Source organism: Lithobates pipiens, unplaced genomic scaffold (genome assembly GCF_037356315.1).
Source record: "Lithobates pipiens isolate NorthernLeopardFrog02 unplaced genomic scaffold, aLitPip1_a1.2 Scaffold_18, whole genome shotgun sequence".
NCBI classification, from domain to species: Eukaryota; Metazoa; Chordata; class Amphibia; order Anura; family Ranidae; genus Lithobates; species Lithobates pipiens.
In genome coordinates, this window is record NW_027507758.1 from 176,842,150 (window position 1) to 177,995,582 (window position 1,153,433).

General features: G+C 43.1%; 2 protein-coding genes across 8 annotated transcripts in view; both read left to right on the top strand.

The window, feature by feature from the left end:
- BIRC6 (baculoviral IAP repeat containing 6) overlaps nt 1–26,391 on the top strand; it is a 597,017-nt gene extending 570,626 nt beyond the window's left edge. For all 7 annotated transcript variants that reach the window (XM_077486418.1, XM_077486420.1, XM_077486423.1 and 4 more), the window contains exons 69-74: nt 2,618–2,835; nt 3,409–3,570; nt 9,111–9,188; nt 10,860–11,048; nt 18,643–18,777; nt 25,560–26,391. In XM_077486418.1, the coding sequence (XP_077342544.1) occupies nt 2,618–2,835; nt 3,409–3,570; nt 9,111–9,188; nt 10,860–11,048; nt 18,643–18,777; nt 25,560–25,739 (962 nt within the window). In that variant the 3' untranslated portion in view covers nt 25,740–26,391. The remainder of the gene's footprint in view (nt 1–2,617; nt 2,836–3,408; nt 3,571–9,110; nt 9,189–10,859; nt 11,049–18,642; nt 18,778–25,559) is intronic.
- Nucleotides 26,392–190,245: 163,854 nt separating this feature from the next.
- On the top strand, nt 190,246–816,328 carry TTC27 (tetratricopeptide repeat domain 27). Its single transcript, XM_077486426.1, has 21 exons — nt 190,246–190,359; nt 194,705–194,882; nt 248,162–248,333; nt 262,312–262,441; nt 319,167–319,307; nt 340,864–340,966; nt 398,776–398,940; nt 447,573–447,706; nt 462,649–462,761; nt 564,210–564,276; nt 652,151–652,264; nt 703,767–703,862; nt 721,444–721,566; nt 722,085–722,312; nt 735,584–735,682; nt 749,201–749,253; nt 757,546–757,711; nt 759,444–759,641; nt 764,489–764,600; nt 791,839–791,939; nt 816,148–816,328. Exons 2-21 carry the CDS (start codon nt 194,801–194,803, stop codon nt 816,268–816,270), a joined length of 2,520 nt encoding a protein of 839 aa, XP_077342552.1. The 5' UTR covers nt 190,246–190,359; nt 194,705–194,800; the 3' UTR covers nt 816,271–816,328.
- The last annotated feature ends 337,105 nt before the right edge of the window (nt 816,329–1,153,433 follow it).

The following is a 1,153,433-nucleotide window of genomic DNA, read 5'->3' on the forward strand; positions in this document are numbered from 1 at the left end:
ATCTGCAGCCTTGTTAAGTGTCCATCTGCGGCCTTGTTAAGTGTCCATCTGCGGCCTTGTTAAGTGTCCATCTGCGGCCTTGTTAAGTGTCCATCTGCGGCCTTGTTAAGTGTCCATCTGCGGCCTTGTTAAGTGTCCATCTGCGGCCTTGTTAAGTGTCCATCTGCGGCCTTGTTAAGTGTCCATCTGCGGCCTTGTTAAGTGTCCATCTGCGGCCTTGTTAAGTGTCCATCTGCGGCCTTGTTAAGTGTCCATCTGCGGCCTTGTTAAGTGTCCATCTGCGGCCTTGTTAAGTGTCCATCTGCGGCCTTGTTAAGTGTCCATCTGCGGCCTTGTTAAGTGTCCATCTGCGGCCTTGTTAAGTGTCCATCTGCGGCCTTGTTAAGTGTCCATCTGCGGCCTTGTTAAGTGTCCATCTGCGGCCTTGTTAAGTGTCCATCTGCGGCCTTGTTAAGTGTCCATCTGCGGCCTTGTTAAGTGTCCATCTGCGGCCTTGTTAAGTGTCCATCTGCGGCCTTGTTAAGTGTCCATCTGCGGCCTTGTTCAGTGTCCATCTGCGGCCTTGTTCAGTGTCCATCTGCGGCCTTGTTCAGTGTCCATTGTTGCCTGTTCAGTGCAGCCTTGTCAGTGTTACTGGATGAATTTAAAATTTGCGCCGCCGAGATTGCAGGGACTGGGCAGAGCGAGCGCCACCGAGATACACATAGCAGAGTGTACTCGGCTCTGCTCACAGTCACTCCCCAGTCCCGCCCTATGATGAACATAACACAGGTCCAATAATGGGACTGGGCGTGACTGTGAGCGGAGCCTAGTACACTCTGCTATGTGTATCTCGGCGGCGCGCGCTCTGCCCAGTCCCTGCAACCTCAGCGGCGCTCGTTCTGCCCAGTCCCTGCGACCTCAGCGGCGCTCGCTCCGCTCAGTCCCTGCAATCTCGGCGGCGCAAATTTTAAATCCATCCAGTAACACTGACAAGGCTGCACTGGACACTGGGGCAAGGCTGCAGGGATCGGCGTATAACACGCACCTACAAATTTCCCCCAATTTTAAGGGGGGAAAAAAGTGTGTGTTATACGCCGATAAATATGGTAAATCGTTAAGGAGAGGTTGTAAAAAGAAAAAAAAAAAAAGATAAATGCTGCGCTAAAAAATAATATACATAAAAATGAATGTAAACAGTCTCTGGTTCAAACAAAGAGAAAGTGATCCCAGGTGTCTTGAGTGAAAAACGAATCGCATGCATGTGACTTTGTGGGTTTAGCACACCTCCACCACTGGTCTGATTAGCCGCTCACCTCACTTGGTGGACCCTTTAATTACAGAGGGTCTACAGCGCCTTCCCCCCTCATCAACAGGGTCACCTCTGGGATCCATTGCAATGCCCCAATATGCACCAGAAGGATATACCAGCTCCAATTCAATGTCATATGTCACATGTAATAAAAAAGCAATATATACTGCTCTCCGTCTCAACGTATTTATTTATAAAAGTAATAAAATACAAATCACATGTATGGCACTATAAACCTAGTGCCTGGTTAAACAGAATGAAAAACCAAGAGGTTGTAAAAAGTCCCGTGTACATTAAGCCTTAAGGCCCATACACACGATCAGAATTTTTGACAACAAACATGCAAATTAGCTGTTTTAAGGCAACATCCGACTGTGTGAACGCTCCATCGGACAAACTTTTTCGGTTTTCATCAGACTTTTGTTGGCTGTGCGAACAGACAAACTTTCTGGCAACAAAAGTCCGATGGAGCAAAATCTGATCGTGTGTACAGAAACCATAGGACTTTTTGTACAAAGTACAAACACGCATACTCAGAACCAATGCAAAAGATCAGACAACAATACAGAAGTTGACCAAAGGTGGCGGTAAAGGGCAAAAACACCACGTTCTTTGGTGAAAGTTGGCTACAAAATTCCTGGCGTGTGTATGCAATACAAGTTCACGGCCGACGCCCTTTGCACAAAAATCCACAGAAAAGTTTGTACAAAGTCCGAGTGTGTGTATGAGGCTTAACACTTGCAGTACTGTACTATACATACTTATAGTATATACCTAATGTATTTTTCTTGTTTAGTTGTCCAGTTAAATAAACACATAAATGTGTATAATCTAAAGCCCAATAAAAGTTTTACACCTTTTTTCCTCTTTTTGTATTCCTTTTCCAATGAATGTTATGATCAACAATGTTCGGCTTGGCTGTACTTTAAAAAGTAACCTTTAATAGGGGAAATGTGCTTCCTGCCCTCCTACTTCAGTGCTTTATATTAGTGTAGATGAATAGCCGTCACAACCCGTTTCTCTTGTCCTGACACATTTTGTAGCACCCAAGAAGAGGTGGTATATATGATCAAGTCTATTAGATGACCAATGTACTCATGTAGTATTGGTTAACAATGTGTTAAATATTGAGCAGCACACATTGTAACAATTCCTATTACCCTGGAGCTTGAGTTGCACTCATCCCTTTATTTTTAGAAGTTATGCAATGTATTAATACGATTGTGTAGATCATGTAGATAGAATTTTAGAAGGTGCTCACTAGTTAATCTGCTAAAAAGGTCTAATGAGAAACTTTAGCTAATGTATTTTCTGTTTGTGTTACAGACACCTTTGAGATGGTATCTGAAGATGATGATGGAAAACTGATGTTTAAAGTCAATTACCATTACATGTCCCAGGTGAAAAATGCAAGTGATGCTAACAGTGCTGCACGAGCACGACGTCTCGCACAAGAGGCAGTTACTCTCTCCACATCGTTGCCTCTGTCCTCTTCATCCAGTGTCTTTGTCCGGTGTGATGAAGAAAGACTAGACATTATGAAGGTAATGTCTTCTCATTTATGCATATGTTGGTGTGGCATCGGTGCATTTATGTATGCATTTGTGTGTTATATTTTTAATTCTGTGTAAAGGCTTGGTTCACCTTTTTCAGAAAATGGCCTATGAAGTCAAGGGGCCCCAGTAGGTATTTAAAAAAAAAAAAAAAACAATCTTTTTTTATTTTGTAATTTTATTAATTGTAGTCCATTTACCCCTCCAGATGCCTGGCTGAAAAACTCTGTTAGTAATTCTTGTGTCCTGTCTTGTTGCTAGTATGCTTTCAGGGTGGCCCAAAATCATGAACATTCTACAAAGCAATGTTTTTATTAACTACATTGTCCCTTGATTGCATAGGATATTTTTTGAAGAAAATAAATTTGGCCTTTAATGCAGAAGTATACCTCAAACCCGAAGTTCTGCTTTTCTTCCTCCCTCCCCCCTCCCTACCTTTTAAAAGTCAGCATCGGTAGCTTTTTTTTTTTTTTTTGCCCTTACAAGCTAACTTTAATAAGCATTTGTCCTTTCTTTCTTGCAATTATTATACACATTGTCATTGTTGTGTATTTTCATCTCCAGGTTTTAATAACTGGTCCAGCAGACACTCCTTATGCCAATGGATGTTTTGAATTCGATGTATACTTCCCTCAAGATTATCCTAATTCTCCTCCTCTTGTGAATTTGGAGACAACTGGTGGCCATAGTGTCCGTTTTAATCCAAACCTTTACAATGACGGAAAGGTAAATATTGTTGTTTTTGTGTTTGCTTGGTGATGTGTTGCTTCTTACATAAATGTATGCTTATGTCAATTGTTTTTGAAAATTCACATCTTAATCCCAATGAGGAAGAGAAATTTTTAACTATCTGATTCATCCAAGAGCTGTCTTAAGTATCCCAATGATCTTCTCTAACTCCTTTTTTAGATTTGTATTGTATTGCCGTTGGTATTGGGGGAATATGAATTATCAACCTGGCTTTTGTGAATTTGGCTTTGTACAGTCTTGTGGTGTTGGCCATGTGTGCTGCAATAATTGGAGCAGTAAAAGAAAGAAAAAAAAATGCGCTAAGGTGAACCACAAATAAAATAATAATAAATTGGTCTCAAAAGGCCAAATTCAGCTGCGGCTTAACTGTATCACATAACCACAGGAATACGACTAAAGAAAAAATTATGAGCTGCGCTAAACCTCACATAAATATGTGTAAATGAACTGACAAATTATGGGCTATATCCAGCCCCAAACTGTTAATTAATAGAACCCAATCATAACTAATAAATATATGTAAATTGTGTAACACTAAACCATAAATTCTGTTTGACCCCTAACATATCGGACAGAACCACACACTCCAATGTTAAATAATAAAATCTCTGGAACCACCCAGTGAGTAAATTAGAAATTCTCTATGCAAATATCGAAGCAGTCCTTATATAATGAATCAAATGTGAATAAGGTCCTCCACAGATGAACAGTGCTCAATCCACCACTGTATATCTGAATTTGCCTCTTACCGAAAATTCATGACCCCCCCACTACAGAGGGTCACAGAAGACGTGTACACTCTCAATCAATTGTAATCAATTGCAAAAACAGTTGCAATTGATTACTTTTCTCTTTTTTTCAGAAGGTTAGAATTTTAAATGTTTTTTCATTCTACACAATTCATTTAATGAACGTTTTCCAAGAGTGGTGATTCCATACTTTTTTTTTCCATGGGTTGTTCGCCAATCTCTTCATGGTCCCAAAGCCAAACTGACATATGGCTGATTTTTGGACCACAAAGCTCTCAACAAGGTTCTCAAAATTCAGACATTTTGTATGGAGTCGGTGTGTTCAGTGGTGGCCTCGCTCCAGCTTATGCCCCTGTGCAAATCTGTGGTGGGTATCATAGATTCTTAAGTTTTGCGATAGAGGACTGGCACTTTCAGTTTGTGGCCCTGCCTTTTGGTCTAGCTACGGCTCTTTGAGTGTTTGCCCCGGTGCTGGACCTACCAAGGGTTCAGGAAGTCTCCATTTTAGGGTATCTGGATGATCTGTTGCTCAGAGAACAGTCGCCTCTTCAATTAAGGGAAAATAGGCCTCTTGCAGTCAGTACACTGGAGAATCTGGGCTGGGTCCTCAGTGTGCAGAAATCAGCACTGAAACTAGTACAAAGACTGGAGGATCTGGGGCACTATCCAGACTACAAATGGTTTTCTGCCTTCAGGGAAGTGCTTTTCTTTCAGCAAGCAGTGGTAAGAATTCAGGAATCTCCCTCAATTCCTCTTTGTGGGAGACTGACTGCAAAAATGGTATCCACATTCAAAGCAGTTCGATATACCAAGTTCTATTCCAGACCGTTACAGAGAAATATTCTGGTACAGTGGAACAGGAGGGTCCAGTTGCTGGATTGTTGAATGTATTTAAGTCCCAGTACCGTTCAGGCGTGGCTCTTCACAGTTTGGAAGTGAGAAACTAATTTCTTCTAGTCGCCTGGAAGGTGGGGACTACCAATGCTAGTCTGACAAGATGAAGAGTCCTTTAAAAAAAATGAACATATAAACTAAAGGGGGTACCTCATCCCAATCAATTATACAAAAAAAAAAAGAGAACCAGCATGACGGATTATCTCAGTACCAGAAAGGAGATTATCTCAGTACCAGAAAGGAGATAAATAATACGTTCCAATATATTTACAAAAATAGAAAACATTAATATATCATCTTGGTTACAACAATGATGGTTAGGATGTCAGAGACCAATGGTTGACGCGTTTTGCAAAATAGCTTCCTCGGAACAAGAATTCTGACTAATAATCAAAAAAACTAATTGTTGGCCCCAAAGGGGTGAGACCAAAAATTAATTGGGGAGAAGATAGAGGCAGGGGGATGCAGGACGTGGATTCCCAACTCTGAATGGCGGCACCAGGACCAGAGAGCCAAGGGATGGATCGGCCTCGGGCGGCTGACATCGCAGGCACCCTGGACAGGTAAGTGTGCTTATTAAGTCAGCAGCTACAGTGTTTGTAGCTGCTGACTTGTAACATTTTTTTTTTTTTTTAAACTGGCCCACCACTTTAAAAATTTTATTTCCTTTTCAATCTGCAGTGCTGTAATTTTCTGTAAAATTTGATGCAATGTGGCAACCTGGAGGCGTTCCATACACTGTGTACAGAGCACGCCCATAAATGTAATTACCTGCTTGTTTGCTTAGTTCACTAATTTTCCCAGAAGTCTACACTAAGATGCTAGTCAGATTTTAGGCATCCCCTGCAACAAAAATAATCCGTTTTGGTGAGATGCTTCTAAAGGGTTAATCTCCCCTAAGAAATGTAGACCCTGACGCACTTGCAGTACTCTGAGGAGTATCAGCTGAAAAAATACAAAGTCATTCCCATTCAGAATCTGTATCCAAAAGACATAGATGGATATATAGATTTTTCTGTACAGCGATTGGCTTCTGTCAAGAGAGGACTGCCACACATTGATCAAAATTTAGCCAGTCCCTGCTCAACTGTGTGTGATCAACTTAAGGAAATTCCCCTCACTGTATTTTTTGCTCTGAGGTGCTAAGCACAAGTCATCCCTGCCTACTTCATTTCCAATGCTTTACAAAAACACAGACCATCTTAAAGCGGGAGTCCGGCGTTTTTTTTTTTTTTTGTGTTTTTTTTTAAGCCAGCAGCTACAAATACTGCAGCTGCTGACTTTTAAAATAATGACACTTACCCGCCCAGCGCGCCCGCGATGTCGGCACCCGAAGCCGATCTCTCGATCGTCTCTCGGGTGCTGCTGCCGCCATCTTGGGTATGGGAATCAGGAAGTGGAGCCTTGCGGCTTCATTTCCCGGTTCCCTGCTGCGCATGCGCGAGTCGCGCTGCGCAATAAGGATGGTCCCCGCTGTCCCTGGGATCCGTGTGTTTCCCAGCAGGCAACGGGGGACCTTCGGAAAGGGGCGTAGCTTCTGCAGAATCTACGCCGGAAGTGGGTGCAGATACCTGTACTGTACAGGTACCTGCACCCCCCTCCCCCCTGAAAGGTGCCAATTGTGGCGCCGGAGGGTTTCAATGAGTGGAAGCTCCACTTTAGGGTGGACCTCCACTTTAATAACCCATACTTGTGCACAGGCATGGAGCACAGGAAGTTCTGTCTTTCTAGCAAAAAAGAAAAATAAGTTAATTGTTAGGATTTTCATATATTTTAGTTCTTAGTTCCTTTTCTTTTTGTTTTGGGTGTTTATTGAAAATGTATATTTCTATAGGTATGCCTAAGCTCCAAAAAGTGTATGTGTTTTTTTTTTTTTTTTGTTTTGTTTTTTTGCACATTTTTTAGGAATTCTTTCCCCATAGACTTCAACAGGTGTGCCTGCAAACACACAACACATGCATTTGCATGAAGTTTTGGTCCTGTAAAAGCCTTTTCCATCTTTAGCATTGTCCTCTCCCCCCTTTGTTCAGCGCAGGAAGCAAGCACCTAAAACTTGCTAAGTGCTAAAACTCTTGTACAAGCTGGTAAAACATGCTTCAAACTCACTGGGAATACTCTTATTATGCTCTGCTCGGCTGTCACTTTCTCATTCTTCTCCTGCTCCTCCATTACGTAGGGAAAGCATACATGACACATTTCCGCACCCTACAGCTCCTTCTCTGCCTTTTGGTTTTTCCAACATCCAGTTACTCCCAGTGAAACATGATCAGATGCTGTTCCTCTCTACTTTCCTGTTGAGTAACAATAAGTTATTGGTCCTTTATACCTTGTTATGATCAGATCACTCCGTCCTTTCGCTTTTACCCTATCCATGATCATATATTTTTATTTCTCTCTTCTTCTCATATCCTTCCTAGTATTTGATCAGCTCTTGTTGTTCCTAACCTTCCTCCCCCTCTCCACCCAGTCTACTCCTACTTTACTTTTTTTTTCCCTCCTAATGTTCTTCAGTCAACTGGTTCGCCTCCTTTTTTTTTTTTTTTTCCTCCGCTCCCCTCAATGGAAAGCTTCTCAGTTTCCTCTTTGATTTAGCAGTAATTCAATATGTTCAATCGCTCTGTTTAAAAACTATTGAGACTAATTTAACTTCTTGAACAGGCAAATATTTGCTAGCTGATATTAAGCCTCATCCCCTCAAATGTAACTGTAAAATACTAGGCAGCCTCTGTCATCAGCAGTGAGGCTCAGGAAGACGTTAAGGGTAAAATCCTGACTTTTAGGGCCCGTTAATACTGCAATGCAGTGCGGGAGAGCTACCTTCCCGCACTGATCAGCAAAAGTGGGTGGGGAAGGTTATGACTAGGCATGTTTTTTGTTTTGTTTTGTTTTTTCTATTTTGCCCTGCAGCTGATAAATATATTAGTATTTGTTAAAGCTGATCTCCAGGTTTAGTCTCAGTTTAAATAGTTTGTTCGGGTCGAGGTGACCCAAACAAACTATTTCCCTCACTAATATGTACAGTGCTGGGTGTGCTGTATGAACCATATCTAGCTGAGGCTACATACAGTATAAATCATGGTGCAAGAGGAAATTTTTCTGTCTCACACTCAGAACAACATAACGTGGGTAGGAGGTTGGTGCACAGCCTTTCCTAGGCAGCTTTATATTCTGTCAATGAATACAAAGCTTCCCCTGATTGGCTGAAACAGAGGCGAGCTAATGATGTCACAATTTGACTCGCCAATCAGAGGATGCTTTATTCATTGGTTAAATACAAATCTGCTTATAGAGGGGGCTATTCAGACCGACTCTATTTTGTTCCGCATGTGAGACAGGGAGGTATCCTCTTGCAACCAGAACAGTGTGCTGTGTACCCTACGTAGCCTGAGCTACAAACAGCTTATACAGTACACCCAGCGTCCACACTTGTTAGCGAGGGAAATTGATTGTTTGGGCCAGCTTGGCCTGAACAAACTATTTAAACTGAAACTAAAGCTGGTGATCAGCTTCAACTTAATCACATAAATGAGCATGCATCCTTAAAGTGTGTGTGTTGTGTATTCCCTATCTGTGTCCCATCAGGGAGATTTTCTTGTCTTCTTTTCTCTCAACGGCTATAAAATTTGGAATTGCTCAATATTTTCTGTTCTGGTGACATTGGTCACCAGGACAGATAAAAGTGGATGAAGACTGATGGCAATAAAATGTTTAATCATTCCATACTTTATCCAAAGCAAAAAAAAATTTTGGCTACACTTTTAATTTTCATAACCCTCTATGCAACAATCTAGCTAAATGAATAGATGGAAAAATGTATATATTGATTTTCATAAATATATATTTGAATTATTAATACTTGATTCTTATTTTAAGGTGTGTTTAAGCATACTAAACACCTGGCACGGGAGACCTGAAGAGAAGTGGAATCCGCAGACATCAAGTTTTTTGCAGGTGTGCCTTCACCTTTTCTTGCAGTTGATATGACTTTCCCCAACTAGATTTTCATCTTGTTTTGCTTCTCTGTTACACCTATCATTGACACAAATGCTGTATACACAATTTGAAAAACAAAGTCCTTAATGAAGTCCTCTCTAACCGCAATATAATCTGATATTTCTTTTGGTTTTGAGATGCATGAAAAGCAACATTGAGTCCTGATCCTGAGTACTGTAGACACCACAGGTCCAAGGGACTGCCAGCCATTTCTAGCTCTGTTGCCATGACTCTGGTGTGGCAAGCTGGAATGGTTGGGTATGTATCAGGAAATATACAACAATCATAGACTTGAGATAGTTCAGGAACCATTCCTTGTTGCCTACTGTATGGCTTAATTTATTACAATACAACACTAATACATAAATAGTTTCTGTAAACTTAAAGTAGATTGACTGCTGAAAGATGTATTTTTTTATGGTTCTTACATAAATCATATTATAAGCAAAGACTAAAGCCCCATACACACTATTCAATTTTCTGCAGATTTTTGTCTTCAGATTTACCAAAAAAAGTAGTGAAAGGGCCTGCCTCATTGCATACAAAGTGAAACTCTTAAGGTTTGACCTCGTATTATATGGTTTTGGTAAATCTTAAGGAAAAAAAATCCACAGAAAACTGTATAGTTTGTACCCAGCTAAGGCTGGCCATACATGGCTCATGTTTTGGCTTTTTCCTGATGAGTTAGCCAAGATTAGAGCTTTAGGTGGCCCTGTTGGTGCCCCTAACTTGACAAATTGCAAACAAAGATCAAAGTAGCCAGGTGGCTAATTGTTAGCCAAACAGTGACAATATCAAATCATATGCAGTCGTTTAGGTATACAACAGCTGGTGGGATAGATCCACGCTGTTTATCGTAGATGGGAAAATTAAGTAATTTCTCAACTTGAATGACTAGTCGTAGATTATGCAATTTTCTTTCCCTAAATCACTGATTGAAAGAAGGAAAATTGCTTGATTCCCTCGTTAACACAGTCTGTGTTGATGGGGGAGTCCCTCCCATTGCACTATTGTATTCTCAGAGCGGGATTTTTTCCTGGCACCAGAACACAATGATTAGTGCTGCCGGCTATAGCAGGCAGAAGTTAATTGTTTAAAAAAAAAAAAAAATGACCGGCTGGTTGTACTGAAGTCAATCTATAGATTTAACTTCAGTACAACCAAGCCGGCCCATAGATGGATTGAAGTTCGGCCAGCTCCTGCTGAACCGGACAAATTTTGATCCACCCATGGCTGGCCTTCGTGTTGGAGATGTTTATGTAAAGAGCCCATTCACATCACAATATATTGCAAAAGGATAATGAGCCTTAATGAATATATTGGCTATTTCTTTTTGTTGAGTTTATTGATAATTCATACATTTTGCAGAATCCTTGAGCTATAAATGTTATCGTCCTAACTGAGAACGGTGTTCTAATGGCCGAAGGGTCAAGACCGAAAAAGGTCTGCTGACCGCCTCCCAGTCAGCAATCTCAGCCAATGGCTAAAAGTGATGACTGGTGTGTTCCCTTGTCAGAACAATAGCACAGCAGGGGAGATCACTGTACTAACATTGCAGTAGTTTGTGATTCTAAATCAGGCGGTAATTATCTATAACAAATATTTTTCCTCTTACTGTTTACTTTACAGGTATTGGTGTCAGTTCAATCCCTTATTCTTGTGTCTGAGCCCTACTTCAATGAGCCAGGATATGAGAGGTCAAGGGGCACACCAAGTGGCACTCAGAGCTCTAGAGAATATGATGGAAATATCAGGCAAGCAACAGTCAAATGGGCCATGCTAGAACAAATTAGAAACGCCTCACCGTGCTTTAAAGAGGTATGTTTCCACAGGACATTATGCAAATTTTTTTTGCAAGGGATTCCATTACTCACCCTTCTTCACCCAACTTACAGAATTTTTTTGTTGCATGCTTCAGTGCATTGTTACATGACAATGAGCTTTTGCTAGTGGTCTTTTCCCTGTATATATCGCTAGTTTATATTAATGCTGGATCTGTGAGAATCCATCATCCCTGTCCTCCTGTGATGCTTAATTTATATTATGAATGCGTGTCTTATTTAAAATATTTTTACAGTGCATTGAGGTCAGCTTGTAAATTGGAGACATGCTGTCAGGACGTTAATCCACTGCAAAGCTTGGTGTCCTCTTCAAAAACAGAAATGGTGCTTTTAATCCCAGATCCTATATCATTTATAAACATATAAAAAAAATAAGGGTCCCAACACTGAACCTTTGGGTACACCACTGATTAAAATTAGGCCATTCAGAGTAAGAATGATTAACCACTATTCTCTGAATTTGTTCTTTTAGCCAGTTTTAAAACCATTTACAAACTGATCTTTCCAAGCCTGTCGACTTTACCTTACCCAACTGTGTCAAAGGCGTTTGAAAAATCTAAGTATACCATGTCCACAGCCACCCCTCTGTCCAAGGTTTTACTCATATAAAGAAATCAGATTTGTTTGACAACTTCTGTCTTTCATGAATCCATGTTGTCTGTTGCTTAAAATATATTTTTTTCCAGCAGGAACTTATCTATGTTTTTTATTAAACTCTTCAGTTTCTTCCCAACTATAGAAGTTAAACTAACAGGTCTATAGTTACTTGGTAAAGACTTTGATCCCTTTTTAAATATAGGCACCACATTGGCCCTGCGCCAACTCTTACATGTGATGGCTGCATTTGTTTCCTTTTGTAGGCTTTCTTCTATTTTCTGCTTTTATTTATGTAAAACCTTTATCCCAAAAGGAAAAAAAAAACATTTTGCAGTGGCTGCGTATAAAGTATTAGCTGGAGTTTGGCTTAATTTTGTTAGTGTATTTAAGTCTGCTAGTACATCTAATACTTCTCCCCCCCCAAAGACTGACTGCTGCTGGCTGTGGTGCCCCTGTTCTCGTTTATCCAGAGTGGAGTCGCTCTAATACAGGAGGTATGTTACTAGCCAGATCACCAGGTGAAAACAGAGGGAAAAATCCTAAAAAAAAAAAAAAAAATGCAGCCACTACATCTAATAATGTTTAAGCTGCATTATATTTAAAATGAACAATACCAAATTCTATTGATTAGATGCAAGAAAGAGGTTTGAGATTTACCAGGGCTCCATAGGGATTTTCAGGAATATTTTTTTCCCAGAACTGTATAAATCAATCGATATACCCTCATCCAAAATGGCTTGATTCTCTGGCTGTAACACCACCCATGCACCACAGTACCTGTTAAACCACATCTCTGGAAACTATGAAAAAAAAAAAAAAAGGTCATGCAGCCACTGCATACCAATTTACATGAATGGGATGGGCAGTACGCAAATGCATGGAACACCTGTGTAGCCAACACAGCCCTTCACACGAGAGTGCGCTTAAGTACACCCATGTGAACATGGCCTTAGTAAGACTCCTTAAGTAAAATTGTTGTCTCCTCAACAACGGTCCCCATTGGGAGACATCTTTTCTATTCCTGTTCTGGTCACAATGTTGCATTTTCCTTCACTGGTCAGTAGTATAAATAGAGTAAATGTTCCCAGCGGGTCAAAGGAGTGCAATGAAAACCTAACAGGGTTGCTTTGGCTTTTGATACATGTTATGCAAATCTTCATTATATCAGCTATCATAGCTGCTAATGAGCTTGATATAAATACATCTCAGGGGTATTCATGCAGCTTAAGGATATACAATACTAATGCAGCCGTCTGTTTAGATCACTGGCTTATGCATACTTTTTTTTTTCCCCTACAGAGTGCCATAATCTAATGCATTTCTCCACAGAGGAGATGAGGCCAATTTAACAGATATTTACTCATTCCTTTCATCCTGCTTCCCGCAATCACATAACCCTTCTATTTTACTTCTCTTGTCAGGTCTGACTTTGAAACAGGCACACATTTATCCCAGGGATCTAAAAATAAGTAGTCTCTTCACTGATTTATGTCCAGACTAATCATAAGGGTCACTACTCTGCATTAAATTCAGACATGCAGTTTTATTTTATTAGTATACTGCAAGGAGAGGACGCCCAAGGTTTTTTATTTCATCTTTGCCATTGCATTTCCATGCGTGTCTCCTCATACAAATGTGCAGGCGGGATTTTAATGTGCTAAGTAGTGTAAAGGTAAGCATATACAAAGTCACATTGCGGCGCATTATGAATGGTTGTTGAACAGTCATGTCAAAATCTTTTGCAAGGTAAAGCTTTTGGCATGGATGCCCTTCAAGCACTGGATCCAAGATCTGAAAGGTTAACAAAAATGATAGCATAACATAATGTTTCAGGATAAAAATGGGATTCACTCCTGCTGACTTGCTGACAAATGTTCAACTGGTTAAATAGTGAAATCTCAATGACAACTTAAATTGCCTCCTGACAGATTACCATTAAAGGATGTCTAAACCCAAGAATAAAAATCGAATATAATGCAGTTTACTAGGCCTTGAACGTGGTGGCTGCGTTAGTTTTAATTTTTTCGGCTGGGAAAACTTACAGCAAATACAGAGTCTTTGTTGTAAGCAGAATCAAAAGCAAGTACAATTTTACCTACCTTCTGGAATCTCCTCCTTTCTCCATGTAATGGAGATGGACAAAGACGAGCGTATTTTTAGTCGAACCAGTGTGACAACCATGACTGATTCCACAGGTAGTAAAGGAGTGAGCATAGCCACTAAGGGACAGAAATTGTGCTATTCGTAGGATTACCAGGTGAAACTAAAGATATAAAAATGAATGCAGCAAACTCATCTAAAGAACTGTTGAGCTGCTGTAGATTACATTTTTATTTTGCATTTGGTTGTATTTAAAGTTTATTTGCTTCAAGCTACCTCTTGTGTTTTGCTAGCTGTGTGACATAAAAGGACATGTACTGACCGATATTATGGTCCAGTCAGTTATCACTTGAGCTACTTCAATTTAGCTTGTCTTATAGTTTCTATTAAAATAAAATCCCACATTAGAATCTGTATGGTTTGTTGTTAAGTCATAGTGGATTTAAATTAGTATTTTTGCAACAATTAGCAGACTCTCATATCAAGTGAAAGCATACAGTGGGGACAGAAAGTATTCAGACCCCCTTAAATTTTACACTCTGTTATATTGCAGCCATTTGCTAAAATCATTTAAGTTCATTTTTTTTCCTCATTAATGTACACACAGCACCCCATATTGACAGAAAAACAGAATTGTTGACATTTTTGCAGATTTATTAAAAAAGAAAAACTGAAATATCACATGGTCCTAAGTATTCAGACCCTTTGCTCGGTATTAAGTAGAAGCATCCTCTTGATATAATACAGCCATGAGTCTTTTTGGGAAAGATGCAGCAATTTTTTACACACCTGGATTTGGGGATCCTATGCCATTCCTCCTTGCAGATCCTCTCCAGTTCTGTCAGGTTGGATGGTAAACGTTGGTGGACAGCCATTTTTTTAGGTCTCTCCAGAGATTCTCAATTGGGTTTAAGTCGAGGCTTTGGCTGGGCCATTCAAGAACAGTCACAGAGTTGTTGTGAAGCCTCTCCTTCGTTATTTTAGCTGTGTGCTTAGGGTCATTGTCTTGTTGGAAGGTAAACCTTAGGCCCAGTCTGAGGTCCTGAGCACTCTAGAGAAGGTTTTCATCCAGGATATCCCTGTACTTGGCCGCATTCATCTTTCCCTCAAGTGCAACTAGTCGTCCTGTCCCTGCAGCTGAAAAACACCCCCACAGCATGATGCTGCCACCATCATGCTTTACTGTTGGGACTGTATTGGAGAGTTGATGAGCAGTGCCTGGTTTTCTCCACACATACCGCTTAGAATTAAGGCCAAAAAGTTCTGTCTTGGTCTCATCAGACCAAAGAATCTTATTTCTCACCATCTTGGAGTCCTTCAGGTGTTTTGTTTAGCATGCGGGCTTTCATGTGTCTTGCACTGAGGAGAGGCTTCTGTCTGGCCACTCTGCCATAAAGCCCCGACTGGTGGAGGGCTGCAGTGATTGACCTTTCTACAACTTTCTCCCATCTCCTGACTGCACCTCTGGAGCTCAGACACAGTGATCTTTGGGTTCTTCTTTACTTCTCTCACCAAGGCTTTTCTCCCCTGATAGCTCAGTCTAGGAAGGGTTCTGGTCGTCACCAAATGTCTTCTATTTAAGGATTATGGAGGCCACTCTGCTCCTAGGAACCTTAAGTGCAGCAGAACTTTTTTTGTAACCTTTGCCAGATCTGTGCCTTGCTACAATTCTGTCTCTGAGCTCTTCAGGCAGTTCCTTTGACCTCATGATGCTCATTTGCTCTGACATGCACTGTGAGCTGTAAGGTCTTATATAGACAGATGTGTGGCTTTCCTAATCAAATCCAGTAAGTATAATCAAACACAGCTGGACTCAAATTAAGGTGAAGAACCATCTCAAGGATGGTCAGAAGAAATGGACAGCACCTGAGTTAAATATACGAGTGTCACAGCATAGGGTCTGAATATTTAGGACCATGTGATATTTCAGTTTTTCTTTAATAAATCTGCAAAAATGTCTACAATTCTGTGTTTTTTTTTTTTTTTTGTCGATATGGGGTGCTGTGTGTACATTAATGAGGAAAAAAATGATCTTTGATTTTAGCAAATGGCTGCAATATAACAAAGAGTGAAACATTTAATAATTTCCGTTCCCACTGTATCTTTGCAAAATGATTAAGTCTCCTTTCACACTGGGACGTTTTTCAGGCGCTTTAGCGCTAAATATTGCACCTAAAAATGTCTCATCAGCAGTCCCAGTGTAAAAGCCTGAGTGCTTTCACACTGGGGCAGAGCGCTTGCAAAACGTTAGATTAAGTCCTGCAAGCAGCCTCTTTGGGGCACTTTGCGAGAGGTGTATACACCACTCCTCCACCGCCCCTGCCCATTGGAATGCACGAGCAGCGCTGCGGAAGCGCCTGCAACGTGCTTTGGCAGTGGCGCTACACAAGCGCTTTTAACCCTTTCTAACCACCTGAATAGCGACACCAATTCCCTGCTATAACAGTGGTAAAGCGCCACTAAAACTAGCGCCACCGCCCCAGTGTGAAAGGGCCCCTAATTTAATGACAGTGAAAAAAACTAAAAAATAACCAAACATCCCTTTCAATGTGACACTTAAAGTGTTTGTAAGCCCCCTATGCAGAAGTTGTACCTATAGGTATGCCTAAAATAACGCTTACCTATATGTACAATAAATATCTCCTAAACATGCGTCATATAGGAGATACTTAACTCATAGTGCGCTGATGGTGTCATCGGTACGTGCGCTGTGAAGAAACTGCCCTTGATGTCGTTAATTCACTAGCAAGTGCCATGACTGGCGGTTCCTGCGCGCATGTGTGGGAGTGATGTTAGGCGACTCCAGCCAGTCACAGAGCCGGATTCCGTGGCCTCGGAAAGGAAGCGGCCTCCAACAGGGACATTGCGGGCTTCATTTGCAGGCAAGTGGCACATAATGTGCTAGTGATCCTGCAATGAAGGTCCTTACTCAGGCTCTTCTTTTATAGGGTGACAAATCTCTGTCCCTGTATTTTTGCAAAAGAATATGTCCCTTTTCAATGTGCGGTAGAGTATGGCCATTATCCTCTCACTGACTCTTAGAGTGACAACTTATCTCCTCCCGCTCTCCATCTGGAACTCATCGATGCCAGCTGCACGGACGTCTTCCCCATGACCAGGTAGTGACACCAGACTCCACAGTGGCATTCCCACAGACCGAGAGTTATCTTATTCTGTCTCTGCATCCCCAGCACTGTGGCAAAACTTCCTGTTAGCAGCCTGCTAAACTATATCCCAGAATGTTCTCTTGATTGCCCCAAGCCCAGGAATACTCCTGTTTTCTTCACTTCAGAGCTCTGTTAATGCTGGGATCTGTAGTTCAGGGCCAGTCTGCAGTACAGGTTCAGTAACCTTGGGAGACTACTTTCCCACAAGTCATAGCTCCAGAATCCACGGCAGCTCAGTTTCCTCTTTCTCTATGTTTCCAGGTGGCAGGCAGGGTTTACTTGGGCTACACATACAACCCTGCAGCGGTAGTGCCCCCTCTCTCTCTCTCTCTCTCTCTCTCTCTCTCTCTCTCTCTCTCACAGCAGCTTTAGCTCCCTGACAGCTAAAAAAAAAGCAGAGGAGATTCAGGGACAGCAGTAGTATCTGGTTTGTGCTGCCAGGCAGAGCAGCATTGTAGACTGGGGCAGCTGCAGACCAGGGGCTACAATGGCTTAAAGTGATTGTAAAGATTAAATATATTTATTTAACAAACTTGTTATAGGTACCTGCTCTGTGCAATGGTATTGCACAGAGTGGCCCCAAACCTCCTCTTCTGCGCTCCCATACCAGTGCTCTTACTCCTCCTTCCCTCTTCTCCATGCCCCACCATACAAAGCTGCTTCCTATGGGTGTGCACCTGCAGTACCCCCAAAGACACACACAGTGTGGCTCGGCCCTGCCCCTTCCTCTGCCCCTTCCTCTGCTGATAGAATTTGACAGCAGCAGAAGCCAAAGGTTGTATAAAGTAAAAAATTTAAGATGTTTATAGCCACACCTCCTTATATTTTTCTACTACAAGGTATACAGCACCCAACCCAAGTTTCTGTTTAACACTCCCTCACCCGGTAAATGGAGTGTTTCAGTTGTGTGCATGTAAATACTATTCAAAACAAACTTCTCCATCCATGTCTCTATGCTTGCTTTAGCTGAAAAATCACTTTGAAACCCCCCAGCATCTCTGACCTTGCCCATCTTGAGTAAGAGCAGATGCTTTATGTAGCATTTAATTCCTGGAATCCATCAGCCCTTAACTCAGTCATGCAGGCAGGAGCGTTTGCTTAGCTGAGAAAACCCCTCCTGAAGACTCCTGGGGTGTATGACATAATTTCCGTAGGCCTGGAAACCAGGAAGTAACTGAAGAAATGTAAGAAGTTAAAACAAGTAAACATGATATATTTTGGTATCTATCTATTAATGCATAAGCATTACAAATAGTGTTAATTGAGAGAGTGAAGTTCCGCTTTATTGATCTAGATTGTTTACTACTTTTATATTTATAAATACATCATTCTGCAATTTAACTTATCATAGAGATGCACCACTTTTTTAAATGTTGTTTCTGATTTGTACTAGATATACACGAAGGAGCAGCAGCTAGGTTAAGGAAGTAGATTGTGAGAGTTCAGATGGTCAATATTTAATTTTTATTTCTCAACTGATTGTCAATGGTTAAATAATTGAAAAGAGCATGGTAGTGTCAACTTTGGTGCCACTGCACCGCTTTCTGCAGATGGCCAAATCTATCACAGCTCAGGCTTGTCCGCCTTTAAGGTGGAGATTCATTCAATGGGCTATGGTGCAGGTATATGGGGATGTTTGAACCCTGAAATCTAGCTGTAATTAAGGATGTGATGCGGTCTAAACTGTTTGTTTTTCTTCTATTGTAGGTGATTCATAAACATTTTTACTTGAAGAGAGCAGAGATCATGGCTCAGTGTGAGGAATGGATAGTAGATATTCAGCAATTCAGCAGTGACAAACGGGTTGGAAGGACGATGTCTCATCATGCAGCAGCTCTGAAGGTAGTTACCTTAAATTAAAGGTTTGCTTGAGGGGAGGGGGAATTTATAGAGATATATAGATGTGTGTGTATGTGTGTGTGTATGTATGTGTATATAATATATATATATATTTTTTTATTTGTGTTCATAAGTTTATATACCCTGATATCCTGTCAGAATTTATGATTTCTTGGCCATTTTTTAGAGCATATAAATGATAACATAACTTTTATTTCACTCATGGTTAGTGTTTTGCTGAAGCCATTTATTAACGATCAACTGTGTTTACTCTTTTTAAATCCTAATCCCTTTTTTAGGCAGCGAGTGAGGTGCCCCCACTCGACTCTATGCCCTTGGCGGACCGGAGCGACGTCAAACGTCACTTCCAGCCTTAAAAGTTCCTTTTTTTGTGTGTGTGTGTGTGTAAATGTGAGGTCTTTGACCCCAGATCTCGCATTAAAGGAACCTTGTCCTGATTATTTCTGAGGAGTAGTAAAATGTTGGCAGGATAATGTCCTGAGTTCTATGAAAAGTAGAAGACACTTTGGGAAGGAAACTAGCATCTGTTTTAAGCACAACCCTATCCTCCAAAATCAAGCGCCTGAAACTCGCTCACTTCTGGCTGAGGTGATTGCAATCAAAAAAGCTGTCTTTAGAACTACCCGTTTAACATCCGATTTCTCCAGAGGTTCGAAGGGACTCTTTGTAGGTGCACTAAGTACCGAGGATAGATCTCAAGAGTGACAGGTTCTGACCTTCACTGGCCTGGACCTAGAGAGGGCTTTAAACAAACTCTTTACAAAACGATCTTGCTGCGGGGTACCTGAAGAAAAATGCTCAAAGCGGCAGCCTAAACCTTCAGGGTGCTGACAGAAAGCCCTAATCCACTCCTGCCTGTAAGAAGTCTAGCACTGCCAGAATTCCTGGTTCTTCCTGCCCCTGTTCTGCTACCCAGGGATTGAACCTCTTCCACCCTTGGTGTAAATAGCCCTGGTCACTGGCTTACGGAATTCTAAGAGTCTTGATGGCCCTTTCTGAAAAGCCTTGGGCCCTGAACAGCTGTTCCTCAGATACCATGCTGTAAGTCTGAGGGTCACTATTTGAGGATGTCGGCTAGGACCCTGTGTAACCAGATCCTCCCTCCATCGGAAGATGAATCTGAGGATATATTGCCAACCTCTTTAGGACTGCAAACCAGGCCCTTCTTGGCCAGAACGGGGCTATTAAAATGAGGTCAGGTTCCTGGGTCTGAAATTTCTCGAGGACTGCCGCGACTAGCCTTACTGGGGGGAAGACATGGCACAGGTTTAAGTGCCATGCATTAGTGAGGACATCCATCCCTCTGGCTCAATCCCGCGAGTGCAGGGAGAAGAACTGGGCAACCTTATTGTTGCTTTCTGAGGCGAACAAATCCACCTCTTGTACGCCCCAGGTCCTCACAACCTGAGCCCCCCTTTAAATGAAACGCTGACAGCAAAGCTAGGTTCGACTCGGCCCAAGCCAAAATTTCTCCTGCTATCGCCTGCAATGCAGGGCTCCTGGTCCCCCCCGCTCTTGTTTATATATGTGACAGCAGCCGCCTTGTCCGACCTTACTTGGAGATGCTGTCCCTTTATTCTTTGCTAGAAGGCTACTCTGCACTGCCAGTAATTCCCTCCAATTTGAGGTCCGTCTGGCTTCCACCTGAGACCAGGATCCTTGAGCAAGGTCCTTTTCCAGGTGTGCGCCCCAGCCGAAAGAGCTGGTGTCTGTTGTCTGCACCAGAACTGTTGGTCTGAACCATAACAGACCCTTGTCCAACTTGTGACTGGTTCACCACCACCAGTGTCCTTTTGACTCTGCTGGATATCAGCATAGGTTGATCCAAACCCTGCTGGCTGCCATCCCAGCACTGCAGAGGGAGAGCCTGCAACGGGTGTTGGTGGAACCTTGCCCAAGGGACTGCTGGAAAACAGGGTGTCATTAACCCTATCACTCTCATGACATCTCTGACATGGGCTTCCTGATTGGTCTGAAGCCACGCTACTGCTAGATCTATCTTCTTTATCTTTTCTGCTGGGAGGAAAACATTCCTCTCTTCTGAGGAGATTCTGTAACCCAGCTACAATACTTCCTGGGTTGGGATCAGCTGGGACTTGTCCAGATTGATCAACCAAGAGAACGCAGGAAGTGTTGCACCTCCTGTAGATTCTCTTTGAACTGCTGGTAAGGCTGGGCAATAAACAGAAGATCGTCCAAATAGGGGATTGCTGTAATGGCCCAGCAGAGCTAGGTCTTCTGCCAGGACCTTTGTAAAAATCCTGGGAGAGGATGCTAGGCCAAACGAAAGTACCCTGAATTGGAAGTGTAGAATTTCCGAGTTCACCCTAACTGCCAGTCTGAGGAATTTCTGGAATTCCCAATGTATCGGTACATGCAAATATGCGTCCCTGAGTTCGATCGTCGCCATATAGCAATCGGGAAATGGGAGGTTCGTTATCGTGAAGATAGACTCCATCCTGAAACGCTTGTACCTGATAAACCTGTTCAGGGGCCTGAGATTGAGAATCAACCTGAACTTGCCTGATGGCTTTTGAACTACGGACACATGGGAATATACCCCCTGTCCCCATTCCGTATCTGGTACTCGGCTGATGACCTGTTGCTCTAACAACTCTTCCAACAGTAAACTCAGAGCTTTTGCCTTCTCCCGGTAACTGGGTTACTAAGTAGGTAGGTGGGGGAATGGCATTGAACTCCAGCTTGTAGCCATTTTCTATTATTTCTAATATAAACAGACTTGAAGTTGCTTTGGTCCATTGTGGGAAATCCCCCAACCTTCCTCCCACCGGAACACAAGAGTCACTGGAGCTTTGGGGTGGTTTCAGGAGGATTGAATAGTATTCCTCCTCTGCCACGACCCTTGCGACCTGTCCAGTGTTTTTTAGTCCAACCCTTTCTCTTCTGCTGGGTCTGTTGCCTAAACCTTCGAAAAAGATGTCTGCCCTCAGGCTTCTTCTTTTTATGGCCTGGCAGCTAGCTTTACCGACTCCGCAGAAGCGTCGGCTAGGAACCCAACTGCTTTAAGCAACAAAGGAAAAGATTTTAGCAGCTGTTGTCGAGACGTGCCTGCAGAAATGTGGGACTACAACTGAGTTAACCAGCATTCCAAATTTCTAGCCACACAGGTGGCTGCAAAGGCAGGTTTGAGCGCAATAGAGGAGGCATCCCATGCCCTCTTTAGCAGAACATCACCCCTTTTGTTCATGCAACTTGGGAACCTTGTTCCAAGGCTGGCCTGCGTCCTTTTCAAAGGGGAATCTACGTTTGAGACTGCCTGAAAAGAACGGTCTCCTCTCAGGGTGCTCCCACTCCAGCAAGATTGCTTCCACTAGAGATTTGTGCACGGAGAAAACTCTGGATCTTTGGGCAGAGACCCCCTGATACATGAGGTCATGCTTAGAAAGCTGTACCGATTTGCTCTCCAATCTCAAGGGTGTCATAGATCGCCTTTAATAAGTCCCCCACATCGTCCAATGTCAGTTTGTACCTGGACCCTCTGGAGCAATCTTCCTCCTCTTCAGTATCTGACCCTGAGTCTACTTGAGAAGAGGCAAGCGATCTGGGCTCCCTCTCCCTATCTTCCCTATCCTCCTGACTGAGTTCAGACATGGAGGGCAAACTTGCCGCTCTAGATAAGGGCACAGAGGGACCCTGCATCCCATCCATCATTCCTCTGAATGATTTAAAGGTGGATGCAATTTCGTCTTTTACTGACCTACAGATTTTATGACACTCTGTCATGGAGTCATCCTTAGTTAAATTATTGACACATTCGGGGCAAAGCAGTTTCTCCCAATTGGGACCGAGTTTTGTCCCACAAACGGCACACTTTCTCCTGGGAGGCTGTATCTGAGATCTGTCCTGTGCTTTACCCTGAAAGCAAAAGAAAATACAGAAAACAAACCGTGAGAGCCTATCCCCAAACCCCACCACCACTGTGCTCAGGGGGAAGTAGAGAAGTGCCCCGCCCTTCACCTATGGTGGTTCCTCACCCAGGGAATGGCTTTGATCACAAGGACCTTACCCCCTCCTGGAGTAAGCCATGGCCTGCCCTCACCATGCTTACCTGAGAGGTGCCGGAGTCGACCGTCTGAACTGCTGCAGTGCCTGCCATTGCTCCTTAGTGTTGTCACAGCCTCTGCTGGATCTACACGGGCTCCGGACGCCCAGTAAGCCACACACTGCGCCTAGAGACCGGAACCTTGTCTCCTGTCGCCCCCTGATGATGCTGTTCCGCCGGAAGCTGTGTCACTTCCATTCATTGGAATGCAGATGCCCCTCCTCAGATGCAGGCACATTCATTGCTATACCCGCAACGGACGTCCAGCATGCCGCGTGTACGCCGTTTGTTTCTGGGCTCCTTTGGTTTTTCGGCAAGCCACAGGAGGACAACGATCAGTTTGTGTGGCAAAATGGAGGTGGGGACCCGCTGCTCTTCAGAGGTCCAACTCTCCCCGAGTTAATAGGCAGTGGTGTACAAGCAGCCCTCTCTTCACTACTCTAGACAGAGGGGCGCTTTGGGCAGAGGAGAAGGTAGTTCAGAGGCTCCCCCAGGACAGTCCTGGAACATGGAGCTGCCCAGGTTCCTCAATGCTTCCTTTCCATCCAGCAGGAAACACAAAAACTGAAGGGGAAGACGTGGAGGACCTCCTTTTAACCATTTGGGTGTATGTGTTTCCTGTCCCAGAGGGAGGAGCCCTATGTCTGAGGCTGTCCTGGAAGAGGATGAGAGAAAAATTTTTAAAGCATCGCCTATGGAGTACCAAAGTTTGTCGCCATTCCACGAGTGTGTGCAGTTATAAAGTATGACATGTTTGGTATCTATTTACTTGACATAACATCTTTCACATTATACAAAAAAAAATGGGATAACTATACTGTTTTTTGTTTTGTTTTTTAATTCATGAAAGTGTCCCTTTTCCCAAAAAATTGCGTTTAAAACACTGCTGCACAAATACCATGTGACATAAAATATTGCAACAATCACCATTTTATTTTCTAGATTCTCTGCTAAAAAATATATATATTTAATGTTTGGGGATTCTAAGTAATTTTCTAGCAAAAAATAGGAATTTTAACACCAAATGTCAGAAATAGGCTTAGGCATGAAAGGGTTGAAGCATGACATGTTGGGCATCAATTTACTCAGCATAGCATCATCTTTCACATTATACAAAGAAGTTGGGCTAACTTTACTGTTTTCTTATTTTTATTTTATTTTTAATAAGTGTATTTTTTCCAAAGAAATTGCATTTGTAATTCTGCTGCGCAAATACTGTGTTAGATAAAGTATTGCAACAATCTCCATTTTATTCTCTAGGGTCTTTGCTAAAAAAAAAAATAAAAGGTTTGGGGGGTCAAAGCCATTTTCTAGCAAAAAAATTGTATTCATAGTGGCCCAAACATAGTCTCAGCACATGTAGACAAATCACGTAGGCTGTGTTTGGGAGTGAAGCTGTCCAAATTTGTGGCGGCTGTCAGGCAGCTGAAAAGAATAATCCAACAAACCTTTGAGTGCTGGATTTGTTTTGTTAATTTTCCCTGTGTGCAACAGCAGGTTTGCACATAAAATAATTTTTCAGAGGTGACTGTAGTAAATACAAATAAAGAACTATTACATATACATGCAAATAAAGTTTTCTGGTTATTGGGTCTCTAACTATCACTGGCATATGTCGGGCAGAAATTGTCAGTTTTAATTAACACACAAGGCTGGCTATACACAGTGGGGGTTATTTACGAAAGACGAATCCACTTTGCACTACAAGTGTACTGCAGTGCAATTGAAAGTGCACTTGGAAGTGCAGTCATTTTTAAATCTGAGCAGTAGATCTGAAATTAGGAGAAGCTCTGCTGATTTTATCTTCCAATCATGTGCAAGCTAAAATGCTGTTTTTTTATTTTACTTGCATGCCCCCCTTGGATCTGCACCAACTGCAGTTCAAGTGCACTTTTAGTGCAAAGTGGATTTACCTTTAGTAAATAACCCCCAGTGTGTTTTTCTTCTTTCAGCCAGTGGGCTAAACAAAAAAAAGTGATAAATTCCATCGCTGGGACATTGTGTTCTGATAGCAGCACGAATACACTGATCAGTGTCTTAAACTGACTGCAACCACCAATCGTTCTAAAGTTCTGGTAAACTCCGTGCCCAAGAGGGTTAAGGCAGTGCTGGAAAATAATGGTTGACACTTTGGGCCCAATTTGGACATTTTCACTTAGGGGTGTACTCACTATTGTTGGCAGTGGTTTGGACATTAATGGCTGGGGGTTGAGTTATTTTGAGGGGACAGCAAATTTACACAGTTATACAAGCTGTACATTCACTACTTTACAATGTAGCAAAGTGTAATTTCTTCAGTGTTGTCACATGAAAAGATATGATAAAGTATTTACAAAAATGTTAGGGGTGTACTCACGCTTGTGAGATACTGTGTGTGTGTATGTATATATATATATATATGTGTGTGTGTGTGTATATATATATATATGTACACATTAGAGATCTATTGTACTATTCCAACTAATACTAAGCAAGCTCTGCTAGAAAATAATTTAATAGGAAGTGTTTAAAGTAGTAACACTGCTGTTTTTTCCTGCATGATCAGCATGCTTTCACCTGTTGATCTGTGCTAGTCCTGGGGCTCTACAATATCTGTTTTGTTTGCACAGCGACTTGCATGCATTTTGTGTTTTGTGGATCTAGAGAGAACAATTTATTACACTGACATGCTGACCATACTCTTCCTGTGCTTTGTGTTTAGCGGCATACGGCTCAGCTACGAGAAGAGCTCTTAAAGCTCCAGTGCCCTGAAGGCTTAGACCCAGATGTTGATGACTCTACAGAAAAATGCCTTGCCACAGCAAGCTGTGAGGAGACCACACTGCACGAACAGGCCAAACCCAGCAGCAGTAAAGACAACGCCAGTGACTTTAAATTCTGAGCTGCAGCGGCATGGACTTTATTACAAACAGGCTTTGAAGCACAGCCAAATATGTCCATATTTGTATGTAAGAAGCTAATTATGTAATAGTTAATGAAGCTAAAACTATATGCCCTTAAGGATATACAGTTTAATTCAAGATGATCTTTTACCTGTAAAAGAGTGTAAACTTTTTTTGTGCTTTTATTTTTTTTCAGTTGTGAGAACCACTGATTGGTATGTTTTGAGATTGTAAACAAAAAAAATGGCAAAATCACTGAAATAAGGGAAAAAGTTCCTTAGGAGAGAATGTTTACTGAATGAATTTTTTTTTCCCTTTTTTTACTGCTAGAGAGGGGGTTGTAACAAAGAATATATATTGGTCATTCTTATAACTATTTAAAGACTGCAAATTTTCAAGGAATTTGATAGATTTTGGCCGTACCTTCATTATCATTTTTGATTTCTACAGAAAATTCCTGCATTCTTCAATAAACGTTAAACAGACATGCTCCCTGATAAATGAGTACTGGGTACATTTTTTCCTTTTTTAAAGAATAAATCTACAAGGAAAATACTTTAAAACTGGAGACTTGTTCTTGTAAGGCTGAATTTATCACAGTCTTTGTTTCATTTGATGCACATGAAATAAACAGACATGGTTTTACCTTCAGCTCTTGTGCACCTCTAGCTTCATGCATCTGTCAAATTTCTTTGATTGTGTTGTGAATGCGTTGCCAGATGTCTGTAAATAAGAGGAAATAATTCCTAGATTTCATGAAGATGTGTCTTTATTCATTATTCAACAAATGAATGTGTTGACAGTTATACATAACTTTATTTTAAGTTGTACCCCAGGAATTGTATGTATTACGTAACGAAATGGGTCCAGCTTGGCACAGTTTAAGTATGCATACCAAAATGGGCTACTTGAGAACCTGAAGCTTGGATTATGTGCGAGCAGCTTCCCTCATCAAATACAGGGAGTTGGGTGCCGCTGTTAATTTTTTCACTAAATAAGATACATTCTCAGATTTAGTTGAGGGTGAGAGGAGGAGCAATTATCTGCACCTTATCCAGAGAATCAGAGCAGGAGTTCTATGAATAGTGGTGGTGCTTAGCAAGCAACCCTCTGTGGTGTGCTGAGAGAAAGCAGCTCAAGCAGTACATGAAAGAATGCAACTACCGCTTTAATAGCACCAATTACTACAGTGATTTTCAGCTTTCCCAGAGGCCCATCAGGTATGAGATCTGCATACAGTGGGTATAGAAATTAACCATTCCCTTTAAAAATCAAATTTTGTTGCTTTTCAGCCTGAAGTGAAGACACACCGTTTTTGTTTTATTCAGCTGTATTTATACTCAGTGGGACCTATAACATCTAATTGAAAGTTATAACACCAACCAAGTATAAAAAAATAAAAACAATCACTGAGTTGGAAACGATCACCCCCCCCCCCCCCCCTAAAAAATGACTTAATCAGGTGTAGCTAGTCACCTTCTCAATGGCACACAAAGCCATTTGACTTCCAACTGCATTAAGCTGTGGGCATTTTGATTAGCTCAGCATGAAAAGAGCTTTCCTGGAGCATTTTAGTCCCTGGTAGTGCAACTGAAGCTACTGACTATGGGTGCAAGGCACTCTCAAAAGATCTCCATAATAAAGTTGTGGACAGGCACAAGTCAGGAGATGGATACATTTAGTAAAACACGGACCCTCCCTGGATCATGATGTTTCTCCAAACTGGATGAAAGCGGCAGAAGGAATTTGCCTGGCTGCTTGTCCCCTGCTGACCAGAGCCCAGCCCCCCCATACCTTCATAGCCAAACTCCTGAATTATCGTGACACCATCTTACGCCTCACCTGCGAGAGGGGCAATATCCATTTTGGCAACATACATGTCGCAGTATTTCCAGACTTCTCCACTGAAGTGCAAAAGAAACAGGCACGGTTCACCAAGGCAATACAGCAATTGTGCACCCACTACCTGGCATATGCTATTCCCAGCGCGACTCCGCGTAATTTTGGATGACTACAGCAATTGTGCACCCACTACCTGGCATATGCTATTCCCAGCGCGACTCCGCGTAATTTTGGATGGTAAGGCCCACTTCGAAGATCCCTCTGCAATGCTATCCTGGCTGGCTGGAGCATCGTGACACAGCTGGTCCTGTGCCCAACTAACCCTTCTGTGGATGTCAATCTTTCCCATTTGAACGGATCCCCCTGGCCTAGTCCCTTCAGATTGTGGAGCATTCACGCTCTCTTGAAACGTGAGTCTGATTTTTATTTTTATTTTCTTTCCATCCTGTGCTTACTTTGATATACCCAGATCAGCTCTGGAGTTGACTACACCCCTTGCCCCCACTCCCCCCAACCGGATCAACCTCCTGATGCCCTATTTTTATTTAAATTTAAATTTTTCACTTTCATCCTTTTTTTTTGTTTCCTTTTTTGTTCTGATGTACACCGCTGATTTTTCAAGATCTGTTTCCCTGGCCAGCTGCTGCCCCCTCCGCTGTGGTGGGCTGCTGTTTGTTCACTCTGCCAAGCTGGTCCAGTGTAGGCAAAGTTTGTGTTGCGTGTATTGATATACCTATGCTTGACTTACCTCATACTTCAGCTTGTTCACTTCCATTCGATGCTATACATTCATGGTCAATTGCCCTTCTCTCTGGCTCCCTGTTTGACCCACGCTGCTGAGCCTCGCAGCCTGCTCACACAGACCTGCCATATATGTCTGTTATGTTTTCATTGAAATGCATACTGTCCTGTACTGTGTCTGAGATGTTTACATGTGTTATTGGAGGCTGCTCCCTGCTGGTCTGATTGCGAGCTTCTATACCCCCAACAATGCCATGGCCTCTCTCAAATTAATCACATTAGCCAAACCTAAAATGCAAGTGGCGCTAAAAAAATTCTTGGGTCGGTTGGTTATATCAAGTCCCTTATTCTTCTACCTCCCATGGTGTTGCTATCCTAATTGCAAAATAAGTACAATTTCAACTCCACTATCTGCAGTCAATCCCGCAGGGTTGGTACCTGTTCCTCCACACCACCGTCACTGGCCTGGAGGTTCTCCTTATGGCATTCTATATTCCACCACCGTTTCAATTTGCTGCCCTACTGGAAGGTGTGGCCTTTATGACCCAGCACCCCACGGTGCCTACTGTTTGGATGGGGGACTTCAACACGACGGTTGAACCCACCCTCGATAGACTCTACTCCTCTGCCCTACTGCCGCCGCCCCAGCCCTTGCTCACTAGATTTGGGAGGTTCCTTTCAGAGTTTGCCATGATAGATATATGGAGACACAAATACCTGACCACAGTTGCTTATGCCTACTTTACCCGCTCAGTCTGCTATGTCCCGTATTGACATGATTATGATCTCCCTTACCCTGTTGCCTGACCACCTTGATGTGAGGATCGGCGTCGGGGTCCTCTATGATCATTTACCCTACTGGATGACCCTGCTATTGCCCTCAGTCCCTCCAACCTGCATGTGGCAGCTGAACCTGTTTTGGTTCACCATCATGTCGGACGTGTAGACTATCCAGCGAGAATGGGCCCATTTCTTCCACTCTAATTTAGGGTCGACCTCTGTGGAGACGGTATGGGAGGCTTTCAAGCAGCATGCCCATATGATTATCTCTGCACACATCAACAGACACAAGGCCTCCACTAAAGTTGTCCTACAACAAGCTGAGGAGCAACTGAGTTCTCTTGAACAAGTGTTCCACACTGACCCATCTGCGCCTATAGTCTAGACTCACGAACCAGCTACACTTTGAAAAAGCCAAACTGAATTTTTTTTCAGTAAACAACAAATCTTTGAATACGGTGAACGCATGAGCAAACTATTAGCATATATGGCTCACTTGGATCATAGGCCCACAGTGGTGGTCCAGCTACAATCGGCATCTGAAGCCATGCTCACAGACCCAGTCAAGGTGGCGGACGAGTTTAAGCGTTTTACTCTGACCTTTTGCACCTCTACTGCTAGTCATTCCCAGGACAAGCTTACTCAAGATGTTACCTTCCCCACCCTTACTCCCAAGTCGATCAACTGGAAGCACCCGTTACCATAGCATGCATAGCAGAGGCACTGGCAAGTCTTCCGCCCTCAAATGCCCCTGGCTCAAATGGCCTCCCCCTAGAATTTTATACTCAATTCCAAGAGAGGTTCTCATTCCTAACCTGCAGGCCTTATATTCGCACATCCTTGACTCTGCCACTCTCCCGAGTTCCATGGGTGAAGCCCTTATTGTCCTAATTCCAAAAACTGGGAAAGACCTGCTCTTCCCAGAATTGTACCGTCCAATATCTCTCCTACAATTAGACGTTAAAATCCTTGCTAAAATTCTTGCCCAGCGGCTTAATAAGGTAATACTCAGTCTTGTACATGCAGATCAGATGGGATTTATGCCCAACAAGAATACAGCATTTTACCTCCGGAGACTCTTCATGAATCTCCAGGCTACACATGAAAACATTGGATTCAGGGAAGTGGTCAGCCTGGATGCCACGAAGGCATTTGATTCTGGAGCCATTTGTGGGAGTGTCTCCACAGGTTCAGTTTCAGGCCCCAGATTCATTAAGTGGCTTAAACTCCTCTACCAGGCTCCCAATGCCCGGATCCAAGTCAGTGGTAAGATATCAGATGACTCATTGTCCTGGGTATACCCGGCAGGGCTGTCCCATATTCCCTTTACTGTATGCATTAGCTGTGGAGCCTCTGGCCTTTGCCATCAGGGCACATCCCAACATCGGAGGGACAAGTTATCGAGGTCCTCAGTCTATATGCTGACAATATGTTATTATACTTGGAGGATGCCAGCCCCTCTCCGATGGCAGCTCTACAGCTAATAAAACCGTTTGGAGCCTTTTCAGGACTACAGATCAACTGGTTCAAATCTCAAATTCTCCCAATAGACGTCACTGTCCCTACAGCTGACCAAGCAGCACTCCCTTTGGGAGGAGCGAGCAAGATCAAATACCTGGGTGTGCAATGCTCCAGAACCCTTATGGACTATATAGACTTGAACCTAGAACCCCTCTACGACCTCTTCAAAGCCAAAACTTAAGTCTGGTCCAGGCTACTCCTTGGAGTCATGGGCCGCATCAATTTGTTAAAAATGATTCTCCTCCCCAAGTTGCTCTATTTTGGTATGTTCCCTTATATATTCACGCCCGTGTGTTCAAATTTATGGAGTCCATACTCAACACGTTTGTATGGGGCTCCTTCCGTCATAAACTGTTGTGGCAAACTCTGAAATGCCCTGTCCACCTGGGAGGTACTGCCTTACCAGACCTTACATTTTACTACATTGCCTCACAACTGTCCCATCTCTTCTATTTTAATCAGCAGGATGGGGTTAGGTATTCCACTCTGGTAGTCCATCCCTTACAGATCCTGTTTTGTAGTATCCATGGGTCTTCACGTATTGGCAACAGATGTCATATGCTGTTCCATCACTGCAAGATATGGCAGGTTGCCATGGCCATTACCAAGGCCCCTGCCCTCCACACACACACCATTGTGGGACAACCCCCAGCTGCCCAAACTACTGAATGTTCCTGATTACAACCTATGAGTTGCCAGGGGTGTCATATTCCTGTCAGTTTATTGCCAACGGCACAGTCAGATCGTTCTAAGCCCCCAAAGACTGCTTTGGCCTACCTATGCACATGCTCTTCCACTACCTCCAGGTCCGGCACACTTTCCACTCCCAATTCAGTGACTCTATTCCTAGACTGGATACGATATCCCTTGTTGACGAGGTCCTTGGCCAGGACCCCAAGAGATTGATCTCTTCCTATACAACCACCTTATGTTGCCCTCGGCCACTATCCATGCTTACCAACTAAAAGCCAAATGGGAGATAGACCTGGGGATGTGGATGACAAGGAATGGTAGGATGTTTTGGCATCCTCTAAAAAGATATCCCCTAGACTGTCAGATCACCTTACACACCTTCTTATATCCATCATAGGTCCTACCTTACCCCAATCGCCTCTCCAAATGTAAACCAGACCACAGCTCAGCCTGCCCAAGATGTGGAGACCCCAGAGGTACATTCTATCATCTACTTTGGTCCTGCCCTGCCCTCCTAGAGTATGGATCACAGGTGATTACATTTCTCCATGATAGCATGGGCTCCCAACTGACACTGTCCTCACACCTTGTCATTGTCTACTGGGCCTTTTCCCCATCCTAGGTGGAGGAAAATTACCTGATGGTATTCTTACAGGAAACTATGTTCACGGCTAGAATGCAGATAGCCCTGTCATAGATCAAAGAGTTGCCCCCACTATTCAACAATGGATTAGGGCACACTCCTTTATAAAAAAAAAAAAAAGTACTGTACTCACATAGGGGTTGCTCGGCCAAATTCAATAAAATTTGGGACAGGTGACTGGAAGACTCTTCTTGCAGAGATGAGGAATAATCTCCATACAGAAAACGGTCCTTGATATATCCCGTGACACTGCCCCCCACTTTACTCATATTTTTAGTAATTGTATGTGCTCTTCGTGTCGCACATTGTTATATCTCTCGTCGCACTCAGCCGGAGACTAACTCCACATGTAAATGCATTTGATCCTGTCAGATCGACTTTTAACCTTAGATGGACAATATGACCTACTTATACTTCATACGTATGATGGTTTTGTCAAATGCTCTATGATTCTATTTGGTGCTTGTTGCACTTCACATTTGAATGTATACCCTGTTTTTGGATGTGGCAAAATACTGAAACTATTGAGGAAAATCTGCTACCCTCTGCTTTACCTTCCAACATGAAAATGACCCAAAGCACACAGCAAAAATTACCACACAGTGGTTGAATGAGAAAAAGGTGAATGTCCATGCATGGCCAAGTCAGAGCCCAGACTTAAAACCCATTGAAAATCTGTGGAATGACTTGTAGACGACAGTCCACAAACGATCGCCATCAAATTGAACTGAACTTAAACAGTTCTGCAAAGAAGAGTGGGCAATTATTGCAAAGTATAGACATGCAAAGCTAGTGTCTGTCTCCCAACAGACTAAAGGCTCTAATTAAAGCAAAAGGTGGTTCAGCAAAATACTGGCACAAGGAGGTGATCCTTCTTCCAACACGACTTCTGTTTATGAAGTTTTTATTTTTTTCTTACATGTTGGTGTTATACCTTTAATTTGGAAAAAAAAAGAGAAAGCCTAGTGCATATTGCACGGCAACACCCCTGTGAGGATAGACCAGACAGTATTTAAAAAGATATTTTATTATATCAAAAAAGAATTACATTAGTGTTAACAGTAAAAACAATAATGATACAAAACCACAAGTATAGCATAATACCCTCCAATATGTGATCAGTGGGCTACTTTTTATTTGGATGTTATAAGTTGCACTGAGTAAATACAGCTGGATAAAATAAAAGCTGTGTCTGTCTTCATTTTAGGCTGCAAAGCAACAAAATGTGATTATTTTAAAGAGGGGTAATTCTTTTCTATACCCACTGTATCCTGGTGAGCCTCTTTTGGGGTAAAGTTAAATCCTGTGTAGAAATTTGTAATGGATTAAGTGGTCTCTAGCAAACACCAATCGGGTGAAAACAACCTCATAAGTGTCCCAAGCAAACAAGCGTGGCCATAATAATTTTGTAGGTTGCAGGAAAAAACTTTTGTAAATTTTAAAAAGCGTCATCCCTCAAGAATTGCTCCATGTCAATAGATTGCAAAGTAATGTAGCTGGTACCAAATTAAGACTAAAAAGCATGCCTGAATTGTAAGTATCTAAATGAGTATTGGGTAGGTGGCACACCACTTTTAAGTTCAGCAAAGGTCCGGAGGAACCCCTGTCTAAGTACTTTCAGAGTAAACGTGTCTCAGGGTAGGATTTTTTCATAATGGAGTAAATGGGGACAATGAGAGGGGAGAGTACCCCATGGACATTAACCCAGGCCTTGAGCACTGAGTGTATGGAGCATAAAAAAACACTTAACTTTAAAGAGAAAGTAAACCCTGATGGGTTTACTTCCTCTTTGCCTCCCTGCAAAGGCAAAGCATAATGGTCTACTATGCATCGCATAGTAGCCCATTATGTGTCACTTACCTGACACAGGAGCAAGCGATGTCACCGCTGTCTCCTGTAGTCTGGAGCATCCATCTTCTTCCGGGTATTGCTGCTCTGGCCACTCACAGCTCCGGAGCAGCGATGACATCACTCCCGTGCATGGGTGACGTCAATCCCGTATAGGTTTAGGAGATATTACTTGGACCTACAGGTAAGCCTACACTGGTAAGGGGTGGGGAAAAATCTAGCTTCTGATTGGATATCGTATATGGGAAGGTGAAACCCCTAGGATGGCCATCAAGCCGTGGGATTTGGTATCCCACCTATTGACACGAATGAGGCTTGGTTAAAGGGGAAGCTATGGGTGATCTAATATAGTGATTGGCCAAATTGAGTACTATGGGAGGGGTGGCCTCTTTGGGAATCTGATCAACCGATTGGCTATCGAAAATGAGGCTTGGTTTGAGCGGGAAATGCCGAGGGCCCAGAGCGAGGCTTGGTGAGGATGTGGCAGTATAAATAGAGGTGACACAGCGTGCCGCTCGTGCCCCTGGATGACGCAATTTTTTCCAAAATGCGCAGGGCTGAGCAATGCGCTGACGTCACCCCTTACGAAGGAATTGTACCCAGGAACGACGAGTTTGTCCGTTTGCATCCGGCCAGCACATCGGACTTAAGGCTGATCTTTCCTTTGTGCTTTGCAAGTGCATTTTTGTTTTTATATTTGAGTCATATTAAAAGGTTTTTCACTATTGGAACTTCATTTCTTTTGCATGGAGTTGGCACATATGACCTAATATATGGGAGATACTTGTTTGACAACCTGGTCATGATATCGGTGGAGGGAGGAGAACAGCTGAGACCCTTCTGAAGTGGGAGATATCTATTGTTACATGCTGTTGGTGACCCTCTGTAGTGGAGGGTCATGAAATTCTGGTAAGGAGTAATTTTGGCTGTGTGGTGGTGGATCAAGCACTTGCTACACAGTAGAAGATTTGACGATTTCATCTATATTGGACTCTGTTGGAATTTAAATGTCTATATAATTACACATTGGGTGTTCACTATTTTGTTTTATATATTTTTTTGTTTCTCTTTTTTTCTTTTTCCATTGTTCACTGTGATCAATTATCCTATAACCCTTATTATTTAGGTCTGGGGGTAATAGGCCTATTTTTGCACTTTATTATTGAAATTTTGTCTAATGTTTTTTACTTCATTGAATTTTATGTGGGTTTATGATTTAGCGCAGCTTACTCAATTTTTCATGTGTTTTTTTTCTGTAATTATGTAATACAGTCAAGCCGCAGCTGATCAAAGTTCCATTGTGGACGATTAGTATAATATTTTTATCATAGCGCAGTTTTTTCCTTTTTTCCAAGCCTTAGTCTAGGCTTACCTGTAGGTCAAGGTGGTTTGTAAGGGTTTACAACCACTTTAAGAGCACATGTTTTCCAAGGATGAGGACTGCTTTCTCCAAGTCTTAGACTGGGAAGGAATATTGGCATCAATGAACAGAGATGGGAATTCTTCAAAGAGTGAATGTGAACTCACTGCAAAGTATATTCCCACGGCAATAAGTTTAAAAGGCTAAAAATAAAACCTATGTGGCTCACAGCCAAAGTATAAAAAAAAACATAAATAAAAGAGCTTTTAAAAAATATAAACGTGAAGGAACTCTATCATTTAAATGTTACTAAGAAAACAACAGAATATATAATAAGGAAATCAAGGACGCAAAATTTCAAAACTAATGACAGATTGCAAAGAATACCACCTCACCACGTCTGAAATACATGCACAATGGGACATCGCATTCCTGGAGACATACATAAGGGAAGCCATGGTACCCAGGAGTTTAAGATGGGAGGTCAGTCCCCCCAGGGGTGACCCCGATGTAGAAAGCTGGTTTAAGTTTTTCAACGATGCCGGGATCGATCTTTTGCGATTCCTGGTTCGTAGAAAAACTGAGAAACTAACTAGGCTTGATGAGGACATCAAAATTATTAAAGAAAAACTAACACCTTTTACAAGTGGAGAGGAATACAAAGAGTGTTCCAAAAATCTACAGAAAGTCTTGGAGAAGGAGGAAAGGGATCAAAAACTCAAAAAGAAAAAGAAGTATGGTAGAGATAGGGAGGATTACCAGGCAGGTTACGTTTTCATGTGGCAGAAAAAACTTGCCCTAGAAAACGAGGAGAACATGATAATGGATACCTTGCCACAAGGAACAGCTCCCAATGGCTTAATAAATAACCCCACATTGGCTCGAACGCAACAAGGCCCCCACCAGTCACCTAGAAGGGGTAACACATACAATAGACCAAATTTAGAATCAAGGCCACCTAATAGAGGGATGGGACAACGCCATTCCGGTGTTCCACCCCATGGTTGGAGAAGGGATACGACCTATGGTCCCGACGTATACCAACATCCAAACATGAGGTGGACACAAAGTGGCCCTCAAAATAGACGTCCCCCACGTAATTCGGTACAGGGACCTGATTGGACTCAGGTGCCATTTCAAAATAGGGTGAGAGACAATTACGATGTTGGGATTAATACCCAAAATCGTTTTTTCCCCCTGTCCGATTTAGAAACATCTGACTATGTCAGACAGACCGATGATCCTAACAGAGGGGGGTACAGCGATAACCCTAGAATTCACCATTATTCGGGTCACACACAGGATGTAGGAGGCAGGAGACCTCCTCACTATCCAGATTTTTCGGGAAGGGGAGGATCTCGTTGGAGACAGGATGACAGTAGGCCCCCGCAATTTCCAGATTCTCCCAGGATGAGAGGTGGTCACAGTCTGGATTTTCCCAGGGACAACAGGGGCATAAAAAGGCCCGTAGAACGAAGAGAGGAAGCAGAGGGGGGAGGAGAATCCAGTCAGCTAAAAAGGAGACCATAGGGTCAGGGATTTTCAATTTGAGCAAACAGATTCTGTCAGACTCTGAGAAAAAATTATTGGACAAAGGTTTAAAATTTGCCCCACCTAGGAACATAAGTAAGTTTCAGACTTATATGGATATTCACAAATACGTCCGTAAACTTAATATCAAAAGATATATGCTCAATAATCCAATCTCTGATGGAGGGAGAACCAGGTCTGAGTTTCAACACTCTAACCTTTCCAACGCATCTCTTTTCAACCCCCCCGGCCCTATACCACCTAATATCAAGGTCTTTAGGGATGTGATGCTGCGCGACCTGGAGTCCCTTAAAGTGAGGAAGGTCAGGATGCAGAGGGACCTTGAGGCTGGGCTGGATTCACTGTGTACTAACAAGGCTTTGGTCATTCGGCCGGCAGATAAGGGGGGGGGGATTGTTGTGTTGGACCGTGAGGATTATCTAAAGGAGATGTACCGTATCTTGGAGGATAGTGATACATATACCATTTTGAACAGAAACCCTGTTCTGCAGTATAAAAAGACTCTTGAAAACATTGTGGCCCAGGGTTTCCGTAAGGGCATTCTTAATGATAAGGAGAGGCTGTTTTTGGTACCACGGGCCCCTCGTACGCCCATTATCTACTATCTCCCCAAGATACACAAGAGTGTTACTTGCCCCCCGGGACGCCCGATAGTGAGCGGTATCGATTCCGTCACGTTCCGGGTGGGCAAGTACATTGATCATTTTTTACAGCCATTGGTTCACACCATGCCGTCCTATATTAAGGACACGAAACAAGTCATTAATATCTTGGCCGGCCTAACCCCCAAGAGGGGTTTATGGCTGGTAACAGCTGATGTAACGTCACTTTACACCATTATCCCTCACCAATTAGGCCTGGAAGCGGTTAAACTGTACTTAGAGAGGGGATCGGGCCTTGTACCCACACAGATCAAGTTAATTATGGAACTTTTGGAATATGCAGCAAGTCACAACTATTTTTGGTTCGATAACCAATTCTATCGGCAAGATAGGGGAGTGGCCATGGGGGCCAAATATGCCCCCAGCCTGGCCAATCTGTTCATGGCCAAGTGGGAGGAGGACGTCATCGATGCCCCTAGGAGACCGGAAGTGGCCCTATGGGCACGGTATATTGATGACGTCCTCCTCCTGTGGGACGGAACAGAGACTGAACTGAAATCCTTCATGGCCAACCTTAATGTTAACGATAGGGGCATTAGGTTCAATTTTGAGGCCAGTCAAACGGAGATCTGTTTTTTGGATCTCAGAATTAAGATAGAGGATGACCGCTTTATAACATCAACTTTTTTTTAAAACAACTGATCGGAATTCCTACATCCCCTTAGACAGCTGTCATCATGAACCCTGGTTGAGGGCTGTACCCAAGGGACAGTTTACCCGCCTGAGACGCAATTGCACCGAAATAAACGTTTTTGAGGACCAGGCAGCTCTTCTTTCGAATAGATTTTTGGAAAAGGGATATAGCAGTGAGGACCTGTCAAAAGCCCTCCAAACGGTTCGAGCCAAGGATAGGGCAGCACTGTTAGGGGAGAGCAGATCTGGCAACAAATGGGGTTCCATTCATCACCACTTTTTCAGTGCAGCACCGTAACATCAAACAATTGATACAAAAACACTGGCACCTACTAACAAGTGATTCAGTTCTAGGCACTATTTTACCACCCAAACCACAGGTGATTTTTAAGGGAGCGTCGTCCTTGGGGAGCCGTGTGGCACCAAGCGTACACGACCCACCAAGGGCGATTAGATCCTTCTTTCAGGATATGAAAGGCTATTATAAGTGCAGGAATTGCCAAATTTGTACTTTGAATGGTTGCAAAGATAGGAGGATTTATAAGTTTTCATCTACAAGTACATCAAGATCCTACGATATTGAATCATTCATCACCTGCTCATCTGAGGGGGTTGTGTACCTGATACAGTGCCCTTGCGGCCTCCAATATGTAGGGAGGACCAAAAGGGCACTAAAGACGAGGCTCAATGAACATATTGGCAATATCAGGAGAGGTTTCGACAAACATCCGGTATCACTTCATTTTGACCAAGTACACAACAGAGACCCCTCCAACTCACTATTTGTGGGTATTGACAAGTACAGACCCCATTGGAGGGGTGGGCTATTGGTCAGGGAGATTTCCAGACAGGAAATGGCCTGGATTTATAGACTTAAAACCTACGTTCCCTTTGGTTTGAATGTTGACACGGATGTGAACGCCTTCATTAATAATTCATGAGGGCGCTCCCATCCTTGCTACATTCTTCCGGCTTCTGGTCACCCCATGGGCCCCCTTGGGGGGTTGGGTGCCACATAGTGTGGGGTCAATATCGGAGTCTATATCAGATTCATCTCGGTCATCTACTACAATGTGTCTATTAGTAATTCTGTTATATTATTTTTTGATGGATATGATTTCAAAAATGATGGACGTAATTTCCATCATTAGTTTAGTAGGGCTAAATAATAGGTATTCCGTCTTATTGTTTTTATTCCTCCCATGACACTGTGAGCTCCTTTCATCAGACCCCCGCTCTGGGCCGGCGGCTCCATAATAACTCTGGGGAGATTTTTGATGGTGCGCCTGGGGTTGGGAGTGTGGGTGATTTTTAATGTACCCCGAGTTCATGGTTGCCATGTGAGAGATGTATGATGCTGGGCTGTAGGGACTCATCTTTTATTTTTTGAATGTGCCCTCTAAGAGCACTGGACCTGGTGTACTGGTTTGCAGTAGGATGTTCTGGATGTCACCTACATGGATTGGAAATATATGTATGTTGTTTGTGATGTAATTGTAACATTTGGACACTGGGGGGCGCAGTCATAGCTGTCAATATTGGGATTGAAGACATGTATTGCCACTGTCGGCGGCGGTGCTGCGCGTGCGCGGCAGGCGGGAGATCACCGGAGGCTGCGCACTGCAAAGGTATGGGCCGACGGTACCGGTATACGGAGGATCTTGCCCCGTCTGGCTATATGTCGGATGCGACGTGAGGCTGTGGGGGCGGGATCGCCATGGCCGCGCACCGGAAGTGACCTCACTAGATGCGAGTGAGGATTGGCCACTTCGGACGCATGGTCTCATTGGGTACCTGAGACCGGAAGCTTACCATGACAGGAAGTGGGGCACACTCTTGGATGCCACACACCGGAAGTGGGGCATAGGCGGAGGTAGTGAGGACAGGAAGTGGGGCATACGTCCGAGTACCAGGAACCGGAAGTGGGGCATAGGCGGTCCGGACGGGGTGTCCCAGGTCTGTACTGGATGCTCATCTGGTTTCTGTCATTTAAAAAGGTGGGTGTTATGTATATGCACTGAGGGGGGATATATTTGGGCAGCCTTCTGTCGAATAACAACGGTTGATAGGCCAGTTCATGCAGGACAGGAAGTTATATAGGGATGATAATGAGGCTTGGTCATGAACCGGAAGTGGGGTCAGAGATTGCTTTTGGCAATTCACGTGCATTTCCCTTCCTCCTTCCTTATTTTCCTGCTGGAATAGAGGTATATATCTATAAACTTGGTCTATGTATTGTAGTAAGACACCATTATTACTTGTCTAACATGACTTAGTTGATTTGACATGACAGGCTACCTATGGGGGCGGTTATTTGGGTGGGATTGACCTTTGACATCAAGTGCCTGACGAATCGGGTGCTGACTTCATTTTGAGGCTTGGTTTTGGCGGGAAAAGCCAGGTGCCCAGAGTGAGGCTTGAATGATTGGAGACATATAAATGGAGGTGACACAGCGTGCCGCTCGTGCCCCTGGATGACGCAATTTTGTTGCGAAACGCGTAGGGCTGAGCGGTACGCTACTTATCACCTCGTGTTTGTGACGGGTTCCAGGAGAACGGGTCTGTCCGTGTGCGTCCGGCCGGCGCCACGGACTTAAGGCGTATTTTCTTTTATACATCTGTAAGTGTATTTTTATATTTTTTATCCCAAAATAAAAGGGTTTTACACTATTTTGAGTTTTATCTCCCTTTATGATTTTGATGCCCCTGCCTTTGAGTCCTTCTTTTGGACCTTGAGCCAAGTATACGGGAGCGAGCTTTTCTTCCCAAGAGCTTTTGAAGCAGCAAGGTCAGGAGGACATCGTGGAATCCCCTCCCCCGTGGCTGGAAGTGGTGCACAATTTCATAGAGCTCTGTGTGACCCTCTGTAGTGGGGGGTCATATTCGTCTGGTAAGCAGCAAATCTCAACACATGTTGGTGGTGGATTGAACACGACTTTTCTCAGTTTGGATTACATGAACATTATGTTTTATTTTTAGAGGTTTTATATTTACAGCCTTACGACAATCATTTTGGCGTTCTATACACTGACTTATTGTTTATACACTGGGTGTTGATGTTTTATATATTTTTCGTATTTATAAGTTATGTCATGTATTCTTATTATATATAGTGAATCACAGCAGTGAGGTTTTGAATCTAGAACATTAATACATATGTGTTCTATATTACGCACACATTTTTAAAGGGTTGTTGTACCCTATATAGTGTATATCCTAATATTACTGTACCCTATATAGTGTATATCTTAATACTACTGTACAAGTAGCTGATCACATTTTTCTTTGTTTAAGCGCGGCTTATGTTTTTTCGTTTGCAAAGAATAGTAGGATGAACCACCCAAAAAATTATTCAAATACCTTAATAGCAAAAAGGGCAGGTCTGCGCATGTAGGCCCTTTAGAGAATAATCGAGTGGGTGACTAGGGACAAAGATGGAAAATTTATTAACCACTTCAGCTCCGGACCAATAAACACCTTAAGGACCAGAGGTCTTTTTGCAATTTCGCACTGCGCTGCTTTAACTGGTAATTGCGCGGTCATGCAATATTGCACCCAAACGAAATTTGCGTCCTTTTCTTCCCACAAATAGAGCTTTCTTTTGATGGTATTTGATTACCTCTGCGATTTTTTTTTTTTGCGATATAAATGGAAAAAGAGCGAAAATTTTGAAAAAAAAAGATATTTTCTTCTTTTTGTTATAAGAAAAATCGAATAAACGAAATTTTAGTCATACATTGAGGGCAAAATTTATTCAGCCACATGTCTTTAGTAAAAAAAAATGTCAATAAGCGTATATTTTTTGGTTTGCGCAAAAGTTATAGCGTCTACAAACTAGAGTACATTTTCTGGAATTTACACAGCTTTTAATTTATGACTGCCGATCTCATTTCTTGAGGTGCTAAAATGGCAGGGCAGTAAAAATCCCCCCCCAAATGACCCCATTTTGGAAAGTAGACACCCCAAGGAAATTGCTGATGGGTATGTTGAGCCCATTGGATATTTTTTTTTTTTTTTGTCCTAAGGGATTGAATAATGACAAAAAAAAAAAAAAAAAAAATTTTTACAAAAAGTCACTAAATGATATATTGCTCACACATGCCATGGTTATATGTGGAATTGCACCCCAAAATATATTCCGCTACTTCTCCCGAGTATGAGGATACCACATGTGTGGGACTTTTTGGAAGTCTAGTCGCGCACGGCACCCCGAAAACCAATCACCACCTTCAGGATTTCTAAGGGTGCAAATTTTTGATTTAACTCCTCACTACCTATCACAGTTTCGAAGGCCATAAAATGCCAAAATAGCACAAAACCCCCCCAAATGACCCCATTTTGTAAAGTAGACACCCAAAGCTATTTACTGAGAGGCATGTTGAGTCCATGGAATATTTTATATTTTGCCAAAAGTTGCGGGAATATTACAAACTTTTTTTTTTTTTGCACAAAGTTGTCACTAAATGATATATTGCTCACACATGCTATGGGCAGAAGTCAAATTACACCCCAAAATAAATTCTGCTGCTTCTCCCGAATACGGGGATACCATATGTGGGGGACTTTTTGGGAGCCTAGCCACGTACGGGACCCCGAAAACCAAGCACTGCCTTCAGGATTTAAATATAAAATGCTACCAAAAAACCTGTTAGCGATGGCAGGGATCAGGCCTGACTCTGCGATTGCTGCAGTTATGTGTTTAGTGTTTTGTAAGTGACAGTGATCGATCGATACTGCACTTGGGTGGGCTGGGCAGAGGGGCAAAACGCAGGTGCTAGCAGGTATCTGGGCTGATCCCGCTAACAATGCGTTTTTTTGGAACCCTAAACTGCTGGGGACGCTAGTATAGATCTGATCAGATCAGATATTGATCTGTTCAGATTCTATAGCACTACGGGAGGTGTATGCTTTGCGTGTGGGTGTTAGCGGTACTGGCACTAACCTAGCGCTGCCTGGGGCGACGCAGACCCTGACCCTAAAACCTAATTGATATCACCCGCCGGGTGATCAGGGGGTTAAACCTTTATTGGGTAATAAATGGTGGGTGCCCTGATGCTATAAAAAACAAACTAACCAGAGTCACCCGTAACACTTATACGGTGATCAGTGGTGAAAGGGTTAACTAGGGGCAATCAGGGGGTTCAAATTTTTATTAGGTAGTATATGGGGGTCCCTGGCGCTATATAAAAACCTGACGGGGAACCTAAATAACTAACTGGCTAACCAGCGTCACCAGTGACACTTATACTGTGATCACTGGTGAAAGGGGGTGAAAGGGTTAACTAGCAGCAATCAGGGGGTTAAAACCATTATTGGGTAGTATATCGGGGTACCTAGCGCTATAAAAACCTGGCGGTGAACCTAAAAAAATAACTAGCTACCTAGCGACACTGATGCAGCGATCAGAAAAATTATCGCTTAGTGACACTGGCAAAAGGGGGTGAAAGGGTTAACTAGCGGCAATCAGGGGGTTAAAACCATTATTGGGTAGTGTATCGGGGTACCTAGCGCTATAAAAAACCTGGCGGTGAACCTAAAAAAATAACTAGCTACCTAGCGACTGTAGCGACACTAATGCAGCGATCAGAAAAACGATCGCTTAGTGACACTGGCAAAAGGGGTGAAAGGGTTAACTAGCGGAAATCAGGGGGTTAAAACCATTATTGGGTAGTATATCGGGGTACCTAGCGATATAAAAACCTGGCGGTGAACCTAAAAAAATAACTAGCTACCTAGCGACACTGATGCAGCGATCAGAAAAATGATCGCTTAGTGACACTGGCAAAAGGGGGTGAAAGGGTTAACTCTAGGGGCAATCAGGGGGTTAAATCTTTATTGGGGGGTGATAGGGGGCTACCCTGGACCTAACACTAACTGTCCTGACAGTTTTTACTGTCACAACTGACACTGAATGCATTGATCAGTAAAGAAATGATCAATGCAATCAGTGACACTGTGACTGGGGAGGAGGGGGGGCGATCGGGGGGGGTTTGTGTGCCTGTGTGTACCTACATGTCAGTGTAGTGTTGGTGCACACTTACTATTAGTCTTCTCCTCGTAGTCCGGTCAAAAAGACCGCCCCGAGGAGAATGACATCACTTCCTCCTTCCTGTGTAAACAATACACAGTGGGAGGAAGCTTCTCATTGGCCAGGAGCGATCCAGAGGGGGTGGCCGAAAACCAACGGCCATCCCCTCATCACGGAGCGCTCCTGGAGCGAACCGGACCATCGTATCCAACGGGAGGGGGTCCGATCGGACCCCCCACCCGCTGGAAGGCAGGCACGTACATCTACGTGATTGTGCCTGCCTGTGCCATTGTGTTGACGTACATTGGCAATACGGCGGTCCTGAAGTGGTTAAATACCTTCTTCAGCTCTGTATATACAAAGGAACATGGGGAGGGAGCCCATGCCCATTTCCATAATGGGGATGGTTTTGTCACAGCCCCAAATGATCCACTATGACTCAAAAGTGATATGGTCCAGAAATATTTAGACTGCATAAATTGATATCTACAAATGTTACCTCTTCTGTTCCAGGTTTTGTCCATAAAGATAAATACTGGCAACCTCATTTCAAAGATCCTCACATTTATCAAACATTCCCCACTGGTGAAACTCATAGATTTTTTTTTTTTTTTAGAACAATTCAAGCATGCTTTTGGGGAAATACAGTTTTTGACATCTGAAGTTAGTACACATAATTGCAGTAAACAAGAGCTACAAAACATATCAAACCACTGTATGTGCAACAAATACCTCTGCAAACACTGCAGTTACATCATCACCTCGCTGCAGAGAGCAGAGTTGTTAGGGTAACATAGTAGGATCAATGACTAAGTAGTTGCAATTCAGAATGGGTAGCAGCAATGACTGGAAGATCTGTAGCATTGTATCATTTTAGCAATTTTAAAGTTACCCTTGGCTAACTTAAGTTATTAAAAATGCAAGCTTAAGAAATAACTTTCAACCTTTTGTCAATATTTATTCATTCATTTAAAAACAAAAAATGATCTCAAACCCAAATAGTTTTGACCCAATAACATCTCTAATTTCCAAGTAACTTTTTCAGCTATGCACAAAAGAAAAAATGTTAAAATGTATCTTTCAGAGCTCCACCTTTTAAGTCAAATTAATTTTAAGCTCTTTCAAATGATATAATTGATATCGGGTGTCACCATTCCTTTGCAAAGGTTCCTATAGTGGCACCCTTATTTGTGTTTTTATAACCTGGGCTTTTCTTTAAAAACACAGAGGAACAGGCAATGTGTAATGGTTTGTAGCTTGGGATAGAAAGGAGCTGGACGAGGTGAGGATGTAGCCATAGGTAATAGTGAGCCAGTTGGACCTCTGAACATTGTGGGGGATCTAACATAGGTTGTGGAGTGCCACAATGTTGTTCAATAACACAAGAAATAAGGTAATATATATTTTGCCTTTGCAAGTGAACGTTTCTCTGCCCTTAGCTCCAGGATGGGGCCAGTCATTATTCTCAAAATTGCAGAATTTATTAGGGATGCACCGAATGGGTTTTTTGGTGTCGAAACCGATACCAAAAATGAAAAATACACTAGGCCGAAAACCGATACCGAAACAGCACCGATACCGAAAATGACTGTTTTCAAAAAATATTTTTATACAGGAGATGGTCAGAGACTGGGGACATGGTACAGGAGGTGGTCAGAGGCTGGGGACATGGTACAGGAGGTGGTCAGAGGCTGGGGACATGGTACAGGAGGTGGTCAGAGACTGGGGGCATGGTACAGGAGGTGGTCAGAGACTGGGGACATGGTACAGGAGGTGGTCAGAGACTGGGGACATGGTACAGGAGGTGGTCAGAGACTGGGGACATGGTACAGGAGGTGGTCAGAGACTGGGGACGTGGTACAGGAGGTGGTCAGAGACTGCGGACGTGGTACAGGAGGTGGTCAGAGACTGCGGACGTGGTACAGGAGGTGGTCAGATGCTGCGGACATGGTACAGGAGTTGGTCAGAGGCTGCGGACATGGTACAGGAGGTGGTCAGAGGCTGGGGACACGGTACAGGAGGTGGTCAGAGGCTGGGGACACGGTACAGGAGGTGGTCAGAGGCTGGGGACACGGTACAGGAGGTGGTCAGAGACTGGCGACGCGGTACAGGAGGTGGTCAGAGACTGGCGACGCGGTACAGGAGGTGGTCAGAGACTGGCGACGCGGTACAGGAGGTGGTCAGAGACTGGCGACGCGGTACAGGAGGTGGTCAGAGACTGGCGACGCGGTACAGGAGGTGGTCAGAGACTGGCGACGCGGTACAGGAGGTGGTCAGAGACTGGCGACCTGATAAAAGAGATAAGTGCAGCCAGTGTTGCCCCCAGTGATGCAGCCCGTGTTGCCCCCAGTGATGCAGCCCGTGTTGCCCCCAGTGATGCAGCCCGTGTTGCCCCCAGTGATGCAGCCCGTGTTGCCCCCTGTGATGCAGCCCGTGTTGCCCCCTGTGATGCAGCCCGTGTTGCCCCCTGTGATGCAGCCCGTGTTGCCCCCTGTGATGCAGACAGCTATGCTCCTCTGCAGTGAAGAGAGCCGTCTGGTTGAATAGAGCGCCCGGAACATCACAGCTCTAATTTCAATAGCTGTGTGTTCCCCGTCGCTCGCCGTCACACAAGCCCCTCCCCCTTGTCCAGGCACTTTGATAGACAGATCACCCGTACAATCTGGACAGGTGATCTGTCTATCAAAGTTCCCTGGACAAGGGGGAGGGGCTGTGTGTGACGGCGCGCGACGGGGAACACACAGCTATTGAAATGAAAGCTGTGATGTTCCCGGCGCTCTATTCAACCAGACTGCTCTCTTCACTGCAGAGGGGCATCGCTGGCTGCATCAGTCCTGCGCTATTCACCCCCATCATGGGAGGCACCAGGGGCGGGGCGGGGGCGGAGTTCCGCCCCAGGCCCCGCCCAATTTTCGGCTCAATTATCGGCTGTTTTTTTCCTTTCGGCAAATTGCCGAAAAGGGCATTTTCGGCCGATATGTTTCGGCGGCCGAAATTTCGGTGCATCCCTAGAATTTATCTTAAACATGAGGAAGTGCAGGTGGCCTAGGCACTTGTTTGTCTCTAACCCCCTTAAGCTCAACAGCTGCAAGTCGACATCTGAAGACTGCTGACAATTTTGACAAACACAAGATGTGGTAACTGCAAGGATCTCTCTGCCAACTTGTTCCTACAAATAAAAAAAAATGCATCTGAAGAATATTGACCTTTAAGTTCTGAAAAAGCTCTCAACCCAGAATTTGCTATTTTTATTACCTGACTGCTTTCTTTAGGGGATTTACAGACGTGCTAGGCAGTTGTCATGAATGTCATTCTCTTCCTTATAGCGCCTTTCTAACTGAGATATGGCAAAAGCGTTGGATTAAGACACTTTTTTTGAATGTTTGATATTGTTCTGCAGAGGATTAAATAAAGCAGGTAAGAAAAAAAAGAACTGTTATCAAAAAAAACTTTTTTCCATAATTTTTTTATACACTGGCAGATAAATTTATTCAGTAATGTTGATATTCTGTATCAGCATCGAGTGTTAAATTTTCCCGAGGAGTGGATCTTTAAGCAGAATATATAGAGTACTGCTCTTACCAACAGACATAGGTGAATAAAACATGATTTAAGGGAAACTAAACTCTCCAAATAGGATTGTTTGGCTGCCAGAGGTAAGTTTTTCCAGAAATTACGAATAACATAGCTGATGTGTGAGATTCACTACCTTTCCACTACACTGCAAGCCTTAAACACTTAGGCTGGGTTCACACATGTGAGGTGCGAATTGAAGCTCTTTTTTTCACAGCTAATTGACAAAGTAGTTCAGCATTTCAGATCAGTTTTTGATCAGTATCAGGTCAGGATTTTATCCTGTTTATAATGGAATGCATCTGCGAATCAGATGCGTTCCCATAGAAAATGTGCTTGCAATTCACACTGCAGTGCCCAGAAAACGCACCCGTTTTTTGGGCAATGCGGAGTGTGAATGCAATGCACATATATGAATCAGCCTCATTCAAATTACCGTAGTTTAAAATGTCATGCGAATTGGATGCTATGTAATGCGCATCCAATTCGTATAGGTGGGAACCAGGCCTTAGTCCTAATTCTTTGGCACACCTTAGAAATTGAAATGTAGACTGTGCCTGTGGTTGGATCAGGGGGGCCCGTTGGATGAGTAAAATTTCCTCTACAGTGACACAAGTACTCAGCAGTCACAGACATCCATTCCAGAGACAGCATGCAAAGAAGTGTCATCTCTGCTATATTTGTTGTACAGATTCAAATAAATATGAACATTTAAATTATATTTGGGAAAAATAGCCATTATCACTGTTCTGTGCGTTGAAGAGTTCTGAATCTGGAGTTAGAGCCTTATATACTTCTAAACAGAAATGCTCTTTCTTCACTCGATCCAGATGCATAGGGGTTGATTTACTAATGGCAAATAGACTGTGCTCTTTGCAAGGAATTTTTTTTTTCCCAGAGCTTAGTAAATGAGGTGAAGCTCTGCTGACTTCCATCATCTAATCATGTGCAAGCAAAAAATGCTGTTTTTTAATCTTTGTTGTGATTGGATATTATTTGCAAAGTGAATCTTTACCTTATTTACTACGCTCTGGAGCAAAATGCCCTTGCAGAATGTGATTGGATTGGTTTGGATTGCGGTTTGGATTGCGAGCATAACTCGTTCCAGAAACATGCTTGTAATCCAAAGCACTTGTATATCAAAGCAAATTTTTCCATAAGAAATAATGGAAACTCAAATGATTCGTTCCACAACCATTTATTCATAGGTCCTTCAGTTTATAGTCCATAGAAAAAGGCTCATAGCAATGTGATTGGTTGTGTAACATAAAAATGTCCATCCACAAGTGGCAGCCTCCACAAGGGCATTAGAATCAAAATCCAGCAGGAGCTACAGAGTATAAAAGAAGAGGCTCCTCTAAAGCCTCATACACACAATCAGATTTTCTGACGGGAATTGTGTGATGCCAGGCTGTTGGCAGAAAATCCGACCATTTGTAACCATCGGACAATTGTCAGATTTTCCGCAGACAAATGTTGGGTGACAGGCTTTAAAATTTTCTGCGGACAAATGTCTGTTGTCGGATTTTCCGATTGTGTGTACACAAGTCCGTCAGACAAAAGTCCAAAGTACAAACACGCATGCTCGGAAACGAGGACGAGCCAGAAGCAGTCGGTCTTGTAAACCAGCATTCGTAATGGAGAATTAACATTCGTGACACTGCAAATTATTAAATATAGAAATGCAGCGCACATTCTATTCTTTAATAGGATAATAATGAAGCTGCTTTGCTGGTGATACTGATGTAGTTCTGTCAAACATATTTTAAAAGGCTTTTATTTTCTAGTGATATCAAGAATATTATTATTATGCTTGTTTTTATTTTTTATTTTTTTTGGGCAAGTTACCACATCACCATTATCTCATCGTTTTTAAGATCAAAGATACATCTATGTTGGTGTCCCTTGTTAATTTTACATTGTATTTTTTTTTAAATGTAACTGCCTACTCCCAAACTGTCATTTGAAGTAAAACACATAGCCAAGTCTTATTCTCCACAATTTTTTTTATTGTGCATTAACCACTTGGTTCCCACACTACGTCTATTGACGTCATGGGCTTTCAGTGGTTATATCTGAATGATGCCTGAGGCCACAGACATCATTCAGATATCGGCGTTTTCAGCCGGCGATTCCCTGCACCATAAGAATGATCACAGCAGCTGTTCCACCACTTGATCGTTCTTATGGTCGTTCTTGAACGTCCCCTCCCGCCGCCCTCCGGTGCTTTTACCGACTCACTGCTTCCATCGGTGAGTCGGTGACAGGATCCACCGGCCCCCGCCAGTTACCATAGAGATTTCCGGCGGACCAGATCATCCCCGGAGTCTCTATGATCATTCTGAGGCCGGGCGCGATGTTATGACGTCACGCCCGGCCTCGGTATTCAAAGTAACAGCGCCGATTTGGCAGGGAAGCCAGGAGCGTTTTTTTTTTTTTTTTCTTTATTCTTCCCAGCCTAGAGGTGAGATATGGGGTTATTGACCCCATATCTCACTGTAAATATGTCCGATCGTGGCATTTTCCTATTACAAGGGATGTTTACATTCCTTGTAATAGGAAAAAAGGTTGTCAAAAAAAAAAAAATTAAGTGTCAAACTAAAAAAATAAAAATAAAATTAACAATAAAAAAATAAAAAGCGCCATGTCCCCCGTGAGCTCGCACACAGAAGCGAGTCCCGCCCACATATGAAAACGGCATTCAAACCACACATGTGAGGTATCGCCGCGAACGTTAGAGTGAGAGCAATAATTCTAGCTCTAGACCTCCTCTGTACCCCAAAACATGTAACCAGTAAAAAAAATTTAAAGCGTCAACTATGGGGATTTTTAAATACCAAAGTTTGGCGCCATTCCACGAGCGCGTGCAGTTTTGAAGCGTGACATGTTTGGTATCTATATACTCGGCGTATCCTCCTCTTTCACATTATGTAAAAAAATGGGCTAACTTTACTGTTTTTTTTTTTTTTTTTTAAGCATGAAACTGTGTTTTTTCTGAAAAAAACGTGTTCGAAAAATTGCTGCACAAATACCATGCAAGATAAAAAGTTGCAACGACCGCCATTGTATTCTCTAGGGTCTTTGCTAAAAAAACATATATAATGTTTGGGGGTTCTATGTAATTTTCTAGCAAAAAAAATTATTCATTTTACATGTAGGAGAGAAATGTCAGAATTGGCCTGGGCGCGAAGTGGTTAAAAAAAGAAAACAGATACAATTAGACATGCTATCTGCCAATAGAAATGAACCAAAAAGTGCATTCTATGCATCCAAAAATATATAAACTATACCAAATCAAATAATTATTCAGCCAGAAAATAAAATAAAAGCCTCTTGCATGTGTCCTGCTTCTTAATATAAGGGACCAACGATGCCAAGTGTTGGTGAAAGTAAAATAAAAAGTCAACCAGCGCTAAACACAATAAAATTACGTGAAAAAAGTGAAAAATGCAGCTAGAATACTATAGGTCAAAATACCAAATCCCACATTACAAAATCAAAAAGTAACAGTACAGCGCAAATAAATAATAAATAATTAATAAAAAGTCCATAAATTGAAAAATAGATGCAGTGATCAAGAAGAATCCGCTTGTGCAGTGTGTCTTCAATCAATGTAACAAGTGACGATGTGATCCCTTCACCATTGAACAAGTTGGACTCTCACCTCAACTAATGGACCCCTGATATATCAGACAGGTCAAAAACACATGTTCCCATCAAGGGTAGATCATAAGATTGCAGCAGACCAAACGGAAGTACTCCCAGGGAAGATCCTCCTCCGTGTCATCAGATCAATGTGATATCATGTATAAATATAAAGAACAAGCAAATCTAGTGCTCTCCGTTGAAACAAATTTATTTTAAAACCAAGTAAAGAGAAATTACACTCACATTTGTAAGCACTGATCTCCAGTGCTGAGTGCTAAGCGAAAAAACAAATACCATGCGTGGATCGGTGTATCAGCTTGCGGATGACGTCACGGCGCAACGCGTACGGACCACGTGACTCGCGCCGTGACGTCATCCGCAAGCTGATACACTGATCCACGCATGGTATTTGTTTTTTCGCTTAGCACTCAGCACTGGAGATCAGTGCTTACAAATGTGAGTGTAATTTCTCTTTACTTGCTTTTAAAATAAATTTGTTTCAACGGAGAGCACTAGATTTTCTTGTTCTTTATATTTATACATGATATCACATTGATCTGATGACACGGAGGAGGATCTTCCCTGGGAGTACTTCCGTTTGGTCTGCTGCAATCTTATGATCTACCCTTGATGGGAACATGTGTTTTTGACCTGTCTGATATATCAGGGGTCCATTAGTTGAGGTGAGAGTCCAACTTGTTCAATGGTGAAGGGATCACATCGTCACTTGTTACATTGATTGAAGACACACTGCACAAGCGGATTCTTCTTGATCACTGCATCTATTTATTCATCTATTTTTCAATTTATGGACTTTTTATTAAGTGTTGGTGAAAGCAGGGGTCTGTCATCTGGAAATGATTCCAAAAATCATCCTGATTATTCAAGACATAATTGGTTACAATTAATAAAGCAACCAATTTTTGGTCCAAGAAATCCTCCAGTTCCTGGACTGGACTTGGGTCAAATTAATAACCCCAAGGCCAATAATAAATAATACATTTATCGCCTCAGATTCTGCAACATGTCTGGTTGACGAACCCCCGTTCACAAGCGAAATGAAAAGCTAAAATCAACACTCGCCAAACTTCATCTGACACAAAATGAACAGAAGGAGCCCAAAGGGTGGCGCCTGCGAATTGAACTTCCAATTTATCTGCTCGTAGTAAGTCATCCCTTTATTGTAAAGCCATCTTTACAGTGAAGGGATGGCCCAACTCAGACATTATAGGTCAGTCCACAAACACCAGCCCCCTGATGCAGTATATCATCTTGAAGATGCCAATTAGCAACCAGCTAGAGGGCTACAATGAAATGGTTCTGAAAAGGACCTGGATAGTACTGATATTGTCACGTACCAATGGACACATCAGCATCGGTGATTGGTATATGGTCACAGCAGTAACCAGCCTTGAAGGGGTAAAGCCCGGTGCATGCATACCACTGTCTGTCTAAAGACCGGCTTCTGTCAAATGGTCTTGTTGGAAATTGTTGCAAGTGCTGATTAGTGTATTCTGATGTGGGTAGTCCTCGCTGTCACAATACAATAGCTCAGTAGGAGAGATTTCTACATCACACATCATTGTGTTTGATGCAGGGATCTGTCTTTTTTTTTTTTTTTTAACCCACTGGACTTGTTTACTTTCAATCCCCTCTTAAGCTATGAGATCTGTTATTGCTTCCTTCAGACAATCAAGACATAAATAGACAAATAAGATGCCGATCTCCATATTTCCATTTTTCTATGACACTAACGCTTTTTGTGTTTTGCTGTGGGAACCAGAGCTTCCGATTTGTGGCACTGATATTTGAGATTTCCTCTTCAAGTGTTCACAAAAGTGGGGGGAAAAAACACTTTTTAAGAACCCAAGGCATTCATGTCACAAGTTACCTAGACGATTGCCAGCTGAATGACTCTTAAGCCAGAAATTTTCTTGACCTTGTTGATGCCCAAGCCACCATCCAGTTACTTTAAACTTTGGATAATCAATTTCCCAAAGTCTGTTCTCCAGCTTGCACATTGTCTGGAGTACCTGGGTCTAGCCTTGGATACAGTCAAAGCTCCCTCTAAACATACTGGAATTAAGAGCTTTAAGATTGTCTCTACAACTCTGAAACTCCCTTCTACAGGGTCACCCAATCAGAATACAGTCGAACAATGCAGTGCCCTACATAAATTGTCAAGGGGGCACCAGAAGCTGAGCAGCTCTAAAATAAACCAGCCAAATACTTTTATGGGCCAAAACTTACATTCCAGCTCTTGGTGGTTCACATTTCCAAAAGGGACAATTGACATGCTGCAGACTTCCTTAGCCTTCAATGCTTAGCTCTGGGAGAGTGGTCTCTCCACCCCAAGATACTTCAAAAACTCTGTCTGAGGTGGGGAAAACCACAACCTGAAGAAGTTTGTGGCAAAGACAGTGGCTCCTCTAGCCACAGTAGATGCTCTGTTGATTTATTGGACTCAATTCCAACTGGTTTATGCTTTTCCTCTCCCTTGACTGCTGTGCAAGATTGAAGAGGAAAGGGTCCGAGTGACTCATTGCACCCAATTGGCCCAGAAGAATGTGATACACAGACATACTCAGACTTTTGACAAGCCTTGGCCTCTCCCAAACAGAACTAACTTACTGGTGCAAGGCTCCATGTTTATTCTGCTATTCAGTCACTGGCTTTATTGGAATGGCTGTTGACCCAAAGTCCTAAAGTATAGGGGCCTTCCCTAGTGCCTTCTAGGGACAGAAGGCCTCCTCCTCATCCATATGCTTGCAGAAATCTCACGCATCAAAAAACCTTACCAAGACGTCTCTTCATGGAGTTTCTCATGTATTTCCCCAGCTTGTCCTCCTGTGTCATCTTGGGATTTCAACCTGGGCCCTCTGCTCTTCAGAGACATTGCTTAGAAGACCTAAACTGTAAGGTTGCCTTCCTAGTTGCCATCATGTGTGTTAGATGTATTTTTGAGTTAGCAGCTCTCTTTTTAAGAATCTTCACTTGTGAACAAGTACAGGGTGGGTTTGAGACCAACTCCCTCATTTTTACCTTGTCTCTGTTTTGTTCCTCATTGAGGACACTGTCCTCTATTCCTTCTGTACTGCCCCATAACATGACATGGATATTGCCTTCTATTATTTGAATTGGGTTAGGGCAGTCGCTGCCTCTTTTTTTTTTGCAGGACTGGGTCTCTGCTTCCTGATCCCTCTGACTGTGGTGGATCAGACAATTTATTTGCAGGGCCTACACTCTGATCGGACAGGAAGGATCCTATTCCTTAAGAGTCCATTGCACCAGGGCTGTTGTTGCTTTGCGTTCACATAACCACCAAATAAATCTAATAAAGAGGTACTAAAAAAAATATTTATTTTTAACATAAGTCAAAGCAATTATGGTTCACAATGAATCTTTTCTATATTACAATGCGGTTTAGTTTTCTTTTGCTTCCCTTTACTTTAAGAGGTTCTTAATTAAGTTTTCGTAAATCAGGACAGTATTTTGCCAGGCTATATTAAACCTAAAAATTAAATTAAATAGTTATATAAACCAATCCATGGACAATCCATGCTTATATACCAGTTTTACTAACCCTAGGTGGTTTTTGACTGTTTAAAAGTGCAAGAGATAGTTCAAGAACAGCCAAGCAACTTAGACTTCTTTGCACTGGTTTCCTTAAGGGTTCAAATCTATGGCTTCAATTTTTTATTACTGATCCAGGTGAGTGACTCTGTGACACTTGGGCAACTAGCAATTTAGCAAGAAGTTGTCAAATTGGCAGCCTTTATACTTCCTCCATACAGTTTTTTTTAACCTGTATCTTAAAATGTAAATGCAGGTTTCCTCCTCTAAAAGAGGATAAGGAGTGTATGTATACTGGGGTATCCTCAATATCCAAAGTTGGAGAAAAAAAAAAAATCTGGGTTTTCCCAATTGCTGTTGAGGCCATCCAAGTAAGGAACAATCTGGGACAGTGTTAACAGTCTGGAAAGATCCTAGATTAGTATAGCAGTTGCAGGTGGAATTTTCATTAAGGCCAGGTTCACACTGTTGCGACAAATGCTCCGACATTGGGAGCTCATGTCGCATGACGTGTGAAAAAAGTTTGCTTATGGGAGCCGTCTTAACTGGTTCGACACAAGACGGTCCAACTTTGAAAATGCCCCCTGCACTACTTTGGTCCGACTTTGATCCTACTTCAGTCCATTGAATTTCACTGAAGTCAAGTCTTGACTGATCCGACTTTGGTATGCGACTGATGATCTTGAAGGGGAACTGCACGCAATAAAAAAAAAAGGCATAGGTTCCCCCTCCAAGAGCATACCAGGACCTTCGGTCTGATATGGATTTTAAGGGGCACCCCCTACGCTGAAAAAACGGCATGGGGGTCCCCCCAAAATCCATACCAGACCCTTAGATGAGCAGCCCAGCAGATCAAGAAAGGGGCTGGGGTCGAGTGAGCTGCCCCCCTCCTGAACCGTACCAGGCTGCATGCCCTCAACATGGGGGTGGGTGCCTTTGGGGCAGGGGGGCCCTGCGCCCACCCACCCCAAAGCATCTTGTCCCCATGTTGATGAGGACAAGGGCCTCTTCCTGACAACCCTGGCTATTGGTTGTCGGGCCTGCAGGTGGGGAGCTTATCGGAATCTGGGAGCCACCTTTAACAAGGGGCCCCCTAGATTATGGCCCCCCACCTTATGTGAATGAGTATGGGGCACATTGTACCCATACCCATTCACCTGAAAAAAGTGTCAAAAACAAAACACAGCACAAAGGAAAGGATGTTAAAGTAATTTATTAAGGCAGCTCCATCATCTCTTGCAATCTCTTCTCCCCTCTCCAGCTTTTCTGCTGTCTCTGCTGACATCTTCTGCCTCTGCTGGTTCTTCTCCCCTGTCTGAGTCTTCTCCGCTCTCCTCTGATATCTTATAGCCCTCTCTGGTTCTTCTCCCTCTGTCTGCTGTCTTCTGCCTCTGCTGGGTCTTCTCCGCTATCTTCTTGCTCTTTTGCTGGGTCTTCACTTTCTTCTTGCTCTTTTTCTCTGTCTTTCTTCCGATGTTGGCACAATGCTCTCTCCCACTTTAATTCTGAGTGTGCGGTGTGCCACTACTTATACAGGCATGGGGCGGGGTCACCAGAGACCCGCCCCTTATGACGTCCACACCCGGGGGTCATGGGTGGTGACACCATAAGGGTTGGGTCTTTGGTGACCCCGCCCCATGCCTATATAAGTAGTGGCACATTGCACACCCAGCATTATAGCGGGGGAGAGCGTTGAATCAACATCGGGAGAAGACCCAGCAGAGGCAGAAGACAGCAGACAGAGGGAGAACAACTGGAGAGAGAGCAGAGAAGACCCTAAGAGGGGAGAAGAACCAGTGAGGGCTAGAAGACATCAGCGGAGAAGACCCGGAGAGGGCAGCAGAGGTCAGAAGATATGCCAGAACTGCCTTAATAAATTAACACCCTGTGTGCTGTGTTTTATTTTATACCATTTTTTCAGGTGAATGCGTAGGGGTACAATGTACCCCATACTCGTTCACGTAGGGTGGGGGGCCGGGATCTGGGGGCCCCCTTGTAAGCCCCCCCGCCCACAGCTCCCGACAACCAAAGACCAGAGTTGTCAGGAAGAGGCCCTTGTCCCCATAAACATGGGGACAAGGTGCTTTGGGGTGGGGGGGTAAAGGGCCCCCCTGCCCCAAAGCACCCACCCCCCCCATGTTGAGGGCATGCGGCCTGGTACGGTTCAGGAGGGGGGGTCGCTCGCTTGTCCCCTTTCCTGACCTGCCGGGCTGTGTGCTCGAATAAGGGTCTGGTATGGATTTTGGGGGGGGGCGGGGCACTGTTTTTTCAGCATGGGGGGGGGTTTCCCCTTAAAATCCATACCAGACCCAAGGGCCTGGTATGCTCTCCAAGGGGGAACTCGTGCCGTTTTTTTTTTTTTTTTTTTTTTTTTTATTTGCCATGGAGTTCCCCCTAAAGATTCATACCAGATGCAGTGCCTGGTATTGTCAGGGAACAAAGTCGAATCCCTGTTCATTGAAGTTGGACGCATGTCAGACTTCAAGTCGCAGGGCAAAGCCAGATCCAAAGTGGTACGACTGTCCTGTTATACCAGTGTGAACCAGTGGTTCTCAACTCTTGTGCTCAGGACCCACTAACAGACCAGGTCTGCAAGATAAGGAAAAAACATCACAAGTGATATAATTTGCTGCTAGACTCCTGAAACCACTGGTTTCAGGAGTCTAGCATATTTTTATTAGGAACCAAGATAGTATCTTTAAATATAGGGGTAATGGTAGCTGACGGCTTACTTCCCAAGAGCAAGCATAACTGATCAGGACTGGTGAAACTCCTCACCAGATGGAAGTTCCACAGCAGATAGTTAAAAGTGTGCAATTGTTGCTGCAATGGAATCCTGCGAGGTTGCAGAAAACTCATCCCTGAATAAGACAAAAGAGGAGTCTGCACCTGAAAAAGCAAGGTTGAAGCAAAGTAAGAGGCATGGAGACAACAGGCTAGGTTATCTACTGTAGGACCCTAAGGGGGGGACAACTACACAAGTGGTGGGCCAAAGAAACCCACAGCAATGAGATTCTTCATACTGCACTACAATAGTAGTATCTGATTACAGAATGTCTGGTTTGTAAACCTTTGTACTCATAAGTAATCCTAAAAAAAAAAAAAAAAAATTGATTATTTTCCCTTAAAGCATGGCACGGCACAATATATCAAAGTGAAACCGCACATCAATATTAAAGTGTGCTAAAGACTAGACACACTGGGGGAGATTTAGTAAAACTATGCATACAGGTGCAGCTGCCCATGGCAACCAGTCTCTTCTAGGTTATATGGTCAAAGCTATGCACAACTCCACCAGATTCTGTGCACCAGTTTTATAAATCTCCCCCTACTGAGAATTGACTGTTCTGCACCAGTGCTCAGTGGTAGCCCAGTGATGCTAAGGAGCAGATTTAATATGTCAGAGTGGAATTGTCTGTATCTAACAGAGCAGATATATAGCAGGGAAACCACATAGTGAAATAGAAAAGTATCACAAACAAGACAAACTAAAAATAAGTTAATGTTCTCTACCTGTATTGTACTCTGTGATTATAAGCGCCTTAGCTATGTGTGTTAGGCATCTTTGCCCCTTGCATAGGCAAACTCACAAGGACATAGCAAGTTAGCAGAGACAGAGTAACTCAGTGTCACATGTCTGGACCTGAAAGCACTCTGTGCTTAACTGACATGGGACCCAGGTCAGGAAAGCATTGCAAACATTGCCTAGTACCTGCAGGTCATATTCCAGGCAGGCCTTACATCTTTGGTCCAGCAGGGTCTGGGCATGGCCTCCAAAGCTATGCAGAGGATAAGCCAATACAGCTGCTGCATAGAGACCACTGTAATAAAAGCCTTGCTTCAATAGTAACAAAATTTGCAGGTAAACAATTGAATTAAAAATGTACCTATGTGGTGAATAATAAGAGTATCACATTTTTGGATATTGAAGTGATCCTAAACCTTAGTGGTTTTTTTTGTTTTTAATAAACATGTCATACTTACCTGCTCTGTGCAATGGTTTATCACAGAGCAAGCTTAAACCTCCTTTTCTGGAGTTGCCCACAAATACTCCTGCCTCATCACAGGTCTTGAATGACAACAGCAGGAACCTTTGGCTGCCTGTCTTTCCTATGAGAAGAGAGTGGAGAACACAGTGCTGGATCGAGATGGGGCTCAGTTTAGTATTTAAGGGGGGGGGGGGGGGGGGCTAAGTGGGATGCTGATGACAGAAGTTTTTTTTTACCATAATTCAAAGAATGCAATACAATTTTAGCATCAACAAGCAGTCATCTCAAACATCTGATTCAAAACATTTCCTGTAAGGCAGCGTCTCATCTGTCTATCACTGGGAGGAACTGCAAAAGGAAAGAAATTTGAAAGAGACAATCTAGTATTTGCCAGAACACCATGGATTGACAAGTTAGTGTCCAAATAAATTTTTATTGCATGATCACAACACAAAGCATTGCAACATTTCAGGCCCACGCAGGGCCCTGCATGATTCTGAAACATTGCACTGCTTTGAGTTGTGATCATGCAATAAGAATCCGCTTGGACGCTACCCTGTTGGTCTATAATGTGCTGGCAAATATCTCCATTGTGACTTTCTGAACCAGTTCCCAGCTGGTTGTTGCTGCGGCACCCAAATCATTTAGAGCTTATCCAGGAATGTTTGCAGTGCGAATATGGAGTATGAATTTGAAAGAGAAGCACGTGATCTGAGACTCATATTAAAAACTAGGGGTTAAAAAAACAAATTGCTGATTGAAACCTACAAGAAGGTGAGAAACTTCATTCTTTGAATTAAGTATCATCTAAATGAGAAAATAAAGTTGCCAGATTACTGGAAGACCAGGATTATATGAAGTTCTTGCCATACTCAAACCAAAATAAGAATCTTATTAAAATCCGAAACTATCATTGGTACCTATGAACGAGCATGGTTCTATTAATTCATGCTACAGTATGTTTCCAATCCACTCTTAATAATGTAAGGAAAAACAGATAATTGAGGGATCTGTTAACTAATAGTGAGTACCGCTCAAGAGAAAAGATACAGTACTGTAAATATGTGGATACATACCCCTATCAGAGGTATAAATTCTATAGGTTCCAGACAGAAGGAACATTATTTTGTCTAAAGGTAGGAGTCTTGCATCTAAGAATTTTGTCAACTGTCAGTCACAAAACACAGTGTATCTACTTACCTGCTCTGTGGACAAAACCAAGATGTATAAGAAATGTCAGATCACATCTATGACATTAATGCCCATTACATGGGGTCTACAATCTTCAGACATTTTGTCCTTGAAATTGATGTTCATGTTGACCAGGTAAGTGGTGAATGGAATAGATCCCTGTAAAAGATGGGATGTGGGTGGTTACACTAGCTAAGGGAATATCAGAAACCAATAATTAAGCTATAAGCTTTAGTTGTTTCTATACAAAGCTCTCCTGACCCAGCTGAATTAAGTGAGGATGGATGCACTGTACCTAGATTTGAATTTTGTTATCAATACTCAACTGTATTTTGTTATGGTTTCTCAATCTTGAGAACCACCACACCACATCTAACCCCAATGACTTATACCAGGCTAAATACATTGCTATCCTCATCGAAATAAGGCAAAAACTAGACTGATGGAAAAAACACACCCTATCATGGTTTGGCCATTGTAACATGCTCAAAGGTTTTGACTGCTACTCCTCTCTGTCAATCCTTCCACTGGCTTTCGCTCACTCAATTAATTAAATTCAAAATGCAACTTACAAAGCCATTCACAACTAAGCCCCCAGGTACAGCACTCAAGCCTCAAACAAAGTCTCAAACTACCAACCTAATCATTCTCTTCTTTCCTCCAAAGACCTCCTGCTCTCTAGCTCCCTTGTCACATCCTCCCATGCTTGCCTCCAGGACTTTTCCCAAGCCTCTCCCTACCCCAATCTGTCCAAATATCTTCTACTCTGCTTTTAGATAATTGCTGAAAACCCTCCTCTTCAGAGAAGCTTATTCTGCCCACACCTGGCAACTGTACTTTTATTTTCCATCAGCTCATCCCCCACAGCTATTACGTTTTGTATCATTTTACCCTCCCTCCTAGATTAAAAGCTCTAACTAGCAGGGCCCTCTGATTCCTCCTGTATTGTATTGGATTGTAACTGTACTGTCTGCCTATATGTTGTAAAGGGCTGCAGAAACTGTTGGTGCTATATAAATCCTGTATAATAATAATAATGCTACAGGTTTGGGACAACAAGGTCTCCAGACATAAGCTTAACACCCAGAAGCTCCTGAAGCTGGGAATACCTCAACATAAATTAAACCATAGGTCTAGGCACATGATGTGGATGGTGGGTTAGTGTATGCATTAATGTTCCAAACTATGGGTGCAAATGGAGCAGGCTGACATCAATATCCCAACACAGGGAAGAGTGTTGTTTAAGAGCAAGACCCAGAGGACAGCATTCTGCTATACAGGCAACTCTTGAAGTACTCTAGACCATGATCTATTTACCACACCTCTTCCCACACTGTTTCCCTCTGACACTAGTGATAGTAGACCCAAACTTTGTGTTTTTGGAATAGAGGAACATGAAACAACTTATTAAAGTGAACATATTTGACTGAAGGATTTCATATGCTTCATATGATGGTTCTGCCTGGCAAAGATGCAGACATCAGTGGACCCAACCATAGGCCTACTGGAGTGCATTGCAAACCAGATATTTTCTTTCCTCTAACCCAACCTGGGAAGCCAACTCTAGTTCCACTACAGTATTTGAGGACCTTAATCTGGGCATGTGCTTTCCCAGCTATACAAGCTTGCCAGTCAAATAAACCCCCAGCCTTATTAGATTAGAAAATGGGAACAAGAGCTTAATGCAAGCTTCTCCCCAAACCAAATCGACAGCATTATATTTGTGGCATACTAATTATGCTGATTTAAAAAAAAAATAGAAAAATAAAATCCGGTTAAAAATCCCCTGACCAGAGGAAAAGGGAACGCTAATCCACATTTTTTGGTATTGCCCCAGACTGAGAGAATTTTGGGCTGCAGTCCGATGTATATCTCAGAAATTTATGGAATATGTCATTCCGGACGACGCAGCTTTTTTTCTTTTACACCACTCCACAATCCCTATTAGTAGATATAAGAAGTCGCTTCTGAGGCACCTCCTCAATGCAGCCAAGGCTTGTATCCCTCTGCTGTGGAAACAGCAATTCCCACCACGGCACTCTGGATGAGGAAAGTGGAGGAAGTAAGGAAATTCAAAGATCTGATACAGCGCAACACAATCAGGAAGTGCATAAGGGAACTTGGGACATCTGGAGTGTCTTTGTCTTCTCTGATGAGGGTCAGCGTCTCCTGAGACCATGGTGAGCACCCTTTCCCTCACCCCCTATACGCTGCCTCTCTCGTGCTAACTACCGCCATGTCTCTGTCTCCCCCCCCCCTGCCTTCCCCCTCCTGTCCCTGACCTCCTCTCTCTCCCCCTTCCCTTGGAACATTAGAAAATGGGAATGATGTCCCCCCCCCCCAAATTATGCAGTCCCAAGGGAACAATACATATACCTAGACATATTTTGGATGTCCGTGAACCCTCTAAGGCCGCGTACACACGGGCGGACTGTTCGCCCAACTTTGTCCGCTGAACAGTGTTTGGGCGGACAGTCCGCTCGTGTGTGGGCTTTCAGCGGACAGTTTCAGCGGACAGTTGGACGGACAAGGTTTTTCGGAATTTCCGAAAAACTGTCCGCTGAAACCTTGTTTGAGCGAACAGTCCGCCCGTGTGTAGGCTTGTTCGTCAAACAAAGTTGCGCGCATGCTCAGAAAGGATTTTCATGCCGAAAGCTATAATGCAGTGTATAGGACGTCGTATTTTTCGTCCCGTCGTACATGCCGTTCACGTCATCGCGCACGGTTTCAGCAAACTGTTCGTCCGTCGTGTGTGGCCATGTCCGTCCATGCTAAGTTTGAGCGGACTGTTTGCCGAAACTGTTGGACGGACAAAGTTGGGCGAACAGTCCGCGCGTGTGTACGCGGCCTCATGCTGCATTCCCTTACCCTCAAGCAATTTTGTACAATCTATGATTATTCCTGTCTGGGATTGCCTGTTGTAAGTTTACCATTCTCTGTACTACTGTTTGTATTACGGGACATCCACCCCGGTTTTGGAGTTTAATAAAATTTTATATTTGTAAAAAAAAAAAAAATCCCCTGACAATGAAATAGGGTCCCTGCTTTGTTAACCACTTAAGGACCAGGCCTCTTTTTCAGACTCGGTGTTTACAATATCAAAACAGTTTTTTTGTGCTAGAAAATTACTTAGAACCCCCAAATATTATACTTTTTTTTTCTAACACCCCTGAGAATAAAATGGCGGGCATTGCAATACTTTCTGTTACACCGAACACACAGCGGTCTTACAAGCACACTTTTTTTTTAAAAAAAAATACACTTTTTTGAATTTAAAAATAAGAGAACAGTAAAGTTAGCCCAATTTTTTTATATTGTGAAATGGTACGCCGTGTAAATTGATACCCAACATGTCACGCTTCAAAATTGCGCCCGTTCGTGGAATGGTGACAAACTTTTATCCTTAAAAATCTCCATAGGAGACATTTAATAAATTCTACCGCTTGAATGTTTTGCTTTATAGAGAAGGTCTAGGGCTAGAATTATTGCTCTCGCTCTACTGATCGCGGCAATACATCTCATGTGTGATTTGAACACTGTTTTCATATGCGGGAGCTACTCACGTATGTGTTCGCTTCTGCATGCGAGTTTGGTGAGACGGGACGCGTTTTAAAAAAAAAACGTATTTATTTTACCTTTTATTTTTAATTTTTACACTGTTTAAAAAAAATATATACTATAGAACAGCTGTGCTCACGCGTATACTTAACTGTTTTCATCATTCCTCCTCCAAATTGTGGTTGCAGATAGAGAGCCATATTAACCCAATAGATCTCTGTGCATTGCCGTGGACGCCCACTGAATTCCTGAAAGGAGAGGAACCCCTGAGCGACCTCACCCGACAAACCATACAAATATGGACCCGAATGAATTCCTCCAAGACCCTATCTCCCCTGAAGGGACCCATGACTCATTTGTTTGGGAATCCGGTTTTTCCACCGGCCCTAAGGGGAGTGAATTTTGGACCTTGGTGTAAGGAGGACCATAGGCGACTTGCTCAAGTCCTACGCTCAGACCCTTCTCTGACTCAAGACATTCCCCCTGACTCATCTGCTAGTACCTCGACGCATTGGTTGCAGAGGCAACAGGTGATATCCTTCATTCGCACCTTCCCATTTTTACCCAATTTACTCACTGACTTAACAGACTTGGAGAACATGCTGCTTCAGGCCACCCCTCCTGCACATGTAGTCTCTCAAATGTATTCTCTTTTGCATACGGCTTACAACCCTGACCTTTCCCCTTACATACAGGCATGGAAGGAAGACCTGGGCCACTCTATCTCACCTGTAGACTGGCAGAAGTGCTTCATACTGACTCATAAAATGTCTCTAGCCTCCAACTCTCAAGAAAAGGGGTTTAAACTGTTGACCCGTTGGTACAGGTGCTCTTCGACTTTGCATCGGATGAACTCGGCACTTCCGGATACTTGCTGGCGTTGCTTGTCATCTAGGGGAACCTTATTTCACATTTGGTGGGAATGCCCCCCTGTGAGGAAGTTCTGGAAAAAGATCCTAGACTTGTATTGCAGACTCATGGCGACCTCAATCACACCCTCTCCTGAGCTAGTTCTGCTATCTCTGCTCCCGGGACCATTTAAGTCAATCAAACAGGACGTTCTGCGCCACTTTTTGGCGGCCGCTAGAACGGTGTTGCTCAGACATTGGCGGTCGATGGACATGCCTTCCCTGGGGGATTAAGCACTTGAAGTGGACCAAATTAATAATTTGGAACGCATGTTGTCGCTGGAAATGGGTAGGGAGGAGCAATTTTCCAAGACCTGGACCTCGTGGTCTATGTTTCGATATTCCTCAGAATTTATTTTGTGGGCCACAGAGGATTCTACCGATACACCTGTGTGACCAGGGTGGAATCCCTATTTCTTTAACCCTAACGCTCTTTACTGTCCTGACCCCTCTTCCTTTACTCTCTTCCCCCTTTCTTCCCTCCCTTATACATGGGGCAACAACACCTGATTAATTAATTCAAGACCTCCAGATCATTAGACCGGGATGGGGGCACATACAGTGCTCCCCCCCCAAGAGGAGACGTGGACAGAATAGGAACAACCGCCCTAGTCTAGCTGTAATGAGTGGGCATCACTCATTGAGAGGATAGTGGTGCGCTCATATTTACTTTACCTTGTAATAGACACTGTGGGCTTACAGGCTCTTACATCAAACTACACAAACCGATCCCCAAGAACTCCTATTAACATAGAGATGGTCTGACCCCATTGTAGCAGAGTTTGATTTCTCTGTTTTTCTGTTTATGTATCATGGTGAAACAAATATGTTGGATTATTATGTACTCTTTTTTTTCTTTTGTTTCCCTAACATGTCCTTTCTCTTATTTCAATAAAATAAGATTGAATTAAAAAAAAAAAATGTCATTTTTAAACATCCCTTGGGATTGAAAAAAACATGACAGGACCTCCTTAATATGAGATCTGGGGTCAAAAAGACCTCAAATCTCATATTTAGACTTAAATGCAAAAAAATAAAAATAATAATAATTTGTCATTGTGAAAAAATGACATAAAACAAAATGTGCCTTTTAGAAGTATGGGCGGAAGTGACGTTTTGACGTCGCTTCTGCCCTGCTATGGTATGGTGGGGGACATCTTTCCCTCACTCGTCTCCATACATAGCAAGGAGACAGACGCGATCTCCTCGGCGGAGGGCACCGGATCGTGGCGGGGGGCCCCTCTGTCGCCCACTGATAAAAGTGATCCCGCAGCAAATCCACTACAGAGACCACTTTTATCTTGTAGCCAACCGCTGGCCGAACACGGGGATACTGGGGTTATGGCAGCTAGCTTAAATTGACACATAAATCTAGAATATGTGTTGTAGATGTAACTCTGAACCCATAATCATATTTTTTACTCACATTTTCTTGGTCCTATACAGTAATCAGGTTTTCTGGGGCAACATTGGAGACTGCAATCACAAAATTTTCATCACTAAGCCTAATGCGCAGTTTGCCACGTATCTTCTAAATAACATATCCAGATCTCATTACAAGCACTCCCTCACATTACACCTACTAAAGATATATATACATGCCAGCAATTTAAAAAATATGTATTTACCCATACCCCTTTTCTAGATATCCAAAGAGAATGATTCTGCAAATGGAGAACCCCATAGCAACCATCCATAATACAGTAGGGAAATTCAGGGAAAACTTGCCATGCATCGAGTTTTACTCAGTAAAAGAATATGCTTGCTATTCACCCAGCTTAAACATTGAGTTTAACAAGACATCTGATAAGCACTGTGAAGACATTCAAATGGGCCCCAGAATGTACTTCATTTATAATACATGGGTGGTTGGAAAACAGGCTCTGTGTGGTGGTGAGCAAGCTGATTGTCTACCATCTACGCAAAGGAGAATTGTTATTGTTTTTTTTTTAAATAAAAAAATCATCTTATTGCAACAATATATCGATAAATGGTTCTTCTGCTGTTTTCATGTCTTTTCTATGAGTTGCCCAGGCTGCCTACAGGAGACTGTTGTGATCCGGTTTTACTCTATTGTGCAGAGTTTTTAATTAGATCAAGGACATATTATATATATTTTCTTGGGACTCACATTATTATTTTTATTTCTCAATATCATTTTTTATTTGATATTGTCTATTGTTTTTCATCATCATAATAATTCGATTTCATTTACATTTATTTTTATAATATTGATTTATTATCAATTTTTATTCTATTTGTAATATAATCTTTTGTGTTTCCACTTTTGATACTTGTTGAGTTGTTTTATTTCTCACTTTATATTTTATTTATTTATTTATTTATAATTTATTATTTTTTATTTTTATTTTTTTTATTATTCTTTTTTTTCCTTATCATTCCTATTTTACTTTTCTTCCTCTCTCCATCCTCCCTTCCCCCTCCCCCTTCAACATGGATCAGAATATAATTGTTAGGCTTAATCAGATTTTTAACAAGGGCATCCTGAATCGACAGGGGGTTGGTTCTCCCTCTAATGCTGCTATTCCGATATCAGAGACACCAAATATCCCTCCACATACACCAGAATTTGAGGTACAAATGAGAAAGGCCTTTATTCTGGCACAAAATGCCAGAGAATCCGAATGAACTCAGTGTTGGGACCTTTCGTTCCTTAAAAAATATTTGGAATTATATATCACCCCTAGAGGACTCAGGATAAAAGAGCAGTGTAGCTTTTTGGATTCTGATCTCCAAAAGGAGTGACAGCTAATGTCCGAATTTTGTACCACAAAAATGGATAAAGATCCTGATAGTACAACGCAAATGCAAACTAGATAGTGCTGAACATAAGAAAAAAGCCTTGGAAGAGGGACTATCTGTATTCTCTTCTTGTCTTTTTTCCAAATGGATGACTGTCCTTCATAAAAACACTCAGAAATTTGAAGACCAATGGATAGATAAAAAAAATGGCTAAACTTGATAGGGATATCGAGGACTACAAGATGTAGGGTGTTTGATTTGAAGGGTTCCAGACGAATGCTCAATCTTGTAGATAATTAAATTCAGCTGCCGGGTGGTTCAACATCTTCCAAAAAGTCTAAGGGTATCCCAAATAATAATAGGAACAAAAAGGCCACACGCAATCAAAAGGGCCAGTCTAGGAGGTGGGCACGCTGTATCATATCTACTGGACCTGCCCACAGATCACCCCTTATTGGCAAATGGTTCAATCTCTTCTCCAATCCATCTTTGATGCAAGGCTACCACTGGACCCTAAAATGTTCCTTTTAGGCCTCCCCCTTCCACATTCTCTAAGACCTCTAAAAAAACTCCTAGCCCAAGTGCTAACGGCCGGACATTGCTTAATAGCCCTAAATTGGAAAAAGTGGAATCCCCCGTCTCTGACTGAATTGCATACAAGAATTAGGGATGTCAAACGGATGGAATATCTGACAGCCTCCTTAAATAACACTCTTGATAAACACAATCTGGTGTGGGAGCTATGGGATAGGCTGGAAAATACTCGGTCTAGCTGACTCAGGGGCAGCCTCCCCCAGACGGTGTGGAGGCTCAGGGCTAGGTGGGCGTCTCATCTTCTCTTATCCTGATCTAACTTTAATCTCTCTGTTTCACTCTATCTTTACTTTTCTCAGCTCTCTTGTCTCAACTTTCCCTCTCTACTCTTCTCTTCCTTCCCCTTAATCACAGTTACACGTCTAAATAATATCGAATAAAGTGGTAATACAAAATCTTTGATCCAGGCCTCATGATGCTTTAGCGGACCTGCAATGTTTCTATGCTTCTATTTTGTTTGATCCAGGTTCCACATTCCTTAACTACGATCCTCCATAGGCGATGATATGTATTAGTAGCCCAGTGGCTGTATTCCACTTAACACAATGTGTGAACTCTCTTGTTTAATCTCTTTTTTGTTGTTTTTTTTTAATGTTGAAAACTCAATAAAATTGTCAGTTTTTCAAAAGGGTCAGTTTAAATTAAATGGTCAGCAAATAAAAATACAAACAACAAAAAATCCACCAAAAAGATCCCCAAGCATAATACTGCAGAGCAGGCCTACAGTATTATTGTCGAGCAAGCGGTCGATTTGTCCAGCGATATTATATCTAATTATTTACCATCAGCTGAACCAATTGATGTTGATATCGGTTCACTCCCTAGTGCTCTACCCATTATGGCCAATAAGAGTCATCCTGATCCACCAGTAAATCTAGCTGGCATTTCACATATATCTCAGCCCATAACCATCACGGATCCCAATAATTTTATACCACCACATATTCCCACTCAAATCAAAGATAGTAAGGAGTTGGGCCATCTGTTACCTTCTATCTCCACATACAATAGGTACAGTCTGCTGTTGAGGGATATTAACATCTTCTCGAAGGAGGTGTCTTCACACGCCAACTTTCATCCAAAAGATTGTTCAGTACATAGTGAGGACACAGATAGATCTGACCCCATGCAAGCTTCTAACACCATGGTTAATAATTTTTTAGTACAGTCCCCAAACAAACCCGGTCAAAGAAAAATAGAATAGGTAGACGAGGAGGACGAGTCTGCAAGGACAATCAAAAAAGAAAGGAAAGAGCCAAAAACCATTGAGCCTAATACTATAAAAATACTATAAAAATCTTCAACCTTTCTACCCACCAACTAACTACAGCCAGACACTCACTACTGCAAAAAAGGCTAGGTTTTGCACCAACCATAGGGCCAAACAAATTTGGCTTATTTAAAGATCTAACTAGGTTTATCAGGAATTTGACTGTAAAAAGATTTTATGCTAAAGATCAGACAGTTCAAATCCTATGGTATCAGAGATAGTGGCAACCAATACTGACAGTGCTGAAGAAATCATTCAGCGGGATGTATTGGCAACCCTCATTGAATTATGGGATGATGGGTTCCCTGATAGCATTTCCCGTGAGAGTTATAGCGTCCCAGAGGTGGCCCATGCAGGGTTTAGACCAAAGTCTACATTCTTTCCCTCAGCTTGTAAAGGCCCCTATGTAGAGACATACTGTTAGGCTACTTATAGAGATCTTCTAAATGTATGTAACACCAAGTCCTCTAGTCATCCTAACTTGTCTAGTGCTGAACATATAGCCTTGAGTACATTAAAGAACAACAACTCGCTAGTTATCAAACAAGCAGACAAGGGAGGGAGCTTGGTCATTCAGGGTAGAATTGACTACAAAAAGAAGCCTATTGTCTGATTGTAAGACATATAACATTCTTAAGAGTGACCCTCTACCAGAGTTTCAAGTAGAATTAACATTATTAGTAGAAAAGGCAGCCAAGGATGAGATATTATGTAAAAGTGAGAAACAGTGTTTGTTGCCCTATACATGCAGTACTCCCTATATTTATCATTTACCGAAGATCCATAAATCCATCACATCCTTCCGGCACACCCATTGTAGCCAGTACCAACAGCTTTACCTCCGGATTATCCCACTATATTGATTTCTTTTTACAGCCCATAGTTTCAGGATTACCTTCATACATTAGGGATTCTGGTCATGTTATTGAGACCCTTAAAAAATATAAATGGGAGACTGATTACCTTTGAGCATCCTTGATTGTGGTGTCATTGTATACCTCAATTCCCCATAGAGTAGGCCTAGAAGCACTTCAACACTTTCTCTCCAAGGATCCCAATATGAACTCCAGGCAAGCCCAATTTCTGATCAATTCCACAGAATTTTGCTTGGAACATAATTATTTCAGGACAAATTTTATATCCATAAACACGGAACAGTGATGGGCGCTAATTTTGCCCCTTCGTATGCTAACATCATCATAGGCTATTGGGAAGAGAAATATATATGAACACATAATACTTTTGCAAGACACATAGTGTTCTTTGGGTGCTATATTAATGATGTTTTGTTAATCTGGAACAGAAGTGTTGAGCTTTTTGAGTCATTTGTTACTGCAACACCAACACTTAAGATCTCAGCTTTACACATGTGATAGATTTCACGGATTTAGTGTTTCTGAACCTGGTTTTATATCATGAAGGCGGGTCCATTTGCACAAAAAAGTATTGTAAACCTACCAGTGGCAACTCTTACTTACATTATACTAGTTGGCATCATCCATCCTGGACAAGAAAACATTCCGAGTGGACAGTTTCAAAGGTTGAAACTGTACCAATCATGAAGAAATGTTATAAAGTGTGTCTTTCAAAAATAAGTTCCTGCAAAAAGGATATCCAGCAGAATTAATACAAATGGCTCATGATAAATTCTTGGATAGCGCACCGCCCCCTAGGATCCGTGAAAAACCAGATGCTAACATCATCAGGTTTGTAACTGAGTATAACAGCAAATATAGATATATCCAGAAGATCGTTAAAAAAACACTGGCATATTCTGCATATGGATCCGAAACTGGCACCTATTTTACCCCCAGTTCCAAAGGTCACATTTAAAAGAACTCGCACTCTTAAGAACAGTGTAGCCCCTAGTAAATTAAAAAATCCTTGAAGGGAGAGAGTCATAGACATTAGGTCCTACTTGATAATGGAACTGGTATCTTTGAGTCTAAGAAAAGAGGGTGTTTGACCTGTCAGTTTATCCAACATGGTCAATCCTCCTTTTCAGATAGGGCTGGCAACGCATATGATATTAAGCAATTTATCACCTGCTCCACTGAGTATGTGGTATATGTATTAATATGCCCTTGCCATCTGCTTTTTGTGGGCAGGACAATGCGAACTCTATGGAAATGAATGGGTGAGCACTAACGGTTCATGCAGAAAGGCCTTCATGAACACAGTGTTCCCCGCCATTTCAAAAGTAACCATGCAAAGAACATCCAGTGTTTAAAGGTTGTAGCCATTGAATATATTCCAAGTGGTTCCCTAACTGACAATGAAAGGTTCTCTTTATTGTGCAAACAGGAATCGTTTTGGATCTATAAATTGGCTTCTTTGTCTCCCAATGGGTCAAATGAGGCTCTCGAGATCCATAGTATCATCTAGACCCTGCATTATTGTTTGTTGATTTTTGTTGTACAACACTTATATTTTGTCACGTTATGGGTAATAACCCTCTGTTGGTTTACATGGTGTCACTATAAAACCATTTATCCGTACATATACATACATCCTTCATTTAATTGTATTTATCCCCCCCCCCCTTTATTCACTAGTAGTTCATTAATTATAACTACATTAATAATATCTACAAATTCCTTTATTATCAATAGTTTTATTAATGGTTTAGTATTGATGTAGGTCTTAGTCAGTGATTTTCTAGTAATTGTATTATGTATTTGTTTTATTATGCTGTTTAATAGTACAGGCTTTGCTGCAGTGGATGTAACCTGTCATGGTTTCTTTAAAAATGTTGATCTTCCCGCAGTCAATTCCTATTTAATCTCCATTGGCTGATCATGTCACATGATCAGAGGAAGGGCCACGCCCTGATCCTTGTTGTTAAGACAACAGCCATGCTTTCTCCTTTCTTCCCTCAGCTTGCTCTTCACCATCTTGAACTCGAAGCCTCACTTTGAATCTGGTCTCCCTGAGCGTCACGCCCAGGAGTCCCACACTCTCTGGTTCCTATTGGGGCTTGCTTTGACTGTCTCCCGGCCCCATTTCCACCTACGGCTGGCTAGCTGTGCTGCCGCTCACCATCAAGGCCTCGGCCAAGGCTTTACATCGTCTCCCGGTCCACACTAAAGTTGGGTTTTCCCTCTCCATTCCCCATTTGTGTGGATTTCATAGGGCATGCATGAGGATTCAATCACTGCAGCAAATCTATCAACAAGCCGGTCCATTGGCTGCCGCCATAAGGTACCATTATAGTGGTGAGCAAGTTGATTGTCTTCCATCTACGCAAATGAGAATTTTAATTATTTTCTTAATAAAAAAAATCATCTTATGGCAGCAAAAAAATCGATAAATGATTCTTCTTATTGATTTTTGCCTGTTTATCTGTCCGCACAAGACTGGCTCGAATAGCGTTATAATAGCAAATACCTTTTCCTTATGGTTGCCATTGACTGTATAGAAAACAGGCTCTAAGTCCTTGCATGTAGAATCACATGGCTATCAGAAACGCTATCTTTAAATATTTCTTTTTTTATCTTTGCAGATGTAATTTAATAATGTTTGATGGGCAGCTGTGAAAGCCTTCTCATAATATTGTATGCTAGTATATTTTTAGGGTAAACTGCATATATCTCTTGCTGGCTGTTTTCTGTCATGTTTACTTAGAACAGGCATTTGCAATAAATATGATTTTTTTTTTCCTTTTTTCAGGTTTGGTAGATTCAGAAGGTCTGCCCTTACATCTGTTCAGAGCTTTAGTCTCTCAGCAGCCATATGATGATGATACATTTGGGAGCCTCTGACCAGTAATATTGTCTTTAGAAAAGGCTTATTCCAATACCATATGATGTATGTACAGATGGAGCAAGCTTAATTAAATAAAAAGGTATGATGGTAGTTACAAGCTTGTTATCACCTGCACAATATAAGCAACATCCACTTAGGGAGACACTTCATCTTGTGCATTTCAGACCTTTTCCAAAATAAAAGGGCATGTACAATCTAAATAGAAATCTCCCATCGGATTTTATGTACTGCTGTGCTTCTAGTTTCCACCACAAGTTTAAAATTCACTAGTGTTAGTGATCTGGTAACATGATTAAAAATGAATTTAGAAAGTGAGGCAATATTAGTACCTTCACAACGAAGGAGATTTGTTATTTAGATCACTTTGCTGCAGTCCAATGTTTCACCAAGGCGATTTCTTCAGAGGGCATGGTCTGGAACAGTGTTTCTCAACTCCAGTCCTCAAGGCGCCCCAACAGGTCATGTTTTCAGGCTTTCCATTATTTTGCACAGGTGATTTGATCAGTCTCATTGCCATAGTAATTACCACATCTGAGGGAAAACCTGAAAACATGACCTGTTGGGGCGCCTTGAGGACTGGAGTTGAAAAACCCTGGTCTGGAAGACACCTCAGTGAAACATGTTATGGCACAGTGGCATGTACCTGTGAGGAGCCCCAAGTCCTGTGTTTATATTACACAGACTGCAGGAGTGTAAGATGGATCAACTGCATTCCTTGGACCCGATGTGCTGAGTCCCTTTGGTGCATCAGATCATCTCTTATTTGGGTGAGATATATAATTCATACATCTACTTTTCTTGTATAGACTGTACTTTGTTGCCATGAACTGTGTTGTACACTCAAACTGAAGTGAAATTGTGTTCATAAGCCTATACCTGTGTTTCTCAACTCCAGTCCTCAGGGTGCCCCAGCAGGTCATGTTTTCAGGCTTACTATTATTTTGCACAGGTGATTTGATCAGTTTCACTGCCTTAGTAATTACCAAGTGGTTAAAGAGGCACAACCTACGAAGTTATTATCAGACATCGGGCACTGCAAGTGGCACATCATCCATGGGTAAAGAATGTTCACTGGACACGGGCCCCCGAGGGGGGGGGGCACTGTGCTCCAACAGACACTTCACCCATTGATGATACATGACAGGCGCCACTCCCCACCTCTCGACCCTAAACAAATAATCCCCTCCCTGCCTCTCGACTCTAAATAAATAACCCCCTCCCTGCCTTTCCCCCCTTAAACAAATAACCCTCCTGCCCGCCTCTCCACTTCAACAATAACCCCCTCTCTGCCTCTCCACCCTAAAAAATTAACCCCCTCCCTGCCTTATCACCCTAAACAAATAACCCCCCTCCCTACCTCTCCACCCTAAACAAATAACCCCTCTCCTTGCTTCTCTAGCTCAACAAAAAACCCCTCCCAGCCTCTCCACCTAAACAATAACCCCAACCCCCCTTTCTGTCTCCACAATAAACAATAACCCCCTCCCCATCTATCCACCCTAAACAATATCCCCCTCGCTGTCTATTCACTCTAAACAAATAACCCCCTCCCTGCTTTTCCACCTCAACAACAACCCCCCTCCCTGCCTCTCCATCCTAAACAAATAACCCCCTCCCAGCCTCTCCACCCTAAACAAATAATCCCTCTCAACTCTAAACAAATAACCCCCCCTCCCAGCCTCTCCATCCTAAGCAATAACCCCCCTCCATGCCTTTCCACCCTAAACAATAACCCCCTCTCGCATCTCCACCCTAAACAAATAACCCCCTCCCTGCCTCTCCACCCTAAACAAATGATCCCTCTCCACCCTAAAAAAATAACCCCCCTCCCTGCTTCTCCATCCTAAACAATAACCTCCCTCCCTGTCTCTTCACCCTAAACAAATAACCCCCTCCCTGCCTCTCCACCTCGACAATGAACCCCCCTCCCCCCCCCCCCCAGCACACTCCCTTCAAGCATTGTTTTTTTTTTCTCTAGAAGACTAGGGCCCACTTTTGATCTTGCACACAGGCCCACTGATTTCATGATACGCCCCTGGGTACTGCTTAAGGCATGCTTCTGTCCTTTGACTGCTTATAACACCCTTCAAATGAAATGACTTTCATGCAGTGTAGAAACACAATATTCGTTCCATCCAATATGTATGCCTGCAGTACTAACAAAGTTGTTACATTACTGGTTGGAAATACTAAAGGCTTTTCTAAATCATACGTACACACGGTCAGAGATTCCGACAACCAAATCCGTCCGAGTAATTCCGACGGATTAATTCTGGAAGAGGTCCGGAAGTGATGTTGCATACACACGGTCGGACAAAGTTGTCGGAAAATCAGATTGTACATAACGTGATGATGTTATTTAGTTACGACGGGACTACGTTCAGGCTAGTAGCCAATAGCTTTGGTCTAGGAATTTGATCTGAGCATGCGTGGCACTTTGTCTGTCGGAGTAGGCTACACATGATCGGAGTATTTCCAATTGGAGCATTTTGTCGGAAAATTTTACCGGCATTGGAAAAGTTGGTCCGTCAGATATTCCGACGGAATCAGTCCGATGGAGACCACACACAGTCGGAATATCCGACAAAACGGTCCGATAGGACACATTCTGTCGGAATCTCCGACCGTGTGTACAAGGGCTAACAGTGTCAATCAATTTTAAAAATCTGTAATATTTAAAATCAATGAAACGTGAAGTACAAAGTGCCACATAATCAATAAAAAACAAAGCAATACTATAAAGTGCTCAGTGCAAGTCCAACATGTGACACTCTCTCTAATAGAGACTTCTCAAAGACAAAATTCAAGCTGTGAAAAAAATAAATGAAAACATGATCAGAGTCTAGACTCAGTCCTATTCCATGCAATAAGGAAGAAAGAAAAGGTGCCAAATATGGTTGTGTCCACTAAGAGGGACTCAACACTCCTCCACCTTTGTGCTCATATGTATAAGCAAGCTTACCAGATCCCCTGAGCCTCAAGGGATCACAACATGCTCTAAGGTAGATTCCCATGGGCAGCTGCAGCTCGCTCCCAACTGGCTCCACACCACTCCTGCAAGTAGCCAATCAGCTCAGTTTAAATTAATATGTAAAGCAAGGAGGAGAGATTATAGTGCAAACTGCATGACCGTTTATTGAGAATAAAAAAAGTATTGCACTTACAACATGAAGTAAATTCAGAAAAACAGCCACAGTGCACGGCTGCGACTCTGCTCAATCGGCTTGTGTGCGCTAATGTCACCACTAGCTTCGCCCGATGCATTTCACCTAAACAGGCGTCTTCTGGGATTGGAGGCTAGCACGCAACATCATCCCTATGCCTTATATAGCATAAAATACCTGAACTGGCCGTGTCCTGTATCGGAACCCCAATGAGTAAAAGTGAAACACTTTTGCCCAAGATGACATTACCAAACGAAAAAAAAAATGCAATGAATCGATTTAAAATGCTACAATGAGCTTATATGTGTCAAGGCTGGGCTCAGCACTTTTTCTGAGCTGACCGCTCAGCTGACGGCTAATTGCCAGCTCCCATCTCTCTCCACAGTTACTCAGCTGTTGATCATATCCTGCTTGTCAGTCCTGCCTACTTAAACCATCCAGTTCAGAGGAGCTTTGCCTTTGTCTTGGTCAACATCAGAAGAAACATCTCCTGGGTTCCTGTTAAAAGACTGGCTCTGCTGACATCCCTTCTGGCTCCAGATCCTGCTTGCTGTTCCACTACATTGATCCCTGACTTCTGGCTTGACTGACTATTCGTTCCAGTTACTGAACTTTGACTATGTTTGTTCTTTTACTTTTATTATTAAACAAGTGTGATTTAACTGTACTTCTGTCTCGGTCTGTTTCCATGGTTTCTGACAATATGGACCTACAACAAGGTCCAAAATGCTTCTAATTATGTATCGAACATAAACTTTAGAAAATTAAGATTGAAAATAAAATTATAAGTAAGTATACCTCCTTGCTTTTAGAAATGGCTGCAAGTAGGTGAAACAAATAGTCATTACACAAAATATGTTTTTTTTTTAAAGAATAATGAAAAGAATATGTACATGTGTTAAACATATATATTAATATATATATATAGAAAAATGTTGAACAAAATGAAACATATTGTTGATGCAATAATGAATGATAATAAAAAGAAACCAGTATCTCGAGTTGAGAAAAAAAAATTTGAATAAAAATATAAGACTTACAACTATAAGGAAAGGGTTCCATATAAAGAAACATGTCAGTTCGGTTTACAAATTATTAATGGCCAAAAGACATAAACAACCAACTGCAAAACATGTCCTAAATTAGTGAAAACATTTATGTTGGCAATACCATCATAGGACCATATAGAATGCAAAGCACCCTAAACATTCAAAAAATGTAAAACAAAAATATAATTAAAAACAAAAATAGCATAAGAAGCTCAGTGTATCGTGGAAGTTGTAAAACTAATACATTTTACAACAACAAAAATGTTCCACAAAATGAAATAAGGATTGTGAAAATATATAAAATATTAAATATTAATATAATCATCATCGATGTACACAAGAACAACTAAAGAGGATAATAGAAGAGGAAAAAAAAGGGAAACTAAACCTTTTGATGTTACTTAACTATTGTCAATTAAAGAATTAATGTCTCACTCTATTATGAGCCCCATTAAATGAAAAAGATTAATAATGACAAAAACTCAATGGGTTTTTTCTGCAGAAGATTTGCCTTTATATGTGACTTCCACACCAGTGGGGTGTATATTTCTATGGCTATAACCTCCAATTTAGAAAGGTTCCTGTGGTGAAACTGGGAAAAATGATGGGACACACTGTGTCCCCCAAAACCCTTCCTAATGTTGACCAAGTGTTCACCAACACGTTTCCCCATTGTCTGTGTACTCCTCCCAACATATTGGAGACCACAGGCACAAGTTAGGAGATAAATCATCCACCAGTTTGACACGTAATAAAGTCTTTAATGGGATACTCCTTGGATGTCACTCTTGAAGTAAACTTAGATTTCCTTATAGTTCTAGAATTGAGGCAAATTTTACACCTCCTACACCTTATCACCCTTTAGGATTTTCCAATGTTTGGCCAGAATCCTATTAACCCATTTATGTTGTTTGGAAAAGGCAGTGAAGAAGGCCATATGATGTTGGGTAAAACCTGTAGCCTTATTCCTGTGGGCAAGAAGGTTCTGGCGATGAAGTTGAAAAATAACCTGTATATCTTTCTCCAGGGATTCAGGTGTGTAACCCTTTTGTAAGAATCTCCCTTTCAGGGTGTCCATCTGAAGCTGGAAGTCCTCCATTCTAGAACAATTCCAGGGAATACATCTAAATTACCCTCTTGGGCCATAATGGATGATGGCAGCTGTCAATGGAAATTAATCAATTTTTTTCGGTGACTTTAAAATATATTTTAATTAAAAATAGGTTCTGTTCCCTAAATATTATCAAGTCTAAGAAGTTACTTGACTGAGGGTCCCAATTATAGGTGAACTTGATACCCCAGTTGTTGGAATTCAACTCCCCCCCATAAATTAATGTAAAGAAATGCCATTGCCATTGCCATGCCATAGAAACAGGGTGTCATCTATGTACCACTACCAAAAGAGCAATTTGGGATGCCTAGTGGCATAAATAGCCTTCCACAGTGCCATAAACCAAGAGGCAAGGCTGGGGGAAAACTTCACTCCCATAGCCATGCCTCTACGTTGTAAGAAGAATCTCTCCCCAATAATAGAAGTAATTATGTTCCTTCTCCCAAATTTTACCAATTCTAGGATGAAATTTTTTCCTCAGAGGAATCTTCTTATTTAAATCCAAAAAAAGCTTAGTTGTCTCATACCCTTTGGAGTGTGGGATGATAGTGTACAAAGAGGAGTTATCCAGTGTCACCAGCAAGACATCACCTTCTACCCTATTTTGGGAAAGTTCATTAATGCACTGTGTGCTATCTTTTAGAAAGGCAGGGGTCCCCATCACCATGGGTTGTAGGAAAAAATCAATGCATCGTCCGATGCTCAGTGTCGATGAATCTATACCACTCACTATAAGTCTTCCCTGTGGTTTATCTAGGTTTTTTTTGCACCTTTGGTAAATAACATATGGTTGATATTCTGGGGGCCAAAGGACCAAGTATTTTTATATTTTTTATCCAGAATAACACCTTATAACCTTTCAATATCAGTTTTTCCAACTGTTTTTTATATAGACAAGTGGGTTCTTTTCTCAGCACCTCATATGTGTATGTGTCCAAGAAGAGATTATTCATTTCCTCTAGGTAGTCCTCTTTTTTTTAGCAAAGCAATTCCCCCACCTTTGTCCACCGGGCGCATTAACAAATTCTTGCAATCACACAGAGTTAATGCCATTATGTACCTCTCTCTGTGGTAGGGATTTAGAGGAAGCCCAATTTATTTGCTAAAGGATAAGGTCTTTAAAGACCATAATGTTAGAACTAATATTGCCTGGGGGGGTTAAAAAGTGATGTGTTTCTAAACCTGTGTGTAAAAAATTTGATTGTTGACTTGACATGGAACTCCTGATATATCCAGCTTCAGGACTCTTATCTTCAGCTGCCTTTGTGGTATGGAGGGGTGCCACTCTAGGCACATAATCCTTATTGTTGGTACAATTCTTTCTCAGACATCAGGAATGGCTGTATTCCGAACACAATTTGGATGGCGGCAACATCCATTTTGTGCTAACAATATGGTGTCTTCATCAATTCCAGGTCACCAGCCTCTTAGCAGGGTCCTAGTCACAGAAGTCTACCACTCCATCTCCCAAGTGTGTCTTGTCTCACACTCCACCTCACAGGCACCTGTTTCCTTTACTTTCTAAGCCTTCCTTGTAGGTGGGTTAACTCTTTCAGGGCCAAAGTCACTGTAATCAGAGTTGGAGGCTCCAAAACTGAAATTAAATTGCCCCTTAAAGGGACCACAATCCAAATAACAGGGAAACCTACCTGCCTTCCAGAACCCATCCCTGACATCCTATTCAAATAGTAAACAAGTAAGTAGAATTAGTTATAGTAAACATCCCTAATCGATGGGGTGGTAAACAGCCCTAATTATTATCTTCTGGTAGGGCAGAAAGTTTGCTTTAATGTTGCTTGCTATTTTGTTAACCAAAAATTGATAAAGCCGTCACAAAAAAGCCAAATGCCAGTTGATTCTCTGATCTGTAAAACTTTTTTTCTGGAATGATTTAAACTTCCTCTGATCATATCCATGAACAACAAAAGCATATTGTGAAGTAGTTAATGAAAAGCAACTTTCCATGCCCCCCATGAGCTAACTAGATGAAAATATAGTTTATCATCAAAGTGTGAAAGAACAACTTGTGGACATCAGATGATCTCATGAGTCAAAATTCTCATTCATAAAGTTCTAGTGGACATTAGAAAATAGCCAATTAAGCATAAGGGGTTGATTTACTAAGACTGGAGAGTGCAAAATCTGGTGCATCTTTGCTTAGAAACCAATTAGCTTCCAAGTTTTTCATTTTCAAAGCTTAATTGAACAAGCTGAAGTTAGAAGCTAATTGGCTACCATACACAGCTTCACCAGATTTTGCACTATCCACTTTTAGTAAATAAACCCCAATGTGTTCAGACAATGGTCATGAGAGTTTTAAGCTGGCCATACACCTATAGATTATCTGCAGATTTTCTATGGTTAGATGGAAAAAGTGAGAGATTCCTCCATCCACACAGTTTAGCGAACATGGAGAAATCTGTTGCACTTTTTCCATCTAACCATAGAAAATCTGCAGATAATCTATAGGTGTATGGCCAGCTTTAGAGAATTAAATTTACATTTAGATTTAATTACAGTCCCAGCCTGATTCCAGTGATAAGGCTAACAGCCAAGTCATATTTATCTGCAAATGTTTGCTTTTGTTTCCTGAGATAAGGTTATCATCAAAGATATCTGAGTGTATTGACATAAAATACAGGCATGTACATTTATACAATAATCTCATACCAATGCTGTTTTTCTGAACTGCCTATAGTTGTTTAAAACTCTTATATGAGTTGTTCCATGTAAGAGCATTGAACAAGTACATAATATGCTTGCAGCATTCTCTACATTAAATCGACCAGCGTTGTATCAATATGTATAGCCTGCATAATAACATACCAGCGCCTGTCTCATGTGCGTCATCACATCAAGCAGTCCAATCATAAAATGACTTCTGTTTACGTCTGCAGATTTATAATGCCCAGCCAAGTAATTTTCAGCCTGTCACTATTTGCCTCTTTGTTATCAGACACTCACATTAGATTAAATAAAGGGAACCATCAAATACATGTTTTTTTTTCTATACATATATAAAAAAAACATAAATATATTTAACATTATGTCAAGTCTAGCATCCAGTATTTATTGCAATGAATACAGGCACATATAATAACTATGTTGTGATACTGGTCAGTAGTAGTTAATATTATCTGCTGCAACACAGAACAACCAATCAGAATCTGATCTCATTAGAAAAACAGAAATTTGGCTGTGAACCTGCTGATTATGTGACTGATTATATCACAGTGCTGCTTATAGCAGAGAAATAAATTATCACCTATGTGATCAAATGTAGGCTTGGAGGATGGAGGGGATGGTAGTCAATATAAGATTATGCTTGGCTAGAAGCTGCAGGTGGGATCTCCTAGAAGAGTAGACATTTTGAATTTTGTTTGATGCTATTCAGAAGAACAGACTGTCCAGGGGATTCAATAAAGCAGTAGCCTAATTTTTCCAGTGTTATGTTATTATATTTAATTTGGCCGGTCTCTAACTCACAAAAGCTTTGTGCCAGTTTCAGTACAGGTACTGTGTCAGAGTCAGGAAGTTTTTACTACCAATCCCACCACTTTTAGAATATGTTGCTATGTATGTGACAGATTCTAAAAGGATTACTGCCAGTTCACAGGTTGACATACAGGAGGAGGGGGAGTTGTGCGTGTTGTGCATTCTTTACTATATTATTATGTTTGTGTCTTTTGTTGCAGCATCGGTTGCTAGGATGAAGGCCGCCCACCCACCCACATCCTAGCAGCCAATAAAGCAAATCACACTGTACTAATAGTGGGCGAACTGTGAGAGACTAGTTCCCCGTCAGGTTATGATTGACAGTGGATGGTAGAGGGCGGATCCATAGCCATTATTCAGTCCAATATCAGCTTTAAAATCTGTGCACTGCTGTGTGCTGGGGAAGGGGGTGTCTGTACTGAGAGGTCTGTGCTATTGTACTGTGGCAGGGAGGGGGATCTCAGTACTGAGGGGTCTGTGCTAAATGGGGGGTTGGTCTGTACTGAGAGGTCTGTGTTGGGTGGGGTTGGCCTGTACTGGAATGTACGAAGGGGTCTGTGCTGAGAGGTCTATGCTGGCGGAGTCTGTACTGAGAGGTCTATGTTGGGGGTCTGTACCAAAGGGTTTGTGCTGGGGAGGACCTGTACAGAGAGTAGCTAGGAAGGGGGGATTTAGGGATGTTAAGGTAGATCTGTACTGTGGGAGATATGTGCTTGGGGGGTATTTGTGCTGGGAAAAAGGATTTTTTTTTTTGTTTGTACTCTGCCAAGTAACCTGTGTGTTATGCACCCCTGACCCCCACAGTCCCGGGGCCACAAAAGATGTATATATATGCTGGCTGTCTTGGAGGGGACGGGACGAGTGCCGTACATACAGTGAGAATTTCCTGTTTACACTGCGGTCTCTGTAATAGGAACTTTCATCTCCTGCCCTGCAATTGAACGACTGTCCATCATAGGAGGCGGGACTTTGTATTAAAGAGGCCGTCAAGAAAACAGATTCTCCTGTATGTAATGTGTTGGCACTTGTCCCGCCCCCTCCCTGTCCCCTCCGAGGCTGCAGATGGGCATGAATCAGGCTGCACTGATGGCAATGGTGAGTCTGCATTCATGGCAATGGGGGTGCTACATTCATGGAAATGGTGGGGCTGCATTCATGGCAATGGGGGTGCTGCATTTATGGCAATGGTGAGTCTGCATTCATGGCAATGGTGAGGCTGCATTCATGGCAATGGTGAGTCTGCATTCATGGCAATGGTGAGTCTGCATTCCTGGCAATGGTGAGTATTTGTGGCAATGGTGAGTCTGCATTCATGACAATGGTTAGGCTGCATTTAGCGCAATGGTGAGGGTGCATATATGGCAATGGTGGGGCTGCATTTGTGGCAATGGTGGGGCTGCATTCATGGCAATGGTGAGTCTGCATTCATGGCACTTGTGAGGCTGCAGATAGGCACTGATAAGGCTGCATTGATGGGCACTTCCCTCTTAAAGTGAAGGTGCATGTTATACGCCGATAAATAGAGTATATCCAAATAACACGCCCAAGCTCATCTCTTCACCACACACAGCCACAAAGGCAAAAGAATTCTTGTTGGGCAGTGTATTAGTGCTCGGACAAACACACTTAGACCGAATTTTAATGGTTCAAAGAATGTCAGGCAAAATGGTTGGCCCTCACGCATGTTCACTTCATAAAATATGGCCCTCTTTGAAAAAAGTTTGGACACCCCTGGAGTATATGTATTGATAAATGTGCTAGCTATGAAGGCAGCTTTTTTTTTTCTTCTTTTTTTATGCCATTTATTTATTTAATTATTTTAAATTGTGATTAATATCATTTTTATGGATATTATTACTATGTTACATTTTATTTTACTTTTTAATTAATTAAGAGGACCTGGAGTCATTATCAGTTTTGTGGATCCTAAACCAGCCTGCTACACATTACATTGTACTCCATTGTAACCTTTACTTGCCTTATTTCTATGATAAGTCAAGGTTTTGTGTTAGGAGATGACCTCTGTGCAACTGGAACTCATTCCTACAGCTTACTGTAATTCTTTGGGACAAAATGGTATTTCAGTATTAAAAAGTATAGCGAAAAATCCATTAGAGATACTATTTTGATTAGTATAAAATTGGATTAAAAATTAGACTAAATTAGATTTAACATTTGGCTTGTTTTCTAAATGAACTCACAAAAAAAACAATGTATGTATGCTGAATGCTAAAACTAGCCGACTGCCTTCTCGTAAAGCAATCACTTGTTTCCAGCAGTGAAGGGCAAGGACATATTGATTACATTTTCTGTGAGCTGCCTGTCTGGTGTATGGGGAGGTGTCATGCAAATCATGTTCTGGTAGCTTTTTTTATCTTATTCTTTGAATTATTCCACCTCTCCGTTGTTTTATCTCATCCCAAACTTCCAGCAAATCTGCTAGCAGACATAGTGGCAGATACAAGGCACAATTTCATACATAACAAGATGAACAAAATCTGTTCAAAGCTGCATGTCTATCCCTCCATCTGAAGACAGGTTGAATATATATGTGTCAAGTAATTAACCTTCCTATTTACTAGATATGATTAGATTGTTATTGTGTTGTAGAATATGTGGGGCATAAGGGAATGTGTGAAGACACAATTGTTCAATTTTGTTTTCTGTTACAGACTCACAATCCCTTGGCTATAGATGGCTATAGAATGATTACAGAGTTGTGCTTGTTACTGCGGTCCATTGCTGGCCAATTAATTTTATAGATGAACGATTATGTTATTCAAGGTCAAATGACTTGCAATATCAAATCTTATCCCATGGATCATGGAATAATAAATATGTATTAACAGTTAACATTATACAACATATGTTGTAAATAAAGGTCAGTATAAATAGAAGCTTAAAGCCCGACTCCGGGCAACACTTAAAAGAATACTCTTGCAGTGTGGCCTCCCTTAACTGTAAGGGTTAAATGCTTGTTAGATCTCGTGGTTGAGGAATAAGCAGTAATGTTTGCCTTATTTCTTGCTCCAGCAGCCTTTCTCTACACTCTGACATCTCCAACAGCCTTTTGTTTAAGACACCTTGGTTGGCAGTTGCAAAAGGTACAACAGAGGACCAATAATATTGTATTGTAGGTGAGGATACTGAGGGCCTAATTACAGACCTTTCCTGTATCCCTTAGACTAAAAGAGCATTTCACCTTTGCATTAAGGCCCCTTTCACACTTGTACGACCTGAAAGTCATGGGACTTTGACGCGACTTGAAGCAATGCCTGTGTAATATTGAGGTCTATGGACCTCAAGTCGCTTTAAAGTCGGTCCAAAGTAGTGGAGGGACTACTTTGAAGTCACACAGATATGAATGGTACTCATTGTAAATCATGTGGTATGACTTTTCAATGCGACTTTGCAGTCCCAAGTGTGAAAGGGGCCTAAAAATTAAAGTTATTGAAATTGAAGTGAAAATGTTACATCTATTAATGTATAGATAATACTACAATACATAAAGTAGCTGAAGATAAGAGTCCTGAGGTTGGATATATCACCACATCTAACCAGACGTATCACCATATGGAGGATATATCAAGAAACACTGGTATTTTCCAGAACAAGATCCCAAATTGAGTCCAGTAATACCTGAGAGACCAAGTTTTATATAAAGAAGGGCTCTGAGCAGTAGAAATAAAATAGCTTTAAGCAAGATACAGGCATACCCCACTTTTAAGTACGCAATGGGCTTTATTTAGTAAAGCTGGAAAGTGCAAAATCAGGCTCACTGCTGCATAGAAACCAATGAGCTTCTAACCCAAGCTTGTTCAATGAAGCTTTGGTAATAAAACCTGGAAGCTCATTGATTTCTATGCAGAAGTGAGCCTGATTTTGCACTTTCCAGCTTTAGTAAATAAACCCCATTGTGTACTTAAAAGTGGGGTATGCCTATAACATGTAACAACAAGAATACATTGGCAGGTGGAGTGGTACTAGTGTAAGAAGATTGAGTGCAAGATGTGTCCCTTTGTTCAAGATAGGCCATAAGAATTTATTGACAACAAAGGAAAAACTTTTCATCTCAAAGTGTTTCACAATTGCTCTGCTGAATTTGCCATCTACTGTCTTACCTGTTCCGTGGCCTCTTACAGTATCTCACAAAAGTGAGTACACCCCTCACATTTTTGGAAATATTTTATTATATATTTTCACGTGACAACAACTACACTTTGCTACAATGTAAACTAGTGAGTGTACAGCTTGTATAACAGTGTACATTTGCTGTCCCCTCAAAATAACTCAACACACATATCTAAATCACTGGCGACAAAAGTGAGTACACCCCTAAGTGAAAATGTCCAAATTTGGTCCAAAGTGTCAATATTTTGTGTGGCCACCATTATTTTCTTTGCCATCAACCATAGACTGGGACTGATGGACCCTTACACTACAGTTCATATAGGACACTGAGGAAGAGAGAAGATGGCTTCTGTCAAAGGGACATGCTGTAAAAACCAGCATTGTTTGAATGCTTAAATAAAAAAAAAAGCTGTGTGTACCCAGCACAAGCTTGTTAGTAAATAATTGAGATTGAGATTCTTCCTCACCCGGTTTGATTTAATTATTGCATTTTATCCTACATAATTGTTCAATGATCCACTGGATCATATGCTCTTTACCCTGCTGATTTTATAGTTCTGTGAACGCTTAAAGTAGGACTACTGAGGAGCTGAAAACAGCCAAAGGCCCAAGTGCCCGTTATCCACCTCTGACTACAATAATTATTTCCTCTTTTTAGTGCAATTTCAATCTTCTAAAAATATACCTTTGTTTGACATTTTAACTGTTTGATTTAAGTCTAAGGAAGTGAGTTTGTTATCCCACTGAGTGATTAATTGATTAATGTGTTAAATAATTTGTTGTCATTCGTTTGTTATGCGCATAGGTGGGAAAGTAAGTCTCTGGTGAGTGATACTACATACTGCTGAATATTTATGGCTCCACTACAACATTACAGGGAGAAACTAAGACTAATTACTATTGATGTTTGGCAGCTGAACTTCTCATAGCATACACCATTCATTAGTGTGCCATAATTTGTATTTTTATTTCTAAGAAAATTGTTTGTGCCATTAAAGAGGAACTAATATACTTTGTGCTCTAACCATTATAGCTTCCGTGTTAGCGGGTGCCATTTTCACAGAGAAATATTGACTTGTGTGCAGTTATTGATCTAAAACTCACAAAAAAAAATAAACTACTTAATAGACAACTCTAAGCACGTGGAGGTATATTTTCTACCATTTATCTAATTTATTCTGGCAATTTTGCTGGTTTTAGAATGATTCATAGAGCAAACTGGGGTAGATTTAATAAAACTGGTGCACACAGAATTGGGTTCAGCTCTGCATAGAAACCAATCAGCTTCCAGGTTTTATTGTCAAAGATTAAATGAACAAGCTGAAGTTAGAAGCTGATTGGTTAAACAGCTGCACCAGAACTTGTGTGCACCAGTTTTAGTAAATCCCCCTGCACTGTGACTGCAACACATACTCTTAAAAAGGGGTGGGCAGATAGTTCTACCATGGTCACAATAAAAAATATATATACATACACTTTTGTACAATGCATACCACCGCACATGTGCACAGGTTATAAACAAATAATAACATCATTTATACTGTACTCCCATTCAGTATTGCGCATGCATTTATAGATTAATTAAAGGAGCAACCGATGTTCACTAGGAGCCAGGAAAGTCTATTAATTAATTATTGGCTAATTAACTCTTGATAATATTAAAATAATTAGAATGATAATATTCGCCCTAGATTTTGAAGGATGTGCTAGTATTTATATACTAACCCATAGTGTCACAAACAGACAGCTGAGCCATGGTTTTAATGCCCCCTTTCCCCTACCTGCCCACACAAAAAAAGAATATGCAGCCACTCAGGGTTGTACACAACCTTTGCACACCTATATATGGGTACAATATAAGGGGGGAAAGGGAGAGAACTGGGTGCTGAATAACCAATTGAAAAGATCTTCGCATTATTCTAAGATACAGATAATAGGAAGGCAATTGGCTAACACACCAACAATACAAATCTGCATACACTAAATAAATAAACACATTAGATGCAGTACACGCAGCATCACATACTGTAAAAAATTCAAAGTACAGGCATACCCCACTTTTAAGTACACAATCAGGTTTATTTACTAAAGCTGGAAAGTGCAAAATCAGGCTCACTTCTGCATAGAAACCAAATGAACTTCCAGGTTTTATTACCAAAGCTTAATTGAACAAGCTGGGGTTAGAAGCTCATTGGTTTCTATGCAGCAGTGAGCCTGATTTTGCACTTTCCAACTTTAGTAAATAAAGCCCATTGCGTACTTAAAAGTGGGGTATGCCTGTATAAAGCCAAGATATTGGCACATTGGGAGGGAGTTTCCGAGTGCAAGATCCCCTCTTCAGCAGAAACCTAGTGAACATGTTGCAACCCAGGTCCTAAACTGGCTGCAGACTCCCATGGCTTGGCCTAACAGGCGCAACAGTGTTTACCGACCCTGTCTGACACCCTGAATCACAGTCATACAGACATACACTTTGTACATGTTGATGTACACCTATACCATGGGAAACTCTCTACAGATCTTTATGGCAAACCTACAGATAGAAACATTGTCTAGCAGCTTTTTTTCACAGTTTATGGCTACATGAAAGTTCATCTGCTTTTTTAGTAGATGCCTACTCTAAAGAGGTTCTGAATGAGGCTCCTATCTGCCAATCCCTTCACTGGCCCCTACCCTACCGTATAAAATTCAAAATTCTAATCACAACATACAAGGCCATCCACAACATCGCCCCCAGCTACATCACCAACCTCATCTGCAGATATCGCCCAAATCGCCCCCTCCGCTCCTCCCAGGGTCTCCAGCTCTCTAGTTCCCTTGTTACCTCCTCTCATGCTCGTCTTCAGCACTTCTCCAGAGCCTCTCCCATCCTCTGGAATTCCCTGCCCCAGTATATCCAATCAGCCCCTAACCTGTCCACCTTTAGGAGATCCCTGAAAACTCACTTATTCAGGGAAGCCTGTCCCACACCCACCTAACAACCCCGTCAAATCATTCCCAGGATCTATTACCTTTTGTACCACTACCCCCTCCCTTTAGAATGAAAGCTTTATGAGCAGGGCCCTCCTGTCCCTTCTGTATTGAACTGTACTGTAATTGTGTTGTTCAACCTCTACATTGTAAAGACTTACGTAAACTTTTGGCACTATATAAATCATTAATAATAAAATAATAATAATAATAAGGCTGCTGGTACAGCAAGACAATGTACTAGGTACTCACTTTTGAAATTCAAGCCTAAACAGCATATCTTCAGGTGCCAGTAGTACTCACCTTTTCCTCTCATTCTAGGAATGCCTATTTTATCATTTTGCAAACACTGTCCAGTTCTCTCAATTGATTCCTGTCTGTCTGATACCTTTCAAGAAAAAACTCTTATGGCATATAAGCACTCCAGGAACCTATGGAACCATTTCCACCATGAGTAAAGGTTAGGTATCCTCTCCACCAACATGCAGATACACCACACACTCACTTGATTCTATTGAGTCAAATGCGCCAGTAAATGAATACCACAGGTTGGTCACCACATATTGGAATCCATATAGCTGCCAACATCAATCCAGAAAATCAGAATAAGACTGCACTTCAACACTCCAATATCATTCCATAGATTTATTTAGCTAGGGAGGGAGGAAGATAGAAGAGGGCTCTCATAATGTAGTAATAATTAGTAAAATACTGTATTTAAAACCAATAATGTTGCACTTACATCAAAGAAGACAAGAATCAGCATGTAATGTAATGGGAACTATGGTTTGTGTTCCACTTGTGCTCCAACTACTGGAAATGATGTATCTTGAGAAACTCTACCTAACGCAGTTTTTTTCAGCCTATGTCTCCCTACCGAAATACATCTATGGACTGATTTTGCAGTGTTGAAGTGCAGTCTTATTCTTATTTTCTGGATGGATGCCAGCAGCTATCTGGATTCCAATATTTGGTGACCAACTTGTGGGATATGTTTTCTTGTGCATTTGACTCTCGTAATAGGGGTCAATAGAATCCAGTGAGTGTGTGGTGTATCTGCATGTTGGTGGAGATGATATCTTACCTTTACTCATAGTGGATGTATATCACATTGGGGATAATAGGGGCTTTTGATTGACTTTTTTATTTCACTATATATATTTTTTTTACTTTTAAGTTTAACTCCAATTTTTGCAGCCTTGGTGCCTATTGAAATTGATCACTGTGGTGGTGTTTTCAAAAAGCTGTATGTCAATAATTATATATATACGTGTCTGAATTGACTTTGCATTCACATTAAAGCGGGAGTCCGCCGGGAGTTCCGCCGTTTTTTTTTTTTTAAAAGCCAGCAGCTACAAATACTGCAGCTGCTGACTTTTAAAATAAGGACACTTACCCGCCCAGCGCGCCCGCGATGTCGGCACCCGAAGCCGATCTCTCGATCGTCTCTCGGGTGCTGCCGCCACCATCTTGGGTATGGGAATCAGGAAGTGGAGCTTTTCGGCTTCATTTCCTGGTTCCCTACTGCGAATGCGCGAGTCGCTCTGCGCAATAAGGATGGACCCGCTGCCTGTGGGATCTGTGTGTTTCCCAGCAGGCAGTGGGGGACTTTCGGAAAGGGGCGTAATCTACGCCCCTTTCCGCAGAGAGCTATCCCGGAAGTGGGTGCAGATACCTGTACTGTACAGGTACCTGCACCCCCCTCCCCCCTGAAAGGTGCCAATTGTGGCGCCGGAGGGGGGGAGGATTCTAATGAGCGGAAGGTCCACTTTAGGGTGGACCTCCGCTTTAAGAAGCACGGTTACTTTTTGTTTTGTTTAATTGATGTTATGCTGCACCATTCTCCTCCAGCCAGCAGGGGAAGTGAAAAGCTTGAATCTTGGGAGTTGTAGCTTGATATGGCAAGCATATAATGGGGCCAATTGACTCCTTACGATACAGATCCCAATACGCACTCTGCAGTAGGAGGAGTAAGAGATTTTTTTTTTTATTAAACTGCCTGCTAAAGTTGTTCCTCTTGGTGCTGAGGGAGTTAGAGAGAGAGAGAGCACCTCTGCCCAAATATTTGCCTGCCAGCGGGAGACCATACCAGTGGAGATCTGAGCCTAAGACTGGGAGTGAGGACACTCGGGGGCAGCACCACCCACATCAAAGTACCTGCAACACTCTGGTTTCAATGAGAACTAGTCAGGTCTATGTATACGCTGAGGGGTCTATGTGCTTGAAGAGCTTGTGGACCATCAAGTTTTAGTGGGGGAAGTATGCAGCCAGGTGCTAGGCTATAGCGGTATGGAAAAGGAGACATTGCCTTTTATTTTCTACTGACTGATGTTATGTTGTACCATTCTCCTCTGGCCTGCGGGGGGTGGGGGGTGCTAAGCCCATAGACTTCTATGCAGAGCACAAAGAATCCTGAGAGTTGTAGTTTGAGATTGCTGCCATATAATGGGACCAATTGACTCCTTGCACTAAAGATCCCAATAGGCACTGTGCAGTAGGAAGATTGAGGGATGATTTTTATTAAACTGCCTGGAAGTTCTGCCTCTTGGTGCCGAAGCAGTTGGAGAGAGAGCACCTGTGTCTGCCAGTTGGAGACTATACCAGCAGAGATCTGAGGATGGGAGTGAGAAAACGCAGGGGCAGCGCATCACCGCCCACATCACAGGACCTGCACCACTGTTGCAGGGAGACTGGAGCATCCGCTCACCCTTCAATTCCCACCACTGGTCACCAGAGGTTGAACGACAATATTTCTTATCTTACATAATTGGACACAGAGCCACAGTAGTTACTATGTGGGTTATAGGCCACCTTCAGGTGATGGACACTGGCACACCCTAAGACAGGAAGTCCACTCCCTATATAACCCCTCCCACTATTGGGAGTACCTCCTTTTTTAACCAGTATCTTAGGTGTTGGTCATGAGTAAAGACATGCTGTGCTGAGCTCCATTGGAGCAAACCTTGCTGGGGCTAGCTATGCAGCCGGATCCATTCAAAGTGTCTTTTAGGCCAAATTGAATGGTACCCGGGCCTCGCATCTGAAGAAACAAAGTTTTGCCTGTAACGCTTCTCTTCTTAGAGAGCTGGAGCCCGGGATCCAGTACTTTGGTACTTTAAAGCCATAAAGTTTAACTTCCGGGGTGCTATTACAGGTCCAGGAGTGTGGCTTCCTGGAGGGTCCCCGGTTCCTGAAGGTTTGTTAACAGAACCCACCGTGAAGGGTGAAGATTGGGTCTGTTGGTTTTACCACAGAATACCCTGCGACGGGAAAGGTAAGTGGAGTTTTTCTAAGGAATTGTTAAAATTTTGTTTTGAAATGTCTCATTTAAAACGTATGGAGCATGTACCTTTTCATGCTTTCCTCAGAGATCACGCTGTGTCAGGAAGCAGCAGGCTTTTTCCTCTGTCTAGCAGATACACCTCTGGTGAGTTTGGGGGGGATTGTGCTTCCACAGACACCCCCTACCTGGGCTAAACTCTCCCTCTCTTCACGGGGGAAGAGGAGAGCTAAAACAATCGGCGATGCTGTTTTCTTTCTCCGCCCCTGCATGGCGGTGGCTCTCAGGTCTCCTCCTTGCCATCCCTCTCTCCCTCACTCACAAACCAATCCCATTGGATCAGAGGCCCGCGTGGGAAAAACTATTTTGAAAGAGAGTGAAGGAGGGTGTGATGCAATGGAGGGGGCTGGGCTTAGCAAGGCATTGACATCCTCCAACTTCCGGAGCAGGAGTGTATTTTAAAAACTCCATTTGTGCTGGCTGCAAGTTGCTGGAGGGACACAAGAGCAAAGAGGGGCATGAAATAGGTTTGGTGACACAGGCATTTCCTATTGACACATTTACTATTAGCATCAGGCTGAGCATTAATAGCAGTGGCAAGGCTGAACTATTGCTCAAGCAGTGAATGCGATCCTTCTGGTAGTACTTCTGCTTTTGTGCATCAGACCATGGTTGAAAGGGGGGTAAAAACACCTGAAAAATAAGGTCTCAAGAAGGACTTCTTCAGCCACAAAGAAGCCTAGAACCATCTAAAAAAAATGACATCCCCCCCTGAAAGTTCTGAGGTGGCTGGTCAGAGTGAGCCATCAGGGCCATCAAGTTTTGCAACTGCTTTCAACACTGCAGCCCCTGTCTATATTACTGAAGGGGTTTTTTCCTCAACCATTTTAGGGTTGGAACAGAAGATTGTTGCTTTAATTGCATCCCAAAGTGGGACTAAGCAGGACAGGTCACCTTCCATTACCCAGGACCCTCAAACTGAGCAACCAGGGGAGAGAGATGATGAATTTCTCTCAGGGGACCAGGAAGAGGCTGATGACTTCTCTTCTGAAGAGTCAAATATGGAAGGATCAGGTTCATAATCTGAAAGATTGATGGTACAATCTCTTAATGCATTGGTCTGCACCACAGTCATGCTGCCATTAGCTGAGTCAGTTGGTGAGCCCACGTCTTGTTTGGGTTCGCTAAAGCCTCCCCAAGCTATTCATGCTTTTCCTATCCATCCATTGCTGAAAAAAGTTATGTATTCTGAATGGGATCACCCAGATAAAAAATGTTTTCCTCCAAACAGGTTTTCAACACTTTATGCTATGGAGGAAGAATTTAATAAGAAATGGGGGGTGCCAGCAATTGACGAAGCCATATCCTCTGTGAATAAAAATTTGACTTGTCCGGTAGACAATGCTCAAATGCTGAAGAATCCAATGGATAAGAAGTTGGAATTCCCATTTAAAAACAATTTTTCTCTGGCAGGTTCAGTGGCTCAGCCTGTGCTGGCAGCAAACTGTGTATGTCAATCCTTAAGAGTCCAGTTTAAATAGGTGCTCAAGATTATTCCTGATCAGCAGGCCAAAGATTTGGCCGGGATACCAGGGGCGTTATGTTTTGCAATAGATGCTTTGAGAGATTCTATTCTCCAAGCCTCACGGCTTACGCTCGGGCTGATGCATGTGCACCATGCAAAAAGCTCCTGGCTAGTTTTCCATTTCCCAGTGAATGGCTGTTTGGGGACGACATGGATAAATACATCCAAGGGATTTCTAATGGGAAAAGTTCCCTTTTGCCAGTTAAGAAGAGGAGTAATACTGTGTACACATGGTCGGACTTTCCGGCAGAAAAAGTCAGACGGAATCATTTCATCAGATATTCTGATTTTGTGTGGGCTTCAGCAGACTTTTTTTTTCGAAAATTCCAACGGACCTAGAAATAGAATATGTTTTAAATCTTTCCAAAGGAATGAATTCCTATCTGGAAAACCGCTCGTCTTTATGCTGTTCCAACGTACCAAAAACGATGCAAGGGCAGCTATTGGCTACTGGCTATTTAACCTCCTTTTTCTAGTCCCGTTGTACGTGTTTTATGTCACTGCATTCTAAATGATCAGACTTTGGTGTGATCGTGTGTAGGCAAGTCCGTTTCAGCAGAACTCTGTCAGAAAAACCATCAGAGTTTATTCTGACAGAAAAATGGTCGTTTATTCTGACGGAAAAACGGTCGTTTATTCTGACGGAAAAACGGTCGTTTATTCTGACGGAAAAACGGCATTAGCATTTTTGCTTTAAGCGAGCTTCTTCTCCAGTGCCAAGAGCATCAGCTTCCAGGCAGTCACAACGGCCTCCACCATCAAGTTCAAGAGCTAAACCTCAGGGTCAACCCCAGGGACAAAAGAGACCCTGGGGAAAGAAACCCACAAAACAAAATACTAAGACCTCCTTATGAAGGGGCGCCCCCACTCGCACTTCTGCACTTCTCAAGGGTCTGGCAGGAAGAGTGTTGAGACTCTAGAGCCAATGGGTGGCTTCCTCAATATCTCTAGGATACAAACTAGAGTTCCGAGATTTCCCGTCTCCTCGTTTTCTCAGATCAAACATTCCCAGGGATCCAGAGAAAAAGAAGTCTCTCTTTCAAGCTCTGGACTATTTTTTGTCTCAAAAGGTGATATTAGTGGTCCCCATGGAAAAGCAGGGATTAGGGTTTTATTCAAACCTTTTCACGGTACCAAAACCAAACGGGGATGTCAGACCCATTTTAGATCTCAAAGAACTAAACCGGTTTTTGAATATCTGCTCTTTTCACATGGAGTCAATCCGATCAGTGGTCTAGGTGGAGAACTGCTAGCGCCAATCGACATTAAGGATGCTTACCTCCATGTACCTATTTGTCCCGCTCATCAGAAATATCTACGCTTCAAGATAGAAAATCTTAATTTTCAGTTTGTAGCTCTGCTTTTCGGTCTAGCTACTGCACCTCCAGTGTTTACAAAGGTCTTGGCTCCCCCTTTAACCAGAGTAAGGGCTCAAGGTATAATGATTCTAGCTTACTTAGACGATCTACTCTTGATAGACCAGTCTGTAACCCACTAAGACCAAAGTTTGGTCACCACAGTCAGCTACCTGGAATACCTAGGTTGGATTCTCAACCTAGAGAAATCTTCCTTAAAACCATCAAAGAGATTGAAATACTTGAGTCTGATCATAGATAAAGCTCAGAAGAGGGTGTTCTTGCCCCAGGCAAAGATCAGCTCCATAAGGGAACTGATTCAGGTGGTCAAAGCAAAGAAGAATCTTTCTATTTGACTTTGCATGAGATTGTTCGGAAAGATGGTGGCTTCATTCAAGGCCGTTCCTTATGCTCAATTTCATTCAAGACTACTGCAAAACCGTGTCCTATCAACTTGGAACAAGAAGGTCCAAGCTCTAGACTTCCCAATGTGTTTATCCCCAAAGGTGAGCCAAAGCCTCAGTTGGTGGTTGATAGCCAAAAATCTCCAAAAAAGAGTTACCTGGAAGGTGGTAACAGATGCCAGCCTTCTGGGCTGGGGAGCAATCCTGGAAGAAGCATTTGTCCAAGGAAAATCAGAAATGACTTTACCCATCAATATTCTAGAGATTCGGGCAGCACGCCTGACCCTGAAGCCTGGACGCTCAGATTACGGAATTTTCCTGTCAGGATCCAATCCGACAATGCCACAGCAGTGGCCTATATAAAAAAAAAGACCTTTGCAGTGTTTTCTGCATATGTGGAGGTGTGCGTTACACAATGTATATATTTTTCTTCTATTGTGCTATTCAAAAAAAAATTTTAAGGGCAAAAAAATGTTTTTAATAGCATTTTCGCCATTTCTGCAGCTCTAAGATACACGTTTACATACTCTGGGTGTATTCTGCTATTGCAAAAACACCCATTTAGGGCAAGATCCTAAATTTGGAAAGTATGAGGAGAATGTCAAATAAGGGACATGACTCCAGTCGTGGTGCTGCTGGTGGAGCTCCTGTTGCAGGGAGAGGACGTGGTCGATCTGTGCCAGCTACATGCACAAGTGAAACTTGTGAGTAGACGACAGAGCCTGCAGCGGTATTTGGTCGGGCCTAATGCGGCTGTACGAATGTTGAGGCCAAGGCAAGTACAGGCGATAGTAAATTGGGTTGCTGACAGTGCCTCCGGTTCCTTGACATTGTCTCCCACCCAGTCTCCTGATGAAAGATTAGAGTTGGCACCTGCAGCCGATGTCCATCAGTCTTTCACATCACCCCCTTGCAAATCAGCCAAGCAGTCTGAGCCAAATCATGCAGCAGTCTCTTCTGCTTTTTGATGACTCTGTTAGCAGGGTTTCCCAGGGCCATCCACCTAGCCCTGACCCAGAAGTGGAAGAGATTGAGTGCACTGATGCCAAACCACTTATGTTTGAAGATGAGTACATGGGAGAACCATTGCAGCACGTCTCGGATGATGACGAAACACAGGTGCCAACTGCTGCTGCTTTCGCAATTGTGCAGACCGACAAGGAGGGCAGGGGTGAAGACTGGGTGGAAGATGATGTGGAGGACGATGAGGTCCTGGACCCCACATGGAATCAACATCATGCAGGTGACCAGTGTAGTTCGGAGGAAGAGTTGGTGGTCGTACAGAGCCACCAGCACAGCAGAAGAGGGAGCAGGGGGCAAAAGCGGAGCGTCCATCCCCTAGACAGTACACCTGCTTCTGAAAAACACAAAAAGGGCCCGAGCAGACCAAAGCCAGGTCCAAGGAGTTCCCTAACGTGGCAGTCCTTCAGACAATGTGCTGATGACAAGACACGAGTGGTTTGCATGCTGTGCAATCAGAGCATGAAGTGAGGCATAAATGTTCTCAACCTGAGCACAACCTGCATGACCAGGCATCTAAGTGCAAAGCACGAGCTGCAGTGGAGTAGACACCTTAAAAACCAAGAAAGGTCTCTGGCTCCTCCTGCTTCCTCTTCTGGTGCAGTCTCGGCCTCTTCATCGACCTCTGTAGTGACAGTGGCACCTGCCAACCCACAAACAGAGGATCTGCCAGCAACACTACCACCTGGGTCATCAACCATCTCCACAATGTCCCATGGAAGCGTTCAACTCTAGGGATGCCCGAACGGTTCGCCCGGCGGTCGGTTCACGGCGAATTTCAGCTGTTCGCGGTCTGCCCGATCGGCGCACTATTGCCGCTGTTCGCCCGGCGGACTTGCGTGTTTACTGTGTAAAATAACTTTGACCTATGATGACACATCCATCATGTGGTACAGGACAGCCAATTGAGACATTACAGCACATGGACACTTGGACATTCCCCCTAACTTATAAATAGACCCGATCCGGCGGCCATTTTACATTCTTTCTACTGTCACTATAGGGAGAGGTTACTGTGTGGAGCAGGGAGAGACTGCAGTGACACAAATCGCTAGCTAATAGGTCCACAAAAGTTCTTTTAAGGACTGGTATGGTATAGGAGTAGTACAGTATATAGGGTTGAGTGCACTGCTGTGCAAGTGATTGTTGCAGCACCCTGTCTTTTGTCAGTGCAGAGAGGGACAGGACGCTGTGTGCAGCAGGGACAGTCAGTTTAATCATTAGCTGTTACTATTAGGTCCACAAAGGTCCTTTTCAGGACTGGTATGGTGTAGTAGTACAGGATATAGTTTTGAGTGCAGTGCTATTCAAGTTATTGTTGCAGCAGCCTGTGTTTTGTCAGTTTAAATAGGGACAGACAGGAAGCTGTGTGTAGTAGTGGGGGACAGTCAGTTTAATCATTAGCTGTTACTATTAGGTCCACAAAGGTCCTTTTCAGGACTGGTATGGTAATAGGGTTGTACACGTATAATATTCTTTCTTCCAAATATAGAAAGAATATTATACTTGACTGCTGCCCTTCTGTTGCAGTAGTCCTTTATGAGTATAGGGACTGAGGTACAGTCTGCTAATCACAACCTACTAGTTCCACAAAGGTCCTTCTAAGGACTGGTAAGGTATAGTGTACAACAGTATATAGGGTTGAGTGAGGTACAGTCTGCTAATCACAACCTACTAGTTCCACAAAGGTCCTTCTAAGGACTGGTAAGGTATAGCGTACTACAGTATATAGGGTTGAGTGAGGTACAGTCTGCTAATCCTTAAGGACTGGTATAGGTCCACAATATATAGGGTTGAGGTGCACTACTGCTGACTGCTGCCCTATTCTGCAGCAGTCCTTTATCAGTATAGGGACTGAGGTACAGTCTGCTAATCACAACCTACTAGTTCCACAAAGGTCCTTCTAAGGACTGGTAAGGTATAGTGTACTACAGTATATAGGGTTGAGTGAGGTACAGTCTGCTAATCACAACCTACTAGTTCCACAAAGGTCCTTCTAAGGACTGGTAAGGTATAGCGTACTACAGTATATAGGGTTGAGTGAGGTACAGTCTGCTAATCACAACCTACTAGTTCCACAAAGGTCCTTCTAAGGACTGGTAAGGTATAGCGTACTACAGTATATAGGGTTGAGTGATGTACAGTCTGCTAATCACAACCTACTAGTTCCACAAATGTCCTTAAGGACTGATATAGGTGTACTATTTGGTGTGCAATATATAGTTGTGTAATACACGTATAAAATACTTGCACATATAGAAAGCATTGTATAGTGCGTTTCCACTGTGCAGCATTGTGACTGCTAAGCGGTTCTGCAGCGATACTACAAAGAGTGACAAACGCAATTAAAAAAAAAAGTGTTGTAACTGGTGTGATAGACCAGTGGCCCCCAAAAACAATAGATTGAAGCGGGGTGTTATATACCTTCTTCCACATACATACTGCACTTCTGTAGAGATTTTTGTCACAGGGTCATTTAAAAAATGACAGGCAGAGGAAGAGGCAGGCCCTTCCGCAGGGGTGGTAGGGGTAGGGCAGGAGCAACAGGCTTGAGCCAAAGTAGGAAATTGCAGAAGGTGTGTGCGATTTACGTCAAAGGAAGCACCAGAATTGGTTGAGTGGCTCACTCAGCCTTACTCTTCTGCACCCTCTGCTGTGCATATTATGAGGGGCTCCCACCATCCCTGTGCTATGCTGACTTCCTCCTGGGGCTGCTTATTATGAGGGGCTTCCACCATCCCTGTGCTATGCTCATTATGAGGGGCTCCCACCATCCCTGTGCTATGCTCATTATGAGGGGCTCCCACCATCCCTGTGCAATGCTGACTTCCTCCTGGGGCTGCTTATTATGAGGGGCTCCCACCATCCCTGTGCTGTGCTGACTTCCTCCTGGGGCTGTACCTCTGCTGTGCATATTATGAGGGGCCCCCACCATCCCCGTGCTATGCTCATTATGAGGGGCTCCCACCACCCTGTGCTATGCTCATTATGAGGGGCTCCCACCATCCCTGTGCTATGCTCATTATGAGGGGCTCCCACCATCCCTGTGCTATGCTGACTTCCTCCTGGGGCTGCTTATTATGAGGGGCTCCCACCATCCCTGTGCTATGCTGACTTCCTCCTGGGGCTGCTTATTATGGGGGGCTCCCACCATCCCTGTGCTATGCTCATTATGAGGGGCTCCCACCATCCCTGTGATATGCTCATTATGAGGGGCTCCCACCATCCCTGTGCTATGCTGACTTCCTCCTGGGGCTGCTTATTATGGGGGGCTACCACCATCCCTGTGCTATGCTCATTATGAGGGGCTCCCACCATCCCTGTGATATGCTCATTATGAGGGGCTCCCACCATCCCTGTGCTATGCTGACTTCCTCCTGGGGCTGCTTATTATGAGGGGCTCCCACCATCCCTGTGCTATGCTGACTTACTCCTGGGGCTGTACCTCTGCTGTGCATATTATGAGGGGCTCCCACCATCCCTGTGCTATGCTCATTATGAGGGGCTCCCACCATCCCTGTGCTATGCTGACTTCCTCCTGGGGCTGCTTACGGTGCAGGTGTCAGTGCTTTATGTCACGCTGCTGATGTCAGTGCTCTCTATCACGGTGCTGGTGTCAGATCACTCTATCACGGTGCAGGTGTCAGTGCTTTATGTCATGCTGCTGATGTCAGTGCTCTCTATCACGGTGCTGGTGTCAGATCACTCTATCACAGTGCAGGTGTCAGTGCTGTATATCACGGTGCTGGTGTCAGTGCTTTATGTCACGCTGCTGATGTCAGTGCTCTCTATCACAGTGCTGGTGTCAGATCACTCTATCATGGTGCATGTGTCAGTGCTGTATATCACGGTGCTGGTGTCAGATCACTATATCACAGTGCAGGTGTCAGTGCTGTATATCACGGTGCTGGTGTCAGTGCTTTATATCCCGCTGCTATCAGTGCTCTCTATCACGGTGCTAGTGTCAGATCACTCTATCACGGTGCAGTTGTCAGTGCTCTATATCATGGTGCTGATGTCAGTGCTCTCTATCACAGTGCTGGTGTCAGATCACTCTATCACGGTGCAGGTGTCAGTGCTCTATATATGAATATAAAGGGGTGGGTCCTGCGCAAATCGTGCCACTCAAATAAAATACACAAATTCAAAATAATATAAATATGTGCATACATACAATGCCGTGAAAAAAATATAGTCCAAAAAACAGCACGCTTAAAAATATATAAAAAATATATAAAAAATGGAAAAAAGGTTTAATGATAGAACAATAATAAAATGTCCGCTACTCAAGGCTCCCAGAACTCTCACCTTTAAACGAAGTGAATAAGCACATCAAACAAACTCCAGGATTCTCTTATTTCATTCATAAATAATAATAGCCATCAGGAAATCCAAAGGAGGGATGTAATGATACAATTCCGCCACTAGAGGGCCAGTCCCAGCTTACAGAATAGGTGAAATGGATCTTCACTTCTATTTCACAGTGTATGGCTCAAAATAAGAGAGAGGAGGGGGAGAGAGAGAAACAGGAGACTTCCATAGTGTAGTAGTTTAAAAAACAGCAGGTAAATTTATTAAAAAGCAGTAAAGACTCTCACATGTTAATTGCAAAAACAAGCACAATCAGGAAGAGGGTATAGTGACAACTTCCTCCCGTCTTACTCTACTTCCGGTTCGTCCTCTGGCCAATCCCTATGCGTTACGTCATGTGACTTCTTCATGGGGAAGTTCGTCCATCACTATTCACCTCTATATCTCCCAAATACTGGAGCGGAAGAGGAAGTACCCCCCTAGCCACCCGCGATCCCTGGACCTGAATGCCAGCTTTTCAAAATTCCTTGCCTTTGAAATGCTGTCATTACGTCTGGTGGAGACGCAGAGTTTTAAAAGCCTGATGGCATTGGCTGTCCCACAGTACGTCATGCCCAGCCGCCACTACTATTCCAGGCGAGCCATCCCTTCCCTGCATAACCAAGTGGGGGACAAAATCAGGTGTGCACTGCGCAACACCATCTGTGGCAAGGTCCACCTAACTATGGATGCGTGGACCAGTAAGCACGGTCAGGGATGTTATATCTCTTTAACAGCACACTGGGTAAATGCAGTGGCTGCTGGGCCTGAGGCGGATAGCAGTTTGGTGCATGTCCTTCCACCACCGAGGATTGCAGTGTGCTTCAGTTTACCTCCTGTTGCTAACTCCTCCTACTCCGCTTCCTCATCCTCTACCGCCTTCTCATCCAGTCAGCATAACACCTTCACCACCAACTTCAGCACAGCCAGGGGTAAACGACAGCAGGCAGTTTTAAAACTTTCCTGTTTGAGGGAAAAATCCCACACCGCGCAGGAGTTGTGGAGGGACATGGAACAACATACCGATGAGTGGTTGGTGGCAGTGAGCCTCAAGCCCGGCCTGGTGGTGTGCGATAATGGGCGAAATCTCATAGCAGCTCTGGGCCTAGCCGGTCTGATGCACATCCCTTGCCTGGTGCATGTGCTGAACTTGGTGGTCCAGAGGTTCCTTACAAATTACCCCCATATGCCAGAGCTGCTGCAGAAACTGTGGGCTGTCTGTGCGCACTTTCGGCGTTCTCACCCTGCTGCTGCTCGCCTGTCAGCGCTGCAGCGTAACTTCGGCCTTCCCGCTCACCACCTCATATGTGACGTGCCCACAAGGTGGAACTCCACCTTGCACATGCTGGCCAGACTGTGCGAGCAGTAGCAGGCGATAGTGGAGTCTCATCTGCAGCACGCACACGTGAGTCGCTCTGTGGAACAGCACCACTTCACCACTAATAACTGGGCCTCCATGTGAGATCTGTGTGCCACCAACATGGCCAGTGCCAATGACGCCGTTCTCAGCATTACTATCCCAGTTCTATGCCTCCTTGAAAAAACGCTTCGGGCGATGATGGAAGAGGATGTGGCACAGGAAGAGGAGGAAGAGGGATAATTTGCAAGGCTCTCAGGGCAGTCATTCACAAGTGGCTATGAGGGTGGGTTCCTGTACCAACAAACGCCAGGTACACAATTGTCCGGCAGCAAGGGCACAGTTCTGGAGGATGATGAGGTAGAGGATGAGGAGGAGGCGATGGAGGAGGAGGAACCATGTTCACAGCAGGGTGGCACCCAGACCAGCTCATGGCCATCACTAGTGCGTGGCTGGGGGGATACAGAGGACACAAACGATACACCTCCCACAAAGGACAGCTTTTCGTTGCCTCTTGGGCAGCCTGGCACACATGAGTGATTACATGCTGCAGTGTCTCCGCAACGACTGCCGAGTTGCCCACATTCTAACTGGTGCTGATTACTGGGTGGCCACCCTGCTGGATCCCCTTTACAAGGACAACGTACCATCCTTAATTCCCTCACTGGAGCGTGATCGTAAGATGCGCGTATACAAGGGCACGCTGGTAGACTCGCTGCTGGTGGCATTCCCACCTGACAGCGGGGATACGGAGGAAGCACAAGGCGAAGGCAGAGGAGGAGGAAGAGGTCGCCAACGCAGCCGGGGCACCGCCAGCACCTCAGCAGGCAGAGTTAGCATATGTGCCAAAATGTGGAAAAGCTTTGTCAGCATGCCACAAGAACCAGCACCACCAGCTGAGATGGAACGTCTTAGCAGGAGGCAGCATTTCACCAACATGGTGGGACAGTATGTGTGCACACGCTTACACATACTGAATGATGGGTCTGCCCCCTTCAACTTCTGGGTCTCCAAATTGGGCACATGGCCTGAGCTTGCCCTTTACACCTTGGAGGTGCTGGCCTGCCCGGCAGCCAGTGTATTATCTGAACGTGTATTTAGCACTGCAGGGGGCGTTATCACAGACAAGCGCAGCCGCTTGTCCAGAGCCAATGTGGACAAGGTCACGTTCATTAAAATGAACCAGGCATGGATCCCACAGGACTTGTCCGTACCATGTACAGAATAGACCGGTGTTCTGACAAAAACTGTCTGGCAATCGGATAGTGTCCGGCCCGAGGACAAGGGGATTCCGAAAATCTCGGAAGATGAACGGTGCCTGCCCTGTGAGTGCAGGTTCAAGCCCCACCATCCAAGTGGACATACGGTAGCACATAGTAACAGGGCCCCTCACAGGCTCGCTTCGCTCGCCACACTTCGCTCGCCACGCTTCGGGCGCGGCCCTCTCGGCTTGAACCTTGGATAGTGTGGCTTGAACCTGGACTCACCGCGCAGCGCCGTTCGTCTTCAGAGATTTTAGAAATCCCCTTGTCCTACATACTGAGCAAACGCAGTACAGGGCAGACACTATCCGACTGGGGACAGAATTTGACACATCACCGGCCTTACCTAGCCATTGTTGTATTTTTGAACAAGTGTTGGCTACCTCGTCCTCCTCCACCGCCGCTTCCACCTACACCGCCACATCCTCCGCCACCTCAACCTCCTACTCCATATGGACTTTTGCAGAGGAAGGGGGTCTATTATTGCTTGGGAGATCTTCTGTTGCTCATTGGGAATCTATTGTTGCTGGGGATCAATCGTTGTTGGGAGGGAATGGTCTTGTTGCTAGCTGCTGGGGGTTCTATTGATGCTGGATGCTGGGGAATGTATTCTTGCTGAAGGGGATCTATTTTTGCTGGTGGGGGATCTATTTTTCCTGGGGGTGGGTCCTATGTTGCAGTGAGTCAATTGTTGGTCTACTGATGCTGGCTGTTGGGGATCCATTGTTGCTGGGGTGTATCTATTGTTGCTAGATCTATTTTACTGACTTTCTTGTTATCATTAACAAATTCCATATAAAATACTTAGCACCACAAAATTATATTTGTCTCTGTACTCTCTAAAAGGGGTAGTACTCGGAGGTGGGTAAGGGGTGGAACCAAGGAACGGTGCTCACAGGTGGGTAGGTGGTGGAATCCAGGGCTGACTCAGAAGGGAGGAGTTCCTGGGGGCGTGGCCTGGAGCGGCATGAGATAGGACGCAAGTGAGCTGAGCTCCGCCGGCCGAATATCCTGCTCGCATATCCTGAGACACAGACTGCAATTTCTCTCCGTTCTGGCTGCTCAGCGGACCGGGCAACCCCTGCGCACATGTCGCCAACAAAAAGGAACACGGCAGCGGCTGCTAGACTGTCCCAATTCTGGCATGATGAAGCAGACTCAGCAGACCAAGATGGCGCCGCCATGCTGGGGGAGGAGAGCGTGCGGAACACAGACACAGCCAGACTCCTGGATGCTATAACAGCATGTCAAGAAGCTGTCACAAATTGCCAAACCAACCTCACCGCCAGGATTGAAGAGGTAAAGGTAGACATATCGCTGGTTAGGCAATATTTTCAGAATCTAAGAGAGAGGGTTACAGAGGCTGAGACCCACCTGGGCAATGTAGAGGACTCCCCCCCCCCCCCCCCCCCCGCAGATCTCCTTGGAGGCCATGCAGCACCAAGTGAATCAAATCCTACAGAAACAGGATGATATTCAGAATAGGATTCGCAGGAGTAACCTGCGCTTTATAGGCCTGCCAGAAGGAGTGGAGGGCAGAGACCCCCCGACTTTTTTGGAAAAGCTCCTCTTGGACACCTACGGAAGGGATTCATTTTCCCCCATGTTTGTGGTGGAACGTGCACATAGACTGTCGGGTAAGCCGCCACCACCGGGGGCGCCCCCCTCGCACCTTTATTGCCCAATTCCTAAACTTCAGGGACAGAGACACTATCCTCTGCCTTAGCAGGGAAAAAGGGATCATCCCATTTGATAACAAAACCGTAGCAATCTTCCCTGATTTTTCTTCTGAAGTCCAGAAAAAGCGCAAAAAATTTATGGAAGTGAAAAGACGCCTGCGGATCAAAAACATAAAGTATGCCATGCTGTTTCCTGCTCCCCTGCATGTGGAAGGCACTGACCGGGCCCACTTTTTTGAGGCTCCTTTGACATAGCTGGAATGTCGAGATACCAACAGATGAGTATATATGGACAGATGTATCTGCCTCTACCTTCTGTGCACTGGAAGTGCCCCCTCTTCTCCCCACTTGCTATCCCTGATTACACCTGTATTGCTGGAATGGGACCCTTATCTCCTTATACCCACTGAGTGATTTGGAAAATGCATGATAACAGTGCTTATTGTATCTATCACTCCAGGGTCCAAAAGTATTGGGACAACGGCTTTCACCACGCGGCCCCATATTGAAACACAGCTCCCTTCAGCTATGCCCACTGTTGCCACGGCCTGAGATCAGTCATACGGAGGCAGGGCATCTGACTGCATATGGATATTGCTCACTGATTCAGATAGCCACCCGCGATGATGGAGGCTGAGTTACCCATGAGTGTTGGGGTATCCGACACTAGCATGAACTCCCCTCCAGGACAGTGATGGCACTCTTGCAGCTTCTTTAGCTGAGATCTCCGTTGATAAGGATGTCATTCCCTACCCGGGGCTACGTGTCATGTGTTTGATCATTGCCACTAATCATACCAATGTCTGTGTCAAGACTTTATTTTTTCTACTTTCTACAGAAGTATACAATTTTGACCCCTCCTTGCCGACGGATGGGAATAACTAATTAGCAAGCTCACCTTGATTTGTGAGCACAGTCCTATAGTGTCACATAACACAGCGAAATTTCGCCCAACGCCTTACTATGCACTACTTGGGTTGGAATAAATGGCATAACACTTCGCTATCTTATCATGACACCTTTATGTGTATTTTGTTGATACAATGTCATTCCTTCCCAAGTTGGAAAATGTTTTTGCCCTGTTGGCGATTTAGGGTTTAATACCCGCACTAGTTGGGGTCAGTGTAGGGCGGGGAGTGGGGATATATGGTTTTCATGGGTTAAAGAAGTTCTTTTTGATTTTGCACATGCTTGTTTTCTTTGATACTGCATAAGTCTGGTGTTGCAGTTGGGGCCCCCTTCCGGCTGGGGGGGGTCTCGGCTGCTCCGACCCGGGGGGTTGGTCTGTCTCCTGGAGTTTCATCACTAAATGGTATACACCCATGGCCACATTGAAATTCCTCACGTGGAATGTGAGGGGAATGAGGGATCCCATTAAGAGGTCAGCAGTCTTTGGACAGCTTAAAAAAATGAAGGCAGATGTGGTGGCCTTAGTGGAAACCCATGCTGAAGGTCCCATGCTTAGAGCACTTTGACGCCCTTGGATAGGTTGGGCATACCACTCTGTCCACACTACGCACTCCAGAGGAGTCTCCCTACTGATTGCTAAACACACCCACTTTGAGCTGCAAGATTCGGTCATAGACCCTCTGGGTTGATTTGTATTTATATAAGCAAAGCTGCATGGGGACGTGTTCCTTATAATGGCATTTTATGTACCACCACCCTTCCAGTTTGGTGTACTGACAGATGGCTTTAACTATATGGCTCTCCACGCTGCTGCTCCAGTGGTGTGGATGGGGGACTTTAACAATGTGCTGGATAAGTCTCTAGATAGGATGGCAGACCCCACACAGGTTGTGCCGTGCTCCCTACTGACGAGATTTGCAGGACTTCAACAAGGTTTCCACCTGGCGGATTTGTGGAGAACCAGGCACCCAACACAGCAGGCATTTACCTGCTTCTCCGCCACCCACCAGTCTATGTCCCGGATAGACCTCATACTTGTCTCCAAATCACTCCTACCTAGGCTCACGGATGTGGGCCTTTTGCCCAGATCGCTGTCTGATCATTGTCCATATTGGGCAACACTCTCCTTACAACAAGCACACCCCCTGACAGCGTGGCGCCTGAATCCCTTTTGGTTGACTCTCCTGCTGGAGGATAATGAGCTGGAATCGGGTTGGGGGGGCATTTTTTGAGACCAACGAGATGTCAGCACGACCACACATAGTCTGGGAAGCGTTTAAACGGCATGCTAGAATGACTTTACAGACTCAAATTAACAAGGTAAAGCGATCTTTCACAGCAAACATAGCAGAGGCGACACATGCTTTACAGGCTGTGGAGAGGGACTTTATAAATGACCCCACGACAGAAAAAGCAGGTAACCTTAGAATATGCTCCAGAACACTGGATCAATTGATTTATGAAAAATCCAAACAGAAGTTGTTCTTCCTCAGGCAGAGGTCGTTTGAGCATGGTGAACGAGCGGGGAAGCTCTTAGCTTACCTAGTTCATAGCGAGGAGAGACCCCCAGTAGTGATCTCCCTCTGCTCATCACAGGGTGTGCTCGAGACTGATCCCTTACAGGTCACGAGGATGTTTCGTGACCTTTTTACCTCTCTTTACACCACCACTGTCTCGGATGACCTCTCCCAGATGGAATCCTTTTTGATGAGGCTACATTTTCCCCACCTGACTGAGGAACAGACCCTAGAACTAGAAGCACCTCTAACAAGGGATGAAATTGTGTCTGCTGTTGCTGCGTTTCCGTCATCCAAAGCTCCAGGCTCAGATGGCCTACCGATAGAATTCTACTCTACTTACCTAGAGCTGATGGCCCCTAGGCTGCTGACACTATATAACTCTATTTTTGAAACTTCCGAACTTCCGGCTACCACGAGGGAGGCTGCTATAGTGCTTATCCCCAAACCTGGGAAGGATCCGCACCTCCCGGAGTCTTACCGCCCCATCTCTTTGTTGCAGGTGGATGTCAAGATGCTCGCTAAGGTTCTTGCCATCCGCCTCAATAAGGTGATCCTTTCGTTGATCCATGGGGATCAAGCAGGATTTATGCCTGGCAGAAACACGTCGTTTAACCTCCGGAGACTATTTATTAACCTCCAGACCCCCCATGATGACACCGGTACTAGGATAATAGTTGCCTTGGACACTGCCAAAGCGTTTGATTCCGTTGAGTGGCAGTACTTATGGACCTGCTTGGCCAAGTTCAGCCTGGGGCCCAAATTTATTAGTTGGATCCAATTACTCTACCAGAATCCAGTTGCCAGGTTACTGGCAAATGGCTGGCCCTCAGAGCAGTTCCCCCTTTCTAGAGGTACTAGACAGGGGTGCCCCTTATTGCCTCTGCTTTACGCTCTGGCAGCGGAGCCACTAGCCATGGCAATTCGTGCGCATACGGGAATAGTGGGTCTGCGCAGGGGTGGGATCACGGAGAAGATCAGCACATATGCAGACGATACTCTACTTTATCTAAATGACTCAGACCAATCAATCCCCCTAGCTCTAGCTCTGATAGAAGAATTTGGCACATTTTCTGGTCTAAAAATCAACTGGGACAAGTCCCAAATTCTTCCCCTGGATAGTTTTCCACCTTCCAGAGACAGGGCCCTGCTTTCTTTACAGAGGGTAGATACTATTAAATATCTTGGTATCAGGACGACTAGAACCCCGTCAGACTATATTTCACTTAACATAACTAATTGACATGATCAAGCAGAAGACGCAGCTATGGGCGCGTCTCCCACTGGGGGTAATGGGTCGCACAAACTTGATCAAAATGGTCCTTCTTCCGAAAGTCTTGTACATGCTCTGGCACTCTCCTGTCTACCTGGTCCTCAAACACTTTAAGGTGATAGAAACCCTCCTAAAACCCTTTGTATGGGGCAATGCTAGGCACAAACTTCCGTGGCAGAAACTTAAACAACCCACAGACCTAGCGGTATTGGCACTGCCTGACTTTACTTTGTATTATCTAGCAGATCAGCTATCGCAAATTTTCCGTATAGACGAAACAGACAAAGACAGGTTTCTACATTTTCTATGCCCGACATGGACTAGACTAACGTTAGACCCTATGGTGGCGATTGTTGGAGGGACAGAGAGGGAGGGCAGGAGGGCGGCCACTACATCCCTTTTATACCAGTACAGGAAGGTATGGAACATAGCTTCTGCGAGACTGTGCCTGCCATCCTTGCATGAATATACCCCCATTTGGAGTAATGGGACACTCCCAGAGTTTAGATCATGGGTAGTGGAATGTGGAGCAGAAGCGACATTTTTTATTTGTCTCACATAACCTCTGGTGGTAAACTAAAATCGTTTCATGACTTGCAGTCTGAGTATGGGCTCCCGAATCACTTTTATTATAGATACATACAGCTTTGTCATGCGTATCGTGCTCACTTTCCCCTAGACGATCTATCCCTAGCCCAAAATCCTCTGATGGCAGCAATTAAGAAACCAGATCCAAAAAAGCTCATCTCACAGTTTTATGTTATGTGGTTGCTTCCTTCCATGACCGTGGCTGCCTACGCACTAAAGAATAGATGGGAGAGGAAGATGGGACCTATTACAGATGATGAATGGAGTGATGCATTGTACACCTGTAAACTAGCATCGCCCAAACTCTCTGACCGACTGACCCAAGTTTTTATAACGCATAGAGCATACCTCACACCGCTTAAAAATTTCAAAATATAACTACACCTATTCTAGTACTTGCCGTATGTGTACACAAGTACCTGGTACTTTCTTTCATCTCCTGTGGGAATGCCCTAAAATTCAAATGTTCTGGTCGCAAGTGGTGAGATTCCTACGCGACACGATGGGCTCCCCATAGCACTTTAGACGAAACCGTGTCTTCTGGGAATCTTCCCAGATCCTGACTCTAATAAATATACTAAAATATTCTTGCATGAAATGCTATTTTCTGCATGGAAAGTTATTGCCAGAGTCTGGATGAGACCTGATTCCCCCAACCGTCTCACAATGGTTCGGAGAAATTAATAATGTGCTGCCGTACAAGAAACTTATAGGGGATGCCCCTCCAAATATGAGAAGGTTTGGGACAGATGGCTTAAGAACTCTGCAACATGCACATAATAGTTTGATTTCAGATTGGTATTGTACTATACTCTGGTTAAGTCTATGGAGAAATGCCGGGAGTTGGCGGGATGGGGTGGGTGGGCCCATGGAGGTGTGGGGTGGGTGGGCCCATGGAGGTGTTTGTATGGCTCTGATACTAATTTGAATACTATGCACTGATGTACTTATTTCTGTGAAGGGCATATTGTGATTATGTATAAAAAGTTAAACTGAGACAAACATGTTTCCATTTTGATACCCTTTATTTTTTGTATGTACCACACTTTTTTTCAATAAAAAGAACTCATGTTAAAAAGAAGGGAGGAGTTCCTGCACCTATTCTTTGAGAAAAAAAGCCCTGGGTGTAAGTCAATCCTTTAGAGACCAGTTTAAACAGGTACTCATGGTTATTCCTGATCAGCAGGCCCAGGATTTAGCCGAGCTACGAGGGACTTTATGTTTTATAATAGACGCTATGAGAGATTCTATTCTCTAGGCTTCACGCTTTACACTTGGGCTGGTACATATGCGTAGAATCTTATGGCTGAAAAATTGGTCGGCTGAAGCGCAATGCAAAAAGCTCCTGGCTAGTTTTCCTTTCCACAGTGAACGGCTGTTCGGGGATGATTTGGATAAATACATCCAAAAAAGTTCTAGTGGAAAAAGTACCCTTTTGCCAGTTAGGAAGAGGAGTAAAGGTATTTCATTTAAACAAGCTGCTTCTCCAGTGCCAGGGGCATCTCAGGATGGCCTTCACCGTCAAGTTCATGAGGTAAACCTCAGGGTCAATCCCAGGGACAAAAGAAGTCCTGGGGGAGGAAACCTACAAGACAAAATACTAAAGCCTCCTTATGAAGGGGCGCCCCTGCTCGCTCGAGTGGGGGGGAAGACTTCTGCAGTTCTCAAGGGTCTGGCAGGAAGAGTGTCAAGGAAGATGGGTGACTTCCTCAATAACTGTATGGTGCAAACTAGAGTTCCGAAAGTTCCTGTCTCCTCGTTTTCTCAGATCAAACGTTCCCAGGGATCCTGAGACAAAGAAGTCTCACTTTCAAGCATTGGGCCATCTTTTTTCTCAAAAAAGTGATCTCAGTGGTCCCCATGGAAGAGCAGGGATTGTTTTTTTTTTTTTTTGTTCAAACCTTTTAACGGTACCAAAACCAAATGGGGATGTCAGACCCATTCTAGATCTCAAAGATCTAAACCGGTTTGTTTGCATAGAGTCAATCCGATCAGTAGTCACCATCCTACAAGGGGGAGAACTCCATGTGCCTATTTTCCCTGCTCACCAGAAATATCTACGTTTTGAGGTAGTTTCCAAGAAAAATGGTCCGGATCAGAAATTACCTTAGCCATCAACATTCTAGAGATTCAGGCAGCCCACTTGGCCCTGAGGACCTGGACGTTCAGGTTATTGAATTGTCCTGTCAGGATCCAATCCGACAATGCCACAGCAGTGTCCTATATCAATCACCAAGGGGGCACGAAAAGTTGTGCGGCCTAGAGAGAGGTGAATCACATACTAGCTTGGGCAGAAAACAATATACCTTGCCTATTGGCAGTCTTCATTCCAGGAATAGAATTTGCAGGCGGACTACTTGAGTCGCCAGCAGTTGTTCCCGGCAGAACGGTCCCTTCACCCCGCTATCTTCCTAACAATATGCCAAAGATGGATCTGTTTGCGTCCAGGTTCAACAAAAAGAGTGACAACTTTGTGTCAAGAACAAGGGATCCACTTGAACGGATGCCTCGGTGTTCCCGTGGAATCAGTTCTCACTGCTTTATGTATTCCCTCCTATTATGCTGCTTCCATGACTTCTTTGCAGGATCAAGCAGGAAGGGAAGTCGGTGATTCTTGTGGCCCAGAAGATCCTAGTATGCAGAGATCATAAGGATGGCAGTAGGGGACCAATGGACCATACCACCACTTCCACACTTTCTCTCGAAGGGTCCAGTATTCCATCCTACCTTACAAATGCTAAATTGAATGGTTTGGCTATTGAGACCCACATTCTGGAGAAGCGTGGGCTATCAGATTCAGTGGTTCAGTCTGGAAGGCATATGTCTCCGGATGTGAATCCAGGGGTTGGTACCTCAGGAAGTATGTCATAGGTAGAATCCTTGACTTTCTGCAGATGGGGTTAGAAATTAAGCTAGCCTTGAGTACTATCAAAGGCCAGGTCTCAGCCTTATTGTTATTATTTTAACGACCACTTTCTTCGCATTCTTTGGTCCGTAGCTTTATTCAGAGGGTAACGTGGCTTAAACCTCCAGTTAGGTCACCCCTGAACCCTTGGGACTTGAATTTAGTTCTGCCAGCATTACAAAAACAGCCTTTTGAGCTGATACAGCAGATTCCCTTGGTCCTTTTGACAAGAAAACACATTTTTCTGGTAGCCATATCTTCTGTACGATGGGTATCAGAGTTACAGTAGCTGCTCTTTCTTGTAAAGAGCCATATTTAATTATTCACAAGGATAAGGTAGTATTGCATCCTCATCCTAACTTTCTACCGAAGGTAGTGTCAGGTTTTCATCTAAACCAGAATATTGTTTTACCTTAATTTTTTCTAGAACCCTGTTCTACAGAAGATAAGTCACTACATTCTCTGGATGTGGTGAGAGCAGTCAAATCTACTTAGATGGCGACTGCTCAGATTCAAAAAATGTTTTGCTTGTGTTGCCTGAAGGTCCTAATAAAGGACAGGCAGCATTGAAATCTACCATCTCTAAATGGATTCAGCAAGTAATTGTTCAAGCGTATGGTTTGAAGAGGAAGATTCCACGCTCTCAAATCAAAGCGCACTCCACCAGGGCTGTTAGTGCTTCGGGGGCAGTGCATCACCAAGCCTCCGTGGCTCAAATCTGCAAGGCCGCAATTTGGTCTTCAGTCCATACATTTACCAGATTCTATCAGGTGGGTGTAAGAAGGCGTGAGGATATTGCCTTTGGGCGTATTGTGTGCTGCAGGCAGCAGTATGAGTCCTCTGGTCCCATGGTGCCCTACTTTTGTTGTGTCTCCCTCCCCTCAGTTGGCATTGCTCTGGGACATCCCACATAGTAACTACTATGGCTCTGTGTCCCGTCATATACAATAAAGAAAATAGGTCCCTCCCCTCTTCTAATACACGTATATTGCTTTGCTACAAAACTGAGATACTCCCAGTAGTGGGAGGGGTTATAAAGTGAGTGGACTTCCTGTCTTTGGGTGTGCCAGTGTCCATCACCTGAAGGTGGCCTATAACCCATATAGTAACTACTATGGCTCTGTGTCCCGTGATTTAGGATTTTAGAGGTAAGCTGTTATAAAAATCCTATTATGTGAAGCTGAGAGAATACCAATATACTTTAGCCTGAAGGCTTATTCACATAGTGAGCCTGCAGAGACTGGGTCATGGGCTTTTCTTACAACTCTGAACTTGGATAGTGCTCTGTGGCTAGCTAACACTGTGCACAGTGGTCCAGTAATGATATAATGCAGTGCCAAGCGACTGTTTTTTTTTTTTGTTTTATAATCTTTATTTCTATGAATATAGAAATAAAGATTTTTATATTTCTAATATAAAAATAGTACAAAAAGAGAAAATGCATATTAGAAATAAATGAGTACAAAAGAACATATACAGTACAAAAGGTGCAAACTATATAGTACGATGCAATCATAGAAAAAAAGCAAATGCACAACTAGAGACCTTCAAGTGAAACAAATATATTGCATAAATGGAATGTAGTGTTGCTGACAAGGTGATGAATCCAAGGAGGAAATGTGCCAACAAGACCAGTCCAAAAGGGACCACACCATTACCACTACTACTACTGCAACTCCCGGTCAGTCAAGTGGGGATATAGGCATATGCATGGATTAAAAAGAACTAAACAAAAACAAACAGAACAAAACTGTTGACATTTGCAGAAGCAGGGTATGTAGAAACAATAAAACTAAACTCAGGTGCTAGGGTCAATGTCTTATGTATAGATTGATTGTAATTGATAACAGAATGGGAGTGAGAACCCCAATTGCAGATCATAAAGCAGCCCATAACAGATTGGCACTCAGCAGGAGGAACAGCTATAGAACAAGAGGAAGTGAAAAGGGGCGCTAGTGGGATTGTGACACAGATTGTCCTGAGCTATAATGAATCCAAACTGACCAAATAGAATAAAACCATTCATATTTTTTATTATTATTATTATCATTATTATACAGGTTTTATATAGCGCCAACAGTTTGCGCAGCTCTTTACAACAGTAGGGCAGACAGTACAATTACAATACAATTCAATACAGAAGGAATCAGTAGACCTTGCTCTTTGGAGGTTACAATCTAGGAGGGAGGTAATTTATCTTTGCATTTAGCTATCCATTCCTCTGCCTCCATAGTGGAGGTTACCAACCTCATGCAGTCCTGCCGGCTAGGAACTTGGGGGTTTTTCCAGAACATTGGGATTAAACTCCTAACCGCGTTAATGACATGAGGCAAAACACGCTTATAGTGGCTAAGAGGAATGGTAGAAACGTGCATTACGAAATGTATCAGTAAGTCAGGGATATTAATATCTAAAATAATTTAGATTTCTTTAAATCTTTGGGCACTCCAACCAAATATGTATAAAAGAGCCATGCTGACTGCAGTTCCAGACTAAGGGGGCTATATCATTGCCAACCTAGAAGGTACTCTATACCAGCGTGTAAACAGCTTATAATTTGTTTCTTGCATTCCTGTATCATTAATTCATGAGAGCTGGAATGGATCAACCGATACAGGTGGTCAAGCTAAATCTCATTAAAATCATGGTGCAGGTCTCTCTCGCACTCATGGATAAAAAACATAACATTTTATCAAATACTTAGTCATTTTCCTTTCCTGGCGCTAATCCATGGCATCACACTAGTGATAGAGCTCCGCCTCTCTTCCACTCCCTCGGGACCAGTGAATAGCATGAATTAAAGGCCTAGTTAGGTCCCACCACATTGTTTGTAATTAGCTACATACCCAAACGTACAAGGGTGGGTCCATATGCTGCCATGATTGGTGTCAGGAAAGGAAAATTACAGTAGGTATTTATAACAATTTTTATGTTTTCCTGATGCCAACATGGCAGCATACTAGTGATAAAATATTAGCTGACAGGGTGGGCTCTACTTGTCAAATCAATTTTTAATTAGAATGGGAAAGAAGATGTAACAGTCCTTCCTCCACAGTCCACTAATGGCAAGACACCCAGATCTACTCCGTAACACTTGAAAAGGTATCCTGGGGCTACCATGATACTTCCCTGCAGATGGATTCTATGGGTGCCTTTGAATGGACAGCCCATGAGAACGAAACCGCTCTGGGAGAGTATGTATCCACTGGTGAAGGAGGTTCATGACGAGTTCAGAAGGTGATGAAGCTAGAAGCTTCTAGCTAGAAGCTAGAAAACTAAAAGGCTTATCACATGATCTGAAAAGGGCAATTGTGGCTAGGAACTTCTTTCAAGTTCTGGACACATGCAATTTGTGTGACCCTCCTGAGTGATCCTTTGGGAAGTTAGGTAATGCCCAGATGACTGTTAGATGGAGGGGTGTCGCTAACCTTGATACAATATGATCTACCGGACACAAGTCTGCTCCTTCTGGAAGTAAAACAATATCTTTTTCTGAAGCTCTCCGAGCCTGAATCTCAGACATCCTTCTGCTTGAAGATTTTGTAATAGATACTGCTTAGTAGGTAATGTCACAAACTGAACACTGTTCTGTTGGAGCAAATGGTTGAACTGATATGAAATCTAGCAAGACAAATAGATTCCACTGGGAAAGATCCACTTTTGTGGTGGTTGAAACCTCCTGACTGTCTTAAAAATGTGTGCAAACAAAAGGATTTAAGCCTTGTTATTTCCAACCTAGTTGACACTTGCAATCTCAAGGAATATAGGCTAAGATTCATGTCTAATCTGGTCTACAAGAAGTCCAGAACAGCTGTCACTGAAGATGCAGTATTATCAATATCTCACCCTGCTGAGAAATAACGCAAACTTGTTCCAGATTTTGGGATAGATGTTGTTAGTAAAGTGCCTTCTCACACTCCAAAAGATAGAGATCATCCTGGAGCAGGCTAGGTTCTCAAGCTTCCCATATCAGTTCTCCTGTTTGCAGCCATGGCCTGCGTTTGTGCAAAAGGGAATTGGCTTCTGTCTCACGAGAAGAATGGCCACGAAAACTCAAGGCCTTCATTGTGAAAATGGAGGAGTGGATATGACTACCCTGTTCATTCTCGACAGCCTCAAGAGGAATCTCATTACGAGAAATGTTGAGGGTAAATATATATACGCTAGATTGCAGATCCATGGAGAAAATCAAGGCATTTGTCCCCTCTGCCTTGGGGTGCAGAACTGATTCAGACATCCTCCTAAGTTTGTAATTGCTGTGAGAAGCAATGTAGTCTGTCTGTGGTTGGCCCCACCTGTGGACCAACTCATAGTGGGGCCCACTCGTGCTCTGGAAAGTTTGCATGATGGTCAGTCTGTCTGTGTGTTCAAATCCCCTAGGAGGTAAACTGCTTTCGGGAATTTGTTTTTGATTTCCTGACCCCGACAGCGTGGGGTTCATCTCTCTTAGTAGCATATTACCACAAGTTCCTCCACTTGGCTGGGAATCTCCCATCGGACTGAACCCACTGTTTCTCACAGTGTGCCTTCCAGGCTATCTTTGCTGAAATGAATAGTAATTGTGGGGCGCACGTGCAGCTCTTCAAGATGGTGGGGGTGTGATCCATGAGCTCTGGACCCGCTTGACTCTCCGTGACCCCTGTACAGCTACATCTTTTTTCATCCGCCACTGGGGTAAGACAAATAGACCCCAAAAACCTCCTAGCACCCCACAGTAATGATCAGGGATCAACGCATTTACTACCCGACCTAGCGCCACAGCCTCTAGTCGAGGGACCACTACCTGACTAGGCCTCAATCCCCGGTCTCAATTATATAAGAGACCCGCAGGAGTACGTTAGCACCCTGATAGCAGACGACAAATCCCAGGAATCACTTCCTCCATATCTCCCTCTCCTTCCCAGTCTGTTTTAACCCCTTAACTGCTTGATGTCAAACTAAAGGCCCTAACACACCAGCCTTCAAAGCGAATAGCCCAGGAGGTGGGGAAGATTTCCAGGGAACTGAGAGGGGAAATTGACCAGCTTGGTGAGCGCACGGCAACTTTGGAAACCAAGTTTGATGAGACATTACAATATGTTCAGGCCCTGGAAGAGGAAAATGCCTCTTAAAAATTCAATGTCCCTGTTAAATCTTCATCAAGAAGACCTGGAAAATAGGGAGAGGTGCCAAAATCTCAGGTTCCGTGGGGGTCTCAGAGAACGTAGCTGACAACATCAGACTATACTTATTAGGCACGTTCAACCATCTTGCCCCTGACATAGTGGACATAGACTGGAGCCTTGGCCGGGCCCACAGGTCCCTGGCCCCCAAACATCCTGCAGGTGCCAGGCCGTGAGACATAGTGGTGCGGTTCCATATTACGAAAGTAAAGAGGCGCCAACCCTGGCTACTTGCAACTGATCCCATATTGACTATAAAAGGGACAGAATTCAAATATTCAGCGATCTCTCCCCAATCCCCCTGGCTCCCTTCGTCCCATCGCCTCTCACCTTCAACTACATAAGATCCCTTACTTCTGGGGCTTCCCGTTTCGCCTCAGTGAAACAAAAGATGGAGCCCAACATACACTTCGAGATCTGCAAGAAGGAGATTCCTTCCTCAAAAACCTGGGCCTAACACCATTGCCAACGGGTGAAGGGCAACCATTGCCTACCACCCCCCCTGACTTCCTTCAGCTCTCTTTCCTTCGGTTGGATCCTCTGATTTACCACACAGGAGTGACTATGGAGTCTTTTGTCTGTTAACACCACCACCAGAGTAGTAGCACAGCGGGTCCCCATGCTTCTCCCAGTTGGAGGCCACCCTGCTCCCCCACTTGTCCCCCGGCTGCAGCCACGGACTCCTGAGTCGCAGATGCCACTCGGGCCTACACATTTTGTTAGGACTTTTTTTTCTAGGCCAACCCGGCCATTTGTTACATCGCAGCTAATCACCCTCAGAATTTTTTGGTGGATTTTTATGGGGGATTTATCCTTGTTATTATGCTCTCTTTTTTTATTTATTTCTCTTTCATATGTCATTTTTATAACATCCTTCACAGTACAATATGATATGTTGATTAACACAAATCTATTAACCTGTAACTATGCACTGAAATGCAAGTGTTGCATTTTTGATGCGTTTTGTGTTTTTTTTTCTCTTAAAAACACTGTACACACTATAGCTGGTTGCTAGGGAGCGGGCCGGGAAGCCAGCTACCAGGTCCTTAACAACTGAAAAGTCATCAGCTGTCAGCTGAATGTAAAAAAAAATTTGCTGGCAAAAAAATGTTTTTCTTGATCTGCCTGTCCTTGGCTTGGTATCAAGAGATCCACAAATTTTCCACTTCTTTTAAGTGATTGAACAGTACTGACTGGCATATTCAAGGCTTTGGAAATCTTTTTATATCCTTTTCCATCTTTGTAAAGTTTCATTACCTTGTTAGGCAGGTCTTTTGACTGTTCTTTTCTACCTCTCCATGGCTCCGTCTCTAGCCTGCTTAGTGCATCCATGTGAGAGCTAACAAATTCTATGTATACACAGACACTAAATGTGGGAAATTAACCTTTAATTGCCATTTTAACCTGTGTGTGCCACCTTCTGTGTCTGTTCTAAGGCCAAACATTCCAGGGTATGTAAACTTTTTAGCAGGGCCATTTGGGTGATTTCTGTTATCATTACGATTTAAAAAAGGATCCAAAAATACGATGTGATAATAAATGGCTTCATGTGATTGCTATCCTTAAATAAAAGACAGTTTTTTTGGCATGATCACACATATTTTTAATATTATTGCCACAATTTCTGACAGGGTATGGAAACGTTTGAGCCAAACTGTATGAGTGCTGCCACTATTTACATATCAATGCACCAGGTGCCTGACTATTTACATATTAATGCCATCACTATTTACATATCAATGCTGGTTACATGTAATACATGTAAACACAGGGTCTGCAGGTTAGCCATCTGTAAACGGCAATAAGGCAGAGCTGGGCAGCATTAGTAACAGAACTTCACACAGAACCAAAACTTCAAGGGACAAGGGAGTTTACTGGGATAGTTGGCAAGTATGAGGCAGCTGCTTTGGGCCCCACAACAATGACATGGCCCAGGGCAGCTGCCCCTTTTGCCCCGCCTTAAAGACGGCCCTGCGGACAGATGTGGTAGATGATCACAGACTGATGTGGTAAATGTTCACTGGGACAGATGTTGCAGATGATCACTGTCAGATGTGTGCAGATGATGACGGACAGATGTGGCAGATGATCATAGACAAATGTGCGCCAGATGTGCGCAGGTGATCACAGATGAGACAGGAGATCATGGATAGATGTGGCTGATGTTCACTGGGACAGATGTTGTAGATGTTCATTGGGACAGATGTTGCAGATGATCACCGTCAGATGTGTGCAGATGACGACGGACAGATGTGGCAGATGATCATAGACAAATGTGCGCCAGATGTGCGCAGGGGATCACAGATAGATGAGACAGAAGATCACAGACATATGTGGCAGATGATCATGGCCAAAGGTGCGCCAGATGATCACTGGAACAGTTAATTTTACTTAGATGGAATAGTACGGGGGGGGGGATTGGGATTATTGCGGTGCCTAATTGTCTAACAAGCAGAGATAATTTAAATTGATTATAAAAATAACAGAAAAAAACGAAATTAATATATAGTACATAATTAAGGAAAAAGTTGTTTTTATTTATTAAATACAATAAAAAATACTCAAAATACATAGACCAGAAATACAAAAATTGGTAAGTTAAAATACACGTCTGCTAAATCTGCTCAGTCAGAAATTACTTGCTGGTCAAGAGTGTCCCAACATGTTTCGCCATTACAATGGCTTCTTCAATGGCAATAGTGGCGTTTTGCCGGTGGTATTACAGCGCTGCCCCATTGATTTCAATGAGGAGCAGCGGTGGAGGAGCAGTAAACACACCGCTCCTTCACCGCTCCAAAGAAGCTGCTGGCAGGACTTTTTTCTGACGTCCTGCCAGCGCACCGCTGTAGTGTGAAAGCCCTTGGACTTTCACACTACAGACAATGGTGCAGCTTCTTTAGGGTGTTTTGCAGGTGCTATTTCTAACGCTATAGCGCCTGCAAAACGCCCTGGTGTGAAAGGGGTCTTTATCAGAAACATCTCACAATTAAATAAAATGTAATCTAACAAATTAGTACACCCACAGTGTAAGTAGTATGAATTTATTTAGGAACATTAGCCAAATAAATACCTACCCCTGGCTCAATCTTCAACACAAGATGGATGGAGCAATCTCACTGAGCGGAAAGCAATCCAGCCTTATATACTACCATAGGTGACTGCAAGGTCTAGAAAAGATAGCCAATTACCCCAGGAGTTGTTTAAAAGAAAAAAATAATAAAGTCAGAAGGACTTTTCCCTTTATAGGTTTATACAAAATTAAACACCCCCATAAATGTATGGGGGGGGGGAGAACAAAGTAAAACAAGAATAGCAGGGCCTATATCGCCTTGTACGTACCAAAATTGAAATGCTGTAGTGGATATATGTAGAGCAGGGACGCCAAAATGTAGGAGAAATAAACCAGAAAGTTGCGCTGTCAGCAATCCTACATGCACAGAGAGTAAGATAGATAGATAGATACTAACTAGTAAATGAGCTGTGATTGGGCACAGCCATCATGTGATCAGAAGGGCCAATAACAGAGCCCTCTTCCCGATCTGAGATGTAGCATGTTCGGGGGACACAAGCGCATTGGGATCGTGCTTCTGCACAATCCCGCTTATTCTAAGGGACGCTCAGGAACGTCCGCTCAGAAGGACGAAATGCCTACCCGGCCATTTATATGCAGTGGCCCGGTGGGAGGAGGCTAAAGAGAAAATAAAAATGCATGAAAACTGATTGCAAAAACACATCAAAAGAGCGGGTTTAAAAACATAAAGCACACCGCAAAACGTGGCTAAAAAAACGCATCAACCGCAAGCGCATAGATGTGAACCTAGGTTTAAGAAACATCTTCACCCACACCTTACTGCATTCAAAAATAGGCAAACATTTTCTGGAACAGTGACAGGAATATTGTGTTGCTGAGCAGCAAGCTGAATATGTGCCGTGTACTGTTAAACAGTGGATGGTACATATTTATAAGAAATGTTAACATATGGCAGGGGCAGTAAATATAGGGAGTACTGACAGATCCATGTTATTACTTTTAGTCCTGCTGCAGGTAGAAGACAGTTTGGCTTGCCCCCTTGCTATCTTAAGTCATTATACTGTATAAAAACAGAAGCAGGCTTGTTTTATCATTTGACATATGAAAACAATTGGTAGGGTATAAACTGGAAAATTGAATACTTACCTTTCCGTAATTTTCCTTTCCTGTCGCATCTTCATGGCAGCATACACTCTGGGTTGTGACTCTGCCTCCACAACCTGATAGGACCACATAACTATAAGATGACCAGACTCTGTATAAATAAATCACCGTAAACGGATGGGACATTGTATGCTGCCATGAAGATGCGACAGGAAAGGAAAATTACGGAAAGGTAAGTATACAATTTTCCAGTTTCCTGTGGCATCATGGCAGCATACACTCTGGGGAGTAACTCACAGACTGGGTGGGAGTGCGAGAAAATAAATTTATTAACAAGGAACAGAAGAGTTGGCCTGAATAGCGGCCCTTCCAAAATCTACTGTTGAAAGCCGTGCAGAATCCACCCTATAATGTGATATAAAGGTGTTTCTGCTTTACAGATAGTCTCCGCTGAGACCCTACAATAGGCTGCCCAAGAAGTTGCCACTGCCCTGGTGGAATGCGCCTTTAAGCCCTCCGGAATCTGTAATTTACTCAATAAATAAGCCTTCTTGATTGCTTTAACCAGCCATGAAGCAATGGTACGAGCTGATGCCGCTTGAACTTTCCTAGGGCCATATGGAAGAATCAAGAGGATCTCCAATCTCCTACATGACTCAGTTACTGAGAGATACTTCAGAATGTCGCCCCTGACATCCAGAGGATGAGGATCACCCTGATCTGTGATGAGGGCTGGAAAGTTAATCTCCTGATTAAAATGAAATGATGAGGATACCTTCGGTACAAAACGATCTGATGGTTTTAGAACTGTCCTGTCTGGGTAGACGACCAGGTAAGGCACTTTGGCCATCAAGGCTTGCATCTCCGAGACTCTTTTTGCTGAAGTAATAGCGATCAGAAAATAAACTTTTAACGTCAGGTCCTAAAGGGAGATGTTGTCGAGAGGGAAAAAAGGTTCTTTAGACAGAATTTCCAGGACAACTGAAAGATCCCATGCCGGGAATGAAGGTTTTCTAGGTGGCCTTAGCTTAAGGCAAGCTTTCTGAAACTGGATAACCAGAGGGGTCGTGTGCCCATTTTACCCCGGTCATAGTGGATATGGCTAATACCTGGACCTTCAGGGTACTGGATCGAAGCCCTTTCTCTAGGCATGACTGCTGGAAACCCAGGATTTTTGGGGCTGTCAGAGAAGATATGTCCCAACCTTGCTGTTGGGAAAAGGTGGTAAACCTCTCCCAGATCCTTCGGTATGTGTTGTTGGTAGTCAGCTTCCTAGCCTGAAGTAATGTCTCCACTACCTTCCGAGAACAGCCCTGTTCTAGGTACCTAGTCCTCTCAGCCTCCAGGCCATTAGATGTAACCTCTTAGGGTACAGATGTAGAAGCTGGCCCTGGAACAGCAGGTCTGCTGACAGTGGGAGAGGAAGTGGATCCGCTGTGTTCAGCTGAAGGAGAGTAGTGAACCACGGCCTCCTCGGCCAAAAGGGGATCACCGCCACTACTAATGCTGTCAACCTCTTGAGCCTCAGAAGAAACCTCGCTATGAGGGGAGTCGGAGGGAAGATGTAGCCGAGGTTGAAGTATCAGGGTTGTTGAAGGCAGTCTATTCCCTCCGCTGAAGGGAAGGGGGTTCTTGATAGGAACCTCTGACATTTTGCGTTTGCTGGAGTAGCTGCTAGGTCTATGTCCGGTGGGCCCCAGTTCTGAGTTATGAGCGTAAATGCTTGGGGACTCAGAGACCAATCGTTGTTGGAAACAAAACATCTGCTGAGTGAATCTGCTAGGAGATTCTCGGTCCCCGGAATATAGGCCGCTCTCAGATCCAGTAAGTTCAATTGAGCCCACTCCATCACAGGGTGAACTTCCCGCATCAGGGAGGAGCTTCTGGTACCCCCCTGCCTGTTGATATAGGCGAAGGCTACTTTGTTGTCCATCTTCAGAAGGACTCGTTTCCTCCTCAGGTAGGTACTGAAGGCCAGGAGAGCCTGAAAGGCTGCTTTCATTTCTAGCACGTTTGAAACTGCATCCCGGATCCTGAATGGCCAGCGGCCCTGAGCTGCATGATGTTGGTAGTGAGCACCCCATCATTCCATGCTTGCATCCGGATTCCTGAGGATGGGGAACTATATGCTTGCATCTCGTCAGATTGCAGGAACGAGTCCACCGCTGCAAGGATCGTTTGACCTCCTCCGAGATGTAGATCGGTTGGGTCATGGATGAGCCGTCCCATTGACGCAGAAAGGAAGTCTGAAGGGGTCTCATGTTCCATTGGGCCCACTGGACCATAGGAGTGGTCGCAGACAGAGTGCCTAGAATGGGATGTTGCTGAGATTGTTCTTCTCACCTTCTGAATCAGTAGGGAAATCTTGTCCACTGGTAGTTCCACTGCGTTTGCCCGAGAATCCAACTCTGCACCCAGGTAGATCATCCTCTGGGTAGGATGAGCATTGCTTTTTTTCTAGTTTATCAACCAGCCCTTGTAAAATGGCCACTAGAACCTCCCAAATGTTGGATAAGGGACTCCTGGCTGCTTGAGAGGAGAAGAATGTCATCCAGGTAGTGATGGACTCTCAATCCTTTCTCCCTTAAGGACGCTATCACTGGAAGCAGTACCTTCGTGAAGGTTCTGGGGGCGGTAGAGATCCCGAACGGGAGACATTGAAACTGGAAGTGGCCCTGATTCACCGAGAACCGAAGGAACTTCTGGAAGGCGGCATGGATCGGAACATGAAGATAGGCGTCCTGAAGATCTATGGAGAGCATCCAATCCCCCAGATTTATGGCTTGGAGGATCGATTGTAAACTCTCCATCTTGAATGTCTCCACTCAGATGGAACGATTGAGGTTTTTTAGATCTAGAACTGGGTGAAGGTCCCCTGATTTTTTCTTTACCAGAAATAATGGGGAGTAGAATCCCCATCCCCTCTGTGAAGTGGGTACTTCTCTTATTGCTTTCTTTTGAAGAAGCTCCTGAACATAACTGGTCAGCAGAAACTGTTTTTCCCCTGACGGAGGAAGCCTGGTTGGACAAAAATGATCCCCTGGGGGACATCCTCTGAAGGACCACCTGTGCCCGAAACGGACAGTGGCCACTGTCCATGGGTCCTTTATTGCTTCTGCCCAAGCCAGCTTGAATTTTGAAAGCCTTGCCCCCACTACTGCTGGCTGGATGAGCGTACCTTCAAAAAGACTTTTGGTCACCGGGAGTCTTGGGCTTCTGGAACTTCATAAAAGAAGTTTGAGGGTTCTTCCAGCTCCTCTTTTCTATTCTTTTCCTGGCTTATAAGCTTTCGCATCCCTGTATCTGTCCGGCAGATTACGCCTAAAGGGAGGAGGTCTCTGCTGCTTCAGTTTCCGGTCTGAGGGTATCAGTCCCGATTTTCCACCAGTCACCTTTGAAATTGTGCAATCCAGCTTTGCGCCAAAGAAATTCTCACCGTCATATGGAATCACCAATTGGATTTTAAGAAAGGATCACCAATTGGATTTTGAGAAAGGATCCGCCAACCAGGGTTTTAGCCACAATGCCCACCTAGCCATTACAGATGCCAGCATGGCCCTTTATGCTGATTTAATCGCATCCACCGATGCTTCCGCCACAAAGTCCCCTGCAAGACTTAGCTCCTGTAGTGCCTTCACAATGCTGTCCTGGTCCGAGCCCTCTGAGACCGACCTCTCGGTATTCGCCAACCAGCTGGATATGGCCCTACCTACAGCTGCCAGTGCCACCGCTGGTCTGCAGGCGCCTCCTGCCGCTAGATAAGCCCTTTTCATATCTGTGTCGATCCTTCTATCCAGGACGTCTCTGAATGTCACCGCGTCCTCAATTGCCAGTGTTACGTGCCTGGCCAGTCCCATGAGAGATGCATCTACAATGGGAGGAGAAACGAGAGGGCTCACTTTAGGCCCCTATAAGGGATATAATTTGGTAAGCCTATTATTTAGGCTTGATTTTTTCTCAGGACCTTGCCACTCTTCCTTGATCAAATTGTCCAATTCCTCAATGAATGGAAAAGCCTCTGAGTCCCTTTTGAGATTCGGGAAGTTTTTTTTCCAGTTCGGTTGCACTTCCGGCGGTTCTTCCCAGCCAATCGCCTCTTTCACCGATTTAACAAATGGTTCTATTAAGGAGAAATCAAAACCAGCAGACGCATCCAATCCCTCATTGTCAGACGGGGAATCCTGCTCTCTTGCCGGGCTGGGAGGAGCAGGTGAGGCACTTCGAGTTGACAGCTCTATCTCCAGAGTAGGCATCAGTGAAGCAGCAGGCTCCTTAGAGTGTAGTTCTCTCTCTTTAGTAGCCTCCTCAAAGCATCTACAGCAAGCCAGTTTGTCGGGGAGAGCTGAAGCCCCACATATCCAGCATGTGTTTCCAGAGGGTCACACAGGGGATCGCTGTCTATGAACACAAGGAGATCTTCCATGGTAGGAACGGCTGTATCTAGAATAAGATCTGGAGCGACTTCTTCTGCGACTCCCTCTGTGGCTTGAGCGACTTCTCCTGCGACTTGAGCGGGTCCGTCTGTGACCAGAATGGCTTCTCCTGCATGAAGTCTCTCTTGCTTCGGGTGAATTTGTGGACCTGGTAGGGATAACCATATAGGCAGCGTTAGGATTGCTCTCTTTTTTAAATCTTCACCACTTACCAAAGTCCTCCCCCCTTACCTATTAGGCTGATGGTGATCTGCTAGGGCAGTGGTCTCCATGGAAAGGAGAAAAAGGCAAGCCTAAGAAAATATACAGTACAAACAAATGGCATGTAGAGGAACAGAAAAAGAGGAAACACAGCAGTAAAGGCAAACAAAATACATTGATACAGTAATAATCAGCCACTTACCTCAGTATGGCGAATAAGGATCTTGAAAAATGAAAGGCAGAAAAAGTAACTACCACAATCTAGGCTCTGGACACCAAGTGCAAGGCAGCTTTAGTCAATCAGCTTTTTAAATTGGCCGCTGAGGTCACGTTCTGCTCGCACATGTGCAGTAGCGCCGAGCGTCGGCCAGCGCCATCTTAGATACTGGCAAAACTAACACACTGCCCAGAGCAATCGTACTGTGCATGTGCGGAAGTGCTGGGATGCTCAGCACACGTCCCGGCGACCCTGGGAGGGCTACAGCGCCCAGCAGAATGACCAACACAGATGGGGAAAGAAGGAAACAAAAACAGGTACACCGAGAACAGATAGAATGGAGACCACTGCATTATGACCAAGCCTGTTTAAGGCTTATATGTCAGAGTGCTCAATAGCATGTTACAAAGCCTGTTTAAGGCTTATCATGATGTATAGGAGGCGACACCCGCAGGGGCGTACCTAGAGCATTTGGCACCCGGGGCGGATCCTATATCTGGCACCCCCCACCTTAAAATGTAAAAACACCCCACTGTGCCCCCTGCATACCTCTGCATCCTTCAATATCTTTTTGTCACTACTGTGTACCCCCCCCCCTCTCCACAACTGCACCTCTGGACCCCTTTACATTACACAGCACCCTGCACCTCTGGACCCCTTTACATTACACAGCACCCTGCACCTCTGGACCCCTTTACATTACACAGGACCTTGCACCTAAGGACCCCTTTACATTACACAGCATCCTGTACCTCTGGACCCCTTTACATTACACAGCCCTTGTACCTCTGGACCCCTTTACATAACACAGTACCCTGAACCTCCTGACCCCTTTACATTACACAGCCCTTGTACCTCTGGACCCCTTTACATTACACAGCTCCCTGCACCTCTGGACCCCTTTACATTAGACAGCACCCTGAACCTCTGGACCCCTTTACATCACACAGCCCTTGTACCTCTGGACCCCTTTACATTACACAGCACCCTGCACCTCTGCACCTCCTGCATGTTACACAGACCCCCTACAGTGCAGACCTCCCTACCGTACAGGCCCCCCATCTACAGTGTAGAACCCCCTACAGTACAGACCCCCCCTACAGTACAAAATCCTCACCTACAGTGCAGACCCTCCTACAGTACAGACCCCTCCACCCTACAGCGCAGACCCCCCCTACAGCACAGACCCCCCTACAGCACAGAATCCTCCCCTACAGTGCAAACCCTCCTACAGTACAGACCCCTCCACCCTACAGCGCAGACCTCCCTACAGTACAGACTTCCCTACAGTACAGACCTCTCCCCCCTACAGTACAGAATCCTCCCCTACAGTAAGAACTCCCCTAAAGTACAGACCCCCTTACAGTGCAGGCCCCTCCCCTGCAGTACAGACCCCCCCTACAGTGCAGAATCCTCCCCTACAGTACAGACCCCCCCTACAGTACAGACCCCTTCCCCCTACAGTGCATACCCCCCTACACTGCAGACCCCCCTACAGTGGCAAATCTTCCCCTACTGTACAGAACCCTCCCCCTATAGTGCAGACCCCCTATACAACAGACCCCCCTACAGTGCAGGACCCCTCCCTACAGTGCAGGACCCCCCCACAGTGCAGACCCCTCCTACAGTGCAGACCCCTCCTACAGTGCAGACCCCCCTACAGTGCAGGACCCCCCCACAGTGCAGGACCCCCCCCCCACAGTGCAGACCCCCCTCCTACAGTGCAGACCCCTCCTACAGTGCAGACCCCTCCTACAGTGCAGACCCCCCCTACAGTGCAGGACTCCCCTACAGTGCAGACCCCCCTACAGTGCAGGACCCCCCCCTACAGTAAAGAACCCCCCTACAGTGCCAAATCTTCCCCTACTGTACAGACCCCTCCCCCTATAGTGCAGACCCCCCTATAGTACAGGACCCCCCTACAGTACAGGACCCCCCTACAGTGCAGGACCCCCCCCACAGTGCAGACCCCCCACAGTGCACAGACCCCCCCACACAGTGCAGACCCCCCAACAATACAGCCCCCCCCCCACAGGCCCATAATGTACCTGAACACACATGAAGAGCCCAAGGCAGTGACATTGCAGGGAGGAGGTGCGAACAGCACCCGAGTGGAGTGACACCTGCCAGGTCAGTGATCCTGGACCCGGCACAATAATCCCTGTCTCTCTGTGGTCGCGTGACTCACGTCGCGCCGTTCTGATCAGTTTCAGCAGCGGCTGTCACTCACAGCCGAGCAGAGTGAAGCCGCCTCCCCCTCCTCCTTTACGTCTACACAGTGCTGTGCATGGAGGAGGAGAGGGGGAGGTGGCTTCACTCTGCTCGGCTGTGAGTGACAGCCGCTGCTGAGACTGATCAGAACGGCCCGACGCGAGTCACGCGACCACAGAGAGACGGGGATTATTGCGCCGGGTCCCAGATCACTGAGCCGTCAGGTGTCACTCCACTCGGGTGCTGTTCGCACCTCCCCCCTGCAATGCCGCCCACTGCCAGTGCCTCGGGCTCTCTGTGTGGGCTGCGAACCCACAGCGCTGTCTCCTCTTCACTTGCGGAGGGGGGGGGCACTGGCCTGACACCCCCCCATGTGTGGCACCCGGGGCGGCCCGCCCCCCCGCCCCCCACTTAGTCCGCCTCTGGACACCCGAGTCTATTTAAGACTCAACTGAAGATAGCTGAGGACAACTTGAAGCAGTTTTAAGCCTGTTTAAGGCTTTTCCCAAGGTCACAGAGAGAGTTTTAAACATACCCCTTAGATCACCAGAGTGGGGTTCCTTCCATTTAGCTTTGTTTAGAGGCTGTACCGGTACGGACTTCCAACCTGGATGGGGCGAAGCGGTAAGGGGGTGCTGATCCATGCGGTCCCAACAGGTGAGGAAAAATAAGAGAATGCTGGGGCGGGGGCCGTATCGTCATCTTATAGTTATGTGGTCCTATCAGGTTGTGGAGGCAGAGTCACAATCCAGACTGTATGCTGCCATGATGCGACAGGAAAGGGCTGTTTATGCCATAATCAGAGTTGTGAGTTTAGGGCAGAAATGTAAAAAAGGAAATACCAGGCAGACCTTAACAATAGGATGTGAAATACATCACATCTAATCTTGAAACAGGCTATACATATTTTAATCAATTAAATCACTGCATTTATTATAATTGTCAGTAATGTACCTATGATAATTCAATTATTAGTTGCTGTTCACGTGAAATGTCTTAATTGCTAACCTGAAGACAGCTGACAGATACATGGAACTGAAAGCTGCATTATGAACCCTATTGAAACCTGTGCTCCTCTCCTTGTGGTTAGTGGAGAGTGAGACATCATTGGCCTTTTCCTGAGAGAAATAAACTCCTATGCTGCCACTGCTCATGGTAGTAATGAGATCATTAACCTTTTCTCTCTTGCTGATACTGAAAAGGTAATTACCCTTTTCACTGCTGCTGATGAATTTTGGACAGTTCATCTTTTCACAACTCAGCTATCCTGGCAAAAGCAACATGCTGACTAGCATTTTCATTGCTAGTTCAAGCAAATCAGGGACTGAATAACCATGAAGCCACTACCATAAAGGAAACCTTGCACTTTTTTTTTATTTTTATTTTTTACAAGCAGACTTTTATTAATATTAAAATGTACACATTTACTAAAAAAGTTCTGAAAATAGAAGTAGGGTAACACAGTGCAGCCCTTATATTGTACCTTTCACCAGTTTGGAGCAGTCAAAATAATTACTACATATTGATGACTGGTTGGTATTAAGGATGAGATCAGGCGTGTTCATAAACAGAACATGCAGAGCCCGGCCAGGAAGTCGGCAGTGCGAAGCGCTAATCACAAACAGTGTGACATTGTCCCGATGCGCGGCTGCAGAGATCAGGAAATGTTTCACTGTCTGTGCTTGGCGCTGTGCAGTGCCGACTTCCTGGCGGGCTCTGCACATGCTGTTTACGAACACGCCTGAGCTTATCCTTTGTTGGTATTAAGGGTGAGCTCATAGTTCAGACGGAACTTTCATAATTTTGAATTAAATCCAAAATTTCAGGACATTTGGTGAGAATTGCTGCGCAAAAAAACATCATTGGCCAAATACTTGCTCCTGACCTTTAGCCATGTCAGATGACCAGAGGTCTCACTGAGGCTCACTTAACCCACATCATAAAAAACTATCAATATCTGCTGTATTACATGCTGTTCATACTCACTTAGTAACTATAGGATTTGTTTTCTGTATTCTGCAAAAAAAAAAAAAGCTGACTGGTTCTGCTGCTCTCTATCTCCACCTTCTGTTCATGTCCCCAACATGAAGATTAAAGTGGTTGTAAACCCTTACAAACCACTTTGACCTACAGGTAAGCCTAGATTAAGGCTTACCTGTAGGTCCAAGAAATATCTCCTAAACCTATACGGTTTAGGAAATATTTGCCCGAAGATAGGCACCGCTGTCTATGGCGCATGCGCCGTAGACAGCGGCACGCAGGCGCACTGAGCGCGGCATTTCCAACAACGGAGCTGCCGTGCGTGTCGGCTCCTGTGCGCATGCGCGGGAGTGATGTCATTGCGGCTCCGCCGAATGACAGCGGCGGAGCTGCGAGACCCCACCGAAAAGATGGATGCGCCGGACTACAGGGGACAACGGTGACATCGCTGGCTCCTGTGTCAGGTAAGTGACACATAATGGGCTACTATGCGATGCATAGTAGTCCATTATGCTTTGCCTTTGCAGGGAATGAAAGAGGAAGTAAACCCATCAGGGTTTACTTCCTCTTTAATGGAGGCTTCATCTCCTTCACATTCTGAAGCCCCATACACACTATCAGATTTTCTGCTGATTTTTCCTTCAGATTTACCAAAACCATGTAGTGTAAGTGCCTGCCTGATTGCATACAAATTGAAACTCCTAAATTTTGACCTCATATTATATGGTTTTGGTAAATCTGAAGGAAAAAAAATCAGCAGAAAATCTGATGGTGTGTATGGGGCTTAGGAGTCAGGCTGGAGGGGCTTAGGAGTCAGGCTGGAGGGGCGTAACACCTGTGACTGGCAGAAATCTGCCCACACCATGTTATTTCCACAAGATATTAAAGAAGAAGTCCAGCCTGAGCTCGTTTGGCTGGGCTTCTCCTATGGGTCACAGAAGTGCAATTTTTTTTGCACTCCTGAGACTCATTTCCAGCAGAGATTGGACTGATGTCCGCTCTCTGCTAACGTCACAGAAATCAGTCCAGGCACCGCATCATCATGACAATAAAGTCTGGATCTGCAAGATGCCTGGACTGATGCCCATCTCAGGCTCAAGCCTGAGATGGGTCCTCCCTGCCCCTCCACAGCTCATTGCTCCAGTGAGCATGGAGGAGCAGAGCGGAGAGATGCTGGCTGATAGTCAGCAGCTCTCTGCTAGGGGAGCTGTGAGAACTGAGCCAGGGGACCGTTGCTGCATGCACCTAGGTAAGTATGATGGGGGAAAAAACAAACAAACCCATATTTCTCTTTTAAATATTTTATTTCAAATATATATTTGTATGCCAATTTAAAACAGTTTATTGATATCAAATATTTATTTTTACTCTGTATTTCAAAGGCTGTTTTTATTATTTGGAACATGTGACCAGCAGAATAGGGTTAGAAGCTTATCCCGCTTATGCTTCCCTGCAGACAGGCTAGGATAGAGCTAAGTCATGTGGCAGCTGTATATCGATTAGGAAAAAACATACATAGATATATATTTTTTTAATTAAAATAATTACAGTGCCAACATCCACATACAGAAATAGAAGGGACAATGTAAATTAAACAGTGTGTGTTTGTGGGTTGTGGGTTTGCAGCCTGCGATTGTGCAGGCACGGCAGCCCATTTATTTGAATAAGTTGCAGGAAAAGGGTTCCTGCAGTATTTTGAAAAATGCAGCGACCGGAAAATCATATGGTGCTTTTGTGATTTCTCTGTCACTCCTGTACCTATAAAAAAAAGCTCTGAGTTTTTGAGAATGAATGACAGCCCTGTGTGTTTTTTAAAGAGCAGCGTGTTATTACTGCGGGACAAGCACCCACAATAGTGTGACTGTAAACATTGCCTTAGTGAGAGAGAGAGGGACAGCTGATAGTAGTGCAAGGAGAGAGTGTTTTATAATGCAGTGTGCCGTATAGTGTAATATATACAGTGCTATATGTATTGCGGTTGTATATTCCCACTGATTGTTGTAAGGAAATTGCAGTTGTTGGGGCTAGGTAGAATGGAGAGTAAGCCATAAGATTCAGCAGTGGCTTTTAATGACTACTTTTTACAAATTTTGTCATTGGGATTTAATGTGTCATCAGTTCGGTATTTTTTTTGAAAATGGGGTTCCCTCTGAACTCCATACCAGACCCGAAAAGGTAATAGTGTTTACCCCATGCAAAAGACAAGAAAAAAAAAAAAGTAGGAGATTCTCCCAAAAATCCACATCATATCAAATCCATATCCACATCAAATCCATATCAAGGTAAACAGCCTGGCAGACTAGGACAAATGTGCCTCCCCCCCCCCCCCCGAACCATACCAAATTTATGAATGAACGCAAAGCTCTGTACAGAGCTATTCCTGTTCATTGATTCTATGTAGCTGAGGCTGCAGATAAATGGAATGATGAATCTGTTCCTTTCTCTGTCTTAAAATCGAGACAGCAATGCCCCCCAAGGGCCCTAAAAATATGTAAGAAATAATAAAAAATAAAATTGTAAAAAAAAAACCAAACGACTAATACCAGTGGCGAAACTACCAGGGTCGCATAGGTTGCACTTGTTACTGGGCTCTGGCGTTCTGTTACCGCGGGGGGCACTTTGAGACAATAAGAAGGTGGCCTGCTGCAAGACCTTAATAAAGGGTACCATGATGGGAGTAAAGTGCCCTGGGATCAATGGGAAGGGCCCAGTCGGGGGCCAGGGGGGCCTTCAGGGTTTCTTGCACCGGAGCCCTTGTAGGTTCTAGGTATGCCATACGATTATGGTTTGGGCTTCAAAAGAAGGTTTACATTACATTGCATTATGCTGTTTATGCATGCTCTTGGGCTCTAGTGAATGCAATACCTTTTCAGTTAAAGTCTTTGCAAACCTGGGAACTATGTTGGCTGTATACCACAAAATGTCTCGAACACATCAGAACAGAAACCCCTTAAATACTAATTTTTGTCATTTTCTATAATGAAAGGGGAAATCTCAAAGACCAGGAACCACAAATTCTAACAATGGTTGCATCCAAGACAGGTTGTAAGCTATTTGCCTTCACCTAAGTACGGAACATCAATGAACTCCTTAAGGCCAGTCAGCCATGTTGTCCTGCTGTAGAGAACTCACAGTGGCCAGGAAAGTTCTCATAGACTTTAAAATGCCTGCCAGACAAAGTCCCTTTTACTTCAATTAGATATTTCTCTAACAAAATTCAATTTTTGACAAAGACTTACCTTGGGAGTTCCATAAGGATGGAAACCTGTTCATACTATATACTGAACCCAGAACTGGATATAAGTCCAATAAAACATTTCTTTACAGTAAGGACAAAATATTCTATTTTATTTGTGATAGCCTCCCACTGTCTCATCTTTGTGCTCTCTACTAAAGCAATGCCAACATCATAGGCAAAGTTAGCATATGTTCCAGCTGTCATCAACTTCCACTTTCAAAAGGCATAATAGGGATGAATTTTAGCTCCAAAGGATATGTTATTTTGTATACCAGTACAGGTAGATTAACCACATTAAAATGTATACATGATTCTGTCTGTGAACATTTACTAAGTAAAAATAATAATGGCTGTCTGGAGTATATAGATTATATAGAATAGATTGTTAATTACCTTTGCTGTCAGTAAAAATTAATAACTACTCTACTTAGGTTTCAATGAAGTCTTCCCCATACTTCAATTTCTTAGCTTAGAAGAAAATTCAACTTTTTGCTATGCATGTTCTCATATACAGAGCTTACATACAGTCTGTTTCCTAATTCTATTTAATTGTTAGATCGGGGTCACATAAGCACTTTTAAAGTCGACTTTGCCCTGTCCGTGGTACCCGCCCCACTCCTATAAAAGAACAATCTCTCCTGCAAATGTATCAAATAGAATAGTATTGAGACAAACCATTTACCACTGACTTAAGCTGGCCATACACCTATAGATTATCTGCAGATTTTCTATGGTTAGATGGAAAAAAGTGCAACAGATTTCTCCATGTTCGCTAAACTGTGTGGATGGAGGAATCTCCCACTTTTTCCATCTAACCACAGAAAATCTGCAGATAATCTGTAGGTGTATGGCCAGCTTTATGATGATCCACTTTAATTTATTTATGTAAATCCTTTATCACAAAAGGAAAAACTGTTTGCTTTAACCACTTCAATACCAGGCACTTTGGCCCCTTCCCCCCAGGACAATTTTCAGCTTTCAGCGCTGTCACACTTTGAATGACAATTGCACGGTCATGCAAAACTGTACACAAACTAAATACATTTTTAGAATTTTCTTCCCAGAAATAGAGCTTTCTTTTGGTGGTATTTGATCACCTCTGGGGTTTTCATTTTTTGCTAAACAAACTAAAAAAGACTGCCATTTTTGAATAAAAACTAAATTTTTTCTTCATTTCTGTCACAAAATGTTGTTTTCTCCTTCAGTGACGGGCACAGATGGGGTAGGGGATGCTGCCTGGTATCTGTTCCCTCCCGGATGCAGATAGAAGTCAGATTGATACATTGTCTGATTTTATTGTTCACATTGTAAGTGTATTTCTTAAGAGGGGGGATTAAAGCATTGTAAATGGTATTATGCTATGGATATCTTTTCTTGCCTCCGCATGAGAGTATCAGTGTAAAGAGCCAACTTCTGAGCCGCTGTGTGAGAGAGGGACATCTGGTTATAGAGTGACACCTGTGATTATTGATTGAAGCCTTTTTTTTATAGCTCAGTCTGGTGTTTTTCAACAGGGGTGATCTGTCCCCGGGTTCTTACTCATGAGTGGAGGTGGTGGTAGATCACTGTGAAACACAAGTGTTTGGAATTTCCTGTCAGATGGAACTTTTTTTCACTGAATGTGGATTGAGGAATACAACTTGCTCTTTTCTTAAAATCATTCTAATGTCACTGTCACTTTACATTGATATATTACTTGATGTAACGTTATGTAGCGCTGCCTGATTTGATTTGTTTTTTATGTATTTAGACTTGTTATTCTGACAGGTGAACGGTAGCAGCTTCAGCCCTAAGAGGCTTTATTATTAGGGAGGTGTAGTATAGTGCACCTACCCGTCAATTTATCTCATTAAATTCACAAGTACTTAGACTTTGGTAGGGCTGGTATTTGTTTTTTATATTTTGACTATGTTTACTCTGTTTACCTTTTATTATACTATTAAACAAGTGTGATTTAATTGTACTTCTGTCTCAGTCTGATTCATGGTTTCTGACAGATATAGCATATAATGTATATTCTTATTGTAATACCTTTTAGGAGCCTCATCATCATTGTTTTATCCATTTTTCCTGTTTTGTATTCTTGGCTGTATACTATACACAAGTTCTCTCTTTCTTTATTCACTTTGTAACTTCCTGGACCTTGGTCCATAAACCCAATAAAGATTAAATTAAAAAAACAAAAAAAAAACTCTCCTTACAAGAACTCAAGGCATTTTGCGATTTAACTCTTCTATACAATGAGTCTGCATCAAGGATCCGATTGATCTAATCGATTTAGAGAAACTCCTATTGGAGAACTCATCTGAGATACTAACTACCCAAATTAGTCTCTCTGCGAGCTGCTGAGAGCCTAATACCTTGTACACACGGTCGGAGATTCCGACGGAAAAGGTCCGATCTAATTATATTGTTGGAAAATCCGATCGTGTGTGGGCTCTATCGGACTTTTTCCTACGGAAAAAAATTTGAGAGCAGGATCTCAAATTTTACGACAAAAAATCTGATCGGACTTTTTCCGATCATTTGTAGAGAATTCCGATCGAACAAAGTGCCACGCATGCTCAAAACACATTACGAGACCAGAGCTATTGGCTACTAGCCTCAACGTAGTCCCGTCATAACGAACGAATGTCATCACGTTCCGAACAATCAGATTTTCTGGCAACTTTGTCCAACCGTGTGTATGCAACACCAGTTTAGGACAAAATCAGTTGGAAAAAATCTGACGGATTTTGTTGTTGGAATGTCTGACCATGTGTACAAGGCATAAGATGGCCGCTCCCTGCCCCTCCACAGCTCAGCGCTCCAGTGAGCATGGAGGAGCAGAGTGGAAAGATGCTAATTGACAGTCAGCAGTTGCTCTGGGAGGTGTGAGAACCGAGCCATTGGTGATGTTCAATCACTCGGTTCTCAGTGTAGAGGTGCGGGGGACAGATGCAGCACTGAACCGATCCACCTAGGTAAGTATGATGGAGCAAAAATCCCCAAACCCATACTTCTCTTTTAAGTGTGTAACCAAGGCTATTGAAGGGATTGCTGATATAAGAATTAAAACTCATAAATCTTACATCCAGGCAAGAAAAGGCTCTTCATGATTTAGGTAAAAATAATTCAATTGTTATAAGACTGGCAGACAATGGGGTTAACACTGTTCTGATGGATGCCACTCATTATAAGAGAATTTATTTTGAGATTCTCAGCAACAACGGTCAATACCATCCTATTTGAGAACATTTGGTGAACCAGTTCAACTTGGAAATGTTTGCTTTGGCAAATGAGGTATTTCACGTACAAATTATTTCTAAAGGCACATAATAATTTATTAAAATGGACCATCCAAGGAAACCCTCTTTTTTTGCTCTGCCCTCCAGGTAGGACTAATATTTCTGGCAACCAAGGTCTCAGTAACAAAAATACCAGTAAGTGGGTGGATTCATTTTTGATACCCTTTGTTCTCAGCCCTGCTTCTTGTAATAAAGACACAATTAATTTTCTTCAAATGATTGAGGATTTGGCTGTACCCAAACATGTAATCTTAGTGACTACTGACGTTGAATCGCTTTACAGTTCCATTCCCCACTACAGGAGAATGCAGGTAGGATAAGGGTTCTTTTCCCAAAGCAATCAATACACACAAGATTCTCGTTATTTGCCAGTGTGCTGGTCAATTTCTGAAGACGAGCAACACATTCTAATACCCTGTGAATCATCTGGCCTACCTCATACTCTCTGTAACTCAATCAATGATATTTATGTTTGAATAATTTATTAAACTCAATAAACAGCCCTGGTAATTTTTTTTATCCAAATATGTGTTATAGTATTCTTTATATTTATAAATATGTTAATTAAGGATCAGGTGGGTGAATGTAAAATCAACTACAATTATTCTGATTATACTGTTCACTGACTGAAGACTGAAGTGACAATACCCTTCTTAGGTATAGAAAGAACATTATATTTTTAGACAATACCAAGAACTATAGGGCAACTGGTTCACAATTTCAGAAAATACTTATTATTTTATGAAAAGTCTAGTGTATTTTGTCTGCCTGGTTATTTTTTTTAGTCTGTCACTGTGCCTGATTTAAACAACTGACATAAGGAGAAACAGAGGTGGAGTACATGACACCTGCCAATTTTTCCACTTCATTATTTTTAGTTGGACAGTGATACATTGCATTCATGAAACAGGCTATAAAACATCTGCTACCTGTAGCTGTAACAGCTCCTCTACTCTGTTCACATTATTTACAAGTTATAACCACAGTCATAAATCAGTGAACCTAATGCATTGACTTGAATGATATGTAGAGGTGCATAAGCAACAATTAAAATCCATTAAAGGGAAAGCTTAATTGAAGTGGGACTTCTATGAAGAAATATAAAGAGAATTTCTAGACTACTGCCACATTTAAGAGGATACTGCAGCATTAACACAGCCATATTCTTAAGATTTATTTTTTAGATGAATGCATTTGTAATGCTATTGATCTCTTAAGATAGCAATAGCTTGATATGTTTTTTTATATGTTTTCAGTGAATACATTTATCTGCAGTGTTTACCTCGCAATGTGTCATTTGTGCTTTTTGTAAAAAAAAATTAAACATGCACCTATATATGTTTCTTGTGTTAAATAACGTGATTTCTATTTGTTTCACTAAAATACGAACACACCAAGACCACATGCACACTAGGAATTTAGCCAAGCCCAGGATTTTAGTGTGCCTGGGAGGTACAGGCTGTGTTTCATTTGATGTTAATGATTTTTTTTAATATCAGACTGGTTTTAAAAACAATTTGTTTAGATAGAAAAAGAAATCAGGTTACGATTGAGCTTGTTTGAGGATACTTGGCAAACAAATGCCTTGGTAACAATTTCACAGGCTGTCCACAAACAATTGGAACCTCCAGTTTGATCAGTCTAAATTTTTGTAACCGTAGCCAAAAATAACTTGACAAACTGAAACTCCCCAAATAAAAGCCAATGACAGAGACTGATAGAGCGAACTCCATAATGCCTAAAACATCAAGGGAGGTCTGTAGCAACCAAAACCTGAAGACGCTTTCACCTGATCTCCAGCAACTTGTCCTCGCTGGCTGTGGAGATCACGAACACAGTAACCTGAGTTAAGTAACTTTTAAGTGTATTTCTACTGTTTACAGACCATAGTTTCTGCCTATTTGCTAGGCATCTTTCTTGTTATAACTGTCAGTCTTGAATCGTATTCCTAATATCGTAAATTTTTTGTATGTACAGCATTTTTGTAAAGTAAAAGCACATTTATATACACTACAGAGGTCTGAACTTCCTAAGTAACCTTACTAAATAGATGCAAGCAAAATATGAGATGCTGAAAGCGGCTGCGGATACTCGCTGTACCAAGTGATACTAACATTTAGGGCTGTATGCGCTCAGAGACAAATGCAAGAGGTTTCCACTCTTGTCATTTGTCCCTGGGCGCATGTGGCCCTAAATGGCAGTACCACTTAGTACGGTGTCTAGCTCTGTTCACAGAGCAGCCATCAGAAATTGTGGGGCCCCTTACACAGCTTTAGGCCTGGGCCCCCTGCCGAGCCTGATCACCAACATTCCCCAAGGTTGCGCCCACTGGCCGTCCCACCGAATCTGCCCACTAGCCATCCTAAGTCCTTCAGTGCCCCAGCCCCTCTCACACCTGTATGCTCTAAGCCCTCCTCACGCCTGTACGCTCTGAGCCCCCCTCACGCCTGTACGCTCTGAGCCCCCCTCACGCCTGTACGCTCTGAGCCCCCCTCACGCCTGAACGCTCTGAGCCCCACTCACGCCTTTACGCTCTCAGCCCCCCTTGCGCCTGTACACTCTGAGCCCCTCTCACGCCTGTACGCTCTGAGCCCCTCTCACGCCTGTACGCTCTGAGCCCCCCTCACGCCTGTACGCTCTCATCCCTGCCTCGCACCTGTACGCTCTGAGCCCTCCTCGCGCCTGTACGCTCTGAGCCCTCCTCGCGCCTGTGCGCTCTGAGCCCTCCTCGCGCCTGGGCGCTCTGAGCCCTCCTCGCGCCTGTGCGCTCTGAGCCCTCCTCGCGCCTGTGCGCTCTGAGCCCTCCTCGCGCCTGTGCGCTCTGAGCCCTCCTCGCGCCTGTACGCTCTGAGCCCTCCTCGCGCCTGTACACTCTGAGCCCTCCTCGCGCCTGTACGCTCTGAGCCCTCCTCCCGCCTGTACCTTCTGAGCCCTCCTCGCGCCTGTACCCTCTGAGCCCTCCTCGCGCCTGTACGCTCTGAGCCCTCCCCTCCCCTGTACGCTCTGAGCCCTCCTCGTGCCTGTACGCTCTGAGCCCTCCTCACGCCTGTATTATTTATCCTCATCTCATGACTAATATTCTAGTTTTTAAAGTCCCTTTTCCATAAATAATGTTTACAATTCTTTTTTAGACTCGTCTTTTATCATTTTAGATTTCAACAATTTAGTATTTTTTATGAACCTTAATGAGGTTGGTGTCCCTTGTTAATTTGACATAGGGGGTTATTTACAAAAGGCAAATTCATTTAGCACTACAAGTGCAAAGTGCACTTGAAATTGCACTGAAAGAGCACTTGGAAGTGCATTTGCTGTGGATGCGAGTGGCACGTGCAAGGAAATAAAAAAAAAAAAGCATTTTAGCTTACACATGATTCAATGATAAAACCAGCAGAGCTTCCCCTCCGATTTACAGTGACTGCACTTCCAAGTGCACTTGCAGTGCAATTTCAAGTGCACTTTGCACTTGTAGTTAGCACTTGTATTGCAAAATGAATTTGCCTTTTGTAAATAACCCCCATCGTTTTTTTTTATGTACCTGCCTATTCACAAACAAACTAGTTTTTGAATAAAAACACATAGTACTTTTTTTTTTTTTTTTCAAAATAAAATGTCCATTTATTATGGTTAACAAAATAAAGAGGAAGGCAACACTGGAGACACTTTTGGAGTTTGTAAAGCCTTTTGTCTCCCAGGGCACACATCAAGTCAGTGGCCAACAAAATTGGGCTCTTGCGTAGTCAATATAATAGGGAGCACAATCTGGTCCAGGACTCCCAGAGACCAGGAACAGCAGCAGATGACATATATGTCCCCAGGCTGTGGTACTACAATAGCCTGCGTCTTTTGTCAGACCAGACTGAAGCCAGGCAATCACTTTCAACTCTTTCATGCAGTCTTCCCTCCACGCTGCCCTACAGCCTTCCCTCCATGCTTCTCTGCAGCCTTCCTTGGAGGCTTTGCCTCTGGTGGTGTAATTGTGGCAGGAGGAGGAGGAGGAGGAGTAGGGGCTTCATCATAAAGATGAGTGGTTGGCCTAAGGTCGCCCCTAAAACCCTTCTGAAGGGCCTCAGAAAAAAAGCCCCTCACATAGGAGGCATTGGCACTTCTCGAGTTCCATCAACCTGGTGGCCAAATATGTGCCATAGGCCTCTACAGCATTCGGGGGGGGGGGGGGGGGGGTACTGAGAAACTAGCTAGCTTTTCTAATGAGGGCAAGTGATTCCTCCTCAGTTACTGTCATCCTCCTGTGCCTTCTGTTGGGAATGTGGAGGCGAGGCACCTGGCATTCTGTGAGGCTCCTACTGGGCCCAGCCACCTCCTGCCTGCCACTGGTCCCAGCCTTCTCCTCTATACCACTGGGCACGGCCTCCTCCTGGTTGCGCTCATCCTGTGTAGAAAAAAAGAGACATAGTTGTATTTTTTGCTTCATCAATTACACACAATCTTCTGTTTATGACTTGCAAATTGAATTTTAAACAAATAAAAAAAGCTATCATTTTGACCCCAGCATTTTTCAAGCCGTTCACCAAGATTTTATCAACATTTTTGGCCACTACTGTATAGTGATATGTATACATAATCATTTTTGGGATTAAATCATAGATTTGTAATCAATTCAATCATTTTACTTTACATCATTAATATTAGGACAATCAATATTACCTAAAAAAAAAAGATAGCTGGCTCCAGCTGGGCGCACCCACTTCTTCAAGGATGGAAGGACCTGGTTCTTCCTGGGATGCCTCAGCTGGATGGAGGGAATGGTGGAGGGAAGGGTCGAAAGCGATTGCCTAGTTTGAGTCTGGTCATCGAGAAAACTGAGTTTGTTGTAGTACCACAGCTTGGGTACATAAACCTTATCTGCTGCTGCTCCTGATTTGAGGGACTTCTGTATCTTGTTGTGTTCCCGCCTATACATATTATGCAAGATCCCAATTTTAGACTTCACAAACTTTTTTTTTTTTTAACAATCAGGAGTGCTTTATTAAAGGAAAAGAAAGTAAATAACAATACAGTAGTGCATGCGATCATTTACATAGCAAACATGGTGTAATACATCAACTTTGACACATCTTATATTGCGTAGCAGTCTTCAATAAGTCATAGTATTCACTAGAACAATAATGATTGATGTAGTGAAGAAATTATCACATACTTTATTTGGTTCAGCCAGTGGAGAAGAAGAAGGGAAGAGGAATAGGGAATGAAAGGGGGAGAGAGGGGGGCAGAGAGGGGGGAAGGTGTAGAAGGAAAGGGGGAGGGGGAGGATGGGGGGGGGGAGAAGGAGGGAAGGTCTGATAAGGAAAACTACTAGGTACACTCCATGCGTCGTCTTTGACCATTAAGTAGAACTCGTGAGGTGATCCAGATCTTTAGGCCTCTGCATTAAGTTACCCAAGATGACCACACCTTGTCAAACTTCCAGGGGCAACCCCGATTAATATATGTCAACTTATAGAGGGGTAGAGCAGCATTTACTTTATCTTCCCAGGACGCTATAGTGGGGGGAGTCCGGGAGGACCACCTGAAAAGGATCTCCTTTTTAGCATAGAACAGGAGATAGGAGATTAAGAGCTTGCTATGATGCGGTCTTTGTTCGTCCTCATGGATGCTTAGAAGGGCTAACTCAGGTGTCCTAGGGACTGACAATTCCAATCTAACGTTTAATTGTTCAAATATCCCTGACCAGAATGTTGACAAGCCCGGGCAATCCCAGAACATGTGCATATAGGTGCCAAGATGTGTCGGACACCTAGGGAAATGTGGGTCTCTATCGGAATATATCCTAGACAACTGCACTAGGGTAAAGTACACTCTGTGGAGGAATTTTACTTGGATCAGTTTGCCCCAGCTGAAACCACCAGCTTGGGGCCCCCTTCCAAACAGTCCTCCTTATCCAAAGCAGGAATGTCCATCTTCCACACCTCCCACAATCTATCCATTTTGGGGAATCTGTTGTCAACGGGGTTCCATATAAAGCAGAGAGAGGCTTCTCCAGAGCACTACAGGATAAAAGATCTTCCCCCGGGTTGAGTTGTAGGAATGGGGTCACAGCGAACTGGGCCCTAGCCACGTGGCGAATCTGGGCATAGCGGAAGTACATCCATCCTAGTAGATCATGTGACCTGGAAATTTGGGTGAATGAGAGCAGCATACCTGCAGGCATAATGTCTCTCAGAGTCTTGATGCCAAATTTTGCCCATAGCTGAGGATCTGAGATCGTCCTGAAGTGGGGCAGGCTAGGGTCGCCTCACAGAGGCTGAACAGGGGACCAACACTCTGCCAGGAAGAACCTGCGTTGGGCAGCAATCCAGACTCATACTGTAGCCTTTGTTGGAGCAGGCAGATCTGCATAAGCCTCCTATACATTAAGTTTTACAGAGGCTGCAGGGAACCCAAACAAGCCCCCTCCACACACACTGCAGCATTGGATCGTCTTCCCTTGAACCACCAATAAACCGTGACCTGCATTGCTGCCCAGTAGTAAACCCGCAGATTTGGGAGAGCCAGCCCCCCCAAGCGTGTTGGCAAGTGCAGCGTAGATTTTGCTAAGTGGGGGATAGAGCCATTCCAAAGGAAAGATACAATACAGCGGTCCACCTCCCTAAAGAAAGATGCTGGGATCCAAATTGGGCTATTTCGGAAAAGATAAGTGAATTTAGGCAAAATTATCATCTTTAGAATATTAATACGACCTAATAGGTTCAATGGAAGTCCGGACCATGATTGGCATCTTTCCTTGAGAAGGTGGAGCAAGGAAAGTATATTTTGACTATATTTTTATAATATATATAAATATCATTCGTTTGTCAAAAATTTCGATGTATTTAGCTGGTACAGGGTTATACCTGCATTTTGGTCTGGATAATTTGTCTTATTAAAATAAGTTTAGGTTATTGTTGTGGAGATGTCTTTGAAGCTAGAATGTTTTTAGAACGTCATTCAGTGTAATATAATTTAAGGACACAGCAGCTGTTTCAACATCTGGACTCAGGAGCACCAGTGTAGTGTGGGACACCATAGAACATTTTTTAGGGTAACCCACACAGGGGCTCCAGGGGATACTTGAGGTGTATCCATCTGTGAAACTTGGCCAAAAAAGGTAAGTATCGCAGTTTGGTTAAAAAAGGGAATTTGAATCATGTCTTTAACTTGGATCTTTTACCAAGCAGACAATTGTACACCACTTCAAAGCAATGTTTCATATTCCTATTTCTGGACTCAAATATCAGTGTGCTAAGTATACCTTTTGTTTCATTCTCATAAGGGAGAAAAAACTCAGACAACAGTCAGAAGATCCCAGGACGCCCTGACCTCACCAGCCTGATTAGGTAGTTAGCCCGAACCCATCCAAGGATCTGAAGAAAGGAGAGGTGGAGGAATTGGGTGAGATATGCACCCCACCAGGTGAGTGTCTGATACCCCAGCTTAAGATAATATATTTATGCCTGCATATTTCTAAATACATTTTTTATCAAAAATTTTAGGTGATGATCTGGTTGTGGAAGGGCAAGCAGCGGAGCCATTTTCCAGCAACAGCGCCCAAAGATTAATTTGGCAGATCATGGCCTGGAATGGGCACATTGATGAGATGCACAACCAGATAGAGAGGATGTGAACTCGGCTGGACACCATGCAGCAGGAAATGAAGAACATGATCAATGTTTTGGGGAGAATCAAATCCCTTTTTCCCTAAAACCCAATCAATCATGTTCTTCATTTCCTTTGTAAATTAGAACATTGTTATATTTTTTTTATTTTTAAAATTTTATACGCCACATTTTGAAGGTGCACACAGTGTGTCAACATGTGCTATGTGCCATCACGGGGTTTCAATGTACGCATTTTGTGTTTGCAACCCCTTCCTCGTAATGCTAGTAGATGAGAGGAAGGCATTGCACCCACAAAACACATCCATTGATCCCCCATGATGGGAGATCGCAAATGTTCTAGAGTTGGGAATGTTATTTTTTTTTTTTAAAACCCTGTTTTAAAATTCAGGTTTTCTACAAAATTGAAAAATCACAAAAATGCTGCAAATAGCAAAAAAATTAAATATTGTTTATCAAAAAAACAAAAAATGTAATTTTATATTGAGTAAAAAATATAAAACACAGCAAAAAAATCATTTCCTGACAGACTTCATGGCAGCCTACGTATGGGTTAATCCCACCTCTCCGACCTCATAGGACCCCACTCCCATAAATCTTTGCTTCTAGTCAGAGACCATGTTCCTTTTTTGTCCTCCTCCTAGGACCAAGGTGTTTTACCTTATGAAGTTTGGATCCAGGGAGGCTGGTTTGTGCACGAATTTCAGGATGGCGGTTCTTTCTGGAGCCCAATTTCCCAGCTATTAGCAGGGTGGGCACGGGCGATTTTGTTGTGATGCCATGAAGAGCTTACTAACCAGCCATTGGCTGGCAAGCGGCAATTTGGCCAAACGTCCTTACTATTAGCAGGAGGCCCTCCCATTTATGATACCCCAGGTGCACTATGAGTACTTCAAGCTCCCAGTACCAGGTCGGATCATGTGTTGTGCGGTCACTGGTAATGTATATACATTTTATCTCTATGGCAGCAGTTTTTGTGTGTTTTGTGCTGTTTCTGTCTTATGAGTCTTCCTGGTCATGGCGCTGAGACGCTCCTGCATTCCAACTCGCTGCTTCCTGCTTTGATCTGCGCAGCTGCCGAGTCTTGATTGAAACCGAGGCTTAGTTTGCACAGGCGCGGTCAGGGCAAGATGGCAGCGGCCGCGCATGCGCACGGGCGTTGTACGGCGGCGTCAGTCTCGGCGCAAGTACGCTGTGGGCGCGATGACGTCATCACTCGGTGGCAGATTCAAATAGCTGTCAGAGACAGATATTTGATTGGGATGCTTTTGAGCTCAGGTTGTTGATTCCGGTGTCTGCTTCTCTGATTCTCAAGGTATGTCTCCTTTTTCCTATGGTCAGTTGTGTCTGCCCTGTATTATGTACTCTGCAAGCACTGTGTTTTGTTTTACTACTTAGCTGTTTGAGTCTGTCGCTATGGACATATCGCCGCCCCCCAGTGGCCAACCCTTATGCCGCAGGTAGGAATTAATCTTTTTTTTTCTTTTCATTCTACCTGTATTGCTTGGGTTAGGATCAGGATGACTTTGTTTCGCATGTTCTCTTTCCAGCCCTTCTAGGTCTGAACCTCAGTTGTCAGCGCATAAAGATTCGGACCAGTCTAGGTCGCAACATCGCCATTCCACGTCAAGTTCTAGACATATTAGGTCACCGTCCAGACACCGTAAAGAAAGGTCTAAGTCTGAGTCTGGTCGCCATTCCCACCGCCATACCAGCCGCTTAGAGAAAAAGAGCCTGCTGGGGATGTAATGCTCAGGTCCCAGAGGGTAAATCCCTCTGCGAGCTATGTTATGAGAGAGCCATGAAGGAAAGAGTAGCTGGGGACCAGCAAGTGGAAGCTCTGGTCAGGAGAGTAGTTCAGGAATCACTGAGTAAAACAGATTCTGATCAACCGTTTATCCCTCCCTCCGGTACGGCTCTAGCCACTGAAATTTCGGATACAGAAGTTCCTAGTCCCTCTCATCGTAGTCCTTCATTTACCAGTCCTTCTGACAGCGAGACAGAAGGGATGGAACCTGGTGCCGGTTTTGATTTTTCCTTAGTTCCGCAGTTGGTCAGAGCGGTTAAGGAGACATTGAGATGGGGAGATCCTGTAGAAGCTCCCTCTAAACAGAGGAAATACTTTAAACATCTCAAGAAGGAACGCCCAAACTTCCCCTTCTTGGGTGAACTTGGCGAAATTATCATGGATGAATGGAGTAAAGTTGAGAGGAAAAACTCCTTGATTTCAAAAATTTCAAAAATTTATCCATTCAAGAGTAATGAGGTGAAACATCTAGAGTCGGCTCCTCTCATTGATGCAGCCTTGATGAGACTAGTGAGACATGTTACACTCCCTCTGGAAGATACTGTGTCCTTCAGGGATGGCTTAGAAAGAAAGATTGATATGGACTTGAAACGTATTTATATAATAGCAGGTATGGCTTGTAAACCAGCCTTAGCCCTGGCAGCATTGTCCAAAGCTATGGAGGCCTGGACGGATGAGGTTGGCGGATTTTCTATCAAGGTTTTCCCTGGACAACAACGAATGGTCTCTCCACACATGGGAAGTTTGTCTGAAGATTTGGTCAGGAGATCACCAATACATGAGCTGAGGCTTGCTTCGGCTTTCCTGGGGGAGGCGTCCCTTGATAATATTCGCCTAGTAGCACGTGTTATGCTTTCCTCCGTTACGGCCAAGCGTGCCTTGTGGCTTCGTCCCTGGGTTGCTGATCCTGCCTCCAAACAGGCGTGGTGCAGAATTCCCTTTGAGGGATCTTCCCTTTTTGGCAACAAGTTGGATTCATCTATTACACGTGCTACAGGTGTTAAGTCGGGGTTCTTACCCCAGGATCGCCGTCTCCTGGGCCAGAGAAGATCTCAACATAGGCAGGATCCAGAACGCGCTAGAGATACCCGTCGCTACTGACCTGGTCGCAAATTTAGAAAAAACTGGAGGAGAAATCAGCCCTCTGGCCAGAAGTCCTCAAAGTCAGCTACATCTGGGGGGTGGGAGCCTTCCAAGTCCTTTTGATATAGAGCCTGTCCAGGCGGAGCGGGTTGGGGCTCGTTTACTCCTTTTCCAGCACGTCTGGGCAGCCTCGGTCAAAGACTATTGGACAATCAAAACAGTGTCAGCAGGCCATTCCTGGGTCTTCAACAGCCCGCCCATACACCGGTTTGTTCCAACAGTTCTGCCACACTCAGAAGAAAAGAGACAAATTCTCCTATCTTATACAGAATCCCTGTTGGCCCAAGGGGCCGCCATTTGGGTTCCAGCCGAGGAAAGGTTCAAAGGGATTTACTCTCCCCTTTTCATGGTCCTCAAAAAGAACAGTTCCTGGAGGCCGGTCATCGATTTGACACACCTGAACACATTTATAAAGAAAGAAAGGTTCAAGATGGAGACATTGCTAACAGTACGCCAGACGATCCAACCAGGCGACTGGCTTATTTCCATAGACCTGAAAGATGCTTACTTTCATGTTCCTATCGCAAGGAAGTTTCAGAAGTATCTCCGTTTTGCAGTGGGTCAAACGCACCTTCAGTTTACAGGTCTCCCATTCGGGCTTACAACATCGCCTCAAGTGTTTTCCAAGCTCTTACTGGCTATCGTGGCTCTAATCCGGGTCAAAGGGATTCGATTGCACCATTACTTGGACGATCTACTCTTACTCTCTCAAAACAGAGACCATCTCTTGTCACATCGGGATCAGGTCATTTCTACCCTGACGGAATTCGGGTGGCTATTGAACAGGGAGAAAAGTCATCTAATCCCAACTCAGTCCTTAAGGTTTCTTGGAGCCCAATTCAACACAGTAAAGAGTACAATCTCCTTACCTCTAGAGAAGATTCCGGTGATTAGCGACAGAATCTATCTCGCAATGTCATCTCCCCTTCTCAGGGCCTCACAGTGTCTGATGATAATAGGTACCATGGTGGCTCCAATGGTCCAATGGTAGCTCCAATGGTGAAATGGGCGCAATGGACGATGCGACCCTTTCAGAAGGGCTTTCTCCAACAGTGGGATCCGGGCTCCAGAGACCATCTAGTTCGGATAACCCCTTCAATGAGGGAGAGTCTCCCCTGGTGGTTACAGCAGAAGAATCTTCTGAATTGCCATTCAATAGCCCTGGTCTCCTGGGTAACAGTGACAACGGACGCCAGCAGCAGAGGTTGGGGTGCTCTATGTTTGTCGGAAGTAGCCCAAGGCATGTGGGATTTCCCATCCCAGAAGGTGGTCTCAAATGTGTTGGAACTCCGGGCCGCCTTCCGCGCTTTACAGGCCTTTCTCCACCTGACATCAGGATCTTCAGTCCTTCTAAGGATGGACAATACGACGGCTGTTTCTTACCTCAAAAGACAGGGGGGCACCACTGTCTTTCCTTGCTGAGGGAAGTAAGGGCAATCATGTCTTGGGCCCAGTCGAATCTGTTGAATCTAACGGCGGTCTATCTTCGGGGAATTCAAAATGTCCAGGCGGATTTTCTATCAAGGTTTTCCCTGGACAACAACGAATGGTCTCTCCACATTGAGGTGTTCAACTGGATTCTGTCTCTGGGAATTCTACCAGAGGTGAATCTGTTTGCCTCCCTGTGCAATTTTAAGCTGGAGAAGTATTACACGAGGTGTCGTTATCCCCAGGCCTTTGGAGTGGATGCACTGACGAACCAGTGGAGGTTCCACAAGGCTTATGCTTTTCCCCCGGTTCTGGTCATTCTCCGCTTTCTGTCCAGGCTCAGGTGGGAAGAAGTCGAAGTAGTAGCGGTTGTTCCATACTGGCCCAACAGGCCATGGTTCCCTCTCTTGTTACAGCTCAGCTACCAGGATCCAGCTCCTCTCCCTCTTAGACCGGACCTCTTGTCACAGGGAACAACCTATCACCCTTGCCCATCTCAGCTCCATCTGATGGCATGGTTTTTGAGAGGGAAAGGCTGGAAGCATTAGGCTATCCTGACACAGCCATTTCTACTCTACTAAACGCCAGAAGACCAGGTACCAACAAAGTTTATCAGAGGATTTGGTCAAAATTTGCGGACTATGTGTCTACATCCAACGGCTCATGTAGAGATCCGAAGATTCGGGATGTTATTGGTTTTCTACAAACGGGTCTAGACTTGTCCCTATCTGTAAGTTCCTTGCGGGTTCAGGTCTCTGCGATCTCTGCATTTTCAGGAGTCTCATGGGCCAAGCATCCTCTCACTAGACAGTTCTTCAAAGGGTCAAGAAGACTCAGACCCCAGAGAAAGCCGAGGTTTCCAAAATGGGATCTTCCGTTTGTTTTAGACTTTTTCTCAGAAATGCATATGGGACAAGCATCTATTAAGGATCTCTCTCTTAAAACTGCTTTTCTAGTGGCCATAACATCTGCCAAAAGGGTCTCTGTGATTAGTTCTCTAGGCTGCAAGGAGCCATTTCTCACCTTTTTCCCAGATCGGGCAGTCTTGATTCCTATGTTAGGATCAAATCCGAAAGTAACAACTGTTTTTCATGAAAATCAAGAAATTGTTCTTCCAATCTTCCAGGCAGATGAAGACTCCAATATTTTTCCTCTAGATGTTGGGGAAGTCTTAAGGCAATACCTAGAAGCCACAGCTCCTTTCCGGAATTCTGACCACTTGTTCATCTACTTTTATGGGAAGAATAGAGGTTTACGTGCTTCTTCAAGAACTATAGCGTCTTGGATTGTCCAAGCCATCCAAAGGGGCGTATAAGGCTAAGGGTCTGGCTCCCCCAAAAGCAGTTACTGCTCATTCTACCAGGAGCATTTCTACATCGTGGGCAGCTTCCCGTCATGTTTCCCCGGAAGTGATCTGTAAAGCGGCCTCATGGTCGTCGATTAATACTTTTATGACACACTATTGTGTAGAACCGGCTTCCTTGTCTTCGGTTAATTTTGGTTTGAATGTCTTATCTGTTGATGGTGCCAATTAAACCTTCTTTTCTTTAACTAGCAATTGCCCACCCGGGTGTGTATGGCTAGTCATTTCCCATACGTAGGCTGCCATGGAGTCTGTCAGGAAAACGGAAAATTTATATCAAATACTTACCGTAATTTTCCTTTCCTGATGGACTCCATGGCAGCAGGAGTTCCCTCCCATTTGCTGGAGTAGGCTAAGTTACGGAACGTGGTCTCTGACTAGAAGCAAAGATTTATGGGAGTGGGGTCCTATGAGGTAGGAGAGGCGGGATTAACCCATACGTAGGCTGCCATGGAGTCCATCAGGAAAGGAAAATTACGGTAAGTATTTGATATAAATTTTCAGTTTTAAAAAAACATGTTTGAATGTGCAGTAATAAATGCTTTAAACGACAACAATGTGTGTGGCTTCTTCTTTCAATACTCAATACGAGTTTTGTAATTCATTTTGTGTTTTCAGTGACAAAGGGTTTTATTTACTAAAGGGAAATCCACTTGGCACTACAAGTACACTAGGAGAACCTAGGAGACAGCCAAAAAGAAAAGCAAACAAAAAGAAAAACTAGAGATTTTATGATAAAAAAAAATTTTTTATTTATGGAAATGTTTAAAGATGTTCTGGCATTGCAATGGCCCCCCTACCATTAAAATAATTTACATATCTGTCACTGAAATTGATATTTTATAGATAGGCATCTCCTATCATATTGATTAGTGGTTTCAAATTAATAATAACTACTGCAGTAGGGAACAGACACAAAAGAAACGCTCAGAATCTTTCCAAATAACCGTTCTCCTTTATGATGACGCATTTGAAGGTTTTTATACACATGATTACGTAGGTATCACATTAATAGTACAATTGTACGTTTATGGTAACAAGGGGCGTTACATAGGCAGGCTAATTTTAATCAGGACTCTAAAGAATGCAAAACATGGACTGAAAACATTATTAGTGCCGTGTGCACAGTAAGGGCATTGTGCAATACATATAAAATAGAATACAATTATATACAGAACCTACAAATTTCCATTACAGTCTCCTCTCTTTTGATCAATATTTTGATCACTAACCATACCTGCTATCACCTTTAACTTGGAACCTCCAAATGCTTAGATGGAGGTAGTCCTGGCCAAAGAGGCAAAAACTCCATTGTAGAGAAAATAATAGCTGAGCAGCTTTTTTCATTACAAAATGACTTTTCATTGTGAAAAACAAAGACATATTTACAGAGTACTGGCTGTACACTCCTGTGGCCAGAATGGCCTTCTAGCTTAATTATTGGTATGCTGACTTATCAGCATATGTAAACACAGACAATTCTACATAAAATACAAATATGACTTCAACACGGCTAAACTACTTTTCAAATATATATATCCCTTACAATTAAAGTAATTGAATCATAAAGTACCCTAGACTGTGATCGCAAGAGGGAAACAAATCAAACGGAGATTTCTTTAATTTAGTCATTTTTTGCAGTGTCTGGTGTGGATTCAGGTGACTTTTCCTTTAAGTTTTGCAAAACTGTACATGAAATAGATGCTGTATTGAGTCCCCAAACATTTCCTTATATATAAATGTCTCTTAACAATCCACAAGTCACCTGGCTTTAGTTTTAGATCCTTCCAAACTTTTAGGATCTGGAATTGGGGAGAAAACACATAAATGAGTTTGTTAAAAACCTTAAAAGATCAGCAACATTCTCTGTGAGATCCGAATGGAGGACTTCAGCTGCTGAGACAAAATATAAGCAAGTGAGTAACACACTCCCAAACCAATTCCCATAGGGAAAGAGTCCAACATCCCCCTACGGGCTTGATAAAATATAATAAAACATTCAGGCAAAAGTTTTCTAGTTTCTTACTCTACTTTGTCTGCTACATTGTAGACAGTAGGGGCTGTAAAAATAAAACCTCAAAACTTCTAGTAAGGACTCTCCTATAAAAATGATTTCCTCTGTTACTCTCTGTAGATTCTGCACTCTGTACTTAAAAACTACTTCTGATAACACTTTTTTACTGTGGTCTTTGCAGTAGCATTTGCCACTGGACATCCAGAAAACATGTCCATACAAACAAAATACATACTCATAAGATCCTGACTTGGGCATCTGGATATATCTTTTTGTTATCTTTGGAAAGGATGTTCAGCTTTTGGTAACACCTTTAGTAACAGGTAAACCAAGAAGTGTTATGTTATAAAGACAACTGTGTTGAACACTGGCTCTATCCCACGCTCATTTACTAAGGCAGCCATAACTACTTGTGACTGATAACACCGTCCATGTGTCAAGCTGAAGGGAAAAGAGTCACTGGCAGACATAAATGATCACCTTTTCCTTGTTTCGTAAGAAGTTGCCCTCTGTGGACCATTTGTGCTTCTCGTTCTGGGGTCCTTAAAGTTGAATTATCAATCCCAGCTATACTGGACCAGAACTAGGGTGGAATCTGTAGGTTGCACAGACCCAGCAAGTGTCCGGGGCTGTAAATGCAGCATCCTTAGTCACCTGGTCTGCTTCCAATTTCCAATTTGAGTTTTAAAGTTAGTATGGCTACCCAAGCAAGAACCTGGAAGGCTGAAAACAGCCGATCAAATTAACTTAGCGTGCTTGATTGGTTTACCTGCCGAAGTAAAAACAATCTTCTGGCCCTTCAAATGTAACCAAAAGCTCTCTCTATCTCAACTATCTATATAAATATCCACTCTATTTATAGCTCATAGGCTTTGCTAAAACATGGAGCTCTGCTTCTTGAGGTGGGGAAAAAGGATCCAATGACTCTGAATACAGAGAATCCTTCTGGGTGATAAACTTCATCCTCAGTATAAAACCGGGAATAACACTAAAAAGGGTAGTGTGTCCTACACTGGGCTCACAGCAGCTGATTCCCACGTCATCAATTTAACACATGTGGTTTTTCTTTCTCTACAGCCTCCTCCAATAGAGGCAATAAGGTGGCTGGATTCAAATGTACACATTTTTCATTGTTAGATTTGAACAGAAACAAACAAAACAAATTCATATTTTGAACCTTTCATTAGACAAACATTTAGTTAACTATATCTTTGCTGTGCAGAATGTCGGACCATTAAAAATTTAATATTCGACCAAAATAATGTCTGTAACTTTGTCTAATAGCAACTTTGCATAAAGCTACAGCTCTGATATATCAGGGTGAACCCTTCATTACTGGGTCCAGCTTGCATAAATATAACAATGGCTTTTTTTTCTATCATGCTGTTTGTGTAAGAACTCCAGTTTCATGTTTCAAAAAGACAAGTTTTTCCTGGCAATATTATAATAAATGATAAGAATACCCTGCAGTCAGGCAGAGATGTCCATTAACCCTAATTATTCTTCTACTTATAGCCACTGCACTTACAAGGAAAAGGGGCACATCATTTCACAATCCACACATTCTGCTTTGGGTTTCAAAAATAAAAATACATAAAAACAAAAAGGACCAACAATATGTATGATGGACCAGAAAGCACTCGGCCATCAAAAACTATAAAACAACTGGCTGCAGGCGGCATCTATGCTAACAGGGTGTATGGACTTGATGTGATGGGTCTGTTATACTTAAATGTTATTTATTATTACTCTCGCATTATGGACCGCACATCAAGTTATTATCAGACTTTAAGATTTAATTTTTGTAGAAAAACTTCTTATGTATCCCATCCATCTTGGCTTTGTTAAACATTATTGCAGCTGTATTCAAATGAACAACCTCATCTTAATTTTTTTTTTCTTCCACTCAATAAATGTAAAATTACAAAATTGTTATCTTAATCTAAACTAATCCCATTTTTACCAGTTTCCTCATTAACCTGGATTTCATTTCCAACCAAAGGTTGTCTAAATATATCTATATTTATTAATACAATTGTTAAACTCCTATGAGAAATGAATACCTATATGATAATTTCAATATCACACACTAATATATATACACAGATAAAGGGGGTGATGTCCTTAAAGGGGGACATAATACTTAATTTTACTCAATTTCTCTCTTTTTTGTTTTTAATGCACTGTTTCCACTATCACAGGATATTCAATTTGTGTAAGACACGGTTAAATGTAACCTTCATTTTACCATGTTTGGAAAACAGATTCAAAAATAATTGTGATCACATTGTTTATCATTAGATTCGTTAACCTGGCACATTTTGTTATAAATGTTTTGTCTAAAAAACGGAAATTGGCATGGTGTCCTTCCAGCTTATCACCAACCTCTCATCCCAGCTACATTCTTTCAGGAGAGCACAAAGGAGGGGGGGGGGGGGGGGGGTCACATCTGCGTACATGACTCACACAAGCGATAGAACTAAAGGTTCCAGCATTCACACAAATATATCTCTAAAATCGCTTATATTATTCTGATTTGTACACAACACATGCATATCATTCTCTCACTTTCTTTTAACTTACAGTATACCAATACTTCCTTTCTTAAACTTCTGCTTTCCTTATTTTGTTCTGAATTTCTTTCCATCCAATGTATTGCAATACCATACTTCACATACTGTACCTTCTATGATCAGACGGGCAGCCATAGTGCTCATCCCATCTTCCCTCTCTGACAACATATAAAGCATTCTGTTTTAACTCTCATTACTGTTTTTTGACTTTACTAGTTGTAGTGCCTGACCCCAAATTCATCCCACAACTTAACACCAAAAAGTCCCTTTCTGTCTAGTGTTAATTGTCACTCTTGATCCATCCTCTCTCTTTCTCTAGCTGTATACTCTGCATGATTCTTTGTCCCTGTGGACTTTGGTGGTAACCCAGTTACCCTTTGTGGATCCCTGTCCACTTTAACCATTAATCTAGGGGCTCAGTATAGGCGGAACCGCACCTTCCGTTCATATATAGCGCTCCTCTAGCGCTGGGCATTTTTGAGGGTTTCTTACCCTTCATTCCCTTACTTAATTGAATGCCCATAATGACTGGCCAGTCTTCTCTATGTGTGCCTATACCCTCTTGCCTCTAAACTACTTTATCTAGCAGATGAACTACATATACTTATATACTTACATTTGAGTTATCAGACTTCCTTGATTGGTAAGGCATTTTCGGGACAAAGGGTACCTATTTTACTCCCCTTAATCGAACTGTATTGATTGGTGGTTATATGTTATGTTGTCACTGTCTACTGTCCATCGGAGTGTTATAGAGGAAGGGAAGAATAGTGCTGTTCACAGGTATATAGTTACTATGTAACTATGTAACTATATACCTGTGAACAGCACTATTCTTCCCTTTCTCTATAACACTCCAATGGACAGTAGACAGTGACAACATAACATATAACCACCAATCAATATAGTTCGATTAAGGGGAGTAAAATAGGCATATAAAATAGAATACAATTATATACAGAACCTACAAATTTCCAGTACAGTCACGCTCTTGACAGACGGTTTGGGGGGCCAAGCCAGGATGGCCAGTATACAGGCCTGTGAGTACTGATTCAGGAAGTCCGGTGGGCTAAGGCCCAACTGAAGTTAGATATGTTATCGAATGTTTCCTTAAAAAATTATGCAGTATGCAACAGCACAGGACGATGTGGTTTATTTTGTAGTCCGCCATATTGATTAATGTTAAAAACAGACAGAATCGGCTGGCCATAATCCCAAAGGTATTCTCCACAACTCTTCTCGCTCTGGCCAGCCGGTAGTTAAAAACCCTCCTCTCCGGGGTGAGGGTCCTTTGGAGGAATGGCCTCATCAGGTGCTCGCCCAAACTGAACGCTTTATCTCTGATAAAAACAAAGGGGAGTCCCTCAACGTTCTCGGCATCAGGTGGCAATCCCAGGCCACCAGTCTGGAGAAGCTGGCAGAACTTGTCTGGGCGAAGATTCCTCCATTCGACATCCAGACGGTCTACCTCATGTCCACGTAGATAAACTCATATTGTGCCGACACCACCGCCATCAACACTACACCATGGAACCCCTTGTAATTAAAGAAGTAAGACCCAGAATGGGGTGGTGGCACAATACGAACATGCTTCCCATCGATCACCCCTCCACAGTTGGGAAAGTCCCAATGGTCTGCGAACTGGGAGGCCACAGTCTGCCATTCCTGTGGCTTGGAAGGAAACTGTGGAGTCAAACAAGAAAAAAATATATAAGTACTTTTAAACCTAACTTTGCAAACAGATTACGCAAAAACATTTTTGCACAGCAGCAGTATAATTTTTTTTTAGAAGTAGTATTAAAAAAATAAAAATAAAATGATAAGGCCCACTTATCAGAAAATTGTATGGGGTGGGGGTTCTAAATGATTTGAAGACCGCACATTACACTTGAAGACATTTGAGGGGGTGGGGGAGGGTTCTAAATGATTTGAAGACCACACATTACACTTGAAGACATTTGAGGGGGTGGGGGAGGGTTCTAAATGATTTGAAGACCACACATTACACTTGAAGACATTTGAGGGGGTGGGGGAGGGCTCTAAATGATTTGAAGACCACACATTACACTTGAAGACATTTGAGTGGGTGGTTCGGGGAAAGCAGTATAATGGAGCTGAGAATATACATTGTTAAAGGGACTAGGCTATAGGTGTATATGGGCCCAGGATTGCATGCTGGGGATTAGTGAAGGAAAATATGCATGTAGGCCACAAAAGGATTTAGCATAAAATAAAATAACATGCATGCATGAAGATAAAGGGGACATATTCCAATCATGGTAATTAGGTAATGATGAAATTAATACAACACATTAGCAAACATTCAATACATATAATGTAATGTTAAAGGATGAAACTTACCTTAATATAATCCTTCTGCAGGACCTGAATAATGGCAGAACAGGTCTCTGGGATAATGATCCCCAGAGCCTGGGATGAGATGCCTGTCATGAAATTGAGGTCCTGCGGGCTTCTCCCTGTTGCCAAATACTGCAACTTGGTGACTAGTTTCTGCTCTGGAGTGATGGCTTGCCGCATGCAGGTATCCTGCCTGCTGATATAAGGGGTCAGCAAAGTCAGCAGACGGTGAAAAGCAGGGTCCGTCATCCTGAGATCATTTCTGAAATCCTCAGGATTATTCTCACAAATCTCACAAAGCAAAGGCATATGCGAGAATTGGTCACGCTGGCACAGCCAATTTTTCGTCCATGAACCCCCTCCTCGCCCTGTTCTCTGGACTGGGCTCAGGTCAAAGTTAAGCCCAACACCAAGCCCCCACACAGCATGAACTTGAGAACGAGTATGTCCATGCACCATGGCTTCAAAACGGTCGGCTGGTCAAACAAACAAACTTAACTGAAGGCACTGAAGAACAGCAAGGCCTATGAAGAGCGACCTGAAGAACAGGAACAAGCGGACCAGAACCGCCTGCTATAAAAGTACAAACTGATCCACATGCGCTGAAAACCAGATACAAACCTCACAAGAACAAACTGAACCACAGAAAACGATTGAAATAAGCTGGGTCTGAAAGTCTGAAGAGCACGAATAGTCTCTAACCAAACTTCTACTAACACGAGATAAACATGAGATTAGCAGAAAGGGGTGGCGTACTGGGTCTTGGACTTCCTTTTTCTAGTCCCGTCATACATGTTGTATGTCACCGCGTTCGAAACCGGCGGACTTTTGGAGTGATCGTGTGTGGCCAAGTCCATTCGTTTGAATGTCCGGCAGACCTCCGCTGCAAAGTCCGTCAGACAGTCTGTTGGACCTAGTCCATCGAAAAGTCAGATCGTCTGCCAAAAGGAGATCTGTGTGTGTGGTGGCTCAGCAGACCAATCTGCGGACAAACTGTTGGGTGGTGGCAGGCTATCCTTTATTGTTTATTGCTAATTGCTAGACTGCTCCCGAACCCTTAGAGTGCACCAGATTGTATGTAAGATTCGTATCTGCCTGTGTGTAGTCAGCTAGCTGGATTGGAGTGAAGTCTCCCTCTAGTGGTGGCCAAAGGTAGTGTGGGCTGTGAAAGTACCACAGCTAGTCTTACATGGTCAGTATAATGCCCCGTACACACGAGAGGGATTAAGTCTGACAGACCTCCAAAGGAGTTCCGCCAGAGTTCCGACGGAGTTCTGGCGGATTTTTCGACCGAACGGACTTGACCACACACCATCACACCAAACTCCGACGGAGTCGAACGTGATGACGTACGACTGGATTCGACGTAGGAAGTTCATAGCCAGTAGCCAATAGCTGCCCTAGCGTCGGTATTAGTCCGTCGGAGTAGCACACACACGAGCGAATTTTTCGAAGGGGACCGGGTCCGGCGGAGTTCCGACGGGAAAATTTAAAGCATGCTTCATTTCTAAAGTCCGTCAGACTTTGGCGAATCAAAAGTCCGTTGCAGCCCACACACGATCGGATAGTCTGACGGACTAGGTCCGTCGGAGTTTGGATGTCGAAAAGTCCGCTCGTGTGTACGGGGCATAAGTTCCCCTTTATTGCCTTAGTTCCTCATACCCCGTTGCAGTTAGCTAGTCGCTGTGGCCGAGTGTAGTCGATGACAATGAGAACCGATTTATTCCAGTTGATCTTGAAGCCCGAGGCTCCAAAATCAGTCATCAATTGCATCACATTTTTCATGGAACCGTCTGTGTCCCCTAGGTAGATCAAGGTATTGTCCGCATATAAAGATATAGAATCCACATGGGCACCCCTGATGAAACCTACAATGTTCTGCAATGCCCGGACATGGATGGCCAGTGGTTCCAGAGCCATGGCAAATAGCAGGGGCGAAAGTGGGCACCCCTGCCGTGTGCTCCTGAACAACCAGAATGTATCCGAAAGGTCCCCATTAATCTGTATCCTTGCAGATGGAGAAGCATATAGCAAATGTAACCATTTGATAAATGTGGTGCCCACTCCAAATTTAGCCATTACCTCCCATAAGTAAGGCCATTTGACGCTGTCGAACGCTTTTGCGGGATCAAGGGAGAAGATGGCCCTAATACCAGTTATAACTAGGGAGTTGTAGGTTTAGGAACAATCTGGGTAAATTTTGCACAGTTGATCTGGTTGGTATGAATCCCGACTGATCTCTATGTATTCGTTTCTGAATGAATTTAGTTAGTCTATTAGCTAGTACCCTGGCCAAAAGTTTAATATTAGAGATGAGTAAGGATATAGGTCTATAGCAATCTGGTGACCTGGCCTCTTTTCCTGGTTTCAAAAGTACCATGATAATCGCCTTATTCATAGAAGAGGGGAGCTTCCTGGCAGCCACCGCATTATTAAATACTTTGAGGAGGGCTTATATCAATGATGTGGTATAATGTTTGTAGACTTCGGATGGTAGTCCATCCGCACCTGCCGATCGTCTGTTATGCATTTTTGCCAGTGTCATAAGGAGCTCATCCTCAGTCAATGGAGCATTAAGTTGATTGGCTTCGTCTACAGACAGGCTAGGTATCAGGTATGATAGCATGAATAGCATTAGAAAGGGGTTGCACTTTGGAGGTGAATACATCCGTAAAAAAATCCCTAAATATTTTAATAATGTCTGGGGTAGAGTAGTGAACTGTATCCTGTGTATCTGCTGGCGCGCGGGCGGCCGCAATCTGTGCACCACTATAGACCTGGCGCACGGCATCTTCAACTCAGAATTAAAAGAAGCTGGAAGTGTCAATATTATGGGGGTGATATGGGGTGATGTGAGGAAGTATAGATATAACAGTCCAAGTAACAAATATGCCCAAAATAGAATGGAAAAGTAACTTTCTCTGAGCAAGCTTGCTGCGCCTGCAAATACACTTGGAACTGCGCTAGGTCAATTTATGCATTGCGCACGTGCAAGCGGCATTTGCGCCCGTTCAAGTGTCTCAACTTGACTTTTTTTTTGCGCATGTTCACTTCTATGGTTTTTTTTAAGGCTATTTGCACACAGGTCATGTTAACATTAAGAAAAAAATTTAAAAAAAAAAATGCGTGGGGGTCCCCCGAAATTCCATACCAGGCCCTTCATGTCTGGCATGGATTTTAAGGGGAACCCCGTACCAAAAAAATGGTGTGGGGGTCCCCTTCAAAATCCATACCAGACCCTTATCCGAGCACACAACCTGGCAAGCCCTCTCCTCCTGAACCGTACCAGGCCACATGCCCTCAACATTAGGAGGATGCTTTGGGGTCCCCCCCCCAAAGCACCTTGTCCCCATGTTGATGAGGACAAGTGCCTGGCTGGTGGTTGTGGGTTTCTGCAGGTGGGGGGCTTATCGGAATCTAGAAGCCCCCTTTAACAAGGGCACCCTCAGATCCCGGCCTCCCCTCTGTGTGAAATGGTAAGGGGGGCCTTATATAAAGACCACCCGGTGACCCCGCCCCCTCTGACGCATGGTTCCATTATATAAGACCTGTCAGAAGAAGAGAAGTGTCACACAGCGGGAGCCTCCCATTGCACGAGCGGCCCAAGAACGAAGAAGACACGCCATGGAGGAAGATGCCGGACAAGAACACCAGAGCAAGAAAAGGATCAGAGGAAGAAGAAGATGGAGGAAGAAGAAGATGGAGGAAGAAACCGAAGGATGAAGAAAGGAAGAAGGAAGAAGGAAGAAGACCAGAAGAAAGAAGATGAAAGAAGACTTTAATAAAGGAATTGTCAAAAACTGTCTCTTGTAATTTTTAACACTTTTGTCACTTTTTTGGTGAAATGGTAGGGGTACTTTTGTTCTCCCTTACCATTTCACACAGTGGAGGCCTGGGATCTCGTGGTCCCCTTGTTAAAGGGGGCTTCCAGATTCCGATAAGCCCCCCCGCCCGCAGACCCCCACAACCACCGGCCAGGGTTGTGGGGATGAGGCCCTTGTCCTCATCAATATGGGGACAAGGTTCTTTGGGGGGACCCCAAAGCATCCTCCCAATGTTGAGGGCATGTGGCCCGGTGCGGTTCAGGAGGGTGGGCGTCGCTCTCTCATCCCCCTCTCTTTTCCTTCAGCCTGCCAGGTTGCGTGCTTGGAAAAGGGTCTGGTATGGATTTTGAGGGGGACCCCCACGCCATTTTTTGCTGCGGGGTTCCCCTCAAAAAAATCCATGCCAGACCTGAAGGGCCTGGTATGGATTTTGAGGTGGACCCCCACACCGTTTTTTTTTTTTTTTTATTAAAGTCGCCTGGCATGGGGGCAACTTAAAATCGTGTTGCAGGTTGCCCCAAGTCGGGCTGTGATTCACACTCAAGTCGTGTCCAAGTTGCCTCCCAAAGTCGCACTAGGAAGTCGTGTTGCCCCTGTGTGAACGGACTGTTAATGATACGGCGTGCGCTATTATCAATTTCACCGGCATATTATGTGTTGCACTTATGCGTGCGCCTGTTCATACACTCACTTGATAATTTATCTGGCGCACAAATTGAGGTATGAACCGGTGCAGCGCATTCATCTTAGTAAATCAGCCCCATAATGTCTATGAACTTAAGGAGGATGGTCATGGTAGATAGTGATGGACGAACTTCCGATGGGACATTTCGCGAATGCGGCCAAAAGTTTGCGGCGGGCCGCATTGACTTTAATGGCAGGCGAACCTTAGAAACCTACAGGTCATATTTTCAGCCACAAAATACTTACTAGATGTGCACACATAGTCCCACTACATGGACACTGACATAACAAAAGTATTAAGTGAATCTGGGATCGACAAAAACGAGCATTCTTTTTTTATCTGTGAAATTTTGACAATTGAGGAGCACATGAAGGCCATGGAGGAGAGGAAAGGTCAGGGCAGGCTATGAAGATGGTGCAGGAGATTATCACCCAAAACGTGATAGAGAGCACTGACACCAGCACAGTGAAAGAGAGCACTGAGACCACACCAGCACCGTGATAGAGAGCACTGACACCAGCACCGTGATAGAGAGCACTGACACCAGCACCGTGATAGAGAGCACTGACACCAGCACTGTGATAGAGAGCACTGACACCAGCATCGAGATAGAGAGCACTGACACCAGCATCGAGATAGAGAGCACTGACACCAGCACCGAGATAGAGAGCACTGACACCACACCAGCACCGTGATAGAGAGCACTCACACCAACACTGTGATAGAGAGCACTGACACCAGCACCATGATAGAGAGCACTGAGACCACACCAGCACCGAGATAGAGAGCACTGAGACCACACCAGCACCGAGATAGAGAGCACTGAGACCACACCAGCACCGAGATAGAGAGCACTGACACCACACCAGCACCGAGATCGAGAGCACTGACACCACACCAGCACCGAGATAGAGAGAGAGCACTGACACCAGCACCGAAATATAGAGCACTGACAGCAGCACTGATACCAGCAACTCACTGTGGGACCCAAAAATATGACGCCGCTCAACCTCTTCAAACAGGAGAGTATGGGCATATAGTACTGTATGTTTTTTTTGTACAAGGAAGTGAGCCAAAGGTAGAACAAAGGTCTGTGTGCTCGATTAAATAAATTGTTTATAGAGTTATGCATATACATGTTCTACTGGTCACATTTGTTGAATTCCTCTGAGATCCATGCCTCATTCATTTTTATAAATGTCAGGTAGTCAACACTGTCGTGAGCTAGGCGAGTGCGCTTATCGGTCACCATCCCCCCTGCTGCGCTGAACGTCCTTTTCGGACAGGACACTGGACGAGGGGCAAGCCAACAGTTCCATTGCAAACTGGGCAAGCTCTGGCCAGAGGTCAAGCCTGCCCACTCAGTAGTCCAGGGGTTCATCACTCCTCAGAGCGTCCACATTGGCCGTTAACCCGATGTAGTCGGACACCTGTCGATCTAGGCGTTTCCTGATGCTGGATCCAGTTGACACCTGTCGATGGGTCGGCTGAAAGAATGACCTCATATCAGAAGTCACCAACACATCTTCAAACCACCCTCTTCTTGCAGGAGCTGTTGGATTGGTACCCGCAACTCTTTCTCTGGGAGTGGGAATTCCTCCTCTGCCAGCGCACGCAAAAGCAGAATGCAGCAGTTGTCGAAGCAAGGTCTGTAAGTGCTCCATTCTGACAGCCCTCTGTGACGGTGGTAACATTTCTGCCATTTTGTGTTTGTACCGGGGGTCTAAGTACGTTGACACCCAGTACTGGTCCTTGACCCTTATGCTTTTTATACGGGGGTCCCTGTTAAAACACTGGAGCATGAAGGCCCCTTTTTGCACTAAACTGGAAGCGGTGTGGTTGCCTGGCTCCTGCTCATCATCCAGGATAATGTCGTCCTCCTCGTTCTCCTCTCCCCATCCACGCACAACAACAGGGATCCCAGAAAGGTTTAAAGCATGCTCTTCTTACTCCTCCTCATCTGCCCTGGCACCATCCTCCTCTGACTCCTCTTCAGACTACTGTTGTTGACTTGTCTCAGAGTAGCCCCCCCTGGGAATTCATCCAGCATTGCGACTTCCTCATCTTCCTGCTCCTGCTCCTCCACGGCTTGATCAATGACACGACGCAATGCACGCTCCATAAAGAAGGCATAAGGTACCATTTCACTGATGGCGCCATGGCTGCGACTGACCAGTTTTTTTTTTTAGGTAAAGGTGTTCATTGGCCCACCATGAACTCTGCAACCTACCCAGTTTGTTTTTCTATTTTGGCAAGAGAGAAATGGATTCAGTTTTACTTGTTATTAAACTTCTAAAGTAAAACTAGGATTGCCACTCAGAAGTATGCAATCACTATTTTAAATTAAACATATAGCTTGTGTACGTATGGGAAATCGTTCATGTTTGTTTGTGGGTTGTGAATTCTAACTCTAAGTAAACTTTATTTCTCTTATGTATTTAAATGTTCCATTACTTTATTCATGTCAATGACCCAAGTGTAAATTAATTCTGATACTAATTTTTCACTGCCATCATCGTCACATAGATTTTATTTCCATGAGCTATTGAAAGAGTCTTATGAGTTTACACTGTCTTTCCTTGAGCTACAGTAAATTAATCTACAATGTTTAACACCGGTGAACAATTTATGACTGCATAATGAAGCGGTTTAGGTGGTCAAATAATACCAAAAAATGGTAAATTCAGAGCAGGAAGAAAGCCCCTATGGTGGACTTTTTACACACACTTAGTAAAAGTAGAAATATTTTAGAGTAGTTTAGTAAGAAATTGTTTTATTAATTATTAAACATATTGAATAAAATACATATGAAATCTGCGTTTCGGAGTACAGGTATCTCCTTCTTCAGGGAGGTGTATGTTAAATTTAAAAACAAGAAAGAGAAGAACATCAAAGGGGGAGTATGCTGGCTGAGTTCCTGCTTCGATATCACAACCATCACAAGAAATATTATAACTGCATTGTATGTTTTTTCCAGAGAGCTGATACTACACCCTATGGATGGGCCGCCCCTAGAATCAAAACAATACTATAATAAAATAACTAAACAAAAACGGAATAAAGAGTAGAAATTACCACCATAAAAAAAGCTAGTCAATATCATTAAATGTTATTCTGGTTGCATTACCAGTGTATCAAGGAGGAGTCTCTGGAAATCTTGTGGACCATAGTAGCTATTTAACTGTGAATTGGGGCATTGAGTTAGGTGAATATGCAAAGAACTTTTCATAAAGAGATTGGGTTTTTACTATGTTTATTACATGGTTGTGTTATGTACTGCATCTGTTTTCCACTGTGAGGTAATGGTTAGACATGCTGCTATAAGGACATGGGTGATTACACATCTGTGCTTTGTAGATATGTTATCTATCCCTAGGTTGAGGAGGGCCAAAGCAGGGGTTGGGGTGAGGATGTTTCCTGTGATTTTTGCTAATAGGGAAAATACTGAGTTCCAGAAACTCCTCACAGAAACTCCTCTGGTTTGCAACAATGCAGAGTGTACCTAAGGGGTAGGGTTGGTTTTATGCTGCATCTCAAGGGATTTAAGTTTAGTTAATAGTGTGGTCAGTGCCTGCAATTTCCTCTTCTTCTCTCTTGATTCTGCCTGAAGGAGCAGGCCTCTGCTGTATGCTTTATGGGTGCACCACAGAGAAAAGATAGAGGTGTCAGGAATATCATTGTAAAGGAAAAAATCCCTGATCTGATCCTGCAACCTACTCCTATATTTAGGGTTATTAAGTATGGATGTGTTATTATGCCACAAGTGCAATGGTGCCTCAAAATTTTGCTCTTTGATTGACAAGACATTTTTTAGAAGAGACAAGTCAGAAACAAATAAATCAATTCTTGAATATGACCTGTGGGGAGCAGAATAGTAGGTGAAATCTTTTTCCCCCGAATTAACACAATGCCATATATCATGTGTAGCAGATGACATTTGGGATCAAATGTCACACGCCTGTAAATTTAGTTTTTGGCCTCAGAAAAGTAAAGACTCTGAGGGTTAATTGTGTAGGTAGGCCTTAACACCAGTCTGGCCAGGCTGTGTTTGGAAGTTCTGCCTGGTCATGTGGACGGTGAGGTGCACATGACAGGCTAGAACCAAGTCTGGTTGGATGTTTGGGTATCGGCCTTCTCAGAGCCAATCAGTGGGAGTGCCGGGGCCTGCTGAGGAGTCTGGGAATGGGGTGCTTAAAGGGGTGTGGGTCACGTGTGACAGGGGGAGGACTCTTCAGAGGAGGGCCGGCAAGTGACATCCTGAGAAGTGCCTGGTTACTGAGTTGAGAAGGACATTGACGAATTCACACTTTTTCAGTACCATAAAGGAGACGGGAAACGCTCCAGGTATGGAGGAAAAAGGTTCCTGTTTGCCCTTAGTTATTTGTTCAAGTTTGAGTCAACGTGCTGACTGCCATGATCTCTGGCTAGAGATCTGTTCAGCCTTGAAGTACTCAGCTGCGAGTGGCTAGTCTCTGGGTGGAAATAGAGACTTTACTAGACCTGCAGTTCATGGTGCCTAATGCCGCGTACACACGGTCGAACTGTATGACGTACTTAGTCCGTTGAAACACATTTCAACGGACAATCCGCTCGTGTGTGGGCTTCAGCTGACTTTTTCAGCGTGCAGTCCGGAGTACTAAGAATTTCGGTTTGCCCAAAAATCTTTCCGTCGTACTTTGGTTTCAGCGGACAATACGGTCGTCAGTATGCTAGTCCGACGGACTTAGGCCACGTACACACGGGGGGATTGTCTGCCCAACTAAGTTCATCAGACAATCCGACAGACAGTCCGTTCAACTTTTGAATGAACGGACTTGACCACACACGATGAACAGACAGTCCGCTGAAAACGTGCGCGATGACGTGTACAGCACGTACGACGGGACTAGAAAAACGACGTCCAATACACTGCAATGCAACCTTCGGCCGTGTAAACCCTTTCTGAGCATGCGCCATACTTAGTCCGTCCAACTTGCCTACACACGAGCGGACTGTCCGCTGAAACCAAGTTTGGACGGACAAAACCAAGTTTCAGCGGACAAAATTACGGAAATTCCGAAAGACAAAGTCCGTCAGACTGTCCGCTGAAAAAGTCAGCTGAAGCCCACACACGAGCGGATTGTCCGCTGAAACACGGTTCAGCGGACTAAGTTGGGCAGACAATCCGCCCGTGTGTACGCGCCCTAAGAATGGCGCATGCCCAGAAGGGATTTACAGGGCTTTGCTGTGTCTTGGACTTCCTATTTCTAGTCCCGTCGTACGTGCTGTACGTCATCGCGCAAGCTTTCGTCGGACTGTTTGTGTATCCGTGTGTGGTCAAGTCCGTTCAGTGGAAAGTACGCCGGATTGTCCGTCGGATTGTATGACGGACTAAGTACGTCATACAATTCGATCGTGTGTACGCGGCATAAGTTCTTCACCCATGCCCTCTGTTCCCTAAGAGACTGTGTTAATTGAAAGTTCTACTGCAGAATAAAACCTTTTTGAAAGGACTTCATCTGTGTCAGTGTACAAGTCGTTGGGTATCAACCTTGGGAACCCCTAGAAGTGGAAGAGCAGGCCAAGAGAAGGTAACCGGTAAGCCCATTAAGTCAAGGCCGCCCTTCAACGGGTTATGGCTGCTACACATGCAAGTCAAATGAATGTGAAAAAGGTTGGATTTCACTGAGTGCTAAGTGCTGTGGGGCAGAGCAATCCAATTGTTTGTTAGGTACACAATTAAAGTCACCACAATATAGCACTAGGCCTTTCTTGATACTGTCAACTTTCTTTTTGAGAGTATAAAGGAAAGGCAGTTGTCTACAATTGGGAGGGTAAAGGTCGATTAGAGTATACATGACATTATTCAATTCGCAAAACCAAACAATAAATCTTCCATTTTATCCTTGAGCAAGTCATGAAGGTGGAGGGCAACAGTGTGGGTAACTGCAATCAACACACCACATTTTTTCTTTGGGCCAGAGGCTGTAAAAACTTGGGGGTATAGTTTGTGCACAAAGGTTGTTTCTGTTGTGCAAAATTAGTTTTCTGGATGCACAGAACATCACATTTCAGGGATTCTGCCTGCTGCCACATGGCTCTTCTTTTAAAGGTGATATTAAGGCCATGTGCGTTCAAAGATACAAAGTTAAGGACCATTGTTCATTAAGGGAAGAATGCTGTGTGAAAGTAGCTTTAGGATCATTAGTAAGACCATAGATATTAGGGTCAGATCTAATGGAGTTAGTGAATTGTTCAGCTCAGTGGTGGCTGGTGGTCAAAATTTTAGGGGAGGCGCAAAACAGACCTGGCCTCCTCACTTGCACCCCCCCTCCAGGCAGGCTCTTGCGCTACATAGTAGATGGCAGATCTATAAGACATTGCATAGACTGTATTGTGTATAGTCTGATGAAAAAGGGGATTGGGCAGAGTATGGTCAGCTTTAGGACAATACCAAGACATAAACTTCTTTCACATAGGAAAGAGGAGGGATAGCCAGGATATACACAATCAGCAGGAAGGGGTGTGCAGGGATGGATGAACAGGTAGGTGAGTGGGTGGGTGGATGGATGGTGGGTGGATGGATGGTGGGTGGGTGGATGGGATGGATGATGGGGTGGATGGATGCAGCGAGGAAGGAGATATTTAATGATCAGAAGATGGTAGATCTGCCTGTCAGTGTTCTGATCCATCACAGATCAGTGTACAGTGAAGGAAGCTTATCTGGATGGATGGGGTGGGTGGATGGGGTTGGTGGATGGGTGGATGGGATGAATGCAGTGGATGGATGGATGCGTTGGACGGATGGAATGGGTGGATAGATGGAATAGGTGGATTGATGGGTAAATGGGATGGATGGATGGGGTGGGTTGATGGATGCGTTGGATGGATGGATGTGGTGGATGGATGTGGTGGATAGGTGGATGGATGGGGTGGATGGATAGAGTGAGGAAGGAGATATTTAATTATCAGGGGATGGTAGATCAGCCTGTCAGTGTTCTGATCCATCACACATCAGTGTAGAGTGAAGGAAGCTTGCCTTCCCCTCCTCCTGTCCTCCCAGCTCAATGTCAGCATGCCATCCAGTATAATCAGATCCTCCCTGCCAGGGAGAAGCGCTGGTCTCTGCTCTCAGAGGGTGTAAATTCAGCTGGATAAGATGAGAGGGGAGGACAGCCTGAACAACTAGCATAACATCTAGCATGATCCACTGCGTGCCAAGCTGCCCCCCCCACCACCACCACACATTTAACACTAGCAGCCCCATTCAGATGTACTGTCTCCGGAATGTGTTAAAAGCTTCTCTCTCAACCCTTCACTGCACTCTTGCCTCCTCCTCCCCAGATCCACTTCACAGGCAGCTGTTGCAGGTCTGAGAGCACAACACAAGTTGCTTAATCTTACCTGCTAGCAGCTTCAGTGATGTGTCACGATTAGTGATGGACGAACTTCCGACGGGACGTTTCGCGAAAGCGAAATGCGAACGGACCCAAACGTTCGCGAAACCGAACGTTCGCCGCGGGCCCCATTGACTTCAATGGGAGGCGAACTTTGCAAACCTTCATGTCGAATTTGCGGCCACGTGGTAATTATTAGGGGGTAAAACGTAGTCCCACCATCTGGACAATGACATAATACATGTATGAGGTGAATTTGGGATCGATAACTACAAGCATTTTTATTTTATTTGGGAAATTGTTCTAACAATTCAGGACTATGGAGCTAATGAAGGCAATGGAGGAGAGGGAAGGTCAGGGACCAGGGTAGGCAAAGAAGAGGGTGCAGGAGATGATCACCAGCAGCGTGACATACCGGAATGACACATGCACCGTGATAGAGGCATCTGACAGCAGCACCGTAATACAGAGCACTGACAGCAGCACCGTGACATACAGCGCTGACAGCAGCACCGTGACATACAGCGCTGACAGCAGCACCGTGACATACAGCGCTGACAGCAGCACCGTGACATACAGCGCTGACAGCAGCACCGTGACATACAGCGCTGACAGCAGCACCGTGACATACAGCGCTGACAGCAGCACCGTGACATACAGCGCTGACAGCAGCACCGTGACATACAGCGCTGACAGCAGCACCGTGACATACAGCACTGACAGCAGCACCGTAAGCAGCCCCAGGAGGAAGTCAGCACAGCACAGGGATGGTGTGATCCCCTCATAATAAGAACCCCCAGGAGGAAGTCAGCACAGCACAGGGATAGTGTGATCCCTTCATAATAAGAACCCCCAGGAGGAAGTCAGCACAGCACAGGGATATCATAAGCAGCCCCAGTAGAAATATGACACCGCTCAACCTCTTCAAAGAGGAGGGTAGGGGCATATAGTACGGTGTGCTTTTTTGGGTCAAGGAAGTGAGCCAAATGAATTAAGAAGGTCTGTGTGCTTGATTAAAAAAATAGTTTATAGACATATACATGGTCTACTGGTCACATGTGTTGAATTCCTCCGAGATCCATGCCTCATTCATTTTTAGAAATGTGAGGTAGTTAACACTGTCGTGAGCTAGGCGAGTACGCTTATCGGTCACAATCCCCCCTGCTGCGCTGAACGTCCTTTCGGACAGGACACTGGATGAGGGGCAAGCCAACAGTTCGATTGCAAATTGGGCAAGCTCTGGCCAGAGGTCAAGCCTGCCCACCCAGTAGTCTAGGGGTTCATCACTCCTCAGAGCGTCCACATCGGCCGTTAACCCAATGTAGTCGGACACCTGACGGTCTAGGCGTTCCCTGATGCTGGATCCGGATGACACCTGTCGATGGGTCGGCTGAAAGAATGACCTCATATCCGAAGTCACCAACACATCTTCAAACCGGCCTCTTCTTGCAGGCGCTGTTGGATTGGTACCCGCAAATCCTTCTCTGGGAGTGGGAATTGCTCCTCTGCCAGCGCACGCAAAAGCAGAATGCAGCATTTCTCGAAGCAAGGCCTGGAAGTGCTGCATTCTGACAGCCCTCTGCGACGGCGGTAACATTTCCGCCATTTTGTGTTTGTACCGGGGGTCTAAGTACGTTGCCACCCAGTACTGGTCCTTGACCCTCATGCTTTTTATACGGGGGTCCCTATTAAAACACTGGAGCATGAAGGCCCCCATTTGCACTAAAGTGGAAGCGGTGTGGTGGCCTGGCTCCTGCTCATCATCCAGGATAATGTCGTCCTCTTCATTCTCCTCTCCCCATCCTCGCACAACAGGGATCCCAGAAAGGTTTAAAGCATGCTCTTCTTGCTCCTGCTCATCCGCCCCGGCACCATCCTCCTCTAACTCCTCATCAGACTCCTGTTGTTGACTTGTCTCAGATAGAGTAGCCCCCCCTGGGAATTCATCCAGCATTGCGACTTCCTCATCTTCCCGCTCCTGCTCCTCCACAGCCTGATCAATGACACGACGCAATGCACGCTCCAGAAAGAAGGCATAAGGTACCATGTCACTGATGGCGCCATGGCTGCGACTGACCAGTTTGGTGATCTCCTCAAATGGCCGCAGAAGTCTGCATGTGTCGCGCATGAGCAGCCACTGGCGCGGTGAAAAAAAACCCAGCTCCCCAGAACCGTTTCTTTCGCAGAGTTCATACAGGTAGACGTTAACTGCACGTTTCTGCTGGAGCAGCCTATCAAGCATATAGAAGGTTGAGTTCCATCGCGTCGGGCAATCGCAAATAAGACGTCTGACCGGCAGATGGTGTCGCCGCTGAATGTCAGCAAGGCGAGCCATGGCCGTGTAAGATCTTCTGAAATGGGCCGAGATTTTCCTTGCCTGCCGCAAGATGTCCTGGACCCCAGGGTATTTGACAAGGAATCGCTGCACGACCAAGTTTAAGACGTGTGCCATGCACGGCACGTGCGTGATTTTGCCCTGTTTCAATGCGCTAAGCAGATTGGCACCGTTGTCACACACCACTTTACCAACTGTCAAATTGAGCGGTGTTAGCCACTCATCTGCCTGTGAACGCAAAGCTGAAAGGAGTGCCGGGCCAGTGTGGCTCTTTGCTTCCAGGCACAACAGACGCAGCACGGCATGGCAACGTCTCACCTGGCATGTGGAATAGGTTCTGGGGAGCTTGGGCGGTGCAGCGGAAGAGACGCTAGCAGCGGAAAAGGAGGAGGCAGCTGAGGAGGAGAGGGAGGAGGATGGAGTAGGAGGAGGAGAAGAAGAGTCAGGCCTGCATGCAATCCGTGGCGGTAAAACCAAATCTACACGGGTGCCACGGGTTACATGCTTGACGGCCGTCAGAAGGTTCACCCAGTGGGCAGTAAAAGTGATATACCTTCCCTGCCCGTGTTTGCTAGACCACGTGTCTGTGGTCAGATGTATCTTGGCACCGACACTGTGTGCCAGAGATACATTCACTTGCCGCTGAACATGGCCATATAGCTCTGGGATGCCCTTCTCTGAGAAATACTTCCTTCCTGGGACCTTCCATTGTGGTGTTCCAATGGCCACAAATTTGCGAAAGGCCTCCGAGTCCACCAGTTTATATGGCAGTAGTTGGCGGGCTATGAGTTCTGACAAGCCAGCCGCCAACCGTTGGGCAAGAGGGTTATCCGGCGTCATCATTTTTTTACGCTCAAACATTAGGCCCACGGAAGCCTGCCTTTTTGCAGAAAAATGTGAGCTTGGCGTGATGGAAGGTGGAGTGGAGGACAATTGTGAGGAGAGAGGAGAAGGAGAAGTAGAAGACGAGGCTGGACGGTGAGAGCCTGCAGTGTGGCTTTGTGTGTTCCGTTGCTCCCACTGGGCTCGGTGATGGCTGCTCATGTGCCTTCTTAAGGCGGTCGTCCCTAGGTGAGTATTGGGCTTACCGCGACTAACGCGTTGACTGCAAAGATTGCAGATGGCAACGCTATTGTCAGCAGCGGACACGTTAAAAAAAGCCCACACTGCGGAGCCATGTGCCGGTGTCCTGGGAGCGCCAGATGTGACCGTACATGGTCGATGACTCGCTCCTGATACATTTGCAGTCTGCTTTGTCCCTCCTGTGCAATGTAAGTTATTCCTGCTTCTCCTCCCTATCTGCTGGTCCATATCTCCCTCTGAACTCCCCTCCTCTTCCTCTCTTGTGGGCACCCACGTGACATCACTAGACACGTCATCATCAACGTCACCTTCCCCACCGCTATAAGTAGAGATCTCGGAGTAGGCAGCAACACCGGGGACCAACCTCCTCCTTGGGCTGATCTGGGTACTGTCGTCAGACTGCTGAGTAGCGCTTGTTGCTACCTCCTCTTCCTGATCCAATACCAAGAGTGGCTGCGCATCAGAAATGTCCTCTTGATATGGATCGGAAAATAATTCCAGTGACTCAAGCGGAAGGTATGTGGTGGTGGTGGTGGTGGTCGTGTTGTTGGTGGTAGTGTCTTTGGGGGTGCACATAGCAGAGAGTGAAGAAGAGGGTGCAGATCGAGAGGATGAGGAGGGTGCAGAAGAGTAAGGCTGAGCGAGCCACTCAACCAAGTCTGGTGCATCCTTTAAAGTAATTGAACGCACCTTCTGCAACTTCCCACTTTGGCTCAAGCCTGTTGCTCCTGCCCTACCCCTACCACCCCTGCGGAAGGGCCTGCCTCTTCCTCTGCCTGTCATTTTTTAAATGACCCTGTGACAAAACTCTTAGTCCCTATACCGATGAAGGACTGCTGCAGTATAGGGCAGCAGTCAGCAGTGGTGCACGTCAACCCTATCTATTGTGGACCGATAGCGGTCCTTACAGAACAGCAGACTGTACCGCACTCAAGCCTATGTACCGTAGCACCCTATACCAAGTTACCAGTCCTTATAAGAACTTTTGTGGACCAAGCAGGTTGTGTATTAGTGTTTAGCAGACTGTACGTCAGTCCCTATACCGCTGAAGGACTGCTGCAGTATAGGGCAGCGGTCAGCAGTGGTGCACGTCAACCCTATCTATTGTGGACCGATAGCGGTCCTTACAGAACAGCAGACTGTACCGCACTCAAGCCTATGTACCGTAGCACCCTATACCAAGTTACCAGTCCTTATAAGAACTTTTGTGGAACAAGTGAGTTGTGAATGTTTAGCAGACTGCAGCAGAAGGGCAGCAGTCAAGTATAATATCCTTTCTATATTTGGAAGAAAGAATATTATACATGTACAAGCCTATTACTGTACCACTGATACCAGTCCTGAAAAGAACCTTTGTGGAACTAATAATAACAGCAAGTCTTTAAAATTACCCTCACTGCCTGACAACACTGCTTCCTTCCTGTCCCTATACAAATTGGCAAAAAAAGAGAACGATTAGTGGTTACTGGAACAGCTCTTTTGTGGACCTTGATAGTAACAGCTAATGATGATGATGATGATGATGAAAGACTAATCTGGCTGTCCCTGTAGCATACACCGTCCTTTCCCTTTCTCTAAACTAACAAAAGACACTCAGGCTGCTGCAAGAATCAGCAGCACAGCAAACCTATCAACACCTAACACCTATACCAGTCCTGAAAAGAACTTTTGTGTACCAAATAGCTAGTGGTTTATCTCTCCCTACTCCACACAGGAACCTGTCCCTATCGTAACAGAAGAAAGAATGTAAAATGGCCACCGGATCGGGTGTATTTATAGGTTAGGGGGAATGTCCAAGTGTCCATGTGCTGTCATGTCTCAATTGGCTGTCCTGTATCACATGATAAACGTGTCACCAAAGGTTAAAGTTCTTGTATACATTAAACACGTAAGTCCGCCGCGGCGAACGACGGAAAAAGGCGTTCGAACGTGCGGACCGCGAATGTCGGAAATTCGCCGCGAAACGACCGCCGGGCGAAACGTTCGTCCATCACTAGTCACGATCACCAGTTTACTCCTCTGCTCGTGTTCAGCCATGATGAGTCATTCAGAAAACCAGAAGTGATTGGCTGGTCCAATAAAAGCATCATCCTACGTCCTATGGACCAGCCAATCACTAACCACCAACAGGACACATAATGCCAGCATGGTAGCGTGGAAATCAGAGTGCAGAGCTTTGCGCTCCATGGGCAGTCTAACAGCCAGCCGATAGATTTGCCTGCCCGCAATCGTGATGACGTAATGCTTCCAATAGCACCTCTGTGTCCAGTGCCTCGCCCCCCCAGCATACACTTAAAGAGATATGTTCTAAAAAAATATATTTTTTTGATAGGTAGCTTTTGGGGGGGGGGGTGGCCCGCCACTGGTTCTGCTGCCAATGTGTAAAACAAAGGAGAAAGAGGGCAGCCTTGGCAAGTGCCTCTCGCCAAAGGAAATTAATCAGATAGCCAACTGTTGACAAATACTCAAGCTTTTAGTGTTTGATAAAAGGAGCAGAACACATGTTTTGAAATTACGGCCGAACCCAAAGTTAAGGAGACACTCCCACAGATAATTCCATTCTACGTTATCAAGGGCTTTAGCTGCAACCAAAGCCACTACCACCAATGTGCCAATCTCCTCATGGGATGCCTTTGATGTTCATAAATAGACGTCTAATATTGGTAGCAGTGTTTTTCCCTGGCGTAAAGCCTGTGTAGTCAGGATGGATCAGGGAGAGTATAAATTTGTTCAAATAGGAGGCAAGGATTTTGGCCAGAATTTTGATGTCTACTGTCACGTACAAGGTGATGGAGGCCAATGGAGAGAGGATTTCCTTTGCAGCTAAGTTCCGGACTCCCCTGAAGGTGAGACAGGAGGAGTCGGGCACAAAGTATCACAGGTCACCTGTGAAGTTGCTTGCAGAAAGTTCAGAAATGCTGTTGTTGTGATGAACAGAGTCTGCAGGCAGATGGCACCTGTGAGGTGAGACAGGTCTGTAAAGTCACTGAGAAAATGGAGTAGTCAACACAAGCTAAGATCAGAACCAAGTTTAAGGCAGAGCAGACAAAGTCAGGTGGAAGCCAGGTCAAACACAAGAAGCAGGCAGAGGGTGGGTATCCGTGAGATGAGCTGGGGTCAGGGACTGGAGATAGGCAGACAGGTCAGAAACAAGCCAGGTCAGAAACCCAGGAACACAAGAGCCAGGAACACAGGTAACAAGCTGAGATCAGTCAGCAACTTCAAGCACTGATACACTTCCTTATAAAGGCTCATGTGATGTGCTGCTGGGGAAGCTGGGTCATAGAGCCCTTCTCCTGTTGTTGGTGCCTTGACAGATGCTGGTCCTAAAGACCTTCTCCTGCTGTCAGCACCCTGACACTACCTGTCATAACAAGATTGGTCAGTAGGAGTCAGGGTATCATGGTTCTTTGCCCATTTTGGGCATGATTATAATCTGAGCTTCCTGCATGGAGGATGGCAAAATATCAGAATCAAATATGTATTGAAAGAGATCATGCAGTTTGGGAGTCAGACCTTCAGAATATGTGGCAAGAAAATTCAAGTGGTAGGCCATCTGATCCCAGGGCCTTAGATGTGGCCAGCTTTGATATAGCAGTGGTAATATCAGCTGAAATGGGTGCCTCTAGAATAGGGTGCCCACGTGTCCCGGATTGCCCGGGATTGTCCCGCAATGGACATCTCTGTCCCTGGTCCCGGGCACCTTCATTCCGGGACAATACAGTGTCCCGGAATGAAGTAGTGAACACAGCCAGTGCAGCCACCCTATTAACTTCATTTGCGGAACTGGTTGCTAGGGCTGGCCCCGCCTGGCGTCTAGTAACCAGTGACGTCAGCACAGTGAGGTCGGGAGCGACGCATGCGCCAAATGCTGCCCTGCTCTTTCCACCCATCTCGGCAGTCAGCAGTTCTTCCTTCTCCGGCACCCGACGGCATGCAGTAGGGAGTCAGAACAGTGTCTCCCGAGTCCCTGACCAGCCCACCTGCTGTGTGTCAGCCTGCCCCATTGCTGCTACTGATGGGGTGGCAGGCGGTGGGTCTGGTTACCAGTGATGACAGTGCCAGGAAGCAGGAGTGGCAGAGGCTGCCAGGCTAACCCCAGAGGAGCACAATGTATCCAGACTCCGTTCCGGAACACCTCCTCCCTGCACTTCACCGCAAAGAGTGAGAGCAGGTGGCACCTACAGGGAGCTGCAGTAAGCCACACAGGCAGGGGCAGTACAAGGGGCGGGGGTGGTGGAAGGGGCACCTGCCCTGGGTGGTTTTCCAATATGCAGTGAGGGGGGTGCATTGGGAGCTTCCATGGTTCCCCTGCCTCATTGCCAGGAGTGACTGTTGTTCTCCCTCATTTTCTGCACTGTAACGATCCTCACTCTGCCTCATCTCTCAGTCTCTTATCTGTGCAGTTATAAATCTGTCTCCTGTAGCCTGTGCCATGCTCACTGTGTGCTTCTACACTGCACCCAGAGGAATGCCACCCTAGCTGAGCTCTCCTGGAGTCCTGAGCAGTGAATAGTGATTACAGAGAACCAATCTTTTAGCAGCAGCCGACAGAGACAAGAACAGCTGAAAGATCCATTCTCTGTAATCACTACTGCACTGCCTAAGATAGGGCTCTGAAATTCTGAACACCTCTGTGCTCCCCCTTCTCCCTCCAGTTATTGGATACGAAGTCCACTGTGGGGTCCTAACCCCCAGCTCCCAGAGGAGGACAGAACTTCCCATGTTACACACTTGCTCCTCATCCAATCTCCCACTGTGAGCTACAGCCATGCTGCTTAAGGTAGAGGGCACACTAATGTAAAGGGGAAGGAGGAGGGGCAAACTAATGTAAGGAGGGGGCGCTCTTATGTAAGGACAGGGCACACTAATGCAAGGAGGGGGTGCTTTTATGTAAGAAGGGGGCACACTAATATGTAAGAAGGGGGCACACTAATGTAAGGAGGGGGCACACTAATGTAAGCAGGGGGCGCTCTTATGTAAGGACAGGGCACACTAATGTAAGGACGGGGCACACTAATGTAAGGAGGGGGTGCTTTTATGTAAGAAGGGGACACACTAATGTAAGGAGGGGGCGCTCTTATGTAAGGAGGGGGCACTTTTATGTAAGGAGGGGGTGCTTTTATGTAAGAAAGGGGCACACTAATGTAAGGAGGGGGCGCTCTTATGTAAGGAGGGGCACTTTTATGTAAGGTGGGGGTGCTTTTATGTAAGGAGAGGTCACACTAATGTAAGAAGCGGAGCACACTAATGTCCCTGAATGGAAGTCTGGAAATGTGGTCACCCTACTCTAGAAGTGCTACCCGATAATCACCTCTTGTGTGGCATGTAGGGGTTGGTTAACCTGAGAAAAGTATACAATACTATAAAAGTTTTTATATTCAGCAGCTACCTGTGGAGGAGCAGTAATGGTGTTCCTGTCCGCATCTGTCAAGAAGACAACTGGAGGATCAGTGTCTAAATGAACTAGATAAGCTAGTAATTTACCCGAGCGTTCTCCATGTTCAAAAATGTTTTGTTTGCAAAAAAAGAGACGTTCAACTTTTTCTATATGCCGCTGGGTAACAAGCCGCGTCTAATTTAATGTTAACAATCGCTTCCAACAAGGGGCTTATATTAAATGTCTTTTCTAGTTCTGGCAATCTGTCCATTGCAAGCTTTAGCATTTGTTTAGAAGAGGTTTTGAGTCTACTTATCCGGGTGGATAGAAGTGCGTGGGCATGTAGTTTAAATGCCTCCCACACCTTCCCAAAAGGAGATGCTCCTCGATTAATGGTAAAATAGTATGCAAGTTCTCCAGGTATATCATCCTGGTCTGCCAGGGCTGAGAGCCTATAGGGATTCAATCTCCATGTGGGGGGTGGGGGAGGACATGAGCAGGAGAGCTGCCATCCAGTAGGGGGCGTGATCTGATAAGATCCTAGGAGCAAACCCTACTCCCGCCACTTTGGGCAAAAGAGTTACTGATACAAAAATAAAGTCTATACGGGACGCAGTATTGTGACTGGCAGAGTAACAGGAGTAGGCCCTTGCAGACGGATGTTTATCTAGCTAAAGCTGTCAAAATACAATGTAATCTTGTGTGTACTGGGGGAGTTACATCTGGGACACTTTATCCCACAAGAGCTAAAGCTGGGGTCAAAGTCATATTAAAGTCCCCCATTCATATAACTGGGATCGTTGGATATTGAGAGATAAAGGCTAAACCTTCATTGACTACACCTGAGTTATACGGAGGGGGGATATAACAGGCTAAAATTTTAATTGGAGATCCGCCAATGGCTGCATGCATAATTATATACCTGCCCTGCCAGTAAATCAAAAGGGATGTTTTAGGCAATAAGAATAGAGACTCCTCTGTGCGTTGTGTGATAGGCCCAGCCTATCCAGGGATGTTTTACGGCAGCCTGTAGGTGGCCTCTAACATGTGTTTCAACCAAACCAATAACATCAGCTTTTTTGAGATTTAAGAAGTGTAAGGGCTGCTGTGCATTTAACGTTATCACACAGCACCGTGATGCTCCATGTTATAACATTATGGATGTCATGAGACATGTGGGTGCCATGTATAAGGATATAGTGGATATCGGAAAGGCAGAGCATAAGTCTACAGACAAAGTGATATGAGCAAATACATATAGTATATTCCAGCATGCTGAAAACCTATACGTAAACTACCATATACGATTGTAGTGCAGAAAACTCCCCAAAACCATGATACAACATCCCCCCCCCCTCCTCCCAGTACCACACCACCCCAACTGGGTGGGAGCATATATTCCCTGAACCAGTAGGTAATAACAATCGTCCAGTGTAAAAAACATACCGAAGGTGCATAGCTTAAGTGTAGAAGGAAAACAAAAAGTAATTGTAATTTGAATCCAAAAAAGAAAAAAAAAACATTCCTATGGGGGGCGACTTCTTCACTGAAAAGTGTGTATAGATGTAGGACCATGAAAGCAAAGAAACAGTACAAGGGGAAGTAAGTATCTATAGTCAGAGTTCCTGGAGCGAGATCATAAGGTGATGAAACCACAAGAGGTCATGAGGGGACCTTGTTAAGATAGGGCCGACATTAGTAAACAATCGCAAATAACCAGAAATTCCTGGATTACTGAGATACACTGCGTGTGTACTCCAAAGTTCTAGAGAATGTGTAAAGTTACATAATTGGCGGGTGTTAGTCAGTATAGTCTACTGGGATCTGAGGGGAACAGCAAGGGTACGAACATGAGTACTCACAAATTTCTTTGGGTAGAACGGTCAAGCAGGGTGGGCTAGATCCGGGTCATCCAAGAATTGGACATGACTGTTGGCTTCCCCTCTCAGGCGGGCAGGGTATAGCAGGGCATACTTCAGATGAAGGATGCACAAGCGCCATTTAACATCTTGAAACCGGGATCTTTGATGTTGAACTTCATTGGAGAAGTCGGGAAAAACAGCCACATGAACATTATTAAAAGAAATATTACCGTTCTCTGGTAAGATGGAGTATTTTATCAGGGTCCTTGAAGTAAGGAAACTTTGCAATAAATGTGCCAGATGGAGTGCCTTGGGGAGGAGACCGAGCGGGAATACAATGTGCTCACTCCACCTCGAACATAACAGAGGAGGCCTCCCTACCATAGGTGGTGAGTAGAAAGTTCTCAAGATAGCTTGCCAAGTCATTGCCCTCTGCATTCTCCAGGTGTCCGAAAAATCTGAGGTTTACGAAGATGGTTTTCCTTATCATCTTGTTTAGCGCTTAGCTGTTGTAGTTTAGGCTGCACTTTGTCTGTAGTGTGTTGTAGGAGATGTCCTCCGTTCTACTGATACAGGCCTCCTTCTCGGTCACACAATCTCTAAGCTTAGACATGTCTTGCCTTATAAGTTATATATATCGATCTTTACTTCATCTATTTAGCCGTGAATGTGTTTTGGCAGGTGGATATAGCTTCTAGGACCTTAGCAGTATCAGCTGTGGGTGTCAGAAGACGTACCAGCACAATCTTTGTCCTGCTGGTCTTCCTCCTGCCGTCAGAATCTAGCAAGCTGGTTACCGGCATCAGTGACTTTCTTTGGCTGGGACATGATCTGTAAGGATGCAGGTGCTCAGAGCAACCAATTAAGTGTGTAAAAATCCATGGATCAATGCGCAGGATTGGGTATACAGGATTAGTTGCAAACGGAGCTCTCACTAGCAGTGTCTTATCCCATAGCACTTCAGCCCGCGCCCCGGCAATTTTTTTCTAAATTCAGCTGTCAGCTTCTAGGACCTTGGCAGTATCAGCCGTTGGTGTCTAAAGACGTACCAGTGCCATCTTTCGGCCTGCTGGTCATTGTCCTGCCGTTGGAATCTAGTGAGCTGGTTACCGGCATCAGTGACTTTCATTGGCTAGGATATGATCTGTAAGGATGTAGGTGCTCGCAGCAACCAATTAAGTGTGTAAAAATCCACGGATTGATACGCAGGATTGGGTATACAGGATTAGTTGCAAGCAGAGCTCTCACTACCAGTGTCTTATCCCATCGCACTCCAGGCCACGCCCCCGGCAATTTTTTTCTAAATTCAGCTGTCAGCGAGAACCCCGTTGGCAGCTGATGACTCATCAGTTGTCAAGGATGTGGCTGGCTTCCCAGCTCGCTCCTTAACAACCAGCTATTTACAGTTTGCTATGGGGAAAAGAAAAAAAAACATGCATAAAAAAACACTTGTCCATTGACTTTCAAAATGCAATCTGTGGCGGGAAAAAAAGACCCTGACCCTTTCCAAAAAATTCACTGGCTGAAAAATGAATAGATGTGAACATGTACCATAGGAAACCATGTTAAATGGACTGTAGTACGTTTCTGCAAACTGCAAAATGCACTAAAAAACGCATTGGTGTGAACTAGTGAACTAAAATAAGAACCTGTAACCAAGACATCACTGGAAAAAAAATTGCTTTGGGATTTAGGGAATAAAAGGCCCAGAGATTCAAGTGGTTAAGCTGTTTCTAGATATAGTAGAATAAGTAAAGTTGAGAAACCCGGCCAGGGTTGTTCATATGGCATGGCCTTGATGCTTTGCAATGAAGTCGGGATCTGCCCGCATGCCTGGACCTGCACCTGGCTCAGCTCAGCGCTCCAGTGAGCAAGGGAGGCAGAGCAGACAGAGGTTATTGATAGTCACCGGCTCCCTACTCTGGGAACCGAGGGATCCGTAGTGTTTTGATTGCTTGGTTGTCGGTCTTAGACCCCTTTCATTGGGTCTCCATAGTTGCCCACAATGTTAAAAAAAATTATAGGGACACTTTTTTGTCTGCAGAGTGTGAGGAGAGGAGAGCCTATCAGCGGAATCTCCTCACAGAGGACATCTAGGTATGTAATCAGGGCATTGATCATCAGTGCCTTGATTACAATAAAGCCTCCACAGTGCCAGCAATAAGTGCCCACCAGTGCCATCAATGAGTGTCCATCAATGCCAGCAATCAGTGCCCCCAAATTGCCAGCAATAAGTGCCCATTAGTGATGCCAGTCAGTGCTGGCTATTACTGCTGCCTACCAATACCAATCAGTGCCACCTATCCGTGCTGCCAATCAGTGCTCACCAGTGCCACCTATCAGTGCCCATAAGTGCAGCATATTCGTGCCTCCTCATCAGTGCCACCTAATAAGTGCCTGTAAGTGCCGCCTCATCAGTGCAGCCTATCACTGCAGCCTCATCAGCGCCCATCAGTGAAGGAGAAAAATTACTTATTTACAAAATTTAATTTACAGACAAACTAAGAAAAAGGTTTTTTTCCTTCAAAATTTTTGGTCTTTTTTTTTTAGGAAAAGATAAAAAAAACTGAATTAAATCCCACCAAAAGAAAGCTCTATTTGTGTGGAGAAAATTATAAAAATGTCACATGGTTGCAGTGTAGCAAAAATCCTTTTCTCTGTAATTCACGACCGACACAGCTCCTCTCTTAGCCATTGGGTTGTTATGCCCATTACTAGGAGAATACAAGGCATTAGTTGTAATACAACACTCATAACTCTTTAGTTCCACCCAGGGGGCGGTCCCTAGGACAACAACCCTCCAACCTGCCATGCAGTCATCAGTACGTCAACAAGCAGTATAACGTAAAGAGAAAAAAGGAGGGGCGGGTGGCGTGTCGGTCGGTGAATTACAGAGAAAAGGATTTTACGGTGAGTACAAAAAAAACTTATATTCACTGACTGACACAGCTCCTCCCTTAGCCATTGGGACCCAAGCAGTGCGAGGGGTGGGAAAACAGCATAAAAACTTCATCCACCATGGCAAGTGGGAAATAGTGAAACTTTACCCACAAAAAACAACAGTGTGTGGAGAGATCCATCACAAAACCAGGGTACCCTCAACAGGAGTGATTACCCACAACCGCACTAAAACATGCGGAATGTAATGCAACAGCGCATTAACTTAACGGTACTGCGTTTTTATCGAAGAACCAGGAAAAAATAAAATATATTGCATATTCAATTGCAACTATATGGCCGCCTGCAAAACTTTGCGGCCAAAACAGGCATCAGCCGATGCACTGACGTCTACCTTGTAGAACTTGGTAAACATGTGGACAGATGACCAGGTCGCTGCTTTACACACCTGAGCGACAGGAGCTTGGTGTCGGAAGGCCCAAGACGTTCCGATTGCCCTTGTGGAGTGGGTCATGACCAGAAAGGGGGGCACCTGCCCCTTCAAGGCGTAGGCTTGTATTACAATCTGTCTGATTCACCTCGAAATGGTGGCCGACGAGACCGCCATGCCTTTCTTGGGACCAGCCACCGAAAGAAACAGTGAGTCTGACTTCCGAAAGGGAGCTGTGGCAGACAAATACACCTTTAGAGATCGAACCACGTCCAGATCGTGAAGGGCCACTTCCTTACAGTGTTTCAGCTTAGGACACAGAGATGGTAATACAATGTCCTCATTGATATGAAAAGCTGAGACCACCTTCGGTAGAAAAGATGGTTGTGGATAACCAGATAAGGAGACTTGCAGGACAAAGCCGCCAGCTCCGAAACAATCCTGGCCGATGTGATGGCCACTAGAAAGACCACTTTCTGGGAAAGAGTCAACAGGGGAATCTCCCTGATATTTTCAAACGGCAGTTTTTGGAGCGCCGATAAAACCAGGTTCAAATCCCATGGGGGTAGCGGTGGACGCACCCGGAGGGACTACATGTCGCACCCCCTGAACAAAGGTACTCACTAATGAGTGAGCCCCCAGGGGTCACTGAAAAAAGACAGCCAAGACGGATATTTGCCCCTTAATGGTGCTTAAAGTGGTGTTGCCACCAAAAAAAAAAAAAATTGTTTAAAATTCTTAAAAAAAAATAAAATAAAAAAAAAATGGACATTTTTTTTTTAAACTCACCTCTAAATGCCTGTTGCTAGGGGGTCCCTCGTGGTCTGCCTTCTTCATTGCCCAGGCTGGTGACATCCCTTCCCCTTGCGCCGCACAGTCACCTGGGACCTGTCACGTGTCCCAGATGACTGTGCGGCGTATCACGGCGCCCTGTGCCCCTCGCGCATGGGCAGTGGGTGCCAGGCTGTGAAGCCACAGCCGGGTGCCCACAGTAAGAATGACGGCACCGCAAGCGGAAGGCGGGGAACGGGGGGGGGGTTTCGTTCCCCCGCATCGCTGGACCCTGGGACAGGTAAGTGTCCGATTATTAAAAGTCAGCAGCTGCAGTATTTGTAGCTGCTGACTTTTAATTTTTTTTTTTTTTTAGGGGCACCCCACTTTAACGCCAATTTCTGGTCTACTCCTCGCTGAAGAAACAGCAGGATCCTGGATATAGAAAAGGAGCGCGGATGCCATCCTTTGTCCTCACACATGAAGATGTAAGCATTCGAGGTACGATGATATATCTTCAGAGAAGAACATTTCCGCGCCCTCATAGTTGGGATCAGGCACACTAGATCTGCGTACCAAGGACCCTGAGGCCAATCTGGGGCAATTAGTATTACTGGGATCCCCTTGACTGCCACTCTGCAAAGCAGACGTGGTAACAGTTTCAGTGGAGGAAAGGCGTAAATCAGCTGGTACTGATCCCACGGAGCCACCAGCGCGTCTGACAACGCGTTTGATCCCACTGATCTCTTGTCCTGGACACAAATCTCGGCACCTTCCGATTGGGATGGGAGGCAAGAAGAATTAGCCCGAATACCTCTGGATGCAACGCCCATTCTCCTGGGTCCAGCATCTGGTGACTCGGATAGTCCACCTGCCAGTTCTCCACTCCCGGGATGTAAATGGCCGACAGGGCCGGTACGTGTTGCTCTGCCCACTGAAGTATGTGAGCGACCTCCCGTGCGGCGGCTGAGCTTCTTGTTCCCCCTTGGTGATTGACGTATGCCACAGCCGTGGCATTGTCTGACTGGATCCTGATCGGACGCTCCTGAAGTCTCATCAACCATGTGGAGAGGCTTAGTTCGAGCAGGTTGATCGGCAACTTGGATTCTTCCGCCAACCAGAGGCCCTGAGCCGACTGAACCCCCATCACTCCACCCCAGCTGGATAGGCTGGCGTCCATTGTGATCACTGTCCACTTCAGAGGTAGAAACGACTTCCCGGACTGAATCACCGGGGACCATAGCCACCAGTCAGCGAATCTCTGACTGACTGGCTCACCTGGATCTGTCGATCCAGGGACAACTGAGATTTGTCCAATTTTGACAAAATCTCCTTCTGCAGGACTCTGGTGTGGAACTGGGCATATGGTACTGCCTCAAAGGTGGCTACCATGAGTCCCAGGACTCACAAGCAGAGCGACGACCACTTGCGGTTCCTCAGCAGTTTTACCGTGCCCAAGTACTCCAGATGCTGGGTCGGTACAATCACCGACTTCTTTAGGTTCAACAACCACCCAAATTCTTGCAGGGTCTGCATGGTGATCGTCACACCCTTCACTAATTGTGAGGTGGAAGATGCCCTCAGGAGGAGATCGTCTAGGTATCCCACGATCGCGATCCCATGTTGTCGCAGCAATGCCAAAACTGGAGCCAATGCCTTGGTAAAGACTCGGAGGGCTGATGCCAGACCAAAAGGGAGAGCCACAAACTGGTAGTGGGCTTTCCCGACTGCAAAGAGCAGAAACTTTTGATGCTGAAGGCATATGGGTATGTGCAGGTAGGCATCCTGGATGTCTAAGGATGCCAGGGAGTCCCCTTGATGGAGTGCAGCAACTACTGAGCGAACTGATTCCATTCTGAACCTCTGCACTTTCACAAAGTGATTGAGGGCTTTTAGGTCCAAGATTGGACGTACCCCTTCCTTCTTGGGAACAACAAACAGATTTAAGTAGAATCCCTGGAAACTGGTACAACCACCCTGCGACTCAGCAGGTCCCTTACTGCCCCCAAGAGGGCCTCCCAGTGAGCAGGGGATACGGGCATGCTGGAGGGAAAGAATCTGTTTGGCAGCCAAGAGAGAAACTCTATCTTGTAGCCAGAGGAAATCAGATCGCAGACCCATTGGTTGGAAAGCCGAGAGGACCACCGGGCTGCAAAGTCCCGAAGGCAAACCTTCATGCGGTAGCACTTTTGTTCGCAGGCTTGTTAGGCTTGCGGTTCCAGGGACGTTTTTATCCTTCCGTGGTCGTCTGGTTAAATTTCACCTAGAACCTGGCAGCAAGACAGGTCAAAATGGAAGCTGTCTCCAGTGATGACATCACATCGCTGGAAGGTATTGTTTTCAGGTAAGTTTCACATAATGTGCTGGTATGCGAAGCATACCAACACGTTATGCCTTTGCCTTGCAGGTAAGAAGAAAAACAAAAACAAGACATGCAGTGGTATACAACCGCTTTAAGACAAGAGATGAGGAGGCTACATAACGTCCCTTTCCTCAGGATGTAACTGAGGAAATGTAAAAATAAAAGTTTAAACTAAGTAAATATGACATACTTTTCAATCTATTTATTAATGCTAGCAGCATTAAAGCGGTTGTATCTGCCGCTTGATGATTTTTACCTAAAGGTAAGCCTATAATAAGGCTTACCTGTAGGTACAATGAATATCCCCTAAACCTGTACGGTTTAGGAGATATTCGCCCTGAATGCAGCCGCTGAAGTCAGAAGGTCCGGTGGATTGTGCAGGAAATTCAGAGCGCCTTGCCAGAACGGAGGACTCACTTACTTTAGAACGAAGCGTCAGCACCGTCTCCCGCTCACTGCTGAGGGAGCTGACATGTTCCCTTGGCGTTTCTTCCCATCGCTGTGAGTGGCCGGAGCTGCGAACCCAGAAGGAACGCAGAGAGAACATGTCAGCTCCCTCAGCAGTGACTGAGAGGCGGTGCGGACGCTTCGTTCTAAGGTAAGTACTTCATAATGAGCTAGTATATGATGCATACTAGCTCATTAGGCCTTTGCCTTACAGGTTTTTTTTTTCCTCAACTGCTTTAGCAAAACTAGTCCATGTTCATTGAGAGTGAAGTTCCGCTTTAACGTCTTCCCGTCCGCGCTATAGCCGAAAGACGGCTGCAGTGCGGACCTACTTTGCCGGGAGGGCGTCTATGGACACCCTCCCATGCTTGAATGGCCTGCGCGCCCCTGCAGGGAGTGTGCGGTGCGCTCTGTGATCAGCGAGTCTATGAGACTCAGCTGATCACAGATCGGAGTAAGGGGTTGATCCTGACCCCTTACCACGTGATCAGCCAATCATGTGATGTAAACAGAGCCGGTAATCGGCTATTTTTTCTCCTCGCACTGGTAGTGCTGGCTGAAAGAGGGACATCAGTCCCAATCGTGGAGAGCCTCTGCAGAAGCTTCTGTGCCCACCTGTGCACAACAGTGCCGCCTACCAGTGCCCACAGTACCACCCATCAGTCCCCACTATAAATGTCACCAATCAGTGCCTCATCACCAGTGCTGCCTATCAATACCACCTACCAGTGCCCATCAGTGTCGCCTTATCTGTGCCTATCAGGGAATATCAATGAAGGAGAAAAACTACCTGTTTGCAAAATTGTATAACAAACTATGAGAAATTATTTTTTTTTCCCCAAAAATGTCTGTCTTTTTTTGTTTAGCAAAAAATAAAAACCAAGGTGGTGATTAACCACTTGCCTACTGGGCACTTAAACCCTCCTGCTGCCGAGACCAATTTTCAGTTTTTGGCGCTGACACACTTTGTATGACAATTGCGCGGTCATAAAACACTGTACCCAAATTACATTTTTATCATTTTTTTCCCCACAAATAGAGCTTTCTTTTGGTGGTATTTAATCATAGCTGGGGTTTTTATTTTTTGCTAAACAAAAAAAGTTGGAAAATTTTGAAAAAATAAAATAAAAATCACATTTAATAGTGTGTTATAAAATCTTGCAAACTGGTAATTTTTCTGCTTCATTGATATGCGCTGATGAGGCAGCACTGGTGGGCACTGATAGGCTGCACTGGTGAGCACTGTTAAGGCGGCACTGATAGGCACAGATAAGGTGGCACTGATGGGGACAGATAAGTCTGTACTGATGGGCACAGATAAGGCAACACTGATGGGCACTGATAGGTGGCACTGATGTGCAGCACTGTTCAGCCACTGACAGGTAGCGCTGGTGGGCACTGGTAGGTGGGACTTGTAGGGGGCACTGAGGAGCTGGCGGCACATCGCAGTGATCGGGAATGATGTCCCTCTCACTGCCGCCGGGGAGCAGCTTTTTTTTTCTCCTCGCTCTGTGAGCACGAGGAGAAAAAATAGCCAATTACCGGCTGTGTTGACATCACATGATCAGCTGTCATTGGCTGACAGCTGATTGCGTGGTAAGGGGTCAGGATTGACCCCTTATTCTGATCTGTGATCCAGCAAGTCTCATAGACTCGCTGATCACAGGGGCGTGTAGACCGCTTGTGCACGGGACGACGTTAATAGATGTTGTCCCGGGAATGCAGGTCCGTGCTGTAGCCATCATGTGGCCATAGCACAGATCTCTAGTGGTTAAATACCACCAAAAGAAAACTCCATTTGTGTGAAAAAAAAAAATTATAAGAATTTAATTTGAGTACAGTGTAGCATGACCGTGCAATTGTCACTCAAAGTGTGACAGTGCTGAAAGCTAAAAATTGGTCTGGACAGGAGGGGGGTTTAAAGCGGAGTTCCACACATTTTTTCATTTATTAAAAGTTAGCAGCTACAAAAAGTGTAGCTGCTGACTTTTAGAAAACAGACACTCACCTGTCCCACAGTCTAGCGATGCAGCCGCCCGGGGCCTCGCTCCACTCCGCCGACACTGTCATAGACACTGTGGGCACCCGGCCGTGACAACTTTCGGCATCATGGCTGGGCAAGCATTGCAGGATTCACGTTGTGCTCTGCTAGTGGCCTGTCACTTGTCCCAGAAGATTGCTGGCAGGGAGGGATCCCCTAGGCTGCCAAGCGCAGGAAGAAGGAAGTGGGACAGGAAGTCCCACTCCCCCCCCAAAAAAATTACATGCCAAATGTGGCATGTCAGGGGGTGAGGAGTGCTTAAAGTGGAAGTTTCACTTTTGGGTGGAACTCCACTTTTCGGCTGTATTCACATCTGTGCATTTTTAGTGCTTTTTGCAGCTTTGCACTACAGAACGTGTTCAATAGGAAACCATGTTAAATGGACTGTAGTGCAAATCTGCAAAATGCACTAAAACTGCATAGGTGTGAATCCAGCCTAAGTGCCCAGTAAGCAAGTGGTTAAAGAGGAAGTAAACCCTTTCAAACCACTTTGACCTACAGGTAAGCCTAGATTAAGGCTTACCTGTAGGTCCAAGCAATATCTCCTAAACCTATATGGTTTAGGAGATATTTGCCCGAAAATGGACACCGCTGTCTACGGCGCATGCGCCGTAGACAGCGGCGCGCAGGCGCACTAAATGCGGAAAGTCCAAGAATGGATTTGCAAAATTTGTCGACTCCCGTGCGCATGCGCGGGAGTGACGTCATCGCGGCTTCGCCGAATGGCAGCGGCGGAGCTGCGAGACGCGACTCCCGTGCGCATGCGCGGGAGTGACGTCATCGCGGCTTCGCCGCTGTGATTCGTCGGAGCTACGAGACGCCACCAGCAAGATGGATGCGGCGGACTACAGGGGACAGCGGCGACTTCGCTGGCTCCTGTGTCAGGTAAGTGACACATAATGAGCTACTATGCGATGCATAGTAGTCCATTATGCTTTACCTTTGCAGGGAAAAAAAGAGGAAGTAAACTCATCAGGGTTTACTTCCTCTTTAAATAATAGAGTACAAAAAATAAAAATCACAGATGGAAAAACACATCCTTTATGTTTTTCCATCTGTAATTCTAGTAAATAAAAGTCTGATATAATTTAAAAGCCCTGTCTGGGCTTTAGCTAGTCTGATAGTCACACTGTAAAGACTACACTTCCCAGCATTCCTCGTTTTCTGTGCCCAGGTTTGTGAAGTGCAGTTAGAACCGACAGTGACTTTGCTCTGCGGCTACATGGAGAGTCACTACGTGCCCCGTGTTCTCCTCTCTCCAGACTGACACTAACAAGGGACAGACATGAAGCGAAGAGCAGCGCAGCACGTTTTCACACTTCCTGTTGGTCGGCAGACACGCCTCCCGTCACATGACCGCCTCCCGTCATGCACCGGGGTAGTGTCATGGTAGCTTCCTGAAGCGATATAACAGCACATGTGTACAGGTGAGCGATGCTCTACAGAACAGCTGACCGTCTATATTGAGATGTATGGATATGATAGCACAGAGCACATTTCTTATACTCACATCCCTTGTTTATAGTCAGTGTAGGCACGCGGTATGACCCAGGGGACCACAGCCTGTAATCACATCACTTCTTTTCCCTTGTAGGACCCATCACACTGGTCATTTATGACTAGCAGAAGTTTTTATTTTTATTTTTTATTAATATTTATTTTTGCTGAAGTTTGTTTTACTTCTTTATTCACCATTACAACAAGGTCGATTTCACACATAAGTATAAAAACTATTTCCAGTTGCATTAGGGTAGATCTAGATGTGCGCTCCCTGATGCCTCTGGATCGCGATTCAGAGGTTACTGAGGAAGCTTCTCTTCGCCGTCTGTTTTAACCCCATTTTTAGCTGTAACGTGGTGCAATTACAGCGTTTTCCCATTTGCTTGAATGTGTAGCAGGCGGCAAATCTTGTGGGCACAAAGCATCTCCACCACGGCATGTAAACACCCTACCTATTGCAGAGGAGAGGTTGTTCGGTGACAAAAAACGTGGCGCAAGTGCTAAATGTAGCGTTAAAGTATAACTAAAGGCAAAACTTTTTATTTTTTTTAATTTTTTTTTTATTTTTTTACGTTTTAGAGTGGAGAGGGATTAGAACACTTGTCAGTTTCTGTTGCTGTCTGTTAGGGATGAGCTCAGGCATGTTCACATGGACCACATGCAGAGCCCGCCAGAAAGTCAGCGCTGTGCTAATCACAGGCAGTGAGCCATTGGCTGATGATCAGCCGCACATCGGGGCAATGTCTCACTGCCTGTGATTAGCGCAGCACTGCGCCGACTTCCTGGCGGGCTCTGCACGTGGTCCATGCAAACACGCCTGAGCTCACCCTTGCTGTCTGTGCCTCCCTTAGGCCCCTTTCACACTGGGGCAGTTTTCCGGCGATACAGCGCTAAAAATAGCACCTCTGCAGCACCTGAAAAAACCAGCCCCTTTCACTCCAGTGTGAAAGCCGGAGGGCTTTCACACTGGAGCGGTGCTCTAGCAGGACGGTGAAAAAAGTCCTGCTAGCCGCATCTTTGGAGCAGTGTATTCACCGCTCCTACCCATTGAAATCAATGGGGCAGCGCGGCTATACCGCCGGCAAAGCACCGCTGCAGTGGTTTTAACCCTTTTTCGGCTGCTAGCGGGGGTTAAAACCGCAGACCGCCGCTAAAACGAAGGTAAAGCGCCACTAAAAATAGCGGCACTTTACCGCCGACGGCCGTCACCGCCCCAGTGTGAAAGGGGCCTTAAGAAGATTTATCCTCTCTATTAGATAAGCACCTGAACGACCGCATTATGTCAATACTGACAGATACTCACACACATAGGTTGGACTTGATGGACTTGTGTCTTTTTTCAACCTCACCTACTATGTATCTTTGTCCTGTTTATCATTCTAAGTGAAAGTAAAAAAAAATTAAAAATCTGGGTTGTCTCCTGAAACGGAATAGAAGGAGAATCTTCCTTCCAATGATGATACTAGTTCCAGGGACCTAGGGGTCCACAAGAAATTCCCATTATTTCAAAGGATTTCCTCTCACTTCCTGTTCGGCTATGAGACAGGAAGTGAAGGCAAATCTCCACGACGGGACACCTAAAAAAAAAAAAAAAAACTAACATGCGTTATAACCCTCCCTTACTCTATTCACAATGAAAAAAAAAAAAAGTTTTGCCTATAGTTCTACTTTAATTACATCATGGAAAAATGAAAATAATGGCATATGATGCTCAGTATAATGTTTACAACTATATCTTAGCACTGTACTTTTTTGTTTTATATTTTGGGGATAACAAGCAATGCATTTTGCAGATAAATACAGTTCATCAGGGCTGGCGGGCACCTACTGTATGCGATTCCATTGATCTTAATATAGTGATCACAATTGGTCTGTTATGGTATGCGTTTATAAAAGCATACATTTTTTTTTTTTTTTTTTTAACTAAAATGATAAACGTTATACTTTTTTTTTTAATTTAATTTTTTTTGTTTTTGCAAATTCTTTTTATTTTGAAGATGTAGAACTGCAAAACAGAGCCTCTGGGCATACCTCGGCTCATGGAATCATAAAACACTTGGGGCCACTTCACACCATATGCAGTTCAGTGCGTTTTTTTCTGCATAAAAAAACGCATGGAAAGTAAGGTATGTGGTTTTCAATGGCATAGTTCACACCAGTGCTTGCAGTTCCGGTACATTCCAGTTCCAGAAAAAAAAATAGACCATGCTGCATTTTTCCTGCACTGTATTGGAATGCCGTAAAATGTATCAAAAACGCACTGGAATGCACATGTCCTTTATTTAGGGCTGGTTTACACCACAAAAACACGCTCCAGATCCATTCCGGATGCATTTCTTCATGTGCGTTTTTGGTGCGTTTCCGGAAGCATTCCAATCGCTTTTTATTTTTTCCTGGTTTTTTTTTTCCACTATACTAGGGTCCATTGCGTTTTTGATGCAATTTACTGTGTTCCAGTACAGTAAAAATGCAGCATATTCAAATTTTTTTCTGGAACTAAAAACCATGTAAGTGACTGCACTGGTGTGAACTATGCCATTGGAAGCCATATAACCTACTTTCCATGCGTTTTTGATGCAGGACAAAAATGCACTGGAGTGCATGTGGTGTGAACTGGCCCTTAATGTTAAGAAAAGAGGGGGGAAATGCACTGGACTGCATCAGTAAAGCATGAAAAACACACTGGAATGCATCAAAAACGCGCATGCAGAAAAGCATCTGGACCACATCTGGACTATGTCTATGTTGTGAATTGATCCTTAAACAACTTCAAACGAAACATCTCATAGCTTACCACTAATAAAAAAGATGATTGCATGCGCACCTACAGAATAAACGTGCAAAGAAAAAAAAAAATGTTAGCAAGTGCAATACAAGAGTGTACCTGCTCTGTGCAATGGTATTGCACAGAGTGGCTCTGAAACTCCTCTTCTGGGGTCTCCCACTGGCGATCCTGGCTCTTTCTCTTCTGTGTCTGCCCCATAACAAGCAGCTTGCTGTGGGGGCAGATGTGTGTGTACGCTCCTGAGCCAGGCTGTGCGCATCCAAGACACACACACAGCATGGCTCAGCCTTGCCCCCTGCTCACAGAATTTGACTGACAGCAGCAGGAGCCAATGGCTGCAAGTGGCACATTTTATTTTACCTTAATACAGGGAATGCAATTAAGGTAAATAACATTTTAGCTTTAGAACCACTTTAAAGGACAATTTTTTTTTTTATATAAAAAAGGGAGTTGGGGAAGGGGTAAAAATAAATAAATAAATAAAATGGAGGAACCTTCACACAAAAGACCTCAAAGAAAAGTGTAGGTTCAATTGGACTTTTTAGGCAAGAGAAAGAGTTGTAAAAACAACCAATATATTCAAAAATATTATTTATTATTTAGAAAAAAATAAAATTACTGTAGTTAAAAATCAAAATTTAAAAAAAGAAAGGGATTATAAATATACATCAAGTCCCATTTGATATCCTGTCAACATTAGTACAGTCTACACATAATTCATATTCATATCCAAAGATTAGCAGTTTGTACAATAATACAAGATGTAGAGGATATCAAATATATAATTGAAACTTAAGTATGTTCTTGTGCTCTACATGTTTCGCGTTTTTTTGAATAACGCTTCTTCAGGAGCTTTAGCAATATTATTTCTTCGTGGAAATGCCCCAAAGGAAAATGGAGCAAAAAGGAAAAGGAAGAGTGAAAAAAGGGAATATTTTCCCAAGAGAATTAGAACAGCAAAGGTTCATTTAGTGAGGTGACTTCAATCTGTGTTGGAACCTATAATTTTGCATAAAGGTTTCAGATATTTTTTATATATATGGTGTGCTGTGGCCAAAAGATCACATAACGGTAGAGGTTCTGGTGCCCCGTGAACTTTAAATAAAGTGGTTGCTCCCAGCGATTTCCTAGTATGGGTAAATATAAAGGCAGACTTCCCACAATTGTCCAAGGTAAAGAAGGGGGGGAGAGAACCTTATTCACCCTTATGGTATCATGCAGGCATGGAGCAACCACTTTATTTAAAGTGTAGGATTAAAAACTCAGAAGTAATGAAACCGGTCACAGTCTGGCACCTAGGATTTTGAGAAGGTCTGCAAGGTAACATCTGGTATTTCTCTAAAGCACAAATCACTTTATGTTCTGTTTTGATAGTGGAAACTTGCTGTTAGTAGTATCTAAATTATAAATAAAATAATGTTTTTAAGTAACTGATGTGCCGTGTGTGAAGTAACCCACTTAATTTTACATCTGTTTGCTTACTGCAGGTTATAAGGTGGTATTAAGGCACCATCAGAGGTCATCTACTTATTTTTCTTGGTCCCAATTTACACTTCTTTGTCAGAACACCATCTTCTGTCTGAATGTGGACTGCTCTGGAGCTCGACGTGTTGAGGGGCTTCCAAGCCACATCATACAAACAGACAGAACCTGAAGACAATGCTGGTAAGTAGTATATTACAGCCTATGTACATGGCAAGGGAAATAACACCAAATAGGCAAAGAAGCTTTAAAGCTGAGCTCCACCTTAAAAAAAAAAAAAAATATTAAAAGCCAGCAGCTACAAATGCTGCATGCAGCTGCTGACTTTTATTTAAATGGACACTTACCTGTCCAGGGTTCCCCGATGTTGGCAGCAGAAGATGACGATCAACCGCTCGTCTCTCGGCTGTCCCTGCCGCTATCCTCGGTCAGGGAATCAGGAAAGGAAGCATTGCGGCTTCACTGCCTGGTTCCCTACTGCGTCCCTTTTTTGTTTTTCCTGAACACAACGGGGGGGGGGGGGGGGTGGGGGGGGTTGGATATTCTGCGGCCATCTATGCACGGAAGTGTGGCACTGGAGGGGGGGAGGAATCCGGTGAGCAGAAGTTGCACTTTAGGGTGGAGCTCCACTTTAAGAACAATAATTTAAGTTTAACAGTGTACCCATATTTAGTTATGCTACTGTATAAATTTGATCTGGGCCACCAGGCTTCCATGATGCATATAACAGCAGTGTAAATATTTTTGGGTTAGCTTGACAGTGACTTTTTACCACTATTAAGGTATTAGAGAAAGAAATATATATTAATACTTACAGTATCTCACAAAATTTTGTACACCCTTCACATGTATGTAAATCTTTTATTATATCTTTTCATATGACAACACCGAAGAAATGAAACTTTGCTACAATGTAAAGTAGTGAGTGTACAGCTTGTATAACAGTGTAAATTTACTGTCCCCTCAAAATAACTCAACACGCAGCCATTAATGTCTAAACCGCTGGCAACAAAAGTGAGTACACCCCAAGGGAAAATGTCCAAATTGGGCCCAAAGTGTGCATATTTTGTGTGGCCACCATTATTTTCCAGCAATACCTTAACCCTCTTGGGCATGGAGTTCACCAGAGCTTCACAGGTTGGCCCTGGAATCCTCTTCCACTCCTCCATGACGACATCACGGAGCTGGTAGATGTTAGAGGTCTTGCGCTCCTCCACCTTCCATTTGAGGATGCACCACAGATGCTCAATAGGGTTTAGGTCTGGAGACATGCTTGGCCAGTCCATAACCTTTACCCTCAGCTTCTTTAGCAAGGCAGTGGTCATCTTGGAGGTGTGTTTGGGGTTGTTATCATGTTGGAATACTGCCCTGTGGCCCAGTCTCTGAAAGGAGGGGATCATGCTCTTCTTCAGTATGTCACAGTATATGTTTGCATTCATGGTTCCCTCAATGAACTGTAGCTTCCCAGTGCCAGCAGCACTCGTGCAGCCCTAGACCATGACACTTGCACCACCATGTTTGCCTGTAGGCAAGACACACGGGGCAATTTTAACCTCCACTAATGGCTGCAAATTTGGGGATCTCTTGATACCAAGCCAAGGTCAGGTAGATCAGTCGCGGCATGGGCCCTGAAGAAACTGCATGAGTAGGCCATCGTTTAAGTGCGCCGATGACATTGGTAAGCCTTACTATAGGCTGGAGCAGTGCGCTGGCAGGACAGCAAAAAAAAGTCCTGCAAACTGCATCTTTGAGGCACTGTAGGAGTGGTGTATACACAGATGCTAAAGCGTCCTTCCCCATTGAAATCAATGGGCAGCACTGCCGAAGAGCCAGCAAAGCGCCGCTGCAGCGGGGCTTTTCAGGATCATTTAACCCTTTTTCCACTTTTTATTAAGCGGTTGAACAGAACTGACTGGCATATTCAAGGCTTTGGATACATTTTTGATTTCAGGGGCGCTGTAGGAGCGGTGTATACCTCATTTAAGCACACTTGCTTAAATGCACATTTTAGGCCAAAAGAGAATCCATAAACATCATACATTCTCTGAAAGCAGAGACCCTGGAGGATAAAAAGGTGGTAGTTGCAATTTTTTAGGTCACACGGCATTAGCACGTTAAAGGATAAGTTCACCTTTCATAACATGCTTCATGTTACTAAATCAGCAGTCCCTGAACCATCCAAACCTCCATTGTGACAGAGTGCGGGAGATCCTCTCCCCGTACCCACTGTCACAATCTAAAAAAAAGTGTGGATGTGCTAGGCTCCGCCTACCCGACTGGCTACATCATGCATTCAGAGTTCTGTAAATTAAGCTACGGCAACTACCATCAACCATTGTGGCTGATGGCTTCTAGTTCTCAATGAACTATGAGGGTGAAGGCGAGTGCTCCCAGTAGTTTATTGTCTCTTCCTACAATTAAAGTGATTGTAAAGCTTGTTAAAACATGTTATACTTACCTGCTCTATGCAATCCCGATCCTCCTTTTCTGGGCTTCAGGCTTCTACCCCGCATAGAATGCAGTAAGGTAAAAAATACTTTTGCCTTTACAACCACTTGTATAAGGTATAGGCAGACAGCTACAATGACAGTCTTACAGGTGGCTGACACTGTAGTGTCGATCTTCTGATCGCAAGTGCAATGCTTTACAGGCTCCTAATAAAATAAAATATTAAATGCAGTTTTTTTTGACCTGCAAAACGATGTGTATTTATTACTTTTTTAAAAAGGTTAACTTGGCCTTTAAGCAAATCGATATTTTCAATAAAATAATTTATGTACAATTTTTAAATTAAAATATAACAGATACATTTGCATTAAAGCAGTAGTAAACCCGCACATTAAAAAAAAAAGAAGCTCATTATCAAATACTTAACTCAAAATGAAGCCCCCCTATCGATGCCTGGTCCACGCTGAGGAAGCTGACATCTTGCCCTCGGCGTGTCTTCAGGGTTCGTGGCCAGACCTGTGATAACATCACTCCCGTGGACGCGCACAGGAGTTTTCTTCCCGGCATGGTCCGGCAACGCTGCCGGACATTCAGCTGGGGCATTCAGAGTGCATGCGCTGCTGACGTCAGCGGCTGCATGCATAGAGAATATTTCCTAAACCATACAGGTTTAGGAGTTATAAATCTAATAAATCAGAAGTCTATTAAATGCCTCCCTTGTAGTGCTAACTAACTGAGCACAGATCACAGTGCGCACACACTTCCGACTGATACCAGTCGCCATTTATTAATGGCGCTGTTACTAAAGAACTTAGGCCGCTTTCGCACTGATCCCCTTTTGTTCAGTTCTTCAATTAAATAAGCGGAGGAAAGGTGGAAGAAAAATGCTAGATAAATCCTATGAAGCACTTCATACCAGTCAGCTGCACTTCAAAATCTTACTTGCTGCATTTTTGGTGCATGTTCAATCAGGTAAAAAAAAACACACTGAAAATATACCTCCCTACTGAAATGAATAGAAAACTCATCAAAAGTGCAAAATATCTGTGGGAAGTTGTTTGTGATGTAAAAAGGGGGCCTTTAAAGCACAACGCAAGTATATCAAAAACGCACCATGCGTTGTGGTAAATTTCACGCAGCTTGCCAAAAGTCAAGTTGAACTGTAGATAAACGGCTAAATATATGGCTGAAATACATATTTGTGTTTTACCTGTTACGTTTCAATAATTTTTATCAAAGTTTTCACAGAACATATAACATAGATCTTGGCATCTCATTGAGCATGGCACAGTATCCGTAGTAGAATATACATATAATATACGCGAGGAATCCACCTCTTTAAAGGCCAGTAATCGTTTTACCTCTTAGGATTTGTAACTGTTGATACACAAACCTTTGCTATTCAGGTAGATCACTGTTGCTACCTGGATTAGTGTGGCTACTTCCTTAGTTAGCTTGCTTAGCATTGTAATGCTGATTCGCTTTGCAGCGAGCAGGAGGTCTAGAGGTGGCATACAGTAGGGAAAATAATTATTTGATCCTCTGCAGATTTTGTAAGTTTGCCCACTTACAGTGCCTTGCGAAAGTATTCGGCTCCCTTGAACTTTTCAACCTTTTGCCACATTTCAGGCTTCAAACATAAAGATATAAAATGTTTGGGGGGCGTGGCCTGACCTCGGTGGAGAATGGCAGCATAATCCCTCAGCTCCAGCCGACTGAGAGAATCATCAGCCTATAATGGAGGAATTTCACCCTCGAATCACCCCGCAAACCATGGGAACCTCTTCCCGAAGCTCTTCGGCTTCCTGCTCTAGATCTCCTAGGGAAAATACCGGACGCCTGAGTCAGAATATCCCCAAAATGTTCCGGAGCCAGGCCGGCAATATGGCGGCGGCACGAGGCGCCACACAAGCTACAGGCCAGTCACACAACGCTCGTCGGCGGACCCCCCCAGACGAAGGCGGCATTGTTCTCACACCCCAGCAACAACCTAGCTTACATGACCTCCGATCGGTGGCTACCGATATTAAGGAAACCCTCACAGCGGCCCTCACGGCGGCAATTTCGGATCTCAGAGTGGACATTCAGGCTATCTCAGTCAGAGTTCAGGAAGTTGAGAATGTAATGGTGACTCACTCTACAGTGATCCGGCGCTCCTGTCAGACTATTGATATACATACCCTACAGTTGAGAGACCTCAACCGCCATATCGAGGACTTGGATAACCGCGGAAGGCGTCACAACCTCCACATCCGCGGTCTGCCTGAAACTATTGATGCGGAACATCTGCTAATGGAGCAGTTTTAGTGGTTCAACATCAAACAACACCTAATAAATAAGGCACCACATCCCTGAAATTTGAAACATGAATAAAAAAGCAAGAGAGGGAGTTTAGGGATTTTAACGGTGCAAATGACAATTGGATAGTAAACATTATTAAATAGGATAACGAATTTATAATACAAATATTTATTAAATTCAAAGTTAAAATCATTAACAGATTATGCTTGAGAGATAAAAACACGGGACAATACAGTGCAATGGTTGTTCTCATTAAACACACATAATCCCGACATGTTTCGCAATAGGTTGCTTCTTCAGGGGATGTGTGAATATTTCAACTAAATCTAAACCAAAATACAGAATACAACATAATATAGTAACAAAATATATTACAAAAATGTGTCAAGAATCAATAAGTATGAGTGCAGACTTGAGAAAAAAAAAAAAAAAACCCACCTTAAACCACTACGTAGATGATGATAAAGTAGGGAATTTGTCCACCTCAGGAGTTAACCACAACCATGCTGGATCGCAGGGGGCTAAAAAACCAGCCCAAAATAGCTGATAGAAGAGAGTATACAATGAAAAAAAGAAAAAAAGATTTTTTGAAATAAATAATTGAATAAATAAATAAATATAAAGGTTGCTCGAATAAGTCAACCTAAAGGGGGTAAATACCCTCCCAAATACAAAAATTAAAATGAAAGAAATAGTAAAGATGTATTTATATTTCGATGAATACTTACATCAATTAAATAATTGTGAAAATATGGGCGAGCGTTGAAAATTTAGCACTCAAGAAGACAGACTTCCGAAAGAGTACCAACTGAGCAAAAAATCAAAGGGGAGACGGAAAAAAAAAATTATATAAATAAAATATATAAATATACATATATATATATATATACACATATATATATATACACATATATATATATATATATATATATATATATATATATATATATATATATATATATATATATATATATATATATACACACATACATACATATATGCACACATACACACAATAGAAATTAAAGAGTGGAACCCCGAAACATAGGATTTTCGGTTAATGAATGAATACAGAGATGATGAGAATCATGGTGGTAACCCAAGTATATAAAGTCTATGCGGCGAAGCCAGAACCAAACCAAAAAGAGAAATTAGATGTGCATGTGGAAAAGGAGCTGAATAGCAGTGCAGAGCGTAAGAATCGGAAATAAAAAAAAAAAAAATTTAAATAAAAAAAAAATCAACAATGGGGAAAGGAAACGAATTCAGGCAAATAAAAATAACAGCTATAATAGTATAAGATAGATGTAGCTAATAACTCACTGGAGAGTACAAGGTCTTGAGAGTAAAGCGTCACCCTTGGCTGCAGCTAGCAAGGAATGACAGTGTAACGCTGGCTTTTTATAAGCCCCGCCATCAAGCCGACGTCTTACGTAGTCGGCTTGATGCGGACAAAGAGAGCGCTAATGCGCATGCTCGCCAGTGGGACGAGGCTATGTAAGCCTACAACTCCCATAATACCTCAGGCCGGCGGGCGGGGGAGGAGGGGACGAACAGTGCCTTGGTCGCAACCCTCCCAGAGGGGTGGCGACGTGCACGATCGCAACCACCTATCCACCCGCCCACTCAGGCGTAGACGGACAAAGAGATGATGGAGAAAACAGGAGGGGGAGGGATGGCCTGAATGTGGCCAGTCCCTCCAAACCAACCAGAGGGGAGCATCGCAGCGCTGAAAAGGGACAGCGGCACTCAAGGCGCCTATGCCCCCGGGCGTCCGTGCGAACAGCATTGGTAGGGGGACCAGAGAGGTGGACAGTCACGGTGGGAAGAAAAAAAATAATAATAATAATAAATAAATGAAAAATAATTAATGATAAATAAATAATAAAGCAAAAAGGGGGAAATATAAATAAATAAATAAAAAGGAGAAGGGGAGACTCCCACCAAATCAGGGAGAGTCAACAACATAAAAATATTTCTCTAGAGCTGCACATCATAATATTACAAACAGTAATATATTGTTGTTTATTTATTTTACAGTTTATTATAAGCAAATCAATACACACATATAACAGATTATGAAATAATGCAATAATAAAAAAAAAAAACATCAAATACATTTTCTCTTCCTTTTCCCTTCTCCTTCTCCCCCTCTCCTCTCCCCTCACAAAAACGGTTTAAAGCTTAAGTTTTCATTAAAGCCAGGAGGGATTGTGGCCCTTAGGTTGAAGATCCATTCAGCTTCATGCTGAAGTAGAATGTTATCCACACTACCCGCTCTCGAATCTAGAGGAATGTGCTCTAGTGCGGAAAAAGTGATGAATTTGGGGTTGAAAGCATGGAAAAGGCCAACATGCCGGCTGATGGTCTCAATGGAGATGGCCATCAGCCGGCATGTTGGCCTTTTCCATGCTTTCAATCCCAAATTCATCACTTTTTCCGCACTAGAGCACATTCCTCTAGATTCGAGAGGGGGTAGTGTGGATAACATTCTACTTCAGCATGAAGCTGAATGGATCTTCAACCTAAGGGCCACAATCCCTCCTGGCTTTAATGAAAACGTAAGCTTTAAACCGTTTTTGTGAGGGGAGAGGAGAGGGGGAGAAGGAGAAGGGGAAAAAGGAAGAGAAAATTTATTTGATGTTGTTTTTTTTTTTTTTTTTTTTTTTTTTTATTGCATTATTTCATAATCTGTTATGTGTGTGTATTGATTTGCTTATAATAAACTGTAAAATAAATAAACAACAATATATTACTGTTTGTAATATTATGATGTGCAGCTCTAGAGAAATATTTTTATGTTGTTGACTCTCCCTGATTTGGTGTGAGTCTCCCCTTCTCCTTTTTATTTATTTATTTATTTATATTTCCCCCTTTTTGCTTTATTATTTATTTATTATTTATTTATCATTAATTATTTTTCATTTATTTATTATTTATTTTTATTTTTTTCTTCCCACCGTGACTGTCCACCTCTCTGGTCCCCCTACCAATGCTGTTCGCACGGACGCCCGGGGGCATAGGCGCCTTGAGTGCCGCTGCCCCTTTTCAGTGCTGCGATGCTCCCCTCTGGTTAGTTTGGAGGGACTGGCCACATTCAGGCCATCCCTCCCCCTCCTGTTTTCTCCATCATCTCTTTGTCCGTCTACGCCTGAGTGGGCGGGTGGATAGGTGGTTGCGATCGTGCACGTCGCCACCCCTCTGGGAGGGTTGCGACCAAGGCACTGTTCGTCCCCTCCTCCCCCGCCCGCCGGCCTGAGGTATTATGGGAGTTGTAGGCTTACATAGCCTCGTCCCACTGGCGAGCATGCGCATTAGCGCTCTCTTTGTCCGCATCAAGCCGGCGACGTAAGACGTCGGCTTGATGGCGGGGCTTATAAAAAGCCAGCGTTACACTGTCATTCCTTGCTAGCTGCAGCCAAGGGTGACGCTTTACTCTCAAGACCTTGTACTCTCCAGTGAGTTATTAGCTACATCTATCTTATACTATTATAGCTGTTATTTTTATTTGCCTGAATTCGTTTCCTTTCCCCATTGTTGATTTTTTTTAATTTAAACTTTTTTTTTTTTTTTTTCCGATTCTTACGCTCTGCACTGCTATTCAGCTCCTTTTCCACATGCACATCTAATTTCTTTCTCTTTTTGGTTTGGTTCTGGCTTCGCCACATAGACTTTATATACTTGGGTTACCACCATGATTCTCATCATCTCTGTATTCATTCATTAACCCAAAATCCTATGTTTCGGGGTTCCACTCTTTAATTTCTATTGTGTGTATGTGTGCATATATGTATGTATGTGTGTATATATATATATATATATGTATATTTATATATTTTATTTATATAATTTTTTTTTTTTCCTTTTTTTCTGTCTCCCCTTTGATTTTTTGCTCAGTTGGTACTCTTTCGGAAGTCTGTCTTCTTGAGTGCTAAATTTTGAACGCTCGCCCATATTTTCACAATTATTTAATTGATGTAAGTATTCATCGAAATATAAATACATCTTTACTATTTCTTTCATTTTAATTTTTGTATTTGGGAGGGTATTTACCCCCTTTAGGTTGACTTATTCGAGCAACCTTTATATTTATTTATTTATTCAATTATTTATTTCAAAAAATCTTTTTTTCTTTTTTTCATTGTATACTCTCTTCTATCAGCTATTTTGGGCTGGTTTTTTAGCCCCCTGCGATCCAGCATGGTTGTGGTTAACTCCTGAGGTGGACAAATTCCCTACTTTATCATCTACGTAGTGGTTTAAGGTGTTTTTTTTTTTTTTTTCTCAAGTCTGCACTCATACTTATTGATTCTTGACACATTTTTATAATATATTTTGTTACTATATTATGTTGTATTCTGTATTTTGGTTTAGATTTCGTTGAAATATTCACACATCCCCTGAAGAAGCAACCTATTGCGAAACATGTCGGGATTATGTGTGTTTAATGAGAACAACCATTGCACTGTATTGTCCCGTGTTTTTATCTCTCAAGCATAATCTGTTAATGATTTTAACTTTGAATTTAATAAATATTTGTATTATAAATTCGTTATCCTATTTAATAATGTTTACTATCTAATTGTCATTTGCACCGTTAAAATCCCTAAACTCCCTCTCTTGCTTTTTGATTCATCTGCTAATGGAGGTTACGGCCCTCTTTAATAATCTACTAGACAGACCTTCCGCCACCCCGATAGGCATGGAGCGTATTTACCGCGCTCTTCGCCCCAGGGGTAAAGAATCGGATCCGCCTCGGGATGTCATCTGCTGCGTAATTGATTACCAGCTGAAAGAGGCGATTCTGAGAAAAGCCCGAGATGCGAACCCCCTGTCGTATAACGGTGCGGATATACACCTTTTCCAGGACTTGTCTAATATTACATTGCAACGTCGCAGAGAACTGCGCCCCATCCTGGAAGTACTACGGGCCAAAGTAATACCCTATTGCTGGAAATTTCCCTTCGGCCTGTCCGCATCAACACACGGTCAGTCTGCACTCGCCCGAGTTCCGGAGGATTTACGTCACTTCTGTGAATCTTTGGAGATGCCGTTCACTGCGCTTCCCGACTGGTATGCGGACTTCAGACCGAACGTATCCAGGAGAGCAGCACCGAACGACGACAACATGGAAATGCATGATTCCCGCTCCAGGAGGAGACACTCCCCCTCAGAACCGCGAGCGCAACACGCTGCTTCTGGTCCGACACATGCACTCAGCCCGACTAAAGCACCTCACTCCAGGAGAGCACGACGCGACCGTTGAGGAGCGGCTTCGAAACCGCCCCTCTTACAGCTAAATAGTTAAATAGCCTTCTATGTTATCGTACCCGGATCCCTTCGGATTATCGGATAGACCCTGACTGTGTTCGGACCAGCCCTGTGCCCTAACGGTGGTCCAATACATTGGAGCCTTTTCCCCTGTTTCTATTGTTGAACCTTCAGGCAGCTTTTAAGATGGTCCTCTCTCCTGCCCCTGTTTTCTCCTTTTTTTTTTTTTGTTTTTGCCTTTTTGTGCTCCTTTTTTGATTCAAAAACTGAGAGCAGCTCTCTACAGAAAATGGCACTGCCGGTGAATGATCTCTGTTCTTCATATTGTAGTATTAAGTTCTTTCTGACAATCCAGTTGTGTTCCCTCTTCTAGATATCAGCGTCTTGAGGGGCTGGTCAGGGTATGGCTGCTTCCCATAGGTACTCATGTGCATCTTTTACGTTCTTCCATAGTTCATGTAGTGAAACATTCATAAGTGTATGCCCCTTATAGTATAATATTGTGAATTTACTACTCTTACAAGCTAGACAGTCTACATATTTGAAGGTATCCAGTCTTCCAGTAACAATTATTTCAACTTCTAAGATTAATACCTATCACAGGGAAACATGGGGTTAGTAGCCTCCTAGAAAGAATTGCAAATTCCAAAGAATTGATCACTTGTAATAGCTCCCACGTCACTTACGTCATTGAGTGTCCTTGCCACAAGCAATATGTGGGAAGAACCACTAGGGAGTTAAGAGTCAGGATAAGGGAACATATTGCAAATATCAAAAAAGGCTTCCAGAAACACAGTGTTTCTAAACACTTCAGGGATTTCCACAATCGGGACCCTGGACAAATGATTTTCTACGGAATAGACAAAATAAGAGGCCACTGGAGAGGGGAAGACAAAACGATCAAAATATCCAGGAATGAAACTAAATGGATTTTTAATTTAGACACCCTCCAGCCAAGGGGAATGAACATAGACTTAGACCTCAATTGCTTCTTAACTAATTTTTAATAGTTAGTTGCTTGCCTCAACATTGGATAAATCCATTAGCTTAATGTTGGTCGAATATTCTGTGGTCAAAGTCGAATGTTATCCATACAAATACATCATGTGTCAGGATTTCAACAAGACCTGGCCACATAAATAAGTAGCCTACTTGCCCCAACACAAGACAATTCATGAGTTTCATGGCCTAAACTTTTGGGTTCGGGTCGAATGTTATTCATTCAAAATACATTAGATGTGTCGGAATTACAACAAGACTTGACTATCAGACACTTTAGGCATATGAACGTCCCTTTATACACTTTCTATTTACCGTATTTTTCGGACTATAAGGCGCACGTAAAAGCCTAAATTTTCTCCCAAAAACGACCGTGCGCCTTATAATCCGGTGCGCCTTATATATGACCTGTTGACATCGCTGGAGTTCTTTGTTAACAGTATCTGTCAGATGGGCGCGCATGGAGTCACAGATCAAGTCTCTTGACGTTAACCTTCGGACTATAAGGCGCACGTAAAAGCCTAAATTTTCTCACAAAATCGACCGTGCGCCTTATAGTCCGATGCGCCTTATATATATGGAAATATCCATTTTATCAGCCGGTCGTTGCTAGTGCGCCTTATAATCCGGTGCGCCTTATAGTCCGATGCGCCTTATATATGGAAATATCCATTTTATCAGCCGGTCGTTGCTAGTGCGCCTTATAATCCGGTGCGCCTTATAGTCCGAAAAATACGGTACATTTAATTTCTTGTAGGTTAGAACATATTCTTTGATTTAAAATATTTTTTTCTTTTTACAGCACGACCAAACAAAAAATAGTTTTACCCTCAATTGGGGAGTAATAATAATCTAAAGGTCCCCCTGTTGGAACCTACAGTCACAAGCACTACAATCACCTATAGGACAACTCTAAATAGACCTTCCCTGTACCTCTACATATACATAAATAATACATTTTTTTAAGAATTTAAAATAATTTTCCCGGGGAAAAAAAACTTTCCTCTAGAATAATCTCCCCTTCTATATTCTTCTAATTCATATATTAGCATATAAAAAACCTTTTTTAAATAATGTTACATAATTTTTATGAATCTACATGCGTCTTTCTTCAGTATTAATTAAATAATAGGATGTTATTAATATGTACCCCATTTTTATATATGTATGAATTTTTTTATATATATGTGAATTTTTTTATATATATGTATATATGTATTTTTTATACATATATTTATTTATTGTATTGTTATTGCTATTTTTATTTCATTTAATATATCTTTTTTCTCTTCTGTCCGAATTTACCTGGGAGTTACCTATTCAATATCCCCCAGACAGAAGCAATTATATATATTCCTCCCTGAATAGATTTTCGGTTTAAAACAAAAATAACATAATGGGAAAATACTAAGGGATGTCATTTAAATTGGGTATGGTTTTCAAAGGTATATAGGTAGGCTGCAGTGCTCCAAGGCTAATTTAATCTGTCTTCCCTAAGGGCGTTATAGACGAAGGGGAAGTATCTGTGTTTATCCCTAGCAGAGTAAGGGCATCCCACACCCAAAATGGCGCTGTCAGTTCAGCGCAGGCGTAGTGGAGCACTGCACCCTATTTAAGTAGTAAGGTGCACCAACATGGCCGCTCCAGAGGACGTCGTAGTGACGAAACGCGCAGGGCGTGGCCACGTTGTGTGCACTCGTTTGAGACGAACGGCTGAGTTTTTCCATACGCATATGCTTTTAATGTCAAATGTGAGTAGTTTTTATTACTAATAAACGAACAATCTGGTTAAGAATGTATTACACTATGGATATGTCTTTCCTCATATATAATTAACGTTGGATACCATACGGACGGAATAAGGAAGCTTCACCCAGCGCACCAGCAGCAGCCAGAGAGCGGCACAGTGGCTTACATTGTGAAGGTCCATCCAGCCCCATAAGGGGCATTAACTCTGGTGAGAGCATTCACATACTATAGCACTGAGTGGCGCATCGAGGATGAAGTTCTCTAATTGAAAACCCGCACTATTTGCACGAGTGAATCAAATATTCCCTATTGACTTTATGCATCAATTACAACAATAATCTGAAGAGGCAGTATCATTAAGCCAAACATTAATTTTGGACTTACATTGGACATAGATGCGTCTTCATGCGATTATTGGTTGAATATATTTCTGATCCCTGGTTGTTCTGATCCTTAGTTGCTTTTTTGCACATATTTTGCGTCTTCATGCGATTATTGGTTGAATATATTTCTGATCCCTGGTTGCTCTGATCCTTAGTTGTTTTTTGCACATATTTTGCACATGTTTGCACAGTCTGTTCTGAACTAGCACATTGTTGAATACAAACAACATTTTCACCATTTTGCATACCTAAATTAATGTTTACATGTTTTTAGTATCCACCCATAGTAGGCTGATACGTATAAGATAACTTAATATCCACTTTGATTATAATTATGATGGAACACGAATGTTGATTCCACATTGATCACACACATTTTTCAATTAGGATAAAATTATTTTAGGAAATCTTTGCACGCTACTGCCAACAGTTTTTTCTTTTTATATAAAAAATTAAACACCAGGTTTTGATAGGTTAACTTATCACATCACTGATAGGGTTTAGCGCCATAACCTTTTTATTCTACACTTTTCATTTCCCTCTCCTCCCTATTAAGGAAGTGAGGGCTTCAGGCACAGGCAGCTCTAACCCAGTATATTTTCTTTTCTTTCTTCACTTTTTATTTATTTACTTTTTTATATTTCTATCACATTGGAGATGTAGTTTTGTTTTGGTTTTTCCATAGCGCGACTTTATTTATTTATTTAGTAGCCTCCTGCCTCTGACACCTCAAGATAGCTCAGATTAATTTTTTACTTTCTCATGAGTGAGGGGATAATATCTCAGACCCCCCGAAACATTTTCTCTCTCCCTCATGAGATCAAGCCCCGTTATTTCGGGTCTTGCATATAGGATGTTCATCGATTCTTGCTATGTTGTATTATGCTTTGTTTGGACTCCGATTATTCACCTCCCCCTTCCTTACCTTTAATTTGTCTGGCTTTTTCCTTTTTTCTTTCTCGCTGTTTTTCTTTCGTTCTCTCTCTTTTTACTATATTTTACCTAGTAATTATTGTATAGGGAGGACCGTCTTTTGGATTGTCCATAATCCATTTTAAATGCAGCCATTTATTTTATTTTACTTGATTTTCTTTCTGTCCGCCCACTGGATTCGACCTGGCTGTATCACCTAAGCTATATTGTAACCGCTTTTTACAGGCCCTGGCTTCCACCCTGACCTATACCTCAATATTCCTTTCCCTGATTAGGCTTCCTCCCCTTATTCCTTACTCTATTTTCTCTCCAGTCGGCTAGCATACTCTCGTTATTGATTCTCGCCTATTCCCACTGATTTGAGCCAACCCCCGCGCAGTAGCCCGACAGTTTAAATTTTTTGCATTCGTTTTGTTAGTGTCTTTCCACTGCATCACTTTGGTATATTTTTTTGGAATCAGTTTATCTGCTTCCACTGATTAGCAAGCAGGTTCCTGCTAATATCCAACTTTCCACTCCAGGCCTAACTTGGGAACAAGCATAAGTTTGGCCATCCTACACCCCCTCCTGGTTTCAATCAGCCAATATCCTCCCTAGCCCATCCATCCTTGCTTTCCCCTTCCCCTACCTCACAGTAACAACCTACTACTCTCCCTGCTTCCGCTTGTGTCCAGTCACACGCCCTTGGTTCTGGGCCTTCTCCTCTCATATCTCCCATGTTTTCCCTTGACCTATTGTAAAATCAGATTCGAGCTCAGACGTAGCCCATTTTATCTTACAAATCGAAACAATGACAAGACCCCACCGTCGGTCCTCCAATGTGCTTACGACTCTAGTATCCATAAATGTTAGAGGACTCAACCTTCCAAAAAACGTTCTCAAGTTTTACTCGGACTACATAGGTACAAAACTGATATTGCCTTTCTCCAGGAGACGCATTTTAAAATGGGTTCCACACCGAAACTCTCAAATTTTCACTTCCCTACCTCCTTGCATGCCACTAATCATTCTGCTAAAACCAAGGGAGTCTCCATTTTGATCGCAAAACACTGCCCGTTCCAAATTAAGGATACTTGCATAGATGAAGAGGCACGATACCTTTTTGTCAAAGGCACGCTTTATGGCAAACCTATCACCCTAGCCAATATTTATGCTCCTAACCATGGTCAAGTCCCGTTTTTCAATGCGACTCTAAGAGAACTTACCACATTCCAGGAAGGTAGGCTAATTCTAGGAGGGGATTTTAATATCCCCCTTAACCCTTCCCTTGACACCTCGAATGGCACGTCATCTATACCCTATAGAGCACTCCGACCACAACCCAGTTTCATTGACTATAGACATCGCACACACCCCCACCAGATCTTCTATCTGGAGGCTTGACCCATCTCTACTCATGGATGAAACAATTGCTACCAACATATCCAAACGACTGACATTATTTTTCCAAGAAAACTCTTCTCCAGAAATCTCCCCCATGACGTTATGGGAAGCACACAAGTGCACTATACGAGGAGACCTTATTGCAATCTCGGCCAGAAGGAAAAGAGACAGAATCGCACACATCTCCAAATTGTCACATCGAATACAACTTTTAGAAAGTGCCCACAAAAACTCACAGGCCCTAGTGACCCTCCCAGATTTACTCCAAGCCCGAAAAGAGCTTTTAGAAGCTCTAAACAAACAAATAAGACGAAATTATACCCTTGCACATAAAACCTTTTATGAGTACGGTAATAAGGCTGGTAAACTCTTGGCAAGAGCTCTCAAAAGGAAGAAAGCTGCTATGACCATACATTCGATAACTGACCCCCAAGGTCGGAAATTGACGGCTAATGATCACATTGCGCAACAATTTGTGAGTTATTACTCCTAATTATATAACCTACGTCCCACTGATTCCCCCGCAAGTGACGTTTCTCGTCTTCAAATGATTAATGACTTTCTTTCTACTTACAGCCCTGACCCTCTGTCGGAAAAAGAAGCAGCTGACTTGGAAAGAACCCTATAACCTACAGAATTGGACTTAGTGCTCAAACAATTGAAACCCGGGAAAAGTCCAGGCCCAGACGGATTAACGACGGGGTATTATAAGACTTTCATTGACTCCCTCAAACCGCATTTTCTGACAGCCTTCAACTCCCTAGCGTCTGGCGACCCTCCACCTAGAGACCTCTTAACAGCTCACATCTCTGTGATTCCCAAACCGAACAAAGATTCCTCCCTTGTGACTAACTATAGACCAATTTCCCTGCTAAACGTAGACCTTAAGATCTTCGCTAAGATACTAGCTAACCGTCTCTTGCCTCTCCTGCCCAACCTGGTCTCTTTAGATGAGGTAGGATTTATACCGGGCAGAGAGGCAAGAGATAATACAATCAAAGCCATCAACATTCATCACTGGTTAACATCCTCCCAACAACAAGGTCTTTTCCTATCCCTTGATGCGGAGAAGGCATTCGTCAGGGTGGCTTGGGATTATATGTCAGAAGTTCTCAAACAGATAGGTTTACGGGATCGTATGCTTCATTTTATTTTAGCCCTTTACTCGATCCCAACCGCGAAAGTCCGAGTTAACAGCCACCTGTCGGATGCCTTCTCCGTATCTAATGGAACTCGCCAAAGTTGCCCCCTTTCCCCCTGATATTTGTTTTAACTCTAGAACCAATGCTTCAATGGCTACGAGCTAACCCCGACATTAAAGGAGTTACAATAGTCGATTCTACTTACAAGCTAGCCGCTTTCACAGACGACATCCTCCTATTTCTGACAGACCCCCATACATCTCTACCTAATGTACTCGCAGATTTCGCTACTTTTAACACCCTTTCAAACCTCCAAATTAACTTCGCCAAATCAGAAGCCCTGAATGTTTCTTTGCACCCAGAGACTCTCTCGCTATGCCAAGCAAATTCCCCATTTAGATGGGTTAATGATGCCATTACTTATTTAGGAATCAAACTCCCGACTCACTTATCCAACCTATACTCATCCAATTACATCCCTATACTTCAAAACATTCAAAAAGATCTTAAAGCCTGGTCGTCTGGTATGTTTTCCTGGTTTGGAAGGGCCGCAATACTTAAGAGGTACGCCTCGTACCGAGCGGCCATCAGTCAATTCCTGTGGGGACAGCACCGTCCCAGACTTAGCCTTGATAGACTGGCCCTCCCCAAACTAGCAGGTGGTATAGGCTTACCAGATGTGTCCAAATATCATTGGGCGTGCCAGTTAACGCGTATTATAGATTGGAATGTCCATAAACTTTCAAAAGCATGGATTAACATAGAACAAGAATTTGCACGATTTCCGCTACGCTCGCTTCCATGGATAGCTCCAAAACACACCGCATGCTTGCAAACAACATCCGCTCATTGGAAGCACTCTTAACTCATTCCAGAAGCCCTGTAGATTGCACCAAATCTTCTCGTTGCAGGGTCCTCTGACCCCAATCAGACAGAATCCAGACTTCCCAGTGGGCATATCAGCCTCCTTTCTGAAGGAATTTTGGCCCCATGATGTGATTCAGGCAAGACACTTCTTTTCTGCTGGGTCGTTTCTGAACCTTGCTGATATCCCCTCACGGACTCCGGACCTCACTTGCCCATTTTGGACGTACTTCCAACTAAGACATTTTCTGAATGAACCCCACAAGCGTGGAGACTTCTCTAGACAACCCACCCCATTTGAAATTCTGTGCATGCAAACGGAACAACAAAGGCACTTAATTTCAAATATTTACCCGATGCTGTCTTCGACTTAAGACCCTAAATCCAATGTGGCCACCCAAAGCTGGGAAAGAGATCTTTCCATTAATCTATCCACTGAAGATTGGGAAAACATTTACACGCTTATCCATAAGGGATCTACTAACGTGACGGCTCAAGAAAATGGTTTCAAAATTTTCTCGAAATGGTATAAAACCCCGACTAAATTGAATGAGATCTCCCCATCCATCTCCCCCAATTGTTGGAGATGCTCTGAGGATACAGGCTCCATGTTACACATATGGTGGTCCTGCCCTAAAATCCAACCTTTCTGGCAAACGGTTCACCGTATTACTTCCAAGATCACGACATACCATATAGATTACACTCCAGCTCAAATGTTATTACATCATTCTTCGATCCCCTTTAACTACTATCACCGTTCGCTTGCTTTACACCTAATTAATGCGGCAAAGATGTGTATCCCCACACTCTGGAACTCCACGAAAATTCAACGACAGCAGATTGGCTTAGACGCATTTCTAAAATTGCAGAAATGGAAGAGCTCATTCACCAAGCCAAAGATACAGCGTCTAAATTTACGAAAGTATGGTCCTGCTGGAATCACTTTAAGTTGTCTGACGAATATAGACTTTTGCTCGCCCAATGAGAGGATGCAGCCCCAGATAACAAAAGCATAACGAAGACTTAGCATAAACCCCCTTATCTTCCTCAGACATGATTTAATCAGAATTGATTTCCCCTGGCTTCGGCAACATATTTTGCTCAAACATCAATAAGATAGGCACAAGCACCCTATTGTAGGTGACTCCCCTGCACTCTTCAATCCCGGCTTCCCCCATGTCCCTTCACTACCTACACCCCCCCCCCCCACTTTATTTATTATTTTATTTTTTTTGGGCTTGGATACAAGCTTCTTCTAAGGCAGCTCTCAAAGAGGGGTTGCTAGTGGTCCGTGACCGCACCCCCACATCTCCCCCGACACTTCAGCAGTGAATAATTACTGCCAAACTACCCTCATTCTCTATGTCAATACAGTTTTTTTTTTTCTTTTCTTTTCTTTTTCGGTTACCTTATTGCATATCACAGGCAGACCCACAATTGTGTTTGTTACATGGGCCCTAGCCTGTATTCATTTTGTTCTACTAGTGATAGCAGTTGGTATTTTAGTCTGGTTGACCATTAATACATCCTAACCTTATTGACTATAACCCTCGTCTCTTATGGTATTTGCCTTAAATCATAGATATGTTCGTTGTTCCATACATTGTACCTTGGTTATTAATCTACTTTATCACCACCGTACTGTGTCGTTATGTTGTGTTGAATTGTAAGTTGTATGCAACATTTACAATAAAATTTCTTTTGGGGGGAAAAAAAAAAGATATAAAATTTTTATTTTTTGTGAAGAATCACCAAGAAGTGGGACACAATTGTGAAGTGCACGAAATCTATTGGATTTTTGAAACTTTTTTAACTAATAAAAAAATGAAAAGTGGGGCGTGCAAAATTATTCGGCCCCCTTGCGTTAATACTTTGTAGAGCCACCTTTTGCTGCGATTACAGCTGCAAGTCGCTTGGGGTATGTCTCTATCAGTTTTGCACATCTAAAGACTGAAATTCTTGCCCATTCTTTCTTGCAAAACAGCTCGAGCTCAGTGAGGTTGGATGGAGAGCGTTTGTGAACAGCAGTTTTCAGCTCTTTCCACAGATTCTCGATTGGATTCAGGTCTGGACTTTGACTTGGCCATTCTAACACCTGGATATGTTTATTTGTGAACCATTCCTTTGTAGATTTTGCTGTATGTTTGGGATCATTGTCTTGCTGGAAGATAAATCTCCGTCCCAGTTTCAGGTCTTTTGCAGACTCCAACAGGTTTTCATCCAGAATGGTCCTGTATTTGGCTGCATCCATCTTCCCCTCAATTTTAACCATCTTCCCTGTCCCTGCTGAAGAAAAGCAGGCTCAAACCATGATGCTGCCACCACCATGTTTGACAGTGGGGATGGTGTGTTGAGGGTGATGAGCTGTGTTGCTTTTACGCCAAACATATCGTTTTGCATTGTGGGCAAAAAGTTCGATTTTGGTTTCATCTGACCAGAGCACCTTCTTCCACATGTTTGGTGTGTCTCCCAGGTGGCTTGTGGCAAACTTTAGACGAGACTTTTTATGGATATCTTTGAGAAATGGCTTTCTTCTTGCCACTCTTCCATAAAGGCCAGATTTGTGCAGTGCACGACTGATTGTTGTCCTATGGACAGACTCTCCCACCTCAGCTGTAGTTCTCTGCAGTTCATCCAGAGTGATCATGGGCCTCTTGGCTGCATCTCTGATCAGTCTTCTCCTTGTCTGAGCTGAAAGTTTAGAGGGACGGCCAGGTCTTGGTAGATTTGCAGTGGTCTGATACTCCTTCCTTTTCAAAATGATCGCTTGCACAGTGCTCCTTGGGATGTTTAAAGCTTGGGAAATCTTTTTGTATCCAAATCCGGCTTTAAACTTCTCCACAACAGTATTGCGGACCTGCCTGGTGTGTTCCTTGGTCTTCATGATGCTCTCTGCGCTTTCAACAGAACCCTGAGACTATCACAGAGTAGGTGCATTTATACAGAGACTTGATTACACACAGGTGGATTCTATTTATCACCATCAGTCATTTAGGACAACATTGGATCATTCAGAGCTTCTGGAGTGAGTTTGCTGCACTGAAAGTAAAGGGGCCGAATAATTTTGCACGCACCACTTTTTCAGTTTTTTATTTGCTAAAAAAGTTTAAATTATCCAATAGATTTCGTTCCACTTCACAATTGTGTCCCACTTGTTGGTGATTCTTCACAAAAAATTTTAATTTGATATCTTTTGTTTGAAGCCTGAAATGTGGCAAAAGGTTGAAAAGTTTAAGGGGGCCGAATACTTTCGCAAGCCACTGTACAGAGAAATTAAGAGTCTATGATCTTTATCATAGGTGTATTTTAAATGATATAAACAGAATATCAACCAAAATTCCAGAAAACACAATACAAATGGTATAAATTGAGTTACAGTTCAGTAAGTATTTGATCCCCAAGCAAAACATGACTTAGTACCTGGTGGAGAAACCCTTGGCAAGCACAGAGGTAAGATGTTTCTTGTAGTTTGTTACCAGGTTTGCACACATCTCAGGAGGGATTTTGGTCCACTCTTCTTTACAGTTCTTCTCTAAAGCCTTAAGGTTTCTTGGCTGTCGCTTGACAGTGGCTAGGACACTCCATGACCTTAATGTGCTTCTTCTTGAACCACTTCTTTGTTGCCTTTTGCGGTATGTTGTGGGTCATTGTCGTGCTGAAAGATCCATCCACGACCCATCTTCAGTGTTCTGACTGAGGAAAAAAGGTTCTCATCCAAGATTTCACAATACATGGCCCCATCCATTGGCACTTCAACGCGACAAAGTCGGCCTGTATGTTTAGCAGAGAGAGCCCCGACGCATAATGTTCATCTCCGTGCTTGACTTTTGGGATGGTGCTCTTAGGATTATAGTCAGTATTTTTATTCCTCCAAACACTGAGAGTCAAGTTAATGCCAAATGGCTCAATTTTTGTCTCTTCTGACCATAGCACTTTCTCCCAATCCTCCTCTGAATCATGTAGATGTTCATTGGCAGACCTTAGATGGCCCTGTACATGTGCCTTCTTGAGGAAGGGGACCTTGCAGGCACTGCAGGATTTCAATCCATGATGGCGTATTGTGTTACCAATGGTTTGTTTGGTGACTGGTCCCAACTGCCTTGAGATTAGGGGTGCACACCTTCACTGGTTTCATGATTCATATTATGATTATCCTTTTCATGATTCAATTTGATTCTGTGATGCATCACGACTACTGCGCATGGGTTTTTATCCAAAAATTCAAGTCAGAAAAACGAAATTTCTTTACTTTCATCTACTCTTAGCGCAATATTCTGTTTGGGGAGGCAACATCCCATAACCATCTCAAAAGAGGGTTACAAGTTATTCACCTTTAGTTCATTGCAGAGAACAAAGGGGCATTCTTTACATCTAGCGGAAAAACAGAAAGGCCTTTTTGCCCTAAAAGCTAAGGGATGTTGTGGAGGGTGGGATTAGGTAGAAGGATGGTGGTGGGGATGGGATCAATGGCAGAGGGGTGGTGGTGGGAATGGGATCGGGGGCAGAGGGATGATGGGATCGGGGGCAGAGGGATGATGGGATCGGGGCAGAGGGATAGTGGGATGGATGGGATCATGGCAGAGGGATAGTGGGATGGATGGGATCATGGCAGAGGGATAGTGGGATGGATGGGATCGTGGCAGAGGGATAGTGGGATGGATGGGATCGTGGCAGAGTGATAGTGGGATGGATGGGATCGTGGCAGAGGGATAGTGGGATGGATGGGATCGTGGCAGAGGGATAGTGGGATGGATGGGATCGTGGCAGAGGGTATGTGGGATGGATGGGATCGTGGCAGAGGGATAGTGGGATGGATGGGATCGTGGCAGAGGGATAGTGGGATGGATAGAATCGGTGGTAGAGGGATGGTGGTATCAGAGGCAGGGGGGTGGTGGTATCAGAGGCAGGGGGGGTGGTGGTAACAGAGGCAGGGGGGGTGGTGGTAACAGAGGCGGGGGGGGGTGGTGGTATCAGAGGCAGGGGGGTGGTGGTATCAGAGGCAGGGGGGGTGGTGGTATCAGAGGCAGGGGGGGGGTGACGGTATCAGAGGCAGGAGGGGTGGCGGTATCAGAGGCAGGGGGGGTGGCGGTATCAGAGGCAGGGGGGTGGTGATATCAGAGGCAGGGGGGGTGGTGGTCTCAGAGGCCAAGGGATGATGATAGTGGAGGGAAAGGATCAGGGACACTGATACTCACCAGATCTCAGTATCAGTCTATTTCCCTCCTCCATGCTGCTCAGTGTGTTTTCTCCCTTCTGATGCCTCCAGCGAAGCCTCTCCTGATGTTGGGTCTCCTCGAGCTCCTCCCCCTGCACTGTACTGGCTGTCAGCTCATCAGCTGACTTTCTGCTTCAGTGTGTATCTCTGTGGGCAGGAAAGGGGAGGGGGCTTTATGTACCAGGCAGGTTCTGCCTCTGTGTGTCTCCAGGAGAGGCAGAGCACGGCGCACACGGAGCTGACGTCATCGGAGAGCGATTTGGCGCAGCATCGATGCAGAATTGAGAACATCTGAATTGCGATGCATCTATGCTGCGATTATATTCAACACCCCTACTTTAGATCATTCACAAGCTCCTCCCGTGTAGTTCTGTGGCTGATCCCTTATTTTTCTCTTGATCATTCTTGCCCCATGAGATGAAATCTTGCATGGAGTTCCAGACCCATAGCGATTGATGGTTATTTTGTTTTTCTTCCATTTGCGAATATTCACTCCAAAAGTTGTCTCCTCCTCACCAAGCTTCTTGCTGATGGTCTTATAGCCCATTCCAGCCTTGTGCAGGTCTACAATCTTGTCCCTGACATCTTTTGACAGCTCTTTGGTCTTGCCCATGATGGCGATGTTTAAACGGAAGAAAGAGATTCTGTGGACAGATGTAGTTTATACAAATAAGTTGTTGTTAGGAGCACCTTTTTAAAGCGGAGTTCCACCCAAAAGTGGAAGTCCCGCTTCAAGCACTCCTTACCCCTTTACATGCCACATTTGGCACACTTTTGGCTGGACACAGACCTACTGGGCTCAGCATCCATAGCTCTTCGCAAACACCTGTTAATTTAGCCACAGGATCTGCATATTCTTGTCGCTGGAAATTGTGTGTATCACACAGGGCGGATCCAATCAGCGGACTCCGCCAGCTCAGCGGGAGATCGCTCCATTGATCCCCACTGAGCTGGCGGATGACATGTCTGTCTCTGCTCACTGTGCAGGGATGGACCTGTCAGAGCCCCACTGTCCTCTACGGCAGACCAGACGAAAAGGATCCGCCTGTCCGTTTTCCATCCGATCCGCTGGACGGATGGCGAACATATCTCCATATGTTTGTTTTGAAAGGATCTTATCGGATTGGATGGCAGGCAGATGTCAGTAGACATATCTACGCTGACATCCGCCTGCCCATACAAGTCAATGGGTGGCCCACTGGATCTGCCTGAAAAATGAACAGGCGGATTCGAGCAGGCGTATCGTGTGAAAGAGGCCTTGGAAGAAAACTTGTAAAAAATAAGCACATAAAATTTTCCCTCCTCAGATTAAACTACTATGTTCACATAGGCAAGCATAATGTTATTTGGAATTTTAGTGATTCTAATTGTCATGTTTTTTTTTTTTTTTGTACAAACTTGAGTGGATCTTTTCGTAAAATTATGCTAACAATTTTATGTAAGCAGATGTTTCTCATATCATTTGTCGCAATTAATCTCTCCTGAATTAAAACATAAACCTTAGTCTTAAAATTTACTGTTCTGCTATGTTTCATAAGAAATGCACTTGTGATATCCTAATCAGAAGATTTTGTTGGTTATATCGGGGAATGTGTTTAATTATGTAAAGGTTGCATTGGGAAAAAAATACAGAAAAATAAATTTATTTTTTCTTCCTTCTTATTCCTTCTTCCTTAACCACTTCACCACCGGAAGATTTTACCCCCTTCCTAACCAGAGCACTTTTTACAATTTGGCACTGCGCCGCTTTAACTGACAATTGCGCGGTCGTGCAACGCTGTACCCAAACAAATGTCCTTTTTTCGCCACAAATAAAGCTTTTTATTTTTTGCTTTGATGAAAGATTGTATGGCTCACAGCAGTGGGAAACAAAGTCTTACTTTGGAAGTTTGCAGCCAGGGTGTCCAAGCTGAGGTGTCCTCCCACACACCAATAGACAAACGGTCATCGAATAAAAGCAGCCAGCAACTCCATACCATCAAACGTATTTATTTTCAAGGCTTCACAGTGAGTACAGTCGGCGGCGGACTAGTTACGCCGATAAGCCTTGTTCACAGCACTCATGTATGTTAAAAAGCATGAACATTTATACATAAAATGACTACTACTCCTCTCCAATCAACAGTGTGTTCAATTCAAGTCAGGTGATTGGTTACAAATAGTCAATAGATATGTAGATGACAAATGAGAAGCAAATAGTCTAGCTATAATACAACTTGAGATACAAAAAATACAAAGACTATCTTGACATGTGTAAAAATAAACATATTACTTTATTTTTTTGCCCTGTAAACAAAAAAAGACCAACAGATTTGAAATTTTTATTTTTTTTGTACTTTCTGCTTTAATGAATATCCCCCCAAAAATATATGAAGAAACACATTTCTTTCTTCCTCAGTTTAAGCCAATATGTATTCTACATATTTTTGGTGAAAAATCGCAATAAGTGTATATTAGTTTGCGTAATAGTTATAGCATCTACAAAATAGGGGCTATATTTATGGCATTTTTATTATTTTTTTTATTTTTTTTTTATTAGTAATGGCGATAAACTTTGATTTAACAGAATAGGCCAGATCGGACACTTTTGACACTATGTTCGGACCTTTGACATTTATACAGCGATCAGAGATAAAAATAGCCACTGATTACTATATAATTGTCACTAGCAGGGAAATGGTTAAACACTAGGTGGTGATAGAGGGGATAAGTGTGTTCCCTCAGCGTGTTCTAATTGTAGGGGGGATGGGCTACCACTGACATGACAGAGATCGATGTTCCTGATGACAGGGAACAGAAGATCTCTGTCATATTACTAGGCAGAACAGGGCAATGTCTTGTTTAAATAGACAGTTCCCTGTTCTGCCTCTCCTTGCTGCGATCGCGGGCCATCGGTGGACAACGAGTCGGTGTGACCCGCAGGCACACTTGCGAGGCGGGCGCGTGCCCGCTATCCTGCTTTCCAAGACTGATGTACAGGTGCGTCAGTTTGCGCAGGAGTGCCATTCTGCTGACGCATATTGGTGTGAGCCGGTTGGCAAGCGGTTAAAACAGTCCTGCAGCTGAAAGTGTGTGTGTGTGTGTGTGTGTGTGTGTGTGTGTGTGTGTGTGTGTGTGTGTGTGTGTATTCTTGCAATAGTGTAAAAAAATAAATTCCAAGTTTCACTTGATGAAACCGTGAGAGAGAGAGAGAAGGCTTCCTTCAAAATACCACTATTCGTAAACTTCTGCACCTTAAAATACGTTTTCTTTATCGCCAGGACATAGGTGGGGAAATTCATACAGGGCATTGAAGGCCACCTTTAGAATTTCTTAGAGGTGCAGCACTAAAAGTATCGGTTCTTGCATCCGATTCATGTACCTACCACAGACAGGTACTTCAATCTGTGTGTATCTACACTGACAAAGGAGTGTCCACACTGGGCACTTCTTCCTTAGTGCCCTCACTGCACCCATCACACTGATGTGCCGAGAAATTTTGTATGGCTCCCAATCAACGCTATCAGCCAGTGGCGTAGATGGGCGATCAAAATGTTCTGATGGGGGCTGTCCCCCTGTCAGAACACAACAGTTCAGCATGGTAAATTGCTGTACTATCATTGAATTGTTAGAACAGCGGCTCCAGAGTTGTCAGGTTTTTTTTTTTTGTTTTTTTTTTCGTTCAACCCAACTAGTAGTGTGTACCCGGCTATACTTTTGACAATTACATGGCAGTGGCAGATCCATAGCTGCTATATAGTCCAATAGCGGGCTTCAAAATTATAACAGCACTCCCTCCTCTCAGCTGACTTGGGGCTGCTATTTAGCATTAGCCTTATATATTGTCAGCAGGCTGTGTCTCAGCGACAGCAGAGAGAGGGACATCAGGAGAAAGAGGGTTCCAAAATCCCTTTGTCAGGTAGAGTGGAACCTGGACGTAACTCCCCTTGCACTATATGCCCTGATGGGCCAGTTATTTCCATGTGGTTCTGATTTCAATCATTTGTCTGGTCTTTCCACTACCTCTGGGGCACCTTCCTCTAGTTCCATTGAGGGGCCACCAGAGGCAGTTAGGAGCTTTAAAAGAAGCCACCAATTATGACATTGAGTGCCAGACTCTGAACATCCACGAAAACCAGCTCCAGGGTAATCAGAAGCATATTTTGGTATTGTAAGGGGAACCAAATACCAACGGGTTAGCACCTTAAAGTTTGTTTCCACAGCAATATGCTAGACAATTTAGTAGCATTAAATGAGTGTTTAAGGTCTAGTTCCCATTTGGAGACATATGAGAGGGGACCAGTGTTACCAGTGTAGTAGCTAAAATTTGATTATAGAGAGAGGAAATAAGTCCTCTAGCACAGGGCTCGACAGACCCCGGGCGCCAGGTCGCATTTGCGACTAGAATTAGCAACCTGGGGCAGCACAGCGTTGGGCCGTGCCGCTGCTGGCCGGTAATCGAGGCCGCGGCTTTGAGGCCTTCTGCGGTCCTATGCTTCCTTCTGTAATCTGGCGCCCTATGACAACCAGCAATGCTAATGGAGCTTCCCCTGCCTGTTTTCACTGCCCACCTATCTCCTTCCCTTTACTTAGAACCCCTAAACATTATATATATTTTTTATTCTAACACCCTAGAGAACCGTATTTGCCACACCGTATTTGCGCAGCGGTCTTACAAGCGCACTTTTTTGGGAAAAATCATTTAATTCATAAAAAAATAAGACAACAGTAAAGTTAGCCCATTTTTTTTTTTTTATATTGTGAAAGATAATGTTACGCCGAGTAAATTGATACCCAACAGGTCACGCTTCAAAATCACGTCCGCTCATGGAATGGCGACAAACATTTACCCTTTAAAATCTCCATAGGCGACGTTTAAAAAATTCTACAGGTTGCATGTTTTTTAGTTGCAGAGGAGGGCTAGGGCTAGAATTATTGCTCTCGCTCTACCGATCGCGGCGATACCTCACATGTGTGGTTTGAACACCTTTTTCACTTATGCTTTCGCTTCTGCATGTGAGCTTGGCGGGACAGGGCGCGTTTAAAATTATTTTTTTCTTTTCTTATTTATTTGAACTTTTATTTTACATTTTTTTTCTCTGTGCTTTTAAAAAAAATTGTGTCACTTTTATTCCTATTACAAGGAATGTAAAAATCCCTTGTAATAGAAAAAAGCATGACAGGTCCTCTTAAATATGAGATCGGGGGTCAGAAAGACCTCAGATCTCATATTTACACTAAAATGCAATTTAAAAAAATGTAATTTGAAAAAAATAAAAATAAATAAAAATGTCCCTCTAAGCCTATGTACAAAGAGCTATGGGCAATGACCTGGAGACAGGTGGTGGGGGGGGCATTCGGGTCCCTAGCAGGGCCTGAGAACGCAGAGGGGCATGTCCGCAAGGTCACGTGGCGCTGTGTATGGATGTAACATCCACACACACAGCACTCGCCGCATAGCTGAGGGGAAGCGCTGAGGATGCCAATCGGGTTCCACCTGAGGATTTATATCACAGACACTCTCATTTCAGAAAGACTTTTTAACTGAAGAGAGGCAGTCTGTCACACTAAGACACCAGAGCGCTGTGCACGTAAGGGTGTAAACAGACATTTCCAGACAGGAAAAACTATTGCTACTTAGTAGCAAAAGAACTGTTATTTTGTGTGTACCTCTGCTTGTGCTTTGCACTATGTCTTCCAAACCTAACATAAAGGTAACTAAGGTGTCACCCCCCAGGTGCTGGGAATCCCAGTTATGCCTCCATACTGTCTTCCTCTTCGGAGAGATCAGACATGGCAAGCCAGGGTGAGTCATTGGTATCTAGCGGTGGTGCAACTGCTTCACACACTTCAGCCCCTGTAGAGGTGACTGAAGATGTATTTTCCTCTGCCTTACGAGGCTTAGAAGGAAGATTAGTGGCTTTAATCGCATTGTCCATCCAGTGTATAGGAAGTGTCCTAGGTCCCCCTCCCCCACCTTAGACTCTTTACAGTCAGTGGAGGGTCCAAGAGAATTATGGGGACAGGATGGGGTATTACCCTCAGTGGGAGGAAAGACATTAGATTATTTCTCTGCGGAGGAAACAATACTTGAAGTTCCCAAGGATCCCTACTTCACAATCTGAAGTACAGAGGCTTGCAAAGATGGTTCGCTCTACTTGCATGCTACCCCTAACAGAGCTAGCTTAAGGACCAGTCTCTTCCTACTTGCATGCTACCCCTAACAGAGCTAGCTTAAGGACCAGTCTCTTCCTTGGGTTCTTTGAAGCCTTTACAGCCTTTGCATGCATTTCCCGTCCATGCATTACTAAAGAAGCTTATTTATACTGATCATGGGATAATGCGGATAAACATTTTTTCCCTTCCAAAGAGACTCGCAAAACTGTATCCTATGGAAGAAAGATTCACTAAAAGATGGAAAGTTCCAGCAGTTGACGCTGTGATTTCCAATGTGAACAATGCGCTTATGCTTAAAGATCCAACAGATAAGAAGTTGGAAGGTCTGTTAAAATCCTTTTTTTTTCTTAGCAGGTACTGTTGCTCAGCCTGCAATTGCAGCTATAGGCATCTGTCAGTCCTTAAAGGACCAGTTCACAGATGCTCTCAGATGAGCTCCCTGCACAACAAGCACAGGAACTGGCCGAGCTATCTAAAGCATTATGCTTTGCTGTAGACGCTATGAAGGATTCTATTCACCAGGCATCAAGCCTTGCATTTGTACTTGTACATATGCGAAGGACCCTTTGGTTAAAGGGTTGGTCAGCTGAGACGCCTTGTAAGAACCTTCTAAGGGAGAATGATTATTTGACGATAGTTTGGATAAATACATTCAAACAATTTCCAGCGGAAATAGTACTCTTTTGCCAGTCAAAATAAAATATAAGCGTCTTTCATTTAAACTGTTCGGCCTCTGCCATCAGACCAGGCATAAAGGAAGACCTGGGGCTACAAGTCTGCAAAGCAGAATACAAGACCTCCTTATGAAGAGGCATCTCCCCTCACCAAGGTGGGGGGGGGGGGGGGGGAAGACTTCTGATGTACTCAGAAGTCTGGCAAAGGGAGATTCAGGACAAATGGACTCTCTCCACAGTGTCTCTAGGATACAAGCTAGAGCTTTGAGAGTTTCCACCATCTCGTTTTCTGAGATCAATGGGGATATCGGACCAAGTCTAGATCTACGTAATCTAAATCAGTTCCTGAAAATCCGCTCCATTTGCATGGAGTCAATCATGTCAGTCGTTTCCATCCTGCTGGGAGAAAAGCTTCTGGCGTCCATCGACATCAGAGATGCATAGCTGCTTGTCCATATATTTCCTCCTCACCAGAGGTTTCTGCGATTCAAAGTAGAACAGAAGCAGTTTCAGTTAATAGCCTTGCCCTTCGGGCTTGCTACAGCACCTCGGGTATTCACTAAGGTATTAGCCCCACCTCTAGTCAGGTTAAGGGCACAGGCCATAACTGTCTTGGCTTACTTAGATGATCTATTGTTAATAGACCAGTCAGTGGCTTGCTTGAAGCAAGGTGTAGCCATCACAAGCAGTTACCTGGAAGGTTTGGGTTGGATTCTCAACCTAAAGAAATCCTCCTTAAAGCCACTAAGAAGGCTGGAGTATCTGGGCCTGATCATAGACACAGCCCAGAAAAGGGGTGTTCTTGCCCCCCGCAAGGATCAGCTCCATACAGGAGCTGGTGATAATGATCAGGTCGAAGAGAAATCCTTCAATTCGCCTTTGCATGAGGTTGTTAGGGAAGATGATAGCTTCATTCGAAGCAGTTCCCTATGCTCGATTCCATTTGAAACTGAAAGCAGTATTCTGTCTGCTTGGAACAAAACGATTCAAGCTTTGAACTTTCCAATGTGGCTGTCCCCATGAGTGTCCCAAAGCCTCAGTTGGTGGTTACTATCTTGGAACCTGCTGAAGGGAAAGTCCTTCAGATCAATTATCTGGAAGGTAGTAATGACAGATGCCAGCCTTTAAGGCTGGGGAGTAGGAGCCTTGCCCATCGACATCCTAGAGATTCCGGCAGTGTATCTGCCTCTAGAAACCTGGACCTCTAGGTTAAAGAATTGTCCTGCCTCAATCCAGTCCGACAATGCCACGGCTGTGGCATATATCGATCACAAGGGGTCACCAAGAGTCTCTCAGCTCAGAGAGAGGTGAACCAGATTCTAACTTGGACAGAAGAGAATGTCCCATGCCTATCGGCAGTTTTCATTCCGAGAGTAGAGAATTGGCAGGTGGAATATTTAAGTCGCCGGCAGTTATTCCCAGGAGAATGGTCTCTTCACCCCAAGATGTTTCAGGCTGTTTGCCAAAGATGGGGGACTCCGGACGTAGAACTTCTAGCGTCCAGATTCAACATTAAGCTAGTCAACTTTGCATCCAGGACAGGGGACTCACTCGCATAGGGAACAGATACGTTGGCGACCCCGTGGGATCAGTTTTTACTGATCTATGCACTTTTCCCTGATTCAGTTGCTACCTTAAGTTCTTTGCAGGATCAAGCTGGAAAGAAAATCGGTAATACTGGTAGCACCAGCATGACCCAGAAGGTCATGGTACACAGAGATCGTAAGGATGGCAGTGGAGGGTCTAGGGCTCTTCCCACTAAGGCCAGACCTGCTATCTCAGGGGCCGATATCCCATCCTACTTTATGAACGCTAAATTTAGCGGCTTGGCTATTGAGACCCACATTCTGAATAAACGTGGGCTTTCCAGGTCAGTTATCTCTACTTTGATTAATGCTAGGAAGCCAGCTTCTAGAGCTATATATTATAGAGCCTGGAAAGCTTATGTTGCCTGGTGTGAGTCCAAGGGTTGGGACCCTCGGAGAGAGATATATCATAGGCAGAATTCTTACCTTTCCACAATTAAGCGTAGAAATGAAGTTGGCCCTGAGTACTATTAAGGGCCAAGTCTCAGCCTTATCAGTTTTTATTTTAAAGACTGCTTGCTATGCATTCTTTAGTCCAAGGTTTCATGCAAGGAGTGCTGTGGATTAATCCGCCATTTAAATCACTCTTAAGCTCTTGGGACTTAAATTTAGTTTTGTCAGTGTTACAAAAACAGCCATTCGAACCGTTGCAGCATGTTCCCTTAGTCCTTCTAACTAGGAAACTGATATTTTCGTTTGCTATATCCTCAGCAAGGAGGATTTCAGAATTGGCTGCTCTTTCTTGTAAGGAGTCTTATTTGATTATTCATGAGGACAGAGTGGTGTTACGCCCTTGTCCAGGTTTTTGCCAAAAGTGGTTTCAAGCTTTCATCTGAATGAAGATATTGTCCTGCCAGGGTTTTTTCCCAAGACCTTGTTCCAGGGAAGAAAGGTCACTACATTGTCTTGATGTAGTAAGAGCAGTGAAAATGTATTTAAGAAAACTGCTCCGATTCGTAAGACTGATGTCTTATTTCTTCTGCCAGAGGGTCCGAAGAAGGGACAGGCAGCGTCAAAATCCACTGTTGCTAAGTGCATTTGGCAAGTTATAATTCAAACTTATGATTTAAAGGGAAAGATTCCCCCTTTTCAAGTTAAGGCGCACTCTACCAGGGCGGTTGGTGCTTCTTGGGCAGTGTGTCACCAGGCCTCCAGATCTCAAATCGGCAAGGCCGCGACTTGGCCTTCAGTACATACATTTGCAAAATTTTATCAAGTGCATGTAAGATGGAATGAGGATATCGCCTTCGGGCGCTACAAAAACTGAGTGCTCCTGGAAGGAGGAGGGGTTATATAGGGGAGTCAACTTCCTGTATTGGTTATACCAGTGTCAACACTTGAAAGTAGGCCTATAACCCACCAAGTGATTACTTGACTCTGTGTCCTATGATGTACTCCAAGAAAAGGATTTTACAGGTAAGCTGTTTTAAAAATCCTATTTTTTAGCCCCCTGGTGCATATCTTTACATTCATCAATATTAAACCTCATTTGCCACATAGTTACCCAATTAAACAGTGCATTGAGGTTGGCTTGGTGTCATCCACAAACACTGAAATGGTACTTTTAATCCCAGACCCTATATCATTTTATAAATATATTAAAAAGTAAGGGTCCCAACACTGAAAATTTGGGTACACCACTTATAACCTTAGACCATTCTTCTGCAATAAAGAACTCCCTGCTTGCAGCTTTTTTTTTTTTGTTGTTAAGAGATGTAAGGGTTTTTTCTTCCATTTTATACTGCATCTGTTCCCCACCTCCTCTGCACTGAGAACCGAGCGATTTAACATCGCCGGTGGCTCAGTTCTCACAGCTCCCCCGAGCAGAGAGCTGCTGACTGTCAATCAGCAGCTCTCCACTCTGCCCTCCCCCATGCTCACTGGAGCGCTGATCTGTGGAGGGGTGGGGAGCAGCTCACTGAGAGGATGAGATGGGTATCAGTCAAGGCACATGAATAAACAGGAATACTGATGATCTATCAAAGCTTCTAGTTTAGTATATTCACATTCTATACTACCGTTATACGTTTGCCCACTTTTCCGATTTTATTTGTAATGCCTCTTATGTGCACAATAAAAGGCTACAAAATTAAACACCATCAATCCATAGAAGCAGGACCTCTATATATTCAAACATAATATAGTACATGACCTTGCCCTTTAAGTACCATTGGGCCTTGAATAAATATTACATTTGCTTTATGGATGTAATTGTACATTGCTAATAAAATGTTTGGATATCTTGTATTGCTTTCAAATCAGATTATACGTTGTGGAATCTCAGTAGAGAAATGCTAATCAGTCAAGGCTTTTTTTCCATTGTATTCCGCTGTGTGCTGATAAAGGAGATGAGGCAGATGGAAACATATGTGCAAGCACTTTCTTGGCACAGGATGACGTCAGGTGGGCCCACTGCAGAAGAGATTAAAGTATGATTTATGTCAAACTTTGCAGTATGATTTACTGATCTCTCTCTCTATATTATCTGTGTTATTTTGTATGCATTTTTCAGGCATCAGTTTGTTTTGGAACAAGATAGGAAATTTAAACAGTAGTAAGGTACAGAAATTACTGAGTAAAACTGTATCTAGTGTATGTAAACCTTAACAATACATTTTGATCATATTCGGCCTTACTTTTTATTGCACACATTATTAAAATCAATAAAAATAATTTATTGAAAAATATATACCATTGAAAGTGTTTTTTTTTATATGTGTTAAAAGAAACAAAAATCTTATCTGCCACTCTGGATTGTAGAGCTGCACAATTCTGGGGAATAACGAGAAACACAATTTTTTTGCTTAAAATAAATATCACGAGTCTCTCACGATTCTCGTGTCGTAACATCTTTCACATTATACAAAAAAATTGGGCTAACGTTACTGTTTAGTTTTTTTTTTTTTTTAACCACCTCAATACAGGGCATTTTCATCCCCTTCCTGCCCAGGCCAATTTTGAGCACCATTTTGAATGGAAGTTGCGCAGTTTTGCGACGACCTACCCAAATGTTTCCCCAGAAATAGAGCTTTCTTTTGGTGGTATTTGATCACCTCAGCGGTTTTTATTTGTTGCGCTTTAAACAACATTTTTTTTACTTTTTGCTATAATAAATATCCCAAATTATAAAAAAAAAAAAATAGTTTTTCCTCAGTTTAGGCTGATATGTATTCTTCTGCATATTTTTGATTAAAAAAATAGTAATAAGCATATATTGATTGGTTTGCACAAAAGTTATAGTGCCTACAAAATAGGAGATTCATGACATTTTTATTATTTTTTTCTTTTTTAATAGTAATGGCGGCAATCTGCCATTCATTTTTTTTTATTTTTATTTTTTTTATTATCGTGACTGCGAAATTACGGTGGACACAGCAGACACTTTTGACCAGGGCTTTTTTTCAGCTTTAACTTGGTGGAACTCGGTTCCACCACCTCTGGCTCAGGCCCTCTGCTCACTGCTCACCACTGTCACTTGTAAACACAGAAGTTCAGCTTCTGCGTTTACAAGTGACCACTTGTCTCCCAATGGCTCCCACAGATCTGATCTCCTGAGCGGCTCCCACTGAGTGCAGGATTGGGACAAGGGAGATGCAGGTGCCAGGGGTGCAGTACAAATGCCAACACCCCAGCTGAATACAGCAACAAAAGTAAGACATGTGGAAGATGGTGGAGCATTTAAAGGGGGGTGGGGGCAGTGGGGGGGATTGCATGCCGAGGTCAGCAGAAGAGGAGTGAAAGTGAGAGATGGATGGGGATGCAGAGGTAAGCAGTTGTGAAAGAAGACTGAACTCTGCACTACCGGTATGTACATAGTGCACCCCTGAACTCAGCACTCTCTGTTTAACCCACCAGAACTCTGTACTATGTACATATTGCACTCTTGATATTTAGTACCACTTTAAAACCCTCCCACATTTAAAGGTGTGAGTGTGGGGGGAGTTTTTTTTGGGGGGGGATCATGGTTGCGTTCCTGCACCTATTTTCTGAGAGAAAAAGCCCTGCTTTTGACACTATTTTGGGACCAATGACACTTATACAGCGATCAGTGTTATAAATATGCTCTGATTACTGTATAAATGGGACTGGCAGGGAAGGAGTTAACACCAGGGGGTGATCAAGGGGTTAACTGTGTTACCTAGGGTGTGATTCGAACTGTGGGGGGAGGGGACTGATGAGGGGAGCAGGCCGATCAGTGTTCCTATATACTATGAACACACAATCTGTCTCCTCTCCTCTGACAGGACATGGATCTGTGTGTATGATCCATGTTCCTGTTCTGTCACCATTGCTGCCGACGGGCACACGCATCGGCTCCCGAGTGACGCGCCCCCTATACCGCCGGGAAGCCAAGGACGTCATATGACGCCTGCCCAGAGGGACAGAGTGTTCCTGCAGATGCCATATGACAATGGGTGGGTAGGGAAGAGGTTAAATTATTAAAAAAATAATTGCATTGAAAGACCGCTGCGCAAATACAGTATGACATAAACTATTGCAACAACCGCCCTTTTATTCTCTAGGGTCTCTGCTAAAAATGAATGTGTATATAGAACACACACACACACACACACACACACACACACACACACACACACACACACACACACACACACACACACACACACACACACACACACACACACACACACACACACACACACACACACACACACACACACACACACACACACACACACACACACACACACACACACACACGGATTTTAACTTGAAACCAAAAAGTGTCAGAAAAAGGTTTTGTCTTTAAGTGGTTAAACTGACCACACTTACAGACCAAAGTTCATTCCTTTGATCAAACAAAATGTTACAATGTTTATAGTTAGCTCAGCTGCTGAGGAATGTTGTGAAACTTGGCAGACTGCCTATGTATGTTTGTTTGTTTTTTGACAGCTGTGGGCTTGAGCAGAGAACTCGAGAAAATGCTTTAAGATCACTAGGGGAAAGAATCATAATGATTAATCGTGTAGCTCTACTGGATTGAACTCAGAATTTTGTTACTGTAGGTGTCCTGTCCTGTGTTGTAGGGTCATATATATTTATCTCTCTTTTGGTGCTACAGAACACATACAAATAGGCTATTTAGATACTATATACAGTGCCTTGAAATAGTATTCATACCCCTTGAAATTTTGCACATTTTGTCATGTTACAACCAAAAATGTAAATGTATTTTATTGTGATTTTATGTGATAGACCAACACAAAGTGGCACATAATTGTGAAGTGGAAGGAAAATGATGAATGTTTTTCAACATTTTTTACAAATATCTGAAAAGTGTTGTGTATATTTGTATTCAGCCCCTTTTACTCGGATACCCCTAACTACAATCTAGTGCAACCAATTGCATTCAGAAGTCACCTAATTAGTTAAGAGTCCACCTGTGTGTGCAATTTAATTGCCGTATAAATTCAGCTGTTCCGTGAAGCCCTCGGGGGTTTGTTAGAGAACCTTGGTAAACAAACTGCATCATGAAGGCCAAGGAACACACCAAACAGGAGGTTTAAATCAAGATTAGGTTATAAAAAAATGTCCCAAGCTTTTATAATCTCCCGGAGCACTGTTCAATCCACCACCTGAAAATGAAAAGGGTATGGCACAACCGTAAACCTACCAAGACATGGCCATCTACCTAAACTGACAGGCCGGGCAAGGAAAACAAGAACAGAAGCAGCCAATAGGCCCATGGTAGCTCTGGAGGAGCTGCAGAGGTCCACATCTCAGGTGGGAGAATCTGTCCACAGGACAACTATTAGTTGTGCACTTCACAAATTTGCCCTTTTATGGAAGAGTGGAAAGAAGAAAATCATTGTTTAAAGTAAACCATAAGGAGTCCCATTTGCAGTTTTGAGAGAACCCATGTTTGGGGACACGGCAAACATGTGGAAGAAGGTGCCCTGGTCAGATGAGACCAAAATGAATGATATCAGAAGGAACTGGTATGATCATGGCTCGATCCAGAACCTGGCTGTGTGCTTTTGCTAACATGCACAATGTGGCTTGGCTCAACCCACTACTTCCTCCCCATAGGATTCAATTGAGAGCAGCAGATGCCAAAGGCTCCCCCTGCTCTCACTGAGTTCTTTAATGCAGGGAATGCATTAAGGAAAGACCTTCATAGAAAGTCATAGATATTGATAGGTCTAAATGTAATTGTATAGCAAGATTGTGACATGTACATGAAGATGAATTGCCCCTGATATCCTTTTAGAAATAATGGGACTTCCTTTGCAGTATGATGGCCCATTTTAAATGTATCACAGATTTTGATCCCTTTGACCAAAGCAGCATTTCCCAATATAATAATTCCCTAAATATAACATCTATTTCACAACAAATGCATACACAATAGGAAATGAAATATCTTCCATGTCCACATGGACAGAATTTGGTCAAGCTGTAACCTGCAATCACTCCCAAAACCATGTTTATGAACGCCAACGTTATTAGCAAACTGTGTGGGAATATTTATGAGACCGGTTGCAGAAATACACAAATGGGTATGGTGCTAGGTATCAATTGTTGATTAATGTCATGACAGTGTGAATTACCAGGAGTTATGTTTCTTTAGAAATCATATTTACATGTCAATGTGAGAAGTCTGCACAGCCTATTACTAAGTGGTTGCAGTAAAACTGGTGATCCTTAGTCACTCACATTTCAGATAAATCTATTCTTCATCGTTATTTTAAATGGCTCCAAGACGTTTCTCTTTATAGTGCCATTTTTCAAGGCACACTGCTCAAGCCTTGGTTAGGCAGGTATATGTGAATTATGGTTACACATTATTCCAGGGCTCTTGAATTTGTAATAATGTTATATTTTTGGAGCTGACCCTGGAGACCATCTCCTTGTTATAAAGTATCCTTTTGGAGAAAGTCTGTATAACCATCACTATTTGATTAATATGGTTGTGTTATCATAGTGACACTTTAAGGAATAATGATTTTCTTTATTGCAGCTTGGCAAATGTATGTGTCTCTTAGCACAATATTTTAGGGGAAAATAAACCTTGGCGCTTACCCTGTTTTTCTTTTATAATGGTATTATAGCTATATAGCTACATATTAGAGATAAGGAAATTGATTTAATATCCAACCCAGATCTATCTAATTTGCAGCTTGCTTATAACTAAAAATAATTGCTGATCAGTTGGACCTTGGGATGCAAGATGTATTATTTTAATCATTTCTTTTATGGGTAGAGGATGGGGGTTGGTGGGTGGGGCAGTGATGTAAGTGAACCTGCGATTTATGTTGTGCTTACTCTCTCATACTTTGTAAAATAAAAACCCTCATACAGTATAGAGCAGGGATATGCAATTAGCGGACCTCCAGCTGTTGCAGAACTACAAGTCCCATGAGGCATAGCAAGACTCCAACAGCCACAAGCATGACACCCAGAGGCAGAGGCATGATGGGACTTGTAGTTGTGCAACAGCTGGCGGTCCGCTAATTGCATATCCCTGGTATAGAGCACTAATTTTAAAGGCAAGCTCCACTGAAGAAGTATGAAAGTTGCCATTGTTGGTTTCTCCTGAAAATACTAGTCCCCTGTCATGCTCAGCGAAGGTCTTCAGTGCATTTTTTAAATCAAATAATGAATCCTCTCCAATTTGGTATTAAAGGTTTAAAAGACAACATGAATTTGTTCTTCTAGAACTATTAAACTCTTGCATTTTTTTTTTTATAGGAGCTTCACATTCTGGGAGATTCATATGCTCAATTTATTGTAATAATTGACTAAGGCTCATTAATTTTCCACTAGATAGACCAGAGTGAACTTTAACCACTTCAGCCCCAGGAAGATTTACCCCTTCCCTGACCAGAGCATTTTTTGAGATAGGGCACTGCGCCTCTTTAGCTGACAATTGCGTGGTCATTTGATGTACCTAAACAAAAATACCGTCAATTTTGAAAAAAAAAAAAAAAATGTATTTTCTACTTTTTTGCTATTAAAAAATTTCCCCCAAAAATATATAAAAAAAAACGAATTGTGTTTTTCCACATATTTTTGCTAAAAAAAAACGCAATAAGCGTATATTGATTGGTTTGCGCAAAAGTTGTAACATCTACAAAATATGGGATAGATTTATGGCATTTTTATTATTAATTTGTTTATTTACTAGTAATAGCGGCGATCTGCGATCTTTATTGTGACTGCGACATTATGGCGGACAGATCAGACACTTTTGACACTATTTAACCGGGTTCCCGACTGGTGCACACCGATGTACGTCGGTAGAATGGCAAGGCTGGGCAAATGGGCGTACCTGTACGTCGCTTTAAATTTTGCTGCCGTGGCATCGCGTGCGTGCCCTGGTCGGGACCTCCGTGTGTCGGGTCGCGTGGACTCGATCGCCGCGGGGATACCCCTGATCGTCTCACGGGGAGGAAGAATGGGGCGATGCTAATGTAAACAAGCATCTCCCCGTTCTGCCTAGCGACAGTGTCCCTGATCTGTGCCCCACAGTTAGAAACACTCCCCAGGACACACTTAACCCTTACCCTGCCCCCTAGTGGTTAACCCCTTCACTGCCAGTGTCATTTACACAGGAATCCGTGTATTTTTATAGCACTGATTGCTGTATAAATGACAATGGTTCCAAAAATGTGTCAAAAATGTCCGATGTGTCCGTTATAATTATGCAGTCACGATAAAAATTGCTGATCGCCGCCATTACTAGTAAAAAAATAAAATAATTATTAATAAAAATGCAATACAACTATCCCCTATTTTGTAAACGCTATAACTTTTGCGCAGAAGTTAATCAATAAACGCTTATTGCGATTGTTTTTATTTATTTATTTTTCTCAAGTCATCTTCCAGGACGGCACACCTGAGAGATGAGAGGCTCCTCCCTACAGGAAACACAATCAATCGACAGCTGTTTTAAGTCCCCACCCTTCCCCTTGATCCTCAGTTTTTGATTGTGTTTCTCCCTACACAGCGAAACTGTTTGTTTTTTTCCAAATGACCCGAAGCCTGGGGCTGGTGGTCTCCCCCTGGGAGCCGGACCACAAGCCTGGGAAGCCTCTGGGTCTGGTAGGATATTCTTGTCCTTCCTGGGGGGTTCCCCTATCTTTTCCTCAGGGCGGGCAGCAGAAATTGGAAGAGCCCCCCTGAGAGCTGAAGGACCCTGGGTACAGTGGTGTACCCAGAACTTCAGGGGCCATTATCCTGTCTCCCCCCTCCTTACCTGTACAGGTGGCTGTTCAGACGGGGGTGCTGGCCATCGGTTCTTTCCAGGGGGCTTGTCCCCGACTCCTGGGTCCCCGGTAGCTCGCGTGGGCTGCCGGAGAGGGCGTGGCAACAAGCACCCGCGTCATTTTCAAACTTCGGGAAAATGGCAGCGGCGTTCTTACCCAGGAGGGAAGGCTGAGAGTCAGTAGGAGCAGGCGCCCACATCCTCCTTTCTCTAGAGCGAGGAGGCACCAGTTTACTACGGTGGATGTCTGCCTTAACCACCTCAGATATGAAGATGGGAATGAGGAATGGAAGGCATTGCCCCCCCCCCCCCATGTATATAGACTGACTTCCCTATGGGGACAGCAGTTGGGGGGGGGAGCACTTTGGCGGCTATCCTCCTTGCGTGTGGACCATAAGAATGGAAAAGCAAGCCCGCTGGCTGTGGCAAAAAGAGGAAGACGACAACGGTGAGTACTTTACTTTCCTTTTGCCGTGGGAATTTAGCTGCAAAATCCCCAATTCCAGCCAGAGGGTTCCTGGGCATTTGAGATCTCACCTGGGGTCTGGATTCAAATAGCCCTTAAGCTTCTGCTAAAAACACCAGCCGCAGCTCCCTCTTACATCAGAGAAGCTGTATGGTGGACAGGTGGTGCAGAGGAACGAGTGTGCCTAAACCACTTCAGATGAGAAAGAGGTAGGTAGGCCATTGCTCCCCCTTCCCCGTGTATATACTGACTGGTGCAGTGCAGAACCTGGGGTCGGGATACAAATAGCGCAGACGCCACTGCTAAAACCACCAGCCACAGCTCCCTCTTACAGCAGAGACACTGTGGTTATCGCAGCAGTAGGTTGCCAGCCTCTCCCTACATGCCCAGTTGTGGTACATTTAGTAGGGATGAATATAGCGTACAGAGGGGACCTGGTAGATACAAAGTTACTTGCAGGCCAGGTATACCACTGAACAGGTTATTAATTGGGCAGTGGTTGGTGGATTCAGAAGCTCCCCTGGTCAGCAGGTGCACTAGGTTACCGGCCCTATTAGCCCAGCTGCTAGGAATCTGAAGTTGCTTCACAATGTTTAAAAGCTGACCTAACATTCAAGGATGGGCAGAGACCAAGCTACTGTGTGGCACAGTAGGGGTTCCCTTGTCACAGATCCTCCTTTTGGGGGTTGCCTGCTATAGTTAACTTTCATAAGCTCCAACCTCCCACTCCACCTTTACACTGTGTTTATATTATAGTGTAGGAGGTAAGAAGAAACTTTTTTTTTTTTTATTGGTTTGGGCTACAATCCACGCAGTGGCAGATCTAAAGGCGATTCACCATAGATCGCTCCCTACATCCTTTTAATTGAGGATTTTCTGTGCAAACCTATGCAAGAGCTACATAATTAATTGTTTGAAGCCTGCAAATAGCTATTTACCTCCCAGGCTAAACTGGTAACCACCTCTTCTAGAGAGGTCTTAAATTGGTCTCTAGGGCTGGGCTCATTGAGACTTTAGTTGCTAATCAGCACCACCTGGATATGTGCTGGCTAGCGTTTGCTCAGTCTATGGAGGTAAGGTAGGACAACAACTACTACTAATAGTAGGGTGTCCAACCATTTTAGGATCTGTTCCTTCTCTGGTGGTGAGGTTTAGTATCTACAGCCCAGGCTATGCCTATGAAATAAATTGCCTGTTGGTTATTTCATAAAGGGATAGACCATGACTCCTCATTGGCTGCACACCAGTAGACCTCAGTAGTGAAGGTTTGTGCTTGCTGGGATGTTTTTGTGGCACAGCAGAAATACACATTGAGATTTGTGACATCTCTGCTTATAAGGGCTATATTGCTGTACATCAGAAATGCACTGCACTGAAGCTTGTTTGCTGTCCTTTATATACTAAAGGTACTGCTTTGTTTGGCTACAGATCAGAAGAATACAACAGTGAAGGTGGTCTGTACTTTCTGGTTTTGTGTTGCACAGCAGAAATGCACATCATTGTGTCTGGTGACATCTCTGCTCATAATGGTTATATTGCTGCACATCAGACATACACAAGATTGAGGTCTGTCTGTGGGGCTTTGTGTCCTGTTTTTCTGCCTTGTTGGTTACTTATCAGAAAGGCAGCAGTGAAGTCTGATGGTCCTGATTTGCAGGGCGCTGTGCTGATTCAGACAGTGCTATTAACAGCAATGGCTGCCGAGTTTAAACATGCGATTTGACATGTTGAGTCGCATGACAAATCATTTCAATATGGATGTGCTATCTCTATTCATAGTGTTTTATTGTTGCACATCAGATTTGTACAGCATTAAGGTCTGTGAGGTTTTGTGTCCTGTATTACTGCCTTATCAGAAAGGCAGCAGTGAAAATTGATGGTTCGAATTTGTTGGGCTACTTAGTAGAAATACAAATTGAACCCCTGCCAGGTGTAGTACATATACTGCCTTTGGTAATCCATGTAGCACCACAAAGTGGTGTTGTGCTGATTTTAGCCATGCGATTTGACATGTTGAGTCGCAAGGCCAAATCGCTTCAATATGCATGTGCTATCTCTATTCAGAATTGTTATATTGTTGCACATCAGACATATACAAGATTGAAGGTTGTCTGTCCTTTTATGTCTTGCATATTCTGCCTTATTGGCTGCATATCAGGACACAGCAGTGAAGGTTGCTTGTCTTTTTCTGATTTTGTTTTTGCTGCTCAGCTGAGAGACACATTGAGGATGGTGGCCTCTCTGCTCAGTATTGGTATATTACTACACATCAGACATACACAAAGATTGAATGTTTGTGTCCTGTATGTCCTATATTTACTGCCTTATCGTTTGTATATCAGGCTAAGCAGTGTTTCTCATGGATCTACCTTTCTGCATCTTAGGGATACACAGCAGGGGTTTGTTGGCTGCAATCCTCCAGGGAGTCACAGCATTGGGGACCCCTTACTGGTTCGACCTGAAAATTGCTATTTGTTTTTTTTTTTTTTTCCTGCGACCTGTGTAATCTTGAGGTCTGTGGATCCAGGAATCAGGGACTGCTGGTGTCGCACAGACACAAATGGTACCCATTGGAAGCCATAGTATATGACTTCTCATGCGTCTTGCAGTCCCAAGTCGCAGGTTGGGTCGCACGGGTGTGGGAACCCTAAACTTATCTGTCCCTTCTGATTGAGGTTTTGCTACACAGCAGGAATACTCATCATGGCGTTATTGTTTTATTTTGCAGCAGACCAGAAAGATTGCAGCTGTAAAGGCTGTCTGTCTTTTTCCTCAGTGTCTGCTTTTATGTTGTTGCACAGCAGAAATACTCAAGATTGAAGCTGGCTGGTGCTTTCTGTTTCAGAAAAACACAATGCTGCAGGTTGCTCGTGTCCTTTCTCAGTGTTGGTTCTATCTGAACTACACTACAGAAGTGCATGACAGAAAGGATTGTCTTGTGTTCCATATTTTTCCCTGTGGCATAGCAGAAATGCACAACACGGGAGTTGGTGTTCATATTAATCTTATAACTGTGGTGGTTTGTCAGAAATACACAACATAGAAGTTTGGGTCTTTCTGTCTTTATAGCCTTGTTTTGCTGTACATAGGTAAAGCACAACAGTAAAGGGGGTTCCTGTCCTTTCCGTATTTATATATCAGTTATGACCTAGCTAGCTGCACTAAAGAAATACGCAGCATTTAGGGTTTGCTTGAGTCTTAATGTTTTTACGTCTTGGCAGCACATCAGAAAACCAGACTATGAGGACTGTTTGTCTACGTTGAGGTTCAGATTTGGGTCTCTTCCCATATTTGATATATTGGTTTAGCTAGTCACACTCAGGCACACAACATTGTTGTCTATGCTTGTGTCCTTTCTGTCTAAATCTATTGTGCCGTGCCCACAATCTATGATCATTTTATTTGTGATATTAATAATGCATGTATCACCTTTTTGTATTTCAGCCTTCTTTTCCATGGAGGGGCCAGGAGTTCGGGCTGCAGCTGCCACATGTCAGAAAACCTTGACCACTTGCATTCAGGGATGCCAGAACCATTTCCTAGGGTTGAAGCCCTGTAGGGTTATGGGACACTGGAGGAAGGGGATAATGAATCGCCCTGTTTAGTAAGAACTTGGAGAGTTCTGTTCAGAGGAGTATTAGGGCCTGAGGATGAAGTATAAAGATGTATACCCGATCGAATAGGTTTCGGCTTGGTGCATGGCCTTCATTTTGCCCTTTTAGCAAAACTAGACATAGCAATATGGGTAGTCTACTCCTGCTAGGGACTTTAATCTCCTGAAGAAGGCTCTCAGGCGTAAGTAAGGACATAGATTGGGCATGCCTTAAACCCAGGGTTCAAGCTTCTGTTAATCTATTTCCCTTAAGTAGGCTTCCCTTTAGTCTTTTGCTGACATAAAGATAAAAAGGAAGCAGTTTTATTTCCCTCAACAGGATAGTGTTAAGACAGGCCCTCTTATTGATTAATGTAGTGTCCTTGTCTTACACAGGTCTCTTATTTATCTTTTTAGTGGTTCTAAGTAGCACCTACAGGCATAATAGGCCATGGTTGTTAGATGTGTGAGGTAACATTGCTAACCTACAAGTTTAACATGTTTTCTGATTCCATTTTTAAGAGCCCATTTCACCTAGATACTGCATCTGAAGCGGAAAAGGCAGGAACATCTGTGGAGCAGACCTGCAGATCAGCCGCATGATCCAGCTAACATGCCTTCATCAAGCATATGAGCGTATGGAGTGGAGGTAAAGCTCACTGCAGAGCCAAGGTTCGCCAAGAGGGTTTTGCAGTGGCCCCACCCTAAGGTAGGCCTGAGGTACTTGTTTATCCTCTCAGGTGTGCCGTCCTGGAAGATGACTTGAGAAAAGTACCAGTTACTTACCGGTAACTGTCTTTCTGGGAAATCTTCCAGGACGGCAGGCCTACTTCCCGCCCGTTGGAGGAGGGAAAATTCTAGAACACTAGAAGGTGAGTACCTATGAGGAATGATTTCCCTTGTGAACCTGGTTCAGGAGTTACTTCTCTACAAACTGAGGATCAAGGGGAAGGGTGGGGACTTAAAACAGCTGTCGATTGATTGTGTTTCCTGTAGGGAGGAGCCTCTCATCTCTCAGGTGTGCCGTCCTGGAAGATTTCCCAGAAAGACAGTTACCGGTAAGTAACTGGTACTTTTTACCAAACATATGTAGAAGAATATGCATCGGCCTAAACTGAGGAAAAAATGTTTTATATATTTTTCGGGGATATTTATTATAGCAAAATGTAAAAAATATATATTTTTTTCAAAATTGATGCTCTTTTTTTTTTTTTTGTTTATAGAGCAAAAAATAAAAACCGCAGGGGTGATCAAATACTGCCAAAAGAAAGCTCTATTTGTGGGGAAAAAAAAAGGACATCAATTTTGTTTGGGAGCCATGTCACACGCCTGCGCAATTGTTAAAGTGATGCAGTGCCGAATCACAAAAAGTGCTCTGGTCAGGAAGGAGGTAAAATCTTCCAGGGCTGAAGCAGTTGAGGACCTTTGAAATTTATACAGCTACTTGTATAGGTACTGGTTACTGTATAAATGAGACTTGCAGGCAAGGGGTTAAACACTAGGGGGCGCTCAAGGGGTTAAGTGTCTTCCCTGGATGTGGTCTAGCTGTAGAGGGGATGGGCTCACTACAACATGACCAAGATAACTCCTCTTTATGACAGGGAGCAGTAGATCCATGTCATTTTGCTAGGCAGAACAGGAACATTTATTTAAATAGGCATCTCTCCATTCTCCCTCTCCTCGCGGCAATCGTGCACCCGCTAGGTCCTTTTGCCTGCCCGTATCATTCTGCTGACGTAAATCGGCGTGCGGCGGTCGGCAAATGGTTAAAATAAATGTGAAGCCTTACCTGTTAAAACAACCCATTCAGTTTATATTAGAAATGCAAGGCAAAACATTTGTGAGGGTGTGTTTGTGTGTGTGTGTGTGTATATATATATATATATATATATATATATATATATATATATTATATTCACAGCACTTCACTTTTTCCACATTTTGTTATGGTACAGCCTTATTCAAAATGGATTAAATTTATTATTTTCCTCAAAGCTGTACAAACAATACTCTGATTACAAACATGAAAGAAGTTTGTGTGAAATCTTTGCCAATTTATTAATAATGAAAAAAATCACATGTACATAAGTATTCACAGCCTTCGCTCAATAGTTTGTTAAAGCACCTTTTGGCACCAATTACTGCCTCAAGTCTTTTTGAGTAAAATGCTACAAACTTGGCACACCTGTTCTTGGGCAATTTCTCTCATTCTTATTTGCAGGACCTCTCAAGCTCGATCAGGTTGGATGGAGAGCGTCGGTGCACAACCATTTTCAGATCTCTCCAGAGATGTTCAATCGGGTTCATGTCTGGGCTCTGGCTGGGCCACTCAAAGCCATTCACAGAGTTGTTCCATAGCCACTCCTTTGTTATCTTGGCTGTGTGCCTAGGGTTGTTGTCCTGTTGGAAGATTAACCTTCGCCCTGGTCTTAGGTCCAGAGCACTCTGGAGCAGGTTTTCATCAAGGACGTCCCTGTATATTGCTGCAATTAATGTTTCACTCAATCCTAACTAATCTCCCAGTTCCTACCACTGAAAAACATTCCTACAGCATGATGCTGCCATCACCATGCTTTCCTGTGGGGAAAGTATTGGCCAAGTGCCTGGTTTCATCCAGACATGACGCTTGCCCTTGAGGCCAAAGAGTTCAATCTTTGTTTCATCAGACCAGAAAATGTTGTTACTCATGGTCTGAAAGTCCTTCAGGTTCCTTTTGGCAAACTCCAGGTGGGCTGCCATGTGCCTTTTAGTAAGTAGTCGCCTCCGTGTGGTCACTCTACCATACAGGCTGATTGGTGGAGTGCTGCAGATATGGTTGCTCTTCTGGAAGGATCTCTTCTCTCCACAGAGAAACTGTCAGAGTGACCATCGGGTTCTTGGTCACCTCCCTGACTGAGGCACTTCTCCCCCTGATCCCTCAGTTTTGCTGGGTGACCCACTCTAGGAAGAGTCCTGTGGTTCCAAACTTCTTAGCCCTTGTACACAGGGTCGGAGATTCCGACGGAATGTGTCCTATCGGACCGTTTTGTCGGGTATTCCGACTGTGTGTGGTCTCCATCAGACTGTTTCCGACGGACCAACTTTTCCAACTTGCCGGTAAAATTTTCCAACAAAATGCTCCGATCGGACATACTCCGATCATGTGTAGCCTACTCCGACGGACAAAGTGCCATGCATGCTCAGATCAAATTCCTAGACCAAAGCTATTGGCTACTAGCCTGAACGTAGTCCCGTCATAACGAAATAACGTCATCACGTTATGTACAATTGGATTTTCCGACAACTTTGTCCGACCGTGTGTATGCAACAGTTTCGGACAAAATCCAACGGATTTGGTTGCCGGAATGTCCGACGTGTGTACAAGTGCTTAGAGGGTATACAAGGGCTTAGATTTATGGATCTAGGAGGCCACTGTGATCATTGGGACTTTCAATGCTGCAGAAAATTATCTGTGCATCAATACAATCGTGTCTCTGAGGTCTACAGACAATTCTTTAGGCTTCATGGCTTGGTTTGTGCTCTGACATACACTGTTAACCGTGGGACCTTTAGGAAGTATCAATGTTATGTAAGGAGGGTCCAATACTTACTGTATATACACACATATACACTGTATATCTCACAAAAGTGAGTATACCCCTCACATTTTTGTAAATGTTTTATTATACAGTATCTTTTTTAACTGAAAAAATGACACTTTGCTACATTGTAAAGTAGTGAGTGTACAGCCTGTATAACAGTTTAAATTTGCTGTTCCCTCAAAATAACTCAACACACAGCCATTAAAGTCTAAACTGCTGGCAACAAAAGGGAAAATTTACAAAATGAGCCAAATTAGCCATTTTCCCTCCCCGGTGTCATGTGACTTGTTGGTGTTACAACATCTTAGGTGTGAATGGGGAGCAGGTGTGCATTTTTTTTATCGCTCTCACTCTTACTCTTTCATACTGTTCACTGGCACATCATGGCAAAGAACTCTGTAAAGGATCTGAAAAAATAATTTCTGCTCGACATAAAGATGGCCTAGGCCTTGGCACCCCAGATGTTTTGGAACTACATTTGCCATGATGCCCAACTACACTGCAGAGTGCATGAGCATCATGGGAAATGTAGTTCCAAAACATCTGGGGTGCCAAGGTCGGCCATCACTGGCCTAGGCTATAAGAAGATTGCTAAGACCCTGAATATGCACGGTGTCCAAGCCCGTACAGTGGCCTCGCCATGGTCCACCAGAGAAGTCAAGTGCACGTGCTCAGCGTCATATCCAGAGGTTGTGTTTGGGAAATAGACAGATGAGTGCTGCCAGCATTGCTGCAGAGGTTGAAGGGGTGGGGGGGGGGGGGGATTAGACTGTCAGTGCTCAGCCCATCTCTAACACCACCAGCTCCATGATGTTGTCATGGAGGAGTGAAGAGGACTCCAGTGGCAACCTGTGAAGCTCTAGTGAACTCAATGCCCAAGAGGGTTAAGGCAGTGCTGGAAAATAATAGTTTTCGCACAAAATATTGACAATTTGGGCCCAATTTGGACATTTTCACTTATGGGTGTACTCACTTTTGTTGCCAGCGGTTTAGACGGCTGTGTGTTGAGTTATTTTAAGGGGACAGCAAATTTACACTGTTATACAAGCTGTACACTCATTACTTTACATTGTAGTAAAGTATAATTTCTTCGGTGTTGCATGAAAAGATATAATGATATATTCACAAAAATGTGAGAGGTGTACTCAATTTTGTGAGATATTTGTGTGTATATAAAGCAAATAGTACATGGATAAAAATCAGTTCATGTCCTGAAAATATCAGTACTAACACAGCGCTAAACAATAAACAAATTAAAGTCCCAAATAACAGCATAAAAATCCAAAAGGAGATTGTGCAGAAAGGGTGACAATGATGGTATAATCAACGCTGTGAGGTGATAATAATGTTCATCAAAAAGTGCTGTAACTACTCCATCCACCAGGATTGCACCAATATTTCACCACGTGAAGTTCGTATCCCCTCAGGGGGTTAAACTCACCAGATATAAGAATAATAAGCGCCTTTAAGGCTGGGTTCACACTGCTGCGGGGGGAGATCCGGATGTGATTCGCACCGCAAATCACATCCGATCTCCGTAGCGCTGCGAGTTCAGCCATACAGATAGTATGGCTGAACTCGCAGCGGTCCCGCAGGAAACTCGCACGGGACCCTTTTTTTCGTCCGCAACAGAATCGGATCGCATGGGCGTTCACACCATGCGATCCGATTCTTGTGCGAGTCGGCAGATCGCACTGCGATATGCGATCGGATCTGGGGGTGTCATTAACATAACATTGACACCCCCAGCCGTCCGCATAGGGCAGTGTGAACTGCCGGCGGGAGTAATGCGATGCGGGAAAACGCCGCGGATTCGCGGTGTTCCCGCATCGCAGCAATGTGAACCCGGCCTAAGGGAATAATCCCGTTTTTATATACCGCAATTCAAATGTCCTCCACCAGGGTTCGTCTGCCAAACACGCAGAGCATCTGGCACGAGAAGAGAGAAGATAGGGTGTAGCAGAAAGAGTGAGAGCCCAGAAGCAAGCAAGGAAGGACATTGCGGAAGCGTGTTTGGCAGACGAACCCTGGTGGAGGACATTTGAATTGCGGTATATAAAAACGGGATTATTCCCTTAAAGGCGCTTATTATTCTTATATCTGGTGAGTTTAACCCCCTGAGGGGATACGAACTTCACGCAGTGAAATATTGGTGCAATCCTGGTGGATGGAGTAGTTACAGCACTTTTTGATGAACATTATTATCACCTCGCAGCGTTGATTATACCATCATTGTCACCCTTTCTGCACAATCTCCTTTTGGATTTTTATGCTGTTATTTGGGACTTTAATTTGTTTATTGTTTAGCGCTGTGTTAGTACTGATATTTTCAGGACATGAACTGATTTTTATCCATGTACTATTTGCTTTATGACTTTTTCTACTTTAACGGCTGCTGACCTATAGACCCTCGAGACTAATTCGATAGGTCATTATTATATCCGTTTACTATTTTTCTGAATGTTTGGTCTGCTGAAATAGGCGCTGAGTGGGGTACTGTGGGCCTATCTTATACCCTTTTTGTTCTATAATTTGTGTGTATGTGTATATAAATATGTATATATTAGATCTGCACGATTCTAGCCAAAATTAGAATCACAATTTTTTTGCTTAGAATAAAAAGATCACGATTCTCTCACAATTCTCGCAATGTAAAATCTTTCACATTACACAAAAAAAAATTGGGCTAACTTTACTGGTTAATTTTATTTTTATTTTTTTATTAATTTAAGTATTTTTTTCCAAAAGAAATTGCATTTAGAAGACCCCTGCACAAATATAGTGTGGCATAAAATATTGCAACAACCACCATTTTATTCTCTAGGGTCTCTACTAAAAAAAAAAAAAATATGAAAATATAGTGTTTTGGGATTCTAAATAATTTTCTAGCAAAAAAAAATAAAAATATATTTTAACTTGAAACCAACAAATGTCAGAAAAAGGTGGTTAAACATCCCTTATTTACACACAAAGTGGGTTATTTACTAAAGGCAAATCCACTTTGTGCTCCAAGTGCACTGAAAGTGCCCTTGGAAGTAAAGTCGCTGTAAATCTGAGTGGGGAGACGCAAGGAAAATAAAAAACAGCATTTTAGCTTGCACGTGATTGGATGATAAAATCAGCAGAGCTTCCACTCATTTCAGATCTACCCCTTAGATTTAGAGCGACTGCACTTCCAAGTGCACTTGCAGTGCAAAGTGGATTTGCCTTACGTAAATAACCCCCAGAGTCTATTCCTTTGACAAATTGTTACAATGTTTATACTCAAGTTCCACTGCTAAAGAATGTTGTGATTCTTGGGAGTTTTTTTTCTTCCTTTCTTTTGACGGCTGAAAAATTGCGATAACGATTCTTGACGATTAACCGCGCAGCTCTAGTGTGTGTGTGTGTGTGTGTGTGTGTGTGTATATATATATATATATATATATATATATATATATATATACACACACATACACATATATACACTTTGTAAATGTTTAGGCAGATGTGAAAAGTGCTCTATTTCTGAAAGCATTCAAAGTGTTAGAAATAAACTATTACCGTGTGACACAATTGAAAGTAAATGAATGAAGAGAAATTGAAATCATGTCGATATTTGGTGTGACCACCCTTTGCCTTTTAAAACATCATAAATTTTCTAGGTACACTTGCACACAGTTTTTAACCGGTTCCCGACCAGCGCATGCCGTTGTACGTTGGCAGAATGGCCCGGGCAGGCATATTGGCGTACAGGTACGTCCAATCTCTAATACGCCCTGCCATCGCGAATGCACCGCCACGCGCGCGCTCGCGTGCTGGTCGGGACCCCCATGAGTCCGGTCGCGGGTCCCACGGACTCTATGGCCACGGGCTTACCCACGATCGTCTCACGGGGCAGTTGAACGGAGAGATGCCGTTGTAAACAGCATCTCACCGTTCTGCCTAACAACTAGTGACACTGATCTCTGCTCCATGGGATTGGAGCAGAGATCAGTGTTCACTAAATGAAAGCCCAGCCCCCAACAGTTAGTAACACAGCCCTAGGAACACTTAACCCCTACACTGCCACCCACTGGTTGACAACTTCACTGCCAGTGTCATTTACACAGGAATCGGTGCATTTATATAGCAGTGATTGCTGTATAAATGACAATGGTCCCAAAAATGTGTCAGAAATGTCCGATGTGTCCGCCATAATGTTGCAGTCACAATAAAAATCGATGATCGCTGCCATTACTAGTAAAAAAAAAAAAAAATTGTTAATAAAAATGCCATAAAACTATCCCCTATTTTGTAAATGCTATAACTTTTGCGCAAACCAATCGATAATCGCTTATTGCGATTTTTTTTTTTACCAAAAATATGTAAGAATACGTATCCGCCTAAACAGAGGGAAAAATAAATAAAAACCTCAGGGGTGATCAAATACCACCAAAAGGAAGCTCTATTTGTGGGGGAAAAAAAGGACATCAATTTTGTTTGGGAGCCACGTCGCACGACCACGCAATTTTCAGTTAAAGCAATGCAGTGCCGAATCGCAAAAAGTGGTCTGGTCTTTGACCAGCAACATGGTTCAGGGCTGAAGTGGTTAAGTAACTTGGCAAGTAGGTTGTTCTAAACATCTTCGAGAACTAACAGATCATCTGTGGATGTAGGCTGCCTCAAATCTCTTCATGTTATCCCAGACAGACTTGATGATGTTGAGATCAGGACTCTGTGGGGGTCAAACCATCACTTCCAGGACTCCTTGTTCCTTTTACACTGAACATAGTTCCTAATGACAGTGGCTATATGTTTGGGGTTGTTCTGCTGCAAAATAAATTTAGGGCCAATGACATCTCCCTGATGGTTATAATGGATAAGTATCTGCCTATGTCTCTTAGCAGATACTTCACTTCCAGGACTGCTTGTTTCTGGAGTGATGGTTTGGCCCCCCACAGAGTCATGAGCTCAACATCCATGAAGTCTGTCTGGGAGTACATGGAGAGGCCGAAGGATTTGTGACATTTTACAGCATTTTTTCACACCTGCCTAAAACGTTTGCACATGTTTTACATGCTACCATTTGTATTGAAGCTCGCTTCCTACTGCCTAAGCAGGATGGTCTTTTGCTATAGTCACATCATCTGTAAAACGTATAATAACTGGGAACAGCGTTACCTGAAAATTTGAGGACAATTGTGCACCAATAGGATAAAAAACTCTTATACTAGGAGAAGCATGTGTTTTTTTAATTTTTTGTCTGTTTCTGTAAATTATAGCTGACTGCAGACTGAGTTTGAAAGATCATTGTTATTATTAAGACTAATATATATGTTATGCAACTTTTTATAAGCAAAGTACTTTTTTATTTGCTCAGTGTCCTATTACCCAGGCATAAACAAAGTTTGTCATTTTCTTTTTTTGTTGTGTTGATTTGGTCCTGATCACCTGTAGTGATTTTAGATTGCAGAGTCATTTGTATGACTTGGTTTTCCAGACTATGCTTTTTTTTTTTCCCTGTAGATATCACATCCTTGCTACAGTTGCTTATTGAAGGCAATTATGAGGCTATTGTACTCAATCGACTGATGCAAGAGATCTTTAGTGCTCCAGAGCCAGATGAAAAATTGGACCTTTACCTAGAGAGACAGATTTCTGCATTCCTGGACTCTCCCACAGAGCTGAATAATGACAGGTAAACATTTTCATAGCTGTCTATTACATACTGTGTACAATATGTTACATGACACTACTGTTAAATCTCATAGCAACAAATAATCAGTATAAAACTGATGGTGCAGGGTTAGCTGAATCTGTTAAATATACATACAATGTCACCATATCGTTATGCCTTTGTTGGTATTAGCCATATTCAATTTTTCTAGTGCTATAGATTTTTGCTTCTTATTTATTAAAGAAAACATGCATGAAACAATTTGGGAGTACATTGCAACTAAGATAAATATACAGATTGCTCTGGTTTTAAAGTTGACCTCTCACTAATTCCAGACAAACCCACTTTATTCTTCCTACCCCTTGTACTTAGCTTCTCTTTTAATTTTTTTCCCTACTACTTTTAATTAGGAAAATACACTTCTCCTTTGACCTAGAATGTTATTACAATGCTCCTAATTTCTCATACTGCTGCAGAGACCTGGGAGAGGGTGTTCCTATTGGCAGTCCATGGGTGTTGACAGGCGAGCAAAAAACGTCCTTGGTATCTGGGATACATCACTTACTGACCCCCTTTTATCAGTCTCCACTGTATGAAGAATAGCAAACAGCAAAGAACTTTTGCTTTGCGTGTGCATTTGTCGTGCCAGCACTGGCACGCTGAACACATGTGCAAAGAAGCAAGGCTCTGCAGTTTGCTTCTTTATGCAGATGTATGATCATGAAGCAGGACTACATAGGGAAAAAGTCCAACCCAACGTACGCACTGCTATCAGTGTCCTGTGCTCCTGGGCAATTAGGAGCTTCAGCACAACTAGCAGAGATAGACTCCCCAGCAGTTTGTGTTTATAGAAGCCCAAAGATTTAAACCAGGGCCTGACAAATTTGCTTTGAATCTTGGAGCCAGCTAAAAAAGTTAAAAGCCATTTTTTTTCAAATCCACTGCCCGGCTCCTGGAACTTCATGTCCGGGGAGTTGGGCAATAGGAATTTCTCACGCCTGGTGCCAAGTGAAAAAAGACCAAAAAAACAAATATTTTTTAGTTTTGTTATCAAATTTTGCAAATAAGTAATTTTTCTCCTTCACCGATATGCGCTGATAAGGTGGCACTGATAGGCCTCACTAATGGCCATTGTTGAGTTGGTACTGATGGGCTGCACTGATGAGGCTGCTATGATGGGGACTGATGAGGCGACACTGGTGAGGCTGCACTGATGTGGCAGCACTGATAGGCATTGATGAAGTAGTACTGATGGGCACTGATGAGGCTGCACTGATGTGGCAGCACTGATGACTCAGCACTGATAGGCTGCACTAATGTGCACTGATGAGGTGGCATTCCCCGTCCACTTACCGGCAGTAAGGAAAGGGCAGAAGATGAAGACCACAACCCCAGCACCCAGCTGTCAAACTGAGAAGGTGATGTTGGAGGTAGGTGGGCAGTGAGAGCAAGCTAGGGAAGCCCTCAGCTACGCTCATCGCAGCACCGCCTACCAAAGGAGGATACCAGTTCACAAAAAGGAGCACATATCCTGCTCCATCAGGCCGGGGCCTCAATTACTGGCCAGCCTGACATTAGTCCGCACACATGGGGTAGAATCCAGATCGCTGCTGAAGTGTAGCTCAGGCACCAGGGCTCGATTTCCAGTCGTCATGGTGACCTGACGCCTAGTTTTGTTAAGCCCTGATTTTATATCACCCTGACCTTATGCTGAGCTAGAACTAAGGGCAGAGAGAGACATCTAGGAAGCACAGCCTAAGTTTATACAACCCTGTCCACAGTTCCTGGGCAGTTCTGAGACGCAGGGTGTGGATGTGAGCTAGAAAAGTGGTAAAATAGAGAAATGTAAGCATTTTATTTGCATTAGCCTGACTTGTATCACCATTACAAGGTCCTTGACTTCTAGAAAATTATGATCTGAAGGACACAGATCAGCAATGCTAAAACAGTGAACAGAGGGAGGAGGAGCTGAGAGGCAGGGTTGTTTGGAAAATGACTCCAGCTCTATCCTACTACTGAGTCCACATGGGCGTGATGATGTAATTGTTTTCCTGATTAGAGTATCTATGGGCTTTGAGGGTTTTGGTAACCCTGCTGCACTTAGAGTAGACACAGGTGTCCCGTCCCCTGCACAGAAAATTCTGAAACAAAAGCTTCTGAAAGCTAACTTTGGAAGAAGATAACCCAGCAATGCACAACAAAAACTTTATTTGAGGACAGACTATAAAAAAGTACCTACATTCCTTCCAAAACAGTTTTTGTCCACATATGAGCTTTAACCACTTGATGATTTGGAGGCAAAGCAATACATCCTAAAAAATGACAGTTATTAGAGAGCCTTTTTACAGTCTGCTTTTCTCCCCCTGCTGACACTCTCCCCACCACTATTATGTGCAGTTATACAAGAGATTGCTTATACAGCAGAAGCGGCAGTCAATATTTAGCTGCTGTGTGAAATGACACTTACAGATAGTATGCAAATACGCACATATCCTGTGTACAATATATTGCATTTTCCTTAAAAAAAAAAAAAATGCAATCCTTTTTATATTTTACTGCTTGATCACCTGTGTTATTATTGTTAAATATTGTGGTGGTCATAGTAGGTGCGGCTGGCTATGAATTCTCAGATTTGATAGAATGTGTGAGTTTGTATTTTCCTGCAGATGGCTGAATTTTATATTTGATGCATATCTGCATTCCTGTGAATTTCTCGAATTCCATAATTCCTAATTTCAGTTCCTCATTTTGTTTCTGATAATTAAACATACTTTTTTGATTTCTCAATCAAAATGTGTCCTATAGTAGCTGCATGAAATTATAAATTTCCTTTATTAGTTCTGATTGGTTTTGTAACATCTCACATGTCTTGTTGCTTGTATTAAGTGCATTCCATAACTTGACAATTTTATTGTCCTTACCCTTCACGGAACCTTCTAAAGCTAAACAACAAGAGCTGTATTGAGCTGACAATACATTATGCAATTTTCTTTTTATTCAGCCAGGGGTTGACGTAAACAAAATTGCTTGATACTCCCATCGCCATAGTCAGTGTCGATAAGGGAATCCCCCCTGCTGCGCTATTAAATTCTGACAGCGGGAGGTTTTCTCGCCATCAGAATACAATGATCACCGTTGCTGGCTATTGTGCAAATAAACCTGATAGTACAACCATCCTGCACATAGATGAATTGAAACTTGTCTGGCTCAATAGGAAACAGCCGAATTTTGATCCGTCTATGGCCGGCTTTACTGTCTGAAATTTTGCTGATCAAAAACATTTTTTTTTCTCTAAAAAATTCCATCATTAAGGTCCATGCCTGCTTACATTTCAAAAGGACCACCATGCGTTTTTTAACACCCATTTGTTAACTTTGTCAGAACTGACACTGCCTTGACACTTTGGTAAGCATTTTGACTATATTATTAATAATTACAAAAAGGAAATACTAACCATATTTGAGACTCATATTTTTTTCTATAGTGCACAGTTCAGGTCTTCTGATCTCTTAGGCACAACGGGCTAAGTCGCATATAGATGCTATTCAGAGCCCTACTGGGGAAATTGTCCATGACTTAGACTGAGTGGCGTCTCTGACTAAGAGATCACGGGCAATAAGTGCTCAGTATTTTCTCTCTCCTCAAATTAACGTTGTTGCATAAATTATTTTTCCGGCAGTGGTGGAAACAGCCTGTTGATTAAGGTTCTGGTCTCCCAACCAACTCCATTCAGAAGCTGGTGAGGGGTTAGCAGTATAAAGTTTCTCAGCTTTCTTAGCTTAAGCAGAAACAAAGGGATCATTAAAGTCCCCCAGAACCCAAATGGGTATATAAGCATATGGAGCCATAAATTAAGCTAAACAATTTAAACTGTCTGAGGAAAAGCGTGGAGGGACATATTTGCTATAATACACATCATACCAGCCAATTTACCTAATAGGAATATATAACGAACTTGGTCTTCAACACGAGAATGTATTAAAGCAAAAGACACATTGTTATAAATTAAAATACTAACTTTTCTGGAATAAGCAGTGTGAGTGGAGTGAAACTGCACCTGATAGCCAGAGTTTTTCTGTGTAGATAAAGTATTGGAGGTGCGTTTCCTGCAAGCACACCATCAGAGCGGTATAATTTAAGTATAGAGAAAAGTAACTGTTTCACTCCATCACCCAGGCCCCTCAACCGCCATAATGACAACTTAACAATAAGAATAGACATAGTGAACCTGCGTCGTGACAATAAAAAACAAAAACGAGCAAATTAAAGAGGTAGTTGTGACAAGGGAGGTGGGGCCAATATTGTGCCAGTGTTCCATAAAAAGGGGTTAGGTCACAGGGAACCTCTAATGTATGTATACATATCAGAATGGGAGGCCATCAATAATAGGATGCAGTAGGTACACACTTGCACAAACCATCCAGAGGGCCACTGGAGGCTATCACATCTCACACACAGTCACCAAAAACAAAGGGGGCCAAACATGAACTGTGCATCCACACGGGACAGGTATTTGGGGGGGGGGGGGCACGTCTCTTTTATCCCATGGATCTTGCCAGTTCCATGTGAGGAAAAGTGATGTCAAATACAGTAACTGTATGTAAACTTACCACCTTAAAGGAGTATAGGTAATATAACAAATGCATGTAACTTGCATTCCATCAACAGATGTAAGATCAGATGTAGCATCGCATAGGGTAAATCAAATCCCCGTAGGCGCTTCTTGACCTCTGTGAATTTTGCTGCTTGCGTTGCAATTCAGTGAAGTAATCAGGGTAAAATGAAATTCAGACATTATACACCCTAATTGCTTAACCTTTGGTTCTGGCCTAGTAAAGGACAGCATCACAGTCTTAAAAGTTCAGTAATTTGAACAAGAATGGCCTCTGTGGTTCCCCAGGGTGTGATGGCCTCCCAGGCACCCAATGAGCCCTCTCAACTGCAAACATAGAGGAAAACGTTTCCCAGCCAAAAGCTTCCACAAGCCAGTGTCGATGAATGCCACTGGATTCTTTCCTTTGTTTTTTTCCAGGATGCCACCTGCCCGCACATTATTTCTCGAAGGTCAGGTTTTTGCCTTATCCATTCTTTTTCAAAGGCCTCTGGCTTTACTCTCCCTTGTAGTAAAAAAAAAAAAAAAAAAAAAAAAAAAAAAGAAATGGAGCATACTCTCGGAGAGATCATTCCTGCAATCACCTCCTGTAATACTAACCTGTCTAGTGCCACTATTGGAGTGAAACTATAAGTTGCATTGATTAATTTTGTATCAGTTTTCCTGCACGTTGACATCCGTTTTCATGCTTATGTTTTTTTTTCCCCGTGCATAAAACTGCATACATGTTGCAGATTTATGCGCAGAGGGGAAGTGACAATCGTGAATTGGACATGTATAGGAGTATGTCATCTGCATACGCCGCTACTTTATGTTCCTCACCTCCCACCTTTACACCCCCTTATGTTGACATTGTTTTGTATTTTTGTGAGTAATGGTTTCAAAGCAATCACATCCAGGAGTGGTGAAAGCGGGCACCCCTGCCTTGTTCCATTAGACATCTCAAATGCAGATGACGTAGTCCCCATTAACCCCTACTCTAGCTGATGGCTGTGTGTACAAATTATTTATCCATCTCAACATCTTTGGTCCTATTCCTATGCTCTGGAGGTTTTCCATCATAAAGCACCAATCTACTCGTTTAAATGCCTTTTTGGCATCGATCGATATTAATATCATTGGGGGCTTATCTTGTTTTTCATTCCCCATGAGTAGCAAGGTTCTTAAACTGTTGTCCCTCCCCTCTCTACCCGGCACGAATCCTACTTAATTCCTGCATAAGATTTTTTAATCTTGTTGCTAAAATCTTCGCATATAATTTTGTATCAGCGTTTAATAACGCTATGGGCCGTTAATTAGAGCATATTGATTTATCCTTTCCGGGTTTCGGTAAAAGAGTTATATTTGCTAGCAATATATTTGCTCCTTTAAGGCTTTATAGATTTCATCTAAAGTAATTCTCTCATTTAGTCTCTCTGCGCTTAGTGATGATATTTTTGGTAACTTTGTTTCAGCTAGGTATTTTTGTATTTTAGCTTTTCTCATCTGTTTTTCTTCTCCTGTCTCAGTACTTCTAATTGAATATAGTGCACTGTAGTATGATTTAAAGGCATTAGCTATCTCAGATGTTCTACATTTCATTTCCCCGTGCTCATTTTTGATCTTTTCAATATAATTTAAGTTTTTTTTTTTCCCTTGAGATCCTTGCTAGGTGTTTCCCCGGCTTATACCCACATATATCTTTCTTTAGCTACCTTCTTGAATACTTTTCTGGTCTCATGTTCCATCATGTCGTTTAGTTGTCCGCGCTTTGAGGATCTCCTTTTGTATATTTCTATCCAAATACCTCTTATGATTTAGCTCTAACTCATATATTTCTTTATTTATATCATTCATTTTTTGTTCTCCCTCCTTTTTTTTCCCCCAGCTCCGATGGAAATGAATTTTCCCCGTATCAGGGCCTTGTGGGCCTCCCAGAGTGTTGCTTTGGACACCTCTGTTGTATTATTAGTTTTAAAGTATTGTTCATTCTCAGTTTTTATAATTTGCTCTACTTTACTATCCTCTATTAGAGCCTCATTGAGTCTCCAGGTGCCTTATCTGCACTCCGTTTCCCCCACTCTGATTTAAACTATCACTGGTGCGTGGTCTGAGGAAGTGATAATTCCAATCTCCGCCTCAACCACATTTTCCAGTGTTTCGTGGGCAACAAAGATGTAATCCAGTTTTGCATACGTGTCATGTACCACAGAAAAATAATGTATAATCCTTTTTTTCCAAATTATTTATTCTCCATATGTCCAGCAATTGTTGTGTATACATTTTTTTTTTTTTAAATAATCTTTGTTTATTTTCTTGAGGTGGTACATGAGACGTATTATCTAGATCAGTATCCATTGAAAAATTAAGGTCTCCTGCCAAAATCACTTGTCCCTCGTTAAATTCCGCTAAAGCTGTCAAAATCCTGTTAAGGTATTTTTTTGGGGCATTTATTAGAGCAGTACACATTAACTAATGTATATCTTTTCCTTTGTAGAGTTCCTTTCAGGAACAGGAACCTCCCATCTGGATCCCCCTTCCTCTCCTCGACTACAAAGTTCAAATTTTTTGATATTCCAATCACAACTCCTTTAGACCCTTTATTTGGGGAATCTGCATAGTACCACACTGGGAACGCACGTGTATTTAATCCAGTATTAGAATCAAGGGATATATGCTTCTCCTGTAAGAAAACAATATTTGGAAGATATCTCTCTACTTCTTTTAGTATAATATATCTTTTTTTTTTGGAGAATTCAATCCTCTTACATTATATGTTATAAACTTAATATCTACCATTTAGTAATTTATGAAAATATCGTATTTCAATTAGTGGATTTGAGTCAACAGATTTTCCCTCTTTTCCTACCCACCCCCCTCTCCTCCCTCCTCCCTCATTTGATGTAAACCTGACCCTATGCTCTGGAGCATCTTACCTGGGACCGCCTTATCCCTCTGCTCACTTTGTCCTGAGGGGGCATTCTGTTTGGACATGTCACAGACCATCTTACTTGTAAGATGATCTCCCCACCTACCAGGAATACCAGGCCCTGCCTGCCAGCTTTTATATTATTTTCTTAGAATGCCCTCAGAAAAAAAAAAACATACTCCCCCCGCCCCTCCTCTCCCCACCCCCCCTTCCCTTGTCGCACTACCTTAGTTCCCCTCTGGGGAGAGACCAAAGGAGAAAAAAAGAGAAAAAGGGAGAAGTAGGGGTCATTTCCCCCCAATCTCCCCACCCCCATAGTCTCCTTCCCCTCTCCTCCCTCCCCCCCTAATTATATGAAGGTCTTCCCAGGCCAATATTAACTCGTATATCCTGTATCTTTGGCATGGGAATATCACTTTTTTACAAAAATCCTCAGTGTCTTCTATAAATCTCAGTCTTGCCGTGGAACCGTTCTTTCTACCAATTAGACATGCGGGGAAACCCCAGTTATACTGGATTCCGTTTTCTGTCAGAATTGCTAATAAAGGTTTTAAAGCTCTTCTTCTCCTTAGCGTTTCTTGGGATAAGTCCTGAAATATCTGGATACCCCTTCCATCATATTCTATGGGTGCATTCGCTCTTCTATTTCTCCATATACAATTTTTATCCTCTTCTTCCTGAAATCGCACAATAATATCACGGGGTTTCTCTTGTGGAAGGTCTTTTGGCTTTCTTAACCGGTGTAACCTCTCAATTTTTATTGGGTTTGTTATGTCTTTATTCATCAACGGGTTACAAATCTTTTTTATTATTTCCGTTAGATCTTCTTGTTGGGGCAATCCTAAGACCCCACGTATTCTTGTATTTTTTCTTCTATCCTTATTTTCTTGATCCTCTATTTTATAGGCTTGTTCTTGCTGCACTTTTTTTAGGGATATGATTTCTAATTCTAATTTCCCAATAATATTACTGTTATTTTCAGGTTTTTTTCCCCCACTTTTTCTACACGTTCCAAAATATGGCCGAGATTTTTGTTAAATTTTTCCATTTCAGTTTTCAGAGATTTTTCAAGGGCGGCAAACATAGATATTATTTCCTTTTTGGTTGGCAGGGATGCGGGACAGTCTTGCTGAGTCTGTGTCCCTTCTGTTTCATACTCTAAATCTAAGAGTTTTTCCATATCAACCACTAGTAGTGTTTCCTTCTCCTGTATAGATTTGTTTTGCCCTTGTTGTGTTTTTTTTCTCTTTATCCTTCTTATCCTTCTCTTTTTTTTAATCTTTATCTTTGTTTTCAGCTTGAGTGCTTCTAGTATTTTGCTGTTTTTCTGTCAGTTGTTTCTCACTCAATTCTGTTTGCGTGACATATTTATTCATTGGACCGGGACTTGTGACTAAGCTCAAGCGTGGTGATTTGGGGGTTAATCCCATCTTAGTTGTCTTTCCCTTCATTTGTCTGGGCAGAGTTGCTCTATAATATTTATCCGTATAGTTATTTCAGTAAGTATATTTATAGCATGTGCACTGCTCCTTGCTATATCTTCTTTATAGGCCGCTATTTTGTTCTGCTGCTATGAGTCCCCCTAGCTTATGACTTCTTGTGTAGTACTTCTATACTATAGAGACTCGCAGGGGCTTCTCAGATAAGGTATTATATGTGCATTTCAAGCCCTAAGCAAGATGCCTTTTTACCTGTTCTTACAACAGTCTATAAATTGTCTGGGATCACTTACTTAATCTCATAGTATTGTTATAACACATCAGTGAATGAAATAAGTCTATAGTCCCAGTAGAGGCAAGTTAGGGCACACAAACAAAATTCAGTATGAAGGGGGTAAAACAGGTGTAGCACATATGACAAGGGAAGAAAGGAAGGGGCGCCTCTGGGTGCAGATTTTTTTAAAAAGCAGTTTATTCACAATTATTTTTAAAAGCAGAGAGATTTTGCACTCACATTTTCCATAGTTAAACAAGCATATAGGACAAGAAGGGTCATCTGATTTAATCCGTCAGTGTTATTCCGGTCCGCAGGTGTACTGTTGCCCTCTCCTGGCGTTACCACTGGTTAGTTGTTAGAAGAAAGCCGGCTCGGTGGACGCAGGGGATGTAATTCCAAAACGAGGTTTGGTTTGTTGTGACACGCGGGTCGCGGAGTTATGACGTCATGGTGGGCGACACGTTTCCTGAGCGTTTGGGTCGAGGTAGAAGGACGACCGCGCTCTTTCATCAGGCCAATCAGAATGGAGGAGAGAGGCAGGGATTTAAATAAAAGGAAAATAAGGAGGGCGTGGCTGAGCAGAGAGTGGGGCGTGGCTAGCAGAATACTACTGAAGGGCATACAAATATGATGGGGTCGTGGATAGAAAGAAATGGGAGGAGACTATGGGGGTTGGTAATCGAGAGGGGGAGGGGATGGCAGCGCAGCAGATGGGAGTGAAAAAGAACAGACTGTATTTAATTACAAACATAAGGGGACTGACGAACAGGAAGAGGGCATAAATAATTTAAGATATGTGAACAAGAATGATGAGAGTACGAGGGGAATATGTATATATATAAACATATTGATTATATCACTATTAATATATATATATATATATATATATAAATTATATATATATATGGATTAAAGGGAACAGAAGGAGGGGGGATGCTAAAAGGATACTATGGGGACTGGGAAGACAAAGCTTTATATATACATAAATATAATACGAAAATGAAGGAGAGGAAAAGGAAGGAACAGATAAGGAGGGGAAGGGGAGGAGAGGGGCCACGGGATAATATAAGAGCTATAAGACCCCTTTCACACTGGGGCGTTTTTCAGGCGTTTTTCATCGTTTTAGCGTTAAAAAAAGCGCCTGAAAGAAGCTGCAACTGCAATCCCAATGTAAAAGCCCGAGTGCTTTCACACTGAGGCGCTGCGCTGGCAGAGCGTCAAAAAAAGTCCTGCAAGCAGCTTCTTTGCAGCGCTTTTGGAGCGGTGAATACAACGCTCCTAAAACGCCCCTTCCCATTGAAATCAATGGGACGCGCTTGTAAAACGCCTGAAAAACGCTATTGGCAGCAGCGTTTTGTGGGCGCTTTTAACCCTTTATTTGGCCACTAGCAGGGGTTAAAAGCGCCCCATTAACGCTCAAAAAACGCTGGTAAAGCGCTGCTAGTTTAAGCGGCGCTTTACGAGCGTTTTTCGGGCGCTGACATTTCACATTGGGACTGCAGATGAGGCTTCTTTCAAGCGCTTTACAGGCGCTTTTTTTTAAACGCTAAAGCACTTGAAAAACGCCTGAAAAACGCCCCAGTGTGAAAGGGGTCTAAGGATATAACATACTACATACTAACTGCAAAAGTTAGTTGTGTAAGGAAAAGAGAGAGTTGGGGGAAAAAGGATGATGATAATAAGGAAGTGGTTGAAACTAACGAACAGGGAAGCAGCATAAATAATTTAAGATATGTGAACAAGAATAATGAGTACAGGGGGAATATGTATATATATATATATATATATATATATATATATATATATATATATATATATAAACATATTGATTGTTTCACTAATAAAATATATATATAAAAATTATATATATGGATTAAAAAGAACAGATGGGGGGGGGGGGGGGAATAGTGCTAAAGGGATACTATGGGGACTGGGAAGCAAAAGCTTTGTATATACTGAAATATAATGCGAAAAGGAAGGAAAAGAAAGAAGAAAAGGAAGAAACAGATGACGAGGGGAAGGGGAGGAGAGGAGCCGCAGGATAATGTAAGAACTGTAAGGATATAACCTACTACATACTAACTGCAAAGGTTAGTTGTGCATGGGGAAAAGAGATTTGGGGGGAAAAGGAGGATGATAATAAGGAAGTGGTTGGTGCCTGCTTACCGGGACCATCGATCGACCGATCGACCAGTTCTGAAAAAAATCATCACAATAATAATACATAAATAATACATCTTATAATAAAATCAAAGGAAGTAGGATGAGAAAAGCCACATAATAAAATAGGCAAATTTGTATACAAAAATCACTAATTACGTAAAAAAGTAAAAGGGAGAACAGTTTTACAAGGACTTATTTTCTGCACTAGGAATTAATTTCTTAACATAAAATGCACGGGCAGTACAAAGAAGGTGTAGGTATGAGCAACATACAATACAACACCGTGGTAATAACAGACAATAAAAGTTTGAGGGGTGAACTCATGTTGTACCTGTCAGAAAAATTTTTTTTTTTTTTTTTTTAAAAAGACATTTTTTTGGGGGAAAAAACGGGGAGGATAATATATCATATATCGTAAAAAAAAAAACCTCCATCAGACAACCTGACGTGATCAGGGTGTATAGACTCAGAGAATCGTGGCAATTTCGATGGATTCATTGATTCTCTCCGTGGAGAGAACATCCAGGGTATATATCCAGAATGTTTCACGAGCACATAGTTTTTTGAATATCTCCGCCGGGGGGAAGTGATTTGAGATCTGTTCAATGATCCATACTTTTAGGCCTGTTGTAGAGCGTTTATGAAAGTGGGGAAAATGTCGTGGCACACTATATGCGGGTCTGTACCTCCTTCAATAAGTCTTCTGTGTTCGCCGAAGCGCTGTCTGAGTGTCCTGATGGTTCTCCCCACGTAAATGAGACCACAAGGACAACTCAGTCCATCCACCACGAATTCGGACGAACAATTGAAGAATTCTTTTAGCGTGTATGTCTTGCCTTTAGTGGTAAATTCTTTTTGTCCGTGATCTACGAACTTGCAAGTCTTGCAGAGAGCTTTTTGACACTGAAACATCCCAGTTAGGGGTATCAGTTTGGAGGCCATAGAGGGATGTGTTTGTATTTTGAGTTTACTAGGTGCAATTTTATTTCTTTGGTTGGGGGCCCTGCGATAGGTGACGGAGGGTCGAGCTCGAAGTTCAGCTCGCAGATGTGGATCCTGTTGCAGGATGCCCCAATGTTTTCTCAATATTTTTTCCATGGTTTTGTACTCATTATGGAATGTAGTAATAAATCTACTGGAAAAGTCATGTGGGGGGTGGTCAATTTTGGTCGCTTTCCCTGGGAGACATTGTTCAAATGCATCATCTATGAGTGATGCCGGGTAATTTTTTTCTAGGTTATTGTTTTCAGGTTTGTACTGGATTCTATGTAATCCACTTGTTTATTGAAATTTTGTCTGAGGTGCCAGAATTGCCCCTTCGGTATGTTCTTAATCCACTTTGGGTAATGGCAACTGTTGTAGTGTAGATACGAATTACCTGCAGTGGGCTTCATATAGTTTTTAGAAATGATGGTGTGGCCTTCATGTCCTGATTCCAGATCTAAGAAAGCTATTGTGTCAGGATTCGTATTGAACGTGAACGATAGTCCATAGGGGTTGTTATTACAGTGTTGGATGAAAGGGGAAATTAAGTCAACTGCACTGTCCCAGATAATGATCAGGTCATCTATATACCTTCCAAAGAAGATGATATTTTCAGCGAAGGGGTTGTTTTTGTAGAAAAAGCGAGATTCCCAGAACCCCATCGCAAGGTTGGCGTAGGAGGGGCGCAAAATCTGTTGGTAGAATTTGCCATTAAAGGTAAAGTAATTGTGTGTTAGGCAAAAGTTTACAGCTGTTATTACAAAGTTAACCTGGCACATATTTACTAGGGGAATCGTTGGTTAGGTAGTCTTCTATCGCTTTAAGGCCGAAGGCATGCGGTATGGAGGTATAAAGTGAACTAACATCTAGAGAGAGCCATACATAGGAGGGTTCCCATCTGTATGGGGCCAAGATCTCAAGGAGATGGTGGCCATCACGAATGTAGGATTGGAGTTGCGTCACCAGTGTCTGCAAGAACTGATCAATATAGAGTCTAAAGCCGGTAGTGACGCTATCCATGGAGGCCACAATTGGTCGACCGGGAGGATGTTGGGGATTTTTTTGTACTTTTGGCAAGTAATAAAAATAAGGGATCTGGTAAAAATTCTTATGTAGGAAAGCACCTTCCGTCTTAGTAAGAATGCCTTCTTGAAGGGCAGACTTAATTAGGGCCTCAGCTTCCTTTGCGAAAGCATTAGTCGGGTCATGTGTCAGTTTTTTGTATGCGATATCGTCCGCAAGGAGGCGGAGAGATTCTGCTACATAATCGGATCTATCTAGCAAGACTATACCACCCCCTTTGTCTGCGGGCTTAATTATGAGGTCCTCTTTATGTATCAGCTTATCTAATGCTTGGATTTCCGACCGAGTAAGGTTATTATTGCACTTTAAATGGCACTTTAAATGATGACAGATGTATGTTGACTCTGATTTAACATGAGTTTGAATGTGATTGCTTAATTCTGAACACAGCTACATCCCCATTATTACAGCATCCACATTATTATTATTTTTTTACAAGGTGATCATTTACAATCGCTTTAAACTCATACCTATTTTTTCAGATTTACATCACACTTTTGCTGCTTAACTGCTAATCATCATTTCTTTCACAGACAGCTCTTGGTGTTCTACTTGGGTGTTGGCTGCCTTCATTTGTTTGTCCAGAGTAATTGGACAGGACCCCCAGTTCATTCAGAGCCCCAGGACTTTTTACCATCTTCTCTCCTTGAACGTTTTTCAGAGGTATGTCTAAATTTATTTTACTTTTCACTTCATATTCCTACGCTTTAAAATATCTCCCACATAGTATCCATGCCACAGAAGAACAGTTGAGAGTATAAGATTTTCCTGCATGTGGACAACGTGTTTTTAACATTTTAAGTCCTTTTTATTGTATATGGTACCTTATATTTTACACATGGTTTCTCTCCGTTTAAAGAGAAGAAGCCCTTACCCCATGTAGCTAAAGAGCTGAACTGAAACCTTAGACGTAGTTGTGTGGGATTTTGAGTGAATGCCCTGTTGCATTTGGATGTATCTGTGGTGGGTATGGGCTATTAGGCTCGGCTTGGAAGAACTTGTTGAAATAAAGTATATTAACCACTTTAGGACCGCCGCATGTAATTACACGTCGGCACAATGGCACAATGGCACGGACAGGCACAAGCACGTACCTGTACGTGCCTGCCTTCCAGCGGGTGGGGGGGTCCGATTGGACCCCCTCCCGCTGGCTGCGGTGGACCATTTTCGCTTCAGGAGCGATCCGGGATGAGGGGATGGCCGTTGGTTTCTGGCCATCCCCTCTCGATCGTTCCTGGCAAATGAGAAGCTTCCCCTGCCTGTGTAGTGTAAATACAGGCAGGAGGAAGTGATGTCACTCTCCTTGGGGCGGTCTTTTTGACCTGACGGTGAGGAGAGAAGACATCCTAGTAAGTGCACCAACTCTACACTGACATGTAGGTACACATAGGCACACTTTAACCCCCAGTCACTCCCCGATCAACACCCGCCCCCCGTCACAGTGTCAATGATTGCAGTGATCATTTATTTACTGATCACTGCATTTAGTGTCAGTTGTAACTGTAAAAACTGTCAGGGCAGTTAGTGTTAGGTCCAGGGTAGCCCCCTACCCCCCCAATAAAGGTTTAACCCCCTGATTGCCCCCCAGGTAACCCTTTCACCCCCTTTTGCCAGTGTCACTAAGCGTTTGCTTTTCTGATCGCTGCATTAGTGTCACTGGTGCCGCTAGGTAGTTAGTTATTTTTTAGGTTCACCGCCAGGTTTTTATAGCGTTGGGTACACCCTATATACTACCTAATAAAGGTTTTAACCCCCTGATTGCCCCTAGAGTTAACCCTTTCACCAGCGATCACCGTATAAGTGTCACTGGTGACGCTGGTTAGCCAGTTAGTTATTTAGGTTCCCCGTCAGGTTTTTATATAGCGTCAGGGACCCACATATACTACCTAATAAAGGTTTTAACCCCCTGATTGCCCCTAGTTAACCCTTTCACCAGTGATCACCGTATAAGTGTTACGGGTGACGCTGGTTAGTTAGTTTGCTTTTTATAGCATCAGGGCACCCACCATTTATTACCCAATAAAGGTTTAACCCCCCCTGATCATCCGGCGGGTGATATCAATTAGGTTTTAAGGTCAGATAGGGTCTGTGTCGCCCCAGGCAGCGCTAGGTTAGTGCCAGTACCGCTAACACCCACGCGCAAAGCATACACCTCCCGCAGTGGTATAGTATCTGAACAGATCAATATCTGATCAGATCGATAGTAGCGTCCCCAGCAGTTTAGGGTTCAAAAAAACGCATTGTTAGCAGGAACAGCCCAGATACCTGCTAGCACCTGCATTTGCCCCTCCGCCCAGCCCACCCAAGTTCACTATCGATCGATCACGGTCACTTACAAAACACTAAACACATAATTGCAGCGTTCGCAGAGTCAGGCCTGATCCCTGCGATCGCTAACAGTTTTTTTTGGTAGCGTTTTATATTTAAATCATGAAGGTGGTGCTTTGTTTTCGGGGTCCCGTACGTGGCTAGGCTCTAAAAAAGTCCCACACATGTGATATCCCCGTACTCAGGAGAAGCAGCAGAATGTATTTTGGGGTATAATTTCACATATGCCAATAGCATGTGTGAGCAATATATCATTTATTGACAACTTTGTGCAAAAAAAAAAAAAAGTTTGTAATATTCCCGCAACTTGTGGCAAAATATAAAATATTCCATGGACTAAACATGCCTCTCAGTAAACAGCTTGGGGTGTCTACTTTCCAAAATAGTCATTTGAAGGGGAGGGGGGCGGTTTGTGTTATTTTGACATTTTATGACCTTTCGAAACTGTGATCGAAATCCTGAAGGCAGTGATTGGTTTTCGGGGGGGCCTTACACGGCTAGACTCCCAAAAAGTCCCACACATGTGGTATCCCCGTACTCAGGAGAAGCAGCAGAATATATTTTGGGGTGCAATTCCACATATAACTATGGCATGTGTGAGCAATATATCATTTAGTGACAACATTTGGAAACTTTTTTTTTTTTTTCTGACATTATTCAATCACTTGGGACAAAAAAAAAAATATTCAATGGGCTCAACATGCCTCTCAGCAATTTCCTTGGGGTGTCTACTTTCCAAAATGGGGTCATTTGGGGGGGGGGGGGGTTGTACTGCCCTGCTATTTTAGCACCTCAAGAAATGAGATAGGCAGTCATAAATTAAAAGCTGTGTAAATTCCAGAAAATTTACTCTAGTTTGTAGACGCTATAACTTTTGCGCAAACCAATAAATATACGCTTATTGACATTTTTTTTTTTACTAAAGACATGTGGCTGAATACATTTTGGCCTAAATGTATGACTAAAATTGAGTTTATTCGATTTTTCTTATAACAAAAATTAGAAAATATCTTTTTTTTTTTCAAAATTTTCCGTCTTTTTCCATTTATATCATAAAAAATAAAAATTGCAGAGGCAATGAAATACCATCAAAAGAAAGCTCTATTTGTGTAAAGAAAAGGACGCAAATTTCGTTTGGGTACAACATTGCATGACCGTGCAATTACCAGTTAAAGCAGTGTAGTGCGAAATTGTAAAAAGACCTCTGGTTCGGGGCTTAAAGAGGGATTCCGCCAAAAAAATATATATTAAAAGCCAGCAGCTATAAATACTACAGCTGCTGACTTTTAATAAATGGACACTCACCTGTCCCGGGTTCCAGCGATGCCGGCAGCCGAGGCCGATCGACCGCTCGGGCCTCGGCTGCTGCCGCCGCCATTCTAGGTGAGGGAATCAGGAAGTGAAGCGAATCGGCTTCACTTCCCTGTTCCCTACTGCGCATGCGCGAGGCGCGCCGCGCAATAGGAAATCTCTGCGCTGTCACTGGGACCCGTGTGTGTCCCAGCAGACAGCGCGGCAGGGCAGGAAATGGCGTAGACTCCCGTGGGAGTCTATGCTCGGAAGTGGGTGAAAATACCTGTCTTTGACAGGTATCTCCACCCCCCCTCCCCCCTGAAAGGAGTCAATTGTGACACCGGAGGGGGGGGGGTTCCGATCAGCGGAGGTTCCACTTCAGGGTGGAATCCCGCTTTAAGTGGTTAAGAAAGTTTCCACACAAGATTTGCACAACTTACACCCAAGATTCACAGGTTTTTCTCAATACATTTAGTGGAAAATGTATGAAACTTAAGTAAAAATTTTGTGAATTTTGTTTGAAAACATTCATGTGAATGTACAATATTATATGTAAAGCAGTAAATTGACAATGTTTTATAAGTGCCTGTAGTAATAATAATGTATAAATAGACCTTTGTTTCCTTATACCGGAGTTTTAGTTTTGTGAATTTAGCATATTGAAATAAAGATTGGTGGAACTCAACTCAGAATGAAAAGTTATGTGATTTTAAGTTCAAAGTCATGTGAAATAATTCTGGATCTACAGTAATAGGCAACTCTCTCCCTTTCCTCCCACAATGCATTGCTTGGTAACTGAGAACCCAGTTGCTGTGTAAATTGAGGGGATTGGAATGGGAGGTGAATCACCGGTTAAGGCCACGTTCACACTGGTACGACATAGCTCCGACTTTGGGAGCGCATGACATGTGTAAATCAATGATTCCCTATGAGAGCCATCTTAACTGGTCTTACACAAGTCGGTCCGATTTTTAAGGGCCGGGTTCACACTGGTACGACACAACAGTCCTACAACTGTGGATCCAACTTTGCCCTGCAACTTGCAGTCCGACATCAACTCTATGAATGGTGATCCGATTTTGATCCTGACAATGCCTGGCACTTTGTGTCTTGTAAGAATCTTTAGGGGAAACTCCACGCCAAATAAAAAAACCGCATGGGTTCCCCCTCCAAGACCATACCAAATGCTTCGGTCTGGCATGGATTTTAAGGGTAACCCCCAAGGGCGTAAAAACTACATGGGGTCCCCCCAAAATTCATACCAGACCCTTATCCAAGCGAGCAGCACGACAGTTCAGGAGAAGGGAGGGGATGAGCGAACACCCCCCCCTTCCTGGACCATACCAGGCCACATGCCCTCAACATGCCCAGGAAGGTGACATCACAAGGGGTGGGGCCTCCGGGTGATGCCACCCGGTGACCCCGCCCGGTGCCGATATAAGTAGTGGCACACTGTGCACCTAGCATTAGAGCGGGAGAGAGCGTTGAGTCAACATCGGAGGAAGAACAGAGGGAGAAGGCAGTGCAGAGAGGAGACCCGGCAGAGATAGAAGACAGCAGACAGAGGGAGAAGAACTGGAGAGGGCTAGAAGACATCAGCGGAGAACAGAGAAGAACCGGAGAGGGGAAAAGAACCAGCAGAGGCAGAAGACATCAGCGGAGGAGGGAGAAGAGCTGGAGCTGCCTTAATAAATTACTTTAAAAACCTGTGTACTGTGTTTTTTATTTTTGACACTTTTTTTTATGGGTAGGGGTACAATAATACCCCATACTTATTCACATAGGGTGGGGGGCTGGGATCTGGGGGCCCGCTTGTTACAGGGGGCTTCCAGATTCCAGTAAGCCCCCCGACCACAGACCCCGACAACCAACGGCCAGGGTTGTCAGGAAGAGGCCCTTGTCTCCATCAACATGGGGACAAGGTGCTTTGGTTGGGGGCAGTGATATTCAATGGGCTGAAGTAAGATCAAAGTCAGACCAAAGTAGTGCAGAGAGCATTTTCAAAGTCGGATCGACTTGTGTCGGACCACTTAAGTCAGATCTCATAGGGAAACATTGATTTGCACACATCACCCCAGATGAGCTCCCAAAGTCAGAGCGTTTGTTGTACCGGTGTGAACGAAGCCTCAAAAAGGTTCCTGCGCTACTTTGGTCCAACTTTGGTCTCACTTGGATCCTTGTCCTAACCATCCATAGTTACATAGTTAGGTTGAAAAAAGACACAAGTCCATCTAGTTCAGCCATTAAAATAAAAAATAATATACAATCCCATATACTCAATCCTATAGTCACAGTTGATCCAGAGCAAGGTTGAAAACCCCAGCAAAGCATAATCCAATTTGCTATAGCAGGGGAAAAATGTATTTCCTGATCCCCTGAGAGGCAATTGGATTTTCCCTGAATCAACTTTACCTATAAATGTTGGTACCCAGTTATATTATGTACATTTAGGAAAAAATCCAGACCTTTTTCAAAGCAATCTACTGAGCTGACCAGAACCACCTCTGCAGGGAGTATATTCCATATTTTCACAGCTCTTACTGTGAAGAAACCTTTCCGTATTTGGAGATTAAATCTTTTTTCCTCTAGGTGTAAAGAGTGCCTCCTTGTCCTCTGTGTTGACCGTAAAGTGAATAACAACAGCAAGTTCACTATATGGACCCCATATATATATATATATTTACATTTTGATCATATCCCCCTTTAATCTCCTCTTCTCAGGAGAAAATAAATTCAGTTCCTCTAATCTTTCCTCATAGCTGAGTTCCTCCATACCTCTTATCAGTTTGGATGCCCTTCTGTGCACTTTCTCCAGTTCCCGATATCCTTTTTGAGAACTGATGCCCAAAACTGTACTGCATATTCCAGATGAGGTCTTACTAATGATTTGTACAGGGACAAAATGATATCTCTCTCTCTGGAGTCCATACCTCTCTTAATACAAGAAAGGACTTTGCTCGCTTTGGAAACCGCAGCTTGTCATTGCATGTTGTTATTGAGCTTATGATCTACCAAAACACCCAGATGCTTCTCCACTATAGATCCCCCCAGTTGTACTCCCCATAGTATGTATGATGCATGCATATTCTTAGCCCCCCAAGTGCATAACTTTACATTTATCAACATTAAACCTCATCTGCCACACAGTCGCCTAATTAGTGCATTGAGGTCGGCTTGTAAATTGGAGACTGTAAGGATGTTATTCCACTGCTTAGTTTGGTGTCATCTGCAAAGACTGAAATGGCACTTTTAAGCCCCAGACCCTATATTATTTATAAAGATATTAAAAAGTAAGGGTACCAACACTGAACCTTGGGGTACACCACTGATGACCTTAGACCATTCAGAGTAAGAATCATTAATCATTACTCTCTGAATTCTGTCTTTTAGCCAGTTTTCTATCCATTTACAAATTGATATTTCCAAGCCTGTAGACTTTACCTTACACATTAGCTGTGTGTGGGGAACTGTATCAAATGATTTTGCAAAATCCAAGTATACTACGTCCACCGCCACCCCTCTGTCCAAGGTTTTACTTGCCACCTCATAAAAATAAATCTGCTTTGTTTGACAACTTCTGTCTTTCATGAGTCCATGCTGTCTGATTCTTACATTTTTTTTTCCAGCAAGAACTCATCTATGTGGTCTTTTATTAAACTATCCAGTATCTTCCCAACTATAGACGTTAAACTGACAGGTCTATAGTTATCTGGAAAATACTTTGTTCCCGTTTTGCATATAGGCACCACATTGGCCCTTTGCCAATCCAGTGCTACTATTCCCATCATTAACGAGTCCCTAAAAATTAGATATAATGGCTTTGAAGTGACAGAGTTCAATTCTTTTAGGGTCTGTGGGTGTATGCCATCTGATCCAGGTGCTTTATTCTGTCTAACTACTTTTGGATCATATCACTTTTGAGCCATTGTGGATCATTTGGGGTTGTGGCAATACCATTCCCGTTATGGACTTAATCCCCCCCATGCTCCTTTGTATATACAGAACTGAAGAAAGTATGTAATAAATTTGCCTTCTCTTTGTCCCTAGTCACCCACTCTAGATTATTTTGTAAAGGGCCTACATACTCAGATCTGACCTTTTCACTATTAATATGTTTGAAGATTTTTTTGGGGTTTGTCCTACTATATTTTGCAATCTTCCTTTCGTTTTGATTTATATTCTTGTAACATTTAACCACTTAAGGACCGAGCCTCTTTTTGAGATTTGTTGTTTAAAAGTTAAAAACCTTTTTTTTTTGCTAGAAAATTACTTAGAACCGCAAACATTATACACTTTTTTTTTCTAACACCCTAGAGAATAAGATGGCGGTCATTGCAATACTTTCTGTCACACAGTATTTGCGCAGCGGTCTTACAAGCGCGCTTTTTTGGAAAAACACTTTTTTTTAAATTAAAGAATAAGACAACAGTAAATTTAGTCCTATTTTTTTTATATTGTGAAAGATAATGTTATGCCAATTAAATTGATACCCAACATGTCACGCTTCAAAATTGTGCCCGTTTTGGAATGGCGACAAACTTTCACCCTTTAAATCTCCATAGGCGACATTTAAAAAATTCTACAGGTTGCATGTTTTTAGTTACAGAGGAAGTCTAGGGCAAGAATTATTGCTCCCGCTCTACCGGTGTGTTTATTTTTCCAGAGGGTGTTTTTTGCTTACAGACAGGGTGGATTTAAATGAAATCAAGTCGATTTAAATCACTTGTAAAAACGCTTGATTTAAATCTGCTCTATCTAAATCATAATTTTTAAAAAGCAACTGTCATCTCTGTCCCACAGCGGCTCCTCCTCTGACCCGCTGTTGACTCACCGACAGTCCCATTCACTTTAATGGAACAGCTGGTGATGCTGCAGTGACACAACAAGGTGAGGGATGTGGCGGCAGCAGGTGAGTAGATGCCCGCTAACAAGCACTGCCATGATGGATCTGAAATTACAGGTGCTCTTTAAATGTAAGGACTTATACTTACTGGTATTTAGAATCTATAATATTTGCAAACAAAATGAAGGTTTCCTATTTAGAATAATAAGCCAGGTTAGTAAAACAGTGATATCCGAACCAATTTAATCATAAAGTTTGTAGTGTACATAGATTTGCAAAACAATGGGATAAAGGAATATTCCTGAACTTTGTTTTATCTCATGGTTACTGTGAAGTTGTGTGAATGCATCAATGCAGTGTATGTTATCTCAGCTTGTAGAGCTTGGATTCATTGAATGAGTAGTTTACCAAAAGTGTAAATATTGCAGAATATACAGCCTCATGCTAAATAACTAAGCTCCATTTCGTGCTAAATAAACTAAATTATGAATGTACCTTAACTAGAAAACTATCTTTCGATAGAATTTTTTTTACTTGAAAAGCATTTTATTAAAATGACATGGATAAAAAAAAAAAAATCAGATTAAAAAAATGAAATCATGTTATGGTTACTGCTACCCAGATATTCCTTTTATATAAACATTAGTAATAAGCTCTGCATGGTTTGAGATTACCAAGTCCAAAAGAGCATCATTCCTAGTTGGGGCCTCAATCTGTACCATAAAATTGTCCTGTAATAGGATTATAAATGTTTGCCCTTTAACTGTTCCAGCAGTGCCATTACTCCAGTCAATTCCTCGGTAGTTAAAATCCCCCATTATCACCATCCCAGCCCTTGCAGCCCTTTCCATCTGTGCAAGGAGCTGAGTCTCCACCTCCTCATTAACATTGGGTGATCTATAACAAACTCCAATGAGCATATTTGAACTATGCACATCTATATGCAGTTCCACCCATAATGCTTCAGCCACATCACTCTCTCCATCAATTAGGTCCTCTTTCACACTCCCTTTGAGATCACTTCTCACATAGAGACAGACCTCATCACCTTTCCTTTTTACCCCGTCGCTCTGAAAGAGTGCTTAGCCAGGAATATTAATAGCCCATTCATGTGAGGAATGAAGCCAAGTTTCAGCAATACCACTCTCCTCGTGCACCAGAGCTTCCAACTCGCCTATTTTGCTTGGCAGACTTCTGGCATTGGTGGACAAACTTTAATGCATTATTACATTTTGCTCTGGTGTTTTGCATATCTTTTTTAGTAGTACAAATGACCCTATCATTTCCAATGGTTGTTTGTAACATGGGAACTTTCTTGTTACCTGCCATAACCTTTCCTCCATCTATCCCCGTTCCACCGTCCATTAATGTCTGACTTGTGACATCTGACATGGTGATTGCAGAAGCAGCAAGAGGAATTTATATCACACTGGGATTGTTTTGATTGGCCAAAGGACAAGTCAGACTATATCAAATTTGTAGCAAAATCTTATCCTGTTCGTTCAAGTCAGATCAAAGTAGGCCTGATGTTGCAGGGCTAAGTTGGATGAAAGTCGTACAACAGTTGTGTTGTACCAGCGTGAATCTGGCCTAAGCCAATGTCTTGGATTTTTACACAAGGCTTGTTCTCTTTGCTCTTTCCGTTTAAGTAAACATGGCTTTGCTTGAATGTGCAAGACACAGATTCACTTCAAGGCATACAAAAGTTGGAATTTTTGCATTTTTAAACTTGTAGAAATCCGATTTTATGTGCAATCTAGTTAAACAGAATTATAGGGCAAAATATACGTCTTTGTTTTGTTTCAGTTGATCTAATCCTAAAGTAGAACGAGTATTCTCTTTTCAGTTAGAGCCCATTCACACAGGGGCAACACGACTTGTAGGCGACTTGATCAGGCTACTTGGACACGACTTGACAGCGGCGACTTGGGACGACTTCAAAACGACTTGTGATGACTTCAAGCGCGACTTGGGACGACTTACAAGTCGCCCCAGGCCAGGCGACTTTTGCCGCGGCCAAGCAGAGAATGAGCTCAAGGGGAAACTCCACGGCAAATTTCTGAAAAAAAATTGGCGTGGGTTCCCCCTCCGAGAGCATACCAGGCCCTTAGGTCTGGTATGGATTCCAAGGGGAACCCCCTACGCCGAAAAAACGGCGTGGGGGTCCCCCCCAGATCCACACCAGACCCTTATCCGAGCACGCTACCCGGCCGGCCAGGAAAGGGGGTGGGGACGAGCGGGCGGCCCCCCCCCCTCCTGAGCCGTACCAGGCCGCGTGCCCTCAACATGGGGGGGTGCCTTGGGGGAGGGGGGGCGTGCGGCCCCCCCACCCCAAAGCACCTTGTCCCCATGTTGATGAGGACAAGGGCCTCTTCCCGACAACCCTGGCCGTTGGTTGTCGGGGTCTGCGGGCGGGGGGCTTATCGGAATCCGGGAGCCCCCTTTAATAAGGGGGCCCCCGGATACCGGCCCCCCACCCTATGTGAATGAGTATGGGGTACAATGTACCCCTACCCATTCACCTGTGAAATAAAGTACAATAAAACACACAACACAGAGAAAAAGTATTTTATTGCACAGCCGGGGGTCTTCCGTCTTCGGGGGTCTTCTCGCCGGACTCCTCCGCTATGTGTGTGTAGCTCTTTTGCCAGCGGAGGAGTCCGGCTTTCTTCCTCCCCGCCGCCGGCCTCTTCTCCCGACTTCGGGGGTCTTGTCCCCCTCTTCGGTTCTTCTGCCGGGCCACCGCGCCTGGTCCGGTGGCCCGGTCTTCTGTCGCCGTCTTCCGTTCTTCTGTCGCCGCCTTCGGTTCTTCTGCCGGGCCACCGCGCCTTCTTATAGCTCTTTTACAGGCGGTGGCCCGGTCTTCCGTCGCCGCCGCCGCCGCCTTCCGTTCTTCTCCTTCTTCTTCTCCTGGAGATGTTGACTCGACGAGCTCTCCGGCCACAATGCCAGGGACGCGCTCCGCTGCCTCTTATATAGGGACAATGGGGCGGTGTCACATGGGTTGATGTCACATGGGCTGGTCACATGGGTTGATGTCACATGGTAAGGGGGTGGGGTCACCATGTGACATCAACCCATGTGACCAACCCATGTGACATCAACCCATGTGACACCGCCCCATTGTCCCTATATAAGAGGCAGCGGAGCGCGTCCCTGGCATTGTGGCCGGAGAGCTCGTCGAGTCAACATCTCCAGGAGAAGAAGAAGGAGAAGAACGGAAGGCGGCGGCGGCGGCGGCGGCGGCGGCGACGGAAGACCGGGCCACCGCCTGTAAAAGAGCTATAAGAAGGCGCGGTGGCCCGGCAGAAGAACCGAAGGCGGCGACAGAAGAACGGAAGACGGCGACAGAAGACCGGGCCACCGGACCAGGCGCGGTGGCCCGGCAGAAGAACCGAAGAGGGGGACAAGACCCCCGAAGTCGGGAGAAGAGGCCGGCGGCGGGGAGGAAGAAAGCCGGACTCCTCCGCTGGCAAAAGAGCTACACACACATAGCGGAGGAGTCCGGCGAGAAGACCCCCGAAGACGGAAGACCCCCGGCTGTGCAATAAAATACTTTTTCTCTGTGTTGTGTGTTTTATTGTACTTTATTTCACAGGTGAATGGGTAGGGGTACATTGTACCCCATACTCATTCACATAGGGTGGGGGGCCGGTATCCGGGGGCCCCCTTATTAAAGGGGGCTCCCGGATTCCGATAAGCCCCCCGCCCGCAGACCCCGACAACCAACGGCCAGGGTTGTCGGGAAGAGGCCCTTGTCCTCATCAACATGGGGACAAGGTGCTTTGGGGTGGGGGGGGCCGCACGCCCCCCCTCCCCCAAGGCACCCCCCCATGTTGAGGGCACGCGGCCTGGTACGGCTCAGGAGGGGGGGGGCCGCCCGCTCGTCCCCACCCCCTTTCCTGGCCGGCCGGGTAGCGTGCTCGGATAAGGGTCTGGTGTGGATCTGGGGGGGACCCCCACGCCGTTTTTTCGGCGTAGGGGGTTCCCCTTGGAATCCATACCAGACCTAAGGGCCTGGTATGCTCTCGGAGGGGGAACCCACGCCAATTTTTTTTCAGAAATTTGCCGTGGAGTTCCCTCTTGAGAGCTGATAATTCTGTCAAAGTCGCCTCCGTATAGACGGAGATCCGACTTGGAGGCGACCTCCATTGAAATCAATGGGTACCGGTCGCCTACAAGTCGGATAGAAGTAGTACAGGAACCTTTTTTGAAGTCGGAGCGACTTCAGTAGCGTGCATTAACACGGCTCTCATTCACTTACATTGCTTTTTAAATGTTGTCCGACCTGAGGCGACCTGAGGCGACTAGGGGCGACCTGAAGTCGGATCAGGAGTTGCCCCTGTGTGAATGGGCTCTTAGAATAATGTTTTAATCTGTGCTTTGAGTTGTACAAGCTGTCTTTTGAAAAGCTTCAATCTAGCCCTATGACAGAGCATGCAAGCATACACAAATCTTCATATCATGCATTACAGTTTTTAAGGCTGAATATATATTTTATTAATCATTTTGCAGTAAAAATAATTAAGGGTACAGAATAAAGAAAAGGGGGGGGGGAAATGGGAGGTAGTGGTAAACAATTACAACCACTCAGATGGTACTTAACGTATGAACATTTAAACGCGATTAACAGTGCAGAAAGTTGCAAACATTTTCCTGAGCGTATAACATGTCCAAGTAGATGGACATAGTATGCTGTATAACCCAAGGGTAGGTAGGAGGGGAGGGGAAGGGGGGATGGGGAAGGGTAAGGTTACAAAGTTAATAATGAAAACTTGTGTACGACTATATGCCAGGTGGGATAACATAGTGTACCTGATAATGAGTAGGCATATAACTCATGTCACCAACAACGACTACTAATGCACATTGTTAAACACAATAGATCAAGGGAGGGGGGGGGGGAGAAGGTAAGTACTACAGGGAGATGGGGAGAGGAAGATGGGAAAGAAAAGAAGACAGGTGAGGGGGAAAGGGGGGAGTGCACAGCAGATTCATTTAGTGGAAACAAAATGATCAACACATGTATCAAAATACTTGGTTTATGTGAAGGATAAAAGCACCACAGTCGCCTAGTTTCAGTTGTGGAAACAATTATGTATGTTCTTCCGGTGTTACCCGTGGCTCTCCCGGCGCCACCACTCTCTGCTCAATCATGGCAGAAGGATTGTTCAAGTGAGTTTAAGATTGTTAAGAAATATTTCCTTTTGAGAGTGATGCCGCCAGACAGACCACAGCATAGTAAACTTATCATAAGTATCATCCGCCTTCGCCTGCAATTCCTCCATGAGCATGATGTCATTAATGTTATCCACCCAAGTTGAAATAGAGGGAGCGGATTCCCTCTTCCAGCACAGGGAAATGGTGTGACGGGCTGCTGAAAGAAAGAATCTTAAAAGACTACCTTTCTGGGACCGAATTGTCCCTGGGAGAATGGATAGAAGAGCAGACAAAGGCGAAGGAGGCAACGTGGTCTGATATACCTCATTATAAATTTCATATATTTTATTCCAAAATGGGCGAACCTTATCGCAGTCCCACCACATGTGAATATAAGAACCTTGTGCTCCGTGACAGCGCCAACACATGTTTGTGGTTGAAGGGAACATCCTGTGCACCGAGACCGGGACCCTGTACCACCTCGAGAGCAATTTATAGTTCTTCTCTTGGGAAAACCCTGACCTAGAGGAGTGATGCGTGTGGGTGAAGGAGGTAGTCCACTGTGTTGGGGTGATATCTAAATTCAGGTCTCTAGACCATTTACTCGTATAGGTCGGGAGGGCGTCGTATGAGCGAGATTGAACATCTTTGTAAATTAATGACAGAGTGTGTCTGGGGGTTTGGGCTAGTTTGCAAAGATCCTCAAACAACGTGAGTGGTCTGTGTGTTTTGCCCGAGAGGTGAAGGTCTCTGCATAGCTGGTTTAAGGAAATCGTGGTCAACCAGTCCGAAGAGGTGGCTGCTTGTGAGTCAGAGGGAGGACGGAAGTGTCCAGTGGCGGGGTGGACAAACTGGTTTGCTGTCGGCCAACTGTCACGCTTGTAGTTCCCGCAGGACGTTTTAGCTGCTATGGAGGAGAGGGCCAGATTATCAAACAGGGGCGTTAATGGGCTGGGATCTGTGGATAAGGCATAAGGAGTAGCTTTAGTGTACCACAATGTAAGGGCCGCCCTCGTTAAGGGGGAGAGCTCCTGCATCGTGCGATATCTGGTGTTATACCCCCATAGCAGGGCACGCAGGTCCACCCCTGCCATGTCCTGCTCAACTGAGGTGGAAGGTTTGATGTTCGATTGCGGAAACCAGTCTAGAAGTCGGGAAAATACCGCTGATGTATGATATAGTTGGAAGTCCGGGAGGCCCGTACCCCCCCTAAGTTTGGGGGCACATAAAATCTTATGCTTAAGTCTGGGAGGTTGGTGTTGCCAGAGGAACTTGTTTACCAAAGCTCGTAGCGTCCTAAAGAAAGTCCCCGGTAAAAGAATGGGAAGAGCCTGAAATAAATATAATGCCTTCGGGAGGATATCCATTTTAATAACACTCATTCTCCCCCACCAGGAGAGCTTGAGGTTGTGCCAGCTCTCGAGGGAACGTCTGATAGAAGTCAGCAATGGGCTAAAGTTTAGGGTATATACGTCATGATCAGCTGAGGGAATCTCTGTCCCAAGATATTTGATCGAGCGTGGTTGCCATTTAAAGGAGAACCGCTCCCGAACAAAGTCCAGATCTTTCGGGGGTAAAGAGATATTTAAAGCTTCCGTCTTGTTTAGGTTAAGTTTAAAGTTACTATGAGTGCCAAACCGGTCAAGCTCCTCTAGGATGGCTGGAAGACTAATGCGGGGTTGAGTGATATATAAGAGCAGATCATCTGCATAGAGTGACAGCTTGCGAGGAGCCGAGGGGGTGTTGATCCCATGAATGGAGGGATTGTTTCGGATGGCTTGAGCCAGATGTTCTACAACAATTGCGAACAGGAGTGGCGACAACGGGCATCCCTGCCTGGTGCCGTTCCGGATTCCGAAAGCCCCCGACGATTCTCCATTAGCTAAGACTTTGGCAGATGGGCTCGTATATAGGGCCATGATTTTAGAGAGCATTCGCGGGCCTAAGCCTATCTGTTGCAGGGAGGCCTGGAGGAACTTCCAGCTCACCCTATCAAACGCCTTTTCGGCATCGCAGGCTAGTAGAAGGGTAGGGATATTGTGGGATTTGGCATATGAAATGAGATGTAAAGTCTTAGTGGTGTTATCCCTAGCTTCTCGGCCCGGGACAAAGCCCACTTGGTCGTTATGAATGATGGAGGGGAGTAGGGGAGCGAGACGTGTTGCCAAGATTTTGGAGTAAAGCTTGAGGTCTACGTTCAGTAGGGATATGGGCCTATAATTTCCACATTGCATGTGGTCCTTACCCGGTTTGGGTATAACAACTATCTGTGCCTGGAGAATTTGGAGTGAGAGGGGATGTGCATCATCAATGTCCTCAAATGTTTTGGCCAAAATCGGGGCGAGTTGGTGTGCAAATGTTTTATAGAACTGTGGGGAGTAACCGTCAGGGCCGGGGCTTTTGCCATTCTTTAGGCCTTTAATCGCTGTCAGAAAATCAGAAGTGGACAGGGGTAGCTCCAAATCAGCTCTATCAGTTAAGGGAATAGAGGGCAAGGCAGTGTCCTGAATGTAGCAGTTTAAGTCGGGCGTTGAAGTGGGGTTCGAGGCACCCGAGGGGGGAAGATTATAGAGGGAGGAGTAGAAGTCCCTGAACTCCGAAACAATCTCGGAGTTCCTGAACCTCTTCTGCTGAGCAGCCGATAAGATGCAAGGGATGGTTTGTCTCTGTTGTCTAGGGTGGATAACTCGTGCTAAGTATTTTCCGCATTTGTTAGCCTGTGAGTAGTGGGTATGGCGGCCCTTATGGTATGCGGTTAGTGATCTATCTGAAAATATCTGAAGCAATTCCCGCCGTGCATTAGAGAGCTCCGCCAAAGTCCGAGTGTCTAAAGAACGTTTGTGGGAGGTCTCTAGGAGAGCTATCTGAGAGAAAAGCCGGTGTACCTCCTCTGTACGAGCTCGCTTCAATCTAGACCCGTGTTGGATAAAAATCCCGCGAATAACGCATTTCAGGGCTTCCCACTTAGTCATATTACTAGTCTCGTCCTGGGCATGGTCTTTGGTGAAATCTGTGATCGCTTGAGAGATTGCCGCTACACACACCGTGTCAGTCAGTAAGTTGTCGTTCAGCCTCCACGTACCCCGACGGGGGCAGCGAGGAAGCTTCCCAAGTGTCAAATGTACCGGAGCGTGATCCGACCATAGTCGCATCCCAATCTCGCATTGAGGTTCAAAGTCCAGTAGGTTTTGGCTTAGAAGGATGTAATCTATCCTACTGTAAGAGTTGTGTGCAGGGGAGAAGTAGGTATAGTCCCTATCTGAGGGGTGTAGCAATCTCCAGGTATCTACTAGAGACATGTCAGCTAGGGCAGCCCTGATTTTGTTAAGTGAGGTGGGTGATAGGTGAGACTTACCGGTAGAGGAGTCCAGTCTCGGCACAAGGGGAACATTTAAGTCACCTCCTAGGATCAGGTTAGGAGTCCGGAAAGATTTAAGGCGCGCAGTCACGGAGCAGAGGAACTGATGTTGGTTCTGATTAGGAAGATAAATATTGGCAATAGTTAGTACATTTTGTAGATACTGCAATTTCAAAAATAAAAACCGCCCTTTTGGGTCTATGACACTTTCGAGTACTTGTGGTGTAAAGGAACGATGAAAAGCAATCGAAACCCCTTTGGATCTTGCTATGGGGTTCGTGCTGTGGAACCAGGTCGTGTAGTGTCTATCTGGAATGGGAGGTATCTTGTCGGATCGAAAGTGAGTCTCTTGTAGTAAAAGAACCTGCGATCCGGCCTTGTGAAAGTGGTGTAGAATCTGTCTACGTTTTTCCGGGGTGTTAAAGCCTCTGCAATTAAGAGAGGAAAACTTAAGGTCTAGAGCTGCGGCCATTGAATGGAGAGGTGGGAGGAATGTTCCTGGGTGCTACTGAATGCTACTGAGTAGGCGAGTGTACTGGTAGGCTGTGCAACAAAGGTGAAGGGGAAAAGGGAAGAAGGGGAGGTCAAGGATGGATAGGGAAGAAGAAGATCAGAGCGCTGAAGTAGGAAAATTCGTGTGTGCTCCTCCAGAGGAGCCTGGGGTGCTAAGTGCAAAAGAGGGTGGGAAACTAATTCCTGCAACAGCGTGATGCAATGCTTTCTAGGAAGCTGAGGATGTAAAGTTATAGGGAGAAAACTCCCTCTAGTGTCCATAGGGGGGTTAAATCTATGAGCACTACAGTGAAAAACTAACAGGTACAACCGTAACAAAGTCAGAAATCGACTCTGTACACCCTAACGTGGGGATACGCGGTCAAGCTGAACTCAAGGGCTCCGCCCCAACTGTAGTTAACTGTGAAACTGGATAAGCTGATATGTAGCACACAGCGTCTATATATGTAGGGATCATACGATGGCGTGTGCAGAAGTTAACAATGGGCTAGCCAACAAGGCAGCCTTCCATCCGGAGGGGCAGAAAAAGTGCACGTCATCTGTATCAATGGAGAGATCGAGTGGGTCTAGCATATAGTCATTTACCATTCACCATATTGAATCTAAAGAGTGTGAAAAAGCTTACCAAATGACATACAGATCTGTTTAGACAGTACAAAGACCCAATGAACCGTCCCCCCACCCTCCACCCCTACACCTGAATAGCGTAACATAATACAGATCCAAAACCATGAGAGCTCATATCAACAGAAGAAGCTCGTAAAACTTATAGCTAGGGGGAGGAGTGGTGGGGATTGATCCACACCAAAAAAAAAAAAAAAAAACAATGAGATAAAATAAGATGAAATAAAATAAGAGCAAATAAGAGCAGGAAAGGGGTCGAGTGAAGGACTTTCAAGTCACAAAGTGCAGGGGGATAACCTGAGGCATATGTCTCAAAAGAGACATAGAGACAGAGATGTGGAAGTCAGACAACCACTTATCAGTGGTACTCAATGCGTTCATCCGGGAGGGGATTTGGTGGTACGGGAGCGGGACCTCTTCTTCTTGGTTTGTGTAACCCAGGCTGAAGTGGTAGGTAGGCCAGGGGTGACGGCCGTTAGTGGCCAGTCCGGAATCCTGATTTGAGGTAGTTCAAAGGTGCCAAGAAAGTTGGGTAGATCTCCCAATGTGCGGAAGGTGGCAGATTTACCATCATGGGATGCAAAAAGGTGGAACGGGAACCCCCATCGAAACTTGATCTGTTTAGCATGCAAAGCATCCGTTACTGGCTTCAGGGCTTTCCTCATCAGCAGCGTCTGCTTTGATAGATCCGTCAGGAGCATGACCGGTGACCCATTAAACAGGATGGAGTCTTGTGTGCGGGCAGCATGCATTATTTCAGCTTTGACGTTGAAGAAATGGACGCGGCAGATGACGTCTCTAGGGTGTGCAGGATTAGGGTTGCGAGGGCCAAGGGACCTGTGAATCCTATCAATTTCGATCGGGGTTTCTTTGGGTTTGTTCAGCAACTGGTTAAACATAGTGGAGGCGGCTGACATTAGATCCTTGTTTTCAATCGCTTCAGGGATACCGCGGATGCGGATATTGTTGCGGCGACTTCTGTTCTCCTGGTCGTCGAGACCATAGAGCAAGTGCTGAATTTGGTTGGTATGCTGCTGCAGGACGTGGTCATGTTCTTTGAGTCTAAGTGCTGACTCTTCCACATGAATCTCAATGTCCTCCATGCGGTGGCCTATGTCCTGGCGCAAGTCCTTAATCTCCCTCTGATATGACCTCTCTAGCCTGCTGATATATGCTTCAATGTCTCTCTTAGTTGGGAGAGCTTTAATGTAGCTCTCCATGTCCCAGCCTCCATGTTGTGTGCCAGGGGCCGGGGAAGGGCTCCTTGAGTGTGCTGGGCTGTCAGGGCTCCCACTATGCCGCTCCGGGGATCCGGGAGAGGACCGAGGCGAGGGGGGTCGAGAGGCCTGTACCTTAGATGCGGCGTGCGCCGCATGTGCTGCTGCCGAGCGGGTCGCCGCCATCTTGGATTCCGGCGCGGCCTTGTTGTTCGGTCCCCTCGAGGGGAAAAAACTGCCGATGTCCCCGGTTTTCTGGGTCCCCGAGGTGCGGGGGGTGTTGGTGCCTCCTCTCCTGCTCATGGAGATGTTCGGGTCGGTGCGGTCTGGCGGCGCTGTGTGCCGGTGGGTGCAATGGAGCGGGAGCTGAGCTCTCACACGTCCTTCTCCTCCATGCGCTTGGCCACGCCCCCGCATTACAGTTTTTAAATGATGCATACTTTATTCCATTCCTAAAAGCTCTAGATGTCGGAGAGCCTGATTTATAGGATATATTTATTTTCTCCTCTGCTGGTTTGGACAGGAACAGCCGCTGGTCATTAACAGTCTAAACACAGAGTGGGCTGCTAAACTCGTAGTAGAGTGGTAGTCAGAGAATGATATAGAGCCGAAAGGCGGCGATAAGTATATTTGATGACTTGTTTGTTCAGTGAGATAGGACATCCCAGCACACAAACAAGGCTTAGCAGGTCTTGAACCGTGACGTTTGATTTCCATATGAGCCCAGCTGGAATAAAACTGAATTAACCTTATCTGGAAAGTGAATGATCTCCCTTTTTGATGAACGTTCAGTGCTTTTGATTACACTTAATTGAAACTTTGTATTAGTGAAATGAAAATGATTTATCACTTTGCTCTTGTGCATATCCACAAGGTCTCTCCTATCTAATTTATTCTGAGCAAGCTCTATCTCCATACTTGTTTGCCAAGAGTGGCGAGTCCCCCCCATGAATAAAGTATAGATAATAAGCTGTAAAAATGTCTGCTGATTATAAAATACGCTTTTGGATTGGAGACAAGGTGAATGAAGTCAGCTGCGCTAAAGACTGGACATTTAAATACACTTTTTTTGTACAACACGCTGCAAGTTAAACAATTAGGGTTTCCTTTCCTAACCGTTAAATAATTGTTATATTTCTTAAGAGTCTAATATGTGTATACCAACCTTATGCTGTGACAGTAAAAAAAAAACAAAAAAAAAAAAAAAAGCTTTACATATTCCCTTACTACATTTCTTTATCGTACATCACGGGACACAGAACAGCCATAACTAACTGGGTTATTTACCTCACCTATAGGTGAATAGACACTGACAAACCAAAAAGAGGTCCTCCCTTATAAAACCCCTCCTACACAGGAAGTGCCTCTGTTTTTTCACCAGTGTCTTGTAAGGTGATGGTCATGGTTGGAGAAGCTCTCCATGATCTAGCTAAAAGAATGGTCTTGGTACAGATCTTGAAGGATTTAAAGGACTATATAATCTGACCCATCTGGACAATGATACACTAAAATGTATGGTACCCGAACCTCGTTTACACAAGAAGATTACGAGGTATTGCCTGTAATGTGACCCTTTGGGTGCTGGACCCTGGGATCAGGACCCTTGGTAAGAAAAAAGATCTCAAAGGCGTTCCGGCAGCGTGCTTTTCAGGATCAAGGGAGTGGCCCCATATTTGGGGGGACCCAGTCCTTGAAGTTCCAAGAGACAGAGACCTGCCATGATGGGGGAGGTTTGGAATCTAGCTCTTTAGCAGAATCCTGCAAAAGGACTGGTAAGCGTTTTTTTTTTTTTTTTTAAACTCTTTCTGCACTTTTGTAAACCGAAAAATGTATTTGCAGTCCCTTACTTTTTTATAGGACCAGGTGTCATATTTTTTTCAGTCCACTGGGGGCAATGGTGTTGCGGTACGGTGGCACTTCTCTGTGGGGGCTTCCAGCCGGGACGATCCTAACAAGAGGTGGGCAGGTTCTTCGGATTCCCCTGCTCCTGTACACCTAGTTCCTACGCCGGCGACTTTGATAGCCTTTTCCCAATGCTATTTATTTGGTCATAGGGGGTGAGCACCTGCACAAGAATGGTCCAATGAGCGTGCACGAGAGACAAGCACATAGGAGGAACGTGATAGGTGTACAGGATTCTACGAGTGTGCATGTGGTAAACGTGCACGCCGGACATGTGCAGTAGGGTCAGAAGTGGGCATATATATATATATATATATATATATATATATATATATAGATATATATATATAGGCTTCTGTAAGCAGGCTGGAAGGGACACAGAACGGCATCATCTGGGCACGTGAGTCACTGTGGGTGGATGGACCAGTGCACCACAGGTCCTGTAAGCTGTTTACTGCAAATACTAAGTGTAGTATTTGCAGGGCGGTTCAAGTGCATAAAGTTGGGTTTTTTATGACCTCAAGTTGTCTCAGGATACATTATCCTCTTTCAAAGTAAGGACGTATATTAGCGTGCAACGTGCAACGTTCCAAAAGTGGTTAAAGGCTCTCTCTCCTCAAGAGTGGCCTGTAGAAGGAGCAGTGGCCTGTAGAAGGAGCAGTAGACTCTGAGCGTGTAGCCTGTTTGTTCTCTCCAGAACTTCCTCCCTTGTTGCTTCCCTTGGTCCTGACTCCTGTGAAGTCATCGCCTGTGTTCCACCTGCGTTCCACGTCGGACCTGGCTGTCTTCCTGGTGGCCACAGGAAAAGACTGCACATCTTGTCTCCCACAACCACCTCCCTATGGATTAGGATGGACCAGCGACTGGAGTGCACCTTGTGCCCACAGCACAGATGATTCTCATTTTATTCACCTTCCTGTAAGTGCATTTATTGCTGTGTCATTAAAATCTTACTTAACTTATTGCACTTAGGTGGCGCTTCCTTTTTGTTCCCTTGTCTCTCTCCTCAAGGCCCAACTCAGCAACCAGCTCTTGCTTAGCTTATCAAACTGCATTTACAGCAATTGCCTTCTGCGCTGTATTTCTGTGTGGATGTCAGAATGGATGCAATCTTGTGGTTTAAGGCCTGGACCGCTGGAGCTGCTTGTTTTTTTTTTTTTTTAATTAACAAACATGTTATATTTACTTTATTTACTTCCTTTGTGCAGTTGGTTTTGCACAGAGTGGCCTCAATCCTCCTCTTCTGGGATCAGCAGAACTCGGCACCGTCCCCTCATGCCCACGTCATTGGATTTGATTGACAGCAGCGGGAGCCAATGGCTGCGCTGCAATCAGTCTGTCCAATCAAGAGCCGAGACACCGGCCAGAGAGGGTGTGCTCATCTCTGGTGTGGGAAAGAATGGGCTCAGGTAAGTAAAACGGAGGGCTGGCGCACTACAATAGTTTTTTCACCTCAATACATTAAATGCATTGAGGTGAAAAAACAGGAGGGTTTACAATCCCTTTAATTCTTAGTTGACCAATTCATTATAGACACAGGAGGAAAGGTTTTACTTCCACAGTGTAAGATTCCAAATCTCCCCCAGGAGGCTCTGCCTTTGGAATACTCTACTTTCCAACCCCTTCCTTTTGGTGCAAGACACGTGCCACAAAGCCCAGCAAGTCTTCTTCAGAACCCTCTTTCCAGTGAAGGGACGTCCTCACTCATAGTAGTGAAGGGATGTCTGTTACAGTTTGACTCTCTCTGAACATTACAGATGTTCCCGAACTTTGTGTTTAAATGATGGTTTCAAAGATGTACAAAATACATGAGTTCTCACAAATTAATTTTTTCAAATCAACCAAAATCTGCAAAATAATAGTCAGATTTGCCCAATGCCCTAAATCATCTATTATCCTAGGAAGTAGCTGTGCTAGTACAAAAGACAAGTTCAAAGATTTTTTTTCTCAAACCTGTTCATGGTACCAAAGCTCAACAGGGCATTTGTCCTATTCTGAACCTAAAGTCCCTCAACAAATGCTTTCGCATTCCAAAATTGTGCATGAAATCTGCAAGGTAGTTTTTGCCTTTGTGAGACAAGGGAAATACACGGCATCTGTAGACATCAAAGATGCCCATCTGCATATTCCCATCGATCCTCCTAATCAGTGCAGACTGTTTCCATGTGCTCAAACAGTATTCATGACCTCTTCTTACCCTTCTCAGAACTCGGGGTGGGGGGGGGGGGCATCAAATTCCTAGGTTATTCAAATTACCTTCTCTTACCTTCCTTACAGCTTTGAGCAAACTTCCACAGGATAATCCTAATGCTCTAGGCCTTCAGTTGGGTGATTGATTTTCACAAATCTTCTTTCCAACCTTCTATGCATCTGGAATATTTGGGTCTGGTCCTGGGCACATTCCAAGCAAAGTTTTTCCTTCCAGAAGAGAAAATCCTTTCTCTCAGAGCCCACACTTGAGCGTTAATGTGAGAGAGACATCCCCCATCTCCATGGGAGTTCTAGGCCTCATGGCAACCTCCTTTGAGGCTATACCATTTCCAGCTACATTCAAGATCTCTCCAACAAAATATTTTATCGTATGGGAACAAACATACTCCTTTTCTGGATCTGCCTATGCTCCTATCCAGCCAAGCTAGGAAATCACTAATGTGGTGGAACTCCACCCCAGCATTGACAAATCTTTCATTCCCTATCACTGGAAAGTGATATCAACAGCTGACCGTCTTTCTTGAGACAAAAGTATACCAGTCCCTCGTGGTACAGTGAATATGGTCATTTGTAGAAACCAAGCTCTCTATTAATATCTTGGAGTTTAAAGCAATAAAGATGGCGCTGAAATACTGAACCTCCCTTTTGCAGGGACACTCAATCAGGGTGCAGTCAGGCAATATTGCTGTTGTGGCCTATATGAACCACCTGGGGGCCTCCTGAAGAAAAACAGAAATGCACTGTCTCTCTGTGGTCCACTTCCCAAAGGTGAACAGTGGGCTATCCCAATTGCCTCTGCTTGCATCAGAAGGAATAGGCCCTTTACCCAGATATATTGAATGTTATAGGTCAGAATTGGGGGACCCTGTATGTAGACATCCTGTCTTCCAGATTCAGTCACAGACTACCTCAATATGTGGCCAGGACCAGCGGTCCTCTTGCACCGAACCAAGAAGCCCTTATAACCCCCTGATCTCAGTTCAGGCTAATCTATGCCTTCCCTCAAGTGTGACATCTAGCTCAAATTCACAACAAGGTAAAGTAAGAGAATAAGATGATCATTCTTACTGCACCAACATTTCCCAGAAGGACCTTGTACATACAGTAGGCATACTCGGACTACCTCTTGCCTCTTTGCAACATGCCAGACCTGCTTTTTCTGGGGCCTCTTTTACGTTCTGCGTCTCTAGCCTTAGCAGCGTGGCTGTTAAAACACAAGTTTTAAGAGACACAGGGATTTCTGAGTCTGTCATTATTACTTTGGCTTTTCTTGCTGTTAACACTTCCAGAAAGATCTACCATAATGCCTGGAAATCCTTCTTATCCTGATATGAACACAGTCACCTTAATTTCTGAGACTACTGTGTCTCACATTCACATTCTGGCCTTCCTACAATCAGGTCTTGACCAGAACTTCGACCTTAGCTTTGTCCTCTCTGCCCTGCAGAAACCACCCATTGAACTCATCAGGGATGTCTCCTTTGATGTCCTCTCTTGCAAAGTGGCCTTTTTGGTTGCTATCGCTTCTTGCAGATATTTCTGAATTTGGCAGCTCTGTCTCATACAGAGCTGTTCCTCATTCTTCACGATGACAAGATAGTCTTACATCCAAGACCATCCTTTCTTCCTAAGGTGATATCATTCTTTCACCTCAATGAAAACATAGTTCTACCATTCCTATGCTCTGCTACAAAACACCCAAAGTAAATTGTTCTTCATTTCCTGGATATAGTCAGAGCCGTTAGAGTCTACCGTAAAGCAACAATGTCTGTTGGGAAGGACACTGAAATAGAAATAGGTTCTTAGCAGGGACTGTGCCATGGAATCTCGTGACAGTATAGGTGGCAATAGGGCCACCTAAGATAGGGCAAGCCATAGACAAAGTGATTGTAAAGTCTTTTTTTTATAAAAATAACAAACATATGCTTGCTCTGTTGCAGTGGAGTTGCACAGAGCAGCCCAGATCATCCTCTTCTAGGGTGCCTCTACTGTACTCCTGGCCCCTCCCTCCTGTTGAGTGCCCTCACAGCAAGCAGCTTGCTATGGGGCACCCAAACTGAGCTTTAGCTATGTGTGTCCATTCAGACACAGAGCTGTGGTTTGGCCCACTCTCTCTCTCTTTTGATTGGCTAACTGACTTTGACAGCAGCGGGAGCCAATGGCGCCTCAGCTGTGTCTCAGCCAATCAGGAGGGAGAGTCCCAAACGGCCGAGACATCTTTGGACAGATGTGGCTTAGGTAAGTATTAGAGAGGCTGAAGGGCTGCTGCACACAGATTTTTTTGTATCTTAATGCATAAAATGCATTAAGATAAAAAACCTTCTGACTTTACAACACCGTTAATGGGGACTGTTTACTTTCTGATCGCCGGCTGTCAAATGACGACCAGGCGGCGGACCTATTGTGGCAGGAGGGCGTCATATGACGTCCTCCTGTTTAAACAGGGAATGCGCTCGATCATGCGCATGCATCCCTGTTTCTTCGGTGGCGGCGTGTCACAGAGACACCGCTCGCCACCGAAGGGGGTGAACAGCCATTGCGCATGGCTTTTTACCACGTGATCGGCCGTAAAGAAATCAGGACCGATCACAGATGGTCACACCCCCACTGTGCACGGCGCATGCGCGAGATCGCGAGCACGCTGAGCGTGCACGTCAGTGGCGGCGTGTTCCCTGGGAACACTGCTCGTCACCAACGCTGGTAAACAGCCATTGGCGGCTGTCTACCTACGTGATCGGCTGTGATCGTTTCACAGCCGATCACTAAAATGTAAACAAACCGCGGTAACGAGATGTTACCGGGTTCTCCTCCTCACACACCGATCGGAGGCTTACTGCTTACAGTGTACACCAATCACACTGATTGCCCCCCCCCCCCCAATAAAGAGGACCTGTCACCACCCATCATAGTACATGTCACTCATAGTCCATCAGAGTACCTGTCACAATCCATCAGAGTACCCGAGTACCTGTCCCGGCCCATCAGAGTACCCGAGTACCTGTCCCGGCCCATCTGAGTACCCGAGTACCTGTCCCGGCCCATCTGAGTACCCGAGTACCTGTCCCGGCCCATCTGAGTACCCGAGTACCTGTCCCGGCCCATCTGAGTACCCGAGTACCTGTCCCGGCCCATCTGAGTACCCGAGTACCTGTCCCGGCCCATCTGAGTACCCGAGTACCTGTCCCGGCCCATCTGAGTACCCGAGTACCTGTCCCGGCCCATCTGAGTACCCGAGTACCTGTCCCGGCCCATCTGAGTACCCGAGTACCTGTCCCGGCCCATCTGAGTACCCGAGTACCTGTCCCGGCCCATCTGAGTACCCGAGTACCTGTCCCGGCCCATCTGAGTACCCGAGTACCTGTCCCGGCCCATCTGAGTACCCGAGTACCTGTCCCGGCCCATCTGAGTACCCGAGTACCTGTCCCGGCCCATCTGAGTACCCGAGTACTTGTCACAGTTCATCTGAGTACCTGAGTACCTGTCCCAGTCCATCTGAGTACCCGAGCACCTGTTACAGTTCATCTGAGTACCCGAGTACCTGTCACAGTTCATCTGAGTACCTGTCACAGTTCATCTGAGTACCTGAGTACCTATCACCGCCCTTCAGAGTACCCAAACACCAGTCACCAGGCCATCAGAGTACCCGAGTACCTGTCACCAGGCCATCAGAGTACCCGAGTACCTGTCACCAGGCCATCAGAGTACCCGAGTACCTGTCACCAGGCCATCAGAGTACCCGAGTACCTGTCACCAGGCCATCAGAGTACCCGAGTACCTATCTGCAGCCCATGCCTCATAGAATATACGTTGGGGTGTTTGCTTTCCAAAATGGGGTCATTTTGTGGGTAATTGCACTGTCCTGGTGCTCCAGGACCTTCAAAAATGTGATAGGTAGGAATGAAATGAGATGTGTCATTTATGCTCCTAGAACACCTGAGGGTACTACTTTAATGTTCGGCCTCTCTATGTGACCAGGCTGTGTAAAAGTCCTATACATGTGGTATCGCCATACTCAGGAGGAGTAGCAGAATGTGTTTTGGGGTGTAATTTTTGCTATATACATGCTATGTGTTAGAAATATCTTATAAATTGACAACTTTGTGTAAAAAAAAAAAAATGCGTTTAAATTTTTTTCCACATATTCCAAAAACTTCTGGAAAAAAATGGACCGTTCAAAAGACTCATTATGCCTCACAGATTATACGTTGGAGTGTTTGCTTTCCAAAATGGGGTCATTTTATGGGAAATTCCATTGTCCTGGTACTCCAGGGCCTTCAAAAGTGTAATAGGTGGCTGTGAAATGAGATGCGTCATTTTTGCTCGTAGAACGTCTGAAGGTACTACTTCAATGTTGGTGTTCTGTATGTGGCCAGGCTGTGTAAAAGTCTCACACATGTGGTATCGCTATACTTGGGAAGAGTAGCAAAATGTATTTTGGGGTGTAATTTGTTGTATGCTGTGTGTGAGAAATAACCTGACAATATGACAATGTTGTAAAAAAAATAATAATAAAAAGAAATCTTCATTTTGCAAAGAATTGTGGGAAAAAATTACAACTTAAAAAAAAACTCACCATGCTATTTACTTAATACCTTGGAATGTCTACTTTCTAAAAATGGTTCTCAAGAGAATGAGATACACCTGATGTACTGAAGGCCTGATCAGATGTGATCAATTTTCAGTGAATGGCACCATAGTTTGTAGACTCTATAACTTTCACAAAGACCAAATAATATACACTAATGTGGGTTATTTTTACCAAAGATATGTAGCAGTATAAATTTTGGCCAACATTTATGAATAAAAATTACTAATTAGCAAAAATTTGTGACAGAAACAAAGAAAGGCATTTTTTCACAAAATTTACATTTTATTTTATTGATACCACTAGTGATTAAATACCACTAAAAGAAAGCTCTATTTGTGTGGAAAAAAGGACGCAAGTTTCATATGGGTACAGTGTTGCATGACTGAGTAATTGTCATTCAAAGTGTGAGAGCGCTGAAAGCTGAAAATTGGTCTGGTCAGGAAGGGGGTGTAAGTGCACAGTATTGAGGTGGTTAAAGGGGTTGTAAAGGCTGTTTGTTATTTTAAAAAACGTACCTGCTCTGTATATGGCTTTTGCACAGAGCGGCCTTGATCCTCCTCTTCTGGGGTCCCTCAGCAGCACTCCTGGCTCCTCTTCTTCTTGAGTACCACCTTGGAGAGCCGCTTTCCAAGGGGGCTCTCATGCGGGTGCTCTCCCGAGTCCTGCTACTTTGTCCATTGTCACTAGATTTGATCAACAGCAATGGCTCCCGCTGCTATCAATCTATCGAGTGAGGACTCTAGACAGTGGCTGGAGCTGCTTTGCTTGTCCCCATCGCTGGAACGATCAGGTTCAAGTAAGTAAAAGGGGAGCTCTGGAGGGCTACTGCACTACAGAAGGTTTTTCACCTTAATGCATTAAGGTGAAAAACCTTGAGGGTTTAGAACTCCTTTAAGAGCAACCAGGGAGAGTGTGTGTTAAGAAGATAATTACACTGGGGGAAGAGGATATCAGATGGTGTGTATTGAAAATTGGTGGCAGTGCAAATGAGATTGGAGGTTGGTGTTATTACATGGAACTGTAGGTGGCAGCAGAGACACTTAAGGAAGTTAACGTGAGACAGGTGTTTCTTGACAGAGAATGTGTGATGGGGATCAGGAACGCTTAGAATGATATTAGAGGTCCTCCAGTCTCTTCCACCCCCCATTAAAACAAGAATGAATTATTATTTAATATTATGATGTGCAAACATCTCTGTAAAAGCATAGAAAATACAAAACATAGATTGTGGAGGGGACTTTCAAGGCACGCAGAAGAGGGAACAAGTCTCCATATGCAACAATAATTTGACAATGTCATATAAAATCACCAAAGTCTATTGAACATATTTGTATAAAATTTATTTATAGAGGACAATGATGTACATTTCAATAAAGGTGCTGTAATATACATGCCAACTATCTCACTTGTCATTTTTCAGAGAAAAAAAAAGATTGGGAAATGAAAAAAAAAAAACACATAGAGCAATGTGGAAATTAAAATAAAATACAAACCGTAATAATGAAAATAAATAAATAATACAATAAAGAGAGGAGAAAAAACAAGGGACAAGAATAGGATTGATTGTCCAACCAGTAACATGAAAGGCTTCATATTCGAGCGATGGGTGGTATGTGGTGTCTCCCTTCTTTTTCAGGGGTTAGTGGGTATACTTACACCTCACTGTCACCGAATCGCCAATAATATCTCAAACAAAGGGATCAGTGTCCTATAAAAGGGGATATCAGCCATATCTCTGATAACCCTTAAATTAAAATGAGTCACTGTAATTTAAAAATGGCTCTGTCGGGCAGGGCATAAGGACAGGGGGCATCAATTAGCCATCAACTAACCTATCCCCATGCAGCGCCCCTGCCAGCACCACCTCAAGGTGGGGCGGCCAGCTCATACCGACACCATCTTTGTTGATCCCGAATGAGTTGGGTGGTCACACATCAACAGGTTCTCCTGTCGGTCTATCTGGCTGGCATGCCCACACCCGGCCCACAACCTAGTAATTCAACATAAAATATTCTCCTCGGTCAAGAGACCAGAGCAGTTTTAACAGAGTTAGAGGAAGGGGGGTAAGAGAGGATAGAGAAAGTTAGAGGGAAAGGGTAGGGTGAGATAGGACATACCTGGGATCTCGCATTCAGCTCCACCTCTCTCGCCACCTCCATGTTGTCATTATAGAGTACAGGGGATGTTCAGAAGGGGATAAAAAAAAACTCCCTTCCCCCGTTGTCTATTAAAGCAAGTTAAGTCACTGTGTCTTCGGTCTCTGTTCGTGTATCCGAGGTCCGAGGACCTCTTCTAAGAGATAATAAACAAAAGAATACTAAAGCGCTGATATATGCTAAAAATGGATGAATGTTTAAAAAGGTCCCTAAATGGTACAGCTGCAACAAATAAAGTGCTCTCACACTATAAATGCAAATGATAAATGTAAACAATTACTTGTTGACAATTGATGCACTATTACCAACCTTCATAAAATGCAGTTATCCTTAAAATATGTGCTGACTCCTATAACAATATAAATCCCCAAAAACTTTGTGAACATATGCAATCCATGAGTTAAATAGATATATATATACACAATCCGTAAAGTTCATAAATATATATGTGTTGAAATAAATTACATAAAGTTTAGGCACTCCAAAAAACGCTGAGTATGCGATCTCTGTGCAAAGGTCCACATACATGCAACGACCACCTTGCTTCAATGAGTGGAGACCGAAAAGGTCATAAACGCACACCTCACAAGTACAGAGCAGTACAAGTATGTACTGCTCTTCAAAAATCATGTATCTTTTTCTCCTCACTATCCATCAAGGAATGCCCATCTCAAAAAATAAGAAAGAACATACATTGCGCAGCACTGACTTGAATTAAACTATATAAGCGGGTTCACGATATGCACATATAACCAGCTATAGACCAGCGTGTGTGAAACAGTCAGGCTCGTAGGCTCCACAGCCTCAGTGATCCTCACTTCACCTCCATGTCTCCGAACATGCAGGTGACGTCACTGGCTGCTCCTCTCGATGTGCTGCGCCACAGGTCACGTGACTTTTTCAAGGGGATCCAGTGACGTCACCCGCATTGAATCCTCTTATATAGTTTAATTCAAGTCAGTGTTGCGCGATGTATGTATGTATGTTCTTCTTTTTTGAGATTGGCATTCCTTGATGGATAGTGAAGAGAAAAAGATGCATGATTTTTTAAGAGCTGTACATACTTGAAAGAGGTGTGTGTTTCTGACCTTTTCTGTCTCCACTCATTGAAGCAAGGCGGTTGGTACGTGTATGTGGACCTTTGCACAGAGATCGCATACTCAGCGTTTTTGAAGTGCCTAAACTTTATGTAATTTATTTCCATAGAATTCTTGCCTTCACACTGCCAGGCAAACCTATTTGATCACTATCATTAACACCTTCTCATCCAGTCCCCGTCAACTCTTCTCTACCTTTTTAATTCCCTACTTCATCCTCTAACGCCTCCACCCACTAACTCACTCATTGCCCAGGAGATCGGCAATCACTTTAAAAATAAGATTGATTCAATTCCCAATGAAATTTCCACTCTACAGATGCCCTCCCACTTAACACCCTTTGTCCACAGGTACAATCAACACTTCCCTTATCCAACTCTGCTACTATAGACAAGGTTGCTAAACTTATTTCTAATGTCCACCTAACCACCTGTCCCCTGTTCCCTCTCAAATACAGCGGTCACCCTCTGACTCTATCCTACACTCTCTAACCTACATCTTCAATCTATCCCCAACCTATCTTCCCTAACTCTCTAAAACATGTACTAGTCACCCCCATACTTAAAAAGCCTTCCTTGGACCCCACCAATCTTACCCTGTGCCCCATCTCCTTGCCCCCAAACTCCTTGAACACGTGGTCTACAACCAACTGAGTGACCACTGCATTAGGAATAACCTCCTTGATCCCTTTCAGTTTTAATTTTGCTCTCAGCACTCCACAGAATTTACTAAAACTCACACGATTTACTAACAGCTAAAACCAATGGACACTATTCTGTATTCCTACTTCTGGACCTTTCAGCTGTCCGTGATATGGTTGACCTTCCATTTTTTTTAATTTTTTATTTTACATTCAGCTGTCTGCGGGGGAACTTCACTGACAGCTGATAACTCATTGGTAGTGAAGGATGCAGCGGCCAGCTTCCCGGCCCCCTCCTTGGCAAAGAGCTAAATATAGTGTTTGAAGTTCAGTCATGGATGTTAGCGGATGTGAAAACGGTAAATGTGAAATTCGTGAAATGTAAAAATTGACATCCCTATCCATTTTTGATCCTTTTTTTTTTAACAAAACAATACGTGACTGAACTGAACCAAAAAATAGAACGTTCATGTGAAACCAGCCTTAGACGATCCCTGAAAATGTTTCTTTTCAGAGAAGCCCATTCTACTCCTCCTAACAACTGTACTTTTATTTTCTCCATCAGCTCATCCCCAACGGGTATTACCTTTTGTACCACTTGACCCTTCCTTTTAGATCGTAAGCTCTAAGAAGCAGGGTCCTCGCATTCTTCCTGTATTGTATTGTAACTGTACTGTCTGCCCTCACGCTGTAAAGCGCTGTGCAAACTGTTGGCGCTATATAGATTTTGTTTAATAATAATGTTTGACATCTGCTGCAGACCAGGGGTAAGCAACCTTGGCGCTGTAGCTGTGTTAAAACAGCAAATCCCATCACACCTCTACCTCTACCGAAGGCTGTTAGTTTTGCAATGCTTTATGGTAGTTCATCAACAGCTTGGGTTGAAGGGTTCACCTGTCCCTGCACTAGACTATAGTAATTTATGGATAATGTATACATTGCATAGTTAACTAGTGAGTGGTCGCTTATGTGTAAACGCATATAACCCACTGTTGAGGAAACTGACTTGTGAGCTCTGTGTGCAGGAGGAAATATCTTATAGGTTGAATGGAGATGGGAGGTGAAATGTGTGTGATAGGGAAAGGATACAGGGAAAAGGTAAACATGTTTCTTGGGTTGGGATCTCACTGGCACTGCATAATCTGTTCTGCTAAATTCAGGACTGAGGGCATAATTCCTTAAATTAATTGAGAAACCAAAAATAACAATCTGTCTTTAATATGATATATAGGATATGCAGTCCCTGACAGATTTTACTATCATGTGTTTAATAACAGCTTTGGTTCTCTATTATTCAGTCAATACCACATATTTACATAAGACTTGTTAAAGTGTCCTATTAACTTTCAACAGATAGGATGTATTGCCTGACTGTAAAAATGCATATCATTTTCATTTATATGTCTAGCTAGAGCCAGAATCTTAATAAATGCAACCTTTTTTTGTGTGCTTTTTAAAATGTATGTCGTGTTTGAATATTGAACTCTATATTCTCATGTTGGTTTGCCAATGCACCTAATTAATCCAGCTGTCAACATTTTCCCTGTGTTCTGACTCATTGCATTTTATAGCAGACTTATTGGACAGTGTTTTCCTTTTCTTGTATTTGCTTGTATTTTATGTTAAAGCTGAACTGGATCCAGCCTTGCCTTCAGTCCTGCACAGTTGTACAGCCTCCTCTCTTGTGGTGAAAATGCTTACTCGTACTATGAGATTCCCACAGTGTGCATTAAGTCCAACAGAGGCTACCCCATTGGATGCGCAGCATCATTTAGCCCTTTTGTTGCCAGCCTGACAGTCCCTGGCCCACCCTTTCATTTAATTTTCGTTAAAGTAATGGAGGCACAGGTGAACATGACCTTGGACACTCTGCAAGCAAATGCTGGCTCCCTACAAACTCCCAGTACCCCAGACAGATATTCACCCATGAAGGCTGTCATAAACCATGAATCAGACTGAGACATAAGTATAGTTAAATCACACTTGTTAAATAATAATAATAAGGTAAACAGAGTAAACGTAGTCAAAACATGGCCAGAGTTCAGGAACCAGAACGGATAGTCAGACAAGCCAAAACGTCAGGGAGCCAGAGAAGAGCGTAGTAGCAAGCAGGATCTGGAGCCAGAAGGAATGTCAGCCAAGCAAGTCTTTAACAGGAACACAGGCGAATGTCTCTAGAGATGTGACCAAGGCAAAGGCAGAGATCATCTGGACTGGACGGCTTAAGTAGGCAGGACTGACGAGCAGGATATCATCAACAGGTGAGTCACTGTGGAGAGCTAGGAGCTGGCAATTAGCTGACAGCTGAGCGGCCAGCTTTGAGAAGGAAGGGCTGAGCCCAGCCCTGACAAAGGAATTCTTATGTTTGCATACCTTCTGCAAGCTCACTGTTTGCATTAGGAGTTTAACCACTTCAGCCCCGGAAGACATTACCCCCTTCCTGACCAGAGCACTTTTTGCGATTTGGCTCTGCGCCGCTTTAACTGACCATTGCGAGGTCGTGCAACGTGGCTCCCAAACAAAATTGACGTCTTTTTTTTCCCCACAAATAGAGCTAGCTTTTGGTGGTATCTGATCACCCCTGCGTTTTTTATTTGTTGCGCTATACACAAAAAAAAGCACGACAATTTTGAAAAAAACACATTATTTTTTACATTTTCCTACTGTATAATAAATATCCCCCAAAAATATATATAAAAAAAAAAATTCCTTCAGTTTAGGTCGATACGTATTCTTCAACATATTTTTGGTAAAAAAAAAATCGCAATAAGCGATTGGTTTGCGAAAAAAGTTATAGCGTTTACAAAATAGAGGATAGTTTTATGGCATTTTTATTCATTTTATTATTATTAATATATATATTTTTTTTTTTACTGGTAATTGCGGCAATCAGCGATTTTTATCATGACTGTGACATTAGTGACCCTCTGTAGTGGGGGGTCATGATTTTCTGGTAAGCGGCAAATTTAATTTTTTGGTGGCGGATCAAGCACTACTTAATCGCATACAGCAGTGGATCACTTATGGTTCATTTGTGGAGGACTTTATTCACATTCTTTATTACACAAAGAACTCTTTTTTTGATTTTACACATACAGACTTGTTGATCCATACACTGGGTGTATTTAGAGTTTGTATTACCATATATAGGGGCATGCGGCTTGGTCCTATACTGCAAGGAATAGGCGGCTCGCATGGTCTGAGTTTGTAATATTTATATGCATTTATCACTTATGGTTTGATCTCATATTAATTTATGTTTAGAGGCTGGGAGCAGCCCATAATTTATTGTTACTTTATTTATGTATACGCAATTTGATGTTTGTGGGATTAAGCGCAGCTTATATTTTTATCTTTAGTTTTTTTCTGTAGTTATGTGACACAGTTAAGCCGCAGCCAAATCTGATCCATTCAGGATCAATCTATATAATTGTTTCTTGTGTTTCACCTTAGCGCAGTTTTTTCCTTTTTTTTTTCTGAATAAATGTAGCCCTCCCCCCTATCCTGAACTCCTATTTACATTTACCTCCCCCACAAAGATCCGTAGCTGTGGGCAGGATGTGTTCTATGCCTTTTCACATCCTGCACATGTGTAGGAGCATGGGGGTGGCGTCTGTGCCATCTCTCCAGATTCCATCCCATTCCATGTGGGATCCACACCTTATTTAGCATAATTGTGACTGACGCTTGGGTCTAATATTGAATTCTACTGATGTATACTTATGTTACTCATGTGATGGTCACTATTGTGCCCTTTTCTTGGGTTTTGTGTTGTTCTTTTGTATGTGTCTTTTACACCAATAAAAAGATTTATTAAAATAAGAAAAACAAAAAAACAATGGCTTTATTCTTGCTTCCATAAAGGCCAGATCTGTGGAGTGCACTACTAATAGTTGTCCTATGGATTGATTTCTCCCACCTGAGCTGTGGACCTCTGCAGCTATTCCAGAGTTACCATGAGCCTCTTGGTTGCTATTCTGATTAAGCCCATGTTCACAATGAGGGCTGGTTTGAAATTGTGCGAGTTCAGCTGACTTCAGTCCGACTTTGGGGGCGATTTGACAAAAATCTCTGCGGGTTCATGCACAGATGTCTATTCAGATCGCCCCCGAAGTCGCCAGGAGTAGTGCAGGAACTACTTTTGGGAATCGCTGTGGCGCTGCAAAGTCGGCGTTGCACCAATTAGGACAATGCTATTGCCTGCAATAGGATCCGATTTGGCATGCGATCAGACATGTCAAATTGGCCCAATGTGAACATGGGCTAATGCTCTCCTTGCCTGGGCTGTCAGTTTAGGTGAACGGCCATGTCTTGGTAGGTTTGCAGTTGTGCCATACTCTTTCCATTTTCGGAAGATGGATTGAACAGTGCGATCTTCAAAGCTTTAATATATTTTTTATAACCAAACCCTGCTTTAAACGTCTCCACAATTTTATCCCTGACCTGTCTGGTGTGTTCCTTGGCCTTCATGATTTATATATAATATAGACCTATAAGATTAGACACCGGTAATCAGAATAGCGGGGGTACCATCATCCTAGCACTTAAGATCTGGAAAGGGCCAAAGGCATCCCCCCGGTGGGGGGGGGGGGGGATTTAGTAAACGGATACGTGTGTCCAGGTGCTAAAAGTACATATATAAGGATAAATGTGTGTTGTTCTTGACATTACTAAATAGGGTAATAACCCCCACTATAACACCACCACTTTTCCCTCCCTCCCTTCCCCCTCCTTTCCCCCTCCCCCCCCCCCCCCCCCGAAGAAGTGGTTTTCATCACAAAAGTGTAGAGGACTCTGCATACATACAATGAGCAACTACATTTCATCAGCAAATATCAGCTTGGAATGTTAAAGTGATTTGAAATGTCTCTGTAATCAATGCATTTTATGTTTATGGACATATGTCTTTGTTTTTAACTAAGGTTAAAACGTTATATATTTTTTAAAAGGCCATTGTAATCCTTGGGTACCGAGATAGTTAATTCATTCTTTATTTGGGGGCACACGAGGGGTGCTCTTAACCCCTTTTCAGATCATTTAGCCTTCATGATGCTGTTGGTTCACTAAGGTTCTCTAACAAACCTCTTAGGGCGTCACAGAACACCTGTATTTATACTGAGATTAAATTACACACAGGTTGACTCTATTAATTAATTAGGTGACTTCTGAAGGCAATTGGTTCCACTACATTTTAGTTAGGGGTATCGGAGTAAAGGGGGCTGAATGCAAATGCACACCACACTTAAAAAAATGTATTTGTAAAAAAAAATTATTTTACATAAAATTCCAATAAAATACATTTACATTTTTGGTTGTAACATGACAAAATGTGGAAAATTCCAAAGGATATAAATATTCATACTACCAAAGCTAATATATGTATTTCAAATTATCCCAATAAAAGTCCCTCAAGAGATATAAATACTTTCAAGGCACTGTATACCCAGTGACGTGACTGGACCCCAGAGATAAAACAAATCCTTGTGCATAAGTTTTACCTGTCTATCTGCAGTATGTCTTCTCAACATCCATTCAAAGTGCAGAAATTTTAAGCTTGTCTGAGAGTTAGAAAAAAAAAAAGGGGACGGAGAGCTGAAGTTACACTATGAAGAGCTCAATGAGGAGAGCTCTGTGAGCCGATTAGAGGGAATGGGACACAGCCCCCACCACACGGGAACAGAGCTGAAGCTGTCAATCAGCTGGAGATCTCTTCCCTGTCACCTTTTTTCACTTGGTGTCAGGAAAACTTGGCAGAAGTGATTTTATTATTGGGTTTACAATAACTAACACTTTGTCCCCAGATCCACTTGGGTCAGTGTGTGTATTGAAGGTGACATTATGGTTTGAATGCTTTTTTTTTTATTTATTTTTTTGGTTTAACCCTCCTGGACTTAGGTTTAAGGTTGGAAGATGACTTCCTATTTTTTTTCTTAGTGGTCTAGGTTTCATATATCCTACTCGAAATGTCGAAATTCAGAAGCACATAAGAAAACAAAGCCTTTAAAAAGGTTTGCACGCTTGTACTGTTGTTTGTCTAAAGCACATTAAAGTATATACTGTAATTGCTCTAGTAATAATGTTTCCGCGTGATGATCTTAACAAAAAAAAAACCTTCAGCATGAAAGATATTTTTTGGAAAGTGAACATTAATTGCACAGGAGTTTAAAGCCAACCTTGAATTGCTGAGTATTTAGTAATGTTGCTGTTTGCTTTTGTCTCAGTATTGATTTTATGAAGACTGAAGCCTAGGCATTTGTTCATATATGCAGCATGCTGCAAGTGCGTGCCATTGTTTTATATGGTTTGGCAGCTTGTCTGCCCTTATCATTTTCATCAAGCTTCTTTTGTTTTTGGCAAGCTGAAGCTTTCTTCTTATTACGTATCTGATTTCTTCAGAATTCTGTTAAAACTTCACTTTTTAAGGTACAGTTAATATTTGACCTTTAGATTTACAGCTCCGGATCTTTGTTATCCAGAGTGCTGTATTAGGCTTCATGTACACTATGGGAAAACGCAAAACGAGGCAAAATCACGCAGTTTGTTTACTTTCGGGTATGACAGGGGGGTCTGTGAGTAGGGAGGGTTCTAGGCGCCATATCGAGGGTGAAAATTCTATGGATATAGGGTGATGGTCAGATAAGAACATCGGGTCTATGGTAGCTTTTATTAAGCATCGGTAAATCTCTTTGCGAGATGAAAAGGTAGTTAAGTCTGGAGTAGCGGTTATGAGGGACTGAGTAGAATGTGTAGTCTTTTATGTTTGGGTGTTTTGATTACTCGCAGTGCTTTGTATGGCATAGTGGATGTTCCTGTCGAAGTGTCATGTAGGGGGTTAGGGGGGCATGAAATGCAACCACTTGTGCCCGTCAAATGCAGCCACTTGTGCCCCTCATACGCAGCCACTGTGCCTACTATGCCACCACTTGTCCCCAGTAAATGCAGCCACTTGTGCCAATCAAGTGCAGTCATCACTTCACTAACCCTCCCCACAATGCATGGGCCGTCACTGGTGCTGACTCCCCTGTCTCTCATTGTTTCTTGGATGTCTTTGGGTTTCTACCCCATTTCTTTCTCTCGATTCCTGGCATTCCTGTTTGCACCTTCCAGCACACTAGGAGTCAACACAGTGGAATGTGCAAAGGGGAAGCCAGGGAACTGTCAGCACAGAGCATGTACCAGGTGTAAGTAGAGTACAAATACATTTGTACTTTACTTACTGTTGTTAAAATGACTGTGTTTTAATAAATCATTGAAGTGCCCTGCTGTATGTGCTTTTAAAAAAAAAAATTTAACATACTGAATTTCACAGTACACAGTCAGTGGACGGGGCTGAGAATTCCCCGCTGATGTCAGGAGAGACGAGAGAGGCGGGCCCGGCCAGCCAGGGCAGTCACATGAGCGGCATGTATTGTACTGTGAAATTCGGTATGAAGTTCCATATTTTTTTAAAGAAAGCACATATAGAGGGGCACTTCAATGATTGTAACATGGGATTTATCAAAACATTTTAGCAATACGCTCGGAGCGCTCTCCCGGAAGGGGTGGGGCAAGTTGGGATGACATCACCCAACAATCGATTTTCTGGTCGTATGCATCAGGGACACTCGAATAGCAATGCATCGATGCAGTAATTAACTTCAGCACCCCTACATCCCACCAGAGACTGATCTTTTCCATATTATGGCCTAATTTCCTCATTAGGCTTTCTAGATCTCTACTTTTACTATTAGTGTTGGCAGTATTAAATACTTCATCTAGACTGATTTGTGTTTTATCCATAAATTAAAATATGTCCATGGTAACTGTTTTGGGATGTGTTTCTAAGTATGCCCATGATGTATGTTAGAAATATCCTATTAATTGACAAATATATTTAAATTTTTTTCCTACATTTTCCAAAAACTTGTGGCAAAACATTACATTTTCAAAAAACTCATTAAGCCTTTCAGAAAATACCTGGGAGTGTTTGCTTTCCAAAATGGGGTCATTTTGTTGTGAGTTTTCACTGTCCTTGTGCTCCAGGGCCTCCAAAAATGTGCTAGGTAGTCACGAAATTACCGTAGATGCGTAATTTATGCCCCTGGAACACCTGAAGGTGCTCCTTGCTTTTGGACCCCCCTATGCATCTAGGTTGTGAAAAAGTCTCACACGTGATATCCCCATACTCAGGAGGCATAGCAAAATATGTTTTGGGGTGAAATTGTAAATATGCCCATACTGTGTGTGAGAAAATAATATTTTTAGTAATTTCTGAAAATCTGTGACAAAAAATTACAACTTAAAAAAACTCACCATGCCTCTTTTTTAAATACCCATTGAACAGGGGTTATTTGGAGGGGGGGTTTGTACTGTCAGTCAGTCAGTACATCAGAACTAATCAATTTTTAAATATATGTACCATAGTTTGTAGGCTCTATAACTAAACGAACTGACTAAATAATATACACTGTTTTAGTTTATTTTTACCAAAAAGGTAGCAGAATACATTTTGCCCTAAATTTATGCCAAAAATTTGTGTAGACAATATTAGAATATAAATTTTTTGGTATTTTGTTTTTGTTTATATGGCAAAAAAAGAACAAAAAAAAAAAACCTAGTGGTGATTCACCACTTAAAGATCAGCCTCGTTTTTTGAGATTTTGGTGTTTAAAACAGTTTTTTTTGCTATAAAATTACTTGGAACCCCCAAACATTATATATTGTTTTTTTCTAACACCGTAGAGAATAAAATGGCAATAGTTTTTTTCGCACTCTAATTGCACAGCGGTCTTACAAGCGCACTTTTTTAAAAAAAAAAATTCACTTCTTTGAATAGAAAAATAAGACATAAGTAAAATTATGTCTTATTTATTTTACTTGATTTTATTTATTTTTACACTGTTTAAAAAAAATAAAAAATTGGTCACTTTATTCCTATTACAAGGAATGTAAACATCCCTTGTAATCGAAAAAAAGCATGACAGGTCCTCTTAAATATAAGATCAGGGGTCAAAAAGTCCTCAGATCTCATATTTGGACTTAAATGCAATAAAAAAAGTTGTTGAAAGTGTCCGGACTTGAGGTGGTTAAAAGCCCTCGTTTTTTTTTTTCTTTCATTCTTTTTTTTTTTTTTTTTTTTTTAAATCATTTCAAAGAATTGACAGTGTACATAAGATAACAGACACTTTTGGAAGACTAACAGTCAAAAACAAAGAAACAACACCTGTACATAGGACGAGGAATATGCTGTACTGTAACTAGACAGAGGATACATACAATTCCCAACATATGCATGGGTAATGCGTCCCAAGAAGTAGCAGTATCAGAAGTAACCATCAGCCTGATCCTGCGAGTGCCTCCCCATCAGACAAAGGCAGATAACAATCTAATCAATCATCTTAAAGTGGTTGTAATTTTGTATTAAAATAATAACATATCTATACTTCACTTCTGTGCAATGTCTTTGAGCAAAGCATCCCTGAGCCTCCTCTTCTGGGGTCCCCTGCTGGCCCTCCAGGCCCCTCCCCTTCAGTAGGTTCTCACATGAAAAGCCTATTTCCATTGGAGCACCCATGTGCACTCGCTCCTGAGCCCCGCTGCTGCGTCCATTGACAGACTTGGCCCCGCTCTTGTGTCATAGGGTTTGATTGACAACAGTGGGAGCCAATGGCTCCTGCTGCTATCAATTTGTTCAATGAGGAGAGAGACACTTACTGGAGCCACTGTGCTTGTGTTCATCGCTGGATGCATTAAGATAAAAAAAAAACTAAAGGCTTTACAGCGACTTTAACCCAAGCCATTTTTCAGCTTTCAGCGCTTGCACTTTGAATGACAATTGCGCGGTCATGCTACACTGTACCTAAACACATTTTTAATCATTTTCTTCACACAAATAGAGCTTTCTTTTGGTGGTATTTAAAGTGGTTGTAAACCCTTACAAACCACTTTGACCTACAGGTAAGCCTAGATTAAGGCTTACCTGTAGGTCCAAGAAATATCTCCTAAACCTATATGGTTTAGGAGATATTTGCCCGTAGACAGCGGCGCGCAGGCGCACTGAGCCCGGCATTCTCAGCGACGGAGCTGCCGCGCGTGTCGGCTCCTGTGCGCATGCGCGGGAGTGACGTCATCGCGGCTTCGCCGAATGACAGCGGCGGAGCTGCGAGACCCCACCAACAAGATGGATGCGGCAGACTACAGGGGACAGCGGCGACTTCGCTGGCTCCTGTGTCAGGTAAGTGACACATAATGGGCTACTATGCGATGCATAGTAGTCCATTATGCTTTGCCTTTGCAGGGAATGAAAGAGGAAGTAAACTCATCAGGGTTTACTTCCTCTTTAATCACTGCTGGTTTTTTTATTTTTTACAAAAAAAACCCCAAAATTTTGAAAAAATAAATGTTATTTTACTTTTCTCTGTCAGTAAATTTAGTAACTAAGTCATTTTTTGCCTTCACTGATGTGCGCTGATGAAGCGGCACTGATAGGCTGAACTAAAGGTGGTGTGTGCCTTTCTTCCAATCAGCTCTCACACAATGTAACTGTAGCTCTCCCTCCTCTGTGATACTTACAGATGGAGAAGGATTTTAACATGATTCTGCCCTTTTAAAGGGGTGTAGGAAAGAGAAGACTGCAGATAAACAAGTAGAACCTACGTAGGCGGATTTGTTTCATCTATGGGTATCATTGGAGTCCAGTCCCTTCAATGAGTAGATGAGAGAGGGTTTATGATCACTTTAAATGTAGCTTTAGGGATTCACACTGGGAAATTCCAGAAAGCATACAGAAAAAGGGGAAAAAGTTTCATTGTAGTAAAATTTATTTTCCCAATTAATGATAAAGGAAGGTTTCTCCGGTCATGTAGCCTGCTCTTGAGGGCTGAATGCAAGAGAGCAATACAAGGGAGATGAAGCCAGAAACTGTTTTCAAATAAATACGCTAAGGTACAATGCCTTGCGAAAGTATTCAGCCCCCTTGAACTTTTCAACCTTTTGCCACATTTCAGGCTTCAAACATAAAGATATAAAATTTTTATTTTTTGTGAAGAATCACCAACAAGAGGGACACAATTGTGAAGTGGAACGAAATCTATTGGATTTTTGAAACTTTTTTTAACTAATAAAAAAATGAAAAGTGGGGCGTGCAAAATTATTCGGCCCCCTTGCATTAATACTTTGTAGAGCCACCTTTTGCTGCGATTACAGCTGCAAGTCGCTTGGGGTATGTCTCTATCAGTTTTGCACATCGAGAGACATTCTTGCCCATTCTTCCTTGCAAAACAGCTCGAGCTCAGTGAAGTTGGATGGAGAGCGTTTGTGAACAGCAGTTTTCAGCTCTTTCCACAGATTGTCGATTGGATTCAGGTCTGGACTTTGAATTGACCATTCTAACACCTGGATACGTTTATTTGTGAACCATTCCTTTGTAGATTTTGCTGTATGTTTGGGATCATTGTCTTGTTGGAAGATAAATCTCCGTCCCAGTTTCAGGTCTTTTGCAGACTCCAACAGGTTTTCATCCAGAATGGTCCTGTATTTGGCTGCCACCATCTTCCCCTCAATTTTAACCATCTTCCCTGTCCCTGCTGAAGAAAAGCAGGCCCAAACCATGATGCTGCCACCACCATGTTTGACAGTGGGGATGGTGTGTTGAGGGTGATGAGCTGTGTTGCTTTTACGCCAAACATATCGTTTTGCATTGTGGGCAAAAAGTTCGATTTTGGTTTCATCTGACCAGAGCACCTTCTTCCACATGTTTGGTGTGTCTCCCAGGTGGCTTGTGGCAAACTTTAGACAAGACTTTTTATGGATATCTTTGAGAAATGGCTTTCTTCTTGCCACTCTTCCATAAAGGCCAGATTTGTGCAGTGTACGACTGATTGTTGTCCTATGGACAGACTCTCCCACCTCAGCTGTAGTTCTCTGCAGTTGATCCAGAGTGATCATGGGCCTCTTGGCTGCATCTCTGATCAGTCTTCTCCTTGTCTGAGCTGAAAGTTTAGAGGGACGGCCAGGTCTTGGTAGATTTGCAGTGGTCTGATACTCCTTCCATTTCAAAATGATTGCTTGCACAGTGCTCCTTGGGATGTTTAAAGCTTGGGAAATCTTTTTGTATCCAAATCCGGCTTTAAACTTCTCCACAACAGTATTACGGACCTGCCTGGTGTGTTCCTTGGTCTTCATGATGCTGTCTACGCTTTCAACAGAACCCTGAGACTATCACAGAGCAGGTGCATTTATACGGAGACTTGATTACACACAGGTGGATTCTATTTATCACCATCAGTCATTTAGGACAACATTGGATCATTCAGAGATCCTCGCTGAACTTCTGGAGTGAGTTTGCTGCACTGAAAGTAAAGGGGCCGAATAATTTTGCACGCACCTCCTTTTCAGTTTTTTATTTGCTAAAAAAGTTTAAAATATCCAATAGATTTCGTTCCACTTCACAATTGTGTCCCACTTGTTGGTGATTCTTCACAAAACATTAAAATTTTATATCTTTATGTTTGAAGCCTGAAATGTGGCAAAAGGTTGAAAAGTTCAAGGGGGCGAATACTTTCGCAAGGCACTGTATTTGACTCTCTCTACCCATTGGAGGGAATTGTCTGTAGGGATACTTGAAGTGGTAGTAGACCTATGTAAAGGTACAATTGTGTTACAATTTACCCTCAGGCCTGAGAAAAAAAATGGGCGGGGGAGGTAAATGTATTTAAAATACAAAGTACAGCTGACATTGAAGTCCCAGAGTCATGAATAAAGAGTACCAAGTTGTCAGCGTAGAGATAGGATAGGAAATATCTCTGCCCACCAATCAGATACAAATATGTATATTATGATAAGTGCATTAGATGACATCTTTCTTTTAACCAATCATAACTATACACATATTATAACATATATATTCATGATCTATAGCAGGGATGTGCCATTAGTAGATCTCCAGATGTTGCAAAACTACAAGTCCCATCACGTCACTGCCTATGGGTGTCATGCTTGTGGCTGTCAGAGTCTTGCTATGCCTCATGGGACTTGTAGTTCTGCTCTGCAACAGCTGGAGGCCCACTAATTGCATATCCTTGATGTATAGAATAGTCTTAACCTAAATGTTTCCATTAGACAGGTTCCTCTGGTTGTCTCGCTGCTAGGCTATTCTTGAATTTATAAGTTCCTCATTTAAAGTGGGGTGCCCATAAAAATAAAAATAAAATTAAAAGTCAGCAGCTACAAATACAGCAGCTGCTGACTTTTAATAATTGGACACTTACGTGTCCCAGGGTCTAGCGATGCAGGGGAACGAAGCCACCCCACGTTCCCCGCTCCGCTCTCGGCGCCGTCATTCATACTGTGGGCATCCGCCTGTGGCTTCACAGCTGGGCACCCACTGCGCATGCGCGAGCAGCGCAGGGCGCCGTGATACCCCGCACAGTCACCTGGGACACGTGACAGGTCCCAGATGACTGTGCGGCATGAGGGGAAGTGATGTCACCAGCCCGAGCAAGGAAGAAGGCAGACTACGAGGGACTCCCTAGCAACAGGTATTTAGAGGTGAGTAAAAAATTTTTTTTCCAATTACTTTATTTTTTAAGAATTTTAAACACTTTTTTGGGTGGCAACACCACTTTAAATTGGTTGTAAACCCTTACAAACCACTTTGACCTACAGGTAACCCTAGATTAAGGCTTACCTGTAGGTCCAAGTAATATCTCCTAAACCTATATGGTTTAGGAGATATTTCCAAAAAGACAGCCACCGCTGTCTACGGCGCATGCGCCATAGACAGTGGCGCGCAGGCCACAGATCGCGGCGATATGCCGCGAGTGCCAGCTCCCGTGCGCATGCGCGGGAGTGACATCATCGCTGCTCCGGCGAATCACAGTGAAGTCACTCTGGGATCCATGGCAGCGGCAGACATGAAGACGGAGGACCGCTTCGGGGGCTTCGTTCTCAGGTAAGTTATTCATAATGAGCTAGTATGCTATGCATACTAGCTCATTATGCCTTTGCCTTGCAGGTTGCTTCCCCCCCTCCCTCCCATGGGTTTACAACCACTTTAAGTTTCACTTTTACTTTATAGCTTTCTCAAATATGCTTGGAACAAACAGCTTCCAAACAGAATCTAAAGTAGCAGTCTACAACCTGAAATATTAGTCATCATTATTTAACCCTTCACCCCCCCCCTTACACAGGAGGTATATATGGCATGCACCACTATCTGGATCAAATTCCATCTCAATGGAAGAACCGTGTTGCCTTGGAGATGTGTTTTCCAAAGGAAAACTACATGTGGGTGGTGAGATTTCAAAGATTGAAGGACTAGGGACCTCTTAAATTTAGCTCATACCCTTGACTTCCCAGGAGATAATCCTGAGATGGTCAGGATTTGCTTTATCATAAAGTCTTTCAGGTGACAAACAGAACTAGTGAAGCATCTATGCAAATGTAGACATGTGCATATTTGTAGAACAGCAAAAGAAGTACAAAAGTACAAAAGAAGAATAACCCCCAGTGGAGGCAGGTTGTGGGCTTCGACAGGGAACTTCACTGTTTCTTACCCGAATGGCCCTTGTGCAGCATGGAAGGATCCGGGCTAGACCCCTAACCATAAGGCACAAGTTTGATGAGCAAAATTACAGTTAAGGGATGGTTAAAGACACATAAATGACTCCAGATAATGGGAGCAACTGTCAAGTACATCTGCTCCTGCTCGCATACCAGCATAGCCCCCTACTTTTTGGCTTTAAAGTGGTTGTAAACCCTGTTACACCACTTTAACCTACATGTAAGCTTATAATAAGATTTACCTTTAGGTACTGTGAATATCTCCTAAACTTGCACAGTTTAGGAGATATTCACTGTATCCAAATATCCGCTTGTGCTGTTTCTTCAGGCCGTTTCCCGCCAATCACAGAGCCGGAGCCTGCAAACCCGGAAATAACTCTGGGAGACATGTTGTCGGTCACAGCAGTGTGGGGGAACCGTTGCAACAGCTTCGATCTAAGGTAAGTATTTCATGATGAGCTAGTTAATGCGATGCATACTAGCTCATTATGCCTTTGTCTTTCATGTTTTTAAAAAAAATGTTTTATGAGTTTTCAACCACTTTTAACATATACCTTGAGACTAGATTTTTTTAGTTTTTATTTTCCCAGATGATATAATATAATCCTGTGATGTGGTGGACCCACCGTTACATTTTTCCACTTTTAGTTGTTTTAATACAATAACATTTTCATTTTTTGTTCTTTTAAAGTTGCAAATATTGATGCAAACAATGTTAAATGGAAGACTGTTATGACATTCTGCAGTCTTCTGACACATAAAAACTGGAACAAAAATGTAACATTAGGTCAAACAGTTTAGCATGTGCATGATATGTGCTATGGAAAATGAACAATTTTGTAAGTCTTTGAATGTGACTTTAAATGCATTTAATTCCTGTTCCCACAATTCTTCTGAGATAGGACCCAAATCGTCCTTCCATCCTTTTTGCCAGGAATTCTAGTCTGCTTTTTGTTGTGAAGGATCCCGTATAGTTGAGAGATAAGCCCCCTTTCAGTACCTGTTTGTATTAGCAGCGATAGTACTGGGTTCTGTTGCAGTGCGAGTTTATGAGCGTGGAAGTCAGCTGCTAAGGCATGACTGAGTTGTAGGTTTGAAAGAATCGTTTTTGGAAAGTCAAATTCCTTTTGAAGTACTAAAGGAAAAAGGACAAAGGGAAAAGGAGGGATCAATCGATCCACCAGTGCCCCAGGGCCATGCTCCCCATCAGTGAAATGAACCTATAAAATGATTTAAATCAGCAGCTCCTTGTACTCCTCAGAGTTAACACATTTTTGCCAATAGAACTACCTTTTTAAGGAATTTCTCCCAGAGGCCTTCCTCTGTAGACACCAAGTCTTCCATCTCATTGATGTCAACTACTTTCTTCACTCAAACGGCAATAGATGGCGGCTATGTCGGTTTCCAAAAAATGTGGGCTATAGCTCTTCGCTGCTGTAAGCAGGGGAGGTAGAATAGATCGCCTGTAGACCTTACTCGAAAACCGGCGGTGGTGCAGAAAGAAAAATACAGGGTCCTTCACTCAATACATTTGAATAATGTTGTCTACAGGTATATACAGCTGGTACATGTATTTGATACCATGTGCATACCAGAAACTGAAACCTTTCAGTTTTATTAGCTTTAAATATTCAAAATGATCAGTATTGTGCAGCTAACCTATTTGACTATAAAGAGCATAGGAGAACATACTGCCTAGTTTCTTGTGCCTTCTCCTCAAATTTTATGTTTAATGCACAGAGAGTTATCTCTGCCCTGATTGGGGAGGAGAAAGATTGCGTATTTCACATGACCAGAAAACTAGGAACGTTGCTGCTGATTATAGTAGTACCTGAGTAGTTTGGCATTTTCTTAATGTATCAGTTGCATGCAGTTTGTGGGGCAGGGCTCTTTACACCAAAGTAAGTTTATTTTACACTTTGAAATAGCTTTAAGCTTGAAGCTGGCATGTAGGTAATAGTTTTCTTTTTCCATGATAAGTCTGGTCTCAAGCTGTTCTCTTCACCTAAATACAGTAATAGTGCTTATGTCTGAGACTAATTACACAGCTAAGCATCGTGGAAAATGGTGTTTTGTCAATAGCTGGGTTATGGTTCTTCTTTTGTGTTGATTCTCAACTATATATTTTATAATCAAGAATGTCATAAGTGTGTACTTAAAGGAAATATTGCTATACACATTCTATTAAATAGAAAAAACAAATATAGCAAATTTTAGTGTGATGAGGCTGCATTGTTCTCTCTGGTGTGTGATTTTTTCTCTGTGTAATATTACTGTGTGCTATAAATCCACAGCATTGCTAAAGGCATCAGTCTTATTTTATAGGAAGAGACAAGCTGAGCTAGGTCTTCCCTCAGAAAACCTATTTTTATTTGGCTTTGTTGATGCTGGAGGGTATTGGGCTGGGAAAAAAGAGGAGCGATAGCTTAAGGAGACCTAAGCACACGGAAGTCTTAATACTCTTGGGTTATTTTCAAATTAAAAAAAACAGTACTGCTTTCCAGTGATTCCTATACCATACTGATCCTGACATATAGACACAGCATCTCTTTTTATTATTTAACGGGATTTATATAGTGATAACAGTTTGCACAACATTTTACATTGTAAAGGGAGACCGTACATTTACAATGCAATTAAATATGAGAGGGTTAAATAGGTCCTGCTCATAAGGGATTACAATCTGATAGGGTGGGTCAAGTGGTACAAAAGGTAATTACTGTGAGGGTGAGCTGAGGAAAGAATTAAAAGTTGAGTTGTTAGGTGGAGGCAGTTTAGGCCTGCTTGAAGAGATACATTTTCAGGGATTGCCTAAAATGGCCTGAGTAGGAGATAGACAAATTGAAGTAGAGAGTTCCAGAGTTTTGGAGACAAGATTGGTGAAGTAGCTTGGGGCATAGTTGTGGTGGCTTTGTATGTCGATAGTATTTTGATTTTATTTTGCTAGGTATTCGGATGCCAATAGAGGCATTGCCGGGGGGGGGGGGGGGGGGGGGGGGGCAGATTAAGGTAGGTAGGTAAGGTAGATTAATATAGCAGTAGCATTCATGAAAGACTGAAGAGGAGATGGCCTGTGTTAGAGGTAGACTTATGAGAAGGGAGTTGCAATAGATAATAAGGGAGTAAATGAATAGCTTGGTGGTTTTATTCGTTAAAAAATGAGAATTTTAGAGCTGTTAGGGAGATGAAGTCAAGCTTTTGGCAGTGATTGGCTTTGGGGCTAAAAGGACTGGTCAGTCTACAATTACACCTAGTACCCTGGTTTGAGGGGAGGGACTGATAGTTGTATTATTGATCTCGAAAGAAAAGTCAGGGAGGAGGGCATTGTGGGGGCAGGGATAATATTACAAGTTTGGTTTTAGAAACATTTAGTTTGAGGAAGTGGTGAGACATCCATGGTGATATGTCAGTGAGTAAAGATTTGGGTGTTGTTGCCATAGAGATGGTATTGGAAGCCATGGGAAGTTATCAAGGGACCAAAGGAGGAGGTGTAGATAGAAAAGAGAAGGGATCTAAGAACAGGGCCTTGAGGGACAGAGGAGATAGCGTTGTAGGTAACACTGAAGGAGTGCTGTGATAGATAGATACAGTGCCTTGAAAAAGTATTTGTACCCCTTGAAATTTTCCACATTTTGTCATGTTAGAATCAAAAACTTAAATGTATTTTATTGGGATTTTATGTGATAGACCAGCACAAAGTGGCATATAATTGTGAAGTGGAATGGGATAAAGTTGTGGAAAAATTTAAAGCAGGGTTAGGTTATAAAAAAATATCCCAAGCTTTGAGCATCTCACGTAGCACTGTTTAATCCATCATCCGAAAATGGTAAGAGCATGGCACAACTGCAAACCTACCAAGACATGCCTGTCCACCTAAACTGACAGGCTAGGCAAGGAGAGCATTATTCAGAGAAGCAACCAAGAGGCCCATGGTAACTCTGGAGAAGCTGCAGAGATCCACAGCTCAACTGGGAGAATCTGTCTACAGGACAACTATTAGTCATGCATTCCACAAATCTGGCCTTTATGGAAGAGTGACAGGAAGAAAGCCATTCCCATAAGAAGTCCCGTTTGCAGTTTGCGAGAAGTCATGTGGGGGACACAGCAAACATCTTAGAAGGTGCTCTGGTAGTGTGGCCTAAAAGCAAAATGCTACGTGTGGTGGAAACTAACAATGCACATCACCAGCAGCATCATGTTATGGGGATGCTTTCAGAAGGTGGCTAAGGCCCTGTGTACCTCTTCACTCTCCTCCCTGCCTAAGGAGTACCACGATTTTAGCAAAGTCTCTGACCAGGGGCAAGCCGGTAGTTTGCCTCCACACCAGTCGTATGATTGCGCAATTGACCCTCAACCTGGTGCCATACCCCCTCTTGGCTGGGTTTATCCTTTGTCAGTCTCGGAGGATAAGGCCATGGAGCAGTATGTTGCAGACACTTGAGTTTTCATCCGCAAATCCTTGTCTCCTGCTGGTGCTAGTTTCTTCTTTGTGAAGAAGAGTGGTGAAATGAGACATTGTATTGATTATAGGGGTCTAAATTGTTTCACAAGTTATTTGACCGTCTCAAGGGAGAAACAGTTTCCACAAAGCTTGATTTGAGAGGGGCAGACAGTCTCGTGAGGATTAAGGAGGGCGACAACACAAGACTGTGTTTAATACCAGAACAGGCCATTATGAGTACATTGTAATGCCATTTGGCCTTTGTAACACACCAGCAGTTTTCCAGAAATTTATTAACAATGTCCTCCGAGATTTGTTGCAGTTGTGTGCTGGTTTATCTTGACGATATCCTCCTATTTTCCAAGTCCCTAGAGAGCCACCACACGTCTGTTGTGTGCTTCAGAAACTGAGAGAACAATCTCTATTAAAAATTGGAGAAGTGCGATTTCCATCGTGAACAGGTTAAATTCCTGGGTTATGTAATTTCCATTGCTGGTTTTTCGATGGACCCAGAGAAACTTTCAGCAGTTTTACAGTGGCCCCGACCCATGGGGTTACGCCCTCGGCAACGTTTTCTTGGCTTTACCAATTATTATTGGAAGTTTATTTGTAACTTTTCATCTCTGGTTAAGCCCCTGACTGATATCACCAGAAAGGACGGTTACTTAGAGTTGGTCTCTGGAGTCCATTAAGGCCTTTGAGAGTCTTAGGGCTGCCTTTGTTTTTGTTCTGTGTTGGCACATCCTGATCCTATGTTACCCTTTATCCTTGAGGTTGATGCTTCTGAGACTGGAGTTGGCGCCCTTCTGTCTCAAAGTTTTTCTCTGAGCACACTATGCATCCTTGTGGCTATTTTTCCAAAAAATTGTCACCTGTGGAATGCAATTATGAGATTAGGGACAGAGAGCTGTTAGCGATCATTTTAGCCCTGAAAGAATGGAGGCATCTCCTTTAAGGTACCAATGTCCTGGTTCTCATTCTTACTGACCATAAGAATCCCACATTCTTGTCTGAGGCTAAACGCCTCTCTCCCAATAGGGCACGATGGGCTCTTTTATTGTCAAGTTTCAAATACATTGTCTCGTTCTTACCCGGTACTAAGAATGTAAGGGCTGACGCTTTGTCATGACAATTTTCCTCCACTTCCAAGATGGAGTCGGTTTTGGTGCCTGTGATTCCTCCTGATCGTATTCTGGCTACGGTTTGCATCAGTCTCACTTCTCCTTTGGGTGACAAAATTCTTGCTGCTCGGGTCCATGCTCCTCCTGAGAAACCTTGTGACCACTGCTGCGTTCCTGAGAGTCTCTGTACTGCCGTGCTCCAGAATTACTATTCTCCCAAAGCCCCTGGGAAGAATCAACTCTTTTGGGCTATTTGTGAACAATTCTGGTGGTCTAGTCTACTTTCTGATGTAGCCGCCTTCGTAGCTGCCTGTTCTGTGTGTGCTCAGAGTAAGGCCGCGTACACACGAGAGGATTGTCCGTCCAACTTAGTCCGCTGAAACGTGTTTCAGCGGACAGTCCGCTCGTGTGTGGGCTTCAGCGGACTTTTTCAGCGGACAGTCTGGCGGACTAAGTCTTTCGGAATTTCCGTAATACAGTCCGTCCAAACTTGGTTTCAGCGGACAGTCCGCTCGTGTGTAGGCAAGTTGGACGGACTAAGTATGGCGCATGCTCAGGATTTACACGGCCGAAGGTTGCATTGCAGTGTATTGGACGTCGTATTTCTAGTCCCGTTGTACGTGCTGTACACGTCATCGCGCAAGCTTTCAGCGGACTGTCTGTTCATCGTGTGCGGTCAAGTCCGTTCATTCAAAAGTAGGATGGACTGTCTGTCGGATTGTCTGACGGACTTAGTTGGCCAGACAATCCGCCCGTGTGTACGCGGCCTAAGACTCCACAAAACCTTCCAGTGGGTCCCCTACAACCCGTACCCATTGGAGAGAGGACTTGGACCCACCTGTCTATGGATTTCATTGTGGAGTTGCCCAACTCCCAGGGCAACACAGTTATCCTTATGGTGGTTGGCCGGTTCTTGAAAATGTCTCATTGTATTCCACTTAAGAAGTTGCCCACATCTAAGGAACTGGCTACCATTTTTGCTTACATGGGCTACCCATGGTGATTGTCTCGGACAGGGATAGTCAGTTTGTGTCCAAGTTCTGGCAAGCCTTTTTGTGCACAGTTCTCATCCTCACCCTGTACAGGTTGAGAACCATGAGGAGTATGAAGTGTAGTCCATTGTTGACTCCCGTAGGTTCTGTGGGTGCATACAGTACCTGGTGCATTGGAAAGGGTGCGGTCTGGAGGAATGCTCTTCGGTTTCATCCTCGGAAGTACATGCCCCTGTCCTCCGTGATTTCCATAGAAATTTCCCCCTCAAGCCTGGTGGTCCTCTGAGGGGCTGGGATAGTTGAGGGGGTACTGTCAGTGCTGGGCTCAGCCCTTTCTTCTCTGAGCTGGCCGCTCAGTTGTCGGTTAACTGCCAGCTCCCATCTCTCCACAGTGACTCACCTGTTGATATCCTGCTCATCAGTCCTGCTTATGTAAGCCGTCCAGCCCAGATCTTCTCTGCCTCTCTGGCAATTATAACAGGTTTATTATTTTAAAAAAGCCTTTAATATTACTTTAAGCAACATAGAATCATTTCTGTATTCATTCCACGGTTAGTAGGAGAAACCCAACAACCTGATACCTTACTGAGCTCTGAGTCCTCACGATGCGGACAAGGCTATCTTCTTTATCCCAGGCATTTTCTATCCATAATGGGACGTGACAAGTTCTCCCCTTGTCTCCCCTTCTATACATCCTTACTATGGAACACGCCAGGAAGTCGGCACTGCCACATAATCATAGGCAGTGAGACATTGTCCAGATGCGCGTCTGCAGAGATCAGGAAATGTCTCACTGCCTGTGATTAGCGCAGCACAGTGCCGACTTTCTGGTGGGCTCTGCACGTGGGGTGTGCGAACACGCTGGAGCTCATCCTTAATAATAACCCTACTATTAAGGTTATTGCCAAGTGCCCTATCTATACTAAACTCACCCTCTTTGCAGATGACCTTTTTATGTTTGTGACACAACCACACTTGCCGCTGCCTTCAATACTGCAGGAGTTCAGGAAATTTGGGGTAGTAAGCAACTTTAAAGCGAACTACAGTAAATCAGAAATCCTCAATATTTAATTTCCAAAGATGGTCCTACAGCAACTTTCAACCACATTTCTTTTTAAGTCTGGTTCCACTTCCATTCGTTAATTGGTAATCCAAATACCAACGGATGCGTCCCATCTTTTTTCTGGAAACTTCATTCCCCTACTCCTTAGAACCCAGGTGGGTTTATCATTATATGCATCCAGACAGCTTTCATGGCTATGTATGGTGAATACTTTGAAAATGGATGTTCTTCCTCGGTTCCTCTATCTATTTCAAACAATCGCTATGTACATACCTACCTCGTATTTCAGGAAGCTCAGTCAGATCTTTTCCAAATTCATCTGGAATGCGGCCTGTCCCGGAATACGCTATGAAATGCTCTCTCTCTCTTCTGAAAGATCAAGAAGTGTCTGGAGCCCTGGATGTGTCTATATATCCTAAGGCAGCGGTACTCACTCATCTACTGGACTGGTTCCATCATTCCTCATCTAAACTTTGAGTTGAATTGGAAAGCCATTTAAACCCAATTGATCTCTGCACCCTCCCTTGGACCCCTTCAATCCATTTTAGGGGCTCTTCACTCCTTAGTGACCTTATCTACCAGAAGATTCAAATTTGGGACTGACATCCTCTGGTGGCATATTTAAACTGCTGCGCCCTATTAACCATTTTTTTGGGACCCTGGCCTTCCCTCCGGTTATGTGTGGGGTGGGGGTATGGATCCTGGTAAAATTAAGATCATAGGCGACTTGCCCAAGTTCTTCGTGCAGACCCATCTTTAACATTAGATATACCTTGTTTGCATCATCTTCCTGACACCCAACACAGTGGCTTCACAGACAGCAAGTAATATCTTATATTCGTACTCTCCCCTCTCTGTTGGATACTCTAGCTGAACCATCGGGTTTCGAGGTTTCTGCAGGCCGACCCCCCCCCCCCCCCCCAACATATGTGATCACCCAACTTTACTGCTTATCGCTCAACACTTCTTCTCCTGACCTCCCACCATACACGCAGACCTGGGAATCAGAGATGCATCACTCGCTTTCCCTTATGCTTAGGCAAAAATGCTTTATTTTGACACATAAGCTCTCTTTAGCCACTAAGACTCAGGAAAAAAGGTTTAAGTTGGTGACTAGATGGTACAGATGCTCTTCAACTGTACAAAATTTCAACACCTGTTGGCAATGTCTTATCTCCGAAGGTAACATGCTCCACATTTGGCCATATTGCCCTCCTGTAAAGAAATTCTGACACACGATCTTTGACTTGTACTGCAAACTGATGGCGACCTCTATTCAACCCTCACCTGAGGTAGCTCTTTTGTCTATGCTCCCTGGATCTTTCAAAGCTGTAAAAAAAAGATGTACTGTGACACTTCCTGGCCATGGCCAGGGTAGTGTTTCCCCGACACTGAAGATTGACAATAATGCCTTCCCTGGGGGATTAGGCTACTGAAGTGGGACCGTATTAGGGATCTGGAACGTCTGTTGGCTTAGGAAACTGCAAAGTACGAGCAATTTTCTCATGGGCTGAATGATGACCCAAATCCCACTACCTCATAGCCTAGTTGAAGTGTAGCTTATCCCTAATCCTTCTGTCTTCTTTCTCTCCATTCCTCCCCATTTTGACAGTATGCGATCCCTACAGCATACACTTCTCTAAGGGTTATGCTGCATACACACAATCTGAATTTCGGCCAGCAAAAGACCAATGAGAGCTTTTCATCGGAAATTCCGATCGCGTGTATGCAATTCTGATGCGCAAAAACTCACGAATGCTCAGATTCAACTGCGAGACGGAAGCTATGGGCTACTGGCTGTTGAACTTTCTTTTTCTAGTGCCATCGTACGTTTTGCGTGTCACTGCGTTCTTGATGGTCGGAATTTGGTGTGACGTGTGTAGGCAAGACAGCTTGAGTGGAATTCCATCGGGAAAATCATCAGACCTTTTTCCGACCATAATTCCGATCGTGTGTATGTGACATAATAGTTTTTCAGTGTACTTCACAATGTCTTAATGATTTTCGTTCATATGATACCCATGATGTTGGTGTTGGTGCTTTGTACCTTTTATACTTGTCCTGTTTTTCTATGTTATACATAGTTACTGCCTTTAAGATCTACATTTCAGAAACGATCTCACCTTCTGAGAACTCATACTCTCCGTATGATACATTATGAGTGATACTCTCTGTTTACTTTGTGACCTATGCTAATCTGTATTGGTTAATTTGTCAATAAAATAAGATTGCACTAAAAATAAATCAGTGACATTCCTTGCTTCATCCTGATGTACTACTGACATCTGTTGTTATGAAAATAAAATATATTGAAATGAAAAAAAAAAATCAGTGACTTTTAAGTTTTAAAAGGGCACAAAAAATGGAACGCCAATTAACAGGTGCACTTGTCTAATATCATACAGTTCAAGCGGAGCTCCATCCAAATGGGGAAGTTCCGCTTTAAGTCCCCCTTCCCAGCTCCTGTTTGTGAAATGGAGCTTGAGGGAGGAGGGGGGGCGGGTACCCGATTTGGACAGGTAACTGCTCCCACTTCTGCGATCGTAAGTGGAAGTTCTCCCCCCCCCTTCCCTCCTGAAGTCTTCTGGGAGACACTAACGGTCCTAGAAGACTTCGGGATCAGTCACAGAGTGCAGTGCTGATTGCTCATGCGCAGTGGGCACCCGGCTGTGAAGCCGCAAGCTGTCAGAACATGGTGCCCATAGTGAAGATGCTGGTGAGGGAGGACACAGGGAAAGAAGACAGCGGGTGAAACTGACTGGGGTGAGCACGCCGCTGGATCGCAGGACAGGTGAGTGGCTGTTTATTAAGACCCCTTTCACACCACACCGCCCTTTGCGTCGACGGTAAAACGCCGCTATTTTTAGATTTGCGGCGCATTTCGTCCGCTAGCGGGGAGTCTATGCCATTTCCTGTCCTGCCGCGCTGTCTGCTGGGACAAACACGGGTCCCAGAGACAGCGCGGACAATTCCTATTGCGCTGCGCGACTCGCGCATACGCAGTAGGGAACCGGGAAGTGAAGCCGATTCGCTTCACTTCCTGATTCCCTCACCTAGAATGGTGGCGGCAGCAGCCGAGAGACGAGCGATCGGTCGGCCTCGGCTGCCGGCATCGCTGGACCCCGGGACAGGTGAGTGTCCATTTATTAAAAGTCAGCAGCTGTAGTATTTGTAGCTGCTGGCTTTTAATATTTTTTTCCCCAGTACAGTCCCGTTTTAAGTTTCAGGTTCAACAGCTACAGTATATGTTATAGTTGCATTCTTCAGTTTAACTGATTTGTATTTTTCAATGTTTTCCAGAGCAAAGCATTGTGCGTTGCAATTCTGAGCACGCTTGTTCTTGATGGAGAATCAGTCTACAGCTTGACAGCCAATCCAATCTTCTTAGTGCTGGCCAGAGTAATCCTTGTGAACCTGAGGAACAAACTTACAGCATTCCAGGTAAGAAATGATCTGTGTCTGAAGACGTGTTTGGAATAGATGATTGCACATTGTCAGTTGTTCATTTAGGCATTCTCCAAATGGCCTACGTAATCTTTCTAGTTCTAATTTTATTTAATGTGTACTTAACCCACACAGTTAATTAAATACATGTTCATGGACATAAACTCTCAGTACGCATGACCCTCTGGATGTAAGCATTTGTGTAATAAATAAATCGTATTGTATCGTAAATTAGTTTCATATATTAACAATGACACACAGTGTATAGCTATGCATGGTTTAGATTTTATTTTAATTTTTTTTTAAACGTTTTATATTGTCTATATTTACTGTTGCTCCCTTTAATTGAACTAAGGAAGACTAAAATAAAACAAATCTATTTGTGCACAAATACCTTTTTACACTAGTTACTGTCATTGAGTTGTAGGACAGTTCAATAGGCAGTTACCTCACCAACATTTATTTGTAACAAAAAAAACAAAAAGCAGCATATTTCCCACTTGTACTAGATAGGTGGGCCTGGAAATGCAGTCACAGGGGGATCTCATTGCCTTAGAATATATATGTGACTGCAAAATCAGGGGCTTTTCTGCCTCCCTCTACAAGGGCATTTTATTTAGTAATTTTATCGCAGGGTTTCTGTGACAGATATCCCATATAAGATCTGAATTATCTGAAAGTGGGACTCCAGGCTCTAATTAAGCCTACAATTACAGGGCTGCACATAAATGAGTACACCCAAACAGATTTGTCAGAAAACCTTGACTTTCCTTTCAGAATCAACATTTCCTATAGGACACTATACTACAAAATACTTCCACAAATGTGGGCCATTGATTGCAACCAAGATTTGCACACACAAAAAGTATCTTTCCTAACAAATTATTCAAGACCATGTTGCAAAAATGAATACACCGCAACGAAAGTCTATGGAGCAAAGCTAAAGTTTAAGCAACAAAATCCTAATTAACAATATTTCAACTAAATGTGAGTCTATTCATTAAACAGGTGTCCAGCAGAGAGTTGATTATAAAAGGGTGTTACTTAACACAGAAAACACCTTTCCATTTTATGTCAGCAATGGCACCACATGGAAGAGAAATGTTACAAGGCCTGGGAAAGAAACTACAAGCTACAAAAAGATCAGCAAAGCTTTAATTATTAGTCAGAATACTGTAGCAAATGTGACACAAAAATGTAAAAAAGATGGAACTGCAACCATTTCACGGAGACATCCAGGCCGTTCACGGAAGTTAACACTTCAACAGGAGTGTTTTCTGATGAGAAAGGTTGAAGAAAATCGTCATGCAAGTTCACTGCAGTTATCTAAAGAAGTACAAAGCCGAACTGGAGTGATTTTTTCCTATGACACAATACAGCGTACACTGCAGAGGAATGGCATGCATGGGTGTCATCCATGAAGGAAGCCTCTCTTAAAGCCCATGCACAAAACAGCCCGCCTAGAATTTGCCAGGGCCCATGATGAAAAAGAAGATGACTACTGGGACTCTGTACTCTGGAGTGATGATACAAAGATAAATGTTTTTGGAATGTCTTCAAAACTGTATGGCGTCGGAAAGTTGACAAGGTGCAAAGTACAAAAAAAATTGCCTGGTGCCTATAGTGAAACATGGTGATGGCAGTTTCCTCCTGTGAATGGATGCTGCTGGTGTCGTGGAGCTGCATTTCATTGATGGTATCATTAATTTACAGATGTACTGCTCTATATTGAAAGAGAAGATGCTGCTATCATTCCGTGGCCTTGGTCGTTGTGCACTTTTCCAACGTGACGATCCACAACACACATCTAAGGCCACTGTTGCATTTCTAAAGAACAGGGTGAACGTGATTTAGTGGCCAAGCATGTCTCCTGATCTGAACCCAATCGATCACCTATAGGAAATTCTGAAGAGACAAGTTGATCATCACTCTTCATGCAGCATCCAGGCTCTAAAAGAGGTCATTCTTGAAGAATGCAAAAAGATAGATGTTGCAATATGTCACCAATGTTTTCATTCCATGCCTAGAAGACTTGGTGCTGTCCTTAAAAATCATGGAGGTCATTAGTGTTGTTTCGTTACTAGTATTGGTATCGGTACTGATACCGAGCATTTGCGCGAGCACTTGTACTCGCACAAATGCTTCTGATGCCTAATACGATACCTGGGAATGAGGCAGCGTTGCTTGCAACTGGAAGTCAGCAACAGGAGAGGGGAGAGCGAGTCGGTACCGGAAGTGATGTTCTGTGTCTCCATCAGTGGTTGAACATCCTGACACCCATTTTGGTACACCCTGCACTTGGCTGCATTAAGCCAGCAACGACATCTTGTTACACCCAGCCCATATAGTTTGGGCTGGCTGTAACAAGATGTCCGCTGCTGCTTACTGCGGCAAGGTGTACCAAGATGGGCGTTGTAGCATATACTATATAATAAAATGACATGAATGATGAGAGGAAAGGAAGGAGTTTGCAATGCTTTATGCCATATATCCTATTTATACAATCCTTTACCCACAGTTGAGCCAGAGGAAGGCAAAAAACAAAAACAAAAAAACAATAAAGCATGATCCAATTTGCTTCAGCAGCGGAAAGAATTCCTCCCTGATCCCCCTAGAGGCAACTGGATATTCCCTCAATTAACTTTACCTATAAATATTAGTATCCAGTTATAATATGTGTTTCTAGGAAAGAATCGAGGCCTTTCTTAAAACAATATACTAAGTGGGCCAGAACCAGCTTTTGAGGGAGTCTGTTTCACATTTTCGCTGCTCTTACTGTGAAAAAGCCTTTCCGAATTTGGAGATGAAATCTTTTCTTCCAGACCTTCTTCTGTGATGACCTTAAAGTGAATAACTTCCCACCAAGTTCACTATATGGACCACTTATGTATTTATACGTGTTGATCATATCCCCCCTTAATCTCTTCTCAAGAGAGTATAAATTCAGTTCATGTAATCGTTCCTTATAGCTAAGCTCCTCCATGCCTCTTTGGTTGCTCTTCTCTGCACTTTCTCCAGTCCCCCAATAATCTGTTTATGAACTGGTGCCCAAAACAGATCTGCAGGATCAGCAACCTTTTTCGACTTAAGGGCCAGATTCAATGTATTTGAATGCATGGAGGACAGCATTCACTTTCTAATAAATTATGATAATAAAAATCCAAAAAACTTAGTAAGTAATATGAAACAGTACAGGTTTACCTCACTTTAATGTGCTTCACTAATCCAAAGCCAGTGCACCCTGAGGCTGGTGTTTCAGATTTAACTGTCTCCCTCCCCCATCCTGGCAGCCATGGGTGGCTGGCGCCAGCCCTGCCAGCCAACATGGTCTGAAGATGGGGTTTCTTTCTTTAGGGAAAATGAAGTTCCTGCCCATAGGGGAGATAGGGGCCCCATCCCCAGGGGTGATGGGGTCCCTGACCTCGGGAGAGAAGGGGTCCCTGTCCCCAGGAGTGATGGGGTCCCTGCTTGGGGGGGAGGAGAAGGGGTCCCTATCCCCAGGGGGATGGGGTCCCTGTCCCGGAGGAAGAAGGTGTTCCGTGTCCCCAGGTGAGATGGGTTTTCCATCCACAGGGGTGATGGGGTCCCTAATAGGATACCCCCATTGCAGTGTCCTCTGTCCCCTGCGCCCCCCTCACTGTAGTGTTCTCTGTTTCCTGAACCCCCCCACTGCCACTGTAGTGTTCTCTGTACCCCCCCCCCCCTGTAGTGTCCTCTATCCACTGCACTAGGGTTGCCACCTCATCCCTTTTTAAACCATACACATTAATTACACAGATTCTGTGACTGATTAAGGGGGTAATTAATCTCACTTGGTGCCTTATCTGGATTAAATTAGCCTCAGTACCCATGTAATTAAAACTAAAAAATATTCCATGGGCTCAACATGCCTCTCATCAAATACCTTGGGGTGTCTACTTTCCAAAATGGGGTCATGGGGGGGGGGGGGGGTTGTGCTATCTTGGCATTTTATGGCCTTCAAAACTGATAGGTAGTGAGGAGTGAAATCAAAAATATACACCCTTAGAAATCCTGAAGGCGGTGATTGGTTTTCAGGGTCCTGTACGTGGCTAGCCTCCCAAAAAGTCTCACACTTTAGGTATCCTGTACTCAGGAAAAGCAGCAGAATACATTTTGGGGTGTAATTCCACATATAATCATGCCATGTTTGAATAATATATCATTTAGTGACAACTTTGAGCAAAAAAAAAAAAAAGTGTAATTTCCCAGAAACTTATGACAAAATATAAAATATCACATGGACTCAACATGCCTATCAGCAAATAGCTTGGGGTGTCTACTTTCCAAAAAGGGGTCATTTGGGGGGGGGGGGGGGGTTGAACTGTCCTAGTATTTTATGCACATTTAGAAGCTTATGTCACATATCGCCCACTCTTGACCACCACTTGAAGACAAATCCCTTTCTGACACTGTTTACATGGAAAAAAAAAATTACAGGAAAATTACTTTGAACCCCAAACATTATATATATTTTTTTTAAAGCAAAGGCCTTACAGATTAAAATGGTGGGTGTTGCCATTTTTTTTCTTTTCACACAGTATTTGAGCAGCGATTTTTCAAACACAATTTTTTGGGAAAAAACACACACTTTTTTAAATTTGAATGCACTAAAACACACTATATTGCCCAAATGTTTGATGAAATAAAAAAAGATGATTTTATGTAGGGCTGAAACAACTAATCGATTAATTGACAACTAATAGATTATGAAATTAATCGATTACTATTTCCATAATCGATTAATCGGCCAGTAACAACAACTAAAATTAGCCCTTTATAGTACAAAAAGAGCAAATAATGGCTGCTATAAATATTAGTTTCACTGTTCTACAGTAAAAAAAAAAAATTAACCGCTTACAGTAGTGATTATCTGCTTTTTTGTACTATAAAGGGATAATTTTAGTTTTTTTAACACCCATTAACCCCCATTATGTTACTAAACGTCTTAGACCTGGTTCACATCTATGTGTTTATTGGTGCTTTTTGCAGAAATGCACTACAGTTCATTTACATGGTTTCCTATGGGACATGTTCACATCTGAAAGGGTCAGGGACTTTTAACGCAAAATGGTGCTTTATTGGTTCAATATACTTCAATGGAGAAGCTGCAAAAAAGCATGTAATGCATTGCAGTAAAATCACCTGCGCAAAAATCAAAACGCACAGCAAAAAGCACTGCAGAAACAGATCAAACTGCATAGGTGTGTACTGAGCTGTATGCTGGCCATACAGATCAGTTTTCAGATGAGAATATTCAGACGAAAAATCTTTGTACATGAATGAAAGAATTTTGTTTGAAATTTTCACTTGTTTTTAACATTCTGTTTTTAAAATGAATGTAATTTCTGAACGAAAACCACATACACTGGTCTGCAAATTCCTTTGACTAAGAAGTTTTCTATCATTTCCAAATTTTCCCATCACTGTGGTTGTAAATGAACGTCAATTTGACCCACTTTTTTTTTTTTTTTTAAGGTTATTAACCGATTAATCAAAACAATAATCGGCCAACTAATCGATTATGAAAATAATCATTAGTTGCAGCCCTAAGCTTATGCTCAGTGCATGGATACCAAACATGACATGCTTTAAAATTGCTAGATCTCTCCTCTGCCCTCAAAGCATCTGACCACACCAAGATCGGTGTGCTAAAATGGTTTGGCAATTTCCTAATGGTACTGTATATATCCGGCAAAACCAATGTCACAAAATGCTTGTAGCTTCGGTTTCTTAGGCCATAGAGATGATTGAAGCTGTTCTAGTCGCTGATCATCTCTATGGTCAGCTGGCAGAACCACCGGCTGCATTCTCGGGTTCCCTGCTGGGACAGGAGAGCCTGAGAAAACCATGGAAGATGGGGGGGTGGGGGGGTGGGTTATATAAAAGCAGTCTAAAGCTGACTGCTGGCTGAAAAGAATGACACCAAGATGATACCTAAACCTGCAGGCATCATTCTGCTATAACCACTCAAAGTCCAGCAACATACCAGTATGTTGCTGGTCCTGGTTGGGCATACATTGTAATGTTCTTTTTTTCATGTGGGCTGAACAAAAAAAAGAGAACCCGGGCAGTATTCTAATGCCCACCATTAGAATACTGCCCTTCATCCACCCACTTCTAGTGATGGACATACATGCACCATTTTCTTTTAACTGTGGTGGTGGAATCACCTCCTACAGTGCTTGAGTCGCTGATTTATGTATTGTGGGAGCAAACACTGTTGCTATCAAGATAAATAAATCAGTGCTGCGGCTGAATGGCGTACCTGCTAAACAAATGATGGTTAAGACTTACCATACCTGCAAATGCAATATGCAAATGCAATAAAACATAAAAATATTTTTTTTAAGTCAATCTGTGCCTAAAAAATATATGCCAAAGCATGGGGGCATCTGCCCCTAATGTTAGGAGCAAATCGTTTCTCCACCCTTACCCCCATGCTTCGTCATGTATGCTCTTTTTTTTTTTTTTTAACTGTGGTGGTGAAATTACCTCCGACAGCGCTGGAGTCACGGCTTTATGTATCGTGGGAGGAAACGCTGTTGCTGTCAAGATAAATAAACCCGTGCTGCAGCGGAATGGCGTACCTGCTAAGCAAATGATGGTTAACAATAAAACAAACATTACAGTATAACATACCATACCTGCAAAGCAAATACAATAAAACGTGGTAAAAATAAAACCGAGAATGATAGATATAGAACAATAGTGAGCAAAGAGTAGAGAGGAGAGTGGACAGTAGAGAGCGAACATAAGAGAGAGAACAATAGAGAGAGGGAGAAGAAAAATACAACCACAACTATTTTTGGCTTTTTTATTTGTACTTTTGTGTGTTTTTTTTTCCCTTTTATAAAAATTGTAAAAAAAACTATAAACTGAACGTTGCAGATTAGGGGGGCTCAAAATGTTATGGCCATCGCATCTTTCCAGACACCGAGACCTTGTCTATGTATGTCTGTGACTATGTGGTGCTGTACCCAACGCTAATACTCAACTATTGTGTGATAGTGTTCGAAACAGTCACCAATGCAAAGACCAGGTTGATCAGGACAAGGAGGGACAATAAAAGCGGGTGTCACGCCTAATTCCACGCTTTGTACAGACACGACATCTTCTTTGGGGCATTCTTTGGGTAGGGGTACCAGAGAGGACATGCCGAAAATGCCTTTCATGCAGCCAGCTTACTGCATTTGTGTTGAAACGTTGGGCCAGAGCACGGTCTGGAAACAGAAGGGCTCTGATCTCTTCCTGTTATTTAAGCAAGGATCCAGTTTGTCCTGAAGCTTTGTATAGCACAAAAGCATTCAGCAAAGCCAATTGAACTAAATAAACAGACACTTTTTTTTGTACCAGTCTGGCCTTACAATTTGGCACGGTGCCAACAACACCCCTCCCATATTAAGGTTATATTCGTGGACACAGAGGGGTTTCTCAACACCAGTCACCATAGGAATTTGGACTGTCCTGTCTGCGTGAAGGGAGGAAAGAACGAAAGCATTCTTATTATCCCTCCACTTCACAGTGAGCAAGTTATTACACTGCAAGCAGGCTCTCTCCCCCGGCCTAAGGCGGGAATCTACAAGCCACTCGGGAAAGCCACAGCAATTAGATCACACGGTGCCACGTGCTCCAATTTGTTGATCACACAAGTGACTAAAAATTTGCACGCTCGTATAATAATTGTCCACATACAAGTGGTACCCCTTTCTGAATAAGGGTGAAACCACGTCCCACACAATCTTACCAGCGCTGCCTATGTAATCTGGGCAGTTCGGCTCTACGTGACTATCTCTTCCCTCGTAAACCATAAAATTATACATATAGCCTGTGGCCCTGTCACAGAGCTTATACATCTTGACCTGATATCTGGCACGCTTGCTGGGAAGATAGTGTTTGAATGACAAGCGGACAGAAAACATAATCGGGGACTCATCAACGTAGACAACTTGATGGGCAGTAAACAAGGCTGCAAAATGTTGGTTGAAGTGGTTTACAAAGGGCCGAATTTTGTAGCGCCAATCAAATTCAGGGTCACCCCGAGGACGACAGAGTTCATTATCGTTGAAATGCATGAACTGCAAGATCTGCTCATATCCTGACCTGATTGTGGAGGCAGAGAACACCGGCATATGGTCAATTGAGTCAGTAGACCATTCTGACAGCAAATCACTCTTTTTAGTTATGCTCATGAGGAGGGATAGGCCCAGGAAGGTCTTAAATTTCAATCTCTGGCAAGGTTCAGCTGGGGATTAGCGGCGATGAACCAGAATATAAATTGCTTTGGTCCAAATAAACTGTTTCCACCTGAACTCCGGCTTGGCCAGTGAATGGGGAAAGTATGGGTGCTTCAGAAGTGGTGGGTTCCCAATAAGGATTGGCAAATGCAGCAGGAAGGGCACTATGTGCTCAACGGGCCTGTCTTTGTCTTCTTGGTGGCAGCGGGACACTACTCGTGCTTGCCACCTTGCCAGCTTGAACTGGACTTATGGGACTCGCCACGTCACCAAGTGTTACTGCAGTGCTGGATGTACGACCAGGATGTACTAGGCCGCTGATGCTTACCAATTCACCAGAAAGAATAGCAGCACTAGTACTGGCTCTCTGCTCCATACGAGGGACCTGTGGTTTCTGCACCTCAACGACAGTAGAAGATGATTGGGATCTGGTATGCCTGACCTTGGCAGGGACCACAACTCTGTCATCAGAGCGATCTGTCAGGGTGCCGCTGCTGTCTACAGGTTCGTATTCTGAGCCTGAATCTGACAGATGAGTGACTTCTTCTTCATCTGTCATGCTCAGAAACGTGTAGGCTTCTTTTCTAGTGTACCTTTTGATTTGACATTTTTGTCTCTAAATTTACTGGTACACTAGTGAGACTCGCAGATAAAAAAATCTCCTGACTGTTAGCGACTGATTCAAACGCTACCAAAAAAACTGTTCGCGTTCGCAGGGATCAGTCCTTACTCAGCGAATGCTGCAGTTATGTGTGTTGTGTTTTGTAAGGGCCAGTGATTGATAGATACTGCACTTGGGTGGGCTGGGCTGGGTTGGGTGGATGGGCTAAACGCAGGTGCTAGCAGGTATCTGGGCTGATCCCGCTAACACTGTTTTTGTAACCCCAAACTGCTGGGGACGCTAATATAGATCTGATCTGATCAGATATCAATCCGTTGAGGCGCTATACTACTAAGGGAGGCGTATCATGTGTGGGTGTTAGCAATACTGGCACTGATCTGACGCTGCCTGGGGCGACACAGACTATATCTGATGCTAAAACCTAACTTTGATCACCCGCCGGTTGATCAGGGAGTTAAACCTTTATCAGGTAAAATACGGCAGGTGCCCTCATGCTTTAAAAAAAATAAACTAGCTAAATTACATGACACTTATACTGTGATCACAGGTGATGGGGTAATCAAGGGGTTAAACCTTTATGGGAGGGGGGCTTGGGGGGGGGCCTAGACCTATCTGGGCCCAATACTAATTGCCCTAACACTGATTAGTGTCACTAATGACACCAGTACAGCGATCAAAAAAAAATCTGAACGCTGCACTGGGTGACACAGTGACAGGTGGGGAAGGGGTTAACTGAGGGGGGGTGATGGGGGGTGAATTGTGTGCCTACGTGACCTGGTGTGAGTGTAGTGTTGAGCAACTCACTCTATGATGTCTTCTTTCCTCTCAGTCTGGAACGAAATTATTCACAGTATACAAAAATAAAATGCTGGATTTGTTTTTTAAAACAAAAAGCTTATGTAATTTATATTAAAGGAATGACTGATAGTTCGTACCCATTGCTCATTTTGTTGTCTGTTACTGCCTCCTGCTGAATGGTCTCTTAAGGGCCCAACAGAAACCGACTGCATACATAATCAGACCTGGATATGTTTAGTAGATCCATTCAAATCAAGGAAGGACAGAATGGCATGGCTAGCTTGTTTTTACATTGAGAAGTCACCAGTCTTATCTGGAACTTTTAACATTGGTAAGCAGACATATTTTCAAATTAAATTGATGCTAAAGTCTCGTTTTTATTTTTTTTTGTTTTAAATAACAAACCTGTTATACTTACCTGTTCCGTGTAATGGTTTTGCACAGAGCAGCCCAGATCCTCCTCTTCTCGCGTCTCTCTTTGGCGTTTCGGGCCCCTCCCTCCTGTTAAATGCCCCCACAGCCAGCAACTTGCCATGGGGCACCCAAGCCAAGCCACAGCTTTGTGTGCCCGTTCAGACACGGAGCTGCAGCCCGGCCCCACCTTCTCTCTCTCCTCACTGGCTTTGAATGACAGCAGCAGGAGATAATGGCACTTTTCTGCTGTCTCAGCCAATGAGGAGGGTGAGTCCCTGACAGCCGAGTCTCTCGTGCAACATCGCTGGATCGAGCTAGGCTCAAGTTAGTGTTAGGGGGGCTGCTGCACACAAAAGGCTTTTTATCTTAATGCATAATTATGCACCCTTTCACTACTTTTCAACTGCCTAGCAGGCACTTTCTTTTTCTGGTGCATAGTCGTCCTCATACTGCAAAGAAATATGGAAGTGCCCAGCCATGTCTTTAACTAAACCATGGCAAATAAAAGTTTATCTTCTATGATACAGAATTCATTTTTCTTTAGTGTTTAAGCGGTGGCTGAGTTTCAGCATAAAACATTTAGCTAGCCTTTGGGGTTCATTACTTTTTTTTAACAAAACCAGCAAATTTAGGCTTAAAGTGGGGTTCCAACCTTTTTAGAAAAATAACAACACCTTTGCGGTGGTCACATCTTGTACAATACATTCTGGCATATGTAGTTAGATAGTTGTGCAAAGTACTCACTGTCATCTCCTTAGTAAAAGTGCTCCCATCTTCAGTGTGGGCATCTGAAGTGCACTCGTAGCTCCTCCTGGGATACCCAATCTTGTGCATGCGCATTGTGTACAAAACACGGTGCACTCGTATTGCAGAAGCTGTTCATTGATGCCTGGGATTGACGACACTTATATCCCAGCAGCCAATGGGCCGCAGGATGTGAGGTACCTCGCCGTGGCAGTGCACCTGTATGTTGCCCAAAATAGATAAGCTCTGACAAAAAAAATCTGCTATTCATGACAATGTGATCAGCAATTGCGTGAAACTCTGCTTTAACGTCACAAGAGTATACACAAATCACAATTCTGCCGTCAACAGTACGGTGGCATCACATCCCAACCATGTCCAGCTACTATGTAGAGTAAATTATGCTTCAGTGCATTCGGTCTCTGTTTGAACTCCCGGAATGACCAGTTTTTGATTTAGGAGCATTCAAAAAAGCCTCTAGCATCCAAACCAACACACAGAAGACAGCCCAACACCAGGGTGCTATGTCTCAAATTCATCCATCTGGACACTGAATGTAAGCAGAATATGGAGACAGATAGTGGAGACTGCAGACTCCATACTACATACTTCTGAAAAAGTATCATTTATAGTCACATGCTAAAGCAGGCATAGGCAACTATTTGAGCACAGTGTGCAGAGAAAGGTTTTCAAAGAAATTGAGCATGAGGATTTTATAACAAAAGAATTTCAACTTTACACTCTCAATCACGAAAAGGATTTTTCCCCAATCGTCTTTCAGGACAGCCACCTTAGAGAGACACCGGCTCCTCCCCTCTGAGGAAACACCGCCTTCAATTTCATAATTTAAGCCTCCTCCTCCCTTCGTTCCTCAGTTATGGTGTTTCCTCCGGCGGGGAGACATCGCCAAGGAACCTTAAGGCTAAATTCGGTTGGTGAAACTGAAGCCATCCGAGCGGAGCCCTGGCCCCGTTCGGCTATCCGACCGTTCATCGGTCGGTCCAGGACAGTCCTATCAGCGGGGAGCTGAAGTGTTCGTACTGTCCATATACCCTAAACTCCGCTTGGGGAAAGCGGGAAGTTTATGGGGTCGTCCGTTCGTTCACCCGCGGGGGTTTCAACGGAACAAACAGTCCAGTCGGCTGGGGAAGCTGAATACTCGACTGACCTGTACACGCACTCTAATCTTCGCTTGGGGAAAGCAGGAAGTCTTTGGAGAGGTTCATCCTTGCGTTTCGCCCAGTGGGGTGCTGAACGAAGGCGTCCAGGGCCCCCCTGTGTACGCAGCCGGCTGGGAGCTGGAAGCCGGACCGGTAGGCGGGCGACGTCAGTTCCGGTGGGGGCGGACCCCTTCGTTCGATCCGCGTCTTCCGGTTCCGGACGCGGCACGTGAAAGGGAACCTAGCGTTCGGCTGGTGCAGCCTCTCCTTTCACAGCTGCACAGGTAGCTGTTAGAGGCGCGTTCGTACCACGCTTCCTCAACGGGAGAATGTCCGAGGCAGAGGCTTCAAAAACTCCTGGAGATAATAGCACCAGCCACTCTAAGGTAAGAGGAAACCTGGGGAGGTGTTCCCTTACTTGTATCCAGTAGCTCCACTGGTGTTCCTCCTTGGTGGTCGGGGGGAAGGGTAGTGTGTCTGGGATCCTGGTGATGGTTGATCCTAGGGGGGGCACTCCCGGTGGTCCTCTATGTAGCGCTGGTGTTGCTGTTTTTTAGGCTCATGCTGCCCCTTCCTGTGTTTTGTGTCTTTCAGAAAGCCACGAGCAAGTCCCCCCATGGTTCTAAGAAGAAGTGCCCTTCATGTAGAACGTCTATGGGAGACTCTTGGTCTAAAGCTATTTGCAAACCGGTGCTGTCCTGAAAGACTCCTGGAAAAGGACATTACCAGTACGTAATTCCATTTTTCCCCAATCGTCTTTCAGGACAGCCACCTTAGAGGGTGCAGATCTGGTAGCTTCTATGAAGGAACTCTCTGGTACCTTTCAGTCCTTCCAAAACTTTTTTTCCAGTTTTCAGTGGCCCCAGCCTCCGAGCACTCCTACACCAGCGCAGCAGAGTGTACCATCCAACCCTGTGGATGTTCCTCCTGCAAGGGGAGAGAATTCAGAGGGTCCCAGGGAGGAAGCTGAGGAGGAAATTGACAGTGTCGTTTCAGACTCCCAGGGGGAGTCTGACGCAGAGATGTTGGATGGGGAATCCAGCAGAATCTCGCGGTATAAGCTTTCCCTGGAGGATGTGGATGAGCTCTTGGGAGCGATTCATACCACTTTAGGCATTCAAGAAGAAACTAAGACATTGTCACTCCATGATCGGATGTACAAGGGCATGGGGGAACAAAAGAAGCGGGTGTTCCCAGTGCATAACGTCTTGATCGATACCATCAAGAAGGAATGGCGGGATCCCGAAAGGAAACCTTTCTTTTCTGGGGCATTAAGACGTAGGTTTCCTTTTTCGGAGGAAGAGACTCTCGTCTGGAATAAATCTCCCAGACTAGACGCTGCTTTTTCCCAGGTGTCCAGACACACTGATCTATCCTTTGAGGATATGGGGGTACTGTCTAACCCTATGGATCGAAGGATGGATTACCTTCTTAAGAAGGCCTGGGATTCGTCACAGGGAAATCTTAAGCCAGCCATGGCAACCACGGTGGTGGCCCGCAACATGGAGTATTGGCTCACCCAGATTAGCGCACACATTGAAGCAGGGACAGCAAAGGAGACTATTCTATCCTCCTTTCCCATGCTTCTTAAAGGGATAGCCTACATAGCGGACGCTTCGGCGGAATCCGTGAGGATGTCGGCAAGGTCCTTGGCCCTGACCAACTCTGCCAGGAGAGCCTTATGGTTGAAGACCTGGCCTGGAGACAATGCATCCAAACTTAAACTTTGTGGAATCCCCTTTACAGGAGATCTACTGTTTGGACCAGGTCTTGAAACAGTGCTAGATCGCACAGCAGACAAAAGAAAGGCCTTTCCGGTTAAAAGGAAATTTGGGGAACAAGCCAAAAGAAAGGCTCGTCCCCAGAAAAGGGTTGCACCACCCCGTACGGTTCAGCAGAAAAAAAGTTGGGGACTCAAAAGCAAGGGCCCCGGGGGAGCAATTTTTCGCCCTCCTGAACAGCCCAAAAAATCTCAGTGACAGGGTCACGGTGGGAGGAAGATTGGGGGCCTTCCTTCCACAGTGGGAAATGATTTCCTCCAATCAGTTTGTCTTGGGGATCGTCAGAGGAGGTTACCATTTGGAGTTTTCGGAACTCCCTCCTCTGAGGTTCCTTGTCACCGAGCTGCCAAAATGCGCAGAAAAATCATCTGCCCTTCTTTCCTCTCTTCAGGAGTTGGAAGAACAGGAGGTGGTAGTACGGGTTCCAGTAGGAGAGACAAGCAGAGGCTTCTACTCTCACGTCTTCGTGATTCGCAAGCCTTCGGGAAAGTTCAGGCTCATCCTGAACCTGAAGCCCCTGAATGTCTCAGTTACCTACAGAAGGTTTCGGATGGATTCGGTTTACTCAGTAAAAGCACTCCTACCTCCGAACTGCTTCATGGCATCAATAGATCTGAAAGATGCATACCTGCATATTCCAATCGCAGAGTCCCACCAGCGTTTTCTCAGACTGGCAGTGAGAACTCCAATGGAAGTACTACACCTTCAGTTCAGAGCGCTTCCTTTCGGACTATCCTCTTCCCCCCGAATCTTCACCAAAGTGATGGCAGAAGTTCTGGCGTTTCTGCGTCTCAGGGGAATCTCGGTGATCGCATATCTCGACGATCTCCTTCTGTTTGCCCCTTCCCCAGCACAATTAATTCAGGATTTACAGGTCACAAGAAACCTGTTAGTAAGCCTGGGTTGGCTCCTGAACCTGGAGAAATCGAACTTAATCCCTTCCCAGAGGGTCACTTTCCTAGGGTACGAGTTGGACTCAACAGTACAAAGGGTCTTTCTTCCTTTGGAAAAAATTCAAAGGATAGACAGGGCTCTGTTGTTTCTTCAGGGCAACCACCAGATCTCCATAAGGAAGATTATGTCAGCGCTAGGGTTGCTGACATCCGCTCTTCCAGCGGTTCAGTGGGCAGGGTTACATTACCGCCCTCTACAATTATTTGTGCTGAAGGTTTGGGATCACAGCCAGGAATCTTTGGATTCTCTGGTTTCGATTCCAGATCAGGTAAAGAGGTCCCTCTGGTGGTGGAGGAAGGGAGCAAATTTGTCCCAAGGTCTAGAGTGGGTCATGCCAACCTCCAGGGTGGTCACGACCGATGCAAGCAGCTCAGGTTGGGGGGCACACCTAGACTCCCAATTAATACAGGGTATTTGGGAAAAGAGGGACTCGAGGAGATCCTCGAATTGGAGGGAGCTGAGGGCAGTAGATCTAGCTCTCAGAACCTTTCAGAAGGAGCTCCGGGGGAATCACGTGAGGGTAAGGTCGGACAACTCCTCGGTGGTAGCTTACATCAACAGACAGGGGGGCACCAGGAGCAAGTCCTTATGGGCCCTAGCGGAAGCCATCCTCAGATGGGCCGAAGCAAATATCCTGTCCCTTTCAGCAATCCACTTGAAGGGAGAACAAAATCAGGTGGCAGATTTTCTCAGCAGGAGAACTCTGAGAGAAGGCAATTGGGTTCTCAAGCAGGAAATATTCGAAATGATCACCCGGAGATGGGGGATCCCTGCAATAGATCTCTTTGCCGCAAGGGAAAACGCGAAGGTAGCAACGTTCTTCTCCATAAACAGGGGGGACGGGGCATTGGCGGTGGACGCACTAGCACAGAGTTGGGGTTTCTCCAGGTGCTATGCTTTCCCCCCTCCAGTGCTCATTCCAGCAGTATTAAGGAAATTTCAAGTGGAGAATACTACCCTCATTCTAATTGCACCTCACTGGCCCAGGAGGCCGTGGTTCTCGATCTTGAAGGGCCTGTCTGTAGAACCCCCCTGGATTCTCCCAGTGCAGGAGGATCTCCTGTCTCAAGGTCCGGTGTTCTGCCCTCAGGTAGGACGATGGAACCTGGCAGCGTGGCTTCTGAGGAAGAATTGCTAAAAGCCAAGGGCTTCTCAGACCGGTTGGTAGCCACTCTTCTAAACTGTAGGAAAAAGGAAACCCAGTCCATTTACTTAAAGGTATGGAAACGGTTTAACAGCTGGTGTTCAGAGGGTTCCTTCAACGTGCATAGCCCTATAGCCGTTCTAGAGTTCCTACAGGCAGGGGCGGATAAGGGGTTAGCGCTTGGAACACTAAAAGCTCAGGTTTCCGCTTTGAGCGTGTTTTTAGAGAAACATCTAGCGTCAGATCCTTGGGTCGTAAGGTTCTTCAGGGCCCTAGGTAGGCAAAGACCAGCTTCAAGCTCCCCCTTCCCGGTTTGGGATCTTTCTTTAGTTTTGCAGGTTCTCACAGGGGAACCTTTTGAGCCGTTAGAATCTTGCTCATTAAAGCTGATCACTCTCAAAACGGTGTTTTTGGTGGCGATCACTACAGCAAGAAGAGTAAGTGAACTCGAAGCCCTTTCTGTCAGGGCTCCCTTTTTTCAGGTTTTTCCGGATCGTCTGGTTTTGAAGATAGATCCGGCCTTTTTGCCTAAGGTAGCCTCTAGTTTCCACAGGATGCAGGAGATTGTGTTACCTACATTTTGTTCAAATCCAGTTAGAGAACAGGAACACATGTTTCACAGACTAGATGTTAGAAGATGTGTTCTTTATTATTTAGACTGCACAAGTCAGTTCAGAAAGACAGATTCACTTTTTGTTTTATTTTCAGGGGCCAGGAAGGGTTCCAAAGCCTCTAGACGTACCATAGCTAGATGGTTAAGATTAGCCATTGGGCAGGCATACGTGGCAGGGGGATTAGATCCTCCAGCTGGCATTAGAGCACACTCAACCAGGGCCGTGGCAACTTCTCAGGCAGAGTGGGCTGGTGCGTCTCCGGAACAGATCTGTAGAGCTGCAACGTGGTCCAGTTTTTCTACGTTTGTGAGGCACTATAGACTGGATCTTCTGTCAGCCAAAGACCAAGCCTTTGGTCGTAAGGTGCTACAGGCAGTAGTCCCACCCTAAGGTAATATACTCGCTTATCCTCTCTAAGGTGGCTGTCCTGAAAGACGATTGGGGAAAAATGGAATTACGTACCGGTAATGTCCTTTTCCAGGAGTCTTTCAGGACAGCACCGGTTCCCACCCAAATTGTTGCAGATCATCGGGAACTCATTACATGAGATCGTCAGGTAAGACTTAAAAACTTTATTTGTTTGACGTGTTCTTGTGTCTCCCCAGTTTGGCCGGAGGTACTCTGGAAGAACTGAGGAACGAAGGGAGGAGGAGGCTTAAATTATGAAATTGAAGGCGGTGTTTCCTCAGAGGGGAGGAGCCGGTGTCTCTCTAAGGTGGCTGTCCTGAAAGACTCCTGGAAAAGGACATTACCGGTACGTAATTCCATTTTTTATAAAGTAAACTATTTTAGTAGTGAGAAATTAACATTGCCCCACCACTGTGCCTCCATGCACATCTGCTCCACCACTGAACCATCTTCTCCTTGATTCTAACACTGAACTCATCTGCCCTACGACTTTACCTCCTGCACATCTGTACCATGTCTGTTCCCCCTGCTCTTCTGCCCCCCCCCCCCCACTGTAACTCCCTGCTCATGTGTTCCACCGATGCACCTCCTTTTTCCTCTGCACATCTGTCCCACCTCTGTACCCCCTGCTCCTCTGCCCCAGTACTGCACCCCCTGCACCTCTGTACCCCCTGCTCATCTTTCCCACCACTGTAGTCCCCCTATGATCTGGCCCAACACTGAACACCCCCCCACTCATCTGCCCCACCACTGTAACCCCTGCTCATCTGCCCCATCACTGTACCCCCCAGATTTTATGTCCCACCGATGAACCCCCTTCTCATCCCATCCACCACTGTACCTACTGCACATTTGCCCCACCACTGTACCCCCTTGCTATTCTGTCCCACCACTGTAACCTCCCTGCTCTTCTGCCCCATCAATGTACCCCTTTCCTCATCTGCCCCACCACTGTACCTTCCTGCACATCTACTCCACCACCATATCCCCATGCTCTTCTGTCTCACTGCTGAATCCCCTTCTCATCTGTCCTAAAACTGAACTGAATCTGCTCATCTGCTGCACCACTGTAACCCGCTTTCTCATCCACCCCACCAATGTATCTCCTGCACATCTCTCTCACCTCTGTACCCCCCTGCTCTTCTGCCCCACCTTTGTTCCCCCTGCTCTCTTGCCCCACCACTGTAACCCCCTGCTCAACTGCCCCAATAATACACCACCTTTTACATCTGCCCCACTGCTCTACTTCTGGCCCAACACTAAACCCCCCTGCTCATCTGGCCCAACACTGACCCCCCGCTCATCTGGCCAGACACTGAACCCCCCCCTGCTCATCTGGCCCAACACTGAACCCACCCCCTGCTCATCTGGCCCAACACTGAACCCCCCCTGCTCATCTGGCCCAAAACTGAGCCCCCCCTGCTCATCTGGCCCAACACTGAACCCCCCCTGCTCATCTGGCCCAACACTGAGCCCCCCCCTGCTCATCTGGCCCAACACTGAGCCCCCCCTGCTCATCTGGCCCAACACTGAGCTCCCCCGCTCATCTGGCCCAACACTGAGCCCCCCCTGCTCATCTGGCCCAACACTGAGCCCCCCCCTGCTCATCTGGCCCAACACTGAGCCCCCCACTGCTCATCTGGCCCAACACTGAGCCCCCCCTGCTCATCTGGCCCAACACTGAGCCCCCCCTGCTCATCTGGCCCAACACTGAACCCCCCTGCTCATCTGGCCCAACACTGAACCCCCCTGCTCATCTGGCCCAACACTGAACCCCCTGCTCATCTGGCCCAACACTGAACCCCCTTGCTCATCTGGCCCAACACTGAACCCCCCTGCTCATCTGGTCCAACACTGAACCCCCCTGCTCATCTGGCCCAACACTGAACCCCCCTGCTCATCTGGCCCAACACTGAACCCCCCCTGCTCATCTGGCCCAACACTGAACCCCCCCTGCTCATCTGGCCCAACACTGAACCCCCCCCTGCTCATCTGGCCCAACACTGAACCCCCCCCTGCTCATCTGGCCCAACACTGAACCCCCCCCTGCTCATCTGGCCCAACACTGAACCCCCCCCTGCTTATCTGGCCCAACACTGAACCCCCCCCCCCCCGCTCATCTGGCCCAACACTGAACCCCCCCTGCTCATCTGGCCCAACACTGAACCCCCCCCTGCTCATCTGGCCCAACACTGAACCCCCCTGCTCATCTGGCCCAACACTGAACCCCCCTGCTCATCTGGCCCAAACTGTAACCCCCTTCTCATCTCTTCCACTACTGTAGCTCCCTGCACATCAGCCCCACCGCTGAACTTTTAAAGCTCATTTTCCCCACCGCTGTACCCTCTTCTCATCTATGATATGCAGAGTGGTGAAAAGAAGCAGAGATAAGACACGTCTACCTGTCCTGGCACACTCATCCTGCTGATCAACCCCTCGCATCCAGCCCACGTGCTTCTATGTGATGTCACATACAATCATCTGGAATGGATGCGCTATGATGAGCTCAGGTCAGGGGCATTTTCTGAAAGCAGTGGGCCTGTGTGCAATATTGGGCCCCCGCAGCTGAGAAAAAGTGGTTGGGTGTGCTTTTCATTGCGCTGAATACTGGCTGTGGCGTAAAGGGACCACAGAGTGCAGGGGTTCAGTAGTAAGTGACACAAAGTTTCAGGAATAATTTCAACAAAGTTCCCAGAAGCGCAACAATAATTCCGAAGACTGTGAAAAAAACTGGGGTTTTCTCAATCACAGTGAAATCCCTTCTTTCTGAGTTTGGTATTGGCAACCAAGCGAGTCATCTTCCTCCAGATGGTTGATGGGCCTAGAAGGACTGTGATTGGCTTTAGCAGTGGCCAAGACAGTCCTCTTCCTCCTGGAAACAGGGACTTGCCCCCCCCCCCCATCAGAACTGCACCCAATCTCTTCCCCATCCCAAAAGCTGACGATTGCAGCTACAGCAAAGTTAGAGAAACAACCAATGTTTCCCATCTTTTACAATGTGTGGAGGCACAGTGCCTCCCCCTCAGTGCAGGTGCGGTGTGGGGAATTGTGAGATTGGAATGCATTGGTGTCAGTCTCCCTGTGCTGCTCTACTGATGGGGAGAGAGTTGAGTGTCGGCAAAATAAGCTTTGTGCGCCGCTTGCAGCGCCAGTGCCGTAGGTTGTCTACCCCTGTGCTAAAGTGTAAGAGAGTTCTGTTGTTGCATCTTAGGATGCAGTTACCACTAACTGTATTATCGATTGATCCAAAAAATAGCACGCTACAACAACCTTATTAGTATTCTAGTGGTTTAGTAGACTATTCTTTACAATATATTATACTATATAAGTCCTGTTGCTTATCACTTGATCACAATAAACCTTGAAAAGATAACATAGCTACACATTATATGATTTTACTGTGACAAAGCTCTTATGTCCGTTGACCTGCATAAAATAGGGTACACCAGCCTGTAAAATTGTAATTTTCACTTTTCACAAACAAAATCCTTCTCTGTGCATCTCTTGTAATCTCAGCAAGAATACAAATGGTTGCTTACTTTGAGCATTTTTACTTCTTCACTTTCAGATCATGACTGTGTGGCCCTAGGCTAATTTAAAAATATTAGAAGAAAATGAAAGCATCCTTGCTGTTTAAGGTGTAAATTGCTTTTGATCAGTGTTAGCCCATGTATTATTCTGCATCGGATTATTAAAATTGTAATGATCTATTTAAGCTGGATGGGTAATGAATGAAACTGTACTTTTTTTTTAAAGTGTATGTAAATTCAAAACTTTTTTATTTTTTTTAGGGTAAGGAATGGATAGGACTGTCAGTTTTTTTTCTGTGTCCCATTATGGAGAGTATCTTTCTTTACCTATTCAAAAAAACAGCAAGACGTGAGGGGAAATCCTATTTTAGACCACTGTCACTGGAACAGCTGTCCCTATTGAAAGGTTTCCTTACACTTTCTGCTTTGTGACAACTCAAGTCAATACATTAAAAGATCAATGAAGCCTATTACTGATTGTTCATTTGTAAATGTCATCCCCAATTATTGTGTAACTAAAAATCTACAGTAATGCAGGACTTTAATTACAGCATTCCAGCCATCCCCATGATTAAGCTCCAAGGGGTGGAGCGAAACATGTTGGGGGCATGGCCTGGCTAGGGTCTGGTCTGAGGCTGCCATTCATCTCACTTCATGCACAAGGGTCTGATTCATGATGTGCGACTTGTGGATCTTTGCTTTCAGCACTTACACGTGATCTTACAACCACTGTTTACCTCCACCATCACAGGAGCAAGCTCTTTCTCTAAACCAAACCCACTCACATGTGCTTTTTCTCCCCTGACTCAGTAGCTCTGATCTCAGCGTTTGAGAGTTTGCTTTTGTGATGGTAGAGGTGACCAGTAAGAGCTAGGAAAATCTTTGCAATGTACTAGCATCAAGGCAGGACAGGATGGCGTGATCTCTGGTAAAGGTGGATTATGCCTTTAAACATGGTCACTGGGGTCAAATAGTCCAGTTAAACATACACACATAACTACAACTGGATGGACTTAACTATGTAATTTTTATTATGTGTGTTTTTTTTGTTTTGTTTTTTGCCGTCTGTTGTACATTGAAGACACAAATAGTTCCTGCTATAACTTTTGTATAAATACTTGTCTTTCAGTTGGTGCCCTGGTGGACTATAAGGTGTATTTCCATTCACCAGAAATTACTCGAGGAGAGATCTTCTGAACTATTTGCTATTGCACAAGCCAGTATAAATGAAGGTAGGCCCTTTTTTTTATTGTCACATATATAATAAAAAGTGATATCTTAATACAGGGCTTGACAAATTTGCTTGGAATCTAGGAGCCAGCTAAAAAAAAGTTAGGAGCCAGGTCGGTAACGGCGATCCGGACCTGTCCCTGACCTGACATGGAGACGAGTGAGGGGAAGATAGCGCAGCCCCCCCCCCCCCCCCACCCCCTGTCTCCAAGTAATTGCCCATAGCTCTTAGAGGGACATTTGTCATCTCATATCTCATATTTAAGAGGACCTGTCATGCTTTTTTCTATTACAAGGGATTTTTACATTCCTTGTAATAGGAATAAAAGTGACACAATTATTTTTTATTTTTTTTAAAAACAGTGAAAAAAATAAAAATAAAAGTTAAAGTAAGAAAATAAAAATAATTTTAAATGCGCCCTGTCCTGCCCGCATATGAAAGCAGTGTTCAAACCACACATGTGAGGTATCGCCATGATCGGTAGAGCGAGAGCAATAACTCTAGCCCTAGACCTCCTCTGTAACTCAAAACGTGCAACCTGTAGAACGTCGCCTATGGAAATTTTAAAGGGTGAAAGTTTGTTGCCATTCCATGAGCGGGCGCAATTTTGAAGCGTGACATGTTGGGTATCAATTTACTCGGCTTAACATTATCTTTCACAATATAAAAAAAATTGGGCTAACTTTACTGTTTTATTTTTTTATTAAATAAATTATTTTTCCCCAAAAAACGACCACCATTTTATTCTCTATGGTGTTAGAATAAAAAATATATATAATGTTTAGGGGTTCTAAATAAAGGGAAGGAGATAGGCAGGCAATAAAAACAGGCAGGGGAAGCTCCATTGCTGGTTGTCATACCAACGGCCACCACAAGAGGGCGCCAGATTCCAGAAGGAATCATAGGACCGCAGAAGGCCTCAAAGCCGCGGCCTCAATTACTGGCCGCCGGCGGAACGGCCCGACACGATCACACTGGGGGGGGGGGGGGTCCACGGAGCCAGGATACCCCCAGCTGTGCTACCCCAGGCGCCAGGTCGCTAATTCTAGTCGCAAATGCGACCTGGCGCCCGGGTTTTGTCGAGCCCTGTCTTAATAATATAGTACAAGAGACTATCTGGATCTTCAGAGACTTTGGTTTATAGGCTGCTAACTTTAGGTGATTGGACACTGGCAAATCTTTTTAACATGTCCCCCTTGGGCATGCAGTTTAGAACTCTTCCCCATTTTTTTGCCAGTGTCCTGTAGGTGGTGCACCTCTTCTCCCTTATGGGAATGTTTTTATGCTTAGTTAGTTTAGCATAGTTTCGTTTTTACCTATTTACTTTGAATTCTTCAATAAACTCTTCACTGCATTTTACTATAACAATAAAAGCAGTGCATCTGGATCTGTGCAACCTTAGTAATTACTTCGGAACCATACCCTGACTCCATCCTGTAGGAACGGCCTCTAATGTTGCTTTGGTGCAATTCAATACAACACATACATTTATAAGTGTAAGTTGGACAAAACAGGAATACTTGGCTTTCATAGACATTCAAAATTCCTACCTCCATATTCCCATTTACCCATTTCATCAGGCATTTTTGTGTTTAGGAGACAAACCCTCAGATTTGTCACTCTGCAGTTTGGCCTATTCGCTGCACCCAGAGTATTCACAAAGGTGATTGTCCCCCTACTTACCATCTTAAGAATTCAGGGTATCCAGGTTACTTCATAGCTAGATGGCCCTCTGAAAAATGAATACCCCTCACAACTTTCTCCAAATGATTATCCAGATTCACCAGGCTTTACGTTGGATAATCAACTCCCAGAAGTCCATACTCAAGCTTTCCCTTCATCTGAAATATCTATACCTCATCCTATATATGGCCTAGGCAAAAGTTTCCCTCTATGATCCCATACTTGAACCTTAAGATCCAAGAGACATCCTTCAGTAAGATTCTTCAAGAGCGTTCTAGGCCTCATGGTTGCCTCTTTCAAGGCTGTTTCTTTTACTCATTTCCACTCAAGGCCCCTGATGCTCTACATTCTTCTTACCTGGAACAAACTCACTACACATCTCAACTTCACTATGCTTCTCTACAGTCAAGCAATGAACTCCCTAGCTTGATGAATTGTCAATCCAGCCATGGAAATAGCAAAGTCCTTTCTGCCACCCTCATGGAAGGTGATAGCAGATGCCAGAGGCTAGGGGGGGGTGTTTCAATCTCCCACAGTTCAGGGAACCTAGTCTCCTAGATGAGCAATGCTCCCCATCTAACATCTTGGAACTTAGAGCAATAAAATTTGACCCTGAACCACTTGACCCCCCTTCACCAAGGACACCCTATTGCGGTACAATTAGATAGTGCCACGGCAGTGCCTTATATTAAACCAGGAATCGGACAGTTTTAAGAGAAAGTAAGTCTGATCAAATTCTGTATGCAAAAGAACTGCCCAGCAATCTCTACTGTTCACATATTAGGAGTGTAGGAAGGTGGATTTCCTCAGTTGTCACCGCTTGGGCCACAGAGAATGGCCCCTTCATCCCGACATCTTTCAGTCTCCTATGTCAGAAATGGGTTACTCCAGATGTAGAAATCTTGGCCTCCAGGTTCAACAAGTTACACATATCTTTGGCCAGGACTAAGATCACTCTAGCACTGGCATCAGATGCTCTGGTAATTCAGTGGACTTTGTTCAAGTTAATATGTACATTTCCTCCAGTACAGATTCTTCCTCTGTAAAAAAAAAAAAAAAAAAAAAAAAGAGGAAAAGAAGAAATAGATGGATCTCATTGCATCAAATTGGCCTGGAAGAACCTGGTACACAGACCAGCTCAAATTTCTCAGAGAAGACCCCTGGCCTATACCAAACAGGCTAAATCTGCTTTCTCAAGCCTCTTCCTGTACCACCCTGCTTCTCTTTGAATGGTTGTTAAAGCCTAGGTGTGGAGGAATGGGGTACATATTAATCTGCCATTCCCACATTAGTCAAAGGCAGCAAAGCCATTTAGAGAAATATCCACTACTGTACATGGATATCCTTTTTCGTGTAATGTGAAAACAGACATTGCAATCCCAGAGACTATGAAGTAGCTTGTATTTTGGCTTTCCTGCAGCCGAGAATTTACCTTTTATCTGTTTTGTTGGGTTCGCTCACACGGTTCTGTTGCCTTGGTGGCCAGCCTTCTGATTCGTTGCTTGGAGACACCCCAGGGTCTGTCAATATCCAGCATTTGTCCTTTATTGTATGATTAAGACAAAGGAATTTTTACTTGCAAATTTTATATCTTGGAGTACAGTACAGGGCACCCTTCATGCTGTTCCCTTGTTACTCTGCATTGCTTGCTAAAAAACAAAACAAAAAGAGAGATGTCACAGAGTAGGTTAGGGTTATAGTGGTTTGTCCAGGGGGCATGTCCAAAAGCCTTTCCAGTGTTTAATCAACAGAAGGTAGCAGCCTATCCAGGGTCTATGAATATCCAGGCTATCTCCTGCACAGAGATATGTAATTTACGGGTAACTCAAAATGCCTTTTTTTTATGTATTTGGTTAAAACCCTTTGAGGACCAAGGGACGTATTTGTCCCAGGTTTTTAATTGCCTGTGTCATCTGATTAAGAACTTAAAATACTTTTTATTTTTGGTCTGAGTCAAAATATTAGTTCTTATCAACAAATGTTTGTCATAATTCCTCCCCCAAAAATGACACAAGTGTGGAAATGGTTTTATTTATTGTTCAAATACATTCTTAAAGGGAAAAATATATAATTATTTTTATATTGATGACGGTAATCTTATGGTCCTCAAAGGGTTAATACAGTCAGCAAGTGTTTCCTACCGAAATTTCTGCTTAGAATATTTTCTCAAATTTTCAACATTTAAGTTGGCTACATTCAGGCAATTATATGTTTGCCCTTATAATGTTGAATATGTTTCATAGTCTGCCAGAATTTAACTTACTTTATCATCCTCATCCCCCAGGCTACCTAATTACCATGATTGTTTGGAATTGTTACTAGGGATAACAAAGCCACATTTTGTTTAGCTTAGTCAGAGTTACTGGGCACAATTCACGGAGAGTAAAGGCTAAGCTCATCTTTTGGAACGAGCTACACGTCAGGCTTCTGCAGGGCTTGTTTGCAGAAGCCTGACATTGCATCACAGATCCACTCATCATGGATGCAATGCTTTCCAGGCTCCTGCAGAATTAAAAAAAATATATATATAAAATGTGCATTTATTTCTGCAAAAATCTGTGTATTTTAATATTTTTTCAGGAAAAGTGAACTTATCCTTTAAATACAGTACTGCATGAGTATTAGCATTAAAACAACTCATGTGGTATTTACCTCAGAAGCAGTACATTTCTTTATCGTACATCAAGGGACACAGAGTTATTATTCATTACTTACTGGGTTAAACGTCATCTCTAGGTGAATGGAAACTGTTAGACAAATTCTTAGACAGGAAATCCACCCCTATATAACCTCTCCCATACAGGAAGTTCTTCAGTTTTGTTTTTACCAGTGTCTGTAAGGTGGATGGGCACATTTTTTGAACTCTCTGGAGCTCCAGTTCTTTAGCTCCAAAACAGTTCTTAAATGAACCAAGGGATTGACCGATCGGATACATTTGAAGAAAAGCTTATATGCTTAACCACTTGCGCCCTCCCATTGTCAAATGATGGCGGCAAAGTGGTTTCAAAATCCTAACTGGACGTCATAGACCTTCCTCAGGATTTTGAGCCGCTTTGCGCCCCCGCAGCGATCGTTGTTGCGGGGTGTCAGTCTGACTACGATCTTGGTAAAGAGTCTCCGACGGAGTCTCTTTACCACATGATCAGCCGTGTCCAATCAGGGCTGATCACAGTGTAAATAGGAAGAGACAGTGATCGGCTTTTCCTCCCTCGCGTCTGTCAGACGCGAGTAGAGGAGAGCCGATCGGCTGCTCCTCTGACAGAGGGGGGGTCTGTGCTGATCGATTATCAGCGCAGCCCGCCCGAGGATGCCCACACTGGACCACCAGGGACGCTACCAGACCACCAGGGATGCCCAGCACCAGGTATGCCACCCTAGACTACCAGGGATGCCAGTCAGTGCCCACAATGGATGCCAATCAGTGTCCACTATGGGCATCACTGATTGGCATGCATTATTGTTTGGCACTGATTAGCATCCATCAGTACAATACAATGCCGCCTATCAGTGCCCATCCGTGCCACTTATCAGTGCCCATCCGTGCCACCTATCAGTGCCCATCCGTGCCACCTATCAGTGCCCATCCGTGCCACCTATCAGTGCCCATAAGTGCCACCTATCAGTGCCCATCCGTGCCACCTATCAGTGCCCATACATGCCCATTCGTGCCGCCTATCCATGCCCATTTGTGCCGCCTATCAATGCTAATCCATACCAGCTATCCATGCCAATCCGTGCCAGCTATCGGTGTCCATCCGTGTCGCCCATCAGTGCTGCCTATTAGTGCCACATATCAGTGCCACTTCATTGGTGCCACCTTATCAGTGTCTGTCAGTGCCGCCCCATCAATGCTCATCAGTGAAGGAGAAAACGTACTTATTTACAACGTTTTGAAACAGAAACAAAAACAACATATATATTTTTTCAAAATTTTCATTTTTTTTTTTATTTGTTTAGCAAAAAAAATAAAAACCGTAGAGGTGATCAAATACCACCAAAAGAAAGCTCTATTTGTGGGGAAAAAAAACAGAAAAAATTTCATTTGGGTACAAAATGTAGCATGACCGCGCAAATGTAATTCAAATTGCGACAGCGCAGAAAGCTCGAAATTGGTCTGGGCAGGAAGGTGTTTAAGTGCCTGGTATTGAGGTGGTTAAATAGCACTTGAGCATAGCAAAGAAGACGCAGTGAATCTGCGATGTTTTGCCTGTAACACGACCTTCGGTCACTGGACCCTGTGTAGTGGAATCCTGGACACCCCAGCGCTAAGGCATTCCTGCAGGGTGCTGTACAGGTCCAATGGAGTGGACCCTAAAACATGAAAAGGGTACCCAGTCCTTGACGGTTCCCAAGTGACGGAACCAGGCAGTGATGGGTGAAGAAAAAACATAAAAGATGCAGAGCTAAATAAATATATAGACCCTACAATGTGATCCGGGGATGTGAACCAAACTATGAGAAGCTCGGGTAAAAGTGCATATACAATCAGTGAATGGACTGAAAATTAAAAAATGATTGAAAAACATTCAAAATGGTGACACAAACGTGTGCACTGCTAATCTATATTCAAGGAGTGATCCTGATGGTATATAGGCAGTGAAACCTAATGTGATACTCAAAACAAGATATATAGACCTATGATGACCACCAAAATATATCATAAATGATATACTCTATATAAAAACATAAAAGTCACTCGGATGAAAGTAAAGTTCATCATATCATGTTCAGTCCCTTAACCACTTTCAGACCGGACCAATTTGCTGGTCAAAGACCAGACCACTTTTTGCAATTCGGCACTGCGTCGCTTTAACTGACAATTGCGCGGTCGTGCGACGTGGCTCCCAAACAAAAAAGCTTTCTTTTGGTGGTATTTGATCACCCCTGCGGTTTTTATTAGAGCGATAATTTTGAAAAAAACGCATTATTTTTTACTTTTTGTAATAATAAATATCCCCAAAAATATATAAAAAAACATTTTTTTCCCTCAGTTTAGGCCGATACGTATTATTCTACATATTTTTGGTAAAAAAAATCGCAATAAGCGATTATTGATTGGTTTGCGCAAAAGTTATAGCGTTTACAAAATAGGGATAGTTTTATAGCATTTTTATTAATAATTTTTTATTATTTTTTTTTTCTAGTAATGGCGGCGATCTGCGATTTTTATTGTGACTGCGACATTGTGGGGGACCCATCGGACATTTTTGACACATTTTTGGGACCATTGTCATTTATACAGTAATCACTGCTATATAAATGCAGTGATTCCTGTGTAAATGACACTGGCAGTGAAAGGGTTAACCAGTGGGTGGCAGTGTAGGGGTTAAGTGTTCCTAGGGGTGTGTTACTAACTGTGGGGGGGTTGGGCTGTCATTTAGTGTACACTGATCTCTGCTTCAATCACATGGAGCAGAGATCAGCGTCACTAGTTGCTAGGCAGAATGGGAAAATGTTGTTTATACAGCATTTCCTCCATTCGGCCGCTCCGTGAGACGATCGCGGGGATGCCCGCGGCGATCGAGTCCGGGGAGCGCGCCGCCGGCAACGAATATTGGACGTACATGTACGCCAATATGCCTGCCCGTGCCATTCTGTCGACGTTCATCGTCGTGCGCTGTTCGGGAAGTGGTTAAACATGATACCAAGATGTAAACATCACATGGGAAGTAGCAATGAAACTGGATAAAAAACAGTGTTTTTATTGTTATTAATCCAACATTATTATAAATATGTATTTAAATAAAAAAAAGTACAACCATCGCTTCTGATGCGTATAAAAAGTGATCACAGAACAAGTAAAAAAGCATGGTATGCAAAGTTTAGAGCAGGCTATGTACCCGACATGCTTCGTACAAAAGTACTTCAACTGGGTCATAAACCTGCTGAATATTACCAAGCCATATATATATAGTATACCTATACATTTAAAAACTCACATGTCTCATTAAGATTGAAAAGGAACAGCTGTCAGCTATAACTCCCTCTGATCAATCCAGCCTATCAGGGGAGCTCAGCATTGAGGTCAGATCCATGACGCAATACGGCGTCACGTTGCCACCTTTTTGGGTCATCACGCAGTGGTATGTGGACTGCAATCTGCATTCCAAAACTCTGTTTCTCCCGTACAGACCAAGAGGGCTGGCTGACGTTCAATGGCGTCATCACGCCGCTGCCGCCCTATTGTGTCATCATGTAGCGTAGTGTTGTTCGCCATGGCGCATGTGCATGCACCAGAGCACACAAGTTTTTGCGGCTGTTGGCAGATATGGCGCACACGACTTTGCCACTCTGAACATTGTGCGCGCACAGAGCCGCACATGCATTGTAGCTCTATCTTAGTGTACGAAGAGTCGCGTCATGTGCGTATACAGCCGTGCATGCTCAGTACGTCCTGGCACACAGCCAGCTTATTTAAACTGAGTGTGGCAGACATGCAGTGCTTCCAGGGGACAGCTGTGAGACACAGAGCAGGCTCTGAACCAGTTCAGCAGTTAATTTCTCTTTACCTGGGCCACGTGAGTCACCAGGTGTTGATTGGCAGGCTAAGGTACTTAGCAGGATTATTGCATAGGGCCTTGGTAAACCCTATTAAAGGGTCTACCTTCTGGGGTGGTGTAAATACTAAACCCAGGTACTCCCTTTTTGTGGCTTGCAATGAGGAGAAGGACTACCACTACAGGGAAGGGCACATCTGTGTCAGTAGCTCCTGAGGAGCCTAGTTGAAACCCTAGTGTTGTATCCCCTGAGAGACCAGAGGCTTCCGGGCAAACTGAGCCACTGCGCCTGTCTGGTATGGTGCCTACTGTCAACGCTGCTGCTTAAGCCTTTATCACCAGGGATGATCTGTCCTCAGCTCTAGCTGGGTTAGAGGACAGGATTGCTGGCATGATTGCCTTCATCGTGGAGGGTGTCAAGAAGCATGACAGATCTCCGTCCCCTGATCCTCCTAACCTGGAGCAGGAATGGGTTGATGAAGGGAAAGAGCTAAATGCTATGGATTTTGTGGAAGGCCAGGCAGATGAGTCTGATTCTGAGGAATCTGGGCCAGAAGATGTCCAGTCTGTATCAGCCTCTCAGTCGCAGTGGCTTTTGATCCAGGCTCCTTCCGAGATGGTTCATTCAACCTTTAAGTTACCTCCTGCTGAGGTTTCTGAGCCTCCCTGGTCCTCCTTGGGGTCCCCGAAGCCTCCTCAGGCTGCACAGGTTTTCCCCTTGCACCCACTGTTGGAACAGGCAGTGTATGCTGATTGGGAACATCCTGACAGGATTTTTGTTCCCCCTAAGAGTTTTTCCCTTTTGTACCCCATGGAGGAAAAGTTTGTTTTAAAGTGGAGCATGCCAACTGTAGATGCAGCAGTCTCTTTCTTAAACAAGAACTTAATTTGTCCGGTGGATAATGCACAGGGCTTAAAAGACCCGGTTGACAAGAAACTGGAGTCACTATTAAGCAATTCCTTTTCTTTGGCCAGTTCAGCTATTCAGCCACCTGTCGCAGCAATCAGAGTCTGCCAGTCCTTAAAAGATCAGGTCAGATAGCCTGACAGGCCTAACCGGGAGGAGGATCCTGCTGAAAGCAGGGCAGATATACCTTGAGCACTGTGTTTTGCTGTAGATGCCTTTAAGCATTCTATACAGCAAGTCTCTCGTATGGCTCTTCTGTCTGTACACATGTGCAGACTTCTGTGGATTATAAACTGGTCAGCTGAACTTCCTTGTAAGAAGTTATTTGCAGGGTTCCCCTTCCACGTGGAACATTTTGTGAAAACTTGGACAAATATATCCAAAAGATTTCCGGAGGAAAGAGTACCCTACTTCCTGTGAAGAGAAGGACCAGACGTCTCTTGTTTAAAACCTCAGGGACTAGTGGCTCACCCTGACCATATCCCACTGTTACAAGCTGGAATTACAGGGAGTTTCCACTCAGAAGTTTCTACGATCCAGCGTTTCTTCGGATCCTCCAAAAATAAACTCATTGTTTCAGGCACTAGATCATTTAGTGCATCAGGGAGGGATTATACAGGTTCCTGTATCTGAAAGTGGCGTGCGCTTTTATTCAAACCTGTTCATGCTTCAAAAGCCAAACAGGGACACAAAGCCCATTTTGGATCTAAGATCTCTGAACCAGTATCTTTTAATCCAGTCTTTCCGGGTGAAGTCAGTCTGTTTGGTAGTAGCCTCGCTCCAGATGGGAGACTTTCTAGCATCCATCGATATCAAGAACGCGTATTAACATGTACCTGTCTTTCAGCCTCATCAGAGGTTCCTACAATTTGCAGTAGAGGAATGTAATTTCTAGTTTGTTGCTCTGCCCTTTAGGCTTGCCACAGCACCCCATTGTTTACAAAGATCCTAGCATCGGTCCTGTTTCTTTTAAGGTCCTAGGGAATCTTGGTGCTCAGATACTTGGATGACCTCCTGCTCAGAGATCACTCACTACAGGCCCTAGAACATAGCGTAAAAGGCTTGATTTAAATCATAATTTTGAAAGGGCAACTGTCATCTCTGTCCCGCAGCGACTCCTCCTCTGAGCCGCTATTGACTCACTAACAGTCCCATTCACTTTAATGGGATGGCTGATGATGTGGCGGCGACACAACAAGGTGAGGGACATAGCGTCAGCAGGTGAGTGAATGCCTGCTATTTAAGATGGATCTGAAATTACAGGTGCTCTTTAAATGTAAAGACTCATTTTAGCTAGTAGTTATAATCTTTATTATTTGTAAACAAAATAAAGGTTTCCTATTTAGAACAATAACCTGCCAGGTTAGTAAAACAGCGATATCAGAACTGATTCAGTCATACAGTTGGCAGTGTACATACCGTAAATACTCGAGTATAAGCCGACCCGAATATAAGCCGAGGCACCTAATTTTACCACAAAAAAATGGGGAAACGTATTGATTTGAGTATAAGCTTAGGGTGGGAAATGCAGCAGCTACTAGATAAACAATGCCCACCTGCAGCCTCACTGTGCCCACCTGTATCATCAGTGCCCCCCTGCAGTCTCCTGCTGTGCCATGCAGTCTGTTCGGCGGCCATCCACTGTAAAAAAAAAGCCCCACCTCCTCCTCGATAGACGAAACACTGATACAATGATGGGATTCTGAATTGGTGTTCCATCTATCACGGATGAGGAGGAAGCGGAGCTTTGTTACAGTGGACGGCCGCCGAACAGACTGCATGACACAGCAGGAGACACCCGCTGTTTTGGTTATCAAAGATACAGCTGCAGATGAGCATGGTGAGGCTGCACCCTCACTCGACTCTCACTGGAGTATAAGCTGAGGGGGGCTTTTTCAGCATAAAAAATGTGCTGAAATAGTCAGCTTATACTCGAGTATATACGATAGATTTGCAAAACAATGGGATAAAGGAATATTCCTGAACCTTTTTTTAGTCTCATGGTTACTGTGAAATTGTGTGAATACATTAATGCCATGCATGTTATCTCAGCTTGCAAAGCTTGGATTCATTGAATGAATTTACCAAAAAATTTAATATTGCAGAATATATTTTTACTCTAAAAGCATCTTATTCAAATAAAAATCGATCTAAATAAAAAAAAATAGATTTTTATTTATTTATTTTTTTAAAATCAATTTTTATCCACCCTGGTCATGAGCATCGCTGCCCCATTGTGTACATGCAGCTATGGGGTAGGAAATGTCATGGCCATGTTGGTTAGGTGGCAGTGGGCGAGAGTTACAACTTTCTTCTGGATTCGGTCCAAACCAAAGTACAGGGCAAACCTGAACCCATACCTAAGGGTAAACACAGTTTCCTTCATAGATTCAGTGAAGAGGTGAGCATGTCCATCCATGGGCAGGAAGTGTTTTATGCGCATGCTCATCAGGAGAAAATAAAGAGAAAATAGCATTAGAATAAAACAAATACATCTATTTCATTTGTGGACTGGTAAGTTTTAATATATTACAGTTTGTTGGGTTTAGAAATATTTAATGTTACTTCTTGGCCCTTTTTGACACCCTTAGTGATCCATTTAATTGCAGTAGTCTCTTTTTTTTCACTCATAATGCATTTTACAGTTGATATTCTACTATCTTTACATGATTAATAAATTGTAGTATTGTATCTGGATTATCCACTCTTTACTTTTCAAGTTCACCTACACATATTTCTCTATGCAGCATTGTTTCAATTACATCAAGCTTTTATCTGACTGTGACAAGTATCAGTATTCAGCTATGCATCTGCAAGCTGCTCTCAGCCTTTATGTATGTAGTTTAGCTTTAAGTTCTGCAAGTATGAGACTAATAAGGACTTATATCTTATAAAGGTTTTTACCTCCTGCTTGAAATCAGTTGAAATGTTCACGCACTTGTGTATCATTTAGTTATAAAGAATCATGCAGGAAGCCAGAAGGAATTTTATTTTCCCACTCTACTTTGTTCCAGGGTAAAATAGAGATGTGAAAGTCAAATAAAATAGAATGTTAAGTAGTAGAGGTGGGTATAGGTAGCAGTTGCAATTGAATGTAAAAATCTTACTGTCATAAATATAACAACTTACTCATGCATGTGTGGTACCTAGGAGTTACCCCTTTGTCATCTACCAGCTCTGCATGAACACTAGGGAATAGACTTGAAGCTTAAATATGTTGCATGATGACCTTGGTCTGCAGTGAAATGGGTGCCCAGTAACATCTTTGAACATGGCTAAAATGACTAGCACATGGGCAGTAGCATCAAATACATACGCCAACACATACTTCTGCACTTGCTGCCACAACACCAACACACAGTTCTACACTAGCCACAACTGTACCAACATGCACATGTGCATTTAAACCAAAGCACCAATGTATACTGCACCCTTGCCGTAATTGCACCTCTCGTTCACACCTCCCCTTCACTCACCACTGGACTTACAGGCTACTTTGTCAGTGCACCCTTTTGTATTCAACTTGCCTGTTCTATGAAAGGACACAATTTTGCTAGTGTGGATATGTACAGTATATATGAGGGAAGGTGGCATGCTCAAAACCGTTGCATCGAAGTTGTATGGAAACATGTGGTGTTTGGAATACAAGTAAACCTAATGCAAACTATTAATATTGCAACCCTTTTTATTTGTGTATAGATTGGAGCTGATGAAAGGGTCCGCTTGATGTGTGTATATTCATATTGCAGATTAAGTGTAGCTCCCAAGTAAGAAGATAGATGATTTTATATATATATATATATATATATATATATATATATATATATATATATATATACATATATATATATATATATATAATTTTTCCCTAACACCGTATTTGCTGTTTGTTACATTATATATTGTTAGCTGGTCCCACATGCTCTTCACATCCATGTTTTATTTTAATTTTCCATTCATCTTCTCTGCTAGCTTTCTGCTACATCTTCATTATTTTTCCATCTTTCAAGCTCTCCCTACTCTACTTATTAATCACTGGCCTTTAGTAGATTTCATAACATTTGGAGATCTTTGCATGTATCCTGAAAGCTAGTAAATAATGAGCTTAACCTTATGTTGGTACTCCATATACTCTTACATCTTTGAGATTGGACTCAAATATTTTATCCTTCATCTTTTAAAGACATGATCAATCCTGACTGGCTTTTTCAATCTCTCCATGTAGGATCCATTACAATTTTCCCTTAATCTATATTTCCTTTTCTAACATTTTGCTAATATACCATGTGCTTTGTATTCCAATCTGTGCCTCAGTATTTCAACTATGTTACAGTCATGCAAAGACATTTAAATAGACCTTCTCTCTGTATTTAGTTGGCGTATACACATCAGTTATATGTTATAAAATGTACTCTGTATTATTATAGTACATATGCTATGGAATATTGGTTCCAATACAATGACAAAACGATTTCCAAATATCACTAAGAATACATTAAACTACAAAGCCATGATCTTCATGTGTCACAAATATAAAATAGCGGGCATAGCAGCTTCTTGCTAGTCTTTTACCAATTCATGTCATTATCTTTGCATTCAGTATAGACACCATTATTCTAATGATATCTAAAGATTTCTGTTCTGTATCTGTGTCATTTAAAGTTTTCTCTATTACCACATTTTTCTTCCAACTCAGTCTCTGACTGTCACATCTATTTCCAAGGCTGCTCTGAAGTTTTTATAGCAATTGTGATCTGCTTGGTGTTGTTGGTCCAATGACCAAATCTTACCTCTTTGGGATACTTTTGGCTTTCTGTTAGATTTTTTTCTTTCTTAGACTATTGGTGGGGGGAAAGGGGGTGGGGGGTTGTTTGTGCAGGTGGGACCAGGCTTAAACATTTGTAAAAAATACCCTCTCCCAACTCTTTGTACTGAATTGCTACTTCGTCTGACCCCTTCCATTCGAGCTATGTGGTTTAAGTAATCCTACCAACATAGCTCACTGAGTTAAAGTGAGATACACAAATCCCCCTGCTACTAGTAATCTGCAGGTTCTGTGGAGTCTTTTTAGTAGTTGATGCCAATTCAGCAGTGCCACCTGCATGTTGATTAGAAATGTGCATATATATTAGTGACGTGCGCACTTTGTTTGAAAATTCTATTGTTTATGTGCATGCTTACAGAATAGAATTAGAAATAATTACTTTTTTTTCAAAAGGTCAGCAAATAAAAATTGTTCTTTGGTAATAGCTCTCTAGAAAACTTCAAGAAACCTAAATATTTGCATCTTAATATTTACATGCATATATGTGTAAATTATGCGAAAAATATCCTCTCCAAATGCAGGCTTGAGGTTTCTTTCTTTTTTTTTTTATCAAAGCCCTTTAACACTGCTCTAAAATACAAATCTAAATGCCTCAATGTGCATGGCTGAAATGGCACTGTGTTCCGAGGTGTTTTTTTATTTATTCTGCCCATGTGCATGTGGCCTTAATATCATACTGTCCCCAGATCACTGAGTGATCATTTGATTCTATAAGATGATGATCAAACATGCATGGTGACATCTCTGAGGATCGGTAGCCATTAGCTGGGAAAATCTATTTGAAAATCATTTCCTACCCTATAATAACCGCAGGGTATCTTCAGGTTGTCTGCCGGTCGTGTACCCAGCCCTCCATCTGAACCTGCAGAAATGTAGGCCAAATGTTCTGTGCCATCCTCCACATACTTTGGTGTATGAATAGTATAAACAGAATCTTGTAACTTGTGACTGCAGTTATACACGTAGTAGCAACAAATCCTGGATAACGTTAGCAGTTGATTGATTGAATTTACTTGTTGCGTTGAGTTTTTTAATCAGAAGACATATAGACAGAGTCATCTTTGCTAGAAATTGGTTTTGCGAATAGTAATGAGTTAAAGTATAACTCTAATCAGACTATAAAATCACATATGTGATGTAGGCTGCCCATATCAGGAAAATGAGGGGGGGGGGGTGGTTGGTGTAGATTGCACTAGACTGACTCAATCGTTCATTGCTGTAGGGTATGAAAAGGTGTGGGCAGATATTGCTCCCAGAGGTTCATGCCCAGTTTGAGGAAAAGGTGGTGGTGGCTGCTACCTCGGGGTATGGCCTTGTGGTCGACTCCTTATATGCTTGAGGAGAAGTAAAAGTAAAGTAAAGGAGCACCCAGTATCCAGTAGATGTATTTTTTAAAGACGTTTTATTTGAAGTCTCTACAATAGAATGAGGCCAACGTGTTTTGGGGGACCAGTGACTCCCCCTTCATCAGGGCTGCTATTGAGAGTTATTAAAAGATGGTCCTGTTGGGGGCTGTCTTTTGCACATGGATTGGACCAGGATGCTGCCTCTGAACCTACAGACAGTGTGTGGAATTCTATATGTTCAAAAGGCAGTCCCGAACAGGACCATTTTTTAATAACTCTCAACAGCAGCCCAATGAAGGTATCTACTGGATAACTGGCGCTCCTTTACTTTCACTTCTTAAGTATACCAGGAAGATGGCACTCTGTACCCCCTGGGACATTTTGTATTTTGTTTTATTTGCAATAAAAAAATAACTACTGCGTTTTTACATTTCTCTTGCTGTAGCTGCTTTAGATGCAGGGGTGTTTGACAACCCTATCAGTAAATAGCCAAACCTAGTTCCACTCACAGCCTGTTAGAAAAACAGCGCATTGCTCTATATGCAAGAGCTTGTGGAAATGGTGTTAAGTCCTGCTCAGTCCATCCAACCCCTTTAGCTCTAGCACAGTGCAGGATAAATTCAACTTTCATGCCATTTGTATAAAAAAGTGGTTAACTACTTTTAATTTAGGACATTTAACATGACCGCTTCCCTGATAAAGCTTGCCTGTTTTATTACTCTGAAGGGAAAGAGTAGAGGCTTTAGATCAACTTTAAAGTAACTAAAGTTGGTAGTAAAGGTACAATGAAACATTTTGGGAGCTTCTGTAATAGTGCGGATATAATCTCAAATTGACCCAGACTTCCAAGTGATCATAGAAGGTGATGACCAAGCAAATTTTTCTTTGACAATCATTTTTTTCCTTCAGGATAAGTTCACCATAGGGTGTCTGCAGATGTGGCAGACTGCCCATAGACAAACAATTGTTTCTCAGTCTAAATGTAAATTGACAGAATCAGGGGACTGTCATCTCTGTGGGTACCTTAGAGTGCAGATAATGGAACAAAGGAAAAGGAAAAACTTATTTTTATATTGCAAACTCCATTTGATACTGTGAGGAAAGATGGAGAATACGCAGCAACAAAGATAAGTAAGGGAATGGCAAAGAATACATAGCTTTGTCTACACAGAGAATGTAGAGCACATTTATCATAAATGGTTCTGTCTGCCTCACTTGAGCAATATTTGGTGATGCCTTGACTGCAGATTACACTTGAATTACTTTCATCCTTTTATTTTTGCTCTTTTCTTTTCTTTGAGATAATTATGTCCCGGAAAGTGTCTTAGATTTATTATGATATTTTCTTTGTTTTGGCACATTTTCTTGCCTATGTTTTTATCTTTACAATAGTTCACCTTTCATATTTCATTCCACTTTCTAGATGGGGATATATTTGGCACTCATCCGAGAATGTGCTCATCTCATACATTGATTGTTTTTCTTGTTCGCTTACTTCTCATCTCGACAGAGTACTTGCAAAATTCTGTCTGCTTGATCTATCCATTGTGGGAGCAGGAGTGTATTAAAATGGCAATATGATTTTTTAGATTGAGTTGAATGTAACCTTACCAGCAAGTCTTCATGCCCAGGCAACTTTTTCGATATTTCAGATGGAATTTATTTCACTAGGAATCCACTTCATATGTAGCTGGAAAATGTATAAAAGCCATAGTTCTTTACCTCACTTATTAAGATGCCTGATCCTAAAGTAGAAGTCAAGGTAATACAGGTAAACCATAGTTCGGGAGGGGAACTCTTAATGCATGCATGAAAATGTTTAAATATAAATAAATAGTACATTTACCACAGATCTATCCACCCAAACCAGGTCATATATGATCTGGCTGCCCTGTTTCCTATCAAAAGATTGTTTTCTGACACTTGTATTAAGCTTTGACTGTTTATTGCCCTAGGCTACCTAGCTATCTTGGCGTTGCCTCAGGGACAGTACCTTTCTGTGAGGGGCTGGCCTGTAATAAATCCTGAGTTTGACACTTACCTTGGCACAAAGTGTAGTTAGCTTCAGGGTGCGATACAGATCAGGGCCAGGGTCCATTTCAGAAGTTTGGCCACTGTGATGGGCGAAAGCCTGTTATGCATGCCTTTTGGCGGTGAATGCCTATTTGGGGAATTCCTTGATAAATTCATTAAGGAAGTTCCTGGTCTGGGGGGGGGGGGGGTGCTCCTACTCTACAAGAAAAAGCATAAGTCTCCTATTCCTATGACTACAATTTCTGCTCATCGAAAGTGATCGTTTCATTCTCCCCAGACTAACCTCAGGACCAAGGGATAACATTCCTCTCGTTGCAAACCCTGGACTGACTCCCAAGTCTACCAAGCCTGCCCAGAAGACCTCAAAATGAAGGTGTGCACCTACTCCTCAGAATGGGGGTACATCTATTGATGTTTAAGTATGGATCACAGTCTTCCTGGACATCTGGGTTCAATCATCTCAATCAGGGGTACACAATATTGTTTTTTTCCACTGCCCCCTCCTCACAAAAACGCATTATTTTTTACTTTTTGTTATAATAAATATCCCGCAAAAATATATAAAAAAACATTTTTTTCCCTCAGTTTAGGCCGATACGTATTCTTCTACATATTTTTGGTAAAAAAAATCGCAATAAGCGGTTATTGATTGGTTTGCGCAAAAGTTATAGCGTTTACAAAATAGGGGATAGTTTATGGCATTTTTATTGATATTTTTTTTTACTAGTAATGGTGGCGATCAGCGATTTTTATTGTGACTGCGACATTATGGCGGACACATCGGACATTTTTGACACATTTTTGGGACCATTGTCATTTATACAGCAATCACTGCTATATAAATGCAGTGATTCCTGTGTAAATGACACTGGCAATGAAGGGGTTAACCAGTGGGTGGCAGTGTAGGGGTTAAGTGTTCCTAGGGGTGTGTTACTAACTGTGGGGGGCTGGGCTTTCATTTAGTGAACACTGATCTCTGCTCCAATCACATGGAGCAGAGATCAGCGTCACTAGTTGCTAGGCAGAACGGGGAAATGTTTACAACGGCATTTCTCCATTCAGCCGCCCCGTGAGACAATTGCGGTTATGCCCGCGGCGATCGAGTCCGCGGGACCCGCGACTGGACTCACGGGGGTCCCGACTGGCACGTGAGCATGCCAGCGGCAGCGTGCTCGCGATGGCAGGCGGGCATTAAAGATTGGAAGTACCTTACGCCAATATGCCTGCCCGTGCCATTCTGCCGACGTACATCAGCGTGCGCCGGTTGGGAACTGGTTAATGACCACCTTACACCAACTTCAGGCACAAAGAGTGGTTCTACCATTTCCTACAATAGATGGTTTCAAGGTTTCTATTCAAACCTATTCATAGTTCCAAAATCAAATTGGGCATCTAGTAAGCTTGTTATGTGGTAGTAAGCTTGTTTTAGAACTCATGATTGTAGGGAAACCTAATTTTTTATCTCCCGCTGCCCTTTTTTAAATCTACTTCTGGCTAGCTATGTTCATGGGGTGTGATCCAGCTTGCTAAAGTGAAAAAATGTGTGATGTACATAGCATGGCATTGTAATCAATGGGTGCGGTAGCATTGCACTAAACAATGCGTGTAATTTATGGTAAAAACTGAAAGTGTTATTAAAGTTTTGTTTTTTATAAAAAAACAAACATGTTATACTTACCTGCTCTGTGAAGTAGTTTTGCACAGAGCAGCCTAGAACCTCCTCTTCTTGGGTCCCTCACTGGTTTCTGGCTGCTCCTCCCTGCCAAGTGCTACCACAGCAAGCAGCTTGCTATGGGACACCCAAGCTGAGCCGCTGCTCTGTTTGTCCATGCAGACACAGAGTCGTGGCTCGACCACGCCCCCCCTTCTATCCTCTTTGGCTTACTAACTGACAACAGAGGGAGCCAGTGGCACTTGTGCACAGACATTGTTGGGTCACAGATGGGCCCAGGTAAGTATTAGGGGGGCTGTTGCAGGCAGAAGGTTTTTCTTTTCCTAATGCATAGAATTCATTAAGCTAAAAAACCTGCCTTTAGAACCACTTGAATACTAAGAAAATTAAAAACCCTTTATTGCAGTGGGGGCTGCACCACACTGCAAGGGTTCACTGCTTGTTTAGGTCTAGGGAACTTGGAAAAGCACTTTTACTTAATCCTGATGAATCCCACTGCATGGAAGGATTTCTAGTTTTAGAATCGGACTTTAACCACTTGCCTACTGGGAATTTTAACCCCTTCCTGGCCAGGCCAATTTTCAGCTTTCAGCAGTGTCGCACTTTGAATGACAATTGCTCGGTCATGCTACACTGTATCCATATGAATGTGTACTGTAATGGAAATTTGTAGGTTCTGCATATAATTGTATTCTATTTTATATGTATTGCACAATGCCCTCACTGTGCACACGGCACTAATAATGTTTTCAGTACATGTTTTGCATTCTTTCGAGTTCTGATTAGAATTAGCCTGTCTATGTAATGCCCCTTGTTACCATAAACATACAATTGTAATAGTAATGTGATACCTACGTAATCATGTGTATAAAAACCTTCACATGCGTCTTAATAAAGGAGAACGGTTATTTGGAAAGATGCTGAGCGTATCTTTTGTGTCTGTTCCCTACTGCAGTAGTTATTAATTTGGAACCACTAATCAATATGAGGATAGGAGTTGCCTATCATCAAAATATCCATTTCAGGTGGCGAGCCAGCCAGGAGGCTGGAGACAAAGAAAAAGCACATGTGTTAAATTGATGAAGCACTCGGCCATCAAAAACTATAAACCAACTGGCTGCAGGCAGCATCTATCCTAACAGGGTGTGTGGACTTGATGTGATGGGTCTGTTATATTTAAATGTTATTATTACTCTCACATCATGGACCACACATCAAGTTATTATCAGACTTTAAGATTTCATTTCTGTAGAAAAACTTCCTTATGTATCCCATCCATCTTGGCTTTGTTAAACATTATTGCAGCTGTATTCAAATTAACAACCTCATCTTAATCTTTTTTTTCTTTCCACTCAATAAATGTAAAATTACAAAATTGTTATCTTAATCTTAGCTAATTCCATTTTTACCAATTTCCCCATTAACCTTGATTTCATTTCCAACCAAAGGTTGTCTAAACCAGTTTCAATATATCTATATTTATTAATGCAATTGTTAAACTCATATTAGAAATTAATACTCATATGATAATTTCAATATCACACACTAATATATATGCACAGATAAATGTCCTTAAAGGGGGACATATTACTTAATTTTACTCAATTTCTCTCTCTTTTTTTTTTTTTTTTTTTAAATGCACTGTTTCCACTATCACAGGATATTAAATTTGTGTAAGACACGGTTAATTTGTAACCTTCATTCTACCATGTTTGGAAAACAGATTCAAAAATAATTGTGATCACATTGTTTATCTTTAGGTTCGTTAACCCGGCACATTATGTTATAAATGTTTTGTCTAAAAAACTGAAATTGGCATGGTGTCCTTCCAGCTTATCACCAACCTCTCATCCCATCTACATTCTTTGAGGAGAGCACAAAGGAGGGGGTCACATTTGCGTACATGCCACACACTAGTGATAGAACTAAAGGTTCCAGCATTCACAAACATACTCAAATATATCTCTAAATTTGCTTACATTATTCCCATTTGTACACAACACATGCATATCATTCTCTCACTTTACTTTAACGCTTTTTTAATACTTTAATACTAACCTTGCTTAAACTTCTGCTTTCTTTATTTTGTTCTGATATCCTTTGCATCCAATGTATTGTAATACCATACTTCACATACTGTACCTTCTATGATCGGACGGGCAGCTATAGTGCTCATCCCATCTTCCCTCTCTGACAGTATATAAAGCATTCTGTTTTAACTCTCATTTCTCTTTCTTGACTTTACTAGTTGTAGTGCCTGACCCCAAATTCATCCCACAACTTAACATCAAAAAGTCTCTTTCTGTCTAGTGTTAATGTCACTCTTGATCCATCCTGCTCACATAAATAGCCGTTTCTCTAGCTGTATACTCTGCATGATTCTTTGTCCCTGTGGACTTTGGTGGTAACCCAGTTACCCTTTGTGGATCCCTGTCCACTTTAACCATTAATCTAGGGGCTCAGTATAGGCAGAACCGCACCTTCAGTTCATATATAGCGGTCCTCTTGCGCTGGGCATTTTTGAGGGTCTCTTACCCATCATTCCCTTACTTAATTTAATGCCCATAATGACTGGCCAGTCTTCTCTACGTGTGCCTATACCCTTTTGCCTCTAAACTACTTTATCTAGCAGATGTACTACATATACCTGTGAACAGCACTATTCTTCCCTTTCTCTTTAACACTCTGATGGACAGTAGACAGTGACAACATAACATATAACCACCAATCAATACAGTTCGATTAAGGGGAGTAAAATAGGTACCCTTTGTTCTGAAAATGCCTTACCGATCAAGGAAGTCTGATAACTCAAATGTAAGCAAAAGGCTTACCTCAGCCGGCTGATTATCAGAAATTCCCGGATCGTCTCAAGCTCCTTGTTTCGGATACTCAGGGTCACCTGATAACCCCTCCTGGCTGGCTCGCCACCTGAAATGGATATTTTGATGATAGGCAACTCCTATCCTCATATTGATTAGTGGTTCCAAATTAATAACTACTGCAGTAGTTATTAATTTGGAACCACTAATCAATATGAGGATAGGAGTTGCCTATCATCAAAATATCAATTTCAGTATTATTTACTGTATTTACAAATAGAGCTTTCTTTTGGTGATATTTATTCACCACTGGGTTTTTCATTTTTTGCAAAATGTTCATTTTTTTTTTTTCATTCTTTGGTAACAAATTTAGCAAACAGGTAATTTTTCTCCTTCTTTGATGTGCACTGATGAGGCTTTACTGATAGACGTAATAGGCTGCACTAATGGGCACTGATGGGGCTGCTCTGACAATCAGGACACTGATAATCAGTGCCCTAATTTCCAGTGTTGATGTCCCTTTCACACAAGCTGGCTAATGACTTTCAGCGTGAGGAAAGGACTGTTGATAACAACCTTGTGTTTACATCGTGATCAGCAAGTGTATGTGGAGATAAATGGAGTAGCAGTGTCTACTTCAGTGATTTCCAGCTTCCAGGGGCATTAGCAAGCTATGGGGTATGTGTGTGTGTATATATATATATATATATATATATATATATATATATATATATATATATATATATATATATACACAATTTTTTTTACATTGGTCCAAGCTGGGCCATTGTAACTATGTAAAAATAAACCTTGACTGGAATTCATCTTTAAAGCAGAACTTAACCTTATCTGAGCACCACAAACTGAAAATGCTATTAAATACATTTTTAATAATAAAATCAAACTCATCCATGTCTCTGCTTAAACGTGCCACGTAGACCCCTTTCACACATGCCAACCGTTCAGATCCGCCTGTCAGTTTTTTCAGGCAAATCTGAGCGGTCGCTCCATACAGCTCTATGGAGCTTTGGATGTCAGCGGTGACATGTCCGCTGACATCCGATCCGCCCCACAAAATCCAGATGGATGGATGTCCTATTTTCCATCTGTCTGGCAAATCGGATCGGTTGAAAACAGACAGGCGGTCTGTAATCATCCAATTCCCCCCATAGGGGAGAGCGGTCTCTCTGACAGGTCCGTCCCTGCACAGAGTGCAGAGACGGACTTGTCATCTGCTATCTCAGCGGGGAATAACAGAGAGATCCCCGCTGAGCAAGCAGAGTAATTAAAAAGGGACAGATCCTTGTGAAAGGGGCCTTATTCATGTAGCGTTTGCTTCCTGAAACCCATCTGCACTTAGCACTGGCGTGCTGAGAAAGCGCCTTCTCCCCTCCAAATGAAAGAAGAAAAATGTCAGAAAAGCCAGGAAGCAACTGAAGAAATGTAAACAAAAGTTTAAAAGAAGGAAATATAATATACCTTCCTATCTATTTTTCTAAGGCTAGTATCATAAGGATTAAAAATAGTTTGTTGATCGAAAGAGGTTAGTTCCACTTTGCTTCTAAACCTACTCACTATATATACTGCATACTTATGTTGTAGTTGTCGTACCCACAAAAATGCCATAGTTACTGTGCCCATGCAAGATTTGCATTGATACACATTAGTAGCAAGACATCATGTTTAAACAAAGTATTCCATTGCAATCTTTTTTGCAAGAAGAGTTAGAAATTTCCCAGTTAAAATGGAAAAGCTTCTTCACAGTAAGAGCTTTGATAATGTGGAATAGACTGCCTCTAGAGGTGGTTCTGGCCAGCTCAGTAGATTGTTTTAACCACTTAAGGACCGAGCCTCCTTCTGAGATTTGTTTACAAGGAATGCCGCATACACACGAGCGGACTGTATGGCGTACTTAGTCCGTCATACAATCCGACGGACAGTCTGTCATACTTTCGACTGAACGGACTTGACCACACACGGATGCACAAACAGTCCGTCGAAAGCTTGCACGATGACGTGTACAGCACGTACGACAGGACTAGAAATAGGAAGTCGAATACACAGCAAAGCACCCTTCCGCCGTGTAAATCCTTTCTGGGCATGCGCCATTCTTAGTCCGTCGAACTAGCCTACTGACGAGCGGATTGTCCGCTGAAACCAAAGTACGACGGACAGAATTTCGAAAAATCCGAAATACTTAGTACGCCAGACTGCATGCTGAAAAAGTCCGCTGAAGCCCACACACGAGCGGACTGTCCGCTGAAATGTGTTTCGACGGACTAAGTACGCCATACAGTCCGCCTGTGTGTACGCGGCATTAAAAACATTTTTTTTTGCTAGAAAATTACTTAACATGACGCATTTGTTTTCTAACACCCTAGAGAATAAAATGGCGGTCCTTGCATTACTTTGTCACACCGCGTTTGCGCAGCGGTCTTACAAGCGCACTTTTTTTTGGAAAAAATACACTTTTTTGAATTAAAAAATAAGACAACAGTAAAGTTAGCCCAATTTTTTTTTTTTATATTGTGAAAGATAATGTTACACCAAGTAAATTTTATACCCAACATGTCACACTTCAAAATTGCGCCCGCTCGTGGAATGGAGACAATCTTTTACCCTTAAAAATCTCCATAGTTTAAAAAATTCTACACGTTGCATGTTTTGAGTTACAGAGGAGGTCTAGAATTATTGCTCTTGCTCTATCGATTGCGGCGATACCTCACATGTGTGGTTTGAACACCGTTTCCATATGCGAGAGCTAATCACGTTCGCTTCTGCGCGCGAACTCGGCAGGACGGGGTGTGGTTAAAAAAAACATTTTTTTTCCTTATTTATTTTACCTTTTATTTTTTCACTGTTCTTTTAAAAAAAAAAATGGGTCACTTTTATTCATATTACAAGGAATGTAAACATCCCATGTAATAGAAAAAAAGGATGACAGGACCTCTTAACCACTTAAGGACCAAGCCTCTTTCTGAGATTTGTAGTTTACAAGTTAAAAACATTTTTTTTTTGCTAGAAAATTACTTAGAACCCTCAAACAGTATACATTTTTTTTTTCTAACACTCTAGACTTTTTTTGAATTAGAAAAGAAGAAAACAGTAAAGTTAGCCCAATTTATATATATATATATATATATATATATATATATATATTGTGAAAGATAATGTTACGCGCTCAGTAAGTTGATACCTAACATGTCACGCTTCAAAATTGCGCCCGACAAACTTTTACCCTTAAAAATCTCCATAGGCGACTTTTAAACATTTCTACAGGTTGCATGTTTTGAGTTAGAGGAGGTCTAGGGCTAGAATTATTTCTCTCGCTCTACCGATCTCAGCGATACCTCACTTGTGGTTTGAACACCATTTTCGTATGCTGGCTCACGTATGCGCCCGCTTTTGCACACTAGCTCGTCGGGATGGGGCGTGTTAAACATTTTTTTTCTTATTTATTTTACCTTTTTTTTTATTTTTACACGTTTAAAAAAAAAGAAGTCACTTTTATTCCTATTACAAGGAGGGGGGGCCTCTCCCGCCACCGATAAAAGTGATGTTGTGGCGAATCTGCCGCAGAGACCACTTTTATCTTGTAGCGGACCGCCTGCTGAAAAGGAGGTTACTAGGGTTATGGCAGCTACCTGCTGCCATAACAATATCCTCCTTCAAACAGCTGCCGTAAACCTGCGGCGGTCTGTAAGTGGTTAAATATGAGATCTGGGGGTCAAAAAAGCCTTAAATTTCATATTTACACTAAAATGTAATTAAAAAAAGGCCCTGTAAAAGCTATGGGTGACATTTTGACATTACTGAGAGATAAAAGGAGATATCCCACATGGTTGCCTCTTGTTCTTCCAAGAGAAATCAGTACTGGAATTATGCAATGTCTAGCAGAGGTTGAATCTGATGGACAGTATCAAATGACAAATGTCACTGACCTGGGACACGAGGCCACATGACATGTCCTGCAGGTGCCTAGGTCTAGCTTAGCACCTGGGTGTGCTACTCCTTGAAATATGACTATAGGTTTTTCTTTAAAAAAAAAAACATTGACAGTACTGGCAGTAACTAATATATGGTATGACTAGTTTGGTTCCACTAATATAATAAATTGTAATATGGGTAGAAAAACCCTGGTTGGTTGGATGGTTACACAAATGCATGCTATAAAATTGTATCTTTAATCCACTGTTGTGTGCTGTGCTACATACTTGAGTTTGTATACAGGTGCTTCTCAATGCCTCTTTGACATGGTGTTGACTGATTTGTTCAAACACAGGCTGAACAGATCTTCATGACTTACTGGAATACAGCTTAATTTTAGTTGAGAGGAAGAATACAAGCTGTGACAAGGTAGCTTTTGAATATGGCTCAGCACAAATGCATACCACTTTATCCTGTCTACATCTGAACTGGGAAGGTATTGTGTGGGCAATGGACTTCCTTTGCCTAGGCTAAATCTGTACCTGATTCAGGGGCATCAGGAAAATAGAATAGATTTTCCATCCATTTGTCAAAGACAATATTTCTTTTTCATACATCATGGGACACAGAATCAGGCTAATATTCATTATCTGCTGGGTTATTCTTCATCTCCAGGTAAATAGACACTGGCAGACCAAAGGTTTTCAGACAGGAAGTGATCCCCTATATAACCCCTCCCATACAGGAATGCGCTTCAGTTTTTTATCAGTGTCTGCAAGGTGGATGGCACGGTTTGTTTGAGCTCTCTGAGCTCCAGGTCTCTAGTCCCACAAACGGTTTTTAAAAGAATCAAGGGATTGACTGATCAGAGCCATTTGACACAGGCTTTATATGCTTAGATAAATGGTATCCCAGCTTATTTAAGCTGTATATGCCAAGCACGCAGTGCTCCAGAAGGCAGCTGTGGGACACAGAGCAGACTCTGAATAGGCACTTGCAGCGGTTCATTTCTCCTTAGTCGGGTCACGTGAGTGACCAAGTGCTGCTTGGCAGGCTAAGGTGCTTAGCAGAATTATTGCATAGGGGCTTGGTGAGCCCTATTAAAGAGTCTCCCTTATGAGGTGTTTTAATACCATGCCTAAGTACTCTTTTTGTGGCTAATAAATGTCTTCAAAAAAGAGGAGTGCGACTAACACTACGCGGAAGGGCACACCTATGTCGTCAGTAGTTCCTGATGAACCTAGCCATATCCCTAGTGTTGTATCCCCTGAAGGACCAGAGGCTTCTGGGCAATCTGAGCAACTGCGGCTATCTGGTATTGTGCCTACAGTCAACGCTGCTGCTTCACCCTTTATCACCAAGGAAGAATGAACTGTCCTCGGCCCTATCCAGGTTAGCACACAGGATTGCTGGGATGATTGCCTCCATCCCGCAGGGTGGCAAGAATCATGACAAATCCCCCTCCCTGGAGCCCCCTAGTTTGGAACAGGAATGGGTTGAGAATGGGGAAGAGCTAAAAGCTAAGGATTCTGGGGAGGGTCTGGCGGATGAGCCTGCTTCCGATCAAGCTGGACAAAAGGATATCCGGTTGATGTCTGCATCTCAGTCGCAGAGGCTTTTCATCCTGACTCTGAAATGGTTCGTTCCTCCTTTAAGAAGCCTCTTGCAGAGGTGACTGAGCCTCCCTGGTCCTCTTGGGATCCCTGAAGCCTCTTCAGGCCGCACAGGCTTTCCCCTTACACCCACTGTTGAAACAGGTGGTGTATGCTGTTTGGGAACATCCTGACAGGATTTTGTTCCTCTTAAGAGGTTTTCCCTTTTTATAGCCCACGGAGGAAAGGTTTTGTTAAAAAAATGGAACATGCCAGCTGTAGATGCAGCAGTCTCTTCCTTAACCACTTGCCGACCAGCGCACGACGATGTACGTCGACAGAATGGCACGGGCAGGCAAATGGGCGTACATGTACGTCCCTTTAAATTTGCCGCCCTGCCATCGGGAGCGCGTCGCCAGGACCCCCGTGAGTCTGGTCGTGGGACCCGCGGACTCGATCGCCGCAGGCATCCCCGCGATCGTCTCACGGAACGGCCAAATGAAGAAATGTCGTTGTAAACAGAATTTCTTCATTCTGCCTAGCAACTAGTGACGCTGATCTCTGCTCCATGTGATTGGAGCAGAGATCAGTGTTCACTAAATGAAAGCCCAACCCCCCCACAGTTAGTAACACACCCCTAGGAACACTTAACCCCATACACTGCCACCCACTGGTTAACCCCTTCAGTGCCAGTGTCATTTACACAGGAATCACTGCATTTGTATAGCAGTGATTACTGTATAAATGACAATGGTCCCAAAATTTGTCAAAAATGTCCGATGGTTCCCCCACAATGTTGCAGTCACAATAAAAATCGCTGATCACCGCCATTACTAGTAAAAAAAAAATAATAAAAAATTAATAAAAATGCTATACAACTATCCCTATTTTGTAAACGCTATAACTTTTGCGCAAACCAATCAATAATCGCTTACTGCGATTTTTTTTTTTACCAAAAATATGTAGAAGAATACGCTTCGGCCTAAACTGAGGGAAAAAAATGTTTTTTTTATATATTTGTGGGGGATATTTATTATAACAAAAAGTAAAAAATAATGCGTTTTTTTTCAAAATTGTCGCTCTATTTTTGTTTATAGCGCAAAAAATAAAAACCGCAGGGGTGATCAAATACCACCAAAAGAAAGCTCTATTTGTGGGAAAAAAAGAACGTCAATTTTGTTTGGGAGCCACGTCGCACGACCGCAATTGTCAGTTAAAGCGACGCAGTGCCGAATCGCAAAAAGTGGTCTGGTCTTTGACCAGCAAATTGGTCCAGTCCGAAAGTGGTTAAACAAGAACTTAACTTGTCTGGTACATAACACACAGGCCTTGAAAGACCCTGTTGATAAGAAATTGCAGTCATTATTAAAAGCTTTCTTTTCTTTGGCCAGTTCAGCTATTCAGCCAGCTGTTGCAGCAATTGGTATCTGCCAGTCCATAAAGGATCAGGTCAAACGGCCTGATAGGCCTAACCAGGAAGATGATCTGCCTGAAAAGAAGACAGATATTCCTCAAGTGCTGTGTTTTGCTGTTGGCGCCTTAAAAGGATTCAATACAACAGGTTTCTTGTTCGGCTCTCGTCTGTACATATGCTCAGACTTTTGTGGCTTAAGAACTGGTCAGCCAAAAAGTGGGAAAAGTTATTGCCTTTTAATGCTGAACGTCTATTTGGTGATCATTTGGATGAATGTATCCAAAAGATTTTCGGAGGGAAGAGTTCTCTACTTCCTGTGAAGAAAAGCACCAGGCATCCCTCATTTAAAACTTCAGGGACTGCTTCCTCAAATGTCTCAGCGCAAAGGCAGTTCCGCCGCCAACAGGGCGCTAGGGCCAGAAAAAGCCCTGGTTTCAAAATTATTCGAAACTCTGCACCAAACCCTCCCTTTGAGAGGGCGCCCCCACTCCATCGGGTGGGGAGAAGGCTGCTGCACTTTGCCGATATTTGGAGAACGATGATTTAGGACAAGTGGGTTACCTCAATTATATCCCTTGGTTACAAGCTGGAGTTGTGGGGGGTTCCCCCCTTAGAGGTTTTTAAGATCCAGCGTTCCCTCGGATCCTCCAAAAAGAGACTTATTGCTTCATGCACTACATCGTTTAGTTCATCAAGGAGTGATTGTACAGGTTCCTGTATCTGAAAGAGTGAACCTGTTTTACGGTTTAAAAACCAAACTGGGTCACAAGGCCCATTTTTGGACCTAGGATCCCTGAACCAGTATCTACTAATCCAGTCCTTTCAGATGGAGTCTGTCCGCTCTGCTCCAGATGGAAGACTTTTTAGCCTCCATCGATATAAAAGATGCGTATTTACACGTATCTACCTTTCAGCCTCATCAGAGGTTCCTGCGATTTGCAGTGGAGGAACGTCATTTTCAGTTTGTGGCTCTACTCTTCAGGCTTGCTACAGCTCCCCGAGTGTTCACAAAGGTCCTAGCACCAGTACTGGGTCTTTTAAGGGCCCAAGGGATCCTGGTGCTTTGGTATCTGGATGACCTCCTGCTCAGAGATCACTCATTACAGGCTCTAGAACAGAGCATAACATGCCCTGTGCGGTATTTGAAAAGCTTAGGCTGGATCAAAAATACCAAAAAGTCAGCCTTGGAACCAACTCAAGATCTAGGTCTGATCCTAGATACGGTCCAAGCAAGAGTATTCTTGCCACCCGCAAGGATCTGTTCCCTGAAGAATCAGGTGCATCAGATAAGGGAGGGGCACCAGACAACCCTCCTTTCAGCTCTGTATGAGTCTTCTAGGGAGGATGGTATCCTCCTTCGAGGTGGTGCCCTATGCCCAGTTCCATTCCACACCTTTACAAACAATCTTGTTGTCTCAACATCTTGTTGGCTTGGAACAGGGGAGGACAAGCCCTGGGTTATCCAATGTTCATATCTCCTTGGGCACGCTTAAGCCTAAACTGGTGGTTTCTGGATCGGAACACACGAAAGGGAAGATCCTTCCTCCCGATAACTTGAGAGTTTTAGACCTAATCACAATATTTACACCTCTTTATACAACATTCTATTGGCCCTTTTAATAACGACTTTTTAAAGTGATTCTGTCATCACAGGGTGAAAAAACAACAAAAGCAAAACACAAAAAGCTTCTTTGATACTGTTGTCCTTTAAGGCTCATGCACACTGCATCTCAAAGACACTGCTCCTACAGACTTTTGAACTTTTTTTTTCACAAACCCTCCTCTCAGATAATTTTTCTATCCTTTGTGCGTTTTCATGCACTTTTTAACTTTTTTTGCACTTTTTCATGCTTTTCCGTGTGTTTTTGGGCACTTAGGTGTCTTTTCTGATCAAAAACTCCTCAAAAACATCAGTTTGGGGTTTTTTCTGCCTGTAAGAGCATATACCTATAAACTCTTAAAAGTTGCTGGATTAAAGCAGAGTTCTGACCACATTTTACACTTCCCATTCTGCATTACTCGTTTACATGCCAATAACGATTTGGTTCCTTTACGTTATTTATTCCGAAAAATTTCCTCCCTTCCTCCTTATTTTGCCATGGCCACCTAAGTCATTTGCATTGTCTCCTGGGGGATGAGTGTCATCAATCCCAGGAGTCCGTGCACAGCTCAGGCTCCTAGCAAGCATTGCTTTATTTCCAAACAGAAAATGACGCGATGCAAGGCAGCACTATGCACCATTTTTAAAAAGGGTAACCAGGCTGTTGTTGCCATAGTTACCCTAGCGTCAGAGGCGGCTGGAGATTTAGTATTCGTATTAAATCGCAGGCGGGAAGCCTTTATATCTCATCATATAGAGCACCAGAAGACAGCACATCATGTAAAATGGAATTTTAAATGAGTCCTGTCAAGGGGCATTTAATTTCTGTGGGACTCGCTTGCGACGCACAAGAATGGGAGGTGCATGCACTGAATCCCGGAAGAACAACAGTGCCGCTTTCCAAGACTGAATATGGCCGTGTTGTACAGGAGAATAATAAAGTAAGTGAAGCATGCTGCACAAAAAGGAAATGGGACAGTTCACTGGAGAACATAGTGGAAATACACAAGCCCTAACTATACTACGGGTGTTTTTTAAAATATTTTTTTTTCCCCGAACTCTGCTTTAAGGAGGAAGGTAAGTATTTGAGCTGGTAGGCTGTATTCGGAGGGGATATTGAGTAAATTGTAACAAATGTACCATTCTCCTTTAATTTGTATGCATAGCCATTATTTTTAAAGTTTAAGTTTAGTAAATAAGTAAAGATTTTATTTCTATGTTCCCCACTAAGTAAATCCATCCTCTGTATTTGTCCTAGTGTCCATTGTCACATAGGCAGAAAATCATGGAAAATTCAAAGTTTTTTTTTTTAGTTGTCACCAGAAAAAGTAGTGTGAGTAGGTCTTCTAGTGGGGACACATAGGAGGGGAACTCCACTTACTTTATAGAGGTTTCCCTCACTTTCTGTTGAGCCTACAGGACAGAAGTAAAGGGAAATCTTCTCAAGTGGGTAAATACAACAGAAAATAAACTGACATGAATTTTAAGCCTTTCCTACTCTAAAACAAAGAAATGATGGTTTTGGCCATATATAGGTTTTAAAGTAGAACTAAAGGCAAACTTTTTTTTTCCTTTTTACGTTAGAGTAAGATTCATAACCCTCATCAGTTTTATTTTTTTCCATCTGTATCCTATTGGGGACTTTTACTTCCTGTTCCATAGCCAGAACAAGAAGTTGGAGGGAATCCACCAAAGTGAGGGAACAGAACTAGGGCCCCCACTGAAAGATTTCACCTTTACTACTGTAATGAGGACAAGCCAAAATTCATGTTTCTCTTTCGTTCATTGACGGACACAGCTCCATTATTCTTGACTGTAGGGTTATTACGCCACCTTCAGGAGAGGACTAGGCAGAACATGTAATACATGTGAAAAACAACAGAATTGTACAGTTCCGCCCAGGGGGTGGTCCCTCTGGCAATAACCCCTCAGTCCTGCAGCTCAGTTTTTTTCCCTGCCTAGTGAAGAAGGACTTGGGCTCCCTGCGGGACCATTGGTCCTGGGGATTTTTTGGGGATTTTTGTCTTTTGTGTAAGATTTTAAGATCCTGTGATCTTCCAGCGACAGCCGGCTGGGTGACAGGCTGGATAAAATAGATCCTTGTAGTCTCCCCAGCCTGGCCATCCAGCTTGCAGCAAGGGCCTGCACACGCTCGGTCGGCCACGCCATGCCTCTCAGGCTCCAGGGTCGGCCGGTGAGCTACATGCTCCAGGGCACAAATATGACCGGACTAGGAATGTCTTTGTCACAGTGTGCCGTGGCCAGAAGCCACCCCGTACTGCTCGGGTGTGGGATGCCTCCAGCTCGTCCGGACGGTAAGTACAGCTCTCCCTGTCTCAGCTGGGCATGCCCTGGGAGGTTGATTAGGGTGTGGGATGCCTCCAGCTCGTCCGGACGGTAAGTACAGCTCTCCCTGTCTCAGCTGGGCATGCCCTGGGAGGTTGATTAGGGGGTCCCTCTTCTCCCTTTCCTCTCTCCCTGTCCCTATTTTCCCTCCCCACCCCTGTGGCGGATGCTACATGACTGGGCTGTAGTGCGGTGTGTTTACCTGGGCCAGTGGTCCTCCAGGGGGCTCTGATCCTTGATTGGGCGCTGCACTGGCTGTCTGTGTCCCTGTGGTGTCACCTGTCTCTCTGCTGGTGTCTGTGGGCTCTGCATGTGCTGCCCCCATAGCGCTGTCTTCTTCTCGGTTTACACTAGGAAGATGGACAGGTTGGCCGCCCAATCACTAATAATTTCCGGTTTGGAGAGCTCTCCGATATACAGCTATGCGCGGAGGCTCCTCAATAGGCAAACGCAAAACACTCGGGCCGCCAGGCCGCGAGTGGAAGGGAGAGGGGGAAAAATGGGCTCCAATCGTGAATGTACCATTAAACAATCGGCAGATTTATTCAATTAAAAGTACAGCAGACCAGAGGTATGAACCATTGTTGCCAGATTACAAAAAATATTATAAACAAAAAGAACTATAAAAAAACAGTTATATTAAGAACAAATATACACCCGTGCTAGGAGATACTCTTAACATGGTGGTAACAGCCTTAAGTGTGTCTGTGATGCAGCCCTGGATACACTTCCCCTGCTCTCCAGAGCATCGGTATCAGCAGTGGTGCTGCAGCGCCTGATCTGGCTGAAATGCTGGTCTGCGGACCAGGCATCTAAAAAAGCCTTGACGGATTTGCCCTTCCTTGGTGAGCAGCTATTTGGAGCCTCGCTAGATGACATTATTAAGAATGCCACAGGTGGGAAGAGCACGTTGCTCCCACAGTCCAGGAAGGGTAAGGAGCAATGCCGCAGGCAAGGGTCCTCCTTTTCCACTCAGAAGAGGCTTTTTCGTCCGCCCGGGACTTCAGGTAAACGCTCCCAGTCCGACAGAGCGTCTGCTGAGGGACAAAAGCGTCCCTGGCCTCGCAAGCCTGCAAACAAAAGTGCTACCGCATGAAGGTTTGCCCCCACCCGACACACAGGTGGGGGGTCACCTTCTGGAGTTTGCAGCTTGGTGGGCCTCTTGGTTGTCTGACCAATGGGTCTGCGAACTGATTTCATCAGGCTACAAGATAGAGTTCCTCTCTTGACCAAACAGATTCTTTCCCTACAGCATACCCTTACTCCCGGCTCACCGAGAGGCCCTGTTTGGGGCAGTAAGGAACCTGCTCAGATGTAGGGTGATAGTGCCTGTTCCAGAACAGGAAAGGTTTCAGTGATTCTACTCCAATCTGTTTGTAGTCCCCAAAAAGGAAGGGATACGTTCAATCCTGGACCTGAAAGCTCTCAATTGCTTTGTGAAAGTACAGAGGTTCAGAATGGAATCGGTTCCCTCCGTAGTCCCTGCACTCCATCAGGTGGACTCCCTGGCGTCTCTGGATATACGGATATACAGGACATCAGGGGTTTCTGCTATTTGCAGTGGGGGGGAGACCAGTACCAGTTTGTGGCTCTCCCCTTTGGCCTGGCTTCTGCACACCGAGTCTTTAACAAAGTAGTGGCTCCAATTTTTGCATTGTTGCGTCAATGCGGGATCGCAATTGTGGGTTAACCTCCTTCGAGGTGGTACCGTACGCCCAATTTCACACCAGAGTCTCGCAGGAGATACTGTCCAAATGGGACAAATTGCCATTATCCCTGGATTGGCAGATTCGGGTGAGCCAGTTAGTCAGGGACTCTCTTCTCTGGTGGCTGAGGTCTTCGGTCCGGGAAATCGTTCCTGCCTCTTCATTGGATGGTGATCACAACAGACTCCAGCCTGACCGGCTGGGGTGAAGTACTGGGAGTACAATTGACCCAGGGCCTCTGGTCGAGGGAGGAATCCCAGTTACTTATCAATGTGCTCAAACTTCGAGCAATCAGGCTATGGCTCTCCACATGGTCTACAAGGGCGTCCGATCAGAATCCAGACAGTCAGACAATGCCACGGTGGTGGCATATGTCAACCATCAGGGAGGAACAAGAAGCTCGGCTGCAGCACGGGAGGCTGCTCACATCCTTTGGTGGGCAGAGCGACGAGTACCGGCCCTTTCGGCCATGTACATCCTGGGAGGTGAAAACTGGCAAGAGGACTATCCAAGTCACCAGATGCTGGGCCCAGGAGAATGGTCACTGCATCATGAGGTGTTCAGGCTTCTTTGCCTGCAGTGGGGCACACCAGATTCCTCTTCTGGCCCCTTGGCTCAATCGAAAGGTGCGTAGGTTCATGTCCAGGACAAGAGATCCTTGGGTGGACGCGTCAGACGCGTTTGGTGGCTCCATGGGAGCAGTACCGGCTGATTTACACTTTCCCTCAGCTCAAACTGTTACCACGTCTGCTCTGCGGAGTGGAGGCTGAGGGGATTCCAGTAAAACTGGTTACCCCAGATTGGCCTCGGCATCCTTGGTACGCCGACCTAGTACACCTGGTGGCAGATGCTCCTTGGCGGTTGCCGATGCGAGAAGACCTTCTGTCACAAGGTCCGATTCTCCATCCTGCTTTACCATTGCTGGTTTGAAGCCAGGTGCTAAGGAACTGAGGTCTGTCAGACTCTGTGATTTCCACTATGCTGAGGGCACGAAAATCTTCTTCTCGGAAGATATACCATCGTACGTGGAAGGCTTATATCTCCATGTGTGAGGAGATGGAGGGGTGCCCATGCACCTATTCTGTTTCTAGGATCCTGCTGTTCTTACAGCAGCGTGAAGTAGACCAGAAGTTGGCCTTGAGCACCATCAAGGGACAGATATCAGCCTTGGCTGTTTTTTTCCAATGACCCCTGGCATCTCACTCATTGGTAAGCACCTTTGTACAAGGGGTCCGGCATGTAGTCCCTCCGGTGCGTCAACCCCTACCTCTGTGGGATCTGAACCTGGTGCTATTGGCGCTTTAGAAACTGCCGTTTGAGAACATCAGGGAAATTCCGTTGTTGACTCTTTCTCAGAAAGTGGTCTTTCTAGTGGCTATTACATCTGCTAGGAGGGTTTCTGAGCTGACGGCCTTGTCTTGCAAGTCGCCCTATGGTTATCCACAGGGATAAGGTGGCGTTGCGTCCGCAACCTTCTTTTCTGCCGAAGGTGGTTTCAGCCTCCCATCTCAATGAAAACATTGTGTTACCATCTCTGTGTCCTAAACTGACACATCCTAAGGAGGTGGCCCTTCATTCCCTGGACGTGGTCTGGGCTCTAAGGGTTTATTTGTCTGCCACGGCTCCATTCCGGAAGTCAGATTCTCTGTTCGTTTAGATGGCTGGTCTGAAAAAAGGGCTGGCTGTCTCGTCAACCACCATTTTCAGGTGGATTAGACAGTTTGTGGTCCAGGCTTACGCCTTGAAGGGGCAGGTGCCCCCTTCTCCTGTCACAGCCCATTCCACCAGGGCATTTGGGACCTCTTGGGCTTTCCGATGTCAAGTGTCAGTTGCTCAGGTGTGTAAGGCTGCGACTTGGTCATCCGTTCACACCTTTACAAAGTTCAACAAAGTGGATGTAAGAGCATCATCTGATGCCTGCTTTGGCCGCAAAGTTTTGCAGGCGGCCGTGTAATGTTGCAATTTTACATTCTTTCTTCTGTTAAGAAAAAGTTACCTTTTGAATATTAATGCACCTTGCTGCATTTGTTGACATCAAGTTCTGATGTGGTTAGTTCAGATGGTGACTCCCCTGTTAGGGAACACCGCTGGTTGTGAGTGATGTTATGTTCCCACCCCTTGTTATGACACTGCTTGGGGACGTCCCTATAGTCAAGATTACTGGAGCTGTGTCCGTCAATGAACAAAAGAGAAAATAGGATTTTTGTACTCACCGTAAAATCCTTTTCTCTGAAGTTCATTGACGGACACAGTACCCTCCCCTCCTATTGGTTTACGTTCTACTGCTTGTTGACGTACTGAGCTGCAGGAATCTCCTGAAGGTGGCGTAATAACCCTACAGTCAAGATTACTGCAGCTGTGCCTGTCAATGAACTTCAGAGAAAAGGATTTTACAGTGAGTACAAAAATTCTAACAAAAACTAAAAAAAAAGAAAAAAGTGTGACATCACTAAAAGCTGAAAATTGGCCTGGGCAGGAAAGGGGCCAAGTAGGGAAGTGGTTAAAGACTTCAGAGTGTTAGGTTTGTAAATGTAAATCACTAAAATCTCATATAGACTTTTTAGCACGTTAAAGTCATGTGCAGCATTATTAAATCTGGCAATCCTGCTATGAAGGTTCTTGTTCACTCATTTCCTATTATCGAGTGACCACGTTCCATCCCTGCTAGAAGTCTTCTAACATACAGTAATTGATGGCAGTGGAATCTGGAAGAAGTGCTTGGCTGACTTTCATTTGGCAGTGGACTACAATGATAAACATTTGTTGGAAAAGTAACCTCCACACCTCTGCCTCCATCACCAAACAGAATATACTGTCTGTATCTGAAACCTGTTTATAATTTATTATTCCATACCAATTTGAAAAAACATAGATGCATGCGTTTTTCAGTAACTGTTCCTAAAGCTGCATTCACACCCGAGCATAGCATCTTTGAGTGTTTTTCCTGTGTCTTCTTTGTGTGATTTTGGCGTGTTTTTATGTGCGACCCGCGCACGTTTTTGAGCTTTGGCGTTAGTTTTCTCTACTGGCTAATATAAAGAAAAATCATCTGTTGCATCATTTGTTGCTAGGTATTTCAGCTTTTTTTTTTAGCTTTTAATTATTATTAATTTATTATTATTTTTTGTTAGGGTAAGGGTTTAAGGTTAGGTTAGGATTAGGAGCTGGGGTTAGAATTAGGGGTTAATTATTTATTTACCATTACTTAGTATTCTTTTATTGAATTTATTTGTTATGTATTATGATCATTTTTATTTATGTATATATTTATTTTACATTTATTTATTCATTATTATTGGTAGTAGTAGTAGTAGTAGTATAAACACATTAACCCTAACAAAAATAAAATAAATAACCCTATGTCAGGAAGCTAGTTCAGCTGATACTAATTCCCATACAGCTAATGCAAATTCGTCTGCACCTATGCAAATTCTTCTGCGTTAGCTGCATGGGATTTAGTTTTAGCGAATGAGCATTAGGGTATGAGCAGTAGATGCAGAAGAATTTGAATTAGCTGTATGAGAATTTGTATTAGCTGAACTAGCTTCCTGACATAGGGTTATTTATTTTTTGTTAGGGTTAAGGTGTTAATACTATTACTACTTCTGCTACTACTACTTCTACTTCTTGAATGAATAACTGTAAAATAAATACACAAATAAAAATAACCATAAATAAATAAATTCAATAAGTGAATACTAAGTAACAGTAAAAATAAATAAATAACTAAACACCTTAACCCTAGCAAATAAATAACTATTATTAATAATATATATTTTTCTTTTGTTGGGGGTTTGAGTGTTTATTATTGTTTATTATTATTAATTCTAATAATTTTTTTTAAGATTGGGGTTAATTATTTATTATGTATTATATATTTAAAATTGTATTTATGATGATTTTTAGTTATTTGTGAATTTAGTTTACATTTATTTATCCATATATTTTTGCTTTTTTATGTTCTACAATTTTTAGTTTGAGCAAAAATCGTACGCACATGCGCACAAAAACATGCAAATGGTGCGTTTCTATTCATTTCTATGGGAATAGGAACACGCCAAAAGTGCTCAAATCTGCCCGATTTGAGCTTCAAAAAAAAGCTCCAGAACTTTTTTGATCTTCGAGCGACTTGGAGAGGATATGTGAACGATCTCCATAGAGAATAACCGTGTGAATGGGGCCTAATAGCTAAAGATCTCATATCTGTTTGGTCAGCAGATGTAAGTAATGTTTCTTAAACTGAAAACCATTGTTGCCATTTTTACTCCAGTTATATTGTCTACTTTAAACCTTTGATGCTTGGCATGTATTGCTACAACTGACATGAGACAAATTATGGAGACTGCCATTTCTTATCTCCTAAAAAATGCTCGTCACCTGGCTGCCTGTGGTCTTAATTGAGTTGCTGTTGACTTTTTTTTTTTTTTTTGCATAATTGGTTTAGGTGTCTCAAAAGCACTGGAGCCAGACATAGTCAAACATTTTATTTTTTCAGGATACTAGTAATGACGGCCTATTTTTCTCTTGTGACAGGTCTTCTTTAAACTGAAACTCATGGCATGTGTAGATAAGCTGCATTCTTGCATTTTCTGGCACCTCCAGTATAAGAGGTTTTTTGATAAGCGGGCATTGGCCAGGCAGAAAGAATATTTGGTTGGACTGGATCTCATATTGGAAACAAGACACTGGGGGGGATATATTGGTATGATTTAGAATACGCTGTGATACAGAGATAAAGGAAGGGCAAAACATCCTTCACGGCTGTGATTTGAATGCTGCTGCCTATCTGTTAAGCTTTACATCATTAACAAACCATCAGGGACATTTTTTGCTCTGGAAATCAAAAATGATGGATTCTCTGCCAGTGATGTGTGGGGCATAGTGTTAAGTTTTAAAGAGATGGATAAGGCAGAAAAGTAGCTATGATAAATGTATCATTGACTTTGTTATTCACAGTCCTGTATGTTTGGGTGACTGCATGTAATATGAAGCAGTCTGGAGAAAAAATTGGCAAGAGTAGACCGCTAGACATCAACTTGTGCAACTGATCAGTGGATGAGGAGTATATTAATACTGGTGAAACTTTAAGCTATAAATTGACAATACTGTATGGTAGTGGCCGCTGTTGTTTTTTTTTTTTTTGGGGTGGGGGGCAGCGGTGGTAAACAACCACCCCCATCACCAGCCGGTGCATACCTAAACCCCACTCCCCTGCCCGCTGTCTGCTGGTTGGTCCGGCAGGTACCTCAAAGGTGGCAGGTATTGGGAAGCAGCTCCCGCGTCCTCTCCTCAATTCTGCCGTGTGTCTCCTCCACTCGTCCTAGGCATCCAATAGGATCACCTGTCCTTTCAGCCAATTTGTTCACAGGTCTCAAGACCCACTTCCTGATTGGCTGGGAGGAGGAGCAGTGTTTCAATAGTGAATATTATGGTGGTTCAATAGTGAATATTAATTCACACTATGGCCGAATGACTGCTACAGCGAGGCTCAATAACTCTGGGAAGACGTACATTGACATCCTCCCAGAATCGCGCTCCCACACACACCCCCTGGGGTGCCCACCCAGGTATATACTTGACCACTGATAGCGACCGTTTGCTACGTGTTCGCTCTGTCAAATGATGGAGCAATCGCTTGTAAACAAACTGCCGTCACGTCTGGCTCCTCTCCCCTCTCTGTACCGATCAGTGGACAGATCAGATGCAGCAGCGCTGTGGGCCGGATGTGTAGTGCCCACAGCACTGATATGTGACAACTCCAGCACTCATCCAGCCATCCATCCATCCATGCTCAGCCATCCATCCTCGTGAATACTCAGCCATCCATGCTCAGCAATACTCATCCAGCCATCCATGCTCAGCAATACTCATCCATCCATCCATGCTCAGCAATACTCATCCATCCATCCATGCTCAGCAATACTCATCCATCCATGCTCAGCAATACTCATCCATCCATCCATCCATGCTCAGCAATACTCATCAGTCCATGCTCAGCAATACTCATCCATCCATCCATACTCAGCAATACTCATCCATGCCCAGCCATCAATCCATACTCAGCAATACTCATCCATCCATCCATACACAGCAATTCTCAGCCAGCCATCCATCCATACACAGCAATACTCAGCCATCCATACTCATCCATACTTATCCATCCATCCATCCATACTCTGCAATACTCAACCATCCATCCATGCTCAGCAATACTCATCCATTCATCCATGCTCAGCAATACTCATCCATCCATCCATGCTCAGCAATACTCATCCATCCATGCTTCGCAATACTCATCCATCCATCCACGCTCAGCAATACTCATGCATCCATCCATCCATACTTAGCAATACTGATCCATCCATACATACTCAGCAATACTCACCCATGCTCAGCCATCCATCCATACTCAGCAATACTTATCCATCCATACTCAGCAATACTTATCCATCCATACTCAGCAATACTCATCCATCCATACTCAGCAATACTCATTCATCCATACTCAGCAATACTCATCCATCCATCCATACACAGCAATACGCAGCCAGCCATCCATCCATACACAGCAATACTCAGCCATCCATCCATCCATACTCATTCATACTCATCCATACTCATCCATACTCATCCATACTCATCCATCCATCCATCCATACTCATCCACACTAATCCATCCATCCTCATCCATACTCTGCAATACTCAACCATCCATCCATGCTCAGCAATACTCATCCATTCATCCATGCTCAGCAATACTCAACCATCCATCCATGCTCAGCAATACTCATCCATTCATCCATGCTCAGCAATACTCATCCATCCATCCATGCTCAGCAATACTCATCCATCCATCCATGCTCAGCAATACTCATCCATCCATCCATGCTCAGCAATACTCATCCATCCATCCATGCTCAGCAATACTCATCCATCCATCCATGCTCAGCAATACTCATCCATCCATCCATGCTCAGCAATACTCATCCATGCTCAGCAATATATATCCATCCACGCTCAGCAATACTCATGCATCCATCCATCCATACTCAGCAATACTCATCCATCCATACATACTCAGCAATACTCACCCATGTTCAGCCATCCATCCATACTCAGCAATACTTATCCATCTATACTCGGCAATACTCATCCATCCATACTCGGCAATACTCATCCATCCATACTCGGCAATACTCATCCATCCATACTCAGCAATACTCATCCATCCATCCATACTCGGCAATACTCATCCATCCATCCATACTCGGCAATACTCATCCATCCATCCATACTCATCCATACATCCATGCTGATTCATCCCATGCATACCCAACCATACGCAGCTATACCCATCTATGCACAGCCGTACCCAGCCGCACTCATCCATACTCAGCCGTACCCAGCCATACCCAGCATAACCAGCATACCCAGCCGTACTCGGGCATACTCATTCATGCTCAGCCATCCCCATTCATGCTCATCCATGCCACATCGGTTCTCATCCATGCCACTACAGTGCCTCACAAAAGTGTAATAGGTAGTCAAATTAGATTTGACATTTATGCCCCTAGAACACCTGATGGTGCTCCCTGCATGTTGGGCCTCTATATGTGGCCATGCTGTGTAAAAGTCTCCCACATGTGGTATTGCCGTACTCAGGAGGAGTAGGAGAATCTATTTTGGGGTATAATTTTTGCCATGGATATACTATGTGTTAGAAATATTGTATAAATGGACAACTTTGTGTAAAAAAAAAAATACTTTTCATTTTCTTTACACGTGTTCCCAAAAACTTGTAGAAAAAATGACTGTTCAAAAGACTCATTATGCATCATAGATTATACATTGGGTTGTTTTCTTTCCAAAGTGGGGTAATTTTTGGGGCTTTTCTAATGTCCTGGTGCTCCAGGGCCTTCAAAAGTGTAAGAGTTAGTCAAGAAATGATATGTATAATTTATGCTCCAAGAACGCCTAATGGCGCTCCCTGCATGTTGGGCTTCTGTATGTAGCCTTGCTGTGTAAAAGTCTCACACATGTGGTATCAGCGTACTCAGGAGGAGTAGCAGAATGTGTTTTGGGGTGTAATTTGTGGTATGCATATGCTGTGTGTGAGAAATAACCTGCTAATTTGACAATTTTGTGAAAAAAAAAGGAAAAAAATCTTGATTTTGTAAATTGTTGGGAAAAATTAAAAAAACTCACCATGCCTCTTATTAAATACCTTGGAATGTCTACTTTCCAAAAAGGAAAAGGAAAGTACTTCCCTGGCTTGTTAGCATCTCATAAAATGAGATAGGCCGTCAGTACATCAGTTGTGATCAATTTTCAGAGATTGGCACCATAGCTTGTGGACTCTATAACTTTCACAAAGACCAAATAATATATACTGATTTGGGTTATTTTTACCAAAGGTATGTAGTAGCATAATTTATGCCCAAATTTCTGAAGAAAAATTACTATTTTGCAAAATTTTATAACAAAAACGAAGAAAAATTATTTTTTTTACAGAATTTTCGGTCTTTTATCTTTTACAGTGCAAAAAATAAAAAACCCAGCAGTGATTAAATACCACCAAAAGAAAGCTCTATTTGTGTGAAAAAAAAGGACAAAAATTTCATATAGGTACAGTTTTGCTTGACTGAGTAGTTGTCATTCAAATTGTGGGAGTGCCCAAAACTGAAAATTGGTCTGGTTTGGAAGGGGGTTTAAGTGTATGATCTGCCATTGTCACCTTATTTCCAAAGGTGCAGGCTCTGGGATGATCTGTCCCCGATCCTTGCTTCATTATCATGATAGTCAGTACCAGTCAGTGTCAGACAAGAATGCAGCTATTTTCAACTGCTTGCCTGATCCAGGACCATAATTGTTAAGGCATTAAGCTCAGGGTCTGGGGTAACAGACCTGGAGCCTGCTCCTTTGAAAACAAGTCAGCAGTGCCAGCTCCTTTTATTTTCCATTTTATGAGTTCTATACATTATACTCAATGAACCTGGTATATGAAGTCACCTCTAGAAACTGTAGGGCATAGGTGCTCAATCTGTAGTCCTCCAGCTGTTGTGGAACTTCAAATCCCATCATGCCTCTGCCTTTGTGAGTCATGCTTGTAACTGTCTGCCTTGCAATGCCTCATAGTTACATACATTGTAGGCAATGTTACCTTGCTAAAGAAACTGAGGGTAAAGGTGATGGACTGGCCAATCATGTCTCCAGAACTAAACCCTATTGAGCATCTGTGGGGCATCCCTGAAACGGAAGGTGGAGGAGCACAAGGTCTCTAACATCCACCAGCTCCGTGATGTCATCATGGAGGAGTGGAAGAGGACTCCGTTGGAAATCTGTGAAGCTCTAGTGGACTCCATGCCCAAGAGGGTTAAGGCAGTACTGGAAAATAATGGTGACCACACAAAATATTGACACTTTGGGCCCAATTTGGACATTTTCGCTTCGGGGTGTACTCACTTTTGTTGCCAGTGGTTTAGACATTAATGGCTGTGTTGAGTTATTTTGAGGGGACAGCAAATTTACACTGTTATACAAGCTGTACATTCACTACTTTTACATTGTAGCACAGTGTTATTTCTTCAGTGTTGTCACATGAAAAGATATAATATATTTACAAAAATGTGAGAGGTGTACTCACTTTTGTGAGATACTGTATATACATATATGTACCCAGTGGGCTGAACGAAAAGAAAAATGTAGGAGCTTGCTGTACTAAGTATGCACTTTTAGTACAGTGATCTCCCCTCTGAGCTATTGTGTTCTGACAAGGGGACTTCCCCCCGTCAGAACACAACGAGCAATGCTCGCAGCCAACGCTGATCGGATTCCAATTGGGTTCTTATTTTCCAGCATGCCCGTTCGACACAAGCTGGACAGGCTGCTGTACACACTAGCCAAATGATATTCGACCAGCCTCAAGTTGCTGCTACTGAGGTGAAGATTTCTGCATTGTCTTTGATGCTAATAGTGCAGATGTTGCTCTGAAGGGAGATATCAGATTGTGACACTTTGAATTGCCTAGGTCAAGAGATGACCATGAAACATTAAATGCAATATTTTCAATGCATATCCGTAAAAAATAAAAATATAATTGCGCTACCAGAATACTGAAAAAAGTCTAGCAGCCAGCAAGAACAATGATGAATTGTGAAACAGTGAGCCACAACAATAGTAGTGAAACTAATAAATATTAATAAAAAGCAAATGAATATCAAATCCAAAATGCATAACATTAAATTATAAAAAATAATCTGTGCAGTTCATAGAAAATCGCAGAGAATGAGAAAAACCTTTTATGCCCCAGTTGATGCACTATGGTGCGAAACATGTCGGGTATATAGCCTGTCTGCCAGATATACCACGCTTTTTATTGATTATTCTGCTTATGCATGATTTCTCTTGATGGCTTGTACCTTCATGAATTATGTTTTTTATAATTTAACATTTTGAAATAATTTTTTTGTACTGGAGTGCTCTACAAAATGTGGAGGCATTTTTTCTATTTTTTCTCATTATACCTACATTCATGATTGCACTTTCAGGGAGTTCGAGACAGACAACCTGCATCGGATATCTCGATCGAGAGTTCAATTGTTCCTTTTGGAGGACCATTTGCGGTGGATTCACTTTGATGCACGATTGACCCACCATTATGAATCAAGGGGGGATATGGATATCTCCTATCTCCCAATGGAGACATCAACAAGGGAAAATGAGCATAGGGACTGTTACGGGGCACATAGAATATATTAATTCATAAGAATTCAACATCAGAGCAATAAATCATATTTAAAAACAATTTATTTGAAAAAAACATATAAAAATAAATAAATAAAACATTTCAAAATACAGTTGGTAGAGACGAATGAGGTAATTATTCAACTAGTTTCGCTTCATAGCTTCATCAGGATATTACCTAAGTCTGGAGATATACAAATTTAATATAACAAATCATTAATGTCAATGGTCACAATATAAGCATGACAGATAAGTGTAATCATTTAAGCATGGGAGACATTGTCATCACATTTTGACATGGGGGGGGGGGGGGGGGCTCCTACCTCTCTCTCCAACCCTATTCCAGCTCCCGGTCGAATTCAGTGGTGTAGAAGGGGAGGAAGGGATCTTTCCTGGCGACTGGGGGAGGAATATTTCACAGCACCGACAGCGGATCCGATTATAATAGATATTAGCTAAATATATAAAGATATATAATAGTGATATTTAATGATGGAGTAAGTCACTAGGAAGATAGTGAATAAAGGGGAGAGGAGCCACCAGAGAAAAGAGGTGTGTGACCACAGTGAATAAACTGGATATTAATGATCCAGAGATGTGTGAATAGACTAGAGAGTCACTAGTTCCCATTCCACAAGTAGAGAAATTCTGTGATGTGAAAGCAAGTGTGCATGTGATTACAAGTAAATAAAAGGATAGAAAATAAAGGAAAGAGACCAATAAAGCCGTGAAGTGTAAGTGTAAATGATATATCGAAGGAATATCAAGAAGATATACACATACCGTATATACTCGAGTATAAGCCGAGATTTTCAGCCTCTTTTTTGAGGCTGAAAGTGCCCCCCTCGGCTTATACTCGAGTCATCGCTGTCTGTCTGCCCGATCAGCGTGTCGAGCAGACAGACAGCGGCCATTCTAGGATTCAAAGGCCGCGCCTCCGTCTCCGCCTTCGCCTGTGATAGGCGGAACACTGAATTTCCCAGCAGTCTGTGTTCCGCCTATCACGGACGTCCTCTCATCCTCGTCCGTAGTATGAGGATGAGCGGACGTCCATGATAGGCGGACCACTGACTGCTGGGAAATTGAGTGTTCCGCCTATCACGGACATCCGATAGGCGGAACACTCAATTTCCCAGCAGTCAGTGGGAAATTGAGTGTTCCGCCTATCACCGACGGAGGCGCGGCTTTTGAATCCTAGAATGGCCACCGACGAAGAGCTGCGGGACGGGCCGGGACGCAGGCCGGGACGGGACGCAGGCCGGGACGCAGGCCGGGACGGGACGCAGGCCGGGACGGGACGCAGGCCGGGACGGGACGCAGGCCGGGACGGGACGCAGGCCGGGACGGACACAGGCTGGACGGACACAGGCAGGCTGGACACAGGTAGGCTGCACGGACACACACACACACACACACACACACACACACACACACACACACACACACACACACACGGATGCATGCACACACAGGGATGGATGGACACACACGGATGCATGGACACACACACACACACACACACACGGATGCATGCACACACACAGGGATGGATGGACACACACACACACGGATGCATGGACACACACACACACGGATGCATGGACACACACACACACACGGATGCATGGACACACACACACACGGATGCATGGACACACACAGGGATGGACGACACACAGGGATGGACAGGCATGTCTCACCCTCGGCTTATACACGAGTCAATAATTTTTTCCAGTTTTTTGGGGGTAAATTGGGGACCTCGGCTTATATTCGGGTCGGCCTATACTCGAGTATATACGGTATGTATAATTACCCCTTATTAGAAGAAGGGGAGAGAATTTGAAGGATCCCGGAGGTGCCAGAGAAACTGGCTTAACTAGAGATATCATATACCGATAATCTACATAGGTAGTAGGTACGGTGCAGAGTCCATCTTAATTAATTAGATATTCTATGTGGCCTCAATTGCTGTCCGGTCTGCACTAGTGAGATGACAATGAAATAAACATATTCAGAACCATATCTAAAAAAGTGACCATAAGCTAAGCATGATGTCCTATGGAGTAAGTTTGGGCTCACCTTTGTACCATATACCCTCCGTCTCCACCAGGTCCCATCGCTGCTATGAATTGGCGTGTTGAATCGCCATTTAAACCCCCCAACCCCGCCGTAATCACAACGCTGTCGCCGGCGTATGACGTCGGCGGGGTCAATGGTCCGGACATAGCGCGTACCAATGTCCGTCACGCGCATGCGCCCTTCCCCGCCGGACACCAAAAATATGGCCGCGCGTCTATAATAGACGCCCGGCTCACCTAGCCCGTCCGGTCAGCGGCGCATGCGCATCAACTGGACGCAGCGCGCAGATGCACCTCCGCGAGAGTAGGAGAGGGAACAAGCCCGCCCCACACCACGTCAGCAGAACAGGAGGAAAGATATCCTCCCATAAACAAAGTTGAACATGGGCGGCTACCTCCCTCCGTTCCCGGACCATACCAGCTGCCGGGAAAGAAGTCTCCCATACACCAAAGAATGCCCAGGATAAACCAGAGATAGGGGTTTGTGCATCAGAGAGAGTCGGAGCCCGCATCCATATCTCAAAACAAGCATACAAAATATTTACAAAAGATTAATAGCACATACCATGAATCCAATGAGTACAGAACAATATTAAAGGGGTTTTTATAACCAATAATAAAGAAAAAATAATAATATGAATTTAAACAAAAAACTATTTTACCTCGATATTATTAAGACACAGTTGGCTATCAGAAGAGTCTACCACAAGGGTGGAGACAGCGATGAGGGCGGCACATCCAATATCCCTACATCAATTGTTGGGAAATAATATTAAACAATATCAATGGGTTTAAAGCGAAATAATGACAGAGACTAGGAGACCAAACTTATGGTTATCATCTTTAATATGTATACCATAACTACTTATAGAAAGGCTTTGAAGGAGTTGGTTTCATTGAGTCCAGGAGGGACCAATGCATTCAGTTTTTCTATCCATAGGGCCTCTTTCTGTAGTAATAATTTGTCCCTGTTGCCCCCCCTGATATCAGCTGGAACCACTTCCAATGCCACAAATTTAATGGTTCCTACTTCATATCGGTGATACAATCCAATATGTCGTCCAATGGATGTTAATTTTCCATTGGTTGTGTAGTAAATGTGGTCTCCTACTCTCTGTCTGAATTTGCGGATGGTTTTGCCAATATAATATGCACCACAATGACATAGCATTAAATATATAATGCCGGTGGTGCCGCAATTGGCTCGAGATTGTAATTTATAATTTTCTCCATTTGGGAGAATCACTGATGTTCCAGAGTATATCCATGGACACATGGAACATTGGCCACAGGGAAAGGTGCCTTTCAGATTAGGTTTCTGAGTGTTTTTTGCCTGGAAATGGCTACTGGTTAGCCGATCTCTAAGTGATCTAGCCTTTCGGAAAACTATTTCCGGAGTGTCTTTTATGTATTGTGTGAGTATATGATTTTCTGTAAGTAGGTAAAAATCGAGGTAAAATTGTTTTTTGTTTAAATTCATATTATTATTTTTTCTTTATTATTGGTTATAAAAACCCCTTTAATATTGTTCTGTACTCATTGGATTCATGGTATGTGCTATTAATCTTTTGTAAATATTTTGTATGCTTGTTTTGAGATATGGATGCGGGCTCCGGCTCTCTCTGATGCACAAACCCCTATCTCTGGTTTATCCTGGGCATTCTTTGGTGTATGGGAGACTTCTTTCCCGGCGGCTGGTATGGTCCGGGAACGGAGGGAGGTAGCCGCCCACGTTCAACTTTGTTGATGGGAGGATATCTTTCCTCCTGTTCTGCTGACGTGGTGTGGGGCGGGCTTGTTCCCTCTCCTACTCTCGCGGAGGTGCATCTGCGCGCTGCGTCCAGTTGATGCTCATGCGCCGCTGACCGGACGGGCCAGGTGAGCCGGGCGTCTATTATAGACACGCGGCCATATTTTTGGTGTCCGGCAGGGAAGGGCGCATGCGCGTGACGGACATTGGTACGCGCTATGTCCGGACCATTGACCCCGCCGACGTCATACGCCGGCGACACGGCGTTGTGATTACGGCGGGGTTGGGGGGTTTAAATGGCGATTCAACGCGCCAATTCATAGCAGCGACGGGACCCGGTGGAGACGGAGGGTATATGGTACAAAGGTGAGCCCAAACTTACTCCATAGGACATCATGCTTAGCTTATGGTCACCTCTTTAGATATGGTTCTGAATAGGGATGAGCTTCGAGTTCGAGTCGAACTCATGTTCTACTCGAACATTGCCTGTTCGCCTGTTCAGCGAACAGTGAACAATTTGGGCTGTTCGCAGCAAATTCGAAAAGCCGGAACACCCTATACAAGTCTATGGGAGAAATCTAAAGTGCTCATTTTAAAGGGTAATATGCAGGTTACTGTCCTAAAAAGTGTTTGGGGACCCGGGTCCTGCCCCAGGGGACATGGATCAATGCAAAAAAAGTTTTAAAAACTACCGTTTTTTCAGGAGCAGTGATTTTAATAATGATTAAAGTGAAACAATAAAAGTGTAATATTCCTTTAAATTTCGTAGCTGGGGGGTATCTATAGTATGCCTGTGAAGGGGCGCATGTTTCTGGTGCTTAGAACTGTCCCTGCACAAAGTGTCATTTGTGCAGGAAAAAAAGTCTTTTAAAATCACTTGCGGCTAAATTGTCAGCTCCCCGTAATACAGAGAACACTCAATGAGTGTTCTCTGTATTAGCCGACAGGTCATTCATTCATTGATAAAAAAAAAAAAAAAGCGTGGGGGTTCCCCTAAATTCAATTACCAGGCCCTTCAGGTCTGACATGGATATTAAGGGGAACCCCGTGTCAAATTAAAAAAAAAATTGACGTGGGGGTCCCCTAAAAATCCATACCAGACCCTTTATTCGAGCACGCAACCTGGCAGGCCGCAGGAAAAGAGGGGGGGACGAGAGAGCGGCCCCCCTCTCTCCTGAACCATACCAGGCCACATACCCTCAACATTGGGAGGATGCTTTGGGGGTTTGTGACCCCTCAAAGCACCTTGTCCCCATGTTGATGGGGACAAGGGCCTCATCCTCACAACCCTGGCCGGTGGTTGTGAGGGTCCGCGGGCGGGGGGCTTATCAGAATCTGGAAGCCCCCTTTAACAAGGGGACCCCCCCCCCTGTTTGAAATGGTAAGGGGGTACAAAAGTACCCCTACCATTTCACAAAGAAAGTGTCAAAATGGTTAAATAAGACAAACACACTTTATTAAAAATAAAAAAAATAAAAAAAAGATTCCAGCGGTGCTAATCCACTCTTGCTATCCAGCGACGGATCTCCGGGGTCCAGCGATGGATGATCATATCCAGTGACGGGGGATCTCTCAGTCCAGCGCTGTCTATACATCCTTCTTCTGTCTCCACTGCGGAGATCCCAGCGCTGACGCTTCTTATGTTAGGAGGGCGGGGCCACCCGTCACCTGACCCCGCCCCTCTGACGCTGGCCCCGCCCTCCTAATATAAGAAACGTCAGCGCAGGGATCTCCGCAGTGTCTCCGGAGTGGAGACAGAAGAAGGATGTATGGACAGCGCTGGACTGAGAGATCCCCCGTCGCTGGATATGATCATCCATCGCTGGACCCCGGAGATTCGTCGCTAGATAGCAAGAGTGGATTAGCACCGCTGGAATCTTTTTTTTATTTTTTTTATTTTTAATAAAGGAATTTTTCAAAAGTGTGTTTGTCTTATTTAACCATTTTGACACTTTCTTTGTGAAATGGTAGGGGTACTTTTGTACCCCCTTACCATTTCAAACAGAGGGGGGGGGTCCCCTTGTTAAAGGGGGCTTCCAGATTCTGATAAGCCCCCCGCCCGCGGACCCTCACAACCACCGGCCAGGGTTGTGAGGATGAGGCCCTTGTCCCCATCAACATGGGGACAAGGTGCTTTGAGGGAATCTTTTTTTTATTTTTTTTATTTTTAATAAAGGAATTTTTCAAAAGTGTGTTTGTCTTATTTAACCATTTTGACACTTTCTTTGTGAAATGGTAGGGGTACTTTTGTACCCCCTTACCATTTCAAACAGGGGGGGGCCGGGATCTGGGGGTCCCCTTGTTAAAGGGGGCTTCCAGATTCTGATAAGCCACCCGCCCGCAGACCCTCACAACCACCGGCCAGGGTTGTGAGGATGAGGCCCTTGTCCTCATCAACATGGGGACAAGGTGCTTTGGGGGGTCACAGACCCCCAAAGCATCCTCCCAATGTAGAGGGTATGTGGCCTGGTACGGTTCAGGAGGGAGGGGGGCCACTCTCTCGTCCCCCCTCTTTTCCTGCGGCCTGCCAGGTTGCGTGCTTGGATAAAGGGTCTGGTATGGATATTTAGGGGGACCCCCAAGTCCTTTTTTTTTTTATTTGACACGGGGTTCCCCTTAATATCCATGTCAGACCTGAAGGGCAATTGAATTTAGGGGAACCCCCAAGCTTTTTTTTTTTTTTTTTTTTTAATCAATGAATGAATGAATTGTCGGCTAATACAGAGAACTCTCATTGAGTGTTCTCTGTATTACGGGAGCCGACAATTTAGCCGCAAGTGATTTTAAAAGACTTTTTTTCCTGCACAAATGACACTTTGTGCAGGGACAGTTCTAAGCACCAGAAACATGCGCCCCTTCACAGGCATACTATAGATACCCCCCAGCTACGAAATTTAAAGGAATATTACACTTTTATTGTTTCACTTTAATCATTATTAAAATCACTGCTCCTGAAAAAACGTCCGTTTTTAAAACTTTTTTTTGCATTGATCCATGTCCCTTGGGGCAAGACCCGGGTCCCCAAACACTTTTTAGGACAGTAACTTGCATATTACCCTTTAAAATGAGCACTTTAGATTGTGAACGTTCGAGTCCCATAGACTTTAATAGGGTTCTACCGGTAAAGTTCACACGACGTTTAGGTCTGTTCGCAGGTTCTGGTGCGAACCGAACAGGGGGGTGTTCGGCTCATCCCTAGTTCTGAATATGTTTATTTCATTGTCATCTCACTAGTGCAGACCGGACAGCAATTGAAGCCACATAGAATATCTAATTAATTAAGATGGACTCTGCACCGTACCTACTACCTATGTAGATTATCGGTATATGATATCTCTAGTTAAGCCAGTTTCTCTGGCACCTCCGGGATCCTTCAAATTCTCTCCCCTTCTTCTAATAAGGGGTAATTATACATATGTGTATATCTTCTTGATATTCCTTCGATATATCATTTACACTTACACTTCACGGCTTTATTGGTCTCTTTCCTTTATTTTCTATCCTTTTATTTACTTGTAATCACATGCACACTTGCTTTCACATCACGGAATTTCTCTACTTGTGGAATGGGAACTAGTGACTCTCTAGTCTATTCACACATCTCCGGATCATTAATATCCAGTTTTATTCACTGTGGTCACACACCTCTTTCTCTGGTGGCTCCTCTCCCCTTTATTCACTATCTTCCTAGTGACGTACTCCATCATTAAATATCACTATTATATATCTTTATATATTTAGCTAATATCTATTATAATCGGATCCGCTGTCGGTGCTGTGAAATATTCCTCCCCCAGTCGCCGGGAAATATCCCTTCCTCCTCTTCTACACCACTGAATTCGACCGGGAGCTGGAATAGGGTTGGAGAGAGAGGTAGGAGCCCCCCCCCATGTCAAAATGTGATGACAATGTCTCCCATGCTTAACCACTTCCCGACCAGCGCACGACGATGTACGTCGACAGAATGGCACGGGCAGGCATATTGGCGTACAGGTACGTCCAATAATCAATGCCGCCCTGCCATCGGGAGCGCGCCGCCGGTTGTGTTTGTGTTGATTTGCCCTGTTGCGGTCGGTTGCTGCATTAGAGGCAGAATGTATGTTATATAATGCGCCCTTTTGTGGCCTGTTGCCACATTTGGAAGTTTGCCCCTGCGTGGGCAATTCTGTATGTCAATGAAAAACTCAATAAAAAATATTTTACAAAAAAAAATATTTCAATATAATCTAATTTTTTTCTTAACCACTTGCCGACCAGCGCACAACGATGTACGTCGACAGAATGGCACGGCCAGGCAAATGGGCATACATGTACGTCCCTTTAAATTTGCCGCCCTGCCATCGGGAGCGTGCCGCCAGCGGCGCGCTCCCGCGCTGGTCGGGACCCCCGTGAGTCCGGTCGCGGGACCCGCGGACTCGATCGCCGCGGGCATCCCCGCGATCGTCTCACGGAGCGGCCGAATGGAGGAAATGCCGTGTAAACAGCATTTTTCCATTCTGCCTAGCAACTAGTGACGCTGATCTCTGCTCCATGTGATTGGAGCAGAGATCAGTGTTCACTAAATGAAAGCCCAACCCCCCCACAGTTAGTAACACACCCCTAGGAACACTTAACCCCTACACTGCCACCCACTGGTTAACCCCTTCACTGCCAGTGTCATTTACACAGGAATCACTGCATTTATATAGCAGTGATTACTGTATAAATGACAATGGTCCCAAAAATGTGTCAAAAATGTCTGATGGGTCCCCCACAATGTCGCAGTCACAATAAAAATCGCTGATCGCCGCCATTACTATTAAAAAAAAAAATAATAAAAAATTATTAATAAAAATGCTATAAAACTATCCCTATTTTGTAAACGCTATAACTTTTGCGCAAACCAATCAATAATCGCTTATTGTGATTTTTTTTTACCAAACATATGTAGAAGAATACGTATCGGCCTAAACTGAGGGAAAAAAATGTTTTGTTATATATTTGTGGGGGATATTTATTATAACAAAAAGTAAAAAATAATGCGTTTTTTTTCAAAATTGTCGCTCTATTTTTGTTTATAGCGCAAAAAATAAAAACAAACCGCAGGGGTGATCAAATACCACCAAAAGAAAGCTCTATTTGTGGGAAAAAAAGGACGTCAATTTTGTTTGGGAGCCACGTCGCACGACCGCGCTATTGTCAGTTAAAGCGACGCAGTGCCGAATTGCAAAAAGTGGTCTGGTCTTTGACCAGCAAAATGGTCCGGTCTGCAAGTGGTTAAATGATTACACTTATCTGTCATGCTTATATTGTGACCATTGACATTAATGATTTGTTATATTAAATTTGTATATCTCCAGACTTAGGTAATATCCTGATGAAGCTATGAAGCGAAACTAGTTGAATAATTACCTCATTCGTCTCTACCAACTGTATTTTGAAATGTTTTATTTATTTATTTTTATATGTTTTTTTCAAATAAATTGTTTTTAAATATGATTTATTGCACTGATATTGAATTCTTATGAATTAATATATTCTATGTGCCCCGTAACAGTCCCTATGCTCATTTTCCCTTGTTGATGTCTCCATTGGGAGATAGGAGATATCCATATCCCCCCTTGATTCAAATTATTGGGATGAGGGTGCACACATGTAGCTATATAACTATTATATCCCTAAGCTATTTCCTTTTCTTGACCCACCATTATGGTGTGTGGGTCCACACCTTAGGGTAAGAGTATCCATTATTGTTCTATGATAAGTGCACCTGCTATCTTCTTAGAAGTTGCTTTGGTGGAATTTGGACGTCAAGTATCACATTTCCATACTAGCGCATATATTTGAAGTTGCCCGTATAAGAATTGGATGAGGATTTTTTTATGTGCATAGCATTTTCCCATTCTCTGCATTTTTCTATGAACTGCACAGATTATTTTTTATAATTTAATGTTATGTATTTTGGATGTGATATTCATGTGCTTTTTATTAATATTTATTAGTTACACTACTATTGTTGTGGCTCACTGTTTTCAGCGAGTTTACTCTCACAGATTTTCTATCACAATTATTATTATTTTTTTTATATTTGTCTGGTGTGTATTGTCACTAGTATCTCACATTATTTAGCGCTGCAAATTTTGTTTTTTATTCCTGTAAAAATGGCTGTATTCAAGAATTGGTGGTGAAGTGACCAACGGCTGGAACCGCGTATAGTCAAAAGCTTTGAAGTAATGTCACCAGCACACCAGAATGTCCAAAATTGGGTCCAAAACTTTAATCAGTGATCACATAATTACAGCAGAAAGCAACCTTTCTGAGCCACTCAGGACCCCTTTATCATGCACGTGTCGCTTTCTGCTGTAATTATGTGATCGCTGATTACAATTTTGGACCCAATTTTGGAGATCCTGGTGTGCTGGTGACACTACTTCCTGTGACCATTAAACAGACCCTTCCACCAGATCATCCATTTTAACAAAAATCTTCCCATAAGATATGTGCATAAAAATATTTTATGCATAGCATTTACCTGTAATTGTGTTTTGTGTGGAGATCCAAAAGCCTTGAAATGATTGCTGGATGCCACCATCATGGATACAATTTCAGTAGCCATAGCAGACTCAGAGCCTTAATTCATATGACATTTTATGCCCCCTTATCCTCCATCTCCTGCTGCTACTGAAACATACTATGTAGAGAGATGAAAGGAGGAGTATGGAAGCATGGCCAGCACTAAGCTTAATTAGACACCCCTAGAATAGGAGAGGGATATGAATGATGAGAGAGTTGGAAGTTCAAAGGCACATTGCAAGTAAAGAAATTATGGAAAAAAAACCCACTAAATAAACATTTAAAATACTTATATGTTGCCATAGCCTGCACGATAATGAGATTGTTACGATGGTGACAAGCTCTCCTAAAGACAGGACAAGAACAAGATACTCAATGGTGGCAAACTGGAGATTAGAGCTGACAGCAGAAAAGCTAAGTTGAAGATCATGTCAAAGGTCAGGGCAGGCTGAAAGCGTAAACCAGAAAACAGTGCGAGTCTTAAATAAAAGGCAACCAGAAGTAGTAGTATCCATTAAAAGCCACTCTTGATTAAGCACGTGCTTGTGATTGAGGCCAGGCATACAGTTGCAGCATGACCACTTTGCATTCTTGAATCTTTTCTAGAAGATGTAAAGGGTAAGCATCTAGGTCTGGTAGGTTTGAAAACTGCAGGTAATACACGGCTGTGATCTTTACCGATGTTATGTCAAAAAGGCCTGTGTAAGCTGCAGACAGAGGGACTTGGGGTATATGCAAAACATTATCTCTTTATCGCTCCTATGGCTAAAGATGTGGCAGGGAAATAAAGGAAAGATGGGTATACATTGCATCTAGAGCCAGTGCTGAAGTGATTCAGCTACTTTAACCTTCTTAGGATAAGCTACAGGTTTACTTTAATGTTGTCTTGAATGCTGATATGCCCTCCATTTTTTTGTGTCTATTAGATACAGATTAGGGACAGAGAGTCCTTGATCTATAGCTGAGATTCCTCAGAACCTCAGCCTCAAAGCTGAACTATTCAGCTTCCGATGTCTGCTCAGTGTGCAGGTAAAACTCTGTCTCTGATCTGTATCTGAGATGGCTCAGACCATTGGCAGACTGGAAGTAAGGTTTATTCTTTTGCTGAGTAGATTTGTGAGTTCACAGATTACCTTATGCTTTTGGCAATATTATTGCAGCATGGGCTCTTCACACGCTCAATCCTCAAGATATACATGGGGTTCTGGAATCACAGGACCTCATTTTCATGTTCAGGTAACCAGTTTGAAATGATTTGAGCTCTGTGAAATGGTGCATTATCCTGCTGAAAGTAGCCATCAGAAGATGGGTACACTGTAGTCATAAAGGGATGGACGTAGTGAGCATTGTTATTTTATTCATTGATATTTTATACACAGAGTGATGTTCTGAGTTGGATTACTATAGTTAAAGTGGTTGTAAACCCTTACAACCAACTTTGACCTACAGGTAAGCCTAGATTAAGGCTTACCCGTAGGTCCAAGAAATATCTCCTAAACCTATACGGTTTAGGAGATATTTGCCCGAAGACAGCCACCGCTGTGTGGGAGTGACATCATCGCGGCTCCGGCGAATCACAGCGCTGGAGCCGCGAGACCCTGAAGTCGCTCCGGGATCCATGGCAGCGGCGAAGAGGAAGATGGAGGACCGCTTCGGGGGCTTCGTTCTCAGGTAAGTTATTCATAATGAGCTAGTATGCTATGCATTGCTTGTCTTGCAGGATTTATTTTTTTTTGCAGAATTTTTTAAAAAGGGTTTTCAACCACTTTAATATAAATAAGATTATTTGAAATACAATGGGTCGCACGCTAGTTTATAGGATATAAGGAAAGTATTGGCATGCAATTTAATCTGTACTTTTTTATATAAAGTGTCCACTAACCACCCAGAAGTAGGGTTTAATAGGGCATAGGCGTTGCATGATTATTTATCCATTCTTTTAGAACTTCTAATGATGTCATGGCTGATGTAGAAATCCTGTTTGTAGAGTACATTTGAATGCAAAGTGTTTATTATACAGCCACTTCATTTTCCATAGATATATTAATGATTTCACGGTGGTGATGAATGGACTGACTAGCCAATATTGTAACCTTTTACATAAGACTGAATTCATAATGTTGACTTTTTCACCTACTATACTGTATATACTAGCGTATCCATATGCTTCGGTAGTAGAAACTTTTTTTCAATTCTCTTTATAAAAATATATCATATTGATATAATATTTTGTGAAATGCAGTGTGCCCTTTATTGGAATGTATGGTAGATTTCTGTATAAAACTGTAATAGCACATTAACATTGCATTTTTTTCACAGTTGAGAAAATTGGAAATTTGCTTTTGGAAAAAGGAGCCCAAGATTTATTTTTGCAACTTCAGCTGGAGTGTGGATATTTGTCTCTCCATTACTATGAATACAAGAAGGCAAAAGAATTTCTCAATCAAGCTAAAGACATGGCAAGGTTAAAGATAGAGTTATCAGGTAAGACCCTACTTTATATATTTTAAATTGGTTGAAAATTATTTGAATCACACATACACTTTTTTGATACAATGTGTCAAAGCAAGGACAGATTTTCATTTTAGACCATATGTTATGATAGTCTTCTCATGTATAAACATGACTCAAATTGGGAAGCAGGTGATATCTACCCAGCTATGAATGGAAGATGTTATCCTTTAAAAGGCAGTATTGGTGTGTGTTTGTAACTCTCTCCCCATGGAAACGGAGAGTTGAGAGATATCTGAACTGTCCATATCTGTCAGATTAGGCTTTCATCATAGATAGAAATGTTTGCATTAATGCATATTTAGTCTTTTTCCCTGGCTTCATGTACAGTCATGTAAAAAAAAAAAAAGTATTTACACAACTTGAAAATTGCTGCCTTTTTCTACATATTTGAACAGGCAGATATTGTATCATGATTTGAATGCTGCCTACAGATAACGGTAATCTATATTAACCACTTCAGCTCCAGGGGTTTTACCCCCTTAATGACAGGCCATTTTTGCGCTACAACACTGACAATTTCGTGGTCTTTAGACACTGTACCTAAATAAAATTGATACTCCTTTTTTCCCCACAAATAGAGCTTTCTTTTTTTCTATTTCAATCCATTTTTATTGGTTTAGCAAATACATGTATAAAATAATTCTCTTGGAACTCTCTTGGAAAGTAATAGCCATCACACACATTTATCCACAATAATATAAAAAGCCATAAACCCTTTTTGTAGTCATACCCTTGACTTGGCCTCAACTTCCTCCCCTTCCTCTCCCCCCGAATGTACACCACGAGTACCAATTTTTCCCAGTCAAGTTTCTACTCCACTGGATGGGAGAGATGGAACAGAGCACTGGCGAAGGGGGGAGGAGTCCTCAACTCGTCCGCCTGATATACCCAAATATGCAGTCCACTAGTTCCTAGAAGGGGGGAGAGGTTCCTTCCTCTCCCTCCGCCCCTCCCCCATCAACGTACCGGGAGTTAATGGGGCGGTAGCACAAGCTACCCCTCCGACATCCCCCACAACGAACAGCCCATCTCATTCAACGGCTCCATAGGCCCTCAAATTTCTCAAAGTTATTTTGCTTAATATACCACACCCTCTCACACCAGATCATAGAGCTAATGACTTTCTACTGAGGAGGGGGGTATTTTAGACTGCCAGTTCAATGCTATTAATCGCCTAGCCTGTTATAGACATCTTAACACTGCTATTTGTATTGGGGTTTGAATCCTGCTCTCCTCAAAACGTCCCAGAAGACAAAGCTTTGCCTCTGGCTTCAATATAGTCCCAAAGGTTCTATTTATCCTCTCAACTATTTCCACCCAGTATCTAACAGTTTGGGGCATTTCCATACCATATGTAGCAAATCCCCTGGTGCTCCACACCTAAGGCATTCGTCTTTAGGTATCACTCCAAATTTACACATTCTTTGGGGAGTGTAATCATTTCTATACATAAAATATAAATGGGACACTCTTTGTGAGGGGGATATTGAGAACAGGCTCCCTTGTGCTAGAATCTTCCCCCATTGTTCCTGGGTTATTGCCCCTAAGTCTCTGGTCCATCTTATTCTACTCTTATCGGGTCCTTTTCCGCTTAGATTATTATCTCCCAACTTGGCATATATTTTAGAGATCAAGCCTTTCCCTGACCTACATTTGACTATTTACTGAAATAGAGGGGTTTTCGCCCTTTCAATAGTTAAAGACTTGAATTGAGCCCGGATTTCATGCCTAAAGAAAGCCCTGCTTGAGATGTTAAGTTCTTGTCTGAGGGCTTCAAATGGCTTCATAAGATTGCCATCATATAATTGGGTCAACCTTCTAATTCCCTGGATTTCCCATTCTCGAGGTCTTTCTATGTTTGCTATTTCATCTAAGTTCTTATTGTATTACAGCGGGGTATACTCGGTCACACCGATATATCCCATCAGCGATTTTGTTACCTGCCACACTTTGCTCATTAAGTCAATGATGGGACACCTATGGGCGAAAGAGTTAGCCTCCAATACCTCAACTAGTAGGTTATGGGGTGCTCCTTCGATCGCCATTCTATTGCTGGAGGACTCGCTCCCCAGGATCCCACCTCCTATCATATGCTGGAGTTGATCTGATATAAAATATAATCTCGGGTGCGGAGCTTCCTGGTGGGAAGCTGCAATGTTTTGCAAGCCAATCCTTGCTTGGCCCTTTTTCCAAATTAAGTCCAGAAATAAGGATTCAATTCTCTTGAACCATTGTTGGTTAATCCAAATTGGGGAATTATGGTGAATATATAGCACTTGTGGGAGCCAGATCATCTTAACTAAATTGCAGCATCCCGCCACAGAGCGAGGGAGACGGCACCAAATGTCCACTTTTTGTTTTAGTTTCGCTAACAGTGGCACTAAGTTGTCACTGACATGAATGATTCACATCCCGAGAGATCCAAACACGTAGGTATTTTAGCTTAGGTGCCACTTCTAAAGAAGGGATCGTGGGGAGAGGGTGATCCCCCGGTTTAATCAGTGGTAATAAGGCTGACTTGTTCCAATTGATCGTTAACCCAGAGTGTTGTCCAAACTACCCCACCATTTGTATCACCGTTTTTAATGTGGAATTTTTATCCCCGATAAAAAACAAAACGTCGTCGGCAAATAAAGCAATTTTATCTTCCCTTGAATTGCGTCGGAACCCTTGGATATCCGGACGCTCCCTCGTCAGGACCGCCAGGGGTTCCATTGCCAAAACAAACAAGAGGGGGGACAGGGGGCATCCCTGCCTCATCCCTCTCTCTAACTGAAATGCCTGGGAGAATACGATGCCCATTTTAATTTTTGCCCTGGGCTCATTATAAAGTAGCTTTACCCATCTCTAATGAATAAGGGGCCAAAGCCAAAACGCTCTAACGTTCCCCATAAATAATCCCATTCCAAGCTATCAAAGGCTTTGATATCATCCAAGGCCAAAATGGCCTTGGGGCTTTCATTATCGGATGGAATTTTAACATTTAAGAAGACTCTTCTAATGTTAGTACTCATTGTCCTACTGGAAATTAAGCCCGACTGGTCTGGATGTATTAATTTATGAATATATTTATTAAGACGGGTCGCCAAAACTTTGGCTAAGATCTTGACATCAGAACATAACAGGGAAATTGGCTGATACAAGGAAGCCTCGCACTGGTCTTTCCCCTCCTTAGGTATTAAAGTGATATTAGCTTCCAACATCGAGGTGGGAAGTTTACCCACCTCCAATATCCACTTCAATGTTTCTAAAAGCTCTGGCAATAACACTTCACCATACCGCTTGTAGATTTCTATTGGCAGCCCATCCGGACCTGGAGACTTTTGATTGGGCATTCTTGCTACTGAGCTTTCTTTAGTTGGTATTTGATCACCTCTGCGGTTTTTATTTTCTGTGCTACAAACAAAAAAGGACAGACAAAATAGAAAAAAAAAAAATTTTACTTTCTGCTAGAATACATATCCAATACAAAAAAAATTTAATTTCTTCATCAATTTAAAAAAAATCCTAATAAGTATATATTAATTGGTTTCCACAAAAGTTATAGCGTCTACAAACTATGAGATATTTTTATGGCACTTTATTTTTATTTTTTTACTAGTAATGGCGGCAATCGGTGATCATTAGCCGGACTGCGAGATTGCGGCGGACAAATCAGAGACCTACCTGACATTTTTGGCACTCTTTTGGGGATCAGTGACATTATTACAGTGATCAGTGACAAAAATATGCACTGTTACTGTAATAAGGGCACTGGCAGGGAAGGGGCTAACACCAGGGACGATCAGAGGGTTAAGTGTGTCCCTAGGGGGTGTTTGCTAACTGTGTGGGAGTTGCTGGGTGAAGACAAAGATCTGTGTTCCTGCTTAGCAGGAACACAAGATCTCCATCTTCTACCGTCAGAATGGCGATCTGCCATGTTTACATAGGCAGATCGCCGTTCAGCCTCTCCCAGGAATGATTGTGGGTGGCCCTGTGTCTAGTCAGTGCATGATTCTGCCCTCCAGTTTGCATCTGGTGTAGGCGGTCGGCAAGTGGTTAACAAATGGCACATTAACTTGACATGGCACATTGATTCTAATAATCAAAATCTATGACTAAATGTAGATTTTTAATGTGTAAAAAGTAGGTGCAATATTCCCCTATATTTCCAATCCTTGAAATTAGAATCCAGTCTACAGATCAGGTGCCTATGATTAGGCCCTCATTAGGGAGTATGCAGGCAGAATTTGCCCTTTAGATTCTGGTGTCCTCTTTGCTATTGGCGTCATGCCAAGATCAGAAGGTTTTAGATTCCTATGAGTCTGGCAAGGTATTTAAAAATATCACTAAATGTCTGGAAACATTTGAGCCCATCAATTTGCTTAAAGTGGATGTAAACCTGATTCATTAAATTTGAACTGTGCCCACATATCTCTAGTGTTTACTTATCTCTCTTCAACGCCTTAAGTCTTGTGGCTTTCTCCTGCTCCGTTCTTCTGTTATCAGCATAACTTCTGACAAGTTCTTTGACAACTGTGATAGAACAAGGCTGAAATTGTGTCAGGGCGGACAGGTGCTATAAACAGATTAGCAAAGAGCTAGTCAATTCACAGCACAGCTCTGCAAGTCTCTGCCTATGAGGAGGTGTGTGCGCCCTTCTTTTTTTTTTTCTTTTTGTCACAGATGGTGTTCTGATGGTTAGAAGAGATAATTATATCACAATTATGTATGTAATAATATAATGCATTAGCACTATATAATGAGGGATGTATTTTTTTTATAGATAGAATATGGGGGGGGGGGGCGTTTTTTGTTTTATTTTTTTCTTTCTCGCCTTCATCCCCCGGCCCCCCCTTTGTCCTTTGTCTTCCTGCTTCCCTTTGCCTCTGCGCCTATAGGGCCTTAACAAAGAGGAAACATCACATTATGAAATTAAGCCTGGGTCGGGCACGTCCTCCCTGTGAGAGACTACCCCTTTTTCTCTAAGTTAGAGAACTTACTTGTAATGGTAGACTCGTAGGATTCAAATAGGAAGTGAGTGGTGTGCATGAGGTGTATGTGTAGTTAATGAGGAACATTTGAGGGTTGTTATATCGTAAGAGATAGTGAGTTTTTTTTTGTCCTCTTTCTATCTTCCCCCCCCTCCTCTTTTTTCCCTCTCTCCTTTGCTCTAATATTCTATGGGTACAGTAAAGATATGCTTCTTTAATATTAGAGGATTTAATTCAGCAGCCAAGAGATCACAGGTCCTGTATTCGCTACACAAAATGTGTGTGTTGTCTTCTTTCAGGAGATGCATTTTTGCTCAGATCATATACCCAATATACAAAATGGATACTATTCAACCTGGTATCATGACTCCTTTCCCTATTCCAAGTCCAGGGGAGTCTCCAAAGCAATATATAAATCAATACACACATCAATTAATTGAAATTTGGAGGAAAAGAGATGGTAGAGCAATACTAATAAAAGTGGCCATATATGGTAAAAAGTATACTTTCATCAATATATACCTCCCTAATCAGGATCAAATTAAAACAGGTAGGCAACTCGTAGTGGACTTAATGGAAAAGGCTCAAGGGGTTACATTAATAGGCGGGGATTTTAATTTTGTCCTGGATCGGGATATGGACCCCACAGCATCCCTAATATCGCAGACACATAATGAGGAAGGATATGATAAGTAAATATCAATTGGTGGATATATGGAGGGCTTCCCACCTATTAGAAAGGGATTGTACATTTTATTCGAAAATACATAGGACATACCATTGGCTTGATTATTTTTTGATAAACCTAATAGAAATGGCTGTAGCTTCCTCCCCCGAGATAGGTAGTATGGTATGGTCTGACCATATGCCAATATTTCTCAGGATGGCCATTTCAGAGGGGAACAGGGCTAGAGGTTTTTGGAAGCTAAATGATAACTACTTATTCGATGAGGTATGTATATCAGAGATTGGGTTAGCAATAACAAACTTTACGGGGGAACCATGGGAAAGACATAACCTCTTTACCGATTCAATGTGAAACATTGAAATGTATAATACGCAGGTTATTTATAAAGCATGGAGCGAGATTAAAAAAGATAAAGGGGACTAGAGTAATACAGCTATCGGGAGAGATAACAAAATTAGAAAAACAACATAAACAAAATCCACTACAGGAGAAAATGATAGAGTTAACAACAAAAAGAACATTAAATGAACAAACATTATGGATTAGAGACAAGACCCGAACTTTATATTATCAACAAGGAAATAAACCGGGTAAACTCCTAGCTAGGGCACTCCGCCAATGAATAAATGGAGCATCAATAGTTAAGGTTAAAACCGAATCAGGGGAAATGGTATATGATCCAAAAGGGATATTGAAAACATTCCATACTTATTACTCGAGGCTGTATGATATACCTAATCCATTAGCCGAGAAGGACCCTAAACTATATTAGCAAAATATAGATCAATATATAAAGGATACCCCTATACCAGCATTAACAATAGCAGAAGTGGAACATCTAGAACAGGAATTCTCAGAGGCAGAAATACATAGAGTAATAGACTCATTAGTGATGGGGAAAAGCCTGGGCCCAGATGGTTTTACCCCTTGATTTTCTAAGAAGTTCAAAGATCTGTTAATCCCTATAATGAAGAGAACGTTTAATGCAGCATCCGCTTCCCAGTGTTTTGTTCTACAGGGTATGCAAGCATATATATCTCTTTAATACTGAAGCCCGAAAAGGACCATACTAATTGTGGAAATTATCGTCCTATTTCCTTGACAAATGTTAACCGTCAAATCTATTCGAAGATCATAGCCAACAGACTCACCCTGATACTTTCAACATATATACATTTAGATCAAGTAGGATTTATAAAAAGGAAGAGAAGCCAGGGATAACACCTTGAAGACAATAACGCTTATTGAACATGCCCGGAGGCACACCATCCCATCCTGTTTGCTTACAATTGATGCGGAAAAAGCCTTTGACAGGGTGGGATGGTGTTTTCCCTGGGAAACCTTAAGACAATGTGGAATGGGCCCAAAGCTTTTGGAAAAGATAATGGTTCTGTATCATAATCTCACTGCTAGGATAAGGGCAAATGGAGATATATCCGAAGCAATCACCATAGCCAATGGAACCCGGCAGGGTTGTCCGTTGTCTCCATTGCTGTATGTGTTAGCCATGGAACATCTAGTGACAGCCATTTGAAACAACAGAGATATACAAGGATTAAAAGTGGGGGAAAACGAATCTAAAATGTCCATATATGTGGATGATCTGCTGATGTATGTTACGAATCCACGGGTGACATTGCTGAATTTAATACAGGAATTTAAACGTTTTGCTAAAGTAAGTAATTTTAAAGTGAATTACAGTAAATCAGAGGCGCTGAATGTAACATTAGAAAACAATACAGTAGAACTTCTTAAAAACAATTTTTCCTTCAAATGGCAAGCAAACACAATTAAATATTTGGGAACATTTATCCCCAGAGAAATAGAACAGCTCCAAGAATTTAACTATCTCCTGATCACAGAAAAAATAATAAAGGCAGTTCAACAATATGATAAGGGGACTTTTTCATGGACGGGTAGGATAAATATTGTAAAAATTGACATATTGCCCAAAATCTTATATATATATTCCAAACTATCCCAATATTTCCTCTAACAAATATATTGAACCAATTACGGAAGGCGATAGGGAGTTTTATATGGGCGGGTAAGCCAGCTAGAATTAGTGGAGAGACATTAATTCGATCAAAGGATGGTGGCCTGGTCCTCCCGGATTTATCGACATATCTTAGAGCAGTGTTTATAACAAGGATAGTAGACTATTTCCATAACGCAGAATGTAAACAAGGGGTGAAGCTTGAGGAGGAGGTTACAGCCATTCAATTAAAATCATTACCATGGATAAAGAGAGAGAAGCATCCCCCTAATTAGGAGATGCCCTTCCTGATGGTGTCAACAATGAAAGTCTGGGATCGATTGCTGAGACAGGGGTTAGGGTCATCGTGCATAGGCCCTATGACCCCTCTCTTTGGCAACCCAGAGTTCCTGCCAGCATTGGAGAGAGGTTCTTTTCTGAAATGGCGGAGAGAAGATGATACCAGGGTGGTGAAGACAGTGGAGCAAAATATACTTTTCCCACTGGATTCCTTGGGTATAGAATATAAAGCTAAATGTATGCAATACTGCCAGCTTCGGAGCTATGTCCTCTCTCTAATGAAGGAGGGTACAATTAATAGAGAGCCTACTGACCTGGAAAAAATATTGGTAAAGGACCAGAGACCAACACATACCTTATCTAATGTATATAATTACTTAAATTCTAGAAATGACATGTTATGGATGCCTCAGTTGCTGTATTTGTTGCATAATTCCCCGATATGGGTAGATAAAAAATGGTTTAAGAAAATTGAAGAATTATTTAGAGAACTTATATGGAGAGGGAGGGAGAGGGAGGATTAGTTTACAGACCTTACAGCTACCAACTAGGAAAGGAGGGATGGCAGTACCACATCCAAGGAGTTATTTTTTAGCAGCCCAATTGCAACACCTGGGGATAAGCAAGGATGGGGAGGGAGGAATAAATGAGGTATTGATGACAGCAGGGACACCCCATAAGACAATAGTAGAGGTATTGGAGGCAAATTCATTTACTCATAGAATACCCACGATAAAACTGGCCCTAAAAGTCTGGAAAGCAGTAAAGGCGGTAAAAGGGTTAGGAGGTCTGACCTTATGGAACAAACTGAATTTGCCAGAACTGTAACTGATCAGAAGATATAGAGTCTGGGAGATAAAGGGGATTGATAAACTGGACCAGTTATATGAAGGGAACATATTAAAAACATTTAACGCATTGAGAGTAGAGTTTGGTATACCAAAACACTCATTTTATAAATATTTGCAAATTCGACATGCTTTAGATAAACAATTTGATAAACAAGGACCAGTTTGGAATAATTCCCCTTTTTATGATAGATTAAATTCCCAAGAAAAGGCAGGAGGAGGACTTATAGCAGAAATTTACCCATATATATGTGAAGGGAATATAGAAAGCCCGTCAAAACTTAAATGTCGAGGGGAATGGGGGGAGGAATTTGGGATATTTTCGGATGAGCAATGGATGAGGATATTTAAGGGAGGACATTATATTTCAATATCGCCCGCTCAGAAGGTTTCACATTTGATGATGTTGCACAGATCATACTATACCCCAAAGCGACTGTTTGGTTTTGGGTGGAGAGCTGATGATAGGTGTCCAAGATGTCAGGATACCGGAGATCTGGTCCATATGTTTTGTAGGTGTCACAAACTGTTCCGCTATTGGGCAGAGATCATTGATATTCTGAAAGAAACTTATAGAGTGGGAATTGGGGGGGTGGGGGGGGGGAAGATTATGTGTGCTGGGTCTGCCGGAAGGAATAGGAGGCTCACTATGTACAATTAAAGCAATACTGAGGTGTATGTTTCAGGCAAGAAAGCTTATAGCACAGAGGTGGCAGGCAGAGAAACCCCCATCGGTAGGTAATTGGGCGAATCTAATTACAGAAACCGTATGGAAGGAAAAGGTAGTATATACAAGGAGAGGTAATCTGAAAGCATTTGTAAAAATGTGGAAACCATGGTTGGACAGGATGGGATACTCAATATAGGATTGTAGGAAGAATACGTAGGAGGAGAGAGAGGGGGAGAAAGGGGAAAATGGCGTAGGGTATTAATAAAGAGGAAAGGAAAAGAAAAAAGCTTTTTTTTTTTTTTTTTCTTTTGAAAGGGGGAGAAAGGTGGAGAAAGGGGAGGAGGGGGATAGGAGAGAAGGTAAAGAGTCGAAGTAGGATTACTGTTAAATATGAGAGTGGATAAATGCTCACTATTGTCATATGCTGGGCTTCAGTCTTGTTTTTTAGCATATAGGTTTTTTTTTTTTAATGAAATTTGATATATAGGTTGTATACTTGTAGTAATTTTGTATAAAAGATGTATTAATGAAGAAAATAAAGATTATTTAAACTTAAAAAAAAAAAAGAAAAAAAAAAAGAAATGACATGCAAGAATTAACATATATAAAAAAATGGGAAGAAGAACTGAGTATCACTATCCCTAGGGCGAAGTGGGAAAAGGCTATAATAGCAACACATAAATTATCAATATCCAATAGACATCAAGAGAGAAATTATAAGATATTAGCCAGATGGTATATGTGGTATAGTGGATATGCATAAAGGGGCTAAAGGCACAATGTCACATATTTGGTATTATTGCCCTGGGGTCCAGAGTTTTTTGGGAAAAACTGTTCAAAATATATATTGCAATGACAGGAATCCAGATACAGCCCAGCATATTAATATCAATACTACCAATGATACCAGGCTCAGTAAAGAATATAAAAAAGGGTATCATTAAATATTTTTTAACAGCAGCACAAACCATTATAGCCAGGAAATGGAAAAGTAGAACAATACCCAATATAGAGGAATGGGAGGGTGAGATGGGTGCCCTAGAGGAAAGGATGGAAATAGAAAAAGGACCTAAAAAGCAGATAACAGTGTGGCAGAGCTGGATGGAGTTTAAAATCTCACAGGTATTATGGAGAGAGTTGTAGAACTAGGAGAGGCGATAGGAAAGAGGAGAAGAGGTGTTTTTTTTCTTCCCCCCCTCTTTTTTTCCCCCCAAACGTTAGAGGTAGTAATAGAATGAATGTAAGGATACAAAAGGAACGAATGCTAGTGTGAGTCTGGATGAATGTGGCTTATAAATGGAAATATTATATTATTAAAGTTATGGATTAAATTAAATTAATAAATAAATACATAAAGAGACAAAGAGAGGGTAATATGAGTTAGGAAATGGTCCATGTTAGGTAGAAGACCATAGAAAATACCATATTTATTGGCGTATAACACGCACTTTTCCCCCCTTAAAATCAGGGGAAAATCACGGGTGCGTGTTATACGCCGATCCTCCGCGATTTCTGTGCGAATTTTTGGGCTCTGAGCGGCTTTCAGCCGCCTTCAGCCCTTCTCGCCGGCTTTCGCCCGCCTTCGGCCCTTCTCGGCGGCTTTCGCCCACCTTCAGCCGTTCTCAGTGGCTTTCGACCGCCATTGGCCCTTCTCGGCGGCCGAAAACCGCAGAGAAGGGCCGAGAGCGGCTGAAAGCTGCCCAGTACGGCCGAAGGTGGCCGAGAACTACCGGGCACCGCCGAGATACACAGGACATCTCGGCTGCGCCATTTTTAAAAATAAAAGCTGACAACGATGCACAAGGCTGCAATGATGAACAGGCTGCATGACAAGGCTGCAATGACGAACAGGCTGCATGACAAGGCTGCAATGACGAACAGGCTGCATGACAAGGCTGCAATGACGGACAGGCTGCATATATGGCTGTATATATGTAAATGTATTTATAAAAAATTGTAAAATGTAAAATAAAAAAAAAACACAAAAAAAGAGCAAGAATACAGTTTGCCATTGACTATATAGACAATGACCATGTCTTTTGAAACAATGTGCTGTGGATAGAGTTGTCAGGCCACAGTACCAATAGATACAGTATGTTTAATGAAAACCAGCATTTCAAGTGAAAAACCCTATACCACAACTGTGCAGCATGATGGTGGAAATATTATAGTTTGGGGTTGCTTTGCTCCTTCAGGACCTGGGCAACTTATAGTTAAATCAACTATGAATTCTGCATCGTATTCAAGTGTGCTTGATGAAAACGTGAGACCATCTCTTTAAATGTTAAGTTAAGCCAGAAATCAGTCTTTCAGCACAATAAGGATTCACCAAGGAATGTCTCAAAAAGAATAAATGGAGGGCTGTGTATTGGCTTAGTCCCTGATTTGTAAGATATTTGCAGTGTTGTGAGGGTAGTTTATACAAGGAAACAGACATCTTGAACTGTAGGAATTTTGCATTGAGGAATGGTCAGAAATTACCAGCTTCTGATGCCACGGGTGTTCTTACTTTTTCCACAGCATATCTTACAGGTTTGTTGAATTCATTTTAATTGTGTTTTTTATTTAACTGTATCGCCTTTATCTGGTTGAATGAAGTTCATATGTTTGCCTGTGTCCCAAGTGGTGTGAAGGTACAGCAACAGGATTGTGGCCTCACTCTTGGAATCTCCTTGGCCTTGATCTGTTCTAAACTATCTAGCTCTAAGGTCTTGGGTCTTTTTTCAGTCTTCTTCAATCTACAAACGATCATTTAGTTTTCTGAATAAAGTGTTTTGCTTGGTGTTTCATAGACTAATGTAGCTTCCCTGGTTCCTGTCTACATCATTCTTTTGCAATTCGCTTTCTGCTGCTTTAAATTCCTCTCACTAGCAAAGTGACTAAGAAGGTCTAGGCAAGTTAGTGAGCAGCAGTTTAAAAACACAATATAAGGTATATCTTGAATGAAAGCACAGTGTACCCCTTTAGGAAGTTTGAACACTATGCAAATTAAAAGAAGAACAGTCCCATTGCATGGCTAGAACCCAGCACCTCAATACAAGATTGGTTTAGCTTAGTATTCTGAGACAGTAGGACTTTTATATCCAGCTCGGTTACCCTGAGCATTTCAGTTTGTCTTAAGCTATGTTGTACACACACTTTGGCTTTTATATATATATCATACACTAAGTATGAGTGTATTGTGTATATATAAATATATAGGGTACGTGAGCATGTTGTCAAGCACATGTTCTATGTAACTTTCACCAAATGCAAAAGTGTTATTCTGACTGACGAAAAGTTACCCTTCTTTTGAAGCTCTATAAAATACTCTACTAATAAGATATTGACATTTCTGTACATTCAGAAAAATATAATGTAAAGAGCCAGAACATTCCTTTCCACTTTTGCCATGTTCAATTAATTCAAAGCCGGATCTATACTAAGGCTTGTCTGTAGCACCAGCTGTAATCTTGAAGACATGCATCGATAAGTTTTGCAATTTGCAGCTGAATTCCAGCATGTAATTTGCATGCTTTCATTTTTTTACAGTGTTAGGTTAATAAAAATGAATATGTTACTTTTATATGCATTATTTTGGGCAGCTTAACTGAAAGTATTTGAGGTGATTCTAAAGGCAGTTTTTTTTTATCTTAATGCATTCTATGCATTAAGATAAAAAACCTTCTTTATGTAGCAGCTCCCCTCAGACCCCCATACTTACCTGAGCCCCATCTCGATCCAGCGATGTTGCACGAGTGCCTCGGGTGTCCGGGGGCTCTCCCTCCTCATTGGCTGAGACAGCAGTGGGTGCCATTGACTCCTGCTTCTGTCCATCAAAGGCAGTAAGCCAATGAGGAGAGAGAAGGGTGGTGCAGAGCCTTGGCTCTGTGTCTAAAACGGCTCAGCTCAGGCTCAGTCTGCTTGCTTTGGGGGCACTTGGCAGGAGGGAGGGGCCAGGAGCGCTGGTGAGGGACCCGAGAAGAATAGGATCGGGGTAGAGAGAGAGATATCACTGCTCCAGGTAGGTCAAGCGACAGTAAAAAATCTTCTCATCCAGCTTGGAAGCCCAGGTGCTGGCAATACATATAGCAATCAAAAACAGGAAGAAGATCTGGACAGCCGCACTCAACAAAACTTTTTTTTGCCTTTTTATTAAAAAATTCTTGTGAACAAAAATACAAGCCACAGCAGGAACAGACAGGAGCTAACGAGTTACACACTTCAATGTAGTGCTTAGTCATAGCTATGACTTAACACTACATTGAAGTGTGAAACGCATTAGCTTCTGTCTGTTCCTGATGTGGCTTGTATTTTTGCAGCTGTCCAGATCTTCTTCCTGTTTTTGATAATAATAGGATCGGGAGCACTCTGTGCAAAACCATTACACAGAGCAGGTAAGTATAACATGTTTGTTATTTTTAAACAAAAAAAAAAATCAAGACTTTAATATCACTTTAGTGTGAACCTGAGATCAAAAATTCTGTAAGTTTTTAATAGCATAATCATTTGACTGATGAAAGGTGTTTGTCACACAATCTCGGTTGATGCAGACATTCTTAGGAGATAGATTAGGCAGGCATAGCTTAGGAAGAGCTGCTGATTAAATGTATTTGTCTGAATGTTAGTTCCTCATGATCCTCTGACCTCATTACCGACACAGTCAGTTTTGTGGCCCTTTTATCGTCAGAAGGAGGCCTACTAAGTATGATGGTATTTATTCTGGAAAGAAGAATTAAGAGCCCAAAGCATGATGGTAACCACTGCCTCTGAGAGACCTCTCCCAATGCCTAGTTTGCAACAGTCATACCATTAAAGTCTACACTAATCTTTTATCATTTTGTTTAGCTTTGTTTGCTTGAGTGTTAGCTGCTCTATCACCTTTGTTAAATAGTAGCGCAGTGTTTTCTCTCTTTTCATACCATTAAAGTCAGCGATTGAGGAGCAGAATGTAGAACTGGGTCCGGAGACAGGGTCTGATTTGTTCAAAGGCTGACGCAGAGCATTGGCAACCAATGTCAGGGCACCAGGTTGTTTGTCAGTGTGAAGAAATGAGAGGCACAACAATGCCTACTGGATCTTCCTTTACTGGAGAAAACAGGTACAATAGGTACTGCCCCAAAATGTGTGCAAAAGGGAATACATGCACAATATCTACTGAGTTCAGAAAATATTTTTGGTGAAAAGAGATCACCAAAATAACGTATTTCATGCAAGACATTGTGGCCTGTACAAGGGTGTTTAGCCATTGAACAGAACAGCTAAGTTTAACATTTTTTTAAAAAAGCTGAACCTTTAGTATCACTTTAAGGGAAAGAGGGAGATTTGGAGCACATAACCCATCTGTAACATGATAGAGGTATTCAGTGTTGTCAGCAAGTGACAGAAAATCTTCATACTGCAAAAGGTTCAGCGGATTTGTAGGTGTTGCTGCCACAGGGGCTGCAGAATTCTTGGCTTAAATATTCAAGAGATTTTAGAGGCTGTGAACTCATAAACTGGGTGCCCCTTTCCACGACGACTAGGGCATGCTAGTCCAGACAAAAGGGGTACCTATTCCCGCCTGTGCATTCTTGAACATAAAAATCAATGTGCAAAATAAGTTGCAGATCAGGATGCATAGCATACTTGTGGGATATAGGAATGCACCTGCATGTAAATGTCTGCAAATGTTTTGACAAACAGTCGCTTTGGGATGTATGACAACCACCCATGGTGGCAGTGATCAGCTATGAATATGAGTCATTTGATCTTAATTTGATCAGGCCGAGTCGCATGTTAGGCGAAGACAGTAATTCAAATATGTAAAACATGATTTAAGTGTCAGTAATTAGGTAATGGCTAAAGCTGAATTTGATATACTACCTGTATTTTATGACCCCAAACCTGTTTAAGTAACCGTACACATGCTTTGCATTCTCCATTGTAATACCGAGGTGTGATAAATCTTTCAAGATCTGCATATATTTCCCATCATTGACAAATATTATTTTAAATAATAGAACACAAGAGGTCACCGTTGAGCTTTTGTCTCATTTGACCTGCTAAATCTGTAATATGACATAAAATGACCAGATTTAGCCAACTAATCTTCATTTCTACTTTACTTTTTATTTCATAAAGCACTGTATTAGCCACACATATTTGCAGCAAGGGGATTACATTTTTGCAACAGATTATCATTTTCTACAGCTACATAGCTTGTTTGTGAATGTACAAGAGTACGAGATGTATTGTAGATTTCAGAAATCTACATAATGAATATTTTTAGACCCGAGTAATTTATATATATTTTTTTTTAAGTTTACATGTTACCATCAGTATTATTATGATGTGTATGCTACATCAAATATAGGCCATATGGGCTGAAATATATTAAATGGATGAATTGCACACATGTTCATTTTCATATCATAAAAAGGTTTTATTGGAGGGACTGATTCTCTTTTGAAACCAAATCCTGTTCTTTCCATCATTCCCGTTCGGTTGTCCTTCCTTTTGGTCTGTTGTATAAAAAATGTACTCTTTAACTACCAAAGTGCAGTAAACTTTTCTTCCAACTATTTTGAAATACCAGTAAAAAGAAAAAGTTTAACCAATCGTATTTTTTATATTAATTCTTCATAGTCTGCATAACTGCGGGAGTGGCAGGGGAGTGTCCTTGCATATATATTTTGTGCTGAAACGTGTCCCGTTTCTTAATCTCAGAAAGTTGGGTGGTATGCATATGTGTTACAACACAGACTGATATAGGTCATGGAGCAAACAACGTAATTATAGCATTTCACGTTAACCTATTTACAATTTCTGAATACTGCGCTGCAGACAGACATACATAGAAGCCATCTGTACCTAGAATCCAGGGTGCTCAGGACCTCTAAAGTCTGGGCACACTGTTTCTGGCACTTCACTCTGGCTCACCTCCTGCACTTCACTATTTAGCGCTCTTTCTCTGATTAGTGGCCTCACTAACCATTAGTGAGATATTGGGGGAGGCATGCCTGTGCTTTTACATAGAGGAGCTCCCCAGGTTTCAAGGCTTATGGGGTGCTCTGCCATCTATATGAAAGTACTTGCAGGTACTTCCAGATTCCTGCTATTTTTGTCTGCCTGCAGTCTAATAGGCAATATGGTAGATCATTTTCACTCCTATATAAAAGAGAACCAGTCAGAAATTAGCATTTCTAAAACGATAATTGAGTCTATACTAATGTTACTACCCTGGCAGTTCATTTACAAAAATTGCCCATATGGTCCTTTAACGTAAAAAAAACTCCACTAACAACCAGTAGACAGCAATCAACTACTATGGAAGACTTTCACTAAATGTTTTCCAACAAAAGTAATCACGTTCTCAATCTCTTAAAGTCTGTGCATAGTAAAAGTATGTTAAGGTATGGAAAATGCTGCTAAAACAACTGTTCAAACAAGCCCTCATGTCAGGTAGGTCACTTTCTCTTGCAGTATTTTCTTTTGCGAATGTAAGATGTACAGATGAATGACACAATCTCCCCTCTTCCAATCACAGAATGCCTTGCATTCTGTGAAAATAATGCAAGGTATTTCCTGAATGGAAGAGGTGCTGACCTGCTATGGTCTGTGTACTCCAGCCAGGACTGAAGTCCAAGCATCAGACATTCATCACCTACTGTACTGTTAGGGGTAAATTCAAAGTAAAAATGTTCTCAAATACAGCATCATACAAAAATGATGCATGATTCATTGGTGGTAATTTATTTCTACATTGCAAATGTCCATAAATAATTTTTGGCTGGAGTTCAGCTTTAGGCATATTTGACTGGTAACATTTTGAATTTCTATTGTGCATAGTCTTTAATTTGGCCAAATGCTACCCTTCAAAAGACCTGAAACAAATCTGTCTATTTTGAGTAGCAAAGGCTTGTAAGCATACAAACACTGTCAATGCTCAAAATCACAAAAACAAAGGGAAAAGGTTTAAAAATGTTTGGGTGATGACTAGGGAATATCAGAAAGAAGGTGGATAATAAGACTCCTGCTGCTCCTGGAAGATCTAGCATGGATCCCTCAAGGGCATGCAAAGGAAAGAAACGGCAGGACGCCAAGTTATAATCATATTTTTATTTGCTTATAATCTGGTGCCTTGTTCTTTTCCTTTGCATATCTATTTTGAGTGAATGGTGATACATGAATGACACCCCTACTTGTCATCACTGCTCAAGATTAGTGATTTAATCTCCCTACCTCATTTCTTAGGTTAGCCATTTTATTTATATATTTTTGTTCTCATCTGTAAGCCAAGTCATGCAGTAGAATTAATGCTTCCTACTCAATTATTTTCTGTGGGGATTTGGGAACAGTGGGCTTGACTACCTGCTTTGGCCTGAAACTGAGCAAAATAATGATGGCAACAGAAGAAAGCTCCACCTGGCAAAAGCTTATTTTGGAGAGCCACAATATCAAATCGATTTTGGGTGTTCCAGACCCATAGACTGGCTGTAAAACCAATAGGGTTTTTTTTTTTTTTTTTTTTTTAACCTTGGCCTTCAAATAAAGGATGATACTATCACCAATACAACATATACTGTACTTTATATTGCCGTAAGTACTGTGACACATGGCTTGGAATTCATTTACTTTTTATGGATCTGATAGATTATTCTAATTCGTGTAAGATTTATAGGAAAATATTACACATAATAAAGTTGAATTGCTCCTAAAATGTTTCAAGTGGTATGTTAAAACTGCATGTCAGGTCTACAGTATTATTGTTTTTTGCCAAACACATTTGATTTCAGCAGAGCACAATTGAAGCATTATCTGTAATTCACGGCTGAAGTCCTTAAGACTGTTGATGTTAAAATCACTATAATTGATTGAACATAATTGATAGAGGAGATGTCTACGTCAAACATTAAAATTGACAGTCTCAGGTCCGATGAAACAATCTGTGTCAGGCTTGGTATTGGAACAAGTGCTAATCCTGAAAGCCTCAGTTTGAGAAATAGTTGCCATTATTATGTTTTGTCCTTAAATGTGTTTATTATGTCGTCTAATCCTCTTCAGCAGTAATCTGTGATACTGGCACATCATACTGTTTCTGCTTTTCTGTCCTTAGGTTGTACATCATTCTGGATTATCCCCTGATGTTTTGAGTTTTGTTATATTTTTCCCTACGAAGTCTGAGTAATAAAATTGGACCTGCTTGAGTCTTGTTTACACCACATTACCCATGTTCAATGTGAAGTTCTGCATGCGCATTTCCATTATTCTATTCGGTCTTTTAGCCCCGTTTTTCAATCCATTTACAAACTGATTTTTTCCAAGCTTGTAGACTTTACCTTACACAATAGCTGTGTGGGGAACTGTGTCAAATGCGTTTGTAAAATCCAAGTATGCCATGTCCACAGCCACCCCTCTATCCAAGGTTTTACTTACCTCCTCATAAAAAGAAATCAAATACAGTTGTGCTCATACGTTTACATACCCTGGTAGAATTTATGATTTCTTGGCCATTTTTCAGAGAATATGAATAACAACACTTTTCTTTCACTCATAGTGTTTGGCTGAAGCCATTTATTATCAGTCAACTGTGTTTACTCTTTTTAAATCATAATGACAAAAGAAACTAGCCAAATGACCCTGATCAAAAGTTTACATACCCCATTTCTTAATACCATGTATTGCCCCCTTTAATATCAATGACAGCTTGAAGTCTGTTGTGGTATTTTTGGATGAGGCTCTTTATCTTCTCAGATGGTAAAGCTGTCCATTCCTCTTGACAAAAAGCCTACAGTTCCTGTAAATTCTTAGGCTGTTTTGCATGAACTGCACATTTGAGATTTCCCCAGAATGTCTCAATGATATTGAGGTCAGGAGACTGAAATGGCCACTCCAGAACTTTCACTTTATTCTGCTGTAGCCAATGACAGGTTGACTTGGCCTTGTGTTTTGGATCAATGTCATGTTGGAATGTTCAAGTACGTCCTGTGTGCAACTTCCTGGCTGATGAATGCTAATGTTCCTCCAGTATTTTTTGAAAACATACTGCATTCATCTTGCCATCAATTTTGACCAAATTTCCTGTGCCTTTTGTAGCTCACACATCCCAAAAACATCAGTGATCCACCTCTGTGTTTCACAGTAGGAATGGTGTACCTTTCATCATAGGCCTTGTGGACTCCTAATGTAGCGTTTATGGCTGTGGCCAAAAAGCTATATTTTGGTCTTATCACTCCAAATGACTTTGTGCCAGAATGTTTGAGGATTATCTCTGTGCTGTTTGATGTTTTGTAAGCGGGATACCTTTAGCCAGAAACCCAGTTCTTAGAATAGATGCTTTCCTCAAGTAGTCATCCAAATAGGTACAATTAAGTTTAAATCGCAAAAACTGGCCTTTAGGTACAGCCATTAACCAAGAGGGGTGATTACAAGAGTCCAACAGAATGTACCCATTCCTGTCTGTCTGCTTAAGGAAGGTTGAGGTGGCAATTGTTCCCTCTTGCACTGAAATTCTCAAATCAAGGCAATGGATATCAGTTGGACTCGCCTCATGACTGAGGATTTAAAAAAAAATTGCCTGTATTGCAAAACGCGCGTAAACTGTGTTACTTCCAATCCTAGGTATTACTATATATTTTTTAGTCTGTGTGAAAGTTATAGAGTCTACAAGCTATGGTACATATATTTGAAAATTGATCAATCCTGATGAACCGATCTCAGTTTATGAGGCCCTAAAATGCGAGGACAGCACAAATACCCCCCAAATGGCCCCTTTATGGAAAGTAGACAGTCCAAGGTATTCAAAGTAGAATTACTCCCGAACACACAGTCTACTATACTTCCCAAGTGTGGGGATACCACTTGCGTGAGACTTTCACAGCCCAGCCACATAGAGTGGCATAAAATTCAAGGAGAACCTTTAGGCTTTCAAGGAGCATACATTACACTTACAGTGATATTAAAGGCTTGGCTATAAAAAAAATATAAAACCTGTCGTCAAACATGTCAATGGTTTTGCACAGAGCAGCCCCAATTCCCCTCTTCTTGGGTCCCCCACCGACGCTCTTGACCCCTCCCTTCGGCCGAGGGGTTAAAACAGGTGGTGAGGATACAATACTTCCTCACTGCCTGTCAAGTGCCCTCCCTGAAGGGTGATCCTAACATTGATGGCTCTTCAGAGAGCACATGAGAACAAATCCTTAAGGTGGCATAATGACTGCTGTGGTAGTGATCAGTGACATTGCCAGCAGAAGTGTGCAGTGGGGCTAAGCTGGGAAAGGGTAGGTTTGTGCCCTGGAGCAAGAGAAGACTGGGGATTAAATATCTTTTAAAACCTCTCTAAGTTTGATTGGTATGGAAGTGGGACCAGCTCAGCTCCCAACTCACAAGAATGCGCTTACTCAAGCACAACCTCAAGTTTCCTCAGCTGTAGGCGTGCTTTCATGAGAAAGGTGGTTAGGCCATGCGTGTCATGTGCAGCAGAAAAGGTGATGGGTTCCACATGGCACGTGCCTGGGGTTTGCTGACCTCTGGGCTACATAAATGCTGCAAATTTACACATGTCTTTTTGCTATTATTTAAACCCTTGAGGCTATATTTAATTAAAGATTATTGCACCCTAAAACCTGAAACTTGTAGTGAAAATGAATCCTTATGGCACATGTATGCATTACTAAATTGGTAATCTGGTCAGAATCTATCGTAAAGGTAAACAGTGTGTAATTCAGGGGTCCCACATTTTGTGAAATCTGGACAGTTTAAGTCCAAAGTAGCCACAGTTTTCTCAAATGTCATGCATAGATAATGTACAATTTAAGCTCCTCAAAGGTGAAAGTTAGTGTTCTCTAGGACTTGGCAAATGTTTGCTTAGCAATAATAAAGGCATGGATAAGCAAACAGAATTCTGATTTGATACAATCACCTGTGTTTTTTTTTTTTATTTCAATTTCAAAGAAAAGTCTATTTAGAATGATATAGACTGTATAGGGCATTATAGTTTATAACTGTGAACATAATCAGTGTAGAAGTTGAACCCCTTCAAGCCGACCGTACTTAAATTTGCATTCATGGCTTGCCTGGGTTATACCGGGATGATGCCTGCAGCTTCAGGCCACACCTCGGTACCATTTTTTAGAGTGGTCAGTTGGCTCTTTAGTGATAACTGATGCGGCGAAAAGCTGCTCGGCTGTTATCCAAAAGGAGCAGGAGGTGATGCCCGGGGGCCTGGAAAGAGTGGCAGAAGGTGGCGGAAGGACTGCCACATTCTGCCACTCTTCCCAGGCCTCCCGTCCCACTGGGAGACCCAAGCCACCAGCCGGTGCATCCGCTGCCTGAACAAAGCTGAATTTGGCTCTAATCGGGTCTCTGATGTAAAATCCCAGAAGCAACGTCATGTCATGTCCGGTTTACTTTGCTGCCAATGGTTAAAAAAAATTACAGTATTCAAAATCGCCAGTTTTAGTGACCTGAATACTTTTAAGTGCAAAGGAGGGGTATTGGGATATTTTGGACCCCCGATTCCCCCATAAAGAGTACCTGTCTCCAACTTTTACTGTCACAAAGGATGTTTACATTCCTTGTGACAGCAATAAAAGTGATCAGATACTTTTTTTTTCTAAATGACAATGTGGGAAAAAATTTTTTTTTTTAAAGCACCCCTGTCCCTGCGTGCAACAAAGAAAATGCATACATAAGTCGTGCCTGCAAATGTAAACAGTGTTCAAATCACACATGTGAGGTATCACCGCGATGGTCAGAGTGATAGCAATAATTCTAGCACTAGACTGCCTCTCTAACTCTAACCTGGTAACCCTTACATTCTTTTAAAGCACCACCTATGAATTTTTTTAGGTACTGTAGTTTGTCGCCATTCCACAAATGTGCGCAATTTCAAAGCATGTCATGTTAGGTATCTATTTACACATCGTTCACTTTATACAAGAACTTGGGCTAACTTTACTATTTATTTTTTAAATTCATTAAACTGTAGTTTCTTTTCCCCCCCAAAAAAAGTGTAAATATTATGTGTATGTATATAAAAATATTGCAACGATCTCCATTTTATTTTCTAGGGTCTCTGCTAAAAACATATATATAACATTTGGGGGTTCTAATTCATTTTATAGCAAAAAATACTGATTTTAATTTGTAAGCAACAAATGTCAGAAATAGGCTTAGGCGTGGAAGGGATAAGAAAAACAATATTAAACTCTGATCTGTAATCTGACTTTCTTCATATGAATATAAAGCATAATTTTATCTATGTGTTTATACACGGATGATAAACTAACATCATTTTGCTACCATCAAAATCATTAAAACTGCTTAGCTGATCTGCAAAGAAATGCATTACTCCCTCTCTGGTAAGCACACATCTTCATAAAAGAGAATCATGTGCTCTGTCACATGGGCCCTATGATATAGCCAGTTTACATTTTCATGCCTCGTGTGTTTTGTGTGATAGTAATTAACGATGGCATCAGCTGAGCTTGCACCTTATGGTTATTGCAGTTTTACTATAGGCAGATTAAGATTTAAAGACTTTATTAAAAAATGAAAAATGTGGAAAGACATTGCAATGTCAGCTCTGCTGTCACCTATATGATGTGTTTTTCATGTTCAGTTGTTACAGACAGTTTTGACTCATAGGTTCAATGATGGTTTTTTTTTCACAGTGTGAGGCATTTATTTATTTATTTTCAACATAGTGTAAGGTTGGTACCTATAAAGTAACAACACAAAAAGAATAAAAAGAAAAACACAAAACATAAATGAGCCATACATTGGCACAAGTGGTCAGCATGGTTCAACGGATAATTCTATGATGAAGGTAAAAAAAACTTCAGTGTGCAGCTCCCCCTGCAATCCTCTTATACTTACTTGGGCCCGATCCTGATCTAGCAATGTGCACGAGAGCAATAGCTCTCCTGGGTCTCTGCCTCCTCATTGGCTAAGACACAGCAACAGGAGCCAAACACTGCTTTCAATCACAGCTAGTGAGGAGGTAGTGGGGGGCGGGGGCCGAGTTCTCTCATAGACACACAGAGGTTGTTCAGCAGTGAGGATGCATGAGTGCCCTCAGAGCAAACAGCTTGCTAGGGGGTACTCAACAGGGGGTAAGGGCCAGGAGCACTGGTGGTGGACCTGGGAAAATGAGGATTGGGCTGCTCTGTGCAAAACCATTGCACAGAGCAGGAGAATATGAGATATATACCCCTCACATTTCTTAATCGTACATCACAATGACACAGAACCATAGTAATTACTATGTGGGTTATGGACCACCTTCAGGTGATGGACACTGGCACACCCTAAGACAGGAAGTTCACTTCCTATATAACCCCTCCCACTACTGGGAGTACCTCAGTTCTTTCACCAGTGTCTAAGGTGTTGGTCACGAGTAAAGATGTAAGGTACCTGTGCATTTGGGTATCGGGGCTATGGTCAGAAGGAGGGGTTGAAACACCATGAAAAAAGGGCTAAAAGGGTCTCCCTCAAGCTCTGGAAAGCCTACTCATCTCTACAATGGCATCCTCCCCTGAGAGGGGGGGCTGGTCAGAGTGAGCACCGGGGCCATGAAATGTTTGCAGCTGTTTTCAACACTGCAGCCAATGTCTATATTACTAAAGAGGTCTTTTTCCTCAGCCATGATAGGATTGGGAAAAAAAGGTTAGCGGCTTTAATCGCATCCCAGTGTGGGACAAAATGCAACAGGTTCCCTTCCATTACCCAGTACCCTCAAACTGAGGAACTGGGGGTGGGAAAAGATGAATTCCCTCAGAGGACTGTGGTGAGGCTAATGACTCCTCTTCTGAGGGGTAAAATGCGGGGGGGGGATCAGCTTCACAATCTATAAGATCGATGGTGCAATTTCTTACTGAATGGTCTGCTCCACATTTATGCTACCCATAACTGAGTGGGTTTGCTAAAGCCTCCTCAAACTGCGCATGCCTTTCCTGTCCACTGATTGCTGGAAAAGTTTTTTGAGTAAGATCACTTTTATAAACAGTGGATATAGCTGCGTCAATTGCTGGTATCCCACCTTTTAGTGAATTTTTTCCCCCATAGGATAAAGTGTGAAAAAACTTTTTAGGAGGAAAAAATGCTTATGTTGCTTATAAGTGCTTATAAGCATTTTTTCCTCCTAAAAAGTTTTTTCACACTTTATCCTATGGGGGAAAAAATTCACTAAAGGGTGGGATACCAGCAATTGACGCGGCTATATCCGCTGTGTATAAAAGTTTGACTTGTCCGGCAGACAATGCTTAGGGATCCAACAGATAAAAAGTTGGAATTCCTATTAAAAAAACGCTTCTTTCTCTGGCAGGTTTTCAGTAGTGTTTCAGCCTGCACTGTCACTAATTGGTCAATCCTTGAGAGACCAGTTAAACGGGTGCTCAAGGTTATCCTGTTCAGCAGGCCCAGGATCTGGCAAGCTATTAGCAGCGTTATGTTTGCAATAGTCGCTATGAGAGATTCTATCCTTCAGGCCTTGCTCCTTTCGCTAAGCACCATGCAAAAGCTCCTGGCTAGTCTTCCCTTTTGCAGTAAATGGGCTGTTTGGGGATGATTTGGGTAATACATCCAAATAATTTCTAGTGGAAAAAGTACCCCTCAGGGTCAACCTCAGGGACAAAAGAAGTCTTGGGGGAGGAAACCTACAAAACACTAAAGCCTCCTTGTGAGGAGGCTTCCCCGCTCGCTCGAGTAGGGGGAATACTTCTGCAGTTCTCAAGAGTCTGGCAGGAAGAGTGTCGAGACAGATTGCGTATTTCCTCAATGGCTCCAGGGTACAAACTGGAGTTCCAAGAGTTCCCATCTCCTCATTTTCTCAGATCAAATGTTCCTAAGGACCCAGAGAAAAAGTCTTTCTTTCAAGCATTGGACCATCTTTTGGCAAAAAAGTGATCATAGTGGTCCCCATGAAAGAGCAGGGGTTGGGGTTTTGTTCAAACCTTTTTTTCACTGTGCCAAAACTGAATGGAGATGTCAAACCCATTCTGTATCTCAAAGATCTAAACAGGTTCCAGAATATCCACTCTTTTTTCGCATGAAGTCAATCCAATCAGTTGTCTCCATCCTACAAGGAGAAATTCTGGCATCAATCGACATCAAGGATGCATACCTCCATGTGCCTATTTCCCCCGCTCACCAGTAACATTGCCTTTTTCAAGGTAGAAAATCTTGATTTTCAGTTTGTAGCTCTGCTTTTCGGTCTAGCTATTGCACCTTGAGTGTTTACAAAGCTTCGGGTCCCTCTAGCCAGATTAAGAGCCCAAGGTATAACGATTATATTTTACGTAGACGATCTGCTTGATAGACTAGTCTGAAGCCCACTTAGACCAAAGTATGGTCAGCACATTCAACTACCTGGAATACCTAGGTTGGATTCCCAGAAAAGGGTATTCTTGCCCCAGGGAAAGATCAGCGCCATAAAGAAACTGATTCAGGTGGTCGAAGCAAAGAAGAATCCTTCTATTCTGCTTTGCATGAGGTTGTCGGGAAAGATGGTGGCTTCATTCGAGGCTGTTCCTTATGCACAGTTTCGTTCGAGGCTGCTGTAAAACAGTATCCCATAGGCTTGGAACAAGAAGGTCCACGTTTTAGATTTGCCAATGTGTCTGACTCCAAAGGTGCGCCAGAGCCTCAGTTTATGGTTAATAACCTAAAAATCTGCAAAGGGGAAAATCCTTCCTACAGTTTCCTGGGTATTGGTAACAACATATGCCAACCTTTTTTTAGGTTGGGGAGCAGTTCTGGAAGAGGCAACTGTCCAAGAGAAGTGGTTCAGATCAGAAATGACCTTGCCCATTAACATTCTAGCGATTCAGTCAGAGCACTTTGCCCTGAGGGTCTGAACTTTCAGTTTACGGAATTGTCCTTTCAGGATCCAATCCGACAATGTCACAGCAATGGCATATATCAATCACCAAGGGGGCACAAGAAGTTGTGCAGCCCAGAGAAAGGTGAATCATATCCTATCTTGGGCAGAAAACAATGTACTTCGCCTATCGGCAGTCTTCATTCTAGGAATAAAAAAATTGGCAGGCTGACTACTTGAGTCGCTAGCAGTTGTTCCCGGGAGAATAGTTCCTTCACCCCGATATCTTCCTGTCAATATGTCAAAGATGGGGGATCCCAGACGTAGCTCTGTTTGCATCCAGGTTCAACAAAGAAATCAACAACTTTGTGTCAAGAACAAAGGATCCGCTAGCATGTGGAATAGATGCCTTGGTGTTCCCGTGGAATCAGTTTTCACTGATTTATGCATTCCCTCCGGTTCTGCCTGTGTCCACGACTTCTTTGCAGGATTAAGCAGGAAGGGAAGTCGGTGATTCTTGTGGCCCAGGAGATCTTGGTATGCGGAGATCATATGTATGGCGGTAGGGGTCCCATGGACCCTACCATCATGTCCAGACCTTCTCTCGCAAGGTCCGGTATTCCATCCTACCTTTCAAACGCTAAATTTAATGGGTTGGCTATTGAGACCCACATTCTGAAGAAACGTGGGCTGTCAAGTTCAGTGGTATCTACCTTGGTTAATGCAAGGAAGCTGGCCTCCAGAATCAAATATAGAGTCTGGAAGGCATATGTCTCCTGGGATAAATCCAGGGGTTGGCACCCCAGGAAGTATATCATAGGTAGAATCCTTGACTTTCTGCAGATGGGGTTTGAAATGAAGCTGGCCAGGAGTACTTTCAAAGGCCAGGTCTCGGCCTTATCGGTATTGTTTCAACGACCACTTGCTTAACATTCTTTGGTTTGTAGTTTTTATAAATTTTTTATTTTTTTCAGGGGTTAACGTGACTTAATCCCCCAGTTAAGTCACCCTTGAACCCTTGGCACTTGTATTCAGTTCTTTCGGCATTACAAAAAGAGCCTTTTTGAGCCAATACAACATATTCTCTTGACAAGTAAACTAGTTTTTCTGGTAACCATATCTTCTGCAAGGAGGGTATCAGAGTTGGCTGCGCTTCCTTGTAAAGAGCAATATTATTATTCACAAGGATGAGGTAGTATTGCGTCCTCATCCTAACTTTCTACCGAAGGTAGTGTCAGGTAATCATTCTAGCTTATGGTTTAAAGAGGTAGATTCCACCCTCTCAAATCAAAGCGCACTCCTCAGTGCTTCATTGGCAGTGCATCACCAAGCCTCCATGGCTCAAATCTGCAAGGCTACAACTTGGTCTTCAGTCTATTCATTTACCAGATTCTCTCAGGTGAATGTAAAAAGACCTGAGGATGTCGCCTTTGGGCGCAGTGTGCTGCAGATAGCAGTATAAGTCCTCGGATCTCATGTTGCCCTACTTTGTTTGTGTCTCCCTCCCCTCCGTTGGCATTGCTCTGGGACATCCGACATAGTAATTACTATGGCGCTGTGTCCCGTGGTGTACGATTTAGAAAATAGGATTTTTTATAACCGCTTACCTGTAAAATCCTATTCTTTGAAGTATTTGAAGTACAACACGGGACACAGCGGTTCCCCCCCCCCCCCTCCTCTTTCTGGTATACACATGTATTGCTTTGCTACAAAAACTTAGGCACTCCCAGTAGTGGGAGGGGTTATATAGGGAGGCAACTTCCTGTTTAGGGTGTGCCAGTGTCCATCACCTGAAGGTGGCATATAACCCACATTACTATAACTATAATTACTATATAGTATAGTAATATACTATATATAATTACTATAGCGCTGTGTCCCGTGATGTACTTCAAGGAAAAGGATTTTACAGGAAAGCTGTTATAAAAGTCCTATTTTTTTGTAAATATTTTATTATATCATTTTTTCATGTGGCAACACTGAAGAAATTACACTTTTGTCAGGAAAGGGTCCGTCCGCTGGTAAGATCTATCATTTGGTGTGCAGTACTGAAGTCCACCAGCAGGTGTCTCCTGGCAGTTTGGAACTGTGAGGGGAGCCTTTTCCTGCTGGTACCATGTCATCCTTGGGCCGCAGTACTGGCTTCCACCAGCGGATGGATCTTGGCCGTATGGAGCAGACAACACTTCCTGCGCTCGGGTGTTACGTGAGGACAATTACTGGTAGTCTCATAAATACCCGGCAAGCCCTCACATTCTTGCCTTGGTATCTCTCTCCCTGCGCCCTGGCCTTGCTGTCTGTAATCCTGACCTTGAGCCTCCATCTGCCCTGACCTAATCTGATCTCATCATTAGAGGTCGACCGATATGGGTTTTTCTCTGGCCGATGCCGATGCCGATATTTAGAAATCACGGCGGCCGATAGCCGATATATGATGCCGATTTTTTTGGGCCGATATGTTAGGCCGATTTTATTTTATTTATTTATTTTTAATCCCCCTTTGATCTAACACACCTTTCCCACTGGGGCGTTTTTTAAGGCGCTTTTGGGCTAAAAATAGCGCCTGTAAAGTGCCTGCAAAATGGCTCCCCTGCAGTCTGTGTGAAAGACAGAGTGCTTTCACACTGAGGCGATGCGCTGGCAGGATCTTAAAAAAAAAAGTCCTGCAAGCAGCACATTTGGAGTGGTGTATACCGCTCCTCCACCACTCCTGCCCATTGATATGAATGGGCACCACTGCCGAAGCGCATGCAATGCAATTTGGCAGCGGTGCTTCATGGGCGCATTTAACCTCTTCCTTGGCCGCTAGCCCCATTAGCAGCCAAATAGCACCGCTAAAATGATGGTAAAGAGCCGCTAAAACTTGCGTTTTACCATCAACGTCTGCCCGCTCCAGTGTGAAAGCAGCCTTTATAAGTGATACAGAAAATTTCTTACACTTAAAGCGGAGGTCCACCCTAAAATGGACCTTCCGCTCATCGGATTCCTCCCCCCCTCCGGCGCCACAATTGGCACCTTTCAGGGGGGAGGGGGGTGCAGTTACCTGGATAATCCAGGTAACTGCACCCACTTCCGGGCTAGCTCTCTGCGGAAAGGGGCGTACATTACGCCCCTTTCCGCAAGTGCCCGCCCCCTTCCGCAAGTGCCCCGCTGCCTGCTGGGAAACACACAGATCCCAGAGGCAGCGGGGACCGTCCTCATTGGGCAGCGCGGCTCGCGCATGCGCAGTAGGGAACCGGGAAATTAAGCCGAAAGGCTCCATTTCCTGATTCCCATACCCAAGATGGCGGCGGCAGCACTCGAGTGTCGATCTAGCGATCGGCTTCGGGTGCCGACATCGCGGGCGCGCTGGACAGGTAAGTGTCACTATTTTAAAAGTCAGCAGCTGCAGTATTTGTAGCTGCTGGCTTTAAAAAAAAAAAAAAAAAAAGCGGAGTCCCGGCGGACTCCCGCTTTAAACATTTATTAAACAAAACAAACCTCCAATCAGTTTACTTGTATGTATGATTTAGATTAAAAAAAAAAAAAAAAACCTATATATTAAATAAAAACGGGTAGTCAAAACTTTTGGACAAAAAAAAAAAAAAATGGGCTAACTTTACTGTTTTTATTTTATTTTTATTTTTTAAATGGTGTATTTTTTTCCCAAAAAAATGCATTTGAAAGACCTCTGTGCAAATGCCGTGTGACATAAAATATTGCAACAGCCGCTATTTTATTCCCTAGGATCTCTGCTAAAAAAATATATATAATTTTTGGGGGGTCTAAGTGATTTTCTGGCAGAAAATACAGGATTTTTACTTGTAAGCAACAAGTGTCAGAAAAGATTTAGTCTTTAAATGGTTAAACTGAGAACTTCTACACAGAGATGACTTCATTCATTCAGAAGTGTAAACATTGTATCATTTAGTTCTTTTCTTGGCAGTCTGCCCAGAGAGGAGGAAAGTGTTGCTATGACGACTCAGGCAACTCACACTGACTTCTTACAGAAGTCATTTCAAAGTCCCGCTGTAGAATCGGCTTTTTATCAACACAATCGGCCGATGCCGATTATTTAAAAAACGACAAATATCGGCCGATATATCGGCCGACCTCTACTCATCATCCCTATCCCATCCTGGACCTGTCCCTCCTGTTAGCTGATTACCTTGGATCCCTGCCCTGCAGCCTATCCATCCATCCTCTCCCCTACCTGTTGGTTTCCCGTCCTTACCCATCTGCTGATCTCCCTGTGTATGACCCCGGCCTGACTTTTGCTTACGATTCCGGTATCTCCCATTTATTGTATATACAGTATGTCACAGTACATGTTGGCATTCATGGTTCTCAATGAACTGTAGCTCCCCAGCACTCATACAGCCCCAGACCATGACACTCCCACCACCATGCTTGACTGTAGGCAACACACACTTGTCTTTGTACTTCTCACCTCGTTGCCGCCACACAGGCTTGACGCCATCTGAACCAAATAAGTTTATCTCTGTCTCATCAGACCACAGGATATGATTCCATAAATTTACAGCCTTCTTTAGCAAACTGTTTCCAGGCTTTCTTGTGCATCATCTTAGATGAGGCTTCCTTCTGGGACAACAGCCATGCAGATCAATTTGATGCAGTGTGTGGCCTATGCTCTGAGCACTGACAGGCTGACCCCCCCACCTCTTCAACCTCTGCAACAATGCTGGCAGCACTCATACATCTATTCCCCAAAGACAACCTCTGGATATGACGCTGACCGTGTGCAGTCAACTTTTTTGGTTGACCATGGCGAGGCCTGTTCTGAGTGGAACCTGTCCTGTTAAACCGCTGTATGGTCTTGGCCACCGTGCTGCAGCTCACTTTCAGGGTCTTGACAATCTTCTTTTAGTCTAGGCCATCTTTATGTAGCGCTACAATTCATTTTTTCAGATCCTCAGAGAGTTATTTGCCATGAAGTGCCATGTTGAAATTCTAGTGACCAGTATGAGAGAGTGAGAGCGATAACACCAAATTTAACACACCTGCTCCACATTCACACTAATGAGTCACATGAAACCAGGGAGGGGAAATGGCTAATGTCATACCTTCAGTGTTGTCACATGAAAATATATAATAAAACAGTTACATAATTGTGAGGGGTGTACTCCCTTTTTTGACATACTGTGTATATAGTTGTAGGGCTGCAACTAACGATTATTTTCATAATCGATTAGTTGGCCAATTATTGTTTCGATTAATTGGTTAATAACCTTAAAAAAAAAAAAAAGTGGGCCAAATTGACATTCATTTTCAACCACAGTGACGGGAAAATTTGGAAATAGAAAACTTAGTCAAAGGAGTTTTCAGACAGTGTATGTGGTTTTCATTCAGGAATTTACATTAATTTTAAAAACAAGTGAAAATTTCAAACAAAATTCTTTCATTCAGTGAATGTACAAAGATTTTTTGTCTGAATATTTTCATCTGAAAATTCATCTGTGTAGCCAGCATAAGGCTCAGTACACACCTATGCAGTTTGCTTTTGATCTGTTTCTGCAGTGCTTTTTGGTGTACATTTTGATTTTTGCGCATGTGATTTTACTGCAATTTGCATTTTTTTTTGGCAGATTGAAAAACACAAATTGCTGCAAAAATGCATTATATGCTTTTCTGCAGCTTCTCCATTGAACTAATAGCACCATTTTGCGTTAAAAGTCCCTGACCCTTTTAGATGTGAACATGTCCCATAGGAAACCATGTAAATGAACTGTAGTGCATTTCTGCAAAAAGCACCAAAAAAAACACATAGATGTGAACCAGGTCTAAGATGTTTAATAACATAATGGGGTTAAAAAAAACTAAAATGACCCCTTTATAGTAGAAAAAAAGCAGATAATCACTACTGTAAGGGGTTCATTTTTTTTACTGTAGAACAGTGAAAGTAATATTTACAGTAGCGGTTATTTGCTCTTTTTGTACTATAAAGGGCTAATTTTAGTTTTTTTTTTAACCCCATTATGTTACTGGCCAATTAATTGATTATTTCCATAATCAATTTCATAATCGATTACTTGATTAGTTGTTTCAGCCCTATATAGTTGTGTTCATAAGTTTACATATCCAGGCAGAATTTATGATTTTTTTGGCCATTTTTCTGAGGATATGAATAACACGAAAACTTTTCTTCCACTCATGGTTAGTGTTTGGCTGAAGCCATTTATTATCAGCCAACTGTGTTTACTCTTTTTAAATCACAATGACAAGAGAAACTAGCCAAAATACCCTGATCAAAAATGTATATACCCCAGTTCTTAGTACCATGTATTACATAGTTACATAGTAGGTGAGGTTGAAAAAGTCCATCAAGTCCAACCTATGTGTGTGATTATATGTCAGTAGTACATTGTATATCCCTGTATATTTTGCAGTATTGCCCCCTTTAACATCACTGACAGCTTGAAGTCTTTTGTGGTATTTGTGGATGAGGCTCTTTATCTTCTCAGATGGTAAAGCTGCCCATTCCTCTTGGCAAAAAGCCTCCAGTTCCTGTGAATGTTTTTGCGGTCTTTTATGAACTGCACGCTTAAGAGCTCCCCAGAGTGGCTCAATGATATTGAGGTCAGGAGACTGAGATAGCCACTCCAGAACCTTCACTTTATTCTGCTGTAGCCAATGACAGGTTGAAGTATGTCACATGCACAGCTTCATGGATGATGAATGCAAATATTCCTCCAGTATTTTTTGATAACATAGTGCATTTATCTTGCCAACAATTTTGACCAAATTTCCAGTGCCTTTTGTAGCTTACACATTCCCCAAATCATCAGCGATCCACCGCCGTACCTTTCATCATAGGCCTTGTTGACTCCTCTCCAAATGTAGCATTTATGGTTGTAGCCAAAAAGTTCAATTTTGGTCTAATTACTCCAAATTACTTTTTGCCGGAAGGTTTGAGGCTTGTCTCTGTGCTGTTAGGCATATTGTAAGCGCGATACTTTGTGGCATTTGCATAGTAATGGCTTTCTTCTGGCAACTCGACCATGCAGCCCATCTTTCTTCAAGTACCTCCTTATTGTGCATCTTAAGCCGGCCACACCACATGTTTTCAGAGAATCATATTTCAACTGAAGTTATTTGTGTTTTCTTTATCATACATCATGGGACACAGAGCCTTAAGTAATTACTTAATGGGTTATAGGCCACCTTCAAGGTGATGGACACTGGTATACCCAATCAAGGAAGTTCACTCACTATATAACCCCTCCTCCTTCCAGGAGCACATCATTTTTTTTTGCCAGTGTCTAAGGTGTTGATCATGAGTGAAGATGTGCTCTGAGGAGCTCCAGGAGGAATCCATGCTGGATTTAAATAGCCTCCATAGACCAGATTCATCCAAAGTGCCACTGAGGCCTAAGTGGATTGTGCCTGGGTCCTCGTATTTAAAGCACAAGGTTTTTGCCTGTAATGCCTCTCTTTGTATGGCTGGACCCCAGGACCCAGGGCTTGCTACATTACCTAAAGCTTTCCTGGTGGGGTGCTTTTATAGGTCCAAGGGAGTGGAACCCCGATATCAAGGGACTCTGTCCTTGAAGGTTTACTAAACGCAGCCCGCCGTGATGGGTGAAGGTTGGATTGTCTAATTCAGCAAATCCTGTGGTGGGGATAAGGTAAGGGAAGAAACTTAGGAACCGAAAAGTCCACCTATGTATTCTTCTATTAGGGAAAAATGTTGTCATGACTTAATTCTCCACTAGAAATCTGCCAAACGCTTTCTTTCTCCCCCCTGAAGGGACCGGAGGATTAGGGCAACATCTGCGGTGTACCCCCCCTTACATTACTCCCCCGGCCGCGGGCGGTGCGGAGGTCCCACGATTACTGTTTTCTGTTACTGCTATCACTGTTATTGTTTTTTCTATGTCTGCTGCTGACAGGGCTCTGCCCCCCCTCCCCCGTGTTGAATCTGTAGACTCTAAAGCCGTCGCTCATGAGTGCAGGAACATTTAAAAAATGAAACGGGGGTGGGGCCTAAGCGCAGCGCCGTCAAAGTCCGCGAGGGCGCACGGCAGGCAAAGACAATAAAACCACAGCTGGGACAGTCTCTCCTCGGCTGACGAGGTGGAAACAAACAGTGTGCACACAGGGACACAGGAGCTATGGGACACGTGAGGGTTGCAAACTTGCATTCCTGATAGAGGAAGGACACTTTTTTCCCAGCACTAGGCTGAACTTTATAGTGGCATTTAATATCATGACAATATTCAGCGATAAAGTGCAGTTGTATAATGCCTCTGTTTTTGTGCGTAGGACTATGCCTGCTAAAAAAGACACCACAAAGACCAAAAAGGTTCTAAAGGTTTTACCCCCAGGTGCTAGGATCTCGAGTCGCATTTCCACGCTGTCATCCTTGCCTGAATTACCAAGTATGGCAAGCCAGGGTGAGTCATTGGAACAAATTGATGGTGCAACTGCTTCTCACATCTCAGCCCCTGTATATGTGACTGAAGATGTCCTTTCCTCCACCCTGCAGGTTCTGGAAGGATGATTAGCGGCTTATATCGCATCCTCCATTCAAATGGATAGGAAGCGTGCTAGATCCCCTTCCCCCACTTCAGACCCCTTGCAAGGGGAACAGTGGGCACAGGATGAGGTGTTACCCTTAGGCGATCAGGAGGAATAACAAACCGAGGATTCCTGTGCGGAGGAAACAACGGTAGATGAACCTTTTTCAGCCTCACAATCTGATTGCAATCTCTTATGGAGATGATTCCTTCTTCTTTCATGCTACCCCTTACGGAGTCTCCTGAAAGCTCAGTTTCTTCCTTGATTTCTTTAAAACCTTCTCAGCCTTTGCATGTGTTTCCTGACCATGCAATATTAGAACAGATTATTTTTGCTGAATGGGATCCCCTGGAGGAGAAATTCTCCAAAAAATGGAAAGTACCAGCAGTTGACGCTGCGATTTCCAGTGTAAATAAAAGCCTAACTTGTCCTGTAGACAATACACAAATGCTTAGGGATCCAACAGATAAAAAGTTGGAATCCCTTTTTAAATCTAATTTTTCCATGGCAAGTGCCGTTACTCAGCCTGCAGTCGCTGCAATAAGTGTCTGTCCCTAAAGGACCAGTTTAGACAGGCCCTTAAAGAGGTTCCTGTACAACAAGCCCGGGAATTGGCTGAACTACCAAAGGCATTATGCTTTGCCATGGATGCAATTAAAGATTCTATTCACCAGGCAATCCCGCCTTACGCTTATGCTTGTACATATGCGTAGAATCCTGTGGTTAAAAATTCCCTTTTCAAGGGGAGTGGCTTTTTGGAGAAGATTCGGACAAATATATCCAAACTATTTCTAGTGGGAAAAGTACTCTCTTGCCAGAAAAATAAGTATAAACACCCTTCATTAAGGCCGGGTTCACATTGCTGCGATGCGGGAACGCCGCGAATCCGCGGCGTTTTCCCGCATCGCATTACTCCCGCCGGCAGTTCACACTGCCCTATGCGGACGGCTGGGGGTGTCAATGTTATGTTAATGACACCCCCAGATCCGTCGGCATATCGCAGTGCGATCTGCCGACTCGCACAGGAATCGGATCGCATGGTGTGAACCCCCATGCGATCCGATTCCGTTGCGGACCCAAAAAAGGGTCCCGTGCGAGTTTGCTGCGGGACCGCTGCGAGTTCAGCCATACTATCTGTATGGCTGTACTCGCATCGCTACGGAGATCGGATGTGATTTGCTGTGCGAATCACATCCGGTTCTCCCCCCGCAGCGGTGTGAACCCAGCCTTAAACTGCCACTTTCCCCTGCGCCAGGGGCTTCTGCCTCTAGGCACTGATGATGGCCTCTGCCGCCAGACTCTTGAGGCTTGGTCTGACCCTGAGGTTGTCCTCTAAAGAAGTCCTTGGGTCGGAAACCTGCAAAGCAGAATTTTAAAGCCTCATCATGAAGAGGCAAACCCTCTCACCAAGGTGGGGGGAAGACGTCTGCAGTTTTCAGAAGTCTGGCAAGAGGAAATTCAGGACAGATGGGTCATCTCCACACTAACACTGGGGTACAAGCTGAAATTTCGGGACTTTCCACCATCTCGTTTCCTGAGGTCAAGCGTTCCCCAAAGATCCAGAGAAAAGGCAATCTCTGCTTCAGGCACTAGACCGATTAATATCTCAAGAGGTAATCATACAGATTCCTACAAAAGAGCAAGGTTTGGGGTTTTATTCAAATCTTTTTATGGTACTAAAACCAAATGGAGATGTCAGACCCATTCTAGAGCTAAAAAATTGAAATCAGTTCCTGAAGATCTACTCCTTTCGCATGGAGACGATCAGGTCAGTAGTTTCTATAGTTCTTGGAGGAGATCTTCTGGCATCTATCGATATCGGAGATGCATATCTGCATGTTCCTATATTTACTGCTCACCAAAAGTTTCTGCGGTTCGAGTTAGAACAGCAGCATTTTCAGTTTTTAGCCCTGCCCTTCGGGTAGCCACAGCACCCCGGGTGTTCACAGAAGTGCTGGCCCCACCTCTAGCCAGGTTAAGGGCACAGGGCATAACAGTCATAGCGTACATAGACGATGCATTGGTAGTAGACCAGTCAGTGAATGGGCTACAAGACCATTGCCAAGCAGCTTGGTGAGAGGATGACAACAGTTGGTGCGATTATTCGCAGATTGAAGAAACAAAATAACTGTCAATCTCCCTCGGTCTGGAGCGCCATGCAAGATCTCACCTCGTGGAATTTCAATGATCATGAACATGGTGAGGAATCGGCCCAGAACTCCACGGAAGAATCTTGTCAATGATCTCAAGGCAGCTGGGACCATAGTCACCAAGAACACAATACATAACACGCTACCCCGTGAAGGATTGAAATCTTGCAGCACCTGCAAGGTCCCCCAGCTCAAGAAAGCACATGTACAGGTCCGTCTGAAATTTGCTAATGAATAAATTGAATGATTCAGAGAACTGGGTGAAAGTGTTGTGGTCAGATGAGACTAAAATAAAAGCTCTTTGGCATCAACTCATCCCCACCGTCAAACATGGAGGTGGAAACATTATGCTTTGGAGGTGTTTTTCTGTAAGGGATAGGGCAACTTCACAGCATCAAAGGGACAATGGATGGGGCCATGTACAGTCAAATCTTGAGTGAGAACCTCCTTCCCTCAGCCAGGGTATTGAAAATAGGTTGTGGATGGGTATTCCAGCATGACAATTGCCCAAAACACACAGCCAAGGCAACAAAGGGGTGGCTCAAGAAGAAGCACATTAAGGTACTGGAGTGGCCGAGCCATTCTCCAGACCTTAATCCCATAGAAAATATGTGGAGGGAGCTTAAGGTTTGAGTTGCCAAACGTAATGACTTGGAGAGGATCTGCCAAGAGGAGTGGGACAAAATCCCTCCTGAGATGTGTGCAAACCTGGTGCCCAACTACAAGAAACGTCTGACCTCCGTGATTGCCCAAGTCATGTTTTGCAAAGGGGTCAAATACTTATTTCACTCATTAAAATGCAAATCAATTTATAACTTTTTTGAAATGTGTTTTTCTGGATTTTTTTGGTTTTGTCTCTCATTGTTAACCACTTCAATACTGGGCACTTAAACACCTTCCTGCCCAGACCAATTTTGAGCTTTCAGCGCTGTCGCACTTTGAATGGAAATTGCGTGGTCATGCTACAGTGTACCCAAATGACATTTTTATCATTTTTTTCCCACAAATAGAGCTTTCTTTTGGTGGTATTTCCTCACCTCTCCGGTTTTTATTTTTTGCTAAACAAATAGAAAAAGACTGAAAAAAAAAAAAAAAAAAAAAAAGTTTTTTTGTTTCAGTTTCAAAACTTTGTAAATAAGTAAGTTTTCTCCTTCACTGATGGGCACTAATGGGGCTGCACTGATGGGCACTGATGAGCTGGCACCAATGAAGTGGCACTGATGAGGTGGCATTTGGCACTGATATGTGGCACTGATGGGCACTGATAGGTGGCACTTATGGTCTACATGGATGGACACTGATAGGTGGCACAAATTGGCACTGATAGCTGGCACGGATTGGCATGGATAGGCGGCACAGATGGGCATGGATAGGCTGCACAGATGGGCATGGATGGGCACTGATAGTTGGCACGGATGGGCACTGATAGTTGGCACAGATGGGCACTGATAGGCGACATTGTATTGTATGGTTTTGGATGCCAATCAGTGCCAAACAATGCATGCCAATCAGTGATGCCCATTGTGGGCACTTATTGGCATCCATTGTGGGCACTGATTGGCATCCATTGTGGCACTGACTGGCATCCCTGGTGGTCTAGGGTGGCATACCTGGTGCTGGGCATCCCTGGTGGTCTGGTGGCGTCCCTGGTGGGCATCCTCGGGGGGGGGGGGGGGGCTGTGCTGATAATCGATCAGCACAGACCCCCTCTGTCAGAAAAGCAGCCGATTGGCTCTCCTCTACTCACGTCTGACAGACGCGAGTGAGGAAAAGCCGATCACCGACTCTTCCTATTTACACTGTGATCAGCCGTGATTGGACACGGCTGATCACATGGTAAAGAGTCTCCGTCAGAGACTCTTTACTGAGATCGTTGTTGTGGGTTTTCAGACTGACACCCCGCAACAACGATCGCCGGGGGTGCACAGCGGCTCAAAATCCTGAGGACGGTCTATGACGTCCAGTCAGGATTTTGAAACCACTTTGCCGCCGTCATTTGACAATTGGCGGGCGGCAAGTGGTTAAAATAAACCTACCATTAACCGCTTAAGGACCAGGCCTCTTTTTCAGACTCAGTGTTTACATGTTTAAAACAGTTTTTTTTGCTATAAAATTACTTAGAACCCCCAAACATTATATATTGTTTTTTTTCTAACACACTAGAGATTAAAATGGCGGTCATTGCAATACTTTTTTTCACACCGTATTTGCATTCTTACAAACGCACTTTTTAAAAATAAATAAATAAATCACTTTTGAATAAAAAAATAAGACAACAGTAAAATTAGCCCATTTTTTTTTATATTGTGAAAGATAATGTTATGCCGAGTAAATTGATACCCAAAAAAAGCTTCAAAATCATATATCATGCTTCATATGACGGCGGAGCGGTGCGGCACCAGTGACCATCATCCATTACCTGTCGCCCATCAGTAATCGTCATTTGTCACCCCTCGCACAGCCCATCAGAACAAATTTCCAAAAGATTCTATGATACGAGATGATAATGCGCCTTCTTCATTTCAGTGACAACACCCAGTACCCTTCCCACAATCATCCAAATTATGACAAATTATATAAAATTCGCCCACTCATTAATTTCTTTTCCCAACGATTTGCAGAACTCTATGTCCCCGAAAAGCATATGTGTAGATGAGTCCCTGGTACCCTTTTAAGGCCGGCTAGGAATAAAACAATACATTCCTAGCAAAAGGGCCAAATATGGAGTGAAATTTTATAAGCTTTGCGAGAGAGTCACTGGCTATGTGTATGCGTTCCGCATATACAAAGGAAGACATTCCGAGCTCCAGCCCCCTGAGTGCCCTGCCTACATGGGCACAACTGGTAAAATTGTATGGGACCTGGCATACCCACTGCTGAAGAAAGGTTACCACATATACCTGGATAACTTCTACACCAGCCTGCCCCTTTTCAAACACCTATACCTTGCAGAAACCCTGGCCTGTGGAACCTCCAGAAAGAATAGGAAGGGCTTCCCACAAGCGTTAATAAATAAGAATAAGAAAAGTGCTGGCCTTGTGGTGGAAGGATACCAGGAATGTGTACATGATTTCCACCATCCATGATGACACAACAGTTGAAGTTCAGAGAAGACGAAGTCCCATTGTAAAGCGAACATGTGTACAAGATTACAATCTGTACATGGGGGGGGGTGGGGGAGGGTGGATTTCAACGACCAAATGCTTCAGCCCTATTTAGCAATAAGGAGGTCTCGTTTCTGGTACAAGAAAGTAGCACTCTAATTAAGAAGAAAAGCCAGAAAACCTTTGCTCTGATGCTGTTGGATTTAGAAGAGATACAAGCTACCATTGTGCCCAGTGTCCCACCGAACCCACCCTTTGCATTGGTGAATGCTTCAAACTATATCACACATCCCTAAAATATTAGCCCATATTCTTAACCATTTCCCCATTTTCATCATCTGTGCTGACCATTCCCCATGCTTCCTCAAACCATGCCACTGCCTTCCACGTGAACTGACCCTGGCCTGTTTTTTGACTATGCCTATGCTTTTGCCTACCGCTTGGACTGATCTGTTATCCTGCTACTGTAGTACACAGGGGTCTCACATGTGAGGGGCTCCAGAAATGTTTTTCTGGATGGAGAAAACAATTTTTTTGTTGTCTCCGGGTTTTGTAATTTCTGGATTAGGGTCTGGAGTCCGGAGGCTTCAAAGAGATTTGGGTGGGTCGAAGCCTCTACCTCTGTGCATCTGTGCACAGGTCTTATCTGATTGCGGCCCTCAGCCTGCTGCTGACTTACTGCCGCCATCCCCCTGCCAGCAGCATAAACTGACCACACCTCTGCCTGCTACCTGGACTATGGAAATTAGCTGTAGCAAGAAGCAGTATGTTTATGAAGGGCTGTACAATAATGAGTGCAGGCAGGTAACGGTGTACCAGGACCAATATTATGGCTGTGCTGGCTGTCTCTGCCTGGACAATTTCTATGGACAAATGCTTTGCCTGTGTTGGCGATATCCTTGTGCTGACTATAGACAATATTCCTGCCTGCTGCCTGGATAATTGCTATTTTTGCTAAGAACATCCCTGCCTGCTGCCTGGACCAATTTCCTCCTCTGGGGACACTACAAAAACCACAGGTAATACTTTTTTTTTTTTTTTTACCCTTTCCTCAATAGAATTTATTTTACAGTGTAATTTTTGGTATGTAAATGCTATGTGTTAGAAATATAAGGCACTTCAAAAATAATAGGTTGCCATGAAATTAGAAGTGTAATTTATGCTTGTAGAACGCCTGAAGGTGCTACTTCACTGGTGGGCCTCTGTATGTGGACAGGATGTGTAAAAGTCTCACACATGTGGTATCGCCATACTCAGGAGGAGTAGCAGAATGTATTTTGGGGTGTCATTTTTGCCATGCACATGCTATGTGTTGGAAATATCTTAAAAATGTACAACTTTGAGGGAAAAAAATTAGTTTTCATTTTGTTTCCACATTTTCCAAAAACGTCTGGGAAAAAAAGGAACAGTTCAAAAGACTCATTATGCCTCATAGATTATACATTGAGGTGTCTGCTTTCCAAAATGGGGTCATTTTGTGGGTATTTGTACTTTCCTGGCTTGTTACTGTCTCATGAGATAGGTCTTCAGTACATCAGGTGTGATCAATTTTCAATGATTTGCACCATAGCTTGTAGACCATATAACTTTAACAAAAACAAATAATATACACTATGTAGGGTTATTTTTACCAAAGATATGTAGCCGTATACATTTTGGCCAAAATTTATGAAGAAATATTACAAATTTGCAAAATTTTATGACAAAGAAAAAGGTATTTTTTCACCAAATTTTTTTATTTATAGCACAAAAATTAAAAAACCCACTTGTGATTAAATACCACCAAAAGAAAGCTCTATTTTGTGTGAAAGAAAGGACGCAAATTTCATTTGGGTACAGTGTTGCATGACGGAGTAATTGTCATTCAAATTGTGAGAGTGCTGAAAGCTGAAAATTGGTCTGGGCAGGAAGGGGGTGTAAGTGCACTGTAGACAAGTGATTAAAGAAACGTTAAACTTGTTTCTAGGGGTAAGGCAGCACCATCTTAAGTATTGTTTTCTGAGTCCACAGTGGAGTGTATTTATGCCCCTACATTGAGCACTTCCTGTACTGTTCACCAAGCCTCCTTCTCAATCCAATGTTTCTATGGCAACCCTGCTTCCCTGTTCATAGCTGACTTGTTTTATTACATAGTATTTACTTGTGCTGATTACCTAGTGTTTGCCTGTGTGAGTCTTATCAGCTTCAGCTGATAAGACTGCAGTAATACTGTCCCTTACCCTGCTTTACACTGCATGTGATGTCGCATGTGGTGTAGGAGGAAGCTCTGAGTGATTATAAGGTCTCCTGGGATTTCAGTGGTGTGCTGTAGGAAATCCTGATAACGGATAGATAAGCACACAGAGAGTGTGCCGTAAATCTGGGGAGATCTTGCCATGCTCAGTGACGTCATTCTAAAGAACAAAAAGGATTACATCAATACTAAGCAAGTAAGGAGATCTCTACAAGCAGTGTGCATTAGGTTTTTTATGCTGATTTACATGGGACAAAGTTGTGGGGGAGAGTTTACAACCACTTTCAGGAGCATTGAGACTTCACATTTCACAAGAAAAGATCAGATTTGCCCATTTAGCCAGAGAGTACTTTTTTTTCAGTCTCTGGCTGACCAGGAAAGCACATACACAATAATTTGAGCATTATGTGTAAGGAGGTATTTTGTTGTGTAAATCCAGAATGAACCCAAACAAGACCTTTATCACCTTGCATGCTGACCAGGAACAAACTAGATATGAGACTACGACACCTGACATCTTTCTAGGAGTTTTTTTTTCTGGGTTTGCAGGCTCCGGCACTGTGAGTGGCCAGATACGCAATGACGTCACTCCTGCGCATGCATGCGGGAACTGCCGTTCACGGCACAGGGTTTGGAAGGAACGGCACCCATAGCTGTTCCTTCAGAGCGCATACACCGGTGATGTTGCTGGCTGCATGTAATGCAAATATCTCCTAAACAGTACACATTTAGACGATGATGCAAATATCTATACGTAGGCCTCAATACCCAGCCATAGTCAAATGAAGTCCTTGACTTTTAGGGGGGTATATCTGAATGATGCCTGCAGCTAGAGGCATCATTCAGATATCATTCTTTGCAGCCGGCGATTCTGTGCACGATAAGAATGATCATAGCGGCAGTTCCGCCCCTTGATCGTTCTTATAGGCGACGGGAGGGGTCCCGCCATCTGGTGTTTTCTGGGCTCTCCATGTCATCGGGAACCCGGAGAAAGAAACAGCCGGCGCCGGATGAGGAGGATAGAGAATTCCAGTCCAGTCATCTTTATGACCGTTGGGGGTCCGGGCGTGACGTCATAACGTAGCCAGCATTTTTTTTTCCGATCTCATGCTTTTCTCATCCTTTCCAGCCTGGAGGAGAGATGTGGGGTCTTATTGACCCCACATCTTTCCATAAAGAGGACCTGTTAGATAGATTCCTATTATAAGGGATGTTTACATTCCTTGTAATAGGAATAAAAGTGATCAAAATTTTTGTAGTGTAAAAAAAAAAAAAAAAAATTTAAATGCCCTTGTCCCTGGTAGCTCGCGCTCAGAAGCGAACACACATGTAAGTCCCGCCCACATATGTAAACGCCGCTCAAACCACACATTTGAGGTATCGCCGTGTGCGTCAGAGCGTGTGCAACAATTCTAGCACTAGACCTCCTCTGTAACTCTAAACTGGTAACCTGTAAAAAAATTTAAAGTGTGTCGCCTATGGAGATTTTTAAGTAATGAAGTTTGTTGCCATTCCATGTGCACAATTTTAACGCGTGACATGTTGGGTATCTATTGACTCGGCGTAACATCATCTATACAAAAAAAATGGGATACCTTTACTGTTTTGTTATTTTTTAATTCATGAAACCGTTTCTTTTCAAAGAAAAGGCGTTTGAATAATTATTGCGCAAATACCGTGTGAAATAAAAAGTTGCAATGACCGCTATTTTTTTCCTAGGATGTCTAGGGAACGGGGGTGCCAGTCGGGACCCCCATGAGTCCGGTTGTGGGTCCCACGTACTCGATCGCCACGGGGATACCTGCGTTCATCTCACGGGGAGATGCCGATGTAAACAACATCTCCCCGTTCTGCCTAGCAACAAGAGAAACTGATCTCTGCCCCCTGTGATTGGAGCAGAGATCAGTGTTCACTAATGCCGCGTACACACGATCAAACAAGCGGGTGGAAAAGTCCAGCAAACTCAAGTCCGCCGGACAATCCCCCCGTGTGTAGCCTCCGGCATACTTTTTTGACCCGAAAGTATGGCGGACTTAGAAAGTAGTTTTGCACTCCAATCTTCCCGCCGGACTCGCATTTTGGCGGACAATCCGGCAGTGTGTGTGCCAGTCCGCCGTACTTTTGAAATGAGCAGACTTTTCCCGCCCGGAGAAAAGTCCGCTCATTTCGAGCGGGTCTCCAGGTAGGCGGGGCCCACGAAGGAGACGTCGCTGGCCCCGCCACCTGTTATGGACTTAAAGGGGAACCCCAACGCCGGAAAAAATTGACGTGGGGGTCCCCCCAAGTCCGCATCAGATCCTTGTCCGAGCACGCTACCCGGCCGGCCAGGAAAGCGGGGACGAGCGAGCGCCCCCCTCCTGAGCCGTACCAGGCCGCGTGCCCTCAACATGGGGGCACGGCCCCCACCCCAAAGCACCTTGTCCCCATGTTGATGAGGACAAGGGCCTCTTCCCGACAACCCTGGCCGTTGGTTGTCGGGGTCTGCGGGCGAGGGGCTTACCGGAATCCGGGAGCCCCCTTTAATAAGGGGGCCCCCGGATACCGGCCCCCCACCCTATGTGAATGAGTATGGGGTACACACAACACACAAGATAAAATAGTTTATTGCACAGCTCCGAGGGTCTTCCGTCTTCGGGGGTCTTCTCGCCAGACTCCTGCGCTATCTTCTTGTAGCTGTCGCCGCCGCCGCCTTCTGTTCTGCTCTTCTGTTCTCTTTTTCTTCTTCAGATGCTGCCTCGTCGAGTCCTCCGCTCACAATGGCTCTGACCAGGCACGCGGCGACTTATATAGGGACATCACTGGATGATGTCCCCGCCTATTATGATGTCACAGTCCCAGCATCCTCTGGGACTGTGACACCATAATGGGCGGGGACATCATCCGGGATGTCCCTATATAAGTCGCCGCATGCCTGGTCAGAGCCATTGTGAGCGGAGGACTCGACGAGGCAACATCTGAAGAAGAAGAAGAAGAACAGAAGGCGGCGGCGACAGAAGACCGGGCCACCGCCTGTAAAAGAGCTATAAGAAGGCGTGGTGGCCCGGCAGAAGAACCGAAGAGGGGGGACAAGACCCCCGAAGTCGGAAGAAGAGGGCGGCGTCGAGGAAGGAAGCTGGACTCCTCCGCTAGTAAAAGAGCTACAAGAAGATAGCGGAGGAGTCCGGCGAGAAGACCCCCGAAGACGGAAGACCCCCAGAGCTGTGCAATAAACTATTTTATCTTGTGTGTTGTGTTTTTTTGTACTTTATTTTACAGGTGAATGGGTAGGGGTACATTGTACCCCATACTCATTCACATAGGGTGGGGGGCCGGTATCCGGGGGCCCCCTTATTAAAGGGGGCTCCCGGATTCCGATAAGCCCCTCGCCTGCAGACCCCGACAACCAACGGCCAGGGTTGTCGGGAAGAGGCCCTTGTCCTCATCAAGATGGGGACAAGGTGCTTTGGGGTGGGGGGGGGGCGCGCGGCCCCCCTTCCCCAAGGCACCCCCCCATGTTGAGGGCACGCGGCCTGGTACGGCTCAGGAGGGGGGGCGCTCGCTCGCCCCTCCTTTCCTGGCCGGCCGGGTAGCGTGCTCGCACAAGGGTCTGTTGTGGACTTGGGGGGGACCCCCACGGCGATTTTTTTCGGCGTTGGAGTTCCCCTTTAAATCCATACCAGGTGGCAGGGCCAGCGGCGTCTCCTTCGCGGGCCCCGCCCACCTGGAGACGCGCTCGAAATGAGCTTTCTTCCGCGTGTGTGGACGAGTCCGTTAATTTCAAAAGTAGGGCGGATAGTACGGCGGACTTAGTACGCCGTATTAGTCCGCTGAAAAAGTGCCGTGTGTGGGCAAGTAGCCCGTTCGGAAAGTCCGACGGACAGACGGCTACGTGTGTACGCGGCTTTACACACAGCCCAGCTCCCCACAGTTAGTAACACGCCCCTAGGACACACTTAACCCCTACACTGCCACCCCTTGGTTAACCCCTTCCACTGCCAGTGCCATTTACACAGGAATCAGTGCATTTGTATAGCACTGATTGCTGTATAAACGGCAATGGTCCCAAAAATGTCCGATGTGTCCGCCGTAATGTCGCAGTCACAATAAAAATCGCTGATCACCACCATTACTAGTAAAAAAAGTTGTTAATAAAGATGCCATAAAACTATCCCCTATTTTGTAAACGCTATAAATTTTGCGCAAACCAATCAATCGCTTATTGCTATTTTTTTTAACCAAAAATATGTAGAAGAATACATATCAGCCTAAACTGAGGAACATTTTTTTTATATATATATTTTTGGGGGATATTTATTAAAGCGTGCAGGGACCTCCCTGTCATTCGCCGGCCCAGAGGGGATCAACGGAGCGATCCCCGCTGAACAAGCGGATATTCACGGGGCGCATCATCACGGATCCATCACGTGTGAAAGGGGCCTTCGTTTTCCAATTCTTCCCTTTTTTTAAGCCAGCACTTATTGCTTTTATATTCGTTTTCTGTGTTTGCACTATGTTGGTTAGGATGTTAATTGTTTTGTACATAGGTGGTTAGTGCTCATTTTATAAATGGTTGGTTATTATTTTTGTCACTACTGTTATTATGGTATCTTGTGTCATAGCTATAGAACCCTGGGTCTCCCCAGATAGGGGCTCTCACTGAACATCTTTTGGGGTTTATAAGTGCAATTAGTTTATAATGTAACTACACTACTAATACAACTACTACTACTTTGATATAATCTTGGCTTTTTTTCTGAGAGAATAGGTGCAGGAACGCTCCCTTTTGGAGTTAACACTTGTCTCCACCACTACCTACCTCTGAGCAGCATTCCTTGGTTCCACCTCTACCCACCTCCCAGTACTGCCATTTTAGGGAATACAGTAACATTTGTGATACTAAGGAATTTCTTAATGATAACAAGAAAAGCAGTAAAATAGATCCCCTGCAGTCAACAACAATAGATCCCTCGATAACAATGGACCACCTTCAACAAACCCCCCCCCCAGCAACAACAGACCTCCGGGAACAACAACAGATCTCCCGCAGACAGCATTGACAGACCCTCCAGTAGCTAGCTACAATAGAAGGCTCCCTCAACAGTAGATCATTCTAGGCAACAACAGACCCCCCCAGCAACATAAGACTCACAGCAAAAAATATACCTCCCAGCAACAATAGACCTTCCCCTTGCAAAAATAGATTCCCTCCAGAAATAATAGATCCCCCCCCAGCAGCCAGCATCAATAGACACTGTAGCAAAACCCAGCACCCCTTGACATCACTACATTCAGTGCTGCAGGTTCTGGAGGTGCCAGAACGGCATTCCTGCTGAAAAAATCCCTGGATATAATAATTTATTTACATGCTGCTGTGGGGTTATACACCATCTTTAATTGGTACCTACATTTCAGAAGGATCCTTAATTGACTATATAGGATTTTTTTTATTGTTTTTAGGGGGATTAGGCTTTCTTTTTTGTATTGCTGTTTTATATTATACACACTGTGTGGCAGATTACCTTTTTGAGGGGATTTTGGTGTAATATCTAGCAATGTATCTAACGTTAAGCATACTGTTTTAGATTTGTCATGTATACATAGGGGTTGATTTACTAAATCTCGAGAGTGCAAAATCTGGTGCCGCTCTGCATAGAAAGTAGAAACCAGTCTACTTCCAGGTTTTATTGTCAAAACTTAATTGAGCAAGCTGAAGTTAAAAGCTGATTGGCTACCATGCAGAGTTGCACCAGATTTTGCACTTTCCAGTTTTAGTAAATCAACCCCATACATTCACTTTTTTGTGTACTGCATATGTATAAATACACTGATGTCTGTTGGGATAAAATGCTGTCCTCAGAGGAAATTTCTAACATGCAGTACATTTGCAGGAATACCAATCTCTTTATTTTTAGCTATCTTACGCATTGTAAAACCTGCATAGAAGTTAAACAGTTCTGTGCACAGGGACACGAGAGCAATATGGTTATTATTTTCAAATGAAGAGCTGGTGTTTGATAGATAAACCACCTTAATACAAGTGTCTGATTCTTTTTCTTATATGAGACTTGTAGAACAAAGGATTATGTTGGCTAGCATCTCTCGTTGTGCTGTGTGGGAGAGTCCCCACAGAATTATTAGGTGTAAGTGCTATAGAATCATTACATTGCTGCAGACTGACTTCGTCACAGAGCTGGCCACTTGTCACCTGCAATGGCTGTGATTACAGTCACCTTACACTTCTACTGAATGGGTTAAACAACTCATTGGTGACATTTTCATTTTCCTATTCAGCAAAACAAAAGAGACAGAAGCTGGGACTGGCTTTTTTTAATTTATTTTTTGACAGCTATATAATTCTTATAAATTGTGTCTTTATTTCCTGCAGGTGCTTTGGGGAAACGGACGCGATTTCAGGAAAACGACTTGGCTCAACTTGTTATAGATGTGCAAAGGGAAGGGGGTTCCATCTTATGCAATGGTCTAACGCCCGCTCCAACCCCTGTGGAGAACCTGCCCAGGGTAAGGAAAAAGTGATATCAGTCATTATTCCATCATTTTTAACCATTTCATCCCCACGCTCAGTTTTCAGAAAGGCCGTGTTTTACTTTCATACATGGTTATTTCTGTTTTTATAACCTGATCACGAAGGGTAGAAAGTGCATCGGCTCATTTGTCGTGGCAGTACAGTGAGAAATAATGATTTAATAATGCAGCGAGCCCTAGAAAACCGTTTTCACCTCTCTTCATTTTAGTCTGTGCTTTTTGTTACATATGTTTTATGTATTTATTAACAGGATGATCCCATAGAAACAAAAATGAAATAATAATTTTATTGTCCTTTAAATATATTCAACAAAGCACATTTAGGAAGTAATCGGACAGTTTGTTTTTTTCCTGCTTTTGTTAATGTTAAACAATAACTTATTAGTATGAGAAAAACTGAGAAGTCAGACACTACCAGGGAGTTAAAAATGAATATGCCCAGAAGACACAAATTTATATGCATGTTCGTTTCAGGAGGGTAAGAGAAGATATTAATACTATAAATTATTGAAAGACTGCCTTAAACATTACATAGAATTTCATAAAGTGCAATATATTTTTTATACCATCTTTAATGAGATCTGCATTTTCGTATTAAAATCTCCAGCCAGAGTTTAAGTGTGGGTGCTGTGAAGACATAATAGGGGATCATTAACAGTGCTTGTTTTAGCCATAAGTACATGTTTAGTTTTACAGTCTACAAGGTCATTATGTTGACTGATAATGCATCTCACTTTCCTGTGCTGCTTCAATAGCTGGTTTTAATGATTAGAATAGACAAATTAAGGATTGCAGGCATAACTACATATGTTATGTATATTGTTTTCCTGTCCTTTTCACTCACATAGTACATTTTCATGTACTGAACAGTAAAATAGAGCAAAGTGATGCCCACATTCAAGTTTAAAGATATTTTTTTGTGTTTTGTATATCATTGTTTATTTTTATTTCTGGATTAAAAATGATTTTTTAAATACATTTTTAAAATTAATATATTTTTATTTATCACTCATAGTCAACAGATGACACTGTGTACCACTTGTGTAATATATATATATATATATATATATATATATATATATATATATATGAGAGAGAGAGAGAGAGGTGTATATGTGTATGTATATATATATATACATATACTGTATTAATTTATTTGCACAAATAAGTGTGTGTATGTATATTTTATATATATATATATATATAATAATTATTCTTTCTTACACAAACCATATACAGACCCTGCATGTTTTGAATTTGCAGCTAGTCGTGAAGCTGTTTTTTTATTTTACTGTGCTATGAATATCCTTTGTAATTGATTTTTCTGCTGTTAAGATCTATTCATACAACATATATACTGTGGGGAAAATTATTATTTGATTCCCGTTTGCCCACTTACAAAGAAATGAAGGGTCTATCATTTTTATCATAGGTGTATTTTAAATGAGAGACAGAATATCAACCAAAAATCCAGAAAAAAACACATGATTTAAGTTAAGTTATAAATTGAGTTGCAGTTCAGTGAGTAAAAGAAGTATTTGATCCCAAAACAAGACATGACTTAGTACTTGGATAAACTCTTGTTGGCAAGCACAGAGGTAAGACTTTTCATGTAGTTGGTTGCCAGGTTTGCACACATCTCAGGAGGCATTTTGGTCCACTCTTCTCTAAATCCTTAAGGTTTCTTGGCTGTTGCTTGGCAACTCGAAGTTTCAGCTCCCTCCAGAATTATGGTTGGTTGGTAGGGGATCAAATACTTATTTTACTCACTGAACTGCAACTCAATTAATAACATTTGTATCGTGTGTTTTTACTGGATTTTACTGTCTCCATCATTTAACCACTTCAGCCCCAGAAGGATTGGCCCCCTTCCTGACCAGGCCATTTTTTGCAATACGGCACTGGGTCGCTTTAATTGAAAATTGGGCGGTCGTGTGATGTTGTACCCAAACAAAATGTATGTCCTTTTTCCCCCACAAATAGAGCCTTCTTTTGGTGATAATTGATCACCAAATACACTGATTACTTATTACTTTATATTACTTTATAAATGTCATTGGCAGGGAAGGTGTTCACACTAGAGGACAATCAAGGGGTTAACTGTGTTCCTCATGTGTATTCTAACTGTGGGGGGAATGTGGCTGATCAGAGGAGGAGAGAGATTGTTGTTCCTATTTAATAGGAACACGCGATCTGTCTCCTCTCCACTGACACACACAGTTCCCGGTTCTTGCTCTGTCATGAGCAATCGCGGGTGCGATCAGCTCCAGGGACACGCTGCGGGCATGCGTGCCTGCTACAGCGTCTTAAAGAGCCAATGTACAGCTACAACGGCTTGTGCAGGGGAGCCAACCTGTCGCAGTATAACTGCGGCGGCTTGTCGAGAAAGGGTTAAAATACACCAATGACAACAATTATAGACCCTTCATTTCTTTGTAAGTGGGAAAACGTACAAATTCTGCAGGGATACAAAAAAATGTTTCCCTCACTGTAGCTGAATGTATTATTGCTGTAATATGTACCTAGGTAACATTCCTTGTTGTTATACAGTACTCCTTTTTTGGGAGATAGCTCCAGCAAGGGATTTGGGTGTGTGTGCAGGCAGAGGCACTGATTGGCTGCCATGCTTAAGCAGCCAATTGGTAAGTCTGTCTACATTTAAATTATCTCCTGTCCATTTCCTGGACCAGTGGTGGTGTCCAGACAAAATCTGCAACTTGGCAGAATATAGAACCACCCCGCTTCCGGTTTCTTAAAACCCACAGTAATTGCATATTTTGATGAATTTGTGAATGCAGTCATGTAAAAGAACATTTGGATGTTTTCACAGCACAGCTAACGAGGATGAAGTTGTGGCCTCCTTTGTTGATTAGTTTTGGAGCGGAGTAACGATCTCCGCTCATAATACCGCGCATCGGACTGCATTCGGTTGACGCACTGTGTCAAAACACGTATCCCTCATCATGTGTAATTACTTCATAGAAATCTGCAATGAACCATGCTTTAAATCGGATGTGATGTGGCTTGATATTCGGCCGAGGTGTGTATTTTGTCAGACCAGTGGCAGTAGCCTGAAGAATGCCTACATAAGATCATTCCAAGGTTAAGGGGGAGCAATGTCAGTAGCAATACTCTTATTTTGAATCAGGACTGCTTTAAGTATTTATTGACTTTCATACAGATCAGAAATCACATAAAGTAACCTATGGAAACTTGTGAAAAAATCCAAATATTGAAAAATAGTTGGCCAAATTTTCTATGGCTACTAGTAAGTTGAATCAAACCTCTGGCTTCTTACATCACTTAGATGCGTCACTGCAAATAAGGCTCCTCAGCGGAATGTCTGTCTATTTTCACCCAGGTGATACAACTCATGCAAACCCATATTTTATTTGCTATGTGGATTCTCTGTGATCTTCATCAAATAAATGTGAATCCAGCTGTGTGAGTGATACCTTACTTAGGTTGAATAAAGACAAATATTCATTGACCTTCGCTAAGAAAAACCCACTTTCCATCCTTAAAATACTGAAGCACTGCTATGTGTATAAAGACTAATAAGGTGAAACAGAGCAGATGCACCATTCAAAATGATCTCAAGCATTAAGGTATAAAATTAAACAATGGAGCGCTTGCTCTGTGTATAGTGTGCATAAAGTGACGTGCATAATTCAATAAAAAAAAAAAATAGTGACAATTTCAAATATAGAATGTATAAAAAAATATATATGATAAAACCAAAAATATAGTCACTATATATAATAATAAAAGTGCTCCTCCACAAAGTGTAATAGTCGATTATTTAATCCATGTCACCACTTCCACCAGGTGCAATGCCTGCTCACCTTCGGAGGCGACCCCCTTGGGTCATATAAAGCTCTTAAAGACAAATTTTAAGAAGGTCTAACCATTTCCTTAAGAGACCCCCCTTGGGTTTGCAAAGCTCTAAATAATATGTTTTAAAGATGATCCAGCCATCTTCTAGATTGACTCAGGAAAAGAAAAAAACAACAATGTAATTATATCAGGGCCATAGATAAAAACACATAAAGAAATATCCCACTAACATGTTACATCATCTTGTATATAACTTGCATTATATAAGGCTAATCAGGGAGACACTGCTCTCCTAATCACCGTTACAACAGTGTAACTGAGACACCAGATGAACACGTCATCAACTTCTTCCGACACATTGCGTCAACGATCACATGACTTTTTCAAAAGTCTGAGTCATTTTCTAGAGTCATTCTAGAAGACGGCTGGACCATCTTTAAAACATATTATTTAGAGTTTTGCATGACCCAAGGAAACGTCTATCATCTTAAAATTTGTCTTTAAGAGCTTTATGTGACCCAAGGGGGTTGCCTCCGAAGGTGAGCAGGCATTGTACCTGGTGGTGGAAGTGGTGACACGGATTAAATAATCGACTATTACACTTTGTGGAGGAGCACTTTTATTAATATATATTGACTATATTTTTGGTTTTATCATACATATTTTTTATGTATATATTTTTATATATTCTATGTTTGAAATTGTCACTATTTATTTTTGATTGAATTTTACACTTTCCATCCTTAAAACCCAAAAAAGAGTGGTCCACTTTGCTCCTTTCGAGAAAAAAAACATTCCCCATGATTTACCAAAACAGATAATGCCTTAAGGCTACATTCACATGAACATCTTCATTTCAGTGTTTAGCTGTGTACAGAAGACTTTGCTAAAAGCAGCTGGACTCGCACAATGCAAAGTAATCATGTTCAATCACAAAACTGCCTTCATCGCAGTGCCAGTGGGAATTTCTTTCCCAGAGAGGGAAGAGCATCACTGAGCAATGACATCACACTGGCATTTTTCCCTCCTCACAGCCTACGTAGACTGTAGCGATTATAATGTTCTGTAGATCACGTGGCCTTTTTGTCCCCAAAAAAAGAGTACTTAGATGCTTCTATTCTAACTATTATAAAGTTATTTCGTTTTTGGAAAGAGCAGGGAAATGGTTAAAGTCAGATTTTATTTTTTATTTTTTTGATGTCTGTGTAACTCTTGGAAAGATTTTCCCTCAAGGATGGGATATCTCTCTAACAAAGACACAAACATCTTTACTCTACAAACAGTAGAGGAAAGTTTAGCACCACTGGCAGTGTTTTTATTACTGTCCGTACCATTTCATCTTGGTAATGTCCGCACCCCCATGTCATATGCAGGCATCACAGAGAAAGTTGATGCCATAGGAAGGTATGGAAAAACACCCTGATGGGGGTCACAGGCAGAAATAAGAATCTGATGGAAATGTTATGTCTTCACTACTCTATCCATAAAATACAGTAAACATTTTTTAAATGTGAGTTGCAATGAAAAATTGCTTATAGGTAAAAATAACTTTAAAGTGATTGTTAAGGCTTATTTAAAAAACAAAAAACAAAAACCAAACATGTTATGCTTGCCTCCTCTGTGTAGTTGGTTTTGCAGAGAGCAGCCCAGATCCTCCTCTTCTCGGGTCCCTCTTTACTGCTCCTGGCCCCTCCCTCCTATCGAGTGCCCCCACAGTCAGCAGCTTCCTATGGGGCACTGGAGCAAAGTCACAGCTCTGTGTGTCCATTCAGACATGGTGCCCCACCCCCTCCCTCCCCTGACTGGCTGACTAACTTTGATTGACAGCCATGGGAGCCAATGGTGCTGCTGCTGTGTCTCAGCCAATCAGGAGGAGTGTCTTGGAAGGCTTAGAAATTTGTGGACATCACTGGAGAGAGATGGGGCTCATGTAAGTAATTAGGGGGGTGCTGGGGAGGCTGCTACACACACAAGGTTTTTTTATCTTCATGCATAGAATGCATGAAGATAAAAAACCTTCTGCCTTTACTACTCCTTTAAGTGTGTTCTTTCTAAAATACACTATCATTTTGCCTTTGTCTTTTTGATCCAGACACTTAAGGCTAGTTGACATCCTAAATGAATGGACAAGAGCATATCCATTCTTTTTCAGTAGGATCTGTTCACACCCATGTTTTATTGTATGTTGGGGAAAAAGTCCAGCGGAATGTACTGTAAAATGCAAGTCAAAGGCAAAATGCATAAATGCTTACAGTCTGTGACTGTAGCCTAATATCTGTTTACTGCACGCAATGCATGAATTTATCGCATAAAAATGCAATGTGTGTGCAGTGTGAGGGTTGCCGTAGACACCCCAACTATTCCAAGTGATGCTTGATTATTGGCATTACATCTGGTTATCATTTTTTTTTCTGCTGGCTTACTATATGGTTATAACAGTGCCTGTAGAAATTCTCCTTGCAAGGCCCCAACCTTTCCTCCTCTTAGTCGAGATATTTCCATATAAATGCTTTCTCTGCATAAATGGAAAAAATACCTTTGTTATGCAGCTCACCCCCAGCCCCCCTCTTACACTTACCTGAGCCTGATCTCAATCCAGTGCTGTGCATGAGATCGGAGGCTCTCTACATTTTCTCCCTCCTCACTGGATGTGGAGACAGCAGTGGGAGCCATTGGCTCCTGCTGCTGTCAGTCACAGCAGCCTATATTCCAGTGCTTGGGCTTGGCCATTGACCACTTAGGATCCTTTTGTTTTATCAAAGAAGTAAGGGGAAAAAAGAGCCAAATCATTTTCTAAAGTGGAAGCACAACAGTACATTTTTGCTTTTATACTGTCTGTAATTGACAGTGTGTATGGAATATTGTAGAGAAGAGTTTTTGTTACTTCTCCAATAACTCTTCTGACTCATTCACCTGTGGAAATAATTAAGTGGTATTAAACCAAACACCAAATATGTAATATATTGCATCTTGCCAATCATTAGATGTGGTGGCTGCATCAGTTTTTTTCTTTTTAGGCATTTTCCCCTCTGTTTTCACCTAGTGGTCTGGCCAGCAACCTACCATGAGTGCCAGGGGCACATTTGGACAGCACCATTGTCAGTTTGGGGGGAGGGAAGTGTTAGGCCGCGTACACACGGGCGGACTGTTCGCCCAACTAAGTTCGTCAGACAATCCGACAAACAGTCCGTTCAAAATTTGCATGAACGGACTTGACCACACACGATGAGCAGACAGTCCGCTGAAAGCGTGCATGATGACGTGAACGGCGCGTACGACGGGACGAGAAATTAGACGTCCAATACACTGCAATGCAACCTTCGCCGTGTAAATCCTTTCTGAGCATGCGCCAAACTTAGTCTGTCGAACTAGCCTACACACGAGCGGACTGTCCGCTGAAACCAAGTTTGGACGGACTGTCTTACGGAAATTCCGTAAGACTTTGTTCGTCAGACTGTCCGCTGAAACAGTCCGCTGAAGCCCACACACGAGCGGATTGTCCGCTGAAACACTGTTCAGCGGACTAAGTTGGGCGAACAGTCCGCCCGCGTGTACGCGGCCTTAGATGTACTAGCAGATTTAAAAAAAATAAAAATTTTAAGCCAAACTCCAGTTAATACTCTATAAGCAGTTATAGCAAACAGTTTTTTTTCATTTTGGGATAAAAGATTTACCTAATGATCTTTACAAGCAGCCCTGTCATTGTTAAATGGTTTGTCTCAACCATCTAACTGCTTCATTTGCAGTACAGGTTGTTCTGTTGAAAAATAGGCTTACTGGCTTGATCGCCAGATGAAAATTAAAATAAAGGAAAGGAAACCTAAAAAAGACAATGAATGCGGCCATCACATCTAAGAACTGGTAAGCTGCATTTAATGTTTGGTTTTGGGTTTATCATCATTTTAACTGCTTCCATACCTGGACAATTCTGAAACTCTAAAAATTTGCCTTATTTTGCTAGAAAGTTACTTAGAACCCCCCCAAACATATTTTAAGCTGAGAGTAAAATGGTGGGTGTTGCAATTTTTCTTGTAAAACTGTATTTGGTGATATAAAAAAAAACGAGACAAAATTGAAAAACAAACAAAAATATTTTTGGGGGGGAAGTAAAAATAATAAACTAAAATAATGTGGTTGCACAGCTACATCCCTCTTACAACTGGGGGTGTAGCTGTGTTCAGAATGAAGCAATCGCATTCAAACTCATGTTAAATATGAGTCAGTACACACCTGCCTCTGATTAACCCCAGATAAAGTTCTGCAGTTCTGGTAGGTCTTTCCTGACATTTTTTTTAGTTGCATCCTACAGCAAAAGCCATGGTCTGCAGAGAGCTTCCAAAGCATCAGAGGGAGATCATTGTTAAAAGGTATCAGTCAAGAGAAGGGTATAAAAGAATTTCCAGGGCATTAGATATACCATGGAACACGGTGAAGACAGTCATCATCAAGTGGAGAAAATATGACACAAAAGTGACATTACCAATAACTGGATGTCCCTCCAAAATTGATGAAAAGATAAGAAGAAACACGGTCTGGGAGGCTGCCAAGAGGCCTATAGCAACATTAAACACTTCAGCCTCGGAAGGATTTGCCCCTTAATGACCAGGCCATTTGTTGCAATACGACACTGCGTCGCTTTAGCTGACAATTGCAGTCAGGCAATGCTTTACCCAAACACCCAAGCTGTATGTCCTTATTTCCCACAAATAGAGCTTCCTTTTGGTGATATTTGATCATCTCTGTGGTTTTTATTTTTTGCGCTATAAACAAAAAAAGAGTGACAATTTTGAAAAAAAATTTTTTTTTTTTACTTTCTGCTGAAATACATATCCAAAAAAATGTATTCATCAGTTTAGGCCAATATGTAGTCTTCTAGATATTTTTGGAAAAAATCCCAATAGGCTTATATTGATTGGTTATCTCTTCTACAAAACAATTGGATAGATTTAGGGACGTTAATTTATTTTTATTGTTTTTGGTAATGGCGACGATCTGCGATTTTTAGAGGGACTGCGGTGGACAAATCGGACCCCAAATTACTTTTTTTGTGGACCAGTGACATTATTACATTGATCAGTGTTATAAAAATGCACTGATCAATGTATAAATGACACTGGCAGAGAAGGGGTTAAGAGTATAGAGGGTGAGCAAAGGAGTTCAATGTGATCCCTCAGCGTAACTGTAGGGGGGATGGGCTTCTTGGGGCATGACAGAGATAGCTGTTCCTGATCACTGGGAACAGCAGATCCCTGAAATGTCCCTTGCCAGAACGGGGATTTGCCTTGTTTACAATGGCAGATCCCCATTTTGCCTCTATGTGCAGTGATGGGTGGACGCAGGAGATTGAGTCCGCCGGACCGGTCAGTGTGGCGTGCCCCCAATCTCGCAGGTGCAGACCAGCGTACAGGTACGTCGGTTCGCGCAGGAGAGCTGACCTACCGCAGTATAATTATGGCAGCTGATTGGAAAGTGGTTAAAGGAGTGGCAGGAATATCTGGCAAGTACTGGGGTGGAATGGCAAGAAGGAAGTCTTTTCTCATGAAGAAAAACATCCAAGCCTGGCTAAATTTTACAAAAATACATCTGACATCTCCCAATAGCTTGTGGGAAAATGTGTTATGGTCTGCTTAAACCAAGGTTGAACTTTTTGACCATAGTTCCAATAGATGTTTGAATGTTTGGCACAAAAACAAAAAAACAAAAGAATACAATACCCACAGTGAAGCTGGCAGCATCATGCTTTGGGGCTGTTTTTCTTCAGCTGGAACAGGGGCCATAATCAAGGTTGAGGGAATTATGGACAGTTCCAAATACCAGTCAATATGGGCACAAAACCTTCAGGCTTTTGCTAGAAAACTGAACATGAAAAGGAACTTCATCTTTCAACATGACGACAACCTAAAGCATACATCAAAATCAAGAAAGGAATGGCTTCACCAGAACAAGATTAAAGTTTTGATATGGCCCAGCCAGAGCTCAGACTTGAATCCAATTGAAAATCTATGGGGTGATCTGAAGAGGTGCCCTCGCAATCTGACAGATTTAGGCCCCTTTCACACTTGTACGACTTGTCCTGTGACTTGGGATTGCAAAGTCGCATGACAAGTTGTTCCCCATGATTTCAAATGACAACCATTCATATTAGTACGACTTCAAGTCATGCCGTCTTCAAAGTAGTCCCTGCACTACTTTTGGGCCGACTTTGATCCTACTTCAGCCCATTGAATATCACTGAAATCGGATCAAAGTCGGATCACCCTCTTAACTGATCCAACTTTGGCATGCACCTTGTACTCTGATGATCTTGAAGGGGAACTCCACACCAAATTAAAAAAAAAAACGGCATGAGTTCCCCCTCCCAAGAGCATACCAGGCCCTTCGGCCTGGCATGGATTTTAAGGGGAACCACACGCAGAAAAAACGGCGTGAGGTCTCCTCCCTAAAATCCATACCAGACGCTTATCCGACAACAAAGCACGGCATTTAAAGCACGGCAATCAGCAAAGGGGGTGGAGACGAGCGAGCAACCCCCCTCCTGAACCGTACCAGGTGGCATGCCCTCAACATGGGGCAGTGGGTGCTTTGGAGCAGGGGGGCTTGCACCCCCCTTTCCCCAAAGCACGTTGTCAGGCCCCCAAATCCCGCCCCCCCTTCACTCTATGTGAATTCAACAAAAAAAAGTCAAAAATAAAACAGAGTACACAGGTTTTTAAAGTAATTTATTAAGACAGCTCTGGCATCACTTCTGATCTCTTCTCCCCTCCGGCTGTTCTGCCTCCTCCGCTGATATCTTCTGTCTCTGCCGGTTCTTCTCCACATGCCTGTTCGCATTTGGCTGGTGGAAATTAGCTGGGGGCGAGTGAGGAGCTGTATTGTAGGGGAAGGACGTAGCCGGTAGAGGGGGTTTAATGGGAACTGTGGGGAAGGGAGAGGAGAGTCGGCCGGATAACACAGGGGATCTCCGCTGTCAAACAAAGTCCCGCCTCCTGGACCGACTCTTATGATAGACAGCACACTGGTCCAATCTGGGAAATTGACGTAGTGTGACGTCTATCATTGGAGCCGGTCTAGGATGGACAGCAGAGATCCCCTCTGTGCGACTCGGCCAGCTCTCCTCTTCCTTTCCCTTCCCCATAGTTTTCTGACCGTTTGCTGGGAGGAGAATGGGCTTCCATGAGGCAGCATTGATGGGCACTGATGAGGCTGCACTGATATTCTGCACTGATGAGGATGCATTGATGGGCACTGCTGAGCCTGCACTGATATGCTTCACTGATGGGCACTAATGAGACTGCACTGATGGGCACTGATATGCTGCACTTATGAGACTGCTCTAATTTGCTGTACCGATAGGCTGCATTGATCTGCACTGATAAAGTTCATTATTTTTGTAATTTCTTAATTCTGCATAAACATGTAATTTCATGAGATAATTTATGAGGGCATGTTTAGAGGTGGAATTAGGTGCAGCTAGTGGCGAGTAGCTCCTAAAGCCTGGTTAGTAGCTCAGGACTTGAAATTTTGAGCCCTGATATATATATATATATATATATATATATATATATATCTATAGATATATATATATATAGAGAGAGAGAAGGAAGCCTCTACTAATGATGATGCACAAGAAAGCCTGCAAACTGTTTGCTGAAGACAAGCAGACTAAGGACATGGATTACTGGAACCATGCCCTGTGGTCTGATGAGACCAAGATGAACTTATTTGGTTCAGATGGTGTCAAGCATGTGTGGCGGCAACCAGGTGAGGAGTACAAAGACAAGTGTGTCTTGCCTACAGTCAAGCATGGCGGTAGGAGTGTCATGGTCTGGGGCTGCACGAGTGGTGCCGGCACTGGGGATCTGCAGTTCAATGGGGGAACCATGAATGCCAACTGTGACATACTGAAGCAGCGTATGATCCCCTCCCTTCAGAGACTGGGCCACAGGGCAGTATTCCAACATAACAACCCCACACACACCTCCAAGATGACCACTGTCTTGCTAAAGAAGCTGAGGGTGAAGGTGATGGACTGGCCAAGCATGTCTCCAGACCTAAACCCTATTGAGCATCTGTGGGACATGCTCAAACGGAAGGTGGAGGAGCGCAAAGTCTCTAACATCCACCAGCTCCGTGATGTCATCATGGAGGAGTGGAAGAGGACTCCAATGGCAACCTGCAAAGCTCTGGAGAACTCCATGCCCATGAGGGTTAAGGCATTGCTGGAAAATAATGGAGGTCAATACATTACATTGTAGCAAAGTGTAATTTCTTCAGTGTTGTCACATGAAAAGATAAAATATTTAGAATAATGTGAGGGGTGTACTCACTTTTGTGAGATACTGTGTGTGTGTGTGTGTGTATACACACACAGAGTGCCTTGCAAAAGTATTCACCCTCTTGGCATTTTTCGTGTTTTGTTGCCTCACAACCTGGATCTAACATGGATTGTTTGAGGATTTGCATCATTTAATTTACAGAACATGCCCACAACTTTGAAGATTTTTTTTTTTAATACGAAGCAAACAATAAATAGGACATAATAACAGAAAAAGTCAATGTGCTTAACTATTCACCCCCTAAAGTCAATACTTTGTAGAGCCACCTTTTGCGGCTATCACAGCTCCAATTTGCTTCGGATAAGTCTCTATGAGCTTGCCACATATTACCACTGGGATTTTTGCCCATTCCGCCTTGCAAAACTGCTCCAGCTCCTTCAATTTGGATGGTTTGTGCTTGTGAACAGCAGTATTTAAGTCTGACCCCAGATTTTCTATTGGATTGAGGTCTGGGCTTTGACTAGGCCATTCCAACACATTTAAATGTTTCCCCTTAAACCACTCAAGTGTTGCTTTAGCAGTGTGTTTGGGATCATTGTCCTGCTGGAAGGTAAACTCCATCCTAGCCTCAAATCTCACACAGAGTGGTACAGGTTTTGCCCAAGAATATCCCTGTATTTAGTTTTCCAGTCCCGACTGCTGAAAAACATCCCCACAGCCTGATGCTGCCACCACCATGTTTCACTGTGGGGATGATGTTCTTTGGGTGAAGTGATGTGTTGGGTTTGCGTCAGGCATAGCGTTTTCTTTGATGGCCAAAAAGTAAAATTTTAGCCTCATCAGACCAGAGCATCTTCCTTTATACATTTTAGGAGTCTCCCACATGCCTTTTCGCAAACTCAAAAAGTGCCATTCGTTTTTTGGTGAAAGTAATGGCTTTCATCTGGCCACTCTGCCATAAAGCCCAACTCTATGGAGTGTGTGGCTTATTGTCGTTCTATGTACAGATACTCCAGCCTCTGCTGTGGAACTCTGCAGCTCCTTTGGAGAGTTTGTTGGTCTTCATGGCAGTGTTTGTTTAGTGGTGCCTCTTGTTTATGTGTTGCAGCCTCTGGGGCCTTTCAAAAAGGTGCGTATATGTAACGATAGACATGTGACACTTTCATTGCACACATTATTTCACCAATTATGTGACTTCTGGAGGTAATTAGTAGCACCAAAGCTTTTTATGCGATTCATAACAAAGGGGTGAATACAATTATCATTTTTTTACTTCTGAAAAATAGTTTTATGAATTTTACTTCAACAACTTAGACTATTGTGTTCTGATCCATCACATATAATTCAGATCAAAAAAAAAATTGAACTAAAGGCTGTAATGTAACAAAATAGGTAAAAAGCCAAGGGGGTGAATACGTTTGCAAGGCAGTGTGTGTATGTGTATGTATGTGTGTGTGTATATATACATATATATATATATATATATATATATATATATATAAAATATATATATAAAATATATATTTTTTTTACGTATATGACTTAAGGGCACACTGTCATCTTAAGGCTGCAGTGACATCTGCAGGTTGAACATGTATTTTTTTGTGAGATGAACCTTCAGCCTTGATATAATTACTAAGTTAGTGACCAAATGGCCTGACAGATGGCAGCCATGCACACCTGCTAGCTTTTAGAGGGGAAATGTAGAATCGTGTTCCTTTAGCAAGGAGTATTGTACAGGGTGATGTTAAAGTGGTTGTGACGTCACATATATGTGATAATTGTATCCTCTCTGCTTTATATAGTTATAAAGTAGTGTGTGTCAGTTTTTAAAAATTAGAATGCTAAATACATTCTTTCGCCGCGCCGCGCTCACATGACCTCCCTCCGCTCTCCTTTCCTGATCTCAGGAGAGCAGTGGGAGGGACTGAGATTAATCACCAGTGTCAGCCGACCAGCAGAAGAAGGTCATGTGACCGCAGAGCAGCACTGTGAAAGAGGGTATTTGGGATTAGAAATTAAAGAAAAAGGACACACACTGCTTTATAGCTGAATAACACAGAGGGGATATGTATTGCAGTGGAATAGAGGTGAAAGGGGAGGGGTCTGGAGCAGATTGGCTCTGTAGACACAGACTGGAGCTGACAGGCAGGGAGGGAGGGGGAAAGGGGCAGACCCATTCAGAAAACAGTGGGATGACGGAAGCACGTAAACTTACCACGGTATCGTGGATCAGCAGCCATGTATACCATGGTCAGTTCACACAGGGGGGCACAGGAACAAATTACACTACAACAGCGCTATGCCGTTATGCATGCTTTAAAGGAAAAGGAACATTTATTTTTTTAGGTTAACAAATGCTTAAATCTACAGATTGCAGGCTGGAATGTGTTTAAAAGTATCTTGGTAGCTGGGGAGTCAGAGTTGGTCATCTTCTGATATGCTAAAAGAGCAAATACAGTGTCTGTCATGGGGACACTTGAACCTGCATGCGTTAGAACTGAATGTAAAGACTTGAGTGAATTGAGCTCAATAGCAAGGACATTTTTTTTATTGATTTCCTTTCTAGAAAAATGTGGGTTGGATTCTGATCACTAGGTATGGAAAATGCTCTCCGTTTTTCTGTTTGTAATATTTTTGTGTTGTCTTTTTTTAATATAACTACATTAACTCAGAGGTACTTGTAATTCCTTAACAGTGTGGAGAACCACATGTTGGCTATCTTATCGTTAAATGAAGTATTGTTTTATGTTATCAGGTCGCTGTGTCTACAATTTTTTCTAATATTGAACTTTTCACTGACAGAACCATGAATTGCAAGATGACACAGTTCTTAATAAAATCAAGTTAGTAGATCCTGATCAGTTCCAGATGCCTGACTTGTGTGCAGAGGAGCTGGCTCTTATTTTGGGAGTCTGGTAAGTGATAATTTCATTACACTGAATATGTTTTCTTATGATTTTGAAAATAAATGTCACCTTGTTGTAACATGATTAAATATTGTAGAATGTGTTTCATTTAGAAAGATACAATATAGAAATCCTATTGCTTTTCTTGTAATTAGCACTTAATTTTTAAAATTCATTAGAGTTACATGTATCCAAATACAGTAAACCTTGGTTTGATAGCGATTTGCAAGACAATCAACATTTTTTTTTTTTTTATATAAATTTTGACTTGATATACAAGCGATGTCTTGGTATACAAGTAGCATCATGTCACAACTGAGTATAAAAGAGAAGAGAGGCGCCTCCAAGTGTAGCACTATGGTTACATTTAATGAAATTAAAACATCTGGCCACTCACATGGTGGATGATTAAAAGTAGAAAAGGAGGGCGCACCAACCTAATGCATTAGCACAGATAAAGCTTTATTCAAGTATAAAACAGCAAAATATATACTCACACACTAGTATTGATAGAAGGCATAAACAATAGAGCAGATTCACTGTTCTGAACACCGACAAGCCAGGACCTGATTTCGAGAGAATCAAATGATACCTCAAGATGGCTGACACGTTTCGGTGGAGAACCCCTTTCCTCAGAGCCTAAATGGGCAATCCCGGACAGCTTTACCCGAATGCCTGCATACTTAGATTTGCCTCTTTTTTGATCAACTATTTTAGTTGCTAAATGTTGTACCTTCATTAAATGTAACCATATTGCTACACTTAAGAGGCGCCGCTCTTCTCTTTATACTCTGTAGTTTCTGATGGATTTTGCTTCTAGACCCCTTGTAGAGGCTTCCATTTGTGGATGGATGTTTTATGTTTGCACAACCTGGTCACATTGCTATAATCTTTTTATATGGACTATAAACGTAAGGACCTATGAAAAATGGTTGTTGAACGAATCATTTTAGTTTGCATTATTTCTTATGGGGAAATTTGCATTGGTATACAAGTGCCATGGATTACATGCATGTTTCTGGAACGAATTATGCTTACAATCAAAAGTTTTACTGTATTACTTTTTTCCTTTAGAGGAAAATGAAAAATAAGCAAACTATGAATAAAAATGAAAAACTTGCGCAAAGTTTGTGTTTCATCTTTATCTTTTATTCACATGTTTTGAGTAAGGAACTTTGAGGGTCTTTCTGTTTACTTATAAAGGTGTCCAATCGCCTTTTAAAATGTAAAGAAAATAAGGATGCAAACGTAAGAGTCTTCATGTTGTTCACCCAAAAAAAGGCAACCTTATTTAAATTGTTTTCTCTGCCTAATGATGGTTAGGAGGTTTGAGCCCAAAATTGCATGGTTTTATAGCCATTATGAAGACAGTTAAATGTCGAAAACAAGCACATATTCTTTGAGGTATTACCAATTAGTAACAAAATAATCTAAAAGTATCCTTCTACCCACACCTATTCATCTATACTCACACACAATCTTTAGTATGAACACCTTTACTTTACTGTGCATCACTGGCACATAGCTGATTACCTTTAAAACTTGCTACTGTATCATATAGAGATCTGCAGTTTAGGCTTACCTCCTAGACCTGGGGAAGAAAATCAAGGTAAACAATCTCCATATGTTCTACTTATTTTCAGAGTGCAGTACTCAGCCTCTTGTCACACTACTCTTTTTGTTGTTTATTTTGTTTAATTTACATGAAAGGCTTTCCCAGCTCTTCTTTATTGACATCCCTACATTATGGGTGATGTCAACATCTTTAATTGCACCTAAAATACTGCTGCCACCAAACTTCTGTCATTCATTTTTTTCCTTTGGTTCCACGTGGTGGTCCTCTGCTACCTCTCTTGATGGGGGTCGAATACTTGACTTCACTTTTACAGTGCCTTGATAAGTATTCATACCCCTTGAAATTTTTTCACATTTGTCATGTTACAACCAAAAACGTAAATGTATTTTTATTGGGATGTTATGGGATAGACCAACACAAAGTGCCACATAATTGTAAAGTGGAAGGAAAATGATAAATGGTTTTCCAAATTTTTTAGAAATAAATATCTGAAAAGTGTGGTGTGCATTTGTATTCAGCCCCTCTGAGTCAATACTTTGTAGAACCACCTTTCGCTGCAATTACAACTTCAAGTCTTTTGGAATATGTCTCTACCAGCTTTACACATATACAGAGGGAAATGGAAAAAGTTGTAGCAGCGCTGAAAAATATATATTCAAAGTGAGTGCCAATTAATTAAACCAAGTGAAAAAAATCAAAACTTATAAAAATTCATCATAGTGACAATAACAAATCAGTGAATCAATTAATATATGAAATTGCATGCATGAGAAAAGTATGTTATTTCAGATAAATGAAAAAAATAGTCTTTAGTGAATGAAAACTCTGGAGTGAAATCAATATTAAATGCTTCCCTTCGTGATGACCACACAGAGAAACACAGTGATTCCAAATAAGATCCACAATTGCATGTGACCACTTTAAGAAATGGAGGCATACCGACTAGCAAGCACAATACACTTATCAGGGCCTTATGGCAGGAGATGTAACAAAAAATTCCAATCACAGAACTGTCACAAGGACAAAGTAGGTGCTCCTAGGGATCTGCACTCCACCTAACACAGAGGGTACCTCAGCAGGCTCTCATAGGCCGGATGATTCCCAGTGTAGTGGTATAAAACCCAGAAAAACGAAGCTATCCATAGTATGATATCATCTAACATTTTTACTAGAAATATAAAGTACCGTATTTGCCGGCGTATAAGACGACTGGGCGTATAAGACGACCCCCTATTTTTCAAGTGAAAACATAGGTTTTGGGCAATACTCGCAGTATAAGACTACCCCCCTTCTGAGGCAACACCATTTAAAAAAAACATTAGAACGATTAAAAAATACAAAGCAAGAATGCCAACTACTCATCCGCCATGCTGTGTTATGTCATAAAGTAAATCAAACAATAATAACACAAACAGAGATCTATTGAATGCCACAACTCTGGAAAGTAGAATTTTTCACTAACCAAACCTATACCACTTTTGGGTTACATTCTATGGGAATTGTCCACCAAAATGCATTTAATAACCCCCCTGTCATATGTCCCAGATTTACCTGTCCCTCTTGGGTGCCTGGGACCTCAAAGGCAAATAGCAGGATGTATAGTAGTAGATCAGTGAATGGATTTACCCAGGGAAGTATGGGGAGCGGTGTATTATTTTAATGAATACAACGCCTGCTTGGATTGACAGAGGCTGTAGCATCATCAGCCCTTGCCTCTCTCTCTCAAAGCCAATCCGAGCAGGCTACTCTATGTAGCCTGCTCGGATTGGCAGAGGTTGTTACTCCAATCCAAGCAGGCTCTGTATTCATTAATAGAATACATCGCTCGCCGGGATTGGCTCAACGGCGTATACTGTTTGTAGCTGAAGCCACATACAGTATTAGCAGACATTTGGGGGCTGACATCTATCGGGCAGCATTGTATACCTGTATACCCGGCGTATAAGACGACCCCCGATTTTTGGGCATTTTTTTTAAGTGTAAAAGGTAGTCTTATACGCCAGCAAATACAGTAGTACACTTACAAACTTAGAAGAATAAAGGCAACAATTAGCCGTCGACTGTATGTGGACGCTTGTCCACCGAGACCCAGTACGCGTTGACGTCAGCACGCCAAACTCCTCCCGCCACACGTTTTGTCAAAAAAGGACATCGTCTGGGGAACGGTGACATGCTGCCGTGCATTAAATAGAGCCAAATAGGAACCAAGCCTCGATATGAATCAAAAACCGGAACCCCAGGTATAGCCCATAAACCGGGGAAAAAAAAACATGAAACTCCCATACAGAGTACTGGTAAAGGAAATGGGTATTCCCATTAATAAAATCTAAACTTAATCAAAACTGTTAATAATATCTTTTAAAAAGCCATTTAGAAATATTATAAAAATGGAAAGGAGGATGGAAACATAAAAAATATTGAAAAAAAAAAATAATAAAAATATATAGTATCATCTCGGAAGATATATACCCCTTAGATGAGCACAAGCTTTCAAACAGAAAATATTAAAATTAAGCCAAAAGCATACCTCAAGGCAAATACACCCAAACAAAAAATGAAACGAATTAACATAATTACAAAAAGTAAATATATTTCAAAAAATGGAGGATAAACAACAAGATTTCTATCCCATTCATTCTCTCTCTCTCTCTCTCTCTCTCTATATATATATATATATATATAATGTGTATGTGTGTAAACGTCCACTGGTGTTCCGGATCTTGATCCACATCCAGTTCACAAAAAACATAGGATAAAACTCATACAAACAATGAAGTATATATAATGCACATTGTCTCAAGAACTACCGTATATACTCGAGTATAGGCCGACCCGAGTATAAGCCGAGGCCCCCAATTTACCCCCAAAAAACTGGAAAACGTATTGACTCGTGTATAAGCCGAGGGTGAGACATGGCTGTCCATCCCTGTGTGTCCGTCCATCCCTGTGTGTGTGTCCGTCCATCCATCCCTGTGTGTGTGTCCATCCATCCATCCATCCCTGTGTGTGTATCCATCCATCCATCCATCCCTGTGTGTGTGTGTGTGTGTGTGTGTGTGTGTATCCATCCATCCATCCATCCATCCCTGTGTGTGTGTGTGTGTGTGTGTGTGTGTGTGTGTGTGTATCCATCCATCCATCCATCCATCCCTGTGTGTGTGTGTGTGTGTGTGTGTGTATCCATCCATCCATCCATCCGTGTGTGTGTGTGTGTGTGTGTGTGTGTGTGTGTGTGTCCGTGCAGCCTTGTGTGTGTGTCCAGCCTACCTGTGTCCCAAGCCTCCGTCCCGAGCCGCCGTCGTCCCGAGCCTCCTCCGTCCCGTGCCGTGCCTCCTCCGTCCCGTGCCGTGCCTCCTCCGTCCCGTGTCTCCTCCGTCCCGTGCCGTGCCGTGCCTCCTCCGTCCCGTGCCTCCTCCGTCCCGTGCCGATGGATCGCCGCTCTTCTCGGCGGCCATTCTACAATTCAAAATTCCGCCTCCGCCTGTGATAGGCGGAACACTCAATTTCCCAGCAGCCTGTGTTCCGCCTATCACGGACATCCTCTCATACTCGTCCGTAGTATGAGAATGAGCGGATGTCCGTGATAGGCGGAACACTGACTGCTGGGAAATTCAGTGTTCCGCCTATCACAGGCGGAGGCGGAGAAGGAGGCGCGGCTTTTGAAAATTAATGTCCGCCGTCTGTCTGCTCGATACGCTGATCGAGCAGTCAGACAGCGGCGACTCGAGTATAAGCCGAGGGGGCACTTTCAGCCTCAAAAAAGAGGCTGAAAATCTCGGCTTATACTCGAGTATATACGGTATCTATAAAATCATTAGTATCGGTATCAATGTGGAGGCCATAGCGAGCATAACATTTTAATCTATGTATCCAGGTAATTTCTAGCCTGGAAATACTCCTGACTAGAGCACTTTCCCTCCAGTGAGGGCAATATTTATCTATCCCAAAGAACAAGGTGTTAGAGGGGGCCCTATTGTGTACCAATAAATAATGTTTAGAAACTGAGTGTTTTGTAAAACCCTTCTTGATATTGGTAATGTGTTCATTTAGCCTGACGGAGAGGGGTCGCTTAGAGTGAAATGTTTGCCCATTGTTCTTTGCAAAATAGCTCAAGCTCTGTCAGATTGGATGGAGAGCGTCTGTTGACAGCAATTTTCAAGTCTTGCCACAGATTCACAATTGGATTTAGGTCTGAACTTTAACTGGGCCATTCTAACACATGAATATGTTTTGACTTAAAACCATTCCATTGTAGCTCTGGCTGTATGTTTAGGATTGTTGTCCTGCTGGAAGGTAAACCTCCATCCCAGTCTCAAGTCTTTTGCAGACTCTAAAAGGTTTTCTTCTAAGATTGCCCTGTGTTTGGCTCCATACAACTTCCCATCAACTCTGACCAGCTTCCTTGTCCCTGCTGAAGAAAAGCATCCCACAACAGGAGGCTGCAACCACCATGTTTCATGGTGGGGATGGTGTGTTCAGGGTGATGTGCAGTGTATGTTTTCCTCCACATACTGTTTAGCTTTTAGACCAAAAAGTTCAAATTTGGTCTCATCTGACCAGAAAACCTTCTGCCACATGTTTGCTGTTTTCCCCCACATGTCTTCTCACAAACTGCAAATGGGACTTCTTATGGCTTTCTTTTAACAATGGCTTTCTTCTTGCCACTTTTTCATAAAGGCCAGATTTTTGGAGTGCATAACTAATAGTTGTCCTATGGACAGATTCGCCCACCTGAGCTGTGGATCTCTGCAGCAACTCCTGACTCCAACTCATGTCTTGTTAGGTTTGCAGTTGTGTCATCTTTTTTATTCTCATATGATGTATTGAACAATGCTCCGTGAGATGTTCAAAGTTTGAGATATTTTCTTATAACCTAACCCTGCTTTAAACTTCTCCGCAACTTTATCCCTGACCTGTCTGGTGTGTTGTTTGGCCTTCATGAATCTGTTCTCTAACAAACCTCTGAGGGCTTTGCAGAACAGCTGTATTTATGCTGAGCTTAAATTACACACAAGTGTACACACAGGTTGGGACACAGTATTTACTAATAAGATGACTTCTGAAGTCAATTGGTTCCACTAGATTTTAGTTAAGGGTATCAGCATAAAGGGGGCTGAATACAAGTGCATGCCACACTTTTCAGATATTTATTTGTAACATTTTTTTAAAATTGTTGAAAACCATTTATCATTCTCCTTCCACTTCACAATTATGTGTGTGTCACTTTGTGTTGGTCTATCACATAAAATACATTTAAGTTTTTATTTATAACATGACAAAATGTGGAACATTTTAAGGGGTATGAATACTTTTTAAAGGCACTGTATTTGATTTGCTTTGTATGAGTCTTTTTTTTCAGATTCTTCTTTCTCTTGTCCTTGGTTAATCTCTTTTCACAATCTTTAAGGCAAGGTTTCTCTCAACCAGGGTTCTATGGAACCCTTGGGTTTTTTTCAGAGATTGCTAGGGGTTCCTTGAGCAATAAGCATTTCCTGCCTCTCAGATGAGTAATCACTGAAAACAATAAACTTTTTAGCTATTTGTAAGAGTGGGTTCTTCCCAATGACCACATATGTAAGAACAGGGCTTGACAAATTTGCTTTGAAACTAGGAGCCAGCTAAAAAAACGTAGGGGCCAGGTGCCTGGACTAGCACATCTGGGGTGTTGGGCAATAGGAATTGCTCATGCCTTCAGTAATGTAGCGTGGATTGTCAGCGGCTGGGGCAAGGCAACTAATTTTTGCCCCCTAACTTAACCCGTGGACTTTTAGCACTCCCTAAGTCCCTTTCACTAGTTCTGCTGCAACGGATTATTAAGGGCTCCCCCGTTATTCACAGCCTTAGGCTCTGATTGGCTGCCTGCCACCCTGCAGCCTTTTATTATTGGTTGAGTCTGAGTGATAACTCTTTAACTATGGTAGTCAAAGAGCTATCATAGATTCAGACAATAATAGGCTGCAGGCTGTGGGTAGCCAATCAGAAACTCCAGCTGTAAATAATGAGGAAAAGGGAACCCTTACTAATTTGTCACAGCAGAGTGGCCTGCTGCCAGCCTATAACCATGATGTACAGTGGGGGGGGGGGGGGGCAATCCAGCAAAAAGACAGCTCAATCCAGCAAATATACATCACAATATATTCAGCAAAGAGACATCCCAATCCAGCAATGATGCATTGCTATATAGCAAAGCGACAGACCAATTCAGCAGAGCCATCCCCATATATATTAAGCAAAGAGACAGTCCAATCCAGCAAAGAGACATTCCAATCCATCAAAGAGACATCCCCATATATTCAGCAAATAGACTTCCTAGTCTAGCAAAGAGACACTGTAATCCAAAAGAGACATTCCCGTATAACAAAGACAGCCCAATCAAACAAAGAGGCAGCCCAATCAAGCAAAGCAAAATCCCCACCCAGTGCAAAGAGACATCCCCATATGAAGTAATTGGTACAATAAATATTATTTGAGGGTGTTTACGGATTCCCATCTATTGCACCTATGTATTAACTTGTCTAATCCCCCAGTTAGCTAGTCTATTAAAACTCTGACCACAATGTTACTGTTGATATCACAATAATACAAGGTTAGCTATGAGACCAAGTACACCGCTTAATAAAACAGTCTTATTTATTTCCCAAGAAAATAGGAAAATGCGAACATAAAATACTAAGGAAAGATATTACAAACATATACCAACGGAACACATAATACAAGAAGATCAAAGATACTTATCACAAGTCTTCCCTTGAGGCTTGTATTATCAGGCTGGGCTCAGATGGCAAAGATAGCCATGAGGCTCAAAATGGTGGTAAGAGCCATGTGGCCCAGGCACAAGCCGAGAACGATAAGGGGTATATATATATAACAAAAAGACAGCCAAATGCAGCAAAAACACATCTCTATCCGGCAAAGACACATCTCTATCCGGCAAAGCCACATCTCTATCCGGCAAAGCCACATCTCTATCCGGCAAAGCCACATCTCTAACCGGCAAAGACACATCTCTAACCGGCAAAGACACATCTCTAACCGGCAAAGACACATCTCTAACCGGCAAAGACACATCTCTAACCGGCAAAGACACATCTCTAACCGGCAAAGACACATCTCTAACCGGCAAAGACACATCTCCATCCGGCAAAGACACATCCCAATATTGTAAAGAGACAGCCCAAAAACCTCAGCTCACAGGTATGGGAATTGTGCAACAGCAATGTAGCTCCTACACATTCAATGGACAGGCCGGTCCATGAAACTCCCCCCCTTTTTCACCGAAGCATTATTCCCACTGGCACTAATGTACTATGAGCTGTAAATAAAATAATTATTAGCAATGGTTCCCTGAAGCCAAAAAGTTATTTCAAGGGTTTTTCCAATGTTAAAGTGCTTGAGAAAGACTGCTCTAAGGGCTAATTTACACTATGTGCAACAACTGGTGTTTTTCCGCAGTGGATAAACACCAGTCACCTCAAAGGCATGCAGAAAACAATTATTTTCACACCACAATGTTGGTGTGATGTACAGTGCAGTAAAATGTGGGCATTCTATATTTTCATGCTATGGATCACTCAGCATGTCCCCACACTGCAGCATAACCCACCATGCTGCAGTGTAGAGACTTTAATTAGGTGTCACTTCAAATAAAGTTAAAAGACAAAAAAATAAACCATGCAATACGCTGAAATGCATATTGCACTGCCCTTGCCAATCCTCACACTGACAGCTGCAGTGAAAGCATTGCAGTAAAACACTGCTTTTTATTGTGCAGGCTAGTGTGTATAAGCCCTGAAATTCAAACTCGCCCTCTTCCCTTCCTGCAAGCCCTCTTGCACAGCAACACTACAGTGCATCCAGAAAGTGTTCACAGCGCTTCACTTTTTCCACATTTTGTTAAAGGTTACTGCCTTATTTCAAAATGTATTACATTATTTTCCTCAGAACTCTACAAACAATACCTCATAATGACAATGTGAAAGAAGTTTGTTTGAAACCTTTGCAAATTTATTAAGAATAAAAAGTAAAAAAATTACATGTACATAAGTTTTCACAGCTTTTGCTTAATACATTGTTGAAGCACATTTAGCACCAATTACAGACTCAAGCATTTTTGCGTATAATGCTACAAGCGTGGCACACGCAGTTTCTACCATTCTTCTTTGCAGGACCTTTCAAGCTCCATCAGGTTGGATGGGGAGCGTCGGTGCACAGCCGTTTTCAGGTCTCTCCAGAGATGTTCAATTGGGTTCAAGTTTGGGCTATGGCTGGACCAGTCAAGGACATTCATAGAGTTGTCCTGTAGCCACTCCTTTGTTATTTTGGCTGTGTGCTTAGGGTCGTTGTCCTGTTGGAAGAAGAACCTTTGCCATAGTCTTAGCTGTAGAGAGCTCTGGAGCAGGTTTTCATCAAGAATGTCTCTGTACATTGCTGCAGTCATCTTTGCCTCAATCCTGACTAGTTTACTAGTTCCTGCTGCTGAAAAACATCACCACAGCATGATGCTTCACTGTAGGGATGGTATTGGCCAGGTGATGAGCTTTGCCTGGTTTCCTACAGACATGACACTTGCCATTCAGGACAAAGATTTCAATGTTTTTCATCAGACCAGAGAATTTTTTTTCCTTTGAGTCCTTCAGGTGCCCCTTGGCAAACTCAAGGCAGGCTATCATGTGCCTTGTACTGAGGGGTGGCTTTTGTCTGGCCACTCTACCATACAGGTCTGATTGGTGGAGTCCTGCAGAGATGGTTGTTCTTCTGGAAGGTGCTCCTCTCTCCACAGAGAAACACTGGAGCTTTGTCAAAGTGACCATGGAGTTCTTGGTCACCTCCCTGACTAAGGCCCTTCTCCCCAGATCGCTCAGTTTGGCTGGGTGATCCGCTCCAGGAAGAGTCCTGGTGGTTCCATACTTCTTCTATTTACGGATGATGATGATGATGGAGGCCACTGTGCTCACTGGGACCTTCAATGCTGCAGAATTTTTTTCTGTACCCTCCCTCAGATCTGTGGCTTGATATAATCCTGTCTCCGACGTCAAAAGAAAATTCCATGGATTTCATGGTTTGGTTTGTGCTCTGACATGCACTATTACAGTTGCAAAAAAAAGTATGTGAACCCTTTTGGAATGATATGGATTTCTGCACAAATTGGTCATAAAATGTAATCTGATCTTCATCTAAGTCACACCAATAGACAATCACAGTCTGCTTAAACTAATAACACACAAATAATGAAATGTTACCATGTTTTTATTGAACACACCATGTAAACATTCACAGTGCATGTGGAAAAAGTATATGAACCCTTGGATTTAATAACTGGTTGAACCTCCTTTGGCAGCAAAAACTTTAACCAACCTTTTCCTGTAGTTGCAGATCAGACGTGCACAACAGTTAGGAGTAATTCTTGACCATTCCTCTTTACAGAAGTGTTTCAGTTCAGCAGTATTCTTGAGATGTCTAGTGTGAATCGCTTTCTTGAGGTCATGCCACAGCATCTCAATCTGGTAGAGGTCAGGACTCAGACTGGGCCACTCCAGAAGGCATATTTTCTTCTGTTTAAGCCATTCTGTTGTTGATTTACTTCTATTCTTTGGGTCGTTGTCCTATTGCAACACTCATCTTCTGTTGAGCTTTAGCTGGTGGACAGATGGCTTTAAGTTCTTCTGCAAAATATCTTCATAAATGTGGGAATTCATTTTTCCTACCATGATAACAATCCGTCCAGGCCCTGAGGCATCAAAGCAGCCCCAAACCATGATGACCCCACCACCATACTTCATAGTTGGGATGAGGTTTTGATGTCGGTGTGCTGTGCCTTTTTTTCTCCAAACATAGTGTTGTGTGTTTCTTCCAAACAACTCAACTTTGGTTTCATCTGTCCACAGAATATTTTGCCAGCACTGCTGTGGAACATCCAGGTGCTCTTGTGCAAACTCTAAACGTGCAGTAATGTTTTTTTTTTTTTGGACAGCAGTGGCTTCCTCTGTGGTATCCTCCAATGAAATCCATTCTTGTTGTTTAGTGTTTTACGTATCGTAGATTAGCTAACAGTGATGTTTGCATATGCCAGAGACTTTAGTAAGTCTTGCTGACACTCTAGGATTCTTCTTCACCTCATTGAGCAGTCTGTTCTGTGCTCTTGCAGTCATCTTTACAGGATGTTCACTCCTAGGGAGAGTAGCAGCAGTGCTGAACTTTCTCCATTTATAGACAATTTGTCTTACCGTGGACTGATTTTGGAGATAATTTTATAACCCTTTCCAGCTTTATGCAAATCAACAATTCTTAATCGTAGGTCTTCTGAGAGCTCTTTTGTGCGAGACATCATTCACATCAGGCAATGCTTCTTGTGAAAAGCAAACCCAGAACTGGTGTGTGTTTTTTATAGGACAGGGCAGCTGTAACCAATACCTCCAATCTCATCTCATTGATTGGACTCCAGTTGGCTGACACCTCACTCCAATTAGCTCTGGGAGATCTCATTAGTCTATGGGTTCACATACTTTTTCCACTGGCACTGGGAATGTTTTCATGGTGTGTTCAATAAAAACATGGTAACATTTAATTGTTTATTAGTTTAAGCAGACTGTGATTGTCTATTCTTGTGACTTAGATGAAGATCAGATCACATTTTATTACCAATTTGTGCAGAAATCCATATCATTCCAAAAGGGTTCACATACTTTTTTTGCAACTGTAATTGTGGGACCTTATATAGACAGGTGTGTGCCATTCCAAACCATGTCCAATCAACTGAATTTCCACAGGTGGACGCTAGTAAAGTTGTATTAACATCTCAAATATGATCAGTGAAAACGGGATGCAACCAAGCTCAATTTTTAGTGTCATTGCAAAGTCTGTGAATACTTTTTTTACATGTGATTTTTTTTTGTTTTTTATTTTTAATAAATTTGCAAAGATTTCACACAAACTTCTTTCTCATTGTCACTATGGGGTATTGTTTGTAGAATTTTGAGTAAAATAATGAATGTAATCAATTTTAGAATAAGGCTGTAATATAACAAAATGTGGAAAAGGTGAAGTGTTGTAAATACTTTCCGGGTGCACGGTATAACATAAAATCTTTGCAATTTAAATTGGAACATTAAATCCTGCTAGATCACTTCAGGCTGGCCCCTTTTGTAGGTATAGCTATGCAAAACATTATCTACTTGCCGCCCGCCCATCGTCAAATGGCGGCAAGTAGTGCGGTTCTTGTTCTGGGACTCCGACATATGACGGCGTCCCAGAACAGCCGCTAGGACATGGTGTGACCCCGATCTCTGTAAAGAGTCGCGTGATCGGCTGTGTCCAATCATAGACAGTCACATGTAAACACAGGGATGCGGGTAATCGGCACTCCTTGCCTCACACTGACAGAGTGTGTGGCAAGGAGAGCCGATCAGCGGCATCTCCTCGCAGGGTACAAAAAATGTAGTCAGTGCACCGATTACAATATATCGCCACCACGTGACCAATCAGTGCCAGCAATCAGTGCCCACAAGTGCCACCAATCAGTGCCCATTAGTGATGCTAGTCAGTGCTGGCTATAACTGCCACCTAGCAGTGCTGCCTACCATTGCCCATAACTGCTGTCCATCAATGCCCATCAGTGTCGCCTATCAGTGCCATCACTGCCACCTATAGGTGCGGCATATTAGTGCCTCCTCATCAGTGCCACCTAATCAGTGCCCACCAGTGAAGGAGAAAAATTACCTACTTACAAAATCTACTGACAGAAACGAAGTAAACCATTTTTATTTTTTTCAACATTTATTTATTTTTTAGTAAAAAAAAAAAAAAAAAAAGCAGTGATTAAATACCACCAAAAGAAAGCTCTGTTTGTGTGAAGAAAATGATAACTAAAACTAAGGTTTGTGTCATTAGTTTCTAAAAAAACAGAAGAATTTGGCTTCATAAATCAGATAGAATGTTGAGGCTAGAAGTAGAATATGTGAGGAGACAGATATAGTCGCCGTAGGAGAACTTGAGAGGTTATTAAGTGTTAGAGAAGTGCACTGCTGGCCATACATGGATAAAAATTCAACTGGTTTAGCAGGGACTGGCTGAATTTCAATTCATGTATATGGCCACTGTGGTTAAATTTCTGTTTAACCGCCCTGTTGGAAAAAAATAGCTTGATCAACGCTGAAAGCTATAGACTGCTGTGCTGATATGTGCACTCTGATGGTGGGGGAGGCTCCCCTTTGCCAGAATACGACACAGAGCTCATCCACCTAGCTTAGTTTTGGTTCTGCAGGTTGAACAAAAAAAATATCTTACTCCTCTGTGGCCACCCTAACTGTTCCTTTTGGTTTCACATCATGCTTGAGTGTTGCTGGTGGTTATCATCTGTCATAGAAGATAAATGTTTTTTTTAATACAAGTGCTTAGAGATCAGTTTATTGATTTAGCTCTGAATTTTAATCTGGCGAGTTAATTTCCATTGTGGCGTATGCATGGATTTGTGGTGACTTGGAGGTGTTTGTTTATGGAAGAAGAATCACTGATTAATTTCATGCTGGATTTGGAGTACTGAAAGATTTTACTTTATGAAAGTTGAAGGAAACAAGAGATTGTTTTACTGACATTTGAGCACATTTTATGCACACTAAACATTTTTTGTGGAGCACAGTTTATGTACTTGCACATTAAGGTATAATTTACATAAAATACCAAATTTACATAATGTGTAGGTCCTATTGTTCAGCCTAGCAATGATATTGGATGGTAAAATGTGTAACTAGGCCAGTTTACTGGGACATGAAGTCAGTCAACCTGTGGACTTGCCTTGAAGCACACAACTGGGTTCGATAATGAAAGATTAAAGTAAATCTAAAGTAAACTGCCTGAAATATTATTTCTGTGAATAATAACATGTGTAGATCATGCATATATCAAGGTACTGTTGAATGCATTGATAATATTCATTTTTGAGCTTGTTATGTCTGTGTTGTAACAGAATTTGCCTGTGCAGTTTTCACCTGTTCCATGTGGTAAAAAAAAAGCCTCAGGCCCCTTTCACGCATGCGGACCGTATGTCCGTATTTCATCCATCCGTTTGCGGATGAAATACGGACATACATGCATTCCTATGGGGTAGCAGGTGTCTGCAGATGAACATCCACAGACACCCGATATCGTCTGTCTCCGCAATGGTCCGATTCTGCAGACGGAGGAAAATCCTATTTTTTTTATCCATCTGCAGAGCACATTGGATGAACACGGACAATTTTTTTTTTTGAACTCTGCAGCTATTACACGCAGATTTGAGAAGTTGTCTTTTCTCCTTCCTACAGCAGTCTGCTTTACCTTTCAATTATTGGAGTCGAAAGCTATTTCTCTGTGTTTACTGCTGGCCTTGTTCTTCTTCCAGCATATCATGAAGTTTATTCTGTGACTTCATTACAATATTCGTATAAAAACACCAAATTTTACTTGTATCTTGTGAAACCACGACTAACTGTTCAAATTTTCCACTGTGCTTGATCCTTTGAATAGCGTATGTGTAGACATATATATGTAGCTTTTCATTGCAACTGTGACACTCTGCTAAAAGCTTTCTGGTTTTGCAGTTTCATGGATCTCATGCATGGACACCTTATGTTGTTATGGTGCTGGGCTGTGGAATTATTGTATAACAAATGTTTCTTCTGCATGGTCCTCGAGGAGCAAGGTCTAAAATTCAGCACAGTGGGCACATCAACATTAAGGTCTCTGGAGATGGACAATTTTTGTTCTCAATTGCCCAGACTATTATTTGCTGCTCATTCTTTTTCTCCATACCCTGTGTGGTAATTTTTCACCATTTTAACTGGTTGCCGGTATGATTTCTATATTGTCAGCACCCGTTAATTGATACAGGTGAGTTTAATTAGAAATTGCAGGAGCATCACAAACTTGGAATTAAATTAATTCTTACGATTTTGAGAAGGTGTCAATAATTTTGTTCGGCCCATTTTTGGAGTTTTGCATAGAATGTGTCAGATTTGACTTTGTTTCTCCACTTTTTGTGTCATGCCAATACAAACAAAAGAAATAAATGTGAGAATGCTTAAACATTTGTAATTGCAACAATTTTCTTGGCAAGTGGTGTATTATCTGATAGAAATGCAGGGGTGCCATTATCTTTGGCCATCACTACGTCTATGACTTTATACTTGTATATATGTTTGGCTGGCTGGCTTTTATTTCTGCCCAAAGCCTACTAACATCCTGCTGTTCAGTTTTCAGCATGCGACACAGAAATGTGACACAGACATGCGTTCAGACACACACAGTGCAGACAGCTGCATCCCTATGAATTTCTATTCCTTCGTTGCTAGCCACAGGGGAAAAAAGAGAGGCATCCCAGGAGCACTTGGATGATCTATGGATGTACACAGCTGCTTTTTGACATGAGCGTGTGCACGATATTGATTAAAGGTGTTGCGATTTACTACTCATGGAACTTCTATTCACTTTCTTACCAACACACACAGATATGGAAGGGGTCTCTTCCTAGTGCACTAGTGTGGACTTTGATGCCATTTGGAAATTTCTCTTGTTAACCCTAATGTACTTTATGCTCATTAATGGTGTGTTTTATCCTTTTTCTTTCAATCAGTTATTCAAGTTTTTAGGTTTATATTATTTATTTATTTTATTCTTGGGTGTCTGTTCATTTTTGGCTTAGTCTGCAGGTTATTTATTTTTTGGTTTATATTGTCCACCAATCTCTATCCGGTGTCTAGCTGCAACTGCCTGTGTTTTCACGCAATTCTGTATCCTTGAATTTTTTATGCTAATTGCATTATTGCCGCCTAATGTTTTCTCTTCTTTTGGGTTCCTTACCCTACCAGTTCTTGGCCTTGGCCTCTCACCTGCACATAGGGTTCTCATCTTGGTGCTAGCATTAGAATTCTACTGTGCTTATGTGGCATGGCCATTGTGCAATACATAAGGGACCTCCTTTAAAGGAAACAGTTGGCGTGGGCTCTTTTGCAAATCACAACTTTGACTATCCAAAATTTGCAGTGGTTATGGTGAATTCAGAGCTTTTAGAAGTTGTTGCTGAAACCAACTCTGATATCTTGGTCCAGTTTTGAACACTCAGTCCAGACCGTGGTTGTCATCTGGGTCTCCTCTCCCAATCAAGATCCTGGGATTTTGTGTAATTTGGCAGCTTTGGATCATCCTAATGGAAGATCATTAATTTTAGTTTCAATTAGACACCGCTATGGTGGGGATGTACATCAGCCATCAGGGAGATTTAACCTGTTTTGTTTCAGAGACTGTTAGGCCGCGTACACACGGGCGGAATGTCTGGCCAACTAAGTTCGTCAGACAATCCGACGGACAGTCCGTCCAAACTTTTGAATGAACGGACTTGCCCACACACGGCACTTTTTGAGCTGACTAATACAGCGGACTAAGTCCGCCATACAATCCGCTCAACTTTTGAAATGAACGGACTCGCCCACACACGCGGAGGAAAGTCCGCTCATTTCGAGCGCGTCTCTAGGTAGGCGGGGCCCGCGAAGGAGACGTCGCTGGCCCCGCCGCCTGGAATGGACTTAAAGGGGAACCCCAACGCCGAAAAAAATCGGCGTGGGGGTCCCCCCCAAGTCCACAACAGACCCTTGTCCGAGCACGCTACCCGGCCGGCCAGGAAAGGGGGCGAGCGAGCGTCCCCCCCCCCCCCTCCTGAGCCGTACCAGGCCGCGGCCCCCCCCACCCAAAAGCACCTTGTCCCCATGTTGATGAAGACAAGGGCCTCTTCCCGACAACCCTGGCCGTTGGTTGTCGGGTTTTGCGGGCGGGGGGCTTATCGGAATCCGGGAGCCCCCTTTAATAAGGGGGCCCCCGGATACCGGCCCCCCACCCTATGTGAATGAGTATGGGGTACAATGTACCCCTACCCATTCACCTGTGAAAAAAAGTACAAAAAAAAAACACAACACAGGGTTAAAATATTTTATTGCACAGCTCCGGGGGTCTTCCGTCTTCGGTCTTCTCGCCGGACTCCGGCTTTCTTCCTCCCCGCCGCCGGCCTCTTCTCCCGACTTCGGGGGTCTTGTCCCCCTCTTCGGTTCTTCTGCCGGGCCACCGCACCTTCTTCTAGCTCTTTTACAGGCGGTGGCCCGGTCTTCTGTCGCCGCTGTCGGCGCCGCCTTCCGTTCTTCTTCTTCTTCTTCTTCCCCAGGAGATGTTGCCTGGACGATCTCTCCGGCCGGAATGCCAGAGCCGCGCTGCGCGGCCACTTATATAGTGACAATGGGGCGGTGTCACATGGTATATGTCACATGGGTTGGTGTCACATGGTGACCCCGCCCCCTTACGATGTCATAGTCCCCATGTGACATCAACCCATGTGACCAACCCATGTGACATATACCATGTGACACCGCCCCATTGTCACTATATAAGTGGCCGCGCTGCGCGGCTCTGGCATTCCGGCCGGAGAGATCGTCGAGGCAACATCTCCTGGGGAAGAAGAAGAAGAAGAAGAACGGAAGGCGACAGCGACAGCGGCGACAGAAGACCGGGCCACCGCCTGTAAAAGAGCTAGAAGAAGGCGCGGTGGCCCGGCAGAAGAACCGAAGAGGGGGACAAGACCCCCGAAGTCGGGAGAAGAGGCCGGCGGCGGGGAGGAAGAAAGCCGGACTCCTCCGCTAGCAAAAGAGCTACAAGAAGATAGCGGAGGAGTCCGGCGAGAAGACCCCCGAAGACGGAAGACCCCCGGAGCTGTGCAATAAAATATTTTATCTCGTGTGTTGTGTTTTTTTTTTGGGTACTTTTATTTTACAGGTGAATGGGTAGGGGTACATTGTACCCCATACTCATTCACATAGGGTGGGGGGCCGGTATCCGGGGGCCCCCTTATTAAAGGGGGCTCCCGGATTCCGATAAGCCCCCCGCCCGCAGACCCCGACAACCAACGGCCAGGGTTGTCGGGAAGAGGCCCTTGTCCTCATCAACATGGGGACAAGGTGCTTGGGGGTGGGGGGGCCGCGCGGCCCCCCTTCCCCAAGGCACCCCCCATGTTGAGGGCACGCGGCCTGGTACGGCTCAGGGGGGGGGGGGGGGCGCTCGCTCGCCCCCTTTCCTGGCCGGCCGGGTAGCGTGCTCGGACAAGGGTCTGTTGTGGACTTGGGGGGGACCCCCACGCCGATTTTTTTCGGCGTTGGGGTTCCCCTTTCAGTCAATACCAGGCGGCAGGGCCCGCGACATCTCCGTCGCGGGCCCCGCCTACCTGGATACCCGCTCAAAATGAGCAGACTTTTCTCCGGGCGGGAAAAGTCCGCTCATTTCGAAAGTACAGCGGACTGGCACACACACGGGCGGACTGTCCGCTCAAACCAAGTTTGAACGGACAATCTTACGGAAATTCCGTAAGACTTTGTTCGTCAGACAGTCCGCTGAAAAAGTCAGCTGAAGCCCACACACGAGCGGACTGTCCGCTCAAATGTGTTTCGGCGGACTAAGTTGGGCAGACAGTCCGCCCGTGTGTACGCGGCCTTAGTCTTTCACTCCTCGATTTACACCTGTGTACTTCCATGTAGCTCCCCATGTTTGTTCCTCGTCACTTGGTGGGATCTGAATCTGGTTCTCTCTGCCCTTCAACCACCATTTGAATCCATTAGAGACATTTCCCTATTATCATCCTAAAGTTGTTTTTTTTTTTTTATAGCCATCACCTCTGGGAGGCGAGTGCCTTAACTCACAGCCTTATTCTGCAAGGAGCATTTTCCAGTTTGGCGTTGAGACAAGGTAGTGTTGAAGCCCAGGACTTCCCTGTTGTTTAAGGCCTTTTGCCTTAACCAGGACATTTGTTCTCCCAACCTTTCGTCTAAAAGGAAAATTCTCCTCTAATGTCTGGATGCATTTCTTCAGGAAAGCTGATTCCTTTTTTAGTTCCAGGTATTGAGCCTGTTAGCATACTCTGGCTTTTTGTACCACCAACTCTAGGTGACTACAGCAGACCTTCATGCACACCTATGGTCCTAAGGATCAGGTGCCACCCCTTCCTATCAGGGTGCAGCAGTCTATCAGGTCTTGGAGAAGTTCTTGTCTTTATGGCAGGTGGTTATTCAGCCTCAGCTGATGCCAGCTTTGGCCATTGGGTCCAGCAGGGATTTTTGAACTATGTGCAGTCACTATTTTTCAGGGGTGGGGTGGTTCTTGCTATGTTGCCCATCCCTCAATTAGAATGCATTTGGACATCCCAACAATATAGGAATTTCTATGTCCCTCAATGGATGAGAAGAGACTGAAAATAGAATTTTTGTACTCGTAAAATCCTTTTCATGGTGTCCATTGAGAGGCACAGGTCCCTTCCCTCTGTTTCTTCCCTCGTGTTCTTGGTACTACTTTTCTTTAACAAAAATGAAGTATGATGGTTGGGGAGACTGGGTTGGGGGGTCATCCTATGCTGGCTACGTTTTTTTTTTAATTGCCTGTTTGTGTCCAAGGATTCCTGTGTATCCTGCTATGAAATGATTTCATAGCGAGTACAAAATCCTATATTTTATTCGTACAGTACTGCAAACAGGCAGGATATTTATACACAATGGATTATAGGTGCAAAACTTTAGGTGATTGGACACTGACAAACTTTTGAGAACATGCCCCCCTCCACTCAGGGCACCATCTCTATAATCCTATCTCTCTGTTGTGTTGAGAGGGAGCTTCATGCAACATGCTTGCTAACACTTAAAAGCTCAATGCTCATTGCTTCTGTCCGCAAGAATATTGGCAATATGGAGCCTTCCACTCCTCCATTTCACCATGCACCTTTTGGTAAAAAAGAAACCCACAAAATCCTGCAAAGCATTCCCTATTCAGGAACGGATAGAATTTGCCATCTCTGACAACTGTGTCATGCCAGAAAGGGTTTCACTCCCCCTAAAGTCTTTGCGGAGCTCTATCCAGTGGAAAAAGTGATTACACACAAATGGGCTATTTCTGTGCTTCATCCTGTCATCTATGAGCATCTCATTGCACCCAAGATGTTACTTTTTCAGAGTACCTGCAGATAGAAAGTTTGACAATGCTGCTAAAGGCTCAGCCCTTTAACCAGCTCTTGCTGCCATTTCAGTGTGTTAAACTGCAGGTAACTGGCCTAGCACAATGAACAATCAACATGACCCTGTACCCTGTAGCCTTCTGCTTTGCTTTTTTGTTTAGATGCCCTACAATATGCCATGAGACACATGTTCAGAAAGGCTCTAATGGCTTTCGCAAGAGGAGTTAGGGACTGCTAGTGCAACCTATTCAAATAAATGGGCAGCTGTGCCTGTGCAAAAATACGAGTTATGCCACATGCTACGTGAACCTAACCGTAAAGTTTGGACAGCAGAAGTATCTTGTAAATGGTGCCTTACATGTATGACCTTATAAAGAAGATTTCTTGGTGAAGCACTAGACCAGTATCAAAAGGGTCACTGGAGGAAGCCTATCCTTAGGAGCCCCTAGTTCCTCTAAACACAGGGCACCTGTCCGATCTACCTAGGCTTCAGCTTCAAACATCATCCCTTCCTTTTGGCACAAGCCTTTACCACAAGAGCCACAAAGCATCCCCCAAAGACCTCCTCACAATGAAGGGGTTCCCTCACTCCTAAGAGTATGGGTACATCTGTTACAGTTTACCTCTCTCTGTCACAGATGTCTAACACTAAATAGGTTCAGTCTGTGGTTTCAAGAGAGTACAAAATATAGTTCAGAACTGTGCCCCCTCACCACTTTGTTTCTTCACCTGCAATACTTTGTTATTGTCCTGGACACATCCCTAGCGAAGGTCTTTTTCTTCTAGAAAAGAAAATTATTTTCAAGCTCATGCTCGAGAACTGAGATCCAAGAGATTATTCCAAAGTGAGATCTAGCATGAGAGCTCTAGGTCTCTTTCAAGGCAGTGACTTTCACTCAATTCTGTTCAAGAACTCTCCAACAAAATATTTTACCGGCTTGGAAAAAGTGGGCTTTTTCCCTTGACTTACTATGCTCCTATCCAGCCAAACAAGAACTTCCTTCTCTTTTTTGGATTCTCACCCCAGCCTAAACATAGGAAAGTCTTTACAACAGATGCAAGGCTGGAAAGGAGTGTTCCAATCTTTGATAGTTCAGACATCATGGTCAAGAGAGGAAACCAAGCTCTCCATTAACATTCTGGAGCTCAAAGCAGTCGAATTGTCCCCTACATCACTGGTTTCTTCTTCTGAAGGGACATCCAGTCCAGGTGCAATCAGACAATGGCACCATAGTGGCATACAGTATACCAACCATCAAGGGAGCACAAGGAGCCTGGCTGCCTTGAAAAAAAGCAAACCAGATTCTCTCATGGACAGAAACTCCGTATCCAGTGATTTCTGTGGCCCATGTGCCAGGAGTGGAAAACGAACAGGTGGATTGACAGGCCGCCATCACTTGGGCCAAAGAGAGTGGTCTTTTCCACCAGATGTATACAATCTGATATGTTAAAGATAGTGTATTCCGGATGTAGCTACCTCTGTGTGTTGCCATAATCAGGGATTTTTTTAGCTGTGGCCTCGGATACCCTAATACCCTGTTCTCAGTTCAGGCCAATTTATGCCTTCCCTCCAAATCTACCTCACTTGCTCCAAAATAAAGCAAAAGGAAAAGCGGTGATTGTAATTGCACCAAACTAGTAGAATCTGGTGCACAGGCATACTCTGAATTCTATCAGACTACCAAGCATAGGCCTAACAACAGGCTTCTGTTGAACAGTCATGCTAAAAAACTGAATTCAATTGGCACCTGCTGATAGCGGCTGCAAATTTGGATCTTTGTATTTTGACAGGGAAGAGTTGTGTTGTATGGGAATCTGTCAGTTTTTTTTTTTCATTCAACCCATTGGCTGAATGAAAAGAAAATCCACGTGTATATCCAGGTTAGGTCTCCGATTTTAACGGCATTGGGCCCCCTTAGCGGCACCCTGTGCCTCCCTGGGACCTTAATATGATTCTCCGTGCCTTGAAGAAACCACCCTTTGAACCCACCTGGGATATTCCTCTGAAGATTCTTGCCAGCAAGTAACTTTTTTTGATAGCACATCTTTAGGACATGTTCCTGAACTGTAAAGAGGCTTCCCTTATACTTTGCAATGAAAGGTTGTCTTCTACTCCAGACAATCCTTTGTTCCAAAGGTGGTTTCACCATTCCACCTCTGTGATCTTATTGTACTGCCTACATTGTGCCTGCTCCTAAGCATTCCAAGAATTCTCTATACATTGCTTGGATATAGTCAGAGGTATTAGAGTACACCTCAAAGCTACTGCTTCCATCAGACAAGTGGATTCCCTGTTTGTTCTCTCCTCGGGACTTAGCAAGGGACATCCAACTTTAAAATCTACTATTGCATGGTGGATAAGGAAATTGATCGTAAGAGCTTGCGCTCCGCTCTTAAGCAAAAACCTCCTCCTTCACCGTTATATGCCCATTCTTTGGGATTGGTGAGAGTTTCCTGGGCAATTTGGCACCAAACTTCTGTATTAACAATTAATTTAATCACCACAGGGTGGCACTGCAGATACAAGTAGGATAACAATGTGCCACGTCATGTTGCATTAGTGATTAGTCACTAAGATACACTTAATTGAAAATGTAAACATCTTTTTACAAAAAATGCCAAAGAAAAAAAGATTATAGACCAACATTGTTAAAATCTTAACATTTTTATATATATATATATATATATATATATATATATATATATAGATAGATAGATAGATAGAATAAGTTACCAAACGGAAAAGACATCCTCTTATACCCTCCGCCATTCCACAGTACACCCAGCGTGGTGGTAATGAATTGTTTGAATATTTTATGACAGACCTCCGCAACTGCCTCCGCTGTGTCCGGGACATTCGTCTACATCCTTACCAAGCCAAATCTACCTATTAATAATATACAAAAGTTATGATTAATCTCCTGAAGAAGCACTTTTGCATGTAACATGTAGAACTGAACTATCTATCTACACCAAGCCTGAAAGACCACTGTTATTCGTCAGTCTAAGGATGTTCATACAACCACTTATTGTGTGGTGTAACTGATGGTGTGATCTACAATAGTTAGGCAATATATATTTTAACAATGTTTGTCTCTAATCTTCTTTTTTTTCTTTTTTTGTAATGAAGAGGTTTAAATTTTAACTAAGTGTATCTCTGTGCCTACAAAGTCCAGTGTTAATCGCTCCAAATAGTATACCAAGCCTCTGTAGCCCAGCTGTGTATGGCCATTTTCTGTTCATACTTTCTCCAAATTTTACCAGGTGGAGGTCTAGTCTCCTATCGATGCAGCTTTTGGCCGCAAGGTTCTCCCAGTGGCACTGTAAATTTGGATCTTTTCACCAATTTTGTTTTTTGGACAAGTGCTGGCACAGTTTTGTTTGCCTAGCTGTTGCTCCCCCTTCTTATTCATTGCTTGAGGGCATCCCATGGTGTAAAAAAATATACTATACGAAAAAAAGGAGCTACGCTTAAGAATGTGACCACACAGTGTTATACCAAAACTGGTTAACGTGTTACCAATATTTAAATTGATCCAAAGACACTAATTGTGAATTAATACTACAACTGATTGTGAATTCACACTGCAACAATAAAAAACGTATCAAAAAAAGAAAAATTGTATCATAAATTAAATAAAGTGACATCATTGAAAGCAGTCCAAGTTGATAGTTTCAAAAAATAGATATCAAAGAAAAGTCTTTATATATCCGTGGTTCTTTATAAGGTGACTTCCACACAGACTGGTATGTGAAAAAGAAAAAACCTCCACCACATGAACACACTGCCTCTTACCGGAACCCAGTGGTCCCTTATTACAGGGGACCACGCTGCGCGGATAGCTGTAACCCCAGCCTGGGATAATACTGGCACACAGGAAAGTCCTTAACCTCAATGGAAACGTCACAACTTGCAGCCAACTGATACCCGGAAATGTCCCCAACTCAAAGGGTAATCCACAGGTTCAAATGTATGGCAGGTAACCCAAAAAGCAAGTAGACTCACATAACGTAAAAACCTTATATATTTATTAAATAAAGTTAGCCAAATCAACACTTACAATACAGAAGAAAAACAGCATATAATGGGCCGGCCGGCCGCGCACACAGCCCATAGCTTCCAGGACTAGGCCTATAGCGGTGACGTCAGTACGTCTCTCCTCCTCCCTATGTGTTTCATCATCAACAGGACGTCATCAAGGGGCACGGGCGGCGTCCTTACCGCATTATATAAATATTAAAGAACCAAGCCTCAATCTGAATCACAGGCCACAGAAATCAAATGCCATCTTGGCTCAGGGAAACCCCCTATCTCCCAATAATAATATTGGGGCAAGCTAAGCTTATTAGGACTGTGCACAACTTAATGTGCGGATATTTGCCAAACGTAGCTAATATGTCTATCCGTTGAAAACAATTTATATATGTCTATTGTAAGTAGACTAACGAAACTATGGCAAAAAGATATATTCATATCAATTGCCTGCTGGAAATGAAAAATACGCTGCCCAAAAAAAAAAAAAGTTAACACTAAAACTTAAACTTTATAACAATATACAAATTAATAACTAAAAGAAAATACATGAGCTGGTGTCTCATGAAAGTGCTTGCGGCATCCACTAAATAAGAGCATTCCTCACAAATCCCATTTAAGCGCAGGAGTCCATTGAATATTTACTGATACAAATTAATAAATTACTAGACACTTGTAGTTATGTACTAATTGATGTAAATATAATTAAGCTTCCTTTTTATCCAAACTCTGGAAATCCAGGTAATGGTGGTGTTAATTACCAGCCTGGTTTTCCTCCAATACGACAATATGGAGGAAACCAGGAATATTACAACAATCAAGAACCTCCGCGTGCTCAAGGCCACAAATGAGCTCAAGTATCATTCCTTCCACAAGGGCTTGGTTCAAACATACATTTTCAATATGGGTTTTTTGATAATCGTAGCAACGTTCAAACTCGCCCTTATAATTCGGGATTTGGCCAAACCGAATCCTTTTATTGACCAACCGATAGTACATTATAACAGTGATTATGACTATAATGTCAATACTCAGAACAGCTTCTTTCCTTTGAGGGACATAGAGGTTTCAAATGAAGAGTTGTATCAATCTACTTCTAAAAGAACTGGGGCGAGTAATATTCCTGGCGACAACTATGGTTTTGACAATGCTGGTCGCAGGGATATTCAATATGTTACAAAACCCTAACAAAATTGGGGTTTTCCCAGGCCAAGCCAAGGAACAAAAAGGGTGGTAGAATTAAGAGAGAAACTCAAGGGAGAGGCGTGCTCAGTCCAAAAAGACCCAGGACATAGTTGGCACTGGTATTTACAATCTGAGCTCCCACACCCTTACCGATTCCGAATTGAAAGTTTTAGATAAGGGTTTAAAATTTGCTCCACCTCAAAATATCAGCAAATTTCAAACCTATATAGACATTCACAGGTACGTCCGAAAGCTGAATGTACAGAGGTATATGGTCTCAAACCCCTTTAATCCCTCTAGGACAGTCGCTCAAGGTTATGTCCATTTAGGGCTGAGGAATGCTTCTTTCTTTAATCCTCTGGGACATTTACCACCTGCTTTAAGGGTGTTCAGAGATTTTGCCCTTAAAGATTTGGAAGACATGCAGGTCAAATTTGTAAGAAATTAAAAAGAAATAGACTTCGGGATCAAGACTCTTTGTTCTAATAATAATTTGGTTATCCGCCCTGTGGATAAAGGAGGCAGTATAGTCATCCTGTACACAATAATTCCACATCAGTTAGGTTTGGATGCTGTCTCTCTTTTTATCTGAATAAATCTTCTAATTTACCTCAGATACAGATTCAATATATTATGGAATTGTTAGAGTATGATTCTACTCACAATTTCTTTTGGTTTAATGTCAAATTCTATCGACAGGACAGGGGTGTTGCCATGGGCGCTAAATATGCCCCCAGTTTGGCAAACCTGTTTATGGCCAAGTGGGAGGAGGATGTCGTCTATGCCCAGTCAAGACCGGAGGTGACCCTATGGGTTTGCTACATAGACGACATCCTCCTCCTGTGGGATGGCAATGAGATGGATCTTGCAGAATTCATGCATTCCCTAAATTCCAATAGTAGGGGTATTCACCTTAGTTATCAGGCTAGTTTGGAAACAATACACTTTTTAGATCTTTGCATTTCGATTGGTAAGGACACTTTTATAACATCTACCTACTTCAAACCCACAGACCGAAATGCATTCATAACTAATGACAGCTACCATCATGCCTCGTGGCTTAGATCTGTCCCTAAGAGCCAGTATCTTAGATTAAAGTGTAACTGTACTGACCAAAATACCTTTCTTGCTCAGTCTCAAATTCTCACTCAGAGATTTGAGGCCAAGGGTTATACTTCAGAATTTCTTAGTGATACTTTAGTGTCAAAAAAGTCAATAAAGAGGCTCTGTTAAGAGAGAAACCAGTAGACCAGGGGGGCGGGACATTCCGCAACCCTTTTATCACTAGTTGTTATTGCCAACATTCCAGAGTGAAACATATAATCAATAGACATTGACATATTGTTAAAAGCGATAAAGTTTTGAAGTCCATCTTGCCCGAAAAACCTCAGGTAGTTTTTAGGGGTGCTCCTTCCTTAAAGGAAAAATTGGCACCAAATGTTCTGAATCCCCCTATTATACAACCACATTTTTTTTCAGGACTTACTAGTTATTACCAGTGCAGAAGATGCCAGGTTTGTACACTCAATGGATGCAGGAGGAGGAGAACCCAGGTTTTTTCTTCTACCTGCACCTCACCAAGCTTTACCATCGAGCCCTTTATTACATGCTCCACCACCGGAGTAGTCTACATGCTACAATGTCCGTGCGGCCTACAATATGTGGGCCGTATTAAGCGACCATTACAGGTACGCTTAAATGAACACAGTAATATACGTAGAGGTTTTACTAAACACTCTGTCAAAACATTATCTCACAGCTCACAACAGAGATCCCACTAATACAATTTTTTGGGGTATCAACAAGTTTAAACCACATTGGAGAGGCAGCTGTTTGGTAAACAGCTTTTCCAAACTAGAGATGTCTTGGGTGCATAAAATCAAGAGCTACACCCCTTTTGGACTCAACATAGATGTGGATATTAATTGTTTGATAACTCCTAGTGACTATGTATTTTATTTAAATTTTTATCTTTTACTATTTTTCATTTTTACTTTAATTTAGATTTTTCATTTTTTTGTAGGGTTATTTTATATTCTTATCATTATTGTACATTATACAGTGAATATGTACATTTTATCTGAGTCCCTGGTAACAGGATGACTATATTAAAGAATAGTGACAGTATTCATATAGAAATAATCACAACTATAAACATTTTATGCGACCTATAGTGCGCTATGTGAAAGTTGTAATACAAGTTCCCTTTTAACCACTTGCCGACCGCCGCACGACGATATACGTCGGCAGAATGGCACGGGCAGGCATATGGGCGTATATATAAGTCCCTGCCTGCCCGCGGGTGGGGGGCCCAATCGGGCCCCCCCCCCCGGTGCCTGCGGCGGTCGGCATTCCTTCGAGAGCGATCCGGGATGAGGGGGCGGCCATTCATTCATGGCCACCCCCTCGCGATCGCTCTCGACGAATGGAAATCCTTCGTGACATCACTTCCTCTCCTGTAATGTAAACACAGGAGAGGAAGTGATGTATTCTCTCCTCCGTGTCGGTATTTTTCGTTCCGGCACCGAGGAGAGAGGTTCGGTGAGTTGCACCAACACACCACACATACAGTAGAACATGCCAGGCACACTCACACCCCCCCTTTACCCCCCGATCACCCCCCCAATTACCCCTGCCCCCCCAGTCACAGTGACACCAATTGCTTTTTTTTTTTTTTTTTGCATTGGTGTCATTTGTGACTGTAATAACTGTTAGGGCAGTTAGGGTTAGCCCCCTTTAGTTCTAAGGTACCCCCCTAACCCCCCCAATAAAGGTTTAACCCCGTGATCACCCCCCGTCGCCAGTGTCACTAAGGCTGGGTTCACATTGCAGCGGTTTGAGAACGGATGTGATTCGCACCGCACTGCAGTGCAAATCACATCCGATCTCTGTGCGATTCGAGTTCAGCCATACAGATAGTATGGCTGAATTCGTGTCGCACCCGCCGCACCCGCCGCAAACTCGCACGGGACCCTTTTTTTGGTCCGCAGCAGAATCGGATCGCATGGGTGTTCACACCATGCGATCCGAGTTTGCAGATCGCACTGCGATATGCGAACTGATCTGGGGGTGTCATTAACATTTCACTGACACTCCCAGCAGTTCGCATAGGGCAGTGTGAACTGCCGCCGGGAGGCATGCGATGCGGGAACCCGCCGCGGATTCGTGGCGTTCCCGCATCGCTCCAGTGTGAACCCAGCCTAATAAGCGATCATTTTTCTGATCGCTGTATTAGTGTCACAGGTGACGCTAGTTAGGCAGGTAGGTATTTAGGTTCGCCGCAACTTTTTATAGTGCCAGGGACCCCCATATACTACCGCATAAAGCCCCCTGATTGCCCCCTAGTTAACCCTTTCACCAGTGATCACCATATAACTGTTACAGGTGACGCTGGTTGGTTAGTTATTTTTTTATAGTTTCAGGGCACCCGCCATTTATTACCTAGTCTCACTAGTGTACCCCTAAATTTAGGGGTGTCTACTTTCCAAAATGGGGTCATTTGGGGGGGGTTTGTGCCATCTTGGCATTTTATGGCCTTCAAAACTGTAACGCCCTTAGAAAGCCTGAAGGCGGTGCTTGGTTTTCGGGGCCCCGTACGCGGCTAGGCTCCCAAAAAGTCCCACATATGTGGTATCCCCGTACTCAGGAGAAGCAGCAGAATTTATTTTGGGGTGTCATTTCACATATGCCCATGGCATGCGTGAGCAATATATCATTTAGTGACAACTTTGTGAAAAAAAAATAAAAAAAAATTAAAGTTTGTAATTTTCCCGCAACTTGTGGCAAAATATAAAATATTCCATGGACTCAACATGCCTCTCAGCAAATAGCTTGGGGTGTCTACTTTCTAAAATGGGGTCATTTGTGGGGGTTTTGTGCCATCTTGGCATTTTATGGCCTTCAAAACTGTAATAGGTAGTGAGGAGTGAAATCAAATATTTACGCCCTTAGAAAACCTGAAGGCGGTTCTTGGCTTTCGGGGCCCCGTACGCGGCTAGGCTCCCAAAAAATCCCACACGTGTGGTATCCCCGTACTCAGGAGAAGCAGCAGAATTTATTTTGGGGTGTCATTTCACATATGCCCATAGCATGTGTGAGCAATATATCATTTAGTGACAACTTTGTGTAAAAAAAAAAAAAATATATATATTTTTTTGTCATTATTCAATCGCTTGAGGCAAAAAAATAAAATATTCGATGGGCTCAACATGCCACTTATCAATTTCCTTAGGGGGTCTACTTTCCAAAATGGGGTCATTTGGGGGGGTTTTGTACTGCCCTGCCATTTTAGCACCTCAAGAACTGAGATAGGCAGTCGTAAACTAAAAGCTGCGTAAATTCCAGAAAACGTACCTTAGTTTGTAGATGTGACAACTTTTGCGCAAACCAATAAATATACAGTTATTGACTTTTTTTTTACCAAAGACATGTGGCTGAATACATTTTGGCCTAAATGTATGACTAAAATTGAATTTATTGGATTTTTCTAATAACAAAAACTAGAAAATATCATTTTTTTTCAAAATTTGCGGTCTTTTTCCATTTATATCGCAAAAAATAAAAATCGCAGAGGCAATCAAATACCATCAAAAGAAAGCTCTATTTGTGGGAAGAAAAGGACGCAAATTTTGTTTGGGTACAACATTGCATGACCGCGCAATTACCAGTTAAAGCAGCGCAGTGCCAAATTGTAAAAAGACCTCTGGTCATTTACCAGCAAAATGGTCCGGTCTGAAAGTGATTAAGGGAGTCGAATTTCCTACGCTATCCATATGTATAACAATTTCTTCATTTACATAGTTTTTAATATACTGATTTAAATATGTGCGCCGCTGCTGCAGCGCATATGTTTATTGGTAAGAGATATGACCAAATTTTATTTTATTTACTTTTTTAGCATATTTTTTTAATTATTGATTAACATAACATCTTGAGCAGCAGCTTTTTGTTCTTTTACACCAAAAAAATATACTACCTGTGTCCTGTACGATCTGATTAAGATAAAAGGAGTTTAGACTTACTTGTAAATTCCATTTCTTGGAGTAAAGTATAGGTCACAAGCCACCCTCCCTTCTTTTCTTAGGCTTACTCTGCATTGAGAATTCCCAAAATGGTGTAGTGTCCTGTATTGTACTCCCAAGATATGGACTTTAAAGGTCAGTCATAAATCCGTTTTTATGTAGTATTTGCAGTATAGCTTAACCACTTGCCAACCGGCTCACGCTGATATATGTCGGCAAAATGATGTACCCGTACATCACTGCATCATCGGCGGCTAGCGGGCGCGGGTTCCATGGACTCGATGTCCACCTGTGGCCCGTGATTGTGGCACGGAGAGGCAGAACGGGGAGATGCCTATGTGAACAAGGCGTTTTCCTGTTCGGCCCAGCAACATGACAGGGATCTACTGCTCCCAGTGTTCTAGTGAGCCCATCCCCTCTACAGTTAGAACACACTGAGGGAACACACTTAACCCCTTGATCGCTCCCTAGTGTGTAACCCCTTCCCTGCCAGTGCCATTTACACAGTAATCAGTGCATTTTTATAGTATTGATTGCTGTATGAATGCCAATGGTCCCAAAATAGTGTCAGAAGTGTCCAATCTGCCTGCCTGGGCTGAAGTGGTTAACATTTGCTTTTCTTCTCCCACATTTACCTGTGTATTGGCCTTGTCTTAAGTCACATTTTGTTTTTTTGTTTTTTGTTCTGGGAATCATACCAGTATGGAATATCATTATTTTAAGAAATTCTGTCATGCAGCAAGTAATCAATGTAAACCAAGCTGATCAAAGCAAAATATCTGATAGGGTGGCTTAGTTTAAAACATTGTTTCCGACAGGATTATTCCTTAATCTCTAAATTACTGTAACCTCCAGCCTTGAGCAAATGACAGCCAGCCGGATGAAAATCTGTGCCAGTTCAGTGTGAAAGCAGCATGGGTAATCAGTGCGTGTGTTTTCCTGGCAACTACACTGCCATGCTTGTCAGTCACAATGGTCCCTTAATCTGTAGCGTGACTGGTTTTAGTCAATTTAATATCTCATTATAAAAGTCTAAAGATTGCAGCTCCATATTTTTTGCCATTACATAATTAAAAAGTACTGGTAAAATGTGATTGTATATTTTGCATAACTGACTTGCTGACACATTCCTGTCTTTATTATTATTATTATTATTATTTGTACTTTGAACAAATGAAATAGGGTTTCATCACTAACACAGCACAAAGAGCAGCAAAGTCCTGTAACCTATAGGAGCTAGTTTAATTTCAGTTTTATTATGTATAGTGCAGGCTTATTCACACCAGATGTGATTTCATGGTGATTGCTTTGTTTTGGAATGCCAGCAGATTCCATTGTGCTTTAAGGCCCAAATGAACCTCAGTTTAAATCAGCTAAACACATTCCATGTGCTTTAAAGCAAACTATTTTCAATATCTTAGTTTTTTTTTTCCTAAAGCAGGCACAGCCTGAATTAAAATGCCCATCCACCACCAGCAGCTGGAGTGTGGCCCTTACTCTCTGTAAGGAAGCAGTGGTCTCAACGCAGAGGTGCTACGTGAGCAAGGGTTCCACTCTAAAGCATGCTGACAAGGATCAGACTTTTCTATTGAGGCTGTAACTGATATCTGAACAAAACAAACTGTAAAGCAAGGTATACATGCACTGTTTATTTTTTTTTCTTTCAACCAATGGGTTGAGCAAAACAAAATATTAACAAATAATTACCTGAGAGTTCCCTGCATCCACGCAATGGATGTGGATACAGAGATTCCCCCTACCTCGCTCTTGGATTCTGACAGCGGGGATTCTTCCACCCCCCCCCCCCCCCCCCCCCAACCCCGTTGGAATACACAGATCAGCAACTCTTGGCTGCAAGCGAGATGGAATTTTTCAGCAAAACTGTTCAACAGAAGCTGGTCTAACAATTGACTTTTGTTGAATGGAGAGGAGGAGTACACACAGACTGAAAGTCAACCGGTTTATACTAATCCACATGATTTTTGGTTTGTGTATACTAGAGCTGCACAATTCTGGGAAAAATTAGAATCACAATTTTTTTTGGTTAGAATAAAGATCACGATTCTCACGGCATAACATCTTTTGCATTATACAAACAAAAATAAAAAATCAGTCTAACTTTAATGTTTATTTTTTTTATCCATTAAAGTGGATTTAAAAAAAAATGCATTCGAAAGACTGCTGCGCAAATACAGTGTGACATAAAATATTGCAACAACCACCATTTTATTCTGTAGGATCTCTGCTAAAAAATATATATAATGTTTGGGGGTTCTAAGTAATTTTATAGCAAAAATAATGATTTTAACTTGAAACCAAAAAGTGTCAGATAAAGGTTTAGTCTTTAAGTGGTTAAAGTTCCCTTACAGACCAAAGTTCATTACTTTGATCTAAAGAACAAAACATTACAATGTTTATAGTTCGCTCAGTGGGTGATGAATGTTGTGAAACTTGGCAGACTGCCCGTTTTTTATTTATTTTTTGACAGCTGTCGGCTTGAGCAGAGAACTCTGCATGGAATCGGGAAAATGCTTTAAGATCGTGAGGGGGAAGAATTGCGATCTCGTTTCTTAACAATCGTGCAGCTCTAATGTATAGACTTAAGACTGCACGACTTTCGTTATGATGCACCTGGAAAACGTACTGAGGGAGATATACAGATGTCATTTCTGAGTCTGAAAATATTAGTTGCCTGGCTTTCTTTGCGTCACTGATTACAATAAGCATTTAGCTAGTAAAGACAAAGAAATGTCCTGACCTGCATTTTTGTCCAGGGTCAGTCAAATGGAAAATAATACAGCTTTGAGATCATTAGAAAAGCTTACATTTTTCTCAGCACAGGTTTCATTTAAAACACAATTTATTTAATGGGGCCTTTCTGACCAGAGTGATTGCCCTGCATTTTTAAATTAAAATTTTGGCTGTGATGAACTAAGGTTACTTTAAAATTGCTTTACCTGAAAATGGAAGAAGGTTAACTCTCTTACTTTTCTTCCCTCCTTCTTTTCCAACCTATCGTGCATACCTTGCGTACTTGTGTAGTCTGGTCACATAATCCAGCAGCTCTTGCTACCCTGTGGCAGAGGAGAGGGCGCCAGTCTATGGGTGACATTGCTGTTTTTTTATATAGTGTATGCAGGCTAGGTAGCTGGGGGGGGGGGGGGGGGGAGGGGATGGTGTTTTTAAAGGATACATTTACATTTTTAAAAATAATAATAAATGCACTTTTTTTGCAGGTTAAAAATGTTTTATTTTCTTAGGCGCTTGTAAAGCCTTGCACCTATGGTCAGCAGATCGTAAGTGCAATGTCCAGCTCCCGCAGACTGTAGCTCTTTGCCTGTACCACCGATACAGGCATGCAGTTACTTCAGTTCAGGAAGAATCAATAAACTACGAGGATGCTATCAGTCGTAAAGGCTGCTTGTACTTGTGGTCTGTCCCAGGGATCGGGGGGAGGGAGAGCTACAGGATCTGCTACTGTAGCAAAACATTGAATACAATATATCACAAAAGTTAGTACACCCTGACATTTTTGTCAATATTTTATTATATCTTTTCATGTGACAACACAGAAGAAATGACTCTTAGTTACAATGTAAAGTAGTGAGTGTACAGCTTTTATAACAGTGTAAATTTGAGGAGTGCAAAGGCAAGTGTGTTTTGCCTACAGTCAGACATGGTGTTGGCAATGTTATGGTCTGGGGCTGCATGAGTGCTACCGGCACTAGGGAGCTACAGTTTGAAGGAACCATGAATGCCAACATGTACTGTGACATACTGAAGCTGAGCATGATCCCCTCCCTTCGGAGACTGGGCCGTAAGGTAGTATTTCAACATGTTATCGACCTCAAACACACCTCCAAGATGACCACTGCCTTGCTAAAGAAGCTGAGGGTAAAGGTAATGGACTGGCCAAGCATGTGTCCAGACCTAAACCCTATTGAGCATCTGTGGGGCATATTCAAAAGGATAGTAGAGGAGCACAAGGTCTCTAACATCCACCAGCTCCGTGATGTCATCGTGGAGGAATGAAAGAGGACTCCAGTGGCAACCTGCAAAGCTCTGGTGAACTCCATGCCCAAGAGGATTAAAGGGGTTGTAAATCTTCGTGTTCACCTTAATGCATCCTCCACCAGAGGCTCTTTACTGAGATCAGTGTAGCGCTGTGTCAGACTGACATGCCACACCACTGATGGGCGCATCATCAATGCTTATCCTTCTTGTGACGTCCATCAGGATAACTGAACCACTGCCCGGCCATCGTTTTGCTATAGGCCGCATGGGAAGTGGTTAAGGTGTATGTTCTGCAAAATGTTTAGTTTTGATTACAGTGGATAAGAGTCGGAACCCTACATCTAGCCCAGGAGCTGAAGGGGCAGAGCCAGCAGAGACCCACCGGGGAAAAAATTGAGGATAAGCATAACATGAAAAATAAGTGTGTCCCTCAATGTCCAATATCATATGTCACAGCTGTAACAAGATTTTATATATGTGTAAACAGTCTAGTCAATTATTAACATGACATACTGAGAAATGTGAATGTGTATAGATCTGAGTAGTATATGATCTATTCCAGTAGTGACATGGACATGGACACAAGAGGGGAGTGGTTAAAAGTACAACTCAAAAGCACAGAATGTAAAAAATGTCTGTGAAGGCAGCCTAATAAGAAAAACGTGGAGGAAAAAAAAAACAATGTGAGTGTTGCTCTAAGGAGATGGAAAGGAACCAACCCAAACGAAAAGTGTGTACAGTATAAGAGGGTATAGAAATGTGAACATGTTTACCCAGAGAGAGGGGCTATGTAGGTGCTTCCAGTGTAAATATGTCCTCCGTGGAAGGGGGAGCCGTGAAAAAAGAGAATCTCCATCAAAATGACCATCCTATTTGCACCAGCAATATATGACATGGAACTGGCAGGTAGTGTTTGAGTCAATGCTCACTGGTAGCTATAAGGTGGACCATAAGGGATCAATAACAGGGAGGGGGGGGGGGAACCACAAAATATACCCAAAGGGAATTAATAATAATTAGTCCATAGTAGTAAAGAATATAAAGGAGGAGTCCACAGGATGGATGGATCCACAGGTGGATGGGAAGTGCACACACAGTCAGTGTGATAGTAATAGCAAGTAACACTTTATTCAGATACACTTACATAAAAGTATCTTGCAAGCTGCACGCAGGGTGGATGTGGATCACCAATCAAAGGAGGAATGAGAAAACCACTGTGGGGATAAGCTCAGACTTGCTGTATGGAGGTATATACCAGGCAGCGACTCCAGCTCTGACACTTGCTCACACAGAGCTAGCAAGAAACCAAATCAAGATGGGGCGGGCCGCAATGTGTTTCTGAGGTGCCGCCTTTTTCTTTAGGCTTGAAGCTTATCCCCACAGCAGTCTCCTCGGCAGGCATGACCGGTACCACCCCTAACGCCATGTGCAGGTGGCTATGGAGGACATGCGGACACTAAACAGCGTCTGCCACCTAGTGGGGGTGCACAGCCGCGAACATTCCACGGCTGCCTGAAGGTGACGATATGCTCCCAAACGTAATGGGATTGCGGACATCATTCAATGGATACAAAACCATGGCGCCAGTGACACACCTCCATCCCAATAAATGCAAACATGCAAAAATATAAAATATATACTGATAATGTGAAGATAACACTTCAATAGTAGAACAAGAACAATATCCCCTATTGGTGGACAAAGGCACAAAGGATTGTTAGCAAAATGAATCTAGTATGAAAATGTATTCAATATAAAGAATACAAAACATGTTGAAAAGACATAAAAAATGTAATAGAGCAGATTTACAGTGCTGTCATGATATCATAATATAAGTAGTACAATAGTAATTTTTGCACCCGACGCATTTTGGAGTATATGTGTATCTCTCCTCCTTCAAGGGTATAATTGAGCAAGAATATATAATATGCTAGAATAGAATATTTGAGAAAAATAACATAACATAAGTAAACAGGTACAAAGCACTGTAACAACGTATATGTATAGCACGAGATAACAGAAAACACAGGAGAAAACATTTACATATAGTGAAATGACAGCCCTTGCAGACTTAAAATCATATGGCTGTGGAAAGATACTCCCAGTTTGCTCAAGCCAGAAATGAAAGACAAATGGCGTGCCCCCCCCCCCCCCCCTTGAGGTACGCCTTTTGCCTTTAATTTCTGGCTTAAGCAAACTGGGAGTATCTTTCCGCATCCATATGATTTTAAGTCTGCAAGGGCTGTTATATCACTAACACTAAGTAAATTTTTTTCCCCATTCATTTTTCCATCCTGTTTTTTTCTGTTGTCTCTCTCTGCAATTTCTTTCTTAGGCCGCGTACACACGGGCGGACTGTTCGCCCAACCTTGTCCGCTGAACAGTGTTTGGGCGGACAGTCCGCTCGTGTGTGGGCTTTCAGCGGACAGTTTCAGCGGACAGTTGGACGGACAAAGTCTTTCGGAAATTCCGAAAAACTGTCCGCTGAAACTGTGTTTGAGCGAACAGTCCGCCCGTGTGTGGGCTTGTCCGCTGTACTTTCGAAATGAGCGGACTGTTCCCGCTCGGAAAGTCCGCCCATTTCGAGCGCGCGTACAGGTAGGCGGGGCCCGCGAAGGAGACGTCGCGGGCTCCGCCGCCTGGAATGGGCTTAAAGGGGAACCCCAACGCCGAAAAAAATCGGCGTGGGGGTTCCCCCCAAGTCCAGACCAGACCCTTGTCCGAGCACGCTACCCGGCCGGCCAGGAAAGGGGGGCGAGCGAGCGCGCCCCCCCTCCTGAGCCGTACCAGGCCGCGTGCCCTCAACATGGGGGGTGCCTTGGGGAAGGGGGGGCCGCGCGGCCCCCCCACCCCAAAGCACCTTGTCCCCATGTTGATGAGGACAAGGGCCTCTTCCCGACAACCCTGGCCGTTGGTTGTCGGGGTCTGCGGGCGGGGGGCTTATCGGAATCCGGGAGCCCCCTTTAAGAAGGGGGCCCCCGGATACCGGCCCCCCACCCTATGTGAATGAGTATGGGGTACAATGTACCCCTACCCATTCACCTGTGAAATAAAGTACAAAAAAAAACACAACACATGGAAAAAGTATTTTATTGCACAGCTCCGGGGGTCTTCCGTCTTCGGGGGTCTTCTCGCCGGACTCCTCCGCTATGTGTGTGTAGCTCTTTTACTAGCGGAGGAGTCCGGCTTTCTTCCTCCCCGCCGCCGGCCTCTTCTCCCGACTTCGGGGGTCTTGTCCCCCTCTTCGGTTCTTCTGCCGGGCCACCACGCCTGGTCCGGTGGCCCGGTCTTCTGTCGCCGTCTTCCGTTCTTCTGTCGCCGCCTTCGGTTCTTCTGCCGGGCCACCGCGCCTTCTTGTAGCTCTTTTACAGGCGGTGGCCCGGTCTTCTGTCGCCGCCGCTGTCGTCGTCGCCGCCGCCGCCGCCGCCTTCCGTTCTTGTTCTTCTTCTTGTTCTTCTTCTTGTTCTTCTCCTGGAGATGTTGACTCGACGATCTCTCCGGCCGGAATGCCAGAGCCGCGCTGTGCGGTCACTTATATAGTGACAATGGGGCGGTGTCACATGGTATATGTCACATGGGTTGGTCACATGGTGACCCCGCCCCCTTACGATGTCATAGTCCCCATGTGACATCAACCCATGTGACCAACCCATGTGACATATACCATGTGACACCGCCCCATTGTCACTATATAAGTGGCAGCGGAGCGTGTCCCTGGCATTCCGGCCGGAGAGCTCGTCGAGTCAACATCTCCAGGAGAAGAAGAAGAAGAACAAGAAGAAGAACAAGAACGGAAGGCGGCGGCGGCGGCGGCGGCGACGACGACGACAGCGGCGGCGGCGACAGAAGACCGGGCCACCGCCTGTAAAAGAGCTACAAGAAGGCGCGGTGGCCCGGCAGAAGAACCGAAGGCGGCGACAGAAGAACGGAAGACGGCGACAGAAGACCGGGCCACCGGACCAGGCGCGGTGGCCCGGCAGAAGAACCGAAGAGGGGGACAAGACCCCCGAAGTCGGGAGAAGAGGCCGGCGGCGGGGAGGAAGAAAGCCGGACTCCTCCGCTAGTAAAAGAGCTACACACACATAGCGGAGGAGTCCGGCGAGAAGACCCCCGAAGACGGAAGACCCCCGGAGCTGTGCAATAAAATACTTTTTCCATGTGTTGTGTTTTTTTTTGTACTTTATTTCACAGGTGAATGGGTAGGGGTACATTGTACCCCATACTCATTCACATAGGGTGGGGGGCCGGTATCCGGGGGCCCCCTTCTTAAAGGGGGCTCCCGGATTCCGATAAGCCCCCCGCCCGCAGACCCCGACAACCAACGGCCAGGGTTGTCGGGAAGAGGCCCTTGTCCTCATCAACATGGGGACAAGGTGCTTTGGGGTGGGGGGGCCGCGCGGCCCCCCCTTCCCCAAGGCACCCCCCATGTTGAGGGCACGCGGCCTGGTACGGCTCAGGAGGGGGGGCGCGCTCGCTCGCCCCCCTTTCCTGGCCGGCCGGGTAGCGTGCTCGGACAAGGGTCTGGTCTGGACTTGGGGGGAACCCCCACGCCGATTTTTTTCGGCGTTGGGGTTCCCCTTTAAGCCCATTCCAGGCGGCGGAGCCCGCGACGTCTCCTTCGCGGGCCCCGCCTACCTGTACACGCGCTCGAAATGGGCGGATTTGCCTCCTCCTTACGTGGGCGAGTCCGTTCATTTCAAAAGTTGAGCGAACTGTTTGCCCAACCTTGTTCGTCAAACAGTCCGCTCGTGTGTGGGCAAGTCCGCTCATGCAAATTTTGAGCGGACTGTTTGCCGAAACTGTTTGACGAACAAGGTTGGGCAAACAGTCCGCGCGTGTGTACGCGGCCTTACTTTCTGTTTGATGAAACCTTTGTCAGCAGGATAAGAAGTGGGGACAAATATTTTTAATTGATTTAAGATTTTTTATTTTACCCCAATGTACTCCCAATGCAACAAGTGGTTAAACATTTCCATTGCTTATTATTAGGTTTAACTTGAGTACAGCCTCCATGTAATTTCATTTATGTATTAGGTTTGGGGTTTTTTGCATTTTTGTAGTACACACATTTTTAAGGTAAATTTATCAGATTAGATTAGAAGGAAGACCACCCAGAATACTTCGTTTTAAAAGTGGCTAGTAGGTGTAACCACTGGTGTCATGTGGGCCTGGTTGGGATCTCACTTCCTGAGCCCTGAAGTCTATAAAAAAATGCTGTTTCATCTTGATTAAACATCCTCAAAATATAAAGATCTGTTTAAGTGTATTGAAGTATTAAATGAAACCGCATTATATGTGTTGTATTCCCACTGTCCAACTGTAGCCTTTGACAGACTTTAATGGTTATGTAGTATTAAAATCAAGAACAAAGAACCTACTCAACATAAAGCATACATTTTCTGTTCCAAGATCTCTTTGATTAGTGGTTTTAGTGTGTTCGCTAAGATTGAGTTATGTGTGGTTTGGCAGCTTGCTAGGTGTGTGGTTGATTGTAAACCCCTTTTTTTCCCACCGCTGTTGTTATTATTATACTATATATATATATATATATATATATATATTTATTAGGGGTTCACCGAATGGGTTTTTTGGCGCCGAAACTGAAAATGAAAAATACACTAGGCCGAAAACTGAAACCGATACCGAAAATAACCGATACCGAAAATTACTGTTTTTAAAAAATATTTTTATACAGGAGATGATCAGAGACTGGGGACATGGTACAAGAGATGGTCAAAGAGAGGGGACATGGTACAGGAGATGGTCAGAGAGAGGGGACATGGTACAGGAGATGGTCAGAGAGAGGGGACATGGTACAGGAGATGGTCAGAGAGAGGGGACATGGTACAGGAGATGGTCAAAGAGAGGGGACATGGTACAGGAGATGGTCAGAGAAAGGGGACATGGTACAGGAGATGGTCAGAGAAAGGGGACATGGTACAGGAGATGGTCAGAGAAAGGGGACATGGTACAGGAGATGGTCAGAGACTGGGGACATGGTACAGGAGATGGTCAGAGACTGGGGACATGGTACAGGAGATGGTCAAAGACTGTGTACATGATACAAAAGATCAATGCAGCCAACCAGAGTCCCCAGCGCAGCCAGCCCAGCCTGCCAGTGTCCCCAGCGCAGCCAGCCCAGCCTGCCAGTGTCCCCAGCGCAGCCAGCCCAGCCTGCCAGTGTCCCCAGCGCAGCCAGCCCAGCCTGCCAGTGTCCCCAGCGCAGCCAGCCCAGCCTGCCAGTGTCCCCAGCGCAGCCAGCCCAATCGGCCAGTGTCCCCAGCGCAGCCAGCCCAGCCTTCCTGCGTGTCCCCGGCGCAGCTAGCCCAAACAGCCTGCGTGTTCCCGGTGTAGCCAGCCCAGCCAGCCTGCGTGTCCCCGGTGCAGCCACCCGAGCCAGCCTGCGTGTCCCCGGTGCAGCCACCCGAGCCAGCCTGCATGTCCCCGGTGCAGCCAGCCCAGTCTTCCTGCATGTCCCCAGTGCAGCCAGCCCAGTCTGTGTGTCCTCAGTGCAGCCAGCCCAGCCTGTGTGTCCCCAGTGAAGCCAGCCCAGCCTGTGTGTCCCCAGTGCAGCCAGCCCAGCCGGCCAGTGTCCCCAGTGCAGCCAGCCCAGCCGGCCAGTGTCCCCAGTGCAGCCAGCCCAGCCGGCCAGTGTCCCCAGTGCAGCCAGCCCAGCCGGCCAGTGTCCCCAGTGCAGCCAGCCCGGCCGGCCAGTGTCCCCAGTGCAGCCAGCCCGGCCGGCCAGTGTCCCCAGTGCAGCCAGCCCGGCCGGCCAGTGTCCCCAGTGCAGCCAGCCCGGCCGGCCAGTGTCCTCCAGTGCAGCTAGCCCAGCCTGTTTGTCCCCAGTGCAGCCAGCCCAGCCTGTTTGTCCCCAGTGCAGCCAGCCCAGCCTGTGTGTCCCCAGTGCAGCCAGCCCAGCCTGTGTGTCCCCAGTGCAGCCAGCCCAGCCTGTGTGTCCCCAGTGCAGCCAGTCTGTTCAGGGGAAGAGAGGGAAGAGAGATGAGAGGCGCCGCCGGCCACCTGTTTGATTGCAGTCCCGGAAACATCACAGCTTTCCTTTCAATAGCTGTGTGTTTCCCGCCGTGCACGCCGTCATATACAGCCCCCCCCCCCCTTGTCCGGGGAACTTTGATAGACCAATCACCCGTCCAATCCTGGGGCGGATGATCTGTCTATCAAAGTACCCAGACAAGGGGGAGGGGCTGTATATGATGGCACGCACGGCGGGGAACACATAGCTATTGAAATCTCGTTCATCATCGTTGGCCATTTTTCTCTTTCAGCAAACTGCCGGAAAGACCACTTCCAGCCCATATGTTTCGGCGGCTGAAATTTCGGTGCATCCCTAATATATATATATATAGTTACATAGTTAGTCAGGTTGAAAAAAGACACAAGTCCATCCAGTTCAACCTTAAAAACAAATAAATAAAATAAAAAAATAATCGTACAATCCAAATACCCAATTTTATGCCCACAATTGATCCAGAGGAAGGCGAAAAAAAACCCCAGCAGAGCATGCTCCAATTTGCTACAGCAGGGGAAAAAAATTCCTTCCTGATCCCCCAAGAGGCAATCGGATTTTCCCTGGATCAACTTTACCTATGTTAGTACCCAGTTATATTATGTACATTCAGGAAAGTATCCAGGCCTTTCTTAAAGCAATCTACTGAGCTGGCCAGAACCACCTCTGGCGGGAGTCTATTCCACATTTTCACAGCTCTAACTGTGAAGAAACCTTTCCGTACTTGAAGATGAAATCTCTTTTCCTCTAGACGTAAAGAGTGCCCCCTTGTCCTCTGGGTTGACCGTACAGAGAACAACTCAACACCAAGTTCACTATATGGACCCCTAATATATTTGAAAATGTTGATCATATCCCCCCTTATTCTCCTCTTCTCAAGAGTGAATAAATTCAGTTCCTCTAATCTTTCCTCATAGCTGAGTTCCTTCATGCCTCTTATCAGTTTGGTTGCCCTTCTCTGCACTTTATCCAGTTCCCTGATATCCTTTTTGAGAACTGGTGCCCAAAACTGAACTGCATATTCCAGGTGAGGTCTTACTAATGATTTGAACAGGGGCAAAATGATATATCTCTCTCTGGAGTCCATACCTCTCTTAATACAAGAAAGGACTTTGCTCGCTTTGGAAACAGCAGCTTGGCATTGTATGCTATTATTGAGCTTATGATCTACCAAAACCCCCAGATCCTTCTCCACTATGGATCCCCCCAGTTGTACTCCCCCTAGCATGTATGATGCATGCATATTCTTAGCCCCCAAGTGCATAACTTTACATTTATCAACATTAAACCTCATCTGCCACATAGTCGCCCAATTAGACAGTGTATTGAGGTTGGCTTGTAAATTGGAGACATCCTGTAAGGACGTTATTACACTGCATATCTTGGTGTCATCTGCAAAGACAGAAATGTTACTTTTGATCCCAGACCCAATATCATTTATAAAGATGTTAAAAAGTAAGGGTCCCAGCACTGAACCTTGGGGTACACCACTGATAACCTTAGACCATTCAGAGTAAGAATCATTAATCACTACTCTCTGAATTCTGTCTTTTAGCCAATTTTCTATCCATATATATATAATATTTGTAATACCTGTGACCACAAAGTTGTGAACTATTATTAGTTAATAGTAATTTTCTGGACTTCTGCTTGATTTGAGCCTAAACTATGACACAATCATCCTAATAAATAAAGCCAGATTTATCAACACCCATTGGGGAAATTTACGAAAACTGGGACAGAATCTGGAGCAGCTGTGCATAGTAACCAATCTGCTTCAATCTTTGGCTTGTTCAGTTAAGCTTTCAAAATGACTGGTTGCCATGCACAGCTGCTCTAGTATTTTAAATTCCTAAAAAATTTTTTTGTTCTATTTTACTTCGGATTATTATTCAGCGTTGGGAACAGGTTACATGTTGCACCCATTTCTAGGGTGGAACGTGTAACATATACCCACTTCGGCAGCCGCTTGCCGATTCCCCCCCCCCATTGCAACAGCAAACTGGGGATCTTGTCCCCGCACCCACTTTCACAATTTGGAAAGAATGTAGCTGTGAGGGGCACTGCCCACACTGCCACATCATTTATTCACAGAGATCTGTGAATGAATGCACTACAAGTACCAACACACTTTGCGGCTGACAGCTTGTAGTACTCTATAAACTATTGGGATGCTGTTCAGTGCTCTAGATCTGTTTCTCAACTCCAGTCCTCAAGGTGCCTCAACAGGTCATGTTTTTAGGATTTCCGTCAGATGAAACGGCTGTGGTAATTACTAAGGCAATGAAACTGATCAAATCACCTGTGCAAAATAATGGAGAGCCTGAAAACATGACCTGTTGACCTTTAAGCATGTATGCATTTAATTGGAATAACAACTTTTAAGTAAATATTTTAACTAGATATACATTCATTGCAACTTAAACAGAATATTTTTTATTCTGGACAAAACGGCTTCTCTTTCTTTTTGTTAGTAATATGTCGTAATAAATTATGAACTGTATTTAACATTTCAACATTTTTGGAAACCAAAAGCAGGTTCAAGGTGACTGTTTGTTGAAACAACTTATCAAAAATATAGTATTAAGGCCCTTTCACATGAGCGTCAGTTTTTCATGTGGACCTCATCGTAATGTTTATGGAGCTCTATGGACAGGCAAATGTAAACTGACTTTTACACCTGATTACCCCCAGGTCTGATGAGGTCTGGTGTTTTTCTGCTGTGGGAGACTGGATCAGAGGTAGCCTGATATAAACAGACAGTGGAATTCTTTCATACTTGGCTGCTCATAGAGCTCAGCAGAGTCTGTCCATGTCCACTCTGCATAAACTGGGCAGCCATAGATTTGACATCTGTCCCACTCTTTTTCAGTCAGCAGGGGATCTGCTCACAGATCCCCTGCTGTTTGTAGCAGACTCTGCTCTATATTGAAGAGGCCCTATTGTGGCATTATATCTGAGGTCTATACTTGACCCAGCTCCTGGCGGTCATATAAAGGTTAACGAGGCAAGGACTGTAAAATCATGATCACCACTTCCATACAAGTGAACAATGGTCTTTTCCTTGTAGAACTTAATTCAGTCTGTGATCCAAGTTTCTTTAGGATGTAGTCTCCTTAAGGAAACTGTATCATGTGCACATACATGTACTGTGTTGTTCCACTTGCATATTGTGCTGTATCACATTGCACTCTCTAGTAATTGGTATGAAAAGTTTGATACAACACAATATGATTATCACAAAAATTCTAAGGCCACATGCACTCTGCATTTTCCAGTGCCCGGAAGGCACAAGAAACACTGTCCAGCCCCCCTGCCAGCAACATGCAAAAATCTGTAACAGGCCGAAATAGATGCTAGCTGGATGTTTTATCAAGCGGTACTAGTGTTTAGGGCTGTATAGATTTTGACAGGCTGCTGGTAGCGGGGCTGGACACTCAAGAATACCTGAAAACACTAGGATTTAACGCACAGTTCACACTTTTTTTTTTACAGCTGACTTTGTGGACATAGTTGTGGACTTTGTGGACCTTTAGGCACATAAAGTCCAACCCTGGTAAATTTGGAATGGTGCTATTACTTTGTGTACCATAGATAGCCAAGTATCAGTGATGTAGCCATTTTACTGTTTTATTTGTGCAGTACAAACATTCTTTTTGGAGGAAGAGATGAGATGCATTGGGCACTAAACACTTTGGAGTGTATTTATACATGTTTTACTATTTGGATTCAACTGGAAAATGTATGAATCCTGAATGAAAGTTGTGTAAACTATGTCTAGCTATGTACATATGTGTAGGAAGTGAGCTACAGGGTTAGCTCTGCAGTTACCTATTCACTAATCGTTCCAGATGTACTTCAGCCAACTGGGGGCTCTCAAGGTTAAAAGTATGTGGGGGAAAATGAATAACCTTTACATTTTATAGTTTGGTTTAATGGCAGAGAAAGTTGTACATCCACAGGAATAAGGAAAAAGCACATAAATCTGTTCAATATCTTTACTAGCCTTTTGGGAGTGTGAACATCTGCATGTGCTTTTTATAGTATAAGCTTTTAAGGAATAAACAAACATACTTTATATTTTATTTTATCTTTAAAAGATGCAGCTACTTAAAGCAATTCATTAGAACCAAAATTTTGATATATATGTAATATGGTGTTTGGTAGTACAGTAAGGGCATTCAAAATGCATTGCAATAAAAATCTATTTTAATAATGGTAGCTTGGACAAGATACAGTCAAGGCACCAGTGGCAATAAGCGTATATTGATTGGTTTGAGCAAAAGTTAACACGTCTACAAAATGGGATAAATTTATGGCATTTTTATCATTCATTTTTTTTTATCAGTAACGGCGGCGATCAGCGATTTTTATTGTGACTGTGAAATTGTGGCCGATATATCGGACACTTTTGACACTATTTTGGAACCATTGACATTTATACAGCATTCAGTGCTATAAAAATGCACTGATTACTGTGTAAATGTCACTGGCAGGGAAGGAGTTAAACACTAGGGGAAGATCAAGGGGTTAAATGTGTTCTAACTGTAGGGGGGGTGGGCTCACTAGAACATGACTGAGATCACTGCTCCCGATCACTGGGTGCAGTAGATCCCTGTCATGTTGCTAGGCAGAACAGGGAAATGTCTTGTTTACATAGGCATCTCCCTGTTCTGCCTTTCCGAGCCATGATCGCGGGCCACCAGTGGACACCGAGTCTGCAGGACCCACGGACACGCTCCTGTGGTGGGCACGTGCCGCCAGCCATGATGACGGAGTAACGTCGTTCTGCACCCCTGTGCCATTCTACCGACATGTATCGTTGTCAGCCAGTCGGCAAGTGGGTAAAGGAATGTTCTCTCACTTCCTGTTTTGGCTATGGGACAGGAAGTGAAAGGAAAACTCCCCAACGAAATACAGATGGGAAAAAGAAATCTGACAAGTTATAACCCTTCCTTACAATCCCAATGTATTATTGCACATGTTCTTACAAAACAGAACCATGGAATTAGTATGACACTCGTATTAATAACACCTAATATCATAAGGACAAGGCATACGCCAAAATTCTAAAATAACAAGTTCAGCAAAAGATACACAAGGTATCACCAATATGGTCCCTAGTTTTAAAGTTTAGAAAACACATAACAGTTAAAAATAGGAAGGGGGGATAGAAAGTGAGAGATAAAGGGGGAAAGTAGTAGGGGTTATGACAGTTTGAGACTCTTATAACATCTGAGGACCCAAACTACATATCTCTTCTTTAATTATCCAACTCCAGCACAAAAAGCCTGCTAATCCTGGGCCATGGGGTGTTTTTCAAAGTTGACCGAAGTAAAGCAATGATTTTTTCCAACTTGGTTCCAAAAAGGACAAATTTGTGGACATTCCCAGAGAAATATGTAATAAAGTGCCCGACTACTCTGGGCACCTCCAACACACATTTGCTAATTGGGGGAATATTTTATCTAATGCAGTACTTTAGAAACTCTGTACAAACAAGAACACCTTATACCCTTGTTTCTTGAAAGAAGTTCACAATCGAATTAATGCACAAACATGACTGCTCTTTTTATTTGGGCTGTAGTAAAAGAGGTTTTCAGGTCAGATTCCCACTTCCTAATAAAAAGTGGCTTGTAGTCCCCTAGGGGGACCATAAGAAGTTTATATATTAAGGTCGGTAAATGGGGGGGTATATTGTGTAAAATTACAAAGATTCTCAGTGTGGTAGGTTGAAGAGAGCTCTTCTGAGGAAGCTTAGCTAACAAAAAGTGGCGTATATGAAATGCAGACCATAATTCCATCAAGAAGTATCTGGATAGCAGCTTGAAAAAAGCAACAAGATGGGGTTGCCATCCCTTGCTCCCTATTCAAAATTAAAAAAAAACGTTGCCTTTAGTTCTATTATTTTTATTATATTACTATATAAAGTACATTTATGTCACATTTTTCTGGGTCTATAGCAGTTCTATATTCAGACTGTAATATTGTAGAATAATTTATAAGTTAATATTTTTTTTGGTTTACCACAATACTATTTCAGTGTTTGATTCAGAAAGTTTCTGCTAATGGATGACATGACCCAAAAGCATACAGGCTATGATTGGACAAAACATAGGTGTGTCTGGAAGAGGTTCTTGAGGGTCACAGTTTGTGGAATATATTTTGGACCATGCCAAAAGCAAAGAGGCTCAATTATGCACAAAATATAGCACTGACCCCCGAAGGAGCTGCTGCTTTTATTGGGCTTACCGTTACCTTCTTGTTTTCTTCTCCGTCTAGGGTTTCCGGTGATAGATGACCCAAAGAATGTGGAAACTGACACTGAATCTTCTTTTGGGTTATTTATTTGACCAGAAACAGAGTCTTTCAATAAAGGGTAGAGGGTTAGGAGTGAGTTCAGTTACTTAGATTGCAAAAAATAATGGAAGTCCTTAGAGAAAATCCAGAGAGTAAAGACCATTTCACAACTGGATTTTATAACCACCGGATAGACATCCTCTCACTAGGCCTAGTAGCCTGTAGGGTGCTCAACAAAGTCTCTGCCACAGACTTGTGATGTACACTTTAGCGTTAAACTGAGGGATGTAGATAAATTTAAAGAGCTAACCTATGGTACCAGGTTCTCTCAGCGATCCGGCAATACCGTATGTGTGTTGATCCAGGTTGCGTCCTTCAACTGAGCCTCCAGGCTCCTTCAGAGAAGCCAGCCTTGCGCACGGCCTTCTCTCGAAGAGTCCTCTCCTGGGGTTCTTCAGTTGCTGGGCCTCTCCCTTCAGACGAGACGACACCGGACCACCCTTGGATCAGTAGACCCTGAAATCCAGTCAGGCCTGTCCCTGCAGTTGCATCGCTTTGGGCCAGCCGGACCCCGAGAATCGGGATGCATGGTTCCACACCCCAGGCCAGGAGGGCCATGGGGCTGGGTCAGGAGGACCACCAGAACTGAATAGAAAATAAAAATGGAACCACCCCGACCCACGTGGAGTTGGTACCTTAAATACCACACCCCAGAATGCACAGCAGGAAAACACTCCCACTGGGCTGGTTCCGAGAGAACTAGTGGCATTCAATGCACCCAGCTAGACTGCGTTTCTACTCTTGCCAGCGGTGACAGCGACACCTGCGGTCAAGGAGAACCCAGTGCAACCCAGCTGGACTGAAACCAGAAATTTAGAAAAATAGTCCTGAAACCCAACTGTGGTTTCAGGCAAATTAACTTTTCAAAAAAACATAGCGCCTACTCGTCAGGAGCCAGCGCTACATATGTATAACTGTAAGGAGTAAGAAAGATGAAAAGTATTTATGGCCTCTGTGCTGCAAACATAGGTATTTTGATTTACCGCATTTTTCACTCCATAAGACACACTTTCCCCCACTCCAAAAATGGGGCGATATGGGGAAATGTCTGTGCGTCTTATGGATGGCATACTGATCAGGTCAAGCCCCCCCATTGCCGCCACCATGTTACAATACCAGGCGGGCTGTCTCCCGCGTTTCCTACGAGCGCTGGGCGATCTTACAGCTGGGCTTTTCACTGAGCCACAGACAGAGCAGCTCAGACGGCTGCTCTGGCTGCTCTGTCTTCTATCTGAGTGGCAGCCCAAAGTGATGAAGTCCTCGCCATTGAATGCCAGTCTGGGCGAGGTGGAGGTCTGTAACAAAGTCCCGCCTCCTAGATAGATGGAACACTGATTCAATGATACATTATATCGGTGTTATGTGTATGGGCACCGGGATATTCAAATCCGTGACGTGACAGAGCTCTGTGTGGTAAGGCTGCATTTCATAGGCACTGGTAAGGCTGCATTTCATGGGCACTGGTAAGGCTATAATGCTATAATGCTTTATAGCTATAAGTAGGTGTTTTGAAAGTTTAAGATCAACTGTAATTAAAGCCTAAACTAAGTGTTTGTTGAAGGCATATTTCACATAGTAGCATATTAGTTCATATGCCCATGAAAGTATGGTTTTGTCTCTTTGTAAAATATAATTCAAAACATCACTGTCGTTTATTTGCCTATTATGGTCCTCTTTATTGGCAGCCATCTTTGAAGTGCAGTCTGTGCAATTATTTAAAATTTTCACCTGACTTCCCAACTAGCAGTCTCCGTTTAAGATGCCTGTGTTCTTATCTTTACTGTTGCCTAAGCTGTTTACATACTTTAACAACTGTTTTCCTGTAACCTTTGTGTGTTACTGTAGCCTCCTGCTGTATTTTGCTTTCTGCTGCCATTTTCTGAATGCCCTAAGTAGTATATGTAATATGATGACTAATTTTGATCTGTGGAGCAAGAAGCATTTTGCAAGATAGAGCGGTCTGATGTTTCCAGAAATTGAAGTCTTTTCTTTCATGCTTAGTACACAGAAGGGTTTCTGGTTGTCTGAGCCCCTGCATAGCTTCAAAGCTTCTTGTAAAGATAGAAGAATGAACACTCAGCTGTGTTTCTTGTAATTTCTTGTGATGTTCTTATGCACCCCTGTTGAGACAGATTAAGTAACTAATGAAGTGAAAATCCAATGCTAATATTACATTTAATATACCTTTTAGTTCTACAAATTCACAATGCATGTTTCATTTTACTGCAAGTATACAGATCAGAATGAAAAGTATTTGCCACAATTACACTTAAAGGGATTGTAAAGGCAGAAGGTTTTTTTTTATCTTAATGCATTCTTACTTACCTGAGCCCATCTTTATCCAGCGATGTTGTAGGAGTGTCTAAGTTGCCCTGGACTCCCCTCCTTATTGGCTGACACAGCAGCACGGTTGGCTCCCGCTGTTGTCAATCAGAATCTTTGAGCCAATCAGGAGAGAGGGGGTGGGCCAGGTCATGGCTTAGTGTCTGAATGGACACAGGGAGCAAGTTGCTTGCTGTGGGGCACTCAACAGGAGGGAGGGACCAGGAGTGCCGAAGAGGGATCCAAGATGAGGAGGATCTGGGCTGCTCTGTGCAAAACCACTGAACAGAGTATATTAAAAATTTATTTTTTACCTCTTCTGCATAGATTGTGAAAGGGTTAGCTGCTGTCTCTGTCCCCACTGAGATTAATTGCCTAAATTTGTCTTGATACCCATTGTCATTGGGACAGAAAGTGATAACTCAAAAATTTTGCAGTTGTTAGTAGAATAAATTACACCTGTTGAGAGAATTTTACCTCATTTTGCATGTTTATACTTACTTCTGTGTGTCCCAAGGAAAAGAATGCAAAGCATTTACAAAGGTGCTAGAACCTTAAAAAATGAATACATGAATTAACAGCTCTAGCAGAATACTGAACATCAACTTAATAATGTGCTCAAAAAATATTGACCGTGACGATATTATTAAGATATAAACATACATAATGAATAAAGTTCTAGGTGCTCCAAATTAAAGTGCTTTGTGGTTCAGAATAAGGTGTTTTAAGTGCCACACTCCCCTCTTGTGACCCCACTCACCAGAGTTAATGGACCATCAGCTTTGCAGTCTAGGGGTCAATAAGGCCATGATCTAAGAGATCTGCTGTATATAAGCTGGACTCACAGAGAAACATCCATATGGATAGTCACGTGGATGAACCGAGATAAATCATTCATAATGGGAAACAGAAATAAAAATGCCAATAGTGAAGTACTGCTGGTACTAACTAAAATGTGCAATCAAACACCGTCACTCACGAGGCAGCTCTGCAAAACAGGCATAAGTAAGTTCCGGATGTGCCGCTGGACGGCGGGCATTCCACAGATAGCGGAAGTTGAGTCACTGGTTCGTGAAACTAGAAATAAGTTGATGCATTTCACCCCTCCTCCAGGGCGTCATCAAGTTACTTAAAGAATAGATTTCTGATGTTAAAATGTAATATCGAACTATGAATTATCCTATAATTCCTATAGGCTATACACAAGGAAGACAGGAGATCACCTAGTTATTAGCATTTGTCTGTCTGGGAGTGATTATTGCAACCTTTTGAACGGTGCATGTTAATTAATTCTTTGTCTCTCAAATTCCATTATAGCTAAAGGATTCCAAAAAAAGGCACTACAAGCACTCCGAGAACTAGGTCAAGAGCTTAAGTCTGTATACATTAATACCATACACTAAAGGTCTACTGGTTATCTGGCATGTTGTAACGATGTTCCACTGTACACCCCCTCCTAGCAATTTCTTATAGGATTTGCATCTTATATTCACTCTTTGGGACATGTCATTACATGCCAGGGGTGCCCATCATTCATCCATGATTAAGGACTTTCCATTTGCCCAAATGTTTAGAGTCAAGCACTACAGCATTTGCAAAAAGTCTGTAACATTACAGCTTGAAGGGACTGTAAAGCTTTGGGTTTTTTTTTTTTTTTTTTTAAAATAACAAACATGTCATACTTACCTCCATTGTGCAGTTCGTTTTGCACAGAGTGACCCCGAGCATACTCTTCTGGGGTCCCTCAGCGGTGCTCCTGGCTCCTCCCTGCATCAAGTGTCCACATTGGAGAAGCTCTCTCCTATGGTGGACACCCGCAAAAGCACACTCCTGGGTCCTGCATCTGTGTCCATTCACAGAATTCAGGACTCAGCCCCGCCCCCTGGTGCAGAGTCATTGGATTTGATTGACAGCAGTTGGATCCAATGGCTGTGCTGCTATCAATCGATCCAATCAGGACACGAGACACCAGCTTGAGATGGTGTGCTCGTTCCTTGCCGGTGAAGGATCTGGGTCAGGTAAGTAAAAGAGAGGCTCGGGGGGGCTGCAGCACCATAGGAGGTTTTTTTGCCATAATGCATAGAATGCATTAAGGTTAAAAACCATGAGGGTTACAACCTCTTTAATGAACCGATGCAACGTATTCTAAGGGGCTGTCCCAGAAATCTTGGACAATCTAGAACAGCCAACCTCAACCAGGGTTCATCTAGAGGTTGCTAGGGGTTCCTTGAGCTGTGGCTGATCAACCACCTATTTGATGATGCCTACAGTGTTCAAGGTTCAGCACCACTTAGCAAAGCCAGCAGCATGACACCAAATATCTTGTTAGCTGTCTTTAAGGGTGGCATTCTAAAAACCACTTTAAGGGAGACATTCTTCCTACTGACAACACATATAAAAAGCATTGTTCCTATTGCTCCCTGATTTGGTTTTAGTAAGGGTTCCTCGAGACATGAAAATTATTTTTTGGGGTTCCTCTAGGATTGAGGTTGAGAGAGCCTTTTCTAGAAGATCTCCAAAAAGTAACTCATAACTCAAGAAGAAACTCTTGCACCAAAATCGCATAAACCTCTGTATAATTGCCAATTCTTCACATTACTTATGTCAGTATGAGCCTAGCCATCAGTAAGGGTATTAAAACACGTTGGTTGGTGATATCCAGTGATCCAATACTAAGATTTGCACACTCATATTAGTGATATTAGATTAAAGTGGTTGTAAACCCTTACAACACACTTTGACCTACAGGTAAGCCTAGTTTAAGGCTTACCTGTAGGTCCAAGAAATATCTCCTAAACCTATACGGTTTAGGAGATATTTGCCCGAAGACAGGCACCGCTGTCTACGGCGCAGGCGCACTGAGCGCGGCATCGTCAACGACGAAGATGCTGCGCGTGTCGGCTCCCGTGCGCTTGCGCAGGAGTGATGTCATTGCGGCTTCGCCGAATGACATTGACGGAGCTGCGAGACCCCACCGAGAAGATGGATGCGCCGGACTACAGGGGACAGCGGTGACTTCGCTGGCTCCTGTGTCAGGTAAGTGACACATAATCGACTACTATGCGATGCATGGTAGTCCATTATGCTTTGCCTTTGCAGGGAATGAAAGAGGAAGTAAACCCATCAGGGTTTACTTCCTCTTTAAGGGCTTTTTATTGAAAAAAATATTATTTTATTTGTTTTTTTATTTCCAACATTGACAATTTTATTGATTGAGCAATAAGCACAGCAGTGGTTAGTACTGTCTTGCTTTTTGCCAAACTAGTTAATATTTACAATAATTATTGCTATTCTGCATTGTTATGGTGTATATTTTTCTTATGATTTCATTAATAGAAACATTATAAATGGAGGAGAAATAGTGACTGAGTCTCAAAAGAATTCCCATTATTCATAATGTATATTTTGTATAATGGACATGTGTATACATATGCTAAGACATGTGCTTGTTGACATTCCTGATGCTTAATTCGGCTCTACTTTATGTCATATTTTTAAATGTAGCTCAAATTACATTGTATTGTTGGCAGTGCTATCTGGAAAACAGTATCATGTCACAGAACCATTCATTGAATATTACAAAGTCTTTGATTATATGTGCTAAGGTGTGGTTTATTTTAACCTCTTACATCCAGCTCCCATAGGCCCTTCACAGGGTTCTTTATGCCAGATGCCAGCAAGCGGGCTCTCAATCATCTGATCACGGTTATTAGTTGTCACAGTGGCCTCTCCTACTGGCTACCAAATGTAAACAGTGACCGGGAGCTGTCGGGGACAGTCTAGTCACAGTGCTGTGGATGCCAAATGTGCATGCATCCAGCACAAAACAGGGGTGCCAGCTGTACACGTGTGGCAGCATGGCCTTGACAGCCACCTCTCTGCTGCCTTATGTCAGCTCAAATTGCCCACCCCCTACCCCATTTACAAATTCCGTATTTGTAGGTGTGAAATGTACATGTGGAAAAAATGTTGCTTCCTCCCAGGAAGATTCCCGGGGAATGCAGAGCAGACAAAATATACTTCTTCTCATGAGATTTAGGCTGCTTTGCATTCCTCAGGTTCTAGCCAGAAAACATAAGACGTTATCCTCAGGAGCTGGTGTCAAGAACCCCTAAATTTTGGCTTTATAGGTACATTTTACATGGTTCAGGTTATAAGCTGACCTTACATTATAATACAAGATATTCTTGAAGGAACTAATCAAATATCTTTTCTAATAGCAGTTTGTAATTAGTCATTGAAGTTACACATTTCCTATATGCTTTTTGTTCATCAAGTCTTAGAGCGTCATTTGTGATATGTGATATTTAAAAAAAATTTTTTTTTATAAGTGATCACATAATCTCTGTTCTCAGCTTCATAATGGGCTTGGAGAGGTTGGGGTGAAGAAATGGCAGTACACTGATCCTCCCAGTAAATGGTTGTGTGGGGTTGAATCTGATCACTGGTGGACAGGCAGACTGTGCTCCCAGCACAGCCAGAAAACTGACCACGTTGGGAAAACTGACCAATGCTTCTATGCCTTGTGTGGTCAGTTTGAATTGGAAGAGCAGGGGGACTGGCAGGAACACCAGGCATTTTACACAAAGGAAGCAATGTAAGTACAGTACCCTGCGAAAGTTTTAGGCAGGTGTGAAAAAATACTTTCAGAAATAGAAGTGTTAATGGTTTATTTTTCTGAATTAACAAAATGGAAAGTGGAGATTCCTTGCAAATTCGGGGCTGCATTTCTGAAAATGGAGTTGGAGATTTGCTGAGGATCAATGGTGTCCTCAATGCTGAGAAATACTGGCATAAACTTATGTCACGCCATCAGGGAGGCATGTGATTGGCTCCAAATTTATTCTGCAGCAGGACAATATCATTATGAACTATCCTCAGCGTTAAGAAGAACGAGTCCTGGAAGTCATGGTTTGGCCCCCCCAGAGCCCTGATCTCAACATCATTGAGTCTATCTGGGAACACATGAAGAGACAGAAGGATTTAAGATGGCCTATATCCACAGAAGATCTGCGTTTAGTTCTCCAAAATGTTTGGAATAACCTACCTGCCCAGTTCATTCAAAAACTGTGTGCAAGTGTACCTAGAAGAACTGATGCTGGTTTGAAGCCAAATGTTAATTTGATTTAGATTTTTTCTTCCGTTTGTTCACTTGGCATTTTGTAAATTGATCAAAAGAAACAATTAAAATATATATTGTTGAAAGCATTCTTACTTTACAGCATTTCTTTACACCTGCCTAATACTTTTTGCACAGTACTGTACATGGTACAACAGACACATATCAGGATTGAAATCCAAAATATAAAATTGAAAATATATTGAAATTTAAAACGAACAACTATCATAAAAAACATAGAGGGAGTTACTTCTAACCAGAGTTTGCCTTTTGACATATTTTGCATATCTTGACTGCCCAGATTCTTCTGTATTTGAGGGGGTTTGGATTTAACATGTCCAGAGTTGAAAGGAATTCTTTAAAAGACGCACATTTGGCTGTGATATATTGATTGCCTTCTATGAACATTTTTACACCAGATAGAATGCTTTTTGTGCAGCAGTGGAATAATAGTAAAAATATAGAATGATTTTAAGACACCTAGATTTTATAATTTTATATTCTTCATTCACAAAACTACAGATTTCCTATGAAAGAACTGTTGTAGCAGCAATTCATTGCATTTCCATCATTCAGCTGCTGTGGGCGCTGTAATAGCAACTTTTGCATGTATCAGTTATCTGAATAGGCCAGAGATGCCATTGAGATTTTTCTATGGGAATTTAGGTCTCTTGCTGACAGCCTTACAAGTGGCTTTGATTATAGCTGCAAGGTTTTGTATTACAAATGCTGTAAGAGTTGGAACGTCTAATTTAACATAAATTAGTGCATTTAAGATGGGAATGAAATGTTGCATTTCAGGAATTGAATCTCATTTATAGGACAGCTTGAAAGCGGTGTTGGTCGAGGTGCTTTAATGCAGATTCAGCTCTTTGTGTTTAGGTTAAATGAACCCATTAAACTCGCTCTTTAGAAGTTTTCCCATTGGGTCAATGTTCAGTCAGAAAAGTAGTCTTTCATTCATTCATGAGACTGATATTTCGAAAAAACAGACATCCATATAACTAAATGTAAAAGGAAAAGTTTAAAAACATAAATTGATTATTTGTTAGAAATCTTGGTACTTTTGGCCTTGGTGTGTAATCAGAGGAAATGTACCTACATCCTATTTTATCCTTTGATAGAGTGGTTAATGATAACCAACAGAAAAAAATGGCAAATGCTTGTCAACAGATCATTCCCTTCTTCATCACAGGTTCCACAAGCCATTCTGGGATCAATGATCTCCTGCATAATTCTGGTGCTAGTGTCTTGCAGCATAGTCACCAGCAACTGCGTGAGACATAGAAGATCTCTTCAGGAAAGTAAACATTGACACCAGTGCTAGGGTGTTCTTCCTGCCAACATCACAGAGGTGTGCCATTCTTCCCTCCACTGATACCAGTGATGGGGCATTTTTCCAAGTATTTGTACCCCCCGCCCCTCCCTACTGACCGCCAGCTATAATTTTTATTTTCCTCCAACTGATCACGGACCCTGAAAAAAAAATTCTCACCCTTACAGCTGAACCTGAAGCATTCCCTTGCTCACTGACCAACATCAGGGCCTCCCGCTGATCAAGTACACTGCAGCATTTTTCTCCTACTGACCATCAATACTGATCATCTGAAGCATTCTTTGCTTCCTCTTATTGCTGATCCTGAATGATCCTTCTTCCACTGATCACAAATACTGGGGCATGTTTTCCACACTCGCTACTTCTGCTGGAACATTTTTCATCTTTTACTCACCACTAATCCTGAAGTATTTTTCCTCAAATTAAATGCTGAGGCATGTTTTTGCTTCCACTGACCAGAGATGTTGGGGAATTTTTTCTTCTTCTCGAGCACCAACCAGATTTGTTGCATACACCAACAGGCACACTTTTTGCTAGCTTTACTAAAAATGTTAAAGCTTAAATAATAAAGGTTAATGACAAGAACGGTTTCATGTACACTATGTATTCAGGTTTTCCCATGTAACTGAAGTGCAATTTTGTATACATGAAACATAACAAATTTGGCAATGCATACTGAGAAGAAAACTCTCAAAGGGGAGATTTACTTACAGAATGATCCGGCACAGTAATATGCAGCTTTCTGGCAGCTGCACCTTTCATTATAGTCACATCAATCTTGAAGATGGAAGCCCTGTGAGATCAGATCACCGTAATAGTGATCCCTGACATTCCCAAGTGATGATGACAGTTTTGCTGCACACTGATTGCAGCCAAACCCTAATTGTAATGAACTGGCTAAAGACTAAAAGCCAATTTAAAGTATGAACGAGATAAGCAAATGTGACATGCCCTTGAAATGGAAAAATAAATAGTATTGCTTGAAGAAAGTTTAATTCATTCTGATGGCGGTGGACTCCATTTATTTTTCTCTTGTTGCACAGGGTAGTACAATAGTTTAGTTCTTGGTTTAAACTTTATTTTTTTTGTATCACAAACTTTAAAGCTAATGGAGTAGAAATTTTTGGTTAGAACAGATTACAGTTCTGTTTCAGTCATTTTTTTTATATGTTTGAAGAAAACAAGACGTAAATGATCACTTGACAGAATAGCGAACACGATTCCTCACTTGCTCTGTACATGTAACAAAAAGCGTTTGTAAATGGGGATGGGGGAAACAAAAGAATAACTTGGTAATCGGGTTAGGCCTTCCATAAGGCCACGGGTGGGTACATGGATATAGACATGAGATAACAATAACATCATAAGCCACTGGGTGGTAGCCATCCAGACAACTATCCAGATAATCAGAATATGAAACAAAATACATAAGGATCCTGGAGTTTAGATCTCACTAAAGCGTAATCACTGTAAATAGGTCTATAAACCAAGAAAGCCTTTATCTAGTGACTATAGCTTCCAGAAAACTATCCATTGCCCAGCAAGACGACGGTCCCATATTGGGGACTCCGATCCCCCGAGTATAAACACGACCAACTAAAATAAGAGAAAGAAAAAGAAAGTCATTGGAGCATGGTGCCAAGGCTGGCATGAATCAGGAGAGCCATAGAAGAGAAGGAAATAAGAGGTGAATCCATCTGGGGATCCTCTATCGATCATCCACAAAATCAGTTTTGTTCATTCGGGACCTGTAAATAATCAAGCCATGGGGACCATATTTTGTCAACATGATCTATGTGAGTTTTCTTTTGACTAGCGCAATATCTATGACAGGACTTTTCCACGCTGTCGCTATAGCAATTTTGGCCGCTTAGAACATAAAGTAGATTAATGTCTGAATGTGTCACGGGATATTTTCAACAGGCTTGTTTAGTAGGGTGATACTTGCATCTTTAGTGATATTGACCATAGTGACTGAGAAAATAAATGAGTGAATCCACATTCAAATGCGACAAACCTTAGGGCACATCCACCACACATGCATTGGTGTGCCTATCTGGCCACAACCCCTGAAGCAGGAAGCTGAGGTGCCCATATATATCTTTGACAGACACTCGGGCACTAAACACCATCTGACCTGGACCTTGTAACTTGCTTCACTCAAGGCAACATTATGAATTTGCGTGCTCCATTTACTCCAGTCCCCCACCTCAGGGGTTATGGACAGGTCCTTTTCCCATGCCACCTGGTAAGATAATCTAGCAGTAGAGTTAATGAAAAATGTGTATAGTGTTGAGAGGCCCCCCCCCCCCCACAGAGCAGCATCCTGCACGCACCTGTTTTCGATCACGGTTTGAACCGCCAGTTCAGAGCTTTCCTTCTGTAGTGATTTGAGAAAGTGGTAAAATTGTTGTAAATGGAAGCTGTTCGTGGGGGGCATCTCCAAACTTCCCGTGAAATGTGAGGGGGGGGGATGCCCCTTTGGTTGAAATAGTCACCTATGTGGTACAAACCTTTATTCAACCACCAGCTAAATCTATCGGATTGCATACTGGGAGGGAATAGGGGGTTGCCAAAAAGAGGAGCCACTGGAATGTGTGCAAATTGCAGTGGCCATCTCCTGCAGCTTGTGTCACACACATATGAGTGGAAGAGCGTAGGGCTCAGTATGGCCTTGCAACATTTTGGGGGAGTCCAGAGGAGGAAAAAACACGCCTGGGCCTCTATTGATACCCAATCAGGACAATAATGTCTGCTATGAAGTTGACATAGTTGGGCCAGCTGTGCAGTCACCTAATATCTCCTAAAATCAGGAAAGCCTAGTCTGCCCATTTTCTTAGAAGCATACACCATGGCCCGTGCTAATCTGGGGCCTTTAGTACCCCAGATGAAATGGAGAATTTTTGATTAAATCTATACTGAAACATGGCATTAACAGGGACCTGGATAGGCAAAGTGCCAAATAAATATAAAAACCTAGGCAGGACTGTCATTTCCAAATAGATTACAGTTCTAACTATATTTCAATAACAGTAAGGCTTCATGCACACTGGCATAAAAAAACTTTGCTTCTGCAGGAGTTTTGTGCTCTGCCTGTAGAAGCAACTCAATATTATCCTATGTGTCTATGTACATTAGGATGTTTACAGGCATATTTTAAGATCAAAGTTTAGAGGCAGGAAAAAAAACTTCTTATTCGCGTTTCTGATTGGAGCTTACTGGCAGAAGAAACATAAAACTCTCCTAAACTCATCTAAACTTTGTACAAAAAAATGCTCTATATGAATGTGCTTTACTCCAAAGAGAACAGACTATTTTAAGCCCAGTGTGCATTGCTTGTATTTATCTGTTTGGATTATTTTGGAATCTTCTGTCAAGGCTTTCTAACAGAAACCTGCAGTCTCTCAAAGGAACTTAACATGGCCTCTGATGTGTGTGGCAGGCACTTCAGTACTCCATGAGGCCATAAATACAGGAATAGGTATCTAATCCAAGAGTCTGAAAAACCAGCATGGGAAATGATATCTAGGATCATTAAAGATACAATATCTATGCAGGCAATTAAGGATAGATTGTGTCACCAGCAGACAACAGCAGTCTCCCACAGAGACTTAGGCTCTAGAAGTTCTCGGTGTTCACTAGAGCTCTGGTTGGCATTTGAAGAGTTTGCATTAGTACAGCCCATAGAATGGAGTCCTCAAGAATGACTGGCTGACAGCTTAAATTACAAACCAGGTCAGATGAAGAATGAAATGAAAACCTATAGACAGAAAGTCAAGATAGGTGGTAGACACAACAAGGCAGAAGTGTAGGTGGAGTTAACAAGATGTAAAAACCAGGCAGTCATAAGCATAAAACACAGGATACAAGAAGCTGATTCATATATTTAGAAATCAGAAGCCCAAGACCAGGTACAGGTTAACTCCACTTTTGGTGAAACCTTAATATATACAGTGCCTTGTGAAAGTATTCGGCCCCCTTTTGCCACATTTCAGGCTTCAAACATAAAGATATAACATTTTTATTTTTTGTGAAGAATCACCAACAAGTGGGACACAATTGTGAAGTGGAACGCAATCTATTGGATTTTTGAAACTTTTTTAACTAATAAAAAAATGAAAAGTGGGGCGTGCAAAATTATTCGGCCCCCTTGCGTTAATACTTTGTAGAGCCACCTTTTGCTGCGATTACAGCTGCAAGTCGCTTGGGGTATGTCTCTATCAGTTTTGCACATCGAGAGACTGAAATTCTTGCCCATTCTTCCTTGCAAAACAGCTCGAGCTCAGTGAGGTCTGATGGAGAGCGTTTGTGAACAGCAGTTTTCAGCTCTTTCCACAGATTCTCGATTGGATTCAGGTCTGGACTTTGACTTGGCCATTCTAACACCTGGATACGTTTATTTGTGAACCATTCCTTTGTAGATTTTGCTGTATGTTTGGGATCATTGTCTTGTTGGAAGATAAATCTCCGTCCCAGTTTCAGGTCTTTTGCAGACTCCAACAGGTTTTCATCCAGAATGGTCCTGTATTTGGCTGCATCCATCTTCCCCTCAATTTTAACCATCTTCCCTGTCCCTGCTGAAGAAAAGCAGGCCCAAACCATGATGCTGCCACCACCATATTTGACAGTGGGGATGGTGTATTGAGGGTGATGAGCTGTTTTGCATTGTGGGCAAAAAGTTCGATTTTGGTTTCATCTGACCAGAGCACCTTCTTCCACATGTTTGGTGTGTCTCCCAGGTGGCTTGTGGCAAACTTTAGACAAGACTTTTTATGGATATCTTTGAGAAATGGCTTTCTTCTTGCCACTCTTCCATAAAGGCCAGATTTGTGCAGTGTACGACTGATTGTTGTCCTATGGACAGACTCTCCCACCTCAGCTGTAGTTCTCTGCAGTTCATCCAGAGTGATCATGGGCCTCTTGGCTGCATCTCTGATCAGTCTTCTCCTTGTCTGAGCTGAAAGTTTAGAGGGACGGCCAGGTCTTGGTAGATTTGCAGTGGTCTGATACTCCTTCCATTTCAAAATGATCACTTGCACAGTGCTCCTTGGGATGTTTAAAGCTTGGGAAATCTTTTTGTATCCAAATCCGGCTTTAAACTTCTCCACAACAGTATTACGGACCTGCCTGGTGTGTTCCTTGGTCTTCATGATGCTCTCTGCGATTTCAACAGAACCCTGAGACTATCACAGAGCAGGTGCATTTATACAGAGACTTGATTACACACAGGTGGATTCTATTTATCACCATCAGTCATTTAGGACAACATTGGATCATTCAGAGATCCTCGCTGAACTTCTGGAGTGAGTTTGCTGCACTAAAAGTAAAGGGGCCGAATAATTTTGCACGCACCACTTTTCAGTTTTTTATTTTCTAAAAAAGTTTAAATTATCCAATAGATTTCGTTCCACTTCGCAATTGTGTCCCACTTGTTGGTGATTCTTCACAAAAAATTAAAATGTTATATCTTTATGTTTGAAGCCTGAAATGTGGCAAAAGGTTGAAAAGTTCAAGGGGGTTGAATACTTTCGCAAGGCACTGTATGATGACTACACAAGCTGTCATGTAAATTATTGATAATTCTGCTGTGTGTATTTTAAAACTCACAAAAAAATGAATTGTAATACAAAATGCTCCTGGAAATCAAATTTTCTGCTTGTATAATTGTCTTACTGCTGCTCCCAGATGTCTGCACAAGAGATGCAGGTCTAATTTTAGGTAATCCCTATGAGTTTTTCATTTTTTGTGAGACACTTATCAAGTCCTGTCTTCTGCTAAATAACTGCAGCCTTTTACAGTACAACATTGACTTTGCACAGGTGGGTAATATTGCAGCCCAACCCCTTTTCACTTAGAAAGAACATACAGTTAATATCCCCAAAAGCAATGCAGAAATCAATTATTATACTTCTGTTTTGCAAAAATGTATCAATTTCCATTGTCTTTTAAAGTGTTTGTAACCCTAAAAAAATAGAGCCTGTTGCTTTAGAGCATGTTATACAGCACAGTGCTTGTGCTGTGTCATTTGGCCCCTTCTATCACCTAAAATAAAGGTGATAAATAATGTAGAGCACTAACAAATGAACACAAATATTTTTATATCAGTGAAATGGTATGAAAAAAACGATCATTTTTCATACAAGTAAAACAGTGCAACAAATCTATATACACAAGTGACATATGTGAAAAAAAAAAAATCAAATCCAAGAAAAAATTTGTTGAAAGAAACCACTAAATAATGAATCAAGAGTGGAATGAAATGGCACTGTCCAACAAGGGAATTCTATGGGAAGAAGCCTGTACGCTCACCACCAAATGATATTGGATCAAAGGTGGAGTGAACTGACACTGTCCGGTATAGAAAGACATCAAAGGTGGTGCATCTCCAACAAAGGACAGAAGTGTATGTACTCTTCCAGGAACAGGTGGACTCAAATGTCAACGACAGAGTCATACTGGCAGGGTGCCGGCATCGGCAAATACATGTAACTCTAAAGGGTCCAGGACCTCAAAAAAGGAATCTGGGGCTGTAGTGGATGACCATCAAATTAACCTGCAATGGAAGGAGCACAAAGACTGGATCTTAGATGAAAAAAGATCAACTGGACAGCAGGGCCACTGCCGGCGCCTCCTTCTGCACCTCCACCAGTCGCTAATTCACCAACACAGGAGACTGTCTTTTTATGCTTGTCACATTTTTATGTAGCAGCTTTTTCTATGCCACTTGAGGTTAGCTCAGTAACACCCATACTCTTAGCACCTAAAATACCTGGCTGATCCTGCCTGGTTCTGCCCTCCCCTTTGTAAACTGACCACGGTTTATCATAGCTTCTGAACCCTGACACCATGGTCAGTTTTACCTGCCTTCATCATCTACAGCTCTCCTCTGTCCTCCTCTCCCCCAACCTCTGCCTTCCCTCCCTTTCAGCTTTGTCAGTGCTGATCTGCTCCCCTCCTGATGCTATCATAACTCAATGACATTCATACAATACCCTCTGCTATATTAGGTAATGTCACCAGTGTGCTTGCTTTTTATATATAAAAAAAAATGCAGCTGTGTATCTCATTTCATAGCGCTGCTCACTTCTACTCCTCTCAGCTGACGTCAGTGGGGGATTCTCAGCCCTGCCCACTGTAGCTGTCAGATCAGGAGAGGGAGCAGTGGGCGGTCACGTGAGTGCCAAGTGGCGCTATGAAATGAGATACACAGCTTCATTTAAAAAACAAAACAAAAAAACATACACCCCAATCACACCTCCAAGACGACCACTGCCTTGCTAAAGAAGCTGAGGGTAAAGGTGATGTACTGGCCAAGCATGTCTCCCGACCTAAATCCTATTGTGCATCTGTGAGGCTTCCTCAAATGGAAGGTGGAGGAGCGCAAGGTCTCTAACATCCACCAGCTCTGTGATGTCGTCATGGAGGAGTGGAAGAGGACTCCAGTGGCAACCTGTGAAACTCTGCTGAACTCCATGCAGTGCTGGAAAATAATGGAAGCCACACAAAATATTGACACTTTGGGCCCAATTTGGACATTTTCACTTAAGGGTGTTCTCAATTTTGTTGCCAGTGGTTTAGAAATGAATGGCTGTGTGTTGAGTTATTTTGAGGGGGCAGCAAATTTACACTGTTATACAAGCTGTACTCTCACTACTTTACAGCAGTAGCAAAGTGTAATTTCTTCAGTGTTGCCACATGTAAATATATAATAAAATATTTTCAAAAATGTGAGGAGTGTACTCACTTTTGTGAGATACTGTGTGTGTGTATATATATATATTTATATACACTGAACTAGGTGGCTGCAGCATCAGTCCCATGCTGCCCCTGTCCTCCGCCATCTCTAAGACCGAAAACTGAACAATCAAACACCACTGATCGATCAGTTCTCAGTCTTCAGGCTGCAGAGCACTGGTGACTGTCATTCACTGGCTCTCTTCTTTTCCCTGCCTGCGCTTACTGGAGCGTTTACTGCTGACATCACAAAAATATGTAGGGCAAGGAAAGGATAAGAATATAGAAAGGATAAATAAACTTTACACGATGACCTGAATAAATTAATGGAGTGGGCTACTAGATGGCAAATGAAGTTTAACATTGGTAAATGTAAGGTTAATGCAATGGGGGGGGGGGGGTAAAAATATAAATGCAAGTTTCTCATTGGGTGGAGAAACTCTCCAGGATGGAGAAGTATCTAGAAGTTTCTAGGGGTCCTAGTAGAAGACAGACTGAGCAATAGCATACAGTGTCAAGCTGCAGCTACCAAAGCCAGCAGAATATTAGCATACATTAAAAAAGAATTTACACTAGGGATAAAACGATAATCCTGCCACTTTATAAAACAGGTTCGGCTACATCTGGAGTATTCTGTCCAGTTCTGGTCACCAATCCTCAGGATGTGCTGGAGAGAGTCCAGAGAAGGGCAACTAACTAAATATGGGCACTGGAGGACCTCAATTATGAGGAATCACTACAAGAGCTAAATTTATTTTCACTGGAGTTGCTTGTGAAGAGATATGATAGCAATATACAAATGTCTCAATGGTGATCCCAGCGTAAGTATGAAACTCTTCAGTCTCAGGGAGTGTAATGCCCTGTACACACGGCCGGACTTTCCGATGGAAACTGTGCAATCGGACCGTGTTGTCGGAAAATCCGATTGTGTGTGGGCTCCATCTGACTTTTTCCATCAGAATTTCCGACACACAAAGTTTGAGAGCTGGATCTAAAATTTTCCGACAACAAAATTTGATCGTTTAAATTCCAATCGTGTGTAGCCGATTCCGATGGACAAAATGCCATGCGTGCTCAGAATAAATTACGAAACAAAAGGTATTGGCTACTGGCCTCTATAGTCCCGTTGTGCGTGGTTTACGTCACCTCGTTCTGAACGATCAGATTTTCCGACAACTTTGTGCGACCATGTGTACAAGTTTGGGTCAAATTTTGACGGATTTTGTCGTCAGAATGTCCGACCGTGTGCACAGGGCATAAGAGGACACAGGCCCATACAATGAGACTGGAAGAGAAGCGGTTTAACCTTAAGCTGTGTAGGAGGTTTTTCACTGTCAGGGTGGTAAGGATGTAGAACTCTCTTCCACAATCGGTGGTGTTGGCAAGAAGTATGAATAGTTTTAAAAGACTCTTGGACGTGCATCCCCCAATAAATGGGGATATGGGAAATTATTTTCTACACACACACCAACACAGGTTGAACTGAATGGACTATTGTCTTTATTCAACCTTACCAACTATGTAATGCAAGCAGCATAAAGATTAAAAATAGTAATTGATGATTGCGAGAGTAAAGTTTAAGATTAAAAGGTGACAGCTCTGTAGGAATTAAATGCACGGCTATAGCAATCAAATGCATAGTTCTATTAATGATAAATTCTGGAGCATGATGTAGGAAATCTTTTCTATGCCAGCATTTTTGCTCAAGAAAATGTAGAGGTTTTAAGTCTGGCAAGCATTTCAACACTTTTAGAAAGGTCACAGTGCAATTTATGTGGACTTTTTAGTGAGATTAGAAATGATCATTATGTTATACTTTCATTTCATATATTGAAAGATGAATTCAACCCAAAACTCTTTTTTGGTTGAAGGTGATAGGATACATTTACATACACTGCCTCTGCTAAAACTCAACTACTTGAAGTTAGGCAAATCTCATCTCTTAATTGCTTCAATCTGCCTTACAGGGAAAGATGTTGCCAGTTGTAGCTAGTGTGATTTGACCTTCATTTTTCATAGTTAAGCAAGTTGTGGTATGGACAAAGCAGTTCTTCTTTCAACAATGTTCATACACATTTTCAGTGGGTATTTTCTAAAGTATACTCAATCGAAGAAGAATGGGAATTAGGTTTCTGTATATTAATATATTGGGCTGAGCAGTATGTTGAAAAGCAGTCAACACTTAAATGGTCATTATTCTACGATAAAACTATTTTTTTTCCAGTTAATTAGTTTTAATAGTAACGAGGAAAATATGTATGCTGTAAACCATTTTCTGGAGATTAAGTCGCTAAGTACTCTATCTTATTGTTGTGTTATCTTTTTTTTCAATTGTATGCATATGCCGGCTGAGCCATATAGTAAAGCGGAGCTCCACCCAAAAGTGGAAGCTCTGCTTATCTGCCTCCCATTTGGCACCTTTCGGGGGGAGTGGATACCTGGTTTTGACAGGTAGCCACTCCCACTTCCAGGCAGTCTCATCCAGAAGTTCGGCCTCCCTCCTTGTTGCCTAGTTTCTGTGATTATGTGCATACCCCTCAATCCTTGTAGTAGTATTGACATATACATATCTAGATCTGAGAGATCTTTCACAAAAGAGGTAGTTCCATCCCCAATACACATTTAATGATAGGGTTACCTGATATATACAAATTACACACCAGACTTTATTTACAACACAATGTACAGTGTAGGTCCCCTGGCTTACATGATATTTACAAATTACCCACAACAACCATATATACAGTACAATATAAGATGCAAGTATAGTGTTAGGTTACCTGTTAACTTCAGGTCAGCCCATGGTGACTACTCTCTTTCCTCACATCAAAGAGAGAGTTAGCTTGATCACAAAGCATTATATCCCTCCTCCTTTCTGTGCTGTGGCTAATATATTTCTCCCTAATTGGTCGCTGTACCTAGTAAATGTATATAGGGCACATCCTGATTGGATGAGTCAAAGAAGGCTGTTGTTTACTACCCAGGTGAGATGTTATCAGGGAAAACAAAAGGCCAAGCTTTGAAGTTGAACTAATTACCGTAACACCAACACAACATTCAATACTTTAAATATATTTCCTTCTAAATGAAATTTTATTTAATATAGTTCTAATTGTAATATTATTTACAGCTGTTAATGGAGATTTCACATAAACTCATAAGGCAACAGATGGCCCCTTGTGGCCAGTTGAGAATATGAGACTCGGCCACACCTGAAATAATGGTTTATGTGTAATTTCCTTTAATATTTTGAACTTTTGGCTTTGCCTATTGAAACAAAAAAATAACTCTTTGAGGAAAAAAACTTTTACACTCTCCATCTCTACAGTCCACATTTCTGGATCCCAGTATCAGTAGTCATCACTTGTTCTGGATGTCATAAGTCTATAATAAAAATCTTAAGAGCCCAAATAAAACAAGAAGGAAAAAAAAAATGAGGATCCTTGTTCTCAACAGTCCAATAATAAATAGTTCGAAAATCCATAAGGCCAATCTGGTCCTGTTGCCCTTGCTTCTGGGACAGCCTTCTCTGGTGATTCCAATCGGATATAGCATACAGTAACAGTCTTTGGACCAGCTTTCCTGGCTTTCTAAGATTATACTTTATTAATGTGGACAAAGGTAGAGAGAGAAACACGAGTACTTTTAAGACCAATACATTCAAATGAATGCTTGTCTCGTAAGTCTGAGTAGTAAGGACCTTTGATTAGAATTGCCATAGATATACTACGACATAATGATGAGACCCCTTTCCCAGTGACATGTGCAAACAATTCGAATGGTTACGCCCTTCAGCCAGGTTGTCTGATTTCCATCCCCCATCTTTCTTCCTATATTGTCATATGCCTGCAAGTAACTCTGCCCCGCCTTCTGCTGAATACCACTGTGTGTGTGTGTGTGTGTGTGTGTGTGTGTGTGTGTGTGTGTGTGTGTATGACCCTTCAAGTGTCCAGGGGGATCTTCTTGCCATCGCAACTCACCACTAAATCCTTTTACTGAAACTGTGTTCAGTTATACCAACCCTGATGGGCTAAAATCTTGAATGATGCCAGACATTTGTGCATATAGCTCTGTCCTTGGCTACCATGTGTAGCTACTGTACGAGTCTTGCCTCTAGCAGGCTACGGAAGAGGTCATCACTTTTAGATTTCCCAGTGCAGATTAGACAGTGTCGACTAAGCAGACCAAAAATAACCTGATTTCAGAATACGGATAAGTATAATGTCACCAGTTACTTATGGCTTCAGGAACACTCAAACTAAATTACTCTTAAGTACAATTGTTCTATACTCCTTGCTATTTGCCAATCGCTATGAGTCTCACAACTCACAGTATATCTATATGATATTCAAGCAATGCTCCTTGAACTTAGTTATGGCACAAAAAGGAAAACTGACCAAAAAAAAAAAAGATCAATGACCACACATGATGATTGCCAAATATTAGAACTGTAGAGAGTACTGTATGTCACAAATACACAGAAAATAGTCACATGACTGTTGCTAAACCCTGGTGTTACTTTTACTATTGTCATAGCTGGTAATAGCTACAATGACATACATTTATATGAAACAAATATCCAATGTTGTAAGAGAAAAACAAAAAAATAACTGTTGAAACTTGGCCCAACCCTAAAATACTATAGGGAAGCTTTAATATTCTATAGCAACATTTTAACTCTTTTAAATGTTCTCCATATAATGTTGCCTATATTCCTCTCTTTTTTTTTATTTCACCATAGTGAAACTAAGCTCAAGAATCACCAAAAAAATAAAGGTGATATAGGAAAGAAAGAAAAATAGTTAAAATTAAAAGAAAAATATAATTATTATTTTTTTACAAAAAAAAAAATAGTTAACGTAAAGAAAAAAAAGAAATGAGATTAAAATAAAAAATTTATAAAAAAAGGTACAGATTTAATGCTGCCTCAACCTGGGATTTGTGATGCCCCCTTTCTCTTTAAATTGTTAAAGAGCATGGAATCTGTATTTTGTTAAACAAAAAAAATATTGAAACTGCCTTCAAACATTGCAGCTATACAAAAGCAACACCCTCTCTCGGTATTGATTAACATATTGACTCTCAGTGAAAACAGGGAGCAGAGATCAGTGACACTGTCACTAGGCAGAATGGGGAGATGCTTGTTTACCTTAGCATCTCCCCGTTCTGCCTCCCCGTGAGGCGATCACGGGTATCCCCGCGGCGATAGAGTTTGCGGGACCCACGGAGGACCGACCGATGTGCACGCCGCCGCCGGCACGCACGCGATGGCATGGCGGCAAATTTAAAGGAACCTACCTGTACGCCCATTTGCCTGCCCATGCCATTCTGCCGACGTACATCGGCGTGCACCAGTTGGCAAGTGGTTAACGTAACGGACCACCAAAAAAAAAAAATTTAGAATTTAGTTAGGCCTGACTGCAGTTAATTCCATTCAAGGCTTCAACTTAAAACAAACATAAAACTATTCTTTAAAGTCCTCTGTATTTCACAGTATTTTGCTGGGTCCTCTCTGGATTATCAGTTGTTTGTGTATTTACCCTAAAATACAAAACTCAAAAATCATTAACACCTCACTGTAACTCTGTGAGAGGTTCCTAATGGACTAAACTAGTAGTGGATGCTTGGAAAAAACTTCCAGCCGAGGTAATGAGTCCATCAACAGCAAGTATGGTTGAAAATGTACAGACACACCCACATATCTTTACAATGACAGACAAAAAAAAAAAAAGCTATAGGAAAACTTGGTGGGTTTGTAAGTACTTTGAGTCTAAGAAGACAACATGTAGACATATAACCTTCACATATATTAGTCAATTTGGAAGGAATAACAAAACACAACACATACTGGATCCATAAGATGCCACAGGGTACAAAGTAATGTATTATTATGTACTTTCCGAGTGTCAGAGTGAATTAAACTTCACTCTAAGCCACAGGAAAGGAAAAAGAAACAAAACAAAATCCCTACAGTTTCTCGGAGTTATAGAGGTCAATATCTTATATCTGTGCACAGGTTCATTTATTCAAGAATAAACTTTAACCACTTACAGACCGGACCATTTTGGTGGTCAAAGACCAGACCACTTTTTGCGATTCGGCACTGCGTTGCTTTAACTGACAATTGCGCGGTCGTGCGACGTGGCTCCCAAACAAAATTTACATCCTTTTTTTCCCCACAAATAGAGCTTTCTTTTGGTGGTATTTGATCACCCCTGCGGTTTTTATTTTTTGCGCTATAAACAAAAATAGAGCGACAATTTTGAAAAAAAAGCATTATTTTTTACTTTTTGTTATAATAAATATCCCCCAAAAATATATAAAAAACATTTTTTCCCTCAGTTTAGGCCTATACGTATTCTTCTACAGATTTTTGGTTAAAAAAAACGCAATAAGCGATTATTGATTGGTTTGCGCAAAAGTTAAAGCGTTTACAAAATAGGGATAGTTTTATGGCATTTTTATTAATAATTTTATATTATATTTTTTTACTAGTAATGGCGGCGATCAGCGATTTTTTTTGTGACTGCGACATTATGGCGGACACATCGGACATTTTTGACACATTTTTGGGACCATTGTCAGTTATACAGCAATCACTGCTCTATAAATGCAGTGATTCCTGTGGGGGGTTGGGCTTTCATTTAGTGAACACTGATCTCTGCTCCAATCACATGGAGCAGAGATCAGCGTCACTAGTTGCTAGGCAGAATGGAGAAATGCTGTTTACAACGGCACTTCTCCATTCAGCCGTCCCGTGAGACGATTGCGGGTATGCCCGCGGCAATCGAGTCCGCGGGGCCCGCGACCGGACTCACGGGGGTCCCGATCGGCACGCTCACGATGGCAGGGCGGCATTGAAGATTGGACGTACCTGTACGCCAATATGCCTGCTCGTGCCATTCTGCCGATGTACATCAGTGTGCGCTGGTCGGGAACCGGTTAAACTTGTAAAAAAGAAAAAAAAAAAAGGTATAAATGTAAACTGGTACCAGTACTGAGCTCATTACAAACTTAAATATTTATGGCAGTCTTCTGATTTTTGGGGGAAGATAAACATCTGTTTTAATAATAACCATGTTTGAATACCTAGTCTAATATACGTTACCTTTGTTAGGTGTGTGTATTTATGTATATATACATCTATATAGATACACCTACTTAATATGTAAATGCTTTTTCATGAGCTCACTGCACCTGGAAAACATAACTTATAGACAAAAGTTATTACCCTTTCCCTTTCTTTGACACACAAAGAAAGCAAACACTGCCACATTGTTAGGTTTACATATTTACATTGATATATGTTCACTGACATTCACACCTGGATCTGGTGAAAATAAATGACTCAGATCATAGACATCTGAATGACACATTAGATCTGGTATTTCTTTTCGCTGTTTCTACATTGCTTATATTTAAGTTTTGTCCCCAGTGAGGGGGAAGTCCTAGCAGATAAAATAGATAGGTTGGGCCTCCATCCTGTATTTTCTGTTTAAATGGAACAGACGGTTTTCTCTGATCAAAAGATTGTTATATTTCTTTCAGTTCTTTCCTACACTGTACCACATCTGCACGGCATGCTTAATATTTTACCTTAAGAACATGTTGTGATGTTTCCATTATTTTATTGGTATATTTCCAATTATGAATATGGGGCTTCAGTAGTTCAATCACATTTTCAAGAGCGCTAATTAACTTAAGTTCTTTCAGAACTGATCTCCTGTGCTGTAATCTGAGATTGCTTTCCATGGAATTTACATTCAAAGGGGAGCATGAGGCTGTTTGCCTTTTGACTAGTAACTCTTTGGAGGCATTGTAATTGTAATGGCGCCTCTTTCTGTTTGAAAAAGTGGTCAATTCTCCTATAATGTGACTTGCTAAACAGGTATTGATGTTTGTACTCTGGTGATATATCTTTAATTTCACAGAATTAGACCTTCTGACTACATGAAAATACTTGTGCATACAATCTACAATGCATTGATATGAATCTTTAAGAGGATTTGTAAAAAATCCACATTTAATTTAAAATTTTGGATGGGCATTAGATATTACTAGGGTTTTGTACTATGGGTCCTCTCTGTGTCCGTTTCTCCATTTGCCCACATAGTAAGGTGACCATAGCTTCGCATAAAGAAATGGATTCTCGTTATTTTCTGTTTTGTTCTATACACTGCTATTAAGCCTAGGTCAAACGGATATTATGTAGCATCCACCACTTTAGATGGATGCTATTAGTTTAAAAGTTCGGCTAAATTGCCAGTGCCTTACTGTAATTTGTACAGGTCGGGAGGTTTGTTTGGGTTAGGGAGGAGTTATAGGTTAGAGGGGGATGTGACCACCTGTTCATCACCCTGGGAGAACACTCCCTTGCTTTCCAGAGGAATCTTCTGGAAAGGAGGTGGGTCAGGCTCTGATGGACAGGCAGTGTGTATGGAGCTCTTGTTCAATTGTTAATTTGCTTTGTCCGGGGCTCATACATATATACTGGGGTCACATGTTCCCTGAGGAGTTGGAGATGGGAAGAGAACTAATCCACACAGGCTTAAAGATATGACGTTAAAGCCTAGGGCTGGAAGGTCTGGAAGTTCAGAGATTCCAGTGCTGGATAACCACACAGATCCTCACCAGAAGGTGATGGAGGTTCAGAGACTCCAGAGCTGGAAGATTTCCACCATGTTCAGAAGCAAGAAGTAGCTGCAAACCCACCAGAGTGAACCAGGGTTGGCCTGGACCTTTCTTGAGCTGGCCTGGGAGGAAAAGGGCAGGAGGAGAAGGCAGGTGAGGCCTGGGACTGCTAGCGTTTCAATACCACATGCTTTTCAGAGGGGCATGTGTGTCAGCTCACTAAAGGAGAGGGACTATTCACTCAATCACATTCTACTCCAGAGGCAACTCCTATTCTGTGCATCACTGAGGTGGTAGCACCCGCTGGAATCTGGAATGAAGCTCAAGTTTGTACATTTCAACCCCCAGAGGGCAATGTATATCTGTGCATCACTGAGGTGATAGTACCCGCCGGAATCTGGAATAAAGTTAATTTTGAACTGTTCTACATGATTATGTGCTTTACTACAACGGGGGTGGAAGAAGCGGTGGTTAAACCAGCCGTATTGTATGAACTACTAGCAGCTCCCAAAGGAGTAGTGCGCGTCATAATATTTTTAGCAATTCATCTACAGTTTCATTGTCATCTGGTCTTCCTTCTTTAACATGGTCTGGTAGGGAAGACCATGCGTCTTAATAGTAAAACTTTAACCTGATCTATGGAGTTGGCAACTCCCCACAATTTACATTGTTGCAAGACATTATCTGCATGAAATGTTATGTGCACTCCTGGCATTAGTAGCACATTTTCTAAAGACTGTCTGTCCTCCCTATCCATCTTTTGTGCTGTGCTCTCTATGCCTGTTGATATGCATACATGTACTTCATCCGCTGCAGGAAAGATCTTTCAAAAATGTTTAAATAGACTGAATCTTCATGCATAGAAACATTGGGCAACAGCTCTTTTCATCTCCTAATGCATCTGGACTCTTCATGTACAAATTCTATATTATATTTAGCTGTTAACATAAGTTGTGTTCCTCAGTATACTAACAGTAGTATTGATTACACTCTACAACACAGCTATTTCTTATAGCTAATTTCTATATTGAGCACATAGAACACCCAATGTTAATTTTTAGCATTCAAATGAAATCCCTTTCATAGTGTGCCTTTTGTAGATATTGCAACCCCTTGAAATATTGCTGAAAGAGACCACCAAATGCTTCCGTCCCTTCGTCGGTCGCCATTTGTTGCCTAGTTTCTGTGATTATGTGCATACACCTTAATCATTGTAGTAGTATGGACATATACATATCTAGATCTGAGAGATCTTATACAAAAGAGGTAGTTCCATCCGCAATACACATTGATAGGGTTACCTAATATATACAAATTACACACCAGACTGTATTTACAACACAATGTACAGTGTAGGTCCCACAACAACCATATATATAATACAATATAAGATGCAAGTATAGTGTTAGATTACCTGTTAACTTCAGGTCGGCCTATGGTGACTGCGCTCTGTCCCCACACCAAACAGAGAGTTAGCTTAATCACAAAGCATTATATCCCCCCCCCCCCTTTCTGTACTGTAGCTAATATAATTTTCCCTAATTGGTCACTGTACCTAGTAAAAGTATATTGGGCACAGCTTGATTGGATGAGACAAAGAAGGCTGTTGTTTACTACCCAGGTGAGATGAGGGAAAACAAAAGGCCAAGATTTGAAGTTTGAAGAACTAATTACCGTAACACCAACACAACATTCAATACTTTAAATATATTTCCTTCTAACTGAAATATATTTCTAATTGCAATATTATTTACAGCTGTTAATGGAGATTTCACATTTCACTCATAAGGCAACACTCCTCCTTCCAGGCCATTCACAAAGCACAGTGCGCAGTAGGGAACCGTCTGTGGAGCCACATGGCTTCACTGCCAGTTTCCATTATAAGAAATGGCAGCGGCAGCACCTGAGAGCCCACGGAAAAATTATCTGGGGTGAAGACACCGCAGGATCCCTGGACAGGTAAGTGTCCTAATATTAAAAGTCAGCAGCTACAGTATTTTTAGCTGCTGACTTTTATTTTTTTCTGAAGGAGGCTGGACCTCCTCTTGAACCATTCTGGTGTGACCATAAGGAAAGAGTGAGATCTGGAATAAATTGTTTTGAAACATCAATAGGTAACGGAAAATTGCTAAGTTTCGAAGAGGGTAGTAAAGGTAATAAGACCTCAGACCATATTTTGTGGGTAGCCCTAATTTCTTGGTAGTCGGAATTGTGCTAAGGTATTGCTACAAGAGTAGCAACGGGTTTTATTGTTGAAGAAGATAGATTCCATTAAAGACCATGTTTTGTGTTAGGGGGTCCACCAGAGACGAATTCGGTCCAAAGTACAAGCCCTGTAATAATGAGATATTAGGTACGCCCAGTCATCCATTAACTCTGTATCGTCATTACAGGGAGTGAGCAAGTAGCTTTGTATGAAAACCCTATTTGTATAAGATTTCTTAAGCCTCATACACGCGATCGGACTTTGTACAAACTTTCCCATGGATTTCTGTACGAAGGGCGTTGCTCGTGAACTTGTTAGCATATACATTATTGGACTTTTTCAGCCAACTTACACCAAATCACGTGTTTTTTCTGCTCTTTACCGCTACCTTTGTCCAACTTCTGTATTGTTGTCTGATCTTTTGCATTGGTTCTGAGCATGCGTATTTGTAAAGTCCGATGGTTTTCTGTACACACGATCGGACTTTGCTCCATCGGACTTATGTTGTTTAAAAGTTTGTCCGTTCACACAGCCAGCAAAAGTCAGATGAAAACCGAAAAAGTTTGTCCGATGGAGCGTACACACTGTCGGATGTTGCCTTAAAACAGCTAATTTGCATGTTTGTTGTCAAAAAGTCTGATCGTGTGTACGGGCCTTTAGAAGCTTAGTTAATGGGGCAAGTCATTCTTGTTAAGGACAGCTTGTTGCAAAAGGTCAGCATACAACGGAATATTTGCAACCTATCCAGCATAACTATTTTTAGCTTGGTGGCCGTCATTACACGGCCCTTTTTAATTCTTTATAGCGAAAAAGTGTAAATAAAAAGGAAGACAGAAAAAATGGAACCAATGTACGCTCAACAGGCATAAGTGTAGCAAATCAGTTCATGGTAGAACTGGTAACACAATAAATCAAAATAAATACACCAGAAATGAAAGTACTCCATGAAAGGATTGAATTTGGGGACACTCACCACAAAACCCACCATGGACATTACAATCCAGCTTTTAAAAATGATGATTCTTTGTCATTCTATACCTGTAGCCCCCCATTCGCCCCATTACATGCACACTCCCAACACTTAAGGATTGAGTGTCTTGGTTTTATGCTTGCCCAATCTTTGAAAAAGCTGGTGTGCTTGATCGTTTGTAGGGAGTTTGCTTGTAACATCCTGCTAACAATGGTAAATTAAATATTATCAATCTGGGTATCTATGTTGTCCTGCATATACAAATATATTTCTGAAGATGCTATTGACATGAAATTTTCACCACATGCCAATAACAACCTATGTAATCCATACATACAAAGAAACCAAAACAAATAAGTAAACAAATCAAATTATGTGTAATAAAATGAAATGACACATGGAAAAAAGTATTAAACACCTGAAGAATGGGAAGTGCAAAAAGCCATAGGAAGCCAAGACGCCACCTGAAATCTATCAGCAATTAGAAAGCAGTCCTGTCCCTTGTTAGTTCAAATTAATATCAGTTGGTTCAGTCTCAACTGATGGCCTTTAACCACTTCAATACAGGGCACTTAAACACCTTCCTGCCCAGACCAATTTTGAGCTTTCAGCGCTGTCGCACTTTGAATGACAATTGCGCGGTCATGCTACACTGTACCCAAATGAAATTTTTATCATTTTTTTCCCACAAATAGAGCTTTCTTTTGGTGGTATTTGATCACCTCTGCGGTTTTTATTTTTTGTGCTACAAATAAAAAAATACCGAAAATTTTGAAAAAAAAAAATGTTTTTTTTTGTTTCAGTTTCAAAACTTTGTAAATAAGTAAGTTTTCTCCTTCACGGATGGGCACTGATGGGGCTACACTGATGGGCACTGATAAGGCGGCACTGATGGGCACCAATGAAGTGGCACTGATGAAGTGGCATTGATGGACACTGATAGGCGGCACTGATAGGCGACACGGATAGGCGACACGGATGGGCGACACGGATGGACACTGATAGGTGGCACAAATTGGCACTGATAGCTGGCACGGATTGGCATGGATGGGCGGCACAGATGGGCATGGGTAGGCGGCACAGGTGGGCATTGGTAGGCGGCACAGATGGGCATGGGTGGGCACTGATAGGCGGCACAGGTGGGCACTGATAGGTGGCACAGGTGGGCACTCATTAGCGGCACAGGTGGGCACTCATTAGCAGCACAGGTGGGCACTCATTAGCAACACAGGTGTTATACTGTACTAATGGATGCCAATCAGTGCCAAACAATAATGCATGCCAATCAGTGATGCCCATTGTGGGCACTGATTTCCATCCATTATGGGCACTGATTGGCATCCATTGTGCCTGACTGGCATCCCTGGTGGTCTAGGGAGGATTACCTCTGCTGGGCATCCCTGGTGGTCTGGTGGCATCCCTGGTGGTCCAGTGTGGGCATCCTCGGGGGGGCTGTGCTGATAATCGATCAGCACAGACCCCCCCTGTCAGAGGAGCAGCCGATCGGCTCTCCTCTACTCGCGTCTGACAGACGCGAGTGAGGAAAAGCCGATCACCGGCTCTTCCCATTTACACTGTGATAAAGCCGTGATTGGACACGGCTGATCACGTGGTAAAAAGTCTCCGTCGGAGACTCTTTACCGAGATCGTAGTTGCCGGGTGTCAGACTGACACCCCGTAACAACGATCGCCGCGATGCGCGCCCCCGGGGGCGCGCAGCGGCTCATAATCCTGATCACGTCATATGACGTCCGGTTAGGATTATGAAACCACTTTGCCGCCATCTATTTGTAATAGGGCGGGCGGCAAGTGGTTAAAAATGTGTCTCATTACCAAGGTGTTTCACAAAAAACATTTAATGATGCGTAAAAGCAAAGAGCTCTCTCAAGACCTTTACAACCTTATTGTTGGAAAACATACTGATGGCATTGGTTACAGAAGGATTTCTAAACTGAGTGTTCCACTGAGCACTGTTGGGGCAATAACCTGGAAGTGGAAAGAACATCATTTCCCCATAAACCGGTCACGACCAGGTGCTCCTCCCAAGATGTCTGAGGAGTGAAATTATTTATTAGAAGAGTTGTCCACAAGCCAAGGACCACTTGTGGAGAGCTTCAGAAAGACCTGCAATTAGCAGGTACAATGGTTTCAAAGAAAACAATAAGTAATGCACTCAAGCACCATGGCCTGTATGCATGCTCCCATTGCAAGACTCCATTGCTGAAGAAAAAACATGTTGAAGCTCCTTTGTTTGCTGCACAAAATTTAGACAAGCCTGTGAATTACTGGGAGAATTTTTTTGTATGTATGGATTGCATGGGTGAAGATTTCATGTCAACCCCACCTTTAGGAATATAGTTACCTAGAAAAATGGTGACATGTTCAATACTTATGTTGCCCACTGTATTGTCAAAGTGAGTGGAGACATAGTAAGAAACGGTCCTTTAGGGCGGGACAACAATTTATCCTATTGGATGTAGAGCTACAGTAGGTGCCGCCGATTGTTTTTCCAGCTCAATCCTGTCACGCTGGTTCTCTGCGACAGGCTTTTCTAACCATCGCGATCCTGTCACGCTTGTTCTCGCGCTGGCTGCAATAGGAAAATGTCCGGGGCTGAAGTGGTTAAAATGTTTTTTATTTTATAATTAACAGCAGAGACCAAATTGACCAGTGATCATTATCTATATTTTTGGAGATGTGTGAAATTTCTACTTTTCTTACCACTCTAAAATTGCTACTCCAGTCCTAAGCTGTCAGCAGGAGATTTGCAGATCACTTAAACTTGTTGCTGTCAGCAAAGATCAGTGTTTCTCAACTCCAGTCCTCAGGGCGCCCCAACAGGTCATGTTTTCAGGCTTTCTGTTATTTTGCACGGGTGATTTGATCAGTTTCACTGCCTTAGTAATTACCACAGCTGTTTCATCTGAGGGAAATCCTTAAAACATGACCTGTTGGGGCACCTTGAGGACTGGAGTTGAGAAACACTGGCATAGAGAAGCAAAAGATAAGTTACTGGGAGTAATAGACTCAGAACTTAAACCTATGGTATGTTTGAAACAGAGGTATAGAAGAATAATTCCTGCCTTTCAAGATGGTTTCCAAGTCAAGTATTTATCACTCTTTTGTTCAGGTTTTACATTTGCTTCCTATAGTTGAGTGACTATAGTTACAAGACACAAGTCCATCCAGTTAAACCAATAGAAGGGGGGGGGGGGGATAAAATCCTATACCCAAGGTTGATCCAGAAAAACTCCAATAAAGCATGATCCAATTTTCTGCAGCAGGGGAAATTCCTTCCTGATCTCCCAAGAGGATGTTCCCTGGATCAATTTTATCTATTAATATTAGTATAGATGTGTTTTATTCATATACATGTCTATGATCTAAAAGGAAATTCATTTTATGAATTTCCACATTGAATTTCAATTATTTCTAAACTACTTCTATTAATTTGAAGTTTATAAACTTTGAGACGATCCCCACACATTTACTTCTTTGAATTTTGTGTCACATATTCACTAAGCTCTGTGAATATGCACTGCTGTGTCACAGAATTCACAGAGCCTGCCTTGTGAACTGCACAAGTGCTGAGAGGCATTTCAAGATGCAGAGTCAATACTGGAATCACGGCTTGCAGACAGCAAGGTACCTTGCAATATATTTGAAATTCAAAAATACACAGGACAAACTGCAAAGCATGCAGTGAATCCAGAAATGTATGCATGAAAGGCAGTTTTTCAAATAAGGTCATATAAAATTATCAGTAGTAACTGTTTGCATTGCTACTAAAATGATAGTGTTAAAAAATGATAGTGTATGCTGTTACTATAAAACTCCTTTACCCTTCAGTAAAAATCTGAATGTTTATCTGTACTATACAAAAAAAAAAAAAAAAAAAAGTTTTTCTAATGTCATATTTTTTAAAGCAGTTGTTTGACCTGTGAGATTCATTATGAAGGCAATTTTTTTTTTAATTCACAATTTTGGAGATTACTTATCTACCTAACTAAATGAACATTGAACGTCTTTGACTGTGATATCTACCATAAAATAATAAAAAAATGAGTTTTAGGCTAGCACATTAGGCAGCTAATAGAAAATATTCTTAGCATGTCTGTTTTAGCTACATGACATTATTCTGTAATTAAAGCGGAGGTCCGCCAAAAAAAATAAATATATATATATATATATATATATATATATATATTAAAAGCCAGCAGCTACAAATACTGCAGCTGACTTTTTATATATGGACACTTACCTGTCCAGGGAGCCCACAATGTCGGCAGCCGAAGCCGGTCTGTCTGTCCGCTCCCGGATGCTGTCTCCTCGGTGAGGGAATCAGGAAGTGAAGCCATGCTACTTCACTTCCTGGTTCCCTACTGCACACGCGTGAGTCACGCTGCATGTCCTCACTGTTCCCTGCGGTCTTCTGGGACCTGTGTGTCTCCCAGAAGACAGCGGGGGAAGGACAGAGTAGGCACTGGAAGTGGCGTAGGTCACCGCAGTGATCTATGCCAGAAAGTGGGAGCAAATACCTGTATTAGACATGTATCTGCTCCCCCCCCCCCCCCCGAAAGGTGCCAAATGTGACAACAGAGTGGGGGGGGGATACCAAAAAGTGGAAGTTCCATTTTTGGGTGGAACTCCACTTTAACCACTTGATGTCCAGAGCAAGTTTTTACATTTTTCACATACATATTAACCATTTCATCCCTGGACCATTTTGCTGGCCAAAGACCAGACCACTTTTTGTGATTTGGCACTGTGTCGTTTTAACTGACAATTGCGTGGTCATGCGACATGGCTCTCAAACAAAATTGATGTCCTTTTTTTCCCCACATATAGAGCTTTCTTTTGGTGGTATTTGATCACCCCTGCGGTTTTAATTTTTTGAGCTATAAACAAAAATAGAGTGACAATTTTGAAAAAACGCATTGTTTTTTACTTTTTGTTATAATATCCCCCAAAAATATATAAAAAAACATTTTTTTCCCTCAGTTTAGGGTGATACGTATTCTTCTACATATTTTTGGTAAAAAAATCGCAATACGTTTTATGACATTTTTATTAATAATTTTTTTTTACTAGTAATGGCGGCGATCAGCGATTTTTATTGTGACTGTGACATTATGGCAGACACATCGGACATTTTTGACACATTTTTAGGACCATTGTCATTTATACAGCAATCACTGCTACACAAATGCATTGATTCCTGTGTAAATTACACTGGCAGTAAAGGGGTTAACCAGGGGTGGTAGTGTAGGGGTTAAGTGTTCCTAGGGGTGTGTTAGTAACTGTGGGGGGCTGGGCTTTCTTTTAGTGAACACTGATCTCTGCTCCAATCACATGGAGCAGAGATAAGCATCACTTGTTGCTAGGCAAAACGGGGAGATGCTTTTACAATGGCATCTCCCAGTTCAGCCGCCCCGTGAGACGATCGCGGGTATGCCCCCGGCGATCTAGTCCGTGGGACGAACGCGCCGGCGCGCTCGCGATGGCAGGGTGGCATTTAAGTTTGGACGTACCTGTTCGCCAATATGCGTGCCCGTGCCATTCTGCCGACGTACATCAACATGCGCCGGTCGGGAAGTGGTTAAATCTGCATTTTTTTGATACCCAAAACCCCTAAACAGTTACATACTTTCTGAAAGCAGAGACATGGAAAAAAATGGTGACTGTTGCGATATATGTGTAAATGTTTATCAAATCTATATTTTTAAGAGAAAATTCACTAAAATGAAGCTTGGTGCACACATACACAGTATGAAACACTTTTTTTGTGAAATGTAAAAGTTGGAGTTGTGCCGAGTAGATGCCAAATATGTCAACCCTTAAAATTGAGTGCTTATGTAAATTTATAAAAAATGATGTACCCTAAATTGTCCATAAGTGATGAGCTTCATCCAATGTGACATGCACCATGCATACAACATGCATACAACATGCTTTGTACAATCAGACTTCATCCAGGGGGATAGGAGGATAGTATCCTCCTATCCCCCCTGGATGACATCCCAATGGACGAAACATGTCAGGTTTAGCTACAGCGCTGACGGAATCATACCTGCTAAGGTGATGACTGTGCTGATTTATCTACTTCCCTGATTTTATCTGCCTTGTCTTCTTCTGCGGAGTTTTCTGGGAGCCCTGTTTCTGTGTCCTGAAGTATGCCATCCATCCCAGCAGGGATCTCTCCTAAAAAAAAAAAAAAAAAAAAAAAGTGCAGCCAGGCCTCCATATCTGAGGTCTTACCTATCAGTAAGTAGTCTGTGGGTTGGGAAAGCACCTGGGTGTGGAGGGACATAAGGTTACATAGGAAGATTCGACCAATATACACATTTACTTCAAGATTTTTCTTGCACCGTTCACTTTTTATTTGACTGATTTTGCACCATGCATTTCATTTAATTATCATCTTTAGACACCTTTTAATTACATAAATTTATGATTTTTATGCAATATCCCTATGCTAATGGGTTGTATTATCAATGTATTGGCACTTTCACAGCACACCACAATTATTTTATTTTATTTTTTTGTATACTGGCAAGATCACCAGGTAAAAATAAAGGAAAAAAACTTAAAAACGAAACTGTGTAACACAATATAACAATAAAAAAGGAGCTGTGAATATAAAGTGTGCATTGTAGCAAATACGCACCACTGTAAAAAGTGACCAGATGTATGACAAATAGATTTGTCAATCCTGCCACTATCCAAAATAAATTTGAAAGCTCAGTGGTTCCACCATGTATGAAATGTGCTCCAGTGCTCAAATAAAGATTAGTCCAACTTGCAACAGTTTAAATAAACTTCTTAAGAAAATTCACTTTCTCCACCATGAGTAAACAACTTTAGTCAGAAAATTAGGTAATGCCAGGGCACTTCAGGCTGGCCCCTTTTGCAGGTATAGCTATAAAAAAAACATTGAAAATAAGCACTTATACTGCTTAAAAATTCAGTAATGCTGACTGCCTAAGGATTAACTGCTGTTCAGGGACTCTGGGCTTCAGCAAAATGGGAGCCTCCAGCAAGAACAGGAGCAATGCTGGAGGCAATCTACAGCAGACACTCATTTTGGTAGCATAATTATTACTATGGAATGTATGTTTCTTGCCAAAGAACATTATTTTCATCAAGTCGTTCGGTGTAAAGTTTACTTGTCTTTCTTCCGTGAATGAAAAGTGCTCCAGTGCTAAAATAAAGATTAGTCCATCCTGCAACAGTTTAAGCACTTGACCTCAGGAAGATGTCCCCCCCCCCCCTTCCTGGCACGGCCATCTTTTGCAATAGGGCACTGCATAACTTTAACAATTGCGTGGTTGTGCGACACTGTACCCCAATAAAATGTCCTTTTTTTCCTCCACAAATAGAGCTTCATTTTGGTGGAATTTGATCACTGCTGCATTTTTATTTTTTTGTGCTATAAACAAAAAAAAATCGATAACTGAAAAAAATATATATATTTTAATTCTGCTATAAAACATATCCAATGACCAAATGTAAAAAAATCAAATTTGTTCATAAAGTTAGATCAATATATATTCTGCTACATATTTTTGTTAAAAAATGAACTGAATAAGCGTATATTGGTTTGCACAACAAACTATGTTTTTTGTTTGTTATTAACTAGTAATGGTGGAGATCAGCGACTTATAGCTAGACTGCAATATTGCTGCAAACAATCGGACACTAACTGGCACTTTTGACACTTTTTTGCGAAGCAGTGACACTATTACAGTGGTTAGTGCTAAAAAAATATACACTATATTAAGGCAAGGGGTTAAATATGTGCCTAGCTGGTGTTTGTAGGTGGAGGTGGAGGTGCTTGTACTGCTTTGCAGGAACACAAGATCCATGTCTTCCCTCCTGACAGAACTGCAAAATGCTGTGTTTACATAGGCAGACTGCCATTCTACCTGTGTACCGAGTGATTGGGGGGTGCCAACAGTCGCAGAGTCTGCAGTACCCACCCATCAGCTCCCACCGATACAGGATCCTGCACACAGCGGCCACCTTGTAGCAGTAAACTGCTATAGGACTGTCAGTGCTTTTTGGTCTGGAATGGACTAAAGGGCACACCTGGCATGGAAAGAGACTGTCACTGTGACTCAGCAGGGAACGTGTCGGTGTTGAGGTGTCATCATCATCTGTGCTGCTGCACAATGCTGTCTGTGTCACTGTGAGAGTCCATTTTAGGTGTGTGTGCGCCTGCCCATTTTAATTTCTTGCCCTCCTGAGACCTGTCCCTGAGCTAATCACTATATCAAAATAACTGCATGGTGTAATGAGCAGTAAAAAAACGCAGCCTGGGAAAAACAACCATATCCACATGAATCCCCTTTCTACTCCTTACACCCACGAGACACTGAGGGACACCTGCACACACATACTACCCAAACCAGCCAAATGAGTCACCAGACAATTCACACAAACCTACAATTTTAAGTGCACATACCACAACTCAGTCTAAATCGCCTGTCCCAGACGTTGCTAGTAGCAGTCCCCACATGGTAAGATGTCTTTTCAAACTAGCCATTAGAGAATACATTTACCTTTACCGTGAAAGAGCAACAACACACTCCTGCTAAAATTAGCTGTTCTCTCCAATCCCTAATCCCCCAAAAAACATTAAATTCTGTGATTCCTGCTCCAACTTGCATCTAATTGATACCAACATGTTTAAGCCGGGGGTTCACACTTATGCGGACACCACATGTGATTCGGATAGGAAACACACCACGTTCTAGAGCGGCAGGATTAATCGAGATAAGATCGCAATCTCGATTCACCCCCACCCCCCCCCCCCCCCACGATCTCCAGGCTTGATGACCCGCAATTTTATTATATCCCCGCTGGTTCCACGTATCCAGCATTGAACGTAAATGGCGGATATTGGACTTGATGTCAGCATCAGGAACTGATGTCAGTCATCGAGGAGCGTGATGCGCCATGCCGCTGGATGTCATGATGCCTGGGCGTAGGCGGTACAGTGGCCAGGAAATGAACACGCACAGCAGTGAGTGCGCACTGTGTGAGACTGAGTGTGCACGCCACGGATCTGATTTCCAATTCCAACACGTGAGCGAGCTTCCTTCCTTCCACCACTAACTGTTACTGTACAACATACTTGGAACATCAACATATATACATATATTATGAACACCAAACGGCATGACCACAGTGAGTCCGCTTCCTCCAGGCCTGGCTTGCAGCAGATGACAGTCATGGCTATTAAAGTGGGGCATGTGAGCCTGTGATTGAGCTGAGTGAGGGGTGGACCACTGTCCCTTTTTATGAATATTACCAGTCTGAATCAGCTTTCCCATATTATGAATATTACCACCATAAAACAGTTTTTTGAGAAGCATGCTAGCATACTAGCTCATTATGCCTGTGCCCTACAGCAGTGGTTCTCAACTCCAGTCTTCAGGGCCCACCAACAGGTCAGATTTTAAGTATTACCTTGGGGAGATTCAGACTAGAATACTGAAATCACTAAGCAGAAAGTGATATCACCTGTTATGTATTTCAGTTATCTTGCAAACCGGGCCTGTTAGAGCCGGTTAACACAGGGGCAACATGACTTTCAACACGACTTTTGGAGGCAACTTGGACACGACTTGGGGCAACTTACAACACGACTTTAAGTTGCCCCGGGCTAGGCGACTTTTGCTGTGGCCAATTGGAGAATTAGAATTGTACCCCATACTCATTCACATAGGGTGGGGGGCCGGGATCCGGGGGCCCCCTTTTTAAAGTGGGCTCACGGATTCCGATAAGCCCCCCGCCCGCAGACCCCGACAACCAATGGCCAGGGTTGTCGGGAAGAGGCCCTTGTCCTCATCAACATGGGGACAAGGTGCTTTGGGGTGGGGGGGCCACGCACCATGTTGAGGGCACGCGGCCTGGTACGGCTCAGGAGGGGGGGGGGGGCGCTTGCTCGTCCCCACCCCCTTTCCTGTCCGGCCGGGTAGCGTGCTCGGATAAGGGTCTGGTATGGATCTGGGGGGGACCCCCACGCCGTTTTTTCGCCGTAGGGGGTTCCCCTTAAAATCCATACCAGACCTAAGGGCCTGTTATGCTCTCGGAGGGGGAACCAACGCCAAATTTTTTAAATACATTTGCCGTGGAGTTCCCCCTTGAGAGCTGATAATTCTGTGAGAGTCGTCTCCGTATAGAGGGAGATCCGACTTGGAGGTGACCTCCATTGAAATCAATGGGTACCAGTCACCTACAAGTCAGATAGAAGTAGTACAGGAACCTTTTCTGAAGTCGGAGCGACTTCAGTAGTGTGCATTAAGATGGCTCTCATTCACTTACATTGATTTTTACATGTAGCTCGACTAGGGGTGACCTGAAGTCAGATCTGAGTCGCCCCTGTGTTAACCGGCTCTTAGTGGGTCCTGAGGACAGGAGTTGAGAAACCACTGCCTTACAGGATTTTTTTTTTTTGTGTTTTTTTTTTTTCATGTGCGTGTATACAACCACTTTAAGAAACTAGGTTTTTTACTTTATTTGTACCATCAGTGCACACAACTCAGTTTTACATGACTGCTGCTTGCAGAATATGGGCACAGTGGGGTTGATTTACTAAAACAAAAGAAAGTGCAAAATCTGGTGCAGCTGTGCATAGTAGCCAATCGGCTTCTAACTTCAGCTTGTTCAATTAAGCTTTGACCAAAAAAAAAAATGGAAGCTGTTTGGTGGCTATGCAGTGCTGCACCAGGTTTTGCACTCTCCAGTTTTAGAAAATCAAAAAAGAGTGTGTATGTTCTTTCTGCAGACTGAATGTGAACAAAATTCCCACAGAATTCTAGTTGTCAAGATCCTATGATATGCCTTTGGATGTTGGGTAACATGACAGTTCTATATGTAAGGTTTGTGACTAGAAATAACCAGAGTGTAGAGCAGTGTAGGTTTGTTTTGATTCTCCAGCTGCCTACTTGCGATGCGCAAGAAATCATTTGCATATATTATCTGAGCTTTTCATTACGCCATGGCGTGCAAGTAGTAGCATTCATTGTAAGCACATGCTCTCTGATTACTTGTGTTTATTCCTGCTACATGAGAGAAATATTGTGTATGACAACATGTTTATGCCTGCATGTCTATCAGTGTACATTTGTGTCTGTACATATGTATACAGCTGTTTGTGTATATAGATATTGGAAATTATTAATGTAAGCAACCTATTGTCTGACCTCAGATTGCGTCATTGTTACATTGGTTGAAAAATGACACAAGTCCATCTAGTTAAAAAAAATAAAAATACAATCCCATATACACAATCCTTCACCCACCGTTAATCGAGAGGAAGGAGAAAAACCCCCATCAAAGCATGCTCCAATTTGCTACAGCAGGGAAAAAAATTATTTCATTCATTGACGGACACAGCACCATAATCTTGACCTTAGGGTTAGATGGCCATCACTAGGCAGAACATAGAAAAAACAAGCACAGTACCGCCCAGGGGGTGGTCCTACTGGCAGTAACTGCCCACTCTGCTCCCAGCATCTCAGTTTTTTTTCTAGTCTAGGGGAAGGACCTGGCTCCCTGTGAGGACCAGTGGTTCTTTGAAAATTTTACTTTTTTCTTCCTGTGATCTGCAACCAACGGCCAGGCTGGGTGACAGGCTGGATAATATAGATCCTGGTAGTCTCCCCAGCCTGGCCATCAAGTGCGCACAGACCTTAGCTCCACGCTGGGTCGGCCGCGAGAGGCCCCATTCTGGTCTGGGGCTGCCGGCGAGCTTTATGCTCCGGAGTACACATATGACCGGGCTACTGTTGTCTGAGTCAGTGTTGCCATGGTCGACAGCCACTCCATACTATGTGGGAGATGGGTCTGTCTGTGGAGTTTGTCCAGCAGGCCCTGCAGGAGGGGTAAGTATGGCTCTGCTTGTTTAGGCAGGTTGGAGCAGCTAGGCACTCCCTGGGGGGTCAATTAGGGGGGTTTCTCTCTCCCTTTCCTCTCTCCCTGCCTCTTTCCCTTCTCCCCTTCTGAGGGGTGCTGCGTGGTTGGGCGTAGGGGATGTGTGGCACTTACCTGGCCCGGGGGTCCTCCGGGTGGTCTCTGGGTGCCTCTTGGGGAACCGCGGCCATTTTCCCGGAGCCGCAACCATTTTCTTTGGAGCACGGCAGCCATTTCCCCTGTGCTTTTAAGCACTTTTGTCTGAGGTGGCCGTGGCCATTTTTAAGCTGACACCCTCGGAGGAAGAAGAGGAAGAGCATCACAGTTTTCAGACCCAGAGAGCTGGTAAGCGTGCTGGGAAAACTTTTGTTTGTTCCATGACAAGGTCACCCAATGAAGGACCCCACCGGATGAAAACAGAAGAGGGCGTCCACCTTCTGTGATACCCCAACCAGATTCTGGCGCCGGGCAGGTGAACATGTGACAACTTTCCAGTACTGAACACATCTGAAGGTACGAGTGTCTGAGCCACAAGATTATTAAAAGCAAACCACTTACACCTACCGGATTATCACCCGTCCTTAACCCCTTCCATACCGGACCAATTCATTCATTCCCCTCCTACAGCATTGAGTGGAGAGTGGTGCACGGGAGGGGAGGATCTGTGATTGACTGAGCCATTTCCATATTGTGGATGATACAGGATCGGAGGGCCAGTTTAACAGCGTGAGAGCCCATATACCGCATTTTTACATCTGTTGTGACTCTCTGTAACGGGGGTCATATCTGTCTGGTAACGAGCCAATCTCTATATATCTGGTGGTGGAGATAACATGGCTTACACTTTTGAAGAGTTTCATTGGAATTCAGCATTTCTCACTTTATCATGGGTTGCTGGCTACTCAAGATGGACACTAGTTATTAATATTATTTATCAGCAGTATTATTAATTTTGGTTTATATGTCTATTTAAATGTTTATTTAGATGTGGGAATCACAAATATTTGTTATGTATTAATTGGACCCTGCCCTTGGAGGTTTGGCTGTCATAACACTGAATGTGGTTTTTTGATTATTTTTTATTTGACGATTGGTGATATTAAGCACAAGGTTGAATTTGTGATTTATACATATATTTATGTTTTATAATAAACATTCCTAGTCCAACAAGGTGCCCACTGAGGGACAAAAGCGCCCCTGGTATCGCCTGCTAAAGCCTGTGAACAAATCAGCTACCACATGAAGGTTCGCTTCCGTCCGACTTTCGGGTGGGGGGTCCGCCAGACAGGTTTTTTTTCCCTCCAACCTTCATCTCCTTCCGTCTCATCGGGAGGCCCTGTTTGGGGGCGTTACAGGACTTGCTACTGCGGGGGATGATAGGGCCTGTACCGACATCGGAAAGGTTTCAGGGATTCTACTCCAATCTGTTTATAATCCTGAAGAAGGAAGGGGTCCATCTGGTCTTGGATCTTAAGGCCCTCAATTGTTTTATGAAGGTTCGGAGGTTCAGGATGGAATCGGTTCGTTCCGTGGTCACTGCACTTAATCAGGGGGATTTCCAGACGTCCCTGGACATCAAGAACGCATACTTGCATGTCCCCATATGTGGCATTGCTGAGACAATGAGGGATCGTTATCGTGGGGTACCTGGAGGATCTCTTCCTGAGAGCAGCCTTGGCCTCAGATCTGAGGGAGGATGTGGCGTTCACCATGCAGACTCTTCAAGAGTTTGGCTGGGTGTTGAATCTTCAGAAGTCAGTGTTGCTGCCGACCCAGCATCTGGAGTACTTGGGGTTGATTCTGGACTCCTCAAAGGCGAGAGTCTTTCTTCCTACAGGCAAGCTGCAGACTTTCCACTCAGTGGTTCGGTCACTGATGTCTTGCAGGTGGTCGTCGCTGCATTTTTGCATGCGATTTCTGGGCCTCATGGTAGCCACTTGCAGAAAGATCCTGTCCAAATGGGACAAATCTCCAACATCCCTGGATTGTCAAATCCAGCCAGGGCCTTGCTTCTCTGGTGGCTGAAGTCCCCGGCCCTTTGGTCCAGAAAATCGTTCCTTCCTCACCATTGGACGGTGATCACAACGGATAGCAGCCTGATTGGCTGGGGGGAATTTTGGACATCCAGTCGGCCCAGGGTCACTGGACACAGGAGGAATCCCCTCCGTCGATCAATGTTCTGGAGCTGCGGGCGATCAGACAGTGCCACTCCACATGATCGCAGAGGCTGCAGGGTCATCCGATCAGGTTTAATTCGGACAATGCTACGATGGGGGCTTATGTCAATCATCAGGGAGGGATAAGGAGCTCGGCAGCAGCGCTGGAGGTCTCCCACATCCTGCAGTGGGTAGAGCAGCACATGGCGGCTTTGTCAGCCGTTTACATTCCAGGCACAGAAAACTGGAAGGCGGACTACCACAGTCGTCAGTTGCTGGACCAGAGGGAATGGTCACTGCATCCAGAAGTGTTACGGCTCATTTTCCTAAGGTGGGGCATGCCTGATGTGGATCTCCTGGCTTCTCGGTTCAATCGGAAGGTGCAGATGTTTGTGGCCAGGTCAAGGAATCCCTGGGTGGATGCGTCAGACGCGTTGGTGGCCCCATGGGGGCATTATCGATTCATGCCTTTCCTCCCTCTCGGGCTCCTCCCTCATCTGCTGCGCAGAGTGGAGGCCAAGGGGATTCTGATTGCCCCAGACTGGCCCCGGTACGCCGATATAGTACGAATGGTGGCGGATGTTTACTTGGCCGGTGCAAGAGGACCTTCTGTCTCAAGGTCCGATACTCCACCCTGCTTTACCATCTCTGGCTTTAACAGCATGGCTGTTAAAAGCCAGGTGCTGAGAGACTGAGGGCTGTCGGTTTCAGTAATTTCCACAATGCTGAGGGCTCGAAAGTCTTCTTCTCTGAAGATTTATCATCGCACCTTGAAGTCTTGCATCTCCCTGTGTGAGGCGATTGGGTGGCATCCGCGTTCATATTCAGTTTCCAAGATCCTGCTGTTTCTGCAGCGTGGAGTGGATCAGAAGCTTGCATTGAGCACCATTAAGGGGCAGATATCAGCTCTGGCTATCTTATACAGCAGCCCCTGGCGACTCACTCGTTGGTACGTACATTTGTTCAGAGGGTTCGGCATGTGGGTCCTCCGGTACGCCCACTGCTGCCTCTGTGGAATCTGAATCTGGTGCTCTCGGTGCTCCAGAAACCACCATTTGAGAACATTAGGGAGATGCCTTTACTAACACTCTCTCAGAAAGTAGTATTTCTAGTGGCGATTACATCCGCAAGGCGTGCCTCTGAGTTGGCGGCTTTGTCATGCAGTGCATGTGGTCCTGGCTCTGCTGGTGTATCTGTCTGCTATGGCTCCTTTCCAGAGGCGGATTCTCTGTTTGTCCCAGTGGTTGGTTCGAAGAAGGGCCTGGCGTTCTCATCGGCCACCATTTCTCAGTGGATCAGACAGATTGTTGTTCAAGCTTATGCCATAAAGGCCTCCTTTTCCTGCTATCAAGGCAATTGGTTCTTCCTGCGCCTTCCGGTATCATGCGTCCATTTCCCAGTTGTGTAAGGCAGCTACCTGGTCGTCAGTACACACTTTCACCAAATTTTACAAGGTTGATGTGGGCTCATCTTCGGGTTCATGCTTTGGCCGCAAGGTTTTGAAGCAATCTACTGAGCTTACTACACATGTTACACATGTTAAAGCCTTTTTTAAGTATTCTACATAAAGCCTTACAATTACTGCAAAAATATTTTCAGTTTTATAACAGAGAATGTGTTTCACAGTTATGCCCCATACACACAGTGAATTCCGACGCACAAAGTGCCACGCATGCTTAGAAAAAATTCAGAGACGAAAGCTATTGGCTACTGGCCTCATTATAGTCCCGTCATACGTGGTTTACTTCACCTCGTTCTGAACGATTGGATTTTCCAACAACTTTGTGCGACCGTGTGTATGCAAGCCAAATTTTCGGACAAAATCTGGGAAACAAATCCGATGGATTTTGTGGTCGGAATGTCCGACCGTGTGTATGGGGCATTACAGATTTTTTGTATACTGTATTTCAAGGGTATATTATTCAGTGATGTACAAAAGGAAGTTCTTTTTTTTTCTTTTTAAGATCGTCACACGGTGCTGTTTAATGTGTACATATTAGTGGTATATTTTATCCTTTGTCACCTAGACGCAGGGTCAGAAAGCACAAGGGATTTTGATTGGTAGGTTTTAGAAATGAGTACCCAACATGTGCTAATGTTTCAATCATATTAAACCAGTCTGAGATAAAAAAAAAATCTGTAGTTGGGCTTTGCCTGTGTGAGTGAGACCTTACAGATGCACACAAACCTCAAGATCTCCAAGCTACGGCCCTTCAGATGTTGTGGAACTACGCGTCCCATGAGGCATACAATTCTGACATTCCGAGACATGACTAGACATGATGGAAATTATAGTTCTTGAACAACTGGACGGCCGTAGTTTTGGAGGCCCCTGCTCAAGACGATAGAATATTTAAAAAAATTAAACTCTTTACTTTCTTTACACACAAGATGGAGAGCAAACAAGTAAAAGGTTTGAGCCAGCAACTCTAGTCCATATAGCGATTTTAATGGTTAGTTACATGAAGTGACAAGCAAAACACTGACACTACTAAGGCTGCTGCTGAAACGCATCAGCTGTTTTACTTGTTATTTATGTAACCAACCATTAAAATCACTATATGGACTACAGAGTTGCTGGCTCAGTCCTTTTACTTGTTTGTGTTGTGTGTAAGGACACACTGAGCCTGAGCACCTGACAGAGGATCTTGCAAATTGAACTGGGAGTTCCCCGTTGTGTGCGCTCTCTCTCTTCAAACTTATAGAGAGCAAACACTTTGGGATATATTTTCAAAGCAGTAAATTTGACATTTGCTGCAGGTGAATTCACTACTTTATAAGGCCCTTTCCTTTGTCCAAGTTTATATTTTGTGCATTTACACTTTTATTGTACTTAACCCTTTCCTGTCCTCAGCATCCTCCTCAACCTTATATATTAAATACAAAAATGGTGCAGCGCAAATAAAGTCCAATAATGATCACATATTATTGTGTAGCAGCATGGAATATATAGGAAGAAACACCACGTAGTGAGGAAAATCTTCTCTTGTGTGTGATCAATCCTCCCACCAGTATTAATATATTCTTACCAGCTGGGATGGACCACTGAATACTCAAATGGTCAAACAGGCAGATTCGCACATGTGGTATGTAAGGATCAAACTGCTGCGCTCCCAAGTTATGGACAAGGCAATCTCCAATTATGATCCTCCAGAAGCCTCAATCATCAGCTATGACCAACTTCAGGTATATGCATTGATATGTATCTCATAATGTCAATCCAGATGTAGATATGCAGAAAATGGCTCCAATATGGAAAAAAACCCAGCCAGAGGAATTCAAAATAAAAAATATCAAATAAAAAACGATCTAAGTGTAGCAAAATGGAAGATCGTTTTATTTAAATTCAATGAAATTAAAAATTGATGATAATAAATAGCAGTCCAAAAATAATACATATGCTGTGTACAATGTCCATATAGTAGTAGCTTAAACCGCCACAAGATGCCACTGTGGCGGTATAGACAGCAAGGCACACTGCAAAACTAGAGAGTGGATGACGTCCGCAGGTAGCTCCTCCCCGTACGTTACGTCCGATTGGGACTTTGCCAGCGGTGGGTGGAGCTAACGGCATCACCCTTTGTGTATATATAACAGTCTGGTTGCGATGGAGAGCCTAGTGGGATTGGATGGCAGCATAACAAAACACTGCTGTTTCTCATATGGGGACACAGGGAAGCCTGTGTAAAATTCAGATAAAACACAATGCTTCATTCACATTACTTTATACCGGAACAAAACGGGCAATAATAGCATCAATGGCTTAGTATAAAAACCCCCACTATAAAATGGCATAATATAAAGAATGAGAGTTATATATAAAAAAATATTAATATATTAAAAAATCATTTGGGACATTACACCCGCGGTCTATTTGCAGAAAAACTTAGCATAAATCACATACAATCATAAAATTAATACCCAAAATACAGAAAAAAAAAACTATTAACACATAAGAATAATTACTTATCAGAAAGAAAACAATTCAAATCAAAGTCAACGTTTAATCCTCTAGGGGTAAGAACCCGAGTCTCATGAATCCAGAAAGATTCACGTTGACTTAAAGCATGAATAAAATTACCCCCCCCCCCCCCCCCTCCAGTGCTTCTTAACTTTTTTCAAACCCCAAAATTTAAGACATCGGGGGTCCCTATTAATACACAAAGGGTGACGCCGATAGCTCCACCCACTGCTGACAAAGTCCCAATAGGATGTAACGTACGTACGGAGGATGGACCTACCTGTGGACATCACCCGCTGTCTAGTTTTGCAGTGTGCCTTTCTGTCTATACCGCCACAGTGGCATCTTGTGGTGGTTTAAGCTACTACTATACGGACATTGTACACAGCATATGTATTATTTTTCGACTGCTATTTATTATAAATTTTAAATTTCATTGAATTTAAATAAAACGATCTTCCATTTTGCTACACTTAGATCGTTTTTTTTTGCTTAATATTTTTTATATTGAATTCCTCTGGCTGGGGCTTTTTCCATATTGGAGCCATTTTCTGCATATCTACATTTGGATTGACATTATGGGATACATATAAACGCATATACCTGAAGTTGGTCATAGCTGATGATTGAGGCTACTGGAGGATCATAATTGGAGATTGCCTTGTCCATGACTTGGTGTAGCAGTTTGATCCTTACATACCACATGTGCGAATCTGCCTGTGTGACCATTTGAGTATTCAGTGGTCCATCCCAGCTGGTAAGAATATATTAATACTGGTGGGAGAATTGGTCACACACAAGAGAAGATTTTCCTCACTATGTGGTGTTTCTTCCTATATATTCCATGCTGCTACACAATAATACGTGATCATTATTGGACTTTATTTGCGCTGCACCATTTTTGTATTTTATTGTTATATTGAGGTGTTTGTGTTTTGGTCCTTTGGGTGTTCAGCTTGCAATTTTTTATTCTATTTGTATATGTGTGCACTGATTGTTTTTTTCATTTAATATCAGCCTTATATATACCTGTTCGAATCCAGAAAGATATCACTAATTGGATCACATAGGCAATAAGCAAAATATTCACCCATGAATGTGCTCTGCACTCTCCCTTCTCTGCTAAAGAAAAAACTTTTAAAACAATTAAAAACAACTTTACAGCCAGCAACTATTGATACAATAAACATCCTGCACGGTGTTATGTAATATATAGTACAGCTTACAGAATAGTGAGATTAGGAACGGATGCAGGCATCAGGACTGTGGTATGTGCAACATAGGATATAAGGACGTAACGTATGGCTACTTGGGACTGGTTTTGGTTTCCTGCATTTTGCATGCATTTGAAAGCAATTCTCTTGACCCAGCTTTCCACAAATGAAGTGAATTTGTAGTCTAATGGCCAAATAGTCTTCCATTGAATAGTGACCGTGAGGTTAAGCTGTTTCCCCTTTTTTATTATGGCACTTGACTTGGTGGCTAAATTTTTACTTCTATGGCAGGACATATCCTGGACCGATGACACTGTGGCAAGCTGTTTAAGTGCTGGCATAGTCTTTCAGGACCTGGGACAGTTAAGAGGCATGTATTTATCATGTCACATGATATACCAGAAAAGGAGTACTGATGATTTCAGACAAAGCCAGTGAAGACTGCTTTAACCACTACAGCCCCGGACCAATAAACACCTTAAGGACCAGAGGTCTTTTTCCAATTTCGCACTGCGCTGCTTTAACTGGTAATTGCGCGGTCATGCAATATTGCACTCAAACGAAATTTGCGTCCTTTTCTTCCCACAAATAGAGCTTTCTTTTGATGGTATTTGATTGCCTCTGCGATTTTTATTTTTTGCGATATAAATGGAAAAAGAGCGAAAAATTTTGAAAAAAAAAAGATATTTTCTTCTTTTTTTATAAGAAAAATCGAATAAACTAAATTTTAGTCATACATTGAGGGCAAAATGTATTCAGCCACATGTCTTTAGTAAAAAAAATGTCAAGCGTATATTTTTTGGTTTGCGCAAAAGTTATAGCGTCTACAAACTAGAGTACATTTTCTGGAATTTACACAGCTTTTAATTTATGACTGCCTATCTCATTTCTTGAGGTGCTAAAATTGCAGGGCAGTACAAACCCCCCCCCCCAAATGACCCCATTTTGGAAAGTAGACACCCCAAGGAAATTGCTGATGGGTATGTTGAGCCCATTGAATATTTATTTTTTTGTCCTAAGGGATTGAATAATGACCAAAAAAAATAAAAAGTTTACAAAAAGTTGTCACTAAATGATATATTGCTCACGCATGCCATAGTTATATGTGGAATTGCACCCCAAAATATATTCCGCTACTTCTCCCGAGTATGGGGATACCACATGTTTGGGACTTTTTGGGAGTCTAGTCGCGCACGGGACCCCGAAAACCAATCACCACCTTCATGGTTTTCTAAGGGTGCAAATTTTTGATTTCACTCCTCACTACCTATCACAGTTTCGAAGGCCATAAAATGCCAAAATAGCACAAAACCCCCCAAAATGACCCCATTTTGGAAAGTAGACACCCCAAGCTATTTACTGAGAGGCATGTTGAGTCCATGGAATATTTAATATTTTGCCACAAGTTGCGGGAATATTACAAACTTTTTTTTTTTTTTGCACAAAGTTGTCACTAAATGATATATTGCTCACACATGCTATGGGCATATGTGAAATGCCACCCCAAAATACATTCTGCTGCTTCTCCTGAGTACAGGGATACCACATGTGTGGGACTTTTTGGGAGCCTAGCCACATACGGGACCCTGAAATCCAAGCACCGCCTTCAGGATTTCTAAGGGCATACATTTTTTATTTTACTCCTCACTACCTATCACTACCTATCACAGTTTTGAAGGCCATAAAATGCCAAGATGGCACAAAACCCCCCCAAATGACCCCATTTTGGAAAGTAGACACCCCAAGCTATTTGCTGAGGGCCATGTTGAGACCATTGAATATTTTTTTTGTCCCAAGGGATTGAATAAAGACAAAAAATAAAAAAAAATTTTTTTTTTACAAAAAGTTGTCACTAAATTATATATTGCTCACACATGCCATGGTTATATGTGGAATTGCATCATACCACATACCACATGTGTGGGACTTTTTGGGAGTATAGTCGTGCACGGCACCCCAAAAACCAATCACCACTTTCAGGATTTCTAAGGGTTACCCTCCTCACTACCTATCACAGTTTCGAAGGCCATAAAATGCCAAAATAGCACAAAACCCCCCAAAATGACCCCATTTTGGAAAGTAGACACCCCAAGCTATTTACTGAGAGGCATGTTGAGTCCATGGAATATTTTATATTTTGCCACAAGTTGCGGGAATATTACAAACTTTTTTTTTTTTGCACAAAGTTGTCACTAAATGATATATTGCTCACACATGCTATGGGCATAAGTCAAATTACACCCCAAAATAAATTCCTCTGCTTCTCCCGAGTACGGGGATACCACATGTGGGGGACTTTTTGGGAGCCTAGCCACGTACGGGACCCCGAAAACCAAGCACTGCCTTCCGGATTTAAATATAAAATGCTACCAAAAAAACTGTTAGCGATCGCAGGGATCAGGCCTGACTCTGCGATCGCTGCAGTTATGTGTTTAGTGTTTTGTAAGTGACAGTGATCGATCGATACTGCACTTGGGTGGGCTGGGCAGAGGGGCAAAACGCAGGTGCTAGCAGGTATCTGGGCTGATCCCGCTAACAATGCGTTTTTTTGGAACCCTAAACTAGTATAGATCTGATCAGATCAGATATTGATCTGTTCAGATTCTATACCACTACGCGAGGTTTATGCTTTGCGTGTGGGTGTTAGCGGTACTGGCACTAACCTAGCACTGCCTGGGGCGACGCAGACCCTGACCCTAAAACCTAATTGATATCACCCGCCGGGTGATCAGGGGGTTAAACCTTTATTGGGTAATAAATGGTGGGTGCCCTGATGCTATAAAAAGCAAACTAACCAGAGTCACCCGTAACACTTATACGGTGATCAGTGGTGAAAGGGTTAATTAGGGGCAATCAGGGGGTTCAAATTTTTATTAGGAAGTATATGGGGGTCCCTGGCGCTATATAAAAACCTGACGGGGAACCTAAATAACTAACTGGCTAACCAGCGTCACCAGTGACACTTATACTGTGATCGCAGGTGAAAGGGTTAACTAGGGGCAATCAGGGGGTTAAAACCATTATTGGGTAGTATATGGGGGTACCTAACGCTATAAAAACCTGGCGGTGAACCTAAAAAAAAACTAGCTACCTAGCGACAGTAGCGACACTAATGCCGCGATCAGAAAAATGATCGCTTAGTGACACTGGCAAAAGGGGGTGAAAGGGTTAACTAGGGGCAATCAGGGGGTTAAAACCATTATTGGGTAGTATATCGGGGTACCTAGCGCTATAAAAACCTGGCGGTGAACCTTAAAAAATAACTAGCTACCTAGCGACACTAATGCAGCGATCAGAAAAATGATCGCTTAGTGACACTGGCAAAAGGGGGTGAAAGGGTTAACTAGGGGCAGTCAGGGGGTTAAAACCATTATTGGGTAGTATATCGGGGTACCTAGCGCTATAAAAACCTGGCGGTGAACCTAAAAAAAAAACTAGCTACCTAGCGACAGTAGCGACACTAATGCAGCGATCAGAAAAATGATCGCTTAGTGACCCTGGCAAAAAGGGGGGAAAGGGTTAACTAGGGGCAATCGGGGTTAAAACCATTATTGGGTAGTATATCGGGGTACCTAGCGCTATAAAAACCTGGCGGTGAACCTTAAAAAATAACTAGCTACCTAGCGATACTAGCGACACTAATGCAGCGATCAGAAAAACGATCGCTTAGTGACACTGGCCAAAGGGGGTGAAAGGGTTAACTAGGGGCAATCAGGGGGTTAAAACCATTATTGGGTAGTATATCGGGGTACCTAGCGCTATAAAAACTAGGCGGTGAACCTAAAAAAATAACTAGCTACCTAGCGACAGTAGCGACACTAATGCAGCGATCAGAAAAATGATCGCTTAGTGACACTGGCAAAAGGGGGTGAAAGGGTTAACTAGGGGCAATAAGGGGGTTAAAACCATTATTGGGTAGTATATCGGGGTACCTAGCGATATAAAAACCTGGCGGGGACCCTAAAAAAATAACTAGCTACCTAGCGACAGTAGCGACACTAATGCAGCGATCAGAAAAATGATCGCTTAGTGACACTGGCAAAAGGGGGTGAAAGGGTTAACTCTAGGAGCAATCAGGGGGTTAAATCTTAATTGTGGGGTGATAGGGGGCTACCCTGGACTTAACTAACTGCCCTGACAGTTTTTACTGATACAACTGACACTGAATGCAGTGATCAGTAAAGAAATGATCAATGCAATCAGTGACACTGTGACTGGGGGGGGGGGGGGGGGTTTGTGTGCCTGTGTGTACCTACATGTCAGTGTAGTGTTGGTGCACACTTACTTTTAGTCTTCTCCTCGTAGTCCGGTCAGAAAGACCGCCCCGAGGAGAATGACATCACTTCCTCCTTCCTGTGTAAACAATACACAGTGGGAGGAAGCTTCGCATTGGCCAGGAGCGATCCAGAGGGGGTGGCCAGAAACCAACGGCCATCCCCTCATCACGGATCGCTCCTGGAGCGAACCGGACCGCCGTATCCAGCGGGAGGGGGTCCGATTGGACCCCCCCACCCGCTGGAAGGCAGGCACGTACATGTCCGTGCTTGTGCCTGCCTGTGCCATTGCGATGACGTACAATGGCAATACGGCGGTCCTTAAGTGGTTAATGCCCACAGTTCAAAGTTGCTGTTGATTGGGTTTTAATGCCCTTTAAGACACATGGTACCTGGCTTAATTATGGCTACACTTTTTTTTTTCATAACCTTCAACCTCGACATTTTTTTTTTTTTTATAACTGTGAGTTTAGGTGTGCTTTAACCTTTTGATGTCAGCAGATGTTGAGGTTTTCTACATTTATTTAAAAAAAAGTTAATAAAAAACTGGATGGAGATACATGTCAAATAGTGGGGATTACTCCCTGTAAATCTGTCGCGCATAATGTATTTTATAGCTGTAAAGGAAAGGCTTTGAGTTCAGCACAACTGCCACTTTGGAATTCTATTTCTTCCAGTTAGCCAGTAAAAAAGGTTGAGCAGCTCATTGATAAATACTTTGTCAAAGTAGAAATCCCCCTTTATAAAAAGAAAGTTTTCTATGGACTCAATTGCATTGTCACAAGTCTATAAATGGGTAACTCCTTAAAACATATATTACAAACCTGCAGCAGTTACGGTATGTAAAAAAATGTGAGATATTGCAATAGGCCTGAAACATTCCTAGAGACATGAAGGCCTGGATCTGAAAGTGTTCATCACATAAACAATAATAAATATGATAACATCAGGATCATGAATGCAATTATAATCATTATACGGTAAATAAATCATTATGTAATCATAAAGAAGTTTCCAGTCATCTTAACAATGTGCCTAGCTATAGAGACAATATTATGAAACCTGATAGATAGCCCATGTAATCATATATGTTAATTGTTGGAAATTATGGATTCCCAGTATGATTTAACATTACATTTTAGAATCACAGACTTTACAGTTTTGTTAAAACTGATATTTATTCTCTAGACGGCCAAAGGGTTATTCATTCTGGTGCAAATGGTTAGACAACCTTAGTATCAGCTTTAAGTTATTCGGCCAGAAAATGTTATTTTGTGGTAAAAAGCATGATGTAAACATAAAATATGGCCACATACTTTGTGTCTTTAGTATACAATTTGATTAAATTACTTGGAGCAAATTTACTTAGCTGTTTATATCATGATTCATTTTTCAGTATTGATTTCCAGAAGAATAACCCAGTGCACAAGCTAACAGAAGAAGAATTGCTGGCTTTTACATCAGTAAGTACTTTTTTTTTTTTATTGGGGCTTTTTTTATTTTTATTTTTTAGAAAGGACTGGTAGCGAATTGTAACAATCATAAGTTCTTTAATCCAAGTATATCTTCATATAACACAATGAACTGACACAGGAGGAACAACTGTTTTGGGCATCTCTGCCCTTATTCCCTGTACACACGGCTGGACATTCCGACAACAAAATCCGTCTGATTTTTTCCGACATATTTTGGCCTAAACTGGTGTTGCATACACACATAGTTGTCGGAAAATCCAATTGTGCGTAACGTGATGACCTTCGTTCATTACAACGGGACTACGTTGAGGCTAGTAGCCAATAGCTTTGGTCTCGTAATTTGATCTGAGCATGCATGGCACTTTGTCCGATCAGAATTCTCTACAAATGATCGGAAAAAATCAGATCGGATTTTTTTGTTGGAAAATTTGAGATCCCACACACAATCGGATTTTCCGACAATATAGTCCAAATGGACCTTTTCGCTGGAATTTCTGACTGTGTACAAGGTATTACTCATGTTCACATTTGAAATTCAATGGTCAGTTTATGTATTCTATAGTAGTGTGCTAGGAGGAAAAATCATATGTTACAGATGGCAACATCCCTTTTGAAAAATGTAGGTAATACAATAGAATTTTTGAATAACCCTATCACCAACTTAAAAGAACAGAAAAAAAGAACTACTTAACCACTTCAATACCAGGCACTTAGAAACCTTTTTGCCCATGCCAATTTTCAGCTTTCAGCTCTGTAGCAATTTGAATGACAAGTGCAAGACCATGCTACACTGTACCCAAACAATTTTTTTTTAATTTTGTTCCCACAAATAGAGCTTTCTTTTGGTGGTATTTGATCACCTCTGCGATTTTTATTTTTTTGTGCAACAAATAAAAAAAGACCAAAAATTTGGGGAAAAAAAACAAATTTTTGTTTCTGTTAAATTTTTTTGTAAATAAGTACATTTTCTTTTTCAATGACACACTGATATGGCTGCACTGATGGCCACCGATGGGCACCAATGAGGTGGCACTGATGGGCATTGATAGGCAGCACTGATGGGCACTGATAGGTGGCACTGATGAACACTCATAGGAAGCACTGATGGGCACTCGGTGGCACTGGAGGGTACTTATGGGTGGCACTGATTGGTGGGCATGGATGAGCACTGATAAGTAGCACTGCTGGACACTGATGGGTGGCACTGATGACACTGATGGGTGGCATTGCTGGGCATCACTGATTTAATTTGTTACGTGATGGTGCCAGTCAGTGCCCATTTGTGGGCACTAATTGGCACCAACTGGGCACTAATTGGCACCAAATGCAATTAATTTGCACATGTGGATGGCCATGGGGTACATACCTGGTCATCCACATGTTGCCCCCTTCCCTGGTGGTCCTGGCGGGTTCGCTGGTGGTTTAGTGTGGGCATCCAAGGGGGTGCTGCGCTGATAAACAATCAGAGCAGACCCCCCTGTTAGGAGAGCCGCCAATCGGCTCTCCTCTACTCGCGTCTGTCAGACGCGAGTGAGGGAAAGCCGATCAACGGCTTTTCCTGTTTACATCGTGATTGGATGCGGCTAATCATGTGGTAAAGAGCCTCCGCCGGAGGCTTTTTACCAAGATCAGTGTAACGGTGTGTCAAACTGACACCTCACCACCGATTGTCGCGATGAGCGCCCCCACGGCCGCGCATCGGCTGTTATCCTGAAGGACATCATATGACGCCCAGTCAGGATACCTGAACCACCGCCCCGCCATCATTTTGCTATAGGCCGGGCGGGAAGTCGTTAAAATACTTGCAGGATTTTTTTATTCGATAAATTATTTTTTATTCACTTAAAATGTGCCTTTGGATTTGATACAAAATCTGACTATTCCAGGAGATTCAATTTCCCACCACCTTCCACTCCCTCCTTGTATGCCCTAAACCCTCACTTCTTCTGGGAGTGTCTAATTACTCTCTGTGCTGCCCAAGCATCTCCCTAACCTTATTGCATAACTTTTTGTTTAACCACCGGGGGAAGAGTGAATGGGAATATTATAGTGCATTTAGAGTTACAACTTTATGTTTGGTAGCGCTGTTGACATCACATCCATGGTGGCACCCAGCAGCCATCTCAGGGTTTTTTTTTTTATGTCTGCACAGGGGAATCTTTGACATGTAAACAACATAATAAAATACATTAACTACTTCGCGCCCCCACGCTATAGACGAAAGACGTCTACAGCACGGACGCCAATTTCCGGTAGGGCTTCCCTGGACGTAAACATATGAGATCATCTCTCATCCCTGACTCTCCCTCCTGACACAGAGACAGCATGTGAGGAGGGAGAGTTTCCGTGCTGCAGCATCAGTGAAACTTGAGTGAACACTAACACAGTGAAACCCACACATGCCTACCTGTCCTCAGTGCCACCAATCAGTGCCATCTGTCCTCAGTGCTATCTGTTATCAGTGTCACGTATCATCAGTGCCATCTGTCATCAGTGCCACGTATTAGTGCCATCTGTCATCATTGCTACATATCAGTGCCATCTGTCATCGGTGCCATGTCAGTGTCACGTGTCATTGTCCTGGTGCTCCAGGGCCTTCAAAAGTGTAATAGGTAGTCAAGAAGTTAGATGTGTGATTTATGCTCATAGAACACCAGATGGTGCTCCCTGCATGGTGGGCCTCTCTATGTGGCTAGGCTGTGAAAAAGTCCCACACACGTGGTATCGTAATACTCAGGAGGAGTAGCAGAATGTATTTTGGGGTGTTATTTGTGGTATAAACATGCCACGTGAGAGAAATAACCTATTACAATGACAATTTTGTGGAAAAAAATAAAAATCTTTATTTTGCAAAGAATTGTGGGGAAAAAACGACAACATCAAAAACCTCACCATGCATATTACTAAATACCTTAGAATGTCTACTTTCCAAAAAGGGGTCATTTGGGGGGTATTTGTACTTTCCTGGCATGTTAGGGTCGCAAGAATAGAGATAGGCCACCAGTACATCAGATGTGATCAATTGTTTATGATTTGAACCACAGCTTGTAGACTCTCTAACGTTCACAAAGACCAAATAATATCCACTAATTTGGGTTATTTTTACCAAAGATATGTAGCAGTATAAATTGTGGCCAAAATTCATGAAGAAAAATTAATAATTTGAACAATGTTATCACAGAAACAAAGAAGATTTCGTTTTTTTACCAAATTTTCGGTCTTTTTTTTTCATTTATAGCGCAAAAAATAAAAAACCCAGAGGTAATAAAATACCACCAAAAGAAAGCTCTATTTGTATTAAAATAAGGACAAAAAACACTGAAAGCTGAAAATTGGTCTGGGCAGGAGGCCAGTAGGCAAGTGGTTAATGCATATATAATCTCATTGTAAAATTGTTGTTAAAAATGAATGGTCTGGTGATGAGAGTCTTTTTAGAGAAAACTAACATAATGACAGACCACTTTCCAGTCACAAATTGTAGGCTCTTTACCAACCAGACACAGGTCGTCCATCAGCAAAGTCTGTCCCATTCCATGCTCTTCTAAAAGGAGTGCAAACAAACCAGCAATGTTTTAGGAGGCCACACGATCCTCCATCTATCTCACTTGTGGGGATATCGCAATGGCCCAGTCCCACCATGTACATGAAAGAGTAAAGACAAAGTATCCATAGTGTAAATTCATAGTGTAGGAAGCGCTTGTAGCTTGGGAGCAAGCAGTTTTATATGTGAGTAGCAGCTCTTTTTAATGTATTTTTAATCAAATAAAATGGATTTACACTATGGGTGCCCATGCCTGGCCTTTACTCTTTCAACATGTACATGGAGTAGAGAAGTAAATATGAGGCTGACCCGATCTATCTTTCATGAGGTGTATACATTTATTTGTTCTGGTGAGTGAGGACACATAGGAGGGGTGCACAGAGTCTTAAACCTGGGGCACTGGAGTAATGCATATAGGCGCTGAACACTTTCATATCACAGCTTATTATTGTACATAATTTATGTATTGATTATAGCATGGAGCACTTTGGAGCATACACATTTTCACTGAATGCGGACTGTTTAATGAATTTGTAGCACAGAGCACTTTATTGCAGTATCTGTTCATTAATTTAATGCATATTGATCACTTTATATTTGATTGATTGATATGATTGATCCTATTGCTGCTAAGATAGAAAGCAGTTGTAAAGGAAATGCAACTGCTCTTGTTCAGCACAGAAGGAAGAGACATGGTGCTTTCTATCATTAAAGAGATAGCTTCTGTCCCTACCTGTTACGTATCAGACCCAGTGGTTGCTGGTGCTCAAAATTTGGGGGGGCGCAAACAATGAAAAATACTGAAAAAAAAAACATCAGTTGCAGCCTCACTGTGCCCATCAAATGCAGCCATTGTGCCCATCCAGTTCAGCCACTATGCCCATCAAATGCAGTCACTTGTGCCCATCAAATGCAGCCACATGTGACCCTTGAAATGCAGCCACGTGTGACCTTTGAAATGCAGCCACGTGTGCCCCTTGAAATGCAGCCACGTGTGCCCCTTGAAATGCAGCCACGTGTGCCCCTTGAAATGCAGCCACGTGTGCCCCTTGAAATGCAGCCACGTGTGCCCCTTGAAATGCAGCCACGTGTGCCCCTTGAAATGCAGCCACGTGTGCCCCTTGAAATGCAGCCACGTGTGCCCCATCAAATGCAGCCACGTGTGCCCCATCAAATGCAGCCACTTGCGCCCCATCAAATGCAGCCACTTTGCGCCCCATCAAATGCAGCCACTTTGCGCCCCATCAAATGCAGCCACTTTGCGCCCCCATCAAATGCAGCCACTTTGCGCCCCCATCAAATGCAGCCACTTTGCGCCCCCATCAAATGCAGAAAATGCAGCCACTTGCTCCCCATCAAATGCAGCCACTTGCGCCCCATCAAATGCAGTCACTCGTGCCCATCAAATGCCGCCACTTGTGCCCAACGAATGCCACCAGTTGTGCCCATCAAATGCCGCCACTGTGGCACCCACCCACCCACTTTCTGCCCGGCACTTACCCCATCTTAGTGGCGGATCAGGCAGCGGGTGACAGTGGCAAGCTGTGGGATGGCTCCTGTGTCCTCCATGCTTCCCCCTTCTCTGTTGTTATGTTTTGATAGGCGTCCAATTGAAACGCCTCTGCCTTCGGCCAATCAGGTAACGGGTATTAGACCCACTCTACCTGATTGGTGGAGAGGCGGTTCAGTGTTAGAAAATAAAATACTCATTTGCTTTTCTAACACACTTGTGTGAGATCCGAGCGCAATGCTCTGAGCTCCAAGTCCACCTTTTTTTAAGCCGTTGCTGTAGTTCAGGCACCCAGCATCCGAAAAGGGCCCGGGTGCCTGGATAGGGGGTGGCAGAGGCGGCCATGGATAGATTCATGCATTGCATGAATCTATCCATAAGTCACAGAGGGGGTGGCTAGAGAGAGAGGGTGGCGCCGTGCGCCCTTAATGGATGGGCCACCCCAGACCCATGTGGCATTTAATTACAGCTTTTGTCCAGGTCTGACAAGCAGCAGGTCTGCACCACCAGGGACATTGCTGGAGCCATGTGTTGGATTGGAGCCATAGGAAGTTCTCTTAAAATCCTCCTCAACTCTGTGCTAGCTACACAGGTCTAACTGCCAGTAAAATTTGCACTGGAACTAGCGCACTTACATTATTTAGGAGGAGGATGCACCAGTGCTTGCTTGCTGGATGGGCAGGCGGTGGGCTGGTCTGCCTAGGAGTTCCCCTCCTCTCTCTCATCGAGTTGACAGAGCCCAGGCAGGAAGGATGCCACGGAGGAAGGTAGGCGGAGCATCAGGCTCCACCTCCAGCAGTTGTACTGAGTGCAGCCGGTCTGGACAATCACTGCCCACTTTATGATGGCATCAGTCGCTCCTCCCCCGCACAGTCCGTCCCATTCCATAATGACACTGACATAATGACATACAGTGTAACAGCTACACAAAAGCCGCCAGCCGCTTCAGCCTATTTTGCAGTGGGAGCCGGGAAAAGGTGGGAGCTTTTTATCGTGGGGGAGCGGCTTTTTTGCTGCCCCCTGGAAAATGCTGCCCTGGGCCTGGGCCAAGAAAAACAGCGCTGGTTGGGACCTCAGGGTAATTCAACCTATTATGAGTACATGGTGTGTCCTATACCATTCTAATTGAATTCTTAAAGCCATTTAGGCCTGGCCTATACTGATAGCTCTCCTCCTTGACCTGCAAAAGACTACTTCTCCAGTCTCAAACTTTACATATAATACATAAAATTAGATATGATAAGGTTACAATACTATTGAATATATATGTGAATTTGGAAAAAAAATACTGAACAGATCACGATCAAACATGACTAGGCTATCTACTTCCTGTGTGACCTGCCTGTCTAAGGCATATCAAGTTTAGTATCTCTGGAATGGCAATGTCATAGTGCACAATAATATATGGTTTACCAAAACATGACATATGGTATACTCAAAATAGGGAAGGGCAGCTGCATGGTCACAAAGACTGTGACATCCCATCGGCCACTCCTCAGACCTTCTCATTGGTCAGATCATTTCTGTCCACACCCTCAGGGAGAAGAAAAGGGAGGCTGCATAAGCATTCTGGAGCTCTCCCTTTAGCATCAAACAAGGAAAGTTAGCCAATGTTTATGAGAACCGAGACTTTGCTATTTTCATTCTTAAACCCTTTTTGTTTTTCTATTGTCTTTTTCTTTATAATATTGTTTTTCTTGAAAAGCTTGTTTTTTATTGAACAATATTTTCAAATTAATTTTGTTAATATTGTCTCAAAGATACTAGTACCTAGAACGCCTGTCTCTTTAAAGAGTGACACTATACTGTATAGTAAACCTCTTAATATCCCTGGTCAGAGGGGTGTGCTAGGATTTAAATTTGTGAGTTTTAGCTAGTCTATTCCAAACCTCCATGAAAAGGGAAAGTGCAGGGCATAGAATTGGTGGCCGCTCTTTAGGTGGTAGCCATAGGATATGAGAGATCGATTGATCCCGACATGCATAAGCCTCCACTTGCATCCAAATAGGATGGGGCTGGTTGGAATGAAATTTGGCTAGCTGGGCTAACTGTGCTGCGGATCTGTGTGTTTTTAAATAAGTCAGCTGCTTTTTCATTTCATAGTATGGCCTAATTACAGTATGTTTTTTCCATCAGTGGAAAAACATTTCTGTTATGGCAGCTTTTTTCTTTTTGTTCACCTAGTTTTGTAAGGCCAAAAGGCTCAGCTGTTTTATGTTGGTACCTTCACAGCCAATTCCATAGTATAGCTTGCTCTCTGCAGTGATGTGAATTGATTTCACTGATTTCAGCTTTTCTAAACCATATCAGGAAACGGAATGAATCATTATAAAAATAACCAGTGTTTTTACAGAGACTCCCTGCCTTTCAATTACACAGTACAGTTTGTATCATTACACCTAACTGCGTAGTTTTCCAGCAGGTCAGCCAAACATCTAAAAGAATCACAGCCATTTTAATTTCCCTTTATTGTTAGTGATGTGTACTTTTTTCCCCGGTACAGGTGCTTTCAGTTTTCACTTAGTGGATGTTTTCCTGTGTCGGGCAACAAATTAAAACTGATTATTTCATGCTCTTGTTTCATACTAAAATCATTTGTGTGTTCCAACTGCAGTAAGTCCAAAAAAATAAATAATAATATATGGAATATAATGCAACATTTCCTGAGAGCATGGAGCTAGTTACATAGAACACATTTGCATAATACACAGCCTAAAGATGCCCAGATAGTTTGCTCCACATACGGTGATGACTCATTTTGGTTGGACACTATAATCCACAGACTCAAAATATACTGTATACATCTATTAATACTAGAAGCTGCACAATGTGTGTGTTTATGTATCTGGATATTTTTTTGTTTTGTTTTCCCGTAGAATAATTCCACGTAAAATGGTTTTCTAAAAGTATATCTGCCATTTCTACATCTAAAACTTCTAAATTCATTAAAATATGCAAAAATAAAAACAACTATTCATTGATTTTTCATTTATACATTTCTTCTATTTCTTCTGCTTCCTCTTTTGTATGAAGAAGTGGAGGGATCAACAATGCGAGTAATAGGGTTGTTTACATTTGTGATCACTGTCGTTGGTCTTTACAGCGATCACATGGTTCAAAGTCACTTGGATTGGCTCTGTACATGGTTTTTGTGAAGCAAGTTGTGATTAAACAGCTTGGTTCATATCCATTAACTAACAAACCAGCCACCCCAAGGTGATTATTTAGCAATGTTTTTAAAACCTTGTTTTTAAATGTGCTTTTAAACACTGTTTTTACTAATTCCCCAGCTGATTATGAAAGTCAGAATTTAAATAATGTAGAGCTGCATGCACACAGGCTTATTAAAATCTAATTTATGCTGGATCTTTCTGCTAGGATCTGGCAGGGAAATTCAGCGTAAAAAAATGCTTGGTTAAATGAGTATTTAGACACGTTCATGTACATATTTCTGCATGTAAATTAATTTTCATGGCTAGAATATGTATTTGTTCAAGCCACTAAACTGAAATTACACGTACATGCAAACATATACGTAAATTATGCCAGTACGCTTCTTCGAACACTAGAGCTGCATTCAGAGATATAGCATTTTTTTATGCCCATGTGCATGAGCCCAAATAATAATTCTTGATTATACAGTACAAGACACAAGCATATTCTTAGCCAACTAGGTTATATTGTTACTTTTAGGCGATTAGACACTGACAAACAACTGTAATGATTCCCATATAACTCTTCCCACTGACAGTTAGTTATTCTCAGATTTTGTTAGTGTCAGGGGATGAATGCTCTTTTTCTTAATCGTACATCACGGGACACATAGCCATAGTAGTTACTATGTGGGTTAAAGGCCACCTTCAGGTGATGGACACTGGCACACCCTAAGACAGGAAGTCCACTCCCTATATAACCCTTCCCACTACTGGGAGTACCTCAGTTTTTTCACCAGTGTCTTAGGTGTTGGTCACGAGTAAAGATGTGCTGTGCTGAGCTCCACTGGAAGATTCCTTTTCTGGGGCATGCTATCCAATCGGATCCATTCAAAGTGTTTTTTCTACGCCAAATTGAATGGTACCCAGGCCTTGTGTCCTAAGAAATGAGGTTTTGCCTGTAATGCTTCTCTTTTTAGAGAGCTGGACCCCGGGATCCAGTGCTTTGTTTGTTATTTTAGCAATAAAGTTTTACTGGTGGGGTGCTTTACAGGTCCAGGAGTGTGGGTTCCCAGAGGGTCCCTGGTTCCTGAAAGTTTGGTAATGGAGGCCAGCGTGAGGGGTGAAGATTGGGCCTGTCGGTTTTACCACAGAAAACCCTGCAGCGGGAAAGGTAAGTGGAGGTTTCTAAGGAATTAAAAAAAAATAATTCTTATGAAATTTCTCCTTTAAAAAAGTAAATGTTGTCATGCCTAAGAGTCACCACTGGGGGCTGTATAGAGCACATACCTTGCCATGCTTTCCTCAGAAAAAAGGGGCATGTAAGAGCTTGGTGACACAGGCATTCCCATTGACTCATTTGCTAATGGCATCAGGCTGAGCGTTAATAGCAGCCGCAGTGGCTGGACTATTGCTCAAGCAGTGAATGCGATTCTTCTGAATGAATGAATGAAATATTTGTATAGCGCTCAATGCGAACTGAATCGCCTCTAGGCGCTGTGGCGAGCTTTGATCATCTGCTAAAAGAGGAAGGTCTTGAGTTTTTTCCTAAAAGCCAGGTGATTCTTCTGGTAGTACCTCTGCATTTGTGCATTGGCTATGGTTAGAAGGGGGCTATAATCACTCCAAAAAAGGTCTCAAAAGGGATTCCATCAGCCTCAAAAAAGCCTAGAACCATCTCTAAAAAAATGGCATCCTCCCCTGAAAGTTCTGAGGTGGCTGGTCAGGGTGAGCCATCTGGGCCATCAGGTGTTGCAATGTTTCCAAGACTGCAGCCCCTGTCTATGTTACTGAAGAGGTTTTTTTCCTCAACCATTGGGGTTAGAGCAGAGAATAACAGCTTTAATCGCATCCCAGAATGGGACCAAGCGTGATAGGTCCCCTTATTTTACCCAGGACCCTCAAACTGAGGAACCGGGGGCAGGAGATGATGAATTTCTCTCAGGGGACCAGGAACATGCTTTAGAGTCCTCTTCTGAGGAGTCAAATGCAGAAGGATCAGGTTCACAATCTGAAAGATTGTTGGTACAATCTCTTACTGAATCGGTGCACTCCACATTCATGCTACCATTAACTGAGTTGGTCAATAAGCCTACTTCTTGTTTGGGTTTGCTAAAGCCTCCCCAAGCTGTTTTTTCCTATCCATTCATTGCTGGAAAAGCTTATGTATTCTGAGTGGGATCACCCAGATAAGCAGTTTTACTTTTCTAAAAAGTTTTCAACACTTTATCCATGGAGGAAAAATTCAGTAAAAAATGGGAAATCCCAGCAATTGACGCTGCTATATCCTCTGTTGAATAAAAGTTTGACTTGTCCGGTAGACCATGTTCAAATGCTTAAGGATCCAACGGATAAGAAGTTGGAACTCCTGTTAAAAATCACTTTTTCTCTGGCACTTTTTTCATCTGGTTCAGTGACTCAGCCTGCCCTGGCAGCAATTGGTGTATGCCAATCATTGAGAGACCAGTTTAAACAGGTGCTCAAGATTATTTATGATCAGTAGGCCCAGGAGTTGGCGAGCTACCAGAAGCATTATGTTTTGCAATAGACACTATGAGAGATTCTATTCTCCAGACCTCACACCTTAGGCTTGGGCTGGTGCATATGCGTAGAATGTTATGGTTGAAAAAAATTTCAGCCGAAGCTCCATGCAAAAAGCTTCTGGTTAGTTTTCCCTTTCGCGGTGAACAGCTGTTTGGGGATGATTTGGACAAAAACATCCAAAGAATTTCTAATGGAAAGAGTTCCCTTTTGCCAGTTAGGAAAAGCAATAAGCGGTTTTCATTTAAGGAAGCTTCTTCTCTAGTGCCAGGGGCATCAGCCTCCAGGCAGTCTCGACGGCCTCCACCGTCAAGTTCAAGAGATAAACCTCAGAGTCAAATAATGTCCTGGGGAAGGAAGACTACAAAACAAAATACTAAAGCCTCCTTATGAAGGGTGCCCCCGCTCCCTCGAGTGGGGGGAAGACTTCTGCAGTTCTCAAGCAGGAAGAGAGTCGAGACAAATGGATGGCCTCTTCAAAAACTCTAGGGTACATACTAAGAATTTTGAACCGAGAGTTCCCGTCTCCTTGTTTTCTCAGATCAAATGTTCCCAGGGATCGGGGAAAAAAGAAGTCTCTCTTTCAAGCATTGGATCATCTTTTGTCTCAAAAGGTGATATGGGTGGTCCCCATGGAAGAGCAGGGATTGGAGATTTTTTCAAACCTTTTCAGACCCATTCTAGATCTCAAAGATATAAATCAGTTTCTGAATATCCGCTCTTTAGTCTCCATTCTACAAGGTGGAGAAATTTCTAGCGTCAATCGACATCAAGGATGCTTACCTCTATGTACCTATTTTTCCCGCTCATCAGAAATATCTACGCTTCAAGATAGAAAATCTTCATTTTCAGTTTGTAGCTCTGCCTTTCGGTCTAGCTACTGCGCCTCGAGTGTTTACAAAGGTCCTGGCACCTCCTCTAGCCAGATTAAAAGCTTAAGGTATAACGATTCTAGGTTACTTAGATGATAAGCTCTTGATAGACCAGTCAGTAGCCTGCTTAGACCAGAGTTTGGTCACCACAGTCAGCTACCTGGAGTACCTTGGTTGGATTCTCAACCTAGAATAGAAAGATTGGTATACTTGGGTCTGATTATGGATACAGCTCAGAAGAGGGTGTTCTTGCCCCAGGCAAAGATCAGCGCCATAAGGGAACTGATTCAGGTGGTCAAAGCAAAGAAGAATCCTTCTATTCGACTTTGCATGAGGTTGTTGGGAAAGGCGGAGGCTTCATTAGAGGCCATTCCCTATGCTCAATTTCATATGAGACTACTGCAAAATACTATCCTATTGGCTTGAAGGACCAAGCTCTAGACTTCCCAATACGTTTATCTCCAAAGGTGCGCCAAAGCCTCAGTTGGTGGTTGAATGCCAAGAATCTGCAGAAAGGAAAATCCTTCCTACCAGTTACCTGGAAGGTGGCAACAACAGATGCCAGCCTTTTGGGTTGGGGAGCAGTACTGGAAGAAGCGACTGTCCAAGGGAAATGGTCCAAATCAGAAATTACCCTGCCCATCTGTATTCTAGAGATTCGGGCAGCGTGCCTGGCCCTGAGGGCCTGGACGCTCAGGCTACGGAATTGTCCTATCAGGATCCAATCTGACAATGCCACAGCAGTGGCCTATATCAATCACCAAGGGGGCACGAGAAGTTGCGCGGCCCAGAGACAGGTGAATCATATCCTAACTTGGGCAGAAGACAACATACCTTGCCTATCTGCGGTCTTCATTCCAGGAATAGAAAATTGGCAGGGGGACTACTTGAGTCGCTAGCAGTTGTTCCCAGGAGAATGGTCTCTTCCCCACGAACTCTTGCTGACAATATGTCAAAAATGGGGAATTCCGGACGTGGATCTGTTTGTGTCCAGGTTCAACTAAAACAGTGAAAAATTTGTGTCAAGAACAAAGGATCCGCTAGCATGTGGAACAGATGCCTTGGTATTCCCGTGGAATCAGTTTTCACTGATTTATGCATTCCCTCCTATTCTGTTGCTTCCGCGACTTCTTTGCAGGATCAAGCAAGAAGGAAAGTCGGTGATTCTTGTGGCCCAGGAAATATTGGTATGCGGAGATCGTAAAGATGGTGGTAGGAGTCCCATGGACCCTACCGCCACGTCCAGACCTTCTCTCGCAAGGTAGTATCAGGTTTTCATCTAAACCAGGATATTGTCCTGCCTTGATTTTTCCCAGACCCCTATTCTGTGGAAGAAAAATCACTACATTCTCTTGATGTCGTGAGAGCTGTCAAAGTCTATTTGAAAGCGACTGTTAAGATTCGGAAAATGGATGTTTTGTTTGTGTTGCCTGAAGATCTTAAGAGGACAGGCAGCATCGGAATCTACTATTTATGAATGGATTTGACAAGTTATTGTTCAAGCTTATGGTTTAAAGAGGAAAATTCCACCTTTTCAAATTAAAGCGCACTCTACCAGGGCTGTTGGTGCTTCCTGGGCAGTGTATCACCAAGCCTTCATGGCTCAAATCTGCAAGGCTGCAACTTGGTCTTCTGTCCATACATTTACTAGATTCTATCAAGTAGATGTAAAAGGTCATGAAGATATCGCCTTTGGGCACAATGTGCTGCAAGCAGCAGTATAAGTCCTCTGATCTCATTGTGAGATTGTGTTTCCCTCCCTTCAGTTGGCATTGCTCTAGGACTCTAGGATATCCCACATAGTAACTACTATGGCTCTGTGTCCCGTGATGTACGATTAAGAAAATAGGATTTCTATAACAGCTTACCTGTGAAATCCTTTTCTTTGAAGTACATCACGTGACACAGAGGTCCCTCCCTTCTTTCTGGTATTCACATGTATTGCTTTGTTACAAAAACTGAGGTACTCCCCAGTAGTGGGAGGCAACTTTGTATTCAATCAATGAAGTCGGAGAAGCAGGCTGATGATGTCACACTCTCCAACTCTGCTAATCAGAGGAACCTTTGTATTCACTGATAGAATACAAAGCTGGCTCACCCAATGCTATTTTGTTCCAGGTCTGAGACAGGAAGATCGCTTTTTGCACTGAGAACACAATGCTGTATACTGTATTTGGCTTAGGCTACATACAGGCTATACAGCATGCCCAGTGGGAACACATGTTAATAATGGAAATAGTTTGTTTGGGCTAGCTTAGCCCCAACTATTTAAAGTGACAGCAAACCTAGACATCAGCTTTACGTTTAGCTGTGATTACTGTATTTGGCAGCCTTATGTTTTATTTCCCAAGGATTACACATTAATACTGTGGGATACCATTTTAACACCTTCAGAGCAGTTTTAACCTTCACCCTTGCTACACTACTGTGAGTACCCTTCGGTGCACATTCTCTCATAGACTGTCTCTCTCTCAGGCTCGGGCATTGGCTGTCCTGACCTGGACAGCACAGTGCAGATGTGCATCTCTCACTGCTCCCGTCACACACTGACCCCCTAGGGAGGGTGGGGCCCTGAAGTCTGTCTCTAACATGAAGCCAGCACAAACCGGTGCCATTAGTGTGCTATTTTAAAGGCCCTGACCATCATATTAAACAGTAGCATGGCCTCATCCTACCACAGTAGGTTTTATATCTGTAGTTTGCATGTATATTTTGGCCCCCAGTATCGTCAGCAAACACTAAACTATAATTCTTGATTCCAAATTCTTTATAATTATTAAACAATATGAACAGCATTGGCCCCCAGACAGAACCCTGCAGCACAACACTCAGAGCACCAGTTTAATCAGTGGGGAGGGGGGTGGGAAGGGGGAGAGTGTGTGACCACTACTCCTTACTGTATGAGATGTCAAGTTACAGCAGCAGATTCTTGAAGATCTGAGTTAAAAGTAAAGCTGGCTGTAGATGGTTCAAATCCTGTGGGGTCAGGCTGATTTTATCCAAGTCGATCCATTGATCAACTTGGGTACAACGAGCATGTTGTACTTTCATGTAATTATTGCCAGTGACTCTAGCTGCTAGCAATAATCAATGTGTTCTCCTGGCAGGGATGGCTCACCTGCCCCTTGCCAGGAGAAAACAATAGCTCCGTGGGAGGGGAACCCCCATCAACACTAACTGTGTAGAATTGGGGAATCAAGCTATTTTCTTTTCTGCAGCCACAGGTTGTGGGAAAGAAAATCAAATCATCTAAGGCCTGCCTTAATCAATTATGAAGACAACTATCATTTTCAGCATCCCCAGAAGCCCTCTGGATGGTAGTATATATAACTACAGAGATCATAAAGCTGGATCAATCTACAAAAAAAAAACACACAAGAAAAAAAAACATATTTTCTGAGTTAGACATTACATTTTTTAGTGGCCATAGCCATTGTCCATAACATGTGAAAGATTATCCTGTACCTGGATTATTTGCATGGTATGACTCCCATCTTTACCAACTTTTTCTGTTTTTTCTGTCTTTTGACAAATTATATGCTTCCTAGACTGTTTATATATCCCTGTTACAATATCACTCACCTAATTCGTTTAGTGCTGGCCACAAAAAATGTACACATTCTCCTTTGTAAGCTTTTACAGGAGTGTCTTATTAGATGATGTTCTAGCTGATATCCCATAACATACATATGACATAACACAGTGTCTGTAGTTTTATGTTAGCTTGTATCACTTGGCTTGGTTCCATTACCAAGTCTGAAGGCTCATCCTATTGTTCTTTCCCAACAGAAAATAGTTCTTCCCCTCAAATTCACATGTGTTTCTTCATTGACTTCCATGGTATCTTTTTTTTTTTTTTTTTTTTTTTTTTTTTTTTTTTTTGCTAGTGGCTAAAGCTGCACATTAATAGTTAATTGACTCTTGAAGCAAATGTATTGCCAATTCAATACTATTATTCTTATTTTTATTTAAAAGCACCCTCAGCAATGTCCATCTGTTTTTGACTGCCTCACGCAGATATACTGCGGCAGAAGGGCAAGTACAGGAATCATGTACCTGTACGTTGTCCTTTAAGAGGCGGCTTGCGGGCTCGCACACGCCCGCTGGGGATACCCGCGATAATCTTACGGAGAGGAAGAATGGGGAAATGCTAATGTAAACAAGCATTTCACCGTTCTGCCTAGTGACACTGTCACTGATCACAGCTCCCTGTAATTGGTGTAATCAGTGTTGTGTCACACATAGCCCCTCCCCTCCATAGTTAGAATCACTCCCTAGGACACACGTAACCCCTACAGCACCACCTAGTGGTTAACCCCTTCACTGCCAGTCACATTTACACAGTAATCAATGCATTTTAATTGCACTGATCGCTGTATAAATGTGATTAGTCCCAAAATAGCGCCACAAGTGTCTCATCTGTCCGCCATGTTGTCGCAGTCACGATAAAAATCGCTGATCACCTCCATTGCGAATAAAAAAAATAATAATAAAAATGCCATAAAACTATACCCTATTTTGTAAACGCTATAACTTTTGCGCAAACCAATCAGTATACGCTTATTGAGATTTTTTTTACCAAAAATATGTAGAAGAATAAGTATCAGCCTAAACTGAGGAAAAAAAAAAGTTTTTATATATTTTTGGGGATATTTATTATAGCAAAAGTAAAAAATAATGCATTTTTTTGTCGCTTTTTTTTGTTTATAGCGCAAAAAAGAAAAAATGCAGAGGTGATCAAATACTACCAAAAGAAAGCTCTATTTGTGGGAAAAAAAGGACGTCAATTTTGTTTGGGAGCCACGTCACACTACCGCGCAATTGTCAGTTAAATCAAAGCACTGCCGAATCGCAAAAAGTGGTGGGGTCTGGTCTTTGGTCAGCCAAATGGTCCAGGGCTTAAGTGGTTAAAGCGGAGTTCCACCCAAAAGTGGAATTTACGCTTTGAGGCCTTTTTCCCAGCTCCTGTTTGCGAAACTGAGCATTTGAGGTGAAAAGGGGGAGAGGAGCAGGTACCCGATTTTGACAGGTACCTGCTCCCACTTCCATTCTGGTCTCCTTATGCATTCGGAAGTGGGAGTTCTCCTTCCCCCCTCCCTCACAAAGTCTTCTGGAACACATAACCTAGACTTCAGGACCAGCCACAGAGCACAGTGGGCACCCGAATGTGTAGCCTTAAGCTGTCAAAGCTGGGTATAGTAAGGATGCCAGGGGGCACACTGCTGTGTTTAGTAAAAGCCAGCAACTACAGTTTTTGTAGCTGTTGACTTTTCATAAACGAATGACTGAAACTCCACTTTAACATACTCTGGTGATGTTTTACGTGCACAAGTAAAGCAGTCTTATTCCAAACTAGTTTGTATAAATACAATTTACAATATGTATGGATCACTAAAAGTTTAGGGCACTTGTGACTAAATGTAAATTCCAACAGCTGTTGGGTGATCCAGTTGCTGGCAAAGAATGTTGGAAGCCTCCAGCCAGACCAATGGCCTTCTCTAGACAAATGATCTTCTCTGTGTGGACTCTGCTACTTGGGGCCTTTTTCAACTATGACTTTGTACCAGGGAAGGTAAAATAGGCTTGCTACACATGTCACAAGGACCCACAGCTGCAAATAATGATGACATTGTGAAAAATGTGCTTTTTCCCATGTGTAAAATGAGCGTAGCTCTCTTCAGCTTGTTTTAGGCCTGTCTTCCTCCACGACTATAAGTTTGCCTCAATGTTTATAGCTTCAGGTATGTGTGGCAGTGTTGTAAAGTTACATATGACAGACAGCCTCAGAAAGCCCAGAGTATGATAATATACTGCCCAGGTAGTGGCTGTTTGTATGCTAAAGGGCTCCAGGGGAAGGTAGCTTTTTACAGCATTTTGGATTTCTGTGATTGGGGGGTTGTAGAATATTTCCAGGGAAATATTCAGAGGAAGACATATTATAATTGTCTAACCACAATAGCCAACATGATGTGAATTAAAAATAGCCAACAAGGATAAGAAATTTATCAACAGGAATAGACAAAAAAGGTAATCTTGGAGACACCGCAAGGGGTCACTGCTGAGTACACTCATGGTATCTCCACGGTACCCTTTTTTTTTTTCTGTTGATTTCTTTTTTATCCTTGTTTGCTATTTTTAATTCTCATCATTTTGGCTATTGTGGTTGGACAGTTATGATGTGTCTTCCTTTGACTGGGAGCGTCGGCCAAGAATATATGGATTTATTAATGTAATAATTTCTGACATATGTATTTGTAGGTATTTCGATTTTTTAATAGACCGCTGGGGGCCACTGTTGAGGCCTGTGTTGTGTCCCCATGGTGATCTTTCTTGACATTTTCTGCCAGCAATTAATATATAATATGATTTTGATTATATATATATTTCTTAAATACTCTTTTTTTTTTTAAATACTCTTTATTATGTGTGTTGATTAGAATTAGAACTTTGATAAGTGAAAACATTGAGTGCAAGCTTGAACAACCCCCTTCTTTTTATTAGATGAGGCTTTGTTGTCTGTCTGTCTTAGATAGGATATGGCTGTAAAGATTGACTGCATTCTTAACCACTTAAGCCAAGGACCATTTGGCTGGCCAAAGACCAGACCACTTTTTGCGATTCGGCACTGAGTCGCTTTAACTGATAATTGCGCGATCGTGCGACGTGGCCCCCATCAAAATTTATGTCCTTTTTTCCCCCCACAAATAGAGCTTTCTTTTGGGGGTATTTGATCACTTCTGCGGTTTTTATTTTTTGCGCTATAAACAAAAAAAAGCGTAATTTTGAAAAAAATGCATTATTTGTAACTTTTTGCTATAATGTGCCCAAAAATATATAACATTTTTTATTTTTTCCCTCAGTTTAGGCCAATACGTATTCTTCTACACATTTTTGGTATTAAAAAAAAACTGGCAATAAGCCTATATTGACTGATTTGCGCAAAAGTTATAGCCTCTACAAAATAGGGGATAGTTTTATGGCATTTTTATTAATATTTTTTTTCTTACTAGTGGCGGCGATCAGCGATTTTTATTGCGACTGCGACATGTCGGACAATTTTGACACATTTATGTGACCATTGTCATTTATACAGCGATCAGTGCAATTAAAATTGCATTGATTACTGTAGTGGCAGTTCATGCTACCGACATAGCATAACGGCGATTTGCGCAGCTGAACCATGCTGCCGCAGTACAACTGCGATTGCTGGTCGGCATGCGGTTAATTTGTGTCAACATGCTTATTTCCTTATTTTTCTGTGATGGGTGGGATTGGGTGCTGTTGCGGACTTTACTGGCAGGGTCCCCAAATCCATAATGGCGCGTGTTAGCCACCTGAGACTCAGATTGAGGCAGGTTTTGTGTTATATGAAGCAGTGAGTCAGTACGCCACCCGTGCCCCAGGATGATGTCATTTTGTGACAAAACATGTCGTTGAAGGGACGTGCTGATGTCATTATTAATAGCGCAGCCCAGCTGTGTGTGTGTGTATATGTGTATATATATATATATATATATATATATATATATATATATAAACATCCAAATCTTGATCAGCTGCTTACTGCACTTGATTTATTGATTTACAGCCCTGTTCAGCTGCTTATGAGACAGGCGAATTTAAATCCTCTGTGTGTTAAGGGAACTTATTACTTTTGCGTTTTACTGCTGGAGGATTCCGCCACCAATTGTAATATAGCATGGAAGCCACACAGTCCAAAAAAGTTTGCTGAACGTTTTACTCAAATAATCCTTTATTATAGTAAGCAAAACATACAGTACAAAATGCTAAATTTACCTGGCTTAAATATTTCAGTCGAAACTGGTCTTAATCTGGTTTTAATCATAGCCAACACTACATGCAAAATGAAAAACACCATAAATACCCACCTCCCAGTAATCATAAGTAACAGGCATAAAGCCTGAAGTGGCTGTCTATTATGTCATATACAAAACATAAAAATACACACACACAATAAATCTAACTAAGGACTTTTTATTATAATATAATAGTATTTCCAGCATTTTCTGATAATATATATAATATCTCCCTTGTATCCTAATTTGTTGTTTATATACTTGGCATCATAATAAACAAAGTAATACTATTCCAGTCAATTAACGCATAACCCTCCTTCTCAAAATCCATGAAGCCTCTTTTTAAAGAAACAATCATCTTACATAGTCTTACGTATTTATTCTGGCTGAAAAAACACACAAGTCCATCTAGTTCAACCAATAAAGGGAAAAAAACATGTATATGTGTGTACACACACACACACACACACACACACACACACACACACACACACACACACACACACGCGTCCATATATTTTTGGACACAGGCACAATTTTCATAATTTTGGCTCTGTATAGCACCAGAATAAAATTAAAACTAAACAATCCAAATAAATTTTAAGTGCAGACTTTCAGCTTTAATTCATGGAGTTGAACATTAATATCAAGTACAAATTTTAGGAACTGCATCCATTTTTATACACAATCCCCCCATTTTCAGGGGCTTAATTGTAATTGGACAAATTATTATAATCATAAATTAAATTTTCATTTTTAATATTTTATTGAGAATCCTTTAATGGCAATGACTGCTTGAAGTCTGAAATCCATGGACATTACCAAAGACTGAGTTTCCTCCTTTCTGATGCTTTTCCAGGCTCTAACCGCAGCTGCCTTTTGCCAGTTGTTTTTGTTTGTGGACCTATCTGCCTTTAGTTTTGCCTACAGCAAATGAAGCATGCTCAATTGGGTTGAGATCGGGAGATTGGCTTGGGCATTGCAGAATATTCCACTTCTTTTCCTTCAAAAGCTCCTGGATTGTTTTTGCAGTGTGTTTTTGGATCATTGTCCATCTGTACTGTGATGATCCATCCAATCAACTGCATTTGGCTGAATTTGGGCTGATGGTATATCTCTAAACACTGTAGAATTCATCTGGCTGCTTCTGTCTTCTGACACATCATCAATAAACACCAAGTGACCCAGTGTCACTGGAAGCAATGCATGCCCATGCCATCGACTCTGCCTCCACCAGATGACTGTGTGCTTTGGATCATGAGCTGTTCCAAGCCTTCTCCACACTTTTTTCTTCCCTTTATTCTGGTACAGATTAATCTTAGTTTCATCTGTCCAAAAAATGCTTTTCCAGAACTGGTCTGGCTGGTCTGATCTGGCTTTTTTAGTTGTTTTTTGGCAAAATCTAATCTAGCTTTTCTATTCTTCAGGCTTATGAAGAATGCTTATGCTGGGACTGGCATAATCGATTGTTGTGTTATGACGACATCCGCGCTGTGCCTTGCCTCTCTCCGAACGGAGTCGGGCCTCTCCGAACAGAGTCAAAAGCAGCGCCCTCCTTTTCCGCCTCCCGCTGACGTCATCCCCAGCCACCGTGCATAACGATGTGTCCGTGTTCCGTCTATCACAGGACTTGGTCTAGGAGGTGGGACTCGGTTACAGCAGCTGCTGGAGGAGGAGGGAGAGGAGGACGGGCACGCCGGGGTATTCAAATCAAAGCTCTGTGAGTGTGTGGTCCATCCAGGCACTGGTGAGTCTGCATTGATGGGACACAGTGAATCTGCATTGATGGGAGACAGTGAATCTGCATTGATGGGAGACAGTGAATCTGCATTGATGGGACACAGTGAATCTGCATTGATGGGACACAGTGAATCTGCATTGATGGACACGGTGACTCTGCATTGATGATGGACACAGTGAGGCTGATGAGCACAGTGAGGCTGATTGATGATGGGCACAGTGAGGCTGATTGATGGGCCCAGTGGCTCTGCATTGATCATGGGCACAGTGACTTTGATGGGCACTGTGAGGTTGACTGAAGGGCACAGTGACTGCATTGATGGTCACAGTGAGGCTGATTGATGATGGGCACAGTGAGGCTGACTGATGATGGGCACAGTGAGGCTGACTGATGATGGGCACAGTGAGGCTGATTGGGCACAGTGAGACTGCACTTTGAGGCTGCATTTGATGGGCACAGTGAGGCTGCATCTATTGACAGGCAAAGTGAGGCTGCATTTAATGGGCATACTGAGGTTGCATTTGATGGGCACTGGTGAGGCTTCATTTGATGGGCACAGCCTCATTTGATGTGCACAGTGAGGCTGCGTTTGATGGGCACTGGTGAGGCTTCACTGATGGGTTTTTGATGAAAACCATGGGCAGTAATCATGATGCATTGTGATATTGAATCAAATTGTTGACATGATAATTGTAATCTAACCCTGAGACCAGTAAAGGTGTGCAGCTCTAGTGGATGTCCAGGCCTTTTTATGTTACTGAGCTTACCAGTGCTTTCTTCTTTCCTCAGAATGTACCAAACTGTTGATTTGTCCACTCCTAATGTTGCTGCTATCTCTTTGATGGATTTGTTTAGTTTTTGAAGCCCTGCAATGGCCTGTTTCACTTGCATGGCAGCTCCTTTTGAACACATGATGCAGGTTCACAGTAATAGATTCCAAATGCAAATACCACACTTAGAAATCAACTCCAGACCTTTTACCTGCCTAATTGATGAAGAAATGGCAAAGGAGTAGCCCACACCTGGCCATGAAACAGCTTTTGATTCAATTGCCCAATTACTTTTGGTCCCTTGAAAAAGGAGATGGGTATTCTTAAGAGCTGTATTTCCTAAACCCTTCCTCCTATTTGGATGTACATACCCTCAAATTAAAGAGTGTGCACTTTCAGCCCATATCCGTTATATAACTATAGATTGAATATGTTTTGGTAATTATCTGAAAATATCTAAAATTGTGCCTGTGTCCAAATATATATGGACCTACCTGTATATAATACAATCCTATACATACAATTCTATACCCACAGTTGATCCAGAGGAAGGCAAAAAAAAAAAAAACTTGATCCAATTTGATCCAGCAGGAGAAAAAAATGCTTCCTGATCCCCATGAGGCAATCGGTTATTCCCTGGATCAACTTTACCTATAAATACTAGTATCCAGTTATATTATGTACATTTATGAAAGAATCCAGGCCTTTCTTAAAACAATCTACTGAGCTGGCCAGAACCAACTATTGAGGGAGTCTATTCCACATTTTCACAGTTCTTACTGTGAAGAAGCATTTCCGTATTTGGAGATGAAATCTCTTTTGCTCCAAAAATCATCTTACATCACCTATCCTCCTTTGGGTTAAAACCCTGTCTTTGCCATGAAAATAGAACTAGGAAATATCAGCTTGTACATTTGTGAAATGCCTGGAAACATTGGAATAAGAGAGGGTTCTGTGCTCCACAGTGGTGCACAGTGTGCAGACCACAGTAGTAGATTTCGACATTCAGAGATGTGTTGTCAAACACTGAATCACAGTGTTGTAATAATGTAAGCAAGTAGAGCTGCACTGCTTTTTGTTTGGTTACAGCACATGGGCCATTCCTGCACATACTGCCTGCTTGTAAAATATTTACAATCCTTTACTGCACATACCATCTGCTGACATGCTCAGAATTCTTCTCTTGCACACGCTGCTCATTGTCATATTCTCCAAAAGCTTCACATTCACATTCTGGCCATTTTCAAACCCAATACCTCATCTCCTGCACATATTGTCTGATGTCTGTTTTCATGCCCTTTAGCACTTATCTCCTTCACATGCTGCCTGCTGTCATACCCTATGCACTCCCCTCACGCACATATTGCGCTTTGTTATACTGTGTACAGTTCTCTTCTTCACATATGGCCCACTGGTCATACTGTTCCCAGTCCACCCCTGGACATACTGCCTGCAATATTGCATGTTGCCATACCCTCTACACAATCTTGCTTCATGTTGACTTCCATCATATCCTGCAACACGACTTTCCTGCATATACTGACCTACTGTAGGGACAACAATATATGTCATATTTGACTGTGGTCCTGTGTAAAAGTTGGTCCTCCTAATGGAATGCTGCTTAGCCTAGTTCTAACTTGACATGATTCTATTTGTTTTATATTGAAATGCTCATCCTGTAAAGGTACAATGCCAAATGAGTGAACTGTATTGTGTTTTTATTATGAACGTAATTTTTCCCCACTTTGTTCCCCCACCCCCTTTCTATATTATATCATGTTTTTATCCAGAACAACCCACCACTCTGTCCTAAAAAAAAAAGATTTTGTCTTGTTGGGCTTTATGGATCTACAGATGAAAATATATATTTTGTTCTATACCATGGTTGACTATTGGGGGTGAGGTGAAAAAATGGTCCTCAAAAAAAAAAGGCAAATCAGTATATAATACGTATATAGCGGGCTATCGCCTGCTTGGAAGCAAAAGTGTAAGTTATAGCTTTATTTCCAACATCTCTGATTAGGTGTAAAGGTCAGGGCTTTACATAAAAAGGATGCTAGGAGGCCTCTCATTGATCAAATCTGGATTTTAATGCATGCAACCTACAGCCAGTGTTATTTATATAAAATTGTTAAGTGATCCAATAGAATGTCAAGAAATGAAAAATAATGTACTCAATTTGACACATCCTAGCAGAGGCCATAGTTTTGTATTGTCTTACACTTGTGGCAATGTGTGTGTGTGTGTGTGAGCAGGCATCTTCTCAGCCTACATGTAGATTGCCAGGTCTGCAGGCTGGTTAGATGGTTGTCATACATTCAGCTGATGTCTCCTGAAAATTACAATGCTTGTAAATTAGAAAGAATAGACAGGACAATTTGAGTTGGTTTTGAAATATTGGTATTCTAATGTCTTCCAATTTACTTTAAATTCTTACAAAAACATATTTTGTTTCTTTTCTGACAAGATTGCTATATATTGGTACAACAGTAGAAATGTCGTTTTTTTTCACGTGATCGTGTTTATTGGCTAACAGATGCACGCTGGCCTCTTTTTCAGGTAGCATGCTTAGAAAAGCTTACACTACAACATGTTTTGTTAGCCATAAAATTGTATAACCCTAAACCCAAACATATACATTTGTCGATGGCTAACATGGTACTCTGCTGCGATCATGTTGTTACAACAGGAATGCAAGTGCAGAAGTGCAGTTTTTAAAAAAGCTTGGAGTACATCTACTTACTACAAATGGCAAATCATTGTTTTAAAGAAATGTTCTACCTAAGTCATGAGGGAAATATTACTGCTGGGTTTGTGAGTAATCTTGCTGGATTTTGACATTGACAAATCTCACAGAAAAACCAGTGACCAGCTTTGGGTGTCATTTGAAGCATTTTACACAAAACACTTTTGTATGCTGTATACCGTGCCAGATTTCAATGGCCATAATAATTATTATTAGTGCTCTATTTGGGTACCTATATTTTACATGAATTGAAAGTACAAAATTTGGTTTGCGTGTTTTATATTTTTGCTTTCATAATAAACCAATTTTCCTGGTGATGTTTTTTTTCTGAAATTACATCTGTTATCAGAGAAGTGTAGAAGCTGCCAGTTTTTGGTCTTCTGCTAGCTGCCCGGCTGTTTCTGGGTTCAATATTATTACATTACAGTCCTGTAACAAGCATGATGTAAATAGGAACAGTGTTGGAGTCTCTTAATATACTTGCACCAGGTCAGTGTCTCAGAGTGTTGAAGCTAAAGGTACCTGCATAACAACCAGGGAATTATAGTTCTCAAAAGGGGAGCTTGGTATTGGCAAAATACATAATTTTATCATACCAAGGGGCAGGGCTGTGGCGCCCAGAGAATATGCCATTGCTGCCATAACTTGGATATGCCACAGGCTTCCTGATTGGCTAATCACTGGACCAAAGCACTCTGATGCAAGCGGAGGAAGCTGTCTCAGCCTTGAGCTAGTTTCCCCTTTCCTTTAACTTAGACTCCTGGTAAGCAATGGATTTGGGTTGTAGGAATCATTTTTATTGTATTAATTTATCCCAAGAGAGTCACAATAACTGCTTTGCCTTACCATTATTTTCTCAGATATATTTTCTTAGCCTTTTGGACTCCTGAAATGGTATCTCAAAACCTTGTTGCCAGCATAAAGACCAGTACTTCTTTCTAATGGTTACGGCTTAAAGACGGCTATTTATGTTGAGGCTTCATTTACATATAAGTGACGTTCTAAGCATTAAAAGCGTTGTATGTGTATTTATTATGTAGGATGTGATTCAGTCCTCAGTGGATAAAAATGGCATTGGAGTGGGCTTGGAATATGTAATATTTTTACAATAGAGACATTTTTAGATGTAACACTGACCTCATGCATACTATATCTAGTTTCAAAGTAGCAAGAATTAATGGGTAGTCCTCAGCTGTCTTCCAGCCCACACAGGATAATTTATATAGTGTTGTGCTTACATACAGAGCAATGAACCTGTTTACAAGGGCAACAGTAATAAAATTATGGCTTGCCTCTAAATCTACTATATTTAAAATATATTGCCCTATCTAGACTTGTTGACTAAAGAAATCTCAGACTACCTTTATTGTGAGTTTTTTTCCATCTAAATTGATTTTCTCTTGTACATAATATAACTGTGCTCTCCCAGTTAACTTGTCTCAGAATTCTCAGAATGTAAATTATACTTTCCAATGTTATGTAAAAATGTATGTTCTGCAAGAATCAATTTGTGCAGATGCTTAGTGAAACATGGTGCATTGATAACTATGCATTTGCTGCCTGTGAGGGACAATGCTTAATTCCAGGCAAGTGGCTAAATAAATATATACGGTTTTATATACTAAGGGCTCATAATTCTGGTCAGCTGTTTTTTTTTTATAATCTAAGCACCTCTGCAGCAGACAGTACAACCAGTTCACTGGTCCTCATTGATATGTTAAAACAATTTGATCAAGAACACTGGTCAACATACCCAGCCTGCTGACTGGACAGGGAAGCATCAGCAGCACAACGATGGGGTCATCACTCTGCTCTCTCTCCCATAAGCATATGTGCCTTCAGCAGAACCCAAATGAAGTCTGATAACAAGAAAGCTTCGGGCACTCACAGTAAGTAAGTCCAAGCTGAGCTTTGGCAAAAAGGCAACAATCAAGCTCAGTCTTTTGTAAAAAGAATAAAGCAGCTCTGGCAGCTATACCTGCCCAGTGTGGGAGTAGGGAATAAAATATGTGCTTCCGTTGCTGGTGAAAGGAGCTACAACTTTTGAAAGGGAGAGCAGGCATCCAACACACCCACATGTGTTCTAAAGCTTTAGCAACTTAGGATCAGCAAAGTGGCAGAGTTTGAAAACACTGAAGGTATTGAAGGTGACAGGGTCATTTTAAAATAATTGCAATATAAAATCTATTTATAATATAACAGTACTGATTTGTGAATTTATGTCCACCTGAAGTTCAGTTTTCAAATCTACATCTATCAATAATATTTGTGATCTGGTGACAATAGGGGCGCTGTTGAAAAAAGACCAGACCTAGTTACCTCGTTGTGTACGCCGTGCATTCCACTGAATACGGCCGACAACCAAGAGGACCGGAAAATTGCGTATACGAACGTGACCAGGTACCGCCTCGACGTATGTTTCGTTTTCACGTCTTAAGGAAACTCCAAAGTCTTTGCATGGACTTTGGATATATGCTTTTTTTATAGCATCTAAATGGTGTTATCATAGTAGATTTCACATATAAACTAGTTAATATAAACACCTAGGTAACTGGGTCTGTTTTTTTCAACAGCGCCCCTATTGTCACCAGATCACAGTTAATACGTTTCTTACTTCAGAGTCCTTTCAGGGAGCAGCTACAAAAATGATCACCTATTTATTAGTTGTCTAATTAGAGTAATTATAATTAGTATCACGAGAAAATTAGTAAGTGGCGCAGAGTTTATTTCAGCTGTTATCAGCTGCATGTACATCAATAATATTTGTATTATTTTTATAAGCATGGCCTATTGGATAGCTGTAGTATTGCAGCAGTAGTAAGTGTAAAACTTAATATCTAATAGTAATTCCACTCATTAACTTGTCTGACCCAAGTCCCAGTGGCATAACAGATGTATGGATTAGTCAAAGTATTTCTTTCACTCTCTCAGCATAATCTTGGGAATGCCAAGATGCAATATATTTCAAACAGTGTTTATTTTGCATGCAATGTATTGTGGAGTCCCATATTTCATTTTATCAGGACTTGTATATTATTTTAACTAATTGAAGCATTATGCATTCCTGTAGATATGTGCTCACTAACCTTTTCCCAGCAGTAATGGTCAAGGTGCCCTGCATACTGTATATATTTCACAGCAGTAACCATTGAAGTGTGCTGATAAATTATAAACATAGAGCTGCTTTATATTGTGGAATTTCAAGCACTGTGTGCTCTAATCAATATAGGTTATTTATTTTTAAAAAAAATTCTATGCAACTACAGTTTTAATAAAATATTCTTATGCTTAACAGTGCACAATTTTCTTTTACTGTTGTTGAAATGTAAATTAACCACTTTCAGACCGGACCAATTTGCTGGTCAAAGACCAGACCACTTTTTGCGATTCGGCACTGCGTCGCTTTAACTGACAATTGCGCGGTCGTGCAACGTGGCTCCCAAACAAAATTGACGTCCTTTTTTTCCCACAAATAGAGCTTTCTTTTGGTGGTATTTGATCACCCCTGCGGTTTTTATTTTTTGCGCTATAAACAAAAATAGAGCGACAATTTTGAAAAAAAACGCATTATTTTTTACTTTTTGTTATAATAAATATCCCCCAAAAATATATAAAAAAACATTTTTTTTTTCCCTCAGTTTAGGCCGATACGTATTCTTCTACATATTTTTGGTAAAAAAAATCGCAATAAGCGATTATTGATTGGTTTGCGCAAAAGTTATAGCGTTTACAAAATAGGGATATTTTTATAGCATTTTTATTAATAATTTTTTATTATTTTTTTTTTTACTAGTAATGGCGGCGATCAGCGATTTTTATTGTGACTGCGACATTGTGGGGGACCCATCGGACATTTTTGACACATTTTTGGGACCATTGTCATTTATACAGTAATCACTGCTATATAAATGCAGTGATTCCTGTGTAAATGACACTGGCAGTGAAGGGGTTAACCAGTGGGTGGCAGTGTAGGGGTTAAGTGTTCCTAGGGGCGTGTTACTAACTGTGGGGGGGTTGGGCTTTCATTTAGTGAACACTGATCTCTGCTCCAATCACATGGAGCAGAGATCAGCGTCACTAGTTGCTAGGCAGAATGAAGAAATGCTGTTTACAACGGCATTTCTTCATTTGGCCGCTCCGTGAGACGATCGCGGGGATGCCCGCGGCAATCGAGTCCGCGGGTCCCGCGGCCGGACTCATGGGGGTCCCGACCAGCGCGGGAGCGTGCCGCCGGCGGCACGCTTCCGATGGCAGGGCGGCAAATTTAAAGGAACGTACATGTACGCCCATTTGCCTGCCCATGCCATTCTGTCGACGTACATCGTCGTGCGCTGGTCGGCAAGTGGTTAAGAAAAAAATGAGATTATATTGAAATATTTTTTTTTGTAAAATCTTTTTTATTGAGTTTCTCATTGACATACAGAATTGCCCACGCAGGGGCCAAACATTACCCACGCAGGGGCAAACTTCCAAATGTGGCAACAGGCCACAAAAGGGCGCATTACATAACATACATTCTGCCTCTAATGCAGCAGCTGACCGCAACAGGGCAAATCAACACAAACACAACCTTTTATATTGAAATATTAGACAATGCATGCAACATGATATCCTAGTGATACAACATTTATGATGGCCACACATTAGAAATTTCTCATTCAATTTCCTTTAGGCATTGGCGGGTTCAATAGAATCTGGTCGACATTTCACCCGTGTGCATAGTAGCCTATCCGACAGCTGAAGGGTCATGAAAAAGGGCTGAGAGCGCTAAATGATGTGTTCTGATGGGGGGGGGGGGGGCTGTCAGAACACAATAGCTCAGTGGGGGAGATCGCTGTACTATCATCGGATAGTTAGTAGAGCGGTTCCTCCCAAGCTCTTCAGTTTAATTTTTTGTTCAGCCTGCTGGGTTGAACGACAAAAACCTGTTTAGTGTGTACCAGGCTTTGTTATGGTAGTTAAACAGTTCAGTCCTGGGAGCAATAAAGAGCTCTGGCATCAGACTTTGATTTTGCTTCTGCATTTACTTTCCTGATCTTTATACTTGCTCTAGGTTAGTCTAGGTTAGGTCTAGGTAGTTTGAAATTCAGAAGGACAGCATTGTACCCAGGAAACTGGCATTTTTTTAATATTAACAATGTACAGTCCTAGACCTGGGGTCCTTCTTAGGCACACCCGCATTAGATAGCATGTGTTTTTAGGTGCCTGTTCTTTACCAGTATATACCTGTAGCAGTCTTTCAGAATTCCCAGTTATGTCAGGTTTTATGGATACTTTTACTTGTTCAAGTGGCTCTCTATGACATACTTAACCACTTCACGCAAATTGCCGTACCCGTACGTCGGTACTTTGGCGCTAAATACGGGGGTTATGGCAGCAGCCAGCTGCCATAACCCCAGTATTTTTGGGAACGGCGTGCATTTCATTTCTCTTTATGATAAAAGTGGTCTCCGCGGCAGATTTGCCACAAGATCACTTTTGACGGCAGTGGGAGAGGTGTGCCCCCCCCTCCTACCACGCTCCGGTCATCTCCGCCGCTTACCAGACCCACCGCTACCGGCGGAGACAGTCACATCCTCTCATGCTTTTTTTCTGTTACAAGGTATGTTTACAATCCTTGTAATAGGCATAAAATTGACCAAAAAATTATTATTTTTTATTTAAACTGTGTCAAAATAAAAAAAACTAAAAGTAAAATAAATAAGAAAAAAAAATATTTTAAAGCGTCCTGACTAGCTTGCGTGCAGAAACAAACGCATACGCGAGTAGCGCCTCCATATGAAAACAGTGTTCAAACCACATGTGAGATATCGCCGCAGTTGTTAGAACGAGAGCAATAATTCTAACCCTAGAACTCCTCTGTAACTCAAAACTGGTAACCTGTAGAAATTTTTAAACATCGTCTATGGAGATTTTAAAGGGTAAAGGTTTGTTGCCATTCCACGACCAGGCGCAATTTTGAAGCGTGACATGTTGAGCATCAATTTACTCGGCGTAACATTATCTTTCACAATATAAAAAAAATGGGCTAACTTTACTGTTGTCTAATTATTTCTTTCAAAAAAGTGTATTTTTTTTTCAAAAAAAGTTTGTAAGACAGCTGCGCTAATACGGTGTGACAGAAAGTATTGCAACAACCTCCATTTTATTCTCTAGGGTGTTAGGAAAAAAAATATAATGTTTGGGGTTTCTATGTAATTTTCTAGCAAAAAAAAATAGATTTTAACTTGTAAACAACAAGTGTAAAAAAGAAGTTCGGGGCTGAAGTGGTTAACGTTTATCTGCTGGGAGCAGAAACTCAACAGCCTGCACCCATGTTCAGTTATCAAGAAAAAAAGAAAAGAATTTGGCATTGGTATTAAACATTTGACTGTAAATGTGGTTCTTAATGTGTATTTTTGAAAAGCTTCTACTGGCACTCACAGCAGGAAACAATAGGGGGCACTGTGAAACACTTTCATCTCCAGACAATTGAATTGTATGTTTGGATTTTGTTATAGACGGGAAATAAAATGTTTTTAAACATTAGGAAAGTAATACGATACAGTGTTTAATAATTGTGCTTTGATCTTGTGTGTTTAAAAATCACTCAACAAGCAATCCATGTGTTTAACAACACATTTAAACATGACAATTAATCTCCTCCAGTGCCACTTCCTGGCATGTCTAGTAATTAGTTTACAGAAATGTAGAATTATAAATGTTATTGTTTATTTTGTAACCCCTTTAAACCACAGCATACATTAAAAGCTGAAAGCCTCATCTTTCCTCAACTTAAAAAGCCAGTGAAATGCGTTCATCAATGAGGTAATACAAGCACAAGGAAAAGCATTTTAAAATGTGATTTCTAAAATATCTTTTTAAAAGTAATTAAAGTGCCCCCAAACTTTTGAGATGAGAATAGCTGCTGACCCCTGCTCCTGGAAATGTACATTGCCCAGTATGTCCTGCTGATCCATTCAGTCATTCATTATTTTTTTCATTGATACAGAACAGATACATGTCATAGTTCCTAATTAGCATACTTGCCACAAGGTCAGTGATTCATAAAGTATTAATGCCACAAGATTAGCATGAAAGCCAGGTATGAAGAATTTTCACAAAGGTGTGACCAAGACTTCGGACTGGACTGATCTGCATCTCAAATGTAAACTATTCAAACTCTTTGTGATATCAAGTTAAAATGCTGTTTGGTTATGGTAACTTGCATTTTCTTTCTGATACACACCCGCTTTCCTGTCACAAGGTGCAGAGCTTCTCTGATGTTTTATTATAACAACACTAGAACCTACAATGGAAATATCTTCTGTGTGGGTGGAATATTTTCTTTGGTTGTAACATAATGTGCAATTTTAATACTATCTGCAAGTATTGTCGCTTTGCCTGTCCGAATAACCTGAGATTTGGCCATAGATGTGAAGGCTTCTGCAAGTTTGTGCATTCACTTCAGGCCAGTATGAGAGGTGGTTGATGGTGTCTTGGAAACACACTAATTCTCAGGTATTTATGCCTCCTTTTGGGAGTTTGCTGAGGTGATTTCAGCCAATGTGGATGTGTAGCCGAATTTCAGCCTGGATTGTCCACCTAATACAGGCTTTGTATCGACCAGTCAAATACATAGTTTCCAGTTACCTTATTTTACCCTCAGTGGCGATCAGATGATCCACCAGTGGGGTCTACCTTTTCGATTGGTCTGGCTTCAAAATTAGTGTTTTTCTTGTTTATCCAACTTCTTTTCATCTTTATACAGATAGTGCCTGTAAAATATTTTCCTGAGGAAGCTACTGGAAGTGGTGAAATATGTTGAGAACAATACATTTTTCAACCGCACTGTCTAATATTGTACTGTAATATTGGATGAATTTTACATCGTTTTTTATCAATGTTTTCTAAAATAAAATGATATTTTTTGTGTTTTGAATTGCACCTTGAAAGTTCCATTTTTCTTTTTTCTTGTTTGTTTACAATAGCTGGGATGTGGTACCTATATAATTATTAGGTGTGAAGCAACTATTTGGATCTCTCCTCAGACTTGCAGAAGTTTTCCCTCTTACCCCTCAATCATAGACTATTTGATATGTACAGTCAAGGTTTTGGGTTGTAGATATGTTGAATTTTCATTAACCTGGAACAACTATGCATATCGGGGAAGTCAGAAGTCCTCAGCTGCCTACCTGTAGAGCATTGAAGCAAGAGAGTCCGCCTGATGGGCATTTGCAGAATGAGGGCTCGTTAATAGTAACTTATTTATTTGAGGTATTTATATAGTGCCGTCAATTTACATATATATTGTGCATTCACTTTAGTCCCTGCCCTCAAGGAGCTTACAATCTAAGGTCACTAACTCACATTTATACATATGCCTACTAGGGCCATTTTAGACAGGAGCCAATTAACCTACTAGCATGTCTTTTGGAGTGTGGGAGGAAACCCACACAGGCACCAGGAGAACATGCAAACTCCAGGCAGATGGAGTCGGGATTCGAACCAGTAACCCTTTTGCTGCTAGGCGAAAGTGCTAACCACTACACCAATTGTGCTTCAATGTTCCTCTTTACAGAGACCTACATTATTCTCCACTAGAAAAGAAACATATAGCAAAAATGCATGTTGTATATATTTTTTCCGCAACAGACTTGAGCTATGTTGGAGTCTGTTTCTTCATCTGTTTCTATGCTCTGCAGCTCAACTTAGGTGCATAGAAATGAATGAAATGTCACACCATGTTAAAAATGTTTTATTTAAAAAGGAACCTACCGGTAGTTCTGCATTTAAAGATGCAGGGCACCACCATTCCCCCTAACAACCTAACCCCCCTGAAGCCAGTACACAACAAAGCACTAGATCACAATTAAAACGTTTGTTTTCCTGTGCAGGTAGTGTGAACGAGTCCTTAAGCTTTGATTTCCTTTACATCTTTTTTACAAGCTGTATATTTTTATTACATTAGCACATGAAGGGTTTTGAACTTTTCAACTATTTTCAAGTATTTCATATTTACAAAAATAAATGTAGTGAAGTTCCACTCTACTGAAATCTGTGTTTGTGTTTCATCATTAAAATAATAAATCTGTGTCATTATAAGTAGTTTACTAACTATAGTATAGCTACCCTCTGGCCAGTGCAACACCTGCTTTAGAAGTGCTTTATATAGTACTTGAAGTATACTGAGTTATATAAATACTCCTGATTCCTAGAATGCATTTGAAGTAAGTCATATTTTCTTATATCATTGCAAGAGAATATGATCCAAAGAAATGTGTGATGGAATGTGCTACGGGGAAAAAATGAATGTTGACATGCTTGGGATCCTGGACTTTTCATGTATAAAGTCATACTAACTTATAGTATGTGAGCTCCACAAAGTGAACATGAGTTTCTTTAAAGGAAAAAAAACAAGCAAGTCCCCACAGGTTATAATGTACATGAAAACAATGATATCCAACGTCTAAAAAAAAAAAACACTTAAAGTGGGTTTCAGCCCTGTTTGAAAAAAATTTAAAAGTCAGCACCTACTAATACTATAGTTGCAGAATTTTGACCACTTCCCACTGGGAGGGCATAAATGGACATCCTCCCTTTTCAGTGGTTATACCGGGTTGATGTCTGGATCTACAGGCATCCATCCAGTATTGAACTTTTCTGCCAGCGATTCCCTGCACCATAAGAACAACTGTTCAGCTGCTTGATAGTTCTTACAGGCGGTGGGAGCAGACGAAGTGATCGAAAAAAATGTGTAAAGGGAAAGTGTAAAAATCAAAATATCCAAATAAAATAAACAATAAATAAAAAGGAAAGTGCCCCTTTCTCCTCGTGCTCGCAGAAGCCAAAGCATATGTATGTCATTGCCCACATATGTAAAAGGCGTTCAATCCACACATGTGAGGTATCACCGTGAACATTAGCACGAGAGCAACAATTCTATTCAAAGATCTCCTCTGTAACTCTGAAGACATCAAATTCAGACCTCCCATTGGGTTGGCATGTCAGGGATGTACATGCCGGCAAATGCCCTGATTCTGAGTACATCCAAGCGATAGGGGCGGCAACTGGAATAGGATATTTCCCCAATGTGAAACACGTTGGATAATCCATCTAGAAGCTACTTCACCTCTTGGTCTCAATGATATGGGCAGTTATCGCCCTTTTTGGATGGTTTCTCATCAGAGGGGATGGGAGGAATGACCCCTATTTTCTATACTCCCTTCACTTCTATATACATCGGTTTATATTTTGTGCTGTAACTTTTCATATCTATAGGATATATTGGGGTGCACGTCTCTATGATGTAACCCTTGAAAATATCCTGGTTGCTTCTCCCTATCGTCTTAATTGCTTGTTGTCATATTTATATTTTTTTCTTATTTTTCTTTGAAATGCTATTATTCCTTTGCTATTTCTATTTTTATTTATTTTTTCATGTTTTCATTATTATTTCATTTTTATTTTCATTTGTGTTTTTTTTATTTTATTTCTACTTATAATTGTTTCGCTCCAACCAACATATTTGGGTACATTTTGCCCTTTGATGTGATATAGTGTCTTGGGGTTCTTCTGACCAGCGTGGGTCCTCCCTCTGTTCCTGTTCATTTTCGATTATCGACTTACTGTAATGTACACAATTATACTATTGCTTAATGCATGTGAATGCACATAATTTTCTAGTATTGCTATTTATGTGTGTCATGAGGGAGGTTATATCCTTTCCCTCTTCCCTGTTTGCTGACAGGAGGCTGGGCAGAGTTTGGAGATGGCTGATCACTTGAGGCAAATACTCTTTGCCCAGTGCACAAAGGGGGTCCTCCACGCTACACAGGAGTGGGCTCCTTGCATTACACAGCATTGGTGGGGACGGGTTTTATCTCCCCTATGGTGGAGTGTCCTCGATTCGCACTGCGTGCCGTGGTTGCGCACCTCACATATCTCCAGACAAAAAAAATTAAAACAAGCAAATTATACCAACCCCCCCCCTTTCCTGGCTGGCCGGGTAGCGTGCTCGGACAGGGGTCTGATGTGGACCTGGGGGGACCCCCACGCCGATTTTTTTCGGAGTTGTGGTTCCCCAGGTTGCGGGGCCAGCGACGTCTCCTTCGTGGGCCCCACCTACCTGGAGACCCGCTCAAAATGAGTGGACTTTTCTGCGGGCGGGAAAAGTCAGTTCATTTCAAAAGTACGGCGGACTGGCATATGCACGGCCGGATTGTCCGCCGAAATGAGAGTCCGGCGGGAAGATTGGAGTGCAAAACTACTTTCTAAGTCCGCCGTACTTTCGGGTCAAAAAAGTCTGCCGGAGGCTACACACCGGGGGATTGTCCGGCGGACTTGAGTTTGCTGGACTTTTCCACCCGATTGTTTGATCGTGTGTACCTGGCATTTGACATAAGAATGAGGTCAGAGTTAAAGAGGAAGTAAACTCTCCCACTCTGATGCTTCTTTTAGTTTAGTCCATTATAATAAGTAATTATCAAACTATAGCCACTGTAATCCAGCCCAAATCGCATATTACTTACTGTTTAAAGAAACTTTACAAAAAACTTGTTTCCAGGGGTAAGGCAGTGCCATCTTAACCAGTTGCCGACCGCCGCACGACGATGTACGCCGACAGAATGGCACGGGCAGGCATATGGGCGTACCTGTACGTCCCTGCCTTCCCGCGGTTGGGGGGCCCGATCGTTCAGGAGCGATCCGGGATGAGGGGGCGGCCATTCATTTATGGCCACCCCCTCGCGATCGCTCCTGACGAATGGAAGTGCAGCATGACATCACTTCCTCTCCTGTAATGTAAACACAGGCAGAGGAAGTGATGTAATCTCTCCTCCGTGTCGGTATTTTTGGTTCCGACACCAAGGAGAGAGGATCGGTGAGTTGCACCAACACTACACTACACAGTAGAACATACCAGGCACACTCTCACCCCCCCTTCACCCCCCGATCACCCCCCCAATCACCCCTGCACCCCCAGTCACAGTGACACCAATTGCATTTTTTTTTTTTGCATTGGTGTCATTTGTGATTGTAATAACTGTTAGGGCAGTTAGGGTTAGCCCCCTTTAGTTCTAAGGTACCCCCCTAACCCCCCCAATAAAGGTTTAACCCCGTGATCACCCTCCGTCGCCAGTGTCACTAAGGCTGGGTTCACATTGCAGCGGTTTATGAGAACGGATGTGATTCGCACCGCACTGCAGTGCAAATCACATCCGATCTCTGTGCGATTCGAGTTCAGCCATACAGATAGTATGGCTGAATTCGCGTCGCACCCGCCGCAAACTCGCATGGGACCCTTTTTTTGGTCCGCAGCAGAATCGGATCGCATGGGTGTTCACACCATGCGATCCGATTCCTGTCCGAGTTTGCAGATCGCACTGCGATATGCGAACTGATCTGGGGGTGTCATTAACATTTCACTGACACTCCCAGCAGTTCGCATAGGGCAGTGTGATGCGGGAACCCGCCGCAGATTCGTGGCGTTCCCGCATCGCTCCAGTGTGAACCCAGCCTAATAAGCAATCGTTTTTCTGATCGCTGTATTAGTGTCACAGGTGACGCTAGTTAGGCAGGTAGGTATTTAGGTTCGCCGCAGCTTTTTATAGCGCCAGGGACCCCCATATACTACCGCATAAAGCCCCCTGATTGCCCCCTAGTTAACCCTTTCACCAGTGATCACCATATAACTGTTACAGGTGACGCTGGTTGGTTAGTTATTTTTTTATAGTTTCAGGGCACCCGCCATTTATTACCTAATAAAGGTTTAACCCCCTGATCACCTGGCGGGTGATATAAGTTTGAGGGTCAGATAAGGTCTGCGTTGCCCCAGGCAGTGTCGGGTTAGTGCCAGTACCGCTAACACCCACGCACAAAGCATACACCTCCCTTAGTAATATAGTATCTGATCAGATCTATATTAGCGTCGCCAGCAGTTTAGGTTTCCCAAAACGCATTGTTAGCGGGATCAGCCCAGATACCTGCTAGCACCTGCGTTTAGCCCCTCCGCCAAGCCCAGACCAGCCCACCCAAGTGCAGTATCGATCGATCACTGTCACTTACAAAACACAACACACATAACTGCAGCGTTCGCAGAGTCAGGCCTGATCCCTGCGATCGCTAACAGTTTTTTTTGTAGCGTTTTGATACAGTCGCTGACAGCCTAGGTGCTTTTTTACCTGTGAGTCTCACTAGTGTACCCCTAAATTAAGGGGTGTCTACTTTCCAAAATGGGGTCATTTGGGGGGGGGGTGTTGTGCCATCTTGGCATTTTATGGCCTTCAAAACTGCGATAGGTAGTGAGGAGTAAAATCAAAAATTTACACCCTTAGGGCCGGTTCACACAGCAGGCGAGGCGACTCCGACTTGCCTCGCCGCGACCTGCCGCGGCCTCAGCGGCGACTTGCAAATGACTTCTGTATAGAAGTCAATGCAAGTCGCCCCGAGGTCGCCCAAAAGTAGTACAGGAACCTTTTTTCTGAGTCGGAGCGACTCGAGTCGCTCCTCTCAGAACGGTTCCATTGTACAGAATGGGGGCGACTTGCGAGAGCGAGGCGAAGCGAGTCGTGTCGCCTCGCATCGCCCGCTGTGTGAACCGGCTCTTAGAAATCCTGAAGGCAGGGCTTGGTTTTCGGGGGCCCCGTACGCGGCTAGGCTCCCAAAAATCCCACACATGTGGTATCCCCGTACTCAGGAGAAGCAGCAGAATTTATTTTGGGATGTCATTTCACATATGCCCATGGCATGTGTGAGCAATATATCATTTAGTGACAACTTTGTGAAAAAAAAAAAAAAAAGTTTGTAATATTCCCGCAACTTGTGGCAAAATATAAAATATTCCATGGACTCAACATGCCTCTCAGCAAATAGCTTGGGGTGTCTACTTTCTAAAATGGGGTCATTTGTGGGGGTTTTGTGCCATCTTGGCATTTTATGGCCTTCAAAACTGTAATAGGTAGTGAGGAGTGAAGTCAAAAATTTACGCCCTTAGAAAGCCTGAAGGCGGTTCTTGGCTTTCGGGGCCCCGTACACGGCTAGGCTCCCAAAAAATCCCACACATATGGTATCCCCGTACTCAGGAGAAGTAGCAAAATTTATTTTGGGGTGTCATTTCACATATGCCCATAGCATGTGTGAGCAATATATCATTTAGTGACAACTTTGTGTAAAAAAAATAAAAAAAAAAATTTTTTTTTGTCATTATTCAGAATAATCGCTTGAGGCAAAAAAATAAAATATTCAATGGGCTCAACATGCCTCTTATCAATTTCCTTAGGGTGTCTACTTTCCAAAATGGGGTCATTTGGGGGGGTTTTGTACTGCCCTGCCATTTTAGCACCTCAAGAAATGAGATAGGCAGTCATAAACTAAAAGCTGCGTAAATTCCAGAAAACGTACCTTAGTTTGTAGATGTGACAACTTTTGCGCAAACCAATAAATATACAGTTATTGACTTTTTTTTTACCAAAGACATGTGGCTGAATGCATTTTGGCCTAAATGTATGACTAAAATTGAGTTTATTGGATTTTTCTAATAACAAAAATTAGAAAATATCTTTTTTTTTAAAAATTTGCGGTCTTTTTACGTTTATATCGCAAACAATAAAAATCGCAGAGTCAGTCAAATACCTTTAAAAGAAAGCTCTATTTGTGGGAAAAAAAGGATGCAAATTTTGTTTGGGTACAACATTGCATGACCGCGCAATTACCAGTTAAAGCAGCGCAGTGCCAAATTGTAAAAAGACCTCTGGTCATTGACCAGCAAAATGGTCCGGTCTGAAAGTGGTTAAGTATTGAAGAAACCCTGCTTCCCTGCTCATAGCTGACTTGTTTTATTTCATAGTATTTACTTGTGCCGATTATCTAGTGTTTGCCTATGTCAGTCTTATCAGCTTCAGCTGATAAGACTGCAGTAATGCTGTCTGATGCCTTTTTTTCACTTCATGTGATGTCATGATCACGCTCAGTGACGTCATTCTAAAGAACAAAAAGGATTACAACAATATATATATAACAATACTATGCAAGTAAGGAGATCTCTACAAGCAGTGTTCATTAGGGTTTTTGTGCTGACTTACATGGGACAAAGTTGTGGGGGAGAGTTTACAACCACTTTAATATGTACAAAATAGAGTGCCCGAGGTTTCAAGGACCCATTACAAGGTATTTGGACTTCCTAAAAAGCCCCATAACATTACTATCAAAAGCCTTGCTGTTGCGGGGGGGGGGGGGGGGGGGTTGTCTGTGTTGCAGGACGGGTTTGGTGTGTGTTAGGGCGGATTGCAGCACACACAAAACCCACCCTTCAACACATCCACAACCCGCCCCGCAACAGCGAGGCTTAATCTGACAACTACATTCCCCCACTGTTTGCATGGCATTGGATAATGGTTCCGACGATCTGCGCATGCGCTGTTTATGGCATGCCAGCTAAACAACATATCAGCTGTAGTGACGCAGACCCATTGGGGGCATTTTTCAATGGGAGGCATTTCTCGATAGAACACCGGCCATAGACCAAGGTTAATAAAAATCAATGATTAAAAAAATAAAAGATTTTTTATTTATTCTGATTTTTTTTTATTTTTTTTATCAAATTTATTATAGTAAAATGCTTTTGGAGTAAAAATCTATCTAGCTAGCAATAATCACTGTGCATTCTCCTGACCATTTAGGCTATTTAGGAGCAAGGAAAACGTAAAATAAAGTAGTAGTAACCAAAGTGCAGGGTTCAGAGCAAGCACTCGATTTTCATCTTTGACTCATCTGACTATAGTCAACTCACATTTGTTTGATATTGATTTGCTTTTTTCATCGTTGGTGTTTGCACCTCCTCATTAGAAAAGTCCAAAGGCTTGTGTTGTGTTTTTCAGTCACATGTATATTATTATAGTTAGCGCTCTGTTCCAAATGCCTGTTCTCCCAGTGACACAGTTTAGTGTTCAAGGGGTCCATGGACAGATGCTGGCAGGGTTGTGGACAGCACTTGTGTCCTTCAAATTGCTCCACGGTTTGTGTCTGCTATGGTGCAAAAAGAATATCTGTTTTCTCGGTTTGGTAAGTTCTGGTCCTATTTCCTGGAGGTGGGAGACCGTGGAGCTTTGGGAGTCATAAAGCCTCCATTCCTAGTTCCGCATTTTACCTGGCAGCCACAGCCTCACTGATTGTGCAGCTGTGGTCATGTTCTTTAGTTTGGGGCTCCTCACTCAGTGACACGTTTCTGCACTAAAAGTGTCTGTCCTGGACTCTAGGAGAGGCAACATGACAGGTTCCTGCAAGGGAACAGACAGAGGGTCTGAGCAGACTATTTTAACCAGGACACTGAAGTAGTAGTGTTAAAGGGTAAAAGGATTTTTTTTTTAAATAAACATGGGTGGGAAAGCCCTCAAAGTAATGTTGGCTGGTGAGTCCTTACGGTTATTCCTTCGGCCCAGAAATATATATATATATGTATGTGTGTGTGTGTGTGTGTGTTTTTTATGCCAACATCAGATGTCAGGCTGGGAGAGGGAGAAACAGCTAGTTGTGCTGCAGTGCTGATGAACTAACATAGAACATGCAGACAGGAGGAGAAAGCAGAGAGACAAAGAAATTAGCTAGTCAGTCTTCTGCTTCTCCTTTCACTCGCAGACTTTGGAAGGGACAAAAGCTGTAAGGCTACTTTCACACTGGGGCAGACGTTGACAGTAAAATGCTGCTAGCTTTAGTGGCACTTTACTGTCATTTTAGCAGTGCTATTCGGCCACTAGCAGGGGCTTTTAACCCCTGCTAGCGGCCGAAATAAAGGGTTAAACTGCCGAGGTGCTTTGCATGCACTTTGACAACGGTGCCCATTCATTTCAATGGGCAGAAGCGGTGTATATACCACTCCTTCACCGTCCCAAAGATGCTGCTTGCAGGACATTTTTTAACGTTCTGCCAGCGCATCGGCTCAGTGTGAAAGCACCCGGGCTTTCACACTGGGACTACAGGGGAGGTGTTTTTCAGGCACTATTTTTAGTCCAAAAGTGCCTGAAAAACACCCCAGTGTGAAAGTGGTCTTAGTGTTACTTAACTGCGACATCTCTGTGTTTAGTGGTTTGCCTTGAGGTCAGATAGCCAAAAGCCAGTGAAAAGAAATAGTAATAATATCATACTGCACTCTGCATATATGCAGCTGAGCTTTTCTTTGCCTTTTTGTCTTGCTGACCTTGATTTGTCTAATGATCACCAAATGTGCCCAGCAGTTTATATTGAAGCCAAAACACGTTTAATGAGCATTGGCTTACGCCATGAATTTTCCTCATGCAAACGGTTCATATTAACACAGGAAATATGCCTTTTTGTTGTTTTGTAAATACTGTAATTTATGTAGAAGATAAAGCAAGAATTTGTAGAACAGTTAATGAGAACAGAACATTGCGTTGCTGGTTAACTGAGGTTCTGCTTCCCTGACAGTACTTCACCAGAAGGCATTCTGTGTATTCATGGTACTTGCAAAGTTATTTGTGCAGTCAAGTGCTTTTATTGTTTTCTACTTCTTGTCAATATGCTTGCTAGTAATACCGATTTGTTGTATTTTGACATGTAACCATAAGTATGCCAGATCTCCAGTTTAAATAGCACTTTAGTTTACCTCTTTGAACTTCATATGGGTATATGGGTATATATGTTTGCAACAACCTTAGAAAGTCCCTTTAGAAATGATCTGAGCAGGAAAATGCTAGGTAGTAATCCATAAAAGAAAGAAAAGTACAGCGCTTAACCAATAAATATTACTGAAACTATGTAACAATTAAAGTGCAAAAGTGCCAAAACATGTGAAAATCAATGCACAAATACTAGTAGGAATAAATCAAGTGTTTTAGAAAAATATGAAAAAAAAATATATGAAAAATTATATATTTAAGTGTCCATATATATTGAAAAAACAAAATGGTATTTTCCAATGTGTGTGTAGAGCAGGGGTTGACAAATTTGCTTTGAATTTAGGAGCCAGTTAAAAAAGTTAGGAGCCAGGTTTTTTTTTCAGCTCCCGGGGTAAGGCCACTCATTTCCACCCCCTATCCCTAACTCACAATGGAGCACCCAGTCAATAACTCAATTGAAACGCTGTTACATCAGGGTTATGGGCTGATCAGAAAGAGTAAGGCTGGCAACAGATGGAACTGGTTGGCACTGGCAGGTGGCACTTGTTGCCACTGGCAGGCATGTGGAACTGCCGGATGGCACCGGCAGGTGACACTGATTGGCATTGGCAGGTGACACTGGTTGGAACTGGCAGGTGACACTATTGGCACTGGCAGGTGGCGGTGGCACTAGTTTGGAAGTGGCAGGTGGCCCTGGTTGGTGATGGCAGGTGGCCCTGGTTGGCGGTGGCACTGGTTGGTGTTGGCAGGTGGCACTGGTTGGCGATGGCATTGGTTGGCACTGGCAGGTGGCACTGGTTGGTGGTGGCACTGGTAGGTGGTGGCAGGTGGCACTGATTGGCGGGTGGCACTGGTTGGCACTGGCAGGTGGCACTGGTTGGCACTGATTGGCGGTGGCAGGTGGCACTGGCAGGTGGCACTGATTGGCGGTGGCAGGTGGCACTGATTGGCGGTGACACTCAGCACTGGTAGGTGGCACTGATTGGCACTGATAGGTGCCACTAATTGGTAGTGGCAGGTGGCACTGATTGTCACTGGCAGGTGGCACTGGTAGGTGGCACTGGTTGGTGGTGGCAGGTGGCACTGGTTGGTTGCAGGTGGTATTGATTGGCAGTGGCACTGGTTGGCACTAGCAGGTGGCACTGATTGGTGGTGGCAGGTGGCACTGGTTGGCAGTGGCAGGTGGCACTGGTTGGCAGTGGCAGGTGGCACTGACACTGGCAGGTGGCACTGATTGGCTCTGGCAGGTGGCACTGGCAGGTTTCACACGGAGCACTCTGTTACTGAAATGTAACAGAGGAGCTGTCAGAATTGAGCTTAATGTCGGAATGGGCGGGGCCCGGCCGGGGTGGGCGGGACTCAGCAGCTATCAAACACCAGCCAACGCTTAAGAAAAGGGACGGGCCACATACACGTAGCAGCCCGCCCAGATCCCATTGGCTGGTGTTTGATAGCTGCCGGGTCCCGCCCACCCCGGCCGGGTCCCACCCACCCCGACATCAGGCTGAAATCTGACAGATCCTCCACTCCATTGCTTGTCAGTTTCACACACTGAGCGGGGCACCGCTGAGTGTGGAGGAAGGAGGAGGACGGCAGTCAGTGTTAATGCTGCTGCATGTCTGCGGCATCAATAGTGAGTGGGCTGGTGGCAGCTTAGGCGCCAGGTTGCGATTTCTGGTGCAGTGGCGACCTGGCGCCTGGGGTTTGTCGAGCCCTGGTGTAGAGATAGCTGAAGCTTGATTGCTTAATCAAATTGTGTTTGACCACGTGGACCCATCACCTCTAAACACCACTTAAAGATGGAGGCTTACCAGATCCCCAGTGACCCCCCTGCTAGGGGAGGTCAAACTGCACAAGTTGGATCTCAGATCCCACCATAGACGTCCAGATGCCAGAGATTGTCCCGATCTTTCGGATGTTTCACAATCTTTGGATTCACATGACTACTCACAGCAAGCTTCCAAATGATGTATCGCCATGAAAAAATAAAAGTGCACCAAATCATGTGATATGGTTTCAACAAAGACGACTCCAAAGAGTCACAAAATATACAGGTGCCGTTTAAAAATGAATGAAATTGCTAGCAATTAAGGTAGTAATCCATGTTTTCAGTAAATGCAATGGAGCAGCAATAGCCACAAAGTCCAGTGATGCTTAGAAACTTCTCAAGTTCTTACTTCATTTGGAGAGTTCAATAATGGTACTAATAAACATCTGTGATGTTGCTGTTTCTTCTGAGTCCATCCATCCACGTTTTATCCTATATGGAGCCCTGATAAAGGGGGAGTGGTGTTGCCCCCAAAATACATTAGCTGTTTTTATATGACTTTTTTAATTAAAATGACACTTTTTTTCTGTATTTCTATGGATTGAGTTACTGTTGGGTGCCCATTAAGGAAGCTCTGCTGTTTGGGAGCTGCCTCACCAGAGTTCTGGTCTTTACAACATTTTTAATACTGACCTGACACTTTAATGGAAGAGATTTTCTTGCATGAAAAAACAAAGCCTAGTGCATTATCCTACGAACCATTTATTAATAATCACAAATAATTATACTCTCCAACCATGTGATAAATAGGATCCTGGTAGTACCCTCTCAAGGTCTTGAGCATGCTGAGTAGACTGAGCAACCTGGAAGCTTATACCTACTTTGATACGTTGTATTTCTCACATGATTTGTTAGTATAATTATTTGTGGTATTAATAAATGGTACATGGGATAAGGCACTAGGTTGGTGCACCTTTTTTTTGTAGAGTGCTATTGGGCTTCCTCAGTCCTAGGAGGGCAGCGAGACGTTGTGTGTCCTTGACCCGTGTGGTGAAGCTGATCATATATAGAACTGGTACCCGACCATCATACTTAATTGCAGGAGGTGGTTTCTTCTGCTATAGTTTCTTGTATGAAATACAGTAAAAAAAAAAAAAAAAAACGACTACAGTGGGTACATTGCTTACAGGTATGCTAAAGTGGTCCCCAGATTATCAATTGCACAAGAAAGGGGATAGATATTGCATTAAAAACCGATCAGGTAGCCTGCACTTTCTGTTTGCAGCATTTACACTCCTAGTTTATTTCAGAGGAAACCTTGCAAGTATATAAAAACCCAATCAATAGAATTTCATATAGCTCTAACATGTTAATGTAATTTCAAAAATAATTTTCAATACTTGCCATGAAGGTCCTTGTTGAGGCAGTACCAGTTATTGGGTTATATTGTGACAACACTCTGTGTCTGAATTTGCCCTTGCTTTGCCACCCTGTCACATTCTTTCCATGGAAACTTCCCATGGAAAGTATTTAATTAAAGTGTCGCTAAACCCAGAACCCTGCATTCACTATATCTGGTCTGCCACAGTACACAGAACATGGGAATGCAATTGTTTTAAATATAAACTGCAAAATACTTTCTCATCAGCTGTATATAGCAGTCTTGTGGCTTCTATCAGTGTCTGGTTAAATTTTGTATAAGGAGTTTTCATTCTGCTCTGATTGTCCTATTAGACTGCAGGACCCCTGACCCTCTGTCTGCACAGTGCTGAATGGCCCTGTGCTGATCACATGCATTCTTCCAAGAAGAAAAAGAAAACTCTAGCAGCACACACCAAACTGAGCTTGTCCCCAGCCTCTGTTCTATCGGGAGATGGATTGGGGCAGTGGAACATGGGGAGGATCAGAAAAGACTGGATTAAACAGCCTTTTTACACAATGCAGAGGATTAACCCCTTAGGTCCCACAGTGAGTATAACAAGCATGCTTTACTGCATACACAGACGGATTTTATTTACTGTTGTGGGTTTCGTTACACTTTAAAAAAGGCAATTTTAAATAATACTACTTTCGCACAGAATTTGATTTAGTCAGGGATCTTTTAGGCTTAAAAAACCTAAAGATGACCGAGGAAAGTGGTCTGTATTAGGTTCTAGGATTATTGTTTGGAGTTTTTAGAGATTTAACTGGGCGTAATTTAATTAAAGCATATTAATGCATGGCAGATACAGTACGTACTCTTTAGGAAAATTCTCTTTCAATCACTGAACAGCATTTATATATGGCTTCCCATTCGTATGGAAAAAAATATAAAGGATCTGAAACTTTTCATGTTTTATGTCTACTTGTCTTTTTGCTATTCAACTGACATATGTCAGGATGTGGGAGGAGAAGATGCTTTGTGAGTGAAATTGTATCAGTTGACCTCGGAAATAAGTCTGACTGTGCTATTATGTCACCGGGACTAATAATTTACCGTACATGACACTCTGTGGCCATAGCTCAAATTAATAACTTTACCGTACCGTACATGACACTCTGTGGTCGTAGCTGGACCATTTTGCCTTCCTTGTAATGTTTAAATTCAGATTTTATTTTTATATTATAGTAATAAGATCAATGCCTATTTCATAGGATATGTGATTGCAACTGCAGAAATTTGAGTACTATTTTAAAGAAATCATTACTGTCTAACTGGTATAGTTTAGTGCTAGAAATTGCTAGGTATAGACAGTTAAGGTTATTGTATATTGTATACACCCCAACAAATGTTGCAGATGTACAGTACACTATTATTACTTTTTAGGTTAGAGATTCCCCTCAAAAGATTTAAGCTTGTCCAAGACTTCTTTTCAAATCATTTACTGAAGCTACCTGCAATGACAACCATTTGTCAAAATAAGTAGATTCAGATATATAGGCAGATCCCCGTTAGGAACGCTTTTAGATCACCACCACTGCAGATGAATGCACATGTACAGTCTGATTTGTTAAGTGTTAAAGCAAATTTATGAACATAGAAATATTGACTTTGCCATGGCTTTTTTTTTTTAAAGGTGCTAACCCCAGGGTTGTCTTAGCTTTACTGCCTAGTGCAGCCTTTCTCAACCTTTTCAACACAGAGGAACCCTTGAAATAGTTCTCCGATCTCAAGGAACCCCTGCTAAAAATTAGAACTCTACAACCCATGATACATTTTTTTGTGAAAACCAATCAATATACGTTTATTGAGATTATTATTTTTTTTTTTTACCAAAAATAAGTAGAAGAATACATATCGGCCTAAACTGAGGGGAAAAAAAATGTATTTTATGTATGTTTGGGGAATATTTATTATAGCACAAAGTAAAAAAATAAAAAACGCATCATCAGGTGGTGATCAGATACCACCAAAAGAAAGCTCTATTTGTGGGGGGGGGGGGGGGGAAAGACCTCAATTTTGTTTGGGTGCAACATTGCATGACCGCACAATTGTCAGTTAAAGCAATGCAATGCCAAATCGCAAAAAGTGCTCTGGTCAGGAAGGGGGTAAAATCTTCCGGGGCTGAAGTGGTTGAAGCTGGTCATATACCAGTTGAATTTTGTTCAACACTTTCTGTTTTCAGAATATTTGTTTGATTTTCTAATGGTTAGCGTGGTCTAAATTACGTTTGTTTTCTACCATAGTGATGAGGAAAATCAAAGGAGCAGCATTGAAATGGTTTCTCGATTGAATGAAATTTTAACTGTAAATGTGGTTTTAGTTTGGGGAAAAAATGTGAATATTGTAATGAAATCTGTTTAATATGTCTAGAGTTCCATTCAAATAGGAGGTCTGAATGAAATTTTAAGTGCTTTTGGACAAAATTTGTTGACTCAATGATGGCAAGAGAAAAAATGTTCATAGGAATGTTTTTTCTACAAATGTTCAAACACTCCATGACCAGCTTAACTCCAGAAACCATATGGTTACTCCATCTTACAGTCATAATACTGTCTTGTCCGTCAGTAGTAAAGAGAATGATATCCCAAGATTTATTTCAATACTCGGCTGTGGTGAGATTCCTCCATAAAATATGATTTTAATCAAGCCATTAATTATATCCTCTCGAGGAAACTTTTGATCCTTTAACAGGTAAACATATCAAGCCATCATTTCCCTAGTGCCTAGGGCTTCCACGCTCATTTATGTGAGGCAGCCATTCACTACTTGGAAGAAAAAACAGAGTTTATAGTAGTGGCTCACTCCACACTCTGTAAACGTTGTTCTAGTTATCCTGGTAAAGATTGGGTTCATGCAAGGATTGAATTCAGTATACTGTTTTCCTCCTAGGTATTTTGACAATGTATTAACTGCCACTGCATTTTTGTACAATCCACAATACGGTTTGAGCAAAAAAGCATTAGTATCCAAAATATTAGAGATGCGCAGCTTGTCCAAGCTTGACAGTGCAAGGTTACATTGGAACGATTACTTACAGATGGCTTGCATGCATCATTGATGGTAATGTCCATGTGTATTGCATCCACCATAAGCCCAATTTAAGCACAACTGATATATTGCATCTACCGTATGCCCAATATACTGATATATTGCATCTACCATATGGCCAATATAAGGACAACTGATATATTTCATATAATCCCAGTTTAGGGGCAACTGATATATATTTATCTTATCAATACATGTGATGCACAGTGCACGATACAATCCTGATCTAGAGCTTGCATGAGGGAGGGCACAATAGACTGAAATCTATAGAGGCAGTAATAAATGCATTGATATAATACTGTATGTAGAAAGCTGCTTACGTCAGCCAGCAGAAGAGATTCAGAGGAAGAAGGCTAGAGTTCCCATGTTTATGCACTCTTGTAACTCCTAAAAACTGCAAAATGAGTCGTATTTCTGTGTGTCATAATTATATGCCTGATTTCTCAGTTCTCGGCCTTCAGTGAACAGAGAGCTAGTGACTGCTCTGTGTTCTGCCCCTCCAGTGCTCACTGGAGTGCTTGGCTATGGAGGGTATGGGAGCTACTGGCTCAGGCTCTCAGCAAAACATTAAAGTCAGGATCTCTCCAAAATCTGGACTGGCTGAGGTATGTCAGCCAACAGCAGGCTTTTGCTCCGTTGTTGTCTGAATACAGGTCACAGGAGCACAGAACAAAGTGCACTCCTGTGACCTGTGAATGAATACAAAGCTTCCTTTGGCTGAGGATGAGAGGTGGGCTGACGATCAACTCCACCTCAGCCAATCAAAGAGCACATTGCATTTTATCTTAAAATACAAACATTCCTCTGAATGGATAAGGAGTGCTCTGCCCTAGTTCTCGTTCCGCTGCTGGAACACATCACTGTATACTGTATGTACGTAAGGCTACATACAGTTTATATAGTGCTGTCAGCTACTGCAACTGTTAGTGAAGTAAATAGTTTTTTGCACCAGTTTGGTCGAAATGAACTATTTAACCACTTTCGGACCACCCGCCGTTGTTATACGTCGGTACTTTGATGTTGAATACCATTGTTATGACAGCAGATAAAAGTTGTTTCTGTTGTTGTTTGCAAGATCAGTTTTAATTGGTGGCGGGAGAGGTGCCCGCCCCCCTCCCAGACGATCGGGTCCTTTCCCCTGTAAGACATGGAGGAGAGTAAAGGAAAGATGGCCCCCACTCAACTTCATATCATTGGATGACGGAAGCAACGTCAAACGCCCAATGGTTTTAAAGGCGAACATTTTTTTTTATTGCTTTTAAGTGTAAATGTGAGGTCTTTTTGACCCCAGATCTCACATTAAAGAGGTTCTATTACAAAGGATGTTTACATTCCTTGTAATAGGAATAAAAATCATCCAATATTTCATTTATTTTTTTAACGGGACAGTGTAAATATAAAAAATAAAAAGTAAACCGTGCTTGCACGCAGAAGCAAACACATACGTAAGTTACGCCCGCATATGTATACTGTGTGCAAAACACATGTGAGGTATCTCTGCGATTGTTAAAACGAGAGCAATTATTCTAGCAAAAGACCTACTCTGTAACCTGTAGAAATTTTTTAACTTCTCCTATGGAGATTTTTAAGGGTGAAAGTATGTTGCCATTCCACAAGCGGTACCATTTTGAAGTGTGACATTGTTGGGTATCAATTTACTCGGCATAACATTATCTTTCACAATATAAAAAAAATTGGAGTAACTAGCGTTTTGCTATTTTTTTAAATTCTAAATAGTGTATTTTCCCCCAAAAAATTACATTTGTAAGACTGCTGCGCAAATATGGTGTGACATAAAGTATTGCAATATCCGCCATTTTATTCTTGAGGGTGTCTGAAAAAAATATATAATGTTTGGGGGTTCTAATTTTCTAGCAAACAAAAATGATTTTTTTAATTGGTACAACTAGGCCTGGTGGTTAACACTAGAAAAGAGGTGCAGCAGCTTTATTGAATCCCCCCCCCCTCAATATCCCCCCCAAAAGAGAGGGCAAATCCTGCTATGTCATTTTAAACAGGTGTCCCCTTTGAGAGATTTCATCTTGCCTTTGTCTTTCTTTGGCAATTCAGAAATGTTAGGTTTAACTTTACTTTCTGTCCCCAAGACAAAAAATTTAAATTAACCACTTGACCTCCAGAAGGTTTACCTTCCTTCATGACCAGGCCATTTTTTGCAATACGGTACGGCACTGTGATGCTGTGACAATTGCGCAGTCGTGTGACATGCTATATCCAAATAAAATGTATGTCCTTTTTTTTCCCCACAAATATAGTTTTCTTTTTGTTGTATTAGTTGTAGACACAGACAGCAATACCAACCTCAAATAGGTTCTAACGCTTTCCCACTCTGTAATAAATTGTGTTTTAATCTTGATCCTAAAAAATATATGCAAAACAATATACTACCTTTTAAGATCCCCAAATGACTTCAAGTGGTAATTTGCATCAGTCATCCACTTCTCCCGACAATCGGCTTTATGTCTCCATGCGTCTTTATCTTCTACAGCAATCCTCAACATGTGACTATATCTCACTAGAGTGTAGAAAAATCTTTCTTTTTTTGTAGTATTTTATTTAACATGCTAACACCTCTTACATAGTTACATAGTAGGCAATGTTGAAAAAGATACCATCAAGTCCAACTTATGTGTGTGATTTTATGTCAGTATTACATTGTATATCCCTGTATGTTGTGGTCGTTGCTTATCTAATAGTTTTTTGTAAAGAGAATTCCACATACTAACCGCTCTTACAGTAAAGAACACTCTACGCAGTTTAAGCTTAAACCGCTTTTTTTCCAATTTTAGTGAATGGCCTGTGTGTCTTATTAAATTCCCTTCCACGGAAAAGCTTTATCCCTATTGTGGGATCACCAGTACGGTATTTGTACATTGAAAATATATCCCCTCTCAAGCGTCTCCCCTCCAGAGAAGTTCAGTGCTCGTAAGCTTTCCTCATGACTAAGGTCCTCCAGTCCCTGGATAATTATCGTTTTATCTCTTGAGTTAATCCCGTTATAAATGTATGCCAATATTTTGTTTGCTTTGCTTTCAGCAGCTTGGCATTGCGTGCCATTGCTGATCTTATAATCTACTAGGACCCCAAGGTCCTTTTCTGTCCTAGATTCCCCCCAGAGGTTCTCCCCGTTGTGAGTAGATTGCATTCATATTTTTGCCACCCAAATGCATTATTTAAAATTTTCTACATTAAACCTTATTTGCCATATAGTTGCCCACCCCATTCAATTTCTTACATTTCTTATATACAAAGAAAGCAAGATAAAGCACATCCTCAGTTACCATACCTGTATTCTATCCACTTTTTTAGTCTTATGAATTCTAAGCAACCTATGTATATTTTATGCGACCTCAATAAAATAGAGGGGTGGGCAACTGAATGGCAAATGAGGTTTACTGTAGGGAAATTTAAAGTGATGCATTAGGGGGCTAAAAATATGAATGCAGGCTACACGAGGGGGAGAACCCCCGGGGAAATCACGGACGAAAAAAGATCTTGGGGTCCTAGTTTATGACAGACTCAGCAGTAGCATGTGGCACATCTGCCGCCCGACATGTGGCACATCTGCCGCCCGACATGTGGCACATCTGCCGCCCGACATCTGACACATCTCCCCCCGCCAACATGGCTAAAAGATTCTACAGCGGCGAGGAGGCTCTCCAGATACTCCAGAGTATGTAGGATGAGAGTAGCCAGGAATGCTCAGTCAGACTCATATAGCGACCATAAGTCGGGAGATATGAGCAGGCGCAGACATCCACCAGCAGCACAGCGCTCCAGGGCATCCACCAGCAGGCATCCACCAGCAGTGCAGCACGCTGGGATAGGCAGGCATCCACTGCTAGCATCCGATAGCAGTTATACAACCTTCCTAGAGGATAGGCCAGATGCTAGGAATGGAGCATCCCATCAATAAGGCAGGGCCCATACTAGCCTCCCAGATGTTCCCTTTTTTACAGCCCAGCCAGGCCCTCAGATACAATCAGAAAATGTAACCCCAATTTATTATTTTCACTTATTTTTTTTTACCAATGATCTCCTAAATTACATTGTGGAGCAGTGTAATCTATACGCCAGCCAACATATAGCCAACAATCCAAATTCTTCATATGCCCGTCCTTTTGTTTGGAAACCCCTCACCGTGAAAGAATTAAAAATTTTCCTTGGCCTAACCCTCAACATGGGGCTGACAAAAAAAATGAACTCTCTGCCTACTGGTCTATCCAACCTATCTACCACAGTCTATTTGTCTTTGATGCCCAGAACCCGTTATGAGACGATTATGTTTACCCCTGATATAAATATTTGTGTAGATGAATCCCTAGTACACTTCACCAGAAGACTTGGACTAAAGCAATACCTCCCCAGTAAAAGAGCCAGACATGGGGTAAAGTTTTATAAGGCATGTGACAGGGCCACGGATTACACATATGATTTTATAATTTATGAGGGAAAAGACAGCTCAACCCCCCCTGGATGCCCTACCTACATGGGAACAAGTGGCAAAATTGTCTGGCAGCTGATCAAACTATTGCTTAGGAAAGGTTACCACCTATATGTAGACAATTTCTACACGAGTCTCCCACTTTTCCGCCATCTGTACCAAAAGAAGACTGTGGCCTGTGGGATAGCATGGACTAACCACAAAGGCTTCCCACAGAGATTGGTCGCCAAGAAATTGAAGCAGAGAAATGGCAAGTATAGGGATTGAAGAGGTACTAGCACTGAAGTGGAGAAATAAAACAAGAGATGTCTACATCCTTTCCACAATGTATGATGACACCTTGGTGGAACTGCAGAGAAGAGTCCCCATCCAGAAGCCAAAATGTGTGCATGAATATAACCTTTACATGGGGGGGTTGGATTTGAATGACCAGCTGATGCAGCTCTACTTAGCCACCAGGAGATAACTGTTTTGGTACAAGAAAGTAGCCATTTATTTGATGCAACTAGCCCTGTTAAATTTGTATATTATTTATAAGTGCACCCAAAGTTCCCTAACCTATCTAAAATTCCAAGAAGATGTTATCATAGCCAATCTTATGGTGCTACTTGGTTGTTGGGCCTCTGTATGTGGCCAGGCTGTGGAAAAGTATCACACATGGGAGTATTGCCTTATTCAGGACGAGTTGCAGAATGTATTTTGGGGTATTATTTTGGCTATGTACATGCTATGTGTTAGATCTTCTAAATTGACAACTTTGTGAAAAAATAATAATTTTCATTTTCTTTCCACATTTTCCAAAAACTTGTGGAAAAAAAATACACGTTCAAAAGAGTCATTATACATCATAGAATATACATTGGGTTGTTTTCTATATAAATACCAAAAAAAGAAGGCTCTTTTGTGTGAACAAAATGATAAAAATTTAATTTGGGTACAGTGTAGCATGACTGAGTTATTGTCATTCAAAGTGTGGGAGCACTCAAGGCTGAAAATTGGTCTGGGAAGGAAGGGGGTGAAAGTGCCCAGTATTGAGGTGTTTAAAATGTCACCTATGGATATATTTCTGTACCGCGGTTTGTCGCCATTCCACGAGCCTGTGCAGTTTTAAAGTGTGACATGTTAGGTATCTATTTACTCAGCATAACATCATCTTTCATATTATACAAAAAAGTCTGAGTATATATATATATATATATATATATAAAATTAGGTTTTGCTTTGTTCTTTTTTTATGAATTAAAATGAATTTTTCCCCAAAAAGTTGTGTTTGAAAAAACCCTGCACAAATACTATGTGACACTTAAAATTGAAACGATCACCATTTTATTATTTTATGATGTTAGTATGGGCTATTGGCGCTACCTCTATTAAATTTGATTCGGCTGCTGAGAGATGAATCTTACATCTATCTAATGCCCCCAGCTATTTAGCAAAACCTTGAATTGATAGATGACACCAATACATAAGCCGTTCCGTATCACCTATATATATGTGCTAGTCGCACCAAAAAATTTGTGAAATAGCCCCTAGGTGCCGATCACCATTTTATTCACTAGGTTCTCTGCTAAAATATATGCATATATATATATATATATATAATATTTGGGGGTTAAAAGTGATTTCCTATAAAATACTAATTTTAACTTGTAAACAAAATGTGCCAGAAAAGACTTTGAGAAAAGACTGTGATGCAACAAGGAAGTGATGGCTTTTGGGGGATAAAGTAAATGCTGAGAGATGATCTACAGGAAGTGATAGAATCTGAGAATTATTTTTCAGACAAGATTTTAAAACCTCCTGTGGCTAAGGTGAGAGAAAAGCACATTGGGATAGCTGGGGCAGAAATTACATGGTAGCTAGGCATGTTGAGTTCATTGAAAATTTCATGTATCAGGAAAATGGCAATTCATTTTGCGGGGGGGGGGGGGGGGGGGTTTACACAAAGTTGTCACGTAAATTATATATTGCTCACACAGCCATAGGTATATGTGAAATTGCACCCAATAATACATTCTGCTGCTTCTCCTGAGTGTGGGAATACCATGTGTGAGGCTTTTTGGGACCGAGCCACGTACAGGACCCCGAAAACCAATCACTGCCTTCAGCAAAAGCCCCCTCCCAAATGAATGACCCCTTTTCTGAAAGTAGGTACTCAAAGCTATTTGCTGAGAGGCATGATCAGTATTTCGCAGATCTCGCTTTTTGTCACAAAGCTTTGAAAATTTTAAAAAAATTCCTTTCCTTTCTTAATTTTCAAAAACAAATGAGAGCTGCAAAATACTCGAAATGCCTGTTAGCAAATAACTTGGGGTGTCTACTTTCAGAAAAGGGGTCATTTAAGGGGGCATTTTTAACACTTGCTGTTCAGCAGGTGTGAAAAGTAGGAGCTTCAGCTGTAATTGGCCATAATTATTTACCCATTAAGGGATTTATATGTGTTTCACCTACCCCATAAGCGCTTGTGTGTTTGGAAGGGCTTGTTTTGTAAATGGAGGAATATAGTGTGTGTTAGTGTTACTGGCAATTGACGGTGTCTGGGACTGACGCTAACTGGCATCACCGGTGACACTAATACAGTGATCAGAAAAAAAAGATCTGTACACTGTACTGACAGAGTGAAATGGTTAACTTGGGGGGGGGGTCAGGGAGTTCAAACGTTATTAGGGAATAGGTGACAGGACCCTGACGCTATATAAGGCTGACGCTAACTAGCGTCACTCGTGATACTAATACAGTGATGAGAAAAAAAAATCTGTACACTGTACTAATGACACTGTGATAGGGAGTGAAAAGGGTTAACTGGGGGTGATCAGGGGGTTAAATATTAGGGAATATAGGGTACCCTGAACCTATCTAGGACTGGTGCTGTTAACTGGGGGTGAAATATATGCCTATTTGTCCTGGTGTCAGTGTAGTGCTTGTGTACTCACTTAGTGTCAGATTTGTCTGCCACAATGTCTGTACTGCTAAAAATCGCTGCTATTACTAAAAACAATAAAAAAATGTAAAAGTCCATAGTTTGTAGACGCTATAACCTTTGCGCAAACCAATCAATATACGGTTATTGGAATTCTTTTTTTTACCAAAAACATGTAGAAGAATACATATTGGTCTACATTTATGAAGAAATTTGATTTTTATTTTTTTTATTTTATTCAATATGTTTTATAGCAGAAACTAAAAAATGTTGTTTTTTTTATTTCAAAATTGTCAGTCATATTTTTGTTTTTAGTGCAAAAAATAAAAACCACAGAGGTGATCAATCACCACCAAAAGAGAGCTCTATTTGTGGGGAAAAAGGGACATTCATTTTATTTGGGTACAGCATCACAGGACCACTGACCAATTGTCAGTTAAAGCAACGCAGTGCCAATCTTCTTTAGATTGGTGCACTGTCATTCCCTTATTGCATTATTCATTATGTATGCTTTCACTTTGTGGTATACAATAAAAAGCTGTTAATCTGTCCTTTTGCTTAATAGGGAAGGGAAAGGATTTCCTCCACTTCATTTACAGCAGATGTGCTTCCTATTATGGCATATTAATGAATTGGCTTTAGTGCTTTGACCTAACTTTTGTTTGTAGCTTTATAGTAGGTGAACCAAGCATTTTTTCATGCATGAACTTTATTCTAAAAATGAGTTTGGTTTGTATTGAATGATTTTGTCTCATGGGAATTATCGTGGTAAACGTGTTGACACCCTAGGAAGGGCAGTGAAAATCCTAAACGGAAACTACAGAACGAACACAAGTATGTGTTGAATACGAGTAAATGCCAACATGTCATACATCTCAGATAAATCTGATAAGAGCAGGCCAATACATTTTCTTTTTAACTCTTTTTAAATCAGACTCTCTAAGTCAATTGTGAATTTGTCTCTTCATGTATGCGATTATTTTAGAATGATAATGTTTGTCCTGTCTTACAGATTAATTACATTCGATTTGTTGAATAAGGCAAAAAAAAAGCATTTTCTTATAAGTACTTTTTTTACAGTTGCTGTTTTTATATGTGTCCTGCTTGTGCTTACATTTTGATTTCTCTCATTTTCAAATAAATAATCTTTTAACCCAATAATGATACTTTACATTTTTGGTAGATGGTGGTGGGCTTAATCACCTACTGGTTTCTCTAATCTTTGGGCAGCCTATCACTGAGGCCATCAAATCACAGCTATCCCCTCTGGGTCCCAGCTTTTCTTTTCTCTTTTAATTCCTCTTAACATACATTGCCTTGAAAAAGTATTCATACCCCTTGGAATTTTCCATATTTTGTCATGTTACAACCAAAAACGTAAATGTATTTTATTGAGTTTTTATGTGATAGACCAAGACAAAGTAGCACATAATTGTGGAGTGGGAGTAAAATGAAAAATGTTTTTCAAAATTTGGCGTGCATTTATATTCAGCCCTCTTTACTCTGATACCCCTAATTAAAATCTAGTGAAACCAATTGCCTAAGGAGCAAAGGAGCACACCAGACAGGTCAGGGATAAAGTTGTGGACAAGTTTAAAGTAGGGTTAGGTTATAAAAAGATATCCCAAGCTTTGAACATCTCACGGAGCACTGTTCAATCCATCATCCAAAAATGAAAAGAGTATGGCACAACTGCAAACCTATCAAGACATGACCATGCACCTAAACTGACAGGCCGGGCAAGGAGAGTATTAATCAGAGAAGCAGCCAAGGCGCCCATGGTAACTCTGGAGGAGCTGCAGAGATTCACAGCTCAGGTGAGAAAATCTGTCCACAGGGCAATTATTAGTCGTGCACTCCACAAATCTGGCCTTTATGGAAGTGTGGTAAGAAGAAAGCCATTGTTGAACAAAAGCCATAAGACGTCCCATTTGCAGTTTGCGAGAAGCCATGTGGGGAACACAGCAAACATGTGGAAAAACGTGCTCTGGTCAGATGAGACCACAATTGAACTTTTTGGCTTAAAAGCAAAGCGCTATGTGTGGTGGAAAACTAACACTGCACTTCACCCTGAACACACCATTCCCAACGTGTTACACGGTGGGGGCAGCAGCATCATGTTGTGGAGATGCTTTTCTTAAGCAGGAACAGGGAAGCTAGTCAAAGTTGATGGGAAGATGGATGAACTAAAATACAGGGCAATCTTAGAAGAAAACCTGTTAGAGTCTGCAAAAGAGATGAGACTGGGACTGAGGTTCACCTTCCAGCAGAACAACGACCCTAAACATACAGCCAGAGCTACAATGGAATGGTTTTCAGCAAAGCATGTTCATGTGTTAGAATGGCCCAGTCAAAGTCGAGACCTAAATTTAATTGAGAATCTGAAGAGAAGACTTGAAAATTGCTGTTTACACTCTCCATTCAATCTGACAAAGCTTGCGCTATTTTGCAAAAAACAATGGGCATAAATTTCACACTACATGTGAAAATCTGGTAAAGACATACCCAAAAATACTTGCAGTTGTAATTGCAGCGAAAGGTGGTTCTACAAAGTATTGACTCAGGGGGGCTGAATACAAATGCATCCCACACTTTTCAGATATTTATTTGTAAAAAAAACTTGTAAATCATTTTTCTTCTACTAATTATGTACCACTTTGTGTTGGTCTATAACATAAAATCCCAATAAAACACATTTACGTTTTTAGTTGTAACATGACAAAATCTGAAAAATTTCAAGGGGTATGAATACTTTTTCAAGGAACTGTAAAACACAAACTCAATATCACCTCATTCTGATTACCATAGCAGGACTTGAGAAATCAGGGGCAAAGTTATTTCCAACAAAGTCACTGATCTCCAGTTCTGATGGCACCAGTCAGCAGAACTGAAAATTAAGGCAAATTTTCCAAGCATGGACACAGGATTAAAAACATAACAGGTGATCAAACCCTTAAACATTCTCTGGGCGACAAAAGTTTTGGCAAGGATTCTACCTATTGTTTGTCTGATGTAATTCTAGTTTCCTAATCCAGTTTTGTTTGTATAATAGTTGTTCTTACTCATTAACCTGGAAATGCTTGCATAGGGATTGCAAAATCATCCAAAAGATCACAGTAGGACACAGTTCACAAATAGAATAAATTCTGCATAATTTTGCAATTCTTAAGCTGAGGGTTTTCAACAAAGATCAATGTAATAGGATGCCAAACTAAACATTTAGCACTGCTAGGTATCTGCAGGCTTCCATATCTGTTTCTGATACCTTGACCACTTCAATACATTCATTTTTACTCCTTTCCTGCCTAGGACAATTTTCAGCTTTCGGCATTGCGCGGTCATGCAAAACTGTACCCAAACTGAATTTTTATGATTTTGTTCACATGAGCTTTCTTTTGGTGTTATTTAATCATATGATGTCTACCCGGATAAAGGAGTCTGTCAGTTTACTATAGGCCAGGTGGGAACGGGTTAATATGGTAAACCATGAACAAGTGACAATCAAGGATCAGTGCCCATGAATTATACCACTGACCCCCCCCCCCCCCCCCAAAAAAAATAATTGCTATGCTAAAGTGCACCTAGATATAGCGCTATTGCAAAAAAAGAAAAATGGTTTTATGGACAGATGGAAATATACTTCAGTATTTTTGAAGTAAATAAACAATGCCTTCAATGCCTGTACTGGGAACATTTCCCTTTCTACATGTGTTATAGACTCACAAGGAAGTTAAAGAAATCTCTCAGATGTTACTACCACATGTGTTCCCATTAGAAGAATCCTTCTGTATATCCTTTTTTTTTTCATTGACGACTAAAAGTAGAACTAAAAGAAAAAAAAAAATTCATTTTTTTTCAATAGAGCAAGGAAGGGTTATAACCCCTGTCAGGTTGTTTACCATCGTTGTCCCATTAAAGTGGGGGTCCACTCAAAAAAAAATATTAAAAGCCAGCAGCTAGAAATACTGCAGCTGCTGACTTTTAATAAATGGACAATTACCCGTCCAGGGGGCCCACAATGTTGGAAGCCAAGCAGTCGCTCATCTCTCGGCTGCCTCAGCCGCCATCGTCGGTGAGGGAATCAGGAAGTGAAGCATTGCCTCCTCACTTCCAGGTTCCCTACTGTGCATGTGTGAGTCACGCTCTGCGTCCTCACTGTTTGTTTTTTTTTGTTGGTGTTTTTTCCCAGAACACAGCGGGGGTGACGCAAAGGGTTGTGACTCCCGCAGGAGTCTATTCCCGGAAGTGGGTGCAGATACCTGTATTATACAGGTATCTGCACCCCCTCTCCCCTGAAAGGTGCCAAATGTGACACCAGAGGGGGAGAGGGTTCTGAAAAGCGGAAGTTCACTTTTTGTGTGAACCTCCGCTTTAAGGAAATTTCCCTTCATGTCCTGTCCCATAACCATAAGAGTTGTCACCAGGATCACCAGAGCTAGACTAAGCCATTTCTCTTCTATTGCTGTTCTGGGGACAACCTAGATTTGGGATTTCCTTTCACTTTCAGTGATAATGGTAAACATAACAAATAGAGAATGTAAATCTTGCTCTCGCTCTCTCTCAGGCCTTAATTGAAAACTAAAATAAAGGTTTTGCCTTTAGTTATGCTTATAATTTTCAGATTTACCATACCTTTCTGCAAATACCCTCACTTTTGACAAATAAGGTGATTCTCCCTAGCAGTAGCACCTGAAAGGGATGATAACACTTTCTTAGAGATGGTTTACATTGACGCGGCTCAGCAAGCCGTGCGCTGCTGTTCCTCCTGAAACACAGGAAAAAGGTCCCTGCTGCATTTTTGGAATCACAGCCTGCATGGAAACCACAAGTGCAGTGCAGCTCCCAGTGTGGGAGATATTTCAAGTGCTTTTGGCATGCCATTATGATTAATCGCACCCGCACACAGATGTAGACCTGCAGAGGGAGATGTGAACCTAGCCTTATTCCTTCTTAAACTGAAAAGAATACACTTCTCTTTGAAACAAGACAGCCCAAAAATATTTAGGAATTTGTATGAAGGAAATACACCAAATTCCTCCTAAAATTTTCCCAGGTCTGGTTATCAGTTGCAGAAAATATTTGGTGGTTGGCATTTCCAACAAAATCCCCTTAGTTATTTAGTGTAAAGATTTACAGAAGCTTTTCTTCACATAAATACAAAGTGTTCACAAACTTTTAGGACTTTAACTTGTTTTCTCAATTTTACTTAATTTTTGTTTTGTAATACTTCTTCAATTTATATATGGATTTGCAAGTTTTCTTTTTACTGGCTGTCCATAAGTCAAATCATGTAGTCACTATCTCTGATATTCGCTATGGTAAAGAATAGGTTATCACAGTGAATATAGTTGGGGGGGGGGGTGGGTTTTTTATGTACTGTATAAAAATAATGGGAGCAGTTAATGTTACCCCTTATTTACTGTGCTAATAAATAATAAAGAAGAATTACATATCGTTTTGTACTGTATAAAAAATTAAAATAGATGCAGAATTTTTTTAACACAAACAACTTACATTAAGCCAGTCACTTTTTAAAGTCTTAATTTAAACTTACCTGCAAAAGCATCCCTGTTTCAAAATAGGTACATTTGTGGAGTGGAGCTAATTGTTAGGGCACTGTCAGAAACCATGAATCAGACTGAGACGGAAGTACAATTAAATCACACTTGTTTATTAAATAAAAAGGTAAATAGAAAAAGCGTAGTCAAAGCATAGCCAGTAACTGGATAGAGTAGTCAGCCAGGCCAGAGTTCAATAACCAGATAAGGTAATCAGCCAGGCCAGAAGTCAGGGATCCAAGTAGAGCAACAGCAAGCAGGATGAGGAGACAGAAGGGATGTCACCAAACCAGTCTTTAACCACTTTCAGACCGGACCATTTTGCTGGTAAATGACCAGAGGTCTTTTTACACTTTGGCACTGCGCTGCTTTAACTGGTAATTGCGCGGTCATGCAATGTTGTACCCAAACAAAATTTGCGTCCTTTTCTTCCCACAAATAGAGCTTTCTTTTGATGGTATTTGATTGCCTCTGCGATTTTTATTTTTTGCGATATAAACGTAAAAAGACCGCAAATTTTGAAAAAAAATGATATTTTCTACTTTTTGTTATTAGAAAAATCCAATAAACTCAATTTTAGTCATACATTTAGGCCAAAATGTATTCAGCCACATGTCTTTGGTAAAAAAAAAGTCAATAATTGTATATTTATTGGTTTGCGCAAAAGTTGTCACATCTACAAACTAAGGTACGTTTTCTGGAATTTACGCAGCTTTTAGTTTACGACTGCCTATCTCATTTCTTGAGGTGCTAAAATGGCAGGGCAGTACAAAACCCCCCCAAATGACCCCATTTTGGAAAGTAGACCCCCTAAGGAAATTGATAAGAGGCATGTTGAGCCCATTGAATATTTTATTTTTTTGCCTCAAGCGATTGAATAATGACAAAAAAAAAAATTTTTTTTTTTTTTTACACAAAGTTGTCACTAAATGATATATTGCTCACACATGCTATGGGCGTATGTGAAATGACACCCCAAAATAAATTCTGCTGCTTCTCCTGAGTATGGGGATACCACATATGTGGGACTTTTTGGGAGCCTAGCCGCGTACGGGGCCCCGAAAACCAAGCACCGCCTTCAGGCTTTCTAAGGGCGTAAATTTTTGAGTTCACTTCTCACTACCTATTACAGTTTTGAAGGCCATAAAATGCCAAGATGGCACAAAACCCCCACAAATGACCCCATTTTAGAAAGTAGACACCCCAAGCTATTTGCTGAGAGGCATGTTGAGTTCATGGAATATTTTATATTTTGCCACAAGTTGCGGGAAAATTACAAACTTTTTTTTTTTTTTTTTTTTTTTTAACAAAGTTGTCACTAAATGATATATTGCTCATGCATGCCATGGGCATATGTGAAATGACACCCCAAAATAAATTCTGCTGCTTCTCCTGAGTACGAGGATACCACATATGTGGGACTTTTTGGGAGCCTAGCCGCGTACGGGGCCCCGAAAACCAAGCACCGCCTTCAGGCTTTCTAAGGGCGTAAATTTTTGAGTTCACTTCTCACTACCTATTACAGTTTTGAAGGCCATAAAATGCCAAGATGGCACAAAACCCCCACAAATGACCCCATTTTAGAAAGTAGACACCCCAAGCTATTTGCTGAGAGGCATGTTGAGTCCATGGAATATTTTATATTTTGCCACAAGTTGCGGGAAAATTACAAACTTTATTTATTTATTTATTTTTTTCACAAAGTTGTCACTAAATGATATATTGCTCACGCATGCCATGGGCATATGTGAAATGACACCCCAAAATAAATTCTGCTGCTTCTCCTGAGTATGGGGATACCACATATGTGGGACTTTTTGGGAGCCTAGCCGCGTACGGGGCCCCGAAAACCAAGCACCGCCTTCAGGCTTTCTAAGGGCGTTACAGTTTTGAAGGCCATAAAATGCCAAGATGGCACAAACCCCCCCCAAATGACCCCATTTTGGAAAGTAGACACCCCTAAATTTAGGGGTACACTAGTGAGACTAGGTAATAAATGGCGGGTGCCCTGAAACTATAAAAAAATAACTAACCAACCAGCGTCACCTGTAACAGTTATATGGTGATCACTGGTGAAAGGGTTAACTAGGGGGCAATTAGGGGGCTTTATGCGGTAGTATATGGGGGTCCCTGGCGCTATAAAAAGCTGCAGCGAACCTAAATACCTACCTGCCTAACTAGCGTCACCTGTGACACTAATACAGCGATCAGAAAAACGATCGCTTATTAGGCTGGGTTCACACTGGAGCGATGCGGGAACGCCACGAATGCGCGGCGGGTTCCCGCATCGCATGCCTCCCGGCGGCAGTTCACACTGCCCTATGCGAACTGCTGGGAGTGTCAGTGAAATGTTACTGACACCCCCAGATCAGTTCGCATATCGCAGTGCGATCTGCAAACTCGGATCGCATGGTGTGAACACCCATGCGATCCGATTCTGCTGCGGGCCAAAAAAAGGGTCCCGTGCGAATTTGCGGCGGGTGCGGCGGGTGCGGCGAATGGCTGAACTCGAATCGCACAGAGATCGGATGTGATTTGCACTGCAGTGCGGTGCGAATCACATCCGTTCTCATAAACCGCTGCAATGTGAACCCAGCCTTAGTGACACTGGCGACGGGGGGTGATCACGGGGTTAAACCTTTATTGGGGGGGTTAGGGGGGTACCTTAGAACTAAAGGGGGCTAACCCTAACTGCCCTAACAGTTATTAGTCACAAATGACACCCACCGGGTGATCAGGGGGTTAAACCTTTATTAGGTAATAAATGGCGGGTGCCCTGAAACTATAAAAAAATAACTAACCAACCAGCGTCACCTGTAACAGTTATATGGTGATCACTGGTGAAAGGGTTAACTAGGGGGCAATCAGGGGGCTTTATGCGGTAGTATATGGGGGTCCCTGGCGCTATAAAAAGCTGCGGCGAACCTAAATACCTACCTGCCTAACTAGCGTCACCTGTGACACTAATACGGCGATCAGAAAAATGATCGCTTATTAGGCTGGGTTCACACTGGAGCGATGCGGAAACGCCGCGAATCCGCGGCGGGTTCCCGCATCGCATGCCTCCCGGCGGCAGTTCACACTGCCCTATGCGAACTGCTGGGAGTGTCAGTGAAATGTTACTGACACCCCCAGATCAGTTCGCATATCGCAGTGCGATCTGCAAACTCGGATCGCATGGTGTGAACACCCATGCGATCCGATTCTGCTGCGGGCCAAAAAAAGGGTCCCGTGCGAATTTGCGGCGGGTGCGGCGAATGGCTGAACTCGAATCGCACAGAGATCGGATGTGATTTGCACTGCAGTGCGGTGCGAATCACATTCGTTCTCATAAACCGCTGCAATGTGAACCCAGCCTTAGTGACACTGGCGACGGGGGGTGATCACGGGGTTAAACCTTTATTGGGGGGGTTAGGGGGGTACATTAGAACTAAAGGGGGCTAACTCTAACTGCCCTAACAGTTATTACAGTCACAAATGACACCAATGCAAAAAAAAAAAAAAAAAAAATGACATTGGTGTCACTGTGACTGGGGGGCAGGGGTAATTGGGGGGGTGATCGGGGGGTAAAGGGGGGGTGTGAGTGTGCCTGGCATGTTCTACTGTGTGTGTAGAGTGTTGGTGCAACTTACTGATCCGCTCTCCTCCGTGTCGGAACGAAAAATACCGACACGGAGGAGAGAATACATCACTTCCTCTCCTGTGTTTACATTACAGGAGAGGAAGTGATGTCACCGGGGATTTCTATTCGTCGGGAGCGATCGCGAGGGGGTGGCCATGAATGAATGGCCGTCCCCTCGTCCGGGATCGTTCCCGTACAAATACCGACCGCCGCAGGCACCGGGCGGGGGCCCGATCGGGCCCCCGACCCGCGGGAGGCAAGGGACGTACATGTATGTCCTTATGCCTGCCCGTGCCATTGTACCGACGTACATCGGCGTGCGGCGGTCGGCAACTGGTTAAACAGAACCGCAGGAGATGGTTTCTTGTGATGTGACCAAGGCGAAGGCAGATAAGAAGTGAGCTGGACAGCTTTAAGTAGGCAGGTCAGATGAGCATGATCAGGAACAGCTGGTAATTGTGGAGAGAGATGAGAGCTGGCAATTAGCCGACAGCTGAGCAGCCCGCCCAGAGAAGGAAGGGCTAAGCCAGCCCTGACAGGCACAAACAATGGGCAGATGGTGGGGGGCAGAGGTATCAGATGGAACACGTTGGTTGTAGCTGAATGTCACAGCAGTACAGTGTGCAAATTGTGTGGGACAGAGACAGCTGTGGGGACTCTTGTGCATTGGAGTTAATTGTCAGAGCGGAATGTTGTGTTCAGGAGGCTGGTGACAGAGGCGGCAAAGGAGACACTTGTACAGTGTGCATATAGTACAGGAGTAGCTTGCACAATGGATATGAGGAGGTGGCTGTGACATTTGGGAATTAATAATGAATGCCCAAAGGGATGTACTGTGAGTGGGGAGCGACTTGACTGGGAATGGATGTGCTGTGATATGGGTGAGGTATCTGGGTTATGTTGTACTGTGAGTGGGGGGTAAGGTGGCTAGGAGGGATACTCCGTAAGACAACTGGAGAGGTATGTGCAGTGCCTGAGCCAGCAAGGGAAGGACTGGCTGTGAGCAGGGGTTGGGGATGGCTTGGACAGATGTGCTGTGAGCAGAGGTCGATGAGGCCATAGAGAGATTTGCATTGAGCTGGAGGTTAGGTGAACATCCTGGGCTGTGCTGCAAGCAGGGAAAACAGCAACCAGCAATTGCAATTAAAATATTTGAATAATCTACAGACACTAGAGGTGTAGGATTTATACTAAAGAATGAAATGTTTCTTTAGGATTCTCACCCTTCTTTCTGCCATAATTTATATATCTTTCTTACATAAACATCATACTTAGACTTTTCTTTAGAAGAGAGCAGACTAGGATGCTAGTTGGGTCGGTTTGGGAGATGTGTCCAGGGTCATGTACAGATCTGCATGGTAAAACTCACGGTCCTAACAAATTGAGTGGCTGTAGTGCAGCTAATGCCTGTGTGCCTGTTCTGTTACCACTGCTCCACCATCTCCAGTCTTAACCCAACCACCCTTGCTGTATCTGCATAGGCAAGGGTGTTTGGGGTAAGGCTGAGTGAGAGTGCACTCTAAGCAAGGATGAGCGGGTCAAAATGTATGCGCTCTGAGTGGTGGTAGGGGGGCTTGGAAGGGTTGCGCTGTGAGCAGGGGTGGGGTGGATGAGAAGAGTGCACTCTGGAAGGGAAGCATTCTAGGCAGGGAATGAGGTAACCCAACAGGAATGAATCCTGAGTTGAGAGTGTTTGGGAAGGGTGCACTCTGATGTGACTAGCAGAGATGCATTTTATCCATGATTGAGATTGGTGGGAATGATGTGCTTTGACTTGAGGTTGATGTGCCTGGGAGGGATGCTCAGCCATTGGCCTAGGATGTTTCTGGTTTGTTAGGGCACCAGCATATTGTGTTTACATGTGCCTGTGTTTCCATTTTTGAGTAGATGTTTCTATTCTTCAGGATCTCTGCTACAGGCTTCCAAGTTTTTGCCCCTCTTTCTACAATGTTTGCCATTCCTGCTCTGCTGTTTCAATTACCTGCCTGCTTACAGTGGGGATCGAAAGTTTGGGCATCCCAGGTAAAAATGTGTATTAATGTGCATAACGAAGCCAAGGAAAGATGGAAACATCTCCAAATGGCATAAAATTACAGATTAGACATTCTTATAATATGTCAAAAAAAGTTAGATTTTATTTCCATCATTTACACTTTCAAAATTACAGAAAACAAAAAATTGGCATCTGCAAAAGTTTGGGCACCCTGCAGAATTTATAGCATTCACAAATAGCCCTTTACAGAATCTCAAAAACAACAAATGAATTGAATGTTTTTTTTTTTTGTTGTGTCTTCATAAAGTTTGATATAAAATGCCCCCTTCTGTCTGTCTAGTTTTGTCCTTTTCTTTCCAGTATATTTTTATTGATTTCCAAATTTCACAAAACAAAGGGAAAAAGATGAAAATTTAAAGATGAATCTTTAAATGTTATCCAGGTCTGCCACACTCCTTTACACTTCAGAATAGTATCATTGTTTTCAGCTACCAATTCCACCATATGCGTAATACCATTAAGAGTCTCAATCCACTATTTCCAATATCTTGGTATCAATTGTCTAACTGTTGAAAGAAAGAAACAGAGGAGAGATTTTTTGGTTTTAGGGAGTAATCAAGGTAAAGAAAAAAAAAGAGTTAAATCAGCAGAATTGCTGATTGACTCATCCGCAACAGAATTATATAAACTGATTACTTGATCCCAAAGTTTATAAATAGGACAGGCCCACCAGAGATGAGAAAGATAACCTATAGCGTTATTACAACGCCAACATATGATTGTGATGAAAAGATTTGATTTAGAAGGATTATCTATTAAATGAGTGAGAGGACCTGGAATAGAAGACAAAGGAAGTACAGTAATTTTAAATAATGATGCCAATATTCCAAAACTGTATAGGTAAGCCAGGGCCAGGAAGAGTGTGATCCTATATCTTTGATAGGAAGCCACAGAGCAGCTTTAGGATCTAATGGAGAAGAACCTGTTTCCAATTGAACCCATTGTTTGTCAGGAGAGTGGTGAAACCAGTCCAGAATATGAGAAAAAATAGCTGCCTTATAATAATACTCAAAATCTGGCAAAGCTGCTCCCCCACGAACTTACGATCAACAAAGTGTTTTCCAATTAATTTGAGGTTTAGTACTTTTACAAACAAATTGTGATAAAAGGCTGTTCAGTTTTTTAAAAACAATTTTAGGTGGTTTAATAGGTAAGGTTTGGAATAAATATAGATATTTAATATGGCCAACCCATGACAAAGAAAGCTTTGACCATGATAACAATTCAGCTTGGGTTCGTAATAAAAGTGGAAAAAAATGGAACTCATAAACGAGAGTAAGATCTGTTGGAATTTTCACTCAATATTTCACTTCTATTTCTTGCCAGTGAAAAGGAAATAATGCTGCTAACGAAGAATTTAACTCTTTTTTTTTTTTTTAAATAGACAGAATACTAATCCTTGGTAATGTTATATAGAGTAACACATCACCTGCATAAAGTGAGGTTTTGTAGTCTCATTAATAGTGTGATGGAACCTATCCCCCACACTCTGCTTGAGTGCTTCCGTCAGTATACTGCTTCCTAAGTCCTGGAACACGAGTCTAATGGATCTAGCTATAGGGACCCGCAAGAACCAGACAACACCAGTCTTGGAGTACATCAGGGATAGCCTTTTATTTGAGATCTCACACAAATATATGCAGCAGGATGACTAAAACCTAACCTAATTAGCATGAGCTAATTATCTAATCATTGACCCAGACTAGTTAACTGAGAGATAAGACTTTACGTCTCCTAGCTCACTGACTGACTATTCAATACACATTACCATAAACATCAACACAGGGTTAATTAGCACAAACAATGTGTGGAATACTCTTACAAGCCAGACTAGACTCATTTACACAACAGACAAGTGGCTGGAGTTGATATTAGTCACTATTGCTAATATGGCATATACATATCCACAGTCTGTGTGTCTTGGGGGGGGGGGGGGGCATGGACCTGAATCGGAGTAACACCACCTCAGGGGTCCCCAGGCATACAGCTCACAAAGAGCACCGTTCCCTCAAATGCCAGGGCCCATAATCGGTGGGCAAGAGGCTGGCATTCGGTCCCTTCCAAAAGCCTCTGTCACAAATAGTGAACCCATGTATAGAAGGATTATTATGTATAGCTATTGCTAAATGTTCCATTGTGATCACATATAATAATGGAGATAACGGACAACCCTGACGGGTTCCGTTATTTATCTTAAATATAGTGGAAAGAGTACCATTTGTTCAAACTTGTGCAGAAGGAATTGTATATATAGTGCCATCATTTTATTAATCAAATTATTGCCCAGATTAATCTGGCGAAGTGAATGGAACAGAAACCTCCAATTTAGGTGCTCAAAAGCCTTCTTGACAACGATTGAAAGAAGGCACATTGGGATTTGTTTCTGCGCTAGCTAGATTAATGAGAGAGTCTTACTGGTGTTGTCTAAAGTCTCTCTAGACCTCACAAAACCTGTCTGATCTGTATGATTTATTCGAGGCAATATTGGTTGAAGCCTATTAGCAATAAAATTTTATATCTCAGCAATGAGATAGGACGATAACTACTTGGATTTGTTTCATCCTGTCCCGGGTTTCAAAATAACAGAGATACAAGTCTTCAAACGTTTTGCGGGGAAAAGCTGAGACTCTGAAATGGAATTAAACAAATGCAAAAGAATTGGAGACAAATCTGACGCAAAAGTTTCATAGAACTGGCTAGAAAAGCCATCTGGGCCTGGCGCTTTATCAATCTTAGCAGTCTTAATAACAGTAGTTCCTCAGAAGTAAAAGGAACCTCTACGTAAGAACTAGTGGCGGAATCAAGACTTGGCAAAGGCTGTATCTTTTATATATTATTTTTTTTTCCATCTCTATGAAAGAATAGAAGAAAAAGAACGTTGGGACTTTAAATGAGGCGGTGACCAGGTTAGGTCAGTTGCTTCCATCCCTATTTGAATAAAGCAATCAGGATGACTGGGGGTTGGGACTTTAAATGAAGCATCCTGATTGCTCTATGAAAGAATAGTCAATTTCAGAATAAGTTTGTGAAATATTGTATAATGAGGAGTAATAATTGCGAAAAGTCTCTACAATAGCTGAGTTAGTTTAAACCAAGCCTTTATCAGCAGCAGATAATTTCAAGAGAATGCGCCCGAAAGCCACCACTCTTGTTACTATATTCATAGGAAATCCTCAAGGTTTTATCCCGGGCCCTTAAAGAATGCTTATCAAGAGAACGCAAGAATTGACTTCTAGTATTGGCAAGTTCAATTCTGACTCTATCACTATTAATATTTTTATGGATTAATTCTAAATCAGAAATCTTCTTTACTAAAGCTAGATGTTCTGCAGTTTTTTTTACTCTTGATCCATACGATATAAAAATTCCCTTCCAGACGCATTTTAAAGCCTCCCATTTAATTGGTGGTGCAGTGTTGTCCAATTCATGATCTTCCATAAAATACATTCTTGCTTTTTTAATATCAGTTACACATAATAGGTCTTCTAGTCAATTATCATTAAGTTGCCAGGGTCTATTCCTGGCACGAAGTTCTGCGAAATTAAGATGACAAAAAACATGAATGATCTGACCATATTTTGGTTTTAATGCTAATTGTCGGAGTAGAAAGTATAATCCCTCTCAAAAGTTGTAATATACGCCATAAATCGAATAACTTCATTGAGGATAATTTCTGCTTTAATTTACGAAGAGCTGAGTATGAGTATGGGTCTTTCCTGAAGATGAATTAATTTGAGGATTGAAAACCAGATTAAAATCACCCCTGAGAACAATATCACCCTCTGGAAAACTTTCAAGAATATGTATATATTTAAGACCTTTGGAGGTTTGAGAGGTATTCGGAAAATATACATTAGCTATAGTATATATTTTTATTCCATTTTTAGTTTTAGAAATATAGAAATATCTACCTTGAGAGTCAGATTTAGAATCTAAAACTTGACACTTCACATTCTTATGCATAGCGATTGATACTCCTTTGGATTTAGCATATGGATTTGTACTATGAAACCAAGTAGTATAAAATTTATTTTACATTTTGTGATAGCATCCAAGCGAAAATGTGTTTCTTGAAAAAACACTAAATCATTTTTTCCATAAAAAAATTGACCCTTAACATTAAAAGAACATATTGAGAATGACATAAAAAAAATTAGTCATTGTTAACCTTGTTGACTGAGAACAACCCAAAAGATAAAAAAAAAACTGAAAAAAATTAAAATATGTCACATCACAGTCCTGAGACATGCAATGCGTCTTCAATGTCGCTGGGTAACCCCAGAAAACAAACAACCTAACAGGCAATATAGACAATTTTCCCAAAAATTGGGAAGCCTAATGTAGGATGTGCGCAAACTAGGCGGAGATGTTAAGGCACTCTAAAATTAGGACACAATCTGATCTAAAACAACTTTCTATAGTCAAGGTACCCAAACATCTTGGTGCTCTTACATTTCTTTCAGATTGTATTCCACAATTTTGTCTGAAAATTATATATAAATTGGCATATGAGTAAAGGCAGATTTTGGCTACAGCAAGCCACAGGTTCTCTCTGTGTGACTGCAGCCTTCCAACCACCGATATCACAACAGCCAACTACATTGTGTAGTGCCAAAAAAATAAATAAAATCCTTGTTTAATCCTCCCTGGCCCCTCGCCATAATGACAAAAGTCCGTGGAGGAAAACCAACATCAATATGTAGATCAACATTACTCCAGAGGAGCAACCATATCACCACCATGTTACTGACACATAGTGATGACCCCAAATTGACCCACATACAAGCAGAAGTCAGATCTACCGATGATAACATCCCCACGATCTGACTCCAACAAAAAAAAGGGGGTTAAAAGGGGGGCACGGAGGAGAGAGAGAAGAGAAAGAAATGTAAGTAAAAAAATACATCAATTAATAGATACATCAATTAATACATTAATATTTCTATTATTAAACATTTTCATGTTGTCCGTTTTGCAGTTAGGAGTTATGTCTTGAGCTTATAAATCATTGTTTAACGCAGCTCATGCTCATTCGTACAGCTTCACAGCATTTACATAATCAACATTCATCAAAGATAAATGGTTTCAACACTTAAGCACCAGTCAAACCAAGCATGACATGATGCTCTGAACTTGAGTTTGTGTGAATCTGCATAAGCTTTGTAGCCAGGGTGATTTTGACAGTGAACAATGTGCTTGAGTAAGTAAATGCAGAGATGCAGTTGTGTCTGATGACTGTGGTTAGGTGGAATGCAGTGGGAATGGTATAGTTGGTTATATTAATTGTAGTCAGCATTTTTAAACAGCCCACCCAAGTGCAGTAGCATTTTCTTTTAGCCTTAAAAAAAAAAAAAAATCAACTTGCCTTATTATATAACTGTTGCTTTTTTGGGGGGATATTGCAAATGAATCCTAATATTGCTAGGAAATATTTTTGGATCAGGTGGTGCATGGTGTTAACCAAAATAGGATTTTTATATACAGCTTACCTGTAAAATCCTTTTCTTGAGAGTACATCACGGGACACAGGAGCTCATTACATAGTGGGTTATATAGGCACCTCTGGTGATTGGACACTGGTTAACCCCAATTAAGGAGAATTCCTCCCCTATATAACCCCTCCCATATGGGAGGCACCTCAGTTTTGTAGCAAAGCAATAGGAAACCACGTAAAACCCAAGAGGGGCGGGAGCCCTGTGTCCTGTGATGTACTCTCAAGAATAGAATTTTACAGGTAAGCTGTATATAAAAATCCTATTTTCTTGATCATACATCACGGGACACAGGAGCTCATTACATAGTGGGATGTCCCAAAGCATTGCTCAGATTGAGGGGAGGGAGACACAGATCATAATTATAGACCACCATGGACCAGAGGACCTAAACTGCAGCCTGCAGTACACTGCGCCCAAAGGCGATATCCTCTTGCCCTCTGACATCCAACTGATAGAATCTGGTGAATGTGTGGACTGATGACCAAATTGCAGCCTTACAGATCTGAGCCAGGGAGGCCTGGTGATGCGCTGCCCAAGAAGCACTTACAGCCCTAGTAGAGTGCGCTTTCACTTGAAAAGGAGGGATTTTCCCCTTTACACTATAGGCTTGAGAAATAATCTGTCTAATCCACCTTGAGAGAGTGGATTTTGATGCCGCCTGGCCCTTCCTAGGCCTTCCGGCAAAATAAATAAGCAATCAGTTTTCCTTATCTGAGCAGTTGCTTGAAGATAGATACTGATTGCCCTAACCACATCCAAAGTGTGCAAATATTCTTCTTCTGCGGACTGTGGGTCTGGAAAAAAGGATGGTAGGATTACATCTTGATTCAAATGGAATCCCGAAACCACCTTAGGTAGAAAGGACCTGTTGGGACGCATGACCACCCTTGTCCTTATGAACAATTAGATACGGCTCTTTGCTGGAGAGAGCTGCTAGTTCTGACACTCTTCTAGCCGTGGGTATGGCTACCAAGAAAACCAATTTTTTGGTCAAAAGAACTAATGAAGCCAGATGCAAAGGTTCAAAAGGTTGCCCCTGCAAAGCCGAGAGAACCAAATTCAGATCCCATGGGCATACCGGAGGTTTGACTGGCGGCCTTATCCACATAGCCCCCTGGATGAAAGTCCGCACCAGGGAATGCGATGCAAGTGGCTTCTGAAAAAAAACACTGACAGGGCCGAAATCTGCACCTTGATAGTGCTCACGGCCAAATTCATTTCTAGGCCTGACTGGAGAAAGGCCAAGATCCTGCTAATGACATACTTTCTAGGATGCCATTCCTTGAGTTCACACCAGAAAACATATGCCCTCCAGATTTTGTAGTAAATAAGCCTGGAGGCCAGCTTTCTGGCATTGACCAGAGTAGAAAGGACTGGCTCTGAAAGCCCACGGTCTCTCAGAATGTGGGTCTCAGTAGCCAAACCTTCAAATTCAGACTGTGTAAAGCAGGATGGTAAATTGGACCCTGTGAGAGCAGATCTGGCCAGAGAGGGAGAATCCAAAGCCTGCCTACTGCCAACTTCATGATCTCTGCATACCACGGTCGCCTGGGCCAAGCCGGGGCTACCAAAAGAACCGATTTTGTCTCCCTCTTGACTCTTCCCAGGAACCGCGACAGAAGCGGGCACGAGGGGAAGGCATAAATCAGATTGTACTGATCCCAGGGAACTGTCAGAGCATCTGACCCCTGAGCAAGTGTATCTCTTGTTCTTGACACAAATTTGTCCAGTTTTCTGTTGAACCTGGACGCAAACAGATCTACATCTGGAGTACCCCACCTGCGACATATGTCCCAAAACACGTCGGGGTGCAGAGCCCATTCTCCTGGGCACAACTGCTGGCAGCTCAGAAAATCCGCCTGCCAATTTTCCACTCCTGGAATGAAGATTGCAGAAAAGCATGGAACATGCTTTTCTGCCCAGACAAGTATGCGATTCACCTCTTTTTGCGCAACCAGACTCCTGGTACCGCCCTGGTGATTGATATAGGCCACTGCTGTGGCATTGTCGGACTGAACCCGAACAGGGAGACCCTGTAGTCTGGAACACCAGTTTATGAGAGCCATATAAACTGCCCGGATCTCCAAGACATTTATGGGCAATAGCTTCTTGATCGCAGACCATTTCCCCTGTGATCACGTCTCCTCTAACACTGCTCCCCAGCCTGTCAGGCTGGCATCTGTCGTAATAACCTTCCATGGAAGAGGAAGAAAAGTTTTGCCTTTCAGCAAATTCTCGGTTTGTAACCACCAGACGAGACTCTTGCGTGTCCCTGGGGATAGACGCATAGGAAGATCCAAGGATTGAGGCTTCCTGTTCCAAGCCGCAAGGATGCATCTTTGCAGAGGCCTTGAGTGGAACTGGGCGAATGGAACAGCCTCGAAGGAGGCGACCATTTTCCCTAACAGTCTCATGCACAACCGAATGGGGGAAGATCTCCTTCCCAGAATCAGGCGCACCAGATCCCCAATGGCCAAGACTTTTGGCCTTGGAAGAAACACCTTGCCCTGAGCGGTGTCGATAAACATACCCAGGTATTCCAACCTGGTAGCAGGCTGTAGGGACGACTTTTCTAGGTTTATAATCCAACCTAGGCGTTCCAGGTGTTCTAGCGTTCTGGTAACACTGTGGTTCAGGAACGCTACTGTTTTCTCCATGAGAAGCAAGTCGTCTAGATAAGCCATGACGGCTATACCCTGAGCTCTTAGGTTTGCCAGGAGAGGGTCCAGAATCTTTGTGAAGACTCGAGGGGCCGTAGCGAGCCCAAACGGCAAGGCCACAAATTGAAAATGGCGCCGCTCTACCGCGAACCTTAGATACTTTTGGTGTGCGGGAAAAATTGGCACATGGAGATATGCATCCTTGATGTCTATTGATGCCATAAACTCTCCCTCTTGCAGGGAGAAGACCACAGTGCGAATTGACTGCATACGGAAGGACCGGATGCGTAAAAACCGGTTCAGATCCTTCAGATCCAGGATAGGTCTGACACTTCCATTTGGCTTCGGAACAGTGAAGAGATTCGAGTAAAACCCTGAACCCTGTTCTTTTGGGTCCACTTCTACTATCACCCCCTGGGATAGTAAGTGATCTAAGGCCAGAAATAGCGATTTTTGCTTTACTGGGTCCCTGCGGATTCTTGACCTTAGAAAGCGAGAAGGTGGAATCTCCTGAAACTCTAGCTTGTAGCCCAGAGATACCGAAGAGATCACCCACTTGTCCCGGATCTCTTCCCGCCAGGCTTCCGCAAACTGCAGGAGTCTTCCCCCCACTCGGCCGAGCGGGGGCGCCTTCACAAGGAAGCTTTTGGGCTCTGCTTGGCAGACTTTCGCCCCCAAGTCTTTTTCTGCCCCTGGGCCCAGCCCTGAGCCTTTCCTGTAGAGGAGGGTTGAGATGGCCGTCTCCACTGCTTAGCGCTTGATGCTCCGGGAGAGAGAGAACGCCTAAATGATGGACGTTTGCTCCTTTAGACTGGAAGGAGAGTAGATTTACCCCCTGAAATTTTTTGGACGAATTTGTCTAATTCTTCTCCAAACAAACGTTCCCCTTTAAACGGGAACCCAATCAAATGCTTCTTGCATGATAGCTCAGCTGCCCAATTCTTTAGCCATAGGGCCCTTCGCATGTGTACCAACAGGAGAGACAAACGAGATGCTTGTTGGACAGAATCCAAAATCGCATCAATCATGAAACACAGAACTTGAGGTATTTCTGCATAATTCTCCACTTCGTCACTGGGAAGGAGGCCAAGCATCTGCTTAACCTGTTCCTTGAGGAACTGACACAACCCCACGGCTGCGACTGTAGGTTGCACTACAGCGTCAGTCATGGAAAAGGAGGCTTTTAATAATGTTTCCAACTTCTTATCAGTTGGATCTTTAAATACCTGAGCATTATCCAACGGACAGGTCAGGTTTTTATTCACGCAAGAAACAGCCGCATCAACAGATGGGACCCCCCATTTCTTGGTGAAAATTTCCTCCAGAGGATAATGCATAGAAAACCTTTTAGGAGGAGCAAACAGTTTATCGGGATGTCTCCAATCCTCATACAACAATTTATCCATTAAGGGATGAATTGGAAAGGAAAAAGCAGTTTGTGGGACTTTCCTGACTCCCAGGGAAGAAACAGAGGACGTAGCGACTTCATCAGCAGGCCTTCTGAATGTGGTACGCACCAATTCAGTATAATACTGCACCTGTTTTCTGAGTGCCTGGGAGGAGGGGACTCTCTCCTCTCCCTCTGATTCCTCCGACTGCTCAAGATCCCTGTCCCAAGATAGGGATCTCTCCTCATTGTCAGAAGAATCTGAAAGAGGAATCTCAGCAGAGGGAGGGGATCTACCCCTTTTCCTGCTATCTTTCAGGGAAGCAGAAATAAAATTCATGATTCTCCCTCAAAACCCTCCAATGTAGCCCTAAGGGAGTTCTCAGTGACTTATACCGGGGCTGAGACATTAGGAGAGGCTGCAAAACCTGGCTCCAGTCTTGCAGGGGGGGATGGTAACTTACAGGCATTTTTAGAACCCCTGGACCTAGGCGGTGATTTACCAGTGCCCTTGTTACCTCCCCCTGAGACCCTCTTACGAGGAGACATAGTCCTAAGCTACAAAGCAGAGGTACTAGTACAAAGTGCAATCACTGTTGTGCTTAAAGTCTCACAATAAATATATATGCTTAAACTGCACAACCTGATGCTGAGTAGGTGTCTTAGGTTTGCCTGGATCCAATCCCTTGGGATGCTTACTGCCCACAGCTCCTGTGTCTCACACTTACAGCCCCCTGACGCTCTGGGCTTTTTAAATCTGCCGCCTGGCACCTGCGCAGTTCAGCGCCGTGCATACCAACGTGCACGGCTCACAACCACACTCCCCCCTCCTCTATTAGCCCGGGAGCGCGCTCGTGCACGAGGACCGCCGGAATCCAGAGGGGGAAAGGGAATCTCCATCAGAGCTGTGTGGGACCCCCAGACTGCGTGGGACCCCTGTATTACCTTTATTGTGGCAGGGATTGCAGTGGAGACGTGAGACCTCTGGAGAACCAGGCTTCACTGAGCGTGTGTACTGAAAGGCATGTAAGTATGCATCAGGCTGCTCTTACTCCCTCTAGTGGTGGAAACTAGGTAAGACATACTACTACTCAAATGAAGAAATCCATAATATAATTATATATAGGATTAACCCCTCTTACCTGTCCTTGCCGCAGGAATTGCTGAAACAGAAAGATTCCAGCCTTCACCCATCACGGCGGGCAGAGTTGTGCCAACCTTAAGGTTTTTTTTGGTTTTCTTTCTCAGAAGAACCTCCTACCTGGACCTTGTAAAAGACTCTGCCAGAAACTTTCGTGCCACTATGTAAATAGTACACCAAGTCTGGTTTTCCCAGAGCCCAGTCTTCCAATAGGAGAGGACTTACAGGCAAAACCTCGTTTCTTCGGATGACGAGGCCCGGGTACCATACCATCTTGGGAGTCAATATATCGGCCCGAGATATGGATCCGTTTTTTTGTAGCCGTTAGGCCCCCGCAGGGACCTGCACAGAGCTTTCTTCATAGCACATGTTTTACGTGACAAACCACCATAGACACTGGCGAAAAAACTGAGGTGCCTCCCATATGGGAGGGGTTATATAGGGGAGGAATTCTCCTTAATTGGGGTTAACCAGTGTCCAATCACCAGAGGTGCCTATATAACCCACTATGTAATGAGCTCCTGTGTCCGTGATGTATGATCAAGAAATACCTATGTGAATGGCAAAAGTAATATTGTTCTTACTGTTGTAACATTGTACTAAGATTGTACTAAGATGTAAGGAGTAGGAAATCAAAATCCAATATTGCATACCTAGTCTTTTCCTCTTTAAATAACTAAATGACTTTAAATAACTTTTGGATAGAAAGGAGCAACTTGCTGACAGGAACTGAGCTGTCGTGCCAGGAATGGGTGGGTCAAAACACGTCTCAAGGGCACCGCCCATCCTCAGCATGTCATTTTGCTTCCTGTCAGTGAGTTGGACAAGTTGCAGCCATAGATGCTGGCTGCTATTCTATCCAGTGGGTCTAAAGCCACTAGACAGAGTCTGGGTGATTGGCAAAATCCTCATGTGATTCTGGCATTATAGTTTTCCATCAACCGCTGGACAAAAAGATTTTTAGATGTAAGTGTGCTATTTTTCAATAAAGTAATGACACATCAATTTTACTAATTCCTGCGGCCTGCTGCTGTGTTCTCTTTCATGTGCATCCTTATTGGGCTCATGTTTGAGGTAGGAGTCTTTCCCTGAATGTTCACATTCATGCCTTACCCAGCCTACACTTCATTGGAGGCAGTCTGTGCAGACCAGGGTGGCATTTCCTGTAGGGACTGCCTGGGGCTCCTTTCCTTGTTTCCAATGTTGCGTGTTTATCCCTGGTCTCAGTGCTGATGTATCCAACTATATATCTGAGTGTCTCCTTAGTGCCCCCCTACTGGAGGGCAAATACCAACAGGTCTGCGTGTGAGCTGATGCTGACTGGGCTCAATTGCTTCCTTAGGTCACTTATTCGCACACATTCTGGCTTAACACATCAGCTTCTCATTTGCAACATTTTGTTTGCGTCATCAGTCACTTTTCCCCTCAGGTCATTTCTGGGGTCTATAAAACCTGAATTATATAATAAACTCCTATCGTCTCTACTACGCTTTGTGTTTTTGGTTATATTGTAAAATTGGCCACATTCGACCTGTCATATCAGCAAAATTTGCACCCCTCTACATTGTACAACAGTTTACCTAAACAATCAATTTACATTATAACAGCTTAATAAAACATAAATGTAATCTGTATAATTCAATCTGGCAATAAAATCTGTTTGTTTAAGGGCTAGTTTATGCTAGCAGTTTATGCTAGCATTACCCTCTAAAGAGTGATCTGTGGTTGATGGCTTTTAAGAGGGCATTCAACAGACAGTGAGGAAGGGTTGTCACCTGTCACTTCAACCACAATGCATGTAGTTGCAGGGCGAATGAAGCGCGGTCTCATTCACTTAAATTAATTGACTTTAACAGGGATCATTTTTGCTGTGCCGCAATGCAAAACATCATGGACATGGCTTGTGTGTACTTCTTACATTTGCAGCTTAGGGGGAGCAGTTGAGAGATGGTTAAAAGTGGCTCAACAGGGTGTGTTACCACCCCTGAGCTGCAAATGTAAGCGATCAGGTGCACCCATTGGGGAAGAAGGGGCACATTTTGGAATCCTTGCACTTGCCACTGGATGACCCTGCCGCAGCATGGCATGTCTGTGCCCGTATTTGTGACAGCTTCCTGCAGAGTGCTGTATCCCCGGTCTTATGCAGGGGTTAACCAGAAGATTCTCTAGCCAAAAGATAAATGTAAAGAGGCTTAGAATAGTGGTGATGTCATGATCCTAAACTGCCAATGGCCATTTTTGGGTAATTACATGTCACTGGGTGTGCAGAGCCTGTTGGGGAACTGAAAGACTAGAACCCTACTAGGTCCACCTGGCTGCTTGTTGACAGCCTCTGGCTCTGTTCAGATTTGAAAGCCTCTATTGGACTGAATAGCGGCTATGGATCCCCTAGCTGCCATGCGCTGTCAATCAACAGCTAGGTGCACCTGATGGGGAACTAGTCTCTCATTTCCCCATCAGGCTCCACTCATCCTAACTGGCAATCTCCTTGACCATACGCCTGTCAGTTTGACAGGTGCAGTGGTGAGGGAAGGAGGGAGGATGCTCTGAGGAAGGAGTGTCCAGTATGGACACTCCAACCTTAGTGCCTAGGACAGAGAGATTTTTGTTCCTGTATCTCGGTGCTTTCACTCGGTGCTTTGTCTGTGACACCATTTATAAATTCCCCCAATGTGACTACACTCTCCAATCACAAGTAATCCCATTTAGATCGCAGCATGTTTGCTGATTTAAAAAACAGGGGGGTCTCAATCCTGATAGCAAACGACCTAAGCTAGAAACTTAACTGGGCGCGAGTGGACGTAAGTATCAGATACCTCTTTGTTGTGGGGACAATTAATGGTTTAGTTAGTAACCTTGGATAACATACAGTATACAGCCCCAACGCAGACCAAGCCACCTTTTTTGAAAACACTTTGGGATAGTTGTCAGAATTTGTAGAGGGCATGTGCATTCTTGTGAGTGACTTCAGTGTTTCCTTAGATCCACTTGATATCTGCAATGTAACTTTTCATCTCTCTTACACCTACTGTATTTTAGCAAACTTAACCAACTACTCTGAAAGGAGAGACAGGATGACACAGCGCATGACCCATAGTGATTAAAAAGATTTCACATTCTACTTTCTGGCCTACCTACTTTCAGATCTGCTAGCAAGACTTTTTCCACTTGCCAGAGGTCACAATAGAAACCATCCCCTAATTGGGCCATGTCCCAGTTACCATCTCACTAAACACAGACAACCATCAGGCCTATATCTTAGCACTGGTGATTGAACAAACACACACAATTAGAGGCTTTCCTGCAATCTTTTTTCTCCAATAATTCTAGTTCTGATATCCCCCATAGGTAAACTTCTAAGTGTGTGGTCCAAAACAAACTGATATAACTAAATGCTAAATTGAGAAAGGCATGAATCTGCAAAATGCAAACCAAATTAGGACAAAGAAAAATGCCTACAAAATATTTCTGGCCTTGTCCCTGGCTGCAGAGTTGACATTCTTCAGTATCCAATTTAATACTGGGGACTTTCGCCCCTTCTTTCCCAGATCAATTTTTAACTTTCAGCGGTCTCGCACTTTCAGTGACAATTGGGTGGTCGTGCTACACTGTACCCAAATGAAACGTTTATCATTTTGTTCGCATAAGTGGTATTTATTCACAAATCAGTTTTTTTATTTTTTGCAATATAAGCGAGCAGAAATTTGGAAAAAAAAAATTTCTTCTATTTTAAAACAAATCCAATAAAATCGAATTTTGGCATAAATTTAAGCCAAAATATATTCTGCTACATGTTTTTGGTAAAAAAAAAAAAAAAAATCCTGTTGTGTATAATTGGTTTATGTGATCATGGACATATGTACGGAAAGGATCATCTACAGATGTGCGCAGGTGATCACGGACATATGTTTGCAAATGATCATTGGGACATGTGATTTTACTGTTATATATGTGGGGGACAGGTGTTTTGGGGATCATTACTATGTGGGGACATGTGCTTTGGGGACATGTGTGTTTCCGTTGTGTTCACTGTGTGTTTTACATTGTGGGGACACTAGGTTGGTGATCAGTGAATAAAAAGCTGTAAAAAACATCTCATACTCTCACTGATCACCAGCCAGCTGCAGAGATCCATTCCCCTCTCCTCACCGACAACTTCCATGTGAGGAGAGGAGAGCCGATCGCCTAGCAACCGACTCTCTGTTTACATCACATTATGGCTTTGATTGGACATAGCCGTCATTAGATGCACCGTGTCTGGGGGACATGAGCGCATTGGGATCACGCCGCTGCATGTCCACTCAGAAGGAGAGAGCGCCCACCCGGCCGTACATATGCAGTGGCCGGGTGGGAAGTGGTTAAAGCGGCTCTTCACTGCATCTAAGCAGCACAAACCAAAAACACTTAATTCATTTTTAATATTCAATGCAAACTTCCCCATCAATCTATAGCTCTGGTTTTTTTTTAAGGAGACATTTCTTTGACAAACACCCGCTAGCATTTCTGATTGTGGCCATCTTGAGTAAGGGCAAATTATTCAAGTCGCATTTACTTCCTGAAGTGCATCTGCCCTTAGCTCAATTATTCATGCAGAAACATGTGCTTAGCTGAAAAAACGCCTCCTCCTTTATTCCCCTCCCAAAGACTACTGGGATGTATGATATCATTTGCCTAGGCAGGAAACCTGGAAGAAACTGAAGAAATGTAAAAAAAAAAAAAAAAAAAGTTTAAAACAAGTAAATATGATATACTTTTCTATCTATTTACTAATGCTAGCAACATGAGGATTAAAAATAATCAATGTTGATTGGGAGAGTGAAGTTCCACTTTAATTCTTTGGCAAATTCCAAATGCTTCAGGGAATGCTGCTCCTCCCTTGATAACGTCAAACCCCAAAGGCCCCTTTCACACGGGACGGATCAGTATTGATCCGCCCGTGATGATCCACTTGCTCAGCGGGGATCGCTCCGTTGTCCACACTGTGCAGGGACCGCCCTGTCAGCTCTCCGTTCTCCTCTATGGGGGATCGGATGAGCATGGACCGTCTGTCCGTGTTCATCCGATCCGCTCTGCAGACGGATAGAAAAATAGGATTTTCCTCCGTCTGCAGAATCGGACAATAGCGGAGGCGGACGATATCGGGTGTCTGCGGATGTTTATCCGCAGACACCCGCTATCCCATAGGAATGCATGTATGTCCGTATTTCATCCGCAAACGGATGGATGAAATACGGACATAATGTCCGCATGTATGAAAGGGGCCAAATGGAACAGTCAGGTCAATCAACCTCCCACAATATCCAGGACTACATTCGAAAAAATCTGGTGTACCCGCAATTCCCAAGGTAGCTTCTGAAGTACTGAAATCACCCCAGACAAAATATGTCAATATGTCAAATGAAATACCTCTTCCTATATTCCTGAGCACTTCAGATAATTGCAGCCCTTGAAGAAACATTTCAAGATCCTTCTGGAGTTCCCTCTTGAGAGCTACCAACCTTTCATTAAGGATCACGCATTCAAATTGAAGCATTTTTCCTTCCAGGGTATAATTAAGCAAGTCTCCATAATCCAACGCTTGTCGAAAACCAGAACATAACTTTTGGAAAGGCATGCAATTTCACCACTTTTTTGTTTCATTACATTTACAATGTACCCCCATGATTCAAATCACCTTCTCTGAAACCTTTTGCCTAGATATGGAACTCCTTCATCACACACTCTCCCTAGTCTACTGTATATTAAATTCAGCAGCACCCGACAGACTTATTTCCCCCATGTGTCCATAAATGACAATAAGATGTGGGCTCTTCCTTCTCCCTCACTCAACTAGACATAATTATTAAAGTCTCTGTAGCCTGCAAAATCCACAAATCAAGCTTAACCACTTCAGCTATTGAAGCTCTTACCCCCTTAAAAACAAGGCCATTTTTTGCAGATTGGCACTACTCTACTTTAACTTTTTTTTAATTTTCCACACAAATAGAGCTATCTTTTGGTGGTATTTGATCACCACTGGGTTTTTTATTTTTTGCGATATAAACAAAAAAAGACCCAAAATTTTGAAAAAAAAATTATTTTCTACTTTCTCATATACTCTATATTCATTAAAAAATTCTAAAATATAATTTCTTCATACATTTTGACCAAACTGTATTCTGCTACATGTCTTTGGTAAAAAAAAAAAAAAACCTTAATAAGTGTATATTGATTGTTTTGCATAAATGTTATAGGGATTATAGACTATGGTATAGATACTGAATTTTTTTTTATACTAGTAATGGTGGTGATCAATGACTGTGATTGTGCGGTGCGCAATCTGACACTAGCTGACACTGGAGGGAGAACTGACTAACTGCCACTGACACCTGCAATGACACTTATACAGTGATCAGTGCTAAAAATATACACTGTCAATGTGCTAATGATGCTGGGTGGGAAGGGGTTAATATCTAGGGCAATCAAGAGGTTAACTGTATGCATAACAAGTGTACAATGTTTACTTTGTGGTGCTTTTACTAAGGGATGTGCCAGTTTTTATCCCCTGAAAAGAAAAACCGACAGATCGCCTCTGCCAGGACAGAGCTCTGTGTTGTTTACAATAACAGAGCTGTCTCCTGTTATCCACTCCACTGATCGGCTTTTGCTGTAATAAATCACAGAACAGCCAGGGTGGGGCTACCTGAAAGAGCCGGATTACATATCAGATACATGATCCAGGGCGAAGCGACTTCCCTGCATCAGTATATCTGTGTGGGGAGATCTGCAACTGCTTAAAATCTAAAGCCTAGCACATGCTGCTAGTTTTTTTTTTCATTCAACCCAATGGGCTGAATGAAAGGAAATTGACAGCTCCGGTCAGAGCTGATGTACTAACAATCCAATGTCAGTACAGCAATCTCCCCTGCTGCTCTGTTGCATTCTGATGGGGGGGGGGGGGGGCAAAGACCCTTCCAGAACATGCCAGTCGGCACTTTCAGCTATTGACTGAGTGTGCAGATCGGGAGCCAGTCTGCAGACCTTTTTCGGTCATGTCCCTTTGACAGAAGCCGGCCGGATGCAGTACACACGGGCCGAATGTTTTCTTGCCGATGCCGCCTGACATTCAGCCTGTGTGTACGGTGCTTTAGAGGGGAACTTCAGCCAACAGTGTCCCTAACGACCAGAGACAGGTGGGGAGGGGAATGGGTAGTGGTAGCAAACTTGCTGCAGGTTACCCAGCGTACAGAGACAGACTTCCTCCAGTAAGCCAATCATACGTAGCAGAGATATTCCCTGCAGCTACATGTACAGTGAGGAAAATCATTATTTGATCCCCTGCAGATTTTGTAAGTTTGCCCACTTACAAAGAAATTAAGAGTCTATAATTTTTTATCAAAGTTGTATTTTAAATGATAGAGACAGAATATCAACCCAATTTCCCCCCAAAAAAAACACATGATACAAATGTTATAAATTGAGTTGCAGTTCAGTGATTAAAATAAGTATTTGTTCTCCAAGCAAAACATGACTCAGTACTTGGTGGAGAAACCCTTGTTGGCAAGCACATAGGCAAGCTGTTTCTTATAGTTGGTTTCCCAGGTTTGCACACATCTCAGGAGGGATTTTGGTCCACTCTTTTTTACAGATCTTCTGCATCCAAACATTTTCTGTAGGATTAATGTCTGGAAACTGGCCAGGCAATTTCATGACCTTAATGTGCTTCTTCTTGAGCCTCTCCTTTGTTGCATTGGTGGTATGTTTTGGGTCATTGTCATGTTGGAAGACCCATCCATGACCCATCTTCAGTGTCCTGGCTGAGGGAAGAAGGTTCTCATCCAAGATTTTACAATACATGGCCCTATCCATTGGCCCCTTAATGCAGCAAAGTCGGTCTGTACCTTTAGCGGAGAAACAGCCCCAAAGCATAATGTTTCCACCACCGTGCTTGACTGTAGGGATGGTGTTTTAGGATCATAGTCAGCATTTTTCTTCCTCCAAACACGGTGAGTGCCCCTCCTCAAAAAGGTACATGTACAGTCATGCCAATGAACATCGAAATTATTCAAAGAAGGATTGGGAGAAAGTGCTGTGGTCAGTTGAGACCAAAATTGAGCTCTTTGGCATTAACTCAACCCGCCATGTTTGGAGGAAGAAAAAGTATAGACCCTTAATTTCTTTGTAAGTAGGCAAACTTACAAAATCTGCAGGGGATCAAATAATTATTTTCACCACTGTATGCATGCGGCTGTAGGGTAGAGAATACCATTGCCGTTTATGATTGGCTGTCTGCAGTGATAGCTTCCTGGCGGAATAGCTTATGCGGGTTTGGATTCATGTCTGAACCAGCTCTGAGCTCATCCCTGGTTGTTAGGGAAATTGAGAAATTGAGTTACAATTATGCCGCATACACGCGATCAAATTGTAAGGCAGACTCGGTCTGCCGGACCACAGTACGCCGGACAATTCGATTGTGTGTGGACTCCAGTGGACTTTTTCATCGTAAAGTCCGGCGGACTTAGAAAGTAGTTTTGACTCAAAATTTGTCCGCCGGACTTGGCTTTCAGTGGACAATCCGTTCATCAGTGTGCTAGTCCGGTAGACTAAGAATGACGCATGCTCTGAAGTAAGTACGAGAAGGAAGCTATTGGCTACTGGCTATTGAACTTCCTTTTTCTAGTCCTGTCGTACATGCTGTACGTCACCGTGTTAGAAATCGCCCAACTTTCGAGTGTCCGTGTGTGGCCAAGTCCGTTCGTTATAAAGTCCGGCAGGTTGTTTACCGGATTATTTGCAATTCCGCCGGAAAATTTGATCGTGTGTACGCGGCATTAGTCATAGTGTACCAACAGGTTCAGTATTTGTCCCAAGAGTATGAAATAGAAGGTGTTTTAACACTTTAAGCCAGTGGTCCTCAAACTACAGCCTGTAAACCAGATGTGCCCTATTGCTCACTTTTTACACCAACAATGGGACACACTATTCCTCCTCCCTTTGACTCCAATGTTTTTTCTTGTTTTTTTTTACTCGTGAGTCAATTAAAATTGATACTACCAGCAATGCTCGGGTACTTTTTTACTCCTGTAAGCAACAACCTTTCTCCCCAATGGTTTCAGGACGGTGAATTAGTCATTTTTTAACATGTTTGAGGATCTCTGCTTAAATCTATAGATTTTTGCACTGCATGAGGTTGTGCAGCAAAGTTGGTTATGGCAAAAAGTTCTGCATGAAATTCTTATGCTAACAACATCCACAGTAATAGTTACCAAGGAAATGATGGCACTATCTTGATCCAAAGAATAGATAGGATTGCTCTTGTGAGGTCAGGAAATTCCATGTGAAGGAGGAAGGCTGTTGCTTTTAGATGTTCTGTTACCTTCCTCTGGACCGCAAATGCTGTGTTTTGTGTAAGGTTGAACTCAATGGACATTTTCAACTTATTTAAACCACGTTATCACTGAATATTTTAAATCTTGATTTTTATCTGCACAGGAATTCTGACATCTTGCAGGTTTGAAGGAAGCTATGGTTGCTGATAAAAATATTTCTGGCTTATGATCTCACTTCATAAATGCCCCATATATATCTACTTGTATTACCTCAGCTGTTTGGTTGATAGAAACCAGTCTGCCACACTCTTAGATCTTATATGTGAAATCTTGTTTTACTGTCAGTTTATATACATGAAACTTTCATGTTCCTCAGCTGTAATGTTAGTTTATTTTAAATTTTCATGTTTGCATTGTGCAGTTTTGTTATATAGAAAAATCGTAATGTGCTGTATATAATTACAAGCATATTACACCGACGTTTTGATATTAGGAAAGTTATTACCAACCCAAGCTAATTTGAAATGCAAATCTTGCTGCTTGTTGTGAAGCAATTTCTTTTTTCTTTTTTTTTCTGTGCGTCTAAACTAGTTCTTGGTTCTTTTCTTATCCCTAGTGTAGATAATATTTTAATATAAAAGGCAAAATGGAGGCTTTAACGCTTTTCATTTCTGTCACAAAAGTGATGTGAATATTAATTTCAATTCTTTTATTCTAGTGTTTACTTTCACAACCTAAATTCTGGGCCCTGCAGACAACGGCATTAATTTTAAGATCAAAGCTAGAGAGAGGAAGCACACGGCGTGTTGAAAGAGCCATGATGCAGACTCAGGTAAGATTTCTCTTCATTCTAAATTTCAGGAATATTCTGTAATTTTTTTGCACAATGACTGCTCAAATGGCAAAAGTGAGACTTAAAAAATTAAGGACATTGGCAGAATGTTCATACACCATTCGTTGTAGGAGTGTACCTTCAGGAGATTAAATACTGACAAAGCTTTAAAGGACATGCCCCCTGGGCAACTCCTCTATAACCCTACCCCACTTCATGAGTCCAGAGTTTGTGCCTGAAGATGATGGACTTTTTCTTTTTCACAGAGAAAATCACCCTTAGCTGAACTAGTTAATTGTTTTTCTTTACAATTTTTTTAATTCTTCAATCAAGTGTTCACCAGAATAGAAGCAGTTTATCTGGATCTGTAAAGCCTTGCCATACCTGGACTCAACCCTTTAGGGATGGCCTGCAATGTTGCTTTGGGCACTGGATTATGCATGGGCACTCACCTTGGCACTTGGTGCAACTCTTTGAGTTAGCCGCATGATGTTATACAGGTCCACGACCTGTAGTCCATCACTATGAAACTGCTCTGGCATAGAATTGAAAGAATACTGTTATCAAAGGTCAGTTTATTGCTAAAATCACAGTACATATATGGGCATATCTTTTCTGCAGTGGTTACTGGGCTGCTTTCAAACTGATCCTCAGGTGCACGGAGCCATAGACTTCTATTATTACCTGCGAGTTTGGTGAGCTTTCTGAAAGTGCACCACACCTGCAGTGGCAGACATAAACTGACTTGTGTTCTACCTCTAATACGATCCGCTAAAAAGTATCGTGGGCTGTGTCCGTGTCCGCTCTGCAAATGCAGAGCGGACACGGACATGCCATCCACCCGCTCTGCTCATTGTGGCCCAGGACCAGTTACCAAGTCGCTCAAGTGGCCCTCGCTCTTCAAAAGGTTGGGCACCCTTGCTTTAAGACCTCATAAGGGGTATGCCCAGTGTGACGAGTTAAGCCTGGACTTTACATACAGTCCAGCATCGTGGGCAGGGTCACGCTTTATCTCACTGCTTTAATATTGAACACAGCTAGGTTTGAATTGTATTCACCTTAAAGTGTAAACTTTTCAAATTTGTCACTAAAATTCAACTGCTCAGAGCTCAGTCTCAGGTGGATGACATCACACCACTGGTCACATACTTTAATGTCACTTCCACCTAGGCCCCCCTATAAGGTGCTTCCTCTTGCCCTTTCGCTATGAGGATTCTTTACAAGATGGTCTAGACCTGGGGTACCACATACTTTTCATTCTTCCGAAGGCCCGAACAAAAAACAAAAAAGGTTTATAAAAAAAATAAAAATGACTATTTATACTAAGGTATGGACTTCCAGTTACAGGACTGAAAGAGTTTATCAATGGACCACAAGTGCGGTGACATCATCACACTTGTGCTCCATTAAGATATTTTAATCTCACAGTGGAAGATGGGATTGTAGTCTTTTCATTCACAGATTCTGTGAAGGGATCTGTAAGCACATGACATGACTGTGTGGGTGGAGTCTTTCATAGTCACAGCAAATTAAAGAGTATGCCAGGAGACTGTGGAAAGAACTGACCTCAATATGGGTGTAACCTGAAACATGGACAAAAAGTGGACTTAGTCTTTAATGCTTAAATTTCTATATACAGTTGAACAATATAATAAATGAATGAAAAAAATAGACTCCAAATGTATTTTAATTTTTGTGTATTTGTCAGGCTATAATAAAAACAGAACAGTTTTTTTTTTAACCACTTGCCTACTGGGCACTTAAACACCCCTCCTGCCCAGACCAAGTTTCAGCTTTCGGTGCTCTCACACTTTGAATGACAATTACTCCTTACTTAGTCCTTTTTTTCCCACAAATAGAGCTTTCTTTTGGTGGTATTTGATCACCTCTGTGTTTTTTATTTTTTGCGCTATAAATGAAAAAAGACAGAAAATTTTGAAAAAAATGCATTTTTCTTTGTTTCTGTGATAACATTTTTCAAATTATTAATTTTTCTTCATAAATTTTGGCCACACTTTATACTGCTACATATCTTTGGTAAAAAATAACCCAAATGAGTGTATATCATTTGGTCTTTGTGAAAGTTAGAGAGTCCACAAGCTGTTGTGCGAATCGCACAAAATTGATCACATATGATGTACTGGTGGTCTATCTCATTTCTTGTGACCCGAACAAGCCAGGAAAGTACAAATACCCCCCCAAATGACCCCTTTTTTGAAAGTAGACATTCCAAGGTATTTAGTAAGAGGCATAGTGAGCTTTTTGATGTTGTATTTTTTTCCCACAATTCTTTGCAAAATGAAGCTTTTTTATTTTAATTTTTCCACAAAATTGTCATAGTAATAGGTTATTTCTCTCACGTGGCATGTGTATACCACAAATAATGCCCAAAAAATAAATTCTGTTACTCCTCCTGAGTATTACAATACCACATGTGTGGGACTTTTCCACAGCCTGACCACATAGAAAGACCCAACATGCAGGGAGCACCGTCACGTGTTCTAGGAGCATAAATTACACATCTAACTTGTTGACTACCTATTACACTTTTGAAGGCCCTGGAGCACCAGGACAATGGCACGTGACACCAACGTGGCACTGATACATGGCACTGATGACAGATGCCACTAATACGTGGCACTGATACATGGCACTGATGACAGATGCCACTAATACGTGGCACTGATACTGATGACATGTGACACTTACGGATGGCACTAATACGTGGCACTGATGACAGATGGCACTTATACGTGGCACTAATACGTGGCACTGATGACAGATGGCACTAATACGTGGCACTGACACGTGACACTGATGACAGATGGCACTGATACCTGGCATTGATGACACGTGACACTGATAACAGATGGCACGTGACACTGACAGGTGGCACTGATTTCAGATGGCACTAATATGTGGCACTGATGACAGATGACACTATGTGGCACTGATGACACGTGGCACTATGTGGCACTGATGACAGATGGCGCTGACGACAGATGGCACTTATACGTGGCACTGGGGACAGGTGGCACTGACAGGTGGCACTGACAGGTGGCAGTGGGGGCAGATGACAGTGGGGGCAGTGGGGACAGATGGGCACTTTATTTTCCTTTTTTTATTTATTTCTTTTTTTACACTAACCGCTGTGAGATCTCACAGCGGTTCATCTCTCCCTCCTCACACGCTGTCTGTGTGAGGTGGGAGAGCAGCGATGAGAGACGATCTCATATGTTTACATATGAAATAAACTCTCATTGGACATGGCGATCGTGCTGTAAACGGCCGCTGTGATTGGCCGCTTACAGCGATCTGTGACTGGCTGTGTCCGGGGGACACGGCCAGCACAGAACTTCCCTGATGCGCGCCCGCGGGACGGCCTCCCGGCAGTTAGCGTCCGCTCTGTAGCCGTCTTTCGGCTATAGGGCCGGCGCGAAGTGGTTCATGAAAACACTCTGCCAATTAAAAAACGTAATACAGTATGAAAACATATTATTTAGTATTGCAAATTAGGCTGAATGTTGCAAACCATCTCTGCGTAATACACACATGGAAACATGGCTCTCTATGGTGAAAGCTACACTACAAGTAGCTTGCAGTAGCGGTTAGTAATGATTCATCCCACACACTTGGAGCATTGTGCTGGCATTTCCAATTATTCACACCTGTTAGTTACCTATTAGGCTTAAAACTGGAATGCAGTTTTCAGCCGGGTACACACAGGCTGAATGTCGGCTGGTTCAGCAGAAACCGACTGACATTCAGTCAGTGTGTACAGCAGTTTGTCCGACAGAAGACGGCTTAACGTCTGACTTCTGTCGAATGGGCATACTGGAAAACCAGCAGCCAACTGGCATCCGATCAGTGCTTCGTTCAGCCCGCTGGGTTGAAGGAGAAAAAACAATAGTGTGTACCAGGCTTTACATATAGTGATAAATAGTTCCCACAAAAAGTATAAAAAAAAAAGAAAAGTGTAATTAAAGAGTAACTCCACTTTTGTTGAGAAAAAAAAAAAAACATTCCCTTCTGGGTGATCTATATACATTACAGGGATTTTAAGGCATCTATCTATCAGACAATCTAGCAGATTGCTACCTTTTTGTTATTGTGAAGAAAAACCTCCTTAAACCAGCTTAATCGCATACTCTGAATTGGAGGGGCTGATTCATTAATAATCAGATGATGCACTTTCTGTGTTCTAATGAGAAAAGTTGTATTGTCTGCATCCCTTTAGAAGGGATTAACCCTTGGTCTCACCAAAACTTAAATTTCTATCACAGGGGGTGCCTAATCTGACTTGTATCTTAGTGCAGACTTCTGGGAAAATCGGCGAGCCAATAACAAAAGCAAGAAATTACATTTTTCAAGGTGTTTTGTACACCATCTGTGTAGCCATATTGCATTGAATTTTACAGGAAATTACAGCGCTGTAGATTGAAACAGGTTATTTTTATAATTTTATATTACAACATGACTTGTGTAGCAATTGTATAAGCTATATTCTTTTTTAGTTTGCTATATTTTCCCATGAAAGTGGAGTTACTCTTTTAGTATTCATGCAGCACATTTACTAATGTGTTCTCTCCAGCTAATTTTTAAGGCATTTTTGCACATTTTCTTGTGTAGAGCTAATCTTTATATGAACTATGCGCTCCTTTCATTATACATGATGAGAGTGGTCTGGCCAAATTTTTAGATCACCCATAGATGTGGTGATATATTTGTTTAGCTGAGGTCCAGCTCACTGCGGCATACACCCTGTTTTTAATTTAGGTATTTTGTTTTGTCTGGAGATATCATTCCTGGCAAGCATACCGGGGTCTGTGTATAATAATATAATGCCTATTCATTGCCATGTTGTTTAGATCATATATTAAAAATTCTTGGCACAGTTTCAATGCATTTTGAAAGCACTGCATTGTTTCTCCTTTTTTTTCCAAGTATCCAGTTTCTGTATAGTGCCAGAGTTTATGCACTACAGCTCATTGTCTGTGCATGTATAAGTCGCTGTTCTTTGTCTTTGTGAACTAGAAACAGACAACCCCTCCCTGTAATTATTAAACAGGATCATATATATATATATATATATATATATATATATGTATATATATATATTTTTTTTTTTTTTTTTTTTTAGAACTGTGACAGAGTTTATGAGACATTGTCAATACATGTGTATTGTTTACTTTGTGCCGATTTGTAAAGTATGGATGCACCGATATATCAGCCACCTGAAAATTATTGGGCGAAAATAGGATTATGGGTATTTTGCCGATAGACCAAAAAAAAAAAGTGTGGATAATGGCATGCTGCATCCCATTAACTTCAATGCAAAAGCGCCCACTATTGACTTCAATGCAAAATCGCATCCTATTGACTTAAATGCAGGATTGCGTCCCATTGACTTCAATGCATAAACACCTCCTATTAACTTGTGTTTTTAGTGCATCCTGAGTTTTTGGTTTCTGTATTGGAATTTTCCTTTTGGGTGCACCACTAATGTAAAGTTGTGAATACTGTACAGTATAAACTTCTTTACAAAAGATCTTGTTACTACCATTGTTTTCTATTACTTTTATTGGGATGCAAAATTGCGTCCCCTTAACTTCAGTGCAGGATCGCCTCACCTTGACTTCAATGCATAAATGCCCCTTATTAACTTCTATGCAAAAATGTGCCCCATTGACTTCAATGCAAAAATGCCAGCCACATTAATTACATTTCTTTAAAAGCTGTCCATTTTGGTTTTAGACCAAGTGCATCCTGAATTTTTGGTTTCAGTACTGAAATTTTCTTTTTGGTGCACCGCTAATGTAAAGTTGTGAATACTGCACAGTATACAGTATTTACAAAAGATCTTCTTACTACCAGTGTTTTATATTAGCTTTATTAAAGTGGAGGTCAAGACTTCGGAATAAAGATATTGTTTAGTAGAGAAAACTCAATACATACATTAAATGTTAGAAAAGAAAAAAAGGAGACCCTACGGGACTTTAAATGAAATCATGACCCGGTAAGGTCATGCATTTCCATCCCTTTTATCGAGAACAGGGGGGCAAGGAAGTTGGGACTTTGTGTGAAGCACAAGATAGCAATTGGATAATTGAGGCTGAACGAGGTAATTGTATGCACATAAATAGCTTATAAGCATACACATACTGTTGGTATCAGAATAAATGGTAGGTACAATGACAAAAGTATCCATAATAATGCAATTGTCTCAGAGTATGACAACTGGTGTCAAATAGTCAAAAATTATACAAAGTAACAAAACAGTAAATACATTGATACAAAATTGTCATGAATAAAGCTCTAATAAAATTCTATAGTTCCACCACAGCAAGGTTAGATAAAATAATAATTACAAGATGATGTTTGCAAGACCTAAGGCCTCACTGAGCCTGTTAAGGGTAATAGTAGTATCGTAACTTGAAAATCTGAATGTGTATAGATGAGAACACGACATTAAACAGCTCTACGTGTTTCGTGGCTGACACGCCACTCATCAGGAGCATGCACGTGGTAATCTAAAGTAAAAATGATGGGGACATAGTCAATAATTATAATAATACAAAGGGGTGGGATGAAGCCCAGAGTAGCACCGGATTATATACTTACTAGTGGAGATCTGTCAGTTAATAGTGTGATAGCGGGGTGCCAGGGCATCCAATAACACCCCCAACCGGGAGCCCTGGCAGACAACCCACCTTAGGCGCACACGCAGGCACAGATCCAGGTGGGCATGGAACTACAGGGCAAGTCTATGTGAAGGTGAAAAGAGATTAACCTAGACTAATAGTCACTGAGGTGACTAAAAGATAAAGAAGGATGAGAAGAAAAGAAGACACCCGTGTTAGTGAGAAAAATGGGAATTGTGATGCTGGGAAACAAAACAGACAGCCAAAAGGGTTGCCAAAAAACAGTGACAAAAGCATGAATGAATCAATTAAATAGAAACCAGGGACTACCAGTTAAAGAAAATGCAGAGGTGTAGGTGTACCTATATCAACAAAAGGACCAAGAGGAGGAGAAATTCAAAGTTGTGTAATTGAGTGGTGAGAGCCATTAAATGTTGTAATTCCTAAAAAAATTATTATGAAAGTACAATGAAATTGTCTAGGTCAGGTTACATGATCAAACTGTCCTGTTCCATCTTTCAAAAATGTAGCCTAGCAGGAGGGATTTTTGGCAGAAGCTCAGAGGGTTACATAAAATGTAGTTACATGACATGGGGGCAGATTTGCTATACAGAGGGATCAGCAGGAATAACACTGGAGGAAACTATGCTGTCATGGATGCAACTAATGGAGAGGTACCTCCAACACACAATTGGAGTCTTGGTGGCCCTGATATGACTGAATAGACACAATATTATTGTGGTGCCACCACCATAACCCATAGAAACTGCTGAGTTTAAGGCTAGGTTCACACCTGTGCCTTTGCTTCTTTCTTTAATTTTTGCATATTTTCTTGCGCAGCTGTATGTGTTTTTCATGGGGTTCTTTTGTTTTTGCTAATGACCATCTATAAAATAATTTTTTGTTCAGTGACAATGCAACAGGAATATTTTATATGTTGAAGCATCAGTTTAATATGCATACATTAACACATGCATTAAAGTTACGTCCGGAAGAAACTTATGTTTGCTTTCTTTCTGTGTGGTCCGATAACTGTCCCAATCCTCATACACCTCCACTGTCATGCCCCTTCATGCTTGTTGCAAGTTTTGTAGGTTGTCAAATGAGTCATAGAGGAAAGGTCTTGCTCTTACAAGCTGGATTAGCACTTCTGTGTTAACTATACTGTGGCTTTCTCAGTTCCTTGTTATGTGCACCCTATAGACTAAATGTTGCTAGCAAGAGGCGTCTTGTTATGCTACAAAACACATAGAAAATGTGCCAAAACAGTTGATGTTATTCTGTGGATTCAAAATTGCACTATCTGCACCAAAAAAGTGCCTGCAAGCTCTTACAAAATCACACTGTAGGAAAGCACAGTGTTGTGAACGGGACCCATAGGAACAAAATGAGAAACGGCTTGTGATTTGTTGTTGCTCTAAAGCAAATGTGTAAGGCCGCGTACACACGCGCGGACTGTTCGCCCAACTTTGTCCGTCCAACAGTTTCGGCAAACAGTCCGCTCAAACTTAGCATGGACGGACATGGCCACACACGACGGACGAACAGTTTGCTGAAACCGTGCGCGATGACGTGAACGGCACGTACGACGGGACGAAAAATACGACGTCCTATACACTGCATTATAGCTTTCGGCGTGAAAATCCTTTCTGAGCATGCGCGCAACTTTGTTTGACGAACAAGCCTACACACGGGGCGGACTGTTCGCTCAAACAAGGTTTCAGCGGACAGTTTTACGGAATTTCCGAAAAACCTTGTCCGTCCAACTGTCCGCTGAAACTGTCCGCTGAAAGCCCACACACGAGCGGACTGTCCGCCCAAACACTGTTCAGCGGACAAAGTTGGGCGAACAGTCCGCGCGTGTGTACGCGGCCTAACAAATCACACAGTTGAATGGAATGTGAATGGAGCCTAAAACCATGAAGTTAGTACCTTATACAGTATCTCACAAAAGTGAGTACACCCCTCAAATTTTTGTAAATATTTTATTATATCTTTTCATGCTACAACACTGAAGAAATTACACTTTGCTACAATGTAAAGTAGTGAATGTACAGCTTGTATAACAGTGTAAATTTGCTGTCCCCTCAAAATAACTCAACACAGCCATTAATGTCTAAACCATTGGCAACAAAAGTGATTACACCCCTAAGTGAAAATTTCCAAATTGGACCCAATTAGCCATTTTCCCTCCACAGTGTCATGTGAGAATCTTTAATGTTACAAGGTCTCAGATGTGACTACGGAGCCAGGTGTGTTAAATTTGGTGTTGTCTCTCTCATGCTGGTCACTGGAAGTTCAACGTGGCACCTCATGGCAAATAACTCTTTGATGATCTGAAAAAAAGAATTGTTGCTCTCCATAAAGATGGCCTAGGCTATAAGAAAGATTTCCAAGACCCTAAGACTGAGCTGCAGCATGGAGGCCAAGACCATACAGTGGTTTAACAGGACAGGTTCTACTCAGAACAGGCCTCATCATGGTCGACCAAAGAAGTTGAGTGCATATGCTCAGCGTCGTATCCAGAGATTGTTTTTGGGAAATAGACATATTAGTGCTAAGAGCATTGCTGCAGAGGTTGAAGGGGTGGGGAGTCAGCCTGTCAGTCCTAAGGACTAAGGCAGACTAAAAACATGGATTACTAGAACCATGTCCTGTTGTCCGATGAGACCAAGATAAACTTATTTGGTTCAGATGGTGTCAAGCGTGTGTGGCAGCAACCAGGTGAGGGGTACAAAGACAAGTGTGTCTTGCCTACAGTCAAGCATGGTGGTGAGAGTGTCATGGGCTGAGGCTGCATGAGTTCTGCCAGCACTGGGGAGCTACAGTTCATTGAGGAAACCATGAATGCCAACATGTCCTTTGACATACTGAAGCAGAGCATGATCCCATCTCTTCGGAGACTGGTCCGCACGGCAGTACTCCAACATGATAATGACCCCAAACATACCTCCAAGATGACCACTGCCTTGCTAAAAAGCTGAGGGTAAAGGTGATGGACTGGCCAAGCACGTCTCCAGACTTAAACCCTATTGAGCATCTGTGGGGCATCCTCAAACAGAAGGTGGAGGAACGCAAGGTCTATAACATCCACCAGCTCCGTGATGTTGTCATGGAGGAGTTGAAGAGGACTTCAGTGGCAACCTGAGAAGCTCTGGTGAACTCCATGCCCAAGAGGGTTAAGGCAGTGCTGAAAAATAATGGTGGCCACACAAAATATTTCCACTTTGGGCCCAATTTGGACATTGGTAAAAAATGCCCCCACCGTCTTCTGGGGAAAGCTCTGGTTCAGACTCGGGCCCCGCTGTGGCTGGTGGCCCCTGTTCTGACATGTCAGAGGATGCAGACCAGGACCATTCGGACAGTGAGAATGACTCTGTGTCCGGGTCATCGCAGGAAAAAGCGATTGTAGGAGCACTTATCGTAGCGGTGCGGAGTACCCTAAAGATGGAGGATACGGTGGGGGCATCTACAGAGGTGTAGGTCCCTTTCAGGCCCCACAAGCCAGGCCATACGGCTATTTTGATAAGTTTATTTACAAGAAGTAGGGAAACCGCAGTGGGCCTTTTCAGTCCCGAAATGCATTGGCGGTGTGTTACACCTTTGAGGAGAGTTTCCTGGAGAAATGGACATCTTCTCCAATTGTTGACTCCCTGGTATCCAGGTTAAATAAGGTAACCACAATTCTGGTGGAAGGGACCCCTGCTTTCAAGGACCCTACTGTCAGGAGGGCCAAGGCGGTTACCCGGTCCATGTTTACGGTGGTGGGGTCATTATTGTGGCCAGTGTTAGCCACGGCCCTGGTGTCACAGACGCTTACTGAATGGGCTAAATTGTTGCACCGTGAGTTGGAGAAGCAACAGGCTTCCCCGGTCTGCGTGGAACTGGCAGACCAGTTGGTGCAGGGCCTTAAGTATGTCTGGGATGCGGCCTTACATATGGCCCCCTTGCTCTCTACAGCCTCAGTATCAGCAGTAGTGCTGCATCGCCTGATTTGGCTGAAATGCTGGTCTGCGGACCAGGCATCTATGAAAGCACTGGCAGACTTGCCCTTCCAGGGAGAGAGGCTATTTGGAGCCTCGCTGAAGGACATTATTAATAATGTTACTGGGGGTACAGTTCCCACAGTAATGTTACTGCTCCCACAGTTCAGGAAATGTAAGGAGCCACGCCGTAGACAAGGGCCTTCCTTTTCCACTCAGAAGCGGATTTTTCGTCCACCCGGGTCGGCAGGTAAGCGTTCCCAGTCCGACAAGGTGCCCGCTGAGGGACAAAAGCATCCCTGGTTTTGCAAGCTGAACAAGCCTGCAAGCAAATCTGTTACCGCATGAGGGTTCGCCCCCACCCGACTCTGGGGTGGGGGTTTGCCTTTGGGAGTTTGCAGCTCGGTGGACATCCCTACTTTCCGACCAGATTTTTTTTCCCTCCAACCTTCATCTTCTTCTGGCTCATCAGGAAGCCCTGTTCGGGGCAGTACAGACCTGCTGCTGCGTGGGGTGATAGTGCCTGTACCAACGCCGGAAAGGTTTCAGGGATTCTAGTCCAATCTGTTTGAGGTTCGTCTGGTCCTGGATCTCAAGGCCCTCAACAGCTTTGAGAAAGTACAAAGGTTCAGGATGGAATCAGTTTGCTCAGTGGTTGCTGCACTTTATCAGGGGGATTTTCTGGCGTCCCTGGACATCAAGGACACATACTTGCATATCCCCATATTCATCAAGCATCAGAGATTTCTGTGATTTGCAGTCGGGAATGAGCACTACCAATTTGTAGCTCTCCCTTTTGGCCCTGCGTTGGCACCGAGGGTCTTCACCAAGGTGCTAGCCCCAATTTTGGCTTTGCTAAGGCAGCGAGGGATCACAATGTTGGGTTACCTGGAGGGGGTCATGCTCTGCTTCAATATGTCACTGTACATGTTGGCATTCATGGTTCCCTCAATGAACTGTAGCTCCCCAGTGTCGGCAGCACTCATGCAACCTCAAACCATGACACTCCCACCACCATGCTTTACTGTAGACAAGACACACTTGTCTTCGTATTACTCACCTGGTTGCACCACACACGCTTGACACCATCTGAACCAAATAAGTTTATCTTGGTGTCATCAGACCACAGGCATGGTTCTAGTAATCCCATGTCCTTAGTCTGCTTGTTTTGAGCAAACTGTGGGCATTGTGCCTCATCTTTAGAAGAGGCTTCCTTCTGCGACGATAGCCATGCAGACCAATTTGATACAGTGTGCAGCGTATGGTCTGACCACTGACAGCCTGACCCCCCACCCCTTCAACCTCTGCAGCAATGCTGGCAGCACTCATACGTCTATTTTCCACAGGCAACCTCTAGATATGATGCTGAGCACATGTACTTCTTTGGTTTACCATGGTGTAACCTGTTCTGAGTGGAACCTGTCTTGTTAAACCGATTTATGGTCTTGGCCACTGTGCTGCAGCTCAGTTTCAGGCTCTGATATATAAACACAAGTACAGTGGGGAAAATAGTTATTTGATCCCCCGCAGGATTTTTAAGTGAGGGGCCTGTTATTTTTATCATAGTATTTTAAATGATAGAGACAGAATATCAACCAATCCTGAAATCAAACCCAGAAAAAACACATGATACAAATGTTATAAATTGTGTTGCAGTTCCGTGACTTAGTACTTTGTGGAGAAAGCCTTGTTGGCAAGCACAGAGGTAAGACGTTTTATGTAGTTGGTGACCAGGTTTGCACACATTTCAGGAGGGATTTTTGTCTACTTTTCCTTACAGATCATCTGTAAATCCTTAAGGTTTCCTGGCTGTTGCTTGGCAACTCGAAGTTTCCACTCCTTCCATAAATTTTCTATAGGATTAAGGTCTGAAAACAAGCTAGGCCACGCCTTGACTTTTATGTGCTTCTTGAGCCAGTTTTCTGTTGCCTTGGCGGTATGTTTTCAGTCATTATCATGCTGGAAGACCCATCCACAACCCATCAGCAATGTTCTGGCTAAGGGAAGAAGGTTCTCAGCCAAGATTTTACAATACATGGCCCCATCCATTGTCCATAGTCGGCCTGTACCTTTAGCACCCTTTAGCAGAGAAACTGCCCCAAAGCATAATGTTTCCACCACTGTGTTTAAATATAAGGCTGGTGTGCTTATGGTCATAGTCAGCATTTTTCTTCCTCCAAACACGGCGAGTTGAGTTAATGCCAAAGAGCAATTTTGGTCTCATCTGACCACAGCACTTTATCCCAATCCTTCTCTGAATCATTTAGATGTTCACTGGAAAACTTGAGACGGGCCTGTACATGTGCCTTCTTGAGGAGGGGGAGACCTTGCGGACGCTGCAGCATTTCAATCCATGGCAGCGTATTGTGTTACCAATGGTTTGTTTGATGACTGTGGTCCCATCTGCCCTGAGATCATTCATAAGCTCCTCCAGTGTAGGATGGGCTCATCCCTCATGTTTCTCATGATCAGCCTTACCCCATGAGGCAAATTCTTGCATTGAGCTCCAGACCGAGGGCAATGGATGGTATTTTGTATTTGCGAATAACTGCTCCAACAGTTGGTCTCCTTTTTGCCAAGCTTCTTTCTGATGGTCTTGTAGCCCTTTCCATCCTTGTGCAGGTCTACAATCTTATCCCTGACATCCTTTTACAGAGCTTTGGTCTTGCCTATAATCGAGGGCTTTGAATGGAAGAAAGAGATTCTGTCTTTTATACACATAATGAGTTGTCGTTAGGAGCACCTTCTTAAAATGAAAGGACTAATCTGTGTACCACTGCAGCCATCTGTGGCAGCCATAATTATTGTTAGTTGGTAGGGTATCAAATACTTATGTTACTCACTGAACTGCAGCTCAATTTATAACATTTGTATCCTGTGTTTTTTTTCTGGATTTTTGGTTGATATTCTGTCTCTATCATTTAAAATACACCTATGATAACAATTATAGACCCTTAATTTCTTTGTAAGTGGGCAAACTTACAAAATCTGCAGAGGATCAAATAATTATTTTCCCCGCTGTGTTTGTAGCGGTCTCTAAGTCAGAAAGTACCTGAATTTGGCTTAGTTTCAGCCTTTTGCATTTCCTGTGCAGCATATCTCCGGGGGGGGGTGGGGGGGGGGAGTACAAGTTGCCAATCAGGTTTGTTGTAAGCATGCTGATAGAAGAAAAAGGTAGAGTGACAAAAAAGTGAGCTAATTAGTGTGCTTCTTCCCCTTTCATAGTCCTCAGGATGGAAGTAGGGAGGAGAAATGAAAGTGAAACTGCAGAAGAGAACAATCAGTCCCTCTTCCCTACCAGACAGGACTGCTTTTTTTTTTTTTTTTACAGCTTTTTATAACTCTCCAAAATAAACATGCTGTTGCAGGTAAAATGTCTGTCTTATATGTATTTTGTCAGTGTATTTAGTTGTTTTACCTGGAGTTCAACTTTAAAGCAAAACTGTGGCTAGGCGATTCAGATAGGTAAACTTTCTAAATGAGCAGTAAATAAGTGCAACCATAATAATGACTATATGGGTTATACGCTACCTACTGGTGGATGGACACTGGCAGATAGTCAAACAGGAAGTCCACTTCTATATAACCCCTCCTACACAGCAAGGACCTCAGTTTTTTCTCCAGTGTCTGTAAGGTGGAATGGCCACTGGTGTGATGCATGTGCTTGGAGGTCTGGATGGTTCTGTTTAAAATCATGGACTTCATTTGGATCCATTTGAAAAAGCTATCAGCCAAAATGGATGGTACCCGAACCTCCGTGGAAGGAGAGAAGGTTCCTCGAGGTTTGCCTGTAATATGGCCTTACAGTGCTGGACCCTGCATAACCCTGTGCAGTGTTTGTTCTGACCAAGGTGCTTTCCTGCAGGGTGCGATAGACAGGTCCGCATTAAGGGGGATCCAGTACCTGAAGGTCTTTTATGACAAAGCTCACTGTGATGGGTGAAGATTGGTCTCTATTTAAAAAAAAAAGAGAGATCTGACAGTGGCCACTGGGGGCAGTGTGCTGTTTAACAATGCTTTGTACTTCTTAGTCATGTGGGCTGCTGTTTCTCCTCCAGCCACTAGAGGGCTCGATCAGTATGGATTATTTTTATATAGGCAGGAAGTGGAAGGGAGCGGCCATGTTAAGCATGCCATTTGGTCGACTGCTTCTGCAGGGCCTCTTGAGACATAACAGCAGCACATGGATACTAGTGAAGTGTGAGTACTTACTATGGGAGGAATGTGTGGTCAGACAAGTCTTGATTATATGTTGCATATTTACTGCTTAATTCGGGGGGGGGGGGGGCTGTACAACTGTAAGTCGATACAGCCCTAGCAGTGCATTTTAAAGTGTTGGATCTTCAGAATACTGTGCATTTGGCACAAAAATAGTATTGGGCCTGGTGCAGTTGAACAGGTGCATACTTGCAAACTTCAGAATAATGTGCATTTGGTCTGCAGGAGCTTACTTTTTAGACTGGAGCAGGAAAAGGCTGTTTGGCATGCATATGTGCTAAACTAGTGTAGCGGCGGCTCCTGAAGAGCATGCGCTATGCGCTTTTTATAAAATTAAAGTTGCCTAAACTGCAGTTTGGTTTGGGTGTAATTATCTAAATTGGGCCTCAGCATCAGTCTGACTGGACTGTGAGATGTTCAGCCTGGCCACAGGGGGCACTGTCTCTTTTGGCAGGCATGGAACTGTGGTCTGGTCAGGCATTTAAGTTACTCTCTCTCGGAGCCCGCCCAGTGGGAAGGGCGCTCTCGCTGTGCTTCTGGGAGAGGGTATATAAGATGCGGATGTCACGTGGTTCGGGGGTTTTGGTCCAGTATGATGTGCTGATTACGTGGTCCTGGTCCTCCTGACCAGCCCCCAGGAAGGCTATGGCCTGGGGTGTGGATCCACCTGACTTTAATGTCTTGGAGCTGGCTAGCCCAAGGCAAGGAAACTAAAGGAGAAGTCTGAGGTGGTTGGGTGTCGTCTCCGGTTCGGGAGAGACCCAGTGTACTTCGAGCATTCCAGGAGAGGATTCCTTAGAAGAACACGACATACGGATTGGTTTTCTTAGCAAGACCCTGGAAGGGCTGAAGTAACCGAGAGAATCCGGTCTTGTCGATACCGCCAAGCAGGCTGAAAGATCCAGGTATCCTACAAGTGTTTCAAGTTTAGTTTCCCTACATGTTCTGCAACAACGTCTGTGGCAAAGACTTTGTTCCTGAGTAAACACCAAGTTGGCTGCTAGGCCTTGTGAGAGAGAGACTGTCCAGCTTGAGTGATCATCCAGCTGCGAATGGCTATTCTCTGGATGCAGTCAACGTAAGCAAGTTCTTTAAAGTTTTTGGACTTTGACACTAAGAGTACCTGAACTTCCTTTTCCAACCCTCTGATCCCAAGTTGAAAGACTGTTCAATTGTCTGAGTTTTGCAAATAAAATCCATTCAAGTGGATCTATTGTCAGTCTCAAGTTACTGGGCCATCTACCACGGGACATCCTCTAGACGTGCAACAAGGAGAACAGAGGGCAACAGTAAGCCCAAAAATAACCAGCAGCTCCTTCGGGGGTTAGTGCTACACTAGTACAAGCTAGTATGGGGCCAAGTACAGTTGGGCAGGTGCAGCATAGTATGCATGCTTGAATAAACACGTTTTTGCATAGATGTTGCATAAATACATACGGCATAAGCATGTTTGGAAGACCTACAGCATTGGTGCACTTGAAGGCGTTGTCTCCAGAATAGCATGCATTGGGTCTTCAGGAGCTTAGTTTTTGGCTCCCTTTTCGCACTTGTGCAATTTGAAAGTTTTGGTTGCAACTTGAATGCAATTTTGCAGCAATGTGAAGCAGTGCCTGTGTAGTCTTGAGGTATATGGACCTCAAGTTGCGCCAAGGTCGGACTGGAGTGGTGCAGTGGCTGCTTTGTGTTTGCTGCAACTTGAAGTTGCATTGATGTAAAGGGTACTCATTGGAAATCATGAGGTGTGCCCTGTCAGGGACCCAGCAGTCGCAGGATGGGTCGCACAGGTGTGGAAGAGGCCTTAGGCTGTTTAAGCAGTATAGAGGCTGTATTGGATGCCTATGTACTTGGCTAATCTTGACTATAACTAGTATGGGCCCAGGTGCAGCATAGTATACATGCTTGCATAGAACACAGGCCTGCATAGGCACAGGTTCGCAGAGGGCCCCGCCCCCGACAAGATACACGCATGCCTCCATAAATGCATATTGCTTAAAAGCAAGCTGGCATGTTTTAATTTGTACTGCATATGTATATGCTTAGTTTGAGCTGCATACATATGTGCTTGGTTGCATTAAACCATGTACAAATGTGCTTATTTACAATAAACTGTATACATATGTGCTTATTTACCTTGGACTACATACATATCTGTTTTTTTTAGTCTAGGACTACATACATATGTGCTTATTGCCTTTAAATGCATACATACATGCATGAATGGCAAGAATACTTGTATACCTGCATGTTTGGGTACCTGCATACTTATGGGGTTGCATAGCGGTAGGCCAACATTGTCTAGGCCTGCATCCTTGTTGAACTGCATATTAGTTTGTCTAGTACAGTCACTTTATTATGTATCTGTTAAACTAGCTGAATGACTTATTAGGGTGCCAACGCCCTCCAGTTCAGTGGTCTGGCAATTTTCACATCTCCTGTTGGACCAATGCCATCAGGATGATCTGAGCCACTGTGGCATCTGATTTTGGATCAAGCCTGGTAATTACTTGGATGGGAGACTGCCCAGGTTTCCCTCCTAAGTGAAGGAGGCATCTGAGGTTGCTGTGTTTGAGAGTATCTCAGACCATAAGATTTTAGAGCAGTCTCTGAGGTGGTTGCCCCTTGCATTGGGCCTTGGAGCAAAAGTTATGGGCTCGTTATTGTAAAACAATAAAATTTAGCAACTTCAAAACTGAATTGGGTCATGAGGTCTATATTTAGATCTTAATCCACTGGGCACCCTTCTGCTTCAGCTAGGCTTGGCCTGTTCAGTGATGACCTCTCTGCAAGAGGTAGACTGCAGGGCCCATAATCATCAGGAAACGCACAGCTTCATGTGCCGGGTTGTTTCCAGCCTCATCAAAGATTTCTGTAATTGCAGTGAGAAATTGTCGGTTTTCTTTTTTGTGACCATCCTTCGGGCTGGTCACAGCTTCTGAGGTTCACAAAGCTCCTAACTCCGGTGCTGGACTTGATAAAGACACAGGGGGGTGTCAATCTCAGTATACCTCAATAAAATTTGCTCAGGAAGCAGTTAGTCCAGATTTTCTTTCAACATATTTTGCAGTAGGAAGCTGTATCTTGGTCAAAGCACATTCCTTATGTACAATCCTACTTCAGGTCTTGGAGAGGATCATCCTCTCTGTTTGGAACTTGAAGATCCAGGCCAGAGGGCTTTAATCCGGGGGTCTTGCACAGCTAAAGGTTGATGGTTGATGTTCGGAATCTAGAAAGGTTGAATTCTTCCTTTCAGGTATTTTAAGATAACCACTGATGCCAGTTTCTCCATTTGGTTTGAGGGTGGCTACAGTTCAGTGCACTTGGTCTCAATAGGAGAGTATACTGCCCATAAATATCTTGGATCTTTTGGACATTACACTACGCCTTGCACTGGATTATGGTACAAACCAGTTGTAGCTTCTATCCGGAAAAGCCTCTGCAGGGGCATATATATCAACCACCAGGGCGGAACCAGGAGTCATGTGGCTAAGGGAGGTGAACCACATTCTGTCTGGGACAGCACAAGTGCTCTCTCTATTGTCTGTGTATATTCCAGTTATAGAATAGTGGCAGGGTGAACTCTGCTGGTGAATCTACTAGATTCCAATTTCTACAACAAGTTGGGACAGGTTGTGTCTGAGACGAGGGTCCCACTACCAATAGGGGTAGATGTACTGGTAACACCTTAGGGACCAGTGGCGTAACTAGAACCTTCAGGGCCCCGATGCAAGAAACCATGAAGGGCCCCCTGAACCCCAGCCAGGGCCCTTCCCTCCGAGTCCGGCGGTGGAACTCCAGGGTGTGGTCACAGGTATGACCTTTGTGAGCCCTGTAGTTCCACCACTGGCATCAGTAGTTTTTTTAGGTGCCCCATTGGGGGACTGTCCCTAGGCAGGATGGGGTCCCCGTCCCCAGAAGGGATGAGGTCCTTTTCTCCAGGGCAGATGAAGTTACTGCCCCCAGGTGAGAAGGGGTCCCTGTCCCCAGGGGAGATGGGGGTCCCTGTCCCCACGTGAGAAGGGGCCCCTGTCCCCAGGGGGAGATGGAGGGGGTAAGTAATGGTGTGTGGGGGATGGGGTCCTCTCACTCACCATGACCAAGCTGCAGGCCGTGCACTCATCCATGTTGGCCTGGGCTCCATCCAGTGTGCTGGACGGGTGATCAGCATATTTCCCAGAAAGACCTTTCGTCATCTGTGTATGACGGGGAGGAGGGGCGCTGGCAGACAAGCCTGCAGGGTCCTCCAGGGAGCCGGCTCTCATAGGGCTGCACTGCATCTTTGTGCCTAAAGTTTTTTTTTTTTTTTAAATCAAAAAGGTGTTTATTAAAGTTACAGGTATACAGCAATTTCCAGCGCACATGTACATCCATTTGATACATAGTTGTCAATGTATATACAGGCAATACATCAATCCAGTTCCTCCTCCCTCCACCCCGTGTTCGCACAGAGTTCCCCAGTAGGGTAGACATTTCCAAGCTAGGGCTCACATATCTGCCCTGCACCACACATCCTACAAAATTCTGGACAATATTAGCTCGTTTGGACTTAGCCCAGGGGTATCCAGCCAACATGACCACAAGCGCTCAAACCTTCCCGGGCATCCCCTATGTTGATAAATGTATTTCTCCATGATAAGGGTCCTGCCCATATGGGTTATCCAGGCCGCCACCACCGGGGGTTCTACAGATTTCCAACCCAGCAAAATACGTTTCCTAGCCTGGAATAGCGCCCTGGAGACTGCCACCCTGATGGGCTCTAACGCCACCACCCCCTCCAGTATCCCCAGAACGCAGCATATGAGATCCATAGGTATCTGCGTGTGAAACACCGCATTTACAGTGTCCACTACCTCCTTCCAGTATCTGTGGAGTTTCGGGCAACGCCACAGGAGGTGAATAAGATCCCCCTCGTGTTGCCCGCACCTGCCACCTAGGGGGTCAGCCGTTCCACCCATCCTGCTCAATCTAACCGGTGTATAGTGCGCTCTCAGTATAATATAGAGTTGGGAGACCTTTTGTGCCACGTTCAGTGAACAGTAGGTGATGGCCTGCAGGGCCTCCTCCCACTGCTCACCCGTGAGGGTGCCAACATCTCGTTCCCAAAGCGGCAGTGCTTTGCACGGGTGGCCACGCAGGTGCCGCGCAAGCAGCATCTGGTAACATTGCGAGATTATACCCTTTGTGCCTAAAGTTTGTTTACCTGGGAGAAGTATGCAGTGCATTGTGGGCCGGACTCGGGGGGAGGGGGGGACTCTGGCTGGGGAGAACAGACATTGGACTGAGCGACAATGCATGGAGCAGGAGAGGGGTACTCTGAGGAGCCAGCCGAGGACACAGGTCATGCGGGGAATGCACAACTAAAGAGCATCCAGTGCGATAGTCGAGCATGGAGCTCTGCTAGTCACCCTCCACCTCCAGCCACCCATGTGCATGGTGCACTGTTACCCCTAGCCGCCTATGCTGCTCCCGGCCATATGTTTGCCGTCGCGACTGCTGCACCCCCTATAGTTACGCCCCTGTTAGGGACCAGTTCTTCATATTTGATGCTTTCCCCTTGTTTCGGCTTATGCCACATCTTTTGCAAAGAATCTGGAAGGAGATAACACTAATAATAATGTTAGCCGAATAATAGAAAGGTGATTGCTGCTCCAAACCCAAATACTCTAAAGCACACGCCCTGTTAGAACACTCAGGTGCAGGCTCTGCAATGAATCGGAGAGCAAAAAAACAAGTCCTGGACGGCCTCATATTATTGTAGATAAAATCCAACACCGTCAGTCCATATTAGCAAAGACAGGGATGTAAAACTGATGCGTTTCATACCATGAGTTGGTGCTTAGTCATAGCTAAAGTATCATGGTCAAGGTTTTGACCCTTTGAAAAAGTCACAAGAGCGGTGAGCGCAGAGCGTCAGGGAGGAGCCAGGTGTCGTCACTTCCGGTCGCGGCTGAGACCAGAAGAACCCATTGTATACAGCGCTTGAAACTGTGCTTATCTGTCATATGTGGATTCTTAAAAGTTATTTTATTCATACTACACATTGGAGCCCCTTATTCTTCTCTCCCTCAACATATGATTGGATTCTTTATGGCTGTGAATATCAATGTCATGTGATAAAATATGGCGGGCTGAAACTGCGAGAAGTGGATGTGAGAGTAATAGCCATCACTCATGCAGTGACGTGATAATATATGGCGGGCTGAAACTGCGAGAAGTGGATGTGAGAGTAATAGCCATCACTCATGCAGTGACGTGATAATATATGGCGGGCTGACACTGCGAGAAGTGGATGTGAGAGTAATAGCCATCACTCATATAGTGATGTGATAATATATGGCGGGCTGAAACTGCGAGCAGTGGATGTGAGAGTAATAGCCATCACTCATACAGTGATGTGATAATATATGGCGGGCTGAAACTGCGAGCAGTGGATGTGAGAGTAATAGCCATCACTCATACAGTGATGTGATAATATATGGCGGGCTGAAACTGCGAGCAGTGGATGTGAGAGTAATAGCCATCACTCATACAGCGTCATATGGCCTATAGTGGCTGGTAATAGAGGTGAGAGGCTGGGGGAAACGGGGCGCACCCCGGATTGCACTGAGCACAGAGGATTGGTGGATTTGCACTGCTTGAAGGTGGATTTCACCCAGTTTTGCACATTAAATTGATTGAACTATTATATGAAGATTATAATTCATCACTACATTGTGGAACTTGATTTATAAAATCCTTTTGAGGGTCACATTATTGGAGTATTCAATTATTGTGTAGCACGGACTACACTTTGGGAAGTTTTTTGCACTTTATTAGCTGTTTTGCACAATATTTTGTTATATGTTTGCACATTTATCACTATTTGCACTTTATTTACAATATTAAGGATATATATTGTATTTCACTATGTACATGTGATGATTAATGGTATTATTATTTTCCACTTATTGATTTTTTTAAATATATTTAAGGAGTGTAGTAGGTGAGGTAGCACCACATATCATTTACAAATTTTGTTCTAAGATTGTCTTGTATTTGGATCTCACCAGCTTCCCTTTCCCTGCTGAAGAAAAGCATCTCCACAACATGATGCTGCCACCACCATGTTTCACAGTGGGGATGGTGTGTTCAGTGTGATTTGCAGTGTTAGTTTTCTGCCACACATAGCATTTTGCCTTTAGGCCAAAAAGTTCAATTTTGATCTCATCTGACCAGAGCACCTTCTTCCACATGTTTGCTGTGTCCCCCACATGGCTTCTCGCAAACTGCAAACATGACTTCTTATGGCTTTCTTTCAACAATGGCTTTCTTCTTGCCACTCTTCCATAAAGGCCAGATTTGTAGAGTGCACGACTAATAGTTTTTCTGTGGACAGATTCTCCCACCTGAGCTGTGGATCTCTGCAGCTTATCCAGAGTTACCATGAGCCTCTTGGCTGCTTCTCTGATTAATGCTCTCCTTGCCCAGCCTGTCAGTTTATGTGGCTGGCCATGTCTTGGTAGGTTTGCAGTTGTGCCATACCCTTTCCATTTTTGGATGATGGTTTGAAAAGTGCTCTGTGAGATGCGCAAAGCTTGAGATATTTTTTCATAACCTAACCCTGCTTTAAACTTCTCCACGACTTTATTCCTGACCTGTCTGGTGTGTTTCTTGGCCTTCACAATGCTGTTTGTTCACGAGGGTTCTCTAACAAAGCTCTGAGGGCTTCACAGAACAGCTGTGTTTATACTGAAATTAAATTACACACAGGTGTACTCTATTTACTAATTAGGTGACTTCTGAAGGTAATTGGTTCCACTATATTTTAGTTAGGAGTATCAGAATAAAGGTTACCGAATACAAATACACGCCACACTTTTCACATATTTATAAAAAAAAAAAAAAATTAAAATGTAAACCATTTATCATTTTCCTTCCACTTCACAATTATGTACCACTTTGTGTTGCTCTATGACTTAAAATCCCAATAAAATACATTTACTTTTCTTTGGTTGTAACATGACAAAATGTGGAACATTTCAAGGGGTATATAGTGATTTGGATTCTGTAGAGACTTTAAAGGAGTTAGAAATTGAATGATGACCTCTACTAGGTCATGTGGGAAGTCTGTTAAAGTACTGTTTTATACAAGAAGAAACTTAAAGATAATTTATGCATATTCAGTCATCTATGACAACTGTCGACATTCTGCTATTGATTAGAGTACATGTAGCTATCCTTAAAGAGAACTCCATCTCTCTCTCTATAAACTGTCAATATCTATCTACCAATGTCTAAGTGATTTTTCTTCACTTACACTATTTTTCATTCTGTCCCTGTGCTACCTTTGCCTCCAGTCCAGTGCAACTTGTTGATGTCCAAAGCACGCTCACGGTGTTGTGATGTGCAGTACAACATTATGTCCGTCTGTAAAAAAAATAAAAAAGCTTTCCACCAGGATAACAGCAAATGAGTGTAATTTTATATGGTGCTTGTACAAGAGGAGCCACATGACATCACGTGCTTTGCCTTGATCTTGCACAGCATAACAATACTGCAAGATCTCAGTTTAGGTGCAAGATTTCTCTGGTGGCAAGGGGGACATTACATTCCCAGGGGGCATCTGTGCAGTCAAGGCTACATCTCCACTGCCTTCAGGAAAACCAGGAAGTGGAAACCAAAAAGGTAATTAACATCAAAAAAATCTGTTGCCACCAAAAAATAAAAAAGTGTTTAAAAATAGTTTTACTCACCTCTAAATACCTGTTGCTAGGAGGTCCCTTGTAGTCTGCTTTCTTCCTTGCCCGGGTTGGTGACATAACTTCCCCTCGCGCCGCACAGTCATCTGGGACCTGTGACTTGTCCCAGATGACTGTGCGGCGTATCACGGCGCCCTGCGCCATTCGCGCATGCGCAGTGGGTGCCCACAGTACAAATGACGGCACCGCGAGCGGAGTGGGGAACGAATGGGGGCTTCGTTCCCCCTCATCGATGGACCCTGGGACAGGTAAGTGTCCAATTATTAAAAGTCAGCAGCTGCAGTATTTGTAGCTGCTGACTTGAATTTTTTTTAGGGGCACCCCACTTTAACCACTTAACAACCGGCCCAAAGCCGAATGACGGCTACAGGGCAGTTGTTTAACTTTGGGAGGCCATCATATGACGTCCTCCCAGAATTCCACTCTCGCGCGCCCCCTGGGGTGCGCACTCGAGAGCATCCGTGACCGCCGGGTCCTGTGGATCACGGATTCATCGCGGCCGTTTACCACGTGATCACTCTGTCAAATGACGGAGTGATCACTTGTAAACAACCGGCATCATGTTATGATGCTGGTTCCTCCCTCCCCCTCTCTGTACCGATCGGTACAGCGGAGGGGGAAGAGATCGGTGTCAGCAGCGCTGTGGGCTGCATCTGCAGTGCCCACATCGCTGCTCACTGAAATTTAACCCCTCAGTTCCCTGCCAATACTCTGCAATACCCACTAATACTCTGCAATGCCAGCTAATACTCTGCAATACCCACTAATACTCTGCAATGCCAGCTAATACTCTGCAATACCCGCCAATACTCTGCAGTACCCGCCAATACTCTTCAATACCCTCTAATACTCTGCAGTACCCGCCAATACTCTGCAGTACCCACCAATACTCTGCAATACCCACCAATACTCTGCAATACCCACCAATACTCTGCAATACCCACCAATACTCTGCAGTACCTGCCAATACTCTGCAGTACAATTCCAGCCAATACTCTGCAATACCCTGCCAATACACTGCAATACCCTGCCATAAATTGCCATACCCGGAGATACCCAGCCATACTCGGAGATACCCTGCGATACCCAGCCATAGACATTCCCCCCCCCCTCCCGCCGCCCTCCGGTGCTTCTACCGACTCGCCAATACAATCAAAGCCAGAATATTTTTTTATTTTTTTTATGTCAGGCTTCCCAGCTTAGAGGTGAGATGTGGGGTCTTATTGACCCCATATCTCACTCTAAAGAGGACCTGTCATGCCATATTCCTATTACAAGGGATGTTTACATTCCTTGTAATAGGAATAAAAGTGATAAAAAAAAATTTATTTTTGGGGAAAAAAAATGTCAAACTAAAATAAATAAAGTAAAATGAACAATAAGAAAAAATTTTTTTTTTAAAGCGCCCCTGTCCCCATGTGCTCGCATGCAGAAGCGAACACATACGTATGTCCCGCCAACATATGAAAACGGTGTTCAAACCACACGTGAGGTATCGCTGCGAACGTTAGAGCGAGAGCAATAATTCTAGCCCTAGACCTCCTCTGTAACTCAAAACATGTAACCAGTAAAAAAAAAATTTAAAGCGTCGCCTATGGGGATTTTTAAGTAGCGACGTATGGCGCCATTCCACGAGCGTGTGCAATTTTGAAGAGTGACATGTTAGGTATCTATTTACTCGGCGTAACTTCATCTTTCACATTATGCAAAAATTGGTTTAACTTTACTGTGGTTTTTTTTTTGTTTTAAGCACAAAATAGTTTTTTTTTCCAAAAAAAAAACATTCGAAAAATTGCTGCGCAAATACCGTGCGAGATAAAAAGTTGCAACGACCACCATTGTATTCTCTAGGGTGTTTGCTAAAAAAACATATATAATGTTTTGGGGTTCTATGTAATTTACTAGCAAATAAATGATGATTTTTACATGTAGGAGAGAAATGTCAGAATTGTCCTGGGTGCTCCAGAATGCCTGATGGTGCTCCCTGCATGTTGGACCTCTGTATGTGGCCACACTGTGTAAAAGTCTCACACATGTGGTATCGCTGTACTCGGGAGTAATAGCAGAATGTGTTTTGGGGTGTAATTTGTGGTATGCATATGCTGTGTGTGAGAAATAAACTGATAATATGACAATTTTGTGGGGAAAAAAAAAGTTAAAAAAAATCTTGATTTTGCAAAAAATTGTGGGAAAAAATTACAACTTCAAAAAACTCATCATGCCTCTTACTAAATACCTTGGAATGTCTTCTTTCCTTAAAGGGGTCATTTGGGGGGTATTTGTACTTTTCTGGCATGTAAGGGTCTCAAGAATTGAAATAGGCCATCAGTACTTCAGGTGTGATCAATTTTCAGATATTGGCACCATAGCTTGTAGACTCTATAACTTTCACAAAGACCAAATAATATCCACCAATTTGTACTTATTTTTACCAAAGATATGTAGTAGTATAAATTTTGCTACTCTGCTAAATTTTTTAACAGAAACGAAGAAAAATTAATTTTTTTTACAGAATTTTCGGTCTTTTTTCTTTTATAGCACAAAAAATAAAAAACCCAGCGGTGATTAAATACCACCAAAAGAAAGCTCCATTTGTGTGAAAAAAGGACAAAAATTTCATATAGGTCCAGTGTTGCATGACTGAGTAATTGTCATACAAAATGTGAGAGCACTGAAAGCTGAAAATTGGTCTGGTTATTAAGGGTGTTTAAGTGCCCAGTGATCGAGTGGTTAAGAGAAACCCATGTTGGACAATTTTTACATCAGCATGCAGAGACGCATGTTAATGTAAATTTTAGTGAAAGGGGGAAAAGTTCAACTTTTAATAGGTTACTACTTCACCTTTAATTGGTAGGGCAATATTGCTGAGATTACCTTATATACACCCCAACAATCTATCCTATCATGAAAATTACTTCTGACAGATGTCATGTAGAAAAGCCTTTAGGATGTGTGCTTGTGGTTAGCCTTGAGCTTCCTGCTGTGATGACTAAAGAGATGATAAAGGGCTACTACAGACCCTAAGCCTTTTAGAAATGTAAATCTGCAATGGGCGAAGTCTAATGAGGTTATAGGGCAACAAATTGAGCTGTCTTTTAAGATTGTTCATTTAGTGTCAAAATATTCATTGGCAAGATTAAGAGACAGTTCTCTGAAAAATGCTGAATTTGTAGGAATGCATACTCTAAACAAATAGTTTAGGTAATTTGGATCCCAACTGAAAAATCACCTTCTAATCTTTCTGGCTTTACATTAAAAGAAATAAACAGGCCAGTACAATCATCTGACTGGATTGACATTCCATGGTCAGCAACATCATGTTCATTACCATTGACATGATGAATAGTCCTCAACTATTGTATGAATTTCTACCAATAACTGAGTTTATCTCCACCCAAGTCCTTTTCCCCATGCCAGCCTGTAATACTCTAATTTCTTCTCGCCAAGCTTTCTCAGGCTTTCCTTGCATGTCCCTACATCTTTTTTTTTTTTTTTTAAACAGATAATTTTATTGTACAATTTTTAACATCGAAACCTAGACGGTCAACACAACCCAGTCGTAAATATGTAGCCCAGGCTAAAGTTCTAATTTAAAGACTGCTCTGTGGTTCAACTGCAATGTATGTACATCTGCATTCCCATAGACTTTTCTCAAAACGCACCAAAGATGCAGCATGTAGGACATTTGGTGCACTTTCAGAAAGCACACCAAAAACACCCTGCTTAATAGAAAGTCTATGGGGATGTGTCCAAAACAGCTGGTAAAATGCATGAAAACCACAGATACACCTGTGCGGTGGCCAGATCGCAGCCTAACTAAACCCTACTGGCAGTGCTATACAGTGAATATTTGTGTAGCGGCAGCTCCTAAAGAGCACACGCTATGTGGTTTTTTCAAAGTTAAAGTTTGCCTAAACTGCAGTTTGGTTTAGGTACAATTGTCTAAATTAGACTTCAGCATCAGTCTGACTAGACCGTGAGATGTTCAGCCTGGCCACGGGGGCACTGTCTCTTTCGGCAGGCATTGGAACTATGGTCTGGTTAGGTGCTTAAGTTACTCTCTCTCGGAGCCCGCCCAGTGGGAGTGGCGTTCTCGTTGTGCTTTCTGGGAGAGGGTACTTAAGATGTGGACGTCACGTGGTTCTGGGTTCCGGTCCAGAATGATGTACTGATTTCATGGTCCTGGTCCGCCTGACCAGCCCCCAGGAAGGCTATGGCCTGGGGTGTGCGGATCCACCCGACTTTAATGTCTTGGGGCTGGCTAGCCTGAGGCAAGGAAACTAACAGAAGGTTTCTGAGGTGGTTGGGTGCTGTTCGGAAGAGGCCCAGTGACTTCAAGCATTCGAGGGGAGGACTCTTCAGAAGAACACCACATGCGGTTGGTTTTATTATCAAGAGCCTGGAAGGGCTGAAGTAACCGAGAGAATCTGGTCTTGTGGATATTGCCAAGCTGGCTGAAAGATCCAGGTATCCTACAAGTGTTCTCAAGCTTAGTTTTCCTACATGTTCTACAACAACGTCTGTGGCAGAGACATTCACATAAAACATAATTTCTATGGGGTTTTTCTTTCAATAATTCTGCATAATTTACCTTTTGTGTTACTTGACCCGCCCTCATAGATTGTAAGCTCTAACAAGCAGGGCCCTCTGATTCCTTTTGTACCAAATTGTATTGTAACTGTAATGTCAGCCTTCATTTTTTAAAGCACTGCAAAAACTGTTGGCGCGCTATATAAATCCTGTATAATAATAATTATTATTTCTGCAGTGTCTAATTATGTTCATAGCATGCCTTAAAATTCACATGATTACGTGCACTTGACTGTATTGGAGTGGCAGCAGGTTTTTACTGAAGTAGCCCTTGCATTTTCAAGCAGATACATCTATATCACCAAATATGATGAGGGGATGGAAACAAAGTAGTAATAGTTGAGATACAGCTATCTTGTCTTTAATCTGTTGATTAACATCCACCTACACAATGCTTAACTGCTTGAGCCCCAGAAGATTTTACCCCCTTAGTGACCAGAGCATTTTTTACGATTCGGCACTGTCTAGTTTTAACTGACAATTACACGGTCGTGCGACGTTGCACCCAAACAAAATTGACGTCTTCCCCCCCCCCCCCCCCCCACAAATAGAGCTTTCTTTTGGTGGTATTTGATCACCTCTGCAGTTTTTATTTTTTGCGCTGTAAACAAAAATAGCAACAATTTTGAAAGAAAAGCAATATTTTTTACTTTTGGCTATAATAAATATCCCCCAAAAATATTTTAAAAAAAAAGTGTATATTGATTGATTTGCGCAAAAGTTATAGCATCTACAAAATAGGGGGTTTTTTTTATTATTATTTTTCTACTAGTAATGGCGGCGATCTACGATTTTTATCATGACTGCGACATTATGGTGGACATGTCAGACACTTTTGACATATTTTTGGGACCATTGGCATTTTTACAGTGATCAGTGCTATAAAAATGCATTGATTACTGTAAAAATGTCACTGTCAGCGAAGGGGTTAACCTCTAACTGTAGGGGGGAGGGGACTGTGTAGGAAAAGAGATAGATCGCTGTTCATACTCTGTATGAACAGACGATCTGTCGCTTATTCCCTCAGAGAACCGGAAACTGTGTTTACACACACTACACACGTCCCAGTTCTCCGTGTGCCCCGAGCGATCGCGGGATCCCGACGGTAATCATGACCGCCGGGCACTCGCATCGGCTCTGTGGGAGAGCAGGCCACATGGCGAAGTGACATTATATTACATCGTTTCGCCCAGACGTGTCATTCTGTACAACTGCGGCGGCTGGTTGACAAGTAGTTAAAATGGTTGTAAACCCTAGGAAAAAAAAAACTAAAATAAAAACTGCAAGAAAAAGGAATAATGGGCTAGTATGCATAGCATACTAGCTCACTGTGAATTGCTTACCTGAGATCAATGCCCCTGAAGCCATCCTTGTACCCCTTTCCGGCAGCCAACATCATACCTGTTACTTCCGGGTATCGTGGACTTCGGCACTGTGATCGGCCGGAGCCGCGATGTGCCGTTCCTTCAGTTTGCATCAGTGCGCATGTGCCAATGATGTCGGCACATGCAAATAAAGGGGATATCTCCTAAACCGTACAGGTTTAGGAGATATCCAGTGTAGCTATGGGTAAGCCTTATTATAGGCTTACCTGTAGCAAAAAGCAACCACTTTAATACAGAGAAAATGTTAATCTGCATTTCCGCTCTGATATTTATAGTTTTTTTTTTTTTTTTTTTTTTTTTTAACACAGTCAAGCACTGGTCTATATAGATATTTATTTTTCTTATCCAGGGGATAGGATTGGTTCAGCTGCTTAGGGTAAAGGATTAAATACCACCTTATTAACCGTTCAGTATTATCCATCTCTGGCAATCCCTTCAATAGCTTCTGCTCACCCAATGAATACAATTTTTAAAATACAAATAACTTACAAAGCCATCCACAACTCTACCCCCAAATACATAACTATCCTAGCCGCAAAATACCAACCAAATTGTTCCTCCCAAGACCTTCTGCTCTCTAGTTCCCTTGTCACCTCCTCCCATGCTTGCCTCCAGAACTTCTCCCAAGCCTTTCCCATCCTTTGGAACTCCCTACACCAATCTGTCTGACCATCTCCTACTCTGTCCTCTTATAGAAAACCCTTCTCTTTAATTAAGCCTATCCGGCTTCCACCTAACAACTGTAATTTTATTTTCTTTATCAGCTTATTCCCCACCGTTATTACCTTTTTGTATCACTTGACTCTCCCTTTTAGATTCTAAGTTCTAACAAGCAGGGCCCTCTGATTCCTTCTTTATTGAATTGTATTGTGACTGTACTGTGTGCCCTCATGTTGTAAAGCGTGGCACAAACTGTTAGCCTGTAGTTAATAATAATACTATCACAAGCACAGTTTTCTTTTTAAACCGTGTAAAGATACATTAACAAGTGCCTGATGTATCAGAATTCAAATTCCATTCTCCTACCCACTTCTATCCCTGAAAATGTACCGTATATACTCGAGTATAGGCCGACCCGAATATAAGCCGAGGCCCCCAATTTACCCCCAAAAAACTGGAAAAAATTATTGACTCGTGTATAAGCCGAGGGTGAGACATGCCTGTCCATCCCTGTGTGTCCGTCCATCCCTGTGGGTCCATCCATCCCTGTGTGTGTGTCCATGCATCCGTGTGTGTGTGTGTGTGTGTGTCCATGCATCCGTGTGTGTGTGTGTGTGTGTGTCCATGCATCCGTGTGTGTGTGTGTGTGTGTGTCCATGCATCCGTGTGTGTGTGTGTGTGTGTGTGTCCGTGCAGCCTACCTGTGTCCAGCCTGCCTGTGTCCGTCCAGCCTGCGTCCCGTCCAGCCTGCGTCCCGTCCAGCCTGCGTCCCGTCCAGCCTGCGTCCCGTCCAGCCTGCGTCCCGTCCAGCCTGCGTCCCGTCCAGCCTGCGTCCCGTCCAGCCTGCGTCCCGTCCAGCCTGCGTCCCGTCCCGGCCCGTCCCGGCCCGTCCCGTCCCGAGCCGAGCCTCCGTCCTTCAGCTCTTCGTCGGCGGCCATTCTAGGATTCAAAAGCCGCGCCTCCGTCGGTGATAGGTGGAACACTCAATTTCCCACTGACTGCTGTTCCGCCTATCGGATGTCCGTGATAGGCGGAACACTCAATTTCCCAGCAGCCTGTGTTCCGCCTATCACGGGCATCGTCTCATCCTCGTCCGTAGTACGAGGATGAGACGATGCCCGTGATAGGCGGAACACAGGCTGCTGGGAAATTCAGTGTTCCGCCTATCACAGGCGAAGGCGGAGCCGGAGGCGCGGCTTTTGAATTCTAGAATGGCCGCTGTCTGTCTGCTCGACACGCTGATCGAGCGGGCAGACAGCGATGACTCGAGTATAAGCCGAGGGGGGCACTTTCAGCCTCAAAAAAGAGGCTGAAAATCTCGGCTTATACTCGAGTATATACGGTACCTGGTTCCTGTCACTGCTTCCCTTACTTCCTTGTCTCGTAGGAAACACTAAGGGCAGCCATAGACTCATAGGCTTACTAGCTCTGTCTGTTTATAGATGCACACAGCCCGACTAGGCAGCACAAATTAGTGCCTCCTTAGCTCCCGGTTTGCTAAGGAGGCACCCAGGGGTACCCAGAGTATTGTACAGAAAGCAACCTTTCTGTACAATACTTTTGCACATATCAGGTAAGTATAACATCTTTTTTTTATTTAAAAAAAACTAAATAAAATCCTTTTAGTAGCACTTTAAAACGTATTTATGTTTTAGAAGGAGCACTGATTTTAAAGATCTGTAATTACGAAACACAGCCCTGGCAAATGGCCTAATAGTGTAAGCTTTATTATAGATATTCTGCACATGTGTAATCATATTTCTGAGGAGGACAGGTGATTTTAATTTCCAGCTGGAACATATGAATGTCTAGTTATATTCCATTTTTTTTTTTTTTTCATTGTATTATGATATATGCTAATTGAAAAGCGTATGTATTACAATTAGTTTTAAACATGTAAAAATGCCAGGGGCAACCCAGGCTTTGATGTCTATGTTGTATGAAGCATAAAAATACACAGTTATCACATACAGTATGTAAATAGTAAAACTGTATATAAACTGCTAATTCGGGTTCTTTCAACTAAATTAGTACAAAGTACCTACCCATTATGCCCTGGCAGTGCTATTGAACAAAAAGATTGTTTCTTTGAGTTTGCCCACTTTCTTGTATGACCCAATACTATGCAAGCTGTGTTTTATCAGTGCACGACTGTTGGCTTTTTTTGTAAGCTGGATCTTCCTTCCTTAATTTATGCTTACAAGTCATGAAGCTTCTGAAGTTTACTACATCAATTGGCTTTAACCTAAGACACTCTAGAAAAATAACAACATTGGTCTTAAAACCCTGTAAAGATTTTCCTAAAATCCTTACTTCATAAACCTCATAAAGGGTTACATTTTTAGTAAAAGTAGTTAATAGGCATGTTTGTATAATACAAAGTTAATGCACAGCCAATGTAATTAAGGCCGTGTATTCGTTAAAAGCCGGCAGGTTTTCTTGCTATGAACTGATTTCAAATTATTTTATTTTCATCTTCTCTGAACATAAGCTGCAACTTAAAGCGCAGCTTCAGTATTTTTTTCATCTTTTCATCTATTAAGTCTTCTGCCTTTTGTTTTAACTTTGGATAGTAAAACCTTTTTTTTCTCTACCCCTAAATACCTTATACAGCCCACTTCCTGTTTCTTGTCTGGTCATTAGCCTAGGCTTATGACATCATGCAGCTCTCTCTCTCTCTCTCACTCTTGTGAGAGTTTGCCAGGAAGGCAGGGGGAATGAGTCATAAGAAGGCCAGTGAGAGCTGCAGAGCTGGAGGTGTGCCGCTGTGTGTGTGCATGTAAATCCAGGAAGTGCACAGGCAGCAGCTTCGGCTGCCCACAGTTAAAATCGATGGAGCCAGACTCAATGGAGGGAGCTTTGTACAGCATATTTGGCAAGTACAGAATCACAGTATATATATATATATATATATATATATATATATATATATATATATATATGCAAAGTGGTTAGACAGAGATGTTTTTATTACAAATTCTGTGAGCAGACTGCAGTTCCTCTTTAATTAAATTTCATTTGATTAGGAAATTGGTTGTAGGTACTTGAAGCAGAACTATACTTTGTTGAAAACGGTACCCATATAATTATGATTAGCATTGTTGCCACTTTTCAACTTCTACACACAACTTTTGCTTTGTATTGTACAAATTTAGATTGTTTAACACAAATTATTCCTATGGCCTGTTGGAGACCAGCATCAGGGAAGACTTCTCACAGAGACCTGTATAATATTTGAAGGCTCACAAATTGAATTATAGGCAAATTACTCTTATGCCGCGTACACACGATCAAACAATCAGGTGGAAAAGTCCGGCAAACTCAAGTCCGCCGGACAATCCCCCCGTGTGTAGCCTCCGGCTGACTTTTTTGACCCGAAAGTACGGCGGACTTAGAAAGTAGTTTTGCACTCCAATCTTCCCGCCGGACTTGCATTTCGGCGGACAATCCGGCCGTGCGTATGCCAATCCGCCATACTTTTGAAATGAGCGGACTTTTCCCGCCCAGAGAAAAGTCCGCTCATTTTGAGCACGTCTCCAGGTAGGCGGGGCCCGCGGCGGAGACGTCGCTGGCCCCGCCACCTGGTATGGACTTAAAGGGGAACCCCAACGCCGAAAAAAATCGGCGTGGGGGTGCCCCCCAGGTCCACATCAGACCCTTGTCCAAGCACACTACCCGACCGGCCAGGAAAGGGGGGAAGAGTGAGCACCCCCCTCCTGAGCCGTACCAGGCCGCATGCCCTCAACATGGGGGGGTGCCTTGGGGAAGGGGGGCCGCGAGGCCCCCCCACCCCAAGGAATATGGTGACAGGGGAGGGAGCTCCAGCTAATTGACAGTCTCTGTTCTGTTCCTGTGTGATGTGTCAAGGGGGGTATGTCTCTTCCCTCCAATTAGCTCTCAGAGCTCTCCTAACTGATGTAACTTCCGCTCTCCATCCCCAGCTGAGAGATCCTGTGTAAATTCTGCACTTTGAATGGTTGTAGGGGAAAGGCTGCTTTAGATAAACAGGTACAACTTATGCAGGAGGATTTATTTCATCTCTGTGTATCACCTGAAGTCAGTCACTTCACTGGTTATATGTGAGGGCGTACAACCACTTCAGCCCCGGAAGATCTTACCCCCTTCCGGACCAGAGCATTTTTTGCGATTCAGCACTGCATCACTTTAACTGACAATTGTGAAGTTGTACCCAAACAAAATTGATGTCATTTTTTTCCCACAAATAGAGCTTTCTTTTGGTGGTATTTGATCACCCCTGCAGGTTTTATTTTTTGAGCTATAAACAAAAAAAAGTGTTTTTTTTTTTTAAAAAGCAATACTTTTTACTTTTTGCCATAATATCCCCAAAAAATGTCATTCTCAGTTTAGGCCGATATGTATTCTTCTACATATTTTTGGTAAAAAAAAAATCATAATACGTGTATATTGATTGGTTTGCACAAAAGTTATAGTGTCTACAAAATAGGGGATAGATTTGGGACAGTTTTATTTATCTATTTTTTTTTTATTAGTAATTGGCGGTGATCTGCAATTTTTATCGTGACTGCTACATTATGGTGGACAGATCGGACACTTTTCAAACAATTTTGGGACCATTGATACAGTGATCAGAGCTAAAATAGCCACTGATTACTGTATAAATGTCACTGGCAGGGAAGGGGTTAAACACTAGGGGGCGATCAAGGGGTTAAATGTGTTCCCTCTGCGTGCTCTAACTGTAGGGGGCATGGGCTACCACTGACATGACAGAGATCACTGTTACTGATGACAGGAAACATTTGATTCCTGTCATGTCACTAGGCAGAACAGGTAAATGCCTTGTTTACATTTCCCCGTTCTGCCTCTCCTCATCAAGATCGCGGGCCGCCGGTGGACACCACTAGCCTGGGATCACGAAGGGACAAACGTGTACGTCCCTTTGCGCACCTGTGCCATTCTGCCAACGTACATCAGCGCGCGGGGGTCGGGAATCGGTTAAGACGTGTCCAGTCTGAAAAGCTTTGTCTGCAATAAAAAATAAATAACCATTGAGGGCACTTGGCATTTTCCAGCAATCTTACAGCCGCTGCCACTTGAGGATTATTTTTTATTTAATTTTTTCCCCCATACAAATGATTTTTACAGCAAATAAACTGGAAATGAAAATCAGAAAGAAAAGACATTGATTACACTGATAGATCTCTTTCTTGCTGAATCTGATGGGAGATATAACTGTCTGAACAGCCTACATTTCTTGGCACATAAGAATAGGTATGTAGATATTTGTAACCCCCCCCTTATAAATGTTTAAAGTTCATCTTCTTTTTTTTTCCTCAATAAAATAATGCATGTCCCTAATTTGTCACTAAAGTGTGTTAATACTTCATTCCACTTATACCAACTAAAGTTTTTAGCAGCTGTTTTTATAGAGAGCTAATATGCATTACTATTGCTGGGCGTAATAAATGAGCGTGATCCACTTTCAGTAATACCGTAGACATCATTAGTATAATAAAGCACCAGATGACATAATGGTGTGTACAAGAAGCATGTATGAAGTCATTAATGGTTATTTAGAACATGAGGTGATTTGGCTGGGTCTGCCTACAAATCTGTAATTATCTTTACTCATCCTCAATTTATTAAGTCATCCTTTTCTCTGCGCAATTTTTAAAAAGGGATCTGCTAGAGCCCTCTAACCCATTTCTGACGACTTAATGTATAATCTCAAGTAATTATTCTTTTGCTGTCGGTGTATTTTTTTTATTTTATTTTTAGTTTTACCTCCTGTCTCTCGCATTCTTTCTCGCTCGCCACATTTATCTTTCTGTCAGGGAAATTCATTATAAAAATTCTAACATTTTGTACAAGGTCAAAAGTGAGCAAATTCACATTTGTATAGTAACAGATACATTCATATAATTTATCTGTTATAATATATAATTAATAAATATATATATATATATATATATATATATATATATATATAAAATTAAATGCATTTTTATAATTTACCATAAATTTGTCTTTTACTTGGTACAAGTAAAGTGACAGTGAAAAATGGAAAGAATTTACTTGTCACTGAGTGTTATTTATGCATGGCAAAAATTGTACAAAATCTCTATTGTCCGTTAGGCTGGATTCACACCTATGCATTTTTAGTGCTTTTTGTATTTTGCAGATTTGCACTACAGAACATCTTCCATAGGAAACCATGTCAAATGGACTGTAGTACAAATCTGCAAAATGCAAAAAGCACAAAAAATGCATAGATGCGAATCCAGGCTAGAAAAAGTAATTCTAAAGGGTGAAGGTTTTTACCTTCAAGGATTCTGTGCATGAAGGTAAAAAACCTTCAGTATGCAGCTCCCCCCAGCCCCCTTAATGCCTACCTGAACTCGATCTCGATCCAGCAATGTGCGTGAGAGCATCTGCTTTCCTTGCTCTCTCCCTTTTCATTGGCTCAGAGCCATTGGCCTCTGCTGTTGTCAGTTACAGCCAGTAAGGAGGGAAAAAAAACATTTACGAATCTTCTGTTTACATCACATGATCAGCTGTCATTGGCTGACAGCTGATCACAAGGTAAGGGGCCGGGATCAACCCCTTGCTCCAATCTGATCACCCGAGTCTCATTGAGGAAAGGGGAGGATGTCTATTGATGGCCTCCCGGCAAAGTATATCAGCGCTGTAGCCAACATTCGGCTATAGTGCAGATCTGAAGGGTTTAATGCTGCTCTCGGGGGCATCTGGTGTTTATTTTTATTTTTTTCTGCCTCTAAATGCTCCTGCATGTTAGCCTATGTGTCCATGTACACATTGACTTTTAGATTCAGAGACAGGAAAAAAAAACCACTACCAGCATGTCCAGAGGCAGTAGTGTTTTGGCAAACAAAACACTTGGCGCTTGTAAATGCACATTAACACTAGGCACGTTTAGTGCTTGAGCGTTAATTCATTTAAATGGCCAGAATACAGTAAATTATTATTCTAGCCAATGAACTTAACGCCCAAGCACTTGACACATTACAAGCATTTACAAACTTAAAGCGTTTTTTTCTGCCAAAACACCGCTGCCAGAATGAAAGGCTTCTAGGAGAGATGGCTAAGGTTCCCAGTGTGCATGAGGCCATAAGAGCACCTTCAGAAGCAAATTAAATGCAGTGGGGGAGATTTACTAAAACTGGCGCAGCTGTCCAATCAGCTTCTAACTTCAGCTTGTTCAATTAAGCTTTGACAATAAAACCTGGAAGCTGATTGGTTTCTATGCAGATCTGCATCAAATTTTGTACTCTCTAGCTTTAGTAAATCTCCCCCAGTGTGTCATCAGAGGCTTCCAAATAGTTTTGTTGTACATTGACTTGGTTCGGTTTGCCTTTCACTGTCTCGGCGTGATGCATTAAACTGCTTTGAAGTTATATTAAGCCTTATGCTTAATGCAACGAATACAGCTTAATGCTCGTTTTGGTAGGAAAGTCATAAAGTCCATTTTATGCCCCTGCTAGGTGCATCATCATTTGGGAGCAACATGAGACCAGTTTTCCTTGAAGATATCTTCATTTTGTTTCACTTTGCTAGGACTTTGAACCCCTGGGTAGAGGTGTTGGGGGGGGTTAGTAATAGGGCGGCACCAAAGTACATAGTTTGCTAGAAGTGTACTGGTAAGATTATTGAACTGCTGATTTGTTCTATTTAATTTAGTGTGTATATAATAAAATGTGTATTATTGAAGAATAAAAACTCCATCGCAGAGTTTAGAAGCATCAGACATAATAACAATATGTGAGATAGAGGTTCTGGAAAACCTCAGTGGAATACCAAAATGAGCCAACTCATATTTCCCAAGATTTAGGAGCTTTGCACTAACAATCTACAGTATGCATGAAAACTTTCATGTTCCTTTGTTAGATATTATCTATAACCACAAAACAAAATCTACTTGTAAATTGCTAGAGGCTTTGCCGCTTAGGTTTTATTGCCTGAAGTGTGGGACCGGTAGTGATTAGAATAATATGTTGGTTGTGTGCTCGTTGTTTTAGCACATAATAAACAGTACAGACCTGGTTTATAATGCTGGAAATACATCTAATTTCTCCTGTGCTGTTCTGGAGGTACTGCTCTAACATCTGCACATTTTTCCTGTTTGAGTAAGACAATTAAAGCCTCGATAATGCATTACCTTTCAGTGCCGACTCCATGATGACTTTTTAATTGCCTTTATGTGGTGTATTACAAACATATGGTATCACTCAGGGATTTGTTCAGAGGTGGAGGAAATAGCAGAGGCAAGCAGGCTCCCTTTCATAAATGTCGGATTCCATGATGTAAAGCCAGACTGTACAAGAGCTACTCCGACCACTTGTGTTACTTCACAGTCTAGTTATAGCTCAATTTGTTCTGACTGGTTTTATGTCGGGGCTCTCAGCTTGATGAAGAACTAATGTCAGAAGTGTTTTCCTCCTCTGCACACATGACACACAAGTTATTGCTAGGAGTGTGTGTTAATGTTTAATAAAGTGTATTCCTCCACAATTAAAGAATCATATAATATAGGAAAATCTTAATTTCAGAATACCATGACACTGTGCTGCAGGAACAAATTTCAATGACTGAAAAAAATAATTATAAACCCGCACTATGGAGATAAACAGTACCAAAAAACATATATAAAATTATATTTTAAATGATATATATATATATATATATATATATTTATATGTGTGTGTGTGTGTATCTCGGGGCTGCTGCTGTAGTAAATAGTTAAGGGATGAATATCCCAAAGAGATGAGAAGAAAAAATGTATAACTCAGCGCTGCTCCTATGATACAAATATCAACAATTAAAGTGCTATTTTTGTGTAAGTGCATACAGTATATATAAACAATAAAGTGCATACAATATTGCCAAAACATTAATAAGTATCACAATTCATCAAAAAATATATAAACACATAACATGCGTTACTGGTGACTTTGAGTGCCAATATAGTGCAAATAAATGAAGTTCATAAAATTTGTGGTGCGTAGAAAGCAGAACTCAGTGACGGTGACTGTCTGTGCTCCTGTCCTGGGTCCCCACTCACCAGATGAAAGAGATAAAAAAGCCTGTAGATAACGGTGATCGTTGTCCACCGGGTGGGTTGGTGTATCCTTTAGGCATGAACTGGGTTCTCCTATTCTCCACTCATTCCATAATTAGCGACCATTTAAACAACTTTGGGACAGAAAAGGATATATAGTGTAATACTGTGAGGTTTATTGAAAAAGGTTAAAAAGAATTACACTTACATCAATAATGTAAAAAACATGCAATTTAAATTACACATATTAAAGATAAAAATAATAATGAGTAATAAAAATACAAATAAAGTCAAATATAAAATTAAAAATTACTAATAAAACATTTAATGTGTGGATCCACATTCAACCCTTTAGGCGTCGATGACTGTAATTTATAAATCCATTGAGTCTCATTTTGTGAAATGGCTTGTTTTAAATTGGCGCCCCTCCAATGTTTTTCCACCCTATCAATGCCACAAAAAAATTTGTTTCAATGGGTCCCTATTATGGACCTTGCTAAAATGATATGATAGGCTGTGTTTACAGAAACCCTTTTTTATGTTAGTAATGTGTTCCTTCTAAGTTCCCTGGTCGTCCTACCAACATATTGTAAGCCACACTACAAAAAGTACGTGACATGTGTGGTGCTACAAGTTATGAATTTAGGGATTTCTTATATCTGTCCTGTTGTTCTAGACTAAAAATGTGTAATTTTTTTTATTCCATTTACATGTTCTGCATGTTAAACACCTTCCACATTTAAAGAAACCTGTTTGATCAAGGAATGTGACCAACTTCCTAGGGGGATCAAGAATACTTTTAACAATTCTATCCTTTAATATCGAGGGACGTGTGTAAATAAACTTTGGGAGGGGGGTGATGTTTTGGCTAAAATGGGATCTTTGAGGAGAATAGGACAATGATATTTTATAATTGTCTCTATTTGTTTGTATTGGCGATTATACTCAGTACAGAAAGTTAGATCATAACTCTCCTTAATTTTTTTTAGTTGTTGCCGTTTATATCCCTTTTGTACAAATCTATCAACATGTTGGATTGATTTACATAATCTTCCTGCAAGTCACAATTTTTTTTAATTCTCATCATTTGACATTTGGGTATGCCCGTGTACATAGATTGTTGTTTAAGATAAAAAAATGTCTAAGTAATTAACCTTTTCTTTACTAAAGTTGGACGAAAAAGATATGTTGTATATATTTATATTAATGCTTTCCAAAAATTCTTTCAAGGAATGCTCGCTCCCCACCCAAAAAAGAAAGATATCAATATATCTTTTATGTTTTCAATCCTAAAATGTTTCGTCCAAAAATCTCCTCTGATTCCCATTTACTCATAAAAATATTTGCCACTGTGGCAGCATATTTAGCTCCCATGGCAAACCCTCTTGTTTGTAATACTGTTTATTGTGCCAAAAATAATTTATTCTCCATCGCTAGTTGTAACATTTCCACCATAAAATCTATTTGTATCATTTGCAAAGTAGTCTTATTTTACATTTTTTCACTGAGGCTGCATCTTTTTGCCTAATGTTTGTATGAAGTGAGTCATCATCTATACTAACAAGAAAAGTACGTTCATTAATTGGGTTATCTTTAACATGATTAATAAGGTCCCTACTGTCTTTTATGTAGGAAGGGAAATTTTGAGCAATAGGCTGTAGGAAGCGGTCCAAGTACTCCAATTCTAGAGAACAAGGAGTCCACTCCATTAATAATAAGACGACCCGGGGGTTTCTCAATGTTCTTGTGGATCTTGGGAACCTGATATATAATAGGAGTTTTTGGTGCCACTGGGACTAAATATTGGGCTTCTTTTTTTTTCCAATATGCCTTTCTCTCGGACCTTTTTATTTTTTTTAGTTAAGGTGGCTTTTAATTTATTTACAGGGTCCCCCTTTAGTTTTTAGTAAGTATCTTTATCTGATTGAGTTCATTCTTGTAATCTATTTTATCTAATACCACTACACCCCCTTTATCTGCTGGTCTTATAATATTTTTCTTTTTCTCTAAATCCTTAAGACCCTGTTGAATTTTAGTAGTGCCTCTAATAGGGTGGATGTATATATCCTCTATATCCTGCACAACCATTAACTTAAAAGCATCCAGACATTGTTTTTTATTATGTCTAGGGTTAAAAGTGGACCTATTTTTCCTAGTGTTCAAACAGTGGTTCTATGTGGTGAGGATCTTGTGTTTTTATGGCAAAATGTTTTTAATATTCAATCTTCTAATACATTTCTGCAAATCTATGAAGGTTCTAAATGTATTAATATTCTTCTGTGGGGCATATTTTAAACCAAATTCCAACACTTTAAGTTCTTCCTCATTAAAATGGATGCTACGAAGATTGAAAATTCCTCCATCTACGCTTCTCTTTTTCTGGCCTCCTCTGCAGCCTCTACTCTTCTGTCTACATTTTGTGTGGATGGTGAGTAAAGTTCAATGACTGTTAATAATTAATAGGCTTGCACCGATACCAATACTAGTACCGGTGCCGATACAGAGTATTTGCAGGAGTACTTGTACTCATGCAAATGTTCCCAATGCCTAATCCAATACCTGGACACTCAGGGATGATCGGTGCAGTGGCGGGAGAAGTTATCACCGATCTCCCTGTGTGGATTTCAGTAAAGAAGCTGATAGCCGCTTCTTCTCCTCTCCCCTCTGTGGCTTTCAGCTGCTTTATTGAAAGCCACACAGGGAGATCTGTGATTATAACTTCCCCTGCCACGCACCGACCGTTTCTGAGTGTACCCTGTATCCTCCTCCAGCTCCCCTCTGTGTCCTCTGTGCTCCTCCGTGTCCCCCCCCCCCCCCGATCTTTCAGGATGGAGAGCAGAGGAAGGAGTGAATGTCCATTCATCTTCAGTGCAGCTGAGGCTCCTGAGAAAGGAACCAGGGTTGAATACAAAAAAATATAAAAAAAAGGAAACATTTTAATACATATTTTAAAGTAAAATTGTAAAAATATTAATAAAAAAAGACACTGACTGTCCACTCCCCCGCAAAAAAAGAAAGAATTGTAAAGAAAAAACGATATATATAATATAAATTGTAAAAAAATAAAATAAAAAACTACTGACACACTGCACGCCTCATCGGTGCCCATCAGTGCTGCATATTAGTGCCGCTGTCCCATGACATTAAAAAAAAAAGTATCGGCAATCATAAATGATCAGTTCTCATAATGGTGACACATTTCTCTGCAGAGATACACCTAAAGGTACACTGCAGTCAAAAGGTAAAACTAAATCTTAAAGTGTATATAGTTTTTTTTTTTTTTTTTTTTTTTTTTCATTTTGGATACAGTAAGGCATGGTGAAAATCCCCAAAAGTTTTTTTTTCTGTCTTTGTCTTGCTAGGCAGATTTCCCTTTACTTCCTGTCTTAGGGATGCAACAGGGAAAGAGTGACAGGAAATCTCTCTAAGTTAAGTTAAGATCATTTCTGTCATAGTTGTCATCAGAACAGGTGTCTGCACTTTACCCTCACCACTTGCACTTTACCCTCACCACTTGCACTGGAGACCACGCTAAAATTTTGGATTTTCTCTCACTATCTGTTTTGGCATCAGTGGTCACCAGCGCAAATAGCGGGGTGAGTCTCCATCACGTACACAGGCAGCAATAAAAACTTGACTTGAGGTTTTAAACCCTTCACGATTATATACAAAGCCTACGTTGTTTTGGCAAGGAAAGGGAGTTACAAAACCCTGACTTGAGAAAATACACTTCAATGACCCTAGGCAGAACAAAACTGGATAGCTGCACACTGGAAAAAGAAATCCCGTGTTTTATTGAAAAATCGTAGGTCACATCACATCAGGTAATCCACAGCAAAAAGAAAAGGGGGGTGCAATAATGCATTATTATTATTGCACCCCCCTTTTCTTTTTGCTGTGGATTACCTGATGTGATGTGACCTACGATTTTTCAATAAAACATGGGATTTCAAGTCTTTTTCCAGTGTGCGGCTATCCAGAGTTTTGTTCTGCCTACCTGCTTATTGTGTGTGTATCAGCCAGCACCTGGGGCTCTTTGATAGGAGGAAGAGATTTTGCCCTGGAGGGTTATCTTGGAGCGGTGGTTTTTCTTTCTCCACTTTAATGACCCTGTAAGGTGCTCTCTGAATCTTGGCCTCACTGGAGTGCAGAAATGCTGGATAATATCAATTCTTTGGGGCTATATAAGAAATATATAGACTATATGGACAGCATCTGCACAATGCACTTTAACATTTATTATTTTGTTTATTAAAACAAAAAAGTGTGGCGCTTAGGTGGCAACAAACCACATGAACCAGTAAGGCACTAATTCAAGCAAAGAAAATTACATACACTTCAAAAAAAAGAAATTATGTGTAAATTCCGTTGTATATTAAGAGACCTTACTCCCAGGTGGAAGAGTGCATGAACCTCATGCACACAAAAGATTAAGGTAAATAAAATTAATTTAACATATACAGTCCATCAAGTGAACGTCTAACAGTCCTTGAAATGTGTAATATCAATCACAATTCCAAACTTGAGGTGACGTGAAAAAAGGTGAAATTCAACTTCTGATGTGTAGAATAATACCACCACCACCGTGATAAAGAAGGGGAGAGGAGGCTTACCAAATGACGTGGACTCAGAGGAAGGCTTACGCCTCTCGAGTCATATGGGCCTGTAGGTAAGCAAACCAGATAATCGTAGATCTAGTATGTAATCTCCCGCAAGTCTTCAGGTCATGAAATCATCCGTAGCGATCCTCCTATAGTGCTCATCCCACGAAAATAGGGGGCTCAGGTATCAAAGACCATGGAAGTAGAAAACTAGCATAGCGTGATACCGTTTTAACATCCAATTTATTAAAAAATAATAATAAAATTACACTCACATTTGGTTCAATCGTAATAACATAGTCAGAAAGTAGCGATGTCTGTAAGGGGGTCCACCCGACGCGTTTCAACTAAACAGCCGTCCTCTGGGGTCAGAGGACCCCCTTACAGACATCGCTACTTTCTGACTATGTTATTACGATTGAACCAAATGTGAGTGTAATTTTATTATTATTTTTTAATAAATTGGATGTTAAAACGGTATCACGCTATGCTAGTTTTCTACTTCCATGGTCTTTGATACCTGAGCCCCCTATTTTCGTGGGATGAGCACTATAGGAGGATCGCTACGGATGATTTCATGACCTGAAGACTTGCGGGAGATTACATACTAGATCTACGATTATCTGGTTTGCTTACCTACAGGCCCATATGACTCGAGAGGCGTAAGCCTTCCTCTGAGTCCACGTCATTTGGTAAGCCTCCTCTCCCCTTCTTTATCACGGTGGTGGTGGTATTATTCTACACATCAGAAGTTGAATTTCACCTTTTTTCACGTCACCTCAAGTTTGGAATTGTGATTGATATTACACATTTCAAGGACTGTTAGACGTTCACTTGATGGACTGTATATGTTAAATTAATTTTATTTACCTTAATCTTTTGTGTGCATGAGGTTCATGCACTCTTCCACCTGGGAGTAAGATCTCTTAATATACAACGGAATTTACACATAATTTCTTTTTTTTGAAGTGTATGTAATTTTCTTTGCTTGAATTAGTGCCTTACTGGTTCATGTGGTTTGTTGCCACCTAAGCGCCACACTTTTTTGTTTTAATTTTTGTATGTTACTGTGTAGTCTTCAGTAGTGTTGGCAGCTGGGTAGAACACATCTTTTCACAGCGCAGTATTTTTTTACACCTTTATTATTTTGTTTATTATATTGATTTATATAAGAACACATTTTGCATATTGTACTTTATTTATATATTGTTTATTGAATGCACTATATATCCCTCAGGGGATATTTTGTATTTAGCGCTGCACTTATTTTGATTGTAGTTTGATTATTCACAAGATTTCACATATTTATATAAGAAATATTGTTGTTTTTTTTTTTTTTTTTAAGTTATATTTTTACAATGCAAGAAGTATTTTGATTATTTGCAGACAGTAAACTATTTCATTTTGCAATCATTTATATCAACCTTTTTCCTGCTTAAACATGGCCTATAGTGTGTATTAGTCTCAATCCTAGAGCATGAAGTGTCATTTTTGTCTGTTCCTTCATTCCTCTATCTGCATGAGTCACTTCTGACAATTTTTCCTGACACCAAGGGAAAAAGGTGACAGGACAGGGATCCTCATCACACATCTTGTAATTGACAGCCTCAGCTCTGTTCCTGTGTGCTGTGTGAAGGGGGTGTGTGTCCCTTCCAATCAGCTCGCACTGTGTTTTGCAGAGTGTAACTTCAGCTCCCCGCCCCCTGCTTTTCAGAGCTGAGAGATCCTGTATAAATTCTAGACTTTGAAAGGATGTGAAGAACAGATGACTGCATATAAACCAGTAAAACCTATGTAGGAGGATTTTTTTTCATCTCCGTTTATTACATGACGCTAGTCACTGCACTCATTCAACACTGCCACCATTCACAGGATGCCTTGTGTTTTTTCAATGAATACAAGGCACTCTGTGGATGAGGTGGAGAGGAGGGGCAGTAATGTCACAATTTCCACCTTGTTCAATCGAAGAACAATCATTTTAGTAGCACCGACTATTACAGTGATTACCAACTTCCCCAACAGCCTATGTGATATGAGTAATGCATACTTGCATTGGTCCAAGCTAGACCAACGTATATATGCAATTATGATCATATATGGAGTCCAGGTTTAAGTCCAGATCCTATAGTTGTGGTGTGCTAAATATTCTCTTGTCATGGATTTTTTTTGTTCACTAAACTGCGACTATTAACCAAGAGCTGGAATAATATTTTTGCTGGGACCTTAAAGTAAAATCTGTAGTACTGAATTCCCACTAGTGTAATGTTTTTGGGGGCAGAAGAAAGCTGTCCTTTTGTGGGGTTCAGACAACTGGCAGCTTCATGTCATATCAAGGAATTCTAAATACAGTATTAAGCACTTAAGGACCGCCGCATGGCAATGTACGTCGGCAGAATGGCACCGACAGGCACAAGCGCGTACATGTACGCGCTTACCTTCCAGCGGGTGGGGGGTCCAATCGGACCCCCTCCTGCTGGCTGCGGCAGTCCGTTTCGCTTCAGGAGCGATCCGGGATGAGGGGATGGCCGTTGGTTTCTGGCCATCCCCTCTCGATCGCTCCTGGTGAATGAGAAGCTTTCCCCGCCTGTGTAGTGTAAACACAGGCAGGGAGGAAGTGATGTCATTCTCCTCGGGGCAGTCTTTTTGACCGGACTGCGAGGAGAACACAATAGTAAGTGCACCAACACTACACTGACATGTAGGTACACATAGGCACACAATCACTGCTTTAGTGTCACTGGTGCCGCTAGGTAGCTAGTTATTTTTTTAGGTTCACCGCCAGGTTTTTATAGCACTAGGTACCCCCATATACTACCCAATAATGGTTTTAACCCCCTGATTGCCCCTAGTTAACCCTTTCACCCCCTTTTGCCAGTATCACTAAGCAATCATTTTTCTGATCACTGCATTCGTGTTACTGGTGCCGCTAGGGCTATAGCGCTAGGTACCCCCATATACTACCCAATAACGGTTTTAACCCCCTGATTGCCCCTAGTTAACCCTTTCACCTCCTTTTGCCAGTGTCACTAAGCGATTGTTTTTCTGATCGCTGCATTAGTGTCACTGGTGCCGCTAGTTATTTTTTTAGGTTCGCTGCCAGGTTTTTATAGTGCTAGGTACCCCCATATACTACCCAATAATGGTTTTAACCCCCTGATTGCCCCTAGTTAACCCTTTCACCAGCGATCACCGTATAAGTGCCACTAGTGACGCTGGTTTGCCAGTTAGTTATTTAGGTTCCCCGTCAGGTTTTTATATAGCGTCAGGGACCCCCATATACTACATAATAAAGATTTTAACCCCCTGCTTACCCCTAGTTAACCCTTTCACCAGTGATCATTGTATAAGTGTTACGGGTGACTCTGGTTAGTTAGTTTGCTTTTTATAGCATCAGGGCACCCACTATTTATTACCCAATAAAGGTTTAACCCCCTGATCACCCGGCGGGTGATATCAATTAGGTTTTAGGGTCAGGGTCTGCGTCGCCCCAGGCAGCGCTAGGTTAGTGCCAGTACCGCTAACACCCACGTGCAAAGCATACACCTCCCGTAGTGGTATAGTATCTGAACAGATCAATATCTGATCTGATCAGATCTATCCTAGCGTCCCCAGCAGTTTAGAGTTCCAAAAAAACGCATTGTTAGCGGGATCAGCCCAGATACCTGCTAGCACCTGCGTTTTGCCCCTCTGCCCAGCCCACCCAAGTGCAGTATCAATCGATCACTGTCACTTGCAAAACACTAAACGCATAACTGCAGCATTCACAGAGTCAGGCCTGATCCCTGCGATCACTAACAGTTTTTTTTTGGTAGCATTTTATATTTAAATCCTGAAGGCAGTGCCATGTGTGAGCAATATATCATTAAGGGACAACTTTGTGCAAAAAAAAAAAAAAAAAAAAAAAATGTAATATTCCTGCAACTTGTGGCAAAATATAAAATATTTCATGGGCTCCACATGCCTCTCAGTAAATAGCTTGGGGTGTCTACTTTCCAAACTGGGGTCATTTGGGGGGGGGGGGGGTTGTGTTATTTTGGCATTTTATGGCCTTCAAAACTGTGATAGGTAGTGAGGAGTGAAATCAAAAATTTGCACCCTTAGAAATCCTGAAGGCAGTGATTGGTTTTTGGGGTGCCATACGCAGCTAGACTCCCAAAAAGTCCCACATATGTGGTATCCCCATACTCAGGAGAAGCAGCAGAATATATTTTGGGGTGCAATTCCACATATAACTATGGCATGTGTGAGCAATATATCATTTAGTGACAACTTTTTGTAAACTTTTTTTTTTTTGTCATTATTCAATCACTTGGGACAAAAAAAATATTCAATGGGCTCAACATGCCCCTCAGCAATTTCCTTGGGGTGTCTACTTTCCAAAATGGGGTCATTGGGGGGGGGGGGGTTTGTACTGCCCTGCCATTTTAGCACCTCAAGAAATGAGATAGGCAGTCATAAATTAAAAGCTGTGTAAATTCCAGAAAATGTTCTCTAGTTTGTAGACGCTATAACTTTTGCGCAAACCAATAAATATACGCTTATTGACATTTTTTTTACTAAAGACATGTGGCTGAATACATTTTGGCCTAAATGTATGACTAAAATGTAGTTCATTCAATTTTTCTTATAACAAAAAGTAGAAAATATATATTTTTAAAAAAAATTTCAGTCTTTTTCCTTTTATATCGTAAAGAATAAAGATCGCAAAGGCAATCAAATACCATCAAAAGAAAGCTCTATTTGGGTACAACATTGCATGACCGCACAATTACCAGTTAAAGCAGTGCTGTGCGAAATTGTAAAAAGACCTCTGGTCCTTAGGCTGACAATTGGTCCGGGGCTGAAGTGGTTAAAATGAGCATGTGTTGATGTTCAGAGATATAGATGTTTTGGAGGTTGGCTTATTTTTTATGCCAGCACACTGCATTTATTGTGTTTTGCTGTTATAAAGAAAGATACCACCCTTTATGAACATCTGCAGTAACACCTACAATGCTTTGCAAAAGTATTCACCCCCACCCCCCGGCATTTTACGAATTTCGTTGCCTCACAACCTGGAATTAGCATGGATTGTTTGAGGATTTGCATCATTTAATTTACAGAACATGCCCACAACTTTGAAGATTTTTTTATTTATTTTTATTCTGAAGTCAATGTGCATAACTATTCACCCCCCCCTCCCCCCCTAAAGTCAATACTTTGTAGAGCCACCTTTTGTGGCTATCACAGCTCCAAGTCGCTTTGGATAAGTCTCTATAAGCTTGCCACATCTTACCACTGGGATTTTTTCCCATTCCTCCTGGCAAAACTGCTCCAGTTCCTTCAAAATGGATGGTTTGCGCTGGTGAACAGCAATCTTTAAGTCTGACCACAGATTTTCTATTGGATTGAGGTCTGGGCTTTGACTAGACCATTCCAACACATTTACATGTTTCCCCTTAAACCACTCAAGTGTTGCTTTAGAATTGTGTTTGGGGTCATTGTGCTGCTGGAAGGTGAACCTCTGTCCTAGCCTCCAATCATACACAGAGTGGTACAGGTTTTGCTCAAGAATATCCCTGTATTTAGCACCATCCATCTTTCTCTCAACTCTGACCAGTTTCCCAGTCCCGACTGCTGAAAAAAAATCCCCACGTCATGATTCTGCCACCACCATGTTTCACTGTGGAGATGGTGTTCTTTGGGTGATGTGATGTGTTGTGTTTATGCCAGACATAGCATTTTCTTTGATGGCCAAAAAGTTGAATTTTAGTCTCATCAGACCAGAGCACCTTCCATACATTGCCTTTTCGCAAACTCAAAATGTGCCATTTTGTTTTTTGCTGAAAGTAATGGCTTTCTTCTGGCCACTCTGCCATATAAAGCCCAACTCTATGGGGCGTACGGTTAATTGTTGTCCTATGTACAGATACTCCAGTCTCTGCTGTGGAACTCTGCAGCTCCTCCAGGGTTACCTTAGGTCTCTGTGCTGACTCTCTGGCCTCCTTGCCCCGTTCCATGAGTTTTGGTGTGTGGCCGTCTCTTGGCAGGTTTGCTGTTGTGCCATGTTCTTTCCTTTTGGTTATGATAGATTTGATGCTCCTCCTAGGGATCATCAAAGATTTGGATATTTTTTTTATAACCTAACCCTGACTTGTACTTCTCAACAACATTGTCCCTTACTTGTTAGGAGAGTTCCTTGGTCTTCATGGCAGTGTTTGGTTAGTGGTGCATCTTGCTTAGGTGTTACAGCCTCTGGAGCCTTTCAAAAAGGTGTGTATATGTAATGACATCATTTCACTAATTATGTGACTGTAATTGAGGTAATTTGTTGCATCATAGCTTTTTATGGGCTTCATAACAAAGAGTGAATACATACGCACGTGCCAATTATCAGTTTTTTTATTTCTGAAAAACAGTTTTATGTATATATTTTTCTAATTTTACTTCACAAACTTAGACGATTGTGTTATGATCCATCACATTTAATTCAGATGAAAAAAAAAAAAAATGTAACTAAAGGCTGTAATGTAACAAAATAGGTAAAAAGCCAAGGGGGTTGAATACTTTTGCAAGACACTGTATATACTGTATATTAGCTGGCAATTTATTTAACCACTTGCTGATTGGCTAATGCCGCTATACGTCGACAAAGCAAAGTTTGTTTTTTTTATATATTTTTGGGGGATATTTATTATAGCAAAAAGTAAAAAATATTGCTTTCTTTTCAAAATTGTTGCTCTTTGTAGCACAAAAAATAAAAACTGCAGAGGCGATCAAATAGCACCAAAAGAAAGCACTATTTGTGGGATAAAAGGACATCCACCAACTTTGTTTGGGTACAGTGTCGCATGACTGCACAATTGTCAGTGACGCAGTGCCATCTCGCAAAAAAAGGGCTTGGTCAGGAAAGGGAGTAAATCCTTCCGGGGCTGAAGTGGTTAAAGTTTACATGCCTTGGAATTGGTGCTCTGGCTCATTTCTTATCCATTATGTGTCTGATTTCAGAGGTAGAAATGAGATACGGAAAGATAAAGGCACATTTAGATGTAAAGCATATCCAAACTCCAAAACCAAAACGTATTGCAGCTTACCCATCCTTAGATGCCTGCATACATTTTCTTTTTTAAAGCTTGCTTTCTTTATATCTTCCCCTGAAAATCCTGCGATTAACACACTTCTTTCCCTCAAGTTACTCTTCCACTTTATCTATAGAGAAAGCTATCAGGAAGCTTTTCTACCCAGGCTGGACCTCAAACATGCTTGCCTTTGTGTATCTCCATTACTTGACAATTTGGTATATATTAGTTTCTTGGGTTTCATTTCATTTTCCTCCTTTTATTCTGTATGTTCCAGCCAAGTAATGCTATTGGTGGAGTAGAACCAAACCAACTTTTCTTAGATTATGTATTGTTTAGGCTCTTAAAATACTTGAATTGTCCAATCAAACATTGCATTATAAAAATGCATGCATTGTCAGTTCTTTTAGCTAGCTTTAATGCATGAAAACACATCAAACGTGTTGAGTTAAAAGGTTAAACGACTTACAAAGTGCCCCTAAAAGTATATGAAAACATATATTGGAGAATCTACCATTTATGTTTTATTTGTATTTCATGTGAAAAAAATGTCTTCTTTTATTTTTTATTTTCTAGGCCTTAGCAGAACAGTTTGAAGAAAAAAGCCCTCCTGTGAGTGAACGTATGAAGGTTTTTTATTGCTCACAGATGCCTCCAATTTGGGAAGTTCAAGTAAGTGAAATTGTAGTGAAAAAAAAAAAGTCAGCAGTCGCATACAAATAAGTGTTACCAAAATATAAAACCACGAATGTAGCAATACTAATCAAATTCTAGTGTGCTATTATTGTTCTAAATTACGAATGGACCAAATTACATGACGTTTCAAAACTGTTTATGTTCGCCTAAAAAGAACTCCAAAAAGTTAATCCATACAGGGTGCTTGTTTAGCGATATAATCTTTTCACAACTTCACCTATTGCTCTTTGCTAGATCATTCCATGTATGCAGTCCGTTTTAGTAGAATCAATCACTTGCATAATAAACCCAACATGACAGAGAGACTTGCTTGTGTTGATGGGCAAATGCCACTTCCTGTCAAGTGTATTCTTCTTGCACTTGAGATCAGATCTAGCCCCCATTCACACCGGTGCAATTTGTAATGCGATTTGGCAGTTCCAAATCGTTTGACAAGTCGCAAGTCATCGCTGGCAATGAAACTGTTCAAATAGCCGCAACTCTGAAAAAGGTTCCTGCAGTACTTTTTTCCGATTTCACTGCAACTTGCATTGACTTCTGTTAAATGAATTTGCAAGCCACAGTGAAATCGGCAGTGCAAATCGCACTGGTGTGCCGCTTTGAAATCGTGCTGAAGTAGAGCAATTTCAAAACTGCACCAGTGTGAACGGAGGCTAAGACATTTCTGAGATAATGCCCAGTTCATCATCAGTTGCGTTTTACCTAAAGCCTCCTTCTGATGTGCATTTGTTCTGCATATCAGCTGCCTAAACCTGCTTTAAAATAATATATTTTTTTTTTTTAGTTTTATACTTACCTAGGTGGATGCAGCATCGGTCTGATGCAGCATCTGTCCCCTGGCGCTTCTGCACTGAGAACAGAGCGATCGAACATCACCAATGGCTCGGGTCTCACAGCTCCCCGAGCAGAGAGCTGCTGATTGTCGCTCACTGGAGCGCTGAGCTGTGGAGGGGCAGAGAGCTCCGTCTCAGGCATTCTGGGACGGGTATCGGTCCTGGCACCTGGTGGATCCAGACTTCCATTGTTGGGATAACGCGGTGCCTGGGCTGATTTCTGTGATGTCAGGTGGGTACAGTTGTGCTCAAAAGTTTGCATACCCTGGGAGAAATTGTGACATTTTAGCATTTATACTGAAAATATGACTGCTCATGGCAAAAAACTTGCAAAAAAGTTCTCCTTTGCTTTTATATGTATTTTTACATTAGATTTAAGCCATTCAGAAATTGAAGGTTATTTTCCCACATTTGTGGACTTTTCAATCATAATTAGTGTCTGTGTATAAATAGTCAATGAATTTGTTAACGCTCACATGGATGCACTAAACAGGCTAGACACTGAGCCATGAGGAGGTAGAAAAGAACTGTCAAAAGACCTGTGTAACAAGGAAATGAAACTTTACAAAGATGGAAAAGGATTTAAAAAGATATCCAAAGCCTTGAATATGCCAGCCAGTACTGTTTAATCACCTTTTAAAAGGTGGATATTAGGGGCTCTTTTGATACCAATCGAAGGTCAGGTAGACCAAGAAAGATTGCACAACTGGCGGAAGAATTGCTCAGGATACAAAGAAAAACCCACAGGTAACCGCAGGAGAAATACAGGCTGCTCTCCAAAAGACTGTGTAGTTGTTTTTAAGTAGCACAATTCACGATACTTGAACAAAAAAGAGCTGCATGGTCGAGCTGCCAGAAGGAACCTTTACTGCGCCAATGCCACAAAAAAACAATGAGGCACGTCAAGGTGGTGTTGGGCATATTGTAACCAGGCTTTTTGTGGAACTTGTACAGTAAAGGCTTCTTTCTGGCAACTTGACCATGCTTTAAGTATAATCATATTGTGCTCCTTAAAAACAACCACACCATCTTTTTCCAGAGCAGCCTGTATTTCTCCTGAGGTTACCTGTGGGTATCCCAAACAGTTTCTGTGGCAGTTGTGGCCGAAATCTTTCTTGAGCTACCTGACCTTGGCTTGGTATCAAGAGTTCCCCAAATTGTCCACTTCTTATTAAAGAGGAAGTAAACCCATCAGGGTTTACTTCCTCTTTCATTCCCTGCAAAGGCAAAGCATAATGGACTACTATGCATTGCATAGTAGCCCATTATGTGTCACTTACCTGACACAGGAGCCAGCGATGTCACCGCTGTCCCCTGTAGTCCGGCGCATCCATCTTTTCGGTGGGGTCTCGCAGCTCCGCGATGACGTCACTCCCGCGCATGCGCACGGGAGCCGACACGCGCGTTGTTGGAAATGCCGCGCTCAGTGCGCCTGCGCGTTGCTGTCTGCGGCGCATTCGCCATAGACAGCGGTGCCTGTCTTCGGGCAAATATCTCCTAAACCGTATAGGTTTAGGAGATATTTCTTGGACCTACAGGTAAGCCTTAATCTAGGTTTACCTGTAGGTCAAAGTGGTTTGTAAGGGTTTACAACCACTTTAAGTGATTAAACAGTACTGACTGGCATATTTGAAGCTTTGGTTATCTTTTTCATCTTTGTAAAGTTTCATTACCTTGTTACTCAGTTCTTTTGACTGTTCTTTTCTACCTCCTCATGGCTCAGTGTCTAGCCTGATTAGTGCATCCATGTGAGAGCTAACAAACTCATTGACTATTACACAGACACTAATTGTGATTTAAAAAGACACAAATGTGGGAAATTAACCTTTAAATTCTGGATAGCTTAACTGTAAAAATGCATATAAAAGCAAAGTAGAAGGCCTTTGAAAAATACAAGGCTGAGGGATCATCAGCATTCAGACTTTACAAAGAATGCAACAAAATATGTAAAGGTGCAACAATTAGGGCAGCTAAGATATAACACGAAATACACATATAAATTATATAAACAGTAAAAAAAGGAAGGACAGACCATATTGGCCCCATAAAGAATGAGGAAGGACATCTGGTTACAAAGGATGGGGAGATGGCGAAGGTGTTGAATTTATTCTTCTCCTCAGTCTTCACAAGGGAATCGGGGACTTCAGTAACCAAAACTGCAGTGTTTATTCTCGTGACACATCACAGGAAGAACCCTCATGCTAACAGAAGACAGAATTAGAAATATACTTGGGAAACTTAATATTAATAACTCACCAGGACCAGATGGCTTGCACCCAAGGGTACTTAGGGAACTCAGTCAATTAATTGCCAGACCATTGTTCTTATTTTTTTTTTTTAAAACAGGCACAAGTTTATTGAACGTTTGAGAAATCGAAATACGGTATATACAGACATAAGACTCAGACAGGAGATAATCACCGTCGGGGGTTTACCCCTAGTACAGAAAAAAATATACACTGTGAGGAGCAGAATATCATATCAATAACAACATCTCACCTCCCCTGTCATAAGCTTATCACCGTACACCCCTAGGCACATAGTCCATCCAGTCCACACAGACCAGCCTCGTCCCCAGTATGGGTAGCGAGTCCCTGACCCGACCAGCTAAGAAAAAGGACCTCGGGGGGTGGACAATATCAAAGCCCCATAGCGTAACCAGTCTAATCTATACATGTTTTCAAGGTTTCCAGCCACCTATCCCACACTTTATTGTATTTGGCTGGGCAGCCGCGGTGCCTATATACTAATTTTATGTATGGCAATTTACTGTTAATTTCTATGATCCATTCTCGGACTAGAGGAGGAGTCGGATGCATCCAATATTTCACTATCAGTTTCCTCGCAATAAATAGCGTTGAGTGTAAAAACGTTACCAGGTATGCATCAAGATTAATGTCCGGAAACATACCCAGCACACACACTTTTGGGTCCAGTGGGAGGGGTGAGCCCATATGATCATGTAAGAAGTTGATTATCTGTGCCCAATATGATTGGATCTCAGGACATGCCCATATTAAGTGATAAAATGTTCCAGTGGGGCTGGGGCACATAGTGCACCCCGGGCTGTAACCGGATCGGAATTTCGCCAACCTGGCAGGGGTAAGATATGATTTATGGATTATGTACAATTGCCTAAGGCGATCAGGCAACTTCAATGATACCTGCTTAATATTCTCCAACATCTCGTCCCAATCCGACCCCTCCAACGGACCCAAATCCTCCTCCCATGTGACCTTGGCTCTCTCAGAAATCTGCATCACCACCCGAGACCTTAATAAATTATACATATTTGAGATCAATTGAGCCGGGTTGTCACCCAATATCAAATCAATCATGGTTAATGCTTGGACGTTTGGGAGGCCTTCAGCAAACTGGGATCTAAGTGCATGTCGTAGCTGCAAGTAACAGAATTGCATATAGTGGGGCAGGTCAAATTTCGCCTGTAACGAGGAAAAATCACGTATTCCAAGTGGAGATATAACTTGGTGCAGATATAATACCCCTAGAGGCCCACAGTTCAACCTCAGGGATACACAGTAGCTCCCGCAGCTGGGGGTTGCACCACAGGGGGGTATGTGAGTGGTGGAAGTCGGCACCGATAACCCCCAGCGCCAACCTCCAAATCTTTCTGTGGTAGGATAAAAGTTGAGTTTGGGTGTCTCCCTCCCTCCCCCCACAAAAAAGCATCTGGATGGGAGTATGAGTGTGGAGACCCTCCCCTCTACCCACCAGCGTCTGATATCTCTTTCCATCCGATCTGTGCAGGTGATGGAAATGCGAAAGTTGTGCCGCCATATAATAAGTGCGGAAGTCTGGGAGGGCTGCCCCCCCCTGAACAGGATGGATTCTTAAGGGTATTGCAAGCCAACTTATGTCTAGATGAGCCCCAAATTAAAGTGTTAAGAATATTGTCTAGCAATTTAAAAATCCGGAATGGGATCATAACCGGGGAGTGCCAAAGCGCATAGAGGAGCTTGGGCAACAAAATCATTTTAGACAGATTAACCCTGCCCATAACCCCAAGAGGACCAGGCCTGGGTACATGCTTTCAAAAATAAAAAAAGGGGTTCGATATTATGTAGGATGTAGTCCCGAGGTTCCCTTGTAATTCGTATCCCCAAATACTGGATCTCGGATACCCTGGATAGCGGGAGGGAGGCCGCGCAACGGTCAGGTGCAGACACGTCCAGGGGCAAAATCTGCGATTTGGACCAGTTTATTCGTAAGCCAGAGTGGTTGCCAAACTCCTCTATCACCTCAAGGGCTGTCCGCAGCGATGGCCCCTCATCCCTCAAATACAAAAGAGTATCATCCGCATACATACTCACTGATTCCACCAGGGAGCCACTGCGAAGGCCGACCACTCCCGGGTGTGCTCGGAGCCTGGCCACCAGGGGTTCCGCCGCAAGAGCGTACAAAAAAGGGGAGAGCGGGCATCCCTGGCGGGTTCCCCGCCCAAGGGGGAAGGGGCCCGACACCCACCCGTTAACCGCGACCCTAACCATCGGCCGATAGTAGAGCAATGTAACCCATTTCACAAAATTGGGGCCGAAACCGAATTGTCCCAGGCATTCCCAAAGGTAATCCCACTCGATGGAATCGAAGGCCTTGGCCGCATCCAAGGACACCACTGCCCTCGAACCCACCAAGTCGTGCCCCGCCTGAATGTTCATATATAAGCGACGGATGTTCATGGCTGTATTTTTCCCGGGCATAAACCCCGTTTGATCGGGGTGGATAAGTGACGAGATTATTTTAAGTTTGGTGGCCAATATTTTAGCCAGGATTTTGATATTGTTCCTAATTTTTACTGACAGTCTACTGACTGGAATAGTACCAGCTGATTGTAGAAAAGCCAATGTAGCACCAATATTTTTAAAAGGGCCAAAATACACCCCTGGGCATTACAGACCAGTTAGCCTAACATCAATAGCATACAAGCTCTTGGAGGGGATGATAAGGGATTATATACAAGAATTTGCTAATGACAACTGTATCATTAGCAGTAATCAGCATTCATGAAGAATCGTTCTTGCCAAACCAATCTATTAACCTTCTATGAGGAGGTGAGCTGCCATCTAGATAAAGAAAGGCCTGTAGATGTGGTATATCTGGATTTTGCAAAAGCATTTGACACAGTTCCCCATAAACGTTTACTGTGGAAAGTATGGCCTGTTGGCATGGACCATAGGGTGAGTATATGGATTGAAAACTGGCTACAAGGGCGAGTTCAGAGGGTGGTGATAAATGGGGAATACTCTGAATGGTCAGGGGTGGGAAGTGGGGTCCCGCAGGGTTCTGTGCTGGGACTAATTCTGTTTAATTTGTTCATAAACCACCTGGAGGATGGGGCAAACAGCTCAGTCGATGCATTTGCGGGTGACACTAAGCTAAGCAGGGCAATAACTTCTCCGCAGGATGTGAAAACCTTGCAAGAAGATATGAACAAATTAATGGGGTTGGCAAATGAGGTTTAATGTGGAAAAATGTAAAATAATGCATTTGGGTGGCAAAAATATGAATGCAATCAACTCACTAGTGGGTGAACCTCTGGGGGAATCTAGGATGGAAAAGTATCTGGGAGTCCTAGTAGATGATAGGCTCAGCAATGGCATGCAATGTCAAGTTGCTGCTAACAAAGCAAACAGAATATTGGCATGCATTAAAAGGGGATTAACTCCAGGGATAAAGTGATAATTCTCCCACTCTACAAGACTTTGGTCTGGCCTCATCTGGAGTATGCTGTCCAGTTTTGGGCACCAGCCCTCAGGAAGGATATACTGGAAATGGAGGGAGTACAAAGAAGGGCAACTAAACTAATAATTGGTCTGGTCTTAGTTATGAAGAAAGGTTGCGAGCACTGAACTTATTCTCTCTGGAGAAGAGACGCTTGAGAGGGGATAGGATTTCAATTTACAAATACCATACTGGTGACCCTACAATAGGGATAAAGCTTTTTTGCGGAAGGGAGTTTAATAAGACACGTGGCCACTAACTAAAATTAGAAGAAAAGAGTTTTAACCTTAAACTGCGTAGAGGGTTCTTTACTGTAAGAGCGGCAAGGATGTGGAATTGCTTTCCACAGGCGGTGGAGCACAACTGTATATGTCCCATAGCAAACAGGCAAGTTGGGTTACGATAGGTCTGTGTTTTTACGAATATCCAATAAAATCATTATATTTTAGTGGGTTATGATCCTTGGGGTGCCTATAAAGTCCAGATCTATTTTTACAATATAATGTATATTTGATTCAAATACTTAGGATTTGGCGCCCCATACCCTGTGTAATCTTGGGCTTCTAGGTCACCACCCGGTAGAGACCTGTCCTTCGCTAAGTTCTACAATAACTGCTGATGTTACTCTATGTAAAAAAAAAAAGTTTTCATCGCCCTCGCAGGCTGCTCTTCGATGGATGCAGATGTGAATTGGATGTACAACCTTTTAGAAATCATATTTTTCATTCTATTTTTAAACTCCATTTTTTTAATTTTCCATATTATAATCTTTGAAACAATCAAGATTTGTATGTTTTTTATTTTTAGACCCATTCCATGGTTTATGCTCCTGATGAGTGGCTATAAGGTCGTGAAGCGCGTAGAGCTATCAATTTTTTTCCATTATTTCAATCATGGATCATCAAGATTTAATATGATCTAACCCATACCTAGAATAATTCATCACAGTAATTCTGTTATTTTACCCTCCTCTTTTTTGGTTCACTCCTTTCACTGGTTTCAGAGGAGTTCAGGAAGGTCACTCAGGCCACTCAAGCTTCAGTTGTATTATAACCGTTTTCTATATATATATATATATCAACTGCCATTTATATCTATATTATATATGAATGTCTATTGGATTGTGGATTATTATGTAATTTATGTTTAATTAATCATAAGTTTGTTGTGTAGAAGTTTGATGCCCAGAATGTTTCATAAGAGATTATACAATATAAATAATCATAACTTCCCAGTCTATTGACTCTTCCCAGTCTCTTGACTTTGCTGCTGTGTGCGTCATATAAAGTCCCACCTCTTTTTCCCCCTTTACAAACTAATGACAGGGATGGAGGCAGGTGCTTGGTGCTTTCTTTATTTAAAGTCCCAATACCCCTTTTCCTCGTTTTAACACCTCAGATGTCATATTTACACTAAAATGCAATAAAAAAAAAAAAATGTAATGTCATTTGAAAAAAAAAAGCCTCTTTAAGGGCTATGGGTGGAAGTGATGTTTTGACATCTCTTCTGCCCTGCAATGGTATGGAGATGGGTGAGGGCCATCTTCCCCTCACTCATCTCCATACCAAGCCAGGGAGAGGATCCGATTGCCTCCGTCGCTACCGACGGCTCTGGTAAGCAGCGGAGGGCCTCGGAGCATGGCGGGAGGGGTGGGCTCTCCTGCTGCCGGAAAAAGTGATCTCTCAGGAAATCCACCGCACTAACCAGTTTTATCTGAAAGCAGACCACCCGCTGAAGAAGAGGATACTGGGGTTATGGCAGCTAGCTGCTACCATAACAACGATACTCCTCTTCAAAGTATGGACATATAACGACGGCAGGTGGTCTGTAAGTGCTTAAGCAACCTCTGGAAGAACCCTAAAGTTCCACGGTACTCTGGTTGAGAAAGGCTGCTCTAGATTGTCTAGTAAGAATACACTTGTGTGGATCCCTGCTGCGCAAGCACACAAATCAAATATTTGGTCTCTAGTTGACACGGTGTTGTTAAAATGTCATGTGTATCCTGGATTATTTTCTTTCCTGGCTGGATGATGACTGTGATGTTAAAATGTTTGTGAAAATATGATCCAGACCTATACACTTCTAGCTGGATCATGACAGCCTGTTTTCTTTCAAGACTATGATCAAAGATATATAGACATTCCAAAAGGACTTTCACTATTATCAGCTTATATCTTTATGTGATGTGTGCCAGGACTTATTATCACTAAAATGTGTTCGTTCCCCAATAATATTTCAGATTTCTGATCGTTATCTGTACATACTAACATTTAACAGCTTTTACCATTCATGTATGCACAAAAAAATATATATTTTTTTTTTTTTTTTTACCATTGCTTCCTCTGTGTATACAAAGGTGATTTTTAAGTTGAGCATTATTTTTTCTTTTCCATGAAATTGACAATGCATCTACTACAGGTAGAATATTTTATTAAAAAAATATAGCAAAGTACAAACAATGCAGCATTCAAAATCCATACTGATGACCAATAGAGGAGTCACAGGCATAGGCCAATCTAACCATGTGGACAGCCAATACCAACTGGATTACATATATCGGAAAACAAATATTCCTTTTAAAAGAAAATCTCCATCAAGCTGGTAAAGAGAAAAAAACTTGTACAAGGCTAATATTGGAACAGTCACAAAGGAGCAGAAGAAAAGACATGTTGAGGGGGTGAAAGTGGAAAAGAGAAGGAGATGCGTAAAGGGTATAGGGAAGAGGAAAAGGCGGGTGGAAGCTGTAATAACCAAGGAATGACATGATCTCAATCAACAAAGACAGGGCTACAGTGCAAAAATGCCCAGTTACTTTTACGTCAGACATTAGTAGAACCCCAGGCAGACCAAAACTTAACAAACTTTTCTGGACAATCTCTAATTGCATAGGTAATTTATACATTGACAAACTTTATCAATAGCAGTATGCCAGGAGGTTAAAGTAGGAGGGTGGGGTGACTTACATTTGAGCAGAATTTCCCTATGGGCACAATAAACAGCATAGAAGATAGTTTACCATAACGACACAATTATACTGCATCTAAAATAACCAGAAGGGCTACTTAGGGTCTAATCCAAGGGTTGAGTCACTTCTTCTATTACGTTCAGCAACCATTGCCATCCAAAAGGACTGACTGGAGGGACAGAACTACACTATATGGAGAAAACTAGAGGAGTGGCAGTGTGTACAGGAGGGTTCAGCCAAATGAGGTATGGTGGCTAACTGTTGTGGGGTAAAATAGGCTTTATGAAGAAATTTTAGCTGTGTAAAGCAATCTTGAGTGGAAATCATAGTGGTGACGTATTGGCTCATGTAGGCATCCCAGACTTTCTAATCCAAGTTTGGGAAATCAACATGCCATTTCTGGTATGTGCGATTTGAGGTAGTAGCAAAGGCCAGGGAAAGTCTAAGTCATAAAGAGTATAACGGTTTCCCCATAATACTCTAGGTTTTGATGGGTCCGACTCAAGAGTGATAGGAGCAGGGAATTGCACCAGGACTGCGTTTCTCAACTGCAGGTACCTAAAAAAAAAAAAAATAATAATAATTATACTTAGTTTTAAGATCGAAAAACCCCAGCAACCACCCAGCCAACATCATATGCTTAAAGTGGTTGTAAACCCCTACATATACCCAGGGAAGTGACTGGCCTCAGGTGATACACAGAGATTAAACAAATCCTCCTACATAAGTTGTACCTGTCTCTGCAGCCATCTCTTCTCCACATCCATTCAAAGCGCTGAATTTATAAAGCTTGTCTTGTCAGGAAAGCTTATCTGAAGTGACTCCTGCTGATAACAGAGGAACAAAGCAGCAGTGCTCTTAATTGAGACAAGTACACACTATCAAAAGATATGCTTTTTTGTTCATATTTCATATCTGAGGTTTACAACCACTTTAAGGTACCCCATGTGCCGCTCACATTTACTTTTCAAATGAGGAAGGTTAGGATTGCCCCTCAGGTGTGTATGGGGAGAGGACGACAGGGGAGAACGGTATTTTACTCTAGCATTATGCCATACTAAAACAGTAGTTAATATTAAACTGGTGACAGCTGCATGAGACCTAAGTCCCCTAATTAGTAGATTACTAAGTGTACCATAGGAGCTCAGCAAAGTGGCTTCTAAGGTAACTGCTGGATTAGTCTTAGGCTGTGAAACTACCAATGGACCATCAACAGTACTGCCACCCAATAGTATAGCTTAAAATTTGGAACCACCCTGAGTTAAAGGGAGTTGTGTTGATTTTGCAAGGCAGGGTTAGAGAATAATTCTGTCCAATTTGTTAAAGAAGAATTTTTGTCAGGGAAACCATGTATTTCTAAGGTAGTAGAGAAAAAGCTATCCACCCAGCAAAGCGAAGTGTTTGTGACCGTTTTAGGATGGGAGGGGCTGATGGAAAGTTCAGACTTTCCTATAAATGTGAATATTATGTGACTGGGTATAATCAGCACCACATCCCAAGTAGAAAATGGATAACAGCAAATAACAGAATGTGGGAATTTAAACGGTGCTAAAATATCAGGAATCAACACACATAAGTTAGACATTTTATTGCATACAAAAGTGCTTTGTTTTTTTAAATCTCTCCAATCATCAGCATACATAGACAATTTGTCCTCTATCTCACCCACTTCAATACCTTTCACTAAGTCTGCAGCGTGGAGTTGGACGTCTAAGGCTCCGAGGCTGGAGTGAACAGTTCTAAGGAAAGGAAACAACCTTTCAATTCAAATTCCTCTAAACAGGGGAAAGGAGTCGAACAAGAAGTTGTTGGAATCGGTTAAAGCGTGTGCAATCAAAAAAGAAAGTTGGAGCTAAAGCCAGATTTACAGAGGCCAGTTTAGTAGCTAGACAGGTACTTCCATTCAACAGAACAAAAGCTTTTTTCAGCCTCTAAGGAAGCTACCGACCCTGGGCTGTCCGCAGCAGCCACAGCCAAATAGTTGAACAACCTGCGAATGTCAATATCCTTCCCTCTGCCCAGCATAAACCCAGATTGGTCTGCATGTACTAAATCTGAAATAATCGCATTCAAACAATGGGACAAGATTATCGTCATGATTTTGGTGTCAACATTCAAGCGCAAGATTGGCATATAAGTAGGACGGGCTACAGCAAGTGATGCTTTTAAAGTAAGAGCAGATATTGAATGACATCTGCTATACAGAGTTTATGTTACTTTGCTGAGTCAGTCCTTAAAGAATTTGTAAACCCAACATTTCTTATTCCTGATATGTGCCCGCTGTACCATGTATTTGTATGAAATGTATCCTGTTCTCTTTGTATTATTTTCTTTGTGTGAGATCCCTGTCAGTTCCTCTGCTTTCCTATTAAAAACTGACCACACTAAGCAGGGGAACATACAGTGGTCACTTCTCTAGCTATGCTCCAATGATCAGACTTGTCATGACACCCCCCCACCCCATATCCCACAGCACAGCCTGGGAAGCTCAGTGTGCTGTTGCTTCTCCTCCTCCAGCTCTTATGCAGCCAAGAACGGAGAATATGTGATCACTTATAAAAAAGGGAAAATAATATTTAAAATGTTTTGTTTTATATCTATACACACATTTTTTACTGTTAATTTCTATTTGAAACTAAATGGATTGTTTTACAAGGTGAGGGTTTACAATCACTATAATACAGGTTCATTTTAAAATGGCAACTTTCCTTTTGTGAAATAGTATTGAGACTTGAATATGTTTTGTGTTGTATTTTCATATTGTAAATGCATATGTTATTAAAAAAAAAAGTGCATGGAACAAACAGGAGGAAAGTACTTTCTGACAGTAAATAAAAACTAAATTATATGTGCAGTATTTGTCCTGTAATATCATATGAATTTTTATATGATTTAACAGCTTTGTGCTAATTTCTTAAAAACCCTTGTTCAGGTGGCTGAAACTTGGGGATGGCACACTGCATTTTTCCTGCATGCTAGTAGTTTTTCATGCAGTATTCATTTTTTTTTTCATTACATATATACACATACATCACTGTTACTGTAAATGATTACCTTTCTATTCCTTTATTTACACATACTGCCTTAAAATCCCATGAATATCTACTGTTGTAATTATGTGTGGTAGGATATGGAACGTGTATACAGTATATTTTGCAGGTAGTATTTGCATGATACACTTGGACAGTGTAGCCATACAGATCATAGTGAGAAGTGGCTAAAACAATCCAAAATACCCTACTCTACTCAGTTCATAGTACAGTAAATCCTGTTCATCATTTCAGAACCATGGATGGAGCCGTACAAATCATTGTTTTATGCCCTTTGGCCAGATGCACATTTTAGCGTAATTTGCATGGTTAGGCTATCCTGTGTGGAGCCATACTCCATAGAAGCCATGGTTTCCATACTCTGCACTAAAGATGCCTAAATTGTTTGAAATAGCCATATGTAGGTTGAAATAAAGGGCTCTGTAATATTAGGCTAGATTTGCATTATAAAATAGTGGTTCTGGAAGCGCTTTTGGTAAAAAGGGGATAATTCAGTAATTTACATAGCCCTGCCCACCATCCTGAAATTAGGAATATTCTTTTTTTGTGATATATGATGGAATGAGACCTGTGAATACTTTTTTGTTTTAAGAAGGCATTACTGTGCTACACACTGAGAGTGGGAAGTTTTATGCATTTAGTCTCCTCTCGCCATTACCTGCATGGTTATATTGCTTTGTTGGATCCCAGCCCTACTCCATAGAAGCCATGGTTTCCATACCCTACATTGATGATGGCCAAATAGTCTGAAACAGCTGTATGCAGGTATGAATAAATGTCTTGGTAATATTAGGCTTTGCTTGCATTATACACCAGCAGTTCAGAGTTGCATTGATCCACCCACTGTCAAGAAATGGAAATAATCCTCCTATTTTTGGGATGTATTTTGGAATGAGACGGGGATACTTTGTTTTAGGAAGCTTTACTGTGCTACACACGATACACTTGCTTATAATCCAAAACTCAGGTTAAAATTACCTCCTAATCTTTACTCTACTCTACCTATATTTATAGGTACCTATATATATATGCACCTACATGGCCACCACAAAACAGGACTGTCTCAAGAAAAAAGGGTCTCCTGCCAATTATGCCTTGTTTAACCAGTTGCCGACCGCCGCACGCCGATGTACGTCGGTACAATGGCACGGGCAGGCATAAGGACATACATGTACGTCCCTTGCCTCCCGCGGGTCGGGGGCCCGATCGGGCCCCCGCCCGGTGCCTGCGGCGGTCGGTTTTCGTCCGGGAGCGATCCGGGACGAGGGGGCGGCCATTCATTCATGGCCACCCCCTCGCGATCGCTCCCGACGAATAGAAATCCCCGGTGACATCACTTCCTCTCCTGTAATGTAAACACAGGAGAGGAAGTGATGTATTCTCTCCTCCGTGTCGGTATTTTTCGTTCCGACACGGAGGAGAGCGGATCGGTGAGTTGCACCAACACTCTACACACACAGTAGAACATGCCAGGCACACTCACACCCCCCCTTTACCCCCCGATCACCCCCCCAATTACCCCTGCCCCCCAGTCACAGTGACACCAATGTCATTTTTTTTTTTTTTTTTTTTTTTGCATTGGTGTCATTTGTGACTGTAATAACTGTTAGGGCAGTTAGGGTTAGCCCCCTTTAGTTCGAATGTACCCCCCTAACCCCCCCAATAAAGGTTTAACCCCGTGATCACCCCCGTCGCCAGTGTCACTAAGGCTGGGTTCACATTGCAGCGGTTTATGAGAACGAATGTGATTCGCACCGCACTGCAGTGCAAATCACATCCGATCTCTGTGCGATTCGAGTTCAGCCATTCGCCGCACCCGCCACACCCGCCGCACCCGCCGCAAATTCGCACGGGACCCTTTTTTTGGCCCGCAGCAGAATCGGATCGCATGGGTGTTCACACCATGCGATCCGAGTTTGCAGATCGCACTGCGATATGCGAACTGATCTGGGGGTGTCAGTAACATTTCACTGACACTCCCAGCAGTTTGCATAGGGCAGTGTGAACTGCCGCCGGGAGGCATGCGATGCGGGAACCCGCCGCGGATTTGCGGCGTTTCCGCATCGCTCCAGTGTGAACCCAGCCTAATAAGCGATAATTTTTCTGATCGCCGTATTAGTGTCACAGGTGACGCTAGTTAGGCAGGTAGGTATTTAGGTTCGCCGCAGCTTTTTATAGCGCCAGGGACCCCCATATACTACCGCATAAAGCCCCCTGATTGCCCCCTAGTTAACCCTTTCACCAGTGATCACCATATAACTGTTACAGGTGACGCTGGTTGGTTAGTTATTTTTTTATAGTTTCAGGGCACCCGTCATTTATTACCTAATAAAGGTTTAACCCCCTGATCACCCGGCGGGTGTCATTTGTGACTAATAACTGTTAGGGCAGTTAGGGTTAGCCCCCTTTAGTTCTAAGGTACCCCCCTAACCCCCCCAATAAAGGTTTAACCCCGTGATCACCCCCCGTCGCCAGTGTCACTAAGGCTGGGTTCACATTGCAGCGGTTTATGAGAACGGATGTGATTCGCACCGCACTGCAGTGCAAATCACATCCGATCTCTGTGCGATTCGAGTTCAGCCATTCGCCGCACCCGCCGCAAATTCGCACGGGACCCTTTTTTTGGCCCGCAGCAGAATCGGATCGCATGGGTGTTCACACCATGCGATCCGAGTTTGCAGATCGCACTGCGATATGCGAACTGATCTGGGGGTGTCAGTAACATTTCACTGACACTCCCAGCAGTACGCATAGGGCAGTGTGAACTGCCGCCGGGAGGCATGCGATGCGGGAACCCGCCGCGCATTCGTGGCGTTCCCACATCGCTCCAGTGTGAACCCAGCCTAATAAGCGATCGTTTTTCTGATCGCTGTATTAGTGTCACAGGTGACGCTAGTTAGGCAGGTAGGTATTTAGGTTCGCTGCAGCTTTTTATAGCGCCAGGGACCCCCATATACTACCGCATAAAGCCCCCTAATTGCCCCCTAGTTAACCCTTTCACCAGTGATCACCATATAACTGTTACAGGTGACGCTGGTTGGTTAGTTATTTTTTTATAGTTTCAGGGCACCCGCCATTTATTACCTAGTCTCACTAGTGTACCCCTAAATTTAGGGGTGTCTACTTTCCAAAATGGGGTCATTTGGGGGGGGTTTGTGCCATCTTGGCATTTTATGGCCTTCAAAACTGTAACGCCCTTAGAAAGCCTGAAGGCGGTGCTTGGTTTTCGGGGCCCCGTACGCGGCTAGGCTCCCAAAAAGTCCCACATATGTGGTATCCCCGTACTCAGGAGAAGCAGCAGAATTTATTTTGGGGTGTCATTTCACATATGCCCATGGCATGCGTGAGCAATATATCATTTAGTGACAACTTTGTGAAAAAAATAAAAAATAAATAAAAAGTTTGTAATTTTCCCGCAACTTGTGGCAAAATATAAAATATTCCATGGACTCAACATGCCTCTCAGCAAATAGCTTGGGGTGTCTACTTTCTAAAATGGGGTCATTTGTGGGGGTTTTGTGCCATCTTGGCATTTTATGGCCTTCAAAACTGTAATAGGTAGTGAGAAGTGAACTCAAAAATTTACGCCCTTAGAAAGCCTGAAGGCGGTGCTTGGTTTTCGGGGCCCCGTACGCGGCTAGGCTCCCAAAAAGTCCCACATATGTGGTATCCCCGTACTCAGGAGAAGCAGCAGAATTTATTTTGGGGTGTCATTTCACATATGCCCATGGCATGCATGAGCAATATATCATTTAGTGACAACTTTGTTAAAAAAAAAAAAAAAAAAAAAAAGTTTGTAATTTTCCCGCAACTTGTGGCAAAATATAAAATATTCCATGAACTCAACATGCCTCTCAGCAAATAGCTTGGGGTGTCTACTTTCTAAAATGGGGTCATTTGTGGGGGTTTTGTGCCATCTTGGCATTTTATGGCCTTCAAAACTGTAATAGGTAGTGAGAAGTGAACTCAAAAATTTACGCCCTTAGAAAGCCTGAAGGCGGTGCTTGGTTTTCGGGGCCCCGTACGCGGCTAGGCTCCCAAAAAGTCCCACATATGTGGTATCCCCATACTCAGGAGAAGCAGCAGAATTTATTTTGGGGTGTCATTTCACATACGCCCATAGCATGTGTGAGCAATATATCATTTAGTGACAACTTTGTGTAAAAAAAAAAAAAAATTTTTTTTTTTGTCATTATTCAATCGCTTGAGGCAAAAAAATAAAATATTCAATGGGCTCAACATGCCTCTTATCAATTTCCTTAGGGGGTCTACTTTCCAAAATTGGGTCATTTGGGGGGGTTTTGTACTGCCCTGCCATTTTAGCACCTCAAGAAATGAGATAGGCAGTCGTAAACTAAAAGCTGCGTAAATTCCAGAAAACGTACCTTAGTTTGTAGATGTGACAACTTTTGCGCAAACCAATAAATATACAATTATTGACTTTTTTTTTACCAAAGACATGTGGCTGAATACATTTTGGCCTAAATGTATGACTAAAATTGAGTTTATTGGATTTTTCTAATAACAAAAAGTAGAAAATATCATTTTTTTTCAAAATTTGCGGTCTTTTTACGTTTATATCGCAAAAAATAAAAATCGCAGAGGCAATCAAATACCATCAAAAGAAAGCTCTATTTGTGGGAAGAAAAGGACGCAAATTTTGTTTGGGTACAACATTGCATGTCCGCGCAATTACCAGTTAAAGCAGCGCAGTGCCAAAGTGTAAAAAGACCTCTGGTCATTTACCAGCAAAATGGTCCGGTCTGAAAGTGGTTAATAAAGCTTGGATGTGTTTGAACTTGTTCTGTAGTTCAAAAGAAAATAGATGGCAGGCACATTGCAGGATATAAGGAACCATTGAGAAGAATTTTTAATACTGCCTTCAATGTTTTGCTTTTTTTTTTTTTTTTTTTGCTGTTATATACTGATAACCAATCTGTTATATAATAATAATTATATTTTCTTTGTAGCGGCAGCTTGCCAGCTTATTGTTCGAACTTGGATGTACAAGCTCAGCTCTTCAGATATTTGAAAAGCTAGAAATGTGGGAAGATGTTGTTATTTGCTATGAACGAACAGGACAGCATGGGAAGGTGAATACACCAATTACTATGAAAATGTGATTGTTTTCAGAAGTTATTGCATGTGTTATTTTTCATTATCCTAACTATCTTTACGAATAACTTCTGTTATGTAGGAAACCAGCTGGTGATCTATAGAGTTGAACTGAATGCAAACTTGCTAATTATGTATAATGCACTTCTTATGTAGCAGTTTCACACCGATGGTGCTTAGATAGTCACTATTTTTAAAGCTTCAATATAAAATTGAGAATTCTAAACAATGCAAATTTTTTTATTAGTCTAGTCTATTTTTTTTTAAATTTGCCTATGACACACAAAATCAGAAAAAATAAATTGCTTCCCAGATGGTCTTTAGTAGTTATTTCCAAAGCAGTCATTTGTTTTCGGACTCCATACATGTTTCCTCTAGTGGTCATGACTATACACATAAAGTAGGATCATAAAAATATGACTTTGCAAACACATACAAAAATATCTTAGACACTTTCATCAGTCCTTTGCTGAATTTTGACCCATGTTGTATTCAGGCGGAGCAGATTCTGCGAAAAGAATTAGAGAAAGAGGAGACCTCACACCTTTACTGTCTTCTTGGAGATGTACTACGGGATCATCAGTATTACGATAGAGCCTGGGAGCTTTCGAAACACCGCAGTGCCCGTGCCCAGCGATCAAAAGGTCTTCTTCATCTACGGAATCAGGAGTTGGAGCAGTGTGTAGAGTGCTTTGAAAAGTCTGTAAAGATCAATCCAATGCAGGTGAGAAAATTAATGTGCATGTTATAATAGAGCATATCTTAAATGAGCTGAGTCTGAAGTGATTTTTTTTTTTTTTTTTTGTATATGTTTTTCAAGTGCGTGTTATTAACGATCTACAGCTTTATGCATTTTTGTTATATTGTTAAATAATAATTAGTGCATTTGGAAAGCAAGAACATTAGATGGCTTTCAGCCTGCACTTACCATGCATGTTAGTCATACTCATAAAATACCTTATTGCATTTAGAATGACCTTTTTGTTTACTGATGCTAAAAAATCATTGACAGATCTATTTGTGATGGAAATTCTGCTGATAGGAAGTACTTCCTATCACCAGAATTTTTTTCCCAAATAAATCTGTCAGGGATATTTCAACATCGGTAAATAAAATGTCATTCCATATGCAATGAGCTTTTATGAATAGCAGTGTCTGTACAGATTTTGCTCATGCTAATGCAAATTATTTATGAGTTTAAAAAAATACATTGAAAATGTAAACCTATGGTAGAAAAACAAATCGCATTCCCCAAATATTTTTACCTCCTTCCTACTGGTCATTGTAGAAAGATGACTGGGGAATACGGTTATTCTCAGTGGATGTTTAAAAAAAATCCCTAGTTTGGTTGGTGTCTGTAATCCCACTGTCATTGAATAGTGGAAATTATAAGTTAAAGGACTGTGGGATAACAACAGTGATCACAATTGTAACCTGTACTAGTGTTTATGTTTGAGAGCCTGCCCCTTTCCCTCACAACAGAGGAAGAGGAAAAGTAAGGAATGCAGTCTGATTGAATGCTAAGAAGAGAGAGGCTATAGCAGAGTAGCAAAATGCCACTGATCACAAGTATTGTGGCATTATTTGGGAAGGCGGGCTAATAAAGTGCTAGTGACTACTAATGATAATGGAGGGGTGTTTTTCTTTTCTTTTTTTTTTTTGTTTAACTACAATGCCACTGACCACTAATGATTTTGGGATTGTTTTTGGGTACCACTGTCCTCCAATCATTATGAGATTGTTTCAGGGGTTTTAAAGTGATTGTAATATCTAGGTATTTTTTACCTTAATGCTTGCCCTGTAAGAAACACCCCACTAATGCTCTATCGATCCAGGGCTGTACCTGGCTGCAGCTCTTCTCTGCCCTTTTTTTCTTCTTTCATGGGCTACAAGGAGAGCAACAGTACAATTTCCTTTAGATTTACCAAAACTATGAATTAGGAGGACCCATCTATCTATACATTCACAATGTACCTAATCAGGCAGGCCCTTACAATACATCAGAGGTGTCCTACCCGTGGCCCCAGAGATTTTAGCATGTGGCACAGGCCCATCTGGAGGGACGCCAGGGATGCCGTGCAAACATGGCAGCCTACATTGACAAGACAGGCAAATGCATGCCTGGATTGATGCCGTGCAAACATAGTTGATGGGTGCAGGGTGTGTGTGCTAATGAGGTCAGCTGGTGAACTCCATCCTTTGTCCTACTGGTCTTTATGTCCTAAATCTACATACCAGGAAGTCGTTAATATTTTTATGGAACACATCAGTGGCTGAAGTAAGGCCTTGTGCTAAAAAACATAGAAAGCTTTTATTTTTCTGCAACCGAGGTACAGTAATGGTATATTGGTACATAGGGGAGCTGGAATTTTGGAAAAAAGTGGTGAACTTAGCTTTTAAAAACATTGTATACAACCCGACAACTAGCATTTCTAGAAAGATGCCGGTGTTGCGCCAGAATCTGAGACCCGTCAGAGGAGGTAAGGGAAGTGACGTCTGTCACCTGCGCATGCGTACACCCACTATCAGGTTGCCTAATCTGATAGAACACCTTCAGTCAGATGAGGACAGTGAACCTCTTACAACACCCAGCTACTTCTTGAATTTAACAGTAATTTTAGCAATAAGGTGAGCGTATATACATAAATATAGTATGTTGCCATCTGTGATGCTGTTAATTTTTGAAAGCCTAAAGGTTTAGCACTGAGCAGTGCGGGGTGTACCTGCATGGCCTCTACTACTTTGCTACTGCTTGTGTCCAGGTTCTTTCAAAATTTAACATCAAATCACCATCACAAATGTCAATATACAGTGCATCCAGAAAGTATTCACAGCGCTTCATTTTTTCCACATTTTGTTACGTTACAAACTGATTACAAAATGGATAAAATGTATTATTTTCCTCAAAATTCTACAAACAATACCCCACAATGCCAACATGAAAGAAGTTTGTTTGAAATCTTTGCAAATTTATTAATAATAACAAACTAAAAAAATTGCATGTTCGTAACTATTCACAGCCTTTGCTCAATACTTTTTTTTTTTTTAAGCGCATTTGGCACCAATTACAGCCTTAAGTTGTTTGAATAATGATGCTACAAGCTTGGCACACCTATTTTTGGGCAGTTTCTCCCATTCTTCTTTGCAGGACCTCTTAAGCTCCATCAGGTTGGATGGGGAGCGTCGGTGCACAGCCATTTTCAGATCTCTCCAGAGATGTTCAATTGAGTTCAAGTCTGGGCTCTGGCTGCGCCATTCAAGGAAGTTCACAGAGCTGTCCCATAGCCACTCCTTTCTTATGTTGGCTGTGTGCTTAGGGTCATCGTCCTGTTGGAAGATGAACCTTTGCCCTAGTCTGAGGTCCAGATCGCTCTGGAGCAGGTTTTCATCAAGGATGTCTCTGTACATTGCTGCATTCATCTTTCCCTCGATCCTGACTAGTCTCCCAGTTCTTTCTGCTGAAAAACATCCCCATAGCATGATGTTGCCAACCATGCTTCACTGTAGGGATGGTATTGGCCAGGTGATGAGCGATGCCTGGTTTCCTCCAGAGATGACGTTCGCCATTCAGGCCAAAGAGTTCTTTGTTTCATCAAACCAGAGAATTTAGTTTCTCATGGTTTTGAGAGTCCTTCGGGGCCTTTTGACAAACTCCAGGCAGGCTGTCATATGCCTTTTACTGTGGAGCGGTTTCCGTCTAGCCACTCTACCATACATGCCTGATTGGTGGTGTGCTGCAGAGATGGTTGTTCTTGGAAGGTTCTCCTGTCTTCTCAGAGAAACGCTGGAGCTCTGTCAGAGTGACCATTGGGTTCTTGGTCACCTCCCTGACTAAGGTCCTTCTCCCCTGATTGCTCAGTTTGGCCAGGCAGCCCCCTCTAGGAAGCATCTTAGTGGTTCCAAACTTCTTCCATTTACGGATGATGGATACCACTGTGCTTATTGGGACCTTCAATGCTGCAGAAATCTTTCTGTACCATTCCCCAGATCTGTGCCTCAATACAATCTTGTCTAAGGTGTCTACAGACAATTCCTTGGACTTTATGGCTTGATGCGTGCTCTGATGTGCACTGTTAACTGTGGGACCTTATCTAGACCGATGTGTACCTTTACAAATCATGTCTGATCAACTGAATTTACCACAGGTGGACTCCAATCCAGTTGTAGAATCATCTTAAGAATGATTAGTGAAAACAGGATGTCCCCCCTCCCCGCAATTTTGAGTGTCATGGTAAAGTCTGTGAATACTTGTGTACATGTGATTTCTTTTGTTTTTTATGTTTAATACATTTGCAAAGATTTTAAACAAACTTATTTTATGTTGTCCTTATGGGGTATTGTTTGTAGAGTTTTGAGGAAAATAATCTAAATCCATTTTGTAATAAGAATGTAACATAACAAAAATGTGGAAAAAGTGCAGCGCTGTGAATACTTTGCGTATGAACTGTACTATATTTATATACGCTCACTTTATTACTAAATTACTCTTAAATTCAAGATATAGCTGGGTGTACTAAGATCTTCGCTGCAACCGCCTTCTGACTACGGATTTCTGTCATATTAGGCAACCTGGTAGTGGGTATACGCATGCGCTGGTGACGGAACGTCACTTGCATTACCTAAACTGACGTGCCACCCCATCCCACAAACATTGACTGTGTCAGTTGTAGTTTGATACAGACGGAGATATGCAATATTTCTTTCTTTGAAAAAAAAAAAGCTAAAATCTTTATTTGAAATATGGCAAATATGAATTTGGCCAATTTAGTATACCGTATCTTTTTAAAGAGGAGCTCCAGTCTCCCCTCAAAAATTAAAAGTCAGCAGCTATATATAGCTGCTTTTAATATAAGGACACTTACCCAATTCTTCAATTGCCTCCAGGTGCAGGCATCGGAATCTTCACCAAGACTACATTCACACATGATCCTGGGCGGAATTGCCTTGATCCCACCCTACTATTTGAAATGACTACAAAATACGGGCCACATTTGCGATGCCATTACTTCTAATGGCACCCCAATCGCGCTGCGATTTTGCCATGATTACCACACGGTAAATCACAACACAGTCCGCTGTCGCCCAAAATGTTCAGAATTGGAGAGTGGGTACCTGTCACAAAAATATTATGCCAAATGTAAAAGAGGAAAGGGGGCAGGAGGAAGAGCAGAACTTTCCCTTTTGGGTTAAGTTCCACTTTATTGTTATCACTGATTGGCCAGATGAAAATAATGTAGTGAAGAATGTTATAAATGTTTATTGGAGAATAAGGAAAAATAGGTGTTGCTTGAGCAAGCAAAGGTCAAGTGTATCCAGAAAGTGAATGTGGTTTTATACATGCAACAAATGTTGTGATGGCAAGCACTCATGAAAAGCAGCCAGACAGATGAACAGACTCTCCTAGTATGTACTTGTTTTTTTCTAACAGGGACACACCTGCCTGTTGATTGTACTGAGAGCAGCTCCTAAGAGATGGTCTTGGATGGCATCCATGTATGCCACAACCATTTAAGAGGGTAAAAATCCAACTAGGGAAGAAACTATGACAATATTTAAAGCGGAGTGCCACCCAAAAATGGAACTTCCGCTTTAAGGAAGGTAACCCCCTGATATAACATATTTGGCATGTCATTTTTTTGGGGGGGGGTCCCAGCTCCCACTTCCTCCCGGTGCAGCACTGCACCGGAAGGGAGATCACCTCTCCCCCCTCCTTCTCGGCAATCATCTGGGACACTTCACAGGTCCCAGCTGATAACCTGACCAGACGCGGGGCACGGCTTGCGCATGCGCAGTGGGTGCCTGGCTGTGAAGCCACAGCCAGATGCCCACACTTACAATGCCAGCGCCGCAGAGAAGAGGGGGAGACGAGTGGGGCTTCGCTCCCCCGCATCGCTGGACCCTGAGACAAGTAAGTGTATGATTATTAAAAGTCAGCAGCTGCAGTATTTGTAGCTGCTGACTTTTAATTTTTTTATTTATTTTTTTAACAGAACTCCGCTTTAAGAAGAGTCAGAATAAGCTTTCTAAGTGTGCAATATATTGACTTATTTTTAAGTTTGGATCCCAGTAAGAATTACAATCTATATAAAGAAATCTGTTCAAATAGAATTAAGTCAAGTAAAAGTTTACACAGCTTGCATTTTCATTCTGTATATTCCATTACACAAATGAGATTTAGAAGACCGTAATGTATGTTTGCAATAACGCACCCTAATGCTAGAAAATGAAGCCGCAATGAGCCTATGATATGTGTTAAACTCTTCCGGTGGCCCTGTACACTGGGTCTTAAAGCAGAGTCCCAGCCACTTGTGAAAAAAATAAGTCAGCAGCTACAAAAACTGTAAATGCCGACTTTTAAAAAATGGCCACTCACCTGTCCCATGATCCAGCGCTGTGCTCACCTCAGTCAGTCTCACCTGTTGTCTTTGGTCCCCGGCGCCGGCATCTTCACTATGGGCACCCGGCTGTGACAGCTTGCTTCACAGTCGAGTGCCCACTGTGCATTGTGAGTGGTGGATGCAGTCTTCTGGGACCTGTCAGTGTCCCAGAAGACTGCAGGGGGAAGGGAGGGAGGAGAATGAGGCTCCTCAAAAGTGCCAATTGTTCAAGAGGAGCTGGGGGCAAGTCCTTAAAGCAAAACTTCCCCTTTTGGGTGGAGCTAATGCTGAATGGTGGGGGCGAACTAACCAAGCATGTTCTCTGCACCAACAGAGCCACTCTCCCTGCCATGGCACATATGCGTCAAGTGGTCAGCAAGAGGTTAGGGAGAGCAAGGCATAGTAATTTCTTCCAAAACCTTCTATGCCACAACAGAAACAAAAGTACAATAAAAGTATGGCAATGTAAAATATGTAATGAAAGAAAGTAGTCAGTTGAAAATATAATTTACTTTATAGAAACAATGGCAAAAAATGGTTTGTTTATATAAATAATGTAAATAATTCTGTGTTAAGTCATTAAAAGAGAAGTATGGGTTTCTTTATTTTTTTGATTTATACTTACCTAGGTGGATGTAGCACCGGTCCCCCAGCGCCTCTGCACTGAAAACCGACCGATCAACCACCGCTGATCACTCGGTTTTCACAGCTCCATGAGCAGAGAGCTGCAGACTGTAAGTCACTTCTCACTTCAGGCTCATTGGAGCACTGAGCTGTGGAGGGGGCAGAGTGGGCCAGCTCTGGCTCAGTAGATCGCTGAGAGGCTGAGACAGGTGTCAGTTCAGGCACCTGGCAGATCCAGACTTCCATTGTCTGGATGATGCTGTGCCTGGACTGATATCCATGATGTCAGTAGAGAGTGAACTTCAGTCCGCTCTCTGCTGAAAACGGGTCACAGGAGTGCAAAATGAATTGCATTCCTTGATCCATAGGAGAATTCCAGCCAAATGACCTTTGGCTGAACTTCTTTAACCACTTGCCGACCAGCTGCCATCATTAGTAGCTATACGGCAGCTTGCGTGATCGGTATGGCAGGTGTGCGCACGCCGCCGGAGGTTTGCACACACACCCGCTGTACAGCAGGGGTGCCAATGCTCGTAGCTGATGGTCGCGATGCCCGCCGCCCACGAGCGATCACTAGCATGAGGGACAGAACACGGAAGTGTGTGTGTAAACACACAAATCCCTGTTCTGTTCTAAGAGGAGTGACAGATCGTGTGTGTTCCTATTAGCTAGGAACCACAATCCGTCACTTCCTCTAGTCAGTCCCCTCCCCCTTCAGTTATAATCACCTCCCAGGGAACACAGTTAACTCCTTGATTGCCCCCTAGTGTTAACCCCTTCACTGACAGTCACATTTTTACAGTAATCAATGCATTTTTATAGGACCGATCGCTGTATAAATGGCAATGGTCCCAAAAATGTGTCAGAATTGTTCATGTGTCCGCCATAATGTCGCAGTCGCGATAAAAATTGCAGATCGCCGCCATTATTAGTAAAAAATTCGAAAAATGCTATAAATCTATCCCTTATTTTACACTATAACTTTTGCACTTTTATAACTTTTACATATCATCCTAAACTGAGAAAAAAATTTGCTTTAAAAAAAAAAAAAAGGGATATTATAGCAAAAAGTACAAAATATGTTTTTTTTGTTCATAGCACAAAAAATAAAAACCGCAGAGATGATCAGATACCACCAAAAGAAAGCTCTATTTGTGGGGGAAAAAAAGGACATCAATTTTGTTTGGGTACAGCATTGCACGACTGCGCAATTGTCAGCTAAAGCGGCACAGTGCCGAATCGCAAAAAATGGCCCGCTCATTCAGCAGTCAAATCTTCCGGGGCTGAAGTGGTTAAGGCAGCCCAAATTATTTGATTGGGCTGCCAACATGCCAAAACTAGACTATGAAAATCAAACTCAAATAGGTTATAAAAATCAGGCTCAAACAAAATCAAAGTAGACTTCAGGGGTTCTCAAGCATTCTCTTCTGAATTGAGGTGTTATAAATTGGTTAGACTCTTGCATGGAGCGTGGTAAAGAGCATATCTAATGCACCCGTTCCACACATTGAGAATTTTTTGTGGCTGTCAGAATACTTTAGAGTTGTTGACGTAAGCATTGAAGTTGATTGAACAATTTGATTCTGAATCTGCCTAGCATTGGTCAAGTCCACAAGATGCATTATATCTCCTGTGCTGTTGTAGCCCTGACAGCATTATGGAGAGTGGGGGTGCGTAAATTTGGTTGGTACCATATACCAACAAGTGGTGGCAGATTCTGTTAAAATTATATTACTAGAACAAGAGGCAGCTGTTGACCAGATTTGGTGCCAAACCTCTTCAGAACTGGCAACTCCATGGTTAGTTGGAAATATAAGCGTGGGTTGTATGGGTGGCTAAAAGGTTAGTAGTGAGTAGATATTAGTAATTTGTTTGGGTGAAAGTGGTGTGTGGCAACAGGCACTATGCTACTTTAACTGATGATTGCACGGTCATGCAACACAGCATGCAAGTGAAATTATCTTTTTTTTTCCCCACAAATAAAGCTTTCTTTTGGTGGAATATAATCACCACTGGGGGTCTTTTTTTTTTTATGATATAAACAAAAAAAAGACCGTCTTTTTGAAAAAAAATACTTTGTATTATTAAATATATCCAATACAAAAATCTAATTTCTTTATAACTTTAGACCAAAATGTATTCTGCTACATGTCTTTGGTTAAAAAAATAAAAATAAATCTTAATGTATATTGGTTTGTGCAAAAGTTATAGCATCTACAAACTATAGTGTGTGTGTGTATGTATGTGTGTATATATATATATATATATATATATTGGAATTTATGCAGCTATGACATTATACTGGTAATGGTGGTGATTACTTCTAGTGGGACTGTGATAGTGTGGCATGCTAGCGCTGATGCTGGCTGGGTGGTACACTAACTGAAACTGACATCACTAGCGACACTTGTTCAGTGATTAGTGTGAATACTGTACACTGTCACTTTAATAATCACTGACTGGGAAGGAGCTGACATCTAGGGGCAATCAAAGAGTTAACTGTGTGCCTAACAATGTGTAATGTGTGTGGCATTTGCTGCTTTTATTTTACTGTCTGTTTTTTCTCCCGGCTTTGCAGTTAGAAGAAATAGACAGATTGCTATTCACAGAACATAGAGTTCTGTGTTTTTGCAAAAACAAACCTCTTTGATTGGCCGCAGCCGATCAGCTGACTTCAGGTGCCAAACTCTTGCTGTAATCAACTCAGAAGAAAGGCAGCAATATACAGGTATGTCGCCGGCCTGGGGCTGCCGCCCGTTCACAGTACAACTATCGTGGGTGGGCGGCAAGAGGCTAAATTTGTTAGGTGAGCACTGGTGGAATGTGCTTGGGCACTTAAAATTATTGCAAAGTTATTGCTTTTTTTTTTCTTGAAAAATAACAAACATGTTATACTTACCTGCCCTGTGTAATGGTTTTGAACAGACCAGCCCTTTCTCTCTCCTGATTGGCTAACTGACTTTGATTTACAGCAGCGGTTGTCAATGGCGCCTGGATGGGCAAGACACTCGTGGACATCGCTGGACAGAGATGGGGCTCAGATAAGTATTAGGGGGGGCTACTCCACCCAGAAAGCTTTTTACCTTAATACATAGACTGCATTAGGATAAAAAAAGTCTGCCTTTACAATCCCTTTAAGGCCTGGAATAAAAATCAGAATTCCCAAAAGTGGTAGAGGTAGATGGGTGAAATACGTTTGCTTTAATATTTAGTGAAAGTTGCAACGACCGCCATTGTATTCTCTAGGGTCTTTGCTAAAAAAAAACATATATAATGTTTGGGAGTTCTATGTAATTTTCTAGCAAAAAAATAGGAATTTTACATGTAGGAGAGAAATGTCAGAATTGGCCTGGGCGCGAAGTGGTTAAAGCCCAAATACATTTTAATAAATAGTTTGAAACTTCCTGAAGAAGCCACGTGGGAGGGTGGTGATATGAGTGGAGGCAGAGCCAAATGGTTTGTGATCATCAGTTGGAGCATGTGAGATATTGCTGGAATACATGGTTTTACTGCATTATGTGCCTACTTTTTATGAATAAAATATGAGTGCATTTCCTTAAAGGGGTTGAAAACTCTTGTGTTTTTTCACCTTAATGCATCCTATGCATTAAGGTGAAAAAACTTCTGTCACTGATCAGAACCCCAGATGAAAAGAGGGAATAGGAATCAGTTATGTCTGAAAAAGATATAAAATTCACCTTAATGGAGACACTATAACCTAATGTGGAGGTTTTTCCACTGTAGAAGGGTCACCCTAATAGATTTTAACCACTTCAATACATTGCACTTTCGCACCTTCCTGGCCAGGCCAATTTTCAGCTTTCAGCGCTGTCACTTTTTAAATGATAATTGCGCGGTCATGCTACACTACCCAAACTACATTTTTATCATTTTGTTCCCACAAATAGAGCTTTCTTTTGGTGGTATTTGATCACCTCTGCATTTTTTATTTTGCTAAACTAATAAAAAGACATAAAATTTTGAAAAAAAGTTTTTCTTTGTTTTTGTTATAAAATTTTGTAAATAAGTAAGTTTTCTCCTTCACTGATGACACTAATACACTGATGGGCACTGATGAGCTGCACTGATGGGCACTGATAAGGCAGCACCGATGAGATGGCACTGATGAGGCGGCACTGACAATGGGCACAGATAGGCGGCACTGATAAATGGCATTGATAGGCACCGATGGGCACTCATAGGTGGCACTGGTGGACACTGATAGGCGACACCGTTGGGCACTGAAAGGCTGCACTGATGGTTACTTATGGGTGGCAATGATAGACGGCACTGAAAGGTGGTAGTGATGGGCACTGATGGCTGGCACTGATAGACTTTTACTGATCACTGGTGGCACTGGCAGGAATTTGGATTTGACACAGATTGGCAGCTGCCTGGGCACTGATTGGCATTTCCCTGGTGGTCTAGGGTGGCATACCTGGTGGTCCGGTGTGGTGGCCATCCCTGGTGGCCTGGTGGTATCCTTGGTGATCCTGGGCGGGCATCCGAGGGGGGGCTGCTCTGAAACAATCAGCACAGACCCCCGTCAGGAGAGCAGCCGATCGGCTCTCCTCTACTCGCATCTGTCAGACGCGAGTGAGAAAAAGCCGATCAATGGCTCTTCCTGTTTACATCAAGATCAGCCGTGATTGGACACAGCTGATCACGTGGTAAAGAGTCTCTGTCAGAGGTTTTTTACCGAGATCATAGTTTAGGTGTGTCAGGCTGACACCACAATGACATCTGGTCAGGCTATCGCAAGCACTTTGCCGACGTCATTTTGTTATATGGCGGGCAGCAAGTGATTAAAAAAGGGAGGGAATTTTCCATATAAAGCATATCAGAAGATGGAGTAAAGGGGACACCTAAGTATTTTAAACAAGGAGACCCTCCAAGCATTTGGGAAGGGCATTGGAAGGTGCTGGATTTCTGAGCGAGGCGTAATAAGGGAGGAGGCTTCTGACTTAGAAGAGTTAACTTTATATCCAGATAATGGCCCATAGAGTTACAGTTCTTTGTGTGGATTTGAGTGATCATAAGGAGGATGTCATCTGCAAAAAAAGGGGAGTTTAACTTCCCTACCCTTAACCAGAATTCCATGTAAGTTGGGATTATTGTGGATGTGGGCCGCCAAGGGTTGTATGCAACAGGCAAACAAGAGGGAAGATAGAGGACAGCCTTGTCATGTCCCATTCCTAATCGGAAACAGCATTGAAATAGCAAAAGGCATTTGGCTTGCGTCGTTTAGTTTGAGTACAGATGTCATATCACTCATCAAAAGGGGCTTTTAAAGCCTACATATTTCAGGGTCTTGAAGAGAAATGGTCAGTTGAGATGATTGAACGCCTTTTGACAACTAAGCTTAGCTTGCTGGTGGTCTCTGTTAGCCACATCAATTAAGTCGATTACCCATTTAATACTATCACCTGCCTGCCGGAACAGAACAAATTCCACCTGGTCTATTGAATAATGAGGGAAGAGCTTCACTTAGTCTTAAGAAGAGCAGCTTGGTTAATATCTTTAGGCCAAGTTCAATAAATCAATGGGCCTATAATTAGTGCAAAGGCAGTAGCCTCTCTCTGGATTAGGGATCAAGGTGATAAACGAGTGTTGCATATCGAGGGACTGAGTCTTTATGTAGGATGCTAACAAGGGCACCATATGAGCGAGAGGGAGTGAATAAAAAGTTTTATAATATTTGTAGGGAAAGCCCAGGTGCCTTACGACTGGGAAGTGATTTAAGTGTATATTTAATTTCCTCCTCTGTTATAGGTTTGGTAAGAAAATGGAGGGCAGAAAGTTAAAGTTTAAGGAATCCACTACATTTGAGACATTGGTGTATCTGGCTCTTATGGGCTTGGGATGGGGGATCGTGTGGGATGTTGGCATCATTATAAAAAGAAAAGTATAAGTCCCTAAAGAGCTATACAATCAAAGCCAGATGTGAGTATGGCTTCCCCTCTCTATCCTTGACTGTTTGTGCTATGGAGGAGTAGACCTTATCCTTCGATTTCTTAGCTAAAAGGGAATGAGCTTTGTCATAATAGAGCTGCCGTAAGCGTGTTCAGGTTTTCTCGACCTTCTCTAAAGCCAATTTTTGGTGTGAAGGTCAACTCATTCTTTGAGTTTTTGTAGCGAGGGGGAGGAGCGTAATTGAAAATGTTTAAAAATGTCTTCACATACGGTATTACGTCATAATCATAATATCTTAATCATTTTCACATTTGTTTTCTGTAGAGTAATAAAAATCAGTTTTTTTCTCACTGGCGCTACCTCCTTTCCTGTTTCCCCATTGCAGCATCAGATCCCATAGTTCGGCCATTGCCACATTCTTCGGTTCCAGTGAACAGGCAAGCCGTTCACTTCCTCCTTGCTCTATGTCTAGGCCTCCTCTTTGACTAAAGAGTTATCTTTGTAGACATTTACACAGTGATGAGTGACAAGCCCCTTCCCTCATGCCAGCACTAATGTGACCACTAAGGTGTCAAACATGGTAAAATATAGGCTAGAGGCTCCTTCAACAAATCTTTCTCTGTGGACAGAAGTGCAGGGTAAGATCACCTGACTGCCAACAGCACACACACACATGTATATATATATATATATATATATATATATATATATATATATATATATATTTTTTTTTTTTTTTTTTTACAGCAATCAATGACACTTAACTCTTGTGTGTTTAATATCACTTTAAAGAGTAAACTTCCTCTGCTGACATTTACCTATAGATAAGCCTATACTATGGCTTGCCTATAGGTAGTGTATAATATCTGTATACTGTTTAGGGGATATTTACATTATATGCAGCCAGTGACATCACTGGTGCATGCACTCTAAAGGAACGGCCACGGGTTCCATTCTTTCCGAGCCCTGTGCCGTGAACGCCAGCTCGCATGCGTTTTAACATGTATGATATTTTATGAAAACATAAATATATTGTTTGATTGTATAGGTTAGGTTAATGTATGTGTTTTTCCTACTTCAGCTTGGAGTGTGGTTTTCCTTGGGATGTGCCTACATCAATTTGCAAGGATATGAGGGAGCAGCAAGAGCTTTTCAGCGCTGTGTCACCTTGGAACCTGATGTGAGTATTACTATTAATCTCCTAATTTATGTGTGCTTATTCAAAATAAGGTCTTGTCACCCTTTCTTGAGCAGAAGTCAATGAAGCCAAGATGCCCACATCAGATTTGTAAAAATAATTTGTAAAAAACTATTTACAAAAACAAGTCTCTGTGGAGCATATAGCACCACATAGGTAATACAATGGCTTTTATATTTTTAATTTCTATACCACACCCTGCAAGTCTTTGAATAACACACAAACATCATACATTCTAGGGGGAGTACAACTGGGGGAATCCATAGTGGATAAGGATCTGGGGGGTTTTGGTAGATCATAAGCTCAATAATAGCATGCAATGCCAAGCTGCGGTTTCCAAAGCGAGCAAAGTCCTTTTCTGTATTAAGAGAGGTATGTACTCCAGAGAGAGGGATATCATTTTGCCCCTGTACAAATCATTAGTAAGACCTCATCTGGAATATGCAGTTCAGTTTTGGGCACCAGTTCTCAAAAAGGATATCGGTGAACTGGAGAAAGTGCAGAGAAGGGCAACCAAACTGATAAGAGGCATGGAGGAACTCAGCTATGAGGAAAGATTAGAGGAACTGAATTTATTCATTCTTGATAAGGGGAGATTAAGGGGGGATATGATCAACATGTACAAATATATAAGGGGTCCATATAGGGAACTTGGTGTCAAGTTATTCACTTTACAGTCAACAAAGAGGACAAGGGGGCACTCTTTACGTCTAGAGGAAAAGAGATTTCATCTCCAAATACGGAAAGGTTTCTTCACAGTAAGAGCTGTGAAAATGTGGAATAGACTCCCTGCAGAGGTGGTTATGGCCAGCTCAGTGGATTGCTTTAAGAAAGGCCTGTACATAATATAACTGGGTACTAACATTTATAGGTAAGGTTGACCCGGGGAAAATCCGATTGCCTCTCGGGGGATCAGGAGGGAGTTTTTTGCCCTGCTTTAGCAGATTGGATCATGCTCTGTTGGGGTTTTTTGCCTTCCTCTGGATCAGCTGTGGGTATAGAATAGGGTATATGGGCTGGTATGATATTTATTTTATTTATATATATATATATATATATATATATATATATATATATATATATATATATATATATATATATATATATATATATATAATTTTTTTTTTTTGGTTGAACTGGATGGACTTGTGTCTTTTTTCAACCTGACTAACTATGTAATACTAAATTGATAAGCGTTCAGCGCCACCTTAGACCTATTTCCTGCTGTTCATCATTTTCACCCGTAATTATGTCATGTCATCAATAATGTTGTATTTTTTGTTGTTATCATGCATTATTTTAATTATGAGTATTTATGAGTAATCAACACTGTTGTTCATTATGCTCATATGACATACAGTACTGTGCAAAAGTTTTGGGCAGGGGTGAAAAAATTCTGTAAATTAAGAATGCTTTCAGAAATAGAACTGAACAGAAGAGGAGATCGAAAATCAAATCAATATTTGGTGTGACCAACCTTTGCCTTTAAAACAGCATAGTTTCTTCTAGGTACTTGCACAGTTTTTAACCACTTCAGCCCCAGAAGATTTTACCCCCTTCCTGACCAGAGCTTTTTTCTACAGTTTGGCATGGTATGCTTTAAATTTGCATCCTTTTCCCACTAATAGAGCTTTTTTTTGGTGGTATTTGATCACCTCTGCGGTTTTTATTTTTTTTAGCTATAAACAAAAAAAGAGCGACAATTTTGAAAAAAAATATATATATTTTTTACTTTTTGCTATAATTTATAAAAAAAATTCTTCATCAGTTTAGGCCAATATATATTCTACATATTTTTGGTAAAAATAAATCGTAAAAAGGGTATATTGATTGGTGGTTTTTGCAAAAGTTCTAGCGTCTATAAACTATGGGGAAGGTTTATGGCATTGTTACTATTATTATTATTTTTTTCACTAGTAATGGCGGTGATCTGTGATTTTTAGCAGCATTGAGACAGACAGATCAGACACTTTTGACATATTTTTGGACCATTCACAATCATACACTGATCAGTGCTATAAAAATGCACTGATTACTGTTTAAATGTCACTGACAGAGAAGGGGTTAACACTAGGGGGCGATCAAGGGGTTAAATGTGTGTTCCCTCAGTGTGTTCTAACTGTATGGGGATAGGACTGAGTAGGAGAGGAGACCTATCACTGTTCCTAATTACTAGTAACAAAAGACACGTCTCCTCTGACAGCACAGGGATTTTTGTGTTTGGCACTTGTGCATGAGATTGTGACCGATGGCCACGCGCATCGGGTCCCCCGCCTCTGTTGGCCGAAAAGGGGAAACACGTACAGGGTTTCGCCCAGGAGAGCCATTCTGCCACAGTATACCTGCGGGGACCGGTTAAAGGAAACAGGTTGTCCTGAACATCTTGGATAAATAACCACAGATCACCTGTCGCTGGAGACTGCCTCAAATCCATGTATCTCAGACAGACTCAATTTTGAGATCAGGGCTCTGTGGGGGCAAAACCATCAGTCCCAGGACTACTTATGCTTCTTTATACTGAAAATAGTTCTTAATGACATTGACTGTATGTTTTGGGTTGTTGTCCTGCTGCAAAATTAATGTAAGGCCAATCACACCCCTCCCTGATTGTTTGGTATAATGGATACATATCTGCCTTTATTTCTCAGCATTGAAGACACCATTGATACTGACCAAATCCTCAACTCCATGCCAGCTGACGAGGCACGACAGGCTCTGGAAGGATCCCAACAATATTGTCAGGATCCGCCCGCCACTGCCTAATTGCTGGCTCTGCTTTTCAGTGCACAGCTGTAGGCCAGAGCCAGCTGTACCCAACCCACCCTTGCCTTGTGCTCCAGTGAGCCCTGGAGTCACTGACTGACAGTCACTGCTCTCCGCTCAGTGCAGACTGAGTACTAAGTGATCACTACTCATGTGATCGCTCAGTGCTTTGTCTAAGGCTCCGTTCACATATATGCAAATCGCGTGCATTTTGAACCGCAACTGATTCGCATAATACTTGAAACGGCAGCCTTATCAAGGCAGCTGGTTCACACGTGTGGGGCGGCTGCTGTGCAGTGTTGAAGAGTCTTGTGTGTTTTTTATGTCTGGTTTAGGTGCAATTTCAGATAAAAATGTGCACCTGAATCACACCTAAACCAGTGAACAGAACCGCACCAGACTCCCGCACTGAAACTGCAACCATATATATGTGAAACCAGCCTAGAGCTGATGTTGGACAGTGCAGCATCACACACATGCTGCAGCATGGAGCTGAGTATGGATGTTTATTTTCTTTTTAAAGCCCATACTACTCCTTTTAGGCTCCATTCACATATATGCGAATTGGATGAATTTTCATTGCATCCGCTTCGCATTACATGTGAATTAAACTGAATTAAAATCCACTGTGAGATTAAAGAGTCCTGTGCATTTTCTGAGTACTGCGGTGCGATAAAGATTGCGAATTCCAGGATCATTGCTGCTTTATTGCTCATTGGGACGCATCTGAATCGCATATCTCATTAGTTTTAAAAACAAATTCATTGAGAAAAGAAATAGCATGGCCGCCCCCCCCCCCCCCAAGCTATACCAGGCCCTTTTTAAAGTGAACCCCATGCCAAAAAGAAATAAAATTGTGTGGTATCCTCCCAAATCCATACCAGACCCTAAGGTTTTAATTTTTGAGTGGGGTTGCCCTTACCCCCATGCGTTTTTTTTCACAAGTTTTTATTGCCGGAAATGGATATTCGGCTGCCAGCGGGGAAAGCTAATGAGTGATCCATTGTTAAGAATGTGGCTGCCGGATTTGCCGCCCGCTTCTTAACAACTGGCTATTGTTAAAGATGCCAGAGCGGAAATTTGCACTGGACACGTGAACCTAGCCTTAAAGAAAAAGCCATTTCTGAAATTTTTTAGATAAAAGCAGTGTTACATTGGGCAAATAAAAGTGGAAATTGACTGACAAATTGTATTATAGGAGAGTTATGGTAAGCTGGAGGTGTTTGGATCAAGGAAGAGAACTTACATGAGAAGTAGAGCAGGTGTAAGGATACTTTCTGTAAAGCACTGCAGAGGAAATGTAATGATTTGAGACTGTTTTGGTGCTGATAAGATGGGGAAGATTAACCAGAAGGGTTTCCTCTTTACCCTTTAAACTGCTGCAGATCAAATGTCCAAAGCATAATTGTGCTTCACTATTGCCTGCAGACATGCATCCATGTACTTTTCTTTAGCCCTTCATGGACAAATGTCCTTCGGTTAAAGAGGAATATTTCAGCATCTGAGACCCCAGCCTAAATGACCTGCTTCGATTTTTCTACACCCCCCTTTGTGCATAGGTGAATCATTTTGCCTTTTTTCAACTTTGAGAAGATGGTGATCACAACACTTGCATGCTGCTTTTGATTAGACATCTCTTAGTATAAAAATTTACCAGGGTCTCAGTAGTTTCTGCCAAATTTGAGATGATAGCAGTGCTGGACAGCTTCAGGTTTTGAAAGGACGTAAACAATGTAATTCTTGTCTGCTGTACACTCTGATGGACTATTTTGTTGTCTTCAACTGGTTTGCTGTGAACTTGCAGAAGAGTTTGGAAAGCATATCTTGAAATATCTGTCTACCATTGAATTTCTACTAGGAAGAGGCCTTGCTGATGTATGATGGTAACCTTGTGTGTTGTCCTTATTCTTAGTTTTACTATGGAACAAGATTTGCCACATCTACCATGGCCTCATTTTTTGTATGGATGTCCCTTGGCCAGTTTTAGTCCCTCTACACAGCTGTTACTCTTTCATTTAATAAGTTTGGGTCAAATTACATATTATGTCATAGCACATGTTTGTTATAATTGCCTATTTAAGCACTAGGCTACATGCCTTCAAAGCAGTGTTTGACTGAAAAAGTCTATTGTTATGGTAAATTCTTCTTTAAGGACATTTAAGTATTTTATTGCAATACTTAATTTTTTGCAAAACGATCGTTAGCAGCTCCTATTTACCTCTTTTCTATTCACACACTGATATCATCCTGATATGGTTCCTGATATGCTTCTGGGCCAAGGGTCAACATAATAACCAGCCTACTAGCATTTTTAGAACGTGGTCAGCATTGTGAGGAAATGTTTAGGGCCAGATCACACCAGATGCAGTTCAGTTCCGTGTGCTTTTTTTTTTGCACTAACAATGCATGCACAGTGTTTTCCATGTATTCCAATGGCTCTAGTTCACACCATGCAGTCAGTTTCAGAAACCGACTGGAAACTGACCATAACTGACTGTATTGGTGCAGAAAAAACGGAACTGCATCTGGTATGAACTGGCCCTTATTCTCATATGTCTCATAAGTCACTATAATGTGACCAGTGAGGATAATGAATGTGATGTTAAAATACTGTATTATGCATCATTTGACTAATTCCATTTGAATTAGTAATATAATTTTTGGTCATGTAAGATTTTTTTACGCTAGTGACTAAAAACAGGTAGGTAGTCATCATATTGAATGCGTGATTTTGTTAAATTTGTACTTCAGCTGATTTAATAAATTATGCGTAATTGTACATACACAAAACACATGTACTTTCTAAACTTTGAATAAATTAGATATGCTGTGCTAACAAAAAGATATTAATAATAGCGTACACTGATACTATGTGTAATACCTCCAAGTTATTAAATCAAATAGGAAATAAATAAATATCAGATAAGTGAATACATAAAATAAATGCATATGGCATACAGGAAAAATTGGTGATTCAAGTTATATAAAAAAGTGTTCATGTGCATATGATTAACATCCAACTACATTGCTGAGAACGTGATAATAGTCCGTGTAATTCAAAAACAATTTAATATGTGATCCAATTGAGTGCCATCATTTGTATCCGACCAGCAATCTCCATGTAATATACGCATTTGCAATCATAGAGAAATTAGTAGAGTGTCCTCGGTCTTCAACAAAATTGCCACCGACTCTATTTAAATACTGATAATCGTACCATCCAAATATATTTCCCCCTGAAGTAGATACGATAGCCCTGTATCGATACGCGTTGGGGAGGGGTCAGGACGGCACGGCAGGCAGCTTGTGAGCCAAAGGAGAAAGCTCATATAATCCCGATACCAACTTGGTATACCTTGTTTATGTTCATCATAAAATGGTGCATTGACGCACCTGATCTGTGTGATTACCCCAGAAGGGGATTATTGCTTTAGTTAGTAAATTGTTTAAAACATTATTGCACTATCGAGTTTTCCTTTCATATATCCAGGATAGATATGCTGAAGAACCCAGGAGCCTGATACTATTAAAGAGCCCAGAGGTGGTTCACATGTGTGCTTTGACTTAGCTTAGTTCAAAATTTTTGGTCTCTTTTTATTTGTTTAGCATAAAATAAAAATCCCAGAGGCGATCAAATACCACCAAAAGAAAGCTCTATTTGTGGGAACAAAATGATAACAATTTAGTTTGGGTACAGTGTTGCATGCCCGCGCAATTGTCATTCAAATTACGACAGCACTGAAAGCTGAAAATTGGTCTAGGCAGGAAGGTGTATAAGTGCCCAGTATTGAAGTGGTTAAGAGAAAAGGGATCTGCTGCTCCAAGTGTATGCAATACCTCTATTAGAACCAAGTAGGAGTGCCAGCCCCGGCCCGCCTCCGTGAAAACTTGAGAAAAAGAAGAAATTGCTGCACATCCAATGGTTCCAAAACACAATGCCTTTTATTAACCACTTCACTTGGCTGCTGAATGACCACATCATCTTTTGTGATTCAGCACTGCGTCGCTTTAACAATTGTGCGGTCGTGTGACGTTGTACCCAAACAAAATTGACATCCTTTTACCACAAATAGAGCTTTCTTTTGGTGGTATTTGATTGCCTCTGCGGTTTTTATTTTTTGCGCTATAAACAAAAAAATGAGTGACAATTTTGGAAAAAAAACTATGTATATTTTGTACTTTTTGCTATAATAAATATCCCCTTTTTTCTGAAAAAACAAACACATTTTTTCTCAGTTTAGGCCGATATGTATTCTTCTACTTATTTTTGGTAATAAAAATAGTAATATATTGATTGGTTTGCGCAAAAGTTATAGCATCTACAAAATAGGGGATAGATTTATAGCATTTTTTTTTTTACTAGTAATGGCAGCGATCTGCGATTTTTATCAGGACTGCTACATTATGACGGACACATCCGACAATTTTGACAAATTTATGGGACCATTGGCATTTATACAGCGATCAGTGCTAAAAAAAAATGCATTGATTACTGTAAAAATGTCACTGGCAGTGAAGGGGTTAACACTAGGGGGTCAAGGGGTTAACTGTGTTCCCTAGTGTGTGTTATAACTGAAGGGGATCTCACTGTGTCATGAGCGATCGTGGGAGTGTCCACAAATCGAAGTGACATAACATGATGGCGATTCTCACAGCCGAGCCATGTTGCAGTACAACTGCGGCGGCTGGTCGGCAAGCAGTTAAAAACGACCAGGATACATCAAGGACACCAGGTATTAGGCACGTAGACGTGTTTTACACATTACACCTGTGCTTAATCATTACAAAGACTATACTGAATGCTGAACCTTATATAGGACCGTCCTGATATCAACAGGTGCTTGTTAAACGGTCCAAATAAACAACAGATACACAACATTATTGATAAATACCTATTTTAAAGAATCACTTTTATCCTCCAAAATAACAACTGTGTATAAAAAGTGTACAAAATAATTATTGTGTACATATAAATTATATATACATAAATACATACAACAAAGTAAACACACATATCTAGTAAAACAAAGTCAGCATAAATGCATGTATACACAATAAACATATAAATGAATAGAGTGAAATGTATATGTTGTTGTTACTACTAAATGGTGCATGAATAATAGAAAAATGGGGGTAGACTATGTTTGTTCTCCCATATTGAATTTTAGACACCATGGGGTTTTTTTTTATGAAAGGCAAATCACTTTGCACTATAAGTGCACTTGGAAGTGCAGTCACTGTAAATCCGAGGGGGACATTTTTTATGGAGAATAAAAAGCAGCAATTTAGCTTGCACATAATTGAATGATAAAATCAGCAGAGCTTCCCCTCATTTCAGATCTACCTCTCATATTTACAGCGACTGCACTTCCAAGTGCACTTGTAGTGCAAAGTGGATTTGTCTTTCGTAAATAACCCCCCCCCACGTGTCTCATTAAAGTGCGTATATCAATGAAGGTATTCAAACACCAAAAAGAGGAAGGACATATAAGAACAAAAGAAAACAAAGCAAAATAGAATGAGAAAGGGAGGGAGAGACAGACATTTAATGTGAAAAGACTGCCATGAAAAAAGTGGGCACAATAAAAGGTGCCCAAATATAAGCATGGACTATATAATAAAAAGAAAATATAAAAAATTGTATGTGGGTGAATGTGTGCAATATAAAATTACATGTATAAATGTAACAGTAAATAAAATGAAAAAGTAAAGTGAATAAAAAATTATTAAATTAATATTAAAATTCTATACTTGTCTCAAACCAACAAGCAGCCTAAATGGACACACAAACACGTGTAAACTTGTAACCTTTCTAATGTCAAGAAAGGTACATGTGAATCACATGTGCCTAAAACAAAATGAAAGGGTGGAATATGTGCGTAAAAATGGACAGTTTAAAAGGCCAAAATGTCAATGCTTGAATGTCTGTCTGTGTAGATAACTATAAACGTAATGTAATATCTAAATAAAGACATGAAAAGATACAGCCATAATCATTCTGCAAATTCCTGAAAAGAAAACACCAGAGACACCAATGTCTTAGAGACAGTCAATCTATGGGGAACATTCTAAAACACATGTATGCCCCATAAGGACCCCTCCATAGAGTGCTACATCCATAAAGGATGTAAGTGAAAAAATTATAATAAAATGCATGTGCATGTATCATGCGTGTATTATAGAAACAGGGAAAGAGGGGAGTAATGGGGGGGGGGGGTGATGATGGGGGAAGCATTACCTGATCTGTTCATAAAAATGACTAAGATCCCATTCAAAATTTTAACTTCGGGGTATCTGAGTCTGTAAATGGAAGATCCAAAATACTTCCCTCTGGCACAAAGTTAGAAAAACATCACCCATCTTCTTTTGGGGGCCCTGACTCTCTCGATCACTTGAACTTTCATTGCTGTTGTATCCCCATTGTGGTATGCATTGAAATGCCTAACCACGTTGGTGGACAGAGTTTTCTCCACATTGTGGATGTGTTCCTGGAAGCAGTCACAGAAGCATCTTGTCGTTCTTCCAACACATTACATTTTGCAAATAGCACATGTAATTAAATATACCAAATAACTGTTATTGCAATTAAAGAATGAATGGATATCAAAAACCTTCTGACTCACAAAAGAGCAAAACGTATCACCAGCGTGGACATGCCTACAACAAGAGCATCCATTAAAGCAACATCTGTAGTTACCTTTACAAAAAAGCCAAGTGACTGATTGGGGAAGTTTATTTTGGAAGAAGCTGGGAGATAAGGAATAATCCAGAGTAGGAGCCCTCCGGAAGTCTACATTGATGCCCTCCCTTAGAATATTGGCACAAATCTCATCAGAGTATAAAGCGTTTAAATGTCTATTGATAATGCCTTTTATCTGACTCAACTCACTACTGAATGGGGGTGGATGGGTTAAATGATTGGCTTTATCATTCTTCCTGTGATTGAATCTCTGAAGTAGCTCAGTCCTACATTTTTATCTAGCTAAAGATTAAGCCCTGTCGAGCATCCATCTTGGATACCCACATTGTAAAAATCTATCATACAGAGACTTAGCCTCCTGTTCGAATTGTAGATCATCATTGCAAATGCATCTCACTCGCAGAAATTGTCCAACCGGGATACCCTCAATTGTGTGCCTAGGATGTCCCGATTGTGCAAGTAGGAGCGAATTGCCAGACAGGGGTTTCCTATACAAAGAGGTCTCCACTTGACCATTTTCCCTAGAAGATTGAAATCCAAGTAACATACAGACCAATCATCAGCATTACCAGTAAAAGTGAGTTTTTTGTTGTTATTGTTTAGTTGTCTCAAAAGAGAAGGCATGAGCCTGGTACCTTTCTACACAACAAACAAGAGGTCATCAATAAACCTAAGAATACAATGAAATAGACAACCTGTATGGGTTACTATCGCCCACCAACTAGCTCCCACCAACCCATGTATAGGTTTATACAGTTGATATTTCGGAGGATAAAAGTGGTTCTTTAATATATGTTTTCATCAATCATGTTGTGCAGCTGGTCCTTATTTTGACCGCCTAATGAGCACCTGTTGATGTCAGGGTGGTCCTATATAAGTTTCAGTATAGTCTTTGTAATGATTAAGCACAGGTCAGATGTGTGAAATAATACCTGGTGTCCTTAGTGTATACTGATCATTTTCAATAAAAGGCATTTTGTTTTGGAACCTTTGGATGTGCAGCCATTTCTCCTTTTTCCTAAATGTCTTGCAGGACAATTTCATGGGTCAGATGGTAAATGCACCAATTAGAAACAAAGCGTTACTAGACCTACTGATTACCCACAATACAGACCTGATCACCGATGTGGAAATATGAGGCAATTTAGGAAATGGTGATCACAGGTCAATTTGTTTTAGTATAAATCACACAAATAGGAAACGGGGGGAATACAAAGACACTGAATTTCAAAAGAGCCAACTTCCCTAAACTACGAAGATGATAATTGGGATAAAATCTTAGGAACAAAGAACAAGGAGGAGAAATGGGTATGCTTTAAGAGCTTATTAAATAAGGTCATTAGCCAGTGCATCCCAATGGGAAATAAAAACAAAAGTCCTGGGTCGCTTAACTCCAATGTAAAAATTCATATAAAAGCAAAGGCGAAGGCCAAAAAAATACAAGGCTGAGGGATCATCATCGGCATTCCAACTTTACAAAGAATGCAGCAAGAAATGTAAGGGTGCAATCAGGGTGGCTAAGATGGAACACGAAAGGCACATAGAAGAGTAAAAATAAAAAATCACAAGAATTTCTTTAAGTACACAAATAGTAAGAAAGGGAGGTTAGATCATATTGGTCCCATAAAGATTGATGAAGGGAATCTGGTTACTAAGGATGGAGAGATGGCAAAGGTATTGACTTTATTCTTCTCCTCAGTCTTCACAAGGGAATCGGGGGAGATTCGGTAACCAAAACTGCAATGTTTATCCTCGTGACATGTCACAGGAATCACCCTCATGGTTAACAGAGGACAGAATTATTAATGTTGAGTTTTTCAAGTCTATTTCTAAGTCACCAGGACCAGATGGCTTGCACCCGAAGGTCCTTAATGAACTTGGTTAAGTGATTGCCAGACCATTGTACCTAATTTTTATGAACAGTCTACTGGCTGGAATGGTATCAGTTGACTGGAGAAAAGCCAATGTAGCACCAATATTTTAAAAAGGGCCAAGATACATCCCTGGGAATTACAGACCAGTTAGCCTAACATCAATTCTGTGCAAGCTCTTGAAGGGGATGATAAGGGAGTGTATACGAGATTTTAGTAATAACGGTATCATTCGCAGTAATCAGCAAGGATTCATGAAGAATCATTCTTGCCAAACCAATCTATTAACCTTCTATGAGGAGGTGAGCTGCCATCTAGATAAAGAAAGGCCCGTAGACGTGGTATATCTGGATGTCTTATCGTACATCACAGGACACAGAGCCATAGTAGTTACTATGTGGGTTATAGGCCACCTTCAGGTGATGGACACTGGCACACCCTAAGACAAAAAGTCCACTCCCTTTATAACCCCTCCCACTTCTGGGAGTACCTGATTTTTTTTTACCAGTGTCTAAGAGTGAAGATGTGCTGTGCTGAGCTCAACTGGAGCAATCCTTGCTGGGGTTAGCCATGCAGCTGGATCCAAAGTGTCTTTTAGGCCGAATTGAATGATACCTGGGCCTTGTGTCTGGAAAAACAAGGTTTTGCCTGTAAACGCTTCTCTTTTTAGAGAGCTGGACCCTGGGATCCAATACTTTTGGTATTAAGGCCATACATTTTTTTGGCGGAGGTGCTATTACAGGTCCAGGATTGTGGGTTCCCTGAGGGTCCCCTGCTCCTGAAGGTTTGTGAACGGAACCCACTGTGAAGGGTGAAGATTGGGTCTGTTGGTTTTACCACAGAAAACCCTGCGGCGGGAAAGGTAAGTGGAGTTTTCTATGAAATTTTTGCAATTTCTTATGAATGTCTCCTTTAAATTAGTAAATGTTGTCATGCATATGTGTCACCACTGGGGGCTGTATGGAGCACATATCTTCTCTTGCTTCCTCAAAAGATCAGGAGGTACCAGATACAAACGCTCTAGTACTTTATAATTTGTTTCATTAGCTAGAACATTAATAGCTCATTAGATGTGTTAACCCTTATATCTCACCAACCTTCTCAAGCTATTCCAAGGTCAGAGGTCCAAATAGGCATAATAACCAGATGGTGAAAAAAAGCATGACATTAATAGCAGCGAGCAGATAGTGAAGATAATGCCCAGGGTGTGTTGGTTTGTGTTATGGAAATATTCAAATGTTGTAAGCTGTAAAGGGGTATAAGAGTAGTGAAGCAGGGAAGATGCCTAATGTTCAATATGAACATTAGGCAGTATATTATGTAATTCTTTGAGAGGTTCAAAGGAATTAAATCCAAAGGGACAAAGAGGATCGTACAGGAGAGTCAATTTTGTGTCAAACCGCCAAATAAAACTTTGGGGAGAATCCCAAACATGAGTGAAAAGGGACAATCTAAAAAGGAGATTAAAGGTAAATGAGGTGATAGAAGTTTGCTGGAATGTTTAACTGAATCCCACGCTTTAAAAGAATGGGAGGTAATAAGACTAGAATAGAACTAGAATACTAGAAAACTAGTATTTTGTGCCCTGATGTAAGTTGGGATATTTGCACAGCGTGGAAGTAACTATATATATATGTGGGACTCCCAATCTTTCCTTGTATCTTGGATCGAAGCAAGGTATGTTTTGCAACCCGGGGCCTAGTGTCACCCCATATATAGGCAAGGATCTTGGCTTAAAAAGAGCACAAAACATGCAGGAGGCCCCCTGCGCCAGTAAAATTAAAAAAATATAGAGATTTGGGTAGCAGAGTCCAATTACCTCCTTGTTTTTTAAAGCTTGCATTGTAATACCATAAAAGGTAATTTTTGTTCTGCAAAAAGGCCACTCTTGATTTTGACACTAAGCCAGAGTCAGAATTACCTCACCACAAATCCATTCTGATTTATATGTATACTTTCTCTGCTTTAGAGGGTGGCTTCCTAACTTTGTTCTTAGGGATTAGCATTACATATGAACATTTTAATATGCAATTTTGGGGTATTTGCATTTTATACTTGCCGGTAATGTTTGTTTTTGATTTCCTAAAAGTACTTAGAACATATACTGTATGTGCATTAACGTTTCAAGTATTTTGTCTCCTTATTCTATTCATTATTTAATTGTAGAATGCAGAAGCTTGGAATAATTTGTCTTCCGCATTCATCAGATTAAAACAGAAGTAAGTATTTTTTTTCTTTTACTGCAAATACAAAATATTTTCCGATTTCTATAATAGCTTCATTTGGCAATTATAATTGTGATTACCATTCAAGATTAGAAGTGATTATGAATGAGCTGCAGCCAGGTAATTCCTCCCCTGAAGCCCACAACGTTGTTTATGTGAGCTCCAGGGCAACATAATTGAATGGTCCATTTCACTACTCCAATTTACAGACCAAGATTGCTCAGAACTTTAAAGTGGTTGTAAACTCTCCAACCAAACTATTGTAATCCTCATTACTAAAGCTACTGATCGCTGACTGTAAAAGTCCCCTTGTATCGTCTTTTTTGCAATTCGCCCTGAAATGTTTGCTGACATTACCGGCACATGGGCTCCCCGTCCTTTGATTCACAGCATGCTCTGTGTGCCATCTCTCCAGTAACAGCATGCTTTGTCCTCAAGTTCTGCTGTCTGCAGCCCAGCTGTGAAAACTCGCTAGACTGGGCATTCATTACTGGCACAGTTTCCTGGTTCTCCCCTTGTGACCGTGTGACGTCACACGGGGAGTAAACCAGGGCATAGAGATGCCTATTGCTGAAATCATCAGGAGCTTTCAGCCTGACAGCTGCAAAACACCGGACATGCAAAGGCAAGTATAACACAGGGAAAATGTATATCTTTAACGCCATGTATTAGGAACAAATTAACTTTTGGATTTTTGAATTTATTTTTTTCGGATTAAGAAAGAGGCTTGGTAATACACTATCACGCATGCTCTAGAATACAGTAGGGGAAAGCAGGAAGGGCGGAAATGATGTACACAACCGACTCAAAACAGTACCCATGATGGTGCCGCTTTATCCCAGAAGATTTTTTATTTTTTTTCTACAAACTTCACAAAAATAGTACGTTAGAATTGTTCCTGCATACATTTTACTATATAAAGATTGCAAAGAAGTGTTTATAACTAACTAGATGAAAAACACAATAGGGATAGCAGAGTTTACTTATGCTTTAAAGTGGATGTACACCCTTTTTTTGTATTTTTATTTACAGGTAAGCCTATAATAAGGCTTACCTGTAGGTAAAATGAATATCTCCATGTACGGTTTAGGAAATATTCACTTTGCATGCAGCCGGTGACATCAGCGGATCATGCGTTGTGAAGGTCTGGCTGAAGGTCCCGCATTCGCTGTCGGACCTTGCCGGAAAGAGGTCTCCTGCATGCATGCACCCGAGTTGCAAACCTGAAAGACTCACCAAGGGGAAATGTCACCTCCCTCAGCAGTGACTGGGATCAGCTTCCGATGCCTTGTTCTAAGGAAGTATTTCATAATGAGCTAGTATGCAGTGCATACTAGCACATTATGCCTTTTGCCTTACAGGTTTTTTTAAAAACTATATATATATATATATATATATATATATATATATATATATAATTTTGTGCAGGTATACAACCGCTTTAAGACACATATGCAGACTGTTATTTTCACTTAGGACAGGGTACTACAGGTACTTCCATCATGTTCACTATGCCCATGGTAGACTCCAAAAAAATGGGTCTATGCTCCCACTCAGCCTGTTTTTGGTGATGCGGGATGCTGCCTATTTCTTCCACTGTTTTTGAACTTGTCACTGTGTATTAGATATGCTATTTTCTGCTCCTATGCAATGGGGTGTGATATCGTAACTACAGTTCAGTGGCAGTTCGCAGAGTATTGCTTAAGCCATCTGTCTATACCATACAAATCTGTAAGTAGCACACCTTCCCTCCCTGTGCCTAGTTGGTTAGTGGTTAGAGGCAGTTTCTATGGGGTAAGTACTTTAGCTTCTCTCACATAACTTGATGATTTACCTCTTTATGTTGTAGCATCTGAGAGCGATATGTTTCAAATGGTATGGGTCATATCTCGGAAACATATGCCTCTAATTTGTTCTTTATTTGTTCCTTTTTATTCATTTGGTGCTATTTGGATCAGCTTGATTGTTAACAACTCACTTAAGAAGTGACTTTTATTGTGATGCAATAAGGATCTTGCATTTATCCTTCATTTACATAAAGTGAGATTACTCCAATTTGTGATGTCAGTGCTTGTACTCTAATGGAAAATCTTAGGGGGTGAAGCCAAAAGATTACGTGTTTGGTATGTTTAGAACATACCCGGCCGATCCCACTACCCAAGTGATCTCCACTTGCTTCTGGGTTCCCTGCTGGGCAGCTGCTCTGCTTCATTCTGAACACAGGAGTTCAGCCACTCGACATGAGCGCCATTCAAAGAAGTGCACCTCCCTGCTTCTCCACCTCTTCCAATGAGAGAATGCTTTATGTTTAGCAAATATGCAATCTATTGCCTTTCCATAATGTGTTTTACTACTTGCTGCTAGAAAGTGGCAAATCTAAACAAAACAGCTTTCTACAACTACTTTGCGGATGAGCTGGGGAGATCAGATTACATAGAACAGGAATATGCTGTTTTTTCTATCTCCTAGCAGTGTTAAGGCACACTGACCAACTGGCATATTTGCAAATTGTGTGTGACTGCACCCCAAATTTAATAGACTTTTTAATTAAAGCTGATCTCCAGGTTTCATTTGAAGTACCGAGTTGGTTCCCCCCAGGTCCACATCAGACCCATGTCCGAGCACGCTATCCGGTCGGCCAGGAAAGGGGGGGAGGAGCGAGGGCCCCCCTCCTGAGCCGTACCAGGCCGCGTGCCCTCAACACGGGGGGTGCCTTGGGGAAGGGGGGCCGCGCGGCCCCCCCACCCTAAAGCACCTTGTCCCCATGTTGATGAGGACAAGGGCCTCTTCCCGACAACCCTGGCAGTTGGTTGTCGGGGTCTGCGGGTGGGGGGCTTATCGGAATCCCCCGGATACCGACCCCCCACCCTATGTGAATAAGTATGGGGTACAACCCCTACCCATTCACCTGTGAAAAAAAGTACAAAAAAAAACACAACATAGGGTAAAAATTGTTTATTGCACAGCTCCGGGGGTCTTCCGTCTTCGGGAGTCTTCTCGCCGGACTCCACCGCTATCTTCTGCTAGCTCTTTTGCTAGCGGAGGAGCCCGGCTTTCTTCCTCGCCGCCGGCCTATTCGTCCGACTTCGGGGGTCTTTTCCCCCTTTTCAGTTCTTCTGCCGGGCCACCGCGCCTTCTTCTAGCTCTTTTGCAGGCGGTGGCCCGGTCTTCTGTCGCTGCTGTCGTCGTCGCTGCCGCCTTCTGTTCTTCTCTTCTTCTCTTCAGATGTTGACTCGTCCCATCCTCCGCTCACAATGGCTCCGACGCGATGCTCGGCGACTTATATAGGGACATCACCGGATGATGTCCCCACCCATTATGGTGTCACAGTCCCAGAGGATGCTGGGACTGTGACATCATAATAGGCGGGGACATCATCCAGTGATGTCCCTATATAAAATCATATTCTAGTAACATTCTTTTACTTCATGTCAAGATTTTACCAGCTTTCCTACCTCTGCCCAGTTAGTGTGCTGTCACTGGCCCCTGAGGTGAAATGTGTAATGCCCTGTACACGCGGTCGCACTTTCCGACGGAAAATGTGCGACCGGATCTTGTTGTCGGAAAATCCGTTCGTGTGTGGGCTCCATCTGACTTTTTCCGCAGGAATTTCCGACACAAAGTTTGAGAGCAGGATCTAAAATTTTCCGACAACAACATCCGAACATTTAAATTCCGATCGTGTGTAGACAATTGTGTGTAGACTGCCCTCTTTATAGTGCCATCGTACATGTTCTATGTTACCGCGTTCTGAACGATCGGATTTTGCGACAACTTTGTGCGAGCGTGTGTATGCAAAACGAGTTTGCCCCAAAATCCGTTGGAAAAAATCCGATGGATTTTTTCCTCAGAATGTACCGTGTGTACAGGGCATAGGAGTGTACTCCTGCTTGTTGAGATACAATAGAGAAGTTTTTCTGCAGTCCATTGAATATTCATGGGAATGAAAATTGGTAGGGCTACTTTGTCACAACTACAAGACTAGTGTATTGCTTTACTACTATTTTAGTTTGCTACTTTTGTCTTCATATTCTTTTTTTTTTTATGGCTATGAGGTTAATGTACTGATATACGACCATTTTAGTGAGGGTTACCATTATGCTGTTCGTTCAGTTCACACATAAAAACTGTTATTTAGAACATGTGTTTATTGGGCAGGCGCCTTCCTGGTGTTTGCTTTTCTTCTGCTAACTGTCAGAGATTTGAAACCCATTCCAATGAAACAACGTTTATTTTGGCTTGTGTTCTATGTTCAACTGTAGTAAAATGAAATAATAGCCGTGGATCTGCTTCCACTGATAGCTTGCTTTGAAGTTGTTTGAGGGAGGTTAAAAGTAACTATTGACGGGCAGTGCTGACAATGTATAAACCTGTAAATGGCCAGATCACATTACATTTCCTTTACCTGCTTTCCAGTACTACTGAAACATGCTTCTTCATTATTCACATATCCACTTCAGCCTTCAATTTTTGCGTGATTTCGTTAGAATCAGTTAAGACCATTTAACTTTATATTTATATTATATCTGGCCTCGTTACATTATTGATGAAGGTTGCACATTGGTTTTCAACTGTCCCAGCTTTAAAAAAAGATGATGATCAGCTTTAGTAAACATATGGCCCTGTTTTCATGGATACCTTGTTTTTAAGTTTCTAGAGTTGTAAGGTATTGACTGACAGTCCTAAAGACACGTGCACGATGTTTAGTTGCCATGTCCCAAATCTTTTTTTTTTTGTTGCTCACTTGCACTTCTGAAATGTACAGGGCCTCGAGTCACTTATTGGGCCGACATCGGGGGGGGGGGGGGGATGGGGAACAGCCAAAACACACAAGGGGCCTGGGGGCATTCCCAGAGGCCTGACCACCGAGTAGGGCATGGAGGAGCATGGCTGCCCTGTCTTTCTCTATGCATTCTTTCTGTTATTTTGCTCACATTGGACTCTTTGCTGCCACCCGTGGCTGCTTCCTGCATGTGCACGCCTTGTATGAGTGCTGCCTGTATTCTGGATTGTGATCGGCTGCAGCTCCTCTCTCAGCAACATGTGTCAGCTTTGTGGAAATGAGCTGGGACTAGGAAGACCTTCTTTACAAGTAGGGGCTGTGTGTATAAGTGAGGGGAGGAGTTGTTTGTGTACAGAGGGGGGGCTAGAGCTGTGGGTGTGGTGTGTGTGCGTGCCTGTTGTTTGTGTATTGCATCGTGTGTGCGTGAGGGGTGGCTGAGTGTTAACGGGGGGGAGGGGGCTGCGTGCAGGACTGTGGGTTGGTCCTGGGGCAATTGGTGGTCAGGCCCGTTCCTGGCCTAAAGCTGTGTAAGGGGCCCCAAAAGTTCTGATGGCTGCCCTTGTCACTTATCTACCTCGGCCTTAAAGCAGAACTCAGGGCAAATTTTTTTTCCATGTTCTTGTTGCAGATCTCCTACCTTCACCAACTATGTCAGCCATGTTCTTCTGAGCTCTATAGTTCCTCTGCAATAGCCTGCTGAACTTGCTGAAAAAACATTATTGCCTGGTTATTTCCTGTTTGTAAGACTGCTGGCTGCTATCCCTCCAGTAACCTCAGCCAGCGGTCTGATGCCCCCTTGTAGTCCTCTAAAAGCGAGCAGGGACTTGTACTGCCTGGCTTGCTATAGTGGGCGGAGGGGGTCTTGCAGCCCCTGGTCTGTGCCACCCATAGAGGTGGTGTCCTCCTCTGCTCCCTCCTCCTCCCTGACAGCCCCCCTCCCCGCCGCCCGCCATATTTCACAGTGCAGAGCGGGGAGAGTTAGAGATCTTCTGGATAACAGAGTGGGTCTCGGGTTGGCTGGTCTGTATGTGAGAACAGCGATCTTCCTATAGCCCCGCCTACCTCCCTGCACATTGGAACAGTGTGCTCTGCACTGTCTATCACAATTCTGGTGCAGGGAGGTGGGGCTGTACCACAAACGGTGTTCTCACATACAGACTTATCAGCCCCAGGCCAGCCCTGTCATACGGAGGATCTGTAACTATTTCTGCTCTGCACTAATGAGCACTGATAAGCTGCACTGGTGAAACCGGCACTGATGGGCACTGAAAATCTGCACTGGTGACACCGGCACTGATGGGCACTGCTAAGCTGCACTGGTGACACCGGCACTGGTGGGCACTGCTAAGCTGCAAAGGTTTTTTTCTTTTTGCAGATCCCAGAGTTCTGCTATAAAGCGGTATTAAACCCAAAAATATAACATATTGCAGATTACCATTTTTTAGATGTAGTGGCTGAATTTGTTTTCTTTTTTTTTATGCCTTTTTAGCTTTATTTTCATCTATTTCATCATGCCACCTGAACGTTTTTAAGGGCAATTAGGGCTGTATCACAATACACACATTAGCAAATGCATAGCAGCCCTCTTTTGGGATACAATACAGATCATCACTGTTCTGTGTTGTCAGATTGCTTTGCAGGCAAACACAGGGACACATATATCTTTGGATAGAATGGGAAAAGTTACAATCCCTGTCAGGCTTTTATTGCTGTATTTATACCTCCTTGAGAAATGTTGTCTTCACTTCCTTGTCTGTCACCAGTTTTGTGACAGATACAGTCCGCCTATCGAAAAGTGTCCGCTCTGAACTGCGCAGGCGTAGCGCTTGTGCAGTGCAGTACAGAGCAGAAGGAGATTCTAAAAATCTCCAAAGATGAACGGTGCCTGCGCCGTGAGTCAAGGTGCAAGCCCCACTATCCAAGTGAACATAGGGCTGCACATATTAGAGGGCCCCTCGCGGGCTCGCTTCGCTCGCCATGCTTCGGGCACGGCCTCGCTTCACTCGCCTCTTTTTGTTCTAACTCTATGTCCACTTGGATGGTGGGGCTTTAACCTGGACTCACGGCACTGGCGCCGTTCATCTTTGTTTTTTTCGGAATCTGCTTGTCCTGTCTACTGCGCATACGCAGTACACAGCGGACACTATCCGACAGGGCACACTATTTGACATGTCACCGGCCATACATGGAGCAAATTTCACTGCAAGAGATAAATTTGCTTGATTCCCCAATCCCCCACAGACAGTGTTGATGTGGGAATCCCTCCTGCTGGGCCACTGTCTTCTCCCGGCAGGGGAGGGTGGGGAAGCCATCCTCACTAGCGATAATCACAAGAGAATCCGGCAGGTTGGTTGTGCCCAAGTTGATCGATAAACTTGGTACATTCAGCCTGCCCATTAATGGTTCAAATCTCGGCCTGTTCCTGCTGAGCTGGCTGAGATTTGAACTGTGTATGGCAGGCCTAAGTCTGCAAGTGAGAATGATCTATCCAAAGAAGACAATAAACAAGAGCAATAAACACGCTTTTATAAAAAAAAATGCAGGGATTGGTTTGAACTGCTGCCAGTTTTTTATGTTGCTGTCCGTGTCTCTGGCGAAGACATTTCCTTACTTCCTGGTGTGTCACAGGAAGTGGTGGGATATCTCCACCATATCCACAGACAGAAAAAAAAAAACTGACAAGGTTCCTATAATTCTCCACTGTATCCTAGCTTACAATAAAGTTTTGACTGGGGTAAGTCTGCTGTGTTGAATTCTCCTGCATTCTTTGTCAAGGTGAAAATAGTGTGTTATGCATGGTATTAGGTGTTGATAAATTGATGTGCTTGCCATCAATATTGTATGCTACGGTGTCTCATAAGAAGATTGTTTTTTCTTTTTTTTACGCTGGTAGCACGTTTGGTTTTATTTAGAAACATCCTCTAAAATATTTCAAATACACAGTTTGTACTAGAAGAGTTCAGGTCAGTGACAGCTACTATATTACATTTTCAGATGTTCAATGGAACGTAATTAAAGTGCTACAAATAATTAGTTTCCTTTTTAAATTCATCATTCCAGAGCCACCCATTAAATTTTTTCCTACTGATGACTACCAAGGTTGTTCAAATAATGATGTAATGGCAACAATCAAACAGAATGTCGTATGTCAGTTCAATGGAATCTAACTGAAACTTTTTGTTCAGCCTTAATTACAAATGTGTTATTTTCTGTCTAAAAACTATAATTACAAATGTTGCACATTTCTAATCAAAAAATGAAAAGTCAATAATTCTATCATTTGATTCTACTGTGCAAATATTTAGGCAGAGAACTACTGTAGCTATGTGCTGTAAAATATAGGGGGTGAGTTGAGTTACTTATTTGTTGAACTGCCGAAAGCCAAAGTCAAATAATTTCTTACTAAACATGACTTTAGTTCAGTAGCTTGCATTTGCATGTACAACAAATGCACTTGTATTAAATAATCTGCTGTGTAATAATGTTTACTGTTTTGTTAAAAGGCACAAGGCTTTCCGAACACTTCAAGAGGCTATTAAATGCAACTTTGAACACTGGCAAATATGGGAAAACTATCTTCTTACCAGTACTGATGTAGGGCAGTTCGGGGAAGCAGTCAAAGCTTATCATAGACTCATGGACTTGCGTGGGAAATATAAAGATGTGCAGGTAGGCATTATCAAATATTTTACTTTTCTTCCTCTATTTAATTGTGCGTCTAAATAGAGCTTAGCCTTTCTATCAAAAAGATACTTAACAATTGTCATATGATAAAATCCCCAAAAATATTTACCCTTTCTATTTTTGCCTTTTAAAGCTCACCTAAATTTAAAACAAAATACGTTACGCTTGTTTCCCCTTGATACTGCAATAAACCAGTAAAACAACCCTAAAATAACCTACCTGTTGGCTTTCACAGGCTTTGTTCCTATTCGGCTGCTGATAGTCATATTGCAGTCACAAGCTGCGTCTTGTAAGCTCAGTTACCTGCTGGCTTCTTTATATTGCTGCAGAATTTCAGAAGCATCTCACTGCCATAGATTTTGACTCTGTTTCAACCAATATTGGAGCATTGATTATTCCCACCCATCTTGGGTTGTTCACACTTTTCTTGCGTTTCTTGCATTTTCCATAATATAAACTAAAATTAGATAGGAAGCATTACACCCTCTAGTAATGGTAAGTATAGAGGCCAGTGAGTAGGTCACCACAGAAATAAACAAGAAACCTTGGCTTGTCTCTGTAGCATTAGCCAAAATGTAAAAAAACATTTGAGTGGGCTAAATCTTTAGTTCTTTAGTTCTTACGGCAGGTTATTAAATAGCCAAATCTTACACCGTTATATTATGTCTTTCAGTGACTACATAACCTATCCTTTTATTTTTAGCATATTTTGTGAAACGGGATCCTAGTTCTGAGTGGTATTTAGCAAAATGGATAATCAAACTCTGGTTCATTATTACACAAAAAAAATCTGCTTTCTATTGATTAATGTTAGCCAGTTTATATTTAAATGTCCCTTGAATTACTCATCTATATTTGACATGTTCCATTGCTCATACCAAAAAGCCATTTTATTAGAATAATTAGTCATGTAGTATGAATTATTGTGCTACTGCATGCAGAAACAAATTGCTGTAATGTACAAAATGTACATCACTTTATACTGGAAGACTTTGACACAGGGGAGTCAATGACAAGTAGGACATTTTAGGAATGGAGAGCTATCCTATTTTGACGCTATAGCATTTATGTTTACAGTGGTAAGCTTGTAAAGTAATAATGTGTAGTTAGAATGGTTCTGCTGAGCAGAAACATGCCCAAATCCAGAGCTTTGCTCAAGACTCGCCCATCCACAATCTGGGTGCCAACCAGTGTAGTCCATCTCCACTCCCCATGCAGAGTTGGGGGAAAAAATGTACAATGTGCATCAGCTGCACTCCACTCTTAGCTCCTTGTATTGTTTGAGTTATCAGCAAAAGGACTTCATACAGCAATGTCTGCACCTGGGAACCAAACTTCTTTTAAGTTTTTCACCATGCGTAGCTTGCTCACATGGGTAGGGAAGTCCCCTATCAAGAATTTCTGAGACAATTAGCACATCAGGAGTCTGTAATGTACAATACAGCTTATAGCATGCGACAACAAAGCTTATGAAGTGCAGGGTTCTATAATGTACAATGTACCATTGTCAGTGCAGTGGTCAGAATTATTTAACATGCAGCATAAGAATGCAGTGGTTAAGGAGTATGTAAAATTGGCACTGCTGACATAAGGCATGTGTCCCTTGTGCTAAAGCCTTTGCTTGTGTTGACATACCATTGAATAAATTGGTTTTATGCTTTTTTGTACCCCCCTGTATTTTTTATTATATTCTGGCAATGCATTATTTTTTGTGTAGGTTCTCAAAATCTTAGCAAGAGCAGTAGTTGAAGGAATTGAGGATGTCAATGGAGAGTCAACAAGCAATCTAAAAGGGAGGTTGCAAGAATTATTTGGGAGAGTAACAGCCCAGGATTCAAGTGATGCCGAAATTTGGAAGATTTATGCCAAACTTTATGGAAATGGTGAAAGTGAAAATGCAGAAGAAAATGAAAAGGTATTCTTTGAGACTTTTTGCATACCGACCTGGATAAGTTAATATAAACTCGATGCAATTCTCTAAAAAATACCCTGTAGTAATACTAGAAAACGTTTATATTTTTATTGGCAAGTGTAATTACCTGATATATGATACCTGATTTATGCTATGTTTCAATACTCTAGTGGAAGGATGGGGAGATATTTTGGGAAAAGGTTAAATGGGAGGGAGCTCAGGATGGGTGTTGCTAATGCACTGACTTATACTGTTTGTCCAAATTCAATTGTAAATGATTATGCATGTTTGAAATGCAAAAGAACTTGCAAGCAAAAATTGTTATATTTCTTAAAATACTTGACTAAAAGGGACTGTTTCTTTAGTAGGATAAAGTGCTGTATCCAGTCTCTGAAAAACTGTTTACTGAAAGATTGCTATAGAAGACACAAGGTTGGCCATTTTAATAAAAAGAGAAGTGGTTTTATATCCAGCTGTAAAAAGAGGCACGCCATTGGAATGCTTTAGGCTGGGTTCACACTATAACACGGAGTGGCTGACAGCAGGAGTCTGGTGCATCTTCATTCACCGCTTCAGGTCCGATTTCAGCCTGAATTTTTGGATGAATTTGGACTTGGAATGGACCAAAAGACACACAGGACTCCTGTGCAAATCGCACCAGAGCTGCTGCGGAGATGTGTGAACTGGCTCTATAGAGAACCCGTCACAATCTCCTGCTAAGCTAATTGGATGTGGGGAATCCGCATTCAATTTGCATAGGTGTGTACCCAGCTTTACAGTTTTCCAAAGAAACTAAACCTGCGTTTCACAATACAAGCTATTATTTTTTAAAGGTGCGGGGGCACTGGTGACACTTGGAGCTGCTCCGAGCCTTTCCGAGTGCATCCGAGCGGTTTCCGAGTGTCTCCGGCACCCTCCCACCTCTGGTCACATGCAGTACTGCATACAATAGAAGTCACTGTGGAACGAATTATCTGAGTTTCCATTGACTTCTATGGGGAAACTCGCTTTGATATATGAGTGCTTTGCATTACAAGCATTCTTCTGGAACAAATTATGCTCATAATCCAAGGTACCACTGTATATATATACTGCTCAAAAAAATGTAAGGAACACTTAGAAAATGCATCAGATCTCAATGGGAAAAAATATGATGCTGGATATCTATACTAATATGGACTGGGTAATGTGTAAGGAATGAAAGGATGCCCCAGATTGTTTGAACTAGAACAGTATTGACAGGGGTATCCCAGCAGCTGATCTTTCCCCAACACTGACTTACAGTACTTATTTCTGTACTATGTCCCTGTTTGGGGGCAGCCAACTTGGCAGAAACTTGATTTTCCTTTCTCATGTCAGAGACTCTAGCAAGGAGCACAATGGGGAGCACAGTAATGACATCATCAAATCTAACTTCAGATATCCTGAGACTAGCAGTTAGAGACACAGTTCCTTTAAACTTATACTGCAGAGATAAATAGATATGGTGCTAAAGGCACCCTTACATATCAGGTACTAAGATAAGATTACAAATGGCACTCAAGTAGTTAACAAATTGCTTCCACTGTTAATTCGAGAAAAAGTTCCTTTCTTTAAAAAAGAAAAAAAAAACATGCATTACAAGTTGTCACAACTATTCTGAGAAATATATTGTTTTCAAAAGATCCATGTTCTGTACCCATTGTTTTCATTAGCTTTAATTGTTTAGTAATATGGATCATATCAGGGAGTCTAGACTTTTTAGAAGAAAAATTATAGACAGTACAGTTAAACATCTGTTGTACAGCTGTAGCAGTAAATGGTTTCTTTTTTTTAGGCTTTTGTAAAGTTGAATCTATGTACCTATGTTCTGTGTGTGTACGTATAATATATACTATATATAAAGTGTGTATATAGTATACAGTGTATACACATACTATATTACCAAAAGTATTGAGAGGCCTGCTTTTACACGCACATGAAATTTAAGGGCATCCCAGTCTGTAGGGTGCAATACTGAGTTGGCCGACGCTTTGCAGCTATAACAGGGTTATAGCTGGGAAGGCTGCCCTCAAGGTTTAGCGGTGTGTTTATGGGATGGATTGACCATTCTTCCAGAGGCGCATTTGTGGGGTCAGGCACTGATGTTAATGAGAAGGCCTGGCTCAAAGTCTCCACTCTAATTCGTCCCAAAGGTGTTCTATTGGGTGGAGGAACTTGACTGGCCTGCACAGAGTCCCGACCTCAACCCAATAAAATACCTTCGGGATGAATTAGAGCGGAGACTGGGAGCCAGGCCCTCTCATTCACATCAGTGCCTGACCTCACAAATGCCCTTCTGGAAGAAGTGCCAAACATTTCCATAGATACACTCCTAAACCTTGGGAACAGCTTTCCCAGAATAGTTGAAGCTGTTATAGCTGCAAAGGGTGGGCCAACTCAATATTGAAACCTACAGACTAAGACATTGCCATTAAAGTTCATGTGCATGTAAAGGCAGGTGTCCCATACTTTTGGTAATATAGTGTGTGTGTGTATAGATCTCTCTCTCTCTCTCTGTGTGTGTATATATATATATATATATATATATATATATATATATATATATATATGAAATAAGGAGCTGTGCACTAATTAAGAAAAAAAATGAACTAGCATATAACTTGTTATACATAATCTCACAATTGAGCTGCGGCCATATTTAGGGTTAACATACGTCTTTTTTTGTTTTTTTGCAGAAAATCGTATAACAATCAATGTTTACATTTAAACCCGTCTTTTATTCTGTAAGGATGTAACATGTAAACTATTTCTTTTTAGAAAAGCTGTATGTAAGCTTCTGTGAAAAATAATTTCCCCTCCCCCAAATAACAGTATACCATCGAAGAGCTACCACTAGAGGATCTTGTTCCTTGATGAAAAAATGAGAATTGTGCCAATCTTAAGAGCAGCTCTTAGGGTGGCATACGGTATTGAAATCCATCATAGGAATATTATCCAAAAACCCATGTATTCCAAGATCTCCCTTATACAATCTCAATCAACGGAGTCAAAGACCTTTTCTATATCCAGTGATACCATTACTCTATGGTCCAGGTTAAGATGTTTAATTTGAAGTTGAGTAAAACGTTTGGGTCAGTAGACATCTGAAGGATAAATCCTGTTTGATCAATGGAGACTAGAGAGGAGATGACATTCAGTATTTTAACTGATAACACTTTGATTAATATCTTAAAATTTAGATTCAGTGGTGATGCATAGTAGCTCATTATGCTTTACCTTTGCAGGGAGACAAAGAGGAAGTAAATGACCTACATAGGGGTCACTTGAAGAGTTGTTCCACAAAGATGTTGGGACTGGACCCTTCCGTTCCCTTAGGCAGCCCAATCTCTCAGATGATGTGGGCTGCAGTTCAGTCAAAGAAGTTGCCTGAGTGGCAGAGGCAGCCTTTATCCCTTATATTGCGGCTCCAAGAGCCTACATCTGAATTTTTCCAGGTCGTTCTATATGAGCATACACTATGAGGCGAGGTGGTCAATGCCGACATTTTATTGTTAGATGGCCTTGAGCAATGCCTCAGGCCCCAGTTCTGACTTTATTGCAGAATCTGAAAGTGAAGGAGCGTGATCACCTGAGTTTCTAGCAGTCAAGATGGCAGTGACAGCACATCTCTCATTCTCTGGGATGCCGCAGAGGTTTTGCCAGTTTATCTGTAAGTTTGCCATCTTGGATAGGCATAATCTTTTAACGCAGGTTCACACCACCTCACCTCGCTTTAGGAAAAATTCAACTTGTGGGGAACAGATCAGTAGATGGATAATTTGAGACAGGATATCTGTAGCACCTCTGTTGTAATGTAATATATTTAAATACCAGGTTGACGTTTTGATTTACTTGAGATATAGTGGCTTGATTTTATAGGAGCTTATTTTCCTTTAAAACCTGCAAATTTTGCTAAACTAAAGCAATTCTGCACAATAAAATTGGTATTGTTGTTGTCCATTACTGCTTTGTTTCTATTTTTGAAAATGGGCTACTAAAGCTAAGAGCCCTTTCACACTGTGCCGCCTAGGGTGTCAGCGGTAAAGCGGTGCTATTTTTAGCGCCACTTTACTGTCGTTTTAGCGTCGCTATTCGGTCGCTAGAGGGGTGGTTTTAACCCCCCACTAGTGGCTGAAAAGGGGTTAAATCTGCCCGCAAAATGCCGCTGCAGCGGCATTTTGTCGATGGTATAGCAGCACTGCCCCATTGATTTCAATGGGGAGGAGCGGTGAGTTCACCGTTCCTTCACCGCTCCAAAGAAGCTGCTGGCAGGACCTTTTCCGATGCCCTGCCAGCGCACCACTCCAGTGTGAAAGTCCTCAGGCTTTCACACTGGAGTGAATGGAGCAGCTGTTTTAGGGCAGTTTGCAGGCGCCATTTTTAACGCTATAGCGCCTGCAAAACGCCTCAGTGTGAAAGGAGTCTAAGCTGGCATCTCATGAGATAACACTTTTATTCTTCAGTGTTGGTTTTTACAAATAAAGGTGCATTCTTACCTAGATCACTGTTCTCATATTTTCATTGTTACCCTTTTTTTAATATAAAACTATTCACTGCAGCAGTAGTCGTTGGATGCCCAGGATTGCAGGTGTCACACACCGCCCAAAAAATGTTCCATAGACTTCAGAAACTGAGAGAGGCTGAATGGCATCCACATTTGATTTTCTTGATTCATGTCCCATAAATTCCCTGAATGCTAGTGCTTAATCTGAGTGAACACTTAGTAATAACACATGTCCATGAAACCTATTAGTTTGGTTATTTCAGTAGTTGTATACAGATTTGTTCCTGACACTTTCAGTTTGTTTAACATATTTTTTTATTTGCAGGCTTTGCAGTTCTTGTCAAAAGCACATAAATGTGAGACTCAAAGGAGCGGTTGGCAAAATGACATTTCAGCATTCAAAGAGATAATAAAAGGGGCAATTGACCTTGCTAATGGTAAGTTCCTTTTTATTATAATCATTTCTGGGTAGATTTGTCCACTGGGCATTTCATTAGCTTGGTTATGTGCTTAAAATGATTCAAAACTGTCAAAGCAGTGTTCAATAAATAACTGCTGGGTATATATGAAAATTGTGCTCAGCAGTTTGACTCACATGTGGTCTGTTGTCAGAAGGAAAGTGTACTTAAATTTACTAAAAGACCAAAAGCTTTTTTTTGCCATTGTAGCTGCCAGTTGCATATAGTGGCAAATTGGGAGGGTTGTATTGGATACATAAAAATAAAATAAAATATGGGGCCCACTATCCAGTAACTAAAAGTGTATCAGTATTTAATTAAATTACACCGATTTGTTTGTGTGGATGGATTACTCCAAAACTATATAGTCAATTCATATAAAACAGTAGGAAGACAAAGATGTCTTCAAAAAGGAGGATCAACCACGGTATATCAAAAAGTGAACAGGCTTTATTGAAAAGACAGTATAATAAACCCACTATCGGTGATAATAGCACCAATTAAGAGGGATCACAACCCCCCACAGTGTACCCAAATATAAAAACCACAAATAAAATGACAACATTGTCGCAATATGGCGTCAACACCTGGGCGCCATACACACTCCATGCATTACCACATTGAAAAGACAGGTGCTGCTCATAGTCGCTAATCCAAGAGTGTAATGAGGATTATTGTTGTAATAAACAGTAGTCCCGGGGTTCTACATCTAGCATGTCCATGAATAGGGCTTATGAAGTAGTTGTGTAGATCCTATGGTAATATAGAGAGGGTTGTGTTGGGGCTGGGGGATAGAAGATAGAACAAGCTCTAGCTGTGGTTTGCATAATAGGGCCTTGGATTTTTCAGGCCCCCATGGCACAAAATGGATATGCATGTAGGAACTTGAAGGCGCTTGCTATGCATTTCTGTTCATCAGCTTATGTTTGAAGGCTCTACCAGTTCAGCAGTATATCAGTTATTAAAAGTAGGGCAGTAGGTTTATACACACACACACACACACAACTAGGAAAATTGTCTTTGCAGTCAAAGAAATTACTAAAACGGATCACAATATAAAGCACTATTCTGTGGTTGGTTATTGATTGGTTGTTGCCATTCATAGTATAAACTTTTATTGGATGATTGCTGAGTACAGATCCTGGATCATAAAATTAAAATCAAATTTTATTGGTTTTAAATTCGGCTACTTTTATGGAAGGGAAAGAAAAGTATTTAATGTAGTTTAGGTACTTACATTGTACTCGTGCTGTTATTTTATTTTATTTTTTATGTAAAATACAGCAAAGCATGGTATATAAAGGTGCAAGGTGATCTTGATAATGCATTCTAATTTTAGGTCAGTTTTATCTTAACTTCTAAGACCTCCAAAAAGGACTACCGGTTTTAGTGCTGATATACACATTCCAAATAACCAAGTAATACACTGTTTTTTCACTCCTGAAAAAGAGCTCTAGGATATAAAATAAAAAAATATATCCCCAATAAATGTGGTTATTTTGTAAGTAGAAACCATAAGAAAAATGTTAACTAGTTCATTACCGTCATACATTCAAGAACGGCAGAGTACTAGATGTAGTACTATTCTCGGGTAGCCATTGTGCCCATTCATGTCTTCACATCCCTTATTCTGCATATTAACCCCTCATCTCTATCCTCCCACTGTATGTGAGCTGTACATTAAGCCCTTCACTGCCTTCTCCCATTGTGTATGACCTATACATTAACCCCTTCATGATGAGGGTAAAACAAATCCTAAGGCCTGATCACAGTTTTGCAACATTGTAAAACTGTACATATCTTTGCAACTACGTAGTGTATCAAGGTGAATTATGCCTTGCTTTTTTAGGACAGATTTGTCTTTCATATGGTAATGGATTTCTTCTGATTTATGTTTTTTAGTATAAAAGGAAAACTGGTCCAAAATAGTAAAAAATATATGTATTTTGTAAATGTAGCTGTATATTTCTTGCTATTACCATAACCTATCACCAAAGAATAAGCCCAAAAAACTTCTCCTGCTCCTGACGATCGCAGCAGTACCACATTTGTGGATATTCTTTGTTTTTTATACCCATAGTAGGGCGCAGAAACAATGGTATGCATTTTGCTTTTCTTAAACCTTTTTTTCATAGCCAATCAGAGGCTATACCAGTTATGAGGTAGGCCTGGTTCCTGATTGTTGCTACAAGACCCTGGGTTCTCAGTGAGAGCCTAATCTCTGTGCTGGGAGTGCAGTATTCTCCCAGCACAAACACATATATGTAACCTCACAGAAGACCCATTTTAGTGAGGCCACAAATATGTGTACAGGCTGTGGCAAGGGGTTAATAATGCACTGTATCTAGTGCACCATTACTAAGCTTAACCACTTCAATACCAGCGGGTTTCTTAACTTCTAAAAACAATGAGATTACCTTGGTGGTGTCTATTTTCCAAAACATAAATCCTGTTGGTTTCCCTCCTGTCTGGCATTTTTATTTCATGTTTTTCCAATTTTTGTCGTTTTTTTCCTTTATATATTAAAACAAATTACAAACACAGCTCTTATTAAATACAACTATAAAAAAAATATTTCTGTCTAAAAATAAATGATATAAAATTAATTTGGGTACAGTGTAGGCAAGCTATCAAACCACTGAAAATTGAGAAATGGCTTTGTAGGGGGTATTATGGGCTGATATTCTGTTTTGGTTTTTAGTCTGTTAGAACCCCTGAGCAGTAGAACTCAGAGACAGAGAGGGAGGGCAACATTAGGAGCCAACCAGGTATGTTGCATACAATTTACTAACGTAACCTGTTGGCTGGAGGAAAGCGAAGGAAGCACTGTCTGCCGCTCCTTCATTGTCAATTCACAGGCAAGAGGTAGGGAGGTGACTTATTTGTACTGGATTTTGTTAGAGAAAACTCAGGTCAAGAACCTCCTTGTGCTCTGTGACTGAGCTGTGGGAATCTCAGCACTGATAAATGTATTTTATAGGTAAAACCATTCACATATAGGTATTTCAACTTTGTATTTATTTAGATGCTGACACATTGAATGCTTAGCTCAAGGGTTCCACTGCAGCAGCAAAACTGTGTGGGTGCAGGTTTGATAGACAGCTGTTCAGTTGTCTCCTGTTAGATGTGCACTTTAACCACTTCAGCCCAGAAGGATTTACCCCTTTAATGACCAGGCCGTTTTTTGCGATACGGCACCGCGTCACTTTAACTGACAATTGCACGGTCGTGCGATGCTATACCCAAACAAAATTGATGTCCTTTTTTCCCCACAAATAGAGCTTTCTTTTGGTGGTATTTGATCACCTGTTCGGTTTTTATTTTTTGTTCTATGAACAAAAAAGGCCGGCAATTTATTCATCAGTTTAGGCCAATATTTATTCTGGTACATATTTTAGGTAAAAAAAATCCTAATAAGCGTACATTGATTGGTTTGTGCAAAAGTTATTACATCTACAAAATAAGGGATTGATTCAGGGACTTTTAATTTTTTTTATTTATTTTTTTACTGGTGAAGGAGGCAATCTGCAATTTTTAGCGGGACTGCAACATTGCAGCAGACAAAAGTGACACTTTTTGGTGACCAGTGCTATAAAAATGCACGATCACTGTATAAATACACTGGCAGGGAAGGGGTTAACACTTGGGAGTGATAAAGAGGTTGTGTTCCCTAGGGAGGTGCTTTTTTGCTGTGGGGAAAGTGGATTAACCGGGAGTAGAGAGAGATCGCTGTTCCAAATCACTAGGAACAGCAGATCTCTCTCTCCCCTGCCAGATCTCCGTTCTGCCTCTGTGAGGATCGATCACGGGTGGCACGCAACCCACACGATCACATGCACAGACCAATGTATGGGTACGTCGGTTCGCACAGCCAAGTCACCTTGAAGCAGTTTATCTGTGGTGGGCGGTCGGCAAGTAGTTAAAAGTATACCATGTAAAAACCCTGTTGGATTGACAATAAAGTTGATTTCTATGTTTTCACTTTAAATAAATCTACTTTACTAAGTGCTGCAGCAGCTCTAAGCACTGTATGTACTGCATGTATCTGCAGACTATATACAGTACACAGTGCCAGGTTTCATGTGTTAGGCAGAGATTTCCCATCTCACATACTATTGAATCTGAGAGGAGCTCAGACGTTCATAGGCAGCTTTGTATTTTTGTGAATGAATACAAAGCTTCCTCTGATTGGCTGAGTTGGCGATCATGACATCTTCAAGCCACCTCCCCGCCCGGGTGTGAGACAGGAAGTGTGTTTCACAGCCAGGACCCAGCACTGTGTACTGTATGTAGCTAAAGCTACATGCAGTACATACAGTGCTTAGAGCTGCTGCAGCACTTACTGAAAGAAATAGTTTGTTTGGACCAGCTTGGTCCAAACTAACTATTAAAGTGAAAGAAAACATGGAAAACTGCTTTAAATGTGGGGTGCCTGAGGCCTTTTTGTAGCTCTACAGTTATCTGACTCATGGTTAGTTTTATTTAAAAATCTGTAGCACTGCACAAAGCCTGAAAGCACCCCACATTAAAAATGACCTCATACAGTAGTTAAAGGATGTTTTGTATTTGATGTGCAAGAAAATATCTATTTTGCATAAAACACTTTGTTTTTTACCTTTACCAGACCATTGGTCATCAACTCTCCTTCAGGCAATGTATATATGTTGCTAGTTGCAGGTTTACTACACCAAGTCGAAGACCTGACAAATCAGGTGCTGAGGCTTTGTTGTCCAGGAGACATCAAAAGTCAATGAGGGGAATTTATCAAAACTGCATGGCATCCAATCAACTTCTCTCTTTCATTTTCAAAGCTTAACTGAACAAGCTGAAGATAGAAGCTGATTGGTTGCCATTCACAGCTGCTCCAGTTTCTAGCTGCTCTCGTTTTGATAAATTTCCCCCCAGTGTGTTTTTCAGTCTGCTGAAATTTACCAGAAAGTATCAGTTGTGGAAAGGCCTTTTAAAAACAAACAATATAGTGCACCTAAACGTGACCATGGCCTGGTGTAAAATGTTTCCAATAACTGAAGTGCAGGGACACTGTGGAAACTGCAAATACCCATGTTGGTCTTCAAAATCATGGAGATTGAGGTATTTGTACAAGTAAAAATTAAGTACTGTTTCTTTCTGGTGCTAAGCCATGCTCCTCTTATCGAATACCAAAACGTCCACAGAGACACATGGATTGATTTGAAGACTAACGTGTACTTGCAGGCACAAGGAGCCCACACTTGGTTACCGTTGTTTACTTAAAAAAAACTCCATTAAACATTTATTTTTCAGGTAGACATTCTTTGTTTACTAAAATTAGATGACTTTAGTCTTTGAGTTTTCAAGGAGGTGAGATAAAAAGCTGTCATTCCACCCATAAATTTCCTCAGTCACCTGATATTGGAGGCCTCTCTCTTGGTCTTCTTTGGACCTCTTGGCTGTCTTTGTGATGCATCACTGGGCTGCAAAAGCATAGACTCGCATGTATTGTACAATGGATGTGCATACATAAATCCCTGCCTCCTTCTTTTGCAGTTCTAGAATTCATTCCTGCATTGTGACGTGACCAAGTTGGCACATCTGCATCTTGCAAAAAAAGATGTATGACTAAACCTTTTACTGGGCAGGGAAGCAGAATAGAGTGACAGCTTGAGGTATATGTAAACCTTAACCACTTCAGCCCAGAAGAAATTTCCCCCTTAATGACCAGGTCATTTTTTGCGATACTGCACTGCGTCGCTTTAACTGACAATTACGCAGTCGTGTGATGCTGTACCCAAACAAAATTGACGTTCTTTTTTTTTTCCCCGCAAACATTTTTTGTGCTACAAAGAGCGACAATTTTAAAAATTGTTTTGTTTTTTTAACTTTTTGCTATAATGCATATCCCCAAAAAATATATATATTTAAAAAAACTAATTTATTCATCAGTTTAGGCCGATATATATTCTTCTACATATTTTTTTTTTTTTTTTAATTTAATTAATCTTTATTGAAAAAATAAGCATTTAGGATATACATACAAAGAACATGCTTTTCCAATTGTAAAAAGTTTTATGCATACCAGCAGGGAGTAACAACTTATCCTTTAAGGAAAAAAAAAAAGCATTGCATAGTCTCAAAGGCATTACCGTGGCTAGCGCACTAATTGTCCCTAATGGTCTACAGAGCTAACCCCTACCCCCCCCCCCCAACCCTATGCTTCGAACCCGTGCTGTTAGATCCAATCAAATCTAATTAACAAACCAGTGGCGAAACGGCAAGAAGGCTCAGATACAATAGTAGGAATCTTCCGGTAACCTCCCAGACCCCACCAGGCCCAGGCTAGGTAAAATGGAACCTAGGTCCCGTCCTACGGTATCTCATCTAAAGGGTAGCGGATATCACGCAGCCATGGATTCCAAAGCGACTTAAATTTTTTGAGATTATTTTGTCTGATGTACATTGCCCGTTCACACCAGATCGTGGAGCTTATGGCGTTTGTCCATGCACTCAATACTGGAGGATTTTTTGCTTGCCAGTTCAGCGCAATCAGGCGTCTAGCCTGGTACAAGCACCTAAGTATGGATATTTTTGTCACAGCAGAAATTCTACCCGTATCCATGATCCCTAGTAGGCAGAGCCTAGCTTCGGGTTCCAAAATGGTATTAAAAATCCTATTAATTCTGCGTACAATATCTATCCAGTAACGGTATAATTTTGGGCACTTCCATACCATATGGATTAGATCTCCTGGTGCTCCACATCTAGGGCACTCGCCATTAAGCTTTCTATTTATCCTCCCCATTTTTTTAGGGGTGTAGTATGCTCTATATAGGAAAAGCTTATGGGACATGCGCTGCGATGGGGAGATGGACACCAGGTTCCCCTGTGCTAGAATCTCGTCCCATTGTTCCTGCTCAATTGGACCCAGGTCATCCTCCCATCTTTTCCTACATTTATCCAGTGCCTCTCCATTCAAGACTTTGTCCTTGAGTCTTGTATATAGGTAAGAGATCTGGCCCTTTGATTGTCCTTGCTCGAGAAGTCTCTGTATTAGGGGATTCGTCTTCCTCTCAATTACAAGTGTGCCATACTGGGAATGTATCCCATGTCTCACTTGTAAATATATATAAAATGTTTTATTGGAGATACCAAATTCCTGGCGAAGGTCTTCGAAAGATTTTATAGTGTTCCCTTGATAGAGATGCACCAATCTTCCAATCCCTCTCTTCTCCCACTCAAGGGAGCGATCTATACTATTTAGTTCAGCTAGTTCTCTATTGTTCCATAGGGGGGCATACTCTGTTACCCCCCCTTGGTCCAAGAGTCGTTTAGCTAACTGCCATACTTTCCTTGCTAGAGCGTTAGTGGGACACTTATAGACAAATGAATTAGCCTCCAGGACTTCAACTAAAATTCTATGGTATGCATTATTAATCATCAGTTTATGATTCGGATAGCTACCCTCCTCCAGTCCAGCCCCGGCTAAATGCTGGAGCTGGGCTGATAGGAAGTATGTTTTTAAATGTGGGATCGCCACTCCTCCCTTCTCCACGGGGAGTTGTAGCGTCTTCTACATATTTTTAGTTGCAATACGCATATATTGATTGGTTTCGCAAAACTTATCACGTCTACATACTATGGGATAGATTTAGGGATTTTATTTATTTTATTGTTTTAACTAATAATGGCATAATGGTGGCGATATGCGATTTGAAGCCGGGCTGCGACATTGCGGTGGACAAATCTCACTCCAAATTACACTTTTTGGGGACCAATGACATTCCATTGATTAGTGCTATAAAAATGCAGTGAACAATGTAAAAATGACACTGGTAGGGAAGGGGTTAACATTAGGGGGCGATCAAGGCGTTAAATGTGTTCCCTCAGCGTGTTGTAACTGTTGGGGGATGGGCTGGCAGGGACATGACAGAGATCACTGTTCCCGATCACTGGGAACAACAGATCTCTGCTATGTCTCCTGTCAAAATGGGGATCCACCTCTGTACTAGGTGATCGCGGGTCGCCGACAGACACCAAGTCCGCCCGCCCCATGGGCACGCTCCTACAGCATGCAGCAAGAGCACACCGCACGTGGCGACGTACAGCTACAGCAATTTGCACAGGAGAGCCAACCTGCTGCCGTATAACGACAACAGCTGGCCGGCTAGTGGTTAAAGAGGTTCTTCAGTCTCTGTGAAAGAAATTTAAATTCAGCAGCTACAATAACTGTAGTAATGCAATAATAAAAAATCGACCTACCTGTCCAGGGATCCAGCACTGTGCTGTTTTTCACCAGTCTTTGGGTCCCCGACACCACCATGTTTACTGTGGGAAGCTGGCACAGGCACATGCATGAGTTGTGCTGCAGCACTCTGTGAATGGATCTTCAATCTCCCAGGCAGTGTGACATGACGAAGTTGGTTGCGGGGGGGGGGGGGGGGTGAACTACCATTGGGATGGCCTAGGCCAGTGATTGTGAACTTGTGAACCTTGGCACCCCAGATGTTTTGGAACTACTTTTCCCCATTTCCCATGATGCTCAGCTGCACTGCAGAGTGCATGAGCATCATGGGAAATGTAGTTCCAAAACATCACTGGCCTAGGCAATCCCAGCAGAAGAGGGATCAGGTACCTGTCAAAACTGGGTACACTCTGCATAAAAGAATGTGTGGTGGGGGGTAGAATAAAGCATAATTTTCCTTTTAAGATGAAGTTCCATGGTAATAATGGCCTTCTGTTATTTGCTCACTTTTGGTCCGTTAAATATACCATTGCAAGGGTTTTGTTATATCTGTTTTATAAGTGTAACGACAAAATTCTGCCTTGTCCTCATTGTTTCCAGTTCTCTCTGTGTTTTACAACAACGTTTCTCAACTCCAGCCCAAGTACCCCCAACAGGTCATGTTTTCAGGATTTCCCTCAGATGAAACAGCTGTGGTAATTACAGGCAGTGAAACTGATGAAATTACTTGTGCAAAGTAATGGAAAGTCTGAAAACATGACCTGTTGGAGGTACTTGAGGACTGGAGTTGAGAAACATTGTTCTACAGTACACCACAAGGTATGGGGAAAAAAATATAGGCAAGTATTCTGTAGATCTAACAAACTTCCTGACCTAGGGTGACAACGATTTTCCTCCATAGAGGCAGTACACTTTTTAAGACAAGATGCATATTTCTAGCTGGCTCACTAGGTGAAAATACCTATAAAAAAAGCATGAAAAAAGTAAACAAATGCAGCCACTGCATCTTCTGACTGGTAAGCTGAAAAATGTAATTTTTGTTCTTGGTTGAATGCACTCTAGGGCTCTTTCACATGTGCCTGCACACTAAAACAATCCATTTGATCATGCAGACTGGTGTCTTATACAGTATGTCTATGAATGAAAGCTCACTAAAATTCCAATAATGTTTTTTTTTAAATGATATTCCGTTCACATTTATCTACCACAAGGGAGCTGTGGTGCAGAAACTGGCGCTGGCATCGCTGCTAATAACACCAGCTTTGGGTTGTGAATAGATCACATAGAAAAAACATTGTCTTCTATGTGCCCTTGTGATGAGTGCCTTTGACATATATAAATAAGAGCCAATGATTAAATAATCCACTTGTTCACCGTTGCGCTCAGATTAAAGTTGCCTCTAAGTGAACAAAATAGCAGCTACTTATAAATAAATCAAATGTAAAAATATCTCTCAAAAAAACTAAAGTGATCAACAGTGCTTAAGAATGATAAACAATAATAACACAGAAAAGTGAAAATTCAATCACAAAAGTCCATATAAAAACAATAGAGATGCTGAAAAGTGTCCATAAAGAGTGAACAGCCTTTCAAAGGGTGATATAGTCTTCACACAACTCCATGCGTGTCTCACAACCCATCCACCGTCAGTGTTGAACTGGCAAAAAAATATTGCCTAATGCCTTGTATACACGACCGGACTTTCGACAATTCAATCGTGTGTGGGCTTCATTGGACCTTTTCTGTCAAAAAAATCTGACGGACGTTAGAAATAGAACATGTTTCAAATCTTTCCGCCGGAACCAGTTCTTATCGAGAAAACTACTCGTCTGTATGCATTAAGGACAGCTACTGGCTATTGAACTTCCTTTTTCTAGTTGTACGTCACCGTGTTAAATGATCAGACTTTGGTGTGATCGTGTGTAGGCAAGTCCGTTTCAGCGGAACTCCGTCGAAAAGTCCTTGAGAGTTCAGTCGTGTGTACGCGGCATTACACTCTCATGTTCAGCAACAGCATATTAAAAGGGTTAATCCAATGATCTGCTCCTCTCCATACAGTATGGATGGGTGGATGCAATCACATGGGAAGAGATAACAAAGAGATGCTCCACTAGTTTGATCACGTCAAACACACCAATGTTTATTCAAATAAAACCTTCATCCATTATACTTACAAAGTATATAAATAAAATGAATACGAAAATATCAACCAAAGCGCTGAAGGAATTAGGAGTGAATATCAAGCCAGCGATGTCTCACCACACTGCCGATACACCTGCCAATTCAGCTTGGACGTTTCTCATTGTAGTGAAGTCGTCCTACTAGTTGCCGTACAGACATGCCCCACGTCACCGTACATAGTGTGAACAGGCCTATAGGTCTTTGAGTCTTTAAAGGCTAAATGTGTGGCAATGAGCTGTGAGTTCTATGGAGAGTGGCTGAGCTATAGAACTTATTGGCAGGCGTTCAGATTTTCATAAATTTGAAGTTTTCATTTATTGCATTATTCTTATATTTACAGACTTCCAACTTAAAAAAAACCTGATTATACGTTTTAAAGCCTTTGTGTGTGCAAGTGAGAGTAAGGCAACTAGAAAGAAAAGTCATTAATGTCAACCTCTGATTTTTATTTACTCTGAGTGTATTGAAGTTTTTGCACAGATAAGTAGGGATACAGAAAAAAAATAAAACAGGGTTATGCCGGGGTAAGACTGGTACAACTTATGTGTAACATATAACACAATTTTGAATAGATAACATGGATAACACATCTGTAACCTCCATGTTTTTTATGAAAAATGTTTCTTTGAAGTCAACCCATTTCTGTTGCTAAGCCCCAACCCTTCTTTAGGCTGTCAAATTTTAGAGTCTCTGATGCCCACTGAAGGCTTGGCATTTACATTTAACAATGGGGATAAATTAAGCTAGAAGAATTAATCCAAATTATGAAAAAATAGACAACCATATACAACCTGGGTCTAGGTTCTAAGGAACTGCTCTGTATACAATTTAGCACAGTTGTTGCTGTAAAGGGTTTAGGGCTAAGTCAGGTTCATTCTGCATGCACTGTAGACAGTCATTTAACAACTATAACCTATTCTTTCCTTATTTGACCCAGACTAGTAGTGCTATTGTATGCATGCATATATTGCTAAACATTTGCACCATAATGCCGCGTACAGAATTTCCGACAACAAATGTTCGATGTGAGCTGACTGGAAAATCTGACTGTGTGTAGGCTCCATTGGACATTTTCTGTCGGAATTTCCGACCACAAAAATTTGAGAGCTGGATCTCAAATTTTCCAACAACAAAATCTGTTGTCGGAAATTCTGATCGCGTGTACACAATTCCGACCCACAAAATTCTACGCATGCTCGGAATCAAGCAGAAGAGTCACACTGGCTATTGAACTTCCTTTTCTCTAGTCCCGTTGTACATGTTGTATGTCAGTGCATCAGTATGTCAGTGCGTTCTTGCTGATTGTAATTTCCGAAAACATTTGTGCGAACTTGTGTATGCAAGACAAGTTTCAGCCAACATCCGTCGGAAATAAATCTACAGTTTGGTTGTTCTGAATTTTGAACGTCTGTATGCGGCATTAGTGTTATAGACCGCAAGCATTTTCTTAAGTCTAGTTATTGTGTTTATTTCTCCCATCAAAATGTGTTATATTAAATATATGAGAGCACCATTACCTTCAAAGCAGTGCATGTTAGAAACCTTTAATTGCTGTCATTACTGTAAGGCCCAAAATAATTGCCAAAAGTCCTAAGAGAATTCTAGTCTTTAGGGAACCTCATAAAATTCCAAACGTGTGCCCAAGTAATGTGGTTTGCATTAACAGTACTTCGGAAAGATGTAAGAAGTGGAAAAGCAAAACTACACTTTAATACAAGCCACATTTCCTTCCATTTAGTCAATAACCTACTAGGAAAGGCAAAAGATCTGATCATTGTTTTGCCAACATGCAACCATGATTTAAAGGTATGGATAGGTAGTATTTAAATGGTATTTTTTCCTTTGAACAGTGTCGGTCAACTAGATATTCATGCAAATGATAGTTCTAAAAACAAAGCCAATAACCTTATTTGTTAAAAACCCCATGTGCTACTACTCTTTATGTCTTTCGTGAGGTACCTCAAATGAAGATATGTAATTTTAAAATATATTTAGAAACATTTTTTTGTTTACTTTATATTGCTACCCTCAGAACACATTTACAATGTATTACGCAGCACTATATTTTTAGACATGCAAGACCTTTTATAAATGGTCTTTCAAAAACAAAAAAATGGTTGTTTTTAAGTGCACATTTACAGGGGTCTGCTTTTATCACTTCCGAAAGTGACACTCATATGGTAAAGGTCTTGCTTTTCTACTGATCTGAACATGCATGTATTTCAAAGCATGTTTATTACCTTTGGGTATGCGTATAATATTTAAAGTGTTGGTTTACTTGGTATAAGACTACTTCTAAATAATATGTTCTTAGTGTGCAATATCTGACATCAATAGGATAATTTTTGGCTTTAGTAGGTCCATCGGAGCTTATGCTGTACTTAATGAAAATTCGAGGCCAAATCCCTGCAAACACACAGTTTTTGATGGACAAAGGCGTATATAAGCACTCCAGCTTTGGGATCTTTTTACCTCTTATGGGCCAGAACAACTGCTACATTTGTACTATAAGCAAATTGATTTGGCAGTTACTTTGTCATTACCGAAAATATAACTCCAATGTGATCAGCTTATATATACACCAGTGTTGTATGTTGAGCTAGCAGGCACAAGAAACGTGATTTTACATATATGTGTGATTCCTTAGCGTTTTGTCATATGGTGATTAAGGGTATGACGAAGAGATACATGCATAGGAATTGTGGCGATTACAGTGGAAAATGATATCAATTATATTTTGATCAAACATTGGAAGACTTTGCAGCAGAAGGGGTTGCGAGTCTGAGAATGTATACCCTAGGTGCATTCACCTTTTCATATTTAAAAAGGCAAATTACTGCCTAGTTTTGGCTGGAAGGATGCACAGTCGTCAACAGAGTTAATAAAATGAGACTGAAAATATTTTGTTGAGATTTCTTCACTTTGGTGTTTTAATAAAACTTTATCACTGGCTCTGAAGAGACTGTGTTAAAGTTGAAGAAACTTGCTATATACGGTATTTCATATTAGGTTATAATTGGAGTATAACTCTTTGATATAATCGGACAACAACTGGGGATATTGGAAGCATTACAATGTTTAAAATTCACTGATGGCAACAAGTTATTTTTGTGGTTTGTTTTATTTCTATTTTGCAGAGCTAAGAGAAGCTTTTGTTTCTGCAATGTTGAGTTGATACAGTGTACATTACCTAGGATAACAAAGTTACATACATTACTTTGTTTTGACAATATTGTTTAGAAAAAATTGTTTTATTTTCTAGGACTAACAACTCTATTTTATTTTATATGTAATCTTTGTCCAAAAAGATGTTACAAATGGAAAAAAATTATGTTTTTTAACCAGTGTTATTTTTTTTTAAAAAGCAGTCTTACTCTTAATAAAGTATACATTTTAGTTTCTAATTATTATGATTACATAATTATCTATATTTGTTTGACGTTCTTCTTGGGTTTGTACATACCAGCAGGAAAACAAAAATTTTCAATACCAACTAAAATTGGTATAAAAGATAAGTGCTCTTTTATTTGCACAATGTTATATGGTTGAATAATAGACTGTCCAGTAACTGTTTAATACATGGCGGTGCGTTACCCCTTTGAGGAAAGCCTTCTCAAGAAATGGTCAGCTTCTCCGGCCGTGGACCCTCCAGTATCCAGGTTAAATAAAGTAACCATGATCCCGGTTGAGGGGGACTCCTGCATTCAAGGATCCCATGGACAGGAAGGCCGAGGCGGTGGCTCGTTCCTTGTTTATGGTTGTGGGGTCAGCCATGCGACCTGTACTGGCATCCGCACTGGTGTCGCAGACACTGACTGAGTGGGCAAAACGTTTGCACCGCGAATTGGGAGAGCAACAGGCCTCCCCGTCTGCGTGGAACTAGCAGACCAACTAAGGCCTTAAGTACGTCTGTGATGCGCCCCTGGATACTCTCCCACTGTTATCCAGGGCTTCAGTGTCAGCTGTGGTGCTGAGGCGCCTGCTTTGGCTAAAATGCTGGTCTGCTGACCAGGCATCCAAAAAAGCCCTGACAGACCTTCCTTTCCTTGGCGACTGGCTCTTTGGAGCCTCATTGGATGACATTATTAAAAATGGCACTGGCGGTAAGAGTACACTACTCCCAGAGGCCAGGAAAGCTAAGGAGCCACGGCGTAGGCAAGGGCCCTCTTTTTCCGCTCACAAGCGGCTTTTTCGTCCGCCTGGAGCTTCGACGAAACGTCCCCAGCCTGACAGGATGCCCACGGATGGTCAAAAATGTCCCTGGAACCGCAAGCCTAACAAGCTTGCGAATAAAGGTGCTACCGCATGAAGGTTTGCCCCCACCCAAGACCGCCTTCGGGAGTTTGCAGCCCGGTGGTCCTCCCGGTTATCCGACCAATGGGTCTGCGATCTGATTTCCACAGGCTACAAGATAGAGTTTCTCTTATGGCCACCAAACAGATTCCTTCCCCCCCAGCATACCTGTATCCCCGGTTCGCCGGGAGGCCCTGTTGGGGGCGGTAAGGGATTTGCTGAATCGCGGGGTGATTGTACCAGTTCCGGAATCTGAACGCTTCCAAGGATTCTACTTAAATCTGTTTGTGGTTCCCAAGAAGGAAGGGGTACGTCCGATCTTGGACTTGAAAGCCCTCAATCACTTAGTAAAAGTGCAAAGGTTCAGAATGGAATCAGTTTGCTCAGTAGTGCGTTTTGCAGTCGGGGAAGCCCATTACCAATTTGTGGCTCTTCCTTTTGGTCTGGCATCAGCCCCCCAAGTCTTTACCAAAGTTCTGGCTCCAGTATTGGCGTTGCTGAGACAACATGGGATCGCGATTGTGGGCTACCTAGACGATCTCCACCTGAGAGCATCTTCCGCCTCAGAGTTAGAGGAGGATGTGGCGATCACCATGCAGACCCTGCAAGAATTTGGGTGGCTGTTGAACCTAAAGAAGTCAGTGATTGTACCGACCCAACGTCTGGAGTACCTAGGTTTACTGTTGGACTCCAGGGAAGCGAGAGTTTTTCTCCCTTCAGACAAATTGAAGACTCTCAGATCCATGGTCAAACTACTGATGTCGTTGCTCTGGTTTTGCATGCCAGTACTGGGACTCATGGTAGCCTCCTTCGAGGCAGTACCCTACGCCCAGTTCCACACCAGAGTACTGCAGAAGGAGATCTTGTTAAAATGGGACAAATCTCAGTTGTCCCTAGATCGACAGATCCAGGTGAGCCAGCCAGTCAGGGACTCTCTGATCTGGTAGTTGAGGTCCCCGGTGATTCAGTCCAGAAAATCGTTCCTCCCTCTGAAATGGACAGTGATCACTACGGACGCCAGTATATCCGGCTGGGGTGGAGTGATGGGGGTTCAGTCGGCTCAGGGCCTCTGGTCGACGATAGAATCCGAGTTGCCGATCAATCTGCTCGAATTGAGAGCGATCAGGCTGTGTCTCCACACATGGTCGGTGAGTCTGCAAGGATGTCCACGGCTGTGGCGTACATAAATCACCAAGGGGGAACAAGAAGCTCAGCTGCTGCTCGGGAGGTCGCTCGCATACTTCGGTGGGCAGAGCGTCACGTACCGGCCCTGTCGGCCATTTACATCCCGGGGGTGGAGAACTGGCAGGTGGATTATCTGAGTCAACAGATGCTGGACCCAGAAAAATGGGCATTGGATCCGGAGACATTCAAGCTACTGTGCCTGAAGATGGGAACACCAGTTGTGGATCTACTGGCCTCCCATCTCAATCGGAAGGTGCCAAGATTCGTGTCCAGGACAAGAGATCCGTGGGCAGATGCGTTAGACGCGCTGGTGGGATCAGTACCAGCTGATTTACGTCTTTCCTCCAGTGAAACTGTTGCCACGTCTGCTTCACAGAGTGGAAGCTGAGGGGATCCCAGTAATACTGGTTGCCCCAGATTGGCCTCGGTGTCCTTGGAACGCAGACCTGGTGCTTCTGGTGGCAGACACTCCCTGGCTACTGCTGTTGGGAGAGGACCTCCTATCTCAAGGTCCAATTTTCCATCCTGCTTTACCATCGCTGGCTTTAACGGCATGGTTATTGAGAGCCAGGTGATGAGGAATCGGGGTCTGTCAGACTCTGTGATTCCAACTATGTTGAGGGCACGGAAATCTTCTTGGAAGATATACCATCGTACCTGGAAGGCCTACATCTCCATGTGTGAGGAGAAAGGATTGGAATCCACGATCCTTTTCCATATCCAGGATCCTGCTGTTTCTCCAGCAGGGAGTGGACCAGAGATTGGCATTAAGCACCATCAAAGGGCAAATCTCAGCCTTTACTCTCTTTTTCCAATGACCCCTGGCATCTCACTCCTTAGTGAGTACCTTCGTTCAGGGGGTACGATGCGTAGTCCCTCCGGTGCGTCCACCGTTACCCCCATGGGATTTGAACCTGGTGTTGTCGGCGCTCAAAAACTGCCGTTTGCGAATATCAGGGAGATTCCCCTTTTGACTCTTTCCCAGAAAGTGGTCTTTCTAGTGGCCATCACCTCGGCCAGGAGGGTTTCGGAATTGGCGGCCTTGTCCTGCAAGTCGCCCTATCTGGTTATCCACAGGGATAAGGTGGTGTTGCGTCCGCAGGCGTCCTTTCTACCGAAGGTGTATTTGTCTGCCACGGCTCCCTTTCGGAAGTCAGACTCACTGTTTGTTTCTGTAGCTGGTCCCAAGAAAGGCATGGCGGTCTCGTCAGCCACCATTTCCAGGTGGATCAGACAGATTGTAGTACAAGCCTACGCCTTGAAGGGGCAGGTGCCCTCCTTTCCGGTCACGGCCCACTCCACAAGGGCAATCGGAACGTCTTTGGCCTTCCGACACCAAGCGTCGGTCGCTCAGGTGTGTAAGGTGGCGACCTGGTCGTCTGCCCATACGTTTAACAAGTTTTACAAGGTAGACGTCAGTGCATCGGCTGATGCCTGTTTTGGCCGCAAAGTTTTGCAGGCGGCCGTTTAGTTGCAATTGAATATGCAACCGATATTTTTTCCTGGTTTTTCGAAAAAAATGCAGTACTGTTATGTTAATGCACTGTTGCATTACTTCCGCAGTTGGCTGCGGTCTTGGGGATCACTCCTGTTGAGGATACCCTGTGGTTTTGTGGTGATTTTTCCACGCACTGCTGTTTTTTTGTGGGTTTAGTTTGACTAGTTCCCACCTGCCATGATGGATGAAGTTTTTATGCTGTTTTTCCCACCCCTCCTTTGGCACTGCTTGGGGTTGTCCCATTTTGTTACAGAGAAGAGCTGTGTCGGTCAGTGAATATAAGAGAAAATAGGATTTTTGTACTCACCGTAGAATCCTTTTCTCTGTAATTCACCGACCGACACAGCACCCACCCCTCCTTTTTTTCTCTTTACGTTTTACTGCTTGTTGGCGTACTGAGGCTGCTAGGGCAGACTGTGGGGATTGTAGCCTAGGGACCGCCCCCTGGGCGGAACTAAAAGTTCTGAAGTGTTGTATTACAACTTTGCCTTGTAATCTCCAGTGATAGGGCTAACAACCCATTTTGCTACAGAGAGGAGCTGTGTCGGTCGGTGAATTACAGAGAAAAGGATTTTACGTTGAGTACAAAAATCCTATTTTTTCTGTATGAAGTCAATCCAATCTGTTATCTCCATCCTACAAGGAGGAGAACTTCTGGCGTCAATCAACGTCAAAGATGCATATCTCCATATGCCATATGGTTCCTTCACCCCGATCTCTTCCTGTCAAAGAAATCGACAACTTTGTGTCAAGAAAAAAGGATCCGCTAGCATGCAGATGCCTTGCTATTCTCTTGGAATCAGTTTTCACTGATTTGTGCATTCCCTCCTATTCTGCCTGCGTCCACGACTTCACAGGATCAAGCAGGAAGGGAAGTCATTGATTCTTGTGACTCTCCAGCGGGGACCACTATATCTTGGTATGCAGAGATCGTAGAGATGGCAGTAGGGGACCCATGGACCCTACCTTCACGGCCAAACCTTCTCTCGCAAGGTCCGGGCTTCCACCCTACTTTACAAACGCTAAATTTAACGGTTTGGGTACCACACTCTGAAGAAGCGTGGGCTGTCAGGTTCAGTAGTTTTCTACCTTGGTTAATGCAAGGAAGCCGGCCTCCATGGTTATATATTATAGAGTCTGGGAAACATATGTCTCCTGGTGTGAAACCAGGAGCTGCACCCCAGGAAATAATTAATGGTAGAGTTCTTGAATTTTCTGTAGATGAGGTGAGAAATAAAGCTGGCCTTGAGTGTTTCTAAGGACAAGTCTCGGCCTTATTGGTATTATTTCAATGACCACTTGCTTCGCATTCTTTGGTTCATAACTTTATTCAGGGGGTAACAGGAGCTTAATCTCTGGTAAGATAACCCCTGAACCCTTGGGACTTGAAATTTAGTTTTGTCGGCATTACAAAACAGCCTTTATTTAGGCCGATACAACATATTCCCTTGGTCCTTTTTTTGACAAGGAAACTGTTTTTTCTGGTAACCATATCTGCTGCAAGAAGGGTATCAGTATTGGCTGCTCTTTCTTGTAAAGAGCCATATTTTTATTGTTCACAAGGATAAGGTTGTATTGCGTCCTTATCTAAACCAGGATATTGTTCTACCTTCATTTTTCTAGAACCCTGTTCTTTGGAAGAAAAATCACAACATTCTCTTGATGTGGTTAGAGCAGTCAATGTCTACTTAGTCGATTGCTCAGACTCGGAAAATGGATATTTGTTCGTGTTGCCTGAAGGTCCTAAAAGAGTACAGGCAGCATCAAAATCTACTATTTCTAAATGGATTCGACAAGTAATCGTTCAAGCTTATGGTTTAAAGAGGTAGTTCTACCCTCTCAAATCAAAACGTACTCCTATAGGGCTGTTAGTACCTCGTGGGCAGTGCATCACCAAGCTTCCATGGCTCAAATCTGCAAGGCCACAACTTGGTCTTCAGTCCATAAGTTTACCAGATTCTGTCAGGTGGATGTAAAAAGACATGAGGATATTGCCTTTGGGCGTAGCGTACTGCAGGCAGCAGTATAAGTCCTCTGGTCTCATGGTGCCCTACTTTTGTTGTCTCCCGGCCCTCAGTTGGCATTGCTTTGGGACATCCCACTTAGTAACTACTATAGGTCTGTGTCCAGTGATGTGCGATAAAGAAAATAGGATTTTTATAATGGATTGTTTGTAAAATTCTTCTCTTGGAGTACATCAAGGGACACAGGGGGCCCTCCCCTCTTCTAATAAACGTATATTGCTTTGCTACAAAAACTGAGGTACTCTCAGTAGTGGAAGGGGTTATATATGGAGTGGACTTCCTGTCTTAGGGTGTGCCAGTGTCCATCACCTGAAGGTGGCCTATAAGCACATAGTAACTACTATGGCTCGGTGTCCCGGGATGTACTCCAAGAAAAGGATTTTTACAGGAAAGCTGTTATAAAAATCCTATTCTTGCATTGCAGATATTGCTGGTGAGCCCAGTTCTTTTCAGTATTTTTAGCTGAAATTAATGTAGTTTTCTGCTATGTCTCCTCACAGCACTAATCTTCTGTTGCTGTGGAAGAGTAACATCAGCCACTGCATTTGTGAAAGAGTTGCACCACTTGCCCACCTCCTCCATTCATAAAATACATACTATTCTTTCCCAGAGTGCAAATAATTTTGTAAATGGAGGATCAGATGATGAATGACAGGATCCACCGCCTCTAACGCAGAACATCCAGAATCTGGGTTAGAATGCTACATGTTCTGTGAATGGAGGGGTAGTTGAGAGGGGCAACTCTTGCACACTTTTAGTGGCTGATGTGAACTCCCACAGCTATAGAAGATCAGCATTGTGAAGAGGACCCAGCAGTTGATTTCAAAACTATGCTTCAGTAAGTCGGTTATGGGAAACACTTCATTACAGTTATGTCCCTGTTGCTGCAAAGCAAAAAAAAAAAACTTAGCTTTAATGGGGAAATGAGCACTATCGTTGCCATTCATGTTAATGACCAAAATGTTTTAGAATTCAGCAGGTTAATGAGGCAGGGTTTTAAATCCCGTAATACTTGTGTCTAGGAAGGCAGGATAAAAATGTCAAAGTATGCTATTTGAGAAAGCAAAAGAAAAAACAATATTTAGTATATATACAAAATATCTACTATTTGTTTCCCCCATTTTTTGGCCACTTCTGTACTTTTGCCAGTAAATAATTTGTAGGCACTTTAAGGGAAAATGGTTCTTTATTGAAAAGTCACAAGGTTTCTGTAGGTCCAGAAACATGCTATCTTCTTACCGTTGTTTTGTTTGGTGAATACTACAGTAATTACTTTGTCTCTGCAAATAGATCTGCATGCTTAATCTGTTTAAAGAAAGACTGTTGTAGTATACATGCATTCTAATGACAATGTCTCTTTAAAATACATTTATTGCACTTATTACCTTCATTAAATGGAGTCTTGAATCTCCTCTAGAATTACAGGAGCCTTTAGGATCTTCAGCATCCAATATTTTCAGGTGTTTTGGATGCCTGCATTTCCCCTTATGGTTCCACCCAACAACTGCTATGTCACTAGAGCAGTGATTCTCAACCAGGGTTCCTCCAGAGGTTGCTAGGGGTTTCTTCAGCATTGGGCAATTTCTGCCTCTCAGATAAGTTCACACTGATGCCATTGATCTTTTTATCTGTAAGGAAGTAATTCTTCCCAATGACCACAAGTATAATGCCACGTACACACGGTCGGACTTTCCGGCAGAAAAAGTCAGACGAAATCTTTTCATCGGATATTCCGATTGCATGTGTGCCTCATCTGACTTTTTTTTTTTTATTCTGACGGACATAGAAATAGAAAATGTTCTAAATATTTCCGACGGAATCAATTCCTATTGGGAAAACCGCTCGTCTGTATGCTGTTCCGACAGACCAAAAACGACGCATGCTCTGAAGCAAGTACAAGACGGCAGCTATTGGCTACTGGCTGTTGAACTTCCTTTTTCTAGTCCCGTCATACGTGTTGTACGTCACCGCGTTTTAGACGGTCAGACGGTGTGATCATGTGTAGGCAAGACAGTTTCAGCGGAACTCTGTCGGAACGCCATCAGAAAAACTGTCAGTTTATTCCGATGGAAAAACCGGTCATGTGTACACGGCATAAGGACCATTCCTCTCACTGACCATGACACTAATGTATCATGAGTTGTGGATTTCTAATTTTTAGCAGGGGTTCCCTGAGACCAGGGAACTATTTCAAGGGTTCCTCTGTGTTGAAAAGGTTGAGATGCTGCACTAGTGTCCCTGCAGCTATATTGGGATTCACTAATGACACAGTGGGGTAAGTGGATCTGCCACCAGGAGATGCAGGAATCTGACACACTTGGAAGATGTTGAAGACGCTAGCATTGTGAGACTTCATTCAATGCAGGTGGCAAGAGTACCAATAATACATGTATTTTAAAGAGAAACTGTTGTTGGGATACATGTGTATATAATATAGTGCAATCAAATATTTTATTTCCCTGTAGTTAGACTCAGGAGCTGTAAAGTGAACCAGATAACTTTCTCATTGATATAGGTAAAGTTCTGCATTCTTATCTCAATTGGTGAGTAGAGGACATTTTCAGTACACTGAAACACATGACTATAGAGGCAACAGTGACTACAGAGGTAAATTGAAAAAAAAGAAGAACATTCTTTGTTAGCACCATTTACAAAACTCAGTGCTGTAAGCATTCTTCTTCAATCCAGTATTACAACTCTGTAATTTTTCCATTCAACCATAGGTAATAATGTCGTGAAAAAAAAGTATTTTATAAAGAAAATAATTGCACATTTTAAATGAGAGTAATTTCTGCTCATTTTAAGTGTTAGCTTCACTTTTATGTGGTTTTCAAAGAAAAAGTGCTGGGTTCCGTTATGGATTTTTCTTCCAGCACATTTTTACTTAATTGATTCATTAAAGCTGCTACCAGGCATCCTGTAATTAGTTTTTGTCTTACTGTTACTTCCTGCCCTCAGTTCACTGTGTCAGCCACAACAGAAGTTATGCCCTTCTCCCACTGCAGACTTGCGTCACATATTTTACTTGACTTGTGTTTCTGAAGCTTGTCATCAGCAAAGTAGGCAATGGCTAATTATTTCATTCATTAGAAACATCTACCAGACCCTGTGTGCTACATATATGTATGCATGTTTATGTATACTAAATATGTCATCAAAATATAAAGGATTCATATATCATCAGACTCCTCAGTGCCTCTGCTGCAATTTATTTTTCTAATATGAACACTTTTCAACACAGTGTTCTGTAGATATGTGTTTTTGTAATGATGTGTTTATTTGAGAAAAATTGGGCTTTTCTTAACATCCGTTTCAATAAAAATGCCTGTAAGATAGAACTGTTGGACATTTTAATGTGGGATTATTTTTAGTTAGGGTCTTGATTATTGGGTAGGATACATAGCTCTGTAACTGGCGCTGCAAAGTTTATAGAGTTACAGTTAGGGTACACATATGCACAGTGAGAATTCTGTAGCTTTTTCTTAAATTTACAAAAGCATCAAAAAAAAATGAAAAAAACTAGCACGTGGTACTTCTGGCGATCCACGTGTCAGATTCACTTCCATCTTATATTTCATTTTGGGATAGATGCTAGTGGATTCGGTCACTCAGATCTGGTCAGAACTGAACTTCTTACTGTTGCCAGAATATGAATCACTGTCTGATTTTTTTTTCTTTTGTTTCACATTGCTGATTGTGCAGTGGCAAGGAGGTCCTCCAGGAAAAACAAAAAACTGAAATTTTAGTTTTGAATGGACCAGCTCCTACATCAAGATTAAAAAAACAGAAAAAAAAGCGGAGCACTAGCTGTCATTCGATGAGATTCCCTAACTAACTGAACATGTAGTTTAAAACAAAGTAACTAGGAGTAGGAATCTAAATATCCTGTTTTTACTCTAATTTTTACTTTAATTCTTTATTTAATGGGGACCCTGTATAAAATGAAAAGTTTTGCTTCACTTACAGTATCTTGTAGATTTTGTACCATGCTATTCAAAGCTATGACAATTTGGGTGGATTTTGGGCATATTACTAGTGGATTACATACAATTAGATAACATCTGTGTTGATACAAACAGTAACCTAGACATGGGTTGTGCAAGCAGGGAATCGGCAAACCAAATGCAGTCCAAATAAAATATATACAGTACTGTGCAGACGTTTTAGGCAGATATGAAGAAATGCTAAAAAAATAAGAATGCTTTCAAAACTATAATATAATTGCTTATTTTTATGAATTTACAAAATGCTGAGTGAGAACAGAAAAATCAAATCAGTACAGTGCCTTGCGAAAGTATTCGGCCCCTTGAACTTTTCAACCTTTTGCCACATTTCAGGCTTCAAACATAAAAATATAAAATTTTAATTTTTTGTGAAGAATCACCAACAAGTGGGACACAATTGTGAAGTGGAACGAAATCTATTGGATATTTTAAACTTTTTTAGCAAATAAAAAACTGAAAAGTGGTGCGTGCAAAATTATTCGGCCCCTTTACTTTCAGTGCAGAAAACTCACTCCAGAAGTTCAGCGAGGATATCTGAATGATCCAATGTTGTCCTAAATGACTGATGGTGATAAATAGAATCCACCTGTGTGTAATCAAATCTCTTTATAAATGCACCTGCTCTGTGATAGTCTCCGGGTTCTGTTGAAAGCGCAAAAAGCATCATGAAGACCAAGGAACACACCAGGCAGGTCCGTAATACTGTTGTGGAGAAGTTTAAAGCCGGATTTGGATACAAAAAGATTTCCCAAGCTTTAAACATCCCAAGGAGCACTGTGCAAGCGATCATTTTGAAATGAAAGGAGTATCGGACCACTGCAAATCTACCAAGACCTGGCCGTCCCTCTAAACTTTCAGCTCAGACAAGGAGAAGACTGATCAGAGATGCAGCCAAGAGGCCCATGATCACTCTGGATGAACTGCAGAGAACTACAGCTGAGGTGGGAGAGTCTGTCCATAGGACAACAATCAGTCGTACACTGCACAAATCTGGCCTTTATGGAAGAGTGGCAAGAAGAAAGCCATTTCTCAAAGATATCCATAAAAAGTCTTGTCTAAAGTTTGCCACAAGCCACCTGGGAGACACACCAAACATGTGGAAGAAGGTGCTCTGGTCAGATGAAACCAAAATCAAACTTTTTGCCCACAATTCAAAACTAAATGTTTGGCGTAAAAGCAACACAGCTCATCACCCTCAACACACCATCCCCACTGTCAAACATGGTGGTGGCAGCATCATGGTTTGGGCCTGCTTTTCTTCAGCAGGGACAGGGAAGATGGTTAAAATTGAGGGGAAGATGGATGCAGCCAAATACAGGACCATTCTGGATGAAAACCTGTTGGAGTCGACAAAAGACCTGAAACTGGGACGGAGATTTATCTTCCAACAAGACAATGATCCCAAACATACAGCAAAATCTACAAAGGAATGGTTCACAAATAAACGTATCCAGGTGTTAGAATGGCCAAGTCAAAGTCCAGACCTGAATCCAATCAAGAATCTGTGGAAAAAGCTGAAAACTGCTGTTCACAAATGCTCTCCATCCAACCTCACTGAGCTCGAGCTGTTTTGCAAGGAAGAATGGGCAAGAATTTCAGTCCCTTGATGTGCAAAACTGATAGAGACATACCCCAAGCGACTTGCAGCTGTAATCGCAGCAAAAGGTGGCTCTACAAAGTATTAACGCAAGGGGGCCGAATAATTTTGCACGCCCCACTTTTCATTTTTTTGTTAGTTAAAGTTTCAAAAATCCAATAGATTTCGTTCCACCTCACAATTGTGTCCCACTTGTTGGTGATTCTTCACAAAAAAAATGTTTTTTATATCTTTGTTTGAAGCCTGAAATGTGGCAAAAGTTTGAAAAGTTCAAGGGGGCCGAATACTCGCAAGGCACTGTACTTGGTGTAATTACCATTTGGCTTCAAACCAGCATCAACTCATACACTTGCACAAAGTCACGTTTTTTTTCATAGGATTAGTCAGGTGTGTGATTAACCAATTATACCAAGCAGGTGCCAATGATCATCAATTTTTTTATGTAGGCTGAAACACAGTCATTAACTGAAACAGAAACAGTTGTGGGGGGGGGGGGGGGGGTAAAGCTTAAGGCTTAAAGCTGGGTGAGGAACAGCCAAACTCTGCTAAAAAGGTGAGGTTGTGGAAGACAGTTCATGGCACAAGTTATACACTATGGCAATACTGAGCACAAGCCGACACAAGGTAGTTATACTGCACACCAGGAAGGTCTCTCCCAGGAAAAGATTTCAAATCAGCGATTATGAAAAAGGTTCCTGCGCTACTTTTTACCAATTTCATTGTCACTTGCATAGACTTCTGAGTCGCAAGCCACAATGAAATCAGCAGTGGAAATCTCACTAATTTGAGATAAAACATGTAAAATTGCAGTGTGGGAGCAGGAACCTGCGGCTTCATTTTTGAAAAGGTTCATGCACCTTTTTTTTGTGGAAACATTTATTTGAATGGGCTGCCGTGCCTGTGCAAACAGGGCGACGTGAAACACAAGAGTGTGAACCTATTATTATTATTATTATTATTATACAGGAGGCTCACTCCACTAGGTCAGTGCTTCTAAAGCTTTTTAGAATCAGCATTTAGTACTAGTTTCAACAACAAAAGTTGCTTATAACAAAAAATGGAGACAAAGATAACTCTTTGCACTCTTTACTGTCAACATGACATCACTCTGACTTACTTTCATGGGTGCTAGGTTGGAAACCTTATTATTATCATAGCTGGTATAAGTTGAGTGTTAGCTGTTTTTTATGTTTCTTGTTTCTTTTACTATTCAGACATAAACTGTTTATAGAGAAACAGAAAAAAGAGGGCACACCAACCTTGTGCATTATTATTATTATACAAGATTTATATAACGCCAACAGTTTGCGCAGCGGTTTACAACATGAGGGCAGACAGTACACTTACAATACAAATCAATACAGGAGAGAACAGATTATCCTTAGATATATTTTAATAAAAGAATAAATTAAAAACTACTCACAAATATGAAAGAAAGCTGCAATATAAAATAGCCTTCAGATGGTGGCAATCGGTCTGATGACCGCAGTCTCCAGATGGCCCACTGAGCTCTGAGGAAGAAGGTATGCCTTCGAAACACGTCAGCCGCCAGTGGCCCTCAAAGTCTTCTCTATTACCATCTGGAGAGTGTTGTCGTCAGACCAATTGCCATCATCTGAAGGCTATTTTATATTGCGGTTTTCTTTCACATGTTTGTGAGTAGTTTTTAATTTATCCTTTTAATAAAATATATCTAAGGATAATGCACAAATTTGGTGCGCCCTCTTTTTTTCTATTTCTTTTTGACTGCTAGGATACCCCTATCCTTGAAGGCCCGAGGCATTGTCCACTATGAACTTTAGTCCACCTGGTTAACACACTTGTGTGCAAGAGTATTTGTTTTCTGCTATCAGTAAACTGTTTATATTCTGTACTTGTACTGCTATCAGTAAACTGTTTATATTCTGTACTTGTACTGCTATCAGTAAACTGTTTATATTCTGTACTTGTACTGTATGTCTTAAGTCACCCAGTAGTCTCAGAGCTTTTCTATATTTATCTAACTAAAGTTTCCCCTCTTAAAATAATCTCTGTTTGGGACTGTATGGAACAATGTCATGGCACCGCAACAATTGATTTCATGCATAATATGTCATGTATTAGTTACATAATTTGTCACATTATGAATGTCATCTGTCATTGCTTTATTTTGTCATATGCAAAATCATATTAAAAAATGCAGTGACTGGATATGGTATCTCCTTTTGTATATTGCAGTGTCAATAAAATGCAGCAAGAACAAGTCTAATCCACAAGAAGCTGTGCAGATACTGTCCTCAGCGCGTCTTAATCTTCGTGGCTTATCATCTAAAGCAAAGGTTAGTCCAACAGAAAAAGTTTACAACCTTACTATATTTGAAAAATATATTCAACCTTTTTTATCTTTCCAGGTGATCCATGAGAATACAAAATTGCAGAAAAAGATTGTTGATTGTAGGGCTCACAAATATATAAAAAAAAAAAAACTATTTAGTTATTCATCAGTCTAGATCAGTGTTTCTCAATTCCAGCCCTCAATGCTCCCCAATAAGTCATGTTTTCAGGATCTCCCGGCTGTGGCAATTACTAAGGCAGTGAAACTGATCAGCTAATATTTCACACGTATTGCTTTCCAGTTAAGAGATATCCATTTGCCATCTCAAGCTCTTCACTAAAGCAAACTGTTATGCCGCGTACACACAACCGGACTTTTCGACGGACTAGGTCTGACGGTCTTCTCAACGGACTTTCGGCAGAGGTCCCACAGACTTTCTGAACGAACGGACTTGGCCACACACGAACAGTCTAAGGTCATTCGAAAGTCAGTGCGTTTTGAACGTGATAACGTAAACAGGACTAAACAAGGAAGTTCATTAGCCAGTAGCAAATAGCTGCTCTTGCGTAGTTTTTGGTCCGTCGGACTAGCACACCGACGAGCGATTTTCCAGATTTTTAGTCCGTCGGATAGATTTGAAACATGTTCTATTTCTAGGTCCGTCTGATTTTTTTTTTTATAAAAAGTGGTCGGACTAGCGCACACACAATCGGATTGTCCAACGGACTGATCCCGCTGGACATAGTCTGCCGGAAAGTCCGATCGTGTGTACGCGGCATAAGGGTAAAAAAATTGGCTAAGATCAGAGAGCAAGACTGGAAACCTGTATTTTTTTTATGCTGCTACCATGAAGCCCCCCAATCAGGGGAATGTTTATTAACCACTTGAGATCCGCGCTATAGCCAAATGACGGCTACAGCGCGGATCTCCTTTGCCGGGACTACGTCTATTGACGTCGTCCCGTGCACGAGCTGCCTGCGTGGCCCCTGAGGGGCGCGCGCGGCGCGCTCTGTGATCGGCGAGTCCATGAGACTCGCCTGATCACCGATCCGTGCAAGGGGTCGATCCCGACCCCTTATCACGTGATCAGCTGTCAGCCAATGACAGCTGATCATGTGATATAACGGAGCCGGTAATCGGCTATTATTCCTCCTTGCGCTGACAGCGCGAGGATAAAAAAAAAAGCCGATCACCGGCAGCCGTGATCGGGACATCAGTCCCGATCACGGCCAGCCCTGCTAGTGCCCACCTGCCCCCTGCAGTGCCACATGTTTAAAATGTAAGTGCCACCCAGCAGTGCCCACAGTGCCACCCAGCAGTGCCCACAGTGACACCCAGCAGTGCCCACAGTGCCACCCAGCAGTGCCTACAATCTGCCTCAAAGGTGCTGCACCCCAGTGCCACTTATCCGTGCCCATCAGTGGCATCTACCAGTGCCCAGCAGTGCCGCCCATCAGTGCCACCTGTCAGAGCCACCTATCAGTGCCACCTATCAGTGCCCATCAGTCCCATCTATCAGTGGTACCTATCAGTGCCCATCCGTGCCACCCATCCGTGCCCATCTTTGCCTATCAGTGCCGCCTTATCTGTGCCCATCGGTGCCGCCTTAACTATGCCTATCAGTGCCCACCAGTGCAGCCTATCAGTGCACACCAATGCAGCCTATCAGTGCCCACCAATGCAGCCCATCAGTGCCCACCAGTGCAGCCTATCAGTGTCGCGTAATCAGCGCACTTCAATGAAGGAGAAAAATGACCCGTTTGCAAAATTTTATAACAAACTATTAAACATGATTTTTTTTTGCATCTTTTTTTGTTTGTTTAGCAAAAAATAAAACTCCGAGCTGTAACTAAATACCACCAAAAGAAAGCTCTATTTGTGGGAAAAAAAATGATAAAAATGTCATTTGGGTACAGTGTTGTATGCCCGCGCAATTGTCATTCAAAGTGCATCAGCGCTGAAAGCTGATAATTGGTCTGGGACTGAGGGGGGTTTAAGTGCCCAGTAAGCAAGTGGTTAAAGGAAACCGCAACTTCTTGCTCTTCAGAGATGGGACTAACCCCATCACCCCTCTGTAGATGAGAATGCCTCATGGATGGCACTTTGATGAGATAGTGAGGGGGGGCATAACACTTCAATCTGGGGAGAAAGGGGGCTTCTAAGATGCACACAATAGATATTTATAAAAAAAACACAAGATACTAGCGCTTTAAAAGATACTGGTGTGTCCTTTTCAGTTCAGTCTGTATTGTTCATTAAAATAAATTCAAAACAGTTTTTATCAAAGCAAGAGGTTTTTTTAAAAAGTTATCTGAGAAAACAGTACTTGGAATTTGCTGAAAATGCAGAAAGGTTGCTTGCTGTCCTTAGAGGATAGGGGATGTATGTGCACAATCACCTGCGGCAGCTGCTTCTTTAGAGTGAAGTCATCTCATGAATAGGATACCAATAAAAGAATATATAGAAGAGCGCCAAATCAGTAAAAAGTGCATTTATTTTATACAATCAATAAAAGTCTCACTTACATCCATAATTATTATTGTCCTCCGTTTGATAGTCAAATCACTGTTCCCTTTCGCTGGTGCTGTTACTGGATGAATCCTCCTCCACAGCGCACTAGGGGAAGCTCCGCTGTGTTCTGTGATACACAGAGACACGGACTGGCTCGTAGACAGCGTGTGACGTCAGCCGGTGGGTACCCGAGAGCACAACGCGTTTCTGAGCTTGCGCAAGCCTCGTTCGGGCATGCGCGCTCCTTTCTCAAGTGCAGGTATAGGCAATGCTGCAGTGGACTGCCCTTAAATAGGAGAGTGAATAGATAATGACAGACAAGATAGCAATTAACCCTGTAATCGATGCAAGCTGGTTGAGAGGATTATACTAATGATAATACTATGGCAAGTGAATAAAATATATGGTAACGAAGGTGAACTTGAAAAAGGTGAAAAGTTTTAGAGAAGAGTTATATATATATATATATATATATATATATATATATATATATATATATATATATATATATATATATATATATATATATATATATATATAGGGAACAAAGAATGTATGTATAAAAGAGTTGTGAAAAGTGAAGAGAAATGAAAAAGACAATGAAAATGAAAATAATAATAAAAAAAAATGAATGCAAAAATACTAATAATACAATTAATAATGATAATAATAATAATAAAAATAACAAAAATAGTGATAATAATGGAAATGAAATAAAAGTAAAAATAAAAATGAGAATAAAGATGAAAATGAAAATATAAATAATAATAATAATAGGAATAAAAATGATAATAATAAAAATAAAGATAAATATAAATATAAAAATAAATAAATAAATATATAAAAAATAATAAATAAACATGAAAATTAATATATATATAAAAATGGTAATAGTAAGTAAATTTATAGATGGTAGGTAATTTTGGATCTCAAAAGTATTGATAATAGGCCAAATTGAGGAATGCCTATAGAGACATTGATAACAACTAAAGGCTTGAATAATGTGAACATGGTAATCATAATGATAACAACAATAATAGTAGTAATAGCAATAATGCTACCACCATTACTACTACTACTAATCAATCTTGACTGGTTGGAGGTATTATAAATGAAGAAATAACTTCATGGTAATAGCATATAATCATGAGCCCAGTTACAGATAAATGCGACTTAGTCGCATTTTTAAACGCACGACAATGATGTTGATGGTGGAGATACAAGATCAATATATGACAATTGCATGTGAAAACTCGCGTCAAGATTGATAGAGGTGATGCGATTAAATTATGTTTAAAAGATATGTGTATAAAAAGGTATATATATAAAGGAGGAAGGAAGGGAAATTGTTTACGAGCCTTCACAGTTAAAATATATAGCCAAATTCTCTGTGTACAGAAACGGTGAGATCAAACATAACAATTATATAAAAATCATATACATAAAAAGGAGAAATCACATACATAAAAACAAGGTATTCCATATACATATATATACCAAGGAGAGGATATTAGTGATCTCATTTCTCTCCTCGTTTCTCTCCTGGAAGGACTGCGATCCCAATGCCAATACCCTTCCCCTCCTCTCCTTGGTATATATATGCATATGGAATACCTTGTTTTTATGTATGTGATTTCTCCTTTTTATGTATATGATTTTTATATAATTGTTATGTTTGATCTCACCGTTTCTGTACACACAGAATTTAGGTATATATTTTAACTGTGAAGGCTCGTAAACAATTTCCCTTCCTTCCTCCTTTATACATATACCTGTTTATACACACGTCTTTTAAACATAATTTAATCGCATCACCTCTATCAATCTTGACGCGAGTTTTCATATACAGTTGTCATATATTGATCTTGTATCTCCACCATCAACATCATTGTCGTGCGTTTAAAAATGCGACTTAGTCGCATTTATCTGTAACTGGGCTCATGATTATATGCTATTACCATGAAGTTATTTCTTCATTTATAATACCTCCAACCAGTCAAGATTGATTAGTAGTAGTAGTAATGGTGGTAGCATTATTGCTATTGCTACTATTGTTGTTGTTATCATTATGATTACCATGTTCACATTATTCAAGCCTTTAATTGTTATCAACGTCTCTATAGGCATTCCTCAATTTGGCCTATTATCAATACTTTTGAGATCCAAAATTACCTACCATCTATAAATATACTTACTATTACCATCTTTATATTTATATTTATTTTCATGTTTATTATTTTTTATATTTATTTTTTTATTTTTATATTTATCTTTATTTTTATTATTATCATTTTTATTCCTATTAATATTATTATTATTTATATTTTCATTTTCATCTTTATTCTAATTTTTATTTTTACTTTTATTTCATTTCCATTATTATCACTATTTTTGTTATTTTTATTATTATCATTATTAATTTTATTATTAGTATTTTTGCATTCATTTTTTTTTTTTTTATTATTATTTTCATTTTCATTGTCTTTTTCATTTCTCTTCATTTTTCACAACTCTTTTATACATACATTCTTTGTTCCCTATATATATAACTCTTCTCTAAAACTTTTCACCTTTTTCAAGTTCACCTTCGTTACCATATATTTTATTCACTTGCCTTAGTATTATCATTAGTATAACCCTCTCAACCAGCTTGCATCGATTATAGGGTTAATTGCTATCTTGTCTGTCATTATCTATTCACTCTCCTATTTAAGAGCAGTCCACTGCAGCATTGCCTATACCTGCACTTGACAAAAAAAGGAGCGCGCATGCCCGAACGAGGCTTGCGCAAGCTCAGAAACGCGTTGTGCTCTCGGGGACCCACCGGCTGACGTCACATGCTGTCTACGAGCCTGTCTGTGTCTCTGTGTATCACAGAACACAGCGGAGCTTCCCCTAGTGCGCTGTGGAGGAGGATTCATCCAGTAACCGCACCAGCAAAAGGGAACAGTGATTTGACTATCAAACGGAGGACAATACTAATTATGGATGTAAGTGAGACTTTTATTGATTGTATAAAATAAATGCACTTTTTACTGATTTGCCACTCTTCTATATATTCTTTCAATAGATATTTAAGAGCAGGCACTACAAAATGCTGTATAAGTGATATTAACCACTTCCCACCCGGCCAATGTATATATACGGCCGGGTGGGAGCCGCCTGCTCCTGATAGGACGTTCAGGAACGGCGCGATCCAATCACGGCCGTCATGTGATGTAAACAAACAGCCGGTTGCTAGGCAATCGGCTCTCCTCTCCTCACACGGAAGTCACCGCTGAGAAGAGGAGAGCAGAACGCTGCAGCCGGCTGATGATCAGTGAGTATGGGCTGCTTTTCACAGCTTTTTACTCACTGATCATCAGTGTAGTGTAAACACACAACACACCACACAGTGAAAACACAGTCCCCACATATGTCCCCAAAACACACATGTCCCCAAAACATACATGTCCCCAAATAATAAAAACACATGTCCCTAATAATAAAAACATGTCCCCCACATATGTCCCACTAAAATCACATGTCCCAATGATTATCTGCACACATATGTACGTGATCACCTGCACACATATGTACATGATCATTTGCGTACATATGTCCGTGATCACACAAACCAATTATTATACACTTAACGGAATTTTTTTTACCAAAAACATGTAGCAGAATACATTTTGGCTTAAATTTATGACAAAATTTGATTTTATTGGATTTCTTTTCAAATAGAAAAAAGAAAATATTGTTTTTTTCCCAAATTTCCGCTTTTTTTGCGCTTATATCGCAAAAAAAAAAAAACGGAGTCGTGAATAAATAACACCAAAATAAAGCTCTATTTGTGCGAACAAAATGATAACAATTTCATTTGGGTACAGTGTAGCATGACCGCGCAATTGTCACTGAAAGCGCTAGAGCGCTGAAAGCTGAAAATTGGGCTGGGAAGGAAGGGGGTGAAAGTGCCCTGTATTGAAGTGGTTAAACATAAGTTGTTTTTTTTGTTTTTTTTATATATTAGATGATCAGGGCAGGACTTTCCTTTTCTTCAACTTGTCCTACCATTATTTTTCTTCTGTTCCTAAATTTCACTTTCTCCCCTGGTGCTAATTTCCACAATAGATGATGGCTCCTTGGCTTGGCTTCCAGGGTCATATGGAGTAATGCCCTGAGCCACCCTTTTGGTGCACGCTTCCAGTATGCCGTGCACCCACAGGCACTGTGCGACCAATAGAAGCACCTCCTGCAGGCTAACACTTTATAAACAGCTACAGAAAAACATGTTTTCCTTTTGAGATAAAGGTTTTACATTAATAAATAAAAGCTGATGATTGTAAGCACCCCTGTCAGTAGTAAATGGTTTATCTCAGCCCTTTAACTGCTACATCTGCTGGATAATCTGTTCTGTTGAAGAACAACAGACTTACTTGCCAGATCACCATTTGAAAATGAAGGAAAGAAAGCCTAAAAACAGAATATGAATGCAGCTATCACATCTAAGAATTGATAAGCTGCAATATAATAAATGGATGCTTTTGGGTTTATTACCACTTTAAGCTTTCTTCTTAAAGTGGAGCTCCATAAAAAAGAGGATGTTCCATTTTAAGGCATCCTTCCCTTGCTCCTGTTTTTGAAATGGAGCTTTTGGGGATGAGGGGGCAGTGAGTACTCAATTGTGACAGGTACACGCTTCCACTTCCACTCCTATCACCTAGAGCAGTGATGGCGAACCTTGGCACCCCAGATGTTTTGGAACTACATTTCCCATGATGCTCATGCACTCTGCAGTGTAGTGGAGCATCATGGGAAATGTAGTTCCAAAACATCTGGGGTGCCAAGGTTCGCCATCACTGACCTAGAGGAACCAAAGGGAAAGTTCTCCTCCCTCCCCCCCCCCCCCCCCCCCGAAGTCTTCTGGAACACATGACATGCCCCAGAAGACTGCAGGACCAGTCACAGAGTGCAGGGCCACTCACTCATGCACAGTGTGGGCACCTGGCTGTGAAGCTGCAAACTGTCACAGCCTGGTGCCCTTAGTAAAAATGACGGCGGGAGAGAACAGACGGAAAAAACGGCTGGGGTGAGCACACTACTGGATCGTGGGACAGGTGAGTTTCTGTTTATTAAAAGTCACTAGGTACAGTTTTTGTAGCTGCTGACTTTTAATTTTCACTTAAGAGACTGGAGCTCCTCTTTATGATGTTCACTCCTGTTTATCCATTCATCCTGTATTATATGAGATGTGGCAAGAAACTAACACACAGACTGTTTTTTTTAAATATTGCTTTAAGCTCAAAGAGTAACTGCATTCACCATTGGTAACAATTTGGCAAATTCTGTATTTATTCTCTAGTAAATGTTAGTTAAACCTGGTTTTGTAAATCCTTGTGGTCATATTGGTTATGAGCTAATGAAAGTGATTGCACACTATCATGGTAATCTACTGTGGGCATCAACCTAAACCCAATCTCTCTGGTTTAATTATAAAACTGTCAACAGGAAATTCCACTCTACTGAACATTTCTTGATTGTGTTTCCTAATTATGAACTTAAAAGCTCTTACACACATTACCACTTTTCCTTATACCATAGTATATGTTGTGCTTTTTAGGAATTTAACTGTTAAAATCCTGTGCCAGCAGACATATTTACAACCAAGATCATTTGTTTAAAGGGGTTGTAAAGTAAATTTTTTTATTTTTTTAAAATAACAAACATGTTATACTTACCTCCACTGTGCAGCTCGTTTTGCACAGAGTGGCCCCGAACCTGCTCTTCTGGGGTCCCTCGGCGGCTGTCTCTGCTTCCTCCCGCAGGTGCTTCTCACGTTAATGCGAGCTCCCTCGCATTGGTGAGAAGCACCTGCGGGCGCGCTCCCGTGATACAGCCGGCGGCTATAGCCGCTCGCTGTATCACAAGGCCCCGCCCCCCGGCGCGCTGCGTCATTGGATGTGATTGACAGCAGCGCGAGCCAATGGCTACGCTGCTTTCAATCCATCCACTCCAGCCAATCAGCGGCCAGGCTGAGCGGCGAAGAGGACGGCGAGGGCAAACGCGGGATTTTCGAGGGGTCAGGTAAGTAAAACGGGGGGACTGGGGGCGCCGGCAGTGTCAGATGTTTTTTCACCTTAATGCATAGAATGCATTAAGGTGAAAAAACATTTACCTTTACAACCCCTTTAAGAGACTTTAAAGAACTCTATGAGCTTTGGTGTAAATAAATTATATTGCGCTCACCAGATCCTTTGCCCCTACTGGGGGAAACCAGCCTTCGCAGTGTTTAGCCCCTGTGTCACTTTCTGGCGTCTCCCTGGGAATCTGGCCATTCATCCACATTTTAAATTTTCAATCGTGCATTTACATGGAAAGAGGAAGAGAGCCCATAGCGTAATATGTCTTTAAAGGAAGTTTATTACAAGCAAAAAAACCTACTCACATTTCATCAGAGTTAAAACCGCTGTGTAAAAATCTTCACACCGCTAGCTGCTGCGGTGTATTCAAGAGAGGTCACGTCTCTATAGCCACGCCTACCTGTTACGTCACACTGACGTCATCAAGAGCCTTTTTTTTTAATTAACTTTTCTGACACTGATGACAATTGATTAGACAATTGTACAATTAATTTTGGAACACAATTAGAGGCTGTATATGATACACATTGTAAATTTAAAGGTATAGCGCCAATTTTACCTGATTTCTTTTCTACCTGTTTCTACCACTGCACAATTTTTGGGAATCTGGGTAACTTGGTGTACAGAAATTACATGAATATAATGTTCATGGCCACATAAGTTGGTCTAGATTCTCTGTGTACAAAAGCACATTTATTTGCAGTAAATTCACATTTTATTTAAACAAAGCTTATTCTAAAGAGGATTCATATTTCTTCTGTACTCTGCAGTGTTTATTTCTGTATATAATTAGTTCTGCAGTGCAACGCATCAGTGTTTCAGATCACAGTGAAACATATACTGTAAAATTAGCAACTATTTGCTATTTTGATCAAACTGCATTTTTTTTTTTTGTTAATAGATTTTATTGAAGCAAAGGTGGTACACGTAATCATTTTAATAGTAGCTTATAATTTTTAAAAAAAGAATCGTGAAAACTGCAAAATGGACTGATCCTTCATAAATCTCACAAAATAAATTTAGTAAAAACAACAGAAAAACATGTCTTACCCTGAGATGTTGCCATTACTGGGGGGAGAGTTACTAAAACTGGTTCACGCAGAATCTGGTGCAGCTGTGCATAGTAACCAATCAGCTTCTAACTTCAGCTGTTCAGTTAAGCAGAGCTGCACCAGGTTCTGTGTGCACCAGATTTGGTAAATCAGTAATGTGTCAATGCAAGTCAACAGACAATTGCAATCATGGCAGTATGTGGGCAGTGGAAACTTTGACAATACAGGAGTTACAAATGTGGCTAAATTCATGACGCATCTGAAAACACAACACAATATTAGGTATATCATGTACCATATACCATTAAGGCTACCATAAAACACCACCAAAAAGTAGTGCAAAACTACTTACTAAGCCGGCATGTTTTGCCACCATTTCATGCTGTATTTACAGTACAGTACAATCAGCATATGCAGTGAGGGAAAAAAGTATTTGCTTCCCTGCTTATTTTGTACGTTTACCCACTGACAAATAATTAGTCTATAATTTTATTGGTAGGTTTATTTTAACAGTGAGAGACAGAATAACAACAACAATATTTAAAAAAAGTTCTAAATTGATTTGCAATGAGTGAAATAAGTATTTCATCTCCTATCATTTAGCAAGATTTTTAGCTCTAAGGTGTCTTCTATACAGGTAACGAGCGCCTAATCTCCGCTTGTTAACTGTATAAAAGACACCTGTCCACAGAAGCAATCAATCAGATTCCAATCTCTCCTCAATGGTCAAGACCAAGCTGTCCAAGGATTTCAGGGACAAGATTGTAGACCCACACAAGGCTGGAATGGGCTACAAGACCATCACCAAGCAGCTTAGTGGGAGGATGACAACAGTTGGTGTGATTCTTCACAAATGGAAAAAAACACAAAGTAACTGTCAATCTCCCTCGGTCTGGGGCTCCATGCAAGACCTCACCTTGTGGAGTTTCAATGATCATGAGAATGGTGAGGAATCGGCCCAGAACTACCCGGGAGAATCTTGTTCAGAATCTTGTACAGCAGGCAATCAAATACTTTTTTTCCTCACTGTTTTTTTGCTCACTGTACAACTCTTTGCCCAAAGTCATACTTTGTGTTTTATTGTGGATGCCAAAGAGTAGTGCTACTACTAAACATATAGAAAAGAAAAAATATCCACGATTGTGTACATTAATTGTAAAAGAAATCAAAAGGTGCAGCAGCACTATGAGATATTTATCACAGTGTCACAAATATTAAATAAACCTATTGTGGTAATCTTGCCTACCGCCTGAAACACAATATGAATAAATAATAAATACAAAGAATATCAATCAATAAACACAAATAAGTGAAATAAAGATATGTCCATAAGATAAAGTCCATGTGAGGTAAATAATTAACCATCTCTTATGCTCGTATCACAAATCCACCGCCACAATGATTCCTTGTGATCCACATGACTGCCACCACCTCCAAAGTATAGATGTAGGCTTACCAGCGAATCATGACCCTCTAATTCTAGATTAGTTAAAAGAAGCTTAGATTTAATACATTTTGATCACATCACTCTCGGCTCACATCTGAACCCTCATCCATCAATGGTCCAGGCAGATGATACTACGGTTCCCCCGGAAAAAGTCCTCTATGACAAAATGTGTTGGATGGAGCTGCAAGTTGATGTCATCATGTTTTAACGGAAGTGGCAGAAGTTTTGCTTTGTTTGCCAGCCAAATTATTGTCTGTAATGTGAAAATGCTTTTATCTACATGCAAGTGCAATAAATATATTAAATCTGATTTTAAATACTTTACACTATGTTAAGCATATTGTTTTCTTATGGGAATTGGTGTATATACTGTATACTGCAAGTGGCTATTAGAACGGAAACGGGAGTGTCATCTACCTGGACCCTTTCCTCCTAACTGGCTGGACTATTGATGGATGTGGTGTCAGTTTCAAGCTGAGAGTTATGGTGTGATCCAAATGTATTTAACCTAAGCTCCCTTTGACTTCTCTAGAATTAGAGGGTCACGAATTGCTGGTAAGCCTACATCTGTACTTTGGTGGTGGTGGCAGTCACGTGGATCACTAGGAATCATTGTGGTGGTGGATTTCTGATATGTACACAAGAGCTGGTTAATCTTTCACCTCATGTGGATTTTATCATATAGACATTTCTTTATTTTACTTACTTGGGCTTAATGTTTTTTTTTTCTGTAATATTGATTCATAATATGTTTTGGGAGTTGGTAAGATTAGTAAATAATTTATAACATGAAATGTACTAAATTAATTGACTGAGTCTGACAAAATACCCACATTTGCCCCTCTGTGTCACTTACTACATTAGTTGTTTAACCACTAGAGATCTGCGCTATAGCCGAATGACGGCTACAGTGCGGACCTGCTTTGCCGGGACTACGTCTATTGACGTCGTCCCATGCACGAGCGGCCTGCGCGCCCCCGCGCTCTGTGATCAGCGAGTCTATGAGACTCGCCTGATCACAGATCGGAGCAAGGGGTCGATCCCGACCCCTTACCACATGATCAGCTGTCAGCCAATGACAGCTGATCATGTGATGACAACAGAGCTAGTAATCGGCTATTTTTCCTCCTCGCGCTGTCAGAATAAGAAAAAAAAAGCTGATCACCGGCGGCCATGAGAGGGACTTCAGTCCCGATCACAGCGAGCTGGGGCCAGCTCATCAGTGCCCACCTGCCCCCTGCCAGTGCCACCTAAGTATAGGCAAAAGTGCCACCCATCAGTGCCCATAGTGCCACCCATCAGTGCCCATAGTGCCACCTATCATTGCCCACAGTGCCACCTGTCAGTGCCCACAATCTGCCTTAACAACAGTGCTGCACCTCAGTGCCACATATCTGTGCCCATAAGTGTCATCTACCAGTGCCCAGCAGTGCCACCTATCAGAGCCACCTGTCAGTGCCACCTATCAGTGCCCATCAGTCCCATCTATCAGTGGTACCTATCAGTGCCAATTAGTGCCACCCATCAGTGCCATCTTATCTGTACCCATCTTTGCCCATCAGTGCCGCCTTATCTGTGCCCATCAGTACTGCCTTATCTGTGCCTATCGGTGCCACCTTATCTGTGCCTATCGGTGCCACCTTATCTGTGCCTATTAGTGCCGCCTTAACTGTGCCTATCAGTGCCCACCAGTGCAGCCTATCAGTGTCCACCAGTGCCGTCTTATCAGCGCATTTCAATGAAGGAGAAAAATGACCTGTTTGCAAAATTTTATAACAAACTATTAAACATGATTTTTTTTTTTTTTTTGCATATTTTTTTGTTTGTTTAGCAAAAAATAAAACTCCCAGCTGTAATTAAATACCACCAAAAGAAAGCTCTATTTGTGGGAAAAAAAATTATAAAAATGTAATTTGGATACAGTGTTGTATGGTCGCGCAATTGTCATTCAAAGTGCATCAGCGCTGAAAATTGGTCTGGACAGGAGGGGTTTTTTTTTTTTTTTTTTGAAAAGGAACGTTTATTGAGCATGAAAAAAATACAGAGGATTACAGAAGCACATGTGGGGTGCAACATGCACCAAATATACAGATAAAACAGCTGTTAACAATAGCATGGGATGAGAAAACAGTTCTTTGTTTACAAGTTTAATAATACATTAACAAGAGTAGTGCGATGTGTTCAGGGAGGGGGAGAAGGGAGGACCTCAGAGATTGGGAGTCGCAGGCAAATCCACAGCCCAGGTTGTGTAAGGTTGTTCAGAGGGGGGGGGGTCATGGAACCATCATCTTGGGACAGGGGCCCCTCCTTCAGCTACGGGGGTCAACAGGTCTCATCGGGCCGGCCCTTATTAGGTTAGGGGGCATAATAGCTACAGGTTACACTGGGCTGTACACGTATCCGGATCCCCCACCCACTTATCCCATATCTTGGCAAACTTGCCCGGGCAGACCCTATGTGTATACAGCAACTTTTTATAGGGGAGAGTGGCGTTAACAGCCGCCTTCCATTGCCAGGCAGTGGGGGATGTTGAGCTCAAACAGGCGCGGGCTATCTGCAGCCTGGCAAGATATAGAGTCTCTTGCAGGAAGGTAGTCAGAATTCTTGTCTCCTCGGGTACAAGGAGAATCCCCAGCAAACACTGGCGGGGACAGAGCGTCAACGGGGAGCCCATTTGGTCATGGAGGAAGTCAACAATCTGTTTCCAGTAAGCCTGCAGCTCAGGACAGGACCAAAGGAGATGGTAGAACGTGGCTTGGGGATCACCAGACAGGAGGGGGGTTTAAGTGCCCAGTAAGCAAGTGGTTAAGGGGACAGAGGGGACACAGTACAGTACCAATAAATGTTCTCAGTGCAATCACTGAGATTTGCAAAAACTCATTAGGTCATGAGTTATTTTCACTGATGTTCCCACCCTCATGTTTGAACTCTATTGTGGTAACGGTAATTTACAACATCAGAGGGTGTGACATAAGTAGTATATTATCAAGGCCAGTTTATCTTAAAGCTTTTGAGCTGTCCTTGTTGTTCTGTTCAGGAAAAGGAAGGGAAAACATCCCCAGCAGTCAGGCTTCGAAGAGCCAGACATTCCTTCCTGAATGAGTTTGTCGTCAGCTAAAATAAAACTACTGTGAGCACTTTCATCTTTATCATGATACATATCCCCTTTTAATGATTATGTCTATGGAGATTTGACAGATGCAACACTCTTTGGTACTAAGGAAAAGTAGAGAATTTGAATAAAAATTATTTAATTGTTTAAAAACTAGACTATACATTTCAGAATAGTGAGTGTATATTAGGTTGAAATACATATTCTAAATTCTGCGTGCGTGCATTTCCATATGTTTTGCCATGCAGTTAATCAAATAATATCCTCCAAAAATGCAATGTATCTGAAACCTCATGACAGTGCACGGTGCTTTACCTGGAATTTACATTAAGTATGGTGAGAATATGCTAAGAAGGAAGCCTGTACTAAAAAAAAGGGGGGGGGGGGGCTACCACTGCTCAAATCTCCTTTGGAAAATGTTAATTACGTGGTTATGTTGTTGTTCAAATCATTTTCTAAATCACTGACTGAGAACAAATATACAGATCTGGGTTTCTGAGTTGGAGTTAGTTACTAAAAAAATATTGAATTGATATTTGAAGATAACCACACTTTCAGCACTGTCTTTTATTCCAGTTTCATCCTACACCCTGGCTGTGTAGAATGATAATCTGGGTGACACACGTTCTGCTTTTTACAGGACTACCGGAAAACAACAGTTTATAAACTGTGTGCTGTCATTGGTAGGCCACTGCCGTGACAGCTCTGCCTGGTCTCCATCGGATGTCTGTAGCTTTTACCATTGGCAAGTCTCTATATCTTTTGAGTTAGATTTATTTATTAACCATTTGCCTACCAGGCACTTACACCCCTTTCCTGCCCACGTGATTTTCCAGCTACCCAAACAAATTTTTTATCATTTTCTTCACACAAATAGAGTTTTCTTTTGGTGGTGGTTAATTACTGCTGAGTTTTTTTTTTTTTTTAAAGTAAGACCAAAAATTTTGAAAAAAAATGTGTTTTACTTTTTTTCTGTCAGTAAATTTTGTAACTAAGTCATTTTTTGCCTTCACTGATGAGGCGGCGCTGATGGGCAGTGATATGCTCTGATAGGCTGAACTGGTGGGCATTGATGAGGTGTTACTTATGAGCACTGATGAGGAGGCACAAATATGCCGCACTTATGTGCACTGATAGGTGGCACTAATGGGCATTGGTGGGCACTGATAGGCAGCATGGATAGGCTGATGCACATTGACGAGTGGCACTGATGGGCATTGATCAACAGCAGTGATGGGCAGAACTGATAGGGGGCACTGATTGCCAGCACAGACTGGCATCACTAATGGGCACTGATTGGTGGTACTTGTGGGCACTGATTGCTGCCACTGGTGGACACTGATTGCTAGCATTGGTGGGCACTGTATGACGACACTGTTTTGTGACACTATACTGTAATCAAGGCACTGATGATCAGTGCCCCGATTACATTTCTACATGTCCCCCTGCGTGGAGATGCCGCTGATCGGCTCTCCTCACCACACACTCTGTCAGTGAGAGGCGAGGAGCGCTGATTACCGGCATTTCTACGTTTACATGTTTGGACACTAGACAATCGCATGGTTAAAGAGCCGCAGACGTTGCTCTTTACAGAGATCGGGGTCACGCCGCCCTGCCATCATTTCCTGCCAAGGACAGTTTTCAGCTTTTAGCGCTCACGCTTTGAATGACAATTACTCAGTCATGCTACACTGTACCCAATCAACATTTTTTAGCATTTTTTTTCTCACAAATAGAGCTTTCTTTTGGTACTATTTTATCACCGCTGGGTTTTTAATTTTTGCCATATAAGTGAAAAAAGAGCAAACAGTTTTGGGGGAAAAAAATATTTTTTTAAGTTTTTATTGTAAAATTTTGTAAAGAAGTAATTTTTCTTCATAAATTTGAGCCAACATTTATACTGCTACATATCTTTGGTAAAAATAACCCAAATTAGTGGATATTATTTAGTCTGTGTGAGGCTGGGTTCACACCGCTGCGGGGGGAGAACCGGATGTGATTCGCACAGCAAATCACATCCGATCTCCGTAGCGCTGCGAGTTCAGCCATACAGATAGTATGGCTGAACTCGCAGCGGTCCCGCAGCAAACTCGCACGGGACCCTTTTTTGGGTCCGCAACAGAATCGGATCGCATGGGGGTTCACACCATGCGATCCGATTCCTGTGCGAGTCGGCAGATCGCACTGTGATATGCCGACGGATCTGGGGGTGTCATTAACATAACATTGACACCCCCAGCCGTCCGCATAGGGCAGTGTGAACTGCCGGCGGGAGGTATGCGATGCGGGAAAACGCCGCGGATTTGCGGCGTTCCCGCATCGCAGCAATGTGAACCTAGCCTGAAAGTTATAGAGTGTGCAAGCTATGGGGCCAATCATTGAAAATTGATCACACCTGATAAACTGATGGCCTATCTCATTTCTTGAGATACTAACAAGCCAGGACAGTAGAAATACCCCCCCCCCAAATGACCCCTTTTTTGGAAATGAGACAATCCAAGGTATTTAGGAAGTGGCATGGTGAGTTGTTTGAAGCTATACTTTATATATATATATATATATATATATGTATGTATGTATACAAAATTGTCATTAACAAGTTATTTCTTGCACACAGCACATGCATACTTTCAATTACACCCCAAATACATTCTGCTTCTCCTGAGTATAGCGATACCACAAGTGTGAGACTTTTATACAGCCTGGCCATATAGAAGCCCAACATCCAAGTAGCGGCTCCATGCATAGGAGCATAAATTACACATCTAATTTGATGACGACCTCACAATTTTAAAGGCCCTGGAGCACCAGGACAATGGAAATGCCCCCAAAATGATCCCATGACCCCATTTTGGAATGCAAGCACCCCAAGGTATATTCTGCGAGGCATTATGAGTCTTTTGAATATGTCATTTTTTTCACAAATTTTTGGAAAATGTGGAGAAAAAAAAACACATAACATGTACATAGCAAAAATGACAACCCAAAATGCATTCTGCTACTCCTCCTGAGTATGGCGATACCACCTGTTTAAACAGACTAGCCACATAGAGAGGCTCAACATCCAAGTAGGGACATAAATTACACACATAAATTCTTGACAATATCTCACATTGTTGAGGGCACATTGCATGTACATAGCAATTACAAACCAAAATACATTCTGCTGAGCAAAGGGAAAACAAAAGATTACCTGTCATTTTAGTAGTACAGTGGTCCACAGAGGAGAGCATTGATCCAGACAGCAGGCAGGAACATGGACAGTGACTGCAAAACAGGCAGCAGGGAGGAATACTGTCCATAGTCAGTACAGGTAGAGATATTGTCGGCACAACTAAAGCATTGGTCCAGGTAGCAGGCAGGGATGTGATCAGCAGCAGCAAAAGGATCGTCCATTCAGCAGGCAGGAATACTGTCCATAGTTAATACAGGCAGCAGGCAGAGATATGGTCAGTATAGCCAAAGTATTGATCTAGGCAACAGGCACATTGTCCATAAAAAGTCCTGGGTCAGTGCAAGCAGAGATAGTGTCAGCACAGCCAAAGCATTGGTCCAGACAGCAAGCAGGACCTTCAAGCTTAGGGCCTCAGTCAGGAAAGAATGGGGACAGGGGTAGAGGCTTCTCCCACCCGAATTGCTTTGACTCCAGACCCTGTTCAGGGAATTACAAAACAAAGGGAAAACCAAAAACAGTTTTTCTCAACTCGGAACACTATTCTGAAGCCCCTCACATATGTGAGGCCCCTGTGCAGGGTGAAAGATCAGTCCAACACTTGATCAACAGGCGGTGGTCAGTACAGGTAAAAAGCAGAAATAGACAGCAGGCAGAGGCATAGTCGATACAGTCCAGGGTCAGTTCACGTGAAAGGCAGAAACATGGCAGATAAACAAAGCAGACGGCAGGCAGAGGCATAGTTGATAAACAGGCCAGAGTCAGTTCACAAGGAAGGCAGTGATATGGTTGGTTGAGGCACCAGTGAAATAATCAGAACGGAAATGGAAACCAGGGAAATGGCAGTCTATTAGAAATATGGGCTAATCGTTTACGAGAGTGTGATAGTATCTGAAGCATTCTCCGATGTATAGGCCAGGTTGGGAGGGACATTGGGGACAATGGAAACCCATCTTTGCTAACTCCTCTTTTGCTGCACAACCAACATTTTTTTTTGGTGTCATCTACCTGTTTCTGATGGTGGAATATTGACAGGGAAATGGCATTCATGCAGTCTGCTGACACAATCAGAGTGAATGCTTTCTGGAGGGCATCCTTGCTGATAGATAAGGGCAGTGACAATATTTTTGATAAATTTGAGTAAGGTGTTGGGAATTTCCATTGATTTTTGATAGGTGACGTATGCATTATAAATGGCCAAAGGGAAAAAATAAATTGTGACTTTTTTTACACCAGAAGAGGGACTTTCGTGTTGATAGTACTGCAGCATTTGACTCCAACTCCCCATGAACTTATTGCACTCATGGATACAGCAAGGCTTTTGAACGGGACCGCGTCTAAATCGATGTTCCAAAGAGGTATCATTGTGGACGATGGACATGATGTACACATCTTTCCTATGCCTCCACTTCACAGCCAGCACCTCCTCGTTCCTCAGGCTTGTCGATTCCACCCTTTGTAGCCTTGTGACTAGACGTTGTGGGAAAGCCTTCCTGTTTTTTCTTGCTGTACCTCAGGCCAAAGTTTTCTCAAGGTATAGGTGGCAGAAAAGGGGCAAACTGGTATAGTAACTGTCCATGTAAATGTGATACTTCTTTTGGAAGAGTGGGTATGCCAACTCCCAGACAATTTTCCCACCCATGTATGTTGGACACTCAGGGGACCGGAGCTGGGAGTCTTTGCCTTCGTACACGCGAAAGGCATGCACATATCCAGTGGAACTTTTACAGAGCTTGTTGAGCTTTAATCCGTACCTGGCCCTCTTGCTGGGAATATACTGCTTGAATCCCAGCCAGCCTGTGAAATGGACCAGAGATTTGTTCAGAGAGATGTTCTGGACAGGGATATAAAGTTCGGCAAACCTCCACGAAAAAAAATCAATTAGGGGCAAATTTTATACAATTTTATATCAGTCAGGATGATTTGAAGTGGGGAGGGTCACTGCGAGTTATCACTGAAATGCAGGACGCGCATTATCATGCCATAACAGGACCTGGACATGACAACTGAAAAAATTGTCATGTGGTGGATGTAACCAGTTTAACCACTATATATTAAAGTATGAATGTTATACAAATTACACCCCTATTTGCAATAGTAACATTTTCCTATAATTTGTGAAACTAGAAAACGTTTCTAGAAGTCCTGAGTAAGGATGAGCTCAGGCGTGTTCGCATGCTCCACGTGCAGAGCCCACCAGGAAGTTGGCGCAGTGCTGCGCTAATCACAGGCAGTGAGACATTGCCCCGTTGCGCAGCTGCAGAGATCGGCAATGTCTCACTGCCTGTGATTAGCGCAGCACTGCGCCGACTTCCTGGCAGGCTCCTCACGTGGAGCATGCGAACACACCTGAGCTTATCCCTAGTCCTGAGGTATTGCACATACTCACTAGCTATACCGTGAATCTAAGTGGAAAAAAGAGTTGGGCAAACTAACAAACGATAAATGGTCACTTCTATAAGAATTCTGCTAGCTGTGTCCTTATAACTGTCTGAAAAACGAACTAAGCTCTTTATACAGCACAGAGCATACGGCACCCCATCACGTGTGCCACTATAGTCATAATATAATGATAATATAATGATCAAAGCAGATCCCAGGGGATCTGCGATTCCTCCCACAAAATCCATAGTTTGGTGACTATACGCTAATTCACAGCATCATTTAAGTGTTAACAGGTGTTACCTGGACAGCTGGAATTATGTCTAGAGCCACATGTGACAATCCTCAAGTATTATTCAGAGGAGACATATCACTTCCATTGTGTCCCTACGTGTTCTCCTCTGTCCTGTATGTGTGATGCAATGGAAGTGATATGTCTCCTCTGAATAATACCTGAGGATTGTCAAGGTGTGTTTGACCCCTCAGGGTCTTGCAAGGAGGTGAGCAACTACTGCATGTGGTGGCGGGAGCACTTTACACTTATACCGTGTACACACAATCAGAATTTTGGCCAGCAAAAGACAGATGGGAGCTTTTCATTGGAAAATGGGACCATGTGTATGCTCCATCGGAATTTAGCTGGCCGAATTCCCGCCAGCCAAAAATGTGAGAGCATGATCTCAATTTTTCAGACGGAAAAACTTTCTATCGGAAATGTATGCTGTTCTAACGCGCAAAAACTCACGCATGCTCAGATTCAGCTACGAAATGGAAACTATTGGCTACTGGGTATTGAACTTCCTTTTTCTAGTCCCGTTGTACGTGTTGTACGTCACCGCGTTCTTGACGGTCGGAATTTGGTGTGACTGTGTGCATATACGCAAGACAGCTTGAGCGAAAATTCCATCGGGAAAACCATCAGAATTTTTTCCAACCAAAATTCCGATCGTGTGTGTACACAGCATTAGAGGTTGTGCGAAGCAAAGAAGTACTTTGCATCTTTTCGTGTGATAACAGAGGAGATCATCACTTTATTATTGGACTTTGTTTTTGCATATTAAGTTGTGCACACTATTATTATTGGAAATTTGTCTTCAGCTTAACACGTTTTGCACAGCATCGCTATTGTTATTTTGTGTATTTGTTATTTTTTGGTGCAGCGCTGTCACATTTACATCTTATTACTGTTATTTTATGTGGGAGCACTTTTAGTACAGCTGCAGCATTTCTGGTTGTTTGTACTTTATTTTTACCATCATACTGCATAATAGCACGCAACTATTCCACTTCTAATTTGCGCTGCTGTCTTTATGCTTCCCCTTTACCATACATTATACTGGTAATGTATATGTAGTGCTATACCATAGGAGCCACTGGATATGATGAGCCCTTTGTTCTTTGCCTTGACCTTCTCAAGAATTAACTCAATACAATAGTAATAACACAATTTAACAAACAACATGATTAACAGTAAGGACTAGGCATAATATTAAATTTGACGTCCAGATCAACATATACAGTAGCATGGCCACCTCAAATGCAACTGTGAGCAGTAGTAAAGTTTAATCTAGGGTTGGTATAGGTGCAGTCTACGTTTGGAATAAGAGCAGTATAGAACACAGAATGTATGGATAGGGCAAACTTGGTGTCTGGCTCTCAGTGGCTCAGTCTCTGCCAGCAGTGTCAATAATGGACAGATAGCCTTCTCACCAGTTCCCAGGATCTTGCTATGGATGCTTTCTGAAGAAGAGGTCCCCCTCAGTCCAGGAAGTTTAACAAAAATCCTCTCCAATCCTTCTACTTCACAGTATCCATTGGAATTTTCTCAGGAAAATAATTCACCTGCTGCTAGTGCTGTGGCTCCCTGGGCTGCAGTTCCAGCATCCACCAGCGGGTGAATCTCAGCAGTCTGGAGTTGACATCATCTCCTGCAATCAGGCATCACCAAATACTGATTGCAGGAAGCTCATTTAAACCCTGTGATTACAAGCACCCCTCACTGTGGTATTTTGTCCATGTGCCCAGAGCTGTGTTCCTGTAGCCTGTATATTGTACTCTGCATCTGCTCCTGGACCCCTTCCCTGCAGCCGGATCCCTTCCCGCCTGCTCTTTCTGTCTCCTGTTACCCTCTCTATGTCCAGTCTTCCTCCCAACCCTATCTGCTTGATCCCCCGTGGATGACCTTGGCTTGTTACGATAACGATTGTATCGCATAACTATAGAGATATATACATCTGTTTTTGGTATTCATTTATTGTGTGTCACTGTGGTTTTGTTTGCTGGTTTGTACAATGTTTGCCATATTGGAGGTGCATTTACTTTGTATATTCACTTACCTTTTAATAAATTCTATTATTTATACTGAACCTGTGCTTGGATTTTCTGGGACAGTCCACATATTTCTGGTCACATCAGTCCCTGACATAATACCAAGACCATCCCTGATCAGTGGCTGCTCAGAGTAACCATCTTGGTTCTGCTGTTTGTGCTAAAATGCATCCGGAAGAGGTTATTTTTCTTTACTGATGACAGATGATAATGAGTATTGCCGTCTGATATTGAAGGAGTGGGCCAGTCTTATCAGTCTTGCTCATTCTGTAGTGCAGTGGTCATCAACCCTGTCCTCAGGGCCCACTAACAGGCCAGGTTTTATGTATTACCTTGGGGAGGTGCAGACTAGAATACTGCAATCAGAGCAGCAAATGATATCACGTGATATGTTTCAGTTATCTTGCAAATCTGGCCTGTTCATGGGCCCTGAGGACAGGCTTGATGACCACTGCTCTAGTTGATCAGGGCAGTATGCTGTTTGAAGATGTTCAGTCTTTGATTCAGGTGTGTGCAGAGCTAGCCTTGTCCAGTACTCCAAAAGGCAGTGATGATTTTTCTCCCCTCTTCAGTTTGGATCAGGTTGAATCTCTGGTGTGGTTATTGGAGGATGATGTTCTCAGCAGGTGTTGGTAGAGTGTATTAATGCAGGCAGTCTCTGGTTAAGCAGGCAGTAGATAAACCGAATTTTGTTCAACCTTTACTACAGGCATGGTAAGATCTATTACATTCAGCCTCAGTCAGATTGCAACAGCCCATTCCTGCTGCCAGAGACCCGCCTGCTCAGTGGTCTCTTTTTCCATCACCCACAGCAACCCCAGATGCAGCCCTGTATACCCTGCTACCAATGAAATATCAGTACCCTGTTTACACCTGCTGCACCTGCCCTGCCTTCAACCCAGTTACCTCTTCTCCACTATCTTCAACCATCCCACAAGATCCTCCTTAGTTACTGCTCCCTCTTGTTTACTATCCTCCCACTCTTTTTCATTAGCTGCACCTCCTGCTTACAGCCCTGCAGTCCCTTACAGATCTTCAGTAGCAAAACCTAAAAAGAAACTGAAGTTTTTTCCAACCCACACAATCCTGCCACCACACCAGCCAACCTGCTTCAGTCTACCTCCATGATGGCAAATGGGGTTGGGCCTTTATCTGATAGACCCGAACCCGCTGTCCAGTCTGATGTTCCGTTCCATTCTTGGACCCCTGCCCTACAGCCAGATCCCCTCCCGCTCTCTCTGTCTCCTGTTACCCTCTCCCTGTCCAGTCTTCCCCCCAACCTCTATCTGCTTGATCTCCCATGTATGACCCTGCTTGTTGATTGTAGTGTGTGTGTGTATATGTATCTTTTTGGTAGTCATTTGTTGTGTGTCATTGTGGTTTTGGTTGCTGGTTTGTACACTGCCATATTGGAGGTGTGTTTACTTTGTATATTCACTTACCTTTTAATAAATTCTATTTATACTGAACTTGTGCTTGGATTTTCTGTGACAGCCCATATATTTCTGGTCATATCGGTCCCAGACATATTTGTAGTCCAAATAGTATATGGGTCCCGTTATATGGCTGCCACGCTTCACCCAGCAACAGGACAAAGATACAAAGCATACCTCTAAGCTATGCAAAAGCTATTTGGTGTTGAATCCAGGATACAATCTTTGATGGACTGACTAGCACAATCATTAGCTCCTAATCTTATTAAGCTCTTGTGGGAAGAGCGTCACTTTAATGTCAAAAAATGATGTCCTCAAGAGCTACTTAAGATGTGGGTTAACATTTTCTAAATTTCTTAAGAATCTGAAAACGAATGTAAAGGTCTGCAAAGCTGTAATTGCTGAAAATTGAGGTTTCTTTGATGAACCCAAAGTTTGATAAATAGAATGTGAAGAATGCTGTGACATAGTTAATGTATTGGCTGTACTTCCTGATGCATTTAATGCTACTTTGGTGAATGAAATTATAAGTTGCTATCAAAAACATGAACATGTCTGGGTTATTCTAGACTTTTTTTAATGCTATTAATTATATTCACATATATTCTTAAAGTTTTCTTTGTAAAATATGTTTTTTTTTTATTGTTTTACAGCAAATCTTTACAGATGTGGCAAGTAGAGAACTGTCAACTGAATTAGCTGAGGAAGTTCGAACAATGGACAATCTTATTACTGAAATTCAAGAAATCAGTAATCGCCTGCGTAATCAATACTGAATGGGAATTTGCTGTGCAACTAAATCTACTGTACAATAAATGTGTTGTTTCTTAAAAACCTTGGCATGTTGTGATTACCACTCTTCTTAGCTACAGACCCATAATCTCCTTAAGAATCATGGGTTTGGCCCATACGTAATGGTTTTGGACACCCTGGAATGACTACAGTTTTATTATTTACACTGCACTTCTTTGGGATTAGTTTTACATGAGTGCATCAACTAATTGGCTAAGGTCCACAGAATAAAACTGCTGATGGCTGGAAAAGTCATCTTTTATGTCACAAAAACAGAGATCTGTGCAGTTTTCCACTATTAACCATAAGACCGCATTATTGCAATGGTGAGTTATTATACTAATATTGTCAAACTACTGGTATCATGGATCAGTCATCAGTTAATGCAGACTAATACATGAACATGGAATTCTGGTTAAGTGGTATAATTTTTTCCCATATATTATCAACCACACCATTAACATCTCAAAAGTTAATCCCAAATATATATTGTTTATGTAGCATAAGCAAATTTCACAGCAATTCACATATAGCGTTCAGAGAACTATTGAAATCCATTCCTGGCTTAATGCGTCTGCATTAGGCCAGGAAAGGTTAAAACACTATAGTAATTTTTGTCAGTTTATGCATAAGACCACGTTCCAGTCACAGTTTTAATCCTCAACGCCATTTCCAAATGGCAGTCAGTCTCAGAGGCTCCAGCGGGCCCCTGCCATCGTTATTGTTGGCTGTCAGCAGCAGCAGGGGTCTAGGGCTTATTGGTTCTTCTACGGACTGCTCCCTATAGACACCATTGTAAACACAACACATGTTTACAGCTGGAGTGTAGTGACATCACAGTACTTCCTATCATTATAGAGGCTGGGACAGAGTTCTTACAGCTTTGTCCAGCATTCCTCGATAACTGATGTTTGCAGACAGAAACAGATTACTACAAGAAGTGATCTGCTTTTGAACTTTAAAGGTTTCCTGAGCCTTTAAATGGTCTTGCAGCCTGGTTTCTGTAGGTTACACAATCATGGGGAACACTGTTAAATTGACAGGGTAAGTCACAAAAGGTCATTACTAAAGAAGCTGGCTGTTCATGGAGTGCTGTATCCAAGAATATTAATGGTAGGTTGAGTGGAAGGAAAAATTGTGGTAGAAAAGAAATGCACGAGCAACAGGGATAACTGCAGCATCAAGAGGATTGTGAAGCAAAGGCCACTGCGGAATTTTGGTGAAATTCACAAGGAGTGGACTACGGCTGGTGTCAGTGCTGAACCAGAGACAATGTCAGAAGCGCCTTACTTGAGCTAAGGGGTAAAAGGACTGGAGTGTTGCTCAGTGGTCCAAAGTCTTCTTTTTGGATGAAAGTAAATTTTGCAATTCATTTGGAAATCAAGGTCCCAGAGTTTGGAGAGGCACAAAATCCAAATTACATGAGGTCCAGTGTGACGTTTTCACAGTCAGTGATGATTTGGGGAGCCATGTTATCTGCTGGTGTTGGTCCACTGTGTTTTATCAAGTCCAAAGTCAGCGCAGCCCTCTACCAGGAAATTCTAGAGCGCTTGCTTGCCTCTGCTGACCAGATTTATGTAGATGCTGATTTCATTTTCTAGCAGGACTTGGCACCTGCCCACACTGCTAAAAGTACCAATACCTGGTTTAATGATGATGGTATTACTGTGCTTGGTTGGCCAGCAATCTTGCTTGACCTAAACCCCATAGAGAATTTGTGGGGTATTGTCAAGAGGAAGATGAGAGACACCAGACCAACAATTCAGACGTGCTGAAGGCCACTGTCAAAGCAATCTGGGCTTCTATAACACCTCAGCAGTGCCGCAGACTGATTGCCTCCATGCCACGCCGTATTGATGCGGTAATTCATGCAAAAGGAGCCCCAACCAAGTATTGAGTGCTACTATACTGTACATGGACATGTTTTTCAGTAAGCAAATATTTCTGTATTAAAAACACTTTTTTTTTATTTGTCTTATGTAATGGTCTAATTTTCGGAGATAACAAATTTTGGGTTTTCACTAGCTGTAAGACATAATCATTAAAATAAAGAAATGCTTGAAATATATCACTCTGTGTGTAATGAATCTATATAATATATGTTTCACTTTTTGAATTGAATTACTGAAATCAATTAACTTTTTGATATTCAAATTTCTTTGATTGCCAGTTCTCGCAAATGCGGGATTGCAGCTGTTGCCGCCACGGGTGGCACAACCAGTTATAAAGTTAAGAGGGAAATTACTTTTTCACATAAGGCCAGGCAGGTTCTGACAGCTTTTCTCCCCTTAAAAAGGGAAATCATCATTTAAAACCTGAATTTTGTATTTACTTGGCTTATCTTTGTGTAATAATACTATTTATTTGATGATCTGAATCATTTAAGTGTGACAAATATGCAAAGAAATCAGGAAGGGAGCAAATACTTTCACAGCACTTTACACCAATCAACCTTAACATAATGAAAGTGGGTGGGATATATTATGCAGCAGATATATTATGCAAGCAGAAAATTGGCAAGCATAAGGATTTAAGCGACTTTGACAAGGACCAAACTGTAATGGCTAGATGACTGGTTCAGAGCAACTGCAAAACTGCAGCTCTTGTGGTATGTTCCCTGTCTGCAGTGGTCCGGACTTACCACTGTGGTCCAAGGAAGAAGAACTGGAGACAAGGCCATGTGTGGTCAGGGCTTATTGGTGCATTGGTCCAGTTAATGTTGGTTCCAAAAGAAAAGTGTCAAAATAAACAGTGCATCGTGGTTTATTAAATATAGGGCTTAAGTAGCTGCAGACTGGCCAGGGTGCCCATGCTGACACGTGTCCATAGCCAAAAGCACCTACAATAGACATCATAACTAGACCACAGAGCAATGTGGGAGACGGTGGTCTGGTCTGATGAATCACATTTTCTTTTATATCATGTGGATGGCCAGGTGCATGTGCGTTGCTTACCTGGAGAAATGGATAGCACCAGGATGCACTATTGTAAGAAGGCAAGCCAGCGGAGACAGTTTGATGCTTTGGGCAATATTCCGCTGGGAAACCTTGGGTTCCACCATTCATGTGGTTGTCACTTTGACACGCTCAGCAACAATGTTTATGTAGGTAGTACACCGCTTTATGGAAACCATATTCCCTAATGGCAATGGCCTCTTTCAGTAGAATAATGCACCTCACCACATTACAAAAATGGTTCAAGAATGGTTTAAGGAATACAACAATAAGTTTGAGGTGTTAACTTGGCCTCTAAACTCTCTAGATCACAATCTAATTGAGCATCTGTGGGATGTGCTGAAAAAACAAGTCTAATCCATGGTGGCTCCAGCTCGCAACTTACAAGTATTAAAGGATCTGCTACTGATGACTTGGTACCAGATACCACAGCACACCTTCAGAGGTCTAGTGGAGTCTTTTGTGGTGTGAAAAGTGGGGCTTACTTGATATTCGATGAGTATATAGAAAATCTTTGCTACTTATGTAGCCTAAGGACTCAAATGGTGAAACCAGGGTAAACCCACCCATAAGAGAACAGTAGGCAGGTTCCATGCATATATTGTCTGTTGAGAACTGTACCTGGGACTGCAAAGCTTCAAGGTATCTCTTCCTAGCATAGCCCCTGATTTATCCAGATTTACTGTCATAGAGATAATTAAAAGGTATCATATGGAGTGCAATAAAGTGGATTTAGTTGTCAGATTTTTTAGTATTGCAAATCAGTTTTCCCAAACTGCAATGTTTTTTTTTTAGCAGATACCATAATTAAATATTTTTAAAAGTTGCATTATGCAGTGTGTCCTATCATAACACTGCTGGCTGGGGCATGATAGCAGTTGGAGACCTGGAAGAACATACATCACATTGAAGCATGGGACCCATTTATAGCCAAATTACTGCAACCACCAATTTCATATAATTAGACTCTGTTTGCCCTCTTCTAGTGTGTTCATCAGTTTTTACTGTTTCAGTAAGCTCATAGTAAGCCAAATGTGGAGTCAGCTTATCACTGATGGTTTACAGAGTGCACAGGGGAATTGGTCCAAATATCTTAACTCAGCACCTCTTTCCTTAATGAAAAGACCCATTTAAACATTCCTTTAGCTGTGATGGTATTTTATACACTGTACCATTGTCATACTGTAATTTGCATTTAACAATTATTTTACTCAAGCATGCTCAGTTGTAAATGGACCTAGTGTCAGATACATTTTTTATGCCAATTATATTCATGCTAACTTGCATGTAATTGTAACACTTAGTTTTATCATTCATACAATTTTATTACATACTGAATATATTCCTATTGTGGATTTTGTTTCCTAACTTTAAGTAAAAGTAAATATATCAACATTTAAGAGTAGTTCCCAGAACAAGGGGCTCCAGTGGGGAGATTTAAAATCTACTCAGTGATAAGTGTGCAGTTATAGATTTCTCCTCGCTTTCTGTCCTGTTGACACTGGTACGTGATAGTACATGTTCTCAAAATTGACAATTGACACAGCTAGTAATAAAAACTTGATAGAGGTGTTTTACCTGTCCACGCTTTAAAAAAAGACTCTGCTTGATGTAATCTCTTTAATTTTCCCCCAAAACCATGATGGACAATCATTAAAGCTTGTTGGATGAATTTCCTTCATAAACAGACATAGCTGAATTTCCACACAGCCAACATAGACTGTGGCCAAAGGTGTCAGTGTTGCCAGGGGTAGCACACTGCCTCCTACACATATTACTTGATTGTATAATGCAATGTTCCAGACTGATAACCTGCCTGTCAGTACAATCATTGCTGTCTCTGGAGAGTTTGTGCATTTTTTCTTATTTGGTGGAATACTGTGCAATTACAAATCACCCACTCTGGTTCTTGTTACCCGTTACTATATTTGAGATTTAATATCTCTCAGATATGATATTGGTTAAATAAGAGCTCTTTGACCATGAGTGAAAGCTTTAACACAATAAGAAAAATGAATTGGTAAATAGTAGACCTAGACTAATACACAGCAATCTATTTAATTGTACAGGAAAAGTATAAAACTCATAGATTACATGAAGGAATGGGATAAGAATCGGCTATGACAAAACCCCGGGTCTAAAGTATAACTACTCTACAATTGAACAATGTTGCAGATAGCGATAGGTGAGGTTACCTGGTAAACTCTAGTAAATATATAAGGCTCAGGAAATAGACCCAATCCTTTGTCGCATAAGCGATATGTTCTGAATGTTTTGATGTTTTCTTTATTTTCGTTTTTACTTTTTCTGTTTTTCTTTTTTGCTTCACACAGCCACTAAAAATGTTTATAGTCTCTTGTGGACCATTGGAACATGTATGTCTGATACTGATTGCTTTGTTATATTATAACAATATCTTATTGTTTGTGGCATGTGACATTGTAATCTCAAATAAAACCTTTTCTGATTTAAAAAAAAGATTACATGAAGGAATACAGAGTATTTTCTGTCCTACTGTTTGTAGATTTATAAGACCAACATTTATATACAAGAGAGATTTCCCATATTTGCCATTCCCATAGAGGTTCCATTCTGGTGGCTGCTCCTGCTATAGAGAGGGTTTCCCTCCCTTCTAGTCTGTCTATATCATTACAGGCAGATGCCTCATTGGTTGGCATGGCGTGGCTCTTATTGGAGAGCTTCCCTATTCTTGGTTCAGGATTGGCTACATCTCCAATCCCTATAATTTGCATAAGTAAGCCCCCTTTAATGCAAATCTTTGGCACCGCCTATTTTGAGTGGAAGACTTAACTTGCAGATACATGACCTTCAGGAAAGTTAAGTTTTGTTGACGGCTGACTCTCATTGCATATCTAAACATGGGATCCTTTGAAGTGAATATGTGTAGAACAACGAGGTTTGGATCCCATTGTTTAGATACACAAGCTCTGAATTGTCTGTCTAACAGACACTTCTGTGAAGCTTTGTTACACCCCCTACGTAGATACAAGCTAAATAAAATATATTCATAATTACAATATTTTACAGCTATTAATGGAAATTTCAATAGAAAACAAAAGGTTGCGGTTTAACCTAAATGAACCTAAAATCAAAAAATATAAATATTATAAATATGTAAATTGAGTCACGTGTTATACTGAATATACCCTTGAAAGTGACAACAAAGTGATCAACTTGAAAAAATATGTGTGTGATGACTGATAAAAAATTATTATTGACAAATAAAGTCCAAAAGATATTATCCAAAAAAAACAAGCAATCGTAAATGTCCTGTACGTAGTGCAGTATTGAGTGACAGTTCAAATTATAGTGACTTCCGAAGTGGTGAGTGGCAATTCAAATTATAGCGACATCCACAGAGCTAAAAGTGACTTTTGTTTAGTGAATCCCACCACCATCTGAATTTTGCGCTTACCAGCTCCCAGATAGTATATGCCTGTAGCTATTGCCCAGCCAGGGCATTTTCCTCTAGACTTTCCAGAACCGATCCAATCGTCCCTTCAATGGAAGCTCCGCTGGTTCTGCTGGTCAGGACTGTAATCTCCCTAATCCTCTGCTACCAAATAATACTGTTATATCAATTGGTAATATGGTTGTAGCAGCCTGTCTGTAGTCTACGCTTGAAGATTATTGGATGATGAAAGCCAGCAGAGCTTCACCTCATTCATTAAAGAAGAGATCCAGCCCCCCACGAAAAATTTAGAGTCCGCAGCTGCAGTATTTGTAGCTTTTATTATATGGTCACTTACCTGTCCAGGGAGCCCCCAATGTCGGCAACGCAGCCAATCTTCAGATCGGCTTTCTGGTGCAGCCGCCGCCATTCCTGGTAAGGGAACCCAGCAGTGAAGCCTTTGGGCTTCACAGCTGGTTTACTACTGCTCATGCGTGAAGTTCGCTGTACTTTCTAATTGGTCCAGTGGCGAAGGTAGAAGGAGGGGGTAAATCTCCTCTGCCGGAAGTGAGGAATGGTACCTGTTCCCCCCTTCCCCCCTGAAGGATGCCAAATGTGGGGGGGGTCCACTTTTGAGTGGAACTCCGTTTTAAGCTCTGGGACAAACTATGATAAAGTGCAGTTAATTATGTTTCCCAATCATTAATAAAGCTTTCACACCCAGTTTTTTCCAAGCACTCACATTCAGCAGAGTGGCTGTTTGTACCTCAATGCTTTGCTCCCTGCAGGCAGCAGGTTCGATTCACTTACATAGGGTGTAGCCATGAAAGGACTAGACCAGGGGAGCATTTGCCCCCAAGGCCAGTACAAATATGTTATGTTTTGCTGGTGTCTATTAGAACATCAATCACAGTAGGAACTGCAGTCAATGGCAAGTGCAAACCATAATATAGTTATCTGCCCCCTTTGATTGTGGGGCCCAAGTACTAATGAGATAGCAGTATTGTTTTATTTATAGAGAGTGAGATGAAACCTCTTCCATTAAATGTTCTTTATGATGGTCCCACAGAGGAGCAAAGGATATATTTATCCAATCACAATGTGATCTTTTTGGCCCCTCCTCCACTACTATCCAGCCTCTGTTGCCTGCTCTCCCCTCCTTCTACAACTAAAGCTGGGTATACACGCACACAGTTTTTTTTTTGCATTCAACCACCGGGTGGGTGAAAGAAAAAAAACTGTGCTGGTTTTCCAGCCAGGCCATTTGACAGAAGCCAGTAATTAGATTGGCTTCTGTTGAACAAACAGCGGTACACATATACAGAAAGTTGGCAAGTTCCTGCTCAACTGGACAACTTTCAGTAAGTGTGTACCAGGCTTTAGTTATGTTAGTTCTTCTACCTTCCTCCACAATCTAGTTTCATTGCTGTGTTTTTAATTTTCTTCAATAATTCTTTCTAACCATCATACTTGGCTCTCACTCACAGCTGGACTATGATAACAGTAGGCTGCAGTAAAAAGGGGGTCCTATGTTCTTATACAGAGACCCTCATCAGATTAGAGTATTTTTGTATTTGGAAATCCGCTTTAATCTCAGAGAATGTTTCCATCTACCCCGTCTACCTGTTGGTGATGCAATGTAGCCACAGGCACATATCTACATGTCTGGTGGGAGAGTGATTGGATTCGACTCTTTTGGAGACAGAAATTCCAGGTATATGAAAAGGTATGTGATGAACCGCAGTTGATCCCTGAAATAGCCCTCCTCTCCATCCTACCAGGCTCAATAACTTCCCAAAAGCGTTGCCTGCTGCGTTTTTTTTCTATCCGCAGCCCGCCAACTCATACCCCTTTTTTGGAAAACAACTACTATTCCCCCATTATCTCTTTGGGCCTCCACCATGAATGATATCATGCACATGGAGGAGATGCTGGCGCTGGACAATAACACCTATGACAAAAACACAGTTCTGTGGTCGGTCTGGCGGCGCTTCTCCTCAGATTCTCTGGCTACATTGCACCCTGCTCCCCCAAGCTCAATCCCCTCACCGCCCTGATCTCTTCCCACATCCTGTTTACAACCCTCAGTTGCAAAATAAATGTCCTTCCTCTCCGGTCCCTGTCAGCAGTCCCTCCCCCCCTCCACTCTCTAGACCTCCCTCTCTTCATTTCCCCCCTTTCTTTCCTCTCCTCTCATACCTTTGTGTCACTTGACATGAAATAAATGTATGACGATGTATGTAATATCAGACACCAGTGTTGCTGTGGGTGATAGCCTCCTTGTAAACAATCTGTCAGCTGTGTTTTTTCCTTTTGTTGCCTTTACAAATAAAAACATTTTCAACCCTAAAAATATAAACTGCACTGAGGATCATTCTGCTTCTTCATAGAAGACAACCCTTTTTCCCATTTTTTTTTATTTTTTTTTATTTCTTCAAACAATCATTCATTTTGTGCATTGTTATTTAAATGCTATACACTATATGGTGCTTAATTTGTTTCCCCTAGCTTGCTGTGTGCTTTTAAAGTGGTGATGTGCAGTATACTAAAGCATTTGTCCAAAGGTAGATACAATTTAAAAAAGGAATTTTTTTTCCACAAGTAACAAATCCACAGGACAAATTGATTGTTTATTGCACTCTTCAAAAATCTCCTAAATTGTTAATATGAAGCTAGAAGCCATGGTGCTGCTTTGGTCAGATGCACCAAGAGAGATGCACACAGACCCCCATTATACTGTACAGAAATCCAGCAGAAGATCTTTTCATAACAATGATTGACAGCGGGTTTCCTAGAAAGCTTCTGTTGTTTGCTAGAGACAAATTTGAAGTCTGCTAAGCTGAATAAACTGCTTTCTAAAAGCTTAGACTGGGGCCAGTCCAGCTAATCTCCTTAGATAAATCTTCATAATTGGCCAGGAAAGTACAGTATAAATGTGTTACTGTAACTGTTGCCAGATTTTTAATATGTGACTATATGTAAATACAACATGATCCTGTACTTAATTACAGGGAAGAGTTATACTACTATACTGAATGTAAGGAATTTGAATTGTGTATATTGGTGTTCCCTGACTGCAGTATTTCTTTGGACCATTCATTTTAAATGCCTGGATGGCGTATTGCTAGTCCACCAATTGAATTTCCTGATCTGCGGGTTACAGAGTTAACAGTGAAATGGAATTGTGTTTTTCTGTTATAAAGGTTTCTGTTTGCGCGTTCTACCATTTTATGTCTCTATACCTTTTAAGATACTTACTATTCCAAATCTAAATATAAAAAGACAAACCTGTGACTTCAGGATAACTTATGGTCTTCATTCTTACCTTTGGTGTCAAAGCCCGGCCACTCTGATGCACTGATATTCCGTTCTGGTTCACACTGGTGCACGTTCTAATGCAACTTGAGCCACACAGAATCACATGACAAGAGAAATCAATGATGGTGCTGGTTCGCATCAGTGTGACAAAGTGCAATTTTAGAAACGGTTCCTATGCTAAAACTTTACAAGAGAGTGGTTTGTGGATTTGGTCTTGGTTAGGACAGCAATGAGGTAAGCATCTTCCTTTTTAATGTATAGTCGCTGCTGACGTTAATTATTCATTGCTAAAAGCATTCTTTATATTAAAGAATACACATTTCTATCTCAATATCTGTTAATTATTGTTTTTTCTTGTTTACATGGTCTGACAGTAAGTTCAAACTAATACATTTTAATCACAACCACACAGTGAATGCTGCACTGTCCCAGCTCAGGTGCAGCTGCTCAAAGAACATCACACCAAATGTAACCGTTGAACTTGCAGTAAAGAATGTAAGGGCTTCTTATCACCAACAATTCCACTACAAAAGGATACTAAAAAACCACCTCAGTGGTGGTGTAAAAAGTTACATAGTTGAGATTGACCTCTAAAAGTTCACCTAGCATTCCAAGATGGATCCATGCTAGTTATCACAGTGTCTTATCACTGTTTCCAGAGAACTTCCATAAACCAAGCCTCTGTTTCACCTCTGGCAATGGACACCCTCACCTTCCTCTCAGACAGTTCACAGCCACCTCTGTGTCACAGTCTGCAGGTGTTCATGTTCCAGGGTCAGTTTACTGTTTCACACATATGCCACATGCTTGCCTTCTCTTCATCTGTGCTACAGCTTTCTAGATCCCCAGAAAATGTATCTGACTCTAGGTGTGCATGTGAGGAACATCAATCTTTCTTCTGTTCTTCTGCTGCTTAGCAGGGAAAGGAATGAACACACTCTAAAGGAAAACCGAATGGAGCATCTCTCTGTACAGTAATTAATCCTGGAGCCACTGAAGGCCCCGACTGATTTCAAGATGGTCAAGAATGGCTTAATAATCACAAGTGATATATGACCATTTATGGCCACACTTGATATATATTACTTGATTGAATTAACAGCCAGTGATAGACATAACAATGGCATTTTGCCTTACTTCATAGAACTAAAATTAATTATTATTGTGACACATTGTATTCTACAATATACTGCAATCTACTCTGCATGTGCACGCTTTTATTTTACTGCTCAGTACAAACCAGCTTATGAACCAGATCTTCTCTATAGCAAGATATAAGAAAGTGTAAATCATTTCTTATTAAGTACGGAGGAAGTGAGCCGCCCATTAGAATTCCGTCAGTCTTTGTTTCTTTCAGCACACACACATAGTGCTTTAGCCCAAGACATTCTTTTCTATGAGGATATGAATCATGCACAGTCCTATCAGTGGGAGACACTATAAGGGGCTTAAGGAATATATACACAGTCACATGACAAAGTCCAGATTGTAGTGTCTGATGTACACCAAGTCACAAGATTGAGCACCTGCAGATCTATGAAATGTGTCCATTTTTAAATATAACACAGCAAATTTACTCATTAAAGCCCTATTTTGAGTACAGCTATGGGGGGATCGGATGAAAACAGACCACCTGTCCGTTTTTTTACAGTGAAGCGAATCGATTGTTAGCGGACTTGTCACCGTTGACTTCCGTCGCTCCATAGAGATGTATGGAGCGACCGTTCAGGTCTGCCTGAAAAACTGACCAGCGGATCTGAATGGTCCGCACGTGTGAAAGGGCATTTTCTCGGCCCCTTTCATACGGGCAGATCATTCAGGTCCGCCTGTCAGTTTTATAGGCAGACCTGAACGGACGCTCCATAGACCTCTATGGAGTGACGGATGTCAGCGGTGACATGTCCGCTGACATCCGACCCGCTCCACTCCGCTAAAGTGTGATGGAGGAAAACCCTATTTTTCCATCCGTCATTGGATTGAATGAAAACGGACTGAATGGCACTCTGACAGTTCGGTCCCTGCCCAGCGTGCAGAGACAGACCTGTCATCTGACTGCTCAGCGGGGATCAGCGGAGTGATCCCCCGCTGAGAAAAGCGGAGCCTGTACATGGGCATGTCCGTGTGAAAGCACTAATAAAGGAGGACGTGTTTTTTTTGTTGTTTTTTTTTTTTAGTGGGTACAAATAAAAAGGTCTGGACTGTCTTGACATTCAAAAGCAATCCTAGTGGTGAATTAGCCACTGGATTGCTGTTATGGGCAGAAAAAGGGGGTCCCTCCCCCTCTTAGCCTCTCTCCGATGCCTCTCTACACTGATGGTCAGTAGTAGTGTTATTTCAAACTATTCTCACTATTGGTGGGCAGTGGCAGTAATTAACCCCTTTGTGCTGCATTAGTAGCACCCTTGTCATTGTTAATTACGCCTTTATGCTGCATTAAGTGGTCAGTGGCAGTGTTTAATAACCCCACTGTCTTCCTCTCCTGCTTCCTGGCCTCTGAATGACATCCAGTCAGAGGCTGGGACTAGAAATCATCTGTCGGGTGGAGATCACTCCGCCTGACAGAACATATTACTGTCCACACTAGTGCTGAGTGCAGGAGCGCACTCGGCACCCCGCTGCAGCTCTGCGTGTGTGCTGTGATTGGGGCAGCTGCTCTGCTGTTCTACGAATGTTCTATCTACAAATGGCAGGTGTGATCAGGATGTCGGGTATGTCAGGTCATGATCTACCCCAGTGATCATCAGGTAGATTGCAATTGATGGGTTGCCCACCTCCGATCTAAACCATTTCATTGCAGCTCTAGCTGTATGTTTAGGCTTCTTGTCCTGTTGGAAGGTGAACCTCTGCCCCAGTCTCAAATTTATGCAAACTCTAACCAGTTTTCTTTTAAGATTGCCCTGTTTGGCTCCATCCATCCTCCCATTAACTCTGACCAGCTTCCCTGTCCCTGCTGAAGAAAAGCATCCCCACAACATGATGCTACCACCACTGTGTTCGTTTTCCACCACATATTGGTTTGCTTTTAGACCAAAAAGTTACATTTTGGTCTCATCTGACCAGAGGATCTTCTTCCACGTTTGCTGTGTCCTCTACGGGACTTCTTATGGCTTTTTTTAAACAATGGCCTTCTTCTTGCCACTCTTCCATAAAGGCCAGATTTTTGGAGTGCACAACTAGTAGTTGTCACCAGAATTTTTTGGACCTGTGTAGCATTGGATCAGTGGCTGGTTGGCAGTTCGGAGTGTAGATCGCACATCAGAAAAAGCGTAGGAGTATCACCACTGACGACCTGTCCTGGGTTGCTCCTCTGGATATTTCAAGTGGAAACATCTAACATTAATGCTGGTTTTGACTACCTGTCCCGGGGGTCAAAAAAATTCCGGTAAGTGGGATTTGTCATTTTAACAAGAGTGCGGTTAAATATTTTTTTCTTTTTATTATCAAGCTATTTTGCTATAGCTAGCTATAACATGTGGCTCTCACAACAATATTAACCGCTTGCCGACCGCCTCACTCCTATATACGTCGGCAGAAGGCTCATACAGGCAGAATCACGTACCTGTATGTTGCCCTTTAAGAGGCGGCCAACGACGCTCACCTGCGGCAAGCTCCATGAGTCGGGTCGCAGGTCCCACGGACTTGATCGCCGTGGGGGGGGGGGGGGAAGAATGCTAATGTAAACAAGCACCTCCCTGTTCTGCCTAGTGACAGTGTCACTGATCTCTGCTCTCTGTGAGCGGGAGCAGAGATCAGTGATGTGTCACACGTAGCCACGCCCCTCCCACAGTTAGAAACACTCCCCAGGGCACACTTAACTCATACACTGCCCCCTAGTGGTTAACCCCTTCACTGCCAGTGTCATTTACACAGGAACCGGTGCATTTGTATAGAACTGATTGCTGTATAAATGACAATGGTCCCAAAAATGTCCGATGTGTCCTCCATAATCGCAGTCACGATAAAAATCGCTGATCGCCGCCATTACTAGTAAAAATAAAATAATGAAATGAATAAAAATGCCATAAAACTATCCCCTATTTTGTAAATGCTATAACTTTTTGCTCAAAGCAATCAATAAACGCTTATTGCAATTTTTTTTTACCAAAAATATGTAGAAGAATACGTATCAGCCTAAACTGAGGGAAGAAAAATGTTTTTTTTATATATTTTTGGGGGACATTTATTATAGCAAAATTTTAAAAATAATGCGTTTTTTTCAAAATTGTCACTCCATTTTTGATTATAACGCAAAAAATAAAAACCACAGAGGCGATCAAATACCACCAAAGGAAAGCTCTATTTGTGGGAAAAAAGGACGTCAATTTTGTTGCGGAGCCACGTCGCACGACTGCGCAATTGTTGGTTAAAGTGACGCAGTGCCGAATCGCACAAAGTGCTCTGGCCAGGAAGGGGGTAAATTCTTCCGGGGCTGAAGTGGTTAATATTAATTTGCACACACATAACAAATGTAAATTTGCACAGGTGTTGGGTTAATTAACCTACTTATTGTGCAGGTTTTTACTCTTATCCGGGGGTTCATTAGCAAAGTTTACCTTCACTTCCTGTCTTGCTGACACAGTGATGATAACTTCCCAATAGCAATACAGACATACTGTAACTAGAAATCTTTTTCTTTAGTAGGCTAGCAGGAGAGTAGAACCCCAGACAGATTTTTATTTCTACTACTAACCAGTGTTGCCAACCCCCCCGAAGTGAAAGTTACTGACAGAACGCCAAAATGTACAAACGGCACAAATTTTTTTGCTGGCAAAAAATGAAATTTACTGACGGATCTACATTCTTTACTGGCACTACAAAAAAAGTACCTAAAATTACTGTTTTTAGTGCTAAACAGTGCAGATATCAATATTTGAACTGTAAACCCATTGCTAGTGCTATTAGCAATGTGTTTACGTTAAACAAAAGTCAAAAAACATATTTCTCAATTTACATGAAGGTCAGGATACTATAACCCAGCCAACACAGAGTTCTCCCTTACATCAGAGTCTGCAGGATGGTGACCAGAGATCACCTTCCGCAGAGTGAATACACTAAGGCAGGGGTAGGGAACCTTTTTGGCTGAGAGAGCCATGAACACCACATATTTTAAAATGTAATTCCGCGAGAGCCATACAATATGTTTAAAACTAGTTTTTTTTTTATCGATTAATCGACTAATTTCAATTATAACTGTAATATCCACATCATCTCCCCCACTGTAATATCCACATCTCCCCTACGATTAACAAAAGAAATAAAAGCACGCTGAGACCCAAAAACAAGGTTTTTTTAAAAAAAATGTTTTTTTAAAAAGAATAAATATAAAAATCAATCTAAAAAACAAATACAAATAAAGAATAATTGAAAGAATTGACAAATGAATGTTCAGATAATATAAGGCTGCTGCTCCACTGTGGGATACACACACATGAAAATAGACAAAAAATAGGAGAAAAGAGCTGCGCCAAACAAAAAACTTCACCAAATAAAAAACAAATAAATAAACCAATACTATAAGCAAAAGTCCTTGAAGAGTTTGTGTTATTGAAGAGAAAAGCCGATTCCACACTTCCTTATCACTACTGTGCCCAGCCACCGTGGAAAGTGGAAAGTGATTCCACACTTCCTTATCACTACTGTGCCCAGCCACCGACAAATACATGCTCTTACCAGACGGTAAAGCATAAGAAGCGTTTATGATCTCAAGCTACTGACATCTCCTCGCCTCCACCGGACACTTTGCCAATCAGGAACAAACGATCCATGTATTGAGGATTCTTATGACGCTCCGCATTTTCATTAGTACCCAATATACACGTTCAGAATATAGAAAGAAAGAAGCTTCCCATAGTGTAAAAAACTTCAGTACTCGTTTAATTATAATAGAAATACACTTACATAAAACCAAGAATGATCGCACATAAAAAACAAGCCGGCCAGCAAAACGAGAGCCCGTCCTCCTCTCGTAACACGTGGGGATGTCACAGTGTGCCTTCCATACGCGTTTCGTCACATGTGACATTTTCAATGGGGAACCCATTGTCTGCTTGCTTACCACTACACAGGCAGGCAGATCCACGAGCAGTTGAGGCGGGTGATGATGACGTCAGCGTGCCGCTCACCTAGGCCACCGCCGGGTGTACCAAGATGGCCGCAGCTCCGGAGCTAGCCTGAAGCTGCGGCCTTTCCTATGGACTCAATCCACGGATCAGCACACCACGTAATCCACTGATTGAGAGGTGAGAGCCAGATGCAGCCATCAAAAGAGCCACATCTAGCTGGAGAGCCAAAATGTTCCCTACACCTGCACTAAGGTAAGGGGGATTACTAATATAGGGGGAACCTTTATATCAGTGCTCCCTTAAATTATTGTATTCACTCCCCCCTTACATCAGTGACCCCCTCAGACTGACCTGGCAGCACTGTCACCGACCTCCTTTCAGGGGCACTGTGCAGGACTCAGTGTCAGACGGCTCCAGCTTGGTGGCTCTGGTTTTATTCTATAGTCTCCTCTCCACAGTCCACGCGTCTGTCTCTTCCCGTAACCCACATCCCGGCGGCGCTCACACTCTTGACTCCTTTCTAGGACCCCCTCAGAGACTCACTGCAGACATGATAAAAGACAAGAGACGGTCAGAGGCTGCGGACATACTACAGGAGATGGATGGAGGTGCCCGTAAATCTACGGGCGGTTGGCAACACTGCTACTAACTTTTTTCCTATTTTTATTTCTACTACTAACTTATTTCTACTATTAATACCATGTGGAAACGACATACAATAGCCATCTATAAACATACAATGGTTGTGGTTTTCACCTTAAATAATGAAAGGGAGATTTCAAAAATATTTGGAAAGTCAGAACCATGGGAAATTAAAATGGGCAAAAATCGTAAACAAATGGACAATAATCAAGTTGCACCATTTTACTTATATAAAGGTCACGCTGATCCATCTCCTCTATCAAAATGATATACTCAATCATGGGGTAAAGTCTCATAAACAATGCTAATCCAGAAGTTTATTCGTTTTTTAAATAGAAAATGTTTAATATGTGTCTGTTCAAAGTTGTAGATCATACGACTGATTTGTAGTAATTTAATATTGTAAGGCATGTGACAGCCAAAGCATCATTGTAGCATCTATGCATAAAGACCTACTACATTTTTACAGATTATCAAAAATCACTATAATTTAACCTGCCCAATATTCTCTAAAGCCCTTTGCCTTTACAATTTTAATTTCACTCATCCATAAGTATCATCTTTCATATTGTTTTGTTTAAGTTGCTCAGCAGACTTCTGATATTTCTAAACACACACTTTATAATTGCAAAAGGTATAGTGAAGGTGCATGCGCAGCACGAAGCAGGAAGGCAGCGGCGGCTGAGAGCTCCGTGAGACACGGAGACAATGGCACTTTCCCGGGCTACTCTAACACTGTTTTTCCCCCATTTCTACTTGCACCCCCGGAGGAACTCTCAGCGCATGCCCGGACCACGAAATCGCCACAGTAAATCGGCCCAAAAGACCCTTACCACATACCTGCTTCGGGTGAGGGAGCAGAGCAAGATGGCTCAAGATGGTGCCCAGCAGAAGCAGACACAGGCACGCCCTCTGGCTGCAGACTCCTCACCAGCGCACTCCCTGGGAGATTGTGAGTATTCATTACAAATCACCAAGGTTGACTAAATGAGAGCCTGTCAGCCATGTATGACAAAATTGCCCAGAAGTTCCAATCAGAGCTGCCTAAATCCACAAACACCCTGTCCCTGGAGATTGCAGCTTTAGGAAGTAGAACTGATGTACAAGAAACTAAGCATGTTGAGCTTGCCCTAGTATGTTCTGACCTCAGAAAAGACCATAAATCCTTCTCTGAAACTGTCCTACAACTCCAAGCCCATATTCAGGAAATGGACAATAGGAACAGATGGAACAATCTTGGGGTGCGCGGGGTTCCACAGACTGTGACCAACCAGCTACCGGCAGTGCAGAAGCTGTTCCAGTCTCTCCTTCCGGACTCCCCTCTTCCATGCTTTTTCCTGCGATATGATCCTGCCCTCTAAATCTCCACCTGAAAACCCCCCAAAGGATATCATGCTCTGCCTTAAGGACTTCTTGATTAAAGAAGAAATTCTCTGGGCATCACAAAACACCCCCAATATGTGTCTGGATGGAGTTTCCATCCAAATATACCCCAACATCTCCCCTAGTACCTTGGACAAATGCAGGAAAATGAAGTAAGTTACGTCTGTTCTCCAGTCGACTAATACCTGCTACTGTTGGGGATTCCCGTTTAAACTTCAGGTCCCCCACAATTTTATGACGTACTCCATCACCACAGTCAGAGAAGGCAAGGAACTTTTGGTGAAGTTTGGTCTCCTCTACGCAGCGGTACTCCCCAGGATGCCTTCTACTCCTCGCTCATCAGCCATATGGGCCACCCCACCTCCTAAGCAGGATCGTTGGAACCTACCTCAAGACTAACCTCCGTCTTCAGCCCAAGTTTAACCTTTTTTCCTTTTCAGTTCAATCAAGGGTGTGGCCTGCAGATCACTCCCGTCATACTTTGTGACAACTAATGTCTCCTCGCTCCATGCTGGATTCCGGTCTCATCAACTTGATTGTCCCCCTACTCTAATCCAGTTAGTACCTGTTGGTCCCAGGTCTGCTCAGGAGTGCCCAGTTCAGTGTGCTCCCAGCAGGTACTTGGACGTTACAGTTCACCGTTCTCTTTATCTTGACCGTTTTCCAGCTTTAGAGTTTTGGACCCCCGGGTCCACAAAGACTTTGTCCTTTTGGTCAATGGGATGACTTTTTCCCTGACCCCACTGGATTGTTCACTGCAATTTTTTGGCTTAGTTTTCTTGTTCCCTGATTTTCCGTTTTCTTTCTTTTTTTTCTCTTCCTTCATTTTTATATTTTTTGCTTTTCACCACAATTGAATTGCATTGCTAACTGATATACCAGATAGATCTGCTAGATGGAGCTGTTTGTCTTACTATTTCTCATACACACATTATGCTTGCTTTCAGGGGTATGATAGATTGTTGTGGGGGCGCCCTTCTCGACTTGGACTCTCTAATAACATCCAACTGCCCAAATTTACTTTCCCATGTTTCTTAGAGTGATCTCCCATAACAGCAAGGGATTCAGCTCTCCCAACAAACTGAGAAAAGCATTCAGATCATACAAATCTATATGCGCAGACGCATTTCTCCATCCATAACCACCCATCTTTCCTAGACAAATCCTATAAACAGTTGTACTTCACTATCTATGAGTCCAAGTCCAGAGGAGTAGCAATCCTAATTAAAAACTCTGTTATGTTTACTGTTCGACAAACATACAAAGACCCAGATAGCTGTTTTGTGATTGTTAAGGGCGAATTCAAGATAAAATGATTATTCTGGCCTCAGTGTATGCCCAAAATGTATCCCAGGCTTCATTTTTTTTTAAACGTTTTCCAGGTGCTCGAAAATTACCACTCTCCGCATCTCCTAACGGGTGGCAATTTTAACCTAGTGGCCCATTCTAAACTGGACAGAAGTTGCACGGTCTGCCTCCAACGCTTTCCCTAAATACCTTCATTACTCCCTCAAGTCTCACCAGCTAATAGATGCTTGGAGGGCGCACAATGTGGGCTCTCGAGGAAACACCTTTTATTGCCACCCACATGACAGTTTTTCTCGCCTAGACTACATCTTCTGTTCTCCTATCTTAGCCGCAAATTCCACAGCAGCCAATATTCACATATGCCCGTGGTCAGACCCCCATATGATCTCCTGTGACCTCACATGTATAGACCTCCCCAATACCACCAGGGCATGGCGCCTCAATGATTCCTTACTCACAGATCCTGCCATTCTAAACCAACTGAGTGCCTCACTGAATATTTTAGACATAACGACACTGAAGAGATTTCCCCTACATCTCTCTGGGCAGCCCATAAGGCTGTGATGAGGGGCCATTTTATAGAAATTGCAACCACCAGAAAATGCCAAAAACTCCATGAAATTCACACGCTCAATTTAGACCTTGAAAGACTATACCACAGACACGGCCAATCCAAATCTTAAGATTTAATACTCCAGATTAATGAAAAGAGGAGTGCCCTAGACACCCTACTTTCAGAACACACTGAAAAATCCTTTCATTGGGCGAAGGCCCACTTCCTCCTCCACAGCGATTCTTCCTCCACCATGTTTGCAAGAATATTGAAACAAACTACTCAGCCAACACACTCCTATAAACTTTGCAATAGGGGAGGTAACCTCTCAATCCACCCCAACGGTGCCCTTAACATTTTCTCCTCTTACTACCAAGAACGATGTCAGATCCCAAGCTCCCGCCTCCCAGACCTGGCTGGACACCCTTATACTTGCCCGGCTCACAGAGTTGCAACTACAGACCCTTAATGCTCCCTGTACTGAGGAGGACATTACCTCCGTTGTCTCCTCTTTGGCACCCTCCAAAACCCAAGGGCCCAATGGGTTCTCGGCCTCATACTATGAAAAAATTTGCCGGAACCCTGATTCCCAAAATGATAAAACTTTTTAACCACATTTTGAAAGGCAAGCACTTCCCTGAGGAAATGCTACTAGCAAATATCTCCCTAATCCCAAAACCAGGAAAGGACCACACCCTCCCCCAAAACTTTTGCCCCATCTCAGTCATTAACAATGACCTGAAGATTTTTGTATGTCTCTTAGCAGACCATTTGGCCTTGGTTATTACATCACTTATCTCCCCTGATCAATCAGGCTTCATACCATCTGGACAGATCACTGACAATATTCACCTATCAGCCAATATTATCCAGGACGCTGACACTCGCTCCAGTAAGGTATTACTCCTGAGCCCTAGACATTAATAAGGCCTTCGACAGTATCCTCTGGCCCTACCTGAACACTATTCTGTCTAAGATTGGGTTCATCTGCAAGTTTATCAATGGATTTAAAGCCCTCTACCATCACCCCCGTATCAGCATTAAACTTCCTGGGTGCAACTCTGAGTACTTTGTGTTAGGCCATTGAACCACGACACCACAACCAAATCTACAGCTATGTTAGGCTGGGAAACAGAGACAGACCAGGAGTTTTCAGCAGAGGACTGGCAAGATATGGTCTCTAACATGCATAAATGTACACGCTCAGTCTCCATCATTAAACTACACACTCGCTGCTACTAGACCCCCGACAGGTTGCATAGAATTTACCCACTGGTCCCTGGCACATGCTTCAGAGGATGTCAGGACAGGGGTATTCTCCTGCACGTATTCTGGAGCTGCACTGCGTTGAAACCCATATGGCAAAAAAACCTCCTCACTGATCCTCCAGTTAACTGGAGTACCTGTGACCTTGACGTTTCAAATGTGCACTCTTTTTGCTGAGCTCCCAAGGGTCTCCCCCCCTCAACAGAAGCTAGTGCATATGCTCTTCAGCACTATCCAATAGGCCATCACCCTCAACTGGAGACGCCCCTCTGTAACATGGTCACAGGTGCTCCTATGTATGGAACCCATCAGATTGATGGAGAGAGTGCATCACACTCTCCTAGACAATATGCACATCTTTGACCATAAATGGGGGAGTTGGTCGACTTACCAAATATGTACCGGCCTTGGAGACTTCTTAGTCCCTAATCCCAATGACCAGATGGGGTGAGGCCTCCCATGTCAATATGCCCAATACTGATGAGGATTTTATTTGTTAACGTTTTGGTCTATACATAGTCAGCTTCTATTTACTTGTCACACCTAGTAGATACAATCTGGTCTACGTGCATTACTGCCCTTACTTTTCTTTTTGTATTCATTTTCCTTTCTGGTTTCCTTTATGTCCTTTTAGTTTTTTTCACTGTTCATGGTTTAATCTATTAATAGGCAATGTGAGAGATCCATGTGTGCACCATTTTATCTTATTCCTTGGTAGCAATGATTACCTCTCTGTGCCTATATGAGTTGTATTTACCTGTTATACTTCAATAAAACATTTGTAAACAAAGGGTATAGTGAATTGGATATACTAAGTTGTGCAAGTAGAAGTAGAAGTATAATTTTCTGTAAAAATCATTGCAATACAAGAACCTGGAGGTGTTTTCTTTACACTGTTGGTGTATGGAATACCCCCTAGAAATGTAATTTCTTGCTTGTGTGATGGGATCGCTGATTTTCCCGAAAGTCTGCACTAAGGTACAAGTCAGATTTCAGGCATGCCCTGCAATAAAATTTTTAGTTTTACTGGGATACTCTACATGGGTTAAAAATGTCTAAATGGAGGGCAGTGTTGAAAGAGCTCCCAATAATAAAGCCCCGGTCTTCCTTCCAAAATCTATAAAAGTTATGGTGACAGCCTTCTACCTGAACTTCCCAAGGTTTTAAATAAGGCCTATGAGTCTCAATATCTTCCTGACTCAATGCACATGGAAGGTATTATTGTGTTTTCCAAACCAGGAAAAGATAGTTTGCATCCTGAATCATATCGCCCTATCTCACTTTTAAATTTGGATGTTAAGCTTCTTGCTAAAGTGCTGGCCAATCGTTTGAGTAAGGCCATGTAACAGCTGGTACATCCAAATCAATTGGGTTTTATTCCCACTAGATCGACAGCTACTAATCTCTGCAGATTATTCCTTAAGCAACAGCTCCCGGTGGACAATATGGGAAATAGTGTCATTCTTTCACTGGATGTGGAAAAAGCATTCAATAGTGTGGAAAGGCCCTACCTCTGGGAAGTACTGCACCAGTTTGGTCTAGGGCCACGTTTTGTTGGATGAGTAAAATTAATGTACTCTAACCCTCAAGCTACTATGTTGATCAATGTTTCTCTGTCTGATTATTTTAGGTTATACAGAGGGCCACGTCAGGGGTGTCCCCTTTCCCTCACTTGTTCGTCCTGGCAATTGAACCATTGGCAGTGGCAATTTGCCAAGATGTTTCCATAGTTGGTTTCAGAAGGGGGCAAGTAGAGGACAAATTAGCACTTTATGCAGATGACGCTTTATTATTTTTGGGAGATGCATTCCTCTCTCATGTCCAGTATTAAGCTCTTCAGATCCTTTTCCGGATTTGTGAATAATTATGACAAATCGGTACACCTTCTTCTGGATGCCCAATCAGTTGTACTTCCCATATGGGCCCAACAGATAAGGAGTGTATCAGCATTCAAATACCCGGGTGTTTGGGTATATCCCAAGGTACAGGATTACTTGCAATATAACCTGCAACCATTACTGGAAAAATGTAAAAGCAAGACATGGTGTACACTCCTATTATCTCTGCTGAGCCAAACGAACTTGGTTAAAATGATTTGGGCCCCTAATTGCTATACATTGTACACAACTTATCGGTATGGATACCACAGAAATGGTTCAAAAAGATTGATTCACTATTCAGAATCTTAATATGGAAAGGGAAACAACCCAGGATTTGTTTACCCAGCCTCCAGCTACCTAAGGATGACTGGGGTTTGGTTGTTCCCTCTGCTAGAACTTACTTTTTACTGTCCCAGTTACAAAATGTTTCAAAATGTTGGGGGACTATTGATGTTAATGTTTCCATCCAAGCTGCTTTGTTAGCCAGATCCAATAAGTATCACTTATTGGCTCAATTAGAGGCAGTTGGTTCTGGGAGTTTCCTCAGTTCCCTACCTTGATCCTTAGAGATAAGGTCTGGGACGAAATTAAGAGAATCATAGGATATGTTGGCATTTCTAGTTATCATCCCATATGGGAGAAAGGTAGTCTTGTAGGGTTGGGGAAATTGCAGAGCTTTTCAGAATGGTACTCCCAAGGCATACAGTTTTGTTCACTAATTGTATAGGAATGAACACCTGAAATCCTTTAAGGAAATATAAACTAAATTTGGTATACCATCTTCCCATTTTTTTCAATACCCCCAACTTAGACATGCTCTTTCAGTGTAGGCCAAGCTTATGCCCATTGGACAGATCAATACTCCCCTTATAGACCAATTAGCTACTACAACTGATAAGAAGGGCCTTATATCTTCTCTTTATGGGTCATTATTGAACCGCCTACAAGGTAACATACAACTTCCAGGCAGGAGAGGATGGTCTACGGACATTTCAATCTTAGAAGGAGAAATAAGGCAATCTGTGTTAAAACAAGTTTCTCTGGTATCCATATCCCCTAGCCAAAGAATGCCCTAGATGTGGTGTCACCACATCCGACCACCTGCACGTGTTTTGGAAATGTCCTAAGTTGGTGCTGCATTGGAATAGGATAATCACTATTATTAATAAGAAATTTCAAGTGGTTCTGAATAATGGTCTTTTGACCTGCATATTGTGATATTTGGATGAAGAGTTGTACATACCCCTTTTTAGAACAGCTGTGTCTAGGCTACTGTTTTTGGCTTGCAAATGTATCTTGCTGAAATGGATTGCCTCAATGCCTCCCAAATTTGAGGACTGGTGCATACAAGTAAACTATTCTTTGCTTAAAGAAAAACAAATATTTAAGCTTCAGGGCAGTCCATTCAAGTTTGATAAATTATGGGAATTCTTGTTACAGGCTTGTTACAGGCTCCAGGCCTGGCCCCAATGACCTTAGTATCACAAGGCTTTACAATGTTAAATACAGGTTGAGAATTTGGGTGGATTGTTGGATCAACGGTGTAGGGGATAGTGATGCACACTCGTGACAATATGAAGTAGGAAACTTGGGCTGATGGCTTGTCAAAGAGAGTGGTGTACCAGGTACCTGGTCACATTATTCTACGCCACTTCCGGTCCTTCTGTTTGTCGGTGGGAGACGGTGGAACGCACGCTATCCACAGAGGTGGACGTGAGGTTGACTCTATACACCATTTTTTTTGATAAGCCAGCAGCCCCAGTGTGGAGATAGGCACTTTTAAATGAAAGGAGCCATTTGGCTACACTTTTTTACTTTGTTTCTATTATTAAAACGTTATTACGCTATGGATGTTTTCTACTCTTTGTATATCCTGCCTATACCCATGAGGAGGAAGGTTCCTACATTTCTCCATATCAAACCTATGTGAGCAGGCACTATCCTGCAAAAGCACTGTTTGACTATCTTTTTAAGTAAAGAAGTCAAATTGGTCTGGTAAGCAGATCACATATCCATTCACTTTTGGGTGTTGATTTCCTAAGTTTGGTGAAGGATCACTTATTTTCTTTGGAAGACATCGTCACATTTGGAAGAATTATTGTTGGTGGACTTTCATGTATTTTTTTTGATTAATATTTCTACTGATGTTGGGACTTTATTGATTTATATTTTCTCACTTTTTTTTTATCCAGGTGGACAACCTTATATTGCACTTATAATTTGGTCTTTATATATATATATTTTTTTATTCATCCATTTATAATGGGATCACGAAATAGCTTACGACTATTTAAGTTACTATTATACCACAGCGCCCCCTACACCCATTTTTCACATGTTATTAGGAGCACATCACTCTTTAAGGGGAGCAGCAGTTTATATTTTATACTTTTTTATTTTTTATTTATTAGCTTTTTACAATTTTTGTTACTGGTGCAGAGTTTCACCACATTTCCCAATAGAGGTATTCAGCCTGAAACTGTTGCTCCAGTTGTGCATAAATATGACACTGAAAGAAACCTTCAACTATGTTACCTCTTTTTATCCCAGTTAAGGTGTAAATATTACTTATAGAAAAATCTAAAGTTCTCTTTCATTCATCAATGGACACAGTGCCTCCTTAATCTTGGCAATTGGGTTATATCGTCTCTGCAAGAGTTGGGCAGAACAAAAAACACCTGGCTGAGGCTGTCCTCAGTCAGTATATAACCCCCTCCCTGCTCTAGGTCTTCAGTTTTTTTCTGTCTAGTCAGGAGTAAGGACCTAGCTCCTTGCTGGGATCCTTTGGTCCTAGCAAAATTTTACTTTTTGTCTCTTTTTTCCATGCATTTTCTCCTGGGAGATCTAAAATCAACTGCCGGGCTGGGTGACGGGCTGGATAATCTAGATCCAGTGGTCCAGTCCAGCCAGCGAGCGCGTGAAGACAGCAGCTTCACTCTATGTTGGCCACAACATAGCCTCAATGGACGGAGGCTGGCTACATTTAGTGATCGGCTGTGAAAAGATCACAGCCAATCACGTGGTAAACACCCGCCAGCCAATGGATGTTTACCAGCATCGATGACGAGCAGTGTTCCTGGCAACACGCCGCCACCAGCATGCATGTGCCGTGCAAAGTGGGGGGGTATCATCTGTGATCGGCCATGAATTCACCACGGCCGATCACGTGGTAAACAGCCATGCCCAATGGCTGTTCACCCCCCTCGGTGACGATCGGTGTCTCCGTGACACGCCGCCACCGAAGGTATAAGGCTGCGTGCACATGATCGTGCGTATGCCCTGTTTAAATGGATGAGCGTCACATGACGCCCACTCAGAACAAGAGCCGTGCCGCCTGGCTGTCGTATGACGGCCAGCGGGGGCGGCAAGTGGTTAATGGATGTGTGTTGTGTTATTTTGAGGGGACAGCAAATTTACACTGTTATAAAAGCTGTGCACTCACTACTTTACATTGTAGCAAAGTGTCGTTTCTTCAGTGTTGAAAGATAGAAGATAGAAAAGATAGAATAAAATATTTACAAAAATGTGAGAGGTGTACTCACTTTTGTGAGATACTGTATGTATGCCAATGGTGTATTTAGCCGTTTATGTGATGTGTGCTACATACCAAATAATTTATATAAAAACAATTAAGTTTCTTTGTCTTATTAAATTATCCTCTGTATACATTTATATAACCAACCCAGCCTATGCATTAATGTGGAGTGCTCCTGTCCTTCTCAGTGTGGCTGAAAACTGGTAATGATAGATGTTACATGTAAATGTGCTCATTCTGTATATTATTTTACGTGCTATTTTCAGGGCCATCCACTGCCATCCTAGAGTACCTGATGTGTAATTTGTATTCTAAGTTAATTAAGGCCTAAAATATAAAATAACATTTATGTTTCCAGTTATTTTTAATTTACTCAAGTCTAGCCATAATTGATCAAATTTTAAGTCACTTTTGGCACAAAGTATTAAAGTCAAATGATGAATGATTCAAAGCCTCTTGTAGAGAGAGTATAAATGCTTATGTGTAAACGTGTACAAGTTGCTTGTATTTGGCTGGCCTATGTTTGTTTTTAGAATGATCTCACCGATTCGGCTTGTGTTACGAACCCCACAGAAGACAACATGCTATTTTTTATATATATATATATATATATATATATATATATATATATATGTAACCACCAGGGCTTTCCTCAAATTTTCTGACTTGTCAAGAAAACACTAGGGGCAAATTGCTTTCATTTGTCATTGCTCTTTTGATTAATTCTGTTTGTTAAACTAATGCATAGTGTCTGGATAGTTTAGAAGTGACTAGTAGTGTAATACTCATTTGTTAGTGTTAAATAAAAATTTGTAAAATCTTTTGCTAATATTTGTTTCACCTCTGAAATAACTTTTGAAACCTGTATATCTATTCAGTGGATCATGAGACCCCTGAAAAAAATCTTAAATTCTGTTTATAACTTTATTTAGTTGTGCCATTTATCTACAATTTAAAATCTTTGTAACTGGGTATTTAATCCTATCATGTGCAACATATTTAGTAGAAACATTTAAGTCAAATCAAAATGTGTTTATTTGCCATTCAAGGACTAGCAGTGGAGGTTGTTTTGTTCCATTCCATTTATTTAAAATGCCATATTTATTCATGGCTGTACATTTTACAGAAGATTCAACAAGAACAAAAAAACATTACATTTAGCCGCCATATCCATCATGACAATGTTGCAAAAGGACCAACATAAACAGACTTTTAAAGGAATAGGCCTAAATGAAGTAAAACTGATCAAAAAGAAAACAAAAGAAAACCAAGTCACTCGACTTCAACAGAATATCTGGTAAAGCTACACCATACAGCCAACCAGGCTTGCCTGGTGTTCTTTTCTTCGGGAAGGCAAATAGTCTAAGCCTGTCAGGTAATTATTATATAGAACACGGTGAAAAAATAGCAGAGGAGTATGCTCTAACTTTGAGGAAACAACTAGTCTAAGCATAACAAAATCATGTAATTGTCACAGTAGGGTGAGCTACAAAAGGTCTGTAGATTCCTTAAAGAAAGGTGTAGCCAGTTTAAGAACAAGAGTGGGGTGGGATATAAGGTAGACATGTGCAATTCGTTTTGTTCTGATTTAGTTTTCCAAACAAATTTCGACAAATTCTTTCATTTGGAAATATTCAAATTAACAAAAACCCGTTTAACAAATTTTTCTGAAAAGGAAAATTCTGAAATTTGGAAATCCGCAAATTTGGAAATTTGAAAATTCGGAATTTCGAACTTTGAAAATTCAGAAATTCTAAAATTTGAAATATCTAAAATCCGAAAGTAAGAATGAAAATCAGAAAATTCAAAAGAACGAAAATACATAAATAAGAATGAAAATCTGAAAACGTAAAAAAGTCCAAAATAATAACTAACTAATAATAACTATTACTAACTATTAAATTATAGGTATTGGAATTTCCTTTCAAACTTGGATGTTAGTGAATGTAACAAATACGAATTTATCAGAATGCTGCATCTAAACAAATGGAATGTAACTAATTAATAATAATAAATAATAATAATAAAACGTTTTATTACTATGGATGTATTCATTACGTTTACTAACAGCCAAATTTGAAAGGAAATTCCAATACCTATAATTTAATAGTTATTATGAGTTATTATTTTGTTTTTTGAATTTTGGATGTTCGAATTTCAAATTTAAATTTTTTTGGATTTTCGTATATTTCAATCATAATGAAGGACCCGAAAAACGAAAAAACAAAACGAGGGAAACTAAAACAATTTTTTTGGCAGTGTACATGTCTAAGCCCTTGTACACACGGTCGGAGAATCCGTCGGAATGTGTCCTATCGCACCGTTTTGTCGGATAATCCGACTGTGTGTGGTATGCATCGGACTGATTCCGTCGGACCCAATTTTCCAACATGTTGGAAATATTTCCCGACCAACTGGTTTGATCAGACATACTCCGATCATGTGTAGAGAATTTTGATCGGACTAAGTGCCACGCATGCTCAGATCAAATTCCTACATCAAAGCTATTGGCTACTAGCTTGAACGTAGTCCCATCGTAACAAAATTACGTCATCACGTTCTAAAAGATCTGATTTTTCAACAACTTAGTCCGACCGTGTGTATGCAACAGTTTCAGACAAGATCCGACGGACAAAATCCAACGGGCAAAATCCGACGGATTTGGTTGTGGAAATTTCCGACCGTGTGTACAGGAACTTATAGAAGGGTCGGGAGAGAGGTGAGAAGAGGAAGGGGGGGGGACAGATGGCTACGAAAGCCTCAAGGTCACCCTCCAGGAAGGCTCAGCTGACATCCGGATCAGATTGGGACAATAGGAAAGCAAAAGGAGGAGAGAGAAGCGCCAAGCCAATCCTCTAAACAGCTTAGGAAGTTATTCAATATATAGGTATAGAACAACTATAAAAACTTGCGTGAAAAATGTTGGATAAAAAAGGCGAGGCCGTACCTTCAAAACATGTTGTGATTGGCCAGACAGCATGGGGCCGGCTCCCTAGTTTGACAGCCCTGGACCACTCCCACCCACAGACACACAGCTGACATCTCCACAAGGCTTACCAATGCTCCAGCTGTGGCTAACACACGGTGCTCGTGGATCCCTCAATAGAGACTTCCCGACGATCCTCCTGTGCTCCTATGACACTGCACATGGAAGCTCCCACCCGCTCTACCCTGTTTCCCCGAAAATAAGACCTAGCGGAATTGTCAGTGATGGCTGCAATATAAGCCCTTCCCCCCAAATAAGCCATACCCTGTTTACCCGAAAATAAGTTGTACCCTGAGAATAAGACCTACAAGAACTTTAACTAGGGCTTATTTAGGGGGTAGGGCTTATATTGCATCCATCATCGACAATCATGCCAGGTCTTATTTTCGGGGAAACAGGGTAGCACTCTGCAAGTGCTCAAACATTTTTCATGCAAGTTTTTGGTGTTGTTTTATACCTATATACTGAATTCATTCCTAAGCTATCTAAAGGATTGGATTGGTGCTTCTCTCTTCTCCTTTTGTTCTCAGTTTCTCTGTTTACAGGCTCCATTTAGAGACTTTTTTTAGAGACTGTAATTTTTAGGGGTTCATCCCCCTGAACTTTCAATCCACTCACCATTCACATGGTTGCACCTTCATGTATCAGCATGCAGATGCATGCCTTTTCATTTAAATTTGAAACTTTAATCTTTTTCATCAGATGGTTTAGCACTGAATATTATACCAATATTGTGTATGTGTTTCCACCAGATTGGGACAATACCTGTAGATAGCCATAATTACAGGGCCTCCACCGCTCCCTGAACTTTTCCTCAGTAACGTTTAGGGTGGGAGTCAGTTCCTCAATTTACAGGATGTCGTTGATTTTTTACATACCACAGGACCCTAGTCAGAGACTGTGTCTGCCTCCAGAGTGAAGGGATGCAAGCTCTGGCTGCATTCACCAGATGTATAGTTATTAGTTGTTTGTATTTCCAGGTGGGCCTCTCTGTCAGGTGAAGGAGGCTGTTCCATTCCATTTTAATAGTACTAATTTACATATACAGAATACAAACCTGGCACATCCTAGAATATAGCCATGAAAAAATCATATCTGTGAGAACTATGTAATACTCTCAGTATCTAACATGGAGAAACATATTATAACACAAAGGAATAGTCTATGGATTACCGTATATACTCGAGTATAAGCCGAGATTTTCAGCCTCTTTTTTGAGGCTGAAAGTGCCCCCCTCGGCTTATACTCGAGTCATCGCTGTCTGCCCGCTCGATCAGCGTGTCGAGCAGACAGACAGCGGCCATTCTGATTCAAAAGCCGCGCCTCCGGCTCCGCCTTCGCCTGTGATAGGCGGAACACTGAATTTCCCAGCAGCCTGTGTTCCGCCTATCACGGGCATCTTCTCATCCTCGTACTACGGACGAGGATGATACGACGTCCGTGATAGGCGGAACACAGGCTGCTGGGAAATTCAGTGTTCCGCCTATCACAGGCGAAGGAGGAGGCGCGGCTTTTGAATTTTACAATGGCCGCCGACGAAGAGGGCACGGGACGGAGGCAAGGCAAGGCACGGCACGGGACAGGACAGGACAGGACGGGACGGGACGGGACGGGACGGGACGAAGGCAAGGCACGACACGGGACGGAGGCTCGGGACAAAGGCTCGGGACACAGGTAGGCTGGACACACACACACACACACACACACACACACACACACACGGATGGAGACACACACACACGGATGGATGGATGGATGGAGACACACACACACACAGGGATGGATGGATACACACACACACACAGGGATGGATGGATGGATGGATGGAGACACACACACACAGGGATGGATGGATGGATGGATGGATGGAGACACACACACACAGGGATGGATGGATGGATGGATGGAGACACACACACACAGGGATGGATGGATGGATGGACACACACACACACAGGGATGGATGGACGGACACACAGGGATGGACGGACACACAGGGATGGACGGACACACAGGGATGGACGGACACACACACAGGGATGGACAGGCATGTCTCACCCTCGGCTTATACACGAGTCAATAAGTTTGCCAGTTTTTTTGGGGGTAAATTGGGGGCCTCGGCTTATATTCGGGTCGGCCTATACTCGAGTATATACGGTACCTGAATATTGTCAAACCTAAGCATATGCTGTTAAAAAATAAAAATCCTCATCTACAACCAATCTAGAAGGTATTTTTATATAATTTGATAACATGCCAAAAGGCATGAAAGGCACCAATACTAGACTTCTGTACAACAGAAAATTTCATTTACTTTCAGTTCGTTGTCATTCGTAAAATACAAAAATGTTGTTTTGTTATATTCGTTATGATATGTTAATACATTTTCGGATAATTCATTATTTCTGTAGAGTGTCGATATTCGTTATACTGAATCTCGAATCCTGTCGAATTCATTCGTTATATGCGCTATAATTTCGTTCATATTCTTTTAAATTTGATATTTATGTTTGTATATATAGTCATTTGTTTATTGAATCTTTTAACACACATAATGACAATATCTCTTCTCCTCTGCTCAAATACAAAACCCTTCTCACTCAGTTCTCAGGAATACACTTTGCCAGTAATCCAACCTCCAGCACAAAATTAATCAGCTGATTGGACTGTATGATTTACTTTGAGTTGACCTTTTGTTTCATTGGATCTTTAACAAATTACAGAATCATGTTGAATTCATTCGTATCCGCTATAATTTTGTTTGTATTTGTTGAAATTCCATATTTATGTATGTATATTGATTCGTGATAATGATTCGTAGTTTGGAAAGTTATTTGTTTATTGACTCTATTAACACACACAATGACAATATCTCTTCTCCTCTGCACAAATACAATACAACACCCTTCTCACTCAGTTCTCAGGAATGCACTTTGCCAATCCAACCTCCAGCACAAAATTAATCAGCTGATTGGACTGTAAGATTTACTTTGAGTTGACCTTTTGTTTCATTGGATCCAATTGTCCGAAAGATGTAAAATTCGGCCGAATTTCGATTCATTATGAAACGAATTGCACAAGCATATCATTCGCTCCCACTTTTCTATGTCTCCCTGTATTTCTGCATTATTATCATGTATAGATGAAGAAAGGATTGAAGTGTATATACCAGTGTGCTGCTTTTGCCTTCTGCAGATGAGGTTGATATTGCCCTGAGCTCTACTGTTATGTGACTTTAAGTAAATTATTTTTTTAATCTTGGTTTAAAAATGTATTTTATTTTATTTTTATTCATAGAAACGTGTTTTATTTTCTGGAAAAAATAGCAATTGATCATAGACTACACATGGTCTGCCCTGATGTGTTTGGATTTTGGCAATGATAGGATAAGAAACTTTTTTTGTTTCCTTTAATACCAGTCATAAACATCCTTATTTTATCATGATCCAATGGTGTTCAGAGAATGGAAAAGCCTTTTATAAGTACATCTTGCTGTTGGAAATTATTGCTTAAAGAACTATGAGTGAGCCTACAGATTCCTTTTGCTCATTATGGAGATGGAAATATTGAGCCATACAGGATATGTACTCGTTCAATCTGTTAAGCAAAGCATGAAAGTACAGTACTGATTCCAAATACTACTAAGGACAAGCAGATATCTCCCTGTCTTTCATACATCTGCTCCATTTATGTACAGTATTAGCTTCTGTCACATGGTAAAAAGTTTTATAATATGGATGGTCTTGGAGAAGAGATGCTACTCATTCCAAACTAAGTCAGATGTCCTTACCAGATTGACTAAAATCTCTTGCAGAAATTCATCCAGGCACTGACACCTGGGGGGGGGGGGGGGGGCGGATGGAGGACCTAGAACCGACCAAGAATGCTTCAAAGTTATGTTTTTTATACTGTAAAGGGCCTAAAGGGAGAGGCAGAGGTTATGCATGCAGAGGTAGAAGGAGGCAAGCAGGTTCTGCAGGACAAAACAATCATTGGGAAGCACCATCTAGCAGTAGGGCATGTCTGTCTTTTCTTTATCAGACTGGTTATACAGCCACCATGCATACAGGAGGTAGTTGAGTGGCTGACAAAGCATTCCTATTCTGTCTTCTTTCAATTGACTGCAACTACTGCTAATGTGGCCTAGTCTTCCTTATCCATGATGTCATAGCCCTGCAAATTTACAATGAAGTCAACAGAATTATTCTATCTCCTCTAATCTTCTGAGATTCTGGTGTTGTTGGGTGGGGGTTGCCCCTATGCGGTTGGAGGGTGTGAGAGATCCCTGAATACCTGATGGGGTGAACTGCATCCCCTGGCATGGAGGTGGCACCCTGTAGCCCACATCATAAAATTGTTTTAAGGGAACAGGCTATGGTGAGAAGCCCAACACAGGTGTTCCGCCACATAACAGGTTTAGAAACATCTCAACCGGGATTTAAAATGTATAAAGGAAGATAACAAAGACATTTTCATCTGGCCTCAGCTGACGGGGTGGTAGACTATCCTGATTGCAACTCATATTACTTAGTATACAAAAACTATGGACTGTTAAATCCAATGCCATGATCTTTACTTTGTATTGTTGAAAACTTGAATAAAAACGATTGAAAACAAGGGGGGCATAGGATGTCGAGCAGGTAAGAAGGTCAATAGGTCATGTTGAGGCGGGTCAAGTGAAGGCTGGAGCCTCTGGAGAATTCTCCTACACCCCCCCCCCCCCCGCCATCTCCAGCAGCATCCTTCCCAAGGAGATGTCTCTATTGTACCTGCTGAAGAAGAGAAGAAAATATATTTTTTTCAAAATCCCCCCATGCCAAGCTTCATAATACAAACTTGCCAAAACTGCTGGGACTGCAATTGCTTCAATTACAGCTTGTGAATTCAGCTCCTCTTTATGGCCTGTGCTACACTACAGTGGCAGCTATACAGCCACCATTATTTTGCCCAGAAGTCCATCCCTGAATTCTACCAGCATTTAAAAGTTAATCTGTCTGCATTGTTGGACCACACTATCAGTAGCCGGGTACACATGACCACAGACCTTTCCCCAGTAAACATGGGCATATGCTTCACATAAATCTGGGTCAGTATTCTGGCGGATGAATGCCTGAGGATACAAGGATGTATTTGTTAGGAACTCCCATGGGTTTGGTGGTATGGAATAAAGAGGGGTTGGTATTGAGTTTAAGCAGTGTCTTACTCAGGTGTAAGTGAATAGATCCGGTGGGAGAAGGTTTTAGGTTGTGAACTGTGGAATAAGTTTTGCAAAAATGTAATCCTGCTTGTTGACCAATGGTTTAATGATGGATCTGTAGAGAGATGGTGTAATACTTCAATTGGTATTTGGGGTTTGGATATTGTGGGGGAAATTTTACCTGTTTGTGTCAATTTTTTTCATGCTAGGGCTGATGCCTTCATTGTAGGGGAGATGGAATTTGGGATGAGGGGAGTTCTCATTTGCCATCTTTGTAGGTTTGGACACAAGAGTGATGTGTTTTCTATCTGACTCCATGAAGTGTGTGGGGGCGACTGGAACCAGTCCTGCAGTTGGGCCAATATGGGTGCTAGAAAATAATCTTTGAAGTCAATGGATCCTGTCCTTCCTGCAAGTTTGTGTTTTATGAGTTTTGGGTGTGCACATCTGGGTTTTTTGCCTTTCCAGATACATTTGTTAAATATAGTTTGGAGTGATTTGAATTAGTATGATGGGATGGGAATAGGGAGGGTTCTAAATAGATAAAGTATTTTGTGTAAGTGTATAATTTTAAATTCAGCAAGTGTTCCTGACCATGTACGTTCTTGTTTCATAATTTGTTGGAGATCTGTGTGTAGTTTGGTGAGGAATGGTTTAAAATTAGTTGCGAAGAGGCCTTTTACCGATTTTGTTAATTGGACTCCTAGGTACGTGATGCTTTTTATCTGCCCATGTGAAGGGATATTGTATCTGTAGCAGGTTCTTAGAAGTGGCATCTAGTCGTAGGTCAAGTATGTGTGATTTGGTCGTGTTTACTTTATAGTAAGAAACATTACTAAACCAATTTAGGATTTTTTGCACCTCTGCCAGGGAAGATTGGTGAGTATTAAAATTACATTCATCTGCAAACAGACTTATTTTGTGTGATGTTTTACTTATTGTCAAGCCCGTATATGAGGGGTTTGTCCTGATGTGTTCTGATAGGGGTTCCATGGTAAATTAAATATGAGTGGTGACAGTGGGCATCCCTGTCTTGTGCAGTATATTATGGTGAATTCTTGGAATTGCATATCCGCCGAAAAAAATTGTGCTGTCGGGGTGGTGTAGAGCGCCATAATGGCCCTTAGGATGTGGCCACTAAAGCCAAATTTGTGTACCATTCGTAGATAGGACCAGTGAACCCTATTGAATGCCTTCTCTGCATCTAAGGAAAGAAGCAGAAAAGGCATTCCGCTGGACTCAGCATGGTGTATCACGTTTAGTGATGGACGAACTTCCGACGGGACGTTTCGCGAACGCGAAATGCGAACGGACCCAAACGTTCACGAAACCGACCGTTCGCCGCGGGCCCCATTGACTTCAATGGGAGGCGAACTTTGCAAACCTTCATGTCGAATTTGCGGCCACGTGGTAATTATTAGGGGGTAAAACGTAGTCCCACCATCTGGACAATGACATAATACATGTATGAGGTGAATTTGGGATCGATAACTACAAGCATTTTTATTTTATTTGGGAAATTGTTCTAACAATTCAGGACTATGGAGCTAATGAAGGCAATGGAGGAGAGGGAAGGTCAGGGACCAGGGTAGGCAAAGAAGAGGGTGCAGGAGATGATCACCAGCAGCGTGACATACCGGAATGACACATGCACCGTGATAGAGGCATCTGACAGCAGCACCGTAATACAGAGCACTGACAGCAGCACCGTGACATACAGCGCTGACAGCAGCACCGTGACATACAGCGCTGACAGCAGCACCGTGACATACAGCGCTGACAGCAGCACCGTGACATACAGCGCTGACAGCAGCACCGTGACATACAGCGCTGACAGCAGCACCGTGACATACAGCGCTGACAGCAGCACCGTGACATACAGCGCTGACAGCAGCACCGTGACATACAGCGCTGACAGCAGCACCGTGACATACAGCGCTGACAGCAGCACCGTGACATACAGCGCTGACAGCAGCACCGTGACATACAGCACTGACAGCAGCACCGTAAGCAGCCCCAGGAGGAAGTCAGCACAGCACAGGGATGGTGTGATCCCCTCATAATAAGAACCCCCAGGAGGAAGTCAGCACAGCACAGGGATAGTGTGATCCCTTCATAATAAGAACCCCCAGGAGGAAGTCAGCACAGCACAGGGATATCATAAGCAGCCCCAGTAGAAATATGACACCGCTCAACCTCTTCAAAGAGGAGGGTAGGGGCATATAGTACGGTGTGCTTTTTTGGGTCAAGGAAGTGAGCCAAATGAATTAAGAAGGTCTGTGTGCTTGATTAAAAAAATAGTTTATAGACATATACATGGTCTACTGGTCACATGTGTTGAATTCCTCCGAGATCCATGCCTCATTCATTTTTAGAAATGTGAGGTAGTTAACACTGTGGTGAGCTAGGCGAGTACGCTTATCGGTCACAATCCCCCCTGCTGCGCTGAACGTCCTTTCGGACAGGACACTGGATGAGGGGCAAGCCAACAGTTCGATTGCAAATTGGGCAAGCTCTGGCCAGAGGTCAAGCCTGCCCACCCAGTAGTCTAGGGGTTCATCACTCCTCAGAGCGTCCACATCGGCCGTTAACCCAATGTAGTCGGACACCTGACGGTCTAGGCGTTCCCTGATGCTGGATCCGGATGACACCTGTCGATGGGTCGGCTGAAAGAATGACCTCATATCCGAAGTCACCAACACATCTTCAAACCGGCCTCTTCTTGCAGGCGCTGTTGGATTGGTACCCGCAAATCCTTCTCTGGGAGTGGGAATTGCTCCTCTGCCAGCGCACGCAAAAGCAGAATGCAGCATTTCTCGAAGCAAGGCCTGGAAGTGCTGCATTCTGACAGCCCTCTGCGACGGCGGTAACATTTCCGCCATTTTGTGTTTGTACCGGGGGTCTAAGTACGTTGCCACCCAGTACTGGTCCTTGACCCTCATGCTTTTTATACGGGGGTCCCTATTAAAACACTGGAGCATGAAGGCCCCCATTTGCACTAAAGTGGAAGCGGTGTGGTGGCCTGGCTCCTGCTCATCATCCAGGATAATGTCGTCCTCTTCATTCTCCTCTCCCCATCCTCGCACAACAGGGATCCCAGAAAGGTTTAAAGCATGCTCTTCTTGCTCCTGCTCATCCGCCCCGGCACCATCCTCCTCTGACTCCTCATCAGACTCCTGTTGTTGACTTGTCTCAGATAGAGTAGCCCCCCCTGGGAATTCATCCAGCATTGCGACTTCCTCATCTTCCCGCTCCTGCTCCTCCACAGCCTGATCAATGACACGACGCAATGCACGCTCCAGAAAGAAGGCATAAGGTACCATGTCACTGATGGCGCCATGGCTGCGACTGACCAGTTTGGTGATCTCCTCAAATGGCCGCAGAAGTCTGCATGTGTCGCGCATGAGCAGCCACTGGCGCGGTGAAAAAAAACCCAGCTCCCCAGAACCGTTTCTTTCGCAGAGTTCATACAGGTAGACGTTAACTGCACGTTTCTGCTGGAGCAGCCTATCAAGCATATAGAAGGTTGAGTTCCATCGCGTCGGGCAATCGCAAATAAGACGTCTGACCGGCAGATGGTGTCGCCGCTGAATGTCAGCAAGGCGAGCCATGGCCGTGTAAGATCTTCTGAAATGGGCCGAGATTTTCCTTGCCTGCCGCAAGATGTCCTGGACCCCAGGGTATTTGACAAGGAATCGCTGCACGACCAAGTTTAAGACGTGTGCCATGCACGGCACGTGCGTGATTTTGCCCTGTTTCAATGCGCTAAGCAGATTGGCACCGTTGTCACACACCACTTTACCAACTGTCAAATTGAGCGGTGTTAGCCACTCATCTGCCTGTGAACGCAAAGCTGAAAGGAGTGCCGGGCCAGTGTGGCTCTTTGCTTCCAGGCACAACAGACGCAGCACGGCATGGCAACGTCTCACCTGGCATGTGGAATAGGTTCTGGGGAGCTTGGGCGGTGCAGTGGAAGAGACGCTAGCAGCGGAAAAGGAGGAGGCAGCTGAGGAGGAGAGGGAGGAGGATGGAGTAGGAGGAGGAGAAGAAGAGTCAGGCCTGCATGCAATCCGTGGCGGTAAAACCAAATCTACACGGGTGCCACGGGTTACATGCTTGACGGCCGTCAGAAGGTTCACCCAGTGGGCAGTAAAACTGATATACCTTCCCTGCCCGTGTTTGCTAGACCACGTGTCTGTGGTCAGATGTATCTTGGCACCGACACTGTGTGCCAGAGATACATTCACTTGCCGCTGAACATGGCCATATAGCTCTGGGATGCCCTTCTCTGAGAAATACTTCCTTCCTGGGACCTTCCATTGTGGTGTTCCAATGGCCACAAATTTGCGAAAGGCCTCCGAGTCCACCAGTTTATATGGCAGTAGTTGGCGGGCTATGAGTTCTGACAAGCCAGCCGCCAACCGTTGGGCAAGAGGGTTATCCGGCATCATCATTTTTTTACGCTCAAACATTAGGCCCACGGAAGCCTGCCTTTTTGCAGAAAAATGTGAGCTTGGCGTGATGGAAGGTGGAGTGGAGGACAATTGTGAGGAGAGAGGAGAAGGAGAAGTAGAAGACGAGGCTGGACGGTGAGAGCCTGCAGTGTGGCTTTGTGTGTTCCGTTGCTCCCACTGGGCTCGGTGATGGCTGCTCATGTGCCTTCTTAAGGCGGTCGTCCCTAGGTGAGTATTGGGCTTACCGCGACTAACGCGTTGACTGCAAAGATTGCAGATGGCAACGCTATTGTCAGCAGCGGACACGTTAAAAAAAGCCCACACTGCGGAGCCATGTGCCGGTGTCCTGGGAGCGCCAGATGTGACCGTACATGGTCGATGACTCGCTCCTGATACATTTGCAGTCTGCTTTGTCCCTGCTGTGCAATGTAAGTCATTGCTGCTTCTCCTCCCTATCTGCTGGTCCATATCTCCCTCTGAACTCCCCTCCTCTTCCTCTCTTGTGGGCACCCACGTGACATCACTAGACACGTCATCATCAACGTCACCTTCCCCACCGCTATAAGTAGAGATCTCGGAGTAGGCAGCAACACCGGGGACCAACCTCCTCCTTGGGCTGATCTGGGTACTGGCGTCAGACTGCTGAGTAGCGCTTGTTGCTACCTCCTCTTCCTGATCCAATACCAAGAGTGGCTGCGCATCAGAAATGTCCTCTTGATATGGATCGGAAAATAATTCCAGTGACTCAAGCGGAAGGTATGTGGTGGTGGTGGTGGTGGTCGTGTTGTTGGTGGTAGTGTCTTTGGGGGTGCACATAGCAGAGAGTGAAGAAGAGGGTGCAGATCGAGAGGATGAGGAGGGTGCAGAAGAGTAAGGCTGAGCGAGCCACTCAACCAAGTCTGGTGCATCCTTTAAAGTAATTGAACGCACCTTCTGCAACTTCCCACTTTGGCTCAAGCCTGTTGCTCCTGCCCTACCCCTACCACCCCTGCGGAAGGGCCTGCCTCTTCCTCTGCATGTCATTTTTTAAATGACCCTGTGACAAAACTCTTAGTCCCTATACCGCTGAAGGACTGCTGCAGTATAGGTGAGCGGTCAGCAGTGGTGCACGTCAACCCTATCTATTGTGGACCTATAGCGGTCCTTACAGAACAGCAGACTGTACCGCACTCAAGCCTATGTACCGTAGCACCCTATACCAAGTTACCAGTCCTTATAAGAACTTTTGTGGACCAAGCAGGTTGTGTATTAGTGTTTAGCAGACTGTACGTCAGTCCCTATACCGCTGAAGGACTGCTGCAGTATAGGGCAGCGGTCAGCAGTGGTGCACGTCAACCCTATCTATTGTGGACCGATAGCGGTCCTTACAGAACAGCAGACTGTACCGCACTCAAGCCTATGTACCGTAGCACCCTATACCAAGTTACCAGTCCTTATAAGAACTTTTGTGGACCAAGCAGGTTGTGTATTAGTGTTTAGCAGACTGTACGTCAGTCCCTATACCGCTGAAGGACTGCTGCAGTATAGGGCAGCGGTCAGCAGTGGTGCACGTCAACCCTATCTATTGTGGACCGATAGCGGTCCTTACAGAACAGCAGACTGTACCGCACTCAAGCCTATGTACCGTAGCACCCTATACCAAGTTACCAGTCCTTATAAGAACTTTTGTGGAACAAGCAGGTTGTGTATTAGTGTTTAGCAGACTGTACGTCAGTCCCTATACCGCTGAAGGACTGCTGCAGTATAGGTGAGCGGTCAGCAGTGGTGCACGTCAACCCTATCTATTGTGGACCGATAGCGGTCCTTACAGAACAGCAGACTGTACCGCACTCAAGCCTATGTACCGTAGCACCCTATACCAAGTTACCAGTCCTTATAAGAACTTTTGTGGAACAAGCAGGTTGTGTGTTAGTGATTAGCAGACTGTACGTCAGTCCCTATACCGCTGAAGGACTGCTGCAGTATAGGTGAGCGGTCAGCAGTGGTGCACGTCAACCCTATCTATTGTGGACCGATAGCGGTCCTTACAGAACAGCAGACTGTACCGCACTCAAGCCTATGTACCGTAGCACCCTATACCAAGTTACCAGTCCTTATAAGAACTTTTGTGGAACAAGCAGGTTGTGTATTAGTGTTTAGCAGACTGTACGTCAGTCCCTATACCGCTGAAGGACTGCTGCAGTATAGGTGAGCGGTCAGCAGTGGTGCACGTCAACCCTATCTATTGTGGACCGATAGCGGTCCTTACAGAACAGCAGACTGTACCGCACTCAAGCCTATGTACCGTAGCACCCTATACCAAGTTACCAGTCCTTATAAGAACTTTTGTGGAACAAGCAGGTTGTGTATTAGTGTTTAGCAGACTGTACGTCAGTCCCTATACCGCTGAAGGACTGCTGCAGTATAGGTGAGCGGTCAGCAGTGGTGCACGTCAACCCTATCTATTGTGGACCGATAGCGGTCCTTACAGAACAGCAGACTGTACCGCACTCAAGCCTATGTACCGTAGCACCCTATACCAAGTTACCAGTCCTTATAAGAACTTTTGTGGACCAAGCAGGTTGTGTATTAGTTTTTAGCAGACTGTACGTCAGTCCCTATACCGCTGAAGGACTGCTGCAGTATAGGGCAGCGGTCAGCAGTGGTGCACGTCAACCCTATCTATTGTGGACCGATAGCGGTCCTTACAGAACAGCAGACTGTACCGCACTCAAGCCTATGTACCGTAGCACCCTATACCAAGTTACCAGTCCTTATAAGAACTTTTGTGGAACAAGCAGGTTGTGTGTTAGTGATTAGCAGACTGTACGTCAGTCCCTATACCGCTGAAGGACTGCTGCAGTATAGGGCAGCGGTCAGCAGTGGTGCACGTCAACCCTATCTATTGTGGACCGATAGCGGTCCTTACAGAACAGCAGACTGTACCGCACTCAAGCCTATGTACCGTAGCACCCTATACCAAGTTACCAGTCCTTATAAGAACTTTTGTGGACCAAGCAGGTTGTGTATTAGTGTTTAGCAGACTGTACGTCAGTCCCTATACCGCTGAAGGACTGCTGCAGTATAGGGCAGCGGTCAGCAGTGGTGCACGTCAACCCTATCTATTGTGGACCGATAGCGGTCCTTACAGAACAGCAGACTGTACCGCACTCAAGCCTATGTACCGTAGCACCCTATACCAAGTTACCAGTCCTTATAAGAACTTTTGTGGAACAAGCAGGTTGTGTGTTAGTGATTAGCAGACTGTACGTCAGTCCCTATACCGCTGAAGGACTGCTGCAGTATAGGTGAGCGGTCAGCAGTGGTGCACGTCAACCCTATCTATTGTGGACCGATAGCGGTCCTTACAGAACAGCAGACTGTACCGCACTCAAGCCTATGTACCGTAGCACCCTATACCAAGTTACCAGTCCTTATAAGAACTTTTGTGGACCAAGCAGGTTGTGTATTAGTGTTTAGCAGACTGTACGTCAGTCCCTATACCGCTGAAGGACTGCTGCAGTATAGGGCAGCGGTCAGCAGTGGTGCACGTCAACCCTATCTATTGTGGACCGATAGCGGTCCTTACAGAACAGCAGACTGTACCGCACTCAAGCCTATGTACCGTAGCACCCTATACCAAGTTACCAGTCCTTATAAGAACTTTTGTGGAACAAGCAGGTTGTGTATTAGTGTTTAGCAGACTGTACGTCAGTCCCTATACCGCTGAAGGACTGCTGCAGTATAGGTGAGCGGTCAGCAGTGGTGCACGTCAACCCTATCTATTGTGGACCGATAGCGGTCCTTACAGAACAGCAGACTGTACCGCACTCAAGCCTATGTACCGTAGCACCCTATACCAAGTTACCAGTCCTTATAAGAACTTTTGTGGAACAAGCAGGTTGTGTGTTAGTGATTAGCAGACTGTACGTCAGTCCCTATACCGCTGAAGGACTGCTGCAGTATAGGTGAGCGGTCAGCAGTGGTGCACGTCAACCCTATCTATTGTGGACCGATAGCGGTCCTTACAGAACAGCAGACTGTACCGCACTCAAGCCTATGTACCGTAGCACCCTATACCAAGTTACCAGTCCTTATAAGAACTTTTGTGGAACAAGCAGGTTGTGTATTAGTGTTTAGCAGACTGTACGTCAGTCCCTATACCGCTGAAGGACTGCTGCAGTATAGGTGAGCGGTCAGCAGTGGTGCACGTCAACCCTATCTATTGTGGACCGATAGCGGTCCTTACAGAACAGCAGACTGTACCGCACTCAAGCCTATGTACCGTAGCACCCTATACCAAGTTACCAGTCCTTATAAGAACTTTTGTGGACCAAGCAGGTTGTGTATTAGTTTTTAGCAGACTGTACGTCAGTCCCTATACCGCTGAAGGACTGCTGCAGTATAGGGCAGCGGTCAGCAGTGGTGCACGTCAACCCTATCTATTGTGGACCGATAGCGGTCCTTACAGAACAGCAGACTGTACCGCACTCAAGCCTATGTACCGTAGCACCCTATACCAAGTTACCAGTCCTTATAAGAACTTTTGTGGAACAAGCAGGTTGTGTGTTAGTGATTAGCAGACTGTACGTCAGTCCCTATACCGCTGAAGGACTGCTGCAGTATAGGGCAGCGGTCAGCAGTGGTGCACGTCAACCCTATCTATTGTGGACCGATAGCGGTCCTTACAGAACAGCAGACTGTACCGCACTCAAGCCTATGTACCGTAGCACCCTATACCAAGTTACCAGTCCTTATAAGAACTTTTGTGGAACAAGTGAGTTGTGAATGTTTAGCAGACTGCAGCAGAAGGGCAGCAGTCAAGTATAATATCCTTTCTATATTTGGAAGAAAGAATATTATACATGTACAAGCCTATTACTGTACCACTGATACCAGTCCTGAAAAGAACCTTTGTGGAACTAATAATAACAGCAAGTCTTTAAAATTACCCTCACTGCCTGACAACACTGCTTCCTTCCTGTCCCTATACAAATTGGCAAAAAAAGAGAACGATTAGTGGTTACTGGAACAGCTCTTTTGTGGACCTTGATAGTAACAGCTAATGATGATGATGATGATGATGATGATGAAAGACTAATCTGGCTGTCCCTGTAGCATACACCGTCCTTTCCCTTTCTCTAAACTAACAAAAGACACTCAGGCTGCTGCAAGAATCAGCAGCACAGCAAACCTATCAACACCTAACACCTATACCAGTCCTGAAAAGAACTTTTGTGTACCAAATAGCTAGTGGTTTATCTCTCCCTACTCCACACAGGAACCTGTCCCTATCTTAACAGAAGAAAGAATGTAAAATGGCCACCGGATCGGGTGTATTTATAGGTTAGGGGGAATGTACAAGTGTCCATGTGCTGTCATGTCTCAATTGGCTGTCCTGTATCACATGATAAACGTGTCACCAAAGGTTAAAGTTCTTGTATACATTAAACACGTAAGTCCGCCGCGGCGAACGACGGAAAAAGGCGTTCGAACGTGCGGACCGCGAATGTCGGAAATTCGCCGCGAAACGACCGCCGGGCGAACCGTTCGGCCATCACTAATCACGTTAATCATTCTTCTGGTAGCATCTGATGCTTGTCGTCCCTTGGTGAAACTTGACTGATCGCGTTGGGTAAGAATGGGCATAATGTCATTTAGACGTGTAGCGATTGTTTTGGCGTATATTTTCATGTTTAGGTTTAGTAGGGATATTGGGTGGAAATTCTGGGGTGAAGTTGGCTCCTTTCCTGGTTTTGGGAGTGTTATGATCTGGGCATTTAGAGATTCATTTGGAAACTTAGAAGAGGAGGCAGCATTGAATAGATTTGTTAAGTACATAGCTAGATGCTGTAAAAATTGTTTAATATTCCCCTGTGAGTCCATCAGGGCCTGTTGCTTTCCCTGCCAGAAGTGAATTAATGGTAGATTGGATCTCGTATTCTGTGAAGGGGTTGTTCATGCTTAACAATTGTTCATCAGTCAACACTGGGAGTTTAATCTGATGTAAAAACTCATTTATGTCAGCTGTAGAGGGTTGAACGGTGGAGGAGTATTTTGTTATGTTATTTAGATCTCTGTAGTAGTCACTGAATGCGTTGGCTTTGGGGTTAGTTTTCCTTTAGTATGTGGGTGAAACAGATGTGATATTTTAGTTTTAGTCCTTCTCCCTTTGATGCGTCAAGCTAGTAATTTTCCTGCTTGGTTTGATGTTGAATTTTATTTTGCACTGTGTATGCTCAAAAGAGTGGAGAAGACGTGTTCTGAGTTTCTGTCTTAAGGACAGCAGTTCTGTTGACTGCATTGCGTGGGAATTAGCTTTATGCTGGCTTTCTAATGTAGTAATTTGTGCAGTAAGAGTGTCAATACATCCTGTTTTTTTTTTGTTACAGTGGAAGCTCATTTTCATCAAAATACCATGTATATGCCTTATGTGCCTTCCACACCATGCTGGGGTTGTCCACTGAACCATTTTTGTGTTCAAAGAATTCAGATATTTGGTTTGCTATTACTGTTGTGTAGTTTGGATGTTGTATTACAGAGTTGTCCGCATGCCAGATAAACATGTTTCGTTGGCGTGTGGATTCATCAATAGTTATTCTAACAGGGGCGTGGTCCGACCATGTCCTGGTGTGGATTACAGAGGCACTGTTTTTTTTGTAATAACCATCTATCAGTAAGGAACATGGCTATTCGAGAATAAGATTTGTGGTATGGTGAAAAGTAAGTATAGTCCCTCTCTGAACCATGGTGGCATTTTCATATATCAAACACCTCATGTGTGGCGAGGAAACTTTTCAGGGGAGATTCCTTTCCCTGCAGACGTAGTGTGTAGATTTATGTCAGGTACCAAGTTGAAATCTCTGCATATGATTAGGTGTTCTTTTTGTACTGCTTAGACAGTACGCATGACTTTGCAGAGGAATTTTATGAATGTTGGGGGCAAAGATATTTAACAACGTATAGTTAAGCTTGTTGATGGTGCAGACAAGAATTAAATAGCAACCACTGGGTCTGGTATTGCTTGTTTTAATTGGAAATCTACAGTGTCTTTAACGGCTATTGGAACACCCCTTTTTTTGTGGAGTATGAAGCTTTGTAAATATGGGGGAATTGCTTGTTCGTACATATAGGTGCTACTGATGTTAAAAAATGTGTCTCCTGGACACAAATGATGTTGCAGTTTAGGTCTTTGGTTGTTCTCCATGGTGATGTCTCTTTTCCGGATGGTTCAGGCCATTGGCCAATTAATGACAAGATACTAATTGGCATCTTTGGTGAGGGTTGGATGTTGTGTGGATTGTTTTTGGCGGACAATCCGATGGACTTTGCAGCTGAGGTCTGCCGGACTTTCAAACGAACGGACTTGGCCACACACAATCACTCCAAAAGTCTGACAGATTCAAACCCGATGACGTAAAATAAGGAAGTTCATAGCCAGTAACCAATAGCTGCCCTAGCGTTGGTTTTAGAACCGTTTGACTAGCACAGAGACGAACGGATTGTCCACTAAAAACTGAGTCCGGTGGACAAATTTGAAGCCAGTCTTATTTCTAGGTCCACCGGACCTTTGGAAAGAAAGAGTCTGCTGGAGCCCACACACGATCAAATTGTCCGATCGTGTGTACGCGGCATTAGACGAGATGAATCAAGCGCAATGTAGACCTGGCTGCTTGGTCTGGTAAAACGATAGGGTATATGAGTCCGCTGGAAAACCTGTGGTAACGTGTGTTAGTCTTGGTACTAAAGCTGCGGGAAGAGCAATAAAGTTGTTCTTATTAATAACAATTTAGACTTTTCAAACTTTCCTGGTATATGCTGGAAACACTAATTAGAACCTTGAGGCTGGATGGAAATGAAAAAAACAAAGAAAAATTAGTTGAACTCCACCACCTTGCGGGGTAATAGGAGCCCGATTCTGAGAAGAACTGTGTGTTTGAAAACTCAAAGCTGGGGAGAGCTACTGATCTGTGTTTTTGGCCCATCCGGGAGCTGCGACACAACTTGCATCAGGTGTATATTCTCCCTTGGTTGCGACCGGAATTAGATTTTTTTTGTTGTGGTGGAGGTGGATTCGCATCTGTAGAAGGTTCCAGGATGATACCCCAGGTGTGCAAGAGTTGCATACCATTCTTGCGATTATTATGTATGATGCACCATTTTAGTGGATGAGCAGGATAACGCCACTTATATTGGAGTTTGTGGTTGGATAGACCTAGTGATCGGGTTGAGGTGTCATCTAAGTTGCAGAGTGTATTTAGAGAGGTCTGGAAAAAATTGTATTCTGCCATAGTGTGTGGGAAGCGGTGATTTGGATCTGGCCTCTGACATGAGCTTTTCTAGTATATGGAAGAAATGAATTCTCATCAGTATGTCTGGGACTGTAGGGACTGTTGCTGCCAGATGAGGTGGTTTTGCAATGATTTCTTTTGATGATGTCTCGGGACACATCTGTGCGTGAGTTCCTTTGCACATCTGGGAAGATCTGTTGGCAGGATGGATTCGGGGATCAATCACAACTTATTGTGGTTATTTCGGTAGGATCTGTCTTCTAAATCTGCCAGTTTGGCTCTAACCCAATCTTGTTCTTCTTTCACTTCTTCATAGCTATCAATTATGTAATTTACAGTTGTGGAGCATTCCTTCATACCCTTCTCAATAAAAGATACTCTATCATCAAAATTATTTATATCTGTGGATATTTCAGTGAACAGTGAGGATAGGTCTGTCATTAATGATGAATGACAGCATGACTTTTAAGGTAGTATCTATTACAGGTTGGCCTGTGTTGGGGAGAGACGCCATAGAGGTATGCAGGGCCGGGTTGGACTGCAGGATATTAAAAGCCTGGGCCTCAATTCGCGCCTGTGCTGGCTGCGGCGGCACGCCCATCCTCATGCGTGCCTTTGCTGGGCTGCCTGTGAGGTGATCTTCCCCGGGGCCTGCGTAGGGGATGAAAGGAGAGCTGTGTCAGACAGGTCATCCTAATTTTTATCATTTAATATAGCTGACCACCTCCACAGGTTTGAAGAAGAATGTAGTCAGCTTTTTAGGCTTGTACTCACTCATCCTCTTGCGGGGCATGGTTGTCTGTGATGTCCTGAACATCTGCGTTGAGGATGGCAGCAGATTGTGTTCAAGGTCAGGCCTGTGTCGCTCTGATTCTCTCCCCTTGCTTGAGAACTGTGTGACTAAGTAGCCATCTTCTGTGCCGGTAAGCCACGCCCCCTCCTCATGCAACATTTTGAAGCACCTTTTGTGACCTACCCTCACTGGATTAATGGCTCATCGTTTAGAATGTGTGCGGCATTTTGATATACCTTTTGAAGAGTTGACCAAAACTGTGGAGACATAGCAGGGATTATTGGTTCAATGATACAAACTCCATGGCCTTAACTGGACTTTGGAGGCAGAACAGCAGGAGGAAAATGTGGTCCTGCTGCTGTCTCAGGACAAAGAGGATCATTTGCCTTCTGCCCTATCTATGTGAGTCAGTGTCAGCAGGAGGTATAGGGGCAATATTGGTAGGACGGTTGTGGTTATGGTGAGAAGGAAATGGGACAGGCTTCATTTTAACCTTCCTAAACCCTTGGAATCCTTCATGGGTGGGGTGAGATTTTTGGGGACAGTATTGTCCTCACTGACAATGAGGACTTTGGGTCCTATGCTACAGGCAATTTGTGATGAATAGGGTATTTTATACTCAAATGGCTACAAAAGTATTTAGGTCATCAAAGAGAGGGACCACTGTTGGGTGGCTACTCTATTTGATCCTAGTTACAAGGGAAAATATCTAACATATTGCTACCATTCCAGAGGGAGTCTAAAATGCAGTATTTGAAGAGGCAATGCGTAAGCAATGTGAGCCACAATTCTACAAAGAAACCACATTTAAAGAAGGTGGCAAGATCCCATTTGATGACCAACATGCCTCCAATCCTTTGATCACTGAAAGGAAGGGCAGTGGTGGCAGTGACATCCTGTACAGGCAACACAGGCAGTACCTGAACGACATGGACTACATTTTGACTCATGCAGACACTCTTAGAAGTGGAGACCCCATGGATTATTGGGTGTCCAGACTTGACCACTGGATAGAGCTTGCACATTATGCACTGGAGCTTCTGGTTTGCCCTGCAACCACTGTGCTGTCTGAGAGGGCCTTCATTGCAGTAGATTGTTTTGTTCCAGAAAGGCAAAATCACTGTTCCCCTGACAGTTTCTTCAAATGAATCGGTCATGAATCACAAAAGACCACAAAAAAAGCCCTGCAGAGTAAACTTCTAGATGTCACCAGGTCCTCTCCTGCCCTTAAAATGTTGATACCTGCCACATATACCTGCACCTCTTCTGGTGCTCTGGCAATGTCAAGATGCCATACAATGTTTCTGCAGCTAAACCTCAGTTCAAAATTCCTCAGGTTTACTGTAAGTTAAATTCTGCCCTGCACATCAAGGTTATGGAAAATGACCAACATTCAATTCTCCATTCATGAGGCAGCCAGGGGGTTAACATGGTGAGGCGCACTGCATGATCAGTAACAGTATACAGTGGTGTATCTATCCTGAAGTGAGTGTTAGAGGGCTAGCCAGCCCTCTTCCCCATATTTTGTAAAAGGTTTTGGTTGGCTTTTCCGAACTGCAAACGTGAGTTTGTATAGAGGTAAAGAGTCATTAATCAATTTTAACCAGAGGGATTTTAGCGGTATCTGTGATCCTTTCCAGGACAATAAAATGGCTTTCTTCTCGTAGAAGTGCAGGATGCAAAGAAGTCTCTTAGCATGGGATGAAATGTGGAAATCACCAAAAATGCCTAGGAGGCAGTTTTTGGGGTGGAAAATGTTTGGGAGGTCTACTGCCGATGATATGAAAGACCCTATCTCCACCAGAAATCCTGGACTATTGGACAGGTCCAAAAACAGTGTAAAAAGTTTGCCACCATATCCTCAAACAGTTTGCTGTGGGAGCCAATCCCATTTTGTGTAACTTAGCAGGAGTAAGGTGGGATAGGTGAAAGATGTTTATGTTTATAATTCGATCCCTGGAAGATATTACAGAGGTTTTGTATGTGTCACTGAATTCTACCCAGTCATCATCTGAAAATGTAATGTCCATAGAGGCTCATTTCATCTGGGCCACTCAGAATCTAAGGTTATAGTCAGTCAGTCATAAGGGCAGCATAGTATTTGGAGATAAATTTAGTAGGGTCGGGGTATCTTAGTATTTTCTCTAACTGAGGGTCAGGTATAGAGCACAGTTCTTTCAAATTTAGATTGAACCACAGAGGATTGTTTGGGGAGGCTGACAAAGGCTCTAAAATAATTGTCTCAAAAATTTCTACAGGGAGGGAGAGCGAGGTACTTAGCATAGATGTGCCTGGGTGGGCCAGGACTCGCCCTCTGTATGTAATGAGGCGACAGCTCCTTCAGTGAATGTGTAGGCGTTCACCGCAACTGGGTGCAGCCAGTCATGGATGTGGACCAATTGGGAGGCCAAATAGTATAAATAGAAGTTAGGGAACGCCAAGGTCACCATAAGCGACAGCAACCTCAACGTCTCCATCGCCACCCTGGGGGACCTACCCACAAGAACGGCGTGCAGATTGTATCTATCCGCCTGAAGATTGACCTAGGTATTTTACATGGGGAGTTGGCTAAATTATATAACAACTTAGGTAAATAAATCATTTTAAGGGTATTGGCCCTTCCCATGAGGTCTAGAGGTAGCTCCAACCACTGCTTAGTTTGTTGTTGTAATTGGGTCAATAGGGGACACAGGTTATTTTCAATATAGGAGATAAGGGTAAGTGCACTATAACCCCCAGATATCTAAAAGCGGACACTACCTGTAGTCTGGAGTCAGGGTGAATATGGGTGAGTTGCATCAGGGTCTAAAGGAAAAAGATTGGATTTGTCCCAGTCCACCCGGAACCCTGAGTAGTCACCAAAATTGTCAATCTCAGATAACAGCGTTTTTAGTGAGTCCTGGGGGTCAGCCAGGTAGACCAAGATGTCATCCGCATAAAGCAAATCTCGCTCCTCTACTGTGGCAATAGGGAGGCCCTTAATCAGCCGTGAGCTGCGAATGCACACAGCTAGAGGCTCCATAGCCAGAGCAAATAGGATGGGTGACAACAGACACCCCTGCCTAGTGGCCCTAGTAATGGGAAAAGTATGTGTAATATGGGAATTAACTGGTATACGGGCCAGTGGGGAGGTATAGAGGAGTCTTATCCAAGCTATAATGCGAGGGCTGAAGCCATACCGCTCTAATACTTGAAAACGATAAGGCCACTCCTTGCTGTCAAAGGCCTTGCATGTATCCAAGGATACAATGTCCCGGGTAGAGGTACAGTCATAGGGATATTGAAGATTGTGGAACAGTCTATGGATATTCATCCCCCTAGATCTACCAGGTATGAAGCCTCCTTGATTGCTTCTGACCAGTTTCACAACCATAGCACCCAGACGGTTGATCAAGGCTATGGCGAGGATTTTAACATCCACATTAATAAGAAAGATTTGGTGATATGAGTCACATTTAAGAGAATCCTTATGTGGCTTCAGTAATAGGATAATCAAAGCTTCCTGCATAGAGGGAGGGAGAATTCCAGGCCTTGTTATACGTATGCAAAAGATATGGGCATATGTGTTGAAACTGGGTATACCACTCAGCAGGGAAGCCATCTAAGCCTGGGGTGTTATGTGCTGGCAGCTGCGAAATGGCCACTGCGATTTCTTAAACAGAGAGAGACGCCTCCAGTTCCCCATGCCTTAAAACCAAAAGGGAGGGGATAGATATCTGGGCCTGGTAGTCATTTAGTTGGGAGTCAGTGTAATCTGCTCTAGAGGGGTATGGGTCCTTGTAAAAGTCCATAAATGTCTCCATGATATCCCTAGGAGTGTCACTAATCTGGCCCTGTGTAGTCAAGATCCGAGGGATAGAAATAGGGGAGTGTTCAGATTTAGTCAATTAAGCTAAGAGGTGTCGTTGTTACCATGCTCAAATGATCTTTGGGTTATATGTAGCATGCATTTTTGCATAAGGTCCAGCAGGCGGAGCTCATATCCCCTACAGCACTGCAACCAGGTGTCCCTGTTAGCTGGAGTAGGGTCAGAAGCATAGGCAGATTCAGCAGAGGTTATGGCTATCTCCAATTCCACAGTATGTTGTTGGGCACTTTTATGTAAAATGCCAGTAATGGACATAAAAATACCCCGCAACATGGTCTTAAAGGCCTCCCATTCCGTAAGTGGGTCCACTGTACCCGAGTTCTTATTCCAGTATTCAACAATACCCTTTCTACATTCCCCTTGTACTATCTCTTCCTCCAACCAGTGAGAGTTCAGGCGCCATGTATCCGGGCCAGAACCTGGAAGAAGAAGGAGATCCAATAGCATGATCTGATACCCCTCTGGGTAGGTACGGTACTTCAGAAACCACTGTGAGAATGTCTTTTGTACCACATGCCATATCTGGGTGTTTCCATGGCCATATCTCAGCGAGTCCGTGGACCTGGGCCCAATCAGTAAAGGAAATGAAGGATCTACCCCAACCCCCCAAGCAATCCCAATCCGGGTTAATTACAGCATTAAAATCTCCCACATACAGCAGTGGGCCTGGGGGATTAGATGTAAGTGACAGTTTTACTAGCACATCTGCGGAAAATGGAGGGGGTACATAAGCATTCACCGGGGTGAGTGTCACAGAGGCAATTTGTATTATAAGCACAACATACCTGCCACCCGGGTCTGTTTTAATCTTCAATATCTCTGCAGGGAGAGATTTGGCCAACAAACAGAGGCCCCTCTAGAGTATGCTGTATGAGTAGCATGATAGGACTGAGCTAACCATAGCCGCTTGAGGGTTCTCACTTTAGAATCAGCAAGATGTGTTTTCTGGAGACAAATAATTTGGAGCAAGAGAATACCAGGGATCGCTTCTGGGGTGAGTTCAACCCTCTAGTATTCCATTCCAGGAAATTATCTTTAGCGGTCGTGCCATAGTAAGTCAAACGGTACATGATTGACATCCTGGGGTCAGATAGCAGAGATATGTATCCTGTGTGGCATGACCAGTGTTGGTCATCTTACTTTAAAAAAGTAATTAGTTATGTTACAAATTACTTCTCACAAAAAGTAATTGCGTTAGTAACTCAGTTACTACATTGGAAAAGTAATTAGTTACTCAGCAAAGTAACTGTGACTTTTTTTTAATATTCTAAGGGGCGGGTCTAGTATTACTGTAAGCAAGGTGCGCATTCCCACCTGCACGTCTCTGTACCCCACTACACGTCTATCACCACCCCCCCACACACATATATCTGTTTCCCCTCTGTACATCTGTCCCCCCCAAACTCACGGATCGCACGATTGCAGAGTATGGCAGAGTATGGCTGGGTATTCCCGAGTATGGCTGGGTATGGCAGAGTATTGTCAGGGTATGGCAGAGTATTGTCAGGGTATTGCAGGGTATTGGCAGGGTATTGCAGAGTATTGGCAGGGTATGGCAGGGTATGGCAGAGTATTGGCTGGGAATGGCAGAGTATTGTCAGGGTATTGCAGATTATTGTCAGGGTATTGCAGAGTATTGGCAGGGTATTGCAGAGTATTGGCAGAGTATTGTCAGGGTATTGCAGAGTATTGTCAGGGTACTGGCAGGGTATTGCAGAGTATTGGCAGGGTATGGCAGAGTATTGTCAGGGTATTTCAGTGTATTGGCAGGGTATTGCAGAGTATTGCAAAGTATTGGCATGCTCGGAGGGTGCACCATGATGGCCCGCCTCTCCAGAGCTAGGCCGAAGACACTGCCTTTCCTAAGGCCAAGGCAGCAGAGCGCGGTGGGTACGTCCCTAGTGGAGGTAGATGTAATTGCGGTAATGCCGCCCAAGTAGTGGGAACGGCGTTACCATGAGGGGATTATTAATCAGTTAGATTACTCGTTACCCTCTAAAGTAAGGGCGTTAAGTAACGCCATTTACTTTAACTCCGTTAGTTACATCACTGGGCATGACATGCAATTTCATAAGAGCATAGGCATATAATAACAAGTGTAAGGCACTATTCAAGTAGAAGGAAGCACAGATATACATGAAAAACAAAAGCACAGATATACAAGAAAAAAACAAAAAGAATAACCACAAAAAGAAAAAAGGTAGGAAGTCCATGAAAAACAACCCCATGCCACCCTCCCCACTTGGCCATCCCCAACTGGTATGGGGGTAGGGTGGATTCCAGCTTGGCTCTTGAACAGCATTAAAGGGGTCCAGTTTCAGGATAGTAAACAGTTACAGGTAAAGGATAGTTTGCCTTCTGCAATGTGGGGGACATGACCACAAGGAATATGACGAGGTCCAGTCTGGGAATGCTGGGTACAGTAGGATACCACTCCTGTAAAAAGAGGTCTGCCTCTGCCTGTGTCTCAGCACCATCTTGCCATCTGAAACGGGCGAGTTGTCCCGCTGCGGATGTCAGCACAGTTGGTGGCCCATATTTTACTATAGACACCAGTCTGAAGTGTGCCCACGACTGTTATGAAGAGTTTGGAGTAGAAGGGACCCAGGATCACTGCAGGATGCCATTCACGAGCCGGAGCGGTGTCTCTACACGTCCGCTTGCTCCGCCATCAAGCCACGCCCCCCTAGATACCAATTTCTAATCTTTGCTGCATTTTTCATATTTTGGGAATAATTGAGAATACAGAGATGGGAGTGTTTTGGGAATGTATGGCTGTGCTTTTGACATTGTTTTGACATTTTATTAAACTTTTGTAGTTTAATTTTTTTAAAGGGGAAACGTACCTCTGGCTTTCAGTTCTGTTGTGGCTACAACTTTCACCATTGAATTCAGGTCTATTAGTGGTTAATAAAAGATCAGGTTTTGCAGCCAAAACTACAATTTTTTGAAGATGAAACTATTCGTATTAAGATGCTGCTTCTGTAGTCAAACCAAGCTAAATATAAAAGTAAAATAAAAAACGTATACATCCAAAATATGATGCCAGAATACAGTGTCGCTGTCTGCGAAAATTGTGCTGTTTTGGAACACAACATAAAGGCATCTCTCAAGCATGTCATTTAAATGTTTGGTGTTTTTTCCTTGTCCCCCCCTTAAGGTCAAATTAAATAGACCCTCTTCCTGTTGTACAGTATTATTTAAAAAAAAAACATTTATTAATCGTTCATTAAGGAACACAGGTTAAAGTATTTCTCAGACACTGTTGCCTTCAGGAGATTGGACGCTGGCAAACAAAGCTGAAAGACAGCCTATTAAAACCCCTTCCACCCCCTGTATGCTCCAGGATTTTTTATATTGTGTACTAGGACAATGGACTTCTTCTCGCCTTAGAAAGAAGCAAACCAATTTCTTTGACTATGACTACTGTTATCAAGTTCCATATTTTCTTTTATCAAGCTTCTGCAGTTGCCTCCAACGCCAGAAGAGCTAATTTTCACAGATTTCCAGACCAGCTAATCTTAGGCATAGCTACGAAGACCATACCTTGCTGTGAGGATGATGTGAGGACGGCCTGTAATGTGACCTAGAGGCACTGGGATCTGCTGAGCTGTTCTCCTTGACACATTGGGTCATTTGTGAGTTAGCCACACAGTGATCACCTGTTATAAACATTGTATGTGTGCATCTAATATCCCTCCCCTTCTTCTTACAATGGAGAATTGGGGGCGGGGAATCAGGAGCTAATAAAATAATTACTAATTAATTCGATACTGAGCAATGTAGACATCACGTCACCAGCACATTTAAGCAAAATTTAATGCTTTCATCCCCTTCTATTACATCTGATATCCACACTGATTCAACATGTGATCTGTATATGAACGTGATACTAAAGGCTTTTTTTCAGTTAAAATAAAAAAATAGGTTAAACTTACCTGCTCTGTGCAATATTGTTGTCCTTACCTCTTCTTTGGCAGTCTCATACTAGTGCTGTTTACTCATCTCTCTTCCGTGTGCCTTCTTAGCAAGCCAGTGTGCATGCTCCCAAGCCAGTGTGTATCCATAGACATACTCAGAGCCAGTAAGCCATGCACCCGCTCCTGCCTCACAAAAGTTTCACTGACTATAGCAGGAGCCTCCAATGCTGGAGTGGTGACAGGAATCAGATAAGTGTTTAGAGGTGGGGAGTAGTAAGTAGTGAGGCCTTTTCAACAATAATGTAGAGAATGCATTAAGGTATCTATAAAAAAAAAAATAGACTTTAGAACCACTATATTCCCTTACCTCCTGTTTCCTGCACATCTGTGCATTAACCTCTTCATCTCCAATTTCCTAATGTATGTGACCGCTACACTAACCCCATTATCTCCTCCTCTTCTGTGTATGACCTGTATGCGCTATATCTAGTGCATCGTTACCAAGCTCCAAGTTCTAACCCCCTCAATACCACCATGTTTCCAAAAAACTGTGGCAAAAAAATTAGATCTACTTTGGGTGTGTACTTTCCAAAAAGGGTCATTTTGGGGTGTTCTGGCATTTTTATTGTAACAAAAAATAAGGGAAACGGCTTTCTTTTCAAATTTGCAAGGCTTTTTTCTTTGTATGGTAAAAAACAAAAATAAAAACAAGGGTTATTAAATACCAAAATAAAGCTCTGTCTATACAGTTCTTTGGCTCCAAACACTTTGGATGTATACTTGCTGGATATAAACTACTCTTTATGGAATGTGATTCTTAGGCCTCATGCACACGGACGTTTTTACAGCCGCTTTTTTGAGCGTTTTTGCAGCTTAAAAACGCCTGTCCATGTTAGTCTATGGCTTCATGCCCACCTAGGCGTTTTTGAGCTGCAAATGGCATAGGCGTTTTTTAGCTGTAAAAAAAACCCCAGGACCAGTGCGTTCCATGGCGCAGAGCTAGAGCTGTAAAAACGCAAATCGTGGAAAAACGCGCAGAAGCGCGCAAAAACGCGCATAAACGCGTAACATATTTTCTTTGTTTTCTGAGTGCTATAGCCAAGAGATGTGTTTCTTTAACCACTTTCAGACCGGACCATTTTGCTGGTAAATGACCAGAGGTCTTTTTACAATTTGGCACTGCGCTGCTTTAACTGGTAATTGCGCGGTCATGCAATGTTGTACCCAAACAAAATTTGCGTCCTTTTCTTCCCACAAATAGAGCTTTCTTTTGATGGTATTTGATTGCCTCTGCGATTTTTATTTTTTGCGATATAAACGTAAAAAGACCGCAAATTTTGAAAAAAAATGATATTTTCTACTTTTTGTTATTAGAAAAATCCAATAAACTCAATTTTAGTCATACATTTAGGCCAAAATGTATTCAGCCACATGTCTTTGGTAAAAAAAAAGTCAATAACTGTATATTTATTGGTTTGCGCAAAAGTTGTCACATCTACAAACTAAGGTACGTTTTCTGGAATTTACGCAGCTTTTAGTTTACGACTGCCTATCTCATTTCTTGAGGTGCTAAAATGGCAGGGCAGTACAAAACCCCCCCCCAAATGACCCCATTTTGGAAAGTAGACCCCCTAAGAAAATTGATAAGTGGCATGTTGAGCCCATTGAATATTTTATTTTTTTGCCTCAGGCAAATGATATATTGCTCACACATGCTATGGGCATATGTGAAATGACACCCCAAAATAAATTCTGCTGCTTCTCCTGAGTACGGGGATACCACATATGTGGGACTTTTTGGGAGCCTAGCCGCGTACGGGGCCCCGAAAACCAAGCACCGCCTTCAGGCTTTCTAAGGGCGTACATTTTTGATTTCACTTCTCACTACCTATTACAGTTTTGAAGGCCATAAAATGCCAAGATGGCACAAAACCCCCACAAATGACCCCATTTTAGAAAGTAGACACCCCAAGCTATTTGCTGAGAGGCATGTTGAGTCCATGGAATATTTCATATTTTGCCACAAGTTGCGGGAAAATTACAAACTTTAATTTTTTTTTCACAAAGTTGTCACTAAATGATATATTGCTCACACATGCCATGGGCATATGTGAATGACACCCCAAAATAAATTCTGCTGCTTCTCCTGAGTACGGGGATACCACATGTGTGGGATTTTTTGGGAGCCTAGCCGCGTACGGGGCCCCGAAAGCCAAGAACCGCCTTCAGGTTTTCTAAGGGCGTAAATATTTGACTTCACTCCTCACTACCTATTACAGTTTTGAAGGCCATAAAATGCCAAGATGGCACAAAACCTCCACAAATGACCCCATTTTAGAAAGTAGACACCCCAAGCTATTTGCTGAGAGGCATGTTGAGTCCATGGAATATTTTATATTTTGCCACAAGTTGCGGGAAAATTACAAACTTTTTTTTTTATTTATTTTTTTCACAAAGTTGTCACTAAATGATATATTGCTCACGCATGCCACGGGCATATGTGAAATGACACCCCAAAATAAATTCTGCTGCTTCTCCTGAGTACGGGGATACCACATATGTGGGACTTTTTGGGAGCCTAGCCGCGTACGGGGCCCCGAAAACCAAGCACCGCCTTCAGGCTTTCTAAGGGCGTTACAGTTTTGAAGGCCATAAAATGCCAAGATGGCACAAACTCCCCCCAAATGACCCCATTTTGGAAAGTAGACACCCCTAAATTTAGGGGTACACTAGTGAGACTAGGTAATAAATGGCGGGTGCCCTGAAACTATAAAAAAATAACTAACCAACCAGCGTCACCTGTAACAGTTATATGGTGATCACTGGTGAAAGGGTTAACTAGGGGGCAATCAGGGGGCTTTATGCGGTAGTATATGGGGGTCCCTGGCGCTATAAAAAGCTGCGGCGAACCTAAATACCTACCTGCCTAACTAGCGTCACCTGTGACACTAATACAGCGATCAGAAAAACGATCGTTTATTAGGCTGGGTTCACACTGGAGCGATGCGGGAACGCCACGAATCCGCGGCGGGTTCCCGCATCGCATGCCTCCCGGCGGCAGTTCACACTGCCCTATGCGAACTGCTGGGAGTGTCAGTGAAATGTTAATGACACCCCCAGATCAGTTCGCATATCGCAGTGCGATCTGCAAACTCGGATCGCATGGTGTGAACACCCATGCGATCCGATTCTGCTGCGGACCAAAAAAAGGGTCCCGTGCGAGTTTGCGGCGGGTGCGGCGGGTGCGACACGAATTCAGCCATACTATCTGTATGGCTGAACTCGAATCGCACAGAGATCGGATGTGATTTGCACTGCAGTGCGGTGCGAATCACATCCGTTCTCATAAACCGCTGCAATGTGAACCCAGCCTTAGTGACACTGGCGACGGGGGGTGATCACAGGGTTAAACCTTTATTGGGGGGGTTAGGGGGGTACCTTAGAACTAAAGGGGGCTAACCCTAACTGCCCTAACAGTTATTACAGTCACAAATGACACCCGCCGGGTGATCAGGGGGTTAAACCTTTATTAGGTAATAAATGGCGGGTGCCCTGAAACTATAAAAAAATAACTAACCAACCAGCGTCACCTGTAACAGTTATATGGTGATCACTGGTGAAAGGGTTAACTAGGGGGCAATCAGGGGGCTTTATGCGGTAGTATATAGGGGTCCCTGGCGCTATAAAAAGCTGCGGCGAACCTAAATACCTACCTGCCTAACTAGCGTCACCTGTGACACTAATACAGCGATCAGAAAAATGATCGCTTATTAGGCTGGGTTCACACTGGAGAGATGCGGGAACGCCACGAATCCGCGGCGGGTTCCCGCATCGCATGCCTCCCGGCGGCAGTTCACACTGCCCTATGCGAACTGCTGGGAGTGTCAGTGAAATGTTAATGACACCCCCAGATCAGTTCGCATATCGCAGTGCGATCTGCAAACTTGGATCGCATGGTGTGAACACCCATGCGATCCGATTCTGCTGCGGACCAAAAAAAGGGTCCCGTGCGAATTTGCGGCGGGTGCGGCGCGAATTCAGCCATACTATCTGTATGGCTGAACTCGAATCGCACAGAGATCGGATGTGATTTGCACTGCAGTGCGGTGCGAATCACATTCGTTTTCATAAACCGCTGCAATGTGAACCCAGCCTTAGTGACACTGGCGACGGGGGGTGATCACGGGGTTAAACCTTTATTGGGGGGATTAGGGGGGTACATTAGAACTAAAGGGGGCTAACCCTAACTGCCCTAACAGTTATTACAGTCACAAATGACACCAATGCAAAAAAAAAAAAAAAATGCAATTGGTGTCACTGTGACTGGGGGGGCAGGGGTAATTGGGGGGGTGATCGGGGGGTGAAGGGGGTGTGTGAGTGTGCCTGGCATGTTCTACTGTGTAGTGTCGTGTTGGTGCAACTCACCGATCCTCTCTCCTCGGTGCCGGAACGAAAAATACCGACACAGAGGAGAGATTACATCACTTCCTCTCCTGTGTTTACATTACAGGAGAGGAAGTGATGTCATGGAGCATTTCTATTCGTCGGGAGCGATCGCGAGGGGGTGGCCATGAATGAATGGCCGCCCCCTCATCCCGGATCGCTCCCGAACGAATGCCGACCGCCGCAGGCACCGGGGGGGGGGCCCGATCAGGCCCCCCACCCGCGGGAAGGCAGGGACGTGTATATACGCCCATATGCCTGCCCGTGCCATTCTGTCGACGTATATCGTCGTGCGGCGGTCGGCAAGTGGTTAACCACTTCCCGACCAGCGCACAACGATGTACGTCGACAGCATGGCACGGGCAAGCATATTGGCGTACATGTACGTCCAATATTCGTTGCCGCCGTGCCATTGCGGCGCGCTCCCGCGCTGGTCGGGACCCCCGTGAGTCCGGTCGCGGGACCCGCGGACTCGACCGCCGCGGGCATCCCCGCGATCGTCTCACGGAGCGGCCGAATGGAGGAAATGCTGTATAAACAACATTTTCCCATTCTGCCTAGCAACTAGTGACGCTGATCTCTGCTCCATGTGATTGGAGCAGAGATCAGTGTACACTAAATGAAAGCCCAACCCCCCCACAGTTGGTAACACACCCCTAGGAACACTTAACCCCTACACTGCCACCCACAGGTTAACCCTTTCACTGCCAGTGTCATTTACACAGGAATCACTGCATTTATATAGCAGTGATTACTGTATAAATGACAATGGTCCCAAAAATGTGTCAAAAATGTCCGATGGGTCCCCGACAATGTCACAGTCACAATAAAAATCGCAGATCGCCGCCATTACTAGTAAAAAAATAAATAATAAAAAATTATTAATAAAAATGCTATAAAACTATCCCTATTTTGTAAACGCTATAACTTTTGCGCAAACCAATCAATAATCGCTTATTGCGATTTTTTTTACCAAAAATATGTAGAAGAATACGTATCGGCCTAAATTGAGGGAAAAAAATGTTTTTTTATATATTTTTGGGGGATATTTATTATAACAAAAAGTAAAAAATAATGCGTATTTTTCAAAATTGTCGCTCTATTTTTGTTTATAGCGCAAAAAATAAAAACCGCAGGGGTGATCAAATACCACCAAAAGAAAGCTCTATTTGTGGGAAAAAAAGGACGTCAATTTTGTTTGGGAGCCACATCGCACGACCACGCAATTGTCAGTTAAAGCGACGCAGTGCCGAATCGCAAAAAGTGGTCTGGTCTTTGACCAGCAAATTGGTCCGGTCTGAAAGTGGTTAAAAAATGCTACTTAACGCTAACGCTAAAAAACGCGCAAAAACGCCAATGCAAAACACGGTAAAAATTGTGTTTTTAACGCCGATTTTTACAGGCATCGGAGCTAGCTTTGCAGCCAGTTTTTTAAAACGTCCGTGTGCATGAGCACTTAAGTGTAACACATAAGAATTGTTATAACATTGCTTGCCTGCTCATTTTATTCCTGTAGTTATGGTAGTCAGTTGCATCTTTTTTACAACTCAGGCTCAGCTACTCTCTAATGACATTGTTTATACAAAACTACAGTCTCTAGAAAGCTTTGGACATGTAGTGTATGAATTTGGTATTGTTTCTTCCAGAGCACTCCTGATTTCCTTTCATACAAAACAAGCTGAATTGAATGCTTAAATTGGTTCTAAAGCTAAAACATGTTTTTAAAGAGGAAGAAAACGCTCAAATATTTTCATTTTTTTTCGTCCTTGCAAAGTAAAGGCATAACGTGCTAGTATGCATCATATACTAGCACATTATGTGACACTTACCTGCAAACAAAGCCCTCATCGTCCCCGCTGGAGGCCGCATCCATCTTTGCCCATCTTCCTTCTGAGTCAGCTGTGTGACTGGCTGGAGACGCGTGATGTCAATCCCACTCGTGCGTTTGGGAGCTGCCAGTCACTGCACATGTTTCTGAAGAAATGGCACAGGCGGCCGTTCCTTCAGAGCGCATGCGCCGATGACATCATTGGCGCAATATACAGTAAATGTCTCCTAAACGGCGCACGTTTAGGAGATATTTACAGTACCTATAGGAAAGTCTTATTTTACCTATAAGTACAAATTATACAGGAAGGTTTACAACCTCTTTAATGCATTCTCTGCATTAAGGTAAAATTGTTTTAATGACCTCACTCCTGGATTGATTAAGCGCTGTGCCCAGATGCAGCCTTCTCTTCTCTCTTCTTCTCCTCACACAGGGACCGACAGACAGCAGAAGGAGCCATTGGCTTCTACTGCTGTCAGTCAAATTCAGTGAGAAGGGGTGGGGCCAGGTCATGTTGCATGTGTCAATAGACGCATACAGCCTGCCTTGGGATCAAGCTTGCACATGTGCCCCATAACAAGCACTTGCTTTGGGGGCGTGCACAGGGGAGGAGTAGCCTAGAGTGTCTGTGGGAGACCGCAGAAGAGGAGGTTTGGGGCTGCTCTGTGCAATACCATTGTACAGAGCAGATAAACATAAGTATGTTATTTTAGCAAAAAAGGGTTTTTAGAACCACTTAAAGGAGGAACTCCACTTTTGTTGAGAAAGAAACAGTCCCCCTTGGTTGATCAGTGTACATGCCATGGATTTTAACAAAGCCTGTTGCAGAGTCCTACCTGTTTCTGCTGTAAAGAAAAAGCTGTTTGTTCTTCTATGTCTTTTGGATACTGATTGTGAATGGGAGTAAGTTTATATTTCAGCTGATGCACTTGCAGGAGGACTCTAATGAGGAAAATGGCAGGGTCTGCATTCTTTTAGAAGTGATTAACACTTTAGGGGTATCTCGCCACAACAGAAATTCTTGTTGCAGAGGAAGCCTAAAATCTGATCTTAGTGCAGACATAGTTACATAGTAGGGTAACATAGTAGGTAAGGTCCAAAAAAGTCCATAAAGTCTAACCTATGTGTGTGATTATATGTCAGTATTACATTGTATATCCCTATATGTTGCTGTCATTCAGGTGCTTATCTAATAGTTTCTTAAAACTATTAATTCTTCCCACTGAGACCACCGCCTGTGGAAAAGAATAAAGAACCCTCTATGTAGTTTAAGGTTAAAGCTTTTTTCTTCTCATTTTAATGAGTGGCCACGAGTTTTGTTAAACTCCCTTCCGCAAAAAAGTTTTATCCCTATTGTGGGGTCACCATTATGGTATTTGTAAATTGAAATCATATCCCCTCTCAAGCGTCTCTTCTCCAGAGAGAATAAGTTCAGTGCTCGCAACCTTTCCTCATAACTAATATCCTTCAGACACTTTATTAGCTTTGTTGCTCTTCTTTGTACTCATTCCATTTCCAGTACATCCTTCCTGAGGACTGGTGCCCCGAACTGGACAGCATAATCTAGGTGCGGCCAGACCAGAGTTGTTGAACCAGAGAATTATCTTTTTATCTCTGGAATTAATCCCCTTTTTAATGCATGCCAATATTCTGTTTGCTTTGTTAGCAGCAACTTGCATGCCATTTTTCTGAGCCTATCATCTACTAGGACCCCCAGGTCCTTTTCCATCCGAGATTCCCCCAGAGGTTCTCCCCCTAGTGTATAGATTGCATTAATATTTTTTGCCATCCAAATGCATTATTTTACGTTTTTCTACATTGAACCTCATTTGCTATGTAGTTGCCCATCCCATTCATTTGTTCAAATCAGACTTCTGAGAAAATTAGTGAGCCAATCACACAAGCAGGAAATTACATTTCTGAGGCTGTTCTGTACGGCAACTTTTACAGCAAATTACAGTACTGCAACTTGAAAAAGAAAGATCTTTTTTAACATTAAATTACAGTGTGGCTTGTGTTGCAATCATATATGCTATATTATTTTTTCCCATGAAAGTGGAGTTACCCTTTAACTATGTTTTAATTTTCTTTAGGGGAGGATTGAGTGTGAAAATATTAATAAATTCCAAAAAGAATATGTAACTGTTTTATGTAGCTAGTACAAACAGAAAAAAATTTCCCAGAAACTTACCAGTTAGCCTGCAAAAAAACAACAAATTGACCCTGTCTAATAATTCACGTTTAAAACAGAGGTTTTTCGTTGCAAATATATGGGTAAGCTGCAGTATCTACGTGAAGGCTCCTCTGTGTACTGTGGGCTTAACTCCATAATTTTTGAGATTCTCCAAGTTAGAGTATATAAAGCAGGATTGCCACTCCTCCTTAGGCACAGGGATACATTAGATGCCCAGCAAGAGCACAATGGCGGCTGGAAACATCCAATGTGTTCCCACGCAGGATCCAGCAAACAAGCTATATGAAAATATAGCAACTGCCTCAATTTATAACTAGCCTTTGCAGTAAAGTGCACAGGGAAAGGCAAAACATATCACAAAGAAACAGAAGTTTCACAGCACGATTACCAACAAGCCTGTAAAAAAAACACAAAAGCAAATTTACAGGCTTAGCTACCTTACCCTGGGTCAAAGGTAGGTACACTAGTTGCTTCCAACTGATTTCTGGGAAATCTTTTGGGACATAAACACGTGTTCTTATTGTTTGGTACTGTTCATAGCTAGTGATTTCTATAGTTTTGGTTTTAGTAAAATGCTTATACTGTGTATGTTCCTTTTGTCATTGCATTAAAGTGGTTGTAAACCCTCCCCTAGAACTTTGTCCCATGTGAATCAGCATAAAAAACCCTGATGAACACTGCTTGTAGATATCTCCTTACTTGCTTGGTATTGTTGTAATCCTTTTTGTTCTTTAGAATGATGTCACTGAGCATGCCTAGATCTCCCCTGATTTACGGCACACTCTCTATGTCTTATCTATCTGTTATCAGGACTTCCTGCGGCACAGCACTGAATTCCCAGCAGGCTGCTAATCACTCAGAGCTTACTTCTACACACCATGTGACCATGTGACATCATATACAGTGTAAAGCAGGGCATGGGACAGCAGTACTGCAGTCTTATCAGCTGAAGCTGATAGGACTTATATAGGCAAACACTGGGTAAATACTATGAAATAAACAAGTCAGCTATGAACAGGGAAGCAGGGTTGCCATAGAAACGTTGGATTGAGAAGGAGGCTTGGTTAACAGTACAGGAAGTGCTCAATGTAAGGGCGGAAATACACTCCACTGTGGACTCAGAAAATAATACTTAAGATGGCACTGCCTAACCCCTGGAAACAAGTTTTTTAAAGTTTCTTTAAACAGTAAGTAATATGCAATTTGGGCTGGATTACAGTGGCTATAGTCTGATAATGACTTATTATAATGGACTAAATGAAAAGAAGCATCAGAGTGGGAGAGTTTACTTCCTCTTTAATAATTTATAGAATTTTCTAGCTTTATTGATAAATTAGATTAGTTATTGCTGTCTGTCATTTTTTTAAAATAAACCTTTATAGTAAGCAGGGCTATCTTGGAGAGACAGTCAGTTGTTGGATGTTTCACATCCCTAGACTGTCCTGCTGTAGTTTGATTTGGTTTTTGGTTATAATCCTTTTCATTTATAGTATGTGGTGTCAAGTATGTGGTGTCTTGAGTTTCCAAAGGTATGCAGAACACCTTTATTTTAAAATAATAAATACCATACAAAAAGAAGAGAGTTTCAGGAATCTCTCAAAATGGAATTAAAATATAAACTGCCCTGAACTGTGTAATGGTCCATTATCTATGTAGCTATCCATTTTTAGATATCCATGCACACTAATATACATTTCTGTTGTATCCTGATAATAGACTTTATGCTTTAAAAAAATATTTTTCAGGTGTAATACATATCTACCAACCATGTTTTCAGGCTAATATATATGGACATTTTAGATATGTAGGCTTTTTTCGCTGTATGGTATGCATTACCTTGGGTATCTCTAAGCCAATACACATTTATAGAGCTGATGTGCTTTAATTTTTTTTTCTTTTTTTGTGTTTTTTTTAATTTTACATTTTCGGAATATTTTGTTATCAGCAGCATGGCCACATTTCTTCTTCTTCTCTTTTATTTTTTTTTATAATCTTAAACTTTATTTTTCTTTACACATACCATACAAAATATATTGCAGAAACAGATATATCTACATACATAAACAAACAAAAAATAGAAGGTAACCCCCCTGATGTTTTCCCTAATCCCCCCTTGTAGGAAAAAAAAAGTGAGGGGGGAGAGTTCTCTTCATGATGATTAAGTGTTAGTGCATGATGTGTGTAATAAAAAAAATGAAAGAAAGGGAAGGAGAAAAGGGGCGATGTGGGGCCATTTCTATGCCCCTCCCATCCCAGTTCTGTGCTCATGCGTTCCTAACTGTTCCAAACATTGTGTGTATATACAATAATTCTTCCTAAATAAAAATTACATTGATCTTAACCAGTTCCCGACCGGCGCACGCCGATGTACATTGGCAGAATGGCACGGGCAGGCATATTGGCGTACAGGTACGTCCAATCTTCAATGCCGCCCTGCCATCGCGAGCGCGCCACCGGGGGGTGCGCTCGCGTGCCGGTCGTGACCCACGTGAGTCCGGTCGCGGGTCCCGCGGACTCGATCACCGCGGGCATACCCGCGATCGTCTCACGGGATGGCTGAATGGAGGAAATGCTGTGTAAACAGCATTTCCCCATTCTGCCTAGCAACTAGTGACGCTGATCTCTGCTCCATGTGATTGGAGCAGAGATCAGTGTTCACTAAATAAAAGCCCAGCCCACACACAGTTAGTAACATACCCCTAGGAACACTTAACCCCTACACTGCCACCCACTGGTTAACCCCTTCACTGCCAGTGTCATTTACACAGGAATCACTGCATTTGTATAGCAGTGATTACTGTATAAATGACAATGGTCCCAAAAATGTGTCAAAAATGTCTGATGTGTCCGCCGCAATGTCACAATCACAATACAAATCGCTGATCGCCACCATTACTAGTAAAAAAAAAATAATAAAAAATTATTAATAAAAATGCCATAAAACTATCCCTATTTTGTAAACGCTATAACTTTTGCGCAAACCAATCAGTCGCTTATTGCGATTTTTTTTACCAAAAATATGTAGAAGAATACGTATCGGCCTAAACTGAGGAAAAAAATGTTTTTTATGTATTTTTGGGGGATATTTATTATGACAAAAAGTAAAAAATAATGTGTTTTTTTCAAAATTGTCGCTCTATTTTTGTTTATAGCGCAAAAAATAACAACTGCAGGGGTGATCAAATACCACCAAAAGAAAGCTCTATTTGTGGGAAAAAAAGGACATCAGTTTTGTTTGGGAGCCACTTCGCACGACCGCGCAATCAGTTAAAGCGACGCAGTGCCGAATCGCAAAAAGTGGTCTGGTCTTTGACCAGCAAAATGGTCCGGTCTGTAAGTGGTTAATATATTCCTAATGTGTATTTTAATATGTTGTCTCTCCTCCTCCTCCTCCTCCTCCCCAACGGAAGACAGGGCAGGGAAAAAGGGGCAGGAGAAAAAAAAGGAGGGGCTGGTAGGGGGGTCTTCCCCTTATAAACAACATATAACGCTTAAAGTACATACTTCTGAAAATGTTGTATTTCATCCCTATTTATCTACTTAACTTCAGGTGTCTCTTAAACAAGTGGCAATTTCTGTTTTTTTTCCCTTTTCCTTCTCCTCCTTCAGACAGAGAAAGGGGAAGTTCTATAAATACTTTCTAGTGTATTTTAAGCTCACTCTATCTCTGGGGCATAACGCTTCCAACCTGCCCATATTTTCTTAAATTTCTCCTGTTGGTTTCTGGTCTCATGCACCCACCTATCCACCTCCATTATTACATCCACTTCCCTTTTCCATTCCGCAAGGGTGGAGCATGTTACCTGTTTCCAATGCCTGAGTATTAACATTTTAGCTGCATTTAATAAATGTGAGATAACACTTTTTTTATAAGATTTCATAGATCCATTAGTCCCATGAAACAAGAGGTGTAAGAATGTTAAATCTATAAAGTTGTCAGACATTTTCCTGATCCATGGGACTACTTTTTCCCAGAATACTCTTATCTTTGGTCAGGACCACAATATATGGAGGAAGATTCCCCTATCTTCACACCCCCTCCAGCAGCCATCTTCTGCTGCTGTGTATATCTGTGCTATTCGCGCCAGGGTCCGATACCATCTAGTCATGAATTTCTATGACATCACTTGAATAGATGAGCTTATAGAAGTTGAATGCGTTGCCTCTATTCATTTTTTTATTTGTGATGGGGTAAATGTGTGATTTAATTTTTTCTCTCACTCTTTAATTAAGTATGGGGTTGAAATGTTTTGTCCACTCAGGACCAGTTTATACATTTGAGATAATAGATGATAAGGTTTTCATGCACATATTTTCAAATGTAGTTACAGAGTTCACCATCCTTATTTGAGGTCTTAATTTATTAAAGAAATTCCAGATTTGGTAATATCTCCATCCATGTCTCCTTGGCACAATACCAATTCCGACTTTGACATTAAGGTTCCTGATGGGGCATACCTCAGAAACATTGTGTTCCCATCCGGGGGGGGGGAACCATGGATAACCTCCCAATGGAGCCAGTGGGGATGTTCGAGGGGCATACTTGCCATTTTTATTCATTCTGTCTCAGACTGCCATTGTGCTCCGGGTTAGTGGCGATGCCCATTTAGAGAAACCCCTAGCCTTGGCTGGTATCCATGGTGCTCCAGCTAAGTTTTTACCAGACATATTTTCCTCTATGGAAACCCAGGTTTTATCTGTGGTGTCATGACACCAGTTTAGGATGCATACCAATGACATTGCTCTGTAATACAGTGCAATGTCTAGTCATGCCTAGTCAGGTTGAATAAAGACACCAGTCCATCCAGTTCAACCTGAGTGAGTGTCTACAATTGTCCCTGTACATTGCACACTCACATTGGTCCCTACCTTCAAGGAGCCCACAATCCAAGGTCCCCATTCATATACTAGGGACAATTTTGGACAGAAGCCAATTAACCTACCTGCATGTCTTTGGATTGTGGGAGGAAACCCACACAGGCACAGGGAGAACATGCAAACTCCAGGCAGGAGGTAGTGTCGTGGTTGGGAATTTGAACCAGCGACCCTTCTTACTGCTAGGTGAGAGTGCTAACCACTATACCACTGTGCCGCCCATAAATGTCCAGTAGCCCAACTCCAGTAGCCCATACTGTGGAGTATTTATGTTTTTTATTGTTCCACAGAATGGAGCCCTTTGGTTACATTGTTCCAGACACACTGTTATGCCTATACTCATGTTCCCTGTGTTCCTTTTGGACCTTACTACCACAGCTTCCAGAACAGGCATTCCTTTCGGCCCTAGCACCCCGGCGGTGTGTTTGTTTCACACTAAGCAGACAGGGGAGTTTTACAGGGATGACCATCTTATCCTCCCTGTATGTATGTTCATTTCTTGTCCATGAATGGTTGATGTTGATATATTTGCCTTTTTTTATAGATGTATCATGCATCCGCCCCTGATGATTGGCTAGATCCCATGAAACGCGTCGGGCCTAACCTAGATGCAATGCGTACATACTTACATGGTCTTTAGATTCAGGCAATGCCGTGGATTATAACTGTTATATTATAATGATTTTTATGATTGAGGACAATACTATTGTATATTGTATATTCTATTCATGTTTTTAACATGTAAATGTTTTTGGATACATGATTGGTTACACTATGTGCCATTATTGCATGTATTGTCTGCCATGTACCTACTCAATCATGGCAAACAAATAAATACTTGTTTACGCTTTACTTTGACTCCTTCGACTAGCTACAATATAGACACCTCATTTAAAGTCCTGACCCCTTTTTTTCTATGTACTTGAACAGGGATGGAGATGCATATTACTGTGCATCTCATTTAAAGTCCCAAAAATCCCCTCTATTGTGAAGTAGGTATTGGGATATTGGTTGTGCGTTAACTTTGGATGGTTTTGTGCTTTAAAATTCGTTTCTTGTATATGTGTTTGTGTATACAAAGCACATCACAATTCTGAGCACGGGCCTCTCTCCACAACATATGTCTCTTCTGTGGGCTGTAATGTCAAAGTAGTGTAACGCCTTGTTTAATCAGACAGAGTCTTACCTTCCAGTTGGCCTGACTGTTGATGGGATGTCGTGCTGTAGATGTCGTTCCTTGTGTTCTCTGTTTTGTGCTGGAGAGGCTGCAGTATAAATAGAGTCCTTTTGAGAGGGTCGATGTGGTATTCAAAGTTCTAGGATCACAGAATAGAAATTACCTTAACATGAACAGAAACGGAAACAAAAGTCACCAGAACAAGTGTGCACTTTCCACGCACTATAAAAATATGCGATTTCTTTTGAAATCTGAGCAGGTAGTGACCTGCTGATTTAGGTGTAGTTCAGCCAGTTTTCCATGCCAGTCAGAACTTCCGGAGTTTTCAATTTATTTATAGGCACCATGTGTTTGCACCGTCTTGAGATATTATATGCGATCGGAGGAGGGTTCCCGATCCATATGGACCCCATCTTCTCCTCTTGGAAAAATGTTCCATTTTTCCAGCAACTTAATTCCTTCCTCTAGGGTGGTCACCAGAAAGTCACGGTCCCCCTTGGAGATTATCAAGTTGGCACCATAGTTCCAGCATACATCACTTTTAATCTGCCATTCTGCTTTGTTTACAAACATTTCCCATGAGTCTGTGGGCAGCACAGTTTTTCTACTTTGTTATCAGCTTAAAGTTTTCATTTCTGGTGCAATAGTTAGTGCATTTGATTAGTAAATATAAGGTCCGGGGTTCGAGTCAGTTCAGTACCATTTTTTTAATTGTATTTTTTGTAAAGATAGGACAATTGTTTTAACAGTAACATATGTTATTTTTCTCAAATTAAAAAAAATTCTATAATATATATAAAAAATATTCAGTGCAAATATAAGATTATAATTAAACATTTCTATGGCTAGTCTTGAACCAATGGACATACATGTATGACACATCTACACTAATTATTACACGACATTAACTCTGCCTGTCCGTTTACGGAAGGGAACTGTTTTTAGCAGATCGGATCAGATTGGAGGTAGGCGAGTATAAACAGACACAAGTCAGTTTAGTCTCGCCGGTCCAAAGGGGTGAATGGAGGGTCTGATCAGGTCTGCCTGAAAAATTTACAGGTGGACCTGATAGGCCCATTTCACACGAAGGGTCCGAACTGGTCTCCTAGCAGAATGAGCAATCACTGAGCTTAGTGACTAATATGAACATGTTCCGTAGGACATGTCCCATGATTGTGGAGCCAAAATTATTTTGGGTGGGTTAAGATGTGTCCTTAATATGTTGAAACAGTCTATTTTTGTTTTAAATAATAGGGGATTCAGGCTATGGAAAACTCACCTGGCACATGGCTCCCCAGCTGAACACTGCTGCAATAAGGCCTTGCAGGGAACGTAGAACGTAGGGAAAGTAGAAAGTAGTGGGGACCATGATTGATTTCCTCAAACCCCATTTTCTTTGCTTGGCCTGACCTGGGGTGAGCCGCGCTACTCTTCTTGTTAATTATTATTGTTGCCTATTGCATGCATTAAAAAAATCTTCATGGAGTGCACAAACCCTGGCAGCTGACTAAGGAGCGGGGACTGGAGCTGAGTCAGCTGCCTGACTACCCCAGCCTGAGTACAGAGTCTGGACACCTGGCGAGGAAGAAGCTGATTTTGGCAATACACATACTGTAGGTATTGATCATAATCATTTGTGTTATAATTTGATGTAACCAACAAAACTTTTGCTAAGCAGTGAAACCCTTCGTGTATTTGTCTTGTGTGTATGTAAAAAATCTAACTCTCTAGTTCTTTCTGTCTTCTCTCTATCTCTCATTCTCACTTTCTTGTGTACTTCATCTTGCTCTCTCTCTCTCCCACTCCAATCTGCAAATGAGAGAGAAGTCCTTGAAAAGCATATGTCAAAACTAGCCTCTTTGAAAATTATTTTATTACAGGTAATTATATAGCGCCAACAATTTACACAGCACTTTACATACATATTGTTCACATCAGTCCCTGCCCTGAAGGAGCTTACAATCTAAGGTCCATAACTCCCATTCTTACATACTGGGGCCAATTTAGACAGGAGCCAATTAACCTTCCAGGTGAGGTAGAAGGTATAGGCTCAGACTGACATTCTGGCAATTAGGGCATATATAACATGGGCTGGTTTGCGTGATTAGTGGGCTAGTGACTGGCAATTTCACCATATAAAAAGTTGATATTTCTAATTGATGAGCTTGTAAGAGATCCTTTTGCCTCAGGTGGCACCATTTTAATAAATCAGAGTATTTTATGTCAACCCATGTACATCTATTTGAAGTTCATACTAGGCTGGCAGTGGTGCCATTAAATATAGCCTGTTGCTGTAACAATCTGACAAACAACAACTCTGATTATATTTGTACCAGACCATATAACTGCTATGGGCCCCATAGTTTACACATCTCTGTCATACGGCTTTGAATGAAATACATTTCCTGTACATTTGTTTTGGAATGCCTCAATAGTAAAATTCTCTTTAAAGTTAGGAATCCAATTATGTTTTTTTCAATATAAACGCCATGATTTAATGTTACACCACAGATGCATTTACTCTAATTTCAGTTTACTACTTCTTCAGGGTCTGTAAAGCTTGCTTGCAAATTAAATTATTTGTTGATTTGATATGCAACATGTTTATTATTGGGTCAAAATAAACTGGTTAACCAAAATGTCTATTAAATAGCTCTACAGGAAGACATTGACCGTACATTTGTTTAGTCTGTTTTAAAAAAATAAATAAAATCTTAGAGGTGATGTACTATCTCCAGGTCTACACCAGTATACCATTCAAAGAATGTAATAGCTCATTCAGGTCAACCTGCTAATAATAGAGTCAATATTTCCTACTGGGTGTTAACATATGGTGTTCCCTGTCTGCTCTCTCATCTACTCTAGCAAGTTACACAAATAACATAGTCATCTTGTAAACAAAGTCAAGGCTGTGAACCCATCAACTATTTCCACAGTATACCAGAACATACAAAGTTTATGTGTTTTCCCAGACAAGTGGATCTGAGATACACATGAGTTGACTAAAACTATCTTGGAAATTGAATATGTATTTGCAGTTTAAACAAAAATTTCTAAGAAATATATAGAAAGGTAGAAAGTTTTGTCTAACAATACATAATATGGCAAGTGTTATATAACATGATATTTCAGATGATAAACTATTTTAGGCATGACTTCATGGGCACCTGTGAGGATAGGAGCATAGAAAGCACTGTTGACTTTTTTCCATAGGTGTAGGCTAGGAATAAGGTTCAGGTTCACTGCTGGGTTCGGTTTATGGAGAGTTTTGCTTGTTCACAGTTTATTTAAACAGTGAACTCATGGTTTGTCTGCCAGAGCACCAAAAGGTGGCAGATTTGGAGTAGTGATGAACAGCTGACATTGATTTTTAGGGAGTGATAGTTGTGTTCAGGTTACTGTACAGTGTTTTTTTACTACCTACAGAGCTACAGTCATGGCCAAACATATTGGCACCCCTGCATTTCTGTCAAATAATGCTTCACTTTGCCCAGAAAATTGTTGCAATTACAAATGTATAGGCCTTCTTATGTTTATTTATTTTGTGGCATACTAATACAAACAAAAAAGTGCAGAAAGGAACATCCAAATTTCTAAACATTCCACACAAAACTCGACACATTCCACACATTCCACACAAATGGACTGGATAAAATTATTGACAATTAATATTTTGTAGCACACCCCTTGGAAAAAATAACTGTAACCATCAATGAGTTTCTTACATCTCTCTACTAGAATTTTGGACCACTCTTCTTTTGCTGACTGCTCCAGGTCTCTCAAATGCAAAGGTTTGCTTTTGCCAACTGTTGTTTTGAGTGAATCTCCACCATGGTTGACTGTAGGGACTGTATTCTTTTCTTTAAAGGCCTAATTTATTTTCTGAAAACAGTAGAATGATGGGCTTTACCAAAAAGCTGTCATTTTGTTTTGCCAGTCCACGGCACCTTCACCCAAAAGGATTTTGGCTTCGTCAGGTAAGTTTGGGCAAAATCTTTAATTGTTTTCTTTTGTCCACGGAGATTAGCTACAGTGACATGGGCTGTAAACCTCTTGAAAATGCTAGACTTGTGCACAACGGAAAATGTAGTTTAGTTTCGGTTCGTTGTCATTCGTAAAATACATAATTTTGTTCTGTTATATTCGTTATGTTACATTAATACGTTTTCGGATAATTCATTATTATTCATAGAGTGTCGAATTAATTCGTTCGTATTCATAGAAATTCGCTATTTATGTATGTATAGACATTCGTGATAATGATTCGTAGTTTGGAAAGTCGTTTGTTTATTGAATCTTTTAACACACACAATGACAACGTCTCTTCTCCTCGGCTCAAATACAATACAACACCCTTCTAACTCAGTTCTCAGGAATGCACTTTGCCAGTAATCCATCCTCCGGCACAAAATTAATTAGCTGATTGGACTATAAGATTTACTTTGAGCTGAACTTTTGTTTCATTAGAGCTTTAAAGAGTTACCGAATCATGTCGAATTCATTTGAATTCATTTGTTATATTTCTTTCGTATTCGTTGTAATTCGTTATTTTCTTATTGCTAATTTTGATTTGTTACAAAACGAATTGCACAAGCCTAGAAAAGGCTGCACACAGTGCAGACAGGAACATAAGATCTCTGGAGATGAACTTGCAACCTTCAACTTGTCCATGCTTTTCCACAATTTTTGTTCTCAAATCCTCAGACAATTCTTTGCTACTCTTTTTTTTCTCCACGCTCCGTGTGACACACAAAGACACACATCAGCCAGATTGCCAGTGTGATTTCTATATTGCCAGCACCTGTTAATTGATACAAATGAGTTTAATTACAAATTACAGGAGCATCACAAAGTTGGAATGCAATTATTTATTACAATTTTGAGAAGGTGCCAAAAATTTTGTCAAGTCCTTTTTTGGAGTTTTGTGTGGAATGTGTCAGATATGTTTGGCCATGGCTGTAAGATATAATTCATTTCATTCAGGCATGAGAGCGTACAGTATTGAATTTTGAGAGGGGGGACTTCTGGAGGGGATCTCCTGTCTCAATCAAGGTGGGAAATATATCTTGGTACCTCCTTTTCTGAAGAGGATTGGAGGAACATTTGATGAAGATGCCAGGAATCTAAAAGTTCCTACCTTCACATTTGGTGAGGCTGCCCCTTGTTTTTACCATTCTGGCAGAATATTTTCCTTTCCTACAACTCCATGCGCATTTCTAATATCCAGCCTACCCTGGCCATCGCCCTATTGTCGGTAATCCCTGGGTCCATCTCCAAAATGAAAAAGGGCATCTTACAGCATTATTTACTTCTGGCTCGCACAGCTATATCCTGACACTGAAAACCTACCTCTTTACCTCGCCTCTTGGAATGGGTCCAGATTTGAAATCAGATCATGGCAATAGAAACTTTGGCTGTGAAAGATGGCCCCAGTCCTGAAAAGATACACACCACATGGATGTGCTGGCAGGCCTTTATTGATTCTTCCACTTTCAGAGCTTGAGTGGCAAAATAATTGGTTCTCACCTCTTGAGGTTTCTTCAAGCATTTTTGTATTCTTCCTCCCCTATCTAGTCACACACCTTTTTACTTCTACAGATCCCCCTGTACAGTACTGTTGTTAAGGTTTCTTTTTTGAGTGATATGTCTCCAAAATTTTTTAGTGGTTTTCAAGCATCCCACATGTATATCCATGGCATTTTTCAGTTCTAGACTTCCTGTACAAATATGCATTTTTTGTTATTGTATTTTAATCACATGCTCCTTTGTATGGTAGTAATTTGAAAAGTGTAATTTCCGTGCATATGGTTGAAACAATGTGCTTTCACCTCCTTGTATCACCTCTAAGCTCCCAGAACTCTATCCACAAAGCTTATTATATTGCCTTTTAAGGCACGGTTGATGTTACATCAATCTTGGGTTGTTAGAGTATCCTGGTGATTACTTGGTAATGGTCCATTTAAGGATCCTACTTCCACGCTCAGCCCTTGTATTAGGGTAAAAAAGAATGATCCTCCATAGTGTAGTATATTTAAAAACCACAAATTTATTTATTAGTAACTCTAACACTTCCGGCCCGGGAAGCCTTACGTGTTACGTCATGACATGTGACTTTATCCACTGCAAGCAATAATAAACTTCAGCACTGATGTCAGTGACCACAATAATAGCCCCCAGCAATTGTGTTTGGGTGCAATAATAACCCCCAGCATTGGTGTTATTGGATACAATAATAGCCCACAGTATTGGTGTCTGTGCCCACAATAATACTCCCTAGTACTGATGTACTATTAGCGCCCTTCTTTTTCTGCAGCTAACTTTAGCAAAATCTGTAGCAAAATGAGAGTGTGTTTAGAGAAATTAGAAGGCTCGTTTTTGTTTAGAAAACATGAAACTATTTCCCTTTTATTTTATTTGGTGGCCGGTATGATAGAAAAGTAGACCAGAATGTTTCTGAGTTCTCCTTTGTAGAAGAGGAAATACCTATATGACATTTTTAGATTTTATTTTAAAAAAAAAGACAGTTTGGAGAAACATATGCACAGCATTTCAGGCAACATAGTGCAGACAGTTTTTCTACTTCTTTGCAGAATTATCATTTGCAAATTCCTAGTCACTGCAAGGATTCATTATTTGAATGAAAGCCAGGTCAGGTTTTTCTTCCATGATCCAATCAAAATCTCCAGCACCTGTGACTAATTATGGTTCGGGCCAAGAGAAGATGGGTCTACAGTCTAAGATATGTGCTGCTGACAGGAAAGCAATATGATGTCCTCATGCAGTGTGTGAAGTCTTGGCAGCTTGGCAAATCTGCATCTGTGATCTGAATAAGTGCAATAACAGAATTCTTTAGATATACTGTATAATAATGAAACAAAATGGTGACTGTAATGCACCATTATCCTAAGTCCAAATATCCAGGGTTAAGTAATTATAAATCACTGAAACTGTAATCTACGCACAGCGAAAGAAAGCTAAAAACTTCCCAGGGGTCTAAAAAGGGAAAGGAGACACTTAATCATGTAGAGGAATTTTATTCATTTGGTAGATATGCATTAATATTTCTTTACCACAATATCTGATTTGTGGTTCAAAATAATTTACTAACTTATAACTCCCATACATTGCAATGCATGGTTATAATAATCAATGCAAAAAGTTGGTTGCACAGAAAGATTTCAATTGTATCTATGGTTAAAGTATAACATTATACAATTTTTTCTACATTTGTATTTAATTTATTTCTGACCTACTCCCAATAATCTGAGCAATCCTGAAAGTGGTTGTAAAGCCTTAAGGTTTTTCATGTTAATACAAGGTGAAAAAACTGTCTGTGCTCCAGCACCCCACCAGACCCTCCATTTTTCTTACCTGAGCCTGATCCAAACAAGCGATGTGCATGAGTGCAACAGGTCCAGCCACTGTCTCCTCATTGGCCATTGGTTCCCACTTGCTGTCATTCAAATCCTGTGACATGGAAGCTGAGGGGGCAGGGTCGAGTCCCGCTGTCTGTGTCAAAAGAAGCAGCAGCGGGATTCAGAAGCGATCCCGCATGGGTGCCCCCATGGAAAGCAACTTTCTGTGGTGGCAACAAATGAAGAGAAGGAGCCTGGAGCTCCGGCAGGGGACCCCAGAAGAAGAGGATCCGGGCTGCTCTGTGCAAACCATTGCACAGAGCAGGTAAGTAATAGGCATGTTTGTTATTTTAGTACAAAAGAAAAAAAGGTTTACAGCCACTTGAAGTTTGAAAACATACTGAAGAATCTTCACCCATTTATCTCCTACGATTCTGTAAAATACACCCACTATGTCCTATGGGGGTGAATATTTCTTCCCTGACTACCAGTGTAAGGGAACACCGTTTTTATTGTCCATTTTTTTCCCTAGCCATTATTATTTGTGTTTAAATGGTTGAGAAAATTTGCCTTTTTTAATCATAAAAAAAATATTTTAGCTGAAATCCATAAATACGTTCAAGCATTATAGTACCAATACATGAAATAAGTAATCCTTTTTAAGCTGATCTTGGGTTCATTAGGGTTAGTGCATATAACTATTCTTTGTAAAACTTGATTATATATGCTATAACATAAAAATGAAGTACTACTGTATATGCCAACGGCTATATATTGCTTGTAAACAACACTGCAGCCAGTACTACTGGGAAAGGAAAGCTGGAACTCACCCACTTCTGAGTCATAAAAACAGCTGCAAATAAGCTTTTAACTTCAGCACTTGAATAGTTATATAAAAAATAAAAATATTACAAAGGCTGTAGAATTATAACAACAACAATAATATCACAAAACATCTTAATTCACAATTACTTTTCTAATTGTAAGGATAGGGTGCTTTATAGTAAGTAGCTTGCAGTCCACAGTTCACTAGACCCAATAGACCAACAAAAATCCCACCCCTGCTTCTAGTCTGTTTGCCTGCATAGCGAAGGGTAACATTACTCAGAGTTTTATTGAGATCTGGGGAACACCGTGGAACCCAAATCTCACGAGAAGGAACAGTGCACAGAGCAGGAATGTATTCTTATATGATTTGGGATTATTTTGTTTTTTATTGGAATTAGATAAGTACGGTTCTCTGTAGAACCAATTTGTCATACAGACATTCTTACTTTTTCTGTTTTTGACATGAAAAAGCTAACTATAGTTTGTAAATATGTCTTTCTCTATCCAAACTGAAAAATACTTTTGTATTTAGATAAACTTGGCATTGCCTAAGGCTGATTGCAAGCTCAGTGAGTCTGCAATCAAAGTTCCTCAAAATTGAATGTCTGAATTGCAGAAATTTGTTAATAGACAATGGAGGAGGGTGTTTTACATCTCAGTTATATTGCATTGTCTGCAATGGGTAACTGTTTTTAACCCCTTCCCGGCCAGCCGCCACAGTTATACTGTGGCAGGTTGGCTCCTCTGGGCGACGCATTGTAGCTATATGTCGTCTCGCCTTTTGACACTAGTGGGTGCGCATGTGGCACTGGAGCCAATGCGCGTGCCTGGCGGTTGCGATGACCGCCAGACACCCGCGATCGCTCCACACAGAGACAGAACAGTGATCTGTCAATATAATCAGACAGATCTCCTTGCTGTCAGGGGTGAGGAGAGCGATCTGTTGTTCATACTAAGTATGAACAACAGATCTCTCTCCTCACCCAGGCAGTCCCACCCCCCTGCAGTTAGAATCACTCCCTAGGTAACACAGTTAACCCTTTGCTCGCCCCCTACTGTTAACCCCTTCCCTGCCAGTGACATTTACACAGTAATCAGTGTATTTTTATAGCACAGATCGCTATATAAATGGCAGTGGTCCAAAAAATGTGTCAAAAGTGTCCGATCTGTCCGTGTAATGTTGCAATCCCAATAAAAATCGCTGATCTGCAACATTACTAGTAAAAAAAATAATAATAAAAATGCCATAAATATTTCCCCTATTTTGTAGATGCTATAACTTTTGCGCAAACCAATCAATATACACTTATTGCGATTTTATATTCCCAAAAATATGTAGAAGAATACATATCAGCCTAAACTGAGGAAGAAAAATAGCTTTTTAAAAAAAATAATTGCGGGTATTTATTATAGCAAAAAGTACAAAATATTGTGTTTTTTTCAAAATTGTAGCTTTTTTTGTTTATAGTGCAAAAATAAAAACAGCAGAGATCTATGTGTGGGAAAAAAAGGATGTAAATTTTGTTTGGGTACAACGTCTCACGACCGTGCAATTGTCAGTTCAAGCGATGCTGTGCCGTATTACAAAAAATGGCCTGGTCATTGAGTAGCTAAATCTTCCGGGGGCTGAAGTGGTTAAGGTCCTGCTGCAGTTTATAGATACAAAGGATATCATCATTCTCCAGCCAGCCTCTGTTTGCTGTTACAGAGCCAGAACATTATGAAATGTTGTTTTATTTATTCCAAAGACTGTACTAATAAAGAGTATCCTGATATTTTTGTATGTAACAGTATTAAAGATAACAAAGAAATCAACTACAGACCTTCCTAACTTCCTATGCCACTATTCAGTTTTTTTAACAATGCTCATGGCTTTAATACAATAGAAAAATACAACTCTGGCTGCAGTACCTAACTCCTCTCCGCAGCTGTCCAACCGTAAGCTTGCCTGCATCCAGCATTGGTCCCCTTTTGGGTGTGCAGGGCATCATGGACTCACTGCTGGGGGGATAGGGAGGTAAAGAAGAGAATCAAATTTGTATCCATAGCAACACAACATTGTGCAGAATAACAGATATTACAGGTGACATATTTGTACCCTGCTACATTGGTACAGGTTATATACTAACAGAATACAAAATGGATCGAAGCATACATAGACATGTAACAATGTTAGCATCAAGTAAAGGATGTAATGTGTTGTATTCACAAATCATACCTAAAAACAAAATATTAATGGACAGTTTTATAACTCTATTTCTGAATTATCTTAGAGTGGTCTAAATATAGGAATTTTACTGCATCCAGTTGTGATGTATTTTTATAATAATTACATATACATGAAGGTGATAACAGCATAGTGACATAAAGGGATATGGGAATTGTTAAATTACAGGCTGTTGTTCACGCGAATTAGGACAAGCTACCCCTCCTCCTATATCTTATCAATTTAGGGGGACATCCTCTAAGCTTATAGGTAATTCCACACAGTTGTATTACTTTGTTGACCAGTCTTTTCCAAGAGTTGATATCTAGAGTCTCAAAGAATACCCAATTCAAGAGTATCTCGGTGGTACCTTAGGGACCACATAATGCTATCGGGGATGAGCGGCATCATGCATGATGTAATGGTTTGAGACCTTTACATTTACTATGGTATGATGCGTTAGGTATATGTTGTGCAGAGCAATTTATTGTGTAATTGGAACTGTATTGTACTATAGTGTATTCATGCACTGCCTCACAGTACAGGGTAGAATGTACCCTGATTTGTTTTTATATATAAATAAATTTGCAAAAACTGCCATGGAGTATGAATCAGTGGAGACGGATGTCAAAAAAATTAAGCAGGTTATTAGTGTATACTATGACATGGTGGAGATTTACTAAAACTGCTGCACTCAGAATCTGGTGCATGGTAGCCAATCACCTTTTAATAACAACAATTTAGAAAAAATACATATATTTAAAAATTCTTTCCAGTTGTATCACATACAGTATATTTCGCAGCACACATTTTGATTATTGTACCCTACAGTTATGTTTTAAAATGTAGACATTTCTTCCCAGATGTGCTAACAGAAAACAAAATGTTTTAGAATAGAGAGCTCCCTTGATTTTGATAAATCTAAAGCCGCGTACACACGGGCGGACTGTCTGGCCAACTTAGTCCGTCAGACAATCCGACGGACAGTCCGTCATACTTTCGAATGAACGGACTTGACCACACACACCACTTTTGAGCGGACTAATACGGCGTACTAAGTCCGCCATACTATCCGCCCTACTTTTGAAATGAACGGACTCGCCCACACACGCGGAGGAAATTCCGCTCATTTCGAGCGCGTCTCCAGGTAGGCGGGGCCCGCGAAGGAGATGTCGCTGGCCCCGCCGCCTGGTATGGACTTAAAGGGGAACCCCAACGCCGAAAAAAATCGGCATGGGGGTCCCCCCCAAGTCCACAACAGACCCTTGTCCGAGCACGCTACCCGGCCGGCCAGGAAAGGGGGGCGAGCGAGCGCCCCCCCTTCTGAGCCATACCAGGCCGCGTGCCCATGGGTGGGTGCCTTGGGGAAGGGGGGGCCGCGCGGCCCCCCCACCCCAAAGCACCTTGTCCCCATGTTGATGAGGACAAGGGCCTCTTCCCGACAACCCTGGCCGTTGGTTGTCGGGGTCTGCGGGCAGGGGGCTTATCGGAATCCGGGAGCCCCCTTTAATAAGGGGGCCCCCGGATACCGCCCCCCCACCCTATGTGAATGAGTATGGGGTACAATGTACCCCTACCCATTCACCTGTAAAATAAAAGTACCAAAAAAAACACAACACATGAGATAAAATACTTTATTGCACAGCTCCGGGGGTCTTCCGTCTTTGGGGGTCTTCTCGCCGGACTCCTCCGCTATCTTCTTGTAGCTCTTTTGCTAGCAGAGGAGTCCGGCTTTCTTCCTCGCCGCCGGCCTCTTCTCCCGACTTCGGGGGTCTTGTCCCCCTCTTCGGTTCTTCTGCCGGGCCACCGCGCCTTCTTATAGCTCTTTTACAGGTGGTGGCCCGGTCTTCTGTCGCCGCCGTCTTCCGTTCTTCTTCTTCTTCTTCTTCTTCTCCAGGAGATGTTGCCTCGACGATCTCTCCGGCCGGAATGCCAGGGACGCACTGCGCGGCCACTTATATAGGAACAAGGGGCGGTGTCACATGGCTTTATGTCACATGGGTTGGTGTCACATGGTGACCACGCCCCCTTACGATGTCATAGTAGCCATGTGACATCAACCCATGTGACCAACCCATGTGACATAAAGCCATGTGACACCGCCCCTTGTCCCTATATAAGTGGCCGCGCAGTGCGTCCCTGGCATTCCGGCCGGAGAGATCGTCGAGGCAACATCTCCTGGAGAAGAAGAAGAAGAAGAATAACGGAAGGCGGTGGCGATGGCGGCGACGGCGGCGACAGAAGAACCGAAGAGGGGGACAAGAAAGTCGGGAGAAGAGGCCGGCGGCGAGGAAGAAAGCCGGACTCCTCCGCTAGCAAAAGAGCTACAAGAAGATAGCGGAGGAGTCCGGCGAGAAGACCCCCGAAGACGGAAGACCCCCGGAGCTGTGCAATAAAGTATTTTATCTCATGTGATGTGTTTTTTTTGGTACTTTTATTTTACAGGTGAATGGGTAGGGGTACATTGTACCCCATACTCATTCACATAGGGTGGGGGGGCCGGTATCCAGGGGCCCCCTTATTAAAGGGGGCTCCCGGATTCCGATAAGCCCCCCGCCCGCAGACCCCGACAACCAACGGCCAGGGTTGTCGGGAAGAGGCCCTTGTCCTCATCAACATGGGGACAAGGTGCTTTGGGGTGGGGGGGCTGCACGACCCCCCCTTCCCCAAGGCACCCCCCATGTTGAGGGCACGTGGCCTGGTACGGCTCAGGAGGGGGGGCGCTCGCTCGCCCCCCTTTCCTGGCAGGCCGGGTAGCGTGCTCGGACAAGGGTCTGTTGTGGACTTGGGGGGGACCCCCACGCCGATTTTTTTCAGCGTTGGGGTTCCCCTTCAAGTCCATACCAGGCGGCGGGGCCAGCGACGTCTCCTTCGCGGGCCCCGCCTACCTGGATACCCACTCGAAATGAGCGGACTTTTCTCTGGGCGGGAAAAGTCCGCTCATTTCTAAAGTACGGCGGACTGGCACACACACGGGCGGATTGTCCGCCGAAATGCGAGTCCGACGGACAGTATTACGGAAATTCCGAAATACTTAGTCCGCCAGACTGCACGCTAAGAAAAGTCCGCTGAAGCCCACACACGAGCGGACTGTCCGCTGAAATGTGTTTCGGCGGACTAAGTAGGCCAGACAGTCCGCCCGTGTGTACGCGTCTTAATGGAATTAAACAACATTAGATGTGACAATCAATTTTTATAACTTTGAAACAACTCAGCTAATCAGCAGCGCAGATTTCCCCATTGATTATGCTCCACCCAGCTATGGATGTTCCTCTTTGGATGTTACTTGAATTGTCCAACTGCGACTTGTCCTCGCTCCAAGCCCTGCTCTGGTTCCCTCACAAATTGCGCCCCCTCTCCCTGAGCCCCATGCTATTGCATGGCCTGCAGATTTGGGACTTAGTTCACTATTCTGGTAATATGATGTCCTACTTTTTACCACTACTTCCTATCACTCACAATGCTCTTTTCCCTCCAGGTCTTAAGGAGCTTTAGGCATTCTCTTGGTGGCTGTCTCACGGCTACACACGGGTTCAAAACTTTTTATCCTCCTTCTCTTTTCTATCCTGGGAGACCGTCCGAGAAAAGCATGACTCACTGGCCAGAGAACATTATCGATTCCTTCAATTGAAATATTGGATCACTGCCCTGTGCCGCACATCCACTTACCCATTTCAAAAGACTTTTTTTGAACATACATGTCAAGAAACCCCTGGGTCCCCCAGCCTCATATCTATGCATCTTTTCATGGCTGTTCAACATCAGTACCCCTCTCCTATATGGCCCAATGGGAAAGGGACCTACAGTCCCCCATAGACCTAGAAGACTGGAGTAAGACTTGGAAAATGGTGGCCAGATGCTCATTGTCAGGTCACCTTGAGGCAAGGTGACAGGTGCACACCGTAGGGATCAGGAGTGCACCGCAAGGTTGTGGACCCTACGGCTGACTGCTGCAGACGGGGGACAGATCCCACTGGGGTTAGAGCGTAAGATTCCCTGGGGCGTGGAGTCTAAGAGCCAGCAGGTGTTCACCAGCGCCTCTAGTGGTGAGGATGGACTTGACTGCACCTGGCTCCAGGTCGCGACCCCCAGGGTCCCCCAGCTCACACCCACAGTAGGCAACAGGAGGATAGGAATGGTGAGGGACAAAGCCAAGGTCGGGGGCCACAAGTAGACAAGAATAGTCGGGTACACGCCAAAAGGTCAGGATCACAGGCAAACAGGGATAGTCAAGACACGCCAAAGTCAGTAACGGAAAACAGAAGCAGAGCACACGGCAGGAAACAGGAAGCTAACACACAAAGGAATACACAATGGTTGATCAGCACTGATGGCCTGCAGTGCACAGGTTAATATAGGGCTCCCTGATAGGGTCTGGGGTGGAGCCATGCTTAGAGGAGAGGTTATAAAAACCACCAGGTGGAAGTGGCTGACCTCTTAGTCTGAAGACATGAGGGAAGGTAAGCAAACACAGGAAGATCACTGCATAACCATGACACTCATTTAATACAAACACTCTAGAAGCAGCATATAAGGTCCTATTCCGATGGTACTGGGTCCTGGCCCGCACAGCTCCTGCTTTCTCGGGAGTACTGATAGGTGTTTCCGCAACTGTGGACAGCGTGGGGATGTCATACATACCTGATGGTCCTGCCCAAGATTGGTGGGGTTCTGGTCTAGGGTATTTGGCTTACTTCCAACCCTTTTCCATCAAACAGTCCATAGGGTTTCTAAGTTAGCTCTATTACATTGTCTACAGCACAGCAGAAGCTGGCCACATATCTCTTTATAGCGGATAAACGGACTATAGCTCAAGCCTGGAAGACCCAATGCGTAGCTCTCCAGGGGGTGAGGACACGTATGACTGCTATGTTGCTTCAGGAACAAATGTCCAGTAATATGAATGACTCACACGCCACATTTCTCAAATTTTGGGAACCATGGAACTCTTATGAGTTCCCTTCACTCCAAGCAACCTGTTTAGGCCTTGTATGATTCCTACTTGTGGGGCTCCTGAGTCCGAGTTCTCCCTTTCCACCCTCCGCCGGAATATGTCGAGAGTCCGCCAGACTTTTGAAATGAACGGACTTGCCCACACACGGAGAAAAGTCCATTCATTTTGAACGCAGCTCCAGGTAGATGGGACTAGCAAAGGAGGTCAATGACGCCACCTCGATCGGCGAGCTTGACATCTCACTGGCCCCGTCACCTGATATGGATTTAAAGGGAAAGCCCCCCAAAGTCCATATCAGACCCTTATCCGAGCACGCAGCCCGGCAGGTCAGGAAAGGGGGTGAGGACGAGCGAGCGCCCCCTCCTGATCCGTACCAGGCCACGTGCCCTCAACATGGGGCTGCTTTGGGGAAGGGGGGCCCTGGAGCCCCCCCACCCCAAAGCACCTTATCCTCATGTTGATGAGGACAAGGGCCTCTTCCCGACAACCCTGGCCGATGGTTGTCGGGGTCTATGGGTGGGGGCTTATCGGAATCCGGGAGCTCCCTTTAACCACTTGCAGACCGGACCAATTTGCTGGTCAAAGACCAGACCCCTTTTTGCGATTCGGCACTGCGTCGCTTTAACTGACAATTGCGCGGTCGTGCGACGTGGCTCCCGAACAAAATTGACGTCCTTTTTTTCCCACAAATAGAGCTTTCTTTTGGTGGTATTTGATCACCCCTGCGGTTTTTATTTTTTGCGCTATAACCAAAAATAGAGCGACAATTTTGAAAAAAACGCATTAGTTATTTTTTACTTTTTGTTATAATAACTATCCCCCAAAAATATATAAAAAAAAATTGTTCCCCTCAGTTTAGGCCGATACGTATTCTTCTACATATTTTTGGTAAAAAAAATCGCAATAAGCGATTGATTGGTTTACGCAAAAGTTATAGCGTTTACAAAATAGGGATAGTTTTATAGCATTTTTATTAATAAATTTTTTTTTTTTTTTTTACTAGTAATGGCGGCGATCAGCGATTTTTATTGTGACTGCGACATTGTGGGGTACCCATCGGACATTTTTGACACATTTTTGGGACCATTGTCATTTATACAGTAATCACTGCTATATAAATGCAGTGATTCCTGTGTAAAGGACACTGGCAGTGAAAGGGTTAACCAGTGGGTGGCAGTGTAGGGGTTAAGTGTTCCTAGGGGTGTGTTACTAACTGTGGGGGGGTTGGGCTTTCATTTAGTGAACACTGATCTCTGCTCCAATCACATGGAGCAGAGATCAGTCTCTAGTTGCTAGGCAGAATGGAGAAATGTTGTTTACACAGCATTTCCTCCATTCGGCCGCTCCGTGAGACGATCGCGGGGATGCCCGCGGCGATCGAGTCCGCGGGTCCCGCGACCGGACTCACAGGGGTCCCGACCAGCTCCCGATGGCAGGGCGGCATTGAATATTGGACGTACCTGTACGCCAATATGCCTGCCCGTGCCATTCTGTCGAAGTACATCGTCGTGCGCTGGTCGGGAAGTGGTTAATAAGGGGACCCCCAGATACTGGCCCCCCACCCTATGTGACTGAATATTGGGGTACCATGTACCCTTACCCATTCACCTGGTGAAAAAAAGTGTAAAGAAAAAAACACAACACATATTTTTAAAATAATTTATTGAACAGCTCCGGTGGTCTGTCTTGGGGGGGTTCTCTCGCCGAACTCCTCTGCTATCTTCTGCTAGCTCTTTTACTAGCGGAGGAGCCCGGCTTTCTTCTTCGTCGTCGCCGTCCGGGGGTCTTCTTCTGACTTCGGGGGTCTTGTCCCCCTCTTCGGTACTTCTTGCCGGGCCTCCGCTATCTTCTTATAGTTTTTTACTAGCGGTGGCCCGGTCTTCTTTCGCTGCCTTCTTCTCTTCTTCCGACTTCGGAGGTCTTGTCCCCCTCTTTGGGGGTCTTGTCCCCCTCTTCGGTTCTTCTTGCCAGGCCTCCGCTTTCTTCTTCCAGCTCTTTTACTAGCGGTGGCCCGGTCTTCTGTCGCTGCCACCTTCTCTCCTCTTCTTCTCTTCTTCTTCCTTGAGATGTTGACTCAATGCTCTCTCTGGCTGCAAAGACAGGGACGCGTTGTGCAGCGCCTTATATAGAGACAAGGGGTGGGGTCACTGGGTGATGTCACATGGTGACCCCACCCCCTTATGATGTCACAGTCCCAGCATCCTCCGCACACACAGGCGGATTGTCCGGCGGACTCTGTTCCGCCGGACAGTCTGATCGTGTGTATGCGGCATTATTGTCATCCTATGTAGAGATACTCTAGTCTCTGCTGTGGAATTCTGCAGCTCCTCCACGGTTACCTTAGGTCTCTGAGCTGTCTCTCTGATTAACCGCTTGCCGACCAGCCACTGTCATTTTACTGCGGCAGGTCAACACGATCCCACAAACCATCGTAGCTATACGCCGACTCGCGGGATCAGGATAGCAGGCATGCGCGCGCTGCACAGCTTCCGGCCACGAGCATCCGCGAGCAGGAGAGACAGAACAGGGACGAGTGTGTGTAAACACACACTTCTATTCTGAGAGGAGTGACAGATCGTGTGTTCCTATTAGCTAGGAACCATGATCCGTCACTTCCTCTAGTCAGTCCCCTCCCCTTTAGTTAGAAACACGTAGCAGGGAACACATTTAACCCCTTGATCACCCCTAGTGTTAACCCCTTCCCTGCCAGTGACTTTTATACAGTAATCAGTGCATTTTTATAGCACTGATCGCTGTATAAATGCCAAAGGTCCCAAAAATGTGTCAAAAGTGTCCGATGTGTCCGCCATAATGTCACCCTCCCAATAAAAATCACAGATCACCACCATTACTACTAAAAAAAAATAATAATAATAAAAATGCTATACATCTATCCCCTCTTTATGATTTTGCACTGATAAATGTTCCTGTTGAAAGGATGTTTTTTTCTGTTTCAATATGTTTATTGTGAGTTTTTTGAATAAACAGTAGTAAACAAAAGAGCATAATCATCTCCTTGTGAGCCCTCGCAGGGGCCACTAATCACGAATATAAATCCAAAGGGCTAACCATCACAATATATTTCTAATAAACTCAGGATAATAAAGTGAGATGAGTAAAAAATGGAATCCAGACTGATTCAGTGTCAAACAACTCGTCTCTTAATTATGTTCTGCGAGTAAGCCCTGTTCCTGCCACCCCCGTCCATGGGAGGTAGCAGTTTTTAATTAGCAATGGGAGAGATTACTAATGAGAGAGAAGAGAACTAGAGAACAGAAGAAAGAAGGGTAGGGAGAAGGAGAAGACAGAAAAGAAAGAGAGAAAAAAAAAGGGGGGGGGGGAGAAAAGGAAGGGGGGAAAGCTCGGGCTCGGACGCCCCGCCAGGAGAATTCAGACCAAGCCCAGGCTTGCCGCCTGGAGCGTGGGGAACTCATAAGAGATCCACGGCTCCCAGATCTTCAGAAATTTAGCATGAGAGTCATGGACAATACTGTAAATACGTTCTTGAAGTAACATAGCAGTCATACGTGTCTTAACCCCTTGAAAATCTACCCGTTGTGACTTCCAGGCTTGGGCAATGGTCCGCTTGGCCGCTATAAATAGATAGGCAGCCAGCTTCTGTTGAGGGCCGCGCAGGCCAGGAACCGGGCAGTGTAGGAGAGCTAGCCTAGCGTCCCTTCGAATCGTTAGATGAAAGAGTGTCTGCAGTAAACCAAAGATCCTAGACCAGAACCCCACCAACCTTGGGCAAGCCCACCAGGTGTGCATGACATCACCTCGCTGACCACAGTTGCGGAAGCATCTGTCAGTACTCCCAGGGAACGCCCGGGCCGTGCGGGCAGGCACCCAATACCATCGGAACATTACTTTATATGCGGCCTCTAAGGTATTTGTGTTGAACGAGCATTTGGCGACCGTGTGCCAGGCTCTGTTCCAATCCTCAGGGTCTACTGGGGCCTGAAGGTCCTTTTCCCATTGAGTCATATAAGAGAGGGGTGCTGATGGCGGGCGACCATTCAGGGAGGCATAAATGGCCGAGATGAGGCCCGGGGACCCTGGGGAGTGATGGCATGTATGTTCAAAAAAAGTTTTTTGGAAGGGATAGGTGGACGTGCGGCGCAATGCCCCAATCCAGTGCTTTAATTGGATAAAGTGATAATGCTCCGTGACCGGCGCCCCCTGCGCTTCCCTGATACTCTCCCAGGAGGGGAAAGAACGTGAAGATAGAAAATTTTGAACTTGTGGGTAGCCATGCGAAGACCACCAGGAGAATGCCTGGGGCTCCACATGACCGGGAAGGAAAAGAGGGTTATGGGTGATGGGGAGTAGGGGTAGGAAGGGGGACATCAAATTGTTAACCGATCGAACTGAGTCCCACACCTGCAGACCATGAAGCAGCATGGGGCTTAGAGAGGGAGGGCGTAGATTCCTGGGGAGCCATAGGAGTGCCTGAAGTGAACACGGGTCAGAACCAGGTACCTCAAGGAGCACCCACAGAGGAACATCTGTGGTTGCATGAAGCATGGTCAAAGGGGAGATCTGGGCTGCAACGTAGTATTTAGAGATGTTGGGGACCCCCAGGCCTCCTCGGAGCCTGTGGGTATACAGGGTCGCTCTAGGTACCCTAGGGCGTTTGCGCTCCCATATAAATTGGAGGATCCTATTCTGCAGGAGTCGAAGGAAAAAAGCTGGTACCCGGACAGGCAGAGTGCGAAAATAATAAAGGACTTTGACAAGTATCGTCATCTTTGCCGCCGAGATCCTCCCCACCCAGGAGAGTGAGGGAAATTGCCAGGATTGCATAAGGGTGGACACCATGCGTAACAGGGGATAATAATTGGCAGAGAATAGGGAGGAGTAAGCTGGGGTCAATTTGACACCTAAATAGTCAATCGAGTGTGATGCCCAACGATAAGGAAAATGGTCTTGAAGTCACTGTACCAGTTCCAAAGGGAGGTTAACATTCAGCGCTGTGGTTTTGGAGTGGTTAATTTGGAGACCTGAGAAGGCTGAAAATTGATCTAATACAAGTTGCAGGTTGGGAAGGGAGATGAGCGGGTTTGAAATGGTCAAGAGGGCGTCGTCCGCGAACAGGTTCACTTTGTATTGAGTGCCCGCGTAAGGAATTCCCGAGATATCACTATTGGCCCTGATGGCCGCCGCCAGCGGCTCCAAGGCCAGGATAAACAGTGCCGGGGACAGGGGGCAGCCCTGTCTAGTTCCCCGGAGTATCGGGAAAGGGTCCGAAAGGAAGCTCGCGTATTTTACTGATGCCGACGGTGCGGAATATAGGGCTTGGATCCATTGCAGGAAATGTGGACCAAATCCCCATTTGGTTAGAACAAAATAAAGGTAATGCCACGAGAGCGAATCAAACGCTTTATATATGTCTAGGGAAAGCAAGAGTCCTGGAATTTTGCGCTGATTAAGTATATGGAGGAGATGGACCACCTTGCGGACATTATCCCCCGCCTGGCGACCGGGTACAAAGCCCACCTGATCCCTGTGAATGAGGGCCTGAAGATATCTGTTGACCCGCGCACTTAGGACCTTGCCCAGTACCTTCAGGTCAACATTCAACAAGGAGATGGGACGAAAGGACTGTGGGTCCGTGGCATCCTCAGGCGACTTAGGTATCATAGTGGTATGGGCTTTCAGCGAGTCCGGCGAAGGTCTCGCGCCGTCCCGCCAGGCGTTGAAATAAGGTGTGAGATGGGGCGTGAGCAGGGGTGCAAATGTCTTATAATATAGACCGGTGAAGCCGCCCGGACCCAGAGCCTTGGAAGGCTTAAGGGACTTTAGGGCTTGAGCGACCTCCATTTCCGTTATAGGAGCATTCAAATTATCTCGTGCCGCCAAGGACAATGTAGGGAGGTCAATCAATTGGTAGAATCTCTCAGCCCTGTCTCGGTCGAAGGCTGCCGGTCTATTATATAGGGATGAGAGGAAGGAGGCAAAGCCTGCCACTACTTTAGATGGGTTTGACGTAAGTCCCCCTCCCGTCACCTGCAGTCGAACCGGCCTGCCCGGGCATCCCACTGAATTAAGTTTCCTAGCCAACATAGGACCAGGTTTGTTCGAGCAACTATAAAACTTATATTTGGACCAATGCAGGGCCTTTTCCGCCTGAGCAGAGGCGAGCAGGTCTAACTCAGTGGCCAATTTGTCACAAGTCCGCCTGTGGGTTACCGTAGGGTGCGCCTTCCATGTCGCGTCCGCCGCCTCTAATAAGGAGATCAATTCCCGTATCCGCTGCTCTCTGGCCCGCTTTGTACGGGAAGCGATCTGGATCAAGTGTCCCCTGACCGTTGCCTTGTGTGCTTCCCACAAGGCGACGGGAGAGCCGACCGAGCCCACATTTTCTGCAAAATAAGTTTGGATATGAGTCTCTATCTGGGAGGATGTAGCTTTCGTACTTAGGAGGGATTCGTTAAGCCGCCAAAGATAGGCTGGGCGGGAGAATCCCGCCCAAGTGATTCCAAAGATCAGGGGATCGTGGTCGGACCACGGAGAGGTGGCTATAGTGATCTTTTGTACCAATGGCAGGGAGCTAAGTTGCAGGAACACGTGGTCTATCCTACAAAAACTCTGATGGGGGTTAGAGAAAAAGGTAAAATCCAGAGACAATGGATGTAGCTCACGCCACACGTCCACCATGCCATAAGATTGGAAAAGATCATGCAATAGTTGTTCCTGAGAGGCATCACGGGACGGAGGCACTTCCCTGAGACTACGCCTGTCCAAAGAGGAGTTAAAAACAGAGTTTGAGTCTCCCATCATAATCAGAAGGCCTTTTTGGTGCCTGGAGATCACTTGAAGTAGGTGGGAGAAAAACTTCTGCTGAAATGAGTTAGGAGCGTAGTATCCAACCAAAGTGACCTCCTGGTCCCACAGGGTGCCCTGCAGGATCAAATATCTACCCGTAGGGTCTGCTATTTCTTTAGAACAGATAAATTGGAGATTACGCCGGAAGGCCATCAGCACCCCTCTATGTTTCTCAGTGGCAGAGGCCGTAAAAAACATCGGGTAATGGGGGGACAAATATTTGGGGGATGAGGATTGGGAGAACCTGGTCTCCTGCAGACACACCACATCAATAGATTGTGATTTTAAATGGCGGAAGACCTTTGATCTCTTATTGGGGGAGTTGAACCCATGTATGTTCTGCGAGAATATTTTCAACTCATTTTGAGCCATCTGGGGGGCAAAGGAAGGTACATATAATGATAGCGCAGCCAGCAAGGTACGTACTTACCCTGATCCCATGGCGAGGCAGTCCGAGCCCGAGTAGGGGAGCGGGAGGGAGGAGAACACAGAGGATAAGAGGAAGAAAGAGAAGAGAAAACATTGAATAGACATGTGACACACATAAACACCACAATGGGTGGGCTTAGCATCCCGTTACCGGACACTAATATAGGTGGCTGCACCACCAACCACAAGGCTAACGAATAGTAAAACATAACAACAGTAGGAACAATAATACTTCAATTTTCTAGAGCATTACTACCTTATTATCCTATTACCGCCCCTGCACAGGGCTACGAGAACTAAACCAAAAACAGATGAGACGAGCCAGGCCCATCCCGGAGAACCGCTATCGGATGGCAGTGATAAAAACTGGCCCCAGGACCATAGGTTCTCCCCACCAGGCGTCACCCCGTAGGGAGCGCCCGAGGAGAGGACGCGACCACGGTCCCCAAACGTGACCCCCGCGTTGGTTCGCCGCCAGGCCCCTGGAGTCAAAAAGGGTAAAAAAGGGAGGGAGAGGTCAGGGAAGGGAGGGAGTCAAGTGGAGAGGGGGGAAGGGGGGCAAGAGGGGAAGCAGGAAGGGGGGAAATAGAGGAGCAGGGTAAGGGGAGTAGGGGAATTGACGGGGAAACAGGGAGAGGCCATGAACAAGGGGAGGGGGGGTGGGGACGAGGGGGGAGGGGGGCAAAAACATACCAAAAAATACAAGGGGAAGAAAAATGTAAAGTTGAAGCCCCAGATGGCTCCTAGGGTCCAGAGGGCAACCTGCATACAAATAAGTAGGCAATACATACAGTACTCCCGGAACCAGCCTCCCAAACCGCCCCCACCCCACCAGGACTATAGTCCCATTCCCCCGACCCCTCCCCCCCCTAAAAGGTAGAAGGAAAAATATAAAAATTAATTTAAAAGCATAAATAACATCAAATCTTTGACCGGAAATAGGACCCCTAGGTTAGCTGAGAGGTCTGGGCAAGACTAGGCAGTCCCAGTAGGGCCGAATCACTGGTAGAAGCCCAAAGTCATTAAGGATGGTGTATAGGGCCTCTGGGTTGAACACAAAACCCAAGTAGAACCAACCAAAAATTTGGAAATAAGAACAAGGAGGGGGGGGGGGGAGGTATGAATAAGGAACACTTGGCACAACATCCGGTAGAAAACAAAGTCCCGCACCCGGAGGAGGCAAACAGTTTTCCAAAGGCCTGGAGAAGGCTACCAAGCAAACAACAAAGAATCATGTACGGGCTCCTCCGTGCAGTCGTCATCCTGGGTCTGAATAGGGGGATCGCACATGCTGCTGGGTATCCGGTGGGGGTCGTTTCCTGTTGCTGACCGGCTCCCATACACGGCCCAAGCGCCGAGGAGCGGGTTTAGGACCTGGGGCTCTCTCGCGGATGCTGGGGTCATCCGGGGGGGGGGGAGCAGGTGCAGTGCCTCAAAAGTTGCTTGAGCTTCTTCCGCGTTACGCACAGTGTAGCCCCGACCTTGGTAGGTAAAGGCGAGGCAAAAAGGGAAGCCCCATGTGTATTTAATGTGGCGTTCCACCAAAGCTGAGGTGTAAGGCTTTAGTTGACGTCTCTTAAGCACCGTGGTGGGGGCCAGGTCAGTAAAGAGCTGGTATTTGTGACCTTGGAAGCGGAGATCAGGTTTGTCCCTTGCTGCTCTAAGGAGTGTTTCCTTCGTACGGTAGTATGTGAACTTGATGATAATGTCCCGAGGGGGGCCCCCCTCTCTCCTCGGCCCCAGGGCCCGATGGATCCGGTCAAACTCCATGCGATCAATAGGGATGCCCGGGACCAGTTCCTGGAATAGGGCCGTGGCCGTGGAAGTTAAGTCCTCAATAGTTTCGGGAAGTCCCCTAAGCCTAAGGTTCCCACGTCTAGACCTGTTCTCATAGTCTTCTAATTTTAGGAGAGCTGCGTCCAGGTCCCTGCGGAGGTCCTGTAAGTCCTGCTCATGGTGATCAATGACCGTTGCTGCAGCCTCCATTCTGTCTTCCAACGCATTCGTACGGTTGCCAAGTTCACAAATTTCCTTTGTGAGATGCGTGGCCAGTTTAGGAGTGGCTGCTGACAGTTCCCCCTGCAGCATGGTTTTAAAGCGAGATAACAGGTCAGTGTCCCGCAAAGAAGGCGCTACAGGTGGTTGTTGGGTTCCAGGCATACTTTCTGCATCCGAGCAAGCTTCGGGCTCACCAGTCAGCAGCGGAGGGGTAAAGTCCATGTCCGAGGCCTGCGAATTCAGCGGACCGTCCGGTGGAAAGGCCTCGAGGCTTGCACTCACAGCTTGTCTCCTCGAGGTGCTCCGCGCTGTGCCTGATTTGCGTCCCATAATGTCAGCTTCAATTGCGGGGTATGTCAAGCCCAATTTAATGTGCAGGAGCGGCGATTTCACTGTCCGTGTGGTCGGTGGTGGAGAAGCGCCATTAGTTAGCGGCCATCTTGGTTCTTAGTTCACGAGTACCCTCAGTATAAAGAATTTTAGGTAATGGCAAAGAGTTACAGTCTCTCCCCACACAAACAGGCTATGTAAGGATAAACTCTAGGGTACTGGGTGTAGCAAGATGGCCGCCGTCATGCAGAACAGGCCGAAGCCAGGGCCTTTCCTGGGAAAAGGAGCTGCTGCTGAGTAACCCGCAGCCTTGGTTCCTGGGGGGTTACCAGGGCCTGTCCTGCTTCAGTCCCCTCACAGCCCAGAAGGATGAGACCCACCCGGCTGGGTTAGAATGGCCTGGGGGTAGGATGCAGCCTGCCCTGCGACTCACCAGGCCCAGAGAAGTCCGTGGAGGGGATCGAGCGCTGGCTCCCGTTTTCAGGGTCCAGGCGACCCGGAGGGTCCTCACCTGGTGACCTCCCGCTGCCGATGCGGATAGTCCCGGCCGGAGTGTCAGGCGAGAGCGGCGATCCCGGAGGCCGAGTAGGCTGCAAGATGGCGGCCGGCGCGCCGCATCGTTCCGCCCGAGGGTCAAGAAATGCTGCCAAATCCAGATGGAGCTGTGCGGGAGTGCCCAGGCTATCAGGTAAGTCCTTTACAGGGCGAAACAAGGCTTCCACAGCGGAGGATGGCTGCGGATTCTAAACCGGCCGGCGGAGCTCAGCCTCAGCACGTCCTGTCTCCTCGCCGTCCGGCCACGCCCCCTGAAAGGATGTTTTTTTCAAATCTCTCTTTCAGATTTTAGTTATATCTTCTCTCCTACAAATATGCCTCTGAAGAAGGGAATTTCTTCCTGAAACATGTCAGGCTCATGGAGTATATGTATATATATATATATAATCCAATCTGTTAAGACTGTACATTTATGTATCCATGCATCGAGATTTTGTATGGATTATTTTTATGTCTGTTTATATGTTGTTTTTAAAAATCTTTTTTGAATAAATATTATTTTACAATAAACATTTTTTGTTCGCTTTAAAAGTCCCACTTTACCGGGGGGTACTGTTATCCCTTTATTTAGGGATTCTTCTTCAAATAAATGTTGGGATGTTGGCAACAACTTTTGAGAACTTTATGTTTCTCGTTGGGGGTTCACTTATATATATCTATTCCCTATTTTGTAGATGCTATAACTTTTGCGCAAACCAATCAATATATGCTTATTGTGATTTTTTTTTTACAAAAAATATGTAAAATAATACATATTGACCTAAACTGGAAAAAAAAAATGCTTTAAAAAAAAAAAAAAAAATGGGGATATTTATTATGGCAAAAAGTACAAAATATTGTGGGGTTTTTTCTGTCTTTTTTTGTTTATAGCGCAAAAAATAAAAACAGCAGAGGCAATCAAATACCACCAAAAGAAAGCTCTCTATATTCGTGGGAAAAAAGGATGTAAATTTTGTTTGGGTGCAATGTCGCACGATCGCACAATTGTCAGTTAAAGTGATGCAGTGCCGAATCGCAAAAAATGGCCCGGTGATTTAGCAGCCAAATCTTCCGGGGCTGAAATTGTTAATGCCCTCCTTGCCCGGTCTGTGAGTTTTGGTGTGCGGCCGTCTCTTGGCAGGTTTGCTGTTGTGCCATGTTCTTTCCATTTGGTTTTGGTAGATTTGATGGTGCTCCTAGGGATCATCAAAGATTTAGATTTTTTTTATAACCTAACCCTGACTTGCACTTCTCAACAACATTGTCCCTTACTTGTTTGGAGAGTTCCTTGGTCTTCATGGCAGTGTTTGATTAGTGGTGCCTTTTGCTTAGGTGTTGCAACCTCTGGGGCCTTTCAAAAAGGTGTGTGTAATGACAGATCATGTGACACTTAGATTGCACACAGGTGGACATCATTTCACTAATAATGTGACTTCTGAAGGTAATCGGTTGAACCAGGGCTTTTTATGGGCTTCATAACAAAGGGGGCGAATACATATGCACATGCCAATTTTCTGTTTTCATCAAGACTATTTTGTTCTGATCTATCACATATAATTCTGATTTAAAAAAAAAAATGATCTAAAGGCTGTAATGTAACAAAAAAGGTAAAAAGCCAAGGGGGTGAATACTTTTGCAAGGCACTCTAATTTCAGCTCCCTGCCTCCTGGTTTGTGAGTCTGTAGAAAAAAATCCTTAATCTCTTAGTTTTACAAGGAAGTCTGGGACAAATGGCAGCAGAAAAACAAGTACATCTTATGTAGGAGGATTTCTTTCATCTCTGTGTTTCATCTTGGGCTAGTCACTTCATTGGGTATATGTAAGCGTCTACAACCACTTTAAGTATATCACCTTTATCTGTTGGCACTGTTTGAATAAAGATCTAAAGTTTGCTTGTTCAAATAGGTTGAAAAGGTCAATGCTTTCCATGGGGTATACTTAATCTTTCACTGCAGACTGTAGATGTTATCATATTGTGAAGCACAGCATGGTCTTGTATGTGTGATCAGATTTGCAAAATAGTAAAACAAAAGGCTGTTTTTTGTTTTATTTAATTTCCCCCAATGTACACAGAATTAGTTATTGCATTTTCTCAATAAAGTTATTTTAACCACTTTCAGACCGGACCATTTTGCTGGTAAATGACCAGAGGTCTTTTTACACTTTGGCACTGCGCTGCTTTAACTGGTAATTGCGCGGTCATGCAATGTTGTACCCAAACAAAATTTGCGTCCTTTTCTTCCCACAAATAGAGCTTTCTTTTGATGGTATTTGATTGCCTCTGCGATTTTTATTTTTTGCGATATAAACGTAAAAAGACCGCAAATTTTGAAAAAAAATGATATTTTCTACTTTTTGTTATTAGAAAAATCCAATAAACTCAATTTTAGTCATACATTTAGGCCAAAATGTATTCAGCCACATGTCTTTGGTAAAAAAAAAGTCAATAATTGTATATTTATTGGTTTGCGCAAAAGTTGTCACATCTACAAACTAAGGTACGTTTTCTGGAATTTACGCAGCTTTTAGTTTACGACTGTCTATCTCATTTCTTGAGGTGCTAAAATGACAGGGCAGTACAAAACCCCCCCAAATGACCCCATTTTGGAAAGTAGACCCCCTAAGGAAATTGATAAGAGGCATGTTGAGCCCATTGAATATTTTATTTTTTTGCCTCAAGCGATTGAATAATGACAAAAAAAAAATTTTTTTTTTTTTTTTACACAAAGTTGTCACTAAATGATATATTGCTCACACATGCTATGGGCGTATGTGAAATGACACCCCAAAATAAATTCTGCTGCTTCTCCTGAGTACGGGGATACCACATATGTGGGACTTTTTGGGAGCCTAGCCGCGTACAGGGCCCCGAAAACCAAGCACCGCCTTCAGGCTTTCTAAGGGCGTAAATTTTTGATTTCACGCCTCACTACCTATTACAGTTTTGAAGGCCATAAAATGCCAAGATGGCACAAAACCCCCACAAATGACCCCATTTTAGAAAGTAGACACCCCAAGCTATTTGCTGAGAGGCATGTTGAGTCCATGGAATATTTTATATTTTGCCACAAGTTGCGGGAAAATTACAAACTTTTTTTTTTTTTTTTTTTTTTTCACAAAGTTGTCACTAAATGATATATTGCTCATGCATGCCATGGGCATATGTGAAATGACACCCCAAAATAAATTCTGCTGCTTCTCCTGAGTACGGGGATACCACATATGTGGGACTTTTTGGGAGCCTAGCCGCGTACGGGGCCCCGAAAACCAAGCACCGCCTTCAGGCTTTCTAAGGGCGTAATTTTTTGAGTTCACTTCTCACTACCTATTACAGTTTTGAAGGCCATAAAATGCCAAGATGGCACAAAACCCCCACAAATGACCCCATTTTAGAAAGTAGACACCCCAAGCTATTTGCTGAGAGGCATGTTGAGTCCATGGAATATTTTATATTTTGCCACAAGTTGCGGGAAAATTACAAACTTTTTTTTTTTTTCACAAAGTTGTCACTAAATGATATATTGCTCACGCATGCCATGGGCATATGTGAAATGACACCCCAAAATAAATTCTGCTGCTTCTCCTGAGTACGGGGATACCACATATGTGGGACTTTTTGGGAGCCTAGCCGCGTACGGGGCCCCAAAAACCAAGCACCGCCTTCAGGCTTTCTAAGGGCGTTACAGTTTTGAAGGCCATAAAATGCCAAGATGGCACAAACCCCCCCCCCCCAAATGACCCCATTTTAGAAAGTAGACACCCCTAAATTTAGGGGTACACTAGTGAGACTAGGTAATAAATGGCGGGTGCCCTGAAACTATAAAAAAATAACTAACCAACCAGCGTCACCTGTAACAGTTATATGGTGATCACTGGTGAAAGGGTTAACTAGGGGGCAATCAGGGGGCTTTATGCGGTAGTATATGGGGGTCCCTGGCGCTATAAAAAGCTGCGGCGAACCTAAATACCTACCTGCCTAACTAGCGTCACCTGTGACACTAATACAGCGATCAGAAAAACGATCGCTTATTAGGCTGGGTTCACACTGGAGCGATGCGGGAACGCCACGAATGCGCGGCGGGTTCCCGCATCGCATGCCTCCCGGCGGCAGTTCACACTGCCCTATGCGAACTGCTGGGAGTGTCAGTGAAATGTTAATGACACCCCCAGATCAGTTCGCATATCGCAGTGCGATCTGCAAACTTGGATCGCATGGTGTGAACACCCATGCGATCCGATTCTGCTGCGGACCAAAAAAAGGGTCCCGTGCGAGTTTGCGGCGGGTGCGGCGGGTGCGACACGAATTCAGCCATACTATCTGTATAGCTGAACTCGAATCGCACAGAGATCGGATGTGATTTGCACTGCAGTGCGGTGCGAATCACATCCGTTCTCATAAACCGCTGCAATGTGAACCCAGCCTTAGTGACACTGGCGACGGGGGGTGATCACGGGGTTAAACCTTTATTGGGGGGGTTAGGGGGGTACCTTAGAACTAAAGGGGGCTAACCCTAACTGCCCTAACAGTTATTAGTCACAAATGACACCTGCCGGGTGATCAGGGGGTTAAACCTTTATTAGGTAATAAATGGCGGGTGCCCTGAAACTATAAAAAAATAACTAACCAACCAGCGTCACCTGTAACAGTTATATGGTGATCACTGGTGAAAGGGTTAACTAGGGGGCAATCAGGGGGCTTTATGCGGTAGTATATGGGGGTCCCTAGCGCTATAAAAAGCTGCGGCGAACCTAAATACCTACCTGCCTAACTAGCGTCACCTGTGACACTAATACGGCGATCAGAAAAATGATCGCTTATTAGGCTGGGTTCACACTGGAGCGATGCGGAAACGCCGCGAATCCGCGGCGGGTTCCCGCATCGCATGCCTCCCGGCGGCAGTTCACACTGCCCTATGCGAACTGCTGGGAGTGTCAGTGAAATGTTACTGACACCCCCAGATCAGTTCGCATATCGCAGTGCGATCTGCAAACTCGGATCGCATGGTGTGAACACCCATGCGATCCGATTCTGCTGCGGGCCAAAAAAAGGGTCCCGTGCGAATTTGCGGCGGGTGCGGCGGGTGTGGCGGGTGCGGCGGGTGCGGCGAATGGCTGAACTCGAATCGCACAGAGATCGGATGTGATTTGCACTGCAGTGCGGTGCGAATCACATTCGTTCTCATAAACCGCTGCAATGTGAACCCAGCCTTAGTGACACTGGCGACGGGGGGTGATCACGGGGTTAAACCTTTATTGGGGGGGTTAGGGGGGTACATTAGAACTAAAGGGGGCTAACCCTAACTGCCCTAACAGTTATTACAGTCACAAATGACACCAATGCAAAAAAAAAAAAAAAAAAAAAAAAAATGACATTGGTGTCACTGTGACTGGGGGGCAGGGGTAATTGGGGGGGTGATCGGGGGGTAAAGGGGGGGTGTGAGTGTGCCTGGCATGTTCTACTGTGTGTGGGATGTGTTGGTGCAACTCACTGATCCGCTCTCCTCCGTGTCGGAACGAAAAATACCGACACGGAGGAGAGAATACATCACTTCCTCTCCTGTGTTTACATTACAGGAGAGGAAGTGATGTCACCGGGGATTTCCATTCGTCGGGAGCGATCGCGAGGGGGTGGCCATGAATGAATGGCCGTCCCCTCGTCCGGGATCGCTCCCGAACGAAAACCGACCGCCGCAGGCACCGGGCGGGGGCCCGATCGGGCCCCCGACCCGCGGGAGGCAAAGCACGTACATGTACGTGCTTATGCCTGCCCGTGCCATTCTGCCGACGTACATCGGCGTGAGGCGGTCGGCAAGTGGTTAAGGTAAACAAAACAAGCAAACACAAATACAAAGTGAAATATTATTGCTTAACATTTTGTTCAGCATATAAATAAAATATCTAACATTTAAAGAGGAGGACCAGCCACCCCCACGAAAAATGATTATTCAGCAGCTACAACTACTGCAGCTGCTGACTTTTAATATTAGGATACTTACATGTTCAGGGAGGCCGCAATGTCGGCACCCCAGCCTATCTTTGGATTGGCTGTTGGGTGCAGCCGCTGCCATTCTGGTAAGGAAACCCGGCAGTGAAGCCATTTGGCTTCACAGCCAGTTCCCTACTGGTCTGCACTTAGTAATTGGTCTGGCAGCGGAGGAAGGAGGAGGGGAATGAACTTCCATGGAAGTGGGAAATGGTACCTGTCAAAAACAGGTACCCTTTCCCCTCCCCATCCCTGATGTGGCACTGGAGGGGGGAGGAGACATAAGTGGAAGTTTCACTTTTGAGAGTTGTAGCAGGGAGAGCTGCCAAATATTTGTATGGCTTTGCCAGCTGAGTAAGTTTAATCCTTGGCATCACTTGATAATTCTTTCAGTCATAAAAGCTCAGCATCACATGTAGTTGTTACCCAGTCATCAAGGCATTTTGATATTTGCATAACTCCTCCTAAGTGGTATACGTGAGGGCATCTAATACAAATGGAAATATTTATTTTTACAAATTGCATTACTATACTGTTGGGGGGGGGGGGGGGGGGTACCAGGGAAGGTTAATTATATGCAGAATAAACCAGTGTTAATTGATTGTACACATGATATACTGAATGATGATCAGGGTATGTGTAGAAAATATATCAGGGCTTTAACACTAGTAACCACATTCTTTAGAAAATCTTTTTTTTAAATGGTATTGTAAAATTACTCAACTCAATTCATTTGGCTAAGGAAAGCAATTGGGGGAACACCTGCTTTAGAATGGTGTTTTTCCAATTCCAAGAGGAACCTTCAGCAGCAAACGGCAAAACCCTATTTTTAATGTCCATTAACCACTTTCAGACTGGACCAATTTGCTGGTCAAAGACCAGACCACTTTTTGCGATTCGGCACTGCGTCGCTTTAACTGACAATTGCGCGGTCGTGCGACGTGGCTCCCAAACAAAATTGACGTCCTTTTTTTCCCACAAATAGAGCTTTCTTTTGGTGGTATTTGATCACCCCTGCGGTTTTTATTTTTTGCGCTATAAACAAAAATAGAGCGACAATTTTGAAAAAAACGCATTATTTTTTACTTTTTGTTATAATAAATATCCCCCAAAAATATATAAAAAAACATTTTTTTCCCTCAATTTAGGCCGATACGTATTCTTCTACATATTTTTGGTAAAAAAAATCGCAATAAGCGATTATTGATTGGTTTGCGCAAAAGTTATAGCGTTTACAAAATAGGGATAGTTTTATAGCATTTTTATTAATAATTTTTTATTATTTTTTTTTTACTAGTAATGGCGGCGATCTGCGATTTTTATTGTGACTGCGACATTGTCGGGGACCCATTGGACATTTTTGACACATTTTTGGGACCATTGTCATTTATACAGTAATCACTGCTATATAAATGCAGTGATTCCTGTGTAAATGACACTGGCAGTGAAAGGGTTAACCAGTGGGTGGCAGTGTAGGGGTTAAGTGTTCCTAGGGGTGTGTTACTAACTGTGGGGGGGTTGGGCTTTCATTTAGTGTACACTGATCTCTGCTCCAATCACATGGAGCAGAGATCAGCGTCACTAGTTGCTAGGCAGAATGAGAAAATGTTGTTTATACAGCATTTCCTCCATTCCGCCGCTCCGTGAGACGATCGCGAGGATGCCCGCGGCGATCGAGTCCGCGGGTCCCGCGACCGGACTCACGGGGGTCCCGACCAGCGCGGGAGCGCGCCGCCGGCGGCGCGCTCCCGATGGCACGGCGGCAACGAATATTGGACGTACATGTACGCCAATATGCCTGCCCGTGCCATGCTGTCGACGTACATCGTCGTGCGCTGGTCGGGAAGTGGTTAAATAGCTGTCTCAACCATGAAGCTGCAGGTTGACCTCGCTAAGCCACAAGTCGCCAAGACATATCCTGCTGCCTGGATCCCTCTGGCAATACTAAACACCACCAAAGCTTGGAGATGGTGGACCTGTTAAGAAATACACCTTCTCATTGGAGTCAAAAGCACTGAAGCTAAGATCTCACATCAAGGCCATATGTGAATTGCAAGCAACCAGTATGCAGATGGTTTATGCACAACATATTACATTACATAAGCTCAACGATCAGGGAATAATATTTTGCACGTTCAGGGGTTCCCTGAGAAGACAGAGGATGTTTTACTGGACGCTGTTAAGGGGGTCTTTAACACGTTTTTCAGTTTTTTTTTGTGGATGGGATTGGAGGTAGGTGGGTATAAACGGACACAAATCAGTTTACATCTGCTGCTCCATAGAGGTGAAGGAAGGGGCCGATTGGGTCCACCTGAAAAACAGACAGGCAGACCTGATCAGACTGATTGTGTGAAAGGGGCCTAAGGCTGCTTTCACACTGATGCGCTGTGGTTCATCCACATTGCGTGTGCAGTGCAATGCACCTGTGGCTTTCCTGCAGGTTAGTTGCACTTTGTCATAGAATTCTGTTATTACCTACAGGTTTGGTGCGCTTTCAGAAAGTGCACCACACCTGCAAGATATAATAGAAGTGTATGACTCAGTGCAGGTAAACCGCAGATCAGTTTGAAAGCGGCCTAGTCTAGCTAGTGTACCAGTGTAAAGAACAGATATGCCCATTGCTGTTTGATTTTAATTAAAAACTGACCTCAATATCTACTTCTTCCTTAGGATTCCTGCAGGTATCGCTGGCTGCTGCTGTTCCACAGGCAGGTATGGCTGGCAGCTGCTGCTGTCCCGCAGGCAGGTATGGCTGGCAGCTGTTGCTGTCCCCCAGGTGGGTATGGCTGGCAGCTGCTGCGGCCCCTAGGTGGGTGTGGCTGGTGGTTGCTGCTGTCCCCCAGGGCGGATATGGATGGTGACTGCTGCTGACTGTCTCAGGGGTGGGTATGTGTGACAGTGGCTGCTGATGTCCCCCAGGGCAGGTATGGATGGTGACTGCTGCTGTCCCCCAGGGCAGGTATGGCTAATGGCTGCTGTCCCGCAGGGTGGGTATGACTGGCAGGTGCTGCTGACGGACCCTTGGGACAGGTATGGCTGGTGACTGCTGCTGACTTTCTGCCAGGGTGGGTATGTGTGGTGGCTGCTGCTGGCCATCATCCAGGGTGGACATGGCTGGTGGCTGCTGCTGTCTCTTCCTCAGGGCTGGTATGGCCGGCTGTCCCTCAGGGTGGGTATCACTGTCAGCTGCTGTCCCAGGAGGCGGAATGCATTTGATATCAATCTGCCTTTGACAGGAGCCTGCATTATACAGGAAGCGTTGGCCCCTTTCTTCGCTCTGAGATGGCAGGTCGGGAACACACAATCTGGGCTTGCTTACCCACCATCTCAGAGCAGGAGGTGATGGGCCACATCAGAGGGTGCCACGGGCCAGCGGTTGGGCACCCCTGATTTAAGGTATGGTATATCTGTTTCTTATTGTACATCACAGGACACAGAGCCATAGTAGTTACTATGTGTGTTATAGGCCACCTTCAGGTAATGGACATTGGCACACCCTAAGACAGGAAGTCCACTCCCTATTTAACCCCTCCCGCTACTGGGAGTACCTCAGTTTTTTTGCCAGTGTCTAAAGTGTTGGTCACAAGTAAAGATGCGCAGTGCTAAGCTCGCAAGGATTGCTCCAGTGGAGCAACGAGGCCACGAGGCCCGGGTACCATTCAATTCAGCCTGAAAATACACTTTGAATGGATCTGGCTGCATAGCTGGCCCAGCTATGCAGCCGAATCCATTCAAAGTGTTTTTTCATCCTGAATTGAATGGTACCTGGGCCTTGTGGCGGAAGAAACAAGGTTTTGCTTGTAGCGCTTCTCTTTTTAGAGAGCTGGACCCCTGGATCCAGAGTGTTTTTTTTTTTTAGCCATAACGTTTTTTCTGGCGGGGTGTTTTACAGGTCCAGGAGTGTGGGTTCCCTGTGGGTCCCTGGTTCCTAAAGGTTTTGTAACGGAGCCCACCGTGAGAAGTGAAGATTGGGTCTGTTGGCTTTTACCACAGAAAACCCTGCGGCGGGAAAGGCAAGTGGAGGTTTCTAAGGAATTTTAATATTTTTTTATAATATGTCTGCTTTAAAAAAGTAAATGTTGTCATGCCTAATGCCGCGTACACACGATCAAACAACCGGGTGTCAAAGTCCGGCAAACTCAAGTCCGCTGGACATTCCCCCCATGTGTAGCCTCCGGCAGACTTTTTTTACCCGAAAGTACGGTGGACTTAGAAAGTAGTTTTGCACTCCAATCTTCCCGCCGGACTTTTCGGCATTTCGGCGGACAATCCAGCCGTGCGTATGCCAGTCCGCCGTACTTTTGAAATGAACGGACTTTTCCCGCCCGGAGAAAAGTCCGCTCATTTTGAGCGGGTCTCCAGGTAGGCGGGGCCCGCGAAGGAGACGTCGCTGACCCCGCCACCTGGTATGGACTTAAAGGGGAACCCCAACGCCGAAAAAATTCGGCGTGGGGGTCCCCCCAAGGTCCACATCAGACCCTTGTCCAAGCACGCTACCCGGCCGGGCCAGGAAAGGGGGGGATGAGACAGCGGCCCCCCTCCTGAGCCGTACCAGGCCCCCCCACCCCAAAGCACCTTGTCCCCATGTTGATGAGGACAAGGGCCTCTTCCTGACAACCCTGGCCATTGGTTGTCGGGGTCTGCGGGTGGGGGGCTTATCGGAATCTGGGAGCCCCCTTTAATAAGGGGGGCCCCGGATAGCAGCCCTCCACCCTATGTGAATGAGTATGGGGTACAATGTACCCCTACCCATTCACCTGTGGAAAAAAAATGTAAAAGAAAACACAACACACAAGGGTTAAAATAGTTTATTGCACAGCTCCGGGGGTCTTCCGTCTTCGGGGGTCTTCTCGCCGGACTCCTCCGCTATCTTCTGCTAGCTCTTTTACTAGTGGAGGAGCCCAGCTTTCTTCTTCGTCGCCGCCTTCTTCTTCCGACTTCGGGGGGTCTTGTCCCCCTCTTCGGTTCTTCTTGCCAGGCCACCGCTTCTTCTTCCAGCTCTTTCACTAGCGGTGGCCCGGTCTTCTGTTGCCGTCGCCGCCTTCCGTTCTTCTTCTTCTTCTTGTTCTTCTTCTTCTGGAGATGTTGACTCCATGCTCTCTCCGGCTGCAATGCCATGGACGCGGTGCGCGGCGACTTATATAGGGACAAGGGGCGGGGTCACCGATTGATGTCACATGGTGACCCCGCCCCTTGTCCCTATATACGTCACCGCGCACCGCGTCCCTGGTATTGCGGCCGGAGAGAGAGTTGAGTCAACATCTCTAGAAGAAGAAGAAGAACGGCGGTGACAAAGAAGAAAGCTGGGCTCCTCCTCTAGTAAAAGAGCTAGCAGAAGATAGCGGAGGAGTCCGGCGAGAAGACCCCCGTCCTGGTACGGCTTAGGAGGGGGACGCTCGCTCGTCCCCACCCCCTTTACTGGCCGGCCGGGCTGTGTGCTCAGATAGGGGTCTGATATGGATTTTGGGGGGGACCCCACGCCGTTTTTTTTCGGCGTAGGGGATTCCCCTTAAAATCCCTACCGGACCTACCGGACCTGGCATGCCTCCCAAGGGGAAACCCATGCCATTTTTTTTTATTTGGTGTGGAGTTCTCCCTTAGGATTCATACCAAACACAGTGCTTGGTATTGGCGGGAATCCAATTCGGATCCCCGCACCAGTGTCAACCCGGCCAGCGATGCTTGACGCTTTTAGGGAAAGGAAAAGAAAAAATTTTCCTTTCCCGATGCGAGCCAGCTCGGCGCCGGAGCTCGTAGGGTGTCAATCTCGCCGCTAGAAGTGGCGAGATTGACACAATATCGCGGTTACCTACTGTAGGTTTTACCATTTCACTACTAAGTGACGAACCTCAGAAGTGGGCCCATAGCTTATTAGAACAAAGCAGCCCCTTCATTAACACTTTGGACCAGTTTTTCAAAGCTATGGCAGGTTTATATGATGACCCCTTATGGACAGCAACAGCCGAAGCGACTTTGTACTCCCTTCGCCAGGGTCAGCGGCCTGTGGAAGATTATACAGTGGAATTCCGCACATGGTCTACAGATTCCGGTTGGAATGAAGCGGCATTGAAGTATCAGTATCGGATGGGGTTGTCTGAAGGCCTCAAGGACAAGCTAGCCAGATTAGAGGTTTCCCCAACACTTGAGGATCTCATCCAACTAACAATCCAGCTTGACAGACGTCTACGGGAACGCCAGTCTGAACACGCTCAAGCCCTCTGCCCTCTGTCCTATCCAGGCTCCACCTTCGGTCCACCCCGCGGCAACTTCTTTACAGAATGGCTTGTTCCATCCCGCATTAACCTCTGAGGAGAGACTTCGTCGCCGACAGGCGAACCTTTGCTTTTATTGTGGGGAATCAGGACATTTCATAAACAACTGCCCCACAAGACCAAGTAAACCAACCCTCAGTACTCCATTCCACCTTCAAGTAACGTATTCTGCTTCAGCCCATATCGTACTTCCTGTCACATTGTTGGTGGCAGGCACAGAAGTTCATCTACAGGCAATACTTGATTCCGGGGCATGTAGTTGTTTCCTGGATTTGGCCTTAGCTAAGAGTCTTGCTCTTCCACTTAATCTCAAGAAACAGAGACTGACTGTTCGTCTGGCCGATGGCTCCTTACCTAGCTCTGGCTATGTCACCCAGGAAACAATACCCATCTTAACCAACACCAATTCGTGTCATCTGGAGTTTCTTAAGTTTGATGTCCTGAGTTCTCCCATGTTTCCCATCATCCTGGGAATTCCATGGCTACAGGCACACAATACTCGGACTGATTGGCTCAAGAAGAAGATATCCTTCACATCTACCTACTGCCAGCAACATTGTCTGGACTTCGATTCAAAAGACTTACCTAGTTGTCTGACCGTACAACCCATGCCCAGCCCAGTTCCTAATATACCAGCAGTTTACCAGGAATTTAAAGATGTTTTTGATAAAAAGAAGGCAGATACCTTACTTCCACACTGTTCCAATGATTGCCCCATTGAGTTATTACCAGGGGCTCCCATTCCTTTTGGTCAAATTTTTCCCCTTTCTGAAACCGAACTCGAGGCCCTAAGACAATATATTGACGAAAACCTTGCAAAAGGATTCATTCGTCCTTCCTCCTCCCCTGCCGGTGCAGGCATCTTCTTTGTGGAGAAGAAGGACAAAACTTTGAGACCATGTGTGGATTACAGGGAGTTAAATAATATCACCCTTAAAAACCGCTACCCGCTTCCGCTCATCCCCGAACTCTTCCAAAGGTTCCGTACAGCACGCATCTTCACCAAACTTGACCTACGTGGAGCTTACAACCTCGTCTGTATCCGGGAGGGGGATGAGTGGAAGACAGCGTTTAGAACAAGATTTGGACATTTTGAGTATTTAGTCATGCCATTTGGGTTGTGCAATGCCCCGGCAACTTTTCAGCATTTCATTAACGACATCTTCCGGGAGCATTTAGACCACTTCGTTGTCGCCTATCTCGACGGCATTCTTATTTTTTCTGCCACTCTGGAACTTCACAGAGTGCACGTTAAGAAGGTACTATGCATTCTTAGAACACACGGATTATTCGTTAAGGCCGAGAAGTGCGACTTTGAAAACGAATCCATTCAATTCTTGGGACTCATTACCACAGGTGGAATTACCATGGATCCCCAGAAGGTGAAGTCTATCCTTGTTTGGCCTGCTCCTTCTGACAGGAAGGGTGTCCAGAGATTTATCGGCTTTGCAAACTTTTACCGAATGTTCATAAGGAACTTCTCCACCATTGTTGCACCCATTACTCAGACCACTCGCCAACATACCAAATTCCATTGGTCCGTAGCAGCGCAGTCCGCCTTTGACCAGCTCAAGACCCTCTTCACTACCGCACCAGTCCTGCAGCACCCAGATCCCACCTTACCCTACGTCCTGGAAGTTGACGCCTCGGAGGTGGCCACAGGGGCGATTCTATCCCAACGTCAAGGCTCCAAGGCATTACTGCATCCCGTGGCTTTTTTCTCATGAAAGATGAGTTCCCCAGAAAAGAACTATGATGTGGGGGATCGGGAACTCTTAGCGATTAAAACCGCTCTTGAAGAATGAAGGTATCTCCTGAAAGGTGCCGCTCACCCCATCCTAATTTTTACAGATCATAAGAATTTGGAGTACCTCCGCACGGCCAAACGTTTGAGACCCCGACAGGACTGTAAGAAATACGTTGACTCCTGTACAACCTGCCAGCATAACAAGGGGTCCAACGCCAGATCTTGGGGCTTGTTAAGGGCGCTGCCGGTCCCGGAACAACCTTGGAAGAAAATTTCCATGGATTTTATTGTAGAGTTACCCCTCTCAGAAGGGTTTATGACCATCTTGGTGGTTGTAGACTGTCTGTCCAAAATGGCACATTTTTTGCCAATGAAAGGAACTCCCTCTGCCTTGGATACAGCAAAAATCCTTATAAAGGAGATTGTCCGATTACACGGAATACCAGATAACATTGTATCAGATAGAGGGGTACAATTTACCTCCAGGTTTTGGAAAAGTCTTTGCAAGTTACTATCACTTGAAATATGTTTGTCCAAGGCCTACCATCCACAGAGTAACGGCCAAACCGAAAGAACCAACCAGACCCTTGAACAATATTTACGATGCTTCTGTTCCTTTTCTCAGGACGACTGGATCTCATTGCTACCTTGTGCAGAATTTGCATACAATAACACGGTAAGAAGGCTCAGGAGGAGTATTAGCCCACGTACACACCGTCGGATTTTGCCCGTCGGATTTAGTTGGACGGATTGTGTCCGAAACTGTTGCATACACACGGTTGGGCCAAGTTGGCGAAAAATCCGATCTTTCAGAACGTGATGACGTTACGATGGGACTACATTTAGGCTAGTAGCCAATAGCTTTGATGTAGGAATTTGATCTGAGCATGCGTGGCACTTGGTCCGATCAAAATGCTCTACACATGATCGGATTAGGTCCATCCAGCCCAGTTGGTCGGGAAATATTTCCAACATGTTGGAAAATTGGGTCGGACGGAGATTCGGACGGAATCAGTCCGATGCATACCACACACAGTCGGATTATCTGACGACACGGTCCGATAAGACTCATTCCAACAGATTCTCCGACCGTGTGTACAAGGGCTAAGAGACATTATGATAAGAAAAAGAGAGTTAACCCTACCTAAGATAGGGGACAAGGTGTGGCTCTCATCAGTGAATCTCAAACTGCCATGTCCATCTCGGAAGTTGGGACCTAAGTTCCTGGGCCCTTTCGAGATCAAACGTGAAATTAACCCTGTAGCTTTTGAACTTGCTTTGCCTGAATCTTTCAGAATCCATCCAGTATTTCATGTTTCACTTCTTAAACATGTTATTTCCAGTCCTTTTCCAGGGAGAGAAGAAGTGCCCCCGCCTCCGGTTCAGGTTGGAGATGAAACTGAATTTGAAGTAGAATCTATCCCTGACTGTCGTCGGAGAGGTAGATCAATCCAGTTTCTAATTAAGTGGAAAGGGTATTCTGCTGAAGAAAACTCTTGGGAACCTGCAAGTTATGTACATGCTCCTAGGCTTATACACAGGTTTCGCAGCCATCATTCCGAAAAATGGGCTCGTTTCCCGCACTGTCAGGGAAATAGACTCACCCCTCTGCGCAATCTCGCAAGGTATGGCCATGTTAACGCTCGTCAGTGCACGCGGAGGCGCAATGTACTTCTAAAACGAACGCCTGGAGTTGCGTTTGAGCAAACACGTGTGTGCGATGATGATACAAACGCATGACGTAATGACGTAACAATGTCGCAGTTGTACGAACGCAACGGCGCACGTACGACGTGACACAGACGCCTTGCCTATTTAAACACTCTTCTGACAGTGCTGCATTGCTGGATTATCGTCAGCTTCTCCTGTATACCTGTGTCCGTGATTTCTGCTATCTGATCTCCGTGTACCGACCTGGCTTGTTTGACCTTCTCCTGTTGATCTCCTGGCTCTTACTACCGGCTTTCACCCGACTTCCCTTTGTCTGCTTCCTGCATCTGATTCCGGCTTGGCTTACGGACTCCGAATACTCCGGTCTCCTGTTCTGGACTTATGGCTCCGATCTTTGGACTGATTTACTGTGTTTGACCCCCGGCCTGGCCTTGACCCTGCTACTGGACTCCCGTTTGTTCTTTTCTTGGACATCCCAAGCACGGTTGCCCTCAGAGACTTGCTCTACTCAGTTCCTGACACCAGCTGCTACTACCAGGCAACCTGTGCTTCTGTGGGCACTGCATCCCTGTGTCATCTTCAGGGTTGTGCTGCACTCGGCCGCAAGGGGAGCCCTCTCAGCATCTCGGCCTCCCTCAAAATCCGTGACACAGCCTTTTGAGTCAATATGTCATATTGCCTTGATCCTTTTGATAAGGAAACTAGTTTTTCTGGTAACCATATCTTCTGCAAGAAGGGTATCAGAGTTGGCTGCTCTTTCTTGTAAAGAGCCATATTTAATTTTTCAAAAGGATACGGATGTATTGCGTCTTCATCCTAATTTTCTACCAAAGGTAGTGTCAGGGTTTCATTTAAACCAGGATATTGTTCTACCTCCATTTTTCCTAGAACCCCGTTCTGCAGAAGAAAAGTCACTACATTCTCTTGATGTGGTGAGAGCAGTTAAAATCTATTTGAAGGCGACTGCTCAAAACTGATGTTTTGTTGCCTGAAGGTCCTAAAAGAGGACAGGCAGCATCAAAATCTACTATTTCTAAATGGATTCGCCAAGTGATTGTTCAAGTTTATGGTTTAAAGAGGAAAATTTACACCTTTTCCATCACACCACCAGGGCTGTTAGTACTTCCTGGGCAGTGCATCACCAAGCCTCCATGGCTCAAATCTGCAAGGCCGCAACTTGGTCTTCAGTCCATACATTTACCAGATTCTATCAAGTAGATGTAAAAGGTCATGAGGATATCACCTTTGGGCGCAGTGTGCTGCAGGCAGCAGTATAAGTCCTCTGGTTTCATGATGTCCTACTTTTGTTGTGTCTCCCTCCCTTCAGTTGGCATTGCTCTTGGACATCCCACATAGTAACTACTATAGCTCTGTGTCCCGTGATGTACGACATGAAAATAGGATTTTTATAACAGCTTACCTGTAAAATCCAAGTACATCACAGGACACAGAGGTCCCTCCCTTCTTTCTGGTATACATGTGTATTGCTTTGCTACAAAAACTGAGGTACTCTCAGTAGTGGGAGGGGTTATATAGGGAGTGGACTTCCTGTCTTAGGGTGTGCCAGTGTCCATCACCTGAAGGTGGCCTATGACCCACATAGTAACTACTTTGGCTCTTTTTCCTGTGATGTACTTCAAAGAAAAGGATTTTACAGGTAAGCTGTTATAAAAATCCTATTTTTATAACTTATAAAGCAGAAGTTTTAAACTCATACCAACAAGCCTATATTTAGAGATGACTTAAGACCTATGACTCAATCTTGGTATGACAAATGTTTTAAGCTCTTCCAAGAGACATGTGTCATCAACCTTACAAAGCCATTGGGCTACTGATCGAACAAAACCTTGTCCCACAGGGAGAGAATAAGAGACTTTATAGCATTCAACAAATGAGGGGTTATATACCGTTTATATTGGCCTATTGGTTCAGTTGTACAGTGGAGTATCACTACCCAGGGATCAAACTGGGTAATACAACCTTTTTTAAAAGCTATCATTGGAAGCACTGCATGCCAATATGGGTGGATAAGTGGAAAATCTCACCATATGTGTGCATGAGAGGCAGATTCACCACAATCTCTCCAACATAGAAGGGAGCAAGATGAAATCATAGATTGTAGCTTCACAGGTGTGTAAAGACAATAGGTAAGCAATTTATAGTTTCTTCTATTTCTTCAAAGATGGCTGAAGTAAACAGAAGATAATTGCATTATTGCTTTTGTGTTTCCATAACAGTGGTGTGGAGGTCTGAATCCCAGCAAGTGAGATAATCAGGGTATTGAGGCCCTGTAGGGTCAGTAGAGCTTTGTAAAACAAGGAAATGCTACGTACTGGAGCATCCTTAGGGCTGAAGATCGATTTGATAGGATTTAAGTCTCTCACTGATTCAAGAGGCTGAGGTAAGGAGTGGAAAAATTGTGAAAGTTTTTGTATAACACCACTGATCCATGAATGATGAGTTTGTAGTACCACAGAGTGTCTGTAGTCAGTGGCGCCGCTAGGGGGGTGGCTTTTGGGGCTATAGCCCCAAATCTGGGGCACATAGCCCGAGTCTCTTGCTGCAGGATCCCTGCCTAACCAGTGGGCCATGGCTGCGGCAGGCGGCTGCATGAGAGAGGCGGGTGACAGGAGAGAAGCGAGCAGGCAGACGAGCAGAGATGACATCCTCTCTCTCAGCCCGCTCCACATTACCGCTCGTCCGCCCTCACAGCCAGGCCTCTTCGATGTGGGAGCGAGGTGTGGCAGGGAGCAGAGAGATGACATCATCTCTCACTGCCCATCCTACATCGCCGCTCTCCTGCCCTCACTAAATGGACCAGTGCTGACAACCAGCCACCAATGCAGCAACAATGCACATTTGGTGGCACTGGCTGGCATGGCAAGTGACAATCCACATCAGTTGGCTAGGGACAACCCACATCTGGTGGCAGGAGATGTGGCAATTGACAATCTGCAAATGGTGGCAGGTGACGTGGCAAGTGACAATCCACATCAAGTGGCAGGTGATGTGGCAATCCACATCTGGTGCCAGGTAACAATACACATCTGGTGACAGGCAATGGTGGCAAGCAACACGCTGCATCTGGTGACAGGCGATGGCGGCAAGTGACACGCTGCATCTGGTGACAGGCGACGTGGCAAGTGACACGCTGCATCTGATGAAAGGTGACGCGGCAAGTGACACGCTGCATCTGGTGGCAGGAGATGTGGCAAGTGACATGCCCAAGGCTCCCACTGATTCTGCATTATGGTGAGTTGAACCACTTCATGATATATTAGAATGTAATAATAGAAACAATGCGCTTCAATCACCCTGACACCATATCAACCATGGTGCCATAATCATTGGAGTGCCAACACCAGTCATTACCCGCGAAAAAATTGCTTACCACGACCATGTCCCCAGGCCTGCAAAAAGGTTAGTGACCGCTGCTATGGGCTCTAGCCCCAGATCTTTTGCAGACCTAGCAACGCCCCTGTCTGTAGAGCTTTAATAGCGGAGTCCAGAAGAATATGATAAGGTAGTAATGGGCTCTCAGGGAGCCAGGACAATGTTGGCTCGCCCTCTACTTCCCTGCAGCAACCGCATACTTTTTATACAGCTTAGTTGAGCTAGGTAGGAGGAAGTAGAGGGAACATTACTGAGAAACGGTGGACACTTCAAGCCAGAGACACTGCAAGCTCATATTACCATGCACACTAAACCAGGAAAAGATGCAACATTGTGTGTGATCTACCATCCAAAATCTTTGCTAAATATTGACATTAAACTTCATTCCAGGATCCTGTCTGCTAGGATCCTTCCTTTTAATTATTATTATACAGAATTTGTATAGCGCCAACAGTTTGCGCAACAGCCTTTTCCCAAAATAGATCTTTATAGATCAGACAGGATTTTTACCTGGTAGAAGGACCTTGTCTAATATGTTGATCATAAGTCCCAGCCCACCCTCCTCCTTTGAACAGATGTAGAAAAAGCATTTGATTGGGTGGGCTAAGTCAACCTAAAGACACTAAAAAAAATAAATCTAAACTTGAAAACTAAAGCTAAGAACATTTTTAGCAAGTACAAAAAATACTTGTTGATTTTCCTCGAAATATATTGTCCATGTCATCTTTTTTGCGTAAACCACTAATCACATAATTTTCCATGTAATAGAGAGGAACAAAGGCAAAATAACAAGCTTCCTCTCAGCCATAAAGAATTATTCCTATGTTTTGACTAATATGATTATTTCCTAGGATCGTAATCTCCATCTAGAGGCCATAATGTAGCATTTTCCTGAAATACAGTACCTCAATCAGGAAAACACTGCATTATGTCCACTAGATGGAGCTAATGATTATAGGGAATAAAAAGATTTGATAAAATATGGGAATTATTATTATTATGACATTTGTCCAATTATTTTTTTTATAAAGAATAGTCTAAGCCCTTGTACACACGGTCGGACATTCTGACAACAAAATCCGTCGGATTTTGCATACACGCGGTCGGACAAAGTTGTCGGAAAATCCGATCGTATGTAACGTGATGACGTTATTTCGTTACGACGGGACTACATTCAGGCTATTAGCCAATAGCTTTGGTCTAGGAATTTGATCTGAGCATGCGTGGCACTTTGTCCGATCGGAATTCTCTAGACACAATCGGACAAAGTCAGATCGGATCATGTTGTCGGAAAGTTTTATAGCCCAGCTCTAAAAGTTTGTCCGTCGGATATTCCGATGGAAACAGTCCGATGGAGCCCACACACAGTCGGATTATCCAACAACACGAACACGGTCCGATCGGACATTTTCCGTCGGAATGTCCGACCGTGTGTACAAGGGCTAAGACTCTAAGTGGTATGTATAAAGTGTCTAAAGAATTGCCTGTTTCACTCCTATCAACACAGCTTAGATCAGTTTCACCATTTCATTTTCAAATCTGTACTAGCAAGGAAGGACAGTAATTGATTAGCTAATTGTTTGCACAGAGGAAGCACGGTCTGTTTTTCTTTCATGCAGCTCATACATGAGATCCCTTTTTAATCCAGCTGTAATAACAAGACCCTCTTTTATGTGCACAATTTTATTTCAGAGCTTTCATTAGCAAATATTAACATGCAGCAGAGTTTTAAACTCTTATATTTCTTATATTTCTCTCTTTCAGACACAGGCAACACTTTGGCATCATTGCGCATGTATAAGTAAACCATCTGATAAATGGCTAGCCTAGCATGGGGTACATATGACAGGTGTTCTTTGGAACATTGGCTGCCATTAAAGGGGTTGTAAAGGTAATTTTTTTATTTTCTACATAGGTTCCTTTGAGCTAGTGCATTGTTGGTTCACTTACCTTTTCCTTTGATTTCCCTTCTAAATGTTTTTTTGCTTTGTCTGAATATCTCACTTCCTGTTTCTCCTCAGTAAACTTCTCACCATCATTCGAGCTGGTGGTTAGTCAGCCAGAACAGCTTACTGAACAGCTTACTGAGGAGGAACAGGAAGTGAGAAATTCAGACAAAGAAAACAAAGAAAAAAAAACATTTAGAAGGGAAATCGAAGGAAAAGATAAGTGAACCAACAATGCACTAGCTTAAAGGAAGCTATGTAGAAAATAAAAAATTTACCTTTACAACCCCTTTAATCATGCCAGTTACTAATGTAATAAAACCAGAAACACCTTCACAGACACACAGAGGACATATAATCTAGCGCAGGAGGGAACGCCAAGAACTATAAATATGTTTAAGGAATTAAATTGATTTAACTGGGAAGTGCTGTATTACCAAAAAGCACTTTATCGCATAATATTAGCTCAGCTCTGAAATGCTTATGTGTAAATGTACTGTCATTGAAAGGCTGCATATCTAATTTCACCCATGGTATAATTACTCTGCTGATTTTTGTTTCAATCGTTTTTGGAACATTTTTCTTTCCAGGTGAAAAACTAAACTTAACAGCAAAACAATCTCATAAATAGCACTGTACACGCAATGTAGTGAGTACGTATATAAACTATAATGCCGGAGCTGAACTGTTCAGTGAACCCAGTCTGAGTTCAGAGGAGAGCAAAGTATGTAAGAAATGAGGGTATCAGTGAACATGGGTCCATTAGCATGGCAGAAAACAGTCCCATCCCTGTGAAGGAACATCAACTTATTGATAACCATAGAAAAATAGAATTTAGGTAATCGGATAGTGGGGTCAGGCCGGCTTACACCAGTCCTTTTATGCAATAGGCCCACATGGGAGGATCATATGGTGGATTTGAATAATTGGGGCCCAAAGGTGCGGTAGCACTAATTATACACAGCTTCTGCAAAATCACCTTTGCAAATTATGTGCCCTAATATTTTGTTGTACAGTACCAGAACATATTCACAACAAGTACCTTACTTATCTATCGGGGTAGATAACCCCTTAGCTAGATTAAGATTGCAAAAAAATAAATAAGAAATAAAAAAGGGGACAGAAAAACAGGGGTCAATCCTGGGGAAAAAAGTGTGGGAACTCCCACCCAAGATCCACTCGCCCACCAAAAAAAAAAGAAAAATGATACGCTCAGATGCACGAACGCTTCAAAAGTGGTATTTTTCATCCAATTTTCGGATTGTGTGTGTGAAGCTTAACTGTTAGTTCATAAAAAAAACAATCCTCAATAAACATAAATACGGAAATTCTCTGAATAATCAGCATTCATTCAATTGTGCTTCCATGCACTGTTAACATCATATTCTGATCTTTATTGGGAATGTTATATTGTATATAGATTGTTTATGTGGTGAGTTTACACTTTTCATTGAACAGAGTTTGGATAACACAGGGTTAAACAGAAAGGTCATAAATTAACTGCACATTATCTGGACAGAATGCTTGGGAAGAAAGTGATGTGTTCCTGCTTAGGAGATGTATGTTAGCTTGAGGGGGCTGCAAAACTCTGCAGGGCTCCAACACACACTCGCTGCTATTCCAACCCTTCACATATTTCCACATAAACTTCCCTCCTGGCATTAAACTTTTGCCAGGTATTGTGCTCAGCTTACCACCCCAGACTGATGTTCCTCCCTCAGCTCACCTCTCTCCCTGCATGTCCTGCGAACAGAATAGCTGTGCTCCTCCTCTGGGTTCTCTCATCATATGGCACTGAAGATAGAGAAGGGGGGGATTCAGCGGGACACACAGAGCAAGTATGCAGGAGACTGGGGGGGGGGGGTTTGGAAGATGAGGAGGAGCGCATCACGAGAGGTCTGACTAAATCTCTTAGCAGCAGGGACATGATCTACCCGTCAGCTAGCTATGATTGACAGGTAGATCGAAGCAGAAGCTGTCATGGGGCCCCCTACTGGCAATGGATGAATGGTCAGGTGTGCGGCACTTAGTATTGCGAGCTGTGTCAGCAGCTGCTGGTATAGCACCTGCCACACAGTTCACATACTTCAAAGTCTTGCAGGACAGGGCTGCTAATGGGAACTGAGGTCCTGTTGTGGAAAAAGTACAGGAACTCCATTCCCATGCGTTCCCGCAGGACTTGAGCCCTGCAGAAAAAGGTTTGTTGAACATAGCAATGCAGGCATCTTTAGTGATATTGACAATGGTGACTGAATATATAAGGGAATGAATCGTCATTCAAAATCTTTGGACTTTAGGGCAAGTCAACCACCTGTATAGAGCTGTGCTTACCTGACCACAACCCCTGAAGCAGGAGGCCAACGAGTGCGGGTACATCTTTGAAAGGTGTTCTGATACCAAGTACCAGCTGGCATGCACTTTATACCCTGCTTCAATAAGGGAAAAAAAAATTATAATGCGCCTGTAAATACGCAAAATCCAGGACCACCGATCCTTCGCCTCAGGTGTCATGCCCAGATCCCTCTCCCACACCAATTGGTAAGAGTCTGACCGGTGAGGTGATGAATAGTTTGTACATGATGGAGATGCACCCCCTCAGTTGGCTCTCCTACATACACCTATTTTCAAACCTGGTATTTACTGCTAGGTCAGGACAGTTTTTCTGTAAGGTATTTAGAAAATGGTAGATTTGCTGTAAATGAGAACTCTCTAAAGAGGGCATCACCAAGCCACGCAAAAAATATGACGAAGGACGTACCCCTTAATAGACAAAAATCACCTGTTTGGTAACATCCCTTTTTCAACCACCAAATATATTGATTAGAAAGTATACCCATTGGGAATAGGGGGGATACAGGTGTATGTGGGGAACACAGGGGTCTTCTTTTGAAGCTCAAATTCCACACATTTATATGTTGGATGGTCACCTCGAGGACTGCTTGGATTTATCTGTTTATCTGCATCACTATGACCCTGTAAACCTTCCAACCCACTTGACACTTTGGGTTCAGACATCTTTCCACAAGCACCTTTAAATGACACGTCACACAGATCAATATGTTTATATTAACTCAGCTTTTACTGGAGTAGCAAAGTAGTATTAATATACAAAGGAGTGCAATAGATCAACTGAGTTCTGAATAACAATCCCAGACTCGGTAGAGGAATTCCCCAAAAACAGCTTAAGAACAGTTTAACAGTATGAAGATACAATATACATATATGTACAGTGAGATACCACCTGAAGCATGACCTGTAGAACAATAAAGGGTTAGGTATTTAATGCAGGTAGTAACACTATAAAGGGGAAACCCAGGCCGGCCTATTCAACCTCGAAATCCTAATGAGAGATCAGACAGAATAAGGATAGTGTAGAGCCCTTCAAAAATAACAACAGCAAAGTCTAATGTGCAGGCCTGATAGTCCAAGGTGCAGGCCTGATGGTCCTTACCGGCAGTTCGAGCTCATTAGATTATATCCTATAAGGCACAGTGTTGTATTAACAGACTGACTGGCTTAAACAGGCTAATGGTACTCCTTGAAATGGTTGTAGGTAGAAGTGTCTATGTGCAGTATTCAAATGGAAGTGCAGTAAAGTGTTCCCAAGGTAAAGGTGTACACAGTGTTTCAATAAAGTAACCAGAGAAAGGTTGCAGAAGATGGGCTATTGCCCTCTCACCAACAAATGGACCGAACTAGATGCCCTGCAGACAGTGACCCAGGAAGAGACATCGTCCACACTCTGTACCTGTGGGTCATCGCTGGCGTTTTCATTGACTGAATGTAGTGTCAATTTTCTAAAACATTTGCATACCTCCGATTTTCACTATTTCTCAAAAAGGCACAATTTTAAATTTACTAATATTTGTGATTTATTAACTCAATACAGGTTAAGCTTTTATATTTAGTTGGAATTTAGCAGGGATTTTGTAAAATTAGCTGTTTTTTATCTGCTAATAATGGTTTTAGTGTATTTTTAGCGAAAATATTGGTTTAACAAACATTTGCACAAATACCGCTGGGTCTAAAAAAATCTATAGCACCTTCTTTTTATTATAGTGATCATAAGCTTTCAGAAAACATAGCTTTCAAGTGAAAAATAAAAAAGCATAGGAAAAATTGCAAAAATGGTCTGACCACCAGAGTGTACAAAATGGAGCACAGGGCCTGGCAGCGAAAGGGTTAAAGTTTTTGATTGAAACTGCTGAGTTGAGTCTACCGAAATAGAAATGGATAGCATTCTGAAATATTATAGCAGTCTGGGTAAGACATCTTCACCAAAGTGATTCTCCCCATCCAAGGCAGGGTCACATCGGACCACATCCTTATGTCCTCCATTAGCTTATTGAACAGGGCCGGATAATTTGACCCCAATATCTCATCCCTCTATAAGATAATCTATTGCCCAAGTAAGAGTACCCTTTTTAGTGGCAGAAAACCATGCTCTCAACCTGGAGGCTTCGTAGCACCAAGTCTGACAAATTACAGTATTTATTAGACTTGTGCACAACGGAAAATTTTGTTTAGTTTCAGTTCATTGTCATTCGTAAAATACATAATTTCGTTCTGTTATATGCGTTATGTTACATTAATAAGTTTTCGGATAATTCGTTATTATTCGTAGAGTGTCGAATTCATTCGTTCGTATTTGTTAAAATTCGCTATTTATGTATGTATAGACATTCGTGATAATGATTCATAGTTTGGAAAGTCGTTTGTTTATTGAATCTTTTAACACACACAATGACAATATCTCTTCTCCTCTGCTCAAATACAGAACCCTTCTCACTCAGTTCTCAGGAATGCACTTTGCCAGTAATCCATCCTCCGGTACAAAATTAATTAGCTGATTGGACTATAAGATTTACTTTGAGCTGACCTTTTGTTTCATTAGATCTTTAAAGAATTACTGAATCATGTTGAATTCATTCGTTATATTTCTTTCGTATTCGTTGTTATACGTTATTTTTTTATTCGGACTTTCGCATGCATCCGAATGTCCGAAAGATTTATCATCGCCGTCACAGTTAATCCCGAAATTTACCCAAAAGATCCAAGGGGGAAAAAATATTCGGCAAAGTAGTGTAGGGAGAATGGATGAATAATAAATTGTCTGTGAATAGCGCACACTTATGGCTCTGACCCCACTCTCTTTTACCAAAATATCAGGGTCCTTAAAGATAGCTATAGCCAAAGTTTCTATAGCTATGATGAACAGTAGGGGAGATAAGGGGCACCCCTGCCCAGTGCCATAGAAAATGGTGAGTGGTTCCGAGGTGTGACCTTGCAAAGTCACCTGAGCTGTGGGACATGCTACAAAGAGAATGAAGCAAGACTAGAAATTTAGGGCCACTTCCTCATCCTAAGAAGAATGTAACAAAGGAATAAGATCTATCGCCTACCTTACCTGGTCTGCTGCCTGTTGTACTCTGCTGATTTCATATTGCTACTTGCCATAGTAAATTAAATAGAAGACCTGGGGTGGACTTCTGGGGAAAGAAAGACAAAGAGTGAATGGTGTCTTTTGGTTCTTGTCTCGTATATTTGTTTATGTTGTATTCCATTCTTTTTCTCTTAATGATATATTTTTATTTATTTATGTGGAATGGTGAAATGAAAATATATACTGTGTGTTGTGGCAGCACGCAGGTAAAGTCACCTGGTTGTATCCAGGATGGGAAATATGTGTGCCCTAGATTCAGGCTTTATGCAGACCTTTACAATTAGAGGGGAAGAGTTAATGAGCCCAGCTGAAGTAAGTGGGCTCATTAAGACCTCTACAAAAAACCCCAGCATGCTTAGGGAGATGCTCCATCCTGGAACCAGTTTTGTGTTGTATAGACTGGGGAGTGCATAGTTCATAGTTAGTAAGGTTGAATAAGGACACCAGTCCATCCAGTTCAACCTGAGTGAGCGTCTACAATTGACCCCATCCCTGTACATTGCACACTCACATCGGTCCCTACCCTCAATGAGTCCCCATTCATATACTAGGGCCAATTTTTGGACAGAAGCCAATTAACATACCTGCATGTCTTTGGATTGTGGGAGGAAACCGGAGTACCCCGGAGGAAACCCATGCAGGCACAGGGAGAACATGCAAACTCCAGGCAGGTAGTGTCGTGGTTGAGATTTGAACCAGCGACCCTTCTTACTGCTAGGTGAGAGTGCTAACCACTACACCACTGTGATATCTGTTCTGTGCGGTGAGTTAACGCCTGTATGGCAAACCTCTACAACAGAGACAGGGACTGGTGCAGCACAAGGCTGCACTCAGTTGTTAGACAGGGAATCTAAGTGTGTAGTTAGAGGTCAAGCTGACCAGGATTTATTTTCATGTTTTATTTTTGTTTGGCTGTTATATGTATCACTGCATGTAGCATAAATAAACCACATCTTTAGTTTTTTGCACCTACAACGCTGTCTGCTGTGCCTGATTTTGTGTTGTGAACCCATCCAGGGGGTCACACACACCCGCTGCCGAGCTAACCCCTCACAGTTGGTGGAGAATTTTGGCAGTTTTTTTTCAATTTTTTTAAAGGCCAGCATGGAGGAGATACTGAGACAGCTGGCTCTAGCAAATGCAAATCAGCAGGAAACAAATGCGGCTTTACAAAAGAGCCTTGCAGCTCAGCAGAAAGCTCACCTGCAGAGTCTGGAAGCTCAGCAACAAGCCCAGCAGCAATCTGAAGCCCGCTTCATAGACCTGTTGCAGAAGCAAGAGCAGAATTTTCAACAGAAAATAGAGACATTAATACAGCAACGTCCGCAGACCAATGAAGCAAGTGGTTACAATAATACCGCATCCTTTGGTGTGAGCCGTTTATTGACAAAAATGACTGGAGAGGATGATCCGGAGGTGTTTTTGACCACATTTGAAAGGACTGCTGAAAGGGAAAAGTGGCCTAAGGAGCAATGGGCTGGACTGGTGGCCCCTCTGTTAACTGGGGAATCGCAGAAAGCTTATTATGACCTAGAGCCTGACCAAGCAAAAGACTATGTGGTGCTAAAAACAGAAATATTGGCACGGCTGGGTGTCACCCTGGCCGTCCGGGCTCAGCGTGTGCATAATTGGACTTTTCAGGTTGGAAAAACCCCCAGGTCTCAAATGTATGATCTCATTCACCTGAGCAGGAAGTGGCTGCAGCCAGAGACTTTGACCGCACCAAACATTGTGGAACGTGTTGTTATGGATCGTTTCCTGAGAGCTCTTCCTACTGCCATCCAAAAATGGGTAAGCCATGGAGACCCAGAAAATGCAGATAAACTTGTGGATCTGGTTGAGAGGTACTTGGCTACAGAGAACCTGACCACCTCTTCCAGGGACTCACGGACTTTCCACCCTAAGACCAGATCATTCCCAGTGGCGGGTAAGATGACTCCAAGGGGTGAGGGTGGAGAGAGTGAGAGGGTGGGAGTTCTACCTAAGGTCTGGCGGGAGCAGCCCAGGAAGCCCATGCTGCAAGAGACAGCGAAAAAGATTATTTGCTACCGCTGCCGGCAAGAGGGACATATTGCAGCCAATTGCCCCGTTGTGGATGAGCCTATGCAATGTGACTTTATAAGGGAGAGACGTCAGTCGCTGTTTGCGACAGTTGCATGCACTGCCATTCGGGGACCTGAGAAACATTTATGTAAAATGTGTATTAATGGTAGAAATGTTGATGTGTTACTGGATTCAGGTAGCCTGGTAACATTGATAAAAGCTGAATTAGTTACTACAGAGGTCTCTGGGAAGAACAGGGTGGCTGTTATTTGTGTGCATGGGGACACCCGAGAGTATCCTGTAACTTCAGTGTTTTTTGAGACTCCCAAAGGTAACTTCTCTCATCAGGTGGGGTTAGTGTCTCTCTTACCACATGATGCTATTGTGGGAAGGGATTTTCCAAAATTCTGGGAACTCTGGGATTGTCCTGAGCCCCCCACTGGTGCTCCTATAAACCAGGAAGATGACCAGAATTCCTCTGGGAGTGGTGAGGACTCTCCTGAATTTCCCTCGTCGGTATTGGCGGGGGAAACTCGAGAAACTGGGGAGGAGCCAACATCCTCAGATGAAAACATGCCGTCTGTGGAGTTTTCGGATCTTGAGGTTCACAGGGAAAATTTTGCCACAGAACAGTTAAAAGACCCCACCCTAATAAAGGCACGGGAAAATGTGGTGAAAATAGATGGCGAGTTAGTGAACCCAGATAAGACTTGCCCTTATCCTTACTTCACTATGGAAAGGGACTTGCTGTATTGAGTGGCTCAAAGGGCAGAAGAAACCATTGAGCAACTTGTAGTGCCCAAACCTTACAGGAAGTTGGTGTTAGAATTGGCTCATGGGCACATTCTGGGAGGTCATCTGGGGACAGAGAAAACCAGAGAGAGGGTATTGCAGAGATTCTATTGGCCTGGGGTCATGAAGGAAATAGAAAATTATTGTTCCTCCTGCCCTGTGTGTCAGAAGTCGGCACCTATGCCACATTTCTGGTACCTCTTCCTATCATTGAGGTCCCTTTTGAAAGGATCGCAATGGATTTGGTAGGTCCGATAATGAAGTCCGCCAGGGGGCATCAGTACATTTTGGTTATATTGGACTATGCCACCCGTTATCCGGAAGCAATTCCTCTCCGAAATACCTCGGCCAAAACCATAGCCAAAGAGCTATCTCTTGTTTTTAGCCGTGTGGGTATTTGTAAGGAACTGCTTACGGACCAAGGTACACCCTTTATGTCCCGGGTTATGAAAGAATTATGCAAGTTGTACAAAGTGACGCAATTGCGTACATCTGTGTATCACCCCCAAACAGATGGGTTGGTTGAAAGATTCAACAAAACCCTTAAACAAATGTTAAAGAAGGTGGTGGATAGAGATGGAAAGAATTGGGACTGTCTAATACCCTATCTAATGTTTGCCATTAGGGAGGTACCCCAATCCTCTACGGGTTTCTCACCCTTCGAGTTGCTCTATGGGAGACACCCAAGAGGGCTGCTGGATATCGCCAAGGAAACTTGGGAAAATGAGAGTTCTCCTCACAGGAGCGTGATTGAGCATGTCGCCCTGATGCAAGATAGAATTGCACAGGTAATGCCAATTGTAAAGGAACATTTAACCCAAGCGCAGTTAGCACAGCAGAGAGTGTACAACCGTGGGGCCAAGACCCGTACTTTTTCCCCGGGGGATAGGGTCTTGGTGCTAGTCCCTACGGTTGAAAGCAAATTTCTGGCCAAATGGCAAGGTCCATATGAAGTAATTGAAAAAATTAGTGAGGTGAACTACAGGGTTAGACAGCCAGGAAGGCGAAAGCCGGAGCAGATCTATCACGTCAATCTGCTGAAAGCCTGGAGGGATAGGGAATCCCTAGTCGCAGAGACTTTGTCACAAGTACAGCCTGATTGCTTAGTTCCTGAGGTTGGAATAGCAGACACCTTATCGAAACCCCAACAACAGGAGGTTAAAGAGTTTGTACTTCGTAACAAAGAGATTTTCTCTGAGCTTCCGGGACAAACATCTGGCGTAGAGCATGACATTATCACCCCGCCAGGAGAAAGGGTAAAACTAAAACCTTATAGAATACCGGAGACCCGACAGGAGGCAATACGTGGGGAGGTTCAAAGGATGTTGGAATTGGGTGTGATAGAGTCCCAGAGTGACTGGTCCAGTCCTATCGTACTAGTGCCCAAACCTGATGGGAGCTGGCGGTTTTGTAAGGATTTTCGACAATTAAATAAAGTTACAAAATTTGACACCTACCCCATGCCGCGTATAGATGAGTTGATTGACCGGCTGGGAACAGCCCGATATATGACAACTCTTGATCTCACCAAAGGCTATTGGCAAATTCCCCTGGCCGAGTCGGCCAAGGAGAAAACTGCGTTTGTAACCCCAGATGGGGCATTCCAATATAAGAGAATGCCGTTTGGGTTACAGAATGCATCGGCAACATTCCAGCGGAAAATGGATAAGATTCTGAGGCCCCATCAGAAATATGCTGCAGCTTACCTGGAGGATGTGATTATCCATAGGACAGACTGGGTCTCACATTTGCCGAAAGTACAAGCAGTCCTAGACTCTATCCGGGAAGCTGGGTTTACGGCCAATCCAAAGAAGTGTACCATTGGACAGGAGGAGGCCAAATATCTTGGGTACACTATTGGGAGGGGGGTGATAAAACCCCAAGTCAATAAAGTCGAGGCCATACAGAGTTGGCCACGTCCCAACAGCAAGAAACAGGTACAAGCCTTTCTGGGAATCGCTGGCTATTATCGACGATTCATTCCCCATTTTGCTTCTCAGGCTGTGCCCCTCACCAACCTGACAAAAGGGAAAGAGTTGGTCATGGTTAAATGGTCCCCAGAGGCTGAAGAAGCATTTCAGTCCTTAAAAACAGCCTTATGTAGCCAGCCAGTGTTGTACTCACCAGACTTCTCTAAGGACTTTGTTGTACAAACTGATGCATCAGACGTTGGGTTAGGAGCAGTGTTATCCCAGGTCTGGAACGGGGAAGAGCACCCAGTCATTTACCTCAGCAGGAAGTTGAAGTCCCATGAGGTAAATTACGCCACGATTGAGAAGGAGTGTTTAGCAGTGAAGTGGGCTCTAGATTCCCTTCGGTACTATCTGCTAGGTAGGCACTTTGACCTGGTGACTGATCACGCTCCTTTAAAGTGGATGGCTCAGAACAAGGAGACCAATAGAAGGGTAAATAGGTGGTTCCTGGCCCTACAAGAATTTAACTTTACAGTTAAGCATCGCCCTGGTGTTAAAATGGGGAATGTGGATGCTTTGTCTCGGATACATGCGTGTCTGACTGCTTGTGTTACAACCCCAAGGTTGAAACAAGAGGGGGGGGGGGGGTATGTGGCAGCACACAGGTAAAGTCACCTGGTTGTATCCAGGATGGGAAATATGTGTGCCCTAGATTCAGGCTTTATGCAGACCTTTACAATTAGAGGGGAAGAGTTAATGAGCCCAGCTGAAGTAAGTGGGCTCATTAAGACCTCTACAAAAAACCCCAGCATGCTTAGGGAGATGCTCCATCCTGGAACCAGTTTTGTGTTGTATAGACTGGGGAGTGTGATATCTGTTCTGTGCGGTGAGTTAACGCCTGTGTGGCAAACCTCTACAACAGAGACAGGGACTGGTGCAGCACAAGGCTGCACTCAGTTGTTAGACAGGGAATCTAAGTGTGTAGTTAGAGGTCAAGCTGACCAGGATTTATTTTCATGTTTTATTTTTGTTTGGCTGTTATATGTATCACTGCATGTAGCATAAATAAACCGCATCTTTTGTTTTTTGCACCTACAACGCTGTCTGCTGTGCCTGATTTTGTGTTGTGAACCCATCCAGGGGGTCACACACACCCGCTGCCGAGCTAACCCCTCACAGTGTATATATATATATATATATATACACACACACACACACACACACATACACATTGATGGTCATTTACTATAGCGCCAATAAATGATCCTGCGTTACCCGGAAAATAATTTGCCTTAATTGGGCACTAAGATTTCAATGCTCAGAAACTGAGTGCACGTGGAAATGGAAAGCAGCGCTATTGCCGGCGAACATGCCAGTCAGATCACATATGCAGGAATAATGGAAGTCAATGGGGCTCGAACCTGCAAAATCCAAAGTTCTCACTCAAGGCTTATATGCAAGTTCTTTGCCATAAAAAGTGTATGGGAACCTGGGTCCTGCCCCAGGGGACATGTATCAGTTGGAAAAAATGTTTTTAAAACGTACGTTTTTTTTCAGGAGCAGTAATTGTAATAATGCTTAAAGTGAAACAATAAAAATGATTAATTCTTTTAAATATCATGCCTGGGGGGTGTCCTTAGTATGCCTGTAAAGTAGCACATCGTTCCTGTGTTTATTACTGTACAGCAGTAAAATTACATTTCTAAAGGAAAAAATGCCATTTAAAATTGCTCGCGGCTGTAATGTATTGTCGGTTCACGGCGATATACAGTAAAAATCAAAGAAAAAGATGGCATAGGTTCCCCCCACCAGTCCATACCAGGTCCAAATATCCATACTAGACCCTTATCTGAGCATGCAACATGGCAAAGCACCTTATCCCCATGTTGATGGGGACAAGGACGGGGGGCTTATCCGAATCTGGAAGCCCCTTTAACAAGGGGACCCACAGATCCCGGCCCCCCTCCCCATGTGAATGGGTATCGCGTACATCATACCCGTACCCATTCCCTACCCATTCACCAAAAAAAATCTGTGAAATGTGACAAAAGTCAATAGCTGTTTTTTGACAATTCCTTGTCAAACATTTTTTTTTTCCCATAAAGATTTTATTATGTATTTCAAACAAAGTACAGCACAGTGTAACAAAATAACAATGTAACAAGATAGGTGACAGGTTCCATTACAAATTATTCCAGGCAAAAATTCACATGTTCGGAGTAGTAATTATCAAGTAAACACCCAAGTTCCAGTACATCTTTTTTTTTTTTTTTTTTGCATAATGAGAGAATTTGGTTAATGCTCTAGGGTGTATGTGTTCGTCAAAAATATTTTAATAAGTTCAATAAAATTAAGTACAATAAAATTGATATTGAGTATTGTACAATTCAGAATACTCATATAATAATCATATGTGGTTATAATTATAGAATTCATTATGAGGTAAAGCATTGTGAAAAATTTAAGTAATTAGTTAACAATTATGAACTAAACCAATATTGAAGGAGATATTCAAATATCATGTAATTTAAGAATATTAAAAAACTAAGTAAAGATTTCCTGAATAATCTTGAGTTAATGAAATATGTTACACTTAGGGATGAGCCGAACACCCCCCGGTTCGGTTCGCACCAGAACTTGCGAACGACCCCCGCGTTCGGTACGAACGTTAGAACCCCATTGAAGTCTATGGGACTCGAACGTTCGAATTGGAAAGTGCTAATTTTAACGGCTAATATGCAAGATAGTGTCCTAAAAAGGGTTTGGGGACCTGCCTCCTGCCTCAGGGGACATGGGTCACTGCAAAAAAAAGTTTTAAAAACTGCCGTTTTGGCGGGAACACTGATTTTAATGACGATTAAAGTGAAAAAAAAAAAGTGAAATATTCCTTTAAATATGGTGCCTGGGGGGTGTCTGTAGTATGCCTGTGAAGTACCACGTGTTTCCCGTGTTTAGAACAGTCCCTGCACAAAATGACATTAAACGGAAATAACACCATTTAAAACTGCTTGCGGTTTTAATGTTATATCTGGTTCCTGCAATATGGTTGAAAATCATTGAGAAACATGGCATGGGTAGCCCTCTCTGCCCATTACCAGCCTATTTGGGTCTTGTACGCATATTAAGGGGAACCCCGTACCCATATTAAAAAAAGGAAATGCGTGTGGCCCCCAGGCCCTATATACTCAGAACAGCAGTATACAGGCGGTGCAAACAAGACAGGGACTGTGTAGGTTTGTTGTGTTAAGTTGAATCTGTTTGTCATTTTCAACCGGTACATTTTTAAAGTGTAGCTCCAGTCAAAAAAACTATCTTTAAGCTTTTTGGAAAACATAGGGAAGGGTTATCAGCCCTGTATAATTTGTTTTGTCGTCCATCTTTTTTCATCTCACTTGCTGCTGTCTCCTTGCGTTTGCAAGTAGGAGATGTTTGTAAGTTGGATGTTTGAAAGTAGGGGCCTGCCCTATATTATAGCGGTATGTACTGGGTACAGAGCACGCAGACAGCACGCACTATCTCCTAACACTACTGACTGCAAGCTCTATTATTAACCACTTGTTAGCCCAATGTTTGCATAAAGTGAAAGATGAAGTTATGCTGAGTAAATAGATATCAAACATGTCACTCTTCAAAATTGCACATGCCCGTGGAATGGCGCCAAACGTCGCTACTTAAAAAATCCCCATAGGCTACGCTTAAATTTTTTTTTTTTACTGGTTACATGTTTTGAGTTGCAGAGGAGGTCTAGGACTAGAATTATTGCTCTCGCTCTAACATTCTCGGCGATACCTCACATGTGTGGCACATGCGAGCACATGGGGACATGGGCGCTTTAATTTTTATTTTATTTTTTTATTGTTCATTTTACTTTATTTATTTTAGTTTGACATTTTTTTCCCCAAAAATATATTTTTGATCACTTTTATTCCTATTACAAGAAATGTAAACATCCCTTGTAATAGGAATATGGGGTGACAGGTCCTCTTTACAGTGAAATCTGGGGGGTCAATATGACCCCACATCTCACCTCTAGGCTGGGAAGCCTGAAATAAAAAATAAAAAAAAGATTCTGGCTTTGATCGAACTGGCGAGTTGGTAGAAGCACCGGAGGGCGGTGAGGGGTGGGGGGCATCTATGGCTGGGTATTTCAGGGTATCACCGAGTATGGCTGGGTATCTCTGAGTATGGCTGGGTATGGCAATTTATGGCAGGGTATTACAGAGTATTGGCGGGGTACTACAGAGTATTGGGGGGTACTACAGAGTAATGGCAGGGTACTGCAGAGTATTGGGGGTACTGCAGAGTATTGGGGGGTACTGCAGAGTAATGGGGGTTACTGCAGAGTAATGGGGGTTACTGCAGAGTAATGGGGGGTACTGCAGAGTAATGGCAGGGTACTGCAGAGTATTGGGGGGTACTGCAGAGTAATGGGGGTTACTGCAGAGTAATGGGGGTTACTGCAGAGTAATGGGGGGTACTGCAGAGTAATGGCAGGGTACTGCAGAGTAATGGCAGGGTACTGCACTGCAGAGTAATGGCAGGGTACTGCAGAGTAATGGCGGGGTACTGCAGAGTAATGGCAGGGTACTGCAGAGTATGCACTGGTATTGCAGAGTATTGGCAGGGAATTGAGGGGTTAAATTCGGTGAGCAGCGATGTGGGCACTGCAGATGCAGCCCACATCGCTGCTGACACCGATCTCTTTCCCCTCCGCTGTACCGATCGGTACAGAGAGGGGAGGGAGGAACCGGCGTCATAACATGACGCCGGTTTGTTTCCAAGTGATCACTCCGTCATTTGACGGAGCAATCACGTGGTAAACGGCCGCTATGAGTGGCCGTTTACCGTGATACGTGATGCGCCGGGTCCTGCGGACCCGGCGGTCACGGATGCTCTCGAGTGCGCACACCTCGGGGCACGCGGGAGCAGAATTCTGGGAGGCCGTTAATTAACGGCCTCTCCCAGAGTTAAACAACCGCCCTGAAGCCGTTAATCGGCAATGGGCAGTTGTTAAGTGGTTAAAGCTAGATCACTAGCTATATAGGTGAGGTGAATATAGTGGTGTATACTGCAGTCAGGGCACAGACAACAACCACTACACAGCAGCAAGATAGGAAATCAGCCAAAAACGATTGGTGTGTACTGTGTTGAAGGTACACAGAACACCCACTGCTTCAGATGCTAAGTAACACACTACACGAAGCCGCCTCAAAGGCGGCCTTATATAGTGTGGGGCGTGCACTACACAGCTTGAGCTATGATTGGCCACAGGCAGGATGCCTGTGGCCAATCATGGCTCTCCTCGCTGCCGGCGCTGCGATTGGCCAAGCATGCGGGGTCACAGTGCATGCTTGGCCAATCATCGGGCAGCAATGCACTGCGCCAACGCAGTGCATTATGGTCCGCGCGCGCATCACTCGAATTTTGACGCGAACGGCCAAAACGTTCGGAATTCGCCGAACGCACGAACAGCCAATGTTCGAGTCGAACGTACGTTCGACTCGAACACGAAGCTCATCCCTAGTTACACTACTAATGATATCTTTGTAGCCAAAGGTGCAGCTAAATCATAAGGTGTAAAGAGAGACTGAGTAGGGAGAGGAAGAATAAGGTAGAGAGTGAAAAGTGAAAAAGATAAAAGAAAAGAGGGGTCCACCGGGTCGATCCAGAAGTCACAGTCCAACCAATATTGTGAGCATGAGTTTAAATCATCTACCATGGCCATAAAACATTGTCATTGAATGATAAAGGCAAGAAATGTTCTAAACCAAGGCTGCCACACTAAATGTAGGTATTTGGTTTTAGTCAATAGCAGCCATTTTAGCATGTAACATAAAATTATTCATTCTTTGTTTGGTCTTGGCCAGTACGATTGAGGGGGTTTTCCAAGCTCCAAGTTGCTGTGAGCAAAAATACAAATAGTTTAAATTGGGTTAGACACTCTGGTTTTAGGCATAGTAGTGTCGTTGTAGGGTTATGGTGAAGGGTAATATTGAACATTGTAAATCTGTAAATATTTCTTTCCAAAATGTCTGTACTATTGGACAGGACCAACAAATGTGCTTATATGTACCTTCTTCTAGACAGCCACGGAAATGGTGATCTGAGTATTCAAGGGTAAATTTAGAGATTTTGGCTAGTACTAAGTACCTTATAGTGGGTTTCCATGGCTAGTACATTAGGGGAGGCATATTCAATTGTGGACCAAATTTTAATCCACTCTGCCTCATCTAGAGTGTATTCCAGGTCCTCCTCCCATTTTTGCACATAAGTAGGTATATCTTTATCAAAGTTTATTAGTAGCTCAGAGTAGAGGTAGGAAATTCGTCCTCTAGCATGTGGGTTGTTTTTGCATGTGGATTCAAAACTGGTTATGTGGGTCAAAGGTACATCAGAAATGGTATTCGGTGTGAAGAAATTTTTTATTTGTAAATATCGGAACAATTCCGATTGAGGAATATCATGTGCATCACTGAGAGATGGAAAAAGAATAAAAGATGACGAGTTAACAAAGTTGTGGAAATTCGGTATACCTAAAGAAGACCATACTTTAAAAGAGAGAGGCTAAATCCATGCTGGGTAAAAGGTTGGATTTTTGAAGAAGGAGAGGAGGGGGTTGTGTAAAGATTGCAATTTATATTTATATGTCGTGTCAACATCGCAAGGAAAAAGAAGAAGAGAAGAAAGCGGCGGTGACAGAAGACCGGGCCAATGCTAGTAAAAGAGCTAGCAGAAGATAGCGGAGGCCCGCAGAAGAACTGAAGACCCCAAAGTCGGAATTAGACCCTCGGACAGCGGCGATGACAAAGAAGAAAACCGGGCTCCTCCGCTAGTAAAAGAGCTAGCAGAAGATAGCAGAGAAGTCCGGCGAGAAGACCCCCAAGACGAAAGACCACCAGAACTGTCCAATAAATTATTTTAAAAACTCGTGTTTTTTTATTTACACTTTTTTTTCACCAGGTGAATGGGTAGAGGTACATCGTACCCCATATTCATTCACATAGGGTGTGGGCCAGTATCTGGGGGCCCCCTTATTAAAAGGGGCTCATGGATTCCGATAAGCCCCATGCCCACAGACCCTGACAACCAACAGCTAGAGTTGTTGTGAAGAGGTCCTTGTCCTCATCAACACAGGGACAAGGTGCTTTGGGGTGGGGGCCCCCCTTTCCAAAGCACCCCCCCATGTTGAGGGCATCCTGCTTGGTATGGCTTAGGAGGGGGGGGGCGCTCGCTCGTCTTCACCCCCTTTCCTGACCGGCTGTTTTATTGGCATAGGTAAGTCCATACCAGGTGACGGGGCAGGCGAGGTGTCAATCTTGCCGATGGAAGAGGCGACATTGACTTTCTTCGGCTAGTCCCATCTACCTGGAACGGCGTTCAAAATTAACGGACTTTTCTCTGTGTGTGGGCAAGTCCATTCATTTCAAAAGTCAGGCGGACTAGCACACAGACGGGCGTAATGTCCGCCGGACTGCCAAGTCCGGTGCACAAATTTGAGTCAAAACTTCTTTCTAAGTCCACCGGACTTTTGGGGGAAAAAAAGTCCGCCGGAGCCTACACACTGGCGGATTGTCCGACCGCCTCTGGTCCGCCGGATAGTCCAATCATGTGTATGGGGCATAAGACCACCCAAATTTTTAGGTAAGTATAATGTTTTTGAGAGGGATACGCAGTTTTGAGGATCCCCAAATAAACGTAGATACTCTTTTCTGGATAATACGTAAGTAATGAGCGGGGACTGCAATCGGTATTACTCTAAATAAATATAGTAGTTCGGGTAAAATCAACATTTTAACAACATTTATTTTCCCCAATCGGGAGATGGGAAGGTGGGACCAACTGTTCATTAGGTTCCTAATGTGTTTTAAAATGTTAGGGTAATTAGTATAAGTCTGATAAAGAGGCTGTAAAGTGAATTCCTAAAAACAGAATTGATTTCACTGCCCATGTGAAAGGGTGTTACTTTTGCTGAGGTTAATTCTATTGTTGAAAGTGATATATTTAATGCTATACATTTTTTGGAATTTATCTGTAGCCCTGATATGGCAGCAAATATGTTGAGAATAGGTATTAGATTTGGGCCTGAAACTTGGGGAGATGATAGGAACAATAACATATCGTTGGCAAATAAGCTAAGTTTATGATGAATTCCACCTAGTTCTATTCCAGTGATTGTTCTAATCTAAGGTATTGAGCTAAAGGTTCTATTTAAAGGGCAAATTTTAAGGGGGAAAGTGGGCAACCCTGTCGAATGCCTCTTTCTATATTAAATTGTTCGTATTTATATCCTGCGTATTTTACATAGGCTTGGGGTTTGTTATAAAGAGCTGTTATCCAACTAGTGAAGTGGGGGCCATATCCTCATTTCTGGAGAGTGTAATGTAAATATGGCCAGGTTACTGAAGGCTTTTCTTATGTCAAGAGATAGAAAGCTTGTAGGAATTCGTCTTTTTTTGTCAGTGTATGCAAAGGGTTGCTCGACGTGCACTATCACTTTCTTGCCTAATTGGCATAAATCCTACTTGGTCATTATGAATGATTTTACCAATTATCTTGTTAAGGTGGGTAGCTAGGATTTTTGCTAAGATTTTAATGTCTTGATTTAAGAGAGAAATGGCACGGAAGTTCGTACAAGATGTATTATCGGAATGGGGTTTGGGGATCATGCAAATAATAGATAATAATGATTCATGTCTAAAGGAATAGCCGTCTATTAGAGCGTTGAATGCTTCCTCTAATATAGGTGAAAGAGTTTTGGAAAATATTTTATAATATAAGGCTGAAAATCCATCTGGGCCAGACCTTTTGTTTATTTTCAATTCTTTTATGGTTTTCAAAACTTCTGCTGATGTTATGCATTCTCCCAGCAAGATTTTTTGTGTGTGTGTAATTTTGGTAGGATTTATTTTAGAGAAGAAGTTATCAGCATCAGACTGATTGAATTCTTTTGATTCTGAATATAATGATGTTAAATGTTTAGAGAATTTTTTAATGATTTTAAGAGGATTACTTGTGTAAGTGTTATTTGATACTTTAAGTCTGATTGGGTTTGATTGTCTGTCAATAGAACTCGCTAGAAGGGTATTAGGTTTGTTTGATTATATATAGAACATGTGTTTTGATCTGCGTAGTGTCTTATCTGTGGATTCTGTTAAGAATAAATTATATTCTAATCTGGCTTTTTCCAATTGTTCTTTTGATTTAGAGGAGGGGTTGTTTTGAAATGAAGCAAAAGCAGTGTTAAAGTTGGTTTCTAATTTTCATGTTAGGCTAATGTGTTCTTTTAATCAGTGCCATTTGTCATTGGATTAATCCCTGTACCATGGGCTTATGCGCTTCCCATAAGGTAAGCGGAGAAACCTCCGGGTTAATGTTATATACTAGATAGTCCTAAATACCTTGTTCAATTATTTGACTATGTAAGGGGTTTAGAAATGGGAGGAGGACCTGGTTAGAGTCACCGCATATGATGACTGTACCCGTTTTATGAGTTTTCGCTACTTGTAATAGGTGTGAAAAAATGTGGTCGGTTGTCTATTAGGAGCATAGTATGAAACTATCGTTTCCGCATTATCCATACTGTGACCAGTGATAATGAGATAACACCCCTCAGGGTCTTTAATTTATGATTGGATTAAGAACGAAGTAGATCTGTATATAAGGGTTCCTCTTTTTTTTATGCTGGCCGAGGCTGTAAAGACTTGAGGGTAAAAAGGACTCATATATTTAGGAGTAGAATTTTCTGTAAAGTGAGTTTCTTGTAGGCATATTATTTGAGCCTTATTAGCTTGAAAATAACTAAATGCTTTTGTTCTTTTTTTGTGGTAGGTTGATTCCCTGAACATTCAGGGAAATAATGTTTAAGGGTGCCATAATAAATGATTTCAAAGGTAATGCTCACCATCGTCTGTTAGTGTCTGGCTGGATGAATTCACCCATGTGGACCCAAAGAGGGGAAGGGGATGGAGAAGAGGGACTAAAGCTGTTAGGAGTATAGAGAGATAGAGAAAACTAAAAATAAAAAGGATAAAGTTAGACAAGATGCATAAAATGAATGTAATGAAAAGTAGGGTTTACCCATGATGGGGGGGATAGGCCACCATCAGGGGGAATGTAGCCTGCATCATCTGCCCACATATTATGTATGGGCAGACGAGGAGGGCTAATTGGGGCACACTGAACGTCTGTGTGAGGTAGAAAAGCCCTATTAATATTATGAAGAAAAAAAATGCGGACTGATTTGATGTAAAATTAATACAAATAAATCCCGCTTGGTGTTGGGTTCTATTATTCCTAGGATAGATGGAATAACAATTAAGGTAACCATCTAATAACAATTTGAATATGCTAGATCAGAACAGAACTTAGATCTCATAGTAAATCTTAATAACTTTTTAAAATAAGAAGACCAGTCAGTAACCTTAGGAATATTAAAGATAAATAAAATGAAATAAAATAAAATAAAATAAGACCTACAACGTTGTCTTTAAAAATCTAATCACAGAGGGGGAGGATGAGGGGGAAGGGGGGAAGGGAGACCAAATATATTCGAACAGAGCAGAACAAAAATCTCTTATTTCATCTTATTAATAACATATTCAAATGAAAAGACCGGTCAGCAACCTTGGATGATGGCTCTTTTCATTTTTCATTTTTGTCCCCCTTTTCTGCTCTTTTTTCTTTTCTTTTCCCTATCCATATCCATCTCTTAGTCCCCCCACCCCCCCCCCCTTTTTTTATTTTCCTATTATTCCTTTCCCCCCCCCTTTTTTTCCTCTTTTATTCCCTCCCCCGAAGTAAAATAAAATATAATAAAATCAAATAAGACCTTCCAATTAGTCTTGAAAGGATTGGTCACGCACACAAAAAAAAAATGGCATTTAAAAACATTTATAATTTTTAGGAGGGGTATGGGGGAAAGGGGGATCAAATAAATGTAAACATAACATTAAACTTTCATTTAGATCTACACATGTTCAATGCATAGGTATATGAATATACTTAAATATATAATCATGTTCTATATCATAACAACAAGTAGATTCACATTAGGCATTGCTATATTATATTTTGAATTTAGGAAGTCAAATAAGTTTTCATCCTGGTTTCAAAAATAATGGGTATGTGAAAAGGTGAATAATGGGTAGGTAAGTTATGATTTAAATATAATAGAGAGTCAGGGGAACAGCTTAAATTGTTCAGTCCATGGTTTCTTCAATTTTCTGAATCCAAACGACTTCTTTTGTGAGAGTGGGAATGATTTCCGTTGTTTCCAGAAAGTTTGGAGGATTTTTGTGAAGAAGATGATGATGCTGATCTTCTGCGTGGGGAATCAGGATCAGAAATGGTATCCATTAAATGCAGATTTTGTAGAGTTTGCTGTAGTTCTACCTCTGATCTGCAGATGAATTTTGAGCCTTTGCATGTGAATCGTAAAGAAAGGGGGAATCCCTATTGATAGTTTATGTGATGATTTTGTAATATCAGTAGTAGGGGATTCATGGCTCAGCGTTTGCTTATAGCGAGTTGGGCAAGATCAGCAAATAATTGGTACTTGAAAAGATAGTTAATTTCTTTCTCTTGCTGCTGCTAGCAGATTCTCCTTAGTGTGATAAAAGTGAAACTTCGCGATTATAACGAGTGAGGGACCATCTACTTTTTAGGTGCAAGAGTGCGATGGATTCTATCCATTTCAAAACGTTCTGCTGACAATGTAGGCAGAAGCTCCTGAAATAAGAGTAATGAGGTAGTAATGTGGTAGTTTGCAGGTCTGTCACTGACTCTGGGAATACCTCTGATTCTAACATTTGAAACGTCTAGCCCTATTCTCAAAATTCTATAATTTTAAAAGCTAGATTTTCCTCCTTAAGATTATCCACTTCAGACATGTAGTCCTGTGCTGAAATTTCTATAATTTTTTAAAATTGCCTTAAAGGAGAGGCAGGGGAATCTTGTGAGATTGCCTAAGTCTGTAAGTCATTTGTTTCTGACAATAAAATGAGTTATGAGCCCCGATAACAAAATTAAAGAAAACTTATATACAAGTACCATCATCCTCATCAATAATTTTTGAAGGAAAAACCGGAGGTTATAAGGTCATTTTCAAGAGCCGTTGCTGCGACTGCAGCTAATATGACAAAACCTACACAGTTAATAGAGTATCTATGGCCTTTTTTTACTTATTAACACAGGTAAATCAGAAAATTAAAAGATAATTTTTAATAATACTCAAAGAAAAAATTATACATAGAATGTACAAAAACAGTTACAGTCAAACAAAACATTGTATTATAAAAACATCCACCACAACTATACAACAACTGTTGGGTTTCCCCGTAAAGTTTTATGCTGAGGGTTGGTGTAGCGATATTCCTCTACCGGTTTTGCGGTCAAGAACTGCTTCTTCAGGAGGGAGATCTATAAAATAGGCAAATAAAGAAAGGGTAGAGAGGAAAAACAACAATGTATAGCAAATAAACCGCATGGTTAAACATAGATCAAAATTAGGAGATCAGCTGAGTCTGACTCACCAGGAGAAGTTATTTGTATAGGCTGGTGCTTCTGTGAGAGTGCTGAGGCTTTTGAGGAGGAAGTTGTCGACGGCCATTTTATCCGCGGCGCGTGCTTTGGTATCTTTAATGGAGGGATTTTTGTTTTTGGTGCGGATGCTTCCCAACACCATAATTTTGTCCCAAACGTTACCTGTCAGAGTCTGCGCATGCCCCCGACAATTCCTTTATTTAAAATGTCTTCCTTTTCCCCCGGTTCTTCTTCCAGCCTTCCTTCAATTTTCTATTTCTTCCTCCAGCTTCTTCTTCCCCCGCTTTGTCCTCTGGTCCTTCTCCACCGCCGCTCCTGCTGAACATTCAAAAAACAAACCTCCTCCGATGCTACGATGGGGCGGATGATGTCAGACCCCGTCCCTTGTGACTTCAACACCCCGGGCATGATGGGTCAGTGATGTCACAAGGGGGACGGGGTCTCCGGCTGACATCATCCAGTGGCCACGCTCCATAGTTATATATGAAAGGTGCACTATGCAAGTGGCCGCAGCGATGGAGGATGTTCATTGTTTTCATGTTTAGCGGGTCGGTGGCAGGAGCAGCGGAGGTGAAAGACTGGAGGACTAAGCGGGGAAGAAGAAGCCGGAGGGTGATGGAAAAGACCGGAGGAAGAAGCAGAGGTAGATAAAGGAAGAAGTGGAGGAAAAAGAAGCTGGAGGAAGAAGAAGACTGGAGGAAGAAGCGGGGGGAAAGAGGACATTTTTAAGGAATTGCCAAAAACTGGCTATCGTCTTTTGTCACATTTCACTGCTTTCTTTGGTGAATGGGTAGGGGTACAATGTACCCAATACCCATTCACATGGGGAGGACCAGGATCTGGGAGCCCTCTTGTTCTGATAAGCCCCCTGCCCACAGACCCCCACAACCACTGGGCAAGGGTTGTGGGGATGAGGCCCTTGTCCCCATCAACATGGAGACAAGGTGCTTTGGGGGGACCCCAAAGCACCCTTCCCATGTTGTGGGTATGTGGCCTGGTGCGGTTCAGGAGGGGGGTGCTCTCTTGTCCCCCCTTTTCCTGTGGCCTACCAGGTTGCATGCTTGGATAAGGGCTTGGTATGGATTTTGGGGGACCCCCACGACATTTTCTAAAAATGTTTAGCTTGAGGGGTCCCCTCTGAATCCATACTCGACCCGAAGGGCCTGGTATAGACCTGGGGGGAACTCCATGCAGCTTTTTTGCGATTTTTTTGCTGCGATTTTTTTTTTACTTTCAATGGGGAAGCCACTGATAGCTGATGACTCATTGGTTGTTAAGGATGCGACGGCTGGCTTCCGCCCCCCCCCCCCCCCGGTTAGCAACTAGCTATATACAGTGTTAAAATAAGAACCGCAAAAAACATCAAAAATCGCATCACAAATGCAACAGTTGCATTTCTGAAGTGGTTCCATTAAAATCTATTACCCGCAAATTGCGTGAAAAAAGTCTCAGACCATTTCCAAAAAGGCACTGGCCGCAAACACAAAGATGTGAACTAGTACCATAGGAAACCATGTTAAATGGACTGTAGAGTGTTTTTGCAAACTGCAAAAGGCATAAAAAAATGCATAGGTGTGAACCTAGGGTCAGGGCTAGTTCACACCGGAGCAATGCGGGAATCCTGCGAATCCAGTGTGGGTTCCCGCATCGCATACAACTCTCAGGTAGTTCACACTGCGATATGCAAACTGCTGGGAGTGTCAGTAGAAAGCTAATTGACTCCCCCAAATCAGTTTGCATATCGCAGAGCAAACTCAAATTCAGACAACACCCATGTGAACCGATTCTGCTGCACACCAAAGAAAGGGTCCTGCGCGAGTTTGCATGGTTAAATTTGCATCCCATTCGGAACAATCTGTATGACTGAGCTTGCATCGCGCAGACATCGCATGTGATTTACGGTGCGGGGCAAATCACATCCGATGTCGGACAACACAGAAGGCCCTTTCACACTTATGCGAATTGAGTCCGTTTGAAAGTCTGTTCATTTTGAAGGTGATGAAGAAAACAAGGAAGTTCAATAACCAGTAGCCAATAGCTGCCTGTGTGTCGTATTTGATCCATTGGATTAGCACACAGACGAACAGTTTGCACGCTAGAAAGGCGAGTCCGTCAGACAGATTTGAAACATGTTTTATTTCTAGGTCTGTCTGACCTTTGGGGAAAAAAAGTCCGCTGGAGCCCACACACCATCTAATTGTCTGCCGGATTCCGGTCCGCCGCACCTAGTCTGCCGGAAAGTCCGATCGTGTGTGTACGTGGCATAAGTCACACTTTTTTGCTGCCACTTTGCTACTGCAACTTGTCCCCAATTTCTGGGAATGCCTGTGTAATATTGTGCCCTATGTACCTAAAGTCACATGAAAGTCACACTAAAGTAGTACCGGGACTACTTTGAAGTTGTTAGAAACTTTAAGTAGCCCAGATATGAATGGTTATCATTGAGAATCATGGGGTACAACTTGTCATGCAACTTGGAGGTCCAAATTTGCTGGAAAAGTTGCCCAACTGTGAAACAAGTCATACATATTTTAATAGAAAGGAGCTCTCATTTATATTTGCATAGTCCATCCTTACTAATTTACATCAGCAGAGCAAATGCAGGAAGTTATGTGTGCACATGGGCCAGAAGCAAATGTGTGCTGATGCCAAACAAATCAATGAACCCCACCCACACCAAATCTAACTACCACATCCACCCCCACACTGAGTAAACACAAGTACATATCCTACACTTACCTACTTCAGCACCTCCTATTTGCTAAAGAGGGACCTCGCCATGTCCACCTAGATGGAGATCCTGACCTGCACAGGAACTTCTGGGTGATTACAATAACTAATTTCCGGGTCAGAAGGTGAAACCATGCTCTTTTGATCGCAGCTGTGAATATTTTTGTTTATTTGCAGATATGTGAATCTGTATTTCTACATAAAACGATATTTGAAGGTAAACTTAAGGGCGTTTAATAAGAAATGGTGTCCCTGGGATTGCAGCAGGTGAATTACAAAGACAAAGGCCCAGTTTGAAATCCCCCCCCCCCCCCCACAGTTAGGACTGACATGCGAGAATGAACTGAAAAGCTGAACTTGCGCAATTTCCTCTCGCTGTCAGTGTGAACCAGGGCTCAGAGACATCTGTGCAGGTTTCTGAACTGATGTCACAAAAAAAAAAATCACACCCCGAAGTCACCAAAAAAAGTAGTACAGAAACTACTTTTAGAAATTGTGGTGCTGCACCAATTAGACCGGTGCAATTGCCGCTGATTTGGCATGTCAAATCGCACCAATGTGAATCAGGGCTGACACATACAACACTGCCTATCCACCAGCTGAATTCATTACCTGCAATTCTCCACAGCTATATAAAGATTTCACCTTTATCATTTAATTGCAGGTGTGCTGAAGAGATTTGTTTTTTTTTGGTGCACAAATACATATAGAAATTATAAGATATAAAAGATAGATATTGCACCACCACCCCCAAAATGAGTTAAAAAGAAGATAGATAAGAGAAAAGGCACAACAACAAACAAGCTCAATAATTTACTTTTATTTTGCCACCAGAAACAAAATTATGCACATTCATTTACTAGCATAAAAAATATTCTACAGGATATATGGTGCTACATTTAATAAAAGAGTTAGCAAAAGGGCTCATAGGAGTGTACAATCTAAAATTTGTCTAAACCTTAGAGTGGACACAGCTTTACTTTCAGTGTATAACGAGTAACATTTCATAGTACAACTACTCAACCCTCAGTCCACTTTATTTGTATCTGCAAGATTATATAAACATACTTAACAGTCATTATTCTTACAAGCATTCCAACAATATTTAAAAAGGCACATATTCAAACTATAACACCCACCACCACCCCACAAATGGCACACATACATTAGGGAGTATGTTCTTTTGGAAGCTGCATTTCTGTGTACATTATTAAGCAATGAGATCAAAGAGTAGAAGGCCAGCAGGTGCTGCCAAAACATGAATGCATGGTAAGATAAGAACAATGCACACACAACAAAGACAGCATGGCCACATAAACCCACTTTTGATGGAAAAAATGCACAAGAATTTCAGCAAACAAACAGCCCTATTTGGGCTTTTGTCAATATGCACAATATCATTCCTTCTCCCCTACAAATCACAGCAAAAAACCTGGCCTCTGCACAAGTCAAACAAACCCCCCTACTGCAGTCCTTTATATAAGATAGGTTGTATGTTAGCACACTGACACACACCCAATAGAAGTACACTCCCACCAGTATCTTTCAATCTGTCTCTTCATGTATGTCTAAAGTGATTGCACCTGATGAGTAGGAACACATAATCATATGTGCAACTGTGTTAGCCCTTGGCTATGTGCATCACATCTCCAACTACAGGCCAAAGATCGAAGTCCATTTGCATTCACATAAACAAAGCCACAGTTTTCTAAGCAAATGTACCTATGCAGTGTAAACCTTACATTTTTAAATGCCCAAGTCCCTGGGCATGATTAGTGCTAACAAACATTAACATCAGTCCCTGGCTGCAATGAGCTTCCAATCCAAAGTCCAAAATGAACTTTCTTACAATAGAGACTATTTCAACAGGAGACAAATAAAATGCCAGCAAGCATGTCTTTGGATTGTGGTGAGAAACCCACACAAGGAGAACCTATAAACTTCAACAAAAGGATTAGGATGTTGGGGAATTGAACCAGCAACCCCAGTGCTGCTAGACAGAATTACTACCCATTTTGCCAGCGGGCAGCCTCACACACGTTGCTTGCATCTCTGTGGTGTGAACCAGCCCTAAGTCCATAGCCATGCTCAGTGTCACAAGCAATATACAATATAATGTCCTAAGTATTGGGACACCTGCCTTTATACGCACATGAACTGTAATGGCATCCCAGTCTTAGTCCATAGGGTTCAAAATTGATTTGGCCCACCCTTTGCAGATATAACAGCTTCAACTCTTCTGGAAAGGCTGTCCACAAGGTTTAGGAATGTGTCTATGGGAATGTTTGATCATACTTTCATAAGTGCATTTGTGAGGTCAGGCACTGGTGTTGGATGAGAAGGCCTGGCTTACACTCTCCGCTCTAATTCATCCCCAAAGTGTTATGTCGTGTTGAGGTCAGGACTCTGCAGGCCAGTCAAGTTTCTCCGCCCCCAAACTCACTCATCCATGTCTTTATGGACCTTGCTTTCTGCACAGGTCCAAATCATTTGATATAGGGGGGATTATGATGTGGGGTTGTTTTTCAAGGGTTGGGCTTGGCCTCTTAGTTCCAGTGGAGGGAACTCTTAATGCATCAGCATACCAGGACATTTTGGACAATTTCCTGCTCCCAACTTTGTGGGAACAGTTTCTGGATGACCTCTTCCTGTTCCAACATGACTGCAAACCAGTGCACAAAGCAAGGTCCATAAAGACAAAGATGAGCGAGTTTGGGGTGGAGGAACTTGACTTGCCTGCATGGAGTCCTGACCCTAACCCGATAGAACACCTTTTGGCTGAATTAGGGCAGAGACTGTGAACCAGGCCTTCTCATCCAATATCAGTGCCTGGCCTCACAAATGCACTTCTGGAAGAATGGTCAAACATTCCAATAGACACACTAAACCTTGTGGACAGCCTTCCCAGAAGCTGTTCTAGCTGCAAAGGGGGGCCAAATCAGATTTTAACCCTACGGACGACTAAGACTGGGCTGCCATTAAAGTTCATGTGTGTGTAAAGGCAGGCGTCACAATATTTTTGGCTAGATAGTGTATCTGGCAAGATTTACAATGGTGGTGGAATCAGTCTTACACATAAATATTACATTTAGACTTAGTTTTAGGACATGGGAGATGAGACAACTTCTCTAGATGAAGTGGCATGGTTGGGAGTCAAACCCAGACACTCAGGGATGCTAAGCAGAAGTTCTAACAGAGCTGCCACATGTGAAAACCTCCTACAGATTAATACACATAAATAGTGCATTTCTTTGGACATACAGATGGTGAAATTACATTACTAAATTCTTCTTGATTTATTCTCTGATATTTGGTGGTTCTTTGTAATATCACTATTCTACACTCACCCACACTCAAATGTACACATCACATTTTTTAAGGCTTAAATTATAATTATTTGTAAATTTTGTAGACGGGATAACTTTTGCGCAAACCAATCATATTACGCTTATTGTTATTATTATTTTTGTTACCAAAAATATGTACCTATAGGCCTAAACTGAGGAATAAATTTGTTTTTTTATATTTTTGGGGTATATTTATCATAGCAAAAAGTAAAAAATATTGTATTTTTTTTACCAGTGCTATAGTGAATACCGTTTAGCGCTAATTAGCGCGATTAGCACTAATTAGCACTTATTAGCACCGTGGTGCTATAGTAAATGACCCCCACAGTATCTCACAAAAGTGAGTACACCCTTCCCATTTTTTGTAAATATTATATTATATCTTTTCATGTGACAACACTGAAGAAATTACACTTTGCAGTGAGTGTAAATCTTGTATAATAAAATAGTTACAAATGACAAGTTAAAAATGAGAGGGGTGCACTCACTTTTGTTTTCAGTGTTGTCACATGAAAAGATATAATAAAATATGTGACAACACTGAAGTAATAATGAACTATTTACAAAAATGTGAGGGGTGTACTCACTTTTCTGAGATACTTTTGTCTCAATCCTTGTCCTTCATTTTATCACTTTGATAATAACCTCTTAATTGCTTAGTTAATTGTTTCAATTTACAATGCAAATTGATTTTGGGGTGGAGCTTATATGAGTTTATATGACCATTTTTATTTTCACTATGCTATGACTGAGGCTGTGCATGTAATGCGTCAACTGTTTTGCTTGTCACTTTTTGTAACCAACTATTAAAATCGCTATATGGACTACAGAGTTGCTGGCTCAATCCTTTTACTTGCTTCTGTTGTCTTCATACTAAGTTGATAGCAATACCATTGCCTTCTTCCCTTGCATCTACCACCTACAAGACTACCTCTTCTAACCTAAACCAATACCATTGAGCACCGACTGTCTTCTATTGAACACGTGTGAAATGAAGCACTGTCTTACAAATGTGGCTTACAAATGTCTTATGATATCCACTAACAAATCAGTTTATTTTCTCCTTCCTATCAAATAGGCAGCATGGTTACTGACAATATACTAAACATTGTTGAAATTGCATGATCAAGAAACACCACACACCACACACATCACTTACTTTGTTCATATGCTAAAGGAGAGTCTGCTGCCTAGCACTAGCATGATGTAGTCTAACTTAAAGCAGTACTGCCTACATTCCCACATGTTAATGTGCAACCTAAGGCTAAACATACCACCCTAATCTCTATTAGCATGGAGCATGCAACATCTATATTATATTCCACCTACTTTTATATTGCAGAACTCACAGACAGATAAGAAAAAAACTTCCTGCAGGAGGCTGCCCCCCCCCCCCCCACCAGGTTTTAGATGACCCCCCCCCCCAGATTTCTAAGAATGCATCCACTGATCCATGATGTACCCTGATGGGGACAGTTGATGTAAGGGGGCAATTTGATGAGGACATTTAATGTAAAGGGGGGCACTTTGATGGGGACAATTGATGCAAGGGGGACTCTAATGGGGACAGTTGAAGTAAGTGGACATTCTGATAGGACAGTTGATGTAAGGGGGCACTCTGATGTGTACAGTTGATGTATGGAGGTACTTTGATGCAGACATTTGATGCATGGGGGCACCTGATGTAAGGGGGCATGCTGGTGGGGCACCTGATGTAAGTTGGCATGCTGATGGGGGCACCTGATGTAAGGGGGCACACTGATAGGGACACCTGAAGCAAAGGGGGCACACTGATAGGGACACCTGATGTAAACAGGAACTCTGACTCCTTATGTAAGGGAGACTCTGATAGGGACACTTGATATATGGAAGCACTGGTTTTGTTTAATCATCCTACTATAATGAAAGCTAAATACATACTAGCATTCCCTGTTCACTCCTGCACCGCCTCTGCCATATGACTTGTGCAGTAGTGCACTGAGTGAATGGGGAATTCCCTGTATCTCTTTCACGCTGTTGACATTATGTCCCATGATTTTTTATACTGCACCAACAGATCAGATAGGCTAGACTAGTCCTGTTGAACAGCATACTTTCTTGATTGCATACTCAAGAAATATCATAGCCCTAACACAGAGAATTGCATAGTGTGTAATGAAGTTTTTTGGACTTGCATTCTAGATGCATTTTGATCCTGTAGCAGGGAACGGGGTATTTGTTAGGCCGCGTACACACGGGCGGACTGTTCGCCCAACTTTGTCCGCTGAACAGTGTTTGGGCGGACAGTCCGCTCGTGTGTGGGCTTTCAGCGGACAGTTTCAGCGGACAGTTTGACGGACAAAGTCTTTCGGAAATTCCGAAAAACTGTCCGCTGAAACTTTGTTTGAGCGAACAGTCCGCCCGTGTGTAGGCTACTTTCGAAATGAGCAAACTGTTCCCGCTCGGAGGGAAGTCTGCTCATTACGAGCGCGTGTGCAGGTAGGCGGGGCCCGCGACGAAGACGTCGCGGGCTCCGCCGCCTGGAATGGACTTAAAGGGGAACCCCAACGCCGAAAAAAATCGGCGTGGGGGTCCCCCCAAAGTCCACAACAGACCCTTGTCCGAGCACGCTACCCGGCCGGCCAGGAAAGGGGGGCGAGCGAGCGCGCCCCCCCTCCTGAGCCGTACCAGGCCGCGTGCCCTCAACATGGGGGGTGCCTTGGGGAAGGGGGGGCCGCGCGGCCCCCCCACCCCAAAGCACCTTGTCCCCATGTTGATGAGGACAAGGGCCTCTTCCCGACAACCCTGGCCGTTGGTTGTCAGGGTCTGCGGGCGGGGGGCTTATCGGAATCCGGGAGCCCCCTTTAAGAAGGGGGCCCCCGGATACCGGCCCCCCACCCTATGTGAATGAGTATGGGGTACAATGTACCCCTACCCATTCACCTGTAAAATAAAAGTACCCCAAAAAAAAACACAACACACGAGAAAAAATATTTTATTGCACAGCTCCGGGGGTCTTCCGTCTTCGGGGGTCTTCTCGCCGGACTCCTCCGCTATCTTCTTGTAGCTCTTTTACTAGCGGAGGAGTCCGGCTTTCTTCCTCCCCGCCGCCGGCCTCTTCTCCCGACTTCGGGGGTCTTGTCCCCCTCTTCGGTTCTTCTGCCGGGCCACCGCGCCTTCTTGTAGCTCTTTTACAGGCGGTGGCCCGGTCTTCTGTCGCCGCCGCCTTCCGTTCTTCTGCCGGGCCACCGCGCCTTCTTATAGCTCTTTTGCAGGCGGTGGCCCGGTCTTCTGTCGCCGTCGCCGCCTTCCGTTCTTCTTCTTCTTCTTGTTCTTCTTCTTCTCCAGGAGATGTTGACACGTCGCTCTCTCCGGCCGGAATGCCAGAGCCGCGCTGTGCGGCCACTTATATAGTGACAATGGGGCGGTGTCACATGGTATATGTCACATGGGTTGGTCACATGGGTTGATGTCACATGGTGACCCCGCCCCCTTACGATGTCATAGTCCCCATGTGACATCAACCCATGTGACCAACCCATGTGACATATACCATGTGACACCGCCCCATTGGCACTATATAAGTGGCAGCGCAGGGCGGCTCTGGCATTCCGGCCGGAGAGAGCGTCGTGTCAACATCTCCTGGAGAAGAAGAAGAAGAACAAGAAGAAGAAGAACGGAAGGCGGCGACGGCGACAGCGGCGACAGAAGACCGGGCCACCGCCTGCAAAAGAGCTATAAGAAGGCGCGGTGGCCCGGCAGAAGAACGGAAGGCGGCGGCGACAGAAGACCGGGCCACCGCCTGCAAAAGAGCTACAAGAAGGCGCGGTGGCCCGGCAGAAGAACCGAAGAGGGGGACAAGACCCCCGAAGTCGGGAGAAGAGGCCGGCGGCGGGGAGGAAGAAAGCCGGACTCCTCCGCTAGTAAAAGAGCTACAAGAAGATAGCGGAGGAGTCCGGCGAGAAGACCCCCGAAGGCGGAAGACCCCCGGAGCTGTGCAATAAAATATTTTTTCTCGTGTGTTGTGTTTTTTTTTTGGGTACTTTTATTTTACAGGTGAATGGGTAGGGGTACATTGTACCCCATACTCATTCACATAGGGTGGGGGGCCGGTATCCGGGGGCCCCCTTCTTAAAGGGGGCTCCCGGATTCCGATAAGCCCCCCGCCCGCAGACCCCGACAACCAACGGCCAGGGTTGTCGGGAAGAGGCCCTTGTCCTCATCAACATGGGGACAAGGTGCTTTGGGGTGGGGGGGCTGTGCGGCCCCCCCTTCCCCAAGGCACCCCCCATGTTGAGGGCACGCGGCCTGGTACCGCTCAGGAGGGGGGGCGCGCTCGCTCACCCCCCTTTCCTGGCCGGCCGGGTAGCGTGCTCGGACAAGGGTCTGTTGTGGACTTTGGGGGGACCCCCACGCCGATTTTTTTCGGCGTTGGGGTTCCCCTTTAAGTCCATTCCAGGCGGCGGAGCCCGCGACGTCTCCGTCGCGGGCCCCGCCTACCTGCACACGCGCTCGAAATGGGCGGACTTGCCTCCGCCTTACGTGGGCGAGTCCGTTCATTTCAAAAGTTGAGCGAACTGTTTGGCAAACAGTTCGCTGAAACAGTCCGCTCGTGTGTGGGCAAGTCCGCTCATGCAAATTTTGAGCGGACTGTTTGCCGAAACTGTTTGACGAACAAGGTTGGGCAAACAGTCCGCGCGTGTGTACGCGGCCTTACAGGGAAAAATAAGCATACATCAGCAACATGCCTCGATCCAAGTAAGTGATTTTAATTTTTTGCCATAAAGGCCACAATATTTGAGCCTGGAAGGACACCAATATATACAGTAGACACCAGTCTTTAAATTCCCACCCTCACCGCTGCAAATACGAACAATTACTAACAACATTACCGTAAGTTACTTTGTACCTACCCCCAAACTGTCATTAGGCATTAAAAATATGTGTGCAATAATATGTAAGAAGGTTCAGTAAGAGCTAGTAATCTCTTGGCAAATTACACCAAAAAGAAATATATCTATATAAAATAATTTATGTATGTATATGCATTAAAAAATAATAAAATAAAGAGAAATGTAAATGCAGCAAATGTTGGATGTTGTGCAGTGATTCCTGGATGTTAATCTATGCTCTGGGTTTGAATCCTGGGCCAGTGACAGGTGCAACGCGCAGCATCCAGAAAGTTAACAGATTGGATCATTGGTATGTGGGCTGAATCCCTTCAGCGTGATGATATAAGAGAGATAAAAATAGCTGCTATCTTGCTATCTATGAAATTAGATCATTGCATTTCTCCTTCTGTGTTCTGCACTTTATTGATCTTAAGCTGTTTCACCTTTGTTCCCTTTATGATACCTGACCAGAAAAAAAAACAAAAAAACAAATGACCTGTTTAAAATCAAATGTCAATACAGTGATCCACTCTGTAATGTATACAAGCTGGAAACAACGGCCGTCTTAATTCAGATTTTATATATTGCCCATCCTGGTGTAAAAGATTAAGCAATAAAGTCTCTATGCAGAATAATGTGAGCACACACAGTGTACAGTGGCATGCCCAAGGGAACCATATATTTTACTCATAGAGCGGCTGAACAATTTATTAGTGCAATTCTCATTTCCTGCAGGGCTTTAGCAATAGGATCCCGTAAGCTCTACAAACAAGATATAACTTACATTGATACATTTATGGACTGCATTAAAATGTACATTATACCAGCATGCTATGTTACACATAGGCTGTACAGCAGATCATATCATTTTAAATGTTTAAAAATAAATATATGAATAGGAATAGACAATATATATAGGCTTCCCCTGCTTAAAATGCTAGTTGCCTTACTGCAGCACTTAAGTTTGGTTTTTAGACGTTATAAATCACAACTAACCTACAACATGTATACAGCTTCTGACTTTCATAGTATTTAAGCTAGACACAGCATGTTTTTATTCATAACAACACAATTAATACAATCCATAATCGGTACAATTTAGACAGATATTACAGTTCAATCTTTAACCCGGTTTCTTATCAAATACATATGAAATCTGACGGATTATGTCTGTGGGGCCTCAGCCCACCCTCAACATCTGCAGGCATGTAAGTATTTTGAGGGCAAAAACTGCACTACAGGTGGAGGGGGGTGCCAGGCCCTCCATGCCACCCCCGAACATCCCCGCCCGCCCACAATGCAAGCTACTGTGCCAGCGTTGGGCATGATCCAGGCCTGATCATTCCGGATAAAAACCCTCATGTACCCAATGGTCAGCTGCTTGGCCTCCACCCAATCCGCCCATACTTTTTCGAACTTCCCTGGGCAGTTCCTTCCCATGTATGTTAACTTATATAAAGGCAGCGCTCTATTAATAAGTGTTAGCCAGAGCTGTTTGGTGGGGGGCTGAGCTTGGTTCCAGTTAAGAAGCATAGCTTTCCTAGCGTACATAGAGGTGTAAAAGACAATCAATTTTTTCCACTGAGGAGCCTCGATGAAGGAACATATACCCAGGAGGAGGGGGATGGGACTATTAGGGATATTCAACTTCCCAATAGAGTTAATGTCATCCAGGACCACCGACCAAAAACCCCTGATCAGCGGACACGACCAAATCGTGTGGAAGAAATAGACACAGCATGTTTAATAGCATTTTCAAAAAGAGGGTAGCAATGGCAACCTCTATATTTTTTTCCAATAACAGTACTTTAAGTATATAATATCATCAATGATATATGAGGCATTTTGTAGCAAAAAACAATAATCCATTGTTTTAAGGCATCAATTTTAAAAAGACCTCCTTCCCCCACAAACCCTTTTTTCTTTTTTCAATACTTTGTATTTACCGTGAATTCTTTTGTACAAAAAATGGAGACCACACTCAGGTAGTAGATTCCAGCAAATATAAAAAGGTCCATATCACACAAGTTATTACACCTGTAGCCTTGACAATGGACTAAATAGACTGTAAGCATCAGGATCTAAGGAGTCTCCGTATCCCGTATGACAATTTTCCAAAGTAGGCATCATGTAATAAGAACACCAAAAGGTTAGAATAGAGCCATAGGATCTCAGCAGGAGAACAAACCATTTAAAAAACAAAAACAATTGTACCTTAATATTATGGTCTTCAATAACCGCAAATGGCTCTTCTTCAATGTAAAGCAACATACTGTGGAAACACTGCTGTGTGCTGCCATCTTAGTTAGGATATGAGTAGCATCCAGCAGACTGTATACTTTGACCTCCGCTGCTGTGTGTCCCACTGCATATAGTGGTTGGAACTGCATATAGATGGGCATAGTTCAAAGTTAATCATTGGAGTTTGTTATAGACCACCCAATGTTAATGAGGAGGTGGAGACAGATGGAAAGGGCTGCAAGGGCTTGATAATGTGATAATGTGACAGTGATAATAATAGGGGATTTTAACTACCCAGAAATTTACTGGGGTAATGGCACTGCTGGGACAGTTAAAGGGCAAAAAATTATAAACCTATTACAGGACAATTTTATGGTCCAGTTTATTGAGGCCCCAACTAGGAATGAAGCTCTGTTGGACCTGGTAATCTTAAACCATGCAGAGCGTATTACTAGTGTCCAGATAAAGGAACACCTGGGTAGCAGTGATCATAACATGATTTCATTTGATGTTAGCCCTAAACAAGAAATACATACAGGAAAGATAAAAACACTTAACTTCAAGAGAGCACATTTTCCAAGGATGAGGGCTGCTCTTCAGGATTTAGACTGGGAGGGAATATTTGCATTGATAAAGACAGAACAGAAATGGCAATTCTTCAAAAAGACTGTTTGGGACCTCACTGCGAAGTATATTCCCACGGCCAAAGTTAAAAAAGCTATAAACTAATAATGCCACGTACACATGACTGGACTTTTTGACGGACTAGGTCTGATGGTCTTCCCGACAGACTTTCTGAACGGAGGTCCGTTCGAAAGTCCGTTCATTTTGAACATGATGACGTAAATGGGACTAAACAAGGAAGTTCAATAGTCAATAGCTGCCCTTGCGTTGTATTTGGTCCGTCGGACTAGCACACAGACGAACAGTTTTCCAGATTTTTAGTCCGTCAGACTTGAGTCCATCGGACAGATTTGAAACATGTTTTATTTCTAGATCCGTCTGACTTTTGGAAAAAAAAAATCTGCTGGAGCCCACACACGATCGAATTGTCCGACGGATTCCCGTCTGTCGGACCAAGTCTGCCGGAAAGTCCATTCGTGAGTACGTAGCATAAGAAAAGAGCTTTTAAAAAATATAAAAATGAAGGAACACTAGTGTCGTTTAAATGTTACAAAGAATTTAACAGAATATATAAAAAGGAAATCAAGGATTCAAAAATTCAAAATGAACGACAGATTGCAAAATATAGTAGGACAAACCCCAAAAAATTCTTCAAATATATTAATAGTAAAAAGGTCAGGTCTGAGCATGTAGGTCCTTTACAAAATAATCTAGAGTGGGTGACTGGTAACAAAGAGAAGGCTAATTTATTAAATACTTTCTTCAGCTCTGTGTATACAAAAGGGCATGGTGGAGGTCATGTCCTTAATGGGGGTGGTATTGACACAGACCCGAATGAACCACAATGGCAAAAGTGATATAGTCCAGAAGTATTTAGACAGAATAAAGGTGGATAAAGCACCTGGGCCTGATAGCATTCACCCACGGATCCCAAAAGAATTGAGCTCTGTAATTTCAGAGCCATTGTATCTATTTTTAAGGACTCATTAATGACCGGAATAGTACCACTGGATTGGCGCAGGGCGAATGTGGTGTCTATATTTAAAAAGGGATCAAAGTCTTTACCAAGTAACTATAGACCTGTTAGTTAAACTTCTATAGTCGGGAAGATACTGAAGCGTTTAATAAAAGACCACATAGATGAGTTCTTCCTGGAAAAAAACATTTTAAGCCACAGACAGCATGGATTCATGAAAGACAGAAGTTGTCAAACAAACCTGATTTCTTTTTATGAAGAGGTAAGTAAAACCTTGGACAGAGGGGTGGCTGTGGAGGCGGTATACTTGGATTTTGCAAAAGCTTTTGACACAGTTCCCCACACGCGGCTCATATGTAAGGTAAAGTCTACAGGTCTGGAAATATCAGTTTGTAAATGGATAGAAAACTGGCTAAAAGACAGAATTCAGAGTAGAGGTTAATGATTATTACTCTGAATGGTCTAAGGTTATCAGTGGTGTACCCCAAGATTCAGTGCTGGGACCAGGGCTGGTGCAAGGATTTTTGGCACCCTAGGCGAAACCTCATTTTGCCACCCCCATTGGCTCCGCCCCTCACTGAGACTTTTGTGGCGCCTCTTCACCCATTTCTTCAGCCGTGGTCCACAGGCCTGTACCTGTGCCTCTGGACCTGGCCCGAAAACAAATAGTGGATGGCAGCGGCTCGCTTAATCAAGCCAGCTGTGGTCCATAAGCTAGGGCAGTATACAGACAGGCTAACTGTATAATTGCCTGTCTGTACGAGCATACAGATACACTGACCATGCTTTACAGGCTCCTACTAAAAATAATAATAAATGCACATTTTTGTACCTGCAAAAAGATCTTCATTTATTAATTTTTTTACAAAGGTGGACTTGAACCTCCACACCTCAAATCACCGCAATTTCTTTATTTTCAAGTTTCGGATCACCACAATTCTTCCACCTTCACACATCAGATCACTCCATCACTGTATCACCCTGAATGCTTGTTCCCCTCTGCACCCCTCCTCTGCATCTCTGTTCCCCTCAAACCCCACACACACATATCAGTTCCTCTCACACACAAACACACACACACACAATCTACCCCTCTGTACCCCCCTGCATGTCTGCCCCCCCACACACACACACACACCTGTTACCCCTCTGTACCCCCCTGCACTTCTGTCTCCCCCACACACACACACACACACCTGTTACCCCTCTGAACCCCCCTGCATGTCTGTCTCCCCCCCCCACACACACACCTGTTACCCCTCTGTACCCCCCTACATGTCTGCCCCCCCATACATACACACACCTGTTACCCATCTGTACCCCCCTGCACTTCTGTCTCTCCCCTCCCCCCCACACACACACACCTGTTACCCCTCTGTACCCCCCTGCATGTCTGTCTCCCCCCTCCCCCCCACACACACACCTGTTACCCCTCTTTACCCCCCTGCACATCTGCCCCCCTACACACACCTGTTACCCCTCATGCATGCCCCCCCCCCACACACACACACCTGTTACCCCTCTGTACCCCCTGCAAGTCTGTCCCCCCCCGCACACACCTGTTAAACCTCTGTACCCCCTGCAAGTCTGTCCCCCCCCACACACACACCTGTTAAACCTCTGTACCCCCATGCAAGTCTGTTCCCCCCACACACCCACCTGTTATCCCTCTGTATCCCCTGCAAGTCTGTCCCCCCCACACACACACACCTGTTACCCCTCTTTACCCCTGCAAGTCTGCCCCCCACACACCCACCTGTTACCCCTTTGTACCCCCTGCAAGTCTGCCCCACACACACACCTGTTGTCCTTCTGTACCCCCCTGCATGTCTGTCCCCCCACACACACACACACACACACACACACACCTGTTACCCTTCTGTACCCCATGCATGTCTGTCTCCCCCCCACACACACATGTTATCCCTCTGTACCCCCCTACACACACACACACACCTGTTACCCCTTTGTACCCCCCTACACACACACCTGTTACCCCTCTGTACCCCCCTGCACGTCTTCCCCCCACACATACACACCGGTTACCCCTCTGTACCCCCTGCACCTCTGTCTCCCCCCTCCTCCCCCACACACACACCTGTTAGCCCTCTGTACTCCCATGCACGTCTGTCTCTCCCCTGCATGTCTGTCCCCTTCACACACACAAACACAGACCTGTTACCCCTCTGTACCCCCCTGCACATCTGTCCCCTGTCCACACAAATCTGTTCACCCTCTGTACCTCCCTGCACATCTGTTCCTCTCTCCCCTCCCCACACACACACCTGTTCGCCCTATGTACCCCCCCTGCAAGTCTGTCTGCCCCCCCCACACACACCTCTGTTCCCCCCTATGTACACCCCTGCACGTCTGTTCCTAACCCCCCCTCCCACACACACATACACACACACACACACACACACACACACACACACACACACACACACACACAGATATATATCAGTTACCCCTCTGAAATGCACTATATACTTGACAGAGTACATTTTTTATTTCATGTGATTGCAGGCTGCAGCACTGAGCATGCTGCCTGTGCTTCCACTATACCTGAGCTAGCGGCAGTGATGGCTTTACTCCAGGAGAGTGGCGCTGCTGCCTGCCTGTCCTTCCGCAACAGATCCCCGAGCGACCAGGAGGAGGGGGAGCGGATATCGCGGAAAGCCCAGAGTTACATGCCATCTCATCCACCCCAGCCAGTTCCACCGATCATGCTGCACTTCTGGACCAGCCGGCTGTCTCCCCTCATTTTCTCACTGCCGCTGCTAGGGCGGCACTGCAGGCTGGGGACAGAGCAGTCCGGGATGTCTTCACAGGCGCAATCGCCCTCTAGCCTGGCGGCTGTCGCCGTGAGGCAGCCTGTATTTAAAAAATGACAATCCTGGAGATATTTTAATAATCCGAATCCACAGCGAGTGGCTGCGGATCCAGATTTTGCCGCCCCCCCCCCTACCCTGATGCCCTAGGCAGCCGCCTGACTCGCCTATTGCTAGCGCCGGCCCTGGCTGGGACCCTTACTTTTTAATACCTTTATAAATGATATTGGGTCTGGGATCAAAAGTAACATTTTTGTCTTTGCAGATGACACCAAGCTATGCAGTGGAATAATGTCCTTACAGGATGTCTCCAATTTACAAGCTGACTTCAATACACTGTCTAATTGGGCGACTGTGGCAGATGAGGTTTAATGTTGAGAAATGTAAAATTATGCACTTGGGGACTAAGAATATGCATGCATCATACATACTAGGGGGAGTACAACTGGGGGGATCCATAGTGAAGAAGGGTCTGGGGGTTTTGGTAGATCATAAGCTCAATAATAGCATGCAATGCCAAGCTGAGGTTTCCAAAGCGAGCAAAGTCCTTTCTTGTATTAAGAGTGGTATGGACTCCAGAAAGAGAGAAATAATTTTTCCCCTGTTCAAATCATTAGTAAGACCTCACCTGGAATATGCAGTTCAGTTTTGGGCACTGGTTCTCAAAATGGATATCATGGAACTTGAGTGCAGAGAAGGGCAACCAAACTAATAAGAGGCATGGAGGAGCTCAGCTATGAGGAAAGATTAGAGGAACTGAATTTGTTCTCTCTTGAGAAGAGGAGAATAAGGGGGATATGATCAACATGTTCAAATATATAAGGAGTCCATATAGTGGACTTAGTGTTGAGTTATTCTCTTTACAGTCAACCCAGAGGACATGGGGGGCACTCTTTATGTCTAGAGGAAAAGAGCTTTCATCTTCAAATACGGAAAGGTTTCTTCACAGTAAGAGCTGTGAAAATGTGGAATTAGACTCCAGAGGTGCTTCTGGCCAGCTCAGTGGATTGCTTTAAGAAAGGTCTGGATGCTTTCCTGAATGTACATACATATAACTGGGTACTAACATTTATAGGTAAAGTTGATCCAGGAAAAATCCGATTGCCTCTTAGGGGATCAGGAAGGATTTTTTTCCCCTGCTGTAGAAAATTGGAGCATACTCTGTTGGGGTTTTTTGCCTTCCTCTGGATCAACTGTGGGTATAAAATTGGGTATATTGGATTGTACAATATTTTTTATTTTATTTATTTATTGTTTTTAAGGTTGAACTGGATGGACTTGTGTCTTTTTTCAACCTTACTAACTATGTAACTATGTAACAAGCACACGAGAGAGAGGCACAGGAGTGCGCTTCTGCCAAACACCTCCCCACTGACAAGCCAAACACTGACATGAGCTGTATTATTCACTGAGCCTTCTCTAAAGTATGTTCTGAGACTATATTGTATGACCAGAACTACTGCACATGTGGCACCACAGAGCAGAGCTGCATGCTATAAACAGTGCCTGGCCTTGGGTACGCTATGGTTGTGAGACTGCCATTGTTCTGTAACTGAGGTTTGTAAGTACATATACATTTTTAATTTTGTGTGTGTTGTTTAAAATGACACCTACACTTTAAGGGCCTTATAAGGTTCCCATCTCCTCCATGCTCTGATATAGTGAAAACATTACAGATGTACATACATACATACAGCGGATAAAATAAGTATTGAACAGTTGACCATTTTTCTAGATAAATATATTTCTAAAGGTGCTATTTCCATCAAATGTTCACCACGAGTCGGTAACAACCCACACAATCCATACATACCAAGAAACCAAAACAAATACGTTTAGAAATGAATGTGTTACTAAACCCAGCATCCTGTATTCACTATATCTGGTCTCCCATAGTACACAGAACATGGAAATACAATTATTTTAGTAAATACAAACAGCTAAATGCCCTTTCTCATCAGCAGTACATAGCAGTCTTTTGACTTCTATCAGTCTATGGATCAGGCTGGGTTCACACCTCCGATGGATGCGACTCACACCAGGGGTAGTGTGCATCCCTGTTCTCCATTTCAGGATGTATTAGGGCCGAATATTTGCCTGAATTTGGCCCTAAAACTGAGCCAAAGACGCATTCCTGTCAAACCTGCTCCTCTGTCGCAATGGAGGTATGGGAACTGGCTCCATAGAGTCACAATCTCCTGTCATCCAAATTAGATGCGGGGAAACCCGTATCCAATTCACATAGGTGTGGACCCAGCCTAAAGCTTGTGAGATGAGTTTTCATTCTACTCTGACTATTCTATGAGGCTGAATGACCCCTGATTCTCTGCCTGGACAATGTTGATTGGCCCTGTGCTGATTACATGCACCCTCCCAAGAAAAAAATTCTCTAGCAACACACACCAAACTGAGCATGCGCAGAGTCACTCCAAAGGCTCTGTCTTATCAGTAGATGGATTGGGGACACAGAGAAAAGGTATTGAACACGCTAACTGAAATGTATTTAATACTTCATACAAAATCCTTTGTTGGTAATGACAGCTTCAAGACATCTTCTGTATGGAGAAACTGGTCAAATGCATTGCTCAGGTGCGATTTTGGTCCATTCTTCCACACAAACAGGCTTCAAATCTTGAAGGTTTCTTGGGGCTCTTCTATGAACTCTAATCTAATCTTTAGTTCTTTCCATAGATGTTCTATTGGATTCAAATCAAATGATTGGCTAGGCCAGTCTAGCAGTTTTATTTTCTTTCTTTGAAACCAATTGAGAGTTTCCTTGGCTTTGTGTTTGGGATCATTTTCTTGCTGACACGTCCACCCTTGTTTCAGCTTTATCGCAGCAGATTTTTATCAAGAATGTCTTGGCACAGTGCTTATTTTAAAGGCTAATATGCAAGTTATTATCCTAAAAAGTGTTTGGGGACCTGGGTCCTGCCCCAGGGGACATGTATCAATGCAAAAAAAGTTTTAAAAACTGTAGTTTTTTCAGGAGCAGTGATTTTAATAATGCTTAAAGTGAAACAATGAAAGTGTAATATTCCTTTACATTTCGTACCTGGGGGTGTGTATAGTATGCCTGTAAAGGGCTGTCCCTGCACAAAGTGTAATTTCTGCAGGAAAAAAAGTAATTTAAAAGCACTTGTGGCTATAATGAATTATCGGCTCCCCGTAATACAGAGAACAGTCATTGAAAGACATTGATAAAAAAAAGCGTGGGGTTCCCCCCAAATTCAATTACCAGGCCCTTCAGGTCTGGTATGGATATTAAGGGGAACCCTGCATCAAATTAAAAAAAAATGATGTGGGGTCCCCCCCCAAATATCCATACCAGAAGGGGAACTACACGCCAATTTTTTTTTTTAAATGGCGTGGAGTTCCCCCCAAAAATCCATACCAGACCCTTTATCCGAGCACGCAACCTGGCAGGCTGCAGGAAAAAGAGGGGGGATGAGAGAGCGCCCCCCCGAACCGTACCAGGCCACATGCCCTCAACATTAGTAGGATGCTTTGGGGGTCTGTCCCCAAGGGCCTCATCCCCCAGTCAGAATCTGGAAGCTCCCTTTAACAAGGGCCCCCCATGTTTGAAATAGTAAGGGGGTACAAAAGTACCCCTACCATTTCACAAAGAAAGTGTAAAAAATTGTTAAAAAACACACACATACCGTTGGGAAAAGTCCTTCATTAAAATAAAAAAAGATTCCAGCGGTGGTAATCCACTCTTGGTATCCAGCGATGGATGATCATCTCTCCGGGGTCCAGCAATGGGTGATCTGATCCAGCGATGGGTGATCTCTCCCAATGGTCCAGCGCAGCGCATCTATCCTGCCTCCACCGGAGACACTGCGGGAATCCCGGCAACTTGACATGTCTTAGCTGAGGAGCACGGGGCCACCCGTCACCTCACCCCGCCCCCTCTGACTCAAGGGGAAAGCCGGGTTTCCCCAGTGATGTTGAGGGCATGTGGCCTGGTACGGTTCAGGAGGGGGCACTCTCTTGTCCCCCCCTCTTTTCCTGCGGCCTGCCAGGTTGCGTGCTCAGATAAAGGGTCTTGAATGGGTATGGATTTTTGGGGGGAACTCCACACTATTTTATTATATTGTTGTGGAGTTCCCCTTAAAATCCATACCAGACCTGAAGGGCCTGGTAATTGAATTTGGGGGAACCCCACGCTTTTTTTTTTTATCAATGACTTTCAATGACTATTTTCTGTATTACGGGGAGCCGACAATTCATTATAGCCACGAGTGCTTTTAAATTACTTTTTTTCCTGCAGAAATTACACTTTGTGCAGGGACAGTTCTAAGCACAGGAAACATGCACCCCTTTACAGGCATACTATACACACCCCCCAGGTACGAAATTTAAAGGAATATTACACTTTTATTGTTTCACTTTAAGCATTATTAAAATCACTGCTCCTGAAAAAACATCATTTAAAACTTTTTTTGCATTGATTCATGTCCCCTGAGGTAGGACCCAGGTCCCCAAACACTTTTTCTGACAATAACTTGCATATAAGCTTTTAAAATTATCACTTTAGATTTCTCCCATAGACTTGTACAGGGTGTTCCGCGGCTTTTCGAATTTTCCCGCGAACACCCCAAATTGTTTGCTGTTTGGCGAACAGGCAATGTTTGAGTCAAACATGAGTTTGACTCGAACTCAAAGCTCATCCCTACACATGATGTTCCCACCTCCAAACTTCACTGATGGTATGGTGTTTTTGGGGTTAATCCAGTGCCATTTGACCTCCAAACATGGTGTGTATTAAGGCATCCAAAGAGTTAAATTTTGGCCTCATATAACCAGATTATTTTCTCCCATTATTTCACAGGCTTGTCTAAATGTTGTGCATCAATCTTTAAACGCACTTCAGCATACTTTTTCTTCAGCAATGGGGTCTTGCATGGTGAGCGTGCATACAGGCAGTTGAGTATATTACTTATTGTTTTCTTTGAAACAATTGTACCTGCTAATTCCAGGTCTTTCTGAAGCTCTCCACATGTGGCTCTTAGAGGAGGGAAACTAATTATCAGAAGAGTTGTCTGTCAGAAATCTTGTGAGGAGCACCTTGTCATGGACGGTTTATGGTGAAATGATGTTCTTTCAACTTCCAGGTTATGGCCCCAATAGTGCTCGCTAGAACATTCAGAAGTTTAGAAATCCTTCTGTAATCAACGCCATCAGTATGTTAAGTAACAATAAGGTTGCAAAGGTCTTGAGAGAGCTCTTTGCTGGGTAGTCAGCCAAGCCAGAGTTCAGTAGCCAGATCGGGTAATCAGCCAGGCCAGAAGTCAAGGATCCAAGTGAGGAACAGCAAACAGGATAAGGAGCCAGAAGGGTTGTCAGCAAAGCCAGTCTTTAAACAGGAACACATGCGATGGTTTCTTGGGATGTGACCAAGGCAAAGGCAGAGATCAAGTGAGCTGGATGGCTTTAAGTAGGCAGGACTGACAAGCAGAATCAACAACAGTTGGGTAACTGTGGAGAGAGATGGGAGCTAGCAATTAGCCGACAGCTTAGCATCTAGCTCAGAAAAGGAAGGGCTGAGCCCAGCCCTGCCACATGCATAGGCAGCAGAAGAGGACTAGATGGCTCACACATGCATGGTGGCGCTTGGGATCATAGTAAATACTGTGTAGTGCAAAAAGGAGACTATGTGGGGGTGCATGCGCGAGACTCTCCATGACGGACGCTTCCCGTTAGAGCTCCGCACTCACCACCACGATACCGGGCACTAATGGTGCATCTCAGGCTCTCATCGGTCGGGACCCCACGGTCTACCATGTACAATCCCACCACGCATCTCCCGGTATGGTTTTGCGGGCCATCGGGGAAAGAATAAGTCGAAACCTATCAAGGAGGCTCTAGCACGGGCTTCCTCCAAGATGGCGGCGAAGGCCTTTGCTGCAGCCCGACACTCTTCCAGCCCGCAGCACCAGGAAAGCAGCGGAGAAGATGAGGAGACAGACGCGCTCTCTACTTCATCCTTGACAGTACCATCTCCAGGTATGTCCCAGACAGACTTTTTAGCCCACATGGAGGCCATGCTAAAAAAAGCCCTTAAAGCCACAACCGACCAGATCACTGATAAGCTCACACGGGAAATCTGTGACCTGGGTCAGCGTACAGCTGACCTGAAAACAAGGGCAGATGACACTGAGTTATCTATATGGGAGCTAGCCCAAGAACAGGCAGCTCTCCGTGAGGAAAATACCACTTTGTTGTCAAGTTTAGAGGACGAGGAGAACCGCTCCCACAGATCAAACCTGTGCCTCAGGGGTATTCCTGAGGTCGTGGATGACTTGCAGTCTTTTACAACGGCCCTCTTCCAGGAACTTGAGCCTGCAATCCCAATTGCTTGCCTTGAATTTGACCGGATCCACAGGGCGCTAACGCGCTGCCAACCAGAGGGCCCCCCAAGAGATATCATAGTGAAGCTGCACTTTTTCCACACTAAGGAACAGTTGTTAGCAGCGGCACGTAACAAGGACACTTTACAATTCCAGGGCCACACTTACCAGCTTTTCACAGACCTGGCTCCTCTAACCATAGCAAAAAGGCGCGCTATGAAACCCCAGCTACACATCTTGATGCAACATCAAATTAAATACGCATGGAGATTCCCATTTGCACTCCACTTCTCCTATCAAGGTCACCAGCACACATGGTCCTCTCCTGAAGCATTACAAAACCTCCTGGAAAGCCTCCATCTCACCGCACCCACCCAGCCGGACCAGCCAGAAACGACACTTCCTCGCACCACAGCCCGCTCAGCATCCCACCCGTATGTGGCCACCCTGAGGAGAAACCAGCGTGACCTACCAGGTCCATCTTCTATCCGGCGGGCACTCCTAAAAGGCCTTCAGGCTCGAACCTCCCCAGCCCCAAAGTATTTATCCCCCGCTGAATCAGACGGATTTCAGATCCCTGATTATTTTGTACCACCTACTTAACTCCAGGAACTGAACTGAATTGTTGGCCAATGGGTATTTTTTTAATTTTTTTTATCGGACCTCCTGTCCTGCTTGGACATCTTCACATGATGTTTCCCATTGTTCCTGGTTGCCTTAAGTCCCCCGTCATAACCTCAGAAGAAGGATTGTACTTGCTCTCCCCCTACTGTCCCTCCCCTTACCCCCCCTTCCCTTTTTTTTTCCATTTTACCCCAAACGCTACCCCTCCTTATTTTTTCATGTTCGGACGCTGGGCCGTTAAGCTGCGCATTTTTTACCATGGCTGTTTAACCAAAACTTCTTGGGCACACCCAGGATGGACTTTATAGCTGACAACCCATATGCTCTTTTTCTGTATGAGCAGCTCTATTTGTTACATTATTCTGTACCTACCTGGCTCTGGTTCAAATTTTTTGCAATTTAGCTTTCGATTAAACTAGGCAGTGGTTGCAGCAGAACCTTCTGTATCACATGCCCCCATCCCTCCCCCTATAACCCTGATCCTGGCCCACTTCCTCCCCCCTTACCTTCCCCCTCCTATTCCTTTACCCCCCTTCCCCTACCCTTCCCCTTACCCTCCCTTCCCTCCCCTTCTAGTTCTCCCTCTCTTTTTCTTCTCCCCTCCATCCCTTCTCCCTCCTCCCCCTCTCTGCCATTCTTCCCCTCCATACCTGTCATCGTCCTGCCTCTTTACTCTCATGTCTTATTTCCCTTCCCAATGGAAGCCCATTAGGTTGATTGTATGTGGAACATGCTAATAAGCCTGAGTTGTTGTTTTTTTTTTCTTTATCAGTTTTGCTAACATTTGTTGGTTTTGAAACATAACATTGTTAATGTTGACGTTTCATTATAGCTAACGTTACTTTATTATCCTGGTTCGCGGCAGTGAACAGTCACTGCTCCCCCCTTTGATGATGCACACTCTGCCCCGCTGGTTAACGGATGGACGGACTGCTGCACGCTCATATTGGGCAGTCTGGTCTCAGGCGGTCCGCACAATGGTATTTCACCTCCTCTTCAGTAGGGCCCTCTCCCTACTTTCTTTCTTCACTTTCCTCCCCATCTGCTCTCTCTCCCTCACTTTTTTCTATTCTCTTGGTCGCTTGGCTCGCTCGGATTTTGCTATACACTCCACCCCCAAATTTTTCAGTACCAAATATCCTCAAGTCTTCACAGCTTCCTCCCCCACAAAGCAGAGAGGTGTAATCCTTGCGTTCCATCACTCACTCCTTTTTACCCCAAAATCCGAAATTAGAGACGGGGGGGGGGGGAGGGGGCGTTACTTAATTGTTACTGGCTTAATACAGGACGCTGAAGCTACCTTTGTCTCTTATTATGCTCCCAATACGAATCCTAACCCATTTTTCTCACACCTTCTCCAAGTCATTAGGTCACACTGTAAAGGCACACTGTTTATGTGCGGAGACTCCAACTTAGTGCTCTATCCGCACCTGGATAAGACTCCCTACTCTCCAGAACACTACTCCCCATCAGTAAGACTCCGCACGCAACTCCAGCAGGTTGCTCTCGTTGATACATGGAGGGAGTGTAATCTGCTCAAGAAGAATTACACCTTTTATTCTAACCCTCATAAGTCCTTCTCTAGAATTGACCACATTTTTATTCCCATAACTTCTACCCCAACTCTTATAAATTCACATATCCACCCTATCACCTGGTCTGACCACTGAGCAGTGATCACGACCATTTCTTCAGTAATCCCTCTTTCCACAGACAGGACATGGTGTATGAACGAAACCCTCCTGACCAATCAATCTTACTGCTTAGACATTCAGGTAGCTCTTGAAGATTACGTAACCCATAACAATACACCAGGCATATCCCCTACCCTTCTTTGGGAAGCACACAAACCAGTTATTAGGGGCACATGCATATCTGTTGCCACCAGGGGCGGATCCAGGGGGGGGGCAACGGGTCAATTGCCCCCTCCGAGAATACCGCCAGCTAATGACAGCACGGCCGGTTCCGCGGGTCCAATCGCGGCCGGTTCCGCGGGTACCCGCGGGCCGGTTCCGTGGGTCCAATCGTGGCCGGTTCCGCGGGTACCCGCGGCCGGTTCCGCGGGTCCAATCGCGGCCGGTTCCGCGGGTCCAATCGCGGCCGGTTCCGCGGGTCCAATCGCTGCCGGTTCCGAGGGTACCCGCGGCCGGTTCCGCGGGTCCAATCGCGGTCGGTTCCGCGGGTACCCGCGCTGAGTGGATGGGTGAGGGGGGGGGCAGCTGGGCGGCTTAGGAGGGCTGCTGGCCAATCAGGAAGCCAGCAGGCAGGGGAGCAGGGAGATGACATCATCTCTCACTGCCCTGCATCCCTCCAGTTCCACCCTCACTGTGTAGGAAGCTGTGTGCAGCAGAGAGATTGCATCATCTCTCTGCTGCCTATCTTCACTCTGGGACCCAACAAAAGACCACCAGTAGGTGACAATCCGCAGTGTGTGGCAGGCTACGTGGCAAGTGGCAATCCGCAATGTGTGGCAGACTACGTGGCAATCCACAATGTGTGGCAGACTACGTGGCAAGTGGCAATCCGCAATGTGTGGCAGGTGACGTGGCAAGTGACAATCTGCAATGTGTGGCAGGTGACGTGGCAAGTGACAATCCGCAATGTGTGGCAGGTGACGTGGCAAGTGACAATCCGCAATGTGTGGCAGGTGACGTGGCAATCCGCAATGTGTGGCAGGTGACGTGGCAAGTGACAATCCGCAATGTGTGGCAGGCTACGTGGCAAGTGACAATCCGCAATGTGTGGCAGGTGACGTGGCAAGTGGCAATCCGCAATGTGTGGCAGGCAACGTGGCAAGTGACAATCCGCAATGTGTGGCAGGTGACATGGCAAGTGGCAATCCGCAATGTGTGGCAGGCAACGTGGCAAGTGACAATCCGCAATGTGTGGCAGGTGACGTGGCAAGTGACAATCCCCAATGTGTGGCAGGTGACGTGGCAAGTGGCAATCCGCAATGTGGGTCAGGCAACGTGGCAAGTGACAATCCGCAATGTGTGGCAGGTGACGTGGCAAGTGGCAATCCGCAATGTGTGGCAGGCTACGTGGCAATCCGCATCTGTTGGCAGGCGACGTGGCAAGTGACAATCCGCAATGTGTGGCAGGTGACGTGGCAAGTCACAATCCGCAATGTGTGGCAGGTGACGTGGCAAGTGGCAATCTGCAATGTGTGGCAGGCTACATGGCAAGTGACAATCCGCAATGTGTGGCAGGTGACGTGGCAAGTAACAATCCGCATTTGGTGACAAGTGACAATCCACATTTGGTGGCAGGCGACATGGCAAGTGACATCCTCAGGGCTCCCACTGATTCTGCAATATGGTGAGTTGAACCATTTAATTTTATATTACAATGTATTAATAGAAATAATGCGCTTCAATCATCCTGACACCATAACAACCATGGTGCCGTAATGATTGAAGCGCCAATACCAGCCATTTCCCATATAAATTGCCCCCCAAAAAACATATTTTATAGCAGTGCCCCTCCCGAGATTAGACTCTGGATCCGCCCCTGGTTGCCACCCACCTCAAAAAAAGACAAGCAGCATAAGCTCCGACCAACTCGAGGCAGACTTTCAACACCACTTTCTTCTATTCCAATCTACCCCCACAGAGGTGAATGGGCTGAACCTCGAAAAAGCTAAACTTGAACTAGATGTAATGTTAGCGGATGAGGCAGAAAGGCAGTTACGCAGATCAGCCCACTCCATCTACACTAAAGCCAACAAACCGGACACCTTTTTAGCTATACGCCTACGACGCCCCGAACAGTCTTATAAACCTATTAGACTCCGACTAGCAAAAAAGGGACTCACTAGCAGCCCTACTAAAATTCTCTCTGAGTTTAGCACCCAATTGTCTAAATTATATGAAGCAAAAGCTACCTTTTCTAGCGCCCAAGCTGATGTTTTATTCCAACCATTACAGCTCCCTCAACTGTCCTCCGCCGACCGCAAGGCAATAGACGATCCGATCACCACTGCGGAGGTACTCCTAGTGATCAAAACATTGAAACCACATAAACGCCCTGGTCCTGATGGACTACCAGCAACCTACTACAAGAAATTTTCGGATATATTAGTGCCCTTCCTCACCAACTCATTCAACTCCTTACTCCACGGTCACTCCCTTGGCAGGGATACTTTGACGGCCATCATCTCTATGATCCCCAGACCTAACACTGATAACACTGTATGGTCCAACTTCCGGCCAATTTCACTATTAAACATAGGTATTAAGATCTTAGCCAAGGTTTTAGCACTCCGTTTGATCCCGCTTATCGGTAGACTGGTCCATAAAGACCAGGTCGGGTTTATCCCCAGTTGACAGGCCAGCGACAATATTAGGAGAGTAGTCCTCCAACGCATAGCCAGAACCAGAAAAATCCCCATGCACTTACTTTCCTTAGACATACGCAAAGCGCTCAACACGGTTTCATGGCCCTATCTCCGCTATATTTTGCAACACTGGGGCTTTGGCCCACACTTCCAAAAGTGGATAGATGCCCTGTATACCCAACCACGTAAAATACGCTGGATTTCGTTCTGAATCCTTTTCTATCCAAAGGGGGACGAGACAAGGCTGTCCCCTCTCTCCCCTATCATTTGCGTTAGCAATTGAACCCCTAGCTGCACTTATTAGAGCAAACCCAGATATACGAGGATTGGAGATCGCTTCCACGTCGCATAAACTGTGCCTGTTTGTGGACGACGATCTTTTATTTGTCACCACACCTCATGTCACTTTACCCAACCTTCGTAAATTATTGGCTAAGTTTGCTAAGTTATCAGGTTTAGAAGTAAACCAAGCTAAATCTAGGGCCCTTAATGTATCCCTGCCAATGGACGAACTTAAACGCCTACAAACCAATTTTCCCTTTCTATGGTACAACCTCAATGCCTTATCTGGGAATTAATTTGACAAGTGGCCCAGTCCAGCTTTTTCAATCCAACTATCTCCCCTTTCTTAGAAGACTCACGGATACCCTGACATCTTGGCAACCTCTCTGTGTCTCGTGGCTTGGGCGGATCACAGCGGTTAAGATGTCCATGCTACTTAAATTGCTCTATCTATACCGGGTGCTACCGATTGCAGTCCCACCATATTTTCACTGCATAATGCAAAGTAAAGCACATAAATATATATGGAGTTCCACTAGACCACAAATCTCCAAGCCCACACTCTTTCGCCATAAGACACAGGGTGGCCTAGGCATACCTAACTTCCACCATTATTACCGCGCGGCCCAGCTGGCCCAAATTACTCTATATCATGCGAAGGATGAAGTACCACTATGGGTCAGCTTAGAAGCCATGGACGTCCACCCTGTCACCATATCTAACCTCCTCTGGTTGCCTCCCTCTTTGAGGAGCAAAGTCATGAATCCCATAACACAACATTCTCTCAAAATTTGGGACTCAGCCCAAAAACCCTTTGCGCTTGCATCAGTGCACACCCGCTACTCTCCATTCTAGGTAACCCACGTTTCTACCCCGCCTTTCTCTGAACCAGGCTTGTTTCATGTTTGGTCACAGGCTAACATAGATAGGGTGTGTGATCTTATGAAAAATGGATTGCCCAAACCATTCCCAGTCCTACAAGCTCAAACCCAAATCCCACACAAGGAGTGTTTTTGCTACCTCCAGATCTACAATCACTGCCCAAACCTAACCCTGATCATGATTATATGCAGTATTCGAGAAGATTTGCGACTCAGACCGACATGCCCCCGGTATTATTTCTCAACTATATGCTAATTTTGCATCCCCTCCTGCCTCCTTACCACCCTATGCAGCGCGATGGTCTGCTGACCTCGCCTTAGATCTAGATGCTGAGGCCTGGACAGAGATCTGGACCAACACCAAAAAAGCCACACAGAACGTTATCGCTTCTGAGGCTAACTTTAAAGTCCTCATGCAGTGGTACCTGGTCCCGGCCAGAATAGCCAAATTTGTCCCCGGTTACTCAGCAGCCTGCTTTAGAGGATGTGCAGAAGCGGGTACACACTTGCACATTTGGTGGACATGCCCCATAGTCCACCGCTTCTGGGTATCAGTGTTCCAGATGGCATCGACGTTACTACAGGACACACTGAAACCAGACCCTTCCTTAGCGTTACTTAATAAAGCGCCCCAACACTGTACCCGTAATCAGCTTAGCCTTTTCCTCCAACTTACTACGGCAGCCAAGAAAACAATAGCGAGAGCCTGGAAGATGCCTACCCTTCCTACACTTTCAGTTATTAATAGGGTTACCCAGGCTATGATACATGGCAGAATCTAAGCTAAAATTCAAGATCGCCTCCCCCAACATAACAAGATATGGCAACCATGGGTTGAGCACTTCTTACCACCCACCTTTGACCTTGCTCTCTTAGAGCCCTGAATACGCACCCCTCAATTTTCCCCACTTTAGAGCATACTACCCTGGGCCCGTGTGGGCCGACCGACCTCTTCTTCTTCTCCTTAAAAAACCCTAAACTCTTCTTGTTATGTGCCTCTCTTCTACTCTTTTCACTCTAAGCCTTTTTCTTTCTCCCTCCCCTCTCCTCCTTTCTAAACCTGAAACTATCCCTTACGCACCTGCATTCCCTAGTTGGACTGCGCATATAACCTAGAGAGGACCAGGGACACCTGTTCCAGGGTGTATCGGAGTCCCTGGCCTCCGTTGTGTACTCTGAAGCATGCTCCCATTTCAGTTCTACCCCACCCGTAGTAACCTAGCCCACCCGGCTAGGCATTTGTTTACAAGGAGGATATGTTACAACTGTTGTGCTCATGATGCTATGTCAAAATGTCTTGTTCATCACATTGTCACTACGTACTGTGTACTTGTTCTACTGTATACTAATAAAAATTTGTTAAAGAAAAAGCAGACTATGCTACTAAGCATGTCTTTTTTTCCACAGTTTTGTTTTAGTAAGAAAACATACCGTGGGGTTGATTTACTAAAACTTGCGAGTGCAAAATCTGGTGGAGCTCTATATAGAAACCAATCAGCTTCCAGGTTTTATTGTTAAAGCTTAATTGAAAAAACTGAAGTTAGAAGCTGATTGGGTACCATGCACAGCTGGCTAAGTTCACCTTTTTTTTTCCTTCTAAATTCCATCTGCCCTATATATCAATTTAGCATTCATGTACTTTTTTTGGCTTTTCTTAAAATCTACAGACACTTAACTTGCTGTCCTCCATCCATGATTCCAAATGTATCTATTGTTTCTGTCTTACGTCCTTACAGACTGCAGGTTATGATACAGGAAGGAGTTGACCAGCTGACCTCATTAGTACACACCCTGCATCATCTACCCTCCCATTCCCAGCAGCATGTTTTTTTTAAATGAAATGCAATCAATCAGTTCTCACCCTTCTCTTAAAAACAGAAAACAGGAATCAAATTACATAGTGTATGGCCATCTTTATACAAGTCATCTTAGACTCTAACCACACCCCTTTAAGCCATGCGCAAAATTACATGTAATTTAAACCACGTCTGTTTTTCAGCTCCATGTGGTGCATATTTTTAAATGAGCCGTTCTCACAATTTAGCCTTTATGAGTATGCTCCAGCTTGAATGTATACCCTAGCCTGTCTGTATAGAGGCAGGGCCAGGGGTGGGGCTGAAGGGGGCCCTGTCAGGTAGGCTGAAGGGGCACCATAATTTCTATCTGAGGCCCTGACTATACTGCTTTAAACCTGAACTCCAGGCACCATGATTTTAAAATATTTCCACCCGTTACAATTTCCTTACCTAGGCAGAGACAGAGTAAGATATAGAGGTTGATTTATTAAAGAAGTTGAAAATGTGCATATAAAAAATAAAAAATAAATGTGCAGATTAAATAAGCAAGAAGATATTTATTTTTCACACTATTGGCTAATTGAAGTGCGTATTCACAAAGTTTATTATGTGCATTTCCTCAACCTCTTTAGTAAATCAGCCTTGTAGTGTTTACATAACTTTCTATCATACCAGTAAAGCTTTTGAGGGGATGCATATACATTTAACAACATTTGTTAACACATCTAAGACGGCTTTCACACCAAGCCGCCCATAGTGTTGGTGGTAAAATGCTGCTATTTTAAGCGGTGTTTTACCGTCGGATTTGAAGCACATTTCAGGCGCTAGCGGGCCGATTTTATCCCCTGCTAGCGGTCGAGAAAGGGTTTAAACCGCCTGCGGTATTGCAGCACTACCCCATTGATTTCAATGGGGAGCATCAGTGGAGGAGCGGTAAACACACCGCTCCTTCAACGCTCCAAAGAAGCTGCTGGCAGGACTTTTCCTGCCGTCCTGCCAGCGCACCGCGACAACGGAGCAGCAGTTTAAGGGCAGATTGCAGGTGCTATTTCTAATGCTATAGTGCCTGCAAAACACCCTTGGTGTGAAAGGGGTCTAATAGACTGTCTAAGGCCGCGTACACACGCGCGGACTGTTCGCCCAACTTTGTCCGCTGAACAGTGTTTGGGCGGACAGTCCGCTCGTGTGTGGGCTTTCAGCGGACAGTTTCAGCGGACAGTTTGACGAACAAGGTTTTTCGGAAATTCCGTAAAACTGTCCGCTGAAACCTTGTTTCAGCGAACAGTCCGCCCGTGTGTAGGCTTGTTCGTCAAACTAAGTTCCGCGCATGCTCAGAAAGGATTTACACGCCGAAAGTTATAATGCAGTGTATAGGACGTCGTATTTTTCGTCCCGTCGTACGTGCCGTTCACGTCATCGCGCACGGTTTCAGCAAACTGTTCGTTCGTCGTGTGTGGCCATGTCCGTCCATGCTAATTTTGAGCGGACTGTTTGCCGAAACTGTTGGACGGACAAAGTTGGGCGAACAGTCCGCGCGTGTGTACGCGGCCTAACTCAGCCTACCATTCTACTTCTCCAGAGTCAATGAAAATACTGATAATGTGCTCTAATCACACTGTAATTGATAAATTAAATGTTGTGATCTAATAAAGCAGAGATTTTTTTTCAGAGGAATGCACTGGATGTGCTGATCAAACTTGTTGCTGCTATTGATTTTAACCACTTGACGTCTGCGCTATAGCCGAATGACGGCTACAGCGCAGACCTGAATTTCTGTGAGGCCATCATAGGAAGTCCTCCCCTTTGCGCGCTCCCCGCACGTGGCACATGCTGTGATCACCGAGTCACCAAGACTCAAGCGATCACCTATCCGAGTAAAGGGCTGATCCCAGCCCCTTATCACGTGATCAGCTGTCAGCCAATGACAGCTGATCATGTGTGTAAACAAAAGCTCGGTAATAATTTTTTTTCTCCTCACACTAACAGTGCAAAGAGAAAAAAAAGCTGATCACCGGCTTATGTTCAAGGGACATCGGTCCCGAAGAGGAAGGAGGCACATCTGCCTCCTCCTCTGCCTGCTCTATGCCAATCAGTACCCTTTACCATTGCCACCTGCCAGTGCCCACAGTGCCCACCAGTGCCACCTATCAATGCCCATGAGTGCCACCTATCAATGTCCACCAGGGGTGCCAATCAGTGCCTCATTAGTGGCACCTAGCAGTACTGCCTTTCAGTGTAACCTATTAGTAGGGATGAGCTCGGTGTTAGACTCGAACGCATGTTCGACTCGAACATCGGCCATTCGTCTGTTGGGCGAATTCGGAACTTCGCGCCACACGAATTTGGTGCGAACGGCCCACAATGCACTATGCCATCGCAGTGCATTGCTGGCTCAAGATTTGCCAAGCATGCACTGTGACCCCGCATGCTTGGCCAATCATAGCGCCGGCAGCGAGGAGAGCCATAATTGGCCACAGGATGCCTGTGGCCAATTATAGCTCAGGGGGTTTAGTACACGCCCCACACTATATAAAGCCGCCAGCACGGCGGCCTTGTGTAGTGTGTTCTGACGTGCAGGGAAAGAGCAAGATAGGCAGGGACAGTGTTCTTTTCTCAGGCATCTGCAGGAGTTAAAGTGGTGTTGTGTGCCTCCAGCACAGTATACACCTGTATCTACCCTTTTTTGCTGGTGTTCTCTAATACAGGCATCTGCAGGAGTTAGTGGGTGTTGTGTGCCTCCAGCACAGTATACACCTGTATCTACCCTTTTATGCTGGTGTTCTCTAATACAGGCATCTGCAGGAGCTAGTGGGTGTTGTATGCCTCCAGCACAGCACAGTATACACCTGTATCAACCCTTTATTGCTGATGTTCTCTAATACAGGCATCTGCAGGAGTTAAAGTGGGTGTTGTGTGCCTCCAGCACAGTATACACCTGAGGATACCCCTTATTGCTGGTGTTGTCTGTTGCATATCTTGCATATTAGCCTTTAAAATTAGCACTTTTGATTTCGAACGTTCGATTGAGGATGATGTCATTGTGCAGTCTGCCCCTGTGATCCTGAAAGCATACAGCACGAAGAGTGTTCACTAAGGGCATGAAGCTGTGCGGGTGCAAAAAAAGCTCCAATATCTGACAGGAGTGTAGATCCTGAACTGAAAGGGCCATCTATGCTGTTGGGGATGGAATGTCAGAATTGGAGGCAGACTCTCCCAGTGCAAAAATGGAAGTGTCACCTACCTTAAAGTGGTTGTAAACCATTACATATACCCTGTGAAGTGACACAGATATGAAACAAATCCTCCTATGTAAGTTGTACCTGTTTTATATGCAGTGCTCTGTCCTCTACAGCCAAAGTCCAAAATGTTTAAAGCTTGTCTGAGCTGTCAGAAAAAAGGGGAGCGGGGAGCTGAAATTACACTCTGCAGTGCTCATAGAGGAGAGCTCTGAGAGCTGATTCGAGGGAAAAAAGACCCCTTCACACAGCACAGCACACAGCACACAGGAACAGAGCTGAGGCTGTCAATCACAGGCTGTGTGCTGGAGCTCCTTCCCCTGTCAACTTTTTACCTCTTAATGTAAGGAAATCTTGGAAGTGCAGTCGCTGTAGACCTGAGGGGGACATGCAAAGAAAATAAAAAGCAGCATTTTTGCTTGTACATGATTGGATGATAAAATCATCAGAGCTTCCCCTCATTTCAGATCTTCCCCTCAGATCTACGACTGCACGTCCAAGTGCACTTGTACTGAAAAGTGGATTTGCCTTTAGGTAATCAACCCCTTAGTGCTCTTAATTGAGATAAGTACACACTATAGAAGGATATATTTTGTTCATACTCATGTCTGAGGTTTACAACCACTTTAACCAGTTGAGATCCGCGCTATAGCCAAATGACGGCTACAGAGCGGACCTCCTTTGCCGGGATTACGTCTATTGACGTCGTCCCGTGCACGAGCGGCCTGCGCGCCCCCTGAGGGGCGCGCGTGGCGCGCTCTGTGATCGGCGAGTCTATGATCACGGATCCGAGCAAGGGGTCGATCAGCCAATGACAGCTGATCATGTGATACAACAGAGCCAGTAATCGGCTATAAAAGAGCCGATCACTGCCAGTGCCTATCAGTGCCCACCAGTGCAGCCTATCAGTGCCCACTAGTGCAGCCTATCAGTGCCGCCTCATCAGCGCACTTCAATGAAGGAGAAAAATGACCTGTTTGCAAAATTTTATAACAAACTATTAAACATGATTTTTTTTTTGCATCTTTTTTTGTTTGTTTAGCAAAAAATAAAACTCCCAGCTGTAATTAAATACCCCCAATAGAAAGCTCTATTTGTCGGAAAAAAATGATAAAAATTTAATTTGGGTACAGTGTTGTATGACTGCGCAATTGTCATTCAAAGTGCATCAGCGCTGAAAGCTGAAAATTGGTCTGGGCAGGAGGGGGGTTTAAGTGCCCAGTAAGCAAGTGGTTAAAGCTGAGCTCTGGGGTAATTAAACCCACACTGCAAGGCTTAAATGTTTGTTTAGGTCAAAGGGGGCTGCAAAAAAGCACTTTAATGTACACAATCCTCCGCTTCCACATTGTCCTTCCAGGCTGTTAGGATGGTCCTTACAGCCTCTTTTCTCCTATGCTCCAGCAGTCGCTGGTCCTTCAACTTCATCAAGACCAATGCAGAGCCCAAAGTCCTACAGAGGACATGAGGACATCAAGGAACACTCCATTGCTGTACATAAGAGGGAAGAGGAGAGGAAGTGCCGGCTACCAGGGAAGTAGAGGACTGGTTAAGTAAACCTGCTGTTTTTGGACCCGTTAACATTTTACTTTTCCCAGAGATGGGCTTTAATACTATATAAGATGGGATAGGAAATAGAATAGGATGAAATTATTATGATGAATTAAACTTAGGTGTCAGTGCCTAACCAATTTAGTCATGGAATTTAAATCCATCGGCATAGCACTTGTTAACTACCGTTACTAAGTTACAATTGTATGGCAATATCTTTACAGTAAAGAACTTATATGGCCGTGTTGTTATCTAGACACCATGACCAGCATTTTATCAGTTTATTCACGTATGCAATGATGTATAAATACAACTAGGTTTTACAATAACTTATGTACTGTTTACATTGGCAATTTTATTCTAGGAACCTACAAGGGTTGTTCTTGGTAATATTTCCTCTTATATCCCTGGAGCCCCCTTGCAGTTTCCTCTTGTGCTGAACTTTTCTTTCCATTAAATATACTCCCTCTACTTCTTAGGTAAATCCACTGGTAAATATAACTCTGTTTCTATTGTTGACTCTGTTATTACTTGGCCCAGCTTTCCAAGAATGTATAATATACACAGATGACTATCTCACCAAAACAAGCAGAAAACAACAATGTATACTACATCAACACATCAATGGGTATTAAAGTTGCATGCTCGAAGATGTAACTTAAAGCATCCATCTACCCAAAAGAGATATTTCAGCCATATTGAAATCAAATGTTTTATGTCACCGTCTGATATCTCTTGAAGAACCTAGTATTCTATTTCAAATGTCACTTTATGCATTGGCATACCTCCTTAAACCCAGTCTGTCCAAACAGTATGGTCACCTGCTGACCTGACACCATCCATAGGCAGCCTAACTCTTCAATAAGACACCGAGGTTGTATTCAATTTTACTTCAGATAATTGCAGTATAGATGATGTTTTCCAGTATTTTGTAGTGAAATTACTTTGCAGATACAGCGCTTAGAAAAGTTTTCTAACACTGATTGAGGGAACATGGAAGAAACAGGGATCACCTAGCTAGGACTGAACTAACTAGCATTTCAAAAGAGGGGATAACAGAGGGAGAAACCAAAATCACATAGTAAACAAGCTGTAGTAGCTCAAAACCTTCACAGGTTGTCAGCATACTAAAAGATAACAATAACCCAATGCAGTTCAATGAAACACATAAATATACAAATGAATTGGACAGAACACCAAATGATGAGATTTTTCCAGATATCTTTCTTCAATTGAATTCTTAGTTCTTCATTCAGTTATAGTCCACATTGATTTTGTAACATGTAGAGTAAGAATGCCGTATCCTAACACTGTGTAATGCGCAAGTCTAGAAAAAAGATAGGAACACCCTTAGGGCTAGTTTACGCTTGGTTCAAAACAAGGCTTCGGACATGCTTTGCTAAAACTCTCTGAACACCAGTCAAAGCCCCTGTCATTAAATAAAATGGTTAGCTTACAGTCCTGTTTACACCTTGCTTTGGCTTAGTGCTTCAGTGAGTCTTCGGTGGGGCTTTGATGAGGCTTTGGTGGAGCTTTGATGAGCCTTTGGTGGAGCTTTGATGAGCCTTTGGTGGAACTTTGATGAACCTTTGGTGGGGCTTTGTTGAGCCTTTGGTGGGGCTTTGATAAGGCCTTGGTGGGGCTTCAAGCTAGCTTTGCCATAGATTTCTATGGAGGCTTTGAAGATGCTTTGAAGCACCACTAAAGCTACATGAGATCATTTTTGAAGGGAAGCCGAGGCAAAGCAAAGCAAAATCAAGGTGTAAACAGGACTTTAAGTTAACCATTTTATCTAGTAACAGGAGCTTTGACTAGTGTTCAGAGAGCTTTAGCAAAGCCTGTCCGAAGCCTTGTTTTGAAGCAAGCGTAAACTAGCTGTAAATGTGTGGAAGCCGAAGCAAATGTAAATGAGCCCTTAAAGTACAGAGACAAGTAGGGGTTTTCAAAGGAGACCAGAAATGGTACCTTTTTATATTTCATTTACATCTAGAGCAAAAGAAGATCGTATACCTCTGACAGCTGCTATGTGCAATGGTTACTAAACCTCGTTGGCATAAACAAGGGAAGTCCTCCATATATCACAGAAAGCAACCTGCATCATGGGACTCTTTCAGGTTTAAAATAGCTCTTACAGTATATATTACTTATAAGCAGCAGGACAAAATAAATGTCACTCCATTTTTTAGTGGCATTTCAAAGGAAAATTGTTCATATATCACAGAAAATAACCTGCGTTGCGGGGCTCTTTTAAGTTTACAATCATCCTTTTATTGCAGATCAGCAAAACAAAATTACAGTCACTCCATCCTGGCTTTAGAAAAAAAAAATTCCCGGTGAAAAACCTTGCCAAAGAATTATATTTATTTTGTTCTGCTGCTGAAATGAAATTAAAGAGCAATTTGAAACTTGGATGAGTCCTACAGTGTAGGTTCCTTTCTTTCACATATGAGAATATTTCATTACATGCTTACTTTAAAAGTATACAGTTATCCTTGAAAATAACCCACCTCCTTTCCCACAGTATCCTCCCCAAGTCCAATACCAAACCATCCAATGAAACCTTAGCTGAGGATCCCAGTGCAAGTAGTACAGCCTCGGCATCAAAAGTTTTCCAGTATGGCCCGATCTTCCACTCAAGCACACCACAATTTCCATTCATTTCTATAGAGAGGTCACCCATTCAACCAGCCATAGATGGTTCAAATCTCAGCTGGATCAGCAGGGACTGACCGATATTCAAACGCTGTATGGGCAAGCTGATTGTACCCAAGTTGATCGATGGATTGACTTGGGTACAACCAGAATGTCGGATTTTTAGGATGCAATTATTGCCAGCGGCTATAGCCACTAGTAATAATCACTGTGTTCTCCAGGCAGAGTCGGCTCCATGTGACACCCATGGTTGCAGGAAAGAAAATCATTTCATCTTTTGCCAGCTTAAAGGGGTTGTAAAGCCTCAATACATAGAAGGCATTAAGGTGAAAAACATAAAGGTGAAAAACCTTCTGCAGTGCAGCAGCCCCCCAGAGCCACCCTTTTACCTACCCGAGCCCCATCTTTATCCAGCACACCAGCTCCAGTCGCTTTCTCGGGTCCTCATTGGATAGATTGATAGCAGCAGGAACAATTGGCTCCTGCTGCTGTCAATCAAATCCAATGACACGAGAACCGGGGGTGGGGCTGAGTCCCACTGTCTGTCAATGGACGCAGCAGCAGGAAACGGGAGTGTACCCGCACGAGTGTCCCAAGGCACTGCACAGAGGAGGTAAGTATAACATGTTTTTTTTTTTTTTTAAACAAACCTTTACATATTCTTTCATTCACACGGATGGCAGGAAAGAAAATCATATCCTCTATTGCTGGCGCAATTCATCTCAAGAGTGGACAGACTATACATTGAACTACAAAGAAATTGCAGCCTGCATGAACAGAGGAGACTAAATCCGCGTACACACGTAGCCGTCTGTCCGACGTACTTAGTCTGGCGGACTTCCCGCCAGACTGTCCGTCGGACTTTCCGAACGGGCTACTTGCCCACACACGGCACTTTTTCAGTGGACTAATACGGAGTACTAAGTCCGCCGTACTATCCGCCCTACTTTTGAAATGAACGGACTGGCCCACACATGCGGAGGAAAGTCCGCTCATTTCGAGCGCGTCTCCAGGTAGGCGGGGCCCGCGAAGGAGACGTACGGCCCCCCCACCCCAAAGCACCTTGTCCCCATGTTGATGAGGACAAGGGCCTCTTCCCGACAACCCTGGCCGTTGGTTGTCGGGGTCTGCGGGCAGGGGGCTTATCGGAATCCGGGAGCCCCCTTTAATAAGGGGGCCCCCGGATACCGGCTCCCCACCCTATGTGAATGAGTATGGGGTACAATGTACCCCTACCCATTCACCTGTAAAATAAAGTACAAAAAAAAACACAACACACAAGATAAAATAATTTATTGCACAGCTCCGGGGGTCTTCCGGGGTCTTCTCGCCGGACTCCTCCGCTATCTTCTTGTAGCTCTTTTACTAGCGGAGGAGCCCGGCATTCTTCTTCGTCGCCGCCGCCTCTTCTTCCGGCTTCGGGGGTCTTGTCCCCCTCTTCGGTTCTTCTGCCGGGCCACCGCGCCTTCTTATAGCTCTTTTACAGGCGGTGGCCCGGTCTTCTGTCGCCGCCGCCGCCTTCCGTTCTTCTTCTCCTTCTCCTGGAGATGTTGACTCGACTATCTCTCCGGCCACAATGCCAGGGACGCGCTGCGCTGCCACTTATATAGGGACAAGGGGCGGTGTCACATGGGTTTATGTCACATGGGTTAGTGTCACATGGTGACCCCGCCCCCTTACGATGTCACAGTCCCGGAGGATGCTGGGACTGTCGCCATGTGACATCAACCCATGTGACCAACCCATATGACATTAACCCATGTGACACCGCCCCTTGTCCCTATATAAGTGGCAGCGCAGTGCGTCCCTGGCATTGCGGCCGGAGAGATCGTCGAGTCAACATCTCCTGGAGAAGAAGAAGAAGAAGAAGAATGGAAGGCGGCGACAGAAGACCGGGCCACCGTCTGTAAAAGAGCTATAAGAAGGCGCGGTGGCCCGGCAGAAGAACCGAAGAGGGGGACAAGACCCCCGAAGTCGGAAGAAGAGGCCGCGGCGACGAAGAAGAATGCCGGGCTCCTCCGCTAGTAAAAGAGCTACAAGAAGATAGCGGAGGAGTCCGGCGAGAAGACCCCGGAAGACCCCTGGAGCTGTGCAATATATTATTCTATCTTGTGTGTTGTGTTTTTTTTGTACTTTATTTTACAGGTGAATGGGTAGGGGTACATTGTACCCCATACTCATTCACATAGGGTGGGGGGCCGGTATCCAGGGGCCCCCTTATTAAAGGGGGCTCCTGGATTCCGATAAGCCCCCCGCCCGCAGACCCCGACAACCAACGGCCAGGGTTGTCGGGAAGAGGCCGTGCGGCCCCCCCTTCCCCAAGGCACCCCCCATTTTGAGGGCACGCGGCCTGGTACGGCTCAGTGGGGGGGGGGGCGCTCGCTCGCCCCCCTTTCCTGGCTGGCCGGGTAGCGTGCTCGGACAAGGGTCTGTTGTGGACTTGGGGGGGACCCCACGCCGATTTTTTTCGGCGTTGGGGTTCCCCTTTAAGTCCATACCAGGTGGCGGGGCCAGCGGCGTCTCCTTCGCGGGCCCCGCCTACCTGGAGACATGCTCGAAATGAGCAGACTTTTCTCCGGGCGGGAAAAGTCCGCTCATTTCAAAAGTACGGCGGACTGGCATACACACGGCCGGATTGTCCGCCGAAATGCGAGTCCGGCGGGAAGATTGGAGTGCAACACGGCATTCTAAGTCCGCCGTACTTTCGGGTCAAAAAAGTATGCCGGAGGCTACACACGGGGGGATTGTCCGGCGGACTTGAGTTTGCCGGACTTTTCCACCCGCTTGTTTGATCGTGTGTATGCGGCATAAGTTGCAAGACTTTTGAAGTGGTGGCTGTGCAGCTCCAGCTTGGGGGAAACGGCTTTTTAAGGATCCTCTTGAGCGCTATTCACAAAGAATTATTTTACTCTTAAAATCTGAGATATAATAACTCCTAGATTTTTTTCACCGTTGCAACTGACTACTTCTTTTTTTCTTTTTTTTAAAAGTGTTTCTTAAAGCCAGAAGGTTGGAATTTTAACCACTTCAATACTAGGCACTTATACACTTTCCTGCCCAAGCTAATCTTCAGCGTTCTGCGATGTCGCTGTTTAAATGACAATTGCGAGGAGGTCATGCTACACTGTACCCAAACAGAATTTTTATTGATAGGTGGCACTGATGGGCACTCATGGGTGGCACTGGTGGGCACTGATAGGCAACATTGATGGGCACTGAAAGGCTGCAAAGATGGGTACTTATGGGTGGCACTGATAAGCAGCACTACTGGGCACTGATAGACGGCACTGATGGGCATTGATATGTGGCACTGATGGGCACTGATATGCGGCACTGATAGGCATCCCTGGTGGCACTGGCAGTTGTAGGCATTGTGAGTGGGCAGTGATTGGCAGCTGCCTTGGCTCTGATTTGCATTTCCCTGGTGGTCTAGGGGTCATACTTGGTGATCCAGTGTGGATGGCCATCCTGGTGGTCCTGGGCGGCATGATCGTGGTGCTGGGTGGGAACCGAGGTGGGGCTGTGCTGATAAACAATCAGCACAGGCCACCCCTGTCAGGAGAGCTGCTGATCGGCTCTCCTCTACTTACGTCTGTCAGACGCGAGTGAGGAAAGGCCGATCAACGGCTCTTCCTGTTTATATAGTGATCAGCCGTGATTGGAAATGGCTAATCACGTGGTAAAGAGCCTCTGTCGGAGGCTCTTTACCGAGATTGGCATAGAGGTGTGTCAGACTGACACAACGCACCACCAATTGCTGTGATGCGTGCCCCCACGGGTGAGCGGCGGCTGTTATCCTGCAGGACATCATATGACACCTAGTCAGGATAACTGAACAACCACCCGGCATATAGCAGAATGAAGTGGTTAAATGAAAATAATTGCGTAGAGAAAAAACTAATTATAGAAAGCCTCAAAATGAAATAATTTAATGAAAATTTTACAAGAGTTTCCATATTTTTTTGCCAGGGGTTGTAGCAAACTGTGGACTTGGCTTGTAATAGAAGCTGAATTCTTTAGAGCACTAAGAGCACTGTCCGGGTGACATGAGCGCATCAGGATCACGCCGCTGCGTGGGCACACGCTCGATCCCCCTCCTTCTGAAGGACGTTTCTGAACGTCCGCTCAGAAGGAGAGAGCGACTACCCAGCTGTAAATGTTCATTGGCCCGGTGGGAAGTGGTTAAGACAAGGAAGGGGACAGTAAAATTATACATTTACCGGCTCCTTCTCCACTCTCCATCCTGACAGATCCCCCGCAGCAGACGGCAGGAGGTGGGAGGGGGAAACCCAGCAGTGTTGCGGAGGTACAAGGGGGGGCAGGGAAGGACACAGGCGCCCCAGGGCAGAAGGACAAGCATAGGGAAGCGGCAGGAGCACCATGTGGAGAAACTGATGCCCTCCATTTTCCAGGAGAAGCGGCTGTATGAAGGGATCGGTTCCTCTATACGCGGCCCTTCTATCCAGGTGTACAGGGTCCCCCTGGAGCAGGGGGTCAGGTCACAATGCTGACCCCTGTATGTATGCACCTTTGTCTTTCCACTGTGTTTGTTCTGAAATACTGGATTCTGCATTAATACAAGTTCTGTTCTCTGCAATCGGACTATGTGCGTTTACTGCTGCTGCACCCCACTGCACCTCCCCACAAATTTATTTGAAAAAAATTTAATTATTTAAGCAAGAACGAGAGCAGAACCCCCTTGGTCTGTGTATGTGCTGATCACTCATTCATAGAGGTTTGTAAACTGTATTGATGGTGTATTTCAATAATCTCCTAACTAAAACAAAGTCTTTACGTTTGTTAAAAAAAAAAAAAAAAGTCTTTAACACCAACACATTTATTTAAAACACCTCATTAGCTGAGCCTTTTAGACTCTAGCTTCCAAGATGATGTTGTAAATGGGCAGCACTTTTATTGCCTGTTTTAAATAGACCATCTAGTCACATCTTGAATCTATGCCAGAAGCTATTTAGTACGACAGGAAAAAGGTGGAGACATGAAGATAAAAATTTGTAAAGGAAGTTAACTGTGACCACTATTCAATATGTTATTTCCCTATGTTAGGGAATATTTTTACCCAGCTATTTCAATGACGCTGTATTTTCCTTGTTCCGTGCGTGCATACATGACTAGGAACTGTGACATAGCTTATCTTACATGCTTCTTACCAGACTCCACAGTCTATTCTATTAACATACAGATTTATTTTCTGTGCAACATATATTATGCGATTAACAGGCTTACCTAAAATGTGTTGAGTTTTGGACAGAGGGGGAAAGGAATAGAACATCTGTCCCTATTTTACTGCTCACAAGACAAAAAGATGACGAGTCTGCTAATAACACCGCTATCATAGAAATTAATGAATGCATACCTGATGCCATTCGCCCATGGGGGGTGTTGCTGCCATAGCCTAACATATGAATCAAAAGAGAAAGTGGGGGAACCCTCAGATGAGGGAACCTCAAAGAATAAAGCGGCTACCAAGGAGACAAAAGGCATTTCTGGAGTCAAGTGATAAAATATAATGCAAACGTTTCTTTTAAATTAAACATAAAAGCGTGGCTCAGATACCTGAGAATCAATAGTTATCTACACTGGTTATAGCTTGTCAAGTCCTACACTACTAGAATGGAGTGTAGTACCTGACAATGGGCATACAAACAAATAAAAGAAACTAGCAACACAAATAACAAAAGGTCCAGACACCAATTTACGATACACACATAGGTCGCCTACGGTAATTACCGCATAATCAATGGAGCCGAAAGTAGACCAATGAGGAATCCTATTAAGACGATCCATGCGTGTATGGCCCCCGGGGGTGATGGAAAGCAGTAAATGTAAAAAGCCTGCTGGATACTCAATGAATAGAGTCTGATACTGAAATTCCTGATGTGGGATCACAGTTAGTAAATCAATACATAATGCCTATAAATTCATGCACTTCGGAGCTGTATATATGAAAGTCAGATGCCTGTTCTGTTGTGTCTCCAGGACAGAAAGTGAAAGGGAATCACCCCAATGGGACAGCAAATTTTTTTTAGGATATAACATGAAAAATAGTTGCACTCGCGAACCACCCCCTTACCTACCTGAATCATAGGGTGCTTCTTGCTCCAGGTTTTTATTTGAATCCAGTAATGCCGCATACACACAACCGGACTTTCCAGCAGTCAAGGTCCGACGGGATCAGTCCTTCGGACCATCCGATCGTGTTTGGGCTAGTCCCATCGTTTTTCAGGAAAAAAAATCAGATGGACCTAGCAATAGAGAATGTTTCAAATCTATCCGACTGACTCAATTCCGATGGACTAAATATCGCGAAAACCGTTCTTCTGTGTGCTAGTCCGACGGACCAAATATGACACAAGGACAGCTATTGGCTACTGGCTATTGAACTTCCTTGTTTAATCCCGTTTACGTCATCACGTTCAAAATGAATGGACTTTCGAACGGACTCAGTCCGTTCGTGTGTGGCCAAGTCTGTTTGTTCAGAAAGTCTGTCGGACCTCTGCCGAAAGTCCTTCGGGAAGACCGTCAGACCTAGTCCGTCAAAAAGTCCGGTCGTGTGTGCGCGGGCATTAGGCAGTACAAAGTAGAGCCTGATCTAGCCTGTCTGATCTAGCGGTGCAGTAAAAAAAAATGCAGAGGGACATGCTTCCAAACTGAAAAATGTCACACAATGAACTTCTAAGGTAATTTGACAAAGACAATGAACTAGGTAACGTTTGTGCAGTGCAGCCTGTGTGCTTCATTTGACTGACTTTGCTGCCCTACAGCAGTGGTTCTCAACCTCAGTCTTCAAGTACCCCCAACAGGTCATGTTTTGGGAATTTCTCTTAGATAAAATAGCTGTCCAAAATACCAAGCCATTGACTCTGGTTTAAATCACCTGTGCAAGATAAAGGAAAACCTGCAAACATGGCCTGTTGGGGGTACTTGAGGACTGAGGTTGAGAATTGTTGCCCTACACAACAAACCACACCACATATAGAGCAGATACATTTATTAAGGTCACCCCTCCTTGTTTTTTTGTCTCTCCTGCTCCCCTTGGACCATCCTTCAAAAAAAAAAACTTTATTGTGACAGAAATGCAGATCAATATTAATAATGGGCAAAAGGTCAAAGATGCAGAGAACCTACTAGGGATCCGTTTACAACATCTCTTCCAAAATTGAACCATTTTTTCCCCTCTGTGCACAGTATGGCTATGTTCACACTAGCCTGCATGGTAAAACACAGTATTGTATGCAAACTAGTGCATTGTCGGCTCAGACAGAGAACAGTGCTCTGCATGTTTTAGTGCGTTGCACTGATTTTTTTCTCTTGTCCTACCACATTGCCAAACAGTGTGGTAGAGAAAAAGGCAGGCACTGCAATGAACCATGTCACACCATCATACCTCAAGTCTTTAGAACTTGAGAATGAGGAACAAAACCTATAAAATAGGATTTGATTGCTGTACCACAAGCAAGAGCCTCCCAGACACATATAAACCCCAGCACAATAATTCAAAAATAAAAATAAAAGCTTCAATTACATATAGTTTTGCACACACTGAAACTAGACAGAGAGCTAACACTTTGTCTGTGCCTACCTTAAATAAGAACTTCATTTAAATAGTAAGTGTCTGCCTTACAGACTGCACTGCACTATATACACTATATTGTATATGATATACTCTTACCACAGAGTGCAAGGGTCCAGGGTGTGCAATGCAATGTGTTCAGGGATCAAGATTATGTAATGCACATAGTGCTGTTGTTTATTGCTGGGTTTAAGTATACATGACACACAGAGATCAGGGTACATGAGTATGTAAAGCACAGGATGTAGGGGACAGGAATGTAATAAACAGTATGAAGGGGACAGGGATGTTATGCAGGGTCATGGTAGAAGTCGGGAGTACAAAATAAAAAAAGAGTACAGGAGTCAGGGGTGTGTAATGCACAGTGTAAGGGGTCAGGAGAGTGCAAAACTCTCCCCACTTTACCCTTTCAGCAAAACTCCCTATTCCTTCCCCTCAAAAATAAAATTAAAAAAAACCCAGCACCAATATGTATGCTGCCCCCCCCCCCCCCAAAACAAATATTTTCCCTGGCACAAATCCTTTCTCCCCTTCCCAGAACAAATCCCTTCCCTGCAGAACGGGGCATGTGTCCCACGTGCAGGTGCTAGCGCGCCTGTCAGGCAAGTTACTGGAGACAAGTGCGGGAACCTGTTGCAACACTGGGCTCCAGGACTAAACTTGGATTTATGGGACATCGGAATTTAAATCAAATCTTGGGATGGTCCCAGCGAATCTGGGATGGCTGAGAAGTATGCACATCAGCATTGCGGTGTGAATGGGGCACATAGAACGCAGTCCTGTTCTATGTGCCCTAGCACTATACTTAGAGCTTGTTCACAGGGTTTGTGGTGCAGTGACCTGAAAATTCCCCTCACTGGATAAAAGCAGGTCACTGCACCACAAACCCTGTGAACAAGCCCTAAGTATAGTCTAACTGCAGTATGCTGGACACTCTTCACAGGCTCATTAATGAGTTGTGTTCTGTTCCCAGCAGCACCACCGTCCCATTTCCTTCTCCCGTATCCGCTGGTCCTGCTGGCAGGACACTTACTCCTTCTCCCCAGCCGCACAGCAGAGAGCGCAGAGCAGATTCTTCCAGCAACACCAACAGCTGACAAAACAGCTGCAGAAGGCCTTCTAAGTCCCATGCACTGTGCAGAGCAGAAGAAAACCTGGAAGGTCTGCCACAGCTGCTCTGTTGGCTGTCAGTGTTGTGGGAAGAATCCACTCTGTGTACTGTATGGGGCTCTCCGAGAGCTCTGTGTGCATTGTGTGTATCCTGCAGCAAAGCATCCAGAGCAGCCTGTGAGGGGGGCAGCACCCCCCCCCCCCCAATAGGGCCTTGGTACATAGTTCACTGAATAAAAATAAAAAAAGACAAATGTCATGTGTCATTAAACCTAAATCATCAAAAACTGTCAATCCATGCTATATTAAAATTGTGTTTATACTCCACTAGAGTATTTTTTTTCCTGTAGACTGCAAAAATCCTGGTTGATCCTGCTGTTCACTATCCCTCCCTCTTAAAATGTGTCCTCGCTGCAGCCTGAGATTGTGTAGAACAGCTGTTGACATCTACTGAGCACGCTCCAGTTTCAGTTCCCTTCTAAGCTGTTTATTTGCTCCTTTTTCTTATCTATTCAGCCCATGTGACTGTAGAGTCACACATGTGGGGGTATACACAGTGGTAAATAACATTTTCTCTCCCTCCTCCTCCATGTCCTCATATTGCTAAACACTATAGGGGCACTATATAAGATGTTCCAGCACATATACACCATATAGACACAGGCTGGAAAGGCGTGGCGAGCCTTTGCTTGGCAAAGCCTCCTCCAGATATCTTTATAGTGTGAACAAAATTAAAGCTATTGTCAGTCAACTTAAACTTCACCTACACCATGTTATTTAAAAAAATGTAAAAAAAAATGTAAAAAGATAAAAATAAACATTTGCATATAGATTTGTATGAAATAGCACTTTGTTACTAATAATCTTTTTTTTTTTTTAGTTCTGTATTCTGAAAGCCCTTTTTTATGTTATGTGACCAGCACAGCACTGATCAACACTGTGCAGACACAGACTCATACATCAGCAGAATAATAATAATAATAATAATAAACTCCTCCCTCGGGCTAGAAAAGACTTGGGAAATGTCATGTGACCTCTGAACAGCAATGATTAAATAAGATTATTTTTTCATATTAAATAAAATACACTGGTATGTTGTTCATATTGGCTGCTAAACATCCTATGTTTAGTATGATTTTAATTCATTTTTGGTGCATTTATACCTTTTTTTTTAACGGTGCACTATGTCTTCCTATTAATGTCAAACTTTCCAAAAATATTTTCATTTCAGATGTACTTTAATAACATAGATCAAAGAGTTCTGATGTGCAAAAACATGGTAGCCAATCATAAATATGCTCATATTAGTCCACACATTCTTAGCTGCTTAACCATTTGCCTACTGGGCACTTAAACTCCCCTGGTGACCAGATCAATTTTCAGCTTTCAGTGCTCTCACACTTTGAATGACAATTACTCAGTCATGTAATACTGTACCCAAATGATTTTTTGTCCTTTTTTTTTATACACATAGAGCTTTCTTTTGGTGGTATTTGATCACCTCTGGGTTTTTTTTTTTGTGCTATAAATGAGAAAGAACCGAAAATTTTGGAAAAAAAAACAAATTTTTCTTAGTTTCTGTGATAACATTTTGCAAATTATTAATTTTTCTTCATAAATTTTGGCCACAATTTATAAATTTATAACGCTACATATATTTGGTAAAAATGACCCAAATTAGTGGATATTATTTGGTCTTTGTGAAAGTTAGAGTCTACAAGTTGTGGTACAAATAAAAAATTGATTGCATCTGATGTACTGGTGTCCTATCTCATTTCTTGTGACCCGAACAAGCCAGGAAAGTACAAATACTCCCCAAATGACCTCATTTTTGAAAGTAGACTTTCCAATGTATTTAGTAAGAGGCATGGTGAGGTTTTCGATGTTGTAATTCTTTGCAAAATTAAGATTTTTTTTCACCACAAAATTGTCATTGTAACAGCTTATTTCTCTCATATGGCATACCACAAATAATGCCCCAAAATACATTCTGCTACTCCTCCTGAGTATTACGATACCACATGTGTGAGCCCTTGTACACACGGTCGGAGATTCAGACGGAATGTGTCCTATCGGACCATTTTGTCGGATATTCCGACTGTGTGTCGTCTACATCGGACTGTTTCCGCCTGAGTATCCGACGGACCAATTTTTCCAACTTGCCGGTAAAATTTCCGACAAAATACTCCGATCATGTGTAGCCTACTCCAATGGACAAAGGGGCACGCATGCTCAGATCAAATTCCTAGACCAAAGCTATTGGCTACTAGCCTGAACGTAGTCCCGTCGTAACGAAATAACGTCATCACGTTATGTACAATCGGATTTTCCGACAACTTTGTCCGACCGTGTGTATGCAACAGTTTCGGACAAAATCCGTCGGACAAAATCCAACGGATTTGGTTGTCAGAATGTCCGACTGTGTGTACAAGGGCTGAGACTTTTCCACAGCCTAGCCACTCAGAGAGGCTCAACATGCAGGGAACACCATCAGGTGTTCTAGGAGCATAAATTACACATCTAACTTGTTGACTATCTATCACACTTTTGAAGGCCCTGGACCAGGGCAATGACACATGACACTGACATGGCACTTATGACAGATGGCACTAATACGTGGCACTGATGACACATGACACTGATGACAGGTGGCACTAATATGTGGCACTGATGACAGATGGCACTAATATGTGGCACTGATGACAGATGGCACTAATACGTGGCACTGGTGACAGATGACACTGATGACAGATGGCACTGATGACATGTGACACTGATGACAGATGCACTCATACGTGGCACTGATGACCGATGGCACTAATATGTGGCACTGATGACACGTGACACTGATGTGGCACTGAGGACAGATAGCACTAATATGTGGCACTGATGTGGCACTGATGACACGTGGCACTTATACGTGGCACTGGGGACAGATGGCACTGGGGACAGGTGGCACTGGGGACAGATGGCACTGGGGACAGATGGCACTGACAGGTGGCAGTGGGAACAGGTGACAGTGGGGACAGGTGGCAGTGACATGTACTGTGGGCACTTTTCTTCGTTTTTTTTTCTCACTCACGCTGCAGCCATTGGTCTCTCCCTCCTCACACGCTGTCTCTATGTAAGGAGGGAGAGTCGGTGATGATAGATGATCTCATATGTTTACATGTTTACACATCTCACATTGGACACTCAGATCGCGCTGTAAACGGCCGCTGTGATTGGCCATTTACAGCGATCTGTACAGAATTTCCCTGGAGCGCGCATTGTGGAAGTAAACAGGAATCCAGGGATGGCCTCCCGGCAATTGGCGTCCGCACTGTAGCCGTCTTTCGGCTATAGAGCGGGAGCTTAATGGTTAAAGCAAAACTCCGGGATTTTCAAAAAATCCCCCATTAGTAAACACACACACACACAAAGCACTAAACAGTTAGTACATTTGTGAAATTTCTTACTGTTTAAGATATGACTGATTTAATCTTCAGAAAGTCAGCTTTGTGATTCAAAAAGTGCATCATCTTTTCTGGCAGGGAGGATCTCTTAGAACAGTGATTGCATCATATCCTCTTCTCTCTCTCTAACTGTAATCAGCCTACATTTCCCATGAATCCCTGGGATTGGAGTGAATGTGGGAGGTACACTAGGCTTGTACCTGTAATGCCGCGTACACACGATCAAACAAGCGGGTGGAAAAGTCCGTCAAACTCAAGTCCGCCGGACAATCCCCCCGTGTGTAGCCTCCGGCATACTTTTTTGACCCGAAAGTACGGCGGACTTAGAATGTAGTTTTACACTCCAATCTTCCCGCCGGACTCGCATTTCGGCGGACAATCCGGCCGTGTGTGCACCAGTCCGCCGTACTTTTGAAATGAGCGGACTTTTCCCGCCCGGAGAAAAGTCCGCTCATTTCGAGCGGGTCTCCAGGTAGGCGGGGCCCGCGAAGGATACGTCGCTGGCCCCGCCGCCTGGTATGGACTTAAAGGGGAACCCCAACGCCGAAAAAAATCGGCGTGGGGTGCCCCCAAGTCCACAGCAGACCCTTGTCCGAGCACGCTACCCGGCCGGCCAGGAAAGGAGGGACGAGCGAGCGCCCCCCTCCTGAGCCGTACCAGGCCGCGTGCCCTCAACATGGGGGGTGCCTTGGGGAAGGGGGGCCGCGCGGCCCCCCCACCCCAAAGCACCTTGTCCCCATGTTGATGAGGACAAGGGCCTCTTCCCGACAACCCTGGCCGTTGGTTGTCGGGGTCTACGGGCGGGGGGCTTATTGGAATCCGGGAGCCCCCTTTAATAAGGGGGCCCCCGGATACCGGCCCCCCACCCTATGTGAATGAGTATGTGGTACAATGTACCCCTACCCATTCACCTGTAAAATAAAGTACAAAAAAAACACAACACACAAGATAAAATAATTTATTGCACAGCTCCGGGGGTCTTCCGTCTTCGGGGGTCTTCTCGCCGGACTCCTCCGCTATCTTCTTGTAGCTCTTTTACTAGCGGAGGAGCCCGGCATTCTTCTTCGTCGCCGCGGCCTCTTCTTCCGACTTCGGGGGTCTTGTCCCCCTCTTCGGTCTTCTGTCGCCGCCGCCGCCTTCCGTTCTTCTTCTTCTTCTCCTTCTTCTCCTGGAGATGTTGACTCGACGTTCTCTCTGGCCGCAATGCCAGGGACGCGCTGCGCTGCGACTTATATAGGGACAAGGGGCGGTGTCACATGGGTTGATGTCACATGTTGAGGGCACGCGGCCTGGTACGGCTCAGGAGGGGGGGCGCTCGCTCGCCCCTCCTTTCCTGGCCGGCCGGGTAGCGTGCTCGGACAAGGGTCTGTTGTGGACTTGGGGGCACCCCCACGCCGATTTTTTTCGGCGTTGGGGTTCCCCTTTAAGTCCATACCAGGCGGCGGGGCCAGCGACGTATCCTTCGCGGGCCCCGCCTATCTGGAGACGCGCTCGAAATGAGCGGACTTTCCTCCGCGTGTGTGGGCGAGTCCGTTCATTTCAAAAGTAGGGCGGATAGTACGGCGGACTTAGTACGCCGTATTAGTCCGCTGAAAAAGTGCCGTGTGTGGGCAAGTAGCCGTTCGGAAAGTCCGACGGACAGTCTGCCGGGAAGTCCGCCAGACTAACTACGTCGGACAGACGGCTACGTGTGTACGCGGCTTTAATGTGAACTCACCCACTTGAACATAAATCACACCCCTCATTCTGCAGCCAGCAAGCCATACATAACACACGGTGTGATAGGTTACAGCCTTATAAATACAAAGCATTTTAATATAAATGCAAATTAATATAATATTAATTGATTGCATTTAATAAATACATTTAAATTAAATGAATAAATTTAATGCAAATCAGTGCAGCTTATCATTGTCCACCAGTACCGAATGTCAGGGACCACGTCAGGGACCATGTCAGGGACCACCATGTCAGGGATCACCTTGTCAGGGACCAACAATGCCGCTTGTCAGGGACCACCATGTTAGGGACCAGCAGTGCCACTTATCAGGGACCATTAGTGCCGCTTGTCGGGGACCACCATGCCAGGGACCACCAGTGCTGTTTGCCAGTGACCACCATGTCAGGGATCACCATGTCAGGGACCACCATGTCAGGGACCACCAGTAATGCTTTTCAGGGTCCACCATGTCAGGGACCACCAGTGCCGAATGTCAGGGACCACCAGTGCCACATATCAGGGACCACCATGTCGGGGATCTCCAGTGCCACTTGTCAGGGACCACCGTGTTAGGGACCACCAGTCCCGAATGTCAGGGACCACCATGTCAGGGACCACCAGTGCCGCTTGTCAGGGACCACCATGTCAGGGACCACCAGTGCCGAATGTCAGGAACCACCATGTCAGGGACCACCAGTAACTCTTTTCAGGGAACACCGTGCTAGGGACCAGCAGTGCCACTTGTCAGGGACCACCATGTCAGGGATCACTATGTCAGTGATCACCAGTGCCACTTGTCAGGGACCACCATGTTAGTGACCATCAGTGCCGAATGTCAGGGACCACCAAGTCAGGGACCACCAATGACACTTGTCAGGGACCACCATGTCAGGGACCACCAGTGGCGAATGTCAGGGACGACCAGTGCCGCATGTCAGGGACCACCATATCGGGGATCACTATGTCAGGGATCACCAGTGACGCTTGTCAAGGACCACCATGTTATGGACCACCAGTGCCGAACGTCAGGGACCACCATGTCAGGGACCACCATGTCAGGGACCACCAGTGATGCTTGTCAGGGACCACCATCTCAAGGACCACCAGTGCTGCTTGCCAGGGACCACCATGCCAGGGACCACCATGCCAGGGACCACCAGTGCTGAATGTCAGGGACCACCATGTCTGGGACCACCGGTGCTGCATGTCAGGGACCACCATGTCAGGGATCACTATGTCAGGGATCACCAGTGCCATTTTTCAGGGACCTCCATGTCAGGGACCCCCATGTTAGGGGCCACCAGTGCCGAATGTCAGGCAACACCAGTGCCGAATGTCAGGGACCACCAAGTCAGGGACCACTAGTAACACTTTTCAGGGAACACCGTGCCAGGGACCACCAGTGCTGCTTGTCAGGGACCACCATGCCAGGGACCACCATGCCAGGGACCACCAGTGCTGAATGTCAGGGACCACCATGTTTGGGACCACCGGTGCTGCATGTCAGGGACCACCATGTCAGGGATCACTATGTCAGGGATCACCAGTGCCGTTTTTCAGGGACCACCATGTCAGGGACCCCATGTTAGGGGCCACCCGTGCCGAATGTCAGGCAACACCAGTGCCGAATGTCAGGGACCACCAAGTCAGGGACCACTAGTAACACTTTTCAGGGAACACCGTGCCAGGGACCACCAGTGCTGCTTGTCAGGGACCACCATGTCAGGGACCACCAGTGCCGAATGTCAGGGGCCACCATGTCAGGGACCACCAGTGATGCTTGTCAGGGACCACCATGTCAAGGACCACCAGTGCTGCTTGTTAGGGACCACCATGCCAGGGACCACCATGCCAGGGTCCACCAATCCTGAATAACAGGGACCACCATGTCCGGGACAACCGGTGCTGCATGTCAGGGACCACCGTATCAGGGATCACTATGTCAGGGATCACCAGTGCCGTTTGTCAGGGACCACCATGTCAGGGACCACCATGTTAGGGGCCACCAGTGCAGAATGTAAGGGAACACCAGTGCGGAATGTCAGGGACCACCATGTCAGGGACCACCAGTAATGCTTTTCAGGGAACACCGTGCCAAGGACCACCAGTGCCGCTTGTCAGGGACCACCATGTCAGGGACCACAAGTGCTGAATGTCAGGGACCACCATGTCAGGAATCACCAGTGATGCTTGTCAGGGACCACCAGTGCCACTTGTCAGGGACCACCATGCCAGGGACCACCATGTCAGGGACCACTAGTGCCACTTGTCAGGGGCCACCATGTCAGGGACCACCAGTGCCGCTTGTCAGGGGCCACCATGTCAGGGACCACCAGTGTGAAGCCGGGATTATTATCAGAAATCACTTGTATGACACAGCAGGGATCTCCCGCTGTGTCAGAGTCATAGTCAGAGTCAGATATTGTATGTAAAAACACTGATCGCTGATGCCCCATCCCGCCATTATTATGATTGACAGCGCACTGTTCCTATAACAGTGGGTGGGGCGGGAGATCAGTGATCAGTGTTCTCATATAACAATACCTGACAGTGGGAGTTCCTCACTGTGTCATACATGTAATTACTGATGATAATCCCCGCTCTGTGCGGAGATAGAGGGGGGGGGAGGGGCGGTAACTGTCAGGAGTAGAGGAGGTGGAGGGAGGAGAGAGGAGAGAGGAGGAGGAGGACACCTCCTTCATGGGTGGCACAGACCGGGGGCTGTGAGACCCCTTCCTCCCAGAACATGTCTGCTTCCTTCCTGCTCGTTTTCAGAGGACTACAGCGGGGCCTGTCAGACCACTGGCTGAAGAGGGATAGAAGCCAGTAGTCTTACAAACAGGATGCCAGCAGGCAATAACGTTTTTTCAGCAAGTTCAGCAGCCTATTACAGAGGAACTACAGAGCTCAGAAGAACATGGATGGCAAAGTTGGTGAAGGTAGGAGATCAGCAACAAGAAAAAAAATTTGGCTGAAGTTCTGCTTTAGAGCTAATCCCCAATGGTGTGTGTAGTTTACGTGTTTTGTTGATAATAAGGCTCACGTATAATACTCAGTGTAAACAATGTTTTAACCACACAGCCATGCCCCACCACAGTTAGAAACACTCCCCAGGGCTCACTTAACCTCTGCACTGCCACCTAGTGGTTAACCCCTTCTCTGCCAGTGTCATTTACACAGCAATCAGTGCATTTGTATAGCACTAATAGCTGTATAAATGACAATGGGCCCAAAAATTTGTCAAAAAGGTCCGATGTGTCCGCCATAATGTCGCAGTCATGATAAAAAAATATATTTTTGGGGGATATTTATATATTATAGCAAAATGTAAAAAATAATGCGTTTTTTTCAAAATTTTTACTCTTTTTTTTTGTTTATAGTGATCAAATACCATCAAAAGAAAGCTCTATTTGTGGGGAAAAAAATTTAATTTTGTTTGGGAGCCACGTCGTACGATCGTGCAATCGTCAGTTAACACGACGCAGTGCCGAATCGCAAAAAGTGCTCTGGTCTTTGGCTTGGAAAATGGTCCGGGGCTTAAGTGGTTAAACAAGGTTTGGGAAATGGGGGGGAGGGGGGTGACAGTAGAGAGTCGAAGAAGTGACCATGGCCATCTAGATTGCAACATATAAGCACCAGTGACATGACACTTTGAGCTTGGCTTATCAAACATATCTGGAGGGCCACATACATAACTCCATATAAGTGTGTGTTGGCAGTCAAAAACTAAAATGTGCATTAATTCCAATATATACAGTGGTGTGAAAAAGTGTTTGCCCCCTTCCTCATTTCCTGTTCCTTTGCATGTTTGTCACACTTAAGTGTTTCGGAACATCAAACCAATTTAAACAATAGTCAAGGACAACACAAGTAAACACAAAATGCAATTTGTAAATGAAGGTGTTTATTATTAAAGGTGAAAAAAAATCCAAACCATCATGGCCATGTGTGAAAAAGTGATTGCCCCCTAAACCTAATAACTGGTTGGGCCACCCTTAGCAGCAACAACTGCAACCAAGCGTTTGCGATAACGTGCAATGAGGCTTTTACAGCGTCCTGGAGGAATTTTGGCCCACTCATCTTTGCAGAATTGTCCTAATTCAGTTACATTAGAGGGTTTTCGAGCATGAACGGCCTTTTTAAGGTCATACCACAACATCTCAATAGGATTCAGGTCAGGACTTTGGCTAGGCCACTCCAAAGTCTTCATTTTGTTTTTCTTCAGCCATTCGGTGGTGGACTTGCTGGTGTGTTTAGGATCATTGTCCTGCTGCAGAACCCAAGTTCGTTTCAGCTTGAGTACACCAACAGATGGTCGGACATTCTCCTTCAGGATCTTTTGGTAGACAGCAGAATTCATAGTTCCTTTTATCACGGCAAGTCTTCCAGGTCCTGAAGCAGCAAAACAGCCCCAGACCATCACACTACCACCACCATATTTTACTGTTGGTATAATGTTCTTTTTATGAAATGCAGTGTTCCTTCTACGCCAGATATACTTGGACACACACCTTCCAAAGAGTTCCACTTTTGTCTCATCGGTCCACAGAATGTTGTCCCAAAAGTCTTGGGGATCATCAAGATGTGTTGTGGAGAAATTGAGACGAGCTTTGATGTTCTTTTTGCTCAGCAGTGGTTTTCTCCTTGGAACTCTGCCATGCAGGCCATTTTTGCCCAGTCTTTTCCTGATGGTGGAGGCATGAACGCTGACCTTAACTGAGGCAAGTGAGGCCTGCAGTTCCTTGGACGTTGTTGTGGGGTCTTTTGTGACCTCTTGGATGAGTCGTTGCTGCGCTCTTGGGGTAATTTTGGGCGGCCGGCCACTCCTGGGAAGGTTCACCACTGTTCCATGTCTTCGCCATTTGCGGATAATGGCTCTCACTGTGGTTCGCTGGATTCCCAAAGCTTTGGAAATGGCTTTATAACCCTTTCCAGACTGATAGATCTCAATTACTTTCTTTCTCAATTGTTCCTGAATTTCTTTGGGTCTCGGCATGATGTGTAGCTTTTAAGGATCTTCTGGTGGACCTTACTGTGTCAAGCAGCTCCTATTTAAGTGATGCCTTGATTGTGAACAGGTGTGGCAATAATCAGGCCTGGGTGTGGCTAGAGAAATTGAACTCAGGTGTGGACAACCACAGTTATAGTATGTTTTAACAAGGGGGGCAATCACTTTTTCACACAGGGCCATGATGGTTTGGATTTTTTTTCACCTTTAATAATAAACACCTTCATTTACAAATTGCATTTTGTGTTTACTTGTGTTGTCCTTGACTATTGTTTAAATTGGTTTGATGTTCCGAAACACTTAAGTGTGACAAACATGCAAAGGAACAGGAAATGAGAAAGGGGGCAAACACTTTTTCACACCACTGTATATATATATATATATATATATATATATATATATATATATATATATATATATATACACATCATACAAACGATAGTTTGTAGATGCTATAACTTTCATGCAAACCAATCAATATACACGTATTGGAATTTTCTTTAGCAAAGCTATGTAGCAGAATACACCTTGGCCTAAATTTTTGACAAAATTAGATTTTATTGAATATTTTTCATAACAGAAAGTAGAAAATAATGTTTCTTTTCAAAAATGTTTTCGTTTTTTTATCTCATGTGTTCTAAATTCCTATTTTTCAAACCTGCATGAGCTAGATATAGTTTTGAAGGATTTTTTAAGTAATTATTAGGTTGGTTACATTATTTTTACTTCTGAAGTTGAAAATTATTTGGTAGGAGCATACAATTTGCAAAATTTCCATATGTTCTTCCCATGAACAAATATGCAGTTCGCAGGTATTTACAAAACTGCAGGATGTGGCAAGATGATCATGTGATTGAACACAGCAAAGATGTCACAATGTCTTTTCTGTTTTCTCTATGAATAAGTTAAGTTGAGGGGAATTCTGAATGAAAAATCAATGATGAAAGTCCATCATAGGGGAACGTTTTGAACTAATTCCATCTTTTTGACCATAAGTTGTAGTGTTAAATTATATCTGATGGGTCCATTCATATCAATGAGAGCACATGATGGTCATCACAAGAGTAACTTAATTTTAGAACAAGCTAAGGCACTTTTTATACATTATACGTATTATCTGCTGAACTGACGTAAGAAAGAGGGATTGGAGTGTGTGTGAATAGCAATTTAGTCTGTCCGACCCAAAATTAAATCAAACACAGTAAAACCTAATTCCAAAAGGCACAGTGAGAACCCCTAGGGGTCTATTAAAGACAGACCAAATGGTTTAGGTATAAAAATATAAATTTTATTGAGCATAACAACATAAGTAAGTAAGGATAAATATATAAAAAAACAGTAAATGGTACCCAATTATACAATTATATGAAACAACCACTGTCCTGCGGTATCACAGACTAGTGAATATCCATAAAGGTGTAGACATCTGACACCTTACATGTTACGGACTATCAGTCCTTCTTCAGAGGTTAATTAAGTCAGATCGGTACAGATTTTCTACAATAGAAGAAAATGTACAAATGGTATAATTTAGTATCCAATGAGTAACATGGGTAAATTTAACAATATCATAGAGAAATTGCAATGAATACAAAAACAATCATTTGTATTTAGCCAGGTGTAAAGACTACTTACAAGGTACAAGAATCCACACAAGGCAAATCTGAGTGAAGTCGGAACTTGTTGGTCAATCCACACCATGGGAAGCGTAAACGGTCCCCTTCCAAGCATAACAGAATCCAGAAAACGGGGCACCCAGTTTTTCACTGCAAGGACTGGAAACTAAGGAGCAAATAGCTCCTGTTTAGACTGGGCCAAAAATCACTGTATTAAAAAAAATGTAACATATGACAAAAGGTTACTCCAGATATATTAACCCCCTCGCGCCCGCCCTATAGCCGAATGACGGCCGTAGGGCAGGCGCGTTCGTCCGGGAGGCCGTCCCTGGATGTCCTAATGTTTACTACCGCAATGCGCGCCGCCGCGGGCGCGCATCGCGGAAGTTCTGTGTTCGCCGTGTCCCCCGGGGACAGGCAAACACAGATCGCTGTAAACGGCCAATCACAGCGGCCGTTTACAGCGCGATCGGCGTGTCCAATGGGAGATGATCTCATATGTAAACATATAAGATCATCTCTCAGCGCCGCTCTCCCTCCTCACACAGACATAGTGTGAGAGGGGAGAGATGAACGGCTGCTGCAGCAGCCGTTCTGCTTTCCTTTGTTTTGATAAAAAAAAAGTAAAAAAAAAAAGTGCCATCCTCCCCCAGCAGTGCCATCCATCCTCCCCCAGCAGTGCCATCCATCCTGCCCCAGTGCCATCCACCCCAGTTCTACCTGCCCCCAGTACTACCTGCCCCCAGTGCCACCTGCCCCCAGTGCCACCTGTTGTCAGTGCCATTTGTCCCCAGTGCCATCTGTCATCAGTGCCACGTATAAGTGCCATCTGTCATCAGTGCCACGTGTCATCAGTGCCACATAGTGCCATCTGTCATCAGTGCCACATATTAGTGCCATCTGTCATCAGTGCCACGTATCAGGGACATTTGTCATCAGTGCCACCTGTCAGTGTCACGTGCCATCTGTTGTCAGTGTCACGTGTCATCAATGCCACTTATCAGTGCCATCTGTCATCCGTGTCACGCGTCATCGGTGCCACGTATTAGTGCCATCTGTCATCAGTGCCATGTATTAGTGCCACGTGTCTTCAGTGCCACGTATTAGTGCCACGTGTCACCAGTGCCACGTATAAGTGCCATGTGTCATCAGTGCCACGTATACGTGCCATCTGTCATCAGTGCCACATATTAGTGCCATCTGTCATCAGTGCCACGTATAAGTGTCATCATTGCCACGTATCAGTGCAATCTGTCATCAGTGTCACGTGTCATTGTCCTGGTGCTTCAAAGTGTAATAAATAGTCAACAAGTTAGATGTGTAATTTATGTTCCTAGAACACATGATGGCGCTACCTGCATGTTGGGCCTCTCTATGTGGCCAGGCTGTGAAAAAGTCCCACACATGTGGTATTGTAATACTCAGGAGGAGTAGCAGAATTTTTTGGGGGGTGTCATTTGTGGTATACACATGCCATGTGAGAGAAATAACCTATTACAATGACAATTTTGTGGAGAAAAAAAAATGAAAAATCTTAATTTTGCAAAGAATTGTGGGAAAAAAATGACAACATCAAAAAGCTCACTATGCCTCTTACTAAATACCTTGGAATGTCTACTTTCCAAAAAGGGGTCATTTTGGGGGTATTTGTACTTTCCTGACTTGTTCGGGTCACAAGAAGCGAGATAGGCCACCAGTACATCAGATGTGATCAATTTTGTGCAATTCGCACCACAGCGATTCGCACCACAGCTTGTAGACTCTTTCACAAAGACCAAATAATATCCACTAATTTGGGTTATTTTTACCAAAGATATGTAGCAGTATAAATTGTTGCCCAAATTTATGAAGAAAAATTAATAATTTGCATAATTCTGTCACAGAAACAAAGAAATATGCGTTTTTTTTTCAAAATTTTCGGTCTTTTTTCATTTATAGCGCAAAAAATAAAAACCCCAGAGGTGATCAAATACCACCAAAAGAAAGCTCTATTTGTGGGAAAAAAGGACAAAAAATTCATTTGGGTACAGTGTTGTATGACTGAGTAATTGTCATTCAAAGTGTGAGAGCACCGAAAGCTGAAAATTGGTCTGGGCAGTAAGGGTATTTAAGTGCCCAGTAAGCAAGTGGTTAAGCTCAACAAATGAGGCACAAAAAATGCCTTTTGCAGCACTAATTGAGGCTGCATCAGGCGCTAATGTATCCAAAGTTGTAGCAAGTAAAAACAGCGTACATAGTTACATAGTTAGTTGGTTTGTTTTGTAACCATTGTCAACAAACTGGTAAACAAAAGCCCAAATAGTAGGAGCAGTAAAGACTGATAGTGCAGCCCACTCAACATGGATGAACACCGAAGGAAACTCAAATCTGTAATCAGCAAACAAGAAGGTGCCTGTTCTCCAGGATCAATGGAGCTTATGAACACAGTAACTGGAGCTAAGTAACTTTTAAGTGTATTTCTACTGTTATAGACCATAGGCTGTTTATTTGATAGGCAATGTGCCTGTTATATATATCTGTTAGTCTTTATATACTGTAGTAAAAGCACATTTACACACTGTAGAGGTCTCAGCTTCCTTGCTTATACCACAAAGTAACCTTGCTAGATAGATGCAAGCAAAACACCCATGCGTGTCGGGAGTGGAGCAGAGGGTGCCCAAGCCAAGAAAATTAGCCCAGGAAGAGGACCATCGACCCCCACAGAAATGGATAGAGAACCAACATGTTATTGCAGACAGTAACAAAGTTGATGAACATAGCAAAATGATGCAGCAACAATGCAAATTACATACAATGGAAATACAGAAATACTGACAACCAACTGATTTCACATCCAATAATAACATGAATGTTTCATTAGAGGAATATATTTCTTTACACATATCATGCTTGCTGTTGCCAAGTTAATAAAGACCGATTTAAAAAGTAAACAGTCCGGATAACTCTATACTTCGGAAATGCTTAGAAATAAAGAGGGTAAGGGGACTACTGCAATGCAAATTAAAGATTTCATCTGCAGACTCCTGATTCAAAGCCAGCGAGATATGGCCTAAAATTGACAGCCTCATTGAGGCCAGGTATCGTTGTGGCTTTCAGCTGGAATATACATCTAAGTTTTCTCTGTAAGAGAGATTTGTTATGGTCCCCTCCTCGTGGGGTGGCACCGATATGGTCCAATGCTAGAAATTTCAATTTGGGAATAACATTACCATGTACTGAGGCATTATGTGGACCTAGGGGAACAGAGGGATCTTTTTTTTCTCAATGCTGTCTCAATGCTCTTCTCAATACCCTATAGCCAATATATTTGCACTAAATGCAATTGTTCGAGCGACGGCCTCTTTGAAAAGTAGGCGGCAGTCCTTTGAACTAGATTGCATGCTCAAGGTTATTCGAATAGTGTCCTCAAAAGAGCTTACAAAAAAGCCAAAAACAAAACACGAGGGGAACTATTCTTTTCACATAGAAAAACTAAGATTAATAATCCAACCAAAGTCATTACACAATATACTTCTCAACATAAACAGTTGAGAAACATTTTGTGTAAACACTGGCATTTGTTATATACTGATACTACTCTCGCACCTCTAATCAATGATTGCCCCCTAATTACATTTAAGCGGGTGCCTTCATTACGTGATAAACTGGTACATAGTGAGTGTAAGGCCGCGTACACACGCGCGGACTGTTCGCCCAACCTTGTTCGTCAAACAGTTTGTCAAACAGTCCGCTCAAAATTTGCATGAACAGACTTGACTACACACGATGAACGAACAGTCCGCTGAAACCGTGCGCAATGACGTGAACGGCACGTACGACGGGACTAGAAAACGACGTCCTATACACTGCAATGCAACCTTCGGCGTGTAAATCCTTTCTGAGTATGCGCGGAACTTAGTTTGACGAACAAGCCTACACACGAGCGGACTGTCCGCTCAAACCAAGTTTCAGCGGACAGTTTTACGGGATTTCCGAAAAACTTTGTTCGTCAGACTGTCCGCTGAAACTGTCCGCTGAAGCCCACACACGAGCGTACTGTCCGCTGAAACACTGTTCAGCGGACAAAGTTGAGCGAACAGTCCGCCCGTGTGTACGCGGCCTAAGAAAGAGAAGACCAAAATCAAATATTGTGATACCTATCCATGTGGCCACTGTGGCTACTGCAGGTATATGGACACATACAAAAACATTATTTTGCCCAATGGAGAAAATTTTCTACTGAAACACTACATTAACTGTTAGCACGACAGGGATAGTATATTCCTAGAGGCGATTCAGTTCACATTGTGCGCTATACAAGTATTTCATTCATTCATTCATTCACTGTCCTGCAACTGTGGCAGTTTTTATGTAGGGAAAACTAAATTAGAATTCTGGTGCCGCATATATTGATATGTTGTCAGCGTTGAGAAAAAAGATCCCCGGCCTCAATGAGGCTTTCAATTTTAGACCATATCTCACCGGCTTCGAATCAGTAGTCTGCGAATTATATTTTTAATGTACATTGTAGTAGTCCCTTATACCCTTTATACTTGGGAAATGCTTACAAATAGAGTTATCCAGACTGTTTACTTTTTAAATCAGTCTTTATTAACTTGGGAACAGCAAGCATGATATTTGTAAAGAAATACATCCATCTAATGAAACATTAATGTTATTATTGGATTTGAAATCCTCTGCTCCACTCCCGTTGCATGTGGATCCTCTGCTTTACCCCTCTTTTCAAGGGAGATGGCTTGGGACAACCTTTGGCTATGAATCCCCAGTTTCTGGGTTTTCCATTGTCTTGCGTTCCATTCCAGAGCGCAGACAGGAGATACTCATGAGCGTCGGCAGCGTGATGACGCAGAATGTGACTCTGCCCCCTTGAGCAGGCTCACGCCCCACGTCATCTTGCTGGGGGATTGGTGGGCAGAATCGAATAGCCACAATGGCCGTGTCTCTGCCCTTCACTGGAATCAGCTGTCGGCCATGGCAATCAACGATTGAAATAGGCCAGTGGCCTTGTTGCACACCCTTTTATACCTGCAATCTCAGCATTTACAAGTCATGCTGAGGATGTGCATGGAGGAAAAGCATTACAATCCCAGACGTTCTATATCAAAAGGTACACTGATATTACTACAACTTTGGCTACATTAGTGCCTGATGCAGCCTCAATTAGAGCTGCAAAAGCCCTTTTTGTGCCTCATTTGTAGCTCTTAATATATCTGGAGTAACCTTCTGTCACATGTAAAACATTTTTCAATACAGTGATTTTTAGCCCAGTCTAAACAGGAGCTATTTTCGCCTTAGTTTCCAGTCCTTGCAGTGAAGCACTGGGTGCCCCCTGTTTTCTGGATTCTGTTATACTCGGAAGGGGATCGTTTATGCCTCCCATGGTGTGGATTGACCAACAAGTCTTCACTCAGATTTGCCTTGTGTGGATTATTTTTACCTTGTAAGTAGTCTTTACACCTGGCTAAATACAAATGATTGTTTTTGTATTCAATGCAACCTTTCTTTTTGATATTGTTACATTTACCCATGTTACTTATTGAATATTAAATTATACCATTTGTACATTTTCTTCTATTGTAGAAGAAAATCTGTATCCATCTGACTTAATTAACCTCTCAAGAAGGACTGATAGTCTGTAACATTTAAGGTGCCAGGTGTCTACGCCTGTATAGATGTTCACTAGTCCGTGATACCTCAGGACAGTGGTTGTTTCATACAATTGTATAACTGGGTACCATTTACTGTTTTAATATATTGATCTTTACTTACTTATGCTGTTATGCTTAATAAGATTTATATTTTTATACCTAAACTATTTGGTCTGTCTATAATAGACCCCTAATGGTTCTTACTGTGCCTTTTGTCTCCTGTCAATTAAACTCCTACAGTCTGCCCATGTGACTCATGAGACTGTTCTGTTGTCAATGGCTGTAGGGACTCTTCAGCATGAGATAATCCAATTTCAAGTTATTTCTATTTTAATGGCCCTGTAATCTATTTTTCATGAAATTGTTGCATTTTTCTACCATCTTTTAATGTCCTCTATGAGCTCCCGAACCTGTCCTACCCCCTACCCCCCTTCTGTTTGTTTGGAACAAGCAGTGCACGTTAGTTGGGGTCATGCGCGCTACTCTATGTCAGTCATCTCTATAACTTCTGCCTCCTGCTGTTCAGAAAAAGACATTTGATCATAACCTGCATTTAGGACAACTAAGAAACTAGAATACTGATCTAAAACTACAAGAATGATGGTTTATTCTTTAGAGGTTAAATTGAAAATGTTTAAATTAGGATGTTCGCATCGGTCGCCATTGCAAAACTAACCATACAGAATTTTTGTTGGAATAGGCCTTTAAATACTTTGTATAGAACCAGGATTGGCTCAATAATTGGCTCTTTATACTGTAACTATAAGATCTGTTCACCTTTGATATGTTATGTAATATAAGTCACAGATGTTAAATAACATACTTGCAGTCTGCAAGTGAAAGCACAAGGGAAAAAAATAGAGGTGCCCAAGGCTCTTCAGCTAGATCACTGTGTACCAGAAGAAATTCCATCTAAGTTATCTTTTTATGTTCTTCATTTCTGACATCCCAGAAACCTTTAAAAAAAAAAAAATAGAGCACTTGTACTGAAATATATATTAACAGCAGGATACATTGCACATGTAAGGATGCATGCACACATGTAGGAATGTCCTGACATTCTTAACATACCAGACAATCAAGACAACTGCTAAAATATTTTCTGAACCTATTTTAGCATGGAAAATCAGCACTATGATATGTTTTAGATAGATGCAAATCAAATACCATATTCAAGAATAAATTGTGTGGATAAAATATGATATTTAAATTAGTTAGTGATTTATATTAGTATATTTATATTGGTAAAAAGTAAAAAATAAAATGAACTAGTAAAAGCAAAACAGATTGTTTGATAGTTTGTTTTCAGCAAAAAATTTAAGTAGATTAATACAACATTTTGGTCCATAGAGTAGATGTAAGGATGTCCACCACAGAATAACTATTTTTAATCCTCAAGCATGCCAATCTATTTGTGACGTGTGTCTAAATTAGAAGAGGGTAGGAGAAACACCCTTTTGCTTAGAGATGTTCACATTACAAAATCTTTGTATAATTAAGAAAACTCTTAAAGTTTAGAAACAGTCACTTGGGAAAGCCTTAACTGTCCAAACAGGTCTGCCGTCAATATGTAGATTGTTACTCTGTCAGTAGCAGACCACATGAGTAGGAAGGAGCCGCTGCTGACATTGCAAGATGTTTATAGACATGAAAAAATATAAACCTGATGTTCACTACTTTTTGCTTATTCTGAGATCTAGATAAACGGAATAAGCTTATAATAACCATTTAACTCAACATTAAGGTTTACATTTCATTGTGTAATATATATTGAATCTGATATTCAAATTAAAGTTAAATATGTATTTTGATAATTAATATTAATTATGCATGTGAATGCAATTAGCAGAATTGTTTACAAAGTTTGTCATTCTTGAGTTTGTACAAAAAAAGGACAAATGCACATTGATAGCTGAATGCCACAGTATAATATTATAGTAATATAATATTAAGGGGCCTTATACTTCAAGTATGGGGACCCATAATGTTCGATGGCTGTCTTGCATCCAATGCACCCACTACTTACCCTAATTTTCAAGGTGGTGTCAGGTTGCTTATGGCCACAGTAAACTTGAAGTTTCAATACCACTTAGGTAGTGTTATAAGGAATAAAATATTTTAGCTTTTTTTTTTCTTAGTTCAGAGGCAGAGAGACACAATCTATTTTCCAGAATTTGGTGAAACAATGATACCACCCATGTACGTTCTGCTTGAAGTTCCCTGTCCTTGGGGGAACAAAGACAGAGCAATTTGTTCCATGGGAGTATCTGGGAAAAGATAAAAAGAAATGAAGAAAAACTTTATTAGTTGGAAATGTTATGTGTTTTATATATATATATATATATATATATATATATATATATATATATATATATATATATATATATATATAAAACGCATAATATAATAATGTATAAAGGAGAAATGTGTGACATTCTGTAATTGAAAGTGCATACATTTCTTGTTACATGTACTGTTCTAAGTGTATAAAACTAACAATCACTGTCCACGTGAACCTTCACTTCTTTTTCAAAGTACTATATATAGAAGCTCCACCCTACCTTAGAAAAGTCCCACCATTCACCATTCAACAATCTAATGCCAGGTTCTCTCTTGGCCACTGAAACTCTGGTATTGAATTCCTTTTTTTTGGGGAGAGGTTTATTGTTGACCTGAAGTTAAAGCCTACATAGACAATGTACCTTGGATCAAGGAATTAACAGAGATCATCTATTGTCTTTTTGTAGCTTCCGCATACTTTGAACTTTGAAAAAGTCTTATATGACTTTTAGGAGGTACATTAAGAATTACAAAAATAAAATGTGAATCTAACATGCAGCCAATGCAATATATATTCAAAGAATTGGACGTCCACCACAGTTTCAAAGTCTGTGCTTAGAATATTGTTTGAAGGGCATAATTATTTAAAATGATTAATTTAAAAAATATATAAAAATCGAGACCCGTATTCCAGTTAGGTACAACAATACATTTTCTATGAATTAGAATAGGGGTCAACTGTAATTAGAATAGGGGTCTTACAGTATCAAAGTACACCATAGGCACACATGGTTGCTTAGGACTCCTGCCAATGCTTATGTAGTGTTTGCCATGGCTCTTTTTACAGCAGTAAAGGTTGGTGCATTTGTAAATGTTAAAAGAGTTTAACTATTTGCCTTTTTTTAAGTAAGTCTTCAAATCATTTTTGATTTTTTAACCATCCACACATTCTAATGCTTTTCCATTGGTTTTCTACATTCAGCTCCATGCGGACAGAAGAGTTTTCATATTTAACAGTACTGAAACAGCAATCATTGAGGAAATATGCTTTAAAAAACAGAAATGTGGATTGAAAATGTATGTAGAAGCCAGACTTTGGTTACCCACTAAACCCAGCCATCCATCCCTTTGTATATAAAAAGAATATTTAGTCAATACCAAAACTTACTGCTGCGATGTACCACTTTATATTAAGAAACCGAAGAATGTTAAATGTTCCAACTGTCACACAAAAGGATTTATTTAAGATGTTGTGCAAAGATCAATGGGCTCATACCAATGTATTACTTTTTTAGCAACTTCATGAATTGAGAGCACTAAAATGTATCTAGTTTTGTTGTTAAATGGCTTATAGTGTTTTCCTTACTTAAAACAAAATGGTGGTCTACATACAGTGCCTAGAAAAAGTATTCATACCCCTTGAAATTTTCCACATTTTGTCATGCTACAACCAAAAACTTAAATGTATTTTATTGGGATTTCATTTGATAGATCAACACAAAGTTGCACATAATTGTGAAGCGGAAGGAAAATTATAAATGGTTTTCAAGCTGTTTTACAAATAAATATGTGAAAAGTATGGCGTGCATTTGTATTCAGCCCCCTATACTTCGATACCCCTAATTAAAATCTAGTGGAACTGATTGCCTTCAGAAGTCACCTAATTATTAAATAGAGTTCACCTGTGTGTAATTTAATCTCAGTATAAATACAGCTGTTATGTGAAGCCCTCAGAGGTTTGTTAGAGCATCTTATGCTCTGTACACATGACCGGTTTTCCCGCCAGAATAAACTCTGAAGGTTTTTCCAACAGAGTTCCGATGGAATTCCGCTGAAACTGTCTTGCGTACACACAATCACACCAAAGTCCGATCGTCAGGAACACGAGACATACAGCACGTATGATGGGACTAGACAAAGGAAGTTCAAGTGCGCCACCCTTTGGGCTCCTTCTGCTAATCTCGTGTTAGTAGAAGTTTGGTTAGAGACGACTTGCGCTTTTCAGATTCCAGCTTTTTCAGATCGTTTTACTGCTGTTCAGTTTGTACTTGTGGGTGTTTATCTAGTTTTCAGTGTGTGTGCTGTCAGTTTGTATCTGTTTTTCAGTGTGCTCTTGTCCACTCATTGCTGATTTTCAGCTCGCTCTTCACAGGCCTTGCTGTTCTTCAGTACGTTCTGTTAAGTTCGTTCTGACCAGCCGACTGTCTTGAAAACATGTTGCGGGTACATACTCATCGTACATTTCAAGCTGTGTGGGGGCTTGTTGTTGGGGTTCATACTTTGACCCAAGTCCAGTGACCAAGTCTCTCATATGCCTCTGTTGCGTGAGATCCAGGAGAATAATTCTGATGATTTCAGGAACTTTCTCAGGATGACGGACCCCGTTTTTCACCGTCTGTTGGTTTTGCTCACCCCTTATATTATGAAGCAGGACACCTGCATGTGGCATTACTCCAGAGTAGAGGCCAGTCGCCACCTTGCGGTACTTGGTGACTGGGAGAAGTCTACAGGACCTCAAGTTCTTTACAGGCATTTCCCCCCAGGCTCTGGGGATCATTATTCCAGAGACCTGTTCTGCCATCATTCAGGTCCTGCAGAAGGACTATATTATATAAGTTTTCTCCTTTAACATCACATTATATGTATTTGCTAATGTATTGTATTTATTTTATCGTTCCCTAATTACAATGATTGGAATATGCTGTAAATGTCCACTTTATCCTCATGCATGCTGGAAGCTTTTTAAATGCTCCTTTTTTGGCCTACATGCATATTTGCCTTCACTTAGCTCCCAGCATGCTATCCTGGGCCCATATACACCTATAACCTGGTCCCTTAACAATGTATTTTGTCAGTTCCATTGTTGTAGTACTATAAGGGGTTTAATAGTATAGTGTTAATGGCGGTGGTGTCAGCACAATATGAGTTCCTCTATGTGAACGTGGGTATCACGTACCTGGTGGAGACTGGAATGGGATAGAGGCCTCCCTTGCTCCTCCCGCCTACACTCCTGAAGGTGGGAACAGAAAGTGTAAAGGCAAGGAGTGGCACGAGTGCCGGGTAGCTGGCTGGTGATGTCCCCTCTGAAGGTGGGTAGAGCTGGCAGTCACGGTCCTTCTAGCAGGATTTAGAAGCAGCTGGGCACCAGAGCGTGGACAGGAGCAAAACCAGAATAAGAGCAGTAGTCAGCAATAAGCGGGCAGCCGGGTACCGAATCAGCAGGCAAAAGCAAGTCCAGAGGGCAGGCCAAAGTTGGGTAACAGACGGGCAATGTGGTACCAAGTCGGTAGGCAGATCAAGTCCAATAAACAGGCCGAAGTCAGGATACCAGGTAACAGAGTAAAGGAGGAAAAATGTAAACCGCGCTAGGAAAAATAGTGTAAAATTAACAAACTAACAAAATAGGCGGCAGCAATAAATGTGATATGGCACCCAACAATAATAAAGTATATACAAAGCCGCGCCAACCCTCCACTACATATAATATAAAATTAAAAAATAAAATAAAATATGAAAATAAAAATAAAGACTAATACAATTATGCAAAAAGACCTCAAATGTTGTGTAGATAACCAAAAAAGCCAATAATGGCATAAAGTGAAAAAAAGTCCAATTTAAGAAAAGTTCATAGGTGAATCCAAATAACGGACGTAAGTGTTCTTAAATGACAGCACCACAGTGGTTCAACACTTTCCAAGGCGCGTGAGATACCCGTCACCATATGTTGAATGCGCTTACCAGAAAATATATGGAATGAAGCATATACAAATGATAAGTGGATGACATCCAGGTTAACCCTCCTCAGCTGGGTCAGCACTCCATCTCTTAGCGTTGTTTCCAAGATAATAGTCTGTTCAGTGGTCTCGATATGAAGCACTCAGAGGCCCACAGAAAAGAAAGGGAAAGTACGTAGATAAAACACAGCATATAGGAGCAATGTAAAAAGCCGGCCGGCAAACAGGAGCCCGTCCTCCTCTCCTACAACGTAGTGGCGTCACTGCGTGCCTTCCCAGACGCGTTTCGTCATACCTGACGTTGTCAATGGGGAACGGGCAGCGCAGTGACGCTCCGCCTAATAAAGCTAACGAAGGGAACCAAGCCTCGTATTGAGATACGAGGCTCAGTAACGCTCCGCCTAATAGAACTAACGAAGGGAACCAAGCCTCGTTTTGAGATGCAAGACTTAGTGTAACACAAATAGAGAGTTGGCAATATATAAATCGCATAACACTTCATAATCGCATATCCCTCCGTGAAGCACGAACGAAAAATCAGTTAAATCGTGAAACGAAGGAATTACATCCAGTCCTTCTAACGGGATTGGCGCGAAAAAGACGTCCGCATATATGGTGTCATATGCCTAATAATATGCTGACAGTATAAAGAAATCGCATACCCTTCGCAATACACGAAAGAGATAGAAAATTAAAGGGGAATAAGTAGATAAAAAAGGATTATTGGAGAAAATTATTTCACACAAATCCATGGGTATAGTGTTTATCTAGATGGAAAAGACAAACGAAATAGATGTTAATAAAAAAATAAAAAAAATATATATAATATGGAGTAGTCAATGTGCATAGATCCAACCATAAATAATACGAGTTGGATCCCCGCACCTGTTTGGGTTTTGATTCTTTATTCATATATTTTTTATACATTTAATTTATGTATTTTTTGCACTTCGAATGTTATACTAATTTTATATATACAATACCCTTTTGGCCTTGCCTGTTGTGAGATGCTAGACTGGTCCATGATATGTGCGCCATCTCTGGATATACACTTTAGGTATATGTATTATTTTTATTTTTTATATATGGATCCTTTTATTATGGACGATCTATTGATCGTACAGATTAGGTTATTTTTATTTTTATGTTGTTATGGGGTTTGGCCCAGGTGCGGGGATCCAACTCGTATTATTTATGGTTGGATCTATGCACATTGACTACTCCATATTATATATATTTTTTTTTATTTTTTTATTAACATCTATTTCGTTTGTCTTTTCCATCTAGATAAACACTATACCCATGGATTTGTGTGAAATAATTTTCTCCAATAATCCTTTTTTATCTACTTATTCCCCTTTAATTTTCTATCTCTTTCGTGTATTGCGAAGGGTATGCGATTTCTTTATACTGTCAGCATATTATTAGGCATATGACACCATATATGCGGACGTCTTTTTCGCGCCAATCCCGTTAGAAGGACTGGATGTAATTCCTTCGTTTCACGATTTAACTGATTTTTCGTTCGTGCTTCACGGAGGGATATGCGATTATGAAGTGTTATGCGATTTATATATTGCCAACTCTCTATTTGTGTTACACGAGCACATATATTCATTATTTTAATGTCCCTTTTCTTTTTAAACACACAATATATCTGTTGGATGTGATTTTCATCTATGATGTCCTATTTAACAGATGTTAAGTGTGTTCGTTACGGGTTGCTATAATATTTCAATTTTGGATAGACAGCGCTCGTATTGGGGTTATTTGCCATTTTCCGTAATGGCGTATGTTGACTAAGTCTTGCATCTCAAAACGAGGCTTGGTTCCCTTCGTTAGTTCTATTAGGCGGAGCGTTACTGAGCCTCGTATCTCAATACGAGGCTTGGTTCCCTTCGTTAGCTTTATTAGGCGAAGCGTCACTGCGCTGCCCGTTCCCCATTGACAACGTCAGGTATGACGAAACGCGTCTGGGAAGGCACGCAGTGACGCCACCACGTTGTAGGAGAGGAGGACGGGCTCCTGTTTGCCGGCCGGCTTTTTACATTGCTCCTATATGCTGTGTTTTATCTACGTACTTTCCCTTTCTTTTCTGTGGGCCTCTGAGTGCTTCATATCGAGACCACTGAACAGACTATTATCTTGGAAACAACGCTAAGAGATGGAGTGCTGACCCAGCTGAGGAGGGTTAACCTGGATGTCATCCACTTATCATTTGTATATGCTTCATTCCATATATTTTCTGGTAAGCGCATTCAACATATGGTGACGGGTATCTCACGCGCCTTGGAAAGTGTTGAACCACTGTGGTGCTGTCATTTAAGAACACTTACGTCCGTTATTTGGATTCACCTATGAACTTTTCTTAAATTGGACTTTTTTTCACTTTATGCCATTATTGGCTTTTTTGGTTATCTACACAACATTTGAGGTCTTTTTGCATAATTGTATTAGTCTTTATTTTTATTTTCATATTTTATTTTATTTTTTAATTTTAATTTTATATTATATGTAGTGGAGGGTTGGCGCGGCTTTGTATATACTTTATAACAGAGTAAAGGAGCAAGCAGAGGGGAAGGCCAAAGGCGAGCCGGGTCATATATGAACAAACAGGAGCAACAGATCAGGACTTGGTGGGTCAGGAAGGAGCTGAAGATCATCTAGCACTTGTTTTCAGTGACAGAGCAGTTTAAATAGGCCACTGGGCGCCAAGTGTTAATTGTTGTGTACACGCACAACTCCTTCAAGCTGAGGGTGCATATTTGTGTATGGTCGGTGTGAAGGGGTTAAAAAGTAGACGGGCCAGGTGCACGTGTATTCATCACATACACTGATGGGATGGAAGCAGTCGGGCTGGGTGAGGCCCTTGGGCTGTAGGTTGCCAACTCCTGCTCTAACAGGTTTTCTTCTAAGATTGTCCTGTATTTGGCTCCATCCATCTTCCCATCAAAAAACAGAATGATGGGGCAGAAGTTGGAAGTTGTGAAGGTCCACGGTGGACTTCAGATTGAATCCAATGCAGTGAATGTTAGCAGGTTTGGATAACGATAAGTATTCATCTGAATAGTAAAACATGTCCCAGTGAAGCCATCGCGTGTTGTGCTCCTCACTTTTGTTTCTAAGAGCAGTAGTCAAGTGCTCTATGTGTTGGATATCCTTTACCCTGGTGAACCATTGAGAGATGGTAGGTGGAGATTGGCTTTTCCACATATTGGGGATGCAGGCCCTAGTGGCATTCAGTAAGTGCTTTAGTAGTGACTTCTGGTATTTCTTACTGGACATAAAGGTTAAGTTAAGAAGCACTGCCACAGTGTTGTAAAGAAGGGAGATGTCCCTTAATTTGTGAACAATCGTCAAAAAAATTGAATATTTGGGCAGTCCCAAAAGATATGTAATATTGTACCGACCTGGGCTCCGCATCTCCAACAAGAGCTGTGTCCAGGGAGCATAGATTTAATGTCAAAGTTTATTGTAATAAATATGTTGCAATCCTTTGTTCCTTCTGTTTTGTCTGAATAGACAAAAGAGTGGTAGATTTTTTACATTATAATATGACTAAAGTGTGGCAGAATTGCCACAAAAATGCCTCAGATCTACAGTTGCAAAAAAAGTATGTGAACCCTTTTGGAATTATATGGATTTCTGCACAAATTGGTCATCAATTTGTGATCTGATCTTCATCTAAGTCACAACAATAGAGAATCACAGTCTGCTTAAACTAATAACACACAAAGAATTAAATGTTACCATGTTTTTATAGAACACACCATGTAAACTTTCACAATGCAGGTGCAAAAAGTATGTGAACCCTTGGATTTAATAATTGGTTGAACCTACTTTGACAGCAATAACTTCAACCAAACGTTTCCTGTAGTTGCAGATCAGACATGCACAATGGTCAGGAGTAATTCTTGACCATTCCTCTTTACAGAACTGTTTCAGTTCAGCAATATTCATGGGATGTCTGGTGTGAATCGCTTTCTTGAGGTCATGCCGTAGCATCTCAATCGGGTTGAGATCAGGACTCTGACTGGGCCACTCCAGAAGGCATATTTTTTTCTGTTTAAGCCATTCTGTTGTTGATTTACTTCTATGCTTTGGGTCGTTGTCCTGTAGCAACACCCATCTTCTGTTGAGCTTTAGCTGGTGGACAGATGGCATTAAGTTCTCCTGCAAAATGTCATTGATAAACTTGGGAATTAATTTTTCCTTCAATGATAGCAATCCGTCCAGGCCCTGATGCAGCAAAGCAGCCTCAAACCATGATGCCTCCACCACCATACTTCACAATTGGGATGAGGTTTTGATGTTGGTGTGCTGTGCCTCTTTTTCGCCACACATAGTGTTGTGTGTTTCTTCCAAGCAACTCAACTTTGGTTTCATCTGTCCACAGAATATTTTGCCAGTACTGCTGTGGAACATCCAGGTGCTCTTGTGAAAACTGTAAACGTGCAGCAATGGTTTTTTTTGGACAGCAGTGGCTTCCTCTGTGGTATCCTCCCATGAAATCCATTCTTGTTTATTGTTTTACATATTGTAGATTCGCTAACAGGGATCTTAGCATATGTCAGAGACTTTTGTAAGTCTTTAGCTGACACTCTAGGATTCTTCTTCACCTCATTGAGCAGTCTGCGCTGTGCTCTTGCAGTCATCTGTACAGGACGCCCACTTCTAGGGAGAGTAGCAGCAGTGCTGAAATTTCTCCATTTATAGACAATTTGTCTTACCATGGACTGATGAACAGCAAGGCTTTTGGAGATACTTTTATAACCCTTTCCAGCTTTATGCAAGTCAACAAATCTTAATCATAGGTCTTCTGAGAGCTCTTTTGTATGAGGCATCATTCACATCAGGCAATGCTTCTTGTGAAAAGCAACCCCAGAACTGGTGTGTGTTTTTTATAGGGCAGGGCAGCTGTAATCAACACCTCCAATCGCATCTCATTGCTTGGACTCCAGTTGGCTGACACCTCACTCCAATTAGCTCTTGGAGATCTCATTAGTCTAGTGATTCACATACTTAATCCACCTGCACTGTGAATGTTTACATGGTGTGTTCAATAAAAACATGGTAACATTTAATTCTTTGTGTGTTAATAGTTTAAGCCGACTGTAATTGTCTATTGCTGTGACTTAGATGAAGATCAGATCTCATTTTATGACCAATTTGTGCAGAAATCCATATCATTCCAAAGGTTTCACATACTTTTTATTGCAACTGTAACTGTTTGTTGCAATTTGCCGAAAATCAACCCTCTGCACCAGTATAAGAACTGGACTGTGTCACTTCTTATCCTCTTATCTTAGCTTCTTATCTTATCAACGGATCAGTGTCTATATTCTGCCACATGATAGGTTAGAGTATTTGTGATAAATTTGGATAGCAGGGCCATATTTGTATTTTTTTTGCTGAGTTAGCACAAAGATGAAAAAACTTGGAAATGTCACACCAATTGTAAAAGTTCAGCAGCAACAATCAGATTTTGCATACCTCCCAAAATCAGAAATTGAGAAAGAGGAGCAATTTAGAGAGAATAAAACATGCAACATGCATAGTAAACTGCAGAAAAAGGTAAGTGTGCCTAAACTGCACTAGTTATTGCCTAAAGGAATGTGCTTACTTAATTATAGTCTAAGCCTAGGCACAAATATACTGTAGTTCTTGTACCCACACAATACACCTTGAATACTTTACCACAAGTGACAGATTCACAGACACACACAAAAGCATCATCTTTAACCACTTGACCACTGGGCACTTAAACACCCTTAATAACCAGACCAATTTTCAGCTTTCGGTGCTCTCAAATTTTGAATGACAATTACTCATGAAACACTGTACCTATATGAAATTTTTGTCCTTTTTTTCACACAAATAGAGCTTTCTTTTGGTGGTATTTAATCACTGCTGGGGTATTTTTTGTGCTATAAAAGAAAAAAGACCAAATATTTTTCTTTGTTTCTGTTATAAAATTTAGCAGATTAGTAACTTTTCTTCATAAATTTTGTCCAAAATTTATGCCACTACATATCTTTGGTAAAAATAAGTACAAATTGGTGGATATTATTTGGTCTTTGTGAAAGTTATAGAGTCCACAAGCTATGATGCCAATATCTGAATATTGATCACACCTGAAGTACTGACGGCCTATCTCAATTTGTCAGGCCACCTTGAGGTCAGGTGACAGATGCACACCGTAGGGATCAGGAGTGCACCGCAAGGTTGTGGACCCTACGGCTGACTGCTGTGGACAGGGGGTCAAGGTGATAGGAAGGCAGGGCTGCCAGAACACCAAGATGGTGGTGAGGATGGACTTGGCTGCAACTGGCTCCAGGTCGTGACCCCCAGGGTCCCCCAGCTCACATCCACAGTAGGCAACAGGAGGATAGGGATGGTGAGGGACAAAGCCAAGGTCGGGGCCACAAGCAGACAGGAATAGTCAGGGACACGCCAAAAGGTCAGGATCACAGGCAAACAGGGATAGTCAAGGACACGCCAAAGTCGGTAACGGAACAACAGCAGAGCACACGGCAGGTAACAGGAAGCTAACACACAAAGGTTGATCAGCAGGGTTGGCCTGCAGTGCACAGGTTAATATAGAGTTCTCTGATAGGAGCTAGGGTGGAGCCATGCCAGAGGATGGATTACAAAAGCAGTCAGGTGAGGGTCGGCTGATCTCTAGAGATGAACACATGGAGACAGGTAAGCAGACAAACTCTATTGCATAACCATGACAGTTCCCCCCCCCCCCTTACGAGGCCTCCCCCTTCCCCGCCTGGGACCAGGTTTAGAGGGGAACTTCAAATGAAACTTGCAAACGTGCAAAGACCTCGGAAGCCGAAATCCACAACCTCTCCTCAGGACCAAAACCTTTCCAGTGCACGAGGTACTGGAGAATGCCTCTACAGGGTCGGAAATCCAAAATCTGGCTAACCTCGTACTCCTGATCATCCTCAGAGACCGGTGCTACGGTAGAGAGAGGACAAGAGAACTTATTGAGGACTAAAGGCTTCAGAAGGGCAACATGGAAGGAGTAAGAGATTTTGAGGCTTTTGGGAATCTGGAGCTTGAAACAAACTGGATTCAGTTTAGAAATTATGGTGTACGGACCAATGAATCTTGGGGCAAATTTGAGAGAAGGAACCCGGAGTTTGATGTTCCTGGTGGAGAGCCAGACTTTGTCTCCTGGCTGAAGAGAAGGTGGCTTACGCCTGTGACGGTCAGCAAAACTCTTGAATTTGTTGGCAGCTTTCTGGAGGGAATCATGAACGTCAGCCCACATGGAATTGAATGATTCGTGAACAGTAGCCAAAGCTGGAATGTCAGAAGAACAAGTCATAGGAAAAGGGAGTTGAGGATGTTTTCCATAAACAGTGACAAAGGGTGTTTTCTGAGAACTGACGTTGACATGATTATTGTGGGAGAACTCAGCCCACGGTACTAGTGATGCCCAATCATCATGATGGGCAGAGACCAAGGTACGGAGAAAGACCTCCAACTCCTGATTAACTCTCTCAATCTGGCCATTGGATTGGGGATGATAAGAAGAGGTAAAATCCAAGGTAATGTCGAGGGATTTGCAAAAGGCTCTTGAAAAAAAACTGCACACCCCTGTCCCAAACGACATGAGAAGGGACACCATGAAGGTGGAAAATCTCTCATACAAAAAATGGGAACCAAGGCAGGGGCAGAAGGGAGACCAGGAAGAGGAACAAAATGAGCCATCTTGGAGAATCGATCGATTACTACCCAAATGGCCATATTATTCTCCGACAGTGGAAGATCAGTGATAAAATCCATGGCGATATGAGACCAGGGCTCCTTAGGAATGGGCAAGGGCATGAGAAGACCAGCAGGGGCTTGAGTGGAAGATTTAGACTGAGCACAAATGTGACAAGCCTTAACGTAGTCTTTAACATTCAAGCGGAGATTAGGCCACCAGTAGTGACGACTGATGAGCAGGAAGGATCGGAGGAACCCAGCATGACCTGCCACCTTGGAATCATGTCCCCAACGAAGGATCTTAGCTCTTAGCTCCGTGTAAACAAAGGTCTTGCCAGGAGTAATTTTTGATTCCAGGGTGGTAGAATGGGCAACAATGCATGAGGTAGGAATGATCGGCTCAGGATCAGGGTTAGACTCCTCGTTCAAAGTGTCAAATGACCTAGAGAGCGCATCAGCTCGACCGTTGCAGGAACCAGGTTTGTACGTAATCGTGAATTTAAAACGGGAAAAGAAGAGACTCCACCTGGCCTGTCTAGGGTTCAGACGTTTAGCATTCTGTAGGTACTGTAGATTCTTATGATCAGTAAAGATCGTTATGGAGTGAGGGGAACCTTCCAAGAGATGACGCCACTCCTTCAGCACCAATTTAATTACGAGAAGTTCCCGATCACCAATGGCATAATTTCTCTCTGTCTGAGAATTTTTTTTGGAGAAGAACGCACATGGTTGACGTTTCTTCTCAAAGAACTGAAGTAGCACAGCTCCCACCCCCATCGAAGAAGCGTCTACTTCAATAAAAAATGGGTCCCCAGGATTTGGTCTCCTCAAGAGAGGTCCAGAGACAAAGGCCTGTTTCAGATCGTGAAACGCAGAGACAGCCTCGGTAAGGTCAGTCTTTGGCATTCGTACCCTTCTTGGTCAAAGCGATAAGAGGCACAGCAATGGAAGAGTAATTCCTTATGAACTGCCTATAATAATTTGTGAAGCCAAGAAAGCGCTGCGTGACCTTGAGGCTAGCGGGAAGGGGCCAGTTGGTAATGGCTGAGACCTTTCCAGGATCCATGCGAAGACCCGCACTAGAAACAAAACATCCCAGAAACAGGACCTCGGAACATTGAAAGGAACATTTCTCCATCTTGGCATAGAGATTGTTCTCTCTAAGGCGCTGAAGTACGGTGCGTACATGGTTTCTGTGAGCAGGCAGATTTTCGGAAAAGATGAGAATATCATCCAGATAGATGACAACAAACTGGTACAGTAGATCACTGAATATTTAATTGACAAAGTTCTGGAACACAGCTGGAGCATTACACAAACCAAAAGGCATAACCAGGTATTTGTAATGCCCGTCCCTAGTGTTAAACGCGGTCTTCCATTCGTCACCTTCCCGTATTCGAATGAGATTGTATGCACCTCTGAGATCCAATTTAGTGAAAATGGAAGCCCCCTTCAACCTGTCGAATAGCTCAGATATTAGAGGTAAGGGGTATCGGTTTTTGATAGTCACTGCGTTTAAACCTCTATAGTCGATGCAGGGTCTGAGGGTACCATCCTTTTTGGCAACGAAAAAGAACCCTGCCCCTGCAGGCGATGAGGATTTCCAGATGAAACCTTTCTCCAGATTCTCAGCGACATACTCAGACATGGCCTGGGTCTCTGGAATGGACAGAGGATAGGTACGACCCCTGGGCAGGGTTGCTCCAGGGACAAGGTCAATAGCACAGTCAAAAGATCTGTGGGGAGGAAGCACCTCAGCAGACTTCTTACAGAACACGTTCCGGAAATCACTGTATGCCGCGGGAAGATCGGACGATAAGGAAGTGGTAGCAATGGGAAGTTTCCCCTTGAGGGTTACCTTGAGAAGACAGGACGAGAAAGACGAAGGACCCCAAGCCAGGATCTGCCCAGAGACCCAGTCCACATGTGGCGAGTGGAGCTGTAGCCAAGGAAGGCCCAATACAATGGGGGTAGAGGCCTTGGGTAGGATGAGGAAGGAGATCCACTCCTGGTGGAGTATCCCTACCGACATCCTAATAGGTAGCGTCTGGAAACGGATAGGGCCCCCTGGGAGCACAGTGCCATCAATTGCCGAGACTACCAGTGGAGTAGTGAGGGGAGAAAGGGTAAGCTTCATAGAAGAAGCAGTTCTCCAGTCCATAAAATTGCCGGCAGCCCCGGAGTCCAGATATGCTAGGACTGATTGGAGAGAAGTGCCTACATGGAGGAAAACCGGAAGAAGAAGACGAGAAGGTGATGTTTCTGGGTCCAATACTCCACCTTCCAAATGTATTAGACCCGAACGGTTCCCAGACGAAGCGAGCAGGAGTCACGAAAATGACCCTTGCCCCCACAATAAGGACACAAGCCCAGAGTTCTGCGTCTAGCATGTTCTTCGGGAGTTAATCTGGTCCGGCCTAGCTGCATGGGTTCCTCAGCAGAGAGAGGATGCTCCACAAGGCGATGGGAAAAAAGTTCAGGCAGACTAGGACCTAGGGGGTGCTGGAGTCTTTTTTCTAAGGACCTCTCCTGGAAACGAATGTCAATCTGATTGCATAAGGAAATTACATCGTCCAGACCGGCGGGGATAGCTCTGCCTGCTAATTCATCCTTCACTCGGTCAGAGAGGCCATGTAAAAAGGTTGCGACCAGGGCCTCAATGTTCCAGCTCAATTCAGCTGTGAGGATACGGAACTGAAGTGCATATTGTCCCACTGGACAAGATTCTTGGCAAAGGCGTAAAAGGGCACTAGCCGCAGAAGAAACCCGAGCTGGCTCCTCGAAGATATTACAAAATAGCTTCAAGAAGTTGGACAGGCTGGAAACCACCGGATCATTTTTCTCCCACAGGGGAGCAGCCCAGGCTAAAGCTTCACCGGAGAGGAGGGAAATGATATAGGCTACCTTTGCCTGATCAGACAGAAAGTTTTGAGGCTGGAGCTCAAAATGAATGGTGCATTGGCTGAGGAAGCCCCTGCAGGCCTTGGAGTCCCCAGAGAAACGGGATGGAGCTGGCAGTAATAATGAATGCGTGGATGCGACTGGTGCGATAGGTGCAGTTGCAGACTGTACTTGAGGCTGCAGGTTCGGGGTTCCCAAGGAAGCCTGTAGCTGCTCGAAGCGGGAAGCCAGATCTTGAAGGAATTGCATCACCTGAGTCTGATTAGATTCCTGGGTCTCAAGTCTCCGAACTATGCCCTGCAAAGGATCGACTGCAGGAAGCGGCACGTCAGCCGGGTCCATGGCTGATCAAACTGTCAGGTCACCTTGAGGCCAGGTGACAGATGCACACCGTAGGGATCAGGAGTGCACCGCAAGGTTGTGGACCCTACGGCTGACTGCTGCGGATGGGGGTCAAGGTGATAAGAAGGCAGGGCCGCCAGAACACCAAGATAAATCCCACCAGGGTTAGAGCGTAAGATTCCCTGGGGCGCAGAGACTAAGAGCCAGCAGGTGTTCACCAGAGCATCTAGTGGTGAGGATGGACTTGGCTGCAACTGGCTCCAGGTCGCGACCCCCAGGGTCCCCCAGCTCACACCCACAGTAGGCAACAGGAGGATAGGGATGGTGAGGGACAAAGCCAAGGTCGGGGCCACAAGCAGACAAGAATAGTCAGCGACACGCCAAAAGGTCAGGATCACAGGCAAACAGGGATAGTCAAGGACACGCCAAAGTCGGTAGCGGAACAACAGCAGAGCACACAGCAGGTAACAGGAAGCTAACACACAAAGGCTGATCAGCAGGGTTGGCCTGCAGTGCACAGGTTAATATAGAGTTCTCTGATAGGAGCTAGGGTGGAGCCATGCCAGAGGATGGATTACAAAAGCAGTCAGGTGAGGGTCGGCTGGTCTCTAGAGATGAACACATGGAGACAGGTAAGCAGACGAACTCTATTGCATATCCATGACACAATTCTTGAGACCCTAACATGCCAGAAAAGTACAAATACCCCCCAAATGACCCCTTTTTGGAAAGAAGACATTCCAAGGTATTTAGTAAGAGGTATGATAAGTTTTTTGAAGTTGTCATTTTTTCCGACAATTCTTTTCAAAATCAAGATTTTTTTTCCTTTTTTTTTCACAAAATTATCATATTATCAGGTTATTTCTCACACACAGCATATGCATACCACAAATTACACCCCAAAACACATTCTGCTATTACTCCCGAGTATGGCGATACCACATCTGTTAGATTTTTACACATCGTGGCCACATACAGAGGCCCAACATGCAGGGAGCCCCATCAGGCATGGGCGTCCGCAGGTAGGGGCAAGGGGGGTCAAGTGCCCCTACCCCTGGAATCAGGGATGAGATCTTAAATTCAACACAGTTCCATCCCTATCGGGGTGCGGGCAGCCCACACCCATGTGCAACCCGCCAGTGGGGTGACACCATCAAGGTTCTGCCAAGCTCCCCTATCAGTGTAGCGCGACTGCGGGCTCTTTTCCGTGCTCAGTCCAGCAGAGAACTCGGCAGCGGTGCTATCAGGTTTACCCCGGTCACCCCCTCCTTTCTCCTGTCAGGGAGAAGAGATGACGGCTCTCACCAGGTTCCTCGCCCAGCTTCCTACCCGCTCTGTTCCTTCCCTTTTGGCCATAAGTGTTCCTGCCCCCTCTGTTCCTTCCCTATTGGCCATAACTGAGGGCCAATGAAAAGAGACTAGGAGAGGAGAGAATCATAGGAAATGTAGTCCCAAAGATTGGTGGCCCCATTTTCCACAGGGAGGAGGATACAGCTTGATCGAGAGATTGAGAGACTGTAGCCTGGGAAAAAAGCTGAGGGACAGGGTGCTACAGGAAAAAGAACAAGGATTGTGCTGGGCAGAAGCCAGAGAGAGAGAAGTACACTGCCCCATGCCACCAGAGAGAGCCATGCTGTCCAGCACCACCAGAGAGAGCCATGCTGCCCAGCACCACCAGAGAGAGAAAGACTGAGTCACTGCCAGGGTACATACATGCTACACTACTGACCAGAGTCGCCCCCGTGGCGCGTGAGTGATCTTCCAGCCGGAGAGATCACTGGTGTTGTTTCGCTGGGTCTGGTAAGAGGGCCTGTTGGCCATTATCCATTACCTATCCTAGGGATTGTACTAAGTCTGCAGTCTCTAACCATGATAATCTGATAATGACATTGTCGAAAAGGGGTGGCGCATGGGTGACCCTAAAATTATGCCCCCCCTTGAAAAAAGTTCTGCGGACGCCCATGCCATCAGGCGTTCTGGAGCACCCAGGCCAATTCTCACATTTCTCTCCTACATGTAAATATCATCATTTATTTGCTAGAAAATTACATAGAACCCCAAAACATTATATATTTTTTTTTAGCAAAGACCCTAGAGAATACAATGGTGGTCGTTGCAACTTTTTTATCTCGCACGGTATTTGCGCAGCAATTTTTCGAACGCTTTTTTTGGGAAAAAAAAACAGTTTTGTGCTTAAAAAAAAACCCAGTAAAGTTAGCCCAATGTTTTTGCATAATGTGAAAGATGAAGTTACACCAAGTAAATAGATACCTAACATGTCACCCTTCAAAACTGCACACGCTCGTGGAATGGCGCCAAACGTCGCTACTTAAAAATCCCTATAAGCAAAGCTTAAAATTTTTTCCTGGTTACATGTTTTGAGTTACAGAGGAGGTCTAGGGACAAAATTATTGCTCTCGCGCTAACGTTCACAGCGATACCTCACATGTGTGGTTTGAACACCATTCTCATATGTGGGCGGGACTTACATATGCTTTCGCTTCTGCATGCGAGTACATGGGGATAGGGGCGCTTTACATTTTTATTTATTTTTTATTGTTCATTTTACTTTATTTTAGTTTGACATTTTTTCCCCCAAAAATAAATTTTTTGATCACTTTTATTCCTATTATAAGGAATGTAAACATCCCTTGTAATAGGAATATGGCATGACAGGTCCTCTTTACAGTGAGATATAGGATCAATAAGACCCCACGTCTCACCTCTAGGCTGGGAAGCCTGTAAAAAAAAAAAAGATTCTGGCTTTGATCATATTGACAAGTCGGCAGAAGCACCGGAGGGCAGTGGGGGGGGGGGGGTGTCCCCTCTCGCCTCCTGTAAGAACGATCAAGCAGTGGAACAGTTGCTATGACTGTTCTTATGGTGTAGGGAATCACCGGCTGAAGAAGCTGATATCTGAATAATGCCTGTAGCTACACCCGTCATTCAGATATTCCCGCACAAAATCAAGGACATCATATGATGGCTGGCGGGCAGGAAGTGGTTAAAATGCATATTTTATTAACACAAAGTTGTCCATTTATACAATATTTCTAACATGTAGCATGTACATAGCAAAAATTACACCCCAAAATAGATTCTCCCACTCCTCCTGAGTACGGAGATACCACATGTGTGAGACTTCCAAGGCCTGGCCACATACAGAGGCCGAGTACAGCCGAACATGGCTAAGCATGGCCGAGCATGGCTGGGTTTCACAGAGTATTGCAGGGTATCACCGAGTATGGCTGGGTATTGCAGGGTATCACCGAGTATGACTGAGCATGGCCGAGTATGGCTGGGTATTGCAGGGTATCAGAGTATGGCTGAGTATGGCTGGGTATTGCAGGGTATCACAGAGTATGGCTGAGCATGGCCGAGTATGGCTGGGTATTGCAGAGTATCACTGGGTATGGCTGGGTATTGCAGGGTTTCACCGAGTATGGCCGGGTATTGCAGGGTATCACCGACTATGGCTGGGTATTGAAGGGTATCACCGAGTATGGCTGGGTATTGCAGGGTATCATCGACTATGACTGGGTATTGCAGGGTATCATCGACTATGGCTGGGTATTGCAGGGTATCATCGACTATGGCTGGGTATTGCAGAGTATGGCTGGGTATTGCAGGGTATCACCGAGTATGGCTGGGTTTCACCAAGTATGGCTGGGTATGGCAATTTATGACAGAGTATTGGCAGGCTATTGCAGGCTATTGCAGAGTATTGCTGGGTATTGCAGATCATTGCTGGGTATTGCAGAGTATTGGCAGGGCATTGCTGGGTATTGCAGAGTATTGGCAGGGCATCGCAGAGTATTGTCAGGGTATTGCTGGGTATTGCAGAGTATTGGCAGAGCTTTGCAGAGTATTGGCAGGGTATTGCAGAGTATTGGCAGGGCATTGCTGGGTATTGCAGAGTATTGGGAGGGCATCGCAGAGTATTGGCAAGGCATCTCTAGGTATTGCAGAGTATTGGCAGGGCATTGCTGGGTATTGCAGAGTATTGGCAGGGCATTTCAGAGTATTGGCAGGGTATTGCAGAGTATTGGCAGGGTATTGCAGAGTTTTGGCAGGGCATTGCTCGGTATTGCAGAGTATTGGCAGGGCATCGCAGAGTATTGTCAGGGTATTGAAGAGTATTATCAGGGCATTGCTGGGTATTGCAGAGTATTGGCAGGGCATTTCAGAGTATTGGCAGGGTATTGTAGAGTATTGGCAGGGTATTGCTTGGTATTACAGAGTATTGGCAGGGCATTGCTGGGTATTGCAGAGTATTGCAGAGTATTGCCAGGGCATTGCTGGATATTGCAGAGTATTGGTAGGGCATTTCTGGGTATTGCAGAGTATTGGCAGGGCATTGCAGAGAATTGGCAGGGCACTGCTGGGTACTGCAGAGTATTGGCAGGGCATTGCTGGGTATTGCAGAGTATTGGCAGGGCATCGCTGGGTATTGCAGAGTATTGGGAGGGCATCGCAGAGTAATGGCAGGGCATTGCTAGGTATTGCAGAGTATTGGCAGGGCATCGCAGAGTATTGTCAGGGTATTGAAGAGCATTGTCAGGGCATTGCTGGGTATTGCAGAGTATTGGCAGGGCATTTCAGAGTATTGGCAGGGTATTGTAGAGTATTGGCAGGGTATTGCAGAGTTTTGGCAGGGCATTGCTCGGTATTACAGAGTTTTGGCAGGGCATTGCTGGGTATTGCAGAGTATTGGAAGGGAATTGCTGGATATTGCAGAGTATTGGCAGGGCATTTCTGGGTATTGCAGAGTATTGGCAGGGCATTGCAGAGTATTGGAAGGGCATAGCTGGGTACTGCAGAGTATTGGCAGGGCATTGCTGGGTATTGCAGAGTATTGGCAGGGAATTGAGGGGTTAATTGTCGGTGAGCAGCACTGTGGGCACTACAGATCCAGCCCACAGAGCTGCTGACACCGATCTCTCCCCCTCCGCTGTACTGATCGGTACAGAGAGGGGAGGGAGGAACCAGCGTCATAACATGATGCCGGTTTGTTTACAAGTGTGACGGAGCGATCACATAGTAAACAGCCACGATGAGCGTGCTCTGTGATGGTCATGGATGCTCTCGAGTGTGCGCCCCAGGGGGCACGCAAGAGCGGAATTCTGGGAGGATGTCATATGACAGCCTTCCAGAGTTAAGCAACCGCCTGTAGCCGTCATTCGGCTATGGGTCGGTTGTTAAGTGGTTATAAAGCAGAATATGGACAGAGAGCTAATACTTTGGCCCCTTTCACACTGGGGCGGTGCTGGCATCGGCGGTAAAGCAGAGCTATTTTTAGCGCGGCTTTATCTTCATTTTAGCGGCAGTATTCGGCTGCTAGCGGGGCAGTTTTAACCCCCGTTATCACCCGAAAAAGGGTTAAAACCGCCCGCAAAGCGGCGCTGCAGCGGCACTTTGCCATCGGCGCTTTGCCAGCGGTATAGCCACGCTGCCTCATTGATTTCAATGGGTAGGAGCGGTGAATACACTGCTCCTTCACAGCTCCAAAGATGCTGCTAGCAGGACTTTTTTACCGTCCTGCTGGCGCACCACTCCAGTGTGAAAGCCCTCCGCCGCAGTGATCTCTTAGTTATGTACAGCACAATGTTTGGCATGCAGTGGTCAGCAGTATGCGTCATAGTGTTCCTCATATTGATGGTCATCAGAAGAAAGAGATGGCCAGCATCTGTGGTCAATGGAAGGAAACATTTCCTGTATTGATGGTCAATGGAGGTACAGTGCCTTTCAAAAGTATTCACCCCGCTTGGAGACCTATTTTGTTACATAACAGCCTTTTTTTAATCTGAATTATATATGATGGATCAGAACACAATAGTCTATATTGATGAAGTAAAATTAGAAAAATACATACATAACACTTTTTTCAGAAATGAAAAACTGATAATTGGCATGTGCATATTTATTCACCCCCTTTGTTATGAATCCCATAAAAGCTCTGGTGCAACCAATTACCTTCAGAAGTCACATAATTAGTGAACTGATGTCCCCCTGTGTGCAATCTAAGTGTCACATGATCTGTCATTACATGTACACACCAGTGGTGGCCCGTCCATAAGGGGCGCCGAGCGCCCCCCCCCCCCCCCCCATGTAGTAAAAAAAAAATGTTTAAAAAAAATGTTTAAAAAAAAAAATGTTTAAAAAAAAAAAACCCACCCCTCATGTGAATGAGTATCAGGTACATAGTACCCCTACCCGTGTAGGAAGACATGGGTTCACACGATTAGAGAAGCAGTTTAACCTCAAGCTGCATAGGGGGTTTTTCACTTTCAGGGCGGTAAAGGTGTGGAACTCTCTTCAACAATCGGTGGTGTCAGGAGGAAGTATGGATAGTTTTAAAAGACTCTTGGATGTGCATCATAGCAAAAATATACAGGAATATGGGAAATTATTTTTCTACACACACATACACACCTACACAGGTTGAACTGGATGGACTGTTGTCTTTATTTAACCTTACCAACTATGTAACTATGGAAGGGAGAAATTTTTGACAAATACTTTATTTGTCAGCCCGCTAACCTAACCACCCAAAAAAAAACTGCTCTGCCTTATGGGACGGCCTTCCGCCAAACGCCTCCTCTGCGCTCTGACAGTTCTTATATAGGTAAGGGGCGGGGCCACATTGCAATGTCAAATGATGACATCCCCCATCCCCTTGTGACATCACAGGCCCAGCATGCACCAGTCCAGGATATCAGAAGGGGTGGGGCCGCCCCTTACCAATATAAGAAAATTCAAAGTGTAGAGGAGGCATTCAGCTGGAGGCTGTCCCTGAAGGCGGAGTGTTTTTAGTTTATTATTATTTTAAGGTTTTACATCGGGGACACTATTTTTTTATTTCTTATTAAAGGATTTATCAAAAAATTGTCTCTTGTTTTATTACTTTTTATTACTTTTTGTATACTTTTTTGGTGAATGGGTAGGGGTACTATGTAACCAAAACTCATTCATATGGGGGGGAGCGGGATCTGTTAAAGGGGGCTTCCAGATTCCAATAAGCTCCCTGCCCGCAGACCCCGACAACCACTGGCCACGATTGTGGGTATGAGGCCCCTGCTCCATGGCACCTCCCCCATGTTAAGGGCCTGGTATGGTTCAGGAGGGTGGGCACTCGCTCGCTCCCTCTTTCTGACTTTCCAGGCTGCATGCCTGGATAAGGGTCTGGTATGGATTCAGAGGGGCACCTCACACTGTTTTTTTTTGGTGTGAGGTTCCCCTCTAATTCCACTGCTTGCTACGGATGTGCCACTTTACACGCAGACTAAGGGGACCCCTATTTTCATTTTTATTGCTGCACTTTAAGCATAATTAAAATCACTAAAAGAAGTAAAACCGCGCTGAGACCCAAAAAAAGAAAAAAAAATTCCCAAAATAAGAAAAATGCTTTTTTAGATGAAAATATAAAATCAATCTAAAAAACAAAAACAAAATACAGAAAAATATATATTGAAAAAAATAACAAATGAATGTTCAAATAATGTAAGGCTGCTGCTCCACTGTGGGATACACACACATAAACATAGACATAAAATAAGAAAAAAGAGCTGCGCCAACAAACTGCAAGAAACAAATCACAAAGTCCATAAAAAGTTTGTGTTATTGAGGAAAAAGGAGCCGATCACACTACAGTGATTCCACACTTCCTTATCACTACTGTGCCCAGCCACCGGAAAATCACTGCTCCTGAAAAAACAATTATTTAAAAAAAATGTTTTTGCATTGATACATTTTCCCTGGGGCAGTACCCAGATATAAGTCTTCAAAATGGGCACTTTTGATTTTTCCTATTTAGCTTCTGTAGACTTCAATGGGATTCAATGTTTGGATTAGAGAATTTCCCCTGTTCAGGAGTTCTGCTGTGAGCTGAACAGGGGAGTGTTCAGCTCATCTCTGCTTTCAACAAATGGATCAGTTTGACAGCCAGGCAACAATCATTATCAAGAGCAGGCATTTTACATATACTGTCCATCTCCCACAACAATTTTCTTTTAAATTGTCTAGACCAGTGGTTCCTAAAGTGAGTGGTATGGTCCCTTTCAGGTCATTGGAACAGTCCAGTGGGCATGGGGGGGAAATGGAGCAACATGAGGTATTAGAACCAAAGGAGCGCAAAAAGTTTTTTTTTTTTATCAAATCCATATGACAAAGTCTAGACTCAAAAATCTAAGCAACAGCAGCTAGTTGTGCATTTATAAAAGAGTCACTGGACAAGTAATCCTTTGAATATTTGCCCAAAAGGTTCCCTCAGAGATCTAACAGGATTTGCCTATCAGTTTCCCCCAAAATTCATCCTACATATTATGCAAGCAGCTGATGGGCTATCTTGTTAATTCCAATGCTGCCAAGTTGAATGTCATTCAAATGTTTGCAGTACAGTAAAGGATTTTCATCTTATTTCTGGTTCAGTCTTTGGTTGAATGATTGGGTGACCTCTGTTAAATAATGTTAGGCCATTTATTTGTTTGTAAAAAAAACGACACCTACCTAAACATTGTTGCTGACCAAGTACACCCCTTCATGGAAATGGTATTCCTTGATGGCAGTGGCCTGGACATTGTTCTCTGTCACACTGTAAAAATGATTCAAGAATAGTTTGAGGAACACAACAATGAGTTTGAGGTGTTGATTTGGCCTTCAAATTCTCCAGATCTCAATACAATCTGTGGGATGTGCTGGAAAAACAAGTCCAATCAATGGAGTCTCCACCTTTGCAACTTACAGGACTTAAAGGACCTGCTACTGATGGCTTGGTGCAAGATAACACAGCATACCTTCAGAGATCTAGTGGCCTCCATCCCTCGATGGGTCAGGACTGTTTTGGCAGCACCTACTCAGTATTAGGCGGGTAACCATATAGTTAGTGAAACCAGAGGAAATTAACATTTTAATCAAATCAAAATTCTTGTTTCAGGTTACTTATTTAGAAAGTAAAAATAGATAGGCAACTAAAAATGTAAAGAGAGCTTAGCAATGGTAGCTTATATATTCCCTCAGTACAGGTTTCTTTCAAGGCTCAACTTCAGTTGAATAAAAAACAAAGAGATTCCTCCACACAAAAAAAAAAAAGAATGGTGCTGATGTATGATGTAATTATATGTGCATTGCTCTCTTCTTCATCGAGGACTGCCCACCACTGGGTAAAGACCAAAGAGGAAAGAGATTCTGTAGCAGTAGTGGCTGGTGGGTTCTTCTTGGGGGGGCAGCAAACAAACAAACCCCCGTGGCATGACACACCACCCCTCCCACCCATGGTAGGTCCGGCCTGGCACTTACCCGCTTGTGTGGCAGGGCTCTTGTGGCCTCTCCCGGAGTGTGGGCAGTGGCTGTGGTGGCTCTGGTGCCTGCTCCTCCAACTTCCTCCACCGTGTGTCTTCCACCAAAGCTCTAGGCATCCAATAGGATCAGCTGATGCTTTGGCCAATCGGGAAGCAGGTCTCACAGACCTGCCTCCTGATTGGTGGGTCGAAACTTTAGTGGGATAATAGCAAAAATTAATTTTCTATGGTCACGTGACTGGGTGGGCTCGAAGCGCAATGTTCTGCACTCCGAGCTCACCCTTTTTTGAAGCCTATTAGAGCCTCTTACTCTAATCAGGTGCTTAAAAAAAAAACACCCCGCTACATTGGAATCCATGGTCCGGTACCACTGATATGTAGATCAGGAGGCCGGATGTGTGGATAGGAGAGGAGGCGCCTGTGCGCCCTCTATATGTACGGGCCCACCAGTGTTCTGTAGCATCCCATGATTGGACTGAAATAAAAGGTAAATATTAAAATAGCATTAAATACTACTGGGAGGGCCTTCAGAGGGGGAGGGGTGCACTGGAGGGTGGGAGGGATGAGCCCACGTTTACTTTAAAAGGCAGAAAATATACAGTAATTGCCAAGTTCTCTTAAATCAAATGTAGACACTTTAAAGAGATAAACTATCTGAATGAAAGCTGCAGAATGTTATACATTAAAATATCACATTTCTAAAGGCTGGGGTACCTGGCTGTGCACTGAAATTCCCTTTAAGAGGCGATGGCTGCATATGAATAAATGTCAATGTAGAAATTTTCCAGACAAGAAAAGACCAGAAGGACTCTGTGACTCAGGAACTGTTTCTTCCCAATAGGTTCTGAGCCATTTTTTTTTCAGTCCTGTTTTAAATCCTTAAGCACTTTAAGGCCATTATATATTAACATTTACAGTCACTATTTCTTTTTCTGTGCAACTGATTCATGCTGAGGACAACTTTTATGCTGTAAAATTCTTGTGTTTCAAGTCACATTAGCTACAGCAGAAGATTAAATATATGAACTGTCCAGGATTTATTTGTAACCCTTTTTACACTGTGCTATTGTCAATGAGATCTCTCTTCTCCTTGACATATATCTTGTGCTTATGTACTGCTTAATACCCTGTGTCTGCAGCCGCAGGGCAATAGACGGGGCTGTCAAGATACATCTAATAGAGACGCTGCAGACCTTTTTAAAGCACAATTACATTTGGGCTTTGTTGTCTGCGCTCTCTTTACTTTTCAATTAATGCAGGCTTATTCTCCTGTCAAATAAATATCTTGTAATGGGTAACTATCGATTCTCACACGTATACTTTGTTAACCATTTGATTGCTACTGGCTTCATATCTATTACTGAGTAAAGCAACTTTAATTTCAGAGATAAATTGCTTCACATAAAATACATTTTATGATCTTATAGGGGTTTGAAGTAATTTTTGTTTTTGTAATAAAGCATGAAATCACAGAATGTCCATCATTGCAAGAAAAAAAATGCCTTAAAGTGTATCTAAACTCAAAAGCAAAATTTTTGTATGATACAGCTTTAACGAACCATGTTTGTCATACGTTGGCAGCAGCAGAGAGTTTTACATACACTCCCAGCAGCCAAGAATGCATGTAAATGTCACAAGCCAACCGTTGGCTTTCAGGTGGTAGTGATCCGGCAGCTGTACATGCCAAATCGGTTCAACGGATCCCTGGAAGCTTCACCGCTCCATCATGTTTTCTGGGCTCCACCTTGGGGCTTGGGACGCACAAAAAAGATATTGCTGGGTAGAGAGAGAGAGAAAACCAATGAATGACCATTTGCTGATCTTCCTTCACTTCCTGTTTATACTGCTCATTTTACATGGCCGCTGTCCCTGGGGAAATGGATCTGTGCTCCATTAGCTTCAGTGAAGGGCAACAGAGACATTAGGGGTCTAATGGACCCCTGATGTCTCAATAAAGAGAACCTGTCACTATAAATATCACATAGAGGGCTACTGGTCAAAAAAGAGCAATAAAGTTTAAAAAAGTTAATTGAAAAAAAATGTAACAACTTAAATGTACAACAAAGCACTTAACCCCAAAACAAATGTGAGCCTTCCCCCACATACAAGCAAAAACACATTTAAACGCACAAATCAGGTGCACCTACATACAAGAGATGATACCACAGTATTCCTTAAAACCTAAAATTTTGTTAACACACCATACCCCTTCCCCCCAGATAATTAAAAATATATATTGCTTCTTTTCTAGGAAACACAGCGCAATGCTTACCTTAATACATGGTCCCACAATCCTCCACCCACCATTTTTGGTTGTAATGACCCCAAAGCTATTCCTCTTGTCTGTCACTGACCAGTCTTGTTACTGCGCCTCTCCTCAACATTACTTACAATATAAAACCAGCACTGGTGAGCAGAGGAACAGACTGATACATGTCATGGGACTGTGCATAGAGCAGCATTGCCAAACTAGAAAGGACTACAGAACACATCTCCTTTCTTTATTTCTCGATAACATTTGGTAAGATTAACAAGTATTTTTTTAATGTATTTAATAGAGCTTGGTCTTGCTGACTATTTTAATAAAGAAAGAATATTATTTTGCATCTTGATCTACTGCATTCCTGTTGCTGGTGCATTGATTACTTCGATGGAGACAAGCTGAGTCAGCATCCAGAACTGACATGAGGTTGGAAGATGCTTGGACAGGAAACTGCCATTAGCATTTGATTGTTAGGGGTGGTGCTAAATGTGTTGGGGCCGTGGCCTGGTTGGAGCCCAGGTTGAGACTGACATTTACCTCCTTACACAAGTCTGCCAACTGATGTGTGGCTTACATAGTTAAATAGTAGGTGAGGTTGAAGAAAGACACAAGTCCATCAAGTCCACCTATGTGTGTGATTTTATGTCAGTATTACATTGTATATCCTTGTATGTTGTGGTCATTCAGGTGCTTATCTAATAATTTCTTGAAGCTACTGATGCTCCCTGCTGAAACCACCACTTGTGGAAGGGAATTCCACATCCTTGCCGCTCTTACAGTAAAGAACCCTCTACGGAGTTTAAGGTTAAACCTCTTTTCTTCTAATTTTAATGAGTGGCCACGTGTCTTATTAAACTCCCTTCCATGGAAAAGTTTTATCCCTATTGTGGGGTTACCAGTACGGTATTTGTAAATTGAAATCATATCCCCTCTCAAGCGTCTATTCTCCAGAGAGAATAAGTTCAGTGCTCGCAACCTTTCTTCATAACTAATATCCTTCAATCCCTTTATTAGTTTTGTTGCCCTTCTCTCTACTCATTCCATTTCCAGCACATCCTTCCTGAGGATTGGTGCCCAGAACTAGACAGCATACTCTACGTGCAGCCGGACCAGAGTTTTGTACAGTGGGAAAATTACCGCTTTATCTCTTGAGTTAATCCCCTTTTTAATGCATCCCAATATTATGTTTTCTTTGTTAGAAGCTGCTTGGCATTGTATGCCATTGCTGAGCCTATCATCTACAAGGACTCCCTCACTGGGGGGGAGAACCACTGGGACCACTGGAGGAATCAAGGATGGTCCTTTTCCCTCCCTGATTCCCCCAGTGGTTCTCCCCCCCCCCCCTCCCAGTAGATTGCATTTATATTTTTGCCACCCAAATGCATTTTACATTTTTCCACATTAAATCTCATTTGCCATGTAGTTGCACACCCCATTAATGTGTTCATAGCTACTTGCAAGGTTTCCACATACTGCAGAGAAATTATTGCCCTGCTTAGCTTAGTATTGTCCACAAATACAAGGATCGAGCTGTTCACCCTGCCTCCATGTCCTTTATGAATAAATTAAATAGGATTGGTCCCAGGACAGAACCCTGGGGGACTCCACTTTCCACCCCTGACCATTTCAAGTACTCCCCATTTATCATTACCCTCTGAACTCGCCCTTGCAGCCAGTTTTCAATACATGTTTCCGGCTCCATTCCTGACTTGTCCTGGTCCTGTCTATGATTTGGTACCCCGCTGCCTGCATGCTGACGACTCTGGCTATTTCTGAGACTCTGCTTCTGTCTATGATCCTGGCTTCTGTTAACTCTCGGTGTCTCCTACTCCAGCTCTGCACACCGCTGCATACTTCATTCTCCAGAACCCTGAAAAGCTGCCAGCCCAGAATCATCCACATGAGGCACTGTCCTTCGACTTCCTCTGTCTCATCCTCAGTGGGGCCAAGACAGGAGAGATAAGAGAGGCCAACCTCATCAACTCAGTCTCCTATCAGGTACATGACACCATACTTTGTACAGTAAACGTTTATAAGGAACTGTGTCAAATGCTTTTGCAAAATACAGATACACCACATCTACGGGCCTTCCTTTATCTAGATGACAGCTCACCTTCTCATAGAAGGTTGATAGATTGGTTTGGCAAGAACGATTCTTCATGAATCCATGCTGATTACTCCTAATGATACCATTTTCATTACTAAAATCTTGTATATAGCCCTTATCATCCCCTCCAAGAGCTTGCATACTATTAATGTTAGGTTAACTGGTCTGTAATTCCCAGGGATGTATTCTGGCCCTTTTTTAAATATTGGTGCTACATTGGCTTTTCTCCAATCAGCTGGTACCATTACAGTCAGTAGACTGTCAGTAAAAATGTGGAACAATGGTCTGGCAATTATGTGATTGAGTTCCCTAAGGACCCTTGGGTGCAAGCCATCTGGTCCCAGTGTTTTATTAATGTTACGTTTTTCAAATCTATTTCTAATTCTGTCTTCTGTTAACCATGAGGGTGCTTCCTGTCATGTGTCATGAGGATAAACACTGCAGTTTTGGTTACTGAAGCCCCCCCCCCCCCCCCACTATTCCCCCATGAAGACTGAGGAGAAGAATAAATTCAATACCTTCGCCATCTCAACATATGTAACCAGATTCCCTTCCTCATTCTTTATGAGACTAATATTTTTTGTCCTCCCTCTTTTATTGTTTATATACTTAAAGAATTTATTGGGTTTTTTTTTTGCTCTCCTCATGTGTCTTTCATGTTCTATCTTAGCTGCTCTAATTGCACCCTTACATTTCTTGTTGCATTCTTTTGTAAAGTCTGAATGCTGATGATGATCTTTCCCTCTCAGCATTTGATGAGTTAATAGTGAAAAAATTGTTTTAGCATCCAATTTATTTTACAACAGACCTTCTCCAGGACCATCACAAAGAAAGCAAAGCTACAATGCAAAAGAATGTGAAAGGACATGCCAAAAAGGCATATTTACACTTCGTTGCATGTTACTCTTTTTTTACATTTTCAATCAGCAGCCATTTTAAGGGGAAACTGAGGATTAAATTTACCCTTACTTTCTGGAGCACTAACCTACCCTTCTTTCCCAAGTGACACTAGACATCATCTAGGTAAAGAAAAAAATGTATTTGCCAGTAATCTCACAAGATCCTGCAATGTATGCAACAAGATTTCCCAGGAAGGCACAGGGTGAAGTAGCCTTCCCAAAATGCATCCGAGAGGCCCTGGCTACATCACTAGTGCCTCCAGAGACCAGGAAGTACAATGTAACTAAGACAACAGTCAAATGCCTTTTTTTTCCAACATAGAAACTGAGATGAGTTGATATCAACCTGCAGAGCTGCATGCATTTTGATTTATTTATTTTTGTTGGGGCAGGGGTGGGTAAAGATCTGCTTTAAAACCATATCTCAGTTTATTTTATTTTGGCAGGTTTGTGACATCATTATGAAGCCAGAGATCAGGGGGAGCTTTTTTCTGTTAATTCTGATGTGTGGATTTTTTCTTTAAATACTGTAGTTGTTTTCATGCACTGTGTACTTATCATGTGCCCCATAAAGGAGTCCTGCATGACCCCGATAGGTTGTAATAATCTGCACTGTAATTTGCTCTCCCTAAATAAAAGGTGTACATTGATAAAGATCCTTCCTATGTTTGATAGTGGTTTGATATTAGTTAACCTACCAGCAGTTGCTACAGCACTCTCTAAAATGGAACTCCACAAAAAAGGGGAAATCCTGATTTAATTGCACCTCCCTCCCTCCTCTCCCATATTTGGCATTTCATTTTTCCCTCTCAAAGCAGATTTCTCCTTCTCCCTTCCCCCACATTCTTCTGGGACATGTCACAGGTCTCAGAAGACTGTGAGACCATTCACAAAGCACAACACAGCTCATGCAGGTGCAGTGGGCAGCTGGCTGCTCACAGTTAGGATGCCAGCCCAGGAACCCGAAGGCTAGCCAGGGAGGACTGTGCTGGATCCCTGGACAGTATTTGCAGCTGTTGACCGGGGCGGCCCGATCATTAAGGGCACAGGGCACCGCTCCTCCCTGTCCATTGCCACCTCCCCTATCCATGCGTCCAGCCCCTTTCAGGACACTGGCACATGGATTGGATTCCAATGCGGAGGTACTGTTTTTTCGAAGCACCAATTAGAGCCAGAGACTTTAATTGGGTTCAATATAGTGTGGGCTCGGGTTGCAGAGAGTGTGCTTCGAGCCCACCCAGGTGTGTTACAATAGTGAATCAATATTCTCTGTCGTAACACTGATCCTCCTCCTGGCCAATCAGGATGCAGGTTTTGACATTGGTCACCTGATTGGCAGAAAGGACAAGAGATCCCATTGGACACCTAGGAGGAGGAGGGAGGAGTCACACGGCGGAAGCCGCCGTGTTGCAGAGAGGACAAAGGAGCCACTGCACGCTGCCCATAGGAGCCCACAACCTGCCACCTGTAGAAGCCCACAACCTGGCCAGTGCCTGCCGCCCTTAGGGGCCCACCCTCCTGAAACCAATGGGGTAAGTGCTGGGGAAGGTGTGGGATGCCAATGACCGACCGACCAAAGGGGGGGAGTTGGTGGTTGTTTGCCGCCCCTTCCAAAAAAAAAACACCAGCCACCACTGCTGCTAACTTTAAATTTTTTTTGCTCAGACTGGGCAACTTCTTTAACCACAGGCCTTTTCCAACAACAAGTGCAATGAGAATGTAAGATGCCTCTTGGAGGACAGGAAGTGATGGTAAATTCCCCAACAGGGACACGGATGCCAATAAAAACCCAATAAAGGTTCTAATCTTTCCTCTGTCTGTCAAAAACAAAATAAAAAGTTTTAACTGGTTTTGGGTTGGAGAAAGCTAAAAGAAAGGACAAAGACAGATGGATTTCTGCAGATCCTTTAGTTTGTGGGTCAGTAGCAAGTTGCCACCTTTGACTATACATCAGTCTGTGAAGATAAATACAGGATGTAGCCATGCTGGAGCATGCATCTGTCAGCATACAGCAGGCTCAGCAGCGAAGTGTAGTATATTTAAAATGTGAATTTATAAATCATTGTACAAGTTTATGCATTTCAATTTTCAATATAGATTTTACTATCTCACATCAAATCGCTTGCTTGACAATTTGTGGGTTGCTCCTTGCCCTCCCCTGGCAATGTTGCTTTTATGATTCTTAAAACCTGCCATGCTCCTAGGAAAAGCAATCTTTGCATATTTTACTCGTAATCCCTTTGTCAGAAGGAAATGTAGGCAGCAAATCTATCCTTGTAATTCTTTTATCTTGTCTAAGAGTCTTTGCAGTCAAACCGCAATCTATGTTATTTACATAATCTAGAAAACTGTTCATGCTTTTCACTGTAATGAGAAAAGAACATCAAAGATTGCTTTTCCACTTCATGTTTGAGCATTTCATTTAAATGTTTGCTGAGATTTCTGACAACTTTTAGAGATTCATATAAGGTCACTAGTAATGCAAAACATGAGAAGCAAATAGCTTACTTATATTAAGTTAGTAAACAAGCATCTAAGCCTTTTTATTATGTACTACATATTCATGAGCCAGCTTGAGCTTAAACCAAGTATATTATAAAAGTCAGTGGATTGTATGTAAAAGATGTCAGATTCATTGTATACTTAGCATTACTATCTGTGACATGAAACAGAGATGGATTAGTCTAGGGATTCCACCTGGAATAGAAAGTACATTTTTAAAGTTAAACCCTTTATACTCCAGAAAATAATGATATTTATTATAAAAATGAAAAAAATGCTATAATAATTGTTTAAAATATAAAAACTTAAATATAGCACTCGCAAACACAATGAAAACATATCACAATGTATATTAAACCAAATAAAGTCCAAACAAAACAGTGACAGATAGTGCTCCAATCCAAAGGGAAGCAGTGCAAAAGGCTTCAGAAATACTCAGGTGTGCAACACCCCCTCATGTGTCCCCACTCACCGGATTGAGATGACCCCCAGCTTTTCAGTCTCGTGGGTCACTTAAAGCTTTGTAATGGTATCCAGGAATGGTGGATGTGGTATCAGATCTTGAAATCCAAAATTTCTTTAAGCCCTTGTACACACGGTCGGACATTCCGATGGAAAATGTCCGATCGAACCGTGTTGTTGGATAATCCGACCATGTGTGGGCTCCATCGGAATATCCGACGGACAAAGTTTTAGCCCTTGTGCACAGGGTCAGACATTCTGACAACCAAATCCGTTGGATTTTGTCCGACGGATTTTGTCTGACGGGTTTTGTCTGAAACTGTTGCATACACACGGTCGGACAAAGTTGTTGAAAAATCAGATCGTTCAGAATGTGATGACGTTATTTCATTAAGACGGGACTACGTTCAGGCTACTAGCCAATCGCTTTGGTCTAGGAATTTGATCTGAGCATGCGTGGCACTTTGTCCGATCGGAATACTCTACACACAACCGGACAAAGTCCGATCGGATTATGTTGTCGGAAAGTTTTATAGCCCTGCTCTAAGACTTTGTCCATCGGATATTCCGACGGAAACAGTCCGATGGAGCCCACACATGATCGGATTATCCGACAACGCGGTCCGATCGGACATTTTCCGTCAAACTTTCCGACCATGTATACAAGGACTTACAGGAGAGAATTTCCCTTCCTAGGGGAATGTCCGACCGTGTGTACAAGGGCTTAGAGCAGGGCTATAAAACTTTCCGACAACATGATCCAATCGGACTTTGTCCGATTGTGTGTAGAGAATTCCGATCGGACAATAAGTGCCACGCATGCTCAGATCAAATTCCTAGACCAAAGCTATTGGCTACTAGCCTGAACGTAGTCCCGTCGTAATGAAATAACGTCATCACGTTCTGAACGATCGGATTTTCCGACAACTTTGGCCGACCGCGTGTATGCAACAGTTTCGGACAAAATCCGTCGGACAAAATCCAACGGATTTGGTTGTCAGAATGTCCCACCATGTGTACAAGGGCTAAGACAAAACAGGTACCCAAAAGTGAAGAAAAAAGAACTGATAGTGAAGTACCATTAAAACAAATTTATTTGTATAGGGGAATGGGTACTTACAAAAAAATGGCTTCAGAAATATTCAAGTGTGCAACACCCCCCCATATGTCCCCACTCACAGGATTGAGACGACCCCCAGCTTTTCAGTCTGGTGGGTCACTTAAAGCTTTGTAATGGTATCCAGGAATGGTGGATTTTTCCTTTTATTTTCCTTGCATGTCCCCCTCAGATCTATAGCGACTTTACTTCCAAGTGCACTTACAGTGCAAAGTGGATTTTCCTTTAGTAAATAATCCCCATAGTTACATAGTAGATGAGGTTGAAAAAAGACGCAAGTTCATCAATAGGGATGAGCTTAACACCCCCTGGTTCGGTTCGCACCAGAACCTATGAACAGACCGAAATTTCATGCGAACTTTAGAACCCTGTTAAAGTCTATGGGACTCGAATGTTTGAAATCAAACGTGCTAATTTTAAAGGCTAATATGCAAGTTATTGTCCTAAAAAGGGTTTGGGGACCCAGCTCCTGCCCCAGGGGACATGTATCAATGCTAAAAAAAGTTTTAAAAACGCCTGTTTTTTCGGGAGCACTGATTTTAATGACGCTTAAAGTGAAAAAAGAGTGAAATATTCCTTTAAATATCGTGCCTGGGGGATGTCTATAGTATGCCTGTGAAGTGGCATGTGTTTCCCGTGTTTAGAACAGTCCCTGCACAAAATGACATTTTTAACTGAAAAAAAGTAATTTAAAACTGCTTGAGGTTTTAATGTAATGTGTGGTCCCGGCAATACGGATGAAAATCATTGAGAAAAATGGCATGGGTACCCCCCTACCCATTACCAGTCCCTTTGGGTCTTGTTCGGATATACGCCCTATATACTCAGAACAGCAGTATACAGGCAGTGCAAACAAGACACGGACTGTGTAGGTTTGTTGTTAAGCAGAATCTGTTTGTAATTTTGAACCGGTACATTTTAAAAGTGTAGCTCCAGTCAAAAAATCTATTTTTAAGCTTTTTGGAAAACATAGGGAAGGGTTATCGCCCCTGTAACATTTTTTTGATGTCTGTGCACCTCTTCAGAAGATTTCACCTCACTTTCTGTCCCAATGACAAATGTTTTTTGAAAATTTAGGGTTTTTAGTAAAACAAGGATTGGGATAAAGCATCAGTGGAGAGGAGACACGTTTTTCCCATATCAACTTTAAGCCCTTGTACACACGGTTGGACATTCCGACAACAAAATCCGTCAGATATTGTCCGACAGATTTTGTCCGAAACTGGTGTTGCATACACACGGTCGGACAAAGTTGTCGGAAAATCCGATCGTTCGTAACGTGATGACGTTATTTAGTTACAACGGGAATATGTTCAGGCTAGTAGCCAATAGCTTTGGTCTAGGAATTTGATCTGAGCATGCGTGGCACTTTGTCCAAACGGAATTTTCTACAAACGATTGGAAAAAGTCTGATCGGATCATGTTGTCGGAAAATTTTTATATCCAGCTCTCAAACTTTGTTGGTCAGACATTCCGACGGAAAAAGTCAGATGAACCCCACACACGGTCGGATTATCCAACAACACGGTCCGATTGGACATTTTCAGTTGAAATTTCCGACCATGTATACAAGGGCTTACACAAGAGAATTTCCCTTCCTAGGGGTAGATTTCATCTCACTTCCTGTTGTCTCCTTCCGTTTGCAAGTAGGAGACATTTGTAAGTTGGATGTTTGAAAGTAGGGGCCTGCCCTATATGCTCTGCAGAAATTCAGGCCTAAGGTGTTGGTGTTGCCACAACACTGTAAGCCATCAAAGTGACTCTTGGTGGGGGCTGGAACACCCTGCTGTGAACTATTATATCAAGAATTGTAATTACATGCCATTGTTGAACAGTAGTAGAAAAATTGGGCCTTTGGTGGTGGTGGTGCTGCTGGTGCCATAACACTGTAAGTCCTCGCAGTTACTCTTGGTGGGTGCTGGAACGGGCCCTGCTGTGAAATATTATATCAAGAATTGTAATTACATGCACCTGTTGAACAGGGGCACAAAAAATGGGCCTTAGGCACTAGTGCCACAACACTGCAACATGGGCTGAAAAATTGGGCCTTCGGCACTGGAGCTGGTGCCACAACACTGCAACCCCTCACAGATACTCTAGTTGGAACGCAGGAATGAGCCCTGCTGCAAAGTATTGCATCAAAAATTTAAATTTTGGACTTAGGCACTGGCGCTAGTGCCACAACACTGCAACCACTCGCAAATATTGTAGTTGAGCACAGCAATGAACCCGCCTGCAAAATATTGCATCAAAAATTGTAGTTACACGCCCCTGTTAAACAGGGGCTGAAAAATTGGGCCTTAACCACTGGTGGCGGCACCCAGAACCAAAAATGTTCTTCCAAGCTATCAGCATGATCATTGAAGAAGAAGAGGATAGTCACTCAGCATAACAGGATAGACACTCAGCATCAGCATAGGCAGTCTTGACGGGATCTGACATTAAAAAAAAAAAAATTATTCGATTACATCAGCTTCAGGTGCTTGGTAGCTGCTGGTGATCCAAGACTGATTCATTTTTATTTAGGTCAGTCGATCAACCGAGTCGGTGGACAGGCCTGTGATCGGTTACAAAGCCTCCAGCAGCACCGAATGTGCGGTCCGAAAGAACGCTGGATGCAGGACAGGCCAGTAGCTCAATTGCATATTGTGCAAGCTCTGGCCAGTGATCCATCCTCAAGACCGAGTAACCCAGAGGATTTTCGGTGGGAAAGGTGTCCAAGTCTGATCTTGCCCCTAGGTATTCATGCACCATGTAAATTGGACGCTGGCGATGGTTGCTGGAACCGATCATACCTTGGGGCAGCGGACTAAAAAATTGTCTGAACGCATTGGTCAGTCGGCCACCTTCTCCATCACTCCTTCTGTGACTGACCGAAGCCTCAGCAACACGTTGTCCAGGACCAGGAATTTGTAACCTCGCAGTCTCTGGGAACGCTTTGCATAGACCTTTCTGCAAGGCCTCCTGAAGATGTTTCATCCTCTACTACCTCTGCGACAGCAAGATAAGGACCGCAACCTCACCCTTGTAACGTGGATCAATGAGAGTTGCCAGCCAGTACTGATCCTTCTCCTTGATCCGATGAATATGAGGATCCTTCCGCAGGCTCTGCAGGATCAGGGATGCCATGCAGTGTAGGTTAGCTGAGGCATTCGGTCCGGAGTCCTCTGGGTCACTAAGGACGACATGATCCGCAGCCACCTTCTCCCAGGCACGTACAAGTCCACGGGTTTCTTGGGACTGTAAATCATCCCTAACAGACTGCTGCTGATGATGAGTGCCAGGCTCCACCTCCATGCTGGCACAATCCTCCTCCTCTTCCTCCTCCTCCTCCTCTTCCTGTGTGATCGGCAGGCCAGCAGGAACACTGTCTGGATAAAGGAGGCCTTGAAAGGCAAGGAAGTCCTCCTCTTCCTGCCTCTGTTCTGCCTCGAGTGCCCTGTCCATTAGGTGAGGGGAAGCAAGGAATGCATAACCCCAACCCCTCATTACACACTGCCATTTAGTGGAAGTTTATTTTATTTATTTTCAATGGTGTGTCATCCATCACGTTGCGCCCCATCCTCTTCATGACCAGGCTATTTTTTGCTATTCGGCACTGTACTACTTTAACTGGCAATTGCTCAGTCATGCAACACTGTACGAAAAAGAATTGTATATAATTCTTTCGCACAAATAGGGCTTTTTTAGGTGATATTTGATAAACACTGGGTTTCTTATTTTTTTATTAAAACAAAAAAGACTGAACAGTGTAAAAAAAGAATCATATTTTCTACTTTCTGGTATAAAACATATCCAATATAAAAAAATAATAAAAAAATGTCTTTATAGATTTAGGCCAAAATGTATTCTGCTACATGTCTTTGGTAAAAAAAATCCCAATAAGTGTAAATTAATAGTTTTTTGTGAAAGTTAGAGCGTCTACAAACTATTATATATATATTAAAATTGATCAATCCTGATATACTGAGTATACAGACTGAGGTATTTAGTAAGAGGCACAGCAATTTTTGTGAAGTTGTAATTTTTTATCACAACTTTTGTTGAGCCAAGGCTGTCCACTGCCGTTACAAAACGGGCATTCTGTATGCTCCTAAACAGGTGCAGGCTCAATCACATATATACCCTCCTTCCCCCACCCTCCTCCTTCCCCCAAACCATTCTCTTTCTCAGAATCTGGAGATCTACTGTATCTCCCTGCAAGGCGAGGCAAAGTCACTTACACAGAGGTATTAGAGTTGGATACACAGATAGTAGAGCCTGGGAAGTGCTAGAGCCAAAAACATGAGTAGTAGAGCTGCCTACACAGGGAGGTACTAGAGCCAAATATACGACGGGTAGTAGAGCCAGCCACCCAGGGAGGTACTGGAGCTGCCGACACAGGGGAGTACTAGAGCTTGGCTAGGTAGGAAAAAAAGTATAGATGTGAGAATGCTTTGGTGGGGGGCAGGGGAGAGGTTAGGGTTGCCTGCTGCTTATCGCACTTCTAAACCCTGTACTCTGTACACAGCACACCCCTAAACTCTGCAGCCCATGTGTAGCGCACTTCTGAACCCTGCACTCTGTATGTATTGTATTCTTGAACCCTGCACTCTGTACATAGTGCATTCCTGAACCCTGCATCCTTTATGTAGTCCATTCCTGAACCCTGCATCTTGTACGTAGTGCGTTCCTGAACCCTGCACTCCGTACATAGTATACTCCTGAACTCTGCAATCTGTAAGTAGCATAATTCTGAACTTTGTACAGAAAGCACTCCTGAACTCTGCACTCTGTATGTAATGCATTCCTGAACCCTGCTTTCTGTATGTAGTGCATTCCTGAAACTTGCACCCGGTATGTAGTGCATTCCTGAACCATGCATCCTGTACTCTGTACATAGTATACTCCTGAACTCTGCACTCTGTACGTAGCATAATCCTGAACTTTGTACAGAAAGCACTCCTGAACCCTGCACTCTGTATGTCCCACACTCCATATACAACAGGCCCTTTGAGGACAACCATATGGCAAATGCCTCCTACAGTGAAGTTGAGTTTGACACCCTTGCTCTATATCATGTGAAATGGAAGTTTGATTCATAATCACAGGTAACCACATTGCTATACTTGCCCAAATCAAGGCATACAGTGTTCTGTATAGTGACATGCTAAAGGCAGGGAAGTGGGAATGGTCTTCCCCAGATGCAGGCAAATCAGAGTCATAACTAGACCCTGGCACCTGGGGCATGGTGCTCTTATAGCTTTGGAGCACCAAGTTGGTTTGTAAGCATTACTGGGTAACTGTCTCTTGCCCAACAGTAACTGCATAGTTACAGCTCTGATGTCATTAGAGCTAGAGGATACAATAATTTACATGATACAATTATTTAGCTGTGCTCACACTGACCACCAGTGTGGAGCCACTTCATTACTGATCACCAGTGTAAGAAGGTATTTCATTGTAAAGGGGCACTAAACCACTGATAACCAAAGTAAGTTGGGAGGTTACCAGTGGCTTGCACAGTGTCTGTGTTTCTCTTTAGGACATTATTTTTATTTGTTTAACCGGTTGCCGACCGCCGCATGTATATTTACATTGACAGAATTGCACGGCTGCCCAAATGGGCATACCTGTATGTCCCTTTGAATTTGCCGCCATCACATGCGTGCCTCTGGCGGTACACGCACACGCTGCGAGCTCCGTGAGTAGGATCGCAGGTCCCGCGGACTTGATGTCCACGGGGATACCCACAATCATCTCACGGAGAGGAAGGACGGTGAAATGCTATTGTAAACAAGCATTTCCCCGTTCTGCCTAGAGACACTGTCACTAATCACAGCTCCCGATAATCGGGAGAGGTGATCCGTGATTTGTCACATGTAGCTACTGTTGTGATTAAAATGGTATTTCTATATACCTGACAAAGATCAGCTAGGTATAATTACGGCAATTACCACACTTACGAAACCCTTACTTAGCACAGCAGACTAAGGAGACAGCATTTTGCTGAACACAAGAAGAGATGAGTCAAGATTGGTGTTCAGGGAGGGGGCGTGTCCAGCGCGTGACTAGTATGGACGCTTGGGAACAGAGCTCCTCACTCTAACAGCCTTTCCAAGCGACTTCCAGCCTTCCCAGTGTTTTTTTTCGCTCCGGTGGAGCACCGCAGACATCCGCTCATCGTAGGGGAGATGTCCCTCAAGCGGAAAGAGGATCGCCTACATGTACTAGCCGTCCGCGCGGCGCGGCCAAGATGGCGCCGCGGCATCAGGCCTAAACACACTGATGGAGACCGCAGCTTCTCCCAGCCGAGACAGAAACATCCCCGCTCGAGACAACACACTGGTAAGTGCAAACGGAGGGGGAAGCCCCTGTGCATCACCCCCGGGAACGCCAATCTCCCGCAGCCCAGCTAAATCCAAAATGCGCCTGGATACTGCAGGGGGATCCCAGGATGACACACAGCCTGCCACTATGCCTTACATCCTCCCCCAACAGAACCCACAGCCTGACACTATAGCAGCGTTCCCTACAGCGGGACAAGCAGTTATGGACACCACTCTCAAGGACATGTTAATGTCCCTCAGAAGCTCCTTACAAGCAGACATGCTCTCCCTTATGCACAGTTTTGGGAACAGCATTCATGCACTAGAGAACAGGGCCTCACATGTAGAGGCTAATGTGGGGGACATTACTGTTACAGTGAATGACATTATTGATGCCCAGGAAGCTCAGGCCCATGACATCAACTGGATTAAGGACAAAATGGCGGATTTAGAGGACAGGGCAAGACGTAACAATTTTAAAATCCGCGGAGTCCCTGAATCCGTCCAAAATACTGAACTGCCCACGTTCGCGAAAAATCTGCTTAAAACTGTGCTTCCTGACGCAAAAAATATTGAGCTTATTGTTGACCGGTTACCCACGCCCGCTTTCCTTCCAGATGCCGTGCCCCGAGACGTCATCCTCAGAGTGCACTTTTACCATATCAAAGAGCAATTTATGCATAGGGTGAGAGCATTGGACACTCTCCCCGAACTGTACAATCAATTGCAAATCTACGCTGACTTGTCCCAACACACCTTGAGCAGGCACAGGCAACTTAACACGATTACCAAGGCGCTGCGTAATAACCAGATCCAATACCAGTGGATAGCACCCTGCAAAATATCCATCCACCATGGAGGTTTCGAAACACCTAATCGCCTCACTCCAACAAGGTCTGAAACTCCTGCAAGACTGGAATATCATTCCTACTGATGTGACCCCCGTGGACCACAGCAACATGGGAGATGTAAACGCATGTCCTCTTCCACAGTCCACAGTAATCCGGGGAATATGATCACTCATGCTGTTTGAGTGTGTCTTCTGTCACGCTCAGTCTCCAGGGACTACTTACCATCACCTAGTGTTTCTGGCACGGTTGTGCCCAGGACTTTACTTGTGGAAACACTCTCCAACTAACTCCTGCCTTTTGTTCCTCCTAGAGTACCCCTTCCCGAGTTTCTGCCTGCGACACAAGTACCCTTTCACCCATCTGAACAATTCCGGCCATCCGCTACTCGATTCCTGCTGAAAGGAGCTACTCCTGATTCACTTAATCTTTTCGCCATTTTTTTCTCCCTCTTCCTAATATCATAACCCCCCCTTTTTTTTTTCTTCTTCCTTTCTCTCTTCTTACAGGTCGTGCCTTCACACAACACTCTTCTCAGCGTCAAGTCTGCGCGACTCTCGTACAGCTTCATAGAAGACTTCTTCGAGCAACACTTTGGACTCCTACTCCTCCTAAGTCATTTTCAAGGTAACACGCACCCTTGCTGCTGCTCTTTTCATATTCCTAGGACACCATGACTATCAAAATTGTATCTATAAACGTCAAAGGGCTCAATCACCCTGCTAAAAGGGCTTCCCTCTGGTCACTGGCCAAGCAAACCAAATGTGACATCATCTGCGCACAAGAGACACATTTCTTAGCCAGCCACCCCCCCCCCCTACCTGCACCAACAAATGTTTTAATACTATCTATTTTGCTAACGCAAAGACAAAAAAAAGGAGTCTTAATTGCCATTAACAACTCTTTAGCGTTCCAATCCACCCTGTGCGTCCAAGATCCAGAAGGCCGTTACATCATTCTGACCTGCACGATCAATGGTGCTCCCTATACAATAGTCTCTCTATACGCCCCTAATGTTCACCAAGCTCGCTTTCTACGCAAGCTCCATAAGAAAGTTGCAGAGATTCAGCAGGGAGCGGTAATCTGGTGCGGGTACTTCAATTGTACCCCTGATTCTGAATTGGACTCTTCTGCCCTCACCAAGAGCCATAGACTAGCCCTAAACCCTCTTTTGTCAACATTTCGACTGTACGATGTTTGGAGATGCCAGCATGCGGACGAAAAAGACTTCACTTTCTTTTCTCCTTGCGACAACTCTTATTCGCGCATTGATTTTTTTTTTGATGGACCCCTGGACGTTACAAAAAATCTCCTCTTCGGAGATACATCCCACCACTTGGTCTGATCACTCACTAGTAAGCATCACTGTGGAAGACTCAACTAACAGTCCCCCTGCTTATCTACGGAAACTTAACACCAGGATTTTACAATCAGAACCGTATACTCATCTGCTCAATGATAACCTGAAAGCTTTTTTTTCACAGAATAAGGACTCTGTTGCGGACCCACACATTTTGTGGGCTTCGCACAAAGCATATATGAGGGGGCTCTTTATTCAATATGGAGCGAGAGACAGGAGGCAAAGGAGGCAGCGGATAGACAACATTCTCACTGACATTCAAACTACTGATCTCCTTAATAAACAGCACCCCAATCCGGCGCTTAAATCTAAACTAATATCTCCTAGGCTAGAACTTAGAACCCTGCTTCTGGAATACCATGACACAGCTCAAAAACGCTTTAAAATGAAGTTTTACTCTGAAGGCAATAAACCCGGTAAATTGCTTTCCCATCAGATTAAAGGTCATCTACCGAAATCACCCATTCCCTTCCTGCATCATCCCACCACCAATGCTAGATTATCCAATCTGCAAGATATTGCAAACGCCTTTAGCGTTTACTACAGTCGTCTTTACAATCTGGATAATGAAGCGACTTTACCCAAGCCCCAACTCTCCCAGATTCAAGCTTTTTTACAGTCAATAAACCTGCCCCAACTGACCCCACAACAATTAGAACTGCTAACTCCCCATTCACGCAGAACGAAATCATGACTGCCATCCAAACACTACCGAATAACAAAGCTCCAGGCCCAGATGGGTTTGTTGGGAGTACTATAATTAATTCACTTCTATATTGACTGAACATTTTTTTTTTCCAAATATATATTTTATTAGTTTTCAACAAAGGGGCAAGGGCCCGTTTAACATACAGCGGTAGCATAAAAATGGAGGTCGCAGCCTCCAAGCCGCACATCTTGACAGGATATAAAATACAATGTGTATTCCAACGGCACAAGAAAGAAAGCATAACCCGGGTCTATATACTCCCGAGGCTCAGCTCGTTGGTATATCCAAGGTCTAAACAATATAGGCCAACATAACGCTACCAGAAAAGAGTGAGAGAAGAAAGAAAGGTAAGATACGGGGGAAAAGGGGGAAAATCAGGAGAGAAAGGGGGGGGGGGGGTGGAGGGACAATGGGAGGCGTGCGACGGAGATACATGTCCATGGGGTCGGCACCTCTGTATACTGCCTAGCGTCTGTGTAATCACAACAGCTCAAGGCGCAAGCAGGGACTTTCCTTCATCTGAAAGTATAAACATATTCCAGAGAGACCAGGTTTTCCTATAGGTGTCCTGTCTGTGTTGTGCTGTCAGCACCAAGTCCTCAATTTTTTTCATGTCTTCTACCCTCCTCAACCACATAGCCACGGTTGGAGGACAGTCCTGTTTCCAAAGTAGGGGGATACAGGACTTGGCAGCGTTAGTCAAATGTCTCAATATAGATCTCCTATATTTTCTGGGGGGCAGGGTGGATACATGGAGTAGAAAGAACGCCGGGTCATTGGGAATCAGCAGGTCCGTAAATTTTTGAGACACCGTGCGTACTGCAGTCCAGAAAGGCGTCAACTTAGGGCAGGACCAAAACATATGTAGCATGGACCCCCTTTCCTCATGGCATCGCCAGCAATGTGCTGACGTGTCTGGGAAGATGGCGTGCAGGCGACTCGGTGTAAGATACCACCGTGTCATGATTTTATAATTGGTCTCTTGAATTTTAGTGCACATCGACGTTTTAAGAGAGTGGTCAATTATATTTTGTTTCTGGACTGCAGTAAAGGTGCAATGAAGCTCTGCCTCCCACTTGTCCAAGCACACCAGGCTCGGTGGGTGGGTTGGTGTAATCAGTGTCGAGTACATTTTAGAGAGGACCCGAGAAGTTGGTTCCGTGCCCGTGAGGAATTCCTCGTATGAGGTCAGCGGTCGTGTGTAAGACTGGGGATTCGGGATGCTTTGAAGGAAATGGTGTATCTGTACTGCGTCCCAGAAGGAGAGCTGGAATGAGCCCGCGGGGTCAGTCAGCTCCGTTAACAAAGGCCACCTACCTTGCTGCACAAATCGTGCAGCCGTAACACAGTCTGAATCCCTCAGCGTCCTAAAGCGTGTAAGTGAATTCCCAGGGGGGAACCGGTGATTACCCAGAATCGGGGTCAATGGAGATGTTTTGGTAGGCAGGGAGGTCTGCAGTGTCGCCTGAAGACATTGCATCAGGGTGTTCCCTATCAAAGGATGCGATTTTATCTCCGGGGGGAGGGAGCCACCACACCATAGTGCAGATCGTAGGGGAATGTTTACCTGCTGTTGTTCTATCTGTACCCACAATTTCAATTCTTGATGTCGTCCCCAGTCCACGACTCTGCCTAAGTGTATTGCTTGCTAGTATCTCCTAACATCGGGGAGCGCCAGTCCCCCATAATGTTTTGGAGCAGAAAGTTGGGCACGCGGTATGCGTGGCCTCTTGTATGCCCAGACAAATTGGACAAACAGAGACTGCACCCGTTTAAAATATATGGGAGGTATTCTGATCGGGAGAGCCTGAAAGAGGTACAACAGTTTGGGCAATACACTCATTTTCAGTAGATTGCATCTCCCAAACCATGAGTGCAGCCCCTTATGCCATGTGTCTAGCAGTGTCCTGATCTTTATCAACAATGGGGGAAAGTTATAGTCATAGATGCGAGACAAGTCAGTTGGGATTTTCGTGCCCAGGTAAGTCAAGGCAGAGGACGTCCATCTAAATCGGAAGGAGGATTGTAGCACCGAGAGGGTGCGTGCCGGAATAGATATTCCCATCGCTTCAGATTTAATAAAGTTAATCTTAAGGTTAGAGAGTTTCCCGTATGTCTCGAATGCACTCAGGAGGTTCGGTAAGGAAATAATCGGGTTAGTGATGGAGAAGAGCATATCATCTGCATAGGCTGACAGCTTACATTGCAGTCGACCAATTGCCACCCCTTGTATATCAGGGTTCATTCTGATCTTGGCTAAAAACGGTTCCAAGGACAGAGAGAAAAGGAGGGGGGACAATATGCAGCCCTGTCTCGTGCCATTGGTGATCTTAAAAGGTTCTGAAAGTATACCATTTGCCTTCACTTGGGCCGTAGGATTACTATATATACTAGCTATGCGGCTCAGCACCACCTCCCCCAGTCCTATATGTCGAAGTACTGTAAACATAAACAACCAGTTAACCCGGTCGAACGCCTTTTCGGCATCGGTGTTTAAAAATAGACACGGGGTCTTCTGCGATGTCACAATATGTAACAAATTCAGCACTTTGGTGGTACTATCTCTAGCTTCCCTTAACGGGACAAAACCCACTTGATCTAGGTGGATAAGGTGCTGGAGATGCGATGCCAACCGAGCAGCCAGTATTTTGGTAAATAGTTTAAGATCCACATTCAGCAGCGATATAGGTCTATAACTGCCACAGGACGCCGGGTCTTTCCCCTCTTTAGGGATCACGGAGACATGGGCACCTAGGGTAGCGGAGGCGAATGTTTCTCCCGACCCCATGGCATTAAAAACCGTAAGTAGTTGGGGGCCCAAGACTGGGAATAGAGTTTTATAATATTGCAAGGTATAGCCGTCAGGACCCGCCGCTTTCCCTGGTTTCAGGGAGTTTATGGCCGTTTGGAGTTCTGGTAAAGTTATGGGAGAGTCTAAGAGTCTTTGCGCATCAGGTGAGAGAGAGGGCATTTGAGAGGTCGCAATGTATTCTTCCATTTCTGATTGGGGAGCTGTCACCGGAGGCAAGTTGTACAGGGTGGAGTAGAAGGAGTGAAACTCCTGTGTAATATGTGTGGGTAGGACTGCCCTGTCGCCCCCTGCCTTGTTAATGTGAGGAATGTACGTGAAAAGTTTTAAGTCCCTGACCATTCTCGCCAACAGTTTTCCACACTTGTTCCCTGATTCATATGTCGTTCTACGGCAGATCTGTAAATGTGCCTTTGCTCTGTAGTGGATCCGTAAGGTTGTCAAGTCAGAGTCCGAGGACAGTGTGGGACTATGCTTATGTTTGCCCTCAGCAACAGCAAGTTTCTGTAGGAGCTGGCTAAGTTGTTGGGTACGTTCCCGTTTAATTCGGGCCCCATGCTTAATTAGGATCCCCCTAATCACCGGTTTGTGAGCCTCCCACAGAATCCCAGGTGCGCAATCAGGTCGGGCATTCTCCTGGAAGTAACAATGCAGCTCCCTAGACACCTCCGCCAACACCTCCGGTGTCTGCAAGAGGCTCTCATTCAGACGCCAGAATCGATGCCTGAAAGGGGCGTGATCAGAAATACGGTATGTCAAAAATATGGGTGCATGGTCAGACCAAGTCCTAAGTCCAATAGATGTGCGGTCAACGGCATGTAATTGCGCATGGGGGATCAGGAAGTAGTCTATCCTAGTGTATACCTGGTGAACAGAGGAATAGTAGGTATAGTCACGCTCTCCAGAGTGCTGCAGACGCCAAACGTCTATCAGCTGTGATTTATGGAACGTCTTAGACATACGCTTGAGTTGGCCTAAGGGGATGGAGGTCCTTCCAGAGGAAGTGTCGACCGAGGGAGTCGGTGGGGCATTAAAGTCTCCCCCTATAATCAACTGGCCCTCTCTAAAGTCTTGAAGACACTCCAAAGTCTCTCCCAGAAATGTGGCCTGATGGTCATTAGGTGCATATATCGCCGCCAGAGTAAGCTGCGTGAGGCCTACCGTACCCTTAAGGAAGACAAACCATCCCGAGGGGTCCAGATTGCAGCTCTGGCATGTCCAGGGAATCCTACTGGATATCAGTATGGAGACACCCTTGGACTTAGCCGTTGGGTTGGTGGAATGATAGGCTATCGGGTAAAGCTTATTTCGTAAATAAGGTAGCTTATTATCCTTAAAGTGTGTCTCCTGGAGAAAAGCTACATCTACATGGGATCTTTTTAAATCGTCTAGTAAAATACGCCTCTTCTCCGGCGTGTTAAGACCTTTAACATTTAGGGACATCACTGTAAGTCCGTCGAACGCCATGGGGGACCGGGGGGGGGGGGCGGATGGCGTAAAGGACTAGGAAGGAAAGGGTAAGGGAAGAGAGGGGACGGAAACAGAAGGTTGGAGCAGATACCAGAAAGAAAAGGAAAAAACGTTGAAGAAAAAAGAGGAAGAGAGTCAGAAAAATGGGACAAAGTCTAACACCTTGTCCCGCACACAATATAATATTTGCATATGGCGCATGGGAGCCGTAAGGCATATACCAGCCTATTTGGGGGGGAGGTAAGACGGGGCTCAAAAAGAGAGCGCCCAGCCACTCCTCCCCACCCCGACATATATCATAAAAATGAAAAGAGATAAAAAACACATAAATCACTCCAATAATACTGCAACAGGGATGACCCCAAAACCAGGAAAAGGGGGATAACAAATACATGAAAACTGAAAAAAGTGAACCAAACAGTTGTTCTCATTCCCCACAGTATACAGTCCCCTCGCACCAGCGTATTGGTAGACACCTGGCTCCAAACGTAGAAATTGCCGCAGCGCAAGGGCTGCGCATCCTGTTTCTGCCAGGCTATGTAGGAGACCGTCAACCCTCCCCAAACATACCTTAAAGGCCTGCCGAGCGTCAACTAAAACGGCTCAGAGTACAGGACAGATGTCCCACCTAATGGTGTCCAACGTCCTTGTAGCCCGCCCCCCACCCCCAACTAGACACACAACTGCGACAGAATCCCTCAATGTATCTGCAATCCAGTGGGGGCCCATGAACCCGGAACCCCCATGTCATCAGGGCTCCGAGCGTGCTGTTATATCAAACCCATCCCCCATCCGCCCGGGCTGCATGTCCGTACGTCCGGCCGAGGGGTCCACAGGACTGCGACTCTCCGGGCCGCTGTCAATGGGGGGAAGTTCTCAGCAGGTGACCCAGTAGCGCGATTGCTCACACATCAAACGGTGGCAAAGGGCGTCCGTCCCGGCTGAGCATTGTAGCGTGGAGTGCTCTTGCCGTAACGGAAAAGGGGTGTGCCTCGGCAGTCGGGCAAGGCAGAGTCAACAAGACAAGTAAGTCAACCGAGGGTTGGGGGCATAGCTTTCCACAACTGCCCGGGGGGGGGGGGGCGGTAAATTCCAGGTAGGATTGTTCAAACACTCGGGTCGGGCGGCCCATATAAAAAAAATGAAATAAAGATAAAAGGGGGGTGGTGTCAGGGGACCATGAGGGAGTCAGGTGACAGTCAAGGTGCAAAGGTAACTGTAAATGCTTAGGGCAAAAAAAAAAAAAAAAAGGGGAACAAAAGGAACAAAAACTTAACTCAGCAGGTGTGCTCCAGACCTGGGGTTGGGGTCATCCGACGACGGTCACACGAAGTTGGGTGTTTGCACCCGGGAGCCAGATCAAGATTCACGTACATCCTCCTGAGAGACCACTCTAGGTCGGCGACGACCTCTTTGTAATCCGGGAGGTACCACAGCTCCCTGTCTTGACATATCCGGTTGTCCTTGGGCTCGTGGGAGGAAAGCCAGCCAGTCAGGCAGCCTCACCGGATCCGCTTCAAGAAAGGCAAAGAGGGCAGGCAGGGATTCAGGTTTCCGCAAAGTAAACGATCTTTGATCCTTCTTAAATGTCACTGACAGTGGATACCCCCAGCGGTAAGTTATGTTTCTTCTGCGAGCAAGGTCAAGCAGCGGCCTCAGCATGGCCCGTCTTTGCAGGGTGGGGCGGGAGAGGTCCGGAAGGATCCTAATGGTCGCCCCATCGAACTCCAGGTCTCCGGCGCTCCAGGCTTTACGTAAGATCTGTTCCTTATGAGGAAAGTGGTGGATCCTGCAGATAACGTCCCGGGGTCGCAGGGGGTCAGTAGGTTTAGGGCCCAGCGCTCTGTGGATCTGGTCGATCCCCACCCGGTCCGGGAGTTCGATGCCTTCTATAGCGCGGAAGATAGCAAGCGCGGTTACCTGCAAGTCTTCAGGGCCTGTAGCCTCAGGTAAGCCCCGGAGTCGCAGGTTGTTCCTGCGACTCCTGTCCTCCATTTCCTCCAAGTGGAGTTGTTGTGCCACCAGAGTCTCTGATTGTGCCTCCTGGAGTTTCTCCACCGCCGCTACACGTTGTTCAAAAGCAGCCAGAGAGGTCTCCCCCGCCTCCACCCTGGAATTAAGCGCCGATACGTCTGCTTTAACTGCCGCCATCTCTTTGCGGTGCGCCGCCTCCACAGTCCCTATCAGAGCTGTTATGTCCGCCTTCGTCGGTAACGCTTGGAGCAGCATACGCAGTTCCGCGTCTACTCCGCCTGTCGGCACGGCAACTCGCCGCAGTTCGTCGTCTACGGGGCGGAGGTCCGGCGGGAATTCCCGACTGCCATCCGCCGGGGTATGCTCTGTACGTGAGAGTGGTGCCGGACCCGGGGATACGTTCTCCTCTTCCGCGCGAGTCGCCGCCATCTTGTCCTCCGGGGATAACAATTGCTGGCGGTGAAATAACCGGCTAAGCTCACCGAAGGTCGGGGTGTGGGACGCTAAGTTCAATAATTTGTTGTTCCGCTTGGCTCCCTTCTTCTTAGCGGAGTGCATAGTGCCTTAAAGGGTACGTAAACGGTCGGGGTGGTCGAGAGGCGACCGGGCGCTCCAGAAATGCGTGGTCCTACTCAGCCATGTCTAGTATAGCTATCTCCAGCGGGAAAGCTGAGTCCTCGGCCGCAGTGGGAGGCCGGAACGGCCGCGGAGCTCGATCCCGGGCGGCGGCCGTAGGAAACACCGGGGATCCGCAGGCTTTACTAGGCCGCAGTAGGCCGGAGCCGGCCACGGCCTCCCCGAGCGCCCCAGAGTCCAGGGAACGCCACCGGAGGTATCCTGGCAGGAGGGGGAGTGATGGGGGGAGACCGATGGAGGCCCCTTACCTCTCCAGAAGACAGGGCCAAGGATTCTCCGTGAGGCCTCGGGGAAAAAAGATGGCGGCGGCCGGGGGATCACAGCGCGGCGAATCCCCGAGTCCACGCTGCAATGAGCGCCGCAATACCCGTCCGGGATACCGCAGCGGGTCTCAGCTAGCTGGCTGAGACAGTTTGGAGCCGATATCGTGCTGCAGAGCTCGTGGATGGCGACGGATAGCTCCGCAGACAGCAGGAGCATTTAATCAGACATCCGCCGCCATCCGCGTCAGGCCACGCCCCCCTTGACTGAACATTTGATCCCAGTATTTAATTCTGCTGCCTCCTGCGCCTCCTTTCCTCCAGAAATGCTTAAAGCCTTAATTGTTACCATACCGAAGCCAGAGAAGGAGTCCACCCTACCACAGAACTTTCGCCCCATTTCACTTCTTAACCACGATGTGAAGCTATATGCAAAAGTCATTGCTTATAGGCTTAATGACATCCTGTCTCTGCTAATACATACTGATCAGTCAGGTTTCGTCAAAGGACGTCAGACATCAGACGCTACAAGGCACATGATCAACATTATCCACCACGCAGTGACCCATCGGGTGCCTTCTCTGCTTCTCTCTTTGGATGCGGAGAAGGCATTCGATAGGGTTCACTGGCAATACCTTAGATTGACTCTAGAGAAATTTGGTTCCATGGATTTATACTCACTGCAATTTTAGCCTTATACTCTTCTCCCTCAGCCCAAGTATATTGTCTGTCCATGCTATCAACAACCTTTGCCATAACGAATGGCACTAGGCAAGGATGTCCCCTCTCGCCTCTGATATTTGACCTTATGATTGAACCTCTAGCGGCAAAAATTAGATCCCAGGACAACATCTCTGGATTCCGCATTGGACCCTCTAAGCATAAGATCAGCCTCTTTGCGGATGACATTATCTTTTCGCTGACCAACCCTGCTCCCTCCCTGGCTTCGGTGCAACTTATTCTTGATGAATTTAGCAATGTTTCATACTATAAGGTAAATACCTCTAAATCTTACGTTCTCCCCCTAGCGATGCCAGCGCAACAACAGGCACACTTGCAGAGCAGTCATCCATACGGATGGTCTACACATTCTCTCCAATACCTAGGTATTAAATTGACTAGCAATACGAGCGACCTTTACAATGCCAACTTTCTCCCCTTCTTGCATAATCTCCCAAAGGAACTAGACAAGATTTCTAAGCTAACACTCTCTGCTTCAGGCAGGATAGCGGCATTCAAAATGATCACTCTCCCTCAGCTACTATACCTTTTTAGGGCACTTCCCATCTCGTTACCCGCATCTTACTTCACGCAACTCCAATCCCTTCTTAGTAAATTAGTTTGGCAAGGGAAAAGAAACAGAGTTTCTCAAAAACTACTTGTGAAACACAAATTGGTAGGTGGCATAGGGTACATCAACTTGCGAGATTATCATAATGCAACAATCTTAGCACAGCTGAGAGCATGGTTCATACCCGAACCCATTAACCACTGGAGCTCTATGGAAGCTTCCCAAATCCCTGGCAAGAACCTCAAAAATTGGCTACTCAGTTTTCCAAAATTAAGGAAAGCTGACCGCAGTATATCTCCAACTTTACATGCATCAGTTGAGGCATTTGAGTATCTTCTTAAAAATCTACCTACTTCCGCTTGTACTTACCAAGCCCCTATTCCATTAGAGGTCCTCAATCTAATAATTCCTAACATGCAGGTTCTTCTTGGACAGATAGAGGTGTACAGCATATTGCAGATCTATACAATGTAGACTTTGTACACTCATTCACTTCGCTACAGCACATTTTCTCACTCCCCTCGACAGAATACTACAAGTACATTCAAATCTCGCACTGTCTAATCCGAAACCTGCATCTCCAACTACACCTCCCCCTGAAAATCTGGTAATATTTTACTAATCACACTTCCCCAACCAAAGGCATTTCTATTTTTTACGCTACGATCAAGGGTAAGAACACCTTCGAGATCCTTCCCCCCATGCAGAAATGGGAAAAGGATCTTGGAATTCCCATATCTCCACACCAATGGCAGTGTGCGCTACGTTTTAATCACACAGTTACAAAATCTGCCAATCTGTGGGAATTTACCTACAAGATTAATTTTAGATGGTACCTAACGCCTCATCAATTACACACACATGACACCGCAATAGATGCCTCCTGCTGGAGACAATGCCATTTCCCAGGGACCCTCTATCACATATTGTGGGAGTGCCCCAACATTGTGCTACTGTGGACAGATGTATTCCACCTATTATCTGAGCTTACACATATCTCTATAAGCCCATCGCCTCCACTGGCAATCTTAAACGTTGGCATAGACAACTTTCCTTATAGGCTTCGTTATATAATTACACATGTCCTCTTAGCGACCAGATTGACGATAGCCCGTCACTGGAAGTCCCCAGAACAGATCTCTTGTACAGAAATTGTGCATTTGGTGCACCTGCATGGAACATATGAATGTATGTTCACTACATCTGAGGGACGTCTAGCCAAAACTGCAAAATTTTGGGAGGATTGGGATTCCTGGTATGCCCGACCACAACCGTAATCTATCTGATCACTTATAACCACTCTGCCTGTTCCTTCACCTGCAGCATGACGCAAGCTCTGCCTACCTTTCTCTCTCCCCCCCCCCTTTTTTTTTTCTCTCACTCCGCTGTCCCCGTAAGCTCATTCTATCTCTGTGCGCCGCTGTGGTGCATCACATTGACTCACCTCCAAATTGGTCTTACCCTGCACATTGGTATCCTCAGATGGGGTACTTGCTAATTGTCAGTTCATCGTTCTATTGTTTTTTTTGTTTTTTGTTCACAGACTAATGATTAGCTCATTGTCAATCGCAACTAGTTGATAACGTGTTACAGCAACTGTTTCCAGTCTATTATAGAATGCTATAACAGTAGCTGTAAGCACTGGTATGGGGGAGGGGGATCCCTCGCCTATGGGCACAGCGTGTTCCCCTCAGGGGTGCCTGTAGAGAGGACCTTCCATCCCCGCTTTCCCTTCTTTCTTCTGTCCCTCGTTTTTTATCTTATACTACTACTTTTTATGTATATGCTTATGGAAACATCCAAATTTATAAGTTGTAGTCCTACTAGGACTAGAGGTTGCTTATGCTATACTATGCTGTTGAACGAGCTGTATGAGCTGTATTTTTGATGCTTTGTACGCTTTGTTATACATAACCCAATAAAAATCTATTGAAATTAAGATTGGTGTTCAGAGGTTGTCTGGTTTATTCTGGGCGGGTCTACAATTTATATGCACCATTATCAGCCAATCATTGCATAGAACATGGGTGTGGTTATTACAGATGTGTACATTACATATCATTACATATCATTAATTATGTCATCTGCTTTCATGAGTCACAAATTCTGGATGATGGTACGTTATACAATATTTATAATGATTTAGACCAGAGGCGATACTCATAATATGTGATTCATGAGTCACAGTCATGAGTCTTGTGGCCCAGACGTATTGTGACACAATTTCTTTATTTAGACAGTACAAAATAAAACTGCTTATGCAAGCTATATTTTCTTATATGTATGCGTTATAGGAAAACTGCTACAGTCTGTAAATACAGAGTTTAAACTAACTAATAGGTTAACCCAAGTTAATCTTATATGAACTAATAAAGAGGGAGTCACTCTGGTTCAGCCATATCACAACAGCTATACCCTCCCACAGTTAGAATCACTCCTTAAGACACAATTAACACACTTATCCCCTACAGCCCCACCTAGTGTTAACCCCTTCACTGCCAGTCACATTTACACAGTAATCAATGCATTTTTAATCGCACTGATCGCTGTATAAATTTGAATGGTCCCAAAAATGTGTCAAAATTGTCCGATGTGTCTGCCATAATGTTGCAGTCATCATAAAAATCACAAATCGCCGCCATTACTAAAAAAAAAAATTAATAAAAATTCTATAAAACTATCCCCTATTTTGTAGAGGCTATAACTTTTGCGCAAACCAATCAACAAATGTTTATTGAGATTTTTTACCAAAAATATGTAGAAGAATATGTATCGGCCTAAACTGAGGAAAAATAATGTTTTTTTATATATTTTTGGGGATATTTATTATAGCAAAAAGTAAAAAAGAATGCGTTTTCTTCAAAATTGTTGCTTTTTTTTGTTTATAGCGCAAAAAATAAAAACCGCAGAGGTGATCAAATACCACCAAAAGAAAGCTCTTTATGTGGGAAAAAAAGAACGTCAGTTTTGTTTGGGAGCCATGTCGCACGACTGCGCAATTGTTAGTTAAAGGGACGCAGTGCCCAATTGCAAAAAACACTCTGGTCTTTTGCCAGCCAAATGGTCCGGGGCTGAAGTGGTCAATTTCACAATTATCACTGAAAATTATTCTATCATATAAAGAAAGAGGATATTATAGTCGGACATTTGAGCATTAAATGTGCTAGGTACTTATATTTTTAAGCTTTACTATAAAAAAAATTATTAAAAAATGTGTATTTCCTTAGCGAAACAAATGTATTACTATTTTTAATTGTTTTCATATAATGAATTTTAGCAATATCTGTTTTAGTCATTCTTAACTGAATGGCCAAAGTCCAAAGAGTCCTGCAGAAAGAAAATACATGAAATAGTACAAAAAAAAGATAAAACAAAAGTGGTACTGTTTGAATATTCCATTCATAAAAAGTCTAACTCTGGTTTCTCTAACATTATGTTGCCTGGAAGCTGTTAATGGCTTTATTTGGGATAAAGAGCTTATTGTCACTGGTTTGTTACAGAGCACATAAAAATTCATTTTGTTAGTGCCTAAGGCATTCTGAGACTGTGGAGACATAGGATAGGTGGCCTTCTCCATAACCTATGCCATTAGTAATTGCAGGTTTATTACTGTTATTGCTGCAGTGGGAACAAAAAGCCAAACAGTGGTTTTGCTGCCAGCAATGGTAGCATACTAATTACTTTCCTCATTTATGGTTATATTGCTCTGGCTGTAAATGTGTTATTTAAATATTAATGTGTCGTTAAATGGCCTTTTTATTGCCAGTAGTGGTAAATCAATTAGCCAATGCTTCAAACTTAAAATTTCACCCAAATTTTTTAACATTAAATGTTAAAGCATGGTGCACCTAGCAAATTGCTCAACTATAATTTTATAAAACAGAAATACCACAAAATATTCTGCCTGTAAGATTTAAAAAAAAAACACATAAAGAATGATGTGTAAGTAGATTTACTTACTTGGTTGAATGCTGGGTTATTTAGATTCATAGTAAAGGGAATCCGCCTCACATTAGGCAGGATCATATTGTTGACAACACTACTGAGACCGAAGTAACCACTTCTTCTGTTCCTATTGCACACTATTCAACAGCTAAAAAAATTAAATAAAATTTGTTGGGGCATTTCTATGTAAATCTTTAACAGTTTTACAGGAGTGTCAGACACTGTATAAAGGCCAGGCGTTGAGCCAGAGACTGTCCTTCAATTTATTTAAGGCCTCATGCACACGGACGTTTTTACAGCCGCTTTTTTTGCAGCTTAAAAAGGCCTGTCCATGTTAGTCTATGGCTTCATGCCCACCTAGGCGTTTTTGAGCTGCAAATGGCATAGGCGTTTTTAAGCTGTAAAAAAAACCCAGGACCAGTGCGTTCCGTGGCGTGTAGCTAGAGCTGTAAAAACGCGAATCGCGGGAAAACGCGTAAAAACGCGCACAAACGCGCAACATATTTTCTTTGTTTTCTGAGTCCTATAGCCAAGAGATGTGTTTCTTAAAAAAAGCTACTTAACGCTAACGCTAAAAAACGCGCAAAAACGCCAATGCAAAACGCGGTAAAAATCACGTTTTTAATGACGATTTTTCCAGGCGTCGGAGCTAGCTTTGCAGACAGTTTTTTAAAACGTCCGTGTGCATGAGCACTAATGGTCTAGACACCACACATGAGCAGTACAGGATAGCTATCCAGCCTAATTTCGGAAGAAAATCTGAAGTGCCAATGCTGCACAGGCCAGTTAAGATCAGTGGCTGCTGGTGCTCAAAATTTTTGAGGGAGTGCAAACAAACTGAAAAATACTGACCCCCCCCCCCCCCCATCAAATGCAACCATTGTGCCCATGAAATTCAGCCACTGTGCCCATTATATGCAGCCACTTGTGCCCGTTATATGCAGCCACTTGTGCCCAGTAAATGCAGCCACTTGTGCCCAGTAAATGCAGCCACTTATGCCCGTCAAATGCAGCCACTTCTGCCAATCAAATGCAGCCACCTGTGCCCATCATATGCAGCCACTTGTGCCCACTAAATGCAGCCATTTGTGCCCAGCATATGCAGCCATTAGTGCCAATCAAATGCAGTCACTGGTGCCCATCATATGCAGCCACTTGTGCCCATCAAATGCAACCACTTGTGCCCATCAAATGCAGCCACTTGTGCCCAGTATATGCAGCCATTTGTGCCAATCAAATGCAGCCACTTGTGCCCATCATATGCAGCCACTCATGTCCAGTAAATGCAGCCACTTGTGCCCAGTAAATGCAGTCACCGTGCCCATCGTATGCAGCCACTTGTGCCCAGTAAATGCAGCCACTGTGCCCATCGTATGCAGCCACTTGTGCCCAGTAAATGCAGCCACTGTGCCCAGTAAATGCAGCCACTGTGCCCATAATATGCAGCCACTTGTGCCCAGTAAATGCAGCCACTTGTGCCCAGTAAATGCAGCCACTGTGCCCATAATATGCAGCCACTTGTGCCCAGTAAATGCAGCCACTTGTGCCCAGTAAATGCAGCCATCACTTCACTAACCCGTGGCCGGTCCAGCGGCAATTACCATTCCTCTCCTGGAGTGACAGGACACGCCTCCTCAGTGGCTCTCCTTGGTGGCTCGGCAGCTCTTTTGCTCAGCGGCTCACTTCCACTGCCACGTGTCCTCTTCCGCCAAAGCGGTAGGCATCCAATAGAATCGCCTAATGCTTTGGCCAATCGGGAGACAGGTCTCACTGACCTGCCTGCTGATTGGCAGGGAGGAACATTAGTGTGAAAATAGCAAAAACTCATTTGCTATGCCACACAACAGGGTGGGATCAGAACGCAGTGCTCTGCGCCCCAAACCCACCCTATTTTGGCAGGTAGGTGGGGGGGGGTGTATTTTGAAGCACGTGATTAGAATCAGAGGCTCTAATCACGTGATTCAAAATACACACTCCTCGCCTATCCCCGCCATAGTAATTCATGTGTCAGGCATCCTGAAAGGGGCTGGGCATATGAATAGGGAAGGTGGGGGAGGTGTCAGGGGGGCAGGACCTGTACGCCCAGAATGCATGGGCCACCACTGGTTAAGATTAACAGTGGCACAAAGGCATCTTAATGCATAAACCAAAAAAGAGGTTGTAAACATCCCCCCCCCCAAAAAAAAACCTGTAAGACAAAGGCATAATGAGCTAGTATATCGCAAAGGATGGTGAAAAGGAGAACTCTGCTGTAAGGTGGTCACCAGAGTCACCCCTTACATCACAGCCCACAGCGTGACCCTTTACATCAGAGTTTCCTTTTACATTAGGGTCCTCAGTGTTCCCCATTGCACTGTAAGGGAGAACCCTGCAGGCTCTGATATAAAGGTGAACTCTGAGGACTATGATTTAAGGGGAAATACTGGTGACCAAAGCCCCCCTCACATCTCTGTGGAAGGGGTTGATGTTGTAGTGTGCACACAGTAACATATACTTCAGTGCGATCCACCCTGTCCTCTCTCCACCCCTTTCCTCTGTGTGCAGGACAGCTGTGTGGAGACCCCTCCACTCCGTTCACTGATAGGCCACTCACTGCCTTTGCCCTCCCCTGGTCCTCCTAGAAAGAGACTATCCCCAGCCTGAACTCCCCTGCTCACTTCCCTTCCCCAGTACCTACCCTCACTCAGGCCCCGTTCACATCTGGCAATTTGGAATTGTGGGTAGAATACCCAAAATTCCAAATCACACTGCAATAGTGGCAAAATGCTTCACACATGTTTGGATGCCATTTATTTTTAAGAATTTCAAGAGGCCTAATTGTCTGCAGATATGTACAGTCACTGACCCAGGCAGTTTGGAGCTGTTGCTGAGCACTTACCTCCATTCCTTTCACTGCAGCCTGCAGCTGCTACATGTACCAGCACTAAAGCAGACGGCGGGTGGCACAATCAACTCGTGGTCGCATCCCCTCCTTGAGTCGCACCCAATCAACTACAAGCCACGCAAGTTCCACCTCAGCCAGGGATGTTTTCAATCCCCATTGATAGCGCATTCGCCGCCTGAGGAACTTCAGCTGCGTGAAGAGGAGGTAGGAGGAGGGATCTGTCCCTGTGTTCTTCCCTGTCTTGTTTTGTTCTCACCGTGACCCCCCCGCAGCACACCTGTCAAACACAGATGCGGGGACCCATGGCACTGCTGTCTGTCCGTGATCAACCTTGTTTTCCCGGACAAGGTCAGGTCGGGACAGCTGATCAAAATCCATGACTGTCCCAGCTAATTCAGGACAGTTGGCAAGTATTCTTTTAGTAAAGCACTCTGTTACTCAGGAATTTACCAGAGTTTGTTTATTGGCTCAGACAAGCAGATGTTTTGTTTATTTTATGCTATGGACTTGTTGTACAAAGCCCTCCTGCATTCATGCTATGTCAGTTTATTGACTTGTTGAATACAAATGCAGGATAAACCTACTTGGACTGTTCTTGGATGTCCTTGTATCATGAATGGTTTACTGCTGCTTAGGGATGAGCCAACCATCATATATAGAAGTCGTATGTCTGGCGCTGCTATACAGTGGTGTGAAAAAGTGTTTGCCCCCTTCCTCATTTCCTGTTCCTTTGCATGTTTGTCACACTTAAGTGTTTCGGAACATCAAACCAATTTAAACAATAGTCAAGGACAACACAAGTAAACACAAAATGCAATTTGTAAATGAAGGTGTTTATTATTAAAGGTGAAAAAAAATCCAAACCATCATGGCCCTGTGTGAAAAGGTGATTGCCCCCCTTGTTAAAACATACTATAACTGTGGTTGTCCACACCTGAGTTCAATTTCTCTAGCCACACCCAGGCCTGAATATTGCCACACCTGTTCACAATCAAGGCATCACTTAAATAGGAGCTGCTTGACACAGTAAGGTCCACCAGAAGATCCTTAAAAGCTACACATCATGCCGAGACCCAAAGAAATTCAGGAACAATTGAGAAAGAAAGTAATTGAGATCTATCAGTCTGGAAAGGGTTATAAAGCCATTTCCAAAGCTTTGGGAATCCAGCGAACCACAGTGAGAGCCATTATCCACAAATGGCGAAGACATGGAACAGTGGTGAACCTTCCCAGGAGTGGCCGGCCGCCCAAAATTACCCCAAGAGCGCAGCGACGACTCATCCAAGAGGTCACAAAAGACCCCACAACAACGTCCAAGGAACTGCAGGCCTCACTTGCCTCAGTTAAGGTCAGCGTTCATGCCTCCACCATCAGGAAAAGACTGGGCAAAAATGGCCTGCATGGCAGAGTTCCAAGGAGAAAACCACTGCTGAGCAAAAAGAACATCAAAGCTCGTCTCAATTTCTCCACAACACATCTTGATGATCCCCAAGACTTTTGGGACAACATTCTGTGGACCGATGAGACAAAAGTGGAACTCTTTGGAAGGTGTGTGTCCAAGTATATCTGGCGTAGAAGGAACACTGCATTTCATAAAAAGAACATTATACCAACAGTAAAATATGGTGGTGGTAGTGTGATGGTCTGGGGCTGTTTTGCTGCTTCAGGACCTGGAAGACTTGCCGTGATAAAAGGAACTATGAATTCTGCTGTCTACCAAGAGATCCTGAAGGAGAATGTCCGACCATCTGTTCGTGTACTCAAGCTGAAACGAACTTGGGTTCTGCAGCAGGACAATGATCCTAAACACACCAGCAAGTCCACCACCGAATGGCTGAAGAAAAACAAAATGAAGACTTTGGAGTGGCCTAGCCAAAGTCCTGACCTGAATCCTATTGAGATGTTGCGGTATGACCTTAAAAAGGCCATACAATAGGACAATTCTGCAAAGATGAGTGGGCCAAAATTCCTCCAGGACGCTGTAAAAGCCTCATTGCACGTTATCGCAAAGGCTTGGTTGCAGTTGTTGCTGCTAAGGGTGGCCCAACCAGTTATTAGGTTTAGGGGGCAATCACTTTTTCACACAGGGCCATGATGGTTTGGATTTTTTTTCACCTTTAATAATAAACACCTTCATTTAAAAATTGCATTTTGTGTTTACTTGTGTTGTCCTTGGCTATTGTTTAAATTGGTTTGATGTTCCGAAACACTTAAGTGTGACAAACATGCAAAGGAACAGGAAATGAGGAAGGGGGCAAACACTTTTTCACACCACTGTATATGAAAGCTTCCTGCTGTCACTGGTTCCTAAGGAAACAACGGGTGCTTGTACCTGCCGCATTCCGCAGAACACCTGACGAGGTAAGGATAGCAGTGAGATCCCTGCCCAAATATGGCCACTGGGACCTGGGGCCAGGGTTCTGGGGAAGAGGTACTAATCAACATAGAGGTGAAGTATCTTACCACCACACACTTGTTTCCTCCACTTTTCTGACCAACCAGCTTGCATGCTCAGATTAAGGGTCTGGTATAGATTTTTAAGATGACCTCAAGCATTTTTCTTGTTTTTTTTTTTTTCTTGTGGTAATATCCCAATTAAAATTCATATTAAACTGTAAGGGATTTTTGGGGGGACTGAGCATTTTTTTGTGAGGGGTACACCTAAAAAAACATACCCGATTCAAATGGTCGGATATGTATTTTGCTGGGGATTCTATGAATTTATTTTTTCATTCTTGCTATAGGGTATGCTAAAGCAAAATACACACTTACAAAAAAAAACAAAAAAAAAAAACAGCCCACAGAGCCCTCCAATTTTAAACACTTTTCAGTTGTGACATTTACAGAGATGTGCCCCTTCACAGGCAGGTTTAAGGCGCCCCAGGAGTGTTATTTAAAGGAAATGGACATTTTAATGTTTCACTGTAACGATTTTAATAATTTCTTTCAGCCAAGAGCAGTGATTTTTTTAAAACTTTTTTTTATCATTGGTACATGTCCCCTGTCCATCCAACTATTTTGTTGCTTATTAGCCCAGAAAATGGGTATTTTCAATTTGACAGATTCAGCTCCCCTTGATTTCAATGGGGTTCAGGATCGACATCTGAACTTCTTCAAACTGAACCCAGGGCAGTTTTTTGCTCATCCCTACTGCTGCTCAACCAGTTGATCCTGCATTCCTTAGAGCTTTAATGCATGCAGCATCTTAAAGTGACAGCCAACTATTGTTGAACAAAATGGAGGAGTTTATAATGGCACATGATAGCCAGCAAGAAGTGAATGCTTAACTGCCCAGATATAACAGCTGCCTGTAGACCATTGGGGCAGTGCCAAGAACCTATGTCTGCCAATTTCCCAATATTACATGAGCCTATTGAATGTTGCCTGTGGCAGAATATTTCATCTATTTACCAACCCTGTTCTTGCAGCACACCTGGGAACTGAAACTGGAAGGCATATACATCCTATTACTTTAGAAAGTCCATCTAGTGGAGGCATTATTAGACGTGGGAAGCTTTGTCACATGTCATTCTAATAGACACAGCCAAGCCTGGATCAGATCAAATAAGAATACTTTGTGTAAATGTGGATACAAAAGAATACCCTCCAGTACAACATGTCATGGGTTTGCCTAAGAATTTTCTATACAGTGTAATACCAGATTATGATTCAGCTGTTTTGGGAACTACGGAGGCAGAAGTTCTAGTTTTTAAAATGTATTTAAATGAGTGATATTACTATTTTGCCCGAACTTGATGGGGAGGATGACAACCCAAGGCTGGTGGGGAGTCAGAGAAAATTTCCCCAGTGCCAGAAATAACAGACATACCAGTGGCTAGTAAAGAGTTTGGGACTGCACAGTTACCTGATCCCAATTTGGCAAATGCATGGAAAAATGTAAAGATGATATACAGGTACTTCAGGAACCAAAAGTTAGCCTCGTACTCCCCCATTTTGCAGTATACTATGACTTACTGTATTATGTAAAGAAAAAATTGTGAGCAAGTTGTGGTACAGTGTTGGATATAGCCTATTCGCATGTTTGGGGTTATCAATGAAAGAGAGAACTGAGCAGCAGTTATTTTTCTGGCCCAGTATTTACAAACCAATTAAAAAATATTGCCCTGGGTGTTAAATTATGCACCCCAATGTTTTCAAATTCCACCGGTACCCTTGCAAAACTGAGGCCCCTTTTGGGAGGGATGCTATGGATGTGGTCAGGCCAATACCAAGGTCTGCCAGGAGGCTCCAGTTCTTTTAAAAATTAGCCACCTAAGCACCTCACTGTACCACCCCAAACTAATGGGCTTTTTAATAGAACCCTGAAAGGCACGTCTAAATATTTATTGATAAGGATGGGAAACACTGGGACATTCTGTTACCATACTTAATATTTTCAATAAAGGAAGTTCCATAGTTTTCCAGAGTTTCCCTGTTTAAACATTTTTTTGATAGATGTCTAAAGGGATGCTCGGATATACTGTAGACCAAGCAACAATGGAGCAAAACGCCACACCTCACAAAAGTGTATTTAAAATATTGCTCAGATACAGGATAACACCAGTCATGTCTATAGTTTAGCGACATATGTAACAAGACCAATAGGTGCAGGCTAGAGCTTATAACCAGTCAGCCAACTTTGCCCTGGGAGATAGTGTCTTAGTTTTGGTGCCCACTGTAGTGAGTACATTTCTAGGAGTGGCAGAGCCCATATGAGACCAGAAAGAAAATTGTGATGCCAACTACCAGGTATATCAGCCCAGAAAGAAAATTCCCCTCCAATTATAATATGTTAACATCGAAAAGAATTGTGAGGCTCTTTCACTAGAAAGTGACCCCAAAATATCACCACCAAAAGTATACCAGGGATTAGGATTTCAGAGACCCTTTCTGCCATTAAGATTCATGGGGTGAAGGGGTGCTTGCAGGAAAATTGAGAGATGTTTTCAGAATTTTCTGGCCAAATTTATGAAATTTACACTGTGACTAAGCCTCATGTCAAAGTTAAGTTAAAGCCTTATCAGGTACCTAAAGCTGAGAGAAAGGCAATTTCTGAAGAGGTACAGAAGATATTATTGGCCCTTGGGGTTATAAAGGAACAGAGAATGTTTATGCTCCTCGGTACTAATCCCTAAGCTGCATGACAGCCTGAGGTTCTGCATTCTGCAACAGCTTCAGGAAACTAAATTAAATAACTAAATTTGATGCTTATCCCATGCCCTGGGTGGGGGAGTACAAAAAAAATAAAAAAATAAAAAGGAGCAAAAGACTGTTCTGTCAGGCCAGGAGTTACATAGCAGGTAAAACAGTTCAGAGGTGCTGATTATGCATACAGTTCAGTAAATAAGAGCAATAACTTGAGTAGGACTGTAAGCAGAGCAGGCTGGCTGGTACTTGTGGTGCACCACTGGAGATGTAGGTGGAACAGCAAGAGACTGGTGTGTAGCAGAAGAAGGTCAGGACAGCTGAGTTGAAGGGTGAGTATGGTAACACAGAAGGGTCAAGCAAAAGCATAATCTAGACAAACTGGGCCACACATGTGTAGATCAGAGTTCAAATGGTATAAAATCAGCTGTGAGGAAACAGCAGGGTCAGAACAAGCTAGGTGAAAATCAGTATACTCAGAGAAGATATAAGCTGGGTCAAGAAAGAGCACGCAAAGCTAGCATTCGCTATCACGAGCACTGGTGGTGTGTTGAGACTTGTGTGTAGCCAGGTGCTTTGCTAAAATTTGGAGATGTAATCTGGGCCAGCACAGTGTAAGTGTATAACTGAGCCTATGAAATACACGACCCAATAAACCTGGAGAGTGTGAGGAGTCCTCAGAGGGGTTTATATGGAAAAGCCCGGGAAAGGCAGGGGGCTTTTTACAGTTGGCAGTGTGGTTGCTATAGGAAAGCTGTAAAAAAGAAGATCATGAGGTCTTGGTATCTAACACTGATCCACTGAACAAACAGTGTGCCCCGCATGTGATAGTAGAACTGTACCAGCCCTCTGCTCATCCTTCTGGCTCCACAGTCTGGTCGGGTGTCACAGTGGGACCAGCGCATACAGCATGGCATACTGAACCAGCTCCACTGCATAGTCAGTCATTACAGGGACACCAGTGTCTCTACACTCTGGTCACGCTGCCCAGCAGGTTCCAGGGAAAAGTCCAGCACTCATCGCCACATCAGGGGGATTACATAATGCTGCTACAATCCAAGGCATTTGGTAAGCGGGTCCTTGACCCAATTGTATTTGTATGCAGTAAGAGACATACTGTAAGCAGAAATAACTTTGTCCACTCCCCTCCTTCTCCAGCCCAGTATTATCCTCCCAGTTCTGTTAGCAGATCCCATATAGCTGTTTGGTTGCCCTTTAAAGTAGCTCTTCACTTGCCCAATCTGTTGAATTGTACATAGAACCACAGTTCTTAACTAACCTTCTTACTGCAAGCAGTTCTTATAGACACCCTATAGCACACCAACGTATTAGGGCGCAAACGTAAGCCGGCTGAAGGATTATTCCAATACTTAAAGTATAGTGGTAACCTAGGATTAGCTTTTCCACCACCAGTGTCAGGAATCAGCACAGGGATAACCAGATAAATGTAGCTACACAAGGAAACTGGAACCAGACCATGTATATCTTTAAAGTGAGATTTTTTTTGCAGTGAATGAAAGACTCGCACACCAGCAAAACAATAAACATGAGAATGCATGAAAAGCAAAACTAAATAACAAAATCCTAATCACACCTATCTGTCTATCTATCTATCTATCTATCTATCTATCTATCTATCTATCTATCTATCTATCTATCTATCTATCTATCTATCTATCTATCTACCCTGTATGTGTTTGTGTGTGTGTATACATATATATATATATATATATATATATATATATATATATATATATATATATATATATATATATATATGTGTGTGTGTGTGTGTACAAATGAGATGCACGCCAGGTAGGGGAGAGCTGGGAGCAGATGGGAAGGGGGAAGAAAAAACTGGGACGGGAAAGGAGCAGTAGGATACTGGATACAGGGCAAGGCAAAATTAAGAGTAAATGCCAACAGAGCACAACAAACAGGGTACAAAGAAGGAGCAGACAAAACACTGAGGCTCTCTGTGCTAACGGAAGCAGACTTATACAGCCACCTAGCAGCTATAACCATGTCAAGCTGATCACTAAAACTTGCTGGCTTCTGGGAGACACTTGCTGGTGGACATTGGTAGATACTGGAACTGCAGCTATCAGCCCTGAGAACCACAATGCCACCAGCAGATAAACCACTCCCTGTACTCTAATTGGGTACATTACACTGCTGTTGAGTGGGAAATTGTTATACTTTTTGAGTCCTTTTTGGGTCACCATTAGTGATTTTGCTAGCCTTTTTTGTATCTAATTTCAAGGTTTGACCACTAAATACTAAAATCCTACCATCCCTTATGTAATAGAAAGTACAAAGGCAAACATATTTAAAGTCCAGGAAAGTGTTATTTACAGGATTACCAAGTTAAAATAAAGGTAAAAATAGCATGAAGAAAAGAAAATGAATGCAAGCACCTTATCTAAGGAATAGTAAGCTGTAATATATTGTGTGAAACAGTTTCAGGGTTTAAATACACTTTAACAACTTCAGCCCCAGAAGGATTTACTCCCTTAATGACCAGGCCATTTTTTGTGATACCGTACTGCGTTACTTTAACCAACAATTGAATGGTCTTGCAATGCTGTACCCAAATAAAATTGTCCTTTTTCCTTACAAATAAAGCTTTCTTTTGGTGGTATTTGATCACATTTTATTTTTTTTATCTTAATTTTCTTTATTGAAATAATTCAAAATTTTTACACACAGTATCAAAAACAGACATTTCCTCCAGGGCCCAAACTCCCTCCCCAGCACTTACCACTCCCCTGGGTAGGCTGTGTGGCTGATATAATATACGCGTTTTTGGGTATTGCCTTGGAGGGTTGGGGTAACCTGCGAAGGAGCCTGTCTAAGGTTCTACTTATATCTAAATTCCCAACTCATTCACTTCACCCTCATTACTCCATCCATTCTTCCCAATCACTCAACTTTCATTCTCGAATAGTCTGTTTACTTTTGGGTCACTACCCATCATTTGCGTGTTTCTCTGCGCTAATAAAATTTACACATTAATCCCTTTTGCTTCCCACCAAGGTTTCCAGATCAAGTCCTATTTCTTTAACATCCCTTGCTTTATATATACCAATTTCTCCTTAACAATTACTCCATTCATACCATTTAGCCATTCCGCATTGGATGGTGGTGACGCCGATTGCCAACTCCAGGCGATCAGATTCCTAGCTTGGAATAAGCATCTCATAACTGCTAGCTGCCTATTTCCTGGGTATCTCACTCCCTCCAGGAATTCTAATAGGCAATGTTTTGCCTCCAACTCAGCGGAGGTTCCAAGCGTCCGGTAGATGATTCTCGTCACCCCCGTCCAGTAGCGGAACAGCTTCTGGCCGAAACTATTAATAATGTTCATAGCATTCTTGGGAGAGTCCCGCTTATCTCGAGAAATAACAGAAGGTCATCTGCCTATAGTACAAGTTTTTCCTTCAAATCACGTCTTCTAAAGCCCCTCACCTGGTCAGAGGATGATAGCTAGGGGCTCAATCGCGATGGCAAAGAGGAGGGGTGACAGGGGGCATCCCTGTCTCGTCCCCCTCCCCAATCCAAATTTATCAGATTGTTCATTATTTACTCTTACTCTGGCCTCTGGTGCAATAAAGCATTTTGACCCAGATGATGAAGCCCGGTCCAAGTTGGACTGCCTCCATTGCCCTCCAGAGATATTGCCATTCTAAACTGTCAAAGGCCTTGGCGGCATCCAATGACAAAATGGCCTTCTATCCACCCCCATCCTTTGGGACCTGGAGATTCAAATATGGTCGCCTTATATTTGTGCTAGTTGTTCTTCCGGGTATAAAGCCTGTTTGGTCTGCGTGGATGAGTTCCGCTATGACTTTGTTCAGCTTAGCTGTCAAGACCTTTGCAAGGATTTTCATATCTGTGTTCAACAGAGCAACAGAGCAATAGGCCTATATGGGGCAACATTGAGTGGGTCTTTGCCCTCCTTATGTATGATAATTATAGTGGAATCCATCATTGATGTAGGTAGCACACCTTTTATCAACAAAAAAAGAGCAACAATTTTGAAAAAAAACTATATTTTTTACTTTTTGCTATAATACATATCCTGTAAAAAAAGCTAATTTTTTCATCAGTTTAGGAAAATATGTATTCTACATACTTTTGGTAAAAAAATGGCAATAAGCCTATATTGATTAGTTTGTGCAAAAGTTATAGAATTATTTAGGGACTTTTTTTATTGTTTTTACTAGAAATGGTGGGGATCATTGATTTTTAGTGGGACTGCGACATTGCGACTAACAAATCTCACCCTAAGTGACACTTTTTGGTGACCAGTGACACCAATTCAGTGATCAGTGCTATAAAAATACACTGATCACTGTATAACTGGCACTGGCGGGGAAGGGGTTAACACTAGGGGTGATCAAAGTGTTAAGTGTTCCCTAGGGAGATGCTTTCTAACTGTCAGGGGGGCAGACTGACTGGAAGTGGAGAGAGATTGCTGTTCCTGATCACTAGGAACAGCTGATCTCTCTCCTCCCCTGTCAGAACAGGGATCCGTCTACATAGACAGATCCCCATTCTGCCTCTGTGAGGAGTGATTGTGGGTGGCCAGCGGACATCGCGGGCGCCAGGCACATGCATCGGCGCCTGAGCCACGCCGCCGGCATGTGCACTCTGTTTCTATTACGCAAAACGATGTACAGGTAGCACTAGAGCTGCCCTGCCACAGTATATGTGCGGTGGGCGGTCTTTAAGTGGCTAAAAAGACTACAGGCTTTCAAATAAAAATAAAAGCAATGTCCATGCATTTTACAATGAGATTGTAAAGATTATGTGTAAATCATAACACTGAATATACTGTACATCTAATGCTGCATACACACGATTGGACTTTCCGGTAGAAAAGGTCCAACGGTCTTCCCGACGGACTTCCGACCGAACGGACTTGCCCACACATGAACGGACCAAAGTCCATTGGTTTTGAACGTGAGGACGTACACCCAGACTAGAAAAGGAAGTTTAATAGCCAGTAGCTAATAGCTGCCCTTGTGTCGTATTTGGTCTGTCGGACCAGCATACAAACGAATGGTTTTACAGATAAAGATTTAAAGCATGTTCTATTTCTAAGTCCGTCTGTATTTTTCGAAGAAAAACTATCGTATTATCCCACACATGATCGGAATATCCAACGGATTTAACAGTTTCAAAACAGTTAAATTCCTGGAATATCTAACTGTCACGTTGGCTTGTTTCCTCAACCGAATTGTCTGACCTTTTCTGTTAAAGTAAAACTTTAGTTAGAAAATTAGGTCTTGCAAGATCACTTCAGGCTGGCCCCTTTTGCAGGTATAGTTATGTAAATCATTTAAAATAAGTAGCTCACCCTGCTCTGCACTTGCTCAGTTGCTCTCTATTTTTAGGTACTTTAAGGCGCTAACAAATTTTTAGAGGCCGATCTGCTGACAGCCTTAAAGCAGAATTAAATCGTCTTATCCTTTACAGCCAAGGAAGCTGCTTCGATTTGATCTGCAATTGCCATGGTGCTGCATTGATCATTTGGCACTAGCCATTTGATTGTTTGACAGTTTGGTTGAGGAAACAAGCCAATGTGACAGTTAGATATTCCAGGAATTTAACTGTTTTTAAACTGTTAAATCAATCGGTTTAATTCTGCTTTATGATTTACTTCTGCTCAGAGGCTCTGTGCTTCAGCAAAATGGCAGCCTCCAGCAAGAATAAACAGGAGCAACGCTAAAGGCAATTTACAGTACACACTCATTTTGGTAGCATAATTGTTAATATGAAATGTATATTTCTTTATAAAGAACATTATTTCTTATCAAGCTGTTATGTGCAAAGTTCTGCTTTAAGTAGTTTTGCCTGCTTAGCTTGAGAAGAGACACTAATAATAGAGGGTAATAGAGAGATATGAGGCACTGCCTTTAATAATGAGGTTTGAGATACTACATGTAAAACAAAGGTATGAAACACTGCACGTAATATAGAGACATAAAGCACTGTATGCAATAGAGAAACAAAATGCAATATACTGTACAGTGCCTTGAAAAAGTATTCATACCCCTTGAAATTTTCCACATTTTGTCATGTTATCACAAAAAATATAAATGTATTTTATTGGGATTTTATGTGATAGACCAACACAAAGCCGCACATAATTGTGAAGTGGAAGGGAAGTGATAAATGGTGTTAAAATGTATTTACAAATAAATATCTGAAAAGTGTGGAGTGCATTTGTATTTAACCCCCTTTACTCTGATACCTCTAACTAAAATCTAGTGGAACCAATTGCCTTCAGAAGTCAACAAATTAGTAAATAGACTCCACTTGTGTGTAATTTAATCTCAGTCATAGATGTTCTGTGAAGCCTTCAGAGGTTTCTTTGAGATCCTTAGTGAACAAACAGCATCATGAAGGCCAAGGAACACACCATGGCACAACTGCAAACCTACCAAGACATGGCCGTCCACCTATACTGGCAAGCCGGGCAAGGAGAGCATTAATCAGAGAAGCAGCCATCGAAACTCTGTAAGAACTGCAGAGATCCACAGCTCAAGTGGGAGAATTTGTCCACAGGACAACTAATAGTCGTGCACTCCACAAATCTGGCCTTTATGGAAGAGTGGCAAGAAGAAAGTCATTGTTGAAAGAAAGCCATAAGAAGTGCCATTTGCAAGAAGCCATGTGGGAGACACAGCAAACATGTGGAAGAAGGTGAGACCAAAATTTTACTTTTTGACCTAAAAGCAGAACGCTATGTGTGGGGGAAAACTAACACTACACATCACCCCGAACACACCATTCCAACGGTCAAACGTGGTGGTGGCAGCATAATGTTGTGGGGATGCTTTTCTTCAGCAGGGACAGGGAAGCTGGTCAGAGTTGATGGAAGATGGATGGAGCCAGGGCAATCTTAGAAAAAAAACCTGTTTTGCCGCGTACACACGACAGGTTTTTTCAACAGACTAGGTCCGATGGTCTTCCTGACGGACTTTTGGCGGAGGTCTGACGGAGTTTCTGAATGAGCTGACTTGCGTAGACACAAACTGACTTCCCGGCAGACTAGGTCTGACGGACTTCCCGACGGACTTTCAAAATGAACGGACTTGCCAGTCCATTCATTTTGAACGTGATTCCAGGTACGAGGGGACTAGAAAGGGAAGTCAATCTCGCAGCTTTCATCGGCGAGATTAACACCTTGCGAGCCCCGTCGCCTGGTATGGATTTAAGGGAAACCCCCTACACTGAAAAAACGGCATGGGGTCCCCCCAAAGTCCATACCAGACCCTTATCCGAGCACGCAGCCTGGCCAGTCAGAAAAGGGGGTGGGACGAGTGAGTGCCCCCCCCCCTTGAACCGTATCAGGCCGCATGCCCTCAACATGGGGGGATGGGTGTTTTGGGGAAGGGGGGTGCCCTGCGGCCCCCCACCCCAAAGCACCTTGTCCCTATGTTGATGAGGACAAGGGACTCTTCCCAACAACCCTGGCCATTGGTTTCATGGTCTGCGGAGGGGGAACTTATCGGAATCCGGGAGCCCTCTTTAATAATGGGGCCCCCAGATCCCGACCCACCCCCCTATGTGAATAAGTATGGGGTACATTGTACCCCTACCCATTCACCTGGGGGAAAAAGTGTCAATAAAAAAACAAACACACTACGCAGGTTTTTAAAGTAGTTTATTAGGCAGCTCCGGGAGTCTTCTTCCTACTTCGGGGGTCTTCTTCCGACTTCTCCGCGCTTTCTTGTTCTTCTCCCGGGCTCCTCTTCTATCTTCTGCTCTTTTGCCAGTGGTCCGGTTTTCTGCTTCATTGTCGTCGTCACCGCTGTCTTCTTCTTCTTCCTTCTTCTGTTCTTCCGATGTTGACACGACACTCTCTCCTGCTGTAATGCCGTGGACGCGACGACTTACTGTATATAGGCATAAGGGACGGGGTCACCGGGTGATGCCACCGGTGACCCTGCCCCTTATGCTGTCGCAGTCCCAGCATGCCCCGAGACTGTGACGTCATAAGGGGCTGGGTCACCAGATGACATCATCTGGGGACCCCTCCCCTTATGCCTATATAAGTTGTTGCGCACCTCGTTCTCAGCATTACAGCGGGAGAGAGCGTCGTGTCAACATCGGAAGAACAGAAAAAGGAAGAAGAAGAAGACAGCGACGAAGGAGAAAGCCAGGCCACCACTAGCAAAAGAGCAGAAGATAACCGAGGAGCCTGGGAGAAGAACCGGAAAGCGTGGAGAAGTCGGAAGAAGACCCCCAGAGCTGCCTAATAAACTACTTTAAAAACCTGTGTAGTGTATTTTTTTTATTGACAGTTTTTCCCCCAGGTGAATGGGTAGGGGTACGATGTAGCCCATACTTATTCACATAAGGTGGTGGGCTGAGATCTGTGGGCCCCCATATTAAAGGGGGCTCCCGGATTCCGATAAGCCCCCTGCCCGCAGACCCCGACAACCAACGGCCAGGAGTGTTGGGAAGAGGCCCTTGTCCTCATCAACATGGGGGCAAGGTGCGTTGGGGTTGGGAGGGGGGATTGTGTGTACGTGGCATTAGAGTCTGCAAAAGACTTGAGACTGGGGCGGAGATTCACCTTCCAGCAGGACAACGACCCTAAACATACAGCCAGAGCTACAAGCAAATGGTTTAGATCAAAGCACACTCATGTGTTTGAATTTACGTCTGGACTTTGACTGGTTCATTCTTTTAAGAATCTGTGGCAAAATGTGAAAATTACTGTTCACAAACGCTCTCCATCCAATCTGATAGAGCTTGAGCTATTTTGCAAAGAAGAATGGGCAAAAACTTCTTGCTCTACATGTGCAAAGCTAGTAGAGACATACCCAAAAAGACTTGCAGCTGTAATTACAGTGAAAGGTGGTTCTTCAAAGTATTGACTTGGGGGGGGGGGGGGGTAAATACAAATGCATGCCACACTTTTCACAGATTTATTTGTAAAAAATTTGGAAAACCATTTATCATTTTCCTTCCACTTCACAATTATGTGCCACTTTGTGTTGGTCTATCACATAAAATCCCAATAAAATACATTTACGTTTTCAGATGTAACATGACAAAATGTGGAAAATGTCAAGGGTTATGAATACCTTTTCAAGGCACTGTAAGTATTAAGCCCCATACACACGAGAGGACTTATGTCCGACAGACTTCCGAAGGAGTTCCGTCGGAGTTCTGCCGGAGTTCCGACGGAGTTCTGACGGACTTTTCGGCGGAGCGGACTTGGCCACACACAATCACACTAAACTCCGACGGATTCGAACGTGATGACGTACGACTGCGACGGCGGAGTTCCGTCGGGAAAATTTGAAGCATGTTCCATATTCTAAAGTCCTTCGGACTTTGGCGAGTCAAAAGTCCGTTGCAGCCCACACACGATCGAATAGTCTGACGGACTCAGTCCGTCGGACTTTGGACGTTGAAAAGTCCGCTCGTGTGTACGCGGCTTAAGAGAGACACAATATCCCTAAATGTAATAAAATTCATGAGCCCTTTAATATAATGAACATCGGGCATGAGGCACTTTGTATAGTAGATAGAGATGCACTGTGTGTGACAGGGAGGTGTGACATACTGCATGGTATGGAGAGTTGTGAGGCATGCTGTGTAATGGAGAGATGCAGGCACTGCATATCATATAAGTGAGGTACTAATTGATGTGGGAATACGGAAAAGCTTGAGATACTGCATATATCTCCTCCCATGCTCAGCTCCAGGATTTCTTCAGAGCCTCTTCCATTCTTTGGAAATCCCTACCCTTATCTGTCCAGCTATTTCCTACTCTGTCAGTCAATAAACAATCACTGAAAATATATGTGTCATCATCATCATCTCTTGAGGGAAGCCTATGTCATCTTTACCTAACAACTATACTTTTAATTTTTCATAATTTCATTTCCATATATTTATTACCTTTAGTACCAATTGTCCTTTTCCTTTTAGATTGTAAGATCTCACAAGCAGGGTACTCCAAACCCTCTTGTTTTGATTGTTTTTGTAACTTTCCTGTGTCTACCAATGGTAAAGTGCTGGGCAAACTGTTGGTGCTAAATAATACAATAACAATATCAGTGGAGAAAAGTTTTGTAATGCAATGCAGGTAGTTAAAGCATAAGATACTGCATGCAAGGTCTCAGCGTGCCACCTAGGGTTCCTCTGTATACCATTTAGAATAATGTAAGTATTAAACTTTGTTAACAGTTTCTTGGTCATTTTATTATAAAATACCGTATTTATCGGCTTATAACACACACTTTTTTCCCCTTAAAATCAGGGGGAAATCGTGGGTGTGACATATACACCGATCCCCCGCTGAATGTGAGCGGAGGAGCGAGCGCCGCTGATATCTATACATAGCCGAGTGTATTTGGCTATCCTCGGCTAATTCCGCTCAGTCACGCCCAGTCCCGCCCTATGATGGACATAACACAGGGACTGGTCGTAACTGTGAGCAGAGCTATCCGAGCCTAGACGGTTACACTCGGCTATGTATGTATATGGGCAGCGCTCGGCTCCGTTCATGCCCAGTCCCTGTGTTATGTCCAACATAGGGCGGGACTGGGCGTGACTGAGTGGAACTAGCTGAAGATAGCCGAGTACACACGGCTATGTATAGCTATCAGTGGCAGTGGCTCCTCCGCTCCGTTACGAGAGGAGCCGAGAAAAGCAGAGAAGAACCGAGATACACAGGACCGGTGATGTATCAAATAGTGTCCCCCATCTGATAGTGTCCACCCTGTACTGCGCTTGCGCAGTACGGAGGAGAAGCCGAACATCTCCGAAGATGGGCCATGAGTCCAGGTTCAAGCCCCACCATCCAAGTGGACATAGAGTTAGAATAAAAAAGAGCCGAGCGAAGCAAGGCCAATACCGGCGCATTGCGAGCAAAGTGAGCCCACGAGGGGCCCTCTTACTATCTGCAACCATATGTCCACTTGGATGGTGAGGCTTCAACCTGGACTCAGTGCGCAACGCCGTTCATCTTCTGAGACTTTCGGAGTCTCCTTCTCCTCCATACTGCGCAAGCGCTGCACCTGCGCAGTACAGGGCGGACACTTTTTGACAGATGGCAGGACACTTTTTGACAGAACACCGGCTCTGTGTATCTCGACGGCTCCATTTTCAAACTGCAGTGACAATGACATGTCACTGCAGTTTAACTGCAGCCTGGGCAAGGCTGCAAATGACACTGAGGAGGCTGCAGATGGATGCTGCAAGGCTGCAAATGACACTGAGAAGGCTGCAAATGACACTGACAAGGATGTGAGGCTGCAAATGACACTGAGGAGGCTGCAGATGGATGCTGCAAGGCTGCAAATGACACTGAGAAGGCTGCAAATTACACTGACAAGGATGTGAGGCTGCAAATGACACTGAGAAGGCTGCAAGGCTGCAAATGACACTGAGAAGGCTGCAAGGCTGCAAATGACACTGACAAGGATGCAAGGCTGCAAATGACACTGAGAAGGCTGCAAGGCTACAAATGACACTGACAAGGATGCAAGGCTGCAAATGACACTGACAAGGATGCAAGGCTGCAAATGACACTGACAAGGATGCAAGGCTGCAAATGACACTGAGAAGGCTGCAAGGCCGCAAATGACACTGAGAAGGCTGCAAATGACACTGAGAAGGCTGCAAGGCTGCAAATGACACTGACAAGCATGCAGATGGACGCTGTGCAAGGCTGCAGATGGACACTGATAAGGCTGCATTGATGGGCATTTAAATGTAAGTTTTTTTCCTTAAAACGTTTTTTTCCTAAAAATTTCCTCCTAAACTTGGGGTGAGTGTTATACACCAGCGCATGTTATACGTCGATAAATACGGTACTTCCATTTGAGAAAAAAAAAGTATTCAACCAATTTGTCCCTCTCTATACACGTTTTGAAATGCCCCTCCACATCATAGTCTGGATGTCTAATATGAGTCTCTTTATAGTAGGCAGTTTGGGTCATTATTTCCTTCTGGGCTAAAAGACGAACTTTGTATGCATTCGTTTGTTGTTTTTTGGACTTCTGGCAGAGGTGGCCAATAGCTAAATAGACATATTTAGTGTCTTCAGGTAGTTTTTATACTGCATTGTTTATGATAGGATCTCTTTATAGAGAAGCATGTGGCATTGAGTGTAAGCAGGATAGATCATAAGAAAGCCCTAATATCTATTAGATTTTAAGAAAAAAACCTCTTTAATATGAGGCCAGCTTTATAATTTAATAGTTATAACTTTCCACAGTATCCAGTAATGTAGGTAGGTATTGTAATTCAAGTTGAACTCGTATTTTGCTGTCATTGGACATCTGATATGATGGAATACTATGGACTATTGCTCATTAACCTATAGCCTCCTTCAGCAGATTTTACAATAAAATGGTGCAAATAAAATATTTACTATTCACAAAGATGGATTCGTAAAAAGGATGTCTGCTTGCTTTCCTAATTACTTAAACTTTGACTGAATGTTTATGAGGCTATTAGAGAGAGACTGAAATGTGTATTGAGTCAATACAGTTGAGAGGATCTGGTGTCCTGGTGTCCTCTCAATGGACTGACAAGAATGTTCTGAAATGCAGCTAAAAGTCTATTCATTGTATAAAATGAAGTCCTAATGTAGCCATGTCCTGAAAGGGGGGTCGGTGGCCCTCTCACACAGCTTTTTTGGGGTGCCCAATCAGCATTGTCATCACAGGTACCCCTTTCTTTACAACTTTCCAAAGACGACAAGGACCCTAGCATTTTCTAAGTTAAGCTTCTGAAGACGTCACAAAGCTCAGATGCCTAACTGAGAATCCCCTCCTCCCCTCCTGAAGACTCCTAGGATGAAGGACATCATTTGCATAGGCCTGGAAACCAGGCAGTAACTAAAGAACTGTAAAATAAAAAAAGTTTAAAACAAGTCTATTTACTAATGCTACCAGCATAAAGATTAAAACTAGTCAATATTGATTGAGAGAGTGAAGTTCCGCTTTAACTACTATATGACTAAACTGGTCCTTAGATCTTAGAATTTCCTTCTCTGCCAAGTCTAATCATAATTTAGGGCTGCTGATTTGAAAGGCTTATATGCAAGCTATTGCCATAAAAAGCATATGGGGACCCAGGTACTGCCCTAGGGGACATGTATCAATGCAAAAAAAACATTTTAAAACCAAAAAATTTTCAGGAGCGTTTTTCTGAAAAGCCCCCCACCCGCAGACCCCTGCAACCACCGGGCCAGGGATTGCGGGTACGAGGCCCTTGTCCCCATCAAGATGGGGACATTGTGCTTTGGGGTCCCCCCAAAGCACCCTCCCCATGTTGAGGTCAAGTGGCATGGTATGGTTCAGAAGGGGGGGGCATTCGCTCATCCCCTCCTTTCCTTGCCTGCCAGGCTGCCTCCTTGGATAAGGGTCTGGTATGGATTTTGAGGAGGGCATGACGGCAATTATTTTTTACATTTTGGCATGGAGTACCCCTTAAAATCTATTCTAGACCCAAAGGGCTGGGTATGGAATGGGGGGACCGCACTCTGTTTTAAAAAAAAATTTGTATAGATTTTAACCACTTGCTGCCCGCCATATAGCAAAATTATGCCGGCAAAGTGGTTGTGTTATCCTGACCGGACGTCATGTGAGGTCTTTCAGGATAACAAGCCGCTGCGCGCATCACGGCAATCGTTGTTGTGGTGTGTCAGTCTGACACACTGCAACTCCGATCTAGGTAAAGAGTCTCTGATGGAGACTCTTTACTACGTGATCAGCCGTGTCCAATCATGGCTGATCACAGTGTAAACAGGAAGAGCCGTTGACTGGCTTTTCCTCACTCACGTCTGTCAGACGCAAGTAGAGGAGAGCCGACCGCCTGCTCTTCTGACAGGGGGGGTCTGTCCTGATTGATTATCAGCGCAGCTCCCCAAGGATGCCCACACTGGACCACCAGGGATGCCACCAGGACAATCAGGGATGCCCACCACTAGTCACCAACAGGTATGCCACCCATGGCCACCAGGGTTGCCAATCAGTGCCCACAAGGATGCCAGCCAGTGCCCACAATGGATGCCAATTAGTGCCAAACAATAATGCCTGCCAATCAGTGATGCCCATGAGTACCATCCATCCATGGCCATCCATGCCCCCTATCAGTTGCCACCCATGCCACCTATCAGTGCCCATCCATGCCACCTATCAGTGCCCATCAGTGCCACCTTTCAATACCCAACAGTGCCACCTTTCAGTGCTCATCAGTACCACCTATGTGTACTCATCAATGCTGCATTTCAGTGCCACCTATCAGTGCCCCATATTAGTGCCCATCATCAGTGCTCATCAGTGCCACCTAATCAGTGCCACCTCATCGGCGCCCATCAGTGCCGCCTTATCATTGCCAGTCATTGCAGCCCCATCAGTGCCCATCGGTGAAGGAGAAAACTTACTTATTTACATAGTTTTGTAACAGAAACTTTGTTTAGCAGAAAATGAAAATCCCAGAAGTGATCAAATACCACCAAAAGAAAGCTCTATTTGTGGAAACAAATTGATAAAAATGTTGTATGGGTACAGTGTAGCATGACCACACAATTGTCATTCAAAGTGCGACAGCACTGAAAGCTGAAAATAGGTTTGGGCAGGAAGGTGTATAAGTGCCCTGTATTGAAGTGGTTAAGGGAAACTCCACACCAGACACAAAGGGCCTGGTATGGACTGTCATAGGGTTCCCTTTAACCACTTCAATACACTGTATTATATGTTGTGCACTGCCTGCACTGTGTACATATATATATATATATGTACATATATATATATATATATATGTTGAAAGGCCAGTATGGTGGCCTGTATTTATGGGAGGAGCCCGGAGGAGTAATTGATCAGCCCGTTCAGCTGTGTTCCTTATCAGCCAGTACGGTGGCCGGAATTTATGGGAGGAGCCCGGAGGGGTATTTAATCAGCCCATTCTGCTGTGTTCCTTGTCGGTTCCTGTGTGCAATACCACAGATCTAGGGCCGACTATTCGAGACCGTTCGATAGAAGGAGTGCAGTGTTCGTGAGTTCCGTCTTCATTGAAGTCCTGTCTTCATCCTCGTGTTACAGTTGGTTTTGCCGTCGTGAGCGTTCGTGTATTGTCTGAGGCGCAACAACTCGAAACTTGCCGGTATCGTGCAACGCATCTGGTTCGGCGGTCACAGGTAGGGCTTCGGCTCCCATTTCTCATGTCATATTATTTCATGTCACTAAACTGTGATCTGTTGAACTCACGAACCACTCACTGAAATCGTATTTTTCCGATATCGTTCACGCATCCGTTACCTCTAAACATTTGTGCTCCTTGCTTCTCGAAAGAAGTCGTGGTCATCCGTTCGTGACACCACATCGAGCATTTCATTTCACAAACCCGCTATACCGACCAAATCACTGGTCTCTACTGAAACGTCCGAATCGTCCGGTTCATTTCGAAATTCCCAATCAGATGTTCTAAATTCTAATTAACCGGCTCATTTTAATCGTTTTAATCATTGCATTTTATTTCATTCTTCTCAAAAGAAGTCGTGGTCACTCGTTCATGACTCCACATCGAGCATTTCATTTTTCAAACCTTCCGCATACCGACCAAATCACGGGTCCCTACGTCCGAATCGTTCGGATCATTTTGAAAATTCCCAAACAGACGTCCTAAATTCTAACTAACCGGAGAGTTTCAATCATTTCAATCGTTTCAATCATTTCAATCGTTTCGATCAGTTCAATCGTTTCGATCATTTCTATCATTTCGATCATTTCAATAATTTTCGATCATTTCAATCATTTAATTTCATTTCGGTCACGAGTCGCGCTCCGATTCGAATCTAGTCGCATCTCCGATGCACCGATTCGCTCCAGTGTGCCCCAGTTGTCGGCCTCATTTCAATACATGCTCCAGTGACAGAATCATTCGCAGGTTCAGCCACGGTTTTCGATTCTTGTCTTTGTCATGGCATATCATTTCTGGTCACCTATCACGCCCCGTTACGAATCCAGTCGCATTATATCAATGCACCGATTCGCCTCGGTACGCCCAGTTGTTTGGCCTCATTTCTATACATGCTCCAGAGACGGATTCTTTACCAAATCGGTGGGCCACTCGTTGATTCCGGTCTCTGTCATGGTATGTCACTTATTACGCTCCGATTCGAATCCTGTCGCAGTTATGTGCACCGATTCGTTCCGGTGTGCCCAGCTGCTTCGCCTCATTTCAGTACATGCTCCAGAGACAGGGTTCACCGTTGATTCTTGAGCGCAGCCGTTGATCCCTGTCTTTGTCATGGGTATCATTTCGTTTCACCTATCACGCTCCGACACGAATAGTCACACCTATGTTCTAATTCGTCTCGGCGTGCCCCAGGACTGGCCTCATTTCAGTACATGCTCCAGAGTCCGTTTCGTGCTCAGTCGCAAAGTTACGGCATGGCGATTTGGGCCTCTGTCATGGCGGATTCACTCATTTCACTCATCTCACTGTCACCTCCTGCACCACGGTTCAAACCCAGTTGTTTTACAAATTCGGGTTCTGGACAGGGGGCCATGCTCATTTGGCCTCATTTCACTAATTGCCTCATTTCAGTACATGCTCCAGAGTCCGGCTCGCTGTCAGTGGCGCCTGTGACACGACCGAGCTGCGCTTCTGCCATGGCAGGTTCTCATCAAAGGCAACATTTCGTTTATGTTTGTTCGTCTCATTTCATTTCATTTCATTTCAAAAAAAAAAAAAGGGGGGGGGGAAAGGAAGAAATAATAATAATAGAAAAAGGGAAAAAAATATATCTAAAAAAAATAAATAAAAAACATTTCATTGTGTTTGTTTGTCTCATTTCATTTTATTTTATGTCATTTTGTTTTATTTCAAAGCTCACTACTCCCATTAGGAGTCACCATTTGGCCAGTTGTCTATGACAGGTATGGAATCCTCAACTGGTTTGGCCTTTGTGTTTACAGGTCAGTCAAGTCCAGTAGCACCCTCCATGCACTGATTCATCGAGGCATGCCCCAGGTGTCTTGACCTCATTTCGTTCTGTGCTCCGCAGTTCCAACTCATCATTAATCATAAACATACCAATTCTTGTCTACATCACGGCAAACATTTAATTTATTTCATTCCACATATTCATCGCTTACCAACTCAAATCCCTCAAACCAGCAACGTATTAATCCGCACCCGTCTTTTCAGCCTTATGGGTATAACTCAACAATTCATATCGGATTCATTGTCATCTACTCCACGATCGTTTGGGTCGGATTATCACATAACCAATTCATAGGATTCATTTCACACATACATCCGGTTCATGTCGGATTCATTTCGCACGCATCCAAGTACAACTCTGTGCAAGCTTATTGCTAGCACGCATCCAATCACAATCATCCTGCAGTCACCACAAGCACATCTAGGCATAACTCCCTGCAATCGTGGCAGACTCACATCCAAGCATAAACTTCTTGCAATCGTTGCAAACACGCATCCAAGCATAGACTTCTTGCAATAGTTGCTAGCACACATCCTAGCATAAACTTTGCAGTTGTCGCTAGCAAGCCCCAGGCACAAACGTAGTACTATCCTTGCTGGCAGGCAGTTCTGGCTGGCTCAGTGCATTGCTGGGTAAGGCCTGGATATCTTCCTAACGTACGTAGTATAACAGGGTGCTATATTGTAGGTAGGTTGATCCAGGGAGAAATCTGATTGCCGCTCGAGGGGTCAGGAAGGAATTTTTTCCCCTGCTGTAGCTAATTAGAGCATGCTCTGCGGGGGTTTTTTGCCTTCCTCTGGATCAGCTGTGGGGATAGCATTGGGTGTGTCGGGTTGTGCAATGTTGTTTGTCTAAATTGTTGATTTTGTCGTGGGCTGGGTGGACTTTGTCTTTTCAACCTAGCTAACTACGCATCCTAGCATAACTTCTTGCAATTGTAGCAAGCACGCATCTTGGCATAACTTATTTAGCCTTTTCAGGTCATACTGCTCACAGCCCTGTGTCCGGATGTCTGCGACACCACCGAGTCCAGCCACCACAAACACATCTCCAGTGACGTTAACTCCCTTGCTATCATTGTGTGCACACATTTAAGCGCAACACTTGCTATCACGGCTAGGCGTGCAACTTAGCATAACTTGTGATCGTTGCAAGCATTTTGTTGGCACTCAGCCACACATCATTTGGCCACTTAGCCCCAGTGACTACGCCACTCGCCATTCCTGACGCTCATTCCCCCTGTTGGGCAGTTGAGTTCAGCTTCCGTCCTACACCAGAGGTTGAGTTGCCACACGCAGCTGGCTTCTTCTCGTAATACGGTCAGGCTATATCTAGCCAGCACCCGACATTTCTATCCCTACAGGACCCCGGTGAGCCGTCTGTTGATGGCCCATACAGTAAGATCCCCTCTAACGGGTATCCAGAAACATCTGCCCGTAGCCAACGCTAGACGCTTGCCCATCACAACTGCCATCTTTAGGGACATGTAGAACATCCTCGCACGCCAGTTTCTCCCTTGACAAGCTGACCCTATCAGGTCAGTTTTTCAAACACTTCACCCACACACAGGGGTATACATAGAAGCAGCTTCAGTCTGTTTCGGGTATGCTCAGTTCTGCGATATGGTCATTCCCCAGGGTTGGTCTTTATGTCATGCATCCTCGTCTTCCCCTCCCAGATTCAGGGCCCCTGTCAGACCCTTAATCTGGATGCCACGGATCTTTCAATATCAGAGGTTCCGTACTACATAGATCGGTATATCATGTTTATACCGTCTATCTCGTCCCTATCACCCCAGCTAGGGACAGATGTAGAGACCATCACAGGCTTCGCTGCAATTTTTGGCCACCATCAGGCAACCAGCAGAGATTATTGCAAGATAGGTCTAAATCCCTAGCAGTCATGTCCTGCCTGGGTAGGCTGGTACAGCTGTCGTTATAATTCAGTTTAAAGTTGACTATACATTGTTCCTGGCCTAGAGCAATCTCGTAGCAGTATTTCGTATCTCGTAGTCGTATTTGACTGGAGCCGATCCAGTGTCAGCCGTTGTCCTTGGTCGGTCTCACCTAAACCCCGGTTTAGTACAATATCTACAAACAGCGACCAAACTCGTAAACGTCTCACTTTCTCGCAACATGCTCAAACTACCAGACGGCCTGGAGGGCCTTCAGAAATTCCGGATACACCACTCCTATGAAACCTCCAACATCAGGCAGTTACTGGCCTTTCCCTCATACTGTCATACTCAGCTGCCTATCCCATAACACTGTTCGGCTATACCTAGCCGGCAGGCAACATTTCTTGTCCTTGCCGGACCCCGCAAACCTTCTTTATTCATGTCCCACGCTGGTTGAACCGTGCTTCGTGAAGTCCAGGAAATCCAACCGATGGTCGGTGACAAATGCTTACCTGAACGGGTGACATCCTTAAGGGTATTCCGACCATCCTGACTATCCCCTCGGTTGTTCTCTCCCCTAGCATGGTCCTACAAGCAGCCAGGTGTTGGCCTACTACAGGTTCCTGTGACCTGGAAAGTTCACCTGCGGTAATCCAGCAGGCCGAGAGCTATGTAGACGCTACTTAGCCTGATACAAAGATCACTTCGTACTTCCCCTAGCGGTTTCAAAGAGCAGCAAGTAAGCTCCAGCGTAGACATCCATTTTTACAGAATCGGTAACAGCGGGTCCCCAGACAATATCATTGAATAGCTAGGCAGGTCGAAGTCTGCCTGCTTCACCCAGTACAGCCACAATCCTCAGGTGGAAATAAGCTCAGGCATCTGTTAAACTCACTCAGTGATCAAACTCAATCGATAAAGAGCAATTCCCTACCAGTATGTTTTTGCCCCCTTATTTTGGTATACCGTACGTTAGACCAGGGCACACCCTCAGGTCTATTTCAAGTGGTAAGTTTATGTTAACCCTGTTTGTCATCGTTATACGTATTGGACATAGGGCTCTGAACCATAAGTTGAAAGGCCAGTATGGTGGCCTGTATTTATGGGAGGAGCCCGGAGGAGTAATTGATCAGCCCGTTCAGCTGTGTTCCTTATCAGCCAGTACGGTGGCCGGAATTTATGGGAGGAGCCCGGAGGGGTATTTAATCAGCCCATTCTGCTGTGTTCCTTGTCGGTTCCTGTGTGCAATACCCACCCTCCCATCCCCTTTTTAGGGCATTTCTCAAGGCATCATACTCCTTTACAGAGTACTCATTTCACTTCATTTCATGTTCATTTCATTTAATTCTCATTTCTTATCTAGGGTATGCCCCCTTATTTTGGTATACCGTACGTTAGACCAGGGCACACCCTCAGGTCTATTTCAAGTGGTAAGTTTATGTTAACCCTGTTTGTCATCGTTATACGTATCGGACATAGGGCTCTGAACCATATATATATATATATATATATATAAAAAGGCCAGTATATAACCAGCCCGTTCACCTGTCTTCCTTGTCGGTTCCGGTGCGCGATATCTGATACGTCAGAGATCAAGGGCCAACTGTTCGAGACCATTCGCAGTGAGTTGTGTTCGTGAATTCCCGTGTTTGTTAGTCCCGATCGTGTCCGTGTTGTCAATTGTCTCGTCTTTCTAAAGCGTTCGTGTGTTTTCCCGTCGGAGTGTCGCATACTCAAAGGAATTGCCGTTGTCATACAACACATCTGGGCAGGCTGTCGCAGGTAGGGCTTCGGCACCCATTTTTCATTTCATGTTTTCTATGTCACTTAAACACGATATCCTGAACTCACGAACCTCTCACTTTACATTTCACGAATGTTTTAAATCATGTCACCCTTACTTGTTACCTCATGTCACTACTCCTTCTCCTTTCGAAGAGAAGTCGTTATCACCTATTCGTGACATGTCGGTCATGCCACATCAGGCACTTCATATCGTAGGCTTACATTTCTAGTCGAAACGACTCCCCAATCATTTCAAAGTGTTTAAATCGTTCGAATCATTTCGAAAACACAACCGACTGCTCGTCATGTCAAAATCAAGCAGTCCAGTTCAAATTTATTTTGAATCGTCTCATATCGTTACGAGTCGTCTCAAACATTGTCGGGTCATTTCAAATCATTTTGTATCGTTTCATATAATTTGAATCATTTCAATCTTTTCGTTTGAATCATTTCGATCATTTCATATAATTTCGAATCAGTTCAATCAGTTTCATGTCATTTCGAATCATTTCAAATAATTTCACGTCATTTCCGAATCATTTCAAATCATTTCATATCATTTCGAATCATTCGTTAATTTCTGTCACTTACCGCGCTCCGGTTCGAATCCTGTCGCATCCCCGATGCACCGATTCGCTCCGAAGTGCCCCAGGTTTCAGCCTCATTTCGATACATGCTCCAGAGACGGAGTCACTCGGAGGTTCAGGCACAGTCCCTGATTCCAGTCTTTGTCATGGCATATCATTTCTGTCACTTATTACGCTCCGATTCGAATCCTGTCGCATTCATTGATGCACCGATTTGTTCCGGTGTGCCCAGCTGTTTACGCCTCATTTCAGTACATGCTCCAAAGACAGGATTCATTTTTCATTTCATGGGCTCACCCTCTGATTTTTGTCTTTGTCATGGGTATCATTTCATCTCACCTATCACGCTCCGGTACGAATAGTCACACCTGTGTACCAAATTCGTCCCGGCGTGCCCTAGGACAGGCCTCATTTCAGTACATGCTCCAGAACCCATTTCGTGCTCGGTCGCAAGATTGCGGCATGACGATCCGGACCTCTGGCATGGCAGATTCACTCATTTCACTGTCACGTACCGCTTCCCGGTTTGAATCCAGTTGTTTTTTCAATGTTTTGATTCCGGCCGGGGGGCCTTGCTCATCGGCCTCATTTCACTAAGGTTGCCTCAAATTTCAATACATGCTCCAGAGTTAGGTTCGCTGTCATTGCATCTGCGACGCGACCAAATCACATCTCTGTCATGGTAGGCGTTTCATTCAAAAGGCAACATTTCATTTGTTTGTTTGTCTCATTTCATTTATTTCATTTCATTTTCATTTCTAAATCTCACCTCCATGAAGTCACTATTTAGCTAGCCATCTCTGTTTAGGTATTGAACTCTCAAACAAACTTCACCTTCATGTTCTCAGGTCAGTCGAGTTTTCAGTAGGTCCACCCTGCACCTGGTCGGACGGTGCCTCCTTAGGTAAGAGAAAAAAAAAAAACATCTGTGAAGGAAACGCACATGAGCGGAAGCGTCCTTCTCATCAAGCATGTATTTCTTCAGGAGTCACCAACGAGTCTTGTAATCCATGTCACCCTTATGTAGGTTCCGCTTAGAAGAAAACCCAAACCCGAGGACAAGTAGGCTCGCTTAGGCCTGGATTACGCCACCATGTCCCGGGCCGGCAGTGAGGATCTCACAGCCCCATTATCTCCATCTCTAGTCTCAGAGAGTGGCAGCCAGTGGTCCCCCAGAGCATGGACCATTCCCAGACTGACAGCTGAGCTGAGGCGCAGAGGTGTACCCTTTCCGGCAACAGCCAGAAAGGCCGAACTTTTCAGGCTCCTCTTTCCTCCCCCAGCTGTGGCAGAAGCTAGTACCCAGCAGGCCTTCCTGGGCTCTATCGCCTCCTCAATTTCGCAGCTACATACCCTGGTATCTTCCCTGGCGGCCTCAATGTCAGAGGTCCAGAATCGGGTGGCCCTCCTCGAGACCCGCCCGCCCGTTTCTCCTCCAGTACCAGCAGCCCAGGCAGTGACTAGCCCACTCGAAGGTATCACCGGGTGTACGTCAGTTGTGTACCCTTCTCATCTGGTATCGGCTAGCATCAGGAAGGACATCCTAGAGGGCAAGGACGTCAATCTGGCTTCTCTACTCATCTCCATCCACGAGCTTGCGGAGAACAAGGCTTATACGTGGGGGGACGTGTCAGTGGTCCTCAAGGCCAAAGACCCCAGGCTGGACAGAAAGCTTTCGGTCACCGAGTTTACGTTGGCCTTCGGCATGTTGAGGGATATCATCTGCTCAGCCTCCCCCAACAGGAGGGAGGAGCTGGATCGCTACCTCCATGCAATAGTAGATCTAGGTTACAAATACGGCGGTTTTTCGTTTCATGACTACCACCGCTCCTTCTCCGCTAAAGCGGCCGCCAGGCTCTTCCAATTCCAGGCGCCTACTGACTGGAGCGTCATGGATACCGAGCTATTTTGCCGCCACTTCGCGGGTCTACGGTCTCCCCTCTGTGCGATTTGCCAGTCGGCTACCCATACCGCGACCTGGTGCGCTAACTCAGTGACAGCCCGGCCCTCAGACAATCCTTCTGCCTCAGGTACTGCTCAGGGCCCACAGGCGCCGGCACGCCTGCTGCAGACAGATAAATTTGGGTGCCCGGTCAAGACCACTACAATAGCGGGTCATGCAATTTTAGTCAATGCAGGCTGCTCCACATATGCACGCAGTGTCATAGGGCTCATCCCAGGCTTATGTGCGAGGTCAAACAGATTAAGAAATCTTGACTGAGCCTGGTCAACGTCTCATGGCTCAGCATCTACCTTACAGCTCATCCCACTCCCTCACTATCCATCTACCTTGTTCAGGGCTTCACTCAAGGCTTTCACACTGGACTTATCTCTCTCCCTCACCTCACGCACGAATGCCGGTGTTCTGCCTAATAGAGTCCGCCTATCAAATGCTGTCCGGAGCAGAGGAAGCTTCGGAAAAACTCCGAAGCTGAACGGCGCCTGCGCCGTGAGTGGAGGAGGTAGCCCCACTATCCAAGCGGACATAGGGTTGAGAATTTTAGAGGGCCCCTCGCGGGCGAGCTTCGCTCGCCACGCTTCGGGCTCGGCCTCGCTCCGCTCGGCTCTTTTTTATTCTAACTCTATGTCCACTTGGATAGTGGGGATAGAACCTGGACTCACGGCGCAGGCCTCGGCAATTTTCGGAATCTGTGTTCCTGTGTACTGCGCATGCGCAGTACGCAGGGGACACCATCTGATGGAGGACACTATTTTACAAGACACCGGAACCTGCGGTCAGCAGCCATGGATGAACTCCTACAGACAGAGTTAGAACAGAACTTTATCATAGGCCCTTTCACACAGCCCCCATTCAACACCTGGAGAGTCAGCCCTATTGGGCTTGTCAAGGGCAAGTTCTCAAATAAACTCAGATTGGTGTACGATTTGTCAGCGCCTCATTCCTCTTCTGTCCCCAGTCTTAATTCCCTTATCCCCTCTGAGGAGTTCTCTCTTAGGTATGCATCCGTAGACACGGCCATCCAGGCCATTCTCGAAACAGGCACGGGCACCTGGCTCTCCAAGGCCGACATCTCGGATGCTTTCAAGCTCCTTCCCATCCATCCATCTCTCTGGTGCTGGCATGGCATTAAGTGGAGGGAGCTGTACTATTTTGCCACCAAACTGACATTCGGGTCCAAAAGCAGCCCCTGGCTCTTTGACACTTTCGCGCAGTCACTCACGTGGATCTTGCTGCATGTAGCCCGGTGTCGGGGAGTCATACACTATCTGGATGACTTCCTGCTGATCGAGCCACCCGGCTCACCGCCAGGAGATCTGGATAAGTTAAGGGTGGTCTTCAGAAACCTCAACGTCCCCATTGCCGAGCACAAGGTGGATGGTCCAACGCAGTCCATCACCTTTCTCGGGGTTAACCTAGACACCAACACCATGCAGGCCAGCCTCCCCCCGGATAAACTGGCCCGCATCAGGACGGTCCTGAGGGACTTCACCCGCGCCAGAACTTGCACCAAGAAACAGCTACAGTCCCTACTCGGCATGTTGAATTTCGCCATGCGCATCATCCCTCAGGGTCGCGCCTTTGTGTCACGCCTATTGGTCTTACTGTCCCTCACACAGGACCCGGAGCAAGTCCTCAGCCTTGATCCCGCGGCGATAGCGGACCTTGCTATGTGGGAGGAATTCCTATCGTCTTGGAATGGCGTATCCCTGTTCATTCCCTCCATGTCTTCCCTTTCGCAATTTTTGGCGACCTCTGGCTCGCAGCTCCCTGGCCTCCCCAGATACTGGAGATACCTGGCTTCACCGAAACATCCTCCCTGTTTGAATTATACCCCATCGTAGCTGCAGCACACACATGGGGCCGCAGTTGGTCGAGTCAAACTGTGACCTTTTCAACAGATAATTTAGCCACTGCAGAGGTCATTAATAAAGGCAGGTCCAGGTCTCTAGCGATGATGTCCTTCCTACGTCGGCTGGTTCAGCTCTCCTTATTATTTCAGTTCAACATCCACTGTTCCTTTATCCCCGGTAAATTCAATCAGGCAGCGGACGCCCTCTCCCGCTTTAACTTTGTCTAATTTTTCGATCAGGTGCCCGGAGCCGGACCAACATCAGCAGCTATCCTGGATTGGTCTCAGCTGACCCTGGACTAGCCCCACACCTCCTAGCGGCAACCCAGCTCATCGATCTCTCCCTCTCACGTAATACCCTCAAGGCCTACCAAACGGCCTGGAGGGCCTTTAACCACTTTATGATACGTCACAGCACAGAGACGTCCCGTGTCAAGCAAGTCCTGGCCTTCATTTCCTACTGCCACTCGGAGATGGCATTATCCTATAATACGATCTGGCTATACCTGGCCGGTGTACAACATTTCACGTCCCTCCAGGACCCTACCGAACCTTCCTTATTTTCTTACAGCGCCGTTTGGGCTATCATGCGCGGCGTCCAGAAGCGCCAGCCAGTGGCCAGCACCAGACGGCTGCCTATCACAGGAGATATTTTTAGAAACATGTCGGATATCCTGGCCACATCACCTTTTGGTCTCCACCCTAGTGTCATCTTACAAGCAGCCATACATCTGGCCTTCTACGGCTTCTTACGGCCAAGCGAGTTTACTTGTAACAGCCCCACAGCACGCATGCTGTGCAAACGCCACTTGGTCCGTTACGAAGACCATTTCATCTTACACTTAGCAGTCTCAAAAACGCAGCAGCTTGGCTCGGGTACGGACATACATTTCTATAAGACCAACAACCGCTGGTGCCCGGTCGCCACTCTCACCCGCTTGTTGACCCTTCTGGCCGATCAACCAGAAACTAGCCCGCTTCTGCCATTTCATACTAAACCTCTGAACGTTGCCCGGTTTATGGAACATGTCAGGATACTCCTGAGTATCCTTCAGCTCAATCCTACTCACTACTCCGGACATTCATTCCGTATCGGAGCAGCCTCAACAGCCTCCCGCCAAGGGGTCCCGCACCATGTCATCAAGAAGTTGGGCAGATGGAAGTCCACCTGTTTTGCCCGTTACATACCCAATCCACAAGTGGAGATGGCCCAGGCCTTTGTCAAGCTCACCCAGTAACAAACTTGAAACAATAAAGCACAACCCCTACCTGAATGTTTTTGCCCCCTTATTTTGGTATACCGTACGTTAGACCAGGGCACACTTTCAGGTCCATTTCAAGTAAGCGAGTTTATGTTAACCTTGTTTGTCATCCTTATCCGTATCGGTCAGAGGGCTCTGAACCATAAATAAAAAGGCCAGTATGGTGGCCTGGAATTATGGGAGGAGCCCGGTGGGGTATATAACCAGCCCGTTCGCCTGTGTTCCTTGTCGGTTCCCGTGCGCGATACCCACCCACCCATCCCCTTTTTAGGGCATTTCTCAAGCATTATACTCCTCATGAGAGTACTCATTTCACTCCATTTCATATTCATTTCATTTAACACTAATTTCTCAATCTAGGGTATGCCCCCTTATTTTGGTATACCGTACGTTAGACCAGGGCACACTTTCAGGTCCATTTCAAGTAAGCGAGTTTATGTTAACCTTGTTTGTCATCCTTATCCGTATCGGTCAGAGGGCTCTGAACCATAAATATATATATATATACATACATACATATATATATATATATATATATATATATATATATATATATATACACTAATCTGCCTCTATATACTGCTGCCATGTAAGCAGCCTTATATAGTGTGGGGTGTGGACTTAGCCCCCTGAGCCATGATTGGCTATTGCCACCTTGCCTTTCGCCAATCTTGGCTCTCACAGCAGAGAGCACTGTGATTGACCAAAGCATGCAGGTCAGGTGCATGCTTTGGCCAATCATCAGACATCAATGCACTGCGATCTCACCGTGCATTAACTGCTTGCCGGCCGTCCTATGATGGCCAGGCGGCGCGGCTCTCGTTCTGGGAGGGCGTCATATGACGGCCTCCAATTTAAACCGGGAATTCGCATGAACGTGCACACGCATCCCTGTTCCTTCGGTGGCAGCATGCCACGGAGACACCGCTCGCCACCAAGGGGGGTGAACAATCTTTGGGCTTGGTTGTTTACCACGTGATCGGCCGTGATGAATTCATGGCCGATCACAAGTGGTACCGCCCCACTTTGCACGGCGCATGCATGCGATCGGGAGCACGCTGCCTGAGCACATCGGTGGTGGCGTGTTCCTGGGAACATTGCTTGTCACCAACGGTGGTAAACAGCCATTGGCCGGCGGCTGATTACCACGTGATCGGCTGTGATCCGTTCCCAGCCGATCACTAAATGTAAACAAACTGCGTTAACGAGATGGTACCCCGATCGCGTGTGAAGGAGATTGCGGTAACATCTCGTTACCCCCTACAGTGTACACAAATCACACTGATTGCTCCCCCAAATAAAGAGGACCTGACACCACCCATCAAAGTATCTGTCACAGTTCATCTGAGTACCTGTCACAGTCCATCAGAGTACCCGAGTACCTGTCACAGTCCATCAAAATACCCAAATACCTGTCACAGTCCATCAGAGTACCCGAGTACCTGCCACAATCCATCAGAGTACCCGAGTACCTGTCACAGTCCATCAGAATACCCGAGTACCTGTCACAGTCCATCAGAGTACCCGAGTATCTGTCACACTCCATCTGAGTACCCGAATACCTGTCAGTCCATCTGAGTACCCGAGTACCTGTCACAGTCCATCAGAGTACCCGAGTACCTGTCACAGTCCATCTGAGTACCTGAGTACCTGTCACAGTCCATCTGAGTACCCGAGTACCTGAGTACCTGTCACAGTCCATATGAGTACCGAGTACCTGAGTACCTGTCACTGCCCTTCATAGTACCCGAATACCAGTCACCAGCCCATCCGAGTACCCGAGTACCTATCTGTAGCCCATCAGAGTACCCGAGTACCTGTCACCAGGCCATCAGAGTACCCGAGTACCTCTCATCAGTCCATCAGAGTAACCAAGTACCTGTCACCTGGCCATTAGAGTACCCGAGTACCTGTCACCAGCCCATCAGAGTAACCGAGTACCTGTTACCAGTCCATCAAAGTACCCGAGTACTTGTCACCAGCCCATCCAAGTAACCGAGTACCTGTCACCAGCCCATCAGAGTACCCGAGTACCTGTCACCAGCCCATCAGAGTAACCAAGTACCTGTCACCAGCCCATCAGAGTACCCGAGTACCTATCTGCAGCTCATCAAGTTACCCGAGTACCTGTCTCCAGCCCATCAGAGTACCCGAGTACCTATCTGCAGGCCAAGCCTCAGAATATACGTTGGGGTATTTGCTTTCCAAAATGGGGTCATATTGTGGTCAATTCCACTGTCCTGGTGCTCAAGGACCTTCAAAGGTGTAATGGGTAGGAATGAAATGAGATGTGTAATTTATGCTCCTAGAACGTCTGAAGGTACTACTTCAATGTTGGTCCTCTGTATGTGGCCAGGCTTTGTAAAAGTATCACACCTGTGGTATCGCCATACTCAAAAAGAGTAGCAGAATGTGTTTTGGGGTGTAATTTTTGCTATATACATAGAGATATATTATAAATTGACAACTTTGTGTAAAAAAAAATTAACCGTTCAAAAGACTCATTCTGCCTCATAGATTATACGTTGGGGTGTTTGCTTTCCAAAATGGGGTAAGTTTGTGGGCAATTCCATTGTCCTGGTGCTCCAGGGCCTCCAAAAGTGTAATAGGTGGCTGAAAAATGAGATGTGTTATTTATGCTCCTAGAACGCCTGAAAGTGTCACGTCAATGTTGGACCTCTGTATGTGGCCAGGCTGTGTAAATGACTCACACATGTGGTATTGCCATACTCGGGAAGAGTAGCAGAATGTATTTTGTGGTGTAATTTGTTGTATGCATATGCTGTGTGTGAGAAATAACCTGATAATATGACAATTTTGTAAAAAAAATAAAATAATAATAAAACAAATCTTCATATTGCAAAGGATTGCGGGAAAAAATGACAACTTAAAAAAACTCACCATGCTACTTACTTAATACCTTGGAATGTCTACTTTCTAAAAAGTGGTCACTTGGGGGGTATTTGTTCTTTCCTGACTTGTTAGTGTCTCAGGAAATGAGATACACCTGATGTACTAAAGGCCTGATCAGATGTGATCAATTTTCAGTGATTGGCACCATAGTTTGTAGACTCTATAACTTTCACAAAGATATGATTGATAATATACATTAATTTGGGTTATTTTTTACCAAAGATATGTAGCAGTATAAATTTTGGCCAAAATGTCTGAAAAAAAATATACTAATTAGCAAAATTTTATGACAGAAACAAAAAAAAAAAGCATCTTTTCACAAAATGTACAGTCTTTTTTTTTATTTATAGCACAAAAAATAAAAAAAACACTAGTGATTAAATACAACCAAAAGAAATCTCTATTTGTGTGAAAAAAAGGACACAAGTTTCATTTGGGTACAGTGTTGCATGACTGAGTAATTGTCACTCAAAGTGTGAGAGTGCTGAAAGCTGAAAATTGGTCTGGGCACTGGGCAGGAAGGGGGTGTAAGTGCCCAGTATTAAGGTGGTTAAAGGGCATTCCTCTGCATTTGAATTTGGCACGAACATCCCATAATGTTTGCTATTTAGCAAATGGCGGAAACCGATGTTTGAACCCATCCCTAGTAAGAAGCAATCAAAGTTATAAACGTAATACTGCATTGAATGATATTGTCAGTTTGCGCTTTAGATATTTAGATTCCAGAATGTATTTAAAAAATTTTTTAGAAAACATATGGAAAACATTTTTCTTTTAAAGCCATACAGAGTCATCTGCTATGAAGTATGTTATGTGTGAGACAATCACAATCTATTCGCACATCAGAGATACCAAATAATTTGTTTATATATCCATATTAAAAGTAAGAACGTGCATGGAATTATGTTACTAAACGTTTGGTGTTCTGATTTTGCTGAAACAGCATAAAGTAAAAATTTAATTGGCAGGCGTGTGTCTTTTCAGAAGCAGTAGATGCAGAAGACAGAACTCAACTCCAATACATGTGTGCTTTCCAATCTCATATAACTATATAAACACTATTATTGTAGTGATGACCCAGCACTGATCAGATCTTACTTTTGTTTGCCAGCTGAAGTACACCACAAAAAGCCTTGCTTGCATGCTGCCGTTGCCTTGAACTTGTTCATCTCAGCCAAGCTGATGGCACGTGTAATTCAACAATTCTTCTCTGAACTTTACTGTTAGGTGTTCACATGAAAGTAAACCTATTAAAAATGTTAAAGTGGAACTCCGAGTTTAAATTTGCCTTTGTTTGTGGTTCCCTGCCATTTTAAAAGAAAGGTGCTTAAGATGTAAGTACAGTCTCTAGGCTCCAATGTTGTTCTCAGCCTCGTCCTTGATCTGACACATCTGCTCCTCTTTGGGCAGTAATATGACATCCATTTCATCATGTCTGTTCCTATGAGTCCAGCCTGCTGCTGATAAATGTCCTAGAGGTGTGCTATATATCAGCCTGGGTCAAAGTACTGAGTGGCACTCACACTTTTTACATGAGTACTGCTCAGTCCAGGAAGAATGCCTACTGCTACCAGCAACAAGAGCTGCAAGCCTCCGAGTCAAGTAAGCTAATCTGCATACTTGCTTATTGCACACTTCTTCAGTGCAGGTTACCTTTAATGGAGCAACCATTTTATCTCTAATTATAACTTGTTAGCAATGTTTAGTTTAGAAGCTGGCAGTGCTAATTCTATGAAAATTAGCTGATTTCTTACACTACAACCAAAATAATGTGTTCCATTTGTCCACCTTTTTTTAAAGTCAATGGGAGTTTAAATGAGCGATTTTGTGCCTGTACCAGCCTCCATCATTTACACTTGTCTACTAATGAGAAAGAGAACTGTTCATACAAGGATCATTTATGATTTTTGGCACCATAGGGACCCTATACCTTAGATGCATTTTGCTATTTTCTTTTTTTTTCCCCTTTACAGACAGGGTTCTGCTGAACTGCAGCCAGATTATATGTAGATAGGGCTTAGTGACATTCTTTTAGAAGTAAATTAACTGAAAGTCTAAAACATAACGCATCATCAATGTTACACGTAAGCCGATTAAGGGGTGAACATGTTGAGAAGACCAAAGCAAAGTGGAGAAACCTTGACCCAACTAGCAAACATGATAGGGTCACTGTGTGTGTATGATTTTGAGCAATGAGCTAACTGCCAGTTTAATTGACACTATATATATATATTCGTGTCAATTAAATATTAAGTAAATAGTATAGTAAATTTTATATATATATATATATATATATATATATATATATATTGTATATGTAAGCTAGATAATTCAATAATTATAGGGTGTGATATTTACATAGCCTATTGTTATGTAGCGGGTAACAACTTGTTGTTAAAATGTTGAAATCGAAAGAAAACACATAGATATTTAGCTTCATCAGAGTATGTATATTTTAAATCAATGACTTATCCACTATTCCCACATTGTTTTACGATTAAAATGTAACATATCTTTGGCCATTCTGTAAGTGTTGTCTGTCATTGGACAAATCACACACTTTGGCCACTGCTGCAGCACACTTTACTTACAAAAGCTAAATTGCGGGTACAGTTGAAGATAATGGTGCCATAGTTGGAGGATCTCAAAATTTCCAAGCTGGATTATAGTCTCTGAGAAATGTGACAATTTCACAATAAGAGGGTGGGGGTCTTATGGTATAGCTCCCAACTGTCTCTGATATCGAGGGACTGTCCCTGATTTGGAACAAAGTCCCTCTGTCCTCCTCATTTATCCCTCATTCTGGTCTGATCAATATAGTTGTATATAAAATGCAGTTTTTATCTTTCAAAAGAGTGTTTCCCAGTGCTAAATCTGTCATCCAATTTCTAAATTGCTGCATTTGTAAATTTCAAATCCAATATAAAGGAATAGTATTAGTTTTAAAAAAAAGCACTTGTGGGTTAAACCAATCACTTTTTTTGTATAATTCTCTTTTAAGGGGACATGGCAGGGGTGTGCCCTATGCCAACATACTTTTGCTAATCGGGGACCCTAGCACCAATCTCAAAAAGGTGGGAGGTATGCTTATGGTGACAAGTGACTATGCAGGTCTAGGTGCAGTCAGACACTCACTTTTACAGATTTGCTCTAGGCTCTGCCTCCTCACATACACAGCTCACCTAAGTGATGAATAGGATATGTGTGCATGGAACTCAGGAAGGGATTCTGGAGAGTATAGGGACCCAGGGTAACCTGCAACAGAGAAGTCAGTTTCAACTGTGCCACTGACTTGGTCGGCACAGTGGTGTAGTGGTTAGCACTCTCGCCTAGCAGTAAAAAGGGTTGCTGGCTCAAATCCAAAAACCATGACACTACCTGCCTGGAATGTGCATGTTCTCCCTGTGCCTGCGTGGGTTTTCTCCGGGTAATCCGGTTTCCTCCCACACTCCAAAGACATGCAGGTAGGTTAATTGGCTTCTGTCCAAAATTTACCATAGTATATGAATGGGGACCTTGGATTGTGGGCTCCTTGAGGGTAGGGACCAATGTGAGTGTGTTATGTACAATGTACAAAGATAGGGACAATTGTAGACACTCACTCATGTTGAACTGGATGGACTGGTGTCTTTATTCAACCTTACTAACTATGTAACTATGTAAAAGGATCCAGTAGATACTGAAAGAATAACAGAAGAGAAGGAAACAAGAGGTCTTGAAAACAGGAACAGATGAAGACCAAGCCTCTGCTTTCTTACACCCCACTCAGCAAATGCTCAGTCTTGAAAAACCTCTGCTAGCTGGTCCCTATCACATATCATTCTAAAATAGCTGTTTCTTGAAGTCACAAATTCTTCATACAAAACAAAATCTAGGCCAGTGATGGACTTGATTCTTTCTTTATGCCCAAAGCTCTGATGTCTTTGTATGAATAATAATTTCACTTACATCATATTTTCAAACAATACAAGTGCCAAAACCGCATCTATGAAACAATTGCTATTGTTATGTACATCCTCAAAGTTATCTGCCTCTATAACAGGACCATTCTAAAGCTGTTAAAATGGCATACAGATCAAAAATGCTGATTTCTTGCTGAAGTTTGGGTGTGAACATTATGATCATTGAGATGTTAGGAAATTAAACAAGGAAGCCAGGCTGCTCTGCTCACCCACCAACATGCAACAGAAGGGCCCTGTGAATGAACTGAAGCATGAAAAGATGCAATCTACAGATTATTGAACTTTTAGCTTTTAAATCTTCCATATATTAAATCTTCTGCCCTTGTTGTTTTAACTTTGGATAGTAAAACTTTTTTCTTCCAGTAAATACCTTATACAGCCCACTTCCTGTTTCTTGCCTGGTAAAAAGCCTAGGCTTATGACATCATGCACAGCGCTTTCTCTCATTCTTGGGAGAGTTTGCCAGGAAGGGAGGGGGGGGGGGGGGGTGAATCATAAGAGGCCCAATGAGAGCTGCAGGGCTGCAGAGCTGGAGGTGTGAAACCAGGAAGAGAACTAGCAGCATCATCAGCTGCCCACAGTTAAAATTGATGCAGCCAGACTCAGTACAGGGAGATTTCAGCAGCATATTTGACAAGTAGAGAATTGCAGTATATATAAAATAATATGCAAAGGGGTTGGAGGGAAGCTTCAGAATGGCAAAGATGTTTTTATTGCAAATTATGTGAGAAGACTGCAGTTCCTCTTTGATAAAATAATTTGGGATGTCTATAACTGAATACATTTACAGGTAAAGCAGAGATGTTAAAATTTAGAAAATAGTAAACCTAGTGGGTTAGTGCGGAGATAATAATGTAAAGCTAAATGTAGATAACACAAAGGAAATAATTGTAGATTTTAGAAGATGTAGAGAGACCAGCTATGAGCGAGTTTTGATTGATGGTGTGGAGGTCAAGAGAGGGAGTTATAGAAAATGTTCCTCTAGTGGGACTTTATAAGGCCAGACCTCCCTTATCTTAGAGTAACAACAATTGTTTGTAAAAGAAAATAAATTTTATTGGAAAAAGTTAACAAGTACAGGTAAAGTGCATAGTAGTGGGGCTGCGATTGATGTAAATGTAAACAGTGATACATGATTCAATACCATACATAAAAGCACTTGCTCTGTTTGGTTAGCCACACACAACAGAGTATAGCGTTTTGAGTTATAGCTTTATCCTCTTCATCAGGGGTGCGTGGTTATGGGCAAAGCATTAATATCTATAATTGATAAGAAACAAAAAGAAGTAAGCCATTGACTCTCATATATTACATATGACCTGCAGCAATGGATACATGCGTCTACTCACTCTAAAGGCAATACCCTTGACCTGGTTTTCTTGCACCTATGCACACCGTGCAACCTCTCCAACTATCCCTTGCCTCTCTCTGATCACTGCTTTATTAGTTTCACTCTCTCCCTCTCCTCACCCAACAACCGCCTAACGGTTACCTGTAGAATCCTATGCCATCTCAACCCTTCTCTTCTCTACTCTGCTACTAACCACCTCTATGACAAATTTGCACCCCTGTCCTGCACCAACCTAACCACTTCTGTCTACAACACTTCACTTCTAGCCTCACTGGACACACTGCCCCCCCCCCCCCCCTTACTACACACAGAATCAGGTCCCGTCCCCTTCAACCCTGGCAAACAGTTGATACTAGAAGTCTGAAAAAACACTGCCGTACTTTGAGCGCCTGTGGCGTAAGACAAAGTCCCAGAAAGACTCACTCACTGCCCAGGAGATCGCCAATCACTTCAAACATAAGATTGATACATCTCTCGCGAGGAGATCTCTACTGTTCAGATACCCTCCACGCTTTACATTTCATGCCCACAGGTATAATCATTACTTCTCTCTTTCAACCCCACCACTATAGACAGGGTAGCTAAACTACTTGCTAATGTGTGTGTTGCTTTTATGGAGATAATGTCCATGTGAGGGATGTGATGTCTTTTATGTAAGATGGCTGCATCTGCATTTAATTTTATGATTTTTATTATAAAATGATAATAAATTATTTACTGGAATTGAAATGGTTTGATTGGGGAGCTCCAGACATACAGAAAAGTGTGGCAGGAAAATGCTTTCAAAAGACATCCCAGAACGTGATCCCAGGCGAAAGGTTTTCAAATATTTTTCAAAGTCTTTCTTCTGATTCCCTTAATTTTAGAATCTCCAATAAAGAGAAACTGCAGACAAAATGTGAAAGTCAGTTAGCGAACTGCTAATGCTATCCATGTAGCATTAAAAATGTGGTTAAGTACATATATAAGTATATCAGTCTACATATTTCACCTTAAAGCTGCATTCCAGGCAGATATAAAACTGCATGTTTGCCTTAATAAATCCTTAGCATTTGGCAGGTCAAGCAATAGGAAAATGCTGGCCAGAGCTCTGTCATGTAACCTTAAGTCTAGACAAGGAGTACATGCTCTATTACTATCAGCAACAGTGTGGTTATTTCATGTCATTGTAGACTGCAGATTCCCATCGCCATAAGCCAAACAGACCCAAATAAGGGACAATTTGCATGAGATCAGCATGATTTGACTATTGTGCAGCACTACTAAACAAGAAAAGCATGCATATGCAGGGAATAATTTTTCCCATATACATATATATGATTTTTAACTATTTAGAAAAACAAGGTTTTTGTAAAATGTGAACACAGACTAAAAAGATTATCAACAATAAAATGATCTCTTTCACATGTATTTCTAGGAAAAACATGAAAAGCCTATAGTTTCCTTTGTAAAGCAATAATTAATTAATATAAATAAAATACAGATATTTTTGATGGGCCAGTATATAGCTTTAGGATTGCTCAAGATACTCTGAGAGTCCAGCTGGAAGTCTCATGCCGCGTGCACATGACCGGTTTTTCCGTCAGAATAAACTCTGACGGTTTTTCAGATGGAGTTCCAACGGAGTTCCAACGGAGTTCCAACGGAGTTCCGCTGAAACGGACTTGCCTACACACGATCACGCCAAAATCCGGTCGTTTATAATGCAGTGACGTACAATACATATGACGGGACTAGAAAAGGGAAGTTCAATAGCCAATAGCTGCCCTTGCGTCATTTTTGGTCCGTCGGAACAGCATACAGACAAACGTTTTTTCCCGATAGGAATTGATTTCGTCAGAAAGATTTAAAACATGTTCTATTTCTAGGTCTGTCAGAATTTTCAGGAAAAAAGTCAGCTGAAGCCCACACACGATCGGAATATCCGATGAAATTATTCCGTCTGACATTTGCTGCCGGAAAGTCCGACTGTGTGTACACGGCATTATGCGCTTCCACATCCTCTCTAACTCCATGCTTTGTCGATGTCAGCATCATATTAATGGATTTGTTAGGTCTTTACCAGTGTGTAAATTAACATTTGCATACTTACTGGCCTTGGTTTTAGTGCTCTCAATATATTCTTGTAGGAGTCTAAATACCAGTCTAGGTGCCTAATTTTCATTCATGTTTACAGCTTATATTTTTAAGAGGATGATTTTCAAAATGTGGTAATCTCTACAAAATTCAACCTAATTCTGTACTAAAAGGTCTCCACAAGTAGCAGAAAAGTTGAAACAATGGCTGGTTCAGTTTCACCTTGTTCTGGCCCATCTCCCAGCAAAGAATTTAATTAATAATAAGCAAACAATGAGTTGTTCTTTAACTCAGCTGCTTTACTATGCCAGAATGATGATTTCAGAGATAATCTGTAGCGATAAAATTTGCTGGGCTTTATTTCTCCTTCATATATACAGGTTTAATCTTGCCGAAGCAGCAATATTTCATTGTTACATACCAGTCTATTATAGAATTCACAGATTCTTCAGTGGGGTTAAATAAAGGTCCAGTCCCAATTGGACACAGTTGACAGGTCAAGGAAAACTGAATCATTTTGGTGACACATTTGACCTTCTGTCACACTACTCACCTCCCTTTATGAGAACAGGGTCAATGAATCACAAATCTGACTGCTCAGTTGCTGAATGTAAACAAAAAAATCACTTTAAAGTGATTTAGCGCAAACCTCAAGTGTTTAGTTATTCCCAGATATGTGTGTTCTTCAAAGGGTTTGCAATAAGTTTAACATGCTTTGCAACTATAAAGTCAGTTGTGAATTAAATGTCAATAGAAAATGTAAAATTCAAAAGAAAAAGTGCACTTCGATCATCCAGTTACCCAAGACAAAAATAATGTTGTTTTGACTGTTTTTCTACTGATTAAGAATTGTTTGTGTATTTTGTGTATTTTAGAAGAACCACTTTTAAATCCAATTCTAGTCTTATGTGTATCCATGCTGTTTGCCTTTTTACCATAGCAGGATGGTTGAAATAAGAATGATAGGCTCAGCTATCATTTATCTTCCTAAAACAGCCTTTCTCAACCTTTTCAACACAGAGGAACCCTTGAAATAGTTCTTTGGTCTCGGGGGAACCCCTGCTAAAAATTAGAAATCTACAACTCATGATACATTAGTGTGATGGTCAGTGGGAAGAATGTTCCTTACACGTGTGGTCATTGGGAGGAATTACCTCTTGATACAGATGTCTAAAAAGATCAATGGAGTTAGTGGGAACTTATCTGAGAGGCAGAAATTTCCCAATGCTGAAGGAACCCCTAGCAACTTCTGGAGGAGCTCTAGGGTTCCATGGAACCCTGGTTGAGAATCATTGTCCTAGAACATCACAGTGACACCAAATGTCACTAGAATTAAATCCCTTTACAGCAACTACTAATGTATGTTCGAAAGGAATAGGGCTTAGCAGAAAGTACTGACTTAAAGAAGAACTCCAAGTTTTCAAAAGTTCTAAAATGAGGTGAAGATAATGTAATTCTGGGCATTACATTTGTTCAGGAAGTGGTGCCCTGTTGTTCTTGGCTTACCACTTTGTGGGAAACTGACTGTATGCAAAATCCCTATAGACTTTTTTTTATGGAGCCGAAAGGCAATTTTGGCTGCCTGCAGAGTGATGAACATGCAGAACAGTAACATGGAGAATCCCAAACTTTAGTTTTAAACATTGCTGAACTGGAGGAACAGAGGTAACTGGGATGAAAATAATATGCTTACCTCATCCCCATCTAGTAATTTAAAAAAATAATTCAAAGCAGGGCAGCAGTAGGGAAGGCTTAAAGTGGTTGTAAAGGCTCAAGGTTTTTTATTTTCATACCTAAGTACCATCTTGATCCAGCAATGTGCACAAGAGCAGCAGCTCTCTCGGGTCTTTTCCTCCTCATTGGTTGAGTCCAGGGCCAGGAAAAGGGGTGGGCAGGAGGGGAAGCTGCCCTGGGTGCAATGGTTTATTACAGGGATGGGGGAGCCATGATCCTAACCTTTAGGGAAGGGGGTCGCATGTTGGCATCTTTGCCCTGGGCACTGGATTACTTTATCTCAATACTGGCTGAGACAGCTGTGGGAGCCATTGGCTCCAGCTACTGTCAATCACAGCCAGTGACCCAATGAGGAGAGAGTGAGGATGGGCAGAGCCACAATTTGTGTGCTAATGAACACACAGAGCCATGGCTTGGGAGCGAGGTGCTTGCTATGGAGGCACTCAGCAGAAGGGAGGGTTCAGGAGCACCAGCAGGGGAATCGAGAAGAGGAGAATCAGGGCTGCAATCTGCTATGACCCAATGAGGAGAGAGGGGCTGAGCCACACTTTGTGTATCAATGGAAACACAGAACAGCACCTTGGGAACAAGCGGCTTGCTATGGGGGCCATCAGCAGGAGGAAGGGGTCAGTAGCACCCGTCGGGGGACCCTAGAAGAGGAGGGTCAGGGCTGCACTCTGCAAAACCACTGCACAGAAAATGTAAGTATGACATGTTATTATCACTTTACCCTTTCTGGCAATATTCCTGAGTGTGGCTCGAGTTGAATTTTCACTACCAAAAACGGTAACCCCGAGCCACACTCGGGATTGCATTGCAGAATCCATGTACAGTGTCCTTACCCTGTCCCCAGGATCCTGCGATGTCCCCCTGCAGTGTACTCCGCCGGATAACCAGCCCAATGTATTACTGTTCCGGACTCCGTTCCCTGTGAGCGTTGCGCCACATGGGGGTGGAGCCCAGCAGCAAATTCAAAAAGTGAAAAATATGTAACATGTACAGTACACTGTAATCTGTAAGATTGCATTACTGTATGAAATCATTTCACCTCCCTTTTGTCCCTAGGGCTTTGTCCAGTGCCCTGCCTGCATTTTTATATTATATATACTGTTCTTTCTGCCTGGAAACTTGAGAATGTCCATGGCAACCAAAAAACATCCCTTTATGGCAAAAGCAGTTTTAAACCAGCTAGAAAACAGCAATAGTATATTAGAATTAGAATTGAGTGATCGTAATTCATGGGGAAATTTGTCAACAGACACTGAAAGTGTTGACAGCGACAATTCTGTAACTGAACAAATTTCAGTGTTTTTGATCTGATTACATTATTGAATACAATTTATTATTATTATATTATTATTTGTTATAATTATTTATAGTCATTTATTATATTATCATTTATGATTTTGTGTTTAAAACTGTATCATAACTAGGATGTCTACTAGATTCTTGTTTGGACAGTTTAAGTGAGTTATTACTAAGAATTACAGGCCTACAATATATAGTAAAAAAAACAAATTTCAATGCAAAACAATGTACCGCTTTGAGATTCAAAAATCTGACATAATCATACCACCAGGGAGGTTAATATTAACCATCTAAACTGCCAGAAAACCATCAATAATTAAAAATTGGCTAGATGAACCTTTCGTAATACAGGCATACCCCATTTTTAAGTACACAACTGGGTTTATTTACTAAAGCCAGAAAGTGCAAAATCAGGCTCACTTCTGCATAGAAACCAATGAGCTGTAGTCTCTTTTAAAGCACATCAGGGTTTATTTACTAAAAATGGGGAGTGCAAAATCTGGTGCAGCTAGGAAAGGGTAGCCAATCAGTTTCTAACTTCAGCTTGTTCTATTAAGCTTGGACAAAAAAAAAAAAAAAATTGGAACCTGATTGGTTTCTATGCAGTGCTGCACCAGATTTTGCACTCTCCAGTTTTAGTAGATCAACCCCTTTGTTTTATATGGCACTACGAGTGCACATTAAGAAATTCTGAAGGTTGGTCTTGTATGTGGCTCCTTTGATTGTTCTAAAAATTAGGTGAAATTGATGTACTAAAGGCACATTTACTGTTCACTTTGCAAGGGAAGTTACACTTTGCAAGAGAATTTTCCCCAAAGCTTAGTGGATGAGGTGAAGCTCTGCTGATTTTCATTATCCAATCATGTACAAGACAAGCAAGAATGCATTTTTTTTTTTTCATTTTCCTTGCACATATTGCTTGTTCTTTGAAAAATATAGGATATGAGCCAAATCCACCCATTGTGTTTTTTGTTTTTTTTTATATATATTTCCCCTTATTCTTCATGTGTCATCCTCTTTCACACAGGTGACAATTGTTTTAATTCTACTATAATTAGCACTTTATCTTATTGTCCAATGATGTATTCGCAGACCCAACCCAGGTGACTGCTATATAACATGTCTGCTTCCCTCTCTCGTGAAAGATTGAGTCTCCTATGTTTGATAGTAGACAAATAATATGCATATTAAAACTACATCTATTTTTAAAGCAGGGCAAAAGTACCAGAACATTTTGGTCTTGTTGATTTGAGTAGTACCTTCTCTTCTATTATGCTTATTGACTGATGCGAGTGTCACATATTATTTCCAAGTTCACATAGAGGTAGTTACCTTGTGCATTTGAGCTGATTTACTAGGTACTTTGGTGGAGCTCGTCAAGGTTTCTTCTTTGATGTCTGTTTTTCCGTGCATGCCTGTTCATGGTTCACAGTAAATATTATGGTCAAGCAAGGCAAACTAGAGAATGAAGTCGTTTCATTTTACCAGACATTTGAGCTGAGGAGTTAAAATATTCAACCGATATTTTGTGTGAATACTTACTTTAGGTATTTAAGCATGTGCAAATGAAATAAGTAAACATGAATTTTATTTCACGTCACTTATTGTGTGAGGATTCTCAACACCTTTTATAAATCAGACTCAGTATCCTGGAGTAAATGGTTAAAGAAACAGGGAACGTACTGTATGTTGGTAAACTTTGAAGGTATATTAACTTTCACATACCTGGTAAACATGAATCTGGAGAGGGGGCTTTTCTTCTTGTCCAACACCCCTGATAGTAGAAACCAAAGAGAGGGCCCCAGGGGGACTTTAAAAGCAGTAGTCAACCAGATAGCAAAGGTACACAAAAAAAGTATGAAAGTATAAAAAAAATCTAAAGTTTCTTAATACATCATAAAATGGTGATGGTATACACCAGTGTTTCTCAACTCCAGTCCTCAAGGCACCCCAACAGGTCATGTTTTCAGGATTTCCCTCAGATGAAACGGCTGTGGTAACTAGTAAGGCAGTGAAACTGATCAAATCACCTGTGAAAAATAATAGAAAACCTGAAAACATGACCTGTTGTGGTGCCTTGAGGACTGGAGTTGAGATACACTGAAATACACCAATAACATGGTTAAAAAATGAAAACACATCATGAGACTGACCATGTGTTCCAGACTATGAGCATTGCTCCAATTGTGTGGTATTACATTTGCACATTGTGTTTTCATTTTTTAACCATGTTATTGGTGTATACTATCACCATTTTATGATGTATTAATAAACTTTACATTTTTATATACTTTCATACTTTCTTTGTGTACCTTTAAAAGCAGTAGTCAACCAGATAGTAAAGTCCCCCTGGGGCTCTCTCTTTGGTTTCTACTTTTCTTTTGGGATGTGGCAGCCAGTCTCCAGCCAGATTCAACACTAAACTATTATAACCCATAACACTCCTGATAGGGGTTACAGGAGATGTAAGGACACAGAGTGTCATGAGGGCCAATGTTGTAGGCAGCGTAGAATGTTGGATGTGCGACACAGACAACTGTGGACCACTGGATAAGGATCAGAGGCAGGAACATGATGGCATCCATTTAGTGAACAGGAAGGAAGGCAGGACACATGCCAGAGGTCATCAACAGCAGCAATGAAATACTGAATCAAAAGGCAGGGACAGTGTCAGGATACAGGCCAAAGTAATTGCCAGCCAGACAGTAAGATACAGAAACATAAGGCAGGGGCAGTGTCAGAATATAAATCAAGGTTAGTTTACAGTTAGGCAGTGAGGCACCAAATTACAAAACAGGATACAGAGTCCAAAACAGTGGTTGTGGTCACAACAGGCAGACAGAAATCCAAAAGCAGGTCAAATGCAGGCTGGGTTATACAAGGGAAGGCAAATGTAACAGGTCAGGACACAGGTGAATCTGGACTTGTCTGAAGTCATTTCACCAATTTGTCCATGTCACATTCCAGCCTAAATAGGCCATTTGGTGCCAATACCAGTGCTGCAGCTGCACATGTGCTTAAAGTGGAGTTCCACCCAAAATGCAACCTTTAAGGGAAGGTGTCTCCCCTGACATGCCACATTTGGCATGTCATTTTTCTGGGGGGGGGGGGGGGAGCGAAAACCCTCTTTTTAGAGGGTTCCGGCTCCCACTTCCTCCTGGGGCACTGCGGCACTGGAAGTAAGTTCACCTCTCCCCCCTACCTCTCGGCAATCATCTGGTCAGGTCGCAGATGATTGTCCGGCCAGTCACAGTGTGCAGTGTGGTTTGCGCATGCGCAGTGTGCGCCTGGTTGTGAAGCCACAGCCGGGTGCCCACAGTGACTATGCCGGCACCGCAGAGAGGAGGGGGAGACGAGCGGGGCTTCGTTCCCCCAGCATCATACGACCCTGGGACAGGTAAGTGTCCGATTATTAAAAGTCAGCAGCTGCAGTATTTGTAGCTGCTGACGTTTCGTTTTTCTTTGTCGGAGCTCTGCTTTAAGCACATGCTGCTTTTCGTACTTCTTAACCACTGGCTGACCGTGTATATATATATATATATATATATATATATATATATATATATTATATATATATATATATATATATATATATATATATATATATATATATATATATATATATATATATATGATTCTGGTCCTTAGATAGGGGGGTGCACCAATGATTAGTCACAGCACAAGCTAATCAGTGTGTGTCTGCCAATGGATAACTGCCGACACCCGCTGATCGGTGAGAAAGAAGACAATGCTGAGCTCTGTCCTGTCAGTGGAGATGTGCTAGTTTTTGTTTCCCTTAGAAGCAGGAAAAAAACAGCAAAAACAACAACAAAAATATGTAGTAGAATGCATATTGGCCCAAATTTATGTAGAAATTTGATTTTTTAAATTTTTTATTGAATATGTTTTATAGCAGAAAGTTAAAAAATATATATTTTTTTTAGTTTGCCTAAAAGTTTGGGGCACCTTGAGGACTGGAGTTGAGAAACACTGGGCTAGGTAATAACTACTGCTGGCTGGCTGTGATAGCAATCTCCACTACTTGATGGTTGCTCATGACACTGACATGTTAGCTACGCCTTCCACTAACTCCTTTGCACACTTAAAGTGTATGGAAACCCTATTCATGAAATTTGAGCTGGGCACATATATCTGCAATGCTTTCTTATCTCTCTTCAAAACCCTATTTTTCTCCTGCTCTGTTCTTCTGTTATCAGCATGATAACTTCTGACAAGCTCTCAGACAACTGTGATAAAACCAGCCTGAATTTTGTGTCAGGCTGGGTGCTATAAATAGATTAGCAGAGAGCTGTCTATCCACAGCACAGCTCTGCAAGTCTCTCTTTATGTGGAGTGGGGGTGTGTGCCTTTCCTCCAATCAGCTATCTTGCAGTGTATGGCAAGAATCCACACCCACAGGTGAATCAGGAAGAAAAAATTCTAACAGGACATGCACTTTCTAAGCAGTATATAAAGGTGAAGACAGAAAATATACCCAGTGAAGTGAATAGCCTCAGATGATACACAGAGATTAAATAAATTCTCCTACATACGTTTTACATGTATATGTGAAGGTTTACATCCACTTTAATGCTTGCATGGTGGCCTTCTCTCCTCTCTTCCTCTGTCCCCTTTTTGTTGTATAAGCCCTTTGGGTATGCCATTACATGCATCCCCTTTACACGAACTTCAGCACAGGCACCTTTATGTTAACTTGGAACTTTTACTAAGAAGCATTCAGTTGATATAGCACACAGTCTCTGTACAGTCAATTTTTCCTCACTCTGTATACAGACTGTTACCCTTTTCCAGGCTGCCATGTCATACCTCAGAATAATGCAAAGTCCAAAAAATCCTAAATCCTCTTCAGTACCCTGGCTAGGTACTCATTTTTGGAGGGGTCATGGCACCTCTCAACAGGAACCACGTGATACAGCACCTATCCAGTTGGTTTGCATGTGGAGGCAAAAAGACCACGAAAAGTTACCCCACCTTGTATTTATGGGCCACAGAAAGGCAAGACCATGAACATCCAGGAATTGATAACTTTAACCCTCTCGTTCCTAATTCTTTGGGCAAAACTGCTGACTTATTACACATTGCATAACACAGTTAAAATTACAATAATAGATTCTCCCAGGTAATCCAACATTACAGAAACTTTACATTACAGTATATTCACCTGCCTAAATGCACATGCACTGGTCTTCTCATATTAGCACACACTAGACCTTTGTTGTATTAACATTTTTTACCCATCTGACCTAAACTAACATTTTGTGATGGCGCATTATTGGTAGAAGTGAAAGATCCACTGGGTAGATTGTCTTTTATTAACTGATAGATTGACTATGTATACTTTTAGCTATATACTATATGCACACTGTATTGTTTTTTTTTTTTTTCAGCATTTTCCTTATTCAACACATCTACTTTTAGTTTTTTTCTGTAATTTCCTCTTGGTATAGCAGTGTAATCCTAATTCCTAATTCATCTACTCTATTTTGTCATTTAATTTCCTCAGCTTCCACATAATACAAAAAAAATTCCATGGCCCCCAGATCACAAATTGTTTCCCTCTCACCATTTTCCATTTTAGTCATGTAAGTAACATTTTCTCCTCTATTCATTTTTTCAATGAAATCCTATTCTATTTAATAGTTAACTTCTTAACCAAACCTTTTTTTCAAAATACAAAGTTATCCCCTCTAAATCCTCATTAAACATCTAACGCTAAGATTCTTTGAAAGCATACCGCACGTCAAAATTATAGGCATTCTTGTATTTAAATATATCCACTTCTTTGTATTTTTTTTTTTTTTTTTTGCCAAATACAAATGAAAAGTAAAAACGTATTCTAGATACAACTGCACATCACAGTACTACCAGCAACTCCATGGTCTGGGTTAAACATAGCTGTAGTAGGAGTCATAAGGATCTTATTTAAATAAGAAACCGTAAGCCAAATTTATTAGTTTGCTAAGTGACTTTTCATAATTGTGGAGTAAATTTATTTTTTTAAATTGGGTGAACCAAACTGGTGAACTAGAACAAAATCAGAGAACTTTCGAATACAGGAAGCTTGTAATGCAAAAAATATGTATTAATGGTGCATGAATCCTGTAAGATTCTCAGATTATAGTTTCTCATGAAGGGAATGCATTTTATTAAAATGCAGGAAAGACTACTAAAATGCCAAAAATACAAGAATCTAATGAAAGGAAATACAGAGATACCCCACTTTTAAGTACACAATGGGGTTTATTTACTAAAGCTAGAAAGTGCAAAATCAGGCTCACTTCTGCATAGAAACCAATGAGCTTCTAATCCCAGCTTGTTCAATTAAGCGTTGGTATTAAAACCTGGAAGCTGATTGGTTTCAATGCAAACGTGAGCCTGGTTTTGCACTTTCTATCTTTAGTAAATAAACCCCATTGTGTACTTAATGGGGTGGGGTATGCCTGTACTGCCTATAATAAATAATAACTTAATATTATAGTGTTTTATGTTCTGGACAGAACAAAGGAGACATGCTTGCTGCATCAAACTATACATTCAAGGTCTATCAGGACAGCCCCACCCTTAAAGCTAATCTATGGTAACAACATCAACTTTCCTTCTATAACACCAGGATTGTAATAAAAACAATAGTTCAATTTGACAATTCAATATAAGCGTACTTGAAAAATCTGCTTCCACAATGTAAGTGCTGTCTGCTGGACATCTCTTTCTACAAATTCCTGGATTCCCGCATGCTTTGCAGTTCCTCCTCTGCTGTTTACTGTCAATTTCTAAGGACTACATATCCCATGGTACTTTGCTGCCTCCAAGCAATGATTCCTGTACTGACTGCCTGCTGAAACTCCTCCTCTTAGCACATCTGTAGTTCAGAAGGCAGGCTCTATGACACAACAATGTCTACCCACAGGACAGAGTGAATACCTGTCACAGAATTCAAGGAAGTAAATGTGTGGAGATCTTCACAAAATAAGTTTACAAGCTTCACAATTGTTCAGATTTTTGTTGTGGACTAGAAATAGTTGAAAAAACAGGGCTTTTTTTCAGCGGAAACACGGTGTAACGCAGTTCTGGCACCTCCAGCACTGAATGTATGCAATAGCATTGAGTGTGGGCTGTGCTGAAGGGTCTATTGATGTTGGCTACTGGGAAATCAGAGGTGGTAGGGGGCAGAGACAAGGGGTGACTCAGACGGGGGGGGGGGGGGAGTTCCTGCACCTATTCTCCGAGAAAAAAATCCCTGTGAAAAACAATGTGGAAATTCATATATGATTTAACATTTTGTTCATAGATATTTTTTTACACACAAGTAACAGCATGACATTTACACCAATTGATGGACTAATTATAGTGCCTCCCAGTGTTTACCTACACAAGTTATATTTCTGGTCTTTCAGAGGAATTCAAAATTCAAAAATGTAATAAATGTAGAAAAAAAGTAATGGTATAAATAATAATGGCTTGAGCCATGCGCTCGGTATTGATTTTGGGAAGCATTTCAGTGAATAAAGCGCCAGAAATAGTTACATAGTCTATATATATATACATGCACTGTATATACACTGTATACAGCGCTCCCAAACCGCCCCAAAGATGCTGCTTGCAGGACTTTTCCTAACGTATCGCAAGTGCACCGCCCCAGTGTGAAAAGACACACTGAAATGAATGGGAGGCGATTTTCAGGCGTTATTTCGAGGCTATTTCTAGCGCTAAAACATCTGAAAACCGCCTCAGTGGGAAACTTATGTACATGTACAACTAGTGCAGAAGGCGTACAATTTGGAAGCCTAAAATGAAAGTTCTGTGTGAGTTAAAGCGGATATTCACCCTGAAATTAACGTTCCCTCCTATCCACCTCTCCTTCTCTCTGCTACACAAATCGGGTACTTTTTGTGTTGTTGTTTATTTACATTTTTTTTTTTCAATAAAAGGCTTCTGCCCCCGCATGCATGTGATTTGCCTAAGGGAATGATGTGCTCTATGCTTGCTGTGCCTTCTGGGATATCCTTATATCTCACATATCCCAGGAGGCATAGGCCTTCATTGACAAAGGGGGGGGGGGGGACATCATCGGGAGGCTCGTGGGATGAACACGGAAGAGTCGGAAGCCTCCCTATAATGTCACACAAGAAGATGTTGGTACAGGGGCTCCTGGGAAGAGGATTTCAGCAGGACAACGCTGGATCCACTAGGCGGGTGAGTATCTGAACTGTGCAAAACACAACATAAGGTACGCAGAGGTTAACACCAACAACAAAAAAAGCAGGGGGGCTGAAGATCTGATGTAATTCTGCAGTCACTATGTCATTAGCACGCAATCTATTCATGTGTGCCAATGAAGTATGATGGACTCTTAATCAATAATGCTCGCCAGGGCTTTTTTTCTCAAACAATAGGTTCTGGAACTCAATCACGACCCCCCAAAACCCCTCCCCCACACAGACCCTCCAAATCACATCAAATGGTGGGTGTGGTCATATTTCACAAACAGTAGGAGGGTCTTAAAGGGACATTAAATATCAGGATTGCATTACATACAGAGTGCAGAGTTCAGGGGGGTTACACACAGATTACAGAGCTGTCACTTGTAAGCACAGAAGCAGGCACCAAAGGATCTGAGTCAAAGGTGGTGGAACTAAGTTCCACCAAGATACCCCTGAAAAAAAGCCCTGATGCTTGCTACTAATAACCTAGCTGTGCATTGTATTTATTATTGACAAATTGGAGCACAATGAGCAGCTAAGTTTACAATACCCAGTCATTAATAAATGTATGCTTGTATCCCAGCATGGCAAGGTATGCATCTCCTTCACTTTGAATACAGACAAACATTTGTTATCAAACACAAATCAAACAGATAAACAGTTCAAACTCCCAATCAATGGTTTTAGTAAAATGTTACCGCCTCATTCCCATCATGTGCAGAGACGTGAGTTTTTCGGCCTGCATTCTGCAAGGATTCAAAGAAAACAATTGTTCTCTATGTGTCCTGTTCACACCACAACATTAGTATCACTAGTAGATTTTTCTGCACAGGAATATGTAACGTGTGTGCAGTTTTCTGTTTGGAGAAAAACTGAGGTGAAATCAACATTGTGGTGTGAACAGGGCACATAGAGAACACATGTTTTCTTTGTTTCCTTGAAGAGACATTCATAATAAATACACACGTCTCTGCACATGGTGTGACCAAGCTTATGCAAGTCAAGTCATTATGATTTTTCCATCAGTTTTTAGGCACATATGGTGTGAACAAGGCCTAAACGTCAATTGAATCATACTGAGGGTAGGGTTGCCACCTGCCAGGGATTCCCCTGGACACTCCAAGTCTTGAATTATGTGTCCAGTTTTCAGTCTACCTGAATACCGGACACATTATACACACCAGACTGTGGCTCCCTAAGATAGCTGGAGAGAGGATTTGGTGTTGTTCTTTCTCCAGCCTGCAGGAGGGCAAAAGAAAACTGACACAGCTCAGTGTCAGCGCGGCACTGCAGGGGAGTGAAGACTGGAGAGAGGAAGGAGGAGCTGTTTTTGATCTGTGAGTATAGAAGGAAGGGGAGGTGGCATCATTGATTTGTGGAGGAACACCTGGGGACACCTAGTTTAAGGGGGACTGTGATGGGGCACCTGATGTTAGGGGGTTGTGATGAGGCACTTGATGTAAGGGGAACTGTGATGTTCCCCCTGATGTAATGGGGACTGTGATGGGGCACCTGATGTAAGGGGGACTGTGATGGAGCACCTGATGTAAGGGGAACTGTGATGTGCCACCTGAGGTAAGGGGGACTGTGATGTGCCACCTGAGGTAAGGGGGACTGTGATGTGCCACCTGAGGTAAGGGGGACTGTGATGTGCCACCTGAGATAAGGGGGACTCTTATGGGGCCACCTGATGTAAAGGGGGCTGTGATGGGTTCTCCTGATGTAAGATGGACTCCGATGAGGCCCCTGATGCATGAGGGACTGTGATTTGGCACCTGATGTAAGGAGGGATGGTGATGTGGCACCTGATGTAAGGGGGACTGTAATGGGACACCTGATGTAAGGGGGACTGTGATGAGGCACCTGATGTAAGGGGGACTGTGATGGGGTACCTGATGTAAGGGGGACTCTGATGGGGCACCTAATGTAGGGAGACTGTGATGGGGCACCTGATGTAAGATGGACTTTGATGGGGCACCTGATTTAAGGGGGACTGTGATGGGGCCACCTGATGTAAAGGGGGCTGTGATGGGGGCTCCTGATGTAAGATGGACTCCGATGAGGCCCCTGATGTAAGGGGGACTCTGATTTGACACCTGATGTAAGGGGGGACTCTGATGGGACACCTAATGTAAGGGGTACTCTGATGGGACACCTAATGTATGGGGGATTCTGATGGGGCACCTGATGTAAGAGAGGACTCTGATGGGGCACTTGATGTAAGTGGGGGCTCTAATGAGGCACCTGATGTAAGAAAAACAAAGCATTTTTGCTTGCACATGATTGGATGATGGAAACCAGCAGAGCTTCCCCTCATTTACTAAGCTCTGGGAAAAATGAGTGTAACTGCGTTTGCAAAGCGCACAGTCTATTTGCTTTTAGTAAATCCACCTCTACGTGTCTCTCAGATCAGTCACAGGCTCATGTAGTGCAGCGTGCAAGTCTGATAAAATGTCAAATCTTATAATATCATATAATGTATCCCCTGAAGTATTACCTTCATTTGTAAAGATTTTAATAACTATACCCCAGGCCCATGTAAATGTCAGGGCCGCTCTTATAACGCTTTCTCCTGTTATTAGATATGGTTCAATATGGTACATTAATCTATGCTTTAAATCCTACTCTAAACAACACTGAGTAAAATTATAAATGCAACACTTTTGTGTTTGCCCCTATTTATCATGAGCTGAACTTAACCACTTGCTGACCAGCTGCCACAGTTGTACTACGGCAAAATGGCTCGGCTGTGCGAATCGCCATCATGTTATGTCGGCCACATGCAACATATTCGGCCACTAGGGGGTGCGTGCTCGCCCACGGAGTCATTGTGATTTGTGGCCAGCCTAAGGCACACCTATGCAATAATCATGCTGTCTAATCAGCATCTTGATATGCCATACCTGTGAGGTGGATGGATTATCTCGGCAAAGGAGAAGTGCTCACTAACACAGATAGACAGATTTGTGAACAATATTTGAGAGAAATAGGCCTTTTTTGTACATAGAAAAAGTGGTAGATCTTTGAGTTCAGCTCATGATAAATAGGGGCAAACACCGTACTGAATTAAATAAAGATGGAAAATTGTACGCAAAAGTATTGTCTAAATTTGGTGGTATATACAGTTGTGTGAAAAAGTGTTTGCCCCCTTCCTCATTTCCTGTTCCTTTGCATGTTTGTCACACTTAAGTGTTTCGGAAAATCAAACCAATTTAAACAATAGTCAAGGACAACACAAGTAAACACAAAATGCAATTTGTAAATGAAGGTGTTTATTATTAAAGGTGAAAAAAAATCCAAACCATCATAGCCCTGTGTGAAAAAGTGATTGCCCCCTTGTTAAAACATACTATAACTGTGGTTGTCCACACCTGAGTTCAATTTCTCTAGCCACACCCAGGCCTGATTATTGCCACACCTGTTCACAATCAAGGCATCACTTAAATAGGAGCTGCTTGACACAGTAAGGTCCACCAGAAGATCCTTAAAAGCTACACATCATGCCGAGACCCAAAGAAATTCAGGAACAATTGAGAAAGAAAGTAATTGAGATCTATCAGTCTGGAAAGGGTTATAAAGCCATTTCCAAAGCTTTGGGAATCCAGCGAACCACAGTGAGAGCCATTATCCACAAATGGCGAAGACATGGAACAGTGGTGAACCTTCCCAGGAGTGGCCGGCCGCCCAAAATTACCCCAAGAGCGCAGCGACGACTCATCCAAGAGGACACAAAAGACCCCACAACAACGTCCAAGGAACTGCAGGCCTCACTTGCCTCAGTTAAGGTCAGCGTTCATGCCTCCACCATCAGGAAAAGACTGGGCAAAAATGGCCTGCATGGCAGAGTTCCAAGGAGAAAACCACTGCTGAGCAAAAAGAACATCAAAGCTCGTCTCAATTTCTCCACAACACATCTTGATGATCCCCAAGACTTTTGGGACAACATTCTGTGGACCGATGAGACAAAAGTGGAACTCTTTGGAAGGTGTGTGTGCAAGTATATCTGGCGTAGAAGGAACACTGCATTTCATAAAAAGAACATTATATCAACAGTAAAATATGGTGGTGGTAGTGTGATGGTCTGGGGCTGTTTTGCTGCTTCAGGACCTGGAAGACTTGCCGTGATAAAAGGAACTATGAATTCTGCTGTCTACCAAGAGATCCTGAAGGAGAATGTCCAACCATCTGTTTGTGTACTCAAGCTGAAACGAACTTGGGTTCTGCAGCAGGACAATGATCCTAAACACACCAGCAAGTCCACCACCGAATGGCTGAAGAAAAACAAAATGAAGACTTTGGAGTGGCCTAGCCAAAGTCCTGACCTGAATCCTATTGAGATGTTGTGGTATGACCTTAAAAAGGCCATTCATGCTCGAAAACCCTCTAATGTAACTGAATTAGGACAATTCTGCAAAGATGAGTGGGCCAAAATTCCTCCAGGACGCTGTAAAAGCCTCATTGCACGTTATCGCAAACGCTTGGATGCAGTTGTTGCTGCTAAGGGTGGCCCAACCAGTTATTAGGTTTAGGGGGCAATCACTTTTTCACACAGGGCCATGATGGTTTGGATTTTTTTTCACCTTTAATAATAAACACCTTCATTTACAAATTGCATTTTGTGTTTACTTGTGTTGTCCTTGACTATTGTTTAAATTGGTTTGATGTTCCGAAACACTTAAGTGTGACAAACATGCAAAAGAACAGGAAATGAGGAAGGGGGCAAACACTTTTTCACACCACTGTAGGTGCCCAAGTGCTTTAATGCCGTAATTTAGACATCCCATTAAAATTAAAGTTAAGTTGTATAGTGCGACGCACCAAAAAGGGCAATGCAATTCCCATAGCTTCAGATTTGGTGTAATTTATTTTTAGATTTGATAAAGCTCCATAGCTTTCCATTTCCTTCCTAAGGTTAGGCACTGAAACACATGGATTGGGCATGGAAAAAAGCCTGTTATCTGTATAAGCTGGGACTTTATAATTATGGTCTCCTACTTGTAGCCCCGAGATGTCAGGATTTTGATGAAATTTATTCAGGAAAGGCTCTATCGAGAGAGCAAGAGGGGGCAGCCCTGGCGGGTACCATTTGAAAAAACTCTGCTTTAATCAAGGCATGTGGAGTAGAGTACACCTTGGCAATCCACTAAAGCATATGGTCTCCCAGACCCATGTGTCCTAGAACTGCGAACATAAAGGGCCAATTTACCCTATCAAAGGCCTTTTCTGCATCAGTACTCAAAAAGTAGCAGGGAGTGTTCTTTATATTAGCATAGTGGACCAAGTTAAGCAGCTTGATGGTATTGTCTCTCGCTTATCTCTCTGAGAGAGAATAAAACCCACTTGATCTAAGTGAACCAACTGAGAAAGCTGGGATTGAAGTTGAGTCAATGTGGTCGACTGACCTAGGGCATTAAACACTTTAATCATGTGCAGACCTAGCAATGGAAGGAGGTTTTTATAACACTGTATGATAAATCCATCTGAGCCTGATGCTTTCCCAGGTTTAACTGTCTTTACTACTGTATGTAATTCCTTGATAGTAATAGGGGCTTCTAGATTACACCGGACTGGGGAAGGTAGGCGAGAAAGGCGTGCCTAGGAGAGATATTCCTCAGGTGAAGAAGAGGATGGGGGAGACAATGTCAAGTTATATAGGGAGAAATAGTATTCCCCAAATGCCTGAGCAATATCTTTTGGCAGAGTAGAGAGAGTAATTGTCCATCACTCCCTTTTATACAAGGTATAAATGATGCCATACCCTGTCCCCTAAGTTTCCCAGCCAGCAGTTTGCTACATTTATCACCAAATTCATATGATACCTTCTTGCCTGATTGAATTGCTGCTTTAGCTTTAAAGCAAAGAAGATCTGATATCTGTCACCTCAGGTGGGCAAGTTCATTCCCCAAAGAAGATATCAGTGTCTGCTTATGTTGTAATTCAAGGGCCTGAATATCCTCAAGCAATTTTGTTATTTGTGCTTCTTGAGCCTTCTTCTGAAGGGATCCATGTTTAATCAAGATCCCTCGAATGACTGGCGTATGTGCTTCCCACACCATGCCCGGGTCACTCCCCGGAGTGTCGTTTATCTGAAAATACGCTGTAAGTTCTTTAACCACATAATCCTGAATTTCAGGTTCTGCAATAAGCTTTTATTCAAACACCAACACCACTCCGGGGAGTAAGTTGAGCCTGACAGGGAGAGATGGAGCCTAACTGTAGCATGATCCGACCATGTTATATGTCCTATAGAACCATCTAATACTGAGGCAAGTAATTGATGAGGGACCAAAAACAGATCAATCTGAGAATATAGTTGATGTGCTTAGAAAAAAAGTGTAATCTCTCTCCACCTCATGCAAGGTATGCCAAGCATCTACCAGCTGCAAATTGTGTAAAGTCTGCAGAACAAGTCTCCTGGCGCCAGCTGGAACAGAAAAAGTCCCAGAGGTGGTGTCTACTCTAGGATCCAAGGGAATGTTTTTTTAATCTCACCCCCCCCCCCCCCCGAGGATCAATTTATCTTCCTCAAACTCCACTAGTTTTGAAAGAACTTTACCCAGGAAAGAATCTTGATGCATATTTGGTACATATATAGTAGCTAGTGTCACCTTATTGCCGCCAATGTGGCCTTTAAGAAAAAGATAACGCCCACCTATATCAGAGCATCTATCCACGATGATCCAAGATACAAATAGAGATTAAAATGGAAACACCTTTAGATTTTGCTTCTTGATTGGAAGCACGGTATACACAAGGATAAAATCTGTTCTGGAGGAAAGGGAGTGCGCCCGCTTTAAAATTTGATCCTTGCACCAATGCCACATCTGTACGAGAGCATTTCAAATCATTAAGAAGCATCCTCTGTTTTTCAGGGACATTAAGTCCCTTGGCTTTTAAAGAGGTCATGCACACCGCATCCATCTTCTCTGGAAAGGTAAGGGGGGAAAAATAAAAAATAAATACATAGATAAATAAACCCCTAAGGAAGGCACCCACTTCTGAACATACAAGTTCACGTGGGTGCAGGCCTATATGGCAGTGGTCATCAACTCTCTCCTCAGGGCCCACTAACAGGCCAGTTTTGCAAGATAACTAAAATACATCACAGCTAATATAATTTGCTGCTCAGTGATTGCAGTATTCTAGTCTGCATCTCCCCAAGGAAATACATAAAACCTGGCCTGTTAGTGGGCCCTGAGTACAGGGTTGATGACCACTGCTATATGGGGAAGTGGTTAGAAATTGCAGAGAAGCCAAGCTCCATACCTTATTCCTCCAGCTATTTATATAATCACAATTATCACATAATATATTGCATTTCTACAAACCCAGTATGTTTTTATACCTTCATGAGAAGCAAAAGAAAGCAGCAAATAACACCAAAAAATGTGGGGGGGGGGGCACCATACATATACAGTCTATCCATTTTATATATATATATATATATATATATATATATATATATATATATACATGCATCTGCCCCCACCTAACTATGTTGCACTATCAGGGCATCTGATGAGTCCAGCATCTTACCTTATACTCCCCCCTCCCTGGTCTCCCAGCTGCAGGCTATCCATGGGGTTTTCACAGTGTCTTGCCATCCTATCCCAGGTCAGGGCGATATTTCTTTTCCCTGGTCTCCTGCAAGGGGTATCTCCGTCCTATCACTCTATTGTCATTATCTTTCCCCTCTCACAACATTTTCCACCAAGCCTGCTTATATCAATCAACTATAGTGGGGCTCTGTGGGGGAGAAGGGACCGAGGCAATACCCCGAATATGGAGGACCATCCACAAGCTCACTTTCTCAGGCTCTGTGGCAGGAACCCTCCTTCCAATTCCACAATCACCCCCACAGTACACGTGGACTATACATCTGTCTCAACCAAAGGAAGAGAAAAAAAACGGGGGAGTGGGAGTAACTTCCTCCCCCCTCCTTCTTCTCCCTCCCTCCTCCTCTTTACTCCAAAACTCAAAACTAAAATCCGTAATCTTATATCCCTCAAAAATTCCCTCCAAACATAAAAAGTGCAGATTTTCTTTTATTCTCCTTTATCAATCCTATCATGTGTATCCTATATGAAAAACAGAAAAGTAAAAAAATAAAAAAATTTATTGTTTTACGTGTATAGTGCATATAAGTTCCACATAAACTATGGTTCCTACTAACCCAAGTATTGAAGTAGGCTCGAGGTATAAGATACTATTACTCTAAAAAAAATAGGAACAAAAAGTCTTCTTTCTCTTCCCCCCCGTATATTCATATACATACATATTTATATTCCAAGGTCTCATGACTGATCGTTTCAAAGTCCTAACTAATCCAGAAACTGACCAAAATACCCATGTGTCATCACACCCTTATACCATATTGTTTCCTTTCTGATCTCCTTCAAAGGAGAGTTCCATCTCATCGCCTCAACATTTTGCCCTTCAAGTGTAATTAACACATATTATGATAGGATTGATAAGAACATTGGAGGGGGGTCAATATAGCGCCCTATAAAACCCTGTAGAAGCGGATCACCCATGGGGGGGGGGGGGATTTCCTGCTCAGGCTTCATGGGGGGACCCTCAGGTAGATTTGTCTCAAAAAGCAACCGTCCACTTCCTTCATAGTTCACGTGGACTCAGCTTCATATTGATTGTTAGATTTTTGTTAATGGATTTGATTCACATAGGGTATGTATTTTTGTTTTTACACTTGTGGTTTAGGACACTAAGAGCATATTTTTCTGATTGTATATACATCAGTCATAACAGATGTATATATTAAATCCCTGGAGATCATACAATCATTATTATTTCTGAAATGCACCTATGGGTAACATAACTATTTTGTTTGAATTTTCTGGAACTCAAAACCTGGTACAGGGATATTACATAACTTATACGTTTTTCTCATATACAAACACTTTGGTAAATCTCCCACCAAGTGTCCATAGGATTTAAACCATCCCAAACTGCTGATCAATAGGTATTCCAATTCTTGTGTAATCACAGTCTATCTAATTTTACCTACAATTGAAAAAGTGCATCCACAATTTAGTCAAAATATGACATTGTACTTGCCCTTAGTTGATCTTTGAATGCATTTTCCTGCACTGAATTTAACTAATTTACCCTCCAAATAATTTAAGCATGGCTTTTATTCTGTAGTAGTTTCTTAGTGTAGTGGTGCCAAATGCTAACCGATCATCTGTATAACAGGCTGCCCCTTTGAGTCCTACATATGTTTTATTCAATTTCCTTTGGAACTCTTCCTCTGGAGATCAAATGTCAAAGGGTAGGCAGTTAAAGTAGCACATGCTTTGTTGGGTGCTAAATGTTGTAAGCATGTGTATGTCTAGCCTCATCTGCCAATAACCTGACCTAGCATCAAGGACGCAGAAATATTTTGCATCAACTAGCTTGCTAGTTATGGCTTCCTGAAAAGGCACTTAATAGTACTAACATTTTACAGCACTATTTAAGTCTCTGGGGTAAAGTTAAATCCACAACTCACATGAGGTTTTTTTTTTCAACTATTGACATAAACCATACCATGGACTCATAAATATTGACAATCACACTTTTTTTTCCCCATCCTATCAAACTAATTTGAAAGGTCCTGATAAGGCAACCCAATTTTTTTGAAAGGCCTTCCAATGCATCAGTATAAAAAAAAATAACACTCCTACATCTTTTTTTCCATTTAATTGCACCATAACACACAATAGTACCACCATGCTTTATGACCCACTGCAATACAGGTGCATTGTAAAGGTACAGTATGTTGGGGAGCCATTCAAACTGAATGGCACTGCAACATACTACATAATGTTACTCCAACTCAATGGTGCCAAGAAAGATAGCCAAAGTTGGTCTGCTGGTTGAACTGGATGGACTTGTGTCTTTTTTTCAACCAGATGTTGATATGGGATATGTAAGTGCCACTGAGACTCTAGAAGGAGTATGCCCTGCTGAGCTAATTATTTAATAAACTGGACTTTGTATTTTCCAGTAAATTGTCCATAAAAGGCATATGTGTATTTAAATATATCACAGATAATTGCATCTCTACAGAAAATTCAAGTTGTATTAAATAGTCCAGACATGCTCTGAACCATAAAATTGGGTTAGCCATGGTGTTCATTATTTAACTTCTACTATATTAATGCCTATGTGCATATCTTTTATGTCCATTTGCTTTCCATCATATGCATAATGTCTAGCATTGGTAAAATTGACTGGTTCAGAAACATCTTTTTATATGGTACAGGTTAGACGTTTATATGGTACAGGTTAGAACAACACTTTTTTCAGTTTGTATTTAAATGGAAACTGGAACTTATCAGTATCTGAGCAGAATATATTGAAATGTTTTTCAGTTTTAATATCCAAAGCAAACTCACTCTCCATGCTCTCTTTTGTTGAGAAAAACACCCCTAGCGTGTCTAGCTGCAGCCATCTTGAGTAAGGGCTGATGAATTATGTAGTATTTACTTCCTGTAACCATCTGCCGTTAGCTCATGCATGCAGGCAGGAAGGTGTGCTTAGCTGAGAAAGCTGCTCCTACCCTCCCCGTGAAGACTCCTGGGATGTATGACATAATTGTGCCCTAGGCCAAAAACCAGGAAGGAACTTTTTTTTACAACAAGTAAATATATCATGCCTTTCCATCTATTTACTAAGGATAGCAGCATAAGGATTACAGATAAGAATGAATAAGCTAGTGTTGATTAAGAGTGTTTAGTTCAATGTTAAGCAGCCCCATTCCAGCCAATAACCAAGAATATAAAGGTAAGCAGTACACTGCCAGAGCTGTAACCCTAACTGGAGTATTGGTCGATCCTCATTAGAAAGGCTTCTCAGTAGGAAGTGGGATGGTATCTCGCTTCCTTTTCCATCTCCTCTTCCACCCCCCCACCCCCACCCCCCCCAGTTTCCCATCCTTTCCTGGTGCCTTAGCCTTTCTCTACAGGCTTCCTTGCTGTTTTTTCGGAAGTATGTTTATAGCTAATCCTGTATACTGCCTTGCACTTCTGCTGGATAACCATGAATTACTCTGTGTATACTGTTTATGTGAATATGTGCCTTATCCAGACTTATGTGTACAAAATGATCTGATATGTAACCTGTTAAATAAAAAAATTAAAAAAACTTGCCAGAGGTTAAAAGAAAATGTTTAGGTTACCAAAACCTAAAGAAATAATGAAAATTTCAAAGTTAAACAAACAGGCCCTTCCTATGGAACAAGCAATGGCTTAACAATTTAAAGCTTTACTCTAGGAACAGAAGTAAAGTTTGAAGCTTTGAAAATTGATGAAAACAATTCCTGCAGGTTCGCCAAAGTGTGTTGATTACTTAGAAACCCTCTGTCTGCATAAAAGCAGTTTTTGAACAAATTGTAACATGTGCACACTGAAATATTTTGTTTCGGAATTTCGTTTTCGTCCAAAAAAGAAGATTTATTTAGTTACTCCCGAAATTCGTTTTTATTTATTTTGTTTAGTTAAAAAAAATGCATTTGTCCGAAAATCGGAAATAATTAAAGTCAAATGTGTCATTGAAGGCTTATGGGGTCTGTGGAATGTTCTAAGAAGATTTGACGGAGCAGCAAAACTGTACGATGTCGGAATCGTACATTTCCGGTCGAATTTTCCGCCTTCAAGCTATAGTAACATTTTAATATTGTATGACACTAGTAATAATTATATTTATTAATTATTAATATTAGTCAACCAATATTAGAATTCTTCTATGACCTATGGGTGGAGCATTTGAACATAAATGTCCGCTCGCAGCACCTGCTTCGTCGAATCTTCATGTCGAATCTTTTCTCTCTATGTAGAATAATCTTGGACTAATAGAGCTAAGATTAGAAACATTCAACCACAGGTTCGATGGACACAGATTGCTATTGTCAGCGTCATGTTGAATCTCCTATCTATATCGAATTGTTGTCGCAACGAAAAGGAAAATAAAGCATTTGTTTATGTCGGATATTTTGGTTTTTGGATTCTGCACAAACGATAACGAAAATGCAATTAACAAAGGGACACAGACGAACCCTTCAAAGTTTAATTATTTTCTGTAAAGAAATTGCAAGGCTATCCAAGGTGTCAGGGAGTACAGTTTCATATGTTGTCCAAAGAGACTTGGAAACTGGGGAAATGCTAACACGAGGACTGACAAACCTAAAGCCATAAATGATTTAGAAAACAAGTATATAAGAGTTATCAGCTTGTGTGATAGGACAACAGCTTAAAGCATAGCTTAAAAGTGGTTAAAGTTAGTATATCTAATTCTCTACTGTGAAGAGAAGCATTGCAGTTTTGGCAGGTCAAGCAGTAGTGAGTAAGTCATTGCCAAAATGTCAAAGAAGAAAAAGATACTTTCCTGGGTCGGGAATCACAGCCAATGAACTAGCGAAAACTGGAAAAGGTCTTATTGACTAACTGATACAAAATTTAAGTATTTACACAAGGTACACTGTCAAGTAGGCAAAAATATGGTTTCCCCAGTGTGTGACACCAACTCTCAAATGTGGAGGAAGACAGGTGCAATATACTGGCTGGAGAGAGTGTAATAATCTGATAAACAGGAAATGCTGAGACATGGCTTAAATCAGGAAGTTCATGGGAGGAACAAAGTGTTCAGGGTTCAAGGCAGTATCATTCAAGGAGTTGTTCAGGGAGCTGTCCAGCATTCCAGATAGCTCAATTAAAGAGACATTGCCTGACATAGCAGAGGTTCTGGGTTTAAATCCAGGCCTTTATAGTTATTTTGGTGCTGGAACTATACTATGCACCTGTCACCCTCTGTCAAAGGATTTTAGCCCAGCAGAGGCCAGTTCAACCCTGACTGCAGAAGAAATTATCACATAGAGTCTTCACTTATCTCCCCATAAAACATTTTTCTTTAAAGTGTCTGTCCAACTGAAAATTATATTTTACTTATGGATTGACCCAAATGAATGAGATCACGTCTTAGATTGTCCTATCTCTTGCAGTCTTCATAACTAAAATCTGAATGCCAGCACACTCACTTCATCTCCCCTTTTCTACCATCAAGGCACGTCCTTTCCCTGCTATAATTGACTTCTTACATCTCATCTTTCAATTGTAAGATGAGATAATTGTATTCATCATGATAGAAAATAAATAAAAAATCCATAAATGAGGAAGGCTAGCTTTGTAATGCCTGTGGCAGGTGGACAAACCATAAAACATATAGATAGAAGCAAACCAATGTATGATCCAGCCTTCAACACCAAAATTAAACCTAATAGAAAAGTCAGAGCGAAATTATTATTCCTGATTTGCATACTTGTCCTAAATTAGTGATTAGGAAAGTTCTGAAACTAGGGGGTAAGCATAACAGAATTTTCAGAAGGAAATTAGAGATGGCAATCTATGACAGGTTTCTCACAAAAGCTTTAAAGCGGTTGTAACCCTATAGAGAAAAAAAAAATGATCCTGTTCTTTTGAAAAATGAATAACGGTGCTTGTGCTGTGTAAGTTGTCCCTTTCTATAATCTAAAATAACTGATTAATCCTGCTTGGTGCTGCCCTCCCCTCTGTAAACTGACCACGTTTATCATGGCTGCAGGGACGTGCAGTGAGATACCTCTAAACATGTAACTTGTAAAAAATGTTAAAGCGTCTCCTATGGAGATTTATTAGTACTGAAGTTTGGTGCCATTCCATAAGTGTGCGCACTTTTAACCACTTAAGGACCAGGCCTATTTTTCAAACTTGTTGTTTACAAGTTAAAAAATGTTTGCTTTTTTTGCTAGGAAATTACTTAAAACTCCCAGAGAATGAAATGGCAGTCATTACAATACTTTCTGTCACACCGTATTTTTTGGAAAAAATACCCTTTTTTAAATTAAAAAAATAAGACAACAGTAATGTAAGTCCAGCCACAGCATACAGAGGAGGTGGTGGACTGGCTTACTAAACCTTACTCATCCTCCTCATCCTCTGTCACGCAAGCAGAGACAAGTGTGCAGTCCCCTGCGGTTGCCAGAGTGGATAAACCTGCCTCCTTGTTCACATCTATTCCTACCATAGCCCCAACATCAGCCATTGAGGAGTCAGTCATGTTAATTGACCACAGCGTCAGCCACTTGCTCCTTGATGATGCTCAGCCATTACTGGATTCAGATGTTGGTTCTGAGGTTGAGGATGACAGGAACATGAGCCTAGAAAGAGGGAGGAACACTGGTAGACAAATTGGCATTCATGTTCCCCAAGCCACAGCATATTGCCAAGTTGTCTCCAGTGGTAATGTTGAAGAAGGAGGAAATGATAATGATGATGATGATGAGGTCACTGATGCGACTTGGGTGCCAGCTAGAGCAGAGGAGGAAACTGAAGGTGAGGCGGCACAACCCAGAGGAGGCTGACATCAAGAAAGAGTAGAGAACAGCCATCCTATTCCATCACATTCTGCAGCTGTTATCTCCCGACCCACTCCCCAAAGCTCAGCTGTCTGGACCTTTTTCAGCACATCTGCAGCAGATCGCACTGTTGTTATCTGCAAACTGTCTCAGGCACATCAAATGTGGCAAAAACACCAATCATTTGGGTACCACATGCTCAACAAGGCATTTAACGTCCAACTACTCAGCCCGTTGGTAAAAGCCACACAAAAGGGGCACAAATCTGTCCCTCCTCCTCCTCTTCCTTACTCACTTCAGTCTGCTCCTGCTATACTTATTAATTACTAGACGTGTGCACAATGGAAAATTTCTTTTAGTTTCGGTTCGTTGTCATTAGTAAAATACATAACTTCGTTCTGTTATATTCGTTATGTTACATTAATACGTTTTCGGATAATTCGTTATTATTCGTAGAGTGTCGAATTCATTTGTTCGTATTTGTTGAAATTCGCTATTTATGTATGTATAGACATTCGTGATAATGATTCGTAGTTTTGAAAGTCGTTTGTTTATTGAGTCTTTTAACACACACAATGACAACAATGACTCCTCGGCTCAAATACAATACAACACCCTTCTAACTCAGTTCTCAGGAATGCACTTTGCCAGTAATCCATCCTCCGGCATAAAATTAATTAGCTGATTGGACTATAAGATTTACTTTGAGCCGACCTTTTTTTTCATTAGATCTTTAAAGAATTACCGAATTCATTAGAATTCATTCAAATTCATTTGTTATATTTCTTCGTATTCGTTGTTATTCGTTATTTTTTTATTTGGACATTCGGATTCATCCGAATGTCCGAAAGATGGAAAATTTGTCCGAATTTAGATTTGTTACGAAACGAATTGCACAAGCCTAGTCATTACCTCTCAGCAGCCTCCACTGACAGGGAAGATGGTATAGCACATGATGTCCCAGGTCCTAGCAGCACATCTGCTAGCAGCACACCACCAGCTGTAGAGTATAGCCAGAAAATTTCTCTGCCACATCTGATGTAGCAGAAAAAAAATACAGTCCCTGCCACCCACATGTCCAGCATCTAAATGCAAGCTTGTCAAAGCTGTTGGCTCACCAACTTCTGCCTTTCAGCCTGGTGGATTCTGCCCCCTTCCGTGAATTCGCACAATGTGCTGTACCACATTGGCAGGTTCCCAGTCGCTACTACGTTTCACGTAAGGCCGTTCTATCACTCTACCATCCCGTGGAAGGGAATTTTCTGGCATCATTGGGCAAGGCAGTTAGCCATAAAATCCACCTTACTGCTGAAATGTGGTCTAGTAAGCATGGACAGGGACGATATATTTTGTTTGTACCACTGCTTGCAACTCAAAAGAATGCAGGACAGGGTGTGGTGCTGTAGCTTGTTGTGCTCCCACATCTCGATACAGCTGGTGGTGATGATGCCAGACCTGTGAGCTCTAAGCCCTTCTCCTCCTCTGCCACCTCAATGCCCTCCTCTGCAGAATTTTCCTATGAACATCAGGTACCCCTTAAGAGTTCAAAGGGATATTCCCAGAGTCAGGTTAAAAGGTGCCATGCAGTGCTTCAGCTGGTGTGTTTAGGGGACAGGAACCACACCGGAGCAGAGATTCTTGCAGCTCTGCAGGGACAGGTCCAGAGGTGGTTCACATTATACTAGCTGGAGCCAGGAATGGTGGTGTGCGATAATGGCTCAAACCTCCTGTCTGCCCTTAGACAGGGAAAATTGACACATGTGCCATGCTTGGCACATGTCCTCAATTTGGTGGTGCAGCATTTCCTAAATACGTACCCAGGGTTACAAGATGTGCTAAATCTGGACAGAAGAGACATTTCAGGTGGTCATACATACGAGCCAGTGCTCGGTTGGCTGAAATTCAGTGGGAAATCCACCTGCCTGTAAACCGTATGATTTGTGACATACCCACCAGGTGGAACTCAACTTTGTCAATGCTGCAGCGGCTATACATTCAACAGATAGGGCCATCAATTCACCTGTGTGAATAAGGCACAAAGACAGGCTCAGGCCGCCTCTTTTTTTCCCCACGCCAATGGCTGATCATTAAGGATACATGCACAGTATTGTCACCATTTCAGGAGGCCACAAGGATAGTGAGCCGTGACAGTGCATGCATCAGTGACACAATCCCTGTTGTGTCCCTGCTGGAGCAGACTCTGTATGGCATTATGGGCAGGGCACTGGAGGCAGAGCAGGAGAAGGAAGAGGAGGACTTTCTTTCCTCTCAAGGCCCAATTTATCCAGACACCACGATCCCTATGTCACAGAACACTCAGGAGGAGAGAGGGAAGGAGAATGAGGAGGAAGATTCTGGCACATTCATAGGCTTCAAAGAAGAGGAAGATATGCGTCAATCTGTAAGCGATGGCTTTCCAACCCCAGGACTCTTGGGAGTAGTACGTGGCTGGGAGGAGGAAGTTCCAGATGCTGTCATCCTGAGTGACCCCATGGAGTCTGCTTCTCAAGCCTCAGCAATTTTGAGGCACATGCGCAACTTCATGCTTCAAAGCCTGCAAAAGGACCCAAAAATACGTGGCATAAAGGAGAAGGATGTTTACTGGTTGGCAACTCTCCTTGACCACCGTTATAAGGGGAAGGTTTCAGAACTCATCCTGTCCCCACAGAGAATGCAGAAGATAAAATCTCTTGAGGACACATTAAAGAGGATTTTATTGAACGTTTTTCCTGACTCCAGTAGGTTACTGTGTAGTGGAAAATTTAGTTTTGAGTCTTCTGTTGGTCAAGAAAGGAGCGTTGGAGAAGGCCTTTCGGAATATCTTTAGTCCTTGCCACTCAGGGCTGTCAGCTTCCACATCTCATCGGCAGCATCTGCATCACATTACCTCGGGGCCAAAACAGAGATGGAGAGCTTTCCAGCTGATGATTCACTGACTTACCGGGTCTTAAGCACCGGCCAGAACTTGGCCAGTATGCTATTGAGCTGTTGGGCTGCTCTGCATCCAACGTGCTTTCGGAACGGACATTCAGTGCTGCAGGAGGTTTTTGTTACTGATCATAAAACGCGTCTGTTCACAGAATCCATGGACCGTTTGACTTTTTTAAAAGTGAATCAGTCCCGGATTACCAGCTATAAAGCCCCTGATGTCGATGTCACTGATTAAGTATTTTTGGGATGTGGAATCTCTACAGGACTTCGAGGCTGCCTAGCTTTGAGGGTGTTCAATCATTTCATCTGGAAGAATGTTTTTGGTATAGGTTTCATGGGCACAATTAACACCCAAAGACCAATTTTTCAGCACCTTTTTGCCAGGTGCATATCATTGCAATTTTTTTTGCCTTCACCAAGAGCACCTCTATAGGGTTACGGTGGGAAGATGCCCCTGACATCCAAAGAGTAGTTTTTCTGCACCTGTTTGACAGGTGCATATCATTGCTATTTTTTACAGCAAGGCCAATTCTTGCTTTCATCAAGAATACCTCTATAGGGTTATGGTGGGAAGGCGCAACCAACATTGAAAGACCAATTTTTCTGCACCTGTTTGACAGGTGCATATCATTGCAATTTTTTACAGCAAGGCCAGGTCTTGCTTTCATCAAGATTACCTCTATAGGGTTACGGTGTGAAGGCGCCACTGACACCCAAAGACAATTTTTACACACCCGTTACTTCTGTACAAAGTCAAAGTAACACCAGAATGTATAAAAAAGAAGATTAGAAAATCTCTAATCTTGTTCCCAGTGCACTACATTGTGGCCTCATCATACACACTGGCTCCCCAGCTTTTGCTGAGCAAAATAAATGCAGCTTGCAGGGAAAATATCATTTTTTTGGCTTTATAAATGCAATTATTGCTGAAGCAGATTTTAGACATGGTACAAATCTGACACTTTACAGGTAGACTAAAGGGATCCCCCAGGCACTATGTTGGAAGGAATTTTTCGTTTTTAGGTTTTCGCTTTAAAAATAAAAAAATCAATGCTCATTTAAAAATTAAGTTTTTCACAAACTTTTTTTTTATTGATACATGTCCCCCAGGGCAGGACCCAGATCCCGTTAACCATTGTATGCCCAATTACTTGCATATACGCCTTCAAAATGGGCACTTTTGATTTTTGACGTTCGGGTACCATTGACTTTAATGGGGTTCATTATTCGGGTCCGAACTTTTGCGGTGTTGGAAAGTTCTGGTGCGAACCAAACAGGGGTCCATCCAGCCCATCCCTATAGGAGAGAAGTGTCAGAATTGGCCTGCGTGGCAAGGGGTTAATTACCATAAGTAAATAATATTCAAATAATTATTATATATATTTTCTAAGGGAATTTACTAGATTTTCAAAACCTGTACTCAAGCAGGTGGCTTAACGGACAAATTACTGAAGTCTGAGGTTATAACTTCCAACCAGTAATTTTACAGAAAATAAATAATAAATTATTATCTTATAACATATAGCATATAAATATAGGATTTAGCTTGATTATAACAGTACCTTTTCAGCAGCAGATTCTCATTCTCCCTCTTAACTGTGTGAGGAAAACATGGGATTGTGGTTAAATCTTATACACATAAACACATGTTTTTTTCCTTGTAAT

Excerpts from the sequence above, each read along its gene's own strand:
- TTC27 (XM_077486426.1), top strand. The coding sequence starts at position 194,801 with ATGTGGACTGCTCTGGAGCTCGACGTGTTGAGGGGCTTCCAAGCCACA. Across the intron at positions 194,883-248,161 it reads AGAACCTGAAGACAATGCTG|ATATCACATCCTTGCTACAG; the intron begins GTAAGTAGTATA and ends TTTTCCCTGTAG. Across the intron at positions 722,313-735,583 it reads TAAAGATCAATCCAATGCAG|CTTGGAGTGTGGTTTTCCTT; the intron begins GTGAGAAAATTA and ends TTCCTACTTCAG.